This window comes from Schistocerca americana, chromosome 8 (assembly GCF_021461395.2).
Source record: "Schistocerca americana isolate TAMUIC-IGC-003095 chromosome 8, iqSchAmer2.1, whole genome shotgun sequence".
NCBI classification, from domain to species: Eukaryota; Metazoa; Arthropoda; class Insecta; order Orthoptera; family Acrididae; genus Schistocerca; species Schistocerca americana.
Window position 1 is genome coordinate 143,548,465 of NC_060126.1, and position 1,153,433 is coordinate 144,701,897.

At 42.9% G+C, this 1,153,433-nt stretch overlaps 5 protein-coding genes and 11 non-coding genes across 16 annotated transcripts; 7 read left to right on the top strand and 9 right to left on the bottom strand.

Annotated features, from left to right (window-relative positions):
- Positions 1-137,526: 137,526 nt before the first annotated feature.
- LOC124545257 (protein adenylyltransferase SelO-like) lies at positions 137,527-157,629 on the top strand. The gene is made up of 7 exons (XM_047124134.1): positions 137,527-138,139; positions 138,211-138,341; positions 138,523-138,728; positions 138,832-139,089; positions 150,173-150,294; positions 150,379-150,635; positions 157,294-157,629. Exons 1-7 carry the CDS (start codon positions 137,745-137,747, stop codon positions 157,530-157,532), a joined length of 1,608 nt encoding a protein of 535 aa, XP_046980090.1. The 5' UTR covers positions 137,527-137,744; the 3' UTR covers positions 157,533-157,629.
- A 19,741-nt stretch (positions 157,630-177,370) lies between these two features.
- Positions 177,371-243,718, bottom strand: LOC124544670 (eukaryotic translation initiation factor 3 subunit C). The gene is made up of 18 exons (XM_047123290.1): positions 243,563-243,718; positions 243,256-243,377; positions 238,271-238,403; positions 237,217-237,361; positions 236,972-237,114; positions 226,477-226,574; positions 226,260-226,387; positions 226,011-226,155; positions 222,556-222,818; positions 219,499-219,708; positions 209,182-209,335; positions 202,918-203,133; positions 195,952-196,092; positions 195,720-195,858; positions 192,592-192,785; positions 179,637-179,840; positions 179,295-179,433; positions 177,371-177,639 (listed from the first exon to the last, which is right to left on the bottom strand). Exons 2-18 carry the CDS (start codon positions 243,349-243,351, stop codon positions 177,521-177,523), a joined length of 2,667 nt encoding a protein of 888 aa, XP_046979246.1. The 5' UTR covers positions 243,352-243,377; positions 243,563-243,718; the 3' UTR covers positions 177,371-177,520.
- Positions 243,719-244,168: 450 nt separating this feature from the next.
- LOC124545632 lies at positions 244,169-846,854 on the top strand. The gene is made up of 10 exons (XM_047124578.1): positions 244,169-244,868; positions 271,667-271,913; positions 747,661-747,860; positions 747,951-747,997; positions 784,916-785,032; positions 801,146-801,252; positions 819,421-819,535; positions 819,686-819,736; positions 832,442-832,656; positions 846,488-846,854. Exons 1-10 carry the CDS (start codon positions 244,680-244,682, stop codon positions 846,832-846,834), a joined length of 1,635 nt encoding a protein of 544 aa, XP_046980534.1. The 5' UTR covers positions 244,169-244,679; the 3' UTR covers positions 846,835-846,854.
- Positions 431,536-431,607, bottom strand: Trnaa-cgc. The gene has a single exon. It is a non-coding gene; the product is annotated as a tRNA-Ala (tRNA).
- Trnas-aga lies at positions 485,139-485,220 on the bottom strand. Its single transcript has one exon. It is a non-coding gene; the product is annotated as a tRNA-Ser (tRNA).
- On the bottom strand, positions 486,395-486,466 carry Trnaa-cgc. The gene has a single exon. It is a non-coding gene; the product is annotated as a tRNA-Ala (tRNA).
- On the top strand, positions 621,764-621,852 carry Trnay-gua. Its single transcript is given in 2 exon segments — positions 621,764-621,800; positions 621,817-621,852. It is a non-coding gene; the product is annotated as a tRNA-Tyr (tRNA).
- On the top strand, positions 741,453-741,527 carry Trnas-uga. Its single transcript has one exon. It is a non-coding gene; the product is annotated as a tRNA-Ser (tRNA).
- Positions 846,855-882,343: 35,489 nt separating the features above from the next.
- Positions 882,344-903,241, bottom strand: LOC124544624 (apolipoprotein D-like). The gene is made up of 5 exons (XM_047123224.1): positions 903,112-903,241; positions 891,334-891,467; positions 888,228-888,453; positions 887,806-887,957; positions 882,344-887,026 (listed from the first exon to the last, which is right to left on the bottom strand). The coding sequence occupies exons 2-5, from the start codon at positions 891,451-891,453 to the stop codon at positions 886,739-886,741; spliced, it is 786 nt and encodes a 261-aa protein (XP_046979180.1). The 5' UTR covers positions 891,454-891,467; positions 903,112-903,241; the 3' UTR covers positions 882,344-886,738.
- On the top strand, positions 884,078-885,013 carry LOC124545633 (mucin-7-like). The gene has a single exon (XM_047124579.1). The coding sequence runs from the start codon at positions 884,078-884,080 to the stop codon at positions 885,011-885,013; it is 936 nt and encodes a 311-aa protein (XP_046980535.1).
- An 80,465-nt stretch (positions 903,242-983,706) lies between the features above and the next one.
- On the bottom strand, positions 983,707-983,778 carry Trnaa-cgc. Its single transcript has one exon. It is a non-coding gene; the product is annotated as a tRNA-Ala (tRNA).
- A 2,945-nt stretch (positions 983,779-986,723) lies between these two features.
- Positions 986,724-986,796, bottom strand: Trnak-cuu. The gene has a single exon. It is a non-coding gene; the product is annotated as a tRNA-Lys (tRNA).
- Positions 986,797-1,100,131: 113,335 nt separating this feature from the next.
- Positions 1,100,132-1,100,204, bottom strand: Trnak-cuu. Its single transcript has one exon. It is a non-coding gene; the product is annotated as a tRNA-Lys (tRNA).
- A 20,688-nt stretch (positions 1,100,205-1,120,892) lies between these two features.
- Positions 1,120,893-1,120,965, top strand: Trnav-cac. The gene has a single exon. It is a non-coding gene; the product is annotated as a tRNA-Val (tRNA).
- Positions 1,120,966-1,130,192: 9,227 nt separating this feature from the next.
- Positions 1,130,193-1,130,265, bottom strand: Trnak-cuu. Its single transcript has one exon. It is a non-coding gene; the product is annotated as a tRNA-Lys (tRNA).
- Positions 1,130,266-1,150,383: 20,118 nt separating this feature from the next.
- On the top strand, positions 1,150,384-1,150,456 carry Trnar-ccu. The gene has a single exon. It is a non-coding gene; the product is annotated as a tRNA-Arg (tRNA).
- The last annotated feature ends 2,977 nt before the right edge of the window (positions 1,150,457-1,153,433 follow it).

Here is a 1,153,433-nt window from a genome sequence, read left to right on the forward strand (position 1 = left end):
TGGGCTGTGTTTAACGTGGAATGGACTAGGTCCTCTAGACCAACCGAGCTGATCGCTGCTCTGAAATGGTTATGTTCGGCTACTTTGAGTCTGTCTGCAGCTATTCATGGATTTCATGTTCTCAACCAACGATGGAATTTTTATGGATGAATTGCTTCATATCACGGGGTCACAATTGTTAGCGACTGGTTTGAAGAGCATTCTGGACAATTCGAGCGAATGATTTGGCCATGTCCCAGCACGAATAGGTCATTTCATGAGAAAAGCCTGCGTCGACAACACTTTCGCGATTATGGGTGACTATAGATACAGCATGTTCAAAATTTCTGTAGGGAACTTCCAACTTCTTTTCGAGTTCATGACACGTCGAGCAAAGAGGATTCGTCAGAATATTACGTATGAGGTATTCCAGGACTTATGGCACCTCAGTGTACAGCCGGCCGGTGTGGCCGAGCGGTTCTAGGCGCTTCAGTCTGGAGCCGCACGACCGCTGCGGTCGCACGTTCGAATCCTGCCTCGGGTATGGATGTGTGTGATGTCCTTAGGTTAGTTAGGTTTAAGTAGTTCTAAGTTCTAGGGGACTGATGACCTCAGAAGTTAAGTCCCATAGTTCTCAGAGCCATATGAACCATATGAACCTCAGTGTACACCTGTTTTACCTCAGTGTAAATGGACTCACCTCCCCAAATAGCGCGCACATGCGCAGTTACGAAGAGAACAGAACGTTGGGCTATTGCCGGCCGGAGAGGCCGAGCGGTTCTAGGCGCTACAGTCTGGAGCCGAGCGACCGCTACGGTCGCAGGTTCGAATCCTGCCTCGGGCATGGATGTGTGTGATGTCCTTAGGTTAGTTAGGTTTAAGTAGTTCTAAGTTCTAGGGGACTGATGACTTCTGAAGTTAAGTCCCACAGTGCTCACAGCCATTTTTTTGTTGGGCTATTGTAATGCTCTCAACATTATTTTCGAAACAACAGAACGAAGTTGTATAAAAATTAAATATGCCAGAGGACGTAGAGCACGAGATTGCCATCAGGGTCTTCGAAAGGTTTGCGGGAAAGCCACACTGCCTTACACAACAATGGCAAAGTAGGTAAACGCTTTCAACGTGGGACGCGAAAATGTGGGTCATATTTGTCAGCCTGGTTGTCCGCGTGTTAGTAAAGAAAAAGTGTCTGCTCTCACAGCGTCACTGGAATATGATCAAGGCCAATAGGTTCGAGAGATAGCCCCAGACACAGGATCTGCGTATACAAACGTGCTTCATATTCTTAAAAAAACGGTTGAGCATGAGGGAAACTACATCTATGGTTTGATAAAAAGGCAGAAATGGCTGTAATACGACGCCGTAAGTACCGACTTCGAATGGTACGCAAACAAAGGAGAGGCTTTCATATGCCGTATCATTACGCTGGATGAGACATGGGCCAAGCGTACGAGTCACACCTTAATGCCGACCAAACGAATGGTGTCTTTATGGACCACCACGACAACTGAAAATTCGTCGGAATCCCAACAAAATGAAAGTTTTTGTGATATTTGTGTACGACAGTGATGCTGCTATCCTGACGCATACCGTTCCCCAACGGCAGACTGTTCATATAGTGTATTACAGTTCATTTTTGGAACACTACCTACGGCCTGCTTTAAAAAAGAAGCACCGACCCATATTTTTGCATGACAATATTGAGTGAATCGATCAATGGGACTGAGAAGTGCTATAATCCAACACACTCTCCGGACACAATCCCTTGTGAGCCTGACTTGATGACTAACATGAAAGAAGTCCGTGGCATTCGCTTGAGATTTGATACAGAAATTCGTAGGGAAACAAACTGCTCCATTCCGTTCACGAACACAAATGGCGCTGCTAAAGGTCTCCTACAATTTACACTTCCCTGGAAACCGGTTATACACAATGCTGGTGACTATTTTGAAGGACTAAAATTTTGAAACATATGTCTATACCTTATGAGTTGTAAATAGCTGCCACTACTAAAGTTCTAATTCTTTTAGATCGTATATTTTATGTGTGTCCATTGGTTCTTCTACAAGCACTTGCGTAATCAAATTTCCTCGTAATAGGGTTTCTATTACACTACATCTGACTACACTGTCTTTACAGAGCTGGACCTCGTTGGCACTATCACATGTGGTGAGTATTTTTATATTGTAATACTGTATCTGCGTCATCGATGATGGAGCTCAGGAAAACCTCTTTCCATCACACACCACGGCTACCGTCCGAAAAGAAACTGTTAAAATAAGCTCAATGTTGGCAACATTGTAAGAAGAAACTAAAGCCGTTACATTCCCCGAGGACAAGCAGCGGTACTGTATGACTTAATTATGATGGCATCCTCTTACGTAAAGTATTCCGGATGTAAAGTAGTCCCACATTCCGATCTCCCAATGTGAACTACTCAGGATGTTGTCATCAGGAAAAACAAAATTGGCGTTCTACAGCTCGGAGTATGCAATGTTGTATCCCTTAATCACATGGGTAGGTTTAATAATAAAATGGATAGTGTGAAGTTAGTTATAGTGAGAATAAGTGAAGTACGAGGGGAGGGCGACATGGATGTCTGGTCAGGTAAGTACAGTGCTGTCAACGCAAAATCAGATAGGAGTAATGCAGGAATATGTGTGATTGTGGACAAGAATAATATAGAAATGCGTGTGAGCTGCTATGACCAGCTTAGCGAAAACATTATCGTAACCAAACGGTCATGAAGCAAAACCCACAATACTCATACAAGTTTACATGCTTATTAGCTCCGCAGATGATGGAGAGATTGAAAGAATGTGTGATGATGTAAAGTAACTTATGCATATCGTTAAGGGAGGCGAAAATTTAATTGTGATGGGCGGCTGCAATTCAGTTGTAGATAAAGAGAGGGGAAAATAGTGAGAGACTATGGACTCGCTTTATTTGTTCCTGAGACCCAGAAAATATTAGATACAGGCTCCCAGGTAGATGCCATTTTCCTTGACTTCCGGAAGGCGTTCGATACAGTTCCGCACTGTCACCTGATAAACAAAGTAAGAGCCTACGGAATATCATACCAGGTGTGTGGCTGGATTGAAGAGTTTTTAGCAAACAGAACACAGCATGTTGTTCTCAATGGAGAGACGTCTACAGACGTTAAATTAACCTCTGGCGTGCCACAGGGGAGTGTTATGGGACCATTGCTTTTCACAATATATATATATATGACCTAGTAGATAGTGTCGGAAGTTCCATGCGGCTTTTCGCGGATGATGCTGTAGTATACAGAGAAGTTTCAGCATTAGAAAATTGCAGTGAAATGCAGGACGATCTGCAGCGAATAGGCACTTAGTGCAGGGAGTGGCAACTGACCCTTAACATAGACAAATGTAATGTATTGCGAATACATAGAAAGAAGGATCCTTTATTGTACGATCATATGATAGCGAAACAAACACTGGTAGCAGTTACTTCTGTAAAATATCTGGGAGTATGCGTACGGAACGATTTGAAGTGGAATGATCATATAAAATTAATTGTTGGTAGGGCGGGTGCCAGGTTGAGATTCATTGGGAGAGTCCTTAGAAAATGTAGTCCATCAACAAAGGAGGTGGCTTACAAAACACTCGTTCTACCTATATTTGAGTATTGCTCATCGGTGTGGGATCCGTACCAGGTCGGGTTGACGGAGGAGATAGAGAAGATCCAAAGAAGAGCGGCGCGTTTTGTCACAGGATTATTTGGTAAGCGTGATAGCGTTACGGAGATGTTTAGCAAGCTCAAGCGGCAGATTCTGCAAGAGAGGAGCTCTGCATCGCGGTGTAGCTTGCTGTCCAGGTTTCGAGAGGGTGCGTTTCTGGATGAGGTATCGAATATATTGCTTCCCCCTACCTATACCTCCCGAGGAGATCACGAATGTAAAATTAGAGGGATTCGAGCGCGCACGGAGGCTTTCCGGCAGTCTCTCTTCCCGCGAACCATACGCAACTGGAACAGGAAAGGGAGGTAATGACAGTGGCACGTAAAGTGCCCTCCGTCACACACCGTTGGGTGGCTTGCGGAGTATAAACGTAGATGTAGATGTAGATGTAGAGTGGGCCAAGGAATGAAAGGTGAAGCCGCTTTACAGAATTCTGCAGAGAGCACAATCTAGCCTTTGCTAACATTTAGTTTAAAAATAATGAAGGAGGAGATCTGGAGACACTGGAAGATTTCAGATACATTATATAGAGCGTCTCAGGCGGAATGTTCAATATTCAGGGATACGACAGGAACTATTACTCGATGCAAAAAAGTCTGGTATACATTGACTCTAAGGGGCGTACCTTGAGAGCTATGAACATTTCTTCACCTTCAATAGTGTGAAACAAATCTCTTCTGCTGCAATTCCTTTGCTTTCGGAGAAGGCAGTATGAACCATCTTTCCATGCACAGTCATTGTACTAGTTGGACCGCTGGTAGGAGTTTGGAGCTCACGAGTGATTCCTTATTCTGATTTCAGTATATTTTTTTTCCTACAACCTTACTCCGAAACGCTCGACGGTCCCTGTCTGTTAGTATATGAGGTTTGCCTAGTCCTAGATTAGCTGTGATTGTTCCTGCGCATTTGCCCTTGACAACAACATCAGCAACAGTTGACTTGAGCAGCTTTAGAATGTCCCTGATGGATTTGTCACTCAGGTGACGTTCACGTTCCAAATCTCTTGTGACACACCCTCTGTACTCTTACTGATTCTCTACTGGTTACACATCATCCCCTCCCTTCCTTTTATACTGACGGGTGCGCCTCTCTTGACACCAAGTAGTCAATTCCGCGATACATAGGGATGTCCGAATATTTTTGATCATATAGTGTACAAGTCACTTCACATTCGTAAATTAGCGGCGGAGGTCTGGTTGGTACCAATTCTACACCAGTCAAAGCGCTCCAAACTGACCAGTTATCTCCTTTAAGGAGGTGGCTAATATTTCGTCCTGTGAGTTCAGCTGTAGGCTGTACAGGCGGCCGAGGGAGGCGGACCACTGGGGCTCAACGCAGCAGGTGTTCCTGCTGCGCTGAGCTGGACGTGAGCGAGATAGTGCACAGCTTTCACGATCACGACACACCGCGGCGCTAATGAGGCTGACTTGCGACCAGGCGGCGTCTGGTTGTCCCTATCAGTCTCCCAAGGTTCAAGGGCGCTCTACAGGCTGCCCACGGGAGCAGCGAAAGCGCCACACCTCGCCGGCAGTGTCGTGCTGCGAGCTCAACGTGGGCGTGCAACCGCGTGTCGGCTTAGCTGCTGTAAATTCACTGACAAGGCTGGAATCCAGCTACAGGTCAGCCGTGCTTTGGATAATGTCTAACGGGACTTTGACTGAATTAAAACTTCCAGAGTGTTCTGTTCTTTTTATTTTACTCCTTCAACTTTGTAGGATATCATTTCCTGGCTGCACTCGTTTCTTAGTGCTGATGACTATTGTGAACGCCAGTGCCGATTTTCCGTTTTCCAGCGGACGGGGAATGTTCTCTATTCTGGAGATAATGGACCAGTATTCCATTAACCCTTGTAAATGTCTGATGCTCTGCACCGACTTATTTCCACAAGGTGGACCGTGTTTGCTACTACCCTTTGCGAAAGAAATTACTGCAAGTCGCCACAGGAAGCAGCAAGGTACAGCAAGTACTATCAGTTTTGGCAGTAAAGGGAGAGTGGAAGTCGCCTACGTTCTCTCCTGGAGACTAATTGGACGAAAAGCCTGGTAAAATAATTTTGTGGAGCGGTTTGGAGCTTGCGAAATCGAGAGTCAACCAACAACCCTTTTGAGGGTGCCGAAGTGGTATGGTAGCCCCTTTTGCGGCGGAACTGAGTTCCCAAACGTGTTGCGTTATGTAGTCGGGAGTGATTCTCGTTGATGAACAAACTTCTTCTCCTGCGGAAAACCGAGAGAATTGTCTAGTGCATTCTCTGAACTCGGTTTTAAGAGCTAAATGGTTTTGTGGTTTATGTGAGCAAAGGTGTAACACGGTGAGCGAGTGCTTGCTCAGTGGGCACAAGCCTCGTGTTAGAACACAGAGACATCGTCTAGACTGAAGTAGATTTTCACAACTATGAGGCGGATTTGGCGAGTTCTTATCTAAGGCAAAGGAATCGATTTGATCCAGGTTCTAACGTAGTATTTTTGTGTGTGTTCTTCTCTCGTCTGACTTTAGACTGTTATCCTGTTTTGTTTAAGAAAGAACTAGAAACCAGTTGGAGACGTTGTAGTGACCGTTTACGGGGCCCGTACTCCAATCCAGTGGCCGGATCTAACAGTCTTTCTAAAGCAGCAGGATTCCTACAGGCCACTGACTAGTGATATAGAAGTAGCGACATTTTATTAAGACTAATGGTACATATGTCTCTGTGCTGAGCATTGATACAGGTCAGCCAACATACGGTTCCAAGAAAGTCTGCAGAGCAATACTTCGCGTAATTAGTCTCACTGCTAAGTGAGTGTGAATCCTGGCCGCAGACGCCAGTGTGTCTTCGCCAGACGCTACTGTACGTCAGGTGACGGATGAGAGGGCGTATTTCAATGTCTTCTTTCCAACTCGTCCTACTCATTTAATGTTTTTTATTTAACGAACTTTCTCGCACTGTAGAAAGCTTAATGAAACAGTTCATACGCCATCTGAAGAGGTGTCCACCGCATGAAAACTAAACTTCCACACTGTCTAAAAACATGTTGTAAATGTATTCGAACAAGCCGTTGATAATGGAAATTTATGTGGAGCTGTTACTTTCGAAAACTTACGGAGGCGTCATGCTCATAACGTCTATAATTTTTAAAAAAAGCACCGTCCGAACAGGCCTTGAAGACCCAACCTTACCGACTGGCCGCCATGTCATCCTCAGCCTCTAGGCGTCACCAGTTGCGAGATACGGAGGGGCATGTGGTCAGCACACCGCTCTCCTGACCGTTGTCAGTTTCCATGATCGGTGTCGCTACTTCTCAATCAAGTAGCTCCTCAATTGGCCTCAGAAGGGCTGAATGCACCCCTCTTGCCAGCAACACTCGGCAGACCCAGACAGGGACCCATCCAAGTGCTAGCCAAGCCCGACAGCGGCAATAACTGGTACGATGGGGTGTACCCTCTGATATGGACCTCGCGGTGGTTTGCAGGGTATAGATGTAGATGTAGGTCCTCAGATCTGTCCCTGACGCAACACGTGTGGGACCAGCTCAGACGTCAGTGCCAGCATCCAGGATACCGAGGACCAGTTACAGCAGCTGTCGGCCAGCTTGCGTCAGGAATGGATACAACGAACTTACGCCACCCTCCCTAACCGAATCAGTGCGGTCAATCAGACCAGAAGGAGTGCAAACTCATACGGATTTTTATTTATTTATTTATTTATTTATTGTTCCGTGGGACCACATTAAGGAGAAGTCTCCATGGTCATGGAACGAGTCAGTACATGAAATTGTAGTAACAGATAAAGTGAAATATAAGAAACATATTCAGTTGTAAATTGTAGAAACAGATAAAATGAAATATAAGAAACATATTCAGGCGACAAGTCGTTAGTTTAAATAAAGAAAATCAAGAATGTAACACTGGAATTTGCTTAATTTTTTAGCTCTTCCAGGAGCTCCTCGACAGAATAGAAGGAGTGAGCCATGAGGAAACTCTTCAGTTTGGACTTAAAAGTGTTTGGGCTACTGCTAAGATTTTTGAGTTCTTGTGGTAGCTTATTGAAAATGGATGCAGCAGAATACGGCACTCTTTTCTGCACAAGAGTCAAGGAAGTGCATTGCACATGCAGATATGATTTCTGCCTAGTATTAACTGAGTGAAAGCTGCTAACTCTTGGGAATAAGCTAATATTGCTAACAACAAACGACATTACAGAAAATATATACTGTGAGGGCAATGTCAAAATTCCCACACTATTGAATAGGGGTCGACAAGAGGTTTTCGAACTTACACCACACATAGCTCGAACAGCCCGTTTTTGAGCCAAAAATATCCTTTTTGAATCAGAAGAATTACCCCAAAAAATAATACCATAAGCGTATGAAAATATGCGAAGTAGACTACTTTTCGTTTTGAAATGCCACTTACTTCAGATACTGTTCTGATGGTAAATAAAGCGGCATTCCGTTTCTGAACAAGATCCTGAACATGGGCTTTCCACAACAGCTTACTATCTATCCGTATGCCTAGGAACTTGAACTGTTCCGTCTCGCTTATAACACGCCCATTCTGTCTGATTAAAATATCAGTTCTTGTTGAATTGTCAGTTAGAAACTGTAAAAACTGAGTCTTACTATGATTTAGCATCAAATTATTTTCCACAAGCCACGAACTTATTTCATGAACTACATTATTTGATAATGTTTCAATATTACACACAAGATCCTTCACTACCAAGCTGGTGTCATCAGCAAACAGAAATATTTTTGAAACACCTGTAATACTAGAAGGCATATCATTTATATAAATAAGAAACAGCAGTGGCCCCAGCACCGACCCTTGGGGAACGCCCCATTTAACAGTGCCCCATTGGGACTGAACATCATTACCACTCTCAATATTGCGGAGAATTACCGTCTGCTTTCTGTTCTCAAAGTAAGAGGCGAACCCATTGTAAGCTACTCCCCTTACTCCATAATGTTCCAACTTCTGCAGTAATATTTTGTGGTCAACACAGTCAAAAGCCTTCGTTAAATCAAAGAAAACACCTAACGTTCGCAACCTTTTAATTAATCCATCCAAAACCTCACAGAGAAAAGAGACTATAGCATTTTCAGTTGTTAAGCCATTTCTAAAACCAAACTGTACATTTGACAGCAAATTATGTGAATTTAAATGCTGCAGTAACCTTGTACATACAACCCTCTCGATAACTTTAGCAAACACCGATGGCATAGAAATAGATCTATAATTGTCAACATTATCCCTGTCTCCCTTTTTATAAAGTGGCTTCACTACCGAGTACTTTAATCGGTCAGGAAACCGACCACTGATAAGTGGGCTTATATTGCTAAGCTCTTTGGAAGTTCAAATGATTCAAATGGCCCTGAGCACTATTGGACTTAACATCTGAGGTCATCAGTCCCCTAGACTTAGAACTACTTAAACCTAACTAACCTAAAGACATCACCCACATCCATGCCCGAGGCAGGATTCGAACCTGCGACCGTAGCAGTCGCGCTGTTCGGGACTGAAGCGCCTAGAACCGCTCGGCCACAACGGCCGGCTTCTTTGGAAGTCTGACTACATTTTGTAACCAGTGAAATTACGTCACGTACTCCGTCGAACCAAGAAGTGTCATTCTGATTCCTCCTTACCTTCTGGTTCCTTCACGTTTTTTGTGAGTTCCTGACCTAACAACCATCCTATCTACCTGTCCTATTGCTCCCCAAAGTTTTTGATGACTTGAAACGGCCTGAATGGCTATTTCTGATGTCAGTATGATGTAAGTTTCTCTACTTTTAACGTCTACTTGTTTGTCATCTCAATGGAAAAACCACCACATAAATAATTATCTCTAGCGGGACATGCTACAATTAATACACGGTGTATCAGCAAACATTAACATTTATATCCGTACCCAGCGATTCCGCTCTGTCACTTCTCCCAATAGCAAACGATGCATGGGTAACACACAGTACGAGCTCGAATCTCTACAGTTTTATTGGACATAGGTTCCGCTCTTCATGCAAAACGCTATTTTCTCTTGTTGCCCAAACATGTTTTAACACCTCTGTGCCATCATCAGTGGGTTTTTTTTCTGTTGAACAACTGTAAAAGCGAACATATAGGGTGATCAAAAAATCAGTATAAATTTTAAAACTTAATAAACCACGGAATAATGTAGATAGAAAGGTAAAAATTGACACACATGCTTGTAATGACATGGGGTTTTATTAGAACAAAAAAAAGGTTCAAATGGCTCTGAGCACTATGGGACTTAACATCTATGGTCATCTGAGGTCAACAGTTCCGTAGACTTAAAACTACTTAAACCTAACTAACCTAAGGACATCACACACATCCATGCCCGAGGCAGGATTCGAACCGGCGACCGTAGCATCAGGGCGGTTCCCGACTGAAGCGCCTAGAACCGCTCGGCGACAATGGCCGGCTGTTGTAAGCGAGTATGAGCCTTTTTGTATTGTGTGTTTGTTGTTGCACTGTTGTGTCTTGGATATTGTCATTGTTTGTTTGTTGTGTTGTTCTGTGTTGTGTAAGATTTTGTGTCTGGGTGGTGCGTTCGTCCCTTTTCCGTTTACAAGTTTGTTGGTTTAATTTCTCTATCATCTGAGGCTTGTAACTATTTTCTTCCGCTACTTGTTTTATTGTGTTTTGCTCCTGTGTGTATTTCTGTTTATTTATGGGTGTTCTGTTCAGTCTGCGGAGCACGAATCTGAATCTTGCTTGTTTGTGTGTCATCGTATGGTTCAGCAGATTGTAAATGGTAGTGCTCGTGGTTGGTGGTTTGCTGAATATCGCAAAATCATGGTTGCTGTTTGTTTTTCGTATGGTGAGATCTAGAAAATTTAGTGTGTTGTCTGTTTCGGTGAAGTGAGTTTTTGGGTGTAATCTTTATTTTCTTGGAGTCTTAGCAAGATGTATTTGACACACTGTCTGATCAAAAGTATTGGGACAGCTTTTCTAATGCGGAATGGACCACTGGGTGATACAGGGGGCAGAATCGCCAGTGTAAACCAAGACCAAGCTGACCTAGTGTACAGAGGTATAGGGACCATCGAGTATTGCCGAAGGTGGCTGTAAAGTATCGCATGAATCAGTGAAACGAATTACTAACGAGCGTTGCCAGTAGTCCAGCTCGCACTATGACTGTTCATATAGTGTTAAAACGAAAGAGGAACAATGGGCGAGGACGTCCTCATAAGTCACATATTTCTGTAGTCAGTTCAAAGCGCACTTGAGGTGGTGTTAAAGAGAGACGAAACTGGACTGTGGACGACTGGAAACGAGTCATTTGGAGTGATGAATCATTCTACAGGGTGAAACAGAACTCCACCCACAAACTTTCAGTGGTGGTAGCGTGGACCAAACCAAGGATAAAATATATAGTAAACATGGCCTGTAAACATGCATACATTAGGAGTTATGAGCACTTGTTCGTCTTCAATAACGTGAAACACGTCTCTTCTGCAGCAAGCTCTTTGCCTTCCATATTTCCGAAGGACGTAGTACAGACGAAAGTAAGAAAAAAAACATTTGGTAAACATGGACTCTACAATTTAACTTTAAGAGTTGTTAGCACTTGACCGATAGGACCCATGTTTACTCGACACTGTTTTCTTGTTTTGTTCTATACTACCATCTCTCAGAATATGGAAAGCAAAGAGGTTTCAGTAGAAGAGACCAGTCTCACAGTAGAGAATATGGAGAAGTGCTCATAGCTCTTAACGCACGTGTTTTAGAACCAGTGTTTACTAGGCTCTTTTTCCTTGTTTTCATCCATATTTCCTTCTCTGAAAGTTTGTCGGTGAAATTCTTGTTCACGTTTTATACCCTATATCTACATCTACATCTACATCCGCACTCCGCAAGCCACCTTACGGTGTGTGTCGGAGGATACCTTGAGTACCTTTATTGGTTCTCCCTTCTGTTCCAGTCTCGTATTGTTCGTGGAAAGAAAGATTGTCGGTATGCCTCTGTGTGGGTTCTAATCTCTCTGATTTTATCCTCAAGGTCACTTCGCAAGATATACGTAGGAGGGAGCAATATACTACTTGACTCCTCGGTGAAGGTAATGTTTTCGAAACTTCAACAAAAGCCCGTACCGAGCTACTGAGCGTCTCTCTTGCAGAGTCTTCCACTGGAGTTTATCTGTCATCTCCGTAACGTTTTCGCGATTACTAAATGATCCTGTAACGAAGCGCGCTGCTCTCCGTTGGATCTTCTCTATCTCTTCTATCAACCCTATCTGGTACAGATCCCACACTGGTGAGCAGTATTCAAGCAGTGGGCGAACAAGTCTACTGTAACCTACTTCCTTTGTTTTCGGACTGCATTTTCTTAGGATTCTTCCAATGAAACTCAGTCTGCCATCTGCTTTACCGACGATTAGTTTTATATGTTCATTCCATTTTAAATCACTCCTAATGCCTACTCCCAGGTAATTTATGGAATTAACTGCTTCCAGTTGCTGACCTGCTATATTGTAGCTAAATGATAAAGGATCTTTCTTTCTATGTATTCGCAGCACATTACACTTGTCTACATTGAGATTCAATTGCCATTCCCTGCACTATGCGTCAATTCGTTGCAATTTTCCGTTGTTGCAACCTCTCGATATACTACAGCATCATCCGCAAAAAGCCTCAGTGAACTTCCGATGTTATCTACAAGGTCATTTATATATATTGTGAATAGCAAAGGTCCTACGACACTCCCCTGCGGCACACCTGAAATCACTCTTGCTTCGGAAGACAGGATGGCCGGACGCGGGTTTGAACCCTCGTACTCCCGAATACGAGGCCGTTGTGCTAACCACTGCGCCACCTCGCTCGGTCTCAACGAAGGGTAGAGGTTCGATGGGCAGAGGAGAAAAAAGTACCAAGGCAAGAGCCAAGGGAAAAATATCTGCGATGGTCTGGTCGGGTAGTAAGTGCAGTAGCGGATTGCTTGCTATTTGCGACAGATCATGGAAGGGTTAGGTAAGTTAGTAGGGAATATGATGCAGGCAGATACCTCGGACGCTGCGATGCGTTGTCACTGCAGCTGGCTAGCGGGGTTATCTCCTGGGCCAGCTTGAGCACCTCTATAACAGCTGAACTCATCCTTAGTGTCCTACAGGTCATATCACGAATGCACAGTGTAGAAGGGTATCGTAGGACGTTTGTTTGTGCGTTAGTGTATGAATTTATCGGGTTCACTGCTGTTGCATGTTGGTCGGCTGTGATAGCATCTGGCATGTCCAATCAGTATTGCTGATGTGCAAGGGCTCGCCGATGTTGTCATTAGTGAGTGTACGTTAGCACGCTTCAATCCTCCCAGATCCAGCAGCGGGAGAGGTCTCCCATATCCCGTGTACCAAAGATCGCAACCAGTGTATCCATTGATTTTAAGTGACCTCAGGTCCCAATTAAGGTTCCGTTTACAAATAAAAAACCAAATCTTAAGTTCAGAGAGAGTAGGGAAAGAGGAGGACAAAAAGAGAGAGGAAGAGGAGATGGAGAGAGGTGGGGAGGAGGAAGAGATTGGGGAGAGAGAGAGAGAGAGAGTGGGGGTGAGTGGGGGTGGAATAGGACATTAAGACATATATCCAACTCCCATGCAAATTTAGCAATTGTGAAGCGTTGCCAGGTTCGCTACTATTTTATAAGTGCACATTGTTTTTGAGAAAAAGCTGTTCAATATCTTGAATGTTTCGCTAAAATTACGTAAGACTGCAAACTTTTGAAAGTAGGTATTTGCTGCTTGTATACATAAGAACTGCCTCGTTTTCTCTAACGGTATCGCCAAGGAGAGGAAATCGGAAGTAGAGCCCACTGCTGGGTGTAAAATACGAAAGCACCCACTTGTCCTCGTTTCCCAGTTCCGGCAACTAGCCGTTCCTGTTCCGCACTACGTTTCCTTACCCCTTATCGGAAAGGACTTTCCTCGTTAGTCAAGCCAGCGAACCAATTTACGCCTCACGCGTGGTCGGCAGACTCTTTTCTGCATTCAGAAGCACGGCGTAAGGAATTTTAATGAATGTCAGAGGGCGGTAACGGCCGATTCTGCGGAAGTTACTTTCTCCTAGAAGTAAATATTCAGCCGTGAGCGTAAAGGAATGGTGATCGTGAAGGGTACATGTTGTAATGGTGCACCTGGCCGTTCTTGGTCATTGTTACCAAGAAGGTACGGGAGTTGTAGTAATACATTGCATCTGTATTCTAGAAGCTATTTGTGTGTGCTGGTGCGTAGGCAGCGAACAGTCAACATCAAAAGTGCACTGGCGGCTATTAAAATTGCAAAATGATGAAGATAGGATGGAACAAACGTCAGGTTGGCATGAAATGTACTACTACCTGTTCGTATATCCTAATGATCAGAGTTTCAGAGCCACCACACAGAATAGTTAAGGCATTATCTGATGAAAAATATCCAGTGCCATTAATATGGGGTGTATCTACCCTTCGCCTTTATGACGGCTTGTACCCTGCTAAGGACACTTTGGATAAGGTGTCTGAATATCTTTTGAGGACTGACAGGCCGTTCTCTCTCAAGAGCCGAAACCAAAGTAGGTAGTTATGTTGGACTCCGAGATATTGACGTGAAGTCGAAGTTCTTAGTCATTCCACAGGTGTTCCATTCTGTTCTCATCGGGACCCTGGGAAAAAAAATGGTTCAAGTGGTTCTAAGCACTACGGGACTTAACATCTGAGGTCATCAGTCCCCTAGAACTTAGAACTACTTAAACCTAACTAACCTAAGGACATCACACACATCCATGCCCGAGGCAGGATTCGAACCTGCGACCGCAGCAGCAGAGCAGTTCCGGACTGAAGCGCCTAGAAGCGCTCGACCACAGCGACCGGCTGGGACCATGGGAAAACCACTCAATTTGAGAAATGATATTACCCACAAATCATTACTCCACCGATGCTGCTTTATGAAAAGACGCATTGTCATTCCGATAAAGCAGTCCTTGTCTCCCAAATGTTCTTCTGCTGTACCCAGAACACGGTGATGCATAATGTGTTCACATCTTTCCAGCTATAGGCGAAAGCATAAGCGACCAACGACACTGATAGCTACGGCCTAACCGCCATCGCCACAGCAGTGGGCTCTACTTCCGATTTCCTCTCCTTGGCGCTGCCGTTAGAGAAAACGAGGAAGTCGTTATGTATACAAGCAGCAAATTCCTCCTTTCAAAAAGTTGCAGCCTTACGTATTTTTAGCGAAACATTCAAGATATTGAACTGCTTTTTCTCACAAACAATGTGCACTTACAAAATAGTAGCGATCCTGCCAATGCTTCGTAATTGCTAAATTTGCATGGGAGCTGGATGTTCGTCTTAATGTCCTATTCCCTCCCCCCCCCCTCTCCATCTCTCTCTCTCTCTCTCTCTCTCTCTCTCTCTCTCTCTCTCTCTCTTCCCCACTCTTTTTGTGCTTTCCCTCCTCTCTCTGAGCTTAAGCTTTGATTTTTTAATTGCAAACGGAATCTTAATTGGGACCTGAAGTTGCTTAAAATCAATAGATACACTGGTTGCGATCGTTGGTACACGGGATATGGGAGACCTCTCCTACTGCTGGATCTGGGAGGACTGAAGCTTCAGTGACCGTATTTCAAATTGTGTTAATTTACAAAGTGGTTGGATTACAAAGTTTCGAAGGATTCAGATTCTATAGCAGTATTTTAATCATAAGCCTATAAGCCATAAATACAACTTATCTATTTTCTCTTAAAGCAAGTTTCAAGGAAGGAAACGAAACAGTGCATAGTTTGTTAATGTAGGTTGATTCCTACAAAGAAGAACACAGCAACCAGCCACTAGTAATACTGAGATTTATAGAAGTAAATAGCGCCGTAACCGGTTTCGAACTGACAAGTTCATCATCAGACGGCTGTTCACAAGATTTACAAGATGCACTTTACATAATTGTGAGTTTTCGATTTGATTCTCCCACTGTAGCGAAATATTCTTGGTGTGTTGATGCCGTCGAAAATTCCGCGTAATTTTGTTGCGAAGTTGCAGAATTGTAGTTTTGAAATGTCGTCAGTTTTAGACAAAATAACATAGTTTGTTGTTTAACATTATATGAAAGGTCGGGTGACAAGATTTTCCACGAGAAAAAATCGGACGTTTGTGAAAAATTGGGATAAAAAACAAGGACTAAACGGGACACTAGATAAAAAGAAAATAATCTGCATGTATGACTGCACCGCTTTAATAAAATAAATAAAAACTAAAGTTTATACACATAAAAAGGCATATATTTTAACAAGACACTTCAAAACATTCTTGTAATGGCTCTACACCATAATTCAATGTTTTCCCCAAAATATTAAGATATTGGTAGAATTATTTCTAACAAATGAACATAATGTAGACATTGAAAATTCGTTGAATGTTTAGCTAGTGTATCAGAAACGCTGCTACTAGCTTTGATCTGATCAGAAGACCTAATATGTTTCAACAGCTTGAATTGGTTAATAGAAGATTGTAGAACTCCTTGCAGGAAAGGTCCTGATACTGAGTCTTAACTATTACAATTGCTTTAATAGTTTCAGTGATAAAACTGTTTCTCTAATCAATCCAAAGGGAATTTACAGTTGAAAATACCCTTTCCACAACAGCATTTGTGCCTGGTACAGCGAGAGCAAATCTCACAAGCGTCTCTATACTCTTACATGAAGTACTTGTACTTTTAAGTGTGTGGAATAAATCACGCCATCCATTATCTGTTTCCAAATTAGTTTTTTCCCATTTCTCAAGTTTTTTGGATACAATGCTGTTCACACATTCTGCCTCATCAAACAATACATCTTCCTCTATCTGAAATGTTGCATCTGAATACATTGTCTCACGAATTTTCAAACTATTTAAAAATTCAGCCCAAGAAACAGAATTTTAAAGAATGAAACGCCGGACCAAGACTCGAACTCGGGACCTTTGTCTTTCGCGGGCAACTTCATTTTTATCTCATCTTGATCGTTAGTGTTCGTTGTATTTGTTCTGGGCAGATGTCCCTTGACGCTTGTTCAAGTTCATCGTTGAACCATTGACTCAGTTCCTTTATTACAGAGCGCAGCTAACCCTAAGCTACCCTGCCGGCGATCAACTGAGCTACCCAAGTACTACTCACAAGCCGTCCTCACGGTTTTACTTCCGCCAGTGCCTCATCTCCTAGCTTCTCGGTCCGGCACACACTTTTAATCTGCCAGGAAGTTTCATATCAGCGCACACCACGTTGCAGAATGAAAGGATAATAAAACGGTAAGGTTACTGCTGATTACGAAAGACGAGAAATTTGGCGTCCCATTGAATCTACGATTTCTGGAAACATCCCCCAGGCTGTGGCTAAGCCACGTTTCCGCGATATCCTTTCTTCCAGAAGTGCTAGTCTTGCAAGGTTCGCGGGAGAGAGCTTCTGTGAAGTTCGGAAGGTAGGAGACGAGGTACTGGCGGAAGTAGAGCTGTGAGGACGGGTCGTGAGTCGTGCTTGCGTAGCTCAGTTGTCGCCACGGTAGCTCAGCGTGTTTAGTCCGAGAGGTGGCTCCTCTTTGTAATAAAAAAAATATAAAAAAAACAGAGTGAAGGGATTAGTCACGAACTACAACGAATGTCACGTGACGTCCGCTACGACCAAATACAACGAACAACTACGAGCAAAATGCAAAATGCAAAAAAAAAAAAAATTGGTAGAGCACTTGCCCGTGAAAGGCAAACGTCCCGAATTCGAGTCTCAGTCCAGCACACAGTTTTAATATGACATGAAATTTCAGAATTTTTCAGTGTTATCCAATGAAATGATTTCAGAGATTGGCATGGAGAAATCCACTTTTTTAAATAAGGCACAAAAGTGCCATAAAATAAATTGGTAATCGTCTCGTATTTTGACTGAGTGAAAATACCTTACTTTTCCAATTTAATTAAAATTGAAGAAATAATTGAAGTTTGAAATTTACTAAATTTCCTGTTAATGATTTTTTCTTGAAGTAGCTCTCATTCCTCAGCTGAAATCGTAGTTCTTCCAAATTTTGGACTGAATTTTGAAAACATTTTCAATTGTCTTTGTGTGAAATGAAGTCAAAGGAGTGACTGTGGGTTCTCAAAAAACTGTTTCATCAATGTAAGACACCTATTCTGAGGCATAAAACTCCGTGGAGTTGCCCGGAACAATATCGCTGCCCTCTCTGAACCTGCAATTAGTCTGCTCTGATCGATGTTTGCGACAACATGCTGTGTACCTTGTAGCACAATAAAATATATTTGTATGGAATTGTACGACTTCTCAGTTGTTGTTATACGTAACTACTATCCCAGGTACCTTACTTCCTACACTTTCATAGATATCAATAACTCTTGTAACTCCTGGCAGCAATGACAACTATATAGTTTTAACACTCCCTAGAACTTGCTTGTATTCAGTATCAACGAAATCAAAGAATGGTTTTAGTTCCTCCTCACGCAAAGTGTAAATGTGAAAATACTGAAAAATTTTATTCACTATTGTTTCTATGTCAGTGGAAAGAATATCTACACTTGTTTGAACTCCATGGATTGCACTACCGGTACCTTGAATGTTCATCTTGAGAACACTGTTCAGTTTGGAATAAACAGTGTTTGGTCCTGCCCTCTTGTACCCACCAATGTTGATATTACAAGTTATCCCCACAAAATGCGGCAATCTTGTCAACTATCTTTTGGTTTTTTTTTGAACATCCAGAGTATAACTAGCTAATAATTATGCCATTTCTCCACCAATGTTCTGAAGACAGATTACTGTGCATTGAACACCTTTGATAGGAATGAAATACCTAGCTAGAAGCGGCACTAGCTTCAAGCTTTTGTGGCTTTTCATTACAGACACATACTTAGCATCTTTAAGTTCTGACTGAAATTCATACGTTGCTTACGGCGATAAAACGTTCACTTAAATCTACTCGCTTTTTGTCCTACAACACGCGATTTTCATCTCAAATAGGTTATATGGTGACAAGAGCCGTGCAGTCCATCAAACGGAAAGGATGATTGTGCTTTGCGGTACGGAACGCAAACCGCCCTCTCCCGCAGCGATATGTTTATCTTCCTCTGTTTGTAGTTTATTCCTACTTACAAAGGAAGTTTCGAAGAAAGAAGTTCTCGCAGAAACTACCAATATGTGCTTCTTTTTCTTTGTGTTGAGTAGTATCGGCACCTCCTCCATGTTCAATGAAAAAAAACTGAACGACACAACGCACGTTCTAGCTTCGTACTCGTGGTTTTCTTCAAGAAAGGGTACTTTTCTTTCATTGTTTTCGAGAAAGAACACTTTCTTTTCCCCTTATTAACGTCCACGAGCTGGTTTCACACACAGCAAGCAACATACAATGGAGCGCACTAAAGTAAGCTTCCCGAGCCCAATGCTGAAACTGACGCCTACTTCTCATTGTTGTCTATGATAATCCGAAGACTTCGTGTCGGTTGCATTTGCTCCTAATTTATGTCATCAACAGCCAATTCGTAACTACAAATACAATTAACATTGATAGCCCTATAAGTTCTCTAACGATGGCTTGTTACATCCCTCCGTCATTTCTCCAGTAGTAAATAATCAATACGATTTTCGAAGCTCACGCTTAAGTCACTGGCACTGAACATGATGACGGAAAATGTTTTGTTTACGCCTCTCCTCATCCTTTGACCAAAATAATGCGTCCTTATTCCATCTTCCCGTTCAGGACAAAGCAAGACTTCCTGGCCGATTAAAACTGTGTGTCGGACCGAGACTCGAACTCGGGACCTTCACAGAAGAGCTTCTGTAAAGTTTGGAAGGTAGGAGACGATGTACTGGCGGAAGTAAATCTGTGAGGACGGGGCGTGAGTCGTGCTTGGGTAGCTCAGTGGTAGAGCAGTTGCCCACGAAAGGCAAAAGTCCCGAGTTCGAGTCTCGGAAAGAAGTTTCAAAGTTACTGCTGATTACGAAAGACGGGAAATTTGGCGTTCCGTTGAATCTGTGATTTCCGGAAACATGTGGGATAATGGGATGCGGAACAAAAAAACGTGTGTCATCCTTAAATAAAAATTTGAAAATTGTGGTAAGTTCCTACGGGTCCAAACTGCTGAGGTCATCGGTCTCTAGGCTTCGCACTACTTAATCCAACTGTAACTTACGCTAAGGACAACACACACACACACACACACACACACATCCATGCCCGAGGGAGTAGCTGCGCAAAGCGCGGAAAGACAACGCACACCGCACGACTACCCCGCGCGGCCCTCGAATAAAGCGAAAGAATATACCAGTAAATGAGAGAAATGTTCCCAGTATAGTTAAAAATGACTACGAGAAAGAAAACGAAAACGCAGTTTTATCAGCAAACAATGGAACAACATATTAAAAGAAAACTTGTACAGTGTTGTTTAAAATAATATACAGAAATTCCGAGATTTGTGCTGACAACTGTTCCTCTTTATATATTATCCATTTATTTATCTATAAATATAGAGCGATCCCGGACGAATTACACATAATTTATGAGGTGATTCTAACACATGGAAGTAAAAAGTCCTATGAACATCGGTCCGATTTTCGAACGTTGAGGAATAGGAGTGGGTTGACTACTACAAACATCCACAAATGATTACGAAGACAAATGTTAATGTTACCGGAATGCTTTGTAGATGCTGTAGTGGACAGAATAATAATGATGGGACAGATGGCCGAACCACGCTGTAAGAGATATTCATGTTCAATAAGTCCCACACACCATCTCAGTGCTCTTATCAAACTGTTGGAGGGTGCGGTGGGTCACACATCGAACACTTTTTTTTCTTTATTGATTTTCAATTCCCCCTGAAGGGGGCGGGCTGGCAGCAGCTTAGTACGCTGCTCTACAGCCTACAGACTTTTTTAAAAACGGAAGAAGAAAAGAAACAAGAAAAACAGCCGATAAAACGGTGACTTAAAGTGTAAAATGGCGGAAAAATGCGGAAAGTTAAAACAGAAAGCAAAGGGGTTGGCAATGTTAATAAGATACACAGGAATCAGACAAGTAACATAGTAGACACACAATTAAAAAACATGGCGACAGTCTGGTTTCTGTTCGCAAGAGATAAAAAATCACATCCAGCGACAGTATGATGGCCGTTCGCTACTTTTCCCAAAAGACACAACACGGAACACTCACTGTAAAACACTCACTGTAAAACACTGCACGAAAATGGTGGCACAAAGATGACACTCCCGAGCCAAAGGCAGATGGGGGGGGGGGGGGGGACCTGGAGGAGGGGGAAAAACAAGGAGGGAGGAGAGGAAAAAGCGAAAGGGGGAGAACCAAGGAGGGAGAGGACTCATAAGGGGGGAGAGGGGCAGGGAAGATGCGAGAGGGAATGAGAAGAGGCAGAGGAGGGAAATGCAAAAGGACTCGGGGGAGAGGAGGGGGCAGAGAGAAGGGAGGTGGAGAAAAAAGAGGATGGAAGGGGGGACAGAGGGAGCCCGGGAAAAGGACAGAGGAAAGGAGGGGGAGTGAGGATCAGAGTTGATAGTAGAGATAAATGGAGGGAGAGAGGGCTACATCCGGGAGGGGGAGTTGATGGAAGCCACCTTGGGAAAGGAGATGAAGGGTGTGGAGATGGAGGGTAGGGGGGACACAACAGTGAAGACGTGGCATGGGGTGGGGATGGGAGAGGAGAGGAGTAACCAGGGGGTGAGGGGGATCAAGGCAGCGGGAGGTGTAGAGTATGCGGATATGATAGAGGAATAGGAGCAGATGGGGGAAAGGAATGAGGTCATAGAGGATCCGCGTGGGGGACGGGAGGCATATACGGAAGGCGAGGAGGAGTGCATAACGCTCAAGGATTTGGAGGGACATAGAATGTGGGGGGGGGGGCAGATATCCAGGTGGGACTGGCATAACAAAGGATGGGACGGATTAAGGATTTGTAGGTGTGGAGGATGGTAGAGGGGTGCAACCCCCATGTCCGGCCAGAGAGGAGTTTGAGTAGTCAGAGGTGGTTGTGGGCTTTGGATTGGATGGAGCTGAGATGAGGGATCCAGGTGAGGTGGCCGTCAATGGGGAGGCCAAGGTAGGCACATTGAACACCATCTATGGCGGGCTTTAATGTGGGCAACAGCATCAGTGATGTGAGCAACATGTAGCATACACATCCCCCTTTAACCAGCGCCGTAACGGACGTGTTCAGTTAAATAACACTCAATCACGACACATACACGGTCTCACGACTCATCACTGATCCAACCCACTATTACCCACATGATAGACTTGTAGCTGTTGCCTCATGCGACGTCACAGTGCTGCCATCTCTTGCAGAATCGCCACACCTCTTGTAGGATCGATTAGTCATCTGTCCCACCATTATTCTGTCCGCCATAGTGCCTACACAGCTTCGGTAAGTAGTATTCACATCCATATCCATTCACATATGTGTGTAATCTTCAACCTGCTCCAGTTCCGCAACGACAGAAAATCAGACACTTGTTAATAAGACATTCTCGGCTTATTTTCACATGTAGAATCACCTTAAAATTATGTGACGTTCCTCCTGAATCATTCCCGCCCGCCCCCCCCAAATTCCACAAGTCCCTCCATATCCTCAAGTGCCATGCACTCCACTTCGACTTCCATCCCCCACGCATCCTCTATGACCTGATTCCTTTCCCCATCTGCTCCTTTCCCTCGAATATATCCGAGTCCTCTACACCTCCCACAGACATGATCCCCCACATGCCCTGGTTGCTCCTCTCCTCTCCAACCCCTACCTGGTGCCGCGCCTTCATTGTTGTTTCCCCTCTTCCCTCCACCTCTACACCCTTCATCACCTTTCCCAAGGTGGCTTCTGTCAACTCCCCATCCTAGATGATGCCCTCTCTCCCTTCATTTGTCCCTCCTATCAACTCTGATCTTCACATCTCCCTCTCTACCTCTGTCCTTTTCCCAGGCTCCCTCTTCAAAAATCTGTCATAGCGACGTGATACCAGAGGTTTTCTATTATCCTGAAGAAATGGAGCACAGGCGGACTCAACTACATGTTTGGCGTGTCCAGTTTACGTCTGCAAGTACATACATAACAAAATTATATTGTCGTAAGTTTTGGAATTTTAATAAGAATTAGCAGTTACACGAGTCGAGGGACATGAAAGGGAAGCAGTGGTTGGGAAGGGAGTGAGACAGGGTTGTAGTCTCTCCCCAATGTTATTCAATCTGTATATTGAGCAAGCAGTGAAGGAAACAAAAGATAAATTCGGAGTAGGTATTAAAATCCATGGAGAAGAAATAAAAACTTTGAGGTTCGCCGATGACATTGTACTTCTGTCGGAGACAGCAAAGGACTTGGAAGAGCAGTCGAATGGAATGGATAGTGTCTTGAAAGGAGGGTATAAAATGAACATCAACAAAAGCAAAACGGGCATAATGGAATGTAGTCGAATTAAGTCGGGTGATGCTGAGGGAATTAGATTAGGAAATGAGACACTTAAAGTAGTAAAGGAATTTTGCTATTGGGGGAGCCAAATAACTGATGATGGTCGAAGTACAGAAGATATAAAATGTAGACTGGCAATGGCAAGGAAAGCGTTTCTGAAGAAGAGAAATTTGTTAACATCGAGTATAGATTTAATTGTCAGGGAGTCATTTCTGAAAGTATTTGTATGGAGTGTAGCCATGTATGGAAGTGAAACATGGACGATAAATAGTTTGGACAAGAAGAGAATAGAAGCTTTTGAAATGTGGTGCTACAGAATAATGCTGAAGATTAGATGGGTAGATCACATAACTAATGAGGAAGTATTGAATAGGATTGGGGAGAAGAGAAGTTTGTGGCACAACTTGACTAGAAGAAGGGATCGGATGGTAGGACATGTGTTGAGGCATCAAGGGATCACCAATTTAGTATTGGAGGGCAGCGCGGAGGGTAAAAATCGTAGAGGGAGACCAAGAGATGAACACACTAAGCAGATTCAGAAGGATGTAGGTTGCAGTAGGTACTGGGAGATGAAGAAGCTTGCACCGAATAGAGTAGCATGGAGAGCTGCATCAAACCAGTCTCAGGACTGAAGACCACAACAACAACAACAACAACAATAAGAATGCATTAATAGTATCTAATTCCAAAGGAAGTTCACCTCAGGAACTCGGCTGTATAACACAAAACAAATCTTACTGTTAACAATTAACTGCTGTAATACAGAGTCCTTGTTATTTATTTCGATTATGTTCTTTCTACCCAATATAAATTGGCCTAGTTAATATACGTCTTCCCACCGTGAGAAACAAGCTTCATCCTATTTCTTGTTGTGTTAGAATTAAGTAGGCGGATCACAAAAATTAATAACAGATTCATTAGAAAGCTAAAGCGATGTGTTTCTCTAATGGAAGCAGTACAGGCACCAAATTAGTAGTTGCACGAGCGAGTCATTGTGCGTCATACTTAACTCAAATTATCTCGCATTATAAATCTCCGACAGAGTTCTGGTTTCAGTCACATGAAAATATGATTTAGTCTTAAAATTTAATTCACATAATGTATTCACGTATCTTCGATAGCAAAAATGTTTCCCGCACATCGAAATTCGGTGACGTAATGAGAAAATTCATTTTTGTAAACTCCACATATATTGTGTCAATAATTTGTTGCCGCAGATGAAACTAAAACCGAAACGTACTGTAACTCTTCCAGAACACATGGATGCAATTTCCATATTAATTTTATAAAATGAATAGTTTGTCAGTTGAATGTTTGCGAGTTAAATGAACTGTAAGATTACGCATATGTTCAGTGCGGGACGTGGCAAGAAGTGTCAATCCTACTGTAATTTTTTACAGACCATAGGTTTCTCGATTGACGATCCTTGGCGCAAACAGCCCGATCGAAAGGGTTCCACAGATTCTCGGTTCGGTTTAAATCCTGGGAGTTTGGTGGCCAGGGTCGGATGGTAAACTCATCCGGGGCTCTTTGAATCACGCATGAACACTGCGAGCTGTGTGATAGGTTATATTGTCTTGCTGGCAGATGCCATCTTGCCGTGTAAGAATAAACGTCATGTGAGCGTGGACATGGTCCCCAAGGATAGATGCATACACTCCATCGTGTCTGCCAGCAGTCGCCAGCGCCAGCAGCGTGGGACTCTGGCCCCAGTTGTCGTCTGTCTTCGTCCGTCTTCGTCCGTCCCCAGTTTTCTTCTCTCGTTTTCGTCCTGTACTGTCTTAGTTCCTACCTGTCATCATGTCAGTCCCCACTACCACTACCACTACCACCACTACCACTACCACCACCACCGCAATAGTTTATACTTCCCCATCCGCCGCCACCACCAACATTACATGGTGTGCCCAGTCGCCCCCCCCCCTCTTTCCATCCCTCCCCTTCTCACTCTCCCTTCCCCCTCGCTCTTCGTCGCCCCCTCCCCAGCTTCTTCCTCCCCCGCCTCCACCTCTTATCCTTTCCCCCAACTCCCCCAGCCCATCACTGCAGCTCACGCTAGGGAGGTGGCCCGATGGGCCACTGCCCATGCCCAGCTCTCCCCCTCGCCTTTGCCATCACCGTCATCTCCGTCGTCGCCGTCGCCGTCGCCTTCACCATCGCCATCTCCAGTGCCAGCTCCTGTGTCCACGCCTGGACCTGCCACTTCCCGCCACCTCCCTGTTGCTCCTGTCCCGCATGTCACCACTCACCCTTCTGCTGCCTTCAAATGCCCTAGTGGCACCGCCACCTCCTCAGCTCCCAATAAGGCCTCGCCCAATCCCCCCTCCCCCAGGATGCCTTGGATGTCTCCCCGCCTGGCCCTGCTCCCTCCACCTCCGCCTCCTCGTCCCCCCCTCTTCCTACAAATACCTCCTCTCTCATCCCGATCCTTCCCTCCTCGAGGCCCGGAACCTCTCCCTCCTCCTCTGCCACTTCCCTGGAGCCCCAATCTCACTCCCCGAAGAGACTCTGTTCTCATCTCCTCCCCAAGTCCCACCCTTCATACTGACATCCTTTCCTTCATCCCCATCACCCAGTTTCGCCCCAATGCCTCCCTCACCCCTGCTCCTTCCCCATCTCCTACCTGCCAACCCCAACCCCCACATCGCCCACCAACCCTCACCACCGTGATCATCAGCTTAGTCCGACGATCACAGAGGAGGAGGTGTTGGCGGAGCTCAAGGTGCGTCCCTTGTTGGAGGTCCAGGCGGTCCGCCACATTTTTAACTCTGCCAGCGCCACCCATCTTATGCGGTTTTTTTCGGAAGACGCCCCCTCCATTGACTGCCTCCTGAAGGAGGGTGCCCTCCTCTTCAACCAAAGATATAAAGTCGACCCCTCCCATTACCCTCCTCAATCCCTCTGCTGCCAGAGGTGTCTGCACTACAATGCACACACAACATCTGAGTGCCACGAGGCCCCCACCTGCCCACACTGTAAGCAAGCACATTTCCTCCGGCAGTGCCCTAACCTTCAGTCCCCTCCCTCCTGTAATACCCGTAATCTCCCGCATCCCACCTACTCCCAAAAATGTAAAGCCCGACCCCCTCTGACCACTCCTGAACTCACCATCCCTGTCCGCCCTCTGGATGCCCCCACCCCTCCTGGCAATTCCCTTCGTCCCCCCACCCCCACCGCTGAGGACATCATCAGGTTCCTCACCATTGTTCTACAGAATGTCCACCCTTTCCAGCGCCCTCACCCTCCAGCAGATATCCCTTGCTGCCTGTTCCATCTTCCACCTTAAAATGTATGCCACCTACTCCCACAAGCAGGCCCATTTCACCTTCTCCTGTCTCGACACCCTTGTCTAAATCCCTGTCATGGCACGACAGCACCGTATCCTGTTCAACAACATCCATTCCCTTCCCACCAACAAGAACCTCTTCATGCACACCCTCGCCACCCACCATGTGGATGCCTTCCTCCTCAATGAAACCATTCTTCAGCCCCACCACACCATTAACACCTCACCCTACCTCCTTCACCACTCCAACAATCCCTTCTCGATAGCGCATGGCGGAGTTGCCATTGGTCACCACTGCCAGATCCCAGTTCGGCTCCAACCTCTCCTTCCTGACCCTACAGAACACCTGATCCTTAGTCTCTTCTTCCCTGGCCTTACCATCACCTGTGCCATCATCTATGTCCACCCTAACGCCCCTATTCCTTTCGACTTCCTCTCCCACAAAGACCGTACCTTCTCCTCCTATGTAATCGCCGCCAACCTCAACATCCATAGTCATTGCGCCACCCAGTTACGGTGGTATCAGTTCCTCTCTTCCCTTCAAGGCGACCTCGTCCCCATTCCCCAGCACACCTGCCCCGAATCCAATTCCACTCCTGATGTTGACCTCTCCTCCCCTAACCTCCTTGGCCGCATAATGGTGGATGTCCTGGACCCCATTGGTAGTGACCATCTCCATGTCCTCCTCACCATTTCAGACCTTCGTCGCCCCTGCCCCGACCCCCATCATGACCCTCCCCCGAAGTACGTCCATGATTATTCCCGTGCCGACTGAAATGCCTACGGGGGTACCCCATCCACCCAGGTCGAAGGCCACCCTGATGATATTACCCATGCCACCTCCTTTCTCCAGCAGGCCATCCACCCCCACCATCCTACCTTACCCCCACAGGCCGTCCTCCTCCTCCATGAATCCCACCATCTCTACCGTGCATTCCTATGCACGCGTGACCCAGACACACTACGACGCCACCGGCAACTCCAGAGACACATCTGTAACATGGTCACGGCTATGGAACACCGGGACTGGCGACAGACATGCACCCGTTTAAATGCTACCCTTCCTATCAACTCGTCCACGTATTGGTCAGCCTCCCGCCACCTTTCTGGATCTAAAACCCCCCTATTATCCTCTCCTTCATGACAACCAACCCTTCCCTGACGACATTAGTAAGGCCAATCACTTTGCCTCCTACCTCTCTGATGTCTTTACCATCCCTGATGATACCCAGTTCGATTACTCCCTCTTCCCAGATGTCCACGATCGAACTGACACCTCTGTCCCTCCCCTTGCACCTGGATTCCAGTACTTGGACAACATTGCACACACAGAACTCAATGCCCCTATCACTGCACAGGATCTCATCACTACACTCCACATGAAACACAACACCGCTCCTGGTCACGATCGTGTCACCTATCGCCACCTTCGTGAAGCTCCTGCCTCTTTCCTCTCCACCCTGGCCAGGCTCTACAATGTAGTCCTGTCAGCCGGCTACTACCCCGACCTGTGGAAAACCTCCCATATCCTGATGTTCCTTAAACTCGGTAAACCGCCATTCGCTGTCTCCTCCTACCATCCCATCAGCCTTACCTCGGTTTTCAGCAAGGTCCTGGAATCCATCCTCACCCGATGCATCCACCAGCATCTCCGCCAGCACCTCCTCCTTCCCGTTACACAGTGTGACTTTCGGCCATCCTTCTCTTCCGATGACCTTCTCCTTCACCTCACTCATCTCCTCTCCGAACAGCTTAATTCCCATCATTCCACTATCTTCCTCTCCCTTGACCTTGAACGAGCCGATGACCGCATGTGGCATTCTAGTCTCCTCTTCAAGCTCCAAACCTTCGCCCTTCCTATAAACTATGTCCTTTTGATCGGCTCCTTTCTTTCCCAACGTCCTTCCTACATCACCATCCACAATACGGATTCCTACACCTTTTTCCCCTCCACCAGTGTGCCCCAGGGTTCCGTCCTCTCCCCTCTTCTGTACCTCTTGTATACGACGGACATGCCGCCGCCTTCACCCCCATCCACCTTCTCCAGTACACTGATGACACCGCCTCCCTTACCCTTGCCCCCACCCTGCAGCGCTCCCAATACTTTCTCCAATCCCATCTTGACCGGTTCACCACTTGGTGCAACCAGTGGTTGCTTAAGGTCAATCCTTCCAAAACCCAGGCGATCATTGTAGGCAAAATCACACCTTCCTTCCGCCTCCTCGATTTCTACATCACCATCTATGGCCGTCCTATCGCCCTCACCCCCATCCTTAAATACCTTGGTGTCACCCTCGACCGTCGCCTCTCCTGGACCCCCCACCTCCGGACGATCCAAGTCAAGGCACGCTCCCACCTCTGTCTCCTCAAGCTCCTTTCCGGCTGTACTTGGGGTCTGGTCTCCTCCACCATCCTCCATACCTATAAATCCCTCATTCGCCCTATGCTACACCCACCCTGCCTGGATCTCGGCTCCCCCTACCTTTTATAAATCCCTTCAGGTCCTAGAATGCCATGCTCTTCGCCTTGCCTATGGCATCCATCTCCCCTCCCCCACGCGAATCCTGTACGACCTTATTCCCTTCCCCCACCTCCTCCTTTTCCTTGAAAGGATACGGATCCTCTACACCTGCCTTAAACTCGATCCTCCTCACCCGCTGGTCTCTCCCATCCTCTCCCGCCCCCATCCGCTGCCGCACCTATATTTTCATGTCCAACCTGCTCTCCATCTCTCCACTCTCCATACCCTCTCCCAAGGTGGCTTCCGCCAGCTCCCCCTCCCTGATGATGCCCTCCTCCCCTCCATCTACCCCTCCTACCAACTTTGATCCTCCCTCCCTCTTCCTGTGTTGTTCCTATGGGCGCCCTCTCTCCCTTCCCTCCCCCGTCCCTCCCTCCTCCCTTTCTCCCCACTCCCCTTTCTCCATTCCTCCTACCATCTCCTCTGCCATTGGCATCTCTGCTCACCCCTCTCCCTCCCCCTTTCCCTTCTTCCCCTCTTGGCAGGTCCCCGGACTCACACACGCTATGTGGACATTCGCACGCCGGAGATCATCGCCGCCAGTTTCTCATGTGTGTGTCATCGTGTTTGTGTTTAGTGTTCGCTGTCACGCTCCAACGTTCATATGTGCCATTGACATCATCAGTGTTTGTGCGTCGTGTCGACAGTGTGTAGTGGTGTGGTTTTTCGTCGAGTGTGAGCGGCTTCATGTTTCTTATGTTCTGTTTCTACTGTTTTTTACCCGCCATATTGTTCAATCTCTTTTGTGTCTTCTATATGTTTTCTCATTGTTAACTCCGAGGCTGAAGAGCAGCGTAAGGTGCTGTTGCCAGCCTACCTGATGTAGAGGTGTTGAAATTACAATAAAGGAAAAAAACTTGCTTTATGTGTATCACAGGAGTGTTGTATCAAAGGATGGAAGACAAAAGGGAAAACAGAAAAGGACAGGACCATTCATGTTTTAAAAGAAGCAGGGCACTAGAGAATCAAGTATACTAAACTTGTGTTCTGCCTTACGGCAAGTCTGGTCATGGGGGAGCCTCGTCAGATAATCGTTACTATGACCACCGCTGATACTTTTGAATATAGCGAAAACGTTTTCGTCAAATTAACACTTTATACAGTCGAAAATGGCTCCGTAACTTCCATTTTATTTGTAAAACTGTGATTGTGGGACTGATGAGCTCAGAAGTTAAGTCTCATAGTACTCAGAGCCATTTGAACCATTTTGTGATTGTGGAAGAGAGACCCGTAAAGTAATAAGACAACTCTGTCGAGAGCTTAGTAAAACGGACCTTGTGTTAGTTGACAGTTATAACAGGACGTAAACAAAAAGGAAACTAAGTTAATGGTTTGAACTGCAGCCAGACATGTTGTATGCATGAATGTAAAACTGGAACAGTAGACTCTTCAAGAGATCAACGAATTTTGCTGCAGCTGCAACAGAGGCTGGCGGAAAATAGTATACAGACCAATGAAAATAATGTGACCACCGCCTGTGATCGAAGTCAACGTGTAATAACCTCTCAAAAACGACAGATGGCAGCACTTGCAGTGGGTATTAAAACCTCTAGGGAGGGCAGGCGGGCAGGGGGGAGGGGCGAGTGCGAGAGGCAAGCAGCACAGTAGTTGTTGTAATGCGGAAACAGAGCAGTTTAATTGTATTTTAAAAGGGTATGGTCACTTGCTTTGTTGCAAATGGGCTTCCGCAGCAGGTGTCTGGTTCCTTCACACATGCTGACTGCTGCGCGTCGGCGACGAAGGCTCCTGTAGAGAGATCCTATTCTTCCAATGTTTTGGCGTCATGGTGCGGAAAGCCATCGGGCCTGCCTCCAGGTCATAGCTGGAAGCGATTGAGGGAACTCTGACAGCTCAACGGTACTTCACGGACAATCTCACGGACACCCTGAGATCTTGTGTTTTACCTCTCCTTCGACAGTATCGTAGTGCCATCTTTCAAGGACAAGGCTCAATGCATGCCATATGTCCCTATAAACTACCTTCGTGATGTTGAGGTACTGTCGTGGCCAGCAATATCCCGAAATCTATCCGTGATAGAACATGTTTGGGACCAACTCGGACGTCAACTTCGTTCCACTGCCAGTACACAGGATTTGAAGGACCAGTTACAACAGTTGTGAGTCAGTTTGCCTCAGAAGAGGTTACAACTGTCTTTCAATACCCTTCCTAACCGAATCAGTGTATGGATCCAGGCCACAGCGGTGTAATGTCATACTGATAAGTGGTCTCATACTACCAATTTGCTCTGTAAATTTGATTCCATATTGTAATCGCTGAAGTAAGGTCACTTACTCTCCATCCACGAGGTTTCGTTTCGTCTCCTCCTCCCTTCTGGATACTTCTCTTTTTTGTCAAGCAGTATATTTATTAGTAACAGCAATGGTAAATAACGTATACCGAAAGGCGTCAAAAGAGGAATAGTGGCATATCATAGGCAAGTACCACAAATTTCTGATTATGGCTATCATAGTAGCGACAGGCACATTGGGTGCCGAAAAATAATATCGCAATGAAAAGTCAATGCCACAGGACTAATTTATGCTAATATATGGCCATATATTTAAGAGACAAGTATTGGATGAATTTGGTGCGAGCTTGGTGCCCGTCACTCCATTGACTACACGTTGAACACATTTCGAGCGTTGTTGAACTGCAAATAAGATTTGTACATGACAGCCTGAGCTTTTTTCACTGGATTATACAGGTATCCAATCAATCATGCTCATGTAGTCACTCGAGGAAACTGTACTACTAGAACCGTGGACGTCTGCAGAAGTTTATCCAGGTGAAGATGTGAGGGGAAGCGGGGAAGGAGGATGGGCAGGGGTAATCCATACAGAACGCTCCACTTCACATTCTCCTTACCTTTTTTTCCCGCCCCTTTTTCCACTGCGCTGACCTTTGGGCTCTGCCTGTGGTACCACAGAGCCCCATAATCGTACTCATCATTCCACATCCGTCTTTACCACGATTATTTTCGTGCATCACCTTTACACCATAATCATCATTCATTCACAATATCATCAGTGATTATTTTTAACAGTAATATAAAATTATACATAAAGATTAAAAATTCATCAAATTCTCCACCAATGAGTTTATTAAATAAATAATTTTAGTGTCATCTGTTTGTATGTTAAAATCGCAAATATTGTCCACCAACGCGTTTTCTAAAGGTCATTTATGGTCATCTGTTTTTTTTTGTGTGTGTGTGTGTGTTTCAAAATATTTTTTCAAGTTACATAACTTTTGGCTGGCCCTTTGTGAGATATTGCAATAACAATAAAGGAGAAAACTCTCATCCCCATATCTGCCATCCCACTGCAGCCGTGCCCAAAGGCTCCATCCTCTCTTCTCTCTTTTATCCCCTGAACACTGCTGAGATGCCCAAACCACCTCTTCCAGTCCACCTCATTAAGAATGCTAATGACACTGCTTTCCTAGCCATATGTCCTACATTCCAGAAATCCAAACGGTCCCTACAAGCCCACTTCAGTCAGTTTACCTGCTGGTCCAGTTAACAGCTCCTCGAGATCAACTTTTCTAAAATCCGAGTAATTATTGTGGGAAGAACCACCTGCAGCTTCTGCCTCCACGACTTCTACCTCACCATTCACATCTGTCCTATCCAATTAATTAATAAACTGTCTTGAACTAACCCTCGACCGACAACTGACATGGAAATCCCGCCTCCTAACCGTCCAGCAAAAAGCACGCAATATAGCAAAACTACTAACTGGCTGAATTTGGAGAGTACATCTCTCTACTTTCCTCCACAGCAATAAAACCTTGATCCGACACAGCCTCTCCTATTGAAATTTTGCGTGGCATCTGCACCACCGAAGTCCTATCAGTCCCTCCAGATCCTCGAACCTGAAGCAGTCTGCCTTGCTTTCTGCATCTGTTGTCTGTTTTACCTTCCCCATTGCGGATCACATCAAATTTCCACACACCCTTACACACATGGAACACCTCCACATATCATAAGGTATCATTAAATTACATTACAATAACCCTATTGCTTTCCCTCTGATCACCAAGCCTGATATGCTGCCACGCCTTTACAAACACACCCCACCATCCGTAACCTAAACACACTCCATATCCTATCCTAGCACAGTTTCAACTTAGTGTTGTTAGAGCTTCTTATATATCAAACTAGATCCGGTAACCACAATAAACACGAACAACACTAATGTGCTGTAGTGACAATTCTACATACCACAGATAACTGCTACTCTAATCATTAATATACCCGCTAATTGTTTGTACCCAGACGAAGTTACATTGATGTCTGACCATGACATCATTTGACTGCTTCCCTTTTTTGTCATACAATGCAAATACGTAAAAAAGTCAAATAAGGCATCTTATATACAATACAGTGTCAAAATCCTGAATACCTACCATTTGTAGCGTGGACTGTTGCAAGACGCGTAGAAAGAGAGTCAGCAGATTGTGAACGGTACTGACATGCCGACTCCAATGCCGTGCGCAACTACTCTAGGTTTCTCGGTTGAGGACCCATGACACGAACAGCTCGACCGAGGTGGTTTCACAGATTATCCATTGGGTTTACATGTAGGGAGTTTGGTGGCCATGGGATACGGTAAACTCATCGTTTTGGGCCAGTGCGACCGATCCATCGTTCAGAAATCATTTCATTTAAAAATTCCCGCACTTCCAGATGCCAGTGTGGCGGTTCCCCATCCTGTTAGTAAATGAAGTCGTTCTAATCAGTCTCCAGCTGTGCGGGAAGGAAGTTCTCAAGCATCTCGAGATACGTGCTTCGTGTGACAATGTTCTCTGCAAAGTAAAATGGACCATACACCTTTTACTATGAAACTGCACAAAACACATTAAATTTTGGAGAGCCCCTCTCATGTTGTACAATTTCATGTGGTTGTTCCGTACCCCATACTCTCACATAATGACGGTTCACTTTTCCATTTAAATGGAATGTTGCCTCGTCATTAAATGCTAAGCTTAGAAGAAAACTGTCATCCTCCATCATACCAAGAACGAAATTAGAGAACTCCTCAGGTTGTTGTTTCTCACCTTCACAAAGAACTTGAAACAGTAGCTGAATTTCGTATGGTTTCATTTGTAAACGTCGACACAACACACGCCAGACGGACGTCGGGGGCGTGTTGAGCCGTCGTGCTGTACAGCGAACAGATTTCTGCAGACTCTTTGTGAAACTACAACGGATGCGTTCGACGATGTCTGTGTCAGACACTCGGGGACGGCCCGCCTATTTGCCTTTACACAAACAGTGGTATCAATATTCGATACCACACTTGTTAGGGGTTCCAGATATCGACCGCGGTCCGTAATAAATATCGCTGGACCCGCGAGTCGCGACTAGCGCCGCTCCGCGGCTTGTGACAAGGATCTAGCGAGTTCTCGTCCACTCTTGCTCGGGACGTCAACTAGGAATGTAGCATAGCCTTCAGCTGATAGGAGGCAACCTCTAACAAGTCGTTTAGTCAGGTATGGCATAAGTAATGCCTCTCTAGATATGTTTTTAATTATATATATGCAGCTTATAAAGAAGCCTGTAACACAAGTTAAGTACAATATATATTATTTTCTACCAACGACTACTAATTATTTCAGTCGTTGCAGATACAGACTATGCAGCCAGCTCCTTACCGACTTCACTGCCAGACCTGCAATATATGTTTCTATTTAGCAGTGGCCACCTGTCATCATAACAACTGACGACGAGAATCATAACACAAACAACCCGTTTCTCGGAATTGTTCATACCATTGGCTATTGCTCTGTGCCGTAATAGGATCCACATCATATCTAGTACGACATATCTAGTACGAAAGTCACGCTGAACAGTTGCTACCGACCCCCATTGCGCAAAACGTAGAACACAAAACGCTTTCTGTTGTCCCGACACCGTTTTTACTAGAACTGAAGTGGGCGCACAGTGATCCTACCTAGCGGGAACCATCTAAAACTCGAGAGTTTCTTCTTTCCAACAGTACGTTGTTCACGCACATATCTGAGTTAACATAGTAGCTCTGATTTTTTTTTAATCGTATGCTTCCTTTTGTTACACCTTGTACTACACTCCTCGGCCCCTTTTGTACTGGCAGGTTCCCTTCAGTCACTCGTGACATCTAGTCCCCAATTCCGCATTATGCCTGGCTTGTGCTCCGGTAGTGTACTTGCATGAACATCACATTAGTTTATAGCCTCCAGTATTCGCAGTTTGTTTCGAAACTTCAAGCGTCATTACACTGCACTTTGAGTGTGGAATGAATCTGTGGTATCACACTGGACATTCATTCTGAGAGATCGAGGTTCAAAGCTCCATCCAAACGTCCATATACAGGGTTCCCGCGATTGCCCAAACCCGCTTGAAGCATATACGTGGATACGTGCGTGGTACCTTTGGAAATGACACTGCCGATACCTTCCACATCCAACCCAATTGAAACTTGTAGCCGTCCCTTTGACCTCGTCGTCAATGGCGCATTAGAACCTAAACTTCCTTCCTACCTTCCACAACAGAACCGCTTAGTGTCTTTTTCGTTACGTGGCACTTGTCGACACGTCTCCACATGTTCATGTAAACATTTTTAACAGGAACGTTGTCTTTTAGATCATGTGCCACCCACCGAGAGTTCAGACATTCCGACATTTATTTGGTATTTCCTTTTTATCTGTTATCTAGATACAAGAACAGATCAAATATTGCACATGATTTGGCATGAATATAGCACATAATATTTTAACATAATTTCAAATGTGGTAATATATCTGAGCGTTATGGTGTCTAAGGGGAAAGAATCTACATAAAAATCTACATCAACAACATTTTAAAAAGAGAAAAAAAGTCTAAATACTCCATACAGGCTCCATTCGCCATCTGGGGCACAGATACATGTTCATCTGGAGCCCAGATGGCACATGCCATTTATCTGCTACACTATGCTGCATTGCTGAATCTCAAATTTTAAACAATTCTGTACTACTATCCAGTACTACACTACACAGCACTACACTACACTACAGTACACTACCCCACTATGCTTGGTATCAGAACCGAGCTGTTTTTCTCATTTGCCTGGACAGTTAGCCCCCTGCGTGCTGAGATACAACTCAGGATTGACAGGGCTTGTGCTACTGTGCCACCCAAGATGTGGAGAGATTGGGAGATGGCTGTCAGGGTCTCAGGAAATCCTTCATGTAGGCTTGCAGTTCATTAGCTGATGTTTTAGCTGTCAATGATTTCAGCTTATGCCATAGTTCCTCATTCCTTATTGCGTTAGAGGCTGTCTAGGGATAATCAATACATCCTCAGTCCCGGGTTCGAATGCGGCCACTGTTTAAATTTTGATTAATAACCAGCATTGGCGCCCAAAGAATCCCGGCGTAAGAAGTCACCCTCACACTTCCAACGGCTTTGTCAAGAGGGCGGAGGAGTGGACAGAGGTTCAGGAAACTCTCTTGTCCTAGGGGTGGAAAATTGCTCCTAAAGGTGGAAGAATCAGCAATGATTAAAGGCTTGAGGACGCAAAAGGTAATGGAAATCACTGCATTAAAGACACGTAATGTGTATCCACAGGGCATATGGTCTGTAACTGAAAAATTGTCATGATGATCTCTCCATTGGCAAAAGATTCCGGAATAGTCCCCCACTGGGATCTCTGGGAGGAGACTACCATGGGGGAAGTGACTATGAGAAAAAGACTGAATAATCAACGAAAGTATAACGTTCTACGAGTGGGGGCGTGGAATGTCAGAAGCTTGAATGTGGTAGGGAAACTAGAAAATCTGAAAAGGAAAGTGCAAGGGCTTAATCTAGATGAAGTAGGCGTCAGTGAAGTGAAGTGAAATGGAAAGGATTTCTGGTCAGATGAGTATAGGGTAGCATCAACAACAGAAGAAAATGATATATTGGGAGTAAGATTCATTATGAACAGGAAGGTAGGGCAGAGAGTGTGTTACTGTAAACAGTTCAGTGATAGGGTTGTTCTTATCAGAATCGACAGGAAACCTACACCAACAACGACAGCTCAGGGATACATGCCGACGTCGCAAGCTGAAGATGAAGAGAGAGAAAATATATGAGAATATTGAAAGAGTAATACAGTATGTAAATAGAGATGAAAATCTAATAATATGGGGTACTGGAATGCAGTTGTAGGGGAAGGAGCATGAGAAAAGGTTCCAGAACAATATGGGCTTGGGACAAGAAAAGAGAGAGGAGAAAAACTAATTGAGTTCTGTAATAAAATTCAGCTAGTAATAGCGAATACCCTTCCCCAGAATCACAAGACGAGGAGGTGTACTTGGAAAAGGCCGAATGATACGGGAAGATTTCAGTTAGATTACATCATGGTAAGACAGTGATTCCGAAATCAGATACTGGATTGTAAGGTGTCCCCAGCAGCAGATACAGACTTAGATCACAATATAGTAGTAATGAAGAGTAGGCTGAAAAGATTAGCCAGGAAGAATCAATACGCAAGGAAATGGGATATGGATGTATTGAGGAATGACAAGATGCACCTGAAGTTCTCTAAGGCTAAGATACAGCAATAATGAACAGCGCAGTAGGCAGCACAGTTGAAGACGAATGGGCATCTCTCTAAAAAAAAAATTAAAAAAAAATTTAAAAAAAGGCCATCACAGAAGTTGGAAAGAAAAACATAGGTACAAAGAAGGTATCTGCGAAGAAACCATGAGTAACAGAAGAAATACTTCAGTTGATTGATGAAAGGAAGAAGACTCAGCACACAGGAAAGTCGAAACAAGCTTCGGTGACATTAAAAGAAAGGGTGGTTACATTAAGAGTACAACAGGAATACCACTGTTAAATGCAGAGGAGAGAGCGGACAGGTGGAAAGACTACATTGAAAGAAGCTATGAGGGGGAAGATTTGTCTGATAGAAAAAGAAACTGGAGTCGATTTAGAAGAGATAGGGGTTCCAGTATTAGTATCAAAATTTAAAAGAGCTTTGGAGGACTTAAGATGAAATAAGGCAGAAGGGATAGATAACATTCCATCAGAATTTCTAAAATCACTGGGGGAAGTGGCAACAAAACGACTATTCAGGTTGGTGTGTAGAATATATGAGGCTGGCGACATACCATCTGACTTTCGGAAAAATATCATCCACACAATTCCGAAGACGGCAAGAGCTGACAAGTGCGAGAATTATCGCACAATTATCTTAGCATCTCATACATCTAAGTTGCTGACAAGGGTAATTAACCGAAGAATGGAAAAGGAAATTGAGGATCTGCTAGATGACGATCAGTTTGGCTTTAGAAAAGGTAAAGGAAAGAGAGAGGCAGTTCTGACGTTGCGGTTGATAACGGAAACAAGACTACAAAAAACTCAAGACACGTTCATAGGATTTTTCGACCTGGAAAAAGCGTTCGACAACGTAAAATGATGCAAGATGTTCGAAATTCTGAGAAAAACAGGGGTAAACGGTAGAGAGAGACGGGTAATATACAATAATTACAAGAAAAAAGACGGAATAATAAGAGTGGAGGACCAAGAACGAAGTGCTCGGATTAAAAAGTGTGTAAGACGGGGATGTAGTCTTTCGCCCCTACTGTTCAATCTATACATCGAAGAAGCAATGCTGGAAATAAAAGAAAGGTTTAGGAGTGAAATTAAAATTCAGGTGAAAGGATATCAATGATACGATTCGATGATGACATTGCTATCCTGAGTGAAAGTGAGGAAGAATTGCATGACCTGCTGAATGGAATGAACAATCTAATGAGTACATAATGTGGATTGAGAGTAAATAGAAGAAAGACGGAAGTAATGGGAAGCATCAGAAATGAGAACAGCGAGAAACTTAACATCAGGGGTGATTTCAGAATGAGATTTTCACTCTGCAGCGGAGTGTGCGCTGATATGAAACTTCCTGGCAGATTAAAACTGTGTGTCCGACCGAGACTCGAACTCGGGACCTATGCCCTTCGCGGGCAAGTTCGAATCTCGGTCGGGCACACAGTTTTAATCTGCCAGGAAGTTTCATATCAGGGGTGATGTCACGAAGTAGATGAAGTAAAGGAATTCAGCTACAGAGGCAATAAAATAACCAATGACGGAAGGAGCAAGGAGGACATCAAAAGCAGACTAGCTATGGCAAAAAGGGGATTCCTGGGCAAGAGAAGTCTACTAATATAAAGCATATGCCTTAATTTGAGGAAGAAATTTCTGAGAATGTACGTCTGGAGTACAGCGTTGTATAGCAGTGAAACATGGACTGTGAGAAAACCGTAACCGAAGAGACTCGAAGCATTTGAGGTGTGGTGCTTCAGACGAATGTTGAAAATTGGATGGTCAGATAAGGTAAGGGGAAAATACTGATAAGAAGAAGGGAAAGGATAATAGGACATCTGTTAAGACATGAGGGAATGACTTCCATGGTACTAGAGGGAGCTGTAGAGGGCAAAAACTGTAGTGGAAGACAGAGACTGGAATGCATCCAGCAAATAATTGAGGGTGCAGGCTCCAAGTGCTACTATGAGATGAAGAGGTTGGCACAGGACAGGAATTAGTGGCGGGTCACGTCAAACCAGTCAGAAGACTGATGACCCAAGAAAGAAAAAGAAAATATTACCAAAGACAACACATCTTGCATTTCTATTGCTTAAAACACCAATTTTATTCTCGAACAGCGTGGTTTCTTTTTTTTTTTTTTAAAAAAAACAGCCATGACATCTATTTGTGCTGCAGTAGAAAATGTTGATAAAAGAAAAAAAGAAATTAATTGACGTAATAACCCAAACGGAAGGAAATAAGCCTGTAATATTTTTTGTATAAAATCTGGACATTGCTACTGAATCCTAAAAGAAACGTCAGAGAAGACAATATTGCAAATTTCTTTCCAAATATCAGAATATACACGAAAGCAGATGCAATATATCTAACGTGGACAATGAGAACAATTGTGGTTACATAAAAAGAACCCAGGACTTCAGGTACCACTGTGAGATAGTCATCTGGAACATCACCGAGAAGTCAGCAGTCCAAAAAACCACAAAGACTGAGATTGCTTTCAGACTATGATAGAACACATTCAAATTCAGATCACTGTCTTATAATACCAAATTCGGATACTGCAGGGCAATTGTTAAATTTGAATGTATAAATGCAACACAGAAAATTGTTAGAAAGAGGCTCTCAAAACGTAGAGATCTTGGGGTCGAAACAATAACAGTAGACGAACCTAAGTTTTACTTAAGAACAAGCAAGGCCTTACATGAAATGTTAAAAAAAAAAACTCACAACAAACAAGAAGGCTAGTATTCTAGTGACACAACTGAAAGCTCCCCTTATAAAAATTTATAAATTACTGTGCCGGTAAACCCCTTACGTTATTTGATTTTCAAACAGCTGTGCAAAACTGAACGTACTCAGACATTTCTCTCTTTAGTTATTCTGATCATCACTAAACTGACACACAATATTTTTAGCGCAACGCAATCTGACTTTCAATAATCCCTACAAAAGAATGGCCCTGACTAACAATAACCTACACCTTTCATGAATCACTTACCTCACAAAAATCTTCGTTACTCGAACTACTGCAATACAGCGAGCGCCAATACTGCCAGATAAATAAAAGATTCTAACTACTGAAGGCACTAACTACTGATAGGCATAGTTAGCAAATGAAAGATTTTGATGGAGAATAAACAATGTATTCACCTTAATATATATCAGTTCATGACATCCAGTCTTACAAATTTCGTTTTTCTGACGGACACACGTCCAGATCGTCCGCTCTCAAAACTCTGCCATCTCTCTCCCCACATCGACCACTGCTGGCGCCTCACCTCCAACTGCGCAGCGCTACGCGCTGTTCACAACCAACTGCCCAACACTACAATAGCAAATATTCCAACAATGCAAACCAGCCACAGACTGCACACAGCACAGTCAGTGATTTTCATACAGGGCGCTACATGGCGTTACCAACATAAAAACCTAAACAGCCTACATACACAACAACTGTTTGAAAACTGAAATGGTTGGAGATTAGGTATCGACTTACCAGAACAGTAAGCCGCAAGTCCCACGGATGAAAGAAGTACGTCAGGGTCGAGAAGAGTGTGACACCAGTAAGAAAGCTATAGGAATTAAAGAAAAATTCAGAGGAAAAGCCGGCCTTTTGGCCGAGCGGTTCTAGGCGCTCCAGTCTGGAACCGCGCGACCGCTACGATCGCAGGTTAAAATCCTTCCTCGGGCATTCAAGGTTTAAGTAGTTCTAAGTTCTAGGGGACTGATGACCTCAGATGTTAAGTCCCATAGTGCTTAAGGCCATTTGAGCCATATTTTTTTTTTCAAAGGAAAAAATAGGGGTATGGAGGGGGGGGGGGGGGGAGAGGGGAATGGATCGATCCGACGAGAAAGCAAGCCGAACACGGAGACTATTCTCGGAAGAAGTGAGAGCAAGAGTGGGATAACGAGCAGATAATCAGAGAACAGTCTCGGAAAGGTAACGTTTTAGACCTATCTGAGGAGTCAACATAAATATTCAGTGTTGTGGACGAAGATGTGGAGCACAAACGGAAAAAATTCAAAAGCATCGTTCAACATGACTTAGACTAGTGTGTTTGAGCAAGATCATAAGGTGTGGGAAAGAGACGCTGTGGTTTAATGACAATGTCAGAAAACTGGCACCGAAACAAAGAGAATCAAAGCCTGGCTGGCAAACAAAAGCTGAACGAAGTGAAAATGAGCATAAGGAGAGAAATGAGACAGGCATTCAGTGACTTTGAAAGTAAAATTTTGTCAACCGATCTGAGTAAAAACCCTAAGAGGTTTTTATTAAAATTGAAACTACTCCAGCTGTACTTAAGATTTCATATTTATTTGGCTACTAGTTTCGACGTTGCATCAAGGCCATCTTCAGACTCGTACACTTTGATGATATCAATTTTGTGTGTGGCTGAGTACTAGAAGTCCACATGGATCCATGTGGAACACGTTTTGGCCTCACTGCGAACTTCTAGTACTCAGCCACACACAATTAGCATCATCAAAATGTACGGGCCTGAAGATGGCGCTGCCGCAACGTCGAAACTAGTAGCCAAATAAATATGAAATCTTAAGTACAGTTGGAGGAGTTTCATTTTTAATAAAAATTATACCAGCTGATGTCCCACTATCATCCAAAATATGGCTGTACGTAGACAAAGAGGTTTTGGTCTTACGTAATATCAGTTTTCCGAAATAACCTATTTATTCAATCAGTGACCATACTGGCACCGAAACGGAAGATAAGAGAGAAACGCCGAGATACTTAATTCGGTCTGTCGAAATTGCTTCTCTGCGGAAGATCGTAGCTCTGTCCCTCCTTCCAATAATCGTACGAACGTCGAAATGGCAGATATTCAAATAACCGATCACAAAATACACTACTGGCCATTAAAATTACTACACCACGAAGTTGACATGCTGCAGACGCGAAATTTAACCGACAGGAAGAAGATGCTGTAATATACAAAGCATTCACACAAGGTTGGTACCGGTGGCGACACATACACGTGCTGACATGAGGAAAGTTTCCAACTGATTTATCATACACAAACAGCAGTTGACCGGTGTCGCCTGGTGAAACGTTGTTGTGATGCCTCGTGTAAGGAGGAGAAATGCGTACAATCACGTTTCCGACTTTGATAAACGTCGGATTGTAGCCTATCGCGATTGCGGTTTATCGTATCGTGACATTGCTGCTCGCGTTGGTCGAGATCCAATGACTGTTAACAGAATATGGAATCGGTGGGTTCAGGAGGGTAATACGGAACGCCGTGCTGGATCCCAACGGCCTCGTATCACTAGCAGTCGAGATGACAGGCATCTTATCCGCATGTCTGTAACGGATCTTGCAGCAACGTCTCGATCCCCGAGTCGACGGATGGGGGACGTTTTCAAGACAACCATCTGCACGAACAGTTCGACGACGATTGCAGCAGCATGGACTATCAGCTCGGAGACCATGGCTGCAGTTACCCTTGACGCTGCATTACAGACAGGAGCGCCTGCGATGGTGTACTCAACGACGAACCTGGGTGCACGAATGGCAAAACGTCATTTTTTCGGATGAATCCAGGTTCTGTTTACAGCATCATGATAGTTACATCCGTGTTTGGCGACATCGTGGTGAACGCACATTGGAAGCGTGTATTCGTCATCGCCATACTGGCATATCACCCAGCTTGATGGTATGGGGTGCCATTGGTTACGCGTCTCGGTCACCTCTTGTTCGCGTTGACGGCAGTTTGAACAGTGGACGTTACATTTCAGATGTGTTACGACCCGTGGTTCTACCCTTCATTCGATCCCTGCGAAACCCTACATTTCAGCAGGATAATGCACGACCGCATGTTGCAGATCCTGTACGGACCTTTCTGGATACAGAAAATGTTCGACTGCTACCCTGGCTAGCACATTCTCCAGATCTCTCACCAATTGAAAATTTCTGGTCAATGGTGGCTGAGGAACTGGTTCGTCACAACACGCCAGTCACTACTCTTGATGAACTGTGGTATCGTGTTGAAGGTGCATGGGCAGCTGTACCTGTACCATCCATCCAAACTCTGTTTGACTCAATGCCCAGGCGTATCAAGGCCGTTATTACGGCCAGAGTTGGTTGTTCTGGGTACTGATTTCTCAGGATCTGTACACCCACATTGCGTGAAAATGTAATCACATGTCAGTTCTAGTATAATATATTTGTCCAATGATTATCCGTTTATAATTTGCATTTCTTCTCGCTGTAGCAATTTTAATGGCCATTAGTGTAGAAAGCAACTACAGTCGGTTAGTGGTGGAAAGGCAGAAGGAACAAGCGAGGTACCTGTAATAATCTACAGACATTACGCGAAAGGACTTGCCCCCGATCTAGCAGGAGTTTATCGTAGATCGCTGGAGCAATGAAGGATACCTGGCGACTAGAAAAAAGCGTAGGTCATTCACGTTTTCAGCATGCGTCGTAGAATAGATGCACTTAATTACAGCCCTATGTCGTTGATGTCGTTCTGTTGTAGAATTATGTTTTTAGGGAACGAAAATCTCCTCTATAAAAATCAACATGGATTCTGCAAACAGAGATCTTACGAAACTCAGTCCGCTCTGTTCCTCCATAAGATCCACAGTGCTGAAGACAATGGTGCTCTGGTTAATCTTGTTTCTCGAGTTCAGAGAGGCATTTGACACCATCCTGCACATCCGGTTAGTGAACAAAATACGAGATTACTTTCTTACACACAGAACTCGAAACGTCGCTTTGAAAAGAACAAGATAGAGGTAAAGGCAATTTCCGGAGTACCCCAAGGAAGTGTGATGGGAGCGTTGGTGTTTACGATGTATGTAAATGATGTAGCAGAAAGCGTCGGTAGTTGTTTAAGACTCTTCGCAGATGATATTGTTGTCTACAAGAAAGTAGCAACGCGAAAAGACAGTAATGATTTGCAGAATGACTTGCAGACGACTGATGAACGGTGCAGGTTCTGGCAGTTGACTCGGACCGAAAATAACTGTAACATGTCGTGCATACGTAAGAAAACAAATCCACTGCTTTACAAATGGTTCAAATGGCTCTGAGTACTATGGGACTTAACATCTGAGGTCATCAGTCCCCTAGAACTTAGAACTACATAAACCTAACTAACCTAAGGACATCACATACATCTATGCCCGAGGCAGGATTCGAACCTGCGACCGTAGCGATCGCGCGGTTCCAGACTGAAGGGCCTAGAACCGCTCGGCCACAGCGGCCGGCACTGCGTTACTACTACACTTTTAATGACAAATCGCTGGAAACAGTATCTACAGTAAAATATCTAGGAGTAACTATCCAGAACAATCTCAAGTGGAATAAGCATATAAAGCAAATAGTAGGAAAAGCAGATACCAGACCGAGATTCATGGCGACCGATCCTTGAGTGCTATTCATCAGTCTGGGATCCTTACCAGGAAGGGCCGACAGAAGAGATAGAGAAGAGCCAACGAAGAGCGGCGCGTTGCGTCACGGAATCATTTGGTCGCCTCGATAGCGTTGCAGAGATGTTCAACAAACGCCAGTGGCAGGTGCTACAAGAGAGGCGTTGTCCATCACAGGGAGGTTTACTATTGAAATTTGGAGAGTGCACTTTTGGGGAAGAGCCAACGACGTACAACTATATCCCACATACATCTCGCGAAATGACCACGACAAGGAAATTTGAGAAATTAGGGCTAATGCAGAGGCTTACCGACAAACGTTCTTCCCATGCGCCGTTCGCCAGTGGAGCAAGGAAGGAGAAATCAGTTAGTAGTACTAGAAGTATCCACCACCACACACCGATATGTGGCTTGCGGAGTATGATGTAGATGTAGAGCGGTGGAGGAAAAAAATTAAATGCGTCGATAGACGGCTGCAGCATTTTTTTTAAGAAGTTAAATGTTAATCGGATGAATCACTACTGTATGGCTAACAGTTACTATACAGCGTGGTGCATTGTTCGTGACCGGGCCAAATATCTCACGAAATAAGCGTCAAACGAAAAAACTACAAAGAACGAAACTTGTCTACCTTGAAGGGGGAAACCAGATGGCACTATGGTTGGCCCGCTAGATGGCGCTGCCATAGGCCAAACGGATATCAGCTGCGTTTCTTAAAATAGGAACCCCCAATTTTATATTACATATTCGTGTAATACGTGAGGAAATATGAATGTTTTAAGTTGGACCACTTTTTTCGCTTTGTGATAGATGGCGCTGTAATAGTCACAAACATATGACTCATAATTTTAGACCACTTGCTAACAGGTAGGTTTATTAAATTAAAATACAGAACGCAGGTACGTTTGAACATTTTATTTCGGTTGTTCCAATGTGATACATGTACCTTTGTGAACTTATCATTCCTGAGAACGCATGCTGTTACAGCGTGATTGCCTGTAAATACCACGTTAATGCAATAAATGCTCAAAATGATGTCCGTCAACCTCATTGCCTAGGCAATACGTGTAACGACATTCCTCTCAACAGCGAGTAATTCGCTTTCCGTAATGTACGCACATGCATTGACAATGCGCTGACGCATGTTGTCAGGCGTTGTCGGTGGATCACGATAGCAAATATCCTTCAACTTTCCCCACAGAAAGAAATCCGTGGACGTCAGATCCGGTGAACGTGCGGGACAAGGTATGGTGCTTCGACGATCAATCCACCTGTCATGGAATATGCTATTCAATACCCCTTCAACCGCACGCGAGCTATGTGCCGGACATCCATCATGTTGGAAGTACATCGCCATTCTGTTATGCAGTGAAACATATTGTAGTAACATCGGTAGAACATAACGTAGGAAATCAGCATACATTGCACCATTTAGATTGCCATCGATAAAATGGGGGCAAATTATCCTTCCTCCTATAATGCCGCACCATACGTTAACCCGCCAAGGTCGCTGATGTTCCACTTGTCGCAGCCATCGTGGATTTTCCGTTGCCCAATAGTGCATATTATGCCGGGCTGTTGGTGAATGACGCTTCGTCGCTTAATAGAACGCGTGCAAAAAATCTGTCATCGTCCCGTAATTTCTCTTGTGCCAAGTGGCAGAGCTGTACACGACGTTGAGAGTCGCAGTGCAATTCCTGGTGCATAGAAATATGGTACGGGTGCAATCGATGTTGATGTAGCATTCTCAACACCGACGTTTTTGAGATTCCCGATTCTTGAGCAATTTGTCTGCTACTGATGTGCGGATTAGCCGCGACAGCAGCTAAAACATCTACTTGGGCATCATCATTTGTTGCAGTTCGTGTTTGATGTTTCACATGTGGCTCAACACTCCATGTTTGCTTAAATAACGTAACTATCCGGCGAACGGTCCGGACACTTGGATGATGTCGTCCAGGATACCGAGCAGCATACATAGCACACGACCGTGGGGCATTTTGATCACAATAGCCCTACATCAACACGATATCGACCTTTTCCGCAATTGGTAAACGCTCCATTTTAATACGGGTAATGTATCACGAAGCAAATACCGTCCGCACTGGCGGAATGTTACGTGATACCACGTACTTATACGTTTGTGACTATTACAGCGCAATGTATTACAAAACGAAAAAAGTGGTCCAACTAAAACATTCATATTTCTTTACGTACTACACGAATATTTAGTAATAAAAAGGGTTCCTAGTTAAAAAAAACGCAGTTGATATCGTTTGAGCTATGGCAGCGCCATCTAGCGGGCCAACCATAGCGCCATCTGGTTTCCCCCTTCAAGCTAGACGAGTTTCGTTCTTTGTAGTTTTCTCGTTTGATGCTTATTTCGTGAGATATTTGGCCCGGTCACTATCATTGGACCACCCTGTATATGCCTGGAGGAACGTCAGACTGTTCAGAAATGTTAAATATGAAACAATAATCTTCACTCGTTTTATACTTTAAAAACCCATCAGGCACATAGGGAACAATTGCTACTGAAAACTGTTCGTTGTATTTTCTCTAACAGTAAAATAATTTTTAAATACAGCTAAGAGCATCACGTATACCTACCCACACTTCCAAAAAAATAATTCAGATCAACTTTGGCAACTTCAGACTTCCTATACAAGGCTCTGGACAAGTGTCTCGGAGGGCTAGGGTTCGAATCCCCTACTCGGTCATCCCAAGCTAAGTTTCCCATAGTTTCCAGAACAGCACTCGACATGTGTACAGCGAAAATTCGTTTAACAAGTTATGACCAACCTGATCTTATATTGCGTTTCTAACGATCTCAACATCCAAGAACCGAAAAAGATTAACTCCCCTTATTTCCGGAACACACTGTAGAAGTATAACTAATCTCTTTTATCCAGTGAATAAGTCATTGTTTGGTAGCAGAGTTAATGAGTCCAAGCTTCCCTCCCCCCTCTTTTTTTATATATATACGCGAGGGATGTCATAAAAGCTTGTTTACTGTAGCACTGTGTTTAAACCTTGCTCTAGATCCTCAAGTAGTTAACCTCTGAGCCTGTAGTTATCAATACAAACCGTAACCTATGAGGATTAGTGGATACACGTATCTACGGCAGTTGCACTGTTTTTCGTTTAGTTTCTACGGCCGGGCATAAATTAGCTAAACATATAACAGACTTAATGGACGCAAATTAACTGAATATATAACAGACGTAATGGACGCTAAATGCTAGTACCAGCTATTGGAGCGAGTGTTTTCGCTTCGTAATCACCGTAGCCGTCGGGAGAACCAGGTGGGAATTTTATTTGCAAACACTGCCCAGAAAAGCAAATACCGAACAGGTGGTTGCGCGTCGTCTCGGCCGGCCTCGTTCACAGGAAACACCTTGTTAAAACAGCCTCAGAAACAACAACACTGTCATGTCTCTTCCTCGTTACTCCCTTCCGCAGAATAATATCACGGTCGCCACACAGAGAAGGGCCTCATTTAAATATCCCGATCAAAAACTGCAATAAATTGAATATATTATTGCACAGCGTTCGTTTCACTACGCCTACGATAGTCGTTTGCACTCCACTTTTTAAGAATTTTTGCGTCTGCTACGCAGCAGGACGACAGCATGTAGCAGGAAAGCATGTTATTTATTTCGTTCACCTTGCTGTTTCGTATCGTAGATATAATGTGTTTTGCATTCTTCATACTAGAGCGTGATACAGGAAGTAGTTCCCGTTAATCTCCTTGCACTATTCGAGGGTAAACTCAGTTGAAAAAATCAGCTTGCGACCGTGATATTTGGTGTTAGTCCTTCTCTATATGTTCATCCTTTAATGCGACTGATGCGACTGATGAGTTTGTTGTAGAATTTAGCATTTTGACTGTTCACGGAATGTTCCGCCTCAAAAATACCGACGTCATTTTGTAAATGCCCATCATGCAATGGTTTCGTCATCCGTGAAAAAAAACAAAAAAGTCATTGGGTACCATGTTAAGAGGAGAAATTTGATAGCCCAAGGAAGAAGTGTGAGTGACTGACAAGGAAATATTATCACCGACGCATGTTGTCGTTGATATGGCCTTCTGCCCAAAGACTGGTTTGATGCAGCTCTCAATGCTACTCTATCCTGTGCGAGCCTCCTCATCTCCAAATAACTACTGCAACCTATATCTTTCTGTATTTGCTTACTTTATTCATCATTCGGTCTCTCTCTATGATTTTTACCTCCCCCCCTCCCCCTCCACCCCTACACCTCCTTCCAATACTAAACTGGTGGAGTGTCCTATCAACCTATCTCTCCTTTTGATCAGGTTGTGCCACAAATTTCTTGTCTCCACTATCCCATTCAGTATTTTCTCATTAGTTACGTGATCGACCCATCCAAATTTCTTCGTTGTTCTGTAGCACCATATTTCGAAAGCTTCTATTTTCTTCTTATCTAAACCGTTTATCGTCCATATTTCACTTTCATACATGACTAGTCTCTAAACAAACACTTTCAAGAAAGGTTTCCAGAGACTTAAATCTATGCTCGGTGTTAACAAATTTCTCTTCTTCGGAAATGCTTTTCTAGCCATTGCCAGTAGACATTTTATATCCTCTCTATTTCGGCCATTATCCGTTATTTTGCTGGCCAGATAGCAACACTCATCTATTACTTTACGTATCTCGTTTCCCAGTCTGATTCATTTAGCATCACCTGATTTAATTCCACTACATTCCATCATCCTTGTTTTCATTTTGTTTATGTTCATGTTATATCCTCCTTTCAAGATACTGTCTATTCCGTTCAACTGCTCTTCCAAGTCTTTTGCTGTCTCTGACAGAGTTACAATGTCATCGGCAAACCTTTATTTCTTCTCCTTGAATTTTAATTCCCATACCAAATTTGTCTTTGATTTCCTTTACTGCTTGTAAAATGTACACACTGAATAACATCTGGGATAGGCTGCAACACTGTCTCAGTCCCTGTTCAACAACTGCCTGCCTTTCATGCCACTTGACTCTTCTAACTGCCGTCTGGTTTCTGTACAAGTTCTAAACAGCCTTTCACTCCCTGTATCTCACCCCTGCTGCCTTCATAAATTCAAAGAGAGTATTCCAGTCAACATTGGCAAACGCTTTCTCTGAGTCTACAAATGCTACAAATGTAGGTTTGTCTTTGCTTAACCTATCTTCTAGTATGAGTCGTAGGGTCAGTATTTCCTCGCATGTTCCTACATTACTGCGGATTACAAACTGAACTTCCCCTGAAATTGGAATTACTACATTCTTCTTGTACACCAGATGGAAGAATTTTGTCATGATAGGCTCTCCCAAGGCTATCAGCAGTTCAGGCGGAATATTGTCTATCCCCGGACCTTGGTTCGAGTTAAATCCTTCAGGGCTTTCTCAAATTCTTCTTGCACCATCATATCTCCCATCTCATCTTTATCTGCGTCCACTTCCTTCTTTATAACATTCCTTTCAAGTTCATCTCCCTTTTACAGACTCTTTATGTACTCCATCCACCTTTAAACTTTCCCTTCTTTACTTAGGACTGGTTTCCCATCTGAGCTCTTGATATTCATAAGCTGCTTCTCTTTTCCCCAAGCCTCTTTAATTTTCCTGTAGGTGGTATCTACCTTTCCCATAGGCAAATATACTTCTAAATTCTTACATTTGTCCTCTAGCCATTCATGCTTAGCAATTTTGCACTTTCTGGTAGTTTCAGTTTTTAAACATGTATATTTCCTCCCTCCTGCCTTGTTTGCTGCATTTTAAAATTTTCTCCTTTCATCAGCTAAATTCAGTATATCTTCTGTTATCCAAGAATTTCTACTAGGCCTTGTCTTTTTACCTTTTGATCCTCTGCTGCCTTCTCTATGTCACCTCATAAAGCAACCCAATAGTCTTCTGCTGTATTCCTTTCCCCCGCTCTGGTCAACTGTTGCCTAATGCTCCCTCTCAATCTCTCGACAACCTCTGCTTCTTTAAACTTATCCCAGTCCCACTCATTAATTTCCCACCGTTTTCCAGTTTCTTCACATTTATTCTACAGTTCATAACCAATAAATTATGGTCAGAGTCTACATCTGCTTCTGGAAACGGTTTATTCTTCAAAGGTTGGTTCCCAAAACTGTGTCTAACAATTGTGTAATCAATCTGAAACCTTCCGGTATCTTCACGTCTCTTCCACGTATGCAGTCTTCTTTTATAATTCTTAAACCAAGTAGTAGCGATGATTAAATCATTCTCAGTGCAAAATTCTACCAGGCAGATTCCTCTTCTATTCCTTTCCCCAGTCCATATTCCCCTACAACTTTCCTTCCCTTCCTTTTCCTACTATCGAGTTCCAGTATCCCATCACAATTAAATTTCCGTCTCCTTTAACTATCTGAATAATATATTTTATCTCATTGCACATTTATTTAATCTCTTCATCATCTGTGGAGCTAGTTGGCGTGTAAACTTGTACTGCATGGTAGACGTGGGCTTTGTGCCTGTCTTGGCTACGATACAGCATTGACTGTGCTGTTTATAGTAGCTTATCTGCATTCCTAATTTCTTATTCATTATTAAACCCACTCCCGCATAACTACTATTTAACTTTGTATTTACGTAAGGCATCCGGATTTTACGGACCTTACATGAACTCGGTCCATAACGAGAGTTATCCTCAGGAAACGATACTATCAACAAAAAGCAATTGCAGTAATCTCATGTACCGAAAACTAACAAAACAATACCTACCAATATAAGGACAGGGGCATGCATAAATAAGTTAAAGTGAAACACGTTTTGGAGACGAACCGATCAGGTGGTTAACGGCATTGGAACACCCCACTTAACAAAAGAACGCCGAGCTTCAGTGCAGAAAGGGATAAGGCCAGAACAATACATTATTCTTTTTAACGTAACTGAGGGTACGTGGCTGCACGGCTTTAACAGGGCTAGCAGCGACCCGGCAAGAAAAATAAAAATTCACACCTAATGAGACGGCAGTTGGCTGAAGCCATAGTGGGCGACGCAAACGTGACATGGTGGGGAGAGCTCCATTATATCAAACCATTTTGAGAACTAAAAATTTCTAGATCTCTCTCATCTGTCAGAAGACTGCACAAGTGTGTGGAAAATAGTGAGGGCGTTGAGAGTGCGGACGATATGCTTCACGTATCGTGGTGACAGATAGCAAAGAGGTAGTTCATTATTCCTGCCGGTATTTTGGCAGACAATGAAATTGTGCACGTCGCTCCAACCCTTAGCGAGTGTGCAATAGCCATTATTTTGACTAGGGAAACATTAACATTCTATGGAATGCAGGAAAGTTGAGACTGAGTGAATTCAGTCAAGGCCAGAGTAGGGGATTAGCGTTTCAGACCCAGCTTGGAGACAACGCCGTTGCAGATCCCAATTGCTAAAGTACCATCACGCATTAGGCCACAGTAAATTCTGAGTCGAGATTTTGCTCAGTCCGACCTGCGTACACTTTGACTATTGAATACCAAAAGCTAGGATACTAACATACCCTCACATTGAGTACATGAGAGTTTTTTCATTGGTTTAAAGGTAAGTTTATTCTCCACCAACTTAGTGCATTGACCAGCTACGATATCATAGAAGTAAATTTAATAGATGAAGATTTTTGATCATTCTTGCCTGTGATAACGAGTTAATAATTGCCAATTCAATACGTCCATGATTTAAATATTTTATTATTGAGTGTTGGAAGTAATTGAACATGATTGTTGTGTATCATGTGGCACTTGAAAGCACAGTTGATAAATTATATGCAGAATGAAAAGGGGAACAGCTGTTTTGTCTTTCTAGAATAGATCCCAAACTTTCACTTTTATTAATTCATGCATTCTAGTTACGTGACAGCAGCATTTCTAATTAATTTGTTACAACCCGCACCTAATACTAGCTGCCTTACAGGGCCAGATTCATATCTATATAGAATGTCTGTTTAACACCCTGAGCTTGAGAAGACAGTTCAGATGTTTTATTCATTTGCGCGTACGTATACCTTACATTTACAACCCTGCATTCACGTCACCACAAGTCCTGTTCCTCCTGCCAACGAATTTCACTAATTTCCATTATACCTAACTTCAGCCTGTCCATTTCCCTTCTCAAATTTTTTAACCTACCTGCCCGATTCAATGGTATAGCATTCCATGGACCGATCTGTAGAATGCCAGTTTTGTTTCTTCTCAGGACGACATCCAACTGAGTAGTCCCCTCGCGGAGATCTGAATGGGGGACTATTTTACCTCCGAAATATTTTATCCAAGAGAATGCCGTTATCGTTTAACCATATCGTAGAGCTGCATGTCCTCGTGAAAAATTACAGCTGTAGTTTCCCCTTGCTTTCAGCTATCGCAATACCAGCAGAGAAAGCCCATTTTGGTTGTTGTTAGTCAGTCATCCAGACTGTTACCCCTGCAGCTATAAAAAGGCTGCTGCCCCTCTTCAGGAACCACACATTTGTCTGGCCTCACCACAGAAATCCCTCCATCGCAGTTGCACCTACAGTACGGCTACCAGCCCTAGCAATTGACCCCCATGAAAATTTGAGCGATAATTCTGACAGTATGCAGCTATGAGCAGAGATCTCCTTGCTGTGAACATTTTTATGTTACTGATTTACAGATTCAGTTTAGATGAATGAAATGACAGAGGGTCATTAAGAAGTAGCATAGCGATGCCTTCTTTTATTATTTTCTTTTCATTTTAACAGTGGGACTGTTAAAATGAAATTCATTTACAGGAGATGCGCTATTATTCAATTTGACTGGCATTATTAGGTTTTAAATCGATAAACATGAACTTCGTCATCGTCAACAACGTTCTGCAAGTACTCGATGGTTGGCACCGCTTCCTGTATTCTACTTCCTCAAATCGGGCCAGTCTGCTTCTTATAGTCCTCTGACATCCATTACTACCTGAACGTCTCCGAACAGCTCTTCTTACGCTGCCCATGCATTCTTCTTTCCTCCAGACTCCACTGCCGTACTTTCTTTGGCCATCAGCTACCATCCCTCCTTTCTAGATATCTATACATTTTACATATTTCGTTCCTATACTGTCTATTTTTGATACATGGTGCAGCTTGGAGATACCACAACTTCTCCTACAAAAGTCCATCTTTAGTGCAAGAACAACTTTGATCAATCCCATTGATCAACTCCTTGAGAGTTGCAGAGTGCGAGTATTTAAAGAGAGCTACCGTGAGGCTATGACGCGATGCTCTGTTTGTAATGACCTCATGTGTCCTAATTCTGTTATATTCGCTTAACAGGCCATGAATTGCTGTGTTGGTTCTCTGATACGGTTCTTATGAAGTAGCCGGTTTCTTTCGACATCTCTTACGAGCTAAGGAATTTGCATGTCACATTTCCGTTGGTTTTCTGCCCTGTACTGCTTTCTGCTGAGCTCGTGAGATCTCTCTCGGCTTGACTTTGTAACGTGCTGAGGCGTGACCCACTTGCAAACATACTTCTTATTTCCTGGTTCGGTCTCCGCCTCTGGTGCGACCACACCTTGCTTGTAGCAAAGTGAATGAGTTTTAATAAAATTTTCTAATTTTTTATCCCTTATTATTTTGTGCCGTAATAGTATAAATTTGATATCTTTGTATCTTCCCTGTATTTATTGGATAATGTTTATGTATAGTGCCACGGATCATTTGAAACTTGCTTAACGTACTGGAGATGTCATTATCATATTCATAACTCATACGAGGGCGTTCAATAAGAAGTGTAGCACTGTTTTTTTTTTTTAAAGCAGATCGGTTTTATTCAGCATTCCAGTATACCTTATTATTCCCCACTCTTTTGGGTACGTAGACCCGGTGTTTACGAGATTCCTTGTAGCTGCGGCATGTCGTACGTCGGACAGACTTGTCGCACTGCAGAAGAGAGATGTACTGAACACCGACGCTACACTCGTCTGGAGCAACCAGAGAAGTCTGCAGTGGCCGAGCATTGTCTCAGTACAGGCCATTCTATGAATTCTCAACACACCAAAATTCTCGCATCGACGGGTTCGTACTGGGACAGTGTTATTAAGGAAGCAGTGGAAATACGTAGCTCGACGAATCTTGTAAACACAGACACGGGCTTTCTGCTCAGTACAGCTTGGGATCCAGCAGTGGACATATTTAAGTCGCATCGAGCAGAGAGGAGTACTATTGGTCATACGACGAATGACGATTCGCCAGCAACATAAATATTCTGTTGACAACTGGAGGATAGTCACGCGCCTACACGGACGCGTATTTTTGCTTGCGGCTTCCGACAGAGGTCACTGGGGTGGCCGATGGCAGCGCAGAGCAGCAGCGGCAGCCTCCGCGCGTGCGCCGAAGTCTTTGGTTCCTCATCCTGCAGGTGGCGTTGCTGTTCTTCCAGCTATCGGTTGATACCGTCGCTATTGGCCATCGAATTTGGCACCACCACGCATGGGCACTTTCTTCCTAAGACTGGCATAAATAGGGGGCTCTGGTCCTGCCTTAGCACCCGCCCCCTGCCACCTCTTCACCGTTGCGTCCCCCCTACCCTCCATCTCTACACCCTACATCTCTTTTCCCAAGGTGGCTTCCATCAACTCCCCCTCCCGGATGATGCCCTCTCTCTCTCCATTTATCCCTCCTATCAACTCTGATCCTCACTCCCTCTCCTTTCCTCTGTCCTTTCCCTGGGTTCTCTCTTCCCCCCTTCCGTCCTGTTTTCTCCCCACTAAACCTCTCTCTACCTCCCTTCTCCCCCCCGAGTCCTTTTGTATTCCCCTCCTCTGCCTACCCCACTCCCTGTCGCGTCTGCCCAGCGCCCCCCACCCCTCTTATGGGTCCTCATCCTCCATCAGCTCCTTTCCCGGCTCCCCCACCCCTTTTTTATTTTCCCATCATCTGTCCAGTTTCCCCCCACCTGCTCTCGGCTGTGGTATGTCACATTTGCCAACTTTTTAGTGCAGTGTTCCAGTGACTGTTCAGTGTTGTTCGTCTTTCTCATGTTGTGAACAGAAACCTTGCTGTCGCTGGGTGTGAATTTTATGTCTTTTGCTAACAGAAACCAGACTGTCGCCGTGTTTTTTAATTGTCTGTCTATTGTTTTACCTGTCTGCTTCGTAAGTATTTTCTTAGCGTCATCATCCCTCTGTTCTTTGTTTTAAGTTCCACTATTTCTTTTCGCCATGTTACTCTTTAAGTCTCTGATTTTATCGCTTGTTTTTACTATTTATTCTCTTCAACTTTCTAACAAAGTCTGTAGGCTGAAGAGCGGCATACTAAGCTGCTGCCAGCCCGCCCCCTTCGGGGGGATTGAAATTCAATAAAGGAAAAAAAAACTGCCTTAGCAGTTTGTTCGTCGCACCTGAAGATGTCGGCCAGTTGGCCGGCCGAAGTGGCCGTGCGATTAAAGGCGCTGCAGTCTGGAACCGCAAGACCGCTACGGTCGCAGGTTCGAATCCTGCCTCGGGCATGGATGTTTGTGATGTCCTTAGGTTAGTTAGGTTTAACTAATTCTAAGTTCTAGGGGACTAATGACCTCAGCAGTTGAGTCCCATAGTGCTCAGAGCCATTTTTTTGTCGGCCAGTTGCGCTGATGAAATATTATGGAGTTTTCACTACGACATCCGATGTCTAGCCCGAGAACCATATAGACAACATGTCCGTAGGGAAAGCCTCAAGCAACACATCAAATGTGACGATGTTCCATAAAAATTCCACATTTTATTAACCGAAATTGGCAGAGAAAAAAGTGTTGCCTTACTTATTGAACGCCCCTCGTATCATATCCTAACAGCTGAAAATGAGTGACCTGTGCAACTGATTTTCCATTTCGCATTATTTTTGAACGTACTGGGTATTTTCCCTTAAAACCCATGAGTTTGGCTTTGTTTTCTGATATTTTCATGTTACAGAGTGTACCTATTGAGTACAAGCGGTGTAGAACAAACAATAAATCATCCTCTGTCTTTTGTAAAATTATTTGGTCATCAGCGAGGAGAACAATATTAATATATGTGTTTGTAGGAATTAATTTTGTTCCTGGGCTAACATCTTGCCTTCATTGCCTAACAATGTCGTCAAAATATGTATATACACTCCTGGAAATGGAAAAAAGAACACATTGACACCGGTGTGTCAGACCCACCATACTTGCTCCGGACACTGCGAGAGGGCTGTACAAGCAATGATCACACGCACGGCACAGCGGACACACCAGGAACCGCGGTGTTGGCCGTCGAATGGCGCTAGCTGCGCAGCATTTGTGCACCGCCGCCGTCAGTGTCAGCCAGTTTGCCGTGGCATACGGAGCTCCATCGCAGTCTTTAACACTGGTAGCATGCCGCGACAGCGTGGACGTGAACCGTATGTGCAGTTGACGGACTTTGAGCGAGGGCGTATAGTGGGCATGCGGGAGGCCGGGTGGACGTACCGCCGAATTGCTCAACACGTGCGGCGTGAGGTCTCCACAGTACATCGATGTTGTCGCCAGTGGTCGGCGGAAGGTGCACGTGCCCGTCGACCTGGGACCGGACCGCAGCGACGCACGGATGCACGTCAAGACCGTAGGATCCTACGCAGTGCCGTAGGGGACCGCACCGCCACTTCCCAGCAAATTAGGGACACTGTTGCTCCTGGGGTATCGGCGAGGACCATTCGCAACCGTCTCCATGAAGCTGGGCTACGGTCCCGCACACCGTTAGGCCGTCTTCCGCTCACGCCCCAACATCGTGCAGCCCGCCTCCAGTGGTGTCGCGACAGGCGTGAATGGAGGGACGAATGGAGACGTGTCGTCTTCAGCGATGAGAGTCGCTTCTGCCTTGGTGCCAATGATGGTCGTATGCGTGTTTGGCGCCGTGCAGGTGAGCGCCACAATCAGGACTGCATACGACCGAGGCACACAGGGCCAACACCCGGCATCATGGTGTGGGGAGCGACCTCCTACACTGGCCGTACACCACTGGTGATCGTCGAGGGGACACTGAATAGTGCACGGTACATCCAAACCGTCATCGAACCCATCGTTCTACCATTCCTAGACCGGCAAGGGAACTTGCTGTTCCAACAGGACAATGCACGTCCGCATGTATCCCGTGCCACCCAACGTGCTCTAGAAGGTGTAAGTCAATTACCCTGGCCAGCAAGATCTCCGGATCTGTCCCCCATTGAGCATGTTTGGGACTGGATGAAGCGTCGTCTCACGCGGTCTGCACGTCCAGCACGAACGCTGGTCCAACTGAGGCGCCAGGTGGAAATGGCATGGCAAGCCGTTCCACAGGACTACATCCAGCATCTCTACGATCGTCTCCATGGGAGAATAGCAGCCTGCATTGCTGCGAAAGGTGGATATACACTGTACTAGTGCCGACATTGTGCATGCTCTGTTGCCTGTGTCTATGTGCCTGTGGTTCTGTCAGTGTGATCATGTGATGTATCTGACCCCAGGAATGTGTCAATAAAGTTTCCCCTTCCTGGGACAATGAATTCACGGTGTTCTTATTTCAATTTCCAGGAGTGTATATAAAGTGGGTGAGAGACTTCTCCTTTGTCATGCTTCTCTGTTACCTGATATTGATCCTGTTCTCTATTTGCTTGTATTAATTAAAATTTCTTTATTTGAATACAAACTTCTTAGCCTTCTAATCAACATGGACAAATCCTGGATGTATCGCAATGACCTCATGGGTGTCGAAGAGAGGGTAAGACTCTAAATTTGCCGTTTTTAAAATAAGTCATCCGGTGACTCTGAAAACACGTGATGCACCAAGAGGTAAATTTTACAGGAAGTGTTCAAGGCTTATTTTGTGTTACACGACTGCTTGCTATTCACTCAGTATTTTCGACGTATCTTACCTTGATATCCAAACAGTTAACATACTACAGTTGAAACTTCCGGTCTGAGAGGCCGTGGTCGATGTTTAAAATTTCCACCTGACGTTTCGTCTCCATCTGCGGGAGACATCTTCTGAGGTCGTCCGGCTGCTGCCACTGAGGCTCCAGGTACTCTCGCATTTATAGAGCGCATAGAGGGCACCACCATTCGTCACGTGATGCCGACGGTATGCCTATCTTTGGAAGGCGTCATCATTCTCGATTAAGAGTAATGGATTGTCTTTCTGCTGGCGCAACGTCGACATCCATATTTTGTCCAACTTTAAAACTTCCTCTTTTCTATTAAAATTGTTATGCTGTTTGTGAATTTCTATTGCTTCTCTAAACATGCTAGAACGATTGTCTCATTAAATTTAATTTCGTGATTTCCATCTCGAAAAACATGCTCAGCTACGGCCGATTTTTCGATGTGTCTTAAGCGACAGTTTCTTTTATGTTCGACTAAGCGGGTGTTTACACTTCTTTTCGTTGTTCCAATGTATACTTGTCCACAACTGCATGGAATTTTGTACACCTCAGGTGTTGCTAGGCGATGTCGGGCGTCTTTTGCAGTTCTTAAATATTCCTTAATCTTCTTGGTCGGTCTGAAGATTGTTTCGATCCCATACTTGGCCAGCACTTTCCCGATACGGTCCGTGACCTTATTAATGAACGGTAGGAAAACTTTTCCAGCAGGTGACCGTTGCTGCTCTGGACTTCTGGCTTCTTTTCTTCTTTCATGGAGGGCTCGATCAATTTCCTTGCTCGTATATCCGTTTTTCATGAAGACTGACCGTAGGTGATTCAGTTCATCTTGTAAGTAAGCCTGCTCGCAGTTTTTGTTGGCCCTGTCCACCAAGGTTTTCATGACACCTCTTTTTTGCCTAGGATGATGGTTAGATTCCTTGTGGAGGTATCGATCTGTGTGAGTGTTCTTTCTATATACCTTGTGGCCCAGCGTCCCATCCACCCGTTTAATTACCGACACATCCAGGAAATTGAGTCGACCGTTGCTCTCTTTCTCCATCGTAAACTGTATCTTCGGGTTAATGCTGTTCAGGTGCACCAAGAAGACATCCAACTCTTCTTCACCATGAGTCCATACAACAAATGTGTCATCAACATAGCGGTACCATTTAGCAGGCTTTTTACTGGCAGTCTGCAGCGCTCGCTGTTCGAAGATCTCCATAAATAAATTGGCAGCAGCTGGGCTTAGACGGCTTCCCATCGCCACCCCGTCGATCTGTTCGTAAAACTCGTTGTTATACTGGAAGTAAGTTGTAGTCAGGCAGTGTTTAAATAAAGCCACATGTCAGTCGTAAAAGTATCTGCTAGATATGAAATAGCTTCGTTTACAGGTACCGTGGTAAACAATGACATTACATCGAAGCTCACAAGAATATCACTTGGGCTGACGTTAATCTCCCTCAGTTTTTCAATAAAATGCGCCGAGTTTTTAATGTAACTGTCGGTTCTGCCTATATGTGGTTGCAGCAAGCAGGTGAGATATCTGGCCACCTCTTGTGTTGGAGATCCTATGGCACTCACAATCGGTCTCAACGGGACCTGTGGTTTATGTACCTTTGGAAGTCCATAAAGTCTGGGTGGATAAGCTTCCGTTTTGCAGAGTTGTTTTTTATCATCCGAAGAAAGAGAAGATTGTTTCACTAGTTGATTGGTATTTCTCAAACTTTTGGTTGTAGGATCCTTCTGAAGCTTTTTGCCAAGGGAATGAAAGTGTGGCGGGCAAGAGGAAGAGGAAACAAACACTCCCTTAGACACTAAAGCTCTACAACACGTCACGGAATCTTTTTCCTCGTCGCCAATAAATATCTTCGTCCTGAGGAGAGATCTAAGACAGTTCTAAAAGAACAACTTAATTAACAAAACGAAAATCAGTTATCATGACTATACGTGAATATCCACACAACTACATACAACGTAAATATCTCTACCGTAACGTTGTCTGCGATAGCCAACACGACGAACCCCAGAGTCGTGGTAGACGGGGCGAATAGGCCTGGGACGTTACTGGGCTGGTAATGCTGGCGTGCAACGGCTGACGTGTTGCTGGTGAAGACCAGGATGGACCAGGCCGGTACTGCCTGCGTGGAGTACTGGGACAAAACTGCTGGTACTGTCAACTTGTAGTGATGGAACTGAACCGCTGATGCAGCCAGACAGAGCTTCTGGTACTGCCGACTTGAAGCATAGGGTGTAACTAACTTTCCACCGCCCATCAAAGGCCTGAATAGTCGGGAGAACATGGATATCAGCGTGGCCTGCGAGGGCACGTGACCTGATGTAGCAAAATAGTGTCCAGCCGACACCACACACTGTTGCGACAGGCGCGGGAAGGAAGTCGGCCGTGCCCTTTCAAAGGAACCATCCTGGGATTTGCCCGGAGCGATTTAGGGAAATCAGGAAAAATTAAATCAGGTTGGCCGGACGCGGGATTGAACTGTCGTCCTCCCGAATGCGAGTCCAGGGTGCTAACCACTGCGCCACCTCGCTCGGTGGTAGTAGGTCAACGTTAGCTGATAGTCAAGTTAAAAAAAACAACTCATTGTTTTTTTATTTCTTTAATTTAAAATGAAATAGATAAAGCCATTCCTTTAATATGCATATTGTTGATACTTACGACATTACCAATACCTTAAAATGGCTCTGAGCACTATGGGACTTAACATCTGAGGTCATCAGTCCCCTAGAACTTAGAACTACTTAAACCTAACTAACCTAAGGATATCACACACATCCATGCCCTAGGCAGGGTTCGAACCTGCGACCGCAGCGGTCACGCGGTTCCTGACTGTAGCGCCTAGAACGGCTCGGCCACAGCGGCCGGCTTACCAATACCTACTGTTACTATTTGCTTCATTAGCAGTGCTATAATGCCTGGTACGATATCCTCTGTTTTCATAGAATCAAGTACATAATGCTTGTACATTTCACTTTTATGCCTATCATGGTTATTATTTGCTATAAACTTTTTAACAGAATACTGCGTTCCTACTACTGCTACAACTGCCATTCGTCCGTTTCCCCCATGTGGTCGAACAACGCCTCTTATCTACTATTTCTTATAATACGATGTTGTTGTTATGGTTCTCAATCCGAAGACTGGTTTGATGCAGCTCTCCACGCTAGGCTCTCCTGTCCAAGCTTCTTCACCCTTGAATATCTGCTGCAGCCTACATCCATTTGAACTCGCTTGCGATAATGTTGATACCCCACACTTCTTATCATTACTAAATGGACTACGCATTGATGCCATAGGATGTATCCCAACAACCGATTCCCTTCTATTAGTCAAGTTGCCCCATAAATTTATTTTCTCCCCGATTCGTTTCAGTAACTCCTTATTAGTCATTCGATCTACCCATTTAATCTTAGTACTGCACAGAAGTACATTCAGAAAAGACTTCCTAACATCTAAATTTATATATTTTTGTATTTCAGAAACGCGGTTTTAGCTACTGCCGATCCCTCTACAAAGGGCGTTCAAAAAGTTTTGCACAGTCGTCTCTAATTTTTTTTATTTTTTGCAGGAGGAGAGTTAAATTTTTTGTGAACATACTAGGAACATTTAGCTTTAAGTTGGTATATAAAAGTATTTTCTTTTATTCACAAGTGAGCCATAATGGACCGTGAAATAGATGTCAGGTTGCGACAACAGTCGGTGATGAAGTTCCTCTTCAAGACCGGCGATGACTCTGCCACATCGATTCACAGGAAGTTGCTTCCTGTTTATGGGGAGGACACAGTGGATCGCAGCAGTATCCAGAGGTGGTTGCAGAGGTTTAAAGAAGGTGATTTCTCTCTACTGGACAATCCACGATGCGGTAGACCATCGACGGCAGTGAGTGACGTGAGTAAGGAGACCATTGATCATATCATCCAAAATGGCAGACGTGCGACTCTACCAGTGATACCACACTACCCAATGACAAACGAGTCATTTCAACAAGCTGTCGTGTCGTCACACATATGTCATTTTGGATGATTCGATCAATGGTGTGCTTATTCACATCACTCACTGTCTTCGATGGTATACCGCATCGTGGATTGTCCAGTAGAGAGAAATCATCTTCTTTAAACCTCTGCAACCACCCCTGATACTGCTGCGATCCACTGTGTCCACCCCATAAACAAAGAACAACTTCCTGTGAATCGATGTGGCAAAGTCGTCGCCGGAACACCATCACTGACCGTTGTCGCTACCTGACATGTACTTCACGGTCCACTATGGCTCACCTGTAAATAAAAAAAAATATTTTTATGCACCAATTTATAGCTGAATGTTCACAAAAAATTTAATTCTCCTCCTGCAAAATATAAAAAAATTAGAGACGACTTTGCAAAACTTTTTGAACGCCCTTTGTATATTCGACCACCGTAAGTTATTTTGCTGCCCAAATAGCGAAATTCGTCTGTTGCTTTTGGTGTCTCATTTCCTACTCCGATTTTCTCAGCATCACCATGTTTCATTAGACTAGATTTGTATAAGTCTGCAGGACACATTTGACCACCCATGGTTCGTGTTCAAACAATGGATTACAAGCAGTGGGTGAGAGATATACGTCACATATTCCTCTTCTGTATTGTTTTTCAAGCACAACGAGGCTTTGCCAGAACCAAATGCGCTAGATCCGAACCACCTCGCTGTGAAGACAGTTGTCAAACATCTGTCACTAATTACTAAAAATCAGTCTAAAGGGAAAAAAATTGCTCGGAAATGTAAGATGGATACCAACAAAATCCGAGCTAAGCGTGTGTTTTGGTGGTAACTGGGCGATGGTGCCCCCAGTCATTCTGCACTGTAGCGGTTGTTTCGGCTCCGCCACGTACAGTTTCCCTGGCAGAGTTAACAAACGTCAACGCAAAGCTCTGAGAGTCGGTGCGGGTGCAGTGCGCTGCATCCCGATCAATACTGTTGCTTCAAGCTCAAGAGCCTCAGACTCGCGTACGCCGTCCATACTGCACAGTCAGCTTTCTTTTCAAAACAGTTCAAACCTAATCTAAGAATATCGATATGATTGTTACTAAGTTGGCCCCGAAAATCTTATCTCGACACTTCTGATTTAACAAGCGAACTTAACTTGGATATTCATGGGATTTTCAGAAGATTACAAAGCTATTTATTTATTCATACTTCACAGCTACAGTCAGTTATCTAGATAGGTAAAATCTGCTATACAACGAACATACTGCATTTGTTTAGAATAAAACATCTTGTAGCTACTTACAAAGACTACAAAATTATCTAATTCTAAAACAAAGACACAGAAAAAGAAACAGGAACAAAAGCTACTTCCTACCACTACAAAACTACTGCTGACCCCTTAACTAATTAACCAGCTACTAGTACTACTGTTGATACCACACCTATAACTAAAACCGGTTGTATTATTTTTCATTCATTAGAGCTCCTCTTTTCCTTATTTACGAGTCTAACGGACATGTTCCTAAAGTTACCAACAATGCATGGTTTGTGGTAAGAGGATGTGCGGGAAGTAGGGACGAATGTTAAAATGCTGTAGAACATACAAAATGTATTGGAAATGTTCCTTTTTTTTACAAACACATTAAGTATGAAAAATTAAACCACATTGAACAGATCATTTTCGCAAAAATAGTACCAAAAGTGTAGTGTTGGCAGAAGAGCCAACACTGTTTTTATAGAGGAGGCCGAAATGCACGCGTTTAATTACACGCTGACTGGCATGAGGTCTGGAACAGGACAATATCTTGAGAATTGCAAATTAAGTACGTAGATGAAGTAATACTTAACTTTAATACACAATTGTAGAACATCGCTCGTTACGGTACATGCTTCATAATATTAATTATCAATTGAATACGGCGCATTGCTAGGTCGTAGCAAATGTAGCTGAAGGCTATGCTACTATCGTCTGAGCAAATGAGAGCATATTTGTCAGTGAACCATTGCTATGAACGTCGGCTGTACAACTGGGGCGAGTGCCAGTACGTCTCTCTAGACCTGCCGTGTGGTGGCGCTCGGACTGCTATCACTGACAGTGGCGACACGTGGGTCCGCCGTATACTAACGGACCGCGGCCGATTTAAAGGCTACCACCTAGAAAGTGTGGTCTCTGGCGGTGACACCACATTCCTCCCCCGCAAATCGGCGAACGGTTGTGTGATAAGGCTTCCGCCAGCCGTGGGGAGGACCCCATGTTGACGTATGCGACTAGGTGGGGAGCCTAACAGCAGGCGAGGCTGTGCCACCCGCACCCGGCCATTCGGTCCGAGGGGAGCTAGGAAACGCCTGAAAACCTAGTCCAGGGTGCACGCCAACATGCGGTGTATGCGCCCGTAAAGAGACAGGAGGGGCCGTAGGGTCGACCTCCACCGCGTCGGGGCAGCCGACGGGCGAAGACGACATCCGGTCCGGAGCGGGCAAGAGTTCCATGTCGGAGGACAACTGGTCACGGGAAGCGATCGGCGGCGCGTGACCCAGGAAGGCGCCTGGCGGCTGCAGCGAAGCGTCCACTGCGGGCGTCGCCGGCGGGAGAACAGGCGGCGGCGGCGTTGCGTCGGCGGCGCGTCGCCACGGGGCAAAATGGAAGGCAGCGTCGGTAACACCTGGGGATGAGGCGAGCCAGTAGATGGGTCCCCAGGGCGCTGACCGAACGGCACCGTTGCTGAAAGCAGACGGGGAGCGACAGAACCCGTGCGACGACAGAGGCGCAGCTGATTGAGATGCCGACGCACCTCACCAGAGGCCCCCAAAACCAGATACATAGCGCGGCCGAGGCAGCGAAGAATGCGGCCTGCGAGCAAACGCCGTGAACCTCGATAGTTGCGATAAAATACAACGTCGCCTGGAGCAAAAGCAGGAGTCTGCCGCTGCACAGGAACCTGATGCGGCGGATGCAGCAAAGACACCAAGGTGCGATGAGGACGACCGTGGAGCAACTCAGCCGGCGAGCGACCATCTCGGGGCTGAGAGCGATACGAGGACAAGAAGAGCAATAACGCGTCCTCCCGAGAATGTGACTCTTTCAACTTCAACATCTGGGACTTGAAAGTCCGGACCAACCGTTCAGCGGCACCGTTTGACTGAGGCGTTGTCAGATGTTGAATACCATTGGCCTTGCAGAATGACTGAAATTCTGCGGACATGAATTGTGGGCCATTGTCGGAAACAATACTCTGTGGAAGACCTTCTATGCAAAAGATAGCAGATAACGCTTGAATGGTGGCTGAAGACGTCGTGGAAGACATCCTGACAACAAAAGGAAAATTACTGAACGAATCGACCACAACCAACCATCGAGCATTCCAGAATGGACCAGCAAAATCTATGTGTAAGCGTTGCCAAGGGGAAGTGCCTTTCGGCCATGCAAAGAATTTCCGCGGTGGTGCGGATTGTTGTTCGGCACACGCCATGCAAGAAGTGCACATTTTCGTAAACGCAGCATCGATTCCGAACCAAGTACAGTGCTGACGAGCAAGTTGTTTCGTTCGCACTATACCCCAATGTCCTTGGTGGAGAAGTCTTAAGACAGAGGACTGTAACGAACGTGGGACCACGACCCTGGACTGATCATTATCAGAACGCAACAGCAAAACACCACGTCGAACGAAAAGTCTCTCCTTGTGAGCAAAAAATCGGCGAACCAACGGATCCTCGATCCGTAATTTCGACAAGGGCCATTGCGTAGCAATAAATCGCAAAACGGTAGCAAGGGCAGGGTCAGCAGCTGTGGCTGTAGCTACACGACGAAAATCAATCGGAAACGATTCGACCACGTCATCGGTTTCCGCATCAATGAACATGCAAGCAAGTTCGGAAGAATCGAATGCTCTATCCTCAGCAACAGGCAAACGGGACAACGCATCGGCGTTTCCGTGCTTAGCAGTGGACCGATACAAGATATCGTAGCGATACTGCGAGAGGAAAATAGACCAGCGAATGAATTTCTGCGCTGTACGTGGAGGTACAGGCTTGTTCGGATGAAAAAGTGATGTCAAAGGTTTGTGGTCTGTGATGATGGTAAAGTGACGACCATACAAGAAATCGTAAAACTTAGTAACACCAAATACGAGAGCCAAAGCTTCTTTCTCTATCTGCGAAGAATTTCTTTGCGCAGACGAGAGCAATTTGGACGCAAAGGCAAATGAACATGTTTTACCACAGAAAAATGTTTAAGACCTGAAGATGGTAACTAAGACTGTCGAAACAGGTTGTCTTGAATAAAAGATATTTTGTGCGATCTTGCCTTTTGAATGGTTTTTAACTAGAAAATTGTGGCGAAGCGCAGGAAGACCTGCAGAAGATCGAAAGACCTTTCTTGTATTATCACGCTATTAGACAACAGTCGTGGAAGCAGTTACTCTCATAATATATCTAGGCGTACGCGTACCGAGAGATCTGAAGTAGAATGACCACTTACAATTAATCGCAGGTAAGTCAGATGCCACACTGAGATTCACTGACGGAATCTTCAGGAAATGTAGTCTGTCAAATAAAGTAGCTTACGAAACACTCCTTCAACCAATACATGAATATTTCTCGTCATTATGGAATCCTTACCAGATAGAATTCACAGAGGAAAAGGTTCGAATGGTTCTGAGCACTACGCTACTTCTGAGGACATCAGTTGCCTAGAACTTAGAACTAATTAAACCTAACTAACCTAAGGACATCACAGGCATCCATGCCCGAGGCAGGATTCGAACCTGCGACCGTAGCGGACGCGCGGCTCCAGACTGTAGTGCCTAGAACCGCTCGGCCACTCCGGCCGGCGATTCACAAAGGAAGTAGCGAAGATTCAAAGAAGACCAGTACGTTTGGTCTCAGGTTCATTTCGTAAGCTTGAAAGGCTCATGGAGATATAATCATCGAATGCCAGTGGCAGACGCTTCAAGAAAGCCGTTCCGCATCACAGTGTGGTTTAATGTTAAAGTTCCTAGAGCGTACGTCCCTTGAAAAGTCAACAAATATATTGCTTCTTCCTACGTATATCTCGCGAAAAGACCTTGAAGGTAATGTTAGAGAGATTCGAGTCCACAGGAAGGCGTACGAGCAGTCGTTCTTCTCGCGAACCATGCGCAATTGGAACAGGAAAAGAGTTCAGTGATACTATTGCACAAAGTACCCTCCGCCACATACCGTACGGTGGCTTGTGGAGTATAGATGTCGATGTCGATTTGGATGTTAATTAGTGATTCTTGCACATAAATGGGCCTTCGGAAATGCTCCATATTGTGCATATTTCTCTATACTGTAGTGTGCTTCAAAAATATTCTCAGATTGAACAATATTATATCTATATATCCAATCCCAAAGAAAACAGCTGTTGACAGATGTGAAAATTACCGAACTATCAGTTTAATAAGTCACAGCTGCAAAATACTAACGCGAATTCTTTACAGACGAATGGAATAACTGGTAGAAGCCGACCTCGGGGAAGATCAGTTTGGATTCCGTAGAAATATTGGAACACGTGAGGCAATACTGACCTTACGACTCACCTTAGAAGAAAGATTAAGGAAAGGTAAACCTACGTTCCTAGCATTTGTAGACTTAGAGAAAGCTTTTGACAGTGCTGACTATAAAACTCTCTTTCAAATTCTGAAGTTGGCAGGGGTAAAATACAGGGAGCGAAAGGCTATTTACAATTTGTACAGAAACCAGTTATAATAAGAGTCGAGGGACATGAAAGGGAAGCAGTGGTTGGGAAGGGAGTGAGACAGGGTTGTAGCCTCACCCCAATGTTATTCAATCTGTATATTGAGCAAGCAGTAAAGGAAACAAAAGAAAAATTCGGAGTAGGTATTAAACTCCATGGAGAAGAAATAAAAACTTTGAGGTTCGCCGATGACATTGTAATTCTGTCAGAGACAACAAAGGACTTGGAAGAGCAGTTAAACGGAATGGACAGTGTCTTGAAAGGAGGATATAAGATGAACATCAACAAAACCAAAACGAGGATAACAGAATGTAGTCGAATTAAGTCGGAGGATGCTGAGGGGCAAATGGCAAGAAAAGCGTTTCAGAAGAAGAGGAATTTGTTAACATCAAGCATAGATTTAAGTGTCAGGAAGTCGTTTCTAAAATTATTTGTATGGAGTGTAGCCATGTATGAAAGTGAAACGTGGACGATAAATAGTTTGGACGAGAAGAGAACAGAAGCTTTCGAAATGTGGTGGTACAGAAAAATGCTGAAGATTAGATAGGTAGATCACATAACTAATGAGGAGGTATTGAATGGAATTGGGGAAAAGAGGAGTTTGTGGCATAACTTGACAAGAAAAAGGGTCGGTTGGTAGGACATGTTCTGAGGCATCAAGGGATCACCAATTTAGTATTGGAGGGCAGCGTGGAGGGTAAAAATCGTAGAGGGGCACCAAGAGATGAATACACTTAACAGATTCAGAAGGACGTAGGTTGCAGTAGAAGCTTGCACAGGATAGAGTAGCATGGAGAGCTGCATCAAACCAGTCTCGGGACTAAAGACCACAACAACAACAACATATCCTTATATATGAAGATGGTATCTGTTCTTTCGGACATGTGTCAATGGGGACAGATGAAAATGTGTGCCGCGACCGGGACTCGAACCCGGGATCTCCTGCTTACATGGCAGACGCTCTATCCATCTTTTTTAATCTAATTTTGTTCTATGTTGTTCGCTGAATTTGTTCTGGGCGGACGTCCGATGACACCCATTTAGGTTCTTCGTTGATCCATTCACTCAGTTTTTTTGTTACAGGGAGTAGCTAACCCTCTAACCGAACACGCTGAGCTACTGTGCCGGCTATCTGAGCCACAGAGGACACAGAGGATAGTGCGACTGCAGGGATTTATCTCTGGCACGCCTCTCGCGAGACCCACATTCTCAACGTATTGACCCACACTACATTCGTAGTGGCCCCGCCCATTATACTCATTACTCGGGGCGCGTTGCCGATTCCTGCAAGTGTTAGGGCACTGTTTGTGCAGGGTGACACAGAAAAACGGGAACATTTCTACAGTTTATTAAAACTAGAAGTGCTGAAGGAAAGAAATTGCATTCATACTAATTTAAACCTTGCAACTTTACCATTTACGAAACACTGATGGCATTTATCATTTATTAAAAACTACGTCCTTTAGATGGCGTCATCCTGTACGATTGCATTCGTGGAATCTGCTGTTGAGATTCCTCATTGACCGCTGCAACATCTCAGCCGGGATATTGTGAACTGTATCCCGAATTCTCTGTTTTACCTCATCCAGGGTTCTTGGTCGAGACGTGCAGACTTTGCTCTTGAGGTAGGCCCACAAGAAAAAAAAATCACAAACTGATAAATCTGGCTATCTACGGGGCAAGGGAATGTTCCCTGATCCTGAGATCACACGGTTGCCAAACAATTCTCACACATATGCCATTGATTGCCGTGCAGCGTGTGATGTCGCTCCGTCCTGTTGAAACTAGGCTTCTTAAACGTTTGGAAAATTGTTCAGTGCAGGTGTAACGATATGTCGTAACATCCCTACGTCACGATCGGCATTGACAGTTATTGTGTTTCTCTGTTCATTTGCGAAAAAAATACGGTTCGATAACCCCATATCATGAAACACTACACCTTGCTGTCACTTTACTAGCGTTAAAGGACGCCCATGAACGTCATTAGGATTTGTGTTTGCCCAGTAACGGTAGTTCTATTTATTCCATAACCAGTGAGACAAAAATGTGCCTCATTTGACATCCACAACTTGACAGGAAATTCATCGTCATTGCTTATTTTTGTTATCATTTGTTTACAGAATCAAATTCGTAACCGGTAATCTTTGTCCTTCAATTGTTGCACCATCTGTAGTTTGTACGGATGACATTTTAAATCAAGATGATGAATTCTGCGAACACTCTCCCGGGACACTCCAACCACTGCTGCTTGCTAATGAATTGAACGCCGTGAGCTCCGTAAGACAGACTCGCGTACAACATCAATGTTCTCTGGAGAACCCACACTTCTTGGTCGTCCTGTTGGTTTCTTCTTGAGGGCAGATCCAGTCTCTTCAAAGTTATTTATCCAACATTTTATTGCGTGTTTCGACGTAACGGCACCATGACATCCTAAAGTGTAAAAACGTCAAAACTCTCTCTGCGCCGCTACCAAACTATCACTGTTTTTAATAAAACATTTTTACGGCTAACGCGCGCTGTTGTCCGTTCCACTGATCCATGATTACTGAAATGGCGGACTGTTTGCTCGCTAACTGTCACGAACCCGCAGTGCTGCCACCTGCCCATGGCTGCCACTACTCATTTCAAATATTCCCGTTATTTTGTGTCACCCTGTACATTCTGGTAAGCGTAGTTGTGCCGCAGCTAAAAAGACGTTTGCGTTCCATTCCAACAGAAGCAATTCAGTTACAACTCTGCCGCGTGATTTTTGCCTGAGCGATGGATCGGACTTGCAATGCACCTGATTTATCGGCAAAAAAAAACGCGATTTTTTTCCAAAAACACTCGCAAAATAATGGGTTGTGTTTGACTATCCACTGGATGTTTGTCGTACATCTACTTCAGGGCACATTGAACGTTTGTGAACGGTAATTATAAAAAGCAGCCCAAGACTGTATGAGCATGCATGTAAAAAATGTATGCACATGTATATCTGTGCATGTATGTAACACCGGATGGTTCGTTTGAAAATATGAGCTTTGCAAAAGTTAAAATACATTCTAAGTTCCTATCTCCATTTATGTGGAGGATATAATACTACAATGAAATGTATTTTTTTCCTTTTTTTAGCACTATGGGACTTAACTTCTGAGGTCATCAGTCCTCTAGTCTTAGAACTACTTAAACCTAACCAGCTAAAGACATCACACACATCCATGCCCGAGGCAGGATTCGAACCTGCGACCGTAGCGGTCGCTCGGTTCCAGACAGTAGCGCCTAGAACCGCTCGGCCACCTGGGCCGGCAGGAAAGCTTTTGCTTTCGATACGTAAGTTAATATCTACTCCAAGTTACTGTCTCCACTTATGTAGAAGATACAGGCTCGTGAATTCGGATGAAGTTTTGGAAACACCCTTTGCATACATATTTACTAACAATTTAGCAAGAACAATATGCAAAGGCACATGGAAGATTACAGGACTTGTGACCAGAAGATAAGTTCAAAGGTCCTTGAGAGCATCCAGACGTCAAAAGAAGCGCGTCCTCTTGCCCCGCTCTCTGAATCACAGATCGGGCGACCCGTCTGATGCAACTTGTGGGATTCTTTCGCTATCGAACCGCTGCCACTGGGCCAGCAATGCCAGTACTGTTCCCCTGCCACTTTTTTCATTACGAAACGCCGCAGCAGAGATATTTCGGTGCAGTCGTAAACACGAGTTTGACGCAAAGTTTACAGCGGAACGCTTCTTTTCTGCCAGTCATTCGTAGTATTAGAAAACAGGAAAACAATTTTTAAGAACTGTGTTCCACAGCTGATACGTCCTTTTACGGTTTCACCCAACTAAATTACAACACCTAAATGCCTGACAATTAAAACCCCAAAACCATGATAGCGGCGTGCTACAAACGTCAAATCCGCGTGAAATATGCTACATCATTATATATGCAGATGATTAGCATTTTAGTGTAACCACTCTGAGTAAATAAGAAATGCGCCATTTATGGGGGTTGGAGAAAAATATCGAATCACCAAAAACTCGACACACTACGATGCCTAATAAGCGGTAGCAAAAACGTTGGCCTTCAAAACTGTACAGTTTTCAAGGGAATTCAGTACCAATGTTCCTGAAAACAGTGGCAAGTTCAGGTGATGACAGTGGAGGTAGACAACGATCACGTGCCCCTCCCTCCAAAGTAGACCACAAAGGCTCAATAACATTGAGATCTGGTGGCCGTGGTGCCCAGGGAGGTGCGACAACTCATCCTCGTGCTCACAAAACCAGTCCTGGACGATGCGAGCTGTGTGAACTGGGGCCCCGTCGTCTTGAAACAGATCATCACCATTAGGGAACAAATATTGTACCATACGATGGACTTGACCAGCCAAATGGTCACATACTCCTTGTGAAGTCACCATGGGTCCCATGGAATATAACGATATGGCTGCCCAAATCGTCACCGAAACCCACCATGTTTCACCCTCAGGACCAAACCTCGGCTAGAAGTCGCAAGCATTGTCAAACAAGACTCATCCGACGACATGACATTCTTCCATTGCTCCATAGTTCAGGTTTCACGCCCTTACAGGAAGCAAATAGTTTCCTTATGTGGGTCAAATGACTTAAATAAGTTTGTCACTTCATCTAAATGGGGTGAAATTACATCAGGTGTTCCACAGGCTTCAATCATGGGTCCCCTTCTGTTCTTAATATATGTGAACGACCTCCCTTCCTATTTGAAACAGGAAGCTGAACTGACACTGTTTGCTGATGATACAAGCATCATTATTAATCTGGTAAAAGATACTCCAATTGAAAATGATACAAATAAGGTCTTTGGAATAGTCATTAATTGGTTTTCTGCAAAAAAAATGGTTTTCTGAAAAATACAGCACATCCAATTTTCTGTTGCAGAAAGTGCAGTTCCTTCAATAAATACAACACATCAACAGAAGTCAGTAGACAGGGTAGAGCATACTAAGTTTTTGGGTGTACGCATTGATGATAATCTTAATTGGAAAATTCATATTTTGGATCTTCTAAAGCGACTAGGTTCAGAAACTTTTGCAATCAGAATAATTGGCAATTTTGAGGATATAGAAATTAGTAACCTGAAATACTTTGTATACTTTCACTCTCTGATGTCATACGGAATAATATTTTGGGGTAATCCAACATTTAGACAAAAAGTATTCACTTCTCAAAAGAAAGTGGTTAGAATAATGTGTGGGGTTCATAGTCGTACATCTTGTAGGCATCTTTTTAAAAGACTGGGAATTCTTACAATAGCCTCATAGTACATTTACTCACTAACGAAATTTATTCTGAACAACATGGACCAGTTTAAAAGCAAAAGTTACATTCATGATTATAATATCAGAAAAAAGAAAGACTTATACTATCCTTTACTCAGTCTATCTTTGGCACGGAAAGGGGTAAAATATGCTGGTATAAAAATTTTCGACAAATTACCATATGAAATAAAAGGTCTGAGAGACAGCAGGAATAGCTTCAAAAATAAATTGAAATCGTATCTCCTTGACAACTCCTTCTGTACCATACATGAATTCTTGAATAGGAATAAATAAATCTATAAACATAGTATATGCATTTTGTGCCATTTAAGGGACTGGGGTAAATAATAGACACATTAATCATTAACTCTGTAATATATATATATATATATATATATATATATATATATATATATATATATATATATATCTTGTTTCACATGTGCATTTCTTGTGCACTTGACACGTTCCACATCACAAAGGCTACTGTACCGTGCGATTGATCAATGGAACACGCAACCAACTAACTAACTAACTAACTCGGAACCAAGTTATCCTGTTGAAGACGTTTTCATCACTAATGAATGGTTTTGAAATTCCTGCTCGCCCTGCAATTCCCACTCTATGGACCTCCTTTCATGTTGTTCTGATGTTGACAGGGTACGCGAATGCGACATTTAGTTCCGCTGTGCCACTTGTTGCTGTCGTCATCTTATTTTTTGTCACAATCCTCCTCCATGACCGTCTGTCACGATCACTCAACAGACACTTTCGTCCTCGTTGTGACTTAGCGGGTGATATTTTTCTACGTTCCCTATATCCGGTATAAAGCTCTTGGAACACCAAACACTTCACATTGGTTACGCAAACAACAACCATACGAGCACCAGCAATTTACCCACCACTAAGTTTCGACATAATTTACTCACAACTACACATAACACCGTACTGACCACGACTGACAAAAACAGTCAGCTGGCTCTGAGCACCATGGGACTTAACATCTGAGGTCATCAGTCCCCCTAGACTTAGAACTACTTAAACCTAACTAACCTAAGGACATCACACACATCCATGCCCGAGGCAGGATTCGAACCTGCGACCGTAGCAGAGGTGCGGTTCCGGACTGAAGCGCCTAGAACTGCTCCACCACAGCGGCCGGCCACGACTGACACTTGCAACGTATTGAGGTCACTGCAGAGGTGCCGTTCGTGGTCAGACACAACGGCGCAACCTACATTTACATTCAAGCACGAATTTATCGTGGTGTTTCCATATTTGTGTACAATCCCTCTATTTTGTTTGCAAGGAAATATTATGCATCATTTCTCATGCAGAGATCGTATTTAAATGTTGGCTATATGTGAGAAGATTGTGTTATACCTCGTGTAACAAGGAAAACATTAACCCTGTGTGTGGCGGAGTGCACAATAATGCAAGTATATTGGTTTTTCTTGTTTGTTGTACTGCTGCTGTCTCATTGATCTTTTAAAAGCGTAGAGTCTTCCCAATCCCTTACCACAACTTACAGACTATATCATTACCGAGGTTTGATGCTTGGTAGTCTGTGACACTATCCATTGCATTTTCCTGAAGGTTGTCTCCTAACTGATTGTCCCTTATTCATCCAAATTTGGATGCTGCTTTCGTCACTGAAGTATGCGGTAACCTGCAAAACAAATTATCGCCTAAATGAAAATGAAATATTTTTTTGGTTCAAATGGCTCTGAGCACTATGGGACTTAACATCTATGGTCATCATTCCCCTAGAACTTAGAACCACTTAAACCTAACTAACCTAAGGACATCACACAACACCCAGCCATCACGAGGCAGAAAAAATCCCTGACCCCGCCGGGAATCGAACCCGGGAACCCGGGCGTGGGAAGCGAGAACGCTACCGCACGACCACGAGATGCGGGCAAAATATTTTTTTTTTTTTGTAAGACAAAGAGAAAATATTAAAAAACATTCTGATCTCCAGTCTTCACATCGAACTTGCTGTAATTCTTAGTCCAAATCAATCGTAGTTTCATCATCCTGCTGTTTAGGCTGGGTTTACGAACAGGCTTGCGACTTCCGTATCCCGTCTTTTACGAACTTTTCTGGTAGGGTTAAAAGCTTTCGTTCTGATGGTGCTGTTTGTTACCCTCCAGTCCATTGACGCTATCTTTTGCAACTGGCGCATGCCACGAGGAAATAGCTTCTTTTCTCTGCAAGAAATATCCTATCGTTTGGGTGTTGAAGACTTATTACTACGCAAGATAACATTAGCCAATGGAGTTTTTGAAATCCACATTTTCTGCTATTTCTCGTTGTGGAAGATTTCAGTCAAGAATCCTATAACGATTCCTTCTTAGATGGCGAATGATCTTCAGCTAATTCCATACCTGAAAGTACAGTATTTAGAAATTTGGTTAGATTTTCAAAGTACTGATTTGCCAATGTAAAAAGAATAATCCTTCTCAGAAAATGATAAAATAAACTAAAACTATTTTTCATACATATTTATTTAGGGCCAATTTATACTTTTATTTTCAGTAACTGTAAGTGGCAATAGAAAACCTGGCTATAGGTCTTTTCTTCTAGAAACACAAATGATACCTTCATTTCAACAATGTCGAAATCAAACAATTGTTTTAATCAAATTTCCCTCTACAAGAATGCAAGGATTCGTTAAAAATGCCTACACTTTTCCAAATATTTTCACATTGAAGTTATGTAAAGTATAGCTCGGGCCGAGATTTTCTCGACGCTCGAGCTACCTATGGCTCGAAAACTGGACTCGTTTGATATGAGAACAACTTACGGAGGTCTCGCAACTCGTTCCTTGGCAAATTCTGCCTTCTGTTGTCAATTTCTAGAATTACTTCAAAAGAAACAGTAGCAAACGTAAGAGCCATCGTCAAGACTGACTGAGCCATTGTATACTCGTGTTGTGAGTTTTCGTTAGGTTTTGCAGTTTGCTGTAATTCTGCTACAAATACGTCACGTTTGTTGAGCGAGAAAGACATTTTGGAAGCTCAAGAGGAGTAATTCTTTGGTTCTGAGTCGGAAGAAGTTTCTCAGTGGAAAAAGACTGAGAAAACCCATATTCGGGTAAGTTGCAGTCTACTACAATTTTGAGTTGCTTCTGTAATTACAATTTAGTTCTGGTTTATTTGTCTCAATCTTTTCTTTTGTATAGATCAATCTCACTATGAAGCAGCGTCCAACACAGGTTTATAGTAGTTTTATTTATAAATAACTCATCTGCTACCAGTCATGATTTTCTTTGTCTTATTTTATTAAATAAAATAAAATAAAGAAAATCGTGACTGGTAGCAGATGAATTATATATAAACAAACCTATTGTTTTCACAGTCACAGGCTTTCGGAACCATTTATAATGGATCAAATCAGACAGGTTTATAGTATCCGTTTGCAGAAGACGAGACAATTCAGTGCCAGAAAAGCAGCAAACAAACGGTACTGCTTGAATGCAACATACCTCTCTGCATGCCATGCTACTTCAGACGTTTTCGTAGAAGTGCCAGTTACTTGTGAAATGTCTCAAGAACTCGCGTTTTTCTTCGAAGAACAATCAAACTTTGTGCCATCAATATAGTAAAATTTGTAATAAATTATGGGCGTCCAATACGTAACGCAACAATTTTTTTTTCACAGCCAGTTTCGCTTGAAAAAAGGTGGAATTTGTTGTGGGAGTTTCGATAGGTGGCGACGCTGTAGGTACCCTTCAAAAAATGGCTCTAAGCACTATGGGACTTAACATCTGAGGTCATCAGTCCCCTAGAACTTAGAACTACTTAAACCTAATTAACCTAAGGACATCACACACACTCATGCCCGAGGCAGGATTCGAATCTGCGACCGTAGCAATCGCGCGGTTCCGGACTGAAGCGCCTAGAACCACTCGGCCACCGCGGCCGGCTATGTACCCTTCAAAATGGCGTCTGTAACGGAAGTGCATTCCAAGCAAAGAGCTGTCTTTGGCAAAAAAAAAAAAAAAACAAGAGCATCGCAGGTATTCGTGGGTGCTTGCTGAATGTCTACGGAGACCTGGGGCAGTGAACAAAAGCATGGTGAGTCGTTGGGCGACGTGTCTGTCATCATGGAAACCAGGTCGCATAAACCTATCCGATCTCCCATGCCAGCTGGCTGCACACAGCTGTGACTCCTTCAATGTTCGAATGTGCGGTCACTATCATTCGAGGTGATTGACGGATCAACATCAAACACCTCGCTGCACAACTGGACGTCTCTGTTGGTAGCTCTGACACACTCGTCCACTGCCTGGGGTACTCAAAGGTGTCGGCGCACTGGGTTCCTCGTCACCTAACAGAAGAACATCAACAGCAACGAAGAAACACCTGTGTGCAATTGCTTGCGATTTACGAGGCTAACCGTGACAATTTTTGGTCGAACATCGCCACAAAACTTCGTTGGACTGTTCTTCCTCATCCACAGTAAATCACAGATCTTGCACCTTCCGACTTCCATCTGTCTGACCCAATGCAGGATACACTCCGCAGCGAGCAGTATGTGGACGATGGGGAGGTTTTTGATGCAGCGAGACATTGGCTCTGACTTCGACCAATGGAGTGGTACCATGTAGTCATACAGGCACTTCCAGTAAGTTGCATTGAACGGAGATTATGTTGAAAGTAGGGTATTGCAGCCAAGAGAGTGGGGAATAATATAGTCCAGTGGAATCCTGAATAAAACCAACCTGCTTTCAGAAAAAAAAGTTGCATTACTTATTGAATGCCTATCGTATCAAATAACTATAATAAATACGCAAAATGAAGCTTAAAGCTTGATCATTTTCAGTGATTTTTACGCCTCAGGATACAGGACGGCACAGGAGGGATCTCACATAATTTTTGAGGTCATTTTACATGGGAAAATAAGCTCAAAATATAGTATGAACATGTGCCCGATTTTCGGTTGTTACGGAACTGGAAGGGGTTGTAGACTACACACATCCATGAATAAACACGAAGACAAGTGCAAATATTACTTACCGAAATGCTATGTAGGCCCCGTGGTGGGCAGAAAAATGGTGGAACAGACGACTGATTCATCCTGCAATAAATGGGGCTCCTGCCATACGTGGCAGCACCTGTGAAATCGCACTCAGGCAACTGCTACAACTATATCCAGTGTGCAATCGTGAGTTGGATAGCGAGCAGTGAGGCCGTGTGTGTGTGTGTGTGTGTGTGTGTGTATGTGTGTGTCGTGCTTGCATGTTGTTTAATTGAGCAAGTCCATAGTTGTGGGGTCTTGCCCACTCGTCTCGTATAGGCTGCCTAAAGGATGCTGCGGTCTCGGAATGTTATACACTACTGACCTTTAAAATTCCTACACCACGAAGATGACGTGCTACAGACGCGAAATTTAACCATCATCCCCATACTGGCGTATCACCCGGCATGATGGTATGGGGTGCCATTGGTTACACGTCTCGGTCACCTCTTGTTCGCATTCACAGCACTTTGAACAGTGGACGTTACATTTGAGATGTGTTACGACCCGTGGCTCTACCCTTCATTCGATCTCTGCGAAACAATACATTTCAGCAGGATAATGCACGACCACATTGGTTGGTTGGTTGTTTGGGGGAAGAGACCAAAACTGCGAGGTCCTCGGTCTCTTCGGATTAGGGAAGGATGGGGAAGGAAGTCGGCCGTGTCCTTTCAAAGGAACCATCCCGGCATTTGCCTGGAGCGATTTAGGGAAATCACGGAAAACCTAAATCAGGATGGCCGGACGCGGGATTGAACCGTCGTCCTCCCGAACGCGAGTCCAGTGTGCTAACCACTGCGCTACCTCGCTCGGTGCACGACCACATGTTGCAAGTCCTGTAAGGGCCTTTCTGATTGTTCGACTGCTGCCCTGGCCAGCACATTCTCCAGATCTCTCACCACAGCAGGCCGGCCGTGGTGGCCGAGCTGTTCTAGGCGCTTCAGTCCGGAACCGCGCGACTGCTACGGTCGCAGATTCGAATCCTGCCTCGGGCATTGGTGTGTGTGATGTCCTTAGGTTAGTTAGGTTTAAGTAGTTCTAAGTTCTAGGGGACTGATGACCTCAGATGTTAAGTCCCATACTGCTCAGAGCCATTTGAACCAATTGAAAACGTCTGGTCAATGGTGGTCGGAACCTGTCTTGACAATCACCAAGGCTATGATCAAATTAGAACTGCGAAATTGGCTTAGGAAACAGCACGTAGGATATTGGACCAAGGTCCATAAACAAAAACATGGTAAGGTAATGATGTCCTAGCCATGTTTTAAAAGAAGCTCTGTAATCCTGGGATTGAACAGGAAAGAGATTAAACTCATGACTGGACCGATGAATCTTCGGGGCAACTAGACCTGAAGAAATTGTGTCTAACAAAAAACTGGTAGAGGGACTCCTTGTACTATTTAAGGGCACTGGTTGGCTTTACCAGATATACAGGGAGCGATACCACACAATAAACCTAGTTTCGGTGCGGGCAGTGGCGGGTTAGACCTAAGCTGTTTTAGCTCTCCTGTTAAAATCAATCAATCAATCAATCAAATGGTAGTCGAGCAACTGGCTCGACACAATACGCCAGTCACTACTCTTGATGAACTGTGGTATCGTGTTGAAGCTGCATGGGCAGCTGTACCTGTACACGCCATCCAAGCTCTGTTTGACTCAATGCCCAGGCGTATCAAGGCCGTTATTACGGCCAGAGGTGGTTGTTCTAGGCACTGATTTCTCAGGATCTATGCACCCAAATGGTGTGAAAATGTAATCACATGTCAGTTCTAGTACAATATATTTGTCCAAGGAATACTCGTTTATCATCTGCATTTCTTTCTGGTGTAGCAATTTTAATGGCCAGTAGTGTACAATAATTCAAGCAAATAACATTAGTAGTTTTATTTCAATAAAGCAGATTGACAGTATATAAGTTTTAAATAACAATGGTGTCGCAAACGATGGGCGACATGCAACATAAATCCGAGTCCTTTGCTATACATGCTGTTCATGCAAGTTTGACTGACAGTTTGTGGATCACCAGTAACTGCTATCCTAGTACTTTCTGCTAGGCCATGCTAATACTCTGCGAATACTGTCCACTATTGTCCGGCCTAGGCTTGCAGGAGTGGCGCTTATATTCAGTTCGGCTAGATGCCGCTGCTATCGTGGTGACGTGCTGGTCAGTGCGCCATTGGCTGATGTCGTTTCACCGCCTTCTCTTCTCTTGCGTTCTTCATCTTCGTTCCGGCGCTTGTGGTTACGCCAGAACAATTGTGTCTGTGTATGGCCCGCATCTCGTGGTCGTGCGGTAGCGTTCCCGCTTCCCACGCCCGGGTTCCCAAGTTCGATTCCCGGCGGGGTCAGGGATTTTCTCTGCCTCGTGATGGCTGGCTGTTGTGTGCTGTCCTTAGGTTAGTTAGGTTTAAGGAGTTCTAAGTTCTAGGGGACTGATGACCATAGATGTTAAGTCCCATAGTGCTCAGAGCCATTTGAACCATTTTGTCTGTGTATACTAACATGCCACATACGTTCACACATGCGGGATACCCAGACATGTTTTTTGTGTGTGGGTACTGAAAACTGGTAGTCAAGGAAGGAAGGATTCGGTTACGATTGTGGACGAGGCCCTAATCAGTTACTATTGGTTCACTTTTGCAATTACACACATTTATTTTAACTCGGTAATTCTAGACTCAGCAATAAATCAAGACATCGCATGTTATTAATGAAGGAATAAACAACTGTGTAATTAATAGTGCTTTTAGTGTGTTACAATTTACCAAATGAGCATAAAATCCAGACACAGCAAATACTGTTTTAAAAACAAGCCAATGTGATCCCAGTTAGAATTTTAAGGCAAGTAACCACAGTCATAGCAAAAGGCCTTTAACGTCAAGAGCGGCAATCATAAAGAAATTTAACAAACAAATTGTAAAAGAGCAATGCAATAGCAAAGGTTAATTTAAAAAGACAGGCAACTGATCACCTAACAGGTGAGACAAAATGATGGTAAACTTGGTAGCACAACCATTTAAACCTGCTGTAACGCCAAGAATGGCAATTATACAAAAAAATTTAGAAACATACAATAAAACAGCAAATACAATAATAAAGCACGAGGGCCAGTCACAGACGGTGCGCCAGGAATCGATCTCTGAGTAGGGCCGGCAAAAAAGCCTTTGCGAGCGATGAGATAGGCATCCAAGAGTTGCATTCACTTCACAAGATGGTAACTCAGACTAGTGGCAGTCTAACGAATGAGTAATGATAATCTTGCTGAAGCTACCTGATGTCCAATAAACCAAATGCAAAGATGTAAAAATACGCCAAAGCCGGAACCGGCGTTCTGGATGCCCGCAGAATACCGTGCTTAGAGCGCCCAGAACGAGAAAGGAATCGCTACCACCAGAGTAGAATCATCGCCAACCAACCTACAACCAAGAAAGCTGTCAAAACTACACGCCTCACCAGACAGCAGCGGCAAGGCGAGGAAACGTACACTGCCGTTACATACACTAATCCCCAGGGCAGGTAACTGGGGAGTTAGCGGCCACGAGGCAGGAAAATTACCGCTGGTTGAACTTAACAAATAGTAACAGACTGAATGTAAAAATAGTAATCAGAGGCCCAGGAAAGCTAATCAGATCCGCTTTCCCCAAGCACTCCACTCACTGCTCTTCACCTCGGCAACACTACGAGCAGCAACATCAATCCATGTCACTTGAGAATCCCAAGAGGCGGAGGTTTCTCTGCTTGAATCCAAATGCACTCAGAACTTGCAGGATCTGGTTTACGATGAAGTCGTGCACCCTCGTGACCACAGGCCTTCGATCCGGCAGTCCATGCATGCCGCCAGCAGTCCCAGCGTGTTCTGGCACTGCGCGGACCTGGCTCCTCCTGAGTCCCCAACCGGACTCCACACTGGCCTGACCCGGAAGAGCCACGACATCGCCCCAAAGATAGAGCCACAGTTACTACATATCGATAACGCCCACTGCTGCCACTAGCGGACAGGCGACGCTTGTGAAACCAAGTGGCGCCAGTCAACATGAGAAGAAGACAAACAACCGCAACCATGTCAATTAAACGATATGGTCTGGCCTCCAACAGAGGACAGAAACCTACAAACAGCACCAACAGAACAGATCAGGTATTGTAATGACAGTGACTGAGTGGCTGTAACAGAATACCAGAGACATTTCTCTTACCAACAAAACCCCTGGGTATTTCCTAGGGTTTTTCAAGCATTGTGTGGATCTGGCACACTACCCAGTGTCCTTGTGACATCAGAATTTGAGGCCATCCAGTCAGCTGAGGAAAGGAAAGATATTATTCCAATGGTGCAATGGAGTTCCACCACTTGTACACGGCGCATTAGTGGTCAGCTTGATATTCCGCAAACGCGAGTGTGGCGTACGTTACATTCCGAGTGATTGTTTCTATTCCACGCGCAGCCTGTGCAATATCCGTATCCAGGTAATTCAGCAAGCGACAGCAATTTCGAGAATGGTTGTCCGTACACAAAGACGTCGTGCAGAACACATTATTTACAGATTAGGCTATATTTACAAACAATGGTACCATGAACACCTGCAGTTATCATAAATGGGCGATGGAGAACCCACATGACACTAGGTAAAAAAGATTCCAAGTTACGTTCTCAGTGAACGTTTGGTGTGGTATGGCTGACGACCTGGGGATAGGGCTTGTGTTCCTGCAAAATCGCATGGCACCCGCAGTATACGCACATTTCCTGATAGAAGAGATACCTGCACTTTTGGAAGATGTGACATTAGAGCAACGATGGCAAAGCACTTTCAGCATGACGGATCACCGAATCACTGAATCAAACAAGTATCACGGTATCTGAATAACACGTTTCCTCAACGGTGGATTGGCTATGGCGGACCCAATAACTGGTCTGTCAGATTATCCGACCCAACCCCATTAGGCTTTTGTTTATGGGGTTGGTGAAAGGGGGTTGTGTACGCTACGAAGGAGGATACAAGTGAAGAACCTGTCGCTCGCGTCACCGACGCTGTTGCTTTCATATCCTGCCGAGATGATGTTCAATGTTCAGCACAACATACCGTCCAATGCATTGAGAAGTGCATTGAGGTGAGTGGGGGACTCATCGAACAACTCTTGCAGGATGGATCAGTCATCTTTCCCATCACAATTCCTCCACCATGGTGCCTACACAGCATTTCTGTAAGTAATATTCACACTTGTCTTCATAATCACTCATGGATGTTTGTAGGGTTCAGTCACCTCCAGTTCCGCAAGATCGAAAATCCGACACTTGTTCATAGGACTTTTTCGGTTTATTTTCACATGCATAGTCACCTCACAAATTACGTGACATTCCTTCTAGATTGCCCTGTATATCAAACGTAGATGTGCCAGTAACATTTTAAATGACGACAAAAATGGCTGGTTTTCTTGGCCGGGAAATTTTCTAAGTGGCTGGATGTCAAGGCGTTAAGACACCCTTCCGAATCGAATCAGTTCATTGATCCAGAGCAGAGGGGACTCTATATTGTAACCACTCAAATAATGTCCTCCCCCGACCGCCACTCCAAGCTCAGCTACGCAAGAGCATACCACTCACAATTCTCTCTGTAACTAAGACTCAGTATTACAAAACTTAAATTTTTCAGCGGTTCTAATTATATTTTATATACTATTAATATATCTCTTTACATAAAAGGCAATGTCCTGACTGATTGACTCATCATCTCTCAACCCAAACCGCTAAAGGTAGAAACGTTAAATACGGAGAAAGTGTGGATCTTATATTGTAAGCGTCGTTCAATAAGGAATTTTCCGAAGTTCCAACCCTGAGCAGGGAAAATAGAGGATGAAATTTTTTATGAAATCATTTTTGAAGCTAAATCTATAAAAATTTTAATTTGGCTTCTCAATTACAAATAAAAAATGCGTGTTTCACTGTTTTAGGATATTCAACCCTAACGGGAGGTGAAACGGGGGATGAAAGTTTTTATGGAAATATTTCTTTGTGCAAGCATTTTTGAAGCTAAATCTATGAAAAATTGTTTTTTGCTTCTCTGTTAGAAATAAAACGTACTCATATCACTACTTTTGGAAATTCAAACCCTAAAGGGGTGAAATAGAGGGTGAAAACTTGTATGAAAATATTTCATTGCAAAAGCATTTTTAAAGCTGAGTCTTTGAAAACTGGTGTTTGTGTTCTCCGTTAGAAATAAAAAAAAGAGTGTTTCACTTTATTTGGAAATTTACCTCTAAGGGGCTGAAATATGATCGCAATGATTCACTGACTCATCGTCGTCCAGCCCAGACCGCTAGCGATAGAAACTTGAAGTTTGGACAGGTTGTGGAACTTATACATCTACATCTACATGAATACTCTGCAATTCACACTTAAGTGCCTGGCAGAGGGTTCATCGAACCACCTTCAGAATTCTCTATTATTCCAATCTCGTATAGCACGCGGAAAGAACGAACACCTATATCTTCTGTATGAGCTATGATTTCCCTTATTTTGTCATGGTGATCGTTTCTCCCTATGTAGGTCGGTATCAACAAAATATTTTCGCATTCGGAGGAAGAAGTTGGTGATTGGAATTTCGTGTGAGAAGATTCCGTCGCAACGGAAAACGCCTTGCTTTTAATGTTGCCCAGTCCAAATCCTGTATCATCTCAGTGACACTCTCTCCCATATTTCGCGGTAACACAAAACGTGCAGATCTTCTTTGAACTATTTCGATGTACTTCGTCAGTCCTATTTGGTAAGGATCCCACACCGCGCAGCAGTATCCTAATAGAGGACGGACAAGCGTAGTGTAGACAGTGTCCTTAGCAGATCTGCTACCCTTTCTAAGTGTCCTGTAGGCATTGTTTAGGAAAGGATTGTCCGAAAATCCATTCCTAAGGGGGAGAAGCAGGGAATGAAAGGCTTTTTGAAAGCATTTCGCTGTTAAGTGAATTTTGACGCTAGAACTACGAAAACTGATATTTGTTTTCTCAATCAGAAAATAAAAAATATGTATTTCAGCATTTTTGGAAATTCAGCCACTAAGGGGGTGAAATAGTGGGTGATAGTTCTTTTGAACATAAGTAATTACTAAAGAATTACTAAAGGATTTTTAAGGCTACATCTCTGACAATCTGTATTTGACTTCTCATTCAGAAATGAAAAAATACGTGTTTCTTGAAATTCAACCACTAAGGGAGTGCAATATGGGACGAAAATATTTACGAGAATATTTCGTTACATTAAAAAATTACAAAGCTACATTTATGAAAATTAGTATTTCACTTCTCGCTTGGACATAAAGAAATATTTCTTGCTAGATAAAAGTTGCTATCTCCACAAGAATGCAAAAGGCATGATTCACATTTGCATTGGACTCCAGCCACCAGACTCCATTTTTGGTCAGAATTGCAGTCGAAAACGACCATACTTATATGGTCTTAAATGGCATGAAAAGCTTAGAAGGTGTTGCAATTTGTGAACAACATGAAAATTCGATTTAAAAAAAAAATCTCTGCAAGCCATACAATCAACACAAGTGAAGAAGCATAGGGCGCTAAGTTAGTTTCTTATATAAACGGAAGAATTAGTTATGAACAGTGGCGTAAGGATATAGATGGCGATGGAAATCACTTCATTAAAGACACATGCTAATGTATATCCACGAGACATGTGGCCTGTAACTGAAAAAGTTTCATTATGGTATCTGCATTGGCAAAAGAGTCCAGATTAGTAGAACGAAAAACTAGTCCAAAGTTGCAAATTTTTACTTTTTATTTATTCGATGACTAGTTTTGGGTCGAGAGCCGTATTCAAATCAACGAAACATAGTCGAAAATGGCATTTCCGAAGATATCAAAAATGAACAATGAACATTTACAGTGCATACTGATAACTGGTTACAGATAACCAGATGTCTGTATGCACTGTAAATGTTCATTTCATATGTTTGACATCTTCGGAAATGACATTTCGACTACGTTATGATGATTTGAAAATCATCATAAACTAGTCATCGAATGAATAAAAAATAAAAATTTGAAGCTTTGGACTGGTTTTTCGTTTTATTGTTTAACAGAAGATGCTAACCCAGGCTACTACACCATGTTGGAAGTTCCCAGATTCAGGACTAGTTCCCCATTCAGATCTCTGCAAGGGGAGTGTCAATGGTAGGGTAAAAATAGAAGTGGGCGTATGGCGTTATGGCATTGTTGGCCAGGAGGTCCCATCCGGGGAATTTCGGCCATCGAGTGTAAGTCTTATTTCAGTCGACGTCACATAGTGTGACTTGAGTGCTGGTGATGCAGATTAAATGATGATGCCAACACGAACCCAGTCCACGAGCGGAGAAAATCCCCAATCCGGCCGGGAATCGAACCCGGGCCCGCTTGCATGGGAGGCAACCACGTAAGCACCCAGCTACGCAGCCGGTCAATGGAGAGGTGACCATTAGAAAAAGATGGAGTAATCAATGACAAGATAACATTCTTCGAGTCGGAAGTTTGAACGTAGGAGGAACGCTGGAAAACTTGAAAAGGGAAATGCAAAGGCTCAGTCTAAATATGGCGTGGATCAGTGAACTGAAATGGAAAGAACATAAGGATTGCTGGTCAGAAGAATGTAGGGTAGTATCAACAGCAGCAGAAAGTGGTATAACGCGAATAGGATTCGTCATGAAGAGGAAGGTAGGTCGGAGAGTGCGTTATTGTGTACAATTCAGTAACAGGATTGATTATTCTCATCAAATGGTTCAAATGGCTCTAAGCACTATGGGACTTAACATCTGAGGTCATCAGTCCCGTAGACTTAGAACTACGTAAACCTAACTAACCTAAGGACATCACAGACATCCATGCCCACAGCAGGATTCGAACCAGCAACCGCAGCAGCAGCGCGGTTCCGCACTGAAGCGCCTAGAACCGCTCGGCCACAACGGCCTGCTTATTCTCATGAGTTGGACATCAAACCAACGGCAACAGCAATAGTTCAGGTAGACATGCCGACCTCATCAGTGAAGACGAAGGATTAGAGAAACTCTATGAGGTTACTGAAAGGGTAATTCAGTATGCAAATGGAAATGAAAATCTAAAATCATGGCTGTTGGAACGTTGTAGTAGGGGAAGAAGTAAAAGATGGAGTACAGGAGAATATGAGTCCTGTAGTAGGATTAAGAAAGAAGAAAGCCTAATGCAATAAATTTCAGATAGTAATAGTGAATAGGTATCTTTGAATATGACCCTTGTTTTATATCACATCTCTAGTAAGGCCCAGACGTTAATAATAAGGAAATGAAGCAAAAAGTATATGGAATGTGATCAGGATGTTTGGTCTCTGTTCGCTCCACGCCGCCGTTGCTGCAGACGACCACCAGATGACCGCGTGTTTGGCAACAAACACCCTGCTGACGCAACACGGTTGCGGAGCGTCTTCCGCGAGGCCTTCTCTGCTAGCGGTTCCGAGAGGGGCAAGGACCCGCCGGCGCGCCACGAAATCACGTGCCCCGTCTGACGCAACACCGCCTCTGCACGCGCCGCGCCTGGCGAAGTCCAAGGCCGGGATACAGACGTGAAGCTCCCATTCAGTGGCGGCTGCGATGACACAGCTTCACGCCAGGAACTATCGGTCTCCCAGTAAGCAAATACGAGGGGCAAAGTCCGAGAGATTGCACCACCGCCGCGTATCGAAGTCATGTTTAGTTAGTGGCATCTTTGGAAAGAACGCACACCAAGTTTCAGCCATATTGGTCTATTTCTTTGTGTTTGGCATTCGTGTGAATCAAGGAAGTCGAGTGATTGTCAAAAAATGGACGAAAAAGAATTTCGTGCGGTGATTAAACACTACTTTATGAAAGGCAAAACGTCTCATGAGACTAAATAGAAGCTTGATAAACATTACGGTTCATAAGTGGTTTCGAAATTTTTGGAGTGGCCATAAGGGCACAAGTGATGCTGCACGTTCTGGACGCCCTGTGGAGGTTACGGCTCCAGAAATCATTGATCAAATCCATGATATAGTGATGGATGACAGAAGAGTTTAGGTGCGTGAGAGTGCTAGTGCTGTGGGCACGTCGAATGAACGGGTATATAATATTTTGCATAAACATTTGGACATGAGAAAGCTACCCGCAAGACGGAATCGTGTGAAGCATTGCAAGGATAGTTTGCAGCTGTTCAGGAAGAATCCGCACTTTGGATGAAACATGGACACATTACTATACTCCTGAGACCAGACAACAATCTAAATAATGGGTTTCCAAGAGAGAATCTGCACCAAAAAAGGCGAAAACCATTCCTTCTACCTGAAAGGTTATGGCGACTGTCTTTTGGGATTCGCAAGGGATAACCCTCATCGACTATCTGGAAAAGGGTAAATCTATTACAGGTGCATGTTACTTATCTTTCTCTGCCTCGTGATGACTGGGTGTTGTGTGATGTCCTTAGGTTAGTTAGATTTAAGTAGTTCTAAGTTCTAGGGGACTAATGACCATAGATGTTAAGTCCCATAGTGCTCAGAGCCATTTGAACCATTTTTGTTATTCATCGTTATTGGACCGTTTTAAAACTGAGCTACAAGAAAAACGGCGACGATTGAACCGCAAAAAAGTCCTTTTCCATCATGACAATATACCAGCACACACCTCAGCAGTTGTGGTCGCAAAATTAATGGAAATAGGATTCCAATTCGTTTCACATCCCCCATATTCTCCAGACTTGACTCCCTCGAACTACTGTTTGTTCCCAATTTGAAGAAATGGCTGGTGGGACAAAGTTTTTATTCAAACGAGGAGGCGATTGCAGCAACTAATAGCTATTTTGCAGACTTGGACAGCTGCTATTATTCGGAAGGGATCAACAAATTAGAACAGCGTTGGACGAACTTTATAAATCCAAAAGGAGACTATGTCGAAAAATAAAAAAGGTTTACCCCAAACACATAAGTAGTTTTTATTTTTGCATGGACTTTTCAAACACCCCTAGTATCAGTTGGTGAACAGCCAGAGTTAAACGTCAGGTTAACGGAGAATGACACGGCATGTGTCAAGCTGCCACGGTTCTTATAAAGGAAATCAATATAGTCTTAGTTTGTCTGGCCTTTCTGTATAATATCCACAGTACGCAGTTTCTCAGACCCACACTGAATCCGTCAAATTGCCTCCGCATCAAATGTTGCAACCAGACAGCGTACAGAGTATCACAGAAGGGCGTTTTAAAATGTTGGAAGCTTGTAGAGGATGAAATACTGATCCTTTTGATACAAGTAGTCTATAGCCTGAAATGTGAAACAAAGTTTCTACAGCGCTATGCACCATCTATGCATTTGGTAAGCTAAATGAAATAGCAGGCTATTGGAGTTTGGAAAACGTTTATGAACAGTAGAGTACTATCAAATACTGTAAACCGAATCTGTTGCTCCATTGTTGAAGAGCAAATGTTCAGTGTAACGCCTATCAACTTCATTACATGATGTGCAACGACGAACAATGTTTTGTCTGATCTGTATGATAGCGCGTTCTCCTTTGATGGTATAAAACGCTGTAAAGTTGCCCTTAATAAGCCCAGTTACTGTTCCTACTGGTATTGAGAGCACGAGCAACTTTGCATAATCCTGGAGGAAAAAGTCAGTTGAGCTGAGATCAGAGAAGCACACAGGCCAAGGGACAGGAAAACATCTTCCAATAACTCTTTACGTGAAGCTCTCTGATAAATATGCCCTAGCTCTGCGACCAAAGTGCGCCTTAGGACTATTGTTCTGAAACGAAAAACTAGCGCAAAGTTCCAAGCAAAGTCCCTCTATAAGTTCAGGCAATGTCCACAAAGTTAAAAATACCTGCACCAATGAAACGAACTGGTAAGACATATCGTCCAGTAAGGTGATTTCCCAGGCTTTCAGCCCAAATGTTCGCTGAGACTCACCCATAAACTCCACGTATACGTAGTGCATGGATTTTCGACAACCCAGAGGTGGCTGTAGAGACTTCATTTCACATTTCTGAGTACAGATTCCTTATATCAAAATATTTAGAATTTCATCGTCTATAATCCCCCGAATTTTTAAAACGTCGTTCTGTAATCCCGCTTTGTAAAGCACTAACATTAAAAGTGTTTGGTACATGGTATTATTAACAATGTAAAGTACACTGACGGAAAAAATCGCAGCACCAAGAAGAAGTTGTGCGGCAGAAACGAAAGTTGCTAAGCGTGTTTCTACATCTGGAATATTATGTCTGTTCAAATTTCACGTCTGTAGCATAAACGAGGATGCAAATCAGGTTTGCTTTAAACACACTGTAACGGTCACTAGCATTACTTACCTTTGGCACTGGAGGTGATGTATTGATGTTCGTCGCCGGCCGAAGTGGCCGTGCGGTTAAATGCGCTGCAGTCTGGAACCGCAAGACCGCTACGGTCGCAAGTTCGAATCCTGCCTCGGGCATGGATGTTTGTGATGTCCTTAGGTTAGTTAACTAGTTCTAAGTTCTAGGGGACTAATGATCTCAGCAGTTGAGTCCCATAGTGCTCAGAGCCATTTGAACCATTGATGTTAGTCAAGAATGTCTCTAAGGCGACAAAGACGCCGTTATCAACACCTCACTCAGTTTGAACGAGGTCGTGTAATAAGGCTAAGAGAAGCGATATTGCAGGAAAACTTGACAGGAATGCAGGCACTGCACACGAATGCTGGCCGCAGTGGTCACGAGTTTTGTGAACCCTTGTCGCCAGTTTTGTAATGACCTCGTCGCTACTGCTGTGGACGCCCAGTTGCCACTGCTACGGTAGGCAGAGTTTGTGAAACGGCTTCTGGTGCAGTACACCGCTAAGACAATTTCTCCCTGCCACTATTACACAGCTACGCCCCAGGGTCAGGTAATAGGATAGGAGAAACGGAGGTTCTACAACACTCAAACAAATTAATGACAAAGTCATACAAATGAGTTAAACAGGTACATCTTTGTGCTTGTTAAATGGAATTGGAAATATTTGGTAAGGTGTTATGGGACCAAACTGCTGAGGTCATCAGTCCCTAAGCTTACACACTACTTAATCTAACTCAAACTAACTTACGCTAAGGACGACACACACACCCATGCCCAGGACTCGAACCTCCGACGGGGGGAACAGCGCAGACCGTGACAAGACGCCTCTGACCACGCGGCTACACCGAGCGGCTCTTGATGAATGATTAAGTCTGCAAACACCGCTTGTAATACAGCACAGAAAAGGCTTTCAATGTACATATCAAATGCAATTTACAATAACTGTCTGTTCACTTCTAAAAATTCACTATACGACTTCCACTGTCTTAAGTCAACCCTGGTCGATGATCTAGGAGGGTTGTCCAGAAAGTAAGTTCCGATCGATCGCGAAATGGAAACCACTGGGAAAATCCGGTAAAGCTTCGCACAGATGTGTTGGGCAGTGTCTCTAGTATGCCCGTCGATCGTGTCGCGTCGTTCTTTTCAGTTTTGAGTGAACAGTGAGCACGTAAAGATGCGAAGGAAACAGTGTCTCCCGCCAAGTATGACGGCCTGGTTAGAGATTTCGCCTGTGCCATGCAGCCCACGTAACACAACTTTCCAGCACTTCCATCTTCATGCCAATTCTCGACCGCACACTGCAGGGGCAATGAAGACGCTCCTGCAGCGTTTCTGATGAGAATTAGCCGCCGGTGTGGCCGAGCGGTTCTAGGCGCTTCAGTGTTTGGTACATGGTATTATTAACGATGTAAAGTACACTGACGGAAAAAAATCGCAGCACCAAGAAGAAGTTGTGCGGCAGAAACGAAAGTTGCTAAGCGTGTTTCCACATCTGGAATATTATGTCTGTTCAAATTTCACGCCTGTAGCATAAACGAGGATGCAAATCAGGTTTTCTTTAAACACACTGTAACGCTACGGTCGCAGGTTCGAATCCTGCCTCTCGCATGGATGTGTGTGATCTCCTTAGCTTAGTTAGGTTTAAGTAGTTCTAAGTTCTAGGGGACTGATGACCTACGATGTTAAGTCCCATAGTGCTCAGAGCCATTTGAACCATTTGAAAAGTCTGTAATTGGCTCCTGAATCTCGTCTCTGCTCACAAGAACCGCTGGCTCTGAAGAAAACATTTTTCCACCGACAACGAGCTGCATACCAGCGCAGATAACTGGCTGAAAGCTCAGACAGCTGCTTTCTATGATGAGGATATTGGAAAGTTGATACAACACTACGACAGAACTTGAAGTTAGAGCGGCGACTATGTAGAGAAGTAGGTGGAAGGTGCACCTAACTGTTGCAAATAAAACGTTTCTAGTTTTCACTGTGGTTTTCATTTCGTGACCGATCGGAACTTACTTTCTGGACAACCCTCGTATAACCTAGTGGGCGAGAGCTGCTCTCCTATCTTCCGAGTAGGCTTCTGTCCGTTGTCGTCTGGTCATTGATGGATTGCACTCGGCTGGCAACTGGTCGAGGCGAAGTCGATATCTTCACCCTCAGCGCCGCCAGTGGCGCTGGTGGAACTCGCGCAAGTGGCGAGTCTCTATGGCACTGGTATCAGCTCACATCTTTGCTCCGGTGGTGCTTTTCTCCCGGTTGCGTCTTGTTCGGACGGCACAGCAACGAGAATGTACAGTTGCAAGCAGACCGGGATGGCCTTGTGGCACTGCCGAGAGAGAAGATCATCCCGTTCGGCGAATGGCTCTGACGCATAATAGCAGCAGCAACCTGAACAACAATTGGCACAACAGTGGCACGATGAACTGTAACAAACAGGACAGCTCCGAGCCAGACGCCCTTGCGCTGACTCCAAACCACGCCATTTGGAACCTGAGTGGTGTCAAGCGAGAGCTCAGTGGAGGGCAGGGTGAAGGTGTGTTGTGTTTTCTGATGAAAGTTGGTTCTGCCTCGATGTCAGTGGCCGTGTGTTGGTTACAAGGAAGCCAGTTGATGATCTGCAGCCAACCTGTCTGCGTGGTAGACGTACTGGACATGCACCTGGAGCTATGTCGAGGGTGCGATTCCATATGACAGTGGGAGCACTCTCGTGGTTATCCCATGCAGCCAGACTGCAAATTTGCACGTCAGTCAGTGATTCAATCTACTCTGCTGCTATTAATGATTAGCATTCCAGGGGATGTTTTCCAGTAGGATAACGTTCGCCCACACACTGCTGTTGTTATACAACATGCTCTACACAGTATTGTTATGTTGCCTTGGTCTGCTCGATAACCAGATCTATCTCCAGTGCAGCACATTCGGGCGTCAACGGAAGACAACTCCAGCGTCATCTTCACAAGCAACATTAACCGTCCCTGTATTGACCGAACAAGTGCAACAGGCATGGAACTCCATTCCACAAATTGACATACGACACCTGTACAACACAATGCACGTACGTTTGCATGCTTGTATGTAACGTTCTGGTGGTTACACTTAATACACTCACACTCATAAATTAAGGATAATGCTAACACATGATGAAACAACGCTCTGCTGGGTGGTCTCCGTGTTTAAATCACCTCGAGGTATGACCATACGGTGCATTTGACCTGCAGTCGTTGCACGGTGGCGCTGGCAGCAGTCAACATACGCACAGGTGTGTTAGTGCATGTCAGAGTACGGTGCGGCGAGTAAGTGTACAGACATTTTCAGACGTGCTAATGGTGATTGTGTGTTGAAAATGGCTCAAAGAACACATATTGATGACGTTATGAGGGGTAGAATACTAGGGCGACTAGAGGCTGGTCAAACACAGCAGTCCGTAGTATTGACCCTCCGTGTGCCACAAAGTGTGATCTCAGCGTTATGGCAACGATTCCAGCAGACGGAAAACGTGTCCAGGCGCCATAGTATGGGACGTCTACAGCGTACAACACCACAAGAAGACCGATATCTCACCATCAGTGCCCGCAGACGGCCACGGAGTACTACAGGTGGCCTTGCTTGGGACCTTACCGCAGCCAGTGGAACAGTTGTCTCCAGACACACAGTCTACAGACGACTGAACAGACACGGTTTATTCGCCCGGAGACCTGCAAGGTGCGTTCCACTGACCCCTGGTCACAGGAGAGTCCGTAAAGCCTGTTGTCAAGAACACAGTACATGGTCATTGGAACAGTGGTCCCAGGCTATGTTCACGGACGAGTCCAGGTATAGTCTGAACAGTGATTTTCGCGGGGTTTTCGTCTGGCAAGAACCAGGAAGCAGATACCAACCCCTTAATGTCCTTGAAAGGGACCCGTATGGAGGTCGTGGTGTGACGGTTTGGGGTGGGATTATGATTGGAGCACGTACACCCCTGCATGTCTTTGACAGAGGAAGTGTAACAGGTCAGGTGTATCGGGACGTCATTTTGCACCAGTATGTCCGCCTTTTCAGGGGTGCAGTGGGTCCCACCTTCCTCCTGATGGATGATAACGCACGGCTCCACCGAGATGCCATCGTGAATGTGTACCTTGCAACAGAAGATATCAGGCGAATGGCGTGGCCTGCCTGTTCTCCAGACCTAAACCCCATCGAGCACGTCTGAGCTGCTCTCGGTCGACGTATCGCTGCACTTCATCAAACCCCTAGGACACTTCAGGAGCTCCGACAGGCACTGGTGCAAGAATGGGAGGCTATACCCCAGCAGCTGCTCGACCACTGATCCAGAGTATGCTAGCCCGTTGTGCGGCCTGTGTACGTGTGCATATTTATGCCGGTGTACATGCGCAGGAAACAGTGGCGTTTTGTAGTACATGTGTTTCGGGACAGTTTTCTCAACTTCTCACCAATACCGTGGACTTACAGATCTGTGTCGTGTGTGTTCCCTGTGTGCCTATGCTACTAGCGCCAGTTTTGTGTAGTGCCACGTTGTGTGGCACTACATTCTGCAATTATTCTTAATTTATGAGCATGAGTGTATCAATGTAGCAGAATTTCACATCTGCAATGGCTTATCTCGCGCTTACATTATCCTGTGACCAAGCAATTTTAATCACTTAAGTGTGTCACCTAGAAAAATGTATTCCCGAAATTTCATTCTCTACATTAATTATTTTTTGGTGTTGCTGTTTTGTCCCGTCAGTGTTTCTTTTACTACTTGACAACAGTGTCTTGGATTTTATGCTCTTTGACGCCATATGGTTTATATCGCCACGTAACCTGTTTTAAATGTCCTAAGATTCCTAATGATATTCCGAGGATTGAAACCGGTTCTAAGAAAGAAGTACCACACAGTTCGGAGTGTGCCTTGCACTACTACCAGTCATTCCCTTCCTGTTCTAATCGCAAATAGAGCGGGGATTCAAATGGTTCAAATGGCTCAGAGCACTATGGGACTTAACATCTGTGGTCATCAGTCCCCTAGAACTTAGAACTACTTAAACCTAACGAACCTAAGGACATCACACACATCCATGCCCGAGGCAGGATTCGAACCTCCGATCGTAGCGGTCACGCGGTTCCAGACTGAAGCGCCTAGAACCGCACGGCCACACCGGCCGGCGGACTTAACATCTAAGGTCATCAGTCCCCTAGAACTTAGAACTACTTAAACCTACCTAACCTAAGGACATCACACACATCCATGCCCGAGGCAGGATTCGAACTTGCGATCGTAGCGGTCGCGCGGTTCCAGAGTGAAGCGCCTAGAACCGCTCGGTTACACCGGCCGGCTAGATCAGGTGAAAAACGATTGTCTATACAGAGCGGTCAGAAACGTCCTGAAGAGCTAATAACGGTGTTGTAGTTTAGGTTGTGCTGGGAAACAACTGCTAAGAAAAAAATTCGATACGTTACGCTGTTTTCAATTTAATTAGCATGGAAGTTAGCCAGTCAGGTCGTTGGCATGCAAATTCAAGCAGACTGCCAGAGACGGTGTCGCCAATCGTATTCTTCGTATGGTTTCCTCAAATCGAACAAACGTAGCTTTTGCTCACATAGATTAGTTTTAATGGCCTCCAAAAAAGGCAAATTGTAACTGGTAATGAGCATCTGAACAAGTGCTAACTCACGGAGCCAAAGATGTCTGTTCATTACCGCGTTTTAACGTGTGCAAATGCTTGAATTTGCGCCCTCAACGACCTGATTTGCTCACTTCAATGCTAATTAGATAGGAAACGGCGTGACGTAGCGAATTTTTTTCTTAACAGTTGTTTCTCAGCAGAACCTACCTACCCTGCAACACCCTTACACGTTTTTCAGACTCTTTCTAAAAAAAGAATAAAGAAACAACGCCCGAACATGCCTTGAAGTCCCAACGGTACCGTCCGTTCGCCGTGTCATCCTTAGCCCATAGGCGTCATTCTATACGGATATGGAAGGCTATGTGGTCATCCTACCACTCTCCCGGCCATTGTCAGTTTTCGTGACAGGTATTTCCAGGTCACTGTCGTGATGCACAACTCGTTTCAGGCTGTACCACTGTCCTCCGAATCTGATGATTGTTGTCTCACTTTTGAAAGCCTTCCCTTTGTCTGTGTGCTATTGGAGTGTTAGATGCAGACAATTCGTGAAGGTGCGGCGTTCCAGTAACGACACGTGAACGCGAAAGCTTACGACCGCGATTTCAAGCTAATTTGCTGATGTCAGGAACCGGAGCAATCTTGAAAGGGCTCACTTGCTTTGGCGTTCTTGTAAGAACCTGCAGAGTTGCAGGAGTGGAAGTCGAACGCGATAGTAAGGCAGTAACGTTAGGTGTTTGATGTCGTACAACTGCGTGACTTCTCTGCAACAATTTCGGAAGCTAGAAAATCAGAATCAAAAAATATATCTTTCTTAAAAAGAAACACTCTAGCTGCTTTGAATCAGCTTACTGCAATCTCCCCAGTCTGGAACTTGAGATACGTGTCTCCATACAACTCCGTTATGTCATATGGTATAACAGGACCATGGGAAGATCTAATCAACTGTCTTAACTTTCCCATCATAATAAGCTTTCAATGGGCCCATGAATGTCTTATCCGGAAGCTGAAGCTTGTGGATGGAATGAGGAGGGAGAGAGATGATTGTCACGTGGTTTTCTCTAATCATGTCAATGATATCATTGTTCCTTACGTGAGTAGAATGCCCACCTAAAATCAGTAGAACTGCTGACTCTGCTTTCGGGCTGACTTTTGCAATGAAATGATCAAGCCACTCTGTAAAGAGATTATTTTGCAGTCATCCACACGGGTGAGCCTGCCCATCGAACCCGGAGGAGACCCTCTCATTAGAACGTGGGTCATGTTTGTTCGTGGAAAAAATGACCATAGGAGAAATAAACGCCCAGCTGCTCTTATACTGTCAATAGCTGTCACCATAGAAGTCCAAGATGCTATTTGCTTTTTGCCATTTTTCGCTTTGATATATTGCTCTGGAGAATTGAATATACAATGACTTTGTGCCTTTGCTACGCTTCTCCAAAAAGTTTAAAGAATACTTGGACATTTTCTCTGCTGAAGCCAGTGCTCTTGCAAACGATGTTTCACAAGATTTGCGAAATGATAAACAATCTTTGTGTCGAGTCAGAAAAACACGTCTAATTTTCATTATGATTCTCGTGTCAGAAACATAGAGGTACATGTACATACGTTTTACACAGTTATGATTAAATTACTTTTGACCAAAACTTGGCCACTTCCAGTGCTTTTTCTGTTGCTTGTTGAAAATCATCTTCTGTACAGGAGACTAGGCACAATCGACACCGAAGCATGTGCCAAACTGTCTGTTCTTCTCCACAGTCACACCGAATGTCATTTGGGTCAGCGTATCCCCATCTTGGCAAGTTAACTTTTGATCTTCCAACTCCGAGTCTCAGTCTATTCAGGGACTTCCATGTTGTCCATCCCTCGTCATGGCCTGGAAGAAAAGCCTCAACAACTCTTTTCCAGCCAGGGGTAAGGTAGGTCATAGCCCTCCATAGAACTGCTACGAGAACTATGCAGTCAGCACCAGTGTCATATACTGTGCATACAGGAGACACACAAAAACTTGTCTAATTGAAAGTTAAAATGCCATCTGTCTCAAATCTGCTCTAGTATATCCGCGGAATTTGTGTTCCATGATGAGTAGGTATTCATTCAATCTGCTGTTCCTATAGTTCTGCACCCAAGTAGGGCATTCTCTCTAGTTTATTATGATCAGATACAGCTGGAGTCATATCCTCCTTTGTACTTAAGGTTTGGCGTGTCGTACGAGGTACATTAAACATCTTTCCTGCTTTCAGGGTTCCCGTTCGCTTTTCTCGGACAGCTGTAGTAGCTTTCTCCACATCCTCTTCATTCCAGCACTTTCTTTTGTTCTTTCCAATATACTTTGGTATTTTTCTAGACAAGGTATCATAAATCAACAGTTTTGCATCAGTGTACCAGAACAAGTATATAAGGGCTCGCCCATATTTAGACCAATTGGCCGTGCGGTTCTAGACGCTTCAGTCTGGAACCGAGTGACCGCTACGGTCGCAGGTTCGAATCCTGCCTCGGGCATAGCTGTGTGTGATGTCCTTAGGTTAGTTATGTTTAAGTAGTTTTAAGTTCTGGGGGGACTGATGACCACAGATGTTAAGTCCCATAGTGCTCAGAGCCATAGGTTTAAGTAGTTCTAAGTTCTGGGGGGACTGATGACCACAGATGTTAAGTCCCATAGTGCTCAGAGTCATTTGAACCATTTTAAAGACCAGTTGGGTACTTCATTGCCAAAATACATTATGCCATAAAAAATACATACCAAACTAACCAAGGAATATCAGCAGCAAGATATTGTTAGTAAAAAGATGCCTTACTGTAACATCCAATGGCAAATAAAATAAACACACATAAATGGAAAAATGACGCGTTCTATACCACTGTATCCAGACACTTCGGTTGCAAGCGATCAACTGCACCCTTTCGCTTGTAGGCTCCCTCTCACTGCCACTACTAGACTGCTGCACCTTTTCGCCCTTACATAACAACCAACCCTTATCCACTATTTTGACCATTTCCTTTTCTAATCATCTGCATTTACTTACATTTCTTTCTACATTTGAAGAAAGGTGCCATTCATCACACCAAACAGAAACTCTGGCTAAATCCCCCACTCAGTGATCCACCTTATTCATCCACTTCACATGGTACTTATTTTCAATGTATTTCAAATATCGTATTTCTATGCTGTCTTACCTTAAATGCATTTCTCTACAGTTGCGTGGGATTCTTTGTATTTATAATGGATGAACCTGAAAATCTACGACACCACTTCAGTGGCTGTTTCGGGATACTTCCCGAGTATTTTGGCACGAGCGACCGTGGCCTCCAGTGGCTTATTACAGAGGAATAAGGTCGTGTTGTGTGACTAGGGCCCCCCGTCGGGTAGAACGTTCGCCGGGTGCAAGTCTTTCGATTTGACGCCACTTCGGCGACTTGCGCGTCGATGGAGATGAAATGATGATGATTAGGACAACACAATACCCAGTCCCTGAGCGGAGAAAATCTCCGACCCAGCCGTGAATCGAACTTGGGCCCTTAGGATTGACATTCTGTCGCGTTGACCACTCAAATACCGGGGGCGGACAGGAATAAGGTAATAGTGATTTATTCGGTTTGGTACCCTAGTTACCTTTATTTTTGTGAAATTACCTTCACAACACTGTAGAACCCATAATGTGCAACCACCAAAACGTGCAACACAAAAAAGAGAGTAATGCAAAACACTCAGACATACTCAAAAGTATTGCGATGTGGTTGACGTCACTGCGGGAGCAGTTCCCCATAGCGTCGTGCTTCCGCTCTTCTACAATGGGTTTCATTATATATCTGCCATACAATGAAAGGTGGCAAGACTCAATACAACCAGGAGCACCTCCGAAGATGTCCAACGTATTTTTGAGCGAAACGTAAGGGATAGAAGAGTTCCACAGACCACGGCCATACAACCCGGAAGAATTCTCGGCATATATCTCCCAATTCTTTCTTCTTCGCCATTCACCCATCCCCCCCCTCCCCTCACACACACACACACACACACACACACACACACACACACACACACACACACACACACACACACAAATTGAGCCAGATATCCTCCCCAGGATTTTGCTTTGAAAAACGTTTTTTCTCTGTATATTTATCTACTTTCCATGTTTCTGTCCCATACAGTAATTCCGGTATCATCGTAGTTTCACACTGTCTAGTCACATTAACGTCAGCACTTGTCAAAGGCCTGACTAACAACTTCCTGGCCGGCCGGGGTGGCCGAGCGGTTCTAGGCGCTACAGTCTGGAACCACACGACCGCTACGGTCGCAGGCTCTAATCCTGCCTCGGGCATGGATGTGTGTGATGTCCTTAGGTTAATTAGGTTTAAGTATTTCTAAGTTCTAGGGGACTGATGACCTTAGAAGTTACGTGCCATAGTGCTCAGAGCCATTTGAACCATTTCAACAACTTCCTGTAGCTCGGGCCGCTGCTATACGTGCAGGAAGAGCCAGTTACCGGCGGAAATGTGGACCCATGCCTTCTCCAGTTCCATTGCCAGATGAGCCAGGTTTCTCAGTTGAAGTTCCATGGCGCGAACAGCTCAATCGGGGTGTTCCCACAGATTCTCCATTGGGTTTAAATCCGGGGAGCTTTGTGGCCAGGAGAGTACGGTCTCAACGTGGGGGCTCTTCGAACCACACACGTACACCGTAAACTGTGTGACCTGTTGGTAGATGCCATCGTGCCGAGGAAAGATAAACTGCATGCGGGAGTGGACATGGTCCCCAAGGATATATGCATACTTGTGTTGATGGACTGTGCCTTCCAGAATGACGAGATCATGCAGGGAATGCCACGAATACATTCCCGAGACCATAATGCTACCTTCCGACGATTGCTGTACGGTGTTTGCTTTCAGCAGTTTCACGCCACAGACGCCAACGGCCATCTGTCCGGTGGGGCATAAAACATGATTCATCGGTAGAGGCCACCCGTCGCCTCTCCGTGGACATCCATTTCGGCATTGGCGTGCAAGTTCCAACCTTTCAGTAAGTTACTAACCCTTTTCAAGACTTGTGGACATGGCCCGTGGAAAAATATTAGAGACTGGTGTGCCCGATAATGACAAAACAGGTAGCTGTTCCCTATCATTATACTTAAAATGCATAACAAAAATTACGCATGAGACCGTGTATGCTTACACGAACGTTCATGCCCTTTTCTCAAGTTTAAATAAAACTGTAACATACACTCATGCTGATAAATTAAGGATAATTGCAGAATGCGGTGCCCCACAACGTGGCACTACACAAAACTGGCGCTAATAGCATAGGCACATAGGGAACACACACAACACAGATCTGTAAGTCCACGGTAGTGGTGATAAGTTGAGAAAACCGTCCTGAAACACATGTGCTACAAAACACCACTGTTTCCTGGGCATGTACCCCGACGTCAATATGGAATATGATCACCATGCACACGTACACAGACCGCACAACGGGTTGGCATACTCTTGATCAGGTGTTCGAGCAGTTGCTGGGGTGTAGCCTCCCATTCCTGCACCAATACCTGTCGGAGCTCCTGAAGTGTCCTAGGTGTTTGAAGACGTGCAGCGATACGACGAACGATAACATCCCAGACATGCTCGATGGGGCTTAGGTCTGGAGAATATGCAGGCCACTCCATCCGCCTGATATCTTCTGTTTCAAGGTACTTCTCCACGATGGCAGCTCGGTGGGGCCATGCGTTATCATCCATCAGGAGGAAGGTGGGACCCACTGCACCCCTGAAAAGGCGGACATACTGGTGCAAAATGACGTCCCGGTACACCTGACCTGTTACAGTTCCTCTTTCAATGACATGCAGGGGTGTGCGTCCACCAATCATAATCCCACCCCACACCATCAAACCACGACCTCCATACAGGTCCCTTTCAAGGACTTAAGGGGTTGGTATCTGGTTCCTGGTCCACGCCAGATGAAAACCCGGTGAGAATCACTATTCAGACTATACCTGGACTCGTCTGTGAACATAACCTGGGACCACTGTTCCAATGACCGTGTACTGTGTTCTTGATACCAGGCTTTACGGGCTCTCCTGTGACCAGGGGTCAGTGGAATGCAACTTGCAGGTCTCCGGGCGAATAAACCATGTCTGCTGACTGTGTGTCTGGAGACAACAATTCCAGTAGCTGCGGTAAGGTCGCGAGCAGTACTCCGTGGCCGTCTGCTGCCACTGATGGTGAGATATCGGTCTTCTTGTGGTGTTGTACACTGTGGACGTCCCGTACTGTAGCGCCTGGACACGTTTCCTGTCTGCTGGAATCTTTGTCACAATCTTGAGATCACACGGAGGGGCCCATGCTACAATATGCTGTGTTTGACCAGCCTCCAGTCTGCCTAGTATTCTACCCCTCATAACGTCGTCGATACGTGTTCTTTGAGCGATTATCAACACACAGTCACCATTAGCAAGTCTGAAAACGTCTGCACACTTACTCGTTGCACCGTACTCTGACATGCACCAACACACCTCTGCGTATGTGGACTGCTGCCAGCGCCACCGTGCGACGACCGCAACTCAAATAGTCATACCCCGAGGTGATTTAAACGCGCAAACCGCCCAACAGAGCGTTTTTTCACCAAGTATTATCCTTATTTTATGAGTATGAGTGTAGAAACAACATAAAATACAAAATAAAACGAGGAAGAGCTGAAGAAAAACTAGAAATTATTCCCTGGTACGTGTGATAGGCACACAACTAATAAAAACAAGGAAAGAGACAGCCACTGTGAGAACAAATAAATATTGAGTAACAGTTCTGTAGGATCTACGTCAATTAAAACCTGAGTCTTAAATTAACAACATACATTCAAATTGGTTCAAATGGCTCTGAGCGCTATGGGACTCAACTGCTGAGGTCATTAGTCCCCTAGAACTTAGAACTAGGTAAACCTAACTAACCTAAGGACATCACAAACATCCATGCCCGAGGCAGGATTCGAACCTGCGACCGTGGCGGTCTTGCGGTTCCAGACTGCAGCGCCTTTAACCGCACGGCCACTTCGGCCGGCAACAACATACATTAAAATTGATTCAGATATCATGACTGACATGGTCACTGACCAAACAAACCAGCCACTTTGAGATGCATTAGATTAACTGATAAAAACAGTTAAGCAGGATACCTGAAAACACACCCACAGAACCTCCCCTTGCCCATGAATACACTCTCTGATCGAGAGTATCCTTATTCTGAATCCGGATTTTGGAGTATATTTCTGTTGCTTGTTACGTTTTAAAATATAAATTATTGCTTATTATTATTTTTCACGTAAAATATAGAATCAGTTTTACTTAACAAAAGCGAACGCATGTCTACATCTAGTTTTTGAAAGGGAACATCCAATTACGCTTAATAATAAAAAATGCTTTTCCAGATAGTGTGCTGGGATGTTGAGACACTTTTTTCAAGTCATTATAGGTATTCAGTTTTATTTTACATAATGCTAGGCTATTGTACGAGCTCGTGTAGCTTTTTACGTCTTTTAATAATCAATCAACAGACTAGAAACAGAAGAAAAAAGTATGACAGGACTTGACCATTTCAGTAAAGAGAGTTTGTATGTTGCTTTATTCAAAATACATCTTCAGGAAATAGAGAAACAAAAGAAGGAAGTAATTAAGATCTTGATTATCTGGATTACATTTTGTAACCCTCCGTAAATGATAATGAATAGCTTAAAAAATTTGTTTCGTCTCGTAGTGAGGGTATGCTTGCATAGCGTCGTCATATCGCTGACGTTGTGCTTGTGTGTTAATCACGATCGATTAAAACAACACGCACATCGTATTTTTTTTAGCTCCATATATTGGAAAACTTATCAACAACATTACGTTATATACCTTCACATTCGACGTGAAAATAACTATATAAGCGACGTTCATGAAAGGCGGGGCAATAATTTTAATGTTGGAATCAGACTGAAATCACGTTTGCAGGCTCGAAGGACAAGCGAGTAAAGTAGCTCCGTGAATGGCACATTGGACTTACACTGGGGAATAGCGGTATTCAGTTCCATATTTACGTTGTCTGTGGTTTCTCTACAACAGATATGGATAATTCCCGGATTAGTCCTTTGAAAAAGAAACGATTCATTTCTTTCTCGAACCTGAACCTATTCGAACTAATGTAACATGGGTCGATGGATCAGTAAAGTCTAACGTTACCTTTTTAAAAAAAAAAAAAAAAAAAAAAAAAAAAAAAAAAAAAAAAAAAAAAAGACGGGTGAGACAAACACCAGAATCAAAATTGTTACGGCAACCAGAAAAATCAGTCGTAGTTTCCGAGCAGTTTCTCAATCCAGGACAGCGAAAGAACTATAAATCCATGCCTAGCTACTGATTCCTCTTTCTGGGATTATTTTATGAAAGAAACTGGACCATATGAACACAAGTGATCATTTAACACAGGATATCCTTCGACCGCCCACAGACTCATCTCCTCATGTAACCGAAAACTTTAGAGGAAACTTCAGTTCCGCAATCACACTGTAATCATAGATGGAGACTTTAGTCATCCAACAGTTAATTGGGAAAATAACAGTTATGTTAGTGATGGACGTGATAAGTCAGCCTGTGAAACTTTACTAAATGCCTTCTCTGACAAAAACCTAGAACAGAAAGTTAAGAGCCCCACTCATGAAGGAAATACATTGGCGCTAATGGCAACAAACAGACCTGACCTCTCTGAGGAAACTACTATCAGTGGCCATGATGCAGTTGTGGCAACAATCATAACCAAAGTACAAAGAACAACTAAAACAAGCAGAAAGCTATGTTCAGTCAACTAGGTTGGCCCAAATGGCTCTGAGCACTATGGGACTTAACATCTGAGGTCATCAGTCCCCTAGAACTTAGAACTACTTAAACCTAACTAACCTAAGGACATGACACACCTCCATGCCCGAGGCAGGATTCGAACCTGCGACCGTAGCGGTCGCGCGGTTCCAGACTGAAGCGCCTTTAACCGCGTGGCCACACTGGCCGGCAGTCAACTAGGTAAGAAATCAGTAGTGTCATACCTGAGTGACGAACTTGCAACTTTCAGCAGAGGGCACGAGCATGTAGAGGAACTAAGTTTAAAAGAATAATTGACCAAACAATGGATATACACTGAAGCGCCAAAGAAACTGGCATAGCCATGGGTGTTCCAATACAGAGATACGGAAACAGGCAGAATACGGCGCTGAGGTTGGCAACGCCTATATATGACAACAAGTATCTGGCACAGTTGTTAGATCGGTTACTGCTGCTACAAAGGCAGGTTAACAAGATTTAAGTGAGTCTGAATGTGGTGTTATAGTCGGCGCACCAGCGATGGGATACAGCATCCCTGAGATAGTGATGAAGTGGGGATTTTCCCGTACGATCGTTTACGAGTGTACCGTGAAAATCATGAATCTGCTAAGACATCAAATCTCCGACATCGCTGCGGCCGGAAAAAGATCCTGCAAGACGGGACCAACGACGACTGAAAAGAATTGTTCAACTTGGCAGAATTGCAACCCTCCCGCAAATTGCTTCAGATTTCAATGCTGGGCCATCAACAAGTGTCAGCGTGCGAACCATTCAACGAAGCATCATCGATATGGGCTTTCGGAGCCGAAGGCCCACTCATGCACCCTTGATGACTGCACGACACAAAGTTTTACGCCTCGCCTGGGCCCGTCAACACGAACGTTGGGATGTTGATGACTGGAAACATGTTGCCTGAGCGAACGAGCCTCGTTTAAAATTGTATCGAGTGGATGAACGTGTATGGGTATGGAGAAACGACCTCATGAATCCATGGATTTTACATATCCTCTGGGGACTGTTCTAGCTGGTGGAGGCTCTGTAATGGTGTGGTGGTGTGGGGCGTGTGCATCCTGTCTGATCACCTGCATCCATTCATCTCCATTGTGCATTCCAACGGACTTGGGCAAGCTCAGCAGACATGAACATTATTGAGCACATATAGGATGCTTTTATAGCGCGCTGTTCAGACGAGTTCTCCACCCCCTCGCACTCTTATGGATCATTGTGTTCCTTGTGTGTTGCGGGTTTTGTGATTGACGCAGTGTACTTCATGCAGCAGAATGGTCCGGTATTAATGTCGGGAACAAGCCGAGATGGTGTTTGTGTATGGCCAAGCAGACAGAAACGCTTGAAAGGCAACACAGCTCTACCAGAACAAGTACCCTCATAGACATCAACCACATCATACAACATTTCAAGTCCTTTTTGGGTGTTTGTGTGATGATGGGTCCTTTCAGATAGATGAAGGTGCAGGGAGACGGCATATTGTGTGTACATCAGATTTTGAGGACCAAGCTCTACAGTATCTTGAAACAAACCCTAGTACAACCTCCAAGCAAATGGGCCACCAACATGAAATACGATTATGTGTAGCCTGAATGACAACCGCTATTGTCCCTATCACTTGCAACGAGTGCAAAGATTGTCAGCAGTGGATTTCCCTCTACGGGAACTTCGGGTTACACGTGCTACACGTTACCCCAAGACTACAGCTTCCCCAATTACTGTTACAGACTCACATGGCTACATGCTACGCGACCAGACATAAAGTGGCGTCAAATTTTACCATCATTCGCTCGCTGAGTTTTGGCACCTAAGCCAAAATAGGTGTCCCTTTGCTTTCACACGGACATATTTCGACTCTATCACAGAGCGAATTATGGCAGAATCGCTAATTTTTGTGACATCGTAAAATATACTTTAGTTATTGATAAGAGAAATATGCATTTAAAATCTTATTAAAAATAGATTTTATCGTCGCGATCTTTTATAATTTCTGGACCGCCACTGTGGTATGGGTGTGGACTCTTTGAAATGCACGGTGCATTTGATTAACTGTATCACGACTCTATACAAAATAAAAACAAAGTTGAGTGAAGACATACCAATACTTATTTTCTTTGCGAAATATTCTTTCATATGTTTCATTATGTTTTCTTATTTAAGATTTGATGAATTACTGTTCCACATTGTTCCGCAGCTCATTATACAATCGATAACATTCAGAAAACCGATCACTCCAGAACAAAATCTTGGTGTGACTTGCGTAACAGGATTTAGTATTGCGATTTGCAGAATGTAAATGTAGTTAATTATTATGATAGTACATTATCTTTTATGTGACAGGCATTTACTTATAATTTAAAATGTCTGACAGTCGATACTCAGTATTTTCTACATTAAGAACGTGTATTTTAACCACTCTATGAGTGTTAAGTCACTGAAACAATCAGAGTAGTAACATCACAATACTCAACCTACTTTCTAAACTGCCATTAAAGTTTTCATGGCCAAGACAGACATAAAGTCAACACCCTCCTACCACTGTGGTAAAAGTTAAAATGCCTAAAAACACCACAAACAATGAATAGATTGAAAGAATGTAAGATAAGAAAAAAGAAATTATTCAGACAGTTAAGACAGACCAAAATTTAAGTGATGACAGACTGGACTCCGATATAAGCCATAGGAAGAGAAAATATGAGGAGAACATGAGCTCCATGGAAGGAATGAAAAGGGAAGCCACCTGGTAGGATTTTGAACAGAACGTAATTTAATCGTCACCAACACTTTGCTTAAGAATCATGAAAGAAGGATGCATGTATGGGATAGAGTTTTCGGAACCAGATTTTAAATTGTAAGACATTTCCAGGTGCAGATTCAGGCTTATGAATATTTGTTTGTTATGACCTGCGGATTACAATTAGAGAGATAGTAAAAGGTAGCAAATAAAAGAGACAGAACCTGAATAAGCTAAGACCCAGAGTTTGTCGAAAATCTTAAGGGGATCAATTCACAATGACTGATTGAAACAGACGGGGCTACTGGAATTTCCTGTTCCCTGTCAAAAGCCTTTGACTGTGTGAACTACAACATTTTCTTAAGTAAATTAGAAAATTATGGTGTCACCGGCAATGCAGCGAAATGGTTTGAGTCTTATCTAACAGGAAACAAAGGGCGTCGTTGCGAAATACCGGTGCAGCAACCAGTCAGTCTTCATCTGACTGGGAATTAATTGCATGTGGTGTTCCTCAAGGTTCCATCTTGGGTCCATTGCTTTTTTTTGCGTACATTAATGACCTCTCATCTGTTACACTGCCAGATGCTAAGTTTGTTTTGTTTGCAGATGATACAAACATTGCAATAAGTAGCATGCCAAGTACAGATTTAGAAATAACTGCTACCAAATTTTCACTGACATTAATATGTGGTTTAAAACTAATTCACTGTCATTAAACACTGAGAAGACCCACTATATGCAGTTCATAACCTATAAGAGATTTCCTTCGAGCATGAGTACAACATATGAAGACATGCAGATTGAAGAGGTTAACAGTGTTAAATTTCTGGGATTACAACTCGATAATAAATTCAGTTGGGAAGGGCATACCACAGAATTGCGTAAGTTCCCAAACCAGTCTGTATTTACTGTTAGAATGATGTAAGATGTAGGAAATATAAATATAAAAAAACGTCCATACTTTGCTTACTTTCATTCTATTATGTCATGTGGGATCATATTCTGGAGCAACTCCTCAAACCGAGCAAAAGTTTTTACAGTGCAAAAGCATGTGATAAGAATCATTTGTGGTGTAAATTCAAGAACATCTTGTAGAAACCTGTTCAAAGAATGTTGTATGCTAACCACTGCTTCTCAGTATATTTATTCCTTAACGAAATTTGTTGCAAGTAATACAACTCAATTTTCAACCAATAGCTCAATACATAGCATCATTACTAGGAATAAGAACAATCTACATAAAGACCTAAAATCGCTTACTTTGGTCCAAAAAGGGGTCCATTATTCAGGAACACACGTTTTCAATAAATTGCCTGCAACCATTAAAAACTTGGTTTCAGATAAAGCACAGAATAAACAGAGTTTGAAAGACTTTTTGATAGGCAACTCCTGCTACTCCATAGATGAATATCTTAACAGAGACTGTTAAGCCAGCTTAAGCAGGAATATCTGTTAATTTGAGTTTTGAAAACACTTGGTCACAACAGTCAACATCAAGTATTTTGTGTATGATAAATTTATTAATAGTGCATAACAGTGTTTCATTCTGACAGTGTGTTGATTCTGTAAATATTAGCTGTTCCAGTTTACTGCATTGTATTAACCTATTTCGACTATCTCCTGACACATGATCAAGGTAGTAATTATTATATTCAAATGTTTGGTTGTTTTATGTTATACTTTCACATGTTCCACACCCACGAGAATCATCTCATTTTTTGGGTCTATGGAACGAAAACTGAATCTAATCTAATCTAATCGAAGGAAGACAGATGGATACCTTATAGAAAAGAAGTAGTGAAGACAGTGGAGGGCATAAACGAGAAAAACGTACAGTAGAAAGATAACACACTATATATTGAATTTAATAGACAACAGGAAAAAATTACAAAAAGCAACCAATCAAGTAGGCCATATAGAATACAGATGTCTAAAAAATACTATTGACAAAGTCCAAAATCGAAAAAAAAGAATGTAAGATTATCTAAGAGGGAAATTCAAGGCTATTTCAACATTGTAGTCATTCTACATTTGCGATTTTGCACTTGGAAAACACAAACTAGATTTAAAAAAACAAACACCTTTGCAGCAAAGAGCAGCAACAGTATGAACATCAAAAGCTCAGATGGCAAGCCAGTACTAAGTAACAAAGAGAACCCTGGAAGGCGGATGGAAAGTGTTGAAGGCCGGGGGGGGGGGGGGGTGGTATTCAAACTAACATGAATACAATGTTAGATTCCTGTAACATGTCTGAACAGGCGAGGCAATACTGATCCCACTATCATACTTATCTTGAGAGTCTGAAGAAAGGTAAACCTGTGTTTATAGTGTTTGCAGATTGAGATAAAGCTTTTGACAAACTTAACCGAAATACACTCTTTAGAGCTGTGGAGGTATCAGGGATACAACGCAGGGACACAAAATTATCTACAACTTGTACAGAAAGCAGGCTGCAGTTGTGAAAGTTTAAGGACTTCAAAGGAAAGCAGTAGTTGAGTAGGCAGAAGTAGAGAGGATATAAAATGCAGACTAGCAGTAGCAAGAAAAACATTACTGAAAAAGAAAAATTTGTTGACATCGAATATAAATTCAAATGTTGGGAAGTATTTTTGTGGAGTGTAGCCTAGTATGTAAGTGAAATATGGTTCATAAACTACTCTGTCACGAAGACAATGGATGCTTTCACGGTATGATGCTAAAGAAGAATGCTGAAGATCAGATATGTAGATCGCATAACTAAAGAAGAAGTACTGAATCAAACTGAGGAGAAGAAGGAAATTATGGCACAACTTGTCTAAAGGAAGGGATTGGATGACAGGACATATTTTGAGGCATAAGGGAATCGTCAGTTTGGTTATGGAGGCAAAATCGTCCGCCTGGTTACCTGAGTGGTAATGTGCTCCCCTCCCATGCATGCAGGCCCGGGTTCGATTCCCTGCCGAGTTTGTGATTTTATCTGCTAGGGGCCTGGATGTTGTGTTGTCATCATCATTTCATCCTCATCACTGGCGCGCAAGTCGCCTAATGTTGCGTCGACTGAAATAAGACTTGCACATGGCGACCGAACTTCCCCAATTGGGGCCTCCCAGTCAACGATGCCATACGCTCATTTCCATTTTTTTATAGAGAGAGACCACGGCTTAGCAACTGTAAGCAGACTAGAATGGATGTAGGATGCAGTAGTTATGTAGAGACGAAGAGACTTACACAGGATGGACTAGTGCCGGGCCCTGAATCGACACAGACCACAAGATTCAAATAGCTAACGCAACGCAGCAGCAATTAACAATATCTTCGGTTAGCCGGGTCAGTTGCGTATTTATTACCAGAATATTTGTTTAATATAGCCTGTGGTACATATCACTTGTCATTTTTTGTGTATACATCTGTATTATTCACTGCAAACAGCCTACAACTTGAATGCAGGTTACTTATGGCGACTGTCAGCAACTGATAAGGTTGAATTACTGCTTTGGCCACTCTGTAATTTGTGGAATTTTTCATAAAATATATATTCCTTGATAAATCAACAAACTATGACTGGTCACGTGTTGTACACGACTTTCGAATTCATAGGCAGTTCTCAGACTATGTAGAACTCATCGATGGCATATATATCGTAATCCAATTCTGCATATGCTGCCATACTTTTTTTTGCGCAAGGGAGGCTTTTTCGCTGACTTCAGGTACCATGCAATCATTCTCAGGGTTATTAAACGATGTACTAACGTCGAACAAAACAATTTTTATTTTCTCTTTGTGTCAAGGAAACAGGATGATGAAAAAAATAAATATGGCATTTCGCAAACAAATATCGAATCGACCATTGTACCGTAAGAGCTAAAGTGGTATGTGTGAAGCTAATTATAATGAATGGTCCTTCATAATTAATTGCATGACTGGGCTCAGTGAGAATGATCCTCCTGTATAACACACTATCCTCCAGAACTTAAGTATACTGAAAGCGATGTACAGAATATTATATTTGGTACTTTATGCCTAGGTCTTTGCCACAAATATGCGATCAGGGATGTACAATCTTTCAGCAGAAGAAACTGGCTTATCAGAAGCTATATATCCCACCTTTTAGAGACTGTCACCGATGGTAGAAAAAACAATTGGCAAGCTACTGCTATTACATGTACTTATAATGTATTCTAAACGTCGTAAATTCACAAAATGTGTTAAGACAAAGATAAAATAATTAATAAACTTGTTTGAGTGGCCATCATCCGCAGCAAACGCAAAAGATTCATTTTGTAAATGACAAACGACTTTTTCTTGTTACAATGTATCTTATTTCTTGCCGACGCTCTTCGTCTTTTGTTTTAATGCATCTTCAGTGGAGTCTAGACTGATGCAGTTTTGTTTTGAGATGCGATATTTGCAGATTATAAAACAGTTCACGTCTTATCTTTTACCTAAATAAGTGATTACTTAGTCAGTCAAGTTTTTGGCTGGCATTTGCGTTTCGCCTCATCTAGTCACATGGTGGAGGTCGTACTAAACTTCATTTACGAAACGTAAACACAGCCTCATGTTACCAACTTTTTCTTCACAATTTTCATGTTCATTGATGTGGAGTATTAGTACTCTTCTGTCGCTAGCTGTAGATATTTTACCGAAAATTACTCTTTGTTCCTATTTGCTTAGTTTATGCGCATGTTGGCAACCTAACTTCGTGTGTGTATGTGTGTGTGTGTGTGTGTGTGTGTGTGTGTGTGTGAGTATATGTTCGCTGGTCATCGGGGTTCAGTTCGAAGTGGAACTCATCACTGAAGACAATTCTACTCCATATAAGAATGTAGGATTTCGCGACCGGTATCATAGTGATTAAAACTCTTCTGGGAATTATGCCGTGTCATTGCTAAAAACTATCAACAATGATAAATAGTTTATTATGTTGTTAGTTTTTAGCAATGATGCGGCATAATACCCAGAAGAATTTTAACCAATTCTACTCCAGTCAATGAGATTCCATGCCGAAGATGTATCTGGAGATGGCACAGATGGAAGTAGGATACCAACCTGACTATCGTTCGCCACACTTTCTGACAGCCAGGAGTGGTGGTCTTGAGTGCCGTTTCTGAGCCGTGCACGGCTCCCGTTTATCCCATTTATTGTTTGTCATCTTCTATTACTGTGCTGCCGTCTCGTTTTCGTATTCCATTTACTGGCGTCACTAACTTCCTGCCTTACTTGCCTGTGAGCAGCAGCAGTAGCGCTTATCGATAAGTGCACTGTCCTACCATCCCTGGAGCGACCGATAGTATTTGTGGGTCGTCGTGTGTCTGGAGTAAGTTCAGGACGGACCAGCAGTGCAGTCGGGACGCAGCAGCAGTGAAGTCAGGGACGGAGAGCTGGTGAGGCGCCGACAGCCAGTGCTCGCCGACCGCTGGCGACATACATGAACTGTCCGACAGACGGAGGTTGGGGTGGGTCGACAGTTGTTCTGTTGGTCGTCTCATTGGCCGACGTATATTTGGTCCTTCCACCGTTTCCGGGCCTGGGCAGTTGGTCGGTTGTCGTGGAGCAGCGAGGAAATATTCACGGCGTGTAGTTTGGCAAGGCCCGCTAACCTCTATGTGGTGTCGGAGTGTGTGGTGCTGTATCCATTGCTGCAAGGTCCGAGATTCACCGACCCTGGACACGAAAGTTGAATTTTGATTTAATATACCAGCAAATCAAGACTGTTCACATTGTGTCGTTTGGAGTTCGTGTCGCTTGTTGGGATATTCCCGTGAGCAACAAAGTGGCTTTCAAGTTAGAAAATTCTAGCCACCCTCCGGTGGAGTTTCACTGTATTTGGTTATTTGAATTGAAGTGCACCAGCGGAATCTTCTGCCTTGTGGCCGTTAACGTTCCGTTGCCTGCCCTGGCCGTTGACGTAAATTTCAGGCAGTGTAGTTTCCTCATCGTGTTGTTACTGTCCAGCACGATGTGCAGTTTGACAGCTCCATGTATGATTGGTTGTGGGCGCCAATATCTTCTACGTTGTTCCGTTGAACTCCCTGTTGTGCCCTAGTCGCGTGAAGTGGAAGTTATCTTGTCGGTGGGTCCGTTGATTGTCGACTGGTTGGGTTGTCGTCAAATCGTGAATGGCTGGCCCGACTGCCTGTCTCACCTAAGCGAGCGTTAATGTTTGAATTCCAGGCCGACCCTCGAACATCTGAGCGCCCTTAGGTGTACTGCCTTTCTTTTTATTTGTTCTTGTGGTTTGTAATTGTATGGCTTCCAGCCGATTTTTTTTTAAATTATAGTTGTTTTGCTCTTAAGGCATTCAGCCTAGTTCAAAGAACTGTTTTACGTAAGGCCTTTGGCATTTTTTAAAACTTTAATGTTCTCGAATTTTAAGTTTTGGCCCTTCAGCCGATTTCGAGTTCGAGTTGTTTTGCTCTTAAGGCCTTCAGCCTAAATTAAAGAACTGTTTCACGTAACCCCTTCAGTATTTTTAAAAAAATAATGTTGTGGAGTTTTAAGTGTTAGGCCTTCAGCTGATTTGAATTTAACTTCTTTGCTGTTGAAGTGTCTGATTCTTTGGGTCATCAGCCTAACTAAAGAACTGTTTTAAGATAAGGCTTTGCCTTTAAAATTTCTGTTTTCGTTAAGTTTTGTCTAATTAAGGATTGTTTTACGTAAGGCCTTTGTTTGTTTTTTTAAAACAATAATGTTGTTTAGCCTTAAGTGTTGGGCTTTCAGCCAATTTTGAATTCAAATGGTTTGCTCTGAAAATCTCAGATACTTTGGGCCTTCAGCCTAAATAAAGAACTGTTGTAAGATAAGGTTTGCCTTTTAAATTTCTGATTATGCTTGCATTTTAAGTTATTGGCCTTCAGCCGTTTCCTAATTTAGGTGGCTTTCAGCTGATAATTAATTCCCAAGGATTAAAGCTGTGTGTTTAACAAAAAATTATTTGGGCTCTTGTAATGTTTGATCAAATAATAAAGTTGTAGGTTCGATTGTAACTGACAGCCCCTTATTTTGGCCCCTTTCCACAATTTAAACTACCTGTCCTGTCCTGCAGATCCAGCAGGGCATATCAGTTTCCATTCATAGCAGGGCCCTTTTGGTTGTCATCCGTGGCACACTTACAGCACAGTAGTACATCTTCTCTATTCTATGCCTTATTTTGTTGCTCTTCAAGGCAAGCCATCCTGGGCTTACATTTCAGCAAGATAATGCCCACCCGCACATGGCTGGGGTTTCTACTGCTTGTCTTCGTGCTTACCAAACCATACCTTTGCATGCAACGTCAGCGGATCTCTCCCAAATCGAGAATGTTTGGAGAATTATGGGCAGGGCTCTCCAACGATCTCGGGATTTTGACGAATTAGCGCACCAGTTGGACAGAATTTGGCAACATATCCCTCAGGAGGCCATTCACCAACTATCAACCAATGGCAAGTAGAATAACTGTTTGCATAAGGGCCAGAGGTGGACTAATCTGTTAATGACTTGCTCAATTGCTTGAATAAATCATCCAATTTTTCTGAAATTGTAATTATTGGTACATCACATCTATCGATTACTATCCCACTCAGATAATTTCTTCGTGGTACGACGCTCTTTTTGTCTTAGAGTGTATTTCAAGTTCTGATTTGCTAGCTGATACTAGATAAAAATTAGGGATGACGTATCTCTTTATGCCTAGTCACCAATCACTATCAATGCTGTGTTCGAGTTTTGCTCAAGCACGAAAGTTTTTCTTAACTTACATTGCCGATAGGTGGTGGTTGATTTAATATCCAGAACAAAACAGTTCGTCATTCATTTAACGTTCAGACACATGCACAACTAGCCACTCATGAATAACTTACGTTTTTAATAACACTTTGTGTTAGATAAAAAGAGTGATATGTGACAATGGAACTGCCCATAGATCTACGTGACATGATGAACACAATGTTAATACTAGCGATGTATTGTTTCCATGGAGCGCTTGACACTGTTAATCGCGGTTTTTCTGTCTGGTTACTTCATTAACAAGTTCGAACAAAACCATTCACCAAGCAAACGACAGTTAATAGATGACTGGGAAATATTTGAGTTCACAAAGCGTTAAACAGTGTCATTTCTAATAAGGAGTTCCCTGATATTTGTAGTATGTGATATTAATTCAGTCTATAGTTATTGCCATACAGATCTGCATCACCAGTGGTAATTGGGATCATGCTAATTAGTCAGTTGCATACTTGCTCAGCACTCATACATAACGTCGATGAAGGCTGTGTGGTCGATATTAGGGTTGTTAGCATAATTTGGTTCATGTAGAAACCATACTTCATTGCTGGCATATTCTAAAACAATCTTGCCAATTTGTGTCTAAGGCTTCCATGGCAGAGCAACAAACTGATGACAATGATGTGTCTGAGTAACTAAATTCTGTAGGGCAGAATTGTTTTGTCAGTTGGAATTAGTTTCACTCTCGCAATCCTCCTGTGTTCTATTTAATTCTGTTGTCAACTTTGAATTAATGTTTTAAATAATCTACACCAAATCAACTGGAAGACAAAGGACTTCGTCACCATAGTTGACTTTACCATATTAGTTTGTTCTTTCTGTGATGGTGTACTAACTCCTTTCCAAGTTTTACCACACTCATGCAAGTACCAGTGAGATACATAAACAGCACTGCATAACCACAGCATAAGGACAGATAGGTTTAACAGACTGTGTGGCTGGACGTCAAGGGCACAGTCTCTGAAGGAAAGTCTGTGTCAACATCAAGTCCTGCACTCCTGTTAGATAACCGCTTACTGTGACATGCAAGTTGTTTGATATTATGTTGGAGAAATGAGTATTGGGCTATTTCCTCCTCTAAGTGTAAGCCGATGAATTTATCTTTATTTATCTCAGACCAAAAACCATATTCATAAAACAACTGAGAGAAGATCAACCACATTAAAATGTGGTGCAGTGGCTGGGAAACGTCATGTAAAATTGCTTAAGAAGTAGTAACACAGATCTGAAAAGGATGCACTGCGATGCAGCAAAACAGTATGCAATAATGTTGCAAATTTCATGATATGTTAGAATTCTCAGTGCATGACTAAATGTCTCTAATTGTGTTTTTTGTAATTAACTATATTCAACTATGTATGTCTGTGATAGTGTATGAGAGATGACGACTGTTCTGTTGTATATATGGCCAATGGCGATTAATGATTGATTGACTGGTACTAGTGAGAGTTATCTCTTAGTTTTTGAATTACATTTTGATTTCATTTGTAACCTAGGGTTTAGAATCATTAAACCTGCTTCTGCCAATAATTTCTTAGGGAAACAGTTTTCAAAGTAGCCTGTTACAATGGTACAGAGTACACTATATTTTTCATGAACATTATGAGTATTGTGTACATCTTTTCCACTCTGTATTTCGCGAAATATTCTTGAATTTCTCAGTTCTATTTTCGTTTAGTAAACCTTGTAGTTCTTCACTTCCTTTTATTTATGTCATGCACCTGATATTAAACATCAGCAGTTTACCAGCATGTTCTGAGATACTGTTAACTATGGGATTTACATTGTGATTTAACAATCTCTATGTATTAATAAAACTTTTGTCGATATCAGTGTTGTTGTTTCCCATAATTGTTTTTGAAACTTTTATAATTCAAGTAAAGCTCTGAAATAAATGTGTTCTAAAAAACGTTTTATTTAATCTCTACTTAATATTGCCGCATTCTGCCTGGAAGTTAAGATGCTTTACAACAAGCCAAGTAGCTTCATAAGCAAGTCTTAATTACCAGATGGATCCCTCTATACTGTAACTGTGCTATGGCCATAAGTGGGCTCAAGATTTCTGGAGAAGAACAAAATGAACTGTTTCAAAACTAGTGTGAAAAATGGTGGCAGTTCAGTTGTTTACTGGGCATTGATGAGCTGATCACAAAATTAATTCTGCTTTATTTCACTTATGCCTTGCTCATATGGTCCATTGTTGGAGTGCCATAAGACATAGCAGTAGTCTATAAATTAGGCACTATATTAGATACACCTTCTAGTGTGCATAATTTGTACAGTCAGGTATCATAAACAACGCAAATATCTGGTCAAAAAGTTGAGTTAATTTGTTCAGAGGTTTCAGCATTTATGATAAGAATTATGAATAAGTGAAGCAGGCATTCATTTAGTATAAATTTAAACTGAGATGTGCAAGGGTAGCTACTTATAAGTCAAAAGAGATATACAACTTTACATACTTGCTGTCTGAAGTGATGCCAAGCCAACCAACATTTATTAACAATCATTGTCACAGAGACAAGTACTGAAAATGTGACATTGTATTTCTATCAACAGGATATTAAATACTGAATCACCAGGAAGATAATCTCCCCTTTTCAATACTAAATGTGATCTATCTTGACAACTGAGATATACTTACAAGACAGTAGATAATGTATTTCTGAACTGTTGTTCCAAATGATTGTAAGTTTCCAGCAGAATACAGTCAGTAAAAATACGAGGCATGAAAAATGATTATGGAGCTCTATGTTTTGTGTTACCATTGTCACGAAGAAAATTCATAGTTTGTGTGAAGGCAGGAATTATTATTGTTATGAGGGTATGTTCTAATGAAGTATTGCAATCACGTGCTCACCTCATAGCTCTTACTAGAAATAAATAAGTAATTCTTAATCATGTAGAGAGCAATCCAAACGACTTGGCTAACTATAATATGGCGTAAAATGTGGATGATAGGACTCTGCATGCTCTCTTGAGTTTGATGATAAGATACCAGAGTCCTAAATCTAACCAGTATAGAGATCACCAGCATATAGTTTATATAATGTTTGCAAATACCAGGTGAGTGAAACTCATATAGGGATTTCCATTAACACGACCTTGGTTCATTGCCAGGCCACTTTCAGCACTGCAAGTTTGTCATTCCTTATCACCACATTTTCTTATTGTATGATTTAAAGTCTTCCATATTTTTTCCCTTCTTGGTAAACAGAAGCTGATTTCATCACATTGTGTGCACAATTATGATTTCTCATGTGTATTGCACTCCTTGAATTGCAGTGGAAATATGTTGCTCAATTCTGATTCATTTTTGTTCACATCCATTATATTAGGTGAAGTAAATTATTCTGTGTTTATTTCTGTTCCATATAAATCAGAAGCTGGTTTCGTCACGTGGTCTTCTGTGCATTCATGTAGATTTTACGAATTTATGTGTGAACTGTTCTATTTAATTATATTGTAAACACATTGTATTTTACTTTATTATTGTTTGCATCCATTTTTCATATTGCCTTGCATTTAATGGAGAACTCCATGTTAGTTGACGGAATTTTATTATATCGTGAAAAGCAAAGAGTACGTAATTCTGCTTTGGGCGGCTTTGCTTCTTGTCATTGAGTATGCTTTTTAGTCTTAGTGACAAGAGAATTGTTCCTTACAACTATTAAGAACGCAACACTAGTTACGCAATTGTCAGTACAGTGGAAGCACTTTCACTTAATACCATAAACTCCCATGAACAAATTCAGGCTACAATGTAGAATGTTTCTGCTGCGCGGTGACACCTGACACAATAACTACATATTCTGTCACTAAGACCACAAACCATACTCCTTGGCAAAAAGCAACACCATTCAAAGCAAAAATACGTATCCATTACACGACAAGATGTAATAAAGCTGAATATCAGTTCAGCGAGAACTTTCTAAAATGGAGTTATTCATTAAGTGCGAGAAACTAGAAAAAACGGACGTGAACAAAAATAAATTACACTAACGGAAAAAGTTGCAATACCAAGAAGGAGTTGTGCGACATAAAGGAAACTTGGTAGGCACGTTTGTACATCTCATATATGATGCCTATTCAGATTTCGCGCCATACCCTATGAGGATGCCAATCAGGTTTGCTTTAAATACACGTTGTATCAGTCGTGAGCGTAAGTTACCGTTGAGATTGGACATAGAGGGTTGATGTAAGTCTAGAATGCCTCTAAGGCGACAAAGACGACGTTACCAACACCTCACTTAGTTTGACGAGGTCGTGTAATAGGGCCACGAGAAGCTGACTGTTCCTCCTGTGATGTTACAGAAGGACTTGGCGGGAATGTAGCCATTATACATGATTGCCGGTAGCCGTGGTCACAAGCATATATGGTCACAAGACGCCCGGTCTCTGGACAGCCGTGTGCCACTACCGAGAGGGAAGACCATCATGTTCGGCGAATGGCTCTGGCGCACTATACCACATCTCCAGCGGCAGTTTCAGCAGCAGTTAGCACCACAGTGACACAACAAACTGCTACAAATCGTTTACTTCGAGGAAAGTTCCGAGCTAGACGCCCTGTGGTGTGCATTCCGCTGAACCCAAACCAACGAAATTCGCGACTTCAGTGGTGTCAAGCGAGAGTTCATTTCAGGGCAGTATGAAGGTCTGTTGTGTTTTCTGATGAAAGCTGGCCCTGCCTCGGTGCCACTGATGGCTTTGTGGTGGTTAGAAGGAGGCCAGTTGAGGGCCAGGCCCTGGTTGCAAATTTGAAACGTCAGTCTGATGATTCGACCTGTTGTACTGCCATTCATAAAAAGCATTCCACGCTCGTCCTCATACCACAGTTGTAATACAACATGTTGTACAGAGTATCGAAATGATGCCTTGATCTACTTGATCACCAGATCTGTCTCCAATCGAGCACGTATGGCACATCGTCGGACGACAACTCTGGCGTCATCCACAAACAGCATTAACCGTCCCTGTACTAACCGACCAAGTACTCCAGGCATAGAACTCCATCCCGCAAACTGACATGCGGCACCTGTACAACATAATGTATGCACATTTTCATGCTTGCATTCAACATTCTGCCGGTTACACCAGTTATTAATACACCAGCATTTCACATTTCGCACATATATTAACAAGTGATCTTACAATGTTACTCACTTACCTTGACAAATGTATTCGCGGAATTTCGTTACTCTACATAAATTATTGTTGGAGGTGCGATTTTTTTTTTGTCAGTTTTGAATACGAACAATATACAGGGAGATTATAATTAAAGTTAACCTTTCAAATAGCTGTAGAAATAACACCATTGGCCAGAATGACGTCAAATTACAACGGAATACTATCGGAGAAGGCAGAAAACGTATGGCACAGGAAAAATAAATAGTTACAAAATATAGCAATAGCTGGCGCTGTAAGCGTCATAATTTAATAGTGGTCGACTACAAATGACAAATTAATCATACAACAATGCCTAAGGTGTACATTTGACATTAAACAAACTGAACTGCTCAGTGTGCATTGGTGTACAGATGTGATTCTCTTAGTTATGTAAGCCCAACCACCACAAAAAGATCATATCACGTTGGATGAGAAAAGTCGGTTTTTAAATATCATGAGGCCAGATACTGCATAAAAAGTATCAATCACATCGGTTTTTAATTGTTCTGAGACCAAAAACTGCAATAAAAAGCTTCAGTCACGTCGGTTTTTAATTGTCCTGAGGCCAAAAACCGCATAAAAAGCATAAACCAAAATCAGATCTGCTATACTGGAGCCAAGGTAGTCCCTGAGGACCAGCAACCCATATTACACCACAGAGGACGAGGTTGTCTATGTCCAAGGCATACCAAAAGCACCGTGGTAAACACCGGCTACTTACATACAAGATAATGGAAACAGACATTCCCAGCACTACTTCCTGCAGGGGGATCTCGAGCCACGGCCTGCAGGAAGTATCACTATGCCAAAACCTGATTGGCTGGAGGCAGCTATTTAGGAGATAGAACCAGCCCCAAAGTTCAGTTCACTACGGATGCCGACCTCGGGGACGTCTACCCCACTTGTGTTGTAACTGACAATTTGTAATTTTTCACCAACACAACTTTTATTGTTGTAAGTTCACAAAGTTGATGGCATAGACGATCTCGTCCTCTGTGGTGTAATATGGGTTGCTGGCCCTCAGGGGCTATCTTGGCTCCGACATAACAAAATCAGATTATTAATTTCCGTGTGACTGGCGCAAAACACGTTCAATATGCTGTCCAACGTTCTCTACAACAAGTTGAAACCGAGAAACAGCATGTTCCACAACCAATCGAACTGTTTCCGAGGTCATGTTCAGAATGTGTTGCACAATGTGTGCCTTCAATGCAGCTACGTTTGCAATCGGAACACTGAACACAACATCTTTCAGATAGCCCCACAGCCGAAACTCGCACAGATTAAGCTCAGGCGATCGGGACGGCCAGGCTGTTGGGAAATGGTGGCTGATAATTCTAGAAATTACGAAATGGCGCTTCAGTAGCTGCTTAACTGGATTTTCAACATGCGGAGGTGCAACATCTTGCATAAAAATGATCCCATTCACACTTCCACGCTGTTGGAGAGCTGGAATGACGTGGTTGCGCAAAGGACACTCATAGCACTTACCAGTCACAGTACAGGTTACAGGACTGGAAGCGCCCTTCTCTTAGAAAAAAGATGTCCCTATGATAAATGATTACATAGACCCGCATCTCACAGTGACCTTTCCAGGATGAAATGGTACTGTTGATCTGCATGTGGATTTCCTGTTGCCCATATTCGACTGTTCTGCGTATTGACATATCCTGTCAGATGGAAGTGGGCTTCGTCTGTCCACAAAATCTTCCGTAGCCAATCATTGTCCACTTCCATGCAAGCAAGAAACTCTAAAGCAAAGGTCTCTCTTGCTGGCTGGTCAACAGGAAGCAACTCGTGCACATGGACAATTTTGAATAGATAGCAAAGAAGGATGTTTCGTAGTGTTTTACACACTGTGCACATAGGTATATCCAATGTTTGGGCAATTCTCCGTACACTTCATGTTTGCACACGACCACTTGTGTCCTCCTGCATATACCGTCACTGCTTCCACTGACGTCGAATCAATTCGTTTCCTCCCTCTAGCAGGTTGCACACAAAAAGAACCGTTCTTTTCGAATTTCCGAATCATTTTCACCAGACCCACGGCAGTCATCGGATTAAACTCCTTTTTCAAACCCTTCAGTGTCTGGAATTTATGCAGAGCGACGTTTGCACAGTCGTCATTCTTGTAATACGCCTTTACAAGCAGAGGGCGATCCTGCATTGAGACAGTCACCGCGAACGTCGCAGACGCGAAAGGAGGAAAAGCCGTGTACCCAGCGTGTTTACAGTAACTTCGATGGGTCGTGCACATGGCAGGTGTTTTCATTTATGTACTTTGACACATAATGCGCCATCTATTGATCAATTTTCACACTATTTCTTTTCTACTGCCATACGTTTTCCCCTTTCTCCGATAATATTCCATTGCAATTTGACATCATTCTGACTAATGGTGTTATTTCTACAGCGTTTAGGAAGTTTAACTTCAATTATAATCACCCTGTACTTACAATGCAATTAAAATGAACAGTTCATGCACGGATTCGTTAAATATTTGTGAGTAGACAGAACATCCTGTGACAAAACATCACATGAAACAAAAACAAATATGGAAGCATTTATTCAACCTAATACTATGGATGTGAGCAAAAGTGAAGCAGGATGTGAGGAACATAGTTACAATGGAATTCAAAGAGCGCAATACGCACAAGAAGTGGTAATCTGGACCACAATACAATGAAACCAGCTTCTTTCTGAAGTAATGTTGTGTCAGACGATTTTTTAAGTTCTAGTGTGTGCTAAAGCGCAATTATTTCGCCCTGATAATAGACACATGTTCGAAATTGCAATAATGAAATAAATATTTTTAGAATTTAAAAGTGGCCACATGCTAGTTAAAAATTTTATGATGGTGAACCCCAACCAAGAAAAGGTAATCTTAGTCTTTGATTGAGATTTGACCTTTGCAAGATCACAAGAATGTTTACAGTCACGGACATTACCAGTTGGCGACTATGCCCATCCATAAAGTATAAACGAGAAATATTTTCCTGTAATACTCGCATATCGAAATGCTAGACTACAGAATTTTCAAAGTTCAGTACCATGTCACTAAGAGCACTGCTGTCGTTCTGTTTCGAAGATTTATGGTGGCCATAGACACACATTACTAGACTGGCAATATGAAGGAGGTAAAAAAAGAAGGGAGGTGGCATTACACCATAAACTAGACCAAAACAGTAGGTTCACCGCATTCATACCCCCAAAGTTGTCGACCCCCGGTAGCTGAGTGAGTGGAAGAACCAACAAACGAATGTGACGTCTGCAACGACCAAACACAACGATAAAAAAAAAAAAAAACCAAAGTGGTCAGCGCGACAGAATGTCAATCCTAAGGGCCAAGGTTCGATTCCCGGCTGGGTGGGAGATTTTCTCCTCCCAGGGACTGGGTGTGGTGTTGTCCTAATCATCATCATTTCATCCCAATTGCCGCGCAAGTCGCCGAAGTGGCATCAAATAGAAAGACTTGCACCCGACGATCGGTCTACCTGACAGGAGGCCCTAGTCACAGGACATTTACATTTTACACCCAAAGTTCACCCCAGTGACACTTCCCATGACGTCATTCTGAGTGTGTCGTGTTAGTAGTAGTAGTAGTAGTAGTAATAGTAGCAGCAGCAGCAGCAGCAGCAGCAGCTTTATTCACCCGTAGATCTCTTTTTACGAGGATACAGGACATGTCAAAGTATTTACAAGTTTAAACGAATTTAAAACAAGCTATTTCGTATACACATACACTTACTGACTTCTAGTTAGAGACAATCATTAGATTCACTTCTGGTATACAATACTTTTTTTACAAATAACTTATTACATAATGTAATGCCACACTTCACTCATATCTCACTACCAGCCAATACACACACACACACACACTGGTGATCTATGGACCATTTTCTGTACTACAACTTCCCATTTGCTATCCTGAAATACGCTATCAAGAACAGAAAAACGTTCGAAATTGCCTTCAGATGGAGCGACACTAGCACTCAGAGCGGCAGGTAAGGTGAACGTCAGACGCGTCGTAAGCATAATGTTTGTTTGCTTCCATTTCTTACGCAATTTCCGAATTATTCGCGTTAGTTTCTTGCCTCCAAGAGTTTGTGTAGTATCAGAAGGCATATATGTTTCTAAAAATGATTCAAAAATAAGCGCAAGTATGGACAAAAACCATTAATAGAGTGGCAAGCTACAACACATTCGTGAAGAAACACTTGTGACATTGGACAGAATTGCAGCTTACCACGTTGATATCAAAAGAATATAAACACACAGATTCACATGTAAGAAGCACAGACATGTACCTCTACATCCAAAAGCGATGAACAGCTCGTTTATCGTTCTGTAGGCCTACTGTGTTTGTCATTGTCACTTGTTTCCACGACCTTCATCTTTATATTATTCTAAGTGGGACAAGCAACTGACAAATAGTGGGAGAAATATGCTGAAAACATAAAGAGCTGATTACATTACATTTCACGAAAAACCAAATATTTGAATAATTTTCAAACAATCTGTCTGTAGGCACTTTCTTTGTCCCATAATAGTTTCGCTCGAAGTCTAGCGATCTGCACATTCTGACACTTCTCACGCTTTTGTAAGACATGAACAGCTGCACTTAATCTAACCACTTCATCGTCAAAGGAGGTCTTGTGTTGATGATTCTCACGAATCTGGCACTAATAAATGGAGAGTTGAACTAGCTGCTTCTGTGTCATAGGATTGTTTTACAGCTTTAGATTGACTGTCGAATCTTTGTGGCAGTTTCTTCTTCATCGTCAGTTGAGGTGGCTTATTTGGAATGTCAAACAGTGTGGATACTGCATTCCACACGAGTTTGTTATTGTCTGCGTTCATGACTTGGTTTTGTTCGAAATGTAGCGAACAAAACCTAATATTATTATACAGATAAACCGGGTCTTTCTTCATAAGGTCTTCTCGTCTGCTATTAACTAGCCATTTTTTCCTCCTAAAACGAAACATTCATGATTTATACACATACATTTGCAAATGAATCCTGACGATACAGTGTAGTAACATGATGGTATATACCTCTCAGGATCCTTAGGAAACCTAAAAAAGACAGCTGTGGTGTCTTCTTCCTATTGCTGCTGCAATTTATTGCGCTACAATCGCTCCCGATGGTAAAAACCATTGTATAAATCAAAATAAACAATCACTATTCGCTTTCACGATCGCGCCGAACTCACAGTTCAACCTACCGGCCGCTTGGAGCGCTGCTGGCGCTGAAGGCAACAAAATCGAGGCGAAGTGTCGCGACTGTTATGTTAGACTGTGACAGTTGTTGCGCGCTCGACAGAAATAATCAGTAAGAAGCACAAGTAAACAGCAGTCTCCTAATGTTCTGGGCTACTTAAAATGGCGCCCACTCTGGTTTCAAAACAATGTAGAGCGGAAGTCTGTAGTGCCAACTCCCTTCTTTTCTTTATCTCCATGGACAATACCGTAGACAGCATCATTGGGATCATTGAAGCAAGCAATTTCGAACTGCAATATGGCGGCGAGCGCAAAGTACGTATAAACACCTGTTACTTATAGATAAACAAGCGTAAGAACTAGGAATAAAGTAATGCAAGTACGTTACCTTTAGAGTTCTGACATAATGGTCAATGCATGCATTGTGTTTGGATATAATTTTTCGTAGAGCAGACGGGAGATACAAGGAAAGGAACTTACCGAAATGCAAGCATAACTAGAAACATCTTTTATTTTGTACTGTATGTAAGCCTGAATATTTACATTAATGTTTGTCATTTCCGATATATTGATAGTATTTAAATAGTTTGTGTATATTTTAAGGGGTTTAATTATCTAATGTTAACACATGTAGCTTAATGGTGTGCTTTTAACCGGTTTTGATCAACTTCGACTTTTCTTCGAATATGTAGTATGTTCGTTATGGAAGTGCTCCTATAGGTAGAATGTGTTACTTGTCGTTGATAACAAGCATTTTTATCCATTTGAGTGTTCTTATGAAGATTACAGTCTGCTTCAAACTTGGTGCTCTTCTCATAACACGATTCTACATTGTATGCGTAACTCAACCAGTATGCAAATATTTGTTCAACTGCAGAAATTCTTTAAACCACCTCGTAAAGCTTACAACGCCATTTCATTTTCGAAAATTGTGTTAGTACCGTATTCAAACTGCTTGACGGCGCAACCATACCTCACCGAACGTCAGGCTTCAGTAAAAGCTACGTCTTTGGCAGTCTAGTAATGTATGTCTGTGATATATTTTGTCACAGGCGTCTAAAGCTAGCGAAATGAGGGATGCTCGACTACCGGACCTACCGATAGATGGCTCTACCAACTGGTTACCGTCGTCTGTATTGTCCGCCATATTCGTATTTGACACGAAGTTTCTCTCGGTCTGTACGGTGTATAAAGAATATCGAAATGGTGATTTCTTGTTCCGCTTTCAACTGTACGAAGCGATGGAATAAGGAAAGTGACTTACCATTTCACAGGTAATAGAACTTCCGATACAATACGATAAAAATACAGACTTAGTGCGTTTGCTAATTCGATGTTTTTGAACAGGTTTCCTCTAAAGCACCCAGAGCTGCTAAAGAAGTGGATTACTTCCGTGAAGCGGAAAGGTTTTAATCCTACGTCTTGCAGTTTTCTTTGCAGAATCCGACAAGATGATTATGTACTGAGCCCTGGAACGTAGAAGAAACGTCTCAAACCCGAAGCAGTGCCATCAGTTATTGACTTTCCGACACATTTGATGCCACCAAATAAACAGCCACGACGACATGTTGTTAGGATTTTGAGTGACAACGATGCTTCTCCATTTGAGGTAGCTAATTAATTCCCTTGCTATGCGTGTGCTTTTTACTTTTGTGAATTTATTTCGTATGGACACAAATGGGCTACATAGGTCTAAGCAATGTTGTAATCCAGATCCATATTTTTGTTTTTAGCGTTCTGTCATGGAATCCATGCTCGATTTGCCCCCTGCAGAAGCTACTGATTGCGTGGAGAATGTTGTCAATGAGAATTCTTCCGTGGAAAGCATGTCCCATTTATCCAATGCAGAAGCTGCGAATTGTGTCGAAAACGTTATTATGATGTTTTCACACCCCCAAAGTTTTCTTATAATATTTTTTCATCAAGCCTTGAGTTATTTCATTCATATACAGGTTGAGTCACCTAACATTACCGCTGGATATATTTCGTAAACCACATCAAATACTAACGAATCGATTCCACAGACCGAACGTCAGGAGAGGGGCTAGTGTAAACCATAAAAAAATGGACGGAAGTATGTTTTTTAACACAAACCTACGTTTCTTTAAATGGAACCCCGTTAGTTTTGTTAGCACATCTGTACATATAAACAAATACGTAATCAGTGCCATTTGTTGCATTGTAAAATGTTAATTACATCCGGAGATATTGTAACCTAAAGTTGACGCTTGAGTACCACTCCTCTGCTGTTCCATCGCGTGTATCGGAGAGCACCGAATTACGTAGGGATACAAAGGGCACGGTGATGGACCTTAGGTACAGAAGAGACTGGAACAGCACATTACATCCACATGCTAACACCTTTTTATTGGTCTTTTTCACTGACGCACATGTACATTACCATGAGGGGTGAGGTACAGGTTCGACGGGCATTTCATAGGACGTGGAGAACGCATAAATTGGCCAGCCCATTCTCCTGATCTTACACTTCTGGACTTCTTTCTGTGAGGTACGTTGAAGGAGAATGTGTACCATGATGTGCCTACAACCCCAGAGGATATGAAACAACGTATTGTGGCAGCCTGCGGCGACATTAAACCAGATGTACTGCAGCGTGTACGACATTCATTACGCCAGAGATTGTGTGCAGCAAATGATGGCCACCACATTGAACATCTATTGGCCTGACATGTCGGGACACACTCTATTCCACTCCGTAATTGAAAACGGAAACCACGTGTGTACATGTACCTCACCCCTCATGGTAATGTACAGGGTTATTACAAATGATTGAAGCGATTTCACAGCTCTACAATAACTTTATTATTTGAGATATTTTCACAATGCTTTGCACACACATACAAAAACTCAAAAAGTTTTTTTAGGCATTCACAAATGTTCGATATGTGCCCCTTTAGTGATTCGGCAGACATCAAGCCGATAATCAAGTTCCTCCCACACTCGGCGCAGCATGTCCCCATCAATGAGTTCGAAAGCATCGTTGATGCGAGCTCGCAGTTCTGGCACGTTTCTTGGTAGAGGAGGTTTAAACACTGAATCTTTCACATAACCCCACAGAAAGAAATCACATGGGGTTAAGTCGGGAGAGCGTGGAGGCCATGACATAAATTGCTGATCATGATCTCCACCACGACCAATCCATCTGTTTTCCGATCTGTTTAAGAAATGCCGAACATCATGATGGAAGTGTGGTGGAGCACCATCCTGTTGAAAGATGAAGTCGGCGCTATCGGTCTCCAGTTGTGGCATGAGCCAATTTTCCAGTATGTCCAGATACACGTGTCCTGTAACGTTTTTTTCACAGAAGAAAAAGGGGCTGTAAACTTTAAACCGTGAGATTGCACAAAACACGTTAACTTTTGGTGAATTGCGAATTTGCTGCACGAATGCGTGAGGATTCTCTACCGCCCAGATTCGCACATTCTGTCTGTTCACTTCACCATTAAGAAAAAATGTTGCTTCATCACTGAAAACAAGTTTCGCACTGAACGCATCCTCTTCCATGAGCTGTTGCAACCGCGCCGAAAATTCAAAGCGCTTGACTTTGTCATCGGGTGTCAGGGCTTGCAGCAATTGTAAACGGTAAGGCTTCTGCTTTAGCCTTTTCCGTAAGATTTTCCAAACCGTCGGCTGTGGTACGTTTAGCTCCCTGCTTGCTTTATTCGTTGACTTCTGTGGGCTACGCGTGAAACTTGCCCACACGCGTTCAACCGTTTCTTTGCTCACTGCAGGCCGACCTGTTGATTTCCCCTTACAGAGACATCCAGAAGCTTTAAACTGCGCATACCATCGCCAAATGGAGTTAGCAGTTGGTGGATCTTTGTTGAACTTCGTCCTGAAGTGTCGTTGCACTGTTATGACTGACTGATGTGAGTGCATTTCAAGCACGACATACACTTTCTCAGCTCCTGTCGCCATTTTGTCTCACTGCGCTCTCGAGCGCTCTGGCGGCAGATACCTGAAGTGCGGCTTCAGCCGAACAAAACTTTATGAGTTTTTCTATGTATCTGTAGTGTGTCGTGATCATATGTCAATGAATGGAGCTACAGTGAATTTATGAAATCGCTTCAATCATTTGTAATAGCCCTGTACATGTGCGTCAGTGAAAAAGACCAATAAAAAGGTGTTAACATGTGGACGTAATGTGCTGTTCCAGTCTCTTCTGTACCTAAGGTCCATCACTGTTCCCTTTGGATCCCTACGTAATTCGGTGCTCTCCGACACACACGATCGAACAGCGGAGGAGTGGTACTCAAGCGTCAACTTTAGGTTACAACACCTCCGGATGTAATTAACATTTTACAATGCAACAAACGGCACTGATTACGTATTTGTTTATATGTTCAGATGTGCTAACAAAACTAATGGGGTTCCATTTTAAAAAACGTAGGTTTGTGTTAAAAAACATACTTCCGTGCATTTTTTTATGGTTTGTATTAACCAATTACACTAGCCCCTCTCCTCACGATCGGTCTGTGGAATCGATTCGTCAGTATTTGATGTGGTTTACGAAATATATCCAGCGGTAACGTTAGGTGACTCACCCCGTCTAACGAAATTATTTCTTTATTTCAGACTGCAGTTGGTTCTTCAGTAATTGATTGTGGTATACAGTCGAAAGTAGAAACAGAAGACAAGGTGACGGAAACTTGCAATTTTTTCTCTGACATTGTGCACGAATTAAAACGTAAACTGAAGTGCGTCCGTGGAAAACTTCGAAGAAGAGAGAAGAAAGTGTTTTCCATGGATGACATCATAAGTTCATTGAAGGAGAAGGGGCATCATCCTGAGAAGTTACATAGCTTCCTCAGTCATCAGAAGGAACACAAGTGGAATCAGTGTGCAATTTAGTGAACAATTCTCTCTCATCAAAGGGTAATAGATACACAACTAATGTGAAAAATGTTTGCGATGGCTGTGTACTTTTATTCACCAGCAGCATATGAATACCTGCAAAAATTAATGCCTCTGCCCCATAAATCATTGATTTCCAAATGGGTGGCAAGTGTTTTTAAGTACATTTATTTGAACCCAATTGTAAGGGACCAGTTCAGTGATTCATGTCTAATTGTAGACAGTATGGCAATTAGGAAGCAAGTAGTTTGGGACCAAGGAATTAAGCTGTACACAGGTTTTTTAGACTTTGGTGGGGAAGTGCCTCAGTCAAAAGAAGTAACAGAGGCATCTGAGGCTCTGGTTTTCATGCTTGTCTCTATTAAAGGCAAATTTAAATGCCCGATTGCATATTTCTTTATCAGTGGTGTACAGGCAAATAATCAGGCCACACTGATAAAATCTGCTTTAGAGAGGCTTCATGTTCTGGCATTAGGGTTTGGTGTTACATGTGATGGCTGCAAGGTAAATGTAAGCACTTTACATTCACTTGGCTGTACTTTAAACTTTTACAAAGGTGGTTTTAAAAGCCACATTCCTCATCCTGTGGAAAAATACAATGTTTATTGTATCTTGGACATGTCATACGATTAAGTTAGCCAGAAATGCTCTAGCAGAAGTATCTGCTATTGAGTCTCCAACTGGCATTATTAGATGGCATTTCATTGAGCAATTGAACAAGGTACAACAAGAAGGTATGACATTTGCCAACAAACTATCAGGACAACATATAAGTTATGTAAATAGAAAAATGAATGTTTCATTAGCTGCACAGACTATGAGTTCTAGAGTGGCAGATAGTATAGAGTTTTTGAGGAGGGTTGGTGATCCAAATCTTAAAGGAAGTGAAGCAACAGTAGAATTTTTTTATTATATTGATAGGATTTTTGATATTCTGAACTCCAGAAATCCATTAGGTAAAGGGTATAAGAGTCCCCTGAGACTTGACAACAAATCTTATTGGCTTGGTATTTTCAGAGACACTGAAAATTATATCAAAAGCTTAAAAATCATTGGTGTTCCATTGCTGCTCCATGCAAGAAATACTTTTGCTTTTGGGATAATTTTCAATATGCAATTGGTCAGGCACATAGCTCTGGCAAGTATGCTTAGTGTTGAATCTCCTCTGAAGTATTTGGTAACATATAAACTGTTACAAGACCACATAGGGCTTTTTTTCCTGCATTCGGTCCAGAGGTGATTGGAACAACAATCCAAATGCATACCAGTTCAAATGTGCCATGAGAAAGTTGCTCTTGGGTAACAGTGTCACTGCAATGAATGGGAATTGCTCAAATTTTAATGTGTGTTGTTTGCCACCTGTTTATGATTTTCATACAAGAAAGCATGTAGTAGAAAGTTATGAAAGTGCTGCAGAAAATGAAGTAGAGAAGTGGTGTGCACTTCTTGATGATAAGATTAAGTTCTCATTTTACAAGCAAACCATACTCTATTATATTGCAGGGTATGTGTCATTGCACCTGTCAAGGCAGATCACATACAAAGACTGTCTTCACATACAGAAGCCACCAGTAGTTAAATCTGCCTTAGAATGTGATGCTCTCTATGCTTTTGGCAATATGGCCAATAAAAATGCATTTGTCAAATTTTGTTTACTGAGGAAAACTGGTTGAAACAAGTGACTGCGTGTACTCTGTTGAAGAATATTCAGAGAAACTGTTTCAGATGTTTGTGATTGCTGGGGATATGTGACAGAAGTATATTCAGGCCAAGATTTTGCATTGTGTTAAAAATAAAATTGTAGATTACCCATCTGCTGCTCTTGGTCATGATTACCATTATGAAATTGGGATTGAGGACTTACATCAGACTCAACTTGTTTGTAAGATTGCATCCCTGTACTCCTGCATCTGCTTAAAAACATATGGAAAAAAATGTCCACTGAGAAAATTTTAGACAACAAATCAAGTATAAGGCAGAAGTTAAATAAACTCATATTGTTTAATCATGTATAATGCTCAAATTGGAAAAGATTATGTAATGGGACATTCCATGCAGACATTTTGACAGATTTCTTAAAACTATTTTGTACATAGATTTGTGGTTGTGCAATGATGAATTTGAAAGGATGAATCACATTGAAGTAAAATTAACTCTTTACATCCTGTGTAGATATTGTAACAAAATTATAATTGTTTATTATATAAGCTTATTTTAAGATGTTTGGTGTTACAAAATATGCACTTGCATTAAAAACAGGTGATTTGTGTGAAATTAATGAAAAAATTATGTTCTGAGACTTATTTGACAGATGGCTTTCAGTGTGAGAAAGTATTTCTCTCAATAACTATGTTAACTTCAATTTATCACTTTAAGAAAACAGTTTAATCATAGGATGGGTGTGATCTAATGGAGTATGCAGTGGCCCTATGTTTCAAACAGTAATGTTTGTGGATACTCTGCAACATAAGAGCAATAAAATTGTTACTCTGTTGATTTTTGTTTTAATACATCCTAGAATGAACACAATTTTCCAATTGAGCGTAAGCATTCTTATTACTTTAGAACCATTCTAGAATAAGGGGGCCTGAGTGAGGCAAAACCTAATATTGTGAATTTTGTCTTTATTTTGCTAGGAGGTCTTTCTATTATATTTTCCTGTGTTGAGGGGGGGGGGGGGAGAATGCAAATAATCATATGTAATTATCTTTCTAGCGCTACAAAGTACAGAATACAGTGATTACAGTTACACTTGGAAATCTAGGAAATTTCAGTATTCATGTTACATGCCTAATTTTCATCATCATTTACCTTAATTACACGGTTACACTTTTTGCTGATTTGAACTGTGTACTACATGTTAAAGAGATTTTGTTTAGTCATAGTAATAAAAGCATTTCATTTTCTTAGTTCATATGTCCCATACGGAACTGAAATTATCAAGTTATGATGCCAAAGGAAGGAATTAACATTAAGGAATCTTACTTTACAGAAAATATGTAACAATGGTTACACTTTTTGCTAGTTAACTTTAATATAAACCATTTAGTTTTCCATTAAGAGTGAAAGCAGTTGCACAAGTCACGTAAAGAACAAAGTTTCCCATAGGGAAGTAAAGTATTTTACATTTCGGTTATTGCAGACCCAAAGTATTGTGCTCTTCATATTTCTATTTAAAAAAGTTTGTAACTCAAATTCACAGACAATTTGGAATCTGTACACACATGGGTGTAGCCAGGTACTTTTCATGTGCCATGTGGAACCTTTAATTTTCTGGTTTAAATATAATTTATTTCATGAATTACCTTTAATACCAACAATGTCTGAATGCATTATTTACCATTTAGAAGAAGAAATATTAGTGTACAGAATAACAAATGTCATGAAAAATGCGAAAGACTGTTCTGTACTGAACTTGGAATGGCTCTTAATCAATAGCAGATAAAAAGGCTTCTATTAAATGTTCAAAGAAACCAGTCAGTACCTCTGAATTCACCACAGAGGTGATACAGTAATAAAACAATTTACTTTTTTTCAGAATTTCTGCAAAGTATTAAAATTGTGAAGACCTATTCAATTAGTATTTGCTTTACCAATAACCTGTAGTACAAGCACACACAGAAGCAGGTCATTATGGGAGTCAAGAATTATGTTAAAATTAAAGATACTGACTGGTATTACTTGCTCACAAAACATTGTAGTTGCTGTACAGTTTATGTGGTGTACCCAGTGTGATTCCTGGAGGACATAATATTCTGTTATCCTATGGGAGTGCACTGGTACCACACCTATTGAAAGTAAGCTTTGCTGTGGAATAGTTGTATCAGACATCTGTACCAGAAAACAAATCTCCACTGTGACACCCTCATGTTCTTGGTATGCTATTAGCTATTATTACAGAAACACTCTTCACAGGGAGGGGGGGGGGGGGGGAGAAAAAATCATGTTCTTAGGAGCAGCAAGCTTTACAGCAGCATGTGCTATAAAAAGCATAGTGAGATTTTCCTTTTCATCATTTCCTACATTGTACACAACTTTCTTGGACTTTTATGTTATCACATTTTTCCCTTGAGAATGGAGGAGAGGGGAAAAAAATTTTTTTTAGCGAGATTTCATAAGAACTGAAAACTCTACTTGCGTCATTTGTTATTTTCAAAATGTTACTCTCTTTCGAAATACTGTTCTATTTCTTCAAACCAACTCTGAATTTCTCAGTTTATTACATATTATTTACTGTACATTGTCCAGCAATACTTCTGTTGTTACCAGATAGTTTGTAATTTGGCACTACCTTAGTGCCACTGGTATTGGCTAGTGTACTTTTGCAGATAAGAAAATCGACTGGACTAGAATGTCCTGTCAGTATAGGACAAATTCAGACAATATGGAACTTTTTACACTAAATTTGCAATATAATGTCACCCTTGTCTCACACAGATTGTAGCAGCCATTGGGGTGCCTGTCTGGCCAGCTTCTGCAGCTTTCGCTTTCAGGTTTGTTTTCTGCTTGGGCCCTATAATGACAACCAGTCATTCCAGTGATTAACACCATGTCAAAGACTGGAACCAAGATTCACAGAAATAAAATTCCATGGTTGTAATTCATAGTGTAATTAATTTTGATCATTGACATGTTTTGAATTCAGTTTTAAAATAAAACCACGGTACCAGTCATTGTTTGGGTGTCAGACTGGAAAATTACAGTTTTAAGACACCCCAACCTTAAAATTAACAGCTGTGATTGATGTTATTTTCAACAAGTTCCTTCACTTCCTACATCATCATTGATCAGTCCAATATAATATTATTACTAGACTTAACTTCCAAATGATACAAGTCATGAATTTAAGAGGAGCCTTTAACGTTGGCCTTTGTGTTTGTCTCATTTAAAAGTATTTCTTGTCTTGTATCAAAGGCTGAAGCACTGTCAAAAACTGGTGCTTCTACCTTATCACTCAGTTAAAATACACCATGCCACGTACAGGCATTAATAAAATCACGGCATTTAAATTTCTGATCAAAGAGAGAGCCAAATTCGTAAGTGCATGTTGCAATTAAAGTGTCAGCATATATGCGGATCAGTAATGTATCACTACAGATAAAGAAAAATAATCATTTTTTCCGTTTATTGTAATTTCTGTTGTCAGTAATGATACCCCTAAGCAAACGATGTCAACATTTTTTTTTCAAGAGACGTCTTCACTGTTTTCCACACTTAATTTTCCGAATTATACCTGTAGTTAAAAGCTTTGGCAAGTAAGCTAATTTGTTGACCTCCATTGAATCTTAAATAGGGTTTTAAAATGGGCAAATAGGTAAAGCACTCATAAAATTAATAGTAAACGATTTATAGGTCAGCTTGTCAAACTTCCAAAACACACTCGAATTTAGGAATTTCATAGCAGAACTGTCACTGTTTTTTTTCTCGCTAGATTAGAAACACTTCATTATGTTGATGTTTAGATATATAGAACATCCAATATAAAAGACTTATGAGGGCGCAGAATGAAAAACATTTTCATCCGTGTTTTGACACTTCGTTTTTTGCCAAATTCAGATATGGCGGACACCAGTGACCTCTGGCGGACACTAAATGATATGATCTTTGGCCGGCACGCGCTAGAGCCATCTATTGGTAGGTCCGGTAGTTGAGCATCCCTCATTTCGCTAGCTTTAGACGCCTGTTATTTTGTCTGCTTCTGTAGCTTAACCAAGGATGTATTTTAACCTCCTTGGTCGTAGCGCAAAGTTATACCATGTTGTTTATATAAGTCGTTGTTTATTTTATATTTTGTTGTTCCCTGATAAATATTTTGTACCTTTCTGAAAAGTTTTTGTTCTTTGCAAATGTGTGATACACGTTCCCAATAAAGGCTCATATTTTCTTAACGCCATATGTACTTCAAAGGTCGCCTCTTGGAAACCTTTGCAACTGAGCATTTATTCAGTAAATAATTCTATAAAATGATTAACTAGTGCGGAAGTAATTTAGAAAAAGCAAAGAGGTAATGTCTTCTATCACTCAGCAATCACATTAACTTTTCGTAGATTTTGTTAAGCCTCAAAAAGACCCGCCCAGTTGACAATCATAGATTCAATAAAGAGGTTCAGCAATCAAATGCACTGTTTAGCAGTAATGTGATGGTCCATGTCCGCGTCAAATGCTGAAGACGCTGTCGACAACATGTATCACAGAGTTCCTCATTGCTCCACTCCAAACGTTCTACGCCAGTTCCGTGTCGCCTGATCCTTTTCCCCGAAGATATTTTAAAATTTGTAGAGTATCTTCGTAAATCATTCCACAGTTTCCCCAGGTTTGTTCTAATAGGCGTGACAGACTTCAGTTGTCTTGTTTACGGTTTTATTATCTCTGCTCCTCCAACATCTTTGGTGCTGCTGTAACAACTAACATGGAATTGTTTGTGCTGTCATATGGTTGTGATAGACTAAATTGATTGTAATTTTTAAGCGCGGGTCAGAGCCGCCCTTTCAGTTCATAGTACTGTGACCACTGCATCAGTTATGCTACGAACTTGTGACTGTCAAACCCTCATTTTTAAAATTTGAATTTTGTAGCACTTTACGTATACTACCATGAATGTGTTCAGGGAGACGGTTCGGTCTACCCTCAAAAGGAGCTTAAGCGAATGGTCGTTCTCTCCCAGCACATTAAGCCAACTTCCTCTCGATGAAACGAGAGAAAACTATATCCGCCGGAATATACGAGGTGCGCTGTTTTCACAAGTGTTACCAACGCCATTGGAAACAGAGGTGAAGTTAGTGGCATATTCGAGAGATGTGCTGACTCAAATTCTTGACATGGACCCGGAAATAACAGAGACCCAAGATTTCGTCGATTTCGTGGCTGGTAATAAGATTCTTGATAGTTCAGTGACTCTTGCCCATAGGTATGGTGGCCATCAGTTTGGCGTCTGGAACGGACAGCTTGGAGATGGGAGAGTAATTTTATTGGGAGAATATATTAACAGGTGAAATGCTTGTTCGGTTGGTTGAATTAAGTTAGTGGCGTATTTAATGTTAATCTAGTTACGATTTTCAGTCTAGGTCAGCGTTGGGAACTGCAGCTGAAAGGTGCAGGAAAAACACCATATTCACGCGACGACGATGGACGAGCGGTGCTGCGTTCTTCCATCAGAGAATTCCTCTGCTCAGAAGCAATGTTCTATTTAGGTCGTTATATTTTGTTTTTATTATAATTATAAGTATTAACAAAGATAAATACAATTATTTATCCATTATAGTGCCTAGAGGTTTGCAACATTTATGTCCAGGCTGTGTAGAAAATCACTTGATACATAAATGTTACTGTAGCAAACAAAAAGTAACAGCCTGAAACTTGTGAAACTTTCAGGTATTCCAACATGCAGAACAGCTGCAATAGTTGCCAGCCAAGATCTTGTGATGAGAGACGAATTTTACAAAGGCACACCTAAAGCAGAAAGGGCGGCAGTTGTGCTGAGGGTAGCCCCATCATGGTTTCGATTTGGCTCATTGGAGCTTCTAGCAAAGAATGGTGAACTAACCACCCTTCGAATACTTCTAGAGTACATTGTTCAGGTGAAATATTCATCTTTGTATTTACAATTATTTCTGCAAAAATAGTGTATCCTTCCTGGCATGAAAAGAAATATCTGATGAAATAATATTTTTCCAACTCCAGGAACATTTCACAAGACTGAAGGATGCAAAGAATAAATATGTGCTATTGTTCAGTGAAATCATGCACAAAACTGTAGATCTTGTAGTACAGTGGCATGCAGTTGGATTTGCACATGGAGTACTGAATACTGATAACATGAGTCTCCTCAGCATCACCATTGACTACGGCCCATTTGGCTTTGTAGAGGCCTATGACTCACAATTTGTACCAAATACATCAGACAAAAACAAAAGATACGCATTTGATAAGCAGCTTGAAGTAAGTAGGTACATAGCCACAAATGCTTTATATTTTTGGCTTAGCATGTATTTGCTACAGTTAATAGTAAAAAAGTAAGCTGTCTGTTCATGTAAGTTTGAGTGAGATAACAGAAACAAAATTGTGGATGTAACATTATTTTGAGATTTTTGTACGCAACTTGACCCATCAGGTCAGTGGTTTGCCAGGGTAATGCAGCAACAGCCACTTGTGTGCGAGAGAGAGAGAGAGACAAAAATAGTTCTAGGTGTGATCTTTATAATACTGGGTTGTTATAATTAAACTTTCCCTATTTAACACCTTGTAACACAGTAACTAATTACAGTATGAGTATCAAACTTGGTAGCATTAATGTTCAGAGTATGGGGTGCACTATTTACATGCATCACAGCACCACCATCCAGTTCCAACTATGGCCACCAGGTCCCATGATCAGTTATCATGATTAATAGTCTCCCACACCTGACCATTCGCAGTGCGCTTGCCGACTTGTCAACATGAGCTTGGACAAAAGGAGCAGGGTATTATTGGTGGAACTCTATCATCAAGACAACAGTAAACTTTGTGAATATCGCTGGTTGAAAGAATTATGGAAGAGTCCTATTTCTCCACCTGCTGTGCGCTGCATGATGAAGTAGTTCGAATCAACTGGAGAACTGGGCGTCGCTCCTGGAAGAGACTGATAACTGGTTGCACCACAGATGAGCAACGAAATTGCTGTTACTATGCCAGAAAATGCTGTGCGCAATTCCCAATTGTCAGGAGGTGTGCATGCTGTGTCAAGACAGTTGAACATCCCGTGGTCCACTGTACGGAAGGTGCTTTGAACCACTGTCAAATGGTATGCATACAAGATCCATATCATACAGAGGATTGCACTACAGGATGCACAAGGACATGTTGACTTTGCTCTCCACTTTCTCGCAAGGATTGAAGTTGATGAGGCTGGCCCTGGAGCATCATATGGACAGACGAAGCTCATTTTTTTCTGATGGATGAGGTGAACAGACAGAATTGCCAAGTGATGGGATATTCCCAGCCAGTCACTGTGATGAAAATCTTCTGTATGGTGAACGTGTCACCGTATGGTGTGGCTTCATGACTATGTTCATCATTGGTCCATTCTGTTTTGAACAGGTTGGTGGTCAAGGACCAAAGACGTGCAGTGTGACTGGCCAGCGTTACTGTGATATGCTTCGCCAGGAAGTCATATCAGCCGTACAGATGAAAGATTCATTGAACACAACAGTTTTCATGCAAGATGGGACTCCTGCTTGTGAAGTTCACCTGCTTCTGTGAAACACATATGGAAATAATCAAATTATCAGCCAATCATTTCCAAGTGCTTGGCTGGCACAATCACCTGATTTCACTCCCTGTGATTTCTGGTTGTGGGGCTACCTGAAAGACAGGGTTTACCAGGGAACATTCACACATGTGCTGATTTGAAACACAGCATATCAAGAGGTAGCCAGCATACCTACGGACATGCTTCGTTCTGCAGTGCAGAATACAATCCTGCACTTTCAGACTCTTCTGGACACTGATGAGTGCCATATTGAGCCCCTTTTGTAGCAGTAATGTTACCGGTATGTAATGGTATGATGTGCCATATCAGCACATTAAAAGTGTTTCAATTGAATTGATTCTGCATTATTTCTCTTCCCCATGCCCTTGACGTTAATGCTACCAAGTTTGATCCTCATATGGTAATTAGTTTCCGTGTTATAATGTGTTAAATAGAGAAAGTTTAATTATAACCACCCAATATAAAAGATGATATGATATGTTGCTACTCACCACATTGTTGAGGTCTTGGTCAGTGAACGTACACACTAGAAAGTAGAATATTCAATAAGCACAATTACAAAGTTACTCGTACATTCATAGCAAAAAAATTCTTTGAAGTAAAGTTGAAGCAGGTATTATTTGAAATTCCTTTTAAAAGTGGTTTTGTTTTCTTTTAGATCCTTCAGATCATTAGATAAATGATCAAAGATTTTTATAGATCCTCCGTATTGTATTACATTCTCCCCACATATATACACTGAATCCTCAACTGTTCTCTTTTTCCCACTTATACTAAACTGCTCAAAAAAATTTACCACTGTCATGACTTGCATAAATTGTTTTTCTGGTGGAAACCTTTTTCTCATTGCTCTTAGTAGAGAGCACTGTTTCTCCGATTTTTGCCATATCACATTGGCAAGGTATCCAACAAATTCCAGCCCACCACAATAACAAATTGCCCTTAACCTATCCCAAAAGGACTGCAATGTAAGATATTGGGCAGAAAACCATTTTAACCTGAAATTTCCATAGGATTCTGGCCATTTTCTATAAAATTTGGCAACAAAGGATAGAAATACTAGGGATTTTGTGACATCTCTCTCTTCTCTGTCCAGTTCCTAATTTTTTGCTTTCATTGATCATGTCCTGTTTATCACTTAAGTAGCCTGTTCATTTTGTCTCAGCACTTTGGCAAGTTGTCTAGATCCCAGACTGAGTGAGTCCCTTGTGCAAATGTTTTAAGCACACTGGTGGTCTGTAATGGGTGATGTCAATTGGAAAATGGTAAATACAATTCGGTATACGTTGGCTTATGATAAATTGAGTGCTCCAGACAGCCGTAATTTTTTCATCTAACCAAAACATCCATTGTGAACTGAGCATTAATATGAATGGAGCTGAGGTTACATAAAAACCATAAATTTTCTCCATGAGGCACACTGTGGAAGTACAGTTGACACCATCATAAATTGTTCAAAAATTGATGTCCATCTGAAATTTACACACATCAAAAAACGTTTTGCATCACGCCGGTTGATAGACATTGACTGTGGATATTGTAATACAGACACAGTTCCTTTTACTGTTTAGAGATGTCACTAAACCCACCCAAAGATGTAAACAACCATGCATGAGCAGCGCCTATTAGACAGAGGAGGTCTGACAGCCGATCAGTTCCAGTCATTCCACCAGGAAGGAGGTACACGGCTCATGTTGTCTGTAGGTCACCCATGCCTAAATGGTCAATGCTGTGGTCAAATCCCATCCGCATTGTTACTTTGTGCCAGGAAGGGCTCTCAACAAGAAAAGTGTCCAGGCGTCTCGGAGTGAACCAAAATGATGATGTTCGGACGTGGAGGAGATACAGAGAGGCAGGAGCTGTCGATGACATGCCTCACTCAGGCTGTCCAATGGCTACTACAGCAGTGGATGACCACTACCTACGGATTATGGCTTGGAGGAAACCTGACAGCAACACCACCCTGTTGAATGATGCTTTTCGTGCAGTCACAGGACATCGTGTCCCCGGTCAGGCTGAATGCCTTAGACACACTGTCAAGTGTGTGCAGCAAGGTGGAGGATCCGTGCTGTTTTGGGGTGGCGTTATGTGAGGCCGACGTATGCCACTGGTAGTCACGGAAGGCACTGTAATGGCTGTACAATACATGAATGCCATCCTCTGACCGATAGTGCAACCATATTGGTGAGGCATTCATCTTCATGAGCAACAATTTGTACCCCCATCATGCACATCTTATTACCCACCAACCACTCTGAGGGATCTACCCCAAATCGCCATTGAGGAGTGGGACAATCTGGACCAACAGTACCTCGATGAACTTTTGGATAGTGTGCAACAACGAATATGCGCATGCATCAATGCAAGAGGACGTGCTACTGGGTATTAGAGGTACCGGCGTGTACAGCAATCTGGATCACCACCTCTGAAAGTCTCACTGTATGGTGTTACAACATGCAATGTGTGGTTTTTGTGAGCAATAAAAAGGGCAGAAATGATATTTATGTTGATCTCTATTCCAGTTTTCTCTACAGGTTCTGGAACTCTCAGAATTGAGGTGATGCAAAACTTTTTACATCAAAGCTTTCTAAATGGTCTGAACTGCCTAGATGCATAGCCCCCAACCTATTAATAAAGTTGATGGAGTTACATGTTTGACATGAACATCTGCACACCAGTGACCTTAATAAGGAAGCAGTATGTTTGGTTAGATCATAATATGCAGAAACACCAATATTGCTTTCTATTGGCCATAAAGATAAACTTGTTTTATGAATTTTTGAAATGTTGTTTAGTCTGGTTAGCAGCCACATGTGCCTCTTGATGGTGTGTTGAGGTAACAAGGAATAATCCACGAGTGCAGAAGTTTTCTGTTGCACATGCCCTCTAGGGTCATAATTAGGCTTCCTATAGGTGGAGTCACTTATCACACTATGCAACTTGTCCATATACAGACTAAGAGGTAACAGTTCATTTGCATTACCTTTATTGCCCTTCAGCACCACTGTTAGGTTCCTCTTAGAGGTTAAGTTGCTGGAAAGAGGAGCCATATGATACCTTTGTTTGGATGCTGAGAAGAAATAAAAAGGGTAACATGCCAGGTGTTTTTGAAAGCTCCTCTTCTACATTTTTGGAAAACAACAAGGTCATTGTCCCCATCAATCTCTTTTACTATTTCTGTGCTCTTCCGTATATCACTCAGTGTCAAACAACCACAGGTATCCATGTGTGTGATCATTCTCTGTTATGGAGTCGTCCTGGGGTAAGAGAACTGACCAGAAGGAAGCTGCAAAAATGTATGCTCAGCAAGGCAAACTGGACTCTGTGATTGGGTTTTAACATGGAGGTGATGACAACTGTGAAAAAAACAAGTATTACCTGTGAGACTATTGGGACTTGAAGTTGAAAGTCTTTTCTGTCTTTTATCACAGTGGTGCCACTTCAGGAGTTACTAAGATTTTTAAGTGCACTCTGTCAGTACATAAGATAAGCACATTTTACATTTTGAGAAGTAACTCCAGTTGCATCATAAGAGAAAGCAAGTAGTGCTTTAGGAGAGAATGTTGTGAGTAGCAACTATCCTTTTCATAATATTCCATTCCGGATTTTCCATTGTTTGAAGATGGAAAAAATTGGACTTATGTCAGAACTTAGGAGCACAAGTGTTCAGCTGCTAATGAGACTTTTAAGTAATATTAGAACTAACTGAAGTATTTAGGAATGGTGTCCCTGCCAGAAAACTTAGAGGAATCACGAGAGCTCCCAATGTTCCAGACAGGAAAAATAAAGTGAAAAGGGAAAAAAAACAATATTTTTGTCAGTAATGATTTATAAAACTTCCATGTCTACATTTAAGAGCTGGACTTTCTTCCTCAAGCTAGATCCAAGACAGCCATGGACCAGTCAAAATATTAGGTTACTTCTGTCTTGAAAGTCCTCTTCTGTTGGGCCGAGGAAATATACAATGTAATGATAAATATCCTGTTACCTTGCAGTAGGTACAACTCTCCCCTTCCTCCCCTTTTCAGATGTGCTGAAGACACAGTTAAAACTTGTAGTACAGTTCCCACCAGATGTACTGCGAAAACTTAGGCATGAATTACCTTGTACCCATCAGACTTAAATATTGCAGGATGCTTTTAAACATGGTAGGATACAAAAAATACTCTTCCTCAAAGTTCATTTTCAAAACATATGCTTTCTGCAGTTATAAGGAAGAAAAATCATTTTGTTACTCAACAATATAACTAGGACAGGCTTCTACTCAATACATAGAGAAGGCATTGAGCAGTGGACAAACACAGCTAAAGAAAACTACTTCAGATGTGAAAATGTACATACACATTCATTATTATAAAATGATAGATTGCTACTCACTATATAGATGAGACATTGAGTCACAGGCAGGCACAATTAAAAGACTGGTATATATAAAGCTTGCAGCCAAGAGGCCTTCTTTTGAAGTAGAAAACACACACACACAACCAGTCTGTGGCTGATGTAGCTAGTGTGTGTGTGTGTGTGTGTGTGTGTGTGTGTGTGTGTTCATATATGCACAACTCAAATACATGTACAGAGTGAGGTGGTGTGGTGGTTAGCACACTGGACTCATATTTGGAAGGACAACAGTTCAAACTCACTTCTGGCCACCCAGATTTAGGTTTTCCATGATTTCCCTAAATTGCTCCAGATAAATCCCGGGATAGTTCCTTTGAAAGGGCATGAATGATTTCCTTCCCCATCCTTGACACAATTTGAGCTTGTGCTCCATCTCTAATGACCTTGATATTGACGGAATGTTAAACCCAATCCTCCTCCCCTTCAGACACTTGTGACCACTGTCGTCTCCAGCTGCCAAGTTCTGACATGAGTCCAATCTTTTCCATCTTCAAACAGTGGAAAATCCAGTATGGAATATTATGAAAAGGATAGTTGCTACTCACAATATAGTGGAGATGCTGAGTTACTGGTAGGCCAATAAAAATACTGTTGGAAAGTAAGCTTTCAGCCAACAAGGCCTTTGTCTAAAATAGGCAAAAAAAAAAAAAAAAAAACACACACACACACACGACCACAGTCTCTGGCAGTTGCCATAGACTCTGGTCACGTGTGTGTGTGTGTGTGTGTGTGTGTGTGTGTGTGTGAGAGAGAGAGAGAGAGAGAGAGAGAGAGAGAGAGAGAGAGAGAGAGAGAGAGAGAGGGGAGTTGAGTTTGCATTCAGAATAATGCCAGTCAAGATATGTAACTAAAAGAAAGAGAGAGAGAGAGAGAGAGAGAGATCACCTCAAAGAGATTATGTTCCAGTGGGCAGTATAAATTCAATAGCTCTACACACACCTTAGAATAAGTAACAATCAAAACATGGCGCTACCCATATTTCCATCAAAGAAAAAAGTCAAGGGACAATGACTCACTTCTCAGAGAATTTTTGTTGAGAGGAAATATGTTCTAAAAGTATATAAAGTTAATACAAAAATATTCCGCTTCAAAATAAAAACTTCATGACATTGTGTCTTTACTTATGTCATCATCGTATACACTAGTTTATATAACTGAACAGTTTAATAAAGTTGCTTAGTTCAAAATATTATGTTTTGTATGTAACAAAGTTAGTGTGTTAAAATATAATAATTCCTCAGCATGACCGTTATCTGACCTTAATGTGTAATGAATTTCAATCACATCTGCAAAACAGTTGTCTGTGCACCTTTCAGTTACCTACGAGTAGCAGTTTCCCAAGAAGTCAGTTGGCCTACACTAAGCTGTATATGCCCTGCCCACAGATGTTAGTTTAGGTGAAGATACTTAGCAACTGTAGTGTTTGTTATGATGGTATGAAGCATACACATTAAGTATTATATTAAGAAGTAGCAGCAGTGGTTTTATGACTGTTTAAATTTTTCCAGGGTGAGAAGCAGAAACTGTGGCCCAGTGTTGGCAGTTACCAGTGTTGGCAATGGCTGGAGCATGTGGTGTGGAACAGACACAAAGAGCACACTGGTGATGCCATAAAGTATTCTTGGTCTCTGTTTACGCAGAACACAGCCATCTTCTTACTTACAAACACACACACACACACACACACACACACACACACACACACACACACACACACACACGGCAGTAGTGCAGTTGGTCAAGACGTTGTCTCAAAATGCAATAATCTCAGTCATCAAGCTGCATTGCCAGTCATGAAGCTCTTTAGATCTTAATTCTATAGAGCATACTTAGAATGCATTGGGAAGACAAACTGCAGCCCATAAACTGCCTGCGATGACTCTTCGTAGGCCTCCACACAGCTTTTTCTCAGATAAGGGATTGACTCCAATTGAGATCTCGAAATATCTCACAGTGAGCAAACTACATCGCTGCAAATGTGTGGCAGCTCACAAATAAGATACCGTATGAACTGTTTTGAAGCTAAAGAATCGCTCTTGGGTTTTGGCACTTTTTAAAAATTACATACCTTTGATTTCAAAATTATTTTCTTGAGGAAATGGTAAAATTACAAAGTGACAGATAGCTAGCCAGTATTAAACTTCAGGAGGTGAAGTTCCAGTACCATCAATGGACACGTACTGCCTCTCCCTCCAGGTAGTCAGCCAACCTACTTCAACCCAGTCTCCTACTCGCGCCCATCTTCCCCTTTCCTCACTGCTCTTGGTAGAATATTTGTCACTAAACATATTTCCCATTTCTCAAAAAATAGCCACAATGTGAATATAACATTAGGACTGAAAACATTTTTTACAAAAATTTCAGATGTTTAACATTAGTACAGAAAGGATCAGATCAGTGGATACACACGTGCTTTACAGCCTGCCAGAGCATATTAGGTTTTTAGTTGAAAATGTGGTGGAACTTAAAGCAAAGAACTTTCTTTTAGGCAACTCTTTCTATGTTATCTACACACATATTCTACAAACCCCTCTGTGGAATGTGTGGCAGAGGGTATTTGTCATTGTATCACATTTCTTCCCATTCATTCAGAGTGTAGTTTGAAAAGAACTGCTTAAATGGTTCTGTGCACATTATAATTAGTCTGATATTACATGTAAATTGAAGCTGGAGAGGAGGAGAAAGGAAAGAAAGGGAGGGGATCACTGCTGTCAGCTGCATTGGGACATTTCCCTTTCTCCCTCTCTCCAACTTCAATTTACATATAATGTATCTCAGCTGTAGATTCTGTGTGATGTATGTTCTTTCAGACATGTCCAAAAGAATAGACACCACACATTCGTATAATAGTGTAATATTGCTTTGTGACCACTATGGGAAAAATACATTGGTATGTCCTTACATTCCTCTCATAATACAGGTTCTTGGAGCTTAGTGAGTAGGCTTTCATGCAATAGTTCACATTTATTTTCAAGTGTATGCTAGTTCAGGTTTTTCATTTGTATGGCACTCCCCTACAAGTCAAACAAACCTTTTACCGTTCATTCTGTTTTTTTTTTTTTTTTTTTTTTTTTTTTTTTTTTTGTAGTCTTGTGTTAGTTCTATGTTGTATGGGTCCCACGCACTTGAGCAATATTCTAGGATGGATTGCAGAAGTGTTTTGTAAATAGTATCCTGTGTTAACTGATTGCATTATCACAGTCTTTTATCTGTGAACTGAAATAAGTCACCTGTGTTATTTATGTTGAGCCTATGTGAACACTCAATTTTATATCCTCACAAATTTTTATGCCAAGGTGTTTGCATGAGTTGTCGCATTGCAGTTGACTCACTGATATTTACGAAGGGGGAGGGGGGGGGGGGAGAACAAAAAAAACATTGCCATGGGCAGAGATTGTGTAGTATGCATTTCTGCAACTAGGCGTGTATAGAACAGTTCATTGCCAGTTCAGTGCCATCCGTGATGTCAACCTGGCTTGTTCTATTTATCTGCAGGGATTGTTTTTGTTAGTGCTGCTTTGTTCTTGTTTCATTTTTGTTTAAGTGAACAACATGCATCTGTGCAATTTTGTTTTCTACTCTGTAAAAATGCTGCTGAAACTGTTTTTAATGTTGAAAACAGCTTACCAAGATGATGCTACAGGAAAACCTCTAGTGTACAAGTGGTTTGCTCGATTTAAAAATGGCAAATCGTTTTGGATATACACCAACTGCCCAAATGAACGAAAACAATCAAAAAATTTGAGAGCTTCTGCTCACAGACCGTTGACAAACAACTGATCAACTGTCAGAGATTGCACAACAGTGTTCATCGAAAACTACCCAATTTGTGGCAGACAGTAGACTGATTCTTCCACCACAACAACACACCTGCACGCTCTCTCTCTCTCTCTCTCTCTCTCTCTCTCTCTCTCTCTCTCTCTCTCTCTCTCTCTCTCTCTCACACACACACACACACACACACACACACACACACACACACACACACACAGAAAAACACAGAGTCATATGTTACACAGTTTTTGGCTAAAATGGCATGGTTCCTGTACCCCGTGCACCTTACTTGCCTGACCTGGCTCTGTGCGACTTGTGACTTTTTCTTATTTCCTTGCAAGAAAAGGGGCTGAAAGAACGCAGATTTGACAACATTGAAGAAGTCGAGGAAAAAAAATGAGGGAGGAGCTGTCAGCCCCTCCTAAATATGACTAAAAAAATGTTTTGCACAGTGGAAGCACTGGTGGGACAAATGTATTTTTGTAATGGAGAATCTTTTGAAGTGGATAAGGCTTTTTTGTAAACAGTTTGAAAATATGTAGCTTTTAAAAAATAATTCCAGTTGTTTTTGGGTAGCCCCACATAGTCATAGGGCAACACATCTTTGTTTCATGAACTTCATTGAAGGTACACAGAAACTATTAAAATTGTTATTTGGATTATTTTGTAATATTGGCACTGAAATACAGTAATATTTAGTAATTTCATTGTATTGCACTTAAATAAAATGTACATCTTTGGCTGGTTTCCACGTTCCACAAACCCTTGTAACCAAGAAACTTCACTAATGTAATGTAATGGTTACTTCACTGCTGCTTGTCAAATTTACCTTTTTCCAAGGTACATAATTAAATATTCATTAGCCACAGTTATTGTTGCATGGTGTAAATACATAGCCAGAAAACAACTATTCTCACTACCAGCCAGCTGTAGTACTACATTAATTACGTAGGGTTTCAAACAGCAGAAAGCCCAGTCTTGAATAACAACAGTATGGAAAGGACAGACTGCTACTTACCACTTAGTGGAGGCATTAAATTGCGGACTGGTACATTGAAAAAGAAAGCATTCTGTTTCATTATGCCAGTCTACGACTCACTTGTGTTGAGTAGCAAACTATCTTTTCTGTGTTGTTGTTACTTAGGATTTCCTCATAAATCTCTCATATTTGGAACATCTAATAGCAATTGCTGACTAAAGTTTACAGTTAATAGAATGAGTAAAAGTAACAACCACCTTATACTTTAGGCATTGAGTGGCCGACAGGCATATAAACAAGACTGAAAATTTGTCAAGCTTTCAGACCATGTACTACTTCAGAGCTAATTAATAAAGAAAACATACATACAGTTTCGTTGGCACAGCAAACTACCTAACAAAAGTTCGGTAGACAATTCATAAAAAATACAGTATGCAGGGAACTACTAGTGGTCTATTACCATGGAATACAAAATATAAGTGGAATTAATAACTAAGAATAAAACAATCTATAACTAGCAGAATAAATTAGAATCGATAGAAATATACATTGCATGAATTTTGTAATATAAAAATGGCTGTAGAAATTACTAAAGAGAATAAGTTTTGTTTCTTCCTACACAGATTGTTGCATGGAATCTGGAAAAACTTGCATGTGCTCTTTTTGCTATAGTTACTGAATATGAAAGGAGGCAAATTCTGGATCTTCTGAATCAACTGTCTGCATATGCAAACCACAGAGTCGGGTAAGAAGTTTTGAAATTTGATTGGAACCCTGATTTTCGAACTCGCTATTGGAAGTGTAATTCTGTGAACTTAAATTATTGCAGATGTGTGTTTGCAAAAAAGTTGGGGTTAAGAAGATATGATGATTCTGACAATGACTTACTGATGCTGCTCTTGCAAATGATGGAAGAGACTGGAGCAGATTTTACAATGACATTTAGGCAGTTTGGTGAGATTGAGTTAGCAGACATGACAGATCCCGCCAAGCTTGCAAACTTGTGGTCCTTACAGAGATTATCTAGTCATAATGCATATGAACGCTTCGTGGAACTTTACAAAAGAAGAGTAAGCCTCGATTATGGTAAGAAATGAAACATTGTGTGATGGCAGAAAAGTAGATTGTTCACTTTCCACATCCTCATCTTAATCATTTACCAAACACAGGCCATGAAAACTGACCAATTTCTTTCCTTTTCTTATAGTCTGAGTGAGGTTCTCCTCCAGCTTATTCTACCAATGTAATTGTGGCGTACCAAGAGAGCAGGCATTTCTGTTCTATTTCTAGTCACACAAATACACCAGAAGATTTCATTGTCAGTATACCTTCAAATGTATATAGTTTTTAGTAAACTTAAAATTTCCACATCCATGCCGACTGCTACCAAACTAGGATGCATTAATGCAAATTAAGGAGGAATGTGTTGGTAATATTAGTTGCAGCAGTGTCAGAATGCAAGGAAAGTTAACAGTTATCTGTACATATCCAAAATTCAGTTAGTTTTGTTCAATATCACTATTTTTCATAGATGTAATGGTGTCCTTAAGGGCGATTGTTTACATGTGCCCATCCTACTGAGTTTAATTGAAATATTGATTACAACTCTGACAGTTTCATGGGGAAGAAGGTATGAGAGAGAAGTCATAAAGAGCGTTCCTGGTTAGAGTTTATCTAGTATTTCATGCCTCAGTTGAGTGGTAGGCAGTGAACCTGATTTCTGTTATTCAGAAGAAAATCACATTGATATAATGAATGTCCCCCATGATAATGAAAAAGTAGGAGAACGGGGAGAGAACAGAGAAGATATTTCATTATGTTTGTTATTTAAATGAAGTAGCAGTACGGAAGAATTATGTTACAAATATACAAAGATGCCCACAGTAGACTCAGTATTTATACCTCTTGTAATCCAAATGGATTTACTGATAAGTCAGTTGATATGCTTGCACATATGTCTGGCGAGGTTGCTAGGTCCAGCACAGAATGACATGTGTGCCAGCACCAGGTCACATGGGTAAACAACAGCAGTAGATTTAAGGACTGCTGCAGACTGTCTTGGCCTCACTTGTCTCAGCTCACTGATTTGTACCACATGCACTCTGGTAAACTTAATTACGACAACTTTGCCATATTTGGCTATTTTGTAACTTGTTATTCCTGGCCGTTGGCATTTGGTTGTCATGTACACATCTGTTTGCAAATGTGGTGCAGTCTCCATTCTCTGTTTGAGCACACATTGTGCCTACTGTGAGTGCACAGACAACATGAGCATGCACCAAGACAGTGGTTCTTATTATACTGCTTCCCTGTCTGACATAATTACAGTATTTTCCAAGTCTAACATTTGAGTAATTCAATAATCTCTATAGTACTTTAATTGGCGAGAGGTATCCACCCCTAGAAGACTTTATTTCCGTTTGGTTCAAGAAAAGTGAGGATACATTATTTTCTTCGATATATTTGTCATAATTGGTGTTCAATAAAAATTGTGCTGTTGAAGAAGCAGCCATACAAAAGTACCCAGACAACTCATTGATAATACAGGGTTTCTCGTAGAACCATAGTCAGAGTGAGTCCCATACTCAGGAAATAAGCATTGGTTGCTGATGAGAGGTCCCATATCACCATCCTGGGCAAGGTCCTAGTGGTGATGGCTTGCTGTTGCCATTCTCCAAACTTATGAAGTGTCAGATGCGTATGTATGGATGACTGTGATTGCTGCTTTTATAGTGTACTTTCATGTTTATATTATTGTCAATAAATGTGAGAAGGGAAACCCAATGCAGAGTACATAGTTAACTTCTCCCAAATAGCACCAAGAGGATTGCTGAGCTCCTGATGGACAGATCACCATTGGCAGTGTGCCCTTACTTCTTGAGACACTGTGGAGAGGTTTGAAATTTAAGCAAGGACAATGGTACAATGTCTGGTGATCAAGAGATGTAGGCCACTGCTTCTTCTCCCATTGTTGACCAAATACTGGCTATGAATCATGTGTTAATGATCACAGCAATGAAGGCAGATTTCTGCAATCATACAAGCTGTGTTCTGAAAGTATCGGTAATTTTCAGTTTTTGGAAATAATTATATTTATTTGTCTGCGTTAACATTATCTCCTTCAAGGAATAACCATTAGGTGCTATACAATTATGCCACAGCTTCATCCAATCCCCAAAACTAGAGGTTTGAGATAGCACTAAGCTCTTTCAGTGATGTGCTTTTAATCTCATTTAAGGTTGTAAAATGAAAGCTTTATAAAACACTCTTTATTTTTGGAAGCTGAATATCTGATGAATATGGAGGCTGGAGAATCAAAACAGTGTTCTTTTTCGTCAAAAATTCGTAAATGAGAAATGAAGTGTGAGCAGGTGCATTATCATTTGTTTCAACAGAAATCCGAGCATTCTGAGAACTATAATGAGAACAAATGGGAAGAAATTAAGTGAGTCATTGGGAGATGGAGGTAAGCAGTAGCATTTCTGAGGAGCATTAAAAGCTTGGTGTGGGACAAAGATGTCCCACAGGAGACCAAGGGAATAATATATCCATCTTATTCTGTGTCTATTCTGACATATGCTTCTGAAAGCTGGAAATGAAGAAAGAGATTTCAGCAAGGTACAATATGTAAAATGAAAGTACACAGAAATGGAATGGTAATAACAAGGATGAGAAGAGAAAGAAATAATAATTTCAGGGCAATGGTAAAAGAGGTGCCCTTTCAGATGGATATAGGATGAGCATCACATAAGTGGCATGGATATGTAAAGAGAATGACCTGTAACAGAATACCAAGCAAAATTTGAATTGAAACAAGACAAAAGACTAAGAGGAAGAAAGAAAGAAAGATATAGCTGCCTGAAAGGGGTGGAGAAGAGTATTCAGTGAAATATGTAGGTGGAACTGGAAGAAGGTAATGGTAGAATTTTAGCAGGAGGATAGAGGAAAGTGGAGAAGTTTATGTTCAAAAACAGACCTGCCCAGTGCCTGTAAACTTTTCATAATGAGGATGGTAATGCAGCTCTTTGAACTGCTCCACTCAAAAGCATAAACTGGAATAGGGTGCCATCATAAAATTCAGTTTTGGACAGTTTATTGCAAACAGAAATTTATCCAAATTTCATGAAGATGTATAATGAGTCTACTCCCTTCATCTGTGTCTGAATTCAAACATTGCCATATTTTGCTATAAGGGGTTCTACTGAAAGAAATTCCCAAAGTAGCAGCCACAGATAAGAACATTCACAGAGGGTGCTACATGGCAGAGGTAAATTAGGATTTAAAGATATATAGTCCCTGATGCAGTGTGTATGCTGTAATAAATAGTATACATTTTCTACATGAGGAATTAATTGTGATGCAACTTTCTGCAAGAAGTGTGCCACATTTGTTGAATAGTGACCAAAACCAAATGCAAATCCAGACATCTCACTTGTGTTTAAACATTTTAAAAAAGAATAAAACTCATATTATGCACTGATACATTACTGTGGAGGAGTTGTTGGTTGACCATTTCAAGCTAGAAATGAAACAGTATTCAAGGCAGTGGATTGGATGCCAGTGGATCTCAACTAAAACAGGTGAGGTCATATTTCATTTGATAGCAATATTATGGCCAGTATTTTGTGGTATGCTGGAAGGATTGCTCTTATTGACTGCTTTGCAAAGGATAAAATAATAACCAGCAAACACTACAGAAATTTTCCAGAGAAAGTAGATGATAAAATACTTGAGTGTAGAGTGGGATTCCAAGGGAAAGAAGGAAACGGATCTTGTTCCGTCAAGACAATCCATCTGCCAGCAACGATGTTTTGGTAATGGGATACTGAAAGATTTTAAGTATGGATTGTTGGAACATCGAATTCAGTCAATGGATTTGGCATGCTTGAATTTACACATGTTTCCACATCTAAAGAAATTCATGGGTGGCAGATGTCAACAAACATGTTCTGTGATTAAGCAATCCAGGTGACCACCTCGAATGCTTCAGGCATTCAGTGGTGGTATTCATACAACCAAGATAATTGCTTTCTTCTCTGATGTGCTGTGAGCAGAGGTACTTATGTTGGGTGGTTGCTATTTTCTGCTTCATGGTGGTATGGTTGCTTGTGGAGTATCGTTGTCAAGCATTGAATTGCCAAGTGATTTGCAGTGGCTAGCCTGTTCCCTGTTATGATCTACAATAGGCAGGTGCAACTGCTGTCATCAATGTCTTGTGGTCCATGGCAGTTGACTCTGGTGGTAGCAGTTTTCCCTCATCAAAGTACTCACAGCAAGCACATTCATAGTGGCATGTGAAAAGCCCAGTTCCTGCATCATCTTGAAGATAGATTGTCACATACACTGGCCATTATGAAATGTGATTATATTTTCCACCTTGCCCATCCTGTGCTCTACTACCAGTGTCTCTACTTTCAGTACTACCGGTGCAAAATCTGGTAATGTTCCACTCAAGTGACCCATCAAACTGTCTATTCACTGTGGTGGCAGGAATGTTTGTACTCCATTGCAGCACTTATCTCTGTCAGTTGTTGATGAGTATGTATTAGCCATTATTTAGCCAAATCATTGCCCCCTCCATATTATGTTGCACCTTTTACCATATGTGCTTATTTTGTGTCTTTAACAGTGCAAGAATAAGTGTGATAATGATCATCTAATGTAAGAAGCAGTAACCAGTACCAAAGTAATATTTCACATGTGGAGATGTATGTGTGTATATTTTAAAAAAATATAACAATGTGATTCAAAATTAGTCCTTTTGAGTGAACAACTCAAACTTATAACATGACAGAATAGTTGCATAGCAGCTCTGAAACACAAGGATTGTCTAAAAATCTTAGTGAATGGAGCAGTCTGATTGGCAGAGTGTGTTTGAGACTGCATGCACACCATAAGACAAGAACTACCACACTGCAACACACACATTAAGTGAGCTGCATGGGAAAACATGTTATAGTACAATGAAGAAACACGAATCTTAAAAATAAAAGTGAAACATTGCAGTGCAGATGCATATGATGTTAGTCCAACTGTATTTAGAAGAAATGTGGAACAGAATCTGCCTTTTACAACTAGCTCCAAAAGCTTTTGGGTAGCCTGTACTGTGTCACTGACCATATTCACAATATGCCACATTGTCAGTCTCAATCAGCAAACATAACAATAAACATTTGAGCAGCAGTTGCTGAAACGAAGTCAGTAACTTTTCTGAGATCAAAAGGAAATTCAAAAGACCATCCATTGAACAGTTATTAAATAACCACTTAAAAAGGAAATCCAAGGTGTTGTGACAAAAGGGGAAAGAGAGATGCTTGCAGGATATCTAGAAAGTGATTCTAATGAATGTTTTGGAGATTATAGAAACTTTCAGTTCCAAATGATCTAAGAAATGCTAACCCGATGATTGAATTTCCAGTGTCAGGTTACTGAACAAAATCGTTTTTCACTAAGAACATTATAAAACTAGGCTTCTTTGTTTTGTGATCTATTAGCTTGTTCCAAACCTTTCTTGAACTATTTGTTGTATCTATGCTACCATCATATTCATACATTTGAACTTTTACATTTTGGGCCTATCATCACTGGTGTATGAAAATGACTTGAATTGCCTGTTTCTTTCTTTAATAAGCTTTGTTTAGTTCACAATTGGATGGAATTGCAAAATAAATTATGTTGACAATTCGTAAAAAATAAGGTTATGTATCCTATGCTACAAAAATTGTGCTTGGAAAGGTAAACATTCAATGTATAGTGGAAGTGTTGCATAGTAGATAGGTACCTTGACAAACTGCTGCAGCACCCCAGTTGGGTTGAGGTGTTATGGTGAGTGGAGTGGGTGAGATGTACAAGGAAAAGGAGGGAAGAAAGCTACAAAAGGAAGACTGAGGCATGGGCTGCCAGAGATAGCTCTCCTTGGTGCAGTGAGCAGTAGTAGATTATTCCATACTGTAATGCATGGGCAAGGCTTGAAGGAAAAGGGCTTAGGTGGGAGTGAGAGGACAGATTAAATGGAGTTAGAGGAGAACGTCTCTGGGAGAACAATGTGGTTGATGTTTCATAGCCTCATATACTCACTGAATTCAAGTGAATTGACAGACTGAAGTAATGAGGAGAACATTAATTTTTTGGGAGAAGAAGGAAGGAAGGAAAGAAAAGTGATTAAAACAGGTACAGAGGTAGGTGAAGGGTAGGATCTAGTGGATTTTGAGGCAGAATATGTGTTGGCACAACAGTTCCCACCTGTACAGTTTAAAGATGATGATGATGATGATGATGATGATGATCTGTATAGGCATATGGGGTAATGTGAGGTACAAAAACCACATAAAACTAACCATCAGAAAGGCAGGTGCCAGACCCAGATTCATTGGAAGAATCCACAGGAAATGTATTTAATCCGCAAAGGAAGTCAAGTACAAAATCTCGTTCTACTAATGTTTGAGTGACCAAAAACAGGTGGCTAATAAAGAGAATCTAGGGGAAATTAAATGACTAAATTGGAGTTCAGAAAAAAATTTGACTGTATCAGGTAAAAACCTGTTGATCTCTAATGTGCTTCACAGTTGCTTGCAGAGTATGTATGTAGATCTAGAAATTGTGTTGTTTCAAAATCTGTTGTCAATCTATAATATAGTTTATAAGTTTCATATTGCTCTTATGCACAAAGATCATGTTCATACTCATTTAAACATTCTCAACTGTTATTGTTGAGTTATTAAAGACCTCCAAATTATTTTCACAGGACTGACAGAAGATATGAGGAGAGATACAATTATGCGCACAAACCCTCGATATGTGCTGCGAAACTGGATGGCTCAAGCTGCTATTGAGAAGGCAGAGCAAGATGATTACAGTGAAGTGAGGGTATTGCATGAAATACTGAAAATGCCTTTCACCACTCAGGAAGCAGCAGAAATAAGGAATTATGCTGATCCCCCACCTCCTTCATCATACTACATTAAAGTCAGCTGCTCCAGCTAAACCAGTGCTAAAATTACTCTGATAAATGTTTTTGTAAAAGAAAGATACTTTTACAGTTATTTCACACCCTTTTGAAAATATAGCATAATATTTTTTTTATTCTGTTGTTTTATTTGAAATTTATGGTTCATAGCCAATATATATTACAGTAATGGAATATCATAGCCAATATATATTACAGTAATGGAATATCTAGGATGAAATAATGACAGTACTCCATAATATTGTCATATATTACAGTAACAAGCTATAGTTTTCAGTTACACCATTTTTTTTTTTTTTTTTTTGTGTGTGTGTTCCACCTCAACCTCTTATCCATATGCCAAATTAAGAAATAACCAATAAAAGGTACCACTTGCTAAAATATGGCATTAAAGGTCATTGCTTTCCAAGTGAAAAACATTTTCAATATTTCAGTTGAGTATAGATAAAGTTTTCTTTTGATAAACACTATGTGATTGGAGACTTGACTTTTAAACATATGCCCCTGAAGAGACTGGGCCTAGTTCCATGTTGTGACAGGTTTAGTCTATTTTACAGACTAGTAAATATTTTTAATTTAGGACACGCAAAGGTAAAGTGTGTACATCTAGGAAAATGAAGTAAAGATCTTTTGCCAGAGGTTGCAAAATTATTTCTGACTGACTGTAGGATATATTTATTTATTTATTTATTTATTAAGCCTTCCATTACTATCCAGTGATGTCCTATTTCTGAATATTAGCCCAACAGTAAGTTGAAACCTGAGCAGTTATTTCTAACAGGAGTTTGCCCTCTGCCAGATAATGGAAAGTGGAAACATAAGTGATGAGGTGTCATAGATAATTGAGAAGTTGGAGGAATAGAGACCCTCACTTTGTTCCAAGGGGCAGCTGCCTCAGATGCCAGTCATCAGGCAGTCTACCTGCTTTGAGCATTCTGATTGCTCTTTTGATACGACATGATATAACATCTCCACACATCTTAGATGCAGTTCATCATAGTCAGGCAAATGACATTGCATGCTGTGCCATTAATAATCAAACAATAAAGAAAGTGAAGGATAAGAATGGGGAAATGTAGCTTCTGAGGTTTTTCTACTCCAGGAATGATACAGGAAGAAAAGAATATTTTACATTTTGATCATCCATAGATTACCAAGAGACTGATACTTAATTACCACATGACACATAAGAAGTGCCCAAATATTATATATTAATATTAAACATAATATAAATATAAAATATTAAATATATTATTTTAAATATTTAGTTCCCTTCAATAGAGAAAATCTATCACTTAGAGGAGACATTTCATCATTGTGACTCTTACTAAGTACATTAGGCTTTAGGTAAGTCAGTACTTTTTTCCTCCGATATTCTGGTTTAGGCTGCTCCAACTCGAGTGCTCACCTGCAGGCAGTGCAACAGGCAGTCAGCCAGCAGAGTTGTTTATGTTCCGTACTACTCTGGCCTCTCCTCCATGGACGCATGTGCAGAACACGTGCAATAGGGCTACCTTATGGCTAGCTTATACTAGCTGCGCCTACCTGCAAATGAGCTGTTCTGCCTGTATTTGTTGAATTATTGGTATACTGACATAACATGTTAATATGATCATTTGCATACTTGCTTGCTGTAGCTTATAAACTCTGCAAGATATAAGCTTGTAGGAATACTTCAGCTGTTGAACTACAACTTCTCTGCCTTGCAGTGGCTATTTGCAGTGGAACCTCTACCATTACTGTTGTCCATTCTTCTGATGTGTTCTCTGTGGTGGTACTGGCTGAATTATTTCGGGCTAACTCTAACTAGTACACTCATCTTCAGAAGTACATGCTTGGCATGAAAAGTGGCAGTGTGCAGCCCTTAGACATGGATGATGCAGTCAGCATCATGAGCTGCAAGCAACTGAACTTCCTGCATTGCCACAAGCGATTTCTTCATATATGATGCTCATTTTACTAGTTTAGTGGTTTAATTTATTTATTTTCATTCCAAACCATGCATATATAGAACATGGTCATGAACCACATTCTTATAAATCCAGAACTTTCACAAAGGCAGTTCATTAATAATGAGCCCTAACTTAAGTACTGGTTATAGCCAAAACACACAGCTTTTGCAGGGGAGAAACAAAGCAATTATAACAATTAGAATTTCTTGTTTATCAGTGTGTCCATTCGTATAGTATGTAGGAAACTTGTCAAGTTTGGCAAACCATTCTCTTACATTCCTCTGTTTGATATGAAAATGATATTTTGAGGTTGAAATGTGTACACAGTAATGTTTTTATTAGCTGAGGACATTTATTTGTAAAATGTAGACATGTTTTTTTAAATTTTTGGTGCCAGCCAGTGATTATACCCACAAGCCTTCATAACTGCTAATATTCCTGCAATAAACAATTCTTAATGTGACTGGCTACTGTATTTTTCCCCATATACCTTCTTTTAATGTTTGATAAGCTTGCACCATGCTGGTTGGTTCCAGAAACTTACCAACTAATGGCTTGCGTATAAAGAAATGAAATGTATGATTACATAACAAAAACAGACATCCAGTAACAACTGTTTTCTCTCTAGCTGAAAGAACCAAGATACAATTGTAAAACAATCAGAAAATGTAGTAGTTTTATGGAATTGAATCCCCCTCCAATTTAAAACATTAAAATAAAACAAATTTAAAAAAAATGAGAAACTGAACATAAATTACATCTGTGCATCAAACAAGCAATAAAGGAACCAAGGACAAATTTATAAAGGGAATTATAGGCCAGGGAGAATAAATAAAAACATTTGAAGATCAACTAATTCTGGCAGACGTCTACAAAAGTGAACAAGAGTAATGAAATGTAGTGAATAATGTGTTGCTAATGGAAGAACTGAAGAGGATATGATAACAGGCAGTGGTAAAGAAAATTATTCTTGAGAAATGGAAGTGTGTTAATACTGAATATAAATTTAAGTTTTGGGAAGCTTTTCTTACAATAGTGGTTTGGGTATAACCTTAATGGAAGTGAAATATACACAGAAAACAGTTCAGATAAGAGAAGAATAGAAGCGCTTGAAATATGCTGCCACATAAAATTGCCAGAAATTATAAGGGTAGAGTGAGTACTGTATTTACTGACCTTTAAGACACACAGGTGTAAAAGATGCACCCCATTTTTAAGACTTTTTTTAGGGTGAAAATGTCTCAACACTAAGCAGATTCAGAAGGATGTAGGTTGCAGTAGGTACTGGGAGATGAAGAAGCTTGCACAGATAGAGTAGCACGGAGAGCTGCATCAAACCAGTCTCAGGACTGAAGACCACAACAACAACAACTGCAAAATAATTATATCACACATGTATGCACATCAAATATCTAAGCAGTATAAAGTAGGAAAAAGTGCTCAATTTGTAATTTTCATCTTCAAATTCACAACATTCATCCTTACAGCTGAAGTAAGAAACCCCTGAAGCCACCATGTCAGAATCTGTATCCTCACGCAATACATTATCCTCTGTAGCATCCAGTGTATTACTGAATCAAAGTTTCTTAAACAATTTAATCACTGTTTCAGTTTTGATACAGTCCCATGAAGCATTGACACACACACTCTCTCTCTCTCTCTCTCTCTCTCTCTCTCTCTCTCTCTCTCACTCACTCTCAGAGAAATGCTAGGTCTCTTCCTCCTTCCTGATAGTGTAGTTTCAGAATCTGTAGATTTCATCCATCTGTTCCACTTGTCCTTCTAATTGTTTCATTTCAATCAGTCTATTTTTAGTATCATCTGTTCTTTGAGAACAAAACTGATCCCATACTAACTGGGCAGCCTTATTCAGTAGGTCCCCGTCCACTCAGCTTCTGTGTACATGGCACTTCCTTTCGGCAATTGTTCCTTAGGAAGAATCTTTCCTTTAAAAGTCAACAGTGGCAGCAATTTTGTCTCATCAGCACAGCCAGATAAAATGATCGTGTAATGAGTCTTTTTTTTCCTGGCCTGAAGTTTTAACAATAATGATTCTTGTGCCCTTGGAATCCAAAGTTCTCTTGGAAGGCACATCAAAGGTTAGTGAAATCTCTTCCATGTTTACAATTGGCAAAAGTTCTAATTTTACTCTTTTTCCTTACATTACTGACAAATCAATGAAATTAAAATGTTTGTACTTGGCTGGCATCTTCTGTGAAGCCAGTACCTCTTCATAAATCTTGGAAACTATGATACTGATCCAGTAAATTCAGTGATCTATTTGTTAGTGGATATTGCTTTCGCTTTATGAATGATTATTTCCATAGAAACTGAAGTCCCCACTTATCTGGTCTCCAAAATCCAAGTATTGAGTTCTGCTTCAAATTCTGGCTGTTTAACAATTCCACTTCTCAGATTATCTGTACTGCAAGGTGATTTCCTTAAAACATCCTGATTCCACCAAGTTCTTGTCATTTTTTCAGTTGGAGGTTGCCCAAAATGCCTTTCTACAGCCCTGTTTTCATGCTACCTAGCATATGCAATCCCTTGCAGCCTAAATGCAAAAGTATTGCAATGCAATTATTCAGCTATAGTTTGCAAGTAAAACCACATTATGACACAAGTGAATAATTGAAGCTTGAATGTGCAATGTAAAAACTTTTAACAGCAGCAAATGTGCATCCACTGAACTCTTAAACAACTGGAATGCTCAAAATTCACAAGAAAGCTAACAATAAATTGCTTCAAGCCGAAACACAGAAATTTTGAAGAAATGGGGCTTATAGTTACCTACCATAACTGGCTACTGTCATATAAGACATATCCAATTATTGGCCCTATTTTTGAAGGGAAAAAAGTGTGTCTTCTACACCAGCAAATACTGCAACTAAAGAGGTACTGAATAAAATTGGATGGAAAACATCCTTTCAGGGAGTGGGGTACCGTTTGGTACACAACACAGTCACCTCTGGTTTGCATGGCCAGTAATTCAGACAGCAGGGGTTAGACTGCTAATGGCTAATGCTGGTGGCTGTGCCGTATCTTTAAGGTTCCAGTGACATTATCTTTCAACAAGATGGCACAAGACCACAAGTTGCCTGTGCTGTCCTGATCTGCTTTGATGCAGAGAGTGTGTGACTGTTCATGTCGCCAGCATAATTTCCATGTATCTTGCCCATTAAAAAAAATGGTCATTGGTTGCCGAGAGACTTGCATGCCACCACTTTCCAGTCACAAAGATTGATGAACTCTGACACAAAGCTGAAGCAGCATGGAATGACATACGTGCATCTCTCACGTTTGACTGCATTCCCAGTTAGGTCAGAACCCTGCAAGACATGGCAGCTCTGTGCACTACATTCGACACCCCGTGTACCTACAAATTTAATCATGTATTCTCCCTGCCAAAAGTTCGCTGAGTCTTCAATGGGTGGAGAAGATAAAGGAGCTACAAATATGCTGATCTTACCTAATGCTCTCCCACATGGCAAAAATACACTGCCTGATAAAAAAAGTGCAGTACCCAGAAGGGTTTTAGGAAATGAAATGAAACTTCACGAATTGAGAGGATATGTGATTACAAAATTGAATCACATTTGCAATGAACATAGCAGTATGAGTCCTCTTGGCAGTATGATGTAGCATCCCCCACTGGCCTTGATGTATGCACTGTTTAGTTAGGAAGGGTTTCATAAAGCCATTGCATTCTCTCCTGAGGTAAGCTGGATCGTAATTTGTATCTCATTGTTGGTGTTCCTGGTATTGGCACTGGTACGCAGTTGATGTCCAAGCTGGTCACACACATTCTGTTGGGATCTTCTTGGCTGTGGGAGTTTCTCAATACCTTGCAGACAGTTCATAGAGACATGTGCCATGTGCAGATGGACATTGTCCTCTTAAAAATGTTACATGAGAGGTAACACATGAGGATGCAGGATGTCCATGGTGTACTGCTGTGCTATGACTGTTCTCCCAAGTCACTACGAGGCTGGTGCGAAGTCATGCCTGATGGATCTCCACATCATTACGTCAGGAGTAACACCAATGCGCCCCTCCAGAACATTTTAAGAATGGTACCTCTCCCCAGGTTGCCGCTATACTCGCCAACTGTGGTCATCCGGGTTAACAAAGAACCTGGTTCATTGCTGAACACAATGCAGTGCTGTTCATCAGTATCTCTGTTTCTGGGTCCCAACACCACTTCAAATGTCACAATTTGTTATGGGTTGTGAACAGCACCCTATGGATGGGATGGGAATTCCCCTAGTCTGGTTGCTGCTAGTCTCTGACCAATGGTGTGGGATGAGAAAAAATGTTCCAAGGGGTCTATTACTTGTTCTCAAATGGCAGGCACAGATTTAATTATGTGTTTGGTGCAGAACACAGTGAGCCTCTTTTGTAATGGTAAGACGTTGTTGACTGGAATGTAGATGAGTATGCCTGCTCCAATGCAGTCCAGCATCAGACTACTGTCACATGAATTCCCCACAAGTCTGGATATTGCACAATTCAACCAGCAGGCCAAATGGAGATCTACCATGAGGTCCCTTTCAAACTCTTGTCAGATGCTGGTAACTCTCTCTCTCATGAGTACACAACTCTGTGTCCTTGTAGCAATCACTGAACATCTGATACTGTTCACATCCCTTATACCCTACTAGGCCTGATAACAACACTAACACACTCTTGTAGCCATTCTACCTGTCACAAAAAATTGCAGATCTAATCATTTACATACCCGCCATCAGTGTGTACATGTATGAAGTTACATTGACATCCGACTGTGTCCTCTGGGTGCTTCACTATTTTTGTTGGGCAATATGTGATTCCAAAGAATCTCTTGAGTATATCTCCTGATCTTGCAAAATCAATGCCCAAGCATGTTTGAGTAAATTTTATTGTAGAGACTAGGCAATTCCAGTTCAGATTCTTTTTGGTGTTTTCAATGTGTGCACACTGCTGTTATGTACATAAGTTGATGATAGGCATCTCTTATGGTGGATAAAGGCACTGACTGGTGGCAGTACACATTCTTTTAAAATATGAGTGTATTCTTCTGAGTGCATCCTGAATGAACTTCAATTAAATCCCCCACTTGAGCTGTACTCATCCAACCCCAAAACTCAAAACTTTATCCATCCGCTTTGTGATGTGACAACAATGTAATTTGGAGAGTAGTGAATGTTATCAGATCTCCATGAATAACACCTTCATCTGTCATTAGATCACCCAGTCATGTCCCATAAGTCTTTGCTAGCCAGTCATGGAGATATAAACTATGACAAGATGTAATAGCTTGTTCTGTTGCATAAAGTTTCTGCACATTTCTGCAGGTGGAATGTGTGGATTTTAAACATACCCTGCTGGGGTAGTGAAAGAAAGGTCCACTAAACAGTTTTGAAAACTGGGCACTCCATTTGATTGTGAAAGATGCATTTTGAATATACCTTTCCTCATTCATACCTACCATCCATGTTCTCATGTCAGACGTGTAACAGTTTGCCATTAATCTGAATTTCCGGAAAAAATTATTTTGAGATTAATGCATTTATTTACATCATCTTGCTTGACAGTCTTAACCTATAACTTTTCATACACTAGTCTCTGCTCACCCCCCCCCCCCCCTTCCACTATCCCCCCCTCCTCCTCCACCATATATTTAACATTTACACCACAAACCAAACTATCCTGTTCTCCTTATGACATTGTGATCGGTTTTAATGCTCCCCCCACCCACCCACCCATAGAATGATTCTCTACCTTAGTTGACTAACATCTCCTCCCGTTGACCATCGACAGCTGCTATCCCATTATTGACATGTTCCTTGCTTGTCACTGTGGGTGCTCTGTCGCAGGAAACTAAAATTTCCCATGGCCATGTTCTTGCTCCCATTGAACAGTGCCTTTCCCAACATGTGCCTCACACCAAACTTACCGCATTCTGACCTCCAGTTAATTCTACTTTGAAGGTTAGATCTGCAAACAAAACCGTACAACCGTTATGGTTACACCCAAGGTACCGTACCTTCCTACATCAAATCATTTACAGACCACTTTAAGAAGTCCATTCTATCCACCCTACTCCTTAAAACCCATGTCCAGTTCCCCTTCCTTGTAGGTTTTGCACCTGTGGGCACCACATGGTCTTGCACATATGGACATCACGTCTGGAATGGAAAATGGAATATTCTTATAATCTTGCAAACGGTATCCTGCTCAGCTGGTACAGAAGCTCATTTTCTGCTCCATTCCTTCCTCTGACCTCGACAAAACATCAACCATTACTCCCTTTATCGCAAAAATCTTGAAAAATGTCAACCATGCCCTTTGCCTACCCACATGCTCTACAAATGCATTTTCAAGGGCCACTCACCTTAATTATACTGCTGGCCACGGAATGGTAAGAGGGATGGGTGATAAAATTTGTCCTTACACAGGATGTGAAATTTAGTACGCAGAGCTACCACCCCTGGTAGCACCAGTGACTCTAAACCAGCTGGTAATCCAGTCATATTGAATGTAGATGACATATACACACATCATTCCATGCTGCTTTGGCTCTACACTTGAGTTCATCAATCTTAGTGGCTGAGGAGTGGTGGGATACCAGTCTCTCGGCAACCAATGGCAAGATATTTTTCATGGACAAGATATTTGGAAAATATCCTAGCCAAAGCAACACAGTATCAAGGTAGGTCATGGCACGGGCAACATGTGGTCTTGTGTTATCTAGTTGAAAGATAACATCACTGGAACATAGCTAATACCACACCTACCATCACTGACACATCACAAATCTAACCCCCTGAGGCCCTAAATATCAACTATGCCAAACAGAAGGTGATTGTTTTGTGTACCCAGTGGCATCACGTGTCATTAAGATCATTTCTCCCCAGCTTGATTCAGTGCCTCTTCTTTAGTAACTCGGCGTATCCACATAATCTTTCACAATTTTCTGTAGCACTGTACTTCAAAAGCTTCTATTCTTTTCTCATCTGTACAGTTTTTTGATTACATTCCACTTCCACAGAAGATTGCATATTTAAATTTATATGCTGTATTAACATACTTTTCTTTTTCCAGACGGTTTTTCTTTATAGCTGTCAGCCAACACATTTCATACCCTCTTCATTTTACCATCAACATCACATGACTTATTTTCACTCCATTTCATTACTCCTGTTCTACTTTTGTTGCTGTTCATCTCATGACCTCTTTTCAAAAACCTGTGCATTCTACTGAACTGATCTTCCACAAAGTCCTTTGCTGTGTCTGCCAGATTTATGCCCAACCTTAAAAGTCTTTATTTCATTTCACTGGCCTCTTAATTCCCTTTCTAAATTTCTCCTTGGCTTCCTTTATTGCTTGCTCAATGTACAGACTGAATAACATGGGGGATGGGCTGCAACCCTGTCTCATTCTCTTCTGCATTATTCCCTACCTTTCATTTAGTCAGGTACTTATAACTGCACTCTGGTTTCCATACAAATTGAAGTAGTGTTTCACTTCCAGTATTTTACCATGATAACTTCAGAATTCCAAAGAGTGTACTCTACTCAAGGTTATCAAAAACTTTTCTCAAATCTACAAGTACTGTTATTGTGAGTTTGCTTCTCTTCAACAACAATTAAGTTGCGTGGTCAGCACCTGCCTCCTCTACTTTGCACTTATTCTTCATGTATTTCACTTCTCTCATATACTTTGTACTCCAGGTGGAACTTTTCTTTTTCTTCCATTTTGGTTCTGCCAAGAACTTAATTATTCTAAAGGAATGTCGTCTCCTCTAGGTGATCATCCAACCCATCTTCGTCCAGTTCTTCTCTTTCCATAATATAAGTTAATTACCTTTATATAACCCTTTTCTAAGCTTAGTACTGATTTGCAATTTGAGCTCTTGACATTCATACAGCTACTTCCCTTTTCTCATAAATTTTCCTACCAGAGGAATCTACCAATAGGCACGCAGCCTTCCATTTCTCCTGTAGCTATCTATATTTGATCACTAGCACTTCCTGTCATGTTTAATTTTTAGGAATTCATATTCCATTTCGCCTGTTTCATTTGCTGCAGCATGTCGTACAAAAATTTATGCTGTGTCTTGTCATTTTGCCAAGTTTTTCCTGTGCTGCCTTCCCTATTTCTTTCCTCAAAGCTACCCTACCTCTTCAGTAATTTTCTTTTCTCTGTTTCAGTTAGTTTTTGCCTGATTCCCTCTGTGACACACTCGACAATATCTGGTTGTTTCAACTTATCTAGGTATCATTGCTTTAAATTCCTACTTTTTGCAATTTATTCAACTTAAGTCATCATTTCATAACCTATATACAGGTCATTGCAAAATATATGATCAAGCTTTCAGGAAATATTCCTCACGCACTGAAAAATACAATGTTTTGCATGGGCATGGGTCTGAAAACGTTTTATTTCCTCATTAGAGCCACATTAATCATGACAAACACACACAGAAACAGAACATGCCTGCATTATATGAAATGATTTATTATATGAAATGTTCAAAATACCCCTTGGTTATATTTGGTTAGAATGTACAGTGAGTTGTAATTCTTAGTTTCACCACAAGTGTTTGGTGTTCCCATGAAATGGAGGTAATGTTGACATGTGACAGACTTCATTGGTTGTGTTGACATGCAACTAACCTCATTGCTGTACCAAGCATGTATCATTAGCTGTTTAGTGTTTAGCGTGGACTGTGCAAGCACTTAGCAATAACTGTTTAATGTTCATCACAGGTTTGCTTTCTGGTACAGTGCAATGGAAGTGTATTCAAATGCAGAGTTGGCAGATGCTTATTTGCTGTACAGATTAGCAGATAGTAATGGTTGTAGCACACAGCATTTGTATTGCGAAAGATTTCCAACATGACAGTGCCTTGACAAGGTGATGTTTGGGGCAACTGATCATCTTAGGGTGAACGAGACATTTAGGCCTACTGCTTGTGATTGTGGGAGGGAGGATGCTAAGTTCACCGGACTTGGATACAATGTGACGTCATTATGACGTATACACGCCACATCGAAAACGATGGAAACCGTATATCGACTATCCGACTTTTGTGAACTTTCGAGAGATTGTGACAGGGTAGCACTGTGCTCTGCGCCATTCGTTTAAATGTGTTTTGCGTTCCTTGCGTTTAAATCGTGTATTGTACTGTGTTTGTGTCCTGTGCGTTGTTTTTCGTTTGCTCGTCTCTAATTGTGTGTTCAGCTTTCGAGAGACTAATGAGAGAATAGCTTACCACCATGGAATGCTTTGACACTGCATTCAATCATTTCATACGTCAATCAGTACTAGACACTAATCTTTGGTTAAGATTACATTGAGAAATCCACTTCCCTTCGTATTTCATCTCCGGTCGACGATTTTTCTTCAACAATGCCTCATATTTTTCTTTTTAAGTTCGAAATTCAATCATTCTACACATCAGTCATTACTGGACACTAAGGTACCTGTCTCTGCGGTCCGAGTGTAAAATTACTTGGAATTATGGTTGATAAAAGACTATCTTGGTATGGACATACAAATTACTAGCTAACAAACTTGCACGAGTTCTCTTTCAGCTATATAAATTAAGAAAAAAAGTCAGCAAGAGTATGCTGCTACAATCTAATATGTACTGACAAGACCAATTGTATGAAACCATACTAAAATGTTGATAATAAATAAATATTATTTTCGGCGCAAGCATTCAATACAACAATCACACAATCTAATCTGGTTGGGACATAAGAAGACTTCACTTTTTTACGTGGTGTTTTCAAGGCCACGGTCAGGAATATTTCTATTAATATCCAGCTCTTTTATTTTGGCGAAATACATATACGCTACCACACTGAGCTGCTTTCAGAATCGCACGTGTCAAAACAAGCCACTAGCTGACGACAGTTTAGAATCTCGAACGTTCGTAAAAGTCAATAGGTGTGTTAATCGACTAAAGCGTATATACGTCATAATGACGTCACATCATATCCAGGTTGGGTGAACTTAGCATCCTCCTTGTGGGAGAGGCCTAGAAGGATGAAGACACTTCAACTGGAGGAGATCATTTTCATACGGTTGACGACAATCTTACTGTCAGCATAAGACAAATATCCACAACAAGTAATGTTGTCCACGTTACTTTCTGGAGAGTACTTCATGAGAATCTACTGTATCCATATGATGTACAGTGCATACAGGCACTATCTACAGCTGATTTTCCTGCAAGTGTACACACTTCTGCAAATGGTTCATTCAACAATGTGTCAACCCTCACTTTAGTGCAAATGTGCTGAACATAGATTAGGCTTCGTTTCAACATGATGAGATTGTAAATTTTCAGCTTCAGCACTTGTGCACTGTTGATAATTCATGAATTTGTGCAATTATGTCATCAACAAAGATTTTCTGACAACATTTGGGTCAGAATTGTTGGTGACTCCTCGTTAGGACCCCATGTTCTTCCACGCTGGCTCAGTGGAGAAACTTTGCATGCTTTCTTAGAGAACACTTAATCTGTTCTGCTGGAAAATGTGCCTTTAAAAGTGTGACAAAACGTGCTTCATACACGATGGAATTGCTCCTCATACCAGTGTTAATGTTCACAGGCTTCTAGATAACAGACAGCTTGACAGATGGAAGTGGACTAGTTCATTGGGCTCCACACTCTCTGGACCTAAATACTCTAGACTTTCCTCTGTGGGGGGCACTTGAAAGCTCTCATGCACAGAACCCCACTACTTAATATATGTGGAGTCTTCATGCCCATATTGTGGAAGGCTGTGAAACAATAAGCAATTCCCTAGGGGTACATCACTGCATTATGGATTTGCAACAGCAGTTAGATGCGTGTATCCTTGCCAATGAAGGACATTTTGAACATTTCAGTTACGAAAGTGTTTCATACTGTACTGATACATTCTTTTCCTATTTGTTTCCCATTATTAGCATGTTGAGTTGCAGAAACTGAGCTCTAATATGGAAATGAAGTGTTTCCAGACCTATGTGCATAGAACATATTTTCTTCCTCTCCATATGATGAGTATTTTCTGAAAGTTTGGCCATACGATTTGTTCCATACTGTTTTATAGCCAGAATCCACATCTGCTCCTCGAAATATTTTGCAGTTTAAAATCTGGTTTCTACCTCTCTGTCTTGCCATTATATAATATATCTGAGACTTTCCATTCTCTCTTCCATTCTACAACTACACTTCCCCCCGTTTACTTACTCTATTTTTCCTTTTCCCACTACTGAATTTCAGTTACTCATCACAATTAAATTTTTGCCTCTCTCAATGCAGTGTTACGAATAATTCCTTTCATCCTGTCATGCAGTTTTTCAGTCTTATCATCATTTGTAAAGCTAGTAGACATATATACTTTTCATACTATGGTATGTCTCCAGATAGAAATCTACATATACATGAGTACGGAAAATGTTGGTTTGTGCTACCAAATATTCATAATACAACAAAGGAAAGGAAAGTATTAGAAGCAATGGGGTCCACACAGAGTGAGATATAATTAGAGGGCAAGAGGAAAATTGACCACCTTATTGTGCATCTTCACCTAAGCAAGGACCAGTAAATACCCTACTAATCCTTAAACATATCAAATTCTTCCAACCTTTCCCATTTGTGTGCCAGATTAACTGAAGAAATTATCTTTTAGTATCTTTTGGTGCCCAAGCTTGGATTGGAGAATGGAATCAGCCAAGTCTTTGTCAAGGCAACTGTACCAGCATTTGCCTTAACCCATTTATGGGAACCATGGAAAATTAAATATGAATCCCAGATTCCCCCCCCCCCCCCCCCCAAATGTTAGCCCAAAGTCTTAACAACTGTTATCACTTCATTCATTTCCTGTTACTTTATGCATCACATATGCTGTTTAAGCTTGAATGTTTCAACTTTCTTTTTTTTCTTTTCTTTTTCTTTGGGTGGCGGGATTATTTTCTAGCTACTTTGCTTTTTCCTCTTACCAGTTATTTTTGCAGCTTCTTATTTTTTCCATTTTTCTACTGATTACTTCTCCTTTCCCTTTCCTCTGTCGATCTTGGTCTTATATTCATCTCCAGGACTTATTTAATGTTTGACAAACTGACTAATACATTTCCCAGTCTTTTAGAATTGACATTTCTTGCTGTTGGTATCCAGTTGATAATGATGATAATCCTTGTAAACTATGTTTTTCAGAAATGGGTAGAGGACTCATGTTGAAATTTGTCAAATACTGAGTTCTACGGTCCTTTGACGATGTATATAATTTAAGCTTCTAAGCCAATGCAATCAAAACATATGGCCATATAAATTATATATTTTAATAAGCACTATCAAAATACATGTCAGCTCCCATTGTCTAGTGGTAAAGTGAGTACCTATAAACTGAGAGGCCGTGGGATCGAATCTCAGTAAGGCCACAGACTTTTCAGTTTCCATTTTAACCTCTCCTTCACCTCCCAAAAATGTGGGGAGTTGTCAGGAAGAAAAAAAACACACATTGATCAGATTGCACAATAAACTGTAGGTTCCCTTCTCTTGGTTGAATTACTGGGGTAGGTTACGTACACGCAAGCCACCAAAGTGGTGTCCAATAGGAAGACTTGCACCATGCCATTAAGCCACAGGAAATTACATTATTATCTATATAAGTTATTAAGTTTATACGAAACCCTCAGAGGGCAGGTCCTACTTGGACACGTCAAGCTTTTTGCCCAAGTGACACTGTTATGAATGCAAGTACTGAAATGTAGGTAATGCAAGTACTGAAACATAGGTCTGTTCAAGTTATGTATCCCTGTGCACAATATGCTAAACAATCTTACCAAAAGGAAAATTAACTCGGGAAAACTGAGCTAAATAATATGTAATTTATGAGGGTTTATCAGAAACTAAGGTTACATGGCTGATATTCCTGGAGTTTCATCTGTTATAGAGAAATTAGTAGAATGCAGTAATTCTGATACATGCAGCTGGCAACAGCAGAGTTTCAGCCAGTTAGTTGTAGATAGAAACTAATGGTGACTCGTTTGGAAACTGGTCTTGTGAAGAAATCTACTCAGTTATTCAATTTTGGTTGGTGAAACATGCAACCACAGCTGAAACACACAGGCAACTGCTAGAGGTTTACAAAGGGACTGTAATTTCACATCAATATGTTGCAGAATGGTGTTGAAAGTTTGCAGCAGATAGAGAAAACATCACTGATGGGGATCACAGTGGCCATCACAGCACACCTCCAATATATCTGAACACAGCTCACGTGGAGGAGCTCATTCAGGACAACAGGAGGAGCACATTACAGCATATGATGGTAGAATTGTGAATGTCGTTCAAAAGCATTTGTCACATTGATCATGATATTCTGTAGTACCAGAAAGTGTGTTCCCAATGGGTTCCATGAAATCTGACCAACCAATGCAAGTAGTAGTGCCTGGGGGCAAGTCTGAAATTTTGCTATGGTTCTCCACAGAAGGGAACAGTCTTCTACACCAAATTGTCACAGGAGACAAAACACGGTACCACCATTACTCCCTCACCAGTGAACAGTCATTAATGAGGTGGAAACGCCCCTCCTACCCAAAGACAAAGGAAGTTTAAGGTGATACCATCTGGCAAGAAGGTTATGGCCAAAACGTTATGGGGTAGTGTGGGTGTCATACTCGTGGAGTTTTTGGAAAGAGAGAAGGCAGTGATCAGTGACTGCTACCGGAAGATCTTGGAACGACTGCACGATGCAGTCAGGAGGAAACAGCCAGGACTTCTCACTGATAGCCTCATCTTCCTTCATGACAACATGTGACCTCATAAAACCAATAAGGCCACTAAACTGTTGAAGCAGTTTCACTGGGACTTTATCGCACACACTCCCTACAACATGGCTCCCCTCCATGTGACTTTTACCTTTTTTGTCACTTGATGGAGCACCTAGGAAGCTGATGATTCGCTTCAGATGAAGAAGAAACACTTCGTGACAATGTGGCTGAACACGCAAGGACAGGATTTTTATCGGGAGGGTATATTCAAACTCATTTCATGAAGCAACAAGTGCCTAAACCTATATGGAGACAACATCAAAAAATAACCTAATATATGTACTGTCAGTTTGCTGTAACAAATAAAATTTACAGGTTTCACTGAAGGCTTTGTAACCTGTTTCTGATCGCCTCCTGTATAATGTTATCTGTTATAAAACAAAAGTAACTAGTATATTGATACGTGTCTTCATGAATAATAATGATCTAAAAACCACCAGGACATGAACCATGTAATGGGGTACAACCCCCCTCTAAAACAAGTATTAAATCTAAAAATCATTGTTTAAATAAATAACTGTTCATGTTTTCATTATAATTACTGGATTTAGAGGATGTAAATATCTTGAGCTTTACACTTTTGATAAAGCCATATTCAGATGATCCAGCATGGCATACAAATCTGTTTCCTTTACCACCTAGCATTTTCAAATTGGCATTGCCCTTTGAATATTGCCAGACCAGATGAGGTTCCTGTCAAAATTATGATTGGCAAGTCTAACTAAGATAATAAATGTGGTAGTGGTGATTTTCTTTACTGATGATGTGAATTTTTCTCAATAAAATTGCCATAGCACTAGATCTCTCAATCAGAATATATCCTCCTTCACTGTATTTTGCACACCTGAATCCCAAAAAGTTTATAATTCTTCCTCTTGAAAGACAACCACCTGTGGAAGCAACCTTCTTGTGAAACATCTGCCACCTTTTGCCTTATGAAATACTAAATACAGTCATACAATTCCAATACAATGCAACTAGCAACTTTCTGGGAATTGTCCAAATCAGTGACAGTTGTTCTTACACCATCTTTCCCCAGAAACTAAAATCTATTTCTTGGTCACAGGTTTCCATTCCCAGTGCTTCTAGAAACATTCTCCGTATGGCCCATAGTGAAACACCATACACCTTTGCTATTGCAGTCTGCGGTGACCATAAGATTTCAATTTCATCTTATCTGGCATTATCCTGAAGATCACAAAGAAATTTGTTTTATATAAGACTCCCTTCAGTTGGCTCAGTGATCTTAAGGTGCATTGTCCAAGGCCCAATAGTGGTATGTGGCTGTGACAGGACACCCTGGGCAACAGGGGCTGCCAAGTCGCACCTGTGCAGTCTGAGTTTGGGCTGCAACGTGTGGCTGGGGCAGGTGTGACCACTCCACTGCACCAGTTAGCAGTGCTGCGACAGATGTCTAGACAAGGAAGACTGTAATAAGGCACTCAAAGGAAGTAATACCCTGTGAGCTTCTCTCTCAACCTCAGTGTCTCTCTAATTAAAAGCATCATATGTACAAGGACATTTTGTTCCACCACCCTCGCAGTTGGATAACTGCTATTTGGTCAAAAATTACTTAGTTTGTTCCTACAGTTTTTCTGTTGAAGGAACAGGTAAATAAAGGAGAAAGTGCATAAAGAAATGCAGGTGGTACTGTTTGTGCAATTCTACTGACGTATCCCATAGGGATTCAGAAGGAAAATACTAGAGGTGGTTAAGATCCTGCTGTTGTCAAGAACAGGAAAAAATATAGTTTAAGCTAACATGCTTTTATTTTTAATGAGTGAAATTTTCAAGAGCATATGAAGAAACATTAGGGACTCATGTGGATAAACAGGAGAGAGAAAGCTTGGAAATTACTAAAATACCTCAGCAAAGAGACAGAATGGATTCTGTATGATCACTTAGCTTGCCTGGATACAGTTCAAAAAGAAAGTCAGTAAGTGAATTTTATGATTTTAAGCATACTAATTTCATCTGCCAATTGTTTTCACTTCCCTGCCTTTGGGAAAAATAAATCTGGCCTATTACTGATACAGTTAATGAACTACAAGGAATATTTTGTTGCAGATCTATTTCCAGTACTTGACTTCCTCACTTGGAAAGAAAGACTGGCAGTATTGTTTCAAATGCTGTGATTAATTCCAAAAGTAATAAAAAGTTGAATCCATATCACTTAATCTGGAAGAGCAAGATATTTTTCAGATGAACATAGAACTTCTGTCCAGGGGAAAAAAAGAGACAGACAGAGAGAGAGAGAGAGAGTAGAGAGAGAGACTGAAACTGAAAGCAACTGCAGAATTCAAAGTAAAATACCTAGAGGGAACTGTGAAGGAAGATGATGTAAATTTATTCCTACTGGACATGGTTCTCACTATGACAACATCATACTCACAATTTTAGTTGGTTTGAAGCACATGGAACATAGTGATGTGTTTACAACTGAGAATTTTAAAAGGACGTCAGAACAGACTGATATTATTTGAGACTGGTGATCTCAAGAGCGTGGTGTGTTTCCTTTTAATATCAAACTGAAGAGTTGTTTTATTTTTTACAACTTTTTATGTGTTTTTTTTTTTAAGCAGCCAGGTAATTTAATGAACACAGTTTATATTAAATTCTCTCTCTCTCTCTCTCTCGCTGTAAACCATGGTAGGAAATAAATAATGACTTTTCTCACAGTGATTCAGTATTATGCCAAAGTTATTACCCAAACAAATTAAGTGTGTCAACAACTCTATCTTCCAAAAGTTTTTCTACCTTCATCTTAAAGGAAAAATACGGCAGCACATAACAGGAATGTGTTCTATTACCACCTATAAACATTAGCTCTTAATAACAAATGAGGAATTACTTAATGTTTCATATTGTGTAAAAACATTACAGGTTGTTACACTATTAGACCTGTGATAAAGAAAAAAATTATTTTAGATAATTTTACTCAAAAATTTGTAGAATTGAGAAGAAAATCATCACCACTATGAGTTTCTCAGCTGCACTGATGGGTTTCTTGAACTTGTTGTACATATTTTTTTCTGTGTATTACTTTCTGTACATCGTAAAACACGTACAAAGTGACTGACATTACTCAAAAAGTGCGATGGTGCCCCCTAATCAAAATGTTGTAACAATATTCAACACTATGTGGCACAAGTACATTATTAATCTTCTTTTTCTTCCTCTACCTCCTCCTCCTTTATAAGAGCCCCAATAACATTACTGTCACTCTTGTTCTTGCAGTAAAATATGTAAGTAGTTCAAAGACACAATTTGGTCATGTTTGTGTCCATTCTGTTGTTAATTGCCCACTGTGCTGTTGTTGGGACTGCTCCTTGGGAAACAGTGGCAGCTTTGGTTGACTGGCAGTTACATTGCTGTATACCTGAGCAATAAAAGGCCATCAGGCCCAGCGGCAGTCGGAAACAACAGCTGCACCTTGGAAAACACACTTTTAACTCACAAAAAAGAATAACTTATCTTTTTGCAAACCTCCAACACTTCTATATAGCTAACACACAAGAAAACATAGGGTAGCAACAAAATTGTTAAGCCTTGCCAGCAGCAGCAGCAGCAGCAGCAGCAGCAGTAGAATGAAGTCCAGTGCTGCTACATAAAATCTGTTCATGGTATGTGATCGTTTGGTACTACTTTCTTACAAAACTAGCTGGACAGCGCCTGCTGTAGAAATGAAACTGGGGCAACAGGGTGCACTTAGTCCTGGATCAAACCAAAAGCTTCTTACTGGCAATTTGAAACAAAGGGAGATAAGTGCTGGGAGAACTGACCTACCCCTCACTGTCGCCACTTTTGCTGATACCTACTAAAGCTTTAAGTCACTGGCATCAATGTATTACTTACCTATAATTCCTACAATTGAACACTATAAATCTGTAGTAATTAAGGAGTGCCACAGTGAACCCTTCATTACTTACAGACTACATCTTTCACACTCAGCATGCAACCCCTCCATGCTGCCTGTTGTTATACCTTGCACACTGCCACAGGAAGTTTTGCATATGATGTACTTGCAACAGACAACCACTGATACAGCTATGAACCATTAAGGTTGCCTGTAAGTGAATTTAGATCTTGAGCACATTCAATTATTTAATTTTATTCAACCCACACATTACAAATCACACTCACAATTCTGACAACCACGATGAATACTATAAAACAAGGATCTGCTATATAATATGTATAACCATAACAGTTCCACATGCACACACACATGAAACTGCAAATTAGTATGCTCGATTATCTCCACGTTCCCGTCGTTGTCTGCCCCAGTCTTGACCTTGGCGACCAAAATTCTGCCTGTCTCTGAAGCCACCTTGGTTGCCTCCTCGATTGTAAAAATTACCTGTAATGCACAAATGAAGACAAACTCTGTAAAATAGTTCAGATGTTGCACAGTAATTCTACAAAATTTGTGAATCAAAACTGCTTTCATATTCAATATTAAAATCACGTCAACAATACTTACATCATTATATAACCTATATGTTCTGTACATATTCAAATTTAATGCAAATTGTACCTGTGCTCAATGTTTACACAGAAGTATGTCAAATGCCCTCTGAACTTGACATTTTCAAAAGCCATGTGTTGATATTGAGACTCATTAGAGGATGAAAAAAAATGTTTCAAGAGATAGCACAGTCATTTGACAAATGAGTTTACTGAACTTATGCTACAGTTTACAGATAGTCACTACAATATTAATGGTCCTGCAAGTACCCGCAGATCGCAAACAGATAAAATTCTGAACAATGTTGGACAAGTACAAAACATTGTTTTGGAGTTCAAATCTGTTATTGTGAAAGAACTGCCATCAATATTAAGAACTGGTGAAAGAAGTGTGTGTGCTGTATATGGGAACAGTTTCCATCAAAAATGATTTTGGTAACTGTTCATACAGTAACCAGAATGACTGTAGAGAATATCTGAAAATAAAATAACGATATGTTAAGAACTATGACAAAAGATGAGACTCATCTGTCAAGAAGCACACACTCAAAGGAGTAACAAGTGGCAAAGTTGTACAGGAAGAAAACCCTAATCTGTGGCTTATCCTGGAGAGTTTTGGGCCCACAATTACTTTATGCAAGTGATGTGGTGGACACTCTCCCACACACAACCAATGTTACATCATACGCATCTGTAATGTTACAAAGGCAGCTAAGCCAAGCCCTGTCATATACGTTTCATCAACAGGAGAACATGTTGTGTTTGTACGGTAATGCAAGGCTTCAATTTAGCCAAAGAATAATGGACACAATAGCAAACCTGGACAGGGGCGCTACTTAAACTTGGAGGAGGGGGAGGAAGAATTCCAGGTATGGGGAGGAGGATTGTGTCACAAGAAGCTCCTGATAAATTAACAGTGAGTGGGGTCAGAGAAAGCAGATACCACAACAACAACAACTTTCGCTTCCTCTCATCTGAAATACACTTATAAGCAGTAGTTTAACTGCAGTTCTTAAACATCAATAATTTATATAGAATAATGTTCATATAATTAACACACTTTGATATATTAAGTATACTAAAATTTGTGATTTAGAGAACTCAATTAAAATTAAATTTCAGTGCAGAGTTAGAAAAAGAATTCCCACAGATTTCCCTGATTTTTCTAGGTAAAATGTAATTACAGGTTTTCGCGAAGCATTGCAAGCCTGTTGGATAATCAACACTGACATGGAAACCTTATCCTCCAGACTTTCCACTGTATCCACAACAAACAGACTTTATTTGTAATTTACATTGATGGATTAGATTTTACTAATACACAAAGTTATATGCACTCAACAAGAATTCTGGAAGTCTTAAATTTCTATGTATGTATCACACACCATGGCCACTTAATAAAAGGCTCTCCAATACTCTTAGTAACAGACAAATGTATAGACAGACTACAAACAGCCATACATTACAACCTTCATAAATTTTCAATAATACTTGTTTCATCAAGCAACTGTACATAATACACACAAAGCAAAAACATGTAAGACTAACCTTGCTTAAGTTCCAATATCCTTTCATTAGAGTCGATAAAGTTGCTGACTTTATCAGCAAGTTGAAGGGCCAGCGATTGTAAACGGCTGGGTTCACTCCTATGCATTACCACAGTTTGGGTAGGATCATCAAGTGATGCCTGTATGTACAAGACACAACAAATAACAAATTTAAATTATAATTCCATGTTATAATCAAATTGAAGCACACACACACACACACACACACACACACACACACACACACACACACACAGAGAGAGAGAGAGAGAGAGAGAGAGAGAGAGAGAGAATTGTGATATCAACTAACAGCACACATAAGTAATGTAAACTTTGTATTTACCATAAGTTCCTCATTGATTATCATCTTGCTGATAACAGAATGTACAAGTGGATGTTCTAATTCAAACATCTCTGCCAGCGTACACATGGAGATGGAATCATACACATTTGAATATGTAAATAAATATGTTCTCAAGGCTTCTTCCTTTATCAACTTTGTTAACATAGTACGGACTTTATCTGCCTGATAGAAAAGATCCCACACCTGGAACAGAAAAAAACACAGCTATAAACTGCCAAGGTTCACGGTGTCTGCAAAATATGAAAGTATATCAAAGTGCCATCTCCTTCAGTCATTATTTACAATGAAGGAATAACATATCACAGTGCAATAATTCTGTTTAGTAATCAGCTGAACTGTCACAATACGGTCAAGTCCTGATTATCATAATAAAATTTTAAAAATGTAGTGTAAGGTAAGCAAAGATTAATGGTTTGCTGACAAAAGGAGACAAAGAACATAGGTTTGCAGATAAAATGAAGCTATAGCTGTTGAGCAGAAAACACAATATTCCTACAGAAGGAGAAATGCGATGTGAAGTCTTTATTGTTAAGACAGTATACCAAATGACGTCTTTTTAAGTAAAGTGTTGCCTTTAAAAAACATCAGAACATCTAATCACTGCATAATAAATCTGATTTTACATACATAATGTTATTGCATAATTAATAGAACAGTCACGAGAACACAAACAATTTTGAGCTAACCAAGGAACACAGACAATCAATAAATTAAGTTAACTTGCAGCTCAAGATAAAATAGAGGTTCTATTACTCTTCAGCAACCCCTCCCCCCAAGTTCTAATGGTACTTTCTATCGAGAGTGTGTAACATCCAGATTTGCAATTAATAAAATATTCTAGGCAATTACGATGCGGTCAAATAGATTTCACATTAAAACCCAATGTTTCGCCTCCACCTGCGGACATTTTCAACGGGACCATAGCTTCTTTGAGTGTACAGTTCACACCCTGACTCACTACCGACTGGAGCAAAAAATACCATTTAAGCATGCTCGCAGTGGCCTTATGTCACATTCTTTGAACACCCAGGTGTAATTGGCCATTGTCAGATGTTCTTGTCCGCTGTTGCTATGAATCACCCATGGTGGAATACTAATACACATCATCTTCACACTGAGATCTAGATGCCATTCAATTTCACACCCTCCTCCTTCCTATCGATTTTTCTGCGGTGTTTAACAATCTCTATTGCCCTTCTATATGGCCTTTCATGGTATCCACTTGTAGTTGGCGGTGCCAGAGTCCTATCAAGATGTATATAGTGGTCTCCTAGCTGCAAAGCATAATCCACAACAACTTATCTGTCAATCTCCAGCCTTCTACAGTTGTCCTTGTGCTCTTCTAGTCATTTTTTGGCTGTCCTTTTTGCAATGCCCTTATACACCTTCCATAACTACACAGAATCCTAGAAATTCCTGCTTCATCTAGTGATTTGCAAGGTATCTTGGCCAGTTTTAGGTGATCCTGTATCTTCTGGCTGGGTTTGTAGGTTACCGCAATGTACAATTTTTTCAAGATATTTCTTCTGCGGTTAGTAATGCCCTTAATGAAAGATAAGAATACTTTTGGTTTCACAGGTGCTTGTGCATCACTACGATTTTCACACGACGGTCTCAACGCTCTTTTTACCTACACGGACGAATAACCAATCTTGAGCAGCGCATTGGTAAGGTGTTTTAATTCCACTTTAAACAGTTCTGGTTTGCAGCTGTTCCTGGTTCTATCCATCACTAGTTTTTAAGAAGCCTCACTTTAGTTGTAGGTGGTGATTCGAGTCCCGGTATAGGTAAAAGTCTGTGTGCATGGGTTTTAGGTAAATTGAGTGGCCTAAGCTATCTTCATCTTTCCTGAAAGGCCACACAATTTACTGAAAGCCAACAACATAATATATATATAAAAAAAAAAGTTTCATTTCCATGTATGCATGAAATCGTGAAACACATGTACAAAGATCCTGGACAATTTCTGCACACTGGCCGCAGCTGTTCCACCATGTATACAATGTGATTCTGTAAACATCTCTTTCGCAATGCCTCTTCATAGCTCTACTGACAGCTACTGTATTTGCCTACAGCAGTTTTCGCAGTTGAAAGCTGTCAGAAGTGCTGCCAGGTGTCAAGGGTCTCTGAAAGTTGACTCAACTGCAGGAGAGTCTCAGTAATAAAGAGTAAATCTATTAAAAGTTTATGCATGATGCGGCTTATTTTTGTGCATCTCAGTGTATGTCGAACAATGGTATATTTGTGTAGGTACATTCACTGGCATATGTGTATAATGTCTGTAAAATTTATTGATAATAGAATTAGTAGCACAGAGGTGATAAATTTAAGTCACACATGATTCAGCACCACCCCAATGAACCATGAACCTTGCCGTTGGTGGGGAGGCTTGCATGCCTCAACGATACAGACAGCCGTACTGTAGGTGCAACCACAACAGAGGGGTACCCGTTGAGAGGCCAGACAAACGTGTGGTTCCTGAAGAGGGGCATCAACCTTTTCAGTAGTTGCAGGGGCAACAGTCTGGATGATTGACTGATCTGGCCTTGTAACACTAACCAAAATGGCCTAGCTGTTCTGGTACTGTGAACGGCTGAAAGCAAGGGGAAACTACAGACATAATTTTTCCCGAGGGTATGCAGCTTTACTGTATGATTAAATGATGGTGGCGTCCTCTTGGGTAAAATATTCCGGAGGTAAAATAGTCCCCCATTCGGATCTCCGGGCGGGGACTACTCAAGAGGACATCGTTATCAGGAGAAAGAAAACTGGCGTTCTACGGATCGAAGAGTGTGGAATGTCAGATCCCTTAATTGGGCAGGTAGGTTAGAAAATTTAAAAAGGGAAATGGATAGGTTAAAGTTAGATATAGTTGGAATTAGTGAAGTTCGGTGGCAGGAGGAACAAGACTTTTGGTCAGGTGAATACAGGGTTATAAATACAAAATCAAATAGGGGTAATGTAGGAGTAGGTTTAATAATGAATAAAAAAATAGGAGTACAAGTAAGCTACTACAAACAGCATAGTGAACGCACTATTGTGGCCAAGATAGACACAAAGCCCACGCCTACTACAGTAGTACACATTTATATGCCAACTAGCTCTGCAGATGACGAAGAAATTGATGAAATGTATAATGAGATAAAAGAAATTATTCAGGTAGTGAATGGAGACGAAAATTTAATAGTCATGGGTGACTGGAATTCGTCAGTAGGAAAAGGGAGAGAAGGAAACATAGTAGGTGAATATGGATTGGGGCTAAGAAATGAAAGAGGAAGCCGCCTGGTAGAATTTTGTGCAGAGCACAACATAATCATAGCTAACACTTGGTGTTAGCTATGATGAAAGAAGGTTGTATACATGGAAGAGCCCTGGAGATACTAAAAGGTATCAGATAGATTATATAATGGTAAGACAGAGATTTAGGAACCAGGTTTTAAATTGTAAGACATTTCCAGGGGCAGATGTGGACTCTGACCACAATCTATTGGTTATGAACTGTAGATTAAAACTGAAGAAACCGCAAAAAGATGGGAATTTAACGAGATGGGACCTGGATAAACTGAAAGAACCAGAGGTTGTAGAGAGTTTCAGGGAGAGCATAAGGGAACAATTGACAGGAATGGGGGAAAGAAATACAGTAGAAGAAGAATGTGTAGCTTTGAGGGGTGAAATAGTGAAGACAGCAGAGGATCAAATAGGTAAAAAGACGAGGGCTAGTAGAAACCCTTGGGTAACAGAAGAAATATTGAATTTAATTGATGAAAGGAGAAAATATAAAAATGCAGTAAATGAAGCTGGCAAAAAGGAATACAAATGTCTCAAAAATGATATCAACAGGAAGTGCAAAATGGCTAAGCAGGGATGGCTAGAGGACAAATATAAGGATGTAGAGGCTTATCTCACTAGGGGTAAGATAGATAATGCCTACTGGAAAATTAAAGAGACCTTTGGAGAAAGGAGAACCACTTGCATGAATATCAAGAGCTTTGATGGAAACCCAGCTCTAAGCAAAGAACGTAAAGCAGGAAGGTGGAAGGAGTATATAGAGGGCCTATTCATGGGCGATGTACTTGAAGACAATATTTTGGAAATGGAAGAGGATGTAGATGAAGATGAAATGGGATATATGATATTGCGTGAAGAGTTTGACAGAGCACTGAAAGGCCTAAGTCGAAACAAGGCCCCCGGAATAGACAACATTCCATTAGAACTACTGACAGCCTTGGGAGAGCCAGTCCTGACAAAACTCTACCATCTGGTGAGCAAGATGTATAAGACAGGCGAAATACCCTCAGACTTCAAGAAGAATATAGTAATCCCAATCCCAAAGAAAGCAGATGTTGACAGATGTGAAAATTACCTAACTATCAGTTTAGTAAGTCACAGCTGCAAAATACTAATGCGAATTCTTTACAGACGAATGGAAAAACTGACAGAAGCCTACCTCGGGGAAGATCAGTTTGGATTTCGTAGAAATGTTGGAACATGTGAGGCAATACTGACCCTATGACTTATCTTAGAAGAAAGATTAAGGAAAGGCAAAACTATGTTTCTAGCATTTGTAGACTTAGAGGAAGCTTTTGACAATGTTGATTGGAATACTCTCTTTCAAATTCTGAAGGTGGCAGGGGTAAAATACAGTGAGCGAAAGGCTATTTACAATTTGTACAGAAAGCAGATGGCAGTTATAAGAGTCAAGGGGCATTTTGGGGAAGCAGTGGTTGGGAAGGGAGTGAGACATGGTTGTAGCCTATCCCCGATGTTATTCAATCTGTATATTGAGCAAGCAATAGAGGAGACAAAAGAAAAGTACAGAGTAGGTATCAAAATCCATGGAGAAGAAATAAAAACCTTGAGGTTCGCTGATGACATTGTAATTCTGTCAGAGACAGCAAAGGACTTGGAAGAGCAGTTGAACGGAATGGACAGTGTCTTGAAAGGAGGGTATAAGATGAACATCAACAAAAGCAAAACGAGGATAATTGAATGTAGTCGAATGAAGTCGGGTGATGCTGAGAGAATTAGATTAGGAAATGAGACACTTAAAAGTAGTAAAGGACTTTTGCTATTTGGGGAGCAAAATAACTGATGATGGTCGAAGTAGAGAGGATATAAAATGGCAATGGCAAGGAAAGCGTTTCTGAAGAAGAAAAATTGTTTTACATCGAGTATAGATTTATATGTCAGGAAGTCGTTTCTGAAAGTATTTGTATGGAGTGTAGCCATGTATGGAAGTGAAACATATACGATAAATGGTTTGAACAAGAAGAGAATAGAAGCTTTCTAAATGTGTGCTACAGAAGAATGCTGAAGATTAGATCGGTAGATCACATATCTAATGAGGAGCTCTTGAACATAATTGGAGAGAAGAGGAGTTTGTGGCACAATTTGAGTAGAAGAAGGGATCGGTTGGTAGGACATGTTCTGAGACATCGAGGGATCACCAATTTAGTATTGGAGGGCAGCGTGGAGGGTAAAAATCGTAGAGGGAGACCAAGAGATGAATATGGTAAGCAGATTCAGAAGGATGTAGGTTGCAGTACGTACGGGGAGATGAAGAAGCTTGCACAGGATACAGTAGCATGGAGAGCTACATCAAACCAGTCTCAGGACTGAAGACCACAACAACAACAACAACATGATTCAGCAGTTTTTCATGCATCTCTCTGTTTTTGATGATGCACCTACTGAACTACGATAGGTTGTTGGTTCTTAACCCACAGTTTGATTATGTTGTTAGGTTTGTGGGGCACTCAACTGTGCGGTTATCAGCACCCATACACAGTCCAAGTTTTTTTACACAGTCCAATCTAGCCACTGTCACAAATGATGATGATGATGATGATGATGATGATGATGATGATGATGATAAAATGATAAGGACAGCACAAACACCCAGTCCCCGGGCAGAGAAAATACCCAACCTGGCCAGGAATCGAACATGGGACCCCATGATCCAGAAGCTGCAATGCTAGCCACTAGACCACGAGCTGCGCACTTAACCCACAGTGCTAGTTGCCTAACAGTACGGGATATGCGTACCAACTTTAGTTGAAATTGATCCAGTGGTTTAACGAGAGATATGGAACGAATACATGTACATACATACATACAGCCATTTTTATAATATGTACAGTTTTGCATCGCCCAGAAATCGAACCCAGACCACCTGTGCAGTAGGTATGTATTCTACCTCAAAGCCATAGCGTGGCTGATTTGAGAACACATGCGCAACAACACTACACTCAGAGCGCACCCGCCCGCACTCACTAGTAGCAGGATTCAGCAATGACTGTCATATGTTGACCAGCTCTGCTGAGAGGGAGACAGTGTTTCACCGAATAGCACCACGGGCTGCCATTCTTGGTTTACCTGTTGCTGAAGTTGCGAGACACATCGCCCATCAAAGCATGAGGAACTTGTGGAACAGGGTATGCCACAAATGGGGCCTCTGTGAAGGAAGTCTTCACGTTGTTGAAGGCATTTCTGCTTCACTAGTTCATTGTAACTTGTCTCTTGGTATACAAAATGAGAATTGAGAGACGATATATATATATACAGCAAATCAAAAGTAATTTAAGGATTTGACTGAAAGAACACAAAAAAAATCTTCTTTGCTCAGTCCAGTATTAGACCTAGAGGGCTATGTTACAGTCAAAATCTAACTTCTTGCTGGTCTTCCTATGTCTCTTACTTTCGCATTGCTATTTGAGGATTTTCAGGGGATCTGCTCAGTCTTCACGCATAGTGCTCAGTCACATCCATAGTACACGGTGTTACCAAAATGTATTGTAGTTCTGTACTGTGCTGAGGACTGGTTTTAATTTGAGATCCTTAAGGATGTCATCAGATCTTTTCCAGTCCCACAGTGTGCAGCCAGCTGTTGTTCTCATAAACTGCATCTACCTTAGGTATTTGAATGCAGATACTTGCTCAAGGATTGTTTTGTTTACTGAAATTCCCAATGAAGGGCATTTATTGAGGGGGATCTCCATGTTATACATCTTTGCAGGTTATATAATGAGCACTGTAGACTATTCTCCAATTCTGGAAAATTTACTTTATCGTCTGTCAACAGCAATGCGTCTTGATCAGTTTGTCTATTGTGTTTCTGCTATAAGGATTCTCTCTCAATTCAATGGTGTTTTTTATATTATGTTGAACAGAACTATCAACATTCTTGTCTTACTCCTTGGTCAATGCGTTCCCATTCAGGCAGCTGTTGTCTGGTTCTGACTGCAATCACGTTTTAGATGTGTATCTTCTGAATTGCTTTTATGATGTATAATGGGGGTGTTTCTTTCTGCCAGGACTATTTTCTTCTGCCACTTGTATCTTAGGCTTTCTTGACAAGTTGGCTGATGAACCTAAATCACCCAATGTTATGTACAAGGTCAAGGCCTTTTTCAGCTGAGTGTAACTGTTAGACACATGGCCTGTGAAGTTAATTTCCTCAATATCATTTCAGCTATGCCGTGAATACGAATTATGCACAACCTTTAACAACAAATCAAGACTCCTTTCAGTATTTCAGACAAATGACATTTATTTTTTGGAAGAACAGAGTAAAAATAATATAAATGCTAAATACCAAATACCTCATTTACAAATTTCAGTACCATTAACAACATATCTGAATTAATTAATAGGTCATACACTTTATTTCACAAGCTTGAATAGTGAAAAACATTCCAGCACATAAACCTTTCATTCGGACCCCCCTTACCGTTTGTGGTGATTTGCTTTAATTTCTTTATAGCTTCAGCTTAACCAAATTTTTGAGAGTATGTTCAGTAATCCAGTGTGCTCCTGTTTCTTTTGCTGCCGGTTTCTTGCAAGGTGTGGTATTGTGAACTTGATGGCCCTGATGCTCCTGGTACATCTTTCCGATTTCCAATGTTTATCAATGCAACTGCAACTTTCCCTTGAAACTCAGTTAAGTCAATTACAGACTAAGCACTGACAACTGCCATATTTCTGAGGAGCTTAAATGCAACCTTGGAGTACCACTTCATTCCTTTTCATAAAGTTGAGGCATATGACGCCATTTGATCTGACACACATATGAAGGATTTTGCAGAATTATATTCCAAAATTGTGAATGGCTTTTTGTCTGCTCCTTTTCCTGAGGTGACTAGTACCAATTCTGAGGCTCCTTAATGGTCAGAAACAAGTTATCTCGCTTGACCTTCCATTTTCCTTCAGTAAACTTGTGTTACTCTGCATGTACGACTTTTCACCATTGTTGATCTTTCGTTTCACTACAGTTGTTGGATTGTACTTTGTTATTCCTCAATGTATCAATGAGGTGGATCGAAAGTTTGTTCAATTTATGGTCTAAGACAACAGTTGTGCAGTAATTGTCAGCATAAAGAGTGCATCCAACATTCAACAATGTACTGATCAACTCCATCACTACACGGGAGACACTTCATGATCTTCGGGAGCCGTCTCCTTTCCAGCGTACACTTTCACATGACAGGTACATCCTCCCTAAAAACACAGCTTTAATAGCTTGAGACCATATTTATGATGGTTCCCTAGAATATACCGACACAACAAAAGCCTTCCTCTGAACAGTACCATAGTTTCATCAGTGCAAACTTTCTGACTAGGACAATTCACTTAATGAAATTTATAGTTTACCTGATCAACTACTGGTGAAATCTTCATAACACCACCATACAGTATGCCTTTGTTTGTGCCAGAATTTTCCCGAAAATGTACAAAGGGCATTCAAAAAGTTTTGCAAGATCATCTCTAATTTCTTTATTTTTTGCAGGAGGAGAATGAAATTTTTTGTGAACATACTTGGAACATTTAGCTATAAGTTGGTATATGAAAGTATTTTCTTTTATTTACAGGTGAGCCATAATGTATCGTGAAGTAGATGTCAGGTTGCAACAACGGTCAGTGATGGAGTTCCTCTTCAAGACCAGCAATGACTCTGCCAGATCGATTCACAGGAAGTTGCCCCCTGTTTATGGGGAGGACACAGTGGTTCGCAGCAGTACCCAGCGGTGGTTGCTGAGGTTTAAAGGTGTTTTCTCTCTACTGGAAAATCCATGACGCGGTAGACCATCGACAGCAGTGAGTGATGTTAATAAGGAGACCATTGATCAAATCATCCGAAATGACAGTTGTGTGACGACACGACAGCTTGCTGAAATGACTCTTTTGTCACTGGGTAGTGTGGTATCAATGGTACAGTCACTAGGGCACAGAAAAATCTGTGCACATTGGGTGCCTAGATTATTGACAAGAGAAATGAAATTGATGAAGGAGAATGTGTGCGAGAGTCTCATGAAGGCCTTTACTGAAGAGCTGAAACAGTGTTTTGATGGTGTCATTATCCAGGATGAAACATGGTTGTTTTTGTGCGAATCTGAGAGCAAAACCCAATCAATGGAGTGGTATCCTCCGGGTTCCCCTCAGAAGAAGAGAGCAAGACTTTCACGAACAGCTGGCTGAATAGTGAGAAAGACCTTATTTCCTGTGCCAAGCGATGGTGTAAAATTCAATCCTCAGAATTTTACCAAAAGAGCATTTACACCATGGAAAGAACGTTGGGTTAGATGTGTCATAGCTGATGGAGGCTACACTGAGTAGGCTCAATATCTAGCTAAATGTTCCAAGTATGTCCACAAGAAATCTCATTCTCCTCCTGCAAAAAATAAAAAAATTAAAGACATCTGTGCAAAACTTTTTAATGCCCTCTGTAGCATAATCAAAAGAGCTTCATGCCTGCTGTGAGGCACTGCCTTTCGTACTTCACTTCTGTATAGTGTATTCTTTGACCAATAACTTTCGAGTGTAGGTTTTCGGCCAAAGCCAATCCACAAAATGAATCAAAAAACATAGCACTTTATTTTTTGTGTCCACCCAATGTTGTCTGTTGTGTTCTGTACGTTTTCCATTGACAATATTGTCAATCATTTGTTACTCAGTATGATGATCTTTCCCGATGATGATTATTTCCAGAAGTGGATCATCAGAAAGCAATCAGTAAAAATCAAACTCATCACATCTTCCAGTCATTTTTGTCTTCACATGATCAGCAATTCCCTCATTACAGGTTGTCCTAAAATCATTCATATTTCCAGTTACATCACGCCAAATAACTTCGGAGATGTCCCTAGGAGGAGCACTTGCTGATTCCCCAATCATTTGATTTTTGTTTTTCTCAATCCAATGGCATTAGAATTGTAGGAATCATTACCAGAACACTCAGGAGAGTAATCCTGGATCATCAGTCAGAAACTTTACCAAACAGTGAATTCACTTCCCTTTTCCAGCCAACCCACAACTGTCTATGTGTTGAACATTATTACATACTCACATGAAAACAAGCTCTAATCTTCTCAGAAACATGACTTCAATTGCACACAAGCTCTAGCAACATTGCTGCATGGGTTCCCCCGAGTGTGCAGAACTTTTAAATGCAAGGAAATAGTTGACTGCAAGACAAACTACAGGAGTCGACTGTCACAATATCCATCAATGAATTTTGGAACTGAAAATGCACAGCCCCTCCAGGTGGCCTGCGCAACTATATACCCATTTGAATTCAATGTAGCTGTATACACATGGGCTAGAATGCGTATCAATTTGATACAACGTGATCAGCCAGGGAAGTCGCCTTATGTATCAGGTTGACACACACAGCAGTACATGTGTTAAAATCAATAAATGCTAGATGTTTTTCCATATCAAAGTATTTCCTCTGTGGTTACTGCAGTCTCTGACGTCACTTTTTTTCATGGTTTGGGATGACAAATGCTCTCTGCCATCTTCCTGGTGGAGTTTCTCCTCCCCTGATTCTGTTCATAAAGTTCAACAACAATTGTTTCCCAGTTTGATACTGCAGCCATAGCTCTTGAAAATATGTCTGCTAGTCTCTTTGTTCTTCTCCTGAATGTCTGAAACACATCTTACTTATGTGTTTAATTTCTTAAATATTGTGACTGTTGGATGTCTTGCTACATTTCTTTCCAGGTTGTTTTGAAATGTGCCCATTGTTCTCTGTGCCTTTTTTTAGTTCCTCTTTGCGATTCATAGTCAGTAAAGTCGTCTGCTTTCTTTGTTGCCAAATAACACTCATAAGCATTTCTTCCAACTTCACCATTGATACCACACCATGCCACTCCACATTCCGAAGTTGGGAGCAACTGTGTGACTGCACCGCCAATCTGTGTCTGCCACTGAGACGAGCCCCAATCAGCCAACGAACCAGCAGAGCTACCAGAGCTGACATACGAATGCTGCACATCGCAACTGCCCCAGTCCAGCTTGTCATCTGATCACGAAGCCTCAGTACACAGTCTCAGCTACTACAGTGTATATATATGGACCTGTCCTGACACTCAGGACTTTTACACATTAGTGATTTGGACTTGTCATTGGGGAATGAGTTAAAGTGAAACAAAGCTTATCAAACACTACTTGTGAATCTCATTCTTGTGCTCTCTGTAATTGCATCCACTAACTCCTTAGCATCCACTGCAGGACAACCAAACAGATAACTCTCTTGATATCCTCGTCCCAGATTTTTTCTCCATGTTTTCTACCCCAACACTTCTTTATTCCTATGGTCTTTTGCTGCTGCTTTCACAATTTTGGTCAGGCTTTTCCATTCTAGTTCAACAGTTGCCTCTGCTTAAAGCTACTCAATTTCTCTTAATCTTCTCTGGTACAGCCATGTGATTTTTTGACCTTGCAAGAGCTCAACTCTATATAGCAGATGGATTTGATTTATTGGCTCTCCTCACTTTGTGTGTCATTCAGTTAAGTAGGTGGAAATTTTTCTGTACCTACTGAGTTTGATAATTTCATAGGCCCTAAAGATTTTTGTGTCAAGCATTTACTTTCTAGTATCTCATTGGTTGTAGTACAGTCAGACCAGTTGTATTTATGCGAATCCTTGTGTGGGAATGATTTCTTGCATATGTAGAGCTTCTCAGAAAATGCTATTTCAATCCGTTTTTATCCACTTCTACTTTTTACAGGTTCTTCATGTGGTCCTATTTTGTTTTCTGTTCTTGTGTTATCAATTCTACCAAATTAAGTCACCCATTAAAAGAAGGTATTCCTTCTTACTGATCTTACGTAAGATTCCTTTAAGTTTTGTACATAGCTAATTTCTTCCTTTCTCCCCACTCTGGAGCATATACAACACCTCTGGGAAACCTCACTGCATTTTTAGTCTCGATAGTACAATCCATTCATTCCACAATGAACACAAAATCTAACAACAATAACCTACATAAATTCACAATGCACCCCATAATGACAAATGTTCATGCCAAAACTTTGTTAATAACCTCTAAATCCCTCATTGTGCAAAGAAAGGGAAGAAAATGAATATTCTAGCAGAAACCAAAATTTTTTAATATTTTTAAAAATCATCCACATGCACTAACAAACAAACTGAACTAAGAAACAAGAGATATCTCGATAATTTTACTTGCATTTAGCTCTGGCTAATCAAAACTAGAACAGCAGATTCCCCACTGACAGTTAGGATTATTTACATGATACGCCATAACTTTTTAATAATTTTAATTATATTTTTATTAGCTCTTTTTTCTTTGGGTTTAATTAAAAATATGCCCTTACGATGTACCACAGCTTTTCTGTTGTGGGCTGCTGCTGTTAAATGTTGATGCAATAAATGATGAGAAGTGAACAGGACGACTCATGAGTTGATTGTTGGTAGCCAATCAGAATATTCATTCATAATTTCCTATGCTTCATAAATAATGCAAAATAGAAAGAGAGAGATACAAGTAGGTTCTGCATATTCCGTTAAAAAAATTATTAGATTTAGTTATTATCCTTGGTGTCTGTATACAAAACATACCAACAGCACCAAGCAGTGGAAGAGCCTGGTACACCGTAAGTTCACTTTTGCAAAGTCTTGTGTCAAACATACCTTGGCATTCATTTTTTCATTTATGATGAAATTTCTACATGCCAGCCAATTTCCATTTCTCATTGCTTTAGAAGCTGCAACTACATGCTCCCTCATCGATTCTGGTGGTCCAACCAATGACTGACGCTCACTGGAACGGAGTTGTTGATAAAACGTCTTTGAAATCATGCGACGACGAGCATCAAATTCGTGAGCTGAAATAACAACAGTTCATTTCACTTCTTTGCTGATGAAGAAAAACGTTATCTTATTCAGAGATGAACAGTCCATCCTGTATTTTAAAAGATGGATTTGTGTTGATCAGCTCCATATGATAAATTTTTCTTTACTTGCAAAATATATTTCCTCATAACTACTGTTTTCTTGGAGATCAAATGTGGGGAAACTGTTGATGGTCATATGGTGGGTGCTTCTGTAATCAAGGTGACCTGAAATATTTGGTGTTTCAAGAGGCACTGTATTGCATATTTATACCAGGAAAAGTTAAAAAATATGAACCGTTAAGTCACAATGAAACAAAATTGATCATGACAAACTGACGAGAATTGTGACGAAAAATAAGATGGGATGACAGCTCCAAAAGTTACTGCAGGCATGAATGTCGCATTCATGAAGCATGTCAACACTCACACAACATGAAGGCAGCTCCATAAGCAAGGAATTGCAGTCTGCGATGGAATTACAAAACCATTATCAGTGGTTAAATGCCAGCAACAGGAGAATGTGATGCCAAAGCTCTAAAACCTGGACTAAGGGGCAATAAAAGAAAGTTATTTGGCTGGATGAGTTTTGTTCCACATTGTTTACAACTTCTGGCCGAGTTCACACTTGGAGTGAAATATGGCAGGGGTTCAATGACGACTTGGGCAGCCATACTGCAGTATCCATGGGCCCTATGGTTACTCTGCAAGGTCAGATTATTGCCAAGGATTGTGTGACCAATCTGGCCAATCAGATCCATCCCATGGAATAATATTTGTTCGCCAAGAGTGACGTCGTGTTCCGAGACAACAGGGCCCCTGTTCACACAGCTCCCATCATCCAGGACTCGTTTTGTGAGCACGAAGATGAACTGTGTAATCTCCCCTCAGCACCAGTCACCAGATCTCCATATTACTGAGCCTTTATGGTGTACATTGGAGAGAATGGTATGCAATTGCTACTCCCTCTGTCACCATTACCTGATTTGCCACTATTTTGCAAGAAGACTGATGTAACATTTCATTGAAAACCAAAGAGGACCTGTATTTATCCATTCCAAAATAACTGGAAGCTATTCTGAATAACAATGGTTTTCCTGCACTGTATTATTGGGCATGATAATGTATTGTGTTTTGGGTGTTTCCATTTTCTTGTACTTTCTAAACACAGTCAGCTGTATACACCATTCAGTATATTATGCATGCTGAGGATCAGCAATGATGTCACAAAAGCCATTATATATTGTGGCTTATATGGCATCACCTAAGTAAATGTCAACATATCTGGCACGCTGGATGGAATATATCATTATTGCTTTGAGGAATTACTTAAACGTCAGTGATTTCATGGGGTCTGCTATGGGGTTTGATGATGGAGTTAAGCAACTCTGAAACTGATTACATTCGAATATGTGGTAACCAACAGAAAAATGCTCCTGTCAGAGCACAAGACTCTTGACAGAAAAGTGGGAAACCAGCCACCTCAATTCTCATTCTGCTTTCCTCACTAAAACTTTTTCAGCTAGTTGCTTTTCTTTGCCTGCTACATCAGGGCGTGCTGCTTATATAAAATGAATTCTTTAGGTTAGTAAAGTTTTGACAGTTTATTTATATCTTTCAACACATTTATATGTTTTGACACATATAAATAACAAATCAGTATGCATAATTTACAGTTAACAGTAAACTGTTTGCTTTCATTTTCCATGGACATGTTGTCCATCAAACACAATTCATCAAAAAGGCCTGACTTATGATTTATATCTTAAAGGAGTAAAAATGTTATTAAAAATATTTCACTGTAATTGGGCCTTCCACTTTTACGTAATTTTTGTCAGTCATTTTATCATCTTTTGAGGCATATTAAGATCCTTTTTAGCCCATTGTTTTTGTCACCGGAATATCACACTTTGGGTAGATTTTGACAGACCTTGCGTGGTCATTATACCGAGATGCATGTCACAAAATGTTATTAGTGAAAAAATGCTGACTAAAACCAAATTTTGGTGACTTCAGAAGCCTTGCAATGACCCTAGAACTGTTGCTATATGTTCACTACATCAGTTAAAACTACATTTATGCCTCAGACCAGATATTACATGCATAAGGACAGTAACTTTGAACCTTTGGATCTTGGTCAAAAAAAATTTGGAAGTGCCCCAAGAATATCATCTTAAGATCACATGGCACAAGTGTTGACCATCGATCATGAACACAAATTAAAGAAGTGCTCGTCACCACAACTGGTACTTTTCATACCCAAAAATCATTGCGTTTGCGGTTTTTCTCAGAAACCGGCCATGAACAAATGGTGCTTTATGTCACGTAAGGTCTGCCCTGGACCACACCTAATGCAAAAAAACCAAACGATTTCCTTAATTTGCCGAGGCTGGAGGAAATGTGTAAACATTAAATTTAGACCTAGTGCTATAGTATAGCTACAGTAATCTCATTCTTCCAATAAGTATAAATGGTTCAAATGGCTCTGAGCACTATGGGACTTAAAAGCTGTGGTCATCAGTCCCCTCCAATAAGTATACAAATGGATACTAGGCAGAGGGCTATCAAAAACACTTGACATGTCTCTTGTGATCTCTACAATATGAGATATGACCACATTAAGATTTTTGCCTGTGGCTTTTTGAAACATACTGGCATCATACAGTGTCAAGCATGTACCAATCAAGAATACTTCTGTTAATAGGAAATAATATTTTTAAGTAGTGAGAAATTGATCTAATCTTAATTCTTACAAGATTTTTAATATGTACAAAAATCAAATGAGTACAGCATCAATTAAAAATGAAATCATCATTATAAGAAACTGCTCTTACTAGTTCAGTTGCTGTACTGTGCAATAGCATATAATTACTTTGTTTTTTCGTGTTCACAAAAGAACAATAATTAATACAGAAATTAGTTTCTTACCTGCCATGTATGGTATTTCAATGAGCATAGCTGATACAAGATACACACACTCCAAGAGCTCAAGATTAATATGCATATGGAATGGCATCTGCCTCTGTTTCTCTATTTTCTCTTGCTCCTTGCTCCTCTCATGCTGCCGCTGGAGAAAGAAATAGTTTTATGATTAATTGTCATTAATTTCACAGACATGCATATTTTCAAGTCTTCCGATTCAAATAGGAAATCAACCTACCTGAGGTAGCAAACCTTGGGCAAGAAGTTCTTTGACCTTTCCAGTCATCATCAAATCAACTAGGCAATTATGCGCATCCTTGATATTCGCATGCCTGAATGCACACAGTCCTAAGTGCGCCATTGTACGGTTGTAAAGTATCTAAGCACGAAAAAATAAAAGATCGACTGTAAACACGTGATTTGCATTTGTTACTAAATGTATACAATTAATTTATTACTGCTTCAATGCCAATGTAACAAAAATGTAGCTTTGAATTCAAGTAGTCTCACTCTCATCTCCCATGAACATCATCTTTGCTGCTAATCTCTTACTGTGCTCCCTGTCAGGGAGCGTACATGGTTCTTTGGTTAGAAAGGGAAGAAAGTAAGTGTTCATAATGGTTAATACTCAGAGGATCAGACGAATTGGTAATGTCGAGCAAACTGATGACACACTCCCTTGATAAATCCACTGGAGCAAGATCTGCACTGATGACAAGAAATAGCTCAAAAACAAGGATAGCACAAACCCACATCAAAATATTAGATATTTTACAATAGAAGATTATAAACTTCAGTGCTTAATCGCACAAATAGATGCTGATCAGCTCAGACAGGATCGTACAAGACATGAAGCAGAAGCTTGAGAACCTCGTAAATCCAACCTTGATCCACATACAATTAGGTCCAACAGATGTATACACTTTTCCACATGGCCTGGTCTACTAACACGTAAATATCTAACTATAATATAGCCATACAGAACTATGGGTTAAAAAGTGTGCACTCAGAAAAAGAGTGGCTACTCCCATCTTTGATGTGTGTGTAATGGTACAAATAGGCAGGCCCACTCTAGCACAACAGGAATCTCACACAGCAAAGTTTTTGTTGCACCTTTGTAATGGAGTCCTAGCAGTGTAAAATGCCACATCTTTCCTAGGTTAAAATGTATTCCAGGGCCACCACCTGTTAACACCTATTGCCGTAACAAGCAAGTGGGGGGACTACATAAGGCTGAGAGCACAACATGAGTCAAGAAGTAATTAAATCAATTTTATTTCGAAGTATCTAAAAATTTAGCTGTAAATTAAAGCATTAAAGAAATTTTAGAAAGAAAACAAATTTCACAATAGTATTTTCTGCCATACAGAGGGATCAAAGTTGGTAAACGGATTTCGTCTGCTGTCATCTTAAGAGGAATTGATTTATTTGTTCAAGATGGTTGTAACCATTAAAAACATTCACATTTGAATGGACCATCTTACTGTCTTCTTGGTCTGAGATTCAAGCTAATAAAACCCACCACTCCAACAGTCGAGGCTGCTCCTGGTTAGGGAACCTCTGAGACAAAAAGTAATGGTCAGTTTATATAGCACAGCAAACCAGAAACAGCCATTTCCCCATCCACAGGATGGCACCAACACTATTTTTTGAGACTGTTTGTATACTGAGCTTCAAACAAGAAACCTTATTTTTCATAGGCAATGATATTGTGGACTTATGTATTTCAATACAACTGGTGACCTGCCATCATAACACCCCTTCTACCAGTGCCTCATCCTTGTTTCCAAATTTCACTAAAGTTATCCCACAAACCTTGTGGAACTAGCACTCATCTAGGAAAGGATACTGGTTTAGCTGCAGCCTAGTAGAGGATTGTTTCCCGGATGATTTTTCAGTCTCTTGTGGCATGTGTGCTGTCTTGAAATTTCTTAGTAAATTAAAACTGTGTGACTAACCTGGATTTTTGCCTTTCATGTACAAAGTGCTTGCAGAATGAGCAACCTCCCGCCCCCACAGCACCACTTCTCCCAGTATCTCACTCCTCCTTTCCAACCTTTACACAAGCTCTCCCACATACCTCGTGGTACTAGCATTCCTGGAGAGGAAAAAAAAGGGACATCACAAGCTCAGATTCTGAACTATGTGTCCCATCCTGGTACACAATGTTAATATCACAAAGTTCCCTGAAGCCAACATTCCGGCATTAGGATCACCTTCCAAAAAATAAGTATGAGCATGCTGCATCACCTAATGAACAGCCTGCTCCAGGATGCAAGAACCAACCAAATGGAATGCTCTGCAGTATCTGCTGACAAAAATCCAATTGAGCACCCTTCTGATTATTTATAACTTCCAGTTGTCATTGCAGGAAAGCTCCTCACACACTGGACGATCTCACGAGACTTAGTGAAATAACAAACTGTTTCATTGATATAAAATATCTGTCTAAAAAAGTTAACTTGATAGCTATTCTAAACTTATGTGATTTATTGACTGTTTACAATTCGACAGTAAAGAAGAAATAAAATAAACAAAGAGAAAGAGTTTGCCTTAATTTTTACCTGCACTTCCCTCTTTGCTTACTATCTAAGCCAGTCATCTGTGGTATTACTATTTTTAATCGCTTGTATTGTTATCTGGGATGGTAGTTTCACTAGACCAATGAGCAGTAAGAGAAGAGGCAGTGTAATCCTATATACAAGCCGCAATGAAATTTATGATCTTGATTGTAACAAATATTGGGAGTTTATTCTAAATATGTATCAATTTCTGAGGTGATGCTTAGGGTGGGCTCTCATAGCAAATCTGTCATCACAAATACTTTGCTGATTCTTCCATATTTGCTACAGTGTCTGAGGTCACAGTTATGGTGGACTCTGAGAACACAGATTTTTCCAAATACACAGCAGATTTTGTATGAATACTGACATGGGAATGTGACAATATTTTCCTTTATCTCTTGCTTCCAAACACCGTCACCTGCCCGCTGCTCTTTCATTGGCTGTGTAAAACAAGCAGCTGACACACTCCCTTTCATTCCTGTCATACCTCACTATGAGTGCTGTCAAAATTGCTGTACAAAAAACATTAGTGCACCACTGGCTCCTACCTACAGTTTTACCATCTCCTGCAGAATTGTATATTTTTGATTCATACTACATATGAAAAAACAGCTAACTGAGAAAAATATTTAGTTGTGATCTCTTTTTCATCACTATTACAAAAACAGTCAAGTTTCTTTTACTGCTGTATAATATATTTTGGTAAAATTGATGTTACATTATGTTCAACAGAGCTAATTAGCTAGTATATTACTTTTGTGACAAGTTCAGGAAAACCGTTAACAATAATTCACTGTCAAAAAAGAAGAGCATCTTTGCAGCATGAGGAGGTTAGAATAGAGCCCAACCTCCTTGATGCACTGTCATACAGCTAGCCCTCTCAACATCTTTACTGCATGACAACCACAACAGCATCTCCTCAATGTTAAGCAGAGTGACAGTTGGCTATGATGCTCACACATCTTACACAAAATTAAATAAGAAGAAAACCATATGCTTGTGCAAGAAAGAATTAAATCTATTACATGATATTCCATTAAAACAAATTATCGTTAGGTTAAACATTGCTTTTGATTGCACCAGTGGCAGGAGTAAGAATGCCAGTGTCACACAACTTTCCCCAAGTCTTCAAAATAAATCTTCAGTGGCCTCAATTGCAAAAGATTCATATGTAAATGTAAGACAACCCTATGTTAACCTATTACACAGTGTAAAAACACTGACCTCAGCAACAGTAGTTTAATCAGCATATGTAAGATGTCACCGTATTTTTCGAATGACCAGTTTGGGAGTAAATGGAGTATTTCACAACAAAATTTGTTTGTTTTGTAAGGCTTATACTTTCATTCCCTACTCCCCTTGAATCTCAGACCATACAAATTTGCAGATATCCAGATTGTGCAAAACTTTTGAGTATTTTACATGGGTTCAAAATTAGATTATTGACATTTTAAAAAGAGGAAATAATTCTGAAAATGATACATAAGTGATATGAACATCCAAACAATTCAGTCATATGCAACCAGAAATGAAGATGTTATAAAGCAATTTTTTAAATAACCTATATTTCAACAAAAATATACGTAGTATCACATTCAGCTAAAATCAAACCATGAAATGAACCTTGTAAAAAATCTACCGTATTTACTCAAATCTAAGCCGCACTTTTTTTCCGGTTTTTGTAATCCAAAAAACCGCCTGCGGCTTAGAATCGAGTGCAAAGTAAGCGGAAGTTCTGAAAAATGTTGGTAGGTGCCGCCACAACTAACTTCTGCCATCGAATATATGTAGCGCTACAACAGACATGTTTTGCAGGCACAAAGATAAATACTGGCGCCAAAACCTCTTCGTCAGTAAATAAATTTAAAAAAAAAAAAAGGTGGAACACGAGCTTTTTTCTCCACCCCGAGTTTCGACCACTGCACTTTCATACATTATCCAACGAAGTAAATAGAAATTTCAAATTGTTCATCTTCTAGCAGCATTTCAATGTACTACGAAAATCTGACTGGCAAGACTGTTTGGGATGTTTGTCAATATGGGAAACTTTACGTCCTGAATTTTTTCCTACCTGTGAGAAGAGATGGTTGCTACTAGGAACTTTTATGAATTGTGAATCACATGCAGTATTCTCTTCACCATAGGAATAATACGAATATAAACATTTTTCCATGTATTCTTTCGTGTTTGCTGCTGTCTCATTTAAATCCTGTCTGCCTAATAAACTACGAAACTAGAGCGAGAGCACAGCAAACATGGAAGAATACAGAAATCATGTCATGTTTATATTCGTATTATTCTTATGCCTAATAGTGATAAAGTCAGAAATGAAGCACGGCAATTGACTAGATTTTTAAATCTAAGATGACTAATTTCTGTGCAGAATATAATGTACTAAAGAGGCGTCTGCAAACATTTTCAAATGGAGAAAAATGTTCACTAAACTCTCATTCAGAACATCTTCCATCATATGCAGTCTATTATTTGGTTCTTGTTGATCATTATCAAAGAAAGCAGCAGTGTAAGTAACCGCACACAGGAACAACCCAAGCCGCAAGTGGCTACAGGCCGTAAACACTCATTATCAGAATGCGACAAACAATGCATGACACAGTACAGTAATGCATTTTCAGCTTAGAGTGACGTAAATACATAACGGCACTTATCAGATCAAAGAAAAATAAGCAATCAATTCAAACCAGACGAAGCACGTGAAAAAGGAAGGGTACCCGTATAAATACGGACGGAGCGCCTGACTCATAGCAATGGCTACCTGGTAAAGCTTAACTGCTAAGCTTACGACTCGAACCAAACTACTGTAGCTGTATCGTCATTCATTCGACCTCAATTGTGTTTCGTATCATAATGGACCAACTTAGTTTCGATTTGGAGGTGCGGCCTAAAACTTTTATCTCCCCTTGAATTTCGAGTCTCAAATTTCAGGTGCGGCTTAGAATCGGGAAAATTTTTCTCGTTGATTTCGAGTCTCATTTTTCAGGTGCGGCTTAGATTCGAGTAAATACGGTAGATTGTAGTAAACTAGCTTTCAGTGTGTTATCACAATATTAGTGTACTGTTTGCAATGTATGTTCTAGAATCACATGACATTAAAGTTTTCTTAAGTTACATGGAGACAGAAGGCAAAATTTCAAGTACTGCTGATAGAAACACTTGAAAGTAGAAGAAACTATTTCCAGCACTTGGACTTTCAGATTGGTTGGGGATAATTATCTGCCTATGTTGTATGGTTTGGCAAGCCTGTTAGCAAAGTTACGGCAACAATAGAGAATTACAGAGGGTGGTATAGAAAAAACATCAGATGAGATAATCCCCTTTCAGGGCTAAACTTGAGGAGGTCATAGCCTTAACTGACATGTACTGAAGCATTCAAGACCCAGGTGGTACTGGGTGACAAGGGGGATGCTTCTTTTAAGTGACAGCTGTATTCATAGGAGTGTGATAGGAAGTACCTGCCCAGGAGATTTGTGTGTGTATAAGATCTGTACGGCAGTTGTAAGACAAGATAGGCTGAGAGAGGTGGTTTGTATAGGCGATAAGAGATTTGGTCTTTGAGCATATACATTTATCACAAATGTCTAGGTTGTTGGCAAGTAAGCACTTGATGTGAAAGTTGTATCAGATTTTAAAGTGGTGGTGATTCTGCTTATTGGTTTGTTTTATATGGACTGAGATTCCGATCTCAGCTTTAATGAGATAATGAGACAGAGGTCAACATAAAGGAAGATGGCATTGGATTTGAATACAAGGTAAATTTGATTTGAGAAAAGGGATTAAGCTGTCATGGAAAATGGATGAGTTGTTGTTCACCGGTGAATCCAGATCACACAGATGCCATCACAAATCTCTACCAGGCTTGGGGTTCAGGTCATCTAGGTACAGTGAAATGAATTTTCCATCCATATTATGAAGAGTTGGACATAGGATGGGCCATATAACACAATTTCTCTGATATGTTTGCATGTCTGGCCTTCAAACATGAGGATGTTATGGATAAGCTAGCTACAGTGATACTGAACAGGGTTTTTGGGGGACTTTTAGGTGGATACTGGGAGAAGTGTTCTGGAGTTCAGAGGCTATGTTTATGTACAATGTTTGTGTAAAGAGAGGTTGTACTTATGGTAATAACAAAGGTACTATGTTGAAAAAAGATGGGAATGCAATTGAGATAGTCTATGACATGGCTGAGGCTGAGGCTGAGATGTATAGCATAGGGGCTTTGAAGACTGCTATAATGGAATAGATGAGATGGTTGTTTTATTGTATTTCCCATTATTATATTTTGGGAAATAAATAGGTCAGCATGAATGGGTTTAACACCCATCTACAAATATAATCCCTCTGTCTACACTGGCAGAGAGAAAGAGTAAGCTATTATACACATCATGCTGGGAGCATATAATTAAACCATTGAAGCAATGTTCTCTACACCCAGGACCTATACTGTCCCTTTATAAGTTATGAAAAACTTGTTACTACGATGCAAAATCATTCACACCCCATTTCAATACTTATAATCATCAAGCCACTCACATTCAGTCTGCATGTATGACATTAATGCTGAAAAGTATCAAAAAGGGTGGAAAGGAGAACTGATAATGTAAGTCATCAAGGTGCGTTACCTGTGTTGGAGGATCAGAATGATGAATGGTTTCTTGCAGATGAGACATTAATATAAGGTCTCGAGCTTGGAACCAGTTGTCATGAAGAGCATGGTGGTAAATGTGTGACAAGATAGCACGAGTACGAAGACGGTCTGTTGAGTCCTTGGCATACACGAACTTGCACAGTTTCTCCATAACTTGGACACTTGTAACAGCATCTGGAGGTAGCTCACCCTGGAACAGAAATAAAAAGATTTTAGTTTTTACAATTCATCTTGCCAGTATCGCAACTGTGCAGGTACTGGACACAATGTAATCACAGTGATATAAACTCACCATTCAGGAACTTGTTTTGTGACCTCAACATGATGTTCTTTTGTTTTCCCCATTCAATAACAACTGTCTAAGAGTGCTGAAGGGCTACTGTATCTGTGATTATCATGTTACTGTACTGTCATGTCAGACTTTGCTGACTTCTAATGAAGGCAAATTATCAAATTGGTGCATACGAGTGAATAGTGTCAAATCTATGGGAGTATCTAGAGCTATTGCATCAAGTGTAATGACAGCATACAGAGTTAATGTAAAAAAGACCAGTTAAACAAAACAGTGAAAGGCAAAGTGGAATGACATAATGTCCTAAGGGCAACCAATCACAATTTATATGCATACACATATCTTCAGTGGGACTTTGCCTCTTTTGCGGACCATAGTCTCTCTTACGTAACGCTATGTTGGTGTTCGTGCTTCCTGTGCCACACCTGTACACTCGCCTACAGTTAGACTTTCATTTCAACATGTGCAACCTATAGCGAAAGAAAATAGGAAACGACCAAATAACCTGTTGATGTTGGACTGACCAGCCAGAGGTCATCAATAATGGACTGCAGAGTGTGAACAGCATAACAACAGGAAAACATACTACAGAGATGGCATAGCAGAATAACAAAGACAAAATGAGTAAACCAAGAGGGAAAAACCTAATGTGCAGCAAAAACTCTGACGAAAATAATGGTGTGTAATCAAAACGATTCAAGAGTGCAATGAATACACATAGAAGACGAAGCCACTACACAGCTAGCTTTATAATGCGGCCGCGAGCACTGATTGGCTAGCGTGGGCACAGTGCAGCCAACACTGCAGAGGCAATATTAGAACCCACAGATGTAGCAGTGCCGTTCAGCAGCTGTCATTGAGTGCCAAGCCATCTGGCAGGCTTTCAAATCATCATCGGGTTGGGATACCATAAAAGCCATGAAATGCAACTGACCAGTATTTAATGCCAGTCCAGCAAAGAATTTTTGTCAGTCATGTATGTCAGTGTCAGGGAAAACTATGCTGCAAAAGCAACTTTCAATTCGACTGCTTGTTTCCAGATAGCCTGGAGGGTCATTGGTATTTTTTCATTAGTAATTAACTGACAAATTTTGCTGAAGAGGACAAGTGACTGATTTTGCATTAAAAAGTTGGACATTTCTTAAAAATAATATGTAGACACATAAGACACATTTGTGTACCACAAAACACAAATGTCACAAAAAAAGGTTTGTTTTTTGTATTTCAGTTATCCAATATATTTGCACAAAGCAAATAGAAGAGAATGTCCATGGAGAACAGAGTGATTAGTGCTGTGGAATGGGAAACCTAGATTCCACTGATTGCTTTGTAGAAATTGTAAACACCAAGGACAAAAGGGCAGAGTACAGAGTGAGAGGACCAGCCCATGTCTTGACACCAAAATACTTCCTGAAGCTGAAAATTTGCAACAAAAGACTAGTCCGGAAAAGAAAGAAAGTATTTAAGAATTTGTGACCACTCTATCAATTGGCACTTTTTTTAAAAACGTGTTTATAACATATTATCTGGTGATATTGGGTATCACATGATTTAGGATTCTCTCGATCCTCACACTAAACAAAGTAGCAAATGTTTGCTGAGACACCAGACAGAATGTGCCTGACGATTTGTACTCCCACTGTATTATCCCAGAGGTTGTAGATCCTCATAAATTACAGTTGGAGGGCACTCACCAACTGAAACAGCAAGCACAGAATTAGATATCCAAAAGCTTCTTATTCATCCGTTATTTCACATACATTCTTGTCAGATGCTGTAGATCTACAACTTCTGGGTGAATACACTGGGTGTGTGTTGTCGGAATTGTCAGACATATTTTCACTGGTGTTTCCACAGATATTCAAGAGTTCTCTCTTTTTATCAGAATGAAGATGATGACAGCCCTAAATCACATGTTTCATGTGATATCCAACATCATCAGATAACTTTTTTTTTTAAGTGACAATTTGATAGCACAGTCCCAATTCAGTCTAGTGCAGTATTTGGTTTGATGATAAATGCTCTAACTCTCACTAATCTGTGAGCATTCTTTCAACGCATTTTCTTGCCTCCATCTCATATGAAAGCCCATGAACTGCTGCCTTGTCTGCTGCCTTATCACCTACAAACCATGCCACAGTGACCCCATTCCAGCAATCCAGTAGGATCTCCAGTCACTACTCAAATCCTTAGGCTCATCCCAGAACCTCTCCCCAGAGTCCATCTCTTTACTTACCCCTACCACTCCCCGCACTCTCACCTTCTACATGGTTCCATAAACCCAACCACCCAGGATGTCCCATTGTAGCCAGTTACTGTGCCCCCACTGAGAGAATCTCTGCTCTTGTAGACCAATACCTTCAACCTATTACCTGGAACCTATCCTCCTATATAAGAGATACCAACCATTTCCTCTACCAACTCTCCACAGTTCCTTTCCCTTTACCACACGGTGCCCTGCTCGTCACTATTGATGCCACCTCCCTGTACACTAACATTCCTAATGCCCATGGCCTTACTGCTATCGAACACTACCTTTCCAGGTGCCCTATGGATTCCAAACCAACAACCTCCTTCCTAGACTCCATGACCAACTATATCCTCACCCACAATTACTTCTCCTATGAAGGCATTACCTACAAACAAATCCACGGTACGGCTATGGGTGCCCGCATGGCAGCATCCTATGCTAACCTATACATGGGCCATCTAGATGAATCCTTCCTAAAAGCCCAGAATCCTAAACCCCTCACCTGGTTCAGATTCATTGATGACATCTTTGCTATCTGGATTGAAGGTGAGGACACTTTATTCACATTCCTCAAGAACCTCAACAACTTCTCCCCCATTTGCTTCACCTGGTCCTACGCAACCCAACAAGCCACCTTCCTAAATGTTGACTTCCACCTCAGAGATGGCTACATCAGTACCTCTGTCCATATCAAACCTACTAACCACCAGCAATACCACCACTTCGACAGCTGCCACCCGTTTCATGCCAAGAAGTCCCTTCCGTACAACCTGGCCACCAGTGATCGTCGCATCTGCAATGACGAGCAGTCCCTCTCTAAATATACAGAGGGTCTCACTGAAGCCTTCACTGATTGTAATTATCCTCCCATCCTTGTACAAAAACAAATCTCCCGTGCCTTATCTTTCCAGTCTCCCATCACCTCTCTACATCCCACAGTCCAGCCACAAATGAGCATTCCCCTCATAACTCAGTACCATCCGGGACTGGAGCAACTGAATTACATTCTCCGCCAGGGTTTCTAATACCTCTTGTCGTGCCCTGAAATGAGAAATGTCCTACCCACTATCCTTCCCACCCCTCCTACTGTGGTATTCCGTCATCCACCGAACCTACACAATATACTTGTCCATCCTTAAACAAACCCTGCTACCAATCCCTTACCTCATGGCTCATACCCCTGTAATAGACCTAGATGCAGGACCTGTCCCATACATCCTCCTACCACCATCTACTCCAGTCCGGTCACTAACACTACCTATCACATCAAAGGCAGGGCTACCTGTGAAACCAGTCATGTGATCTACAAGCTAAGCTGCATTCTATGTAGGCATGACAACCAACAAGCTGTCTGTTCACATGAACGGCCACCGACAAACTGTGGCCAAACACGCTGCCAAACATGATACCCCTCATCTCAATGACTGCTTTGCAGCCTGTGCCATATGGATCCTTCCCACCAACACCAGCTTTTCTGAATTGCGCAGATGGGAACTTTCCCTGCAGTACATCCTACGTTCTCATAACCCTCCTGGCCTCAACCTTCGTTAGTCACTGCCCTCACCCATCCAGCCCCCTCCCTGTTCCCATTCCAGCACTACACAGCCGTCATTTCACTGCAACACCCAGTCTTTTAATTTCTTTTATTTTTATTTCTCTGCTTTCCGCTACTTACCCCCTCCCCCCTCCGCATCTTCCCTCCCACCCACCGCCCAAACTGCCACACTTCACTGTCCACCACTCCCACCATACTATCCCTCCCCCTCCCCGCTCCAGCCTCCTCCTTACCCCCACCGAGTCGCCACTCCCATCATGCACTGGTGCTGCTGCTCGCAGTGTAGTTTCAGCTCTCTGAGACTGCAGACATGTGTGCAAGTTACGCTTGCGAGAGTGTGTGTGCGCGCGTGTGCGTGTATGTGTGTGTCTACTGCTGACAAAGGCCTTAGTGGCCGAAAGGTATGATTGTATGAATCTTTTTATTGTGCCTATCGCGACTGTGCATCTCTGCTATATGGTGAATAGCAACTTTCCTTCTCTCGTAATGTTACATTCCATCCTGGATTTTCCATTGTTTGATTATTCAATAAAGGTAATAGAAAACTACCTCAAAATTAGAGAGGTCTAACATTACTTTCACACAGATTAATAGTTTTGGAGAATATCATAGAAAAGAGACTTTCAAGGATGAATGAACCTCACCTTGGTGAAGAACAGGATCGGTTTAGGAAAAACAGGAGTACAATTGATCTGATCTTCACAAAAAGGACACTACTTGAAAAATATCAGGAAAAAGATAGAAGTATGACACTAGTCTTCTAGACGCAGCAAAAGCGTATGAAATGTAGTAACAGACAAAAATTTGGAATCTTCAGAGAAGGGAAGTAAGCCCAAGGCATTGACTGAGAAAGTGAAGATTCTCTACAGAGACGTGTCAGCTGTATTGGAGTAAGAAATGGAGATCAAATGTGGAGTCCAGCAGAGGAGTGCCTTGTTTCCACTGCTCTTAATCGTTGTGATATGACAATATTATGGAAAGTTTAAAGGAACACTATGGACCTGAACTGAAAGCAGAATTGTCCACTGATGATGTTATGATCTGGGGAGATACCAATGATGATCAAGAAAAAGTGAACATATGGAACAATAACGTTGAGGAGTTTGGTCTCAAAGTCAGTGAATCAAAGACCATAGCCATGAAAGTAAGCAGATAAGAAGGATATCCCAAGTTAATCAAAGGGAGAGAGTAATCCAAGCTGCTGAAAAAGCTTGTTACATCTACACTGAAGTAAACAAAAATGGGTAACATAAGGAATGAAAGGAACACAATGGAAGCAGATGTAACGTTCAGTGTTCTAGTAAAACTCTAGCAATTTAGATTAAGGATGGAAGACACCAGGATAGCCAAGAAACGCCTTCAAATGACCATAAACTGTAAAAGACCTTTTGGACAGCCAAAGAGAAGGTGGCCGAGGAAGTCACCAAAAGCGGTCTCCTTTGGGATAGGATCTGAGATGCAGAGTTGTACAAGGTAGAAAAAGTTGGACAAAGTTTGTCACAAGCAGCTGGGAAACTGGAACTGCACCCTGATGGTGACAATTATCTCCTGCAATTTCCTTTTCTTTGTTACTTTCATGTTTGATATTTGTCTATCACAAACTCTATTCTTAACATGATTCCATGATCCTCTTCTCACAACCCATATACTACTACTGCCACTCTTTGGCATCTTTTAAAAGTATGTTTCCGTTATATGCAATATTTCAGATAATCACACATATGGTCTCCAAGATACTTGAATGTCAATATATTAAGGTAATATTTTCATTTGAGAACTAATGGTAGCGATGCTGCCAAAAATGCTCTGGACTACTTTGGCATCAAAATAGTGGTTTCAAATCCCATAGAAATTGCATTTCATAAAAAAAGGAATACTTCCAGTGCATTACCATCACAAGATATGTATTACTTAATGAACTGATAGTTACAACATACAACAATGCTTACTACCAAAGGTCTTAATGAACAACAATAATAGCTGCTTCAATATCTACAGTGCGTGCAATAACCAATATGAATATCCACTTGCCATTGCAAATATTACATCACATATTAAACATTGTTGAAGAAGAAGGAAAAGAAAAGAAGAAGAAGAAGAAGAAGAAGAAGAAGGCAACACTGAAATTATGTTTACTGACCTCTCTCTGTTTCAGAACGTCAGGATCAAATTTGTAATAAAGATGCTCTATCTTGCGCAGATATACGCGACAAAGTTCCGACGGCACTGCTTGTCTTTCAAGATATTCTTGTACCTTGTCAATAATATTTGACACTCTTTTCTCATCTTTTAACCTGGTTATGTGAAGAAAACAAGACATGAAGTTGACATAACATATGAATCTAATAATAATGTACAAACACATGTTTATACTTCTTTGCTTAAGTAGCTCATTTACATATATACTAAAATAGCCGTGCGCAACTCAATAAAACAGCCAGAGCAATTCATTTTCAAGCTGAACCACAGATTACATGCTACTAATGGGTGTGTGTGTGTGTGTGGGGGGGGGGGGGGGGGGGGGGGGGGGGTTTTAGCATAAAACTATCACTTGCACACAAAGGTTCAACTTATAACCATAACCAATTTTCAATATTATAGGGAAGATTAAACTGTGGCTCTGTTATGGGAGTCACCAACATATTCAGATGGAACAGGTTTTGAGGAACCAATTCAAAAAAATCCAAATGACATTAACACAACTTAAACCTGGCTTCTCTACTGTCTTTGTCAGCCTACATTATAGCACAAACTGCCAGAAACTTCAAAGCAAAATCCTCTGAACTACCAAATTAGCCATGTCCTCTGAACTGCCTTCATTACTGTTATCATCATTATTATTAATAGAGATATAAATTAATAGCAACATTTTGTTGCATTCCTGGTATCTTGTGCCAAGCCTCTCTATTCAGTGCCCCCTCCTTGTGTACCCCATGATGCCCCATTATTCCGTTGATATGGTCATTCCAAGAATGTCATGGGGTCTCACGTTTACGTCTGCCACGTGTGGTTTCCATTCAAAAATTTTCTTTGACCATCGATGATCTGGCATTATCAACAGATGTCCACACCACTTTTAAGATTTTCTTTCATTTCTATCACTATTTCATCTGCCTTCATTCGAGCTCTCACTTTGTCAGTAGTTTCCTTTTCGAATCTTAATATTCTGGCACTCCTTTACACATAATCCATTTCCACAGCTATTCTTCTTCTTTTCAGGTCAGCATTTAAAATCAATAGTTCCTTTATCAGCCATATTATAACACTGACTGCCAGATACTTTAAAATAAAAGCCTCTGACCTATCAAATTAACAATTTCCTCTGCAAAGTTGAAATAGAAGAACAAAAATATGTCTGACTCAAACTGCTCTTCTTTGGACACAATGTTGCTTCTCTACTGGCTGGACTAGACGAAAAAACTTGAGAAAAAGATGTAAAGAATGACACAAGAAAAAAATAATTAAATAAAAAGTGAGATGATAAGAAGCAAATTGAATGCCCATGTTGACACTAAGGGTTACCAAAAAGAAGTGGTTTACATAGGAAGTGGGATCACTGAAAGCAAGAATCTACATATTTAAGGAGCAGCCATACATCAAGGCAGGGCATTGTAATTTGTAGATTTTAATGGACGGAAGTATTTGATAACCTGGAAGAATTATTTTGTAAGTTAAAAAAGGTACCCTGTCGAAATGTACTGTATTTTCACATGTCCGAACACAAATCCAAATAAAATCTGAAGAAACTAAATACAAGGGCAAGATGGAAAGTTCTCAATCCAATATGATGCCTCAGAGCATGTCTACCAACCGGTCCCTCCTTCTTGTCAAGTTGTTCCCCTTTACTATTCTCCTGTTGAAATCCTTCCCAACAGGCAGTTAATTTATCCTCACTGCAATTCACTTTGGGGGTATGACGGTGGGACTTGTAATCCTGTACAAAGAGATGGCATTTACATTTTGCTTTTGTTATACTGGTACCGTGTTATGCAAAAATTTAAGTAAAATGTGAAATGGATCTGTACAATACTTTTGTTAATATACATTAAGTTGTGAATACAGATAACCATCACCTTTATAATGGCATGATAACAGTGAAAATTTGTGCTGGACCAGGACTCAAACCTTGATTTCCTGCTTATGTGAGCAGTCGCCGTATCATTTGGCTACCCGAGTACGACTCGTGGCTAGACCCAAACTTCCATATGTCATCAACCATGTGTCTACAACCTGTACTCTTACATCCATTATGTATATTCCTGTACAGGGGAGACATTTTACTTGACAGTCACTTGCCTAGTGTTGGCAGACACATAAGATATTACAGTGCCTGCATTATTCTGAATTACAATGCATGCACGTCCGAAGGAACTTTGCATCATACGTTTGGAATAACACAGGCACTGTAACAGCATATTTATTCACTGACTCTGGGCAAGCAACTTTCAAGTAAAATGTCTCCCCTGTATAGGAATATACATAATGGATGTACAAGTAGAGGTTGTAAACACATGGTTGATGATGTATGGAAGTTTGGGTCTGGCCATGAGTCATGTTTGAATAGCTAAATGACAACTTTGCATCATAATTCGGAATAATACAGGCACTGCAATGTTGTATTTGTTAATATGGATTTTTAAAGTGGCTGTTTTGAGTGTGTCTTCTTCCCCATGAATAGATTGGAAAACTATACGGTCATACATTTCTGTTGAGAAAACTTTAAAGCCAACAGTAATTTAGCCACTGTTGGCGAAATTTTACAAAGATTCAGTTCCTTCACTGCCAGGTAAGAAGTGGGTGGCTGAATTCAAACATGGTATTATTTCTCTTCAAAGCAATTCACACACAAGTTGTCCAAAAGAACCTGCTCCACAGCTCAAAATAGAAAGTGCAGTTTATGGTACTGCGAGATTGGAAATTAAAGGTGTGTGAAATATGCCATATGCACCTTATTACAATAAATCTTCACGCAGGATGGGAATTGCATTTGTTCAATGCTGATCCAATACAAATGCAAATTTCTCAGAAATGTTAAGAATTGTTGTAGAAAGAATATAGCTGATCTTGTGAGTCACTTTCTATTGTGGATGAGACATGAATCCACCAGAAATGAAATACATTAAAACAGAGGATGGAAGGTAGTAATCTTGAAGAAAAATGGCAAAGTCAGTTTCGTCTGCTGAAAGATTGTATGCTGCATTTCTTGAGTTCTGAATACTATTTGTCTTCTCTATTACATATAAAGGGTAAAACCATAACTATTAAATACCACATAACTCTTGTACACTAATTGGACAACAAAAGTTTGGAAAGAGTCTCTTGATTGCAAATCTGCCCAATAAATGTGATTTTGTAGTTGTATTTAAATTTTGAATATTTTAAACATCTGCTGCATTCAGACATTCAGTAGACCTACATATGAACCAGAATGTGTCTACCTTTAGCATCACAATCATTACGCATGTAAGTTGTAGGAAGTAGTACAATTCTTAGACCATTTTGGAACATGGGATCTCCAGGATCCAATGAAAGGGATATGGCAAAAACGTATTGGTATTTCATAGACCTATCTTCAAAGTTAGTTGGTGACTGAATTAAAACTGCCTGACACAGTGATATAATGCAGAGTAAATGGACATGATCTGGGAAAAGACAGTTAGCACAAGAGGGTCAGTCGCAGATAAAACTTTAATCCTTTAACAACACAACATCATTAATTGACGAGTCAGTGAAGTTCACAGAGCTTAAAAATTACATACTTAATTATTAAAGTGAGTGCCATGTGTTGGAATGCTTGGTGGCAAAGACTCGGAACAATAATTCCTCAGAGCACACAGATGTGAAATGAGTGGTTTTCATTATTTGTTGAGTTGGAAACCCTCCTTAGTTGACAAGGTCGTGTACCACTTGTATGTCCACAGCTTTCTTGATGCCAGAACCTCAATAGGATAAGGCTGTGGACAGTATCATGACTTTCCATAATCCACTACTTATATTACCTATCAAGAATACGACAACAAATACCTTTGCTCATAGGCTACTTACTGACTTACTGTAGATATTTTTTTAACACTCACAGGTTAATCATCCAATTGCATCAACAGTAACAGCATAAAAATGGGTTTTCTGTGCAACAGTGCTTAATTAATAGTGGATGACATTGCCCAAGAGATTCCACAACTGTTCAAATATTTTATCATTATCTCATTTGCACAAATTTATGCTTTATTACCAGTTTCTATCATACACAATGATCATCTTAAATTATAAAAATAATATTAAACAAACAACTAATAACTGACTTTGATGGAACAGATCCGCTGGTTTATAGTGTCCAACGGGCACAGTATTTTGGCAATCAGATGTGTCACCATCATAAGCTGGACTGACAAACTGAGCTCCAGAGAATGCATGGCCGTCTATATCCCGCTCTGTCCGCAGTCCATGCCCACAGCCACGTGTTGGCAGTTGCAGAGACGCTAGTGCCAGCATCTGCAATACCATCGATGTAAGTTCTCTGCCTGTTCTGGTTGCTAGATTGTTTTGTTTGCAAGAGTCTTCTTAATTAAATTAAGTGCTGCTTCCCAAGTGTTGCTAAAATTGTAGCTGCAATCTTGGTTGACGAGATCATCTCTGATGCAAATTTCTTTGGCCTCTCTAATGACACTGTCTTAGTATTTGGAAGTCTGTGGCAAAACCTTGTACGTTCATACTACGTTGCGTGATTCTCGGACAAACATTGCTCTGCGCTGTTGGGATACAGCAGTTGAGTGTGCCTCTGGTGTTCTCAGCAACGGTGGAACACTGACAGAGTGGCTTGCAGGTGCAGGGGATATTAGTCACTGCGCCCCCTCAGGAGCTCAGTTCGTCACTGCACCTGATGATGGTACCATGTCTGATCACCAAAATACTGTGTCTATTGGATGTCGTGAACTGCAAGTATACCCGTAGACTGTTCAATCAACAAACACTAGGAGAAACTGAAAAATCACATCGTGTACCTTTACGAGGAGGTGGTATATTGCAGAATGAAGAAATTCGACAAGATGCACCACTGTAGATGCTGTTTGCTGAGTGCTCTTGCACTTCAGAAAAGATGTCATGAGCAGCATTTTGAGCTAAACTTTGCTAAGGTCATGCATCACATCAATTCTGCAGCAGTCAGGAGGATTTAGAAAACAGCCAGCCTTGCCTTGGTAGGTGAGAGAGTGCAGTTTACGCACCAGAGCCTTTAGTACAAGTCCCCGGAACTATTTAGAATACATTTACAACTGGCCAATTCTTTTAATTCCTGGACCTAGGACTGGATTGATGGTGTTACCTGGGTGGTAGATGATTCTGCCAATAGGAAGGCCACAGGACATCAAATACCAAAATTCTCATGTCTCTCTGACAAACCATCACTGGAGGCCACATACAAGGTGGTCATCAATATGACATGGAGCTGGGTGATGATGCGGTTTCCATTCTGGAGAAGGGACTTAACTTTGCTCCCACCCCAAAGTTCACACTAGTCGTGGACACTGTCAATGCAGTTGAATAAGCTGCAGTGCAACTACTGCCTGAAACAGCTGAAGAACTACGGATTGCAACCTGCTTGCTCTGAGAGGAAATAAGCATATGAAGTCGAACATTACCAGCAGAGAGAGGGCAGCTACTCGGGATCTGAGAAGAGTGCCCTGATATTGTTGTCTTACCTGCTGACAAAGGCAATGCTACTGTTCATTCCCACAAGAACTATACTGAGTTATAGGGCCTGCTAGATGACAACTGCTACAGGAAGTTCAATACTGACCCCACAAAGAAGGTGGAGAACAAGACTAGGGTTCTTCTCAAGGATGCGGATTTATCAGAGGGGGTCACCAAGAAACTGTTACCTCAAGGACCTTTACTGCCAAGACTTTACGGACTCGCTAAAACTCACAAAGATAGGGTGTCATTGCACCCCACCGTCAGCAACACTGGGGCACCTACATATTTGCTGGCAAAATACCTGATGGAAATATTGTGGATAAATGCTCTCATCACATCCGCAATTCTGTGGATTTTGTCAACAACAACTTCAGGGCAAACGATTCAGATATCCTGGTAAGTTTTGACGTTATTTCATTAATCACCAGGGTACTTCTGCGAGAGTCACTACAGCTTATCGGTTGGAAATTTGACAAGACGACGACCAAACGTTTCAGGTATTTCCTGACCTCCACATATTTTCTCTTTAATGGAGAAGACAACAAACAAACGAAAGGAGTCACAATGGGCAGCCCACTCTAGCCTGTGATCATGAATTTGTACATGGAGCATTTTGAGGAGCAAGCCCTGGGGTCGTCCAAATGAAAACTCATGTGATTTCTCCGTGATGTGGATGACACATTAATCACCTGGTTCCAAGGAAGAGACAAAGCCCGCTATTTCCTCACAAACTTAAACTCCTTAGATCCCAACATCAAATTCACGATGGAGACCAATGCAGAAAGAAGATTATCCTTCCTGGAGGTGATGGTCAAGAAAAGAGCTGATGGCATTCTGGGTCATGGTATGTATCGGAAGAAAACGCACGCTGACTACATTTGCATGCAGACAGCTGCCACCACCCTTTGCATACAAAAAGGGGTACTAGAAACACTAGTACACAGGGTGTAGACCATTTCAGACACACAGTATGCCCTAGGTGCTGTAACATCTCAGACCTGTATTATGAAAAAACGGGTACACAGAATGGCAGATTAGGTGCATCCTCTGCCCCACCACAACAGTACAACCTATGTTAACAGAAGAAGCCATGGAAGAAGACACACCCACTACCTTTATACTGTACACTGGCGCACTATCATGAAAATTCTGACACATATTGAATAAGGATCAAGTGAAAACAAGTCTTGCCCGCCCAATAAAACACGAGCATTATTGGGAAGTACTGAAGATGATCTCAGTTTGTGGAAGGTCAGCGTATACCAGATTCTGTGTCAATATGGGAAGACATATTGAACAGATAGTGCACAGCATCAAAGATCTTTGCCAAGAACACCAGAGTCACACTTAACTGACATATCCCAATGAATCAGCGATTGCACAGCATTGTTTGTCCAAAAATCATGGGATGGAGTACGAGATTGCAGCTATAATCTTAGCAAGGCTTGGGAACCAGCAATAAGTTTAATTAAGAAGACTCTCAACAAACAAAACAATCTGGTGACCAGGGCAGACAGAGAACTTGGTTCACACGCGTGGCCATTGGTGCTGATCACAGACGGAGCAGCTCGTGGGGGCAGGGGATATTACTCAGCTGTGTGCCCTCCGGAGCAGAGTTTGTCAGTGTACCAGATGATGGTGACACGTCTGATCATGGACTGTTCAATCAACCAATACACCAGGAGAAACTGAAGAATCACAAATTATTGACCATTTCTTTAGATGACATACGTAAAAAGAATTAAACTTAAGGAAATTAAAATTGTACCTGCCTACTGAATTTACACAGATTAACAACGTTTAAAATATAAATACAGGAAAACAGTATCTGATTAAACACAAAGTAGAGAAAAGTCCCATTTCTTCAAAAAGATGAAAATTGTCAGAGTTGTACAATAAAGGTTACAGCACAGAAGTATGCTTGTGAGCAGATTCCAAGACATCAAGCATTATACCAAACCCACTATGAGTGTTGGATAGGGGAGGAAGGGATGAAGATTAAATGGGGGGGGGGGGGGGGGGGGGAGGGAGAGAATACTGTTAAGTTATTAAATAAAATGAAGATCTGCCTTAAAGAGGTCATACGACTAATTCAGCATTAAGAGGCAAAATAGATAAAGCACTTAACATCAGTACATGACACGTTGTTGAAACTCACATAAAATGAGAGCATTGACCGAAAACATAGAGTAACTGAGTTTCCACCAGAGAGCATCTGAGATTGTGGTGTGCTTGTGTACACTTTCACTTGCCACACTGCCACTGAGTGTGGCACGCTGCTAAGATCTTGTTCTGCCAAGCAAGGCTATAGCCAAGGTAGTGAGCTGCTGCTGACAGCATGGCATCAAAATTCTTGTAGTACACTGAATTTTTGAAGTAACTATTTTATCTCAATCTTTCACATGAGGTCCACATACTTCAAGTTCTTCCAAAATGTCTGTAAAATTTCAGAATATGTCTCTATAGGCCCCACTGAGTATTTAGTTTCATTTAGATTATCTCCAAATGCTGCCTTAGTGTTTCGTAGTGCTGGGTGGTTTTTAAATAGGATTTCAAAGGTTTTACCAGTCTGATCTACACTCCTGGAAATTGAAATAAGAACACCGTGAATTCATTGTCCCAGGAAGGGGAAACTTTATTGACACATTCCTGGGGTCAGATACATCACATGATCACACTGACAGAACCACAGGCACATAGACACAGGCAACAGAGCATGCACAATGTCGGCACTAGTACAGTGTATATCCACCTTTCGCAGCAATGCAGGCTGCTATTCTCCCATGGAGACGATCGTAGAGATGCTGGATGTAGTCCTGTGGAACGGCTTGCCATGCCATTTCCACCTGGCGCCTCAGTTGGACCAGCGTTCGTGCTGGGCGTGCAGACCGCGTGAGACGACGCTTCATCCAGTCCCAAACATGCTCAATGGGGGACAGATCCGGAGATCTTGCTGCCCAGGGTAGTTGACTTACACCTTCTAGAGCACGTTGGGTGGCACGGGATACATGCGGACGTGCATTGTCCTGTTGGAACAGCAAGTTCCCTTGCCGGTCTAGGAATGGTAGAACGATGGGTTCGATGACGGTTTGGATGTACCGTGCACTATTCAGTGTCCTCTCGACGATCACCAGTGGTGTACGGCCAGTGTAGGAGATCGCTCCCCACACCATGATGCCGGGTGTTGGCCCTGTGTGCCTCGGTCGTATGCAGTCCTGATTGTGGCGCTCACCTGCACGGCGCCAAACACGCATACGACCATCATTGGCACCAAGTCAGAAGCGACTCTCATCGTTGAAGACGACACGTCTCCATTCGTCCCTCCATTCACGCCTGTCGCGACACCACTGGAGGCGGGCTGCACGATGTTGGGGCGTGAGCGGAAGACGGGCTAACGGTGTGCGGGACCGTAGCCCAGCTTCATGGAGACGGTTGGGAATGGTCCTCGCCGATACCCCAGGAGCAACAGTATCCCTAATTTGCTGGTAAGTGGCGGTGCGGTCCCCTACGGCACTGCGTAGGATCCTACGGTCTTGGCGTGCATCCGTGCGTCGCTGCAGTCCGGTCCCAGGTCGACGGGGACGTGCACCTTCCGCCGACCACTGGCGACAACATCGATGTACTGTGGAGACCTCACGCCCCACGTGTTGAGCAATTCGGCGGTACGTCCACCCGGCCTCCCGCATGCCCACTATACGCCCTCGCTCAAAGTCCGTCAACTGCACATACGGTTCACGTCCACGCTGTCGCGGCATGCTACCAGTGTTAAAGACTGCGATGGAGCTCCGTATGCCACGGCAAACTGGCTGACACTGACGGCGGCGGTGCACAAATGCTGCGCAGCTAGCGCCATTCGACGGCCAACACCGCGGTTCCTGGTGTGTCCGCTGTGCCGTGCGTGTGATCATTGCTTGTACAGCCCTCTCGCAGTGTCCGGAGCAAGTATGGTGGGTCTGACACACCGGTGTCAATGTGTTCTTTTTTCCATTTCCAGGAGTGTATATACAGGGCATACATAAAGTCCAAGAACACTTTCAATTATTTACAGCACAAGAACCAAACATTGTACAGATATCATACATATGTCATTTTGAAGAGAAACCCTGAAAGTTTTTTTTTTCATGTATACCGTGACAGCGTAGTTTGGTAATTTGCCAATCATCAGCAATGGTCGCAAACATTGTGAGTTCAGCTGCGGAGCGAGCTTTCTCTGTGTTGGAGTTCAACAAAGACAAGTGTGCTACAGCTGTTCAACGGATGTTTAGAACCAAGTACGATAAGAAGCCACCAACAAGGAAGGCCATTTACCACTGGCACAACAAATTCGTTACAACGGGTTGCTTGTGCTCCACCCCATTCTCATTGTGAAGTTCGTGGGTACCTGAATGTGGAGCTGCCGCGTCAAAGGATCGACTGTGCTATAGAAGGGGACAGCTGTTTCATGAAATGGCCTCCTTAATCACCAGATCTCACTCCATGCGACTTTTTCTGTGAGGACACATTAAAGATCTGGTGTACGTACCGCCTCCTCAAACCTCCCCTTCCACCATCTGAACACATCTGGAATATACTCTACAAGCTATTCAAAACAATAATGTCCACTTATACTAGGACTCTTACCCATGTGAGCAGTTAAGGCAAGATAACAGGCATGAAAAATAGGAACACAGTGAAAAATATCACCTTTTGGATATGACATTTATGCAAACTACAAGCAAAATTGATCTTTACAATACTGTATAATTTTCACTGTGATAATACATACCTCTCAACATATTCATTACTATGAGGATCACACTCCTTCAATAATTTAATGAATTCTTCGTCAAGGCGCTCAACTACTGTAAGTATACACCCTCTTACTCGGTAAGGAGGCTTATCGTATTGCTCATTTTCCTCGAGCACCCCTTCTCCAATAATGATGTCCTGTGATGATAGCAAAGTGGCTATTGAAAGCTCTATGCTATCCAGAAGTCTGCGTAAAACAGAAGAATTATGTTAATCTTTTCATACCATTAAGACAATTTAAAAAAGAGAAACAATACACAGTAAGAAATAGAATGCTAAACATCTCAGCTTTCAACACAAAGGCTTTCATCGAAAGTAGAAAACTCATATACACATTCACACAAGCATAACTCTTTTACACGAAATCCATCTTTGGCTGCCAAGGCCAGACTGCGGTCTGCAACTATGCATGATGGGAGAAGTGATCTGGCATGGGTGGTGGGGGGTAAGGAGGCAGCATGGGGTGGAGAGGGGGAGGAAATGGTTAATATCTTTTATACACAAAGGACTGCTACAGATAATAAATTGAAGGTGTTGGTCCATGCTAGCAGAAAAAAGTGGGAGCACAGTAACCGGCCACAATAGGTTGTCTTGGTTAGTGGGGTTTCTGGACTTCAGGAAGCATGTAGAAGGCAGGAGAGTGGGGAAGGGAAGGGCTGAGAGGAGAGACCGAGGGAAGAAATCCTGAGCTGAATCCAAGGATTTGAGCAAGGACTGGAATCCAGTTGGATTTCTGGAATTTCCAAGAATCTCACTGTGGCCTTCGCAGACCAGAATAACTCTTCCAGATTCGTACAGAAATACAGAAATGGATCTCCCGTGTCTTGTCTCCCCCTCCCCCCCCCCCCCCCCCCCAAAAAAAAACACCGTCTGGCTACAAAGAAGCATTCTCTTTGTGACTTAGTACCACTAAAGACTGGAACAAACTGAATCACATTCTCCACCAAGGCTTCAACTATCTCTCATCATGCCTTGAAATGAGGTAATATTCTGCCCAACATGGTTTTCCACTGTCCACCGAACCCATGCAATATCATTGTCTATCCTTACTCCATCCCTGCTTCCAACCCACTGCCTCATAGCTCACATCCCTGCAACATACCATGATGCTGTCCCATACATCCTCCTATCGTCCCCACACTCCAGCCCAGCCACAGGCATTTCCTATCCTATCAAAGACAAGGCCAACTGTAATAGCAGTCACGCGATATACAAACTAAGCTAGAACCACGGTGCTGTTTTCTACATTAGCATGACAACTAACAAGCTTGCTCATTTGAGGCACACTACCAAAGGATGGTGGGTTTGCAACTGTTCAGTACCATGGAAAATGAACAATTTTTTATTTCGTCCATCTCAGTTGCACTGACATAAAATTTTTGCTGCAGTGGTTACTGATGTCAGGCTTACATGCCCATTCTAAAACCACATACCTTGTTATTAATGGTAACTACTCATACAATGTGGTGCTAAAAGACACGAATGTCTTCTGTAAAATAGGATACTGTGGCAGCGTTTAAATACTAACATGAAAAAAAATCACATATTTTCGAGTTAAAAATACACTTTTCCCACGTGAAAACACACTTTTTCCATGTTAAGTGACAGCATACTTTCCCTCGCAGCTGTACAAAATATCAATCTCTCGAATGATAACATGTTTTATAAACCAGCCAGAACTTCCTGGCACTATAGGATGCGGGAAAAAAGTGTTCTGGAGAGATCCTTGATGCATAGCAACATGTACACTTCGTATTTTCTTATTACAACAGTATAAATACGAATTCCACCAAATATAGCACGTTAGTTTCCAAAGCCCTTAAATCGAGATTGCAATACACTTCTGTCAGCCAATCATAACCCAGGTCACGTGATCTCACAAGCCAATGACAGCAGACATTCAGAGCATAGACACGCAATGTAGCCAGACAATAGCAACATCACTGTTAAGCAGCGCCAACACACAAAAATGAAAAGTTAAGGCTTCAAAGTAATATGTATATATCCAGTATAGCTCCAAGCAAAGCTAAGCTTTCATATATTATATTGGTCTCTTTGCACATTACCCTTTCAAATATATCAAACACAAATGAAATTTTTTAAATAATGACATAAATGGCTGGTCTCCGCAACCGAATTTTATCCAACTGGCTGGTCCTCAACGTATTGAGTTCTGAATTTGAGGCAAACTCTCTGCAATTTAAGATCTATAAAACATTTTAGTAACAAATGATCAGCAAATGTATATAGTACCTTTTTCAATATTTTGAAACATCAAATTGTAATATGTCTACTTGAGTATTTTTTGGTGAATCCTTAATTATGGACACTACATAATAGTTAGAAGCCACATGCATCTAGCAGCCCTATCCTCACACTACCATGTCCCTGTAGCTCCCACAACAAGTGCTACATCTTCCACTGCCCCTACCCTGCTATCCCTCCCCTGCCCCCGTCCCTGCCCATTGCTGCCTCCTTAGCCCCATCAGATTTCTTCTGTCATCAGGCACAGATGTAGCCCGTAGTCCGCCCACAGCGGCCCCAGAGACAGTGGACATATGTGTGAGTTGTGCTTGTGTGAATGTGTGTTTTCCCCTGTGGAAGAAGGCCTTTTGGCCCAAAAGTTTTTTGTTGTGCCTGTCTGTGACTCGATGTCTCCTCTATATAGAGTATAACAGTCTATCTTTTCATAATACTGTTGTTATTGTATCCTGGACTTTCTGCTGTTTGATACAATATGTCTCGTTCACAACAAGACCATTAGAGGTGAAGCATAATCGTACTGTACTTGGTAATACGCAGTTCTGAAAGAAGATTCTAGATCTGAAAACCTAAGGTACAGTGGAGTGCTGATGATTAACTGAACACAATCTGCATCAGAAATTCAATGTTCCTGCCAGATAATTTATTTTTGTTCTACAACTATGTTAAGTTACTCTCATTATCCCTCCTCCATGGTGTTGGTAACCAACCCGAACGTTATCACTGACAAATAAAGCCAATGTCTGGCACAAATCTATATTTGCATACTTACTTTGCCCAATATTCTGGCTTCATTGCATCTGAAACCTTTGGATTATAATCAAAGATTGCAGATACAATAGCAAGTTCTATTTTGACATATACAGCATGTCCCAAGTTGTGTACTTGAGCTATGCTATGCAGTTCATGCAGAAGTTCTATCTGTTCTCGTCGATCTGTGCGTTTTTTCCCTCTTGCTGCTATTATCTCATTCAACTTCTTAAGGACCAAATTTGTATCAATTTCAGCATCTTTTGCAAACATTTTTGGCTTCTCCTGTAAGAAAAGACAATGTGTGTCAAATACAATTTATACTACAATGACTAAAGCAAAGTGAATTTTGATGATAATCTATAAACATCATTCAGAAACAAACATCGAAAGACCGTTTGAAACAAACTCCATAGCAGAGGACATCTATGTCCTCAAAATGACTTTTCACTCTGCACAGCCATGTGCATTGGTTTCAAGTTTCCTGGTAATCAAAATTGGGATGTGAACCTGGAAACATCCACAGTCAATTGCTCACTGACTGAGCAACCCATGCATGACTCACGACTAGCTCTCACATCTTTAATTCTGCCAGGTATGCAGGACAACTTCTATTAAGTTTGTAAAGTAGGAGAGTGGTACCAGCAGAAGTAAAGCTGTGACAGCTGGTCATGAATGTTGCCCAGATAGCTTAGTTTATAGAACAATTGTTCACAAAAGGTAAAGGTTAAGGGTTTCTGTCTCAGTCCAATACATAGTTTTAATCTTCCAAAACGTTTTAACATTTATGTCTGTTGTAGATAACCAAAAGCTCATATCTATCCATCATCAATATCCTCTCATATATGTTTATGAAGGCAGAAAAATATAAACTGTAATTTTTAGGGAAAAGCAGGGTTCAACAGCCCAAGTTTCAAATGGACAAAGGTTGGGAAGAAAATAGGTATGTCCTTTTCGAAGGGACTATCGTGGCATTTTCCGTAATCAGTTAGCAAACACACAAAACCTGAATCGGATGGCATGACAGAGACTCGAATTTCACTCCTCTCAGATAGGAGTCCATTGGCTTAATACCTGTGCAACCTTCCTGGGCAACTACAATGAAAAAATGTCATCCAAATACCAGTAAAAAATCAATAATATACATATTTCATTTGTGGCTTTTTGTCATCTTTTAACAAATGCTTGGGCCAACCATATGCCTGATCCTGTAGCAGATATGATCTGCTTCTATGGCATATCAAATTTACTGGCATAGCTGCGAACAGGAGACAACGATATGACCAGATATCAAGTACATTTACTGTGAACCCAACACTTCATTTTTCCTAGTGTGGTAATACTTGATGGTCACTGCTAATTTCAGTCTGAAAATTGTGATTCTCATTTATTGTAGTCTGTGTTTGCTTCACTAGAGCAATGAAGCTTTTCCTTGAAAATACAGTCAAGACCGCATTTAATAATGCCAGTGTGACTGATAGGCGAGGGAACTAATGATACTGCCAAAGAACTGAGGTGCGAAAAAACTTCATTCTGTAATTTGAAAATTTGTACTTCCACAATAAAATTAGTTCTAGAGATTGCTCAACCTGTCTTCAATTCAACTGTGCTGTCCCAAATAAATGTTAAGAAGAGCAATCCCCAAATTCTAAATACTAAACTGAACTGTAACTTGCATACAGAAGTGCAGTTACCCAAAAAGAGGTAATGATGTATGAAGACCAATATTGTTAATCAATATTCAGAACAGGAAGTAAATTTCTGTTTCTGAAAAACATCTGTATAACATTAATAAGATGTCAAAATACACACGAAACTCCAAGTAATGACTCTCAGGCAATCTTTCTGAGGTAAGGGGCAGCAAGAAGAAAGTACACATTTACATTATATAACAAAAAGCAAGTTATAAGCATCTGGTGCAAAGATAACTTAAAGATGATTAGTGGCATCACTCAAAAGTAATGGAACCTAGGAGTACACCCTTTACCAATACCCGAGAGTAAAATGTTTCCACAATTTTTCTCTGTTCACTCTTCAATATTAAAAATGTGCCTTTTTGGACAATAACTGCGGCAGAGTAACTTCACTGCAGGGCTAAATTATTTTCTAACTAACCCTACAACAAATAAGATGATCTTATATCAGTACCTAAGATAGTAAAATTTAAATATTTTATGTTCCCTGCAAGAGCAAGTACATTCAGCTAGATATCCCTAAAGTGAAAACTGTTTTACTGAACTAGCTGAAGATGTTTATGCTATTTATTTTCTTGTCAAACAATTGAAGAAACAATATCTCCACAATTACTACAGTAGTAGACCTTGGGAGCAATATGCAACTTCACTCAATTTGTCCACATCATATGCTTTCAACTACGAGGTGGGAATAAATCAACATAACATATCGCAACTGGTAAACATTTTCCATAAAAAAAATTATTCTGCCAAAATACACACAAGCAAGTCACTGAAGTTTGGAAGGTAGGAGAAAGGTACTGGCAGCATTGAAGCAGTGGAAACAGGGTGTGGGTAGTACCTCGATAACTCACTCAGTAATAGTCCTGCCCACATAAGGCAATGCTCCAGGATATAATACTAGTTTGCAACATAGTTTCAACTTGCAGGAACTATCAAAGAAAGTAATATTAAACATTAATTTGTCTATGAAGAGTATAATGACATATCTTAGATTCATAGACAAAAATCCTTAGTTCATTACAAAGGATATCCCTTCTAAGACTTGTCAGGTGCACTTTCTTTCTTGTTTTGGCAAATGTATTCAATATGTACCTGGAGTCAGCACAAACGAACACTGACCATCATGTGATGCCCAGTATCGAAGGAAAGCATTGTTTTGGGTCTTGTTACAAACAAAATAATTTTTAAAGTGGAATTTTATGTGCCCATTCTACGGAATGGTCCCAAATTAGCCTAGAGTGATATTTGTTTTATCAATATATATCAACAGTGAAAGTAAGACATGAAGAAGAATCAGAACTCTAACAAAGACTGAGTGCTGCTGCATGGTGGTAGCAGACAGCACGGGCCAGGGCAGCATTTGAGTTGTTGCAAGAGTACTTGTTACTCTTTGTGTTTTACTGTCTCTGTCAATTTATATAGATAAAACAAATACCAAACTAGACTAATTTGAGACCATTCTATTGAATGGACATGTATACTTTCAAAAATAATAATAATTTTGTATGTTCATCGGGAAACAAACCGACACTTTATAACGACAGTGGGTGTCGCATGAGAGATTCGACTCCAGCTACACACAGCAAAAACCAAATTACGAATATCTGCCGAGACACCAGAGAAAATGCACCTGACGATTCCTAGGAAAGATACTCTGTATACCACAAACGGATATGACAATACACAAAACTTACTTATAGACAGTGCTTAGTTCATTCTGATATTTATATTACTTTCATTAATGAAATGTGCATGCTATTTTAAAGCAAATACAACTTACTGAAGGAATTGCAACACCCCCTCTAACAGTTTCCCATTCTCCTTCGGCATCTTCTTCTTCTTCCTTCCTCCGTGTTCTCTCTTTCTCCTTTCGTTCCTTTTTGTCTTTGCGTTCCTTTTTTTCCTCTTCCTCCTTGTCTGTAGTTCTAATAAGAAATAGGATAAATAAAGTGCAGTAGGCAATGACCCAAATACAAACACTTATTAGAATATCAGATATCTCCTATTCCCATTTTTCTTTCATACATACTTTTTCAAGAAGCGTTCTCGGAGATTCACGTTATACTTATCATCATCATCACTACTTTCCGATTCAGATTCGGTACTTGAACCCCAGTCAGTGGAACTATCACTTCCTTCATCTTCATCGCCAGATTTCTGTAAAATAAAAAAAATATTCTTATAAGTAAATCTGTTCATTAGAGATATAATACTATGTATAAATAGAGTAATCAAATAAAACTAACCTTCAAGAACTTGCTAGAATCAAAAGTGCTTCCTTCTGACCCAGCTTTCTTAAATGTAGCCGAGGGCTTCTCATCTTCTTCAGAATCTCCTTCATCTTCTAAAGATAGCAGAAAAAAATAGACATAATTTGTTGGTCACAACATCGTCATTACTACCACCAACACCACCACCACTATGCTCTGAAACCCTAGATGAAATTACAAAAATTGCAATTTAAAACACAGATTTTCAGAAACAACTGTAACCAATTGCCTTTTGTGATAGTTCAATTTTTATTATACCTGGATTAAAGTTGCCTAGCAATTCATCATCAGATGGTATACTATTTTGATGATAATTTGTAGCACTGTGGGGTTTGTCCTGCAGCTAGAGCAAGACGAAAAAAAACCAAAACAAGCAAGCACTGAAAGTAATGATGTATAAGAAATATTTTCATTCCATTAGAAGCAGTTAGTAGAATCCATTGGTTTAATCCTGATGCACAAGGTACTTTGAAAAATATAATTTCTACTTATGCTGACTACACAGCACTCTACAAACTTTGCACAGCAACAACTTCCAAGTGCTTAACAGGGTGTAAACAAATCAAAGTCCTAAGTTAAACTTCCACGTGCTTAACAGGGTGTAAACAAATCAAAGTCCTAAGTTAATGTTCCGGTCAACACTTGCAATTTGGAAAGTTGCACATGGATGCTTTGGTTGGTATGGTACTCAGCGCCGTGGGTTTCGAATCCGTGCTAGATGGCATGGAACTCAATGATCACTAGAAGTCACTGCAGCAGTCACACCGTAAGCCATGGCTGCGGGCGCTCCTGGGCCCGAGTCTAACGTGAGGGCGCGACTGTGGAGCACGTGGTCCCAGCAGCCAATAGAGATATAACCTGTTGTGTATTTAGGCAGCTGCATCTCACTCAGCGAGATAGTCTGGTATTCGCGTTGATTCAGTTGACATCTCGCTTACAGACATTGTGTTTACGTTGAGTGTGCTTACTTCCCTTTTACAACTGTGCGTTACTTCAGTTTTGTGAGGTTGTCTCTTGTGGCCCTGGCGCTTAATACTTTCTTGTTGATCTTGGCGTCTTGCTTGGTTGTCTGTCGTTGTGCGTGTCCTTCCATTCCCATTTGTTCGTATTGTTTGTTCGCGGGCCGCTCCCATACGTCCCGCCGCGATTGCATTAGCAGCAAGCCCGCGAATAAAATATTTATATGAACTCATCTTTAATGTATTAGTTCCCATAGAGTACGACATTAAGGAATGCCGGCCAGAATGGAACTTATTTAAGGGCTTGATTTTGTCCACCACACCTAGAACATTATTGTTTCTTCTCTAAGCTCTCTACTTCAGTGGTTGTCCCACTGTACAGCATCAAGGTGTTACCAACAACATAGCAGTGATAATAAATTATTTAATGAAACCATAGTTGCTACTCACCATATAACCGAGATGCTGAGTCGTAGAAAGGCACAAGAAAAAGACTGTGGGAAAGTTAGCTTTCGGCCAAAAAGGCCTTTGTCAATAGTAAACAACACACACACACACACACACACACACACACACACAATGTCCACAGTCTCCTACAGCTAGAGCCTGTTACATTCCATCAGCATAGAGGCCAGCTACTGCCCATTGCTCAACAATCATTCTGATGCAGATTTTGTTATTAACAGTAACTAACTGTGGGATAATATAATCTCGAGCAAATCCATTCACATGTACATTTCTATATTACTTAACTTCTTATGACCTAATACATTATTTTTTATTATTCAATTTGTGTCTGTTATAGGTATGTTAGTGTACATGTTAATTAGGCAGAGGTATGTAAACCTTCTTTGGTGATGTCTCTGATGCTGTCAGTTGATAACTGTTCTTTATAGAGTAGTTGGTTGTATATGTCTAGGATATTATGAGAATTTCATTTTTTTAGTGATTTTGAATCAAGGACCATTTACTGAATTGAAAATTGGGGCTTACTGGGTGTCAAGTGTTGCAAATTTTGGGCTGTATCCGAGCTTTGGGCTGCAAGATTTATTGTTATGCAGTTAATGGCTTCATTGGTTGTTAGAAGACAGTTGGAGTGTTAAACAGAGGTTTTATTCTAGCTTGGTATTTGGGGATGGTATTTAATACCAATTCAATTATACCATTATTTTTTAAAAATCTAAAGTATTCTCTCATGCATTATCATGCCTATGCCACCTTTGCCTGACTTAGTTTCTGAGGAAGTACATATGGAACACAACATTGCATGGAAGTGAATCATTAAATATGTGAAGACGAGAAAAGAAGAGACTCAAAGCTTTTGAGATGTAGTATGACGAAAGTGTGGTGTCACCGCCAGACACCACACTTGCTAGGTGGTAGCCTTTAAATCGGCCGCAGTCCGTTAGTATACGTCGGAACCGCGTGTCGCCACTATCAGTGATTGCAGACCGAGCACCGCCACACGGCAGGTCTAGAGACACTTCCTAGCACTCGCCCCAGTTATAGAGCCGACTTTGCTAGCGATGGTTCACTGACAAAATACGCTCTCATTTGCCGAGACGATAGTTAGCATAGCCTTCAGCTACATCATTTGCTACGACCTAGCAAGGCGCTATTATGAGTTGCTATTGATATTGTGAAGAATGTACAGACAAGAGCTACATTAAACATTAATGGATTAAAGTTAAGTATTCTACCAGTTACCTCCTTTTTTCTAAGTTCTAATTACCTTGTCCTGTTCCAGACCTCACGCCAGCCTGCGTGAACTAAACGCGTGCCTTTCGGCTTCCTCTATTCATACGGGTTGGCTCTTCTGCCAATCCTCAACAGAAAGAATGCTAAAAATTAAGTGAATAATAAGAGATAAGAATGTTTTTTGAGGAACTGGAACAGAAAGGGAACATGGAAAAAGCCGACTAGATGAAGGGACTGGGTTAAAAGATGTATTAATGACATCAGATATAGTACTTCAGGGAGCTGTAGAGAAAGGCAGAGACTGGAATACCAGATGAATATTACTCTCTTTCCAATTCTGAAGGTGGCAGGGAGCAAAAGGCTATTTACAATTTTTATAGAAACCAGACGGCACTTATAAGAGTCGAGGGGCACGAAAGGGAAGCAGTGGTTGGGAAGGGAGTGAGACATGGTTGTAGCCTATCCCTGAAGTGCTTCAGTATGTATATTAAGCAAACAGTAAAAGAAACAAAAGAAAAACTTGGAGTAGGAATTAAAATACACAGAGAAGAAACTAAAACTTTGAGGATTGCCAATGACATTGTAATTCTGTCTGAAACAGCAAAGGATCTGGAAGACCTGTTGAACAGAATGGAAAGTGTCTGGAAAGGAGGATATAAAATGAACATCAACAAAACCAAAACGAGGATAATGGAATGTAGTCTAATTAAATCAGGAGATGCTAAGGGCATTATATTAGGAAATGAGAAACTTCAAGTAGTAGATGAGTTTTGCTATTTGGGGAGCAAAATAACTGATGATGGTCGAAGTAGAGAGGATATAAAATGTAGGCTTGCAATGGCAAGGAAAGTATTTCTGAAGAAGAGAGACACCAAGTACAGATTTAAGTGTCAGGAAGTCTTTTCTGTAAGTATTTGTACGGAGTGTAGCAACGTTTAGAAGTGAAGCATGGACGATAAATAGTTTAGAGAAGAAGAGGATAAAAGCTTTCGACATGTGGTGCTACAGAAGAATGCTGGAGATCAGACGGATAGACCATGTAACTAATGAGGAGGTTCTGAATAGAATTGGGGAGAAGAGGAATTTATGGCACAACTTGACTTGAAGAAGGGGATTGGTTGGTAGGACATGTTCTGAGGCATCAAGGAATCACCAATTTAGTATTGGATAGCAGTGCTGAGGGTAAAAATGGTAGAGGGAGACCAAGAGATGAATACATTAAGCAGATTCGGAAGGATGTAAGTTGCAGTAGGTACTTCGAGATGAAGAAGCTTGCACAGGATAGGGTAGCATGGAGAGCTGCATCAAAAGAGTCCCTGGACTGAAGACCACAACAACATTGGGGTTTTAGGGCTGTGCAGCATTTATTACTTTCAATTTAGAATTGCCCCCTATTTTAATTGATTTAAAATTCCTGCCAGTCTTAAAAATGGCCATGTATTCGATGCCGCGGGAAACCTATCTCTATCTGGCAAAATTGGATTCAACTGGCAGCAGCAGGGCACTGATGTGATGAACATTAGTTGTAGGGATTCACAAGCTTGCTAACACTGTCTCCATCCTGCTCCACCATCACAAACCCAAAACACTGTCTCATCTATAATGTGTCATTGCAGTCTATGGTGATAGTGAACTTTATTTTGAAAACGAATTGTGTTGTTGGTAACAGCACAACATTTTTGCTTGTAGCTAGTTTCATAATGGAAAAAATAAAAAGTTTTCATCTGATGCAGGCTCTAAATTGAAAGAAACAGCATATGCAGATGAACATGTGAACAGAGCAGCTAAGCGGCATTTTTGCCCTCCACCAACAGAAAAAAAAACACTGACTGGCAGGCTAGTAAAGAAGACCTGAAGAAAATGAAGACTAAGTGTGCAAATAGAGGACTGAATGCAAAGTGGCCAAAACAAGAAAATTATGAATTGAAATTGATTCACGGACACCATCAAAATGGCACTGGAATTCATACAAAAATGATTCAAATACATGCTCATAAACTAGCACTACTACTGAACTTAACAGACTTTGGAGTTGATTGGTGCTGTAGATTTATGAAGCATCATGGACTTAGCATGCGAACCAAAACCAAAAATCTCAGAAAATGCCACAAGAGTACGAAGAGAATATTAGCTTTCTCTCGTTTTTTATTCAACACTGAATGAAAACCAGTGTGATGCTAAGCCAAATAGCGGATATGGACAAAACTTCTCTGACATTTGATGTGTCAAGTAATGGAACTGTTGCGGTGCTAAAACTGTAACTATAAAAAAGTGGAGATGAAAAAATGCACTACTCTGTTGTCTTTCCATGTTGTGCTGCTGGTCCCAAATTTAATCCAATGACCATATTCAAGTGCAAAACAATGCCAAAAACTTCTGTAATACTGCCAGATGGTGGTGTTCACATACATGACAAGGGTTGGGTGCATCAGGCTAGTATAAAATAACCTAACCTAACCTAGTCCTCTTCTTGCGCTAGATCAGATTATTATTTGTCATTTGAAAAATTCTGTGAAAGAGTAATTGAGAGAGGGAAACACAGAGCTTGCTGTTATTCCAGAAGGACTTACTTCGCAAACGCAACCTCCTGATGTCTCGATAAACAAACCATTTAAAGTGTGCATGAGAGAGGGAAGGACCAAATGGCAGATCGATGAAACCCAACATGAATTCATGCTGAAGGGAGCTTTAAAATGACCTACACTCAAGAAAGTGAATCAGTGGGCAAAACAGTTGTGGTCTAGAGTGAGAGAAGACATTATTGTTAAATCTTTCAAGAAGTGCATAATAAGTAACACTTTTGATGGCAATGAAAACCATCTTATATATGAAGAGGACAATAACAACGACAAAGAAGGAGAAGAAAAAAAGATCAGATGATGATTTTCAGGGATTTTAAAGGTCAGTTCAGATTTATAAACCAAGAATTTTTTTGTAATCTGGCTTTGCAACCTAGTAACAAAAATGTTAAAAATATTGTTTTTAAAAAACTGCTTAAAAATTAAGGTGTCTCCCATAATCCATAGTGTCTTATAGTACATAAAATATGGTAAATAATACATCAAATGGAAGAGCAACTCAGTTTTGTTCAAATACCTGTACGCATGCACATCCACCATTTCCTCTGCCTTTCACTAAAAAGTGCTAGTAACAAAGATGGTGACTAGGGTGAGCAGAAAGCATTTTATATTTGCAAGGACTGAATCTGCAGTTACAATGCAATGTGTATTCCGTATTAAGTTCCACTGTTATCCTATAAGTGACGATAACAGGTATAGATGGTATCATCAGTTTAAAGACACCAGCTGTCTTGGGAACGGGAAAAGTGCAGAACAATGAAGAGTGACTGAAAAATGTGTTGAACAAGTGAGATCGAGTTTCACGCATGGACCCAAAAATCAGCCTACTTATGAATTAGCAATTGCAGTGCCATCTGTGTGGAGACTTTTATTAAGACATTTACAACTATTCCATTATTATTTGCAGATGTTACAAGTTCTAAATCATAAGGCTATGCTTCACGTGCCAAATACACAAACAAAATGTTTGAGCATGATGCAGATTTTTTGGATCTTGTCATCTTCAGTGGTAAATCGTCATTTCAGCTATGTGGAAAAGTAAACATACACAATGTGCACATCTGGAGGTAAGCAAATAAGCATGAGATGGTACAGATGAAAGGTTCACCTAAACTGAATGTTTTTGTGCCGTGTCCCAAGATTTCTTTGTCGGTGAAGCAACAGTAACTGAAATTTCTTACCTTGTTGCACTAGAACTATGGCTCTTCCTTCATTTGGAAGAAACAGAACCATAGAACTTTATTTGGCAGCTAGATGGTACACTGCCTCACTGGCGTAACTCAGTGTGCAACTGGTTAAATGACATTATATCCGACTGCTGGACTGGTTGCAAGGGGCTGGATGACAAAGCCTTTTTCGCATGGGCAGCATGTTCACCCAATCTGTCACCACACCATTTTTATCTTAGGCGGATCATGAAAAGTCCTGTGTATGTGCCTCCGCTATCAGCTAATCTAGCTGATTTAATAAACACGATTGAATCAACTCTTGCAACAATTACTCCAGACACACTGATCAAGGTTTGGGAAGAACTCGCCTATTGATTATTTATGCCATGTGACATATGGTGCTGACATTTAACACTTATAAGAAAAACTGCTCGACTTACTCTTTCATTTGACATATTATTTATAATTGTAAGTTGAATGTGATAAGTGCCACAAAGCCTTAAAAGCCTGGGATTCCTCTTGAAACACCCAGAAAATCCAACAAATAACTGACGGCATGGTAAGTGTTGAGATTAAGTTGTGGTAGGCCCAATCATATGAAACAGAAAACTGATAACAAAAAGATTCAGCTGCATATTATCATCATTATTACTTATCTTTTACATCAAAGAAACAATGAAGGAAGCAAAAAAGTAATTCCAGACTAGGAACAAAAGTGCAACGGGAAGAGACAGCTGTGTCATAGTTCATAATGAACATAGCCTTTCTGGCTTAAAGCAGGGATTTGGTTGGGTTGTTTGGGGGAAAGAGACCAAACTGTGAGGTCATTGATCTCATCGGATTAGGGAAGGATGTCGGCCGCGCCCTTTCAATGGAACCATCCCGGAATTTGCCTGGAGCGATTTAGGGAAATCACGGAAAACCTAAATCCGGATGGCCGGACGCGGGATTGAACCGTCGTCCTCCCGAATGCGAGTCCAGTGTCTAACCACCCTGCTCGGTAAAAGCAGGGATTCCCACACTTTTTGTCACTGCGTAGCATTTGACATCATTAAAAATTGGAGTGTACCACTACAGCCTGTTCACTCTTTAATGAACCCTGAAGTGGAAGGTTCAGCAATGACTGCCACAGGGATGAGAAACGGCACGGGGGGAATAATTTTTCACCATATCACTCAGTGCTGACAACACATACCAGTACAGTGCCGAGCAATTACTATGTACGGTAGAAGTGTGACACACATAAGTAATGAGATTTAGTGGAAGCCTTTTTTTTTTTTTTTTTTAAAAAAAAAATTCATACTTGTAGCAAATGATATAAAGTTAAATTAAGCTGGTTGAGACACAAATATTCAATGAATAAAAAAGAAATAACATTTAAAATACTTATTAAACTTTTACAACACAAATAATATAAAACAGTTGCACAAGAGAGAAGTAACTCCACGTTCAGCCTGTCAAAGATACCTTCTAAACAGACCAACATTTATAACAACTGATAATTAGCGAAAAAATTTGTGTGTTTGTTTTTGTCACCTAGAAAAATAAAATTTTCCAATCTCAGTTCCATCATTCAGTTAAAAATCTTGCAATGAGAGAGCCATCTTACTTCAGTGTGAAGAAGCAAACTTTTAAATTTACGTCCCATATCTTCACACAATAGTGTAAATATCCACGAGTTTAAGAGCTCTTGTCTTGATGAAGTTTATTACCTTTATGGCATCTGTCAAAACAATATGAAGAGTCTCGGGTGTATCCTTAAAAGGCAATGCTTCTTGCTGTATTATACGATATCTGCTTTGACAATCAGGCCCAATTTTCTTCACTTTTGCTGCCAGCTCAGCTAAGTGACCAAACATTTCCCTTGGCCCCTTCTGTACAAATGCTAACATATATTTGCGAAAGAATAACTACTTTTAACAAATAATCACATTCAAAATGTTTTCTGCTGTAGCATTTGACTCCAGTGATTTGCAAAATAAAAACTCTTCTCTTATATTTTCATGATATGAAAACATACAAAGACAGGTAACCCTGCCATTTTTGTGACATCTGTACTCTTAAATATTTTAGAAGATGAAATACACGCACTCTTGCAATTGTAATAACAATTTTTCTTCACTATTGGAAAACATGTCTTCAATTCTCCTGTTTCCCCATTTCTTTGGCCACATTTTCCATCAATTCTGCTTGAACCACATTGCTAGACATGGGTAAGAGACACTCACCAATTGTGTGAGTTCTTCCTCCTAGTAAAGTCTGAGATTTTTATCGGGTTAGTATGAGTGTTAATAGAATTTACCATGAATTGTGATTCTTTTCACAAAACACAGATTTTCTCAGAAAAAAGTAAATTTATCAACTAACTCAGAGAACTTGGATAACAAATGGAACATGGATAACATAAAAAAAAACACTTTGTGCTTTGATTTGAAAGCATTTCTAATTGTACTACATGCTGGGGAATCGGCTTTAAAAACACTTCACGTTAACTTAAAAACACAATCGTGTACAAGTCACACAATAAAGTTAGTATCATAGGGCCACATACAACGAAGTGACAATAACAAAAATAAAATATTTACTTTGTAATGACTGCTGCAGTGGCACACATTAGTACACCACATAATTTGGGAGCAGTTGCAAAGTACCATGAAAACTTTCAGCTACATACAGGCGAGACCCCATAAAAATATCTCCAACATCAATACAAGATGAATAATTCCTGGCCAAGGCAATGACAATCAATGAAGGGAGAGTGCTGAGGGTACAATCCGACCTTCCTGTATCCTATGTACAATCCGAAACAAACATTCTGCAGTAAACCCATTTCCTTTAACATTATATACATGCCTCTTTTACCAATCAGTTTTCTCACTATCATTTTACTTTAAAAATAAGAGAATGATTTTACTTATACGGGAATGGTTTGTTTACTTGTACGTGTACCGCCTGAAACATCCTTGCATACTGCAGTCTGGAAACCCCTGGTCTCAAGGAAAGAAGAGTTATAAAACCTGTCAATGCAACTGACCCCTGACTTTGTACGTGAACTGTGTCACAGCTAAAGAAAACAAAGACAATATGGATCAATAATGTTAGAACAGACTGGTGAGCTGCTAAATGCTAAAATTAAGAAGATATAGTACGAGAGTGAAATATTTCAGTTGAGGCAAGAAAAAGAATACAAAGAGTACAAGCACTGGCTAAGAAGCCTTTGAAACTTCCTGGCAGATTAAAACTGTGTGCCGGACCGAGACTCTAACTCGGGACCTTTGCATTTCGCGGGCAAGTGCTCTACCACCTGAGCTACCCAAGCACGACTCACACCCCCTCCTCACAGCTTTACTTCCGCCAGTACTTTGTCTCCTACCTTCCAAACTTTACAGAAGCTCTCCTGCGAACCTTGCAGAACTAGCACTCCTGAAAGAAAGTATATTGTGGAGACATGGCTTAGCGACAGCCTGGGGGATGTTTCCAGAATGACATTTTCACTCAGCAGTGGAGTGTACGCTGATACGAAACTTCCTGGCAGATTAAAGCTCAGATGGTAGAGCACTTGCCCGTGAAAGGCAAAGGTCCCGAGTTCGAGTCTCGCTCTGCCACACAGTTTTAATCTGCCAGGAAGTTTCACATCAGCACACACTCCACTGCAGAGTGAAAATCTCATTCTGATAAGAAGCCTTTCTTCTTCTGAGAAAGGAGTTTCCAAAACTGTATGGTAAGTCAACAGCAACGTTCATAAGCGAAATACAGACCGACAGAAAATCCAATTTAAAAAAAAAAAGAGAGAGGGAACATTTGACATGTGGTACAGCAGAAAAAAAAAATTAAAAATTTAGTAACAGATAACTTGTTCTACAGGAGGTACTAGAAAGAAAAGGACAGGAAAGGCATCTATGAAAAATCTTTACCATAAGATAGAGATGGGCTCAGGTATATATAAATCTTGTTATTGAAAGGGGACAACAAGTGGGAAAAATACCACTAGTATAAAGCACTTGTTCAGCATAGGAAGAAAAGAAACTTTAAATAAACATCATAATATTTAAAACAATAAACTCACCTTTAACATCTTCTTCTTCATCATCGTCCTGATCCGGATTTTCTCTGAACTTGGAAATATCATCTTCAAATTCCTTATTGTATTTTCGTAATTTTTGCCGAAGAGATGTCAGAGATTTTGAGTTATTTTTTGACATGTTTTTCCTGTAATTAACATTTGGCTTCAGAGAAGTCTACCTACATTTTAGTGGAAATGATAATTTCTAGGAAATATGTAACCAGGGTGTAATATTTTGAGGTTTATACCTTCCTTCACGATCTTCCCACATTTCATTAATGAAATCTTCCATTTCAACAAGACAACGAATAAAAAATCGTGGATTCTGTCCATTTTCTTCCTTATTTATAACAGGGATAGCTTTCGTATGGGCTCGCTGTAGATCTTCAAAACCTGCCACAAAATGTTTAGTTTGACTAAGATGAACATTTTCAAACATCTATGAAAATTTACATACACCTATCTAAAGGATAAATATTTTCTATGGAAACAACCAAGTACAATGTCTGTTCATCCCGTTTCTTCTAGCACTAACCATCACGACCATCATTTTCATATGTCAACACAAACAGTGGAGGAATACAAAAGTGTTCTCAAAATCAGAACACAATAACTTAGAAAACTGAAATCTGTGTTTATTAATCACCCAACAAAGTAATGTTACCACTTTATAATAGGTACTTACCATCTATAATGTACTTACTGGAAGATCAAAGTTTGTGTAGGATATGTAATTTTTACTGCCAGGCAAGTAATATTCAGATATATGTTAATATTTTCTATATTCATATTTTTGACAAGGGTTGGCAAAATGAGGAAAAACATCACGAAGTGTAAGTACACTGCCACTACAATTCTTTAAAATCACAAACCAACCGGCATTTGCAGTTGCAAGAATGGAGGTGAAATGTAAAATCATTTTGAGGTTTAACAACAAATAGTTCTGGATGCATTTGAATTAGTAAGTACCTATTACATAGTCTGAGTTTCTTCCAATACTGAACTTATACACCTGTCTGTATGGCAGGGCATGATAAGAGTACAGTTTGTGAACAACATATATTATTCCTCCCATCCTCATCCTAGGATTGCAGAGGATGGAGCTGCCCTTCCCGGCCTGTCACTGGATATACCCTTGGTAGTGGGGAAAAAAATCTGGTTTCTCCAAAAGTTTGCCATTTATGCTATCAGCAACAGTATCACTATGGCTTTTTAGTTAATTTTATACCTTACATTAAACATAACTCAATTTTTTTATATGGGCTACATTTACATATTTATGCAGCTCACTAAAACACTTACTTGACAGCATGCTGCTCATATCCTTGATTTTCTTATAGTTCCTTATTTGCTTTATTATGTTGGTAAGCTCTTCATATCTTTTCTCCTTGGCAGATCTGACAACTCGTTTTGTATCTTCTTCTTCATCACTAAACTGCAACATTTAGGGGAAAAAAAAAAAAATTGGAAGTTTACTACACAGCTCGGTTTACACAAAGTTTGGGTCTTTTTAAGTGAGCAGTAGAGAAAAATATCACACACTATGATGCCACTGGGAGAGCTGTCCACACAATAACAAACAAAATGTACTTTATGATAACAATTATTTATGGATCACCAATGCAGAACTGTACGTGGTATTTAATTTTACTGTACAAAAGAGAGAACATAAATATGAATCTAATGAATAATAAAACAGAGAACTATATGAAATGTAACAGTCAGTCATTTTTGTGGTTTTTAAAGAACTTGTGTGCAACCAGTTAGCTGACTGTTACATTTAGTGGCCGAGCAGTTAAAGGCACTACAGTCTGGAACCGCACGACTGCTATGGACGCAGGTTCGAATCCTGCCTCGGGCATGGACATGTGTGATGTCCTTAGGTTAGTTAGGTTTAAGTAGTTCTAAGTTCTAGGGGACTTATGACCACAGCAGTTGAGTCCCATAGTGCTCAGAGCCATTTTTGTTACATTTAATATAATTTCATGCACGGTTGCTGAGTGCAAGGCCACGAAATGTTTAAAACATTAAACAGAGAACCATAAATGAGTCAAAATTGTCTGTTTTTGTTCAAAACATACATTAAGTTATATTCAAACATATTATTCAGCAAAAATTGTGAATATAACAACAATGTTAAAAGTTTCCATGTCTAAATCATGACCAACATGATATGCTCAAAATTATAAGAACATCGCTAAATTGATGAAGTCCAAAAAATTACATAACCCACAGAAATTGTTCAAATTGATGCAATTACTATAGATGGAAATAACAAGAGATTCAAACAGTTTGGCGTACCAAAAGCCGATGGATACTAAGACAACAGTATCAATTAATTGAACATATCAGGTAATAGTTATAAGATGGTTATATAATTCAAGAATACACTAAACAGATTTAGAACAATATAGGTTGCAGTAGTTACTCGGAGATGAAGAAGCTTGCACAGTATAGAGTAGCATGAAGAGCTGCATCAAACCCCTTTCTGGATTGAAGACAATAACAACGATGACACGACACTTCTCACAATACATGTTGTAAATTGGTTTTGGAGCATTTTTTCAAGTTTGTACCGTGGGTATATATAGAAACACACACACACACACACACACACACACACACACACACATACACACACACACTGAAAATGACGTGGTCTCGAGGTTCATCTAATATCTGTTTTCGCAGTACTTACAAACCTATTTAATTTCATTTTAATATCAACAAATTATGTGAACAGACACTTGTGACTCATGTAGAAACTACTAAGTATGTACCAGTTAACTTCTTGTTTACATTTATTACATTCATGAACTGTTTCACACTGAGGATGCCACAAAAGTAAATCTCTCCCCTGGCCTGACAATGGTGTAACATATTTGGACCAACGGAAGGATCCGATTCTGCATGTCTTCTCTGATTCATGACATAATGGTGTTGTGGTGGGTGACGTCACTAAGGCGAGGAGTGTTTAAGTTGGCTGTGTAAGAAGATGTAGTGTTGTACTTGGTAGTGCCCTCTGGTGATGGATGTGGCAAGTTTGATGTGTAGTATTGGGTTAATTTGAGTTTTGGTTGTCACTGTGCTAATGTGGTTTTGAGTTTAGGTAGTTGGTGCAGTAACAGTGCTTGTTGAAGCATTTTCAGTGGTTTAAAAAAAAAAAAAAAAAAAAAAAAAAAAAAAAAAAAAAAAAAAAAAAAAAAGGTTGTCTGGCTGTGTGTGTGTGTGTATGTGTGTGTGTAGGAGCGCGCACGCGCCCCTTCGCGAGTGGGCGTGCGCAAGTGGTGGCCTACGTAGGTGGCTTGCTGCCAGAAGCTTTTGTTGGTAAGTAATTTTTGTTTTGGTTTCATCCTAATTGTTTTATGTGCTGTATATTTATGGTACATTGATTGTGTTTTAACTGATGTAGTGATTATGGGATACTTGGGTTTTTGGGTTGCTGGAGTTTCGGTTCCACTTTTCAAAACTGTAGGTGTTAGTTTTTTGGTTTCTATAGCTGTGGTTGAGCTTTGTAGGTCAAGGAAAATGTTCGATTCTTGTCATTTTGCTGTTGTAGTGGAATGCTGGTATTTAATTTTTTACATTATTTGTTTTGGGATGGTGCAGTATCTATTTTATTATTGTATATTTAGCTTGTCCACACCCTAAAAACCCAATTTTCCACAGTTGTCTCATTAATTTTGTTTTATTTTTCAATGAGATGTTATTGTGTTTTGTGTGCATTTGTTGGCATGTTTATGTAGTGATGTCTTTGTCATTTTATATACGCTGGAAATAGCCATTCCCACCAAACTGATGATGTCATGACTCAAAGCTGATAGATGGAATCAGATGCTTCTGCAATGCCACATATTCTAATAATTTGTGAAGAAGTATCAAGAAAATTACTAATAATTTAATATATTTAAGGAGTTTATAAATTTGGGTAAATCTGTGAACACACAACTATTTTCCACTAATATATTTGATTTTAATGGAGAGAAAGACAAAGTGACACCTAAACTGGGTGAAAATGAACAATACCAAACTCAGCTTAAAAATTATGCTCTTTGTCTGAGATTTACTCAGACAAAGAAATAGACTTACCACCTTCAATTGAAAGTTAAAAGTTATATTATAGTCATAAAATATAAGCTCTCACTTAACAACACATTACTCAAATTTACCTCTAAGGAAATTATATGGGTAAATCCAAATCATGCACAAACATTAATGCTCCAGTAACAACAGACATGAACCATTAATTCATTTAAAGAACTTAACTGGTTTCACCTAAAGTTGTTTATGGAGTAGTTTATGGACACCAAGAAAAATGTAAATCAGGATAGCTAAATGAGCTATTTGAATTCAGCTCCTTCAAATTTGGTAAGGGTTAAATAATGCCTTCATTCTATTATTTTGTTTTTGATTTATGATACACATATCCCGCAAAATACTTTCCGACATCTTTTTATTATGTTAACACAGACGTTCTACTGATACAGTTTTAGTTATTTACACATAAAAGCACATTTAATATTGGCCTCAGGTTGTACTGACATCAGCTTATCACCACAACAAAAAATTTATGGAGACAGGTGTCAATCCCCCACTCAAACCACAAGTTCAGGTCCAGCCTAATTAATAAAATTACACCCATATTTCGGTATTAAATTTACTAGTAACTAAATGTATCCATAATGCTGAACAGTTACAAATTTTATCAACCATTTATACAAACTCTCATATAATGAGTAAGTTGTTTATTCACACAGCTTGTTTACATAATAATACTACATACTTCATCATAACTGTTGCTGCATCATTCAACGACAACTACCTAATTTTGTCATGTAACATATTCTATTTTAGCAGTATTTGATCTAAAAGCTGCTAAATTTTTCTATGGCTTAGAATATTTATCACTTGCGAATTTATTTTATCACTCTGACTGAAATCTTTAATGGAGTATCCACTGGAAAAGTAATGTGTGTAAATAGTTTTTGTTCCCCTCCAACAAGAACACTGAGGTTTCTTTTCTTTTTTTTTTTTCTTTTTCTTAAGTTAATAACAGTGGCTTTTCAAATCTCTATAGCTACTACATCCAAATTTTGTCATCACAAAGCATACTTATTGATCATTTAGTGAGAAAAACATACTACAAACATGGGACGAATAGCAAAATGTCACAAAATATTGAAGTTTTAGCTATGCTATTACAAATCATCTGTATGTCAACCAGCAGCAGCATGAAGAGCATCTAGACGATAACTAAATTTGTCAAGCTTTAAACACGTATCTGCTTTCATAGAAGTTACGGCAACTCTTATTCTGTCCTTCACTTCTTCTACGTAAAGAGGTACAGGGAAGATGAACACACTTTCCTTCACATATCCCCACATCAAGAAGTAGCATGGGGCCATGCCTGGCGATCTTGCAGGCCATGAATGCAGGGCAGTGTCTCAGCGTCCCATGAATATAGCTCAATGGGGTGCGTAAGACTCCAAGACACTGTCCTGCATTCTTTGCCTCAAGACTGCCAAACATGACCGCATACAAGTTTTGTCTTGTGGAGACATGTGAAGAAGAGTCTGTTCATCTTAACCTTACCTCATGACACACATGAAATGAACAACAGATAAAAATCAGCCATAACTTCTGTAAAATTAGAACCACCGTGTGAAGTTATGACGAATTTAGTTTTCATCTAGACCTTCTTTGTGCTCCTGCTGGTGGACACATGCAGCATTTGTAATAGCATAACTAAAGAGTTAATATTTTGCAATTTATACTATATTTTTAGTATGTTTTTATCAATAAATATGGAGTTTTGAAGTCGAGTCATTCTTTTAGAATATATATATAATGACTCGACTTCAAAACTATAGTATAAATAAAAATATAGTATAAATTGCAAAATATTAACTCTTTAGTTATGCTATTACAAATGCTGCATGAGTCCACCAGCAGGAGCACAAAGAAGGTCTAGATGAAAACTAAATTCGTCATAACTTCACACAGTGGTTATATATGTGTGTGTGTGTGTGTGTGTGTGTGTTTGTAAATGTTTCTGTTGTTGTTGTTGTTGTTGTTGTTAGGACATTGCTGCAACATTCAAGTCGGGTCACTTGCTGTATTATTCGTGCGCACAAACGACGAGCTTTAATTTTCCCATTTGTAGATCACTATGAACAACTGTATGTTGGAACAAGCTACTATGCAGAAAGCAGTTTATGACTGTGATTACTGCTAAGAAAAACCACACCGACATATTAGGTAGTTGCTACCGTAACACACAAACTCACCGTAAACTGTGTGGCAGTTGGGCGCTGAATCTGCTCATCATCAGATGCACTCTCCGTCTCCGAATCGGAACCTCCGGTCGCGAAAAACCGACTCATTTTCTGTAGCTTTTAGAGACTTTATACTGGAAAACAAAACTGTGTACTAATAATCTAAATAATAAATAACACGCCTGTCATTAAGTAACACATAACCTCACTGCACAATATGGAATGTAAATTTGTCAACATATATTGCACTGAGAGTTGCATAAACTTGAACACGGATGTAAGTTGTACAAAATAATAATTCAATCCGCTTAATACCTACCAAAATTTATGCAAACAAACTCAACACATAACAACCACCACAAACACTCCCCTCGTACCACCCTCGTGCTGCAACATGGACAAGGATGTTGCTTATACAGTGATCCAGAGATAGTATGATAAACTGTATGTAACAAAAGTACTGTCTGCTTTTAGGCACTGCAGAAATTCCAATAGTAGCGCCACATTATTATTTTTAAGGGGAGTCATTTCATTTTGTCTACCCGAAGGAAGTACTTCTCAGACTAACTATACCGATATTTAACAGACTTGATGTGGCGCGGCCGCCGAATGAACTGGTGCGTAAAATACAATCTTTGGTATCTCTGGCTGCTTCACCAAAGTTTATGACGGTAGCTTGGATGCAAACTTTGCTGCTGTCAAATAACTGACAAGGTAGCGGCAAACAGGGAACTTGTTGAAGTATATTGCTAAACCCTTTTGTAGAAATCATTGAAACTGTAACTGAGAAAAAAACAACACATTGTTTCTTAAAAACAGATGGTGTGGCAGACGTTGAAAAAAAGGCGCGCAGTTAAAAATACATATAGTAGGGGTAAAGACGAAGTTCGTGAGCCTCCTCTTTAGTTGCCTAGGGAGAGCCAGAGGAGCAACGAATGTTCTTTATTGGCGAGCGCGGGCTGCTAGTTGCGGCAACAAATACTTTATAATCATTCTGCACATCTTTCACAAGTGTTAAATGTTAAGCTTACCTAGCAGCACCAACGGACAGACCTCAATGTTTTCTTACCTTCATTGTAACAACGGTGAAAGCGTGTGGGAAGTATGACTGTTTCTCGTGGTCGAAAACTGACTGATACGTTTCTGACAGCTATGCCAAGGAAACTAAAAAGACCGAGTGAGCCTGGCACGAGATGACAATGATACGTACAGTGTTAGTAATACTTCCCGTACAATAGGGACCTGATGAAAAGGGATCTTTTACCTGTCTGTGTACCCAAGTGACACACATTTGCTTGACACAACGGACTTATAATTGCGTAGCTTACGTGTTTTTAGTGTTCTTTTTTTGCAGTGTTGCAATGCTGATTTAAATAAATAAATGTTGGTTACTGTGACTTGAATGGGTTGTGCATCAACGTAGTATTTCGTGTACTATGCAGCGCCAACAAATGATCGAGGAAATAGAAGAAGAAGGTCCCAGCCGGTGTAGTACTATTCTGTACTACACCTGGAAAGTCTGCACATGTTTGTTTTCACATGTGCTCCTCGTGTCTATGGTTGTTACCTACTGTATCCTCGGTGCCTTTACGTTCCGTCATCTTGAAGCCGACAACGAACTGGAGGTAAGCATCACAGACATGTGCACTTCATACTGCCCATTGCTCGTTTTGACGTAGACAGTTTCCTATTCAATCTGAAGATTGAAAAATTTTTTAGTTTTTCATTTCCGCTAATTATCTAAAGATTTAAGATACGTAAAATCGCAATCAGTGGTCAAACTAATCTTAACATGTGGCTCTTTCTGTTTTTCTTACTGTGCACTCGCCGTAACATGGCTGTGAAGAATTGAAAAAAAAAAAATTACTTTCGACAAGTGTTTAATTCTGCTCGTAGCTGAAACATTTGAGTCGCAATGCACTGAGATATTGTTAGCTTGGTGCAGTCAGTATTTCAATAAAATTGTTGTATGGGTACAAAAAACACAATTTCCACTCACGCTTCTTCTTGTAATATTGGGGCTTGTGATGGTCGAAATGACACACTTTCTTATACGACAAATAAGTACTAGATGCTCGTTTTTGTTTTGATTACTGTTACGCGATATCAGAATGTTCCTTTTTATGGGTCTGTCGCACATAAGGGCCTTATCTTAATACAGTCGAACCGTCCTCTTATAATCAATCATCTATTTCGTTTTTAGCTAACCGTTTTTCTCTCAGGTGGAAATCTCTAGGAATAAATTACATCTGAGCTAATAAAAAACGGTAAAGTGTAACAGCTCGCTTCCGTTATGACTTTTGCTTAATGTCTGCGTGTTGGATGCTCCGCTCGTGTTCTTCGTCTTCTGCTTCTGCCTTTTCCCGTTTTGTAACTGGTGGTACCAGCCCGGTGTTCACCTTGCTGTACACGGGGAACCGCCTAAAGACTCCATGCAAGCTGGCCGGCTCATCAGTTCTTGTCAAAGCAGAGGTGGATTTGATCCGTATGCTCGCCTCCCGTATCCTGTAAGCGGTGCTTTAACGCACTCGGCCATCTGCTCCGCTGATGTTATCATTTAACCCTGCTGTTCTGTTCACTTTTACTTGACATATATACTGTTCGGGTCAATATGACCCGACATATCAAAATGCTTTAGAAACATAAATTTTGGTACAGTTTTAGCTATCGACATTGTTGTTCTATTCCAGTACCTTGTTAGTAATAATAATAATAATAATAATAATAATAATAATGGTAATAATAATAATAATAACAATGCATACAACTTTATTGAGGGATATTTTTCATTTAAATATGCACATAAATTTGAAACAACAGACAGTTTCCATTACAGGCATTCAACTTAGAAAGCACTACAGTTTTTCCATACTTCTATTCTTATTGTTGACAGTTTAGACGTAAGTATTGACATTTTCTAACAACAGACAGTTGTCATTACAGATATTCATCTTAGAGCACACTACAGTACAGAACACACTACAGTTTTTTTATTACATTCCAACATAGAAAGCACTACAACTTTAGAATCCTCTCTTCTTACTGATTGTAGTTTAGGCACAAGTATTCACATAAATTTGAAACAACAGAATTTTCAATACAATCATCTTATAAAATACTACAGTTCTTTTCTTACTGCTTGCACTGTGGACACAAGTAGGTTACATGTTTCTTGCAAATATGTTTACTACATTTTCCACACACCATGTTTGTTTTATTGTCATTACTTGATGGACAGAACTTACAGCGTGCACGTTTTGTAGATTTTCTTGTTGTTACCGATTCTGACACACCACCCACATCATTCGGGTTTTGGATGCTTGTGACCATTCTCAAAGAATCTTCTGTTCTTGGGAAATGCGTTCTTGATGCAATATGTTCTTTTATCAGTGACTTTCCAAGTTCCTCCAAGAATATTCTCCTTCTAGTCAATTTGCTTGCATTCCAATTAGGGTCAACCGAAATCCACAAAACGTATGCATTATAAGCAGAAACATCAAGAATATTGTAGAAAACTATCATTGGCCACCTATTACTTTTTCGTTTGCATGTATATGTACCTAATAACTGATCAAGCGTGTCTACAGCACCTTTGGTTGAATTATAGTCCAAAATCATTTTTGGCTTCTTATCAGCCCTGTCACTGATTTCCGCATCATGGTGGAGAGTGCTCATAAGTACAACATTCTTGTGTCTCTTAGGAATATAATTAACCACAGTAGTGTCATTTGTGAAGTAAAATGAAGAGCTGTGTACCTCCTTGTTGGTCATTTTGTGTGGAAGCTCCGGCTTATTTTTCCGTATAGTTCCCAACATAGTCAATTTCCTTTTCAGAAGCAGCTGCCCCAAATTGTACGACGTAAAAAAGTTGTCACACGTGATATTCTGACCACGTAACTCAGAAGTGAGATCAGATACCACCCTCATTCCCTGATTTCTTTCTGGTGCCGCTCCACTCACCTTTCCTGTATAAATTTGGGCTTTCAGTACGTATGAAGTTTTGCTGTCACACATGGTCCATATTTTGATCCCATATTTTGCCGGTTTACTTGGGATATACTGCTTGAATGGACAGCGACCTCTAAATGCTACTAACTGCTCGTCAACAGTAACATTTTCTCCTGGATTATACAGTTTAGGAAGGACCTCTACCCACTTCTCCCAAATACTACGAATTGCGGCAAGTTTGTCAGTACGTCGTCTTTCCTCTCTAGTAGATTTCTTGTCAAATCGCAGGACACGTGATATCTTACAGAATGTTTCATGAGACATGGTTGCTCGAAATATGTTTCGCCCAGTATCTTTATCCCACAAACTTTTTGTAGACTCCCCATGAGATCGATATACACCCGCTAGGAGTAAGAGTCCTAAGTATGCATGGAAAACAGAACCATCAATATCTGTCCACTGTTCACCATAAACTCGCTGCCCTTCAATATTTGTCATCTCTATTATTTCATTTTGAAGCGCTGTGTGAAATACTGCTTCAAATGAACATTTTACATCAGATATTCTGCTGACTGCATACCTGGTAACTCCTGGGGTACTCTTGATGATGTTCGAAGCTGGTAGGCGACCATGTTGTGCTGGTGGATGCAACTGCCATTCTATATTCCCATTTTTAGAAAGAAAAGTCTCTACACTATTTTGTATGGGCTGTGGACTGTCGTAACTGTCATCGGAACACTCGCTTTCAGATGCATTGCTGATGTGATCTTCAAACTCAGAAAGTGATCCTTCATCTGGTGAGGCATTTACTATTTCTTCCAACTCACGATCATTCAATGGTCTCATCGCCATGGTGTCACAAGTCAAACTGGGCAGAAACAAAGCATTCCAATTATTGAGAACTGCCAATTATTATTTCCTGGGGAAAGCAACAAACAAGCCCATTGTTGTGAACGCATGGAGCTTTAGGTGATTGTTGAGAGTAAGTTGGAATGATGCAGTCACTATTCCCACACAACACAACAAAAATAATTTTCGCCATTTCCAGATTTTAGAAATAAATACGAGTTACACTAAACATATTTGTGTCGGGTCATTATGACCCGAACATTACATATGCAACTATTACAGTTGAAGCCCAAACTTCTTAAACTTTTTTAAAACCTTTTAAAACACATGCTGCTCATCCATTTTCAGACAAAGTCACAAAGTTTCATAAATATATATTGGTATTTACATAATGTAAAATAACGTTCATATTCGTTTCGGGTCATATAGACCCGAACAGAACAGCAGGGTTAAATTATTCAAAATGTTCTGAATTCTAATAGTGTAAAGCCTACGCCACTCTTTCATTCGACATCAGGAAGACCATACGTACACCAGTCATGAGAATAATGTGTTCCCTGAATTTCAGAAAGCTTCTGATATAATTGTGTACTAAATTGTAATCTGTGAGTTTACATACTAACACATTGCATAATTATAAACCGAACGACGAAAAATCACGGGAAGGGTTATCCCACTTGAAGACACCCCATGTGTAACTTCCGAATTTCATGCCTAGATGCGCTTATGACGGAAATGTGAACACAACATCTGAACAGTCTGTTGCAGATGGGAGAGTAGACAATGATATCTACGTAGAGGTTATGCAATTCCCGTACATTACGCCCGTTGGTTTGTGGCCATGGAGCTAGTGCTTGATTTGCGTCCCAGACGTGTTCCATCGGGTCCGTTGTCAGTAGAATTTGGTAGTCAAGACATCAGCGTGCGTTCACTCCCATGCTCGTCAGACCATTGTAGCATGATTCAGGCATTGCGGCACAGACCGTTAAGTTGCTGCAAGACGGCATCGCCGTCGGGAAAGACATCAAGAAGGTGGTCTGCGTCTACGTGATTATTCTGCAGTTCAGAATTAAACGCGTGGCAGAGGGTTCATCCAACCGCCTTCAATCTATTTCTCTACCGCTCCACTCTCGAACAGCGTGCTGTAAAAACGAACACTTAAATTTTTCTGTGCGAGCTCTGATTTCTCTTATTTTATCATGACGATGATTTCGCCCTATGTAGATGGGTGCCAAGAGAATACTTTGCAATCGGAGGAGAAATTTCACGCAACGAAAAACGCACTGATTTTAATGGTTGGTGTGTCCACCATTAAACGTATCATGTCCGTAGCACTCTCTCTCCTATTTCACGATAATACAAATCAGTTGAACATCTTGCGCGGTTAGGCTTCGATCTTAATAGTGCGAACCTTAGCGGTCACTGTGGCGCACCAGTTTTCATTCAGTTTTCTGATGCAAGTTAATGGTTTGTTTTGAACATTGCTTGAATGTCGACAATGTCCATTTTGTGAAGTGTAATACATAAATCCTGTAGAAGGTTTATCTCTGCACCGCCTGAGCACTCATTTTCTGTCGCCCTCCTGATGCACATGGTGAGTCATTAGAAGCTAATATTTTTCTTGTCATAACTATTGATACAGCACTTTCATATGAGCCTTACTAGAGACTGAACTTGCGACTTCGCACTCAAGGGGTTCATTGTGAGTCTTGATGCGGCTCTCGGTCAGCCGCGAGAGGTAAAGCGTTCCTGGAGCGCAGAATGTGGGGACTCGCCGGCGTACCAGAGGCTATTTGCAGATGACACGGTTGTCTACAAGAAAGTAGCAACATCAGAAGACTCGTACGTACTCCAGGAGGACCTGCAGAGGATTAATGCATGGTGCGACAGCTGGCAGCTTTCCCTAAACGTAGATAAATGTAATATAATGCGCATACATAGGGGCAGAAATCCATTCCAGTACGATTATGCCATAGGTGGTAAATCATTGGAAGCGGTAACGACCGTAAAATACTTAGGAGTTACTATCCGGAGCGATCTGAAGTGGAATGATCACATAAAACAAATAGTGGGAAAAGCAGGCGCCAGGTTGAGATTCATAGGAAGAATTCTAAGAAAATGTGACTCATCGACGAAAGAAGTAGCTTACAAAACGCTTGTTCGTCCGATTCTTGAGTATTGCTCATCAGTATGGGACCCTTACCAGGTTGGATTAATAGAAGAGATAGACATGATCCAGCGAAAAGCAGCGCGATTCGTCATGGGGACATTTAGTCAGCGCGAGAGCGTTACGGAGATGCTGAACAAGCTCCAGTGGCGGACACTTCAAGAAAGGCGTTACGCAATACGGAGAGGTTTATTATCGAAATTACGAGAGAGCACATTCCGGGAAGAGATGGGCAACATATTACTACCGCCCACATATATCTCGCGTAATGATCACAACGAAAAGATCCGAGAAATTAGAGCAAATACGGAGACTTACAAGCAGTCGTTCTTCCCACGCACAATTCGTGAATGGAACAGGGAAGGGGGGATCAGATAGTGGTACAATAAGTACCCTCCGCCACACACCGTAAGGTGGCTCGCGGAGTATAGATGTAGATGTAGATGTAGAAATGAGTCGCCAGTAGCATGGTTGATCCTGTCTCCCTATCCCCAAGCCCCCCTATGTCAGCGTACGAGGTCCGGGCGCCCAAACTTTTATGTGAGGCGCCGCTTAGCCCAGCATAGGCCATGTCCTGACATTCTTGGCAAATGTGCCTGTCGGATATACTCGTAATACAGGGTTTCGCACATAAAAACCAGCACGCCTCACGCCCGAGATTCAAGTAACAATGAAGTAGGTCCGCCCGATTGGCCGAGCGGTCTAACGCATGCATGGCTTTCCGGAGCGGGAAGGAGCGCCTGGTCCCCGGCACGAATCCGCCTTGCGGACTTGTGTCGAGGGCTAGTGAGCCGGCCAGTCTGTGGATGGTTTTTAGGCGGTTTTCCATCTGCCTCGGCGAATGCGGGCTGGTTCCCCTTATTCCGCCGCAGCTACACTATGTCGACCATTGCTGCACAAACAAGTTCTCCATGTACACGTACACAACCATTACTTTACCACGTAAACATAGGAGTTACACTCGTCTGATGTGAGACGTATCCTGGGGGGGGGGGGGGGGGGGTCCACCTGGGGCCGAACCGCACAATAACCCTGGGTTCGGTGTGGGGCGGCGGAGGGGTGAAGTGGACTGTGGTAGTTGCCGTGGGGTTGTGGACCACTATGGCTGCAGGGATGGAGCCTCTCCGTCGTTTCTAGGTCTCCGGTTCACATTCAACAACAATTAACTAACTAGAAATCAATAGATAATAGTAATGTTAAAAGACATTAGTTACCTGTTTGTAAGAGATGCTGGAAGTGGTGTCCATGGTCATCAAGGCATCACTGACTTCTTGTGATGATGTCACCAACAACACCTTGTAATCCTGCAGGCGTCATATTGCTAATTTCTCTAGTAATGTTCCGTTCAAGATCGTCTATTGTGTGAGGGTTGTCAGCATACACTTTGCTTTTTAGTGTGCCCCATAAATAAAAATCACACGATGTTAAGTGCTGTGACCTTGGGGCCAGAGGCCTTTATCGACAAATCTGTCTTCAGGGAACATGTTGTTGATGTGCGCCATACTTCGGTTGGACGTGTGAGCGGTTGCTCCATCTTGTTGGAACGCTGCATATAGCTTCTCTTCGTCTTTAACTGGAAATATGTGGGTTGTCCTGCGATCAGTATCTTCAATTCTGTGTGTTGACATAACCTGAGAAGTGAACAAAGCCTCATCCGACACGACGTAAAGAGAGGGGGCCAAGTAACCACTAGCAATTGATGATTACAGCCAGTAACAATAACGAACTCTTTTTTTTCTTGACCCTCAAATTTCAACTCTTGTACCATACTCTCACGATAGGATTTTAATTTCATATTTTTTAGTACACGATGACACGATCTACGACATACACGAACATGCTGCGATAACCTCTTTACGATCTTGCGTGTTCTTGTAATGTACATGCGAGTTCTGTCCCCTGTCGCTCACCTAAAAATCTGCACATTCTGAACGGACCCTACGGCCCTCCATTTCTTGTATAGATCTTGAATAGTGGTGGTTGTGGGGAGATTCCTACCAGTATACTTCGCCTAAAACATTTCTTTACATTCATTGATGGAACCTATCTTTGTGTAAAAGTCCACAGTATCAGTTCCTTGTTCTAATACACACTGCTCCATTTCTGTAACAGCTCGACAATACGAGCTTCTCAAACTGACTCAAGAACACACAGCAGCTCTCAACTTTCCGATAAAATGCAGTGAAGCCAACTTTCGAGACAGTGTTGCCACTTCACAAGCAATTCGACTAGAGATGATTAACCGGTACGTAAGACGTACAAGTTTTATGTGGGACATCATGTATCTTGCGGACGACATAAGAAGCCAATCACGTCCACGTTAGGCCCAGTTAGGAATTACACGATATCGCAACAGTTTGGAGGACAGAGAAGATCTTACAGGGGATGAGTTGCGCTATCTCGCTCATTAGGCCCGCTCCTGAATTTTACCGCTGCCACCCTGGCGCCGATGCTTGGAGTTAAGCGACTTGAGCTTTTGATGCGGAAAATGACGCATTCGTTGAATGGATGATGTCCAAAATATTAGCCACAGTGGGGCTTCTAAGCGTACATATAAATTTTATTTCTCACGCCTAAATATTGCATATCGTGGGAGATTATGGTTACTTTTATTTAGCTATAACAATGAAATCCTACTCGAAGCTGGAATGCGATCGTGCTATATCTTTGCTTCATAAAAATCCGGAAAATTTTCTTCGTATGAGATGCTAATGTGAAAATAATTGTAATATTTCATAATTTATAGTAGTAAATGTCTTTCGTAATACAAGTCCACTCCAAACCAAAGTTCTCTGTGATTTCGGCTTGTGGGATTTTAGTAAGATCACTGAAAATATTTGACCGTGCCGCCTGTCAGGAAAATCATCGCACTTCTTTGACGTAATGTCAAAAATTGCGGCTTGCTTTTGTAATATGGCTAAATGTTGATGGTGCTGACTCAAAACTCTCCCACAAAAACCTCGTCTGTAACATACGCCACTTGGCTCACAATGTTTTTAAAATTAAGTTGTAACTGGCATTTCAAACATAATACACACGACTTTGAATAACGCTTTGTTTTGAACTATATTTTCAACATTCATTTAGCAATGAACAGCAATCAGAATCAACTCAGCAAAGGAATGCAATGCGAATGAGAATTCGAGTGCTAATGAAAGAGTCTACACTGTTTCGTTATCTATATATCAATTGTGAAAAAAAAACATTCTCGTCACGTTATGATGTAGTTTGAATTATGTCTCTACGAACTAGTAAAGCTGTGTTTGAATACGACTCGAACTTTTCGAACAGTTTGTCACAGCTCGGGAAATCTCGGGTTGTGTTCGAGCTTTTGGTCGGCCTGCACTCTAGTGACTTCGGTTGGTACTGTCACAACGATCTGTCTTAGCATTTTTAATGCTCTAAGAATTTTTGTCAATAATAGTAACTGTGTAACACAGACTGATATATCTTTTAGGGTGCATGTCACGCGTACCAACGGCAACTAGTAAATAAACAAAAGACTGGAATCATGATTCTGTGTAATTCTTGAGCTTTCGCTCGGCCCGCGATCTGGTGAGAGAGGTCTGATGGTACTGTCTCCAAGACGAGTCATTTCGCAGTAATTTCTTCCTGCGATAAAAATTAAAGTGTTTTGTTACGACAAGTTCGTGAGTTTGGCATTTAATTGTTAATTAGTTGTCTTGTTGTTCCATCTGAATATTGCCATCTTCTTTTCAAACTGATTAAAGTCTGGCAAAGTTTTTATCTGTTATTCAAATATATGAACGGGGATTGAATTGTTAGTTTACAACGTACTTGGTAAATCATTACCGCCTTTAATATTCAATTCAAATACTAAACTGCGTTCAATCAAGCAACATTTTCGTCTGTGGTTGTTACCTTTACTTAAAAATACTGTATGAGAACAGCTGTAAATTTGTTCAAACACAATAAGATTTTGTGCAGTGGTGGGATTTAATGCTGTTTCTTCCACTGTTTCACGAAATTGTGAAATTTATGCGGAGTCGTAGCTTATTGTTGTGGGTAGTTCGTAGTTTCTTGCGTATCCCTTGCACTCGAGCCGCGCGAGTCATACGTTACAAGACTGTTCGTACAAGCTCGATATCTTATGGAACGCTGCGGGGTATCGGGAAATCTTGACTCCTTTCAAACGCGAGTATCGTTTGCTCAACCCTGCGGTTTAGTTTCTCCTTGCTCTTACATTATCTGTGCTTGAACATTAACTATCATTACATTTACGTAACTACAAAAAACCATAAAAAATACGTAAAAACTTATGAAAAGAGGGGCCACAGGCTGTCAAAAGGACGGTAACTCGAGTTGTTATGGACTGGTCCAAGCTGCCACTGTTTTCCAGTGTGGGGGGTCAAGCAGCAGATTGTTGTAAATTTCCTTAAACTGTAAAATTAAGAGGCTGGCTCAAGTAATAACCAACTTTTCCGGAGACAGGGAGAAATATTTGCTAATTGGCCTCTCACTGGCGGAATTCCTAACAGTATGTCTGATTGGGCAATCAGTAATTTTTGGCAGGCCTTCTGCAGGCTACTAAGACCAACGTCGTTTTTAAAGCATTTTCGGTCAGTAAGCGATCCAGTATAGGGTTCTGAGATAACACGCAAAGCAGAAAGATACTTGCGGTCGGAACCGTGCTGTGGCAGTTCTTTGAGGTTGGACAGGGGCCGAGGCGTGAAATTCGCCTTCTATGCGGGCCGTTGCAGCTTTTGCACTGTAGACGCGGTCTGCAGTTGCTGGAGTCACAGCTCATCTTCTCGCTCCTTAAAGTCGGTAAGTTCTGGCAGTTAAGCGAGATGACAAGTTAGTGATGAGACAGGAATAGGCATGTTTCCAGTTAAAGCATGGGAAGGGGGGGGGGGATTTCACTTTAAATCACACTGTGGCACTCGATGGCTCAACGATGACTCAGAGATATTTGGGTTCCTGCATGTGTTTTCCTAGCCCCACCAGAATGATGCAATCAATTATCAATTTACAAAAAGTACTCCACGGTACTGGCCCTTTCCTAGCCTGCATTATCGTGAGTCTCTCGCCCAACACAAACTCCCGAGCGACTGGAAAAAAGCACAGGTGACTTTAGTATATAGAAGAATAAAAGGACGGACCCGTAAAATTACAGACCTATATCCCTACTTTCGGTTTGCTGCAGAATCCTAGAATATATTCGCAGTTCAGATGTAATAAATTTCTTGAGACTGAGAAGCTTATGTCCACGAATCAGCATGGTTTTAGAAAGCATTGCTCGTGCCAAACTCAGTTTGCCCTCTTCTCACATAGTGTACTGCCAACTATGGAGGAAGGACAGCAGGCAGATTCCATACTTCTAGATTTCCGGAAAGCATTTGACACAGTGCCCCATTGCAGGCTGTTAAGGAAGGTACGAATATATGGAATAAGTTCACAGATATGTGAATGACTCGAAGACCTCTTCAATAATAGAAACCGGTATGTTGTCCTCGACGGCTAATGTTCACCAGAGACAAGGGTATCGCCAGGTGTGCCACAGGGAAGTGTGACAGGACCGCTATTGTTCTCTGTATACATAAATGTTTTGGCGGACAGGGTGAGCAGCAATCTGCGGTTGTTTGCTGGTGGTGCTTTGGTGTACGGTAAGATGTCGAAGTTGAGTGATTGTAGGCAGATACAAGACGACTTAGATAACATTTCTAGTTAATGTGATGAATAGCAGCTTGCTCTACATGTGGAAAAATGTAAGTTAATGCGGATGATTAGGAAGAACAAACTTCTAACGTTCGGCTACGGTGTTAATAATGCCCTTCTTGACACAGTCAAGTTATTTAACTATCTGGGCATAACGTTACAAAGCGATATGAAATGGAACGGGCATGCGAGGACTGTGGTAGGGAAGGCGAATGGTCGACTTTGGTGTATTGGGAGAATTTCAGAAAAGCGTGGTTTGCCTGTAAAGGAGGCAGCATATAGGACAATGGTGCGACCTATTCTTGGGTACTGCTCGAGTGTTTGGGATCCATACCAGGTCGGATTGAAGCAAGACATTGAAGAAATTCAGAGGTGGGCTGCTAGATTTGTTACCGGTAGGTTCGAAAAACGCGTAAGTGTTAACGGAGATGCTTCGGCCAGGCATATGGTCGACTTCGATTTATTGGGAGAATTTCGGAAAAGGGTGGTTTACCTGTAAAGGAGACAGCATATAGGACAGTGGTGCGACCTATTCTTGGGTACTGCTCGAGTGTTTGGGATCCATACCAGGTCGGATTGAAGCAAGACATTGAAGAAATTCAGAGGTGGGCTGCTAGATTTGTTACCGGTAGGTTTGAACAACACGTAAGTGTTAACGGAGATGCTTCGGCAAGGCGTATGGTCGACTTCGATTTATTGGGAGAATTTCAGAAAAGCGTGGTTTGCCTGTAAAGGAGACAGCATATAGGACAATGGTGCGACCTATTCTTGGGTACTGCTCGAGTGTTTGGGATCCGTACCAGGTCGGATTGAAGCAAGACATTGAAGAAATTCAGAGGTGGGCTGCTAGATTTGTTACCAGTAGGTTCGAACAACACGTAAGTGTTAACGGAGATGCTTTGGGAACTCAAATGAGAATCCCTGGAGGGAAGGCGACGATCTTTTCGAGAAGCACTGTTGAAAAAATTTAGAGAACCGGGATTTGAAGCTGACTGCCGAGTGATTCTACTGCCGCCAACATACATTGCGCGTAAGAACCACGAAGATAAGATACGAGAAATTAGGAGGCATTTTGACGGTCATTTATCTGTCGCTCTATTTGCGAGTGGAACAGGAAAGGACATGACAAGTAGTGGTACAAGGTACCCTCCGGTGGCTTGCGAAGTATCCATGTAGATGTAGATGTAGAGGTTGATCATGTCCGATGTGGAAACGTGTATTTAATTTACTTGAGTGCGCTGTGAGTTAGTTACCCGATTACGTTCTTCCTATTCCCGTGGACTCTGCCTCTTGGTTTCTGGCAACTAATTGATTATACGGGTTTCGTGTTACGATTTCTACTCATCTCTAGCGTGCGAGTGAGTTTACTATTATGTTTGTTTGCCATGTGCTGTTCGTATTGTGCAATATTTTGTAATAAACGATGGGCTAAGGTATCGCTCTTTCACTTCAATATTTAGGGATGAACTCCTTGATCCTCGTTATCAATATTAATTTCAACAAGAAACGTGCCCTCGGTTCACTTATTAGGGCCACCCTTTCTCTTTGCGTTTCCATTACGCGCAGTTCATGAACTGCGCCCGAGTCGTAAGGAAGCAATCTGCATATTGAACGGGTCCAATAGTTTCAGCTCAGGATCGTCTTAGTGTCATTATCCTACAATATAGGTTCAACGAATTAATACTACACACTTCGCCCTTCTTAGGGAAATGGAGCTAATAGGTTGATTCTTTTTGCATTTCATGTGGTATACGGTGGTCATCTTTAGTTCATGGCTACTATATTTTTGCCGTTACCAGCGTACCAAAACCCAACCGACTCCAAGATGACTATGCATAACAAATAGTTTAAATTTTTACGGCATATTCCTAAGATCTTGATCTCGGACAACCTTCAAAATTTTCTTGACATCTTCATTGGTTTTCATGATCAGAGGTTCAAAGTTATCATACTTTTGCATTTAAAGTTCGGTATGAGGCGAAATCTAAATGATAATAACCGTAGCAAATTACAACAGATTTTAACGGTATATTCTGTAGGTATTTATTGAGAAGAGCCATCTCCCCGTTTTCAAAAATCATTATCCTTTATCGAGAAACCAAAACCCACCAACAGATCCCGAGACGACTAGACACAGGAAATGGCTGTAATTTTTACGATGTAGTCCTAAGATCCTGATCTCAAGTTACCTTGAAAATTTTCTTCACATCTTTATCCGTTTCCGAGCTACATAGCTTCAAAATTACCAGACTTGTACACATAAAAATGCACGTAAAATCCGGTGTGAGACGAAAACGTAGTTTATAAAGTGATGTAACACGGAGAAATATGCTGGGAACCCCATGCTGTAATACTGAAGGATATCCTTTTCTTTTCTTTTTTTTCACGTAGTATCTGGTCTGAGATGTAAAGTTAGTTATGCGTTATTTCAATCAGATATAAGTAAGCAGCCTAAATTTTACTGACCAATACATTTCTTTTCATATGAGTTACATGCCCTGCTGCAGCAGGAAGAGAAAGGAACTAGCGGAAAAATGCTACTATAGAAGCACAAAAAATTGGAATATGATCCTGTTTATTTAAAAGGAGCTGACTGAAAAGTGGGATACCAACTGCCTTATTCTACCTTCCTCAGCACCTTTTCCCAAAACTTTTGGCATGGGAACATATTCGCACTTTTTTTATGCAGACAGTGGTAACGCCAAAGAGACGGCAAAGTAATAAATACTGAAAGATAGTAGGCAGTGATTGTATTATAGAAAGAGCGAAGGAGACAGTGGCAGTGACAGTGAAACAGTTGACAGTGACAGAACAGTGCTAGGAAAGGAGTGAAGGAGACAGTGCCAGAGGGGAAGGGGGGGGGGGGGGATTTAAAGAGAGAAAGAGAAAATGAAAATGTCTTAGAGCCAGCGATAATGAGAGACAAAGTCTATGACAATGACAACGAGGAAGAGAGGGAAGTGACAGAGAAAAGAGACAGCAGCAGTAGGAAGGAAGGAATGAAATATTAGCATGGGAGCATTAAGGTGACAGTGACAGCGAGAGGAGACTGCAGTAATTGGACAGAACGAAGAAACTGTGGCTGTCGCTCAGGAGACAATGACAAAGAGACACAAAGAGATAATGACAATGATCTGGGCTGAATGAGTGAGAGAGAAAGGGCAACTGGTAGCGGATGGGTATGAGCGTTTTACAGCAGTGGACTAGTGGGTGTGAGTGAGTTACAGTTAGGGGAGCTTGTGGCACTTTGAGGTGAGTTGCATATTGAAAAAAGCGCGAATATGTTCGCATGCCAAAATTTTTGGAAAACTTTTAAAGGTGCTAAGGGAGTAGAATGAGGTAGCTGGTACCCCTCTTTTGAAAGTCAGTCTTTTAAACAGAAACATATTCACTTTCTTGTTCTCCGATAGGAGCATACGTCATGGGACGGCAGATTTTGTATCGTTTGCCAGGGCATCATTTTATCCCAAGTGGACGTCCCTCACACGATAATTCGTCGTCCAGTCACATGAACTGTATTCTGTTGGCAAGTAGGCTGTGTCGCTATGGATCGTTCTCGACGCACTCGTGTGTTGCACAATGTATTCTACCGACAGACATTGTCATTTCGTGCTGCTGTGAAGTTAAATTACTATCAGTTAATTTCGTCTATATTATGGTGTGGGTTCCTGTAGTCATGTCCTAGTTCATGAACCACGGGCAACGTATGAGTGGCCAAGTAGTGGTCCCGACAGTCGGGATACCAGTTACTTTGGAAGAAGGCTGGGCATCTCGGACATATTCTGAGTAGTGGTCACCTTTGTGCTCATACGGCAAAGACTACCAAATCCACCGGTTAGTCCCTCAACCGTTAGGGGTAAAACCCAATGGGACTCGGGGCAAGTAAGGCTAGCAACCTGCTTCCCTGGTACTTTAAATATGATGCTGGCAACAATCAGAGCAAAATGCCTCGGACCTTTGGAGGTGACGGAGTCCCACCTCTAACTGACAAACCAGGGACTCCTAAGATACGACTTGGCAAACAAATGGTAATGAGATGGGGAGCTATTAATATCAATGGGGGCTACTCTGGGAAGAAGGTAGAGCTGGCAGAGGCTGCAAGTAAGATGGGGCTGGACGTTTTAGCTGTTAGTGACATTCGGGTAAGGAGTGAGAAAGAAGAGGAAGTGGGAGAATACAAGGTCTACCTGTCAGGAGTCAAAGCAGGAATAGCACAATGGGGTGTAGGGCTTTACATCAGGAAAGAAATGGAACCCAGCGTAGTTGCAATAAGGTATGTAAACGAACGACTGATGTGGATAGATTTGACAGTGTCTAGCAAGAAAATTAGGATTGTGTCAGTATATTCGCATTGTGAAGGGACAGATCAAGATAAGATGGATAGTTTTTATGAGGCGCTCAGTGATGTAGTTGTTAGAGTAAAGGACAATGCCAGGATTGGAAATCGAACTGAAGGGTATGAAAAGGTTATGGGTAAATTTGGAGAGGATATGGAGGCCAACAGGAACGGGAAACAACTCTTGGATTTCTGTGCCAGTATGGGCTTAGTAATCACAAAATCCTTTTTTAAACATAAGAACATTCACCGGTATACTTGGGAAGGCAGGGGAACCAGATCTGTCATTGACTATATAATAACAGATCAGGAATTCAGGAAGGCTGTGAGGGACACACGTGTATTCAGGGGATTCTTTGATGATACTGATCATTATTTAATCTGCAGTGAAATTGGGATTGTGAGGCCGAAAGTGCAGGAGGTCAGGTCCATATGTAGGAGGATAAGAGTGGAGAAACTTCAGGATAAGGAAATCAGGCACAAGTACATAACAGCGATCTCAGAAAGGTACCAGTTAGTTGAATGTAGTCAATTACAGTCATTGGGACAGGAATGGACAATGTACAGGGACACAGTACTAGAAGTGGCTAAAGAATGTCTTGGAACAGTAGTGTGTAAAAGTAGGATGAAGCAAACAGCTTGGTGGAATGACACAGTCAAGGCAGCCTGTAAAAGGAAAAAGAAGGCGTATCAAAAATGGCTACATACTAGAACTCAGGTAGACAGAGAAAGTTATGTTGAAGAAAGAAACAAAGCCAGACAGATAATTGCAGCATCCAAGAAGAAATCTTGGGAAGACTTTGGAAACAGGTTGGAGACTATGGGTCAAGCTGCTGGAAAACCATTCTGGAGTGTAATTAGCAGTCTTCGAAAGGGAGGTAAGAAGGAAATGACAAGTATTTTGGACAGGACACGAAAACTGCTGGTGAATCCTGTGGATGCCTTGGGCAGATGGAGGGAATATTTTGAAGAGTTGCTCAATGTAGGTGAAAATACAATCAGTAATGTTTCAGAGTTCGAGGTACAATGGGATAGGAATGATGATGGAAATAGGATCACATTTGAGGAAGTGGAGAAAATGGCCAATAGATTGCAGTGCAATAAAGCAGCTGGGGTGGATGAAATTAAGTCGGAACTCATCAAATACAGTGGAATGTCAGGTCTTAAATGGATACACAGGATAATTGAAATGGCCTGGGAGTCGGGACAGGTTCCATCAGACTGGACAAAAGCAGTAATCACACCAATCTTTAAACATGGAAACAGAAAAGATTGTAACAACAACAGAGGTATCTCTTTAATCAGCGTTGTGGGTAAAATCTTCTCAGGTATTGTTGAAAGGAAAGTGCGAATATTAGTTGAGGACCAATTGGATACACATGTGCTGCAAAATGCCACTGTTTCCTGCGTATGTACCCCGACATCAATAAGGAATATGATCACCATGCTCACGTACACTGGCCGCACAACGGGTTGGCATACTCTGGATCACGTGGTCGAGCAGCTGCTGGGGTATAGCCTTCCATTCTTGCACCAGTGCCTGTCGGAGCTCCTGAAGTGTTGTAGGGGTTTGAAGACGTGCAGCGATACGTCGACCGAAAGCATCCCAGACGTGCTCGATGAGGTTTAGGTCTGGAGAACCGGCAGGCCACTTGATAACTTCTGTTTCAAGGTACTCCTCCACGATGGCAGCTCGATGGGGCCGTGCATTATCGTCCTTCAAGAGGAAGGTGAGGCCCACTGCACCTCCTGAAAAGGCGGACATACTAGTGCAAAATGACGTCCTGACACACGTGAACTGTTACAGTTCCTCTGTCAAAAACATGCAGGGGTGTACGTGCACCAATCATAATCCCACCCCACACCATCAAACCACGACCTCCACACAGGTCCCTTTCATGGACATTAAGGGGTTGGTATCTGGTTCCTGGTTCACGCTAGATGAAAACCCTGTGAGAATCACTGTTCAGCCTATACCTGGACTCGTCCGTGAACATAACCTGGACCACTGTTCCAATGACCATGTACTGTGTTGTTGACACCAGGCTTTACTGGCCCTCCTGTGACTATGGATCAGTGGAATGCACCTTGCAGGTCTCCGGACGAATAAACTATGTCTGCTCAGTCGTCTGTAGACTGTGTGTCTGGATACACGTGTTCCAGTGGCTGCGGTAAGTTCCCGAGCAAGGCTACCTGCTGTACTCCGTGGCCGTCTGCGGGCACTGATGGTGAGATATCGGTCTTCTTGTGGTGTTTTACACTGTGGACGTCCCGCACTGTAGCGCCTGGACACGTTCCCTGTCTGCTGGAATCGTTGCCGTAATCTTGAGATCACACTTTGTGGCATACTGAGGGCCCGTGCTACGACCTGCTGTGTTTGACAAGCCTCCAGTTGCCCTAGCGTTCTGCCCCTCACAACGTCATCAATACGTGATCTTTGAGCCATTTTCAACACACAGTCACCATTGGCACATCTGAAAACGTCTGCACACGTAGTCGCTGCGCCGTACTCTGCCATGCACCAACGCACCTCTGCGTATGTGGACTGCTGCCATCGCCACCGTGGGACGACCACAGGTCAGATGCACCGCATGGTCATACCCCGAGGTGATTTAAATCCGCAAACCGCCCACCAGAGCGTTGTTTCACCATGTATCAGTATTATCCTTAATTTATGAGCATGAGTGTAGTATAATGTTGTCTTCGTGGTCCCTACTGGAACGATAAATAGTAGTTGTTGCATATTCCTAGATTCCTCACTTCAAACTACTTCTTGAAACATTTTAAGGAGGTTCTTGAGTGATAGTTGGGGTCCATCTCTAAACTCCTGCCAGTTCAGGTTTCTGATCATCACAGTGACGCTCTCCGACGGGTCAACCAACCTACGAACATACACGCTTGCCCTTCGTTGTATACGTTCAGTATGCGCTATTAGTTGTATGCGTTATGGGTCCCACACACTTGAGGAATATTGTAGGATAGCTCCCACTACTGTTTTGTTCGCAATGTGGTTGGTGGATTAATTGCATTTTCACAATATCGCACCAGTGGAAAGAATTCTGCCACCTGCTTTATATGCAACTGAGGCTTTATGAAGACCTCGGCTGTTAACAGTGATAAGGAAAAGTCGATGAGAAGTAGAGTTATTGTATGCAAAACGTGGTACGTGATGTGCTCTAGTCATACTAGTTAATAGTTCCACGATAAATCGAGAAATGGCAGTTCTGTCTTCAATTTCAGTTTCTCGCTAATGGCAACATTGTCAGGATAGGTGGTAAGTGTCAGAAACATAACATAGCTGCCAGCAGCAGTAACGCTAGCGGTTTTCGTGCCAGAAAAATGCTTTTCAGGACCGATTTTTACAATCTGAGGATGGTGTGGATGACTATGCTTCACATAAATATCCTAAATATGCTCCCGAACGCAAATGCGCTTTAAAAGTTGTTGCTAATCAGGTAAATGTGAATATCTGTTTAAGCAACTAGACAATGTTAAGTTGCGTCCCTTACATTATTTACGTGCTGTTGTAAATTTTATGTTGTGCTGAACCGTAGATTAATTTTTGAAGTTGTTATACTTCATTATTGCAAAAACTGTAATAAAAATCTTAATTAAAAAACTGAAACAATTGGGACATTTTAAATTTTTATTTTTGAGAGGCTTCGCTGTAACGTTCTATTAATTCGCACAGCAAGTAACAGTGATAAGTCAGTGATAATCCATTTTATGTGCACTCAGTTTGCAAGTAAACAATGTTAAATACTCATTGTCGAATTTTTAAGAATGAAGTTTTGGGTAGAATTTACCATTTTAAAAATAGGTCGTTATTATAAATATATTTGAAAACAATGACCAGTCTGAATAAAAAGTCACATTTCATGGATATGAAACATCTTATTTATCAGATGTTATTGAAATTTAACTGCAAAGTTGATCAAAACAATCAACTTGTCCCTCACCATTGTTTACAGCCGTGGTGTCATATCATCATTCCAGTTCATAGCCTTACAAACAGCTATATCAACTATGTGTTCCAGTTGCTTGATTCCATTTGTGACTCATTGATATATTAGTCATAGGAAACTTACGTTTTTTTTCGTTTTCTGAAGAAAACAGTTTTCCATTTCAGGGTGTTTGAAAGATGTTGCCGAATTTAGCAGTGCTTTGAGAACTTATCGAGACCTGTTTGAATATTCGTGCAAATTTTTTCAGACAATTCTTGAGTGTAGGAAGATGCATCATCTGCAGAAGTTGTACTTTTTACCGACATACAAAATCTTTTGAAAACGCAGTGATATAATGTTACTTATGTTTTTAAAGTTGACGTTTAAACTTTTAGCAAAAATATTTGAGAAATGCGCTAAAATTTAAACGCAAGGCAGCCGGAATTGACTTTTACAGAGTAAACAGGGCGAAACGGTGCTTTCATGCCACGCATCGACAGTGTATCAAAGTTTTCTAGTATTTACTTTTTTCCATGAAAGCTGCCCACTTAATCAAGAGCAGTAGTACACACATTTGGATTATTTTCTCTAGGCCTTTTCTGATACTCTGGAAATCCAAATGTAGTTCCATTTACAACAATCTGTATAGCAGAGCCAAGAAGGAATACGTTTTATCTCACAAGTGTAGGACTACCCTTTAGCTGCACACAACGCCGAAGTTTGGTATGACAGCGCCACTTTATGAGTTTACAGAGCAGTAGCTGATTCCAGCCGCCTTACCGTTCAATTTCAGCACATTTTTGAATATTTTTTTAAAAGTACCAACACCGACCTTAACGAGCTTTTCTTCAGTATACTCGTATTTTCAAGAGTTTTCGAATGACGTTAGAAAATACGTTCTTCCATTTCTACCTTTACAAGTACATAATTACTGTGCAGTTAATACTTAGGTGCTTGGCAGAGGGTTCACAGAACCACTGTCAGACTATTTCTCGACACTCTCTAATAACACTTGGAAAAAATGAACACCTAAATCCTTCTGTGCGAGGTATGATTTCTCTTATTTTATTACGATATATATTTCACACTATGAAGATAAGAATGAACAAAATATGTTAGCCTTTGGAGGAGACGGTTGATGATTGTAGTTCCGTGAAAACATGTTGCTGCAACGAAAAACGCCTTTGTCTTAATGATTGCCACCTCCATTTCGTCTGTCACGTCCTTGACTCTCTCTCCCCTATATCGCGATAATGCAAAGCGACCTGCCTTCTCTGAATATTTTCGATAACTTCATCGATCCTGTGTGGTAAGGATCCTTTACCGCGCAGCAGTACACCAAATGAGAACTGACAGGCATAGTATAGACAGTCTCTTTAGTAGACATGTTGCGTCTTGTAAGTGTTCCGCTAGTAAAGCGCAATCTTTGGTTCGCCTTCCCCACAACATGTTCTATGTGAGTAGTTATCCAAAGAGAGTTAAAGGCCAAAGTATGCTGACGTTAGCACAAGCCGCTGATGGGTGGAGATTTCAATTTACCAAATATAGACTGGGACACTCAGATGATTAGGACGGGTGGTAGGGACAGAGTATCGAGTGACATTATACTGAGTGCACTATCCGAAAATTTCCTCGGGCAATTAAACAGAGAACTGACTCGTGGAGATAACGTCTAGGACCTACTGATAACAAACAGACCCGAACTTTTCGACTATGTAAGCGCAGAACAGATAATCAATGATCATAAGGCCGTTGCAGCAGCCCTGAATATGGAAGTAAGTAGGAATATAAACAAAGGAAGGAAGGTTTATCTGTTTAGCAAGAGTAATAGGAGGCAGATTTCAGACTACCTAACAGATCAAAACGAAAATTTCTGTTCCGACACTGACAATGTTGAGTGTTTATGGAAAAAGTTCACGGCAATCGTAAAATGCATTATAGACAGGTACGTGCCGAGTAAAACTGTGAGGGACAGGAAAAACCCACCGTGGTCCAACAACAAGGTTAGGAAACTACAGCGAAAGCAAAGAGAGCTTCACTGCAAATTTAAACGCAGCCAAAACCTCTCAGACAAACAGAAGCTAAACAAAGTTAGCGTAAGGAGGGCTATGCATGAAGCGTTCAGTGAATTGGAAAGTAAAACTCTATGTATCGACTTGACAGAAAATCCTAAGAAGTTCTGGTCTTACGTTAAATCAGTAAGTGGATCGAAACAGCATATCCAAACCTCTGGAATGATAATGGCATTGAAGCAGAGGATGACACGAGTAAAGCTGAAACACTAAACACCTTTTTCCAAAGCTGTTTCACAGAGGAAGACCGCACTGCAGTTCCTTCTCTAAATCCTCGCACGAACGAAAAAAATGACTGACATCGAAATAAGTGTCCAAGGAACAGAAAAGCAACTGAAATCACTCAACAGAGGAAAGTCCACTGGACCTGACGGGGTACCAATTCGATTCTACACAGAGTACGCGAAAGAACTTGCCCCCCTTCTAACAGCCGTGTACCGCAATTCTCTAGAGGAACAGAAGGTTCCAAATGATTGGAAAAGAGCATAGGTAGTTCTAGTTTTCAAGAAGGATCGTCGATCAGATGCGCAAAACTATAGGCCTATATCTCTGACGTCTATCTGCTGTAGAATTTTAGATCATGTTTTTTGCTCGCGTATCATGTCATTTCTGGAAACCCAGAATCTACTCTGTAGGAATCAACATGGATTCCGGAAACAGCGATCGTGTGAGACCCTACTCGCTTTATTTGTTCATGAGATCCAGAAAATATTAGATACGGGCTCCCAGGTAGATGCCATTTTCCTTGACTTCCGGAAGGCGTTCGATACAGCTCCGCACTGTCGCCTGATAAACAAAGTAAGAGCCTACGGAATATCAGACCAGCTGTGTGGATGGATTGAAGAGTTATTAGTAAACAGAACACAGCATGTTGTTCTCAATGGAGAGACGTCTACAGACGTTAAAGTAACCTCTGTCGTGCCACAGGGGACTGTTATGGGACCATTGCTTTTCGCAATATACAGGGTGAGTCACCTAACGTTACCGCTGGATATATTTCGTAAACCACATCAAATACTGACATACCGATTCCACAGACCGAACCTGAGGAGAGGGGCTAGTGTAATTGTTTAACACAACCCATACAAAAATGCAAGGAAGTGTGTTTTTTAACACAAACCTACGTTTTTTTAAAATGTAACCACGTTAATTTTGTTAGCACATCTGAACATATAAACAAATACGTAATCAGTGCCGTTTGTTGCATTGTAAAATGTTAATTACATCCGGAGATATTGTAACCTAAAGTTGACGCTTGAGTACCACTCCTCCGCTGTTCGATCGTGTGTATCGGAGAGCACTGCAACATACATCGCGTTTCTACAGAATGATCTGCCAACGTTGCTCGAAAATGTCCCACTGGAAACGCGTCGACGTATGTGGTATCAGCATGATGGTGCACCTGCACATTCCGCAATTAACACTAGGCTGACCCTTGACAGGATGTTAGACGGGCGTTTCATAGGACGTGGAGGACGCATAAATTGGCCAGCCCGTTCTCCTGATCTTACACCTCTGGACTTCTTTCTGTGGGGTACGTTAAAGGAGAATGTGTACCGTGATGTGCCTACAACCCCAGAGGATATGAAACAACGTATTGTGGCAGCCTGCGGCGACATTACACCAGATGTACTGCGGCGTGTACGACACTCATTACGTCAGAGATTGCAATTGTGTGCAGCAAATGATGGCCACCACATTGAACATCTATTGGCCTGACATGTTGGGACACACTCTATTCCACTCCGTAATTGAAAACGGAAACCACGTGTGTACGTGTACCTCACCCCTCATGGTAATGTACATGTGCGTCAGTGAAAAAGACCAATAAAAATGTGTTAGCACGTGGACGTAATGTGCTGTTCCAGTCTGTTCTGTACCTTAGGTCCATCACCGTTCCCTTTGGATTCCTACGTAATTCGGTGCTCTGCGATACACACGATCGAACAGCGGAGAAGTGGTACTCAAGCGTCAAATTTAGGTTACAATATCTCCGGATGTAATTAACATTTTACATTGCAACAAACGGCACTGATTACGTATTTGTTTATATGTTCAGATGTGCTAACAAAACTAACGGGGTTCCATTTAAAAAACGTAGGTTTGTGTTAAAAAACATACTTCCGTGCATTTTTGTATGGTTTGTACTAAACAATTACACTAGCCCCTCTCCTCACGTTCGGTCTGTGGAATCGGTTCGTCAGTATTTGATGTGGTTTACGAAATATATCCAGCGGTAACGTTAGGTGACTCACCCTGTATATAAATGACCTAGTAGATAGTGTCGGAAGTTCCATGCGGCTTTTCGCGGATGATGCTGTAGTATACAGAGAAGTTGCAGCATTAGAAAATTGCAGCGAAATGCAGGAGGATCTGCAGCGGATAGGCACTTGGTGCAGGGAGTGGCAACTGACCCTTAGCATTGACAAATGCAATGTATTGCGAATACATAGAAAGAAGGAACCTTTATTGTATGATTATATGACAGCGGAACAAACACTGGTAGCAGTTACTTCTGTAAAATATCTGGGAGTATGCGTACGGAACGATATGAAGTGGAATGATCATATAAAATTAATTGTTGGTAAGGCGGGTGCCAAGTTGAGATTCATTGGGAGAGTCCTTAGAAAATGTAGTCCATCAACAAAGGAGGTGGCTTACAAAACACCAGGTCGGGTTGGCAGAGGAGACAGAAAAGATCCAAAGAAGAGCGGCACGTTTCGTCACAGGGTTATTTGGTAAGCGTGATAGCGTTACGGAGATGTTTAGCAAACTCAAGTGGCAGACTCTGCAAAAGAGGCCCCCCGCATCGCGATGTAGCCTGCTGTCCAGGTTTCGAGAGGGTGCGTTTCTGGATGAGGTATCGAATATATTGCTTCCCCCTACTTACACCTCCCGAGGAGATCACGATTGTAAAATTAGAGAGATTCGAGCGCTCACGGAGGCTTTCCGGCAGTCGTTCTTCCCGCAAAGCATACGCGACTGGAACAGGAAAGGGAGGTAATGACAGTGGCACGTAAATTGCCCTCCGCCACACACCGTTGGGTGGCTTGCGGAGTATAAATGTAGATGTAGATGTAGATGTAGCGTAAGGACATCTACATCTACATCTACACCTATACTCCGCGAGCCACCTTGCGGTGTGTGGCGGAGGGTACTTATTGTACCACTATCTGATCCCCCCTTCCCTGTTCCATTCACGAATTGTGCGTGGGAAGAACGACTGCTTGTAAGTCTCCGTATTTGCTCTAATTTCTCGGATCTTTTCGTTGTGATCATTACGCGAGATATATGTGGGCGGTAGTAATATGTTGCCCATCTCTTCCCGGAATGTGCTCTCTCGTAATTTCGATAATAAACCTCTCCGTATTGCGTAACGCCTTTCTTGAAGTGTCCGCCACTGGAGCTTGTTCAGCATCTCCGTAACGCTCTCGCGCTGACTAAATGTCCCCATGACGAATCGCGCTGCTTTTCGCTGGATCATGTCTATCTCTTCTATTAATCCAACCTGGTAAGGGTCCCATACTGATGAGCAATACTCAAGAATCGGACGAACAAGCGTTTTGTAAGCTACTTCTTTCGTCGATGAGTCACATTTTCTTAGAATTCTTCCTATGAATCTCAACCTGGCGCCTGCTTTTCCCACTATTTGTTTTATGTGATCATTCCACTTCAGATCGCTCCGGATAGTAACTCCTAAGTATTTTACGGTCGTTACCGCATCCAATGATTTACCACCTATGGCATAATCGTACTGGAATGGATTTCTGCCCCTATGTATGCGCATTATATTACATTTATCTACGTTTAGGGAAAGCTGCCAGCTGTCGCACCATGCATTAATCCTCTGCAGGTCCTCCTGGAGTACGTACGAGTCTTCTGATGTTGCTACTTTCTTGTAGACAACCGTGTCATCTGCAAATAGCCTCACGGAGCTACCGATGTTGTCAACTAAGTCATTTATGTATATTGTAAACAATAAAGGTCCTATCACGCTTCCCTGCGGTACTCCCGAAATTACCTCTACATCTGCAGATTTTGAACCGTTAAGAATGACATGTTGTGTTCTTTCTTCTAGGAAATCCTGAATCCAATCACAAACCTGGTCCGATATTCCGTGCGCTCGTATTTTTTTCACTAAACGTAAGTGCGGAACCGTATCAAATGCCTTCCTGAAGTCCAGGAATACGGCATCAATCTGCTCGCCAGTGTCTACGGCACTGTGAATTTCTTGGGCAAATAGGGCGAGCTGAGTTTCACATGATCTCTGTTTGCGGAATCCATGTTGGTTATGATGAAGGAGATTTGTATTATCTAAGAACGTCATAATACGAGAACACAAAACATGTTCCATTATTCTACAACAGATTGACGTAAGCGAAATAGGCCTATAATTATTCGCATCTGATTTATGACCTTTCTTGAAAATGGGAACGACCTGCGCTTTCTTCCAGTCGCTAGGTACTTTACGTTCTTCCAGCGATCTACGATAAATTGCTGATAGAAAGGGGGCAAGTTCTTTAGCATAATCACTGTAGAATCTTAAGGGTATCTCGTCTGGTCCGGATGCTTTTCCGCTACTAAGTGATAGCAGTTGTTTTTCAATTCCGATATCGTTTATTTCAATATTTTCCATTTTGGCGTCCGTGCGACGGCTGAAGTCAGGGACCGTGTTACGATTTTCCGCAGTGAAACAGTTTCGGAACACTGAATTCAGTATTTCTGCCTTTCTTCGGTCGTCCTCTGTTTCGGTGCCACCGTGGTCAACGAGTGACTGAATAGGGGATTTAGATCCGCTTACCGATTTTACATATGACCAAAACTTTTTAGGGTTCTTGTTTAGATTGTTTGCCAATGTTTTATGTTCGAATTCGTTGAATGCTTCTCTCATTGCTCTCTTTACGCTCTTTTTCGCTTCGTTCAGCTTTTCCTTATCAGCTATGATTCGACTACTCTTAAACCTATGATGAAGCTTTCTTTGTTTCCGTAGTACCTTTCGTACATAATTGTTATACCACGGTGGATCTTTCCCCTCGCTTTGGACCTTAGTCGGTACGAACTTATCTAAGGCGTACTGGACGATGTTTCTGAATTTTTTCCATTTTTGTTCCACATCCTCTTCCTCAGAAATGAACGTTTGATGGTGGTCACTCAGATATTCTGCGATTTGTGCCCTATCACTCTTGTTAAGCAAATATATTTTCCTTCCTTTCTTGGCATTTCTTATTACACTTGTAGTCATTGATGCAACCACTGACTTATGATCACTGATACCCTCTTCTACATTCACGGAGTCGAAAAGTTCCGGTCTATTTGTTGCTATGTTAATGTTACATATTTGGGCGGGTTTCATACTTCTACAACTGGTATATAAAACATGAGCAGCAGGAGTCGCACATCGGTTAAGGAAGTGATGTGCGTTGCGCAGGTGAAGCGCAACATCAGCCGCATCCGCAGCAACGTGACGGCGGACCTGTGGCGGCTGACGGACGGCCCGCCGGTGCTGCACCAGGAGAACTGGACCCGGGCGGTGGTGAAGCGGCTGCAGGTGTTTGAGCACGAGCTGGTGCGCTGCGTGAAGCGGGACGGCTGGGACGGCACCGAGGACGAGAAGGCCGTCCAGTGGACGCTCATCGGCGCCCTCTTCTACTCCATCATCGTCATCACCACCATCGGTGAGTACCGCCGCGGTGCCTCACACTCCCTGGCACAGTATCGTCTCGCCGGTGTTAGGCTGTGCCCAGATATTGATGCCAACTACTGGCTAGCTATTCCAGACACTCTGCATCATTGCATGTTTTTGGGACACAGATATCCCCTTCATGGGTCACGCTCGTGACACGCTCCAACTACTCAGAAGTGATATCAGAATCACGTGTCACTCGTTCCTACCATGGTTGACAGCTTCGGAGACACCATACTGATTTCGTCGTATTTTGTACACTACTGGCCATTAAAATTGCTATACCAAGAAGAAATGCAGATCATAAACGGGTATTCATTGGACAAATATATTATACTAGAACTGACATATGATTACATTTTCTCGCAACTGGGGTGCATAGATACTGAGAAATCAGTACCCAGAACAACCACCTCTGGCCGTAATAACGGCCTTGATACGCCTGAGCATTGTGTCAAACAGAGCTTGGATGACGTGTACAGGCACAACTGCTCATGCAGCTTCAACGCGATACCACAGTTCATCAAGAGTAATGACTGGCGTATTGTAATGAGCCAGTTGCTCGGCCACCATTGACCAGATGTTTTCAGTTGGTGAGAGATCTGGAGAATGTGCTGACCAGGGCAGCAGTCGAACATTTTCTGTATCCAGAAAGGCCCGTACACGACCTGCAACATGCGGTCGTGCATTGTCCTGCTGAAATGTAGGGTTTCGCAGGGATCGAATGAAGGGCAGAGCTACGGGTCGTAACACATCTGAAATGTAACGTCCACTGTTCAAAGTGCCGTCAATGTGAACAAGAGGTGATCGAGACGTGTAACCAATGGCACCCCATACCATCACGCCAGGTGATATGCCAGTATGGCGATGACGAATACACACTTCCAACGTGCGTTCACCGCGATGTCGCCAAACATGGATGCGACCATCATGATGCTGTAGACAGAACCTGGATTGATCCGAAAAAATGACGTTTTGCCATTCGTGCATCCAGGTTCGTCGTTGAGTACACCATCGCAGGCGCTCCTGTCTGTAATGCAGCGTCAAGGGTAACCGCAGCCGTGGTCTCCGAGCTGATAGTGCATGCTGCTGCAAACGTCGTCGAACTGTTCGTGCAGATGGTTGTTGTCTTGTAAACGTCTCCATCTGTTGACTCAGGGATCGAGACGTGGCTGCACGATCCGTTACAGCCATCGTTACAGCCACGCGGATAAGATGTCTGTCATCTCAACTGCTAGTGATACGAGGCCGTTGGGATCCAGCACGGCGTTCCATATTACCCTCCTGAACCCACGGATTCCATATTCTGCTAACAGTCATTGGATCTCGACCAACGCGAGCAGCAACATCGCGATACGATAAACCGCAATCGCGATAGGGTACACTCCGACCTTTATCAAAGCCGGAAACGTGATGGTACGCATTTCTCCTCCTTACACGAGGCATCACAATAACGTTTCACCACGCAACGCCGGTCAACTGCTGTTTCTGTACGAGAAATCGTTTGGAAACTTTCCTCATGTCAGCACGTTGTAGGTGTCGCCACCTGCGCCAACCTTGTGTGAATGCTGTGAAAAGCTAATCAATTGCATATCACAGCATCTTGTTCCTGTCGGTTAAATTTCGCGTCTGTAGCACGTCATCTTCGTGGTGATCATTATCAAAGTTTCGCATTTTCTGAAAAACGAAGTATCAATAAGTGACAATGAGCTACGAGGAAACGGAAAAAATGACAGATATTCATCAGTTTTCTGATTAAGGTGACAACCTAACGACGGTATGTGTTACAACTCAGCCTGTCATTCGACTAATAATTCATAGTTAACGTTCATTGGCTTCAGACTATTACATTCCATTTAAATCTGTAATTACACTGCATATCAATCTGTCACCACATTTGAGTTCTAACCATGTTTCTTAAATCTCAGTTACACATAGCCGAAGCTGCGTGGAGCACTCAATTGAGTACTCATAGGTCTTTACAAATCTTTGTACAATAAGTGAGTGAGATTAAATTCATGAAAAAAAAAAAAAAGCACCCCTGCCCTGGCGTACGGGACTACAAGTCCCACCGCCACACCTTCACCCGCCCATGTTAGGCAAAATTTTTCTGCCTGACTCATGTAGTACTATCACCGTCAGAGGGTGGTACGGGACCACAAGTCCCACCGCCACATCTCCAAAGCGAATTGCAGTGACGGAGTCACTGCCCTGTGGAAATTTACTGCCTCACCAACACAGTTAGACCGCAATAGACCGGTGACGCTGTATTGCAACATATCACCCCGGACTACAAGTCCATTTAAAAAAAAAAAAAAAAAAAAAAAAAAAAAAATCATGAAAAGACAAGTTACAGACGAATGTCACCAGATGGTTTTAGTCACAGACTCAGATGCCTTCCTTATAACATTATGAAACGTTACCCAATCGTCACACTTTCTACCAGAGATACTGATGCACGGCCTGTTGCTAACACTCAGGTCACTGATACTGCTGTTCGCAATGGACGAGAAGCGGCAAGTGCTTCTGCTTTGTGCTGGGTACTTACGTACTTACCGACCTGTGGTGCAGCTTCTGTACTTGTGAGACTGCTGCTGAGTGATAATATGTTACGGAAAACATGGAAGAGAGACAATATTAGCTCCAAAACGTGTCGGTACCAGTCTTCTGGAGTTACCAGGAATATAAAGGAGAATGTAATGGCTGTTGTGTCTCTTAACAGGTACATGTAGCCAAAAGGAGATGGTACGATAAGGAGAGAATTGACGCAGTAGTTGGTATTTTATGTAAACACTAATACATCGTCTGATCAAAACTATTCGGACAGCTATTAGTGGACATTAATTTGGGGTATGTTCACCCTCCCCCTTTATGACGGCATGACCTCTGCAGGGGACAATTTCAACGAGGTGTCTGAAAGTGCATGGAGGAATGACAGCCAACTCTTTCTCAAGAGCCAAAACAAGAGTAGATAGTAACATTTGACGTTCAGTCTGGAACGAAGTCAACATTTTAACTCATTCCAGAGGTGTTCTATTGGGTCCAAGCCGGGACTTTGGGCAGGTCAATCCATTCCAGCAATGTTACTGTCCGCAAACCATTGCTTCAGAGGTGCTGCTTTATAGCAGGGTGCGTCGTCATGCTGAAACAAACACCCATCACTCCTAAACTGTTCCTCTATTGTACACAATGCACAAAGCTGTAAAACGTGTTCATATCACCTGCATTTAGCGTTTTCGTAAGCGCAATATGTCGCCACAAAGTAATCACGAAAAACCATCATGTTAATTAGCAAGTCCAATGTGACACTGGAGCTTTGTTTCATGAGGATGGATTTCCTGTCTATGTCAGTGTCAACTCCGTCACTGCATGTGAGGACGGCTTTGGAGTAGGCAGGAGAGTGTGTCTCTGCTAGTTTTATTCAACTGGGTCAGCTGTTCCAAATCTTTCTTAGGCCAATACCCCTGAGTGCAATCAGACATTAACTAGTATCTCCGTGTCTCTTCCCCACCCCCGCCGTCTGTTACCCCCCCTCCCCCCCTCCCTCAGGTTATCACCAAATTAAGCACCTAACTAACTGTAGAATGAAGGGCTTTTCTTAGAACATTTCTATTCTTAAAATGATGAAAGATGAGTTATATTTAGTTTGTGTGTGTGTGTGTGTGTGTGTGTGTGTGTGTGTGTGTGTGTGTGTGTGTGAGGGGGGGGGGGGGGGAGGGGCGGAGGGTTAGATTAAATGGCAAAGCAATTCATGGTACATTGCAAGTGCTACCCGCAACTCCTTCTCAGATAAAATGCTAACTATTCACTGTGAGGGGAGACATTTGTTACAAAACATACTTCATCTGCTTTAGTCTCTTCACTTCGGCACTTCCTTGACCTGCACACTGCAACCCCATTTAAAATAAACGAACTTAACATGTAATCACTATGCTTAGTCTTCACAAGTCCTTACTTCCGAATTGGCACAAATTGGAAGACATTAGGCTGTTAATGCTTTGTGTCAGACCACAACTATAATAGTAATTAATAATAATAATAATAATAATGTACACACAACTATAGATCTGTTTCGAAGCGAGTAATAAAACAATTTCTATACTACTGCGGGTACTATTTACTATTTGGAGAAGACATTTTCTTGAGATATTTAACATTTGTTACGTATATGTTTCACTTTTATCATCAGCGTTGTACGAGAGAAAGCACAACATTTGTGTGTCGCGAGTGAGCTATATGAGGAACCTGTAGCCTTCACTGCATTAATGCTACTAATCGAGAAAAATTAATAATCAGTATTAGCGTCTTATAAAACTGTGGTAATAATAACGATATTTTGAAAATAATTTAATTTCATGTCTGAAATAGAATAGAATGGTTGAAAATTTGATTTTACCCCTCAGGGGGTTATTGCCCCCACGTTGGGAACCACTAATCTAGGCAGAGTGTCTCTGCCTGTAAAACATAGTCTCCACAGCCATCTTTAAAGAGGAGGCTGTCCTGATATCACCCACTGCTTTTTTGAGGTGGGGGCGACGGGGTCTTCCAAGCTCTTGGGTTAACTATTCCATTGCAGTGACAACTCCAGGGCGGGCCCCAAGAAAAAAAGTGTATTCTTTTGTGAGAGCGTGGCCATGAAGCAGATTTGAACAAAACAGCTTTTCTTTCCTTTTAACGGTCGACGCCATTTTGGGACCCTTTTTAATAACATGCTTTGCAGGTATTACACATTTATTCTGGTCTTATCGTCTGATGGTCCCACACTTTCGCGATACTTAGGTGGGCCTAGAATCTGGAATTGATTTATTAGGCAAATACGCTTATTAATTTTTTAAATCACTTAATATGCATTCATGTTTGTGACCATTGGATTCGTAATTTCCCCTGCCGTGTGGATCTGCGAGTGGATTTTAATGTAATTCATCATATCTGTGCCGAGCACTGTTGGCAAGCTGGGTGCACTCAGCCCTTGTGAGGCCAATTGTGGAGCTACTTGACTGAGCAGTAGCGGCTCTGGTCACGAAAGCTGACAACCGCTGGGACAGCGGTGTGCTGATTACATGTCGCACCATAACTGCATTCCGTGACGCCTATTGCTGAGAATGGCACGGTGGTTGGTCAGCACCATTGACCTTTCCGACTCCTGTTCGGTCAGAGTTTGAGTTTTTTTTTTTTAGTTATATCTGTACTCTCTCTTTCTGTGGGATGGATGCAGTGGCTACTAGCGCCTCTCCAGGTGTGTGGGAGGTATTATGTGGCATCGTCTTCTGAAACTGCCATGCAACATACACTGAAGAGCCAAAGATACTGGTACACCGGCGTAATATCGTGTAGAGCTTCCCGCGAGCAGGAAGAAGTGCTACAACACGACGTGGCACGGACTCGACTAATGTCTGAAGTAGTGCTGGAGGGAAATGACACCATGAATCCTACAGGGGTGTCAGTAAATCCGTAAGAATACTAGGGAGTGGAGAACTCTTCAGAACAGCACATTGAAAGGCATCCCAGGTATGCTCAATAATATTTATGTCTGGTGAGTAACGTATCCAGCGGAAGTGTTTAAACTCAGAAGAGTGTTCCTGGAGCTACTCTGTAGCAATTCTGGACGTGTGGAGTGTCGCATTGTCCTACTGGAATTGACCAAGTCCGTCGGATTGCACTATGGACATTAATGGATGCAGGTGATCAGACAGGATGCTTACGTACGTGTGACCTCTCAGAGTCGTATCTAGACCTATCAGGGGTCCCATATCACTCCAAATGCACACGTTCCGCACCATTAAGGAGCCTCCACCAGCTTGAAGAGTCCTCTGCTGACATCCAGGGTCCATGAATTCATGAGGTTGCCCCCATACCCATACATGTCCATCGTCCATCCAATTGAAACGAGACTCGTCCGACCAGGCAGCATGTTTCCAGTCATCAACAGTCCAATGTCGATGATGACGGGCCCAGGCGAGGAGTAAAGCTTTGTGTCGTGCAGTCATCACGGGTTTACAAGTGGGCCATCGGCTCCGAAACCCCATATCGATGATGTTTCGTTGAATGGTTCGCACGCTAGCAATCGTTGATGGTTCATCATTGAAATCCACAGCAGCAGGGTTGCACTTCTGTCATCTTAACGATTGTATTCAGTCGTCGTTGGTCCCGTTGTTGCAGGATCTTTATCCGACCGCAGCGATGTCGGAGATTTGATGTTTTACCTGATATTCACGGAACACTCGTGAAATGGTCGTACGTGAAAATCCCCACTTGATCGTTACGTCGGAGATGCTGTGTCCCATCCCTCATGCGCCGACTATAACACCACGTTCAAACTCACTATAAATCTTGGTAGCCTGCGATTGTAGCAGCAGTAGCCGATCTAACAACTGCGCTAGACACTTGTCTTATATAGGCGTTGCCGACCGTCGCGCCGTATTCTACCTGTTATACATATCTTTGTTTTTGAATACGCATGCCTACACCAGTTTCTTTGACGCTTCAGTATATTTCATAATGTTATGTGCACATCCCCATGGTCAATGTAATCGACCCTTTTATGCTGCCTCATGACTGCAGACAATATTCAATAATACCAGTCACTGTCCAGCTAATTACTTCATCTCTCCCCTTCCTTTTATTACAATTGGGTGCCTGTAGCAGTGAAAGTTTCCTAGCTGGCTTTGGAGACATAGAAGCTTACTTAAAAGGACGAGGGGGAGCTATAAACGTGTTCTGAGCTGAAAGCTGCCCTTCAGTGTTGGTAGACAGCGCAGAATTCTCCTCGACCAATCTCTGCACACCGCGTAGTCCAAGGACCAGCCTGTCTGTCATAAAACTCCGTTGTACGACGCCCAAATAAATATTTTGGGAAGATAATGTGTGTAGTCAGGTGCAGACGCCAGAACGGCAGAAGTGTAAGATCTGCTGTCATCCTGCAGTCTCACAGTCAGCACAAAAAAATGGCTAATTTAAAACCTTGCAGTGGGCTCTCTGATTGGTCCGCAATAATTATTTCTGTAATGCGTGCTTTCCCACGTGTACCTACATGTCATTGGATAGACGTGGTTTAAAAACCTGTCAAGCAGTGGGAGAGATTTGATACCTTCCGCCAAGTGCCAGATCATTATTGATTCAGCATGACAAAACCCGCTACAGTAGTAGTTTCTTTAACTTATTTACAGAATTATTATTGGACGGAACTCGCAAGGCCTGCTGTATCTGGCTGGCGAGACTCCTAGGCTGGTAGAAACAGCCTAATCTCAGAAAGTTAAGGCAGAGACCGATGAGTAAACAGATGCGGACAGACGATCGAAGAGTAAAGACTTGGTGTCATACGCCTGATGAGAGGAGACTTGGGATCGTACTGAAGCGTGTTTCCACTTTAGTACTCAATCCAGAGGGCGAGCTGGGCTCAGAATTTCCAGCCCTTTTCGCACATTCACGCTGTGTAAGAGTGCTAAGAATGAGCCGGCGATACAGTCACCGAACTGAAGGGGACACGAGGGTAGTAAACTTTCAGCAGGGGATAATTGCACAGATTTCACATTCGCAGCCGGCTAGTTCCTCCCAGTACAAACTTTGGCGATTCTACTGATGTTCGTACTTATTTTCCTCTGTTCTCTCTTTAAACCACTAATTTGCAGTCACTGGCCATATCCGTAAATTGTTGTTGTTGTTGTGGTCTTCAGTCCAGAGACTGGTTTGATGCAGCTGGCTCTGAGCACTATGGGACTTAACATCTGTGGTCATCAGTCCCCTAGAACTTAGAACTACTTAAACCTAACTAACCTAAGGACATCACACACATCCATGCCCGAGGCAGGATTCGAACCTGCGACCGTAGCAGTCGCGCGGTTCCGGACTGCGCGCCTAGAACCGCTAGACCACCGCTTTGATGCAGCTCTCCATGCTACTCTATCCTGTGCAAGCTTTTTCATCTCCCAGTACCTACTGCGACCTACAACCTTCTGAATCTCCTTAGTGTATTCATCTCTTGGTCTCCCTCTACGATTTATACTCTCCACTCCAATACTAAATTGGTGATCCCTTGATGCCTCAGAACATGTCCTACCGACCGATTCCTTCTTCTAGTCAAGTTGCGTCACAGATTTCTCTTCTCCCCAATTCTATTCAATACCTCCTCATTCGTTATGTGACCTACCCATCTAATCTTCAGCATTCTTCTGTAGCACCACATGTTTCACTTTCATATATGGCTACTCTCCATACAAATACATTCAGAAACGATTTCCTGACACTTGAATCCATACTCGATGTTAACAAATTTCTCTTCTTCAGAAACGCTTTCCTTGCCATTGCCAGTCTACATTTTATATCCTCTCTACTTCGACCATCATCAGTTATATTGCTCCCCAAATAGCAAAACTCATTTACTACTTTAAGTGTCTCATTTCCTAATGTAATTCCCTCAGCAACACCCGACTTAATTCGACTACATTCCATTATCCTCGTTTTGCTTTTGTTGATCTTCATCTTATATCCTCCTTTCAAGACACTATCCATTCCGTTCAACTCCTCTTCCGAGTCCTTTGCTGTCTCTGACAGAATTACAGTGTCATAGGCGAACCTCAAAGTTTTTATTTCTTCTCCATGAATTTTAATTCTACTCCGAATTTTTCTTTTTTTTTTTTCCTTTACTGCTTGCTCAAAATACAGATTGCATAACATCGGGGAGAAGCTACAACCGTGTCTGACTCCCTTCCTAACAACTGCTTCCCTTTCATGCCCCTCGACTCTTATACTGCCATCTGGTTTCTGTACAAATTGTAAATAGCCTTCCGCTCCCTGTATTTTACCCCTGCCACCTTCAGAATTTGAAAGAGGGTATTCCATTCAACATTGTCAAAAGCTTTCTCTAAGTCTACAAACGCTAGAAACGTAGGTTTGCCTTTCCTTAATCTACACTCCTGGAAATGGAAAAAAGAACACATTGACACCGGTGTGTCAGACCCACCATACTTGCTCCGGACACTGCGAGAGGGCTGTACAAGCAATGATCACACGCACGGCACAGTGGACACACCAGGAACCGCGGTGTTGGCCGTCGAATGGCGCTAGCTGCGCAGCATTTGTGCACCGCCGCCGTCAGTGTCAGCCAGTTTGCCGTGGCATACGGAGCTCCACCGCAGTCTTTAACACTGGTAGCATGCCGCGACAGCGTGGACGTGAACCGTATGTGCAGTTGACGGACTTTGAGCGCGGGCGTATAGTGGGCATGCGGGAGGCCGGGTGGACGTACCGCCGAATTGCTCAACACGTGGGGCGTGAGGTCTCCACGTTACATCGATATTGTCGCCAGTGGTCGGCGGAAGGTGCACGTGCCCGTCGACCTGGGACCGGACCGCAGCGACGCACGGATGCACGCCAAGACCGTAGGATCCTACGCAGTGCCGTAGGGGACCGCACCGCCACTTCCCAGCAAATTAGGGACACTGTTGCTCCTGGGGTATCGGCGAGGACCTTTCGCAACCGTCTCCATGATGCTGGGCTACGGTCCCGCACACCGTTAGGCCGTCTTCCGCTCACGCCCCAACATCGTGCAACCCGCCTCCAGTGGTGTCGCGACAGGCGTGAATGGAGGGACGAATGGAGACGTGTCGTCTTCAGCGATGAGAGTCGCTTCTGCCTTGATGCCAATGATGGTCGTATGCGTGTTTGGCGCCGTGCAGGTGAGCGCCACAATCAGGACTGCATACGACCGAGGCACACAGGGCCAACACCCGGCATCATGGTGTGGGGAGCGATCTCCTACACTGGCCGTACACCACTGGTGATCGTCGAGGGGACACTGAATAGTGCACGGTACATCCAAACCGTCATCGAACCCATCGTTCTACCATTCCTAGACCGGCAAGGGAACTTGCTGTTCCAACAGGACAATGCACGTCCGCATGTATCCCGTGCCACCCAACGTGCTCTAGAAGGTGTAAGTCAACTACCCTGGCCAGCAAGATCTCCGGATCTGTCCCCCATTGAGCATGTTTGGGACTGGATGAAGCGTCGTCTCACGCGGTCTGCACGTCCAGCACGAACGCTGGTCCAACTGAGGCGCCAGGTGGAAATGGCATGGCAAGCCGTTCCACAGGACTACATCCAGCATCTCTACGATCGTCTCCATGGGAGAATAGCAGCCTGCATTGCTACGAAAGGTGGATATACACTGTACTAGTGCCGACATTGTGCATGCTCTGTTGCCTGTGTCTATGTGCCTGTGGTTCTGTCAGTGTGATCATGTGATGTATCTGACCCCAGGAATGTGTCAATAAAGTTTCCCCTTCCTAGGACAATGAATTCACGGTGTTCTTATTTCAATTTCCAGGAGTGTATTTTCTAAGATAGTCGTAGGGTGAGTATTGCCTCACGTGTTGCAACATTTCTACGGAATCCAAACTGATCTTCCCCGAGGTCGGCTTCTACCAGTTTTTCCATTCGTCTGTAAAGAATTCGCGTTAGTATTTTGCAGCTGTGGCTTATTAAACTGATAGTTCGGTAATTTTCACATCTGTCAACGCCTGCTTTCTTTGGGATTGGAATTATTATATTCTTCCCCCCCCCCCCCCCCCCCCCTCACGAACCATGGACCTTGCCGTTGGTGGGGAGGCTTGCGTGCCTCAGCGATACAGATAGCCGTATCGTAGGTACTACCACAACGGAGGGGTATCTGTTGAGAGGCCAGACAAACGTGTGGTTCCTAAAGAGAGGCAGCAGCCTTTTCAGCAGTTGCAGGGGCAACAGTCTGGATGATTGACTAATCTGGCCTTGCAACACTAGCCAAAACGGCCTTGCTGTGCTGGTACTGCGAACGGCTGAAAGCAAGGGGAAACTATAGCCGTAATTCATCCCGAGGCCATGCAGCTGTACTGTATGGTTAAATGATGATGGCGTCCTCTTGGGTAAAATATTCCGGAGGTAAAATAGTCCCCCATTCGGATCTCCGGGCGGGGACTACTCAAGAGGATGTCGTTATCAGGAGAAAGAAAACTGGCGTTCTACGGATCAGAGCGTGGAATGTCAGATCCTTAATCGGGCAGGTAGGTTAGAAAATTTAAAAAGGGAAATGGATAGGTTGAAGTTAGATATATTGGGAATTAGTGAAGTTCGGTGGCAGGAGGAACAAGACTTCTGGTCACGTGACTACAGGGTTATAAACACAAAATCAAATAGGGGTAATGCAGGAGTAGGATTAATAATGAGTAGGAAAATAGGAATGCGGGGAAGCTACTACAAACAGCATAGTGAACGCATTATTGTGGCCAAGATAGATTCGAGGCCCACGCCTACCACAGTAGCACAAGTTTATATGCCAACTAGCTCTGCAGATGACGAAGAAATTGAAGAAATGTATGATGAAATAAAATAAATTATTCAGATAGTGAAGGGAGACGAAAATTTAATAGTCATGGGTGACTGGAATTCGTCAGTAGGAAAAGGGAGAGAAGGAAACGTAGTAGGTGAATATGGATTGGGGCTAAGAAATGAAAGAGGAAGCCGCCTGGTAGAATTTTGCGCAGAGCACAACTTAATCATAACTAACACTTGGTTCAAGAATCATAAAAGAAGGTTGTATACATGGTAGAATCCCGGAGATACTAAAAGGTATCAGATAGATTATATAATGGTAAGACAGAGATTTAGGAACCAGGTTTTAAAGTGTAAGACATTTCCATGGGCACATGTGGACTCTGACCACAATCTATTGGTTATGAACTAGAGGTTGTAGAGAGTTTCAGGGAGAGCATTAGGAAACGACTGACAGGAATGGGGGAAAGACATACAGTAGAAGAAGAATGGGTAGGTTTGAGAGATGAAGTAGTGAAGGCAGCAGAGGATCAAGTAGAAAAAAAGACGAGGGCTAGTGGAAATCCTTGGGTAACAGAAGAAATATTGAATTTAATTGATGAAAGGAGAAAATATAAAAATGCAGTAAATGGACCAGACAAAAAGGAATACAAACATCTCAAAAATGAGATCGACAGGAAGTGCAAAATGGCTAAGCAGGGATGGCTAGAGGACAAATGCAAGGATGTAGAGGGTTATCTCACTAGGGGTCAGATAGATACTGCCTACAGGAAAATTAAAGAGACTTTTGGAGAAAAGAGAACCACTTGTATGAATATCAAGAGCTCTGATTGAAACCCAGTTCTAAGCAAAGAAGGGAAAGCCGAAAGGTGGAAGGAGTATATAGAGGATCTATACAAGAGCGATGTACTTGAGGACAATATTTTGGAAATGGAAGAGGATGTAGATGAAGATGAAATGGGAGATATGATACTGCGTGAAGAGTTCGACAGAGCACTGAAAGACCTGAGTCGAAACAAAGCCCTGGGAGTAGACAACATTCCATTAGAACTACTGACAGCCTTGGGAGAGCCAGTCCTGACAAAACTCTACCATCTGGTGAGCAAGATGTATGAGATAGGCGAAATACCCTCAGACGTCAAGAAGAATATAATAATTCCAATCACAAAGAAAGCAGGTGTTGACAGATGTGAAAATTACCGAACTGTCAGTTTAATAAGTCACGGCTGCAAAATACTAACGCAAATTCTTTACAGACGAATGGAAAAACTAGTAGAAGCCGACCCCGGGGAAGATCAGTTTGGATTCCATAGAAATATCGGAACACGTGAGGCAATACTGACCCTACGACTTATCTTAGAAGCTAGATTAAGGAAAGGCAAACCTACGTTTCTAGCATTTGTAGACTTAGAGAAAGCTTTTGACAATGTTGATTGGAATACTCTCTTTCAAATTCAGTAGGCGGCAGGGGTAAAATACAGGGAGCGAAATGCTATTTACAGTTTGTACAGAAAGCAGATGCCAGTTATAAGAGTCGAGGGACATGAAATGGAAGCAGTGGTTGGGAAGGGAGTGAGACAGGGTTGTAGCCTCTCCCCGATGTTATTCAATCTGTATATTGAGCAAGCAGTGAAGCAAACAAAAGAAAAATTCGGAGTAGGTGTTGAAATTCATGGAGAAGAAATAAAAACTTTGAGGTTCGCCGATGACATTGTAATTCTGTCAAAGACAGCAAAGGACTTGGAAGAGCAGTTGAACGGAATGGATAGTGTCTTGAAAGGAGGATATAAGATGAACATCAACAAAAGCAAAACGAGGATAATGGAATGTAGTCGAATTAAGTCGGGTGATGCTGAGGGAATTATATCAGGAAATGAGACACTTAAAGTAGTAAAGGAGTTTTGCTATTTGGGGAGCAAAATAACTGATGATGGTCGAATTAGAGAGGATATAAAATGTAGACTGGCAATGGCAAGGAAAGCATTTCTGAAGAAGAGAAATTTGTTAACATCGAGTATAGATTTAAATGTCAGGAAGTCGTTTCTGAAAGTATTTCTATGGAGTGTAGCCATGTATGGAAGTGAAACATGGACGATAAGTATTTTGGACAAGAAGAGAATAGAATCTTTCGAAATGTGGTGCTACAGAAGAATGCTGAAGATTAGATGGGTAGATCACATAACTAATGAGGAAGTGTTGAATAGGATTGGGGAGAAGAGAAGTTTGTGGCACAACTTGACTAGAAGAAGGGATCGGTTGGTAGGACATGTCCTGAGGCATCAAGGGATCACCAGTTTAGTATTGGAGGGCAGCGTGGAGGGTAAAAATCGTAGCGGGAGACCAAGAGACGAATACACTAAGCAGATTCAGAAGGATGTAGGTTGCAGTAGATACTGGGAGATGAAGAGGCTTGCACAGGATAGAGTAGCATGGAGAGCTGCATCAAACCAGTCTCAGGACTGAAGACCACAACAACAACAACATATTCTTCTTGAAGACTGAGAGTATTTCGCCTGTCTCATACATCTAGCTCACCAGATGACAGAGTTTTGTCATGACTGGCTCTCCCAAGGCCGCAGTAGTTCTAATGGAACGTTGTCTGCTCCCGGGGCCTTATTTCGACTCAGGTCTCTCAGTGCTCTGTCAAACTCTTCAGGCAGTATCATATCTTCCATTTCATCTTCATCTACATCCTCTTCCATTTCCATAATATTGTCCTCAAGTACATCGCCCTTGTATAGACACTCTATATACCCCTTCAACCTTTCTTCTTTCCCTTCTTTGCTTAGAACTGGGTTTCCATCTGAGCTCTTGACATTTATACAAATGCTCTCTTTTCACCAAAGATCTTTTTAATTTTCCTGTAGGCAGTATCTATCTTACCCCTAGTGAGATCTGTAAATTAGTTTCACGATTATGCTTTTACGATGTTCATCCACCTGTGCCAAATTTAGATTTCACAATTACAATCCCTCGTGTATTTATTAAATTTTCACATGTATCTCAGTTGGTAATTCATATACCGATGCTTTGTATAAACAAACCAAATTGTTACCTTGACTGCTTTTTTCTGTTGTAGATGGATGACCCTTCATTAATATTATCATGTATCGTGTGTTACTCGCATTTTATCGCTTGATTGAGCAATCTCTTTTAGTTTCCTTCAATAAGACTCTTCCGCTGTCGACGTTATATTTCCCTTAAATTTGCATGATATTATGGGGGGATAACCTTCTCTGCAGATCACCAGAGATCGGACTTATAGCATCTTAAGGTTACGTTAAAGTCTTTGATTTATTAGGCTACTAAGGGAGGCATGATCTCTATAGAGCACGAGAGCCGAAATAGTTTCCCACCCGTTAGCACTGAAATCAACTGCTACAGTTTCCAGTTGTGTTCTGCTCTCGCCTCATCAGACGCTGGAGGTGTGTGGCGGCTATAATAAGAATAGACGAAAAGAACTGGACTCCCCTCGTCGAATGTCAGCTGCGTTTTTCCTCCTGGGGTGTGGACGTGCTCTTTGTTGACATTTGCATTCCACTCTAATTCCTGTTTCCTACGTTGAATTACGTGTCGAATATCTGTTCCTAGCTACGCTGTATCTTTCTCTCCAGCTTCTCTCTCTCTCTCTCTCTCTCTCTCTCTGTGTGTGTGTGTGTGTGTGTGTGTGTGTGTGTGTGAGTGTGAGTGTGTGCGTGGGAGGAGGGAGGGCAACGACATTCCAGCTTGTTATAAAGTTTTATTTATATTTTTGAGAGGATCGCGTTTAATGACACAATCATAACTGATTTCAGCTCCCAATGGCCATATTCAGATGCTATGGGCGGCATATGGTGAACAAATATTCTTGAATTGTCAAGGCATTAACGTTTGTTCATCGTATGCCCGCCCATAGCATCTGAAGGTAGCCATTGTCGGCCGAGACCGATTATGATTGTGTCATAAAAAGTGATTGTGTCAAAAATAAACAAAAACTTTGTTTGTATACCTTAACCTGGAGGCTCCAGCAAATGTTATAGGTCATTAAACTCACATTCGAATTTCCCAGATGGCTCTTTGTTCACCTGGTTAGCCCTGCCATACTAAACAATGAAAGTTAGGCAGTTAATACATGCACGACCGGTATCTATTTTCCCCACTAAAATCATTCTCTCCACGAGGTTGCCAAATACAAATTTACACTAGGCTTCACATCTTAATAACCTATTTATAAGTTAAACATTTTTATAGCGTGATTAAAACGTAGACGTTATAGTAAGGAGTAATAAGTAAATACGTGCAGCACGTGTGCTATGTGATGGATTCGTAGTTGTGTCTTAAACAGTTATTGACTTACTTGAAAGGGGGTCGGCTGTTTTTAAGAAAGTAGTATTTTGTTAATCTCCAAATTACATTTTGAATAACAACTCCATCATTAGCACTTCAGATTACTGTCGACGGACCTTTGCTAACATATAATTCGTGTTGGTGATTCGCATCTGACAATAGCGTACTGCTTCGCACGTGGAACCGCGATCTAGAATCATTTTTTGTAATCAGTGTATACAAAACAATATGACTGTACTATGTGTAAGTGAATAACACACCCTGTTTTGTACAATAAAATGCGAAGCATCCGTTTCAGTTTCCATAACCAGCGTCTGTAGGTCGGATATGTTGCCGACGGATCTCCCTGTTTTCACCTGCTCAGTGTCTGTTTGTGGATGTTTGTTGGGACAGCATATTCTTCTAAACACGATTGCTGGACATAAGTAAATAAATTTCCTGTTTACTATGTATCTTGAATATTTGTGGCACGTGCCCCTAGCATACGGTTGCCATTTCTACTTCATTCATGATGGCTCTCCTGCATGTTTGAGTCACTACGCCTGCACAGACCTTAACGCACAGAATGCTGGCTGTTGAATAGGTGGACGGACTGCATATTAACCCATCGTGGAGCCTTACCTTTGGGTACGCCTAAGATCTGTCCCTCATTGGACTGCTGCGACTGCTCCCTTTGTATTGTAGCCGCCTGTTACGCAGAACGCAATACAGAGGATATTTCTGAGGCAGGTGGTACGCAATGCAGCTACGATAAGGATGGAGGAAGAGGTCACGTTGAACAGTTTTGTTTGTTGTACGACGAAACTGCAATAATTCCCCTGTGTAAGGAGTGTCAGCGTTCATTTAGCTATGTACAGAGGGATAGCTTCATATACTCATGTTCATAAATTAAGGATAATTGCAGAATGTGGTGCCACACAGCGTGGCACTACACAAAACTGGCGCTAATAGCATAGGCACATAGGGAACACACACGACAAAGTCCACGGTATTGGTGATAAGTTGAGAAAACCGTCCCGGAACACATGTGCTGCAAAACGCCACTGTTTCTTGCGCATGTACCCCGAATCAATATGGGATACGATCAAGCTCACGTACACAGGCCTCACAACGGATTGGGCATACTCTGGATCGGGTGGTCGAGCAGCTGCTGGGGTAGAGCCTCCCATACTTGCACCAGTGCCTGTCGGAGCTCCAGAAATGTCGTAGGCGTTTGAAGACGTGCAGCGATTCGTCGACCGGGAACATCCCAGTCGTGCTCGATGCAGTTTAGGTCTGGAGAACAGGCAGGCCACTCCATTTGCCTGATATCTTCTCACAAGACCGCTACGGTCGCAGGTTCGAATCCTGCCTCGGGCATGGATGTTTGTGATGTCCTTAGGTTAGTTAGGTTTAACTAGTTCTAAGTTCTAGGGGACTAATGACCTCAGCAGTTGAGTCCCATAGTGCTCAGAGCCATTTGAACCCATTTTTTGATATCTTCTGCTTCAAGGTACTCCTCCACGACGGCAGCTCGGTGGGGCCGTGCGTTATCTTCCATCAGGAGGAAGGTGGGATCCACTGCACCCCTGAAAAGGCGGACATACTGGTGCAATATGACGTCCCGACACATCTGACCTGTTACAGTTCCTGTGTCAAAGACATGCAGGGGTTTGCGTGCACCAATCATAATCCCAGACCACACCACTAAACCACGACCTCCATACAGGTCCCTTTCAAGAACATTCAGGGGTTGATATCTGGTTCCTGGTTCACGCCACTTGAAAACCCGGCAGAATCACTGTTCAGACAATACCTGGACTCGTCCGTGAACATAACCTGGGACCACTGTTCCAATGACCATATACTGTCTTCTTGACACCAGGCATTACGGTCTCTCCTGTGACCATGGGTCAGTGGAATGCACCTTTCAGGTCTACGAGCGAATAAACCCTGTATGCACACTTACTCGATGCACCGTACTCTGACATGCACCAACACACCTCTGCGTATGTGGACTGCTGCCAGTGCCACTGTGCGACGACCGCAGGTCAAATGCACCGCATGGTCATTCCCCGAGGTGATTTAAACCCGCAAACCACCCACCAGAGCGTTGTTTCACGATGTATCAGCATTATCCTTAATTTATGAGCACGAGTGTACTTGGGCATTTATGAATTACTTTGAGATAACTACTTTCTGTTCTGTATAGGAGGAGATCATTCTCGATGTTTTACATTTCTGTGTAATATCGTTAGAGTAGAAAGAATACGTACAACTAAGCTTCTATCGAAAGAAAAATGTAGCCATTAGCAAGTGTAAGCAAGGAGAAGCCCCGCAAGATTTCTGAGCGCCCAGGCCATTATGAATTATGATTGATACCGACGAACGCAAATGTAGTCAGCGCACGCGTAACTGAAGCTTACTTCGTCAGCAGAAGTCTTTTTTAGCTGTTACGACACACTTGTGGTATCCAGTGTGATTTCTTATACGATGTCAAGGATGTTTGGACAAGTAGATACAGCCTGTAGTCCGTCCATTGCCTGAAGCCATTACGGCAGATTGAGAACAGAGCCAACATAAACATGCTGGTAAACATTCACTTTAGAAAAATAAGCAAACTGTCATACAGCGGCGTGGCGACAGCTAACAGCGTAACTTCAGCTCTCATTGTCGCCTGACAAAAATGTCAGTGTTTACACTGTTTGTATGCAGCTCTCTGCAAATTCGGTAGTGCACGCTTACCAAACAAAGTGCGTGTGTGAATAGACAGTGGTGGGTATTGAAATACAATGGTGTGCGAAACGTAAACACATGTGGAGGAGCTCATCGAAGGAGATGATATTCTGCGAATGGAAAGGGCTCCCCATTCTGCAGATTTAAATCTTGCCGAGCACGTATGGGGTGCGTGGAGACACGTATTACAGCGCGTCTACATGCGCCAACGACGTTCCAGCAGTTTTCAAACGCGCTGCTGGATGAGTGGAACGCCCTACAACACGAGCTCCTTACGAAACTTGTCACCAGCTTGGGAACATTTTGCTGAGCATGCGTGGCTGACAGTGGTGAACACACACCGTATTAAGAACCATGTCCTGCCTTTCGTAATGTGAAGCGGATCGTCAGGAATCGCGGTAAGTTCAGTGCTTATTGTATTTGAATAAAAGTGTCATTTCTATTCGTCTGATTTCAGTTACATTTTGTACCATACTGTAGCAGTTCTTTCTATGTGTAGTCAAAGTTTCATCGAGCTATGTTACTTGGCAGTGACACATCTTACAAAAGTTATTGACATCCTTAAGTTTTGCACACCAGTGTACTTGAGACCCAATATACGGCAGGCATCTTTGTTATTATTATACGAGAGTTGTAACTTTAATAGTGGCAACTATTTTTTTACAGCTCGTACAAAATAGTGACGTGTTTCAAAGTTTTACTGACCTTCAAAGTAGTCACCATCATTGTGTATAACCCGTTGCCAGCGATGTGGAAGTCGTAGGATACTCTTAGAAGTGCCAGTTGTGTTGACTGTTCGAGCGGCGCGGTCTATTGCCCGACGAATTTGTAGCAGTTCTGAAGTGAATGCCGTGAAGTGTTTCCTTTAGTTTAGAAATCGACTTGAATTTACGAGGGCTTAAGTCAGGGGAGTGCAGTAGGTGGTATAGCGTTAGGTGGCTTGTAGCAGGGAGAGGGAGGTTTCCAATTCCCATGACAGTTGTTGATAAAGTTGCTGTAGCTATAACCAACCGTGCTGCGCATGCATCAGATTCTGCAGCCAGACATCGAGCTGTGTCACGGGAATTGTCTCTCCCCTAGTTAACAGTTCAAAAGATTTTGCGGTGCGTTTTACCCTGGTACCCCTACAATACAAGATTAAGAATGTGCACCGAATGGAACTCTAAGATAGGCTACAGAGCCATGACTTTGCCCCTCGTTTTTTGGCACGCATGGAAATGGATGAAATGCGGCTAGAAAATATTCTTTGGACAGAAGAGGCACATTTTACTCTGCTCAGTGGCGTGAATGCACAGAACTGTCACATTGGGGTTCTGCTCTACCACACGCTGTGCAGGAGTACCCACTGCGCTCAGCTTATATGACTGTGTGATGTGTGCCACAACCTCCGTCAGTTCATTTTTCTTCGAGCACAGCTCGCGTACCTGGTAGGTGTACAGTGACATCCGCAAGTTATAAGGGCTCCTTGTGCAACATGTGATTCCAGATTTGCAAGAATGCAATTGTGTCCGCATCACTTGTTTTAGGCAATATTGTGCGACAGCACATATCGCTTGCCAGGTGGAAGATCTGCTTCGAGAAACCTTCGGTGACGACAGCTTCATCTCTAGGTAATTTCAGTATGTCTGGTCTTTCAGATTCCCCGAGCCAGATCCATGTGACTTCTGGTTGTACGGATATCTGAAAGATCACGTCAATCAGGGACATATTCAGACTCTTCCTGATATGAAAGCTACCATACGACTACATATCGCTCTGATTACAATGGATATGCTGCGAGCAACTGTCGTCCATCCCTTGTTACGGATGCAGCATGTTGCTGAGTCGGGATATCATACTGAATACGTGTTATAACTTGTGACCATGTCCTAATTACGTGCCAGACCACCGTTATCGGTGTTTGATCGTTCCTCCCCTTTTCCTGCATCCTCACCACACTATGACTGCTTACAATGCCATATTTTCACCGGGTGGCAGAAAGTGGAACTAGTGCACTGATTAATGAACACGCCTACGATGTTTCGGCATCCTGCAATGTATACAGCCCGCACTGCAGTCCACACACAGTCAGTTTAATTACAACCACCCGCTACTACGTAGAATTTTAAGTTTCAACTGTTGGTTTCAAACATATGTTGCAATACTTTCTGAAGCAGCAAAATATCAGTGACTGAAACATACCTCTGCACTAACAGTTCTTTTTTTCCTTTTTGTAGTTTCTCCGTCAGCAAAAGGTCAGAGATAATAAGTAGGTGTGGAAAATCAGACAAATCTATCTTTGTATTTACTTATTTATTTAGAATATTTAAGAATAAATAATGCACATTCTTCTCAGGTTGACTTACAAGAAGAAAGATACCTTTAATACTAATATACACAATGTACAGTTTACATTTAAGGTAGCTTTCGCCTATTGGATCCTTGTGAGTCCCTTACACTGAATGAAATCTCTTGACGTGACTTGAAGAAGAAATTCTGTGTTCTTTGTTCGTTATGTACGCGAGATGAAGAGGGTGCAAAGTACATTAGAGCAGCTCTTCTGATTACACATTGGAAGCACAATGAAATGGCTTGAAATGGACTGATTTGGATCTTATCAAGATCCATTGATGTCTCGAATCAAAATACTTTGTGGATGGAGACTGAGTTTTCAGCCTGATTCTTATTCGTCCTAATACATTTGAAAGTTGCACACATACACACACGCAACAATAAAAAGAAAAAGAGGTGGAAACTGTTGTTCCATAACCTGCTGTGATGACAATCACTGAACAGTCAGACAACTGTTACTAAAAAGCTGTTGTCACTAAAATGTCCCCTATTATCAGATGGATACGTAACATATTTCCTTCACTGCCAGGGTGATGTCTTGATTATTAGAACCACAGATGAATTACATACAAGGGAGGTATTAAGTTGATTAAAATAATTTCGTGAACAATGTTTACGGGTGGAGGAAAGCAGCACTGCGATACCGCAGGCACTCGCTAGCGCATTCTCAAGATCGTGAGTTTCTCGGTAAAACTGGCAACACTGTTAGAACTGTGGGTCAGAGAAGGACCGCCAAGTGGATGGCAGCTTGTCCCACCACTGGACTTTCTCAAGCGTGAATCACGAAGCTGTGTTTACCTTACACGAACTTTGGAGCATGAAATGTACATTTGACTAAGATGCATTGGTGATTTCATTCAAGTGACAGGTGTTCTGGCAGCCTGGGAGACGGATGAGACTGCTAGGGGCGGCACACGCTGTGGACGAGTCGCTGGTCGCTCTCAGCAAGTGGGTGCTTCAGAGCTTCTTGTCCTTCTTGGCGGACCTGCCGAACCCGTCATAGTCGTCGTCGTCGTAATACTCCGGCCTCGGTCGGCCGCCGATGATCCCTGTGGGCCCGCCGGGACCCACCAGCACTTCTGGAATGTCTCGAGGACCGTCAGGTCGACCCCCGAACGTGACGGGGCCTTCACCGCCACCGCCGTAGGGTCGGTCGATGCCAAAGCCCTCGCCCTGGGGCTTCAGGTCATAGCAGCAGTACTGCTTGCCAGCGTCGCAGCTGCCCTATACAGACAACACCAAAAATATTAGCTTATCTCACTAGGGGTAAGACAGATACTGCCTACAGGAAAAGAGACCTTTGGAGAAAAGAGAACCACTTGTATGAATATCAAGAGCTCAGATGGAAAAACAGTTCTAAGCAAAGAAGGGAAACCAAAAAGGTGGAAGGAGTATATTGAGGGTCTATACAAGGGCGATGAACTTGAGGACAATATTGTGGAAATGGAAGAGGATGTAGATGAAGATGAAATGGGACATATGATACTGCGTGAAGAGTTTGAGAGAGCACTGAAAGACCTGAGTCGAAACAAGGCCCCAGGAGTAGACAACATTCCATTAGAACTACTGACAGCCTTGGAAGAGCCAGTCCTGACAAAACTCTACCATCTGGTGAGCAAGACGTATGAGACAGACGAAATACCCTCAGACTTCAAGAAGAATATAATAATTCCAATCCCAAAGAAAGCAGGTGTTGACAGATGTGAAAATTACCGAACTATCAGTTTAATAAGTCACGGCTGCCAAATACTACCGCGAATTCTTTACAGACGAATGGAAACACTAGTAGAAACAGACCTCGGGGAAGATCAATTTGGATTCCATAGAAATGTTGGAACACGTGAGGTAATACTGACCCTACGACTTATCTTAGAAGCTAGATTAAGGAAAGGCAAACCTACGTTTCTAGCATTTGTAGACTTGGAGAAAGCTTTTGACAGTGTTGACTGGAATGCTCTCTTTCAAATTCTGAAGATGGCAGGGGTAAAATACAGGGAGCGAAAGGCTATTTACAATTTGTACAGAAAGCAGTTGGCAGTTATAAGAGTCGAGGGACTTGAAATGGAAGCAGTGGTTGGGAAGGGAGTGAGACAGATTTGTATCCTCTCCTCGATGTTATTCAATCTGTGTATTGACCAAGCAGTAAAGGAAACAAAAGAAAAATTCGGAGTAGGTATTAAAATCCATGGAGAAGAAATAAAAACTTTGAGGTTCACCGATGACATAGTAATTCTGTAATAGACAGCAAAGGACTTGGAAGAGCAGTCGAACGGAATGGATAGTGTCTTGAAAGAAGGATATAAGATGAACATCAACAAAAGCAAAATGAGGATAATGGAATGTAGTCGAATTAAGTCGGGTGATACTTAGGGAATTAGATTAGGAAATGAGACACTTACAAGTAGTAGATGAGTTTTGCTATTTGGGGACCAAAATAACTGATGATGGTCGAAGTAGAGAAGAAAAAAAATGTAGATTGGCAATGGCAAAGAAAGCGTTTCTGAAGAAGAGAAATTTGTACGGAGTGCAGCCATGGAAGTGAAACATGGACGATAAACAGTTTGGACAAGAAGAGAATAGAATCTTTCGAAATGTGGTGCTACAGAAGAATGTTGAAGATTCGATGGGTAGGTCACATAACTAATGAGGAGGTATTGAATAGGATTTGCGGGAAGAGAAGTTTGTGGCACAACTTGACTAGAAGATGGGATCGGTTGGTAGAACATGTTCTGAGGCATCAAGGGATCACCAATTTAGTATTGGAGGGCAGCGTGGAGGGTAAAAATCGTAGAGGGAGACCAAGAGATGAATACACTAAGCAGATTCAGAGGGATGTAAGTTGCAGTAGGTACTGGGAGATGAAGAAGCTTGCACAGGATAGAGTAGCATGGAGAGCTGCATCAAACCAGTCTCAGGAATGAAGACCACAACAACAACATTAGCGACAATTTCTAACTGGGTTAAACGTGACAAGTTGAATCTGTTTGTGGAACCAGGTTCCGAAACCAGTGTCTCTCTTTCTTTCGCTCTATCGCGTGCACACTGCAGAACAAGACTCAATTTCTGTGCGATGTGCACGCCACAGACATCCTCTGAAAGCTTCACATAGTACAATGTTCTTACCAATCATTCTAAAGTCCACGGAAGCCCTTCCATAACACTGTATTCAGAATGGATACAGTGGGAACTTAGAATCTGGTTTCTTCGAAATTCAAATGGCTCTCTGAGCACTATGGGACTTAACTTTTGAGGTCCTCAGTCCCCTAGAACTTAGAACTACTTAAACCTAACCAACCTAAGGACATCACACACATCCATGCCCGAGGCAGGATTCGAACCTGCGACCGTAGCGGTCGCGCGGTTCCAGACTGTAGCGCCTAGAACCGTTCGGCCAACCCGGCCGGCTCTGGTTTCTTGTTTGACAAATAATTTCATTTTGTCGCGTATAATCAGTACTACTGCAAGCAACGAACTCACAGAACAAAGCCTGGAATTTGGAGGCTACGACCAGTCTATCTGCAAATATTACTCTATGCAGATGATACACCATAAAGAGTTTACTAGGCCATAGTGGAAGAACTGGAGTGGAAGGAAATGATGGTGAATACAGGTAAAAGAAAGTAATGGAGTTTCAGAATACAACAGACAGAAAGAAGAACTTAGTATATTATGTAATAGAAAGACTCTTGCAAAAGTAGGCAATTCTGAATGTCTTATCACCACAGTAAATAGTGACGGGAGAACAGAACAGGACGTGCTAAATGTAACAACGGAAGTAGTCTCAGCGTCCTATCACATGAATAACACAACAGTAGGAAAGGGAGCGATAAGTACGAAAACTAAAATGCAGATTTACAATGCAATTATTTGGGTACTAATTACAGCGTATAGTGCGGAGACCTTAAGACTACAAAGGGAACACGTACGTAGGATTATTCCCACAGAAATAAAGTTTATGAGGAGACATTAGGAAAGATCAGAAGAAATCGAGTTATAAATGAAAAAAATCGAGAAGAGATTGGGCAGAGGAAATCAGTGAGTGTGATGGTTTAGGAGCATGAATTGAAGTCGTGTGAGTATATTAAGAGAATGGGAGAGGAAATGAAAGCTGAATAACTATCTGAAATGCGTGTACAGGCAGGAGTATCCTACAGGGGGACAGGTTGGGGAAACTAGGATAAAGCCGTGGGAAAACAATCGTGGAAATGAAGAGATTGTGAGAGAATAGAGGTAAATGGAGGAAAAATGGAGGAAATGGCACAAGCTGTTATATTAATATCTCGTTTATTTTGCACTATTTTTGATTTTAAATCATCACCAGATCAACAAATATTGGCAACATGAAAGGATGGATCACTGTGGTGTAGGAGTAGCGTCTTTGACAACTAATCAAAAACGCCTTTGTTCTCAAGTTCTATCCCATGGCTTCCATTATGAATAAAAACCAATAGCAATGGCAGCCGGAGACCTCCTGTACAAGAAGTCACTCTCGTTCTGCCAATTTGAACTCTCAAGGAGGACAGAGGAATGGACAGAGTTTCGGAACACGCTCTTGCCGTTGTGGTGGGAAACTGATCCTAAAAGGCGGAAGAATCAGTAATTATCAATGATATGATGATGCAGAAGACATTATAAACCACTGCATTATAGAAGACTAGGATATTCCTGGGCAAAAGATGTCTGAAACGACCAAACATCACTCTTGATTTAGGGAAAATGGCTCTGAGCACTATGGGACTTAACATCTGTGGTCATCAGTCCCCTAGAACTTGGAACTACTTAAACCTAACTAACCTAAGGACAGCACACAACACCCAGTCATCACGAGGCAGAGAAAATCCCTGACCCCGCCGGGAATCGAACACGGGAACCCGGGCGCGGGAAGCGAGAACGCTACCGCACAACCACGAGCTGCGGACGATTTAGGGAAAAATTATGAGAATGTACATTTCGAGTATTGCACTGTATGGAAGTGAATCATGAACTGTGAGAAAAATCGGAAAAGAAGAACATAGTAGCATTTGAGATGTGGTCCTATAGAAGGAGGTGGACTAATCAGAAATAAGAAGGTTCTCCGCAGAATCGACGAAGAAAGGAACATATTGTAACAGGGACAAAAAGGAGGTATTTCCAAGGTACTAGAGTGAGTCGTAGATAATAAAAATTATAGGGAAAGAGAAAAACTGTAATATATTCAACAAATAACTGAGAAGTTGGTTGCAAGCAAGATAGACGAAGACATTGGCACGGGACTGAAGGCGTGGCGGGGAAAAAAAGGAGGATGGTCTGATGACATCGAAAGAACAGGTGGAACACAGCAATCCAAAGTACGAAGCACCACGGGTTTTACAATACAGTTCAAAACAACAAAATATGAGTGCCTGTTTTACAGCACAGTTTGTGTGGAGGAAAGGTTAGTCTAACGTCATGGTGACACCTTGGTCATTAGAAACAGGGTACTCACTAATTGGGGAAAGAAGTCCACTACAGGCTTCTTGAAAGAATTTAGTGATTCAGACAAACTTTAGGACACCTAAATTAAGTTGTATCTTTGAATGTTCATCTTTGTTGAAGATGGTGACTGCGATTTGGGTTGGTCAAGGGTTGGTCAAACAGTAGAACACCTTCAGCCATAAACTTTGAACTCTTTACTAAGCTACCGATTTCGGTGTTACGTGACGTAGTCATCAGGCCCCTTGACAAAAGGAAATCGGATAAAATCCATCTGCGTCTAGTCATTGCCGGAACCACAATAAGATGATCCAATGAGCATGACGTGATCACTTCGTGCATCTACCAGTCGGTACTGTCGTGTTCTCGGTACAGAAGCAGTAACAATAGAACGGATCGATCAGGAGAACTCACTAACTTCCAACATCGATTAGTCATTGGATATGACCTGAGTAACAAATCGATCAGGGACATTTAAACCCTTCTAAAGCTGCCCAAGTCGACGGTCATTTGATTATGAAGCGGAAATGAAAAGGGACAACCGAAGATAAACCAAGACTGTACTGACAGGCAGAGATTGTCGAGCACTGTTGGGGATGGTTTAAAAAAATCAAATGAAATAAGCTGAAGGAATCATTCGTTATTCGTTAGTTCTAAAGTGCTAGCAGCAGTCCAGAAAACACAATGACTGTGCGTGGGGACTTAAACACAATGGGGTACAATGGTCGAGCCGCTGCTCATAAACCACACATTTCTAAAGTCAGTGTTGGGCGAAGCTTGAGGTGGTGTAAAGAGTGAGACCAGTGGATACTAGATGAGTGGAAACAAGTCTTTTAGAGTGATGAATCACTTTATACCTTACTGCAGCGCGATCGGAGAGTTAGGGTTTGGCGAATATCTGGAGGACGTTGTCTGTCATCATGTGAAGTGTCAACAGTGAAGTACGGAGAAGGTGGTGTTAACATAGAGGGTTGTTTCTCGTGATTAGGGTGTGGTCCCTTATTGCGCTAAAGAAAACACTATAGGCGGTTCAAAAAATGGTTCAAATGGCTCTGAGCACTATGGGACTTAACTTCTGAGGACATCAGTCCCCTAGAACTTAGAACTACTTAAACCTAACTAACCTAAGGACATCACACACATCCATGCCCGAGGCAGGATTCGAACCCGCGACCGTAGTGGTCGGGCGGTTCCAGACTGTAGCGCCTAGAACAGCTCGGCCACCCCGGCCGGCCTATATGCGGAAGGATGTGAACGTGTTTTACAGCATTATGTCTGTGCACTATAGGAGAACAGTTCGGATACGATGACTGTTAGCTCGTGGTCTTGCGGTTGCGTTCTCGCTTCCCGCGCACAGGGTCCCGGGTTCGATTCTCGGCTGGGTCAGGGATTTTCTCTGCCTCGAGATGACTGGGTGTTGTGTGTCCTTCATCATCATCGACGAAATGGCCTCAACTAAAAAGGACTTACAATACGGCGGCCGAACTCCCCCGCATGGGGCCTCCCGGCCAACAATGCCATTCGATCATTTCATTGCAGTATGATCATGACAACGGACCCTGTCATAAAGCAGCACCTGTGACACAATGGTTTGTGGACAATAACGTCCCTGAAATGGACTTTTCTGACCAATGGAACACTTTTGGGATACGTCAACTTCGCTCCGGATCCGACACCTTGCTCATTAGACACCTTGCCACATTACGGCTGTTGAGGCGGAATTGGCTGCCATTCGTTCACCAGGCAGCTTCCTCAACAAATTTCAAGCCGTCTTCAAGGCGAAGGTTGGACACATACCCTATTAATGCCCACTCATAACGTCCAAAAACCATGCGAGTTGGCGCAGTGGTTAGCACATTGGACTTACATTCGGGAGATCGACGGTTCAAATCCGCATTCAGCCATCCTGATTTAGGTTTTCCGTGATTGCCCTAAATCGCGTCAGGAAAATGCCAGGATTGTTCGTTTGAAAGGGCACAGCCGACTTCCTTCCCCATCCTTCCCTAATCTGCTGGGACCAATGACCTCGCTGTTTGGTCCTCCCTCAAATCAACCAACCAATCCATCTGTCCCAATACTTTGGATGAGATAGTGTATCACTGTTTTTGATGCACTGTGGATAGTCTCTCTCTCTCTCTCTCTCTCTCTCTCTCTCTTTCTCCCCTTCTCCCCCTTTCTCTCTGTCTCTCACACACACACACACACACACACACACACACACACACTTTCCACTTTTATTTAGCACTGGCCTTTTCCTGTGCTACGAGGCGGCGGTACTTACGAAGACAATGCCAGGCGAGTTGCAGTTGAAGGAGTGGGCGCACTTGCAGCGGTCGTACGACTTGAAGCCACCAGGGGGCGTTGGCCGCTGTTCCCAGGATGGCACGGGGCCCGTCAGCACGGGCGTACCCGGGGGCGGTGGGGGCGGGCCACCAGGGGGCCGTGGCCGGAAGTCGGGCCTACCGTACGGGGGTGGTGGAGGCGGCGGCGGGGGCGGCGGCCGCGAAGGGTCTGGCCCCGGCTCCGGCTCGTAGATGGGCGGCGGGGGCCTGCGGCAACGCAGCACAAATTCAGGAACACTTTTGTTTACATCTACCCCGCTTAACTTATGTTCACTGCTTCACTTTTATTTGTTTTCCTGTCTCCCATTAATTCTCACCGCTCGTCTCTCCACTGTTTGCTCATCAACCCTCAATTTATAAATCGTTATCACAACAAAAATTCGTGTCTCACTGTTACAAGGCAGAACTGGACCCCACGCTGATGGCATACTTGCCACTAGAGACACAGTGGAAGCTTGCTTCTGAAAAATCGTTGACTTTGCCGAAAGCATCACGCGCCGTCTTAATTCTTTCGTCTATTTTTTCTGTCACGCAGTCTTTTTCAGCTAGTTTTTTCCCATCTGCTTCCTACGAAATACATCTTCTTTAGGAATTACCTTTCATTCTTTTGTAGAGGGTACGCTGTGTCCCGTGTATTGGTATGTTGAGTAAGCGTCTATTCCGTCCATTAAGGGAATTAGAAGTTACAAGGGAAACAGTCAAACAAGAAATTAAATGTTTGTCCAGGCAGTGTAACTACACTACTGGCCATTAAAATTGCTACACCACGAAGATAACGTGCTACAGACGCGAAATTTAACCGTCAGGAAGAAGATGCTGTGATATGTAAATGATAAGCTTTTCAGAGCATTCACGCAAGGTTGGCGCCGGTGGCGACACCTACAACGTGCTGTCATGAGGAACGTTTCCAACCGATTTCTCATACACAAACAGCAGTTGACCGGCGTTGCCTGGTCAAACGTTGTTGTGATGCCTCGTGTAAGGAGGAGAAATGCGTACCATCACGTTTCCGACTTTGATAAAAGTCGGATTGTAGCCTATAGCGATTGCGGTTTATCGTATCGCGACATTGCTGCTCGCTTGGTCGAGATCCAATGACTGTTAGCAGAATATGGAAACGGTGGGTTCAGGAGGGTAATACGGAACTCCGTGCTGGATCCCAACGGCCTCGTATCACTAGCAGTCGAGATGACAGGCATCTTAGCCGCATGGCTGTAACGGATCGTGCAGCCACGTCTCGGTCCCTGAGTCAACAGATGGGGACGTTTGCAAGACAACAACCATCTGCACGAACAGTTCAACGACGTCTCCGGCAGCATGGACTATCAGCTCGGAGACCATGGCTGCGGTTACCCTTGACGCTGCATCAGAGACAGGAGCACCTGCGATGGTGTACTCAACGACGAACCTGGGTGCACGAATGGCAAAACGGCATTTTTTCGGATGAATCCAGGTTCTGTTCACAGCATCATGTTGGTCGCATCCGTGTTTGGCGACATCGCGGTGAACGCACATTGGAAGCGTGTATTCGTCATGGCCATACTGGCGTATCACCCGGCGTGATGGTATGGGGTGCCATTGATTACACGTCTCGGTCACCTCTTGTTCGCATTGACGGCACTTTGCACAGTGGACGTTACATTTCAGATGTTACGACCCGTGGCTCTGCCGTTCATTCGATCCCTGAAAAAAACCTACATTTCAGCAGGATAATGCACGACCGCATGTCGCAGGTCCTGTACGGGCCTTTCTGGGTACAGAAAATGTTCGACAGCTGCCCTGGCCAGGAGATTCTCCAGATCTCTCAACAATTGAAAACGTCTGCTGAATGACGGCCGAGCAAGTGGCTCGTCACAATACGCCAGTCACTACTCTTGATGAACTGTGGTATCGTGTTGAAGCTGCATGGGCAGCTGTACCTGTACACGCCATCCAAACTCTGTTTGACTCAACGCTCAGGCATATCATGGCCGTTATTACGGCCAGAGGTGGTTCTTCTGGGCACTGATTTCTCAGGATCTATGCACCCAAATTGCGTGAAAATGTAATCACATGTCAGTTCAAGTATAATACATTTGTTCCGTTTATCATCTGCATTTCTTCTTGGTGTAGCAATTTTAATGGCCAGTAGTGTAAGTTGTGTTCTCAAATTCCAGTCCAGCAAAGTTTCCGGTTTACAGTTTTACCTTTCTTCATGTTTTGTATAAACTTTGCATTTTGCCTTTTAGCTATTTTTTTTTAAATGACAACAGAGTCGAAGTCAGTAAACTGTAATAAGTACGTCCAGTGCGAGGCCTGTTACGATGTTTAAGGTCAGTTACAAAATTCTTGACTTCAGAAAAAAAAAGCTAAATGCAGACCAGTGATACCATGGGGTAAAGGATGGGGAAGAGGACGTGACAGGATAACGTGAGAGCTCGGCGCTGCGACTGCAGTCCCACCTGTAGCTGCCGGTGACGGGCGGGTAGCGGTCCCTGTTGTAGTAGGGGTCTCGATCGGAGACGAAGCTGCGGCCGCTGCTACCCCACACCCAGCGGCCGTCCTCGCCTGCTATGGATGACGCCAGCAGCGAAGTCAGGCACAACGTTACACCTGAAACACACCAGCCAGCACGGCGTTTATCAGCTGTCCACACATACCTACAATGAAGCGCAAAAGAAACTGGTACAGGCACGCGTATTCAAATACAGAGATAAGTAAACAGGTGGAGTTCGGCGTTGCTGTCGACAACGCCTATATAAGACAACAAGTGTCTGGCGCAGTCGTTAGATAGTTTACTGCAGCTACAATGGCAGGTTATCAAGATTTAATTGAGTTTGAACATGGTGTTATAGTCGGCGCATTAGCGATCAGGCACAGCATCCTCGAGGTAGGGATGAAGTGGGGATTTTCCCGTACGATCATTTCACGAGTGTACCGTGAATATCAGGAATCGTGTAAAACATTAAATCTCCGAATCCGCTGCGGCCGGAAAAAGATCCTCCAAAACCGAACCAACAACGAGTGAAGGGAATCGTTCAGCGTGACAGAAGTGCAACCTTTCCGCAAATTGCTGCAGATTTCAGTGCTGAGCCGTCAACAAATGTCAGCGTGCGAAACATTCAACGAAACATCATCGATATGGGCTTTCGGAGCCGAAGGTTCAAAAATGCCTCTTAGCACTATGGGATTTAACTTCTGTGGTCATCAGTCACCTAGAACTTAGAACTACTTAAACCTAACTAACCTAAGGACATCACACACATCCATGCCCGAGGCAGGATTCGAACCTCCGACCGTAGCGGTCGCGCGGTTCCAGACTGTAGCGCCTAGAACCGCTCGCCCACTCCGGCCGGCGGAGCCAAAGGCCCACTCGTGTGCCCTTGATGACTGCATAACACAAAGCTTTATGCCTCCCCTAGGCCCGTCAACACCGATATTGGACTGTTGATGACTGGAAACATGTTGCCTGGTCGGACCAGTCTCGTTTCAAATTGTATCGAGCGGATGGACGTGTACGGGTATGGAGACAACCTCATGAATCAATGGACCCTGCATGTCAGCACCGTACTGTTCAAGCTGGTGGAGGGAATTCACACCATGGATCCTGCAGGGTTGTCCATAAATCCGTAAGAGTACGAGGGAGTGAAGATCTCTTCTGCCCATTGTCCTACTGGAATGTCCGCCCCAGTAGCTGAGTGGTCAGCGTGACGGATTGCCGTCCTCTGGGCCCGGGTTCGATTCCCGGCTGGGTCGGAGATTTTCTCCGCTCAGGGACTGGGTGTTGTGTTGTGTTCATCATCCTTTCATCCCCATCCGGCGTGCAGGTCGCCCAATGTGGCGCCGAATGTAATAAGACCTGCGATATGGCGGCCGGACCTGCCCCGCGAGGGGCCTCCCGGCCAATGACGCCAAACGCTCATTTCATTTCCATTTCCTACTGGAATTGCCCAAGTCCGTCGGAATGCACAATGGACATGAATGGATGCAGGTGATCAGACAGGACGCTTACGTACGTGTCACCTCACAGAGTCGTATCTAGACGTATCAGGGGTCCCATATCACTCCAATTACACACGCCTCGCACCGTTATGGAGCCACTGAAGCGAGACTCTTCCGACCAGTCAACATGTCTCTAGTCATCAACAGTCCGATGTCGGTGTTGACGGGCCTAGGCGAGGCGTAAAACTTTGTGTTCTGCAGTCATCAAGGGTACACGAGTGGGCCTTCGGCTCCGAAAGCCAATATCGATGATGTTTCGTTGAATATTCGCAAGCTAACACTCGCTGATGGCTCAGCAGTGGAATCCGCAGCAGTTTGCGGAAAGGTTGCATTTCGTCATGTTGAACAATTCTCTTCAGTCATCGTTGGTCCAGTTCTTGCAGGATATTTTTCCTGCCGCAGCGATGTCGAAGATTTTATGTTCTACCGGATTCCTGATACTCACGGTACACTCGTGAAATGATCGTATGGGAAATCCCCACTTCATCGCTACCTCGGGGATGCTGTGTCTCACCGTTCGTGCGCCGATTACAACACCACGTTGAAACTCACTTAAATCTTGACAACCTGCCATTGTTGCAGAGTAACCGATCTAACAACTGCGCCAGACACTTGTCTTATATAGGCGTTGCCAACCGCAGCGCCGTATCCTGCCTGTTTACATGTCTCTGTATTTGAATACGTGTGTCTATTTCAGTTTCTTTGCCGCTGCAGTGTACATTATGTGGTTTTACAGGACGAACTCTATAGTGTCCTGAGCTGACAGCTTGTCATCTGCAAACCAAACGATGTAAATGTAATTTTCATCGGCAATTTAGCACACCCCTTGATTTTTAAAAAGTTGTCAAATTTTTTGCGTATGTATTTGTTACTACTCACATTTTGTTGTGACCGATCCTTCTTCTTTTGGATTCCGAGGACATTGCACACACAAGTTAATGTAATTTCTTTCTTTATAAACGCTCTTTTACTTCGCAAGATGCTGTGAGCACTATGTTAGGAAACACAACATAGTGCTCACTGCATCTTGCGAAGAAAAATGCGTTTAGAAAGAAAGAAATTACACTAATATGTATGTACAGTTCCTCGGAATTCAACAAAACGTGAGTAGTAACAAAGTATACACGCAAAACATTTTGACACCCCAAAAATCACGGTTTTAAAAATCAAGGGATGTGTAAAATCGCCGATGAAATTTACATTTACATCGTCTGGGTTGCACATGAAAAGCTATCAGTGCACGGTACTAAAAGAGTTGATCCTGCAAAACCACAGGAAGTAAAATCACGGTAAGAAGCAAAACGAACGAAAACTTTCTTTATGCCTCATTTTGTTAGGGCAATTGTAACATAATTTTTTTTACTTTTTACAGTTTTCTAATAAACAAAAAACCCACTGATGATGGCACAGTGGTGCTGAAACTTGTTTGGATAGAAAGAAAGAGCAGTGTGTTTGCAGGAGGCGGCACCCATATCCTATAATACAGCTGACAGAGACTGGTCGAAGCTCTCTGCAGTACGAATATCGTTCCATGGCTCAGTTGGGTTGACCTGGAACACCATACAAGCGCTTCTATTTCCATGGCGAGTTTCGCAAAACATTTTGTTGCAGTTTGGCAGAAATAATGTGATGTAGCATACTCACTGCTGTCGAATGACAATCCGCATCTTACAAGGGAACCTCCCCATCGCACCCCCCTCAGATGTAGTTATAAGTTGGCACAGTGGATAGGCCTTGAAAAACTGAACACAGATCAATCGAGAAAACAGGAAGAAGTTGTGTGGAAGTATGAAAAAAATAAGCAAAATACACAAACTGAGTGGTCTATGCATATGATATTCAACATCTTGGAGAATATAAACTCATGAGCGCTGTGGTCCCGTGGTTAGCGTGAGCAAATGCAGTGCAAGAGGTCCTTGGATCAAGTCTTCCCTCGAGTGAAAATTTTAATTTTTTATTTTCAGACAATTACTATCTGTCCGTTCGTTCATTGACGTCTCTGTTCACTGTAATAAAGTTAGTGCCTGTGCTTTGCGACCGCACCGCTAAACCGTGCGATTAGTAGACGAAAGGACGTGCCTATCCAATGGAAACCGAAAAAGTTTGATCGCAAGGTCATAGGTCAACCGATTCCTCCACAGGAAAACACGTCTGATATATTCTATACGACACTGGTGACGGCATATGTTGTCGACCAACCTAACTTGTACACTTGGCGAATGGGTAAAAAGATTCTTCTACCTTGCACGATTTAGGTTTTCTTGTGGATGTGATAATCACTCCCAAAAAAGTGATCGCATCGGACGGACGGACGGACAGATAATAATTGTCTGAAAATAAAAAATTAAAATTCTCTCTCGAGGGAAGACTTGAACCAAGGACCTCTCGTACTGCAGTTGCTCACGCTAACCACGGGACCACGGCGTTTGTGAGCTCAAACTGTCCTTGATGTGGCATATGATATGCATAGACTACTCAGTTTGTATATTTTGCTTATTTTTTTCATACTTCCATACAACTTCTTCCTGTTTTCTCGATTGATCTGTGTTCAGTTTTTCAAGGCCTATCCACTGTGCCAACTTATAACTAAATCTGAGGGGGGGTGCGATGGGGAGTTTCCCTTGTTAGAACTATGTTTCTGCGTTCAACACCAAGCGATGCGTAAATATAAATAGATACGGTACTGATCAAGTATCTCGGCACTTATTTGTGGACATTAATTTGGGGTGTGTGCACCGTTCACCATTATGACAGCTTGAACTACGCTGGTAACACGTCCATCGAGGTGTCTGAATGTCCGTGGAGGAATGGCCAGCACTGAGCCAATTTCAGGAATATTATTGTCCACAAACGGTTGGCTCTCAGATGATACTTTATGACAGGGTGCATTGTCATGCTCATACAAACAATCTTCGGTCTCCGAATTGTTCCTCTGCTGTTCACAGTATATAACACTGTAAAATGTGTTCCTATCGTTCCGCATTTAGCGTTTTATTAAGTACAATGAGGGGATCACAACCTAACCGCGAGAAACACCCTCTTACCCTAAAAATGGCACCTCCGCACTTCACCCTTTTACGACAGGACGGTAGGTAACGTTCTCCAGGGGTTCGGAAAACCTAAATCCTTCCATCGGAATGCCACAGGGTATAGCGTGATTTATCACTCTTAATCACTCACTTCCAGTCATCCACTATCCGATGGCGTCGCTCTTAACACCTCCTCAAGCGTCGACTAGCGCTGATTAATTTCTGAAATGGTGGGATATGAGGACCTGCTCGACCGTTCTCTGTACGCGCAGTCATTGTGCTAGCTGGACGGCTGGTAGCCCTCACGAGTGATTCCTTCTGCTTATTTGATGTGGTCTTTTACGACCACCCTCCGTAATGCTCGACGATGACTGTCCGTTGGCCGAGCGGTTCTAGGCAGTCTGGAACCACGCGACCACTACGGTCGCAGGTTCGAATCCTGCCTCGGACATGGATGTATGTGATGTCCTCAGGTTAGTTAGGTTTAAATAGTTCTAAGTTCTAGGGGACTGATGACCTCAGATGTTAAGTCCCAATGTGCTCAGAGCCATTGGAACCATTTTGAACCTGTCCGTCTGTACATGAGGCTGCCTGGTCTCGGTTTAGGTGTGATTGTTCCTTCACGTTTCCGCTTCACAATCACATCACCAGCAATTAACTTGGGTAGCTTTAGAAGGTATAAAATGTCCCTGGTGTTTAGGCTACTCAGGTGACATCCTATGACTAGCCCACGTTGAGGTCACTCAAATCTTCTGATGGACCCATTCTGCTCTTACTGTTTCTCTACTGACAACAAAATACTCTCCCCCTGTTCCTTTTATACTGGCGGACCGGCTCTCCTGAGACTTGCTGGGGACCGTGCGAGGTGGCGCAGTGGCTAGCACACTGGACTCGTATTCGGGAGAACGACGGTACAATCCCGCGTCCGGCCATCCTGATTTAGGTTTTCCGTGATTTCCCTAAATCGCTTCAGGCTAATGCCGGGATGGTTCCTTTGAAAAGGCACGGCCGACTTCCCTACCCATCCTGCCCTATTCCGATGAGACCGATGACCTCGCAGTTTGGTCTCCTCCCCCAAATCAACCCAACACTTAGCGGTCAATTCCGCATTACGTACATAGAGGTATCCCGACACCTTTGATAAGACACTGTAAATAATGAAAAATTGAGGTTTATCCTGCCTAATTTTTTTATTTTCAATTGGTAATAGCGTACAGAGGTCTCTTCATTTTCCTTTCTGTAAATTAATGTTTCTGTCCGCTTTTAAACAAAGCCGTGTCGTCGGGAGCCTGTACAGGTCAGAAAAGCCGGTGAATATTTACGGCAGTGACGACGTACGACACTAGCCTTCTGCAGGGCCTCGGCGGCGACTTAGCAGGCTCCTCGCGTCCGGAGCCTGTCGCAACTCCCTTTGAGGTTGGATGGAGCCGGCGTCCCTCGCGCTCCTTGCGAAGAGCCTTCCGACCACGTGACCGGGCTACGCACTCAGCACAGCTGGGTGCGTCAGGTCAAGGCCGAGCCGAGTCCTCCGGGCCGCCACCGGCCGCCTACGCGTGACCCAGTGAGGTGCCCACGCACCCTCGGCCAGCCGCCGCCGCAGGTGACTTTCAGTTTCGCCGCCGTCGCCGCGTGGGAAGCAGTCTTGTCCCGCCCCCACACGCTGGCCCAAAGAGGCGTCGCCTGCGTGGCTGCTATAGGTTGCGCTCCACTTTCACTCTCGGCTCCCTGCCCAGCAAGTGTTGCTGAACTCATGAGGGACTCAGGAATGTACAATCTAGACCAGTGGTTCCCAATCTGGGGGGGGGGGGGGGGGGAGGGGATAATTATCCCTTGAGGTGTAAAATGAAATTAGTTGAACGGTCAAGTGATTCAAATGGCTCTGAGCACTATGGGACTTAACTTCTGAGGTCATCAGTCCCCTAGAACATAGAACTATTTAAACCTAACTAACCTAAGGACATCACACACATCCATGCCCGAGGCAGGATTCGAACCTGCGATGAAAGGTCAAAACAAGGCTGCTCGACTCTACTTTGCTCACGAAAATAAATCATTTTTAAAGCATCATTGCTATCATAAAGAGACCTCCACTTCTTGGTGTGTTAGTACAGCAATCAATATGCAGAACGTTCTGAAAACAGATCTTGGCTGCAGCATTGATTTTACTGCTTTATTTATTCTGACGCACGTTTCGGCTAATATACCTTCAGATTGAATAGTATAGTGCTATTAAGTGGGTTTTGGGTGCCGCGATTAGGGCATCAGCAAAAACAGACTGCCCTCGTCATATATACTAAAATACATCGAAGCATGTTGTGCTCACGTCTTACATTGAAGCGCCAAAGAAACTGATATAGGCATGCGTATTCAAATACAGAGATATGTAAACAGAATACGGTGCTGCGGACGGCAGCACCTATATAAGACAACAAGTGTCTGGAGCAGAGCTTACATCGGTTACTCTGCTACAGTGCCAAGATTTAAGTGAGTTTGAACGTGGTGTTCTAGTCGGCGAACGAGCGACGGGACACATCGTCTCCGAGGTAGCGATGAAGTGAGAATTTTCCCGTACGACCATTTCACGAGAGTGCCATAAAGATCAGAAATCCGGTGAAACATCAAATCTTCGACATCGTTGCGGCCGGAAAAAGATCCTGCAAGAGAGACTCGCGGGGTAGCCGCGCGCTATCAGGCGCCTTGTCACGGTCCGCGCGGCTACCTCCGTCGGTGGTTCGAGTCCTCCCTCGGGCATGGGTGTGTGTTGTCCTTAGCGTTAATTAGTTTAAGTTTGATTGAGTGGTGTGCAAGCTTTGGGACCGATGACCTCAGCAGTTTGGTCCCATTAGATCCTACCACAAATCCTGCAAGAACGGAACCAACGACGACTAAAGACAATCGTTCAATGTCACGAAAGTGCAATCCTTCCGCAAATTGCTGCGGATTTCAGTGCTGGGCTATCAACAAATGTCAGCGCGAGAACCATTCAACGAAACATCATCGCCGGCCGAAGTGGCCGTGCGGTTAAAGGCGCTGCAGTCTGGAACCGCAAGACCGCTACGGTCGCAGGTTCGAATCCTGCCTCGGGCATGGATGTTTGTGATGTCCTTAGGTTAGTTAGGTTTAACTAGTTCTAAGTTCTAGGGGACTAATGACCTCAGCAGTTGAGTCCCATAGTGCTCAGAGCCATTTGAACCATTTGAAACATCATCGATATGGGCTTTCGGAACCGTAGCCCCACTTGTGTACCCTTGATGGCTCCATAACACAAAGCTTTACACCTCGCCTTAGCCCGTCAACACCGACATTAGACTGTTGATGATTGCAAACTTGTTGCCTGGTCGGACGAGTCTGGGTCCAAATTGTATCGAGCGGATGGACGTGTACGGGTATGGAGATAACCTCATGAATCAGTGGAGCCTGAACGTCAGCAGAGGTCTGTTCAAGCTGGTGGAAGCTCTGTAGTGGTGTGGGGCGTGTGCAGTTGGCGTGATATGGGACATCTCATACCTCTAGATACGTTCGGACAGGTGGCACGTACGTAAGCATCCTGTCTGACCACCTGCATCCAATCATGTCCATTGTGCATCCCAAGAGACTTGAGCAATTCCAGTCGGACAACGCAACGCCTCATACGACAAGAACTGCTACAGAGCGGCTCCAGGAACACTCTTCTGAGTTTAAACACTTCCGCTGGCCACCAAGCTCCCCAGACCTGAATATTATTGAGCATATCTGGGATGCCTTATACCATGGCGTTCAGAAGAGATCTCCACTCCCTCGTACTCTGACCGATTTATGAACAGCCCTGCAGGATTCATGGTGTGAATTCCCTCCAGCACTACTTCAGACATTAGTCGAGCCCATTCCACGTCGTGTTTCGGCAGTTCTGCGTGCTCGCGGGGGCCCCGCACGATATTAGACAGGTGTACCAGTTTCTTTGGCTCTTTAGTATATGTTAAAAGCATAACACTCGAGAACCTTGCAGGTCTGCGTAGCATAGACCTGTGGATAGAAGGCAGGATCAGGCTTGTACACAGTCCGTCACATGGTAAATACTCTGGAAGCATCAGTGTTCGTTGTCTGGTCAGGCCTCCACGTAAAGCTGTAACCTACAGCTCGTTACTGAAGAGACATCTATCTATATAGAGCACATCGAACATCCCCATTTTATATAGGAAGGAAAATGTGTCAAGTACTGTCACCTGAAACATTGGGTAATGCAAAAAGCAACCGAAAGTGGGCTCACAAAGTTTAAATGTTCTGGAGCTTTCCTAGCACATCTCAAGAAAGAACAGAGGATGTGCCATAGGCACATCGCTGCTTTCATGACAGCAAGGGATGTACAGGAAGACCAAACTATTCGCCAGTCTGGGGCCAGTTTGATCGAAGAAGTGAACCAGAAAATTGCCAAGTGTCCATATACAGCGTCACTGTATTTGGAACACTGACCATAGTGCATTTAATTCTGAAGTAACTCACGGTGCGACGATATCTAAAAAAGAGAGTAATCAACAGTTGCTTTGGTCCAGTCTGCATATAATGCTGTTCCAGTACACTTGGACAGACTCTGCAGTGCTGTTCGAGTTTATGGAAATACGAAGTGGGATGAGTAGTGAATAGGAATTTGGACTGAGAAGGGAGGCGTGCTACGTTAGTCCTAGTAGCTGAGCAAAGCTACTATGTCTGAATGGCTTAGCGGTTAGGATATGTGTTTAGTGAGCAGGAGATCGGGGTTCGGATTCCGGTCTCGGAACAAATTTTCGTTCATCGATTCAGTTGCATGTACACACAACAGATGTCTGAGACTTGCAAAAGACTCTGGAACTATACAGGATGGTCCATTGATAGTGACCGGGCCAAATATCTCACGAAATAAGCATCAAACGAAAAAACTACAAAGAACGAAACTTGTCTAGCTTGAAGGGGGAAGCCAGATGGCGCTATGTTTGGCCCGCTAGATCGCGCTGCCATAGGTCAAAGGATATCAACTGCATTTTTTTAAAAATGGGAACCCCCATTCTTATTACATAGTCGTGTACGTAAAGAAATATGAATGTTTTAGTTGGACCACTTTTTTCGCTTTGTGATACATGGCGCTGTAATAGTCACAAACGTATAAGTACGTGGTATCACGTAACATTCCGCCAGTGTGGACGCTATTTGCTTCGTGGTACATTACTCGTGTTAAAATGGACCGTTTACCAATTGCGGAAAAGGTCGATATCGTGTTGATGTATGGCTATTGTGATCAAAAGGCCCATCGGGCGTGTGCTACGTATGCTGCTCGGTATCCTGGACTTCATCCAAGTGTCCGGACCGTTCGCCGGATAGTTACGATATTTAAGGAAACAGGAAGTGTTCTCCCACATGTGATACGTCAACCACGACCTGCAACAAATGATGATGCCAAAGTAAGTGTTTTAGCTGCTGTTGCCGCTAATCCGCACATGAGTAGCAGACAAATTGCGCGGGAATCGGGAATCTAAAAAATGTCGGTGTTGAGAATGCTACATCAACACCGATTGCACCCGTACCATATTTCTATGCACCAGGAATTGCATGGCGACGACTCTGAACGTCGTGTACAGTTCTGCCACTGGGCACAAGAGAAATTATGGGACAATGACAGATTTTTTGCACGCGTTCTATTTAGCGACGAAGCGTCATTCACCAACAGCGGTAACATAAAGCGGCATAATATGCACTATTAGGCAACGGAAAATCCACGATGGCTGCGACAAGTGGAACAGCAGCGACCTTGGCGGGTTAATGTATGGTGCGACATTGTGAGAGGAAGGATAATTGGCCCCCATTTTATCGATGGCAATCTAAATGGTGCAATGTATGCTGATTTCCTATGTAATGTTCTACCGATGTTACTACAAGATGTTTCACTGCATGACAGAATGGCGATGTACTTCCAACATGATGGATGTCCGGCACATAGCTCGCGTGCGGTTGAAGCGGTACTGAATAGCATATTTCATGGCAGGTGGATTGGTCGTCGAAGCACCATACATACCATGGCCCGCACGTTCACGAGATATGATGTCGCCGGATTTCTTTCGGTGGGGAAAGTTGAAGGATATTTGCTATCGTGATCCACCGACAACGCCTGACAACATGCGTCAGCGCATTGTCAATGCATGTGCGAACATTACGGAAGGCGAACTACTCGCTGTTGAGAGGAATGTCGTTACATGTATTGCCAAATGCATTGGCGTTGACGGACATCATTTGTGGTATTTACAGGCAACGACGCTGTAACAGCGTGCGTTCTCAGAAATGATAAGTTCTCAAAGGTACATGTATTACATTGGAACAACCGAAATAAAATGTTCAAACGTACCTACGTTCTTTATTTTAATTTAAAAAGCGTACCTGTTACCAACTGTTTGTCTAAAAGTGTGAGTCATATGTTTGTGACTATTGCAGCGTCATCTATCACAAAGGGAAAAAAGTGGTCCAACAAAAACGTTCATATTTCCATACGTACTACACGAATATGTAATAAAAAATGGGGGTTCCTATTATAAAAAACGTATTTGATATCCGTTTGGCCTATGGCAGCGCCATCTAGCGGGCCAACCATAGCGCCATCTGGTTTCCCCCTTCAAGCTAGCCAAGTTTCGTTCTTTGTAGTTTTTTCGTTTGACGCTTATTTCGTGAGATATTTGACCCGGTCACGATCAGTGGACCACCCTGTCTAGTTTAATGTGATAGAAGAGTTTCCGTTAGGATGTTGATGAAGGAGAGAAGGTCGGGGTCGTAAGTTGCACAGCGGCCCGCCCAGCCCGCTGTGGCAGGTACCAGCTAAAGCGAGAGGTGGGAGCATGCGCGCGCGGCCTGGACACCGCGTGGCGCGCCGGCTGACGACGGGTTCGCGGCTCGCTACTTGCCACTGACAGGCGGACACGCCCAGCTGGCGGCGCCCGCTGCCAAATGCCAGCCGTCGTGCCGCTAAATCCGCGAGGCCGTCGCGGTCGCCGACTGCGCTGAAAAAACGGCGTAGCGCGGCGTGCCAGCGGGGGGCAGAAATAGTGGCTTCTCTGACCACGGCGACGCCGCGTTCGTGCAGATGTTCATTTGACATGAACAACAAACGGCAGTTAAGACAACGGTGTTTATCTTCTTCTATATCTGTACATATTATTAATTGAAGTCCCGCGGCGCGTTTTTTCTGTCTGCGTGTTCAGGCTACTCTTAGGAACTACGACAAGGATTTTGATGCAGTTTTCATTAACAGATAGATCGACTGGCATACTACTCTACTGGCCATTAAAATTGCTAAACCAAGAAGAACTGCAGATGATAACTGGGTGATGATGATGATGTCGAGTGACGACGGCCTCCCGTCGGGTAGACCGTTCGCCTGGTGCAAGTCTTTCGATTTGGCGCAACTTCGGCGACTTGCGCGTCGATGGGGATGAAATGATGATGATTAGCACAACACAACACCCAGTCCCTGAGCGGAGAAAATCTCCGACCCAGCCGGGAATCGAACCCAGGCCCTTAGGATAGACATTCCGTCGCGCTGACCACTCACGATAAATGGGTATTCATTGGACAAATATATTATACTACAACTGACATGTGATTACATTTTCACGCAATTTGGGTGCATAGATCCTGAGAAATCAGTACCCAGAACAATCACCTCTGGTCGCAATAACGGCCTTGATACGCCTGGGCATTGGTCAAACTGAGCTTGGATGGAGTGTACAGGTACAGCTGCCCATGCAGCTTCAACACGATACCACAGTTCATCAAATGTAGTGACTGGCGTATTGTGATGAGCCAGTTGCTCGGCCACCATTGACCAGACATTTTCAATTGGTGAGAGATCTGGAGAATGTGCTGACCAGGGCAGCAGTCGAACATTTTCTGTATCCAGAAAGGCCCGTACAGGACCCGCAACATGCGGTCGTGCATTATCCTGCTGAAATGAAGGTTTCGCAGGGATCGAATGAGGAGTAGAGCCACGGGTCGTAACACATCTGAAATGTAACGTCCACTGTTCAAAGTGCCGTCAATGCAAACAAGAGGTCACCGATACGTGTAACCAATGGCACCCAATACCATCACGCCGGGTGATACGCCAGTATGGCGATGACGAATATACGCTTCCAATGTGCGTTCACCGCGATGTCACCAGACATGGGTGCGACCATCATGATGCTGTAAACAGAACCTGGATTCATCCGAAAAAATGACGTTTTGCCCTTTGTGCACCCATGTTCGTTGTTGAGTGCACCATCGCATGCGCTCCTGTCTGTGATGCAGCGTCAAGGGCAACCGCAGCCATAGTCTCCGAGCTGACAGCCCATGCTGCTGCGAACGTTGTCGAACTGTTAGTGCAGATGGTTGTTGTCTTGCAAACGTCCCCATCTGTTGACTCAGGGATAGAGACGTGGATGCACGATCCGTTACAGCCATGCGGATAAGATGCATGTCATCTCGACTGCTAGTGATATGAGGGCGTTGGGATCCAGCACGGCTTTCCCTATTACCCTCCTGAACCCACCGATTCCATATTCTGCTAACAGTCATTGGATCTCGACCAACGCGAGCAGCAATGTCGCGATACGATAAACCGCAATCGCGATAGGCTACAATCCGTGTCTGGACATTGCACGCCACACAGTCACCCGTTGAGGGTGAAGATATTTCTACTTTCCTTATTACGAACCCATCCAAATCAAACTGAGCTTCGTTGCTTAATGAAACCACGCATGCACATATTAATTCCAATCATGTGCCGCTGCCAACCGTGCAGTTTGTACGTCGTAACGCAAACAGTTCACAAGTTATAATGATTTGAATTCATGCAGTTCAGTAATCGTCACCCTGTGCTTAGTAGTGTCCGTGCGGAGCTGGGATGTGTTGCTAGTACGAGGGCGTGCTCAAAAGTAAAGCCTCGAACTTTTATGTCAAAACCCTTAAAGATTTCTAAGTAAAACAAATTTCATTAACATTCTACATCTTTTTTTATCACGTTTACGTATTTATTTCTCAACATGGCCACCCTAGCGACAAACACGTTTCTGATTATATAGGTCTGGTGTCTGTTCTTTCGGATATGGGCGTCCGAAGAACCAGATATCATGTATAACACACTTCCAGGGAAAAAAATTGCAGGAACGTGTTATGCAACATAAATAAAAGTTGGTAGGCGTGTTTCTGCATCTCAAAGAACGATTTCTATTACAGTTTCGAGCCAGTCGCATAAGAGTGGCGTTAGCAGCTCCACTATGAGGATACAAATCAGGTTTGCTACAAAAAAACGCTGGAATGGCCGTGAACGTTAGTTACCTTTGAGATTGGACGTGCTGAGTTGATGTTAGTCAATAATGTCTTTAAGGCGACAAAGACGCCATCATCAACGCCTCACTCAGTTTGAACGATGTCCTGTAACAGGGCTGTGATACTGCAGCGGTAGAATGTACGGTCACAAGAAGATCGGGCTCAAGACGGCAATGTGGCTCTACCGAGAGGGAAGTTCAAAATGGTTCAAATGGCTCTGAGCACTTTGGGACTTAACATCTGAGGTCATCAGTCCCCTAGACTTAGAACTACTTAAACCTAACTAACCTAAGGACATAACACACATCCATGCCCGAGGCAGGATTCGAACCTGCGACCGCAGCAGTGGCACGGTTCCGGACTGAAGCGCCTAGAACCGCTCGGCCAGAGCGTCCGGCCGAGAGGGAAGCAGCAGCAATTTGAGCAGCAGTTGGCACCACAGTGACATAACGAACTCCGAGCCAGAACTGTTAAATGAACTTTAGAAATGTAACTCTTCATGCTTTCCCGGCGATCTGTTGACATCTTGGATATTCGGGAATCCAGCCGGATGTTCGCGTCGTTCTCGCACGATATTTCAACAGCGTGCCTCGCTGTCTTCTTCAGGTGCTACCTGAGACTGGTCCTTGGGTCGATCCAGTCCAGTATCGACCCAAGGACTAGTCTCAGATAGCACCTGAAGAAGACAGCGAGGCACGCTGTTGAAATATCGTGCGAGAACGACGCGAACATCCGGCTGGATTCCCGAATATCCAAGATGTCAACTTTAGAAATGCTTAACTTGAGTGTGACAACGAGGTTCGGCAAGTTATATCACATACATAGCTTTCAGTACTAGTTCTGTTTCCAACAAACGATGGATACGTACGCTATTAGTATGCCCAGTTTGGCTCTGCTGGCGGCGACGCTACTCGTTGGTAGAGGCACATACTGCGACATTCAGCGGGTACTGCGACATGTGAGACACCGGAGACACTGACTTCTGAGTAGAGCTGTGCGTCCATTTAAATGTGCAGCAGGCGGATGAATGTCCACTTGCGACCTATTTGCCTGACGTCAGGCGGAACACGATATAGTCCGTTAAACACATTCGCAGTTGCGAATATGGGCAAACATCAGCTGTAGAATCGAAGGACGACAATGAAAATTTGCGCCGGACCTTGATTCCAACCAGGATTTCCCGTTTACCGCGAGCGGTCGCCTTACCATTTGGATATCCGTGCACGACTCACGGCCGGACCCAAACATCCATACGTCATGAACCATGCGTCTACAACCTGTACTCGTTCATCTATTAGGTACGCCGATTAGCCAGAACATTATGACCACCTACCTAACAGCCGGTATGTCCACTTTTTGCACGGATAACAGCGGCGACGCGTCGTGTGTGGAAGCAATGAGGCCTTGGTAGGTTGCCGGAGGGAGTTGGCAACACATCTGGACGCACAAGTCACCTAATTCCCGTAAATTCCAGGGCTGGGGGCGATGGGCTCTGTCGTCATATTCAATCACATGCCAGATGTGTTCGCCGGCCGCGGTGGTCTAGCGGTTCTAGGCGCGCAGTCCCGAACCGCGCGACTGCTACAGTCGCAGGTTCGAATCCTGTCTCGGGCATGGATGTTTGTGATGTCCTTAGGTTAGTTAGGTTTAAGTAGTTCTAAGTTCTAGGGGACTGATGACCACAGATGTTACGTCCCATAGTGCTCAGAGCCATTTGAACCATTTGAACCAGATGTGTTCGATCGGGTTCAGATCTGACGAGCTGCGGGACCAGCACATCAACTGGAACTCGCCATTGTATTCCTCCTGCCCTTGTGACATGGCGCTTTATCTTGTTGAAAAATGCCAAAGCCGTCGTGAAAAATGATCATCATGAAGGGGCGTACGTGGTCTGCAAACAGCGTACGATACGCCTTGGCAGTCATGGTGCCTTTCACGAGCTCCACTGGATCCATGGATGCTCACATGAACGTTGCCCAGAGCATAATGGAGCCACCGCCAGCTTCTCTCTGTCCCGCAGTACAGGTGTCAAGGAGACGTTCCCCTGAAAGATTACGAATTCGCGCTCTTCCATCTGCACGATGAAGACGGTAATGGGGTTCAGCAGACCATGTAACGCTCTGCCGCGGGGCAAACGTAAAGTTCCGATGGTCTCTGTGCATATCAGTCGTAGTTGCCGATGTTATGTTGTTAACATTGATACTGGCATTCGGTGTACTGTGTATTCAGACACACTTGTATTCTGTCCAGCATTAATGTGTGATGTTAGTTCCGCCACAGTTCGCCGCCTGTCGTGTTTTACTAGTTTGCCCAGCCCACGATGTCCGACGTTTGTAATGAGGAAAGGTCGCCCAATCCCACGATTTCTGGGCGTGGTTTCATATTGGTTTCACCACTTGTTGAAGATATTCACCAAAGCACTCCTCGAACAACCGACAAGTCGTGCAGTTTCCGAAATGCTCGTGCCGAGCCTCCGGGCCAGCACAACCTGTTCTCGGTCAAAAGACAGGCTACGTGCCTTCCTCATTCCACACACGGACAGCACGCTCACCGATGCACCGTGCGTGTGTCTGCTAGCAGTGATTCCTCGCCAGGCGACGCTGCTGTGGCCTCGACGGGCTTGTGTCGACAGTAGGTTGGTGGTCACAGTGTTCTGGCTCATCAGCGTATGTTCCAGTACAGGTGAGACATATTATTTGAAAGTCGCTTGACAGGCGTCGGAAGATAAATACGATATATTAGTGTCTGTGTTATGCATGCATGACCAAAGGAACTTTGCATCGTAATTCACAATAACACAGGCACTGCCGGCCGGAGTGGCCGAGCGGTTCTAGGCGCTACAGTCTGGAACCGAGCGACCGCTACGGTCGCAGGTTCGAATCCTGCCTCGGGCATGGATGCGTGTGATGTCCTTAGGTTAGTTAGGTTTAATTAGTTCTAAGTTCTAGGCGACTGATGACCTCAGAAGTTAAGTCGCATAGTGCTCAGAGCCATTTTAACCATCTGAACACAGGCACTGCAATATCGTATCGTATCGTGATATAGAACGTGTTTTGGCCGCGCTCTGTGGTATCAGACCATAACCAAGGTGTGTGGATACGACTCTTTTAATTATATGTAGCGCCCTCTTTGGCGTCTGACCATAACTATGTGGCGCCGCACTGGATGCTAAATGTCGATGCTGTGTAAGTGTTTAAAGAGAACAAATAGCTAAGGTCATCAGTCCCCTATTCACCCCTCCGCCCCACCCGCACCCCTCACTCCAGGACAGAAGCATTGTGCCCAGTTTGTCTTTGTATATTGTGTGCAAGCGTGGGGGCCATCTGAGACGGAACATGGGAAACAGCCCGGTATTCAATAATTAGGATGTGGAAAACCTCATAAAAACCCCATCTAGGCAGGCACGCCGCTCCTTTGCCGTTAATCCGTCGTGCGGATTCCATCCGGGGCCGGCAGACCTCCCCGTCCCGGATCGGTCACGTTAACACGCGCGGGTGCCAGAGCGGGTGCAATTCTGGAGACTGGCTTGCCGAGCGACGCCCTCTGTGTGTTTGGGTGTTTAACGTGTCCACCGACGGACACAGCACTCCCAAAAGCACCAAAAAACGCAGGAAAGCGTCTGTGAAGTTGTGTCTGGCTCAGAAGTTACAGCCTAAAAACTGGATGGCCGGACGAGGATTTCTGAGAAAGTGTAGCTTATCTATAAAGGAGACGGCATATCGAAAGGTAGTGCGATTCATTCTTGGGTACTGTTCGAGTAATTGGGATCCCCACCAGGTCGGAAAAAAGCAAGGATGTTGCTGCTAGATTTGTTACCAGTAGGTTCGATCAGCACGCAAGTATTACGAAAATGCTTCGTGAACTCAAATGGGAATCCCAGTAGGAAAGATCACACTTTTCTCGCGAGGCACTATTGCTCGTAAGTAGCAGAAAGGGAAGATGAGAAAAATTAGGGCTCGCAGGGAGCCTTATAGACAGTCGTTTTTCCCTCGCTCTCTTTGCGAGTGGAACAGGAAGGGGAATGACAAGTAGTGATTCAAGGCACCCTTCGACATGAACCGTATTATGGTTTGCGGAATTTGTATGTAGACGTAGATGTGAATCACAAATGTCTCGCGCTGCATCAATCGGTACCCAGTTGCGCCGTTTAATCTCGCTTTGGCTCTTTCTCGAAGATTTACAGATCACTGTCTGACGCCCCACGTGGCAATGTTCTCTTACGTACCCGTAGCTAGTGCAAGAGCAACAGCTGCGCCGAGACCGGGCCCCGTGGCGTTCGGAAATAGATCGCGGCCCCTACTTCCCTCGTTCCTGAGTGTAAACTTAGCGCTGGCTGTTACCGCCGTATGTCCATCTCTCCCACGAGGAAGTCTGCAGGCCACCGAAAGAAAATAATTACTGCCCGAGGCCGGGCACTCGTGTTCTTGTACTCTTGCCGCCGCTCTCCCGAGCAGAAACTACTACTGTGGTCGACGCTCGCTATAGCCTCCTTTGCGCGGTGTTGCGGCGGGTTAGATAGATTTATGTACGCCTTTGTAAGACTCGCTTTGTTCTTCTTCTCTTTAGTGTAAACAGCGACGCGTCTTATTTACTTGCAGTGACACCGAACATAGGCCGCCTCCGTAGCTACAAGGTGTACATCTTTGCTTCCGATGTTTGCCAATAGGTGGCGACAACGGTAAGTAGCGGTCGAAAGAAACAGAACGCAGACGTCAGGCAGTTAGCTTGGTCAACATAACCTCATTCAAACATTAGTCGATTTGTGTCTGCATCATAAAGTTGTTCATGATTGAAAATGTCAGTTAACGAGCCTAATTCTCGTCAATTGCGGGAGGCGATACTGTTTTGTTTCATATTAAGAAACCAGCAGCTGAATCTCATCGAAACTCTCAAGTACATATGTTAAGGACGCTATTAGTGAAAGAAAGTGTCGTGAGTGGTTTCAGCGCTTCAAGAACGGTGATTTTAACGTCGTAGACCGGCATTGTGATGGAAGAGAGAATGTTTTCGAAGATGCAGAATTGGAGACATTGCTGAGTGAAGATTCGCGTAAAATTTAAGAAGAATTGGCACGATTAGTGGGACTGACACAGCAAGCCATTTCAAAACGTTTCAAGGCTATCGGCACGATTCGGAAAGAAGAAACTTGGGTCCCGTATGAACTGAAACCAAGAGACGTTGAACGACGTTTGTGTTTGTGAACAGTTGCTTCATAGGCAAAAACGGAAGGGATTTCTGCATCGCATTGTGACCGGGGACGGAAAATGGGTTCATTACAATAACCCAAAAGGCAAAAAATCATGGGGATATCCCGGCCATGCTTCCAAGTCGACGGCCAAACCGAATATTCACGGCTCCGAGATCATGCTTGGGACCAGCTCGGAGTCGTGTTCTATGAGGTGTTAACACCAAGTGAAACAATCACAGGTGCTCGTAATAGAACGCCATTAATGCGTTTGAGCAGAGCATTAAAAGACAAACGGCCGCAATACAGCGACAGGCACGATAAAGTGATTTTGCAACACGACTGCGCTCGACCCCACGTTGCAAAAGAGGTCAAAGCACGCTTGGAAACGTTGCTCCCTCTATCACAGCCGGCAGCTGTGGCCGAGCGGTTCTAGGCGCTTCAGTCCGGAACCGCGAGACCGCTACGGTCGCAGGTTCGACTCCTGCCCCGGGCATGGATGTGTGTGATGTCCTTAGGTTAGTTAGGCTTAAGTAGTTCCAAGTCTATGGGACTGATGTCCTCAGATGTTAAATCGCATAGTGCTCAGAGCCATTTTTTTTTTTTTTTTGGGACCGTCAAGAGGGGTTCCCACACGAGGTTACTTTACGTGCACCAACATTAGAAGTATTTTTATAGAGGTGTGCGCATTCGCTGCCTCGCCTATCAGTTTTAGCACATTCCTAAAATACGTTTCACAAACGCTTCCACTCCAGGCAAATGCCGGGATGGTTCCTCTGAAAGGGCACGGCCGACTTCCTTCCCCATTCTTCCCTAATCCGATGAGACCGATGACCACGCTGTCTGGTCTCCTTCCCCAAACAACCAACCAACAAACGCTTCGAAGTCAACATTAGCAAGCGTTCCATCACTGTATTCTTCTTTTCATTAACTTTCGAATGCCGTTAAAAAAACTGCACCGTTCCTCTCAAAAAGCATAGTTTCAATAGTATCTCCGTTATTACAAGAATTATTAGTATTAACCATTAACAGAATTGCGTGCCCCCTGCTTGCCAAAACCGTCTTTTCGATATTTTGAATCGTTCAAGAAATAAAAATGGGTGATGCGTCTTGCACTACTAACCCAAAATTTTCTTTTCGACGTCCAACGCATTTGGAAGTTACAACCACGTTTCGATTGAGGGCGGAGAGAAAATTTGCTTCTTTCGCGCCTCTCTTTGAGCTTTCTGTTTTTATCATCTACATCAGTAAGAGTCTCAGTTGACGCAAACGATGATGTTTTGCTTTCTCACTTTGAGACAGAAGCAAAAATCCATTGCCTCACTGTTGTGTGCCCACGCGGCTATAGCCTGTCCTGCTCGCACTTTCACTGCGCGAGCTGACGCAGCGATTTAATGCACTTGGCTCGTACTCGTAGGCGTTGGGGCTGGATCATCGACCTACTGTTGAACAGTTCTTTGAGCCTCTCGAATCTGAATACATTGCGAGTCGTTAAATGTTCTCTGTAGACCGCAGAGTGTATTCAACAATAATATTTACACACACTCTCTCTCTCTTAGCGTTGTGAACGCCAGGGAAACGAATAGACATTCGAATGGGACTGCGTATTCGAAGCTACGCAGGATGATCAAGAAAGATTAATACTAAATTGTTCGTATAGGTTCTTTGCTAAACAAATGTCTGCACTTTGCTCATTCGAAAGGAGTGGGCTTTTATGTACAGTGTGTTTCAGTGTGTTTCGAAACGGTTATAACGGCGATCTGCGAGTTGAGTGTTATTCTGTATCTCCTACCATGCCCTGGTACGCGTGGTACGTATCATTACGGGAATGAAGCACATTGTTAAATTTGTTGCGGAGACGGATGTGTAACACGACGTGCAGTAAAACACCACATGTCTCGCTAAGTAATACACAAACAGCTGACGCCGTGATTCAGGCTCGCAACGTCATGCCGTTCATGCTTAACGGGGCGCTAGTGCGTTTCAGTTTGCATGTACAGCTGGTTTTGGACAACACTTGCCCACTTCGGTTAACCCGTCGTCGAGATCCAGTCTGTTGACGCTATCCCAAAAATGGTTCAAATGGCTCTGAGCACTATGGGACTTAACTTCTGAGGTCATCAGTCTCCTAGAACTTAGAACTACTTAAACCTAACTAATCTAAGGACATCACACACATCCATGCCCGAGGCAGGATTCGAACCTGCGACCGCAGCGGTCTCACGGTTCCAGACTGTAGCGCCTAGAACCGCACGGCCACTCCGGCCGGACACGCTTTCCCCTTGATCTTAATGCACTAGGCATTTTTGGCGATGGAAATACGTGTCAGTTTCTCTGGTTCAGCGGTGCCGACGACCTGAAACGGAGTAACCCTTAAAACATATGGGACTATTCACAAGGTAAAAACATGCTCGACTGATTTCGCTGGAGCATGTTTAGACATTGATTGCACTGTTACTCATAGCGGGCATTTTGAGCACTTCCCGGAGTGTGACCACTGCACGTCAGTAACGTTGTAGTATGCAAATCGGCAACAAACCTTCGTACAACATACGTTCATGGAGCAATCTATTCTGTTTTAATTCTGTGTATCACCTCCCGGGGTTTTTTTATAAACTTTTGGGTTGAGATGACAAAAGTCATATTTCCTAGTGTCGTGTCGGACCTCTTTTTGCCGGCATAGTGCAGTAACTCGACGTCACATGGACGCAACAAGTCGTTGGAAGTCTGCTGCAGAACTATTGAATCACGCTGCCATATCTGCGAAATTTTCGCCGGTGCAGGTTGTTGTGCACGAACTGACCTCTCGAATATGTTCCATAAATGTTCGATGGGATTCATGTCGAGCGATCTGGATGGTCAAATGATTCGCTCGAACTGTACAGGTTGTTCTTCCAAACAATCGCGAACAACTGTGCCCCAGTGACTTCGCGCATTGTCATCCATAAAAATTCCATCGTCGTTTGGAAACAAGAAATCCATGAATGGCTGCAAATGGTCTCCAGGTAAATGAACATAACCAGAGGACGCAATCCATTCCGTGTAAACACAGCCCACACCGTTATGGAGCCACCACCGCCCTGCACAGTACCTTCTTGGCAACTTGGATGCATGGCTTCGTGGGGTCTGCGCCAAACCATCAGCTCTTACGAACTGAAATCGGGACTCATCTGACCAGGCCACTGTTTTTAATTCGTCCAGAGTCCAACCAGTATCGTCACGAGCCCAAAAGAGGCGCTGCAGGCGATAATGTGCTGTTACCAAAGATACTGCGTCGGTCGTCTGCTGACATAGCCCATTAACGCCAAATTTCGCAGCACTGTCGTAGCGGATACGCTCGTCTTCACACAGTATTACTTGTCTGTTAGCACAGACAACTGTACGCAAACGCTGTTGCTTTCGGTGGTTAAGTAAAGGTCTTCGCCCACTGCGCTGTCTGCGATGAGAGGTAATGCCTGAAATTAGGCATTCCCGGCACACTCTTGACACTGTAGATCTCAGAATATTGAATTCCCTAACAATTTCCCAAATGGAAAGTCCATACGTCTAGCTCCAAGTGCCATTCCGCGTACATTGTCTGATAATTCCGATCGTGCGGCTATAATCACGTCGGAAACGTCTTCACATAAATCATCTGAGTAGAAATAACAAGTCCGCCAATACAAGTTTATATCTTGTGTACGGGATTTTACTCTCATCTGTATATCTCGCGGTCCCATGTATTTTGTCACCTGAATGCTATAATATTATACAATGCAGAGTCTTGGTCACATTCAATAAAATGTCCTCGGGCTTCTAGGCACGTCAAGTTCTAAAAATGCCACGAACTTTTGACAACGGCCAGTGTCAAGTGGAGCTGCTGCTGCGCCATTATACACACATCAAAACATTTTTGCATCATCCCAGTTCCCAGAACTCCTAACAATAGACGTTGAGTGTGGATATTGTATCACAGACACAGTCCCTTTGACTGTTCAGAGATGTCACTAAACCCGCCCAGAGATGTAAACAACCATGCACGAGCATCGCCTATTAGACGGAGGGGTCCGACAGCTAGTCAGTTCCAGTCTTTCCACCAGGAAGAAGGTGCACGGCTCGTGTTGTCTGTAGTTCAACCATGCCTAGACGGTCAATATCGCAGTTCGATCGAGTCCACATTGTTAGTTTGTGCCACGAAGAGCTCTCAACAAGGGAAGTGTCCTGGCGTCTCGGAATGAACGAAAGCGATGTTGTTCGGACATGGAGGAGATACAGAGAGACAGGAACTGTCGATGACATGCCTCGCTCAGGCCGCCCTAGGGCTTCTACTGCAGTGGATGACCACTACCTACTGATCATGGCTCGGAGGAACCCTTACAGCAACGCCACCATGTTGAATAATGCTTTTCGTGCAGCCAGAAGACGTCGTGTTACGACTCAAACTGTGCGCAATAGGCTGCATGATACGCAACTTCATTCCCGACGTCCATGTCGAAGTCCATCTTTGCAACCACGACACCATGCAGCGCGGTTCAACATGCCGAATGGACCGCTGAGGATTGGCATCAAGTTCTCTTCACCGACGAGTGTCGCATACGCCTTCAACCAGAAAAAAGTCGGAGACGTGTTTGGAGGCAACCCGGTCAGGCTGAACGTCTTAGACACACTGTCCAGCGAGTGGAGCAAGGTGGAGGTTCCCTGATGTTTTGGTGTGGTCATGAAAGGCGCCGTAACGGCTGTACGATACGTGGATGCCATCCTCCGGCTGATAGTGCAACCATATCGGCTGCATGTTGGCGAGGCATTCGTCTTCATGGACGACAGTTCGCGCCCCCATCGTGCACATCTTGTGAATAACTTCCTTCAGGATAACGACATCGCTCGACTAGAGTGACCAGCATGTTCTCCAGACATGAACCCTACCGAAAATGCCTGGGATAGAGTGAAAAGGGCTGTTTGTGGACGACTTGACCCACCAACCACTCTGAGGGATCTACGCCGAATCGCCGTTGAGGAGTGGGACAATATGGACTAACAGTGCCTTGATGAACTTGTGGTTAGTATGCCACGACGAATATAGGCATGCATCAGTGCAAGAGGACGTACTACTGGTACCATCTCTGAAGGTCTCGCTGTATGGAGGTACAACATGCAAGATGTGGTTTTCATGAGCAATAATAAGGGCGGAAATGATGTTTATGTTGATCCCTATTCCAATTTCCTGTTCAGGATTCGGAACCTTCGGAACCGAGGCTTTGCAAACCTTTTTTTGAAGTGTGTATTCCCCAGATACCGGCTGTGACGGCGCTGTTGTACACAGTTTCGCCGTATTGTGGCGTCGTCTCCGCGTTCATTGCGCCTGTTTCAACCTCCCTATCGCTGGATCCCATCATGTGCTAAAATGCAGGCCAAGGTCTCCATTAACGGCGTTGTTCGTGATTTTATTTCAGTGACTTCTTCGTCACGCTATCCCTAAAACCTGTTGCGCGAGCAGCGGCAGTTGCAGTTCCATTTCTTTCCGCGCTCAGCTATAACAGATATGACAGGGTAGTGTAACTTACAGCGTCTTTTATTGCTGTTGTCAGGAGATGGTGGAGTTTTGACCGAAGCCTGAAGAAGATTTCATTTTCTCTCTTTAGAAGGCGGCTACTCTTGCCCGACACAGAGCCACAGACTTCTTTCACGGCTTCTCATCGGCGTTCTTACTGCGGTTCCTGAATGGAACATGGAAGAGTAAAAGTTTAACTTCCTGTCGCGAACGAGGTCATTATAAACTGAGCACAACCTTGGATTAGGGGGGATGGGAAAAGCAATTAGCCGCCCTCCTTCAAACGAGCCCTCCTAGCATTTCATTTAACCGATGTAGGGGAAATCACGAATTATTCAGTCAGAATGGCTGGGGATTCGAACCGCCGCTCTCCTGAATAAGAGTCCTGTGTCTTACCTCTGCGTCACGTCGCTAGGTTGTTTCTCACTTGAGATCACTTTTGTGATTGTTGTAGCCTTTGTGTATAGCGCCCTTGGGTAATAGCCTCAGCTCATGGCGCAGGTTGTCGCCGTCTGATATGGCTTTTGCACTTCGTACCCTACACTGATGTGCTAGAACATTGTGACCACCTGCTTACTAGCCTATTGGTGCACCTTGGCAATGCAATAAGCAGCGATTCTTCGTGGCATGGATCAGAGGAGTCCTTTGTAGGTTACCGAAGGTGCAAGGCATCAGATGCCTATGCGCATGTCATACATTCCCTTAAATTACGGACCGGTGGTTTGTGTGCGCGGAAATAGTACCACATAGTGTCCAGACGGGTTCCACCGAATTCAGATCACACCAGTTTTGTGGCCGACTTGTCAATATAAGTTTATTGTCAAGATCCTCAGACCGCCACAGCCCGGTTCTGACCTTGTGAAACCGTCAGTTATCCTGCTGGAAGGTGCTTCAAATGGTAAAAATGGCTCTGAGCACTATGGGACTTAACTTCTGAGGTCATCAGTCCCCTAGAACTTAGAACTACTTAAACCTAACTAACCTAAGGACATCACACACGTCCATGCCAGAGGCAGGATTCGAACCTGCGACCGTAGCAGCAGCGCGGTCCCGGACTCAAACGCCTAGAACCGCTCGGTCACAGCCGCCGGCTAGGGATGTTATTGTCGTGTAACCACTCCCCCATAGGCCGTGCATTATGGACAGGTACTGAAAGATACAATCGCCATCCCCGAATTGCTCTTCAACAGTGGGAAGCATAAAGGTGCTTAAAACATAAGTGTCCGCCTGTGCTGTGATAGTTCCACGCAAAACAACAAGGGATGCAAGCGCTCTCCACGTAAAACACGACCACACCGTAACACCACCGCCTCCGAATTTATTGTTGGCACTAGGCACTCCACACGCTGGCAGATGAGGTTCACCGGGCATTCGCCATACCCACACCCTGCCATCGGATCGTTACATTGTGTATCGTGATTCGTCACTCCACACAACGTTTTTTCACTGTTCAATCGTCCAATGTTTACGCTCCTTACACGAAGCAAGGCGTCGTTTGGCATTTACCGGCATGATGTGTGGCATATGAGCAGCCGCTCTACCATGAAATCCAAGTTTTCTCACCTCCCTCCTGTCATAGCACTTGCAGTGGATCCTGATGCAGTTTGAAATTCCTGTGTGATGGTGTGGATAGATGTCTGCCTATTACACATTACGACCCTCTTCAGCTGTCGGCAGTCTCTGACAGTCAACAAACGAGGTCGGCCTATACGCGTTTGTGCTGTACGTGTCCTTTCACGTTTCCACTTCACTATCACATCGGAAACAGTGGACCTAGGAATGTTTAGGAGTGTGGAAATCTTGCGTACAGACGTATGAGAAGTGACAGCCAATCACCTGACTACGTTGAAAGACCGTGAGTTCCGCGGAGAGCCCCATTCTGCTCTCTCACGATGTCTAATGAGGAAGCTGATATGAAGTGTCTGGCAGTAGGTGGCAGCACAATGCACCTATAATATGAAAAAGTATGTTTTTGAGGTTTCCGGATTCTTTTGATCACATAGTGTGGATCAGATGTATTTTGAAGCCTTTTGCACCGGCCGGAGTGGCCGAGCGGTTCTAGGCGTTTCAGTCTGGAACCGCGCGACCGCTACGGCCGCAGGTTCGAATCCTGCCTCGGGCATGGATGTGTGTGATGTCCTCAGGTTAGTTAGGTGTAAGTAGTTCTAATTTCTAGGGGACTGATGACCCCAGATGTTAAGTCCCATAGTGCTCAGAGCCATTTGAGCCATTTGAAGCACCAAGTCCCAATAACATATTCGCTCTTCTCGTAAGTTTTTCATAGACGTTCCTTATTTAAACTTTCTTTCGGCTGTCCACTAGTCACATAACAAACACCGGGGATGAGCAGTAGTGTCGTAATCCTCTTTGGCTGTGGGGATGCGGTCAGGCGATGCTGCACGACGCAGCTACACCCGCCTAGTGTTGTGAGATAGGTGAATTGTTTCCGGGAATTCTCCTGTGGCCAGCAGAAGAGTCCTGCGCGCGAGGCATTTCGATTCGCTGCGCGTCGGGAGTGGGCGTCACAAAATATTTTTGTGTTTAGCCCGGCCGTGACGGCGCGCCGTAAATCCAGAGGCTGCCAGCGTGTTTGGCCGCCGCTGGTGAAACCCACGCGGCGCCTGGCGTTCCGCGGGGCAGCGCTACAGAGCGCCTACCTAGACACAACAATGCGGCCGCCGCTGACAAATAGCCTTCTAATTTCAGCCCAGTTACTATGATGCATACAGCAGTACAGGGCACTCTGCAGACACGTGTTGTGAATACGTTGTCACGCTGCGATATGATATCCGTACATCCATTTTCTGGTGGATTTGGGACATCAACACTTACCATGCATAATGCGGCGTTCGAAAACCATTGGCAATCTAAATAGCATCTAGGGAATCTCACATCATTTCTCCTGCAATATATACTATGTGCTCGAAAGTATCCGGACACTCCCAAAAACATACGATTTTTGTATTAGGTGCATTTGCTGCCCTCTACTGCCAGGTACTCCATATCGGCGACCTCAGTAGTCATTAGACATCGTCAGAGAGCAGAATGGGGCGCTCCGCGGAACTCACGGACTTCGAACTTGGTCAGATGATTGGGTGTCATTTGTGTCATACCACTGTACGCGGAACTTCCACACTCCTAAACATCCCTAGGTCCACTGTTTTTCGATGTCATAGTGAAGTGGAAACGTAAGCCGCGCGGGATTTGCCGAGCGGTCTTGGGCGCTGCAGTCATGGACTGTGCGGCTGGTCCCGGCTTAGGGATTGATGACCTCAGCAGTTAAGTCCCATAAGATTTCACACACATTTGAACATTTTATTTGGAAACGTGAAGGGGCACGTACAGCACAAAAGCGTACAGGGCGACCTCGCCTCTTGACTGACAGAGCCCGCCGACAGTTGAAGAGGGTCGTAATGTGTAATTGGCAGACATCTCTATCGAGACCATCGCAAAGGAATTCCAAACTGCATCAGGATCCACTGCAAGTACTATGACAGGCGGGAGGTGAGAAAACTTGGATTTCATGGTCGAAATCAGCAAATCCGTATATCCTACCCAAGAAAATTCACTGCCACTGATACATGTCCAATTAAACGAAGACATTGCAGCAATTGAGAGGCACGCTGTTACACTTGTTGAACTCAAACGGGAATCCCTGGAGAGAAGACGTTCTTTTCTAGCAACACAATTAGCAAAATTTGAAGTTGACTAGAGAACGATTTTCCTGTCGCTAACGTATGTTTCGCCTAAGGACGGCGAAGACAAGAAGAGAAATTAGGGCCCGTATGGAGGCATACAGATAGTCGTTTTTCCCTCGCTGTATACGCGATTGGAACAGAAAACGAAATTACTAGTAGTGCTACAAGGTACCTACATCTACATTTAAATGTACATGATTAATCTGAAATTCACAATAACTGCCTGTCAGAGGGTTCAACGAACCACCTCGAAGTTGTTTCTCTGTCGCTCTACTCTCGAACAGCGCGTGGGAAAAACGAGCACTTACATCTTTCTGTCCGAGCTCTGATTTCTCTTACTTCATTATGATGATCATTTCTCGCTGTATAGGTGGACGCCAACAAAAGATTTTCACATTCTGAGGAGCCGAAGGCCCATTCGTGTACCCTTGATGACTGCACGACACAAAATCTGCCTAGGACCCGTGAACACCGACATTCGACTGTTGATGACTGGAACACGTTGCCTGGTCGGACGAGTCTCGTTTCAAATTGTATGGAGTGGATTGACGTGTACGGGTATGGAGAGAACCTCGTGAATCCATGGACCCTGCATGTCAGCGGGATACTGTTCAAGCTGGTCGAGGTTCTGTAGTGGTGTGGGGCGTGTGGAGTTGGAATGAATGCGACCCCTGATACGTGACACGTACGTAAGCATCCTGTCTGATCACCTGCATCCATTCCGACGGACTTGGTCAATTCCACCAGGACAATGCGTCACCCCACACGTCCAGAATTGCTACAGAGTGGCTCCAAGGATACTCTTCTGAGTTTAAACACTTTCGCTCGTCACCAGACTTCCCAGACATGAACATTATTGAGCATATGGGAGGCCTTGCAATGTGCTGTTCAGAAGAGATCTCCACCCCTTCGTACTCACACGGATTTATGTACAGCCCTGCAGGATTAATGGTGTGAATTCCCTCCAGCACTACTTCAGACATTAGTCTAGCATATGTCATGTCGTGTTGTGGCACTTCTGCGTGCTCGCGGAGGCTACAAACGATATTAGGCAGGTGTATCAGCTTCTCTGGGTCTTCAGCATATATAGGTGGCTTGCGATGTATGTAGATGTAGACTTGGAAATTCCGTGAGCGATACAGGACTGCAACAGGTGGGTGTGTGTGTAAGACGCCGCCATCGCACGCTCGGCTGCGCTGGAGTGTGATGTTGAGCGGCTGCCCGCTTTCGCCGGGGGCGGATGCTTCCCGTAATTACGGCAGCGCCTGCCGGACCGGACCGGACCGTGGCTCGCCTCCCAGCACCCCACGTTACGCAAGGTGAGTGTATAAGTCCGCCTCTCGCAACCCGCCGCGGCGCTGCTCGGCGCGAACGAGGTCGTGACGCGTGGGTGCGCGCCGGCCGGCCGACGACCGAAATCCTCGAGAACGCAACGGCCCGCCGAGACCCACTCTCGAGTCAAGATCTGAATGCACCAGCGGGCCAACTGGTGAACGACCGTCTAAATCCCAGTCGTGTCCTGCTCCTGGCATATGAATTAGCCAACGCCCACGCACTCTTATAAGCAGACCCTGCGACACACCGATTATGACAAGCTGCGGCGGAGCAGTGAGCCGCGAGACTGTCCTAACAATTGTCAGGTGCATTATCTCTGGTATTTCGGCAGATATCTGCAGTTTCATTTTTGTATTGTGTAGCTGTAGTCAGCCCACAGAATCACTGAGCATCACGTCTTTCATGCGACACCCAGTGTTAACAACAAGTGTCAGTTCGTTTCCCATTACAAACTGTTGCGTACGGCACAGTACACAATGGTAAGGAGAGGTGGACTACAGAGTGGTGCAGTAACAGTCGTCGTAGAGAAGCTGGACGAAAGCAGAAATAACTAACGAAAAAGACGATCACTGTAAACAGAAGATGTATCTAACTTGTATCTCTCCAAGTGAACAAAGACTCGATACAAGTAATGCAGCAAAAGTCAGAACCCATTCATCAAAGTTACCAAGGAATAGTCTGTCTGCGCTGAAGCACAAAAGAAGGTGTCTTAGCATAGTTACTTGAAGTGCTGGTGGGCGGCCGCCGCCGGCCGTCCTGTATAACGGGAGCAGAGGGTGTTCGTAGTCCAGAGCCACAGAAGTTGTGGCTCAGCGGGTGTGCTCCATTGAGTCCGCCGGATCCTGCACGACCGCTGTCAGTGTTAAAGGGAAAATTTCTATTCCGTTAGCAATCTCTAAAATCCCATGGGACTGTATCGACACGCATACCACTCAAACAAAATGATTTTTTAATCGAAATTTTGCGTGACCATTCGATAGAGTGGTCGCACATTAGTCTTGTGTAATATCTGTTTTATCGAGATATATTAATTGGGACAGTAAAACACGGAGAATCAACAGCAGTCCAGCAACTACTCAGTAGCGCTGCATGGTTGGCGGTAGCGCCGCACGGGATTGCCGCGCGGTCTATGGGGCCTTGTCACAGTTCACGCGGCTTCCCCCGTCAGAGTTTCGAGTCCTCCCTTGGGCATGGGTGTGTGTGTTATCCTTAGCGTCGGTTAGTTTATGTTAGATTAAGTAGTGTGTAAGCCTAGAGACTGATGACCTCAGCAGTTTGGTCCCATAGGAATTTACCATAAATTTTCAAATTTTTCGTACCCAATCGCCGGAATTTAGCGCATCATTCTACATCGGCAGTTTACGACAGGCGTGCTTCCCCATACACATTCTTCTTTCTCCGACGGATGTCTACCGCTGTTTGTCCTTAGGCTGACATTAAAAGAATAATGGTACGTTGGTCCTGTTTAGACGCATTTGGTAATAACATCGCCATAGTTCACGTTTCTGCTTTCATCGCATGGACATCGGAAAGACCCGAATTCTACACTAATCCCTTGCCTACGTGTCGAATCTTATATATCCGCATCGGGGTCGTGCTACGTTGCATATACGCTGCAGCGACGTCCTCTAAAAGGAAGACATCATGACCTTAAACCTCAATTTTTTTCCGAAATCGGAACACTGCCCGATGTCGAAGTTCGTCGAGATAGCTAGGCCACAGGATCTTACCTTTAAATGTAGTAGAGCCTAAGTGCCTACTGAGCTGCTTACACAGCTATGAAATATACACCCCACCCACCCTTTTTTTTTCTACGCGGTATATGCACATCCTTAACGCCGCGGAGTTCGAGTCTCCGTCCGGCACACAGTTTTAATCTGCCAGGAAGTTTCGTATCAGCGCACACTCCACTGCAGAGTGAAAGTCTCATTCTGGAAACATCCCCCAGGCTGTAGCTAAGCCATGTCTCCGAAATATCCTTTCTTCCAGCAGTGCTAGTTCTGCAAGGTTTGCAGAAGAGTTTCCGCGTAGTTTGAAAGGCAGGAGACGAGGTACAAGCAGAATTGAAGCTGTGAGGACGGGTGGTGAGTAGTGCTTGGGTAGCTCAGTTGGTAGAGCACTTGCCCACGAAATGCAAAGGTCCCGAGTTCGAGTCTCGGTCCGGCACGCAGTTTTAACCTGCCAGGAAAATTCATATAAGCACACACTCCGCTGCAGAGTGACAATCTCATTCTGGATATTACCACGGTGTTTCGGCAAAGAAAGTCAATGTCAGTTAGGGTAATCACCCCCACTCCCACTTGCTTGGAGATCTGCCCCCAAGCTGCGGCTAAGTGACGAAGTAAAGTACTGACTAAACAGCGGTCTACTGTGGCAAAGCCAACAAGCCGAGAGACACAGAAAAATCAAGTGGGGCTTTGTTTCGTGGATTATGAATCATAGATGCTGCAGTACAACAGCTAGCCCAGTCCCAAACAACCAGCTCCTTGATACATTTAAACCTGGCTGGCATTTCACGCGAGAGGCTTGTTAGTAAGATCCCTCCACGGAGACTTCAAGTTCAACGCGCTTCCACAAGGCACCGGAGAAAATTCAGAAGTCAGATTTTACTGAGAGCCCTTCACTCTTCACCTCTCAACTTGGGAGACATCTCAAGTACCTACACAGATATATCGAACCAGAAGCGTCCTGAGAAGCCAGCGATTAATATTGACAGAGGTAACGAGAGATACAAAATGAATGTAGAGGACAATAACTAAAGCCCATACCTATATCACTTATTCTACGTGTTGACCGGAGAACTGTGAGAGCGTTAATTTGCAACAATTTTCAGGCATTGACACTTTGCTGTATACATTATCTTCATCATCTAAGAACAGTCTCCCCTCTTTCGTTCAGTACAGTTACACTACATTTTATAAGCACTCTGACGACCTGGCCATAGAATCTTATGTGTACATTTTAGAAATCAAATACTTGGGAGAAGATGTCAGAAAACATATCTCTACTAGATGGTTCCGTTTTAGAAATCAAGTACTTGGGAGAAGACGTCAGAAAAATATTTCTACTATGGCGTTTCGGAGGACACCACTGTCGAAGTCTTGCGGCCGGCCGCGGTGGCCGAGCGGTTCTAGGCGCTCCAGTCCGGAGCCGCGCTGCTGCTGCGGCCGCAGGTTCGAATCCTGCCTCGGGCATGGGTGTGTGTGATGTCCTTAGGTTAGTTAGGTTTAAGTAGTTCTAAGTTCTAGGGGACTGATGACCACAGCAGTTGAGTCCCATAGTGCTCAGAGCCATTTGAACCATTTGAAGTCTTGTGATGACTCGTGTCATGCTGTTTGTAGTGAATATTTCTGAATAACCTAAATTCATGGTAGTAGAAATTTTCACCGTGGTTCGGCATCCACTTTAACTGTATGTGCCTACATAATTGGCTGAGTAAGTTAGTTCAGTGGTTGGAGCAAGGAAACGGCATATTATCTTCACCAGGAGGAGGTGTGGTGTTCAAAGCAATCTTCGGGTTTTAAAAAGATTTGTTTGAACTTTTCACTAGGTACTAGGTTCAAAGCTCACGAAAACACACGAAAAAATCTGTTACACTTATTTGTAGTTATATCCGAAAAACTTCACTGCAAAGTTATTACGCTTTTTGCACATAGTTAGACACGGTAATAACGGTGTGATATAAAGACATGCAGGACGCTGGCGAACATACTAGTAAGTGTGAGTAGATCTATAGTTTCGCTGGCTAGGTCGCAAAAAAGTCATATAGCACTTGAGGAGACCTAGGTCTGTCATCTCATGCTACGTGCAGAACAGGCGGCATTCTTGCTCTTGGGCTACCTTTGCACTTATATTTCTGCAGATGGAAAGAGTCCCGAAACGCGTCAGGCATATTTTGTGATAAATAAAGTCTTTCTTCACTTGCTGTATTACTCTTTATGCAACCTAGCCAGCTTAACTACAGAACTACGCATATTGTATACGGTGTTAAAAAAAGTGTCACATATTCCTATAAGAGGTAGTACTGGGAAAAAAACTGAAGAAAAGTTCCTTAAATGTCCGGAAACTAATACTTTTCGAGATAAGGGCCATTTTGTCCTGTCATAAAAAAACTGAAGAAAAGTTCCTTAAATGTCCGGAAACTAATACTTTTCGAGATAAGGGCCATTTTGTCCTGTCATTACTATCTGTTTGTTACGTAGAAGTGCCCACTACAGGCTGAGCTGCATGTGACATATCCTTCAACCCTTCTTCGCTGTGAATCACGCACTCTTTCAAGTACAACTGGCTACAATCGGATTGCGTCACATGCACTGATCACGCGGGCTTCTGTAACTCTGTACATTGTCGATGGGTTGCACATACACCACTGCCTTCAAATGTCCCATTGGGCAGAAATCCAACGGATTCACGTCTGATGAAAGGGAAAGCCTGCTACCGGGCTTTCTCGACCAATCCAGCGCTCATGAACTGTTGCGGTGAGGTGCTAACGTAGTGTAAGGGCAGCACAACCTCAGCGCCGCCGTCAGTGTCCTGCAAATTATAATTCAGACATGCGCAATGAACTGCAACAGCAAGACAGCCTACACCACCAAATACTACGCGTTACTCGCCACAAGCGAAACGGCCTCTATCTCAACAGGTATTGGTTTCCGGACAGACCACTATTGGAACTTTTCTTTTAATTTTGACCAATACTAGCTTCTGTGTGAATATACGACCTTTCCTTTATTAGACATGCTGTATACAGGTTGACCCAGGAGAGTTCAAGGATATGACAGGATCACTCGAAGCAAAAGGGTCCAGTAAACATGGGTTACATCCATACTTTAAGAGCTATGAGCACTTGTTCAGCAGAAGACATATGTTCCACAGTAGTGAAGACAGATGAACTTTCGAGTCCATGTTTACTGGGCATTGCTTTCTTGTTTTGATCGACACTACCACCTCTCAAAATATGGACAGCAAAGAGCTTGCAGTAAAAGAGATGTGTTTCAAAGTATCGAAGAAATGCTCTTAACGCATGCATTTTAGAGTCCATGTCCACTATATTTTTTTTACTTCGAATGATACTTTCCGCCATACCCATGAACACTGATCATTCCTCGTGGGATACGCTGTATTCGGGAAGATTCGGGAAAATAACAACGTAAAATTACGTGCCCAAGCATTTCTTCATTTCAGTACCGAAAAGTACTACAACGAATTTGTACTAATTCTGTTAAGAACGTTCGTTTACAATACTTCCGCAGAACTACACCCAGTTTTGTTTTCACTATTTTAAACACAGTTAACAACGGTTTTCCACTTATCCTTGGTACCCGTCGCTGAATATCCACTGCAAATAACTATTCATATAGCCGGCCGGTGTGGTCGAGCGGTTGTAGGCGCTTCAGTCTGGAATCGCGCGACCGCTACGGTCGCAGATTCGAATCCTGCCTCGGGCATGGATGTGTGTGATGCCCTTAGGTTAGTTAGGTTTAAGTAGTTCTAAGTTCTAGGGGACTGATGACCTCAGCTGTTAAGTCCCATAGTGCTCAGAGCCATTTGAACCAACTATTCACACTGACCGCCACTGCGCTCCTTGGTCTTCAGCCACCCACAGATGTTTGAGCTGCGCAATACCTGGCCATTCGAAAGTATTCGGTAACTATTAATCTGCAGATGTCATTTGTGCATTCCCGAGCACGGAAGAAACTTTTCTTGTCACCAAAACAGCAAATAATACCTTACGGGGTCATATTGACCACTACCTCGCATCATTTCTTTGTCATCTCTGCAACAGCCTCTCGTATAGAGTCGTTGGTAGCGAGACATGCACAGACGGTGGTAGCGGGGCGGGGGATGGAGGAGTTTCCTTCCATTCTGTGAATATCCCTGGCCAGAAAAATGCCAACCTGGCTCTCAATCTCCACCTACACAAAAACCGTTAAAAACGTGACCACACCAATGGAAATTTACACCATTTGCAGGCGTACGGAGTACAAAAACTTACCAGGCAGCATTAACATGATATGAACTGAATGACATTACTGAAATAAAATGAATGAATAGACATCAAATGATGTCAATGAAATCCATTTGGTAACGCTGAACCTTCAATGTTCTGAATATCATTCGTCGGCCATGTTAAATTTCATTAAAGACTCAGCATGCCTGAATTAATTTCAGTCATGTTATTTAATGACATTTCATTTATTTCACTGATGTCAACCCATTGATTCCATTAATTTCATTTCACTGAATTTAACTCAACAGGTGTATGTCCATCTGAAGGTTGAAACAAGTTCCTCCACCGAATTTGTTTGCCAGCGATGCTATTTTCGCATAACCTGGGAGACAATCTCTGGTTCAAGTATTCGAAAATCATAAGAGGAAACATCAGCTACAGTGAAAATAAACGAATATACGTCGGCACTGGAGAGATCCTGAAAGAGAGCGAGAGTATAATCCACTGACTACTCGCGAACAGTAACGGGCCCGGATTCGAATCATGCTCCGACTCAGGGTAGACGAATACTCAACAAATGAAGAGCCCATAAACGGGAAATACGCCAATGAGGAAAAAAACGAATCACGATTACCGAATAACAGCAGCAACAAGATAATACGCTAAAAGCAAAACAACGACTGTTAAAAGGGCCTCATTGTTCATAACAGGTTTTTTGCTTTACAACCATCGGTAGTTAACACGCAAGTTGTTGTGGTTGCAAAAGTATCCAAGAACACGCGTCAGTTCAGTTCCTAAAAGATATTTCTACGAGGAACAGTCCTGATTTATCTTGTTTAGTTGTTTTTTAAGAAGCAGGTTTTCTAGTTTCTATGGGTGCATTGGCAGAAGGTCCCATTTACAGCGGATTTCATGGTTTATCGCATGAGTGGCAAAAATTCATACTTTATAGGGAATCGGACACTTAAATAAGCACAAAATTTTTGTAGATCGTATTAGTTATTACCAAATCGATCTTATAATAAATTAAAATATTGAATTAGGTAATTGCCTTGATGTAATGCTTAAACGTTCATCAAACAATCAGTATTTTTGCGTTAATTTCTATCTCAAACTAGTTTCGAGTGTCATGCAGCAGTCGTTAGTGTTGCTTTCATTTAGGTACTTCGTTGTTGAGCATTGCTGAACTTGGCGTTCTCTGCCTCGTGATGGCTGGGTGTTGTGTGCTGTCCTTAGGTTAGTTAGGTTTAAGTAGTTCTAAGTTCTAGGGGACTTATGACCACAGCAGTTGAGTCCCATAGTGCTCAGAGCCATTTGAACCATTTGAACTTGGCGAATCGTAGCCGAGTTTTGTGAAGAGTGGAAAACTCTCAAGTTAAAGGTAAAGATTGATAACGTTCACCAGATGTCATCCAAGCGAAAAACAAATTACTGTTCACGTTTCGTTCACGCGCCACGCACATTTTTAAAGCCTAAAACCACCGAAGAAAAACTACGTAAAAATGAAAGAACTCAAGAGCCTGACGACTGGAACGAATATGAAATAAACATCAGTACGAAGAGTGTTTGCTGAGAACATTAAATTGCTGTTATTACTAAAAGTGCCGTTCAAACGAGAAGGATCGACGAAACTTTCTTAAAGTCTGAGATACCGTTTCACTTGTTCTATATCCGACTTATTAGTATATCGCTTATTTTTCTGTCTTAATCACACTTTTATTACGGTATGACTAGTTACGATCACACTCGACCATCTTCAGATCTATCTAAATGCGTGAGCAACTTCCCGTGTCTATACTGGAGTACACATCAGAAACTAGTGATAACATAAAAAACGTGGAATTGAAACAAAAAGATAAAAGATAGATTTTTTTTGAAAAAGTGTCATCATAATTAAAAACGAAGCACTAGGAAAATGTGGATTGTGTCTCTGCATGTGCAACCAGCTTCCAAAACGAATTGTTGAAAATCGTGAATGAAACTTACATTACTAATGGAAGGATTTACAGCATGTCAGGTGCTATTTAGGTTTTGAAATGCACTTGATTTTCCTTCATTCGTTTTCAAAACAACTATCAAAAGGAGCACACTTATATAGTGTATCGCTTTGCAATATAGACAAGACAACACAAGTGGTGTGTCGACACTTCATTCTATCTCGTGGCCCCCCTAGAGTACAATACACACACTTGTTACTCAGATAGACAGCTTAGTATAACGAAGCGTATTAATTGTGTTAAAGAAATAGTAATCAGTGTTTATATCATTTGCTTTTTGACATGGCCCCTAATTTAAAACACGCTGGAACGATGAGGGAGATGCGGAGAACTACATGAAACTGCAGGGCTCTTATTTACTTTGTAGAGTATTACACTGAATAAAGATGCAGGTTCTGTGATGCGAAAGCACCCGAAACTGGCCAACAGAGTGAAATTCGAAACTTAAATACTCACTCACTATTGAAAATTCACTTTACCAACAAAATGTTGTATCGCTGAAAAGACTTGCCTATCCTACTCGCTTTTATGGCTGAATAGCAACTTCGGACCTGTGTCCACGGATATCTGTGGTTTATTTGTCTGTATTGCACCTTTAGTGATAATCTGTTCATGGTTTTCGATGTAAGTCACTGCTGCCGATTCAAAGTACATTTGCATTTGATGGCTGTTTTTGTTAAAGTTATCCCCTATACACACAATATGTGTAGCATTCAAAAACGTTCAATATTAAAAGACAAAGTTACAATCTCTTTACCTCCGCCCGCTAATACTGTCAGAATCGTGAAGCTCACTACTCCATGAAAAATGACAGTCATTCGTACCGACGAAAAATTACGGTTGAAATAGCATTACTGCGACTGTAAACGAGGAAAGAACATGAGAGTTAATAAGATTTTATGACAACTAAGAGACGGAATGTTAAGAGGGTGGCTAGTGGCTTTCCCCGTGTACAAGATCGGCCGCAGCGGAGGCTCTGCCGGCGCACCGGCTGGTACTTACGCAGCAGGCGTGCCATGGTGGAGAGAGCAACTGCCGGGCGCCGCCTCCGCGTAGCGTTTTAAACGCGCCGCCACGCGCCTGCTGATTGGCTGGCGGGCAGACATCCCTGACCCAGTTACAGCGCGGCTCCAAGTCAGTCCGCCAGGAGCGCTGGGCCGCTGCAGGGGTGCCACTCCCTGGGGATTCCCTCAGACCTTCAGGCCCCTTGTTATTGTTGTCCGTAGTCAGCGTCTTGTGACTAACCCCGCTTGTGACAAAATGTCAACTGGTGTCTTGTGGTTTTTCAAGTTTTCTCTGCGTTGTTGAATAATGGTGTGCTTCCGAGTATCCAGACGAATTGTTGTTTTCATTTTCAGCACAGTATTTCGACGACAGGTCCAGCCGTCTCCTTTAGGTGCTGTGAGTTTTGCTGCAATGTGTATTCGTTGTCTGGACTCCAACCAGATGGTGAGTTATTGTTGGTACATGCCACTATAGCCGAATTCGATTCCCGACGTCCACTGCACTCTTTAATGCTCTTTTGTTTTGTAGAGCACACACTGATACCCTCAACGTTTTTCCACTCTGATGGATGTGATCGTCGGCGAGATTTTGTTAAAATCTTTTATTTTTAATTAAAATTTACCTTATTGAAATCTCGCCGACCACTTCGTCTATCAGAGTTGGAAAACGCTGAGGGAATTTGCGTTTTGCGGAGTATCAGTGTTTGGTATGCAAAAGAAAGGAGCATCAAATGGCGCAGTGGGAACCGAACTCGGCTATAAACAGCTGAGTGAGACAACAACAGCTCTCAGTCTGGTTGAAGTCCAGGCAGCGAATACACATTACAACATAATTCGCAGCACCTGAACAAGACGACTGGATCGGACGTCGAAATATTGTGTAGAAAATGGAAACAACTGAGCTGAGCACCCAGTAGTTCACTCACTATTAACTAGCATCTTCAAGGGCAGTGGTTCTCAACCTTTCTTAGACTGCCGATAAGGATAGAGCGTTACCCTTGAGCCCTGAGTGCAATTAAATATTGGTTTGTGCCCTCACCACCACCACCACCCATCGCCGTCTGTACCCCACCGTTACCAACATTAGCCCCTACTCTTTAGAATAGAAAACAATTTCTTTTGAATACTTTTATTTTCAAAATAATCAAAGATAAGTGACATTAATTTTCGTGGGTGTTTTATTATACTACGAACTAACGAGTCAATGAGAAAGTTGTTACAGCTTATTGCTAGCAACCCTTTTATATCGGTTTTCTTTTTTCTCAGTCGCGGAATATCATAAATTGTGCTCCAAGTCCATTCCACTCCTTGTTTATTATCGCATTGTTGTCATCGTGAAAAATCTATTTTCTCATCTGTATATCTTGAATGTTACATTTCTTTTTCGTGTGCTGTGTTCCGATAATGTGCATGTGTGATACAATGAATCATGGTCCAATTCCCAGAGCATCACTAGTGCTACCTATAACTCCTTTTCGCACAAGAAAGCTAACTATTCACAGTGAGGATAGACACTTGTTACAAAATATGTGTCCCCTGCAGCATTCCTCTCCCAAATGTCACTTTATTCACACACATTTAGTACCAAACCAGTTAAAAAGTTACTGTTTGTAAATCGCTTGATAGCTGGGCTCCATGCTTCTGTACTGGCAAAAACTGGGAGACTTCAGGCTGCCAGTGCTGTGTGTCTGACCGCTGAGACTGGTTTGATGCAGCTCTCCATCCTACTCTATCCTGTGCAAGCTGCTTCATCTCCCAGTACCTACTGCAACCTACATCCTTCTGAATCTGCTTAGTGTATTCATCTCTAGGTCTGCCTCTACGATTTTTACCCTCCACGCTGCCCACCAATACTCAATGGGTGATACCTTGATGCCTCAGAACATGTCCTACCAACCGATCCCTTCTTCTAGTCAAGTTGTGCCACAAACTCATCTTCTCCCCAATTCTATTCAATACTTCATTAGTTATGTGATCTACCCATCTAATCTTCAGCATTCTTCTGTAGCACCACATTTCGAAAGCTTCTATTCTCTTCTTGTGCAAACTATTTATCGTCCATGTTTCACTTCCATACATGGCTACACTCCATACAAATACTTTCAGAAACGACTTCGGCCGGCCGGTGTGGCCGTGCGGTTAAAGGCGCTTCAGTCTGGAACCGCGTGACCGCTACGGTCGCAGGTTCGAATCCGGCCTCGGGCATGGATGTGTGTGATGTCCTTAGGTTAGTTAGGTTTAATTAGTTCTAAGTTCTAGGCGACTGATGACCTCAGAAGTTAAGTCGCATAGTGCTCAGAGCCATTTGAACCATTTAGAAACGACTTCCTGACACTTAAATCTATACAAGACGTTAACAAATTTCTCTTCTTCAGAAACGCTTTCCTTGCCATTGCCAGTCTACATTTTATATCCTCTCTACTTCGACCAACATCAGTTATTTTGCTCCCCAAGTAGCAAAACTCCTTTACTACTTTAAGTGTCTCATTTCCTAATCTAATTCCCTCAGCATTATCCGATTTAATTCGACTACATTCCATTATCCTCGTTTTGCTTTTGTTGATGTTTATCTTATATCCTCCTCTCAAGACTCTATCCATTCCGTTCAACTGCTCTTCCAAGTCCTTTTTCTGTCTCTGGCGGAATTATAATGTCATCGGCGAACCTCAGAGTTATTATTTCTTCTCCATGGATTTTAATACCTACTCCGAAATTTTGTTCTGTTTCCTTTACTGCTTGCTCAATATACAGATTGAACAACAGTGGGGAGAGGCTACAATCCTGTCTCACTCCCTTCCCAACCACTGCTTCCCTTTTGTGCCCCTCGACTCTTATAACTGCCATCTGGTTTCTGTACAAATTGTAAATAGCCTTTCGCTCCCTGTATTTTGCCCCTGCCACCTTCAGAATTTGAAAGAGAGTATTCCAGTCAACATTGTCAAAAGCTTTGTCTAAGTCTACAAATGCTATAAACGTAGGTTTGCCTTAATCTAACTTCTAAGATAAGTCGTAGGGTCAGTATTGCCTCACGTGTTCCAATATTTCTACGAAATCCAAACTGATCTACCTCGAGGTCGTCTTCTACCAGTTTCTCCATTCGTCTGTAAAGAATTCGCGTCAGTATTTTGTAGCTGTGACTTATTAAACTGATAGTTCGGTAATTTTCACATCTGTCGACACCTGCTTTCCGTGGGATTGGAATTATATTCTTCTTGAAGTCTGAGGGTATTTCGCCTGTCTCATACATTTGCTCACCAGATGGTAGAGTTTTGTCAGGGCTGGCTCTCCCAAGGCTGTCAATAATTCTAATGGAATATTGTCTACTAACCGGGGCTTTGTTTCGACTTAGGTCTTTCAGTGCTCTGTCAAAATCTTCACGCAGCATCATATCTCCCATTTCATCTTCATCTACATCGTCTTCCATTTCCATAATATTGCCCTGAAGTACATCGCCTTTGTATAGACACTCTATATACTCCTTCCACCTTTCTGATTTCCCTTCTTTGCTTACTTAGAACTAGGTTTCTATCTGAGCTCTTGATATTCATGCAAGTGGTTCTCTTTTCTCCAAATGTGTCCTTAATTTTCCTGTAGGCAGTATGTATCTTACCCCTAGTGATATACGCCTCTACATCCTTACATTTGTCCTCTAGCCATCCCTGCTTAGCCACTTTGCACTTCCTGTCGATCTCATTTTTGAGACGTTTGTATTCCTTTTTGCCTGCTTCATTTACTGCATTTTTATATTTTCTTCTTTCATCAATTAAATTCAATATTTCTTCTGTCACCCAAGGAATTCTACTAGCCCTCATCTTTTTACCTACTTGATCCTCTGCTGCCTTCACTACTTTATCGCTCAAAGCTACCCATTCTTCTTCTACTGTATTTCTTTCCCCCATTCTTGTGAATTGTTCCCTTATGCTCTCCCTGAAACTCTGTACAACCTCTGGTTTAGTCAGTGTATCCAGGTCCCATCTCCTTAAATTCCCCCCTTTTTGCAGTTTCTTCAGTTTTATTCTACAGTTCATAACCAATAGATTGTGGTCAGAGTCCACATCTGCCGCTGGAAATGTCTTACAATTTATAACCTGGTTCCTAAATCTCTGTCTTACCATTATATAATCTATCTGAAACCTGTCAGTATCTCCAGGATTCTTCCATGTATACAATCTTCTTTTATGATTCTTGAACCAAGTGTTAGCTATGATTAAGTGCTATGAATCCATATTCAACTACTACGTTTCCTTCTCTTCCTTTTCCTACTATCGAATTCCAGTCACCCATGACTATTAAATTTTCCTCTCCCTTAACTATCTGAATAATTTCTTTTATCTCATCATACATTTCTTCAATTTCTTCGTCATCTGCAGAACTAGTTGTCATATCAATTTGTACTGCTGTAGTAGGCGTGGGCTTCGTGTCTGTCTTGGCACGATAATGCATTCACTATGCTGTTTGTAGTAGCTTACCCGCACTCCTATTTTTTTATTCATTATTAAACCTACTCCTGCATTACCCCTATTTGATTTTGTATTTATAACCCTGTATTCACCTGACCAAAAGTCTTGTTCCTCTTGCCACCTAACTTCGCTAATTCCCACTATATCTAACTTTAACCTATCCATTTCCCATTTTAAATTTTCTAACCTACCTTCCCGATTAAGGGATCTGACATTCCACGCTCCGATCCGTAGAGCGCCAGTTTTCTTTCTCACAGCAATAATGATAATAATAATAATAATAATACTGTTTGGAGTGTTCTTATGTAGTACTGTTGTGTTGTGCTGTCAGTCACTTCATTTATCTGCTTCGTAATGAAGCTATTTCTGGTCCATTGCAGCAACTATCTAAAACTTGCAAAAGTCGTTTTCTTGAGATATTTAATATTTGTTACGTATACGTCTCAATTTTACTGTCATAGATGCTCAGTACAAAGCATGGAGTATGTGTGTAGTGGGTGGGCTATGAAATGCTTGCTTCACAGTCTGTAACGTCCACAGAATCGTTCACGCATTTGTGCTAGTAATTTGAAAACATGTTATTATTGTAACTTATAATAATCAGTATTAGAATCTTACAAAATTGTAATAATAGTGATAATCTTTAGAAATAGTTTAGTTTCATGACAGACACAACCGAACCTTTCGTTGTAACCCCCCAGAAAATGACATTTCACTCCTCAAGAGGTAATTACCCACAGGCTGTGAACCACTGTCTGAGGCAGGGGTGCTCAAACTTTTCAGGCTTGAGATCTACTGTATGCAATTTAGTCCATTTAGAGATCCACTGCATTAAAAATTCGTAATAAAAGTTTAAGCAAGAAACAGCACCGAAGCCAAAATTAACCATTTTAATCACACAAAAAACATTAAAGGTAATTTCCTCTCCATCAAAATTTGTTGGCCTCCTACTCAGCTTCAAGATATTTCACATATAAAAGAAATTAAAATATGCACCATCATAAACGTTGAAAAAAGTTTAGTAAAATGCTTGGCTTTGCATGTCATTGCCAAGTATATTATAATCTTTTGAATAATTTGTCAAAACCAGCCTTAAAGAGTCTTAAACACGAGGATCAGTCAGTTTATTTCTACACTTATATTTCACTATGGTCAACGTTGTGAACGGTGTCTCGCACAGATAAGTTGATCCAAAAAACGATAAAACATACGATACCACTTTTACAATGTTAGGGTAGCTTTTTACAGTCACTAATTTCGGGAAGTTGCCTTGATTGTATTCTGACTTAAGGAAATGTCATTTTGAAATCGAATTATTTCAGTTTCAAGTTCAGTCTCACTGCAAGACAAAAGAGTGCTCATTTTACTTGAATTACCTTCCACACCCACATTTTGGAAAAGATGAGCTATGAAAACTTCAAATGGTTCCATTGCCCTTGAAATCTGAAAATCCGTTTTGAAACTCTGGGCTGCTGGGTTGGCCATATACTTCTTTGCAGCTTCTTGATCCAATGAGATTAGTTGGTCTAATAGTTCTGATCTATTCGATGAAAGTGTTTTGCATTTAATTTCTGTGATTGTGCTATCCAAAGGTGAAGGTCTCGTAGCAAGCATTGAGCACTCACCCCGCACACCCTGCTAAGTCCTTTCATTCTCAAATAGTGATTGAATATACAGGGTAAAAATTGTAGAGGGAGACCAAGAGATGAATACACTAAGCAGATTCAGAAGGCTGTAGGATGCAGTAGGTACTGGGAGATGAGAAGCTTGCACAAGATAGAGTAGCATGGAGAGCTGCATCAAACCAGTCTCTGGACTGAAGACCATAACAGCAATAACATACAGTGAATGGACAAAAATATAGAAACATCGCTATAGATGCATGGTTCAGCATAAATGCAGATGCCATCTAAGTCTGCAGGTTACCCTGCTGTATTTGACCACGAATGGCACCTGTGGAATGTCCTCGATACGTTGCAAATGTCGTTCGTCATCAGAACAGTATTCTGTGTAGTTGTGAATACATGGTATCGGAAGTAAGTGAATTCGAACGTGGGCAAATTGTTGGTGCACGTATGATGAGTGCCTCCGTAACCAAGGAAGCCGAAGTGTTTGGTATTTCAAGAGACACCGTATCCAAGATTTATGCATACAGGGAAAGCGGGAAAACATCATCCGCTGTCACAATGTGGACGAATGTGTGTATGGTGTGGTCGTGACAGACGGTCATTGAAGAGGATTGACACGGAAGATAAGAGGACGACAGCTCCAAAATACGCTGCGGAACTGAATCACGCACTTCCGAATCCTGTCGGCACCAGAACAACACGAACGGAACTCCAGAAGCGGGGAATCGCAGCTGGGAATCCAGAAACAGACATAAGCGATGCAAATACCCGTAACAGGAAATCGCGTTGCCAAAGCCACGAAACCTGGACAATGGAGCAATGGCAGAAAATCATTTGATCGGATGACTCTTGTTTGACACTTTTTCCGAGTTTACGTCCCAAGAGTGGTTCATGGCGGGCGTTTGGCGATGATTCGGGCAGCCTTATCGTGTATTTCATGGGCCCCATAGTTACTCTGCAAGGTCGCCGAGGGTAATGTGACCATTTTGGCCGATCCTGTCCATCCCCTGGTACAATGTTTGTTCCCCAGTGGTGATATTGTGTTTAAAGACGACAGCACCCCTGTCCACACAGCTCGCATCGGCCATACTGATTCTGTGAGAACGAGGATGAACTGTTGGTATCTCCCCTGGCCACCACAGTCGGCAGATCTCAATATTACTAAGTCTTTGTGATCTACTTTGGAGAGAAGGCTGCGTGATCGCTGTCCACTTGTAGAACACCGCGGTGTGTGGTTGCGAAATCATACAGGAATGATGGAACTACCTGGACTCCGTCACACACCCGTTAACTCGATTCTAAATTTTAATAGCCCAACGGAATCGCTGTCTCTAAAATGACCCTAACATGGAATCCTAAGCTGGGTAGTTGCTATAAAATCCTACTCAATGACTATTTTTACTGAATCGACAAATAATAATAATGATAATATTAATGAATTGAAAACCGAGCTTTCGGTAGGACGACGGTTCAATCCCGTCTCCGGGCATCCTGATTTAGGTTTTCCGTGATTTCCCTAAATCGCTTCAGGCAAATGCCGGGATGGTTCCTTTGAAAGGGCACGGCCGATTTCCTTCCCCATCCTTCCCTCACCCGAGCTTGCGCTCCGTCTCTAATGACCTCGTTGTCGACGGGACGTTAAACACTATTATCCTCCTCCATTAATGAATTGAAGAAAACTACAAGTTACTTCAAATGAAATACAAATAAAATTAAATTGATGTTTTATTATATTAAACACAATGACATATCATAAGACTAAGTGACCTAATTACTGGAAAGAATAATTGCTATAAAGGTATGAAGCAAGTAGGGGGGAGGAGAGGGGGGGGGCAGCACTACCGTATCCTGGCTGCACGTCCAATCACTAATACCAATGCACCCCACTAAATGTTTTAGTTACTCCAGTTGTTGACTGAACAATAAATGAAACCGATACTGTCACAGGATCTGGGATTAACGGTACTGTGGCAACTGTATGTCCCCTTTGCATACGTCAACGCCCACATTCCGGCCGCAACCGCCAATTTGGAAAAATATTCCTGTTTTCCGCCAACAGCGTGGAAACTGCCACGTTTACTAAATTCCCCCCACGTTGTATCCAGACGTGGGCCAATCAGAGCACATCTTCCTCGCCAGTTTGTTCTAGAAATTTCCGTCTGCCGTCAGTAGGCGATGGGCGTATCAGAATGTTGTTTATACACTTCTGAATTTCCAGAAGCCTAACCATGACGGGATCTCCGCGAGGACTTATTCTCCCACTTCGTAGGCCCGAACATTCCAAGACTTGTGATTTCTCTCCATAGCTCTTGACACTACCGCCGGTAGCCTCCTACATAGCCAAACCGTGCAGAATACCGCGAACCCCGTCATAGCCCGATTGGCACTGGAGTTAGGTGAGCCCTCTCAGGTTGCTCCTTGACACGTGTAAGCCAGAATAAAGCCACTGTTGCCATGGGGTCCCTCGTGTCGTTTTCAGTGTTCTGTGGGAACTGAGCTGGTCTCAAGCATTCTTAGAACAGAACTGCAAGCCTCGAGCGTCAACCACTGCAGTTTTATAAAATACACTCATGCTAATAAATTAAAGATAATTGCAGAATGTGGTGCCACACAACGTGGCACTACACAAAACTGGCGCTAATAGCATAGGCACATAGGGAACACACACGACAAAGTCCACGGTATTGGTGATAAGTTGAGAAAACCGTCCCGAAACACATGTGCTGCAAAACGCGACTGTTTCCTGCGCTTGTACCCCGACATCAGTATGGAATATGATCATCATGCACACGTACACAGGCCGCACATCGGGTTAGCATACTCTGGATCAGGTGGTCGAGCAGCTGCTGGGGTATAGCTCGTGAAGTGTCCTAGGGGTTTGAAGACGTGCAGCGATACGTCGACCGAAAGCATCCCAGGCGTGCTCGATGGGGTTTAGGTCTGGAGAACAGGCAGGCCACTCCATTCGCCTGATATCTTCTGTTTGAAGATACTCCTCCACGATGGCAGCTCGGTGGGGCCGTGCGTTATCATCCATCAGGAGGAAGGTGGGACCTACTGCACCCCTGAAAGGGCGGACATACTGGTGCAAAATGACGTCCCGATACAAGTGAACTGTTACAGTTCCTCTTTCAAGGACATGCAGTGGTGTACGTGCACCAATCATAATCCCACCCCACTCCATCAAACCGCGACCTCCATACAGGTTCCTTTCAAGGACATTAAGGGTTTGGTATCTGGTTCCTGGTTCACGCCAGATGAAAACCCGGCGAGAATCACTGTTCAGACTATACCTGGACTCGTCTGTGAACATAACCTGGGACCACTGTTCCAATGACCATGTACTGTGTTCTTGACACCAGGCTTTACGGGCTCTCCTGTGACCAGGGGTCAGTGGAATGCACCTTCCAGGTGTCCGGGCGAATAAACCGTGTCTGTTCAGTCGTCTGTAGACTGTGTGTCTGGAGACAACCGTTCCAGTGGCTGCAGTTAGGTCCCGAGCAAGGCTACCTGCAGTACTCTGTGGCCGTCTGCCGGCACTGATGGTGAGATATCGGTCTTCTTGTGGTGTTGTACACTGTGAACGTCCCGTACTGTAGTGCCTGGACGCGTTTCCTGTCTGCTGGAATCGTTGCCATACTCTTGAGATCACACTTTGTGGCACACGGAGAGCCTGTGCTACGACGTGCTGTGTTTGACCAGCCTCCAGTTCTCCCTAGTATTCTACTCTTCATAACGTCATCAAAATGTGTTCTTTGAGCCATTTTCAACACACAGACACTATTAGCACGTCTGAAAACGCCTGCACACTCACTCGCTGCACCATACTCTGACATGCACCAACGCACGTCTGCGTATGTGGACTGCTGCCAGCGCCACAGTGCAACGACCGCAGGTCAAATGGTCATACCCCGAGGTGATTTAAACCCGCAAACTGCCAACCAGAGCGTTGTTTCACCATGTATGAGCATTATCCTTAATTTATGAGCATGAGTGAACATGCCCCAGCACTAACTAAGGTCAGGAGACTTTTAGCAAGATGAAACTAAAATGTCCTGCCTATCGTCATTCGTGACAAGAGGCAGATGAAATTAATGTATATGAGGGCCATTTGGAAAGTAAGATCCAGTTGGTCGTGAAATAAAAACCTTTGTGAAAATCACATGAAGCTTTGCACAGATGTGTTACGCAATGTCTCTAGTATGCCCGTCGATGGCGTCATGTCGTTCTTTTCAGTTCTGAGTGCACAGTGAGCACATAAAGGTGTATGGAAAGTAGTGTGTCCCACCAAGTACGAGAGCCTGGTGAGAAATTTCGCCTGATGCTATGCAGCCCGCATAACATAACTGTCATGCGTTTCCTTCCTCAAGACTATTCTCAATTCTCTGCAGTGGCAAAGAAGATGCTCTTGCAGCGTTTGCGATGGGGAGTGTTTGCCCACCCACAATACAGCTCGTAATTGGCTCCCTCTGGATTTCAACTGTTCTCACATGAACCGCTGGCTATGAAGACACTTTGGCACAGACAGTGTAGAGAATTGGCGGAAAGCACTGGCGGCTGCTTTTATGATGAGGGCATTGGAAAGTTGGTACAACAGTATGACAAATGTCTAAGTCGGAGTGTGACTATGTAGGCAAGTAGCTGGAAGTTGTAGCTAACTGCTGCAAATAAAACATTTGTGATTTTCACAGTGGTTTCCATTTCGCGGCCGATCGTAACTTACTTTCCAAATACCCCATAAATGGAAGGAGGCTAGCCAGACGGCTTCTAACCTTTCACATCTCCTTATACATTACCTGAACTTGCAACTGTTTCGCTGTAAGATTCTCTGAAAACCATGCAGGGCCTTTATTTATCCTTTTATAGAAGACTGGAACGTGTTTTGAATGCTAACAGTTGTCCTACACCGTATTAGGCATGGTAATGTGTGGTGTTGTTGATGTTTCCAAATTTTTGTCCAACCCCTGTAGTTTGGATAGATTGCACGCCGTCAGATACGCTGTCTCACGACATACACAGTTTCTAACTTTAACACTCGATTTATTGTATTAAATCTTTAACATATGCTTATACGTCTCATTAAACACATTAAGGCAACTTTTTATATTTTTGTATTAGAAAAACAATCATATGAAATACTAAAAATCAAGTTGATCCTGAGGGCGGTTAGAGAGGCAACTTACAACTGGAACTTTGAGATCGTTTTAACCGTTTACTAATAGAGATACTTTTTGTTCCGTAGATCCACAGGGAGGAGACCCTCAAGGATTTGTAACATGTCATCAAACAAGAGGATATAATACAGATTCGAAAAAAATATGTTTTTTTTCTCAGCAGATCATAAATGAAATGGTCGTCAGTAGTATAGAACAAGTCAAAAAATCCAAAACACCATTTAAGGATAATAAAAAACTTGTAAATGTATATACACTGAGCTGCTACAGCAGTCTACTTAGCCAAGCAACAAACGGAAAGCAGTTTTGCAGCACTTGCATACATTGATCAAGTAACTGCTTGTAGATGTGCAGAAGTCGGATTTAACGAAACACTCACGTTATTTTATACTTTTAAAAATATGCAGGGTGTATCAGGATCCCACTGACAAACTTTCAGAGGATGTTCAGGAGTAGTTTCTGAGTAATTTGGTGTAAGAAGCGAATGGTCTCCTGCAGTTCGTTACACACTAATGATGTAATTATAATTTATTTGGTTTGTTACCACAGTCAACCTTGTTCCTCTAAAACACCTTCACAACAGTGAAGAACCCTGCAGTGTGTAAAAACCAAAATGTACAACACAACACAGGGTAATCCGACACCACTCAGACAGATACAAAAGTACTGTGACACGTTTGTGCATTGGTGTGGGAACCGCTCAGCATAGCGTCGTTGTGCTGCTCTTGCATTGCACTCAGTGAACCCCACGCTAGGTGCAGTCAGGCCCACTCTTCATCAGTAAACATATCCACAGTACTGCTTTGTGTGTCACTGTTAACGTACAATTAACACTCTTCTCTCTTTCCTAGCATTTAATTCCGACTTGCAGTGTTTGCTGGTTAACCGGATGTGGCATGTTAATTTGAAGGGATGGCCAGATGCCTTTCCTGTCGCCACCCCGTAGCCCCTGGGAAGGAAATAGTGTACCCCCAACTGTCTGCAGCTAGTGTAATCCATGGAATAGTGCGTTCTGCGAGCCGTATAACTAAGGCGTACCGTGGGGGCCAGCACAGTATTCACCTAACAGGATGCGGAAAACCGCCTAAAAACCACAACCAGGCTGGCTGGCACACCGGCCCTCGTCGTTAATCCGCCGGGCGGATTCTATCTGGGGCCGGCGCGCCCACCCGAGTCCAGGAAGCAGCGCGTTAGCGCTCTCGGCAACCCTGGCGGGTTAATGCGCATCTAACACTACCGCAATACAAGCCCTAGACACAACCGAGCATTACTGGATGCAGATCTGACGGCAGCGAGCTAAAGAAGCATTACTGTAGTCGACAGCAGGTACCCTGAGCGGAAACACGACACGCAGAGCATGCTGTCGACATTTCCACATTGTACATTGTTTTCAGAACAATACATTTACAATTGGGGCAAAAAACCAATCGAAATGCAACAAGCCCGTAACGATAATCCTGAGCCCGTGGGGCCCTCATACCAAAATACTCACAAGGTGTCCCGGAACAACCTCGGAAAGTTTGTCGATGGAGTTCTAATTCACAGTGATACCTTGCTGACTCTATTAAGAAATTCGTCGGTGGAGCAAGAGCTGAGCACAAATTAGTTATTTAGAGCTCCGCTTTAACTGAACTTTATTAATAGGTATATTTTTTAAGACTGCTGGCAACATACTGAAAATATATGTTCCTGACTAATGGACACGGTGCTGGGCCAAAGTAAGTGAAAATTACTCTTATTTCTAGTATTGATTCCATGAAATGGGTTTTTGGTTTGAAAAAGAGATACTGTGTTATTTACGACAAATTTCATTAATGAGTGAACGTATCGGGAAGCAGTATTTAGTACCGCCTTTTCCTTAACAGGCCTCCGAAGCACGCTCTTGAGTTCACACCACAAATAATTCGTACTACTCGCTTCTGGACCCGGAAAACTTTTGCTCGGATTAATGAGTCACCTTAAAACATAATGCCGCATGGCGTTATGGAATGAAAGTAAGAAAAGTATGCTCCTCCCTCCTGAATTTACTGTGATATTGTAATACCAATATTTTAACGATGTCAACCACTTCTTTCAGTCTGTAAGATGTTTTGTCCAAGTGAGGTAAAGATAAAGTCTGTGGCGTAAGGCCGTTGCCGGGCTTTTGACCTGACTGTAGGTAAGAGTACAGCCTAGGTCGTGGGACTAGACCCATCGCTCCCAGTCGCCTATTATCCCGTGGGATGATACTTATTTCATAGAAGGCTCAGTGGATCTGGAGTTGTCCTGTCGGGACTGGAACGAGGAAAAGTCCCCGTCCCTATCCAGGATGTAACCCGGGACCTTCTGCTCGATCACCACGGCCCAATTTCTCCAAGTCTAAAATCGACGAAAATTTCGGAACCGCACGTTGTGTGGCAAGATACGAAAGCCTGCTTCAGTTGTCGAATAAACACTCATCAATACGTGAGCTATTTGAATCATCGTCGGTCTTTCTAGGTATCGCAGTGGGCTTGCGTTCGGGAACAGCACCTTGACGCAACCTGATTTAGATTTCAGAAGTTTTTCGTAAACAGTGTTAATCGAAATTTGGGTTCTTTTCTTCAACATGGATACGACTAAGCCACTACACATCATTCCTCAGCTACTGCCTGCCTCTACTGACGTTGAACTCCAAGGTTCATTTGTAGTTATTAAACGCAGCAGTAATTCAGTCCATGTTGCAAAATCAATTTACTTTTCATCAGTCACTATTACATTCTTCAAAAGCTACTCCCTCTCCATAGTTCCGCTAACAACGTCGGACAAAAAAATTGGTCATCCCCAGGAGACAAGAAGCTAATACCGTGTAACACTGTCGCCAGCCTTCATAACGGCCTCAGTTCAGCGAGGAAGAGCGTTCCACAAGATTCCTTAGGTATGCAGCTGAAGCCACTGATTGACGATTAGATCCCGTAGACCTACCACATTTCGGGGAAAATGACTGCTGCGTTTAGCGCTGTTCCAAACAACTCAGGCATTTTTTATGGGGTTAAGATCGGCTGATTGAGCGGCCCAGCCGAGATGCGGTGGGTGTGCTCTACCGACTAAGCTACCCAAGCGCGACTCACGACCCATCCTAACAGCCTTTTTCCCGCCAGTACCTCATTTCCTATCTTCGAAACTTCATAGAATCTCTCCTGCCCAACTTGCAGGTCTAGGACTCCTAAAAGAAAATATATTGCGGAGACACTGATTAGCCACAGACGGGCGGATAGTTCCCAGGATGAAATTTTCGCTGGAAATTTAGTGTGCGCTGATATGAAACTTCCTGGCAGATTACAGTTGTGTGCCAGGCAGGGACTCAAACCGGGAATCTTTGCATTTCAGGAACATGTGTTCTAGCACCTGAGTTGTGGCCAACTGTGATTAACGCATGTCTCTGCTATATCATTTGTTCCAGGAGTGGTAGTTCTGCAAGCTAGACAGAAGTTCGTGAAATTTGGAAGGTTCGAGATGAGGTACTGCCGGAAGTAAAGTTTTTAGGAGCAGTCATGAGCTGTGCTTGGGTAACTCAGTTGGTAGATCGCTTGTCTGCAAAAATCAAAAGACCCATGTTCAAATCCCGGTTCACAAACAGTTTTAATCTTCCCAGAATTTTCTTGTGTTCTTATTGTGTTCTTCTGTTAACCATTACCACGCTAAGGTCCATTGTGTCAAAAATTTTCATGCGCCATTTTGAGAAGTACATGGTTTCATTAAAAATAAATAGTTGCCTCTGAATGCAGATTACCCACCCTACACTTATACAGTTCAGTTCAACTTATTCCTCTTAGCTTTAACACCATACGAGTATTTGTAATGTTTCTAGCCATGTTACAATGTCTACATTTACATCTACATCTACATCTACATCTACATGGTTACTCTGCAATTCACATTTAAGTGCGTGGCAGAGGGTTCATCGAGCCACTTTCATGCTACTTCTCTATCATTCCACTCCCGAATGGCGCATGGGAAAAAGGAACACCAAAATCTTTCCGTCCGAGCTCTGATTTCTCTTATTTTATTATGTTGATCATTTCTCCATACGTAAGTGGGAGTCAACAAAATATTTTCGCATTCTGAAGAGAAAGTTGGTGAAATTTCGTAAATAGATCTCGCCGCAAAGAAAACCGCCTTTGTTTCAGTGACTGCAGCCCCAACTCGCGTATCATATCAGCGACACTCTCGCCCCTATTGCGCGGTAACACGAAACGAGCTGCCCTTCTTTGCACTTTTTCGATGTTCTCCGTCAATCCTACCTGGTAAGGATCCCACACCGCGCAGCAATATTCTAGCAATGGACGGACAAGTGTAATGTAGGCTGTCTCTTTAGTGGGTTTGTCGCATCTTCTAAGTGTTCTGACAACAAAGCGCAGTCTTTGTTTCGCCTTCCCTACAATATTATCTATGTGGTCTTTCCAATTTAAGTTACTCGTAATCGTAATTCCTAGGTACTTAGTCGAATTGATAGCCCTTAGATTTGTGAGATTTATCGTGTACCCAAAATTTATCGGATTTCTTTTAGTAACCATGTGGATGACCTCGCACTTCTGTTTGTTTAGTGCCAATTCCCACTTTTCGCACCATACAGAAATTCTCTCTAGATCAAATACTGTTATTACTGTTTCATATTTGACTTAGTTGCAGGCGTTATTTTTACATTCATTATCAGAGAACTAACTGACATAATCAGAACTAGGAAAGTAGTAACTCGTATACGAGGTGCGGCTAGAAAAAAACCGGACTGATGCTGGAAAAAACATTTATTTACAATTATTTACAATTTCATGTTATCTCCTTCAATGTACTCTCCTCCTCGGTCTCTACACCGCTCCATACGAATTTTCCACTGTTCATAGCAATGCTGCAGATCATTTTCGGTAAGTCCATACATTACTTCCGTCGCTTTTTCTTTTACTGCTTCAACAGTCTGAAATCTAGTTCCTTTCAAATCTGACTTTAGGGAAAAGAAAAAAGTCACAGGGGGCCAAATAAGGGGAGTAGGGTGGATGATCTAAGATGGGAATGTTGTGTTTTGCCAAAAACGTCTTCAGTGACAACGCACTGTGAGCTGGGGCATTGTCTTGGTGAAGGATCCATGACTTTTTTCTCCACAAATCGTTCCGTTTTCTACGTACTCGCTCACGTAGGGTAGCCAGGACGCTAATGTAGTAATGCTGATTCACTGTTTGTCCCTCTGGTACCCAATCAATGTGCACAATCCCTTTGATGTCAAAAAAAAACAATCATCATTGCCTTGAATTTCGATTTTGACATTCGTGCTTTTTTTTGTCCTGGAGAACCAGGAGTTTTCCAATGCATCGATTAGCGTTTAGTTTCGGGATCGTAAGTAAAAAACCACGATTCATCGCAAGTAATAACATTTTGTAAGAAGGTGGGATCACTTTCAATGTTTTCCAGGATGTCAGAACAAATCATTCTTCGGCGTTCAATTGTGAGACACTTTGGAACCATTTTTGAACACACTTTGTTCATGTTGAAACTTTCATGAAGAATCTGCCTAACACTTTCCTTGTCAACTCCTGTTAACTCAAACACTGCTCTGATTGTTAAACGGCGATCTTGTCGAACAAGTTTACCGATTTTTTCAATGTTTGCATCAGTTTTTGCTGACAATGGTCTGCCAGTGCGAGTGTCATCACTGGTGTCTTCGCGGCCATCTTTAAATCGTTTAAACCACTCGAACACTTGTGTTCGCGATAAACAATCATCGCCGTACACTTGTTGTAACATTACAAACGTTTCACGTGCAGATTTTCCTAGTTTGAAACAAAATTTGATGTTAACACGCTGTTCTTTCTGTACACTCAACATTTTCCGACGCAGAGACAAAACGTCAACTACTTAAAACAGACGCCACGGGCAGACTGAGCGCAGGAGGCAGATGAAACTCGAGCAGTAGGCGGAGCGAGAGTCACGTGACAGGCCACGCGACTTTCAGCCTTATTGCATTCGTTTTATTGTTTCACCAGCACTAGTCCGGTTTTTTTCTAGCCACACCTCATGGAACTGATGGCTACAAAGTTCCAGTAGCTTCATTAGGAAAAATATTTTTTGCCCACATCCATTAGACATACACTGACCAGTCAGAGAATTATAACCAATGCCCAGTCGAGATATTAATTCGCCAGGTGGCGCTGCGGCAAAGTGACATGCTAAGAAAAGTATGTAATCGGAGTGGAGACGAACGGGGACTCATTCTAGCGACGATACGGACTGCAAATGGGGAAATCCGTTGACATAAGTGACTTTAACAAAGGACAGATTGTTATAGCGGGGACCTATGAACGAGTATCTCGGAAATGGTGAACCTGGTCGGATGCTCGGGTGCTACTGCCTTGGGCTTCGATGGAAAGTGGTTGAAGGTTGGTGAAACCTCGCGTACGGAACGAGGTATTTACCGTGCGCGCCTCATCACCGAACATGGAGGTCAGAGGCTTACCCGCTCTGTAAAAGAGGACAGATGATGATTTTTGCCTGATCTGACGGCAGAGTGCAGTGCCGGTGCAACCACAAACGTTTCGGAGCTCACTGTTCAGCGCACACTGTTGAACATGAGTCTCCGCAACAGATGACTCCTATAGTACACGCAAAATACCATGGCCAATAGATGCGCAGACGGTATGGCGCATGTGGAAAGACCAGTACTGCTGGGGGTCGTGGGCAGGCGCTGTAGGGGAAATGCCGTGCGCTGGAGGGGAAGTGCCGATCCACACTGAAGCCTATACTCACGTTTTTTGTAAATATTAAGTGAGGCCCCTTCACATCCGCACTTGCATGGTAACCATTCAAAAAGATCTGTCACCTCTTCTTCGGTAGTATCTAAAAAGAATTCCGCCAAAAATGCAGCGATTTATTTTCGCCTGGTTTGTTAACCGTTTGTAACATTCAAAGAACTGTTACGAGTCTGGAATGTTGAGTAAAACCTACACATTTCTTTTTTTGCCATGTTAAAATTTGCTTCTCTTGCCAAAACTCAGCGGAGTTTACACTATCTCACCTCACTAACAAGTTGTGCACACTAGTTTAGTGCCAGCTGGAGTGGCCGAGCGGTTGTAGGCGCTACAGTCTGGAACTGCGCGACCGCTACGATCGCAGGTTCGAACCCTGCCACGGGCATGGATGTGTGTGATGTCCTTAGTTAGGTTTAAGTAGTTCTAAGTTCTAAGGGACTGATGACCTCAGCAGTTAAGTCCCATAGTTCTCAGAGCCATTTGAACCAACTAGTTTATTAAGAGAGGAACTGAGGAAAATAAGGTCACACACAATCGTATGAAAAGGCACATTCTCGGTACAAGATAAATGTGTAATGACTTCACTTACGTTGTTCCAAAACCCATGGCATTTCTCGTTTCAGGAACTAACGATAGCCCTTGAAAATTAGATTCTTTCATCGGAAAAGTCTGTAGTGCAATAACACGGTAGACAATGAAGTTTTGCATAATAACCATAAGCAAAATACTCTCCTCTTCGTGTGCTACCATTTGCCAAAATCTCATTTCGATATCTTCAACCGTTTATGAAATACGAGCAATATTCCCAGAATGAGATTTTCATTCTGCAGCGGAGTGTGCGCTGATCTCGACCCAGCACACAGTTTTAATTTGCCAGCGTGTTTCATGAGGAATATTGTGAATGTTTCACTCTGGCTTTATCGCTGGCGCCGTGCGATCGCGGATCAGTGCTCTACTTCATATCAGTTTTCTCGAGACTGGTGATAGGTAGAGACTTGTACCCAAGTCTAAAGAAAAATTCAGTATGTTAGCTAAATTTCATATGCAGCAGCGTAATATGTGATATGCACCAAACGCAAAATCATAGCGACCCGTATTTTTCATTGCAAACTTTTTCGAATTTTGCACTGTGTCTTACTTCCTTTAAATATCATAATAAGTATGACCATTATCGAAATGATGGGCACATCATAATGAACCTGATATATAAAGCTATAAGTAAAGCAAAAAAAAAATTTTTTTACCTAATAGGTTCCGTAAAATCGTTTGAGAAAGATTTCTAGGGCCTGCGTGTCGATCCTGTCATTGCCGACGGGCCGCAAGGTGACGAAAGCTTGTCGACCTCCCCTTCTGAACAAACGAATGAAATCGCCGAGCACTTTGGACGAAAACGTCACTGCTCATCAGCCATCGCATCCTGCGCCACCTGTACCTCTTCGCCGGCCGCGGTGGTCTCGCGGTTCTAGGCGCGCAGTCCGGAACCGCGGGACTGCTACGGTCGGAGGTTCGAATCCTGCCTCGGGCATGGATGTGTGTGATGTCCTTAGGTTAGTAAGGTTTAAGTAGTTCTAAGTTCTAGGAGGCTGATGACCGCAGAAGTTAAGTCCCATAGTGCTCAGAGCCATTTGAACCATTGTACCTCTTCCCGTATTTGCCGCAATGACGTCGGCACTTACGACTGCAATGTCCACGGGATCATCACGTGGATCAATGCAAACCTCTCGCCTTGTCGGACGAATTGCTCTCTTTGTCGGATCGCTCTCCTTATTGCACCAGGTCGATGGCCATATCCGGATACGTTGTCATCCAGGCAAACACGTGGATGAAGTATGTGAACCAGTGCCACAGCGTAACGAAAGCAGTATTATGCTGAGAGGAGCATTCATATGCGCTTCCATTGGAACTGTAGAAGTAATCTAAGGCACCATGGCATCTGTGAGCTACATGAACATTGTTGACATCGCATGCGTCCCTTCATACTTGATGCCTTCCCCAACGGCAATGTCTTCGTCGAGTGGTTTTGGTAGCATGATAGTGAACTCACGTCGATGTCTTGGCGACCAGCCTAGCACATCAGAGCTCTAACGGAAAGATGTAGGTGTTCCTTTTTCCCACGCGCCATTCGAGAGTGGTATTGTAAAGAAGTAGTATGAAAATGGTTAGATGAGCCCTCTGTCAGGCACTGAAGTGTGAATTGCAGAGTAGCCACGTAGATGTAGATGTAGACGCGTTCTGACGCCAGCTCTGCACACACAAACCACTAGATATGTTTTACGAGAAATTCGTGACCTCTACACAGACATCTGTTGCCACATAGCTCTGGAAACCTGCCAAGGACTTGACGAATCAGTGTCGCGTAGAATCATTGTATTGCGCTCCGAAGGTGGACCCAGACGCTATCATGGTCATAATGTTTTGGCTCGTCGGTGTACATTCTTTGCTGAGAGTGTAAGTTTTTAAGTGTAACTCTTCAATGTAGGTGACTGATGTTTAGGCTGTGAAGTGTAGTGTCCATACGAGTGAGGTTACTTCTTGTCCTCACCCAAGGCGCTTTTGAGCTACTATGGTTAAGATAATTACGGTGACGTAACTATGATAGTTGCGCCCAGGGTCAACTTCGATTTTGTGTGAACCCCCTCCCGCTGTTGATACTATTCCAGGTTTGCCTAATCTTCATTGCTGCTTGCCCCGGTTATTCTGATATGGAGATCAACACGACATTACTATGAAGTAAAAGCTTCATCTTTGAACAATTCTTTTGTGCGCGATACAGTTCAAAACATAGAAAACACACAGTCCAGTATAGCGTTGTTCGCAACAATAACGCGATTCCCTATTCCTCGTTCCATTGGCGATCAATGCAAAGGGCATAACGAACAAAACAACTAATACAAAATATACTTGGAGGAGAGGACCAAACAGCGAGGCCATCGGATTAGGAAAGGATGGGGAAGGAAGTCGGCCGTGACCTTTCAAAGGAGCCATCCTGGCATTTGCCTGAAGCAATTTAGGGAAATCACAGAGAACCCAGATCAGCATGGCTAGACGACAGTTTGGTCCATCGTCCTCACGAATGTGAGTCCAGTGTTCTAACCACTGCGCTATCTCGGTCGGTCTATTTGACATAACGAAGGTGCCCATCTAATATCCGAAAATAAGACACACACACTTCCGTATGAGGAGGAGGTAGGTTTTATTGCGCAAAGCAATCCAATCACAGACGCCTCATGATTTTCTTTCATACATCTCCCCCTGCCCCCTTTCCACTTTAGTACCCATCAGTCCTTTCCCTTCTTCTTCGCTTCCCCCTTCTTCTTCTCCTCCCTTGTATCTCGACATCCCTCTTAGTCCTTTCCATTCCTCGTCCTCTTTTTTTCCGTCAATCGAAAAAATGATTCTCCGTTTCCCAAGGAAATGGTGCTACACGCTAGTTACGCCACTTGACAATGAACTCGTATTGGTGAGAAGCGAGACTCAAATCCCGGGCCGAACAGAGAGAGTGGTTTTACGCTGTTTCCCTAAATTACATTAATCGGATGGTTTCTTCAAAGCCTTCCTTCTCATCCTTCTTCAACCTGATCTCGTAATATATCCAGTGAATAGTCTATAGGGTTATAAACTTCAACGTTTCTCCCTCCCTTCTCCAGTACCAGAGCTTCTCTCGCAGATTCACCTGTATTACTAAATGATTTCTATGCTGTATTCCGACGTCGAGTGTACGGACCATTTTTTCCCGCTGAAGCGACCACCTAGAAACTTTATTTGGCAACAAGGTTGAGCGCCTCCCCGTTGGCATCTCTTTGAACGACGAAGTCCTTGACTGTTGGATTGATAGTAATGGTCAATACGACAGAGCTGTTTTCCACTGGTCTCCACGTAACGGAAGGAGGCAGCTGATAGTTTACAAAATACAGATTAGAACGTTTGTAAACAACAGAATTAATAAAATACGAATAAAGAATTGTCAGAGGGTATACGAATAAATAACTCATTACACATAACAGTTCTGAACTACTGCGAGGAACTCCTGTGACGAATACTTAAAACAGTATGGGCTTTGGTTAGTGTCACGTGAAAACTTTTCAATTTGGATTTGTCATTCAGTTTTTTCAGTTCTGCTGTAAGCCTGTTGAAAATGAAACCCGCTGAACTATGCACAGCTTTCTGTGCAGTGCTCTTATCCAAGTGCAGATCGTCTTTCTGTGTAAATGTTCACTGTATGAATGTTGCAGTTTCTTCTGAATGAGGCAATATTGTCAACAAACAATCCCTTGGTGGCATATACACTGCCGGAAAAAAATTAGTACCCCGTTTTAGAGGTTTCCAATTCGCTCAAGGTTTATTGCTGCAACAGTGCGTATGGTATACATCAAATGATTACATTACAAACCAATAGCACGATCGGTCCTGACGTAATAGGTATTGACTCATGCTGAAACACTCATATTACTACGTCGTGTAGCCTCCACGGAAGGCAGGTGCAAATTCTGGCATTCAGTCGATCGTACAGACGGCGAATACTGTCCTGGGATACGTTATGCCACGCCTGCTCGACCCGTTCACGTAATCTCCTGACCACACGCCACACAATTTTTTCCTTTGGAGCTTTATAAAAGATCGTGTCTACTTTCCGTCGCTATCTAATGATTTGCCAGAGTTGAGACACAGAACTGAAGAGGCTATTGCTCCCATTACTCCGGTCTTGTCAACGAAAATGTGGGAGGAAGAGGATTTTAGGTTGGATGCGAACCGGATAACTAACTGTGCACATATTGAACATTTGTAAGAGAATCTAAGTTAGTTTACCTTGAATTTGATGCATGATTTGTTATAAATAGTCTAAATCAAACTCTTATAATAGTCCACTTAAACTGGGACATTCTTTTATGGAAACCCTGTGTTATGGATAGTAAAAGCTTCAGTGCAGAGTGCCACAAGATAGCTTCAATACTCATACTGGATAGTGTAGGATAAAAGGGGGAAGACTGGGTCAGTGTAGCGGCTCAGGGCATTGTGTGTTGACCAGACAGGACGCGGCAGTAGAGCGATGCTGTTACGCCAGCTCTCTCAGACCTGTTGTAATGAAAGTGGCCTGCCGCGAAATCGAAACGGCATTTGCACTGAATAGGATATGGCGAGGATGACTCAGCTTGAAGAAACACTGTCCATATTGCTAACAACTCGATGGAAGGAAGGAAGATTAGGCGTTCCCGTCGCCAACAAGATCGTTGGAGAGGGGGAAATAAGCTCGAATGGATGAAGAAAGGGGAAAGATATCGGCTCAGTCGACCGTTTTAGGGATATCGTGGGAGACATAAATCTAGATGCCGTACGGGTATTCGAACCGTCGTCCTCCCGAATGCGAGTTCGGTGTATTAACGCAGCACCAACTGGCTCTGTGAGTCTGCTCGAATAAAGACTTTCATGATACAATATACACTGAGATGACAAAAGTCATGGGATAGCGATGTCCACATAGATGCCGGTAGTATCGCCTACACAAGGTACAAAAGGGCTGTGCATTGGCGGAGCTGTCATTTGTACTTAAGTGATTCATGTGAAACGGTTTTCGACGTGATTATGGCCGCATGACGGGAATTAAAGAACTCTGAACGCGGAATAGTAGTTAAGCTTGACGCATGGGACATTCCATTTCGGAAAACGTTAGGGGGCCGGCCGTTGTGGCCGAGCGGTTCTAGGCGCTTCAGTCCGGAACCGCCCGACCGCTACGGTCGCAGGTTCGAATCCTGCCTCGGGCATGGATGTGTGTGACTTCCTTAGGTTAGTTAGGTTTAAGTAGTTCTAAGTTCTAGGGGACTAATGACCTCAGATGTTGTCCCATAGTGTTTAGAGCCATTTGAACCAAACGTTAGGGACTTCAATATTCCGAGATTATCATTGTCAAGAGTGTGCCGAGAGAACAAAATTTCAGGTATTACATTTCACCGCGGACAACGCAGTGGCTGACGGTCTTCACTTAATGATCGAGAGCAGCGGCGTTTGCGTAGAGTTGTCAGTGTTAACAGACAAGCAACAATGCGTGAAATGACCGCAGAAATCAATGTGGGACGTGCGACGAACGACTCTGTTAGGACAGTGCGGCGAAGTTTGGCACTAAATGGGCTATGGCAGGGGATGCGAGTGCATTTCCTAACAGCACAACATCGCCTCTCCCGGGCTCGTGACCATATTGGTTGGACCGCAGACGACTCGAAAACCTTGGTCTGATCAGATTAGTCCCGATTTCAGTTGGCAAGAGCTGATGGTACGCTTCGAGTGTGGCGAAAACCACACGAAGCCACGGGCCCAGGTTGTCAACAAGACACTGTGCAAATTGGTGGAGGATCCACAATTATGGCTGTATTTACAAGGAATGGACTCAATCCTCTGGTTCTACTAAACCGATCATTGACTAGAAATGGTTATGTTCGGCTACTTAGAGACCATTTGCAACAATTCCCTAAAGAACGATAAAGTTTTTATGAATGACAATACGCCAAGTCACTGAGCATTGTTAGCTATTTGTCTGAAAAACATTCAGGACAATTCGAGCAAATGATTTGGCCACCCAGATCGCCCGACATGAACCTCATCGAATATTTCAAATGTGTGTGTGAAATCTTATGGGACTTAACTGCTAAGGTCATCAGTCCCTAAGCTTACACACTACTTAACCTAAATTATCCTAAGGACAAACACACACACCCATGCCCAAGGGGGGACTCGAACCTCCGTCGGGACCAGCCGCACAGTCCATGACTGCAGCGCCCGAGACCGCTCGGCTAATACCGCGCGGCATCGAATATTTATGGAACACAATAGAGAGGTCAGTTTGCGCACAAAACCCTGCAGCGGCAACACTTCCGCAATTATGCATGGCTATAGAGAAAGTATGGCTCAGTATTTCTGCAGGGGACTTCCAACGATTTGTTGAGTCCATGCTGCGCTACGCCGGGCTAAAGATGTCCGACACGATATTAGGAGGTGCTCCATCACTTTTTTCGTCGTAACCTATGCTGCCGTAATGATTTAAGCTAAAACTACTGTTCATGAGGCTATGAGAGCAAATTGGAAAATAAACAACGTTTGTGAATCTAGCATCTTAGCAACTTACGATGTATGTCGAAACAAGTATACCAAAGGAACACGTCCTTTTTGTGGTTCCCAACCGAATTCTCTTTCCTGTCCTACTTAAACTCAAAAATGTGTCGTAGATAAGGAATGGTTTCTTGGTGTTATGAAAAAAATATCGACGGAGAATCTATTTAATATTTAATTGGTGTAATTCTTGCAAAAAGAATTCAGGATGGGTCTTGATATGTTTACAACGAAATCCAAGAATATTTAACTTCATGCTGGAAGGGGCAGTAGGGGGTATACGAAACAGATCATATGGAATGTTGGGTATAATAGTTACGTAAAGATTAAATGATTAGCACAAACTAGCAAAAATTTGAAGGACAGCATCTGATCATTCGAAGTATTGAAAGACGGCTTTAAAAAAAGAGCGCAGACAACAAGAGCTACGACGAGGACAACAGCAACTGGTTAGTTGTAGGAATTAATTTTACATCCAAGGTCGAAAAAAATACAACACTCCTAAGGGCAAGGTCATTTTATTAACAAGTGATGTGACAGGTAATTCATCACTGTAGGAATGTACTCGTACGCAAATAAATTCAGACCAAATGAAACACACATGTCAGAGTAAAGTATGCCCAAATAATCGCATGAATAGACAATATACACCCTTTGGCGACAAACAGGCGTGTATTCTCGCATGCAAATGATAATAAAGTCGTTAAATGACATACTGCAATAGTCTCAAACATCTTGAACTCTTTGTTGCATTCTGGCAATGGTTCTTGCAAGCTCTGGATGACGTGTAAGTTCCTCTTCATCACGTTTAATTGGTGAGAGATCTGGTGCTCTTGCCAGTCAATGCAGTCGTTGTGCACCACGAAGAGCACGATGCGAGGCAACGTTCGTGGAGGTGCACTGTGCTCTGAAAAGGAAAGACACCTCCTTCCTGCCGAAGAAGTGGCAGTTCAAAAATCAAATGACTCTGAGCACTGCGGGACTTAAATTCTGAGGTCATCAGTCCCCTAGAACTTAGAACTACGTAAACCTAACTAACCTAAGGACATCACACACGTCCCTGCCCGAGGCAGGATTCAAAGTGGCAGTAACACGGGGATAACAAAATTTGCTAATTACTGGCCACCGATCGCTTTAGGCTGCAGAAACACCACATGTGACTGTACATGCGTACATCAATCACTGGCATATAGACAGAACCTACTCTATACAAATGAAATGACACAATTTCAGGCACTTTACTGGTCTTATACAGATATGACTTAATGCATACAGACTGAAGCGGCGAGTGAAAACTTCTACAAGGCCGGAAATCGAACCCGGGTCACCTGCATAGTAAGCAGGAGACCTGTGTTCGATTCCCGGCCTTGTTATAAATTTTCAAAAAGAAACGAGCCGGAGGCATAATTACAGAAACCATTGCCTATACGTTACAATTATTTGCCCTGGCTGTTGAGATACTTGTCCCACTGTGACACAAGGCGGTGAATGGCTGTCTCATAAAATTTCAGGGGCTGCGACGTTAACCAGTTCCGCACGTACAGCTGGACATCGTCGTCCGAGGTGAATCGTTTGCCCCTATGCTGACGTTCTTCTTTGACCAAGATGGCCCCCTTCTGATTCACTTCCGGCAGCACTGGACAACAGTGAATGCCCAGCGTTACTCGCAAACCGTGACCACCCTTCGCCAAGCGATCAAATCAAAACAACTAGGCAATCTCATCCGTGGGGTCTTTCTGCTCCGCGACAATGCAAAGCCTCATACGGCCAACAAAAGTCACCGCACTCCTGAGAAATTCAAATGGCAGGTTCTCGGCCACCCTCCATACAGTCCGGACCTCTCTCCCTGTGATTACGTCATTTTTGGTCACCTTAAAATGGCTCTGAGGGGCAAGCGTCTCAACAGCCAGGGTCAATACTTTTAACATACAGGTACTGGTTTCTGTATTATGCTTCCAGCTCGTTTCTTTTTTAACGCCGCTTATACATAAGTACCTACTCTGATAGTCGATAAACAGCAATTCGACCTTCTGGTCGACTCCTTTACGAATTCTGCTTGGCGGTGTCGTGGTGTCGGTGACTGTCTGGCCAGAGGCACACGTGATGTTAGTCTTGCTGCAAGCAGGCAGTAACGAATAATCCTTGATGATGCAACATGTGCACGATTTGCCCGGATTTCTTTCCTGGATGATGTTCGGTCAGCCACCGCTGCTCGAGCAAATGAGAGTATCTTGACGTACGCCTGTACTACGCGAATGTCCAGAACCTGGTCTACAGGCGTTGGAACGTTCCACAGACCACTGCTGAAAGCAGCATCATACCACCGATACACTGTGCCCAATATGTGCAGTAATCCGTCGGTGCGGCCATTCAGCTTCCCACAGGCCCACAATGCGAACCGGATCAAATAGCTGAAGAGTTCTACAGAAGTACGTAGTCGTCGGCGGGGCAGTGTTGTAGCCCAGAATGATTGTTGTAAACACTGTTCACCTCTAAGCACAGTTTCTGCCTGCAGAATCTAAACACTGGGTGCAAAGACAGGCCTGAGCGTCATCTGATCGCTGATGACCGTGACAAATGAATCACTAACACTTCAGGCCGTCAGTATTCACATATAATACGCTGGTGCCACTGAACACAGTCCTTGAGGACGTTGCATTTCTTTTCCTGCAGTGTATTCATTGGTGAAGAAACAGTGAAATGTACGCATGATATGCTTTGAAAATCAATAGATGTTGTTGTTAGTGTCGTTATTAAGCAGTAAACAGACTATTTTCTGACAGTCTTAATTTTCATCAAGCCGTCATATTCTCTGTAGCTGGAGTCTATCTGCTACCCTCAGGGTGTAGCACAATTTTGCAGCTAGTTCATAATTTATTATTATTAACTGTCACTGAATATATACAAAATATCCAGTATCTTCAAAGAAGTTATGTATCACGAATTTAAGGAATCCTCAAAAATTATGTGATACATAGTTAATATAGAAAAAATAATAAGGCGATAAACTGAGACACACATAAATCAAACCATGTTGGAATTAACAGACAACTGAGCAACAATTATAACAATAAACGACGTCAGGGGACAAGCATACATTACGTGATCAAAAGTATGCGGACACTTATTAGTGGACATTAATGTGGGGTTTGCCCATCCTTGGCCTTTATGACGGCCTGATCTCTGCAGAGGACACTTTCAGAAAGGTGGATGAATGTTGAGGAGACAAAGTGGGGCAGAAGACGTAGTTATAACCGTAATAAAAATAAAATTTCGTTGGCAGTACGAATCACCAGGCGAATGAATGGTTGGTGGATAAAAGATCCTTGCTGAATGCCTAGAGATATTAAAACATCGAGACACCGACCTAATGAAAGATGAATGAGTACTGTAGCAGATTATTACGAGTTGTCATCTTACATTGAAAGCCTAGCTTGCCTTGTAGCTCGGAGGAGAGCAGATTTCGGTTCCCACTCTGGTCACAGCTGACGCTGCCTACTGGTCCAAGCGAGCCGTGTACTTGCCTAAAGCTGCGTACAGTACGTTACACATGCTCTCTATGAATCTGGAGAAGTGCTATTAAATTTTAATCAACCTTTTCATACTTAGTATACCAAATTCTGCGGATAACACAACCATACTGTTAAAATTTCGAATCAATAACTTCAATACTTCCGGAGATATAAATTTTTACCTTAAACACTAAGTAACTTTCGGAGATATAAATTTTTACCTTAAACACTAAGTAACAGTGCTAGCACTGTGAAATTGAGTTTGGGACTGTAATTTATTCGACTATAGCATCAACTGAAACCACAACCAAGAGAATAGTTTCATATAATCTACTTTTCTGGAATTTTCTTTAGCCACAGATTTGTGACCTAATTAAAAGTACTTTGGAAGATTATTATTTCATCATGGTTTGGTTGTGTGTGTGTGTGTGTGTGTGTGTGTGTGTGTGTGTGTGTGTGTGTGTGTGTGTGTTTTGGAGAGACTGGGAGAGTGAATGGAGGGCATACATAAAGTGAGAATGTGGAAAACTGTGTAAAAATATGCGTGAGAAAGTTGTGGAATAGGAGATTTTGTGACGTATGTCCGAGAGAGCTTGATTTCGTAAAAGGCAGCCAGAAGGGGCGTTGAGTATTAAATTTGTTAGTAATCTATTTTGTGGAAAGAAATCGTGTTTTGTTTTCATTAAATTTTATTTAGTTTCGGAATTCCGGGATTTCTAGTTGGAATTACTTGTGGTAATCTGATTGCTTGATATTAGAAATGCCGCGAGTATAGAAGTGCTCGAGATAATCTGATTGACTGCTTAACATACTAGTTAAAGGACGTTCAGGAAAAGACGTATTAAATGGCTCTAAGCACTATGGGACTTAACTTCTGCCGGCCGCGGTGGTCTCGCGGTTCTAGGCGCGCAGTCCGGAACCGTTCGACCGCTACGGTGGCAGGTTCAAATCCTGCCTCGGGCATGGATGTGTGTGATGTCCTTAGGTTAGTTAGGTTTAAGTAGTTCTAAGTTCTAGGGGACTGATGACCACAGCAGTTGAGTCCCATAGTGCTCAGAGCCATTTGAACCATTTTGAACTTAACTTCTGAGGTCATCGTCCTAGACTTAGAACTAACTTAAACCTAACTAACCTAAGGGCATCACACACATCCATGCCCGAGGCAGGATTCGAACCTGCGACCGCAGCAGCAGTGCGGTTCCGGACTGAAGCGCCTAGAACCGCTCGGCCACAGCGGTCGGCAAAAATGTATTTAAAAAAAAAAAAAAAAAAAAAAAAAAAAAAAAAAAGGCCTAGAGGACTCCTGTATTCAGTAGGCAGTGTCAAATGTATCACGATGTGACGAGGTGGTTACGGAATTTAGCACTAGATATGGCGCTATACTGAAGATTTCTGGTCAATAAGACCCCAATACGTCGTCTTGGAAACCAAACAATAGAACGGCAGTGTCCGCTTAACTGCAAAGTAGTTCCTCCTTCGCGCGCAACAGCACGTTGCGTTCGCAGTGTGAGTGCTGTCAGATGTTTATCTCCTTGTGTGTGTTGACATGACGATCGCACAATGAGACCTCTACAGGTCGGACAGGAGACCCCGTATTGCGGTCGGTGACTCGCCGTGGCCTCCGGGAAACCCGCTGCCTGGACAGCGGCCACCTCAGCAGTGCAACGCGAGCTGCAGGACGGTGGACGGTGGGTTTTACCGCCGTAACAGGTCAGCCTGCTCCCCGGGCCACTCTCGCTTTCGGTTACGTCACGCGGACGCTGCTGCACATAAACCAACGGCGCCAACATCGGACAGCCTCCTATACGTTACTTGGTTCGAAAAGAGATAACGTATATCCTAATTACCACACGATGTTTCTTCACAAATGCGTCATTTGAAAAATACGTGGTCGTTATACTGTGTTATTGAAGGCCATCTTGTTGCTATTGTTGTTGTTGTCGGCGTCGTGAGGGCGGTCTCCACAGGAAAAAGACTAGTGATTCCACTGCCCACGTTAGTCTATCCATTGTAAGACTCCTCACGTCTGCGTAACTACTGCAGCCTACATCCATTTGTATCTGCTTACTGAGTTTAATCCTTGGTCCCCGTCATCTGTACCTTTCCCTTCTACAGTTCTCCCCATTACCAAGTTATCTATTTCTTGATTGAGGGTTGAATATCACTTAGGCGGTTTTTTGTTCTACTGATTTTTATTTGTATGAACTAGTTTTCGGCTTATTAGGCCATCTTCAGATAACTACCTGGCTATAGTTTACAAGGAGCTTGTGTTCTTACGAACCAAACATTCTGGACTAAGATACAAGGCACTTCCATACGCTCTTTAGTTGTGGTATTGTCTTTGGAATTGTCAAATGGGTCTTTTGACTTTTTGTTCTGTAAAACTGTTCTTTAACATAATAAATCACATTTTATGGTTTGTCAGTACCATTAATGACAACAATTAGAATTATTTAGGATACACATTACAAAATTAAAATATTTTGGTATTTGTTGTGAACAGTTGAACTGGACATTAATTGTTGGTTGTACAACAGCGATGTTTTCTTTGGGGGTAACATTTTGTTATTAGAAAATTGTGCATTAATATATACCAAATATTACATTGTTACAGTTGAGTTACAGTTATGAATGTAAACACATAAGGGGTGGGGTGTGCATTTGTTTACTATTAGGACAGTTAGTGGTTAGTAGCAGGTTTACTTTATTGCGTAAAGTTTAAGAGTGGTGATGTGCTCAGTTGCAATTGGTCATTTAGAACCATCTGGGGATTTAGGGCTAAGCTAATAACTCAAGATATATCCGGTCAGTCAATCCCTTCTTTTAGTCAAGTTTTCGATTCAATATCCGATCGAACTATTTAATCTTCAGCATTTGTGAAACGTACATTGCAAAAGCTTGTGAACTGCTTTTGACTGTAATGTTTATCTCCCATGTTCGCCTGTTATATAAGACTGCACTCCACACTAATATTCAAAAAATGACATCCTAACACTTAAATTTAAATACATGTTAAAATAATTCTGGTTTTCACACAGGTTTTTAATTCTATTAGAAGCTCGCATTTTATTTCCTTTATTTCCACCGCCAGGTCTTTTTAACGCCCAGATAGTTTTCCGACTACCTTAAGTGTCCCATTTCCATCCACCTCATTAGATTCGACTACACTCCAGTACCCTTATTTCACTTGTATTTGCATTCAGTCTTGACCCTCCGGATACCCGAGCGTGTTAAAACGCTGCTTCAAAGACGGAGTGGTGGGCTGGCTCGGATAGAATCCACCCGGTGAGTTAACGACGAGAGTCGGTGTGCTGGCCAGCCTGGATGTGGATCTGAGGCAGTTTGCATCCCACTAGGTGAATGCCGGGTTGGTACGTAAATCCTGCTTCGGTTACATGATTCACGAACATGTAGAAAACTTTCGCTTCTTTTCGTATGTATAACAAAACACGCAGGCAGTTGGGGCACACATAAGTAGTAGGACAAAGTATATACCACCCCACATTCCATTGTTGCCAAATATATTCAAGATGTTTGAATTTTGGTGGGGAGATAGGTCAATTGGGCTACCTCCACTAACCTAATCCCCCAGAAAAAAATTGGCGAGAAATTCAAATTCCAGCAGGAACACCACGAATATGGCGGGAAAATAGACCAATTGGGCTATGTCCACTAACCTAACTCCCCACCCCATAGAAAGTGGCGGCAAGTTCAAATTCCAACAGGATAATACACCACACTGCTCTTATCTCTACCAAGCAAAGAAAATCGCAGGAAAATAGCTCACTTGGCCTACCTCCACTAACCTAAGTCACCCGACTGCCACCTCTTCCCACGAACTGGCACCAACTTTTAATTTTGGCGGTAAACAAAATTCAATTCCTATATATCTACTAAGCAAACATAATGGCGTGAAAGAAAAGACACTTGTACTAACCTCAGTCACCAGACTGCCACCACCTCCTAAGGATTCGTGGGAAAAGGACTTGGACGTAACACTTTATTTAACCAATTCTGACTTAGTTCAAGTCACCACCACCAGAGGGTGCTCTCATCTGTGACATAACCCAAGATGGCGACACCCAGTGTATTCACCACTAGGTCTGGACTCCAACTGACTTACTACACAGTGCCACCACTAGAGGACGCCACCATGACGTCTGATGATGAAGCAAGTACCGTTATTCAAGATGGCTCCACCCAGTGTGTCCAACACCACGAGGTCCAGTCACTACTTCACATCGATGACACCAGAGAGCACAACCTTCACATCAGAACATGACGCATGTACTGTTATTCAAGAGGGCTGCACCCAGTGTATCCACCACGTGGTGTAAGTTTGTACACTTGGCGTACCTCCACTAACCTAACCCCATCCCCAATAAAAATCATGCGGTTCAAATTCCAACATGATAATGAGTCACACCTAAGAAAATCGTGGGAAGATAGGTCACTTGTGCTTTCGCTACCAACCTAAGAAAATTGTGGGAAAGAAAGGATACTTGTACTAACCTCATCCACCCGACCGCCACCTCTTCCTAGGAACGGGCACCAAGTTTGAATTCTGGCAGTAAAGGAAGGTCACTTCTGCTTTTGCTACCAACATAACAAAATTGTTGCAAACGGAGCTCTTCATCACCACTAACCTAAGTAACCAGGCCGCCACCTCTTCCTAGGGGCAGGTGGTAAAAGGACTCAGCGTGCACTATGCTGATGGAGAAAGGAATGAGTGTACAGTATGACATGGCATGGACTTAATTAATGTCTGAAGTAGTGCTGGAGGGAACTGACCCCACGAATACTGCAGGGCTCTCCACAAATCTGTGAGAGTACGAGAGGGTGGAGACCTCTTCTGAACAGCATGTTGCAAGGCATCAGAGATATGGTCAATAATGTTGATGTCTGGGGAGTCTGGTGGCCAGGGGAAGTGTTTAAACTCAGAAGAGTGTTCATGGAGCCACTCTGTAGCAGTTCTGGACGTGTGAGGTGTCGCATTGTCCTGCTGGAATTGCCCAAATCCCTCGGAATGCACATTAATGCATACAGGTGATCAGACAGATTATTACGTACGTGTCAACTGTTAGAGTCGTATGTAGACTATTAGGGGTCCCATATCACTCCAACTGTACACGTCCTACACCATTACAGAGCCTCCACCAACTTCTACAGTCCCGTGCTGACATGCAGGGTCCATGGATTCATGAGGTTGTCAACATACCAGTACACGTCCATCTACCTGATGCAGTTATAAATGAGACGTCCAGGCAAATGTTTCCAGTCATCAACAGTTCAATGTCGGTGTTGACGGGCCCAGGCGAGGCGTAAAGCTTTGTGTCATACAGTCATTAAGAGTACACAAGTGGGCATTTGGATCTGAAAGTCCATATAGATGATGTGAAATCTGCAGAATTTTGCGGAAGGGTTGCACTTCTGTCGCGTTGAATGATTCTCAAAAAATGTTCAAATTTGTGTGAAATCCTAAGAGACCAAACTGCTGAGGTCATCGGTTCCTAGACTTACGCACTACTTAAACTAACTTATGCTAAGAACAACACACACACCCATGCCCGAGGGAGGACTCGAACCTCCGGCGGGAGGGGCCGCGCAATCCGTGACATGGCGCCTCAAACAGCGCGGCCACTCAGCGCGGCTTAATGTTTCTTTTGAGTCGTCGTTGGTCCCGTTCTTGCAGAATCTTCTTCCGACCGCAACGATGTTAAAGATATGATGTTTTACTAAATTCCTGATATTCATGGTACACTCGTGAAATGGTCGTACGGGAAAATTCCCACTTCATTGCTACCTCGGAGATGCTGTGTGCCATCGCTCGTGCGCCGACTATTGCACCACGTTCAAACTCACTTAAATCTTGATAACCTACCATTGTAGCAGCAGTAACCGACCTAACAACTGCGCCAGACACTTGTTGTATTATACAGGCATTGCCGACCGCAGCGTCGTATTCTGCCTGTTTACATATCTCTGTATTTGAATACGCATGCCTATACCAGTTTCTTTGGCGCTTCAGTGTATATGTAAACCCAGAATAGAACTCTCGTATTCTATCGCAGAACAGTAGCGTCTGCACTAATTCGACAACGCTTATATTCGTGACTGTAGTGTCGCCACAGTGTTTTTCTTTGACGTGTCACTTAGGCCTACATATCTTAAATACAGTGAACCGGGCGAAATAGGGCCGTGTGTATGCTTGAATGCTTCCTTTCGAAGGGGCATGGCCGTCTTTCTTGCCCATTTTTGTCCGTTCCAAGTTTGTATACCGTCTCTGTCGATGTTTTAGATGCGACGTTACGCCCTAATTCTCTTTCCTTGGAACAAGGTGGAGTTTTGAAAATTTCATTCTGGTCTGCCTCCAATTTCAGTTGATGGAATGCCACGCTGGATGGTTAAGTGAGCTTTTCCGACGGTACTAAAAAGGCTAGAAGATAGACGCCCATTAATTAAATGAGGAAAAACAAAAAAACTATGTGCGAGAGGTAATACATTTTTAGATAAGCCTCTTTAGTGATCATATCTACACATTTCCCGCTTTTTATAACAATCATGCTTCTTTTATATATATTATTTTTCTTACGTTTATTAACGTAGCAGCGTCGTTATAATTAAACTTTCGCTACTGGAGAGGGCACCCATGAAAAATGAGAAATCGTAGGACAATGAAGCTTCGTGGAAATATTTGTAAAGAGATGCGGAACAGAAATAACGAATAAGCTATTAAAATAAATACATTTTAACTTCCACACGAAAGGGTTCAAATCTGGTGATCTTGATAGTTACATAGTTTTGAACGATCGGCTAATGATTTGGTTTTCTCCAAATGTTTTACGGAGTAAACGAGTGGCTTCACGAGCAGCATGGGGTGGGACTCCATCGTGCATCAAAACAGTGAAGACGAAAGTATGTCTCTCCTGTAGAGCAGGGATTTCCTGTTGGCGAAGCTCATAACAGTACCGTGTGTCGTCCCGTCCACGCTGCTGCATGTCCTTGGTCCGTGGAGTCCGAGTTCCTCGATGAAAATTGGAGCAGACATGAACTGAGCCTTGAAGCCACATCACAAAGTGACGCGTTCACTATGCAGATGAACTTCGTGATCGTTCGTTGGAGGTGACGATCACCACATGCGACAATTGAATGTGTTTACTGCCCCAATGAGCGTAAACTACGCTTCACCACTCCACAAAATATTTCAAGGCCACATGTCGTCATCTTCAGCCGTTGCAAGGAACGTCAGAGCAAAGTCTATTCGAGTGTCTGCGTCACGTGGTGAAAGTTGGCGACTCATGTAGACTTCGTACGGATGCCGTTTCACAGTTCTTCGCAGCACTTTTCGAACGGTTGAGCATGGAATGTCCAGCTGCCCTGACAGAGAACGTACACTGCTTGAACATTGCAAACTGCTTCCAGTATTCTCAGTCATAGCAACAGTAACTTCTTCAGCGCTTTTAGGCGCAGCTGGTTGTCAGCCCCTCACAGGAGCAAACCGAATCATTGGCCGATCGTTGCAAACTGCGTAACAACCAAGATCTCCAGATTTGAACCCGCTTATGTGGAAATTTAAATGCGTTTTGTTGACTTATTTATTCGTCATTTCTCATTCCCATCTACTTACAAATGTTTCCACAAAGTTTCATTGGCCTGCGATAACGAGTTTTTCAAGGAGCTCTCTCAAGTAGCGAAAGTTTAATTATAACCACCCATATATTAACAGCGTATTAATTGCGGAGGGTCGCACATTGAGTGTAAATTTGATCGGAACTCTATGGACTGGGAGGATGCCTTGAGAAGCGAAGAGAATGTATTCTTTATAACCAGAGACAATTGAGCAGGCAACAAAGGGAAGATACATAGTGTTAAATTGAAAATATAGTGAGAAACCTATATACAGTATGCAGTAGCGTCAAGGATGTAGATTATTCAAAATTGCTCGACCTACATGTGCCTTATGTAATACACACTCTAAGATAAAACAACTCGCACCAAGAAGGAATTATCCGAATGAGGCGGAAATCAGTAAATGTGATGTACACGTACAGACAAACAAATGATTACAATTTAAGATAAATTGTATCATTTATTCAAGAGAAAGATCTTCACAAAAAGAGCAAGTCAGTAACGCGTTGGTCCACCTACGGCCCTGCTGTAAGCATTTATTCGGCTTGGCATAGTTTGACAGAGCTGTTAGATGTCTTCGTGAGGGATATTGTGCCAAAGTCTGTCCAGCTGGCGCTTTAGATAGTCAAAATCCCTACATGGTTGGTGGACCCTGCCCATAATGCTCCAAACGTCCTCAAAGATCCGGCGATCTTGCTGGCCAAGATGGGGTTTGGCAAGTACGGAGACAAGCAGGAGAAACTCTCGCCGAGTGCGGCCGGGCAATATTTTGCTGAAATGTAAACCCAAGATAGCTTGCCATGACGGGCAACAAAACAGGGCGTAGAATATATTCGACGTATCGCTGTGCTGTAAGGGTGCCGAGATGACAACCAAAGGGGTCCTGCTATGATTGTCTGGCCATATGGCTGGTGACAGGTTGGTATCCCACCACTGTCCGGGGCGTCTACAGACACGTCTTCGCTTATCATCGGGACTCAGGTGGAAGCGGGACTCATTACTGAAGACAGTTTACTCCAGCCAATGGGATTCCAGCCGAAGACTTGTCTGGAGGCGGCCCGGACTGCGATAGGGAACCAACCTGGCTGTCGCCCGCCATGCAGGCCGACAAACAGGACTGATGGTCTGGGTGCCATTTCTTTAATAGATGGACCCCTTTGATTGTCATCCGCGACACAGCAGTACGTCTACGATATTCTACGCCCCATTTTGTTGTCCTTCATGGGAAGCCATCCTGGGCTTACATTTCAGCAAGATAATGTCCCTCCGCAAACGACGAGAGTTTCTTCTGCTTGTTTTCGTGGTTTGCAAGACCTACCTTGCCAGAAATGTCGCCGGATTTCTCTCCAATTGAGAACGTTTGGAGCGTTATGGACAGGGCCTTCCAACAGTCTTGGAATTTTGACGATCTTAAGCGCCAGTTAAATAGAATTTGGCACGATACAACTCACGAGAATATCCGAAAACTCCGTCAATCAATGCCAAACCGAATAACTGCATGAAGCAGGGTCAGAGATGGACGAATAAGTTATTGACTATCTCAAATTGTGAAGCTCTTTCTGCTGAATAGAGCATCAGATTTATCTGAAATCGTAATCTTTTTTTGTATATACGTGTACACCACATCTACCGATTTCCGTCCTATTCGGATAATTCCTTCGTAGTGCATCCTTTTTTTTAGAACAGCAGGGTGCTCTTAGGAAGATTATGTACCACCTGTTCGCCAAAGTATAGTCTGCGTGACGTGGCAGAAATATAACGCGAAAAACGGTTGCAAGGAGCATCGATATGGTGTGCGATTCCCTACAGCAACAGAATAGCAAACGTGTGACGTGAAGCGCACTTCTTGTTGCAGCTGCAGCATGTCCGGAGAATCCGTGACGCTAGTGTTCAGCGCGGTAGAACACAAAGGCAAAGCATCGTCTTCCATCAGCGCACAGATGATGTCTTCTGTCGTGGGAAGATAGCGACCTCTCGTTAACAAGGCTGGGAGTCTTCAGAAAGAGAAGAGCCGCCGACAAGGCTGAACAGAATCGAGGCGCAGCTGCACAGGCATGGAACGAACACAATAAACCCAGCAGCCGCCTGGCTTTACGATGAATTTCAAGTAATGGTTTATGTCCATGGATTCATGAGTCAAAGCAGACTTGTGGTACTGGCAGTTGCAATATTTTTTTTATTTCGTTTGAGGAAAGTTGTGTGTTCAGTACGACTTCCTTCACACGATTAAGTATAGGCAGACTGTTATTACTATTGTTACATATTTTACACAACGCACTGGTAACATGAAAATGTTTGATTAATCTACTTCCATGCTACTGCTGGAATCAAAGCTCAATTAATTTGAGGTTTGCGCGATCAGTAACACGGTCAATACCACTTCAGATGTGCCGCGGAACTTTATATTATTCATACTGGTAGGAGTTTCAGCGTAAGATACAGACAGTACACGAATGCACTCAGCCTAAAAAAAAACTGCCTTAAATACTAAATCAACTTTTGCTGATCGCATGGCCCATTGTGGATAATACCATAGAAGAAAACTTAGAAAGACTACATTATGCAGAAAGACGGACAGAGATGAGCTTGTTAGAAACAATAGAAAATATACAGCCACCTTCACAGTAAACCTGACTGCATCTTGAGTGACTAACTGTAGTTAAAAACGCCAAATGTATTTACAAAATTTCATCCAACTTCTGTAACATGCTGATGGATGCAATAAGTGTACTGCCAGAATTAGCTTGGAAAATCCAAACTACGAGAATGCAAAAAAAAAAAAAAAAAAAAATTGGATAGTGTCACTTTTTTTTTTAAGTTAATGTATAGCTTCCATAACGATCTAGACAAAGAAAAAGCGTCTTTGCGATAATATACGTCATAGTTTCCAACTTCTTTCATTTGTTTTACGATTTGCTAGAATGAATGACTGAAGTTCAGCAGCAGGCATTCAGTTACATGCATTGGTGTGCACTACGTATGACAAAATGTAACTTGTGTCTTCAGTGTAGTTTTCTCTAAGTTTCTTTTTGTTGCTATAAAGACTATTGTTACCGGATTATAAACTTTACCAGATAAATATGTGCCTTCCCACATTTTGGTAACCAATAGCTTCCAAAACGGAAAGACACAGAACAAAATTTCTAAAACGGAACTCCATTAACACACGACAAACAGTTAGACCAAAGAGACCAGCTCAAAGATACTTCAAGGTATCGACCTATACATCCAGAGTATGTCAAATATGATGAACAATTTACTTTAGTATTTTTTTTTTCAAATTATCATCCAAATATATAGAAATAACAATAATAATGACAATAATAATCATTCAAACGTCTTTTCAAAATAAAAAAGGAAATTGGTTTAGCACAATTTTTTGTATCTTAAATTTAAGTTTGAAATAATTTCTTACCAAACGTTTTTATAACGGAACAGAATAATCCTTTTCTGTTTGTTTACTCATGAATGAAAAACCATAACTTTGCGACAGTACATTTACTTGAATGCATCAAGAAGTACATTAAAGAAAAACTATGTCACTGACCAGTTCCATTACGAGCTGTAGAGGTATTCCAGTATTCCATTATTGCACAGTACAATCTTTTTCTTTCTCACAGCCCATAAAAAAACTAGCTGACGTCACGTCAGATGTAACCACATGTGTGCGCCATCTTGTCTTTAGCCTAGCTGTTCAGGGTGTCACACATCAATGATAGAGATCCGTATGCTGTAATGTATAAAGCAAAACTTCTCCTCATGAAATTAAGAAGTAAAGGCCCTGTACATAATCTAGAAGCATTTGTAAACAAGGAAATCAGCAGTATCCTGTTATCTTATAGGACAAAAATGTGATGTTTATATAAAAAATCGTCGATGCCGTCGAGGATGGGCCCAGGCCCGAAACTTGTTATGGTGAAATAAATCATTCCTTGAGAATGGTTCAGATGGCTCTGAGCACTATGCGACTTAACATCAGTCCCCTAGAACTTAGAACTACTTAAACCTAACTAAACTAAGGACATCACACACATCCATGCCCGACGCAAGATTTGAACATGCGACCGTAGCCGTCGCGCGGTTCCGGGCAGAAGCGCCTAGAACCGCTCGGCTGGCGCCAATCATTCCTTCAAAACGTGTGACTAGTTGCAGTTTATTCTTCAGTGACACAATTAGGAGTCATTGCAAGCAGCACGCGAACACCATCACAGTGTAACTTCATGAATGAGCGACTGAGAATCGGGTTGCAACTCCAAAACTGCTCGCAAAAAAATGAAACAAAAAAATTTATAAGCTACAAATTTTTATCGGTCCTACTTACAAAGACGTTACATAGTTGCAGTTTTGCATTTGTACTAGTTCCACTGCACCGTTATGAGAGAGATTAACACGCCAAATTATCATTCATTACGTTACACGCATTTTCATCAATGCCCTTTTCTGTTTATGTGGAGTTGCCATCTTTTGTGTATTGTCTGTTGTATCTGGTTTTGTGATGTAACAAGTACTATGTGTGTGTGTGAGGGGGGGGGGGGGGGGTGCGGATGGTGGATGTGTGTCCATATCACATTTTAACCGATGTGAACTTTTCTCTACGGAAGTTACATCCTCTGCTCACGTACGGTCCGTTAAGAAAGTAGGCTGCCTTTGTCCACCAGCGCTGCACAGCACCTGAACTAAAAATCCGCTTTCGGCTGCTATCTCAAGATCTCATTTCAAACCAGCGTTGCTTCATAAGTGCTTCCCAGCGGGAGAAGTGCATTTCCACATCCTTGCCTTGCTTCCACGCTTCGTCAGGCCGTGATAAAATATAAGTACGAAAACTTCCCACGCAGGGCTGTTTCCTGTCATACATGGCACTCTACAAATCGAATCAAGTCACATACGTACACAAAAGTGTTTCCTCCGTACCTTAGATAATTATTATTCGTATTAATTAGAACTGAGACGTCGAATCAATAAACATGGAAGAGAAAGCAGCAGACAGAAGTACATTGCTAATCTGAACCTTGAAGCTGAATGTTGCAGTAAATACACTACTCTGCAAAACTTAGGGACGAAATAGATAAAGTGATATAACGTATTAACCACTCGATGCAAATGAACGAAAGCTCGGAAGCATGTTGCCAGAGGTATCCCAATCGCGCACAAAAAGACGGACGTCACATGGAGTGGGGTCAAGCTGGAGCGCCAAATTCAACTGGACCCGCAACACGAAGCAACTGAAGGAAACACGAAAGACAGTATATGGCACTCAGCACGCTGTTACCCTGCACTGTTGAGGTGTTTTTCATTACAACATGGCCTGGAGAGAAAATATGGATGACTTCACGCGGGAAGCATCAAAAATGGTTCAAATGGCTCCAAGCACTATGGCACTTAACATCCGAGGTCATCAGTCCCATAAGAACTACTTACACCTAACCAACCGAAGGACATCACACACATGCATGCCCGAGGCAGGATTCGAACCCGCGACCGCAGCAGCAGCACGATTCCGCGCTGGAGCGCCTAGAACCGTTCGGCCACAGCCGCCGGCCGGGAAGAATCATCGCGTAACTGGAAGAAGGGCAAAGTGGGACGAGTGTTGCCTAAGAGTGATGGCACTGCTCGCAACATTGTTGCTGTTGCATAAGGAGCGTTCCGAATCACAGGCACGACTGCCCAAAGGAGAGAAGGTGCCGGCCGGTGTGGCCGTGCGGTTCTAAGCGCTTCAGTTTCAAACCGCGTGACCGCTACGGTCGCTGGTTCGAATCCTGCCTCGGGCATGGATGTGTGTGATGTCCTTAGATTAGTTAAGTTCAAGTAGTTCTAAGTTCTAGGGGACTGATGACCTCAGAAGTTCCATAGTGCTCAGAGCCATTTGAACCATTTTTTGGAGAGAAGGTGGTTGTCCACAGTCAAATACAGCACCGGATGACCGCTACATTGTGCAACAGGCAAGAAGTGACGCACGTTATACGGCAGGTGCAATTGGAACAGCATTTAACAGAACTCCAAAACACACGAGCTCAGGCTCCAAAGCGACAAGGTAACTGCAATGTGGCGCATTCTTTGCTCGACGCCCAGTTCTTTGTGGTCCGTTGATGATCACACGAAGGCGACACCGTTTGCGATGGTGCCCAGGGCATAAGGACTGAACCAAAAAATGCTAAAATGTGTGTGAATTCCTAAGGGACCATTCTGCTTAGGTCACCGGTCCCTAGACTTACACACTACTTATGCTAAGAACAACACACACACCCATGCCCGAGGAAGGACTCGAACCTCTAGCGGGAGGGGCCGTGCAGTCCGTGACATGACGCCTCAAACCGCGCGGCCACTCCGCGCGGCAAGGACTGAACCAACTGGGAGTGGGGTCGCCTGCTCTTTTCGGACGAGGGCTAATTTAGTCTCAGTAGTGATCCTGAACGTACCCCACGTACAGTGAGACGTGGCAACACCTAGTGCATCCAGAAACATTGTTGAATATGATCGTTTCGGTGGTGCAGATGTTACGTTGAAGGGAGCCAAAAATTGAGAGGGTGCACTGACCTCCAGATCTTTGCACACGGTACACTCACTGGTCAACGTTACCGTGGCAGTGTCGTCCTTCCCCTTGTGCATCTTCCCAGGAGTTCATTCTGCCCTGACTTCCCTTCTATGGATGACATCGCGCGACCGCATCGAACAGCACAGGTGGAGAAGTTCCTGGAACGAGAGGACATTCGGCGTTTGGACCGGCCTGCCCCCCGTCCCTCCGCCTAAATCCCATCGAGCTTGAGTAGCATGCGTCGGGAAGCACATCCACATCCGCCAACCTTCATAGGGCAGTTGTCAACAATAGAACGCCTTAGCACAAGAATTCCTTACCAGACTTGTGACCAGTGTGGGAGCACTTTGCAGGGCATGCATTGCCGTCCGTCATCACACTCTCTGTTAAGAACCAAGTGCCGCTTTTTGTAATGTCTAGTGGACCATAATAAATCGCGGTGACTTCAGAGTAACTATTGCCTTTGAATAAAAGTGTCATTTCTGTTCGTCTCACTGCGTGTTCCTTTCAGTTATCTTCTGTACTACACTGTAGCTTGTAAAATGACTTTTATCTTAATAATAAGAATATTTATACAGGGGGGTCCATTGAACGTGACCGGGCCAAATGTCTCACGAAATAAGTGTCAAAGGAACAAACTACAAAGAACGAAACTTGTCTAGTTTGAAGGGGGAAACCAGATGGCTCTATGGTTGGCCGACTAGATGGCGCTGCCATAGGTCAAACGGATATCAACTGCGTTTTTAAAAATAGGAACTCCAATTTTTATTACATATTCGTGTAGTACGTAAAGAAATATGAATGTTTAGTTGGACCACTTTTTTCGCTTTGTGATGCATGGTGCTGTAGTAGTCACAAACATATGGCTCACAATTTTAGACGAACAGTTGATAACAGGTAGGTTTTTTAAATTAAAATACAGAACGTAGGTACGTTTGAACATTTTATTTCGGTTGTTCCAATGTGATACATGTACCTTTGTGAACTTATCATTCCTGAGAACGCATGCTGTTACAGCGTGATTACCTGTAAATACAACATTAATACAATAAATGCTCAAAATGATGTCCGTCAACCTCAATGCATTTGGCAATACGTGTAACGACATTCCTCTCAACAGCGAGTAGTTCGCCTTCCGTGATGTTCGCGCATGCATTGACAATGCGCTGGTGCATGTTGTCAGGCGTTGTCGGTGGATCACGATAGTAAATATCCTTCAACTTTCCCCACAGAAAGAAATCCGGAGACGTCAGATCCGGTGAACGTGCGGGCCATGGTATGGTGCTTCGACGAGCAATCCACCTGTCATGAAATACGCTATTCATTATGTTGGAAGTACATCGCCATTTTGTCATGCAGTGAAACATCTTGTAGTAACATCGGCAGAACATTACGTAGGAAATCAGCATAAATTCCACCATTTAGATTGCCATCGATAAAATGGGGGCAAATTATCCTTCCTCCCATAATGCCGCACCATACATTAACCCGCCAAGATCGCTGATGTTCCACTTGTAGCAGCCACCGTGGATTTTCCGTTGCCCAATAGTGCATATTATGCCGGTTTACGTTACCGCTGTTGGCGAATGACGCTTCGTCGCTAAACAGAATGCGTGCGATAATCTGTCATCGTCCTGTAATTTCTGCCCAGTGGCAGAACAGTACACGACGTTCAAAGTCGTCGCCATGCAATTCCTGGTGCATAGAAATATGGTACAGGTGCAATCGATGTTGATGTAGCATTCTCAACACCGACGTTTTTGAGGTTCCCGATTCTCGCCCAATTTGTCTGCTACTGGTGTGCGAATTAGCCGCGACAGCAGCTAAAACGCCTACTTGGGCATCATCATTTGTTGCAGGTCGTGGTTGACGTTTCACATGTGTCTGAACACTTCCTGTTTCCTTAAATAACGTAACTATGCGGCGAACGGTCCGGACACTTGGATGATGTCGTCCAGGACACCGAGCAGCATACACAGCACACGCGCGTTGGGCATTTTGATCACAATAGCCATACATCAACACGATATCGACCTTTTCCGCAATTGGTAAACGGTCCATTTTAACACGGGTGATGTATCACGAAGCAAATACCATCCGCACTGGCGGAATGTTACGTGATACCACGTACTTATACGTTTGTGACTATTACAGCGCCATCTATCACAAAGCGAAAAAATTGGTCCAACTGAAACATTCATATTTATTTACGTACTACACGAATATGTAATAAACAATGGGGGTTCCTATTTAAAAAAAACGCAGTTGATATCCGTTTCACCTATGGCAGTGCCATCTAGCGGGCCAATCATAGCGCCATCTGGTTTGCCCCTTCAAGCTAGACAAGTTTTGTTCTTTGTAGTTGTTTCGTTTGACGCTTATTTCGTGAGATATTTGGCCCGGTCACAATCAATTGACCACCCTATATGTGTGTTTGGAGAGAGAGAGATTGATATTTGGTTGCGATTTTTTCTTTAAGTCGTAACTGATACCTGAATTTTGGTTGCTGCCTCCTTGAATGATCAGCTTCTGCACCAGTTGATGACGTATTATAATTTGGAGGAAGTTATTGTTATTTAAGGTTTAAAAAAAATGGCTCTGAGCACTATGGGACTCAACTGCTGAGGTCATTAGTCCCCTAGAACTTAGAACTAGTTAAACCTAACTAACCTAAGGCGGTTCCAGACTGCAGCGCCTTTAACCGCACGGCCACTTCGGCCGGCTTTTTTGGTTTAAAATAGGACACTGTTAGTTACGTGGCCGTATTGCGGATAGCTTTGAGCCTAAGTTTTCGTAGCTATTTACACCTACGGGACCACTGTTGTAAGTAAATAAGATCAACCAGCAATCTACTTTTCGTGAGACAAGGAGATTGCTTGGCACACAAACTTCCTTCAAACTACACGTCCTGCTGCATCAAAATTGGTCAGTGGAGTTCATCACCATACTATTACACAAGAACATAATCCAATTGCTGCAATTAAGAAATTATGAGAGGTTTTTACGTGTTGAATGAAAACCATAGAGAATGCATTTCCTTTCCTGTATTTTAGTGAACTTTGTACACTTACAGTTCTGTCGATTGATAGCCGGCGACGACAATGAAGTTCACTTCCTTTTCCAAAAAACGAGATATTTCTGTTCTTCACTTCCAGAAAATTTGTATACATAAGCGTTTGGCAACTATTACACATACTTTACTCGGTTTTATCATTGAAATAGCAATTTTTCATTAAATGTAACAATACGTTCTGAGCGACAGCCTAGCAACACGTCCTCTTTCCACAAGATACAGATTAACAGCCCTCTTTTTTTCAATAAATCAATTGTATCTTTTTTTTTTTTTAGAGTTGCATACTCAAAGATTCACAACTACTATCGTTGCGGGGATTGCGCGCTAAAGAGTTTCTTGCTGTCCAGCTACGCTTCACTTCAAGTACTTTTTGAATCAAATTTACATTTACGGTATTTACATACATAACTGAGCTTCTCAGAATAAAATCAGGTACAAATAAGTTTTTTAGAAAAAGGGCAGTGAGGCTCATATAAGATTACAAGCGTTTCTTTCTGTGTATGGTCGAAGTGTCAGCGAGCTACGTTACTTCGCAGTGATACGTCATACGAAAGTTTCCTTAGTCCTTAACTCCTGTACACCAGGGTACACAGGGTACACAGGGAAAAAATATATAGAGCTGGGTTTAGTGTAGGGAAACACATATTTTTTACCTTAAACTAAAGATGTTGTGTGTGGCTTCCGTTGGTTATCCTGCACACATCCCATCGGAAATAAATATCTTCCCAAACTCGCTGTAGCATTGCAGGTGTAACTTGCTCAGTGGCGGCGTAAACTCTTGCTCTAAGTGCAGGTAGACAAGCTGGCACAGGAGGTACAAACACGATATCCTTGATGAATCCCGATAAAAAGAAATGTGTCTCAGATCTGGGGAACGTGGGAGCCTGGCGCATCACGGCCAATCCATTGACATGGAAAGCTGTCACTGAGAAAATCCCGGACATCAGCCAGGTAGTGAGGTGGTGCACCATCTTGCATGAAGTAAATATTTCGGTCTCGGGCATCCTCATCGCTCTGTGGTATCAAAAATTGTTGTAAAGTATCCAGGTACAGTATCCCGTTGATGCGGTTCTCATGGAAAAAAGGAGGCCGTACACTTTGTTCTTGCTCAGTGCACAAAAAACATACAGTTTAGGGCCATCACAAATATGTTACAATGTTTGGTGTGGATTTTCAGTGCCCCAAATCCTTCAGTTATGTGTGTTGTCCTTGCCACTTACGTGAAAAGTCGACTCGTCAGAAAAGATGATTTTGTTCAAGAAATGTTCAGCCTCCTGTAATAGATTTAATATATCCGCACAGAAGCTCTTGCGATGGATTTTATCAGTGTCTTGATTCTACGATAGTCAATCTGTATGTTTTTAAATGCAATCGGTATCTCATCACACGCCAAACAGTCGTATGTGGGATTTGCAGTTTGCGAGATGCGCTCCGGGTCGATTTCGTAGGGCTGTTGACAAAACGTTGTCTCACTCGCTCAGCGACGACGGCAGATGTGCTTGGACGACTTGATTATTTCCCATGTCTTACGAGCACCCTCTTTCTACAAAACATTTATGCCACTCATAAATCCTAGGCCTAGGAGGAGGATCTTTAGCGTACTTGGTACCGAAATTACGTTGAACTGTTGTCGCCGACTTCATTTCTTCAAACGAAAACACACAGCTAGCACGCTCAGGTCCAATGAAGGCAACCACCTTTAATGCAACTGCCGGTAACACTTCTTAGGTGGGATTCGACACTAACGAACTACGCGGGACAAAACTTGATGTATTTCCCTACAGATTGACACTACAATCACCTCTGTAGGTACTATGAATTAATTTATATGAATTCTCAAAGTTGTACATTCCTTTTTTAAACACCTTATGTTACACTGCACTTCCATTCTATGATTGGTTTCAGTCTTCACTATACAATACGCTTGCAAAAGATCTCTGTTCCACTGCTGTGCACATTGTTAATACCAAGGCTGTCTTTACCGAAACACCAGAGGCAATGCCTTGTCCTGCATCGTGGTAGCGTCTGTTGTCTATCAGACTGTAAGTATCGCCGACCGGAGTGGCCGAGCGGTTCTAGGCGCTACAGTCTGGAACCGCGCTACCGCTACGGTCGCAGGTTCGAATCCTGCCTCGGGCATGGAAGCGTGTGATGTCCTTAGGTTAGTTAGGTTTAAGTAGTTCTAAGTTCTAGGGGACTGATGACCTCAGATGTTAAGTCCATAGTGCTCTGGCGCCTGAGAATTGGGCAACAGCATTAGACAACATCTGGGTGCGGTTTGCCTACCTTCAGGCGCAAGAGCAGCTGCCAGGCTGAACTGGTATCGAAGTTTCTGGCTGGTACATTTGTAACGTGTTCAACGAAGTTGCGTGGGTGGCACCGAAGGTGTTGCCGAACTGGTGGAGAGGGGAAAGGTCTTAGAGGGACCCTTTGTCGTTTTGTTCACTAACATGTTAATCATGCCACAGGAGGTCTGAAAAAACATAAGTGCCTTTTGCTGCTTCGGATCACATTCAGATTTCGTCGAATGGCTTTGAATTGCCCTTAGTGCCACTAAAATTGCGGTCGCGCTGCACTCCAAAGGGCTGTGATCACGTTCAGTGGGACTACAGGCCCATATTGTCCTTAGAGAAAGGTTGAAACGCTCGAGGATGTCAGCAGCATCAAAGGTTGTCAAGAACATCTTACTGCTGCTCATCGCATTGCGAACTGTCGTTTTCGGCCGGGAAGTGTGTGGGAATCAACGCCCCAGCAAAGGGGGTGGTTTCGTTGACACCACTTATGTCCCGCCAAGAGGCCTCTTCGTGTCAGTTCTGAGCGGCAGCGTGTCTTGATGTTTTCGTCGGTCACGCATAAGAAACCTGCGAGATTTCATCGCTGGGGGTCGCGTTCTGAGCTCCATCGCGGGAGCATTAAAAGAAGGGGTGAAAGGTGGGTAAGAGGGCTGTGACGACATACCTTCACACCGTATGACACATCCACGGTAGCGTTCGGCAGAACTGTTGCGAAATTTGGTGCCAATGTGACATCATTAACCCGCCTTACAGCTCACGTGAACTTCGCATGTGTCGACACCTTCCGGTCTGAATCGTCGCCGAGCCCAAGGGGTCACAGGGTGCCACGTTTTTGTACCATTACAAAGGGAGGTTTAGGCCACTTTGAGCCAAATTTTAAACTTATGCGTCGCAGTGGGAGACAGTTACGAGATTTCGAAGAGGTGGGTGTTCAGTCTTGTTGCGCAGTGTAGTATTGAACCTGTAACACTGCCTTGGAGTTCTTACCTTTACATATGTCGATTTTGTTCGTGAAGAACGACGTGTTTAGTTCTATTTCCAGTCCTGTATACACTCACAAATCTGCTACGATATTTGGTAACCTCGTATTTTGTTCACTAGACGACAGTGTGGAACTGTACTGAATGCCTCCGGGTGTCAAGAAATACATCAACCGGAGCGCGTCTCGCTACCGACCTCTGGATCTCAAGGACGGACAGAGGCAGCGAAATTCGCAAAATCTCTGTTCGCAGAATCCATGTTGATTTTACCAGAAGAGATTTTCTTTCTCCAAAAACGTCATTATGCGTGAGTACGGAACCTGTTCCACCACAGGAACATAATTATGTACGTCCGTCCGACGACCCTTCATGGCAAGGTGCTGGATGCAGCCCGTTTGCTCTTTACTGTCTCACCGACGACCGAGGTTCCAGATTGCGTGAGACTGGTCAGCCCTGCCTCACGCCCACGGGCAGACTTGACCTGCGACACGTTTGGCGAGAGCGCTCCTCCCACAAACTGCCTTGAGCTCGTTTCACTTGAAAATTACGAAGAGGGTAGTATCAAGGATGCTGCAAAAGCAAAATGTTTTCTTCGTTCGTAATGCAGACACAGGTAAAGTCGTATGTCATTATCTCGCCGGAAGTCCTAAAGAAGTATGTTCACGCCATTTACAAAAAAGTGTTCCTAACATCCGAACATGCCGTTCTTTGCAGAATTTACTTTAAAAATGTGTTGACGAGAGGCGAAATATACTGCTGACACATCGCCCATTCTTCCTCAAGAGGGCCGCCGAAATGGCATTTTAGTCCGATGGACCAGCAGTGTCACTTATCCCACGGGACAGTGAGGAGGCATTTGGGAATTTACACAGAACATGGCGCATAGTCTGGTGACCAGGAAGTGCACGTGATCAAAAGTATCCGGACACTCCCAAAAACCTACGTTTTTCATATTAGGTACACTTTACTGCCACCTACTGCCAGGTACTCCATATCAGCGACCTCAGTAGTCATTAGACATCGTGAGAGAGCAGAATGGGGCGCTCCGCGGAACTCACGGACTTCGAACGTGGTCGGGTGATTGGGTGTCACGTGTGTCATACGACTGTACGCAAGATTTCCACATTCCCAAAAATTCCTAGGTTCACTGTTTCGGATGTGATAGTGAAGTGGAAAAGTGAAAGGACACGTACAGCACGAACGCGCACAGGCCGACGTCGTCTGTTGACTGACAGAGACTGCCGACAGTTGAAGAGGGTCGTAATGCGTTATAGGGAGACATCTATCCAGACCATCACACAGGAATTCCAGACTGCATCAGGATCCACTGCAACTACTATGACAGTTAGGCGGGAGGTGAGAAAACTTGGATTTCGTGGTCGAGCGGCTGCTCATATGCCACACATCACGCCGGTAAATGGCAAACGACGCCTCGCTTGGTGTAAGGAGCGTAAACATTGGACGATTGAACAGTGGAAAAACGTTGTGTGGAGTGACGAAACATGGTACACAATGTGGCCATTCGATGGCAGGGTGTGCGTATGGCGAATGCCCAGTGAACGTCATCTGCCAGCTTGTGTAGTGCCAACAGTAATATTCGGGGGTGGTGTTATGGTGTGGTCGCGTTTTTCATGGACGGGGCTTGCGCCCATTGTTGTTTTGCGTAGCACTATCACAGCACAGACTTATATCGATGTTTTTGCACCTTCTTGCTTCCCACTGTTGAAGAGCAATTCGGGGATAGCGATTGTATCTTTCAACACGATCGAGCACATGTTCATAATGCACGACCTGTGGTTGCACGACAATAACATCCCTGTAATGGACTGGCCTGCACAGAGTCCTGCCCTGAATCCTATAGAACACCTTTGGGATGTTTTAAAACGCCGTCTTCGTGTCATACCTCACCGACAGACATCGATACGTCTCCTCAGTGCGGCATTCTGTGAAGAATGGGCTGCCATTCCCCAAGAAACCTTTCAGCACATGATTGAGCGTATGCCTGCGAGAGTGGAAGCTGTCATCAAGGCTAAGGGTGGGCCAGCCAACACCTTATTGAATTCCAGCAGTACTGATAGAGGGTGCCACGAACTTGTAAGTCATTTTCAGCCAGGTGTTCGGATACTTTTGACCACATAGTGTATCTTCTACGTAGCGGTGAAATAATCGTAAAAAATTATTATACCATGAAATTTCGAAAACACTACAACTAGTCGACCGATGATGCCCTCAAGCACGTTAGTGGACTAGCCTATTAAAGCGCATGAAAACATTTTGTACACGTTAACCAGCACACACATAATTACTGGTCGATTAGATTTTGGGTCTTCGGCCGATTATTAATTTGTCCTGCAAGAAACAAGCTTGTCCTAATACCCTAACTGAGCTACTCAGCTGCTCACGAAATTCTCCTTCTTAAATACAGGGTGTAACACAAAGGTATGGCAAAATTAATAAAAGAAAAACATTGCTCACACAGGAAGAGAATATGTAAACATGTTAAGCTCATTTTTTACTTCTTTTCATAATCACATTAATCATGGGGAACACAAAGAAAAAGAACATACCAGATTTACATGGAACGCTTTCTTGCGTGAAATGTACATAATACTGTCTTATGGAGTATGGGACGTTTAAGCCTACTAATAGTGACTGGCAGAGTCCTAGAGTCACTTCAACTGGAGGAGGAACATCTTTGTGCTGTGGACGACAACCTTAGTGTCAGTGTAAGACAAAAAGCTGCAACAGATAATGCTGACCACATCACTGTCTAGAGAGTGCCACGTGAGAACCTGTTGTATCCATACCAGGAACAGCATGTGCAGGCTCCATCATAAGCTGACTTTACTGCTCGAGTACACTTCTCAAAATGGTTCATTCAACAACGTGTCATCCCATAGCTTAGTGCAAATATGATGTTCTCGGATGATCAGATAGTGAAAGTTTACAGTCAGTTCTGGAGAAAGCCCTAGAAATTGCACAACTGTCGTCAACTAATATTTCCTGCCAACGTCTAGGTCGCCATTGTTTTTAGAACTGGGCCCATCGGAGAAACTGACCATAGTTTCTGAGGAAATATTCTGTTTGCTAGAACTTGTGTCTTTACAAGTGCAACAAAAAGTGTACTTCACGGACGATGTAGCTCCTCCTCATTTCAGTGTTAATATTCGTGGGCTTCTAAATAACAGACTCCGAGACAGACGGTTCGATAGAGGTGGACCAATTCCTTGGCCTTCACGCTCTCCAGACCTAAAACCACTCAGCGCGTCAGAGAATCAATGCCACGGTGGATTGATACACGAATGCTTGCAAACGGAGGGCATTTTGAACATGTGATTTGGGGAAGTTTTTCATATTCTGCGGACACGTTCTTTTCCAGTTCGTTTGTAATGGTTGATGAAGAACTGTAGAAACTGAGCTCTTAACACTGAAATAAAGCATTTCTGAACACGTTGTTGCTGTTGTTGTCTTCAGTCCTGAGACTGGTTTGATGCAGCTCTCCATGCTACTCTATCCTGTGCAAGCTTCTTCATCTCCCAGTGCCTACTGCAACCTACATCCTTCTGAATCTGCTTGGTGTATTCATCTCTTGGTCTCCCTCTACGATTTTACCCTCCACGCTGCCCTCCAATACTAAATTGGACCCGCATCCATTAAATATATTTTCTTCCTGTATGTGTGAGGAATGTTTCCTGAATGCTTGGCAGTACCTTTTTGTTGCACGCCGTATTTTCATCAGCCCTTTGTCGGCCTCCATTTCTGTTTCACTTTCTGTAGTGAAGTTTGCTGTCGGAGGAAAGACATGGTCCAGACACATTAATGTGATCACCGCATATTTTCGACGCCAAGTGCAATAACGACTTACTTATGACACGTGGCAGCACCGGCAGTGGAGAGCATATAAAGCGTGTGGGGCGGGACGCGCATAACAGTGCAGTCGTTTTAATGTGGAAATAGACCATTTTATCGGCTTTCGCGCCAACAGTGGACGCATTTCTGGAACGGCCAAGGTTTTAAACTGTTCGCATGCCGCCGCGGATAAAGTATACCGTGCATGGCAAAATGGCGCTTTTCAAAGCCGGTATCGAGGCAAATGTGCACCATGGGTAGTAGATGATAGAAGTGAAAGACACCTGTGGAGATGTGTACTGCCGAACAGACGTGCATCTGAAGACTGCCCAGCGACAGTGTCTGCTCAACAGCAGTTCAGCGAAAGTTGTTATTTACGGAGCTCCACACCAGGCACCTGATTCATGCACCCATGCTGACTGCTGTTCATCGACGACGAAGGCTGGAATTTACTCTCTAGTAACGCAATTGGACGTCCATTGAGTGGTGATGTGGTGGCCTTTTCAGTTGAATCACGTTTTATGCTCTTCGAACACTTGGCTGCTGGCGTGTGAAACTTCTGAAAGGAAAGACCCTGCAACATTCGCCAGAAGGGTCCTGACCGCAGGAGGGAGCGTTATGGTCTGGGAAATCATTTCGTGTCATTCCCTGAGTGATGTCATCATTATGGAAGGCGCAATGGATCGACACATGTGTCCATCTATCCTTGGGGACCATGTCCACCCCTACATGCACTTTATTTTTCCTCAGCCCGATGGCATCTACCAGTACGACAATGCAACGTATCACACCGCTCGCAGTGTACGTCCTCGATTCGAAGAGCACCAGAATGAGTTTACCCTATTCCCCTGGCCATCGAACTCCTCGGATTTAAGCTCCACAGAGAATCCGTGGAGCCATCTCGATCCAGCTGTTTGCACTACGGATCCTCAACGGAGACAACGCAATTGCCGACGGCACTGAGTCGGTACAACTCCGCGATCTGTTCTGCAAAAGGTGCTTACTCAGCCTTTGACAGATGGTCACATTAATGTGAATCGAAAGAGTATAATAGTAAGGTAACCCCAAGGATGGGGGAGGGGGGGGGGAGATGGGAAGGGGGCGAAATGTAAGAGTATGTCTAACTCTTAAACTTGGAGAACAATATAAATTGATGGGAACAATGAAAATGAAATTAATTTTCCAATCTGTCGGAAATTTCCTGGCACGGTAAAGCAGTCTGTCAGACTGGGACCCAAGCTCGGAAGAAACTCAGAAACTTTGACTAACGAGGAACCCCTTGTGTGCGAGGTCGCAAAAGCCCAATGCTATTTACGACATTCGACGTCCCACGTATTGTCTACAGTGCCACCACAATATTGATTCCTAGTAGGAACAGGGTACGGGGCAGGAGGTATCCAATGCTGAGACCAGCTTGAGGCTACGGGCGAAGTTGAACAGCTTATTCGACGATTAAATCACAACAGCGCTAGAGTGCTGGTGGTGCTGATACAAAGCAGAGGAACTTCAACGATAAAGAAAAGCAAAGATTGCGTTATATCAATAACAGCAGTTACCGAAGTTGACATTTCTTCAGAAAGGGACCCATGGAATTTCGCAGTGTGAGAAAGAAGTGGCAGATGAAATAATAGCGTTTCCGCAAGATGAGTCAGCGGAATGGGTGGTGTCGCATTCACCCGACTGTGCGGACAACATAAATGACGAATACAATGATGACGATACTTGCTTAACAAGTGAAAGTGATACTGAAACAGGTGTCGAGCCGTGTAGTTCATCATTCTTGTCGGGAAAGGAGCCACAAATCCCGCCTCCATTGAAAGCGATAAAGGACGATCTTTGTCCACGCAGCGGGTACTAAACATAATTACGTACATGGAAGATCATCCGCAGCATAATAAAAAAAATTATGAACAGATTTCGAATACGTCTTTAGCAATATGGCTGTGTAATGTACAAGAAAAACTATGGACATTCAAGACAGGACAGGGCGCACTTGTTACAATACCTGGTGTTTGTTTGCGCATTTTAAGGATACTCTATACAATTTACAGGACATTCATGATAGCGACTACTGCGTTATGCACACAAAATTGCGTGCGACATTGATTACAGTGATTTCAAGGGAAATAGTGTGTGGATGCATCACTTCAAACAGTGCTACAGAATTAGAAGATGTAAGATAACGAAATTTCAAACGAAACGTGAACATGACAACGCACAGCGGAATCGGCCCAAAAATTTGTAGATGAGGTAAACAAACTTAACGCATCATTCAGTAAAGTATTTGTTTTCAACTCCGACCAATCGAGATTTGAAGAGGAAATGCATATGAAAGGAACCATGGAAATTAGAAGTAACAAGAGAGTGTATCAAGATCAACTAACATCACTGCCTTAACACAGTCGTATACAGTTACTCCAACTATTAACGTGGAAAGTATGTGTGTATTGCGTATGGAAACGGAGACCTAGAAACGACTGAGAGGCTTCGTCCCGCCGTAGCTCTCAGTGGTTCACAACCCCACAACAGGCCACAGCAGTTCACCTACCCCACCGTCGCCACACACCGAACCCTGGGTTATTGTGCGGTTCGGCTCCCAGTGGACCCCCCCCCCCCCCCCCCCCCCCGGAACGTCTCATACCAGAAAAGTGTAACCCCAAACGTTTGCATGGTAGAGTAATTATGATGTACGCGTACGTGGAGAATGTGTTTGCGCAGCAGTCGCCGATATAGAGTAACTAAGGCGGAATAAGGGGAACCAGCCCGCATTCGCCGTGGCAGATGGAAAGCCACCTTAAAAACCATCCACAGGCTGGCCGGCACATCGGACCTCGACACTAATCCGCCGGGCGGATTCGTGCCGGGGACTGACACGCCTTCCCGATCGGGAAGCAGCGCGTTAAACCGCGCGGCTATAGCTGGATGGGCTATGTGGATGGTGAATTGGCTTTATTTATTGTGCTCTACCCCCCACGATTCTTTCTCGTGAGCGTGATCTTACAAGTGAATATGGTTCAAATGGCTCTGAGCACTGGCACTATGGGACTCAACTGCTGTGGTCATAAGTCCCCTAGGACTTAGAACTACTTAAACCTAACTTAACCTAAGGACATCACACACATCCATGCCCGAGGCAGGATTCGAACCTGCGACCGTAGTGGTCGTGCGGTTCCAGACTGTAGCGCCTTTAACCGCTCGGCCACTCCGGCCGGCTACAAGTGAATATGTACGTCACGCTGCAAGAGTGGGAAAATGGGCGTAAGAGAACTACAGCTATGGTATGAGCACTGCTTTCGGCCAATAGCTGGTCGAAACAACTTGCTTTTGCTTGATTTCTGGCCTGGGTATAAAAACCATACTCCTTTAGAGCAAACTATCCCTCCTGAAAAGCGTGTTACATTGCAGTTCGTACCACCTGGAACCTCTTGACAAATACAGGCTCTGGATTTTTTTTTTTTTCGTGCCTTGAAAACATATTATCGCACTATCTACAGCTACGCCTTAAAGGATAGCCTGTTTCACGACAAGTTCCGCGACAGACTGTTTCGTATTCGGTTGCATGCCAGTAAATTCCATCAGTTCTCTTCGCCCCATTACACCAATATGATTCTATATAAATTCCTTAGACTGGATATCTAGCTGGACGTCCTGCGCGACTTGTAACTCCCAAGGATGGTGGTATCACTGTGTCGCACTATTTTTCATTAGGTATTCATGGTGCAAGTTAATTGTTTCTTTTGAATATTTCTTGAATGTCGACGATGTCCATTTTACGAAGCGTAATACATACATCGCTTACAAGGTTGATTTCTGCAGCTCCCAGATATTCATTTTCTCTCGTTCTCCTGATGCATATGGTGAGTCATTAGCAGCTAATTTTTTCCTGTCATAATTCTTAACAAAACACTTTCAAATGAGGGTTACTAAAGATTGAATATAGTTCCTTGTAAACCATTGCGCCGCAACATACTTTCATCCAGAAATGTTAGTCCAGCAAGGTATGCATGATGCAGGATGAAGGATTAAGTTTGAAACGTGGGAGAGTTACTGGCAGAAGTGAAGTTATGAAGCCAGGATAGCTAAGGCGGTAAAAGCATTGGCCGCGAGAGGCAAGTTTCGAGACTCGATTCCGTGCCCAGCGCTCAAGTTCATTCTGCCCAGTAGTTTCAATATCGACCAAGCATAGTACACATGTATACTGATCAGCAAACACGTCAGGACTAGTTTCCACGGCGCGAGTCAATGCCGTGTGGTGGCGTTTCGGGCACGAGACACACTAAAGAAACATATACAGGCAAAGAAAGAAAGAAAGGGGAAATATCCGAGCGACGATGCGGACCGCAAATGGGGATATCCACTTAAATAAGCGACTATGACGAGAGGCGGATTGTTTTGACTGGGCACTTGGGAACAAGCATCTCGAAAACGGCGCTGCTGTCGATAGCACCTGCGATGGTAGAAGTTGTCTGTGCCATTTTCATAAACTGTTGCTGTACGTGTGAGTTCTGAAGTGTGGAAAATCCAGCCGTCGAGATCTGCTTTGTACTGCTCAAGCGCAACTAACCCCCACCTATACTTTCCCCTCTTAGTCCTGTCACACAACGAATACACCCAACCCTCTGCGTAGAGCATATGCAACAACATCAGGAAGTTATAAAAAAAAACCGCTGAAGTAGCCGCTGGGATCCCAACCAGGAACAACCCAAATGTGATTGTTTTGGTGGTGCAAGTATAATGGTAACGGGAGTCATAATGTTGCATGGCCTGCAAATCTTTGGACGTGGTATACTCGCTGGTCAACGTTATTGTGACACTATACTCCTTCCTCATGTGCGTCTTTTCAGGGGTGCATTCGGCCCTGACTTCATTTCTATGGATAACAATGCGCGACCACATCGAACAGATCATGTGGAGGAGTTCTTAGAGCGAGACGATATCTGGCGGATGGAGTGGCTTGCCCCTTCTCCCAACTTTAAATCCCATCAAACACGTGCAGGATGCTTTAGGCAGACATATTGCAGCACATCCACATGAACCAACGACAATCCAGCACCTGTCAACGACACTGGTGGAAGAATGGAACGCCCTACCACAGCAGCTCCTTACGAACATTCTTGTGAACATGGGCACACGTTTTAGAGCATGCACTGCCGTCCGTGTTGATCACAAACTCTTCTAAGAAACCGTGTTCCGTCTTTTTTTAATGTCCAGAGGACTGTGCTAAATCGCAATGACTTCAGTGTAATTTATATTCACCTTATGTCTGCCCCGATAGCTGAGTGATCGGCGTGACGGATTGCAGTTCTACGGGCCCGGGTTCGATTCCCGGGCTCAGGGACTGGGTGTTGTGTTGTCTTCATCATCATTTCATGCCCATCCAGCGCACAGGTCGCCCAATGTGGCGTAGAATGTAGTAACACCTGCACCAAGGCGGCCGGACCTGCCCCGCAAGGGGCCTCCCGGCCAATGACGACAAACGCTCATTTCCATTTATTCGCCTTATTGCGTATTTCTTTCCGTCATCTTCTGTACTCTCTTGTAGCAGGCCCTTCTGTACATGTTCCAAGTTTCATCGATCTACGAGGGGCGTTCAATAAATAATGCAACACATTATTTTGTGAAAGAACGTTGGTGTTATTCAGGGTTCCATACACCGTATTATTCCCCATTCTTTTGGCTAAAAAATGCTATTTTACAACATAACCTCCGTTCGATGCGACGGCTTTACATCACCTTAATTGGTGGGCCCTGTATGCCCGCATAGTAAGTCTCGACTGGTCGGAGACAACTTCTTGCTGCTTCAATAGCCTCCCCATCACCCACGTACTGCTCCCCACAGAGTGCATCCTTCATAGGGCCAAACCGATAGAATGCGGAATGTGCGAGATCCACGGTATATGGTGGATAGGGAAGAACAGTCCAATGAAGTTTTGTGAGCTCCTCGTGTGCGTGTAGACTTGTGTGAGGTCTAACATTGTCGTGGAGAAGTTGGTTTCCATTTTTGTGGCGACGAATACGCTGAAGTAGTCTCTTTAATTTCCTGAGGCAGTGCATTTCAGATTTGGTCGTAGCACCATGAGGGAGGGCATCAAACAGGATAACCCTTTCAGGGTCTCAGAAGACCTTCGCTCAGGGTGCGTCTTTCAACTTTCTCTTCCGACGAGAGGTGGTGTGGCACCACTCCATGGATTGCCGCTTTGTTTTTGGTTCGAAGTGATGAACCCATATTTCACCGCCTGTGACGCTGTTCGACAAAAAATTCTCGGAATCAGCCGCACACCGCACAGATGACCCTTCGTTCGTTGCTGTTTATGGTCGTCTGTTAGGCGACGAGAGACTCAGCGGGCGCTATATATACTATATGGGGCTGAAGCGGAAATATTCCACGATGTCCCACAGTAAATTCCGCATTATTTCAACCGAAATTGGCGGAGAAAAAAATGTTTCGCACTACTTACTGAACACACGTCTTACGTTACTTTGCAGTAACACACCATGCCAAGGTTAATTTTCGTGCTTAAGTTTTAGACACCAGTGTAGCCAAACAGCCGCCTGAGCGGTTTTCACTGAAATGAAGGCACTAGGGCGTGCTGGAGAGTAATGCCTCCGAATCTTTTTTGTGTAAGCTCTTGAAGGTTTTTAAATAACACAAACGTTATTAAACTTCCTGGTAGATTAAAACTGTGTGCCGGATCGAGACTCGAACTCGGGACCTTTGCCTTTGGCGGGCAAATGCTCTAACATCTGAGCTACCCAAGCGCGACTCACCCTCCTTCCTCACAGCTTTACTTCTGCCAGTACCTCGTCTCCTACTTTCCGAACTTTACAAGAGTCTCGGTCCGGCACACAGTTTTCATCTTCCAGGAAGTTTCATATCAGCGCGCACTCCCCTGCAGAGCGAAAATCTCATTCTGGAAACATCTCACAGGCTGTGGCTAAGCCATGTCTCCGCAATATCCTTTCTTTCAGGAGTGCTAGTTCTGCATGGTTCGCAGGAGGGCTTCTGTAAAGTTTGGAAAGCAGGAGAAGAGGTACTGGCAGAAGTAAAGCTGTGACGACGGGGCGTGAGTCGTGCTTGGGTATCTCAGATAGTAGAGCACTTGCCCGCGAAAGGCAAAGGTCCCGAGTTCGAGTCTCGGTCCGGCACACAGTTTTAATCTGCCAAGAAGTTTCATATCAGTGCACACTCCGCTGCAGAGTGAAAATCTCATTCTGGAAACGTTATTAACATTCTACAACTTTATTCAAGTTCACATGTTTCTTTCTTAACATAATCACCGTGTCAACCAATACAGTCGCGCGGGATTAGCCGAGCGGTCTCAGCCTCTGCAGTCATGGACTGTGCGGCTGGTCCCAGCGGAGGTTCGAGTCCTCCCTCGGGCATGTGTGTGTGTGTGTGTGTGTATGTGTGTGTGTGTGTGTGTGTGTGTGCGTGCGTTTGTCCTCAGGATAATTTAGGTTAAGTAGTGTGTAAGCTTAGGGACTGATGACCTTAGCAGTTAAGTCCCATAAGATTTCACAAAAAAAACCAGCACATTTCTCCCAAAGACCAGTTTATTGATACCGCCACTGACTTGTTGAAGGAACCACCGCTTCATCACAATCAAAATGAAGTCCTCGAAGGTGTTCTTTAAGTTTTTGAAACAGTTAAACACGGAATGGGGCCAAGCTGGGACTGTATGGAGGATGATCGACGACAGTCAACCCAAGGCGTTGGATTGTTGCAGATGCCGTAGCGCTCATGGTCTGCATTGTCATGCTGAAGGAGGGGGTGCTCCATGTGTGGGCGAATTGCTCGAACTCGATTACAGCACGCAGTTTCTCACGCACCGACATAGTTACGTTACACACCGCCATGTTACACGCTACAACTGGGAGCCCTCTAGCGACAGAGGGCTGCAAATATGTAGTAATTAAGAATAACGGTGGTGGTGGTGGGTAGTGTTTAACGTCCCGTCGACAACGAGGTCATTAGAGACGGAGCGCAAGCTCGGGTTAGGGAAGGATCGGGAAGGAAATCGGCCGTGCCCTTTCAAAGGAACCATCCCGGCATTTGCCTGAAACAATTTAGGGAAATCACGGAAAACCTAAATCAGGATGGCCGGAGACGGGATTGAACCGTCGTCCTCCCGAATGCGAGTCCAGTGTGCTAACCACTGCGCCACCTCGCTCGGTTAAGAATAACGACGTAGAATGCTAATAAAGATTGTTTTATTTAAAAAGATTTAAGGGTGTTCACATTAAAAATTCGGAGGTATTACTTTTCAGCACGCCGTCGTAACTGGAGTAACAAGGCGAATGAATCGTAATTTAATTATTACTATGTGAAAAGCCACCAGCGATGGCGGGTTGCTTGTATCAGAATACCTTCGACCATAGATACTAGTAGACTGGCCTTGCTGTGCAGAAGCTATAGGGCTGGTGTGGCTCCAACATAAACCACGTGACTGTTGGCAAAACGTGGCGGGATTTCAAATCAGCGGTCTGCCATCCTATGTTTGTATCGTATTTTACCCACATTTCTCAATTGGCTGCCAAACGCTTGCCACAAAAATTACTTTTTTATTTGCGAAAAATTATGTCAGAACTACATTTGACCTGAATTTGTTCACAGTACCATTTATAAAATCTAACACATACATCGAACGCCCCTCTGGTGGGCAGCGGGACGAAATTACTATAAATTATCAATTAAAGTAAAATGTCGTTAAAATTCTTTTAAGCGGTAAGAGTGGGCTCGTGTCAAAACTTTAAACATTGGATTCGCCGCGTTTTGAGCTCTAGTCACTTATAAAAGAAAATGGGATATGGGAATTATGTCAACTATAGGTGCCAAAATTGTCGACTTTAGGAGCAGGTCCATTTTAGAGTATCAATTTTAGGTGCACTTCAAAGGTTCAGTTCCTACTATTTTTACAAAACTATCAGCGTAAAAAAAATTGTATTTTAGATGAAAGGTGAGACTTTGAAGTTTCAGAAAATAATTTTGGAGCCTACATTTATTTAATAGTATTAGAAGGTAGAAAAAAATTCTCTTCATGTGTCGACTATAGGTGCTCTTACCTTATTATAATCTCACTTGTGTATATAAAAAGGCGCGTATGTGCAGATGGCTTAAAGTTTTTCCGTTTCAGGGCCTATATCCAAAGCTGCCTTCGGTTTTCATCCTTAGGGAACCTATGAGTAGGAACGAGAAACAGTTATACTTACTTCTGTAACCGAATTATCACAGATACTTTCCAAAATGTAATATGAGTTTGACATTACAGGCACCACTTTCAACACTTTAATTTACGTGATAGTCTATTTCAAGTGTAAAAAACATATAAAAATCACTTCAGCAGATTTCAATAAACGCATCTGCACTATCATAGAAACACTTACACGTGAAATGTAATGCCATTTCCCCCGACAAAACGCTCAGTACAGCCATAAGCGCAACACGAAACAACCATGTTTTGCCAACATTCACGTGACTGTAGCCCACATATGTTGGAGCCACGAAAATGACGTCAGGGCCAGTCTATTATATTTATGGTCGAAGCAGAATACTCAGAAAATATCCCCGAAACCGAAAGTTTGTCTGGGAATTTGCGTTCAATCCGTACTTGCTTCTCTTCAGGATGCCATGCAAGGAGTAAGTGAGTTGCGCATTAGCAGTATTTTGTGATTCAGCATCTTCTGCAAAGCGGTTACGAGTTTTGTGGATGGAACTGGTTACAAAACACACACAAGAAACCCCAGATATCACGTGTTGCGCTAAAGGCTTTCCCCCACCTATAGCAAACTCCGGGGCCTTTTCTGGTTATGTGTTCTTGACTGCAGATGGACTTTCAGGCTGATATTTCGTGAGTAGGTGTTCTTTTCTCTCGGCCTATCGCAGTTGCCTCCGCCCGTCGGCTTGAAGAGTAGCGTGCGCTGCTGCCGCCGCCCTCGCCCCTGTGACTGACGGCAGCTGGAATTGGCCGGGCCTTTGCAGCTCCGCTCGCTGCCATCCGCCGGCGATGCGCGTGCGTCCCTATTATTCGCTACGCGCCCTTCGATCGGCGGCGCGTGAACCGGGCCAAGGGCTGTCCGTCCACCCGTACCACGGCAAAGGGCGCCGCGGCGCACGGCCTCCTGCGATACGTCATTCACACAACACGGGGATCGTAAACCCTCTCAACAGGCGAGCGGCCAATATTGCGATGCGTTCTCCAGACTGTCGCCTATCACCCTGTAAATGTAGCCACGTAATATCCGCCTTTGTACCGTCATAACAACAGCAGTATAATTATTTCTCCTGCCACTTACACTAAGAAAGTGCACTTCGGATTCAACGTTTGCAGGCCACAAAGGATACGTGCCAGTATACAGGGTGTTACAAAAAGGTACGGCCAAACTTTCAGAAAACATTCAAATGGTGGCTCTGAGCACTATGGGACTTAACATCTGAGGTCATCAGTCCCCTAGAACTTAGAACTACTTAAACCTAACTAACCTAAGGACATCACACACATCCATGCCCGAGGCAGGATTTGAACCTGCGACCATAGCGGTCGCGCGGTTCCACACTGTAGCGCCCAGAACCGCACGGCCACCGCGGCCGGCTCAGAAAACATTCCTCACACACAAAGAAGGAAAATATGTTATGTGGACATGTGTCCGGAAACGCTTACTTTCCATGTTACAGCTCATTTTATTACTTCTCTTCAAATCACATTAATCATGGAATGGAAAAACACAAAACAGAACGTACCAGCGTGACTTCAAACAATTTGTTACAGGAAACGTTCAAAATGTCCTCCATTAGCGAGGATACATGCATCCGCCCTCTGTCGCATGGAATCCTTGATGCGCTGATGCAGCCCTGGAGAATGGCGTATTACATCACAGCCGTCCACAATATGAGCACGAAGAGTCTCTACATTTGGTACCGGGGTTGCGTAGACAAGAGCTTTCAAATGCCCCCATAAATGAAAGTCAAGAGGGTTGAGGTCAGGAGAGCGTGGAGGCAACGGAATTGGTCCGCCTCTACCAATCCATCGGTCACCGAATCTGTTGTTGAGAAGCGTACAAACACTTCGACTGAAATGTGCAGGAGCTCCATCGTGCATGAACCACATGTTGTCTCGTACTTGTAAAGGCACATGTTCTAGCAGCACACGTAGAGTATCCCGTATGAAATCATGATAACTGCTCCATTGAGCGTAGGTGGAAGAACATGGGGCCCAATCAAGACATCACCAACAATGCCTGCCGAGACGTTCACAGAAAATCTGTGTTGATGACGTGATTGCACAATTGCGTGCGGATTCTCGTCAGCCCACACATGTTGATTGTGAAAATTTACAATTTTATCACGTTGGAATGAAGCCTCATCCGTAAAGAGAACATTTGCACTGAAATGAGGATTGACACATTGTTGGATGAACCATTCGCAGAAGTGTACCCGTCGAGGCCAATCAGCTTCTGATAGTGCCTGCACACGCTGTACATGGTACGGAAGCAACTGGTTCTCCCGTAGCACTATCCATACAGTGGCGTGGTCAACGTTACCTTGTACAGCAGCAACTTCTCTGACGCTGGCATTAGGGTTATCGTCAACTGCACAAAGAATTGCCTCGTCCATTGCAGGTGTCCTCGTCATTCTAGGTCTTCCCCAGTCGCGAGTCATAGGCAGGAATGTTACGTGCTCCCTAAGACGCCGATCAATTGCTTCGAACGTCTTCATGTCGGGACACCTTCGTTCTGGAAATCTGTCTCGAGACAAACGTACCGCGCCACGGCTGTTGCCCCGTGCTAATGCATACATCAAATGGGCATCTGGCAACTCCGCATTTGTAAACATTGCACTGACCGCAAAACCACGTTCGTGATGAACACTAACCTGTTGATGCAACGTACTGATGTGCTTGATGCTAGTACTGTAGAGCAATGAGTCGCATGTCAACACAAGCACCGAAGTCAACTTTACCTTCCTTCAATTGGGTCAACTGGCGGTGAATCGAGGAAGTACAGTACATACTGACGAAACTAAAATGAGCTCTAACATGGAAATTAAGCGTTTCCGGACACATGTCCACATAACATCTTTTCTTTATTTGCGTGTGAGGAATGTTTTCTGGAAGTTTGGCCTTACCTTTTTGTAACACCCTGTATAAGGAAGAAAACCGTCATAAAGTGGCTGAATACTCTCCCAGCCAAATATCTCTACAACCATAACAAAATTTTTTTAATGAAAATTTATTATTCATGAGATTTTTAGCCTGCTGGAATCTACTTGACACTGAATATCCAGAAAATACATTTTTAGCGATTTTAATAGTGTAACATACAGGATATCCCAGAAATGTTGCGACAGACTTCGTGGTGTTGTAGAGGGTGTCGCTCGTCATCTGGGCTCAGTTCGAAGCGGGACTCATCACTGAAAACAATTCTACTCCAGTCAATGAGATTACAAGCCCAAGACTTATCTAGAGATGCTTTCTACAGAGGTGGGGTATCAACCTGACTGTCCCCCTCCGCACGGCCCGACAACCAGAGATTCCATTTCTTTTCATAGCTGGACCTCCTTGGTTGTCATCCGTTGCACCCTTACAACACAGCACAGAGGTACGTCGACGATATTCTACGCTCCGTTTTATTGCCATTCATAGCAAGCCATCCTTGGTTTACAATTCAGAAACGGCGAGAGTTTCTACTGTTTGTCTTTGTGCTTGCCAAACCCTACCTTGGCCAGAAAGGTCCCCGGATCTCTCCCCAAGTGGGAAGGTTTAGACCATTATGGGTAGAACTCTCCAACTATCTCGGGATTCCGACGCTCTAACGCGCCAGTTGGACAGTATTTGGTACTAATCCCTCAGGAGGGAATCCAACAACTCATCAGTGCCAAGCCGAATAACTTCTTGCAAGAGGGCCAGAGGTGACCAACGCGTTAATCACTTGCTCGATTTGTGTTGCTCTTTCTCTTGAATAAATCATCAATTTTTCTGAAATAGTAATTTTTTGTTTGTTAGTATATGTACATCATATCTACTGATATCCATCCCTTTCGGGTAATTCCTTTGTGGTGCGTCATTTTTTTGTCTTAGAGTGCATATTGCACACATGTCTTCCTCTCCCTCACTCTGTCTGTCTCCTCCCTTCGCCGGCCGGTGTGGCAGAGCGGTTCTAGGCGCTTCAGTCTGGAACCGCGCGACCGCTACGGTCGCAGATTCGAATCCTGCTTCGGGCATGGATGTGTGTGATGTCCTTAGGTTAGTTAGGTTTAAGTAGTTCTAAGTTCTAGGGGACTGATGATCTCAGATGTTGAGTCCCATAGTGCTCAGAGCCATTTGAACCCTTTTTTTTCTCCTCACTTCTGTATAAACGCCTCCTTCTACCTCTCTACCTCTCTGTCCGTCTCCTCTTTTCCCTTCTCCCTATCCACCTTCTACGTCACCCCCACCCCAGTGGGCCCTAGGTGGTTCTTACTCCCACAGTTCTTCCCAGATAATAACTTTTGGTTGATTTCGAGCCATTGGTTTACTATGTCTATCCCATACTCTTCCCTCTCTCTGTCACTCTCCACCTCCTCCTCTCTCTGTCTATCAACCCTTTCCCTCTCCATCTACACACGTCCTCCTCCCCCACTCCCTATCGATCCCCTCTGCCTCCGTCTATCTACTCCTCCCCCCCCCCCCCCTCTCTGTCCATCTCTTCCTCCGTCCTATGTCTGTCCATCTCCTCCTCCACCTCTCTTTGTCCATTTCGTCATTTTGCATCTATCTGTCCACTCTCTCCTCTCTGTCAATCACCTCATCCCCTTCTCTCTGTCCACCCCCTTCCGCTTCTGTGTCCATCACCACATTAATACCCCTCCCCTGTCAGAATGCGAAGTTTGTGGTTTCTCTCCTCCCCTCTCACCCTCCCCCCTCCCCCACAATATTTCTTTCCAGATGCGAAGTAACATTCGAACCAGGTCTGCTCAAAATCTCTTCAGCGGCTTAGGAAGAGATGTTGAACACACATGTATGTGACGTGAATGTCTGATTCTTTGCTGTTTTACATTATAGAACTACAGGGAAGGTATTAGATTTGTCTGTGGTATACAACGATGTGGTTGACCTTAGGTCCAGAAACTCGTTGACAAAGTTATTGGCTCTCTGCAGTAGTTACTCTCGCGACCAGGTTGACACCCGGCCGTTGTTTTACCGAGCGAGGTAGCGCAGTGCTTAGCACACTGGACTCGCATTCGGGAGGACGACGATTCAGACCCGCGTCCGGCCATCCGGATTTAAGTTTTCCGTGATTTCCCTAAATCGCTTCAGGTAAATGCCGGGATGGTTCCTTCCAAAGGGCACGGCCGACTTCCTTCCCCGTCCTTCCCTAAACCGGTAGGACCAGTGACCTCGCTGTCTGCCGCCCGCACCCCCCATATTAACCAGTCAACAGCACAAATAAAAGACAAATTCCACTTCACACTTTTAGAAACATCCCAAGTCAGATAAATACTGGAAATAACTATAAAAACCTCTTTTGGAACATTTTTACGTCACCGTTTCTCAAATACACCCCCACCTCTATCGCTAGTGGGGATCTTCGTCCCACAGCATTTTTATACCAATAACAAGTATCTAACAAATCTGGTTGAAATTGCTCGAGGTGCCTCAGTTACGCTTCGCTTCAGTGTCACGCCATTACCGTTCCCACCCCTATGGAATGTAGGGGGGTTCTTAACCCCACAGTGTTTCTTTCCAGAAAGTAAGTAACCTCTTATTATTTAAAGACTCAAACTCTCCTTACAATACAGCTTCAGATAACATCGCAAATGAGTTAAGGTGTTAAATACCTGACGTTAAGGACGTAAGCGTGGAAAAGCTTAGCAAAGGTTTGAAATTATGTTTGAAGTCGCTAAGTGCTCTCATCAAACACTGGAGGAGTCTGAGTAATTTGCGCTCCGTTTTATGGCGTGTAATTTGGAGGATAGATTCGTTGGTACATCTGGTTACTGTTTGCAAAATATGTTCCGAATAGAATTAGTAGTAAAGAAACAGTAAATTAAAAGTCTATGCCATAGCGACAGTTTTGCTCCGTGAACAGCGGAAATGTAATAAGCGACGAACTTTCTTTCCTTCATGCTTTTTGGGGGTTCTCAGCGAGAAAAAGTCTTTTAATGGCTTGAAATTATGTGTAAAATTTGTTGCACGTCGCCAAGTGCTCTTATTGTCAAATACTGGAGGAATAAAGACTGGGCATTTGCGCGTAGTGTGTTACGCTTCCCTTTCAGCCCTGTCCCTATCATTTCGAAAGATATGTGGCCCGATAGCAAGTGATACGTCTGTCAAGTCCGGTTGAGATGTACATACGTAGATATATTTTTATACACTCCTGGAAATGGAAAAAAGAACACATTGACACCGGTGTGTCAGACCCACCATACTTGCTCCGGACACTGCGAGAGGGCTGTACAAGCAATGATCACACGCACGGCACAGCGGACACACCAGGAACCGCGGTGTTGGCCGTCGAATGGCGCTAGCTGCGCAGCATTTGTGCACCGCCGCCGTCAGTGTCAGCCAGTTTGCCGTGGCATACGGAGCTCCATCGCAGTCTTTAACACTGGTAGCATGCCGCGACAGCGTGGACGTGAACCGTATGTGCAGTTGACGGACTTTGAGCGAGGGCGTATAGTGGGCATGCGGGAGGCCGGGTGGACGTACCGCCGAATTGCTCAACACGTGGGGCGTGAGGTCTCCACAGTACATCGATGTTGTCGCCAGTGGTCGGCGGACGGTGCACGTGCCCGTCGACCTGGGACCGGACCGCAGCGACGCACGGATGCACGCCAAGACCGTAGGATCCTACGCAGTGCCGTAGGGGACCGCACCGCCACTTCCCAGCAAATTAGGGACACTGTTGCTCCTGGGGTATCGGCGAGGACCATTCGCAACCGTCTCCATGAAGCTGGGCTACGGTCCCGCACACCGTTAGGCCGTCTTCCGCTTACGCCCCAACATCGTGCAGCCCGCCTCCAGTGGTGTCGTGACAGGCGTGAATGGAGGGACGAATGGAGACGTGTCGTCTTCAGCGATGAGAGTCGCTTCTGCCTTGGTGCCAATGATGGTCGTATGCGTGTTTGGCGCCGTGCAGGTGAGCGCCACAATCAGGACTGCATACGACCGAGGCACACAGGGCCAACACCCGGCATCATGGTGTGGGGAGCGATCTCCTACACTGGCCGTACACCACTGGTGATCGTCGAGGGGACACTGAATAGTGCACGGTACATCCAAACCGTCATCGAACCCATCGTTCTACCATTCCTAGACCGGCAAGGGAACTTGCTGTTCCAACAGGACAATGCACGTCCGCATGTATCCCGTGCCACCCAACGTGCTCTAGAAGGTGTAAGTCAACTACCCTGGCCAGCAAGATCTCCGGATCTGTCCCCCATTGAGCATGTTTGGGACTTGATGAAGCGTCGTCTCACGCGGTCTGCACGTCCAGCACGAACGCTGGTCCAACTGAGGCGCCAGGTGAAATGGCATGGCAAGCCGTTCCACAGGACTACATCCAGCATCTCTACGATCGTCTCCATGGGAGAATAGCAGCCTGCATTGCTGCGAAAGGTGGATATACACTGTACTAGTGCCGACATTGCGCATGCTCTGTTACCTGTGTCTATGTGCCTGTGGTTCTGTCAGTGTGATCATATGATGTATCTGACCCCAGGAATGTGTCAATAAAGTTTCCCCTTCCTGGGACAATGAATTCACGGTGTTCTTACATCAATTTCCAGGAGTGTAGATATGGTGATATTATATAGATTATAATCTTCATCATCATCATCATCATAATGTCATTCGACACCAATTGCTGGATAAAGGCCTCTTCTACGCATTTCCATGCATTATGGTCTTCAGGTACAAGTATATGCATCCATGTTGCTCGCGCGTATTTGCTGTTGTAACCTAACCATGTCCCACTAAGTTTCCATACCCACTGTTTATCATCTCCTGGAATCCGCAAGGAACTCCCTTGTCCCATTTACACACATTCGCTTTGCTACATCTTCCACTCACCTATATTTCATTTTACTGCAGTCATAATTACGTCTCCCACTTCAGTCTGCTCCCTCATCAATGTGTTTGCTTCCATGTCATTCCTAGTACTTCCTAACCAGTGCCACCCACTGCTCACTGCGCAATCCCCACTTTTTGAATGCTTTTCATGTGTAAAGTCAGTGTGTTACTGCAGTAAATCAAAATTGATAAACAGAGTCAGCTTTACTTTTCAGATACATTGGTATCTTAGTTTTGAAAACTGTATTTAGATCACCAACAATACTTCGAACCAGTTCTATTCTTCAACTGTCCTAATACAAAAAGACTTATCAACTAGATCCATAATTTCATTTTTAATTTTCACTGTTCTGATTTCGTTATGTTGGTTATATATCATTTTAGTTCTATTTTAGTGTTAGTATAACCCATCTCCCAATCGTTTTGCAGTTGATATCAAACATAACAACTAGTCCATGACTCAATGAAAATATATCCTACCAAGAACTGCGAACACACGCACACAATGTAGCTTTATGTCCGGCGCACCTATGATGTCTCTTTGCGCTCTACATATTTTAATGGTGACTTTTTTTGGCTACACATGGTATCTCTTTTCTATTTCTAATGATAACATAATACAAAGTGTGTACAGAAAACAAATCGCACGAGGGTAAGTAAATACCATCAGTCATAGTGATGAGGGCAATTGAATTCAACTATCCGTTCGCGGTCAATATAAGCAAAAGGAAACACAGAAGAAGGTATAACCAACTCAAATTATTGTCTGCATGAATAGTGGTGCGTTTTTGTACAGTCATGACTCGCGGTACGCCAAAAAATCTGTTATTATTGCTTCTCCAAAGAGTGGATGATTGTAATACAGACTGTACAGTGTTATGCTTGAGAATTATACCTTTATTTGCCCTGTTTGTCTCGAAAGTACAATGCTGTCCCCCTCGCTAAGCTTATTTGTTGCTTGTCTGAGCAACAAGAAGACCTACGAGCATTCAGATATGAAGTAAATTTTGTACTGAAAGCTGCTCACAGTAGAATATTTCAGTGTCTTCTGTCATCAACCACATTTTCTCCTCATCTCCCTCTATTTTTCTTCTTGAAAATGAATAAAATAACGAAACTGAAATGTACTATTCCATTTGAGACTGAAAATAAAAACCAAGAAGACTTTACTCAAGAATATCATTAATAATAATCTGATTTTAAATGTAAGTGCTGCATTGCAGGAAATAATTTCGTTCATTACGAATGAAACGTATTTTACTTTCAATCAACTTTAAAATAATTGATTATTTGCAGCTGTTTGTAGTTTTATTTCATTTAATATACAGTCACTGTATCACGGTAAATCAGTAATGGATAATTATATCGATGTGATGTAAGTATTGAACGTCTTTCTCACTCACAACGGTGGTGGACCTCCTGGTTCGGGTATGCTAGAAGCTTGTATGTGTAAGTTAATGTTTGCAGAGGATGTTATGTGAAAAAGCATATCTGGAAGTAAATGACTGATGGAATGTTCGGATTAAGAGATGGCAGGATTTCAAGAGAGGGTATTGGTACTTTCATTTGAGATGGAATTGGTGCCGTAGGTTAGAGAAGCATTCACATCACTGCTGAGTAACTAAAGGCGTAGCTTCGTCCAAATGTTATCCCAATAACGATTTGGATGTTCCTCCTACATTGTGTTTGATTTTAACCGCTTTATTTTCTGTTGAAGATACACACCCATGAGCCAAAACATTACAACCCTCTGATTAGTAGCGTATTGGTCCAACTTTGGAAAGCATTGCAGCAGCGTATCTGCGTGCCGTGGATGCGACGAGTCTTTATTCGGTTTCCGGAGTTATGTGACACCAGATGTCTACGTACAATTCACACGATCTCCGTAAATTATGGGCCGACGGTTTGTCGGCGCAGAGCTGGCGCCCAATAGCTTTCCACGGGTGTTCCATCGGGCTCAGCTCAGGCAATCCGGTAGTCAATACATCAACGTGAGTACACTATCAAATGGTTCAAATGGGTCTGAGCACTATGGGACGTAACATCTGAGGTCATCAGTCCCCTAGAACTTAGAACTACTTGAACCTAAGGACATCACACTCATCCATGCCCGAGGCAGGATTCGAACCTGTGACCGTAGCGGTTGCGCGGTTCCTGACTTAAGCGCCTAGAAGTGCTCGGCCACCCCGGCTGGCAGTACACTATCAAGCCCCTCAAATTATTGAAGTTGGAAGTTGACCTTGTGACATGGGACGTTCTCGTGCTGAAAGACGCCATAGCTGGCGGGGAAAACGACAATGAAGCAGTACAAGAGGTCTGCAGTAATGTTTACGTCGTTCACAGTTGTCTCGATGCCTTCGATTACTTCCACAGATACCATGGAAGCCCAGATCGATGTCTGATGTCCCCCACAACATAGCGTCGCCGCCGCCCCCCCCCCCCCTCCCCTCAAGCGTCCAAACCGGTACGGATGCCCGCCTATCCAGCTTTACAGAGCGGGCAAGCCTGCGACTCCAAGTGTTGTGATGGTGCTTAAAAGTCCCACTCCTTGTCGCCAACTCGTCCTTTGACGTTTATCCAGCTACTTTCCAAAGATGCTCACGACAGTAGCATGAAAACAACCGACTAGCTTGTCCGTTTCCGAGATGTTCATTCCGAGGCCTCGGTCCATAACAAACTGGCCTTGGTCAGCATCTATTTTGTCTGTGGATTTCCCCATTCGCGGCCTATACTGTCGCTACAGCGATTCTCCGTTTGTCTGTGCTCTGCTTGTAAACTGTTCTTACTGTTTCACATGCTCGCAACGCCACCAGATGGCATTCAGTCTCGCAATGGACAATGGTGGTCTTGCTCTATCTACAGTTGTAAAACTACCGTTGGCTATGGTAGACTATCTTAAGTAAGCGTTGACTACGATAGTTTTCCTAGTAGCTTTGGTCAGTTAAGATCTAAATCGCGTTACCTGAACGTTATGTGTGTTGCATAGCCCTCGAGCATTAACTCATTTCGATTGCTTCGTTTGGGTACGCGGTCAGTGTGTGTTACTAGATTCCCCTAGAATGCGGAAGCAGTGAACCCTCCTAGAGAGTGAATGAGGATATATAAAGGGCCCCGTAACCTACGGAATCTTTGTGTTCTATATACTTATCCTGCTGTCTGTTGCTTAAAGATAAATAGAATTAATAGCAAAATTGAAACTGTCAATGTTTCATTCAGGTTTTATTCGAAAACTATTGATTTCTGATGTAAAACAGAGGAATGTTGAAGAAATTAAAAAAATAAAAGTTCATCATATAGTGCTAGAATAAGCAATTCCCTTAAAGGGTAAAATTAAAAGAACGCGGAAAAAAAACATGTCAAATATCGCTTGAATACTTCGTCGAGCTTATACAAAACATGATTATGTTGTTCTTAAACAACTTTCGCACTTATCAATAATAGCAGGAAACTCTTGCCTTTGATCATGGTGATGAGTGTTCAATTGCGTATAAAATAACAATAATAATTGCATAGGATTTCTTTTGTTTATGCACGTAAACTGTACTTGTATCGAAAGCAATTGTTTCTGTTACATAAAAGCTCAGAAGAGACATCAGGAGCTAATTTTTATTACTTATAAAATGCAGTTTATATTTTGTAAGGATCTGAAATGTACAATGCAATGACACTGAGCGGTATGAGGTTCTAATTGCGATCAAAACAAAAAAAACAAAGAGAAGTCATCGGCACTGAAATCCTCTCCCACATGTTCATTTATGTTCCTTTCTCTACCTATGCTACTAATACTACCGATAATCCTACAATTCTCTACGTCACTCACGTACTATACCAAAACTACGGAACCGCACTTTTGGTGCAGTGCAACTCCAGTTCTATCGGATCAGCATATGCCGATGTAGCTTAGCTCTTAAATGATAACTTTTATAGATTCTAGTTTATAGTGAATGGGGGTTAACATTATTGGTGCGGCGATAAAGCCTACTTAGCGATGCACATGATTGCAACATTTTGTTAAATATCCTTTTAGGGGAAATCAGCTTTTAATTCTGACATCCTATGTACCTCCACTTCATTTGATACAGTTCTAACGTCGATTAGGACTTTTCGTCCTCTTTCTTCAAATAATATGAGTATTTGTATGCGCACTTTGAATGTTTTCCCTTTCAAGGGGAACCAGCCCAATGTTTAGAGCCGAAATATTGCTATGATGGTTTATTATACAGGAGTTGGACAAAAAAGATGGAAACACCGATAGAAATGAAAGCCTGAACATAAATACAGATGCTATCCAAGACTGCAGGTTAATCTGTTGTATTTCACGAAGAACGGCACCTTGTGCGATGTCCTAAGGGCGTTCCAAGTGTCAGTCGTGCTCAGAACAGTGTCCTGGGTGGTTATGATGCATTATGTCGGAGCTACGTGAACTGGAGCGAGGCCAAATTGTTGGTCTCCTTATGGCGGATGCATCCGTAACCAAGTTAGCCTATGTGTGGTGTTTCAAGAGGCACCATATCGAAGATTTATAGACGAAAAGAGGAAAAACATCATCCGCTAAGTCACAATGCGTATGAAAGCGAGGGTTGAATGTTCGTGACAGATGATACTGATGGTAACTGTGACGAGAGATAAGAGGACGACAGCTGCAAAAGCCGGCCGCTGTGACCGAGCGGTTCTAGGCGCTTCAGTCCAGCACCGCGCTGCTGCTACGGTCGCAGGTTCGAATCCTGCCTCGAGCATGGATGTGTGTGATGTCCTTAGGTTATTTAGGTTTAAGTAGTTCTAAGTGTAGGGGGCTGATGACTTCAGATGTTAAGTCCCATAGTGCTTAGAGCCATTTGACAGCTGCAAAATTCACTGCAGGTTTCAATGTCGCACTTGTGAACCCTGATAGCAACAAAACAACACGAAGGGACCTCCATAAGCAGGAAATTGCAGGGCGAGGTGCAATTCCAAAACCATTCGTCATTTGTGAAAATGCCCGTTACACGAAAACATAGTGCCGCAGTCAAAATGCTGCCTCCCAAAATTCTTATCCATATTATTTACAATTTCACGCGCCTTCCTCTCATCCGAGTAAACGGCGCCTGCCTGTTTACTTTTTATTTATGTAAACGCACAGTCCTCTGCCGGCATCCGCCTATGACGGTTCTCTCAACCATGTATCAGATCCGTTTCTGGAGGACTTAATGAGAACAATGTCTGTTTATCCACTGTGGACATGGGACAGTGGCTGGTCAAGTATTTAACAATGAAATTCGCCAACAGCCGTGTAATTGAAATGTATTTCAATTACTTTGACTGACAGTTTCGACATTCCATTATGCCATTTTCAGGCCGTATATGCATCTTTCAAAAATAAACGATACTGGAATATTGGGGCCATATGTTCCTGGATGTCGTGAATTCTAAACCGGATTACAAGTGCTTCCTTCGATGACTTGACTGCGAATCCTTGCAGTTGCCATCAAATCATCGATTGCCAGTATGCCAAGATGCTTATGGGGCCCGAAGATGGCACAATGGTATTCCGGAACCGGTAGTTAAAATAAAATAACATCCCAATTTCACAACTGTTGGCGAAATTTGTCGTTAAAAAATTAAACGAACAAATCTGATTAAGCATCTTTTTCACTGTACCATTATTCATTCCAATTTTATTCTTCAGCCCTTTTGGGGCTTTTCACTACGTCCTGTCTTTTATCGCTATTACCATTTAATTTCGTTTTCAACCGTTGTCCCCTTTTTTCTGGTTTTACAGTTTTATTGTAGCTGACTTTCTTCTGTGACCATCTTCTTCAGCCCGTCTGTTTTTATCTTTTGACTCTCGTCACTATTTTTACGAATTATTACAAACATACTGGGAATGATGGAATGTCCAGTGCGCTTAGTTTTTGCCTGTAAATGATCTGAAAATACGTAAGTAACTTCACTTCTATATTTATGTTTCATTCTGTCAGTTACATCCTTCGTGTATGTCGTCATACTCTTCTCCCCAGATTCCTGCCATTCTAAAGATATTATAATTTTTGTAATGATTCTTAATTCCCTCAAGTGGTATTCTTCTTTATTTAGATGTACAGTAGAGCGTCGATTATCCGAAGTAATTGGGGGACATGGGTGTTCGGAAAACTGGTTTGTTCGGATAATCGAACTGTACATGTTTATTTGCCAAAACGAAGTACTGTACAGTAAATTTATTCATAAAAACAGGCATCTCTTTTAGTATTACAAAGTAACATACAAAGGCAATTTCAGTAGGAATATATAGTATGTGGCACAGTTTATTAAACAAAAATATACACATATTACATACGCATTTTGCATGAACAATACACAAAGTATACAAAATTAACGTTTAAAAAATCCTTTATTTTGGTCTGTCAAAGCAAGCCTACACGCTTACGAGCAACTAAGTCACGTACTTTTTTCATTACAGATATCTGTAACTGGTCACTTTCATCTTGGGCTCCAAACCATCGCAAGGCAGTATCTAAACAAGTGAACGCCACAGAAGCTGTTGGTATACTTTCATCTGCACTTTCTGGAGCACTGAATGATGAGAAGCTGGCGGCGTCGTCTTTATTAGTGACGACGTCTACAATCTCGCTGTCCTGCATGATTCGGTGTCCTGGATCTGCATCATCGATATTCATCCATTCATGAATGTCTTCTTCATCACATTCGTGACAATCTATTTCTTTTAGCATACCGAGAATTTCGGACATATCAATCTGTTCGTCATTTTCAATCATACCTTGTGAATTTTCTTCTGTGTTCAAAATTTTAATCCAGGCTTTCTTCAAATTCTCTTCCTTTACACTATTCCATGCTACGCTGATCATGTAGGACGCGTCTTTGAAGTCAATATTCTAATGATTTCTTAAGAGACTTTCTTCTCCATCCCCTTCTCTTTCTAACAATAACTTACGCAACAATTCTTTCCTCCCTTGGTTTGGGAGTGAGGGGGATGATGGACGGTAGGGTGGGAGAGTAACAGGTGCGAGCGAGTACACAGTTCGGTTAAGCGGTCGTTCGGTTGACCGACGTTCGGATAATCGACGCTCTACTGTACTTAAAGATGCAACTATAGCATTGTGAAATCGGTAATAGAATTAAAGGATAATTCAACAGCTGTTAGCGGTTTACTTTTCGACAATGCATACCTTCAGTCGCGGATGCCCATATTAGAAAGTCTGCTGTTTGTTTCCCAGTGATGATGCTGAGTTCCTGCTCACACAGCTCGCATTGTCCAGGATTGGTTTTGAGAGCATGATGATGAATCGTCGCGCCTCCCCTGTCACCACAGTCACCAGATCTCAACATTACTGACAAGGTGACAGTGAGAACTTCCTCTGATCGATTTGATCTGTATTAAAAGGCTGTGTAAGCCACAACTAGGACTTCAACGTATGTAAATAGCAAGATGAGATTCTCAACCGTTTTTCGAAAAAAATAGATTTTGTACATTTTAGGCTTGCTTACATATTTCGTACGTAGTAATCAAGAATTCCGCATCCAAACGAGTAAGCGCTTAGTTTCACAGGTGCGAGCTCTGTCTATCGAATCTTGCTTCCGGTCTGTCTTAATTTTATTCATATATAATTCTAACAGATATGCGTGGTACACCGCGAAATTGTGTGATGACTGAGCACCACTTACGAATGGAACCCACGTTTGTTTTGCAATAGACACGCTGAAAAAACTGCACATTTAAGATTCGGCTTTTAATTACAAGTGCTAAATGTTACAATAATTGTTTCCCATGTTTCTACGATCATTATCATCCTGATTCGTACAGTGCTCCATAGGTCATACATTATACTTTCCACATATGCAGACAAAATAATATGAATAAAATGACTATCCTGATTTGATTAAACGTTCTTGTGTATCTACCTTTTTCCAGTCTCGTTACGAAAATTATTTCTCTTTCGTCAGGATAAAGATTATGAAAATAAGATATGAATCATTCGATAATGACAGTTTGCACAGTCATAATAATTAGGTGGGAAGGAAAAAGTGCAGACAGGAATATTCGACCCAGACTAACACTAACCGCTTAACGCGCTTGGCTGCGCATTTCTTGAGTTTTATCGACCGTACAGTATACGCTAGAGGGCCAAAGAAAGTGGTAAACCTGCCTAATATCGTGTGGGGCCCCCGCAAGCACGCAGAAGTGCCGCAACACAACGTGGCATGATGTAATGTCTGAAGCAGTGCTGGGGGGGGGGAATTGACACGATGAATCCTGCAAGGCCATCCACAAATACGTAAAAGTAGGAGTGGGTGGCTACCTCTTCTGAACAGCTTGTTGCAAGGCATCCCAATACGCTCCATAATGCTCATGTCGGGGAGTTTGGTGGCCAGCGGAAGTGTTTAAACTCAGAAGACTGTTCCTGGAGCCACCCTGTAGCAATTCTTGATGTATAGGGTGTCGCATTTTCAGCTGGAATTGCCCGTCGAAATGCACAGTGGACATGAATGGATGCAGGTGATCAGACAAGATGCTTGCGTACCTGTCACCTGTCAGAGTCGTCTCTAGACGTAACAGATGACACATATCACTCCACCTGCACGTGTCCCACACCATTGCAGAGCCTCCAACAGCTTGAACAGTCCCCTGCTGACATGCAAGGTCCATGGATTCACGAGGTTGTCTCCATACCCGCGCACACCCCTTCGCTCGACACAATCTGAAACGAGATTCTTCCGACCAGGCAAAATGTTTCCACACATCAACAGTCCAATTTCGGTGTGGACTGGCCAAGGCGAGGCGTAAAGCTTTGCGTCATGCAGTCATCAAGGGTATACGAGTGGGCCTTCGGCTCCAAAAACCCATATAGAAGATGTTTCGCACGCTGACACTTTTTGATGGCCCAGCATTGAAATCTGCAGCAATTTGCCGAAGGGTGCACTTCTATCACGTTGAACGATTCTCTTCAGTCGTCGTTGGTCTCTTTCTTGCAGGATCTTTTTCCGGCCGCAGCTTTGTTGGAGATTTGATGTTTTACGGGATTCCTGATATTCACGATACTCTCGTGAAATGGTCATACGGGAAAATCCCATCGCTCGTTCACTAACTATAACACCACATTCAGAACTCACCTAAATCTTGAAACATGTTTAAGTCGGAATCTCGCCCCCACACACCCTGTCAATATGAATCAGATTTGTGAGGGGGAGTTCGTATCGTCTCCTCGCAAGCTTTTGTAGTCCAGTTTGGAGAGAAAGTTGCATAATCTTTATCCACTTCCAATATCTTTTACCTGACTTTGCCACTATTTTGCGGGAAGAATGTTAGAAGATTCCCTGTATTTATTCATTTCGGGACTGGTGGAAGCTATTTCGAAGGCCAACTGTTTTCCTGCACCGTACTATGTCTGATAATGTGTTATTTCTACAACGGTTCCATATTTTTGTCCACGCCTTTTGGAGTATCAGGAGTTCGAGTAATTAAGGAAATGGATGGTCTCCACAGTATAGTCCGCTTTGCAGAGATTGGACCTTCAGGGAGATGGACATCGGATGCGTGAGCGAGGCTGTGCGCTTCACACGCGGCAAGGCCGTCGGGCAGCTCACGCGTGAACACAACGGGCAGTCTCCGACCTCGTCATGCCAATAGTCTGGCGAGCCAGTAGCCTTCCGTGCGGACACGGAAGTTCGGCCAGAGCGAGGCTATGGACCGCGGCAGGGACGTGAGAACAGCAAGTAACGGAGGCGGTTCTCTGCGGCTACGTCTCGTAGAAAGACAGGTTCTGACGACGGTAGCTTCTTACGAGTTTCTCTCCGCTACAAAACTATAAAAAAATATAGTGAAAATATTGTTGAACGAATCTTTCAGAATCGACGCTCTTATGTTCCGCTTGAAAACAATAACAGTTGCAGGCAGTGTCTAGGTTGTGTTGTTCTGAAACTTCGTGGGAGACTGAATTCTTTGCCAAACCGGGATTCGAAGCCGGAATTTCGATTTTCGAAGGGAAAGCTCTTGCCCATAATTTTTTTCCAGTACGTCCGTTCAACCCCATACCGCTTCTTACGATCATCAATTCGTCTTGTTCGACGTAATCTGCCATCAAAATAATTCTTCTCATTTCTATCCCATAACTAAATTCCTTCTTTCCTAATGATCATCGGCTACTGTTCTTGACGTAATGTTATAATTTAAAGTGTAAGTACACATATAAGGTGACAATTTTTTTGTAGAAAACACAAACATATAAAAAAAGAGAACTGCTTCTTCGTTAAAATATAAATAAACTGAAAAATGCATCTAAAGGAAAAGAACTAATCTCTTTGGTCTTGAGAGAGTTTTATTTTACACTTAGATGACAAAATTCATGGGGTACTTCCTGCCGTGTCGTACCTCCTTTCGCCAGGTGTAGTGCAGCAAGTCGGCATGGTATAGATTCAACAAGACGTTGGAAATCCCCTGCAGAGAAATGGACCCGTTCTGCCTCTGTAGCCGTCCATAATTACGATAGTTTTTCCAGTGCGGTATTTTGTGCACGAACTAACCTCTCGATTACGTCCCGTAAATGTTCGATGGGATTCATGTCGGGCGATCTGGGTGACCAAGTCATTCTCTCGGACTGTCTGGAATGTTCTTCAAACCACCGCGAACAATTGTGGCCCCAGTGCCATGGCGCATTGTCATCCATAAAAATTCCATCGTTAATTGGGAACTTGAAGTCCATAAAGGTTGCAAATTGTCTCCAGTTACCCGAACATAACAATTTCCAGTCCATTATCGGTTTAATTGGACCAGAGGCCCAGTCCATTTTACGTACACATGTTCCCCTACATTATGGAGCCACCAGCAGCTTCCACAGTCCCTAACTGACGACTTGGGTCCTTGGCTTCGTGGGGTCTGCGCCAAACTCGAACCCTACCATCAGTTCTGAAATCGGGACTCTCGTGACCAGACAACGGTTTTACAGTCGTCTAGGATCCAACTGGTATGGTCACGATCCCAGGAGAAGCACTGCAGGCGATGTCGTGCTATTAGCAATGGCAATAGTGTCGATCGTCTGCCGCCATGGCCAATTAACGCCAAATTTCGTCGCACTGTCCTAACGGATACTTTCGCCGTACATCCTAAATTGATTTCTGCGGTTATTCAACACTGTTACTTGTCTGTTAGCACAGACAGTTGTACGCAAAAGCCGCTGCTGCCGGTGGTAAAGTAAAGGCCGTCCGCCACTGCATTGTTCTTGGTAAAAGGTAATACCCGACATTTTGTATTCTCAGAACAATCTTGACGCTGTGAACCGTAGAATATTGAGTTCTCTTACGATTTCCGAAACGTAATTGCCATGCGTCTGGTAGTTCGAGCGGCCATAATCTCGTCGTAAATATTTTCACACGAGTCATCTTAGTACAAATGACAGTTCCGCCAATGCACTGCCCTTTTATATCTTGTTTACGCGCTACTACCGCCATCCGTGTATGTGCATGTCGCTGTCCTACAACTTTTGTTACCTTAGTATAGCAACATTTCTTTAATTGTGAAATAACTTCCAAGCACCTCTGACATGCTGCGTTGCAATTTCTAAATTCTCTTATTCTCTATTACTCAAGTCATAAGAAATTAACAAAACTCTCCAAATATTTTACGCATTCAGTTATGGTGAAGTGGACAAAGTTTCCCATCAGCACTTGGTTTCGTTGAAGATTCTGTCTTACCTCTGTTCTTATCACTTCTGTTATCTTGAGTCTCCTCTATTCATTGAAGCAAGTTTAATTTTTGTTCACAGGCGAATGCGTTCGTATTTTGGCATATATAAATGTGTGCATATTGTCTTTCTCGCCATGCAATGAACAGTTGCTAGCTCCATGTAATATAATTAATCATTTCATTGGTGCTATTGTTTCGTTCACTAACTGATGTTAGGCTGCACATTATAACAGTTAACTGTTTGTTGAATGTATTTGCCCATATTGCTATCCAGTTTCTGTTGGTATATTCACTTTGCATCCTGGTCACTTAGAAGGATACGGATTAGATTAGATTAATACTAGTTCCATGGATCATGAATACGATATTTCGTAATGATGTGGAACGAGTCGAATTTTCCAATACATGACATAATTAGGTTAATTTAACAACATACTTAAGTTAATATAACTACTTTTTTGTGTTTTTTTATTTTTATTTTTTTAATATTTTTTTTCTTAATTTATATCTAAAAATTCCTGCGTACTCGTGTATGACAGCATTATCAGCACCTGACAGTTTGAAAGAGGCCTCATTGTGAGCCTCCATTTGGACAGCTGGTAGGATCGTGCAGTTCCAGATTTGTGGGGCATTTGGATATGACAGTCGCTCTGTATTGGACTGTATGGCAAAGTGAGGCAGGCATACTTGTCAAGGTTCCAGTCGACCACGTTGGGCCACCATATGGGAGGATCTACGTATTCTGCACAAACACGTCGTAACCATTTCATATCTGCACCTACCATACGAGAACAATTAATGGACTGCCTGTAACATTCTGTGTCATCCCACAACATTGCTTGTAGACTAACAACAGCCAGACTAGGGAACACAAACGACTGCATCTCTGCTACACTACCCACAGAACGACCTGGTCTCTTGCTGTATGGGCTCAATTTCTCTTCTTGGCGTCGGTCATTTCTACATACAGTAGCCCAACAACTCGCAACTCTGCCGTAAGCCGTTTGCAGTCTCCATCCGAGGCATTTTGTGCGAATTTGCAGGCAAAGCTTCTCGTACTCCACAAAGGTGTTGCCTCAATCACTGCTGCCTACAGACTGTGCGGCTTACTTCCCGTGCTTGCTCTAGGTAGTGCACCAATTCGCCCTTGCCACCTTTTCCACTCCCCAGAGCCACTTCCGTTTTAAACGAAAGCACACTGGCTTTTACATAACACCTATTTCTTATATTGTTGCTAAGCGTGACCATTTCTTAAATTGTCAAATTTACATTAACATGAACAATTTATACACACAAATATTTTTAAATACGAAAGGTCATTAAAAAATTATTTAACGTAATAAACAATTATTATAGTATTTTACTTACATTACTGACATACAATGCAAAGAACTTCAGTCTCAAGTACAGTACACTTTACATATACAGAAAATTCAATAGCAATGTGCGAAAATTTTAAAACAAAAAAAAATTAAATTAACCATAAAAAATATTGTTATATACTCAGACGGTACAATCGTACGTCACAGACATCCTGCGTCCAGATGTGTTACCTTTCGACCGGCCGCAGTGGACATGCGGTTCTAGGCGCTACCGTCTGGAACCGCGCGACCGCTACGGTCGCTGGTTCGAATCCTGCCTCGGGCATGGATGTGTGTGATGTCCTTAGGTTAGTTAGTTTTAAGTAGTTCTAAGTTCTAGGGGACTGATGACTGAAGAAGTCCCATAGTGCTCAGAGCCATTTGTTACCTCTCATGCAACAGTATCATGGTGACTTTTCCTTTTTTTTTTTTTTTTTTGTGGACCAGCTCATATGCTAACTCTCCAAGGTATGTAGGATACGTCTTTATGACATCCTTCCCAGTCCAAATAGTGCATATATCCAGACTAGAAGAGGTGCAACGTCATACTGATAAATGAGCTCAAGCGGCCAAGTTCTTTGTAAATCTTACTATTTTGCAACAACTGAAATAACATCAATATGCCCCCAATCCGTTAAGTTTCATTTCGTTTCCTCTTCTCCTTCTGGGTGCTTCACTATTTTTTCAGGCAGTGTACCCACGAGTGGATTAAGGCTTTGTGGTAGCATGTGTACCAAAAAAGCAGTTGTTAGAGCAGTCGGTGCCACTTTTACTTCCTTACTCGATCTATACAAAAGTACGGCGTCATATCACCTTATAACATCTCAGTCATAATCCTCCTTCACTCTGCCGAAAATATGAAGTTTACATTTTAACTCTGATGATATTAACTGCCAAATAAGTCACCCTACTGCAGAATTCATCCAATTTGGGATTGGTTTCGGTGTAGGTAATGTATATTTTAGCCGAAATATGGATATTACCCAACCTTTACTTTTTGGAGCAATGAATGGTCTCTGCGTTTTCCCCTCTGACAACTCCCAACATCTTTCTCCAGTTAACTGCAGACATTTTATGAGGTTATTGTACATGCCTGTGCCCAGTATTTTTGGGCATCTGTCTCCAGAAATTCATGATTTTGGCTCGTCTTTTACCCTTCCCTAAAATAAGAATCTTGGTCTGTGGATATTAATTAAGCACCTGATGCTGCGGTGACACTGCAGAGTATTTTCGTAACTTTCGTCAGATTCTGTTTCGCACGAGCTAGTTATTAATTAATTTGGAATTGTATATGCTTCACCATTGATTGTAGATTTTGTTAGTATCTTCTTAAAACTAAAAGGAAGTGAGCATACAACTTTCACTGTTCACATCATGTCATTGGTTAAAATTACTTTTAACTTCTCACAATTATTTCACTGCTCATTCCAGTTTACGTTGAGACCGATTTTTCGTAGATATTCATTGATACTTTCACGATTTATTTTCTAGCTAAATGTTTGGAGTTCAACAGCACAGTTTTCTCTCGTCGTTTATTGTACAATAGAAACTTTTTGAGAATCAACTGTATTGTATTCTCAAAAATGGTTCAAATGGCGCTGAGTACTATGGAACTTAACTTCTCAGGTCATCAGTCCCCTAGAACTTAGAACTACTTAAACCTAATTAACCTAAGGACATCACACACATCCGTGCCCGACGCAGGAGTCGAACCTGCGACCGTAGCGGTTCCAGAATGTAGCGCCTAGAACCGCTAGGGACTCGGGCCGGCATTGTATTCTCCACAGCAAATTACGCACAAAACACAAGTCTTTCTATTGTGATTAACGGTAACTTGTTCATTGCTGGATACGGTTTGGCAGTTGGACATTAACCGTTCCATTTTATATCATTATGTCATGTGATACAGTTAAAATACAACGTTTTTCTTTTTAAACACCGTACAGTAATTAAAATACTCCTATGCAGGCGAATCCGGCGGCGTCTTCTTCTGCAGGTCGGCTGTCTGTTGCTACAGGGTGAAAGTTATTGAACTATGTGAAATAACATCGTCATAACTTCTGAATGATTTGCGTTAGGACTTTCAAACTGCATGGTTGGCCGCAAGCCATGCTGGAAATTAATAAGCGCTGTATGGTTTGATTTAGCGACGAACCCCACTTTCACTTGGGTGGGTTCGTCAATAAGCAAAATTGTCGCATTTGGGGCCTGAGAATCCGCATTTAGCGATCGAGAAGTCTCTTCACCCTCAAAGGGTGATTGTGTGATGTGCAATGTCCAGTCACGGAATAATAGGTGCGATATTCCTACCGAACGGTACGTGAAGGTTCTGGAAGATGGTTGCATCCCCATTATCCAAAGCTACCCTGGTTTCGGCAAGATGTGGTTCATGCAAGACGGAGCTCGACCCCATCGAAGCAGAAGAGTGTTTGAGCCCTGGAGGAGCACTTTGGGGACCCCATTCTGGCTGTGGACTACCCAGAGGCCACTGGCATGGGCCTCGATTGGCTGCCATATTCTTCGGATCTGAATATATGACTCCTTTTTGTTGGCTATATTAAAGACAAGGTGTACAGAAATAACACCAAAACCATTGCTGAGCTGAAAACAGCCATTCAGGAGGTCATCCATGTTCCGACACTTCAGCGGCTCATTGAGAATTCCGTTATTCGTTTGTGCCAGATGATCGCCAATGATGGCTGGCATATCGAACATGTCATAACCTAAATCTGAATATTTGTAGAAATGTTTACATGTTGAATAAAGTGTGTGCACGCCGTAGTTTGTAAGTAATTTAGGTTTTTTTCATATAGTTCAATAATTGTCACCCTGTAGGGTTTTCTTGACCGGCGCTGTCAGACTAGGTACGATGGAAGTGTGCGAGACTGGTCTCATCTGCCCTCACTCGGTGCCATGAAACAGAAAACACAAACACAGTTACACAGTTTAATCGACTACTTCGATGGTAATACATTAATAACTGGTTCTAGTTTATGGTGACTTCAATCTACCCTCGATATGTTGGCGAAAATACATATTCAAAAACGGTGTTAGGTATAAAAAATCGTCAGAAATTGTACTAAATGTTTTCTCTCAGTACTATTTTGAGCAATTCTAAGTGTAAATGGTTGCGAAAACATAATGTACGTCTTAGCAACAAATAATCCGAAGCAAGTACGGAGCATCATGACAAATACAGAGATTACAAAAGGTTGCTGTAGCGACACTGAGTATCTTAACAGCCAAACCTGCCAAAAATAAGCGGAAAATATATTTACTTAAAAAAAAGGATAAAAATTCGTTGAGTATTTTCTATAAGAGAGTCTCCATTCTTTCTGAACTACGCAAGTGTAGACCAGATGTGGCTTAAATTCGAAAATGTAGTATCGATAGTAACTGAGAGATTTGTATCAAATTGATGAGAGACAGAGCTGATCTCTCACGGTATACAAAACAGGTGAGAACACTTTTGCAAAAAGCAAAAGTGAAAGTGAAATTCATTGATAGTTTCCACAAAGAAATTCTGTCTCGAAATCTGGCACAAAACTCAAAGAGATTCTGGTTATATTTAAAGTACACCAGCAGCAAGACGTAATCAATACATTCTCTGCGCGACAGCGTTGGTAATGTTGCTGACGACGGTGCCACTAAAGCGGAGTTACTAAATACAGTTTCCCGAAATTTCTTCACCAAATAAGACGAAGTGAATATTCCATAATTCGAATCAAAACTCATCAAACGTAGCTTAAAAAATATATATTCTCAATGTAGCGAAGAAGCATGAATCAATAAAGGCAAGTCTCCTATGCAGATTGCATACCAGTTAGGGTTCAGAGTACGATGAGGCAATAGCTTCACACTTAGCAATCGTATACAAACGCTCGCTTGACGAAAGATATCACCTTAGGTTTTTCTTTTTAGAGGAGATAAAATTAAAATTCTTAAAGTCAAATCATGTAATTAGCATACATAACGCCACTTAATGAACTTCGACCCCTACATATAATCCCCACATAAAACATTTCCAGTTGAAGTTTTCATTCCTAACAACTTCGTCAAGATATAGGTTAATTGAGGACCTCAGCTGTCAACACTCGGAAGAAACAGCCGATGAGGGAAAGAGTTACTGCATTTATAACTTGGCAAGTTATATGCTTTACTGACACTGGCTGATAGATCCGCGATAAACCGAGAATGGCAGCTCTTTCACAAATTTCAGATTCTCACCAATGGTAACTTTGTCCTGATGCGTTTCAGGGACGATTTGTATAAATCCGAGAATGATGTCGATAACTATGATTCATATACAGATCCTGAATATGTTCCTGAACACAAATGCGTTTCAAAAGTAGTTGCTAATCAGGTAAGCGTAAACAACTGTGTAAACAATTGTTTAAACAAATGAACAATGTTATGGTGTGTCGGAGGCCACTGTTTACGTGAAGTTACATGACAGTGTGATGGCAGAAATGTTGAGGGACAGCCTTAACATTAATTTTGTACTGGCAATGAAATTAATTTTAGATTACCATAAATCTTAGATTATTTCTGAGGTTTTTAGACTTCATTATCGCTAAACTTGTAATGCTAATCTTAGTATCATAAACTGAAAAAATTCGGGGTTTTTAAACTCGAATTTGAGAGGTGTTACAGCAATGTTTCGTTAACTCGTCCAGGAAGTAAACAGTTGTAATTCAATGCTTTCCTAGTAAAGTTTACGCAGTTTGCAAGTAAACAATGTTAAGTACTCATTTTTAAGAATTTTGGACAGAATTTAAGTTTTTTGAAAACATCTCGTTACTTTAGTAATAGTTGAAAATAATGACTTGTCTGAAAAACGAAACATAGTGGATGCACAGGAGATAGGTAAAATAATGTGAACACCTATAGTTACTTGGGAATGGTTTATTAATAATTTATTATAATTATTTGCCCGTAATACAGCTGCGATTCTTCTTGGAATACTTGGTTATAATGATTGTCTAGTCTCCAGTGGAATGTTACGCCACTCTTCGATCACAACGTCTTCTAACTCCTGTAGTGACTAGGGGGCGGAAATCTGCTCCGGTATCTCCGCTCCAATGACACCCACAAGGGGTCGATAATGTTCAAGTCCAAGGGCTCTACTAGCCAGGGAAGACGCTGCAGTTCAGTTGCACGCTCCTCGTACCACGATTGTACTGTCCTGGTTGTAGGAATTGGTGCATTATCGTCCTGAAATGAGGCGTCATTGTTGGGGAACAACATTCGAATCTTGGGGTGCACCTGACCACCTAGAATGTTCAGGTAATCGTTGGCTGTAACACGGCCTTTAAGCGTAATGATAGAACCAGAAGAATACCATGGGCTGCCCACACCATCACACTTCCATCTCCATGCTTAACCGATCGAATCAAGCAATCAGGAGTGAAACCCGACCCGATGTTGGAAATACGGAAAACGTTGACTCGTCGGACCATATGACGTGTTTCCACTGATTAGCCGTCCAAAATTTATGCTCCTGGTAGCAAATTCCACACTTCTTTGCGTTGGCTGTCGTCACTAATGGTTTCGGTATAGCAGCTAGTCCATGAATATTCGCTTTATAGAGTTCTCGGCGGACAGTGTCGAGAGATATAGGGTCTCGAAAATGGCTATTGAGCTCTGCAGTCACTTTAGTAGTTTTGTGTTGTTTTGACACAGTTCGTGTTAGCATACGACGATCTCTGTCATTTAGTTTTGATTTGCGCCCACTATTAAGTTTACGCGATGATGTATTTCCATGTGTTGTGTAGGTTGTCATGACTGTTGCTCTTGAAACATTCAATAAGTTGGCTGTCTTGGTTACTGATGTTCCAGCTAATCTGGGCCCCACAATCTGCCCTCTTTGGAACTCTGTTAGGTCTTTCACTGCACGCCTACCTCTGCCTTTGAATGCAAAACGAAGTGTGCACTACTCGTAAACAACCTGCACTGATGCCTAGTACTGAACACGCACAGCCCACCTGCGTTGTTGACCGTCAAACACAACCATCCCATTGCTACCACTGTTCACGTTATTTTGCATATCCCCTGTACTAGATATATTTTACGGGATTTTATTAAAACTTTTTTACTAAATTTCTAAAGAACTGCATACTGTAGACTGTGTTTATCAAAGCAGAAAGAAAGATTTCGTTTGTCTGTCCACAATTTAGTATGGAAATTCTTAAACAGTTTATTTAACATTACTTTCATAATTATTTCCATTATCGCACTTTTTTTTCGTTTGATTTATTTTATTTAAATATGCATGCTACGATGTATTGTATGACGTGATAGCGTAGTATATGTACGAAAGAGCTATACAGAGAATTTAAATGCAAACTTTGGAGCCACACCACACACACACACACACACACACACACACACACACACACACACAAACGCGCGCCGAACATTCTGAATTTTGTGAGCAGAAAACTGATCGGTAATCAGTACCATTAACAAAGAATTACGACGCAATGAATAGTGATGTTACATACCACACCTGCAGCGACAATCAACACGCACGTATTTCTAAACGACGCTCTGAAAATAGTTTTAGTTGTACTTTACATCACAGAGGCTGAACCCTCCCATGTCCCCTACCAAATTACTTAAATTTCAAGTTTCTCTTTTTACCGCAACACCTCCGCAGCAAACATTTTGATGTACTGATTTTCACACTTTTTCTAGGCGAATACTTCAGTGTTGTTCCGAAATGGGGCACAGCCTTTGTCCCTCACCAGCTAATTTCAGACCATTCAACTAGAGTGGCGATGGCGATCGATTATATCCGAGTCTCTGGTAGTAACGGAAAAGTCTCCACATTGACTGAATTTCTGCTTCTTTTACAGGTCCCAGCAACGAATTGACTTGTTTGATTAAAATTTCTAAGCACCTTTTACAAGGTGTGGGAAAGTAACGGAACTTCAGTTAGCGGCGGGAAACTGCAAGATTGGTTTGTATTATAATGTTTTGTTTACTTATTTGTAGAATAACTCGAAATTAGGTTATAAATAATACAATTCCACAAAAGTATGAAGATGATAGAAATGGAAAAAATATTTGGAGGAGCTGGGATTTGAACCCAGGACTTTCTGCATGCGAAGCAGACACTCTACCACTGAGTTACACCCCCAACTTGATATATATGATTACGTTTCCGGATCAGTACTTGTATTACTTAGGTACAACAAAAAAAGGGAAGTCATTTTATGTTCGCCGTAAAGAATTTGTCTCTAATTCCTTGTGCAGCACGCAGACGAACAATGTTGCACATCGCACAATAGCTCTTAAAGCATCACGTGTTAATTGCGTCTCAAAAGCGGCATACCAATAGAAAAGTAGCGCAAACAAAAAATTTCGTGGCATGGCCATGGCAAAAAATTGCACTGGAAGACGTTAATAGCCGGCAATGGGCTACAAAGTGTGATAAAATGCATTAAAATGTGACCGCGTCATAGAAATTTTGCACATCCAAACGAACTTTCGACAAGTAGTTTTAACTTGTTAAAGTAGCCAGTAAATTTATCAAAATTTTCGAAGCATTCATAGTTTATTCAACTTGAAATCGACATAAAATTTCTGGAAAGAAAATTCAAATTTATCACATCGTTTCTATCATTATTTCCATTTCTTTTTGACCTCCGACTGACGAATGGCTTCATGTTATGTTGTAGAAATGCATTTCAAGTGTATGGAGGCGTGTTTCTCGTAATATTTCACTTATCAGCATTAGTATTAAAATAATCATAAAGCGAACATTGATTTCACATTGTGATGCTGACTGTTCAGCAGCAGAGGATTAAAAAATTCCGGCAGTTTAGAAACAAATACCGCAATACATCTGTTTCTATCAATGTTTACATTATATAATTTCCTCCATCACAAATAAAAATTTTCCCGACCTTTTAAGTGACTGAATCCAGCTTTCGGGGGTTTTTGATTGGGTCCAATAATTAAAATTATTAATCGAAATATCGTATTGATCTCCACTTCCGTTTGACGACGCTGGTAGAGAGCTTGGCACACAAGTTTCAAGTTTGCATGTTGAGAAAATTCAAGAATACGTTATGAACTCAAAACAGCTTACCTTAACAGTAACAAAATTCCATCTAACACTCGAGTATAGGCGCTGTTGAAAGCAGAATAAACCTAATGTAAGAAACTACCTAATAACAAATATGGTACATCTCAATTACAAAAAGCACAGAAAAACTCATCGCTGATTTCCCAGCAAAGAGGAGCTCAAAAGACTGACGGTGGTCAGTTCAAAAAACGAAATTAAAAAATTATTTTGATACCATATTTGCTCGAAGATAAGTGCGATAGTTTTAAGGATTATAACAAAAAACAGGAACCAGCCACAAGTATGATATAAAAAGTTTATTCACATTTACCCAATAAATGAGCACAAGGCAAAGCCCCAGCATGGGAGCTTGTAGGAGCCATCTGTCGATGGATTTTAAGAAATCAGAAACTAGTATTGCTTATGGCTGTTGGTTGTATTTAAGTTATAATCAGAAACCTACTGCAGCCACAATTTTCTTAACGTTAGTTTTCGACACGATAGCGTTAAATGGTACAGTGTCCACTTTGAATGCATCGAGTCCTAGTTCCGTATCTGAGACCAAACAAAACTCCATCCGAACGGGCCTCAGAATGCTCAATGGTATCGACCGAACGAAGTGCCTTCCTCTGCCGACAGGCTTCGATGGATGCTGATATGGTAGGGCACGTGGTCAGCAAACTGCTCTTCCGGCCATTGTCAGTTTTCGTGATTAAAAGTTTCGTATCTCGGTCCCTTCAAAAAATATTTGTAATTGCGCCGCTTTCTGAGTTTTATTACAGGAAGGAAGATTAGTGTTCTGTGTCCCGTGGACAATGATGTTCTTAGCGAAGACAAACTCAGATTATAGAAGGATGGGGAAGGAAATCGGCCGTGCCCTTTCAAAGGAACCGTCTTGGCATTTTCTTCAAGCGATTTTCCTTAGTTTGTCACTTCATTCTTGGTGTAGCCACGAAGCTATGTTATATTGGCCTGTAGGAAAGGTACAGTAAGTCTTCCCATATTTAAGTGCTGTAATTCGTTTGCTAATAATTTGATAAGATTTGCAGACATCTGAATCGTATGAATATTGTTTTCGCAATATCAACTTGGGTCCCCATATGAGACAATATTACTTTCCATTACTGTTTTCAGTTGAAGTCATTTCTGAAATAGACTGAATGGAAGGTTTTCGCCAAACTTCAAAATTTACTGCATATGCGTACATAATGAATAATATTTACAAACCTATCTTCTAAAAATAGATAAAGTTATACCATTCATCAGCCAAGTCATTCGAGGGCAGTAGAATTCCCCAGAATAAAGGACTATCGCCATGTTATAAGCGATCCAAAAACCCTACAAATTTTGGAAGCTGAGTCACAAGAATTCTAGGGTCGTAGTTATGACTCTGATAATGACCTATCATTTGAAGTGGACTGCCATCACTGATACCTGTAATATGTCTTCAGAAAGAAGTGATACCGACAACAACGAAACAATTGCAGCAAATAACACAGGTTGAAACGTAAATTCGAACATTCTGAGCTACGGTATCTCAGCAAAACCTACTAAAAGGAATGCGATTCGGTTCAGTCGCTTACACAACTTCGTTAACGTGCCATCATTTACTGGCAAAGCGAATGTGTACTCATGTACTCTTATTTAATTTCAGAGAGCTTAACAGCTGAAATAGTTTATCAGACCATCTTATACACATATCAAAAAGGACAAAAAATATATTTCCCTACTTCTGCCTCTGAACTGAAGATCTATTTATTGGTCTAAGGAAAATGACCAACCCGTGAACTTCATTGCAGATGTTGTGTCTTGCAGGAGATATGAAGAACTGCGCCGTTTCCTACATTTCAAGAAAGCTATCAGATTAAGGACAATGGTGACTCCATTAAGGTCAATGGTAACGCCATTCGAAGGGAGATCACTGGAACAGTGCGATACAAATAAGCCGAAGAAATGTGGCTGTAAAATTTGAGTGCGAGCAGGTGTTTTTCGTCATTGTGTGTTACGGCGAACTGTTTCAAGGCGCCTGAGGAGGACGGAACGACTTCTCTGACTGGGGAGCAGCAGGAGCCATTGTCCATGTGACGGCATTCGTGCAAAGAACCACGAGGTATACGTCGACGTTTTTTTCAGAAGCATTCTATTAACAGAAGTTGCTGACCGAAGTTACTCTAGCATGCTGCAATTTCGTAAATATGGAGTGTACCCACTCTTCGGCTTAAACTCTGGTAGGGACACTTTCTGGGATGTGTCAGAATGCATGTGGAGGAATGGCAGCTCATTCTTCCTCAAGAGCAGAAACCAGATAAACTAATAATACTGGACGCTGAATTCTAGCTCATCGCAAAGGCGTTCTTTTTTATAGGGGGCACGCCTTAACCACGAAATCACCCCGCGAAATCGTAAAAAAAAATAACCATCCCTAAGAATCTCGTTATTTCCTTGACGTTTTGCCAGAAAACACTCCCTCGTAGCTTTGGTTCGTACTGGATCAACTCTTACTTCCCCTGGCTACATAATATGCCCCAGAAATGACATGTCATGAAAACTGACCAACTTCTCGTGTTTAACTGTCAACCCCACCTTCCGAAAAGTTCCGTGAGTTTCTGCCAATCTTTGCTAAAAAAAACTAAGTTTTCCAAGTAATGATGCAAAAATTTGAGTTTAATATAAGAAAACAACATATTTAACAGTTGGGATAACACAGAATCCAAACGGAATCCAATTTAACTCAAGCAAGTTCCAAGTGGTAAACACTGTCAGGTGCTTTGATCCTTTGCCTAAATAAATCTGATAATAAGCCTCGTTCAGATCTGTTGTGGTAAAGACATGGACACCCACAAACCACCCAAAGTGCGTATACAAATGTGGCAACGATACAGGCTGGAAAACCACCTTCTTGTTAAGTTCCCTTTAATCTACTACCATTCTGGATTTGCCTGATGGTTTTGTACAAGACAGATGGGTGCTGAATATGGTGTGGGAGAGTGCATAACTCTTTGCTTGAACATCTCTTCGACTAACCTTTTCAACTCTTTCAAACTCTTTCATGCTCTAATCTGTCAGCCAGCACATCAAATTCACTACACAACTGTTCGCCCCCATAGCTGAGTGGTCAACGCAGCAGAATGCCATGGGAGGGGCTCGAATTCGATTCCCGGCTGGGTCGCAGATTTTTCCGCTCGGGAACTGGATGTTGTGCTGTCTTCATCTCCATATCATTTCCAAAGACACAGAAGTCGCCGAAGTGGCGTCTTCTAAAAATACTTGCACCAGGCGACCAGTCTACCCTACGGGAGGCCCTAGCCATATGTCATTTCATTTCATCACATAACTGCTGTAGTTGTTCCCCTGACTTAGTTCAAATGTTCAAATGTGTGTGAAATCTTATGGGACTTAACTGCTAAGGTCATCAGTCCCTAAGCTTACACACTACTTAACCTAAATTATCCTGAGGACAAACACACACACACACACACACACACACACACACACACACACACACACACCCGAGGGAGGACTCGAACCTCCGCCGGGACCAGCCGTACAGTCCATGACTGCAGCACCTGAGACCACTCGGCTAATCCCGCGCGGACCTGACTTAGTAATACCAATCCCAGCATATGCAAGGAGTTTGCATTGACCATAACAGATATTCTTGTCTTTGTTCAACTTCTCACTTACAAGTTTCAACCTACGGTCTCGCCGCCCATTCCTTCCAGCTAGCATACTGCTGTTTGCCACTCCTCCCTGATCCACATGTCTAAACTCATCCATCAGATACTCTAATTCCTCTAGGTATTTGAATATATGACGGGGCTGAGCAAACATTACATGTTAACGACTAGCTGCTTTGATGCCTTCCACAATACTGGCTAGCACTTTAGCTTCAGTGGACAGAAGAAAAAATGCATGTGTAGCCTTGTATACCCAGTTAACACATTCTCCAAACGACTCCTTTCCTTCTTGCTCGTGTCTTTAATGCAGATCAACCAATTTAAGTTTTACCCTAGCTGGAACTACTTTCTTACACAAGTGCTTGTGGAAAGCTCCTTTGGTGTCCCCTTCCATTACGGTATTTAGTATTCTGTATACCAAACTACCTCTTACATTTGGATACAGCAACTGCAACACTTCATGGCGTTTAATACTGATCATCCAGTAATGTAAACTAAAATTGTGTGGCATGACTGGCTGAGAGGGCCTGAAGGGCAGGTTCAGTCACCTGAATTTGAATTGCAAAGGTGTTTTCTATCCTTCACACCCATCGGCATCTTGCCTTTGTGAAGTGCGAGTATTGCATTTGTGATTTAAGTCTAACTGTTAAGGGTAGGAGTAGGAGTCTGACACACACACACACACACACACACACACACACACACACACACACACACACACACAGGAGGTGCGCGAGAAATTGAGAGATTTATATCAAATAAATTAAACGACGGAGCTGATCCTCCTTGGTACACAAAACGGGTTAGAACACTGTTGCAGGAACAACGAAACAAACATGTCAAATTTAAACAGACACAAAATCCCCAAGATTGGCGATATTTTACAGGAGCTCGAAATTTAGCGCGGACTTCAATGCGAGATGCTTCTAACAGTTTCCACAACGAAACTTTGTCTCGAAACCTGGCAGAAAATCCAAAGCGATTCTGGTCGTATGTGAAGTATGTTAGCGGCAAGAAACAATCAATGCCTTCTCTGCGCGATAGCACTGGAGATACTGTCGAAGACAGTGCTGCCAAAGCAGAGTTACTAAACACAGCCTTCCGAATTGCCTTCACAAAAGAAGAAGTAAATATTCCAGAAATCGAATGGAGAACAGCTGCCAACATGAGTAACGTAGAAGTAAATATCCTCTGAGTAGGGAAGCAACTTAAATCATTTAATAAAAGCAAGTCTTCTGGTCCAGACTGTATACCAATTAGGTTCCTTTCGCAGTATGCTGATGCATTAGCTCCATACTTAGCAATCATATATAACCGTTCGCTCGACGAAAGGTCCGTACCCAAAGACTGGAAAGTTACACAGGTCACACAAATATTCAGGAAAGGTAGTAGGAGTAATCCTCTAAATTACAGGCCCATATCGTTAACGTCGATATGCAGCAGGATTTTAGAACAACTATTGTGTTCGAATTGTGTGAATTACCTCGAAGACAACGGTCTATTGACACACAGTCAACATGGGTTTAGAAAACATCGTTCCTGTGAAACACAACTAGCTCATTATTCACATGAAGTGCTGAGTGCTACTGACAAGGTATTTCATATCGATTCGGTATTTATGGATTTCCGGAAGGCTTTTGACACTGTACCACACAAGCGGCTCGTAGTGAAACTGCGTGCTTATGGAATATCGTCTAAGTTATGTGACTGGATCTGTGATTTCCTGTCAGAGAGGTCACAGTTCGTTGTAATTGACAGAAAGTCATGGAGTAAAACAGAAATGATTTCAGGAGTTCCCCAAGGCAGTGTTATAGGCCCTTTGCTGTTCCTTATCTATATAAACGATTTGGGGGAAAATCTGAGCAGTCGTCTTCGGTTGTTTGCAGATGTCGCTATCGTTTATCGACTAATAAAGTCATCAGAAGACCAAAAAGAACTGCAAAACGATTTAGAAGAAAAATCGGAATGGTGCGAAAAGTGGCAGTTGACCTTAAATAACGAAAAGTGTGAGGTCATCCACATGAGTGCTAAAAAGAACGCGGTTAACTTCGGTTACACGATAAATCAGACTAATTTAAAAGCCGTAAATTCAACTAAATACCTAGGTATTACAGTTACGAACAACTTAAATTGGAAGGAACACACAGAAAATATTGAGGGGAAGGTTAACCAAAGACTGCGTTTCATTGGCAGGACACTTAGAAAATGTAACAGACCTATAAGGAGACTGCCTACACTACGCTTGTCCGGGTGTGGGGTCCTTACCAGATAGGACTGACTGAGTACATCGAAAAAGATCAAAGAAAGGCAGCACGTTTGTATTATCGCGAAATGTTGGAGAGAGAGTCACAGAAATGATACAGGATTTGGGATGGACATCATTAAAAGAAAGGCGTTTTTCGTTGCGACGGAATCTTATCACGAAATTCCTATCACCAACTTTCTCCTCCGAATGCGAAAATATTTAGTTGACATCGACTTACATAGGGAGGAACGATCACGAAGATAAAATAAGGGAAATCAGAGATTGGAATGACACAGAATTGTGAAGGTGGTTCGATGAACCCTCTGCCAGGCACTTAAATGTGATTTGCAGAGTATCCATGTAGATGTAGATGTAAGGCGCGCGCGCGGGCGTGTTGGATGATGAGAGAAGGGAGAAGATGAAACATGGTGCCAGCACAGCCTACTCCTCCCAAATAGCACCAAGGATGCCACCAAGCTAAACGTACCCATCCGATGACAGATCATCATCCATATCACTTCACAAGACAGTGCATTGCGGTATGGAATTTAATCCAGGACACTGGCGCAAAGACTAGTTATGAACTTTTCACCACCACTCCTGCTGTTCCCTGGCCGGCCGGAGTCGCCGTGCGGTTCTAGGCGCTGCAGTCTGGAGCCGAGCGACCGCTACGGTCGCAGGTTCGAATCCTGCTTCGGGCATGGATGTGTGTGATGTCCTTAGGTTAGTTAGGTCTAATTAGTTCTAAGTTCTAGGCGACTGATGACCTCAGAAGTTAAGTCGCATAGTGCTCAGAGCCATTTTGATGTTGCCTCTGCCATAAAGGTGACGGGAAAATTGTCAACAGTGTGTGGTGCACCCGGACAGTCACCCTTCTAAGTAATGGTCACACCCAACAATGCTTAACTTTGGTGGATCCGACGGGAACTGGTGTATCAACTGTGGCACAACTGTTGACATCACCCTGTGACACCATATTATACAAACATCTAAGCATATTGGGTGCTGAATTTATCGAGAACTCCAGAAATACTTAGTATTCCGTGTAACAAGTAGGTTAACCTGGCAAACTGTGGCACGTTCTACCGTCCCCCTTTACCACCTCTACTTTATCTGTCTGCTTAACCTCCTCTCACCCGATACCAAGTTTACATCCATTGGGATGTCCTGGATGCATGACCCAGTTGATAAATCATTAATTATAACCTTCATCCGCCCCGTCCTATCCTGTTCCACTTCTTTTACTAACAATAAAAAATCGTTAACTATATTGCCATAATGTGTGGTTCTAGCTTGCAACCTACCCAGCTGCTCACTGGAAGGTGACTAACAACAAAAAAATGGAGCACTACTTCAGTCTCACAGCTGTCCAGCCACATGTTCATTTCACTACTCATATCCTTCCACTCTCCCGCCATCAACTGCAACGATTCACCCACGACACACCGAAGCTGCTGAGGCAACTCTAACACAGAGCTCAGAAGTGCCTGCCCACGAGCAACTGCTTCCTATGCTAATTCATCTTTGCGTAGGGATTCAATTCTTGGCATCTTTCTAGATGCCATGGTCGCAACAGCGCATGGGAAAGCAAGATACATTTTCTGAAGTTACAAACAAATGCGATGGTCACCATGCCAGCGCAAAGCACAACCATGGCTGCTACCACTGTACCTTTGGTTTTGGGCGGAGTGGTGTTAGGTCTGGATGGTTGTGCAGGCCAGGGCTTATTTTACCGAAAACATTAATTTAAAAAGTAAATACCTTCTGCAAAAGTTTACAAGAACAGAATATTAAAATAACAGTGACAGCTCGAAGGTATATTACCTAGCTGTAGTTCTTGAGCAAACTGGGCACCAGAACGTAACAAATAAATTAAAGACTCTTTAACTAAGATCAAAAAACAATCTAACATTAGGTACAGCCCAGTGACATAAAAGAGAGCACCACCAAGAACAAAATTACAGATCAAAACATTTGCACTCTTGTCAAATAGATGTTACTGATGGGCACCATTTAATATTATACAACAAATCCACCAGATCCACCTCTAAACAAGAGCAACAAATAAAATCTGCTCTTAAATTTTACAACTGGGCATCAATCCTTATAGCAGAGAAAATGAACAATAATGTCTGCATCTCTACCTCTATTAGACAGTACCTCCACCAGCTACTCACTACTACTGCTGCTGCTGCTGCTATTACTGCAGTCAAAATTTCTGCAAAAATATCTACGCTATGAACAATAGTAGTCCAATAGTTTTCTACACTTACATGTATGTATTCTATTTACCATACTCTTGGTATAAAAACACAAACAGTTCAAAAACTTCTCGTTTCGGCACAAGTTAACACATTCCATCAGTGTTTAAGTAAGCAACATAAAAACACACTATAATGTGCTGACGGCCCGAATGTGTAAGGTAAGACTAATGGACTACAGCAGTTAAAACAAATACATTGTCTCTCTTCAGTGTACGCTGTACTCGGCGCACGGCTCTGAATTTGAACACTTCTCAACTGACAGAACCACTGCAGACCACTAAAGCACACTCTTAATACTTCACTTCTATTGCAGCAACCAAAGCCACTTGTCTGCGTATCTTGCTGGGGTTGCTGTTCTCACTCGCTACAGGGGAAAGAAACTCACTGCCTTCCTAGTCTGCGGTGTCCACACACTCTCAGCCATGTCCCTTGTCGGAAGTTGGTTATTCAAACAGCTTGCATCCACAGCGCAATACCTCCCAGATGCCTTCCTTGGCTGCTGGTCACCAACTAACTCACTGCCCTCTGCTTCGCTCCATCCTCACTCAGCCTCAGCAGCGCTGGCATCGATACCCGAGCACATAACGAGCTCTCTGGCGGAGAACACCACAGAAAAGCTACCAAATCTCGACTCTGTCGGCAGGCAGATCAAATGCGCCGCTTAGTATGATTCGGAGAATATTTTATGTTATTTCAGTTATTACAAAGTCGAGTCAAACATACAAAGAACTAAGCAGTTTGAGCACTGGTACACTGATTCGGTTGGGAAAGTCTTATCATTCCCTGAGCCAACCTGGCCCTCAACTGCTTTAATTGGTCCTACGCATCCTACATATTGACAATGGGCAGAGTTTACGACCGACCCGGTCCCACAAGTGTTTTATTGGCTCAGACCTGGGGATCTTGCTGGTCATATGAGTACCTCAACATCATGCAAATACATAGAGACACGTGCAATGTGTGGACGAGCATTGTCCTGTTGAAACTGAACCCATTATACTGTCACATGAGAGGTAACATGTGGACGCAGGATGTCCGTTACTTACTGTTGTGCCGTTGGAGCTCCCTCAATCATTACTAGCCATGATGTTAAGTCATACCCAATGGCTCCCCACATCATAGCGCCAGAAGCAACGCCGCTGTGCCTCTCCAAAACACGCAGGAATGGGAACTCTCCCCAGGCCGCTGTCATATTCGCCCACAATCACCATCAGAGGCGGTGCAGAACCCAGACCATGCTTCCCAGTCACGCCTTCACTCCAAGGCAGCCGTCTATGTATTGGGGTTAACAGCAGCCTACACACAGGACGGTAATTCCCTACTCCCACTGCTGCTAGGCCCCTATAATGGTTCAGGATGACAAAATACCGAAGGCATTACTTGTTCTCAGATGGTATGCAGATGTATGAAGGGGTTACGATGTGATTGGTACAAATTCTCCCTTGTGATGGTCAGACGTGGACGACCAGAACATTGATGAGTATGCTTGCCCTTACGTTACCATGAATCCAACTTCGGCCCACTGTCACATTCGAATGCTTCAAATCTGGGTATTGCAGGAATCGACCAGTTGGCCACATGGAGAACCACAATGAGATCCCTTTCAAACTCTGTCAGCTGATGCTACCACTGTCTCACACGGTTATATGGCACCTACGTGTCCTTCACATTTCTCACACTTCTGACACTGTTCACGTCGCTTGTATACCCTACCAGGCCTGCTAACAACGCCAAACACGAACGACACTAATGCATTCTGGTGGCCGGTCTACCTGTTACGGAGTATTCAAACTCTAGTGATTTACATATCCGCCAGTGGTTGTGTAAGTGTACAAAGTTACATAGACAACCGACCATTTCACTTGTACTAACGACCTGATAAGCAGCGCATTTAAAACTGACGCAGACGAGGCAACTGTTTACACGGAAATAACATCATTAGATTCTTGTTAAGAAGCGGCAATAAATATTACACTATCATAGCCTGGTGCAAAGTTTAGCAGCTGATCCTAAACATAAATAAATACAATGTGCGAAGAGAGACGAAAAAATGCTATATCCTCTGATTAGACGATAGGCAATCAGTTACTGGACTCAGTCAACTTTTATGCATTTAAAGCGGAATAATGACAAATCTAACTGCAGGGAAGGATAGTGGCACATTCAGATTTATCAGAAGCATTCTAACGAAGCGAAATTTACGCTTCGAAGAGGTCGTCGACGAAACAAGTATCGACAATTTTTTAGTGTTATTGGTCGATCTGGGACACTTAACGAAGCTGGATTAACGAAAGATAGAGAGAATATTCACAGAAGAACTGCACTGTTCTTCACAGCCGCGCGGTTTGAGGCGCTATGTCACGGATTGCGCGTCCCCTCCCGCCGGATGTTGGAGTCCTCTCTCTCTCTCTCTCTCTCTCTCTCTCTCTCTCTCTCTCTCTCTCTCTCTCTCTCTCTCTCTCTAGCTGAGTACAGGTGTAGAAGTAGTAGACTGCACGATTATGACATGTCTGCGAACGGCACTACTGCTTTAGTCCAATAAACAGATTATGGCTCTGAGCACTATGGGACTCAACTGCTGAGGTCATTAGTCCCCTAGAACTTAGAACTAGTTAAACCTAAGGACATCACAAACATCCATGCCCGAGGCAGGATTCGAACCTGCGACCGTAGCGATCTTGCGGTTCCAGACTGCAGCGCCTTTAACCGCACGGCCACTTTGGCCGGCCAGATTATGGCGTTTGTGAACGACGCTCAGGCATGTTTAGTGAGCCAATACAAAGCTCGCACAGCGGAATACACTGTCGTAAAGTGCAATACAGATGTCAACGGGCTCCGCGTTTCCGTAATCACTACGTCGTTTCAGCTCTGGCTCTCTGAATCTGTCCTTTACTGTTCTCCATGAGTACCACATACAAAAGTGTCATTTTTTGGGTGACGTTTTTAAAAAGGTTTGACTTCTAATTTTCCAAACAATATTGCCAGTCCTGTATGCTTTCCAGCATTGAAAATTTGTGACAAGAAGTGACGTGTATTTTTGTATATTGCTCCTATCCTAACGATCATATGGCACAATTCCTGCCAAAGTTATAATTCGCAAGTCGACTGTGAAGTATTGAAGTTCAGCAATTGATCTGTACGAGAGTGTATTTTTAGCAACGAGTTAGGTTACACACGGGCGACCCTGATCCATCGAGATGGCCTTTCTGTTTAAGGTCTGATATGAATTTCTTGTAGATGGCAAGTCCTGCCAATGTAGGAAAACCAGCAGGACAGTAAACATAGATACATTGTGTAATATACCGATTCAATGCCGGTTATGCTAGGACTTGTCCATGGAAACTACATTTGTAATTACTTTAAATGGAGCTGCATTAAATGTAATTCACTATACTAAAATATATTTTTTCCTTAACGTCTTACAGTTGTCTTCGTTGTCTTCCAATTGAGTTATAATAATGCCGCAGGTCTGCTTTGTACAAAGAACGTCCACTGACGTTAGGATTGTGAAAGTCTGGTGAATCACTAACTGCGAAATAAAAAATATCTGGACTTTGAATGTGTGTATTTTAACTCTTCAAACATCAGAACAGCAAAATGTAATATTCATTTGCTACCTTGAGCTATTAATTCCAAATGTGATGTCTGCTTCCTACCGCATCACAAGCACGACTTATCTTTATTACTCCCCAACTTCCCACTAAACATTCACGAAGAAGCAGTAGAAAGATAACAGTTGAAGCAAAGAAGTTTACATCGCTGTCAAAGACAATAACTGATAAATTAACTGACGGAAAAAACTGCAGCACCAAAAAATAATGTAGAGCAATGAAATTTCAGTAATACATTTGTCTACGTAATATATGTAAGTGATTAACATTGCAAGATAATAGGAGATACGAGATAAGCCGTTGCAAATGTGAATGCTGCTACATTAATAATCGGCGAAACCGCCATAGTGCCGAATACAAGCATGCAAACGTGCACGCATTGTATTGTACAGGAGTCGGATGTCAGTTCGTGGAATGGAGTTCCATGCCTGCTGCAGGGACGGTTGTTCAATGCTGTTTGTGGATGACGCTGGAGTTGCCTCCCGATGATGTCCCATATGTGCTCGATTGGAGACACAGCTGACGATCGAGCAGGTCAAGGCAACATGTCGACGTGCTGTAGAGCGTGTTGGGTTATAACAGCGGTATGTGCGCCAGCGGTATCCTGCTGAAAAACACCCTCTGGAATGGTGATCATGAATGGCAGCATAACTGCGAGTGTGACCCTGCTGTCATACGAAATCGCACTACAGACCATAAATCCAGGTGTAGGTCGAGTGTGTTTAGCACGCGACGAGGTTGGTTGCAGGTCCTCAACTGGCCTCCTCCTAATCAACACACGGCCATCACTGGCACCGAGGCATAAACAGCTTTCATCATGGAACACAACAGCAACAGACCTCCACACCCCCCCCCCCCCCCCCCCCCCCCCCAATGAGCTCATCGGAAACGGCGGTGGTTTGAGGTGCACGCTATACGGTGTCTGACGCGGATCTGTCATTTAAGTAACGATGTGCGACAATTCGTTTTGTCACTGTGGTGCCAACTGCTGCTCAGATTGCTGCTGCAGATCTACATCTACATCTACATCCATACTCCGCAAGCCACCTGACGGTGTGTGGCGGAGGGTACCTTGAGTACCTCTATCGGTTCTCCCTTCTATTCCATTCTCGTATTGTTCGTGGAAAGAAGGATTGTCGGTATGCCTCTGTGTGGGCTCTAATCTCTCTGATTTTATCCTCATGGTCTCTTCGCGAGATATACGTAGGAGGGAGCAATATACTGCTTGACTCTTCGGTGAAGGTATGTTCTCGAAACTTTGACAAAAGCCCGTACCGAGCCACTGAGCGTCTCTCCTGCAGAGTCTTCCACTGGAGTTTATCCATCATCTCCGTAACGCTTTCGCGATTACTAAATGATCCTGTAACGAAGCGCGCTGCTCTCCGTTGGATCTTCTGTATATCTTCTATCAACCCTATCTGGTAGGGATCCCACACTGCTGAGCAGTATTCAAGCAGTGGGCGAACAAGCGTACTGTAACCTACTTCCTTTGTTTTCGGATTGCATTTCCTTAGGATTCTTCCAATGAATCTCAGTCTGGCATCTGCTTTACCGACGATCAACATTATATGATCATTCCATTTTAAATCACTCCTAATGCGTACTCCCAGATAATTTATGGTATTAACTGCTTCCAGTTGCTGACCTGCTATTTTGTAGCTAAATGATAAGGGATCTATCTTTCTGTGTATTCGCAGCACATTACACTTGTCTACATTGAGATTCAATTGCCATTCCCTGCACCATGCGTCAATTCGCTGCAGATCCTCCTGCAATTCAGTATAATTTTCCATTGTTACAACCTCTCGATACACCACAGCATCATCCGCAAAAAGCCTCAGTGAACTTCCGATGTCATCCACAAGGTCATTTATGTATATTGTGAATAGCAACGGTCCTATGACACTCCCCTGCGGCACACCTGAAATCACTCTTACTTCGGAAGACTTCTGTCCAGTGCGATGCGCCAGAGCCATACGCCGAACACGATGGTCTTTACTCTCGGTAGTTTCACGTGGCCGTCCGGAGACATGTCTTTTTGCTACCCTAGAGTCTCGTGACCACCGCTGCCAGCGATCACGTACAGCGTCTGCCAAGTCTTCTGTAATATCGCAGAAGGAACTTCCAGCTTCTCGTAGCCTTATTACACGATCTTGTTCTAAATCAGTGAGGTGTTGATAGTGGCCATCTTTGTCCCCTTAAAGGCATTCTGACTAAAATCAACTCACCACATCTAATCTCTAAAGTAACTACTAGCGGCCACTCTTATGCGACTGGCACGAAATTTGAAGAGACATCTTTCATATGTAGAAACACGCCTACCAATTTTTGTTTCTGTCGCACTACTCCTTTTTGGTGTTGCGATATATTTTTCGTCAGTGTATTTAGCAAAACTGGGTTGATTTAAATTTACGGATTTCCAGGTTAAAGCTTTCAAATTAAGTCTAAACATGTAAGTTATAAATAGTTACGGATGGAATAATGAATTTTAATGGGTACAGTTTTATACGCGCATATAAAAAAATGGTTCAAATGGCTCTGAGCACTATGGGACTTAACATCTGAGGTTATCAGTCCCCTAGAACTTAGAGCTACTTAAACCTAACTAACCTAAGAACATCACACACATCCATTCCCCAGGCAGGAATCGAACCTGCGACCGTGGCAGTCGCGCGGTTCCGGAGTGAAGCGCCTAGAACCGCTCGGCCACCGCGGCCGGCTATACATGCACATAAATTTATACAAATAAATTACCGATATTCGACACTATCGAAGAATTCTGAATGTGTCACAGGCTTGATTGCATCACGATCAGAAAACTGTGGTATATCCTACACAGATTTACGTTTGGAACTCCCATAGCGCAGTCATTTGGTGTTGGCGCTCCGGCATCGACATCCCACCGAATACCAACATGCCTTACAAGACAGGCACAGCACTGCTCTGTAACACCCCCATGAGCTTATAGTATAGCAGATATTAGCAGTGAGTGAGTCAGTCAGTCAGTCAGTCAGGATTTGTTTTCGTAAAATTATGTTAGTCAATGTATAATTTAGAGGTGTTGGGTTCTATTACTAATGTGACATGTTTCTTTGATTATTCTTTTATCGCTGACTTTGACTAAGCTCAGAGTACATGGGCAAATGGTAAATCGTTCTGAGATTTGAATTACCCTTTGAACTGCGTGTTCCCTTCTAACTAGCCGAATAGGTAAAATATGTTAGTTATATAATGCACAACGTTGCATGTTCAAACTTGTCGCCACCTTATGACTGACAATTTTCACTCTTATTAATGTAATATTCCGGTTGTCGCATGTGTCTTCAAAATGATTACCAGTTTCTTTCAAATTTAGAACATCTACAGATCTATAGCAATTGCAAAGCGATCTGCAGTTTTATTTGCTGGGCGCACCATCCATAAGCCACTAGCACACAGACAGCAGACTTAGAATAATCGCGGATATATCTCCACTTGACGTCATGTCAAGCTTTAATAGGTACAATAAATTATTGTTGTGATTTTCAGTCCTTATACATGTTTGATGCAACTCTCCAAGCCTGTAAAAGCCTCTTCTCTGAATAACTACTGCAACCTGCACTGCATCTTTTTGAACCTGTTTGCTGCTCTCATCTCTTGGCCTCCCTTAAAAGATTCCCCCCCCCCCCCCCCCCATCATACTTCGCTCCACTCTCCTTATGTCTCAGATCGTGTCCCATCAACCGATCCCTTTGTTTTCGTCAAGATATGCCACGAATTTCCTTTCTCCCCAGTTCTGTTCAGTATCTACTCACTGTTTACATGACCTACCCATCTAATCTTCAGCATTCTTCTATAGCACCACAATTCAAAAGTTTCTATACTCTTCTTGTCTAAACTGTTTATCACCCAAGTTCCAGTTCCAAACAAGACTATATTGTACACAAATACCTTCAGAAAAGACTTCCTAACACTTAAAACTATTTTCGATGTTACCAAGTTAAGACTTCAGAACCACTTTTCTAGCCGTTCCCAGTCTGCATTTTGTACCTTTTGCTTCGGCTATCAGTTATTTTAATGCCCCATAACAAAACTTATCTGCTGCTTTTACTGCGTCGTTTTCTAATCTAATTCCCTCAGCATTGTCTTTTCAAGATGCTCATTCCGTTCAACTGCTCTTCCAAGTCCTCTGCTGTCTCTGACAATTGCAATCGCATCGGCAAACCTCAGAAAGTTTTTATTCTTATCTAGATTTTTCTTTGGTTTCCTTTACTGCTTGTTCTGTGTACAAGATCTAATAACATTAGGAATAGACTACAAACCCGTCTGACTCCCTTTTCAATCACTGCTTCCCTTTCATAGCCCTCGACTGCTAAATGCTGTCTGGTTTCTGTACAGATTGTAGAATTTATAACCTTTTGCTCCCTTTATTCGAGCCCTGCTACCTCCAGAATTTGAAGGAAAGCGGTGAACACTGCTAATTTTCTATGTCACAATTACACCTATGTTTCCTTGAGGTTCTCAAAAAATGGTACAAATGGCTCTGAGCAATATGGGACTTAACATCTGAGGTCATCAGTGCCCTAGAACTTAGAACTACTTAAATCTAACCAACCTAAGGACATCACACACATCCATGCCCGAGGCAGGATTCGAACCTGCGACAGCAGCGGTCTCGCGGCTCCAGACTGAAGCGCCTAGAACCGCTCGGCCACTCCGGCAGGCCTTGAGGTACTCTTAACAGACTTTGTAACACTTCGCAACGTGAAGATAACCTGGTTCAGAGTATAAAATATTTTCTCTCTGTTGCCTTGTACGAAAAGTACACCTCCTTGCGCAATCTGTGAATGTGAATGGACGCAGCGATGCCGCAGATAGCAGCATCTTTTCTTATTGTGTGGATGATCAGATAACGCGTTTCTTTGCAGGCTGCTTCTTTGTACTTCACGTCTTTATAAGTCTGCCTTCTACAAAACTAATCTTTTCCTCATCAGTTATGCTCTCCGCAAATGTAAGACATTATCTGTTGACATCAGTTTACTGTTCATTTTATGTCACCTATGTCTTAACATAGGGAGTGGTTCTTTGCTTGGCAGACTATTAGTGCTAGTAGCAGTGTATGAATATTTAATGGAAGTTATCTTCCGCTGAGGCAATGACCATAAATATGAACAATACTGATGAACTGTACCTGCAGAACGAGCGCGGTGATGTCTAGTGTTTACAGAGAGGCTCAGTTTGGGGCAGGCACGCTAACAGAATCCACCACGGCCGGTGCCCTGGTGTTGTCGCTAACAAAACATACCGTGGGGCGGCCGCTTTTTTCCGTCAACCACCTATTTCTGGAGGAACAAACAAAATATGCTGGCACCATGCCGGCTTCTAGGTGGGTCAGGTCCAAAGAGGGGACAGACATTTCCCGTACACTCACTGTTATTGCTACAGTGGTCCAGATAATTCAGGAGAAACATCGATAGGATTACAGACAGCTCGATTGTTTTAATACAGATTACATCGTTGGTTAATAACGCAACGAGTCAAAGTTGTTATTAAAATGCTTTATTTCAGTGCCAAAACCCGTTTCGAGCTACCATACCTATCTTCAGGTAGGTAAAATCCCCAGTTACATTAATGTTATGTTCAGCAGCATGTCGTCTGCTCCTGCACTGCAAAAGAATATTTGAAAACTTAGAGCGACTTTTTTAAGTTGTTTCATTAATTCGAACATGCTAATGTGATTGCATTTATTTAGGCCTAAAGTGAAACAATTTTATAAAATTACATATCGTCCAGTGGACAGCGACTCGTATTGTTGTGGTTCTTACTGTGTGCAAGGACAATGTATAAGCTGTTGGATTGCAGACAGCACACATACTGTAAATAAATCACTGTGGTACACTTCAGAACATTCTTAATATCAGTTTGCGTGTCACATGTGCTTTACTCTTTTTTTTTTTTTTTTTTTTTTTACTGTGCAGAGACTATCTATTAAGCAAAGATATAAAGTTATCATTCGTTTCCTATTCAGCAAAGACGCGGACTAAGCAAAGATGGGGTGTGGGGAAGTGCAACGTGCAACATTTTAAAAAAAGCTCCGTCCGAACAGGTACCGACCGGTCGCCGTGTTATCCTCAGCCGAGGAGTCACTGGATGCGTATATGGAGGGGCATGTGGTCAGCACACCGCTCTTCAGGCCGTTTTCAGCTTCCGTGACCGGAGCCAGCCCGCTAGTTCCCAGTCAACTAGCTCCGCGATTGGCCTCACAAGGGTAGAGTGCCACTCTCTTGCCGACAGCCTGGACAGTTACCCATTCAAGGTGCTAGCCGAGCCAGACAGCGCTTAACTTCTGTTATCTGACGGGAACCAGTGTTACCACTGCAGCAAGGCTGTTAGCATACATGCAACATGTTAATAACAGAATAATGCTTGTAGTATGAAACTGAACTAATTATTAAAGGAGTGAAGGACAAGTTGGTTCCAGCAATTTTTTTTTTAGAAAACTGGCAGGCCATCAGATTGTGTATTATAAATTAGACATATCACACACACACGTGTGTGTGTGTGTGTGTGTGTGTGTGTGTGTGTGTGTGTGTGTGTGTGTGTGTGTGAGCGCGCAGAATGTTTGCTGAGAATTACAGTTTGTAAGTTAGTTTAGGATAAATGTAAAAAACGGAAGGTGGGATGAGAACAAACCAATTAATTGCCCAACATCAGAGTTCAGATTTCCGTAACTTTAGACCGACATCATCATAAACTGGTTATTTCAAATACAAATATTTGCAAGTTACTATGTAAAAAGTTTTAGGAAGTGTTGAAAAATCAAAGATTTTTTTCTTAGCGTACTCTGTGTTGTTTTTTATGTATATTTCTTTTCCTGTGTAGTTGCTGGGATGTTATGTACTGCAGCTGTCTTGCTGTTGCAGTGAGGATATTGTTGCACAGAATTCTGACTATTGGGGTCCTTGTGTTAAATTTGTGTGAACAGCCTAAGGAAATTATGTAGAAACTGTTTGTTAGCTAGCTCTATTTGCTCATTTACAATGTACTGAGATGAAGTGAGGGTGTGAATATATATTTCCAGTTCCTCTAGAAGGTCCATTTTCTTGCCTTTGTAAGATCTGCAAGTTATGTTTAATGTTAGAAACAAGAAAAAAGAAAGCAGGGGCAACTGTCACAAACAATCTTGCATATTCCTGATTTTTCAAGGCCTACGCTATTTTTGGTGCTATGGATTATGTTGTCATTAACGGCCGTGTAGTTCACAAGATCCTATATGGATAACATAATCTGACATTTTTTTCTGAGAGAGCACTAAGAGCCGAAGGGATTTTAAAAATTTCTACTTTCGGTAAACAAACCTTTAAGAAAACCCAACGACGCCTCGCAAGTCTCAGAAATTACCATACCACTTCAGTCAAGCCGGCCGGTGTGGCCGTGCGGTCTAGGCGCTTCAGTCTGGAACCGAGTGACCGCTCCGGTCGAAGGTTCGAATCCTGCCTCGGGCATGGATGTGTGTGATGTCCTTAGGTTCGTTTAGGTTTAAGTAGTTCTAAGTTCTAGGGGACTGATGACCACAGATGTTAAGTCCCATAGTGCTCGGAGCCATTTGATCTTCAGTCAGCCACAGGATGGCTGTTAAGAGTTACCTCACGGAAAATGATAGAACCTTGCAGTCAACGTTCAAAATGGTACAAATGACTCTAAGCGCTATGGGACTTAACATCTGAGGTCATCAGTCACCTAGACTTAGAACTACTTAAACCTAACTAACCTAAGGACACCACACGCATTCACACCCGAGGCAGGATTCGAACCTGCGACCGTAGCAGCAGTGCGGTTCCGGACTGAAGCGCCTAGAACCACTCGGCCACATTGATCAGCACAGTCAACGTACAGGTGCTCTTGCAGTCAACCTAAAGGTGAGAGATCTGACAGCCAGACCGCACGTGAACTCGTGGGTGAAATCGCATAGTTTTCCAAACCATGTCGAGTAGTGAACGCTTATGGCTCTCTTGATAGTGATATCTTGGCTGTATTAAGTTCAAACACCCCTTAACACCTCTTTCAAAGGAGTAATCTATATGCCAGCACAGTTCGAGTATTTCTGACTGTCTTCCTGTAGATGTTTATTGAATCATCACCAAAATTTCATCACGAAATCGTCGTGGAGTTCTCATGAAAACTCGGATCTTTCTTTCTTTCGAACTACCTCCCTACTTTCATAAAACTGCATGTATCTTTCTATCATTTATACTAGGGAGCAATGTTGCGTAATATCTGGATACAGTTATCAACGTTTTTACGGAAATAAAAACAATGGCCACTATTGGCCGGGGGGAAATCAGGTGACAAATCCGTACGTGATGTTTTAACACGGATCTGGCACAAACTGACGAAAAAAAAATCACAGCAACAAAAAATAATGTAGAGTCATGAAAGTTCGGGATTACATTATTTGTCTAGGTAACATATTTCAGTGATTAACATTGTAAAATCACAGCTTAATGCAAGCGCGAGGTAAGCCATTGCAGATGTGAAATTCTGATACATTAATAACCACAGTAACCGCCACAAAGCTGAATGCAAGCATACAAACGTGCATGCACTGTTTTTCACAGGTGCCGGGTGTCAGTTTGTGGGACAGTTGCATGCCTGCTGCACTTTGTCGGTCAATACAGCGACGGTTAGTGTCGTTTGCGAACGACGTTGGAGTTGTCGTCCCAAATGTGCTCGATTGGAGACAGAGCTGGTGACTGAGCAGACAAATCCAATGTGTGGACACACTGCAGAGCATGTTGGGTTCCAACAGCGGTATGTGCGTGAGCGTTATACTGCTGGATCCTGTTGGAAAATAACCCGTGGAATGTTCATGAATGGCAGCACAACAGGTCGATCACCAGACTGGCGTACAGTTCTGCAGTCAGGGTGCGTGGGATAACTAAGACAGTGCTTCTGCTGCCATGCGAAATCGCACCGAACACCATAACTCCGGGTCTAGGTCCAGCTCCAGGTGTAGGTCCAATATATCTAGCACACATGCAGGTTGGTTGCAGGCCCTCAAGTGGCCGCCTCCTAATCAACACACGACCATCACTGGCGCTGAGCCAGACCTCCACCCTGCCCTCGAATGAAGTCGTCGCAAACGGCCGTTTGGAGTCAGTGGACTGCTCGCTAAAGGGCTATTGTCTAGGAGCTGTCATTGAAGAACCGATTTGCAACAGTTTGTTGTGTCACTGTGGTGCCAACTGCTGTTCAGATTGCTGGTGCAGATGCAGTACGATGTGCCACGGCCATATGCTGAATACGATGGTCTTCCCTCCCAGGAATGCCACGTGACCGCCCGTAGCGCGGTCTTCTTGCGACTGTACATTCTGGTGACCACCGCTGCTAGCAATTATGTACAGTGAATACATTCTGCAATATCACAGAAGGAACATTCAGATTCTCGTAGCCCTATTAAACGACTTCGTTCAAACTCAGTGAGGTGTTTATGATGGTGTATTTGTCGCCTTCCACGCATTCTGAATAACGTCGACTCACCACGTCCAGTCTTAAAGTAGCGCCACTCTGAAGTGACTGGCGCAAAATTTAAGGGACATTTTTCAGATGAAGAAACACGCCTTCCAACTTTCAATTATATAATAACATGGAACACGTACAGCCGTCCTTACGATGTTATTAATTATATGGCTATTGCTTTCGGTGCTTCAGTGCACCAGCTTCAGGCCTTAACTGAAGCTGAGAGGGTTAATTCCAGTTGTGTACACGATTCATCAGTGGACAACATGCATGAACTGGTTTTCGCAGACTACTCGTAACAATGTTGTTTTGCTCCAACCATAAACTACCAACTCAATTAGTTTCGCAGTACAGCACAGTAATTTCTTTCTCACAGTCACTTAACAGAAAACCTTACACTCATTTGGAAAAATATACTGCGTATGTCCATCCGAATGTTTATTGTACAGGATGTTCGGAAACTTCCGTTGCAAACTTGTAGAGGGGAATGAGTATATAATATTTGAGTAGGAACCCATGTTCGAGCGCCAAAGTTATAGGTGCGGCGCCTCTAAATGTATGTAAATGTGATTCCGTAGCAATGTTACAAACTTTCAGGTATGAGGGATGCGGATAAATGTATCAATTTGAGGTAAGGGTCCCTGGTTCGGAAACGAACGAGTTTAAAGTTACAAGCGAAAATCATTATGATAAACCTGACAGTGAAATAGAATTTCCGGTAGTTTTGTTGGTACTAATGTAGGGCATGCAACTTTCAGGGTTGGTAGTATGGACCAAAACAAAACAAAAATATCTAGTAAACATGGTCTCCAAAATGCATAACCGAGGAACCCTGAGCATTTGTTCATTTTCGCTAGTGTACATATTCATGTAACAAGTGTCCATAGCTCTTAAAGGTATGCATTTTATAGCCTATGTTTACCACACATTTTTTCTTGTTTTGGTCTATGCTAGCTCCGAAAGTTTTGTGCCCTACAATCTTAGCAACAACAGTACCGGTACACGCATTTCACCGTGAGTGGTGTCTGAACGTTTTTCGCTTATAACTTTCGACTCGTTCGTTTCCGGAACAGGGACCTTTACCCATAATTGATACATTTATCCTTTTCCATGAAAGTTTGTTAACACCGTCACGGACTCACCCTGTAGGCTATAACTCTGACGCTCTATAGCGTCGTTGAATGACGTTTCAGGACATAGCTTCCCGTTCAAAATGTTATGTACTCACTCCCTTCCACAAGCACTAGAAGTTTGTAACGGGAATTTCCGAACACCCTGTAGTATCGTGAGAAATTTTAAAGTATCCTGGTCGCGAACTTTTGTAGATTTTTGCTAACAACATTTCCTCTTTATGTATTGGTATAGACCCCCATCGTTTTGTTTATGATGTACAACACATTTCCATCTCTAAAAAAACGGTTGAAATGGCTCTTAGCACTATGGGACTTAACTGCTGAGGTTATCAGTCCCCTAGAACTTAGAACTACTTAAACCTCACTAACCTAAGGACATCACACACATTCATGCCCGAGGCAGGATTCGAACCTGCGACCGTAGTGGTCACGCGGTTCCAGACTGGAGCGCTTAGAACCGCACGGCCACTCCGGCCGGCTCCATCTCTAAATCCCATCGTTTTGTTTATGGTGTACAATACATTTCCATCTCCAAACTAAGTCGTAGCATTTTGGATTAATTTCTCCTTCACCGTGTATTTTGTTTATTGTATAGTGCACTATAATATTAACAAGGATATTAATAACTGAATTTCTTCTATTACAGGTAAGCTTCCTTGCATAATTTACTCCACCATGGTGTAAGTACAAAAAACTAGAGTAAAACTAGCTCTTATTGGTTATACTTTTTTCCCAGTGCCAGTGAATAAATGTGGCTGCGTGAGCACCTAACAACGAAGACACGCATGTTTACTTTATCGTATGTTGATAGCAGAAGACTGATCATCTGCAACTGTCTAAGCGTCGTATATACTACAAAAGATCCATGATGTATGTGACAGATGGAAATAATGTTCGAGAACCATACAAAATACCTACTTAACGTTTACTCGTTATGAGACGGTAAAGAAGTTTAAATGCGAATTGACGAGTAGTAACATATTAAAGGTCAACTTATCACCACCTCTTGTCTCCCTGTTGGTCACGTTTAGGGAAAGCAGGTTCGAGTACAACATCCCATCGTTGCTGAGAGGCGATCCATTAAATCTCCTGAGGAGGAGGCAGGGAGGGAACAGGCAAGATCATACGGAAGGAGAGGAGGAGGCAGGGAGGGAACAGGCAAGATCATACGGAAGGACTCAGTCTGGCATTCGAGCGCCTTGATTTATAGAAACCACCCTTAACCTGTTCTGTTCAACATCTAAGGAAATAGAACTTTCTTATGTGCAATTTGATTTGCGCTGCTCGCAGATTCGCAGCACTGAATACATTTTTACTGGCTACTGGCTGGACTTCAATTCTAACTGCCTAGCCCAGCTATACAAAACTTAACTAGTCGCTTGCAAGACTACAACTCTACTCACAGACAGTGTGAGTCGCTGTTATGGGACGTCGTTCGTGATTCTCTCCACAAATTTTCTTATGTTTCACATGTCATTGGCGGATTATTTTCATAAGTACTTGCTAATGATTACATTGGCGAGTCACTTTACACTGCTATGTGACGTCTTATTTAACAAATAATACGTAATTAGGTTTTAAGTTTCGACGCTAATGCAATTTTCCGGTTACCAACAAGAGTGTAGGATGCTTTCTCACAAGGGAACCTCCCCATCGCACCCCCCTCAGACTTAGTTATAAGTTGGCACAGTGGATAGGCCTTGAAAAACTGAACACAGATCAATCGAGAAAACAGGAAGAAGTTGTGTGGAACTATGAAAAAATAAGCAAAATATACAAACTGAGTAGTCCATGCGGAAGATAGGCAACATGAACGAAAGTATGAGCTTAGGAGCGCCGTGGTTAGCGTGAGCAGCTGCGAAACGAGAGGTCCATGGTTCAAGTCGTCCCTCCAGTGAAAAGTTTAATTTTTTCTTCAGACAATTATCAAAGTTCAGGCACTCACACATAATGAACTTCACTCTCCAAAATTCCAGGACATGTTCAGATTTGCTTGGACATATGCAGGATTTCACGGTCTACACACGGAAAGATTTGAAAACGTTAAAAACATATGTTTTGACAGAGCACAGGGATTACTGTGCGACTGTGAAACTGTTGCATTCATTTGCTGCAGTTTACGTGACAAACTCTTATGTTTTCATCACTTTTTTGGGAGTGATTATCACATCCACAAGAAAACCTAAATCGGGCAAGTCAGAAGAATCTTTTTACTCATTCGCCAAGTGTACAAGTTAGGTGGGTCGACAACATATTCCTGTCATGTGACGCACATGCCGTCACCAGTGTCGTATAGAATATATCGGAAATGTTTTCCTGTGGAGGAATCGGTTGACCTATGTTCTCGGTTCCCATTGGAGAGGCACGTCCTTTCATCTACTAATCGCACGGTTTTGCGGTGCGGTCGCAAAACACAGACAGTAAACTTATTACAGTGAACAGAGACGTCAATGAACGAACGGACAGATCATAACTTTGCGAAAATATAGAAAGTAAAAATTCTCACTCGAGGGAAGACTTGAACCAAGTACCTCTCGTTCCAAAGCTGCTCACGCTAACCACAGGGCCACAGCGCTACTAAGCCCACACTATCCTTGATGTTGCTTATCATATGCATGGACTACTCAGTTTGTATATTTTGTTTATTTTTTTCATAGTTCCACACAACTTCTTCCCGTTTTCTCGATTGATCTGTGTTCAGTTTTTAAAGGCCTATCCACTGTGCCAACTTATAACTAAATCTGAGGGGGGTGCGATGGGGAGGTTCCCTTATCAGTGCAACACCAGCTAAATGGATGACACCACCGAACTATGGTGGTGCTATGTGCAGAACGACACGTGTATGGTTTCTTGGTCGTGTCCACCGACCAATACTTGTAATGACGTCAGGTGCATGCTACTAGGTACTTTGTTTGGTAATAAAAATATCTACCGCTGCAAGAGCCAGAAATGCTGCACTGAACTTGATTGTGAGTCTTAAGCCGCAGCCGGCCGAAGTGGCCGTGCGGTTAAAGGCGCTGCAGTCTGGAACCGCAAGACCGCTACGGTCGCAGGTTCGAATCCTGCCTCGGGCATGGATGTTTGTGATGTCCTTAGGTTAGTTAGGTTTAACTAGTTCTAAGTTCTAGGGGACTAATGACCTCAGCAGTTGAGTCCCATAGTGCTCCGAGCCATTCGAACCATTCTTAAGCCGCAACCACTACGCCACCTCGTTAGCCATCATCGACGAGGTCAATTCTTTTTTGGAAGCGTTTCGGTTACAGTACCCTGAACGTTCAAAGACTGAGACCACAAGTTTACTATCCATTACGACCACGATTGGTTTACGAGCCGTGAGAGAGAAATAGTCCACCGGATTGGGGACTTCGCAACGGCCTTTCTCAGTGATTCCTCTTTGCAGCCCATTCACTGTGAGAAAGAAAATGAACGGCGACTAGAACCAACTGGCGCATGCTGTGTTTTTATTTCGCACAGCTCTATCACACAGTGTCCCGTCCCGACTCAATGGGCCGACGCTTGGCAGGCGACTCGTGACGTCACGAGTGATACATGCGGAGACTATTCCCGTTGTTGGAGCCTCGCCACACGCTCTCGTGCGTCGACGTCTGCTTCTCTGATGCTGCGCCCAGTTCTGACACATTCAGCACAAAAGTTATTGTTATTTTGTATGCTATGAATAGAACGCAGCGATCTCTTCGTCCGGCACGTGTTTAATATCGTATTGTCATCTTCGTTATCGCATAAGGGGTATTGCAAAACTAATACGCTCTATCTTTCACGTAAACTGAGGTAAGGATCCCACAAGGCTACGAATGCTGAACTGTATCCGCATGTATTAACAGCGTTTTTCCAGAGATACAATTAGACTTCATTTTTAGAGATCTGAAGTTTCACAATTGTTGCACTCTTCATTGCGTTTGTAATAAAATGCATATTGTCCGTTTCCACCCATCAGAGACTACAGTCCCAAGGCACATGACTGGTAAATTTTGTGTAGAGTCCTGCAGTTGTGGAAGACCTTTTCCGATGTTCTCATCCAGTTTTCTTAAGATGATGGTACATGATACACTTTATCTAGGTAGTGGCTCCAAGACGAAACGCGGAAGGGTATGTTACTCCATATAACGAAAGAATATGTTACTCCACATAACGACGATGAGTCGTATCGGAAGAAGAAAACCAACATCAAAGGCCGCAAATACAATAAAACCAAGACTCTGAGGTTAATGCTGTTTTCTTGTCATCACACAAGACTTCTACTTTTTACCTTATAATGTCATTTATTATCGTTTACTTTTGCTTAACTACAAATGAAAAGATGACAACGTATTTAGACCTGCAATTATGATTATATTACTTTCTTTCAATGTAGATATTCAGCTAAGCACCTACTCAACTTGTCGATATGCTGTCATGATCAAGGAGCATTCGTATGTCAGGCTCCATATATTCCTAGATTTCAAAGAAACTTCTGTGCAGCGAGAATATATGAAGACATGCCCGACAAAATGACAGTACACAAAATGCAATGCGTTACGTACAGGCAAAGAGCGAAATATTTCATTCCTATTCGTGGAGGACGACATTCCAGTGGATATAATCACCGTACTGCAAGTGTTAATTATGTCTAGGTTTCGAAGTAATTTTATTCATAAAAAAATTCAGGGACAGCGAACACATTCCAGGAAGATTCTTTCCTCCTAGACTTCATTTTTAAATTACGTACGCTGTTCAAAAAGTAATGTGACTTTTCAAATTGTGCGGGCACTGTACATTCGATTATCGATCTTTTTCTTGTTATGCTGGTACATATGTCCCGAACATGCTCACAGATTCAGGTGTAGAGCATGCACCGTTTGTTTTTGACAGATAGAAAGGTTAGACGTGTTTTAGTGGCCAACTGATTTTCGATTATTATTAAAAAAAATGGAGCAAAGAATTTGAATGAAATTTTCTGTGACAAATGGAATCAAGTGCTCTAAAATACTTCAAATGTTTACAGTGGCATACGGTAAGTCTGAGTCTGCGCTAAGTAAAAAAAATGTTTACAAGTGGTACAAGCTCTTCTAATATGGCCAAAATGATCCTAATGACAAACCTCGCTCTCGTCGCCCCAGCAAAACAACAGATAACAACGTTGAATCTGTGTAGAAAATTGTTTTGGAAAAATAGTCTAATTACGGTAAGAGAAGTTGCTGAATATGTTGGCACAACGGTCGGCTCGTGTCATGCAATTTTATCGGATGTTTTGGGCGTGAGACGTGTGTCAGCGAAGTTTGTTCCAAAACTTCCCAATTTTGATCAGAAGAACCGTCGAATGAGTATCGCTAAGGAGCTCTTCAATGACGATCCTGATTTGCTCTAAAGGGTCGTAACTGGTGACGAAACATGAATTTATAGTTGTGACGTCGAAACCAAAGCCCAATCGTCGCAATCGAAGCACCCAGAGAGCCAAGACTGAAAAAAGCGCGCCAAGTTCGATCAAATGTCAAACTTTTGATCTCTGTTTTTTCCTTTACTGTGGCGTAGTGCATAATGAATTTTTGCCTTAAGGTCATACGGTCAATAGGGAGTGTTACCTTGACGTTACGCGCCGTTTGCGAGAAGCAATACGCAAAAAACGTCCGGAATTGTGGAACACCAGTTCATGGCTTTTGCATCACGATAATGCACTTGCTCATTCATCGTTGCTTGTGAGAGATTTTTTGGCAAAAAACACTACGATCATGCCTCAGCCACCATATTCAACGGATTTGGCCCACTGACACTTTCTCCTGTTCCCAAAACTGAAAAGATACCTATGAAAGAAGATTTTCAACGACTGAAGAAATAAAAACTGCATCGCTGGCAGTTCACAAGGCTGTACCAAAATGGATTTATGATAAGTACTTCGAGGATTGGTAGAAGCGTTGGCACGAGTGTATTGTATCTGAGGGAGGTTACGTTGTAGGGGTCAAAATAAATACTGATGAATAAATAAATATATTTTCATAAGAAATGAAGTCACCTTACTTTCTGACCACACCTCGTACATATTACATAAAGACAGGTTCTGAGAGGATTGTGCACTGTGAAATAATCTGAAAATAATAATTGTACAACAGACAATTCAAGCTTTTGAATAAACATTGTTTACAAAATTTCATTATTCTTTCATGTTCGCAACAAAATTATCTTGTTTCAGATGTATGTTACAAAATTCACATTGTTGAAACTATTAACCTTTTTCGTGACCCTCTATTAAATTTACAGGCTTCGAAAAATGCCACAATACTTCTTATCACTACGAAGTATAAAATAAAAACGGTGGAGTGTCTCAGATCAGCAGGTATTTGCTATATCTTTTTCTCATTTTCCTCAACTTTAGAAAACTGAAGAATGTCGAGTGCTGCATCTAACGTATACGCCTCGCTTAAGTAACGGCAACGGACAATCTTTAAAAAGATTCATGTGGTATATAAGGAAATAGTGTGCAACCAGTTGCATAAAAGAAATTTAATTTCTTTACCTGTTTCGGGCACTTTGTGCGCTTCTTCAGGAGGTTATGCCTATCGCATTTTTTGCGAGTCTCAACAATAAAGTGCATACAGCAAAATGCCATCGTCATGTAGCTCACAGTGTGTGCACAAAACTAGGGAGCTACATGAATGCTGAAGATAAGGTGGGTAGATCACGTAACTAATGAGGAGGTATTGAATAGGATTGGAGAGAAGAGAAGTTTGTGGCACAACTTGACTAGAAGAAGGGATCGGTTGGTAGGACACGTTTTGAGGCATCAAGGGGTCACAAATTTAGCATTGGAGGGCACCGTGGAGGGCAAAAATCGTAGAGGGAGACCAAGAGATGAATACACTAAGCAGATTCAGAAGGATGTAGGTTGCAGTAGGTACTGGGAGATGAAGAAGCTTGCACAGGATAGAGTAGCATGGAGAGCTGCATCAAATCAGTCTCAGGACTGAAGACCACAACAACAACAACATGACCGTGGCATCCTGCTGTACGCACTTCGTTGTTGACACTCGAAAATAACCTTCTGAAGAAGCGCTCAAAGTGCCAGATACAGATAAGGAAACTAAATTTATTTTATGCAACTGGTTGTTTATTTCATTGTATACGACCACCGTTGCTGAGGGTGGATAAAATACTATATTCAGGTGGTGCTACTGCAGTGGCGGTTTTAATGTTATTCCCTAGGTGAAGACATATCTAGCGACAACCGAAAATCCGTGCCCGACTGGGACTCTAGCCAAGATATCCTGCCTGTTGTGAGCAGCCACTTAAACGGTTGGCTCTCTCGGTACACGTTCTACTTCAAATATTCATTGCTACTGATGTTAACAACCGCAGCTTCCAAACGCCACTACCAGACATTTTTTCTCGGGTTACGGGGGAATAACATCACTGGGGGAACGGAGTCGATGGAGACCCATGCCCACAAGGGATAAACATTGCTTGAAAAAAAAAAATGCACCCACAAAAGGAGGAGGAAATGAATTGAAATTTCACGGGTGGAGAGGTTTGTTGTTGTTGTGGTCTTCAGTCCTGAGACTGGTTTGAAGCAGCTCTCCATGCTACTCTATCCTGTGCAAGCTTCCTCATCTCCCAGTACCTACTTCAGCCTACATCCTTCTGAATCTGCTTAGTGTATTCATCTCTTGGTCTCCCTCTACGATTTTTACCCTCCACGATGCCCTCCAATACTAAATTGGTGATCCCTCGATGTCTCAGAACATGTCCTACCATCCGATCGCTCCTCCTAGTCAAGTTGTGCCACAAGCTCCTCTTCTCCCCAATTCTATTCAATACCTCCGCATTACTTATGTGATCTGCCCATCTAATCTTCAGCATTCTTATGTAGCAACACGTTTCGAAAGCTTCTATTCTCTTCTTGTCTAAACCATTTATCGTCCACGTTTCACTTCCATACATAGCTACACTCCATAGGAATACTTTCAGAAACGACTTCCTGACATTTAAATCTATACTCGATGTTAACAAATTTTTCTTCTTCAGAAACGCTTTCCTTGCCATTGCCAGGCTACATTTTATATCCTCCCTACTTCGACCATCAACAGTTATTTTGCTCCCCAAATAGCAAAACTCCTTTACTACTTTAAGTGTCATTTCCTAATCTAATTCCCTCAGCATCACCCGATTTAATTCGACTACATTCCAGTATCCTCGTTTTGCTTTTGTTGATGTTGATGTTCATCTTATACCCTCCTTTCAAGACACTGCCCATTCCGTTCAACTGCTCTTCCAAGTCCTTTGCTGTCTCTGACAGAATTACAATGTCATCGGCGAAACTTAACGTTTTTATTTCTTCTCCATGGATTTGAATACCTACTCCGAACTTTTCTTTTGTTTCCTTTATTGCTTGCTCAATATACAGATTGAATAACATCGGGGATAGGCTACAACCCCTTCCAAACCACTGTTTGCCTTTCATGCCCCTCGACTCTTATAACTGCCATCTGCTTTCTGTACAAATGGTAAATAGCCTTTCGCTCCCTGTATTTTACCCCTGCCACCTTCAGAATTTGAAAGAGGGTATTCCAATCGACATTGTCAACAGCTTTTCTAAGTCTACAAATGCTAGAAACGTAGGTTTGCCTTTCCTTAATCTTTCTTCTAAGATAAGTCATAGGGTCAGTATTGCCTCACGTGTTCCAACATTTCTACGGAATCCAAACTGAACTTCCCCGAGGTCCGCTTCTACCAGTTTTTCCATTCGTCTGTAAAGAATTCGCGTTAGTATTTTGCAACTGTGACTTATTAAACTGATAGTTCGGAAATTTTCACATCTGTCAACACCTGCTTTCTTTGGAATTGGAATTATTATATTCTTCTTGAAGTCTGAGGGTAGTTCGCCTGTTTCATACATCTTGCTCACCAGATGGTAGAGTTTTGTCAGTACTGGCTCTCCCAAGGCCGTCAGTACTTCTAATGGAATGTTGTCTACTCCCGGGGCCTTGTTTCGACTCACGTCTTTCAGTGCTCTGTCAAACTCTTCACGCAGTATCTTATCTCCCATTTGTTCTTCATCTAAATCCTATTCCATTTCCATAATATTGTCCTCCAGTACATCGCCCTTGTATAAACCCTCTATATACTGAAACTTCCTGGCAGATTAAAACTGTGTGCCCGACCGAGACTCGAACTCGGGACCTTTGCAAGGTTCGCAGGAGAGCTTCTGTAAAGTTTGGAAGGTAGGAGACGAGATACTGGCAGAAGTAAAGCTGTGGGTACCGGGCGTGAGTCGTGCTTCGGTAGCTCAGTTGGTAGAGCACTTGCCCGCGAAAGGCAAAGGTCCCGAGTTCGAGTCTCGGTCGGGCACACAGTTTTAATCTGCCAGGAAGTTTCATATCAGCGCACACTCCGCTGCAGAGTGAAAATCTCATTCTGCCTCTATATACTCCTTCCACCTTTCTGCTTTCCCTTCTTTGCTTAGAACTGGGTTTCCATCAAAGCTCTTGATATTCATGCAAGTGGTTCTCCTTTCTCCAAAGGTCTCTTTAATTTTCCTGTAGGCAGTATCTATCTTAGCCCTAGTGAAATAAGCTTCTACATCCTTACATTTGTTCTCTAGCCATTCCTGCTTGGCCATTTTGCACTTCCTGTCGATATCATTTTTGAGACGTTTGTATTCCTTTTTGGCTGCTTCATTTACTGCATTTTTATATTTTCTCCTTTCATCAATTAAATTCAATATTTCTTCTGTTACCCAAGGGTTTCTACAAGCCCTCGTCTTTGTACCTATTTGATCCTCTGCAGCCTTCACTATTTCATCCCTCAAAGCTACCCATTCTTCTTCTACTGTATTTCTTTCCCCCATTCCTGTCAATTGTTCCCTTATGCTCTCCCTGAAACTCTGTATACATAGTGTGTAAGTGATATTATTTCAGTGATAACAAAAACAGGACAAATTTACTAAGAACTTGGTGCTAAACTACCGCTTATTACTGTGATGTTGAACCCCTCTGGCCTGGACGCATGCACTTATTCGGTTTGGCCGTTCTACCTGTCACAGATGACTGCAACTCCATAGTGAGTAAAGTGGACTGAAATGAATATATTTTCAACTGTCATTACCACTCGTTACAGTGTACTGTCTGCACTAATATCAATGCACCTTCATCGATTTCGTCCCCATCGAGCCATTCAAACCAGTGCATCTAATTTATTTGAAATACGGAATACATGGAGAATATGAGCCAGTTTTTCTGTTCTCCATTGTCTACTCCAAGGAGTGGAACGGGCTATTTGAGATACGATCCATTATAGTCTCGGTTCTTCTAGGTCACATACCTACCAGGCAAACCAATGGTGTGGCAGAGAGTACTCCCAATTAGGAATAAATGTTCAAATGTGTGTGAATTCCTTAGGGACCAAACTGCTTAGGTCATCGGTCCCTAGACTTACACACTATGTAAACTAACTTATGTTAACAAAACACACACACACACACACACACACACACACACACACACACACACACACACACACACACACACCTGCGGGAGGGACAGCGCAGTCCGTGACATGGCGCCTCTAACCGCGCGGCGGAATAAATGGGTGGAGATTTCTAGTTGTGGCATTTGCCTTACAAACGAACGAAATGTCCTGAAAACCTTAGTCGGAAATGAGGGTTTGAACTATATTTAATTTATTTCTCGGATACAATAGAGTGTGTTATCCAAGTCAAAAGTGAGTGATGAGGGAGAAAGAGAGAGGGAGAAAGAGAGATTTGCGTGTAGCGTATATGTATGTAGAGTTCGTAACTGGCGAATATTTTCGAAATCTTGCTTGCTGTGTGATTATCATATAAATACACTCATAGAAGCAATAAAACTATGTCTTTTCGAACCTCAGGTTGTAACGTACAGTTTCTCACTTATTTCAAATTCAAATTGATGTTGATCACATGATAGTTACAATTTAAACAGAAATAAACCTCTCCCAGAATGTGAAGTAGATCTTTAGTAGTGATACAGTAAAAGTGACAACACAGAGCTACAGGGTCTCACTCCTCACTAAAGACATTAAATACAAATATTTTTTGTACTGCATTTCAAATGTAACGGCTTGCGAATTTTCTCGAAAAACTTTATCTACTTAAAAATTGATTTACTGATGGTGCAATTATAAATATCAACTCCCGAATTGCATGTTATTTCATTCCCCTTGCCATGACGAGGTACGAGGGGCGTTGCAATCATGCATGATGCGTCATTTGAGTCATTACAGTTTCAAGTATGTAGTACTTCGATCTAACCGTAGATGGCAGGGCAATAATTGTAAGTGCAATCCCTGCACAGTATAGCCCAATTTCCCAACTGTTGTAATTACATGAGCGGATAACATGGAGTGTTATCATCAAGGACAGCGCCAGACGATGTGGTTTCTGTGTAATGACGGTGTAAACACTGCGAATACTCACAGGTGCTTCGTGGCAGTATGTGGTGAGTGGGCAATGGCACGAAAAGTGCTCTTGCAACACGATAGCGCTCGTCCCAATACGGATCGGGAAACCACGACTTCCATCGTTGAAATGGGGTTCCTAGTACACCACGCCCCATGTATTCTCCTAACTAAGCCCCTTCAAATTCTGTGGCCCTCCTCGAACCATTTTTCTGGAGTCTGTTGCACCCACCCTAAGACAACTGCTCGCAGTTCGGCGGTGTCTGTGAAAAGGCGTCTGCAACAGTCCTGTAGCAGGAGATAATCAGAGGGGACCAAATCAAACAGCGCAGTCTGCATGGCTAGGTAGCATCTGCATTTATGTTCAGGTATCCATTTCTGGGTGTTTCCCCTTTTTTGTCCAATCCTTGTAGAAGCCTCTTCATGGACCTCAGGACCTGCCAATAAATATGCTCAGTAATGGTATTTGTGGTTAAAACCAAGAGCAGATTTATGATGAACTCTGTAATTCGCAACCACAACTCTAGAAGTAAACGCATGTTTCATAGATTATGTATCCTTCTCCATGAGTTTTGTCCTCTGGTACAAAAACCTGTAACAGGTTGATAATGAGAGCGGTTAGGACGCCGAAAAATGTAAAAGATTACCTCTTTATCCACCCTGCCGTTTAACAGAATATGCGGATTCACTTATGTAGCTCGAATATTTGTATTAACCTGTTCTTGACTTTTCCAGCAAACTGCTGTTTGTGGTCTGTATACAGTTACATAAATGCTTTGTCCAAAGTATTCGATAACATCAGAATCTAAGCGCTATACAAGTAGTAGTGACAGTTTTTATTTGTAAGTAGCTGTTTTCCCCTAATACACATATAAAGAAATCTAGAATTAATCTCCGTAATTAATAGAGAGAATATTAACACTGGTCGTGATTAGTATGATAAAAAAATATGCTAGCAGCCAGTAGTGGTTGCTTTTGCCTGTTAATGTGCATCTTGATTCGTTCCATATCTTGAATGCTCTCCTTCACAGTACGTTTATGGAAAACGATGTGTGAATCTCTTGAGAAGGCGGTGGAAAACTTCGTTACGACTGACCTTTCATCACATTTACTATAAACCGAAGATATTTTATTTCACATACACTACTTCCACTATGAATTGATTTGCTACCTTCTTGTGTAAGCGTCCCTGTATTTCACCCGCCATGAACATTCTCAGAGGGTAAAATTGGATTAAAACAGCATTACCATTACAAATTCCGACGTCATTATCACTTTTAACTATAATATTAGATCCTGCTGCCTCTTTATTATACATAACTGGCTCTTTATTCATACGAATTAGTCTAATAAGTACATGACTTAAAAAGAAATAACATTCAGCTGACAAATATAAAAATGAAAAATTAAATTATAAAAAAATAACTACTTCCGTGTAGTATGACTTCTGTACTTCGGCACAGCACCTTTCAGACGATCGTTCAACTTTTTACCTGCTAGTTATTTTTACAAAATTTGCCTATTTTTCTTTGCATATTTTAGTCTCTAGCCGATATATGATGGTAACCAACAAAGACTATGATGTTCTGTAGTGAGATATATACAACTGTCATCTTCGGTTTTCTTTTCCTGTTTCGAAACAAAGTAATTTGTGTGTCATTTAATCGACTTATTTGTGTTCCTTTCTGCGGTAGGGAATGGTATCTCTTCTGCACATAGGAAATCTGCCAGTGTTATAGCGTTTGAAGACGTTACATGAATGCTGACGATTTTTCGTCTGGCACAGTTCCACGTTTATTCCATTTTTTGTATACAAATCTATGCTCTTTGTATCTCTCAAATCAGAAAACTGAAAACATCAGTCGATCGGCTAAACGTTTGTTGTGTGCTTCTGAGTTGGCAGCTTTTTTGTTAACTAAAAAAAAAAGATTTCTTTTTCGTTCATCTATTGACTTATAGGTCTCTACTCATAAAACCATCGACACACAATTTCTTATTTTTAGTACTAAATTCTTAACAGTCCTTATCACATTATCCGCCTGGTATAGGTAAGTCGGATAAAACATTGTTGTTAGTACATGGAGACATACAAGTAGATCTCACTTTAGATGGTAGCTCACGATTGTACAGTCTTTGACATTCATAGCCAGTCAAAATTTGGGTATTTCCGTTCACATATGTTTCTATCGTTGCTTTCTATAACGTTCATGTATATGTTTTCCATTTTGGACCTACAAAAGGGTTTGCAGTACATATATGTTGAACATCATTTTGCAGGAAGTACACAGGCTGGACCTATGTAACGAAAAAAGTTAGTCGTTGAACTAATCTGTGAAAAAAAATCGGCGATCACAGAGACTGAAGATTATGCGCCGCTCATACAATGTTCCTCTATAGATGAACTTAATGAACTTTTGATCCAGTTCCCAAGGACACCCAACTGCTGAAAGTCCTTCTGCAGTTCATCCTCCAATCGCTTCCTTGGTACACAGGTTTAGCCTGGTACATTTCTGGCCTCCTAGCAATGTGCCCTGCCAGGCTTATTTTCCATACTTTCTACAGGATGTTTGAGTGTTTCATTGTGCCTTACAGTTCCTGATTCTTCCTACACCTTCATGTGTTCTCTTCACGGATAGTCTCAAAGATATTTCTGGTGACTTCCCGTTCAAACATCAGCATGTACTCTCCACATTTTTTTTAAGTCTGTTGAACCTGGGGTCAAGGTATTTAAGATTTTCCACTTTGGCTATATTCCATACTACAACCTGTAATGGGGCATTATTAAGAGCTTCTCCGGATACCTCTATCATTTCAGGTTTCTCCACATCAATCCTCAGTCCAGTCTTACTGGCATTCTTTGCTAGGTCCTTTATAGTTTCTGTGATCTCTTCCTCCTCTATGGCTGCAGTACCGATAGCATATCCCAACAGTTGTGTTCTTCCATTTAGAGTCGCCTCGTTACCTTCTCTTTTCATTTACCGAATTAATTTCTCCAGGACCAAATAAAAAAGCAACGGTGAAATGGCATCACCTTGTCTCTCACCTGTTCTGATGTTCAGTTCCTTGCGTAGCTCCATCTGGCCGACACTCCGACACTTTATGTATTACCATCATATGTCTTTGGCAGATCTACAAATGTTACCAGGAACCGATGGTTGAATTCCCAGCACTTCTCCCAGATTTGTCTCACGTTGAAAATTTGATCCATGGTTAATCTTCCCGCCCAAAAACCTACCTGGTACTCTCCAATATCTTCAGCAGAAGGCTTCAGCTTTTCAAGAATAATTAATAATAGCATTTTATATGGTACACTTACTAGCGAAATACCCGTAACTGCAGTTTCTTTTCTTGTTCGCTTTGTGCAGCGGGATAATGGTAGCTGACTTCCATTCTTCTGGATCTCCTCCTTTCTCCATACTCCACTTACGAAAATGTACATCTGTTTCTAAAGTGTTCCACCTTCAACATCTCTGCCATAATCATTCTCCTGGTGCTTAGTATTATCCAGTTTCTTAATTGCTCTATCTACATCCTGTAGGAAAGAAAGACAATTTATTTAATTGATCACATGTGCACTCCCACAAAATAAATCCCTACATCCAATTTGGTGAGATCTGCGAAATGAATGAATGTATGGTCGTCTGCCAACCACAGATAGTGAATGTGCAATATATGATCATCTTTGAGACGGTCCTTTGGTCACCTTTGGTGGAACCAAAGAGATGAAATTTACCTGAGCTTTGAGCGCCTGAAATGTGGCTGACCAATGGGTAGCATGGTCTTCCCCCACCTCGACAGAGGTGCGAGATGACCTGAAGAACGGCCATGTTTCAGCACTCTGCCGCTGGATCTAGCGTTGATAAGACCTATCTTAGGTGTGCTCCGTAAAGACAAAAGAGTGGAGACATGGTATGCATGTGAAATACTTAAGAGTAGTTTGGAATAATAATTTCTCTATTTCAGGAACTTTTGTGGGGAGAATTAAATGTCAGGCAGGTAATATTAAGGGGATTGTAGTAATCTTCGGAAGTGACCAACGGTCACAATGAAACCACGTGTAGCAATAAGTCGAAATACTTCCGAGTGCTTAAGTTAAGCTGAATTACTAGCGTGTGTACTATAAGTTGGAAATATTAAAGAAATGGCGTGTGCAGGACTTGAAATTAGAGACAAATACGAATACTTCCACGTGGTGAGTACTGTGTGTGTCTCAATCTGTTTATGAGACAAAGGATAAAGAGAAGTACTCGTCCATGGTATCCCTTGAGGACTCGCGTGTGTGATGAATATGTTCTTAATATTACTTTGCGTGTTATGTTTCCGTGTGATGCTTGATTCAAACTACAATACTCAGAGTGAAGCAAGATGAGTCAGCCGTCTATCCAGCAACGCCACTTTGCTTGCATTGCACAGGAAGACGTGCATATATCCTCCAGAGTTCGTAGCAGGAAAGAAAAGTTACGAAGTGGGGCAGTGTCGTGTGAAACTGGGATGAATTTTAATTGAAGTGGGAAAGCTGAAAATGATGTGATTATAACGCTGTGACTATTCCTTGTTTTGTATTGTATGTTGCCAGTGCGATGTATTTAATGAAATTTAAGTATGTGTGGTTGCCATGGGAGAGTAACAAGATAGTTTCAGAGGCAGTGGATTATGCATGTTCCTTTTTGTACCACTTGGTCTGGAGGAAAGTTTCGTGATGATGGGTGTGAGAGTCGAAGTGTGAGATATAGCAAAAGATCCACCATCCCATCCAGAAAGTGCACTGTAGCGTTAAATAATTACGAGACCATAAGATAGAGAATCACCAATGTAAAGCCATGCCCATTGGGCGGAATTTCTCATGCGTTATTGTTGTAGGTATTAGAATGTGTGTGTTTAGGTTATAGAATTTATCGGAATAAATAAGATAGTGAAAAGAAAAAGATTGGTGGCCTTTTCCTTCGAATAGTATGTTGTCATGATACCCAGAATTTATCATGTGTGCACCATTCATATTTAGTGCGATGGCCACGTGTTGATCAAAGCCGTTGAATAAGAAAGAAAATGTGGTATTGCCAGTGCGTAGTGAACAATCAGAGTTGTGTAAATTTTTGAAAAGTCAGATGTGCGTTATCCGTTTCCGTTGGTTAATATTCAAACAGGAGAATAATTTGTAACTTAATTGTGAGTACTAGAGCTCATGTTACTTGATAAATAAAAAATGAATCCACTCGCTTGGCAGACCACTCATCTTGCAGGCCTGACCGCTTGATGCCACAGTATGAGCAAGGCATGTGGGTGCCTCTCAAGATGTATGATAAATCCCACTCAATAGGTGGATCTTCTCCCGCCTCTATTTCCCCACAACGTTTCTGTAGATATTTTATCATCACACTCCCTCCATACTTCAAATCTTCCATTCGTATGTTCACTGGTCATGTCGGTTTATTTTTTAATTATACAGCGCTGTTTTGACATCCTCCATTACTTGTGTATTTTTTCTTCTGAGATCTTACATTATTGTTCTCCTTTGTGGTCAACCATTTTCCTGCAATATCCTTGGATGATGTCCTACCCATTCTTGTATCCATTAATGTATCATTTATTTCCGGGGCAGAGGTGCATTGGTACTCTTCAAATGGGCCTTTCTGCAATTGCTCGAAGTTAGTTATAAATGATCGGTTTCCCGCAATTTATGCGTTAGACCGAATGTGTAATTCCATCCAAATGATTTGCACATCACTGTCAATTAGGCCGACCAGAGTGGCCGAGCGGTTCTAGGCGCTTGTCTGGAACCACGCGACCGCTACGGTCGCAGGTTCGAATCCTGCCTCGGGCATGGATGTGTGTGATGTCCTTAGGTTAGTTAGGTTTAAGTAGTTCTAAGTTCTAGTGCTGAGAGCCATTTGAACCACTGTCAATTTGATGTTGCAAGTGCCAGGCCATTTAACACTTATGGTTTTCGAAATGGTGCCGTACTGTTTTAGGTAAAGCGCTATCGCCTCATTTGGAGATTCGATATATACATTTTAAACTGTTATATTCCGGATACTGTAACCTCCATGCGCTACAGAGAAACGGTACAAATAGATCCGTAAAGGTGCTTGAATATCCTAGTATTGTCAACGGCTGTCTAGAGTTTGCCGCAATTTTCAACATTTTTAAACTCAATGACAGAATGAGACCCAGGTAAATACGTAGTGTATCATTCTACAAATCCGAGTAACTCAAAGATAGGCAGTCAGCAAGCATTTGCGCTGCCGCCGATAACTCTGCCCCAATTGCTCGACGGAACGGTGCGCAGAGACATGTTGGAGCCAGAGCCAGTCTGACACACAATTTAGAATTGAACTGTTGCTACATGATATACATTTTTCAATATTTTCCATAACTATCCGAAAAATTCAAGACCTTGACGTTGGTAACCCGAAAGTTCATTAACGGCGCTGCCGCCACGTTCATTCTGCTCTGTGACTCGCACCTATAATGGAAAAATATCAGTTGTTAATTCACTTCATTAAAGTTATGACTTTACTATTATCAAATCAATGTATAATCATCAAAATTTGAGGAGCGATTTAGTTTGCTCAAGGTTCGCATTTCATTAGCCATTTAACGACAGCTGTGTTGTCAGATAGTTAAAATTTGGTTAACATTACATAACTGTCTTATTCCTTTATCATTGTCAGTTTTAGCCATAATAGCAGATGAGGCCATAAAAATTTTCGCAGTCTGTAGGACTCCAACCTACGCTCCCAAAGGGGATACTTCTCGTCAGAGGCCGTCACCACTTTCTTTTTAGCATATCAAATAGGTTTGTCACCGTAGAGTACAAAATAACGCCATGTACTACAAAACATTCAGTAGCACAAAACATACATATCAACTGTATCGTGGCAAGAATATAAGAGTACAGTATTAATATTCAATCATTCACATATTACTCATTTTGTCTTTATGAATAATCATAATCGTCTCATGGCACGTCATGGCTTCGGGCTGCTCCTTGCGATAATGAAGATCGCGCTCGTAAAGATTCAATCCGATAAAGGAGAAATCCCATGCCGCACGAAGAGCAAACGTTAACTTGTTTGTCAATTGTCCTTCCGAGCTGTAGCTATACAAATGTTTCCTGCGGGCCGGATTCGAACGAGCGACCTATGGATTTCTGAAACAGAATCTCTACAGTTACATAAATTCTTCAAGTCTTTAGTTCGAGTTTTAATCCCTTTCTGAGTACTTCCAGTGCCACCTGACTAGTGTGTGAGGTACGACATTTCAGGGTTCTGCTGAGGCTTTTGCGGCTACCGTAGCAGCCTTGGGGCCAACGAAGACCCCACCGTCCTTCGCCCCCAGCAAGTATCCTGCTGAGATTTTGTTAGAAAACGAATATTTGCATACTTGGAAATACACGTTTTATTAGGTACCGGTTCAACACAAAACGCGTACAACAACAAGAACGTACAGAGAAACCACACACAGATGCCTATTACCAACCACTGAACATAAAATATTGTCTTTAGTTATTAAGTAAGATGTAAAATACATTAACACTCTCCTTTATTTAATAACTTGCGAAGTCCAATCTTATTACATAAATACTGATACCTAATGGAAAACAATGGCTTTGTTAGTATATCAGCAAGTCGTTCTTCAGTTTCTACTTTCGCAACTGTGATTTCACCAGCACTAACAAGTTGAACAAAGAAACGTCTTATACGAATATGCTTCGTTCTTCGGTGAAACTCTGGATTCTGGGCAAGCAAGATAGCAGCTTCGTTGTCAACCTGCAGAACTGGTGTTGCCTCCAATTGATCCAATTCTGTCAGAAGCTTCTTGATCCAGACAATTGCCTTACCATCTTCACTTGCAGCCACAACCTGAGCTTCAGTTGTGGATAAGACAACAGAAGATCGCCTTTGACTAAGCCAGGAGATAGGTGTCCCAGAATACAGACGAAGGACACCTGACGTTGAGCGCCCAGAGCCAAGGTCACCACTATGGTCAGCATCAGTATAACTCTCTTAAACCTGCTTCATAGAATTATTTTTATACTATAGAAGTCCATAATTTGCTGTACCTCTCAGGTATCTTAATATTCTTTTAACTTTCACTACATCACGATCTGTTGGTTTTTCAAGATTTCTTGATACAACACTGACAGCATATGCAATGTCAGGACGTGTCCCACCCATCAGAACCATCAGTGCTCCAACATCTTGCCTGTAGGGAAATTCAGAGTTGCAACGACTTTCTTCTCTTCTGCATCATCGTCCTTTATAATGGGTGTAGTCACAGCCTTGCAGTTCATGTTGAAACGCTCTAGTATTTTCTCTGTGTAATGAGTTTGACTTACACATACAGTTCCACGTTCTTGTTGGTCAATTTCCAGACCTAAGAAAAATGATGCAGGCACTGAAGTAGTTTTGAACTCTTCTCTTAAATCACTGCCGATGTCTTCAAGTTCCTGTTCACTGTGAGCTGCAATCAGACCATCATCAACATAAAGCACAAGAAATATTTTCTTACAGCCTTGTCGTCTCATGAAAAGACAAGAATCAGGTTCACTACTCTGGAAACCAAGTTTAATGACATTATTACTGATCTTCTCATTCCAGCAATGTGGAGCCTATTTCAGTCCGTATAGACTTTTCTTCAGACCCATCATCACATCCTTCAGATTGTTGCATATAAATGGTGTCTTTTAAATCACCATAAAGGAAAGCAGTTGACACATCTATTTGTAAAAGTTTCATGCTCTCACTTGCAGCAACACTTTGTAGTGCTCGAATGGTGGACACACTAGCTTCAGGACTGAACGTCTGGTCATAGTCAATTTCTCTCTGCTGAGAATAATGCTTAATTACCAATCTTGCCTTGACTGAGCCATCAGCATTTGTTTTAACATTATACAATCATATATTAGGAATGGCCCTCTTTCCACACGGTAGCTCAACCAGATCCCATGTTTTATTTTCTCGAAGAGCTTTTATTTCAGAATCAATGGCTTCCTTCCAGAAATCGTTTTGAACAGACTTCGTGGCATCGCTGTATGTTTCAGGTTCCTGGAAAGATATTGAGAGATGTATTACATAATCATTAAATTTGTGTGGAGGTCTGAGGGTTAACCAATCACACAGATGTGGTAAAGCTTCTCCACTTGTGTTTTCCTGATCTTCCTCCTGAGGGTCTTCATCTACATCCAAGGAACTGCCATACTCTTCACTCTCACTATCAATACCATAATGAGATGCTGGATCCTGATGACTGAAAACATTCACTGGAAGAGTTTAACTTCTCTCACTCTTCAGTGGCCTCTCCTCAAAGATGACATCTCGTGACCTAATGAGTTTGCACATTTCTCCACAATAAATTCTGTAACCCTCATTTTGATCATATCCAGTAAGGACACGTTTCAGTGCTTTTCGGTCCATCTTCCTTCTCTGTTGTTTTGGAATATGAGCATAGCAGGTGGAGCCCATCACCCGCAGATGTTTCAGTCTTGGCTTCTTTCCATACCACAGTTGATATGGAGAAGTTCCTGGAATACTGGAAGGCCCTGTCCAGTTCAGAATGTAGGTTCCAATGTTCACCATCTCTGCACAAACTTTCTGTGGATGTTTCCATGAGCATGCATTATGGCTCTGGTAGTTTCCACAACTATGCAGTTCTCTTTTTCACTACACCAATTTTGTTCCGAAGTGTATGGCATTGTGAGGTTTTGAATTATACCCTCTTTGTGAAAAATTTCCTTTTCTTGTTTGTCGTCAAATTCTGTCTCATTATCACTCAGACGTTCCTTGATGGTATGTCCAGCAGCTTTTGCTTCAGCTGTGAACTGCCTTAACTTTTCTGCAACTCCAGACCTTTCCTGTATGCAGTGTTGCCATAAACTTTGTACAAATATCTTTGAAAAGAACAAAATACCGGTGCCCTGACACAGAAGGTACTTGAAACGGACCACATATATCAGTGTGAATAAGCTCACCTGGTTCTGCGGTCCTCTTTCTGGTGCCAAATAGTAAACGGTGAGCCTTGCCATAAATACAGCCTTCACAAAATTCACTGTCCATTTCCACCTCAATATTTAACTCGCTACGAAGTACAGACTTCACATGCTGCTTTTTCTGGTGTACAAATCTTTCATGATAAAGATGCGACATATTGTCTCTGCTAGTGGTAATAACTTCACTGAGGGCGCCAGGTTTCACATTTCTTACAGCAAGTTTAAAAAGGCCTCAAAAGCGATCACAGACACCAGCCAATCTAGTGACATTATCAATCTTAAGATGACAAATTACTGCAGTTGATATGAATTTACTTTCTGGATGTTTATCCTGCGCTGCAAGAACAGAGAATAGATTCTTGTGAATCTGAGGTACATACCATACATCTGTCAATGTAATTCTATTCGATTTTCCTCCAACTGCTGCTTCAATGTCTATTCCAATTGCTTCAATTATGTCACCATTAGCTGTAGTAACAGTGTTTTGTTCGAAAAGGCTGAAATGTCTTGAAATAATTCCTATCATTTGCAATATGAGTTGTTGCACCATTGTCTATATACCAGTCCTCATTTCTACATTCAGAGTTCATCACAGAAGATGTCACAGCAAGACGTAGCATGTCTGTAGCTGGTTTTGGAGGTTTGCCATCAGCTGCCCACTTTCTGCACACTTTAATTGTATGGTTGGACTCCTTGCAGTAATTACGTATTTCTTTTTCTTCTTTCTCTCCATTGGATTTACTTGCTGAAATGACACCCTTGATGAGTCTGTAGTGAGTGCTTCTTGTTTACTAACATCACCCCCCTTTGTACTCAAAGCTTTTTCATATGCACACACTAGATGTTAAATTATCAATTGTTCTGTCATCTCTAGACATTAGCATTCAATTACATTTAAACGAAAAATAGTCTTCTGGTAGTGTACCTAATATTTTACAAATCAAAAACAAATTAGGCATTTCTGAATTATTTACGATATCTTTAGCCATATCCTGTTTCAATTCACTCCACAAATTTTTCAGTTTGGAAATGTGTCGCAATATCGTCTTCAGGAGCCTTTTTGTGTCTTCAGAGACACCATCAAATATTTTGTGTAATCCTATCCACACTTCACACGCTGTATTTATCCGCATTTTTTTCTGCAAAGTTCCTTCCAACGTATTTGTAGTCGAAACAAGTAGAGCGTTGTCCGCTTTGTTAAAAGCTTCCAATGCACTTTTGTAGATCGCCCTTTGCTCAACGGTAGCACTTTCTGAAAGAATACTAGGTTTCACTAACCTGCCTGCCACATCAAGTGTACCAGGAATTCCTCGCAGACAAATACTCATTTTGTATTTCCTGGTGTTCCAATATGCTTTGCATTCCACAAGTACGATGTCGACAATTCTCGTTGAATCCATCGTTGGTAGCGTGGAATGAACAACTTCAAAAATTTTAAAAACCTTTTGCACTGAGTTACGTTATTATTTTCGTACAAGTGTCCTTTTAACACGCACCTGAGCCCGTAACCTGCTGAGATTTTGTTAGAAAACGAATATTTGCATACTTGGAAATACACATCGTTGATTAGTACTGGTTCAACACAAAGCATATACAACAACATACAGAGAAACCACACACAGGTGCGCATTACCAACCACTGAACATAAAATACTGACTTTAGTTATTAAAGAACACCAAAGATGAAAAATACATTAATATATCCCCTACTTGTTGCCATCACCCCTACAAGTTCCATAACGATATATCGAGCACGTACATGTCTATCGTACACCCGACTTTTGGAAATGGACGTTTAGCGTATTCCCAAACTGTTCTTTGTGATATTTTAATAAGTGTGTGCGGAAAGACTTTTTCGATAAAAGGTTGGAAATCCAGTAGGCTGTCATCTCCTTTCTTATTAATAATATAATTGACATAATTCTCGAAAAGCCACCTTATGGCATTGTTTTTCGTTTAGGGATAAGCTACCTGATCCGGATCCAACGAGTCAGAGATTTCTACATATTTACTATCAGTTCGTTTTAGCGAAGCTATTTTTCGTTTGAGGTCCTTCCACATATCTAAAGAGCGATCACATGTAAATTGTGTGAGAGTGTGTCAACAAGAAGGCATTTTTGACAGATTTGTGTCACATAAACCAGTAATATAAAGTATCTCATTTGTACTTACAACATTATTGACGACTCTGTACCCAGAGTCCTTCACTTCACTTGATAATACATTTGTAGCGAGGTTTTTCCAGAGTATCTTCCAATTCTTATATGGCTGTTTCTGTTCAATTTTGTTCCGTTTCATGTTCTGCATTATAACTTCTACGATCGTATGGTTGGTTGCATCTGACTTGTATCTTCGCTTGATTCTGATGTAACTGAGGTCTATTTAAAATTGTCATACATATTTTAATTTAGGATTGATAGGTGTGATATTCGTCAGCAGATCGAGGCTGCTGAGCTCTGGTCACTTTCAATAGTGCAGCAGTGATGGTGTCCAGATTGTTTTCAGTGCACTCTAAATTTCTCTCTAATACCAAATGTTATTTTTTTGTGAGTATCTATAAGACCTAGGGCTTCTCCGCCTATCTGTAGTGTTAAAACGCTAGATGGGACACGGAATGGTTGCCCTTGCCATATATAACCACATACTTCAGTCATTATCGTCTTCACTAACTCTGTGCAGATTGGCAAACATTGTCCTAAATAAAGTGCTTTTGCCAGAAGGGATATATTTACATGTTGAACCTTTTGCAGAAAGCTCAGGTTTCTGCATCTTTTTTGTAGAGTGGCTGATCTAATATTACATAACATTGTCTTCCAATTTATGACACTCATTTTAAGAGGACACTCATGGAAGATGATGCCTAGGGATGAGTGTTCCTCCGTGGTTTTTTTTAATTTTTTTTGTCCAGTCTAACTTCATCTATGCAAAACCTCCAAAGTTTAGCAAGAAACTTTTGGTCTTATTGATCATTGCTCCTGAGGCCTGATGGTATTGGTCCATTTCAGTTTTGAAACACTCAGATCTTTTCTCCTGATTAACACACGAAAGTCGGTCAGCATAGGCATTTGTAACTTTTTAGTGCCGATAACAGTGATGCCTTCCAAGTCACTGTGTAACTTCCTTAACAATGGGGCTAACGCTATCACAAAGGTCAACAATCATTGTGAAACGCCTCTTTGAATGTTGGTTTGTTTTGTGTACCGGCCATTAATAAATATTTTCGTCGAAATCTCTCATCATACTCGTATTTCCCATTATGTGCAGGAATCTCTTTGAAAAACCCATTTTAAACAATGTCTTGAAGTATTTATGACTCACACGGTCAAACGCCTTTGCGAAATCGTTATATACTAAGGGCTCCTTTCAAGTTTATCGTAGATAAAATGGCGATAATCTCTCTATACTCGCTTACAGTTGCAATGATACTGCAGCCTGGTAGGCAGATTTGGTCTCTAGTTATGTATGCTTCAGAACGGTCGTGACACGTGATTTGATGCCACGGGCTGTCCACTTATAGTCGACGTTCAGCAGGCATATTGGGCATGTTTTATTGTTATCTTTGGTACCCTTCCATTTATGAATAAGGATTGTAAGACTTTCTTTAAAATCTCTGGGATTGGCTCTCCATTTAATATTTCATTTACAATATATGTAAATTTTCCACCGACAATGAGCCAGAATTTTCTATAAAATTCAACAGGCAAACCGTCTGGACTAGATGTTTTCTTCGAAGCTGTAGCAATTACTATGTCAAATAGATCTTCACTTGCAAAGCATGTCACAACATCCGGTTTTCTTCTGGCGAGAGACACTCACTGATCCCTTCAAGCAGCTCGTCTACAGAGTGCTCCTTGTAAGCAGTTTCACTGTATAGTTCGAAGAAGAAAAGGGGTATCCCACTGATTATGTCATTTTGCTCTTCCAACAACACATTGTCTACAAAGATCATTTTGTCGATGAAAGACTTCCGCATACTCCGCGGGAGCCTCAACAGGGTCGTTCTGGGCTTAGACTCAATTTTGTTGGATCTTCGAGCTGTTTTCGTTTTGAAGGTATCAGTTTCGCTTTGATCCTTATAATTTCCATGTAGTGTGCAGTGGAATCCTAAAGCTTATTGTAGAGCTCCCCGAGACACACATAGTGAAATTCTATCATGTTTCTTAACTGAGCCCATAACTACCATACTTAATCACTGCAGATATTAACTACTTCTTTGCGCATGATGTCTACGAGGCAATATTAGTGTTGTGTCTAGGACGAACTCAGAGACGTGCACCCCTACTGATTCTTATGCATTCTTCTAACTTGTCGTCGAGTATACTCGCATTCAGCTTCCAATGACTACACCCCCAAGTATATTTTCTGTTTGCTCAGTTTAGTACAACATTTCACCGCACAGTTATCTGTAAAACTAGCTGGAATTAGATCAGCAGAAGAAACATTTCGTTCTAGATTATGTGTTACATATATTCTGTCCAGACGGCTTGCTACCAACACGTTGGTGAGAAGTGTAAACTTGACAGTAGATAACGAGTTCCCAAACATCCTTCATTTGGAGACTTGAAATCAGTGGTCACGAGAAAAATTCAAATTTGGTGTCCGGTCCTTGTCACTAAGTACACAGTTCCAATCTCCACCTATTATGTATTCAGCATCATTCGGCCCATTCCTGTTTGGATTATCATCAGATGGAGCATAAATATTAATAAATTTCAAATAAAAAATCTGACAACTAATCCTCTTCCTGATTCGAAATATTTTACATTTGTAACAAGTATGCCTTCCCTAACTAAAAAATCTGTCTCTCATGAATTTTCGGTTGCCACATTTAAGGTATCTTGATAGCATGGAATGCGAAGATCCTTAAAATTTGCTTCATGGTGACATAGGAGAGAGATCGCTGAACTGACATTCGCACAACTGAGTCAGACGGAGGGCGATTCTTTCCTGAAGGAACTTCAGATGCTGCACCTTCTACGCCTACGACATCTGACGGCACCGTTATACTCATCATGGCCTGCATCGGAACATCCTCTTCTTCAGTGTCATTTGTCCAGTCCATGATATGATACACTTGCGGTTAAGTTTACATGATTATCTTGATTCCTTCATCATTGTCACTTCTAGCTGTAATACCAGATGATGACGCAATAAAAATTTTCGCAATCGGTAGGACTCGTACCCGCGCTACCAGAGGGAATCTGATTTCTAGTCAGACACCTTAACCACTTTTTGTTTTTAATTCAGAAATAGTTACAACAACATTATGAGATTACTTATTACAGTGACATAGGCCAAAAGAATCTACATTACTGGAAGCCTTTGCGAAAACAAAACATTTCTTGAAAGTGATGTTCGTCGTTTGATCGTATGTTTTCCGTAGATTTTTTCTGATTGACAATCATATGTTATTTGCAGTTCCACAGACAAATTGATGTTCATCTGTGCCCATCAGGTCACAAGTGGTACACAAAGGGGAATCCGCCAGATGAATGGAATGTGGTCAAGAGTTCATTGGAAATTTCCTATTCATAAAATAATACCACAATGATCACACTTTTGTTGGTAAATACGGCTGGTGTGTGTTCCTCCAGATGATATGCCAAGAGTGACTGACGTATTTTTGTTCTATAATGTTCTTGGTCTGAAAGTTCATTAAGTTTTGGTAGATTTTCTTGACTTTGATGACATCTTTCTCGGGTGTTCTCAGTTTAATGTAGCTATATTCTACGAATAAATATTCTAGGTGGTCAAGTTCATTTGGGATGTGGTGACGTCAATTGGGGCGTCCTGGCTGGCCGGCGCTATTTCTTTTAAGAGAAATATGGGCAACACTACTGACTGACCGCTTCCACAGTTTATATGTTTTACAGACGTACAGTGCTTGTGCTTTACTGTACATGTCAGTAAGATTCAATCCACCGTTGTCAGTCGGTAGAGTCAACGTTTGGTATTTGACTCTGAAGATGTGGCCACAGCTGACGAAGTGGCCAAAAGCAGCCAAATCCTGTTTGCCACTTCCCTCAGCATTGGCAGGGCTTGCGCCACGTAATTTATTTTAGAGGATAATTAGATGTTCACGAGAGCTACTCTTTGCTCATCAAGAGTACGAAGATTGTGCTGACGTACACATGCACGGATGGTGGTGAGGATTCTTGCGTAATTAACTGCGATGGTCTGCCGGATATTCCTTGTATATTCCACCCTAAGACACGTCATGGTGACAGTTTCCTTTATTGGTCCATGAATGGGAACTCCTAACCCACTTCGAATATTCATTAAGCCAAACTTATTTCTATTCAGATTCGCACCAGATACTAGTTCATATTTGTTTATTATTTCGAGTGCTTTCTGTATCTAGCCGTTGTCTTTGACAATAAATGCAACGTCATCGGCATATGCCCTGCAGACAATCCTACGGCCGCGTGTAGCGAGTCCTTGGTTGTGGCTCAGGCAAAAAAGTAATGGCTCGATTGCTATTGCAAGGAGTAGTAGACATCGGGCAACTTTGTCGCAGCGAACTTTTCATTGCAATGGGCCTAGTATATTGACCGTTTACCATAATTGTCGGTGTTGACTTCTGCAGAAGATTTGTAATAATGTCGATAAAATATTGAGAAAGTTCATGGCACACATGGTGTGAAAAAGATAAGCACGATCGACTCTATCGCGCGCTTTCTCAAAGTCCAATGATACGATGGCGCACTTTGTTTTACAGGCTGCAGCAATGGAAATGGTATCTCTGTAGTCGCACAGTGTGTGGTAGATGGACCTGTCTTTTCCTGCGCTCGATTGATATGATTCAGTGACTGTGTTCAGTACTGATTTTCATCTTTCATTTATGATGCGGGTAAATATTTTATAGTCAGATTTTAGGAGAGTGATAGGCCTGAAACGTGTTACCGAGTTTCCTGCAGGATGTTTCGGGATCAAAACCATGGTTCCTTCTAGGAAGTCGTGTGGGACGCCATTTGCGGAATTCTTTAGTTCGTTATAGATACACGTTAATTTGAGAATCAACTGCCTTCTGAACATTTGATAAAACTCCGCCGGAATGCCGTCAGGTCCAGGAGACTGTTTTTCGGGCTTCGTGTTATAGCGTCTGCAACTTCTTCTTCCGTAATTTGAGTTAACAGGTTTTTTGCTTCTACCAGGTTGAGCCTGCGTGTTAATTCCGTCATGAAGTCATTGTCCACCGGGATGTCCGTTATCGTATTGCCTAATAACTATGAAGTATTTGTGAATTTAATTCTTGATGTCGCTATGCTGAGTCAGTAATCTGTCGACAGAATATCTTAGTTCGCTTATTATTTTCCTAATTGCCCCTTCCTCACATTGATCACATGATATATGTATGTTTGTTCTCCTTGCTCTTAATTGATGAGCTTCCAGCTGTTTCCATTTCAATCCGTTTCAGAGTGTACACAAGAAAAATTGAAATTTGGTGTCTGGTCCTTGTCACGAAGTACACAGTTCCAATCTCCACCTATTACGTATTCGGCATCATCTGGCCCAGTCCTGTTTGGAATTACTACCAGCTGGAGCATAAATATTAATAAATGTCAAAAATCTGACAGCTTGATTCTAAATATTTTACAGTTGCAACAGGTATGCCGTCTGTAACTAAAAAAGCTGTCGGACATGAATTTTCGGCGCCACATTTAAGATCTCTTGATAGCCTGGAATGCGAAGATCCGTAAGATTTACTTCTTGTAACAATGCCACATCCGTGTCTGATTCACATAGGAACTCCTTCAAAGCACTAACTTTCGCCAGAGATTGTATTCTACTGATATTTAAGATTGTTATACTATACATCTGATCCATGGTTTTAGAGGATGAGGGGAATAAATTCTCAGTAATAATGCAAATATCCATGATTCAAATTACAACGGGTACTTCATGTTGACATGTCAGGGAGAACGCTGAACTGACATTCGCACAACTGAGTCAGTCAGGCAGAGGGCTATTCTTTCCTGAAATGCCTTCTACGCCTACGATGCCTGCCGGCACCGTTGTACTCGCCGTGGCCTGCATCATAACATCCTCTCCTTCAATATCATTTGCCCAGTCCATATTATGGTCCACTTCGTCACTTTTACATTTCCTCGTCACACGTTTTGCTGGGATCACGGTTATAGCGATTGCTCCTTCGTTTGTTCGTCCTTCACGAGTTTGTTGCAGTTTTCAGCACCTTTAAACTCGATGACAGAATGAAATCCAGTTGAATACATAATGTACCATATTCTACAAATCCGAGTTCTTCAAAGATAGGCAGTCAGCGGGCATCTGCGCTTCCGCCGGTAACTCTGCACCACTCACTGGTCGGAGCGGTTCGCAGGGACGTGTTTGAGCCCAAATCACACAGACACATACATTAGAACTGAACTGTTGCTTAATGATCTATACTTTTCAGTATTTTCAAGAACTATCCGAAAACTGCAAGTCCTTGACGTTGATAACCAGAAAATCCATCAACGGCGCTGCCGCTTCTAGTTCGTTCCGCCCAGTGGCTCACTCGCAGCTATAATGGAAAAATATCACTGTTGTTAATTCACTTTAGTACAGTTATATATCACTTTACTATTATCAAATCAAAAAAGTGTAAAATTATAAAAATATGAGGAGCGATTTAGTTTGTTCAAGTTTAAGTAGCTACAAACGTCGGCTGTTGTCAGATTGTTAAAATTTGGTTAACTGTGTTGATTCCTTTATCATTGTCGCTTTTAGCCATAATACCAAATGATGACGCGACAAAAATTTTCGCAGTCGGTAGGACTCGAACCTACGCTCCCAGAGGGAATCTGATTTCTAGTCAGACGCCTTAACCACTCGGCCACGACTGCCACACAGCAGCTACTGCTTCAGTTTAGAAATTGTAGTACGGTGGTTGCTTAATTTGTAGTACGGTGGTTGCTTCTTTCATTATGTAAGATTTAACTGTTATTGAATACACTCATTATGCTGCTTATTATTTTCAGCGTTGCTGTGTGTCTGCTCCGTTAATCACTACTGTTGTCGATGGAATTTGCAGCTGTTCATGCCGGCGAGTGGAATACTTGTGGATTTGGTATTTAGCGGTTCTCCAAGACTACTTATTAGAAATGATGTGTGCTTCGTGGTAGCAAAAGTTCTTAGCGAGTTAATAATTATATCTATTCATGTTTCACGTAATTCCGTCATAAAAAATGTGTTAATGTTTAAGGAGAGCGCAAAATCCGTATAGCGTTGCAAAGTCATTTGCATTGTCAGAGGCTTCACTTGCACAAATAACTAACTTTTTAAAGTAATAGTAATAGAAGTTAGTGTTATTACAACTTTCGTGTTTTTCCTTAGTTTGGGTTTATACCTTACCAATCACTTTCCGCTTTTCATTTTAAGTCTTACATAGTGTTACGCGCAAATAAAGTTGACACTCGGCGCGGTGGCTGATGACTGTAAAGTCATTTCCCATTTACAGCGGCTCCCATCGGCCAGGGCGCCGAGTGCCAACTTTAGGGGTTTAATAGATCGGCAGCAAAGGCATTCCGCCGCTCGCGTTGACATATCCATGCGCTTTGGCTACCATTCCATAACTGATCGTTTTCATTCTCCACACCACCGAAAACAAAATGTTTCGGGGCTAAACACTTTCGGTTTTTTCCATACAAGTTATACAGCTGGGATAAGTAAAATTCTTTTGACTGGTGTGGAAATGTTTTCAGGAACTTTCGTACCTGCTTTATGTTACCATTCCAGTATAATTAAAAAACGACGTTACTACGTTCTTGCTAACGCCAAAACTGAATACAATCTTCTGAACTGTGTTTAAAAACGAACAAACGGAAGTAATCCTCTGTATAGGGTCAGGGCTTTAAACGAAAGTGAATAGAGGCGACGCCACTCGGCAAAATCTGGAAGTTAGTGGCTTTTGCCGATGACATTGGACAAGATGCCGTCGTCAATTTCCAAGTGTGAAATGTTGATCAGTATATCAACTTGGGGCAAATATCAATGACAAATTAAAATGAGCAAAAATTTTGGAGGAGCTGGGATTTGAACCCAGGACTTTCTGCATGCGAAGCAGACACTCTACCTCTGAGTTACACCCCCTGCACGACCAACTTCCGTCAGGAACGGTAGTCCCAGAAATTGAGCATGTACAAAATGGGATGATGCTCTACTCTGCTACCAAGTTAAAACAAGCATTGTCAAGAGACTTACAAAACCTCAAAAAATAAGATATTCCCTGCAACCCTAAAAAGTTATTAACACAAGAATAATTTTATAGTATGACTGAGTATGTCTATGAGCAGTTGTCAAAAGTTCATCCTGTGAATGATAAATTTTATGTATCACTTTAAGAGAAACTAGAATTAGAAATTAGCGTTTGAAAGCAAATTAGAACTGAAAACTGCTCATGTACGATATTTATGCCACAAAACTGTATTTTTTAACTCTGGTGTATGTATTTTAATTGATTGTGGTTTATGTAACATTATGTATATACTATGCCAGCTATTATGTGTGTTTATTGCATAACCTATTAATAGTTTACATTGTAGGCGGAATGCAGTGTCCTATATTGCAGGTATTTAGCTGGACAAAAGGAAGTTTGTAGGACCAATAAAAATCACATTCACAGAACATCCAGAGAAACGTTTTTAATATATTTCTCGGAATCTAAGTAACAGAAATAATTACTCCAGTAACCCAACAACGACTCAAATTTATAAGCGTCAAAGTGCAAGTACATAGGAAACAAGTGAAGTGTGTGTACGTGTGTTCAGTAAACTAGATAAGAGCTACAATAATTCACTGCGGATAAGGAGAGATTATAGGAAGTTTGAATATTTGATCAAGTTCTACAAAAATATGCTAACAGACCAGCTGCTAAAAAGGCATATATGGTATACAAACAGTATCAGGAAGCATCTGCTACTAAACTAACAGCGCCTGCTGCAAAACAGGCATTAATTAATACCAAGAAAAAAACCTAACAGCAGACAATCTCAGCACACTTACACAGCGAAAGGGTAAAACGCAGAATCTTGATTTTTTAGTAAGATCGTCTTTTAAAAACTTTCGACACCTTTAGAAAATAAGATCATGTAAGGCTGACTTTGGAAGGAAAATACATGTTCGGTGTTTTTTAGTGCTACTCCAGAAAAGATGATTAATTGAGAATTAATCGTTTACTGTCGCAGTCAGAAAATTAGCAATGTGAATAACATTACAAGTGCTGTAAAGAACTGCTGAAATTGCCTAAACCAAACAAAGGAAATAAACTAGCTCCATCGTAACCACACTAATCCTTTGTGCAGTACATCGTTCTCAGTAAGGAAGCAGATATCTCACTCTAGGATAGTGTAGTATGACTGATCCATATGGCTAACGAATTATATCTATATACAGTAGCAATCTAGAAAATATTCACAAATCAAACGAAATCAAGTAACTGCAAACTAACAGCCTTTATTATTATTATTAATGAAAATATAATATTTGCACAATGTGCAAACACAAAGCTGAGTTTCATTACTCTGCTTCTAGTTACATTATTGGCACTGTTTTCTTTTTGAACATTTTTCTATGATATAGATCATGATGTTCATTGCATAGTGCACACACGCAGTCTTTGGCTTGTGGAAACTCCTGTTTTTGCAAAATCTGCACATTGGATTATCAACTGTCGGAGTTCGCAGTTTGCCCGTTTCTATTCTCTCATTATGGCGTTGGTTGAGCAGAAGTCGTTCCAGATACAGTTGTATTTTCTATGAGTATTTGGCGCGTACTTTCGTAGGTCTTCATTTTGGGCAGCAGCATCAGAATTCTTACGTCTTCTATAAAGAAAGTTCCTTGCACCAAGACGTATGCCACTCTTGAAGGCGCTGCCTTCCCGACGCCCGGGATTCGTTTCCCACAGCTTAATTTGACTATCTAATGCCACAAGGTCTTAGACTTTTATTTTGTCCCAGTTTATGTGGATCCTGTAAATTGCTACTGGTGCTATGGTCGTTTTGAATAGTGCCACTGTCATTTTTATTGAGAGTTCTCGAGGCTGTTGCATGCTGCAAAGTGCTGTTGCTCTTTCTTTTACGAACGTGTTGAGTCATGTCATGTATTACCGTATCATCCAACAAAGTATGTGTACTCCAGACCTGTCCATGATGATCGGTATGTCTGCTAGCAGTGTCAGACTGGTCGCGTCTCTTAGTACACGATTTGTCTGTGTTAAATTCTTGGATACAGTCAGATATTTGGATGTGGTTGTATCTTAGGATGTCTGGAAATACTTTCGTTGTTTGGTGATGTCTCTAATCAACAGGCTGAGTTTTTGGATGAGTGTTTTTCTGTTAATAGAGTCGAAATCTTTCCTATAGTCTTTATAGACTACAAAGTATTTTTTCCTTTGATGTCTTAGTGGATCTTGCTCTATTAAAAAGTTCCTTGTATGTATGGTGCTGTTTCCCTTTCTGAAATCAAATTGTTTTTCTGGTATTTGGACATCTGCTTCAGCGGTAAGCCTGCTGCTTAATACTTCCATGAAAAATTTGAAATCTGTGTTCTGGAGGGCTATGCCTTTGTATGAGTCCAGTTTGCCGCTGTCTCCTTTCGCTTCGAGAAGGCTTTTCATCGCTGATATTCTCCATTGTTCTGGTATTTTTCCCGTGCTCTTGCAGTTGCTGTGGTTTCTAACTTTGTTATGGCTTGGCATATTTCTAATCTTGTTGTAGGGATGCAGCTTTCTATTGCTTCCATTGAACTGTATCCGTAGGCTGTTTCCTTGTATTGCAGGTTTAGGATGGCTTCCGAGCGCTACGTATAGGTCTCTTTGAGCGCGTTCTGGTCATAGTCTAGCTTATTCTTCTCGGTGGTCCGCATTCTCTTTTAGTGTTCTTTCTGTGCCAGCCATATAGTGACACGTCATACTGTGGCGTGGTTTTGGTCCTGTGTAGTGCACACGGCGTCTCCTACCGTTCATCTTTACACACTTTGTCGAACTAAGATTGCCATTTCCTATCTCCTATTTTTGTTTGACAATATTGCAGAGTCATTGTGCTTATTTCCACTGCTTCCATTGCCTGGTGTAGCTGTATTTGACGTCTTCCTTTTTCTATTCTTCCTTGACTTTCTCTTAATTTCTCCATGCCTAATTTCCTGGATGACCCTTACACACTTGGGCTTGGTCGTTGATAATAGCTGATTAAATTCAAAAGCAGTTGTGACTGGTGTATGTTTACTTATCGGTGCTACCGTTCATGTCAAGAATGCTTTCTGGTTAATTGCCTTTTTCCCTTCGCCTCTGAATAATAAGGGATCTTTTGTGCTGGTTCCATTGGGCGCTATGTAGATTTCAGGTCGGGTTTGCTGGTGAGGCTATATCCTCTTCCTCGAGTTGCTAGGATTAGTTCTATTTTAATGTTTGGTATGTCTATTCTTGCGTTGAGATCGTCAGCAAGGATTATTCTTATGTTGGCCATCGTTTGATTTGGTATGTCTTATTCATCCGATTTAATCTTTTACCGTCATCTGTGGTTGAGCATATTTCCCTACTACTGTGACGTGATTTGTTTTCACAGTAACTGTTTCCATCTCTTATTGTTTCCTTTATGAACCATAGGCATTGTCTGGCGAAGATGGTTACTACTACTGTGGATCTGCCTGTAGTTTTGCGCGCGAAAGAGTGAAATCTGTATTACCCTGTTAAAAAGGGTTCTGCGAGGATGACGGTGGCGAACCTTGCTAGCGTCTGTATTGGTATGCATGGTATCACATTTCTTTAAACCATCGATATTCCATAAGAGGACGTTTGTGCGTTTATTGCAGTTCTGCTCCTTCGCTGTAGTGCGTTGTAGAAAACCAAATCTCTTACTCCTTGTGGCCAAAATTCGGATCGTTCTGTATCTTCGAGAAATCTGAATAGAAACCCTATTTTTAAGGCCTGTTTGGCGCCTTGTGTGCGCAGTTCTTGGCATTCTATGTCTTCGATTCCTTTTCTCTCCAGGTAACGGTTAACGTTTTCTGAAGTGACGTTTTTCTTTATGTTCCTAAACACAGCAAGGGCGTTTTTTCCGCAGATTCTCGTCCGCTCCTGTCCCAATTTTGGATTTTACTTGATTGGTATTCGTTTCACTTCTTGGTGTGTATACTGCTGTCCACTGCCGTTCTCTCTGGACGTTATAGTGATGCTTCTCCCCGTTGTCATTTCCTGTTGTTAAAAGTGGTGCTGTCATCGTAATTCGGTTTGGACTGATTTTCTTTCTCCTCTAATATTACATTTAATTTCTTTGATATAAAATCCTCTACTACAACCAGCATGTATTCGAGAAGACCTATCATGTGGACACTATCTCCTATTCTTCATGGAAGTATACAGTACGGATGCCCCAGGGCAAGTTCATAATTTGGGGCCCCTCCCCTCCTACATACCTACCCCCACTCTATCCCGTCATTCTCACTTAAATAAAACGACGCCCACACATCGTCTTCGCAACCAGCCCGCGACCCCCTCCCATCACAAGAGCGTGCACACATGCTTTTAAATAGTTTGGTGGAGAGACACATAATCTCAACGATTTTCCCCCCTTTACTCATACGTGAAGGAGCTATCCGTTTCTGCATCATTGCACACAGCACAACACAAAAAACAAACTAATTAATTAAAAACTGAATGTCACAAAAATTGAAATCTGTATCACTAAGCGGCTAAAAACGGTCTGCCAAATCCCAGTTGCTGACTGCCTTTAATGGTTTCCAAGGGTACCATTTGACAAATGAAAAAGTCAAATCCTAAACTAGCTGAATAAAAACTGGAGGAGTGTGCCCTCAATCGTTAATGTTTTACATGCTTAGCGTAAAATATTTAACAAATTAGCTAATTTGTAATCAGATGTTTCAAGCAGTTTTACATATGAGCATTCGATTCGTGAAAGAATGAACGTGAGGTTAATGGTAACATCTAATACTGTACGGCAAGACAAAACAACATCGCATAGATAATTTCAGTGAATATCATGGAAAAAAGTAAACGGTAAGTTTAGTGACCTGAATTCCTGTCTTACTGAAATGGGTTTTTCTCGTTCCATGTGCATAATAATCCATTATTTTAGAGAAAGCAACAGTTCGTGTTCTTTCATTTGCTGCATAACTTACACATCTGCGAGTACCTTAAATTGCATGGGAGGGGTACTACTTCTTACTGAAACATTCGCGGATGATAAATGAAAAAAAAAAAATGGTTCAAATGGCTCTGAGCACTATGGGACTTAACATCTGAGGTCATCAGTCCCGAGGCAGGATTTGAACCTGCGACCGTAGCGGTCATGCGGTTCCAAACTGAAGCGCCTAGAACCGCACGGCCACTCCGGCCGGCTGTAGTAAATGAAGAATGGATGCTTATGCACCTATGTGCGAGCACTTATTTCAGTTATTTTATTTGCAAGATCTCTGTTCTGAAGGACATATAAGGGGCTGAAGCATTCGAGGTTCCGTAACTAGAAGATGAGTGGGTTTTCCGATCACGTTCTTGAAAAACGTAAGGCGCATTTCTTTGAGTTCTATCACGATATTTCATCATTTCGGTCACTCTCTCGTCCGTGAATACACGCGCCAATATTCTCCTACTGATGAAATTTACAAACCTGACAACCTTTCCTAATTCACCATAGAACGTTGGTATTTTTATATAAAATGTAATAATCAGCCAACCAGTTGCACACAATTTTTTTTAAAAAAACATTAATTAGGTTTCCATAGTTCTAAGACTATCTTCATGGTAAATGTTTCCTAAAAAATATGATATAAATAATATACATAAAATAGACCCATGTGAAAATTCTGAACCAAAGCCACAAACTGTACTTACATGAAATCACGTAGGCCTAACAACTTAAAAATTTCAGCAACAGTACTCACGTCAAATGAAATGTTTGTGTTCCATGAGTCAAGAATAAAAATCAAAATAAGAAAGACAGTTATCACAGAATGATAAATCCGTGGTTGCAAGTGGCGGCAGTAAACAGCTGTAGCCGGCTAAGACCGGCACATACGCAGCAAAAGAGGCATCAGAGTAAACTACAGGTAAGCCGACACTGCTATGAGATGGACACGAGGATTAGTAATGCCATCTAGTAACTAAACGGCGAACTTAAAACATCTGCGTTAAGAGCAAAATTACATGGTTGTAGGTACACACTATTAACATATAGTACCCAGATAATAGGCAATATGGAAGGTTGCAAAACTTTAGTTTTTTGACTTGTTAAAAGAACGCTCATCTACTGCGACAGCCGAAGCATAATGCTAGAAATACATCAGAACAGCTTTAAATAAAAGTAACGATGACTGAAGTGGATAAGCGGTTGCCCGCTGTCTCTAAAGTAGATCATAAAGGCTCAATAACATTGAGATCTAGTGACTGTTGTGGCCAGGAGAGATGCGTCAGTTGATCCTTGTGCTCACAATACGTACCCCCGGCGATGCGAGCTGTGTTTACAGGGGTCCTGTCGTCTTGGAACACAGTATCACCATTGAGAACCAAACACGATAACATGGGATGAATCTGGTCAGTCAAAATGACCACATAATCCTTGCCAGTAATGCGCCCTTGCAGAGAAACGATGAGGCCCATTCAATACCATGATACGGCTGCCCAAATCACCCCCAAACTTCCGCCATGTCTCACTCCAGGGACGTAAACTAGGTCAGAGGTTGAAAACTGTGTGAAACACGACTCATTCGACCAAATGACATTCTTCCATCGCTTCAGTGTCCACTTATTATGGCTTCGGCACTAAGTATTACTGTTACGGGCTTTTGCATTAGTGACGAGTGGTTCTGGAATTTCAGCTCGCCCTCCAGTTCCCTGTCTATGGAGCTCCCTTTGTGTTGTTTTGCAGCTGACAGGGTTCGCGTGTGCGACATTTAGTTCTGCAGTGGCTTTTGTAGCTAGCTGCCGTTCTCTTATTTTTCGTCACAACCCTCTTCAATCGCCATCTGCCACGATAACTCAAAAAACACTTCCGTCCGCGTTCCGACTTAGCGGTTGATGGTTTTCCGCTTTCCCTGTATGAGGTCTGTAATGACCTCGTCTTTCTATGGGATGTTAAACCCTCCTCTTCTAATCTTTGTTGCTATCAGTGTTGTTCCTAAAAGTCATATGCAGCTGCAACGCCCACATTCTCATACTGCAAGGCCTTAGAGGATGTATCAATTCTTTCTAGTGATTTATATCGAGTATGATAAGGGTGAGATGCTACACTTATTCGTTAAATTTCTTACGAATTATGGTTGCCAGAGCCTTAAGAACTTTAATGAATCTGAGAGTTTTGATTGCCTTTTGTGTTGTCAGTCGAATACGTTGGATTATATGTCTGCTTTACCTTGGAAGTACTCACGGAACAAATTATCACCACCATACCATGCTGTGACGAAACAATTTGCAGACATTCTCAACTGTTTCGAAATACAGAGCTGTTTCTTGGCTAGCCCCTTGGCTTATACAGCGCCTTTAAGAACTAAAATAAAATTTTGACTTGATTCGTTTTTGCACGTCGTCGTATATGCCATTCATGACCGACGCTCCGTCACAGCCGTGGCTGTAACACACGCTGACGTCCAGTCGCTTTCGTTCTACATATACAGTAAATCGATGGTTGTATCCTAATACCGACTAACCTTGATCTGGATAAAGTATGTCAATGATTCCCACATATTTACGGAAGAATGATCTCCGAAACATTAACAATAGCAATGGACTTCTCTTGACTCGTTAATTTCACAAAATTTTCCACTTCGCCTCAGATTAATTTTGCTCGTTTTTCCTATAATTTTTAAATACCAGAGGCATCTTACCTTCGAAGGCATCGCCCCGGGCGTCCCAGCCTAGTTACACCACCGCTATTATCGCCGGATAGTTTCTTTAATAATGAGATGATGCTGTTGCTTAGAATAGTTTGAGATGAGGCCCCTTGAGAACATCATGAAATGTTCACGTGCCCAGTCAGCAAAATCTTAAAAAACGACGGTAAAATGCAGTAAGAACACGAAGGAACGATACAAGCTAGAAGGTAAGCCATCAACAAATATCGTGTGAGCTCTACCAATCCGTCGCACCCAATTGAGGGCGTGAAATCGACTGCACCTATTTTCAGGTGCATAGTATGTGTGCCTGACCAGCTCTTGCCCCCTGTTCAGTGTTACTCCTGCCAATACCTCATATCTTACCTAGCAAACTTCTGATCACCGCACAGTCCGGTGCAGAGTTAAAATTCATTATGGAAACCATCCCCCAGGTTGTGGCTAAGCCATTTCTCTGTAGTATCCTTTCTTCTAGCAGTGTTAGTCCAGCAACTTACGCAGAACAACTTCCGTTAAGTTTTAAAGCAAGGAGGTGAGGTACTGGCGGAAGTAAAGTTGTGAGGACAGTCATGAGTCGTGTTTGTGTACCTCAGTTGGTAGAGCACTTGCCCACGAAAGGCAAAAGCCCAAGGTTCGAGTTTTGATCCGGTGCGCAGTTCTAATCTGCCAAGAAGTTTCAGTCTGGAGATCTTCTTCGAAACTGCAATTATATTCAAGTTAATTTCATTCTGCAAATCAGTAATCCAGACTTTACTAACGTTTGTCTGAGACAGTTTGTGTTAGAGGAGCATGAATTTTATAAATCTTGTAATTAAAGGAAAGCTGGAATACTAAAGATTTCTTCGACATTTCTGCGTCGCGCCAACTGATCTCTGTATTCGCTCGGACTGACATTGGTAAGTCGAGCGTGTCACCAGTGTGTCGAAATATATAGGGTACAGGGTGGGCGATGATTAGCTCCCCACTGAAAGTTGTTTATCACTTTAATACTTGACTATTTTGATGAAACAAAAAACATTTTGTTCCTTACAATGGTAGAATTTATTATTTATACCATTGGAGATATCAGTGGCGGACCATTGCGCAACGTCTAACCTTGCGTGAGCGGGCTCAGCTGGCACCACGGTACGCAATACGGCGATCCGTGATAGAAGTACAGAAATGGTGGCGAAGTGTAAACGGACCTCGTGCCTCTGTAAACGCAAAGAGCATAACGAACTGCCGCTAGACGCTAATGGACACGGGCTATCTATCAGATGTTAGGAGACGCGTTCGACTCTCAATGTCCAGGGCGAAGGAATATGCAAATAGTTCAGGAAATGTTCTGTCGAAGACCTCAGAAATCACGAAGATAGCCATTCGCTGAGGTGGTTTAAGTCGACACACAATCCAAACTATTCTGAAGAAAGAGTTGAACTGTAGTTCAGGGAAACTACATTACTGGCAAGAATTATCGGTTAGAATGTGGGGAGGTAGTGCTTGCTTGCTTGGCATGAAGCCTCGTCCGATGTTTTCGGTAATATCCTCTGGTTGGATGAAGCCGTGTTTCATGTTGGAGGGGTTTGTTAATCGGCACAATTGACACTAATGGGCAACAGAGGATCCGATTCTTGGAAATACATCGCTGTATTATCTGTATAAGTCTGTCTTAAACAACCTCATCCGTTTACAGCAACTGGTAGATAATGCTGCTTAAGTTGAATTTTAGCAATGCATGACAATTCTACCATTGTAAGGAAGAAAATGTTTCATGAAAACTGGGAAAGTATTAAAGTTAAATAACTTTCACTGGGGAGTTATTTCTCGCCCACCCTGTACATTTTCCATACACGTATAACGAATAATATACTTTCGTACGAACTTCCAACGATTAGGGACGAATTACAAACATTAGACGGTATTTTTGGCAAAAAACTTATTTGCCTGGCGTCTTATACATAGAATGAAATGGGGTTTGAAATTGTTCCAATTGAGTAAAATTAAATTACGTTGGCCAGCTTTCGTCTTATGTACAAATTAATGGAAGGACACGGTTTACGTGAACATTTAGATGGCAAGTTGCCGCGAGGCGGCTGTATCAAGATTACGTGACCGAATGCTTGAAAGCTCTGAGTTCCTGCTGTGAGCCGTAGAGAGGGTTGGTGGTCCCTCCGAGCGATGCACAGGGAGTGAGCTAAAATATGAAAACACCAAAAATACACCACACCACATAACATTACCATGCCTAATACGGTGTAGGACACCTGTTGGCATTCAAAACAGCTTCAAATCGTTTCGGAATGGATAAATGCACGTCCTGTATGGTTTTCAAGGGAATTTCAGACCATTATTGCCGCAAAATAGTGTGAAGTTCAGGTAAATATGACGGAAGTGGATAGCAATCACCCAGGCTTCTCTCCAAACTAGACCACATTGGTTTAATAATACTGAGATACTTTGACTGTGGTGGCCCAGGAAGATGCGTTAATTCATCATCATGCTCACAACAATCCTGGGTGACGGAACAGAGTCAACAGGGATCCTTTTCGTCTTGGAACACAGAATCGCCATTTGGAACAATGTACCATGGGACGGATCTGATCAGCCAATATGGTCATATAATCCTAGGCGAAGTTGCAGAGTATCCATGGTGTCCATGGAAAACCCAGATATGATAGCCTAAATCACGACCGAACCCCCGCTATGTTTCACGCTTAGGTCGTAAATTTGGCCACAAGTCGAAAACAGTGTCAAACATGGCTCATCCGACCAAATAACTTCCTTTCACTGCTTTACAGTCCACGTTTTATGGCTTCATCACCACGTTTTCCTATTACGGGCATTTGCATCACTGATGAGTGGTTTTGGAATTCCACTCGCCCTGCAGTTTCCTGCTCATGGGGTTTCCTCTGCGTTGTCTTGATGCTAACAGGGTTCGCGAATGCAAGATTCAGTTGTGCAGTGATTTTTTGCCGATGTCGTCTTCAATTTTACGTCACGATTCTATTCAATGACCATTTGTCATTTAAAGGTATTAATCTGGGATACAGCATCTTTTAAAATACCTAACATTTCGGGTCCCTTGGCTACATTAGTGCCGTCCAAACGAGCACCAACAATTTGCCCACGTTCGAAGTCAGCTCCGACATAATTTACTCACAACTACCACACAGAATACTTTTCTGACGACGACTGACGCTTGCAACGAACTGATGGCATTGCACAGGTACCATTCGTCGTCAAACAACCAGCAGGCTTGGCTAGCATTTGCGTTTATGGTCAAGCAAACCTTTCTTCCAATGTTCCCGTATTTTTGTCTACCTCTTGTATTCTGGATGCTGGAAAGTGGTTCACACACAATGTAGAGCTTCATGGGACCCCTAAGTAGTAGTGTACGCATTTCCCACGAGGCAGGAGTATTTCATATTGCGTGACTATTCCGTAATATCCGATTCTCCTCTATATTTTGTTATAAAATGCTTGTACCTACCTATATTGGCGTACTGCTTGTGTGTGTGGGCTCACATCACGTCGGACTAACACATGACAAAACAGTAGGTGTAGGTGACTCTGAACTGTAATATGTTTTGGGAAAAAGGAGGGGGGGAGGGGAGGAGGCAGAGAGAAAGAGAGAAAGAGAGAGAGAGAGAGAGAGAGAGAGAGAGAGAGAGAGAGCGCTAATATTTCGCAGAAATCTTTTTAATAAAGCCAGCTGTTTCAGGGAAATATCTGGGATATTCTTCAGCTTTTCACACAGCATTCTCATTAAGACAATGTGGATAGAATCAGGTTATTAGTTGTTCTCTTCACATTCCACCCGTGAATGGAATTGGAAGAATGCTTCATGTCTGCTACAGCAAAAAGTTCCCTTCGGCGATGCACATCACATTTATTTGCAAAAAAACAGGTGTAGATCCCCTAATTATCTCTTGGGGCCTTGCCTAGATGGAAGCTCGTCAAAATGTGAAGTATCCCGAATTTGTCTTCAATCTACGATTTTAAATCTTTATAGCAGTTTAAAATAATAAAAAATACTGCCATAACATTCCTAGTACTTCACATATTCATTCCGCGGTCTCTTCATAGTGAAGAAAAGGTTCTTTCGCCTGTGCAGTTTTTTTCTGCCCAATTCTGCCAATGAAACCTATGTCAACTGGGCTATGCCGATCAACAACTTATTTAATGCTACTATTTCATATTTCCTTATATTTCCATTCGCCAGCACACTGTAATAACAGGATCTATTAACGCCAACAGGACTAGAAACATTGCTACTAAAGCTATTCAGTCGCTCGATACTCGTGACCTTGGCATCTGCTTGAGAGTGGGGCAGCGAAAAACTCATGGTTCTAATACAAGGGGCCGGCCAGTGTGGCCGAGCGGTTCTAGGCGCTACAGTCTGGAACCGTGCGACCGCTACGGTCGCAGGTTCGAATCCTGCCTCGGGCATGGATGTGTGTGATGTCCTTAGGTTAGTTAGGTTTAAATAGTTCTAAGTTCTAGGGGACTGATGACCTTAGAAGTTAAGTCCCATAGTGCTCAGAGCCATTTGAACCATTAATACAAGGGGGTCATAAGCGAGGCATCTGGAGCATACTTGTAGCGCAAACGAAATAGGCGTGGTGCACTGGCCTTCAAACTGCGGCTCGAATCACGTATTCGAGCGGCCCGCGGTTCTCAGTCGTTTATAATGATGTGTCTAGCAACAGCCGAACCCAAAAATGTCAACTAACGCTAAAGAGCTTCTTAAAGAGTGCAGTCTTCCTACTCAGTAACAAACAAAAATACTAACAGAAACAGTAATATAATATTATGATGTTAATTTTCACTGACGATGATGAATTCAACCATGGCCCGCTTACCCCAGGGATAGAGCGCTAAGCAACAAGGCCATTGCAGGGTTAGAGGATTTAAGAAAGGTAATCTTTCACTGTTTGTCTTCCGATACTGCCAGATCACGGGTGTGTACGACTCGTGCCGGTCAGCTGCTCTGGTCTAAATTTTGACACGGAAGTAACATGGTTTCGTGATACGCATCATAGAAATTATCACCTTCCGATGCAGTACTTATTTTAGCAAGAAACATTGAATGAATTATGGCTGTTGCAATACAATGCAGTGAGCAAAAGAAAAATTACATTTAAAATATTTAGTAACCATATTTGATCGTGTGGCATTCAATGAGGGTAGCTTTTTTTACCAGTCAGGGTATCTTTGCACCGCTTACTCCTTTTTCATGGCTGCTATTCCAACTGCTTGCATTATTTTGTACTAAAAGTAACTGTTTTATTACCTCTGTTTTCTACTTCATATTTTAATTGTCTTTTCAACATTTTACAAGTCTTAGGCTTGTGATTATTCTTGAATTGCATTGGCTGTAAAGAGAGCTTCTGACGATAGCAACTGAAATTTAACATTGCTTGGTCGATACCAATATCCTTTTAAATAAAAGTAAACCTAAAATACAGAACCAATATTCTGTTTTTGCTTCTTATTAGAACTATATCCCTATGACATGTCTGAAGTTGCTCGGAGCATTAGATATAAAAAAATACTGTATTTTTAAAACTTGTCGAAAGTTAACCTGAACGAAATTGTAACTAATAGACATAATTGTGTACATTTTCACTTTTCCTAGCACTCAATAACGGCTGACGTAAAATGTTCCAATGTCTGTTGTGCTGTGTAATTCGTACTTCGTGTCCAGTATTTTCAAGCATTGGAAGAAAGTTTTACAAAGTTACCCAGATTGACTGTAATGCATTTAAATATAAGTGCAATTACTTTATTGTTCATTCAGCTGCTCACACAGACAGAAAAACAACACTTCGTCACGCAGTTACAGTGTCACAACTTTGGAGGTGTTGAGGATGGCAGCAAACTCAGAACAGTCGGCACGAGGAGTTCCGACTGGTGGGGGGAGGTCAACTTATTGCGCCCTTGCTATAGTTAGTCTATTGGGGGTCTCGTAACGTGCAAATTTACGTAGGTTATGAGCTAGTAATAAGACCAGTACATATGTGGCTCGAGACGTCCGTATTGGCTCATGAGCAAAAACGTTTGACAACCACTTGCACAGTGTGATAAAAAATGGTAATGACCTGCTATAAAAACTGCATTCATGATTAAGTACACAAAGTGAATGCATTATTTTATCAACATAATATTTCGATATTTCTATTTTCTTCTCCTCTTTGGTTTGCAAACATACTAGTATCAGAAAAGTATCCGCAGTTTTCGTAGAACACATGCTTAAAAGTAAAGTTTTATCTGCTAGAACCATACTTTAGTAATTCGCGGTTTCCGCCAATCTGATGTCAGTATAGAGCAGTGGATCCCAACCTTTCTTAAACCATTGCCCCTGAGAACAGTCAGACATTAGCTAATACCCCGCCCCCACCCCCTCCCATACCCACATTATAACAAACTTCAGCACCTAACTAGCCTGTAGAATGAAATACTTATCTTGGTAGACATTTTTAAACTGATGAAAGACGTGTGTGTGTGTGTGTGTGTGTGTGTGTGTGTGTGTGTGTGTGTGTGTGTGTGAGAGAGAGAGAGAGAGAGAGAGAGAGAGAGAGAGAGAGAGAGAGAGAGAGAGAGAGAGAGGGGGGGGGGGGGGAAGGAATTCGTGGTGGATCTCAAGTACAACCCACACCCACAACTCCTTCCCAGATAAGGAAGCTAACTATCCATAGCGCACGTACATACTTGTTACAAAACATACTTGCCAGCAATACCCCTCTCCAATGCGGCAATTGCTCGAACCCAGCAATACCCCTCACCATTGCGGCAATTGCTCGACCTACAACCCGCAACCCTATTTAAAGTCAAAAAAGGTTCAGATGTGTGCACTATATTTACTGCCCGTAACTCTCTTCATTAATGCACTCCTTATGAACTGGCAGAAATTGGGAAACTTCAAACAATTAATGTTTTGTGTCTAACCACTCTAATAATAATAACGCGAAGCGGTAATGCAGCAATTTCTGGAATACTGCAGTTACTGTCTGCAACTTGGAGGATGCATTTTCTTGAGATATTTAGCTGTTGTTATGTACGCGTCTCACTTTTATTATTAGCAATGTACCGGTCGAGGTACAACATGTGTAGTGGGTGAACTATGTGAGAAACCTGTAATCTCTACCGCATTAATGCTAATAATTGAGAAAAGTAATTATTGATAACATATGTAGTCAGTATTAGTCTCCAAAATTGTTCTAGTAGAAAAGATATTTTGAAAAGAATGTATTTTCGTGACAAACAGAATCTAATCGTTTAGATTTTATCCCTCAGGAAATTTCATTTTACCCCTTCGGGGATAATTACCCCTGCTTGGGAACCATTGGTATTGAGCGCAAAACCCGACATTTTGTACTTATTTTTTATGTGACAAAGGAGAAGCAAAATTTCGATGGTTTAGTAACAATGCAACATTTTCCGCCCCTTAGCGTTCTAGGATTAAGGAGTGACACAAGAGTAAACTTCGCCCTGATATATCCCTCTCTGGTTCTCCGACCACTTCAAAATAATGAAGCAAGTTTTTCGAAACTAGGCCAGCGCAGAACTAAGATGGAAATATTACACTGATTAATATCATAATGTTCCCGTTCAAGTATACATTTTTACTTTTTTAAAAAAGGCATTTATGGCGATATATCCGAAACTTCTTCCATAATTTCTTTAGCTTGATGTGCACGTGAGATGACTCAAGACGATGAGCGAGGGAAATTCATCAAATTTTTTTTATAATTTTTGCATGCCGCTGCAACAGGTGTGAAAATAAACTTAGGCATTTTCATGTCGAGTAGTAAGGGTGACCAAGACAAAGTTCATGAAAATCTGAGTAGAACTTACGTTGACTTGCGCCTTCTTCCGTCATCACAGCACTGTGGCAAACAGGACTTAATTGGCGGAGCCTCTTCGAGCAATAAGAGCACAGTGGCAACTAAGGCACGCTACTCCGATGTCCATCAGTAGCTTGTGCCCCATTGCACCTTTCGTGGCTGCGCTTATGCGACAAGGCTGAGACGAGCGTTAGATCGAGACCAGGACCACCCAACGGCCGAACACCACCACCTAATAAACTGTGTAGTGCTGTCGCGCCAACTGTCCGACAATAGAGTTTTGTCCATTCTCGTAGGATTAAATGCTTTTCTAATGCAGCACATGACAGTGTACGAAGCGGCCTAAACTTTTAGAGGACAGAGTTTCTTGATAAATTTAAAGACTGCAGATGTGAGACCCGTCTTGCGAGGAGTATAGCAATATAGATGCAATAAATGAAGCACTTTAATTTTTAATATATTCGTGATGGTTTCGTGTGGTGGGACATGCATAAAATAAAAGTCTGTCTACTGCCTATACTTCTGTTTTTAGGTTTTATTCCCGATACTTATCGGTAATGAAATCTAAAAACCATAATCCCTACATTCAATCGACCTTCGTTCACAAAATATACTTGCTTCTTTATTATAAATGTTGTTGTACAGTCTACATCCAAGCTTTCTGCTGTGAAGTGCAAAGAAGGAATGATTTCAGTTAACAATTGTGGGAATACAACAGCACTGAATTTGAGGGCCTCTTAAGTTTGGCCAGTGGCTAGAAATCAATGTACCAAAGAGCCTCTCTTCGCAACTTACAGCCTCTCTCATGATTCTATTCTATTTCGTTACGAATGGTTTGATGATCAGCAGCACCGAAATGCACGATTCATCCATTCATAGATAATTACGAAAATCTTTGTACCGGAACGTGGGTGAATTTCTGTCCTTTCACTTCTTTGCACACAGCTTTCTCTCGGGTTTGTCTAGCCTTGTCACTTCTAAAACACCCAAGGCAAATCCCCGTTTTTGTGTCTTTTTAAAAAAAAGCACGATCTCTCATAACACAAACACATGGAACTTCAGATAAATCACAACAGAGCCGCACTGTTATAGCTCAGTCCTAGGGCCTTTCACATTTACGGAACCGCTTCTGTAAAAGCGTAGTGGCATTAGCATTTGCTGTAATAAATTGAGTCGGATGCTAACACTGAGTGTGTCAACTTCTTTCGTTTGCGGGGCGACATATAGAATTTGGTCCCTAATAAAGTATTTGAATCTTCTCGTCAACAAAATGCAAGTCTTTCTGAAGAAGTCATAGGAGAAGGAGCGCATGCTCGGAGAAGGCAAAAAAACGATGAAATAAGCAGTGTCATTTCGTCCACTATTTTACGTAAGCTGTATGCTGACTTTAGACAACAGTAAGAAAGTGACCCGTTTTCATATCACGAGTATCTCGGGCGTGAAGTCGCCACAGGGACACGTTTATTCCTGGAAAGCAGAGCGGAAAAATTACAATTTATGTGATTGTTTTCTGCAACAACAGCACTTAAAATTTAGCTCTGCCTGCCTGTCAGTCAGTCATTCAGTCTTCTTATAGAAGTATCGAAGATTCTGAGTGTAATCCATCTATGCGCATCACATCTAAACCACTGGACCTATTTGAAGTCTGAGAACGCGCAAATTACAAGCAAAGGTTAGTAGAGATTCGTGCGTCTGTGAAAAGATGTATGCGCGAACCACAATGACTAGCACCATCATAACTTAGCAAAAGGCCTGGCAGAGAACCCTAAAAATTTCTGATCCTACGTAAACTCGCTAAGCGGGTCTAACGTGTAAGACTGCCATGCCGTCACTTGTTGACCAGTCTGATGTGTCAGATGAAGATAGCAAAACAAAAGCCTAAGTTTTAAATTTCGCGTTCAAGAAATCGCTCACGCAGGATAATCTTACAACTAACCGTCGTTTGATCGTCGAAGAGACTCCCGTATGGGCGACATAGTAATAAGTGTACTTGACGTAGAGAAATAACAAAAAGTTGAAAACAAATTAATTACCAGATCCGGATGGATTCCAAATTCGGTTTTACAAAGAGTACGCTACGGCGCTGGCCCCTCAGCTGATCTGCATTTACGTATTGCAAACCTCTCGTCCAGCGCAAAATCCCTAGCGACTGGAAAAATGCACAGGTGGCATAAGGAATAGATTCACAGATGTGTTTTTCAAAGACTAAGTTATAGATCCCAGTATGTTGTCCTCGACGACGAGTTTTCATCAGAGACAAGGGCATCGTCACGAGTTCCCCAGGGAGTGTGATGGGTCCGCTATTATTCTCTATATAGACAGGGAGGGCAGCAATCTGCGGTTGTTTGCTGATGATGTGGTGCACGCTAATGTGTCTAAGTTCAGTGGCTTTAGGAGGGTACAAAACGACTTAGACGAAATTTCTTGTTTGTGTTATGAATGGCAGCTAGCTCTGTATGTAGAAAAATGCAAGTTAATGCAAGTTACAAAGCCATTTGATAATTGTGGTACGGTGGCGAATGGTCGACATTTTATTGGAAGAATGTTTGGAAACTGGTTGTACATATTGGATGCTACTGCGAAGCGCAAACGGCTGTAGGCGAAAACAATCGCATCTAGAAGACTATGAAGAGACGTTGTCGTAGACACGTTTACAATCGCGTTATAGAGAAGTACCTGCGCCTAGCCTACAAAAACTATTCGGGATATTACCCTATAAACTGTTCATTTTTATTTTTGTTCTTGTTTCTAATAGAAAATTGGCAAAATTAATATCTGATTAATATCTGGGCAAGCAACACCGGATTTAAGATTATTTTCAGTTACCAGTTCTTGGTTGGTGGCCATTTTACCAGTATGTTACATTCAGTGGCGTATGTGGTTACTGACTGCAGAATGTGTTGCGGATAGAGTTTGTAGCACAGAAGTGATAAATTTAAACGTCATACATGATGCGGCATTTTTTTTAAATTCTACTGTTTACTTAAACATTTGTAGAAAACCAGTCTATAATTCTCAAAAGACAGCCTTTTCTGTATATTTTATTGTTTAATGTACAGTATGTTTGTCTTGATTATGTTAGTATGTTGCCCTATTTCTGCTTTCTGTGTATTAAACAGGAGGCCATTAACACAGAAATGGACCTAAGATTTAAGTTTATATAGGTGGATGTTTTGATAAAGAAAAATTTTCGTCTTTCTCACAATTACATTCACTACCTCCAGAATTTAGTAAAAAGTAAGCCATCTGTTACCTGTACACTATTTGGTTATTACATCTGTGTGGCAGTGCATGCAACGCCATTGCCTGATTCCACATTAACATTTACAACACTACTGCAAGGGTACCGTAAAGAAAACTATTTTGCCCTTTGTGCAACGAACCGTCATTTTCAGACTAAATTTACAATACTATAACCACTAAAGTTGGAATATTACATACCAGTTTTCCACAATCTGTTTTCATGTCGGTGTATGACGTGATCTGCATACAATAGCAACAAACAATTTCGCGCCGTTATTTCCACGTATCAGACAGCAACTTTAGCTTAATTTAGAACCGCCATGCAGTGACAGTGTGGAAACAACACATTCTCTCATCCTCTCTGTCCCCCCCCCCCCCCACCCCCTCTTAAGTACTATACATCTCTAAAGTTTATGGTATACACTACTCTGATCACAAAAGAACCTGCCAGTCTGTACACTTTTTCCCTTACGTAATGTTATCTCTATTTAAGGTAAAACATATGCAGACAAACATTTTGGTATTGAAACGTGTCCAGGTATTACACTACCAAATAAACATTTAGGAAATTTCAGAAACGTGACTCTTTAAAATCAATATTAGCAGACACTAAATCATATAACGCAAAATTTCACGTAATTTTGGAGCTGCTATGCACAAAGAGTCTGGACACACAATTTCAAGTATTTGATTTGCAAGGCTGTTTAATGATAGTTTACGCAAATTTCAACAAAAAGGAGTACGCGGTAAAATTTATCCATAATTTTAAGTAGGCCTAATATACAACCGGTTGTTTTCACCATTGTTTTCGAATTAAATTTAACTCACAGTGTTAGTAACATACTCTGACTTTTTCATCAGCATTTTGTACATTCACTGTAGCAACAAACTCAGATCAAGAAGTGTAATGTCAATCGAGCTTTACGGTATGTTCCGCTTACGACAACGGAACAAAGTCATTTTAGCACTTGTCACTTTTTTTTAATATTTTTGGTTCTAGTATGTTTCCATTCTCCCCCCCCCCCCCCCCCCCCCCCCCTAGAAATTGTAGCAGTTGTTACTGCCTAATCTGTCGCGTAGCCCTACGTCTACATTTACTCTATATAAACGCACTTTTCGTTATAAATAACTGAAACCGCAAATTCAGTAAAGCTGTGTAAATAGACAAGTTCCCGGCGAGTGTTTTGGTGCATATTAACGTAAATACGTAACTGTGAAAACAATGGAGGTTGGGAAGAATGTAACTATTAAATCTTGCCAATCTTTAACAAGGATCATACAAGAAGGTTGGATCGTTTATTTTGGACGGACTCAGACGAATATCTCTCTATCTTAGTGATTCGTTTTTCCCTACGAGCACAGTTACTTACACCAGCAAACGTGAATTGTTCCGTTACATAATCGGATGGCTACTGCACAGTTACGTTGCCCCTAACATCAAAAAATTGCTGTCTCAAAAGCACGCGTCCATAACACTGGGACACAACAATAGTCCTTACAACAATCCAGTTCTCCGAACTTAATAACTGTTCACGTACACTCACCTCGTAACTGACAAAATAACCCCTCCATAATAACGTGGGAAACAATTATGCTGTTATCGATGATACAAACTCCTACATGCTAATTTCGAATACTTTCACATTCACAATTGTAAACACAGATGCCGCTTATGCAATGATAGCAGATAAGTTACATGGTTTTACCTTTTGCAAGTTGCTGGCTTCCTTGTGACTGCATGTCCTATGCCGGCATCAGATGTGTAGAAAAGGCTTGCAACTCCTATTTATGTATTTAGCCGCTGTCGGTTCTACGATGGAAGTCACTGTAATAATACGAGTCACAGCTTAATCTAAACATCCGAAACAGCTAGACTTTCTTGATCATGAAACTCAGACATAAATAAGAAGAGTAATAATGACTCACATTAACATGTCTCCATTTGTTTACATAAAGTCAAGAGTAGGAAATACACGATTTCTTGGCGCCCCAGCTCCCTCGTCCTCTATCGGAGCAAGTCGGTAGACTTCGGGAAAACAGCGAACTGCGCGGGCAACAGCCAACCTTTGCAGCGTACGCTACTTTAAATACAGCAGCAGCAGCTACAGCGTTGTTTAATATTCCTCGAAAAAATCTCTTATTTTTGTGAAATTGATAGTTGTGATCAGCAATATTTACGATTATGCCCAACTGTTACTTCATCAAGGAATTTCAACCCGTAACATAGGGAGATGTAGTTGATTACATCTCCTTGTCATTCCTGATATTGGTAACGCTACATTCAGATGACACCATAATAACGCGAGACGGCTGCCTTTGTTTCTTCAAGACGTTCTATGTGGGCAGGATTTACTTCCTCTGTTCTCCACACTGCCTTCTGAATCGTTAAAAACCGGCGTATAAACGCCAACAATTCCCGATTGTTAGTAATAATAGATACTCTTCGACTGTTGTGTTCTGTCGACATCGTGTGCTGATAGGTGATATTACTTCTTTTCGAAAATACCTCTAGATGACTGGGTGTTTGTGTTGTCCTCATCATTTCATTATCATTCATGAAAGTGGCGAGATTGGACTGAGCAAAGGTTGGGAGTTTGTACGGGCGCCGATGTGCAGTTGAGCACCCCACATACCAGACATGATCATCATCATCTTTTCGAAAAGCCGCCAACTTATAATGATTTTTGCTATTTTCGAGAACTTTCGCCCATCATCTTATTAGTCTATAACATTCACTTAGCTTGCGGGTAGCCAGGCAATTCAAAGCGTAAAATATTTTCGTCTTCGGCGAATACAGTCATTAGTTTTTTAAAACCGACGTGTAACTTACACAGAAAAATTTTTCGGCAGCTTAAACAATATTCCCTCTTCCTTACCCTTCAGATCATTTTGTAAACGACAAATAAAAAAATTAGACAGCCACAGTATCGCCTTTACGAGTACACACTGTGCACCAGAGGTTTATTATCTCTACTCGGAGTATATGAATCCAAAGGAATTGTACCTCTGAAACATAATGGTTCCGTGCTATTACGAATTCCATTCGCTCGTTATCATGAAGTTACATAATGCTCGAAATCACGGACGTCTATCCCTCTTTCTGGTTTCTGTCGTTGACTCTGATGTATGAGGATCTTATGAGAAGGTACGCCTTTGCAACTATCCTATGTTAAATTGCACGTTAGAGTAACTAGTACGTTCCTCAATCCCTGTGTACAAGATAATTAATTAATTTCTTGCAGAGCTCGAATAATTTGTATTCACATATAAGAATGTTTAAATTTATAGTCTGTCGTGTATTAGTAATATCCTATATAGTGTTAGTATTCATGATTATCTGTTATATCATTTCGCGACACTAAAATCTGCGAAGTGCGAAACGAGGCCTATTCAAAGATTGACTTCAAATTTTACGTCATTTGCATTAAAAATTGACTTTAACAAAACTTCATGGCAGCAGATCAGTCAAATAAGGTACACTATAAATTATAGATTCTAGCCGTTTAACGCATAGCCACGCTATTCCGCCATTCTTTTGCTGGAATTGTGAATTCAGTGCAGTGTTCTTTATATTCCCTGCGAACTTATGACATAGGACATACAGTAACATTTCTGATTCTTGTACATTTTTAAGTTTTTGGCAGCAGATTCCTTATAGTCATACTTACATGTGCCCAATGACCTTCAGACGTTCACCGACTTTGTAACAAATGCAGATCTACATAATAACACGTAGCACTGTTACTGTTACGAACACAATAATCTGCATCAGTCTGTGTGAACTACTGAAATAACATCTTAGATTTTTCATCAGTGAACCCAGTTACTTAAAGAATCGAACTCCCATCTACAAAACAATAACTTGGTGATAAATTTAAAAGTAAAAAAAGAAGAAAGGAAGGAAGGTTAGTGTTTTACTTTTCAAGTACCTTATTGTGTTAAATATTTGACGTTAAGCATGTAAGCGACAAGAAGTTTAGAAAAGGTTTGAAACTATGTTCAAAGTTTGTTGTCAGTTGCTGTTGCTCTCACCAACCGCTGTATATATAGGCCAATAAAATAAGCTCCAAAAAGGAGTTGCGTTCCAAATATTAGTGGAATTCTGGAAACTGGCTTAATCACACAAGTAGGCCTTTGATTTGAATAATTTGAGTTTGACCCGATTTCTGGGTGAAGCTTCAGCCGTGATAGGACGAAAATCTCCGAAATTTCGGATTTTTTTTGCTTCAAATTCCTCCGACACTAAGCAGTTAATCACAAAAGCCAAGGTATCAGAAATGTAGAGCATTAAATTCTGCCTCGATTGAATACAAAAACTTTGCTATTTGACTAAATTTTCCTGGAGAGCATTAAACTGTATTTTGAAAATTTCAAAGTAAGTGACAAAAACCTAGCTGATAAGTAAATAACGACATTACTCATTTATATATACATCACGAGGTTAACGACCAAATCGGTTTTCTACTTTACACTCGGCGAATTTTTTCAATATTCGTTTATTTATTTTTGTTACTGGTACATAATCCCCAACATACACGTTACCAAAATAATAGTTTTGGAATTTATGAAACTGGCATAATATAATTATATACAGAACAAAGAAACGGTTTACGAGAGTTTTAGAGTAAAGATAAATGGTAGGTGTATTATAGTTTAACTTAATTCTGTTAACAATAAATTGAGTTACATCATTACGTTAAAGTAATACAATACAGCAAGATATGATCAGTGCCGGCTCTAGAGAAAATAGAGAAAATTTTGATGGATACTCTGATGGGACAAATGACAGGTGCACGAAATTAGTTGAGCGTCTGCACAGAGCCACAAATAGAACGGGGCCAACTGTTTCGTTAAATGAAACAAGTAACTAACCATGGCAAAACATTTGTTTCTGTCGAACAAACAAAATAAACATTGCCTCATTCTTTACTGATGACACGACTTGAGGGTGATCACATCAGTATTGACAAAACTGCTGAGGACACCGATACTGTGATTGTAGCTTCAGATATTGACGCTCTGAGCACTGTGATTGCTTTGTTGTGTTTGGGGATTCTGACTGCTTCAGCCCCATTGTCTCCCAGCATTTTTCTACTGAAGGCAGGCACAGGCAGACAAGGCGACGTAGTCCATAGCCTCCTAAATTTCAAGTTGACTTAAGTATCGAAAGACAACATTCTGTTCGCACGTGCCTTCACTGACTGCGATACGACTTCATCGTTTTTCAACAGAGGAAAGCTGAAATTTCTCAAGGCATTGGAGACGAAAAAAACATAAATGACACGCTAGAGATATTTAGCAATTCCAAAGATACTGCTGATGAGACTGATGCGGCTGTATAGAGGTAGGCCTTCACAGCCGGAAAAAAAATTAGTACACTTGAAATGCACTCCGCCTTCAGGCCACAAGTGGCCCATCGGGACTATCCGACCGCCGTGTCATCCTCAGCTGAGGATGCGGATAGGAGGTGCGTGTGGTCAGCACACCGCTCTCCCAATCGTTGCCGGTCGGAGTGGCCGAGCGGTTCTAGGCGCTACAGCCTGGAACCGCGCAACCGCTGCGATCGCAGGTTCGAATCCTGCCTCGGGCATGGATGTGTGTGATGTCCTTAGGTTAGTTAGGTTTAAGTAGTTCTAATTCTAGAGTACTGATGACCACAGCAGTTATGTCCCATAGTGCTCAGAGCCATTTGAACCATTTTGATCCCAGTCGTTATGATGGTTGTCTTTGACCAGAGCCGCTACTATTCGGTCGAGTAGTTACTCAGTTGGCATCACGAGGCTGCGTGCACCCCGAAAAATGGCAACAGCGCATGACGGCCCTGATGGTCACCCATACAAGTGCCGGCCACGCCCGATAGCGCTTAACTGACAGTAACCGGTGTGTCCACTGCGGCAAGGCCATTGCCTCACACTTGAAAAGACGACGCCGATTTTGATCCAGTGACGGCATATGCTCCTGGTGGATGGTAGATGCAATGGTAATGGTTTCAGTGTCTCGTGCCAATAGAAAGCGTAGTGGTATAGCTGCCCGAGCGCCACCGTTGTCTAACCTTCAATAGAGAATGCTCACAGCTAGAAGGCTCATTGTGGCGCAGACGTGTGAAGCAAGCAGGCAACCATGCATGGAGACGCGTTCGTGCTTTTTACAGCCAACTGAGGGAGTTTGAAAGGGGTCAAATGTGGCCTTCCGAGTGGCTGGGTGGTCCTTTTGGAGAACTGCCACCCAAGTTGGACGTGCAGCGACGTTTGCACAATGAAGCTCGTATCAGTGGTCAGGTGAACATCCTCGCACTTGTAGACGGGGTTTTGGAGTCCATGCAGTACAGACGCTCGCCGGGCTCGTCGTATTGTAAGGGCAGCAATGGCAAATCGTACCACAACCACCGCAGGGCTTTTGAGCTCAGATGTGTCAGCGCGGTCTGTTGCGAACTACACTCATGCTCATAAATTAAGGATAGTGCTGATACATGGTGAAACAATGCTCTGGTGGGCGGTTTGCGGATTTAAATCATCTCGGGTTATGACCATGCGGTGCATTTGACCTGCGGTCGTCTCACGGTGGCACTGGCCGCAGTCCACATACGCAGAGGTGTGTTGGTGCATGTCAGAGTACGGTGCAGTGAGTAAGTGTGCAGACGTTTTCAAACATGGTAATGATGACTGTGTGTTGAAAATGGTTCAAAGAACACATATTGCAGACGTTATGACGGCTAGAATACTAGAGTGACTGGAGGCTGGTCAAACACAGCAGGTCGTAGCATGGACCTCCGTGTGCCACAGTGTGATCTCAAGATTATGGCAATGTTTCCAGCAGACAGGAAACGTGTCCAGACGCTACAGTATGGGACATCCACAGTGTACAACAGCACAAGAAGACCGATATAGCCGGCCGAAGTGTCCGTGCGGTTAAAGGCGCTGCAGTCTGGAACCGCAAGACCGCTACGGTCGCAGGTTCGAATCCTGCCTCGGGCATGGACGTTTGTGATGTCCTTAGGTTAGTTAGGTTTAATTAGTTCTAAGTTCTAGGGGACTAATGACCTCAGCAGTTGAGTCCCATAGTGCTCAGAGCCATTTGAACCATTTTTTGAAGACCGATATCTCAACATCAGTGCCCACAGATGGCCAGGGAGTACTGCAGGTAGCCTTGCTCGGGACCTTACTAAGCCACTGGAACAGTTGTCTCCAGACACACAGTCCACAGACGACTGCACAGACATGGTTTATTCGCCTGGAGACCTGCAAAGTGCACTCCACTGATCCCTGGGCACAGGAAAGCCCGAAAAGCCTGGTGTCAAGAACACAGTACATGATCATTGGAGCAGTGGTTCCAGGTTATGTTCACAGACGAGTCCAGGTATAGTCTGAACAGTGGTTTTCGCTGGATTCTCATCTGGCGTGAACTAGGAACCAGATACCAACCCTTAATGTCCTTGAAAGGGACCTGTATGTAGGTCGTGATTTGATGGTATGGGGTGGGATTACGTTTGGTGCACGTACACCTCAGCATGTCTTTGACAGAGTAACTGTAACAGGTCAGGTGTATCGGGACGTCCTTTTGCACCAGTATGTCCGCCTTTTCAGGGGTGCATCCTCCTGATGGATGATAACGCTTGGCCCCACCGAGCTGCCATCGTGAAGGAGTACCTTGAAACAGACAATGTCAGGCGAATGGAGTGGCCTACCCGTTCTCCAGATCTAAATCCCATCGAACACGTCTGGGATGTTCTCGGTCGACGTATCGCTGCACGTCTTCAAACCCCTACGATACTTCAGGAGCTCCGACAGGCACTGGTGCAAGAATGAGAGATTATACCCCAGCAGCTGCTCGACCACCTAATCCAGAGTATGCTAACCCGTTGTGCGGCCTGTGTACGTGTGTGTGGTGATCATATCGCATATTGAAGTCGGGGTACATGCGCAGGAAACAGTGGCGTTTTGTAGCACATGTGTTTCGGGAAGATTTTCTGAACTTATCACTAATACGGTGGACTTACAGGTTTGTGTCGTGTGTGTTCCCTATGTGCCTATGCTATTAGAGCCACGTTGTGTGGCACCACATCCTGCAATTATCCTTAATTTATGAGCATGAGTGTAGTTGTTAGGAGTGGTACTACGGACACGCACACCTCTAGCCCGTCTACCACTCACGCCGCAGCATCGACACGACGGCTCAACTGGTACCGTCAAGAGGCACTTGGAAGATGAAATGGCGCGCCATGGTCTTCAGCGATGAAAACAGAATCTGCCTCTACGCAAATGATCGTTGTTTGCACGTTCGACGTAGACCTGGTAAGCGCTGTCTCGTAGAGTGCATTCAGCTAAGACACACCGGCCCCACCCAAGGATGGGATGTGATAAGTGGTCTGGGGTGGGATAAGCTACAACTCTCGTTGACCTTTTGTGTTTCAGGAGGGGACGCTAGCCAGCGCTCGGTAGGCGCAGAATGTTGTTAGACTCGTTCTTTTCTGTTCTTGCAATAGGAACGTGGAGTGTTGTTCCCACAGGATAATACTCGCCTGTGCACTGTCCATGAAACTCTGAACCTGTCTCCATTCGATCATATGTGGATATGATGGAACAAGAAGTGACTCGTGCGACTTGTCAACCAACAACTCTTACAGTACTACATGAACTGTTCGAGCAGGCGTGACATAAGGTATCCAAGGACAGTATTTATCTACATCTACATACATACTCCGCTAGCCACCAAGCGGTATGTGGCGGAGGGCACAATTCGCGCCAAAGCCATATTTCCCCCCGACTGTTCCACTCGCAGATCGCGCGAAGGAAAAACGACTGTCTGAGCGCCTCAGTATGAGCTCTAATTTCCCTTATCTTTGAATGGTGATCATTGCGCGATTTGAAAGTTGGTGGTAATAATATATGCTCTACATCCTCGGCAAAGATCGGATTTCGGAATTTAGTGAGCAACCCCTTCCACTTAGCGCACCGTCTAGCAGCAAGTGTGTCCCACTTCAAACTTTCTATGAGATCTGTAACGCTATCGCTATGGCTAAATGTACCAGTCACGAATCTTGCCGCTCTTCTTTGGACCTTCTCAATCTTCTGAATCGGACCCAACTGGTAAGGGTCCAATACAGACGAACAATACTCTAATACTGGACGAACTAACGTATATTAAGCAATTTCCTTTGTTGAAGGACTGCATCGCTTCAAGATTCTACCAATAAACCGCAATCTAGAGTTCGCCTTGCCCGTTAGTTGTGTAATCTGATCATTCCATTTGAGATCATTTCGAAATAGTCGCACCCAGATACTTGACGGATGTTACCGCTTCCAAAGACTGGGCATTTATTTTATACTCGTACCTACATTAATGGGGATTTTCGCCTTGTTATACACAGTAGGTTACACTTACTAATATTGAAAGAAAACTGCCAGTCATTACACCACACATTTATTTTCTGCAAATCCTCACTGATTTGTTCACAACTTTCGTGTGATACTACTTTCCTGTACACTACAGCATCATCGTCAAACAGTCTAATGCCGCTGTGAGTACCATCAACCAGATCGTTTATGTAAATCGTAAAAAGCAGTGGATCTATTACACTGCCCTGTGGCACTCTTGAAGTTACGCTTGTTGCTGTTGAAGTCACCCTGTTCAGGACGACATACTGCTCCCTGTCTGTTAGAAAACTATCTATTCAATCGCATATGTCTTCGGATACGCCGTAAGCGCGCACTTTTTGTAGCAAGCGACAGTGCGGAACTGAGTCGAACGCTTTTCAAAAGTCGAGAAATATGGCATCAACCTGGGAGCTGGTATTCGTCATCTGTAGGATAGACTGGATACCAGAGTCAGTGCTTGCTTTGATGCCTGTGGGGGGTTTTGCAGCATGGGTCGATACCTGGTACCACAGAATCGCTTGTGCTGTTGATCTATAAATGTAATCATTTCATGTACTCCATATGCACTGGAGCAACGATACATCTTGAGTGAATTGGAAACCCAAAAAAACGGTGTGCTAAATTTTTGGCAGTGTAGGTAGAAGCTCTGTGCCATGAGTATGAAATACAGCCGTGAAATGTGCTTTGCTATCTATTATTTGAAAAATGTATATCAAAGAAATCATTCATCCTCGCCTCCTTGCCTCGTACACACGCAGTTGCTCGACAGAATTCACTGAGGACGTACAAGGACTATTCGGGAAGTAAGTTCCGATCGGTCGCGAAATGGAAACTACTGTGAAAATCCGATGAAGCTCTTCTCAGATGTGTTGGGCAGTGTCTCTAGTATGCCTGTCGATCGCATCACGTCACTCTTTTCAATTCTGAGTGCAAAGTGAGCACATAAAGACGCCTAGAAAATAGCGTCTCCCGCTAAGTACGAGAGCCTGGTGAGAGGTGTCGCCTGATGTCATGCAGCCCACATAACACAAGTGTCATGCGGTTCCTCCTTCATGACAGTTCTAGGCTGCATTCTGCAGGGGGATGAAGATGATCCTGCAGCGTTTTCGATGGGAAGTGTTTGAGCACCCACAACACATCCCATTACTGGCAGCCACTCTGCTCATATGAATCGCTTTCTTTGAAGACAACATTTTGGATCAGTCAACGACCGGTAGACCAGCATAGAGTATTGGTGGAAAGCACAGGCTGCTGCGTTCTATGATGAGAGTAATGGAAAGCTGGCACAACACTACGACAAATGTATAGATCGAAGCAGCGACTATGTAGAGAACCAGCTGGAAGGTGTAGCTACCTGTTGCAAATAAAACATTTTTGATTTTCACAGTGGTTTCCATTTCGCGACCGATCTGAACTTGTTTTCTGAATAGTTCTCGTATGTGCAGTTACAGACTTGGAAAAACAATCCTCTAGATCTACTGCAATGGATCTGGAAGGCTTCAAAATTCTTATTTTATTCTGTTACTTTAACACAATTTTATTTACTCGTATGTAACTCATTTTATTCTTAACTGAATTAAGTTTCTTTATTTTTAATAAAACAATCTTGTCACAAATACTCTCGTAAACAATTTTTTGTCCTTTATATAATTATATTCTCTCAATTTCATAGTTTTCAAAACTGTTATCCTGGTAACGTATGTTGAGGATTTTGTATCAGCAACAAAAATAAATAAGTGAATATTGAAAAACTTCTCTGAATATAAAGTACAAAGCTGATGTCGGTCTTTAATCATGTGATTTACACATAACTGAATAATGCTGATATTTACTTACCAGCCAGGTTTTTGTCACTCTCATTGCCATTTTTTAAATCATAATTTGATGTTTTGCAACTTTTCTCCTAGAAAATGTTGCGTCAAATGAGCCCGTTCTCAGATGCTGCACGTTTTACAGTAAGGAAATGAGTGTTTTTCGAATAGTGTGAAAGATCATTTTCTGACGCAAATTTTCTGCAGGGAAATTTAATCAAATAGCGAAGTTCTGGTACTCTGTCCAAGCAAAGCTTAATGCTCCATAATTCTGATAATCTTGACTTTTTCGATTAAACCTTTAGTTCCATTCAGGAACCGGGCTGAGCCATGCGTGATTCATGTTCCCGCCATCATGTATTTTACACCCTCTTTTCAACGTACTTCCACCTCACTACGTTAATTTAAATTACTGAGAGGAGTCGGTCGGTTGGTGCGGACCAGGGAGGATATCTCCATGCGGCGCAGTCGCTGGGTCCGCTGGCGGTCAGTGCGCAGTGTCAGAGCTTCTGTGGAGCTGTCCGATCGTTACGAGCTTCGTAGTTCACCGACCCAGAACGTCAAGGCTGAGTGGTGTCTTAAGTACCCAAGCCACGTTCATTCGTGTTGTGTGGTTCGTTTCGGTGGCTCCCTGTTGGGGAGGTTTTCCTGTGAGCAACACCGAGTGTTTGTATTTCTGAAATGTAGCCGCCATGCGGTGGAATTAACTATATTGGTTGACTACAATTCAGGTGCACCAGCGGAATTTTCTGCCTTGTGACCGTTAGCGTTCCGGTTACCTGCCCTGGTCACTAACGTAATTTCAGGCAGTGTCCTTTCCTCACCTGTTGTCGCTGTCCAACACCGTGTGTAGTTTGGACAACTTGATACATATACTTATTTGATTGTGGATAATTACGTCCATAACACTTTGGTGTTTGAGTTCTTATGAACCGATTGGTGGCAAGCAAGTCGTTTTGTCGGTCGGTCCATGGCTGTCCCTTGGTTGGGTTAAAGGCGGATCAAGTGTAGTTGGGCTCACCACCTATCTCACCTAAGTGAACGAGGGCAGACCAACCACCTGGAGGCTTCTGAGTGCCGTTGTCTGTACTGTCTTTACTATTATAGCCAATGCTTTAAAAGATAAATTTTTTATTGTGTTTTATGTAAATCAGTTGTGGCCCATCAGCTGCTTAAATCTTATTGTTAAATTTAGGTATTGTCGTTGCGTTGCTTTTTCATTTAGTGTGCGTTCGGCCATTGAAAGCTTAAAAGTTAAGGTATTTTTGAATTTTTGGAAAATCAACTGTCGGCCTACAGCCGCTTAAAGCCTTATCCTCAAAATTTCCCCTTAAGCGAAAACATTGCGGCCTTAAACGAAAGCATTGCGGCCTTCTGCCTTAAAAGATTATGGTAATATATTTTTAAATTTAATTGTGGCCTTCAGCCGTTTGAATTGCACCTTGTATATGTTTGTTCTATCCACTTTGCCTTAAGGCTTTCCGCCTGACTGTGATATATATATATATATATATATATATATATATATATATATATATATATATATATATATATATATATTTCCGTAACTATAATGTACGAGACTTCTATAAGACCTTTGCTGGGAGAATCAATGGATACGGCTCACGAAATCTATGTTTCAGAAAACCAGATGGAAAACTAGCGCTCACAAATCGGGAAAATTGTGAGGAGCTGGCAAGATACTTTTCCGGACTCCTCAACTGCCCTGAACCTTCTTCAAGATTCCCTCAAGAAACTGCTATCTACACAGATCCAGAATTCCCACCACCTACACTAGAGGAGATCCAAAGACATATTCATAGACTGAAAAACAACAAGGCATCCGGAGAAGATAATATCACTGCAGAACTACTTAAAAATCTTGGACCAAATTCCCTCAAAGAACTCACTCAAATCATCACAGACATTTGGCAGACAGAAAAACTACCAGAAGATTGGAAATGCGCCCTAATTCATCCACTGCATAAAAAGGGAGACATGGCAGATATAAACAACTATCGAGGAATCTCCCTTCTCCAAGTCACTTATAAAATCCTCTCAGCTTGTCTTCTTCAACGAACACAAGAACAACTCGAACACAGTATTGGTGAATACCAAGCTGGCTTTCGCCCTCACCGATCCTGTGCAGAACAAATTTTCAATTTGAAGACAACACTAAAATACAAAGCAGTCAGAAACAGTCCGATCATTTGTTCCTTTGTTGATTTCGCAAAGGCTTATGATTCAATCGATAGGCATTCCTTCATCAACTGAGATGTTTTGACATAGATTAAACGTTTTTTTAAACTTCTTGGAAAAACAATCAATTACGAATTGCATTTTGACAACCCGGTCGGTATTAATCCGGTTTATTGTTGCTGTTGGAAAAATGTAAAAATGATCATGTTTGTCTGAATCGGTTGTGGGACATCGTTTTCGAAATATCGGTGTGTCTATAATTGGATTCGTTGACCAATAATAATTGATCCTTGCTTATCTTGTTCTCATAAGGATAGCAAGCCCAAACAATTCTCTAAGTTCGGGTCCCGTTACGTCGACAAATTTGGCATTTTTTAAATCCAGTTTCCTTCTATTGCAATTTTGACTGTAGTACTTGTTGGTTTCGTTGCTAGTATATTCAAATAGATCGTTCCCGATATACAATTCTACGACGTCTTTGGGAAATATGTTTGGACCCGGGGATCCTTCAGATTTATTGTAGGTCCTCGGTAAATCAAAGTCTGACCACTGTGCACTGTCTTCTTCGTCTGATTCAGCCGAATCAGTTGGCAACCGTAGCGTTCGCCAAATTCTTCTTGGACGTATTTCACTATCTTTCTATGATTCTGCTTCACTTTCATTTTTTTTATATCCAATGCCTTCTTCCCAGTCGGCCACAGTTATCTACAACAAACACAGTCTGAGCTTGCAAATATTCCGTCAGATCTTGAAAAGATTTCAAACTGGTGTAATGATTGGCAGCTTGCTTTAAATGGTCAGAAATGTAAAATTGTGCGCTTCACAAAACGAAAACACGAAGTATCGTATGAATATAATATCTGTGAGTCACAGCTGGAATCTGTACACACATACAAATAAATGCCTGTCTGTAATACTTAGTAGGGATATCAAATGTAACGATAACACAGGTTCAGCCGTGGGTAAGATAACAGACTTTCCTTTGTGGGTAGAATAATAGGGGAACGCAATCAGCAATCGCTCTACAGATTTGTTACAAATCACTAGTGCGTCCTATCCTAGACTATTGGTCAAGTATGTAGGACTAGCAGGGGATGTTGAAAGTATGCAGAGACGGGCAGCACGAATTGTTACAGGTTTCTTTGACATATGGGGGGTGTCATTGAGATGCTGAGAAAACTAACCTGCCAGACTCTTGAAGATAGACGGAAAGTATACCGAGAAAGTCTGCCGACGAAGTTTGAAGAACCAGCTTTAAATGATGACTCTAAGAATATGCTACAGCCCCCCACGTATCGCTCCCATAGGAATCGCGAGGATAACATTAGACTGAAGTACGCACAGGGGCATTCAAGCATTTTTCACGCTCCCGTAAGTGAATAGACTGGGAAGAAGCCCTAATAACTGGTACGGTATGATGTAGCCTCTGCCATGCGCTTCAGTGGTCCGTATAGTATAGATGTAGATGTACATGATTAGACTAATTACTGAGCGGACAGAGGCATTGAAGCACTCTCATGTCATGGAGTCCATGCGCGAAAGGCACGTGTAAGAAACCTGAAACATGACACAAGGTAGAGCACCCCTCGTGCAGTGCACGACACTGTGGTTTGCGTATGAGCCGTCTTGCCTGCGTGAGGTAGAATGTATAGTGGTGACATCTGACGCACGGAACTTCGTTAACAACTTTCGTACGTTTGCCACAAGGTGGCAGGGCAGTTCACTTCCAGTGAGAAGCCGGCAGTTGCCTGGAACGTTGAGCGTAATGTTTCGATGAGCATTGGTGGTATTTTTAATCACCGGACGATATTTTTGTAAATATATGCGTATATGTTTCTGCTACATAGTAGTGAAGAAGAAGAAATACACTGTAAATGATTTTTTCCTTGTGAACAGAACTGTTTTACCTATTCCTCATGTAATGTAAGCGTCAGCCAAATTTTTTCCAACAAACGTTTTAACCATCATCAATTGCTCTAAAACGGTCTATTATGGCTAAAATACTGTAGAAAACATGCAGGGATAACAAAGTAAATGTAGCTGCAGAATACAGATAACACCGTTTTCTCTGCGGTTTGAGGATTAGGATTCTGAATAATCTGCATGTACATCTATATTCTCCGGAAACCACGATGATTTGCAGGGCAGTTGATAACTTAAAAAAAGCGAAGTACCAATTATTATTGGATGCTTACCATGCCATTCGCTTATGGAGCACGGGAAGACTAATTACTTAAATGCCACTGACAGTAATTTACCTCTGTACAATCTTCAACATCGAAATATCTATGTCCTAGTATGCCATTTGTGAACTATTACATACAATTAATCCCTGTTAGCACATAACGCGTTCATAGTTGTTATTAAATAAGATCAAGAGGTGTCTGAACAAGTGTTGCAGCTGCTTGAAGATGTGTTTTTTAATGCAATATGCAATGAAAAATCATATATACAAGCAACAGAGAAGAAGTTCATGAGATATTTAAGGGGCTGTAATATAATGGATAAAATAAGAAATGAAACGATAAGAACAGATTTAAAAATCTTTTCAGATAATGACAATATAGAAGAGAATAGAATGAAATGGAAGGAATATATTGATAGAATGATAGAAGATAAACTGCCAAAAAATAATGAATTATCGGCCAACTTGAAAGAGAGAACTAGGTAGACCTCGTAAGGAGACTACAATGCCTAATCCTTGGAAGGAGACGATGACGATGTTTAATGTCATTGTTTTTGTGTGTGTTTCCACTGAAGCTAAATACTAAACAATCTGCAACAATTTAAACCGGACAGAAAACAGTCTCGACCGTAATAAAATGTTTATTTACATTGGTTAACGTTTTGGTTCATAATGTGACCATCTTCAGACCATTTATGCAGTGATGTGTCAGGAAAACAATGATATCATTTACTTAACTAATTAAAAGAAGGTGACTTTTCCTCTTTTGTTCTATTATTTTTATTTGTTCACAACTAGTTCCAGCCCATTACACCATTTTCAAGTGATTTTGCGGTTCTGTACAAAACAGAGTACTTATATTACTCCACGAATAGAAATATATTAATGTGATGTAAACATATTTTAAAGACATTTATCTGCAATTGAAAATGTCAGCGTCTTGCGTTTCCTGTTTGTTTTGGTTTAAAATGCTGTCTTGCTGGTTTCACAGCTTGACATTTACAGAGGTATTATATTGAACAAAGAGTGAAACTAAGTATGGCGTAAAGGTAATAATAATTTCAAGGACAATGAAGTATGGCATAAAGATAATAATAATAATTTCAACGATTATGACTATGTATTTGTATGTGTAGTTGAAGAAAGTTAAAAATTTGTAAGAAATAAAGTAGTAAGCAAAATAAAATAAAATAAAAACAAATATTGAAATATATAGTGAGGTGACATTAAATTTTAAATTTCATTTTACTGTATTGATGATTTCTGATTGATGATTAACAGAATGTGACTGAAGGTATTGAGGAATTTTTTTGTGCTAAACATTTGCCTGTTTATTGAAACTGTATCAGATAAACTTAACTTCTTCTAAGGTTTTCATTTGCTTCCCTTCCTTAGCATAATGCGTAATTTGCAGCTTTTCATCAATGTCTCTAGGTGTATATTTGTTGTTTAGGATATGTAGTGCAAATGAACTTGTACTGTTATCTTTATATTTTATGTGCCGTTTAAAATGTATCCAAAAGTTTCTACCAGCTTGCCTGATGTTTACTGTGTCACAAATGTCACATCCAATGTTATATATATCTGACTTATTCTATGTGTCTGTTGTATTGGTGGTGCGTCTTATAATGTTAGTAATATTGTTTTCCGCATTGAACACAGTTTCGGTATTTTTGCTTTTAAAGATTTCGGCTGAGTGGAAATGATTCCGTAACAGGGCAGAGCTACGAATTTAGTTTTTTGTTTTTCTTCCTCTCTTTCTAGAGTAATTTCATTGCCCAAGATTTTTGCTTAACTTTCTGTTTCCGTCTGTAATTGTCTATAGTTATTTGTGGTTCGAAATTAATCGCTTTGTAAATTTTCTAGTATTGCTAATTCTTTGTTGATTTTATCTTCATCAAGTTGAAAATTTCTTAATTTCCATCTCACTGAGTGAAAATATGACTTTGTATGGTTTTATGGGTGGCATGATTGGTTATTGATTTGTCTGTGGTGTTTGGCTTTCGAAAAGTTCCAAATTTTTGTTATTTATTTCAATTTCACGGACTAATTTGATTTCATAATGTAACCTATGCGTATTTACCTGTGAATGCATGGTGGCTACGTCTTCTTCTGTGCCTTTTAATAGGATTAATATATCATCAATGTAACGCTTGTAATAAACGATTTTGTTTGTCTTTGCTTGAATTTTTCAAAAAGAATTTACTTCATTATGATTAATTAATATGTCGATTAAAGTTCTTGCCATGCAGTTAACTATGTTTAAACCGTCTGCGAGTATTACAGATTCTCGTTAACATTTCTAATGTCTTGACTGTAACTTGAGGTGTCCAAAAGAGAGCAGTAACTGAAGTTTGGAAGAAAAAGAAGGAAGACGAGGATTTCAAGGTAAATTGACGGTGATCTGACTAGAGATGGAGCACACAATCTCGGATAGGGCTAGGATTTGGAAGAGAGACGTCTATGCCCTTTTAAAACGCCAAAATTTCGGTATTCACCTTCATAGATTTAAGAAAGCCACGGAGAATTTAAATCAGGATCGTTGGATGGGGTACTGTACCCTCCTGAAGGCGAGTCCAGTGTGCTGACCACGCTTGGTAGGCTTGGAAGGGCCAACGGTACCCACCGTTCGCCAAACCAAGGATTTAGAAAAGATTGCTGTATGGAGTGGCAGGTGGCAGTTGACGCTAAATAACGAAAAGTGTGAGGTGATGCACATGAGTTCCAAAAGAAATCTGTTGGAATTCGATTACTCGATAAATAGTACAATTCTCAAGGCCGTCAATTCAACTAAGTATCTGGGTGTTAAAATTACGAACAACTTCAGCTGGAAAGACCACATAGATAATATTGTGGGGAAGGCGAGCCAAAGGTTGCGTTTCATCGGCAGGACACTTAGAAGATGCAACCAGTCCACTAAAGAGACAGCTTACACTACACTCGTTCGTCCTTTGTTACAATATTGCTGCGCGGTGTGGGATCCTTACCAGGTGGGATTGACGGAGGACATCGAAAGGGTGCAGAAAAGGGCAGCTCGTTTTGTATTATCACGTAATAGGGGAGAGAGTGTGGCAGTTATGATACGCGAGTTGGGATGGGAGTCATTAAAGCAAAGACGTTTTTCGTTGCGGCGAGATCTATTTACGAAATTTCAGTCACCAACTTTCTCTTCCGAATGCGAAAATATTTTGTTGAGCCCAACCTACATAGGTAGGAATGATCATCAAAATAAGAGAAATCAGAGATCGAACACAAAGGTTTAGGTGTTCGTTTTTCCCGCGCGCTGTTCGGGAGTGGAATGGTAGAGAGATTGTATGATTGTGGTTCGATGAACCCTCTGCCAAGCATTTAAATGTGAATTTCAGAGTAATCATGTAGATGTAGATGTAGATGGGATTCAGCCATGTGAAATCACAGTTGGCTCTGATAACTTATCGAGGTTGCTACCATTTTGTGATTGTTATAAAGTTTTTAATAACAATTTCACCGGCAGATTTTGTGAGGAAAGAAACAGGTTTAACAGTCGTCGCATGTGTAGCATTTATTTTAATGCAGTAAGCTCATCATCAGAAAAAGACGTCGAAGAAGAATCGACGCTGGTAGACAACCTCTCTTTTAAAAAATAGGTTAAAAAGTAGGAAGCAATGTGATAGGACAAAATTTGTGTCTGGCTTAAAGCTGAATTGGAATATGGGCTGTTTCATATTTTTTTGCGAATGAGAGTTATAGATTTCGAATTCTTGTTGCGTTATGTAGAGCCTAAAATTTTCGAAGATGACACATCTTCTAGGAGAGCTGTACCTCCAATAAAGAGATATCCTAGGAGATTCCGTTTTCTTTTTCAAATCGTGCACATTATTTTCTAAAATCTGACTTATTTCCTTCCAAATATTTAATCTTTTCAATTTGGTTTTACATTTGAAGGGTCCCATAATTCCGGTTAACGATAAAATTATCAGCTTTAATGTTGTCTCCGTTTTCCACTATATACGCCAATATTTTTAGACGCAATAAAAACATTTCCGTTAAACAGACACAGCAAATCGCTGAACCAACGAACATTTACCACACTGATAGGTGGGTCCCACGCCCAGCTCACCGCCAACGCTTTGTTGTTTCTCCGGCATACTGAACTGCAGCCAAAGTCAACTGCTTCGTTGGCTCCGATTTGCCGTCCGTCGTTCGTTGGTCGATTGTGAACCCGACTTCAGAGCCATTGTTGGTTGGTAAATCTTTATGGTGGTCAAATAAATTTTCTGGCTGGACTCTACATCACTTTATTATGCACGAACTGTATTGCTGGTACAACATCGTATAGAGTCATACAGTGCTTACCCCCGTATCTTCATAATATGTACAATTAATGTACTGATTGCCTATGCTATTCTTTGTATGAAACGAATAGAGTAACTGTGCAAGACAAACGCGCACCAACATATGTAAATCCGTCAAAACACTGGTTTCATTTGAACGTTATTTGCCCGCAGTGTATTGTTTCCTTTAGCTCTTGTTGGAATAATCCTTCTCTCAAATATGTCAGCACTCCATATCGTTTTCTAGCTCTTCTTCTTCTTATATTTTTCATTCAGCTATACTTTTCTGCAAACAGTTTTTGCTTAGAATGTATCTGAGCCACAAACTACCCTATCATCAAAAACAGCTCGTAATAATTCGGTTTTCCATTGTCCTGCATGACATAACCATAATTAATTTAAGACCTCGGCTGCAAACAATGATAAAGGACAAATTCGGTGTTTTGAGAGATTGCGGAGTAAAGTTTCAATAAATAAGAGACTTATGACCTCAGCTGTTGAGTCCCATAGTGCTCAGAGCCATTTGAACCAATAAATAAGATATTTCATGTACAATCATTGGGATTTTTTTTATTCACGTAATCATTGTTTTCAAATATTTCTAGAACGATATATTTTTAAAATCGTAAGTTCTATCCAAAATTTTATTTTTAAAAGTACGTCAGTACCCACTTAACAACGTTCACTTGTAAACTGAGTGCAATTAAACATGGATTACCATCGACTTGCCACTGTTAACTTGCTAGGCAAGTTAACGAAACATTACTGTGAAACCTGTCAAAAATACAAATTTAAAAGCTCCGAAAGGTTTCTGATTGTGATACTAAGTTTTACTTCCAAATTTTGGCAATAATGAAATATAATCATCTCAAAAATTAATCTACGATTCAACGTAATATAAAATTAATATTGCTGTCGCTTGTACTACAGCTCCTTAACAGTGTTTAGGATTGTCTTTAGCATATGTGCCATCACACTATTACGTAAATTCAGGTAAACCATGGTAGGGGACCCAACTTAACAAATGGCTCTAAGCACTATGGGACTTAACATCTGAGGTCATCAGTCCCCTAGACTTAGAACGACTTAAACGTAACTAACCTAAGGACATCACACACATCCATGCCCGAGGCAGGATTCGAACCTGTGACCGTAGCAGCAGCGCGGTTCCGGACTGAAGCGCCTAGAACCGCTCGGCCACACCGGCCGGCCCAACTTAACATTGTTTCCTTACTTAATTAATTATTCACATCTACTTCAGTGGCACCAACTTTTAAAGCAAATGTCCCTTCAGGAACATATTCAGGATCTTTATCTGAGTCGTTTTTATCCACATCACCCTCGGACTTGTACAAGTCGTTCCTGAAAAGCATTTTACTGGTATGAACACCGCTCGCATTACTACTACTGGCACTTCCATTGTTTACATGAACACATCCTGAGAAAGTTGCCATTAGTGGGAATCTGAAATTAGAGACAGAGCTGCCATTTCTCGGTTTATCGTGGAACTGTCAATTAATATGAATAAAACACACGACGGGCCAAGTTTTACATGCAATAGCTCTGTTTCTCATCAACTGAACCTTACCATTGTTGACAAGCGAAAGCTCCAATTCTCTGAAAAACTGTTCAGTATAATGTTGACATACGCTTCGTATCAGATGTTATGGTATAACGGACAACGATAGTTCCAATATATGATACTGCACAAACTGCACACCACATGCCAGTTTTCTTTCCATGCGGAGGCTCTTCATGTAACCGATAAAGATTTTCAGAACCCCAACGACACTCCAATAAATGCAGCCATGCTTCCGTCAGAAAAAAACAGCATTTTAGGTTCAACCTCTCGGTCATACTTAGATTGCAACAGTCAGTTTAAGTCAGACGTCGAGCAACGGGTATCTGAGTGAGACAGTCGATGGACTGCCGTTACCTTGTAGTTATTTGCCGTTGAGCCTGCGGTTCTAGCGGCAAAAGCGCGTGCCAGGAAACAAAAAGGTCACGGTATCGAATCCCGGTCGAACTAATGATTCTTTAGTCTTCTTTAAAACCAGTCAATTATGTGAGAAATTACCAGAAACGACACGTGGTTCGGATTCCACATTTTACTGTGGGTTCCTTTTACCCGGTTTGAAAACTAGGGTGAGTTAGGGACGCCATCATTGCCGAAGAGTGTCCAATTAAAAGACTTACGCAAAGCCACTGAGCCACACGAAATTATTATAGTTTGTGATGCCCAGCTCTTTGGGTAGATGCTGCTGAAGTAGATGCTGCTAAAAAGATACATAGCGTCACGAATTTCTCCAACTTGTTTCTACGGCCGGTCCTAACTCGACAAATTTTTTTTTCCTTCCCCTCAATTAAAGCTGATATACCACCTGTCTCACTGTTCGAGCAATGGTCTCGTCATACGTCAAACACCATATACTTTAAGCGACTTCTTTTTTTGATTTTGTTGGTTATATGATTCGTAGATCATTTGAACGATTCATTTATAGAAATAATGTGGAACGAATCAATTTACAGGATATGTATACGTGATTAGTGCTAACCTTAATGAAGATATTAGTTTTCAATTCCAATGAAGCAACTATACTTGAAAACTAGTCTTTTACAGGCTACCAGTTTTTGAATAAAAATTCGTCCGTGAAACAGAAGAAGTTATCCAGGAGGAATGATTTTAAGGTAGATTTAAATCTTACTTTTCTGCCTGTCAGACGTTTTATGTTACTGGGCACGTGAACAAAAAAATTTGTTGTTGCGTGTTTAACACCTTTCTGAGACACTGACGATTTTAATAATGAGTAATACAGGTCTTTTTTTCCTTTAGTGTGGTAGGTATGGACGTCAGTATTCTTCTCAAATCGTGATGAATCGTTTATGACGATGAGGTGCTGCACTTAAACGTGACATATGCGGGTGAACAGAACGTATTTTCCTCACTGCTTGCTTTTGTGCAATCAGTATTTTATATCTATGTGATAAGCTGCCCCAGAAAGTTATTTCATAAGTCGTTGTTAAGTGTAAATGTATAAAATAAGTCAGGCGGTTGATTCGTTTGTTTCCAAGACTAGCAATGATACGAAGAGCAAAAATGTTTCTCCTAGAGTTTTCATCATTGTGTGCACCCAAGAGCTGGAGCATGCTACCCTGTTGACTGAATCCCATTTCTGAGCTACAACAGCTTTTCGTATGACTATGTATTATTCAGAAGAGAATATAGTGTGTCTTCTCAAAATTTATGAAGAGTCCATTTTCAGAGAAAAACTTAATAATCCTTTGAAAAACATCATAAAAAATCTCCTCTGTTGCTTTCTAATAGGATTTATTACAACAGTCTCGGCTACAAAAAGGACATTTTCTATTTAATTTTGTTATGTGGGCGTCATTCACGTAATCGGTATAGTAAGAATAAGAGTGGACTCAAAATTGAACCTTGGGTGACTTTCTTCGTCAGTTCTCACCAGTCGCTAAATTTTTGTCTCCTTGCAAAATTGTTTGAATTTTGAGACTGTATTCGTGATTTCCTGGCATAAAGGTCACAGTTCGTAGTAACTGGCGGAAAGTCATCGAGTAAAACGGAAGTACACTCAAATTTTCAGAAAAAAACAGAATGCCTTGAACGACTAAAGATAGGGCGTTCATATTCACAGAACATGTACATTAGTATGTTCTGGATGATTAGGATTTGAACCGTGTCGGCCCGCTAGTTCAAGGTCAACACCGATTTCGCGGCGCAACATCAACCACCCGTGAAATGTGCCTGTGGCTATCGTCGCTATAAATCGGAGATAATGGATCATTGTAACTTTAGCAGATGTGCAGGATGCCTGGCAGACGTATGCGCGAACCGTACCGTCAAATCAGTGGGTTTGAAAGAGGGCGCATTATTCCCATGAGAGAGTGTGCTGCATCCGTCCGGGAAATTGCTGCTCGTGTGGTGGGACTAAGTGTTTCGGCAGTGCAACGGGTATGTGCAGAATGGTTCAAGGACGTCCGTAGCCGCGCGGGGTAGCCGCAAGGTCTGTGGCGTCTTGCCACGGTCCGCGCGACTCCACCCGTCGAAGGTTCGAGTCCTCCCTCGGGCATGGGTGTATGTGTTGTCCTTAACGTAAGTTAGTTTAAGTAGCGCGTCAGCTTAGGGACCGATGACCTCAGCAGTTTGGTCCCATAGGACCTTACCACACATTTCCAGTTTCCAAGGTCACACCATCCAGACGCCCCCGCCAAAGAAGATCGATACCTCATCCGACTCTCATTGCAGGACAGATCTACGTCCTCCTCGGCTCTGGCGCAACAGTGGAACACATCGAACACTGTCAGGGATGACAGTCCGTCGAAGTTATCACGGCACGGGTTACGTGTGCGTCGTCCACTTCTCCACCTACCTTTGACCAATGTGAAGAAACATGCTAGACGGCAATGGTGTGTGGAACGACGCACTGTGGACAGGAATGGAATCAGACAGTGTTTTCGGACGAACTCAGATACTGTTTGTTTGAAAATGATGGCCGCATTTTGGTTCGCCGTAGACAGGGGGAGCGGCATCACAGTGACTGCATTCGCACAAGACATACAGCGCCAATTCGAGGCCTTATGGCTTATGGTGTGGGATGCTATTGGGTACAACCACCAATCACATTTGGTGCGCGTCAGGGCACTGTGACCAGTGTGACCTATGTGAATGACGTCCTGCAACCCAAGCCCTACCCTTTCTGCACAACACCCCAGACGTCATTTTCAGCAAGCCAATGCACGACCACATGTTGTTGCACGAACACGCGCCTTCTTTGTCTCACAGGATGCCAGCCTTCTGCGCTGGCCCACCAAATCACCAGACTTGTCGCCAATCGGAAATGAGTGCGAGATGGTGAAACGATGGATGCAGTGCTTTGACCCAATGCCGCCCACCACAGATGAACCTTGGAACCAGATCAATGCAGCAAGGATCGCTAAACCACAGGACACCATTCTCCCCTTTCATGCCATCACGCACGGAAACAAGTTATCAGGGCCCATGACGAACCCCGTGCCTACTAGGCAACAGGACATAAGCTTAACCGAGATGACTGGAATGCTAATCATTTCTGCAGCACATACTAATGTATGTGTCCTGTGAATATGAATGTCCTGTCTCTAATTGTTCAAGGTGTTCTATTTTTTTCTGAACACGAGTGTAATATCTTTTGTTCCCCAAGAAAGTGTTAAGGGTCCTCTGCTGTTCCTGATTGACATAAACGACATAGGAGAAAATCGGAGCAGCCCTCTTAGGTTGTTTGCAGATATGCTGTCTTGTACCGTCTTGCAAAGCCATCAGATTATCAAAATCAATTGCATAATGATATATACAAGAATCTGTATAGTGCGAAAAGTGGCAACTGACACTAAATAATAAATTGTACAAAGACAACCACATGAGTACTGAAAGAAATCCTCTAAATTTCGGTTACTCGACAAACCTCACAAATCTAAAGACCTTAAATTCAACTGAATTCTTACAGATTACAATTACGAATAACTTAAATTGGAACGATTACATACATAATGTTGTGGGGGGGAAAGCCAAAGATTGCGATATATTGACACAACATTTAGGAAACGCAACAGAGCTACTAAAGGGACTGCTTAAACTACGCTTGTCCGCCCTCTTCTGGAGTGCTGTTGTGCGGTGTGGGATCCGTATCAGATGGCATTGATGGAGGACAAAGGAGGGCAGCTCGTTTTGTATTATCGCAAAAAAGCGAAGAAAGTGCCACTGATATGATATGCGAATTGGGGTGTCAGTTATTAAAGCAAAGGATCTTCTCATGAAGTTTCGATCACAAACTTTGTCCTCCGATTGCGAAAATATTTTGTTGGCGCCTACCAACAGAGGGAGAAATGATCGTCATAATAAAATAAGGTACATCAGAGCTCGCACGGAAAGATTTAAGTACTCGTTTTTTCCGCGCGCCGTTCGAGAGTGGAATGGTAGATAAATAGCTTGCTAGGAACTTTACTGCGAATTGCAGAGTAATTGTGTGGATATAGGCGTAGATGAATTATTCAGCACGTCATTTTACGTTCTGTGTTTATAGTTTGATAAAAATCAGTTGTATGTAAACTGATCAATTCCATGAACCTGAAATTTTCTAAGACAGTATCATGATTCATGCAGTCAGACGCCTTGGAAAGATCACGAAATATACCATCTGACGATATTTTATTATTTAAAGCTTATAATAATTGTTGAGTGAAAGTATAAAAAGCAGTCTGGAGTCCAACTGTGGTATGCTAGGTAAATTGTTTCTACTTGTTTCCTTTACTTTCTCAAACTCTTCATCATTCCTTACCCCGTTTAACAATTTAATTTCCTCCATTCGTCTCAACATTGAGCTTTCCAATCTTTCAAAACCCTTCAATACTTTCTTACTTTATGTTCAGGTTTCTGAGTCATATGTAATAACACATCAAATACATCATTTTGTAAATTGGGTTCGTAGATAAATTTCTCCTATTTTTCTTGTCAGTCATCCTTGTATATTTTTCTAAATTCTTTCATTTTATGTGCCAATTTTATTCTTATTTCTCCACTGCAGCTTCCATTTGCATTAAATACGCCTGATAACAAGGTGAAGAAGACTCACTGACGTCTTCCATTGCACCTCTGTTTCTGTATGTTCTGTTTAATCTTAGGAACAACTGCAGAGATTTTGATATGGTTTTTACTAATAGACAGACTGTTTTATGAGTAACGTTTGTATGTATAATTTATAAATATTTCGTGCAAATTGGCTAGACTGTGATGAATTACAGTTCGCCGCTGCTGTGAAAATGACGCCATTGCATCTAACAGTGAATGGCAGAACTTGGAATTGCAGTAGATCATTTGGCGTGGCACTGCAGTCGGGCGGCCCTATGATCTCATGTGCCCTTAGAGCGCCCTTACCATCACGCTGCGTGGCAGAGGGTTCTCCGAACCTATGGCACATGACGGAGGGTGCTTCGTACCAATATTGCTTGGCAGCAAGTTGTTCATACCGATATTGCGTGGCACAGGGCACTTTGTACCATTGTTATGTGACAGAAATGCTTCGTGCGATGTTGTGTGGGAGAGGGTGCTCTGTACCAATATTGCGTGACAGAGGGCGCTTCCTACCGATGTTACATAGCAGAGGATGCTATTCACAACTGTTACGTGTCAGGGGGTGCTTTTTAGCTCGCGCCAGACTGGCAGAGGAAGTGTTGCGTAATTGCATGACAGAACGTGCATTTTACCGATCTTCTGTGGCAGGTTGCTTCGAACCAGTATTGCTTGCCAGAGGGTGCATCCTACCTACGTTGCATGATAGGGGTTGCTTGGCAGAGGGTGCTTTGTACCAATGTTGTGTGGCAGAGGGTGCTTTGTAGCTCATGTTGGCTGCCACTGGAAACGTGATGCAGTAGAAAATGCTTCGTACCAATATTATGTGGCAGAGAATGTTTCGTATCATTGTTGTGTGGAACAGTGTGCTCTGTGCCAATGTTACATGGCAGAGGGTGCTTCGTATTGATGATATGTGGCAGAGGATGCTTCATACCTATGTTGCGTGGCAGAGGGTGCATCCACCGATGCTGTGTGAGAGAGGGTACTTTGTACTTTGTAGGAAGCCGGCCGCTGTGGTCGAGTGGTTCTAGGCGCTTCAGTCCGGAACCACACGGCAGCTACGGTCGCAGGTCCGAATCCTGCCTCGGGCATGGATGCGTGTGATGTCCTTAGGTTAGTTAGGTTTAAGTATTTCTAAGTCTAGGGGACTGATGGCCTCAGATGTGAAGTCCCATAGTGCTTAAAACCATTTGAATTTTGTACTAACGTTGCGTGTCAGGGAGTTTTATGTCGATGTTGTGCTGCAGAGGATGGTTCATACAAATTTTTCCTGGCAGAGGGTGTGTTCCACTAATGTTGTGTGGCAGAGATCATTTCGTACCAAGTGGAGGGTGATTTGTACCAGTGTTATGTGGAAACAGGTGTTTCGTACCGTTATATGAGGCTGAGGGTGCTGTGCACTAATGTTGCGTGGTAGAGAGAGCTTTATGTTGATGTTATGTGGCAGAGGGTGCTTCGTACCGATGTTGTGTTGCATAGAGTGCATCCTACCAAAGTTGCAAGGCAGAATGTGCTCAACGTACCAATGTTGCGTGGCAGTGGGTGCTTCTTAGGTCACAGTGACCTGGCGCTGGAGTCACTCAGCTGGCTATACTTTAAATGTACATGATGATACTCAGGTACCTGACTTTTAATCATAACTCCATGCGGTGGCCCATGATACTGATACGCCAGACAAGTAGCAGAGACTTAATGATACTTGTAGGAAGGCGGGCAGGGAGGGGGGGGGGAGAGATTCGATAGTGTGAAACAAATATCTTATTTGTGTCCAAACAGCTGAAATAGAAATGTGGGAAAACTAGAAATAATCTCACGGGACAAAATATTAGTAATTCCCTTAAAAAATCACGGTGATTACTTCGGGGTGCCGCAGATAGTGTTGAGATGGTTTCTAGTGACTCTCCACTGCTAATTTAGCCTCCCTCGGGCATGGGTGTGTGTGTGTTGTCCTTAGCATAAGTTAGATTAAGTAGTGTGTAAGCTTAGGGACCGATGACCTCAGCAGTTTGGTCCCATAAGACCTTACCACAAATTTCCAATTTGCTAATTTAGTCACACAAGTGAAGTGGTGTGTATGTGATAGTTGGTTGTATTGATCGACGTAGCGATGTGGTATAATGTCAGAAGGAGCAATCATTTGCGTATGACCACACATTGATTAGTTTACAGTGGAACGTCCCCTTACAAAAATCAGTGAATTACTGTGCTGATAAACCCCTTACGTTATTTGATTTACAAACAGCTGAGCAAAACTGAACGTACTCAGACATTTCTCTCTTTACTTATTCTGATCATCACTAAACTGACACACAATATTTTTAGCGCAACGCAATCTGACTTTCAATAATCCCTACAAAAGAATGGCCCTGACTAACAATAACCTATACCTTTCATGAATCACTTACCTCACAAAAATCTTCATTACTCGAACTACTGCAATACAGCGAGCGCCAATACTGCCAGCTAAATAAAAGATTCTAACTACTGAAGTCACTAACTACTGATAGGCATAGTTAGCAAATGAAAGATTTTGATAAAGAACAAACAATGTATTTACCTTAATAGTGTTCAAAAGTCATAATATATATATATATCAATTCATGACATCCAGTCTTACAAATTTACTGTCTCTGATGGACACACGTCCAGATCATCCGCTCTCAAAACTCCGCCATCTCTCTCCCCACATCCACCACTGCTGGCGGCTCACCTCCAACTGCACAACTCTACGCGCTGTTAACAGCCAACTGCCCAACACTACAATAGCGACTATTCCAACAATGCCACCCAGCCACAGACTGCACACAGCACAGCCAGTGATTTTCATACAGAGCGCTACGTGGCGTTACCAATATAAAAACCTAAACAGCCTACTTACAACATACATTAATACTTGTCAGGTTACCTTCCATTCGGAAAGTGTACAACATCTCTACAAGGAATGGTGTACCACTTGCTGCCAAGTAATACGGCATGAGAAGAGTGGATATACAAGAACATGGTAACCGATAGGCACTGGAGACGAATGTCACGCTTTGTCAGTGACAATCGGTTTCAAACCCAACAGAAATTGCTACTGTCAGTGAATTGAGGTCCATTTCAAGCAGTTTCTGGCGATCCTTGTGAAGGGAGTTGCATGCACTCATCATCTGGAGTCGCGTTTCTCGAGGAACGGCTTTGTTCGTAGCTGCACATAGAGCTGCACGTGTTCAACAGGCCAAACCGGACAGCAGCGGGCTGAAGGCATGTTGTGTGGTCCGAAGAGTCGGAATTTTACTAGTTTTCAAACGCTGCAAGGCATCGAGTACACTGACGTCCAAAAGCGGCGTTTACCCCATAGTGTATGGAGGATGTTTTGGGAAGCTTTTCGTAAAGTGACTTGGACCCAATTATTCAGGTTACCAAGAACATGAATTAGGATGTTTATTTCAACATCCTCAGTGACCAAAAGTTGCCCTTTCTTCTACATTTCCATGATGAGTGTGCTGTAGACACTATCATCATCCAAGATGACAATATCCGTGTCGTATGGAGCACACATACGTTTCTAGTATGATTATAGCCTATCGCACCTTGACTGGCCCACTGAATTACCCGATATTAGTGACATAAAATATGGCAGGGACTGTTTGGAATAGTGGAAGGTAGCAATCAACATCCCCACAGTTTTGTAGCTTTACGGGATGTGATCGTCAGTAAGTGACTTCAAGTGGATATGCTAAACCTGAATAAACCTGTGGACTCTCCTCCGCACGGAACTGAAGCCATTATTAGGGCTACAGGCGATGTTGTACGGTATTAGCAGAGACCACATGGAAGAGACAAATTTTTTCTCGCGTGTCATTATTTTAATGATTTAACAGTCTCCAGTTGTTTATCACTGGTCTTGTAATCGGATGGGAACAGATTCTCTGCTTAGTTTATCTTCGTTACCTTACTCGTCAAGAGAAGATCCTCTCAGGAGATCAAGCTGTTTGTATCATGCTGAGTAAGTAAAGAAAATAACGCTCATACTAATAAAACTGCCAAACATTGCGGACATTTTGTCAATATACTCAACATTCACGTCAATTCACAGTGGACGAGTGCGTAACGGGAGTGAACGGAGCCAGTCACCGTCAAACGGCGGTGCATTCACACTGGACGGAACCTCGACTTACCGTTACGTGCTTGTCTCAGCACCGAACGGCGAAAGTACGGTGATTAGGTACCGTTCGTCTTACAAAAATCGTTATACGGCATCAGAATTAAGAAACTGGCCATGACAGAGTTTATTAATCGCCAAAATAAAATTTATAAAGAATATTCTTGACAAAGATCGTATGCTAAATTTTCCACTCTGTCGAGAAGTGATGTCCAAACATTTCAAAACATCCGACATCTGTTTACTTGAGCAAATATATTCAGTCAAACACATCAGACATTGTTTAGAATCCAGTGCACAGATATTTTTACCTTATCCTCTGTGTTTTGTTTTCTTTAATAACACAAAGTAACGTCAGAGACATTTTTTTTCTCCTTCAATAGAGATTACTTTTTCACTGTTATGAAAAGATTTTTATGTTCCCTTTTACGCACACAGTATGCATTTAATTTGTCCGCTTATTGTAAATCCTAAGTTATTTTTCAAATTCAGATATCTAGCCTCTTTAGCGGATGAACACTCATAGAATAAACGTACAGGTGCTCGGGGAAAGATCACGAAGTGACATGAAAACAAAAGTGAAGTACAGAATAAATTGTTGTGGGAAGTGCAGTCACACAGCAACACTTGTTAAAAAAGTACAGAATTGGATGTTGAGTTTAAAAACTTACGTGAGTGTTGCCACTTTTATTCTCACATATGTACCTCCATATACGAATCAGTCGTTGCTAGACACAAGATGACTCACTGAGGGGTTTCAAACAACCGTGCTTATTTCGGGGGGCGTAGGTTGGTAATGTTCAGATTTTGTTTAAGGCAGAGTTATAGGTTCAAATGGCTCTGAGCACTATGGGACTTAACTGCTGAGGTCGTCAGTCCCCTAGAACTTAGAACTACTTAAACCTAACTAACCTAAGGACATCACACACATCCATGCCCGAGGCAGGATTCGAACATGCGACCATAGCGGTCGCGCGGTTGCAGACTGTAGCGCCTAGAAACGCTCGGCCACCCGAACCGACGGGATGAAGTCTGATTTCCTATACGACTTCATGTGACTTTCTTATGTTTTTTTCTTCTGAAGATGCATTGTACCATGTTCTGCAAAACTTAAGGACTGGCTAGATAAAGTAAAGTAACATATCAACTACTCGATCGAATTAAATCGAAGTGGGGGGAGCATGTTGTGAGAGATCTCCTGACCGTTCACAGAAAGTTGGACGTCAGAAGCCGTGACATCAGCGTGACCATAGCGTCAAATGGTGCTGGCCCCACATCACGAAACAACTGAAGGAGGGGGAAAGACATGATGTGTCGATAAGGCCAGGTTCTCACTAAAATGAGCAAAAAAATAAGTAAGCTTGGAAAATTTTTGATCTAATGAAAAGACATACGCAGTATCTTTTTGGGGAATATGATGAATTTGAACTTCATTTTACATTTTAAATAAAAAAACAAAATGGCGCCCGTAATTATAGTTTGATAAAGGGCCCGCGAGTTTGAAGTCCGTAGACTGCGTGCAGTTTAACCTCTCAGGAGTTGCCTGAACTCAAACAATGGATAACATCAGTCGATACTCCATTAAATTACCTATCCACAAATTTAACCTTAAATTTAACGTCATGGTGCTAACTCGAACTTCGAGTTCGATGTTTGGCTTTATGGCTTTACAAAAAGTAGTTAATATTAACAAATTTCATATATTATAAGTATAAACTCCCAAGAAAAGTGTTTATTTTTCAGGGGTCAAAGGTAGAATTTAATAGGTTGAATCGTTTTCTCTTTATGGTGCATGCAGCTTTCAAAAACCGTTTGTCGAGAAAAACCCATTTAAAGTCCAGGGAAAACTTTTATATGTATCATTAGTTCAATTTATATCAAAACTACATCTTATTATGCATTTCTGATGTCGCTGAACACTTATCTGTAATTAGATTTTCAAAATGGCTAATCCAATACGGCGGACCAAAAATTATGATTTGACCAAAATTTGACCTGAAAAAAGCTTTTGATATGCTTACGTTCAGTTTGCAGTTCCAGGATCGTATATCAACTCTTCCTCTAACTCGAATTGTTCCTGGAGAGCAATTCCCTCTTTCTTCTTGGCGAGAAAAGCCAATCTGGCTGAGATGGATGTGCTTCGTTCGACAGCCTGCACACGTTGTTCGTCAGCTTGTCGGGAATATGTTTGCATGCGTACTGCAATATAAATGATTTTGTGAACGTGCGTCACGACACGATAAGTTTTCTACCTGAGCAGGGCGTCTCCGGCTGAGAGCGCCGTACAGCGGCCGTGACACTGCTTAAAACAATGGGCTGTGGAAATTTTTGTAACGCACGGATTAAAAACCCTCCTCGTCCCAACAATCTAGACTCATATACCTTTCAAAACTAATTAAGTCGAATTTCCGACTATTCTGAATGAGAACCCGACCAGAAACGAGCAGTTATTGTGCTTTGTAGCGGTGGTGTTCTCCAGTACAACGTGGCCCGGGCACTGTATTTAGTTGACTTCGCGCAGGGAAGAATCGTCAGGAAACTGGAAGAAGGATGAAGGGTGACGAGTGTACCTTAGGAGTTTGGCATTCCTGACATCACTGTTTCACGTTCATGGGAAGCGTACCGAACTACAGGTACCGGTGCTTGATCGACAGCAAGTGGTCGACCACTTTCAATTACGGCTGTACATATGTATTACATTGTACAACAACCTAGAAGGGACCCACAACAACCAGTGGGCGTAATTGCGACCATATTTAGCAGGATTTCACGCTGCACAGTGGAACGACGACTGCACGGAGGCTCTCTCTTTTTTCGACGGCCAGTACGTTGTGTTCCGTTGCGTGACGTCCCCTCTCCCCTTTTGTTGTCGCTGTTGATGTTGAGCCGCTACTGCTACAGCTCGGTCGGTGGAATGGAGACGCGATGCGCAGTGATGGTTGTCCCCGCCGGATAACGTGGAACAGCACCTGAAAATCTCTAAAGAAAATTGTTCCTCGCGTTACGTATGAAAGTCCGTTTGCGAGTCCGCACAATCTTCTCAGCGATGCGAACTGCTGATTTTAATTGTATATTATGATTTTATGATGATTTGTTATGCCCGCTAAGTTATTTATTGCAGTACTGAGTGAATCATTCATCTCCGGCGTCGTTTACACCATTGAAGCGAGGAAAAATTCATTTGCGGTTCAGTATCAGTAGTTGTTACGTTGCTAGGCAGAATTGTTCACTATGGCACGACGCAAACCCAGAGATAATCTATGATGCTATCTTGCTTTCGTGCTTCATGATATTATTCCTTTCAATACTCAGTGTTCATCAAGTTACTCTTTCAATTAATATGTTCACAGTTCATTAATTTTGTTTAGCAACTATCACACAGTTCAATTAGTGATGGAGCCAACATGTGAAATTTCCATTACTGACGAACAATTTTATTGTCCCTTCTTAGCAATTAGTATATAGTCATCACGCCACACGCACACCAATGGATCAGATCAATTACGATTCTTTTCAGTTCGGTGATCGTGACAATTACAACTTTTACAATCGGCGTATTTGTATTATCTTCTTGTGTTCGTATTGTTTCCTACTCCAGGCTAATCAGGTATTCCAGTCTTCGATACTATGTCCATTCTTCGTTGTAACTGTTCACTTTGATGAAGGTCGAGTCCAACAACAATATCTCCAATAATTAAAGTTCATTAACTCGTCGTACACTATCAGAATATCACTTCAGTTCAAGTTCTCAAGTCAGAATAACTGAGAACAAAGTCCGCCCATCTCTATCACACAATATTACTTTTTTTTTTATAAAAACAATCTCGTAGCGTTCCGTTTGTAGTACTATAACAAACGGTGCTCTCTCTCTCGACTTGATAGCAAGGAAGCTAGCAAGCGACTAACATTTCCATGATCGAGCATTGTAGACGCATTGAATTTCCTTTTCACCGCGTTTACAACTCTCTTTAACAGTAAATGTTATCTGTGACCGACATATTACTGTGGACTTAACTTTCGTCGTACTGATTTGCAGTTATTACTAAGATGTTTGATAGCTAATTAAAAATAACCTTTCTTTCCTCCTACCTTCATATCATGATATACTCAGTAATTATTGAAATTGGTGTTCATCAAAACTTTAAGGTGTTATATTATTGTCAAAGTTGTCGTACCTGTCAGGATAACACTGTTCCCTACTTCAAATTATCATGACATTCTTATTTGGGTTTTTGGGTTTCTTGGGGTGTTACAGTTGACACCCGCGCATCGGCTGCACCGTTTGCGATGGTATCAAGAGTGTAGGGTAGGGACCAAAGAGAAGTTGGGTCACGTGCTCTTCTCGAATGGGAGGCGATTCACTTTGCTTCGTGATTTTGTGCGTATCCTTAGATGGCGAGAGATGGGAAGACGTAATGCACCCAGGAACACTGTCAAATGTGATCGTTTTGGTGGTCCAGGTGTTATGGTGTGGAGGGGCATAATGTTGCACTGCCTTACTGACCTCTAAATCTTTGGACACGGCACACTCACCTGTCAACCTTTTTGTGACACAGTACTCCTTCCTCTTATCCATCTATACAAGGGTGCATTTGATCCTGAGTTCATTTTCATGGATGACAGTGACGATGCGCGACCGCATTGAACAGCGCAGGCGGAGGGGCTCTTGGAACGAGAGGATATTCGGCGACTGGACTGGCCTGCCCGTTCCCCGGATTTAAATCCCGTCGAACACAAGTGGAAAGAATAGGGGAGACTGTTGCAGCACGCTCAAATGCACCCACGCCCGTCCATCAGTTATCAACCGCCTTGGTGCAGGAATAGTACGCCCTGACACAAGATCTCCTTAGCAACCCAGTGGTCAGAGCATGCATTACTATCCGTAGTGGCGACACACCAAATTAACAACCTTTTCTGATGTCCGGAGGACCAGCATAAATTGCGGTGACTTCAGTGCAATTATTGTCTTTGACTGAAAGTGCCATTTCTGTGTATGGTCCAAGTCTCATCGAGCTATCTTCTTTGACAGTGACGCAGCATGAGAAACTCACTTTCTTCTTTAAGTTTTGCACACCACTGTATTTTGGTTTTGTGATGTGTAGATGGAGCCACCCCAAACAAAAATCATGAGTTTGCATCCGAAAACTCGCGTTAAGGGGACCAGGTCGAAAAAAAGTCGATTTTCGGTTTTCATCATATTTCGATAGATTAAGGTTTAATTTAAGTACTCTGAAAAGGATATTGCTGGAAATTTTTTTTTCGAGCATTTAAAGAGCATTTTCCTACCACGTGTGTTTATGTGCCACGCCCACTTTTCTGTCACCCACTTTTCTGCATATATTTTAGATCTTCATATCCCCTACATTGCACGTTAGGGATTTTTTTTTACTCCCGAGTGTGTTGGCTATCCTTGGAATGCGACGGTCGGTATTCTTTTGTTTCTGCTGTTTGTAAACAACACGCTTTCAAACACGCGGTTAGTTTTGTTCAAGTGTGATTGCCAGTAGTTGTTATACTTACGTTTGCAGTGCTTGTTTACAAATATACTCATCTCTTTCACAGCTATTTATATAGAAGCTCCTGCAAGTTGAGTCTATACCTAACGTCCTCTACTGATGATAAGCCATGTCATGGATTGTGTCCATCAGGAGACAATTCGTGGCGCAAATGCAATAGGGCTCAGGCAACTGGAGAATCTTATTCTCACCAGCATTCTCTTTCTGCTGCTGTTATTACAGCAATTAAACCTTTTTTCAGAGGCTCGGCTCATCCTGACCTCCTAAGGAAATGTCTGCATGGGTAGACACAGAACCCAAATGAATGTTTCAACAGCATAGTTTGAAACTGCCTTCCTAAAACTGTATTTGTAGGCATGCATACAATGAAACTAGGAGTTCATGATGCTGTTATTACATTCAGTTGTGGTAATATTGGAAAGTGTTGGGTACTGAAAAAGCTCGGAGTTAATTCTGGTGAAAATATGATCACTGGGCTGCAACACTGCGATGAAATGAGGATAGCCGATTCACACAGGTCTGCATCTAATATGGCCAAGGAAGCAAGACAAACATCCAGAAAGGTGAGAAAGAAGCTGGAAGACATGCTAAGGGCCAAAGAAGGGCCATCATATGCAGCAGGACAGTTGTAATTAACTGTAAGTAACAAATTTCAAAAGCTTTTTCTTTAATGTCAGTTTCCCGCAAACTAAAATTTTCAGTACGTATGCCCTATTATATCAGAAATTATCATAGATTTCATTATCATCATCATCATTTAAGACTGATTATGGCTTTCAGCGTTCAGTCTGGAGCATAGCCCCCTTATAAAATTCCTCCATGATCCCCTGTTAAGTGTTAACATTGGTGCCTTTTCTGATGTTAAGCCTATTACTTCAAAATCATTCTTAACCGAGTCCAGGTACCTTCTCCTTGGTCTACCCCGACTTCTCCTACCCTCTACTGCTGAACCCATGAGTCTCTTGGGTAACCTTGCTTCTCCCACGCGTGTAAAATGACCCCACCATCTAAGCCTGTTCGCCCTGACTGCTACATCTATAGAGTTCATTCCTAGTTTTTCTTTGATTTCCTCATTGTGGACACCCTCCTGCCATTGTTCCCATCTACTAGTACCTGCAATCATCCTAGCTACTTTCATATCTGTAACCTCAACCTTATTGATAAGGTAACCTGAATCCACCCAGCTTTCGCTCCCATACAAAAAAGTTGGTCGAAAGATTGAACGGTGCACAGATAACTTAGTTTTGGTACTGACTTTCTTCTTGCATAAGAGAGTAGATCGTAGCTGAGCGCTCACTGCATTAGCTTTGCTACACCTCCAGTTCTTTCACTATGTTACCATCCTGTGAGAATATGCATCCTAAGTACTTGAAATCGTCCACCTGTTCTAACTTTGTTCCTCCTATTTGGCACTCAATCCGTTTATATCTCTTTCCCACTAACATTACTTTCGTTTTGGAGATGCTAATCTTCATACCAAGTCCATACATTTCTGATCTAGCTCTGAAATATTACTTTGCACACTTTCAATCGAATCTGCCATCACAATTAAGTCATCCGCATATGCGAGACTGCTTATTTTGTGTTCACATATCTTAATCTCACCCAGCCAGTCTATTGTTTTCAACATATGATCCATAAATAATATGAACAACAGTGAAGACAGATTGCAGCCTTGTCTTACCCCTGAAACTATTTTGAACCATGAACTCAATTTACCGTCAACTCTAACTGCTGCCTGACTATCCATGTAAAGACCTTTAATTGCTTGCAAAAGTTTGCCTCCTATTCCATAAGCTCGTAGAACAGACAATAACTTCCTCCTAGGAAACCGGTCATATGCCTTTTCTAGATCTATAAAGCATAGATACAATTCCCTGTTCCACTCGTAACACTTCTCCATTATTTGCCGTAAGCTAAAGATGTGGTCCTGACAACCTCTAAGAGGCCTAAACCCACACTGATTTTCATCCAATTTGTCCTCAACTAATACTCGCACTTTCCTTTCAACAATACCTGAGAAGATTTTACCCACAACGCTGATTAAAGAGATACCTCTGTAATTGTTACAATCTTTTCTGTTTCCACGTTTAAAGATTGGTGTGATTACTGCTTTCGTCCAGTCTGATGGAACCTGTCCCGACTCCCACGCCATTTCAATTATCCTGTGTATCCATTTAAGACCTGACATTCCACTGTATTTGATGAGTTCCGACTTAATTTCATCCACCCCAGCCGCTTTATTGCACTGTAATCTATTGACCATTTTCTCCACTTCCTCAAAAGTGATCCTAATTCCATCATCATTTCTATCCCATTGTACATCTAATGGCCGAGCGGTTCTAAGCGCTACAGTCTGGAACCGCGCGACCGCTACGGTCGCAGGTTCGAATCCTGCTTCGGGCATGGATGTGTGTGATGTCCCTAGGTTAGTTAGGTTTAAGTAGTTCTAAGTTCTAGGGGACTGATGACCTCAGTAGTTAAGTCCCATAGTGCTCAGAGCCATTTGAACCATTTTTGTACATCTAAATCTGAAACATTACTGATCGTATTTTCACCTACATTGAGCAACTCTTCAAAATATTCCCTCCATCTACCCAAGGCATCAACAGGATTCACCAGCAGTTTTAAATGAATAAAATTTTCAGAGACTGCATAACATAAAAAACCACCTCTGGTACTACATTCATTAATATTCCCCCATTAGGAAGCTCACAAAAAATATTTTCTGCAGAAAAACTTAATATTTTTTGTTAATAAATTTAAAAAAGTTTTCTTAAAAACTATAAAATGGATAAAGTAGATTTTAGTACAGTTGACTCTATTAGCATCATGTAACATATAGTAAGAATATTAAGGTCCTGCATCAAACAGTTTTTTCAGAAATTGGTCAAATACTTGCCTAAATTAACATGGGCTAGATAGGCAGGGTGTGGTCCCCTTAACGTAAACCTTGTTTTGGTTCTCTGTACAACCAAAATTTTGTCCCACTTGTAATTTCATGTACCCAATCGACCAAAAAGCGTCATATTAGTCTCTACGATACACTACTTCTCATCAGCGTGCAGAAGTAGATCTGAATGAGCGTTACAATTAAAAAATCGCAAAAGATGTGGAATCCGTTCACAAATGAATATGTTAGAAACAAAAAACGTCAAAGCTGTTCGCAGTTAAGGCGATATTTGTGCTGCACACGTACCGATTGTAATTACTAAAGGTGCACATCAATTGTACCGTTTGTTTAAGAATGCAAGCACGAATTCCCTTCATGATGATGCTGGACTACACTCTGCCTCGCAAACACAAGTCCTGTTGCGTCTTTTCAAAAGGGACTTTTTGAGGATCCCCGTACAGCCTAGACTTGGATCTGAGCTACCTCCGTTTCTTCACGCAGGTGAAACAGTGGTTCGCTCCCAACGTTTTGACGCTGCTGAAAAACACAAATGAAAGAACGAAACACGAAAATCTGACCCCGCTGAAAAAATTCGAGGTGCTCTCACCAACTGGCTGCCATCTCAGACGGCCGATTTTATTCAGATTCGTGAAATCTGTAAGAGATATAAATGCCCACATCTGAATGACGGAAATGCAGAGAAGAGTATAAAGACGTGGGTTTAAGATTTTCGTAATTAATTTCATTTCACTACTTCATACAGAGAGAGTTAGTCGAAGTGCGAACTGATTCAGGTAGCAAACACAAATGTTTACATTAATATATTCAGTGTAAGAAATTGTACAATAATAAGTTTATTTTGCATTCATAATTTACTGTACAAAAATACACAGTCAAAACGTATAGAAGTTACTGTTTGCAGAATCTTATAAATACAATGACGATATGGTGCGTAAACAGTACATGTTGTGATTGTTTTTTGGGCAAGTTGCAGGTGCATATATTTGTGACACTGTTATCAGATTACAGTATTACTGTGGCTGTCATACATTCAGTGAAAATCGAATCTTTTTATCTAAAAAAATATATTTTTAGGAACGGAAGCTGATGTAAGACGATTCAGTAAAAGAAAAAATGTTCCGTTATGGCTTTTCATCAAGATAAGAATTCTACTGAACACACTAAAAATACTATGGCTCTAGCACATCGCTTTCCTTGCACAATTCAGAGTGGCTGGACATAAAAAATTCCAACGACATAAAAAATTCCTACGTTGAAGGGTTAGGATGTCGTGAAATGAAATATGGTAGAATTGTTAAAAGAACTGAGAACACGTAAAGTTTGAGACGTTGCCGTAATGCACAAACAAAGCATGTTGAAAGTGGCAAACAGTATTACGAATGAGCGTGTGAGAAACGAAACATCTGTGACTTAAGATGACATTCTTCCACTGGAGGGCGGTAAAGGCAGAAAATTTCACAGTTTCACATAGAAATGGAGTCCTGGTAATTACAGGAAAATTCTTTAACATGACACATTAATCGGGAGGAAAAGTGGTCGATTGTTAAGGATGGAAACATGAATACAATGAATACAAGGTGACATATCCTGCGGTGAAAATACGGCGAAACGGCTCAAAAGCTTCGAATTTTGGAGCAGGGTAGAGAGACGTAATTCAGTCATACGCAGTACAGAGTCTCATCAATACCAAAACGCCCTTGTATTGTCGTTTCTCGAAAAATGTTACAGCTCACGTACAAGAACTTTAATGAAATACTTTGAAATGCGACCAAGGTGGCAGTGAGCTATTGACATCGATGAAGAAACCTGGCCATTGTCATGATGACGCAGCAGTAGGAGACGAGAACACGAGCGTCAGCTGATATATTCACAGGTCAAACTCTGATGAAAGATCTCCAAAGTTTATAATTTTGAAGGAGGGAAGCAAGAAAAAACGTGTCATATACACGCTATCGGGCATCCAGCGAGGGGGAGACAGTGAGTGAATGGTGAAGATACATATTGTGCTCTTGATATACACGGTGCCTCAAGATTATTCGTTCAAATAAATAAAGAAGTTGGGGAAAACCAAGACAGACGTATTTGGAACAGGAACATAAGGTCGCTGAATTCAACTTGTCATATTTGCGAATATTTACTAAGATATTACAGAATTTAGAATTACGTGATACAGATACGTCATAACAAGTAGTTGTTGTGTTTACATGAGGAGCTCTAATGTGAGACCATAGACTTTTATGCTTATAGTAAAAAGTGGAATATGGCTGCCCTGAGTAATTATCCTGAAATGTAGCAACAAAGATGATAATCCTTTCGATGGCGTCGTCCTCTCGTTCAGTGAAGCACATTATCCGCTCGATGTGGTCCAAATCCAGTCGTGCAAAGCCCAGCGTTCTCAGTGACCAAACAACAGCAGCTGTATGACGCATTTCTTTGCTTACAAACAGATGATTCGTCACAATGTCACTGAAATGCGATGCCACTGCAGTACGTTCGCTGGAAGTGCTTTCTTCGTACGATATCCAAAGACAGCTGCCACAGCACTTCGAGTCGCGCACCTTTGAAGCCGTAACAGATTTGTTCACTGCTGCAGTTCACCAGACTCCCTGTATCTCCTTAACGATGCCACGAAAAATGCGATCCTCTTCTGACACAGTGAAACGGCGACTGCCTGAGCAGGCCTGACAGGGAGAGACCAAGGTATGTGTTGTCATAAGCAAGTGCAGTCAGTAGATCTTGGTTAACATGGTGTATGATTAAAACGATCTGGCAGTGGATATCAAATGAGGCTGTCCATTGACGACTTGCAGACTTGTTGTAGTGGAATGACACCTCATTATGCTGGCTATATAGTGCGGTTAAAAGAAGATGTTCCTTATTCTTACAAGGGCTAGGATTGTAAACACTAGAAAAAAGCGATCATACAAATATTTGTTGCTGAATGGGCCATTTTACTTGCATTGAGAAAGGCCAGTAGTAGTGTAGGCTGTCTTCCTGTTTTCGTTCATTGTTTATTTTTCATTTGTTATGTTTGTATCCGTACCTAATCCTCTGGCTGTGATGCTGTTGACAAACACACAGCTGTCTCCTTCACTAGCTATTCCGTACACGTCGATACATGGCTGTGCTGTCGTCAGAACACGATGATTGATTCTGTGGAATGTAAACAATGAATTGAAGCCCTGATTTTCCGCATGGAAAGGTGGAGATGTGGTATTTCTCCATGTTTTAGCCAATCGACAGGCACATATTATTTACGACATTCTCAGCGCTGCCTTATACCGCGTGTTTCCCCTAAGAGACGTCAGGTGGATTTTCCCTAGTGTTTCTGCAGTTATTTGCAATTTCGTTTTTGAAATATGTACATAGTGTCAGCCCAAATAAATACTACTTATTACGTCTTTCTTGCGACGCCGAGCGTCGACGGAAAGCGTCTGTTTGTTTCCCATTACAAACAAAATGATTTTAAAGCGGAATTATCGATAGAGCAGTCCCAAATCAGCCTAGTAGTGGTTATTCATCGTGTTTTACTGCCCCTATTAATACATACCGATGAAAGGAATATCGCACTAGACTGATTTTGGTCCGCGCTACCGAATGGACACGTAAAATTACGTTTAGAAAATCATTTTGTTTGTAACGGGAAACCAAGCAACACTTTCCGTAGACGTTGGGCGTTGCAAGAAAGACTTAATAAGCAGTATTCGTTTGGGATGACACTATCTACGTATTGCAGAAACGAGATAGCAGATATCTGCCTAAGCACCAGAGGAAATGCACGTTGGGAGATAAAACCTATATCCGAAAACAAATGTGCAGTTGGTGTTACTGCGGGTTTAGGAGATCGACTATTTGCGCCAAGTAGAAGATGATGCTGAAACATTTGTGTGGAGAAGACCACGATGCTCAGTTTCACAAGAGCAGTTATTTTATCCGTATCTGTGAGAGGATGTTGTAACAAGTAAAATGCTCCGACTTGACTCATATTTTAAGGAGCAAGAAGCACACTTGCTCGATATCAGGCCCAGAAATCGATCCCGCGCGAAAATCTGGGCCATCATTCCGATAATACGCAGTTATGACCCGAAAGCACAGCTTTTAAGCATGTGCGCGCACCAGTCGGTTTGTCACTAGCTCCGGCCCACTGCGTCCGCTTAGTGCCTGAGGGCGAAGTACTGTACAGTGGAATGAGAAAGACGTTTGTAAAATACTGTTTTGACATAGGTAACAATGTGTCATTGAGTGTTCACTGCGTCGAAGTGCGCGGTTTGTAACATGTAGCTGGTGCCACAGATCTCTTTGCTTTGAATATTTTCATGTTGTGATTTACAAATGCAGTGTAAATGAATGAAACGAATGAATGTGTTATTAGGAAGTTGTGCAGCGCTATTGTACGTTATTTTCCTTGGGTTATAAAGCTGACTGTTAAACTAAAGCACATTTGCAAGATCACGTGTTTCAACATGACTTATATGATTACATTGTAAACTGAAAATCGTTTCGTAATAATTCTTCAGTTGGTTAGTTTTATCCGTTTTGGCTTTTAGTCGTTTATATAGCTGCAAAATACCAATACGAAATTGTTGTTGAAATGATGTTGAACCTGTTTGTGTGTGAGGTTGGCATATTACGTACATTAATTACTATTTTTCGCGCAGCATGACATGTTTTCTCGAGCGAGATTTCAACACACCGAGAAGATGTATCCAGCTCCCCATTCCTCTTCCCTCACCTTCAACGTCCCACGAATAGCAGGGTTCTGATTGCCACTCCACTGTACAGCACTTCGCACTCGGACTTCAGTGGGACGGAGCGAGTGACATCCAATTGGTCTGCGAGAAAGTTTGAACACTGTATTTTCAGAAGTTCGTAAGTGCATACTAAAAGCTTTATGGCCCAAATTTTCTGTGGGGATGATATCTTGCATAAGCGCTTTCTTCTTCTTAAAATATGACGTGTAGTTGGCGATGTTTCATTGTACGGCGGAGCGCTGAAGATCAGAAGTTTACAGCATGCTTTTATTTACTGATGCGGCATTATTCGCACAGATTGGGATAATAACTTACGACAATAACCGCGTGTGGGCAGATGCAAATCATCAAGTGATCACAGAACCAAGCATGGGTTTCGCTTTAGTAACAATGTGTTGGTAGACAATACCTGACGAGAGTCAATAGCTTTAACCACTCAGGATCAACAGCGTGATGGCAATTCGGATATGGCAGTAGCCCACAGAACAAGAAAGGCTGGATGAACTCTTAAAGGTCGTCAGGTGTATTGTGTGATACAAGAATAAATCTGAAGACTAAAGGAATGATGTATAAGTCAGCAGTGCAATCTGGAATGCTGTAGGGACCGGAGAACATGTGCAAGAACTAAGGAATATTTGTAAGGCAAATGAGTGTGGCTGAAATGAGAATGTGAAGAAGAAATTGTGGCGTCATCAGAGCCGGTAAGATTAAGTGACGAAGATATCAGACGGAGTTCAAAAGACAAGACGGCAATGGTACGGACACGTCATGAGAAGGAGCGACACCTGTATTGGCAAGAGAATGATACAAACGGTAGTGGGAGGTGACAGATGAAGAGAAAAAGCAAGAAAAAGATAGGTGGACTATGTACACGAGGACTTGAGGGAAAGTGAAAGGAAGTTTGGAACCGAGGAGAATGGAAAACACTTGTCAAGAACGTCGGCTCCACATGAGTGGGAAAAGACGAAGAAAACGGAGAAGTGTGGGCGGAATTGTAAGCGATAGAGTCGTAGGCCCACACACTTCACCAGAAAAATTAATAGGTGACGATCACCAATATCTGTGGGCTCTATTGGAAACATGCAACCTTGATGAAAGGCAACTAAAAATGGTTCAAATGGCTCTGAACACTATGGGACTTAACTTCTGAGGTCATTAGTCCCCTAGAACTTAGAACTACTTAAACCTAACTAACCTAAGGACATCACACACATCCATGCCCGAGGCAGGATGCGAACCAGCGACCGTAGCGGTCGCGCAGTTCCAGACTGTAGCGCCTAGAACCGCTCGGCCACTTCGGCCGGCAAAGACAACTACAAAGGTACCTAATACATAGGTTTAATGAGCGAGGTTCAGTAACATCGCTTCCCCGTTCACCTGAACTTAATACCTTTGATGTTTGGCAATGAGGATGTTTAAAGACATTGGTGTATTCCACACTCATCATCGATAGGAGTGTTTGCCGCCACATGCACTTGACCAAGTCTAGGGGCTGTCATGTGTATTTGCACGAGTTTGTGATTCTTAGAGAAGGAGCACTAAAGGATAAGAAGTAATGGTGATTACACTGAGCAGATGCTGTTGTGTCCACGGACAGATTGCTATTGTAAGAGAGAATGGCCCCTATCCCAACATTTATTTTGTTTTCTGACACATGTTTTTTCTAGTTTAGACCAGTACTACGTACAGTAAGAATTGGAGCCATGTTATTTTTTTTATCTTTTTGTAATGGCCGCGCGGGATTAGCCGAGCGGTCTGAGGCGCTACAGTCATGGACTGTGCGGCTGGTCCCGGCGGAGGTTCGAGTCCTCCCTCCCGAATGGGCGTGTGTGTTTGTCCTTAGGATAATTTAGATTAAGTAGTGTGTAAGCTTAGGGACTGATGACCTTAGCAGTTAAGTCCCATAAGTTTCACAGACATTTGAACATTTTTGATTTTTTTATAATGTCCGTAGCCACATGATGCAATAGTTCTGATCACATGTCTTCGAGTCATGTAAACACAACGGTTGGGGAAAGTTCACCAGTGTTGCCAAATTCGCTGGCCTACTGTTTCCGACAGCTGCCGTCAGCGACCACATGTTCCTGTTCCACATGTCCGGTGCCTCCTGAGTACAGTGGGACGGGCCGGTCGCCTCAGAAGTGCAGGGGCCGGATGACGCAGCAGGCGAGGCGCGCGCCCGCGTTGCCCGTGCGCAGCGACTCGTCGTTGCCGCCCTTGCCCAGGTCGTCCTCCTTCTGGTGGACGACGACGGCGCGGCCCACGGCGTAGTACTTGCTCTCGGGAACCAGCGACAGCCGGTCGCTCAGCACCGCGAAGTCCGCCACGCCAGTGGGGCCGGCCTCGATGTTGCCCAGGTCTCCCGCGTGACGCTTCTCATCGCGAGGGCCGCCATGGGTAGACTGCCGAACAGAGGAAAGAATACAGGTTCAGGCATACCAACGTGCAATGTGGTGCAACTACAGCACAAATCATGCTTCTCAATTTAAAGAAGGCAGACTGGAATATACCGGGTGATCAAAAAGTCAGTATAAATTTGAAAACTTAATAAACCACGGAATAATGTAGATAAAGAGGTAAAAATTGACACACATGCTTGGAATGACATGGGGTTTTATTAGAACAAAAACAAAAAAAAAACAAAGTTCACGAAATGTCGGTGTTGTGTACATAGTTCCGCGTAGTCAGCGCGTACACAGCTTTCCCACCAGAGCGCGCCCCGCTAAGCACAACAGCGCAGGCGCAGCGCTCGTCCGTCTCCGCACTACAAGATGGCGCTGCCTTAGAGACGGACCAAATTCTACTTCCGCCGATCCGCGTATTAATCTGTAACGTAGCCAATGAGATTGCTGCTAACGTAGAACCTTTTCTCCTCGCGGATCACACTCGTGCAGTGATACCTGAACCTGCGAGGTATTATAACGAGTGTACAGACCTCCGATCAGTCAGTCTCCATTGGTCTGCACCAGTCTGTACCAGTCTGCATTAGTCTGTACCAGTCTATAGTCAAGTTTCAGTCTGCACCTAATAAGATTATCATATTCCTGTGCATAGCCATGAAGAGAAATGTATAGACACTTTGTCAAGTATCAGAGATATGTGAGAATAAGATTAATGTACCAAGACCATAGGAACTTCAGATTGTCAATTGTAAACAGCATCCAGAATCAAGTTACGTAATGTCTATGCTTTTTATTATTTTAATAAATGTGTGTGAAAATTAATCAAGTTCTGTTTGAAGTTGGTCAGCGTCAATCTGCTACTCTAAGCGTGCAAGTGGCATTTCTATCGTCTGACTTAACAGCAGAAGATAAACACGCCACGATAAGACCACGAGACATATTGCTGACATTCGCCTACTTCGCTAGAGCGACAAGTCAAATAATCTGGTGGTGTGTGTACCAAAGGTCTTACAGTACACACACCACAGTCCGACAGATGGCGCTGGACAGCAAAGCTGCTACCGTGACGGCTGAGAGGTACGCCGATATGTTACAGAATCGCATCATCCCCAGCCTGGCTCATAAACACCTGCTGGAACGTACGATGTTAATGCAGGATGGCGCTCCACCCCATATTGCTAGATGCGTGAAAGACCTCTTGCGCGCGTCGTTTGGTGATGATCGTGTGCTCAGCTGCCACTTTCGCCATGCTTGGCCTCCCAGGTCCCCAGACCTCAGTCCGTGCGATTATTGGCTTTGGGGTTACCTGAAGTCGTAAGTGTATCGTGATCGACTGACATCTCTAGGTATGCTGAAAGACAACATCTGACGCCAATGCCTCACCATAACTCTGGACATGCTTTACAGTGCTGTTCACAATATTATTCCTCGACTACAGCTATTGTTGAGGAATGGTGGTGGATGTATTGAGCATTTCCTGTAAAGAACATCATCTTTGCTTTGTCTTACTTTGTTATGCTAATTATTGCTATTCTGATCAGATGAAGCGCCATCTGTCGGACATTTTTTGAACTTTTGTATTTTTTTGGTTCTAATAAAACCCCGTGTCATTCCAAGCATGTGTGTCAATTTGTACCTCTCTATCTACATTATTCCGTGATTTATTCAGTTTTCAAATTTATACTGACTTTTTGATCACCCGGTACACTCTGAAACGTACTGAGGCAAGGCCACCTGTAAGTGTTGCACCATTTCTTACAGTGTACTCGCAGTTTTTTTCTTTATTTTGTTAATAAATTGGACATAAAATTTTAATAAGTTATTTCAAGTAAGATAAAAGGACGCAGGCTAATACAAATCCTTGGGTAACAGAAGAGATATTGAATGTAATTGATGATAGGAGAAAATATAAAAATGCAGTGAAAAGCAGGGGAAAAGGAAAAGGAATACGAACGTCTCAAAAATGAGATCAACGGGAAGTCCAAAACGGCCTAGGAAGGATGACTAGAGGACAAGTGTAAGCAAGTAAAGCCAAATATCACTAGGGGTAAGATAGATAGCTGCCTACAGGAAAATTAAAGAGACCTTTCGAGAAAAGAGAACCGTCTGTATGTATATCAAGAGCACAGATGGAAAACCAGTCCTAAGCAAAGAGGAGAAAGCAGAAAGGTGGATTACAGAAGGTCTATACAAGGGCTGTGTACTTTAGGACAATGTTTTGGAAATGTAAGAGAATGTAGATGAAGATGAAATGGAAGATATGACGCTGTGTGAAGAGTTTGACAGAGCACTGAAAGACCTCGGTCGAAACAAGGCCCGGGAGTACACATCATTCCATTAGAACTACTGACGGCCTTGGGAGAGCCAGTCCTGACAAAACTCTACCATCTGGTGAGCAAGATGTATGAGACAGGCGAAATACCCTCAGACGTCAAGAAGAATATAATAATTCAAATCCCAAAGAAAGAAGGTGTTGAGAGATGTGAAAATTACCGAACTATCAGTTTAATAAGTCAAGCTGCAAAATACGAACGCGAATTCTTTACAGACGAATGGAAAAACTGGTAGAAGTCGACCTCGGGGAAGATCAGTTTGGATCCGTAGAAATGTTGTAACACGTAAGGCAATGCTGACTTTACGACTTATCTTAGAAGAAAGATTAAGGAATGGCAAACCTATGCACTAATAAAGAGGTGGTCATAATGTCTGGGCTCGTTAGGGTTTTTGTTATTTAATAGAAGGGCGATGTAGTTGAGGACAATATTATGGAAATGGAAGAGGATGTAGATGAAGATGAAATGGGAGATATGATACTGCGTGAAGATTATGACAGAGCACTGAAAGACCTGAGTCGAAACAAGGCCCCGGGAGTAGACAACATTCCATTAGAACTACTGATAGCCTTGGGAGAGCCAGCCACCACAAAACTCTACCATCTGATGAGCAAGATGTATAAGTTAGGAGAAATACCCTCAGACTTAAAGAAGAATATAATAATTCCAATCCTGAAGAAAACAGGTGTCGACAGGTGTGTAAATTACCGAACTATCAGTTTAATAAATCATGGCTGCAAAATACCAACACGAATTCTTCACAGATGAATGGTTGGTTCAAATGGCTCTGAGCACTATGGGACTCAACTGCTGAGGTCATTAGTCCCCTAGAACTGAGAACTAGTTAAACCTAACTAACCTAAGGACATCACAAACATCCATGCCCGAGGCAGGATTCGAACCTGCGACCGTAGCGGTCTTGCGGTTCCAGACTGCAGCGCCTTTAACCGCACGGCCACTTCGGCCGGCACAGATGAATGGAAAAAGTGGTAGAAGCCGAAATCGGGGAAGATCAGTTTGGATTCCGTAGAAATGTTGGAACACGTGACGCAGTACTGACCCTACGACTTATCTTAGAAGAAAGATTAAGGAAAGGCAAACCTACGTTTCTAGCATTTGTAGACTTAAGGAAAGCTTTTGACAATGTTGACTGGAATACTCTCTTTCAAATTCTCAAGGTGGTGGGGTAAAATACAGGGAGCAAAAGCCTATTTACAATTTGTACAGAAACCAGGTGGAAGTTATAAGAGTCGAAGAGCACGAAAGGGAAGCAGTGATCGAAAAGGGAGTGAGACAGGGTTGTTGCCTATCCCCAATGTTATTCAATCTGTTTATTGAGCAAGCAGTAAAGGAAACAAAAGAAAAATTTGGAGTAGGTATTAAAATACATGGAGAAGAAATAAAAACTTTGAGGTTCGCCGATGACATTGCAATTCTGTCAGAGACAGCAAAGGAAGAGCAGTTGAACGGAATGGACAGTGTCTTGAAAGGAGTATATAATATGAACATCAACAAAAGCAAAACGAGGATAATGGAATGTGTTCGAATTAAGTCGGGTGATGCTGAGGGAATTAGATTAAAGTAGTAGATGAGTTTTGCTATTTGGGAAGCAAAATAACTGATGATGGTCGAAGAAGAGAGGATATAAAATGTAGACTGGTTCTGGCATGGAAAGTGTTTCTGAGGAAGATAAATTTGTTAACATCAAGTTTAGATTTAAGTGTCAGGAACTCCTTTATGAAAGTATTTGTATGGAATGTAGCCATGTATGGAAGTGAAACATGGACGATAAATAGTTTAGACAAGAAGAGAATAGAAGCTTTCGAAATGTGGTGCTACAGAAGAATGCTGAAGATTAGATGAATAGATCACGTAACTAATGAGGAGGTACGGAATAGAACTGGGGAGAGAAGGAATTTGTGGCACAATTTGAGTAGAAGACGCTATCAGTTGATAGGACACGTTCTGAGGCAGCAGAGGATCACCAATTTAGTATTGAAGGGAAGAGTGGAGGGTAAAAATCTTAGAGGGAGTCCATCGGATGAATCCACTAAGCAGATTCAAAAGGACGTAGGTTGCAGTAGTTACTCGGAGATGAAGAAGCTTGCTCAGCATAGAGTACCATGGAGAGCTGCATCAAACCAGTCTCTGGACTGAAGACCACAACAACAACAAGTTGTTGGATGGAAAAGTTAGCTTTTTCTATCTGGGGATAACATTTGTGATTTGGTATCTAAATTCTAAATGATAGCTTTTACTATCTGTGAGGTACATCTGTGATTTGTTATTTAAAATCTTGAGGTTTGTTTCGTTCTGAAGTTATGGAAATTAATCTCTATAGAAGCAGCTCAGCTGAATTTATGGATTTCCGTTTTATGAGATCCAGTTAGAAAAATAACTGGAGTGACTTAATTTTATCCAGTGTTTGCAGTTTTCTTTCATGGCTGTATTACTTTCTTAATAATAAAGAACAAACGCCTTCAGCTACAAATCGTGATTTTATTGAAATGCACGAAGCGTTTCGAGCCCTAGCGGCTCATCTTCAGATGCTTTAACATTCTACATCAACTTTACATTTAGTTTAATCCTGGGCATGGCAAGATCACATTGTTATATAACAAAATGCCACATTATGGAATATAAGTTTATGAAACTATGATAAATCGAAAACTGACTTACTGTTTGTAGTAATAGGTGTATGGTTCTTGAGAATGTTTATGTGCAAATACACACACTTTGGAGTGATCTTTTTACCATTTTTGTTAGGTTACTTCTGTCAGTCTGTCGAGTCCAAATTTGGTAATTGATTATAACCAGTTTCTTACTGAGCTAGACACTTGAAATTTTAAACATAGCTCTGAACTTGATGGCAATGCAGTATTCCGTCACTTTCTTCTTGGTCTGTTAGGTGGTAGTGGGGATGGTGGTTAGAAAGTTTCCTAACTGTTTGCGTCTAAACTGTCCCGTATGAGCGGCGTATTGTGCAGCTAGTATCAGAATGCATTTTAGGGGGTTATCTGCAGATGAACACCGCTGAGCAGAAGAGGGAAGGAGGATGTGGATAACAAGAGGAAGTAGGATGAGATGGACAGAGACACGGGGAGAAGAAGATGGACAGATATAGGTGGGAGAAAGAGATGAATAGAGAGAATAGAGAGAGAGGAGATTGACAGGCAGAGAGGAGGAGCTGAAAATGAACAGACAGGGGTCGGAGAACTAGATGGCAGAGAGGAGAGGATAGGAAGAAATGGACGGAGAAAGAGGGAGGTACAGGTAGCCAGATAGAGGGCAGGTGAGAGTACGGCAGAGTGAGTGTGCTGTGTGTGTGTGTGTGTGTGTGTGTGTGTGTGTGTGTGTGTGTGTGTGTGTGCACTTGACTTGTTGACAGATGGAAGTTTGGGTTTACTGAGGATGTGAGAGCGCTGTGTTGGGGCGAACACAGCTGGAAGGTGGTGGCCTGGCCTTTGGAGTGTTATAAGCGCATCGCATGGTTGGAGTTTACTCGAGAACAGGAGGAAGCAATCCTGCGCAGGGAACCGTTGCATGCCTATCTTGTGGACTGTTTGGTGAGGACTTTTGTAAGAGGCAGTAATTTCGTTCTTTACGGATGTATGAGCCACTGCACCCTGCTTCCTTTAGCTGGTATGTGGTCGTTTCATCAATTTTCTATTGTTAGTAAATGTGCTCGTTTGTGTTTTTCAACCATGCTGTAATTAGTCAATTTTCGGAACACCTATTCACGATATGTGGCGAACGTGGATTATAATTTGATTTTTATTGACTACTTCGCACGTTGCTAGGTAGCGTGGCTTGGTAGTTTGTATACACAAGTCAGTGCCTTCTGTCAAATGTTTCTCTAAAGTTAACTGTATCTCACTTGTCCGGCGCATATCCTACCAGCCCTGTTTTGTTCATTGCCGTTTTGCATTTTATTAGATCTGTGTTTGATTCTTCTTACAGGTGACTGTTATAGGCCAGATTATCCGTTACTTAATGTCTTATTTATTGAATTCATGGGCAAACTCGTAAAGGGGCCGCCTGTATGCTTTGGTTGGTCTTGTGGCATTCACCGAATCATTTTCTAATGTAAGTTCCTCATACATTTGTAGAAAAGATATCTATTTTGGTGCCGGCCGCGTTGGTCTCGCGGTTCTAGGCGCGCAGTCAGGAACCGTGCGACTGCTACGGTCGCAGGTTCGAATCCTGCCTCGGGCATGGATGTGTGTGATGTCCTTAGGTTAGTTAGGTTTAAGTAGTTCTAAGTTCTAGGGGACTGATGACCACAGCAGTTGAGTCCCATAGTGCTCAGAGCCATTTGAACCATCTATTTTGGTAAGACAGCTGGCAAGCTGATTCTAGTAAATCCGCGTTATCTGTTATTGCCTGCCTGCCTGTTTGCTAATTGTCTTGTCGTTTGTTTGTTTGTTTTTGCCATTTCTGCCTGTGTAGCTTAGCTCCTTCCGTCTGTACATTTGCTCAGCTACTCTCGATGTTTGCATAGGCCTACCTGTAGTCCCTGAGATAAAATGTTCACCTTACTTTGGTGTTTTATATTCAGTTTTATATGCTACATATATAGGAACCTTTATATTCATAATTAATTTCCCTTATGGAAATGAGCGTTTGGCGTCATTGGCCGGGAGGCCCCTTACGGGGCAGGTCCAGCCGCCTTGGTGCAGGTCTTATTACATTCGACGCTACATTGGGCAACCTGCGCGCCGTATGGGGAAGAAATGATGATGAAGACAACACAACACCCAGTCTCTGAGCGGAGGAAATTCCCGACACAGCCGGGAATCGAACCCAGGCCCCAGAGGACGGCAGTCAGTCACACTGACCATTCAACTATCGGGGCGGACAATTTCCGTTATCATTTAATGCAACTGATTTCTTTTTAATCCTGCTTAAGTGAACTGAAGCAACACCGTCTAGAGTTGGGGTTTAGTGGAAGTTCAACAAAATGTTTTGGTCGACCATTCCGCCGCAAAGCTCACTGTATTTATAACTGTAACTTGTCTGCCTGTGGATTATGGTCAGACGTAAGCTTAAGATCCCTCAAAATCGGTACTGTTTCGGGAGTCATTTCACACCACACATTTTCTGATAATAAAATTCACTACAGCACTCACGTAAATGTTGTTCTGCTAATGTTCCATTTGTAGCAAAGTAATAACTAACACCAAGAAAACAGCCCTGAAATAATTATCAAGAAAATGGACAGATTATTGTTTTCCTTTTAACCATAGTGTATTATAGAAAGCTGTTAACTGTTTCAAAATGAGATTTGTAATGGTTAACTGCAAACAGTTTAGCTATGCTTCAGAATACGATACATTTGTGGAAAGCAAAGAAAGAATTATATTCTTTAAATTACGTTCCTCTCATCTTTGGGCCTAATTAATTTTTATATTGACTGTAAATGCTGCATGCAAGTGAAGTTTTTATTTGTTGTACATATAAAGCAGAGTTTATGTCTGGGGTCTCCCCCAAAACGCCTGGATCAATTTCAACCAAATTTAGCACAGAAACAGCAAGACTCACGAGTATCAGCGCTATGGAGTTTATAACCTAGTATAGCCAATATGAATGGAGATACGGGCAAAAACGTGTTTTTTTCGAGCCCCTGGCATATAGACTACCTGTATGACAGGGGAAGACTATTAGCCTGCCAAATCAACCAGGTCTTTAGGGCAGCCTATATGTCATGGGCAAGAAAGAATTTTCTGGTCCCCAACATGTAGGGTGCTCTGCATGAAGGCATGTTGTGTTGAAGTAGTGTCAGCATGCTTCATCAGCCTGCTATTCATGGTTACCTGTACATCAGGAACAAATAAATAATTTTCAAGCCTCTGATGTGTGAGTTGCCCTGCACGACATGTATCTTGTGGGAGTACTATCAGTGTGCTTTATTCAACTGTATTGCAGGGGCTACAGGTGCTCATGAGCATGGCTGGGGTCAAGTTGAGCTAGACAGAGGAGGGGCTGGACAGAGTGAGGGTTAAGAGAAAATGGACAGAGAGAGGAGAGGAATGTGAGATGCTTGAGGCAGGTGGAAGGTGTACAATGGTAGTGGGCAGGTGGAAAAGGAAGAGGTGGGGGGGGGGGAGATGGAAAGAGAGAGGGGGAGGAGGAATGGTCAGGGGGAGGAGGAGGAAAATATGGTGAGAGAGAGAGGGGGTGGAGGCAATGGACAGAGAGAGTGGGGAGCATGGGACAGATAGGTGTAGGTGGGAAGATGTGGTGGACAGACAGAGGAGGAAGAGGTATAAAGATAAAGGGAGGAAGGCAGAGGCAGAAAGAAGTGTAACCAGAGAAGGGGGAGGAGAAGACATATTCAATTTATGTGTTGAACGGATACGCGGGCGAAGCCATAGGGGAAAGACTAGGATTTAATAAATGTGATTAAAGTAAAGTAGCATTGCAAAGTTCCGCTGTGCAGTACATCCTCTACTACAAAAAGTAGATCCCCAAAGTGGGCCTAAAAGTAGCGTCGCCGTAAGGGTTTGTGCACTCACATTGTCGGGGTTGAAGTGCGGCCCGGCGTCGGCGCAGTCGTTGCCCAGCTTGCCCTCGCGGTGCACGTGGAAGCCGTGCAGCCCCGGCTCCAGGCCGCTCACCACCCCAGACACCACCACCGGCTCGTGCGGGCTGCCCTGGAACAGCCGCACCTCGCCCGACACTGGCGGGTACGCGCGCACCTCATCTCAGCTGCGGTACTCTCACCGAGGCACGTAGCACGTAGCTCGATCAAAACACTTGTGGAAAGAGGCATTGGGGACGTGATATGAGCAGGTAATCGTTCTATCTTTTAGTTTCTTCGTGATCAAACGTCTGAACAGAGCGAAAACAAAACTTCCTGGATTTTTGAGCGAATTTTCATAGCCGAACGAAGAGTGAGAAATGGACAATGGGGAATCAAAGTGACCAGTACGAGGTCGAGTTGTGCCAAAAAATTGTGTAATTGCTTGAAAGTAATCACGGTAACTAAGGAAAACTTAATTATTGATTTGAGGCAAAACTGAAGTATTTCACGAACAGCTACTGCTAGCTGTGTAAAGGAAGTGTCAAAAAATATCGAAACACAATACAAATTGAAACTTCTGTGCGGTCTAATGATCTTTATACTCTTAAAAATGAACTGAGGGCATGGCATTACTGCCTGGGAGATCTCATAGATCAGCCACCTAGTTCGTGTCTTTCCATTTGACACCACCTCGGCATCGAACTCTTAATACCAATAGAATACCAGTCCATATTTATATACACGGTGGTCCACTGATCGTGACCGGGCCAAATATCTCATGAAATAAGCGTCAAACGAAAAAACTACAAAGTACGAGACTTGTCTAGCTTGAAGGGGGAAACCAGATGGCGCTATGATTGGCCCGCTAGATGGCGCTGCCATAGGTCAAACGGATATCAACTGCGTTTTTTAAAAATAGGAACCCCCATTTTTATTACATATTCGCGTAGTACGTAAAGAAATATGAATGTTTTAGTTGGACCACTTTTTTCGCTTTGTGATAGATTGCGCTGTAATAGTCACAAACATATGGCTCACAATTTTAGACGAACAGTTGGTAACAGGTAGGTTTTTTTAAGTTAAAATACAGAACGTGGCTACGTTTGAACATTTTATTTCGGTTGTTCCAATGTGATACATGTACCTTTGTGAACTTGTCATTTCTGAGAAAGCATGCTGTTGCAGTGTGATTACCTGTAAATACCACATTAATGCAATAAATGCTCAAAATGACGTCAGTCAACCTTAATGCATTTGGCAATACGTGTAACGACATTCCTCTCAACAGCGAGTAGTTCACCTTCCATAATGTTCGCACATGCATTGACAATGTGCTGACGCATGTTATCAGGCTTTGTCGGTGGATCACGATGGCAAATATCCTTCAGCTTTCCCCACAGAAAGTAATCCGGGGACGTCAGATCCGATGAACGTCCGGGCCATGGTATGGTGCTTCGACGACCAACGCACCTGTCATGAAATATGCTATTCAATTCCGCTTCAACCGCACGTGAGCTATGTGCCGGACATCCGTCATGTTGGAAGTACATCGCCTATCTGTCATCCAGTGCAACATCTTGTAGTAACATCGGTAGAACATTACGTAGGAAATCAGCATACATTGCACCATATAGATTGCATTCGATAATATGGGGGCCAATTACCCTTTCTCCCATAATGCCGCACCATACATTAACCCGCCGAGGTCGCTGATGTTCCATTTGTCGCAGCCACCGTGGATTTTCCGTTGCCCAATAGTGCATATTATGCCGGTTTACGTTACCGCTGTTGGTGAATGACGCTTCGTCGCCAAATAGGACGCGTGAAAAAAATCTGTCATCGTTCTGTAATTTCTCTTGTGCCCAATGGCAGAACTGTTCACGACGTCATCTATCACAAAGCGAAAAAATTGGTCTAACTAAAACATTCATATTTCTTTACGTACTACACGAATATGTTATAAAAAATGGGGGTTTGTATTTTTAAAAAAGCGCCGTTGACATCCGTTTGACCTATGGCAGCGCCATCTGGCGGTCCAACCATAGCACCATCTGGTTTCCCCCTTCAAGCTAGACGAGTTTCGTTCTTTGTGGTTTTTTCGTTTGATGCATATTTCGTGTGATACTTGGCCCGATCACTATCAATGGACCACGCTGTATACGATACTGGGTGTCTCACGAGGAATGGTCAGTATTCGGGGATATGACATGACCGATCGTTCGAAGAAAAAAAAGTAGTAAACAGGGGCTCTGAAACACGTGCCATAAGAGCTATGGACAGTTGTACTGTAGAAGAGGTAGGGTTCAAGGTAGCCAAGATCAAGTGCTCATAGCTCTTAAGGTATGCACTTTAGAGCACATGTTTACTAGACATTTTCACTTCGAATGACCGCTTCTGTCGTATCCCCGAATATTGACAACTCCTCCTGCGATATCCTGTGTTTCATGCTTTCTGAACTAAAGTTGAAAATAAATAAAAAATTAAAAAACAGTTAAACTTTTTGTGAAATGATTTGTCTACAAGTAAGATTAGATAAATATTTCACGCACCTTTGAATAATACTGGAAATCATGTACAGCAAATAAGGTGCCAATTAAGAATTTATAGTTCAAAGTTTAATTTAGATTCTTGGAATTTTAAAGAATTCTAGAGTATGTTTTGTCTGCGCAGTTTCACCACTGTCTCCTTACGCCTTCATCGTGTGAGCATCTCGGCTGCTGTACATGATTTCGAGCATCATTCAAGGTCGCATCAAATGTTTCTCTAATGTGTTTTATTTCCTACTTTTGACAAATTATTTCATGAAAAATCTGACCATTATTTTTTAAAAATATTTTTTTATTTTGTTTATTTATTTTATATTTATCTGATTCTGGGGGACCAAATCAGCCAAAGCTACTTCGTTATGAGATGAGTAAATTCACACTAGTTTACAGAATACTAGTTAGAAAACTTATAAATAAAAGAATCAGAAGGATTAAAGAACAAGGCAATATAATTATGAGAGGTTGTAAGAATAAATAATACACTAAAGAGATAAATTCTTAACCACTAAGGGCAGCCCCTGTACAGAATTGATCCAAAGGTTTCAACGTAGATTTGATGATTCAGTTGTTTTCTGCAGTGTTGGAACTCTACTGAAAATGAAACTTGTTGAACAGTACACGCCTAGACTGATGAGTCGTAGCACGCTTTGGTATTGAAGGGAGAGTACTGTATTACAACGTTGAAATCCGCATGAACTGACGCAGTCTGACTGCACAGGTGGGGGTTCGTTTAATTGTGTTTGGTTGATCAGAACGTCGACTTCGCTGCAGACGCTAGTCGGCTGTCATTCCCCCGTAAACATTGGGACATCTCACTGAAAGTGTTCCCAGTCGAATTAAAGCTATTATGAAGGCGAATAATGGACACACGCCACATTAATACCCAACACTATTGGTCACGTACTGTAGAAGCCACAAATATTTAACAGGAGAATGATTTGTTTCAACATAACAAAATAAAAATCTGTCAATGAATAACCAGCAGCCATTAAATGTATTCAAAGAAAATAATCTACTGTAGCTACCAAAACGAGGAAAATTAGAGATACAGACAAGAGGTTAATACACACAACAAAAAAACTTTTGCATCACCTCGGTTCCGTGAGTTCCGGAATCTGTACAGAAAATTGGAATAGAGATCAACATAAACATCATTTCCGCCCTTTTTATAGCTCATGAAAACCACACCTTGCGTGTTGTACAACCATACAGCGAGATCTTCAGAGGTGGTGGTCCGGATTGCTGTACACACCGGTACCTCTAATACCCAGTAGCACGTCCCCTTATATTGATGCATGCCTGTATTCGTCGTGACATACTGTCCACAAGTTCATCATGGCACTGTTGGTCCAGATTGCCCTACTCCTCAATGGCGATTCGTCCATCAACAGCCCTTTTCAATGTATCCCAGGCACGTTCGATCGGGTTCATGCCTGGAGAACGTGCTGGCCGTTCTAGTCGAGCGATGTCGTTCTCCTGGAGGACGTCATTCACAAGATGTGCACGATTGGGGCGCGAATTGTCGTCGCGAATTGTCGTCCATGAAGACGAGTGCCTCACCAGTATGCTGCCGATATGGTTGCACTGTCGGTCGGAGGATGGCATTCATGTATCATACAGCAGGGAACCTCCACCTTCCTGCACTCGATGGACAATGTGTCTAAGGCGTTCAGCCTGATCGGGTTGCCTCCAAACGCGTCTCCTACGATTGTCTGGTTGAAGGCATATGTGAACTCATCGTTGAAGAGAACGTGAAGCCAATCCTGAGCGGTCCATTAGGCATGTTGTTGGACCCATCTGTACCGCACTACGTGGTGTCGTGGTTGCAAAGATGGACCTCGCCATGGAAGTGTCAAGTGAAGTTGCGCATCATGCAGCCTATAACGCACAGTTTAAAGAAGTAACACGACGTCCTGTGGCTGCACGAAATGCATTGTTCAACACGGTGGCGTTGCTGTCCGGGGTCCTCCGAGTCATAATCCGTAAGTAGCGGTCATCCACTGCAATAGTAACCCTTGGGCAGCCTGAGTGAGGCATGTCATCGATAGTTCCTGTCTCTCTGTATCTCGTCCATGTCTGAACAACATCGCTTTGGTTCACTCCGAGACGCTTGGACACTTCCCTTGTTGAGAGCCCTTCCTGGCACTAAGTAACAATGCGGACGCGGTCGTACCGCGGTATTGGCCGTCTAGGCATGGTTGAACTACACACAGCACCAGCCGTGTACCTCCTTCCTGGTGGAATGACTGGAACTGATCTGCTGTCGGACCCCCTCCGTCTAGTAGGCGCTGCTCATGCATCGTTGATTACATCTTTGGGCGGGTTTAGTGACATCTCTGAACAGTCAAAGGACTGTGTGTGATACAATGTCAACAGTCAACGTCTATCTTCAGGATTTCTGGGAACCGGGGTGATGCAAAACTTTTTTTGACATGTGTAGAAGCAAAACTGTTTTTGATGAGTGTAGAAGATTTTGAAACGTCTTGTTACAGAAGAATATTGAAAATTAGATGGGTAAATCAGGTACCTAATGAGAAGTTGGAGACAAAGGGGTTTAATGGCACAATCTGACTAAAGGTCGATAGCGAACATCAGGAGACACCAGAGAATAGATACATGGTAATGGAGGAAAGTGTGGAGGGCAAAAGTTGCAGAAAAAGATCTAAGATGACTACAGTCAGAAAGTTTAAATGCATGTAGGTCACATTAGTTACGCATAAATGAAGAGGCTTTTGCGAGATAAACAAGGCTTGGAGAGCTGCATCAAACCAAACCATAACAGCAAATAAAATCAGATTGCATATTCAGGCAGACGCACAAGTGACAAGATGGATCAGAAAGGTGAAGAACACGTCAAGGTCATTATAGATGGAGCAGAACATCTCAGTAGGACAAAGTAGGGGCGGAAATTGCCCATGTTCTTCTTAGAAAAGCATCTAGGCTTTCACCTAAAGACACCCCCTGAAACTATGGAAAGCTCAAACTTGTCTCGAATAAGAGCCCAGCTCAGGAACCACTATGGCATCTGGCTCGATAATAAAGCTTCATGATTTGAAATAACTCGTGACAGGGAGTTATCTTTTTGAAATACTTGTCCGAATGTCTGCTGAAGTTGCGGTATAACTTTGCTCCATGCAGCTTCCCTTGTGTACAACTTATCTGGTATAGTTCGGACAGGGGGTATCGATTTCACTGAGCGAGAACGCTGTGGTGGTATTTGCCCGAGAAGTAGATGGTTTCATTCCTGGCAAGTGAAGATATATACATTACAAGTACTTGGCGTGCAAGGGAGAAGAGGTGGTGGCGAACAGCTGCCGATCACGAGGCAGAGTGCCAACCTACTGGCTTAAATCTGAAACCTGTCTACAGCGTCTGATGGACTAATGATACGAGTCAGGATTCTGTAGCAACGTTAAGAGAGCATTTTTTTTCCTTCTTTACTCTACTCAGTCCTACCTAGCTCCTGAGTGCAAGAAACAATGCAGCAGTTAAACGACTTGGTTGTGTCAGCTCCAAATAAGGTAAAACCGCAGACTTCCTGCACTCCGAGAATGTGCGTCATCTTGACGCGTACGTAAAAGTGCCATGCGATGAGAAAACTGCGTTTACTGGAAGCAGACAAGCTGGCGGAAAGAAATATTGCGTTCTGTAGTCGCACTTTAATGGTCTTCATTTCATATCGATGTCTACTTCGATTGTTACCGTGGACGTATTTCTTCGTTTTAGAGTTCGATGCATAGTTTTTCTTGTGTTCCACGATATTCAAAACTGTTATTTTCATGTATTATATGTGAACAGCTGTGTAGCGTTCTGATTGTTGGAGGAGGCTGCTCATGTATTAAAAAGGAAGGAAGGGAAATGAGGCCCAATGTCCCGTCAACGATTAGATCATTGCATACGGTGCACTAGCACGCACAGAACAAGGATGAGTCCTTCGAGTTATTTAATATCCAAGAGGAAGGACAAAGATTTGCAAAGACTCCTGTGTTTTTAGTCTTATATCTAGATCATCGAAGCTGACCGTTGTGCTTTAGAATCGGATAGGCGTCAGCAATGAATGTTTCGCCCATGAACTTGCGTGTCTGACAGCACTTGGCCTGTGACAGTTTTTCTCTTTATTGGTCATTTCATTGCCCCATATGAGAAAGAGCCGAGGATCACTGAACTCTGAACTCTTCAATCTCTATGTGTTTTGTTTTAATTTGCAAGACGATTTACATCAATGGAAATAGTTACGGAAGTTAAATATTCGGAATATCATGCTGTGAATGGTACAACGAAGTTAGGTTGCGCAATTCATTATGAGTTGCTTCTGCTAAACGTCGATGAATAGGTATACAATAAGTCTCTACGCAAGCTCGAATCTCTCAAGTTTTAGTTTCGTGTTCTCTTGATGAGATATTTGTAGGAGGAACCAAAATGCAGGTTGACTGTTCTACGAACGCACTTTCTCTTAATTTCAACAGTAAACCACTCTTTGATGCACAACACTTCCCTTGTAAAGTCTGCCACTGGATTTGGAAGACTGTCTGCTCGGCTCCATAATGGTCATTACGCGGAGTTGTGACGCAACGCACTTCCCTTGTTCGTATTTCCTCTATCATTCATAACTGCCAAGGATCCCATCCAGAGGAGCAAATTCAAGTATCGGTCAATGATTATTTTGTAAGCTACCTCATTCGAGGGTGCTCTACATGTTCTGGGCATTCTTTCAATGGATCTGTCTCTGGAACCTGCATTTCCTGCTACATAAAAGTTGTACTAAATTTAAATCGCTTCGTACACGTACTCCCAGGTATTTAATGGATGCGACTGTTTTTAGTGACTATTCGGCTGCACGGTGATCAAACGAAGAGACTCTCCGTGTATTTACGCACGATACCTTGCATATATTTATGTTGAGGGTCGAGTGCCAAACCCTGCATCAAGCGTCGACCCTGTGTAGATCTTAAGGGTCCTTTATACGCTTGGATATTTTCACCGACTTGTCTGTACAGACAGTGTTTGTGCGTGCAAATCGTTGCTTGTGATTGAATCACCAACTGAAAATTTTTTGTATGTTACTGTTCGTGTTCGACCTGTGTGAAGCCTGGCGGTGCTTGAGCTGACGCAGACTAAATGTGCAAACCAGATGTAGTGCTTTAGTACTTCATGTACAGTACATGTTTCTGGAATGATGCAGCTCAACGATGAACGTGATATTACGGTAGAAAATTACCCATCAGCATAACTTCTGCCAGTTCCCCAAGTGCCTCAGTGCTATTATAAGTTTTTCATAAGCACTTGTCGATTTTCTCATTACAGTGTCATTTCTCCTTATACTGGGTGAGGCATGAGAAAAAGTACTTGCTTTGAGGGGTGATAGTATTGATGATACTGAAAAGCCCTATTCCGAATGGTTTCCAAGATAGAACACGTTTAATGTACATTGTTATTTATTTTCTGTATTGTTCAGTACATTGTCGTTGTTTACAACGTACCACAATAGTGCAGAAGAATTCGAGACGCACAGTTTGATATAGGGCGCTTGTGATCAATCAAGTCGCTAAACTACCTCAAACTGGCCTTTAAAAACTAATTAAGCTAAAACGCATGGGCGTAGCTTTAGATTTTCGGTATCATCTCGCTCACTTCGCGCGAACTATTAATCCTAGGAAAAAATGAATAGAACGTATTTTTCAGGAAATTTAATTTATTTTAATTTGCTCTGCGATGCGTTTTCACTTGAGGCCACTGTTTTCGAGTTATTCAAGAAAACCGCACAAAACTGACACTGAAAGTGTCCCATCTCGGAAACCATTCGGAATATGGCATATGTCCGTATGGAGTTTTTTTGTATACTATCACTAATACTGCCACCCCTCAAAGCATGTACGTTTCCTCATAACTCATCCTGTATACGGTTTAACATACTGCACCAACATAAAGAATGTTACTTCGTTCTAAGTACTTAAATCAGTCCTCTTTTAAACTTTTTAGCTGCTTCAAAATATGGAATATAAGAGAGCGTTGCACTTTTTAGAAGTCACTCTTTCGTCCATCTTCTCTGTACTGGTCTCTTTCTTTTTAAGCGTTCGAGGTATTGCACTAGTCGGAATAATTGTGTTATAAGGATATTTACTTAATTTGGCCATGGCCACAGAATACTCTGCGCTCGTGTACTACTGAATACTCTGAGAAAGCTGCATTGTGGTTGGAAGGTATGATTGCAAACTGAATACGGTCGTTGCAAACATGGTCTGCTCAGACAAACCTGATCGTGAAATGGGCCTGTTGCTGCATTCCTCTAGAGTTTCCTTGCCTTGCGATTTTTTTGAAAACTTTGTCATCCGGCAAGAGCGCAATGTAGTTTCCGATGTTATCCACTAGGTATATATATTAGACCTGTGTCACCCCTCTCGGGGTACCCGCGGAAGTACTTTTACACCAGAGTACTGGTCTCCTTTAGAAAACTATATGCGTTAATCCAAAAAAATTACGCAACAAGAAGGAATTAGCCGAATGGGACAGAAATCAGTAGCTATGATGTACATGATTACAGTTACAGAAAAATTGGATGATTTATTCACGTTTTACGAACTGAGCATGTCAATTATGCGCTAGTCCATCTCTGGCTCTTGTAAAAGCAGATATTCGGCTTGACAGTGATAGATAGAGTTGTTTGATATCCTTCGGGGAATATCATGCAACATTCTGTCAAACTGGCGCGTCAAAATCCCGAACTGGTTGGAGGGCGCTGCCTGTAATGCTCCAAACATTATCAACTGGGGAGATATCCGGCAACCAGCTGGCCAAGGTAGCGTCTGCCAAGCACGAAAACAAGCAGAACTCTCTGTATGCGCGCGCGGGCATTACCTTCTGAAATGTGAGCCCAGGTTAGCCTGCCATGAATGTCATCGACGTACCTCTGGGCTGTACAGAAAACGGTGCCGCAGATGACAACCAAAGGATCCTGCTATGAAGTTAAATGGCATCCCATACCATCACTGCTGGTTTTCGAGCCATATGTCGGGCGATATTCAGGTTGGTGTCCCACTGTTGTTCGGAATATCTCCAGGCACATCCTCGCTGGTCATCGGGGCTCAGTTCAAAGTGGGGCTCATCACTGATCGTTCTAGTCCAGTCAATGAGAGACAAGGGCGAATAGGGGTCTGGAGACTCCTGGACAGCGGTGGGATACTAACTTGACTGTCACCTGCCACATAGCCTGACAACCAGTAATGATGATCCGGAGGGCCATTTCTTTTCATAGCAAGATCGCTTTGGTTGTCATCGGCGACAGCATTACAGCACAGCGCACCGTTTCGTTGCCCTTCACCGAAAAACCATCCTGGGCTTACATTTCAGCAAAATAATGCCCATCCATGCATGGCGAGAGTTTCTATTCCTTGTCTTTCGGGCTTGCTGAACCCTACTTGGGCCAGCAAGGTTGCCGGACCTTTCCACAATTGAGAAGGTCTGCTCGGGATTTTGACGATCCAACGCGCCAGTTGGACAGAATTTGCCACGATATCCCTCAGAAAGACATCCAACAACTCTGTCAATCGATGTCAAGCTGAATAACTGCTTTCATAGGGGCCTGAGGTGGACCAACGCGATACTGACTTGCTCAATCTGTGAAGCTGTTTCTCTTGAATAAATAATCCAATTTCCGTCCCATTCTGATAATTCGTCGTGTGTCCTCTTTTTTTTCTCTTTTTCTTCTTGAAGTGTTTTACTGGGAATTTTTTGAAACCAGTGACAAAGTTGTAATGATACTCCGTACGCTCGTAGTTGTTGATTATACTTTAGATTTGTGTCTAACGCCCATCACAACTCAGGCAATTCGGCATCAGCTTGAGTGGCGATATGTGCTGTTTTCCGGGTCTTGTGAGCAACAGAGCGAACAGAGTTCCACGAGTTTGTTGCCAGCAGAACCCATGCTGATTCTTACAGATAACTGTACGAGTTAAAAAGTAGAAACTGATCGAAGATCAGTCCAGTTCTTAGCGTTAATCCTGTCTAGTACGGGGTCCTCTGTAATCAAAGATGTGAAAATTTTATTTTTACTTACTTTTGCGGCCGGATGCCCTTCCTATCGTCGCAGTCGTAAGTTACCCAAGAGAGGGGAGTGTGGTGCACCACCCATTTATGGATTGTGTTAACTTTGTTCAGTGTGGTATCATATTTTAACTGTTTCTGTTTCGCATTTTCTGAGGCGGAACTTGGGGACCAACCCAGCATTTGCCTAAACGAAAGTGGGAAATCGCCTAAAAACTACGCTCAAGCTGGCCTGTGTACCAGCCACTGTCGTTAATCCGCCGACGAATTCGTTCCGGGTTCACCTTCCTGTTTGTCAAGCTAGCGCGCTGCGTATTACTCTATACGAGCAGGTGAACACTGACCCAAATCTTCAGTTGAAACTTCCAGGCTGAGAGGCCGTGGTCGATGTATAAAATTTCCACCTAACGTTTCGTCTCCATTTGCGGGAGACATCTTCTGAGGTCGTCCAGCTACTGCTACTGAGGCTCCAGGTACTCTCACATCTATAGAGCGCATAGAGGGCACCACAATTCGTCACGTGATGCCGACGGTATGCCTATCTTTGGAAGGCGTCACTATTTTCGATTAAGAGTAATCGATTGTCATTCTGCTGGCGTAACGTCGACATTCATATTTTATCAAACTTTAAAACTTCCTCTTTTCTATTATAATTATTATGGTGTTTGTGACTCTCTATTGCTTCTCTGTACATGCGCGCATGATAATGGGATGTTCGTGCTAGAACGCTTGTCTCATTAAATTTAACTTCATGGTTCCCATATCGAAAAACATGCTCAGCTACGGCCGATTTGTCCTAAGTGACAGTGTCTTTTATGTTCGGCTAAGCGGGTGTTTACGCTTCTTTTCGTTGTTCCAGTATATACTTGTCCACAACTGCATGGAATTTTGTATACCCCAGGTGTTGCTAGGGGGTGTCGGACGTCTTTTGCAGTTCTTAAATATTCCTTAATCTTCTTGGTGGGTCTGAAGATTGTTTCGATCCCATACTTGGCCAGGACTTTCCCGATACGGTCCGTGACTTTATTAATGAACGGTAGGAAAACTTTTCCAGTAGGTGACCGTTGTTGCTCTGGACTTCTGGCTTCTTTTCTTCATTTGTGGAGGGCTCGATCAATTTCCATGCTGGTATATCCGTTTTTCATGAGGGCTGACCGTAAGTGATTTAGTTCATCTTGCAAGTAAGCCGGCTCGCAGATTTTGTTGGCTCTGTCCACCAAGGTTTTTATTAACCCTCTTTTTTGCCTAGGATAATGGTTTAATTCCTTGTGGGGGTATCGATCCGTGTGAGTGTTCTTTCTATGTACCTTGTGGCCCATCCACCCCTTTAATTACCGACACATACAGGAAAATGAAGTTGACCGTTGCTCTCTTTGTCCATCGTAAACTGTATCTTCGGATTAATACTGTTCAGATGCACCAAGAAGACATCCAGCTCTTTTTCACCGCCGGAAGGTGTAGCCGAGCGGTTCTAGGCGCTCCAGTCTGGAACCGCGCGACCGCTACGGTCGCAGGTTCGAATCCTGCCTCGGGCATGGATTTGTGTGATGTCCTTAGGTTAGTTAGGTTTAAATAGTTCTAAGTTCTAGGGGACTGACGACCTCAGATGTTAAGTCCCATAGTGCTCAGAGTCATTTGAACCATCTTCTTCACCATGAGTCCACACTACAAATGTGTCATCAACATAGCGGTACCATTTAGCTAGCATTTTACTGGAAGCCCGGAAGTTTCAACTGAAGACAACACCGGCCGTGAAAGCCTACATTTTACGATTAACCCAAATGTCTAGTTTGATCGTGCAAGGTAACGGTAACATAATTAAACTGCAAAGATTGTGCTATGCTATGTGACTCACCTTCCGACATTGACGTGTTGACGAGCGTGCAGATGGCCGACCTGCTAACCTGTGTGAGCGTGAAGGCGGGCACGTGCTGCGGGAAGAAACCGGTGGCAACGGCCGATGGAGCCGCCACCGGGGGGTTGTAGTAGTAGCCGCCTCCGGCCGCTCCGGTCGTCAGCTGTGCACACACAATACACATCAGCGAGACCGCCGACATAACGTCTCTTGTCAGTGGGCGAGAAGGACGTGGACAAAACACTAGCTCAACTACACTACTGCTTGCAGACTATTTGGCATGTAAACTTTAGCTATGGAATGTATGTTTTGGTGGGAAATTACAGTGAACAATTGGAAAAATCCGCTAGCTAGTGATCTCCTGCTGCACACACTCACGTTTACTAAATGTTGTTGTTGTTGTGGTCTTCAGTCCTGAGACTGGTTTGATGCAGCTCTCCATGGTACTTTATCCTGTGCAAGCTTCTTCATCTCCGAGTAACTACTGCAACCTACATCCTTCTGAATCTGCTTAGTAGATTCATTTCTTCGTCTCCCTCTACGATTTTTACCTTCCACTCTTCCCTTCAATACTAAATTGGAGATCCTTTGATGCCTCAGAACGTGTCCTATCAACCGATCCCGTCTTTTACTCAAGTTGTGCCACAAATTCCTCCTCTCCCCAATTCTGTTCAGTACCTCCTCATTACTTACGTGATCTATTCATCTAATCTTCAGCATTCTTCTGTAGCACCACATTTCGAAAGCTTCTATTCTCTTCTTGTTCAAACTATTTATCGTCCATGTTTCACTTCCATACATGGCTACACTCCATACAAATGCTTTCAGAAACGACTTCCTGACCCTTAAATCTATCCTCGATGTTAACAAATTTCTCTTCTTCAGAAACGCTTTCCTTGCCATTGCCACTCTACATTTTATATCCTCTCTACTTCGACCATCATCAGTTATTTTGCTCCTCAAATAGTAAAACTCCTTTACCACTTTAAGAGTCTCATTTCCTAATCTAATTCCCTCAGCACCACCCGACTTAATTCGACTACATTCTATTATCCTCGTTTTGCTTTTGTTGATGTTCATCTTATATCCTCCTTTCAAGACGATGTTCATTCCGTTTAACTGTTCTTCCAAGTCCTTTGCTGTCTATGCCAGAATTACAATGTCATCGGCGAACCTCAAAGTTTTTATTTCTTCTCCATGGATTTTAATACCTACTCCGAATTTTTCTTTTGTTTCCTTTACTGCTTGCTCAATATACAGATTTAATAACATTGGGGAGAGGCTACAACACTGTTTCACTCCCTTCCCAACCACTGCTTCCCTTTCATGCCCCTCGACTCTTATAACTGCCATCTAGTTTCTGTACAAATTATAAATAGCCTTTCGCTCCCTGTATTTTACCCCTGCCACCTTTAGAATTTGAAAGAGAGTATTCCAGTCAACATTGTCAATAGCTTTCTCTAAGTCTACAAATATTAGAAACGTAGGTTTGCCTTTCCTTAATCTTTCTTCTAAGATAAGTCGTAGGGTCAGTATTGCCTCACGTGACTTATTAAACTGATAGTTCGGTAATTTTCACATCTGTCAACACCTTCTTTCTTTGGGATTATAATTATTATATTCTTCTTGAAGTCTGGGGGTATTTCGCCTGTCTCATACATCTTGATCACCAGATGGTAGAGTTTTTTCAGGACTGGTTCTCCCAAGGCCGTCAGTAGTTCTAATGGAGTGTTGCGTACTCCCGGGGTCTTATTTCGATTCAGGTCTTTCAGTGCTCTGTCAAACTCTTCACGCAGTATCGTATCTCCCATTTCATCTTCATCTACATCCTCTTCCATTTATATAATATTGCCCTCAAGTACATCGCACTTGTATTAAATACCAAATACCTTAACGAGTCCAAACATTATGACCATCTCTTTATTAGTTCGTAGGTCAACCTTTGGAATGCAATGCAGCAGTGATTCTGCGTGGCATGAATGCAAGAAGTCCTTGGTGACTTTCCGGAGCTGTGTGGCACCGAATGTCTACTCAGGGGTCTTGTAATAAACGTAATCTACGGGCTGGTAGTTTGTGAACAGAGAGCTGGCGCCTGAAAGCGCCCCATATGTGCTCCAGTGGGTTCGGATAAGGCGAGTTTGATAGCCTGGACATGAACATGAGTTTTACTATCATGCTCCTCAAACTACTATAGCACGATTCTGGCCCTGTGACGCGGACATTTATCCTGCTGGGAAATGTTACCACTGTCCAGGAATACATCATGCAGTAAGCGATGCTGGTCTCTGCAGTAATGCTCACGCACTCCACAGCTCTCGTGATGTCTCCAGTTTTTATCACAGGTGCCACGGAAGCCCAGTCAATGTCGTACACAGCATGAACATGAGCCCACTGGTCTTCATGCAGACGCTCAACTGGATCATGACATATCCACACTTGGAAATGAACCTGGTGTAGAAGAAACGTGCTTCATCTAATCAGGCGACATACTTCCATTGTTCTGCGCTCCAATCTCGACGATCTGGTTCCCACTGAATTCATAACTGATGATGCCGCTGAGTCAGTATGGGAACACGTGGGTTTGTCTGCTGCCTAGCCCCATGTTCATTGATGTGTGCTGAATGGTGTTCTCTGAAACACTTGTGCCTGCAACAGTATTGTACTCTGTTGTCAGATATATCCCAGAGCGCCGCCTATCCTGCTTCAAAGAGTGGACTGATGCACACCAGAAAGACTACAGTGTGAACGCCTAATGTTCTGAAGCTCTCACTGAGCGAGCTCAGATCCAAGCACGGAGCTCGGAACTGGTGTCTCAATCAGTATGTCAAAATGGCGTACCAATAGTGCACCAGAAAGCAATGAACTAGCCGAACATTGCCACGGAACCTCTGAGCAAAGGAAGCGAAAGAGCAAGCACCACAGTACATCATAATGGGGGAGTATTACGTAGCCTTCCGTAGCTTCAAGCACCAGAGCGTCACTGTAATAATTAAACGTTGCAAAAAGACGAACTCGACAACCAAGAATAGTTACTGAGCTACCAGAATGAGAAACGGAATACTGACGAGTCCAGTAAGCCAGGAGAAATTCGCTCATCCTCCTAGAGCCACCACGTCATTGGCGCGAGCTGCTTAAATAACCGGGCTTTCAGGGCTTATGGACACATTTAGTCATGCCATCAGTCTGTCCATGTCACACTATCAGAGAATGACAGTCTATTGAGTTTCAACGAATCTATGCCAAGCTGATGGTTCAAATGGTTCTAAGTACTATGGGACTTAACATCTGAGGTCATCAGTCCCCTAGACTTGTAACTACTTAAACCTAAGTAACCTAATGACATCACACACATCCATGCCCGAGGCAGGATTCGAACCTGCGACCGTTGCAGCAGCGCGGTTCCGGACTGAAGCGCCTAGAACCGCTCAGACACAGCGGACGGCCCAAGCTAATCGAGTATGACCTGGCTGTTACTTGCTTCCTGACTTCGAACCCTGGACGCAGCCATTCCGAAGGAATCCACAGTCGTAGTATGCGTTACAGCTTATTCTGACGTCGTGGATGAGGAGAGGACTGGTTTGCTGCCAGGCCTGCCCCACTGATGATCATTCGTGCATAATCTGCAAGCTGTCATCCCCACGCCATCTAGGCGTCGTGCGTCCACACACCCCTTTGGCCATTGTTCTGGAAAGCACAATCGGCTATACTCGCCTAAGCACATGATGGGTCGTCCACGAGAACAATGAAGTGTAGAGCGCCCTGAGCTGCAAAACGTTCGGTAACGTACAACGCCTAAATCTCCCCCGCAGAGGCTCGCACGCCATCTCTTCAGCCGTCAGTCCCTGACCTGCAGCACCAGCATCACGACTCGCTGACGAGACGCTGCAAGTGTTCTTCCCAGCGCATACTTGAAGCCCATGCGGTGCACGACGCTACAAAGCAGCTACATTATTCTGTGTATTCATTCTGACAATAGACTGGCTTTCCAGATATCACTGGTTGCTGACGCGTCTGGGTGTAGCACCCGACCAATGCCACACCACCTCTTGCCTCCCTGACCCGTAGCAGCGTTGGCCAATATGTGTCACACTACAGGGCGAACCTCCGCCCTCCATATTCTGCGATGAGTTGTGGACCTCCAACAACTTGTCGCCTTCCAGTGTTTTCACCATCCTTCAACCATTCAATCACTTTTTATAGATACGCCAACAGCATGTGAACAGCTGACCGGCTTCGCCATTTCCAAGAAACTCCATCGCAGGCGCCGGCCCATAACGATCAGCCATTCGTCCAGGTCACTTACGTCAGTGGATTTCCCCGCTTGTGGCCCATATCGTAGGTAGAATTAATCTTCATTCGTCCCTGCTCCGCTTAAACACGTTCCTTGCCGCACAAGAGGCAGGCAGTGGTCGTAACGTTTTTAATGTTTTGGCCTATCAGTGTAGGCCTATAGGCAGACGCTATGCATGCTAAGTAATACTATTTGCTAGGCGCAATCCGTGTGCCCACATCACACTGGTTGCTAACGGGCTCCATAATTAATTAGGACGTGAAAAAAAGTCTGATGGAGCTTTGCCGCCACAATTCTCAAATTCCGACGCCCCACATTACCAAAACTTTGTTTCCAGACAGGCCTCCCCTCCTGAAAAATAACACGTTTGCGCAACATACTAAGCGTTGTTGATGTTTTTTGAGACACCCTATGAACTGTTATAGTTAGAGTCGAAAGTCGTATTTGAGAGAACGTGTGTCAGTGTGAACACGGAGCACAAGGATATGCAGATTCCCTATCATTCACAGTGCACTAAGCCTTCTTGCAGGGTTATATTCATGTTTGGAATAATTGTATACATGATCTGTCTCTTGCTCTAATACACCGTTTTCTATAAGCACAACTGTATTACACAATTCATGTCATTCCTTATAAAGATCTGTCAGAAATCTGTACGACTGTAAAACGGGAGGACCTTTCTTGCGTTGCAGTTTAGCTTGTTTGCTTAGTTATCAAAGGCGGAGAGAGGTGTTAAACACAGCCGTTCTATGTGTGTGGGAAAAGTAATCAAACTGAAAATACTGTGAGCGATCTGGCAACACTGTGTTATTCTACTTTTGTAGAATCCCTTCCAGATGCTCAATTCGAGTTTCAACTCCGTACAGCCATCACGTGATTCTATGAGCGCCATCAGTGAAGCTATATTTTCGTTGTGTGTTACGAAAATGGAACAGCGGAATTTAGAGCAAAGTTATGCCATCAGGCTTTGTGTTAAACTTGCGGAATCCGCGAGTGTGACCTCTGAAAAGTTGAAACAGGTCTATGGAGAACATGCCTTATCAAGAGCACAAGTTTTTCACTGGCACCAATCATTTTCGATGGCCGAGAACATGTTGAAGATGAATCCCACTCAGAGAGACCTTCAACTTAAAAAACCGACGAAAACGTGTGTGTGCTCTTGTGAGATCAGATCGACGTATTACAATAAGGATAATGGATGATATGTTAAACACTTTCACTGTAAATCAAATTTCAACCGAAGATTTGCACGTTGCAGACAAGTGGATGCTGCATCGTGGCAATGCCTCATGACACACGGCCACTTCCACCACGGAATTTTTGACCTGAAAAGGCATTCATGTTGTTCCGCAACCCCCCTATTCACCTGATTTGAGTCCTTGTCAATTTTTCTTTTCCAGAAATTGAAAAATGTCGTAAAAGGGCGTCATTTTTGGACCCTGGAAAACATAAAAAGAAGGTGACTGACATGTTAAAGGCTGTACCGGTTAAAACCTTTCAGCATTGCTACCAAGACTAGGAACAACGACTCCTCTGATGTATAGCTGTTGAACGGAACTACTTCAGAGGGGACAATATTGCTATTTAGAAGAAAAGCTTTGATAGATAAAAAATCAGTCTCATTATTTTTCTCACATACGTCGTATGCTACTATGGATCGTGTGTTCAAGGACGCCGTAAAGACATTTCCCATTATCGTTGATACAGCTGTCTGAGGCTTTCCCTACGTAATAACAGATTAAATTGTTCACGGGCGCAGCGTTGGATGATCTTGTTTAAACTATTTCCACGAGGCAGCTGCAAACGATGCTGGGCTCCGTTAAAGACGACCTATATCCAGAAAGATAAGGAATGTATAAAATCTCATACCTTTGTGATAAAACGCACACTGGCCAGACGTGATGCACTGCCAAAGACAGATGCGATGAACGTGGGCGTCATAGCATATTATGTCAACCACAAAAATCTGCTGTTGCTGAACACTGTCGTGATAGAGTACAAAGATACAAAGATATGCTCGTCCGCCTCCACGTACAGGGACTCCATCATTAAAGAAGTGGTCGAAGAATAGTTAACGACTTAATTAACAGAGACATGGGATTTCAGATCAGCACAGCATGGGAACCAGCATTGGTGGCACTAAGACGTCATCGACCGCAGACAAAGGAATACAACGAGGTAACATTGATGAGGAATCAAATCCAATACAATGAAGCCGGGCACCTTGCTTATGCGTATATCCTGGGACCCACGGCTTGCGGCCAGCCTTTTCCGCGCCTCGTGAGGGAAGTTCGCGGCCCGAATCTCCGCCAGGGGGCTCTCGACGTCGACGTCCGCAGTGATGACGTTATGGCTCCTTGGGGCCTGTGTTTTTCTAGCGAGCCAAGACATAAAGCGGCAAGACACAACAGCAATGCGCCAGCGGCATTTGAAGATAGTAGCATGGGTCTCCTGTAAGTATTGTGCAGTTTGAACAATACCGCCCAAGTCAATAAAATTTTTCCGGGTTTGGGACTGCATTGTCAAATATAAAATTTCGATGTTTCGGAGACTATTGCAAGACCCCTTCTTCAGGGTGTATTGCTAACTGCTGAATGGACACTAGTTTGATTACTTATATACACACATCAAAAAAAGTTTTGCATCATCCCGGTTCCCAGAACTGCTGAAGATAGACGTTGACTGTGGCTATTTTATCACAGACACAGTCCCTTTTACTGTTCAGAGATGTCACTAAACCCGCCCAGAGATGTAAACAATCATGCATGAGCAGCGCCTATTAGACAGCGGGGGCCCGAAAGCCGATCAGTTCCAGTCATTCCACCAGGGACGAGGTACACGGCTCGTGTTGTCTGTAGTTCAACCATGCCTAGACGGTCAATACCGCGGTTCGATCCCATCCGCATTGTTACTTCGTGCCAGGAAGGGCTCTCAACAAGGGAAGCGTCCAGGCGTCTCGACGTGAACTAAAGCGATATTGTTCGGACATGGAGGAGATACAGAGAGGAACTGTCGATGACTTGCCTCGCTCAGGCGGCCCATGGGCTACTACTGCAGTGGATGACCGCTACCTACGGATTATGGCGAGGTTTATCTTTGCAATCACGACACCATGCAGCGCGGTACAGATGGGCCAGTAACATGCCGAATTGTCCACTCAGGACTGCCATCACGTTTTCTTCATCTATGAGTTTCGCATATGCCTTCAACCAGACAATCGTCGGAGACGTGTTTGGAGGCAACCCGGTCAGGATGAACTTCTTAGACACACTGTCCAGAGAGTGCAGCAATGTGGAGGTTCCGTACTGTTTTGGGGTAGCATTTTGTGGGGCCTACGTATGCCGCTGGTGGTGATGGAAGGCGCCGTAACGGCTGATATGTGAATGCCATCCTCAGACCGATAGTGCAACCATATCGGCAGCATATTGGCGAGGCATTCGTCTTCATGGACGACAATTCGCGCCCCCATCGTGCACATCTTATGAATGACTTCCTTTTGGATAACGACATCGCTCGAATAGAATGACCAGCATGTTCTCCAGACACAAACCTTATCGAACATGCCTGAGATAGATTGAAAAGGGTTGTTTATGGACAACGTGATCCACCAACCACTCTGATGGATCTACGCCGAATCGCCGTTGAGGAGTGGAACAGTCTGGACCAACAGTGCCTTGATGACCTCATGGATAGTATGCCACGACGAATACAGGCATGCATCAATGCAAGAGGACGTGCTGCTGGGTATTAGAGGTACCGGTGTGTACAGCAATCTGGACAGGACACGATACAGCACTCAAGTGCGTGCGTTTTCTGTGCTTAAGAACTATTTAATATTAATACAACAAAGTAATGTAGTTCCCAAGAAATGAATTTCATTAAAAGAAACAGAACTATAACGGAACAAAATCAGCGATGGCTTCAAAGGTTCACGAGTGACATGTCGGTTGGTACTGTAAACGTAGGCTTCCGCGGCCGTTGTCACAGTCAATAAAAGTCTTCTGGGTTTGGGACCGCATTGTGAACTATAAAATTCCGACGATTCGGCGACTATTGCAAGACGCCTTCCTCACAGTGTATTTCTAACTACTGAACGGGCGTTAGTTTGAGTATTTATTTACTATGGAGCAGTCCTGTCATTGTATGTGGGGGGTGAGGACGAAGGAAATTAGGTGTTCTTTTTATTGGTCTTTGCATTGCGTGATGCCATTGGCGGAAATAGGCATTTTCCACTGATAACTTGCAATGCGAAGACCAATAAAGAACACCTAATACACTTTCTCCTCACCCCCGTATACAAAGACAACACTCCTCCGTAGTACACACATCAAAAACAGTTTTGCACCACCTCGAGTCCAAGGGTTCCGGAACTTGCATAGAAAATTGGCATAGAAATCAACATAAACATCATTTCCGCCATTTGTTTTGCTCGTGAAAACCACACATTGCATGTTGTACCATCATACAGCGAGACCTTCAAAGATGGTGGTCCAGATTGCTGTACACACCGGTACCTCTAATACCCAGTAGCACGTCCTCTTGCATTGATGCATGCCTGTATGCCTCGTGGTATACTGTAGGTCCAGATTGTTCCACTCCTTAACGGTGATTCGGCGTAGATCCCTGGGAGTAGTTGGTGGGCCACATCGTCCATAAACAGCCCTTTTCAATCTATCTCAGGCATGTTCGATAAGGTTTGTGTCTGGAGAACATGCTGGTCATTCTAGTCGAGCGATGTCGTTATCCAAAAGGAAGTCATTCATAAGATGTGCACGATGGGGGCGCGAAATGTCGTCCATGAAGACGAATGCCTCGCCAATATGCTGCCGATATGGTTGCACTGTCGGTCGGAGGATGGCATTCACGTATCGTACAGCCGTTACAGCGCCTTGCATGACCACCAGCGGCGTACTTCGGCCCCACATAATGACACCCCCAAACGTCAGGGAACCTCCACTTCGCCGCACTCGCTGGACAGTGTGTGTAAAAGGCGTTCAGCCTGACCGGGTTGCCTCCAAACACGTCTCCGACGATTGTCTGGTTGGAGGCATATGCGACACTCGTGCGTGAAGAGAACGTGATGTCAATCCCGAGCGGTCCATTCAGCTTGTTGTTGGGCCCATCTGTACCGCGCTGCATGTTGTCGTGGTTGCAAAGATTGACCCCGCCATGGATGTCGGGAGTGAAGTTGCGTGTCATGCAGCCTATTGCGCATAGTTTGAGTCGTAACACGACGTCCCTTGGCTGCACTAAAGGAATAACTCGACATGGTGACGTTGCTGTCAGGGTTCCTCCGAGCCATAATCCGTAGGTAGCGCCCATCCACTGCAGTAGTACCCCTTGGGCGGCCTGAGTGAGGCATGTCATCGACAGTTCCTGTGTCTCTGTATCTCCTGCATGTCCGAACAACATCGGTTGGGTTCACTCCGAGACGCCTGGACACTTCCCTTTTTGAGAGCCCTTCCTGGCACAAAATAACAATGCGGAAGCGATCAAACCGCGGTATTGACCGTCTAGACATGGTTAAACTACAGACAACACGAGCCGTGTACCTTCTTCCTGGTGGAATGACTCGAACTGATCGGCTGTCGGACCCCCTCCGTCTAATATGCGCTGCTTATGCATGGTTGTTTACATCCCTGGGCGGGTTTAGTGACATCTCAGAATAGTAAAAGCGTCTGTGTCTGTGATAAAATATCCACAGTGAAGGTCTATCTTCAGCAGTTCAACAGTTTTTTGATGTGTGTATTTTGCATATTTACACTCAGTGATGTCATACGCAATAATTCTGTTGGGTCACTCCTTGCTTAGAAGGAAGTATTGACTGCAGAAAAGCGACCAGTAAGAATGATATGTGATGTTCCCCCACAGCAGCGATGTAGGCATCTCTTTAAGCAGTTGAGCATTTTAACTCTACCGTGAGAATATTTTCGCCAGTGAAATTCATCGTAAATAATCGATCGCAATCTGGGAACAACAATGATGTCTATACCTACAACACTAGAAGGAAAAATGGGCTTTATTGCCCATTATTGAAGATATCAGCGGCTCCGAAAGGAGTTCAATACGCAGCAACAAAGAGTTGTGATAATTTGCCAAATAACATAAAAGTCAGCCAGCTAGCAGAGCAAGTTTTAAATTTAACTTAAAAACATTTCTGCTGGGCAACTCCTCTTATATTGTGGATGATCTTCTATTTAAAAACTGGTAGCCTGAAAAATACTTGTATCTATGTGTAGCTGCGTAAGTAGGACCCGAAGATAATGTGTTCATTAATGTCAATACTAATCATGTATACAGAGCCTGTAAACTGGCTCGTTACACTTTATTTGCCGGCCACGGTGGTCGTGCGGTTCTAGGCGCTCCAGTCGCAGGTTCGAATCCTGCCTCGGGCATGGATGTGTGTGATGTCCTTAGGTTAGTTAGGTTTAATTAGTTCTAAGTTCTAGGGGACTGATGACCACAGCAGTTGAGTCCCATAGTGCTTAGAGCTCAGAGCCAACACTTTATTTCGGCAAAAGGATCGTTCAGATGATGTATGGAACTTGTAACTAACTGACTTTCACGTTTAATGGAGTCTGTAACTGTCCGGTTGCTTGCGTGCTTCCACTGACACCAGCGGTATATGTTTTCCACGGATATCGTTACTTGGGATCTATATTTGTTACAGTTACTTTCAGCTGGCGGTAGAGACAGGTGCACTCTCATTGAGTATGAGGCAATCCGGGTAATTCCTCAGGCTATTAACTCCGGCGTGGGAGAACGGCCGTCTTTCTCCGCTCGCCCACCGGCGGCAGCACCACCGCCACCTTGACCGGGCGTTACGTGATCCAGCCGCTCCCAGAACTAAGCAATTAGCCCAGAGTGAAGGCAGGGAGCGCTGGGGGCCCGACACAGTTGGCAAGGCCGCTCGGCCGGACCAGCCCGTCCGTCGGGGGCGCGTGAGACCAGTCAGGGCCCAACGCCCTGCTCTCCGCGCGCTGTTACAGCGCCTCCATTTCAATTCGCCTACGCGCGCCGTCTCATTCTGTCCATTGTGACATCAACCAGTAATGTCCAATAATGACTGGCACTAACCCTCAGACTCGCGTACAGTAAAACTCTGTACACAGGGTGTTACAAAAAGGTACGGCAAAACATTCAGGAAACATTCCTCACACACAAATAAAGAAAAGATGTTATTTGGACATGTGTCCGGAAACGCTTAATTTCCATGTTAGAGCTCATTTTAGTTTCGTCAGTATGTACTGTACTTCCTCGATTCACCGCCAGTTGGCCCAATTGAAGGAAGGTAATGTTGACTTCGGTGCTTGTGTTGACATGCGACTCATTGCTCTACAGTACTAGCATCAAGCACATCAGTACGTAGCATCAACAGGTTAGTGTTCATCACGAACGTGGTTTTGCAGTCAGTGCAATGTTTACAAATGCGGAGTTGGCAGATGCCCATTTGATGTATGGATTAGCACGGGGCAATAGCCGTGGCGCGGTACGTTTGTATCGAGACAGATTTCCAGAACGAAGGTGTCCCGACAGGAAGACGTTCGAAGCAATTGATCGGCGTCTTAGGGAGCACGGAACATTCCAGTCTATGACTCGCGACTGGGGAAGACCTAGAACGACGAGGACACCTGCAATGGACGAGGCAATTCTTCGTGCAGTTGACGATAACCCTAATGTCAGCGTCAGAGAAGTTGCTGCTGTACAAGGTAACGCTGACCACGTCACTGTATGGAGAGTGCTACGGGAGAACCAGTTGTTTCCGTACCATGTACAGCGTGTGCAGGCACTATCAGCAGCTGATTGGCCTCCACGGGTACACTTCTGCGAATGGTTCATCCAACAATGTGTCATTCCTCATTTCAGTGCAGATGTTCCCTTTACGGATGGGACTTCATTCCAACGTGATCAAATTATAAATTTTCACAATAAACATGTGTGGGCTGACGAGAATCCGCACGCAATTCTGCAATCACGTCATCAACACAGATTTTCTGTGAACGTTTGGGCAGGCATTGTTGGTGATGTCTTGATTGGGCCCCATGTTCTTCCACCTACGCTCAATGGAGCACGTTATCATGATTTCATACGGGATAAACTGGTTCAAATGGCTCTGAGCACTATGGGACTTAAATCTATGGTCATCAGCCCCTAGAACTTACAACTACTTAAACCTAACTAATCTAAGGACATCACACAACACCCAGTCATCATACGGGATCTCTACCTGTGCTGTTAGAACATGTGCCTTTACAAGTACGACACAACGTGTGGTTCATGCACGATGGAGCTCTTGCACATTTGAGTCCAAGTGTTCGTACGCTTCTCAACAACAGATTCGGTGGCCGATGGATTGCTAGAAGCGGACCAATTCCATGGCCTCCACGCTCTCCTGACCTCAACCCTCATGACTTTCATTTATGGGGGCATTTGAAAGCTCTTGTCTACGCAACCCCGGTACCAAATGTAGAGGCTCTTCGTACTCGTATTGTGGACGGCTGTGATACAATACGCCATTCTCCAGGGCTGCATCAGCGCATCAGGGATTCCATGCGACGGAGGGGGGGTGCATGTATCCTCGCTAACGGAGGACATTTTGAACATTTCCTGTAACAAAGTGTTTGAAGTCACGCTGGTACGTTCTGTTGCTGTGTGTTTCCATTCCATGATTAATGTGATTTGAAGAGAAGTAATAAAATGAGCTCTAACGTGGAAAGTAAGCGTTTCTGGACATATGTCCACATAACATATTTTCTTTCTTTGTGTGTGAGGAATGTTTCCTGAAAGTTTGGCCGTACCTTTTTGTAACACCCTGTAGAAGAATTACTGCCGTCCCTTCCTCCTCACCGAGCGAGGTGGCGCAGTGGTTAGCACACTGGACTCGCATTCGGGAGAACGACGGTTCAATCCCCTCTCCGGCCATCCTGATTTAGGTTTTCCGTGATTTCCCTAAATCGTTTCAGGCAAATGCCGGGATGTTTCCTTTGAAAGGGCACGGCCGATTTCCTTCCCCATCCTTCCCTAACCCGAGCTTGCGCTCCGTCTCTTAATGACCTCGTTGTCGACGGGACGTTAAACACCGCTAACCTAACCTAACCTAACCTTCCTCCTCCACTTGCCACCGGCACACGTCTCGCGAAATGTCCAAAACAAGAAATACAGAGAAGTTAAAGCCAATGCGGAGATCAACAGACAATGATTCTACCAAAGTGCCATTCGCGAATAGAAGTACGCTCCGCCTAACAGTGTAAGGTTGCTTATGACGAAAACAGTGATCAGCCAAAACATTATCACAACCTACCTAATACCTTCTTTTCCGTCATTGGAACGAAAGAGATCCGACTGTTTATTGGTAGGTTTGTGGAGGCATGTTGCATTAGATATCTACGCACAGGTTCTATAATATGCGTAAATAACGGACCTCTTATTTGCGTATTCGGTGATGGCGCCCGATGGCGACTCAGATGGATTCCATAGGATTTGCATCAGGCGAATTTGATCGCCGAGACATCAACGTGACTTTACGACGAGGGCTATTCAGAAAGTAGGGAACGTTTTGGCATTAAAAAAAACAAAGAGCAAGAAATATATTTTACTATAAACATCTGAAAGAGCAACTGACATTTTCCACATAGTCACCAAACACATTGAGGCACTTATCATAGCGGTGGACAAGCTTTGGAAGACCTTCGTCGTAAATTTGTGCCGACTGAGACTTTAGCCAGTGAGTTACGCCCACCTGGATTTCCGCGTCGTCATAAAGCGCTGCGTTGCAAGCCAGTTCTTCATCTTGGGAAACAAGTGGAAGTCGTTTGGTGCAAGATCGGGGCTGTAAGGTGGATGAGGGAAAATTTCCCATTTGAATGAATTAAGGAGTTCTTTAGAGAGGTTTGCCATTGGTCGGGCATTGTCGTACAAAAACAGAACCGGGCAGAATTTATGGTTTCTCCACGTTCGAGAAAATCAATGAGAAGCACACTTTGCCTATCCCAAAACACTGTCGCCATCAACTTCCTTGCTGACAAGGTTTGCAAACAGTTTCTTGGGTTTTGCGGGGACCTTGTGTGCCCCCATTCAATTGACTGTAATTTTGTCTCGCAGTTGACGTGTTTCATCCAAGTCTCGTCACCGGTTACGATACGATCCAGTAATCAATCACCATGTTTGTGGTAGGCCTCCAGAAATGTCAACGTTACCCCCATTCGTTGTTCTTTATGATGCTCTGTAAGCATTTTGGACACCCATCGTGCACAAAATTTGCGGTAGCCTAGTTTTGCGGGACAACTTCAAACAACAAAGTCTGGAAAAGAAAGTGAAAGCTCTGTTATTGTGAAGCGACGGTTTTCACGAATCGTTTCATCAACTTTAGCGACAAGATCGTCAGTTACAGTGCTCGGGCTTCCACTCTTCTCTTCATCATGAACGTTGGTTCGGCCATTTTTAAACCGAATGCACCATTTCCAGACGGAACATTCACTCATTACGTTGTTTCCATACACTTTGCACAGTTCACGATAAATTTCTATAGGTTTAGGGTTTTTGCCAACAAAAACCGTATCGCAGATCGCATCTCACAACTGGTCGGATTTTCGATTGCAGCGCGCAATTCAAATTCGAATATCGAAAAAGCCAGACGCGCAGAGACGTTCCCGCTGTCACGGACGGATGCCGACTGAGCTCCCGAGCACGCACATACCAAAATATACGCGATGGGCGCGCGCCTAGCGGCGTCATACGGAAACTTTCACTACTTTTGAATAGCCCTCGCATAATGCTCCTGAAACCGCTGCGGTTCTGGCTAAGAGACATGGACAGTTATGGTGCTGCAAGATGACGTCGCCTTTGGGGAAGACATCAAGCATGAAGGGATGCAAGTGGTTCGCAGCTGTCAGCAGGTCTTCTATTACTGCCACAGGTCTCATGCAAGTGCAGGAGAATGTCTCCCATAGTACAACACTGCACCCACCGGTCGGCGTCCGCGGCGCGCTGCGCTTTACAGAGCACGTTTGTGGAGACGACCGTCGATCTAGTGTAGCAAAAATGTGGTTCACCCGAAGAGCCGACAGGTTTCCACTGATCGGCGATTGAATCTCGATGGTCCCGCGCCCCCTGCAATCATAATTGACGATGTCGTTGGATCAATATGTGAACAAATAGGGCTGGTCTGCTGCGGAGCTCGATGTTCAACAATGGACGACGAACAGTGTGCTTCGAAACACTTGTGCGTACACCAGTAGTGCGCTCTTTCAGCAGAGGTGCCACAGATCAGCAGCTATCCTACTTTACAGAGCAGACAAGCCTCCGAACTCCACATTCTGTGAAGAGTCGTGGATGTCCAGCCATTTAGCGCTTAGTGGTTGTTTCACAGTCCTTCTCCCTCTTTCCGTAGACGCTCACGACAGTAGGTCGTGAACATTCGACCAGCCTTCGCCGTTTTCGAGATGCTCGTTCATAGGCTCTGTGTAACAATAATCTTCCCTTTGTCATAGTCACTCATCTCAAAGGATTTCCCCATTTGCAGCCTATATCTTCGTTAAGGTGATCCCCCATCCGTGTCTGCTCTGCTTTCATACTTTCGTTACTGCGTCACGTGCCCGTAACGACAACACACAGGATTCAACGTCGCTATGGGGCAGTGGTCGTAATGTCTCGGCTCGTCAGTGTATATGCAGACATAGATTGGACGAAGTCGTGCCACGTGATATTTCCGGTTATATCGGGGCCTCCTGTTACCTGTCTAGCATGGACGTGCTCAGCACTCTGCCTGACAAAAGGATTTAAGCACCCAGAAGGGGAGAAGGAAACGGAATGAAACTTCACACGTTGAGAGGGGATGAGAGGGTATGTGATTTCAGTGATTACAAAGTTGAGTCACATTTACAATGAACCAAACTCTGTCAGGTGCTGATAACGCTGTCTCACAACAGTACGTGGTATCACCATGTCCTTGACGCGGTATCATCATGTACTTGAGAGTAATCACTCAACATCGGACGCGGCTCCCGGCCTTATGGAGCCTAGCATGCTTGATAACAATAATAAACACGAACAACGCTAATGAACTCTGGTGGCCGGTCTGCCACAGAGAATTGCGGATCTAATTATTTACACGCTCGCCATTGATGTGTACGTGTAGGAAGTTACATCTAAATCGGACCATGTGTTCCAGGTGCTTCACTTTTTTCTGTCAGGCAGTGTTTATCGGATGTTTAGAAGTTATCATTGTGCCCGGATTTCGGCTGGAGTTTCCGAGGCCAGAAGGGAAAAATACGGTATGCAGCAAGAAGAATTTTTACGCATTAACGCAAATCATCTTAAGGTTTAAGATTCGTTGACGAGGGTAAATCATGTAACAAAGAGCTGCAGAGTTTTAATTTGAACAGACCTGTCATCAAAGTTGCAGCGTAATTAAATGACGTTAAATTCTTGACACATGAATCTTTTTAATTTGTTTGACATTGTTTATAACTTTCATGTGAAGTTGACGTGTAAATGAGTCGACGCATGTATTTTATTATTTATGTTAAATTCTCAAAGAGTGCTGCATGGTTTTCTCTTTCATTGACTACATTTAGTGTATCATTACAGCAAACAAAGAAATGAAAGAAGATAAGCAAAGCATAAAGGACATGCAAATGAAATGAGAGCAGCACAGCCGACTTTGTTAATCCGTGGTATTTTACGGCTGTTTCTGTACTAGTTAGAGGAATTTCAGACTCAAGTACAAGGTAAAATAAGTGTATATTGTATATTGTATATTTTTATCTATTTACAATGCCTAGTACATGAGACGTAGTATGTCAGTTGCACTGTTGTCAAGGCACGAATGTGTGGCCTGTTAGCTACGAGTATCAAGCAAGCATACTGTGAATGCGTTATATTTACTCCTTATTTCGGCATGTCCAATTTCGAGGTTAAAGCCATATTACCAGACGCTTATGCTCGTCGAATCCAGACCATAAGCTGTCACTATACTATTCGGCATATGCAGAAGTCGCATCATGCCTAATATATTTCCACTGATCAAGGTTAGGTCTGCCTACTGGAAATCCTCTTGACGGTGGGTACGGAGTGAAGTGGTGCGGTGGTATGTCGAAAAGATGGTAGTTCAAATCATCGACTACATTCATATTTTACGTGATTTTCCTAAATAATTTAAGGCAAATACTGGGATGGTTTCACCATCGTCTCTAATGACGTCACGTCGACTGGACTTAATTCGTAATATTCATCCTTTCATTATTTTTGACGTTGGATGGGGTAACTGCCGCTAAAAGTGGGGCAAATCAGCAATCGCGACGACATTAGAATGAAGAACGTAAAGGAAATAAGAAACAAAAACATACTTTTCTACAAGGCATGCCGTCTTTTAAAAAACAATCTTACAGCGAAAATTTCCTTCACAAACAATTCCGTAGGCACCTCACCGAATGGTCAGGACACTGTTGCCAGGGGGGGGGGGGGGGGGGAGCATTGTAACTTGATTGCGAATGCAGGTTGGATTGTCAGATGTGGGAAGATTCTAAAATAATTTTAAGCTGGAGTTTGCCTCATTTTATAGGCTTCAGAGACGTTCCTTCCACAGGTTTATCTATAAGATCATATAAAAGTTTTTTCTCCTGCAAGGTTTTTTATTGCAGTACTGTCGTACGCTGTCATTTATTACAGAGGTAGGATCACAATATATTACTTACTGTGTATCTATCGATAATGAATTTTTATTGAATGGTACATTTTTACTGAAGGAAAACATAAATATCACGAGAATAGTTGGCATAAAATGAACAGTATCCTCAGAACATATATATCACCCAAAAATAAAGCATTCACAGTATACTTGCTTGGTAGCCAACAGGCCACACATTCATACGTCGGCTACAGTGTAACTGACACAATATGTCTCGTGTATAAGTTACTGTAGGTAGGTAAAAAATATAACAAACATTATTTGGCACACATATTGTCCCCAGTACATGCGTTTGAATTTGCTTAATCTACCACAGAAACATCTGTAAAATACCAAGGCTTAGCAAAGCCGACGGTGTTATTCTGATTTCATTTGCACGTTCTTTATGCTTCTCCTTTTATTTATTTGCTTGCTGTAACAATATATTAAACGTGAGTCAATGAACTTGGAAAACATTCAGCAGTCCTCACGAATTAAACATAACTGTAAAACGAAATAAAACAATCACATAAGTTGCCTTAGTTATACGTCAATTTCACATGAGAGTTAGAACCCACTGGAGACAAGTGAAAAGCATCGATATGTCAAGAATTTAGCCTTACATCATTATGCTGAAACTCTGACGACAAATGTGTTCAAGGCTTTTTACTGGATGGTGCATTTTTGCTGAAGGAAAACATAAATATCATGGGAAAAGTTGGCATAAAATGAACAGTATCCTCTGAACATGTATATCACCCAAACATAATGCATTCACAACATTACTCTGTAGTTCTTTGTTAAATGGCTCTGAGCACTATGGGACTCAACTGCTGTGGTCATAAGTCCCCTAGAACTTAGAACTACTTAAACGTAACTAACCTAAGGACATCACACGCATCCATGCCCGAGGCAGGATTCGAACCTGCGACCGTAGCGGTCGTGCGGTTCAAGACTGAAGCGCCTTTAACCGCGCGGCCACTCCGGCCGGCAGTTCTTTGTTATACAATACACAATCGGTGACGAACCTTAAATCTCAAGATGGTCTAATTCACAAAACTTCCGTTGCGAAGACCTCCAATAAGCTCGCATTTAACATAAAGCAAGCCTTTGAGAAGCCCCGCCGATCCAAAATAAAATTGAAAAGAAAATCCATAATAGCTATTTATATATATTGTTCAAAGATTGAAAATCCATATTGGCTTAACGTCGAGTACGTCTGCTCATTGAAAAGCTGTGTGACAAACAGTAATTAGAGTAATCTGAAAAGAATTCTGCTGCTACAACTGTAGGTAACCACTTTCCTTTAAAAATACCAGTGCACTCACGTAAATGTTTAGGTACCGCTAGGAGATTACCAGCGACTTTTTAATCTAACTGAGGAAGTGCCAACTTTTACAGAGAAGTGGCATTATTGCTCATTTGATAAATTAGATTTATGTGCCCTAAGCACAGACCTTAAAAGGCACGAAAAGCAGCAGGAGTCCCATACTGAGGCGTTAATGGTTAGCCAGTTTCGGATTGCAGGGAAGTGCTTGAGGGTGGAAGTTGTAGAGGGAGACAAAAAGTTGACTTCAGAAAACACGGTCAGATAAATGTAGGTTGCGGTAGTTATGAGAGGAAGAGGCTTATATAGAATGGGCTAGCGTGGAGAGCTGCATCAAACTAGTCTTAGGACTGAAGACCACAATAACAAGCACAGAATGTAACACTCAGTGGCATGGTGTGAGTTTAGTTTAATGCAAAGCACAAATTAAATGTCTTACACTTGGTTCTGTTTTGTTAATGGCTCGTCCCACGTCCTTGAATGTTCTTCATCTCTATGGGATCCACAGGGTACTGAGAATGAACGAGAAAGAGCTTGAATGAATGGAGTTACGAGTGAATGTGGGGCAACAAAAAAATGAAGTGTGAGGGATGGTCGGGCTGAAAATCGCAACGGTTAGTGAAGTGAAAAGTAAGAAAACATAGACGTTTAATTGGGTGCTCATAGGTAGAAAAACAGCACAGTGAATTGAGGAAATAGAAGTTTGCTTTGTTGTTAATAAGAAGATAGAAATAGAGTGATTTGATGAGGTCACCACTAGGTAACAGCTGGACAAAAGCATCGTGCTGAAATAATGAATCGGTTAGTTTCCTACTCTTCATCTTCACGCAAAGATGTCTTATAGGATACTGGTCAAAACGCCGTTACAAGATGATTCTGTTGCTTCACTAATGACCCAAGATAATTGCCCTGCTCACCCATCATCTTCACACTAAGGTAATACTGTTACTTGACTAATAACCCGAGATAAATTTCCTTCTCAGCACCATAATTCAAAGATGACCCGAAATGATTTCATCAGTGAAATTATCAGGAAAAGCCTGCATTATCGCCCAAGAGAGTATTTTACTATGAACGATACAGTGATTGAATTATTCTTCTGTGTATTAGAAGAAGGCAATGCCGGCCACCATTGTACTGTATTACATACTCACGACAAATATTGATCTTACTTACATCAGGGTAATGGTATCCCACGAATGGTTGGTAGTCGTACAGCGGGTTGCCTCCACAAGCAACGAGAAGCAGCAGAAGTCCCATTCTGAAACGCAAAGAAAAAATTATAGTCTGTCTGACTTCTTGTGTGTATGTGTGTGTGTGTGTGTGTGTGTGTGTGTGAGAGAGAGAGAGAGAGAGAGAGAGAGAGAGAGAGAGTTTTCTTCAAAATGCTGATGAAACTGCCTTCTCTCAAACATGTCACTGACAGATATGGTCTACTTTATAAATACCTGTTGTTTTAATAGTCGCTTTAATTACAGCCTGGACTTGGAGAAGCCACATTCCATTACCATTGGATCTCAGCGACAAAAATTGTCCCTAAATATTTGGGCTGAAATGGTTACTAACAATATCCCAGAATCTCTATCTCTGCAGCACACTGATCTAGACCAGCCTACTAACAGAGTCTGTCTATCACGATACCGCTTGTTACAACAACGCTCTAATCACAGCATAATGGACACATTTTGGTTCCTGATTTTATGTTGTTTGATATTTATTCCTCTCTGGCGTATGATGGATGCGAACGCTCAACATAATGGAATATCCATTGCTGTGGCGGTGTAAAGGATGTAACGACGATAAGGAGAGTGAACACCAAGAACGTCCGTATCTTGGGGCCAAGGGGGCGTCAGCGGCAAACCCCCCCCCCCCCCCAGCTTGTGCGGGGAAAGGAAGAAAATATCGTAGGCGTTTTTCTTTGAAGAAAATTAATTTAAACTCGGTGTTACACAGTTTTAACAGGATCAGAGGTGGAACTTTTTTATGGCTACTTATAAGCTGCCATTAGTCTTCAAAATATTAAAAATATTCCATACCCCTAGGTCTTGCCCTCGTCCACTCTAGAAACTATCCTATGGGCGTCCTGTGACTGGACTCCTATTGTAATTTTATTGATACATACTTTTAACATATTATTATCATTCATTGTCAAATTTTCATAGCTGATAAATGACGGAAAAGAGAGGGTGTCCGATACCAAAAGATATGGTACTGTGTGTCTGAGCGAGAGAGCTATAATTCCTGGAGGTTCGTCGGTGAGGTCCTGAAACATCTTGTTTAATGCGTTTCTTGTCTAGATGTAACTGTGACCCAGTGATCTGCATTAACTCCTGTAATCGCAGAGTATTTCACCACTGGTGTTGGCTAAGCTCCTCCACACTAGACACACCTTCACCTATGTAGGCAATAGAAAAGATGGCAGTATGGTACTGTGTAAACGACTTGTTGCATCTTCTCTTTCCTGTCTGAACATTATGGTTTTTCTTTTTTATATAAAAGTAGTGGTTGATCTACGAAAAAATCATTCGATGACCTCAGAGAGCGACAAATGGTGAAAACTGATTATTTAAGTGACTTAATGGACGGACAAATTCTGATTCGCCCAGGCTGGATTCTGTAACCGTATAAATGACGCGCTCTGTAGGATTTTCACGTGAGACGGTCATTACCACCGATCTAAAGTGGACGAATGACAGTGAATTCAGTACCGCCGATCTATACTTTGCAGGTCTGCCCGCTCTGTAAAGTAAAGAAGACACCAGCCTGTGACACAACTGATATGAGAGAGTGGTGCTAAGGACGTTGTAGCTGCTTCGTTCCTCTTTGCTGCAAACACGACTCCGCTGTGACGGAAACGTACTTCTGCCGCTACTAAATAGACAATGACATCAGTTCCGATTGCAGTAAGCCGCGGAACGTCATGAGAGACCTTTTTGCCAATGGAAACGAGTAAACTAATGAGAAAAACGACACTTCCTGTTACATAATGCCTAGGCAGCATCTGGATACGCCATCTCTCAGGAGAACGGCTACTGGGCAAATACACTGTCGGTGATGGCGTTATTAATGGAGATTTCATGACACGCTGAAGAGAGCGTTGGAGTTTAATTTAGAACACGAAAAGTACAGTTCGAACCGGATCTATCCTCGTCACGTGGTACGGCGATCTCTACTACTGACAGATATGCACTGATCAGCCAGAACATTATGACCACCTACCTAACAGCCGGTATGCCCACCTTTGGCACGGATAACAGCAGCGACGCGTGACGTGGAAGCAATGAGGCCTTTGTAGATCGCTGGAGGGAGGTGGCGCTACATCTGCATACACAAGTCACCCAGTCCAGCGAGGAGGGTGATAAGCTCTGACACCAAGTTGAGACACATCTCACATGTGTTCGATAGAATTCCTATGTGGTGAGTTGTGGGGCCAGCACATCAATCGGAACTAGCCACTGTGTTCCTCGAACCACTCTTTCTCACTTTTGCCCTTGTGAGATGGCGTATTGTCTTGTTGAAAAATGCCACTGCCGTCGGGAAACACGGTCGTCATGAAGGTGTGTACATTGTCTGCAACCAGTGACCGATACTCTTTGGCCGTCATGGTACCTACACAAGCTCCATTGTACCCATGGATGCCCATGTGAATGTTCCCTAGAGCATAATGGAGCCACCGTCAGCTTGGCTCTGTCCTGTGTCAAGGAGCTATTTCCGTGGAAGATGACGGATTTGCGCCCTACCATCGACATGACGCACCAGGTATTCTGAGCATGCTATGCTCTGTCACTGCGCCAGCGTCCAGTGCCGATGGTCATGTGACCATTTCAGTCATAGTTGCCGATGTCGTGTTGTTAACATTGGCACATGCATGGGTCGTCGGCAGCAGAGGCCAATCGTTAGCAGCGTTCGGTGCACTGTGTGTTCAGACACACTTGTACTCTGTCCATCATTAAAGTCTGATGTTGCTTCCGTCACAATTTGCTGTCTGTCCTGTTTTAGCAGTCTGCCCACGCTGTAATGAGCGGGGGCCACCGTATCCCACGATCTCTGCACGAGGTTTCACGTTGGTTTCGCCACGTGTTGAAGACACTCACCACAGCATTCCTCGGACACCCGACAAGTCGAGCAGTCTCCGAAATCCTCGTGCCGAGGCTCCGGGCCATCACAATCTGCCTTCAGTCAAATTCGCAACGGGAGGCCACGACCTTGGGATCACAGATTTACTTCAGGCTTTGCATATGTTTAGTAGTCAATTAAATCAACATAATATGCAAGTAGTAAGGTACACTGCTGTGGCATTTGCGAGAAAATAGTAAGAGAATTTTTACGCATCTGTCATGTAACTGATGTATCTGCTCATAGGTGCATGACTGTTATGGCTGTTATGGTGCTCAAGTGGTTAGTGTTCGAGCTTCGTAAGTCGAACATACATGCGGCGACGGTTCGACAACCGCTCAAACGTAATTTATAATCAATATTTTTTCATCACTGATCATATTATTTAATTTATTTAGCATGAGAAGAATATAATTTAAAAAGCCATGTGTATTTGCATGAAATGTTAGTGAATTTCATGTTATTTGACTACTTACTATTTTTAATTAAATTTAGTTTTTAGAACAAACATGTCTACGACTATCGATAAGCAAATGAAGAAACATATAGTTTTCCTGAAAATGTATGCCTGTAGTGATTTGCGAAATCCCTAATACATGTAATCTGGTAAGGTATCCGCAACTACTTCGAGCTGCAGACAGGGAGGCAGGCCCCATTTGGCAGTCAAGCTGCGTAGCTGTGAGACGTTGTTAATGTAGCGAGAACGAATAATGCAGGTGCAAATCTTCTGAATACCACGGAATTTGCACGTGTGGTACAAAAATGAAGGTTTGAGCGGGAATCGAAACGTCGCCTCATACACGCTCGTTTTACGAAGCCCGAACGCTAACCACTTGATCACCTTGAACTCTAACGTTTGGCACCTACGCACAGATACATCAGTTACATCATACACGCGTAAAAATTTTCTTGCTATTGTTTCAGAATTGCACCTTACTACTTATACGTTATGTTGTTTTAATGCCCTACTAAAGGTGTACAAAGTTTGAAGTAAATCCGTAATTCCATCGTCGTGGCCTCCCCTTGTCAGACTAGCAATCATTCCTCGCCAGGTACCACTACTACCGCTTCGACTTTTTTTTTTTTTTCGGTAGTAGGTCGGTGGTCATAGTCTTCTGGCTGATCAGTGTATTTCATTGTTACCAGTTAGAGAATTCACAACCACGTGTTCCAGAACGACGGTATTCACGGCCATACCAATTACTGAAGATTAGATGGGTAGATCACATAACTAATGAGGAAGTATTGAATAGGATTGGGGAGAAGAGAAGTTTGTGGCACAACTTGACCAGAAGAAGGGATCGGTTGGTAGGACATGTTCTGGGGCATCAAGGGATCACCAATTTAGTATTGGAGGGCAGCGTGGAGGGTAAAAATCGTAGGGGGAGACCAAGAGATGAATACACTAAGCAGATTCAGAAGGATGTAGGTTGCAGTAGGTACTGGGAGATGAAAAAGCTTGCACAGGATAGAGTAGCATGGAGAGCTGCATCAAACCAGTCTCAGGACTGAAGACCACAACAACAACAACCAATTACTTGTTTTGAAATTTCCTCGTGTGCAGAAGATGTTATGGATATATTTGTTCGTAGACATTACTGAATCTTCTAGTGATGAGACACTAAAAACTTAGATCCCACCCCCCAAGTAGAAAATTTTAACAGATACAGCCGTTTGCTAACACGTCGATTTGCAATCGTTTGATATCGCTAATGAGAAATTCTACGTCTACACCCATTGTAAGCAAACCACTGTGAAGTGCACGACAGAGGGTATTTCCCATTGTAGGAGGTATTAGTGCCGGCCGGAGTGGCCGTGCGGTTCTAGGCGCTACAGTCTGGAACCGCGAGACCGCTACGGTCGCAGGTTCGAATCCTGCCTCGGGCATGGATGTGTGTGATGTCCATAGGTTAGTTAGGTTTAAGTAGTTCTAAGTTCTAGGGGACTGATGACCTCAGAAGTTGAGTCCCATAGAGCTCAGAGCCATTTGAGGTATAGGTTTTTCTCCCGTTCCGTTCACTTACGGAGCGCGGGAGGAATGATTGCTCTAGCGCCTCTGTGCGCACTGAACTTCATCCAATCTTACCTTCGCTACCCTTACTTGAGCGTTACGTAGAGGGCTGTAGTATATTCCTTGTGTGTTTGTATTAATGTGCAAAAACAACTAAGCGCCCATGTCATAACCTTAGATCATTAAGAAGTAAAAGGAGTTACAAGCGGCTATACGTTAAGCCCAATCGACGGAAGGAAAGAGATCTGAGAACAAGGACTTACTCGTGGAGAAAGGTCCACAAAATACGCTGCAGAGACAATGGAGGTTCCGAACCAAAGATTAAATGTTCTTCGCCGTATTGCTACGACGGATAAAAAGTAAAACGCGGTCGACAACCGGCGCGTCGTTCGCTAAAACAGCCTACAACTCAAGGCGGCCAACATACATGAGAAAAGGGCATTCGGTCAGGAAACGGCGAATCGTCAGAGGTTGGCGACAGTGAACACAAAGTGGCGGGAGGTCACCACTTAACACGACGGCTAAAACGACAGTGCCCAATTCGCAACCTAGCGCGAAAGGGCCGAGATGAGGTCGGCCAAGTCGCTGGCAGAGGTCTAATTCCTCGGAGCTTAATAATTCTTTCATAATGTGGGGCTACAGTCATAATATATTTCTTTAAAGTCTGTACCGCCATTAGACTGTTTTTTATTTGCAGTGTTACATTTACATTATCATGATTTCGGCTTTACAATTCCATTATCAAGTTCAAAAATGGCTCTGAGCACTATGAGACTTAACATCTGAGATCATCAGTCCCCTAGAACCTAGAACTACTTAAACCTAACTAACCTAAGGACATCATACACATCCATGCCCGAGGCAGGATTCGAACCTGCGACCGTAGCAGTCTCGCAGTTCCGGACTGAAGCGCCTAGAACCGCACGGCCACCGCGGCCGGCCATTATCAAGTGTTTTAATGTTATACAGTGCCTAAGATGGCATACTGTCGTATTTAAAATACACTATTAGACACATTGTCTAAGGGTCAGTATTTCTAGTAAAAGCCTACTGCTTTGTTTTATCACTGAGTATGCCATCTTGGTCCTCTAAGTCCTCGGAGCTTGTTCTCGTGAAGAGAAGACCAGTGGTGATGCCAAACTGATACCACCTGCCGACAGACGGCAACACTGATATCATCCGAAGGGATGTAAGAGCTAGCGGACAGTGGTAGGAGGAATGCAGCCTTGGCACCAGAGTCAGCAGCCTCATTTTCCTTCAGACCAGGAACCCACATGAACATCACAGGGGCTCCCTCAACAGCGAGCAAACGGAAGCTTTCGTGGACCTGTCGCACTAAGGGGTGGACACTGTACTGCACGCAGAGGCTCTGAAAGGCACTGAGAGAATTGGAGCATATGACGCAATTAAAAAACTTGTGTCACCAGAGATACTGGGTGGCCTGACAGAGGGCGAAGAGCCCTTCTGTAAATGTTGAGCAGTGTTCAGGAAACCGATACCGAAAATGATCCGTGCCAATGATGAAGGCACACCATGCACCACAGTCGGTCTTAGAGCCATCAATGTACACGGATGTGCTGTCACTAAGTTGTGTGCGAAGATCGAGATAGATCGAATGTGGAGTAATTTCTTTAGGAAGCCAATGAAGTCCAAGATGAACACAGGCCTCGCACGAAACCAAGGTGGTGAAAGATTCACACCTATCGGGAAAGTGCCATGTAGCGTGAAGTTAAGCTGCTGGAGTGGGAGCCGAAAGCTAACTATGGGAGGTAACGTCCCACATCGACAGTTAGGGAGTCATAGAAAAAGGAGGCGTAGGATGGGTGCCTAGGCATGGCAGATAAACGGCATGCGTATCTGCTGAGGAGAACGCCACGCCAGTATGATAACGATAGTTCCACAGCTTCTTCTCTATATAGAGACTCACAACCGTGCTAGTGTACAATTCGCCAGTGGCCAAAGGGATTTCAGAGTGGTGGATTTTATTTAGATGGCTTAAGATAGACGAACTTGCAGAGGAATAAACGAAACACCCATAGTCTAGTTTCGAACGGACAAGGGAACGGTACAAACGGAGGAGGGTGATCCGATCCGCTCCCCAGGAAGTACCTCTTAGAACACGTAGGACACTGAGAAACTGGGTACAGCGTGCGGCCAGGTAAGACTCATGGAAGGACCAAGGAAGTTTTCTATCAAGCATGAAACCCAGGAATGTCGTAGATTCAGCGAACGGAAGAGCAAGAGGCCCAAGATGTAGAGACGGAGGAAGAAACCAACTGCGTCGCCAGATATTCATACTAACTGTTTTGCCAGTGGAAAAGCGAAAGCCATTGTCGATACTCCACAAGTGAAGACGATCGAGACATCGCTGGAGACGCCGCTCAAGGGGACAGGCCCATGGAGAACTGCAATAGGTCGCAAAGTCATCGACGAAAAGAGAGCTGGAGGTGCCTTGCTGGAGACAGGCCATAATAGCGTTAATGGCTATAGCAAAGAGGACAACGCTCAGGACGGAGCTTGAGGCACCCTGTTCTTCTGGATGAAGGTGTCCGACACGGCTGATCTCAAGCCCCACGGGTATAGACCACGGACAACACCAGTCGTCCAGCAGGTGTCATAGGCTTTCTCCAAATCAGAAAACACGGCCACAGTCTGGTATTTCCGCAGCGAACCGTTCGTGACATGGGTTGACAAGGTGACGAGACGGTCAACTGTAGAACGGCGTGCTCGTAATCCACATTGTGCAGTGGTTAGTAGGCCGCGAGATTCGAGACACCATATCAACCGGCCATGAATCATACGTTCCATCACCTTGCAAACACAGCTGGTGAGAGAAATGGGGCGGTAGCTAGAAGGAAGGTGTTTGTCCTTACCGGACTTGCGAATGGGTATGATACAGTGGCTTCACACCAGCGTCTGGGAAACGTGTTATCTGCCCAAATACGATTGCACATACGAAGGAGAAAGTGCTTGCCCGTGAGAGAAAGGCGCTGAAAATCTGAATGTGAACATCGTCCGGCCCTGGGGCGGAAAGATCGGGATGAAGCGAGAGGAAATATGGAAATTTGTGGTAAGGTCTTATGGGACCAAACTGCTGAGGTCATCGGGTCCTAAGCCTACACACTACATAATCTAATTTAAACTAACTTACGCTATGGACAACACACACACCCATACCCGAGGGAGTACTCGAACCTCCGATGTGGGGAGCCGAAGTGAGAGCCTGATCTAGCTCCCTCATAGTAAATAAGGCATTGTAGCTTTCAGGATTCGAGAGGAGAAGGGTAGCAAAGGCGGGGTGACAGTGGGTGGATCTCTAATCTCCGAAAATAGTGGCCCAAGGTGTTGGACATAGCTATAGGGTCCACAACATCACCTGCTACGGTCAGGCCGGAAATTGGGGAATGGACTTTGGTCCCAGAGAGCCGTCGTAGGTTGCCCCTCACTTACTAAGCAGGCTTTCGGAAGTGGTTTGCATCTATCTTCAAGAGTTTACCAGCTCAGTTTTTTCGACAGATTCGTGGCTCTCTCTCATGGGCTAAACAAACCTGTGACCATTCATGCTATCCTTGACCATATACTTTCAATATCCCCCGTTAGCCTAATTGGTACGAGTCCAACGCACTTGAGCAATATTCTAGCACGAGTCACATGAGCGTTTTTTAAGCAATCTCCTTTGTAGACTGACCATTTCCCCAGTACTCTACCAATAAGCCGAAGTGTGCGATGCCGTTTACCTACGACTGAGCCTGTGTGATCGTTCCATGTGAAAACCCTACAAATTCTTACGGCGGTGTATTTGTATGAGTTGACCAATTCCATCTGTGACTCATTCATACTGATATTGTTAACACGATTTTTTGTTTTGTGAATTGTAAAATTTATCTTTTCAAGTAAATTGCCAATGGAACTTCCTGGCAGATTAAAACTGTGTGCCCGACCGAGACTCGAACTCGGTCGGGCACACAGTTTTAATCTGCCAGGAAGTTTCATATCAGCGCACACTCCGCTGCAGAGTGAAAATCTCATTCTAAATTGCCAATCTTTGCAACATTTTGAAATGTTATCAAGATTGAATATTTGTGCAGCTTTTTGAGACAGTACTTCATCATAGATAACAGCATTAGCTGTGAAAAATCTGTGATTACTGTGTCTGCAAGGTCATTGTTATAAAACACGAACAATAGGTGTCTCAGTCTATTTCCCTGCAGTACGCCTGAAGTTGTTTCCAAATCCCGTTCATTTCTCTCTTGAGTTACCACCAGTCCTTTTCATACTGAAGTACATACAGTATTTTGTAGCTACGCGTCTGAGCAATCAAAGCTATGATCGTCGTAGAATCGTTTGCAATACTAAATGTATTTCCAACTGTGGAATCATTAGTTGGGGATTTTATGAGATAGTTTGACACAGAGCGAGAATAAATGACAGAATTGTGTCGTACAGAAGAAACATATTCCATTTCTCCGCCGCGTAACTGCTGTATTTCCGGCAGAGGAATAACATTCACTTGCACCGTTTACGGCTCCATCAAGCGTGATGTTCCGTTAGCCGCAAAACCGCAGCGGGGGCGCGTCCTCGAACTTACGTAAAGGCAGCTGCGAGAGTGGTCAGTGACGGAGTTGGTGATTTGTTCCGCTCTCGATGCGTAGCAGACCTTGGCGTTTGGCGCCAGGATTCACGCCTAATTTCGCTACAGCCCATCATCCCGTTCAAAGTAGAACAGATCGGTAATGAGACAGAAATCTAAGCTATGACACATTCCTCTAGACTAAATTTAGCTACTTCCGTCACCAGAAATAGGAATCATTTGACTGAGAATAAATCGCTTCTGATGTGTTACATTGTTCAGTGCTAGGTTCACAACTATCGACATGACAGTGAGCTCAGAGAAAGGTAGGGGACGCCGATTCCAGCACAATTTTGGGAATAAGTACAGGTCGGAAATGCACAGCTGAGGACCTATCACTGTTAAACGAGAGCTAGTCATCGCGTGGAAGAGTGTCCGCTACGTAAATGGTTTGGGTATTTCAAGCAAGGCGGTTTTGTCCGACTAGGTTTATACAGTTTCCCCTGGTATGCAAGGTGTATGAGACCGATGAAATATCATCAGCCTTCGAGAAGAATGTAATTATTCCAATTCCAAAGAAGGCAGATGCTCACATGTGTGAACATTACCGAACTATCACTTTAATAAGTCATGGGTGCAAAATACCAACACGAATTGTTTACAAAAGAATGGTGGTGCTGGTAAGTTCCTATGGGGCCAAACTGCTGGGGTCATCGGTCCCTAAGCTTACACACTACTAATCTAACTTAAACTAACTTACGCTAAGGACAACGCACACACCCATGCCCGAGGGAGGACTCCAACCTCCGACGAGAGGAGTCGCGCGAACCATGGGAAGGCGCCTCAGACCACGCTGCTACAAAAGAATGGAAAAACTGGTAGAACCAGACCTCGAGCATGATCAGTTTCGCTTCTTGAGAAACGTAGAAACGCACGAAGCAATATTGAGTACACGATTTATCTTAGAAGATACTTTATGGAAAGGCAAACCTACGTTTATACGTTTTGTAGGTTTGGAGAAAGCTTTTGATAATGTCGATTTGAATAACTTATCGAAAGACAGCAGGAGTAAAATACACGGAGCGATAGGCTACACACGACTTATAAAGAAACCAGAAGGCAGTTGTAAAGAGTCGAAGGGCATAAAAGGGGAAGAGAGTGAGACAGTGTCATAGCCTATCGCCGATGTTATTTAATCTGTACATTGAGCAAACAGTAAAAGAAACCAAAGAAAAGCTGGTCGCGGTGGCCAAGCGGTTCTAGGCGCTTCAGTCCGGAACCGCGCGACTGCTACGGTCGCAGGTTCGAATCCTGCCTCGGGCATGGATGTGTGTGATGTCTTTAGGTTACTTAGGTTTAAGCAGTTCTAAATTCTAGGGGACCGATGACCTCACATGTTAAGTCCTATAGTGCTCAGAGTCATTTTGAAACCAAAGAAAAATTTTGGAGGAGGAATTGACGTTCAGAGAGAAGAAACAAAAATTTTGAAGTTTGCCAATGACACTGTAATTCTTTTAGAGACAGGAAGAGATTTTGAATATCAGTTGAATTTAATGGACAGTGTCATAAAAGGAGGATGTAAGATGAACATCAACAAAAGCATCAGACGATGCTGACGGAATTAAGTTAGGAAACGAGGCACTGAAAGTAATCGATGTGTTTTGCCATTTGGACAGTACAATAACTGATGATGGTCGATGCAGAGAGGATATAAGATGTAGACTGACAATTGCAAGAAAGGCGTTTCTCAAGAAGATAAATTTCTTGATATCTAGTATAGATATAAGTGTTAGGAAATCTTTTGTGAAGGTATTTGTTTGGAGTTGGCCTTGTATGGAAGTAAGACGTTGACGATAGACAGTTTAGACAAGAAGAGAATAGAAGCTTTTGAAATGTGGTGCTACAGAAGAATGCTGAAGATTAAATTGGTAGATTTTGACACCAATGAGGAAGTACGGAATAGAAGAAATTTGTGGCATAAACCGACTAGAAGAAGGGATCGGCTGATAGGTTGCATTCTGAGACATCAAGGGATCATCAGTTCATCAGTTTAGTACTGGAGGGAAGATGGGGTGTAAAAATTGAAGAGAGAAACCAAGAGATGAATACAGTAAGCAGATTCAGAAGGATGGAGGTTGCAGTTGTTATTCGGAGATGAAGAGGCTTACACACGATAGAGTAGCATGGAGAACTGCATCAAACCAGTCTTCAGACTAAAGACCACAGAAACAACAATAAACTGCTACTGTGATTGTTGGACAATTGCACTCGTTGCCGTGTGGTGTCTGTACATTAGCGTAATTTAAAATACGTGGCTTTTAGATTTCGTTATTACTAACATGGCACCTTCCAGTACTAATGTCGAAAATTTTATTGCAGAGCTGCGTCTGCAGTACAGATTTCTACATTAACAAATTAATGGCTTTGCATAACCGTATCAGCTGGGACATACGAATACGCTTTCGGTCGCTCGTCACTAATTGGCCCCACAACGGTTCAATTGTGGTTCGATCACGAAACTGAATTATTTCTAAAAGATGATCACAATCGTGCGAGACTGAAGTACTGATTACGTAAGTTACCAACAATTACATTTTTATCAAGTGCCAGCATCAACACGTGGCACAATGTGCTGGAGGCTACATTTGTGACACACAAGTGTAAACAATATCTTCCTCACATAGTTCACCCACTACATACATATTTTATAATTTGTATCCCGCATCTGTGGTAGTAAAATTGAGACAAATGCATAACATGTGCTCAAATATCTAATGAAAATGATTTCTCCGAGTTGTACGTAGTTCTCACAATAGACCAGAAATTACTTCATTGTTCACTTCGCAAAAATAAATACGCTGACTGACAACACAACATAACAGTAACTGTTTAATGGCTACTTCACTGCTGTAGGACCCACACATTATTATTATTATTAGTGCCAGTGGTCGGTCACAAAGCATTGGGAGCTGGAAGTCTTCCAGTTCCTGCCGATTCAAAACTAAGGAGTCCAGCATGCAAGTGATTGTCAAACAGTAGGTCTGAGTATGATGCACACATTTTAATTTCGTTGATTTTGAATGGGGGTGCAGGGTGTGCGTGAAGAAAATGTTGCTAGAGCGAAGAGTGTTGCAGAAGAAGCATATTTTGTAACAAGTGTCCACCTTCAGTGTGGGTAGTCAGCTCTCTTTTCTGAGAAGGAGTTGTAGGTAGTTCCGCGATGTACTGAAAAATAACTTCATCATTCTCTCTCTTTTTTTTTTAAAAAAAAAAAAGTTGCGAGAAATAAGCAGCATCAACTGTGACACTAACTCATTCGTGGGTTAATAAAACACCTAACAAGATTAAGTACAGTTTATCTTCTATCATTTAAAAAACAAACGAGTTCAAAGAAATTCCTTTTTAAGATTACTTAGGCGCTATTGTTGTTGACATGGGGGGAGCGGCAAGGGAATGTGTGGGGTGATCGGTTATATCTTATTGCATCCTGATACAATGGTTCAAGGAAGTTTAGGAACCACTGTTGCAGAAGGATGAGAACGGAGAACGGCAGTAGCGCTCATAGTGGGGCAGTTAACTTCGAATATGGGAAATAGGCGTGCAGTTGTTGAGCAGCTGACGCCCAGATGAACCAAGCGGTTACCACCAACGTCTCCTCAATGACCGCTCAGCGAACGTTGCTGCGTATGGGCCCCCGCAACAGTCGCCTGGCTTATACACCCATGCTGACCGTAGCTCATCGGCGACGAAGGCTGGAATTTGCACGTCAGTATCGCAACTGCCCCCCCCCCCCCCCCCCCCCCCCCCATGAACCATGGACCTTGCCGTTGGTGGGGAGGCTTGCGTGCCTCAGCGATACAGATGGCCGAACCGTAGGTGCAACCACAACGGAGAGGTATCTGTTGAGAGGCCAGACAAACGTGTGGTTCCTGAAGAGGGGCAGCAGCCTTTTCAGTAGTTGCAGGGGCAACAGTCTGGATGATTGACTGATCTGGCCTTGTAACACTAACCAAAGCGGCCTTGCTGTGCTGGTACTGCGAACGGCTGAAAGCAAGGGGAAACTACGGCCGTAATTTTTCCCGAAGGCATGCAGCTTTACTGTATGGTTAACTTGACTGGAATACTCTCTTTCAAATTCTAAAGGTGGCAGGGGTAAAATACAGGGAGCGAAAGGCTATTTACAATTTGTACAGAAACCAGATGGGCCCCCCCATGAACCATGGACCTTGCCATTGGTGGGGAGGCTTGCGTGCCTCAGCGATACAGATGGCCGTACCGTAGGTGCAACCACAACGGAGGGGTATCTGTTGAGAGGCCAGACAAACGTGTGGTTCCTGAAGAGGGGCAGCAGCCTTTTCAGTAGTTGCAAGGGCAACAGTCTGGATGATTGACTGATCTGGCCTTGTAACACTAACCAAAGCGGCCTTGCTGTGCCGGTACTGCGAACGGTTGAAAGCAAGGGGAAACTACAGCCGTAATTTTTCCCGAAGGCATGCAGCTTTACTGTATGGTTAACTCGACTGGAATACTCTCTTTCAAATTCTAAAAGTGGCAGGGGTAAAATACAGGGAGCGAAAGGCTATTTACAATTTGTACAGAAACCAGATGGCAGTTATAAGAGTCGAGGGACATGAAAGGGAAGCAGTGGTTGGGAAGGGAGTGAGACAGGGTTGTAGCCCCTCCCCGATGTTAGTCAATCTGTATATTGAGCAAGCAGTAAAGGAAACAAAAGAAAAATTCGGAGTAGGTATTAAAGTCCATGGAGAAGAAATAAAAACTTTGAGGTTCGCCGATGACATTGCAATTCTGTCAGAGACAGCAAAGGACTTGGAAGAGCAGTTGAGTGGAATGGACAGTGTCTTGAAAGGAGGATATAAGATGAACATCAACAAAAGCAAAACGAGGATTATGGACTGTAGTCGAATTAACTCGGGTGATGCTGAGGGAATTAGATTAGGAAATGAGACACTTAAAGTAGTAAAGGAGTTTTGCTATTTGGGGAGCAAAATAACTGATGATGGTCGAAGTAGAGAGGATATAAAACGTAGACTGGCAATGGCAAGAAAAGCGTTTATGAAGAAGAGAAATTTGTTAACATCGAGTGTAGATTTAAGTGTCAGGAAGTCGTTTCTGAAAGTATTTGTATGGAGTGTAGCCATGTATGGAAGTGAAACATGGACGGTAAATAGTTTGGACAAGAAGAGAATAGAAGCTTTCGAAATGTGGTGCTACAGAAGAATGCTGAAGATTAGATAGGTAGATCACATAACTAATGAGGAGGTATTTAATAGAATTGGGGAGAAGAGGAATTTGTGGCACAACTTGACAAGAAGAAGGGACTGGTTGGTAGGACACGTTCTGAGGCATCAAGGGATCACCAAGTTAGCATTGGAGGGCAGCGTGGAGGGTAAAAATCATAGAAGCAGAACAAGAGATGAATACACTAAGCAGATTCAGAAGGAGGTAGGTTGCAGTAAGTACTGGGAGATGAAGGAGCTTGCACAGGATAGAGTAGCACGGAGAGCTGCATCAAACCAGTCTCAGGACTGAAGACCACAACAACAACATCGCAACTGGACGTCCACTGAGTGGCGACAGGTGGCCTTATCACCTGAATTATGTGTTATGCTCCGTCGGATAGATGGCTGGTTGCGTGTACAGCGTGAAAGGTCTGAAAGCAAAGGGTCAAAGCTGGAAGAGGGAAGTAAGGGTCTGGGAAATGTTTTCGTGGCATTCTGTGGCTGATGCAGTAATTCTGGAGGGCGCATTGGATCAACACAAGTATGCAGCCATCCTTCGAGATCGTGTCCACCCCTACATACTGTTTGGTTTTTCTCAGCACGATGCCACCTTTCAGCAGGGCGATGCACCATGTCACACAACTGGCAGTATACGTGAGTGGTTCGAAGAGCAGCTGGATGAATTTTCTGTACTCCACTGCCAACCAAAGTCCCCGAATTTAAACACAATCCAGAATCTGTGAGACCATTTCTATCGGCTGTTCGCAGCATGAATCATTAACCGTGAAACCTAGCGCGGCTGGCCACAGAGCTGGAGTCGCCATGGCTCCAAATCCCTGTTGCTACTTTCCAGAATCTCACTGATACCTTCCTACACATCTTGCAGCGGTGCACGCTGCAATATGTGGTTATTCAGGCTGCTGACAGGTGGTCACATTAATGTGACTGGACTGTTAGTATATTAGAGAAATCTCAATCAAAAACTAAAGACTAACTTGCCGTAGCTGGGGTTCACAGTCACGTAAAATTTTGTAAATGACATTGTGCTCGGGTTATGACTGTAAAATTATTTAAAAAAAACAGTATTGCAGTTTTGACCCTGTGGCCATTATCAAATGGAAATACGAGTGACTGCACGTGTAAATGTCAAAACGTAAAAATCATCTGATGTGACACGACACAGAAGCTGATTTCATCGCACTGTGTTCCTGATTGAAACCTTCTTGTATTTTCCGCTTTGAATTTCACTGTAAATATGTTGCTCGTAATGTGCTTAATTTTTTCTGGCATCCGCAACACGGGCTGGGGTAAATAATTTCATACGTGTTTCTGTTTCATATAAAACTGAAGTTGGTTCCATCGCATTGTATTCTGTGGACTCATGTCTACTTGTTACTGCTTACGAAACTGTATGTGAATTGCTCGATTTAAATGCGATGTAAATGTATTGTTCGTATTCTACGTTTTTTTTTTTTGTAAGCATCTGTTTTTCGTATTTTCTCTCATTTAATGGATGATTCTAGTAACCTTATTTCTGCTAAAATATATTGTGTGTACTACCTGTTAATATGTGTGAGCACATTTGCGTACTACTGTTGCATTTTTAGCTTTTTCAAGGAAAAATGCTGAAGTAACTAAGACTGCAATCCATAGCCATCTACATCCATACTCTGCAAACCAGTGTCAAATGCATGGCGCTGAGTGGCAAGACGCAGCATCATTCAAAGCAGAATTACATACTGATTCCGTTAGAAGATGTAACAAAGTTGAATACCAGTTCTGTCTAAAGCTGCTAACGCGCAGTTCTCCATTAAATGCGAGAAAGTACGGAAAATGAATGTAAAGAAAAGTGAAAGTAGAATAAAAGCAATACACACGGTAACCTGCCTACAATGCCTATAAACACTCTACGTCTGCTGATGAAGTCGAGCAGTTCTCACATGGATGCATAAGCAGAAACAAATATGCACAAGTCCACAGAACACAATACGACGAAAGCAGCTTCTGTTTTATATGAATCAAAAACAAATATAGCATCATTTACTCCGCCAAATATTACCGATGCTAGCAGAAATCAGCAGGACACGAGCAATACATTTACAACGCAATTCAAATAGTGCAATACACACTAGTAACCGTAATCAGAAAAACAATGCGATGAAACCAGCTTCTGTTTTGAACGAAACCGTAAGAATTATGGATGACTTTAACTCGCCCAATAAGAAACTGAGATGATGGGGTGATATACTTGCTGTGCTCCAAGTGGTCTTGCAGCGAACCAAGCTCGAGTTACCCCAGTGGATATTAGCGCGATGTGTCCTGGGAGTGACTAAGCTTTTTCCTGTGTGCTTATGAAGCTACAACAAAGTCTCTACTTTACATCTGGTGATGAACAATGGAAGGAAAAAAAAAGAAGAGCGGAACGATGAGGCGATACTTTTAGAGCGTCCCTGTGGCTGACAGCTTGGCGTCGCTGGCGGCCGTTTTGGGCGCTCGTCGCCACATCACGATGCGGCCGTTTGGCACACGCGCTGCTCTCGAAGCGAGCGATTAATTACGGAGAATCGGATTTCAAACGGAGCGGCGCGAGAGACAAACGCAGTTCGTGACGCTCCGCGGCCGAATTCCTGATGAACGAGCCGATAAGGCGGAGGCGGCTCCCACGAGCGAAATGCTGGCCTCCCTTCAGGATCTGCTCTTGGCATTCGGACGGCTAGCAACAGGTGCAAGGTGAGGAAATCCCGCGGACTCGCCGCTCTCCAAGGACTTCAGTCCTATTGTTTCTCCGTCACCGCTGACTTCTTTGAAGTTCTGAGCTCGTTGCATGTTTATTAATAATTTTGCAATATTTTTAAATTATACGCTGTCTGACGGAAAAGTGAAGCACCCGGAAGACATGTCGTATGTCGTGTAACTTCGTGCACGTACACATTGTCGTAAGGTACAAGGTGTACAACTATGCTTCCGCCGGTTGCCGATAGGTGCCGACAACGGTAAGTAGCGGTCGAAAGAAACAGATCGCAGACGTCAGGCAGTTCGCTTGGACCTCGGTCAACATAACCTCATTCCAACATTAGGCGATTTGTGTCTACATCATAAAGTTGTTCTGGATTGAAAATGTCAGTTTACGAGCCTAATTCTCGTCATTTGCGGGAGGTGTTACTGTTTTGTTTCAATATCAAGAAAACAGCGGCTGACTCTCATCGAATGCTCTCAAGTACCTACGGTAAGGACGTTATTAGTGAAAGAACGCTTCAAGAACGGTGACTTTATCGCCGTAGACCGGTATTGTGGTGGAAGAGAGAAAGTTTTCGAAGATGCAGAATTGGAGACATTGCTGAGTGAAGACTCGCGTCAAACTCAAGAAGAATAGGCACTATTAGTGGGAGTGACACAGCAAACCATTTCAAAACGTCTCAACGCTATCGGCATGATTCAGAAAGAAGGAACTTGGATCCCGTGTGAGCTGAAACCAAGATACGTTGAACGGCGTTTGTGTGTTTGTGAAGCCGGCCGGAGTGGCCGAGCGGTTCTAGACGCTACGGTCGCAGGTTCGAATCCTGCCTCGGGCATGGATGTGTGTGATGTCCTTAGGTTAGTTAGGTTTAAGGAGTTCTAAGTTCTAGCGGACTGATGACCTCAGAAGTTAAGTCCCATAGTGCTCAGAGCCATTTGAATCATTTTTTGTGTTTGTGAACAGTTGCAAAAACGGCAGGGAAGGGATTCCTGCATCGCATTGTGACCGGGGACGAGAAAATAAGTTCATTACGATAACCGTAAACGCATAAAATCATGGAGATATGCAGGCCGTGCTTCCACGTCGACGGCCAAAGCGAATATTCACGACTCCAAGATCTTGCTCTGCATTTGGTGGGACCCACTCTGCGTCGTGTACTATGAGGTGTTAAGACCAAGTGAAACAATCACAAGTGCTCGTTATCGAACACAGTTAATGCGCCTGAGCAGAGTGTTAAAAGACAAACGGTCGCAATACAGCGAGAGGCACGAAAAAGTGATTTTGCAGCACGACAACGCTCGACCCCACGTTGCAAAAGAGGTCATAACTTGCTTGGAAACGTTAAAATGGGAAGTCCTACCCCACCTGCCGCATTCTCCAGACATTTCTCCCTCTGACTATCACCTGTTTAGATCAATGGAGCATGGCCTGGCTGACCAACACTTCTGATCTCATGAAGAAGTCAAAAATTGCATCGATTCGTGGATCGGTTCAAAAGATGAACAATTTTTTCGACGCGGGTTTCGTATACTGCCCGAAAGATGGGAGAAAGTAGTGGCCAGCAATGGAAAATACTTTGAATGATACATGTGTAACCACTTTGTTTCATTAAAGGCTCAAATGTTGGGGAAAAAACGGCGGAAGCAAAGTTGTACACCTTGTAAGTAAATGATTACAGTTACAGTTCGCTGTGACAAGTACACTGTCCAGCCACATTAATGTGATCAATTGTCAGAAGGTTGAAAAAACACATTTCGAAACACAGACCGTCGCGAGATGTGCAGAAAGAGAATCAGTGACCTTCTGCAAGATGATGGGGAGCCATGCCGACTCCAGTGCTGTCCCCAGCTGCGTTAGGTTTCTCGGTTGAGGACCCACGACGCGAACAGCCCAATCGAGGTGACCTCAGAGATTCTCGTTCAGGTTTAAATCAGGGGATTTGGTGGCCAGAGGAATATGGTAAAATCATCTTGGTAATGAAATGATCATATAGCATTGTTGGTCGGGACGCCCCTTGCGGGCCAGTTCGGCCGCCGTATCACAAGTTCTCTTTATTTGACGCCACTTCGGCGACTTGCGAGACAATGATGATGAAATGATGATGAATGACACACAACACCCAATCATCTCGAGGCAGAGAAAATCCCTGACCCTGCCGGGAATCGAACCCGGGTCGCCGTGCGCGGGAAGCGAGCACGCTACCGCAATACCACGAGCTGCCGACATCATTTTGGTGCCTTTCAACCCATGCACATAAACCCGCGAGCTGGGTGACGTGTTGCATTGTCCTGCTGGTAGATGCCATCGTGCCAAGAAAAAAGAAGTACATTTACGGATGGATGTGGTTCCCCAAGGACAGATCCATACTTTTGTCGATGCGTTGTGCCAGAATGACGAGATCACCCAGTGAATGCCCTCCGGCCTGGGACCTTCAGATGATTCTCGCAGTGTTTGCTTTCAGAAGTTTCACGCCGTACACGCGAACAGCCGTCTGTCCGATGAAGCATAAAACGTGATTCGTCTCAAAATGCCACCTGTCACTAATCAGTGGACGTCCAGTTGCAGTTTTGGCTTGCAGCCTTCGTCGCCGAAGAACAGCAGTCAGCGTGTGTGCATGATCCAGGCGCCTGTTGTGGAGGCTTATATGCAGCAACGTTCGCTGAACGGTAGTTGAGGAGACATTATTGGTAGCCCTTTGGTTTATATGGGCAAACAGTTGCTCAACAGTTGCAACTCTATTCGCTCGTACACATTTCTGGAGTCGTTGTCCGCACACCCCAGCGCTCTGTATATACCCTCCACTACTAGTGTTGCTATGTGCCTTCTGTGAGTGGTTACTGTACGTTGACATGGATCATAGGCGGTGGTAACATTGATGTGACTGGATCCCGAATGACGTTCGTCGGCGAGCATGGCGGAGACTTGGGGAAACGTCCCATTGTTCTAACATTTTGGTGAGCTACAGCGGTTTTACTCCCGGCATCATGAAGTGCGGAATGATCAAGTATAACTTCAGATCACGGCTGTAGCGACAGAGGTGGCCCTGACAGTAAACCAGTACGTCACGAAGACCCTGACTCCTCATGTGTGGTACACACATCACAAAAAGTTTTGCATCACATCGGTTCCGAGAGTTCCGGAACCCGTACAGAAAATTGGAATAGAGATCAACATAACATCCTTTTCGCCCTTTTTATTGCTCATGAAAACCACACATCGCATGTTGTAACACCATACAACGAGACCTTTAGAGGTGGTGGTCCAGATTGCTGTATACACCGGTACCTCCAACACCCAATAGCACGTCCTCTTGCATCGATGCATGCCTGTATTCATCGTGCCATACTATCCACAAGTTCATCAGGGCACTGTTGTTCCAGATTCTCCCACTCCTCAACGGCGATTCGGCGTAGATCTCTCAGAGTGGTTGGTGGGTCACGTCGTCCATAAACAGCCCTTTTCAATCTGTCCCAGGTATGTCCAATAGGGTTCATATCTGGAGAACATGTTGGCCACTCTAGTCGAGCGATGTCATTATCCTGAAGGAAGTCATTCACAAGATGTGCACGATGGAGGCGCGAATTGTCGCCCTGGAAGACGAATGCCTCGCCATTATGCTGCCGATATGGTTGCATTGTCGGTCGGAGGATGGCATTCACGTAGCGTACAGCCGTTTAGGCGCCTTCCATGACCACCAGCGGCGTACGTCGGCCCCACATAATAACACCCCTAAACGTCAGGGAACCTCCACTTTGCTTCACTCGCTGGACAGTGTGTCTAAGGCGTTCAGCCGACCGGGTTGCCTGCACACTTCCCTTGTTGAGAATCCTTCCTGGCACAAAGTAACAATGCGGAAGCTATCGAACCGCGGTATTGACCGCCTAGGCATGGTTATACTACAGACAACACGAGTCGTGTACCTCCTTCCTGGTGGAATGATTTGAACTGATCGGCTGTCGGACCTCCTCCGTCTAATAGGCGCTGCTCATGCATGGTTGTTTACAACTTTGGGCGGGTTTATTGACATCTCTGAAAAGTCAAAGGATCTGTGTCTGTGATACAATATCCACAGTCAATGTCTATTTTCAGGAGTTCTGGGAACCGGGGTGAGGCAAAACTTTTTTTATGTGTGTAAATTATGGGTTAGTATCATGATCGATTTTTCGATAGTAAAATGGTCGTCCTCACATAGTACGTCTCTCTACGATTTGTCTGTTGAATGTAGAGATACTTCCACAGCCAGCAAGATCGCCATATTGGTCCCCGTTGGAATATGTGTGAGGTCGACTCGATCGTCACTTCGGTCCCAGTTTCAGTATCCACAGTAACTAGGACCGTTTACAACAATTGAGAGCAAGCTTGCCTTAGGAGGAGTTACAACGGCCTAATGCCACCCTTCCCAAACGAATCAGTGCCTGTATCCAGGCGAAAAGTGATACAACGTCATACTGACATGTGGGCTGATAATGCCAAGTCCTTTGTAAATTTGACTCGATTTTGTAATCATACACGTCACTTTCCCTCTCATCCTATGAAGTTTCCTTCCATTTCTCCTCCCATTCTGTGGGCTTGACTTTTGTTGTCAGGCAGGTACGAATAGTTTATACTTCCACGTTCCCGCAAGTTAATACAGTGAGCTCATCGTCGATGAGGTGCAAACTAGTATTTCTTGGGTTGCGCGAGGCTTTCCCGACCGACTAGTTGCAAAAATTGTTCTTGGGTGAAATCCCCATAATATTTTACCGGCGGAACTGACCGACTACTCTAGGTGCAAAGACACACACGCGCTTACAGCTGTTACGATCCTTCGCAAAGAAGTAGCGTGCGCAGGACGTTAGCCGGCGTTTGTCAGACAAAGAGCTAGAAGAAAGTGAAGAACAGACAAGCATGGACGTCTTCCCGTGTGTCTATGTTTGAAACTAGAAGAAACGTACGGTTACATGCGTCTTCCGTACGCCAAAAATAGTCGTCTAGATTCATTTGTCTTTATATCCGCTTCAAATTTTGTTTTTCACCTTAATACGATATTTAGAGTTTTTTTTAGCAAATATTGGTTAAAAGAACTGAATTGGTCATCAGGAAGTTGTTCAAAAATTAACTTAAAGATCTCTCGGTGTACGTCCACAACCTTGTTCGCACTACTTGCACGCGTCAGTGTTGTCATTACACTCCTGCTCGAGAAACACAACTGTTTTTCGAGTTCGCAGTCCTGTCAGCTTCCCCCATGAACCCTGGACCTTGCCGTTGGTGGGGAGGCTTGCGTGCCTCAGCGATACAGATGGCCGTACCGTAGGTGCAACCACAACGGAGGGGTATCTGCTGAGAGGCCAGACAGATGCGTGGTTCCTGAAGAGGGGCAGCAGCCTTTTCAGTAGTTGCAGGGGCAACAGTCTGGATGATTGACTGATCTGGCCTTGTAACATTAACCAAAACGGCCTTGCTGTGCTGGTACTGCGAACGGCTGAAAGCAAGGGGAAACTACAGCCGTAATTTTTCCCGAGGACATGTAGCTTTACTGTATGGTTAAATGATGATGGATAGAGTAGCATGGAGAGCTGCATCAAACCAGTCTCAGGACTGAAGACGACAACAACAACAACAACAGTCCTGTCAGAAGACACGTTTGCGATACTCTTATGTTACCTTTGAATATCTTTGCTTCTGGAGTGTTGTTTCCCTTATGAACGTTTCTGTAGTTCATAGTTTACACTATTTTGTCATGTTCGAAAGTTATTATGCCTGCAGTTGTTTTAATGCGGGGCAGTTAGCAGGTATGAAGTTCTTGAGTTGCTAGGAATATATTCCAGTTTTAACAGGATAAAGTCATTGTTGGCAACTTATTCCACGAGAGTGGCCGAAGCTGAAAATGGGTCCTTCAGGGCAAACAAAGAAAAGGAATAGGCAAGTTGAGGAAGACGTAAACCAAGAATATTATGCAATTGGAGTATATTAGGAACAACATAGATTAGTCATAGATCAAATATAACACAGAATTGAATTTCCCGGGAATTAAATTTCGTGGCATGTGTATTTTTTGCACAGAAAATATATCTGAGCTGAAATTTTTTTGGGACGTTTCAGAGTAATATTTGGAGGAAAGTAAACAGCAGACACTAATGTAGTAGCAACAGGAAGAAAAATACATACTGTCTAGTTATAAAAAAGTAACTTCAATTTTGATTATCAGATGTAAACATTTCTAGAATAAAAGCTTCTGACTGAAATGACATTATTGCAGTCTTCTTTTTAGATAGACATGTTGTTAATGTGTACTTAAAGTTGCAAGTATCTGAGTTAGGTAGTCAGTGCATAGGTTCCATGTATCGACCGGCATATAAAAATATAATTTACGAATCTTCACAAAAAATTGTAATGAAGTCCACGTATTAATTGTATATCAAAATGTTCAGCAACACTCCTGTTTTGCTACAGTTTTCTTCCTACCAAGAGTTCAAGTTTTTTTTTTAACTTAGAGCGGTGAAAATTTTACGAAAATTGTTAGTGTTTTTCCAGGCGTTGACAGGCAAGTTACCTTAGGACAATATTTGATTGAGAACTGCGGGAAGTTATACAGCGGACAATTTTGTCGTCCTATAGAAGATAGATACGTTGAACATCGAATACACTCACGTATTATCAAGCAGAGAAACATATAGTGGCCGCATTGCCTCAGTGCAGGGCACAATAATAAATGCAAAAGTGCTAAAATTGTCTCGTGGAGTTCCTTGCACTGGAACAGAATAATTAAAGAAGCGGTCGAATTTCGCATCTCAATAAAGTACAACAGATACGCAGGTTTCTAGCTTAGCGCAGCATGAGATCCTGCTCTGGTAGTTCGTGGCATGATGCTTTGTTGACGACTTAAATATTCCGATAGCACCGGCGAGGATGGCTGTACGCCACTGCGGACCGTATTTCCGCATGCGGCTTCCGACTGAGGAATCTGGGCCGACCTGGCGGTAGAGCACAGGAGGAACGACAGACGACGCTTACACCGATGTCCTTGGTTTTTCATCTGACAAGTGGCGTAGCCATCCTTTACACTACCGATCAGGAATGCTTCGTTGTCGACTATCGAATTTGGCGCCTCGCGCCTAGATAGGAAACTGCAGTCATAGTTCAACAGAAAGCAAGAAAAAGCCACTCGATCCGCGAAAAGCTATCGAACCCATAACCATACTCTGCGGAGTATACAAGATGTTCGAGTGTCTCTTTCTGCGACGTCGAAAGCCTTTGTCTGATGTCCATTTCGAATTCCGGAAAGCTCATTCTACAACCTAGCAAGTGCTTCTCCTGGTGGAGAATGCAGTGAAGACCTTCGACCACCACAAGTTCTATGGAGCCGTCCTGCTCGAGGTCATCAGAGGTTTCGTCTCCTCGTGACATGAAGAACTATAATATGACCTGCTAATACGGGAGTCACAACACCACATGTGAGATCACTCTGCAACTTCTTGGACGGACGTGCTTTCCACGTACAGGCTGCCGTCAGAATCTCATCACGTCGGCTCATCGCCCCCGTCGTACCGCAAGGGTCGGTTCTTGGCTCGATCCTGTATACGTTGTATCCGGCAGACATCTCTAGAGGACAACGAGTGAAGCTGGCCGTATACGCTGATGACAGCTGGCCCATACGCTGATGACGCGTCACGTGCATCAGGGGCCTTAATGCACAGATAATGGAACGAAAATTCACAAGGCGATAAACCTACTCAGCTACTGGGTGACAAAATGGAGACGAGATTTCAACCAAATAACCGCAAGCGGTCATGATTACGAAGCGGCTGGTACCAGCATCTCTGCAGCCCGTCAACGTCAGGGGAACAGGAGTAAACTGGGCATCATCTGTCCGATACCTTCGTGCCACGCTGGACAGACGTCCAACATGGCACCAACATCCAGAACATTTTCCCACACAAGCGACTGTCATTTGGTTGCTCCTATCCCTTTCCCTCCCTCAAATGTGTATTTATTTCCGTTCCTTGGGCTTTTAGCACTACTTTGAAAAATAAACCTAAATCTAGTGAGAGTGGAAATGGGTTGTTTTCTGTGCTGCCTTTGTTACACTCTGCGCACAAATAGACAAGGGAATGGTCTAATTCGACATGTCGAAACCAGGGCCGCTGACGAAATATCGATGTATCTAAAATGTCTACAAAATGTATCGATTAATGCCAGCGGGTTCCGTCTACTGGTACATAGATATGGAAACGACAATGTAAAGTGCCATATTTCTATTTTATATTATATTTTTTTCGCAATTATCGATAAATATTTAAAGTTCTTCTTTTGCAATTGTAGACCATAATTTTACTTTCACTGTGTGAAGGAGACTTAGTACTTTTTGAGCTTTCATCACGTCCAGTATTTCTCTTTGCCTGTGTGAGGCAAGTATAGTTGCCACAAATAAAAAAGAAGAATTCCGATTGCACCGGGGGGGGAGGGGGGTGGTATGCGGTGTAAATGGAATATGGAATAACAAGATACCCGATGTGACGAAACAATTTTTAACGCAACTAGTGTGCTATTTCTTCGCATGAGCGTTCTTAAAAACAGTTGCTGAAACTGATGCACGAAAAATTAAATGACAACATTGGCCTTTGTGGTGGGCGGAGACATGTCAGGGGAAATGCTGACGTAATCGGCGCTCGGTGCTACCAACAGAAACTGGAACGTTTAACTTCATCAGGCAATTTTGACGCTAAAACTGCTAGGTTTCTGGCGTTTTCAGAAATGAAAAAATAGGCAAGTCGACATGAAGTGTTGCAGACAAATCCGACACGTGACGAAACCGAACGACAGACCGATCGGACACCTTTTACTGTGCCACTCACCTGCAGTTGCCAGCAAAGTGGTTATCGCCAAGCGTGAACGTGCATCGTTTTCCTTTCAGTTCTTGCTCTAAGGGGGATAAGAAAGCTGCTAGTCCGTTGATGTACGTAATATCTAATAACAATCAATACTTAAATATACAGCTCGGAAACTGGCCGTATATTTACAATATGCAGCCAATATTTCTTCTTTTTTTTGTGCTGCTACGTCGATATTTCGATACATCGATGACTTTTTCGATATGTCGAGGGCCTAAGATAATACTTTTTTAAATATCTATATATCGGATACCTGATATTTTTTTTTAAATATCAACTGTCCTAGTCGAAAGCTACTATGAAATTTTTTACACATGACGAATACACTATAATAAAATCACTGCAAAAATTTTGACTGCTAAGGCGCACTGCAACAGTTTCAAATATTGAAATAACTTATTTGTGCCTCACAAAGAACCGCCTATAACAGCGTTTGTGGATCCCAGCCTGCAGACCGTGCGATTCGGCGAATGAGAAGAAGCAGCTGCGACAAGAGCGCGCATCGCTGCGTAGCCTAAATATCAGGTGTGCCCATACGCCAATTTTAAATACCTAAAGGCTCGTTCTCACAGGAGGGAATGGCAGCGAACGCAAGCGAATGAGCATTAAAAAAAAATTCGCCAGTTTTCACTACCATTCACTTGTATCTCTGTGTAACAGCGTTTAAACTAGAGGGAACGGAAAAGAATGCGAGACAACGAACGTCTCGTTACCGTGAAGAAATGTCAGCATTTACACTCTGGCTGTCGGACCTGCGGATCTAGGGCGCCGGCACAGTAGCTCAACGTTTTCGGTCAGAGGGCCGGCTAAGGTATTCAACGATGAACTCAACTGAAGGGGTGTGCTGTGACGTCCGCCCATACCAAATGACGAGAACAATGACGAACAAAATAAAGGGAAAAAAGCGGTAAAGTTTTTGCTGAAAACCCACAGAGCGCGGGATCGAATCCCGGTTGGACCACTCATTTTTCAGTCCACTTCTTAACCTATCTCGTTGCGCACCAGGCATCATTTCTCCAGCAGCCTGGCCCGCTACGAATTTGGCAACTTCCAACATTTTTTTAAATACTTGCAGTGAGTCTTAGCAGCAAAAAGTTTTAACAGCGCGTTTCCTTAGAGGTATTCTTCTTTTATAAAAAATTTCAACTCAGGTTGAGTCGTAGAACGCAGTACAAAGTACTAGTGCCTTCGTATGTTATACAGAGGCTACAATACGGTATAATGAGAATCCTGTTACTCTCAGTTTAACTAAATGTAATTTCTAGAAATGCTGTATACGTGTCTTTCTTCAGTTATTGTATAAACTTATTATTATAATAAATCATTTACTATGAAACATGAATAGAAATTACGTAATATAGTATAATTAATGAAAGTCAATTAACCATGCGTCATAACACCATGGAAATGATCGACGATGAAATCACGTCATGGAGATGATGTGTCAGCATATGGTGTATTTATGTAATTGACGGCGCAAGTATTCTCATCGACGTAATTTGTCCACGTACAATACGAAACCATGAAAAACAGCAGTTCCCAGAGTAAGTTTATGACTAATTATAATGACGCTTATCTGTGATATTTAATTTCGTAACAGGCTAGTGACAAGTGTGGCCTTTGACCAGCTACTTCATTAGAAATTTCACCCATAAGCAACAGTTCCAGAGTGTCGTACTGCAGGATAATTCGCGGCGAATAATCGCGTGTGTTATTCGAGCGAATACCTCAACAGCACTGATTGTATCTATGTTAAACGCAAAGACGCACCGAAGCCAATAGAGCTACTTAAAACAACTGAGGAGCGACCCTGGTTTGTTACCGATCGCGTCTCGACTTACTTGGGGAGCTGAGTGTTAATATAGGAGATCTACAGTGCAACCTGAACATGTAATGCTTGCTGTCGGCAACACTATCGGAAACCAATCGCAGTGCCACTTCGTAAGCCAATCGTGACGACAGTCTGTGGTGAGGCGCGATAACCCACTGCCATCTTTAAATGGATTCGCCAGCGCAGCGCCACAGCCCGCTTACGTAAGCCGTATCGACGTTCCGGCCCAGGCGCGCAGTCCGGTTTCCTTGATGTGTAGCAAAGGTTACACGTAATCTGGCACATTCCTTCGGTAGCTCAGTTGGTAGAGCGGTGGACTGTAGTGGTTGAATGGCAGTTATCCATAGGTCGCTGGTTCAAATCCGGCCCGAAGGAAAATGTTTTTATTTAAACTTTCGTGTCCTCTCACATATTGTGACATGACAACAGATTATTCCAACTGGATTATGTCTGATTACGGTGACAATATTCCTCGGAAAACAGTAAATAAAACGGTAAATTGTGACCACTCCGTGCTCGACTATGGCACATTTCTCGTTGGTGAGGTTGAAAGCCATACAAGATGAATTGTAGCCAAAAATTACATACCTATGTCATTATGTTTCAGGTAAGCAACGTAAATCAAAGAAAAGAAATTTCAATTTTAACACAAAGCAACTAAAATCTTTAAGAGTGGTCTCTATTACTCAAAAGATGAAAACGCAATCCACAGGGAGCGTTTTTAACATACACTTATTAACAGGAATAAATGGAAGAGGACGTACATGAAAACGAAATGGGACATATGTTACTACGAGAAGAATTTGACAGACCACTGAATGACTTAAGTCGAAACAAGGCCCTGTAAGTAGACGACATTTCGTTAGAACTACTGATAGCCTGGGAGAGCCAGCCATTATAAAACTTTTCCATCTGCTGATCAAGAGGTATGAGACAGGCGAAATACCCTCAGACTTCAAGAAGACTATAATAATAGCAATTCCAAAGAAATCAGGTGCTGGCACGTGTGTAAATTACCGAACTATCAGTTTAGTATGTGATGATTGCAAAATACTAACACGAATTCTTTACGGAAGAAGTGGAAAACTGGCACAAGCCGACTTCGGTTAAGATCAGTTTGGATTTCGGAGAAATGTGGGAACACACGAGGCAATATTGACCCTACGGCTTGTCTTAGAAGATGAGTTAAGAAATCAAACGTATGTTTATAACGTTTGTATACTTAGAGAAAGCTTTTGATAGTGTTGGCTACGTACACTTTTTCAATTCCGACAGGTATCAGGGGTAAAATACAGGGAGCGAAATTTATACACAACTTGTACACAAAACCAGACGGCAGTTACAAGGGTCGAGGAGCATCAAAGGTAAACAGTGGTTGAGAAGGGGGTTAGGCAGGGTTCTGGTCTGTCTCTGATGTTATTCAATCTATGCATTGAGCAAGCTGTGAGGGAAACACAAGAAAAATTTGGAGTGGGAATTAAAGTTCAGGAAGGAGAAATAAAAACTTTGAAGTTTGCCACTGAGTTTGTAATTCTGTCAGAGACAGCAAAGGACTTAAAGGAGCAACTCAAAAGAATGGACAGAGTCTTGAAAGAAGGACGTAAGATGACCATCACCAAAGACAAAACAAGGATAATGAAGTGTAGAGGAATTAAATCTGGTGATGCTGAGGGAATTAGATTAGGCAACGGGACACTTAAAGCAGTAGATGAGTTTTGCTGTTTGGGAAGCAAAATAACTGATAATAGCGAAATAGAAAGGATACAAAATGTAGACTGGCAATAGCATGAAAAGCGTTTCAGAAGAAGAGAAATTTGTTAACATCGAATACAGATTTAAGGGTTAGGAAGTCTTTTCTGAAGGTACTTGTCTGGAAGACACATTCTGAGATGTCAAGGAATCACCAATTTTGTGTTGGAGGGAAGTGTGGGGGGCAAAAATCGCAGACGGAGACCAAGAGATGAATACAGTATGTAAATTCAGAAGGATAAGGCTTCAGTATTTATTCGGAAATGAAGAGACTTGTACAAGAAACAGAGGCATAGAAAACTGCATCTAACTAATTTTCGGACTGAAGACCACAGCAACAACAACGTTAACAGGGCCGTTTCGAGAAAAAATTTTCCGCACAAGTGACTCATCATTTGCCCTCACCCACCACTCTCGCCACCCCCTTTTCCCTCATACACTTTCGCTCCTATCAGTTACTCCCTAGAATTTGTGGTACACACTGTATACAGACGTTGCATTTGGGTGCCTCTAGCGCCCCTCTCAGCTTAATACCCTAACCAAAAGCTACTAATTTTGATACGTCCTATGTAGTAATGTTACAGAAATCATGTCAGCTTGGCGCCCCAAGGGACGGTTTGCGGCCCGGAATACGAGGCAGTGCCCTTGCACAACTCAGGGAGTTACGTCCAGCTCTCAACCCGCAGCCTATACTGCCTACCCATGACTGCCTTGTAATCTACAAGTGCCACATACGACCTCTCTTCGAACATGCAGCAGCTGCTTGGGCCAATGCTGCCGACACCCACTTCCGACAACTGCAACGATTCCAGGACAGGACTCTGCGACTGACTCCGTACCTTCCTCGGGACTCCCCATAGCGAGAACTGCACCTACCGGCTGATGCATCCCAGTTGAAAGAACAACATCGAGAAACTGTCAGGAAGTTCTACCAACAAACTGTTAGCTCTGCATATATACACATCAGAAACCTTGGACACAAAGGTGAGCACCGGCTCACTCTACGATGGCCACACCATCTTTGAGTCCGATATACTGCGATAGTAATAATAATATAATGTGATAATAATAACAATATGAAAAACCGCTACTTACGTAGCAGCAATAGGTTCCACCAAATTTGCTACAAGTAACGGCGGGCATACGCAAGGAACAGGCGGACACCACGTCAGAAGATTGAAGATAACACATGAAGTGTTGAAACATCACACTAAACTGGAAGTTCAGAGCTTCCAGTATTGATGCTCGAGACGTTGTCGTCGTAGCTGAGCAGTCAAATGTTGTAAGGTAGGAACCAAAGAACATTGTGCTTACATTGCTGTGAGTGAACCTATTAGTAGCAATCACGGCACACCTCCCATTTTCAGCGTGCAAAATTGGTTCGTCGGAAGCATCACGATACCTGCAGAACCTACAAATTGGTCGGAAATGCCACGGAACTAAGTCCACGGAGCCGTGAGTCCTTTGTCTCACTTTAAGTGAAACCACTCAAACCCAGAGACGATGAAAAAGATTCATACAGGGTGTTACAAAAAGGTACGGCCAAACTTTCAGGAAACATTCCTCACGCACAAAGAAAGAAAACATGTTATGTGGACATGTGTCCGGAAACGCTTACTTTCCATGTTAGAGCTCATTTTATTACTTCTCTTCAAATCACATTAATTATGGAATGGAAACACACAACAACAGAACGTACCAGCGTGACTTCAAACACTTTGTTACAGGAAATGTTCAAAATGACCCCGGTTGCGAGGATAAGTGCATCCACCCTCCGTCGCATGGAATCCCTGACGCGCTGATGCAGCCCTGGAGAATGGCGTATTGTATCACAGCCGTCCACAATACGAGCACGAAGAGTCTCTACATTTGGTACCGGGGTTGCGTAGACAAAAGCTTTCAAATGCCTCCATAAATGAAAGTCATGAGGGTTGAGGTCAGGAGAGCGTGGAGGCCATGGAATTGGTCCGCCTCTACCAATCCATCGGTCACCGAATCTGTTGTTGAGAAGCGTACGAACACTTCGAGTGAAATGTGCAGGAGCTCCATCGTGCATGAACCACATGTTGTGTCGTACTTGTAAAGGCACATGTTCTAGCAGCACAGGTAGAGTATCCCGTATGAAATCATGATAACGTGCTCCATTGAGCGTAGGTGGAAGAACATGGGGCCCAGTCAAGACATCACCAACAATGCCTGCACAAACGTTCACAGAAAATCTGTGTTGATGACGTGATTGCAGAATTGCGTGCGGACTCTCGTCAGCCCACACGTGTTGACTGTGAAAATTTACAATTTGATCACGTTGGATTGAAGCCTCATCCGTAAAGAGAACATTTGCACTGAAATGAGGATTGATACATTGTTGGATGAACCATTCGCAGAAGTGTACCCGTGGAGGCCAATCAGCTGCTGATAGTGCCTGCACACGCTGTACATGGTACGGAAACAACTGGTTCTCCCGTAGCACCCTCCATACAGTGACGTGGTCAACGTTACCTTGTACAGCAGGAACTTCTCTGACGCTGACATTATGGTTATCGTCAACTGCACGAAGAATTGCCTCGTCCATTGCAGGTGTCCTCGTCGTTCTAGGTCTTCCCCAGTCGCGAGTCATAGGCTGGAATGTTCCGTGCTCCCTAAGTCGCCAATCAATTGCTTCGAACGTCTTCCTGTCGGGACACCTTCGTTCTGGAAATCTGTCTCGATACAAACGTACCGCGCCACGGCTATTGCCCCGTGCTAATCCATACATCAAATGGGCATCTGCCAACTCCGCATTTGTAAACATTGCACTGACTGCAAAACCACGTTCGTGATGAACACTAACCTTTTGATGCTACGTACTGATGTGCTTGATGCTAGTACTGTAGAGCAATGAGTCGCATGTCAACACAAGCACCGAAGTCAACATTACCTTCCTTCAATTGGGCCAACTGGCGGTGAATCGAGGAAGTACAGTATATACTGACGAAACTAAAATGAGCTCTAACATGTAAATTAGCGTTTCCGGACACATGTCCACATAACATATTTTCTTTATTTGTGTGTGAAGAATGTTTTCTAAAGGTTTGGTCGTACCTTTTTGTAACACCCTGCATAGCCGACGTGGCTGCAGACACTACACAGTCTAGCCACATTAATGTAACCACCGCTTATGCTCGACGTCAACGTGCAATAACCACTCACAGATGCCAGGTGGCAGCATTAGCAGTGGAGGGTATATGAAGGGTGTAGGTGAGGGGGGAGGAGGGAGGGGCACGGAAAAAAATACAGTCGTTTTTGTAATGCGCAAAGGGAGTGATTCACCTGCCATCGAAAAGGGCACGAACATTGGCTTTCGGGCCAAGGGTGGAAGCATTTGCGAAACGACTAGGTTTGTGAACTGTTTGCGTACCACCGTGGTTAAAGTACACCGCGCGTGGCAAAACGGCGATATCCAAAACCCTCGCCGAGGCAACTCGGTGCATCGGGGGCCATAGATGTCAGGAGTGAAAAATGGCTGCGGACATGTGTTCCGGCAAATAGACGTGCAACTATTGGACAACTGGCCGCCAGAAGAACCACGGGTTACCAACAGTGTCTCCTCAACGACTGTTCAGCGAACGTTGCTGCGTATGGGCCTCTGCAGCAGGCGCCTGTTTCATGGGCTCCTGCTGACTGCTGTTCTTGGACGGTCATTGATTGGCGACAGGCAGCCTTTTCGAATGAATGACGTTTTATGGTCCATCGGACAGATGGCCGTTGACGTTTACGACCTTGCAAGAATCGTTGGAAGAGTGCAGGGCGAAAGAGGGAGCGTGTGGTCTGGGGAATGTTTCCGTGGCATTCCAAGGGTTATCTCATCATTCTGGAGGGCAAAATGGATCAACACAAATCTGCAGCTATCCTTGGGTACCAAGCGCGCTCCTACATACAGTTTGTTTTTCCTCGGAACAATTGCATCTACCTGCAGCGCAATGCAACGTGTCACATAGCTCGCAGTGTACGTGCGTGAAGAAGAGCACCAGGATGACTTCATCGTACTCCTGGACACCAAATTCCCCGAATTTAAACCCAATAGAGAATTTGTGAGAGCATCTCAATCGGGCTGTCCGCGCCGTGGATCCTTAAGCCAGAAACGTAGCACAGCTGACCGCGGCACTGGAGTCGGCGTGGCTTCACATCCCTGTCTGTACTTTCCAGAACCACAACTATTCTCTTCCTGCACCTCCCGTAGCGTTCCACGCTGAAAAAGGTGATTATTGAGGCTTTTGACGGGTCGTCTCACTAAAGTGACTGGACTGTGTACTTTCAGGCGGTTGTTTTAATCGAATGAAGAAAAAAACACGTCCGAACGAAAAACAGTCGACTGGTCAATCGGCTGTCAATAGTAGTTACTTGTTTCTTCGCTACCTTGTGTATGGAGAACAATACCAGCGCTATTCGACCGCTGGGTGCCTTTGCGTTAACAAAGAACAGATCGGTGCTGTTATTCTGTCCGCACAGCCTGCTAAATTTCCGGGGCAGCGACCACGTGCTGTACGTGGGCCCGCAGTCACGACCTGCAGGTGCAGCCCCTGGTGAGGCCAGGCCGCTTGCGGAATACTTAGCAAGCCGAGTACTTTCCCTGCCACGGCACGCCCAGCTACCGCGTGAGATCCCCGTAGCCTTTGGTTTCCGAGAATACGGCCTGGAACGTAGCGATACTCCTGCCTGGTGCCTCGTCAAGTACGATATGCTTTCAGATAAAACTTGTTTTTAAAAAGAACCCGGCGCAGAGCGAGTGCTATTTTCTTTTTTGGTTTACTCATCCATCATTCATGCATCTAGAATTGTGACAGACAGTGGCTGGTCTCCCACATGAGAGGTCAGGTTAGCCGTTTTAAGAAGCTCTAAACAGTATTAATTGCGCCCTGCTCATCAATCGTATTTGCAACTCTTTTCAGTGCTCTCATTCAGTAAGCATATTGTAATTTGGACAAGTTAAAGTCCTTTTCTGTTTCCTGGTATTAAGCTCACCTTCATGCTAATACCGTGTAACACTGTCCTGATAACGACTAATAGCTTTCTTCAGGCATGCCACATTCAGCTGAAATTGCTCACTGATGATTAAAAGCAGAACCTGCATAGCTACCAAATGACAGTCACGAATCACCCGTTGTTCCGAAATTCCTGTGGTAGTAGGATCGGTTGATTTAGCGAGCTATTTGAGGAGCCATAGTCTGCCTGAGTATTTATGAAGCCACGAACGTATGCTTACAGACCTTGAGCAAGGTTGGGTTGTTTGGGGGAAGAGACAAAACTGCGAGGTCATCGGTCTCATTAGATTAGGGAAGGACGGGAAAGGAAGTCGGCCGTGCCCTTTCAAAGGAACCATCCCGGCATTTGCCTGGAGCGATTTAGGGAAATCACGGAAAACCTAAATCTGGATGGCCGGACTCGGGGTTGGACCGTCGTCCTCCCGCATGCGAGTCCAGTGTGCTAACCACTGCACCACCTCGCTCAGTCTGGAGCAAGGATTTTGCCATTCGGAGAGATGGGAATACCCACAGGATGAAAGTCATGAAGATGTAGAACACTCGTTCACGGAGATTTTGAAATAAATGTACTGGTTCACTTTTACAGTAACTTGAACGTGTGAGCCCAAGTCGCGATACATCATATAACTTCCTCCACCCTGAACTACGCCTTCCAACACTGCCGGTTAAACGGCGTGTTCATTAGTTAGTTTCATGTTCCATAGACGAGTCATTTCACATTCACATTGCATATTAATTTGTAAATCTGACTACATGCTGAACACCCACGCACCCACCCACCCACCCACCCACACACACACACACACACACACACGTGTGTGTGTGTGTTTGTGTGTGCGTCAGTTAGTAATTCCTATCCACCATCTTTTACACATTATAGTAATAGAAATTTTTTTAAGGAGTAGTAGGAGTTGTCAAGGAGAAACTTTTGCAGTATGTTTTCAAATTATACTTTGTTGTCCGTCAGACACTTATATCACTGGGTAATTGATCAAAAATTTTAGTTGCAGCATTGTGCACCCCTTTGGGTGCTAAAGACAGTCATAATATTGGGTAATGAATCTCATTTTTCCTTCTGGTATTGTAATCATGCACATCATTGCCCATTTTGAACAGTAGTGGATTATTTACGACAATCTTCATGAGAGAATAAATATACTGTGAAGCAGTAGTCAGAATGCCCAACTTCTTAAGCAGATGTCTACAAGAAGATCGTGTGTGAGCACCACATATTATTCCTACAACACGTTTTTGAGCAACGAAGATTTTATTTCTTAGAGATTGGTTACCCCAGAACATTATTCCATAAGATATTATTGATTGAAATTATGCAGAATATGTCAACTTACTGATTTCTAATGGTTCGAAGTGCACATATGGCTGAACAATGTTGTTTTAGGACTTCCAAAATGACCTTCCAGTTTAAATTCTCTTCAATTTGGATACCTAAGAAATTTGAAGTTTTCACCCTATTTATTATTTCCTCGCCATGTGTTATTTATGATTAGTGTAGTACTCCTAGCTCTTCAGAAATGAATACGTTGTGTCGTTTTAAAATTTGGGGTGAGACCATTCTCAGAAAATAAGTCAATGATACTTTTAAGAACCTCGTTTACCGTTTCTTCTGTTGCTGTACCCATACTTGAAATGATTGCAATACCAGTGTCATTTGGCAAAAGAACTAATACCGCTTGTTGTATATTAGACTGAAGATCGTTTACATATATGGTGTCAAAAAAAAAGTGTCGAACAATTTGAGGAGTGGTAGTACTTATCGAAACAAGAAAAATAAGTTTAATAAACATGGGTCCGGAAGTGCATACCTCCTGCAATAAACACCTGTTTACCGGAGGTGTTCAAAGTGGTGTCCATTTATGACAACGCACCGCTCTGCACTCCAGCGTAAGTAATGACGCGCCCTTTGAAGTATACCCTATTGTTGTTAAACCTGTTGGCACACACTGAAGACGCGACCCTGTTGTGTTCACACATCGTTGATTGATAAGGCGTAGACCAATTCCTTCAAGTGTCCTCATAACCAAAAGTGTAGGGAACTGAGGTATGGAGAACGACCAGGCCAAGATGTACCCTTCCCCGCCTCCCCGGACCAGTCCAGCGGTTCTGAAATGTCTGCGTCAGATGTTCGCGCACTTTATGACGAAAGTGTGCAGATGCGCCATCATGCATGAACGACACTTGTATTCGTTGCTGCATTGCCACAGCCTCCAGCCCTCCAGCAAGGTAGTCAATACGTTAGTGAGAAAGTCCGGATACTGCGTCCCATTTATCCTTTGTGGTAGCACGTATATCCCTATTAATGTATCGCCAAGTACGGATGCCCATACGTTGATTGAAAATCGGTATTGAAGTTCTCTTTCCTGAATTGCGAGGGAATTTACATCTGTCCATACATGCTGATTATAGAACATATCTTGTGAACCTTACCTCATCAATAAATAAAATCTTGGGTGTGAACAGTGGATCTGCGGCACACGTCTGCAACAGCCATTAATAGAACCGCTGTCTGCCATGGTGATCCTTTTGGCTTAGGGCCTGAACGCGCTCTAGATGATATAGGTTCATGAAGTACCGCCCAGATAAGAGTGTGATGCACGCCTTCTGATGCTGGTAATCATCGCACACTGGTCCCAGGGATTTCTTCCGCCAAACTTAGCACATGCTCCTCCATCCCAGGCATGCCGACTGTGCGAGGCCTTCCACTGTCAATCTTGCGAAGTGCAATGGCACCTGTGTCCCTCAGACGCTGGAAAAATCTGTCAACACCTTATCAGAGCGCACTTTGCACTGTGAATGTTTTTCAGCGTAGAGGGCAAGGGTTCGCAGACTACGTCCCTTTGTTAAATCATAGCGGAATATCATATCCGCCATTTATCTTGTCGAGTAGAAGGCGTCTGTTGCTAACAAGTAGTGGAAGAGAGAAAATGTAAATGTACTACATCATTTGTACTTACAAACAGCGCAATAACAGTAAACACGGAAGTGAACCCGTGTTTGGAAGAATGTCACCATAATACGTACCCATGATTGACGGTACTGTACGATAAGGAATACAAACATGACGAAAACTAACGTAGCATACAACACGACTCAAACGACACAGCTGACTGCAGTCCACCAGATGGTAGTTAGAGTACCGTGAGTAAGACATCATTATACCCTGCAGACACATTTGACAGAGCGCCAGTGTAACGACTGTGCTAATATCCACAACCAAGCATCGCGTAGCCCTTCCAATAAACATGTGTTTATCTCGGAAAGTATGTGTTTCTGGACCCATGTTTATTGGACTTACTTTTCTAGTTTCGGTGAGTACTTTCGCCTGTCAAAGTATTCCTGACTTTTTTTAACACCCTGTATATGATGAACAATAGCAGACCTAAGACTGAGCCATGGGGAACCCCATACGTGATTTCTCTCCAGTCAGAGTAATGTCGCCAGACTACATTGGCTGAATTACTATGTGCAGCTTTCTGTATACTTATGGTTACAATGACATTATCCATTGGTCGGCTACACATTTGGTCCCATAAAACTGCATTTTACCTAGGAGAATGCTTTGATTCACGCAGTCGGTTGCCTTAGATATGTCACAGAAAATACTACCAACAGCTAGCATCAGAGGATTATGAAGTAGTTGCCTACCTCTAGGCTCCTAGAGCTACTTCGCAGGTTTTCTCTGTAAACGCACGTTTTTAAAATTCTCAATAACTCTGGCCGGGTGCCACCTAGGTTATTGACGAACAGAGGGGTCTTAGAGGGCCCCTTTCCGTTGTATTCACGCTTGTGACAATGCCGCACGAGTTAGTAATCATGCCACAGGCGGGCGTGAAACAGGAGGGATGAAAAAGCATAAATACCCTTTGCTGCTTCGAATCGTTTTCAAATTTCGTCGAATAATTTTCAACAGTCCTTAGTGGTTCCAACTTGTACACGAGAGCAAAAAAGCGCTCATAGAATGGGGGTGAAACGTCCAGGGCTGTCAGCAGCGTCATAGATTGTCAAGGACATCGTCCTGTTGATCATCGCATTGCGAACTGTCGTTTACGACTGCGAAATGTGCATGAAGCAACTCCAGAAGGAAAGGGGTGGTTTCATCGATACCATTTATGGCATTCAATGAGGCCTTTTTGTGTCGATTCTAAGCAGCGGCGTGTCTGAAATCGTTTGCTCGGCAATCCATGAAAAAATTGCGTGATATCAATGCTGGGTGTCGCCTTTCTGATCTCCATCGCGGAGGCGTCAAAAGTAAGGGCGAAATGTGGGTAAGGGCGAGTATGACGATCTTCCCTTCGTGTGAAACGTCCACGGTGGCGTTCGAGGAAATTTTGGAGAAATTTGGTGCTAATCTGACATAATTAACGTACCTTACAGATCACATGAACTTCTATGTTCTGGCCTCTTTTTTCACAAATGTAGACACCTTGTTATTTTGAAGCGTCGTCGATCCAGAGGGTGATGTCACAGGACACCTTGCTTTTGCAGCGTTACAGGGGGAGGTCGTTGGCATCTTTGACCCAAATTTCGAACTTGTACATCGCAATAGGAGTCAGTTACGAGGTTTCGAAAAAATGGTCCTTATATTGTGTTGCGCAGTGCACATACATCACTGAATGTACTTGCAAAGTTATATCAGTGCACGACACATACTTAAGGAGGTATGCTGTCATAAACATTGAGATGCGTGATAAATAGCTTTTACTTAAAATGGTGCGCAGATTACGCAGTTTATATCCATCCAGTGTTTCTCAATGAGAGCGCTTATCGACTACCAACAAACATTAAGCATAGTTTCGAACCTTTCACAAACTTTTCTCGCTCACGTCCTTAAAGGCAAATGTTTAACGCATTAACTCATTTGTAAAGTAATGAGACGTCTGAAGCTATTTTATAAATGGGAGTTCGATTTTTCGGGGGTTTACTGCTAAGATTGAGAAAACCGCTTCCGTGGCCGACTTGGTTGCATTGTTTGCTACCGAGGCAGATGTCCTAGGTTTGATTCCCGTTAAATATTTCGGAATTATCTGCTACGAGATGATCTGGAACGGCATCTTCTCAATTTCTACGGCGTGAGTAGGTGCTTGAGAAAACATACAGCAATGCTGACGCGCAATCCGCCGAAATGGTGTCAAGCCGAAAGGCCTGCACAGAGATTTGCGAGCCCTACGTCTACTTTTATTCGCTGTATTCCCGTATACACCCAGCTGCAAAAACCCTCGTGCAGACTTGACATTACACTCCGAATCTCGGGAGAAAGATCAGCGTAATGCATGTGAGTCACGCCGAGGCACGTGTATCAGCGTAGATCTGTCCAGCGAGTCGGCTTCGCGCGGTGAAAGGCAGTCCGTTATGTCTGCGGCGACCCGGGCTGCTGTTGCAAAAGGACTAGGGTGGCTGATACGGCGCGTGACAGCGAATCAAAGAAACGTTACTGTCACCGTGGTACAATAGCGTTCGGAAACCTGGCGATGAAGTGAAACGTTTCGTAAGGCGAATGGTCTGTTATTAGCTCCGGCACTTTACTTAGTAGTGGAAATGGGCTGACCGTTTTCCTCTGTGACTTAGTTTCCCCGCCGAAATTTATCCGTAGCGTGTAGCGACAATGTACGGGAGGACACTAGCACTGCGATGGCCATTCTAGCAGACGAATTAGACTAACGTAAGTTCAGAGGACGGAAAGTCGATGCGAATGTTCAAATCGGACGTTAAGATATCTAAAATTCAACCTATAACAGGTCATACAGGGTGCCAAACAAAGGAACCGATGATTTCAAAATTAAATATCTCGATAACTAAGATAGACAGATGAGAGCAACAAACTGCATGAAACTTCCTGGCAGATTAAAACTGTGTGCCGGAACGAAACTCGAACTCGGGACCTTTGCCTTTCGCGGGCAAGTGCTCTTCCATCTGAGCTACGCAAGCACGACTCACGCCCCGTCCTCACAGCTTTACTTCTGCCAGTACCTCGTCTCCCACCTTCCAAACTTTACAGAAGCTCTCCAGCGAACCTAGCAGAACTAGCACTCCTGAAAGAAGGGATATTGCGGAGACATGGCTTAGCCACAGCCTGGGGAATGTTTCCAGAATGAGATTTTCACTCTGCAGCGGAGTGTGCGCTGATATGAAACTTCCTGGCAGATTAAAACTGTGTGCCGGATCGAGCCTCGAACTCTTCTGTAAAGTTTAGAAGGTAGGAGACGAGATACTGGCACAAGTAAAGCTGTGAAGACCGGGCTTGAATCGTGCTTGGGTAGCTCAGATGGTAGAGCACTTGCCCGCGAAAGGCAAAGGTCCCGATCTCGAGTCTCGGTCCGGCACACAGTTTTAATCTGCCAAGAAGTTTCATATCAGCGCACACTCCGCTGCAGAATGAAAAGCTCATTCAACAAACTGCATGTTTATCGTGAAATCTATAAGAAGTTTATACTGAAGTTTCGAAATAGTTCGAAAAGCTGCTAACACACGGTGCCGTAATAGCAATGCCTATTGCCCACAAGAAGAGCGCCGCAAATCAGAGGGATCAGTTCCACCATTGAAATGTGAAAAGAGTTTAGCGTGCCGAAGGAAGAGGTTGACATCATGTATTTCATTGAACAATGTGGTTCTTGGAATGGAACACTATAGGTGGGAACACAGTCCCACAGCGAAAAGGCGCAGTTTTCAGACATGATTTACTGGTCCAAAAGGACCCGACGCGAACCCATTCGTAAGCTCTTCGCCAAATTCCTGTGGACAGGCAGCGTGGCTGATTATCTACCGGGGAATGTTAGCCCCAGGGAACTGTACTTACTCCTGGAAATGTCGCCATGGTTTCTGGAGTTATTCATCAAAACCCAAATCCACCAGGACGCACATATACGAGGTGTGCCACAGAGGGTTGACTTTGCGAACCAAAATGTCACAGTGATTGATAACGAAGGATCTGATGTTGGCTGCATCTGGTTCACAGACGCAGACGAATGCGCGTATAGGTGCCCGTGTTGATAGTTGGTTTCTTTCGTGCCCAGGCGTACCACATGGTTATAATTGAAGACGACCTACTCACAGAGGTTCAATGTCGCTGTAATTATCAAAAAAATGGTTCAAATGACTCTGAGCACTATGGGACTTAACTTCTGAGGTCGTCAGTCCCCTAGAACTTAGAATTACTTATACCTAACTAACCTAAGGACATCACACACATCCATGCCCGAGGCAGGATTCGAACCTGCGACCGTAGCGGTCGCGCGGTTCCAGACTGTAGCGCCTAGAACCGCTCGGCCACTCCGGCCGGCCCTGTAATTATCGAACGGTAGCGAAACTTGGTAGATATTCTAATGCGTTAATGCGGAACCGATTAACTCTGAAAAAAAAATTAATTGCAATTCTGGCCACCAGGTGCAAATTTGGCGCTGTGAATGCAAGAAAGACGTGCAGAAATGTTTCCATGTATGTTATAGATTACGGACGGGACGTGGGCAGAAAATGTCTAACATGCGAGAAAGATATAACGTTGATTTTATTATCAACCGCTGCTTACAAAATTGGTTTAATATGAACACCGAAGACGTCGACGAAATGCTGTACAGCGCCATATTTGCACTTGGTGGCTGAAATTGGAACTAATTTTTTTCCATCCTAATTCGGTTCCACGTTAAAGCATTAGTGTATCTACCAAATTTCGCTGTCAAGTAATTAAAACCCACACTGGACCTTTGTGAGTAGCTGCAGTTTAATTACAACCACTCAGTACTTTATGTGCGTTACTGATATTTTTCTTTGTTAGACGCTGAGAAAAATGAGTGTAATCGAAGACATGAATATTGATATAGAGCTATTAATTAACAAGTATAAAAAGGTGAACATTATGGATGTGTATGATAATAATGAGCGTATGGCATTGGTGGCCAGGAGACCCCTCGCGGGGCGGTTCGGCCGCCGCTCCACAAGTTCTTTAACGCCACTACGGCGACTGGAGAGTGAATGAGGATGAAATGACGATGAAAGACACACAACACCCAATCATCTCGAGGCAGTGAAAATCCCTGACCCCACCAGGAATCGAACCCTGGACCCCGTGCACGGGGGAAGAGAACGCTATCGCAAGACCACGAGCCGCGGACAGTATAAAAATAGAATATTGAGACATCGATGTTAGGAAGAATGGGTTTTGATCTCCTGTGAGGAAAAAGACTCAAGAAAAAAAGAAAAGTATTGGTAAGAAAACTATTGTTGTTTACAATCACACTTTCGTTTATAGCATACGATTTGTATTTTTAAGTCTACCTTCATTAACAAAACAGTAAATTTAGCCTGAACGCTATCCGCAGAGAAGTGGATCGTCCATTATGTGTAGCGTTTATGCTTGTGAGATTTCGTTCTAAGATGTCTTCGAGTTTAAATCTATCTCTCATGTGAACATAGATCTGAAGTACTGTAACCGCTTCTACAATGATTTCGGCACATTCTAAGCTGTATACGTAGCGGACGACGTACAGTAGTATTCTCGACTTTTCAAACGCTGCACCAAAAGCACACTATGTACTAAAGTTAGTCGATAGTTAAATATCTCTTTTTCATAAGTCGCATTTTGTGTACGTAAAGAATTATCCCAGACAACCTATTTCCCAGTTGCATATGAATAGTGTAGCTCCACACTGATCATCTGTTTCGAAGATCTCTGAAACCGAAAACTCCTCCCCCTTCTTCTTCTTCCTCCTCCTCCATCCCTCCCCCCCCCTCTCTCTCTCTCTCTCTCTCAGAGACATAGTTACGATAAGAAGCGTCCAGAGAAGTGAGATCGGAATGCTCTTGTTTTCTATATACATTAATGATCTGTGTAGCAATCTGCGACGGTTCGCTGACGGCGCTGTAGTGTGCTTGAATGTGTCGTCTTTGAGTGACTTTGGGAGGATACAGGATGACTTGCACACAATTTCTATTTACTGTGATGAATGGCAGCTTGCTTTATATGTAGAGACATATGAGTTAATGCAGATGAGTAGGAAAAACGATCCTGTATCGGTTGAATACATTATTAGTGGCGTGCTGCGCGTTGAATAAATATCTAAGCGGAGCGTTGCAAAGTGATTTGATATGCAACGAGTACGTAAGGTTGGTTGTAGGGCAGACAAATGGTCTACTTACGTTTATTGGGAGAATTATAGCGAAGGAAATAAGATACACGTGTGTGACCTGTTCTTGAATACTGCGTGTTTGTGTTCCCCAGCACGTCGGATTAAAGGAAGACATCGAAGCAATTCGGAGGCGTACTGCTAGAACTGTCACTGGCAAGTTCGATCAACAAGCTAGTACTACGGAAATGCTACGTGAAGTCAAACTGGAATCCCTGGAGGGAAGAAGACGTTCTTTTCGCAAAACACTATCGCCGAAGTTCCGAGAACCGGAATTTGAAGCTGACTGCGGAACAATTCTATTGCCACAAACGCACAATTCGCCTGAGAACCACGAAGAGACGATATGAGAAATTAGGGCTCGTGCAGAGGCATATAGACTGTCGTTTTTTCATCGCTCTATTTGCAAGTGGAACAGGAAAGGGAAGGATAGGCAGTGGCGCATGGACCCCACCGCCAAGGACCGTATGGTGGCTCTTGCGTAGTACGTATGTAGATGTAGTTCATTTCTGGCCAGTCTCAAAACTGCGTCCCAAAGGAAACGACGCCCAGAGCAGGCGCCTATGTACATCACTGCCCCCTCAGCCCTAAAAATAGTTTCTTGCAAACTAGAACTAACCGATTCACAGTTAATGTCGTGTGTTTACCAAGTATGGTACATGTCTTATGCAGTTATGCGGTTTGCGTGCCACTTTCGTTACTCTTTTTATGAAGCAGCTTCCGATGTGGCCCCGTTAGACTGAGTAAACGACATTCCAGACCTTGGCACCACCACAGACAAATCTCCTTCGGATACAGAAAACCTGCCAGCAGCACTAACCACTAGACCACGGTGTCTGCCTGTTGCCTTGGTCATCAGCGTGGTCTGTTTTGTAGGAAAAAACCGGTTCTGTCCGACACCCACTGTCACAGTTGGCGGGCGTAATTAGCGCGCCTCTAATTTTCGCGTCTACACGCTGGCAGCCACGCAGCTGAGGGAGACGTATGGGCCTGGTCGCGTGTTGAGGGCAAACGCTTTCGCTCCCTTGATTGCTGGTTCGCACTCCGGCCGGCCTCTGCCAATAGAGCCATTCGTCTCTCGCCACAGGGCCATTCACTACATTGTCTCACAGGGCACGACCAATTACACGGCCCATTGTCTGCTGCGTAACGAAGGCTGATTCAGCGCCGACCTGCTCTGCGGGCATGCGAGTCTCGAAAATTTATACAGACAATGCGAAAGTCTGTTAAACAGCATGGCTGTCGGGTAAGTGTGATTCTCGTAATGTAAACGTAAACAGCTGGAACTCGAAGATGTTAGTTATTTACTCGACGAAGCAAACTGTAGACCCGACCGTCGCAGTGGTCACGTGACCAGAGTCCATTTCAAAGGAATGGGTGTTGATACTGTGTAGAGCAAGCGTTGAAAGTCATCACGCGAAATGTATTCACGGACATGGTTAACAGCTTGCTGTTGGTGTCATTAAATTTTTGACGAATATAAGGGGGTAAGAACGACATTGCCAGTAGAGAAGGCAACGAAATGTACTAATGGTGTTCAATAAATTACGGAGCACATTTTTTCTTCAACCAATTTCGGTCGAAAAAATACGGAATTTGTTGTTTGACGTCGTGGAATATTCCCGCTTGAGTTCCTACAGTTTCATGATGTTACTATAGATGGCGGTGCTATACGTAGCCTTCACAAAGTCGTTTATAACGGAGGTGCGTTCAAGCAGAAAGTTGTCATTGAGTTTCATCAGGCGGAAAACCAGAGAACCGCATACATTCATTTTCGCTTGCAGAATATCTACCGAGACTGGCGGTGAACAAAAGCGTGATGAGCCGTTGGGCGAGGCACCTGTCATCGCAACACGACCTCCCGCGTGCAGGCCGGCCGCACACAGCTGTAACTCCTGCAACGCTGGTACGTGCGGACAGTCTCATTCGAGGTGGTCTCCCTGCTCAGCTGGACGTCTCTGTTGGCAGTGCTGACACACTCGCCAACCATTTGGGGCACTCAAAGGTGTGTGCACGCTGGGTTCCTCGCCGCCTAAGAGAAACTGTAAAGAGCAACGAAGAATCATCTGTGCGGAATTGCTTGCGCTTTACGAGACTGATCGTGACAATTTTCTGTCGAACATCGTCACAGGGGATAAAACATAGTTTCATCGTTTCGAACCGGAAACAAAACGACAATCCATGGAGTGGCGCCGCACCACCCCTTCTCCGAAGAAAAAGTTCAAAGCCGCACGTTCAGCCTGCAAAGTCATGGTGTCAGTCTTCTGGAAATTTGAAGGGTTTATTCTGTTTGATGTCCTCCCTCGTAGTACAACGATCAACTCTGAGGTGTATTGTGCTATCCACAGAAAACTGAAGAAACGACGCACCCGAGAGGTGCTCACAAAACTTCATTGCACTGTCCTTGCTCATCCACCCGACAGCCCGGATCTCGCTCTTTCCGACCTCCAACAGTCTGGACCAATGAAGGAAGCGCTCGGCAGGAATCAGTACGTGGATGATGGGGAGGTTGTTGATGCAGCAAGACCAATAGAGTGGTTGCATGAGGTCATCCAGGCCTTACCAGTGAGGTGACGTAACTCCTCCGCGTCGAACGGAGATTATGTTGAAAAATAGTGGTCTGGAGCCAAAAGAATGGGGAGTAGCATGGTATATTGGAATCCTGATTACAACCAGTCTCCTTTCAGAAAAAAGAATGTGTTGAGTTTCTTGCGCTGCTCACACCATCGAAAGCAAAATCTGAGTAATTCGTTTGTTTGGAAATTACGTAAGCAGGGACACGATGCAAGCAGAGTGGTGTTCAGGTATCCATCCCACAGTAAAGAAAGCAAAGTTCATACAATAAATATTTCATTGACTATATAGATTAATGTATTATTACGTAATAAGCTCTGTGATATTATGAGCAATACAAGGAAATACCAATTTAAGTCATCATGTGCAAAACAGACGAGATTACATTTTTACGAAAAAAATGAAGCATCTGAGTTAGTGTGTCGAGTCGTTTTGTTAGAAGCAACATGGTTTCATACTTACTGCATTAGCATGAATACTTGGTAAGTGACAATGTGCACTTACTGTTGGCATTGAAAATGTAATTGATGTGCATGTTGGCGGCGATACGAGTCTGGAACACGTAGGAGTCGTTTGCTGCGGAGCCCCATGTGTAACAATGTGCCCTGATCGGTGTGCTCCGAAACATTTGTGCCTGCGCTAGTATCACACTATGTCGGCAGGTCTGTTCGCGTGCCTGCGACCTCCACGTACAGTGGTGAGGTGCTGACGTTCAACGCATTGTCTACTCGTGATCGCACCGTCGTTCAACCACTTTCCATAGATGCTCACGAGAGTAGAACGCCAGTAGCCCAAGTTCGATCCCAAGTGGCGAGCCATAACAATCAGCGCTTCGTTAAAGTTGCTCACGTCGGTGGATTTCCCCATTTGCGACCCGTATAGATGCTAGAATGATTCCTATTCGTCTATGCCCCGCTTATACAGGGTGGTCCATTGATAGTGACCGGGCCAAATATCTCTCGAAATAAGCATCAAACGAAAAAACTTTTGATAGTGACCGGGCCAAATATCTCGCGAAATAAGCATCAAACGAAAAAAACTACAAAGAACGAAACATGTCTAGCTTGAAGGGGGAAACCAGATGGCGCTATGGTTGGCCCGCTAGATTGCGGTGCCATAGGTCAAACGGATATCAACTGCGTTTTCTTAAATAGCAACCCCCCTTTTTAATACATATTCGTGTAGTACGTAAAGAAATATGAATGTTTTAGTTGGACCACTTTTTTCGCTTTGTGATAGATGGCGCTGTAGTAGTCACAAACGTATAAGTACGTGGTATCACGTAACATTCCGCCAGTGCGGACGGTATTTGCTTCGTGATACATTACCCGTGTTAAAATGGACCGTTTACCAATTGCGGAAAAGGTCGATAACGTGTTGATGTATGGCTTTTGTGATCAAAATGCCCAACGGGCGTGTGCTATGTATGCTGCTCGGTATCCTGGACGACATCATCCAAGTGTCCCGACCGTTCGCCGGATAGTTACGTTATTTTATGACACAGGAAGTGTTCAGCTACATGTGAAACGTCAACCACGACCTGCAACAAATGATGATGCCCAAGTAAGTGTTTTAGCTGCTGTCGCAGCTAGCAGACAAACTGCACGAAAATCTGGAATCACAAAAACGTCGTTGTTGAGAATGCTACATCAACATCGATTGCAACCGTACCATATTTCTATGCACCAAGAATTGCATGGCGACGACTTTGAACGTCGTGCACAGTTCTGCCACTGGGCACAAGAGAAATTACGGGACGATGACAGATTTTTTGCACGCGTTCTATTTAGCGGAGCGTTATTCACCAACAGCAGTAACGTAAACCGGCATAATATGCACTATTGGGCAACGGAAAATCCACAATGGCTGCGACAAGTGGAACATCAGCGACCTTGGTGCGGCATTATGGAGAAAGCATAATTGGCCCCCATTTTATCGATGGCTATCTAAATGGTGCAATATATGCTGATTTCCTACGTAAAGTTCTACCGATGTTACTACAAGATGTTTCACTGCATGACGGAATGGTTATGTACTTCCAACACGATGGATGTTCGGCACAAAGCTCGCGTGCGGTCGAAGCGGTATTGAATAGCGTATTTCCTGACAGGTGGATTGGTCGTCGAAGCACTATACCATTGCCCCCACGTTCACCGGATCTGACGTCCCCGGATTTCTTTCTGTGGGGAAAATTGAAGGATATTTGCTATCGTGATCCACCGACAACGCCTGACAACATGCGTCAGCGCATTGTCAATGCATGTGCGAACATGCATGGCATGGCATGCGAAGATAATCGCGCTCTTTTTAACAGGCAACTGACGTCTTACTTCCACAAACTCCCCTTACTATAACTAGTTTGCACCCAATAGTCCATCACTATAAGTCGATCCTACCCCTCCACTGTCACTTGCCCATTCTGACTCACTCATACAGCCCAACCCATTGTGCATATCTCTTTGTGCCTCTCTGTCACTCTCCTCTGTCTCCTTCGTCCTGTCCTACTAGTACTGTCTCCTCTCAGTGCCACTGTCTCCTTCTCGCGCTCTCTTACTGATACTATCTAATTCATTCCTACCTACTTAAACTGTCTCTTATCACTGTCATTATCTCTCTCTTCCTTATTCTCATTGTCATTTACTCTCTCTCGTTGTCACTGGCTCTCACCCGCTTTTACTTTCTCCTTCTCTTTATTCCTCTCTCACTGACACTGCATCTTTCTTTCACTCTTTTCTTAGCACTGTTCAGTCACTATCCACTATGTCCCACTGTCACTCTGTCTCACTCTTTCTCTCACACTGCCATTGTCTCATTGTCTCCTTCGCTCTTTCTATAAAACAATCACTGTCTACAATCTTCCGGTATTTATTATTTGTCCGTCGCTTTACCACTGCCACAGTCTTCATGAGTCAGCAAAATTTTGATAGTTTACTTTTGTGAAATAACGCAAAACTCTATAATTTTACTACTCAGAACGGATTTTGTGTGTATGAAAACTTTGCAGATGCTTCAGTACTGCAACAACATGGTGTTCCCGGAATCCTTCTGATGATAACAGAGACATTTTACAACACATTTCTCCGTGATACGTCACCTCATAAAGTACGTTGTCGCCTCACACCGGATTTTACATGGGTATTTACGTGTGCAAGTGGGGTACTTTGAACTTCCGTATCTCGAAAAAGGATAAAGGTATCAAGAATGTATTCAAGATTGATCGAGATCGGGTTCTCAGGAATATATCGCAAAAATTTCAGCCAATTGCTAAGCATAGTATTCTTGGAATCCGCTGCTCGGTTTTAGTGTCCTGGTATTTTCCCAGGCACCTTCTGTGAACTAAGTGGTGCCCACATAACCCCTTAAGGCGCACCGTAGACGACATCTAATGCAACAAGAACCAACCGATTTGCTCCATTTCCGTAAGCTGGAGGAAGTGTGAACCTGTACTGTAGAATAGTTACAGTGAGACGATCCTTATGTTGGGTATAAAAATTGTCCCTCGCCCAAGGGCTACCCAGAACACTTGACCCTACCTTTCTGTCACCATACCGTTTTTATGCGCGGCCTTTTGGAAAATATTAGGGAACGTAAGCTGTTGCATGCATAGCGATTAGGGGACCACCCAAAACGAGTCAGAAGACCAGAAGTTATTGTTCGAGTGAAAGACAGCCTTCAGAAAATTCCAACGAAATCGCAACGCCGGTCGACCGTTCAAGTGGAAACTAGAAGGTCGTCGTATCAGAAAATTATCAAAACGGTCATGCATCTTTGTTCTCACACTTTTTCTGTTGCGTATGAGTTAATAATCCCAGAACAACCTCGCCTGTTGAACCCCCCGGTGGTTTCCGAACTCAGGCATATTGTGAAATTTGGATTCTCAATGTTTCATTTCATCGGATGATGTCTGGTTCAGCTTCTACAGGTATGTGAAATCCCCCATCAATACCTTAAACAGACTTCCGCATTGTTAACGTTGGTGTTTGGTGCGCAATTTAAGGATCTGTTTTATTGTGGCCATCTTGTATATACTTGTGGCGGAACAGGCTCGTTTCCCTGTTAGAAGAATATAAATATCGACTCGCATTTAATTAGGATCGATTTTCTTTCAACTGCTGAAACAGCTACATCTTGGATTAAAGTTTCTTACGCCACATGTTAACCGTGGATTTCTGTACGTCTCTGACATCAGTGTGAAACCAGCGCCGTCAGTGGTGCCATGATTAGGCCGTGCATTCATCCTCCACTCCTAACGGACGAACTGTATCTGATTTTTCTGAAAAACGTTCCGGTGGATTTCGTGGAACATGTGCCACCTGCATTTCGTGAAGAAATGTGGTTTCCACAGGATACCGGGTCAGAACGTTTTGTTCTCTCCTTTTGAAACCATATCGACGTAACAGTCGGAAAAGGTGCATAGTGTATGATGGACCACACATTTGGCCGCCAAGGTTTTTGGATTCTACTCTGTTGAACTGTTTTTCCTTTTTGTGTCTACTTGAGGAGTCCTTTGCCTTATTGTAGGACAAGTTACTGCGTTTGCACAACTTCGCCTAACAAAGCGGTCATGATACCGAGCAGTTGTTATAGTTTACTATCTACTAAAAGTCAGTTCTGGCGCAAGATTGAAAGACCAGTGTCGAATTTGTTTTCCTTGTAACATAGTAGCGGGTATTCTACGGAGATATAACCTTGAGCAAATATTTATCTACTGTTCGTCTCTACGCACACTGTGTAACAGAAATTGTAGGTCATAATAAACAGCAAAGCAAGCAAGGCACCGAATTCTGGGGGACCGACCGATCGCCGTGTCATCCTCCGCCAATAGCGTCATTGGATGCGCTGTGGAGGGGCGTGGGGTCAGCACACCGCCGCTCTCCTGGGGTTTGTTGGCTTTCTTGACGTTGAAGGAGCGACTACTTCTTACTCAAGCAGGTGCTCAGTTATCATCGCGAGGCTGAGTGCACCCAATTCCAACCCTCCCACCAAGAAAAAAATCCCTGGCAGTATCGGTAACAGAACTCGGGTGCTCCGCATAGCAGCCAGGCACCGTCAGTACTTTATTCTCTTTTTTTCGTTCCTGTCTGTCAGTTTCTTCGTCATTTTTCGCTAGCATTTCTGCGCGTATGTGGCATGACACCTCTTTTGTTCTGCCGGTGAATACTTCACTCAGTTTGATTATTACAGAGGGCGGCCAGTGTGCCGGCGCCATTGAGCTGCATAGGTCTTCAGTCCAGAGACTGGTTTGATGCAGCTCTCCATACTACTCTATCCTGTGCAAGCTTCTTCATCTCCGAGTAACTACTGCAAACTACATCCCTCTGAATCTGTTTAGTGTATTCGTGTCTACGATTTTTACCCTCCGCGCTTCCCTCCAACACTAAATTGATGATCCCTTGATGCCTCAGAACGTTTCCTACCAACCGATCCCTTCTTCTAGTCAAGTTGTGCCACAAATTCCTCTTCTCCCCAATTCTATTCAGTACCTCCTCATTAGTTATGTGATCTACCCATCTAATCTTCAGCATTCTTCTGTAGCACCACATTCCGAAAGCTTCTATTCTCTTCTTGTCTAAACTATTTATTGTCCATGTTTCACTTCCATACAAACACTTTCAGAAAAGACTTCCTGACACTTAAATCTATACTCGATGTTAACAAATTTCTCTTCTTCAGACACGCTTTCCCTGCCATTGCCAGCCTACATTTTATAAACTCTCTCCTTCGACCATCATCAGTTATTTTGCTCCCCAAATAGCAAAAATCATCTACTACTTTAAGTGTCTCATTTCCTAATCTAATTCTCTCAGCATCACCTGGTATAATTCGACTACGTTCCATTATACTCGTTTTGCTTTTGCTGATGTTGATCTTATATCCTTCTTTCAAGACTGTCCATTCCGTTCGACTGCTCTTCCAGGTCCTTTGCTGTCTATGACAGAATTACTATGTCATCGGCAAACCTCCAAGTTTTAATTTATTCTCCATGGATTTTAATTCCTACTCCAAATTTTTGTTTTCTTTCCTTTACTGCTTGCTCAATGAACAGATTGAATAACCTCGGAGATAGGCTACAACCCTGTCTCACTTCCTTCTCAACCACTGCTTCCCTTTCATGGCCCTCGACTCTTATAACTGTCGTCTGGTTTCTGTACAAACTGTAAATAGCCTTTCGCTCCCTGTATGTGACTCTTGTCACCCTCAGAATTTGAAAGAGGGTGTTCCAGTCAACATTATCAAAAGCTTTCTCTAAGTCTACAAGTGCCAGAAACGTAGGTTTGCGTTTCCTTCATATATCTTCTAAGATAAGTCGTAGGGTCAGTATTCCCTGACGTGTTCCAACATATCTACGGGATTCAAACTGATCTTCCCCGAGTTCGGCTTCTATCAGTTTTTCCATTCGTCTGTCAAGAATTGGTATTAGTATTTAGCAGCTGTGACTTATTAAACTGATAGTTTGGTAATTTTCACACCTGTCAACACTTACATTCTGTGGGATTGGAATTATTAATTTCTTCTTGAAGTTTGCGGATATTTCGCCTGTGTATCCACATTTCCCAGACAGTATAAAAATCTAGCACTGGATGTACCCGCATAATTGTATAATTTCACGACAACAGGCAACGTGACGTCATAGAGATCTGCGTGAAATCGAAGCTGCAGGAGAAATCTCCCTACAGATACAGGGGAAATAAGTTTGCAAATATGTGTGAAATATGTTAAATATATGTTACATGTCGCGGCTAAAAAGCTCCTCCCAAACCTCTGGATCTATTTCTACCAAAAGTGGTACACAGACTACAATCTGGAAAGAAATACTGTGGGGGTAAGATCTAGCAACCTTCTATTGGGGTGGAGTGATAAAGTGGAGAAGGAAGGGGGGAGGAGGAGATAAACAGAATGAGGGGAAGACAGAGGGGCAGGAGGAGATGGACTCAAATGAGGTGGGTGGAAGATATAGAAAGTGGCGGAAGGAGCAGATGCACAGAGGTGGAAGAGCAAGTGGACGGATATGGTGGAGACGAGCAAATAGACAGAAAGAAGAGACGAGGGAGGAGATGGACGGAGAGGGGGACCGGGAGGGATAGACAAAGTGAGGGGAAAGGAGGAGATGAGCTACTAAATTGTAATAAATAGTTACCCGGCAGCGCCAGGTACTCAGCTAGTATAATATACAGTATAAGGAAGCCTAATGTTCGTAGTTTAAGCTCTCTGAACAGTGTTTTGAAAGAAACGAGTTCTTTCTGCGTCGTTGTTAAATTACAACGCCGAAATCACCGGTTCTTAACGCCAGTACCTGTTGCGCCAACCTGTTTGTCGGCACAGCCGGACACTCCCAGTCAAGGTTATGTAACGTGAATTAAGGAAAACAGAGCACAACAGAGACAGAGAAGGGCGTGGTGGACGCAACCCACGACTGTATTCTCCGAGCATGCTAAAGAGTTGATCACTTCTGGGAAAAATGCGGTGGATCTTTACGAACAACGCTCGACACGATATTTTACGTCAGCGTGCTCAGTTCCCGTCTAGTCCTTAATTTACCTTTTCTGCGATTGTGAAATATAGCAACTGCCTAGCCAAAGAAAATCTTTGAAAGTATTTATGCATCATGATAAATGTACTGTACAGTAGAATGGAATAAGTGTGACATTATTTAAGCAAATTTGCATGGAGATTTCAAATTACTGAAGTTGTACGAAGGAAGACTGTACATAAATAGATTTTATGTGAGCAAGCTTCGATTCCTGTTTTCCTTGTTTATACTGTAGAACAACTTCAGATTTCGAATGAATTCAATAAAACTGTAAGGTGGCTATAATTTCGCACCTTACAAGCATTCATCCACATACTGTGCCGTGAACTACAACCACAATTAGATATCATTTGATAGGTTGTACATCGTATATCTGAATATATAAAGGAGACTGACACTGTCACGTACGCCTTGTAAATAATTGTTAACGCTTATTGCGTGAAAGGTGACGGAATGTCTTTATTATCATACTAGTAGAGGTTGGAACGACAGTGGAAATGAAATGGCAGGCGGAACTCAAGCCCTGGGTGGAAGGCCCACACAGGTACGTTGGTCCTGCTTAAACACAGGAAGTGCCAAGACAAAGTTTGAACACTTGAGCGCGAAGATACAATACAGGGGCGACCGGCCGCTATTTGTCGATATTGTAGTAGGGCCATAAGTATAACTAGATAATACTTCCGAACTTTGCAAATCTTGGACCCAGGTGAGAGGAACGAAGAAGCGGCACCTCAGAAATCACGCAGGCTGGGTTATTTCCAAGGATTTTTACTCAGAAGCGTACCTTGGTATGAGTATAGATATTTCCTCGCGAACTTTCCGCGCTGGACGACAAGAGACACGACTTTGTCGTGGCATGGGGTATGTTCAGCTAATCACGCTAAAAAAACGCTAAATGCGGAAGTACGAGGGTCGTTCAATAAGAAACGCACAAGTTTTTTTTTCTCATAACATATTTATTGTTAAGAGTCAGAATTTGGTGAAATATACAGGGTGAGCGCGAAGTCTTGGCCTGATTATAACAATTTATTACAGAATAACCGTTTGACATAATAATTTACATTTTATGCCGTTACATAGGCTAGTGTTACTAGTTTTTTTAAGACTTCTTACGTTAGTAAACCTCAACGTGTGCTCCCTTGGTAGCTCGGAGAATGTCGAGGCAGTATTCCAGTTCCCGCCAGGTGTTTCGTAACATGTCTTCTGTCACAGTACCCACAGCAGCTTGTATCCTAGCCTTCAGTTCGTCGACGTCAGCAACAGGTGTGACGAAGACTCCGTCCTTGATATAGCCCCAGAAAAAAAAGTCAATGGGCGTAATGTCTGGAGAGAGGAGTAATGTCCGGATCGGTGGATTGGAAGGAACGGTCCAACACCCTGGCCACCCCACTCTCCAAACATTGCGCCCCTTGACTTTTTTTCTGGGGCTATATCAAGGACAGAGTCTTCATCACACCGGTTGCTGACGTCGACGAACTAAAGGCTAGGATACAGGCTGCCGTGGGCACTGTGACAGAACACATGCTACGAAACAGCTGGCGGGAACTGGAATACCGTCTCGACTTCTCCGAGCTACCAAGGGAGCACACGTTGAGGTTTACTAACGTAAGTGGTCTTTAAAAAACTAGTAACACTAACCTATGTAACAGCATAGAATGTAAATTATTATGTCAACCGTTTATTCTGTTACAAATTTTTGTAATCAGGGCAAGACTTTGTGCTCACCCTGTACATCGACATGTCTTGTCCACGCACTATTTTTCTACGTAGTCTCCATCACATTCTATGACCGTACGCCAACGTTGTGGAAGAGCATGTATTCCCTGCTGGTAAAAGCTTTTGTCCTGTAGACGTAGCCATGTTTTCACTGGGAGACTGACACTCTCGTCATCTTCAAAGTGTGCTACCCGTAGAGAATCTTTAAGAGGCCCAAAGAGATGGAACTGCGAGGGTGTCAGGTCTGGAGTGTAGGGTGGATGAGGCAATCATTGTCCAACCCAATTTGGCGATGTGTTCACGGGTTCTCAGACTCGAGAGTCACGATCATTGTAGACGCACTTCCAATGCTGACCGACGACTGTAGAGCCAATTGCCTCGAGTTGCGATGCGCCGTTCGCCACGTATAAGGTATGTGCACGAATTAGCATGTCTGAAGCAGTTGCTGTGACAGGACGTCCCGAGAGTGGCTGATCACAGAGCTCCGTTTCTGCATTTCCCTGAGGCTGTAACTTTCTTTACCCATCGCCCAGCTGTACTCCTATCAACTGCAGCGGTACACAGCACACGAACGTTTACCACGGTTTCTTTTTCTGCACACAACAATTCAATAACAGCACTCTGCTTGTGAGTCTGAGACCCATATCACTGACCTCAATTTGCAGTAGGATTTTGGAGCATATAATGTACTCGAACATTATGAATCACCTTGAAGAAAATGACTTATTGAGACATAACCAACACGGATTCAGAAAATATCGTCCTTGTGCAATACAGCTAGCTCTTTATTCCCATAAAGTAACTAGTGCTGTCGACATGGGATCTCAGATCGATTCCATATTCATAGATTTCCAGAAGGCTTTTGATACCGTTCCTCACAAGCGACTATTAATCAAATTGCGTGCATATAGAGTATCGTCTCGGTTGTGTGACTGGATTCGTGATTTCCTCTCAGGGAAGTCACAGTTCGTAGTGATAGACGGTAAATCATCGAGTAGAACAGAAGTGATATCTGGCGTTCCGCAAGGTAGTGTCATAGGCCCTCTGTTGTTCCTGATTTATATAAATGATCTAGGTGATAATCTGAGCAGCCCCCTTAGATTGTTTGCAGATGACGCTGTAATTTACCGTCTAGTAAAATCATCAGACGATCAATTCCAATTACAAAATGATCTAGAGAGAATTTTTGTATGGTGCGAAAAGTAGCAATTGGCACTAAACAAAGAAAAGTGCGACGTCATCCACATGGGTATTTAAAGAAATCCGATAAATTTTGGGTATACGGTAAATCGCACAAATCTGAGGGCTGTCAATTCGACTAAATACCTAGGAATTACAATTAGGAGCAACTTAAATTGGAAAGACCAAATAGGTAATATTGTGGGAAAGGCGAAGCAAAGGCTACGCTTTGTTGGCAGAACACTTAGAAGAAGCGACAAACCCACTAAAGAGACAGTCTACATTACACTTGTCCGTCCTCTGCTGGAATATTGCTGCGCTGTGTGGGATTCTTACCAGGTGGACTGACGGAGGACATTGAAAAAGTGCAAAGAAGGGAGCTCGTTTCCTGTTATCGCGCAATAGGGGTGAGAATGTCACTGATATAATGCGCGAGTTGGGGTGGCAGTCACTGAAACAAGGGCGGTTTTCTTTGCGGCGCGATCTATTTACGAAATTTCAATCATCAACTTTCTCTTCCGAATGGGAAAATATTTTGTTGACGCCCACCTAAGTAGGGAGAAACGATCATCATAATAAAATAAGAGAAATCAGAGCTCGGACGGAAAGATTTAGGTGTTGCTTTTTCCCACGCGCCATTCGAGAGTGGAATGGTAGAGAAGCAGTATGAAAATGGCTCGATGAACTCTCTGCTAGGCACTTAAGTGTGAACTGCACAGTAACCATCTAGATGTAGATAGAATATGTAGTAGAAATATGAAATTCGTACATCAGTTACTTGTACAGTGTCGTCCGAGCGAAAACCACAGATCTGTTCGAGCACCACGAGTTTAATAGCTTTCGTGACTACGATATCGTTACTTGCGCTGGAACTATGCTGTAAGTCACTTCTTCAATATAAGTGTGTAGAGTTATCCATCCATGGTATCTCAGCAGATCTCTAAACGCTGTCCGGTTGATCAGGTGATTCCGCTCGCTTTCTAGGCGGAAGAACCCGAGCTTGAGCTATGGAGGAGGATGCAGCACAACCTGTTATTCGTGCGCGGAACCTTTGGCATGCACTCAAAACTTTCTCCTTACCGCTTTCAGTTATGGTAACGTTCGGTGCATTTATCACTTTCCAGACACCGGATAGTCAACATCATAAGGCAGACAAGCTGCACTTCCCACCAGATAAAACTACACCTACTACCCGCCTTTTCCGCTTTAGCGCTGGAATACGCGTATTAAAATAAACCTGTCCTCGACGTCAAGTTCGGTTTGGCTGCTGCAATGCTTTACTAGGCTTTACTCGCCGCTTTGTTCAACCCTAAGTATGGATTCAGGTGCAAAGTGTGCAAGGAAAGTTTTGCAGTACAGCTTGATTTATTTAATTTTTTTCGAAGAAATTTCCGACAAACTGAATACACCTCTCCATCTTCCGAAACCAATCCCTAAACCAGTTCTCCCAAGTTTCTTTAGGCAGTAAAGCATACTCGTTGTCCCAAGCCCTCGGTCCTCATCACTTGAAAACCGCACTCCTTTCAGCCTCATTTTCACATGCGGGAGCAGCGCAATGTCACAAGAAGCAATGTCTGAACTGTAAGGAGGGTGCTCAAGAAGTTTGTCCTGTACCACGCAAATATTCGGAGCATACTTTGGCGCGGTGAGCCCGAGCGTTGTGGTAATAGAGGAACCAAGTGTCCATTCTTAACTTCGGTCGCACGTTCTAAGATTGGATGGCTTTAGGCAGGCACGGCTCAGTGTACCGCTTAGCTGCGACTGCCTTCCGTGAGTCCAAAACAACACGCTCCACAATTCCGCTCTGTTCGAAAAAAAAGAACGGCTACTATTTTCTTCTTTTTTTTTTTTTTTTTTTTTACTGATCGGGGATTTTATGACAGCTACGGGCGTGTCGTCTTCTTCAAAGACCAGAACATTGTTTTGAGTCGTAGTCATAATAGTACAGCCAAGTCTCGTCATCTGTCACGATGTTATTCGCATACACAGATGGTCCCTTAGAAAACGTCTTTACCATCCCCTGGCATCAAGTCACACGCCGTGTCATCTGCTCTTCTGTCAGTCTAAGCGGCACCCAAAGATAAGAAAGTTTCTTTACTGGCAAATGATCATGCAGAATTGAACGAATTGCTGGTGCATTTACCCCTAAGGTATGCTTCATCTGCTTATAGGCCACTCGCCTGTCTTGATCTAGCGTTTCCCTCAAATCATCAATGTTTTCCTCCAGTAATTGATGATCACGTCCTTCCCGTCCTCTCTGCGTCCTCCAGAGTGAAATTTCCTCTTTTGAGTTCTCTGTACCTCCTGAATATAGTTGTACGATGTGGGCACATATCACCGAGTGCAAGAGTCATTTCCTGAAAGCACTGTCTATGTTTAAACCACGCGCGAAGTTCTACCGCAAAACTGCCCGAATCTAAAAAAAAAAAAAATTGGTTCAAATGGTTCTGAGCACTATGGGACTTAACATCTATGGTCATCAGTCCCCTAGAACTTAGAACTACTTAAACCTAACTTACCTAAGGACATCACACAACACCCAGTCATCACGAGGCAGAGAAAATCCCTGACCCCGCCGGGAATCGAACCCGGGAACCCGGGCGCGGGAAGCGAGCCCGAATCTCAGCAGACGGCTTTCGACACCGTTCCTCACAAGCGTCTCCTAACCAAACTGCGTGGCTACGGAGTATCGCCTCAGTTGTGCGACTGAATTCGTGATTTCCTGTCAGAAAGGTCACAGTTCGTAGTAACAGACAGAAAGTCATCGAGTAAAACGGAAGTAATATCCGGCGTTCCCCAGGGAAGTGTAATAGGCCCTCTATTGTTCCTGATCTATATTAACGACATAGGAGACAATCTGAGTAGCCGTCTTAGATTGTTTGTAGATGATGCTGTCATTTACCGTCTTGTAGTCATAAGATGACCAAAACGAATTGCAAAATGATTTAGATAAGATATCTGTATAGTGCGAAAAGTGGTAATTGACCCTGAATAAGGAAAAGTGTGAAGTTATTCACATGAGTACTAAAAGAAATCAGCTAAATTTCGATTACGCGATAAGTCACACAAATCTGAAGGTTGTAACTCAACTAAATACTTAGACATTACAATTACAAATAACCTAAATTGGAACGCTAACATAGATAATATTGTCAGTAGAGCAAACCAAAGACTGCGATTCATTGGCAGAACACTTAGAAGGTGCAACAAGTCTACCAAAGAGACTGCTTACACTAGCTTGTCCGCTCTATTCTGGAGCATTGCTGTGCGGTGTGGGATCCGCCATCAGGTGGGACTGACGGATGACATCGAAAAAGTACAAAGAAGAGCAGCTCGTTTTGTATTATCGCGAAATAGGGGAGATAGTGTCACAGACATGATACGTGAATTGGTGTGGCAATCATTAAAACAAAGGCGTTTTTCGTTGCGACGGGATCTTCTCATGAAATTTCAATCAGCAGTTTTCTCTTCCGATTGCGAAAACATCCTGTTGGCACCCACCTACATAGGGAGAAATGATCATCACGATAAAATAAGAGAAATCAGGGCTCGCACAGAAAAATTTAAGTGTTCGTTTCTCCCGCGTGCCGTTCGAGGGTGGAACGGTAGAGAGACAGCTTGAAGGTGGGTCACTGAACCCTCTGCCAGGCACTTTATTGTGAATAGCAGAGTAATCACATAGATGTAGATGTAGGTGTAGATGTTCGTGGCCACGATGTCATAGCAAGTACTTCAAACCAACCATGCTAGTGAATGACATAGTGATGGGGAGCTCGTGAATGAGTCGTTCAAATGAACGCTTCACTCCAGTGAAGTGTGAACTAACCACTCAATTTCAATGAACTGGTACTTCAAACTCTCCACAGATAGCACACTCCACACTATTTTTCTAGTTCGTTCACTCACTCTCTTCCCCTCTCCCTCTCCCACTACATTGGCGCTACGTCACTCATTCTCCCATCACTTCAGTCCTCCCTCTACTGTCTGTCGACGAATCGCGCGGTGAAATACGCTGACAACAACAGTTGCACTTTGCTTTCCCATCACCTAAATCAACGAAGAAACCCCAAATTTCACTACTTCTACGCGATCGCGAGTTGCTAGCCATTGTATAAGCGTGAACACACACAAAAATTGCTTTCCGAATAAAATAAAGAGGGATTTTACCTGAAATCGTACCAATGACTACAGGTGACAGTTTACGTTTTGAATTTAGAGGGTTATTATTCTCAACAAAAATAAAATCTACAGGAAAACTTTTGAATAATTACTTAACGTAGGTATATAGACTTTGTGACAGTGGTAAACATACTCATTCTGGATTAAATTTTAAAAGGAACATAAAATTGGACTGAATTTCGTTAGTAGCCCTAGTTTTCAGTCCATAAATACAACAAATAAAGTTTCACTTGGCAGATGAAGACTCTTTTTGGCGCTTCATGAGAAAATGTCGAGCAAGGTTATACGTAATACCTTCTTTATATGTGACAGGCTTCTCTATTTATCTTTCCTTTGTCCCCTTCGACCATGCTGTATTTAAGTTAACTCAGACGCTGTAAGACGCAAAACGTTGCGTGGACGTTACTTCATAGTTCGGCCATCTGTTGGTAAAATTATGAAGTATTACGAAGCTTTATTGTACGAGCGAGGCGAAGCGAGCGTAGCCGCGGCTGAGCGGCGAACTGGGCAACTTCGCCAGCCTTCCGTACTACATGAATGAACTACTTCATTTGAACGCTTCACGGCAAAGAGTGAAATGAATGAAGTACTTCACGGGAATGAACGAGTTCGACCCATCTCTAGAATGACAGCCCACATAGACTTAGCACAGCAGCTACAATGCAAGTACGAAGTATTCTGAGCACACAGCAACAATCAGCCTCCAGCGACTTCTGTTGCGTCGTAGCGCAAAGTTTTCCTAGCACCATTTGCAGTTCTTCATTAATTTCGCTTGCTAGCTTTCTTCTTCTATTCAGCATAGCAGCTGCGTCTCATATCATAAACCATCTGCCTTATGCTGAATGGCTGCCAGCGGTCCGCATGCGATCCTAATCAAGTAGATATCGAAATAGATGACAGAAGGAAAAAAAATTAAAAACGCTCAAAAGTGGAAAGGCCGCTGGACCTGATAGGATACCAGTTCGATTTTACACAGAGCACGCGAGAGAACTTGCCCCTCCCTCCCCCCCCCCCCTCCCCCTTCTTACAGCGGTGTACCGTAGTTCTCTAGAAGAGCGTAGCGTTCCAAAAGATTGGAAAAGGGCACAGGTCATCCCCGTTTTCAAGAAGGTACGTTGAACAGATGTGCAGAACTGTAGACCTATTTCTCTACCGTCGATTACTTGTAGAATTTTGGAACACGTACTATGTTCGAGTATAATGACTTTTCTGGAGACTAGAAATCTACTCTGTAGGAATCAGCATGGGTTTCGAAAAAGACGAACGTGTGAAACCCAGCTCGCGCTATTCGTCCACGAGACTCAGAGGGCCATAGACACGGGTTCCCAGGTAGATGCCGTGTTTCTTGACTTCCGCAAGGCGTTCGATACAGTTCCCCACAGTCGTTTAATGAACAGAGTAAGAGCATATGGACTATCAGACCAATTGTGTGATTGGATTGAAGAGTTCCTAGATAACAGAACGCAGCATGTCATTCTCAATGGAGAGAAGTCTTCTGAAGTAAGAGTGATTTCAGGTGTGCCTCAGGGGAGTGCCGTAGGAGCGTTGCTATTCACAATATATATAAATGATCTTGTGGATAACATCGGAAGTTCACTGAGGCTTTTTGCGGATGATCCTGTAGTATGTTGAGAGGTTGTAACAATGGAAAATTGTACTGAAATGCAGGAGGATCTGGAACGAATTGACGCATGGTGCAGGGAATGGCAATTGACTCTCAATGTAGACAGGTGTACAGTGCTGCGAATAAATAGAAAGAAAGATTCTTTATAATTTAGTTACAATATAGCAGATCAGCAACTGGAACCAGAAATTCCATAAATTACCTGGCAGTAGGCATTAGGAATGATTTAAAATGGAATGACCATAGAAAATTAATCGTCGGTAAAGCAGGTGCCAGACTAAGATTCATTGGAAGAATCCTAAGGAAATGCAATCCGAAAACAAAGGAAGTAGGTTACAGTACACTTGTTCGCCCATTGCTTGAATACTGCTCACCGGCGTGAGATCCGTACCAGATAGGGTTGATAGAAGAGATAGAGAAGATCCAACGGAGAGCAGCGCGCTTCGTTACAGGATCATTTAGTATTCGCGAAAGCGCTACGGAGATGACAGATAAAATCCAGTGGAAGACTCTGCAAGAGAGACGCTCAGTAGCTCGGTACAGGCTTTTGTTGAAGTTTCGACAACATACCTTCACCGAGGAGTCAAGCAGTATATTGCTCCCTCCTACGTATATCTCGCGAAGACACCATGAGGATAAACTCAGAGAGATTTGAGCCCACACAGAGGCATACCGACAATCTTTCCTTCCACGAACAATACGAGACTGGAATAGAAGGGAGAACCGATAGAGGTACTCAAGGTACCCTCCGCCACACACCCTCAGGTGGCTTGCGGAGTATCGATGTAGATGTAGATGCAGATGTAGATATAATCAAGTATTCGTGCGGCCGCGGTTTTCAGGTGTATTTTATAATGACATTATCCAGCAACTAACATCCGAATCTAAAAACGTCAACTAGTGTTAAGAGAGTCTTCATAATGCATTTTTCCTACCAGTAACAAACGAAAATACAGAGACGGTAACATTTTAAGATGTGCTTAATTTTAACTGGCATTGGTGAATTCGGCCGTGAGCTAAGTAAAGCTGGCCGCTTACCTCAAGGGCAGAGGCGTTATGTGGAACAGCCACTGCAGGATTAGAGGTTCTGAGATGGGGAATGTTTTATTGTTTGTCTTTCAATACTGACCTCCGCCTCCGTAGCGTAACAGTAGCGTTACCGCCTACCACGCAGGGGGTCCGGATTCGATTCCCGGCAGGGGAATCATTGACTCGCAAGTCGCCGATGTGGCGTCATCTAAAAAGAACTTGCAATACGGCGGCCGAACCCGCCCCCCTCGCCGAATGGGGCCTCCCGGCCAACAATGCCATACGATTATTTCCATTTTCTTTCCAGTACTGACAACTCAGAGGCGTGCGCGACTCGTACCGGTGTAAATTTGAACAAGAAAGTTACATAGATTCGTCAATGCGCATTATGAGTCTGTCATCTTGAAATGCTGTGCACATTTGTAGCAAAGAATATGAAATTAGTTTCAGGCTGTTGTAATACAACGCAATCAATAGAAGAAAAAATTACATTCAAAACACTTAATGAACATTTTTGATCGTGCCTCTTATTGGATAATACTTTCAAATATAAGTACACTTACTGTTATTAATCAGGTTAATCATCCGTTCACCCAGACAACGCAACAACACTACGTCAGGCAATTACAGCGTCACAGCTTTGGATGACTGAGGTCTGAAACCGAGAACAGTCCACACGAAGCGCTCCGAACGGTGCCTACGTTTAACGACCAGTATTTGGAGGCCGGCGACTCACTTTTCCTGCCTTTACTATAGCCGTTCCATTGAGGACTCATACTGATTTATGTATGTTACCCGTAAGAACGGTATATGAGGTGTGGCTATAAAATGAGAGGACGATGCTGTCACAGAGTAAGTACACATGCGCCAAAGATGGACGACCAATAGCTGTGAAGTGTGAAGGCATCTCAGTCGTCTTTGGTGTCTGTAGTAGAATCAGTGTGGCGTGGCCTTCGTTTGTGTGAGAACTGTTATTTTATTTTCTCAGAAAAATAGTTTTAGTAAAACTTTTCATCACGTACCCGAGTTTTTGAGTGATTCAAGCGTTTCCAAAATGGCCGAGAAGGCGTTGGAGGTGACTGTCGCCCTGGATGCCCTTCAACGTTAAAAACCGATGAAAATGTCGAAAAAGTAGATAATTTGATTCTGTCTTACTGTTGAGTATTCGATCGATTGCTGAAATTGTAGGAATTGACAAAGAATGCGTAAGGCAAATTTTACATAACCAGTTTAACATGATAAAAGAGCGGAGGGAATTGGTGACGAAAATTCTCACGATCGAACAAAATGAAGCACGTGAAAATGTTTGTACTGCCACTTTGAATACCACTGAAAATGATCCTCATTTCTTGGAAAGAATCTTGTTTTTTTACTTACGATCCAGGGACTAAGCGCCATTCCATGGACTGGAAGGGCCCGGCATCATCGAGAGCGAAAAAAGGTTGATTGACCAAATTAAGATTCAAAGCGATGATGAGTATATTTCTTCTATATTCATGCAGTTGTGTGTCTTTATTAGGTTTCTGAAGGTTAAAAGTATTAATCAACATTACTACCTTGAGGCTCTTGGTGAACTCCGTGAGAAAATAAGAAAAAAACGACCCGAATTATGGAGGAACAAGCCATGCGTTCTGCATCAAGACAACACATCGTATCGTACCGCATTATCTGTTCGGAGGTTTCTAGCGAAGTACAGCATCCCAGTGTCCGCCCCTGGTAGCTGAGTAGGACTGACATTCTGTCGCGCTGACCACTCAGCTACTGGAGGCGGACATCGACCGCTAAGTTGGTACGGGAGCCGATTACTCTCGTAGATCGGGCCACGTGGTGGTACCACGTCTGTGCCTGTAGTTTCTCAGATTTGAAACTGACCTGCTGTGTGATTCCTGCGACGTTTCATAGAACTATCGAGCAGTCAGTTTTAATGGATTCCGCATCAACGGGATGCCACTGATATCGTGAAGCTTCCTAGTTGGGAACTCAAGTGACAAATGCAAGGCGAGTCGCTGCACTGTGCTCTGCAGACGTTGAAGCAGAAAAATGTGCATGTCTGCGACGTCAACCCGCACTATGGCTGCACATTCCTGCACTGTCCCAGCAGTGCCCGGTATAACGTGACACCGCAGTATGGGGGCAAGGTAGAAATCGATTTAGAGTGAGGTAAACAGCCTTCAAGTGTCCTAGCACTTTACTCCTGAGCTCAGAAATATGTTGCCTCCAAGTGAGGTGCGTGTCTAAGGTCAGCCCGAGGTATTTTACAGTGCAAGACCTTTCGGTGATGCCTACCATATCCGCACTTCTGCATTTTACGAGGCGACGACGGTTGTGACATAAGGAAAAATTGGTGTTTCTATTATCTTAAAACCTCACGTTAGTTTACATGCTGTTTTCTATGCCAGCCACACGAAGAGAATGACTGATCAAATTACCTTTTGATGTTGAGACCAATGAAGTAGTTGAGGAGGCTACATTTTCTTCTACTACTAGAATTGCAAACGGCTACGTCCACAGTGAGCGCAATCGTACAAGCTTGCGTTGCCGACCTCGTTTCCAGAGGTGAGAAATGTGTTAAGTGGCTACCTCATTTCTGCTCCTCCACAAGGAAACGTCCGAGCATACTTTACAGAACAGCTGTGGACGCGAGAGGATAGACTCCGAATGTCGACAACTACGAGAGAAAGCGACGACCTTCTGCCAACTATATAGATGTTTTTGTCCCATCTGGTATGGTCTACCGGACGACCTTTCGCTAGTTCCGTGGAGGTTTTTGCGTCACCTGTCACATTCCTACTTTCCCAGTTACCATATCGCCGCTGTATTGCTGTCTTCTATTTCATTCTCGACGAAGGGGGTTGTTAGACAAGGACCACCAGCTGGAATTGGGGAAGGACATCGATCGTGCCTTCTCTACGGAAACATGTTAGCTTTCTCTTTCAGTGATCTAGGAAAATCACAAAAAGCCAAGATCAAGGTGGTCATCCTCCGAAGTACGAATCCAGTCTTAGCACAGCGGTAGCTCGTTCAATAATCTATACTAATAAGCAGACAACCTGCGGCTTACCACTTTAAAGCGTTCGAAACTGGATTTACTCGTAAGTGGCGTTGGATATTGGCAGAGAAATGACTGAGCGACGTGCTATATAGAGCATTACATGGGCGGCAAAGTAGGTTTACGAAGTAATGAAAAGGTGTTAACTAAATCTATAAAACAAAGGAAGGAAGATTAGATAGCCGGCCGCTGTGACCGAGCGGTTCTAGGCGCTTCAGTCCGCAACCGCGCTGCTGCTGCGGTCGCAGGTTCGAATCCTTTCTCGGGCATGGATGTGTGTGATGTCCTTAGGTTAGTCAGGTTTAAGTAGTTCTAAGTCTAGGGGACTGACGACCTCAGATGTTAAGACCCATAGTGCTTAGAGCCACTTGAAGATTAGATATTAACATCCCATCGACATCACAGTCATTAGAGACGGAGCACAAGCTCGAATTACGAACCGAGGGGGAGGAAAACGACCATGCCCTTTTCAGACGTTCCATCGCAATATTTCCGCGGATGGATGCAGGGAAGTCACTGAAAACCTAACGGCCGCCCGTGGCTTTGAACCGTCGTTCTCCGGAATGCGATCTACAAACTGAATTAGGTCAGCCTTTGACTGTGACTGAGGAACTGTGCAATATTACCTGTACATTGAGAAAACAGAGATGGACTGATCATATCCAAAAGAAATTAGATCTGTCAGGTCAGGAGCCATACTGAAAAAACTAACCTAATAATATTTCTAAAAAATGTATAATTGAAATGGAAAATTGCACTAAGATGTATACAAAAGAAACCGTGCTTATGGCTTTCCAAACAAAACTCTGAACATTTTCTTGTATGTTAAAAGGGGAATCTCATGAGATAGTTAAAACATGTTTGTTTTAAGCGAATGCACTGGAAACTAACACTATCTGTGGGATAATTTATCATTGTAAACCTATTGGAATGGCAGGCATCGAAGGGGATAACTCGCTTGAATGAGAACTGGAAACAAGAAAAACCCAGACTGAAGTGAAACACGAGAGATTTATTGCTAGAAACTATCGCTGCTTGTATTCATTACACTGAGGTGACAAGAGTCACGGGATAGCGATATGCACAATGCAGATGGCGGTAGTGTCGCGTACAAAAGGTATAAAAGGCTAGTAACTTGGCGGAGCTGTCATTTGTACTCAAGTGATTCTTGTGAAAATTTTTCCGACTCGATTATGGCCACGCGATGGGAATTAACAGACTTTGAACGATAGTTCGAGCTTTGAATGGTAGTTGGGGCTAGACGCATGGGACATTCCATTGCTGAAATCGTTAGGGATTTCAATATCCCACAGTCAATAGCGTCAAGAGTGTGTCGAGGATTCCAAATTTCAGGCGTTACCTCACACCACAAAGATCGCAGTGAACGACGGTCTTCACTTAACGAGTGGGGTGGTTAGTGTTTAACGTCCCGTCGACAACGAGGTCATTAGAGACGGAGCCCAAGCTCGGGTTAGGGAAGGATCGGGAAGGAAATCGGCTGTGCCCTTTCAAAGGAACCATCCCGGCATTTGCCTGAAACGATTTAGGGAAATCACGGAAAACCTAAATCAGGATGGCTGGAGACGGGATTGAACCGTCGTCCTCCCGAATGCGAGTCCAGTGTGCTAATTCACTTAACGATCAATGGCGTTTGCGAAGAGGTGTCAGTGCTGACAGACAAGCAATACAGCGTGGAACGTACGACGAAAGTATCCGTCAGGAGAGTGAGGCGAAATCTGGCATTAGTGGGTTATGGCAGCAGACGACAGACTCGAGTGCTGTGGCCAACAGCAGGACATCGCCAGCAGCCGCTCTCCTGTGCTCGTCATAACATCGTTTGGACCCTAGACGACTGAAAAACCGTTGCCTGATGTGACGAGTCCCGATTTCAGTTGATAAGAACTGATAGTAGGTTCAAGTGTGGCGCAGACCCCAGAAAGCCATGGAGCCAAGTAGTCAACACTGCACTGTGCAACCTGGGGATGGCTCCATAATGGTGTGGGCCATGTTTACATGGAATGGACTGCGTCCTCTGGATGTTCGGCTATTTCGAGATCATTTGCAGCCATTCATGGACCTTGTGTTCTCATACAATGATGGAAGTTTTATGGATGACAACGCGCCATGTCGCCAGACCACAATTGTTTTCGATTTGTTTGAGGAAGACTCTGGACATTTCGAGCGAATGGTTTGGCCACCCATATCGCCCGACGTGAATCCCATGGAACATTTATGGGACATAACCGAGAGGTCAGTTCGTGAGCAAAATCCTACAGCTTCAACACTTTCGCAATTATGGACGGCTATAAAGGCAGTAGGCTCAGTATTTCTGCAGAGGACTTCCGACGACTTGTTGAGTCCGTGACAGGTCGAGTTCCTACACTATGCCAGGCAAAAGGAGATCCGTCACGATATTAGAAGGTATCCCATGACTTTTTGTCACATCAGCGTATTTCAGTACTGTGCACACTTAAATTAGTAACAGTTACTTTGCTGAGGTTCTGATATTGCGATATGCTTGAGTCGACTTGAGAAGACCACAGAATCTGTCTGCAATATCTACAAAAACGAAATTAGAGCAACAGGACTGAAAAATCGAGGTGGATAGATATGTGTTGAGAAGTGTGCAAGACAGGTCACCATTTGTGTATGACCCATATGTCAAAGGAACAATAACGACGATGCTGAAGTGGAAAGTAAGGTAGACTTAGTGAACTTGTTGCACGGAGTACATAAAACATAAACGTAAACACCTAGGCCTTTTCCGACTGGCCGACTGCTGGCTAGAAGACAGTACGATGAGAGATCTATGATCGTGGAACGTGTGATCAGCATTCGGCAATCCCTCTAGCCATTATTGTCAGTAGATGAATCCCGGTAGTGACGCTGCTTCTTTGTACAAGCTGCTCCTCATCTGACCTAATGAAGCTGAGTTGACCCTGTTCCAGATGTCCGTAACATATGAAATCGAACGAAGTACCGGGAATCGAACCCGGATCCGTCTCTGTAGCCGAATGGTTCATCGTTGCCTTTGGTGCCCATGGGATGGTGCAGCACGTAATGTGCGTCAAGGATAGACAAATTTAAGATGAAGGTAATGTAGATGAGGACAAAGGAGAAAAAATAATTGCTTAACTAAAAAATTGCAAGATAAACAGCAGAAGAAGAAAAAGTTCTCCTACCTAGGATGCAACTTTGTGTTGGATAGCAGAGGCAAGAATGATATTTTTAGGAAATTTATGCAGTGGAAAACTTTTTCTGAACAAATTACTGTATCAAGTTTAGACATGGAAACAAACAAAAGATTAGAAAAGAGAATAAGGCATTGTATGGAAATGAATAAGTGAGAAGAAACTGGAAACATTTGAAATATGGAGCTGCAGATAGATGTTAAAAATTTAATAGGCAAGTACGGTACGAAATGTAGAGGTACTGTAACGAAAAGGCGACAGAAAAGGGTTTCTGGACAATACCTAAGAAAGGACAAGTTACTAAAAAGCTCCTGCTGTATCCAGGACTTGATAACAAGAGCCCAGGAAGGAGCAGAAAAAGCGCAATAAATTATGAACAATGGTGGGTACATTGACTAGTCAGAGACAAAGCATACAGGGAAAGAGAGTCAGGTAACAAATCAGTAAGAAAATTAATGGTATGAAAAAAATATCCTAGAAATAATTTTTTACATTCAATCAGTTGCAGCTCCAACCGGTTCCAGCAGTTACATAAAGGGAGAGACGTACCTGTAAACGACCTCCACAAAAAAAGCATATGATGGAATATATTGCAAAAAAGGCTTACTACTGCACCACCTCGGTCTATTGCTGGTGTGAATTGAAAATGGCCGTGAGATGGCCATAGTTTACACGTGCCAGCCAGAAAACACAGATCTCGACTTTACCTCTGTATCCCGTTTGCGCAATGTGCGTCAACAGTACAGCGAACTAGTATACCACATAATATTGTTCGTTTTTTGGTGTTTCGAAACAGAAAACGTAACTTTCTTAACTGAAGCCTTGAGCATGTTGTGTTCTCGATTCCTACAGTTCATCAGCGCTCAGAGTAAAGGACAGAGGAAACCGGAATTGTGCCTTCTGTTGACATCGATGTCGTTAAAGACGGAGTACAGACATCAGATTGGACAAGACTGAAACATGAAATAGCCAGTGTTCTTGTCTGAGGAACAATTGTGCATAAGCTTTAAATAATTTAGGTAAACCATGGGGAACCTAAGTCTGGGTGGCCGGATGGCAGTTCGGCCGCTGCACATTTCCTTTGTTCATTTATGATTCGAACTCGATGTTGTTTGAATGCGAAGTAAATTGGTTCATCCCCGCACTAATCTGAACGACAGACAGATAGGGCGCCGTCTACCTACAGACTAATCGACTGCTCTGTGCCTTCGATATATAATTTGCTGTAGGTTGCTACTCCTGGCGCATCTGCATGCTCCGCAGATTATTACCGTTCAGGCGCCGTTGGATTTCACCACACAGTTGGGACCGGACAAGGATCATTACGATCACCTGCTTAAAAGCGTGTTGGCACCCTTTTGGTAAGCAGTGCAGCAGTGATCCTGCGTAGCATGGATTCGACAAGTTGTTGGTAGGTGTCCGGTGGTATGAGCAACCAGACATCTACGCACAGGTCACAGAGTTCACAGGAGATGTTTCTAACATCTGCTGTATCAAAAGCATAATTGGAAACTACCAATAATTACAATGGTGGCTAATGTACAGTTGTTATTGTTGTTGTGCTCTTCAGTCCAGAGACTGGTTTCATGCAGCTCTCCATGCTACCCTATCCTGTGCAAGCTTCTTCATCTCCCAGAATCTACTGCAACCTACATCCTTCTGAATCTGCTTAGTGTATTCTTCTCTTGGTCTGCCTCTACGGTTTTTACCCTCCACGCTGCCATCCAATACAAAATTGATGATCCCTTGATGCCTCAGAACATGTCCTACCAAACGATCCCTTCTTCTAGTCAAGTTGTGCGACAAATTTCTCTTCTCCGTAATTCTATTCAATACCTCTTCATTAGTTATGTGATCTACCCAACTAATCTTCGGCATTCTTCAGTAGCACCACATTTCGAAAGCTCCTATTCTCTTCTTGTCCAAACTATTTAACGTCCACGTTTCACTACCATACATGGCTACACTCCATACAAATACTTTCAGAAACGACTTCCTGACGCTTAAATCTATACTCTATGTTAACAAATTTCTCTTCTTCAGACATGCTTTCCCTCGCATTGCCAGTCTACATTTTATATCCTCTCCGACCATCATCAGTTATTTTCCTCCCAAAATAGCAAAACTCATCTACTACTTTAAGTGCCTTATTTCCTAATCTAAATCCCTCAGCATCACCCGACTTGATTCGGCTACATTCCATTACACTACACGCAGGTAGCTGGTATACTTTCCGTCCCGGGGGGTAAGGGGTTGGCAACAGGAAGGGTAACCGGACACTCCTTAAAATTAATCATGTCAAATCGTTTCATAACATGCCGAGCCTGCACAGATGCGGGACAAAGGACGGAGAAAAGAAGAAGAAGAAGTAGAAGAGGAAGAGGACGGTATGTTCAGCTAGTATTTGAGGATCAGAGTCTTTCAAACATCCAACGAACTTAAAATTTGAAATCTTTTCTAAACATTTTCTCGCTTACAGCCCCACAAAATAATAAAAGAGAAACAGTTTATCAGTTACCAAATGCTCGTCGTTCACGAGGCAAAACTTCACTATCAAGCATGACGTTTTAATTTATTATTTCTTTACTACGAACTCTATTTGCTACCTACTTTGCAGACAGTTTTCATATGTATGACTGAAGGTACCTACAATTTAAATCACTGTAGGACACATAGTGAACAGGTGAATAACCCGAAACTAATAAAACCACGATAATTATGAGTTTGCGTCTTCAATCGTCAAGGCTTTACGAACTTCACGTCAAATATTCAATACTGTAAGTCATTTGTAAAGTACAGTAAGGCGACAAAAGTCATGGGATACCTCCTAATATCATGTTGAACTCCTTTTACCCGGCGTAATGCAGTTACTCGACGTGGCATGGACTCAACAAGTCGTCGGATGTGCCCTGCAGAAATATTGAGCCTTCCTGCTTCTATAGCCGTCGATAAGTGCGAAAGTGTTGCCGGTGCAGGATTTTGTGCTCGAAGTGACCTCTCGATTATGCCCCGTAAGTGTTCTGTGGTCTCATGTCGGGTGACCTGGGTGGCCAAATCATTCCCTCGAATTGTACACAATGTTCCTCAAACCAATGGCGAACAATTGTTGCCCAGTGACATGTCGCATTGTCATCCATGAAACTCCCATCGTCATTTGGGAACATTATGTCCATGAATGGCTACAAACGGTTTCCAGCCAAAGTCGGTTCAGTTGGACCAAGAGACCCAGTCCGTTCCATGGAAACACAGCCCACGTCCTTAAGGAAACACCATCAGCTTGCACGGTTTGTTTGTGGAGTCTGCGCCGCACTCGTACCCTACCAAGAGCTCGTACCAACTGAAATTGGGACCCATTTGACCAGGTCACGGCTTTGCAGTCGTCTAGGGACCAACCGATCTGGCCATGAGCCCAGGGGAGGCGCTGTAGGCGACGTCGTGCTGTTAGCAAAGGCGCTGCTGCTGCAGCCCATTAACGCCACATTTCGCCGCGCTGTCCTAACGGATACGTTCGCCGTACGTCCCACATTGATTTCTGCAGTTTTTTCAGGCAGTGTTGCTTTTCTGCCAGCACTGACAACTCTATAATGGAAATGTCGTGTGGCTAGGGCCTCCCGTCGGGTAGACCGTTCGCCTGGTGCAGGTCTTTCGATTTGACGCCACTTCGGCGACCTGCGCGTCGATGGGGATGAAATGATGATGATTAGGACAACACAACACCCAGTCCCTGAGCGGAGAAAATTTCCGACCCAGCCGGGAATCGAACCCAGGCCCTTAGGATTGACAGTCTGTCACGCTGACCACTCAGCTACCGGGGCGGACGACAACTCTATTCAATCGCCACTGCTCTCGGTCGTTAAGTGAAGGCCGTCTGCCACTGCACTGTCCGTGGTGAAACGTAATGCCTGAAATTTGGTGTTCTCGACACACTCTTGGCACTGCGGAATTTCCTAAATACTTCCGAAACCGAATTTCCCACGCGTCTAGCTCCAACAACCATTCCGCGTTCAAAGACTGTTGGTGCCGTTGTGCGGGCATAATGACGTCGGAAACCTTTTAACACGAATCACCGTAGTATAAATGACAGCTCATCCAGTGCACTGCCCTTTTGTATACGCGTAGGCGTTACTACCGTATATGTGCATGTCGCTAGCCCATGACACCAGTTTGTTGCAGGATTCTCGAACATATTCTCAGTTCGAATATAATGAATTTACTTGAGATACAGAAGTTGCTGTCCATGCATCAGCATGGCTTTAGAAGGCATCGCTCCTGCGAAACGCAACTCGCCCTTTTTTCACATGATATCTTGCGAACCATGGATGAAGGATATCAGACGGATGCCATATTCCTTGACTTCCAGAAAGCGTTTGACTCGGTGCCCCACTGCAGACTCCTAACTAAGGTACGAGCATATGGGATTGGTTCCCAAGTATGTGAGTGGCTCGAAGACTTCTTTTAATAGAACCCAGTACGTTGTCCTCGATGGTGAGTGTTCATCGGAGGTAAGGGTATCATTTGGAGTGCCCCAGGGAAGTGTGGTAGGTCTGCTGTTGTTTTCTATCTACATAAATGAACTTTTGGATAGGGTGGATAGTAATATGCGGCTGTTAGCTGATGATGCTGTGGTGTACATCTACATCTACATCTACATCTATACTCCGCGAGCCACCTTACGGTGTGTGGCGGAGAGTACTTATTGTACCACTATCTGATCCCCCCTGCCCTGTTCCATTCACGAATTGTGCGTGGGAAGAACGACTGCTTGTAAGTCTCCGTATTTGCTCTAATTTCTCGGATCTTTTCGTTGTGATCATTACGCGAGATATATGTGGGCGGTAGTAATATGTTGCCCATCTCTTCTCGGAATGTGCTCTCTCGTAATTTCGATAATAAACCTCTCCGTATTGCGTAACGCCTTTCTTGAAGTGTCCGCCACTGGAGCTTGTTCAGCATCTCCGTAACGCTCTCGCGCTGACTAAATGTCCCCATGACGAATCGCGCTGCTTTTCGCTGGATCATGTCTATCTCTTCTATTAATCCAACCTGGTAAGGGTCCCATACTGATGAGCAATACTCAAGAATCGGACGAACAAGCGTTTTGTAAGCTACTTCTTTCGTCGATGAGTCACATTTTCTTAGAATTCTTCCTATGAATCTCAGCCTGGCGCCTGCTTTTCCCACTATTTGTTTTATGTGATCATTCCACTTCAGATCTCTCCGGATAGTAACTCCTAAGTATTTTACGGTCGTTACCGCTTCCAATGATTTACCACCTATGGCATAATCGTACTGGAATGGATTTCTGCCCCTATGTATGCGCATTATATTACATTTATCTACGTTTAGGGAAAGCTGCCAGCTGTCGCACCATGCATTAATCCTCTGCAGGTCCTCCTGGAGTACGTACGAGTCTTCTGATGTTGCTACTTTCTTGTAGACAACCGTGTCATCTGCAAATAGCCTCACGGAGCTACCGATGTTGTCAACTAAGTCATTTATGTATATTGTAAACAATAAAGGTCCTATCACGCTTCCCTGCGGTACTCCCGAAATTACCTCTACATCTGCAGATTTTGAACCGTTAAGAATGACATGTTGTGTTCTTTCTTCTAGGAAATCCTGAATCCAATCACAAACCTGGTCCGATATTCCGTAAGCTCGTATTTTTTTCACTAAACGTAAGTGCGGAACCGTATCAAATGCCTTCCTGAAGTCCAGGAATACGGCATCAATCTGCTCGCCAGTGTCTACGGCACTGTGAATTTCTTGGGCAAATAGGGCGAGCTGAGTTTCACATGATCTCTGTTTGCGGAATCCATGTTGGTTATGATGAAGGAGATTTGTACTATCTAAGAACGTCATAATACGAGAACACAAAACATGTTCCATTATTCTACAACAGATTGACGTAAGCGAAATAGGCCTATAATTATTCGCATCTGATTTATGACCCTTCTTGAAAATGGGAACGACCTGCGCTTTCTTCCAGTCGCTAGGTACTTTACGTTCTTCCAGCGATCTACGATAAATTGCTGATAGAAAGGGGGCAAGTTCTTTAGCATAATCACTGTAGAATCTTAAGGGTATCTCGTCTGGTCCGGATGCTTTTCCGCTACTAAGTGATAGCAGTTGTTTTTCAATTCCGATATCGTTTATTTCAATATTTTCCATTTTGGCGTCCGTGCGACGGCTGAAGTCAGGGACCGTGTTACGATTTTCCGCAGTGAAACAGTTTCGGAACACTGAATTCAGTATTTCTGCCTTTCTTCGGTCGTCCTCTGTTTCGGTGCCATCGTGGTCAACGAGTGACTGAATAGGGGATTTAGATCCGCTTACCGATTTTACATATGACCAAAACTTTTGAGGGTTCTTGTTTAGATTGTTTGCCAATGTTTTATTTTCGAATTCGTTGAATGCTTCTCTCATTGCTCTCTTTACGCTCTTTTTCGCTTCGTTCAGCTTTTCCTTATCAGCTATGATTCGACTACTCTTAAACCTATGATGAAGCTTTCTTTGTTTCCGTAGTACCTTTCGTACATGATTGTTATACCACGGTGGAAGGTGTCGTCGTTGAATGGCTGTAGGAGGATACAAGATGACTCGGACAGGATTTGTGATTGGTGTAAAGAATGGCAGCTAACTCTTAATATCGATAAATGTAAAGTAATGCAGATGAAAAGGAAAAAGAATCCTGTAATGTTTGAATACTCCATTAGTAGTGTAGCGCTTGACATTGTCACGTGGATTAAATATTTGGGAGTAACATTGCAGAGCGATATGAAGTGGGACAAGCATGTAATGGCAGTTGTGGCGAAGGCAGATAGTCGTCTTCGGTTCATTGGTAGAATTTTGGGAAGATGTGGTTCATCTGTAAAGGAGACCGCTTATAAAACACTAATACGACCTATTCTTGAGTACTGCTCGAGCGTTTGGGATCCCTATCAGGTCGGATTGACGGAGGACATAGGAGCAATTCAGAGGCGGGCTGCTAGATTTGTTATTGGTAGGTTTGATCTTCATGCGAGTGTTACGCAAATGCTTCAGGAGCTCGGGTGGGAGTCTCTGCAGGAAAGGAGGCGTTCTTTTCGTGAATCGCTACTGAGGAAATTTAGAGAACCAGCATTTGAGGCTGACTGCAGTACAATTTTACTGCCACCAACTTATATTTCGCGGAAACACCACAAAGATAAGATAAGAGAGATTAGGGCTCATACAGAGGCATATAGGCAGTCATTTTTCCCTCGTTCTGTTTGGGAGTGGAAAAGGGAGAGAAGATGCTAGTTGTGGTACGAGGTACCCTCCGCCACGCACCGTATGGTGGATTGCGGAGTATGTATGTAGATGTAGATGCTGATGCTGTCTTAAGCATGGAGTTAGATTCTTTGAAGAATAGGCGGTGGGGTCACTAATGAAGTGAGAAAAGCTGTGGTTGTTCGCTGCGAGAAGCTGGTATAGGAGAGGGGGATTGATACGAATTAAAAGTCTGCCAAGGGAGGGGGGGGGGGGCTCATGGACATGATTATCCGGCTAGCCACAAGGCGATCATGCGAGGCACAGGTATGTACGGCAAAGGAGTGGAACATGTTGTCCGCGAAAGACTTGAACAATGGGGGTGACATAAGTTCCGTTTACTGTCCTTGGCAAAACGTCGCGCTGTCGCCGCGCTTATACTTCATCACGTTCAACATCTTGTGCAAGAAACAACTGAATGCTGAAATCTTCATTACGAGAATAACCTCCACTGTCTATGACACTCAGACGTAAAGGTTTGTTGACTCTGTCTTCTTTCGCTCTATTATCTCCTTTGGTGTCATATTTTGGGGCAGCTCTGTGCACTCACAAAAAATATTCTTATCCCAGAAAGAGGGGTCAGGTAGATCGGCGATGTCAGTTCGCGAAATTCGCGTTGGCTGTTGTTTACTTGTCTCGTGGTGTCATATTTTGGGGCAGCTCTGTGCAGTCACCAAAAATATTCTTATCCCAGAAAGAGGGGTCAGGTAGATCGGCGATGTCAGTTCGCGAAATTCGCGTTGGCTGTTGTTTACTTGTCTCGTAATTGAAGCTCTTCCATCCCTGTACATACATTCCAGCAGGGCTTTTGTTGTTGACAATGCTGACTCATTCAGAAAAACCTACAACACATTCAGTGAACAGTAGACGAAAAAACGATATGCAAATGCTTAACAGTTTTTTAATCATTGTACAGAAAGGTGTGCACTGTGCAGAAGGTTTCATTTTTAACAGGCTTCCAGAGGAACTGAAGGAACTGAATGATGAACTCCCAAGTCTTCAAATCTACTTTAAGCTAAAGGTTATTGATTTTACAAAGGAGTGAGCTGGGTCTGAAATCTAATCATCAGTTTGCAGTTAAGCACAAGACGTAATATTCATATTTATTTTTAAAATTATCAATTTCAAGGGTTTAGTGCCTCAATCTGTAAAAATGGAGTCCTTACAGAAACGCTTTGTTATCTGTCTGTCTTTCTTTCTTTCTTTCTTTCTTTCTCTCTCTCTCTCTCTCTCTCTCTCTCTCTTTCTGTGTGTGTGTGTATGTGTGTGTGTGTGTGTGTGTGTGTGTGTGTGTGTGTGTGTCCGACTGTCTGTTTTTTCCTCAGGAATAAGCATACGTACCAAGTTTAAATCTGTGTCACATATTATGGTCTATGGTCCCTTAGCGATGTAAAAATGTTATTAAGTCAGTTCAATCGAAAGATGTGGCCACTTATGTCACGTATTTTGAAACTAGAAAACTAACTCATCAAAAGCTACAGGCTGCTCCCTGTTGACCTAAATCGTCAAATTTGGCAAGAATATATGTTTCGCAGTACAAGTAAAGGAAAAAATCCGAAAATCTTTTAATTTGTAATTATATAACCTGAAAAATTACATTTTGTCATTTTTTTATTCCTCTGTCTGTTTGTCTGTCTGTTAAGACCGTTTTTATCTGAAAAAGTTTTGCGTATCAAAATCTGATTTGCGTCACGTACTAACTTCTGTGCTCCCTTGGCAGCGTGAAAATTTTAAGCTTCTAAGTCACTGAAATCAAAACATACGGCGATTTAAGTCACGTATTTTGATACTCGGAAACCAACTAATCAAAAGCTGTAGTGTGAGTCCTGTTGACTTAGAATCATAACATTTGGCAAGAAGAAAGGTTCCACAGTACAGGTAAAGGGAAAAATCCTAAATCAATCATTTGAAATTATATCGCACGAAAAAAATATTTCTTTTGTCATCTCTTATCCGACTTCAAACTTGAAAGTAAAACAGTCTCAAAAGTTTTGGAATCCCTGGGACCACTATCTTGCTAGTATCAACGTGTATAAGGGGCAAAAATCGACAATATTCTCGATTCCCAGAATGGATAAACTTTGAATATACATAATTTTGTAAGGAACCTGCAGTGCGCGATTACTTAGTGTCTGGCCAATTTTTTCTTTTAAAACTGAAAGCTACTTCCATTCACTCCATTTTCGGTAGTATCTGACTTCAAGATTATTGTTAAACTCTTGAAACCAGTCATAGCGTTTAAATATTTGGGGACAATAATAACAAGTGACTGAAATCGAACACGTGTGGAAGGTGCACGGAAGATATAGGTTTGTCGGAAGCGTGCTGGCTAAGTAAGTGAAACTCACTGACAAAGGAAACACCGCACTTACCCTAGACACTAAAATGGCTCTGAGCACTATGCGACTTAACTTCAGAGGTCATCAGTCGCCTAGAACTTAGAACTAATTAAACCTAACTAACCTAAGGACATCACACACATCCATGCCCGAGGCAGGATTCGAACCTGCGACCGTAGCGGTCACGCGGTTCCAGACTGAAGCGCCTAGAACCGCATGGCCACACCGGCCGGCTCACCCTAGACACTGCTGCAGCCTTCGCAGCCGTTGTCAAGTGTGTGTGTCACCAGACTTCGAATTTAGAAAAGTGTTACTAGGGATCTGTGGGCTGAGTACATTCGATACGAAAATGCAACATAGATGCCCAGAGGAAGTAAATGAGAACATGTGCAAGGAAGATGGAGTCGCTACTGCGAAACTCCGTTGCAGATTCAGAGAACTCTTATTCGATGAAAAACGTCGCGACAGTTCTGCTGCCTCTATCGTGTTTCATGCTTGGAAACCGTAACAATTAAATAAGAGATACTAGAGAGCGTACAGAGAAGCATAGAGAATCGTTTTTCCGTCACTCCAGCCACGAGTAAAATGGGGCATAAAATAGCTAATTTCGGTAGAAACTATCGTCTGGCATGCACTGAACAGTGGACAGTGGAGCACAAGATAAAGGAAAGTGTTTCCGTGACACTGATAATTTCGTGATTTTTTTAAGCCACTGTAACGTGCGACTACGCCCGTTGCAGGTTAGCGTACGACCACGGCTTGTAGCTACTTGGGACATCAATACTGGCAGCACGAGATATTGTTGACCTAGCTGACGTGTCGTTCGCTGTAAGATTTAATAACTGTAAAAACATGTGCTCTATTTATAAATATTTGAGACAATCAGTCAAGGTAAGAGTAAAAACAGCGTATCATTTTCTTAGCCAAGAATGTTGCTAATTCACTATGGATCGCGCTTAATTTTGTTGTTTTCGTGACAAAGGTTGGTGCTTAAGTTTTGGAAGGAAATTCTTAGCTTAGAGTTTGTAAAGATAAAGATTACACGCAGCCCACAGTTATGCGCTATAGCTCGGATTCTTTTAACTTTATGAAAACAGTGTACTTAGCAAAATTGATTGGCTTCACGTTCGTTGATGTAAATATTTTTTCGTTTCAGCATATCACGAAGTTACCTATCTCAAAATACTTTCTTCGTATTTCAGATCAGAATATACTAAAAGAAAACACAAAATATAGAAAATATCAGAGAAGTGTTGACTAGCGTGTCTGCGTAAATTTTTATCACCGATCATATAGTAGGGCAAAGGAAGGTATCTTCATGGTAAAGGTAATTTCGTGACATTTTTTGTTAACTCCTTGCGGCCACACCTGTTGGAGGGGCAATGGACCACTTTGGGCTGCAGTCTTGTGGAACATCGTTGTTTGCAGATATTGTTGACTCAGCCGCACTCTACTCATAATCTTACCACTATCACAGAGATTTGGAGATTTGTGGTAAGTCCTGTGGGACCAAACTGTTGAGGTCACAGGTCCCTAAGCTTACACACTACTTAATCCAACTTAAACTAACTTACCCTAAGGGAAATACACACACCCATGCCCAAGGAAGGACTCAAACCTCCAAGGGGGTGGGGGAAGGGGGGAGCCACGCGAACCGCGACAAGTCGCCCAAGACCGCGCGGCTACCCCCCGCGCAAAACAATCACAAAATTACCTTACACCTATCATGAAATTATCTACCCACATCATGAAATGACCCACTAATGTTTGCGGTACTTAATCATCATTTAAAATTCGACTTGTGCTTGTTATATAAAAATTTATATTTGTAGTTGGTCCTGTTAATATGATGTATACAACAGGATGAAATGCTTCCATGCTAGAGAGCGAAAAGAAGTTGTAAATGTAAATCTATCGCGAATATGCAATCCTTTACCTTACATGTACCTTTAGATTACACACTCGGTGTTGATTTTCCAGTGGTGATCAACTTACCGATCCATTGTTAATAAAACAGCGATTAGAACTCTTAAGTTCTTACCATATTAGTTGGTTACAAATTCTTTACCCAACATACCCAGTATACCATTATTGGTTTACATGTTTCTGAGCCCGGCATCCTCTATACACACTAAGCAGTTAATAATATGAATGTAGAAACACCATACGTATTAGTGATCGTTTGATACTGAAGCTCTAGCAGCAGCTGTGTTTGCGGATTAAATTTTGGGAATTCAGGTCTGCAGACAACAGTTGTTATAAAGTCCAAACATGTTTCAGCACCTTTGATCTATCATCAGTGGGTATGTGTATCCAATTCTGTAAAATGCAAACATGTTTAAATAGAAATTATTCTAAAGAAATTAGGCCTTAAAGCAGTTTATCTCTGTCGTGATTGTTACCTTATTTTCTATATTGTTGGGTTCTGTGTGACCCTCTTTACAGTGTTGTATACCAGTAGCTTGTCATCTGCAACTAAATGATGTTATTGTGAGTTTGGCTTGAAAGTAATCAAACTACTACATCTATAAAAGTAATTTCTCTTTTTTCGCTACTGTATTTTGCAATAACTCGAGATGACACGAGTGGAGTTCCTCAAAAATTTGCCAGGCAGACTCATAATAACATCATTTAGTTGCTAAGGACAAGATACGTCTGTAAAATAATGTAAAGAGGGTTCTACAAAACCTAACAGTGTAGAATAGAAGGTGGTAATCACAACAAACATAAACTGCTTTTAGGCTTAATTTCGTTAGAATAATTAATTCTCAAAAAATGTCTGCATTTTACAGAACTGAATACAAGTGACAGCACAAACATTCTAAAACATGTTTGGGAACGTATGAACAACAGTTGTTTGTATAATATGCAGATGTGAATGACCATAACCATATACAGGGTGGTGAGAAACAGTCTGAAAGTTTGTAAGGATTTTGCAGGGATAACTCAAGAAAAAAATTCGATACGTTCCGCCATTTCCGAGTTCATTAACATAGAAGTTAGCCATCAGGCCGTTGCTCCTGAAAATTCAGGCGGCCCGCCACAGACGGTGGTGTCACCAAACGTGTTCTTCGTTTGGTTTCCTAAAACCGAACAAGAGAGCGATACAAAAGTTGGGCATGGGACGTGTCATTTGTTTGGTTTCCCAAAATCGAACCAGAGAGCCATACAGAAATTGGACAGCCAAATGCTGAGCAGCCTCGTACTCTATCATCTACAATACTATGAGAAGAACTGACACTTAACTATATCTTGCGGGCCGCATGAATTTGCGCAAGCAACTGCCTGATTGGTTAACTAAAATAGTAATTAACTCGGAAACGACGCAGCGCATCGAATTTTTTTCGCAACAATTATTTCTCAACACATCCTGCCGCCGCGCGGCTTCCCCGTCGGAGGTTCGAATCCTCCCTCGGGCATGGGTGTGTGTGTCGTCCTTAGCGTAAGTTAGATTAAGTAGTGTGTAAGCTTAGTGACTGAGGACCTCAGCAGTTTGGTCCCATAAGACCTTACCAAATACAACCTGCCGCGGAACACCCTTACAAGCTTTTCAGACTGTTTCTGGCCACCCTATATTTTGCGCAATGACTGAAGTATACGAGTGCAGAGAGAGATGAAGAGCTCAACTGAAAGATCTTTTGCAGCAGACTAGTGGACACCGATCCACTGATAACTAAACCCCATATGACAAAGTAAACAAAGGACAAAAAGACATAATCAGCCTAATCCTGCCGCTTTCGCATTGGTCACTATCTGAAAGTCTGTCGTTGCATGAACTAGTAAAATGCCCATTTTCCTATTGCTGTCCAAATGCCTCGCGGTCCCATCAGTAACTCTTGACATAAGCCGTCCTTTGGGACTGTAATGTCGACAAGACACTCGGAATTGTCCTGGACACAGGTATCGTGTTGTGGGGAAAGACGCATGTGCTAGTAATCCATCCTCAACTCACGCGCATCCATAAGCTGCCATGGTGGTCGGCGAGGTCTCGAGTCTGTAGATGTCGAGGTGGACGGTCGCAGCTCTGAGTCTGGACTGAGAGTGCCCGGGCCGCCGGCTCTTCATCCTGAAGACAACCGGCCGGCGGTGAAAGTGGAGGCCCCCACTCTGCTTCCCTCAGCCAGCGGTCTTCCTGAGTCACTGGCTTGGCCTCAAGGTCGTCTGCACTGCTACAGCTGCCGCCACTCATGTCTGCTAGCCACACGCAACCGTATTATCGCAGTTGTTCGTGTACAGATTGCGATGCACTTTGCTGGTGGCCGTACAGTATTGCAAGTCTCTATTGCACCAGGGATGAGCCAGCCCCCTTTCTCGAAACTACTCGAATGTCGAACCTCACATTGCATAGAACCCGTTGGAAAGTGGAGGAAACTAAATCAACTTTGTACATTTAAATAGGACAACATTTTTGTTTTATTTTGTTTGGTTTTAGATAGAACCCAACAGATTCAGTTATTCACATAAAGAAGCAAACAGAATATTGGTTCGACTTCATTACTATATGGAAACATTATTGAATGATATAGATAGTCAACAAGGTAAATGACGTTTGGCTAGGGCCTCCCGTCGGGTAGACCGTTCGCCTGGTGCAAGTCTTTCGAGTAGAAGCCACTTCGGCGACTTGCGTGTCGATGGGGATGAAATGATGATGATAAGGACAACACAACACCCAGTCCCTGAACGGAGAAACTCTCCGACCCAGCCGGGAATCGAACCCGGGCCGTTAGGTATGACAGTCCGTCGCGCTGACCACTCAGCTACCAGGGGCGTACGTCAACAAGGTACATTAGTATGACTGCACCATTACAATAAAAATGACGAAATTTTGTAAAATCCAGTTATAAATATTTACGTAAGGACAATAAGAAAAGGCGCTCAATTTTAAAGTTCCTTTTTTTTACCAAGACGGATGAAATGGCAAATACATTTGGCGACGGGCCTATAAGAGCAAGTGTATAAGGAAAATAGTCTCTAAGGTTTAAAATACTGTACAGTGGAACTGTCGTTGGATGACTGTACATATTTATCACATTATGTAGTATATGTACATTGTCCTCGTCAGTGTGGCAGAATTCGCGATTGGAGAGGTAATTAATTTTAGCAACTGTCTCGTTTTATCAATATTCACGTGACCCGCTCTTAGTCTGCTAACAGGAGCAAATTATCTCTTTGTGAGCGCTGAGTTAAGAAACCGAAGGTGGCGTGGGTTGTTGAATCGCCCATTACAATGTATCTTCGATGTTACGGTACAAGTCCACTAACTTTATCTATTCCGTTTTTACTTGGTTCGCAAGCCTACTACTAAAATCACAGTATGGTAGGAGTATGTCGGTGGGAAATAGATGTAGCACCTTCTTCATCAGTTGGTCTGCACGTTCGTTGGCCCCAATTCTAACATGTCGGGGCATTCAGGCAGCAGGAAATTGTCCACACCCTGTTTGATCATCAAAAAATGTGGCTCCTGCAGAGAGTGCATATTGGAACCATTTGGGTACAATTTGTACCAGTCATGGCAGTTACGATACAGTTTTCGTAGTGTATAGGCTTACAGTTCACTCGGGGTACGGCCGCTTTACTTGTATGACCATAAATTTTGAAGCGATATCATTTGCTTGACATCAGATGTCCTCTTCGAAACTGATGTTAACATTTTGCTGTCGGATGTTCCAAGATCTTACCATACTATATAATTTTAGTCATAGGGGTTTGGGTTTATTCATGTGTACGGCCTAGGATCTTCAGTCCAGACATGGAAGCGGAGCCATACTGCGTGCAGCCGTATTTGATGTTGCTCCTAATTAACTGTGCGTGCAGGTGTAACAGGGTCCTAGTGCCGTCTTCATACGTTCGGATACTTTCGAGCATAGCCTAGATGGGTGTTCTGGAGCTACATTGTGATAGTCTGTTTCATTTATATGGGCACTAAAATGCTACATAGCGACTGACTGTTTCTTTTTAATGGCCCCCACCGTTCCAAGAAGTGAAGTGTGGCATCTTAGAATGTGAATGATGTCATATATGACGAGGGCGTAGATTGTCACATGAACATGATGACGTCATCGATAATAGGGTGTGGCTTGTGAAATAGCAGGTAGAACAGTAACCTGCTCACTTGACGTCACAGTGTAAACAAAGTGTTGATGAAAATAATCAGTGGTGATCGCAAATGGTGTTTTATTTCATTACTGGTGATCTGCTTCAATTTTAGTTGGCCATCTTCATTCCAGACGGTGATAATTTTGGTGACCCACATAGACGATGAGCGGAGCTATGGTATATGCTAGAAGGCACCAGCTGAGCAACTGACGACTGCTGGCTCCCAGTAAACAAGTATACCAAAACTCTGCGAATTATCTTTTCGGGTCACCAGTGGTGTCATCATTTACTCTGAAGAGGGTCTACTGAGACCGAAACCTCTCTCCAGTAATAAAATGAAACATCATTCGAGATCATAACTGATTATTTTCATTAGAATAAGGTGCAGACCGTTGCTGTTAGTAACATGATTTCAAAAATTATTAAACAAATTGCAGAAGCAGACTGATAATTGCAACAGACGAATGTCAACTGGAAATCATCATGCGAAGACTGGCCGAACGAAGCTGAGAATATGGTCTTGCAATCAACAATATAAAGACCAAAGTGATCCTTGTAACGCCTCCTAATGGCAACAAACTTGGCATCACAAGAATTGCTGGCTACGAGGTAGTCAGTCGCTTCGACTATTTAGGTTCTGTTACCACTTATATTGGAGATGGCGAGCCTCAAATCCGTACGAGTATTTCAATCGCGAGAAATTCTAAGGCAAAACTTATTCGCATCTGGATGAACACTTGCATGACTGCCAAGGCTAAGCTCACTCTCATCCGAACTATAACCTGCCCTATGGTGACTATTGTAGCAGGAAACTGGACGATGAAGAAAGTGGATCATCGCAGTATTGATGATTTGGAAAAGTGGCGCTGTAGAAGACACTTCGAATACCACGCACAGCACGTCGAACTAAAGAATCGAGCCTGAGGCAGCTCGACATCAGAACAAGACGGTCGTCACTTGTCAACGAAAATCAGTTGAAATATTTCGGCCAAACAGTCAGAAAGCAAAAGGGCAATGGAAAGAAAAGTCGACGGCCGATGTTGCATTGCGTTGAATAGACCAGATTAAAGGCCTGACCGGGCTGGGCTTGCAGCAAGCAAATCACCACAACCAAGAGTCAAGTGAAAGTGGGTAGTCAAGGGGCTTACTACGTGATCACTACACTCTTGCGCAGGGTTAGACCAAAGAGAGAGAGAGGGGGGGGGGGGGGCAGAAGATATAATCCTTCACATCAGGGACATTTCCAGAGCAGTTAAAACAAGCGAGACTTGTACCTTTGCTTAAGAAAGGTAATGCAGAAGACATAGAAAATAACCGGCCCATTTCCCTGCTGTCAGCATTCTCAAAAATAATAGAAGCAATTATGAAAGACAGATTAATGAATTACCGGAATAAATACAATCTTTTAAGCGAATCACAGTTTGGTTTCCAAAGTGGCAAAAATACGGAGTCAGCCGTAGTAGAACTCACAAAAGTTGTACTTGATGCGCTTGATAAAGATGAGTGTGTCACAGGCATATTTTTAGATCTTTCTAAGGTGTTTGATGCAGTCGACCACAATATTCTATTAAATAAATTAGGAGCATTAGGAATAAGATGGGTAGCTAATGACTGGTTTCGATCATACTTAACAGATAAGGTACAAAGAGCAGAGATAACACACACTTCAAATAGATCTAAACATCTAGTAAAACACTTATCAGAACCAAAATACATTAATATAGGGGGTCCGCAAGGTAGCATATTAGGACCAATACTATTCCTGATATACATCAATGACTTTCCCAGTAGTGCTACTCATGGTGAAAAAATTCTCTTTGCTGATGACAGCAAGACTATAGTCACTGAGAAAACAAGAGAACTCCTTGCCGAGAAAGCACATGAAACTCTCAAGGAAGTTTATGATTGGTCAATAAGCAATAAAGTGACATTGAACATAAAGAAAACTAATGCCATGAATTTCAGTTTGAAGAGGAAAAATTGCAATGTTAAATTAAATGTAGGTGACACCTCTATAAACTGTGTAACAAATGCAAAATTTCTAGCTATGAATATTGATTCTCAGCTGAAGTGGTGTGAACATACAAAGGTACCTGCAAACAGAATGTCATCAGCATGTTATGCCCTTAGAATCCCATCATCAGGGTGTAACATGCAGTGTCTTTTAGCTAATATTATTCATATGTACACTCAATTCTTAGCTATGGCATTCTTTTTTGGGGAACAAAGGCACAAAATACGAACACAGTTTTCAAACTCCAGAAAACAACCATGAGAATAATGACAAAAAATACTAGTCGAGCTCATTGTAAAGATCTGTTCAGAACACGGGATTTTAACTGCTCCATGTGAATACATTTACCAGTCAGTTGTACATATCAAAAATAACATTGGTAATTACTGCACAAACAGCTCTGTCCATGACCATGCAACAAGAGATAGATTCAACATACATTTACCAAGAAAAAATAAACATAAAACTCAAAACAGCATTTTCTACCAAGGAATAAAACTGTACAATAAATTACCAAAAGAGATTAAAGAAATTTCAAAAATACACTTATTTAAAAAGGCAGCTAAAAAGTACCTGTTATGCAATACATTTTATACATTGAAGGATTATTTAGCTAAAACAGAGCAGGGGTTTGATAAAAAATGTTGTAGAAATAAATAATAATAATAATTATTATAAAATATCCAACATTCCACATAACACCTTAACTTTATGTTTTTTTCATTCTTTTTTTCCTTTCTAGAAATACTTACCCCTAAGTTATGCGTAGTACAATACTAACACCTCTTCCTCTTTCTGAGCTCAACATCTCACTTATTATGGAGGGATGCTGACTCAGTTTTTCAGGATAGCAAATGGGAAGTTGCGGTGCATAAAATGGCCCAGAGATTACCAGTGTGTGTGTGTGTGTGTAGTGAGTGAAGTGTTATGGAAAAATGTGCCTATAGTGTGTGCAGTGACTGATAGTGAGATATGAGTGGACAATGTGGCATTACATTATTTAATAAGTTATGTGTAATAAAAGTGTTCTATACCAGGAGTAAATGTAATGATTGTCTCTAACTAGAAGTCTGTAAATATATGTGTACACGAATTAGCTTATTTTAAATTGATCTAAATTTGTAAATACCTTGACATGTCCTATATCCTTGTAAAAAGAGATCTACAGATGAATAAAGCTACTACTACTACAACGAACGTTATCATTGATATCATTTTTCCCTGATTTTTGCCCCACTTCTGAACTGTTCAGTTTTTTTCTTTCATTGCGTCTTCGATATACAGGTTGAGCAGCTGATGAAAAAGACTGCCCCCTGCATTACACCATTTTTAATCCGAGAACTTTTCTCATGATGTTCTGTTACTATTGCGTCATTTTGGTTCTTGTGGTCCATCGTTTCCTATAGCGTGTACCCATTTTTCTGAGGATTTCAAACGCACTATACTTGACGAAGCCTCGTAGGAATTCTGTTCGAGATTTGGAAACCATATTTTCGCCATAGAGCGGGTGAACAGTCCTGAAATAAGGTCAGAAAATCCGGGCACGGTACGTTTCCGTCCACGCTTTCTCGAAGGATATGTGGGAACTGTGACAAGGAAAAAGAAAGGCTTCAACCTTCAAGTTCAATGATACCGCGTTGCAGTAGCCGGCGGGCTTGCGAGCCGTTTCCGAAAACCGGCCGCCGGGGGCGGAGCAGATAGCATCTTATTATAAAAGAACCCGTTAGGCGCAGCAGCCGGTAACTCTCGGCCGCGGGCGGTTCGTGTTGCTGTGTGGCTAGGGCGCTACCGCTTGCGACACTTCAGAAAGAAAAAGCGACCAATAACGTCTGTCCAAACTCTCCATTGCCATTACCAAACAACTGCATCGATAATGGGGCTGTTACCTCGCTACCAGTCGAGGAAATGGACACTGCATATTTTCACGTATTTTATTCGAATGAACTCGGACACACACGCTGTGACGGGGATATTTACGACGAATTAGCTGTTGAAATAATTAAAAAGCAAGACTGGGGTTTAGTATCCCATCGATAACGATGTCATCAGAGACAGATCACAAGCTCGTTTTGAGGAAGGATGGGGTAAGGAAATCAGCCTTGTCCTCTTCGCAGATAGCGCTCTGTCATTTGCCTTAAGCGGTGTAGGGAAACGATGAAAAACTATCTCTGGAAGACCGGATGTGGATTTGGCCCATCGTTATCTCGAATGTAACTCCAGTATCTTATGCACAGCTTAAGCTCAATCAGTGGGTATGAAATAGCATTTTTTTCACAAACTTAGTTTATCTATTTATTTAATCATATGGCTGGGTCTCCCCGTCAGGCACGCCGTTCGCCGGGTGCCGGTCTTTCAACCTGCAGTCGATGAGGATGATAGGATGATGATGAGGACAGCACAACACCCAGTCCCTGGAGAAAATTCCCCGACCCAGCCGGGAATCGAACCCGGGCCCAGAGGATTGAAAATCCGTCACGCTGACCATTCAGCTACCGGAGCGGACACAAACTTAGTAATATTATCGGAGAAAATATTAATGAGACTTCACCTAATAGCGAGAAACGCTTCCAGAAACTTCCATAGCAGTTGAGAGTCGCTATGGCGCGGACTAAGGAGGATTTTTGATATCATCAACATCAGTTCAGAGTCACTCCTGCACAAAACTTATGTAGGTAGACTAGATTGTGAAGATACTATCACTGATGTTTCGCGCTTTCTTAAGGTGTCTCAAAGACTGTCAGATAGTTCCAAATCCAATTACTTTTCTGGTAAGTTTAAATTTTTGGCTGATCGTGCAGTAGTCTGTCTTAGGTCAGCTGATGTTATAATTCTCATTTTGGAAGGGCAGAACTAGTAACGTCGTTGCTGTTTTTGTCGTGGTGTTCCGTCGGAAGACTGGTTTGTTACAGTTCTCCATGCTACTCTATCTTGTGGAACTTTCTCCGTCTCCGCGAAACTACTTCAGACTACGCCCATTTCATCCTGTTTACTGTATTCGAGTCGTGGTCTCCCTCTACACTTCTTTACCTCCCCCCCCCCCCCCCGCCGGCAGGAGTGGCCGTGCGGTTCTAGGCGCTACAGTCTGGAACCGAGTGGCCGCTACGGTCGCAGGTTCGAATCCTGCCTCGGGCATGGATGTGTGTGATGTCCTTAGGTTAGTTAGGTTTAATTAGTTCTAAGTTCTAGGCGACTGATGACCTCAGAAGTTAAGTCGCATAGTGCTCAGAGCCATTTGAACCCCCCCCCCCCCTAAAAAAACACACACTTCCCTCAGCTACCAGCCTGATGACACCTTGACGGCTCAGAAGGTGTCCTATCAAACAATATCTTTTTTAATGACGCTGTGATACAATTTTTTTCACCAGTTACATTCAGCAACTCGTCATGAGCTATTCGACATACCCATTTAATCTTTAGCACCACATTTCAAAACCTGTTTTCATCTTGTATGAACAGCTTATAATCCATGTTTCACTTCATTTCTAAATATTTTCAGAAAAAACTTCCTAACACTTAAATTTGCATTTGATGTTCACAAACTTCTATTTTTCAGAATTGCTTATGTGGCTGCTGCCAGTCTAAATTTTATATGCTCTCTACTTCGGTCGTTATCATTATAGCTGTCTAAAGAGCGAAACTCTTGTACTCCTTTTACTTTCTCATTTTCTAATCTAATTCCCTCAGAAGAGCCCCATTTAATTCCACTACATTCCATTACCCTTGTTCTACTGTTGTTGATGTTCATCTAATAATTCTTTTCAAGACGCTATCCGTACCGCTCAACTGCCTGGCAAGTCCTTTCCCGTTGCTAACAGAATTACAATGTCATCAGGAAACTTCGAAGTTTTTGTTTCTTCTCCTTGAACTTTAATTCACTTTCTATATTTCTCGGATTTCATTCACACACTGCTCAGTCTACACCTTAAATATCATCGGTAATACCGTAGCATCTTGTCTCACTTCCTCCTCAACTACTACTTCCTTTTCATGACCTCTGTGCAAGTTGTAAATGAACTATCGCTCTCTGTATTTTATCTCTGCTAGCTTGTTTCAAACAGTGTATCCCTGACAGCACTGTTGGAAGCATCTACAAATCCTGTAAACGTAGGTTTGTCTTTCTTCAGCGTATCTTCTCTAAGGTAAGTCGTACCCTCTCACGTTCCCACATTTCTCTGAAACCCAAACTGATGCTGCCCGAAGTCGGCTTGTACCAGATTTTCCATTCTTCTGTAAATAATTCATGTCATTATTTTGAAAACACGACTTATTAAACGATGATACGGTAATATTCGCGACTGTCAGCAACTGCCTTCTTTGGAACTGGTGTTATTACGTTATTCTTGAAATCTCAGGGTATTTCACCTAGGATTTTCTCGTTCCTCGCCATTATAACGAGGACCGTATCGTTAGTGACGGGAGATATGATACTGCGGGAACAATCTGACTGAGCACTGAAACACCTAAATGGAAACAAGGCCGCTAGACAGGACGATATTCTCTCAGAATTACTGAGATCGTTGGGAGAACCATGTAACCTTCCCGTATAAATAAAAAATATAAAATAATGAAATTTGGATAATTAAATTCTGACGTATGAAAACTAATAAATCTTAACTCACGAAAAACTGATAAATTTTGACGTAAGCAGCGCTACGCCACGGCCCTGTGAAATCGATCTGAATCTGTCCGTGAGAAATAAACTGAAAAATTCTTACCTCGTGATGGTGTCGCCGGATAACGCTGTCTATATATCTGCTCGTAAATGGCACAGCTTAGTGCAGTGCTGGCCTATCTGCTAATACTGGATAACATTTGTCTGAGATCTGAAGTACTAGAAAAACTGACTTTACTTAGTGACACAGCTGCACATCTGGTCGTCTGATTACTAAAGAGCACACGACTATGTTCTGACAAAAATTCCGGAATATTTTAATTTAGATAAATGACTGGATCGCGCTGGCAATGACTTAAGGGGAAATTATACTTTTATAGTTTACTGGTAAAAACAATGATATTCTGAAAATTTTTTACGTTATTGATAAAGATCTACAATCCATTACACGGAAAAATTGAATATATTACAAATCTGGGTAAGTTGGCGCTGACGAATCACAAAAGAAAGGATTGAAACAAATTCATATTAACATCTCAGACAAGTGACTTAGCTATGCACATGCCAATAAAAATAATAAAATTTACTTTACAATAGATGGTTGACTTAATTACACTGTTGATTTTTTATTGTATTAACAATTATTCATTTGTTCATCATAGTGTCATTCCATGGTATCATTTAGCTCTGCGGCTGATCACAATTATTATTCAGTTCCATATAATAAATTTTTACAATTTGTTCTGCACTCTAACTTTCACAACTACTAACTGTAAGTGCGCTGTACCAGCGACAGACTACAACTACACTGTGGCAGGAAGCGACTGCAACTGCGGCAGAGACTTGATCTGCTATTCTATTGCAGCTCTCTTCTAACAGGGGCAAGATATTCTGTGTCTCAGGCAGTGACTGTGAATTGTCATTCTAGCAAGTGAGCAATACATCAAGATTACATTTGCTCCAGCAGGGTGGTGAAACCCTTACAACCATCCGTGACAAAAGTATTTCACTTGGTATCCATACTTTGAAACCTCCCCTGAGAAAAATATATGAATGATTGTGCTGATAAGCCCCTCACGCTATCTGATTTTCAAACAGCTGAGCAAAACTGAACGTTCTCAGACATTTCTCTCTTTACTTATTGTGATCATCACTAAACTGACACACAATATTTTCAGCGCAACGCAATCTGACTTTCAATAATCCCTACAAAAGAATGGCGCTGACTAACAATAACCTATACCTTTCATGAATCACTTACCTCACAAAAATCTTCTTTACGCGAACTACTGCAATACAGCGAGCGCCAATACTGCCAGCTAAATAAAAGATTCTAACTACTGAAGGCACTAACTACTGATAGGCATAGTTAGCAAGTGAAAGAAATTGATAGAGAACAAACAACGTATTTACCTTAATAATGTTCAAAAGTCATCATATATCAGTTCATGACATCCGATATTACAAATTTATTCTTTCTGATGGACATACGTGCAGATCATCCGCTCTCAAAATTCTGCCATCTCTCTCCCCACATCCACCACTGCTGGCGGCTCACCTCCAACTGCGCAACGCTACGCGCTGTTCACATCCAGCTGCTACAATAGCGAATATTTCAACAATGCCAACCAGCCACAGACTGCACACAGCACAGTTGGTCATTTTCATACAGAGCGCTACGTGGCGGTACCAAAATAAAAACCCAAACAGCCTACTTACAACTTCACAGAAGCTCTCCTACATACTAGGGGGACTAGCACTTCTGGAATTATGGTTGGCTGATCTGGTGGAGAGGAGCAAACATCTACATCTACATCTACATACATACTCCGCAATCCACCATACGGTGCGTGGCGGAGGGTACCTCGTACCACAACTAGCATCATCTCTCCCTGTTCCACTCCCAAACAGAACGAGGGAAAAATGACTGCCTATATGCCTCTGTACGAGCCCTAATCTCTCTTATCTTATCATTGTGGTCTTTTCGCGAAATGTAAATTTGCGGCAGTAAAATTGTACTGCAGTCGGCCTCAAATGCTGGTCCTCTAAATTTCCCCAGTGGCGATTCACGAAAAGAACGCCTCCTTTCCTCTAGACTCCCACCCGAGTTCCTGAATCATTTCCGTAACACTCGCGTGATGATCAAACCTACCAGTAACAAATCTAGCAGCCCGCCTCTGAATTGCTTCTATGTCCTCCCTCAATACGACCTGATAGGGATCCCAAACGCTCGAGCAGTACTCAAGACTAGGTCGTATTAGTGTTTTATAAGCGGTCTCCATTACAGATGAACCACATCTTCCAAAAATTCTACCAATGAACAGAAGACGACTATCCGCCTTCCTCACAACTGCCATTACATGCTTGTCCCACTTCATATCGCTCTGCAATGTTACGCCCAAATATTTAATCGATGTGACTGTGTCAAGCGCTACACTTCTAATGGAGTATTCAAACATTACGGGATTCTTTTTCCTATTCATCTGCATTAATTTACATTTATCTATATTTAGAGTTAGCTGCCATTCTTTACACCAATCACAAATCCTGTCCAAGTCATATTGTATCCTCCTACAGTCACTCAACGACGACACCTTCCCGTACACCACAGCATCATCAGCAAACAGCCGCACATTGCTATCCACCCCATCCAAAAGATCATTTATGTAGATATAAAACAACAGTGGACCTACCACGCTTCCCTGGGGCACTCCAGATGATACCCTCACCTCCGATGAACACTCACCATCGAGGACAACGTACTGGGTTCTATTACTTCAGAAGTCAACAGCGAGGTCATCGGTCCCATCGGATTAGAGGAGGATTGGAAGGAAGTCGACCGTGCCCTTTCAAAGAATCCATTCCCACACTTGCCTGAGGCGATTTACGCAAATCACGGAAAACCTAAATCAGATGACCTGACGCGGGTTTGAACTGTCGTCCTCCCGAGTGCGAGTCTAGTGTGTTAACCACTGCGCTGTCTCGCTCGGTCTGGAACTATGGATACATCGGAGAAATAGCTTGTTTTTAGACTGAATCTTTCACTCTGTATGGAAACAACAAAAGCACAAGAAATATGAAAATATTATTTTCAGCCAGCCACGGGAACTTGCTACTTGTTGCAGCCGCTAGCTAACTGAAGGTCGTTTCTCTAACGTACGGCCGTGTGGTAACATGTCAAGGCCTACGTCGGACTTGCAGCTACTGCTGTCCAATTGCAGGAAACGAATAAAGACGATTTTCGAGACGTTTTGTCATTTTCTGCGCCATGGAAGCAAGTCCTGCGGACGTCTTCACGGGTACAGGACAGCTGTCTGACAATGTGCTGACACCGTTTTTAGTCTCCGCTGTTAGTTTCAGGTACACACTTGTACTGGCTGATTCAAAAATAGACAACAGGTTCCAGTTATTTATTGCAGAAAAATTACGAAAGATAGAAAAATATTGCGAATATCACTGGATATAGGAAGGTTCAAAGGTTGATGTTCACACAGAGACTACACCACACATTCAACATGAGCACCAGGCTTCGCTCGAGAAACAGCGTAACGGTAGTCCCTTTCATTTCACACACGAGTCAACAGGTCCCTACTTATTGAATCAACAGCTCCAACAATTCGATTTTACTCGAAGAGTGGCTGGCGTAGGTGGGATAAAGACTCTGTCAATTATGTATCCCCACAGAAAAAAAAACGCAAGGTGTGACCTCTGGTGTCCTGGGAGACCAAAAGCATGAACAATATCCTGTCGTCCACCTTTTCTTGTCCAGTGTTGTGAGATGGTCGCACCTCTAGTTGAAAGCGAGGCGGGGTGCAGTCATGCATACAAACGAAATCATTGGAATCTTCGTGAAATTGAGGAAACAAACAATTCTGCAGTATGCCCAGGTGTGACTCGAATTTTGTAACCCCCGATGTCTTAAATTAGCGCTGTTTACTTTACCTTATAGATGAAACGTCGATTTGTCCCCCAGAAGGCAAGTCGTTCGGAAAATATGTCATCTATCACATACTGGAAAAGCAAAATTCATACCTTCTGATACGGTCGCCAGGACGCATTTGCTGCAGTAACTGCAACTTCTAACGCTTCAAATGCAGGCATTTCAGAACACGCCACACCATTGTTTGAGTACCTTGAAGTTCCCGGCCTGCACGTCTTGTGGACTTCGGAGAGCTCCGTGTGAACGCACTTGGGATACGCTCGACATCTTCACTAGATGACATGTCATGCCCGATCAGTGCTCTTCGGCCGGCCCGGGTGGCCGAGCGGTTCTAGGCGCTACAGTCTGGAACCGCGCGACCGCCACGGTCGCAGGTTCGAATCCTGCCTCGGGCATGGATGTGTGTGAGGTTCTAATCCTGCCTCGGGCATGGATGTATGTGATGTCCTTAGGTTAGTTAGGTTTAAGTAGTTCTACGTTCTAGGGGACTGATGACCTCAGAAGTTAAGTCCCATAGTGCTCAGAACCATTTGAAGCAACCAGTGCTCTTCCCTTTGCATATGCAACCAACTTCCATGAATTTTGTGTGACAGCCATAAATCTGCGTGTGCACAGGCGGCGTCTTGGTTGGTTGGTTGGTTGTTTGGTGAAGGAGACCAGACAGCTTGGTCATCGGTCTCATCGGTTTAGGGAAGGATGTGGAAGGAAGGCGGCCGTGCCCTTTCAGAGGAACCATCCCGGCATTTGCCTGGAGTGATTTAGGGAAATCACGGAAAACCTAAATCAGGATGGCCGGACGCGGGATTGAACCGTCGTCCTCCGGAATGCGAGTCCAGTGTCTAACCACTGCGCCACCTCGCTCGGCGGCGTCTTGCTGAATTGACGGAGTAACGCGCGTTGCACTTGAACAACGGATTGACTCCGCGCAAGCTCCAACACACAAAATGATTTCTATTGCGGTGTAGTCGCCATAATGCTGCAAAACAAACAACAGCGCGGCTCTGTCAAAACTTTGAATCTTTCTGTATCCAGTGACATCCGCAGTGTGTTAGTATCCTTTAAAATTTGCAATAAACAATTGAAATCTTTTCTTTCTTTTTGAATCTACCGCTATTCTTGATCGCTATGCAGACTAGGTTTCGTTTTTAACGTGCAAACAACTGCTGAAACAGCACTAGTAGTAGAAATAAACAGAACAGTAGCAGATGTCACACACCTTATATTGACGAAGAGATCGAGGGAGACCAATAACATGTTAGCAGAAAAATACATACAAATGAACCAAATATCATGAGGCAGACAAACAGATGTGCTTATAAAATTTTAACACTTGCAGTCAGGAATGAGTTGGGCTGGGTTGTTTTGAGGGAGGAGACCAGACAGCGGGGTCATCGGTCTCATCGGATTAGGGAAGGACGTGCCCTTTCAAAGCAACCATCCCGGCATTTGCCTGGAGCGATTTAGGGAAATCACGGAAAACCTAAATCAGGATGGCCGGACGCGGGATTGAACCGTCGTCCTCCCGAATGCGAGTCCAGTGTGCTAACCACTGCGCTATATCGCTAGGTTCAGTAGTAAGTAAATCAGTTTCTCTTGCTTTGGTACATGTTTTGACCACACAGCTCCTACGTATAGAAGTTTGATAAAAACAAAAAATTGGCCAGTTGCGAGTAGGACTGCTACTCTGAGGGTTCCACAAAAACTAAATTATGTACATAGACAGATTATCCATCCCGTGAACCGAGAATCTCAACGTTTTTTACTGTTATCAACATTGATACTGGCAAGATATCGGTCCCGAGAATGCCAAGACTTTTGAGAATGTTTTAAGTTTGAAGTCAGATAATAAATGACAAAAAATATTTTTGTGTGATGTAATTACACATTAACATTTTTCGTAGTACCCTATATGTTTTTATTAGTGAGTTTGCGAGTGTCAAAATATGTGACATAAATGGTCGTATCTTTTTACTGCATCGCCATAGATGCTTCACTTTTTTTACAATGCCACGGGAGCGTTGATCATAGTAAGTGACATAAATTCAACTTCATGCGTCTACCCGTTGCAGAGGAAAAGAATTTTTAACAGACGGACAGATAGACGACAAAGTGTCCCTATAAGAGGCTGTTTTTACGGGCTGAGTTATGGAACCATAAAATGAGCAGAAATGAGCAGAAATGTTGGAACACGTGAGGCAATACTAACCTTACGACTTATCTTAGAAGAAAGATTAAGAAAAGGCAAACCTACGTTTCTAGCATTTGTAGACTTAGAGAAAGCTTTTGACAATGTTAACTGAAATACTCTCTTTCAAATTCTGAAGGTGGCAGGTATAAAATACAGGGAGCGAAGGGCTATTTACAATTTGTACAGAAATCAGATGGCAGTTTTAAGAGTCGAGGGGCATGAAAGGGAAGCAGTGGTTGGGAAAGGAGTGAGACAGGGTTGTAGCCTCTCCCCGATGTTATTCAATCTGTATATTGAGCAAGCAGTAAAGGAAACAAAAGAAAAATTTGGAGTAGGTATTAAAATTCATGGAGAAGAAGTAAAAACTTTGAGGTTCGCCGATGACATTGTAATTCTGTCAGAGACAGCAAAGGACTTGGAAGAGCAGTTGAACGGAATGGACAGTGTCTTGAAAGGAGGATATAAGATGAACATCAACAAAAGCAAAACGAGGATAATGGAATGTAGTCAAATTAAATCGGGTGATGCTGAGGGAATTAGATTAGGAAATGAGACACTTAAAGTAGTAAAGGAGTTTTGCTATTTAGGGAGTAAAATAACTGATGATGGTCGAAGTAGAGAGGATATAAAATGTAGACTGGCAATGGCAAGGAAATCGTTTCTGAAGAAGAGAAATTTGTTAACATCGAGTATAGATTTAAGTGTCAGGAAGTCGTTTCTGAAAGTATTTTATGGAGTGTAGCCATGTATGGAAGTGAAACATGGACGATAACTAGTTTGGACAAGAATAGAATAGAAGCGTTCGAAAAGTGGTGCTACAGAAGAATGCTGAAGATAAGGTGGGTAGATCGCGTAACTAATCAGGAGGTATTGAATAGGATTGGGGAGAAGAGAAGTTTGTGGCACAACTTGACTAGAAGAAGGGATCGGTTGGTAGGGCATGTTTTGAGGCATCAAGGGATCACAAATTTAGCATTGGAGGGCAGCATGGAGGGTAAAAATCGTAGAGGGAGACCAAGAGATGAATACACTAAGCAGATTCAGAAGGATGTAGGTTGCAATAGGTACTGGGAGATGAAGAAGCTTGCACAGGATAGAGTAGTATGGAGAGCTGCATCAAACCAGTCTCAGGACTGAAGACCACAACAACAACATCAATAACAACAACAAAATGAGCAGTTTTACGGTGAGTATGTGGGAGTCACAAAGTAAGTGGCATTTATAACTAGTGCTCACACCAAGAAAACGCATGGAAGTTAGAATGGCTGTTTTAAAGTTAACTGTAGTACAATTTCAGTTTACACAAAATCAAATTATGAATTGTTTAATGTCTACGAACAATGGCTTGTAAAACCGACGTGTGACATATTTGTATGTGCTGCTTTTAAAACAAAAATGGCAACGCATATATTTCGGCACACGAGAAGTTGCTGTTTGTGTCACGATCGAATATAGAAATAATATTTATATCTTTAGGTTGTGATAGTGTTTCGTCTCTGGCCCAGCTATTGTGTGGAGACTATATCGTGGCAGTTTTAGGCGGGAAGTGTTTTGAACTATGGTTGCGTAAGATCCAAGTAGAGGTGGGGCCTGTACTATCACTTCTATCCGCCCAACCGCAGCAGACAGTTCCGCTGTAGCCACTACCAAACGAGTTGTGCAGTCAACAGAACGAGGTGGCGCAGTGGTTGGCCCAATGGACTCGCATTCGAGAGGAAGACAGTTCAAACCCTCATCTGGCCAACCTGATTTAGGTTTCCTGTGATTTTCCTAAATCGCTTTAGGCAAATGGCGGGATAGTTCCTTTGAAAGGCAACGACCGACTTCCTTCCTCATCCTTCCCTAAGGCAATCGGGTCGATGACCTCGCTGTTTGGTCTCTTCCCCAAACCTACCAACCAACCTTAGTGTAATCCAATTTCTTTGCGCTGTGGATTGCTTGCTTTTTTCTAATTTTGAAACGAGTAAAGAGACTAATTCTGGTGCACAAAGGGATTAGAATGAGACTCTCACCGCAAGAAAAGGAATCAGAGATCCCTATGATCCTTACGTCAGTTCTACTTTCGTGGAAGCACAGAACGCGGACATAGGATGGCAGCCCTGCGAGAGAGAGGTAGGGCTTATTCTCTGCACTGACCCGTCTCCCGTCGGACAGTCCGAGTTCTCGCTTGTTTACGGTCGCGGCCGATTGCCACGATATACTGTCCACATAACACCGTTGCCTGCTATTTATTCCCCTCACTTAACACTGAAGTGCAGAAACATTGTGAACACAGCTCGCTGCGAGTTTGAATGTGGCCCGGTAGCTTTGCGGGCACGTGACACGATAAGGAATGAATATAAGCTGAACATTCCAGCAACGATAAGATCAGAAAGAGGAGAATTTACTGAGATCAGCCGCTTTGAGTGAGGGCAAATTACTGCGCCAAGGGCCTGGGAACGTATGTCTTACAACGACAGAGTTGCTCGACTGTTCACGTGCTACTGTCGTCACCAGCTGTGGAGAGTGGTTGAGGAACAGTGAAACCACAAGTAGGTGTCACAATGTTGGTCGTCCACCCTCGTCACAGACCATGTTTGGAGGCTTGCTCGCTCTATAACGCAAGGTAGGCGGCATCTGGGGCAGACAGGATTACAGAGTACACTACCAGTGTAGGCAGAAGTGTTTAGGAGCTCTCCATTCAGTGCACACTGCTAAAGACAGTGCTCCTAAGTGTTCCCAGAATGAGATTTTCACTCTGCAGTGGAGTGTGCGCTGATATGAAACTTCCTGGCAGATTAAAACTGTGTGCCCGACCGAGACTCGAGCTCGGGACCTTTGCCTTTCGCGGAGAAGTGCTCTACCATCTGAGCTACCGACGCACGACTCACGCCCTGTTGTCACAGCTTCACTTCTGCCAGTATCTCGTCTCCTACCTTCCAAACTTTACAGAAGCTCTCCTGCGAACCTTGCAGAACTAGCACTCCTGAAAGAAAGGATACTGCGGAGACATAGCTTAGCCACAGCCTGGGGGATGTTTCCAGAATGAGATTTTCACTCTGCAGCGGAGTGTGCGCTGATTTGAAACTTCCTGGCAGATTAAAACTGTGTGCCCGACCGAGACTCGAACTCGGGACCTTTGCCTTTCGCGGGCAAGTGCTCTGGAGAGCTTCTGTAAAGAGCTCAGGAGAGCTTCTGTAAAATTTGGAAGGTAGGAGACGAGATACTGGCAGAAGTAAAGCTGTGAGTACCGGGCGTGAGTCGTGCTTCGGTAGCTCAGATGGTAGAGCACTTGCCCGCGAAAGGCAAAGGTTCCGTGTTCGAGTCTCGGTCGGGCACACAGTTTTAATCTGCCAGGAAGTTTCATCTCCTAAGTGTTACCACGCTGACCAGTGACATCGTCAGTTACGACTGCACTGGGCAGAGGGTATCGATATTGGACCGTGGGTCAACTGAAATATGTCGCCTGGTTGGATAAATCACCAGTTCGATGGTAGTGTCTGGATACACCTTCATCCAGGCGAACGACTACTCGAAATACACACCGCGCCACTGATGCAGGGCAGAATTTTACTATGGCAGACATTTACGTGGGGTTCCGCATAATTCTGTTCAAAATGGCTCTGAGCACTATGGGACTGAACTTGTAAGGTCATCAGTCCCCTAGAACTTAGAACTACTTAAACCTAACTAACCTAAGGACATCACACACATCCATGACCGAGGCAGGATTCGAACCTGCGACCGAAGCGGTCACGCGGTTCCAGACTGTAGCGCCTAGAACCGCTCGGCCACTCCGGCCGGCTATAAATCTGTGGTACCACGACAGCTGTGGAGTACGTGAACATTACTGCGGACACCTGCATTCTTTCATACTTACCTTTTACTCCCACGAGGATGGCATCTTCCAGCAGGATAACTAACCGCCGGCCGGAGTGGCCGAGCGTTTCTCGGCGCTTCAATCTGGAACCGCGCGACCGCTACTGTCGCAGGTTCAAATCCTGTCTCGGGCATGGATGTGTGTGATGTCCTTAGGTTAGTTAGATTTAAGTAGTTCTAAGTTCTAGGGGACTGATGACCTCACATGTTAAGTCCCATAGTGCTCAGAGCCATTTGAACCATTTTTTGATAACTAACTGTTTCACAAGGCCAGAGTGGTACTTAAGTGGTTTGTGGCCATCAAATTCGATTAAACTGAACTCCGTGGTACACATTAGGGACTCTATCGGGCGCCTGCTTTGTGCCAACAAACCGGCACCCGCAATTTACAGACACTGCATGGTACATTCATAGACGTCTGGTGCCACATAGCTCCGAAACCTGCTGATGACTTGTCGACTCGCAACCACCCAGAACAGGTGCTGTATCATATTCCAAAGTTGAACAAATACACTACTATCAAGGCAAACTCGCCATCGCACCCCCCTCAGGTTTAGTGGTAAAGTGTCCCACTGGATACCCTGTCAAAAACTGAACACATATCAAGCATGAAAATTGGAAGAAAGTGTAATGAACAGTGAGAAATTAAACAAATAGAAACAGATAACCATCGAAGCTCAAGATGTGCAACATCGAGCGAACTGCAAGAATCACGGCGTCATGGTTGTATGGTCACGGTGCTAGACTGCAAAGTGGCAGATTTGTGTTCAAATCTCCCTCGTGACCCTTGTTTTTTTTTCACAAAATTATGAACTTTCCCTCCGGTTACTAACGTGTTTGTTCTCCTTCTGTAGTCCTGGCAGTTGTCATCCTATACATTGCCTATAGAATATGAGTCAAGTGCCAAGAATATACAGGGTGAGCACAGAGTCTTACCCTGATTATAAACATTTATAACAGAATAACCGTTTGACATAACAAGTTACATTTCATGCCGTTACATAAGTTAGTGTTACTAGTTTCTTTTAAGACCACTTACGTTAGTAGACTTCAACGTGTGCTCCCTTCGCAGCTCGGAGAATGTCGAGGGGTTATTCCAGTTCCCGCCAGGTCTTTCTTAACATGTGTTCTGTCACAGTACCCACAGCAGCTTGTATCCTAGCCTTCAGTTCGTCGACGTCAGCAAAAGGTTGACGAAGACTCTGTCCTTGATATAGCTCCAGAAAAAAAGTCAAGGGGTGTAATGTCTGGAAAGGGGAGTAATGTCCGGATCGGTGGATTGGAAGGAACGGTTCAACACCCTGGCCACCCGGCTTTCCAGATATTACGCCCCTTGACTTTTTTTCTGGAGCTATATCAAGGACAGAGTCTTCGTCACACCAGCTGCTGACGTCGACGAACTGAAGGCTAGGATACAAGCTGCTGTGAGTATTGTGACAGAACACATGTTACGAAACACCTGGCGGGAACTGGAATACCGCCTCGACATTCCCCGAGCTACCAAGGGAGCACACGCTGAGGTTTACTAACGTAAGTGGTCTTAAAAGAAACCAGTAACACTAACTTACGTAACGGCATAAAATGTAAATTATTATATCAAACGCTTATTCTGTAACAAATTGTTATAATCAGGGCAGACTTTGTGCTCACCCTGTATTACCGTCGCAGGTTAATGTGATGAATAGTGAGAGCATGCATGATGCCGCATAGAACTCTCACAGAAATTAAAACAAGTAATCTGTGTGAACTATGATGCAACAAAGGAAATCAAGAGAAATCAAGAGTTAAAACTTCCAAAACGGAGTGCAGGGGTCATGCCATGTAATACTAGTGTCGAACAAATAGGAGAAACGTACGTCTGGATGTCCCTCCCTTCCTTAAACCTCGCTGCTGTAAGTGGACGTTACACCGCGATACAGACACAAATTTGAATACAGCGGACAGACACGTCAAATAACCGGAAGGACAGTTCATAATTTTGTGAAAAAAATGTGGGTGGGGGAGGCACAACAGAGATTTGAACACGGCTCTCCCCCTTCACAGTCCAACACCGTGACCACAGAAGGACGATGTCGTGGATATACAGGTTCGTTTGATGTCGCTCATCTTGAGCTTAGACCGTCCACTGTTTCGATTTTGCTTCTTTTTTCCCAGTTCAGTACACCTTCTTTTTGTTTTCATGCTTGATCTGTGTGCAGTTTTTAACGGGCGGGCTATCCACTGAGCCAATCTTATCACTAAATCTGACGGGGGGGGGGGGGGGGGGGGCGCGATCGGAGTTTTCCTTGTAATCAGGATGTAATTTTTTGGGTCGTAAGTGGATAATGCTGCAATTTCGTATCAACTAAAATGAAACAGTTTCATTGTACGCAGTACTTGTACTCCAACGTTTAACTAGCCTTAACATGTTAAATGCGACTGTAACCATCTTTCATTGAGAAGATGATCAGCGATACTGATATAGCCGTTGGAAAACTGAGCTATGTAGTGTTTATGAATGAAGATCTGACTCTATAAAAAAAAACTGAGTGTGCAAGGCTGTCGAAATTCCAGCATTACTACACGGCTGTGAAATTTGGACCTGCTATCCTGAGACATCAAAAAGCTTGAGTCCCTCCACCAGCAGAAACTTAGATTCATAAAGAACAAGTAGGACAAGTTCGTCATCAATATCCAGGTTCTAGAGAGAGGGAGAGAGCATACCTACGTGTTCTCTGTATGACTGATACCATGCTTTCTCGTCAGCTGCTGTAGAGTGCATTGTGCTCCATTTCCACAGCGTGTGGTGATCATAAGGACCAATATCAACACAGATATCTGAAAGTAACTTATAAAAGATCGTCAGTTCTAGCTGAGATTGTTGGTAGAGGTGCTGGTAAATTTGAGGAGAAACGTCACTCAAGGGAAGAAGTGATCAAGCGACTCAAATGAAAACTCTTTCCATTTGTTTCACATTCCTCGCAATTTCTCCTCCTTCGTAAATATAGATTGTCCCGCTGATTTGCTTTCATGTGGGATATAAATTTTTTAAAGAGAAGAATCTAAAATTTTGTGGCATCGTCTTAACAGGGTGAAAGTTACGAAAGTTACTATTGTCAGCTTTACTAGCTCATAGTGTGCATTTTTTTTTTTTTTTGCCATGGGAGGGGTACGCTGGCTTGGGGGGGGGGGGGGGAGACCATTGGTGAATTGACAGTTTTCATTCCGATCAGTCTTGTGTCAGTCTCTTCAACACAGAACAGCACACACACCCAACGCCCTCAGTGAGTTATTTGTATATATTCCAATTTCTGTCTACATTTTTTGGCCTCTACGACTCCGTCCATTACCGTGTTTACTGTTTAAGTAAGTACAAGGCTTGACAATGCCACGAACCCTCACTGTCGGTGTGAATGTAAACTATACGAGCCAACGATGGATCGGTAACAAGCCGAGAGCTGAACGCCGGAAGAGGGAACTAAACTCTACGTATAAGTCAATTGACGGAGGAGCAGAGAGTCCGAACACAGCGCGGAGACCGAGTGCAGAGGAAGACACAACGCGCCACCAGCGTGAGCGACTGAACAACTAAACCGAGCACCGCGCAAAGTACAGGCGTGGTTCGCGGCCGTGGTAATCAGCGTTAAAACTGCCGCGCCACGCCCACTACCGCCATCAGGTAAACATATGGGTCAGTGGCTCCGCCCATGCCACGCTTCCGCTGCACCCTCCGTGGCAGCGGTCTACACTATTCTGCTTGCAATAAGCACGCCATCTCCTCTGCATCCATCTCCAGTCCACTGGCGGGGATACTAAACCATGGAAGTTAACACTCGTCCTCTCGCCACTCATCCTGTCTACTTCAGATTACTGTTCTCCACTTATTCGTCCCCTCCTCGTTTCTGCGGTCGACAAATTCCTCATTTCTTTACTTATCTTATCTTCTTTACTGCATTATTCTGCAGCACCACTTCTCAAACGCTTCGATTCTGTACTTTTCTGGTTTTCCACAGTCCATGATTCAGTTTCAGACAATGCCATGCCTCAGACTCAAATTAAGGTCTTTGTTTGACATTACAATACTCCTTTTAGCAAAGAGTGTACTCTTTGCCTGTGCTAACATGTTTCTTGTATTCCCCTTGCTTCATTCGTCATGCGTTATTTCCTTCTGACGTAGCAGAATTCCTTAATTTTATCTACTGCGTGAGCCCAAATTCCCCTGTGAAGTTTATCACTAATCTCATTTCTACTATTCTTCATTACTTATGCTTGTCCTTGATTTACTTTCACTCATATGCTTTAACCATTCGACTGTTAATTCAATTCAGCAAGTCCTATAATTCTCCCTTATCTTTTCGTCTTGAATTTCAGTCTTATTTTTTAATCATTCTTCTATTTCCATCATCGCTTATTCGACGGACTTGGGCAATTCCAGCAGGACAATGCGACACCCCACACGTCCAGAATTGCTACAGAGTGGCCCCAGGAACACTCTTCTGAGTTTAATCAGTACCGCTGGCCACCAGAATCCTCAGACATGAACATTATTGAGCATATCTGGGATGCGTTGCAACATGCTTTTCAGAAGAGCTCTCCACGCCCCCCCCCCCCCCCTTCCCCCCGTACTCTTACGGATTTATGGACATCCCTGTGGGATTCGTGGTGTTAGTTCCCTCCAGCACTACTTCAAACGTTAGTCGAATCCATGCCACGTCGTGTTGCGGCACTTCTGCGTGCTTGTGAGTGCTTGCGGTAGCCCTACACGACATTAGGCAGGTGTACTAGTTTCTTTGGCTCTGCAGTGTAAAATAAAGTGTTTTAGTGTGTGCGTTTTTATCGAAAGAAAACATTTCACGGTGCGGGAACGCTTCATTATTTTGGCCACGTTATGAATACAGGTACAACATGAAGTTTAAATGTAAGGGGCCTGCACACTCCGACAAAGGGCAATAACCATGAAATCTGACGATCTAATTTACGCTTCCTGATTTCCTGCTTGGTGTTACAGATTGACACTGCCTCCGTGATGGAATGGATACGGCCCGTTACTTGTATCAACCGATGTCGTGCGCCAGTCATCATCCTAGTACCGCTAGCGAATACATGCATACACACGAGGCTACTGTCAGCGTGTTAATGAAATTTTAGCGGATCCCGAAGCAGCAGGGTGTGTCAACAAGGAAATGTAGTTTGGTTCCCTGCATGATAGCCGCATCTTTCGGTTTGCAAATTCCTGACAGTGATTAATCTACAACCTCGGTTGTTACTTATTATGTGACGTCTCACATTATCTTGAAGGCCTGCAAAAATCATTGAGTTCAGCGTTTAATATGATCCTTGTGTTTGTCCGCTATGCCGCTCCACAGTGGAGCCCTCCAGGTTGCGCTCGCCACAGTAACGTTGGTTCAAAATGGTTCAAATGGCTCTGAGCACTATGGGGCTTAACTTCTGAGGTCATCAGTCCCCTAGAACTTAGAACTACTTAAACTTAGCTAACCTAAGGACATCACACACATCCATGCCCGAGGCAGGATTCGAGCCTGCGACCGTAGCGGTCCCACGATTCCAGACTGTAGCGCCTAGAACCGCTCGGCCACCTCGGCCGGCACTACCGCTGGACGCGTATGCGGCCATCAGTGTAGGACAAGTTGATGCGAGATTCTCAGAAAAGATTACATGTTGCGACTCAGCACCCCAGTGACGGTGTTCACGTGCCCATTGCAGTCGGAGGAGCTTGTGGTTTCTGGAAAATGGAAGCCGACGTAACGGCATGCGTGCAACCAGTCCAGCCTGCAGCAGACGGCGACGAACCGTCGATGCGGACAAGTTCACACATGTTGCAATGCTCTAGCCATGCGTACAAGATGACGGTCATCCCGTGCTGTGGTCATGTTCCGATGTCCAGTTGCCGCTCGTCGCTGCGTACGACCTTCCTCTATCCACTGGTTCCACACGCACATCACTGTCATAGCAGCATGCCCTGTAGAGCCGAAATGTCACTGTATGACTACCCCGTTTCCCGGAGACCGATCATTCTGCCCCGTTCGTACTCGCTAACATGCAGATATGGCTCCCCTTGACGTCGACGAGGCATGCTGACACTCGCTGTATTGTTTCCACCTTGTGTGACAGCTCTGCACCGACTACACTGGGCGCAACACCGACCCTGTCGGATCGACAAGAGAGGGCTCTGCTCGGCCGACGTGCACCCCATCTCCACGCAAAACGTATCACGTGTTGCCTGCGCACCGGTCGCCACTTCCACCAAGCGTGGCGCTATTCGAGTAATTCCTTTTCGGTGTTGCACTTTTCACAAACGGCAGTGTATTATTATTGCCAGTGGCTGTAGTTGTATAGATATATTGAGAAGCATAACTGTTATAAAGCAAATGCTATTAAATTCACATTCTCATATTTATCCGAATCTAAAAGTTTGTGACACCCAGAATGTATACTCACGAGCCGCCACTGCACGGGACCTGCGTTTATCCTTTCCGAGACGATTGGAAGCTGTTTTGAATGCCAACGATTGTCCTACACCATATTATTCCCGGTATTGTGTTATGTGTGGGAGTTCCGAAATTTTGTCCACCACCTGTAGTTCATGTGAATATGCACCATTAGTTCTATGCTGACATTACATGATTTTGACCAATGCTTTCTGGTACCAACACGGTACTAGTAAGGTTAGCGCACTGACAATGGAACGTTTCTTGCGCATCTTACTCAGAACATGTGGAATCGCGCAAAGCCCCACTCGCAGTCGAGGGTGGAATCCGTGCGCTTCTCGAATGTGCGGCGCGCGTGTCAAGTGACGTGACGAACTGCTCTGAAGATTTACTTCGAGGGATGTGCAGTAAGTAATGCAACAGGTTTCCTTTCTCGGCTAATTTCGGTTGAAAAACTGTGGAATTTGTTGTGGGACGCCGTGGCGGCGCTATCGTAACCTTCAAAATGGTGTCTGACGAAGGTGTGTCCCAAGCAGAGAGCTGTCATTGAGTTTCTTTTGGCAGAAAACCAGAGCATCGCAGCTACTGATATGCGCTTGCTGAACGTGCACGGAGATCTGACAGTAAACAAAAGCTAGGTGAGTCGTTGGGCGAGGCGTCTGTCATCTTCGCAGCAAGGTCGTACAAACCTGATGTCCCGCGTGACGGCAGACCGCACATACCCGACCTACATACATACAGGTACATTAATACTTGCCAGGTTACCTTCCATTCGGAAAGTGGATGCACTCAGCGACTGTTATGTGACTTATAATTATAGAGTGCAGCAATCAGTCGTCCTTTTTTAGATTTTATTACGCAAATCCAGATTTCGGCTAGTAGCTAGCCATTCTCAATGAACTATTTTCTATTCTCAATGGACGTAAGTCCCTGTTGTTCGGGCGTTAGTCGCAGTTCTTTGAACACTACTCAAGACTGAATTTATAAATCAATACTTGTTCCATAGATCATGAATACGACATTTCGTAATGATGTGGAATGTGTCACTTTGATATATGTTTTCTTTACACAAAGTAATTAATTAAATTTTTTAATTTTTAATTTTTTTTTCTTACAGTTACTACTTCATATCTAAAAATTCATCTGTTGAGTAGAAGGAGTCGTCATTCAGAAATTCTTTTAATTTCCTTTTAAATGTTGGTTGGCTATCTGTCAGACTTTTAATACTATCTGGGAAATGACCAAATATTTTTGTGGCAGCGTAATTCACCCCTTTCTGTGCTAAAGTGAGATTTAATGCAGAATAGTGAAGATCATCCTTTCTGTTAGTGTTGTAGCTATGCACTTCACTGTTATTTTTGAATTGGGATGGGTTATTAATAACAAATTTCGTAAGTGAATATTTGTACTGTAAAGGTTCTGTGAATATCCCTTAAATAAACGTCTGCAAGGTGATCTTGGGTGGGCTCCAGCTATTATTCTTCTAACGTTCTCTGTACGACATCAAGAGACAGTGTAGTGCTGGGGTCCAAGACTCACACGCCTCTCAATTCAGTTGAGTTGCCGGTTGTGTGCAGCCGATCCTCTTCTCTTGTTAATCCACTACGTCGATCTCCCGAAAGCTTCTTCTCCGAATATATGGTGCTGGTTAAAGGAATTTAGTAACTACTTTTCTGATCTTGCAATAATTTGTGTACTCGTAGACTACTTTTCAGTTCAATCACAATATATTTTCAACGTTCATAAACAATAACTTCGGCAAGCTAACTTATTCTTCGGACATTAGAATAATTAAAAAAATGGTACAAATTGCTCTGAGCAGAATGGTACTTAACATCTGAGGTCATCAGTCCCCTAGACTTAGAACTACTTAAACCTAACTAACCTAAGGACATCACACACAACCATGCCCGAGGCAGGACTCGAACCAGCGACCGTAGCAGCAGCGCGGTTCTGGACTGAAGCTCCTAGAACCGCTCGGCCACAGTGACCAGCCAATCATTTACACTTCTTCAAAATACCTTACATGTGTCTCGCTTCGATCATAACCAAGACACAAAGTAATTCGAAAATCTCTAGTCTCAAAACGAGTCCAATTCATGAGTGTCCTTAGGAAACTACTTTCAACTGTCCACTAGTCTTTTTACAATCATCACAGACATTAAAGAGCACAGAAAACTACATAAACTACAGCAAGTACTTGTCTGCAGCCGTTCGGCCACCGTGTCCATCTGTTTCCTTGTGGCTGTTCTTTTTGACCTGCACATACAAACAAACTATGCGCAGTCGGCTGATTCGTTTCTCCTACTCATATCTAAAATATCGGGTATTTGAAACGAGTGATTCTAGAATTTCCTCCGAAATTCTCGAAGCACTACGCTCTGATTTCAAGATTTTTTGCAATTAATACTTTTTCTCTTAATGACGAATTGCCCCAAAATATGGTGCCATATGAAAGCAGTGAATGAAAATAGGGATAGTAGGCTAATTTATTGGTATGTTTATCACCATAATTTGCAGTAACCCAAATAGCATAAGCAGCTGAACCTAACTGTTTCAGCAGCTCATCCACACCAATTATGGTACAGTATTGTATAAACTGTGTTTTCTCAAAATTTAGTGTGAGCCCATTTCCAGAGAAACACTTAATAATTTTCTGAAAGACATTATTTACAATTCCCTCAGATGATTCTTGTTTTTGGGTGTGATTACTATACTTGTATCATCAGCAAAAAGAACTAGCTTTGGATCTTCATGAATATATAGTGGTGAGTCATTAATATATATTAAGAACAATAAGGGACCCAAGGCTGAAGCCCGTGGGACACCATTCTTGATACCTTCCAGTTAGAGGACTCAGCTGATCTTTGCAGGCTGTCTGTACTGTTAATTTCAACCTTCTGCATTCTTCCAGTTAAATATGAATTAAACCATTTGTGCATTGTCCCACTCATACCTCAATACTTAAGCTTATCTAGAAGAATTTCATGATCCACACAATCAAAAGCCTTTGAGAGATCACAAAATATCCCAACGGGTAATGTTCAGTTTGATCAGTGAAAGCATATATAGCATTTTCTGTTGAAAAGGCTTTCTGAAAACCAAATTCACATTTTGATAGTATTCCATTTTTACAAATATGTGATGCTACCCTTGAATAGATTACTTTTTCAAGAATTTTGGATAACGCTGTCACAAGTGAGATTGAGTGGTAGTTGTTAGCATCAGACCTATCCCCTTTTTGTATACAATGGTTTAACATTAGCGTATTTCAGTCAGTCTGGAAAAATGCCCAGTTTGAGTGAGGTACTGCATATGCAGCTGAGAATCCTACTTATTTGTTGGGAACAAGCTTTTAGTACTCTGTTTTAAAAGACATCATAGTCGACGTTGACTGTATAAAATATTTATTATTACGATTGCAATTTCGGCCTTAGGGCCATTTTCAAGTAACACTGGGCTAAGGCCGAAATTGCAATCGTAATAATAAATATTTCATACAGTCAACGGCGACTATGATATCTTTTAAAAAGTATTATATGACTGTGAATCCCAACCATGAGATTTTAGTACTCTGCTGGAAATGCCATCAATTCCATGTGACTCCTGCAGTGTTGGAACGTGCGGACCCTGTCATTCGAGGTGATCGACGGGTCATAATCAAACACCTCGCTGCACAACTGGACGTCTCTGTTGGTAGTGCTGATATGTACATTCGTCCGCCAGTTGGGATACTTAAAGATGTATGCCCCCCTGGGTTCCTCTCCACATAACATTAGACTTCCATCTGATTGGCCCAATGAAGGATGTACTCCACAGGAAGCAGTACGTGGATGGATATTGACGCAGCAAGACGCTGGTGCCGATGTCGACTAGCCGAGAGGTACCATGCTGGCGTAGAGGCTCTCCGGTAAGGTGAAGTAAGGCCGAAGATTATGTTGAAAAACAGGGTTTTGTAGCCATAATAGTGGGGCAATACTATCGCGTATTGAAATCCTGAATAAAAGCAACCTGCTGTAAGAAAAAAAACGTGTTGCCCCTCGGAATTGTTTCTTGGTGAACTTGGATTAATTCTGTACACTGCTGCGGTATTAAACCCAGTCTCAATAAAGATCGCCAGCCTACCTTTTACCTTTCAGAAATAGATAAAACTGATCACTACTCCAAGGTCGCTACTCCACTAATCCAAAGTCATTACTCTGTCTAACTGCTTGCTGAAATATTCCGGAGAATATACCACTGAACTGAAAAATGTACACTGGTAGCACCCTTTGAAATGTGGTGTTGCAGAAGAATGAGGAAGAATAGATGGACAGATCTAATATACACTGATGGAAAAAAATCGCAACACCAAAACGTAATTAACGTAGAGTAATGAAATTTCGGGAATACGTTTGTCTAGGTAACATATTTAAGTGATGGGTGACGTCCGATGATGTTCCACATGTGCTCGACTGGAGACAGATCTGGTGACCGAACAAGCCAAGGCAACATGTCGACACTCTGTAGAGCATGTTGGATTACAACAGTGGTATGTGGGAGAGCGTTATACTGTTGGAAGACACGCTCTGGATTGCTGTTCATGAATGGCAACGCAACAGATCAAGCCACCAGATTGACGTACAAATTGCATGCAGGCAAGTTGGCTGTATGCTCTGAACTGGTCTCTTTCGAAACAACACACGGCTATCACTGGTACCGAGGCTGACCCAGCTTTCGTCAGAAAACACGCACCCTGTTCTCCAATGAGCTCACGCTTGATATCACTGAAGACGTAAATGGCGATGGTTAGTGGTCAGTGCAATGCACACTACAGGGCGTCTGGCTTGAGCTGTCCTAGAAGTAACCGGTCGGTAATACACTCTTGCTCATAAATTAAGGATAATTGCAGAATGTGGTGCCACACAACGTGGCACTACACAAAACTGGCGCTGATAGCATAGCCACATAGGGAACACACACGACACAGATCTGTAAGTCAACGGTATTGGTGATAACTTAAGAAAACCGTTCCGAAACACATGTGCTACAAAACGCCACTGTTTCCTGCGTTTGTACCCCGACATCAATATGGAATGTGATCACCATGCACACGTACACAGGCCGAACAACGGGTTGGCATACTCCGGATCAGGTGGTCGAGCAGCTGCTGGGGTATAGCCAACCATTCTTGCACCAGTGCCTGTCGGAGCTCCTGAAGTGTCCTAGGGGTTCGAAGACGTGCAGCGATAGGTCGACCGAAAGCATCCCAGACGTGCTCGGTGGGGTTTAGGTCTGGAGTCACTGCACCCCTGAAAAGGCGGACATACTGGTGCAAAATGACGTCCCGATACACCTGACTTGTTACAATTCCTCTGTCAAAGACATGCAGACGTGCACCAATCATAATCCCACCCCACACCATCAAACCACGACCTCCTTCAGGTTCCTTTCAAGGACATTTAGGGATTGGTGTCTGGTTCTTGGTTCACGCCTGATGAAAACCCGGCGAGAATCACTGTTGAGTCTATGCCTGGACTCGTCCGTGAACATAACCTGGGATCACTGTTCCGATGACCATGTAGGGTGTTCTTGACGCCAGGCTTTACGGGCTCTCCTGTGACCAGGGGTCAGTGGAATGCACCTTGCAGGTCTCCGGGCGAATAAACCATGTCTGGTTCAGTCGTCTGTAGACTGTGTGTCTGGAGACAACTGTTCCAGTGGTTGCGGTAAGGTCCCGAGCAAGGCTACCTGCAGTACTCCGTGGCCGTCTGCGGCGACTGATGGTGAGATATCGGTCTTCTTGTGCTGTTGTGCACTGTGAACGTCCCGTACTGTAGCGCCGGGACAGTTTCCTGTCTGCTGGAATCGTTGCCATAATCTTGAAAAAACACTTTGTAGCACACGGATGGCCCTTGCTACGATCTGCTGTGTTTGAGCACCCTATAGTCGCTCTAGTATTCTACCCCTCATAACGTCATCAGTACGTGTTCTTTGAGCCATTTTCAACACACAGTCACCATTAGCACGTCTGAAAACGTCTGAACACTTACTCGCTGCACCGTACTCTGACATGCACCAACACACCTCTGCGTATGTGGGTTGCTGCCAGCGCCACAATGCGACGACCGGAGGTTAAATGCACCGCATGGTCATACCCCGAGGTGATTTAAACCCGCAAACCGCCAATCAGAGCGTTCTTTCATCATGTATCAGCATTATCCTTAATTTATGAGCATGAGTGTAGTTCGCTGTGTGGCTGAGGTGCCAACTGCTTCTCGAACTGCTGCTGCAGATGTAGTACGTAGCTCCAGAGCCGTACGCTAAACCATATGGTCATCCCTCTAGGTAGTGTCACGTGACAGAGAGGTGCCCGGTCTGCTTAACACTGTACATTCTCGTCACCACCACTGCCAGAAGTCAATGTACAGTGGCTACATTCGTGCCAAGTCTTTCTGCAATATAGAAAAAGGAACGTTGCGCTTCTCATAACCCTATTACACGACTCAGTGAGGTGTTGATAATGGCGTCTTTGTTGCCTTAAAGGCGTTTTCACTAACATCAACTCACCACATCCAGTCTCAAAGGTAACTAACGAACATGGCCGTTACAGCGAGTATTTAAAGCAAACTTGATCTGAATAATGGCATTACTAGCGCCACTATTACGCAACTGGCGTGAAATTGGAATAAACATCATCTTTCAGATGTAGAAACACGCCTGCTATCGTCCTCTTATGTTGCACAACTTCTAGGTGTTGCGATTTTTTTCCGTCGGTATGTAATCAAGAGGTACTGAAACGAATTGGGGAAAAAAAGGAATTTATGGCACAACTTGATGGATCAGTTAATAACACTCATCCTGAGACATCAAGGAATTGTCAGTCTGCTAAAGGAAAAGATAAGCGGGGTGGGGGAAGGGTGGGGGGTGGAAACGTATTTTAAAGGAAATCCAAGACTTCAATACAGAAAGCACACTCAAAGGCAGAACAGAAGTAAAAGACAAATCATTCAGTTTTTGAAAAAAAAGGACATCCCATTTAATTAGACGATTACTGACTTATTACAAACTTTTGTTTATTTTGAAACACTCACTTTTTTTGAGGCAATATTAGTAGGTTTCTTCCCACAATGACCATCTTCAGACGCTACAACAGAAAAAATTAGAAGCTTATATTAATACCTAAAACAATTAAAAATATGTTCACTAGACATGCTTGTGAGCTAAGTAAAGTGCTATTACAATGCCTGTGAACGAAACTTACGGGTGCCGTTTGGTGCATGGATATTCATACGTTGTCAAGCTAAACATAGGATCAAAAATCGAGGATTTATGTAGCTACAACTAAATGTACTTTTTTTTTCCTTACTCTTTACACTAGATACGCGCGTCCTCTATAAGACAATCTTAACTTATGAAAACCATAAAATATGACAAATTTTACAGTAATATTTTAATCATTGATATAAAAATATAAAAAATGGGACACAAGCCGTTGGAGTAGTGAAACCATATGTAAAACAGAGTGGGTCATTACAATAACAGAGACAATGGAGCTATCCATACTGTACATACTTCCGGCGGCCGATGGCGCTTCACTTCGCGGTGTTACGTGTTTATGCCACTGTCCATAAACTGAAGTCTTAATATAAGGTTATTCTTCTTTTCTATTGTAGCAGCTGAAAATGTTTATTGTAGCCGTAACGTGTTATGATTGTGTGAAAAATGAACAAAAATTTATAAATCATTCAACTTTTGCCGAACACCTACATCAACAGCAACAAAAGATTACCACCAGAGACGCTAACGTGGAAATCGTAAGGATAAACAAAAAGAAATATCTTTTCACCCTACAAGAAAGCTACCATATTTATAAAACCTTAACAGAAAAGAAAGAACTCAAACAACCACACCAACCTGGCAAACTACACTCTTTTGAAATTCATAGAACACTTAAAATAATAGTGAATATCGAGATATGACAACACCTCTACATATGTCATCCAGTTACTACCACACTCCTCCCATTCTCCAGAAGCAGTTCTCATTCGCCCCTGCCATCTCCTCCCAGCTTCTTCCCTTATACTCATGCCACACCCTTCCTCTCCCCCCCCCCCCCCCCCAACTCGAACCGCCATTCTCCGACCCCTTCCTGTAGTCATATCTCTGCTGAACATCTAACACATCTCACTACTTTACAGCCACTACTTCTTCGCTCCGGTCAAGAGGGCGAGCGCACAAGCACTACCAAAAATGGTGTTTATGCAGTTCGAACAAAAAAATACAGAATAATGTGCCAATGATCTCATTTTCTCCATATCATTTTACCAAAATAAAGAGATGTACTATATAATTTTTGAGCATATTCTATGTTCATATGCAATAAATTTCCTTCAGGCAGTAAACTTCTGTCCACAGATCAACACGGATTTAGAAAGCATCGCTCTTGCGAAACTCAGCTTGCCTTTTTCTCGAACGACACTTTGCGAACCACTGGTGAAGCGCAAGAGCGAGATTCCATATGCGTACATTTCCAGAAAACTTTGGCACGGTGCACCACTGTAGACTATTAACGAAGGTCCGAGCTTATGGGAGAAGGTTCAGATATGTGAGTGGGTCGAAGACTTCTTAACTAACAGTAACCAATATTTGTCCTCGGCGGCGAGTGTTCATGAGAGATCAGGGTATCGTCAGAAGTGCCCCAAGAAAGTGTGAAGGTGCGCTCTTGTTCTCTGTACAAATAAACGACCCGACCGACGAATGGCGTGAACGGGAATCTGCGGCTGTTTGCTGATGACGCTGTGATGTACGGGAGGTCGGCGTTATTGAGTTACTGTAGGAGGATACATGAATCTCTACGTGGCATGATGGGTGGCAGCTTGGTCTAAATGTAGAAAAATGTGTTAATGCAGATGAATTGGAAAAACAATCCATTAAGGTTCGAATAAAGTCTTGGTGGTATGCTGTGTGAGACAGTAAGGTCGATTAAACATCTAGGTATAACGTTACAAAATGATATAAAATGGAACGAGCACAAGGACGGTGGTAGGAAAAGGAAATGGTCGACTTCTATTTATTGGGAGAATTCTAGGAAACTTGCTCGTTTATAAAGGAGATGGCGTACGGAACACTTGTGTGATTCATTCTTGAGTACTGCCCGAGTGATTGGGCTCCCATCAGTTCAGATCAGAGGAAGACATATAAGCAATTGAGACGCCCGCTGCTAGATTTGTTACCGATAGGTTCGATCAAAACGCAGGAATTACGGGGATATGTAGGACAGGCAAGACAAGCTAAGAGAAATTGGGGCATATAGATAGTCGTTTAACCCTCGCTCCTTTCGCAAGTGGAATAGGAAAGGGAATGACGTAGTGGTGCAAGGCACCCTCCACCAGGAATCTTAATATGGCTTGCGGAGTGTATATGTGGACGTATATGTATCTAAACAAAAATAACTGTACGTGGCATCAACATCACCATTTTCAGTCTTTTGGCCTCTACTAAATGTGTGAAATCTTATGGGACAACTGCTAAGGTCATCAGTCCCTAGACCAGCCGCACAGTCTATGACTACAGCGCCTAAGACCGCTCGGCTAATCCCGCGCGTCGGATCACAGTTCCAAGAAGAAATAATATAGAAGTAACTAAAGAACGACAGGAAACATGAAAAGTGACGAATCATGTCTGCCAATTCATTCGTTTGTTTTTCCACCTCGTCCCAAAATACGTACATCCATTGCATTGCTCGTTGCCGGCCGCCGTGGCCGAGCGGTTCCAGGCGCTTCAGTCCGGAACCATGCGGCTGCTACGGTCGCAGGTTGGAATCCTGCCTCGGACATGGATGTGTGTGATTTCCTTAGGTTAGTTAGGTTTAAATAGTTCTAAGTCTAGGGGACTGATGACCTCAGATGTTAAGTCCCATAGTGCTTAGAGCCATTTAAACCACTGCTCGCTGACCAACCTTTAATATTTCAATGATTTTCTCATTTACAGTCCCAGTCCCACCACCATACATCAGAACTGATAATACACGCTGATTTGTAAACTATTTGTGTACATGATAGTACACACATAACGAATACTGGCTGTCAGTGGTTCCCGCAATCAATGTTGTCTGTAGTTCTCACTGTTCTGTGCGAATATCAGTATGGCCGATGAGTATTACGAGATGTACGCAATTTGTGTACGATGCCAGTCCACTGTACTATTCGTAAAATTGGAGAGATCAAGATGAAAGTAGAGACACATTTCGTATTGCAATCGCAATGTTTTCTGCAGTGTGGGCCATGGGCGTTCGCAGAATCCACTCAGTATATCAATAAAAATTCTGCACTCCAAGTTCCAGGGTAGGGAGGGGATCTTGCCGATGCATGTGATGTGGGTCCAAAGTGATGTATACGCAGCTAGTGATATATTTATAACTTACTATAAAAGAAATATGGAATTACTTGTATTGTAATATTATACTTGTACACGAGTCGCGATGCTTTGATACCGGGACGCGTCTATCAGGCAAGCTTCGGATAACTTACGACGCAAAGTTGATCGAAAGTGTTCGAACAGTGAAAGCAAAGTACCGGATAGTGGCGAATAAACTACAATCTTCGTAAACGACGCGTATTATCCGACGAGTTCCGTAAGCGTAATAGCGAATCGGGAATCCTTTGTTAGGGTAATTGCGAGAGACGGGCAATTGTCCAGGTCTGTAGCAACGCTCTCGGGCGTGAGGCGGGAACAATAGCGAAGAACGAGGAAAAACTGGGGGAAAGCAATCTGCCAAGTGGGCGGCGTCAGGGAACTAACTGTCTATGCCGTGCAGCGCGATGCGAAGGCGCGAGAGTGAAGGTCTGTCTGGCCTGTCGATCTTGTCCGGCCGGCGCTTGGCGTGAAAGCCTACAGGCTGGGTTAGGGCAGCCCTGCCAAATAACCTGTCTGAGAAGTGTGGTGCAAGAGCGGCGCCGGCCGCGCCAAGGATTCAGCTTCTTTCCGCCGCTGTCGACATCATTCACTTACAAAAGGCCTCGGCCGCATCTGACCTGCATCGCACGCGCGTAGTCGCTCTTCCGCGATGGATGGGACTTCTGCTGGCCTTGGCAGACGCAAAGTTTATTACGTTTCGTAACGCTGGCGGCAAACATCATCAATAACTGCGACATTTCAGGGGGCTTAGGTAGCTGGGGAACGTTCATAGTCGTGGAAGGGTATGTACCAGCGCAGGTGACGCCTGTATATAAGAAGGGTAGAAGGACGGATCCTCAAAATTACAGACCAATATCCTTAAATCGGTTTGTTGCAGGATTCTCGAACATATTCTCAGTTCGAATATAATGACTTTCCTTGAGACAGAGAAGTTGCTGTCCATGCATCAGCACGGCTTTAGAAAGCATCGCTCCTGCGAAATGCAACTCGCCCTCTTTTCACATGAAATCTTGCGAACCATGGATGAAGGGTATCAGACAGATGCCATATTCCTTGACTTCCGGAAAGCGTTTGAATCGGTGCCCCACTGCAGACTCCTAACTAAGGTACGAACATATGGGATTGGTTCCCAAGTATGTGAGTGGCTCGAAGACTTCTTAAGTAATAGAACCCAGTACGTTGTCCTCGATGGTGGGTGTTCATCGGAGGTGAGGGTATCATCTGGAGTGCCCAGGGAAGGGTGGTAGGTCCGCTGTTGTTTTCTATCTACATAAATGATCTTTTGGATAGGGTGGATAGCAATGTGCGGCTGTTCGCTGATGATGGTGTGGTGTACGGGAAGGTGTCGTCGTTGAGTGACTGTAGGAGGATACAAGATGACTTGGACAGGATGAATAGGAAAAAGAATCTCGTAATGTTTGAATACTCCATTAATAGTGTAGCGCTTGACACAGTCACATCGATTAAATATTTGGGCGTAACATTGAAGAGCGATATGAAGTGGGACAAGCATGTAATGGCAGTTGTGGCGAAGGCGGATAGTCGTCTTCGGTTCATTGGTAGAATTTTGAGAAGATGTGGTACATCTATAAAGGAGATCGCTTATAAAACACTATACGATCTATTCTTGAGTACTGCTCGAGCGTTTGGGATCCCTATCACGTCGGACTGAGGGAGGACATAGAACCAATTCAGAGGCGGGATGCTAGATTTGTTACTGGTAGGTTTGATCATCACGCTAGTGTTACGCAAATGCTTCAAGAGCTCGGGTGGGAGTCTCTGCAGGAAAGGAGGCGTTCTTTTCGTGAATCGCTACTGAGGAAATTTAGAGAACCAGCATTTGAGGCTGACTGCAGTACAATTTTACTGCGGCCAACTTATATTTCGCGGAAAGACCACAAAGAAGAGATAAGAGAGATAGGGCTCGTACAGAGGCATATAGGCAGTCATTTTTCCCTCGTTCTGTTTGGGAGTGGAGCAGGGAGAGAAGATGCTAGTTGTGGTACGAGGTACCCTCCGCCACGCACTGTATGGTGGATTGCGGAGTATGTATGTAGATATGTAGATGTAGATACCATATAGGAAAATGGGGTGAGGCCAAACTTTCACGTCTCATTCCTCAGATACAGATAATAATTTTATAGAGAAAAGCTTTGTTTCTATGATAGTGCTAATTTGTACAACTACACTAACTGCTCAAAAGTATCTGGACACCTATCAGTGGACATTAATAAGCGATGTGTCCATCTTTCGCCAATATGACGGCTTCAGATGTGCTAGGAAGGCATTCAACGAGATATCTGAATGTCTGCGGAGGAATGGCAGACCATTCTTCTTCGACATCCGTCTGCAGCTCGTGGTCTAGTAGCTAGCGCTGCTGCCTCTAGATCACAGGGTCCCGGGTTCGATTCCCGACTGGGCCGGAGATTTTTCTCTGCCCGGGGACTGGGTGTTCGTGTTGCCCTCATCATTTCATCATCATCATCATCATCATCATCATTCGTGATAGTGTTTAGATTGGACTACGCAAAAAAATGTAAAAATTGGGACTTTGTAGAGGAGCTGATGCCCCCGCAGTTGAGCGCCCAACAAACATCATCATTTCCAGAATGAGATTTTCACCCTGCAGCGGAGTGTGCGCTGATATGAAACTTCCTGGAAGATTAAAACTGTGTGCCGGACCGTGACTCGAACTCAGGACCTTTGCCAGTGCTGTACCAACATTTTTTTTTTTTTCGTTCGTTGTAGATCATTGTGTTTGGTCGTTGCAGATGACACTTCACATCTGTTCAAGTTCGTTGTTGACCTTTTCACTCAGTTTTTTTTTTTTATTAACCGGTTGAGCTACCCAAGCATGACTCACGCCCCGTCCTCACAGCTTCACTTCTGCCAGTACCTCGTCTCCTACCTTCCAAACTTTACAGAAGCTCTCCTGCGAACCTTACAGAACTAGCACTCGTGAAAGAAAGGATATTGCGGAGACATGGCTTAGCCACAGCCTGGGAGATATTTCCAGAATGAGATTTTCACCCTGCAGCGGAGTGTGGTTTTAATCTGCCCGGAAGTTTCGAACACCATCATCATCTTGGACATCCCAACCAGCGAAGTTAGTGATGTTGGATATTGGGATCTGCAGCGAAATCGACGCTCTAACTCCTCCCAACGTTTTCCCAGTGTGTTCAGGTCGTGACTCTGGTTAGGTCAGTCCATTTCAGGAATGTTGTTGTCCACAAACTATTGTCTCACAGATTCTGATTTACGACAGGCTGCATTGTCATCCTAATACAAACAATTATCATCTCCCAACAATTCCTGTACTGTACCACACCCTAAGCACAAAAAATACTTCCAGATCGTAACATAACCTCCTCCATATTTAACTGTTGGCACTTCAGATGATGACCAGTGACGTTCACCAGGCATTCGCAAAACCCAAATCATGCCATCGGATTGTCACAGGGTATAGCGTGGCTCATCACTGCAAACCACTCGTTTCCAGTCATCTACCGTCCAGTCCCACTGCTCTTCACACCACCTCAAGCATCGCTTAGCACTGGATACAGAAATATGTGGCCCCTGAGGAGCTACTCGACTCTTGTGGAAATTTTGGAAATTTGTGGTAAGAGATTATGGGACCAAACTGCTTAGGTCGTAGGTCCCTAGGCTTACACGCTACTTAATCTGACTTATGCTAAGGACAACACACACACACACATGCCCGAGGGAGGACTCGAACCCCCGATGGGGGCAGCCGCGCGAACCCTGGCAAGGTGCCTCGACCGCGCTGCTACCCCTCGGCCGACTGTAGTGCTTAGGGAGTTAAGAAGAATGGGGTTTTGTGCTAATTGGGTTGCTGGTCGCTCTTTGGAACTCACGGCTAATTCCTCCCCCTGTTTTAGTGCGATTTTTACAACCGTCCTCACCAATGTCCGACGGACCTTGTGCGTCATTAAATGAGATCTTCCCGGTCTCGGTTTAGCTGCGGTCGTTCCTTCGCGTTTTCATGTTACAACCACATCACCAACAGTCGACTTGGGCAGCCTTATATGGGTTGAAACATCGTTGGTGGACATACCGGGTGATCGAAAAGTCAGTATAAATTTGAAAACTTAATAAACCACGGAATAATGTAGATAGAGAGGTAAAAATTGACACACGTCCTTGGATTGACATGAGGTTTTATTAGAACCGAAAAAACAAAGTTCACAAAATGTCCGACAGATGGCGCTGGCCAGCAAAACGTCAGTGACTGCGCATGACAATCGTGTATAAAAGGAGCTGTAATGAGAGAGATAATCAGTAGCAGCATGTTGACGTTACCTGAAAAGGCGCTTTTACTAAAGCTGTACTATCAGAATGGGGAATGTGCTAGTTCAGCGTTACGATCCTGTCGCCATAGGAAGGGGATTCGAACGGGTAAAGGTCCGTTGACAAATGCAGCTGTAGCGAGAATGATTTCGAAGTTAGAAGCCACGGGTTGTTTAGACGAAATATCCCGTAGTCGCCGACCGAGCACAAGGCGTAATGCTGCTGAGACAGTTCAGGAAGAAATGGAGACTGTAGCGGGTTCGTCTATGCACGGGGAAGTCAGCGCTCGTGCAGTCGCACGTCGAACCGGCATTCCATACACTACTGTTTGGTTGGCACTGAAGCGTACACTCCGATGCTATCCGTACAAAATCCATCGGCATCATGAACTGTTACCTGTCGATTTAGTGAAGCGGAGGGCATTTGCAGTATGGGCGTTTCAAAAGATGGCAGAAGAAATGCTGTGGACCGACGAAGCTCATTTCACGCTCCGAGGGTCTGTCAATGTCCACAACTGCAGAATTTGGGCTACCGAAAATCCTAGAACAGTCGTGGAAACTCGATTGCGCGACGAGAAAGTCATGGTATGGGTTGGATTTACCACATCTACCGTTATCGGGCCTTTTTCTTCGATGAAATGCGTGATTCTGGTTTTGTAATTGCTACCGTGACGGGTGAGAGGTACGCCGATATGTTACAGAATCGCCTCATCCCCAGCCTGGCTGATAAACACCTGCTGGAACGTACGATGTTTATACAGGGTGGTTCTCCACCCCATATTTCTAGACGCGTGAAAGATCTCTTGCGCGTGTCGTTTGGTGATGATCGTGTGCTCAGCCGTCACTTTCGTCATGCTTGGCCTCCCAGGTCCCCAGACCACAGTCCGTGCGATTATTGGCTTTGGGGTTACCTGAAGTCGCAAGTGTATCGTGATCGACCTACATCTCTAGGGATGCTGAAACACATCCGACGCCAATGCCTTACCATAACTCCGGACATGCTTTACAGTGCTGTTCGCAACATTATTCCTCGACTACACCTATTGTTGACGAATGATGGTGGACATATTGAGCATTTCCTGTAAAGAACATCATCTTTGCTTTGTCTTACTTTTTCATGCTAATTATTGCTATTCTGATCAGATAAAGCGCCATCTGTCGAACATTTTTTGGACTTTTGTATTTTTTTGGGGATAATAAAACCCCATGCCATTCCAAGCATGTGTGTCAATTTGTACCTCTCTATCTGCATTATTCCGTGATTTATTCAGTTTTCAAATGTATACTAACTTTTTGATCACCCGGTATTACTCAAGTGAAATCCAATGACTAGTCCACATTCGAAGAAGCTAGCTCTCCTCGCCAACCCATTCTCCTGTTTCGTCTCTGCTGGCACACAGCCCTCGGCGTCTCCTTTCGTACTTACTTGTCTGCTTTCTTGACATCTAGTAGTCAGTTCCACATTACATAATTGGCCTCTGGGTACTTTTATCAGATAGTGAACACTCTTGTATTCGTTGTCGCATGGAAAAAATCTACCTCTGAATATTATCTCGAGGAATTTATTGCGATCCCTGAAACACGTATTGAGTCAGTTCACGAAGAGTACTGGCTGGAGGCTCTTATGAAACTAAAAGTTTTTGTAAAACGCATTTTAACCGTCAGCTCTTTATTTGTCCCATTAATCATCTTCTGGTTTCGGTTATTAACCACCATCCAGCATGTAGGGTACAACAGATTAGCTAAAATCATCCCATATTCCTTTGAAGCTGAACGATATCGAAATTATCCAGTAAAATTGTACAAACACCTGACATAAATTGTCTGAGAATACTGACAGTCATATCTCCTGTGAAATAGACAGACTTCACAAGAAAAACAAGACGAACAATTACTGGAAAAATGTATAACTTGAGTGCTGAGGGAATCCCCCAGTAATGGTTCGTCTTGCCTGCAGAGTCGAAACGTAGTGTACGCAGCCAGGCCTCCTGAGGGACATCTAATCGCCGATAACCGTGACAGTTGAACCACTGATACTACAACCACTCAGTATGCACATATTGTACCCTGCTGCCGCTATACACAGTCCTTGAGGATGTTGCATTTATTTTTACGGAGGTGTAGTAAGCATTGGTACAGTATAAGGAGAGATAGAAAGGGACATGAAACTAGTAAAAGAGTAACAGAACTTAAAAAAAGGCCACAACGTTTCATTTGTCCTCCACAACCCACACACTCTCCCCTCAGTGCACTGGTGAACGGCTCAGATTGTTCATCTTATGTATGATAACATACAGCTAATGTAAGAAGACACTGCAAAGCAGCGTTATTACTTGGATGGCATGCGACGCAAGCGATATCACGGTAATTTCCAACCACTTTCGAAACACATCAAATTCAAGTGAAGTTTCTCAATCGCTCGTATTACGATTGTAGTAGTAACTCCCTGAGTTAATAAAACACCTAGTATTGGCTTCTTTTAAGGGTTGATCTACTTCTTTAGACCCGTGAGTGCTACAGTTAGAGTGGAGTGGAGCCCGTGAACAGGTAAAACGACATCCGTTATCGAGGAGAGCGGATGCCCTCGACAGACAGGTTTTGCCCCTGGTTACGAGTACGTTCCTGACGTCGCCCTCATCCTCACAAGGCCAGCGCGCTTCTGATAGCACTCTGCTTGCTCCAGAACAACTCTCCTCTTGTCCTCCACAACATGCTTCAGTTCAAAAATAAACGCAAGGATGCTGTAAAGAAGTTACGCCTCGAAGTAAGAGCCAACGGAGAACGGGTTGCTGCGTCACGCGTTCGTTTAGTACGAGCGAGATCGTTATTGAAACATTGGGGGAAAAAAAACACAGTGGCAGGGACTACAAGAGAGTCGTTGTGCATTACGGACAGATTTATTACTAAAATTCCGAGAGCATACGTTCCAAAATAGTCGGGCGACATATTAGTTTCCCACACATACGTCTCCCTAAAAGACTACAGAAGGCTGAAGCCGGTCAGAATAACAAGGCTATGATTTAATATGTGTCGAATTATCTCGAGGTTCTACATCGACTGCGATGCTTCAGAATGTATGTCAAATAAAATGTCGGAAAGTGAGATACGCAACACTCTCATACCAGACTTTGCGAATTAATTCACGGAGCTAACCTCACAAAACCTATTATGTTGCTGCGGACTTCCAAAGAATGCTACTAACGCAGGTATAATTTCTAAAACAAAACCCAAATGCGAAAAATGTTAATAAAGTAAATTTAAGTAAAATTGGGGCCTAAGCTCCAGGAGCATATACTGGATATGCATCACTGTAATAAGTCCAGTGATAAGCCCTGGGGCTACAGAATAGTAGAATGATATACAACCGAGCGTGGCCGCTAAGGAGCTTGACAAGGTGCAGAGACTGGCGTGCTTTGCCTAACAGGTGGATTTAGCAGCACACCCCCTGCTGGGATGGAGACCATGCTGGACATGCCCCCATAGCACCTTTGGGTTACAGTGCAGGCAGCAGCAAGAACATATATGTTTCGAACTAGGAATCTTTAGGAAATCCAGGTTCCCATACCAATATAGTAAGTAATATCGTCGTCGGCTGATACTCGTATCCGAGTTTTCATTTCTCTCCTGAGATTTCCTTTGTCACGGTTCAGGCGTGGAAGTGTCGTTGATGGCTTAGCAATCCAATCCTAGCGTGGAACAGGCGGCCACAGACATTACAGCTGATGGAAGGTGGAGGACGTGGCTGAGCCTGGAGGAGTTTACGTCTCTGGCGTTTGTCATTCTCCATTCTTCGACGTTCCAGCTCAAAGTTTTGAAGAGCATTTGAGGTAACTGAGCGCCAGCGACTTCGGTCTTCTGCTATTGTGGACCAGTTACTCGGATCGATGTTCAAGTTTTTCAGATTTTTCTTGTACTGATCCTTATAACGTTTGAGAGGGGCACCTCGTGGCCTTTTACCTGTGCTCACTTCGCTGTACAGCATTTGGCGTGGAAGTCTGTCATTTTTCATCCGCTGGACATGTCCGACCCATCTGAGTTGATGCCCAATGATAAGAGCTTCCATGCTATGCATTTTTGCTTTCTCTAGAACAGCCGTGTTGGATATGAAGTCATCCCATTTTAGGTTCATGATATATCTTAGCTTCTGTTGGTTGAAGCGTTCTAGTTTCTTCAGATCGCAGCGATACAACGTCCAGGTTTCGCAACCATATAGCAGGGTGGAAATGACTACAGCTTTGTACACCATCAGTTTGGTGTACAGTGTTAGGTCTTTATTCAGGAAGACACGCTTTGTAAGACGACCAAATGCTACATGTGCAGCACGTACTCTATTCTCCACTTCTTTTCCAGATGAGCAGTTGGATGACAGTATGCTTCCCAGGTAGAGGAAATGGTCCACTTGTTCCAGGAGTGTATCATAGATGGATATGCTGAAGTCAGGAACGGAGGAGCCAGGAGTTGGCTGCGCCATCACCTTTGTCTTTGAAATATTGATGGAGAGACCAAATCGTTCGTACGCCCTGCTGAAGGAATCAACTGACAGCTGCAACTCTGCAGGTGAATGAGCTGGAGAGGCATTGTCATCAGCATACTGCAGCTCTGTCACACGAGTGGTACTGGTGAACCTTTTTGAATGGAGTCTGGACTGGTTGAATAATCCTCCATCAAACCTGTACTTTAGTTCTATTCCTGCATTGTTTACAGTTGTCTCGTAAAGCATAGCTGCCAGATACAATGCAAATAATGTAGGTGCAAGAACGCATCCTTGTTTAAGCCCACTTGTTATTGGGAATTCACCAGTCATTTCATTCTGGCAGAGGACCTGTCCAGTCATATCAACGTGGAGAGCTTCAATCAGGTCAACAAAATGTTCAGGGCAGCCGAAGCGTTTTAAGACCATCCACATGGCTTCTCTGGGAACTGTATCAAAGGCCTTTTCTAGATCGTAGAAAACAAGTAGTAAAGGCTTTTGCTGTTCTCTGCACTTCTCCTGTAGTTGTCGTGCACAGAAGATCATGTCAATTGTCCCTCTTGAAGGTCGAAACCCGTATTGAGACTCAGGTAGTATAGTCTCTGAAAGTGTCTGGAGGCGATTTAAAAGGATTCTTGCAAAAATTTTTCCAGTGACAGAGAGTAGAGATATTCCCCGGTAGTTACCACAGACGCTTCTGTCGCCCTTTTTGAAGATGGTGACAATTGTGGAGTTCTTCAAGTCAGGTGGTACCTTGCGGGTTTCCCACATTAATATAATAAGTGAGAAGAGTCTAGTTTTTAGAGGCAAGCCGCCACCCTCAATAAGCTCCATCGGGATGCTGTCAGGTCCAGGAGCCTTCCCAGGTTTCACACTCTTGAGTGCCTTGCAAAATTCTTGAAAAGTTGGAGGATCAGCCAGCCAGGGTTTTGGAGGGTGCTGTGGGACATTTTTGAGAAAATCTCCAGCGGCAGTAGAAGGGCTGTTTAACAGTGAGCTGAAGTGCTCTTTCCAACGATTTAAGATGTCCTGACTTTCAGTAAGAAAGGTGGAGTTGTCAGCAGCTTTAAGTGCTCCTGATGATGAGCGGATAGGTCCATACAGCTCTTTAATACCAGCATAAAAGCCACGCAGGTTCCTTGCATCAGAAAGATTTTGGAGTTCTGTGGCTTTCTGTTGCCACCATTTGTTCTTGATTACTCGTATTTCACTTTGACATTTCTGCTTGAGTTCTAGAAAGTGTGCTTTCTTTTCTGCGCAGGATGGATCTTGAGCAAGGGATAGGTAAGCGTCCCGCTTTGCATTGATGATGGCTTGGATTTCTCCGTGGTTGTCATCAAACCAGTCACTTCTTTTCCGTGCACTACAACCAACAACATTCTCAGCAGTTTCTTTGATGATGTTCTTTAATGTGGTCCATTCTTGTTCGACGTCATCTGTGGTTGCTGGAGCTTTGTTAAGTTGTTCGGACAGTATGTCTTGGAAGTGTGAGCGAACATTTTTGTTGTTCAGGTTGCTTATGTTGAATTTTCTGCGTGGTGGGTTTGAAAAGTGGGATCGTGGCTTGCGATACTTTGGTACTCTCAAACGGCTGACTAAAAGTCTATGGTCCGTCCAGCATTCATCGATGTTTAGTGCTGCTTATGTGATGAGAATGTCTTTCTTGTCACGCTGTCGCGTAATAACGTAGTCTATAAGATGCCAATGTTTGGAGCGTGGGTGCATCCATGTGGTCTTATAGCGGTTACGCAAACGGAATTGGGTATTGGAGATGAAAAGCTCGTGCTCAGCACATAGACCAAGAAGTAGCAACCCATTTGCATTGCAGTTTCCCACCCCTTGTTTACCCATGACATCTCTCCAAAAACGGTTGTCCCTTCCCACTCTGGCATTGAAATCACCAAGTAAAATTAATTTATCTTGAATGGGTATTTTAGAGAGAGTACTGTTCAGTTGGTGGTAGAACTGATTCTTTGTGTCTTCATCACTGTCTAAAGTAGGAGCATATGCAGAGACGAAGGTGATGAATCTGTCTGAACCAATGGGTACTCTAAGAGTCATCAGTCTTTCATTAATTGAGACAGGTGTAAGTCGAAGATCTTTCACTATTTTCGTTTTTACGGCAAATCCTGCACCATGGATGCGTGGTTCTCCTGCATCCTTTCCCTTCCAGAAGATGGTGTACCCTGAACGTGCCTCACTAATGTGTCCCTCACCTGAGAGTCTTGTCTCACTCAAGGCAGCTATGTCTATATCTAGACGGGCTAGTTCTTGGGTGATAAGAGCGGTTCTTCTCTCTGGTCTGTAATTGTTCACGTCCAGGAGGGTCCTGACATTCCATGTCCCTATTGTCATAATCATTTCATTCTTCTTTTGTTTACGTCCGCAGTATAAGGAGTGACCTACTGGGTGCGGATTCCCAGCCCGGTTCAAGTGTGACTTCCGATGTTTAGCCCACATTTTCTAGGGCCTTCCCCATTCAGGGTGGGCAGCGGTCATCCTAAATAGGCCTGCCCAGTCGCAGGTGCAGGACCGGATTCCCGAGTAGTCACACGGGTTCTCAGGAAGGCGACCATCACACACCTGCCGCCAGTGTGCAGGTCCAGACTAGTAGCTTCCAGCCTCACTCGGAGCCTGCTACCATCGTCCTTATCCCATCGCCATTGGTCTTTAGAGAAAATGACAGGAGAAATTGCCATTTGCGTGAATTTTTTTAAGGTGGATTACAGCTTGTGAGGAAGTGACCCACACACTATAATTCTGGAACAATTCGTCACGGCACATATGTATGTGACATGTGACTTCAGGTACCAGAACTGCAACGAACTGCCGCGAGCTCAATGATGGCTGAGCGGCGCCTTTACAGCCAGTTCGTCTGGCATGACCTCTTCCGCCTCCACGATCTTTGAGAACCTGGGATATAAGATTCTTCTTCCGCTCGCTTCGCCGTTGGGTCGGAGGGTAGATAATAGATACTAGAGAGGAAAGTGAAAGACACCCTTGGGCCTCGGAAACCTAATACCGTTGGGGTCGAAGAAACCAAGAGTTGGCCGAGGGGGGCCGGATAGGAAAGGAAACAGGAGAAGCCTGACACAAGTAAGTGGAAGTAATGCCAGGCTTAGCTAAGGGCTCGTGTGGTTGCCACCCACATACTCCCAAGACGGGAGCCCCCTGCGGGGAGTAAGTAATATATACCATATTCTATTAGAAATGTGTAGCCTGTGTCCGCCCTAACTTTTATCAAAGTATCTTGTAAGGATTTGAAGTAAATCAGACAAGAGCTTTTCGAGAATTTTGGTCCGTGATCGATTTACTTGAAATTTTTACACAATACTCTAAGTAAGCTTACATAATTTTGAAGCCAGCTGGCCATGCACTTCTCGAGATTTTTGGTAACAACTTAATCAATAACTTGTCTTTTTACTGTAAGTATAGATAGATATGTATATTTATATCTTTCATATATTTAAAAATACAGGGTGATTCAAAAAGAATACCACAACTTTAAAAATGTGTATTTAATGAAAGAAACATAATATAACCTTCTGTTATACATCATTACAAAGAGTATTTAAAAAGGTTTTTTTTTCACTCAAAAACAAGTTCAGAGATGTTCAATATGGCCCCCTCCAGACACACGAGCAATATCAACCCGATACCCCAACTCGTTCCACACTCTCTGTAGCATATCAGGCGTAACAGTTTGGATAGCTGCTGTTATTTCTCGTTTCAAATCATCAATGGTGGCTGCGAGAGGTGGCCGAAACACCATATCCTTAACATACCCCCATAAGAAGAAATCGCAGGGGGTAAGATCAGGGCTTCTTGGAGGCCAGTGATGAAGTGCTCTGTCACGGGCTGCCTGGCGGCCGATCCATCGCCTCGGGTAGTTGACGTTCAGGTAGTTACGGACAGATAAGTGCCAATGTGGTGGCGCTCCATCCTGCTGAAATATGAATTGTTGTGCTTCTTGTTCGAGCTGAGGGAACAGCCAATTCTCTAACATCTCCAGATACTGTAGTCCAGCTACAGTAGCACCTTCGAAGAAAAAGGGACCAAAAACTTTATTGGCTGAAATGGCACAGAAAACGTTCACCTTAGGCGAGTCACGTTCATACTGAGTTGTTTCCCGCGGATTCTCAGTGCCCCATATACAGACATTGTGACGGTTGACTTTCCTGTTAGTGTGGAAAGTTGCTTCATCACTAAACACAACCTTTGAAACGAAAGATTCATATGTTTCCATTTGAGCAAGGATAAAATCACAGAAATCGATTCTTTTAATCTTATCAGCTGCAGACAGTGCTTGAACCAATTTCAGACGATAAGGTTTCATAACTAACCTTTTTCGTAGGACTCTCCATACAGTTGATTGTGGAATTTGCAGCTCTCTGCTAGCTCTGCGAGTCGATTTTCCTGGGCTGCGAACAAATGCTTGCTGGATGCGCGCTACATTTTCATCACTCGTTCTCGGCCGTGCAGAACTTTTCCCTTTGCACAAATACCCATTCTCTGTAAACTGTTTATACCAACGTTTAATACACCACCTATCAGGAGGTTTAACACCATACTTCGTTCGAAATGCACGCTGAACAACTGTCGTCGATTCACTTCTGCCGTACTCAAAAACACAAAAAGCTTTCTGTTGAGCGGTCGCCATCTTAGTATCAACTGACGCTGACGCCTAGTCAACAGCGCCTCAAGCGAACAAATGTACAACTAAATGAAACTTTATAGCTCCCTTAATTCGCCGACAGATAGTGCTTAGCTCTGCTTTTGTCGTTGCAGAGTTTTAAATTCCTAAAGTTGTGGTATTCTTTTTGAATCACCCTGTATATAGCCTGTGCCTGTCATAATGTTTGTTAGAAGATCATGTGAAAATGTGAAGAAGATCGGTCAAGAATTTCCCGAGATTTTTTGTTAAAAATATGAAACATATAAATACATCTATCTATACTTACTGTATGAAGACAAGTTATTGATTAATTTTGTTGCCAAAAATCTCGAGAAGTGCATGGCCAGCTGGTTTCAATATTTTCCTGATACACCAACAAACATTCGGACGGACATAGGCTACATACTTTTTTAATATATATGGTATATACATCTATATGTAACACAAGAAGGAAAAGTTGTTAGCGAAAAACATTGTTAGCAAAAGTCTCGAAATCTTCTTGACCGATTTAGTTCAGATGTTTACATGACGCTCTAAAACACGTTAAGATGGACATAGGTTACATATATCTGTAATAGATGTAGTACATAAATGTATATATAATATATAATGGGAACATGTGAGCAAAAAGCTCAAAAAGTTCTCGACCGATTTACTTATTTACGGGATGTTGAAGGCCGGGAAAGAGGAAGGGGAAGGTGTCACGTTTGTCCAACGTGTTTTGAAATGTTCTTTGAAAACTCATGTTATTTTACGTGAAAAAGAGATAAGTAATACGAGTACATAATACATCAACCTCAAGGACATACACATTCAGTATTATATTGACAATATTTTCTTACTGATATTCTGCATATATACATTCTATGACAAAAAAATAACTACACACCAAGAAAGAATTATTCGAATGCGACTGAAACAGTAGATGTAATATACACTGAACAGAAAACAAACGATTACGATTTCAGGGAAAATTGGATGATTTAGTCAAGAGGAAGAGTTCCACAAATAGAGCAGGTCAGTAGCGCATTGGTCTACCTGTTGCCCTTAACGCAAGCAGCTACTCGGTTTGGCGTTGATTGACAGAGCTGTGGGGTACCCTCCTGAAGGATATCGCGCTAAATTCTGTCCAGTTGTCGCCGTAGGTCGTCAAAATCTCGACCTGGTTTGAGAGCCCTGCCTATAATGCTCCAAAATTTCTCATATCGGCAGAGATCTGGTGACCTTGCTGGCCAAACTGAGGTTTGGCAAGCACGAGGACAAGCAAAAGAAACTCTCGCCGGGTATGGGCGAGCATTATCTTGCTGAAATGTAAGTCCAGGATAGTTAGCCATGAAGGGCAGCAGAACGGGACATAGACTACCGTCGACGAACCCCTCGGATGACAACCAAAGGGATTCTGGTATGAAATAAAATGGTACCCCAGACCAACCTTCCTGATAGTCGGGAGAAGGAAGAGAAGGAAACGTTGTAAGTGAATATGGAATGGGAGTAAGAAATGAAAGAGGAGGTCCCTGGTAGAATTTTGCACAGAGCATAACTTAATCATAGCTAACACTTACCTCAAGAATCATAAAAGAAGGTTGTATACATGGAAGAAGCCTGGAGATACTGGAAAGTCTCAGATAGATTATACAATGGCAAGACAGAGATTCAGGGACCAGGTTTTAAATTGTAAGTCATTCCCAGGGACAGATGTGGACTCTGACCACAATCTATTGGTTATGAACTGTAGATTGAAACTGCAGAAAGTGCAAAAAGGCTCTCTTTCAAATTCTGAAAGTGGCAGGGATAAAATACAGGGAGCGAAGGCTATTTACAATTTGTACAGAAACCAGATGGCAGTTATAAGAGTCGAGGGACATGAAAGGGAAGCAGTGGTTCGGAAGGGAGTGAGAGAGGGTGGTAGCCTATCCCCGATGCTATGCAATCTGTATATTGCGTAAGCAGCAAAGGAAACAAAAACAAAAAAATTCTGAGCAGGAATTAAAATCCATGGAGAAGAAATAAAAACTTTGAGGTTCGCCGATGACATTGTAATTCTGTCAGAGACAGACCTGGAAGAGCAACTGCCGGCCGGAGTGGCTGAGCGGTTCTAGACGCTACAGTATGGAACCACGCGACCTGTACGGTCGCAGGTTCGAATCCTGTCTCGGGCATGGATGTGTGTGATGTCCTTAGGTTAGTTAGGTTTAAGTAGTTCTAAGTTCTAGGGGACTGATGACCACAGGAGTAAGTCCCATAGTGCTCAGAGCCATTTGAACCATTTTGAAGAGCAGCTGAACGGAATGGACAGTGTCTTGAAAGAAGGATATAAGATGAACATCAAGAAAACCAAAACGAGAATAATGGAATGTAGTCGAATTAAATCTGGTGATTCTGCAGGAATTAGATTAGGAAATGAGACGCTTAAAGTAGTAAAGGAGTTTTGCTATTTGGGGAGCAAAATAACGGCTGATGGTCGAAGTAGAGAGGATATAAAATGTAGACTGGCAATGGCAAAGAAAGCGTTTCTGAAGAAGAGAAATTTGTTAACATCGAGTATAGATTTAAAAGTTAGGAAGTCGTTTCCGAAAGTATTTATATGGAGTGTAGCCATGTATGGAAGTGAAACGTGGACAATAAATAGTTTAGACAAGAAGAGAATAGAAGCTTTCGAAATGTGGTGCTACAGTAGAATGCCGAAGATTAGATTGGTAGATCACATAACTATTGAGGAGGTATTGAATACAATTGGAGAGAAGAAAACTTTGTGGCACAACTTGACTAAAAGAAGCGATCGGTTGGTAGGACATGTTCTGAGGCATCAAGGGATCACAAATTTAGCATTGGAGGGCAGCGTGGAGGGTAAACATCGTAGAGGGAGACCAAGAGATGAATACACTAAACAGATTCAGAAGGATGTAAGTTCCAGTAGGTACTGGGAGATGAAGAAGCTTGCACAGGATAGAGTAGCATGGAGAGCTGCATCAAATCAGTCTCTGGACTGAAGACCACAACAACATGGCGGCCTTGAGTGGAGCTGGTATCCCTCCGCTGTCCGGGGCGCCTCCAGGCATGTCTTAGCTGGTTATTGGGACTCCGATTGAAGCGGGATTGAGCTCTGAAGACAGTTTTGCTCCAGCCAATCACATTCCAGGCCGTGTACCCGACATCACTGCAAACGGGCTCTTTAGTGTACAGGGGTTAATGGTAGTCGGCGTAAGACCCGCCGTGAGCTCGGGGTCATTTCTGCGAGCCGCTTATTAATGGTCCTTGCGGTCACTGAAGCACCAGCTGCACGTCGGATCAATGATAACGATGAATCCGGGGCTCTGAGTGCCTCTCTGCCGATTGTTCAGTCCCCAAGTTCTGTCGTCTCTCTAGATCGACTGCTTCCTTCTTGGCGCTGTGTTCGGCCGTTGTTCACCCATTCCTACCAGCATCGTCGAACTGTGGCTTCACTCCTGTTCAAATGTCGAGTAACTCGCCAATTACTCCAACCGGTTTTTTTGAGCCCAACTACAACTCTCACATGCTGACATCTGCATATATTGGTCACACGCCTATCTGCGAGGCATGGTTACTGTCCACCTGAGTACACGGAATGAAACTCGCAAAGACTTTATGCCCTGGTATCGATATGTCACCTGTTTACTATCCTTGCCAGTCTCGCGGTGAAATTGCGCTGTAGAGTCACACATTCATTCACTGTTCACCAAAGTTTTTGGATTTTCCGTCGATACCTGTATGAATATCAATTTGTGATCAATTTGCGTAACTCCTTTGACCAGTTTGCATAGCTCCTTTTTGATGCGTCGCTTTTTTTATGGCTAAGAGTGCATAGGTGTAATATCAGCATCAGAATATTTTTCAAAATCAATCAAATAAACCTGACCAGCTGAAGAATAACGAAATGAAGCAAATGAATTGCGATTTACAATTTAATCATTCCAAATACTTTGAAGAGTAGAGCAACTTCTCTACTTACTTTAACAATATCAGCTTTTTAGTCCAAAGAAAGTACCGCACAACAACGATAATATCAATTAAATAGCACTGTGCTAATTCTTTAATGACACACTCATTCATTTAATCAATTTACACTACATTTGTGAATGGCAACATAAAAGTGTTTAAAGCAAAGGAATCTCTGGCACAAGACCGCGCACTTTTGAACATCGGATAAAGAACTACCGCTTGTTAGTTCACAACAGTATGAACTCGAAGCTCTTAGTCACTCCTGTATACAATACCTTCGGGCGTTAGGCGGCTGCTGTGGGGCGGGGCGACTTTCAAACATTCAGAATGTCATAACGTCACACTGTCAGAATTACAGCCCAAATTTTCGCGCTATGTCGATTGCTCGCGCTGATATCTTGCAAGTGTGCTTTTTTCTCTTTAAAATATGAGGTCAAGTTGGTGACTTAGTATCATGGCCAGCTAGGATAACACTGTTTTATGTATCATGTAGCCAAAGTACTTGTGAAAACCTATTTCTAAAAATTAATCCCTAATTAGCACCTGGAGCAATAAATTTGGGAACATGTCCAAGCCGACGGTTGGTAGTGACCCTGAAATCTTGCAGTAGAATTGAGACTAGATGTTTCCTTGAAGAGGCCCATCGTCCATCATAACGTGGTCCAGATGCCTTTAGCTGTCTTTTTGCATGCTGTTTCTCACTAGACGTTTGAAAGTCTTGTCCCATTTAACTACAGGGTGGGCCCTAAATGAGTTGTAAAAAATGCGTTTTGTGCAATAGAACTAAACAAATAAAAATACAATTTTGTTTTCAACAAAGAAATTCATGTTAAGTTCACTGTACCTACAGAAATTGGTCAAAATGGTTTCTGTGCTGTTCTAAGAAAACACTGCATATTTTAACACTAATTTACAGATCTTCTCGTAAGTCTTTCGAGACATTATGTTTTCAATTCCTGATTGGATTCGTTCCTTCAGATGATCATCATCACGACGGAATAAACATCATTTTAAGTACGCCAGCCGGCCGAAGTGGCCGAGCGGTTCTAGGGGCTACAGTCTGGAACTGCACGACCGCTACGGTCGCAGGTTCGAATCCTGCCTCGGGCATGGATGTGCGTGATGTCCTTAGGTTAGTTAGGTTTAAGTAATTCTAAGTTCTAGGAGACTGATGACCTCTGAAGTCCCATACACGGACGGGGAATCACCCTAGCGAAGATACGAGCTACAAATGGGCAAATCCATTAAGATAAACGAATTTGACAAAGTGCGGATTATTATTACGCAGAACCTGTGAACGAGCATCTCGAAAACGGCGAAACTGGTCGAATGTTTACGTGCTACTGTCGTAGCATCTGCGGAAAGAGGCAGAAAGAAAGTGAAACTAACAGTAGGTGTTAAATGATTGGACGTCCACGACTTTTCACAGAACGTGGGATTCGGATTGTCTGCTCTATAAAGTAGGATAGATGGTGATCTGTGGCGTATCTGCCGAAAGAGCGCAATGCAGCTGCACGCACAAGTGTATTGGAGCACACCGTTCATCGTACATTGTTGAAAATGGAGCTCGGGAATCTACCGGTGATGAATGGAAACGTGTCGACTCTTCGGATGAATCACATTTTTGCCACATCCGGTCGATGGTCGTCTCCACAAACGCCGCCATCGAGGTGAACAGCGGCTCGAAACGTGCAGCGCGCCACGGAAGCAAGATGGTGGGAATAGTTTTATGCTATGGGAGACACTCTCCTGTGTTGGCATGGGACCTGTGGTAGTAGTAGAAGACATGCGGACAGCTGTGAACCACCTGCATCCCTTCCTGCTTGGTGTCTTCCCAGACGGCGATAACATCCTTCAGCAATCTAACTATGCGTGTCTCAGAGCCAGAACCGCTCTACTGTGGGTTGAGAAGCATTAGAGTGAACTCATGTTGATGTCTCGGCGTCAGATTAAAAATAAAATGGTTCAAATGGCTCTGAGCACTAAGGGGCTTACCTTCTGAGGTCATCAGTCACTTGGAACTTAGAAGTACTTAATCCTAACTAACCTAAGGACATCACACACACCCATGCCCGATGCAGCGTCAGATTCGCCTGATGTAAATCTCAGAACCCATCTGAGTCGCTATCGAGTGCCATCAACGGGTACACAAATCAGCGGCCCGTTATTTACGTGAATTACATTACCTGTGCGTAAACATCTAATGCCACATACCTCCACAAACGTACCAAAAAACTTTCGGATCCCTGATACGCAGAATCAGTTATGTATTTCGTTCCAAAGACGGACAAACAAGCTATTCAGCGGGTGGTCTCAATGTTTTGACTCGGCAGTGTATATGGTCTCAATTTCAGCTTCTTCTGAATCCTTCTTAGGCTTGTTCTTGCTGCTCCATACTCCATGGACGTTTTTCTTAGGAATTCAGTCGCCGATCGCAGGAAACACTGCGTTGCAAAATTAAGATTCTCTCCTGTAGTAGCAGACTTTAGCCTACTTGAACGAGGAAGTTCAGCTACCGAGTCAGTGTCTTCAAATCTTAAATTTAATGTGCGAATATTTTATCGATATGGTGTCTGGATGTTTCGAAAACGTTGCACAAACAATTCACAGACATCACTGCAATTATGGTCAGTTTCCACCATGTTTGAAAAACAAATACGCACAGTTCTGTAGTTAACTTCCTATTCATTGTGTCTCACATACCAAAGAACAACAGAACCTCAAACTGCTAGTGTCAACTGACTTATTAGCCACCCCGTACATCTCCCAAAACAATTACACGACCGGCAGCCCGTCAACCGTTATCTACATCTACATGACTTCTATGAATACGAATGCGAGTGCCGTGTCTTCAGCACTGCTCTTCTTTGCTCATTGCCTGTACCATCTGAAACGATACCGCATCCAAAGTGCACAGCTGAAGCAGATGCAGTACGAGTCATTGGCCTCGCGCGCTTCTCGTTTCGCCACACGGAATGCGCGTCTTGTGTCTGCATGTGGAAAGCACCGAGTTGCGTCTGCTGTCGACCGGCCGCCTGCTGCGGTTTCTTCACAGCACTTCAGTGGCCTCTGCCAGTTTTACGCCGACCTGCCGATTGCCATCGCGACATTTCCTGCGCGATTTCGTACTTGTGTCACTAACCATTTGTATTGTGCGCAGGTATGTTAGATGATGAAATGCTATCTCCTGACCGATATTTTTAGCTTCCCAGACATATGAACAAAACTTATGTTTGAACGTAAATCGTACCATTTCATATTTTAAACCCATGTAAATGATTTAAAAAACAGTCTGAACAGACATATCAGATTTTTTCCAAACGATGCTGTCATTTACCGTCTAGTAAAATCATCAGAAGTTCAAAACCAAATGAAAAATGATATAGACGAAATATCTGAATGGTGCCAAAAATGGCTGTTGACCCTAAATAATTAAAAGTGTGAGGTCATCATATGGTTGGTGAGGCGACTATGTCATTTGGTTTTTGTATGTCACGGATGTGTACGTCAGAGAGGGAGCGACTATGTCATTTGGTTTTTGTATGTCACGGATGTGTATGTCAGAGAGGGAGCAAGTTACGTTACTTTTAAACAATCTTTGCTCTTTTTGTGGCACAGTCTTTGCCTCCGCTCAGTCTGATACGGTACATTCTTAGTTAAGTGTGGTACGTGATGGATGTATTCAGTAGTGCTGTGTTGACTTGTGAGTGTGTCTGTTAGATGAAGAATATTGTAAACGACAGCAAGACTGAATAAGATTAGTATACTAGAAAGTGAAGAAAATATAAATTTTGAATAATGTTATTATTTTCGAAGAGAAGAAGATATGGCGCATAGCAACAGTTAGCGGTAAACTACGCTATTGCACCGTATGCCATAGCAACTCCCGTCGCGCAGCAAGCAACGTTTAACAAAAATAGGGCGACTACCGTAAGCAACAAGCATCATGTATTTCACAACAACAGCGATTTGCTGCCGCGACGCCTACGCCAAACAAACTGCTACGAACTTCCAAAATTTCATCTATAAACCGAAAAAGAATAAATAATTTCTAATAAACTGAACACTGACAGTATTTTTTAAACTAGTTCTAAGAGGTTACACAGGTTGTTGTTCATTTGAGAAATACTTTTGGCTGTACATGGTGATGATAATTCAGAGACATGTAACACACTCTACCACTTTTGATGAGATATACAGACTGTTAGGATGGTAATTGTGTTGTCTGGAAAGAATAGTGATTGGTATTTTCGTTTAAGAATTTTTTCGGGATCTGTTATGAGGCAGTGACGCAGTGTTAAATGAACTGTAATATTTACGATTATAGCTATGAATATGAAGTGTTGTTTACGTGGAAATAAGTGGACGAAAACAGTGCAGGGAATTGTTATTTGAAGTGTATATTGAGACGGAGTCAACGAATATGATTAATGTTATAAAAGGATAATGAGATTTATCCTGGTGATGTACATGAGATGACAGTTATAAGATTTATGATGCATATTGTAATAGAGTGAGGCAGTCATTATGACGATTAATGAGGAGAAAGAGTGAGTCAGTAATGGTTGGGCATAGGGTCCCTGTTTCTTGTTACAGTCAGTTTTTATGCCATGTGAGCGCATTTCGTGTTTATAAGTGTAAAAGGTAAGTTTCTGAAAAGATGTGGCTGGATGACAATAGTGAATGAAGGTAATGTGTCTTAAGACAACATAGTTATTTCCTAGATGTTTAGTTACAATTATCTGAGGCAAATCATTTAACCTTTTTATTAAACATACACCGTCATTGTTTTCATCAAAGCAATACAACGTGTAACAGTTATACGTTACAATAACTCGAGAAGTGTACATTTTTGTCTCTATTTGTGCACGGAAAATGTTTTGCAAAGATGTAACTCGGCACTGATTGCTACTCTGTACTCTGTTTTTGTGGTAGGGTCTATTTCTTGTTTATACTGATGAATGCCATCGTTTTTCCTGAGTTGTATATAGCTATATGCACTCAAAATTTAACTTTTACTGAACTCTGTAGAACTGATCTACCTTTCCTTTGTCTGAGAGATAACTCTACATATATATGAAACCATGTCATAATAGTCTAGGTGTTTGGGAAATTTTAATTTTTGGGTGAAATTCATCACTAGCGAGGTGTGAGATGGACAGACAATAGGCAGGAAGTATGTGGGATACTAATGGTTATGCCGTTCTTTTTTCTTTTTTTTTCAGCTTTATTTTCTTTTGACATGGCATAGGATACGGTTCTTTTATATCTATTTTTCTGCTAACATGTATGACATTGCAGATTAACTCTTGTTTTTACATATGATGTAACATAATAACATACATTGCTTTAGCTTAAGGAAGTTTCACGCTGTGTTTGTCTGTTACACTTTCGTCATTTATTGAGTTTCTTCATAATGCATATCCTGTGTATAATTTCTTACTATAGGATGTGGCGCCATTAGTACAATCATAATGTTAAGTATAGTACTCTAGGGAGCTATCAAAAGTCATTTAAGATGTGTAAGAAATTATTAAAGATGTGGAGACAAAGATAAAAAGGTAAGAAAAAGCAAAGAAATGGTTACAAAGATTATGTGAAAAATGAATATGAGAAATGATTAGGTAGGGCATAGATGAGAAATAATTAGGTAGGGCAAAGATGAGAAATGGCTAGGTAGAACAAATGTGACAAATGGTTAGGTAGGGAAATGGAGCTAAATAATATGGACTTATGACAATGTAAGTAACATATGACAGAAAGAAGCAAAGAATACAGTAAACAGTGGTATTTATTGAAATATGAAATTATAGGCAAAAGGATTAAAAATGCATGAACTAAAGAATGACCTATAACTAGATAGCATGCCAATTACTAACCATGTTAGGTATAATCATAGACTGACGTTTGACTGGCTGTATAAAGTATTCTTTGATGTGAACCTTGGTTACTCCCTAATCCATATTTTTGCTAACTATTATTTGTGTTCTCCTTACCTGTGTGTGTGACTACTATCCTTATGTGTTTATTTCTTGTGTGTGGTCACTAACCTTATGCATCTCTTTCTACCTTACTCTCATTATTTCTGTGTATTTCACTAGTGTCCACATAAACATATTTATTTGAATAGATTTAGAATATTCTGTAGCGTAATTCTGTACAAATATTATAACTGTTTATTATCATGCCTATTACTATACATTGTTTCACATGATTTTCTTGTCTGATGTTTCTGTAATCCATTATTGTAAAACGATGATGGTATTTTTTTCTTAGTTTTTTTTTTTTTTTAAATAGACACAGACGTCTGTGGTTACTGCTACACTACATGTGCATTCCATATCTACAACGACGTAAAACTTTATTACTCCTGTTTAATATAGGTAATTGTATATTGTAAATTTAACAGATTGTAAATTATTGACCATTCACCACAAATGATTGACACTTGCCAGGGTAGAAAAAAATATATCTACTGATTATACACCGAAATATTCTGTCATAAGTTGGCATACTTCACAGATGCAAGCTGCAACTGACATCCATAAGGAATTCTTCCATACAACAAGATGGCTTTGGAGTTATCAGAGGCTCCACAGTCTGCTTCAAGCAGATACTACGACATTTTACTTTTTCTGCGTGTGTGGGGTTGTCAGCTGTGATCTGCGTTTAGTCTTACTGAGTCTGCTTCCACATAACTTGCCATAACAATGACATTATTGTTGCGAGCTAAAGTAAGTTTGGCCATTTATGACAAGGGCACTCTTCGATCCACTTTCATCGTGCAGATTACTACTGTCATATGCGACTGCGTTTCAGAAATGTAGCCCTTGTGTGATACAGACACTCTGACCTACTTCCTGCGCGCTACAAAACCGGTGTAGATCACCAATGCTACTTCAGTACAAAATGTGACATGTAAACTTTCAAAATACCCTATGTAGAACGTTCTGATATACTCATAAAAAGTTAATAATTCTACTGATTACCGAGCGAGGTGCGCAGTGGTTAGACACTGGACTCGCATTCGGGAGGACGACGGTTCAATCCCGCGTCCGGTCACCCTGATTTAGGTTTTCCGTGATTTCCCTAAATCGCTCCCGGCAAATGCCGGGATGGTTCCCTTGAAAAGGGCACGGCCGACTTCCTTCCCTAATCCGATGAGACCGGTGACTGCGCTCTCTGGTCTCCTTTCCCAAACAACCCAACCCCAACCGAACCTCTACTGATTAATCATTCACATGTTGCTGAATTTTGTATAAATTTTTTACTTATAGTTCTTTAACTCATTTTGTTGTAAAACGATTTTTCTTCTTGTATTTGAAACATGTTTTGTATGTTCCTATCCATAATGTTTAGAACTTTGTCCACGTCCCATTCTTGTCTGAAACGACCATTGCACAAAATTCTACTGGGGGAAGGTGGAGGAAATTTAAGATGGTCATGTCATTTTGTTCTTGAATATAATCCATGTGAACGTCAGAGAAAGTTACGTTACTGTTAAACAATCTTTGGTCTCGTCGTGACACAGTCTTTGCCTGTGCTTAGTCTGATGGATTCTTAGTTGAAGTGTGGTGGGTGAGGGACGTATTCAGTAGTGTTGTGTTGACTTGTGATTGTGTCTGTTAGATGAAGAATATTCTAAAGGACAGCAAGGATGAATAAGATGGATATACTAGAAAGTGAAGAGAATATAAATTTTCAGTAATGTTATGTTTTGAAGAGAATGAGTTTGAGGTAAGACTGCAACACTGCGCAGCTAGGAATGATTGTTGTCAGCTAGTTTACTTGCTCAGAGCTGAGAGAAAGACCACCCCACTTCCGTAAGTCATGAATTTATACACTAGTTGATTAAGGTGTTTGATTTTTATAGAAATTTTCTGTTTCTTTTCGCGAAATTTTAATCTCAAACTCTCTCCTTCAAATGCGAAAGTATTTTGTTGATGCCCGCTTACGAAGGGAAAAGCGACCATCGTAATAAAACAGAGAAATGGAGCTCACACGGAAGGATTTATGCGTACGATTTTCTCGCGCGCTGTTTGACAGTGTAACGGTAGAGAAATGGATCGATAAACCCTCTGTCTGGTACACGAGTGTGATTTTCAGAGTAGTCCTGTAGATGCATTTAAATTCTTGTTTCGAGTATGTGGAGAATTGCAAAATGTTGTCAGACCACTTATTCCGCGAGACTACTTCTCGAAGTACTATTCGGAAATAATAGGTGGAGAAACATGAGCGACAATGAAAGTTTGAGCCACGTATGGAGGCCTAATGCTCGATAGTGCTCCCGGAGTGCTACTGTACCGCGAAGAATATTTTTATCTTCAAGATTTGAAAGCATAAATGAACAGATCATGAAGCGATAAACAGAGAGATCATATCACATAAATGAACGAAAATTGATGCCTAAAATAGTAATCAGTTATCTAACAACATGGAAAAGATCAATAAGCAGACCAAGAAAGAGGTAGCGAAATGAAACGGAAACTAACTAAAGACAAGAGAGGCACTGAACAAGAGAATGTAACAGGCAAATGCCTAACTCTTGAAGAAAGAAGAAGACTGGGAGAGCTTTAAGATTTTAAAGAATCAAGAATTTCATTTTTGAGAGTTAAAGTATTTAACACTAAAGCTTGAAAAACCTTGTAATTAGCAAAGAAGAAGAATTTTTATTAGGTTTTTGAGAAAGCAGAATTTTCGTTTTCAGGATAAATAATTTTTACATTCAAGATAGAAGAATCCAGTGCAGTACGTGGAGCCCACGGTTGTGAAGACAAAAATTTGGCAGATGTAATGATAGGATAGAGTGGTAAGAAGGAAGCCCAATAAAAAATAGGTAAAGTAAGGTGAGTGCTCGTGACGAGCGGATGTCGATTCGGCATAAATTTCATGTGAATTCTTGACACTGCATCCTAATTGATTTCATCCTCGTCGATCCATTCATTACATTTAAGTAATTTCAATTTATTTTTTACACTCCTGGAAATGGAAAAAAGAACACATTGACACCGGTGTGTCAGACCCACCATACTTGCTCCGGACACTGCGAGAGGGCTGTACAAGCAATGATCACACGCACGGTACAGCGGACACACCAGGAACCGCGGTGTTGGCCATCGAATGGCGCTAGCTGCGCAGCATTTGTGCACCGCCGCCGTCAGTGTCAGCCAGTTTGCCGTGGCATACGGAGCTCCATCGCAGTCTTTAACACAGGTAGCATGCCGCGACAGCGTGGACGTGAACCGTATGTGCAGTTGACGGACTTTGAGCGAGGGCGTATAGTGGGCATGCGGGAGGCCGGGTGGACGTACCGCCGAATTGCTCAACACGTGGGGCGTGAGGTCTCCACAGTACATCGATGTTGTCGCCAGTGGTCGGCGGAAGGTGCACGTGCCCGTCGACCTGGGACCGGACCGCAGCGACGCACGGATGCACGCCAAGACCGTAGGATCCTACGCAGTGCCGTAGGGGACCGCACCGCCAGTTCCCAGCAAATTAGGGACACTGTTGCTCCTGGGGTATCGGCGAGGACCATTCGCAACCGTCTCCATGAAGCTGGGCTACGGTCCCGCACACCGTTAGGCCGTCTTCCGCTCACGCCCCAACATCGTGCAGCCCGCCTCCAGTGGTGTCGCGACAGGCGTGAATGGAGGGACGAATGGAGACGTGTCGTCTTCAGCGATGAGAGTCGCTTCTGCCTTGGTGCCAATGATGGTCGTATGCGTGTTTGGCGCCGTGCAGGTGAGCGCCACAATCAGGACTGCATACGAGCGAGACACACAGGGCCAACACCCGGCATCATGGTGTGGGGAGTGATCTCCTACACTGGCCGTACACCACTGGTGATCGTCGAGGGGACACTGAATAGTGCACGGTACATCCAAACCGTCATCGAACCCATCGTTCTACCATTCCTAGACCGGCAAGGGAACTTGCTGTTCCAGCAGGACAATGCACATCCGCATGTATCCCGTGCCACCCAACGTGCTCTAGAAGGTGTAAGTCAACTACCCTGGCCAGCAAGATCTCCGGATCTGTCCCCCATTGAGCATGTTTGGGACTGGATGAAGCGTCGTCTCACGCGGTCTGCACGTCCAGCACGAACGCTGGTCCAACTGAGGCGCCAGGTGGAAATGGCATGGCAAGTCGTTCCACAGGACTACATCCAGCATCTCTACGATCGTCTCCATGGGAGAATAGCAGCCTGCATTGCTGCGAAAGGTGGATATACACTGTACTAGTGCCGACATTGTGCATGCTCTCTTGCCTGTGTCTATGTGCCTGTGGTTCTGTCAGTGTGATCATGTGATGTATCTGACCCCAGGAATGTGTCAATAAAGTTTCCCCTTCCTGGGACAATGAATTCACGGTGTTCTTATTTCAATTTCCAGGAGTGTATAATTACTTTTTCCCTTGGCTACGACCTGCAAGTGTGGAGAGTGGGTTCATGGTGTTGTGTCCCGTTTGTGTATTTGTGATACCGAGAGAAAGTACAGAGTGAATCCCGGTACCGCCAGATAGCTTACTTGTCTAGGACATCACCAACGTGTTCTCCGTAGTTAACGGACCTATACAGTGGATAGAGCATGACTCACAGTGACGCACCTTCACGCCACAGGACATTGCTGAGAAGTCAGGAATTTAACTCAGGATATGGCCACAAAGCGTGACGATTGCTACATATTCTGATCTCGAGGATTCGAAATTTTCTTCACGTTAACTGAAAAACACTGTTTTCGTTATAAACAGTAACAAAAAATAGCAGGTTATAGTAAAATGGGATAAATAATTAATTTGATGTTCTCTGTGCTCTGTGACTTCCACAGAATGAACAAACACATTCATTCTTCCTAAATTACACATAGAAGCAAAATTATTTTTTTCATTCGAGAGCTGTTTTCATTGTCCCGGTAAGCGTGAAATTTCTCTATTACATCAGATTAGTCGTGTGCAATGGACCCCGTCAAGAGGGATCTTTTGAATGTTTAAGGAAATGAAACATAATCTTTTATGTGCGAAATAATCTAAATCATAAATTTTAAGAGTATCTGCGAATATATTCTTCAATGTAGTAAAATGAGATACCTAACATAAATCTCTTTAATTTAGTCTTACGCTCTGGTACATTACCTAGTACAAGTAACAGTTCATGGAAGATTGCTGAATACGAGTGTACCCACGAATCTGACTCATTTTTGAACTAATGTGAAGCTGCTGAAGACGTTGAAGACTTTGTAGAGGTTTCCAGAACGAAATTTCATTCTGGAAACATCCGCTAGGCTGTGGCTAAGCCATGTCTCCGCAATATCCTTTCTTCCAGGAGTGCTAGTTGTGCAGGGTTCGCAGGAGAGCTTGTGTAAAGTTTGGAAGGTAGGAGACGAGATACTGGCAGAAGTAAAGTTGTGAGGACGGGGCGTGACTCGTGCTTGGGTAGCTCAGTTGGTAGAGCACTTGCCCGTGAAAGGCAAAGGTCCCGAGTTCGAGTCTCGGTCCAGCACACAGTTTTAAGCTGCCAGGAAGTTTCATATCGAACATGTTATGACCTAGCTCTGAATATCAGTAGTGACGTTTACATGTTAATAAACTGTGTGCACGCCTTAGTTTGTAGCTAATTTACTTTTTTTCATATAGTTCAATAATTGTTTTCCTGTAAATGGCTCAAATGGCTCTGAGCACTATGGGACTTAACTTCTGAGGCCATCAGTCCCCTAGAACTTAGAACTACTTAAACCTAACTAACGTAAGGACATCCCACACACACACACACACACACACACACACACACACACACACACACACACACATGCCCTTGGCAGGATTCGAACCTGCGACGGTAGCGGTCGCGCGGTTCCAGACTGTAGCGCCTAGAACCGCTCGACCATCCCGGCCGGCTTCCTGTAAATCACCTGTAGCAGTAAAGGCGTTTTGCAAATGTAACTGAACTAAAACCTTTGATTAATGCTACGGTGCTGGCTCACCATTTCAGGCTGTGACCTAGCAGTACGCCCAAGGAGTTAACATTCAAATTTTCGCATTTCGTTATTTGCATAGACTATTTTTATAACTTTCGGTGTTCCATGAAAAGTACTGATAGATGCTGGTAAAGTAAGGGTCTGAGGGCACCTCGGGTGTCGCACCTGGATAGCTCAGCCGATAAGGGCTGAAAGTTATGTGTTTTAGTTTATTTTAGAGAAAGTGGATCTGTAATGTTGAGTGTGCTTTCAATGTCAAATTGTCTGTTAGATGATAAACTTTGGGTTTTCTGTTTTGAATGGTGTGTATACCAGACATTAAAGCTGACAGCTTGCGTAACGCTGTTGGTGACGAAATTCAACTGCAAGAATGCGTGTAGAAATCTAAGCGCGAGGATTCTAAGTAAATCATGTCCTGTTATCACAAAATATGACTATGAACTTTGATGAAAAACTGATTACTTTGAAACTAAACTTGATCCCTGTGAAATTCAGTTAATGAAAGAATCTGCTTTTATGCTGTTTGGGTTAGCTGAGTCGCACTGGATAACGCAGTGTAAACTGCTCTCGTAGTTACATCGCGTCTCGATAACACAGCTGCAAAACCTGACTAATGAGATATGCAGAGGAGCAATGCGTTCTCTTAAAACACTGCTGTCATTCTTAGTTCACAACTTTTGATAATGTTTTGAATAAATTGAAAATTAATTGACCCTTTGGATGTGGACAATGACTCTGGGTTGAATGAACTCAATATCAATCTCATATCATTTGACTTAATAAAATTTAATAAAATTCCAATAACAGTTAAGCTTTTCCTGAAATCACGTAACTATAACCCAAGAGCTACCAAAATTAAACTTCACATGTACAATCTTTCCGTACACAAAATTCCAAAATTTAATACTTAATCCTCTTCTCTCACAGTGATAGATAAATCCTAAAAAAAAAATTAAATCGACAGATTCCTGATCTGGATGTCTGACGAAACAAGAGTATTGCATTATAAAACCGCTGCCGCAAGTAAAACAAACTTCATCATTAGTTGTAATCCGTTCTTTACAAGGTGTAAAATCGAACCAATGTAAAAATCAATTCTTTTCCTCTCTACAATAAATCTTCCATTAATACATAATATAGAGGGGCAGTCAAAAAGTGAAGGGACTTTTGAGAAAAGGAATATGTATACTAATGATAGAAAATGAAACACATATTATTTTTCTTTATAGTCTCCATTCACTTTAATGCTCTTTTTCCAACGTTTCACAAGTTTTCTTGATTTCGTCGGAAAAAAGTGTTTTGGTTGCAACTGTAACAAGTTTTGCACCGCATCAATGATTTCTGCATCAGTTGCAAATCGTCTTCCTCCGAGCGCTCCTTTTGATGGTCCAAACATACGGAAATCGCTTGGACTGTATGGCGGTTGTTCCAGCAATTCGAATCCCAACTCCTTTATTGTTTCGGCCGTCCGTTGGCGGAATGTGGCCGGGCTTTATCTTGCTGCAGGACGACGTTTGGATGTGACTGCACGTTTCAGTTTAGTTCGCAACACACCGCAACAGATCTCACTGTTCACAGTATCGTCTCTTGGGGTGAAATGAACGGCTACCGCACCTTCCATGTCCCAGAATAGTGTTAGCATAATCTTACCAGCTGATGGTAGACCTTTAAATTCCCTAACTTCTGGTGATGTTGAGTGTTTCCAAACCATGCTCGCAGCCTCAATTTCCGGTTCGTGATGATGCACCCACGTTTCGTCTACAGAAACGATTTGCTGTAAAAATCCATCTCCCTTGCGATGATAACAGGCCAGATACTTACGGGAGATGACCATCCTTTGCGCCTTATGCTACACTGACAGTTCTTTCGGTACTTACGTTGCAAACACTTTCCAAAAATTTAGCCTGTCATGTAAGATGGAATACGATGAACCATGACTGATATGTAAAGTATTGGCGATTTCGTCCACAGTGATTCATCTGATTTCCATCACCACACCCTCAACGACTTCCAAATTGACCTCAGTTGTTAACGTCGATGGCCTGCCCGATCTTTCCTGGTCTTCGTAAATCTTGCTTCGCGATAAACATCTGTCACCATAGAGCGATAGCATTCGACGAATAATTTTCGTAGGTTTACGCCTTCCGCAAACAAAAAGCAAATCACTGCCCTCATTTCCTCCTTGGTGCAGATCGACAATGGAGCTGCCATGTTTCACGGTCTGCTACAGTGCAACGACTAACCCAGGAATAAGAGTTACACGTTGTATAGAACTGTTCCAGATGACAATACATCAGCACTGGATACTAGCAGTTACCATGCCCTACGGCGAGAAATTGCAAATGTCCCTTTACTTTTTGACTTCAACTCGTAATTGTCTAAAATTTCCGTTTTTTGCTGCTTACTGCTACTAAAGAAAAACTTCGCTGTTCACATCCAACATCAAACTCTGTGTGTCTGTCCCCTCTTCTTTGCTTGTGATCAACAGATAACTCTGGCGCTCATCTTCACTGAGCAAAGATCACTTCTAACTTCACTTCTAACTCATCTCTGTGCAGCGCAGCTTCTCTGCCGAAGACGTGCGCGCATGTCTAAGCAATTCAGATCTTTCGGGAGCGATTCCAGACATCCAAAGCAAGAAAAATTCTTACGAAAATTTACACACACACACCTTTCAGAGCATTGTCCGCGAAAGTCAAGATCGCGGCTTCGAGTTTTGGTCCATCGCAGAATTTTAATGTCCAGGACGTTTCATAGCAGCGCATGCTGCATTGCAAATTGAAAGATTCATTCTGAAAGTCTAGCTGAATATTGGTGCAGAATTTTCGTGCGCGAATTGCAAATGTGCCATTGTGCTGTATTCACTTCTAAGGCTAGCTTGTTCTTTGCCTGATTAAGATCCAGCGTTTTAAGAAGTCTATCTTCCGTGACGTCTAAGGATGTACCTTGTTTGTTAGCTCCGAGTAGATAATACACTCCTGGAAATTGAAATAAGAACACCGTGAATTCATTGTCCCAGGAAGGGGAAACTATATTGACACATTCCTGGGGTCAGATACATCACATGATCACACTGACAGAACCACAGGCACATAGACACAGGCAACAGAGCATGCACAATGTCGGCACTAGTACAGTGTATATCCACCTTTTGCAGCAATGCAGGCTGCTATTCTCCCATGGAGACGATCGTAGAGATGCTGGATGTAGTCCTGTGGAACGGCTTGCCATGCCATTTCCACCTGGCGCCTCAGTTGGACCAGCGTTCGTGCTGGACGTGCAGACCGCGTGAGACGACGCTTCATCCAGTCCCAAACATGCTCAATGGGGGACAGATCTGGAGATCTTGCTGGCCAGGGTAGTTGACTTACACCTTCTAGAGCACGTTGGGTGGCACGGGATACAAGCGGACGTGCATTGTCCTGTTGGAACAGCAAGTTCCCTTGCCGGTCTAGGAATGGTAGAACGATGGGTTCGATGACGGTTTGGATGTACCGTGCACTATTCAGTGTACCCTCGACGATCACCAGTGGTGTACGGCCAGTGTAGGAGATCGCTCCCCACACCATGATGCCGGGTGTTGGCCCTGTGTGCCTCGGTCGTATGCAGTCCTGATTGTGGCGCTCACCTGCACGGCGCCAAACACGCATACGACCATCATTGGCACCAAGGCAGAAGCGACTCTCATCGCTGAAGACGACACGTCTCCATTCGTCCCTCCATTCACGCCTGTCGCGACACCACTGGAGGCGGGCTGCACGATGTTGGGGCGTGAGCGGAAGACGGCCTAACGGTGTGCGGGACCGTAGCCCAGCTTCATGGAGACGGTTGCGAATGGTCCTCGCCGATACCCCAGGAGCAACAGTGTCCCTAATTTGCTGGGAAGTGGCGGTGCGGTCCCCTACGGCACTGCGTAGGATCCTACGGTCTTGGCGTGCATCCGTGCGTCGCTGCGGTCCGGTCCCAGGTCGACGGGCACGTGCACCTTCCGCCGACCACTGGCGACGACATCGATGTACTGTGGAGACCTCACGCCCCACGTGTTGAGCAATTCGGCGGTACGTCCACCCGGCCTCCCGCATGCCCACTATACGCCCTCGCTCAAAGTCCGTCAACTGCACATACGGTTCACGTCCACGCTGTCGCGGCATGCTACCAGTGTTAAAGACTGCGATGGAGCTCCGTATGACACGGCAAACTGGCTGACACTGACGGCGGCGGTGCACAAATGCTGCGCAGCTAGCGCCATTCGACGGCCAACACCGCGGTTCCTGGTGTGTCCGCTGTGCCGTGCGTGTGATCATTGCTTGTACAGCCCTCTCGCAGTGTCCGGAGCAAGTATGGTGGGTCTGACACACCGGTGTCAATGTGTTCTTTTTTCCATTTCCAGGAGTGTACTAGCAGGCACTACCTATATTACTAAGCGACGCCCTCGGAACCTAGTACCAGTTGCAGGCTGCCTATCTAACGGCTGCCAGGGGTAACTGATATTTGATTTTCGGTATTTCGTATAATTATTGACCAAATTTTTCAATTTAGAATACTGCCATAATCTGTTTACGAGAGGTGTAATCTTACGTTAAATATTTAACACAGTAACTCAAGCATTAAAGTTAGAAACTGTAAATGTCATGAAGCATTCGTAACTCGCAAAGAGAAATTCGCTCAGACTATATTTATCTATTATTTGCGTATGAGAGCAATTAGCGACTTCCAACAAATTTTACACACAATTTCAAAACTTCTAGAAACTTCTTCCGTTGATATTCTCTACAAAGCAATGAAAGGAAAAGAGTTTATCACTTACTACACTTCTGCTCTTCTTCAACGTTAGCTACGTTGTTTTAATTTATTACTTCTTTACTACAATCTCAATTGGCAATACATTTTGCTGACATATACCACTGAATGCAACTGCAAAACTACGTTCTTGGACAACACCTAGTTCACGAGAAATCCGTTCTATACATTGAGATCCGTGAAATACTAGGTTTCCTCAAAACGGAGCGCAAATTACCTAGACTATACCCATCCAGTGTTTGATAATGACAGCACTTACTGTCTTTCAGCAAACTTTAAACGTAAATTCAAACCTTTTCTAAACTTTTGTAGGTGGGAGTTTGATTATTTGAAGAATCAGGGATGGGGCTATTGGCCCCGCGTAAGTAGAGAGGGCATTTTTATAGTAGCTCCTGTTAAGGTTCCTGCTGCCCATCAGAACATTTGTCAGATTTCACGTATTTCTAAAATTATTTGCCAGTATGCTGCTTTGTTTGGTGTGTTTGTCAAAAATAGATTGCGTCTGACGTATTTGAAAGAAATTTTGGCTGACATCTAATTTGACTAACAAGTTTGATCGTTTCCGGAAGCGTTTGTCAAACAGTACCCGGTTGCTTGCCGAAATATTGCCTGTATCTTTGAATTACCTGACAATTGGAACAGATACGAAGACTGAAAATACTTTGCGCCTCGATACACAGAACGTGACAGCTTCTTCAAAAATCAGGCTGTATTAGACGTCTACGAGCTTGTCTGACAAACCTGTCGAATGCAAAGAGCGAATTTGACGAACATGTCTCATCGTCTGCTGGCACCTTTAGAGAAGCATGTCTGTAGCTTTGTGACGTACTAAACTTAGCATCTGGACGTGTGTTGGCAGGCTACGGGCACATCGCGCCCAAGACGCACTGGGGGAAGGTGGTGACCATCTTCTACGCGATCCTGGGCATCCCTCTGATGCTGCTGTGCCTGTCCAACATCGGCGACATCATGGCGCACTCGTTCCGCTTCCTGTACTGGCGCGTCTGCTGCTACGCGTGCACGCGCCGGCCGCGCGCCGCCCGCCTGCCGCCCCCGCTGGTGCTGGCGCCGTCGGCGCTGCTGCCCCCGGGCCCTGGGGGCGGGCCCGCCCCCGCAGGCATGCTGCTGCCGGCGCCTCCGGGCCACCAGTTCCGGCGCGCCAGGAGCATGAGGACCACCACGCGATCCCTTCAGTCGTGAGTAAACACCAGCCCACTGCGCCAGATGTCTGACTAAAGTCCCCTTCTTCACTTCAGGGATCTGACCAAGTGTCTGCTCCATATTTATCTACGCCAACACCTGTACTGCGCAAGCCACCTTACGGTGTGTGACAGCGGATACTTTGTGTATCATGTAAAGATACCGTTGTCCGTAACCTTCCCAGCGAGCTGCATATCAGCACGCGTTATCTGACGAGCCATAACCTTCTAGATCAGAGGTTCCCAAACTTTTCAACTGTGCAGACCACGTGTTTTGTGAAAATGCTTAGAGGACCAGTAACTAAATATACAAGTAGAAATTATAAATGTATGTGTGCATGTGCATGTGTGTGTGTGTGTGTGTGTCTGTGTGTGTGTGTGTGTGTGTGTGTGTGCGCGTGTGCGTGTGTGTGTGTGTGTGTGTATTTGAGTGTATGTGTGTGTGCATGAGTTTATAAGTAGGCCTAATTAGTAATCAATACTGTACGAGAAGGACTGAAAAATATTTATATCCTTTTATAAAGAACCATTTTTATTACGTTCACTTAACTGCCACAACTAGATGAAAACTCAAAATCAAGTGGTCAGCGTTAAAAGGAACACAGTGTTATTTTTTATATTGTTTGTCGCCCGCGAGAGAATCTATGTCTGGATTAAAACTGGTACATTTAGTCTCAAATTGCTATCTGCGTTCAAACTATTCCTCTACTTATTTTTCCGAAAAATATGCTTTGAAAGGATCGTTCACATATTTTGTCGAAAAGCCCATCGAGTGTCTCAGTGAGCAGTAATTCAGCTATATATATGCACGGGGACTGAGCAAAAAGGTGTACTCACACTCGAGAGAACTGGGTTCGATTCTCGGGCCATGCATCCAGATATCGATTTCCTGCGGTCACTCAAGTCTTTTCATGCAAATGGCGGGATGGTTGCTTCCTTCCCTTCCAGTAGTAAGAGATCCAAGTAAAGCTATGTGTCTCATAATCTTAGCCGTCGACGGGACGTAAAACACCAACCATTCTTCCTGTTTCAGGATATTAAATGAGCAAAATTCAAGCGAGCTATTCATGTGTATAACTGTATCCGAGAAACTACTAGCTCGACATATTAGACCGAGCGAGGTAGCGTAGTGGTTAGCACAATGAACTGGCATTCGGGAGGACGACTGTTGAAACCAGTGTGCGGCCATCCTGATTTAGATTTTCCATGATTTCCCTATATCGGTCTGTAATGACCTCGTTGTCGACTGGACGTTAAGCACTAATCCGCTCCTTCGCCAAATTACACTACAGACCATTAAAATTATTACACCACGAAGATGACGTGCTACAGACGCGAAATTTAACCGACAGGAAGAAATGCTGTCATATGCGAATGATTAGCTTTTTCAGAGCATTCACACAAGGCTGGCGCCGGTGGCGACACCAACAACGTGCTGACATGAGGAAAATTTCCAACCGATTTCTCATACACAACCAGCAGTTGACCGGCGTTGCCTGGTGAAACGTATTTGTGATGCCTCGTGTAAGGACGAGAAATGCGTACCATCACGTTTCCGACTTTGATAAAGGTCGGATTGTAGCCTATCGCGATTGCGGTTTATCGTATCTCGACAATGCTGCTCGCGTTCGTCGAGATCCAATGATTGTCAGCAGAATATGGAATCGGTAGGTTCAGGAGGGTAATACGGAACGCCGTACTGGATTCCAACGGCCTCGTATCACTAGCAGTCTAGATGACAGGCATCTTATCCACATGGCTGTAACGGATCGTGCAGCCACGTCTCGATCCCTGAGTCAACAGATGAAGACGTTTGCAAGACAACGGCTGTAACGGATCGTGCAGCAACGTCTCGATCCCTGAGTCAACAGATGAAGACGTTTGCAAGACAACAACCATCTGCACGAACAGTTCGACGACGTTTGCAGCAGCATGGACTATCAGCTCGGAGACCATGGCTGCGGTTACCCTTGACGCTGCATCACAGACAGGAGCGCCTGCGATGGTGTACTCAACGGCGAACCTGGGTGCACGAATGGCAAAACGTCATTTTTCCGGAGGAATCCAGGTTCTGTTTACAGCATCATGATGGTCGCATCCGTGTTAGGCGACATCGTGGTGAACGCACATTGGAAGCGCGTATTCGTCATCGCCATACTGGCGTATCACCCGGCGTGATGGTATGGAGTGCCATTGGTTACACGTGTCGGTCACCTCTTGTTCGCATTGACGGCACTTTGAACAGTGGACGTTACATTCCAGTTGTGTTACGACCCGTGGCTCTACCCTTCATTCAATCCCTGTGAAAACCTACATTTCAGCAGGATAATGCACGACCGCATGTTGCAGGTCCTGTACCGGCCTTTCGGGATACAGAAAATGTTCGACTGCTGCCCTGGCCAGCACATTCTCCAGATCTCTCACCAACTGAAAACGTCTGTTCAATGGTGGCCGAGCAACTGGCTCGTCACAATACGCTTGTCAGTACTCTTGATGAACTGTGATATCGTGTTGGAGCTGCATGGGCAGCTGTACCTGCACACGCCATCCAAGCTCTGTTTGACACAATGCCCAGGCGTTTCAAGGCCGTTATTACGGCCAGAGGTGGTTCTGGGTACTGATGTCTCAGGATCTATGCACCCAAATTGGCTGAAAATGTAATCGCACATCAGTTCTAGTATAATATATTTGTCCAATGAATACCTATTTATCATCTGCATTTCTTCTTGGTGTAGCAATTTTAATGGCCATTAGTGTAGATCTGATTGTGGCACATTGCGTGTTTACGCCATGAGCGCCAGACCTGCAGTGCATTCCATATGACAGTGCACTGCCGGCCGCGGTGGTCTCGCGGTTAAAGTGCTCAGTCCGGAACCGCGCGACTGCTACGGTCGCAGGTTCGAATCCTGCCTCGGGCATGGATGTGTGTGATGTCTTTAGGTTAGTTAGGTTTAAGTAGTTCTAAGTTCTAGGGGACTGATGACCACAGAAGTTAAGTCCCATAGTGCTCAGAGCCATTTGAACCATTTTTTTGACAGTGCACTTCTAGCCGCCTGGTGGCACATGATATTGGACATTTTCAACATTTAAGATAAATTAGTGCCACGCATTTCAACTCTTTTTTCATTCTGTACTCGCTGACCTTGACAACTGACGTGTGAAACCCCTGAAACTCCCAATAATTTTTATCTTATCTTGGACTCTCGGTCACCACTCACGGCCCACTACCATGCTCCCCACGCCCCATAAGTGGGCCACGGTCCATGGTACGGGAACCGCTGGTGTAGAACTTTCTGTAGCCTCCCACCTTTTCCGACGTACAGGGTAACCGCAAGACACGATCAGTTTCTTTGGTAATAAAAAGATGGCGTCCATTTACTTCTTTTATTCATATTCAAACTACAATAAACACATCAAACTGTTTCAGGTTCATCTCGTCGATGATACTGACAAATTTTAAAGTTCATCCACTCAAAAAAAATAAAAAAAATGCCACGGATCATTCGGCATTCCTATTCCGAAGAAATGTTTCCATCAGTCCGCTACTGAACAATTCACAATGGCCTCGCGTGCTTCGTAGTTGGAACCAGGGACAGTAGACTATACGGCAGTGATCGCGAGGTGTATGCGCAGAAGCAAGCCGCGCCGCTGACGTCATAGTGATCCGAACCAGCGCTCAGTTGCTCGCAATTGCTGAAGCATATTCTGTTATAACTGGCTTTACGAGCGAAAACAAGGTTGTTTAAGGCAGCGTGAATTTTTATTGGTGACTGGCGATTGAGTCAAGAGTTACGCCATAATTATCAGTGTACTGACGTATTTTTTAGATTAAATTTTTAAACGAAAAAGAATGGTTTGCTTCGCGGTGGGCAGTTGTACTAACCATAGCAGACAACAAAGAGATTACGTTTCATATAATTTCCAAAAACAATGCGAAGAAATGAAAATGAATAAATGCGTGTAAACGTGCAGATTTGTTTTGAGTTGAGAATGCTCTTGTACGCTCGGTACATTTCAACCTTTCGAATTGTGAAAAGGATTTGGAAAGTGAGCTGTTAATGTTGTTGTTGTTGTCTTCAGTCCAGAGACTGGTTTGTTGCAGCTCTCCATGCTACCCTATCCTGTGCAAGCTTCTTAATCTCGAAGTACCTACTGCCGCCTACATCCTTCTGAATCTGCGTAGTGTATTCATCTCTTGGTCCCCCTCTACGATTTTTACCTTCCACGCTGCCCTCCAATACTAAATTTGTGATCCCTTGATGCCTCAGAATATGTCATACCAACCGATCCCTTCTTCTAGTCAAGTTGTGCCACAAACTTATCTTCTCCCCAATTCTATTCAAACCTCCTCATTAGTTACGTGATCTATCCACCTAATCGTTAGCATTCTTCTGCAGCATCACATTTCGAAAGCCTCTATTCTCTTCTTGCCTAAACTATTTATCGTCCATGTTTCACTTCACTCCATGGAAACACTTTCAGAAAAGACTTCCTGACACTTAAATCTGTACTCTATGTTAACAAATCTCTCTTCTTCAGAAACGCTTTCCTCGCCATTGTCAGTCGACATTTTATATCCTCTCTACTTCTACCATCATCAGTTATTTTACTCCCCAAATAGCAAAACTCCTTTAGTACTTTAAGTGTCTCATTTCCTAGTCTAATTCCCTCAGCATCATCTGATTTAATTCGACTACATTCCATTATCCTTGTTTTGCTTTTGTTGATGCTCATCTTATATCCTATTTGCAAGACACTGTCCATTCCGTCCAACCGCTCTTCCAGGTCCTTTGCTGTCTCTGACAGAATTATAATGTCATCGGCGAACCTCAACGTTTTTATTTCTTCACCATGGATTTTAATACCCACTCCGAATTTTTCTTTTGTTTCCTTCACTGCTTGCTCAATATACTGATTGAATAACGTCGGGGACAGGCTACAACCCTGTCTCACTCCCTTCCCAACCACTGCTTCCCTTTCCTGCCCCTCGACTCTTATAACTGCCATCTGGTTTGTGTACAAATTGCCCCTGTATTTTACCTTGCCACCTTCAGAATTTGAAAGAGAGTATTCCAGTCAACATTGTCAAAAGCTTTCTCTAAGTCTACAAATGCTAGAAACTTAGGTTTACCTTTTCTTAATCTATTTCCTAAGATAAGTCGTAGCTTCATGCTTCACACGTTCCAACATTTCTACGGAATCCAAATTGATCTTTCCCAAGGTCGACTTCTACAAGTTTTTCCATTGGTCTGTAAAGAATTCGTATCAGTATTTTGCAGCCGTAACTTATTAAACTAATAGTTCGGGAATTTTCACACCTGTCAGCAAGTGCTTTCTTTGGGATTAAAATTATTATATTCTTCTTGAAGTCTGAGGGTATTTCGCCTGTCTTATACATCTTGTTCACCAGATGGTAGAGTTTTGACAGGGCTGGCTCTCCCAAGGCTATCAGTAGTTGTAATGGAATGTTGTCTACTCCTGTGGCCTTCTTTCGACTCAGGTCTTTCAGCTCTGTGTCAAACGTGGCACGCATATCATATCTCCCATTTCATCTTCATCAATGTCGTCTTCCATTTCCATAATATTGCCCTCCAGTACATCGCTCTTGTATAGACCCTCTATGTACTCCTTCCACTTTTCTGCTTTCCAGCCTTTGTTTATAACTGGTTTTCCATCTGAGCTCTTGATAGTCATACAAGTAGTTCTCTTTTCTCCAAAAGTCTCTTTAATTTTGCTGTAGGCAGCATCTCTCTTACCCCTAGTGATATATACCTCTACTTCCTTACATTTGTCATCTAACCATCCCTGTTTAGCCATTTTGCACTTCCTGTCGATCTCATTTTTTAGACGTTTGCATTCCTTTTCGTCTGCTTCAGTTACTGAATTTTTTTTATTTTCACCTTTCATCAATTAAATTCACTGTCTCTTCTGTTACCCAAGGATTTCTACTAGCCCTCGTCTTTTTACCTACTTGATCCTCTGATGCCTTCACTATTTAATCTATCAAAACTACCCATTTTTCTTCTTCTGTATTTCTTTTCCCCGTTCTTGTGAATCGTTCCCTAATTCCCTCTCTGAAACTCTCTACAACCTCTGGTTCTTTCAGTTTATCCAGGTCCCATCTCCTTAAATTCTTATCTTTTTCAGTTATCAGTTTCTTCAGTTTTAGTCTACAGTTAATTACCAATAAATTGTTGTCAGAGTCCACATCTGCCCCTGGAACTGTTTACTATTTAAAGCATGGTTTCTAAACCTCTGTCTTGCCATTATATAATTCTATCTCTAACCTTCCAGTGTCTCCAGTCCTCTTCCACGTATACAACCTTCTTTCATGATTCTTAAACCAAGTGTTAGCTATGATTAAGTTATGCTCTGCAAAATTTTACCAGGCGGATTCCTATTCCTACTTTTGCTTCTCTTCCTTTTCCTACTATCGAATTGCAGTCCCTCATTACTATTAAATTTTCGTCTCCTCTCACTATCTGAATTATTTCTTTTATCTCATCATACATTTCTTCAATCTCTTCGTGATCTGCGGAGCTAGTGGGCATATAAACTTGTACTACTGTGGTAGGCGTGGGCTTCGTGTCTATCTTGGCCACAATAATGCGTTCACTATGGTGTTTGTAGTAGCTTAACCGCATTCCTATTTTTTTATTCATTATTAAACCTTCTCCGGTATTAGTCCTATTTGATTTTGTATTTATAACCCTGTATTCTCCTGACCAAAAGTCTTGTTCCTCCTGCCACCGAACTTCACTAATTCCCACTATATCTAACTTTAACCTATCCATTTCCCTTTCTAAATTTTCTAACCTACCTGCCCGATTAAGGGATCTGACATTCCACGCTCCGATCCGTAGAACCTTAGTTTTGTTTCTCCTGATAAGGACGTCCTCCTGAGTAGTCCCCGCCCGGAGATCCGAATCGGGGACTATTTTAGCTCCGGAATATTTTACCCACCATCATTTAACCATACAGTAAAGCTGCATGCCCTCGGGAAAAATTACGACTGTAGTTTCCCCTTGCTTTCAGCCGTTCGCAGTACCAGCACAGCAAGGCCGCTTTGGTTAATGTTGCAAGGCCAGATCAGTCAATCAGACTGTTTCTCCTGCAACTGCTGAAAAGGCTACTGCCCCTCTTCAGGAACCACATGTTCGTCTGGCCTCTCAACAGATACCCCTCTGTTGTGGTTGCACCTACGGCGCGGCTATCTGTGTCGCTGAGGCGCGCTAGCCTCCCCACGACCGGCAAGGGCCGTGGTTCATGGACTGTTGAATATCACTTCGAAACGCAAGATGAAGACTGATGCTGATCCATTTCTAAATCTACCATCTTTCGGCGAGTTGCTGATTTAGTGCGTAGTAATGAGCGAAATAATGAGAAACATTCAAACATAAAAACGGAGCTACCGCCTTACCAACTATCGAAGAGATTACCTCTAGACAAAACGTTAACCGTGAAAGCAAACACTGCTGTAAATGCGACAGTGCGTACTTGCTCCAAAAACTATGGAAACTGAAATGAAAGTCCTTTGGCGAAACAGTGTGGATTTACAGGATCATCTCTCTGGATGTAGGGCTGAGTTACATGAAATTAAAATACGTTCAAAAACTTATTCCATGCTCTTTTTCTGACTGTCAACAAGAAGTACCAATCGGTCATCTGAATATATTGCAATGGCTGCCACTTTACGTTGCCTGTCTTATAAAGCATTATCTTTTGTCAGAGATATCTTGAAATGAATGTAACTCCATCTTCTGATGGAGTATGGGACTACGGCTGTTCAGTGTTCAATAAAAATAATACCAATCGCCGTTATATAGGTTTATTTATAGGCAACCAGTTTCGACTTTATACTACGTTATCTTCAGGCCAAAACTGCTCCAATCCAGTAACCTTCGTGTTACAAATATAGCAGTGCCTTTAACTGGTCTCGTAATACCTATTATGGGCATACGTGTCCGTTGGACAACATTCAGCAACAGTCACTCCATACATTCAAACCCGAGGGCCAAAGATGACCTCACAACCTGTTCCATATCCCCGTAAGACCTTGTAGTCTAGAAAACCTGTGTTGCAGTCATACCAGCGTATGAGTGACCCGTGAGTGCACCGTGTGCATTTAAGCTTCAGTGCAGTGCGACGTGACAGGAGGGTTAACGGTGACACCACAGCTCACAGCCTGGCTGAGCGTGACCCCTATCGTGTATTCTAGTAGCCGTGGTTGGTGCTCGACGAAACACGTCAGTGCGGGAGACTACAGAATGTTCTAGAAGGAAGACTTCCCAGCCAGCGCCTGCTACTACATAGCTCGCTAGCGGCGATGTCAGTCACGGTATCCTTACAACCAGTATCTTTTCTCCCTTTCCCTGTTCCAGTCACGTATTGTTCGCGGGAAGAGTGATTTCTGGTGAGCTTTCTTCAGGGCCCGAATCTCTTTGATTTTATCTTCATCGTCTTTTCGCGAGATATGTGTACGAGGTAGCAATATCTTGGTTGACTCTTCTTAAGAACGCACGCTTTCGGAACTTGAACAGTGGATCATATCGTAATGGTGAACACCTCTCTTGCAGGTCCTGCCACTGGAGTTAGCTGAGCCTGTGCATGACGCTTTCGCGCTTACTGAATCAACCTGTAACGAAGCGTGCTGCTCTTCCGTAGATATTCTCTATTCCCACTATCATTTCTATCTGGCACGGATCTCAGACTGACGAGCAGTATGCGGATGTTGGTCGAAAGAGTCTTTTGAAGATATTTTCTTTGTTCATGGACTACATTTCCTGAGAATGCTTCCAATGACTCTCAGTGTGGCATCTGCCTTAACCGTGACTAATTTTATGAGGTCGTTCCATTCCAGATTTCTCCGTACCCATACTCCTAGTTATTCTACGGAAGTAATTTCTTCGTGTGGTTGTTGTGCAATTGCGTAGTCATACAATATATGGTTTTCTTGTGTGTGTATTCGCAATGCGCTACGTTTGCTTCTGTTGAGGATCAGTTTCCACTCCCTGCACCAACCGATGATCCTCAGCCGATATTCCTGCATTTCGAATCATCTTCGAAAAGCCTCATGGAACTTGTCTAATAGGTTATTTATATATGTGGTGAAAAGTAATGCTGCTATAACACTCCTTAGGGACACGCCCAAAGTTACTTCCACGTCTGAAGGATTCTCACCGCCGAGAATGACATACTGTGCTCTTTTTGATAGAAACTTTTCAGTCAAGTCACACAGTGGTCTGATATTTTCTTGATTAGGCGGCAATGCGGCACCGAAGTCAAGAAACACGGCATCTACTTGGGCGCCGGTATCTGCTGCCTTCTCCGTCTTGTAGACGAACAGAGCGAGCTGGGTTTCACACACTCGTTGTTTCCGTTTTCTTTCCCCCAGTCTATTAGCTCCTCTTTTCTTTGTTTGTTTTCAGTTTTCTTCCGGCTTCGCTTCAGTCAGGTATGGATCGAGCTACTCCAACAGTGTCTTTCTCTGAGCTATTTTTGGGAGTAATATTCTCTCAAGCGTTTTTCCTTGACACTATATTTTTTCTCCAGTCTCGCCAATTTTCGACTTGTGTTCTCCTGGGAAATGATGCTCATTTCTAAGTTTCTTCTTGAAAAGGTCATATTCCAGGAAATTTCATTCTTGTTCTGTTTCAGTCTCAGTGAGCCTCGGTTTTTTTACCAGAAAATAAATAATTATTCGCTTAGTCAGTTTTTTCGAGCGTATTTATAGAACGCAATGCCCATTTTGTGTTTGGCGTCTCTCACCTATTCTACAAACAACTACAGTTCATAATAAAGCCGACTTCTGAACGCACCATTCCCTCTCTTATTGGGCCAGAGATGTCCATTAATGTTTGTCTTTCTGTAGTTCTAGGTTTTCCTGCAGTAGGAAAATTTTGAATATACCTTCAATATACCGTTCGTGGCTTTTAGCTACTCGTCCAGGCTCTATCAAATATGAGACATTCCACTGCGTACTAGGGGACTTCAAAAAGCAAGTTACACTTTATTATGGCAGACCAAGGAGCTTTCATTGAACGCTACACTGACTTCAAAGTGACACAGATACATGACACTAGTTTTCAGCACAGTCGCCAAGTCTCTGCAGACAACAGTTGGCACGTTCTACGAGTCGTTCATTTCCTCGACGGTAGAAATCCTCTCCTTGGTCACGGAGCCACTCGAGAACCGCTGTGTGAACGTCCTCATTGTCGGAAAATCTACGACTGCTCCAAATGACTAGAATTCACGATTGCCTGGACATTATCGCCTTGGTTGCTGTCTGTGGCTTCCTTCTGGATCAGCATCATCGTTTTCTGTGCAGCACTGGTCAAATTGTAACACCATTTCACTCCCGCTGGATGGGACGTTGTATATTATCTATATACCGACAGAATTTCGCGGGGAATCTGTGTGCAATGTAGACGTTTTGCCCGCAAATATTGTACTGCCCCATGTACTTCGACTTTGGAGTGCGTTTCCAGCTGCTGCGCCGTTTCACTCCCGGACTGCGATGCACCTGTTAATCGCTCCACAGAAGAATTGTGTCTGCAGACTATCAAGAAACATGTATTCTCTTCTGACAGTGCGCCACTCTTGTTGCGCAATGGTCATAGCGTGGATATTGTGTAAGATACCTACGGCAGTCTTCTCATGCAATGTTCCTGGTCAAATTGTAACCTCCCTTGCTGTGTTCTTAAACACCGTGCAGCCGGTCATTAACGGCTAGCCATTGGCCAGCTGGCTCTGCCTCTCGGGGGGCAGTAGTTTTCAAACAGCCAGCAATTTGTGTGAGATATTCTCGGAGTTCATGCCGCGTTAATTCAGGGTAAAATCTCGAGCTTTAGGCGATTTCCTCCATCATTTTCGTCAGGACCAACAGACTGACAAAACTGCTGATGTGATGGCCTTTTGTATCCCAAAAAATGGTTCAAATGGCTCTGAGCACTATGGGACTTAACTGCTGAGCTCATCAGTCCCCTAGAACTTAGAACTACTTAAACCTAACTAACCTAAGGACATCACACACACCCATGCCCGAGGCAGGATTCGAACCTGCGACCTGAGCGGTCACGCGGTTCCAGACTGTAGCGCCTAGAACCGCTCGGCCACCCCGGCCGGCTTTGTATCCCAAAGACGGCTTATGATTGGTCGGTAATTATGTCAAGCTGTCGCAGATGATTTCACCGTCTGCGATGGTGGCGCCACCGCTCCCGCCGTTGCGTAAACATTGCGACGAATGTCTCTGGCTTTGGGTCATATGAAGCCACCACAGCGGCAGTTTTGACAGTCAGTAGCTCCTTATGACGACGATGGAGGAAATAGTGGAAAACTCGAGGTTTTTCCCTCACCTGACCCAGCAAGCAGTCCGAGAATGTTTTATACAACAGAGCTGTCACGAAAGACTTTGTTCACAGCCAGGAATTTAATACAGTCCCGACAGTGGAAAGCAATCAACATCGTACTTGCAGACGATCCAAATTAATTAGGAGACTGATGAGAATGGCCAAGGGATACAACTATAATTAAAACAGGTTAAAGTTTAATGATAGGATATATTATCGTAGAATTTACAAACATGTAACGGAGAGACTAGACCTGAAATTTTAAACATAACTCAGAACTCTATGACAATGCAATATTAACTCTCTTTCTTGTCGATCTGTTCTGTAGGTGTGGTGGTGGTGGTGGTGAATATGTTTGGTAGCACCTGACGTGCAGGTAGTACTGGAGCGTGTGTCAGGGAATATGCATGTGAATGGGCACACCTGAGCAGCGAGAGGAAAGAAGATGAGACAGATAGTGAGAGAGGAGAGTATGAGATGGACAGAGACAGGGGGAAACGCACATGGTCAGAGAAAGAGAGAGGAGGCGATGGACAGAGAGAGAGAGAGAGAGAGAGAGAGAGAGAGGAGGTGATGAACACAGGGAGGGGGAGGAGATGGACATGGATTGGGGAAGGAGGAGACTGAGAAAGAGAAAGAGAGATAGAGAGGAAGAGGAGATGGGCAGACAGAGGGGGAGGGACAGATAGTCAGAGAGAGGGGGAAGGAGGCGATGGACAAAGAGAGGAGAAGAAAGAGTGTGAGACAAGACGAGATAGACAGAGAGAGAGAGAGGGCAGAGGAGGAGATGGACAGAAATAGGAGGAGGAACAGATAGTCAGAAAGAGAGGGCAGGGGGAGTTGGACAGACAAATGAAGAAGAGGCAATGAACAAAGAGAGTGGGAGGGGGAGATGGATGGAGAGAGGAGGGGAAGGGCAGATGGACAGAGTATCTGTTGGGGTTAGGAAACTGTATGGGGCTAGGAGAAACTATTTTATAATTTTTAGTCCGATTTAAAAACATGGTATATTACAGATTTATTTATGCTTAAGTAATTATATATGTTTTTTAATCTTGTGTGTGTGAAATTTTCCAATGGATTTTAAACATATTGATGAGACTGTAAGCTGGACAAGCGTTAAGTTTCAGATTTATTTCCTTTCGTGTACTTAAATCCGATGTCTTCAACTGTCCTGTGTAAATAAATTCATCATGTGCTTTCATGGCGTCTTTCTTACTTCGTAATATTTTCATTTCGGTGTGCTGTTTATACATTAATTTATTCTTACGCAATTGCTTATCAGAGCTATTTTCAAGTTTGCAATATTGAATTCGTGCGTTCGTAACTGAAGCTTCTACACTGAAAGCTAAAAGTACAACGTCATCTATAAAAGGATGGCCGTTCAGATACGTCCCAAAAAAATATGCTCTTCCTTCATTTTCCATTTATTCTAGACCTGATATGAATTGGTTTGGACTCTGCTTATCCGACTCGTGTTTCGATTCCGAATATTTCACTATTTTTATGAAGTTTGTTTGAGGGCAATACCGCTCACTATGTATTATTCAGTATGTTATCGTAGTTTGAGTCACTTTCTTATTTCACTAGGACTGTTAGCACTGATTTTGTTAAAGGTAAACAAAGCCTTCTCAAAATCTGTCAGTCTCAGATATCGCGATAATTAATACACATTGCTCTGTTCTAGTAATTTCTACAATTTCTTCCACGAGATGCAAATGACTCAATTCTAAATGTAGCTTTTTCTTTAGCATGAATAAAATTTAATTTTTTTCTATGTAGATGATGATAATTTTAGTAAATAGAAAAACATGTCAGTTTTTGCATACTTTACGAATGCAATGGTTTTGGTACTTACAACTTGAAAGTAGGTCATATTCTCGAAATTAATACTTATTTTAAAAAAAAACCATTAACTGTAGCTGAGGTAGTTACTACCCTGCGTTACTATCCGCTTGACAGGTTAGAAAGTGTTAAACAGAAAATTTGAATATACAGCATGCTGACGATAGTGGATGAGAAGAGGTCATCAGTCCTTGTGTTCTATGTTTAGTTGCAAAAAACTTAACAGCACCAGTGAGACAAGCAATTGGCAGCGGGTAGGAGAGATTAGCACTGCCTGCAATTCGGTTGTAATAATCCGCTGCTGGTTGAGTCTGCATCGAGTACAAGATACCCGCCACGTCACGGTTCCATGCAGCCGCTGCCAGTTGCAACGCGTTGCTCCACACTGAACACGCGCAAGCGGTGCTTAACGAGCTGGCCACCGACTCCTTTTAAGTGCATTTCGCATAGGATTGCTTAACACAATGAAAGAACTGGCTAATGTACGTAACGCTTCGATGACCACGCGCTTTGTATTTAGTGCAGTTTGCTCATTAGAGCTTTTACGTGCAGCTGAACGCGAAGTTGAGCTTTCGTATGAGTTTCTGTTGCGGTCTTTAACGTATAACGCAAGCTCGCGTGTAACAATGTATAGCACATTTCATTAAATTTGCAAAACCAGGAAAATACATCTTGTTCCGAAAATGTTTAGAATCTGGTTTGTGCGAGTAATTGTTGTACATACTCTTGTGCATCACCACGCGCACTCTGCAAAGCACTGTGGAGTGCATGGGATAGGCGACTTAGCATTGTACCACATGTTATGGATTTTTTCCTGTTCCAACCACGTGTGCGACGAGGGAACAGGTAGCCGCCGTCGGCCCTGCCATCAGTCAACTCTTGTCTTCACTGTCCCTATGAGTGCGAGTCGTAGGACGCTGAAGTATGTTATTCCAGATTCTTTACTTACAAGGGGAGGCCGCCGATTGTGAAATTCAGATTCGATTCATACTGCGCATAATAAAAGCTCATGGCCAGAGGTGTAATGTGGCAAAGCACCAAGATGCACTTCTCAGCCGTTGTCGAGAAAATCGACAGTTAAAAGAAACCGTTGCGGTGAAATACTCTCTACGATTAATAACTTTTCACAGCGTCGTGGCGCAGCGGTAAGCGCTTGGGTTCGTAATCCGAAGGTCGCCGAATCGAATCTCGCGCCATGCAATTTTTTTTATTATTAGTTTTTTGTAATTCAAATATATATATATATATATATATATATATATATATATATATATATATATATATAAATTGTTTATGCATGTTGGCGAAGGCGGATCGCTCTCCAATTGTACCGCCTCCATTTTTCCGTTTTTTTAACAGGGTGTACCAAAGCTCTCCCGTCCGCACTGATTTTCGACGATGTTACAAGTTGCGCTAGGGATCGCATCTACCTTCTTTTGAAGTTAGCAGGCAACTACGCTGTTATGCGGCGGCTCGTTTCGGCCCATTCAACATCTGTCCTTCAAGTGTAACGAACGAGTAACGGAGTTTATATTTCATACCTGCCACAGCGAATTTGTGTTCGTGGGGGCTCTATTCTAATTCGAACGTTTGACTTACGCTATACGTATTCGTTTCGGAATATCGTTTCTACGTCTTCCGTTAACTATACGTGGTTAACATTATGAAGACAATTAAGGGGATACGGAATAGGATTTTGGGTTAAAAAATCGAATTTTTTTTTATTGGCGTATTATATTCTGCCATGTTTCCTCTTTAAAATGACGTATCATACATAGCTCTACTACAATTATAACTATTTTATTTTTATATATTTGTGAGATCGGGTATTGCGCTTTAGTTATACACGTCTCTCGTGGCTGACCATGAACTTTTTGGCAGTACCTTTAAAGTGACATGAATTCAAATATCCCGGTTTCCAGCGACTATTTATACACTAGTTGCCCGAAAATGTTTCTCTCTGGTTTCCTCAAGTTACTCTTTGACTTTGTGGCGGGACTGTTTTGTAAACAGTGTGATATAAGAAAGTAGTTGTTGTTGAGTTATTTCGTATTTAGTGCTTCATTTTTCGCAGTGAAAATGCCTAGAGCTAAAGCAAAAGTATTTAAAAAGCGTGTGAACTGGCAAAAGAAAAGAAATAATGATTCATTAGCAAAGCAAAGCAGTTCATCATCATCACTGTTGGAAAATGTGAATCCACTTATTACTGATTTGCCGAACGAACTTACACCAAATGAAAACAGTGCTTCTCATAAAAAACTAAGAGATTCGGAAGAGAAATATAATTTACTTGATAGAGGGAATGAAGTTTTTGAACTCATTGATACGAATATATTGTGTGAAGCTCTTGAAAACAGTTTGTGCTGCAAAAAATGTCATGGAAACGTTTCTCTGAAAGTAGAATCCCATGTTGGCCTGGCTGCCCAGTTTAATTTAATATGCAGTGTTTGTAAATACAGCTGTAAGTTTCCAAGTTCGGTTTCAGTAACTGTAAATAATGGATACAAGAAAACTGAACTTTATAGTGTAAATATTAGGTTAGTTTATGGATTGCGAGCAATTGGTAAGGGCAAAGCAGCTGGTGATATGCTATGTGGTGTTCTAAATCTTCCAAGTGCACCTTCAAAGTTTGAAGCTTACAATTATGTACTAGGATCTGCAGTTGAAGATGTAGCACAGAAGTCAATGCAGGTTGCTGTGGAAGAAGCAGTGGAAGAAAATGACGGCAGTCGTGACCTCACAGTGGCGTTTGATGGCACGTGGCAGAAAAGGGGCCACACCTCCAACAATGGTGTTGTAACAGCAACTAGTGTTGATACTGGCAAGGTTATTGATGTTGCAATAATGTCTAAATACTGTAGGTGCACAGGCAGGCTGAAAAATGAACACAGTGATGACTGTATTGCTAATTATTATGGTAGTAGTGGTGGCATGGAGGTTGCTGGGGTGAAGAAAATTTTTCATCGCTCTTCACAGTGGTATAATGTTCGCTATGTCAAATATCTGGGAGATGGTGACTCTAAAGCATTCAAAGAAGTTTTGGAAAGCAAACCATATGGGAACAGTGTAAATATAAGCAAACTTGAATGTATAGGACATGTGCAGAAGAGAATGGGTGCCAGGCTGAGAAGGTTAAAATCAGTTATGAAAGGGAAAAAACTAGATGATGGGAAAACCTTGGATGGCAGAGGAAGATTGACTGATTCCATAATAGACCACATTCAGAACTGCTATGGCCTTGCAATCAGGCAAAATACAGGCAATCTTGAAGAAATGAGGAGAGCTATATGGGCTTTATATTTCCACACCGCATCCACGGATGAGCATCCACAACATGGTTTGTGCCCCAAAGGTGAAAACAGCTGGTGTAAATACAATAGGGGACTAACAACAGGAGAGAAATACATTCACCACCACAGTCTACCATCAGCCATCATGGCAGAAATAAAGCCCATTTTCAGAGATCTGGCTGACAGAAGTCTTCTGATGAAATGTCTTCACGGAAAAACGCAGAACCCCAACGAGTGCTTGAATAGTGTGATATGGCATCGTCTCCCAAAAACAGTGTTTGTCGAAATTAATACACTACATTTTGGTGTGTATGATGCTGTGGCAACCTTCAATCTTGGAAATATAACTAAATGCCAGGTCCTTCAAAAGTTGGGTATGTGTGTTGGTTCCCGTACGGTACGTGCTATGTTCTTTTTAGATCAGCACAGACTAAGACATGCATATAATATAATCAAGACATTAGTGAAAAAAGCAAGACAGGTGCAGAGGGGTGCCAAAAGAAGACTTGAAGATGATTATGAAGACTGTGAAGGGGGTATTAGCTACGGATCAGGAATGTTTTAATCTTCTTTCGCCGTTTCCCGTAAGTTTACTTTTTACTTCATCTAGGAACATTATCTCAGGTACTGGTCAACCTAGAAGTCTGAAATTTTTATGACGTAGTGACATAGGTCCCTATTACATACTGAAACAACGATTTTTTAATTACTTGATTTACAAAAGACTTAGGGGTGATAGTCTAGTAAAAAGCGATGGAAAAAAATTACTTAAAAATAAATGTACAATATCTCTGTAAGAAAATACTTTGACAATAAACTGTTGTTTCAGTATTGTTGTAACATATGAATGCACATACAGTAAAAATTTTACCTCTCTGTCTCCAGTAGTTTGTGAGAAAATGTTCCCTATAGTAGGCATATATTAACATTGCGGGGATAGGTGATTCCGTATCCCCTTAATAACATTTGTGAAATACAACTTTGTTTGCGGAAAACATAATGATGTTCGAAGTCGCCAGTTTTTCCACGACAAACGACATTCAACAACTTATTATATGCATAATTGTTGCAACTGATTGCCGGGAATTATATATATATATATATATATATATATATATATATATATGTGTGTGTGTGTGTGTGTGTGTGTGTGTGTGTGTGTGTGTGTGTATACACATTTGAATTACAAAAAACAAATACAAAAAAAAGTTGCATTCTGCGAGATTCGATCCGGCGACCTTCAGATTACTAACCACAGCGCTTACCGCTGCGCCACGACGCTGTGGAGAACAATTAATAGTAGAGAGTATTTCACTGCAACAGTTTCTTTTAACTGTCGATTTTCTCGACAACGGCTGAGAAGTGCATCTTGGTGCTTTGCCACATTACACCTCTGGCCATGAGCTTTTATTATGCGCAGTATGAATCGAAGCTGAATTTCACAATTGGCGGCCTCCCCTTGTTAGTACTGCTTCTTGAAACTTTGTAAGTAGGCCTTCGCGGTATAAATGGCGTCTAACTTTACTCGTCTGCTAGGTCGTCTTTTTCAGCATTTTCCTTGACGCTCTTCCTCGAGACGTGACCACTCCCGCTGGCCTTCTTTGAATACGTTCAGTACCAGTAAGACCCCCCTCTCCCCCACCCCTCCCTCGATTCTTTAAGGAATCGAACTCGCGGACAAATGCTCTACCAGCTGAGCTACCCAAGCACGTCATCACAGCTTTATTTCCACCAGTACCGCATATCCTACCTTCCGAACTTCACAGAAACTCTCCCGCGAAATTTGCACGACTAGCACTTCTGGAAGAAAGGATATTGCGGAGACATGAATTAGCCACAGCCTGGGGGATTGTTTCCAGAATGAATTGCCGGCCGCGGTGGTCTAGCGGTTCTAGGCGCTCAGTCCGGAACCGCGGGACTGCTACGGTCGCAGGTTCGAATCCTGCCTCGGGCATGGATGTGTGTGATGTCCTTAGGTTAGTTAGGTTTAAGTAGTTCTAAGTTCTAGGGGACTGATGACCACAGATGTTAAGTCCCATAGTGCTCAGAGCCATTTGAATCATTTTTTTGAACTATTTTTTTGAACTATCCCGCCATTTGCCTAAAGCGATTTAGGAAAATCACAGGAAACCTAAATCAGGTTGGCCAGATGAGTTATCCTTTACCTTGCCGAAAAGAAGGAAATTGCATGGTGCAAGATTTGGGTTTTATAGGGGATCAGCATCACCCAATGTCTGAGGGTTTGGTCAAATTGTGGCACCATTCGACTATGGCTGGATGCGACAGTGCATTTTGTCCGTATACCGCCAGAATCTGACGGTGAATCTGAGTGCAATTTATACCTTTTGTCCTCAAGAATCATTGTCCCCTGCACACTTGAACTCTGGAGTACGTTTGCAGTTGCCGCGCCATTTCTGTCGCGCTCTGTGATGCACCTGCCATCGCCGCAGCAGAACTCAGTCTGCAGGACGCCCAGCACACGTATTCTCTTATGACAATTGTTCCGTGATGGCCTCACAAGGAGAGGTACACAGCGGTGCGATCGACTTTTTGAAACTGTCTATCTGTGATGTAGACGAAGATCCCAGGTGCCATACACTGCAGCCATCCACCCTGGTGGGACCTCGATTGCGAGTAACTGACGAAAAAAGATCGGAATTCTGTGTGACCAATAGCATTAAAAAGTTGCGTTATACAATCCGGTTGGTCTAATTATATTTATCTAGTATATTATTCAATTATTTGAACATTCCTATGTATCAGTTAAAAAACGAAACAAGAAATAATTTATTTATACAAACATCGAAAAAAGTTTTGCATCACCCTTGTTTCCACAACTCCTTGACTGTGGATATTGCATCACAGACACAGTCCCTTTGACTGTTCAGAGATGTCACTAAACCCGCCCAAAGATGTAAACAACCATGCATGAGCAGCGCCCAATTTCTTAAGGGCCCGGGTTCGATTCCCGGCTCGGTCGGAGATTTTCTCCGCTCAGGAACTGGGTGTTGTGTTGTCGTAATCATCATCATTTCATCCCCATCGACGCGCAAGTCGCCAAAGTGAGTTCCAGTCATTCCACCAGGAAGGAGGTACACGGCTCGTGTCGTCTGTAGTTCAACCACGCCTAGACGTTCAGTACCGCGGTTCGATCGCGTCCGCATTGTTACTTCGTGCGGGGGAACAAGGAAAGTGTCCAGGCGTCTCGGAATGAACCAAAGCGATGTTGTTTGGACATGGAGGATATACAGAGAGACAGGAACTGTCGATGACATGCCTCGCTCAGGACACACAAGGGCTGCTACTGTAGTGGATGACCGCTACCTACGGATTATGGCTAGGAGGAACCCTGACAGCAACGTCCTCATGTTGAATAATACTTTTCGTGCAGCCACGGGACGTCGTGTTGCGGCTCAAACTGTGCGCAATAGCCTGCATGATGCGCATTTCCACTCCCGACGTCCATGGCGAGGTCCACATTTGCAACCACGACACCATGCAGCGCGGTGCAGATGGGCTCAACATGTCGAATGGACCGCTCAGGATTGGCATCGCATTCTCTTTACCGTTGAGTGTCGCATCTGCCTTAAACCAGACAATCGTCGGAGACGTGTTTGCAGGCAACCCGGTCAGGCTGAACGCCTTAGACACACTGTCCAGTGAGTGCAGCAAGTTGGAGGTTCCCTTGTGTTTTGTGGTGGCATTGCGTGTGGCCGAAGTACTCCGCTGGTGGTCATGGAAGGCGCCGTAACGGCTGTACGATACGTGAATTCAATCCCCCGACCGACAGTGCAACCATGTCGGCAGCATATTGGCGAGGCATTCATCTTCATGGACGATAAATCGCGCGCCAATTGTGCACATCTTGTGAATGACTTCCTTCAGAACAGCGACATCGCTCGACTAGAGTGGCCAGCATGTTCTCCAGACGTGAACCCTATCGCACATGCCTGGGATAGACTGAAAATGGCTGTTTATGGACGACGTCACCCATCAACCACTCTGAGGGACCTACGCCGAATAGCCGTTGAGGAGTGGGACAATCTGGACCAACAGTGCCTTGATGAACTTGTGGGTAGTATGCCACGACGAATACAGGCATGCATCAATGCAAGAGGACGTGCCACTGGGTTGTAAAGGTTCTGGTGTGTACAGCAATCTGGACCACCACGTCTGAAGGTCTCGCTGTAAGGTGGTACAACATGCAATGTGTGGTTTTCAAGACCAATAAAAAAGGCAGAAATTATGTTTATGTTGATCTCTATTCCAATTTTCTGTACAGGTTCCGGAACTCTCGGAACCGAGGTGGTGCAAAACTTATTCTGATGTGTGTACTTATGCAATGGTGTGAAAAATGTATTTTTGTTAGCAGTTGTGCATTTTTGTTTGGCACAGTAATTGTGGTACAGACATTTACATCACAAGCTAAATACCTATTGTACTATGGACAAAATAACGAGATCAAAATATAAATGAAAGACGGGCTTATAAATAAAACGAAATTCAAGCAAAATGAGAGATAGATGTAATGAACGCAATAATGTGAACGAAAAAACAGGGTGATAAAACAAAAAAATTAAATCGAAATAAATACATAAAATTAATTAAAAACACATTAACAAAGATTTCAAGTGGAGAAACTATGATAGGAAGAAAAATGAGAGCAAACGAGGAAGTTAATGTTATGATTATAATTATGCGACAATGGAATGGAATTGAAAAATTACATTGAAACCAATTAATTGAATAAAAATAATGATCGAAGTCATTTTGATAGAGATTAAAAATAAAAAAAAATTTGTGCACCCGACGAGAATCAGACCCACAACTTCATGCGTGAGAAACTGTAATTCTACGGATTATACCACGTAACCTGAGTATATAGCGTAACTCTTTTAATGGTACTGAGTGAGACACAAAATTCCGGATTTTTTTTTTTTTTCGTCAGTGACTCGCAAATGAGGGCGCACCAGACTGAATGGCAGCAGCGTGTGATACCTGGGATCTTAACCTACATCACCATACAGGTAGTATCAGAAAGTCGATCGCATCCCTGGGGACCTCTCCTAGTTAGCGTGGGGCTACAAGAGAGTCTTACTTCCTGAAGTTACTACGCACAACTTACGCAGAGTATCTTTGTGATGTAGCGATTAGCAGCTTACCTTACAAGGCGACCACGCCTACTCATCATCACCGATTTCGTCCAAATTTATGGTATATGCAGGGTTTCGTCAGAAATGAAAGTGATAGAAGTAGGAACTCTAGATCGCCAAACGTTCAGAAAAAATAGTATTTTTACGCAGGTCGGGGCTATCAGGAGCCGCTTGTGTTAGCGCAGACCCCAGGCAAATAGTAAGGACGGTAATCCGAGGGACGGGAGGTCACGTTGCTGTGCTGTTTTCAGTTTCTACGTTACTTAAACAGCAAATAATTCAAAATAATGTACAATATACTGTATTTATTAATATTTTCATAAAAGATATGAAAAGGAGAGGAAAAGGAAATTTGGGATTGCAGGTAATTACCAGGAAGGGATTGTAAGGCGTACACGAGAACTGCGTGGACAAAATTAGACACTTTTATTATTTCTAAAGACGAAGAAGCATCGCCGTCGTGCAACATTAAAGTGATTTCTCCCAATATCAGAAAATGTAGGTCAGTCAAGCCGTTTCCACTGCACGAATACATCCAAAATCTCCGAACTGATCAATTTTGATCGAGGCAGTCATCTCTTACAACAGCTCAATATTGAGATACCCAGGCATTTAAACATGCTCCATGATTTGATGTTATGGAAAGCCATTTTCCCTTGTCCTACCCTCTCCTGGCTTTTACAGGTTCACTTGCTCTCAAATATGCTTGTGATTCACAATATTGAATGAAAATTTGTTCACCTCCTGGTTAGTCAATTAAACAGAAATTTTTCCCGTTCCGACCGACCGCCGTGTCACCCTCTGCCTCAAGCGTCATCAAATGTGGTATGAGCGGCGCGTGATCAGGACGCTGCTCTCCAGGTCGTTGTCGTGTTTCTTGACCCTGGAACCGCTATAGTCCCTCTAGTAGCTCCTTCCACTCACCATGCTGGAGGACTCGGATTCGGGCTGTGACTGACGATAGGCCCAATACGACAACCTTTTTATGCCCGCTTCGTACATTCACTAGCAATGGCCTGTTCTCGTCCAGCCACTTTCTTCCTTCACCGTAAGGGTTGGCGCATTACTGCACCCCTCCTCTGTACTCTTACCATCGGAGGGTGGTTCAAAAATGGCTCTGAGCACTATGGGACTTAACATCTGTGGTCATCAGTCCCCTAGAACTTAGAACTACTTAAACCTAACTAACCTAAGGACATCACACACATCCATGCCCGAGGCAGGATTCGAACCTGCAACCGTAGCGGTCACGCGGTTCCAGACTGAAGCGCCTAGAACCGCACAGCCACACCGGCCGGCATCGGAGGGTGGCCCGGACCTTATAGTTCCACCACCACACCTTCAAAGTTCTATCCTCGGCTGTTGTTCAGCCGTTGCTTTGAGTCTCCTCTCACTCATCCACCGAGAAAGTTGGACCGAAGCTGAACCGGTGACGATGTGTACTAGTAAACTGCCACAAGAAAGGTCTCTTCAGTACTTCGTCTACTCACCTGAGGATGGCCGGACGCCTCTGGGCCGAAATATCGTGGCAGAATGGAGATGGGACCCGGCTGCAAACCCGAACATTACTGGAAGAAGAAATACGTCAGGAAAACTTCAGAAGTCACAAGTACGACAGTAATTGTAAATTATTCGCTGCAGATGTTTCCTCAGGTTGCTTCCAGTCGTTTTTGAACACATTGTTTGACCTCAAATATCGCACTGTGCAGGTTTAATAATTTCGTCTGTTGTAGGAAAATATTTCCATATATAACTAGATTATTGTTCATTATTGACACACGACTACACACAAAACTGAATATAAAATTTCCATATTTCACTTTTTTACGTTGTGTCGCATTTGCATAATACGCACGAAGAAGTCAGCAGTCAAGAACGGACAATATACTTGGAGCTCAAAATGTGTTTGTCACATGTGTAAACAGCGTAGTTCCAAAACAATAATGACGAAAGATATAACGGTCATCAGGACTTTAGACATTAAATGTAACATAAAAAATCTAATACTGTTAATAGCGATTATGTTTAGAACTAGTCCATATAACAGAAAACGAAGTGGCGTTGTACAAATTATGCTAATTGGTTATGCCTATTCTCATACACAAATTGGAATGTTCTGGCACGTGACTTGTTTTTACGTGGTAGACTAAAGATGTTGTTTTTTCTGCTGCATTTCTCGTGTAGTTACTTTGCTCTCAGATAAGTGCACCTCAAGCAACAACCGTTCGGTAACAACAGTACACGGAAAAGAACAGGTATACAAAGACAATGGAAAGCGTTCTGTAATACATTATCACTTTCGGGCTAAACATTCAACTTGCAGTAACAACTGTAATTACCTACTTTTGTGGCGGCGTTCGTAGCGACAAGCAATTCGCTGTAGAAACGGCTTACGAAGTCACCGCCACACTTTTAATAGCGGGCCGACCGGTCCGCTGGAACAGTGAACAGAAAGATGAAAACCCAAACACTCTGATTAAATAAAAGTCGGTACTTATCTTTATTAACGAAGATACAGAAACACAGTAGTGAACTCCGTGTCTACAGAAATCTGTCTAGTTCGAGTCGGAGCGGCTAGGTCAGCGTCGGCTGACGACAAACAACAACTCTGCTGCGATGAACACACAACTGACTAGCAAGTACACAATTCGGTGGCGAGTATACAACTGAGCGGCGAATACAGAACTGTCCTAGCGCTCGCGACTCCAGCGCTTAAGAACCCAGAAGCCAGCGGTGGCGCGCGCAGACTTGCGGCGATTTCCTGTCTCGCTGGCGCTGCTTATGCGGACGGCGTCCGGACTTTGATGCTGCCAACCTTTTGGCAGCGGGCTCGGGTGGCATTACTGGCTAGGATATAACACTCCTCCCCCCCCAAATCGCCGCACCGTCGTTGAGTAATGACGTGGCGAGTGTCGACGGCGGGGGAGGGGTCTGGCCGCAGGCGTAGCAGAAGAGATCGGGTCGGAGACTATTGTCGGTGGCAGTCCCCGGTCCGCACCCCAGCATTGGCTGCGCGGGGCCTCGGGAAACACCGACTGAAAACCGAGGTCAGGGTGCACGCCTGTGACCACGGGCGCAGCTTCTGGTACTGGACGCGACGGGGCGTCGGGACCCACGAAGAGAGGCAGCGTCTCCTGACGCTGCGTCGACGGCTGCTGAGTGGGCGCCGGACAAGGCGCTGCGGTGTCAGACTCCTTGGGGGAGCCCAAGGAAAGCGGCTGCAGGACAGGCTGCACAGCCACCGCTTGGGAAGGCGGCCCGGCTGAGGGGTCGACGTCCATCAGCTCCGAAGGCGGTGGCGACTGAAGAGGGACCGCAGGCGCCGGAGCGACCACCTGGGGCGCTCTCGGATGAAGCTGCGCGGGAGGCATCAACGGGACGGGCTGTCGGCGTGGTAGCGGCGACGGCTGCTGCTGCTGCCCTGGGGGCGGCAGCGAAGTCGGAAGGCGCGGCTGGAACCCGCCGCGGACCAAATCTGTGGACAAAGAACGAGCGGCAGAATCCGGGCGGCCAGCGCGGCGCAACTGGTTCTGATGCCTCCTGTGCACCCCAGTAGCACCTTGAACAGTATAAAAACCGCGACCCTGGACACTTATCACGGTACCACGTTCCCAACGACGGCGACCGTGATAAACTCTGAAAAAAACGGCGTCGTTGCGCTGAAAACGCGTGCGATGCTCAGAAGCGGCGGGTCGATCCGGGGGGTGCAACAACCGTAGTAGGGTGCGATGACGACGGCCGTGGAGAAGCTCCGCAGGCGAAGGGCCGTCGCGTGGCGTGGTCCGGTACGACGACAGGAACGTGATGAGGGCCTGCTGACGAGAGTGCGTAGCACGAAGGCGGTCCATATGATCCTTGAATGTGCGTACAAAACGTTCCGCTGCACCATTCGATTGAGGGTGGAACGGCGGAGTAAGAACTTGGCGAATGCCATTGGCAGAACAAAAACTTTCAAATTCAGCAGAGGTAAATTGTGGACCATTGTCAGACACTAAAACTTCTGGAAGACCCTCAATACAAAAAATTGAAGTCAACGCCTGTATAGTTTGTGCAGACGTTGTAGACTGCATGGGCACAACAAACGGAAAATTACTAAATGCATCTATCACGATGAGCCAACGAGAATTCCAATATGGACCAGCGAAATCAATATGTACTCGCTGCCAGGGACCGGCAGGGCGTGCCCACCCAAAATAGCGTTGAGGCGGAGCAGCTTGGTGGTCGGCACACGTCGAACAATCTGTAGACATCTGCGTAATCTGCTTATCAATGCCGATCCATGTACAATGACGGTGGGCAAGCTGCTTGGTGCGGACCACTCCCCAATGACCTTGATGCAACAAGTCGAGGACCTTGGATTGGAGCACTTGGGGAACCACTACACGAAGCTGGTCATTCTCGGTGCGTAACAGCAAAACTCCGTGCGAAACAGACAACAGATGACGTTGCGGATAATAGCGACGAACCACAGGATCCGATATGTCCTTTGCCTTGGACGGCCAACCACGTTGAACAAAACGTAATAGTAAATTCAGATGAGGATCCGTAGCTGTCTCACGTGCCACCTGACGATAATCAATCGGAAAATCCTGGAGGGATTGATGCTCATCGGCGTCAATCTGATGGCAAGAGTCGTCAGAGGAATCAAAGACATCATCCGCAGCAATCGGCAATCTAGAAAGCGCGTCAGCGTTTGCATGCTGAGCTGTAGGGCGATACAGTATCTCATACTGGTATTGTGATAACAAAAAAGCCCAACGTTGTAGTCTCGGAGCTGTCCGCTGAGGAACTGGTTTAGACGGATGAAACAGTGACGTCAGGGGCTTGTGATCTGTTACTAAATAGAATGGTCTACCATAGAGGTAGTGATGGAATTTTGTGACACCGAACACAATAGCCAACGCTTCCTTGTCCAATTGGCTATAATTACACTGAGCTTTGTTTAGCAATTTAGATGCGAACGCAATAGGACGTTCGGTATTACCGACTCGGTGAGACAACACAGCACCGAGGCCGAAAGAAGAGGCATCACAAGCTAACACCAGAGGCTTGTTAGGGTCGTAATGGACCAGACAACGATCATTCAATAAAGCCTCTTTAAGCTGCTGAAAGGCTGATTGGCAATCAGCTGACCACACAAACGGAACATTCTTACGGCGGAGACGATGCAACGGTGCAGCTATCTGTGATGCATTAGGTATAAACCTAATATAATATGTCAATTTGCCAAGAACTGCTTGCAATTCCTGCAGATTGCGAGGGGCGGGCAAATCACGAATAGCTGCTAAATGTGACTGGGAGGGATGAATGCCTTGAGCATTAATAACATGTCCCAGATACTCCATCTCCGTAAGGAAAAATGAACATTTATCGATGTTGCAACGTAGGCCTGCCTGAGACAACACTGTAAACAAACACTCCAAATTACGGAAATGTTCAGCAGGCGTCCGACCGGACACAACAATATCGTCTAAATAGTTGCAACACGATGGCACATTAGCCAGAAGTTGTGACAAAAAACGCTGAAAAACAGCTGGAGCTGACGCACAACCAAAAGGCAAACGCAGAAAACGGAACAACCCCAACGACGTGTTTATGACAAAATACTGTTGTGATTGCTCGTCGAGGGGCAATTGCAAATATGCTTCACGGAGATCAATTTTGGAAAAGAAACGAGCTTCCCCTAACTTGTCCATCAGCTCGTCCGGTCTAGGCAAAGGAAAAGAATCAATGACAGTCTGAGGATTAACTGTCGACTTAAAATCAGCACACAAACGTAACTTGCCAGACGGTTTCTTTATAATAACTAAGGGAGAAGCCCACTGGCTCGCTGAAACGGGTTGAATAACACCGTTGTTTTGCCAACGACGAAGTTCATCTGCTACAGGTGCCCGGAGGGCGTGAGGCACTGGACGAGCACGAAAAAATCGAGGCTTAGCATTATCTTTTAACGTAATATGAGCGGCAAAGTTCGCAGCACAACCTAGTTCGTCTTTAAAAATGTCACTGTATTGGTTACACAAATCGGTTATGCTGTCTTGAGGAACAACAACAGAATTAATTTGCAACACATTGTCTTGGATAGACAGGCCAAACAAGTCAAAACAGTCTAATCCGAAAATGTTTACACTGTCTGTAGCGCGGAGCACTGTTAATGAAACTGTTTTTGTATTGCCACGGAATGTGGCTGGCACGCTACATACACCTAACACAGGAATTTGTTCTCCACTATAAGTAGCCAAAGAATGTTTTGCCGCCGAAAGTTTAGGGCGGCCGATAGCCGCATACGTAGCACTATTTATGAGAGTCACAGACGCACCAGTGTCTAATTGAAAATTGAAGGTCTTATCCTGGATGCGTAGCTTCACAAATAGTTTATTACACTGTCTCTGGATCGGTGCAGTGGAGGCGGAAGACACAAAATCAGCGCGTTTAGCGCGTGTTCGCTGCTTACGACAACTCGTGGGTTGGGCGGGTGGAACAACAACTCCCGCTTCACTTGCAGTCTGTACATTACGTTTTACAGCGTTTGAATTACGCTTGGGTCGCATAGCAGAGGGCTGGGTGGGTGGCTTATTGCGAACAAGTTTATTACCCACACGAACCGTGGAAGGGTCTTTAAACGCGACCTTCTGGGCGGGCTGGCTTTGAAGAACATGAATATCCATGGGCTGGGCAGCACTAGAATTGTTCTTGCGTTTACGCAAACAAACAGTCTGGATGTGTCCTTTCCTTTGACAAAAGTGACAAACCGCGTTCCTCAACGGGCAACGTTCACGAGGATGAGCAAGAACACACTTAGGGCAAGACTGAACTCTATCAGTTTGCACACGCGGCTGACGAATGTGTTTAACATGACGCGGCCGGCTAGTGTTTACAGTCTGACTCTGCCGGTGGGGCCGCGGGCGTGACATAACTTGCTTAGCACAGGCAATTTGAGAAATACATGGCTGATCTAACTCACACTCAGCATAGTCAAAAGTATCTTGGGCTTCAATGATGTTCATCACAGTCTCTAATGACGGGTCAGGCAACTTTAAGATACCAGCACAAATACGAGAATCTGCAATGTTTTGAGTAATAGCGTCTCGTAACATGACATCACTGTAGGAAGCTCCACACACACACAATTAAATCGGCACTGACGGGTAAGGCCCCGTAAATCTGTTAACCACTGTTTATTAGATTGATGTGGCAGTTTCTTTAATCTGAAGAACTTGAATCTGGCTGCTGCCACATGAACTCGCGACTCGAAATACTCAGCAAGCTTGTTAACAACAACGTCATAGTCTAAAGCTTCTGGCTGGGATTCCGGGAACAACTTACAAAGTAGTCGATAGACTTCCACGCCTGCAGTGGAAATTAAATAAAGCTGCCGCTCAGTACCCGTGATTTTGTAGACTGTCATGTGCGCCTGCAATTGCGCGAAATATTCTCGCCATTCTTCTCTTGATGCATCAAAAGCACGGAAAGGTGGTGCTGCCTGTGCTTGTTCCTTTTGTGTTGGAGGATTAGCCGCTTGTTTGGCGATTGCTTCCACCAGACTTTGTATTTGCTGACTCTGTAACAAGATCAACTGTTGTAATTCGGCAGACATAGTGAACACAAATGAAACCAGCCCCCAAAATTTTATCGCTATAATTAGTATAACCAGAAACAAGTTGAACCAGCCCTGCACACGAGTCCGGAAGTCCTCGTCGCCAGTTTTGTGGCGGCGTTCGTAGCGACAAGCAATTCGCTGTAGAAACGGCTTACGAAGTCACCGCCACACTTTTAATAGCGGGCCGACCGGTCCGCTGGAACAGTGAACAGAAAGATGAAAACCCAAACACTCTGATTAAATAAAAGTCGGTACTTATCTTTGTTAACGAAGATACAGAAACACAGTAGTGAACTCCGTGTCTACAGAAATCTGTCTAGTTCGAGTCGGAGCGGCTAGGTCAGCGTCGGCTGACGACAAACAACAACTCTGCTGCGATGAACACACAACTGACTAGCAAGTACACAATTCGGTGGCGAGTATACAACTGAGCGGCGAATACAGAACTGTCCTAGCGCTCGCGACTCCAGCGCTTAAGAACCCAGAAGCCAGCGGTGGCGCGCGCAGACTTGCGGCGATTTCCTGTCTCGCTGGCGCTGCTTATGCGGACGACGTCCGGACTTCGATGCTGCCAACCTTTTGGCAGCGGGCTCGGGTGGCATTACTGGCTAGGATATAACACCTACAATATTGAATTTCCACTCTGGCAGCTACATGTGTACTATGTGACTGTGACAAACGTGAAACTGTTCAGAAGTCAGTATTCTTTGCGAATTAATAACTCAATTTTTAAGTGTAATATAGTAATTAGAAAATAAATAAACTTGTCAATTAAACTGTTCGCTTTCCAGATTCAGTTCACAATTAATTGAGTCGCTCTGTTGTTTGTACTTTTGGCATACAGGACAACAATACTACTTGAAGTGAAAAGGGAAAAAGTGTATAGAGCGGTAAATTACATACATTTTCAGTCCACTGGTACCAAGACAAGCTTCTATATTAACATCAACTATACTTGTGCGCCGAATTCTTGGAAAACAAATCCTCACTAACACATTTCCGTTAAAAGTCACAAAATAATTAATTATTCAGAAACTCACATCTGAAATTCTATTTTTACAGTACAATTCAACTATTATTGGTAATAAATGAGGGGGCAATGCCTGTTATCTATAAGGGCAATAACAGCTGAAACTAATCTGCATTAGTAACTGGTTTTAACTCTGAAATAAAACGTTTCAGCGGCACACACTCAACATCACAGTTAACACATCTGCATACTTTACATTAGCCTACTCATAATTTAGCTACTGTGCTTAATGTTTCCTCGGGAGTGCCTCAAGGATCAGTCTTAGGACCACTTTTGTTTTCTTTATATGTCAACGATATTTCGTCGGTTCTGTCCTCCTGTAAATATCATTTCTATGCCGACGACCTCCAGCTCTACCTAAGCGTCAGACCTGAAGATGTAAACACTGCAATCGCTCAGATGAATGATGATCTGTCTTCAGTAGTGACATGGGCGAAAAATCTGGGGCTTAAACTAAATGCAAAAAATACGCAAGTAATCTTAATAGCTCATCAGAAATTAATAAGTTCAGATTTCCGCGAACGGCTACCTCCTATTCTGCTCGACGGTACTCCAATACCATATCAGAAAACAGTTAAGAACTTGGGTGTAACTTTGGATGAGCATCTCAACTGGGCGGAGAATACAGTCGCAGTGTGCCGAAAGACGTCTGCTTGTCTCTATGCTCTCAAAAAGTTTCGGAACATATTTCCACAGGACTTGAAACGCCAGCTCGTGCAAGCACTCGTTCTACCGAACCTCCACTATTGCGATGTGATTCAACAAGGCACGAGTAGTCAAAACAAAAGACGGCTAGAACTAACCATGAATGCCTGTGTGCGTTACACCTGCAATATTCGCCGATATGATCATGTTAGTGCTTCACACTCCGAGCTAGGGTGGCTGCTGCCGGACAAATTGCGTTACTACCACACTCTATGTCTACTTCACCGACTCCTCGTCGCGCGAGCACCCTAGTACCTTGCTTCAGAGATTAAAAACCTGTCATGCCATCATAATCGAAACACGAGGTCACTCTTATTTGGTATCCTAACTGTGCCCACTCACAAAACAAAAATTTTTGCGAACTCCGTCTCAGTTGCCGCTGTCCGCCTCTGGAACAAACTGCCCTTTCCTTGCGCAAAATTCACTCTCCTGCTGCTTTTAGGAAGAAGTTGAAGCATTTCCTACTATCATCCTCATAACGTTCTCCAGAAAATTAATGTACAAGGCCAATCCTCTCATCTGTCAAATAGCAAAGCTAGCGTCCCCTATCTTGCTCCCGAGATGCCTTCTTCTTCATCTATCTCTATTAACCATGCAATCTTCTTTTCCTTTACATTTCCTTAATTATATTTCATCATGTCTCTCTATTCTTCTCCTCCCTTCACCATCAGTCTCCCTCATACTCCCTGCTGCTAGCTCTCCTAGCCAAAATCTGTCTCTTCAATAACGTCTAATTATAACAGTACTTATGATCTACGAATATAAACTCTATATGTATGTATTTTTCCAGGTGTACCTTCCTAACTGTTTATTTCACTTTTTGTACTAGATGTAGTTTAACATGCCCACTAAAACATATGAATGTAAAATAAGTAGAATGCCTGGTTAGATGTAAGAGAGGGCCTGATGGCCCTAATCTTGCCAGGTTAAATAAATAAATAATGGAAACAGCATCATACTGAAACAATAACTTGAAACACTCCTGCTGATTATATATATATATATATATATATATATATATATATATATATATATATATATATATATATAGGTTACCAAATCATGGAAAATGCTGTAGAAAGTAAGGTTCATAAATGGAAGTCAGTTTCACAATTACCAAACTTTTACTCATATTGAAAAACCTACATGAAATCTTACTGCAATCTTACTCTTAAAAAGATTGAAACTATCATAAAAAAGTGAAGCTAATTATGTGGGCCTTGATTGAAATCATTAGGAAGAATTAAAGAAGAACGAAATCAGAGGTCCTCATCTGCCAAGCTCGCATCTTCAAATTAACAAGAGAAATAATCCAATGAATTCCACAAGATGCACAAAGAAACAGTTAAATGCGGGATGCTCAGAATACGCTCTCTGAAATATGAAACTAACATCTCACACTATCAGCAAAAGCGACACTTATATCTTGAAAGTGCACAGTCGGCATGGGACGAAAGCAGGGAAGCAAATGAGAAGAATTCAAAGTTCTCTACTCTCAGCTCAAACTCTGTTGAAGAGGCAACAACATGATTGTAGCTAATGCAACGAATATGAATGTTTTTTAAAGCTTGAGATTGAGGGTAATGCTGCAAAAATTTCCCCGACAATGCGTAAAAATATGCATAAACAGTTCATTAGGTTGGTACTGAGTCTAGACGATCTTTTATTATTGATGGACATAACATACAAAGCCTCTAGTAGGGCGGGGGAGGGGGTGGGGCAGCACACAAGATCGGACGGACAGAAATTCTGTGAGATCATATGAATTTTCTCACTTTTCAGGGGAACGAAACTGCGGGATACTTGTTGACATCATGTTGAATAGATACTAGTCACATCTTAACAGGGCTCTTAGCAGCTTAAGCATCCTTGTGCACAGGCAAAGGGATTTGTACCCTGAAACCACTACTTCAGAATTCGGTGAGGGAGCCCTGCGAACCTCCCAAGACTGCCACTCATGTCTTGAGGAAAGCTCTTGTGCTGTGATAGTAAACAGGGGTTGTCCTGGAACCCGCTTCATTATGTGAGAACCTTTCAACCACACCCCGACCGTTTGGACGCTCGCTTTTATTTATGAAATAAGTGTAACTGAACTGATACAGAATTGTGAAGTGATATGTACTAGTCATGCTACACAGCACAGAAAGAGCGATCATGTTTATGTGTTCTTTTTTGTAGATAAAACTATTCAACGAAAAAAGAATGAGGGCACATATCTGATTTTTGCATCGAAATTCGTTCTTCCTGAATGCTCAGTTACAGATGTGATCATTCCCGTGCGCCATCTCTGTTTCAAGATCACAAACTTAGCATTGGTGCTGCGTCTCGCATTTTCATACCGAGCAGGGTAGCGCAGTGGTTAGCACCTTGGACTCCCATTCTGGGGAAGACAACGGTTCAGACCCACGTCCGGCCATCCAGATTTAGGTTTTCCGTGATTTCCCTACATCGCTCCAGGCAAATGGCGGAATGGTTCTTTTGAAACAACACGGCCGATTTCCTCCTCCATCCTTCCCTAATTCGAGCTCGTGCTCCGTCTCTAACGACATCGTTGTCGATGCGACGTTGAACACTAAGTTCCTCCTGCTCTTCATGTATTCATGAAATGGAAAAACACAAGTTGGCGTTAGGACCTCGCTCTTCAATTTAACTTAAAACGAAAACCGTAAAACTTACAATCTACACTATTATTTTTCTTGTGTGATGAAAACGTCTGCATGAAAGACTAAAAGGAAATCGCAACTCGAAAGAATTTTAAGAGGCCAGCTTCCAAATAGATCGCTCAATGCGAAAACAAGAAACGGTAATCCACAGCGTCATGTCATCCGCTTTGAAGCATTAGCACTGCCTGCACAGTTTGACGACTTGGGGCACTCGGCAGTCCACCCTCATGAAGTGTTAGCCAAAGAACGAATACGTTCCAGTTGCGAGTAACGTCCTGACCACGCTGACCTGTTGTACTAATGACTCATGCCTGCTGCACGGAACGGTAAAACATTCCAGAGGAATGCCTAGTAACACCTTGAGCTATTTGTGCTGAACAGGTTGCGAGACGAAACTCGTGAGATTGCCTGTTACTGTCACACGGCACGAGTGGGACTGACTGTTTAAAATTTCTGCAGTTTTAACTGCAAGAAGGAAAAAAATTGCAATCAAAACTCGATAGTTCCGTCACTCCTGTTCACAAACGAGATGAAAGGTGGAATCTTGTTTTTCTGCTGAAATCTACCCCATTAAAATTTTTATGGGTTCCGCCGTGGAACGTATTATACATGGTAATTTTTGTAAAGTGGAACAAACTGCACGGAATGATCCCTGAGAGGATAAGGAGCAAAAAAAACATCATACAACCATATGTACGGAAATGCAGTCCACCGGAGGTACACCCACTTGAAGGTGAAGATAAAAGATCTATGACAGCGCAGGTTTCTACATCTACATCCGTACTCCGCAAATTACCTGACGGTGTGTGGTGGAGGGTACCTTGAGTACCCCTATCGGTTCTCCCTTCTATTCCAGTCTCGTATTATTCATGGAAAGAAAGATTGTCGGTATGCCGCTGTGCGAGCTCTAATCTCTCTGATTTTATCCTCGTGGTCTCTTCGCGAGATATACATAGGAGGGAGCAATATACTGCTTCACTCCTCGGTGAAGGTCTGTTCTCGAAACTTCAACAAAAGCAGGTACCGAGGTACTGAGCGTCTTCATTGCAGCGTCTTCCACTGGAGTTTATCTATCATCTCCGCAACGCTTTCGTGATTACTAAATCATCCTCTAACGAAGCGCGCTGCTCTCCGTTCGATCTTCTCTATCTCTTCTATCAACTCTATCTGGTACAGATACCACACCGGTGAGCAGTATTCAAGCAGTGGCCGAACAAGTGTACTGTAACCTACCTCCTTTGTTTTCGGACTGCATTTCCTTAGGATTCTTCCAATGAATCTCAGTCTGGTATCTGCTTTACCAACGATCAACTTTATATGATCATTCCATTTTAAATCACTCCTAATGCGTACTCCCAGCTAATTTACGGAATTAACTGCTTCCAGTTGCTGACCTGCTATATTGTAGCTAAATAAAAAGGATCTTTCTTTCTGTGTATTCGCAGCACATTACACTTGCCTACATTGAGATTCAGTTGCCGTTCCCTGCACCATGAGTCAATTCGTTGCAGATCTTCCTGCATTTCAGTACAATTTTCCATTGTTACAACCTCTCGATATACTACAGCATCATCCGCAAAAAGCCTCAGTGAACTTCCGATGTTATCCACAAGGTCACTTATGTATATTGTGAATAGTAACGGTCCTACGACACTCCCCTGCGGTACACCTGAAATCACTCTTCCTTTGGAAGACTTCTCTCCATTGAGAATGACATGCTGCGTTCTATTATCTAGGAACTCTTCAATCCAATCACACAATTGGTCTGATAGTCCATATGCTGTTACTTTGTTGATTAAACGACTGTGGGGAACTGTATAAAACGCCTTGCGGAAGTCAAGAAACACGGAATCTACCTGGGAACCCGTGTCTATGGCCCTCTGAGTCTCGTGGACGAATAGCGCGAGCTGGGTTTCACACGTTCGTCTTTTTCGAAACCCATGCTGATTCCTACAGAGTAGATTTCTAGTCTCCAGAAAAGTCATTATACTCAAACATAACACGTCTTCCAAAATTCTACAACTGATCGACGTTAGAGATCTAGGTCTATAGTTCAGCACATCTGTTCGACCTCCCTTCTTGAGAACGGGGTGACCTTTGCCCTTTTCCAATCTTTTGGAACGCTACGCTCTTCTAGAGACCTACGGTACACCGCTGCAAGTAGGGGGCCAAGTTCCTTCGCGTACTCGGTGATTTAAGGATACATAAGAATACACCAGGAAAGCAACAATGTTTTCTCTGTACTAGTGTTGTCGTTGCAAGAGGCCGGTTACCTGGAGCACCATCATGTAGTAGCCACATTACACTTTGTACGACCAAAGGCAAGTCTTCCAACACAAGAGGCGGAGCAAGGTGGTGCAGTGGTTAGCATATTGGACTCGCATGCGGGGCGGCAACGGTTCAAACCAGCGTCGGGTCATCCTGATTTAGATTTTCTACGATTACCCTAAATCGCTTCAAGCAAATGCTGGGATGGTTTCTTTTAGAGGGCATGGCCGATTTCCTTCGTCATTCTCCTCTAATCCGAGCTTGTGCTCCGTCTCTAATGACCTCGTTGTCGACGGGACATTAATCACTAATCTCCTCCTCCTCCATCTCCAACATGGAAGGCAGGAAGTGCAGATATGCTTCACCTATGAAGTGTTGTGGAAGGATAACTGGTCCCACGGGACAGTCACCAATGATTTCTACCTCTACATTGGGGCTGAACCAGTGCTGATGGTTTGCTGCCATCACACCATAGGAATTCTCCATAGCCCACAGGTGGGTGATGTGAAGGTTGACGATATCGCCCTTCATAAAGGTAGCCTCATGTGTGCATAGGATGGATGACAGAAACCCGTGCACTGTGGTGGCCTGTGTGACAAACAATCCCCAGAACTGTCAGTGCAGAGAAGATCATTGGTAAGAAGGTCTGCACACACTGTAACTCATACAGACATTGGCAGTTACTGTAGGTAGTGTTCCACATGGACGTCTGGCTCACTCCATGCTGGTGGGCCGCCTGCCTGGTGCTCATACCAGGGTCACTGTCGATGATCAACAGATTTCTATCTTCAGGAGGGTGTACCTCCCTTGAACGCATTTCTGACCGTATGTCCACATGACTTTTGTGCTCATTATCCTCTCAGGAACCGTCTCCTGCAGTTTTCCCCATTCAACAAAATCATCCTTAAGCTTATCAGTTACGACCCAGGAACAGTGTTATTTCAATACGTCAGCTATGGCCTTTTGCTCTTTCGAACTCAGCTACTCTCTTACCGTTGTGTTGGCAGGTCGAGCCGGTTCTCAGGGCGCTCCCGCACCGCGTCCTTCCGGCGGTCGGCCCGCGCCTCCCAGAGGTCAGCCGACAGCGCCCTAGGGCTCTCCAGGTCCTCCTACTCTGACACCGACTGCAGGTAAGCCACTACCGCTTTCCACTCCACCATCACTTGGCAGCCCGTCAAACACGTCATCGGTGTAGCGCTAATTACACTTGGCAGCTGTTGTTGACATGTTACACCATATATACAAACATATGGGTGACCGTGACCGGTTCTTAAAAGGGAACTCGTTACACTAGGATTTTGAATTAACTGCTGGTAGCAACGCACTTTTCGTCCAATGGATGATAGCACCTGATAGTACAGCTCTCCTGCCGATCGCTGGAGGGCGGGTTGTCGCTATTAGAAACACTGCGAGAGGAAACGTTGTTTCTCTGCCTGTTAATAATTTTTTTCTTCTCTAAGTATTTCTTTAATACCGACATAGCCTTTCAGTGTATCAGTGCAAGCGCTATGTGGTGGAAGACTTAACTTCAGGTGAGCGATAAAATGCTTAAAATTTCTCTATAATTGCAAACTGATGCTTATCCCCAGAATGAGATATTCACTCTGCAGCGGAGTGTGCGCTAATATGAAACTTCCTGACAGATTAAAACTGTGTGTCGGATCGAGACTCGAACTCGGGACCTTTCCCTTCCGCGGGCAAGAGCTCTACCAACTTTTTTTTTTTTTTTAATTCCATTTTGTTCGCTTGCGTTCGTTGCATCTGCTCGGGGCGGACGTGGTAAGACATCCGTTTAAGTTCGTTGTTGATCCATTAACTCAGTTTTTTTATTACAGAGGGCAGCTAACCCTCTGGCCGAACACGCTGAGCTACCGTGTCGGCACCAACTGAGCTACCCAAGCACGACTCACGCCCCGTCCTCACAGCTTTGCTTCTGCCAGTACCTCGCCTCCTACCTTCCAAACTTTACAGAAGCTCTCCTGCGAACCTTGCAGAACTAGCATTCCTGAAAGAAAGGATATTGCGGAGACATGGCTTAGCCACAGCCTGGGGGATGTTTCCAGAATGAGATATTCACTCTGCAGCGGGGTGTGCGCTAATATGAAACTTCCTGACAGATTAAAACTGTGTGCCGGACCGAGACTCGAACTCGGGACCTTTGCCTTTCGCGGGCAAGTGCTCTACCACCTGAGATACCCATGCACGACTCACGGTCCTTTCTTTTAGGGGTGCTAGTTCTGCAAGGTTCCCAGGAGAGCTTCTGTAAAGTTTGGAAGGTAGGAGACGAGGTACTGGCAGAAGTAAAGCTGTGAGGACGGGGCGTGAGTCGTGCCTGGGTAGCTCAGTTGGTAGAGCACTTGTCCGCGAAAGGCAAAAGTCCAGAGTTCGAGTCTCGGTCCGGCACACAGTTTTAATCTGTCAGGAAGTTTGATGCTTATCTGTAACTGAAAATTAAATGGCGATGTATGGGGAAATTTCTTACAGATTCCTACGGCCATGTTGTTACGGAGTGACGAACTATTTGTGTCACGTACACTCTCTTGCACTAGAATGACAAAAGTCATGGGATCCCTCCTAATATCGTGTCGAACCTCCGCTTGCCCGGCGTAGTGCAGCAACTCGACGTGGCATGGACTCAACAAGTCTCTGGAAGTCCCCTACAGAAAAATAAGCCTCGTTGCCTCTATCGCCGTCCATAACTGCGAAAGTTTTGCCGATGCTGGATGTTGTGTACGAAATGACCTTTTCATTATGTTCCATTCATATCGGGCGATCTGGGTGCTCAAATCATTCGATCGAATTGTCCACAATGTTTTTCAGACCAGTCGCGAACGATTGTAGCATAGTGACATGAGCCGGCTGAGGTGGCCGAGCGGTTCTAGGCGCTACAGTCTGGAACCGCGCGACCGCTACGGTCGCAGGTTCGAATCCTACCTCGGGCATGGATGTGTGTGATGTCCTTAGGTTAGTTAAGTTTAAGTAGTTCTAAGTTCTAGGGGACTGATGACCTCAGAAGTTAAGTCGTATAGTGCTCAGAGCCATTTGAATCATTTTTTTAGTGACATGACATAGTTGTTTGAGAACATGAAGTTCATGAATGGTTGCAAATAATCTCCAAGTAGCCGAACATAACCATTCCCAATCAATGGTCGGTTCATTTGGACCAGAGGACGCAGTCCATTCCATCTAAACACAGCCCACACCATTATGGAGCCACCACCAGCTTGCACAGTCCCTTGTTGACAACCTGGGTCCATGGCTTCTTGGGGTCTGTGACGCACTCGAACTCTACCATCAGCTCTTACCAACTGAAATGGGGATTATTTGACCAGGCCACGGTTTTCCAGTCGTCTAGGGTCCAACCGATATGGTCAAAAACCCAGGAGAGGCGCTGCAGACGATGTCGTACTGCTAGCAAAGCCACTCGCGTCTGTCGACTGCTGCCATGGTCCATTAACACGAAATTTCGCCGCACTTTGCTAACGGATACTTCCGTCGTAGGTTCCACATTGACTTCTGCGATTATTTCACGCAGTTTTGCTTGTCTGTTAGCACTGACAATGGTACGCAATCGCTGGTGCTCTCGGTGGTTAAGTGAAGGCCGCCGGCCATTGCGTTGTCCGTGGTGAGAGGTGATGCCTGAAATTTGGTATTCTCGGCACACTCTTGACACTGTAGAGCTTGGAATATGGGATGTCCTAAAGATTTCCGAAACGGAATATCCCATGCGTCCAGCTCCAAGTCCGTTCCGGTCTTGAGGCCATAATCGCGTCGGAAACCTTTTCACATGAACCACGTGAGTGCAAGTGAGAGCTCCTCCAATGCAATGCCCTTTTATACCTTGTGTACATGATATTGCTGCCGTGTGTATATGTGCATATCGCTATCCCACGACGTCTGTTACCTCTCAGCGTATTACGGATTTCACATGTGAAGGCAAGATGAGAAATTACAGAAAGAAGACAAACAGAGGCCGAACACCAAAAGAAACATAGAGCGAAGCGGCAAAAGAAGTAATGGCAGGTTTTTCACTGAGGAATGCTGCTAATAAATGTGGAATGAAATTCATGATATTTTAGTGAGAAGACTCTTACCTCGCAATGCAAGGGAGAAAAGGAGCACAAAAACGAAGAAACACAAGATAAATGTGCGTCGAAAGAGAGCATCTGACGAAGAAGACGACTGTTTCTGTATTTGGTGTTCAAAATGGTTCAAATGGCTCTGAGCACTATGGGACTTAACTTCTGAGGTCATCAGTCGCCTATAACTTAGAACTTCTTAAAGTTAACTAACCTAAGGACATCACACATATCCATGCCCGAGGGAGGATTCGAACCTGCGACGGTAGCGGTCGCGCGGTTCCAGACTATAGCGCTTAGAACCGCTCGGCCACTCTGGCCGGCTGTATTTGGTGTGCTAAACGCTATTCTAAGCCACTGCAACCAACAAAATGAATACAGTGAATTATGTTGGAAAGTCGGATCATGAGTATTGTGCAAATTTGGAATAATATTATATTCACTGCAAGAGCAGCAGTCCTCATACTGAAATCGGAGTGATGTATGAGGGTCTACTGAAAATGTCAGATTACCAGTAATTTGTAAAACAAAACACATTTTTCTATACTACTGATAATTAAATACAGTTAAGAGAAGAATGAGAGTTAATGATTCAAAACTATAATATGTTTGATCAATGTGTAACAACTTACGCCACCCACTGTAACAAGATGTCCCATTACAGGATAAACTGTTACAATGTGCATGACCGGAAATCATGCCAGCTCCGTGATATTCCTTACAGCTGAGCATAAGGGAAAATGCTATGAATCAATAATAATGATGCTACACTGTAAGATGTTTCGCATCAGAAAAACTCTAAAACGTTCTTGAAGGAAAATTATTGAAAAAATTGTAACAACTAGCCGTGATCTCCCCTATAAGCCGCACCTTTCTCTCTCTCTGCACTGTTGAGATTTGAAACCAACGTCTAAGTCGTGTGACGGAGAGCAGTCAGCAAGTATGTGTCGTTATACACTATCTAAAGTGGAGCTGCCAGTTACAGTTTTTCGTATATAGCTGAAATCAAGCATTAATTTTAACTATTGGACGACGTGCTGCATTACTATTACACAATTAGTAGTACAGTTAGCTAAATTTCTCCGAAATTACCGGTATTAACGCAACGGTTGTCGTTTTCACATTTGAGCAGGTGAAATGGTAACAAACAGTGCAAAACATTGTATTGGCAGATTTTTCTTTTTACAAACGGCAGAATTACAGTTCTTCAGTGACTTCCTCTTTTTGTTGCACTATGCCTCATTTTGTTCACCGCTTCCACAGAAGTAGAAGACGCAATTTCAGTTTGACGCGAAGCATTTACTTCATTGAGAATTATTCAGCAAATCGAGGGACAAGTATTACAAGAAATGACATCCATTTCTATCCGCAATGTCCTGTTTTACACAAAACAAGCGTGTGAGTTTCACTACTTTTGGTTAATCCAATACAGACGATGAAACAGTATTAAGATAGGAAGCGTGATATATTAGAAAACGTTGGTTAGAGGGAAAACTCTTGTCCATCGATGAATGAACTCGTAAACGAAAGTTAATGTAACACGCGGGGCTAAAGATCACACAAACATTATATGTAATTCTATTTTAAATTATTTAAATTTATTTACACGTGACTGAAGACTCTCTATGCACTCAAAAGTGAAAGCAAAGGTTGGTGGCGACAGGAAACCACTAAATATCGATCCGAAGTCACACATAGTCATTCGATTTCTGAAGAGATAGCTACTTCCGTTAGCCCTCTGCTCTGAGAGTCATCTTAAAGTGAACGATTACTATATTGTTGTGTCATACCAGGGGGAACACAAGTTCGTATGATAGGGTGTCAATTCGCATCGTTTTTCCCGGGACGGCCCCGTTTTATTCCAAAATATGCCGCTGTCCGGAAAGTTTTGTAGGGGCCGCTCAAATGTGATTCCGCTTAGCTCAAATATATTACTCAGGTGTTTTATGCTGGAAATTTAGTAATTCACTACGCAAGTATACTGTAAGATAAAAAAAACGACACACTACGAAGAAATTATCTGACTGGGACGGAAATCGGTAGATGTGATGTACTTGTACAGACAAATAAACTATCAGGAGTGGTGGTGGCCTGGGATGGCAATTCATTTCATAGTAGGACCCCTTGGCTGCCAGCCGCAGCACCTTCACGGCACCTTCTACACCCTGTTTTGTTGCCCTTCATGGGAAGCCATTCTGGGCTTGTATTTCAGCAAGACAATACCTACCCGCCCGTGGCGAGAGTTTCTACTGCTAGTCCTCGTGCGTGCCAAATCCCACCTTGGCCAGCAAAGTCGATGCATCTCTCTCCAATTGAATACGTTGGGAGCATTATGAGCAAGGCCCTCCAACCAGTTCGGGATTTTTACGCTCTAAAGTGTCAATTGCACAGAATTTGGCACAATATCCCTCAGGAGGACATCCAACAATTCTGAAACTTCCTGGCAGATTAAAACTATGTGCCGCACCGAGACAGAAAAAAATTTGGAAGCTGTATCTGCAATATTTATTAGTTGTTGGTAGTAGTTCTGAGATCAATAAGAAATTCTAGAAAAACATAGTCCACAGATTACCTGCGAAAATGTCCAAAATTATGAACCACCGAAAAGCTGGAATCGCTAACTAGAATTGACTTTCTATACAGCTCAGTTCTAGTTACCGATTCCAGCCATTCGGTGATTCATTAATTAGATCGATTTTTAGCACGTGTGTGCACTAAAATGTAGGCTAATGTGATTTCTGCATTTCTAATTGCTCTCTGAACTACTGCAAAAAAGGTACTAATATTGGAATCGGTAACTACAATTGACCTATATAGAAGGTCAGTTCTAGATATTGATTCCAGTCTTTGTTATGCACCGCAGTAATTTTCATGAGCAATTACAAATGTAGAAATGGTATTACGCTTCAGTGCATACAACTGCGAAAATAATGTACGTATGGACATGGTCTCGATCCGGCACACAGTTTTAATCTGCCAGGAAGTTTCATATCAGCGCACGCTCCGCAGCAGAGTGAAAAATCTGCATTCTGGAAATATCCCCCAGGCTGTGGCTAAGCCATGTCTCCGCAATATCCTTTCTTTCAGGAGTGCTAGTTCTGCAAGGATCAGCGAACAGCTTCTGTGAAGTTTGGAAGGTAGGAGACGAGGTACTGGCAGAATTGAAGCTGTGAGAACGGGTCGTTTATCGTGCTTGGGTAGCTCAGGTGGTAGAGCACTTGCCCGCGAAAGGCAAAGATCCCGAGTTCGTGTCTCGGCCCGGCACACATTTTTCATCTGCCAGGAAGTTTCATATCAGCGCACACTCCGCTGCAGAGTGAAACTCTCATCCAACAACTCTGTCACTCAATGCGAGGCCGAATAACTGCTTGCATAAGGGCCAGATGTGGACCAACGCGTTACTGACTTGCTCGATTTGAACAAATCAAGCAATTTTTTTTGAAACTGTAATCATTTCTTTGTCTGTACATGTACATCATATCGATAATTCTTTCGTTTTTTTGTCTTAGAGTGTATATATGCGAGAAAGCGCCACTGGTGCAACTTCCTCTACGACCTTAGTTTATTTACTGGTAATATTTTTCGCTGTTGTATTTTCGATTGGCGTGGATAGTGAGAATTTCAGTTCCTGTCATAGTAAACAGTCTCGAGATATTATACTGGCTACGTTACAGTTTTGAATCTATGCAACCACTTTTCCATCATGCCGAAACTAGAGTATAATATACACAGAAATATGAACAGTGGGTTTCCTTTTATCACTGATAGTGGAGTAACTGTAGAATGTACGTCTTTTTTTGCATAGTGATCTCCCTATGGCAAATGAAAAAAAGAAAAAAAAGAGGAAACAAACAGAATGAAAGTTGAAACTGAATATCTTGCTCATTGTCAAAGAACACTTAAATGAGGTATAGTGTGCTCAGTGTTAATGACAAGCTGTCAAAAGAAAAAGAACTTCTTAATAAAATAGAGGCTAGCGAAAATTACGGTGGAAGTGCAAGGGAGTAATTGTAAGAATTCATTTGGGATCAAAAAATGGTTCAAATGGCTCTGAGCACCATGGAACTTAACATCTGAGGTCATCAGTCCCCTAGATTTAGCACTACGTAAACCTAACTAACCTAAGGACATCATACACATCTATGCCCGAGGCATAGTTGGGAACCTGCGACCGTAGCAGCCTCATAGTTCCGGTCTGAAGCTCCTAGAACCGCTCGGCCACAGCGGCCGGCCATTTGGGATCATCTGAGTGTATGCTGCAAAGGTAAACCTCTGTATCCATCAAATTTTATCAGTACAATTCGCGTCACGGTTTTATCCTTAACTGTCCCAGTATTTTTTCTAAGCTTTATAAAATGTCCCGTTTTGTAATAAATGTGAAATGGACATCGTCGCTGAAGGGCTCACGTACAAATGATACTGCTACAAATTACTTATTACCGAAATGAAACGCAGCATTAAACAGTGATGACTATATTTTAGGATTACTGCACATATACTCATTTGATGGCCAAAGTTGTCAGCGAGAAGAATTAACATATTAGCAACTCGAATCCCAGCGATCTCTACCGATTCAGTTCTAGAGAGACAAGAAGCATAGCCATGAACACGTGGGCGTTGTGTAATGAGATTGTGAGGATACGGAGTGGACCAGCACAATACGATGAAGCTGACACACCTTACTTAATTACACGTAAGGAGGAACAGCAATTCCATCACGAATGTCATTGCGTTTATAGTACACCTGTGATATAAAAGGTAAATTAGATTTCTGACAAAAATAGAGCTTAATGCTAGGGAGTAATCTATTATAGTTGAAAGTCTTAAAAATGTGTTATTTCTTACGATATGTACATGGGGTACGTGTACTTGAAGACATGACGCATTGAAGTTCTAAGAGTTGGAACGATGTCTGTACCAGCGAATACAGAGATTACTTGGCGTGGAAACTTCACACGTACGAGAAGTGTAATTTGTAGCATTCCGGTTTGCTATAATTTCCAGATTTACAAAATTCGAGCATCTCGGAGACAAACTGCCTCAGAGAAAACTCGACAAACAGTCTGGATAACTGGTTTTCAGAAAAAAATTATCCTCACTATAACTGCAGTGCCGAAGATCTTCAAGTACTTTCCAAGATGATTGCCTATCTAAGTCGCTGGGTCCAAACGATAGATATCGAACGTACGATCGGAAATCGATCATGCGACTCTGGTGGCGGACTTTATATGTTTACGTTGGTCACTACAGCAGCGACAAAAGAAGAGCGTTACAAAAGTACTTGTAACTGCAAAGGAGACGACTTACCTTACTCGTCGTCGGTGTTGTTGTCGTGTGAAACTCCATTACGGTGGTCTGGATGGATAATTTGGAAGAGTCGAACCACGTATTCTTCCTGATACTCGTTCGTTTTCCGTACTGTCCGCAATAAAATTGTAACGCTATTTCAGCAGCTCGTGGTCTTGCGGTAGCGTTCTCGCTTCCCGCGCACGGGATCCCGGGTTCGATTCCCGGCGGGGTCAGGGATTTTCCCTGCCTCGTGATGACTGAGTGGTTGTGTGTTCTTCATCATCATTGACTCGCAAGTCGCCGAAGTGGCGTCAACTAAAGAGGACTCGCAATACGGCGGCCGAACTTCCCCGCATGGGACCTCCCGGCCAACAATGACATACGATTATTTCATTTCAGCATCGAAACTGTTATTACGAAGTTTTACGCATTTCGCACCACCACAGTCTACACAGTCCCTTCTTTCCTCGTCCGGTAGTACTCCATATTTGCGACAAAAAGACGAACAATTTTCTACTCTGGATAAACATGGAATTAGATTCTTCCATGTGAGAGAATCCGTCGAAGAAACGCCAAGAACAACAGACATGCCACTCACTAACGACATAAATCGTCAAGGTTTCCTAGCAGCTCACAGATAATTCGCGGAGGTATGTAATTTAGAGCAAGTAAGGGAACGACGGAAAACAGATGAAAATTACGATAGCAAATAATTGATCACAACGCCCGCCACCGAAGTCAAATGATCGATTTCCGGTCGCCGTTCGATATGTATCGTTTGGAGCCTGCGACTTCGATAGGCAATCATTTTTGGAAATTACCGATCTTCATATTCATGAAATATACGCGTGTGTGAGAATTTGTTATGCGTCCGCAGAAAGGTGCAGTCGATTTGACGCCCGTATTTTAGCTGCGACCAGTGATCTCTTTACTATCTGTATGTCAAACTCCAGCTGTGTGAACGTGCCGCCTAACTACAACACGGCGGACATGTAGATGACAAGAATCTGCAGGCACGCTGAAGTTCCATTCTGTGACATCAGAGATTTACATCCAGGCAGGACAAAGATCACTGGCTGCGACGAACTCAGATATTTGCTGACGGCTTACCTTCTGATTGCTGTCGTTGCTACGTGTTCTTACTGCATATCACGGTTTTCCGAAGATTTAGTTGACTTTGACAGACACGTTCATGTTGCTTAGCGGTCGCCTCGTCTCAGACTGTCACTAAGCAACGGCATCGCCCGCTGCAGAGGCTCCTATATTGTTGACATCTGCGTCACGTCGCCATATGTTGTTTAAAGAGAGATGCGTTAAAAAATCACCGCACAGTTAATAAAACTGTACAGCGATAATTGCGTTGATGTAATCACGCTCACAAGGGGACCCTCCACACTGTAAATCACGGATTTTGTTGCGCTTCGAATATGTTGTAGAGGCACTTACCCTGAGTACCTGGCTATCCGGTTTTTTAGTGACGGGCTTTGGTTTTTGAGAAAATTGATTTTGAAGTTCATTGCGTGCTTTGTATGCCCGTAACATTACATGTATGCCGAGCAAGTCAGCGTAGCGCAGCGGTAAAGGATCACGGCTACCGCGACGGAGGTTAGGTGTTCAAATACTGCTCGCGGAGTAGATTTTTGGCGTATTAAATGGCATTTGTGATTTCGCCTCTTGATTCTTCGTTCAACTCCTCTGCTTGTGGATCTTCCTCTGGCTGCACTACTGCAGAAACACTTGGTACTTCTGTTTCACAGAATTTTTTCTATACACGGCACTAGAGACGCTTTACGAGCAACTCACGCTGTAGTGAGATGCGGACGTAAAGGATTAAAACTCGCATCCTCGTTGGCCACAACTGTATTCACCGGAGAGGGAACGATAATGGGCGGAGATCGATTTAAGGCAATATAAAAAGCGACCGTTGTACGAACATTTGGAACTCCAACTGCAAATCACAAACGGAATGAATATTTGAAAAAATTAATAACTGAATACGTATATCTTTATAATTTTGCACACCTTACACTGTTTGTTCATATTCTTTCAAATAAAATTGAAAAATTTGGTCGATTTTGAAGGAAAAAAGAAGTACACAAGCAGGATTCGAACACAGAACCTCCAACACCGTAGCTGTGAAACTTTACCGCTACGCTACGCTAACTTGCTTGGTATACGTCTAAAGGTACGGACATACAAAACGCGCAATGAACTTCAAAATCAATTTTCTCAAAAACCAAGGCCCGTCGCTAAAAAACCGGATAGCCAGGTTCAAAAATGGTTCAAATGGTTCTGAGCAGTATGGGACTTAACTGCTGAGGTCATCAGTCCCCTAGAACTTAGCACTACTTAAACCTAAGGACATCACACACATCCATGCCCGAGGCAGGATTCGAATCTTCGACCATAGCAGTCGCGCGGTTCCAGGCTGTAGCGCCTAGAACCGCTCGGTCACCGCCGGCCGGCCGACAGCCAGGTACTCAGGGTAAGTGTCTCTACAACATATTCGAAGCGCATCAAAATCCGTGATTTGCAGTATGGAGGGTCTCCTTGTCAGACGACCGAGCAGTCCGCCCGAGGATAAGGTGCCTCCGGAAAGAAAAATAAATTGGAAAAAAACGGACAAGAGTGAGCTGTACTCGCACTTCGAAGGTTCTGCACAAAATTGATTATTTTTATAAACACTTAATCCATCCCGAATATCGCGGATCTCGACGATTTTTCTCTCTTACTGATACTGAAATAAAAGAAAGGTTCAAGAGTTTAATGAAAATTCAAGATTAAAGGATATCGATAAGATTCTGTGATGACAGTCCCACCCTCAGTGAAAGTGAAGACGAATTACAAGATCTGGTGAATGATACGAACAATCTAATGAGTACAGGATACGGATTGAGAGTAAATTGAAGAAAGATGAAAATAATGAGAAGTAGCAGAAATGATAACGAGAGAATCTTAACGTGTGGACTGATGGTCAGGAAGTAGATGAAGTTAAAGCATTCTGCTAACTAGGCAGCAAAATAACCAATGACGGACGGAGCAAGGAGGGCATCAAAAGCAGACTAGCACAGGCATGAAGGGCATTCCTGGCCAAGGAAAGTCTTCTAGTATCAAACATAAGCCTTAATTTGAGGAAGAAATTTCTGAGTTGGAGCACAGCACTTATGGTAGTGAAACATGTACTGTGGGAAAACCGGAACAGAAGGGAGTCGAAGCATTTGAGATGTGGTGCTGCGGATGAAAGTTGAATATAAGGGGGACTGATAAGGTTATTAATGACGACATTCTGCGCAGAATCGGAAAGGAATTTGTGGAAAACACTGCTAAGAAGAAGGAATAGGATGATAGGACATCTGTTAAGACATCAGAAAATTACTTCCATGGCACTAGAGAGAGCTAGCTGTAGTGGGTAAAATCTATGCAGGAGGACTGGAATACATACAGCAAATAACTGAGGATGTAGGTTGGAGGTGCTCTCTGATATGAAGAGGTCAGCACAGGAGAGCAATTCCTGGCGGGCCGCACCAAATCAGTCAGAAGACTGATGACAAAAAAAAAAAAAAAAAAAAAAAACTTGATACTGACACTGGCAAAATACCTACCTGTCCGGGGAATCCCAAGAGTTTCGATAGTTTGTTACTTTTGGTTATAACGTTCAATTTTTTGTGTTACAGCGTATTCGCTGTTGTTATTTTTCATTTTTTATTAATTTTGGAGATATATTAACATGATTTACTAATCGGAAGTTGCAGATGCTTTGGCTTCGTCTGCTCTTGTCCCTTTTGCGGTTACTAATGAGATCTGACGGAAGTCACTAGAGAAGAAACCGGTACAGCTGACAACAGGGCTATTGTTGTTATGCAAATGTTCTTTGGAACACTGCAGTGGATGTTTTATGGGGTACCGGAACCTCATTCCAGGCAACGGAAGTGCAGTCGTGCAGCAATTACGAGTATTGCTTTGCTCTGAAACATTACAGATGCTGTACGTGTCGTAAGCATAGACTCCGAGAGAATGTTTGTAAGGTGTGGCACGGAAGTGGGGCGGGGTTACGCCTGACATCGGTAGATGGCAAAGGCTTCGTTTTCACAGCGGCAGAGGGCTTCATTGCATCGTAGCTCAGTTTATTAGCACGAAATATTTGTAAATTTTATACACAAAGCTTCCACATGAATCGATCTTTCTGAAAACCAGATCAGAATCCCTAAAGTAGTTGTTGAGATTTTTGACAGATTACGAATGCAATGTAAGTTTGTAATTGCAAAAGAATGTTGTTTGTGTGATATAACTACAAATTAATAATTTTCCGATTTTTTCTTTTGCTTGTATTCTGAAACTTTGCTCCTTGTCAAATTTCGTGATTTTAGGTCTACGAGAAGTACCTTATAAGTTTTGATGATTGAGTTTGCGAGTATAAAAGAATGGTCGTATCTTTTAATTGCATTGAATTAGAAGCTTAAATTTTTTACACCGCCAAAGGATCGTAGACCTTAATATATGACATAATTTCAGCTGGATACCTCTAACAGCTCCTGAGAAAAAGGGATCTTAACAGTCGGACAGATAGACAGACAAAGAGACCGACAATAAAGCGATCCCATGAGGGTTTCGTTTTTACCAACTGAGGTACTGAACCGTAAAAATGAGGAAAAATTGAAATGGGAAGCAAAAGTGGAAATTTTTCTGAAATAGATCAGTCAGAAACTCGTTCGCTACGTTAAAATAATGGAACATTGTTTTGGAAATCATTATGTCGCAAAGATAGGCTAACCATTTACCTCCTTTACCTAGGTAAAGACCCATCTACATTAGTATAAGAACATCATATATAGAACGAAAGGGACTAGCTGCGGGCAAATGTTTAGAACAACACTATAACAGAGCATCCGTCATGAATGGCTTATGGGATGGTACACTAAAAAAAAAAAACCGAGTCAAAAGTTAAAAATCAAGACACAGCGCTATATTTGGAAACAGCTGAGGACATCTGCAGTTTTTCTAGTCACAGCATGCTGCGGTGCTAGGATTTAAATACTAGGATTTGAATACTTTCAAGGTAACGCTAAAGACGCCAAATCCAAAGCGTTAGGCTGGCAAATGAGAAGCCATATACACGATTAAAGAGACATTCATTGACCTTGTTAAGGTTCTGACATGCATAATTGGTGAGAGTAAGAAAGGTAACGACTGAAGTGTAACAACGTCTCTTAAAAACATAGTCTTACCCTTTTCAATATAAAAGACTAGAAAAAATTAATAAAGCACGTGCGGCCTTGCTTCTATAAATATGATAGCGAAAGATGAGGGTTTAAGCTGCCGTCGACGACGAGGTCGGTAGAGATGGAGTGCAAACTCTTGTGGCTAAGAAAATCGCCCGTGTCCTTCTCGAAAGAGCCATCCCGGCATTTGGAGGGAAATCAGAGAAAACCTCAGTCTCGATGGGCGGACGGGGATATGAATCGCTCTTTCGAATGCGAGTCTCGTGTCCGTCCTACCACTGCGGCGTACTTCTCGACTGCAGTGAAAAATATCTAGCATCAAAGAAACATGTCACACACTGCTTGATAAAACGAAACTTCCTGGCTGATTACACTGTTTGCCGGACCTTTGCTTTTCACGGGCAAATGCTCTAGCGACTGAGCTATCCAAGCACGACTCACGATTCTTCTATTCGACGAAACGTTCAGTATCTGTGACAGACGGGCCCCTGAGAGGCAGTTGCTTACAAACAAATTAAAACACTAGAAAAGCACTTAGAGAGCTTTGCTAGAACAAGAGGCTGACACGAGCCCTTACCAGGACTTAAAGTAACACTAGTTTATCCAGTGACTGAAATTTATTCATAACTAAATACCTGATTTCAAGGAATGGTCCATGTTATAGACGCATACGTAGCAGTACTTTCTTATATATACTGTGTGTCCCAAGAAGAGTCGCGCGGGCTAGCCGTGCGGTTTAGGGCGACATGTCACGGTTCGCGCGGCTCCCCCCGCCGGAGGTTCGAGTCCTCCCTCGGACATGGGTGTGTGTGTTGTCCTTAGCGTAAGTTACTTTAAGTTAAATTAAGTAGTGCGTAAGCCTATGGACCGATGACCTCAGCCGTTTGGTCACAGTCCTTACCACAATTTTTTTCCCAAGAAGAATGGTCGATGTTCGGGGGTAAAAGGAACGCTAATTTAAAGCAAAAACCTTCGTATGGACATGTGCCCTATCCCGAATGGATTCCCAAATAGGACACATTTGATGCTCATTTGTGTTTGGGCTAATGGCGCGTACGTATGTGTCTTACCCAGCCAGGCTATGACTTTTTATTATAGCCCAATATACCCAGTTGCTTTCAACTTATTTGCTCGGAATGTCTTTCTATCATTAAGCCAGCCTGTTGAACGCGCAGTTGTCCATGACGCGTTGCGAGTGAAGTTGTGCGAGGGACTGAGAATGTATCAGAGAGAACGAACGGTTGTGTTTGTACACGCATTGCCTAAAATGCCGCACATCTGTACTAATGAAGAATATGAAGATATGGTGTATGTTTACGGCTTATGGGATGGTAGTGCTACTGTTGCTGTCGAAGAACACCGTCGACACTTGCCGACACGTCTATTTCCTTTTGCGTGGAAAATGGTTACGGATAAATAAAAAATACTTATTTACTTCGTAAATTTTGATTCGCTAAAACTAAAACTCTCCCTCTCTCCCTATAGAGTGGGATCAACATTTGTAAAACTGTAATTCCTCTCTCTAATTTATCCGTAACCATTTTCCACGCAAAAATGAGAACATGGATTTTCTTGAATTACAGCGCCAACTACCAAGAATCAAAACAAATGTTTAGTTTTTTATGTAGAATCTGATTCTGCAATAAAAAAATGGGGGTTCCCATTTGAAATTTTAAAGTTGCCTCCCGCCCAACCCCCAGGGGGCGGATGGGCAGGCTAATTTTAGCACCAACAGATGCCCCCCTTGAAAATAATCGACTTTGGATTCTACACATTTTTTCGTGTGAAGCTTATTTTTCGAGTTATTCTGGTTTGTCAAATTAAAATTTACACTCTGTATAAAAGTTCTCCTCATTGGTGTACATGTCTGCACGCAACGAAGCAGAAATGAGTGGCCTGCAGTGCAGAAAAGTAAACAGACAAACGTGTTGACATTCTGACACAGCGTAGCACGAGAGCTCTGCTTGGCGGTGTTTGCACCGATAATGCCGTTTCCGGTCACCGTGCTATCACATTCTACGACATTTGTCGAATTTTGTACGACAGGCTTCAACGTCAACATTAACAAACGCTATATCACTGTAACTGTTCCCTCAAGAGCTATCGAATTCAGTTATAAAAAGTATGAGGTTCCATTTTAAAAAATGTACTTACTTCAATATCTCCATCGATACCAGCACTAGAAACATTAACCAAACAAAAACAACGTGCCCCTCGACGCTGCAACAATTTCCGAAAAGCGCGTTTCGTTATGTGCAACCGTTCATGAAATAAAATGGGTGATACATCTTACGTGGAGATAAATTAAGCCGGCCGCTGTGGCCGAGCGGTTCTAGGCGTTTCAGTCCGGAACCACGCTGCTACTGCGGTCACAGGTTCGAATCCCGCCTCGGGCATGGATGTGTGTGATGTCCTTAGGTTAGTTAGGTTCAAGTAGTTCTAAGTCTAGGGGACTGATGACCTCACATGTTAAGTCCCATAGTGCTTAGAGCCATTTGAACCATTTGAAGATAAATTAACAAAGTGATTACCCCCAGATTCGAAGTCTGGAACCGCTTCAGCTGTCAGACGTATGTCCTCCGCACTTTCGATTTTTAAACATCAGACGGCAGAATAATGTGAATTGAAACCTGTGAACACTGCTCTCCTGTTGCAGATACTACGACGAGACGGAGCGTGATGCGCCTCTGACACCGCTGCGGCCAGCCTCACAACCCAACCACAACCCCGTCCAGCGGCTTCCAGACCCTCCCGTCGTGGCTGGTAAGTCGCTCTTAACCCCCGCTACGAAAGGCACGACTCTACTGTAATTTGAGTACGAACAAGACGTCCCAGGCGAGTACATGGCTTGTGACATAATTCTGTTCAACTCACCGCCGGCCGAAGTGGCCGTGCGGTTAAAGGCGCTGCAGTCTGGAACCGCAAGACCGCTACGGTCGCAGGTTCGAATCCTGCCTCGGGCATGGATGTTTGTGATGTCCTTAGGTTAGTTAGGTTTAAGTAGTTCTAAGTTCTAGGGGACTAATGACCTCAGCAGTTGAGTCCCATAGTGCTCAGAGCCATTTGAACCATTTTTTTGTTCAACTCACCGTGCTTGTCATAAATCCGAGGACAATCTTTTCGGGATCGATTGCTTCAGATGTGAACAGGCTTGATCTCATAACTTAAATTCTACATATCACACTGCCTCGAAAAAAACTGAAGCATCCAGAAGAACAAGAAATGGAACTTCACGGGTTGAGAGCGTACGTCATGTTATCGCATTGATTACAAAATCGAGTTGAATTTACAAAGAACTTGGTAATATGTGCCCACTTGTCAGTATGTGGTCGTACGCTTTACGGTGTGGATGCATTCACTGATTCTGTTGGCAAGGGTGTCATAAAGCCGTGGTATCCTCTGCTGAGGCAAGACGACCCACGACTGCTGTAACTGGCCCTTGACATCCTAGATACTGCCACTGGGAAGGAGATGGCGGTGCTTGTTCAGTGGCATCCCATAACATTGCGCCGGGGTCTCGGCTTTCAAGAGGATGACAGATGCAATCCGGCAAGTTTAGTTTTCCTAGGTGCATGGTATACATGAAGCCATCGAGGCTGTATTCGCATAACAGCAGTGCGAGCCAGACCAATGCGAGTAGCAGTATCACGGAACAAAAAAAAAAAAGTAAAGCACGCCCCGACAGGCCACGGTCCTGCCGCTATCGAATTCCGGCACGTGCTGCTATACATTTCTACACGGTCTAGTCACATTAATGTTCGATTTGCGATAACCACTCGCAGACGTCAGGTGGCAGCACTTGCACTGGAGCGTATACACGGTGGTCCATTGATAGTGACTGGGCCAAATATCTCACGAAATAAGCATCAAACGAAAAAACTACAAAGAACGAAACTCGTCTAGCTTGAAGGGGGAAACCAGATGGCGCTATGGTTGGCCCGCTAGATGGCGCTGCCATAGGTCAAACGGATATCAACTGTTTTTTTTTTTAAAGGAACCCCATTTTTTATTACATATTCGTGTAGTACATAAAGAAATATGAATGTTTTAGTCGGACCACTTTTTTCGCTTTATGATAGATGGGACTGTAATAGTCAGATACGTATAAGTACGTGGTATCACGTAACATTCCGCCTCCTCCGGGCTCCCTCTCCTCCCCCGCCCTCCTTCCGAGCAGATTTCCCCTCCTACTCCCCCTCCATCTCTTGTGCCTTCTTTCAGTGTCTCTGCGCTCCCTCCTGCCCTGTCTTCCCTTTTCCTCTCCCGCCCCATGTGTCTCCTGCCTCTTCGTGAACCCACGGTTGCCCGCCCCATGTGTCTCCTGCCTCTTCGTGAACCCACGGTTGCCCCTCCTTTCTTCATCCCGCCGCTTCCCCAGCTGCCCCATGCTCTCCCCTTCTTTTCCATCCTCTCTGACCTTTCCCTCGGCAGGTCCCACCTGGTAGTTTTATTCTTCGTCGTGTGTGCTCCAAGTGGGTTTTAAGTGTGTTGTTTCGGAGTGTTTTTAATACTGTGGCCAACTTTTAACCTGTGCATGAGCATCCAGTGTCTTCTCTGTGTTTTAAGAATTGCCAACTGTGTTTTTTTTTAACTTTCTGGTGACTTTTTTAACTGTCCCCCATGAACGTCTACATGTCCATGTCTTTTTACCTCCATTTTCTCCCCTTACTCTGTTTTATGTTCCCCTTTTTTATCTCCTTATGTATGTATTATTTTATTCTTGTCTTAGTTGTCATGTCACTCGGCTGAAGAGCGGCGGATTGTGCTGCTGACAGCCCTCCCCTGCCCATATAGGGCAGGGGAATGAAATCACAATAAAGAAAAACAAAAAAACAAAAAAAAATAATAACATTCCGCTAGTGCGGACGGTATTTGCTTCGTGATACATTACCCGTGTTAAAATGGACTGTTTACCAATTGCGGAATAGGTCGATATCTTGTTGATGTATTGCTATTGTGATCAAAATACTCAAAGGGCGTGTGCTATGTATGCTACTCGGTTCTCTGCCTCGTGATGACTGGGTGTTGTGTGATGTCCTTAGGTTAGATAGGTTTAAGTAGTTCTAAGTTCTAGGGGACTGATGACCATAGATGTTAAGTCCCATAGTGCTCAGAGCCATTTGAACATTTATGCTGCTCGGTATCCTGGACGACATCATCCAAGTGTCCGGACCGTTCGCCAGATAGTTACGTTATTTAAGGAAACAGGAAGTGTTCAGCCACATGTGAAACGCCAACCACGACCTACAACAAATGATGATGCCGAAGTAGGTGTTTTAGCTGCTGTCGCGGCTGATCCGCACATCAGTAGCAGACAAATTGCGCAAGAATCGGGAATCTCATAAACGTCGGTGTTGAGAATGCTACATCAACATCGATTGCACCCGTACCATATTTATGTGTACCAGGAATTGCATGGCGACGACTTTGAACGTCGTGTACAGTTCTGCCACTGGGCACAAGAGAAATTACGGGACGATGACAGATTTTTTGCACGCGTTCTATTTAGCGACGAAGCGTCATTCACCAACAGCGGTAACGTAAACCGGTATAATATGCACTATTGGGCAACGGAAAATCCACGATGGTTGCGACAAGTGGAACATCAACGACCTTGGCGGGTTAATGTATGGTGCGGCATTATGGGAGGAAGGATAATTGGCCCCCATTTCGTCGATGGCAATCTAAATGGTGCAATGTATGCTGATTTCCTACGTAATGTTCCACCGATGCTACTACAACATGTTTCACTACATGACAGAATGGCGATGTACTTCCAACATGATGGATGTGCGGCACGTAGCTCGCTTGCGCTTGAAGCGGTATTGAATAGCATATTTCACGACAAATGGATTGGTCGTAGAAGCACCATACCATAGCTCGCACGTTCTCCGGGTCTGACGTCCCCGGATATCTTTCTGTGGGGAAATTTGAAGGATATTTGCCATCGTGATCCACCGACAACCACTGACAACATGCGTCAGCGCATTGTCAATGCATGTGCGAACATTACGGAAGGCGAACTACTCGTTGTTGAGGAATGCCGTTACAAGTTTACGTACTACACGAATATGTAATAAAAATGCGGGTTCCTGTTTAAAAAACGCAGTTGATATCAGTTTGACCTATGGCGGGGCCAACTAGCGGGCCAACCATAGCGCCATCTGGTTTCCCCCTTCAAGCTAGACAAGTTTCGTCTTTGTAGTTTTTTCGTTTGACGCTTATTTCGTGAGATATTTGGCCCAGTCACGATCAAGGGACCATCCTGAATAACACATGTCGAGGGACGCGGAAAACGGTGCAGTTGCTGTTGTGATGCAGAAACAGAGCGATTTATCTGAAGTTCAAGAGGAAATGGTCATTGGCTTTCGTGCCAAGGGTGGAAGAATTTCCGTAACGGCTAAATTTGTAAAAAATTCTCGTGTCGCCGTGGTTAAAGTATACCGTATGTGGCAAAATGGCGCTATCCAAAACAGGCGGCAAACTGTGTTGCACCATGAACCATAGATGACAGAGATGAGTGACAGCTGCAGAGATGTGTACGGACGAATAGTTGAGCAACTACTGAGCAACTGACTGCCCAGACGGATCAACGGGCTACCAGTGACCGTTCAGTGAATTTTGCTGCGTGTGGGCCTCTGCAGCTGGGGCCTGGTTCGTGCACCTACGCTGACTGCCGTTCATCAGCGAAGAAGGCTGGAATTTGCACTCCAGTACCGCAACTGCACGTCTACTGCACGGGGACAGGTGGCATTTCCAGATGACACATGGCATCTGGTGTGTACGGCGGGAAACATCTGGCTTTTTCAGATTAATCACGTTTTAAGCTCAATTGGACAGATGGTCGTTGGCGTGTACGGCCCTGCAACAATCATCGGAAAGATCCAGGCCGTAGGAGGGAGCGTTATGATCTGGAGAATGTTTTCATGGCGCTCCCTGGGCGATCTCGTCATTCAGTGCATCAACGCAAGTATGTATCTATCTTTGGGGATCATGCCCACCTATTCATGCAGTTTATCTGCCTTAATAGCTCTCGAAAGCCTTCAAAGTCGATTTTATCGAGTGTTTTGGGGAACTGCGTCTAACTGCTTTAGCCTTCTCAGTATTGAGCTTAGGTTTTGTGAATAAAAAGTTTATATTGGTGCTCACTGCGTCATTCTGGGAAAAAATAAGACCGAAATACTAAATTAAAAATTGTTTGTGATTTACCAAATTTTGGGGCATATAGGCTGCATCAGGATTCAAATAAGGTTTTTACCCTAGTAATTATCTGTTTTCAAAGATTGATTTGATGGATTTTATATATAAAATGACAAATGAAGTACGTAAATGTATGTATGTCGTTTTTTATTATATCTGAAAACGCAAACACAAAATGATTTTTTTTACAGAACTGCATAATAAAAAAAAAGTTCCCAGTTCTTTTCTGTCCGTCCCCGGTAACTGAATGGTCAGCGTGACGGATTGTCAATCCTCTGGGCCCGGGTTCGATTCCCAGCTGGGTCGGGGAATTATCTCCGCCCAGGGACTGGGTGTTGTGCTGTCCTCATCATCATCCTATCACCCTCATCGACTGCAGGTCGCCGAAATGGCGTCAAATTGAAAGACCAGCACCCGGCGAACGGTCTGCCCGGCGGGGGCCCTAGCCATACATACCATTAAATAAATAAAATAAAGTTCCTCTTTTCTGTGAAACAGAGATCTATTTTGTATTTCATGTAATGTTCAAATATGAAACTCTTACTACATCAAGGCAACCCCCATCAGCAATAACTAATCTGTGTGTTAATCATCTCAGGCAGGTATGTGACACTGAAAATCCTTGCTGTTGGTGAAAGCACAGGCTTCGGTGTGTTCGGGCGTTTCCTCATTGAACATGCGTCATCTTTGTCATCGTCCCTTCTCTTCAGCTTCGCTCTCTTCTTACTGTTGCATTCTGTCTTCTGAATGTGAAACCCAGGCCGTATTGTTGTGGGGAAGTAAATACAATATTCATCCCAACTTCCTCTCAACATCCAACAAGTTACAAATAAGCAGCATTCCATCACACGATCCACTGTCTCCGCTCTATCCCAATGTCTCAGGAAGACTATGACGAGGAAGCTAACAAAGAACAGTTGCCACAAGTTATGAGTTTGAATCCAAAATTATTGTCAACATTCTCAGTAAAAGAACTGAAGAAGCATGCCAGATCCCTGCTACACCCAATGAACAACGTAGGTAGACCGAAAAGGAAATTGTGCAGGTTACCTTTTGTAGGAAAAATTTCTAACAAGATGAGCAAAATTTTAAAGGCAAAGAGTTTCTCCGTGTTTTTCTGTGTCCCGCAGACATTAGGTGGATGTTGATTCAATTCAAAAGATAAATAACTGCCCATCAAGAGAAATGGGGCTTATAAGACGATCTGCAAAGAGTGTCAGCGCTGCTAGGTAGGGCAGACTGGGACATCAATCTGCACTGCGCTTAAAGTACACCATAGAAGCTAATTTTTTAAAAAAGCCAGATTTATCCTTCGCCGAACATTGCTTAAACCAAAACGACAAATACTTAACACATGTAGCAGTCCTACACACAGAGGGAGTGGGTGGAAAGCTCATTGAATTAAGAGTATTAAAAATTTAAAAAAACATGGGGATATTCCACCATCTCCAATTGAATGAGCAGGCTCAGTACAATTATTCACACCTTTAAGACGATGTTACCTCTACAGAGCAGAATAAACCTGAAAGTCATAAACAGAAAGTGGAAAAAATTTCTGTGCACACAGCTCTACTCCACTGTATATTATTCATAGTTATCGTAAAAGTTGTCCTAAAGAATGTTGTAGAAAATAAATATCAGTGTCAAAATTCTCAACAGAGACAACCGTTGTGCTAGGGATATTCCGAAAGTAAGTTCCGTCTTTGTTTTTGAAAGAGAAGGTGGTACACCAGATGACACAGATAAAAGTCATATCAATCCACCCACACCTATTGCTGGTTCAGCGACGGAAGATCCATCAGCGGAGTACGATGAAGCTTTCGTAGAGCGCCGAAGAAGGGAGAGTAGCATCAGAACGGAGTGTCCGAGGTTATTCGAGCTTACACAACGACTACAGACGGACATGTACCAACAACATGGCCGCCAGTGGAATTGTGTGCTGGTATCCGGTATGTATGGACACATGGGGCTACTGTGTCCGTCATTCATGAACACCTATAGGCCGTCTATGGTGAAGAGGTCATGTCTCGTCAAATGGTTGCTCACTGGTACTGTATGTAGGAGATGGAAGGTACAGTATGTAGGATGAAGATTGAAATGGGCATTCTTCCACATTCACGAATGGATACAACATTGCTAGAGTGTATGCGACAATTCGTTGCATACAAGGAAACGAGTTTTTCCAGAGTCGTCTCTTCAAACTGATTGCACCCTACGACAAATGTCTGAGTGTCGGTGGCGATTATGTCGAAAAATACAGCAAGGTGAATAGTTCATGATGCCACAGCATATTTGTTTTCGGCAATAAATTTTCCGCGTAAGAAACAGTGACGAACTTTACTTTTGGAACGTCTCTCGTAGTTTAAGTAAGGACTCGATGTGTTAAGAAGTTGACATGTTTATCTTTGCTTCGTTGCAATCTTCGAGATCAGTTGTTGACTAGAAAATGGGCTTACAACCGGAAACCTAGGTAGCACAGTAGCAGTAAAGTTTGTGGAACAAGATAGTTAATTAATACAATACACAGTGTTTCACGAACAACCCACAGTCCGCCCCGATAGCTGGGTGGGCAGCGTGACGGATTGCCGTCCTACGGGCCCGGGCTCGATTCCCGGCTGGGTCGTGGATTTTCTTCACTCAGGGACTGGGTGTTGTGTTGTCTTCATCATCATTTCATCCCCATCTGGCGCGCAGGTCGCCCAATGTGGCGTCGAATGTAATAAAACTTTCCCCGTAGGGGGCTTCCCGGCCAATGACACCAAACGCTCATTTCCATTTTACCAACAACCCGCAGCTGAATCAGTTAAACAAATAGTCCCTAATATAGCATATGCAAATTACTAAAAACAAGCAGAAGTTGCCTCTATTTCTCGAAACTATGTGATAAAGGTAGTCACTATAGACACTCAAGACATTTTATAGTATTTGTCATATTAACATTGTTATTTCTTAAATAACCGTGATTTAAAAAGGTGTTGTATTTGTAAAACAATGCTGTGATGTAAGAAAGGGCCTGGTGGCCTTAAATCATCGTAAATAAATAAATACAAATATGGGAACATCGGGGGAGATGCATGTTTCAACAAAAATGTAGATGCTAGGGAAGCCTGCAAGTTGCGCTGTTGTATCTGACTACAACACTTGTACAATGTTCTCAGTAGTGTCAGCCGTGGTCAGAAAAGTGTTCTGTGTACATTAAATGTATGCTTAGTTGCGAATATGGACAACCATCAGCTGTAGAACAGAATGAAGACAATGAAAATTTGTGCCGGAGTGGGATCGGAACCCGGAGTTCTCGCTTATCGCGAGCGGTCGCCTCACGGCGACACCCAAGCTTCTATACGTCGTCAAGCATGCATCTACAACCTGTACTCGTACATCCATTATGTACGAGGGTAAGTTAATTATTATCCGCAAAAAAGTTATAAAATTTTATTGTAATCAAATAGGAAACTTACAAGAACATTATTTTTCGAAATAGTCTCCTTGAGTTTCAACGCACTTGGTCCATCGTTGTACAAGCTTCCTGATGCCCTCATAAAAGAAGGTTCTCGGTTGAGTTGCGGGCCAGGAATGCACCGCTTCTTTCACTGCTCCGTCCGAGGCAAATCGACGGCCCCTTAATGCATGTTTGAGTGGACCAAACAAGTGATAGTCAGAAGGGAAAAGACCGGGATTATATGGAGGATGATCCAGTATTTCAAATTTGAGTATCTGGAGCGTTTCAGCAGTATGGGCAGCAGTATGCGGACGGGCATTGTCGTGCAACAACACAACACCTTTTGACAGCAATCCTCGGCGTTTGCTTCGAATTGCAGGCTTTAGTCTCTCAGTAAGCATCTCACCGTAACGTACACTGTTTATTGTTGTGCCCCTTTCTCCATAATGTTCCAGTACTGGACCTACTGCGCCCCAAAAACCGTAAACATCAGTTTTCCTCCGGACGGTTGGGTCTTGAACTTTTTCCTGCACGGCGAATTTGGATGTTTCCATTCCACACTCTGCCGTTTACTCTCCGGCTCGTAATGATGGATCCATGTTTCGTCACCAGTAATGATCCTGTCTAAGAAGTTGTCCCCTTCGTTACCATAGCGATCCAATTGTTTTTTGCAGATGTCCAAGAGCGCTTGTTTGTACAACTGTGTGAGTTGTTTTGGGACCCATCTTGCACAAACTTTATGAAACCCAAGTCGGTTGTGGATGATTTAGTAGGCAGAACCGTTACTAATTTGCAGACGATGTGCCACTTCGTCAGTAGTTAATCGTCTGTCTAAGAGAATCATTTCACGTGAACGCTCAATGGTTTCATCATTTGTGGTGATAAACGGTCGTCCGGCTCGTTCATCGTGCGAAACACTTGTGCGACCATTTCGGAATTTTTCAATCCATTTGTAGACACTCTATTCTGGCAAAACACTGTTACCGTACTGTACCGAAAGTCTTTGATGAATTTCGGCCCCTGATACGCCTTCCGACCACAAAAAACGGATAACTGAACGTTGCTCTTCTTTGGTGCAAATAGACAGCGGAGCAGCCATGATAAACAGCACGGTAGCGATAACGAAACTAACCTAGCAGCTTGAAAATTGCAGAGATATAACAACAAATAAACAATGCATGCGTCATCGACGTAAAACAGCAGTACTGCCAAAATAAACAAAAATATAACTAAATTGCGGATAACAATTGACTTACTCTCGTATATTCCCATACAGGTGAGACGTTTTGCTTGAAAGTCTCTTATCCGGTGCCGGTGTTTGTAGTTATGAGTGCGCTATCTCAGAGCTAAGTGAATTCGATCGTGAGCAGATTATTACTTCTCGTATGGTTGGTGCTTCCGTAACCAAAGGAGCCGAAGTGTTTGGTGTTTCAAGAGGCACAGTATCAAAGATTTATAGTGCAGTGTGACGGGAAATAAGAGGCCTACAGCGGGAAAAGTCACCGCAGCGCTGACTGTCGTACTTGCAAATCCTGTCACACCAAAACAACGCGAAAGGAGCTCCATAAGCAGGGCGGGCTGAAATTCCAAAACAATTCATCAGTGATGCAAATGCCTGTAACAGGAGAACGTGGTGCTGAAGCCACAAAACCAGGACTACGGAGCTATGGAAGAAAGCCATTTGATCGGATGACTCGTATTGCGCTTTGTTTCCAACTTTTGGCCGCGTTTACATCCAAACAGTGAAAAATGGAGGGCGTTCGGTGTTGATTTGCACAGTCACAGTGTGGCATTCCGCGGTTACTCTGCAAGCTTGCATTACTGCCAAGGCTTACGTGAACATTTTGGCTGATGAGTTCCATCCCATGGTACGAGGGTTGTACCAAAAGTAAGGTTCCCAATGAGCTATAGCCTTCAGTTGCTAGGCTAAATCCGACAACAGTGCCTTGTGCAGTGATTCCCCCACCCTCGAGCCCGCCCGCCGGCGATTCGCTACGTAGCTGAGTGTTGGTTGGGCAGCCGTCAGAGAGGGAAGTGTTGATCGCCGCTCCCGCCAAGTGCGAGGTTCGAGCAGTAATCCGGTTTCTCCACGCAAGAATGTTACTGCCTGTGGAGATTCATCGGCAGCTGACTGAGGTTTATGGTGAAGAGTGCATGTCCGTTCAGCACGTCCGCCAATGGTGCAGGGCTTTTGCTGAGGGTCACGCGGAAGTTCACGGTGAAGAACGGAGTGAAAGACCGCCGGTTTCGGATGCAATTGTCCAGAAAATCAACAGTGAGCTGCTCAAAGATCGGAGGGTAACTGTCCATGAACTTGTTGAACGCATTCCTGAATCTTCCGACGACACAATTCAAAGAACTTTAACAAAAACGTTGGGTTATCGTAAGGTGTGTGCTCGCTGGGTCCCCCGGATGCTGACTGACGGACACAAGGAGCAACGCCTCGACTGTGCTCGCAAGTTTCTTCAACAATGTGAGGGAGAAGTCAACAAGGAGAAGTTGTTGGACTCTATCATCATGGGAGATTAAACGTGGGTGTTTCATTACACCCCCGAAACAAAAAGACAATCTCGTCAGTGGCGTCACTCCAGTTCACTGCCACCAAAGAAATTCAGACGAACACAGCCGGCAGGAAGGGTTATGGCGACTGTGTTTTGGGGTTGGAAGGGGGTACTCCTCGTCGATTTCATGCAATCTGGGACGGCAATTAACTTAGACAGATATTGTGAAACATTGGTCAAACTCCAGCGAGCAATCCAGAATCGCCAGAGAGGACGACTGAAGGAGGAGTAGTGCTTCTTCACGACAATCCTCGAGCCACATCGCTCTTCAAACAAAGAAGCTTTTGAAGAAATTTGTGTGGACTGTTATGCCCCATCCCCTGTACAGCCCGGACTTAGCCCCCAGCGATTACAACCTCTTCCCCAAGCTAAAAGAACACTTAGGTGGCAAACGGTTCAAGAGCGATGATGAAGTTCGAGCAGAGGTCACACGCTTCCTCAGCGGGTTGGCGGGAGACTTCTTCGACTTAAGAATACAAAAGCTGGAGCACCGTCTTCAAAAGCGTGTCGAGAAAAATGGAGACTGTTGAAAAATTGAAAGAAATGTAAGCTTTTCAGCAAATTATAAATTAATAACAATAAACAATGTTTTCTATTTGTAAAAAATATAGCAACCTCACTTTTGGTACAACCCTTGTACAATGTCTGTCACCTAATGGTGATGCTGTGTTTGAAGACGCCGGGGTTCTTGTTCGTCCAGCTCGCATCGTCTGGAACTGGTTTTGTGAGCACGAGGATGTATTGTTACATCTCCCCTGCCCACCAGTCAACAGATCTCAATTTATTAAGCCTTTGTGGTCTACCTAGGAGAGAAGGGTTCATGATCGCTATCCAACTCTGTCATCGTTACCAAAACTTGCCATTCATTTGCGGGAAGAATGGTACAAGATACCCTTGAAAATCATTAAGGACTGTATTTATCCATTCCGAGACGACTGGAAGCTGTTTTGAATGACAACGGTTTTACTACACCATATTGGGCATGGTAATGTGTGGTGTTTCTCTTGTTTCCACATTTTTGTCCGCCTGTTGTATATGCTACGTAGCGACTGAGGAGGCAGAGAAAGTAATCTCTGAGCACTGGCCTTGAAATACTTTGACTGCGAAGAGAGTTTAAGAGGGCCAGTCATTTATATCCCCTTGATAGACTGACAAAAATGGCGGTGGATCCAACAGGTTATAGAGGGTGTTCCAAAAATAATGACCTGATTTTGGACGGTTGTTGAAACATGGAACGTGCCTTCAAGAACATGCATGTTGTGTGAATGGACGTGGTGTACAGTTTCAGAAAATCGCTGTCAGATATCAGTCATCGCGTCTTCTCAGTTTACAGACAGTCAGAAATCAGATGGCGTCCGCACAACAGAAAGCGTTTTGTGTGCTGCAGTTTGCAAAGAGTGAGTCACTGATCGCGGTCCAGCACGCCTGTCGTCAGCGTTTTGATACGAATCAGCTTGCACCCAAATACATTTGTCATTTGGATCGCCAAGTCGAAGAGACAGGATGCTTGTGTAAAGGTAAGAGTCCGGGTCGACCTCGCATTTCTGATGACGTGGTGGAAAGAATTCGGCAAATGTTTGAGTGGAGTCCACGAAAGTCTACTCACAGCGCAAGCAGAGAACTACCAATCCCATATACGTCTGTCTGGCTAGTTTTTAGGGGTCATTTGGTCTATAAACCATACTGATTACAATTAGTGCAAACTCTTCGGGTTGGTGTTAGAGGGAAACGAGTTGACTTCAGCAATACTGTACTAGAGGACATGGAAGACGATACATTTTTACAACGGTTAATTTTCAGTGATGTAGCAACATTTCATGTTAGCGGTAAAGTAAACCGACATAACGTGCGCATATCGGGGCTGCAGAACGCTCATTACATTATCGAGCTCGCAAAAGACTCAACTAAAGTGATGATTTTTTGTGTGCCATTTGTAGTGAAAAATAGTACGGTCCCCTCTTTTTTCAGGAAAAAATAATGACTGGAATGGGCTACCTTCAAATGCCGCTGAACTGGCTTTTTTCACAACTCCGATAACTTCATTTCGAGCAGGATGGAGCTCCTCACGCTAGCACAACAACATACCTCAATGAGACTTTGCCTCAACGCTCGACAGGGCGCAAGGGACCCCCAAACACAGCCCTGCATTCTTGTCCTCCAAGATCGCCAGACGTGACCCCATGCGATTTTTTCTTTTTTATGTCAAGGAAATTGTGTTCGTCCCCCCTTTAGCTCGTAGGATAGAAGAACTGAAGAACAGAATAACACCCGCCGTAACTTCTGTAAAAAAATGGTTCAAATGGCTCTCAGCACTATGGGACTCAACTGCTGAGGTCATTAGTCCCCTAGAACTTAGAACTAGTTAAACCTAACTAACCTAAGGACATCACAAACATCCATGCCCGAGGCAGGATTCGAACCTGCGACCGTAGCGGTCTTGCGGTTCCAGACTGCAGCGCCTTTAACCGCACGGCCACTTCGGCCGGCTAACTTCTGTAAAAGCAGATGCATTGCGTAAAGTTTATAACGAATTTAGCTGTTGCTCAGATGTTGTTGGTGCTGCTGCTGGTGGACATATAATGCATTTCTAAAAGCATAACTAAAACTTTTAAGATTTTGTGGGTATTTTGCAATGCATCCCATGTTCGCAGTATGTTTTTATCAATAAATATGGAGTTTTGAAATCAGGTCATTCTACTTGAAATATCCTGTATTTCTGATACCATTTTTACTCTTTTAAGATACAAATCATAAGCCAGATGTTTCCGATGAACTGCGATCGATGAGCAAAGTATCCAGAAAAAATGTAAAGCAAACGATTTTGTGTTAATCTTATATTATGCGTACCTATTTGTTGTACACAGGTATGCCTCAAATGATATAAATGTGAAGAAGTCAAAAATTTACTGTCGTATAGAATTCGTTTAGTATAAGCAGAACACCGTGCTGTAGCAGAGAAAAGAAGGAAAGTGCTCCTACCAGAACACAAAAAAGGCGAATATGTTCCTCATCAAAAGTCTCTGATAGAAAACTGGGGAACGTGCAGACTCAATCGTCATTCCGCCTTCCTCATTAAAGATTTTGTGGTGTGAACATATTGGCGCTTTTTTTGTTCCGGCAGAAAGTAGCGGAGAGAGAGTGACAGTTGAAGAGAGAAGGCAGTGTCAATGTGAGAGAAACAGAGTGGAGACATAGTGGCAGAGAGAACGTAGAAATAGAAGAGAAAGGGAGATGGATGAAGGCAATCGCAGTGGGAGCCAAAGAGAGAGGACGTATTGATGGTCGGTGAGAGACAGTGGCAGTAAAGCAGAAAGAATGACGAAAGGAGATAGAATCAGTGGGAGCAAAAGAGAGAAGAGACAGTGGAGATGAAAAATACAGATTAATAGAGACGATACATTTGCTTGGGGGGGGGGGGGGGGGGGGGGTTGGACGTTTCCACCAGACCAGCAAACGTAAACATACAGGTGAAGAGGACTCATTTTGGACAGAAATACAACCTTTGACAATAAAGTTCGTTGAATTGTCCTGTAATATTAAAGTAGATGAACTATGAACTACAGTTACAGTACTCTCCTTCGAAATAGTTGCCTCCCATAACTATGCACTGCTTAGCTCTGCGATACATCTCCTGGAAACTTTGCACGAAACCTTTCTTTTTTTGATGGTGTTCAAAAGTCGCGTCACGTGTCGTTGGCTGTCTGGAATATCGTCAAGTCTCTTTCCTTTCAAGGCGAGTTTGAGTCGAGAGAATAGGAACAAGTATGGAGGATTGAGATCTGGCAGGTATGATGGATGTTCAAGTTGCACCACCCCCTTTTTTGGCCACGAACTATTTGACGATATTGGCTGTGTGTGGGCGCGCGTTGTCGTGAACAGAAAACCAGGAACCTTTTGTTCGTACTAGGGTTGTATGAGACGGGTCAAAATTTCAACATATCATGCAGCGTTCAACGTCGTTCCCTCAGGTAGAAATTCCTTGTGCATAATGCCTTGACTATCGAAACAAGGTGATGACCATCTTTTTTGTGCGTGACTTTTCGGCTCTGACCTTTTTCCGACGAGGTGATGGTGGAGAACGCCATTCCATGCTTGGCCGTTTCGTTTCATGGTCGTACCGGAGACACCAGGTTTCATCCTCAGTGACAATACGGATCAATAAATTGGGGGAGTCACGTCCACCGTTTCGACAAAATCCTGTGAAGCCTCTAAACGTGCCTGCCTCTGATCGTCGGTCAAGTGATGTGGCACAAGACGACAACACGTTTTCCTGTTCCCTAACTCCTGGCTAAGGATTTGTCGCACGGATTCACGGTTCATCTGCAGTTCATCCGCTATCATGCGCACAGTTAGTCGACGGTCGTTCGTGATTAATGCCCTCAGTTCCCGCTACGGGGATTGTCAGAAACACTTTCCCGGCCTCGTCGAAAACGGGCGAACCACTCGTACACCCAATTCAGAGGCATGGCTTGGTCCCCATAAACACGTACCAGCATTGCATGCGTTTCTTTCGGTGTCTTGCCAAGCTTAAAACAATACTTTAAATTGATCCTTTGCTCGTTCATTGTCCTATTCTTAGTTCAGAACCAACGCACAAAACAAGCACTTCGTCCAACAGTTTTAACACGGAACAAACACGATGCTCAACTGAACTACGGAGGGGGCAGGTTGTCAACACCGGTCGCTACGCAGGTGAAGCGTTCTGAGTCGCCATTGTTGCCCGATCCACCGTTCTGACTTCATTCACCGAACTTTATTGTCAGAGGCTATATATACTCTGAAACGTTCCCGTCTCCTCTATATCTCTTTTGTTACGCAACCTTCCCTTCTACAATAACCTACGAAACCTTCCCTTAGGATTTCTATCTCTTGCTTAATAACAACAAATGAAATCTTCCCTTTGAAATAGTCCTCTTCCTCAATACTAGTAAGTGCAATCTTCGCATACAAATATAAATGCTGCTTATTACAAGTGATTTGCTGATTATTTCGACGAAACATAGAATGTGTTGTCGTCGTGGCCCTCAGTCGTTATCTGCAACAACACAAAACTGTTCCTTACCTTTTTTACTGTTACTGTATCGCCATCTGACTGCTTCATCGAACTGCGACATGAATATACTTATTCTGTTTTGCTATATTAGCTGCTGGTGGGCTGTCATAATAAGTGGCTGTATTTATTACCAAAGCTGACGTTATTCATTAATAGCAAAGTTGACGTTATTCTTTAATTAATTTGACTGAAGTTACATAATTCATAGTTAAACTTTTTCTTGACAACATTAAAATTTTGCAGAGTTTTACGTTGATGGTTTTTGGGATGGATTATAATCAGTAATGCAATATTGCTGGCAAAAATTAATTATATTCTGATAACGATTCTTCAAATATTTACTGTTGGTAATGAAATGATTTTACAAACGTTCAAATGGGACTTACTTTTTACAATAATCTTACAACTAGCATTGCGCAAACATACCTTCTGTAGTCTCGAGTTTCTAAAACAAGAAATAGTTAAATAAAATTAGTTCCTCTTATGATGATAGTTGGGGGTTGATTTCGGGGGAAGAGGCCAAACTGCGAGGTCATCGGTCTCATGAGATGAGGGAAGGATGAGGAAGGAAGTCGGCCGTGCCCTTTCGAAGGAACCATCCCGGCATTTGCCTGAAGCGATTTAGGGAAATCACGGAGAACCTAAATCAGGATGGCCGGACGCGGGATTGAACCGTCGTCCTCCCGAATGCGAGTCCAGTGTGCTAACCACTGCGCCACCTCGCTCGGTTGATGATAGTTAGCTGATGTCTCTGTACAACCGTTTATAACTCTTGTAAATCATAGCTGGTGGCTGGCAGGCACACCGCTCCTCTCAACCTCTCGCTTCAGACATGTTACCGACTCGCTTCACATCTCGCTTACTACTGACTTCCTACGAACGCTAAAGTGCGGTCTCTCCCACCAACAATTCTGGTGCAGACAATCCCTGCTACCATTACAAAGTGTACCAATGCGCGGTCTTTCCCGCTCTTTTCTTAAAATGTATCCATACGCTATCTCTCCCGCCCTTTTTAATATTATATCAATGTGCAGTCTCTCCTGCCAACAATACTTTGGTGCAGACATTCCCTGCTACCACAATTTTTTTTCCAAAATGACAAATACACTGCTGGCCATTAAAATTGCAACACCACGAATAGGACGTGCTACAGACGCGAAATTTGACCTACAGGAAAAAGATGCTGTGATATGCAAATGATTAGCTTTTCAGAGCGTTCACACAAGGTTGGCGCCGGTGGCGGCACCTATAACGTGCTGCCATGAGAAAAGTTCCAGCCGATCCCTCATACACAAACAGCAGTTGACCGGCGTTGCCTGGTGAGACGTTGTTGTAATGCCTCGTGTAAGGCGGAGAAATGCGTACCATCACGTTTCTGACTTTGATAAAGGTCGGATTGTAGCCTATCGCAATTGCGGTTTATCGTATCGCGGCATTGCTGCTCGCGTTGGTCGAGATCCAATGACTGTTAGCAGAATATGGAATCGGTGGGTTCAGGAGGGTAATACGGAACGCCGTGCTGGATCCCAACGGCCTCGTATCACTAGCAGTCGAGATGACAGGCATCTTATCCGCATGGCTGTAACGGATCGTGCAGCCACGTCTCGATCCCTGAGTCAAGGGATGGGGACGTTTGCAAGACAACACCCATCTGCACGAACAGTTCGACGACGTTTGCAGTAGCATGGACTATCAGCTCGAAGAGCATGGCTGCGATTACCCTTGACGCTGCATCACAGACAGGAGCGCCTGCGATGGTGTACTCAATGACGAACCTGGGTGCACGAATGGCAAAACGTAATTTTTTCGGATGAATCCAAGTTCTGTTTACAGCATCATGATGGCCGCATCCGTGTTTGGCGACATTGCGGTGAACTCACATTGGAAGCGTGTATTCGTCATCGCCATACTGGTGTATCACCCGGCGTGATGGTATGGGGTGCTGACCCGTGGCTCAACCCTTCATTCGATCCCTGTGAAACCCTACATTTCAGCAGGATAATGCACGGCCGCATGTTGCAGGTCCTGTACGGCCCTTTCTGGATACAGAAAATGTTCGACTGCTGCCCTGTCCAGCACACTCTCCAGATCTCTCACCAATTGAAAACGTCTGGTCAATGGTGACCGAGCAACTGGCTCGTCACAGTATGGCAGTCACTACTCTTGATGAACTGTGGTATCGTGTTGAAGCTGCATGGGCAGCTGTACCTGTACACGCTACTCAAGCTCTATTTGACTGAATGCCCAGGCGTATCAAGGCCGTTATTACGGCCAGAGGTGGTTGTTCTGGGTACTGATTTCTCAGGATCTATGCACCCAAATTGCGTGAAAATGTGATCACATGTCAGTTCTAGTATAATATATTTGTCCAATGAATATCCGTTTATCATCTGCATTTCTTCTTGGTGTAGCAATTTTAATGGCCAGTAGTGTATTAATTATTCCTACTTAATCCTATCAATAAAATATAAACATCTTTCATAAATTGTGGTTTGACAATAGACAATAGAAATATATACGTCTTACAACCTTAAGATGACAAAATAGGTTTGATCCTTTGACTACGAAGGAAGTCGAAGAGGGTCAGTCTTTTTTGCCCCCTTGTCTGGCAAAAAGAGCGGAGGATCCAACTGAGTTACGCATCGTAATATTCATCCCGACAACTGCGGTGCCGGCAGGTGCGACGGACCTTCCGGGTGGCGTGGGCGCGGCGGACGCGGTGGCAGCGTCCCGGACGCCGGTGCTGTTCAACAAGTACGCGCTGGACCGCGAGGAGAGCACCCGCCGCGAGCGGCCGGCGCTGCGCCTCCCCCACCGCCGCTTCCTGTCGCAGGAGCCGGAGCCGCCCCCGCGCGCCGAGTCGCCGCCGCCGCCCACGCCCTCCTCGGCGCCGCCCACCGGCCCCACGGCCGCCACCGCCGCCTCCAGCCGCCTGCTCGATATCCCGACCCCGCCGCCCATGCCGCCCTCTCCCGTCGGTTCCACCGCCACCAGGTACGTCCAGTCTATGTGCGGCTTAACAATTGTTGTATCCTCTACTCACGTGTGTGTTCTACATCCACCGGGTGATCAAAAAGTCAGTATAAATTTGAAAACTTAATAAACCATGGAATAATGTAGATAGAGAGGTACAAAATGACACACTTGATTAGAATGACATGGAGTTTTATTAGAACAAAAAAAAAAAAAACTTCGCAAAATGTCCGACAGATGGCGCTGGACAGCAAAACGTCAGTGACTGCATATGACAATCGTGTATAAAAGGAGCTGTAATGAGAGAGAAAATCCCCTCTTATCGACTTTGATCCTCCCCCCCACCTCCTGTGTCCTCTCCTTTAGGCACCCTCCCTCCCTCCCTTCCCTTCCCTCCTCTTTCCTTTCCCCCCTCCCTCCTCCCCTCTCCACCGGGCTTCCCCTCCCCCTTTCTCCCTCCCCCTCTCTCCTTTGCCCATTGCATCTCTGCTCCCCCCTCTCCCGTACCCCTTCCCATTCCTCCTCCTCCACCTCCTCTCTTGGCAGGTCCCCGGACTCGTACACGCTCAGTGAACATTCGCGCGCCGGAGATCATCGCCGTCAGTGTTTCGTGTGTGTGCCTTCGTTTGTGTGTAGTGTTGTTCGCCGCCACGCCCCCACCGTTCACGTGCCGTCGCCATCATCCATGTTCTGTGCATCGTGTCGCCCAGTGTTAGTGATGTTTCTCGTCCAGCGTGAACGGCTCCATGTTTTTTCGATTTTTAGTGTCTACATTTTTTTGCCCACCGTTTTTACTGTCTACTCTGTGCCACCTTTCTGTACTACTTGTTGTAACACTCAAGGCTGAAGAGCGGCGTATTGTGCTGCTGCCAGCCCGCCTTTGTATAAGGTGTTAAAATCACAATAAAGAAAAAAAAAAAAAAAAAAAGAGAGAGAATCAGATGCGCCAGCAGTCGCAGCATATTGACGTTACCTGAAAAGGCGCTTTTAGTGAAGCTGTATTATCAGAATGGGGAATGTGCTAGTTCAGCGTTACGATCCTATCGCCGTAGGAAGGGATTTGAACGGCTAAAGGTCCGTTGACAAATGCAGCTGTGGCGAGAATGATTTCGAAGTTCGAAGCCACGGGTTGTTTAGACGATAGACCCCGTAGTGGCCGACGGAGCACAAGGCGTAATGCTGCTGAGACAGTCCAGGAAGAAATGGAGACTGTAGTGGGTTCGTCTATGCACGGCGAAGTCAGTGCTCGTGCAGTCGCACGTCGCACCGGCATTCCATACACTACTGGTTGGTTGGCACTGAGGCGTACCCTCCGATGCTATCCGCACAACATCCGTCGGCATCATGAACTGTTACCTGGCGTTTTAGTGAAGCGGAGGGCATTTGCGGTGTGGGCGTTTCAAAAGATGGCGGAAGATCTTGGTTGAGTAACGTGTTGTGGACCGACGAAGCTCATTTCACGCTCCGAGGGTCTGTCAACGCCCACAGCTGCCGAATGTGGGCTACCGAAAATCCTAGAACTGTCGTGGAAACTCCATTGCACGACGAGAAAGTCACGGAATGGGTTGGATTTACCACATCTACCGTTAGCGGGCCTTTTATCTTCGAGGAAATGTGTGATTCTGGTTTTGTAATTGATACCGTCACGGGTGACATGTACGCCGATACGTTACAGAATCTCATCATCCCCAGCCTGGATGATAGACACCTGCTGGAACGTACGATGTTTATGCACGATGGCGCTCCACCCCATATTCCTAGACGCGTGAAACATCTCTTGCGTCCGTTGTTTGGTGATGATCGTGTGCTCAGCCGCCACTTTCGTCATGCTTGGCCTCTCAGGTCCCCAGACCTCAGTCCGTGCGATTATTGAATTTGGGGTTACCTGAAGTCGCAAGTGTATCGTGATCGACCTACATCTCTAGGGATGCTGAAACACATCCGACGCCAATGCCTTACCATAACTCCGGACATGCTTTACAGTGCTGTTCGCAACATTATTCCTGGACTACAGTTATTGTTGAGGAATGATCGTGGACATATTGAGCATTTTCTGCAAAGAACATCATCTTCGCTTTGTCTTACTTCGTTATGCTAATTATTGCTATTCTGATCACATGAAACGCCATCTGCTGGACATTTTTTGAACTTTTGTATTTTTGTGGTTCTAATAAAACCCCATGTCATTCCAAGCATGTGTGTCAATTTGTACGTCTCTATCTACATTATTCCATGATTTATTCAGTTTTCAAATTTATACTGACTTTTTGATCACCCGGTACATCTAAATCTACATGGATACTCTGCAAATCACATTTACGTGCCTGGCAGAGGGTTCGTCGAACCACCTTCACAATTCTCTGTTATTCCAATCTCGCATAGAGCCGCGCGGAGTGGCCGAAGGTTAGACGCGCCATGTCACGGACAGCGCAGCCCCTCCCGCCGGAGGTTCGAGTCCTCCCTCGGGCATGGGTGTGTGTGTTGTTCCTAGCATAAGTTAGTTTAAGTAGTGTGTAAGTCTAGGGACCGGTGACCTTAGCAGTATGGTCCTATAGAAATTCGGACGCAACCCAGAATCCTCCCGAAACCATAAGCAGGTAACAGGACCGAATCCTCCCAAACTGACACATTTGTTGTATTATAGACAATAATACGATTATCTCTGCCATGTTCCTTATCTCCTTCCCCTACCCCTCCCATGTTTTAAACAAAAAATATTGACTCACTTATGCAGGCTAAGCGCGTGACCTTGAGCGGGACTTCGTTGCTGGCGCTGTGCCGGCTGGACTTTATCTCAATAAGATAAAAGACAAAACTTTTAAACATTCTCACAATACACGCGAAAATTTTTTACATCTTCTACTGTAACTTCATATGCTTACCTTTGCCTGCTTGGAGTATTCGTATGGTTTAGAACTGCTACCTTCTTCAAACGGGAGGATTCGGTGCCATCGTTTTTCAGACCCTTGCGGGCTTGGGAGGATTCGGTACCATTTTTCTGACCGCAGGAGGATTCGGGGCTGCGCCCAGAAATTCACACACATTTGAACAACGATCTCGCATAGCGCGCGGAAAGGACGGACACCCATATCTTTCCGTACGATTTCTCATTTTCCTTATTTTACCATGGTGATCGTTTCTCCCTATGTAGCTCGGTGTCAATAAAATATTTTCGCATTCGGAAGAGAAAGTTGGTCATTGGAATTCCGCCGCAACGAAAAACGCCTTTGTGTTAATTATGTCCACCCCAGATCCTGTATCATTTCAGTGACACTCTCTCCCCTATTTAGAGATAATACAAAACGTGCTCCCCTTCTTTGAACTTTTTCAATGTACTCCACCAATCAGCAGCACTATTCTAAAAGAGGACGGACAAGCTTGTTGTTGGCAGTCTCCTGAGTAGATCTGTTACATTTTCTAAGTGTCCTGCCAATAAAACTCAGTCTTAGGTTAGCCTTCCCCACAACATTTTCTGTGTGTTCCTTCCAATGTAAGTTGTTCGTAATTGTAATTCGCCGGCCGCTGTGGCCGAGCGATTCTAGGCGCTTCAGTCCGGAACCGAACTGCTGCTACAGTCGCAGATTCGAATCCTGCCTCGGGCGTGGTTGTGTGTGATCAGGTTTAAGTAGTTCTAAGTCTAGGGGACTGATGACCTCAGATGTTCCCATAGTGCTTAGAGCCATTTTTGAATTGTAATTCCTAGGTATTTAGTTCAATTTACGGCCTTTAGATTTGACTGATTTATCATGTAAACGAAGTTTAATTGATTCCTTTTAGCACTCATGTAGGTGACCTCACACTTTTCGTTATTTGGAGTCAATTGCCAATTTTCGCACCATACAGATATCTTTTCTAAATCGTTATGCAATATGTATTGACTTTCTGATGACTTTATTAGTCGACAAACGACAGCGTCATCTGCAAACAACCTAAGATGGCTGCTCAGATTGTCTCCCAAATCGTTTATATAGATAAGGAACAGCAAAGGGCCTATTACGCTAGCTTGATGAAAGCCAGAAATCAGTTCTGTTGTACTCGATGATTTTCCGTCATTTACTACGAACTGTGACCTCTCTGGCAGGAAATCACAAATGCAGTCACATAACTGAAACGATATTCCATAAGCACGCAATTTCACTACAACCCGTTTGTGTGGTGCAGTGTCAAAAGCCTCCATAAAAGCCAGAAATTCTCAAAGTAGAAACAAGTCGAACCGAAGACTTGGCTGCCGCTGCCTCCAGGTGCTGGCTTTATGATGAAGCTCCTGGTTTAGCTCCGTACACCAGACCCTCCTCCAGTTGTTGACAGCGACCAACCCATGGGCCAGCCACACCAGAACATGGCATGCTCGGACGAGGCACTGTGACAGGGCTGACAGTGAACCTGCAGGCTTGCTCCCTCTGCCCGCGACGTCTTGGCGCTGGCTCACCACATACGGCCAACCGACTCGGCTCATATTTGGCAGGTCGCTTGTGCACTGAAGCACGCCCCGCGTTTCAAATGGTGGAGGATCCTTAAACTGTTCTCGCGTTGACCGTGCGCCCTGTCCACCCCACGTACCTGGTACTCCCGCGGCGCCGGCCGCTGTGACGGAGCGGTTCTAGGCGCCTCAGTCCGGAACCGCGCTGCTGCTACGCTCGCAGGTTCGAATCCTGCCTCGGGCATAGTTGTGTGTGATGTCCTTAGGTTAGTTAGGTTTAAGTAGTTCTAAGTTCAAGGGGACTGATGACCTCAGGTGTTAAGTCCCATAGTGCTCACAGCCATTTGAACTCGCGCGGCGGTAGTATTATTTTTGCTCCACACTGCTGCTGGCTTGCCTGAAATTATGTATATAAACATGCAAGCGGCTTTAGGAAAACCACTCAACACAACACTGTCCTACGTTCGGTATGAACAATTATATTCTGAGATGATAAGAAAATAGCAGGTTGCACTGTTTACACACCAAGTCGTATGTGTTGATGCCAACTAACATTCTTGCTAATTTGAAGAGAGGTCATAATTATCATTCCATTATTATTGTACAGTATTCTTGACGATATTAATGTCTGTCAATGTTGTACTTTACGCTGTCAGACTTACTCTGGCAGAACCTTCAGTGGTAGATACACAGGCAATGATGATGATTATCTGTCCACAATTATCACTTGGACGAGCGTACGCATAATCGACACGACGCAGGCGATTGTTGATGATGCGGAAGCCGAATGGTCGAACGAAAATTCTTACGCTTGTCACGTACATGGAGATACCTGGTACCAGTCCTTCTTGACACTTGTAACAATATAACACTTCATAAAAGTTAATTTACAGTTCACAATTCTCACTTGTAGGAGCGTGCGGGTAACCGTCACGACGCGGCTGATTGTTGATGATGCGGAGACGCGATGACCGAATGCATGTTCTCACACTCGCTACAAGACGCTGGCTGGCACTTGATTGCCCTCCTTTGTGGTAAACTATTTTTACTGATTCACATTAGTTTCATTCTGGGAGGCCGAACACGACGCTTGACGATTGATGTTGTACGGTACGACACGCAAACGAGCGGATACTCAAATACGTCATCGGCGGCACCGCTCATACTTAATTACTTCTTTACGCACTTTTCACTGAATCTACTTCCGTATCTCATTACTTCACAATAATAGTACTTGCAGGCCACTCTTGAACTTCCATATTAATGCCTTTCCCATGCAGTGTACAACATAGCACCTCCGTGTCCCGTGCTCGACTTTGCAATGCAGCCGGTCGCAAAGATATTCCGCAGCCAAGTCAGCGATATGACAATATGCTTACAGCACAACCTAAAATGAAAGATTCTAGAATAATTTGGCTCAACAGCCTATCTTTGAGAAAACTACCCCTTAAAGTTCGCGTCGTGCAGTCGACTCAAAATTAACGAGACCGATAGATAACTGGAAATTAAGCGTCTTTCGTCAACATATGTGGGGTGCGCAAATCCTTATTTCCCTAGAAATAGAGGACAGAAATTTTTGTGACTGCCGCTTATGTACCCATAAGGTAATAGCTGTTCAACGAAATCGCCACTGTTGTAGCGACCAAGGCGTCAGTCGTCGAAGAGAAGAATCTTTGATCAACTTCCAGCTGTATTCTACAGTGTTTTATTTGTGTTTGTACCCGTTTCTATATTCGTAGGCATAGTAGGTTTAATAAGGTAAGCAAATCAATAGGAAATGATAAAAACATAGGCAAATAGATTTCTCAAACGATTTAGATTAGTAAGGAATTAAATATTTAGCGCTAGTCGATTTATAATGTCTCTTTCATTCAGTCTGTTACAGTCTTCCATTTCCTTCAAACAACTATATAGGCGGTGCGTGTCATGTGAACATTCGAAGCAAATACACTCGCGGGACCAAGAACATCTAACGAATGCAATCGTCACGTAACTACTTCGTACCTTCCGAAGATTCGGAAAAAAGCAAACGTGGTTTACATTTAAAAATATTTGTTTTTGGAATTAATTTTGATGCATACCACGCATACGATAAAATTTTCTCAAAATTTGGTGCTGAAAGCTATTAATTGCGCTTGAATCGTTATTGCAAGCACTGGTATGTTTCCGGAAGCAGACTGTAATTTTGAAGCCTCGAAATAAAGTTTTTAAATTGGCGGTAAAATAAACACCACGTGGCTGACACACAGGTGTGCAATTTTGCGGTATTACATCTAGCCTGTAAGTCAGTTGACCCTCATCATCTATAAACATACTCCCACACACGAAGTTGTTTGTCCACTCCAGGTATCCAATGTAAGAAAAAAACGCGTTATCAGCAATGTATGGTTTTAAAATGTTCTCAACGTATTTTTTGTAAATTGAATTTCTCTATTTCCCGGATTTGGAGCAAGTGAAATAAACATTTTTTAAAATTCCGTTTAGGTACTGACCCCTTCTGTACTCAGAGGACCAAATTAATCACCCGCTTTTCTCTTATTCCATAAAGTGCGTCGAATGCTCGTCTTCGCAGCAATCTTTCTTGCAAATACAACTAGGCGTTCTTTACTAATCCAAGTCGGTTGATAAATTTATTTGCCTACTTTCTTATAATTCCTCATTGATGTACTTACCTTATTAACCCTCCTATTCCTACCAGCGTGTGCCGGCCGGTGTGGCCGAGCGGTTCTAGGCGCTTCAGTCTGGAACCGCGCGACCGCTACGGTCGCAGGTTAGAATCCTGCCTCGGGCATGGATGTGTGTGATGTCCTTAGGTTAGTTACGTTTAAGTAGTTCTAAGTTCTGGGGGACTGATAACCACAGCAGTTGAGTCCCTTAGTGCTCAGAGCCATTTTTTTGAGAATTTTCGCAACGCACTGTTAAGTTCTGAATGGAATGGAAGATACTTAGCTTAGGAGTAGTACATCTACATCTACACCTACATTTATACTCCACAAGCCACCCAACGGTGTGTGGCGGAGGGCACTTTACGTGCCACTGTAATTACCTCCCTTTCCTGTTCCAGTCGCGTATGGTTCGCGGGAAGAACGACTGCCGGAAAGCCTCCGTGCGCCCTCGAATCTCTCTATTTTGCATTCGTGATCTTCTCGGTAGTTATAAGTAGGGGGAAGCAATATATTCGATACCTCATCCAGAAACGCACCCTCTCGAAACCTGGACAGCAAACTACACCGCTATGCAGAGCCCCTCTCTTGCAGAGTTTGCCACTTGAGTTTGCTAAACATCTCCGTAACGCTATCGCGCTTACCAAATAACCCTGTGACGAAACGCGCCGCTCTTCTTTGGATCTTATCTATCTCTTCTGTCAACCCGACCTGGTACGGATCCTACACTGATGAGCAATACTCAAGTATAGGTCGATGGCCGAGCTTAATACACCCAACTAATATATGACCGGCGTGGGCCGAAATTTCAGAGTACTCTGCAGGCATCTTTGAGATTCGACCAGGGCAGTGGCACAAAGTCTTGCTTGCCAGCAGACCTCCTTCCCCTAACTGTCTGGCCATCTTTTGGCGATTACAGGTTCTTCCACCAACTGGATGCGAACCGCTTACCTCTTTTTCGAGCTCCAACACTCTAGCGTGGCCGGCTGCGGTGGTCTAGCGGTTCTAGGCGCTTCAGTCCGGAACCGCGCTGCTGCTACGGTCGCAGGTTCGAATCCTGCCTCGGGCATGGATGTGTGTGATGTCCTTAGGTTGGTTAGGTTTAAGTAGTTCTAAGTTCTAGGGGACTGATGACCTCAGATGTTAAGTCCCATAGTGCTCAGAGCCATTTGAACCATTTGAACTCTAGCGTGCGTTGGCAGCTTCAGTTGCGCAAACCGAGCAAGCTTGTATAGTGGTGGATGGCAGTTCATATTCTCGTTCCTACCATCTAAAATAGGATATTTAGTTTCTTCCAGAAATCGCTTTAGGTGGATAATGGGTTTATTCCCTCTGAAAAGACACGGAGGATCCCTTTCCCGTCCACGCCAAATCTGAAATTGTGCTTCGTCTCTAATGACCTCGTTGTCGACGGGACATCAAACACTGATCTTCCTCTTCCACCGTCTTCTGCTGCGCAAATTGTAAACACAATCAGGTCCTCTGTAATTAATGAAGCCGTGACAAAACGTGCAAATATTGTCGCCAATCATCTTGGTGAGCGCTCATGTACAGATGTAGGTGATATATAAGTATTAATTGTATTTCTCATGAAGCATTAGCTTTTCTAAAATTTCAAGACCTCGTCTGAGCCTGAATGTAGAAGTAGATATCTTGTAGCCGGAGGACTTGATACACAAATTAGCAGAGGATCCTAAGTTAAGTATTCTGAGATCGGAATAAATATTTTAGATTGAACGGGTGGGCAATGCATAGAAGGGGCGCGTCTGTAAACTGCTTGTGCTTCTGTCGCATCGATGTTCGTCGGGGAATGGACGATTATGAGTAAGAGTCGAGTAACTGGCCTTTTCGACTGTTTAAATCAATCAATTAATCACATCGATTAATTATCCTAGTAATGCAGTATTCGATTAATTGTCACGTATTTACTTTTAGGTCTATAAAGCATTTCTTTAAAACTATTTTTTATGATAAAAAGATTTGTTCTAAGAGAGTTAAATCGATGCTATCACTCCTCTATTTCTCTTTTTGTAACTAACAATAGTTATTCAATTTTGTGAAATGCATATTGCAATTTTTTGTTTTTAGCTGAAATGTATAAATATTTAACGTTCATAAGTAAAGCAAATTAATATCGTTGTTTTTATCACAGCTACTGAAGTGAGTATGCTTACAAGCACCAAAATTTTTCAGGAAGGGAACTGAGGGACACAATTTACGTAATATTTTTCCCCTTAGACTCGAATGGCAAGCTGTTGCTGGAAACAGTCTTTCAGATGGAACAGTGGAAGCCACTGTTCCCAGATATTTACGAGCCGCACTAAGCAGAATATTGCCGCCGTGTGGTGAGAGGAACTGAAAGGGGGGATGTTTACTTATTTCCGCCCAGTGCTGACAACTGACAGGTTCGGAAGCCTCGTACTGGTCAGTAGCTGTGGTATAAATTACAACTTAAGCTACAACGTTTGGTGAAAACACATCAAAGAGACTTTCATCTTCAAACACACTTGTTGCGTTACTTTTCTGAATTGACACACACCAGACGAGACTTCGCCACGCTACTTAAGAGCGTCTACTATTAGATTGCTGATATTGGCAGGAATCGTGAACAGAACGCAGTCGACAAGAAAACCTTCCGATATGTGCCGACGTTAACGATGAGTTTTTAGGGAATAGTCCAACTTCCTTCCGTAATTAAGCTATAGACAGCAAGTCAACACTCGACAGGTTAACAAAAAAGCAAAAAATTGATATCATTAATCGTAATGGAAATCGATTATGTAAAATTAATTGACGTGGAACAAATAATGGAATATCCGTTATCGTTTACCAGAATAACTAGGATCTATCTATTACTTGCAATTAATCGCCCATCGTCAGTTGGTGGCGCTACCATAATAAAAAAAATGCACTACTGTCTGTGATGCGTGAGTTCAAATTAATGGTTGATTGTCGAAGATGTTGCATTATTCGTTATAAGACTTCGTAGACATGCATTTAATTTATGGTGGTGGAGACTGTACATCCTGTTTTCTTCGAGATTATCCCATTTCGATGTTAACGGCCGTGAGCGCCTCAATAACCATACCCTCATCGTTGAATTAGGAGAGGTTGTGGCCCATGGACAGTGCAGTAGTTGCATCTCGCTTGTTTAGATATTTTTCCTATCAGTGGCTCAATAGGAAAGTGCCAGGCGGTGGATGTAAAACTCTCATATGAAGATGGTATCTGTTCTTTCGGACGTGTCCGAAAGAACAGATAGCATCTCCATATAGTTAAGGCTAACCGGCTATTGACCTTCTTCTTCTGTGCTGGATGCACACGCATTGCCCGAACTCTTACGGGACTCGGTAAGATTGTCTGCCGCGAGTAATGACTGTAATGGGCAGGGGCACTACGATTGTAGTGTGTGGACATTAAGTTGGGGATGTGGGTCTCACGGAGAGCGTGCAAGGGATAAATCCCTGCAGTCGCACTATCCTCTGTGACCTTGGTGGCTCAGATGGACAGAGCGTCTGCCATGAATGCAGGAGGTCCCGGTTTCGAGTCCCGGTAGGGGCACACATTTAAAACTGTCCCCGTTGATGTATATCAACGCCTGTCGACAGCTTAGGGTCTTGATTTAATTATCATTTCATTCGTAAAACTATCAGGTTGGATCCGCAGTCAGTCTTGGGATTTTCATCTGTCACTTTTCATTTCTTTCGCCTTTCGCTATGTTTGTCGATCTGAAAAATGCCGAGCTGCATTGTCGTTTTAAATCCACGTTAAACTGTAGGCGCCCTCATAAGTGGCTGAGAAAGTTAGTTCAAAGCAGAAATCCAACTGTGTAACGCTTCTTAAAATAGGACCGTCCGTAATAAAGCATGCTACGTCTACATCTATATGACTACTCTGCAATCCACAATTAATTGCCTGGCATAGGGATCATTGAACCATCTTCAAGCTATTTGTCTACCGTTCCACCCTCGAATATCGCGCGGGAAATCGATCACTTAAATCCTTACGTGCGACATCTGAATTCTCTAATTTTCTTACGATGGGCGCCAGCAAAATATTTTGACATTCGGAGGAGAAAGTTGGTGATAGAAATTTCGTGAAAAGATACTGTCGCAATCAAACACATCCTTTGTTTCAGTAACTGCCACCTCAATTCGCGCGTCATATCCGTGGCAATTTCTCCCCTATTTAGTGATAATACAAAACGAGCTACCCTTCTTTGAAATTGGTCAACCTTCGGATTGAAAACAGCATTACATATTACTGAAATTAATTCAGTTGTACAGGATATGACATTTATTACAAAATGATACATAATACGCTGACGAGCCAAAGAAACTTGTACACCTGTCTAATATCGTGTAGGGCCCCCGTGAGCACGCAGAAGTGCCGCAGCATGGCGTGGCGTGGACTTGACTAATGTCTGAAGTAGTGCCGGAGGGAGCTGACACCATGAATCCTGCAGGTTGGTCCATAAATCCGTAAGAGTACGAGGGGGTGGAGATCTCTTCTTAACAACGCGTTGTAGGGCATCCCAGCTATGCTCGATAATGTTCGTGTCTGAGGATTCTGGTGGCCAGCGGAACTGTTTAAACTCAGAAGAGTGTTCCTGAAGCTACTCTGTAGCAATTCTGAACGCGTGGAGCGTCGCATTGCCCTGTTGGAATTGCCCAAGTCCGTCGGAATGCACAATGGACACGAATGGATGCAAGTGATTAGGCAGGATGCTTACGTACGTGTCAACAGTCAGAGTCATGTCTAAACGTATCAGGGGTCCCATATCACTACAACTGCGCACGCCCCACATCATTATAGAGCTTCCATTACCTTGAACTGCTGACATGCAGGGTCCATGGATTGATAAGGTTTGTTTCATACCCGTACACGATCTTCCGCTCGATATTATCTGAAACGAGACTCGTCCGACCAGGCCATGTTTACAGTCATCTACAGTCCAGGCAAGGCGTAAAGTCGTGCAGTCATCAAGGGTACACGAGTGGGCTCTCTGCTCTCAAGGCCCATATCGGGCATTTTGCGGAAGAGTTGCACTTCTGTCACGTTGAACGATTCTCTTCAGTCGTCGTTGGGCCCGTTCTTGCAGGATCTTTTCTCCGATTCCTAATATTCGCGGTACACTTGTGAAATGAGCGTACAGGAAAATCCGCACTTCATTGCTTCCTCAGAGATGCTGTGTCCCATCGCTCGTTCGCCGAGTGTAACACCACGTTTAAATCTTGATAACCTGCCATTGAAGCAGCAGTAACCGATCTAACAACTGCGCCAGCCACTTGTCTTATATAGGCTTTGCCGACCGCAGCACCGTATTCTGCCTATTTACATATCTCTGTATTTGAATATGCATGCGTATTACTTAGCTGCGTATTACTTAGCTGCACACAAAATATCAGTATAATAAACTGAATAGCTTCATATATAAACATAAATAATTCATTTTTTCAGGAGTAATGTTGGTGGACGTTTGCTGTTCTGGAAGACAAGGCTTCAGTTGTCTTTGTTAATATTTTTTTTATTTTATTAAAGAAGCTTTATGGACATCATTTATTATGTGAACTTCATATTTTTTAGAGTCGCTGTGTAACACTTGGACCAAAGATACTAAGGAACACTGCTTTCCATTCGCAGGGAGTCGTCCGGCCGCAGCCGCGGGATGTCTTCGATGCGGTCGGGACACGTGAGCCCCTCACGGCCGCGCGTCATGACGCCCATGGGCTTCGCCATCAGCCGCCAGGGGTCTCGCATGTCGCGCCTGCGGGAGCCGGAAGTGTTCGACGACGAGCTGTACGAATACGAGCTGTACACCGGCGGAGACTCTCTGTACGGCAGCCAGCAGCACCCAGGTAGCCGCTCCTGCTTCTGCACCTCGTGGAACACCACACGTACCACGTCACTCCACTCACTCTCATATCCATTAAGTATCAACACTCGTCCGCAGCTCGTGGTCGCGCGGTAGCGTTCTCGCTTCCCGCGCCCGGGTAACCGGGTTCGACTCCCGGCGGGGTCAGGGATTCCGGCGGGGTCAGGGATTTTCTCTGCCTCGTGATGAGTGGGTGTTCTGTGATGTCCTTAGGTTAGTTAGGTTTAAGTAGTTCTAAGGGACTGATGGCCATAGATGTTAAGTCCCATAGTGCTCAGAGCCATTTGAACCATTTTTTGTCAACACTCGCTCTTGTCATCGACACAACACTCCTTCCAAATACCTCCTGACGTACTGCACTCACTGCTGAATCGTGAAATACACTCACGCTCAGAAAAAAAAACACGACACCTTGAAGGACGTTTATACTCAGTGGACATGTATGGTAGTATGTTCTGCAGAAGCTGGATTCGTCCGAAAATACGAGGGTGAGTCAAATGAAAACCTTAAATTTGTAATAACAGATCGAAATTTCGCGCCGTTATCCTGTAAGTTGGTAAGCGTGCTACAAACAGCGTGCAGAATGGCCTGTAGGTGGCAGCATAGTGCAGATGCACACATACCGTCGCAGTATCAGTATAAACACAGCCGCCCCACTAGCGACTTGCACCAGGGAAGAACAGCATTCTATTATTCGGTTTTTGCGTAGTGAAGGTGTGAAACCTATTGAAATTCATCGACGAATGAAGGTTCAGTACGGTGATGCATGTTTGCCACAGCAGCAAGTCTACGAATGGAGAAGGAAGTTCGCAAATGGTGTGACTTTAGTGGAAGATGCTCCTCGTCCAGTTCAGGCACAACGAGTTGTGACTCCACAGAACATTGCAGCAGTTGAAGCCATAGTGAAGGAAAACCGCAGAGTGACACTGAATGACATTGCAGTATGTTTACAGATTAGTCATGGATCAGCACACCACATTGTGCATGATATGCTCCAGTTTCACAAAGTGTCTGCAAGATGGGTGTCACAGCAGCTGACTCCTGAAATGAGAGAACATCTTTGGCGCTTTGAACGAGAAGGTGATGGTTCCTTGCAAGAATCGTTACTGGCGACGAAACCTGGGTTCACTTCCACCAACCGGAAACGAAGAGAGCGAGCAAGGAATGGCGCCATTCCTCATCACCAAAACCAAAGAAGTTTCGAGCAGAACCATCAGCAAGGAAGGTTGTGCTGACTCTCTTTTGGGAGCATTACATGCCTAGAGAGATCACTATCACCAGTGCATCATACACAGGTCTCCTAAAAAATCATCTGCGGCCTGCTATCAAATCAAACCGATGTGGATTGCTGTCAGCAGGTGTCCTTTTGCAACAAGATAATCCAAGACCCCACACTGCCCGTACCACAGTTGCAACAATTACAGACCTGCATTTTGAGTGTCTTCCCCATCCACCATACTCACCAGACCTTGCCCCAAGTGATTTCCATATGTTTGGACCACTCAAAGACGCAATGGTAAGAAAGAGTTCTGTACTGATGAACAGTTACGCCACGCAGTGCATGAGTTGTTGCGCAGACTACCAAAAGAATTTTTTTCTAAAGGAATTTATGCACTTTTTAAGGGCTGGATGACTTGCATTGAGCATGGGGGAGATTATGTTGAAAAGTGATACAGCTTTGTGCCACTTCTGCACAATAAATAATATTTACAAAAATATTTAAGGTTTTAATTTGACTCACCCTTGTACTATCTGAAGCCATTCAGGCGCCTCGGTTCAGCTTATGTCCTGGGCCCTGATAACTTGTTCCATGTGTGATGGCATCGACGCGCATAAGGCGCAAATGACGTCCTGTGGTATAGCCACCCATGCTGTAGTCACCTGGTTCCAGAGTTCATAGCAAGTTGTTGGCAATGTGTCACAGCGCTGCACCTGTCGTTTCACCATATCCCACAAATTTTCGATTGGAGACAATTCTGGGCCGCCCGCGGTGGTCTAGCGGTTGTAGGCGCTCAGTCCGGAACCGCGCGACTGCTACGGTCGCAGGTTCGAATCCTGCCTCGGGCATGGATGTGTGTGATGTCCTTAGGTTAGTTAGGTTTAAGTAGGTCTAAGTTCTAGGGGACTGATGACCTCAGATGTTAAGTCCCATAGTGCTCAGAGCCATTTGAACCATTTTTTAGACAATTCTGGTGATCTGACGGGCCAGGGCAAAAGGCTGACACCCTGTTACACCAAGAAGGCACGTGTGCTCATGCAGTTGGCTTACTGAAAAATGGCGTTTGGGGTGTTGTGCAGAAAGGGTATAGCTATGAGTCCCAGAATGTCATTCATGTACCTCACACTGGTCACAGTGCCGTGGACACGCACCAGGTGTGATTTTTTGTTTCTCCCAATAGCACCCCACACCATAAGACCTCGAGTTGGCGCTCCATACAGCGAATGCAGTCACTGTGATCCCGCAAACCAAAATGCGGCCATCATTTACACTACTGGCCATTAAAATTGCTATACCAAGAAGACATGCAGATGATAAACGAGTATTCATTGGACGAATATATTATACTAGAACTGACATGTGATTACATTTTCACGCAATTTGGGTGCATAGGTCCTGAGAAATCAGTACCCCGAACAACCACCTCTGGCCATAATAATGGCCTTGATACGCCTGGGCATTGAGTCAAACAGAGCAGCTACAGCTGCCCATGCAGCTTCAACATGATACCACAGTTCATCAAGAGTAGTGACTGGCGTATTGTGACGAGCCAGTTGCTCGGCCACCACTGACTAGACGTTTTCAATTGGTGAGAGATCTGGAGAATGTGCTGGCCAGGGGAGCATTCGAACATTTTCTGTATCCAGAAAGGCCCGTACAGGACCTGCAACATGCGGTCGTGCATTCACCGCGAGTCGCCAAACACGGATGCGACCATCATGATGCTGTAAACAGAACCTGGATTCATCCGAAAAAATGACGTTTTACCATTCGTGCACCCAAGTTCGTCGTTGAGTACACCATCGCAGGCGCTCCTGTCTGTGATGCAGCGTCAAGGGTAACCGCAGCCATTGTCTCGGAGCTGATAGTCCACGCTGCTGCAAACGTCGTCGGTCTGTTCGTGCAGATGGTTGTTGTCTTGCAAACGTCCCCATCTGTTGACTCAGGAACCGAGACGTGGCTGCACGATCCGTTACAGCCATATTGATAAGATGCCTGTCATCTCGACTGCTAGTGATACGAGGCCGTTGGGATCCAGCACGGCGTTCCGTATTACCCTCCTGAACCCACCGATTCCATATTCTGCTAACAGTCATTGAATCTCGACCAACGCGAGCAGAAATGTCGCGATACGATAAACTGCAATCGCGATAGGCTACAATCCGACTTTTATCAAAGTCGGAAACGTGATGGTACGCATTTCTCCTCCTTGGACAAGGAATCACAACAACGTTTCACCAGGCAACGCCGGTCAACTGCTGTTTATGTTTGAGAAATTGGTTGGAAACTTTCCTCATGTCAGCACGCTGTAGGTGCCGCCATCGGCGCCAACCTTGTGTGAATGCTCTGAGAAGTTAATCATTTGCACATCACAGCATCTTCTTCCTGTCGGTTAAATTTCGCGTTTGTAGCCCGTCATCTTCGTGGTGTAGCAATTTTAATGGCCAGTAGTGTACAAACAAACAGAACCTGGATACGTCTGAAAACACTATCTGATCCATTCCTATCCCCGGTGACGTCGTTCCATACACCATTGTTCTCTAGCATATTTCTGCCCATTCGTCAAAGGTAGGTGGAGAAGTGGAGGACGCGCACCTAACCCGTGCTGTAATAAAAGGCGATGGACTGGTATCCCTGGTAGCGTGCGATGTGTTAAACTGTTCCACAGTTGCGCCAGACTCGAGGGAGACACAAATCTGTCTTGCAATGGCATTCGATAGAGGTGTCGATATGCTCGGGGTGTCGCCTGGATGGTGCGACCTGACCCATCTCCTCGTGTTTTACGGCCTTCCGTGGTCCATTCTGCTCTCATCCGTTGCACTGCCGAAACAGTTCGTCCCACACGAGCAGCAATTTCCCCATATGGATACATCACATTCTCTCATGCCAACAATGCGCCCTCTTTCAAACTCACTGATTTGACGGTACTTTTCGCTCTTATGTTTGCGAGGCACTCTGCACCTCTGCTCAAATCACACTAATCCATTACCTTCGGTATCTAGAGACAACGAGAGCTGCAGGCACATTTTAGTGGTAGGTGCTGTTGCGCCGTAATATCGATGTTGACCTTGAACCCGAGGGCCGACGTGGTTAAAATGCCAATTATTTCTGCAGAACATAGTAAATTTCCTGCGAATATGAACGTCCTATCTCTAGACTTTCAAGATGTTCTTTTTTTCTGAACAAGAGTGTACCTGACAAAAAAAGTGAAGTACCGCACTGTGACAGAGTGGACACTAGAGAACATTAGTGTTGTTCGTATTTAGCGTTGTTACCAGGTCTGACGAAAAGCGTCAGATGTCGAATGATGGCTGTGAAGGACACTGAGATGTCACTTACTCGTGTGGGACAGAGTTATCAGCATCTGACAGAATTTGGAAGAGCCTCATTGTGGGCCTCCATTTGGCCAGCTGGTCGACTCGTCCAGCATCCAGATTAGTTGGACATTCGCATCTGACAGACACTGGAATGCATGGGAACGTAAGGGCAGCCATACTTGTCATCGAGGTTCTGATGGACCATTTCTAACCACCATAAGGGAGGTTCGCCATGTTGTGCATCAAGCACACCATAACTCTTTACATCAGCGCATGCCATCCAAGAACAAGTAATGAACTCCCTGCATCATTCTGCACCATTGATCGCAGACTAGCAGCAGCCAAACTAAGTTATTGCTGTCACATACGTAGCCTGCTTTTAGCAACACAAAACAAATGGCTGTGTTTGGATTGGTGTCGCAACCAGAAAGCATCTACTGCTCATGAATGGCGTCGCACTGTCTTCGGCGATGAATCGCGGTTCTCTTCAAATGTTCAAATGTGTATGACTTCTTGAGGGAGCAAACTGCTGAGGTCATCGCTCCCTAGACTTACACACTACTTAAACTAACTTTCCACGCGGCATCGCGATTCTACATTCTCCCTGATGACCATCGTCAGTGAATATGGGAGCAACGTGGAGAGAGGTCTCATCCTTCCAATGTTTTGGAGAGGCACAGTGGTTTACTTCTGGCTTCATGGTAAGGAGAACGCAGAACGCAGCTGGTAGTGACTGAGGGGAGTGTGACGTCACAGATATTCTGCGTCGTCTTGTGTTACCTCTCGTGAGCTAGTATCATAGTGGCATTTTTCAGTAGGACAATGCTCTTCCTTGTATGGCACATGTCTCAGTGAACAGCCTGCATGATGTTGAGGTAGTCTGAAGGCCAGTTACGTCCCCAGATCTGTCCGTGGTAGAACATATGTGGGGCAAGTTCGGACGTCAATTTCAGCTCAGTGCCATGATCTACGATACCAAGGACTAGTTTCAACAGTTGTGGACCAGCTTGCCTCAGGAAAGGATACAACGACCTTACGATACCCTTTCCAGCTGGATCAGTGCATGTATCCAGCCCAGAGGGAGTACAACGTCGCTCATCTTGCCGAGTTCTTCATCAATTGGACTCGATTTTGTAATCACTGAAATAACGTCACATGTCCTCCAAACCCGAAGTTTCATTTGTTTCTTCCTCACCTTCTGGGTGCTTCACTTTTTTCGTCAGGCAGTATATGTTGCCGTCCGTCTGTTCAGTATTACACCTGAATACCACAGCCACATACTCCCAGAACCACTATCATTTCACTTTCTCCCACCTAGGTACCATAGCCCGCCAGGCTAGCCGCGCAGTCTAACGCTCTGCTTCCCGAGCGGGAAGGCGTCCCAGACCCTGGCACGAATCTGCCCGGTGGACTGGTGTCGAGGCCTCGTGTGCCAGCCAGCCTGTGGATGGTTTTTAAGGCGGTTTTCCATCTGCCTTGGCGAGCGCGGTCTGGTTCCCCTTGTTCCGCCTCAGTTACACTATGTCGGCGAATGCTGGCCAAACATTGTCTCCACGTACACGTACACCATAATCACTCTACCACGAAAACAGTGGGTTCTCACTCGTCTGGTATGAGACGTTCCTGAAGAGGGGGGAGGGGGGGAGGGGGTCCACTGGGGGCCTAACTGCACAATAACCGTGAGTTCGGTGTGGGGCGGCTGTGAGATGTGTGGACTGCTGCGGCCTGTTATGAGGTTGTGAACCATTGAGGGCTACGGTGGGACGAAGCCTCTCCATTGTTTCTAGGTCCCCGGTACAATACACAATGTACACATACAATAGGTACCATACTTTCACGTGCAGCTTTCCCAAATGCTGCTGTACCCAATCTTCGACGCAAGACAGTCGAATCCACTTCCCGATTCAAAGCAAATACTCTCCTGGCAAATTCACTCATCTAATGTCCCACCCCCCAACATCATCTACTTACCTGTTTCCAGGTTTCACTTTTCTTTCCCGATGTCATGATCCAGTTCCATCCTCATGTTTACTGAGACCTAGTCATAAAGCCTCTGAGCATCATCTTACAGCAAGCTTACAGAACCACCTTTATCGTCGCCCAGTGTTACATCAGTGCCACAACATTTCACTGTGCAAATCATAATCACCACATGAATATCACCTGTTTCAGCATCAGATGTTTACTTGTCATGTTGTAACGTTTGTTTTTAAATATATTCAATTCAAATAGTTTTGTGGTTTGGTTTTCTTTTTACAGGACTGCTTGTTTAATAAATTCATTACAAGATTATTCACCTAAACGCTTGTAGTACGTACCTTGCAAATACTTCAGTTAATGAAGAATGCTAAATAAATTCTTTGAGAGGAAAGCCGGGTGCACCACAGCTGTACAATAGAGTTAAATGGGGCCTACCTTAGGCCTTATTTGGGTAGTGGTGGAACCACAGTGAGGCCACCTTAATCAAAATATTACATACAAATATAAATAACGTTAAGTACGAGGAACACAGTGATTTGGTAGTACAGTCCACCCAGAAAACACGAATTCATTAGATGAAACAGCATTTTTTCCTAAATGGTAACAGCTAACGATTATAGTCTGGATTAGGATTTTTTTATAACTTTTGGTTTCCAAGATTTACACAAATTACAATGATTTTAACGTAAATCATTCACACCTGTACAAAACTCAAGCGCTCAGCCCTCATACTCGTATACACCCAGCACGTCCAGTTCTCCTCGTACACACCCAGCACATCAGTTCTCCTCAAAATTTTCAGCAAATACAAAGCTGTGTGTATTTGTAGAAACTGATTCTTTATGGCAGCAAAAAGAGCAGCTTTTATTTTTTCTTTGGATTCGTAAGCTTGGATGTAAATCTGTTACTCTCTCAGTTGAAATCTACAGAATGCCTTAAGCTGATAATTTGCAGTGTCCTCTAGTTTTTTCAGACAGTTTTAACACCAATATTAGTTACCTAGAATGAGGTTTTGTTCTTTCTTTCTTGGAGCCTTTGTCCCGCGTTACGCGCGGTCGGCCGTGTTACTATTGATTTGGCGGTGTTAATTGCAGTGGGTGGCCGGATGCCCTTCCTGCCGCCACCCCGTACCCCCCGGAACGGAATTAGTGTACCCCAGCTGTCTGCGTCTAGTGTAAGCCATGGAATAGTGCGAACGTTTTCAAATGTCTGCGAGTCGTGTGACTGAGGCAGAACGCGGGGACCAGCCCGGTATCCACCTAGCAGGATGTGGAAAACCGCCTAAAAACCACATCCATGCTGGCCGGCATACCGGCTCTCGTCGTTAATCCGACCTATGATGACGTACTGTCTGAAAAAAAGCTGCACAAATATTCAGAAGGATCATGGGTGCAAATTCACAACTTGCCTTAAAAGTTCAGAAATGAATGATTTTACACTTCATAAAACGAAAACATAGTATCCTGTGACCACAATCTCAATGAGACACAGCTGAAATCGGTGAACTCATACAAATACGAGTACTTGGGTGTAACAATTTGCGGAGATGTGAAATGGAAAGGTCACATAAGCTCAGTTGTAGATAAAGCAGGTGGCAGATTTCAGTTTATTGCCAGAATACTAGGGAAAGCAACCAGTCTACAAAAGAGATTGCCCACGAAACACTCGTGCAACCCATTTAGTATATTGCTGAAGTGTGTGAGCCCTGTAGCAAATAGGGCTAACAGGGTGTATTGAACTTACACTGATCAGCCATAACATTATGACCACCGACCTACTATCGATTTAAACCCGTCCAGGCGAGAGCTGAGTCACCTGGCGAGGAATGACTACTAGTCAAGACACCGAACAGTGCATGTGATAGGGAGCGTGCTGCCCGTGAGTAGAATGGGACAACGGGAGGCCACGACGTTCGAATCACGGATTTACTTCAAACTTTGCACATCTTTAGCAGGACATTAAAACAACATAATGTGCAAGAAATAAGTTGCGCCACTCTGGCAATTCCGAGAAAATCGAAAGAGAAGTGTTACGCTTCTATTACGTAACTGATGAATCTGTGCAAAGGTGCTGGCTGTAAGAAGTGTGTGTGTGTGAACAGATCAACGATGAACCTGCAGGGGTGTCATGGGATATCCGCCCCGAATAAATGCAACGAACATTAACGAACAAATTGAGATAAAAGAAAGTGGTTAGCGTTCGCGTTTAGCGAGAGGATCGTGGATGTTTTTTCTCACTGCTCACATTAGTTAATTAGCATGACATTTGAGAGGTAACATAATGAAAAACCCAAGTGCATTTTCACGAAATTGCAGTGAATTTCGTATGTTATTTCTCCATTTACTATTTTTGATTAAATTTTCAAGGACGAGGGACAAGCTTGGAAAATACTGACGCGGATGATGTTGTTCAGTTGCATAGTAAGTCACAATGTGCCAGACCCCAAGAGTAATGTACAATTACTCGGGATGTGTTCTCGGCAGCACATGTTGCACGATGGTATTTGTCACGCAGACATGAAAAACATGCATTGAAACGGCATTTACTACACTGAATGAATGCAGCTTTCCCGCATTTACAGGGAATGTTCGCAGTTTCTAAGGCCACACCTCCTTGACATTTTGAAAAATTTCTCTTTCTTCTGATAGTATGGATTTAAAATTAAGTTTGAGTGGGAGCTGAACCGTCGCCTCACACGAATTCGTCTTACGAAGCTCGAATGCTAACCACATTTTTAAAATCTCATTTTCCCGTTATTGTTCGTTGCAGTTGTTCGGAGCGGACGTCCCATGACACCCGTTCAATTTCAACGTTGATCCGTTCATTCACCTTTTTATTTATTTATTTATTTATTTTTTTATTACCGAGGGCGGCTAACCCTCTGACCGAACACGCAGAGCTACCATGCCGGCTCCACTTGATCACCATGAACTCTGATGTTTGCCACCTGCGCACAGATACACACACTATGTGATCAGAAGTATCCGGACACCTGGCTAAAAATGACTTACACGTTCGTGGTGCCCTCCATCGGTAATGCTGGAATTCAATATGTGTTGGCCTGCCCTTAGCCTTGATGACAGCTTCCACTCGCGCAGGCATACTTTCACTCAGGTGCTGGAAGGTTTCTTGGGGAATGGCAGCCCATTCTTCACGGAGTGCTGCACTGAGGAGAGGCATCGATGTTGGTCGGTGAGGCCTGGCACGAAGTCGGTGTTCCAAAACATCCCAAAGGTGTTCTGTAGGATTCAGGTCAGGACTCTGTGCAGGCCAGTCCATTACAGGGATGTTATTGTCATGTAACTACTTCGCCACAGGCCGTGCATTATGAAAAGGTGCTCCGTCATGTTGAAAGATGCAGTCGCCATCCCGGAATTGCTCTTCAACAGTGGGAAGCAAGAATGTGCTTAAAACAGCAAATGTAGGCCTGTGCTGTGATAGTGCCAAGCAAAACAACAAGTAATGCAAGCCCCCTCCACGAAAAACACGACCACACCATAATTCCACCGCCTACGAATTTTACTGTTGGCATTACACACGTTGGCAGATGACGTTCACCGGGCATTCGCCATACCTAGACCCTGCCATCGGATGGCCACATCGTGTACCGTGATTCGTCACTCCACACAACGTTTTTCCACTGTTCTATCGTTATCTATGTTTACGCTCCGTACACGAATCGAGGCGTCGTTTGGCATTTAGCGGCGTGATGTGTGGCTTATGAGCAGCTGCTCGACCATGAAATCCAAGTTTTCTCGCCTCCCGCCTAACTGTGATAGTACTTGCAGTGGATCCGGATGCAGTTTGGAATTCGTGTGTAATGGTCTCGATAGATGTCTGCCTATTACACTTTACGACCATGAGACCCAAGTTTTCTCGCCTCCCGCCTAACTGTGATAGTACTTGCAGTGGATCCTGATGCAGTTTGGAATTCGTGTGTGATGGTCTCGATAGATGTCTGCCTATTACACTTTACGACCCTCGTTAACTGTTGGTGGTCTCTGTCAGTCAACAGACGAGGTCAGCCTGTACGCTTTTGTGCTGTACGTGCTAGGGATGTTTAGGAGTGTGGAAATCTCGCGTACATACGTATGACACAAGTGACATCCAATCAACTGACCACGTTCGAAGTTCCTGAGTTCTGCAGAGTGCCCCATTCTGCTCTCTCACGATGTCGAATGACTACTGAGGTCGCTACTATGGAGTACCTGGCAGTAGGTGGCAGCACAATGCACCCAATTTGAATAACGTATGTTTTTGGGGGTGTCCGGATACTTTTGATCACATAGTGTATGTCACATAGTAGACGCGTAAAACTTGTCTTGCGATTTTCTCGGAATTGCCAGAGTAGTGCACTTTACTAAACGCACGTTATGATGTTTTACTGGCCTACTATAGGTGTACAGTTTGAAGTAAATCTGTGATCCCAACGTCGTGCTCTCCCCTTGTGAGTTTGACCGACGGCAGATTGTGATGGCCCGCAGTCTCGGTGCGAGCATTTCAGAAACTGCGTGTCTAACCGGGTGTCCGAGGAGGGCTGTGGTGAGCGTCTTCAACACTGGACGAAGCCAAGGTGATGCCATGTCCAGACGTCGAGGGATTGGGCGGTCACCCGTCTTTACAGATGTCGGACGTCGTAGGCTGGGCAGACTAGTAAAACAAGACAGGCGGCGAACTGTGGCAGAACTAACATTAGACTTTAATGCTGGATCGAGTATAAGTGTGTCTAAGCACACAGTGCACCGAATACTAATGATGGGCCTCCGCAGCCGATGAACCACGCATATGCCAATGTTAACACCACGACATGGGCTCTGAGCACTATGGGACTTAACATCAATGGTCATCAGTCCCCTAGAACTTAGAACTACTTAAACCTAATTAACCTAAGGACATCACACAACACCCAGCCATCACGAGGCAGAGAAAATCCCTGACCCCGCCGGGAATCGAACCCGGGAACCCGGGCGTGGGAAGCGAGAACGCTACCGCATGACCACGAGATGCGGGCACCACCACGACATGGGCAACTGCAACTGAAATGGGCTCGTGACCATCGGCACTGGACCTTGGCGGAGTGATAGAGCGTTACATTGTCTGATGAATGCCGATACCTTCTTCAGAGGGCTCGAAACTGTCGTCTGTACTGTGGGACAGGGACAAGATGGCTGCGGCTCCATTATGCTCTGAGGAACATTCACGTGGCCATTATATGACTCCGGTGGAGCTCGTGCAAGGCACCATGACGGCCAAGGAGTATCGTAAACTGGTTTCAGCCCCCGTGCACCCCTTCATGACGATCATGTTCCCCGACGGCTGTGGCATTTTTCAAAAAGATAGTGCACCATTTCACAAGGACAGGAGTGTGCTGGAGTGGTTCGAGAAACACAATGACGAGTTCCAGTTGATGTACTGGCCAGATCTGAAACCGATCGAACATCTGGGATGTGATTGAACATAGCGTCAGAGCTCATCACCCCCCTCCCCGGAATTTACAGGAATTAGATGATTTGTGTGTGCAAATGTGGAACCAACTTCCTTCAGCGAGTTACCAAGGCCTCATTGCTTCCACGCCACGATGCATCTCCGCTGTTATTGCCAAAGCAGCTATTAGATACGTGGTCATCACGTTCTGGCTGACAAGTGTCTACAAGGAAGGAAGTAACGAATGGTCACAGGTTTGTTTGATCTGTGGCAGAATTTCACGGAGATGCTAAACAAAGTGAACTGGCAGACTCTGGAAGATAGACACAAACTATCCGTAGAAGACCTACTCACACAGTTTCAAGAACCAACTTTAAATGAGCCTCAAGAAATATACCACAAACTCTTACGTGTCGCTCCTGTAGGGCTCGCAAGGACAAGATTAGGCTAACTAATCAGGCACAGAGACTTTTAAAGAATCATTCTTCCCGTGCTGTCTATGTGAAAGGAAGGGGAAGAAACGCTAATAACTGGTGCTATAGGAAGCGCTCTCTGTCAAGCTCTTCACATTGGTTTGCAGGCTATCTGTGCAGATGTAGATCTCTTAGATATCTTTTTATAAATGCGAAACAAAATACTTTTCTCTATTAAATGTGGGTAATAATTCCAACATTTCAATATGATCACAGACAAGCTTCAAAAATTCTCTATGAGATGCATATCCAAATCTTTCATACGCCTTTCGAGTTTATTTTCGTGTCATTCCTTAAACTTTGAAGTTTCCTAGCTGACGTCCCATATCCACTTATGCTATGTATTACCCTACGTAGCGCAGTTCTTTGTACACTGTATCATTCTGCTGACTGTGGTCTAAAACACACCAGGTGACTAATTTCATGATCTTGTCAGTTCATTACACTCGGCTGTCTCTTTCTGACTTCTTCTTAAGTAGAGGCATATTCCGCCGAAAAAAATGAAACCAATTTATTAATATACCTCGTGTAACCCGAACCAGTCATAGCGCTCACAGAAGGTGGGAAATATGGTACCACATCAACATATATCGAATTTTTTCTTAAAAATTTTGCACATGTGCTCTAGACAACTATCTGTACAGTTATACGATTAAGGTTTTTTTTTTCATATACACAGAGTGTTTCTCCTAAGAGTCATCCTCTGATATTGCGGCAGATATTTGTAATTTCGTTTCTGCAGTGTGTAGCTAGATTCAGCGCAAACAAGTAATGCTCATCGCATCTTTCATTCTAGGCCCAGCGTGGACGAAAAGCGTCCGTTTGTTTCCCGTTACAAACATAATCATTTTTAAAGCGGGATTTTACGTGCCCATTCAATAGTACGGTCCCAAATTAGTCAGGTGCGATATTTGTTTTACTGATATGTATTAGCAGGGGCTCTAAAACAAGAACATAGCCAGTATTCCAGCACCTTTCAGCACTGCCCCAGCCCGCGCTGTCTGTTGCCGCCATGTAGCAGTGGTGCTCAGTCGCTGTTGGAGTACTTGTAATTGTACGTATCGATAAACGAATGCTGCACTAGATTAATCTATTTCTGTTTAGACAGAAAACAATTTGCAGGCACAAAGACGAAGTAAACACAACATAACCTGGTCCTAAACGCAGTCTTTTTTTTTTTTTTTTTTGCGCATAACAGCACAAAGCACAATAACATGACGCTATCTACCACCAGGTTCTACAAACATTCAGTGGAATGTACTGATTGCCACGTAAAACTGTCCACCCCTCCCGTTATCTTGATTATTTGCGTGTTTCCATTATTTCGTCACTCTATGTTAGGAATACAGTATGTATTATCGAGTTCTCGATAATTGGCCTCTCTTATCTCTCTTCCCTCAGGTACGCGCCCTGTGCCCATCTGGCTGTGCATGTTCCTGGTGGTGACGTACATCTTCTGCGGCGCCTACCTCTTCCACCAGTGGGAAGGCTGGCAGTTCCTCGACTCGGCCTACTTCTGCTTCATCACGCTCACCACCATTGGCTTCGGGGACTTCGTGCCCGCTCGGCGCATGCGCCAGGACGAGAACGCCGAGATTGGGATCGCACTGTGCTCCCTGTACCTGCTGTTCGGCATCGCACTTCTCGCCATGAGCTTCAACCTCGTCCAGGAGGAGGTCATCGGCAACGTCAAGGCCGTTGCTCGTCGCCTCGGCATCATCAAAGATGATGATGAGGATGACGACTGAGTTGACTTATTGTCATACAAGCAAGGTGTTTACAAAAACTGGGGGGGGGGGGGGGGGGGGGGACTAGCACTTATCTCGTTTGTTATCTAGTTGCCCCAGACTGAGAATTCAGAACTATTGATATTTGACATCCTGACTGAACTACACTAAAGAAGGGGTTGTAAACTGAAAACCGAACACCCACCACATTGGCACCACAGGGTGGTTCCAGTCAAAAGTAATCACCACACACTTTAAGACATTTACTCCACTGCAGAATGCAGTCACCTTGTCCGACTGCAACTGACGTCCATGTATGTCTTTCTTCGCGCAGCCAAAGAAGTGAAAATCACACGGTGAAAAGTCTGATCTGTATGGAGGAATCTGCAAAGCTTCCCAACCAAATCACTGAAGCATGGCCTTTGTCCAGTTAATAGTGTGGGAGTGGGCATTATCGTGCTGGAGGACTATTCCATCCGACATCACCCCTGGATGTTTTGACTTTACGACATGTCACATTTTGTGTAATATCACTGTGTATTGATTGTGGTTCCATGTTCAAGAAACTGAATGAGCAGCAGGCCCCTGCAGTCAAAGAAGAAAGTCATCCTGACCTCAGTGGAGCTTGTGTGAACAGCTTTGGATTCCTTTGGTAGAGGAGATGTGGGATGTTTCCACTGCTGGGTTTTCCATTTGCCCTTGGGATGTCGGAATGCTGCAGGACAGAATCATCCTGTTGCACAAGAATGCCCACCATCATATTTCCAATTGGATGAACACTATGTTTCAGCGATTTGGTTGGGAAGCACTGCAACATCCTCCATACACCCGGATCTTTCACCATGAGATTTTTGCATCATTGGTGACCTGAAGAAAGACACGCGTGGATGTTGGTTTCAGTTGTACGAAGGAGTGCCTGTGGATCCGTCAGCAGCCGACCACATTCTGTGAAACTAAATTGATCATCTCGTCACCCAATGGGATAAATGTTTTAGTGCTTGTGGCAGGTGTTTGGTTTTCATTTGAGTGCTCTTTATACATCCACAGCTCAGAAGCCAATAACTGTAAGACATTCAGAGATTTTGCATGGTGTCATGAAGTCTTTTCCCAATATTTGGATCCCAGTGTTGCAGTCTTCCTCTCAGGGCTGCACTGCTATGCTCTATGGAACTACATCCCACGCATTGGATGGAAATCTCGCAACTTTACCTTAAAAGCACATATAATGCACTATTTAAAAGGTTACTGTAGACAATCGGCTTAAGAAGTTTCCTGACAGTTGCAGTGGGCTGGGCACGGCAGCTTCACATGCCTACCACAACCAGTCACATAAACTAATTTTGTAAACATCTCTGTGGCAAAATCTCAGTGCTGTCACAGCTCTGTAGATGGCTATTGATTTCGCCTGCAGCTGTTAGCGCTGGTCAACTGAGAGCTGAGGACAGTGGTGCTACCTGTCAGTGATCTTCTTAAACCAACTCAACTGTAGTGTAATAAATGTAGATGATACTCTGAGTGGCAGGAGATAGGTATTGTAGTATTTCAGTGGAAAAGACTCAACTGTATGTTTATGATGACATTTTGATTTCTTACATTGGCTCTCTCTCATTTGATGAATGATTCACAGTGAAACTGTGTGATTTCAGTGGAAAAGACTCAACTGTATGTTTATTATGAGATTTTGATTTCCTACATTGGCTTTCTCTTATTTTATGAATGATCCACAGTGGAACTGTGTCAATCAATCTCCCATGCTGCAAAAGGAAAGATAAAGATGGGGATGAGGGGGAGGGGCATGGGTGGAGAAAGACATATGGCCACAGTAGGTATACTAAAAGAGCTATATGCACTGTAATGCTGGGTATGACACACCAGAAGTACTATTTCAAAGGGTGTAAGAGACTTTCAAGCACCTGATTTATGTTAGTTACATTTTGCTTCTAAGGTCACCAATTTCCTTTTCCACAAAATGCTCACACACAAAATCTGAAACTTCTGTCATTTCTCAACCTAATCTCCCTGCTGCCATATACACTTTTCCCGACCTTGATGCCATGGTTCCATAGTCACTGCACACACCTCATTGGGGTTTCAGATCACTGGAAAATCACTTATGCAAAAGTGGCACAAGTGGAGGATGTGTGACCATGGAGCGTGCTTTTCACTGTCTGAAAAAGAAAAAGAAAAATGCTAGGCGACAGGTCAGGTGAGTAAGGAGCATAAAAAATCAGTTCAAAATAGTTTGCTGTAAGAAATTCCTGTGTCGCGTTCATCAAATGTTTTTGAATATTGTTTTGGTGAAAGAGCACATGTATGTTGTGCAGCCTTTTCCAGCCATTTTTCTCACAATACTGGAAGCAGATGGTTCTTCAGAACATCATTATAGATCACAATTGTAACCAAACTGTCCTTTGGAACACAATGAGTAAGGACTGTACCTTAGCTGTTTCAAAGCATAGTCACCATCATTCTTTTCAGCACTGGCCTTCACCTGAAATTTTCTTCATTGTAGTCAGCTTGTGCACTTCCACTAAGCTGTCTGGCACTTCATTTCAGGATTGAGAAATGGCATATATAATTGTTGAAAAGAAAGTCCCATTCTCGCCATGTGTCAGCATCACTTGGCAAATTGCCACACATGCACTCTTGAAGTCATCCATCAGTGTTCACAGCACCCACCTGGAGGACACCTTCCACATTTTCAAGTCATCATGCAGTATTGTGTGCACAGATTCCACAGAAATTCCAACTCCAGAGGAATATCTTTCACATTTAATTGGCAATCCTCCAGGACTTTCCTTCACTTGCATGATCACATTGTCAGATTGGCTGGTTGACAGGCCGAGGTTTTTTTTTTTGTTTTTCATTGCAAGATGTTCAGCTTTCTTTGAAGTATCACACTCACAAACTCATATGCTTCACATTCGTGTCACCATTACCACACATCTCACTTAACTGGCAGTGAATGTCTGTGGGTGAAGTTGATAGAGAAAGTGAACAATTACTCACTGTTCTTGTAATGAAAAGTCACCATTTCTAGTATCAAGAACACTTCCCTCTCTCACCACAGTTGCTACTGTTCAGTGTGACATGCAGAGCTACCATCCTTGTCAGTCATACACAAAGAGTGCTCACATATGCTGAGCCACACTAATGATTACTGTCTGCTTCCAGTTATGATAAAAAAATCAGAGACAGAATTTGAACACACCTTGTACAATGATATTTCAATCATTATGTACAGACTGTATCTGCAGTCCCCCTTCTCAATTAAAATTACTGGAATGTTTCATCAGCTCTACAGTTTCATACGTCAGGCTCTGGCACATTCTAGGTTTTAGCTAGGACACAAAAGTTTGTAAAGTTGATCACGTCTTCATGTTCATGATAGTGTTCAGTATCTACAGATTTTGATCGCTGTATTGTCCAGTTATACAATGTAGGTCTTTTGTACAGGGCAAGGAAATTACTTTATAAGTGGTAGCTATCAGCATGTCTCACATCACATATTTTGTTGGAACCAAGTGATCTTTGCATATTGTGACTTTTGAAGCTTCCAGGCAGTTTAAAACAGTGTGCTGGACCGAGACTCAAACTCGGGACCTTTGCCTTTTGCGGGCAAGTGCTCTACCACAGAGCACTTGCCGATGAAAGGCAAAGGTCCCGAGTTCGAGTCTCGGTCCGGCACACAGTTTTAATCTGCCAGGAAGTTTCATATCAGCACACACTCCACTGCAGAGTGAAAATCTCATTGTGACTTTTGTAAATGATGTGGGATGATTTCCTCTCTTTGTTAGTACCAATAACCAGCCAATGTAATTGGTAACATACCTGGATGGGGAAAAAAGGTAGTTTCAATGTTAAGAGACTCATATGATAACCATTGAATAGAGGTTCTACCCACTGCATTCAATAACTGAATTGTAAATCATGAAAATGGAACATAGGAATTGTATCCTCTATGACTGATAGTTAAATTTCAAATCATCACCATGTAACTAGGAATTCAAGCAGCACAAGAAGGGAGTGAAGCGTAATTTGTATTGTCCCCTTCTGCAAAGAACTTCTAGACATTGTCATGTCCTACAAAGATTTGTAAATCAATACTCATGCAGAATTTTTCAAAAAAAGAGTCCTTTTGTGTTTCATATGCGTATATTTAACAGTTAAATGTTACTGGCAACAATATTACAGCACTGATGGAAAATTCAGTTAATGTTATAAAATTACATATTACATCAATATTTTGTATTATTTCCTATTTTAATGAGGAATCTATGGGCTGCGTACTTAACTGAGTCCTCTTCTATTGAAAAACAGATTTTCACCAAATAAAAAGACTGGATTATATTCAGAACTGTTGATATGTGTGAAGATTGTACATTTCTCATAACTGATCACTCTAGAATTGTGATGTATCAATTACCATTAATCCAGAATACTGTCTAAAATGTGAACAAGGAAAATTGGTGTGTAAAAGTAAACTGCAGCTTTACATTGTCTTTCAAAGTGTTCAAATGAAAATGACTTTATACTGAATTATGTTTTTTCATATGTATGTACTCATATTTTTCTGTTTCCTTAAAGTATGAATTGAAGCCAAACTCTAGAAAAGATTCCAGATGTTCACCATGGAAGAGCAGAACATTATTTGCTTGTGAAATTCAGTGTTCTTGGAAATGATATGTTAACATCACATACTTAAAGAAGCTCAAGTAAACAAGTTCAAGTAAGATAAACAAAAAACTTCATCCAATGAAAACTCATCATTGGCTTTGATGGTCTTGTCAGAAGCTTTTCTGTATGCTATTTTTCCACCTGAAATGTTGCTTAGTTTCTTTTAATGTAAATATAAATATTGTGTGGTATTGTTGGCTGGAATATTGCTTTGGGTTCAGTCACCTGCCACAAAGCGTGTTCTCCCTCGGTGCACATTGTTCCCTTGACTTGTGGAATTGAGGTGAGTGTAATAGATGTATGTATAGTGTAGCGTTACATTTGTGTTGTATGATGAGAATGGGTAAAATTTGGTGTCAGCCCATAGCCTACTCATCTCAAACAACATCAACGAGACCACTGACACAGAGATTGCCATCAGCAGTGTAACATCCTCTTACTTCATCAGAGACTGCAAACAGGTTTGGAGTTTAACCCAGGACACAGGCAAAAAGACTGGTGATCAGAAACTTTCCACCACTCCCTTTGCTGGCCAAATACTGGCAGTGAAAATTTCATCCACCACCAGGATTTGAAGTGGTGTACCTCCAAGTCAAGCACCATCACACAGGTGTACATTAACAACCTTGAATATGGAGAGGGGTGTTTCTTTTAGTGACAATACATCACTTGGACCAATATGGAGGCAACAACACTCTTAAAGATAATATATTATTATTTGGAAGACACTTGACTTTTTGTAAAATTACAGGAGCAGGGTGACTGCTGGCCAAAGAAATGGTGAAGTTTCAAGTACTTGCTGAAAGAAAAACTGGAAAAACTATACATAGCTTTCAGAACTAGTGTGTTTCCTCATCATGTAGGATAAAGGATAGGTTGAAAGTGAGGGAAAACTCATACAGAACCAGGGATGCGGGGGGCCCACCTGTTGTAAGGATGAGAGAAGACAAAGATGAAACAGGAGGCTTCAGAGATAGTATGAGTTCAAAGATAGTTGATTGCTAAGCAATACACCAGTTACACTCCAGTGCCTGTGGCCAGCTGGTTTCTTCACCATGGCTTTCATTACGTCTTGAGAGAAGAGCTTGAGTTAAGTTTAACACATCCAACCATTTTGGAATCCATACTAATACCTCATTACATTTGAGTTCAGAATATGTTCCAAGAGTCTACAACAGTTATATTTCAGTAATAATGGACAACTGTTTTGTGGATCTCTTGTACTACCCTTCCTGTGTGAGTGTGGCTTGGGTTTCTTCCAACTACTGGGCATAGTTTTTTGTACAAGAGATCCACAGTTTACCATGGTAAAATATTGCATAACTCAGCCACAAATTCTGAATGGTATCTGATAGAGGTTCCATTGGGCACTGAGGCCTTGTTTAGGTTCAGTGATTTTAGTTGTTTCTCAACACCACTGACATTAACATCCATATCATCCTGCTTAGCAGTGTTGTGAGAATTAAATTGGGCTAGTAATCATGGATCCGCCTTTGTAGTCTGCTTTTATTTCACTACCTTCAATTTCCATTCCTGCTTTATCCATGACTGGATACCAGTTTTGAGACCACTAATGACACTGTACATTTGAGATTGGAATTCTTTGGGTTTTATGAGAGAACTCTTGATACAATTCTGCTATGGTAATCATTGAAGGTTTCATGTATTACTCTTTTGCCAGCCAAACATGTATCATTTAGCATATCTGTACCTATGGTCCTAAGATTTGTTTTACTCCTCTTTTGCTGTAGTTGTTTCTTTAGAAGTTACTTTATTACAGAGAATGAATACCATGAAGGGCCCCCCTCATCATGAACAGTTCTCCTAGGCTCATGTCTAACCAGCACTTAGGCAATTATTTGCTCACAGCTAAACATTTTATGCTCCTCCTTGAGGTGTGATATTATTACTTCTTTATCCACTTTAGTGGCAAGTAAATCTCTGTACTTCTCTTAGTTGTCTGTTTTGTTGTCACTGATACTGTGATAATCCTGAAATGATCAGATCTATTTGTTGCTATTATATCTAATACATTTCTGATGTGAGAGGGTTTCCAAACTGCCTGTTATTTTTTGGAGGGGACATTTAGTATTGCTTCATAGGGTATCTTGTTATGCCCAATGCTAACAAAACTGTAGCCACCCCAATCAATTGTTGAATGATGCAACTGTGTTTCAATAAGAAATTTATTAATGAGGTAAAGTTTTCAGCTGGATTCAGGGGTGACCCTCATAGTCTATAGAAGGATCTTGTTGTATGTTCATGCCCCCCCCTTTTGCTGGCTATCTCACAAATGGTCTTGCATTCAGCCTCATTTTCTCTCACGGTGGATTTGAGTTTCTTAGTTATTATGATGAATACAAACCCTCTATTTCCCATTAGCATGTCATTTCATTGTCTAAGCTAGCTTTATGTACCCAGTATTATGTGAACTCTACACATATTGTGCCCTCGACAATGACCATACTGAAAATAATGAGCAACAATTTTTGATATTTTTAATCTTCATTTTTTAGACAATATAACTACTGGTACATCATCATAACCTACATACTTTCTACCATTTTTCAACATAAGCCCTATTTCTTTGCACACATTTTTCCAATCGTTGTGAAAGTCTGAAAATACGTTATGATAGAATGCCATTCCAGCTTCCCAAAGGCAATGATGCACTACCTGTCAATCCTCCTCCATCATCTTGAACCATTAACCTTGCGTTTTATCATTAACAGAAACAAAAAGATGGTAGTCAGAGTGTACTGTAGGGAGGATGTACACCCTAATGTCCTGATAGTCTCCGTGGCGATATGTGCATTATCCTGTAGCAGGATGATCTTCCAAGGGATAAATATCATGGAATGCATAACAGAGCTTTGAAAGTTCCCATACTTAGTGGGCAGCATTTGTAGTTCATCCATATTTCAAAAAATCATTCCTTGCATTCCACAGAGGCAGTTCAAAGGCTACTGCTGTGAGGCTTATGCTGGGTATTCATGTTTCCATCTTTGAAATCTTTGACTCATTTCCCATCGCAGCTGGTCCACATGCAGAAATCTCCATAGGTGTGTTGAAGTATGAAGCCAATTTCAGCAGTATATTTTCCATCTATCGAGGAATTCAATGACAGCACTCTGTCAGAATGAAACATTGATGTCAGTCATTTTGGAAGTACTGCCTGTGGTCATGTGATAGATGCTAATGACATCACAGTACAGCAGCATCTGGTGTGAAGTCTGTAGATTACAATCCTGCAGTCATTGCAATGGGTTGCTCATGACTTTCAGTATAGCCCTCATATAAATATTTTCATATTTGTCTCTAGCTTATGAACAAATAATGTAGACATGCCATGATGACAGATTGCGTACAAAGGGTGTACGGTCAGCGAACAATAGTTAATGATAATCTGCTTTACTTTGTTTATATTTAAAACCCATAAACAAAAATCTTATTCAATGGACAAGAGAGCCACTGCCCACTGAATGACAAACCTATATCACTAACATCAATTTGCAGTAGGATTTTAAATTATGTACTGTGTTCAGACATTATAAATCACCTCAAAGAAAATGATTTATTGACAAATAGCCAACATGGATTCAGAAAATATCATTCTTGTGAAACACAATTAGCTCCTTACACTCACAAAGTAATGAGTGCTATAGACAGGAGACATCAAGTTGATTCCATGTTTTTAGATTTCCAGATGACTTTTGACACTGTCCCTCACAAGTGACTTCTAAGTGACTGGATTCATGATTTGCTATTGGAAGGGTCACAGTTTGTAATAACTGAAGAAAAGTCATCAAGTAAAACAGAAGTAATATCTGGCATTCCCCAAGGAAGTATTACAGGCTCTCTGTTGTTCCTGATCAACATAAACTTGTTAGGAAACAAAATGAGTAGTCCTCTTAGATTGTTTGCAGAAGATGTCACTTACAATCATTTAATGTCATCAGATGATCAAAACAAATTGCAAGATAAGTCAGAAAAGATATCTGTATGATACAAAAAACTGACAATTGACTCTAAATCTTGAAAAGTGTGAAGTTACCGATTTGAGTACCAAAAGGAACCCACTACATTTCGATTGCACAAAAATGGATCAAATCTAACAGCTGTAATTTCAACTAAATACATAGGGATTATAATTATGAATAACTTAAATTGGAATGATCACATAGATAGTGTTGTGGGGAAAGCAAACCAAAAACTGTGATGTATTGGTAGAACACTTCAAAAATGTAACAGGTTTACTAAAAAGACTGACTGCACCATGCTTGACCACCCTCTTCTATAGTATTGCTGTGTATTGTGGGATATACATCAGATAGGACTGGTGAAGGACATCAAAAAAGTTCAGACAAGGGCAACTTGTTTTGTATTATCATGAAATAGGGGAGAGAGTGCCACAGATATGATACACAAATTGGGGTGGCAGTCATTAAAACAAAGGCATTTTTCATTGCGGTAGGATCTTCTCATGAAACTTCAATCACCGCATTTCTCCTCAAAGTGTGAAAAATATTTTGCTAGCACTCACCTACAATGGGAGAAATGATCATCATAATAAAATAAGAGAAATCATAGCTTGTACAGAAAGACTTAAGTGTTTGTTTTTCCTACATGCTGTTTGAGAGTGGACTGGTAGGGAAGTAGCTTAAAGGTGATTCTATGAACCCTCTGCCAGGCACTTAATTGTGAATTTGCAGAGTAACTATGTATCTGTAGACACAGTTGTACTTGTAGATGCAGATGCTGAAGGCTTAGCACCTGTATTAGGACACTGACAACTGCCACTTCTTACTCCAGGAGTGAACACCTATGTACAGTGGAAATTATGGCTAAAATGGTTCAAATGGCTCTGAGCACTATGGGACTTAACATCTATGGTCATCAGTCCCCTAGAACTTAGATCTACTTAAACCTAACTAACCTAAGGACAGCACACAACACCCAGTCATCACGAGGCAGAGAAAATCCCTGACCCCGCTGGGAATCGAACCCGGGCGCGGGAAGCGAGAACGCCACAGCATAACCACAAGCTGCAGACAGTGGGAATTATTACCTGTCATGCTATCCCTGAATGTAGATAATTACATAATTTAATTGGGTGATAAGATGTACTCTAAATTTACTTTAGAATCTGTGGGCAATTCCCAGTTTTTCATTTCTTGTTTTTTGTGGCTCATTCCTGAAGTTAGTTTCACATCTTTCATGACTCTCCATCCAAGGTAACATGCCTTCTCCTCCTGATTAAGAAATCTTCAACTCAGACACAAATGTTGTTTGATACTCCATATACTCATACTGTCATCAATAAACTATAGAGTGGTCCAGAGTCAAATACTTTTTGGAAGTCAAGAAATACTGCACCTACATGATTGCCCGATTCACAGCTTTGTGATGCCATGAGAAAAAACACATGTTAAATTTAATATGACTGACAATTTTGGAATCCATGCTGGTTGGCACACAGATGCCTCATTACATTTGAGCTCAGAATATATTCCAAGATTCTACAATAGATGGATTTCAATAATAATGGACAGTTGTTTTGTGGATCACTTCTACTATTCTTCCTGTACATGAGTATGACTTGTGGTTTCTCTCACCTACAGGGCATAGTTTTTTGTTCAAGGGATCCACAGTTTACTCTGGTAAAAGGTTGCATAACTCAGCCACAAATTCTGGGCACTGAGACTTAGTTCAGTATCAGTGATTTTAGTTGTTTTTCAACACTACTGACACTAACATCCATATCACTCATCTCTGTAGTGTGGGAATTAAACTCTGGTAGTACTCCTGGATCCTCCTTTGTAGTCTGCTTTTGTCCTGCTACTTTTACATCTTCTGCACCACTTGTTAGCAGCAGACACAGTGGCTGCACCAAAGACTGAGATGGCATGGAGTTTTACAATTATTTATTGAACTTTCTTTACAATTTCTCCCTCGTTGTCGCTGCCCAGCCCTGCGGATCCCTCCACATAGCTGCTGCTGTGTAGATTCTCCGACAATGCGCGCAAAGCACGCTGCTGATCGCACTCGGGAGCCTCAGGCCACCAGTGCTCCGCTGAAGCCAGGATGCCCTGTGGTTGAGATGAACTTGTCACTTCTCGGCACCCCCAGTACGGCCACGCCCACAGAGCCGCATCACCATGAGGCCAGCTGCCGACGCCTGCTGCACCAGCGGCTGGAAAGACGTTAGTCGTGATGTCCGCAAGGTCCCGTCATGGACGGACCACATGCCGTGGGGACGGGTTGCAATGAAGTCTGGGCGTCAGTCCCTGGTGGCGCCTGTGACCAAGACCAACCGCACTGCGGCCAGTTCTGCTGGAAGTTCTCACTGTAGTTAGTCAGCCATGGTGCTGACTGAACTCGGGCCGACCTCCAGAGCTGAAGTTGACATCTGGCTGCGAAGAGATGACTCCTGTGAACTGGAACAGACTTCCGGAATCGTCACCTATGAAGACTGAACATTCGGACATGGACCACGTCCGTTCTCAGATCCAAACTGCTTCCTAATGGCTTCTGTCTGTTGCTGCCTGAAGAGAGATGGGGCCCTCCACGCCCGCACCAACGTAGTGACCAAACCAAAAGTTCTACTGTCGCCTCCGTCAACATGTTAGTTATCTAGTAAATGGATCACAGGATGTTGGGCTGTGATGTTATCCGTGCGTCTGGGTAAGGCTATGCATTAACACAGTCCATCAGGTGATAGATAGTGGACAAAATGCGAGTGAGGGTAGCAATTTGAAGAGCAGAGGGAAAAAAGTGCCAAGGCTCGTGCCGTGGGAAAAAACATCTGCGACAGTGGGATGGGTAGTAAGAGCAGTAGTGGCTTACTAGCTGCGACAGTTCATGCAAGGTTGGATTTCTTGGTATGGGTATCATGCATCAAGCGATGGTGATGTATCCCAGTTGCTGCAGCCGCTACATTCCTGGAACAATCAAGATCATTATACAGTAGTGGGAGATCAGCCATAGATCATCTCACTGTGTGGGGGATGTATGGAGCTTGTCTGCATGCAGTGTACGGTATGGCTTCCCTGCATGGTGCCAGTTATTCGGCAGTGTATTCCAGCTGGATATCCAGTAATGGCGTCTGATTAACAGGGGCTCACCTGCCCCGTTGTGTTTGCGTTTGCTTTGCCTTAGATGTTAGGTCTTTACAAGTATGTCTTTTGGTCTTTTATGTTTCCATCTATGGTTGTGGTTGTAGTTCCCCAGATTCAGAATAAACGGGTTCTGCGAATGTCTGGAGTTTCTGTACAGTCTTGTGGTGAGTTTGTGGATTACCTCCTTGAGAGTCTCAAGTCGGTATTCCCGGCGAAGGTCCGCGATGTGTGTGTATCGTGGAGCATTGCTTATGATTTTGAGTACTTTGTTTTTTATGAGCTGCAGACGGCGCAGGCGTGTAGGTGCAGTGTATCCCCAGACAGGAGCTGCATACATCATCAGGGGTCAAATAAGTGTCATGTACATGGACCTCGACACCCTTCTGTTCAGTGTGCTACGCCTGTTGAGCATAGGGTAGAGCTGTTTGAGCCTCGCGTTAGCTCAGTTGGTCATGTGTTGTATGTGGTCCCCCCAGAGTAATTTCTGGTCGAGCCAGACACCGAGGTATTTGACTTTCTAATGGAAACGTATTGGGCGTGGATGTAGAGTTATTGGTCTGCAATATCGGTGTTTGCACAGTTGCTTCGGTCTTCTAGTGAACAGAACAGCTTCACACTTGTCAATGTTTACTCTAACATGCCATTTCTCCAACCAAGGCTCAGCAACTCTGAGTGCAGTCTGTAAGCGTGACGTAATGTTTGATGGTTTCAAATCTTGCACGAGGATGGCTGTGTCATTCGCATAGATTGCCATCGTTGTGTTGTGTGTGGTTGGGAGATCGTTTATGTAGAGGTTAAACAGTAGGGGCCCTAGGATGCTTCCCTGGGGTACTCCCGCGTGTATACCGTGTTGTGTTAATTGTTTTCCCTGCTTGTCAGTGTTGAAACTCCTGTCTGTGAGGTATGAGTGTATTAGACGCACCAGCCCATCGGGGAATCTCGCATCACTGAGTTTGCAAATGAGGCTGTTGTGCCACAGACAGTCGAAAGCCTTTTCGATGTCCAGGAACACTGCCCCTGTAGCTTTGTTTATGTTGAAGCCATGTGTTATATGTTCAACGACCTGTAAGAGTTGTTGTGTTGTGGAGTGGTGATTCCTGAAGCCGAATTGCTCCGGTCTCAGGATGTCATTTGTTATGCAGTGCCTAGTGATGAGTTTGAGAATCACCTTCTCAACAATCTTACTGAGCGAGCTCAGAAGGCTGATGGGTCGGTAATTTTGTGGGAGGCTGTGGTCTTTCCCCGGCTTCCTGAACATCAGGACCTTGGCCATCTTCCAAAAGGTGGGGAAGTGTTGGTGTTTTAGTATGGCATTCGTAATGTGTGTTAGGTACTCAGTTGCTTTATCTGTGAACTCCTGGAGGACACAGTTTTGAATGCCATCATGACCAAGTGCTTTCCTAGCAACGGAATGCATTATAGCCCAGAAGACTTCGGCTGTGCTAGCATGTCGAATGTCGTCACTCGATGGTTGGGCTAGAATGTGTGTAACCTCTTGGTCAGTAGCAAGTGTGAACACTGGATCTGCTGCCTGAGCTGCACTATTTATATCCACCAGGAGGACGTTTTTTACCCTCAGTGGTAGCTTTTTGTTATTATATATTGCAGCGTAACTTAGCGTGCTGGCCTCACTTCCCCTTACTCAGCACTCTCTAGGATTCGCTCGGCGCTCGGTCTGTGTGCGTCCTTGCGTCAGCCAGCTGGTAGACTGCTGCTGTCAGCAAAGCTATCTGTGCCTGCCTACTTTGCAATGCCTCGGTCGCCGGCGTGCCTCTGTTTTGTCATTCTCCACTGCGTGAAGCAACGCTTACTACATGTGGTCGCAACACTACCTTCAATTTTCAGTCATGTTTTATCCATGGGTGGATACTAACTTTGGGGCCACTAACACTGTACGGTTGACTAGAATTCTTTGGGTTTTATGAGAGGTCTTTTGATATTTTTCTGTTACGGTAGTCATTGACGTTTTCATGCATTACTCTTTTGCCAATCAAACATATGTTATTTAGTGTCTGTCTATGCTCCTAAGCTTTGTGGTACATTAAATTTATTTTTGAATCTGCTTGGATTGCCAATTTCTGATCACTTCTCTGCGTGTCAAAGACTTGTGGACAAGAATAAGCTGCTTCTTGTTTAAATCTGTGAAAGGACACAAAGACTACACAGAAATTATTATTTGTACCCTGTATTGGTATAGTGTAGTCACAGTTCATTCAGTCTGACTTTTACTGTGACCCATGAATACTGTTAAATAACAGTAGAATTTGCTCATAACATGCTTACAACTAGTATCAGATTCGGCACAAACAATTGAACTTTAAAACTTGCAGAAGCACAATTTATGCAATTGTAAACAAATAATTGTGTTTTCTAATACCAGAAGTAGATATTAGTAACAAGCAGTTAACTGAACTATGTATGCATATTTTTTTTGTATGCAGGTGGATAACAATGAAAAACAGAATTGACACAGTCCTGGAATTTAGGAGAATCTAGTCTGTGGATCAAAGTACTTTTGCATTTTGCTGCTTTCACTCTCTCTTGTCTGGCAGATAACTTATTAAAAAAGCTAGAAAGAAAAAGATGGGTTTGGAATTATCTCAGATTTATAAACAGGTACTATTTATAAATATTAGGAAACAAATGTAGGAGGAATTTCATCAAATCAGGAATTTCAATACTTTTCTAGACACACCATTGTAACCTGAAGAATTGCTGTTTACCATTTAAACAATGGGAAGTCCAGGTTGGAGTAGCAAGTCATGGAAAGAATAGATTGCTACTCACCAGAAAGATAACACTTTATGTTATAGACAGGCGCAACAAAAAGACTGTTACTCGTACACATTAGGGCAGTTTCAAACTACGGTAACCTACCATCCTCATGTCCTCCACCTAACAGTTGCTGTCCCCTCTGACCTATCACCTACACTCAAATCACGTCCCCTCAATCCTATTATGCACCGAGCTCTGCCAATGCACCCACCAATCTTTTCCCTTCTTTGTTCCTCTCCTTTCTGCTGCCTTGTTTTCCCTTAACCACCCCCCCCCCCCCCCCGTCCCTCCCTCCGCACAGCCTCCCAATGCTGCATCAAGTAGCCTTGTCTGCCACCTCTGGTTCCTGCACACTCCGCTAGGCAGCACTGTTTCCTCTTTCCCACGCATAACCTGCTATCACTCCCCCTTCCCTTTTCCACTATGGATTGTTGCTCCTGTTCAATGCATTTCAGTTTCAGTCTGACGTCAGCAGCAATAGATGGTGGTCATCTCTATGTGTGACATGTGCTTGCCTGTGTGAATAGGTGCATGTTTTTCTTTTCTGATGAAGGGTTTGGCAAATGCTCAATGTGTAGCAGTCTTTCCATTGTGCCTGTGTGAAACTTGACATGTCATCTTTTCGGTGAGTAGCAATCTATTTTTTATTTATTTCTTTGGTTCTTATGTCCTTGAAACTGATGCATGCCAGTAGTCCAAAGAAGGAAAATTTGGGTAAAAAATCGTGTAGTTGCAAATCTTTGTACAGTGATAGCAGAGAGTGCCTTGAACAACATACTAAATATTTCCACTCGTGGAGTGTGAGCATGGGGGTGAGGGGTCAGTTAGAGTCACTTTTTTTATGTTTTTCTTGAATAACTTAAAATCTGTAGCTTCTAGCTACAAAATTTAACTAGATGAAATTTCTTACCAAAAAGGTCCTACTCATGTTTTCTCCAGGACTAATAGTTTCGGCATTGCAGGGGATGCAAAAATTGTGGATTTTTAAATGATATAAAACTAATGTTTGTTCTTAAATTGTGTAATAGGTAAGGAAGGTCACTGGATTGTGGTTGTGAACTTCCCTCCTTCAAAGGTCTGCAAACTGAGGAATGGCACAGGTGATTCCTCACTATATCTAGCTCACTATGTCACAGAAAGCACCTAAAGGGTGTCTCCTAAAATTATGCCAACCATCCACAGAGTGCTTATGAACCATTGGTGATGCAGTGTGCCAACGTGCCTGGTGTGTGTGTGGGATGAGGTGGGGGGAGTTTATTTTTCACGAAGTGTGCTCGCACTACATGGAATACAGATACAAGTTACTAACAATAATACTGCACGAAACGCATATGAACAGAACCTATGTAAATCTGTTACACTGTTCTACTGCTAGAAAGATAACTCTTAGTCATCCTGTATGGCAGTTGTAACATTTTTCTGGGAAAGGCAATTTCCCCTTCCATGAGCACTGCTCACGTTTTAGTTTACAGACAGAGTATACCTCCCCAGCATTTCCTGTCCAGTTCTCTTATATGTGTAGACAAAATAACTTCACTGAGCTCGTGTTTATACATTGTTAGGTGAGCACTCTTCCATAGAGCACTGCTGCCTGTTGAAAAATTGGCCTACTTCAGTGCATTAAAGATGCTCAGAAAACTTTGAAGTCTATTTTCCTGAGAATTTTTGAGAGTTGCATCAAACTGCTTTGGCTCATCGATATTTCAGCTGGGAACTTCACATACTATAAATATAAAAAAATTAAGACATCCAATTGCTGTGTAGTCTCCTTGTTAGCCACAGTTAGCAATATGAATCTCATTTGGATGATATTTTCTTATTTTTAATTATGTACCAGTTCATGTTTGCTCTTTTTTAATTTAATATACAAAGCACACACCTCCTTTTCCTTTCTGTTCATGTGTCAATGCAAGTTTAACTTTCATCTTCCATACTTTTTAATAACAAAGCTGAAGAGTTTTGTAATACAGCTTCACCCCTTGGATTACAATTAGCCATCAGAATTAAATTAAAATTCTCGCCATGAAGGATGTGATTCTTTCATTTGGAATGTCAACGATCCTTTCTGTCCATTTTTCTTTCACTTTAGTCCAGCTATTCAAAGCAAAAAACAGACTCAAAGTGATGTAGGAATACACTTGGGAATAACTATATTTCTTTTCTGCTGTAGCTGCTTGGTATATCTCTGTCCACAATACTTCCTCCAAATTTTCTTTCAGTATTCTGATTGACTTATCACTTATGATCCTATTGAACACGTATTCTTTTTTGAACATGATATTTTAGTGTTATTATTTCACCATTATTGCCATACAACCCTTTTATTGTGAGTTTAACAGCTAATTTATCAGAGCGTGGTGGGTCAAGAAGAGTGTCAATAACAGCAGCACTTAGTCCTTCTGTTCCTGTGAGACATCTATATGCAAAACTAAACATTTCCCCAATAGTTAATTTTTATGGAAGTGGAAAATACTATACTGTAAGTACTGATTTTTTTCCATGACTGGCAAATTTTGCCAATAATACTTGGATGCTGTCTTTTCTGTAGCCCTGGCAGCTTGGAATTTATTAATATCTTCAGTCTTATCAATGTGTGACATGCTTGTGTACGCTTGTCCTCTACATCAGTTTTTTTATCTGCCCATTAATTAATTCTATCAAAAGGAAGAAACCGCTTAGAATACTATAAAACTACAACACGACAGAATGGCTCGCCATTGGTGAAGCACACATAACAATACTAAAATCTCTCTTACATTTTGGAACTATTAGCTAATTCCACAAAATTTGATTTGTAAAAATCTGCAATTGAGAATCATGATTAACAGGATGTCATCAGCTTGAATTGTAATAATGGTTTATTCAATCTATGACATGTGGATTTCTGGCATCCACAGTATGTGGCTACTCGGAGGCAGAAAGTGTGAGTACAATGTTTGATTTTGATGCCTTTTTCCTTTGTCCTACCCTTCCAACATTACTTTTCAGGTTCATTTGGTTATTAGGCCCTACCAGGATGTGATGGATCCATCTGTCAATAGGCTGACCATCAGTGCTAAAATGTTACTGAGCTCATGCTTGACCTCAGTGACTGATTCATAACCATTGCCATCTGGAGCATTCTTCCAGTACCATCTTCTTTGAACTATACAGGTGGGAATTGTCATCAGAACATACCCTTTAATCCAACAATCTTCTTTGCCTCAGTGTCTGGAGTGCTGGACTCACACCCACTTTGATTCTCATCTCTATATCCTCTACTTCGCTCATTCTACATTCACAGCCTGCTCCCCATTGTCTCCCCCCCTTCCTTTGCTCTGTTTCTCCATCCCAGTCTACTCCTCAACATCAATGAGAGACACGTCTCCTGGCTGTGCCAGAGTGACATCACCTGTGCCTCATTCCTACCCCATGCCCTTGCTGCATCAACCCTCGCTACCCTATCTGCCTACTTTCTCTCCTGTTGCACTCTACCCAGTACAACCCACTGCCCCAGTCAGACAGCAGTGCTGGTACAGTGTAGTCACCCAAGACAATACAGCTGAGGAAGTGTATGTGTGCATATTCTGCACTAATTAATTCTGAAGAAGTATATCATCTGAAAGCTTAGGAACATTCTCAGTCTTGTGTATGTGTCTATCAACCATTCAGTGCCTTGATTATGTTGTATGTTTAATTTTTCCCACTATTTATAACTAGTAAGAAAAATATTTGCCAGTCATGCTCTTGTTCTGTTTTTTGTTGATAACTTTGTATTAATTCATCACAATTCCAGTCACATCTCTCCACTATAAAAAACAATTTGATGACTTTTGGCTTTTTGTCTACTGATTTTATAATTGTTCTTTCATGTAATATTGACTCTGTTTTCTCTGGACCTTGAAGATAAATTCACCCCTGCATTTAACAATAGTTACAAGAGATTATTTCCAAACTAATGATGAAATTTGATTTCCTTTATTTTAATATTAAGCAAATTTTGCCCAGAACCCCAGGTCAGGGGACACTTATCAGATTGGGAGAGAAGGAAAGACTGATGGTTGGGGACTGCACCAGATAATATTTGAAAACCTGAGAGCTTAAAGGTGAAAGATAGTATTCTTTCTCCAGACACCAGTTTCTCAAAACTCTCCAGGTGGGAACTAGTGTTACAACATGTCCTGGATTGTTACCACCTGCCTGGCCTTAACTTCTGTTAATTTCAATAGTATCGTGAAAGGATAGAATTCTGCTCACCATAAAGATGGCATTTGAGTTGTAGACAGGCACAACTAAAAGGCTGTTAATATATGTTTTCAGCCAAAGCCTTCGCCAGAAAAGAAAAATGCTCACACATTCAGACAAGCAAGCACACCTCACACACATGAGTGCCACCCTTGCCATTCCAGTGAGAATGCAACAGGGTCGAGTCAAACAGGAGCAACAAACTAGGCATGACAGGGAAGGGGGAGGGATAACAGGGTATGTATGGGGGAAGAGGAATCAGTGTTGCCTGGCAGAGCACACAGGGACTAGAGAGATGGCAGGACAGTACTGTCAGGTGCAGCATCAGGAGGCTGTGGAGGAGGAAAAGTGGGGGGAAACACAGAGCAGGAAGGAGAAGAGCAGAGAAAAGAAAAGGTTGATACACTATGTGATCAAAAGTATCCGGACACCTGGCTGAAGATGACTTAAAAGTTCATGGTGTCCTCCATCAGTAATTCTATTATTCAATATGGTGGTGGCCTGCCCTTAGCCTTGATGACAGCTTCCACTCTCGCAGGCGTATCTACAATCAGGTGCTGGGACGTTTCTTGGGGAATGGCAGCCCATTCTTTATGGAGTGCTGGATCTGAGGAGAGGTATCAATGTTGGTTGGTGAAGCCTGGCATGAAGTCAGTGTACCAAAATATCCCAGAGGTGTTCTATAGGATTCAGGTCAGGATTCCGTGCAGGCTAGTGCATTACAGAGATATTATTGTCGTGTAACCACTCTGCCACATGCCATGCATTATGAACAGGTGCTCGATCGTGTTGAAAGATGCAATCGCCATCCCCGAATTGCTTTTCAACAGTGGGAAGCCGACATCAATGTAGGCCTGTGTTGTGATAGTGCCACGCAAAACAACAAGGGGTGCAAGCCCCCTCCGTGAAAAACACGACCACACCATAACACCACCACCTCTGAATTTTACTGTTGGCACTACATACTCTAGAAGATGATGTTCACTGGGCATTTGCCATACCCACACCCTGTCATTGGATCACCACATTGTGTACCATGATTTGTCACTCCACACAACATTTTTCCACTGTTCAGTCATCCAATGTTTATGCTCCTTACGCCATTTACCGGCGTGATGTGTGCCGTATGAGCAGCTGCTCGACCATGAAATCCAAGTTTCCTCACCTCCCACCTAATTTTAATAGTACTTACTGTGGATCCTGATGCAGTTTGGAATTGCTGTGTGATTGTCTGGATAAATGTCTGCCTATTACACATTACGACTCTCTTCAACTGTCGGTGGTCTCTGCCAGCCGACAGACGAGGTCAGCCTGTACGGTTTTGTGCTGTATGTGTCCCTTCATGTTTCATATCACATTGGAAACAGTGGTCCTAATCATGTTTAGGAGTGCGTAAATCTCGCGTACAGATGTATGACACAAGTGACACCCAGTCACCTGACCACGTTCGAAGTTTGTGAGTTCCGCAGAGTTCCTCATTCTGCTGTCTCACGATGTCTAATGACCTACCTGGCAGTAGGTGGCAGCACAATGCACCTAATATGAAAAATGTATGTTTTTGTAGGTGTTCGTATACTTTTGATCACACAGTGTATATGCACCGGCAGAGAGCAGTGTACAATGAGCAGGAGGAGAGGCAAGTTGTGAGGTAGTGACAGGACAGAGGGTGCAGAAACATTTGTGAAGAGGTTGTGGGGACAGTGTGTTACTGTAAGTCGAGGCTGAGCTGATTTCAGGAGGGGCTGATTTCATGAGTGGAGAATGTGTTGTTAGGACAGCTCCCAACTGTGCAGCTCAGAAAAGCTGGTGGTGGCCCGGACTGTGTAGTAGTCTTTGTAATCAGACATGTTATGTACTGCTGCATGTTATGCCACAGAGTTGTCCACTTTGCTCTTGGTCATGGTTTGATAGTGGCCATTCATATTGGTGGGCAGCTGGTTGGTAGTCATAATAACATAAAAAGCTGAGCAATGACTGCAATAGAGCTGGTATATGACATAGCTGCTTTTACAGGTGGCCAGACTTCTGGTGGGGTACAATAAGCCTATGAGAGGTCTGTAATGGGAAGTGCTAGGTGGGTGGATTGGGCAGGTCTTGCACCTGGGTCTTCCACAGTGACATGATTCCTGTGGCAAAGTGTTGGTATTGGGAGTGGCACAGAGATGGACTTGGATGTTGTGGAGATTGGTGGGTAACAGAATACCACTTTAGGAGGATGGGGATGGGTCTTGGGTAGGACGTCCTTAATTTCAGGGCATTATGATAGATAATCAAAGCCCTGGCAAAGGATGTGACTCAGTTGTTCCAGTGTGGGATCATACCGGGTGACAAAGGAGATGCTCTTTGTAGCTGGTTCTTGGAGGTGGTAAGAGGATTGAGGTTGTGATGGCATATAGCATGAGAAATCTGTTTGTGGACTGGGTCTGGGGAATAGTACCCGTCTTTGACAGCCTTTGTGAGACCTTCGGCATACTAGGCCAGGGAGCTTCTGTCACTGCAATATGTCATCCAGGCCATATGGGAAGGATTTTTTGGTGTGGAAGGTACGACAGCCGTCAAAATGCAGGCACTGGTGGTGCTTGCTGTGTTTAATGTGGACGGGTGTGTGGATGAAGTCCTCAGAGAGGAGGAGATCAACTTCCAGGAAAGTGGATGCAGAATTGTGGAGCACCATATAAAGTGGATGGGAGAGGTGTCAAGACTGAGTCCAGATCATGAAGATATCATCAGTGAATGTCAATGAGACCAGGGGTTTGGGGTTTTGGAATGCTAGGAAGGTTTCCTCTAGGCAGCCCCTAAACAGGTTGGCATAGAAGGGTGCCCATGGCTGCACCACAGATTTGTTTGTACATCTTCCATTCAAAAGAAAAGTAGTTATGTGTTAGTATACAGTTAGTAAGACATATGAGGAATGAGGCAGTGGGTCCATAGTCTGGAAGGCATTAGGAGAGGTTGTGTTCAATAGCAGAAGACCATGGAAATGAGGAATGTTGGTGTATAGGAAAGTGACATCAACAGTGATGAGTAGGGATCCAGTAGGTAAAGGTGCAGGGATGTTGGAGAGCCAATGAAGAAACTGATTGGTGTCTTTGACATGGAAGGCTAGAGTTTGAGCAGTTGGTTGGAGGTGTTGGTCACTGTGGGATGAAATTCTTTCAGTGAGGCACATTAACCAGCTAAAACAGAGTATCCAGGATTGTTGGATTTGAGGATTTTGGGGAGCATGTACATGGTGGGTGTGTGGGATGTCATGGGGGTGAGGAGGGAAATGGATTCAGGGAAGATATTCTTGGAAGGGCCCAAGGCTTTATCCATGAATTGGAGATTATGTTGGATTTCTGGGAGGGATCACTTTGGCAGAGTTCATAGGTGGAGGTTCAGACAGTTTGGCAGAGGCCTTCTGCCAGGTAGTCACTGCAACAATGGCGGAACCTTTGTCTGCAGGTATGATGATTAGCTCAGGGTCTGTTTTGAGGCTATGGATGGCTGTCCTTCTTTCTGCTGAAAGGTTGATGTTCTTAGAAAGGGACATGCTGAAGGATGGTGAGGGCAATTCGGAGGTAAGGAATTCCTGGAAGGTGGCAAGAGTGTGGTTAGGTAAAACAGAGGAGTATCACTGTTGGATGGTGGTATGAACTGGGAGAGGCAGGGTTCAATGTTGGAGTCAGATTGACTCTGATTGCAAGGATTGGTGGCAAATAAGTCTTTACATGACAGGGATCAGGGGAAGGAGAGTAGGTCTTTGACAAGTCCAACATGGTTAAATTTGGGTGTAGGGCTGAACATTGCCTTTGGATAAGACTGAAACTTCAGTGAGGCTGAGGATTTTGGTGGAGAGGTTAACAACAGTGTTTTGGGGTTGTTTTGGCTCTAGATTTAGTGGAGTGTTGGAAAAGAGTTTTGGGTGATGTGGAAAGTTGAAAAAGCTAGTTATACAGGATCTGGGTGCTATAAGAAGTTAATGAGGAGTAACATTGTGGATGCAGTAGGGGTTGGACAGTGGTGCCCCAATACAGCAGTAGGAGACTAGCATGCTGGATAACCTATGGCTTATGGTACCACACCTGGAATGCTCTTCTAGATGCTGAGGTGCTAGTAATTCAGTTTCAGAGATGTCATGTATGTAGTGAGGTTTGCACAGCAGCGTTATCTTGAGGAGGGAGCAGAGGGGAGTTCTGGGCTGCCAGTGCCATGGTAATGTTTCTGCAGTACCATGTTTGTGAGAGACAGTGACTAGTGGAATTTGTAAAGGTGAAGGTCATAGTGAAATGATGGGTGGGATCCAGAGAAAGGCATTCTTTATCCACTTACATTGTGAATACATTCTCCGCTTCCAAAATCATCCCATTCTCAACCTACGATTACCAACAGCCCACACGGCATCCACCCAACTGTTTCCAGCCTCTGTGTCTGTCACCTCCTTACAATTCGCCTCTCATCACCCTCATTTTTCACTGCTCTCTGCCAGCGAACCCACTGATCTTTTACCCTTCTCAGCCCCTCTTCTTTCTGCCTCTCCAATTTCCTCTCCCCCTTCTCCCTCCCCCACAGCCTCCCAGAGATGTTCCTGTCAACCCTGTCCTGCCTCCTATAACCCCTGCTGGTTCCTCTTCCCCCACCCATACCCCACTACCCCTCCCCCTCTCCCAACCTTGTCTGGATTCTTACTCATATTTGACGTGTTTCTGTGTTTGTGTTTTTGTTGATCCACTCAATCATTTCATGAATAGAAGTATTCAACATGATATGGGACAAGTCAAGCAAATGATATGAGAACATATATAGACATAGCACTGTTTCTTACAGTGGACATCTCGCTGAAAATATATTACATATTTATTCACAATAACACAAAAATAAGAATAACTTCAAATAATAATGCTGGTCATAATCAAACAGCAAAAGCTCATTAATGGACAATAGGTTATTTCTAATGAAACAATTTGATTCTGAAACACAATAAAAATATATAATCAAACAATGGAAAATCCAGGATGGAATGTTACAATATTATGAAAAGGATAGTTGCTACTCACCATATTGCGAAGATGCTGAGTCACAGATAGGCACAACAAAAAGACTGTCACAAAATAAGCTTTTGGCCAACAAGGCCTTTGTCAAAAATAAACCACACACACTCACACACACACAGTAGCTTAACTCATGCACACATGACCACAGTCTGTGGCAGTGTGGTTCAGCTGCCACAGACTGTGGTCATGTGTGTGTGAGTTGTGCTTGCATGTGTGTGTGTGTGTGCCTATCATCTATTTTTGACAAAAGCCTTGTTGACCAAAAGCTTATTTTGTGACAGTCTTTTTGTTGTGCCTATCTGTGACTCAGTATATCTGCTATATGGCGTGTAGCAGCTATCCTCTTCATAATATTGTTAAAAGAATACAATTTAATTTATGATAGATCACATTCAAGAAAGTCTTGTATGCTGTAAAGGCAATGCTTCTTTAGGAGTGCTGTTAAGCTCTTTTTTGTTTTTTTTAAATTTTGTCGATTCTTGAATACTTTCTACTTCTTTTGGGTGCTGGTTGTAGAGTTTGATTCCCACACACTTAATGCTATTGCTATACAATTGAGTAGAATGCGGAACCAGTCTTAACAATTTTTTGGCCTTGTGTCATGATGGTGACTGTCCAGATTCCTGTGCAATCTATTGATGTTTTGTTTAATAAAACAGAGACGTTCAACTGTGTATTGGCTAGGGAGAGACAGTATGTTTAATTTTTTAAATAGCAGTTTAGACATTTGTCTTTGCTTTTGTACAGAATTACACTCCTGGAAATTGAAATAAGAACACCACGAATTCATTGTCCCAGGAAGGGGAAACTTTATTGACACATTCCTGGGGTCAGATACATCACATGATCACACCGACAGAACCACAGGCACATAGGCACAGGCAACAGAGCATGCACAATGTCGGCACTAGTACAGTGTATATCCACCTTTCGCAGCAATGCAGGCTGCTATTCTCCCATGGAGACGATCGTAGAGATGCTGGATGTAGTCCTGTGGAACGGCTTGCCATGCCATTTCCACCTGGCGCCTCAGTTGGACCAGCATTCGTGCTGGACGTGCAGACTTCGTGAGACGACGCTTCATCCAGTCCCAAACATGCTCAATGGGGGACAGATCCGGAGATCTTGCTGGCCAGGGTAGTTGACTTACACCTTCTAGAGCACGTTGGGTGGCACGGGATACATGCGGACGTGCATTGTCCTGTTGGAACAGCAAGTTCCCTTGCCGGTCTAGGAATGGTAGAACGATGGGTTCGATGACGGTTTGGATGTACCGTGCACTATTCAGTGTCCCCTCGACGATCACCAGTGGTGTACGGCCAGTGTAGGAGATCGCTCCCCACACCATGATGCCGGGTGTTGGCCCTGTGTGCCTCGGTCGTATGCAGTCCTGATTGTGGCGCTCACCTGCACGGCGCCAAACACGCATACGACCATCATTGGCACCAAGGCAGAAGCGACTCTCATCGCTGAAGACGACACGTCTCCATTCGTCCCTCCATTCACGCCTGTCGTGACACCACTGGAGGCGGGCTGCACGATGTTGGGGCGTGAGCGGAAGACGGCCTAACGGTGTGCGGGACCGTAGCCCAGCTTCATGGAGACGGTTGCGAATGGTCCTCGCCGATACCCCAGGAGCAACAGTGTCCCTAATTTGCTGGTAAGTGGCGGTGCGGTCCCCTACGGCACTGCGTAGGATCCTACGGTCTTGGCGTGCATCCGTGCGTCGCTGCGGTCCGGTCCCAGGTCGACGGGCACGTGCACCTTCCGCCGACCACTGGCGACAACATCGATGTACTGTGGAGACCTCACGCCCCACGTGTTGAGCAATTCGGCGGTACGTCCACCCGGCCTCCCGCATGCCCACTATACGCCCTCGCTCAAAGTCCGTCAACTGCACATACGGTTCACGTCCACGCTGTCGCGGCATGCTACCAGTGTTAAAGACTGCGATGGAGCTCCGTATGCCACGGCAAACTGGCTGACACTGACGGCGGCGGTGCACAAATGCTGCGCAGCTAGCGCCATTCGACGGCCAACACCGCGGTTCCTGGTGTGTCCGCTGTGCCGTGCGTGTGATCATTGCTTGTACAGCCCTCTCGCAGTGTCCGGAGCAAGTATGGTGGGTCTGACACACCGGTGTCAATGTGTTCTTTTTTCCATTTCCAGGAGTGTATTTGATTACTTTTTTGCAGTATAAGAAATTTCCTTGATTCAGTACTATGATCCCAAAAAATAATTCTGTAGCATAGTACTGAATGGAAAAGAGCATAATACATGCATGCCAATATGCTGGCATTTAACGTCTCCCTCACCAAGTGGAGCATAAAACAAACTTTGCTTAGCCTCGAACTAATCATGTCAGTGTGCCTTTTCTATGTGAATGTATCACTGATGTCAGTCCATAAGAATTTTGTTTCATTGACAAATTCTACTTTGCTGCCACTTAGTGTCACTGTTGGAATGTGGGGAGTTCTGTTTTGGGTGGGGTGGAAGGTTAGGCATACAGTCTTTTCACATTTAGGAGTAGTCTATTTGATGCAAGTAGTATTTCTATTAACTGCTGACTGAGGAGATTCATCTGTATTTGATATAAGGATATTAGTATCATCAGCGAAGAGAAGTGCCTTTCTAGTGCGTAGGATGGAAGGGAGTTCATTTATATAACGTAGAAACAACATGGGACCTAGAACAGAGCCCTGTGGCACACCATTTTTTTATGACGTGTAGATCAGTGCACCCCATTTAGGATTCCTGATTGACTGGCTTTATCTGTATGAACACACTGTGGTGCTGGCTGGAGTGGCTGGAGATGGCACTCATGTGTGAGGTGAGTAGCAACCTATCCCTTTAATATTATTGATATTCCAACATGGATTTACCATTGTTCAGTTTTAAGTTAATTTCATTGGTCTCAGCATTTCTTCCCAGTAACTATTTCTTTCTTCACTCATTTTTAGTTTTCTACATTCTATCTTTTATTTTCTGACCCGTCTATCTTTCTCCACCTCCCACCTCTATCATTTATAATACACTTACTTTCCACTTTTATTAACTGTCACTTGATTTTTGTCTGTAAGCTGTGTGCTGTTTATTATCCTATCTTTCACCTTTAAGCTCTCAGGTTTTCAAATCTCGTCTCAGTCCCCAACTATAAATCTTTCCTCCTCACCATATCCAGCAACTCTCCTCTGGCTGAGGGTTCTGGACACATTTATGAGCTCTACCCAATTGTTACACCTCACCAGTTCTTTTCCTTCATCCCTCTTCATTCCCCTTCAACCATTCTACCAGTAGAAGGAACCACTAGCTCCAAACACTTCCGTCTCTAATGACCTCATTGTCGACGGGATGTTAAACACTAATATCCTCCTCCTCCTCCTCCAAACATTTGCACATTTTCGTCACTTTGGTATGCATTTATATTTTCTCCTGTCACCTCTTGGTGAGTAGATTTTTTATCTATCCAATTACCTTCTGAAATGATGAGTTTTTGTGTTTTATCCTGGTAACAATGCATAATTTTTCCATTTCCCAGTTCTTCTTTAAGGTGTCACAACTCATAAATAACAAATTAGAAACACATGAACAATTTGATAATACTCATCTCTCGTTTACTATCTGCCGATGTTCCTAAAGGTAATAACATATATCTTGGAGATTCTGTCTCTGGTGGTTCCATACCATCTACATTGCTTTTTTGCCCAATAACATGCATAAGTTTGCATTTGCCCTAAAAATGTGTCTCCAACTTTTGAATCATGTATAGTACATTCAAATCTGTTTGTAGAATATCACATCTTTTTAATATCAGAAAGCCCTTGTACACCTCAAAATTTATGCTACTCATTTAGCACTACAATATTGTCGCTGCAGTTTATATCCTTCTAGAAATTTGTGTAAATAGGCCTACACCAAAATATTGCAATGATAACAGTACAACTGAAACAATGGAAGGATTAAAGGTAACTGAAATCATGTAAGTTGAAGCATTGAGTGACACATGAAAACTGTTAAACTCACAGCTATGCTTTAAGATATTGTCCTTCCTTGACGTTAACAGACTAACAGAAACACACATATCTACATTTTTCAAGACTGTAGCCAGACTTTCAGGTGTAAGTTTTTGTTAGTCTGCTAGCTCCAAGGAAGGACAATGTCTAAATGCATAGGTATGAGTTTGCAGCAGCCTACATGTCAGCCACCACACAGTAACTTGTAGTTCAGCATTGTGTAGCATACAGTGCAGTGCAGTGTTCTAAGCACCATGAGTCACGGCTGTCTGAGCAGTTCCACAACCAGCCGCCACGGGGCACTGTGTTTCCGTGTTTTTATATGTTTTCTATTTATGTTTTGTTTATTCTTTGTTTTTTGTGAATTTGTTGATGGTGTACACTTCTTACCAATGTTCTGTTACCTAGAGTTGCTGAGTTGTAGCCTGTAATTAACTCCTTTTTATGTGAAGGATTAGAGTTCTGAATTACAGCATTTCTGTCTTGTCCATTTATAAGAGAAACATGAGACATGCGTTCCTAATAAAGTTCCAAAGAATCAGTGCACATGTCATTTCCTTCATCACTAAGAACACAGCAAGCGAAAGACAGTTAGCCAAAAGTAGAGCTCAACTCAAGAAATAGTGACCCCAATATCATCAACAGAATCACAGTTGAATCACACAATGACCAAAGAACCAACAGTATTGAGAACAGCAGTCTGCCTGCCACTGTTCAGGCTGGATAATCCTGTTCTTTGGTTTGCACAAGAGCTTTTGTTACGGACAGATAACAGCCAATGCAGCTAAATCCACACTCATATTAAGCCAACTTCATCGCTGATTTGCCACTGAGATGGAAGACATAATTATAGCGCGACAGGAAACAGACTCATACACCGACCTCAAACCAGAATTGATACAATGAGTGGCCTCATCCTAAGAGGATCATATATGTCAAGCTATTAATCAGCTGGAGATGGACAACAGAAAGCCTAAGCAGTAAGCTTGACACAGACACTGAACAAGAAAACTTATGGTGCATGGTATGGAACAGTCATGTGCCGCCGCAGACAGAAGGCATAGTTGCCTCGCAGACTGACATGTCGCTGGACACCGTGGCGCAGCTTGCCAATTGAGTACAGTACACAGTCACATTTGTGCATGTCAGTGCAGTCACAGCACAGGACAACAGCGCAACTGCTGCAGCAACATTGGCATGAGCTGACCTTGACTCACCCACAGCAAAGGTTGAACTGTTGGCCACCCATGTGAGCATGCTGTTGTGGGACAGCACTGGTAATGGCAGAGGTTGATGCCAATTATGGTCATGGAACAGATCTTCTAGTGGCATCACGAATCTACAAAACGATGCAAGATCTGCTGGTACCACCGCCAGCTCAGTAGACGAAGGAGTGTTCATCATCATGTTCTAAACTAAATGCAACCAATGGTTGGTTGTGTGTGTAGCCAACTGCCAGACATCCTCCAAGCCCCTGTTTGTCACCAACAGAGAGGATCAGGCATGAAATTCTTAGTAGACACTGGTCTGAGCATCCTGTCTTGAACGTCCATGCATCATTATAGACCGCCAACTGCCTCCTGTCTGACAGCCACTAGCAGTTTCTCAATGGTGATGTACGGTAGTCAGCAGATGGAGCTCAACCTCAAACTGCACCACCCGTAAGCATGGGACTTCACCATTGTGGACATCACCATGGTGATCATAGGGGCAGACCTCCTGCCGCACTGCCGACTACTTCCAGACATTGTAAATACTTGCTTGGTGGATGGCATCACTCGCTTAGTTTGCAGCACAGTGCAGCAATTCACAGGGCCAAGTTGATGCAGACTTCTGTGAGTGAGTATGCAGAACTGTTGAACAACTACCCGAACTTGAGCAGGTTGCCTGGTGCTCCTAAGTGTGTACCATTTGCCAGAGTGCACCACATGAAGATGACAGATCAACCCCCTGTAGTGTGTAGGCCAAGACATTTTGCTCACGGCTGCTTAGCAATAGTGAAGGCCAAATTTGATTCTATGATACCTGAAGGCATAATGCAGCTGTCTAAAAGCCCGTGGTCCTCAGCATTGCACATGGTGGCAAAGAAAGGTAGAGCCCAGTGTCCATGCAGTGACTATCATGCACTTAACTCATGAACTGTGCCTGACAGATACCCTGTACCTCTTTTGAGGGATTATAATTATGTGCTACAGTACCATTGTATTCACAGTTCTGGACTGGGTGAAGGCACATCCTCAGATATTGCTAGCCATGGAAGACTGCCACGATAATGCCTTTTATGTTATTTGAAAGTATGTTCATGACTTTTGGGTTATGTGACGCCACTCAAACTTGGCAAAGATTTATAGACTCCATTCTCCAAGGGTTATCACACTGCCTCCCATACACTGATGATGTCCCAGTGTTCTCTACCAACCTGTAACATTATTGACAGCATCTGCAGGAGGTATTTTAATGACTGGGAAGATATGGAGTTGTCCTGAATGTGGCCAAGTGTGTCTTCATACAGCCAGAGATGATATTCTTTGCTCATAAGAACTATGCTGTGGGCTCCCTTCATCTGCCTGAGAAGGTGGTCACAGTACTACAGCAACCCTGGCCAACTACAGTCGAAGAGTTTCTTGGGGATGCTGAAATTCTATGGACATCATAATCCTCATGCTGTGGTGTTACAGGAACTTTTGAGGGTTGCATTATTTGGCCCAAAAGTTATGGTAGATCTCTAGTGAAATGGAAAGAACAAAAATGCCATAACTCGGAACTCTAATCCCTGACATAAAAAGGAGTTGTTTATAGACCAGAGCTTGGTAACACCGGGTAACATAATGTTTGGAAGAAGCGTACATTACCAACAAATCCACAAAAATAAAATAATAAACAGAATACATAGAAAACATAAAAGCATAAAAACTCAGCACCCCTGAGAGCTGGTTGCAGAACTGCTCAGACAGCTGTGATTCAGTTGATAAGAACACTGCACTGCAATATATGCTACACAACACTGAATTTCACATTAGTGCATAGTTGTTGATGTGCAGACCACTACAAATTCAATCATATTTAAATGCCTGTTAACCATTCATTGGCATACCTATAAAGTGAATGTTTACCATTATTCCTCCCATTGCTTCCATTCCATCTATGACTTTCTAGTACATGTTAACATTACACGTAAATTAACTAACACAATCACAATATTCAAACAAGATATATAATCTAAATAAAATTTTCTCAGTTTTCAGGCCGCATCAATTCAAACAAAAAATTTGAGATTTCACAGGCTATCTCCACGACCATCATCAGGAGTAAAAACCACCGACTGCTGGTGCTAGTGCAGTTTCCCACTTATATAGGTACAATTGCAGCCTCAGGTACCAATCAGAGAGGGCTGAAATGACACATGCGAGGGAGTCAAATTGGGGAACTCATAACAGCGCCAGCCCACTCCAGGACAGAGTGACATCTGAGGGCACGAGAGCCAGCACCATGTTTGAAACTGCCTCTCCCATCTCCCTACAAGCATCAAGCATTGACTTTGCTTTCTTTTGATGTCCAGTACCCACTCTCATGCCCGACTAAGTGTGAATTCCTGGTGCCTGTTAAAATTATTGTGATTAATTCTAATCTCAGCTGCCTCCTATATGATGGAATCCCAATATGTTGACGCATGAGTTAAAATTATTGCGGTTCACTCTAATCTCAGCTGGCTCCTTCGTAATCGAATCCCAATATGTTGATGTATGAACCAAGATTCTCATCTTTGCAAATAGCATTTTGTGTCTGCTTTCGAGGCAATGCTTACTATAGACGACTTGTGAAGCTTGTGCTCGGAACAAAGCTCAGGATATCTGGACAACAAAAGAAAGCAAAGACAGATTCTTAATGCTCATAGGGAGACATGAGTGTCAGTTTCAAATGTGACACTGGCCCCTCGTGCCGCCTGATGTCACTAAGTCCTACGGCAGGACTAAGTTGATGTGAGCTGATCAACTTGCCTTCTGCACATGCATCATTTCAGCCCTTTCTGACTAATGCCCAGGACACCAATCATGCCCATATAAGTGGAAACTTCACAGGTGCCAGCAATCAGTGGTTTTTTACTCCTGACAATGATGGAGGAGATAGCTATAGAAAGCTCTAGTATCTTATTTGAATTGACACAGCTTGAAAACCAGGAAGACTTTATTCAGACATGCCCCCCCCCCCCCCCCCAAAAAAAAAAAAAAAGTTTCAGAGGACACATATATAATCCTGCTCTTGAAGAATAACATAGTTCAAATTATTCTATTATTCATTCACTGAGTGTTAACAGGGATCTGTTTAAAATTTTTGCTTTCATACAACTTGTTTCTTTTTACTCACAAGCAGTTAATGTAGCCACACTCTTGGAGGTGTGTGTGTGAAATGAGTAATAATAACTTGCCACAAAATATTTAAGTGTTCAGTACATCGAGGTGCATAAAATAATTCTTGGGCTCTTGTAGCTATGTCATGCATAATCAAAAAGGAAAATAATTTTCCAGCACTATTTACAATTATTGCATTACTGCACTGACTTTGTACAGGAGTCAGTTCAGACACATTATTTGATATAATTAGTAACATATACTCATCAGTTGCTTTCACTAAGAAAGTCATCAGTGAAATGCAATGAGATGGCAATAAATCCTTTAGGCTCCTCTGAAACTGACCTTCATTAGTAGTTGTTGCTTGCAAGATACTGAAAATGTGTGTTCTTGAATAATAGGCACCTTTCTGGACCACTTTAAGTGAATTTAAATTTTTGTAAAATTTATTAATATTTCTAGTATTGATTCCATGAATGAAAGAATGAAACCTGGAAAGGTACAAGGAAACACAAGCTGTTCCTCTGTACCTGAGTATGACACACAATTCATCTGTAGGTAAAAGGTTGCCTTCCATTATTTTTGTAAGTTTTAGTGTTTAGTGCTATATTGAGAGTACAAAACCACCTTCATTTAATTTCACCTTCATTTATTAGTCATGGATGAGTATGACACTTAAAATCAAGTTAATCTTTGTATCATTTTATGATATGCATGTTGATGCCATGACTACAGTACTTTGAAGCAGCTGAAAATATGTCCAGGTTGGCTGGTCAATGCTGTATCTCCAGATTACACACAATTTTCATGTATAACAGACATTCTATTTACATATGTGCTCCATACTGACATACATATGGGATCTATACTTAAACACTTCAGCTGGAAAGAAATCATTTTCTTGTGTTGAACCATTTTTTCTTTGAAACAAACAACAAACACATCATACAAAAATTGTCATGTCATGATCCAAACAATACATGTAATGGTATCCTATATTCTTGTCAAATGGTGTGATGGTATACAATCACAGATGTGATGTTCTGTATCTGGCATGTGTGTACTGGTAGTAAGCAAAACGAACAATTCTCTATGTGTTAGGTGGTACGGGCTGTGTATTGTTTCAACACACAACAGTTCATGGTAATGGAAGACATACTATCACAGCAGGAAAAGATTTTCCTGAAAACTTCCCATTAGCTACTTGTTGGCAGATGGTTTGGCATACTTCTCTAAGCCCTATGCCATCCACATGGACACAGAATAGCCCTTCCCTGAGAACAGGTGGAACAATTGCATGAAAGATGCTATCACAAAACAGCAAATCAATGCACACATGACTATCATAGAAGATACTTTTTCATGGTTAGAAGCATATGGTAAACAAACATGGAAAATCCAACTGTAACAAGTTTTAAGGGAATTTGTTTAGTGGATGAACAAAGTAGCACCAAGAAGACTTGAGTTAATAATGCCACAGTTCATTGGCTCAAGAACGTGCAGTGGATGATACGATGCTCTAGTGCCAGCAAGCCATAGGAAAAGAGGAAGGGAGCAACACTTTAAGAGACAGTTCTGTTCAATTGGAGCATTGGAGAAGGATACCTAGGAAGTTCTGTTTGGTTGGGCCTTGGAAAAGGATATTTGGAAACAGGGTGACTCTGCTGAAGTCTTGGAGGAGCCATAATGCCTCATTGGCAGCTGCTGTTTCCAGATGGTAGTCTTGCAATATCTGCCATTGCAACCAAGTCTGCACTTTGTTTCCATCCACTATAGGTGAGTGGTTGCATTTCCCTTATTTTATACATTTTTTCATCTAGGTATTTCCATTACTGTTACATGTATAATAATAATATGCAGCATCAAATAATCTTTCTGTATTCTTTTATTTTCTTGCAACAACAATCACATAACCATTTCAAAATGCAGTTACCATTTTCAGCCAGCCAGTGGCAGTCATCCAGTTGTCTAAATTTACATGTTGCAAGCAGTAACACAAGATAATTTTATGCCATTGCTTGCAGTACATACATGTAGACAGTCCGATGATGGCCACTGGCTGATCAAGGCTATTAACTGCGTTTTGAAATGCTTTTGGAATTTTCACAAGAAAATAAATAATTAGACAATTACGTAATCTACATTAATGATATTTCATATTTTCCAATATAATAGTATGGCTGAAACAAAGTTCCCTTCCCAGTGTTTTGGAGGTACGCATTTAAATACACTGTGCTATCCTAGTAAAACCTCAGATTTGTAGATGTAAACATATAAAAATGTAGTTAGGCAATTAAAATAAGTGGCAGCTGATCTCACATTATTTTAAACATAAGTGTTCTTAGAAAAAATTCATTCATTACACTAGATATGAATAAAGAATAAAGGTAGTACAAGACGAATTTGTTGATTTGCCATAGTGAGCAAAGGTTTTGTGAGTTGTTCACTACTGGTCCCACAGCATACATGAGGTCAAAATCTTACATTTTCTTTCAACTGATAGAAGGTTAGCTCAAATTGTTTTATTGACTTTGTTTGATTACACTGATTCACAGCAAGCTCTTCTAAATGGACTTGCAATTGTCAAGTGCTGTCTAGGTGTAGTGTCGTCCATATTGCATTCTGAAGAGAGTTTTCTCTCTGGTAATCTGTTATTATTATGTATCATATAGTTTCTTTTATATTGGACCTTTGGTGGTTTTATACAGTGCTTTTTGACAGTTGATCACAAATTGTGATTCATAATAATGACATTACTAGACAGAAAATTAGTTCCAAAACGCATTGTGAATGTTATTCCACGTAGGCAAACACTTATACATGGCAATTCCACTGAAATGAGCTCGTTGTGAATCAATGTAGTAAATGTGAGTCAAATAAAAGTGTTACAGCTAACGTTGAACCTTTTGAAAGAAAATGCCATATTTTCCGAGTAGTTAAATTATTAATACCAGTTATTATTGTTCAACATCCACAGGGATGAACATACCACAGAGCAGATCAAACATGTATGAAATATGAATTTTTGTTTAGTTCTTTGGAACTGAAGGAAATTGTTGAAATATGTGGAACAGTACTAGCACTTTTTATTCTGTAACTTACAAGTGTAAAACTCTGAGGAAGACATTACATTGGAGCAGAACATCAAGCATTAATGTTAATATGTACATACTTTGTTTAAGACTTCTAAGTTACTGGAGGAAAAATCAAACAATCAGAAAGCTATAATTGTGAAAATCTTTTTGTTGTGGATATCTGCGAATCGGCATCTTCGCTATATGGTGAGTGGCAACTTCCCTTCTCTAGTATTGTTACTAGAGGAAAAAAATGATACAGATACGTAATTCAAAAATATGTTTATTTATTTACAATTCATGTATCATTCCACATATCATATACATTGTCACTCATAGAGTAACATATTGGAATACAAGATCATATCTACACAAGCTTCAGTCATTGGATGATGCTCTCCTTATATGCCAAAGTTCCTAACAAATTTGCTAACATTAATACACAAACACACTCATTCTTTGATTAAGGAAACACTATTTCACAATACTCTACATATGTTGCAACTCATTCAGTATTACTAATCAGTAAAATGATAACTATAACAAAAAGTAGAATCTCTTTCGGAAGACTCTTGCTATAAGTGTTCTTTTTTCAGAATGGATTCAGTGACATCATCACATCAAATCAAATAAATTATTCTCCTTATTGTAACACCATTAAACATTAAATGTCTTCTTATTGTAGCACCATTAAATATTAAATGTCTTAACTACCTCATAATTTAATCTCATTAACATCTACAGGTCTCATAGCATTCTCCTTCTACTAAGCAACAGTAGTAATTTTGAATAGTTGCCTTCATCTGTAATACTAATAACATATGTAGCTAACAGTTTCTATAAAAATAAAACAAACTGCAGTTTTGCAACCAAGACTGTTTTTTCTTTCATATTGTTACCACTGGTTGCTGCATTACAAAGCCATGGATTGGAAAAAGTTCTAATTTCTATGAATAAATCACACCATAAATCTCTTGTGCTGTTGCAACATCATTCAAGATTTCAACAGAAACAAAACTGCCAAATTCCTCTACTGTCGCAACACTTGTTTTGAACACCATTACTCTGTTAGAAATAGCTACCCACTAGCACCCTAAATGTTCCTATGAGTGAAGCTCATCATTTTAGACAGCAACAGCACAGTAATCTACACGGAAAACTGCTATCTTTTCATGTAACTGGAGCTGCCTACATCCCATTTTCTGAAATAACTGTTAACTTCTCTTTTACTATGATTTCACCCCAACAAACAACATTGTCCTAATATTTCAAACCACAATATTTTTAAGGATGTATATGTACCATTAAAACAACAAAAATACTACGTAACCAAGTACTATTGTAACGTCTATGGAGCCTTACAGCACACTATACCTATTTACAAACTAGTTACAGAATGGTTCTGTGGTTTTAATAGTTAAAAAGAGCCTCTAAGATCAGAAAATATGCCAAATGTGATCACATATTACATAAATTATGTCCTAGTCATAAAAGAGCTGTCTCAGTTCATTACAAAGCTGCAATTGTTTATAACAATTAGCTGTACCACTTCACAAGAATTATTTCTCCCTTGACATGTTTACTAGATTTTAAATGAGGAAAATAAATGTTACAAAAAGTTGGTCTACTTTGGTGCCATAATTGATCAATTGCCATAGTTAATACCGAAGTTGCCCCATTTGACTCTAAAGCTGCCCCATTTAACACAGAAACTGCATTGCTAGATGCAAATTCTGTGCCATTTATCCACGTGTTTCTCCCACATGACACACAAGCTGCCTTACTTGATGCAGAAGCTATCCCACTTAGAGCAAAAGCTGGCCCATTTACTAAAGAGATTCTACTCCATTTTTAAGCACAAACTGTCCCAGTTGACCGCCATGCTGGCCCAACTGATATAAAAGCTACCCTACTTCATAAAAAGGCTGTTTTATCTAACCTAAAACCTATCCTATTTGATCAAAGAATATGCCACACTTAACAATAGAGCTACCCCACTTGATGAAAGAGCTGCCCCACTTGACCAAAAGGCTTTTCCACTTGACAGAAAAACAACATCATGTGACCCAGAAACTATTCTGCACAACACAGAAACTGTCCCATGTGACACAGAAGCTGCCCCGCCACACTTACAATAGAGCTGCCCCACTTGATCACAGAGCTGCCCCACTTGACCAAAAGGCTTTTCCACTTGACAGAAAAACAACCTCATGTGACCCAAAAGCTATTACACACAACACAGAAACTGTCCCAAATGACACAGAAGCTGCCCCACTTGACATACAAGCTGCCCCACTTGACATACAAGCTGCCCCACTTGACATACAAGCTGCCCCACTTGACACAGAAGCTGCCCCACTTGACACAGAAGCTGCCCCACTTGACACAGAAGCTCCCCCACTTGACACAGAAGCTCCCCCACTTGACACAGAAGCTCCCCCAATTGACATACAAGCTGCCCCACTTGACACAGAAGCTGCCCCACTTGACACAGAAGCTGCCCCACTTGACACAGAAGCTGCCCCACTTGACACAGAAGCTGCCCCACTTGACACAGAAGCTGCCCCACTTGACACAGAAGCTGCCCCACTTGACACAGAAGCTGCCCCACTTGACACAGAAGCTGCCCCACTTGACACAGAAGCTGCCCCACTTGACACAGAAGCTGCCCCACTTGACACAGAAGCTGCCCCACTTGACACAGAAGCTGCCCCCCTTGACACAGAAGCTGCCCCACTTGACACAGAAGCCGCCCCACTTCACATACAGCCTGCCCCACTTGACATACAAGCTGCCCCACTTGACATACAAGCTGCCCCACTTGACATACAAGCTGCCCCACTTGACATACAAGCTGCCCCACTTGACATACAAGCTGCCCCACTTGACATACAAGCTGCCCCACTTGACATACAAGCTGCCCCACTTGACATATAAGCTGCCCTCTTGGCAAAGAAGCTGCCCCACTTGACAAAGAAGCTGCCTCACTTAATATAGAAGTTGTCCCTCTTAAAGAAGAAGCTGCCCTGCTTGGTGCAGAAGCTGCCCTATTTGATACAGAAACTGCCCTACTTCAAACAGAAGTGGGCCAACTAGATACAGAAGCTACACTACTCAGTACAAAAGCTGGTCCACATACTCAGGAGATTCACTCCTTTGTTGCAGAAGCTGCCACATTAACTACAAAAAGCTGCCCCATTTAACATAGAAGGGTATCTTGTTGATATATAACTCATACCAATTCACACACATACTGCGTAATTTTTTCTACATCCCTCCCCCCAACCCCCTCCATTAGTTTCCCAACACAGAAGCAATCCAGTATTACACAGAGGCTGCTACACTAAAAAAATATTGCCTTTCTACTAAAAAAAAGGCAATACACAAAGTGCCTTCATAGCACAAGAAATTGGCCTTTCAAAACAAACAAAAACACACACACTATATTATTGGAAACTATTCATTTCCATAATGCCCATTTAACAAAAGAAACCCCCTTACTTGGATAAATTCTCAAGTATTCCTGCTTTGTACATCTGTTTTCATCAAAGCAGGACGCCTATTAAAAAATAACACAGCCTCTTAAAAAAATCTGTCAATGACACTGTATCAACAAGTTCAACAATTACACAACTCTCTCTGTTCCACACAAATTTCTTTTTAAATGTTATTACTGTAACATCATCTGCTAGTATAGTAATTTTATTACAAAAATGTTCTTTCAACAAGACTAATTTAACTAATAATCAGCTTAACAACACAAGTCAAGTACTGTATACAATTAAATATATTTAAAAACTGCAGGATTCAAAGCAGATAAATTATGTTTTTATAATTCTCTGTGATATGTCACTGAATTCATAATATTAGGCATAGGCTTCACAGACTTATGAAACTGATTTATGTTTGTTAATGATATGTACATTTAATGAAATGAATCAGCATATTACGAAGTGTGATGTATGTGGGCATATGTTTTGGAGAGAGTCTTATTCAACACAAAACTTCAAAACAGTGATCTCTATACTTCCACATTCAGACATATTATTTACATAACCACAGGCACACACAGAAATTCTATATTACAGAAGTCTCTGCTGAAGGCAGTATTTATACTTTGACACTATCATAGGTAGCACAGATGCCTAGTTTTTCCTTATTTTTTCTTACATTCGACAATGTACTGAAGTATTTCAAGAACACTTTTTGACTAGAACTAATACAAACTATTTTACACTAGGAAACAAAATGTACACAAAAGAGGATGGTGACAATGGCAAGGGTAATTATCCAATATCACAAAATGCTAATATGGCACAATTTTTTTACTCACTAAAAGTAAAAATTATAGAAATTGATAAGTGTTTCAACTATAAGCTATGGAATACTTATGTTCATACACTACCCTTTACTGAAACAAGAAACTGAGCAAAAACACATGTTCCTGGAACAATTTATACGAATCCATTGGTACAAGAACAAGTCAAATTCCAGCAGATACATTTCAATTCATCATTACATTTATACTTTAGCCAACTGTATCACAAATCCATTAAACTAATATACTATCAATAACAGATTCAAAAAACTGATTCTTTCGTTAAGTTTCAAATTCGTCTGTGAAGAGGATGAATAAAATTTAATTACCCAACATTCACCAATTTATGGAAGCCACTCAGACTCATCTGGCTGATAAATGCTAATTTCTTCGCGATCCCGATCTCCACGGACTTTATGGTATACCTTCTTGGCACCTTCAGCAACTACTTCAACACCATCACCCAACTTATCTCCTGCTGTACGAACAACACCGGCAATACTACCAGGGCTGAAGGTATCTGGGTTGATATTGATATTATAGCTGTCATCTGTCACCTTCGGACACTCATCTTGCTTGATGATGCTCAGATCAAAAGGATCAACACCAAAACTGCTCAACTTGCTTCGTATCTGCAAAAACAAGAAGACATTTTATCAGCATTGAACATTTGATATTGCATGACAACATATGTGTTATCTGACACAAGAGCAATAGCATAACAAATTATGAACATCCATGCACTGAACACTAAGGTGAAAAAGTCTGGACAGACAAAATATAAATTATACAATTTTTGATACACCCTCATTGTATGTTTTACTGTTTTTGTTTAAAATGGTTCCAATTAGCTGCACTTGCAAACTTACTTAAACTATAATTAGCAGTTCAGACCTCCCAGTTATAATCCAAATGTTAAGTGCTTCCATAAACTATGCCACTTAATTTATATTTAATGAAACAAAACACAAAACCACTTAGGCCATAAACGTGCAATTCAATGATAATACAGTATGATTCACCCAAAGATGAAATGATGACAAGTGAGTGGAGCACACTCAGGGCACTTCTTCTCCCTTTTTATAAGGTTAGTAGTGAAACATGACTTTCTATATAATCATAAAAGAGCATTCTCATTTCATTAGTCTACTATTCCATCTATAATTGAACTTCTTACAGATATGTCTGAATTTTTAATGAAATTTGCAGCATTCATTAACAAAGCATGAGAAGAGTAATTTCACTGTGCCATATGAATTTTTATGGCAAAAAACGTCAAGCCACTACCATGAAACTGTGTTTGAGGTAGTAATTCTAAAACTGTAGGAAGAAGAGTCAAATGATAAAAAAAGAGTCAAAAGATAAAATTACCATACAATCTCTAATCTTAACAAGTGGCAGCTTTCCTTACCTTCTCAACATACATCTTGTCGAGAGTGGGTGAGCGGGACAGTATCGATGCAGACTGGCGATGAGCAAAGGCCAGCTTCTGGCAGGTGAAAACACCAGCATAATTTTCATAGTCTGTTGCAAAGACTGTGTAGCTTGCACTGCCGGCAATGCCTGGAAGAGAGAGAGAGAGTTAAACTGTAGTTGAACCAGAATTGGACTGTAGAGGATCCCTACAAGAAAGCAAAGAAAAATATATACTACTGAAGTCAATTTCATCATAATTTGAGGTTTACAATATCAAATTACTGTGTGAAAGGATACAAGGAATCAAAATTATCAAGTATTTAATGCTCATGCAAGAAGTAAACTGATTTCATAACATTTTACAGCTAATAGTTAAAAGTAAACTTTTCAGAAAGAGATATCGACAGAATCACTCACTGAGAGGGAATCTGACTCGCATAGCACCAGGTGTTTGCTTGTCAGGTATCGTCAGATCTCCAGTGTAGCGATAGACATGGTCCACAGATGTCATTCCAAGAATAAAGTGTTGGCTGCGCTGCTCCAGCAAGTAGTGGCCAGTATGGTTAGTGTCTACAGCATAGTTGTTGACCAGGCAAGTGCTGCCTGTTGATGTCTTCTGAATGACATACCATTTGCCCAAGAACTGTAACATATAATTAACATATTCTGATAATCAAAAGAAATACTGCGACTAATGGTTATGAAACAATAATTAAACTGCACTTATGCAGTTTGGGCACTTTTTTGTGTCATGGTAGATGGTGTCACTAAAGAATTTATGATATTTATATAGCTAAAATAAAGATCTTTACATAAAGGTAACTAACGTGCTGTCAAGGCCCTCAGACACCACACTTGACAGCCCCAGTAAGATTTGTTGTATTTGGAAAACTTTACATACTTCTGTTTATAATACTATCTTGCCTTCAGTTTTGTAGCAATAATATTTTTGTATGTCAAATCATGAGAAATGAGTGCTTCAAAGGAATATGAGAATGTTGTTCATGTTGTTAGGAAAGTGTTAAATGCAATAAAGAAAACAGAAGTACTGACTAAAATTAAAGTGAGAAAAATGCTTAAATATTTCTGGAAGTCTTAAATGAATATAGTAAAACAATATATGAATCAGTTGTCTTGCACTATTGACCCTCTGGAATAAACAGATGATTTAGAAAACTGTTTATTCTAACCTAACAGAGTACAATCAAATTAAATCAAATTCAACACAATGGCAAAACAACAGAAGACAGGTAGGTCTACCAAAGTATGAATAAGAGTCAGATGGCTGAATTGTTTTTATTTCATTTGCGTGACATTATCAACTGACTAATTCGCTGTGATGGATCAAACACTGTCACAAGTATAGTGTTGCAATAGCACATCCTGCCCGTTGTTGTACAACTTCATCAGCAAAGAAGCTCATAACAACTAGAATTAATTTGTATGCTGCAGCTTCAGACTTGTATGAATATTGTTCATTTTTCTACCTGTTGCCCACTGTTACTATGCTCATTGTACAAAACACCCTATGCTGATTTCTGAAGAATGGATATCTGTTGTGAAGGGGCATTCAAAGAGAAACGAGCCAGAGGCATAATTACAGAAACCAGTACCTGTATGTTAGAAGTAGTGACTCTGGCTGTTGAGACACTTGTCCCACTGTGACACAAGGCAGTGAATGTCTGCCTCATAAAATTCCCGGGGCTGCAATGTTAACGAGTTCTGCACGTATAGCTGGACGTCATGGTCTGAGGTGAATCGTTTGCCCCTCAGAGCCTTTTTAAGAGGACCAAAATGGCGTAATCACAGGGAGAGAGGTCTGGACTGCATGGAGGGTGGCTGAGAACCTCCCATTTGAATTTCTGCAGGAGTGCCGTGACTGTGTTGATTGTATGAGGCTTTGAATTGTCGTGGAGCAGAATGACCCCATGGGTGAGACTGCCTGGTTGTTTTGATTGCTTGGCAAAGGGTTGTCAAGGTTTGCGAGTAACACTGGACATTCACTGTTGTCCTGTGCTGTAGGAAGTGAACCAGAAGGATGCCACCTTGGTTAAAGAAGAAGGTCAGCATAAACTTTCCTGCACTCATGTGGACGATGACATTTAGCTGTACATGTGGAACTGGTTCACACTGCAGTCCCGGGAATTTTAAGAGACAACCATTCACCGCCTTGTGTCACAGTTGGGCAAGTGTCTCATCAGCCAGCGTCAATACTTCTAACATGCAGGTACTGTTTTCTGTCATTATGCCTCTGACTTGTTTCTTTTTGAATGCCCCTTATACAACTGCCACATAAATCAGCACTATGAATGTTATGCACCAGTTGTCAAATGTATGATATTTTTACCACAACATGTTTCTGGACTATATTATCCCACTAACAAGTGCTATAATGCAAGGAGACAATTCAATGCATTGCAAAGCTATACATACAGACAACCATATAAAATATTACTTTATATGGTTGTCAGTATGTATAGTATTGTGATTGAATGATTTGTTTCCTTGTTATACAGCACCTGATAATGGAATGACGTAGTTCCGAATCATGTTATGGTAAAAATATCACACATCTGAAGACTGCTGCATAACAGTCTCAGTAACTGAAGACTAACTTGAGCAAACACTCGTAACTCATCTGTTCCCCAAGAAATGAATAATTCTGTAAATATTTATTGTGTGTTTTATGTCATTTTACTTTTTATAGTCTCTCCTTGTGGCATTCACAATTAAACAAGCAATCCACAGGTGACACATTCGAATCTACCTTTCTTTCTTGCTAGTAAACATTCAAGACTTAGTTCCATACTTTGCTGTCACAATCAGCACAATCAGGCAAAACTTGAGCAGTATCTCCCTTATCTTGTTTCCAAGCACACTACTTGTTGAGCTGTACAGAAACTAAATTCTAAGCCGAATATATTTGTCTAATTCTGATGCCAATGAAAACGAATGGGTGGGCATACAAGGTGTGTTAAAAAAGTATCAGGAATTGTGTAAATTTGTGGGTTGTATTAGTGCAATTCATGTGATTTTTCATTGTTGGGTTAATAGACATGTCTGAATCATATCTGTACACTAGTAGCCATCTTGGAATTTTAGTCTGTCATCAGTTGTTAACAAGGTATTCACCAGATATGACCTGACGTGATTTTCTGTTTCCAAAAACAAAAAGGACCTTAAAAGGCCGTCATTTTACACGTGTAGATGAGATTAAAAGGACTTCGCTGAAAAAGCTAAGTGCTATCCATAAGATTAAGCTTCAGAAGCGTTTCAGGGATTGGAAGAAGTGCTGGCATAATGTGTGTAATATCTAACAGGGACTACTCAGAAGGAGATAACATTAGAACACACCTCGCATTTCACATAGTTTATTTGCTGTTGCGCTGCTGACAGGATTAGCATAATGAAGAATGTAAGTGAGAACTTTGGAGAATGTTAAATCTGAAAATTTCCATAAAAATACTTTTCTGTATGTATATTTTGCTTTGTCCATGGTTGAAAACAAGCCATGGTAACTCACCCTGTTGACATCGAAGTCCGGCATTGGATCAACAGTGGGGCATCCTCCAAGGTGGTAACTGTGGCCACTCACTGCCACCGCAACAGACAGCAAGGCCAACAGACATGTTACAGCAGCCATATTCACCAGTATTCCTGCACATACACAAATACGGACATATTAGGATGTTCAAAGTACATGAAGACTTATATGAACATTGTATTGTATATTTCCTGTACATACTTTCCCTAAATAAAATTTAAGTGCCGAATGGTAATTGGATAATTAGTGATGGGTCACAGATTTGAAAGGGATCTGCAAAATATTCAAAGCAGACTTATCAAGAAGGGATTAGAATCACATATATTCTTCTTGTCATTTAATACCAGAGGAATGATTGTGCTGACGAGAGTTAGTGAAGGTACCTCTTTGAGTAGATGTGATAAGCAGACAATTAAGAGAAGAAAAAATGCATGTAAGAAAGAGAATCAGAACTCCAGGCATAAACAACAGTTCATTCAATCAAACAAAACAATACATTCATAAAGAGCAACAGTGTAATCATTTAGTTCTTGTACTTATGTCAGCATTCACAAGAGCAAAATAGATGTTGGCCAATATAGGACAGAATTCTTACACAGTTTCATACTCAGAACATTAAAGTGTTCCAGAATGTTGTGATCAGTTATACAATATTTATAATCCAATGAATGTCATTCAAGTCCCAAAGCAATAAATGCTTTAAGGCAAATTAATTGACATAAGGGAAATGCCTACATCTATATGCTGGGAATCAGTATAAAGTGAATGGCAGAGAGTAATTTTCATTGTTTGAGACTGGTACGTTAAGGTTTATTCCTCATTTCATTCACAGATGAACCACGGGATGAATGGCTGCTTATGTAATTCTGTGCAAGCTCTTGCTACCAGCATTCTAATTTCATTTTCATAATCCCTATGTGAGCAATGTGTTGGGGGGTTGCACAAAATCCAAATTTTTGTGCGATATTTGACGATTTGCGTCAAGTGTCTGCCAGTCGATAGTTTTCAAATTTCAACACTACTCTTACACTCTCCAGCAAGCCGAAAATACACAAGAGTTTTGTCCTTCTTTTATGCATAATACTTGATGCTCCATTATTCCAGGTTAATATGGGTCCCATACACTTGAATAGAGTTCCAATACAGGTTGTATCAATGTTTGTGGAAGCAATCTTTCTTGAAGAAACTGCAGTTTCCCATTGTCCTGCCAGTAAATCAACAGCTACCATCTGCATTCCCTACAGTGAATACCTATCTTCACATAAAACAAAACAAATTATTATTATTTTTATTATTCAGTTCTGGGCACTGCTGAATCATATGATTTAAAACAAAGGGTACTTCTGAGTTCTGTTTGAGCTTTTCTTTGGGCCCATGTTACTTTTATTCTCTTAGAGTGTTTTCCTATTGTCACATAATGTTGTTCCAGTCTTCTTGGGATTTTCTACAAGTCCTACACTTTTGTCTGTCTGGTATATCATGTTGTGTTCTTCTTGCTTCTTTCAGATCTTTTATTTCACCAACCCATTTTACTGTCACAGATTTACAATTTACTGCAACTTCATATAATTACAGTCTACCTAGACATTCTGGTTGGTTCCATTCTTTTAATAAGCCCATTAAGCTTGCATTTGCCTATATCCAAATAAACATTGGTATCCTTTTAAAATTCTTAATTAGCTTTTAGTCTCCATGTCCCCTTTTCAGTGAAATTTGGATCAAACATTTTTCTGATTGCTTTTTGTTCCCCTGTTTGGATTTCTTCAATGTCCCAATTTGTGTTTTAAATCAGTCTTCCAGTTCCCTTAAACGCAGTAGTTTGATGAATGCTTTGTAGTGTCTCAGTTTATTTTGATATTTATTTTTTGGTTTTTGTAAGTATCTTTTGTAAGTCTGAAGTCTCTTTCCATTATGTAGCAACACATTTCATTACCAATCTTTTCAGATGATTCTCCTGCATAGTTTTCTCTAAATATTTTAACAGAGAAATACTTTCTGTTTTCCTGTATTTAGTTTCTTAAATTTTTGAATGCTAAACTGTTTTGGAGCCGTTTTTGTGTTGTTTGAACTTTTGACATAGAATCGCCAGCCCATCTGCAAAAGCTAACATAAGCAATTTAAGCATCTTGTTGGCTCTTCCTACATATGATCAGACTGACAACTAGAGGCTCAGATTTGAATTTTATCAACTCTTGGATTACTTTTTATACGACAAAGCTAGAGTCACACCATTCAATTTTTTTAAAAGGTGAAAAACGGTAATTTGTGACGATGTACTGTTTTGAGCTTCTTCAAATGTTGTGTGGTAATGTTATATGAAAATCCAGTACATGCGGTATTGGGATCATTTTGTAGAACAGTTTCTATTGAAGACTGTCTTGTATTACCGCAGAACGAAAACACTTCTTTATAAGGCTCCAAGGGCACCGTCACGGTGCGAGACAGCAAGAAGGATAACGAGTACGTTCTCTGCGCTACGCAGAAGGTAAACTTCTTGCGTTGTTCATGTTTTCAATCTCTACGTAGGGAACCATTCCATGTAACAGACTTAAGTGGAACCAGTAGACGATCTGCACTGCTGTTATGTTGAGAAATAATTATTTGTTCATTCTCGCAATGACGTATTCTTAATTGAAATTTTTGTACTATATATATATGCTCTGCTTTATTCCAATACGTTGTCTTCTGGAGATCTCTGTGACGTATAGGTAATGTAGGCATACATTACGGGATCTTCTTTTTCTTTTTCCTTCTTTTTTTTTAAGCTGAAGACACAGCGACATGCACCATCATTTCGCCGCGGCATTGCCGATGTCTCTTTACTTGAGGCATGATGAACAAGGGTTCTTCCCTGCCACTTTGCCTTGTGAACAACTCGCAATCTAGCTTACAATAAATGATTTACCACTATTTCATTTCCCAGTGGGAAACCCGAGTTATTTTCACGCTGGTAGATAGCACTGCTATTATTTATTTTTATTTATTTATTTACACGTCAAGTTCCTCAAGTTTCGTAGGACCAAATTGAGGAGCAAATCTCCAACGTCATGGAACGTGTCAGTACATGAAATTACAACATAAGAGTAATAACAGATGAAAATAAAAATGTTTATGAACGCGATAAAAGTCAGTCCATAAGTTTAAGTAAACGCAATTAACAATACAACAAGAATCAGCTTAATTTTTCATGGAACTCCTCGACAGAATAGAAGGAGTGACAAATGAGAAAACTCTTCAGTTTCGATTTGGAAGCGCGTGGATTACTGCTGAGGTTTTTGAATTCGAGTGGTAGCTTATTGAAAATAGATGCAGCAGTATACGACACACCTTTCTGCACAAGTTAAGACGTCCGATCCAAATGCAGGTTTGACTTCTGCCGAGTATTAACTGAGTGAAAGCTGCTTATTCTTGGGAATAAGCTGATATTGTTAACAAAAAATGACAGTAAGGAATATATATACCGAGAGGCCAATGTCAAAGTACCCAGACACGTGAACAGTGGTCGACAAGAGGTTCGTGAACTACACCACTTATTGCCCGAACCGGCCGTTTCTGAGCTAAAAATATCCTTTTAGAATGCGAAGAGTTACCCCAAAATATAATACCATCCGACATAAGCAAAGAAGACTAAGTTTCGTGTCGAACGATCACCCGCTTCGGATACCGTTCGAATAGTAAAAATGGCAGCACTAAGTCTTTTAACAAGATCCTGAACATTGGTTTTCCACGACAGTTTACTATCTATCTGAACACCTAGAAATTTGAACTGTCCAGTTTCACTAATCATATGCCCATTCTGTGAAATTAAAATGTCAGGATTTGTTGAATTGTGTGTTAGAAACTGTAAAAACTGAGTCTTACAGTGATTTAGCATTAGTTTATCTTCTACAAGCCATGAACTTAGGTCATGAACTGCATTATTTGAAACCGAGCCAATGTTCCACACAACATCCTTTACTACCAAGCAAGTGTCATCAGCAAACAGAAAAAGTTTAGAGTTACTCATAATACTAGAGGGCATGTTATTTATATAAATAAGGAACAGGAGTGGCCCCAACACTGATTCCTGGGGCACCCCCCACTTGACAGTACCCCACTCAGACCCCACATCACAGCCATTCTTCGAGTTGACGCCACTTCGGCGATTTGCGTGTCGATGGGGATGAAATGATGATGATAAGGACAACACAACACCCCCCTGAGCGGAGAAAATCTCCGACCCAGACGGGAATCGAAGCCGGGCCGTTAGGTATGACATTCCGTCGCGCTGATCACTCAGCTACCAACCCCTATCCGTTATTCCACAGGAAGTTCCAGAACAGGAGTCTGAACAACCAGATACGATAAGATTCAATTCTCACAGTCGCTCTGCTATCGAGAATACACTGATCGCAACAATACACATATTCCAGAATAGATAATTTTGTCTTTCTCTTTGGAAATACAGAATGGAATTTGCATTGTCTGTCGTGAAGGAAAATCCTTTAACATTTAAAGGTTTTGTCGAGAACACTGGCAGGTGTTTGCTTTTTTACCTCTGCTCTAGAGCCACATGATTACCATGTAATTCATATTGAACTGCTTGGTAGCGGGTTCATAAAACACTTACAGGCTATTTCTCCACTGTTCCACTCTTGAACTGCATTGAGGGAGAAATAAACACCTAAATCCTTCCGTGCGAGCTCTGACTTATTGTATTTTATTATGATAGTCATTTCTCCCTACGAAGGTGGGAGTCAATAAAATACTTTCACACTCGGGGAGGAAAATTGGCGATTGTAATTTTGTGAAAAGATCTCGTAGCAACGAAAAACGCCTTTGTTTAACTGTCACTTCAAGTAGCATATCACATCCATGACAGTTTGTCCCATGCTTAGCAATAACACAAAACTAGCTGCCTTTCTTCGAAATTTTTCGGTATGCTCCGTCACTCCTATCTGGTACGGAGTCCCCTACCACACACTCAGTAGAGGTCGGACAAGCGTAATGTCTCTCTCGTAGATCTGTTGCATCTTCTAAGTGTTCTTTCAATAAAAGGCAGTCTTTGATTCATAATCTCCACATTTTCTATGTGATTTTCCACTTTAATTTGTTCGTAATTTTAATCCCTTAGTGTTTTGTCGAATCTACAACTTTTAAATTCGTGCGATTTATCCTGTAATCAAAGTTTAACGGATTTCTTTAGCACTTATATGTAGGACATCACTTTTTGTTGTTTTAACTGCTGATTTTCGCGCCATTTACCAGACGTTATCAGAGGCTCAATCTTGTGACACTTAAGAACAGCCGGAAAAAGAGGTCAGAACATAGACTGATAAACAGCTAACAGCCATTCGCTAACAAATTAGCGGACAAAATAACACCCCTTGGGATATAGCAGTTTGGCCAAAGAATTCATCTCATATTTTCCTTGTTTAATGAAGAAGGTGCAAAAAATACTAAGAACTACACATGCAAACTTTTCCATTTGTGAAACTCTGTGTGGAACAGAGCAAAGCATTTCATCATTGCTCTGCGAATGTTGGCGCCCTGCGTATCCCGCCTGCGGGGAGACGTTCCGCTCACGCAACCTGAAGTTTGTAGAAGGCTGCTGACGTCAGAGAAAGCTACGTGCCGCGCAGAAAGATCAGGAACCTGTTTGCAGCGCCGGCTTAAGCAGCATGAGTTCCGAGAACTACCGAGCGGAGGTCGCGAAGTGTCGAGAGGTTTCGCGGAGTTAGGGGGATTCCTGTGCTTTCGCAGTCACCGGAAAGGCATCACTATACGTTTCTAAGCAAGTAAAGTTCGTATCAATCCGCGTAGACTATCAACTTCTACAGTCGAATGGCGCTGTTTTTGTACCAAAGCAAATCTTTATAAAATAAAGATTTGCTTTCTGTACAAGATGGAATTACTCGGACTGAATGTGTTTCAACTGCGGACATTGTTACGCCACTACTCAAATGAGTTTTGATGTGATGGTGGAAAATTACGGAAACTCTTTCTAAAGCAGTTTTCCTCGTTGTTAAAAAGGATCTGATCTTTCTGTTAAAGCAGTTCCGCGTTAGTGCCGATAATTTACGAATTATTCATTTCAAGCTTATAATGCTGCTTTCGACCTATGTATTAGCAATGTGCTTGAAGAGCCTACTCACCATGGTTTGTATTTTCTTCGTTTGACGAGAAATCGCGAACTTCGCAGATGGAACGTTAACAAAATGGTTCAAATGGCTCTGAGCACTATGGGACTTAACATCTGCGGTCATCAGTCACCTAGAACTTAGAACTACTTAAACCTAACTAACTTAAGGACATCACACACATCCATGCCCGAGGCAGGATTCGAACCTGCGACCGTAGCGGTCGTGCGGTTCCGGACTGAAGCGCCTAGAACCGCCAGTTCCGGACTGAAGCGCCTAGAACCGCTAGGTCACAAAGGCCGGCGGAACGTTAACAAGCTGTATACTAAAACACACCTGTCTGAATAACTATGAAACGAAACTGTCTACTGTTCGGTAACATCTCAGGGAAATGAAATTACTGGGAGCATTTGAAAAGATGATGCACACAAAATCGCTCACTCCATGAAGAAAGGCGAAATAGTTACTGTGTTCCTTAAGTGCAAATTTCAAACGACCGTACTGAAGATGTGAGGAGGGCGTAAGCGAGGGAAAAAACTACACATGGACGATGCTTCGATGCAGAACGGCTGTATAACTGAATGGAATACAACAACGGTACCTCAAGTATTTCTTTTCCTTAGTCTTTGCTACGACGCGCCTCCAATAAGTAATGCAACTCATCTTATTTCTGAAAGCGTATTGGTATTATTCATATTGCTATACACCATATTATTTCCCATTCTTTTGGATACAAAAACCTGTTTTTCAACACAATATCGGTTCAATGCGACGGCTTTACGTTACCTTACTGGGAGGGCATTTATGCCTGCATGGTACCATTCTACAAGTCGACGTCGAAGCCAGCGAGTCAATAACCTCCCCATCAGCATGAGATTTTCACTCTGCAGCGGAGTGTGCGCTGATATGAAACTTCCTGGCAGATTAAAAGTGTGCGCCGGCCCGAGACTCGAACTCGGGACCTTTGCCATTCGCGGGCAAGTGCTCTACCAACTGAGCTACCCAAGCACGACTCACGCCCGGTACTCACAGCTTTACTTCTGCCAGTACCTCATCTCCTACCTTCTAAACTTTACAGAGCTCTCCTGCGAACCTTGCAGAAGTGGCACTCCTGAAAGAAAGGATATTGCGGAGACATGGCTTAGCCACAGCCTGGGGGATGTTTCCAGAACGAGATTTTCACTCTGCAGCGGAGTGTGCGCTGATATGAAACTTCCTGCAAGATTCGCATTAGAGCTTCTGTAAAGTTTGGAAGGGAGGTATGAGGTACTGGCAGAAGTATAGCTGTGAGGACGGGGCGTGAGTCGTGCTTGGGTAGCTCAGTTGGTCGAGCACTTGCCCGCGAAAGGCAAAGGTCCCGAGTTCGAGTCTCGGTCTGGCACACAGTTTTAATCTGCCAGGAAGTTTCAACCTCCCCATCATCCACATTCTGCTTCCCGCGGAGTGCATCCTTCATTGGGCCAAACAGATGGAAGTTGGAAGGTGCGAGATCTCTGGGCGGAAGGTTGAATGAGGAAGAATCGTCCAAGGAAATTTTGTGAGACCTTCTGTGGTGCGTAGAGTTGAGTGAGGCCTTGCGTTGTCACAAAGAAGGAGGAGTTCGCTTGCATTTTTGTGGCGGCGAAAAGCGTAAGTCGTTTCTTCAGTTTTTTGAGGGTAGCAGAATACGCTTCAGAGTTGATCACTGGTCCATGAAGAAGGACTTCGAACAGAATAACGTCTTCAGAGTCCCAGAAAGGTGTCACCGGGGCTTAACTGGCTGAGGCTGCAGCTTGAACCTTTTTTTCGGAGGAGAGGAGGTTTGCCACCACTCCATAGATTGCCATTTTGTTTCCAGTTCTAAGTGATCAACCCATGTTTCATCGCCTGTGACGATGTTCGACAAAAAAATTGACACGATCAGCTTCGTAACACGCAAGAAATTCACACAGATGGTCCTTCGTTGATTTTTATGGTCCTCTGTTAGGTGCCGGAAACCTAGTGGACGAGTGTGTCAGCTCTACCAACAGAGATGTTCAATTGTGCAGTGAGGTGTCGTTCAACTCGAGTGAGGGTGTCCGCACGTTCCAACATTGCAGGATTCACACATGTGTGCGACAGGCCGGCACGTGGGAGGGCGGAGAGGTTTGCGTGACCTTGTTGCGATGGTGACAGACGCCACGCCCAACGACTCATCGTGCTTTTGTTCACTGCCATGTCTCCACAGATATTCTGCAAGCGCCTATGAATATCTGTTATGCCCTGGTTTTCCGCCAAAAGAAACTCAATGACAGTTCTGCTTGGAACGCAGCTTTGTTACAGACGCCATCTTGAAAGCTACGTATAGCACCGTCATCTATCGGAACTTCATGAACTATAGCGATAAAACTGGGAATATTCTATGATGTCCCATAGCAAATTCCGCATTTTTTTCAACCGAAAGTGGCCGAGGAAAAAAAATGTGCTGCATTACTTATTGAACGCCGCTCGCCTTTCAAATCGAACTGACAGTAGAAACTAATGCAAATGGCCTATAGGTGACGTCGATGGGGCGGTACATTGGAACATTCAGTTACACGAAAAGGAAGGAAGATTATAAGGTTTAACGACCAGTCGACAACGAGGTCTTTAGGGACGGTGAAGTACACCAACGTGATAAACAGTCAAAGGTGCACAAAAATCGGCAGGCGCGTCAACAGCTGGGCATCACACATCTCATGGTATTTCATTTGATGTTATTACTCGGCCTTGTCTAGAGTCTTGTGGAGAACACAATTATATTTTGAACGTCTGACAACCACACTGTACGATCTGTTATAACAACATGCTTGATCGTACGCTAGCATGAATAATGCTGCACTTGAAAATGGCAATGAACTCAAAATCAGCTAATCGAGACGAATAAACCTTCTTTTTTGTGTCGAACAAAAACTGCGTTGAAGGAAAAAAAAGACTTCATTTAATAAATTCATCTCACTGTGGATCCACGGACATATAAAAACACATCTCGTGTACTGATATGACAAACCAGCAGCTTATTCATATCAAAACAGCGGTTCGTAACCCACTTCTGCACCTGTATTCCGCACGCCATCCTGCGGTGTGCGGCGGAGAATATCATTTTACTCTCTTCCTATCTTACTTGCTTATGGTATGCTGGAAAAATCACAGTCGATTCTCTTTACCAAAAATTTCTCTTTTTTTACCGTCAAGATCGAATACGCCAGAGACATGAGGAACGAGGCAATATGTTCACTGACTTGTCATCGACGGTACTGTCATACAATTTCCGAAATTATCACCAAAATGCTTTCCATATTATTTCCCACAGAATAATGTTGCGCATCAACGTTGATGTCCTTGAATAAAAGCAGCAAGCAATCTTTTGGGTGGTTGTTTAGATTTTCTCTATTTTTGGGTTAGCCGAACTTGGTAAGAGTCTCACACTGACGAACAGCACTTAATGCTCGCTCACATGAATTTTGCAAGAGACTTGTATCGTGGTTGACACACGCTTGCTTATGTTCTATCTAACATACCTCTGTGTCTGGTATTTATCTTGCCTGTAATTAAATTTATGTGGCGTTTTACTTCAAAACAATCCGGATGGGCACTTTCAGATACGTGAAAACTGTGTTTGATTCCAGTGATTTATCGTCCATGACATAATCAAACAACATCGAATTTGCTATACTGCAATTCCTTTTTTCTGTTGAGGATCAGGTAACATTTTCCCCACCAAATGTTAATAATATGCATTTCGAAAAACATTTCTAACGTAAGTACAGATAAAATATTGCGCCTTTGGACATGTATGCTGTCGGATCACTGCGCCCTTGTTTGAGATTGGAGCCTTCCTTCGCCGACCCACGCGACAGGATGTAGCAGTTAGAGCGTCTTTCAGAAGCAGTTAGTGTCCCTTTGTAGCCGCCGCCTTCTGCTTGGTACAGGGTAATCCGCCGCAAGACGTCGCAGAACAGGGTACATCATAGTTTCGTGTAGGACCCAAAGAACGCAGCAATCTTCTTCGCATGCTTCCGTGCAGAAAACAAATTACGGCGAAGTGAAGGTCACAAACAGGTCCTCTAGGTCGTTAATACAACGAACATTGACGAGGAGTACCTGGACAGGTGGATTACCAAACTTACAGGCTCTTCTGGTTAGACTGTTGTACAATGAAGGGTGATAATGCGTCTTCGACATTACTTCAGCCATACAACTACCTCCTGCGACATCATCCAATCGACTAACGTACAGCGAAAGACGCAACGAAGTGGAAAAAGACTCTAAACTTGAATTTGGGAAGTCTGTTTTCAGATCCCCGGCCGACCTTCCTGAGGTTTTCCGCCAATTTTTGTAAATCACTTATAACGGTACATTTCTTTCGAAATGACTGCGGTCAATTTCTAATAGCATTCTCGTGCAATTCTGCCTTTACCTACACATCTAATGAAATCTTTTTCGATGGGATGCTACATCATAATCTTCCTTCATTCATGGGAAACACTGCATTCGAGCATTTCGCGATCCAGACACTCCTTTGTCAATTGTGCTCAATATGACAGTAACATAACCAGAAGAAATAAACAGAACGCCAGACAACACTCATTTCTGAAACATGGATACCCGTCATGGAAGAATGCAATGTCAAATTTACTTCTTAATGATACATTAACACAGATCTTGTAGGTTTGGTTTGACAATAATAACCATGACGCAGCTATACTCGTAAGACGTTAGCAATCTGTCACACGGGCAGTTACAAGGGACCTTCTGTTTAACGTGAAACCTGAACCTGTCAGAATCGAAATTCATGTTAACCGAACCTCAGACCACCGAATTCCTAACCTGGAATTCACCTGTTAAGCCAAGTCACAGAATAACCAGGCACGTAACTCTTCTGCTGGGATTGATTTCACAGCACCTTACTGATAGACGTGATGCTAAAGACCGCCGACAGCATTTCGCACACAAGTCGCTCTCTCGAAAAGTTGCTCTGCGGGATAATAAAAGTTTTCTCTCACTCCCTCCCCGCTTCTATCTCTCTCTCTGCTTGGCGACTTAACTTCACACTGTAAATTCAAAAGGCAAAGTTCGATGACCTTTGGAAGGCTGTTCACCACTGTTCATCCTCCAGCAACAAACATATGAAAAATTAATCTAATATTTCATTGTCAAAACAATGCGGATTTCATGATGTGCGATAAAACACGTTCAGAATTTCACTGTCAAAACAATGCGAATTTCATGAGTTCTTCAGAATCCCTTTCGTTAAATAGACGATTTATCATACCTGTGATCTTCCCCGTAAAACTACACCGTTACACAAAAACAGTGTGTTAGGTTTAATTTATCGGTACAATTAAAGAAAGTAAAAGAAACGGGCCTATCAGTGCATTCAGGTGGGACTATTCTTGACACTACTGCATCTGGAGAACAAACCATAGATGTAAGCACATCTCAAGTTCACACACAGGAAAAGTTAATTCCTACATTGTTGCACTCCCTATGAACGCGTATTATTCCCTGCAACACTAATTTTCAGAGCGCACCAGCTCATGCCACACGGAGAAAAACACACCGTAGAGATTGACGTACAAACGCACACAGAAGTAGACTTATAAACTAAACTAACGGCAACGCATCACCACTCACTCACCTCTCAGACTGCCTCCGCAGGAATGACAGTCCAAGCAAGCGGCGCGCTCGAGTTAAATACTCTATTGGCTCCAGCAGGAGGGGCAGTGAGTCAGTGAGCTTAGTCAGCGCAGAACCCCCACTTCCTCCGCGGGCTGCCTGTTGCGCTCCCCACCACGCTGCATGATAAGAGAGTACGGGGCTAGTACTTCCGTTCTCCTCTGAGGTCACCCGGTTTCTGCGGAAGTCTGACACATGCAGCTACCGTAATCGCGTGAACTCCTCTCCCGGCGTCGCAAATGACGCTTCTTCACGGGTTGGTGACTGTGTCGGCTACGAGGTTATTAAGAACAACACAAAGGTACTAGACTTTCGGAACAAGGGACTGACGATGAACTGATTTAAATTTCTATTACTATCGTGAAACAAGATTTGTTATGATTATTCATTTACGTGCTATGAGTATCAAGCTGTGTGATCTCATTATTAGGGCCTGTCTACACTATATTACGTGATTAAAAGAACTACAACTGCTACTAATCGGACTTGTACGGTAATTTTACTATCGCAACGCCTGTGATTTCGAACGGCGATTGGTGCTGTAATGTTTGGTATAGTGTGGTGGCGCTCGCAAGAGTGAGGGGGGGGGCGGAGGGGGGGGAGCAGTGGGGGAATTTACCCCTAGTGAAAATTCATTTACCTTTAGAATATGAAAAAGTACGTGTAATCGTAGGACACGGTTATTTATCACAGAAAGTACCTGAAACATTATCAGTTGAACTGAAGTGAAAATATCAGTAGTGACGTAAAATGGTAGAAATGATATGAAACATACGCTGACTAATTAAAAGTATCCAGATATCCACTAGTGGACGTTAATATGGGGTCCGTCAAACCCTTCGCCTACAGACGTTAAAGTAACCTCTGGCGTGCCACAGGGGAATGTTATCAGACCATTGCTTTTCAGAATATATGTAAATGACCTAGTAGACAGTGTCGGAAGTTTCATGCGGCTTTGCGCGGATGATGCTGTAGTATACAGAGAAGTTGCAGCATTAGAAAATTGCAGCTAAATGCAGGAAGATCTGCAGCGGATAGGCACTTGGTGCAGGGAGTGGCAACTGACCCTTAACATAGACAAATGTAATGTATTGCGAATACATAGAAAGAAGGATACTTTATTGTATGATTATATGATAGCGGAACAAACACTGGTAGCAGTTACTTCTGTAAAATATCTGGGAGTATGCGTGCGGAACGATTTGAAGTGGAATGATCATATAAAATTAATTGTTGGTAAGGCGGGTGCCAGGTGGAGATTCATTGGGAGAGTCCTTAGAAAATGTAGTCCATCAACAAAGGAGGTGGCTTACAAAACACTTGTTCGACCTATACTTGAGTATTGCTCATCAGTGTGGGATCCGTACCAGGTCGGGTTGACAGAGGAGATAGAGAAGATCCAAAGAAGAGCGGCGCGTTTCGTCACTGGGTTATTTGGTAAGCGTGATAGCGTTACGGAGATGTTTAGCAAACTCAAGTGGCAGACTCTGCAAGAGAGGCGCTCTGCATCGCGGTGTAGTTTGCTGTCCAGGTTTCTGGATGAGGTATCGAATATATTGCTTCCCCCTACTTATACCTCCCGAGGATATCACGAATGTAAAATTAGAGAGATTCGAGCGCGAACGGAGGCATTCCGGCAGTCGTTCTTCCCGCGAACCATACGCGAGTGGAACAGGAAAGCGAGGTAATGACAGTGGCGCATAAAGTGCCCTCTGCCACACACCGTTGGGTGGCTTGCGGAGTATAAATGTAGATGTAGATGTAGAATTCTGCTAGGGACACTTTCATTGAGGTGCCTGAAGCCTGTGGAGGAATGGCAGCCAGTTCTTCAAAACCAGAGAAGGTAATGATGCTGGACGCTGGTGCCCGGAGCAAAGTAACTTAACTCATCCCAAAGGGAATGGGTTCGTGTCGGGACTGTGGGCAACCAGTCCGTTCCAGGAATGTTGTCCACAAACCATTGACACACAGATGCTGCTTTATGAGAGGGTGCATTGTCGTGCTGATAAAACCGTCTCACAACACTCCCTTTACTGTACGTAATATACAATGTTATAAAATGTGTTCATACCCTTCCGAACAGAAACCAGATGGCAGTTATAAGAGTCGAGGGGCACGAAAGAGAAGCAGTGGTTGGGAAGGGAGTGAGACAGGGTTGTAGCCTCTCCCCAATGTTATTCAATCTGTATATTGAGCAAGCAGTAAAGGAAACAAAAGAAAAGTTCGGAGTAGGTATTAAAATCTATGGAGAAGAAATAAAAACTTTGAGGTTCGCCGATGACATTGTAATTCTATCAGAGACAGCAAAGGACTTGGAAGAGCAGTTGAACGGAATGGACAGTGTCTTGAAAGGAGGCTATAAGATCACCAACAAAAGCAAAACGAGGATAATGGAATGTAGTCGAATTAAGTCGGGTGATGCTGAGGGAATTAGATTAGGAAATGAGGCACTTAGAGTAGTAAAGGAGTTTTGCTATTTGGGGAGCAAAATAACTGATGATGGTCGAAATAGAGAAGATATAAAATGTAGACTGGCAATGGCGAGGAAAGCGTTTCTGAAGAAGAGAAATTTGTTAACATCGAGTATAGATTTAAGTGTCAGGAAGTCGTTTCTGAAAGTATTTGTATGGAGTGTAGCCATGTATGGAAGTGAAACATGGACGATAAATAGTTTGGACAAGAAGAGAATAGAAGCTTTCGAAATGTGGTGCTACAGAAGAATGCTGAAGATTAGATGGGTAGATCACATAACTAATGATGAAGTATTGAATAGAATTGGGGAGAAGAGGAATATGTGGCACAACTTGACAAAAAGAAGGGACCGGTTAGTAGGACATGTTCTGAGGCATCAAAGGATCACAAATTTAGCATTGGAGGGCAGCGTGGAGGGTAAAAATCGTAGAGGGAGACCAAGAGATGAATACACTAAACAGATTCAGAAGGATGTGGTTTGCAGTAAGTACTGGGAGATGAAGAAGCTTGCACAGGATAGGGTAGCATGGAGAGCTGCATCAAACCAGTCTCAGGACTGAAGACCACAACAACAACAACCCTTCCGAACTCAGCATTTTCTTAAGCGCGTTAAGGAGACCTCATCCTAACCATACCGAAACATCACGTGTCTTCGCTGTTGGCACTAACGTTTTCCAGGCATTCGCCAAATCCAAACCCTCCCATCGGATCGTCACAGAGTATAACGTGATTCATCTCTTCTAATCACTCGTTTCCAATCATCGACTGTCCAGTGTCGTTGCTCTGTGGCTACCGAAATGTGTGGCTTAAGAGGAGCTGTTCGATAGTTGTACCCCATTCTTTAGTCATTCTGTTGGCACTTAGAAACCCAAGAGTGATAACTGATTTGACGCGAATTTTTCAATCGCGCTTCACAATCCTAGTACATGGCCTTGGTTTACCTGCGGTTGTTCCTTCACATTTCTATTTCACAATCTCATAACCAGCAGTCGACTTTGGTAGCTCTGGAAGGGTTGAAATTTCCGTAATGGATTTGCTACTCACGTGACATCCAATGACTACCCCACTTTCGAAGTCAGTAAGCTCTCCTGACCCATCCATTCAGTTGTTACTGCTTGTCTACTTTCAACACAATATTCACCGCCTTCTTTTATACTGACCGATCCGTTTCTCGTGACATCTAGTGGTCAATTTTGCATTTTGAAGAAATGTCCGGACACTTCTGATCAGATATTATACTGTCCCATTAAGAAGGATGTCCATGGTGAGAGTTCCGTCTCGGACATTTTGCCTTCCTAGGGAACGAAAGTCGTCATCCCAGTTCACACGTCACTATGTGCGCACATTTTCATAAACCTCAAATGGCTATTGGTGTATCAAAATAGTTGCACGATAAAACGCAGTCGACAAAATTTTACTCCTTCAGAATTCAAGTAATGGTTAGCAACTGTCAGGTGTTAAGAGAGTATATTGTGTTATACAGGGTGAGTCAGAAGCAAAGGCACATGCTTTGAGAGGTGATGGTGATTCTGAACAAAAAACTTCATATGGACATATGCCCTATTCCGAATGGTTTCCGAGATAGAACACATTTAATATCACTTTTGTACGTTTTTCTTGAATAACTCGAAAACCGCACCCTCCAGCGAAACGGTGTCGCAGTACAAAATTAAGCTATATTAAATTTCCTACAGAAAAGATCATATTCAATTTTTTTCTCTAGAACTAATGGTTTGTGCGAAGAGAGCGCGAGAATATACACTGCTGGCCACCGTAAATGCAACACCAAGAAAGACAAGAGGTAGCACAACAAAATTTATTTTGTAGATAACGTGTTGACCAAGTATCAAATGATTACGTTTACAGATGTCTGTGACATGTGGTTCCTGCCAGAATCAGTAGCCAGAGTAGCCGCCATTGTTGGAGATCACCGCTGCCACACGTCTCGGCATTGAGTCAAAGAGATGTTGGATGTGTTCCTCGGGTACAGCAGCCCAAGCAGCTTCCACACGTTGCCAAAGATTATCTGGTGTGGCAGCTGGGGATGTAATCTGGGTCACTCGTTGAGCAACCATGGACCACATGTTTTCTATCGGCGAAAGATCCGGAGAGCGAGCCGGCCAGGGAAGCAATTCAATCTGGTTATTGACGAAGAACCTTTGGACAATGCGTGCCACGTGTGGTCGCGCATTATCCTCTTGAAATATGGCTGTGGCCGAGCCCTGAAGGTAAGGAAGGACAACTGGCTCCAGCACCTCGGATATGTAGCGCCGGCTATTTAAAGTACCGGCAATGCGTACTACAGGCGTGCGAGAGTAATATCCAATACCGCCCCATACCATAATACCCGGTGCAAGACCAGTGTGGCGGTGCATAATGCAGCTGTCCAGCATCCTCTCTCCACGGTGTCTCCACACTCGAATCCGACCATCGTGGTGCTGCAGACAGAAGCGTGCCTCGTCAGTAAAGACAACGTCATTCCATTCTGCCGTCCACATCCGTCACACCATTGGCGACGGAGACGTCTGTGGTTCTGCGTCAATGGTAGACGAAGCAATGGACGTCTTGCGGACAGACCACTCTGCTGTAAACGGCGTCGAATGGTACGCGCAGACACTGGATGATGCGTTACAGACGCAATGTGCTGTGCTATGGTTCGTGATGTCACTGAGCGATCCGTCACTGCCATGCGCACAATTTGCCTATCAGCACGTGCAGTGGTGCACCGAGGTGAATGCGATCGACCACGTCGGTCCGTCGTACCCTCCTGCATCCAACGGTCACATATCCGCATTACAGTTGTCCAACACGACTAGCGATTTCTCTGTATGATAATCCACAATCTCGGTAAGCCACTACCCTTCCTCTGTCGAACTCGGATACTTGATCAAAAGATGTTCGCTGTTGTCTACGAGGCATAACTGATCGTCTTGTGAAACAACCACAAGGTAAACACACGTGCCGAACGTACACTCGTCGAAATCGCCAAGCCTTAAATGGCGCTATGAGGTGGCGCCACAGGCGCGCGTGATGTGCGTCTGCGCTGAAATTCTAATCAGTTGCATATCTCATCGCTGCAAACTCATGGTGTAAATTTCACTCGATTCGGATGCTTCCTTCAGGGTGTTGCATTTACGGTGGCCAGCAGTGTAGAAAAACTCGCTCGACACGCATGCGCTGTAGCTTACGTAGTTTTTGTAGGTCAGTTTTGGGTAGCATATTGAGGTAGCAAGTTGAGACGAACAGTTTGATACGGGACACTTGTGGTCTATCAAGTCGGGAAACTACCTCAAACTGGCCTACAAAAACCACATAAGCTACAGCGCATGCGCGTCGAGCGAGTTTTCCTACATTCTCGCGCTCTCTTCGCACAAACCATTAGTTCTAGAGAAAAAAATGAATAGGACTCACCCTGTATATCTTTCCTTTGCTGAATGGGTGTTCATTTGTATTGTGTGGATGCTCACCGGTACTTGCCGGCAGAATTAGGCAGTCATCGTTACTGGAACAAAGCCAGCCTATGCAGTCTAACAGTTAGCAGCGGTCATTGAGTAACTGTTGTACAACCCCCTTCATTCTATTAATTTCATAACCACTGTGGCAAATGAGCATTACATTAGAGTATATGTTTCTATAATGCGCCTTCATGAAACCCAACGAGAGAGTCTTCGGCAGTGAATGATGTTCTCTTAATTGTTTCTCAGTCATTAATGAATTGTAAGTGAGTAGTGGTGCATGAATGTGATTTACTTAGAATTCTGTGCACTGTGTGGTATAAAAGCATAGCGAATAGAGGGAAAAAATAACCGATAATCATAAGCTTTTTTGTCCCTCAAAAACAAATAAAAACTGAAAATGAAAGCGAAGGAGTCGAAAAATATAGTACCTGCGATGAAATATCGCAAACAAAGTCGACTCAAATACCCTATTAAAAATTTCTAATACCTCTACTGCCTTCAAGTACTGTGGATGTATCGTCGCTGGGAAGGATGGCAGCGCGAGGACTGCGATTTTTGATGACATAAATAAAGCACCAGTACTGTAAATAAACAGTTCTCCATCTGAAGAAAAGGGTGTGAACCATCGAAACCTCCAGTGAAAAATAAATAACTGACTGGCACATAAACTGTTTTATTTACATTCAAGTGCTCTGATGACAATAACGTACTGTAACCTCCTGGTCAATATTTCCGATATCGGAGATTAGGTTGAAAAAAAAAGGAGCTTGATGATTCCCTGAAGTGTAATATTTTATTGAAATGAAATGTCGTGTGGCTAGGGCCTCCCGTCGGGTAGACCGTTCGCCTGGTGCAAGTCTTTCGAGTCGACGCCACTTCGGCGGCTTGCCTGTCGATGGGGATGAAGACAAACACAACTCCCAGTTCGCGAGCGGAGAAAATCTACGACCCAGCCGGGAGTCGAACCCAGGTCCCATGGCATGGCAGTCCGTCGTGCTGACCACTTTTTTTTTTTAATCATACTTCGTTCTACATTGTTCGTTGAATTTGTTCGGGGTGGACGTCCGATGACACCCGTTGAGGTTCTTCTTTGATCCATTCACTCAGACTTTTTTTCTATTACAAAGGGTAGCTGAGCCTCTGACCGAACATGCTGAGCTACCGTGCTGGCGCCACTCACCTATCGGGGTGGACTAAGATTTCATTAGATCAATGTTAACCTGACAAAATCATAACTAAGGGACGACGTAGATGCCAAAAGAGAACATTTTTAATGGACCGTCTATCATTGTACCCAAGGTTAGTTTATTCTAAAGCTGTTAAAGGTGCGCTTTGTAAGTAGTGTATGTCTCTTGGGCAAGTATAACGCATGGGATATTCATAAGCTTTCAGTTCACGAGTTTCAAAAAGTTTCACGAATCAGCAAAAATGCATATGAACTCCGAATGGCATAAATATGTGGCTCAGAACTGAACCAATTTTCTTAGTGTTATGAAAAACAAACCTACGAACGTAGAACAACCCGTTAATGAGAATCTTGCGAAATTAATACAAACTAATTGCGTTAAGTTGAAAGCAGTTGTTTCTTGCGTATTGTTTTGAATATTACGTGACTTTCCTTTAAGAGGACAAAAAAATTCAAATGCTATTTTTGATGATTTGTTGCAGTTTAGACCACAGTCAGAAGACAAAACATTCTGGAAACATTTGTATGTTCCTCTAAAAATGCCGCCTGTTTTTTCTCGTAGGGAACCAGAATGATATACGTAATGCATGCTCTGAAATACTAAGAAATGCTTTCATTATTGACATCAATAATGGTGAATTATTTTCGATTTTGGAATGGGGAACCATGGATATTGCAGGCACTGAACAACTTTCTCTTGCAGCCCGTTATTTTGGCTCAAAAATGGTTCAAATGGCTCTGAGCACTATGGGACTCAACTGCTGTGGTCATTAGTCCCCTAGAACTTAGAACTACTTAAACCTAACTAACCTAAGGACATCACACACATCCATGCCCGAGGCAGGATTCGAACCTGCGACCGTAGCAGTCGCACGGTTCCTGACTGCGCGCCTAGAACCGCGAGACCACCGCGGCCGGCCCGTTATTTTGATCGTGCACCTAATATTGCTACAAAAGAGTTCCTCGGATTTACACCATTCACTCTTAACTACAATCGTGGAGTAATTTATTAACCCATGCATCAGTCTTTTGTTTACAGTTCTGTTCCTGTTGAAATGGCGGCTCTCCGCTTTTATGTAAAATTAATACCGGCTGTACTTTTGCATTGTGCAGGCGTGTGCTTAGAAACGACCATTATTTCCGTTGTTATGTACCAGGTCGGTAGAAATCTACCCCACGAAGTTATAAACGCCACTTTCTTTATAATATGTCATCATAAATTGTTATTAATTGTTTTATATAGAGAGAAGCGATATCTGAACGATGAACGAAGTTTGGAGTTATTATTATTTAGTGAAGACTCTGACTCATTGGATACTTCAGAGTCATTACAAGAGGCCGCCAAGTTTAGCGACAATGAAACAGAAATTTCCGATCATGGAATTGACAGTGAAATAGAAGACGTTCTCGAAGAAAAACAAGAAATGGTAAGACTATTTGGCTATTTTTGTTGACAAAACAGGATGTCTTTACTGCGACGAATGAAATTAAATTCCATCATTGAGGACAGGAGGCTTTTCCTTGTTTCAATTGATTCGTTCTTATATCCACCAACACTTTTTAAAATGAAAGTGATTATATTTTTTTGTTTACTTAGCTGATCATTATTTGATCTCAGAACATATTTCTGAACATGGACTTTAAATCAAGACAAAATGATAGAGTAGGTTTGTGATGGATGTAGTATTATGGCCATAAAAGTTGACGGAGTAATGCTTAGTCGGAACCAACAGAGGATAGAGTAAATGGTGGGAACACGTAAAATCTGCGAATGTAGAAACAACTTTTACTATAATTATACTGTTAGCTTGTTTATGTCAATAACACTGTCCAGGTACTAAAAGTGCACCGTGGAAACTAACAGGAAAAAATAATCAGTAGGTAACACTGTTCTCAAAATTTCTAAATCGAAATGTTTTGCCCCTAGTGAAACGAAAACCTGCGGGCGCCCCTGTACAGCGTAGAATTACCACAGAAACAGGCAGTGTCAAGAGTCTACGTAAAACACACGTGTTTCGACATATCATTGTTCGTAGTTCTTTGAAATACAGGGTATGAGAAGCGTGATGCATTCCTAGATCTCAAAAAGTATAGCTTATAAATAAATATTCATAACAATAATTGCGATTGGTAGCATATGCAAGAAATTAAAATACAATGAAATCAACTATTATACACAGATAGTGTTGACAAACTAAAACGCTGTTCGTTCACGCTAATACACTGTTGCTGTGCTCGCAAAATGAACAGTAACTCATGAGAACGATTTTTCTCTGCAGACTGCTGATATACGTAAGTACAAATGTCTCTAGAGACACTATAGCTTGTAATTATATGCATCTTAACGAACTTATATCCTGAGCCTTCAATAGTTTTGTGTTCCCAAAGGATCAGTGTACAGGGCAGAATTAATTTAATCAATTTTATAACTTTCCATGGGAAGATGTTGCTCAGTGGAAAGAATGCTAAATGGAATGAAGGACATTTCTGTCGCAATGGTAGCTATAAAATCAGTCTGTGAATGAAAAAGTCTTATTTTTAATTTTTTGATTCCTTCGCATAAAATGTCAACAAATGCCGACAACGAGCTTTCCTTCGTGTTCTCTAGACGGATCTGCTGCTTTTTCTGCATGATATGAAAATGCCCGATGACGACCGAAACCCGTACTCTCTACTGAAAATTTCTGTAATTGTGCAAAAGAATTTAAAAAGAGACAGTTGTAGCTACCTGTGAACTACGAGGTACAAGAAAAATAGGAAAGTAGGAAAAGTAGCAACTGCATCGGACGGAAATGCGGAACTCTTGTCAGAAATTGAGTAACGAGAGTATACCAGAAGGAAAATTTACCGATCATAACAGTAAAAATGGTGCATGGGCTCCCTCAAAGAAGAATCTGAACATCTTCCAAACAACAGGAATGAGATTTCCAAGAGAAGCTGAAGTACACTGTAACACGGAAGGATAAAAAAAATAAAGAGATACAGAAACAAACTTTGTCTTTAATTTGGGCAAGCATATGGAATAGGAAGAAGTGGAGCGATTAGACCGACAGAATGGGCAACACATTTTCCAGATGGAATCAGCCTCGTCTAGTGAAGACAGGCCAGAAATTTGCACTACAAAGCGATATGAACTATAAAGGAAACGTGAAGTTAAAAGGATCCTGAAAGGCAAATGGACGACATCTATTGAGAGAATTATGCGAAAGCGCATTACATTTGTTAAAAAAGGCTCTTGCGAGACTGCAGCGAGCTGTTCTAGAGATTCGTGTTTGCTGGGTTTCTTATGAAGTTGGTGTGACGAAAGATTGACACGAGAAACGACACAGAAAGAATTTAGAAACACGATTTTAAGGCTAGAATGTCGTTACGGACAATATGAAAGTGTAATAGATTTGTGAGAAGGAAAGTAATGTCCCCTCAAAACCTAACGCCGGTATTACACTATCATATTTCTTTGTCAAAGTTTATTTGTCAAATATTTACGTTAAAGAAATGTGATAGTGTAATAGGGAACTTTGTCAAAGCTCGCCTTTCGTCAAAGAAATATGATCAAATCTAATGCCTCGCCGTAAATTTGATCACAAAAGTCGTTCGTCTTCTGTTCACTGCATTGTGAAATGTAACCGCTTGGACCGCTGGCATCGCTACAGCTATTTGACGTCTGTAGTGTGTTTGTAAACACGGCTGCAAAGTTTAGTTGGTATGTTTTTTATAAAAACCTTGCTTCGATAGGGTGGGGGGGGGGGGCGAATAAGGGGCACAATGCATGCTAATAACCGTGTGCCGATGGGCATGCAGATGCTGCAGGCGACTTCAAATCCACAATCACAGCAACAGCCATTCAGCTCTACATCTGTAAACATCCAGATTGCTTTTCAGCAAGTCGGAATTGAGGATGACACACTCTAAAATAAAAAATTCTTAGCTCTCCATTCAATTTTGTCTATTTTTTAATTCTGGAAGCCATAAGTTAAAAAGTGCATTATCTGCTTCGTATTTTTCATTAATTTTGTGGTTGTTGGAACACTAATTCTGTTAATTAAATTATTCAAAAATAAAAATAGTTTTTAATGCTCGTATATCTTCAGATATTCCTCCTTCAGTGCTTTGTCAATCGCTTAACACATATCTGCAGTCGTTTCGGTTAATATGCACCGTGGAGTTCGAGCTTTGTATTGTAAGAGTTTCTCTCTCCTATAGCAAGAAATCGCAGTGTTATGACGTGCCTGTCTTCTGCACATACAGCATTTCTCATACACACATCAAAAAAAGTTTTCCATCACCTCGGTTCCGAGAGTTCGGGACCTGTACAGAAAATTGGAATAGAGATCAATATAAACATCATTTCCACCTATTTTACAGCTCATGAAAACGACACATTGCATGTTGTACCGCCATACAGCGAGACCTTCAGAGGTGGTGGTCCAGATTGTTGTACACACCAGTACCTCTAATACCCAGCAGCACGTCCTCTTGCATTGATCCATGCCTCTATTCGTCATGGCATACTATCCACAAGTTCATCAAGGCACTGATTCCAGATTGTCCCTTCGTCAACGGCGATTCGGTGTAGATCCTTCGGAGTGGTTGGTGGGTCATGTCGTCCATAAACAGCACTTTTCAATCTATCCCAGGCATGTTCGATAGGGTTCATGTCTGGAGAACATGCTGGCCACTCTAGTCGATTGATATCGTTATCCTGACGGAAGCCATTCACAAGATGTGCACGATCGGGGCGCGAATTGTCGTCCATGAAAATATGCTTCCGATGTGGAGGATGGCATTCGCGTATCGTACAGCCGTTACGGCGCCTAACATGACCACCGCCTGCGTACGTCGGCCCCCCAAAACAGCAGGTAACCTCCACCTTGCTTCACTCGGTGGATAATGTGTCTACGGAGTTCAGCCTGACCAGGTTGCCTCCAAACACGTTTCCGACGATTGTCTGGTTGAAGGCATACACGACACTCATCGGCGAAGAGAATGTGTTGCCAATCCTGAGTGGTCCATTCAGCATGTTGTTGGGCCCATCTGTACCGCGCTGCATGGCGTCGTGGTTGCACAGATAAACCTCGCCACAGACGTTGGGAGTGAAGTTGCGCATCATGCAGCCTATTGCGCACAGTTTGATTTCTAACACAACGTCCTCTGGCTTCACGAAAAGCATTATTCGACATGGTGGCGTTGCTGTCAGGGTTCCTCCGAGCCATAATCCGTAGGTAGCGGTCATCCACTGCAGTAGTAGCCCTTGGGTGGCCTAAGTGAGGCAAGTCATCGACAATTTCTGTCTCTCTGTGTCTCCTCTATGTCCGAACAACATCGCTTTTGTTCACTCCGAGACGCCTGGACACTTCCCTTGTTGAGACCCCTTCCTGGCACAAAGTAACAACACGGACGCGATCGAACCGCGGTATTGACCGTCTCGGCATGGTTGAACTACAGACAAGCCGTGTACCTCCTACCTGGTGGAACGACTGGACCTTATCGGCTGTCGGACCCCCTCCGTCTAATAGGCGCTGCTCATCCATGGTTGATTACATCTTTGGGCGGGTTTAGTGACATCTCTGAGCAGTCAAAGCGACTGTGTCTGTGATACAATACCCACAGTCAGTATCTATCTTCAAGTGTTCTGGGAACTGGGGTGATGCATAACTTTGTTTGATTTGAGTATTTTCTTTTGTGTTTGTTTCAGTTATATTTAATTCTGTTGATATCTCATGACTATTGCTATAAGAATAAAAATATTAAAACTGGAGCAAAAACAGAAAAAATAGGAAGAAACGGAAGATCATGCCAACAAGATAGATGACAAATTTCCTAATCTCATGAAAGAGTAAAAGTACAACGGATGGGGAGGCGTTAGAAGATCTCGGATAAGAGAGAAGCAAATTCCTGCATCAAGCTGCAACAGGCATTTTGTCTGTGGAGGAAGGTGGCCCCAGAATCCAGTTCAGTACATTGGTAAAGTGATCAAGAGTAAGGATCACGATGGTGGGTATGAAATGACATTTTTTCGTAGCTGACCCAAAAATCCAAACTCATTCGTTTGCGTACCAGAATTGGTACAGCACCCATAAATCATCTGTTTTAAAACTACAGACATTCATATTACTTTGTGGTAGCTGACGACTTCAAGATCTGTAAATGTTTATTATGGATTAAGAATCAAGTGCAAAGTTTGAAGCAAATGCTTTCCCGACACTTATTGGAAGAATCGCAAGGATGTCTGATTCATCTGACGCAGGTCAATTACAAAACTCTCTTTCAACTGATTCTGAACTACTGCTGGTCAATCAGGGTCTCTTACGAAACTGAGTTACCGAAATAAATAGAGAAAATTAAAACAGAATCTGCGCGATTTGTTAGGTGTTTGTTTAGTCAGCACGATAGCGTCATAGGAATGCCAGTAATCCAGGGTGATAAACATCAAGAGACAGACGTTGGATGTTGCATACCAGGCGAAGGATTTCTCTTGCGCTTCTGAGAACACACATTCCAAGATGACTCACAGTAGCTATTAGTCCTCCGTATCTTACGCAACGATCACAACGATATAATCGCAGAAATCATGACGTACCATGGAATCATTACGACATACTAGCTGGAGTCCAGGCAGCAAGTAACCACAACAACACAGTTTGAAGAACCTAAAGGCGACGACTCGCTCGGCCACTGAAATATTGTGCAGAAAAATGGAATCAACTGTTCCGCTGAGCATCGGAAATTACATCATTATAAATTTTTGCCGTGCGACTTGTGATTATCGGCAAAGTCTTCAGCTATGAAGTTACATGCATAATTAATATCGTAATGAGTGGGATCTTTGTTTCTTAATTCGTGTTCTGGATTAAATTAGCTCCAAATTACATTTTATAACTATGTAATCGTTTCTGAAAAATAAACCAATTCATCTATTGAAAATTACATATTTTACTTGTATTTCGAGAAGGAAATTTCTATCAGCTTTGTTGACATGTGTTGCATGTCTTGTGAAACTAGATGTAAGAAGACGTGCAGCGGACTAATAGATTTTGTGGGGGCAAAAACAGCGTCAATGAATTATTTATGTGAAATGATAATTACATCGTCACCCTAGCTGCAAACAGGCGTTGATATACATCATTGGGGACATGATGAAAATGTGTACCCCGACCGGGATTCAAACCCGGGATCTCCTGCTTACATGGCAGGATCTCTGCCCATCTTTTTTCTTAATCTCATTTTGTTCGTTGACTTTGTTCGTGGCGGACGTCCGATGACACTCGTTGAGGTTGTTTGTTGATCCATTCACTCAGTTTTTTTTTTTTTATTATAGAGGGTAGCTAAACCCTCTGACCGAACACGCTGAGCTACCGTGCCGGCGATCCATCCGAGCCACCGAGAGCACATAGCATAGCGCGCCTACAGGGACTTATCCCTAGCACACTCCCCGTGAGACCCACATTCCCGTCACACTCATAACTCGTGGCAGATTAATCCACCAAGTCCCGTACGAGTTGGGGCATAGCGTGTGCGTTCGCACAAGAAGGTCAATGGCTGGGTAGTCATATTTTAACTATATATGAGGCTACCCAGCCATTGACCTTCTTGTGCGAACGCACACGCTATGCCCCAACTCGTACGGGACTTGGTGGATTAATTTGCCACGAGTTATGAGTGTGATGGGCAAACATCTATTAGGCGCACTACGAATGTAGTGGTGTGGATGTGGTGTCACCGCCAGACACCACACTTGCTAGGTGGTAGCCTTTAAATCGGCCGCGGTCCGTTAGTATACGTCGGACCCGCGTGTCGCCACTATCAGTGATTGCAGACCGAGCGCCGCCACACGGCAGGTCTAGTCCAGAGAGACTCCCTAGCACTCGCCCCAGTTGTACAGCTGACTGTACTAGCGATGGTTCACTGTCTACATACGCTCTCATTTGCAACGACAGTTTAGCATAGCCTTCAGCTACGTCATTTGCTACGACCTAGCAAGGCGCCGTATTCAGTTACTGTAACTACTTCAAGAATGTATTCTGAACAGATAATATTGTGAATCATGTACCGTCAAGGTCAATCATTAATGGATTAAAGTTAAGTATCAAACTAATTACGTCCGCTTTCTGAATTCTCATTCCTTGTCATGTTCCAGACCTCACGTCATTACAGTTCTTCCCTCCTCACGCCAGACTGCGTGAGCTAAAACGCGTGCATTTCCGCCACCAATCGTAACACGGTGTTGGCTCTTCTGCCAACACAAAAGTGGACATGTTCGGAATGGGGGTCTCATGGGGAGCGTGCAAGGGATAAGTTCCTGCAGGCGCACTATCCTCTGTGCCCTCGGTGGCTCAGATGGATGCCGGCACGGTGCTCAGCGTGTTCGGTCAGAGGGTTAGCTGTCCTCTGTAATAAAAAAACTGAGTTTATCGATCAACAATGAACTTAAACGGATGTCTTACGACGCCCGCCCCGAGCAGATGCATCGAACTAAAGCGAACAAAAATGAGATTTAAAAAAAAAGATGGATAGAGCGCCTGCCATGTAAGCAAGAGATCCCGGGTTCGAATCCCGGACAGGGCACACATTTTCAACATGTCCCCAACGATGTATATGAACGCCTGTTTGCAGCTAGGGTGTCGATTTCATTACCATTTCATTCTAGAGAAGCTGCATGGTCATCAATGGTATCTGTTCTTTCGGGAACAGATACTACCTTCATATATAATTATTTATTTGATTAACATTGGGCACTTTCAAGGGTTGATTGGTTGGTTGGGGGAGGGGACCAAACAGCGAGGTCATCGGTCCTATCGATTAAGAGAAGGATGTAGGTCGTGCCCCTTCAAAGGAATCATCCCGACATATGCCTGAAGCGGTTTAGAGAAATCACGAAAAATCTAAATCAGGATGGCCGGACGTGGGTTTGAACCGATGTTGAACGCGAGATCAGTGTGCTAATCACTGCGCCAGCTCGCTCGTTACTGTTAAGAAACAGATGGCCTTGTTCTATAGTTGGGTGTAGTAATTTACACTAGTGTCTATAAAAAGTGAAACACTCAAAGCGTTTCGTGTACGTAGGCCCAACAACGCCCTTCTGTGTGTGAGGAGACAGGCCAGTATTACACTTTGCTCGGTCGCCGCGGAGCCGTCATAGGAACTGGAAACGTATAGCCAAGTGCCATTCCATCTCGCCGATATCACATGGTGGAAATTTTTTTTGAAATTTGTAGTAAGGCCTTATGGTACCAAACTGCTGAGGTCATCGGTCCCTAAGCTTACACGCTACTTAATCTTACTTAAATTAACGTATGCTAAGGACAACACACACACCCATGCGCGAGGGAGGACTCGAACCTCCGACGGGGGGAGCCGCGCGAACCGTGACAAAGCGCCTAAGACCGCTCGCCTACCCCGCGCAGCAGTCACAGGGTGGAATATGGGCATATGAGTGCGTTCGAAGAGCGGAGAATTATCGGTATCCGGGAGGCGGATCTGTCGTTCCGTGACATTGAGGCTCGTACAAGGGCACGCTGCTTCAAGAGTGAGGCAGATGTGGAACAGTGGAGGAGACAAGACCATACACTGCGCCGACTGGGTATTGGACGACACAATGTGACCATAGGGCGAGATGATAGCCCTCTTGTCCGCTTGGCCATAACTGACAGAGCAGCCTCGTCCACAGTGTTGGCGCGACACACGAAAACTACAACGGGTTTGGACATGTGTGCTTCGTCAGTTCGACGCCGTCTTCTGCGGGCTGCACTGGTGGCACGCATGCCATCGCGTCAGTATCTACTGACCAGCACCCACCAACGCCGCAGACTGCAATGGGCACGTGAACGGCGACACTGGTGTGCTGAGTGGCAAAATGTAGTGTTTTTGGACGAGTCCCGCTTCAATTTGTGCGTCAGTAATGGCCGCATACGCGTTCGGTGCCGCAGTGGTGAACACAATCGGGCAGACTGTATTATTGAGTGGCATAGCTGACTAACGCCAAGTGTGATGGTTTTTGACGCCATTGCCTATAACAAGCAATCTCCCCTCCTACGTGTTGAGGGAAATCAGAACAGCTACCGTTACGTCAAGGAGGTTCTACAGTTCGAGGCACTGCCCATCTTGCAGGGCGTTCCACAAGCCATATTTCAGTAGGACATCGCCCTCCCGCATGTGGCGGGGAACGTGCAAGTCTTCTAGAAAGAACGACGGGTATCACTGCTTCCCTGGCCTGGTCGTTCGCTTGACATGGCGCCCATCGAACATGACTGGAGTATGGTCAGTCGGCAACTTTTTCGTTGAGGTCTTCCAGCAGCCACAGTTGATGCCTTGTGGAAGCGTCTACAAACCGCAGAGTATTCCCCAGCAGTATACTGAGGCGCTATTTGATTCCATGTCACGACATCTACCGGCTCTGCAGCACGTGGTGGCGCTACTCCATACTGAATCTCCACAGTCACAGTGCCTGTACAGGTCTGTAATGCTGATCATTTGTGTGGTGCCATGTTCCTAATCGGTGGAACAAATTTCATTGTGATCGCATTTCTCGGTCTTGGTGCTTCACGTTTCCCAAGCAGTACTGAATAAAGCTGTTAAATTTTGAAGGTAATGGCATTTTAGAGTAAACAGTGACACTTCCATGTAATTTACGTCATCATATTGTCGTTTTTAATATTTCGTAAACTTTATAAAGCATAAATGAAATGATCCTCCACGATGATATCTTACTCTTCAATAGCAGTTGTAATTAGTCTTTAATTGTATTGAGTCTTCAGTTACGTATGCTTTCAAGTCTGTAATCCAATTACGAATCAAATTTAACACGCGATCCAGTGAAATTACTGCATTTTAAGAAAAACTGTAGTTACATTGTATTTACAGAAAAACACTGACCGAAAAAGGTGAACACGTAGAGAAACTCGAGAATGACAACTTCAAATACACACTGTGTGATCAAAAGTATCCGGACACCACAAAAACATGCGTTTTTCATATTAGGTGCATTGTGCTGGCAGGTACTCCATATCAGCGGCCTCAGTAGTCATTAGACATCGTGAGAGAGCAGAATGGGGCGCTCCGGGGAACTCACGGACTTCGAACGTGGTCATGTGACTGGGTGTCACGGACGTCACGAACTTGTAAGTCATTTTCAGCCTTGTGTCCGGATACTTTTGATCACATAGTGTAAAAATGTATAAGTACGGTTACTTATTGTGCTGAATCAAATTGTATTATTTTTGTGTAGCAGACAAGCGGTGGTAACCTATGGACCCAGAGGTAAAATAAAGAAGACGGAATATTCAATTCATCCGATCAGGTCTCATATCAGATTGCTACCAGGAGAGTGAGTTATACGCACCTGTTGTCTTCAGATGCCCTCCTACGACGTATATCCTTCACAGATGTTGTCAAGGTCGTACTGCAATGTTCAGCATTCGTCGATAGTCATCACTTCAGTGTGGCCGGCTAAGAACAGCAGGCAGAGAGTGACTAAGCCACTGATGCAAGGGCATCGCTTCTTCCTCCGGGACGTGACATGTAAACTGTGAAGTTTCACGTCGTCCCACGGTTTGTCATGCGCAGTTCAGTACCTCTTTACAAAAAGAGATAAGATGGAGCAGCAATCTGAAAGACAGATACCATGTTCGCTTAGCGGAAGAACGGGGTTCAAATTCCGGTACAGGTATCCTAATTTAGATTTTCCCTAGTGTTCTTATATTACTCCAGTGCCAGGTTAGCTCCTTTAGAAAGAACTCTCTTTCGTCATGTTTGCCCAGCCGAGCAAGGCTACCGCCTGTAACGACCTCAACGTTGACCGTACGTTAGACCACGAAAAGCCTTCCTTTTTATACAAGCTGAAGCAGCTAAGACGGGTGCACCTCAGTTACATCCAGAACAAATTTACCGAGGTGCGGTATTCGTTAAATTTCGGCGGTCAATAAGACGAATTTTCTTATACATTCAAGTAATTTTTAACGTTTATAGCTGCACATTTGTGACACCGATTTTCTTTTAATGGAACTGTATGTTTTCTGTATTTTGCGTTGGAATCAGCCACCGAATATGAGTTGGACATAAAATGTGTACAATTTGATCAAATAGTAGAAGACAACATAGCCGCAAACCAATGTCCCGCCGTTACGAGAACACGTGTTGGAAACATGTAACATAGGTGCGGTTCGTGCGTTTACTGCGCGCTTGAAGCTCATTAATCTGTTCTCTGGTGCTGTAGCAAATACATAACTTGCTCGTGAAGCTATTCAGACTTTCACGATGTATAATACAGTCAAACAAGTGCACATGGTTTCCGTTTACAACGAATGTCGCCAGTCTCTTAGAGTAACAGCACGGGAAGGTACCCTGTTGGGACCAAGTTTGCAAACTTGATATTCAGAAACTGACAGTGAGAACACAACGAAAAAGAACAGTAATTGATGAGAGAAATGCAAATAACAACTTAGCAGCAACAACGCACACTAGACACGTCAGTGCAGGGCAGCATAAAAGTGTGACAGATCATTCAAAAGAGTGTTCTGTAACACTACATTATAGTGCTTTTCATCTTTCCGTATTTGGCTCCATCAACAGGTTCACAGCAATGAAATTCAGAATCGATTGCTGCTATCAAAATGGCGCTTACGAACGCTGTAAAGTGATCCGGCGTTTCTATACACGGTTAAGACTACGGATGAAGCATCGTTCACAATCCACGGGCCGGCCGCGGTGGTCTAGCGGTTCTAGGCGTTCAGTCCGGAAGCGCGGGACTGCTACGGTCGCAGGTTCGAATCCTGCCTCGGGCATGGATGTGTGTGATGTCCTTAGGTTAGTTAGGTTTAAGTAGTTCTAAGTTCTAGGGGACTGATGACCACAGATGTTAAGTCCCATAGTGCTCAGAGCCATTTGAACCATTTTTTGAACAATCCATGGGCAAAACAATCTCGCAACATTCGCTATTGGTCAGTTGAAAATTCGCGCTGGCTGAGAGAAATCTGTCACGCGCGATGCAAGATTTCCAAGAATCGCAGCATTAGTGCCTGTTTTATTGATGGGACTCTAAATAGCCTTAAATACCTACATTTTCTAACAGATAAGCTGCCGCAGCTACTAGAAGACATCCCACTGAACGTAAGGCAATCCATATGGTGTCAACCTGACGAATGTTCCGCATTGAGAATAGCAGGCCTTTAAAATCGTTAAAACGGTCGTTTGGAGAACACAAAATGGCCTGCACACTCACCACACTTAACACTAGGCCTATGTGTATTTTTATCTGTGGGGTAAGTTAAAACAAGCGGTCTGCAAATAAATAACGACGGCTTCTGATGACATGAAACGCCGTATAACACGAGTCTAAGTCACAAAAAAACCAGATGAAACTCAACGTGCAGTATTGCCTCTTCGGATTTGTTTTATGGGATGTATAGATGTTCAACATCAACATTTTAAGCCCTTGATATCAAAGTCGTAATAATAAACACACGAACCGCTTCTGGGTTATGAGTTTGCATACATATACTACAGTAGGCTGGACATTTGAGATTAACTGAAGCCTCGTCGATTCTTAACCAAACTGTTAGCTTTGAGCCTCGCCTAGGCTTCTGCCTACGTTACAGATCAGTATGTCGCCACAACTGACGTTTGGCTTTCACGTTCGTTGACTTCGTTAAATCACGGCACGGAAACAAGACACAGCTGCATGTTGCGTATCTAACGCCTTCCAGCGGCAACAAAAATTTGATTTTTAATATTTCTTATAAATAGTTACTGAATGTAAAAATTTAAACTGCTAACATAAACTCATCATTAAGAGATATAATCTCATGTCAAAGGTTCAACACAGCAAGACAAATGTTACAGTTGACTCGGTGAGTTGTGGTCTTGTCCATGTCTCACACCGTAAATTTTTCAGGAGAGACAAAAAACTGGTTTAGCACACAGCGGGCTTAAGCAAGGCGTCGTGCAGTTTCTACATAGCAACTGGTCCCGGGTTGAAACAAAATACAACATACTCTAGTCATCACGTGTAATCAGTAATCCAGCCTGAATGTACTAGAGATGATCCTTTTTCGAACCTGATGACGTTGACGAGGCAACTAGCGTTTATCTGTAACATAGGAAGTGTGTAATGCAAATTTATATCAATCGTTTTTATTATAGCAATAAAAAGTGTATTATGAGCATACAGGTTTATTCTTAATGTACCGAAATACAGCAACAGTCGAAATACAGCAAAGCAGACAATGGTGAGTATGCTTCTATGCTTCAATCGTCTTTATCATGTCCATCCTTCGCTGGCCACTTTCAAATCGTCATCATCATCTTGGACAGTTTCCAGTCTCTGGCCGGGTCTGTATGGAACATGGGCCTCTCCGTCCTCTTCTGTCTTCCCACCATCTCTCCGTCTTCACCTTGGTCCAGTCTTCTCTTTTCTTCTGGTCGCATTCCTCTACTTCTTTCAGCCATCTGTCTCTCGGTCTTCCTCTTGGTCTCTTTCCCTCCAGTTTCATCTCGTGTATCCTCCTGGGTATCCTCTTCTCCTCCATTCCCTTAACGTCTCCATACCATCTCAGCCTTGATTTCTCTATCTCCTCGTGTAATTAACACTCTGATCTCCGCATTTCTGAACCTGTCTATCTTTGTCACTCCAATACTGTTTCTCAAGAATGTCATATCACTAGCTCGTACTTTGCTCTTCTCTTTTGCTTTCAAAACCCAGGTTCCTGATGGGTATGTCAGGATCAGGACATAGTATCACTGGTATATAACCTTTTTACTTATTTGGGGTACATCCCTGCTCCATATCAGGCTTCTTAAACTCTTCCGAAGTGTTTCTGCTTTTCTCCCCCGTTCGTTTATTTCTCTGACGTTTTTTTTCCGTCTTCCTGTATCAGGCTTCCTAGGTACTTGAAACTCTCCACTCTCCACTCTCCTCAATCGTTCCCCAACAATTGTTATTCCAGTTGTTCCTCTCTCCTTCTTTCTTGTTGTGATAATCATCTCACCCTTACTTATACTAAATTTCATCCCATATTTTTGCACTGTACGTCCAACTGCTCTTCTACTTCCTCCTCTTTATTCCCCCAACACATCAGATCATCTGCAAACACCATAGCTTTCAGCTTTCCTTCACCAATTACTTGTACTACTGTACTCATTATATCATCCATCACTACAATGAAGAGTAATGGTGAAAGTGCGCTTCCCTGCCTCAAGCCATTCTTCTGTTCAGTCCAAGCTGACCTCTCTCCTTTCACTTTCACACAGCTCACACTTCCATGGAACATTTCCCTTATCCTTCAAATAATCTGGTTTGCTACTCCTCTGTTCTCCAGTGCTTTCCACACTTTGCTTCTACGTACACTATCATACGCTTTTTCAATGTCCAGGAAGGTCATTAGTAGTTCTATTCCATATTCTTACCGTTGTTCCTGCAGGTGTCTTACAGCAAACATTAGATCCACCGTGGACCTTCCTGTTCTGAAGCCATGTTGCTCTTCTCTCATTCTTCCTTATAATTTTGCCCGAATACGTGGTTCCGAAATTTTCTCAAAAATCTTTGCACAATGACTCATCAATGTTATCCCCCGATAGTTCTTGCACTCATTTCTATTTCCCCTCTTAAAAATCGCGACAATTATTCCCTTCTTCCAGTCTTCTGGGATCATCTTCTGTCTGCACACAAATTTCATTACTCGATATAGCCATTGTATCCCCACCTCTCCTGCTGCTCTCACCATCTCTCCGCTTAGCTCATCCAGACCTGGTGACTTCCCTCCCTTTATCTTGCCCAATGCCTCTTCAACTTCTCCTCATGTAAGGTCTTTTTCTATTTGCTGTTCCTCCTCTTTTTTCTCCTCGGCTTGTTCCTCCTCATCCAGGTCTCCATTTGGGTTCAGTAGTCCTTCAAAATACTCCTTCCAAATATTCTTGAGTTCCTCCTTATTCTCTACGTCTTGTCCAGTTTTGTTCACCATTTGAGTATAATCTGTCGTACCGTTATTCCTCTTACTTTTAATCATCCCACATAACACCTTTTTTGAACCTTCACTTTCCTCCTGGCCACTTTCATATACCGTTAGTCAGATATGTATTGTAGAATTTTCTTTACACCATCTGGTATCTTCTTTTTTACTGGTACAGGTCCACTATATGCTTGTTTATCTGGAAGCTCTGACCTACATCAGCCTTTGAGCAGTGGAAATTGGAAAGCAGTGAGTCCACCATCGAACGGCGTGGCTACAATAATTCCACGAGGATCGCTACAGGAAACGAAGTGCTTGCACGTAAATATCTGAAACTTCATTTTTGTTTTGCTACCATAACAACTCGCTGATGCAGTTTACTTTCTGTCGTGGTTAGGTCATCAGCTGTCGAGGTTTGGAATATCTTCTGTTTCCCCGTTTCCGCCAAAGTTCTGCTTCTGAGACGACAAACGTATCAAAGGTTCACACTCCTCTGGAGTCACCTCCGAACACGAGCCCTTCCCTGACTCAGTATCCATCTAACGAGCATTTCTTTTGACGGTACGCGATCGCTTGTTATACCAAATGATGCGTTCAGATGCAAAGATCAAGCATCTCCAATAAACGTAATTTGAAAAAAGTGGACTGTCCACTTTTACACCGTAGCGATTTTGTTAAAAACTGCTTGTATGTTATGTAAATTGAAGGTGGAGGAGGAGAAAGGAAGGGAAAGGGAAGGAACTGTTGATGTCAGCTGTATCGGGACTTTTTCGGAATCAGCGGTAACGAGTCAAAATGTGTAGCGATCTGGGAGTCGAACCTGGGATCTTCTGCTTACTGGGAAGCTCCGTTAACCACACCATCTGGACACAGTGGTTATCGCAACTGCGCAGACTGCATCGGGGAGCCTATCGACCCACATTTCGACTTAGCGTCGCCTATCCCCGTCCATATCCTCGATGCTTGAGATTTCCGCAGGAGATCAAACATAATTTCGCATCCGCACTGAAGTTAGTAGATTTATTGCCCATCGAGATGACTCAATCATATTAACGTGCGGAGTCCATTCTTTCGGGCAGCAATTAATCCACTGCCTTCAGTCTGGATGCACGATTACGTTCGACGTCCTTCTGCGTTTCCTTCCTCTGCCTTTCCCCATCCCCTCTCACGTCTGCCCTGTCCCCCCCCCCCCCTTCTGAGTCCTCTCCCTTCGTCGGTTCGCCCCCCTCCTTTCGTTTTTCCTCTCCTCCCCCTTTCCCCCCCCCCCTCATCTGTCCAGGCCCCTCCACCCCCACCCCATCTGCCCTTGCTTGTGGAGTGTCATCTTCGTGCCGAGTTTTTAGTGCAGTGTTTCCAGTGATTGTTAAGTGTTGTGCGTCTTTTCTGAAGTGTTGCAAACGGACATGATACTGTCGCAGGGCGTGATTTTTATATGTCTTCTGAACAGAATCCAGGCTGTCGCCATGTTTTTTAATTGTCTGTCTACTATTTCCCCTGTCTACTTCCTGTGTATTTTATTATCATAGCCCACCATTTGTTTATGTTTTAACTTTCCACAATTTTCCGCCGATTTACAATTTACGTCACCGTTTTATCGCCTGCTTTTATTGTTTCTTCTCTTCTTATGTTTTAAAAATTCTGTAGGCTGAAGACCGGCGTACTAAGCTGCTGCCAGCCCGCCCCCTTCGTGGGGGGGAATCGAAATCCAATAAAGGGAAAAAAAGGCCTGCGAAATTACGGTCATTGCAGGACAACAAGCTTAGGAGATATACTGTCATAAACGCGTGGGAAACTAGCTTTTCTTAAAAATGAGTGCAAATTATGCAGACTATATTCATCCCGTCTTTCATAATCAGAGCAATTAGCGCCTTTCGACAAACTGTAAGCATAATTTCAAACCTTTTCTAAACTTTTCCTCGCTTACATTCTTAACGTCCAAATTTAACACATCAACTTATTTATAAAGTAATCTGACGTTTTGAAGAAGTTTCATACAAAGGAGTTCGTTTTAGAGAATCGGTGGTTTACTGGTTTCAACCCAATTTATATCCTGAGATGCCCCACATCAGTCTGTCATCACAATCTACAAAAATAGTGTTTTATTCTCTTCTTCTTTGCGCATGTATGACGTCACACGTCATATCACCATCATCATTATCATCATTACGTCCTGGAACCACGCTAACATCCGGTATCGATGATTTCAGCTGACCCTAAGTTTGTGGGAGTTCTTCACCTGGAAGTGGGACAGTGGTTTGGGGCACTGTTACCTTCTTAGTATTTTATCAAGTTGCACACATGCTATGTGCTCTTCAAAGGCTCTAGCCATTACCAATGAATACGTATACTGTTCCATTAAAAAATGGAAGACTGTGGTATTATTCGCCTGATACCAACATTAGAAATTACTCGCGTACTTCAGAAAAGTCGGCACATTGTCTGCTATTACTTAGCAGAAACCCGCACATTACATCGACTCGTTCTGAATGTATTTAGTGTGATCTAACTTAGCGAACTTACTATGTACAGAACAAGCGTGTATGGACAAAGGCATACGCTTCCAGCGCCTCCTGACCGTTCGTCGCAAGCGCAGTGCGTGAGCTGTCGTACGCCGTGCGTCACTTCCACCGCCTGAGTACTGTCGTCCCACTGCCACACTTAGCCTGGAACTGAGGTCTGGCGCCGACAAACGGTACATTTCTCAGGAAGCCGCCGTCACTCGTAACATAGCTGTCGCTCTTACTCGGAAAAAATATTCGGAAGACGATTTCCAAGTTTCTGGGATGTCAGTCGAGTTTAAGTTGCTATTTTCCTTACGCAGTACTTCGACAACTCCCCTAGTTTTCTTAGTCTGTCGTCGAGTGCAGATTTCCTTGTTCTCTGTTTGGACTCGAACCAACCCTTGGCCGGCAAATGTTGCTAACGCAGAAATTTTAGCACAGTAAATCTTGCAGCGGAAGCCTGGAAGATCACAATTCGGAAGAAGTTTATCCCGAAGTGATGAGTGGACGTACGCGGTTGTCACCTATAGCACCGGATCCGCCAAATTTTGCGCGGTAATCTGGAAAAATTTTATAAATTGGATTTTCAGCTTTCTTTGTCGGCTCCTGGTCAGCAGAGTAGACAATCATTCCCCTTCTGGTCAAGCAACCAACAGTCAAAATGCGGTCCAATTAACTCGTCTACAACGTATCCAACAGGACTTCTGGAAATACGATATGAAAATGAAAGTGTTGTCCACATACAAAAATTACTTTTTATCGCATTCAAAAGTGTTTAATCTTCATTTACAAAAGTCTTCCATTCCTCTAATTACTCATTATTGCTATCTTGATTTATAATCACATTGTTATTGTTATTTTCACTGTTGGTGACAATGAATGGACTTCAATTGAAAAAGGTACTGCCTAGAATTAATGGAGCGCCTTAATTCGGCTATGTTTGCGGAGCACATGATTGCTGTTATAGGTGATATACTGTGCATATTTCCATTCACAAATGAGCACATAACGTAATATTCAAGCTCTACTTCCCAAAGACCACAAAGTTGAAATCGCGTCATATACGCTATGTGGTCAAAAGTATGCGGACACCTGGCTGAAAATGACTTACAAGTTCGTGGCGCCCTTCATCGGTAATGCTGGAATTCAATATGGTGTTGGCCCACCATTAGCCTTCATGACAGGTTCCACTCTCACAGGCATACGTTCAATCAGGTGCTGGAAGATTTCTTGGGGAATTGCAGCCCATTCTTCACGGAGTGCTGCACTGAGGGCAGGTATCGATGTCGGCGTTCCAAAACATCCCAACAGTGTTCTATAGGATTCAGGTCAGGATTCTATGCAGGCCATGACAGGGATGTTATTGTCGTGTAACCACTCCACCATAGACCGTGCATTATTAACAGGTGCTCGATCGTGTTGAAAGATGTAATCGCCATACCCGAATTGCTCTTCAACAGTGGGACGCAAGAAGGTGCTTAAAATATCAATGTAGGCCTGAACTGCGATAGTGCCACGCAAAACAACAAGGGGTTCGAGCCCTTCCATGAAAAACACGACCACACCAGAAGACCACCGCCTCCGAAATTTACTGTAGACACTGCACACGCTGGCAGATGACGTTCAGCAGACATTCGCCATACCCACACCGTGCCATTGGATCACCACATTATATACCGTGATTCGTCACTCCACACAACATTTTTCCACTGTTCAGTCGTCCAATGTTTACGCTCCTTACACCAAGCGAGGCGTTGTTTGACGTTTACCGGCGTGATGTGTTCCTTATGAGCAGCCGCTAGACCATGAAATCCAAGTTTTCTCACCTCCCGCCTAGCTGTCGGAGTACTTGCAGTGGATCCTGATGCAGTTTGGAATTCCTGTGTTATGGTCTGGACACATGTCTGCCTATTGCGCATTCTACATCTACATACCGGTTGATCAAAAAGTCAGTATAAATTTGAAAACTGAATAAATCACGTAGTAATATAGATAGAGAGGTACAAATTGACACACATGCTTGGAATGACATGGGGTTTTATTAGAATCAAAAAAATACAGAAGTTCAAAAAATGCCCGACACATGGCGCTTCATCTGATCAGAATAGCAATAATTAGCATAACAAAGTAAGACAAAGCAAAGATGATGTTCTTTACAGGAAATGCTCAATATGTCCACCATTATTCCTCAACAATAGCTGTAGTCGAGGAATAATGTTGTGAACTGCACTGTAAAGCATGTCCGGAGTTATGGCGAGGCATTGGCGTCGGATGTTGTCTTTCAGCATTCCTAGAGATGTCGGTCGATCACGTTAAACTTGTGACTTCAGGTAACCCCAAAGCCAATAATCGCACGGACTGAGGTCTGGGGACCTGGTAGGCCAAGCATAACGAAAGTGGCGGCTGAGCACACGATCATCACCAAACGACGCGCGCAAGATATCTTTCACACGTCTAGCAATATGGGGTGGAGCGCCATCCTGCATAAACATCGTACGTTCCAGCAGGTGTTTATCATCCAGGCTGGGGATGATGCGATTCTGTACCATATCGGCGACCTCTCCCCCGTCACGGTAGCAGTTACAAAATCAGAATCACGCATTTCTATCTGTCGGACATTTTGTGAACTTTTTTTTTTTTTTGGTTCTAATAAAACCCCATGTCATTCCAAGCATGTGTGTCAATTTGTACCTCTCTATCTACATTATTCCGTGATTTATTCAGTTTCCAAATTTATACTGACTTTTTGATCACCCAGTATATACTACGCTAGCCACCAAGCTGTGTGTGGCGGAGGGCACAATTTGCGCCAAAGTCATATTCCCCCCCCCCCCCCCCCCCCCCCCCCGCTCCCCACCCACTGTTCCACTCGCGGATCGCGACCCTCTTCAACTGTCGGCGGTCTTTGTCAGTCAACGGACGAGGTCGGCCTATACGCTTTTGTGCTGTACGTGTCCTTCACGTTTCCACTTCACTATCACATCGGAAACAGTGGATCTATGTATGTTTAGGAGTGTGGAAATCTCGCGTACAGACGTATGATGCAAGTGACGCCCATTCACGTTCGAAGTCCGTGAGTTCCACGGAGCGCCCCATTCTTCTCTCTCACGATGTCTAATGAGTACTGATGTCATTAGTATGGAGTACCTGGCAGTAGGTGGCAGCACAATGCACATAATATGAGAAATGTGTGTTTTTGGGGATGCCTGGATACTTTTGATCACATAGTGTAACTTGTAGGAACATTAAACACGTAGAATGTGACGCTGTAAGAGCTGACTGCTTAAAAACCAGCGGCATCAAATAATCAGCGTGGACTGATGGTAAGGTTTCTTAACCTAATGACAAGATTTTATACGTACAACCTGTCCAAAGAAAACTGCTCCTTCTCGACTGAATACTGACGTATTCAAGTGAGGGGAATTGCCCACAGACGTTTCAAGGCAAATCCGAAACCGGACCGCTACGAATAATGCAGAAACCCGCGAAACAGGATAAGCAAAGCAACGCATTCACAATGCTCAAATCAGAAACGCTCGTTCCCTTGGGTGCAGCGATACGACACCCGCGATTCTGCGGAAGGATCTCTGTAGCTTGGGCGTCATAAATGCAAAATCAGGAACTGTTTTTCAAGCCGCAACTGACGAACTGAATGAATTTTTCTCAGAACCAATCAACGCCATGCTACAAAAAATTACCACCCGCAAGAAACCCCAGGCTACCCAAATAAGCCCCGCCGTTTTCACCTAGGACACGTTACGACGAACGCAACAACACAAGGAAAATGAGAATATCTTCTGAAGCTATAGCCATCGACGGTAGCAACGTAACTATGATCAAGAATGTTGCAGATAGCTTAGTACTTGTCATCTACATCTACACTCAGAAAAACACTGTGAAGTGCATAGTAGAGGGTACATCCAATTCTACCAATTACTAGGGCTTTTCCCGTTCGATTCGCTTATGGATCGCGGGAAGGGTGATGGCTGAAACGCCTCTGCTCGTGCAGCAATTATTCTTATCTTGTCTTCGTGATCGGTATGGCAGCGATACTTCCGGGATTGTAGTATGTTCCTAGATTCACCGCTTAAAACTTTCTAAGTAGATTTTCACTGTTTAGCTTGTGTCTATCTTCAAGTGTCTGCCAGTTCAGTTCTTTCAACGTCCCTGTGACATTCTCCCATGGGTCGAACAAATGTGTGACCATTCTTCTCGCCCTTCTTTGCATCCTTTCAATATCCTCTGTTAGCCCAATTAACATACGTATTCAGCTTTTCTATTGTGGGTGAAACAATGCTACTCCTTAGGGAAAGGAGGATAGTCGGACCTACCGCTAGGAACGAAAATCCACAATGACCTTGCCATCAGTGTCCAGCCAGCATCTTTCCTGTGCAGTATCCGAAAATTTTCGGCGCAATTTGTTCCTGAAGGGTTGAGTGGCGTTCGGTGAGTTTCTGTTGCTTTTAAATAACGCCTTTAGCGTATTAGGATCAGAGCAGTAAATGAAAAACTGCCCAACTGTGTTTATTTTGTCCATTACATGTCATCGAGCTAGAGTAGAGGAAACCGTATACTTCCTTTGTAACGGGTCTGATTAGATCCGGTCTTGGAAATACCATCAGCCGACTATACCACTGGAAAAGTCTGTGCCGCAGATATTTAATTATCGTACTTTGTTAAAGAAAAAGATGTGTCATTTTATACGGATGAAATTGTAAATCAGTTACCCCATAGTTCTCTCCCGGACTGTAAAGTCTGTTTGAAATGCCAGACTGTTAACAGTTCCGCCCGCTTTACTTTAAATGCTGCTGTTTCTTAGGTTTGATTAAAGATTACCTTTAAAGTAGTCTTGTACACTGTCCTGACAAATTAATTTGACCACCAATCAATAGCGTGTATAACTACCTTTTGCCGGTCGAAGTGGCCGAGCGGTTCTAGGCGCTACGGTCGCAGGTTCGAATCCTGCCTCGGGCGTGGATGTGTGTGATGTGGTTAGGTTAGTCAGGTTTAAGTAGTTCTAAGTTCTAGGGGACTGATGACCTCAGAAGTTGACTCCCATAGTGCTCAGAGCCATTTGAACCATTTTTTGAACCACCTTTTGCAAAAATGGTTAAATGGCTCTAAGAACTATGGGACTTAACATCTGAGGTCATCAGTCCCCTAGACTTAGAACTACGTAAACCTAACGAAGCCAAGGGCAACACACATATCCATGCCCGAGGCAGGATTCGAACCTGCGACCGTAGCAGCCTACCTTTTGCCGAGCGGACTGCTGCAGGACGTGCCGGAACAGAGTAAGTGAGGTTCTGGAAGGCACAGGCAGGGACGTGGCCCGCTGCGCCCGATTTCTCGGTTGAGGATCCACAGCGAGTACAGTCTGACACAGATGGTCCCACAGATTCCAGATCGGGTTTAAATCTGGGGTTTAGCGGTCAGAAGAGGACGAAAAACTCATCCTGGTGCTCTTCGAATAACGCGCGTATACTGCCAGCTGACTGGGAGGTTGCGTTATCCTGCTGGTAGATGCCATCATGCCGAGGAAAAACAAACCGCATGCAGGGGTAGGCATGTTCCCCAAGGATTGTCGTTCACCCCTGTCATCCGTTGCCGATGATATACCACAGTTGCCTCGGCGCCGGTTTTGGATATCGCTATTTTTCCACGCATGGTATTCTTTAACGACGGCGGCACACGAGCAGTTCACAAACTTACCCGTTTCGGAAATCCTTCCACGCTAGGCCCGAAAGCCAATGATCACGCTCTTTCGGTCGTCAAATAAATCGCTCCGTAATGAGATTTTCACTCTGCAGCGGAGTGTGCGCTGGTATGAAACTTCCTGACAGTTTAAAACTGTGTGCCGGACCGAGACTCGAAATCGGGACCTTTGCCTTTCGCAGGCAAGTGCTCTACCAACAGAGCTACCCAAGCACGACTCACGATCCGTCCTCACAGCTTCAATTCTGCCAGTACCTCGTCTCCTACCTTCCAAACTTCACAGAAATGGGTAGCTCAGTTGGTAGAGCACTTGCCTACGAAAGGCAAAGGTCCCGAGTTCGAGACTCGGTCCGGCACACAGTTTTAATCTGTCAGGAAGTTTCAAATCGCTGCGTTTCCGCATTACGACTGCACTGTTTTTCGCACCCCTCTCCCCACTCCCTACACCCCCCAATTTGTATTCCCTCCACTGCTGGTGCTGCCACCTGCTGTCTATGGATGGTTACTGCATGTTGACGTCGAATGTATCTACATCTACATCTATATGGATACTCTGCAAATCACATTTCAGTGCCTGGCAGAGGGTTCATCGAACCACCTTCACAATTCTCTATTATTCCAATCTCGTACAGCGCGCGGAAAGAATGAACACCTGTATCTTTCCGGACGAGCTCTGATTTCCCTTATTTTATCGTGGTGATCGTTCCTCCCTATGTAGCTCGGTGTCAACAAAATATTTTCGCATTCGGAGGAGAAAGTTGGTGATTGGAATTTCGTCAGAAGATTCCGTCGCAACGAAAAAAGCGTTTCTTTTAACGATGTCCATCCCAAATCCTGTATCATTTCTGTGACACTCTCTCCCATATTTCGCGATAATATAAAACGTGCTGCCTTCTTTTGAACTTTTTCGATGCACTCCGTCAGTCCTATCTGGTAAAGATCCCACACCGCGCAGCAGTATTCTAAAAGAGGACGGACAAGTGTAATGTAGGCAGTCTCCTTAGTAGGTCTGTTACATTTTCTAAGTGTCCTGCCAATAAAACGCAGTCTTTGGTTAGCCTTCCCCACAACATTTTCAATGTGTTCCTTCCAATTTAAGTTGGTCGTAATTGCAATTCCTAAGTATTTAGCTGAATCTAAAAGATTAGACTGATTTATCGTGTAACCGAAGTTTAACGAATTCCTTTTAGCACTCATGTGGATGACCTGACACTTTTCGTGATTTAGGGTCAACTGCCAATTTTCGCAACATTCAGATATCTCTTTTAAATCTTTTTGCAATTTGTTTCGATCTTCTGATGAGTTTATTAGTCGATAAACGACAGCGTCATCTTCAAACATCCTAAGACGGCTGCTCAGATTGTCTCCCAAATGGTTTATATAGATAAGGAACAGCGAAGGGCCTATAACACTACCTAGACTAACTAGACGGTGGTCACATTAATGTGGCTGTACCGTGTAATACGATGAAGCTGAAATACGTAAATACAATATGGGTCTGCAAATTTCTTCATTTGTCGACTGCTATAGAGCGTAGTGTTCATCTTCTGACATCAGTTAGCAGCACCAGACCGGTAAAGTGAACGGCTCCCACCATGTTCAGTTCATGACTAATTGTCAAAGATGGAGCATTAATTCATTACAGGGGCTTGAGGAAACGAATTTAATGCACGTTTCAACAGGATACGGTGATGTAGGTTTACGAAGTCCCGGTAGGCCTCATAAAAAATTTCTACTTTCAAATTGAAAACCAAAGTGGGTGCTCCTGGGAAAAGCCACGATAAATCAAAATGTGCTGTAAGAGCGGTAACGGGAGACACATATGACAAAAAATTAAATCTGTGGCAGGTGTTTATCATTGTGGTTCAAAATGGTTCAAATGGCTCTGAGCACTATGGGACTTAACTTCTAAGGTCATCAGTCCCCTAGAACTTAGAACTACTTAAACCTAACTAACCTAAGGACATCACACACATCCATGCCCGAGGCAGGATTCGAACCTGCGACCGCAGCGGTCGCGCGGTTCCAGACTGTAGCGCCTAGAACCGCTCGGCCACCCCGTATCATTGTGGAGAAAGCCTTTAATTGTACCTATCGATTTAATGCTGCATGCTTTGAGAGTAGACTGAGACCATACATGATAACGCAGATAGGAGGAATACGGATTAATGTCCCGTAAATGCGAAACAGAAGCTCACATCGGAGAGGAAGAGTGAGAGAAGTCTCCTATGTCAATTTCAAAGGAAGCATACAGGCATTCACCTGAAACAATTTAGGGAAATCGCATAAATGTTAACCTGGATGGCGGACAGGGACTTGAAGTGCAATCTTCTCGCATGCGAGTCCACTGTTTTGGCAATTACACCACCTCCGTTGGAGCTATTTCACGAAGATTACTATAAACATGTATGATCATGCTGAGACGTGTCGGGTTTCTGACTGCAAAATAGGAAATCATCGATGTAAATGTTGGCGTACATGACAGTGAGGCTCTTCGTGATGTTAAGTTGTATTGTTAGTAAAAAATGCTACACGAGATCGTACGTCCTAACACGACAACTTATAGGTTGTAACACCTGTGTGTCTAATGCAAAACAGATAATTTAATTTCCGTACGCTTTAACAATTTCCCGCAATACTGTTGATCTACAAGGGACGAAATTTTCGTAAGTTTTATGTAATCAGTGAATAAATACTTCGCTGAACAAATAAATAGTTCAGAAACTTTTTCCGAAACACGCCAAGTACACAGACTTAGATCGGAACAGTTCTGGTGCAAGACGTGTCTGGTGCAGTAAATCATAGCATGTCTTCTTCTCTTTCATTTTCTTTGACCATGACAATCAAAGAGCTGTGGAAATATGAATTTCCAGAATGAGTTTTCACTCTGCAGCGCAGTGTGCGCTGATCTGAGACCTTCCAGCGGATTAAAATTTTGTAGCGGATGTGTTGTGGGTCATGCTTGGATTATTTCGGTCGATAAGAGTTCTTGCCCGCGAAAGGCAAAGGCCCAAATTTGAATACCGGTCAGGTACACAGCTTTAATCTTCCAGCAAGTTTCAGACCAGTGCACAATCCGCTGCAGGGTGAAAATTCATTCTGGGAACAATCCGCGAGATTGTGGCTAAGCCATGTGTTGTACAGGACGAAAATATAGTCGTCGGTACAACGGTGGGTTCTTTGGTTTGCTCTGGTATAGTTTACGTTGTTACTGATAGATAAGAAGTATTACTTAACTTTGTACAATCCATTTCCACACGAATGTCACTATTATTTACAATTCTCTCTGAAACATTAACGTATCACGTGACGCAGATGCAAAAAAGGCTCTCACTGAGAATACGTTTAAAAATAACTTTCACGTAAAGTTCTGCCTAAGACATTGATGACACAGCTGGCCTACTAAAAGACGGTGCTGTTGTCTTAGTGTATGACCGCGGTCTAGACTGAACAGTACCATACTCGGCCGTAAATAGAAAATCCGTTCCAGCGGCGTAGACAAACCGTTTGTGGGCGTGGCTACGTCGTTGTCGCTCATTCCTCAACGCGGTTTGCAACGACTATCTTTTCTTGTGGTTGCGTTGCGAGGTACCAAGCTTGCTTTGACACCTCGCTCATCGGACGATATGTCTCCGCAATATCCTTACTTCCAGAAATGCTAGTCCCCTAAGGTATGCAGGAGTACTTATGCGAAATACGAAAGGTAGGAGATGAGGTACTGGCGAAAGTAAAGCTGTGAGGGCAGGTCCTGAGTCGTGCGTGGATAGCTCGAACGGTAGAACTCTTGCTTGTTAAGAGCAAAGGTCCCGGATTCGAGTCTCGGTCTGGTACACAGTTTTAATCTGCCAGGCAGTTTCAAATGTGACTTTTTACGAGAAAATTCTTACTAAAACAGTGAACTCGCATGCGTAAGGATGGCGTTTCAAATTTCCATCCAGCCATCTAGATTTAAGTTTACTGTGTTTTTCGTACATCGCTCAACGCAAAATGGTTTCTTTGAAATGGCATCACAGCTACCTTTCTCAATGCAAACTAACTTGTGCTGCGTCTCCAACGACCTCGTAGTGAAAACGACGTTAAACCCTAATCATCATGGTTCTTCAGACGGCTGCACTAGTTCTAAGGAAGTAATTGTATATGATAGCTTTCTTAGGAACCCTTTTATTGTAGCAGTCGGGCACGTCCGTAAAGCAGCACGCTACGATTGTTGCAGTAGTAGAACACGACGAATGTTTGATACTGCTGAAGCGTTCCAGGAAGCGCAAGCCGTAATCTTCATCGGCGATTACTACTTTCATATTTCCCAGAAGTTCGCAAACAAGTCATTATTCGACTGTTCCGTCTTATACACAATTGCATAGCACGGCATAAGCGGCTCGTGTGCCTGAGAGAATAGCATTGCAGTTTGAAACTACTTTGCGTGCGGTGTGCACATGGCGTATGGACTTTCATTCTATTGTATTTCTTCTGCGTATAAGAGAATAATGAAGACTCTAAAACGGGAGACATAGTGTTTTTTTGTCTTGCAGTCTGCGTGCACAAACAGCTCTATAGTTTTTCTCGGAAGTACAATAGCAGTTACAGTTTTTATCACCAGCACCCACTTCGTATTGCTATGTACGATTTTCGATACGAAAGAAACGACAGTTTTCGCATTTCACAGGAACTATTTCTCTGATGTGTTAGCGAAACTGCTTTTCCACGTGTAACTTCGTACTGCCGCTTCGACAGGATTCATGAGCATAGCTCAACACAATGGCAGTGAGAAGTTTAGTGCGGATATATGAGCGCTAGTCATAAAGACACTTATAACAAATCAAAATACGACTTGCAATCTGAAACTGACGGTGTTACTCCTCTACACATTCATCCTTCAATGTGAGAGATTTTTCCGAACTATGAATGATTTGGCGGAGACCTTCCTTGTAGAAGTCGGCATTTTGGCTGTTAAGGAAACGTTCCACCTCTAAAGCCACTTCTTCATCATTCTGGAAATGCCAGAGACGCAGTGGTTTATTCATCCAAGGAAAGAGAAAAAAAATCACTGGGGGCCATGTTAGGAGGATACAGAGGCTGAAGCAAAATTTGATAGCCCAAAGAAGCGGCGTATTCGACAGTGTCCTGTCGAGACTGAACTGGGGCGATCTCGTGGAACAAAAATATACCAGCGGACTGCTTCTTGCGACGTTTCGTCTTGACACTCCACCCTAACCTCTTCAGAATACACTCTACGACAAAAAATGAGAGAGAAAAAAAGGATGCGCCACGAAAGAAACATCGAAATGGGACGCAAATCGGTAGATGTGATGTACATGCACAGACAAACAAATGATTCCAATTTCAGAAAAGTTGAATTATTTACTCAAGAGAAAGAGCTTCACAAACTGAGAAACTCAATGGCGTGTTGGTTCACATCTGGCCCTTATGCAAGCAGTTATTCGGCTTGAAATCGATTTGCAGAGTTGTTGGATGTCGTCCCGAGGGATATTGTACCACATTCCGTCAGACTGGCGCGTTAGATCAAAAAACCGGAGATGATTGGAGAGGCCCTGCCCACAATCTCCAAACGTTCTTATTTGGGGAGAGATCCGGTGACCTTGCTGACCAAGGTAGGATTTGGCAAGCACAAAGACAAGCAGTAGAAACTGTCGCCGTGTGTGGGTAGGCATTATCTTGCTGAAATGTAAGCCCAGGATGGCTTACCATGAAGGGCAACAAAACGGAGCGTAGAATGTGTTCGACGTACGGCTGTGCTGTAAGCTTGCCGCAGATGGTGATCAAAGAGGTCCTGGTATGAAGAGATATGTCTCCCCAGACCCACCCACTCCTAACTGTAGGGCCTATGTTCGGCAAGTGGCAGCACTAGCAGTGGGGGGTATAAAAAGTGTGTCGGAGGGACGCGGGAAACAATGCAGTCGTTGCCGTAACGTGGAAACAGAGAGTTTTATCTGACGTCCAAAAGGGCATCATCATTGGCTTCGCTGCTGTGGTTATAGTGTGCATGCCAAAACGGCGCTATCTAAAACCGGCGGCGAGGTGACTGTGCTGCACCAGTGGCTGTAGATGACAGTTGCGGAGATGTGTATGGGCGAACAGACGTGCAACTGTTGAACGACTGACCGACCAGGAGAGCCAAGGGGCTACAAACAGTGTGTCCTCTGTGATCGTTAAGCGAATGTTGGTGCCTATGGGCTTCCGCAGCAGACACTTGGCTCGTACACCTGTGCCAACTGCAGTTCGTTGGCGACAAAGGTTGGAATTGGCACACCAGCACCTCAACTGGACTTCCACTGAGTGGCGAGAGGTATCCTTTTCAAATGAATCACGTGACATCGGACAGATGGCCGTTGGCGTATAAGGACCTGCAACAATCGTCGGAGGGGGAGCGTCCTGGTCTGGGGAATGTTTTCGTGGCATTCCTTATGTGATCTCGTCCTTTTGGGAGGCACGATGAATTAATACACGTATGCATCTATCCTTGCGGCCATGTCCACCCCTGCTTGCGGTTTATTTTTCCTCGGCACGATAGCACCTTCCAGCAGGACAGTGCAACGCTTCAGACACCTGGCAGTGCACGTGCGTCGTTCGAAGAGCACCAGGACGAGTTTACCATACTCCTCTGAGCACTAAACTTTCCAGATTTAGACACATTCCAGAAGCTGTGGGACCATCTCGACTGGGCTGTGGTCACCGTCGAATCTCAAGGATTTAACCCAGAATCGAACCCTCGACCTCCTGCATGCTAACCGAAAATGCTCCTCACTGCACTAATTGCACAGCATTACGTCTATATGCTGACAGGGGTAGTTACCGTGCCGGCCGCGGTGGTCGAGCGGTTCTACACGCTTCAGTCCGGAACCGCGCTGCTGTTACGGTTGCAGGTTCGAATCCTGCCTCGGGCATGGATGTGTGTTTTGTCCTTAGGTTAGTTAGGTTTAAGTAGTTCTACGTTCTAGGGGACTAATGACCTCACATGTTAAGTCCCATAGTGCTCAGAGCCATTTGAACCATTTGGTAGTTACCGTAAATGTGGCCGAGCGGTCTAAGGCGCTGCAGTCATGGACTGTGCAGCTAGTCCCGGCGGAGGTTCGAGTCCTCCCTCGGGGATGTGTGTGTGTGTGTGTGTGTGTGTGTGTGTGTGTGTGTGTGTGTGTGTGTGTGTTTATCCTTAGGATAATTTAGGTTAAGTCGTGTGTAAGCTTAGGGACTGTGACCTTAGCAGTTAATTCCCATAAGATTTCACACACATCACAGTACATATGATTACAGTGTTACCAGATTGCCAATCTTTAACGCCCATTTAGTGAAGAAAATATGTGCAGGATGCAATTCTGTAAGAGACCTTTTTTTATTGCTAGTACGTGAGGAATCGCGCTGCGAAGTACGGGTGCGCGAATTCTTCTTCATCCTGTATAATAAAGTACAACGTTACGGCCGTAACTAATTTTAGTTTTTATACGTTAAGCTTATTCAATAAAAATGTATCTGTTTATATTTCGTGTGGAGTGCACGAGCGATGCAATATTCCGGCGGCAGTGTCTTCACAATAGCAGTCGTATACGCTGAGCCGGCAACAGTAGTGAGTTCAAGATCCTGTGGAGAACTCCGTTTTCATTGTATTGAAAGCTTGACTGTTCTTTAAAAACATATGCTAAGCACTACGAAATGTGAAACGTTGAAATGTACACTAATACATGCTTAAGTGAGCCTTACATGAACTTTCCACCCATTCCTTGCGCTACATGCGCACGCCCTCTATATGTGACTTCAGAATAAGAAAAAATTTGAAACTTCCTGGCAGATTAAAACTGTGTGCTCGACCGACACTCTAACTCGGGAACTTTGCCTTTCACAGGCAAGTACTCTACCATCTGAGGCACCCAAGCACGACTCACGCCCGGTCCTCACAGCTTTACTTCTGCCAGTATCTCGTCTCCTACCTTCCAAACTTTGCAGTTTTCTTTATACACTACTGGCCATTAATATTGCTACACCTCGAAGATGACGTGCTACAGACGCGAAATTTAACCGACAGGAATAAGATGCTATGATATGCAAATGATTAGCTTTTCAGAGCATTCACACAAGGATGGCGCCGGTGGTGACACCTACAACGTGCTGACATGAGGAAAGTTTCCAACCGATTTCTCATACACAAACAGCACTTGACCGGAGCTGCCTGGTGAAACGTTGTTGTTATGTCTCGTGTAAGGAGCAGAAATGCGTACCATCACGTTTCCGACTTCGATAAAGGTCGGATTGTAGCCTATCGCGATTGCGGTTTATCGTATCGCGATATTGCTGGTCGCGTTGGTCGAGATCCAATGACTGTTAGCAGAATATGGAATCTATGGGTTCAGGAGGGTAATACGGAACGCCGTGCTGCATCCAAACGGCCTCGTATTACTAGCACTGAGATGACAGGCATCTTATCCTCATAGCTGTAACGGATCGTGCAGCCACGTCTCAATCCCTGAGTCAACAGATTGGGACGGTTGCAAGACGACAACCATCTGCAAGAACAGTTCGACGACGTTTGCAGCAGCATGGACTATCAGCTCTGAGACCATGGCTGCGGTTACCCTCGACGCTGCATCACAGACAGGAGCGCATGCGATGGTGTACCCAACGACGAACCTGGGTGCACGAATGGCAAAACGTCATTTTTTCGGATGAATCTAGGTTCTGTTTACAGCATCATGAAGGTCGCATCCGGGTTTGGCGACATCGCGGTGAACGCACATTGGAAGCGTGTATTCGTCATTGCCATACTGGCGTATCACCAGGCGTGGTGGTATGGGGTGCCACTGGTTACACGTGTCGGCCACCTCTTGTTCGCATTGACGGCACTTTGAACAGTGGACGTTACATTTCAGATGTGTTACGACCCGTGGTTCTACCCTTCATTCGATCCCTGCGAAAGCCTACATTTCAACAGGATAATGCACGGCGGCATGTTGCAGGTCCTGCACGGGCCTTTCTGGATACAGAAAATGGTCGACTGCTGCCCTGGCCAGCACATTCTCCAGATCCCTCACCAATCGAAAACGTCTGGTCAATGGTGGCCGAGCAACTGGCTCGTCACAATGCGCCAGTCATCACTCTTGATGAACTGTGGTGTTGCATTGAAGCTGCATGGGCAGCTGTACCTGTACACGCCATCCAAGCTCTGTTTGGCTCAATGCCCAGGCGTATGGTCGTTATTACCGCCAGAGGTGGTTGTTCTGGGTACTGATTTCTCAGGATCTATGCACCCAAATTGCACGAAAACGTAATCACATGTCAGTTCTAGTATAATATATTTGTCCAATGAATACCCAATCACCGAATTTCTTCTTGGTGTAGCAATTTTAATGGCCAGAAGTTCAAAAGCTGTGTCATAATAACTATCACCGAGTTAGCACCCCTGAAAGATATTTAGCTTTTTTCTTCCTAGGCTAAGTTTGCGATAACAGTTTTCACTTCTTTAATTATCACAAATCAGGGGCGAAAGGACGAATGATGTCTTTCATGTATAAGACCGTTAAGATGGTCATTTACTGATAATTAACTTACGAAGGTTCCTAGTTAAGACTCCGGGAATGTGGACACTGACTTTTCATTGTACCTAGCTCCATATCGGACTGCGATTGGTATTGCTCTTAATTGTTGTTCATTTTAACAAAAAAATCCACTTCAGTTTATACCTAGAAATAAATACTTCCAGTATTATGCAAACATATCCAAGACTGAACTATTAACATTTAGTCACTGTATGTCCATCTTTTTAGGGATGGTTGCGGGACTCGGATGTTCGATACAGGATGTCATATTAAACACCTTCCAGCCATCTAATTTCCAAACTTATTTTATTTGGCTACCAGATTATCTTACATTTAAGTGATGAATTTTTCATTGTGAGAATACTCCACACCTGACACTTTTTGAAAGATTAAAATGTGTACCGGACCACCTCTCATATTGGGGGTCTTGACCTTTAGCGGGCAAGTGCTCTAGTCTGGGCATCCTATCACGACACAAGAGCCACGTTCATAGCTTAACCGCCAGTGTGACTCTCCTACCTTCCCTATTTGTCGTGCTTGGACAGCGTGTTACAATTCAACTGGCGGGAGGAGGTCCAGTCAATCAAAACGACATTAATCGGCCTAAACTTTCCAGGTCTAGACGGTGTACAAATGGTTTATTACGTCAATGCATGTGTATTATCTAACCTCTATCGTGTAGCTATACATGGAGAATATGCTAGACAAGTATTTTGCGTGGCGACGTGGAAGCCCGGAGATTCAATTTGTTCAAATTACCTTTTCTCAAGGCAGCCAGCACATGTAAATCCGTATCTGCGTTGCATGACAATATTCCCAAAACGTACAAACAAGATAGTCTGGTAAGTCTCAAGAAGTAACACGGAAAATAACTTTCAAATGCTGCGACCATCAGATTTAATTCCGCCGATTTACATCGATCCAGAATGGGAAATGTAGAGATATGCCTCTATCTGCCACATATAAATATACTACATAAGCAGTTTAAACAATCCTCAGAAAGAATCTGTCAACAATTAATCCAGTGTGTTTCTAGGCATTCTATGGGAATGAAATATCTTCACACCAACTTGTCATAAATTTGGAGAAATGTTCGGGCAAAGATTTTGCCCACAAATGATAGAGATAGACATCATTAACAAATCCTAGACGCCTGTTTCTAACAAATGTAAAATCAAACTCTATCATCACAAAAACTGCCATAAATACGATAATGTCGACCAGGTTTTAGGAGCAGACTGGAAATTTTTCCGTGATAGTAAACACAATGCCTTTTCCTGGCTTGTTGGGCATTTGATATACATATATATTGAGAAATTCATGTCCACTGACGTACAGGAATTTATCAGCTATTCATCAACGCAACACTGAAGTGTTAAATCTCATTTAGGAGCTGGGTGTGAATGTTCAGTGCACAGTTACAGTTACCCCTGTGTTATACGTGAGACAGGTTAAGGACAGCAAATGGCGATGAAGAGTGTGCAATGATGTTAGTAATACAATAACATGATGGCACAAAACAGTTGAGAAAACCAAATAAAGTTACAAGGAAATCAGACTTAAAATGCAGACGATTTTGAGACTACATATGAGGGTGCTACGGAGAGAGCTTCCTTAGGTGTAACGTTCTCTTTATATATTTTTTATCTATGAGAAGAAAATGTGTGTTGTATCTCACGTCTTATTTTATTATCTACACACTTTAATTAGTCATATTGTTTTTTGTAAGCATCAGATGTGCATAACGCCTTAATTCCTGTGGAAACTGTTGCAATTCTGCTGTCTAATTTCTCTAATTTGCATCTAAAAGCATTTCAAACTATATATCTACGTACCTAATGAAAATTTTCCGTAAGGAGAACTTAAAAAAGAATTTGTTATAAAATAGTAATAATAATAATAATCTTGCTTGATGTAAATAATTTGAACGATGTATTGCTAATGATTCAATATACATCAACAAATATGAAATGTTGTAATTCATTGCATTTCGGTGCAATTAAAGATTTTAGATGAAAAAAAGATTGCTCAGTCAGTACAGCAGTTGCCCAAGAAAGGTAATGGTCGTACCTAGGTTCGAGTTCTGGGTCGGCACATAGATGTAATCTGTAAATAAGTTTTAGATCAGTGCGCAGGCCACTACAGATTATAAACTCTTCCCACGTCACACGTCTCAGTACAGTCGGATTGTTGCACCTGTAACATGCTCCATTTTACTTTTTGCAATGATTCTTTTCTTTGACACGTAGTTTGTGTGCCATTTGTTGTATTAGACTCTGTCTTGTGAGCGCTCATTGCAGACTGTTTTAAAGTGGTCGAGATTTTTTTTAGGCACAGGATTTGTTGTCTGGATTTATCCGAAAAGGGCCTTCTTTTGCTACCCGTGACAATAGGATGTGACACCCGAAATCCACTCCCTATATTTTTATAAGTCATCTGTAGCAATCTTCCCTTCCAAATCCTGTTTAAATGTATTCCGTACCTAATGACACCCCATGTGTCGACAATGCCAGGTGGTACCAGAGCAGCGTGCACAAAGTCGCCTGCCATCAGTGCCATTTCTACTCCACAGAAATCCGCCTCGCAATCCCATTTAGGCATGGTCGACCATGACGTCGGAACACTCGACAAAGTGGAAACTGATGCCACGAATCAGGGGAGCAATCTTGTTCAGGTCATCACGTCCCATTCCTCTCCAAACCGTTGAAAAGGACTCAGACTCCTGTGTCACTTGACTTAACCCTTCATTCGGTCTGAAAATGCTGATGTCCTAGTACGCTGCCCCTAAGCTTTCCTGTGACCCTTGTTCCACAACTCTTCCCTCGTCCATGGCTACGACCTAGCAGCAGCTATTTTACCTTCCTAACATGTTGCACATTTCAAGGCTTCGTGATCTCTCTTGAAGTGTGCTGCACTTTTCCTATTCCTAGTACTTCCTGAGGCTATTCTCTGCTTCCAGAGTTGGGCAGTGGTTGAGATCTGGTTTTAGTGTTGATAGTAAAATTCTCAGATTTCGTCCTCTTTTACTGGTCCTACTACTAACTGCGAATTCCCAACCAACCTACTCTCCTCTCTGTCTCTCTTGATCATGATCAATTCCTTCCTTTCAAAACTGGAAGAGGAAAGGAGGGGAACGACATTGGTACAAGAAAGTACCCTCCGTCACCCACCATAAAGTGGTCTGCGGAGCGTAGATGCAGTAGATATCAATGTTGAGCATTCGCCTCAGATTTCCACAGGCGACTGTGTCACCCGCAAACACTAGTATCAGCTTTGATGCAACAGCGTCTCTTAAATCTTGAATGATATGTGTGTGTGTGTGTGTGTGTGTGTGTGTGTGTGTGTGTGTGTGTGTGTGTGTGTGTTGCCATGTTTGTGTTGGATTTTGATAACAGAGGGGTGATTAATGATAATTTCGTGTATCTCGATGGCCGAGTGCAAGTCTTCTAATTGGACGCCACTACAGCGGCTTGTGTGTCCGAACCACATGTCGTTCGTGGCAACTCTACACGTCATTGAGAGATGAATGCTGGATTAAAAGCAGTATTAAATATCTACGTGGTCCTCCCGCGATTCAACCAGTTCCTTCGTCGTTCTTTTGCCAGTGGTTCTGTGCGGATGTCGCGTGACATCTTTCAGATTCCATCGACGAGAACTTCACTCAGTTTTGTATTACAGAGTTCTCTGATCAAACACTACGAGCTACCGTGCTGGCACCAGGCGCGGTAGGGTGCTAAATAACACAACTGGGATCTCCTAGTTTAGCGTTCCCATCAACAGTGACACATGCCCTGACTCCAGTGGAATTCAGTCCATGAGAGTGGCAACAAGTTTGGTGATGAGGAACATTATTCCGCCATCTTTCCTCCCCTTGCTAGCCAGACACTGACAGTGGAAAATTTCTCCAACACCAAGTTCGTCTCAGTCTCAGTCCAGCACTACCATACGGAGGTGCATTAGCGGCTTTGGCTGTGGAGGAGCGTTCGAGTCAAAAGGCGATGTCTGCTTTAAATCACTTACCACACACGAAGTGTAAATAAACGAATTTAGAGCAATCTTTCAAGTTTCGTAGAGCGTTACTTCAGTTACGCTTTGTTCTAAGTTTCCTTCCTGCTCTTGTTACGGATAAGACATGGGAAGACTGACTGGTTATGTACCTCTGTGCGAGATATTGTTAGCAAACTAACAATATCTCGCACAGAATCTTCACGGTCGTAAGTGAGTGATTTAGTGAGGCCTTCAGACTGGCATCCGATGCCGACTCCATCTTTGCCGATGTTACCGTAAAAGTCTTTATCTATTCTGAAGACCGTAGCGGTGTTGACGTAAGTGAACCAGCAGAGCGATAATTCCCGACACGACGTGCGTGTAGTATTGAGCATTTGTCGAAGTGCACTTTCAGAAGCACGCGCTGTTTTCGCTACAACTACTGGTTGTTTACTATGTCGTGTGTTTGTATAAAAAGTCTCGCACGCAAAAGATGGGATTGCTCACATATTTATTTATTGGGGCGTATTACTGCGTGTCTCTTTTGCAAGACATATGAAATTTGCGTCCAGTGAAAAATGCACCCTCACAAAAATTATGAAATCTGCACACATTTTTCCTGAAAACCACTTGCTCACTATTACAAGTCACGGCCTACCCGCAACTCGAGAGCTCTCGTCCACCCCAGTCGATGACCGCTTGGCTGTCGCCCTTAACACGACTCTTTGATTCGTGATCGACGCATTCTACGATATGCCCTCTAGCATGCGTATATTGCATTGTTTCTAGTCATTTCGACGTTAAGGTCCAACTTTTCCTTCATTTATAATGCATGCTATGACCTAATATGAAAAAACATATTATGAATTGTAACCTTAAAAATTTCGTATTTTGATGTTATTCATAAGTTATTTCACTATGCATACTATATCATTTTAAAAATACCTTCCTTAATATACAACTTCATTATGCTCCTACGCAATCTGACCAAAATATCTGGAACCTGCTGTAAACAGAACTTGGATTCATCCGAAAAAATGATGTTTTGCCATTCGTTCACCCAGGTTCGTCATTGAGTACACCATCGCAGGCGCTCCTGTCTATGATGCAGCGTCAAGGGTAACCGCAGCCATGGTCTCAGAGCTGATAGTCCATGCTGCTGCAAACGTCGTCGAACTGTTCGTGCAGATGGTTGTCGTCTTGCAGACGTCCCAATCTGTTAACTCAGGGGTCGAGACGTGGCTGCACGATCCGTTACAGCCATGCGGATAAGGTGACTGTCATCTCGACTGCTAGTGATACGAGGCCGTTGGGATCCAGCACGGCGTTCCGTATTACCCTCCTGAACCCACCGATTCCATATTCTGCTAACAGTCATTGGATCTCGACCAACGCGAGCAGCAATGTCGCGATACGATAAACCGCAATCGCGATAGGCTACAATCCGACTTTTATCGAAGTCGGAAACGTGATGGTACGCATTTCTCCTCTTTACACGAGATATCACAACAACGTTTCGCCAGGCAACGCCGGTCAACTGCTGTTTGAGTATGAGAAATCGGTTGGAAACTTTCCTCATGTCAGCATGTTGTAGGTGTCACCACGGGCGCCAACGTTGTGTAAATGCTCTGAAAAGCTAATCATTTGCATATCACAGCATCTTCTTCCTGTCGGTTAAATTTCGCGTCTGTAGCACGTCATCTTCGTGGTGCAGCAATTTTAATGGCCAGTAGTGTACATAAGTCCCAAACGAATTTAGATGGATTCTTTCAAACAACTGAAACCCAGGAAATGATGTACAAGAAGGTACATATTTAAGTGCTGAGCCCAGGAAGCACATTGCTTAAGTTCAAACCACATGCAGATTCCAAAAGCCTATAAAAGCTGGAATCACGATGCCCGATAAACGTACAGGCCCTACTCCACCGTGCATGTTAAAGGATGCTAACTTCGGCACAGTTAACTATAGTTTCAGCGCTTTATGCTACTCTTTACTGGTCACATTTTGCACAAGTATTTACTGATGGACTTCAATAGCGAAAAATAACAAGTCCATTATTTTCTCCCCAAACACAAATATTTGCAAGCAATTTTGTCTGCCGGGTCAATGTGCTATTTTGACTGCAAGAGAAAAGCTCTCAAGTTCGATCGTCGTTAGGGATTCGAAAACCTACTGGTTGTATCAGATTCAAAGAGCGCGTTGCCTTCCACGGTAAACCCTATGTGTAACAATAACATAAATGTCAATATTCTGGATATTACATGAAATTCACTACAGAGCTAACGCAAAGATACGGTAACCTACTTGCTATTGGTCCCCATCGTGTAGATTTGGTTAAGATAACAATGGAAATGGAAATGAGCGTTTGGCGTCATTGGCCGGGAGGCCCCTCGCGGGGCAGGTCCGGCCGCCATATCGCAGGTCTTATTACATTCGGCGCCACATTGGGCGACCTGCACGCCGGATGGGGATGAAATGATGATGAACACAACACAACACCCAGTCCCTGAGCGGAGAAAATCTCCGACCCAGCCGGGAATCGAACCCGGGCCCAGAGGACGGCAATCCGTCACGCTGACCACTCAGCTACTGGGGCGGACAAGATAACAATGACGACTAGTTGGTGAGGAATACAAGTGTCTGCCGTCTGTAGCCATCACTTACCTGTCCTTTTCTACGCCGCGATTTAAAACAGATAGACACTCTTCCTGCTTTCGAAAAATTTCAGACGACCGGGAAGGTTGTATCTACTCTGATAACAAGAGGTACAAACCCTAGTTCTACTCATGTGTCCCCCCCCCCCCCCCCCCCCCCCCCCGTTCATATAGTTTCTTTGGCCCACAGAAAAAAAAAAGACTTACTTCAAAATCAGCTGAAAATGAAGATGCCTTTGGCAACAAGTGCGCGGTGCTTCCAGTGACGTGAATACGTAAAGGTATAAGCTCTCACTTTTTTTTATACTGTTCAGTAACATCCGTTTTATGAGTGTTATCGTTAATTACAGAGTATGTTTTCCAAACACAGTTGCGTTCCCTTTTTTTTTTGCGGTTATTCTCAGTACATTCGTCACCATGCCAATGTTCTTAAGCTGCGAAACTATTATGTGGATAGCGTAACACTCTTAAGTCACTGTGACATTTTTATGTGGACTGATATAACACTGAATTGTTGTTGGTACTGTTGTCGACATATATCTCTTTGTGGTGATGACTTTTTGCAGTTGCTTAACAACAATAATGGAGAAATTTGTAGAGCATGGGCTTGGGAAGAACAGTCTGTCTTCGAAAGAAATGTACGAACACATGAGGCAACACAGACAGGTTAAAGATATACAAATCTACTTTTATAGCGTTTGTAAATTTAGCGAATACCTTCGGCAATACAATCTGGTATACACTCTTTGAGATTCTAAATTTAGCACGGATAATGTACAGGTAGTGAAAGGATATTTACAAACTACATAGAAGCCAAATTGCACTTACAAGTACAAGCATACCGGTTTTCTTTTATTTTATTTCCTTTCGAAAGTTCTGCTACGTCCGTAATTTCAGTGGCAAATTTGCATTCACAATGTGAATTAAATTTCATGCATTTATCTACACTGAACACTTGTAAGCCCTACATAATATGAAGTGTCTCTTTACTAAGACTGTAATATTCCATGCCATTTATTAGTTCAATATTAGTTCCAAAATATTTTATCTCTTTACATACTGTTAATTATGAACCATGATTGTTAGCTTTCAAACATCCGTGCTCCAGCACAACCTACTAAAAACATCAACTGTCCAGTTAATTTCTCCTGCGGGTTTATCTATAAATAATTACTTTATTTTTAATTTTTTTGTTACATCAGAGAAGGAAATTTTTAAATAGTATTTTGATTCTTGCTACCTGTACGCGTTTGTTTTGTCCACTTTTGCTGTCAATGTTTTTCGATGCCCAAAGATATACGCAGAGAAATCCCTCCTACTTCGTGACGTATGAAAACGGCGAGTGATGCTGCAGAACCTGCCTTCGCTGATTTGGACTAAGACGGGCTAGCGCCTTTCTCGATTTTTATGCGAATATACGCTAAAATAATTACTGAAGCTCTTGTGCAATAAAATGGCTTCAATCAAATAGTTTTTCTTTCACCGTAAGAAGAAGTATGCACGTGGGACTCGTATTTCCAGTGTATTCACAATCCCGGTTTACGTTCATGTTAGGTGACAACGCCCTATGTATAATTGAAAGGTTTGAAGTTTTATAAAACAAAAAAGAGAAATAAAGTAATTAGAAGAGCTAGGCCTTTACAAAAATGTATTTTAGTAAACAGTCACTGCTCACTATAATACAGTAAAAGTCACATTCTTCCGTTATTTATGGCTCACTTACTAGTTCCTGTATGTTCATAAACTGCTTGCAGAAATTCAGCAACTTTAAGGACTTTAATCTATCATTACAGACGTTCCTGAATGTTCGTCCTAGAGTCAGAATCCTCATTTTTTCTATTTTCTCTTATCCTCCGTAGCTCTGTGCTCGCCTTCTGTGACTGAAAAGTTTACGTAGGTTGTCAGTACACTGTTCTGGTACAGAATGAGATAAAATACTAAATTTAAAATGTTGGCGTGATTGACAAATATTTTAGAACGTTGTAACACGGCTGTCATATATTCCATCACGATTTTGTTTCGCTGTTATAATTACACGATAATTAGTTTGTGAACTTTGTATATTTTTCTGGGAGTGCAAAGTTATTCGATTTCTCGCCAGAAGTGGGTCTGGAGGGCTTGGAAATCCTGTAGGGTCGACTGAAGGCTTTTCACGGTGTCTCAAAAGCAGCAATCCGCAGCTCGTGGTCTTGTGACTAGCGTTGTTGCCTCTGGATCACGGGGTCTCGGGTTCGATTCCTGGCCGAGGGTTTCTCTGTCTGGGGACTGGGTGCTTGGGTTGTCATCATTTCACCATCATTTGTGAAAGTGGTTAGTTTGGACTGTATAGAGATTGGGACTTTGTACAGGTGCTGATGACCGCGCACTTCAGCGCGCACTAATCAGTCATCATCATCATCATCATCATCATATATAAAGTAGCAAACGAGCGTCTCCGAATGGTATACAGTTTTCACGGAAATGGTCCTATTTCCCAAAAATGCATATTTGGACAGTTCCTGATGTTAATTCACTTGCGACAAGCATGGTGCCACCGGCCGCCACAGCTTTTCCACTGAGGGTGCTTGAAGGTGAAATTTTCTTTTCTGTCCCTACATCGGCGAGGAGGTCGGCTAACGGTGCATCCCTGGTATGAGGAAGTTCGTTGCTTCTCGCCAGAATTACGGACTGTCCAATCCAAAGTACCACCACCAACACTTGACGGCGTGTTGATGGTGCTGACCAATGGATAGAGGCTGTCTAAAACCAATACCAACCTTATGAATCGTAATGATGCTTTTTGCGAGGTTTGAGTGGGAAAATTCTGTTACTTTCCCCTGTTTTCACGTAGAGAAGGGAACATATCTGTCGTTGGATAAATAGTCAGCAGCATTCAGTCTCCCCAAAATGTGAAGCTTGGGCTCTGCGAGTGTTGGGCAGAGAACCTGGATTGAAGGAGATTTGCTTACCGGTTCTCGTCTGGTGGCCATTGACGTCCTCTCATAGTACTTGACGAATACACGTTTCGCTCAGTCAGTAGCGTATTCCAACTTTTGAGCAGTTCGGAATTAACTCATCTGGTTATGCATCTCGAATGCTCAATTAACTACTTTAAATATTTGTCTCATTTGTCTCGCTTCTGTGAGCGCCCAACGGAGTTTAGAGTTATTTTACTTTGGTTTACTACAATTTTCAGAACACTATTCTGCATTTTTTACTGTCAACTGCTCGCTTGATTAGATTAAATAAAAGCTTTGTTGTACTGATATTAGTTACGTTTTGATATTGTTAATTTCCTGTAGCGTCCTTATGGTTAGGGGATCCTTAAATAATAATTATAGCCAGCTACATTTCTAGAACGTTGACATCATTGTGACGAGTTTTCGTTGTGTGCAGTGGACAAGCATATTTCTAAAGATATAAGATATGCAGATGTGATAACAAGTGTCAAATGCTCACACGTTTTATAGTAGCAGTTGGTGCACAGGCTATTGAGCCTCATTTCGACCTCTTCCAGCTTTGTCACTAGTGTGACCATTCATGTTAACTGTGTCATGCTTCCCATGTAGTAGGATTTTGCACACTTTGTATGTAATTTCCGCAGGCACTAAATCACCTAATTAGACTCTAATATACGTCTTTTTCACAACATGGGGCATGTAATTTTCCAACGTGGTCAAAGTAACTACTACTGATGTTAAAAAATAGTTGACATGTATGTCATTGTCAGAAAACAATATTAAATACCTAAAAATTATGAAAACATTGCAAACGGAAAGTAAAAATATAGATCCTAGGTGAAAGCAGTCCCAGTGTTGCACAAAAAAAGCACTGAGGTGGGATACCTCCCATTACAGTGACGGACCTCCTTTTGCTTCATGTAGTGCAGCAGTACGACATGGCATGGACTCAGCAAGTCGCTTAGAAGTATCCTGCAAAAATACTGAGCCATGCTGCCTCTATAGCCGTCCATAATTGCGAAAGTGTTGTCTGTGCAGGATTTTGTGCACGATTTGACCGCTCGATTATGCCCCATAAATATTCTATGGGAGTCATGTAGGGTGATTTGGGAGGCTAAATCTCATTCTCTCGAATTGTCCAGAATGTTCTTCAAACCAATCGCGAACAATTGTGGCCCAATGACATGATGTTCTGTCATCCATAAAAATTCCGTCGTTGTTTGGGAACATGTGAAAGGTCTCTGTTGGATTCCTTTCATGTTAATTTCTTAAATCTGTTGTCATTTACGGCATAAATTCCTCTTCTAAATTTACTGTGGCGTTCCTCACTATCTGGAAGGAGACTGAGTAGTGGAACGTGTTACTTTTACACATAAACACGAACGATCTGTCACACTACTACACTTTAAAACACAGTTTATATGTAATTCATGTCACACAGTCTCATACGGAACCTACATCCGCTTTCTTTTATATACTGTATATAATAAGATACTGTCATCCCCCTTCCCTTCTGTGTGAGAGGATGAATGAGCATATGTATTTCTAGTTGCATCCTTGAGGGTAGCAGACAAGGCTGTCTGCTAGAGAACAGAAGGACCAACGTCATGTCGGTATAGGAAGCTGCCCCTCTGGCCACTTCCGTTTGTATTTGTGAGCCACCCCTCAGGAAGGGACCAGTCAGTCTGTCCGTGGCGAGCGTCTGAAGTGGTAAGATCTCCGGCTAAGCGCGTGTCTGCTAAGTCCGTAGAACAATGGATTTCTTAAGTTCAGCCTAACTGAAAATTTAATCACCTTTATTTCAGGTTTAGCTCTAAAATATCTAATGTTATCTTAAATTGCAACGCAGTGTAACTCGCGTGTGAAGTTCAGAATATCTTCTGGTATTTGCTTTGTCACTACTTTGTGAGTAAAGTGGAACCACGTGTTGATCAGTAACTCTAACTAAGATCATCAATCTTAAATGCGAATGCTCGTGTGATTATAACGTCTCGTCCTGACAATATTTTTCAATATAGCAACTTTTCTTTGTGTTCAACCCACGTGGGGTGTACTTTGCGAGACCAGTACCACGTGCTAATATAACTGTTTGATCCATCAGGTTAATAGTAAGACGTCAGTAACCAGTTCGAGGTTTTTCTTTTGTAAATTGCTTTTCGATCTAATTTATTTTAATTATCAAAATTATTGTGGAGTTATACGCTTTGTGCAAACCAAGTTGACCACGTGAAGCATGTGGTGTAATCATCAAAGTAGCCCTCAGCTATTCTTTTTGGGAAGATTTCACAGAGAGTTAGTATGAATTTAGTATACCAGTGTGTGGTAATTACATGACGGACAGGATTGTGCTACGAACGTAATTTCTTTGGGTGAAAATTGAATCGGTTGGTTGTGGTTAATTTCCTCTTGCATATGTTTCAACGTTCTTCGTGTGTTATTTTATGAATGCAGTGTTGTATGCAGTCTCCCAATCTTGGCTCCATATTTGATGTGTTCCGTAAGATTACAATCTCACATTTTCACAATCCTAAATAAGGCACCAGCTTAGTTATGAATCGAGTTTAATATGCTGAAATTTCAATGATCAATCTTAAAATAAATTTCCAAATATAAACTGATTTCTTTCTTTTTATTTAAATTCTCTTTATATATATATATATATATATATATATATATATATATATATATATATATATATATATATATAATTACCGGTTGTTGTATGATTATTAAAAGATTATAATTAATGTTAGTCTGTTTGGGAATTTGGTAAACCTAGACTAGATACCTGGTGAAACAGTTGCGCAGTAATGCACGGTTTACTTCCACAGACAGCTCACAGCTTTTAACCCGCTTTTAATGTCTATCAACACCGCTTTCATAGCAAAATAAAGCAACAACTTTACACATGAAATCCACGAAAGACTGCAAATGATCTCCAAGCAGCCGAAAATAGCCATTTCCAGTCACTGATCGGTTCAATTGGATCAAAGGATCCTGTTAATTACATGTAAACACAGCCCACAGCATAATGGAGCCACCACCAGCCTGCACAGTGCCTCGTTGATAACTTGGGTCCCTGGCTTCATGGTGTCGGCGCCACAATCTAATCCTACCATCACCTCTTACCATCTGAATTCGAAGCTCATCTGACGAGGCCACGGTTTTCTAGTCGTGGATAAGTGGATCAATGTTGTTGTTTTTTTTTTTTTTAAATCCTGTTTATAGATAAGGAAAGAAGGCATTTTTATTGTCTATAATAGAACATACAGTCACCAGTGATCTTTATTTTACAATTACGGTTGCCTATTTTAACCCATATGGACAAATACTCGTTTGCATTCAGCTTCTTCTTTCTTCTTGTGGACAGAGTGAACGATTTATCTGGCACCAAAGTCCCATAAGGAACCTTAGCAAGCAGTCCTGTACTCTCTGCTTTACTCCAAGTCTTCCAAGTCGAGATGTTAGCGTCTGGAAAAGCTTCAAGGCCACCATAATCTGCATGGTTAGCCCATACAACTGCGAAGGTAAGCCATGTACTGCCTCCAAACACAGCTTCAACATCACAAGTGAACTGCAACCGTAGTCCACGAAACACATTAGGCCCTCCCATCAATTGTTGCTTATTAAACTGTCCATCGATATCAATTTCAACAGCCCTCAATGTCTCGTAAATTATCCATCCATCCAAGCCCAGGAGAGGCACTGCAAGCAGTGCAGTGCTCTTAGCAAAGGCACTTCTTCGGTGGTCTCTTACCATAGCCCATTAACACCAAATTTCGCAGTACTGTCCTAACGGATACGTTCGTCATATGTCCAATATTGATTTATGCTGTTATTTCACGCTGTGTTGCTTGTCTGTTAGCACTGACAGCTTTACGCAAACGCCGCTGCTATCAGTTGCTTAATGAAGGCCGTCGGCACTGCGTTGTCCGTTGCGAGAAGGAACGTCTGAAATGTGGTTTTCCCGGCACACTCTTGACACTGTGGATCTCGGAATATTGAAGTTTCTAACGATTTCGAAAACGGGATTATCATGCGTCTCCAACTACCAGTCTACGTTCAAAGTCTGTTAACTGTCGTCGTGCTGCCACCGTCGGGTCAGAAACCTCTTCACGTGAATCACCTGAGTACAAATGACAGCTCCGAAAATGCACTGCCGTTTAACACCTTGTTTACGCGAGACTATGGCCGTCTGTATGTGTGCATATCGCTATCCCATAAATTTTGTCACTTCAGTGTATAATGTTGTACTGTTGTGGAGATATAAACAATCATTTATTCGATAGTGTGAAAGAGTACTTTAACACTTTGCAGCATGTTATAAACACACTATAGTCCAAAATTACAAAACACAGACAGAGATTGCCTTTATTTCTCTAAGATATGTTGACAATGCGATAATCAGCTTTTTTTAAGTAGATGTCGCCACCTACTGGGAACATGCAGAAATGAAAACAAGTGATGCACTGAAAGCACATTGCGCTGATTATACGCCACGATTGAGCACAGCGAGTTTGCTTTGATAGCCTTCTACTAACGTTTCAAATCTAGACTTCAATGGTAAAATGGAAAGGTACTGTTAAACAGAATTCAAGGACAACTTGTGATCTAAATTACAATAGATTTATTAATCCTTAACATCATAAGACAACAAAAATGACTAAAGAAACATCACACAAACATTTTTATTTGACAAACGCTTTCACTAACATGGGGTCTATGGTGGACAAAGTGATCAGCTGGGGATCGACACATGACACTAACCGGAACACTAATCGCTTTATCTGACTTGATACACGTGAATCCGGGTTATGGCACAAAAATTACGCTCAAGCATCTGTATTCTACCATTCCAAAAAGAAAAATATGGTTTGAAAGAACAGGGTGCTGAGAAACATATATTGGTGCCCTACGCCGTAACAGCGAATACCTTACCTTCCTGCTGGTCAGGACGGTCGCAATCTGTTATTAATGGCGCGCGCCCGAAAAATTCTAGTACGCGGTCTCGCGTTCGGTTAATTCGGAACGCACGCACTTTCCTATGAGCCTCTGAAACCCCAGTCGATACCAGTGTGCAGGTGGACCCGTTTGCTGGTCTGCAAAACTAATTTGACTCCATGCCATGACTATGCGTGACGGAATATGTCAAATGTTTAGACGACCGACTCAAGACAAATAAGTACAGCCACGCATTACTCGTAGTGTGTATGATGCTAGATGCAGTACCTCTGACGGTTTGGAAGGTAACTGGCACAGGCTCTAGGTGGCACACTAGCAAAGGATACAAGTCTCACCGTTTAAGTAGAGACCTGCAGTTCTTTACTAGCGCAGCGCCAGTACAAGAGTGATGATCTCTTTCTGTCTGCTTTCCTCCACAGCTCGGTAGCAAAGCACATTTACATCTTAGACTTCCCCCACTTTAGCACAAGCCAATCACGAGCTGGAGTGCGGCATTCGAAGCTGGGAGAACACCCTTTGCTCTGCATACACCGATTTGACCAATCAGACACTTTAAAGTTGATTGGGAGAAAAGAAAAAAAATTCAGCTTCGCTGCCTCTTTCCTGCGCGTTTACGCCGTCTCCTTTGCTAACAACATGACCAGGATGGAACCACAACCCCCCATAAAAAGTATGTTATCTCCCCTGTTGCATCCATTTCAAAGTTTCCAAAGAACGGCCATAAACTCGCTAAAAGCCTCGTACTTTCACAAATATGTTTTGTAACAGAGTGTGGACGTCTGGGCGAAAGTGTCCAACGAAAATTCGCAGAACGCTCACAGTTGTTTCGTCGGCTTCCTGCGTAACAAGGGCCCATCCTCTGCTTTATTGCAGGTCTACAATTCGCTGGCCATTGCAGCAGCGACTTCATGCCACAAGTCAGTCTACCTGGAGGCGGCTGCCTCCCGACCGGTGGCAAACAATGTGCCTGCACAATGAGACTGCGGAACTCGGCCGTCCGGAAATGTTTCCACTCAAGTTCTGCATAAAAAACGCGCTTCCCTCGGCCCACCATCGCCGTGCTCTTTTACTGCAGTCGTTTACATTGGCACCCCATTCCTTTGAACACAGGTAAGGCTTACCGTTATTCCTTCCCTAGAGCATGCAAGCAAGAGCATTAACTACTGCCCACCATTTCACCATGATGTATGAAGTCAAAATTGCAATAAAGGTCATATTCCCTAAGAACATAAAGTGGCATAACACCAAATCAGAAGTGAGAGTGCCATGCAACCTCTCAACTTTATTCCCAGAGATAGGAAAAAATAAAATTTCGATAAAGCATAAAGACAAAGGAGGTTAAATAGTTTCCCTCTGGAATCTGATGAGCATCTTTGTAACGCTTATTAAACGATCACCTGACGATTCCCTATTATTAATCCTGACTCTGAGGTACGCTGGTTTGTGTCCTGGTGATGGGTGAAATATTTACTGCCAGTATTTGGCCAGCAAGGGAAGGAAAGATGCTGTCCTAAAGTTCCCGGTCATCAATCTGCATCAGTACCTGAACTAAACCCCAGACTTGTCCGCAGTGTCTCATAACGTGACGGTATGTGATACACTGGTGCTGGTCTGCAGGTCAGACGAGTACATTGTGTACGTTAAGCTCGGCGCTCAGCTTTGTGCTATTGGAGAGCCGCAGGCTATGCGCCGGGACTGAGTTTCACCCTCTCCCTCTTCCTCATCATCATAATCAAAACACAAACATTCCACTGCACCACACACTCTTCCATTACCGTCACCTACACTCTACAGATACACATACCCACAAAGAAAGAAGCCATTGTGCGCGGTGGCAGAAAACACTTTCCGATTCGGCGGCTGATTTCCTTTTTTCTTTTTCCTTTTTTTTTTTTTTTTTCAAAAAAGAAATAATCCTACCAAATAAGGGTCACCTACTGACGAGCAAATCTAAGAATTGCCCGAACAATTATTTCTAAGTCACCTTTCTCGTAGATGAATTACATGTCCTTAGCATTCTTGCAATGATATTCTGTTTGGAATCTGCTTTTCCCAGCATTTGTTTACGTAGTCGTTCCACTTTAGGTCGATCCACCCTCTTATTCCCAGACATTTAATGATCTGTAGTGTTTTCAGTGGATTATTGTCGATAATGAAATTGAACAGTAATGGATCTCTTCGCCTGTTTACTCGCACCGTGTTGCATTTATTTACGTCGAGCTTCATCAGGTTTTCCTGCATTTCTCCGCAACTTCTGCATCGTGGTCTTCCTATAGACCACACCATCGTCCGCGCACAGCGTCACAGAGCTTCTGACGTTATCCCCTATATCCTTTATACGGTGTTTCGAAAGAAAATTTATATTTGATGTGTCAAAGTAAAATAGAGGTTGAAATCTATAGAAGAAATGTTTATTTATTATTGAAATATACAGTTTAGGAATCTACTTCTTACAAATAATGTCATTTAAATGCAATCCAGCATGCCTGATGTGCTCATTTAAACGATGAACAAAATTTTGCATGACGGCTTGGCATGTAGCTTCGCTACGGATGTTTTCTTTAAATTGCTCCAGAGAAGTCGGAGAAGAACAGATGTGACATAACCCCACAAGAAAAAATCCATGGGGCTCAAATCTGGACTGCGTGGGGGCCACTATACGTCACCTCTCCTGGAGATCAATTTGTCAGGGAAAGTCATTTAACATCGTCACATAACGTTCCGAATTCACTGTAACTGCACGATCGCTCCAGTCCTCGAAAATGTACAGGTCAATTCTTCCTCGAGCCGGTATCGCAGCCCATGCAGTAAGTTTTGGCAAATGAAGGGGTTTCTCATGCTTCTGTTTAGGATTCGTTACACTCCAGTAGCGGCAAGTTTGTTCATTGACGTGACCGTTCAGGTGGAAATGAGCCTCGGCAGAAAATAAGATGAAGTTAAATGAAGGGCACTCAAGTCACATCATTAACGAACTGCAGCCTATGTCTGGCATCCCGAGGCTTTAATTCTTGCACCAACTGGATTTTGTAAGGCTGTGGTTTAAGATCTTTTTGCAGAATTCGGTGCACTGATGATCTATGCACATTTTTAAGAACTTGCCCGCTTACGAATGTATAGGCTAGGGCCGTCACGAACAGACCGATTGGCAACCTCCACGGCTTCGCCCGTTCTTGATTATCTCGGTCACCCGGATTTCGGTTTTTTCCAGTATTGAACCGGTCTGCTCAAACGATCTGATGTATTTCCGGATAAGGGGAGCACTTGGAGCATCATTTACATGCAGTCCAAGATCACTGCAAAATTTCCTCCGTGGTTCAGTCGCCGAATCACTGTTTCTGTAAAACTCTCGAACACAGAACGGTCTGATGTCGACAAGCGTTCCATATCGACTGAATTCCTATAGGCCTAGCAAGTGATGAACGTACCACCCCCACTCCTCCCTCAGTCTCCTCCGATTTGCTGCGCATGCGCAGAGAGTTTTTCAAATACAAAATTTGTTTTGAGACACACTGTACATTCTCACTACTGTCCACCGCAAAATTAAATGCTGCCTGTAGACGAAAGTCTATAAGCGGAGCAGCGACGAATTGGGAATCATTCTACTGATGATATAGCCCAAAAATTGGAAATCCTCTGACGTCAGTGACTTTGTGAGTGGGCAGATTGTAATGGCCGCGCGCCTAGAATCTCGAAAACGACGAAGTCGTTAGCTGTCCCTGTGCTATTGTCGTGAGCATTTATGGAAAGTGGTTGAAGGATGGTGGAAACACGATTACGTGGTAAGGTTTTGGCTCTCCAGGGCTCATCACAGAACGTGAAGGTCGAAGGCTTGGAAAACTTGGAAATTTGTGGTAAGGACTAAGGGACCAAACTGCTGAGGTCATCGTTCCCTAGGCTTACGCACTACTTACTCTAACTTAAACAAACTTACCTGAAGGACAACACACACCCATGCCCGAGGGAGGACTCGAACCTGCGACCAGGGCGGGGCAAGGCGCCTGAGACCGCGCGGCCTCGAAGGCTTTCCCACTGTGTAAAACAGACAGTCGGCGATCTGCTGCAGACCTGATGGCAGAGTACAGTGATACTGCAGCCACAAATGTTCGAGCGCACTGTTCAACGCACATTGTTGAACATGGGGTGTCAGCAGCAGATGATCCCTACGTGTTGCCACGTTGGCACGACCACATCGTCAGTTAGAATTGTCCTGGGCAGGGGATCGTTGACATTGGGCCATCAATCAGTGGAAAAGGGTTGCCTGGAAGGATGAATCACATAGCTTGTTACACCAAATTGATGGTCGTGTCGGGATGCGCTGTTATCCAGGCGAAGGGGTGATCGAAACGTATCTCGCGCCACGGATGAAGGCTTGAGGGAAAGGTGGAGGAATAGGTAGATTATGATTAGAATATGAGAGAAATTCACTTGGGCATCAATGGGATCTGTGGTAGTAATCCAAGGCATCATTATAGCTGAGAACTACATGAGCATTATTGCGAACCACCTGCATCCTAGCATCTGATGTCTCCCTCGACAGCATCTTCCGGAGGTGTCAAAAGTCCAGAATCGTGCTGCAATAGTTTGATAAGCTTGAAAGTGAACTCGCTATATCTTAGAAACAAAATTCGGCCGATCTGAATCCGATGTCCCGGCCGTGGTGGCCGATCGGTTCTAGGCGCTTCAGTCTGGAACCGCGCGACCACTACGGTCGCAGGTTCGAATCCTGCCTCGGGCATGGCTGTGTGTGACGTCCTTAGGTTGGTTAGGTATAAGTAGTTCTAAGTTCTAGGGGACTGACGACGTCACCTGTTAAGTCCCATTGTGCTCAGAGCCATTTGAACCATTTTTTTGAATCCGATGTAACACTGGCACGTTATTTACGGAAATTGCGAGAATTGTACGTAAACATCTGGTAGCAAATACACCCGGAAACCTACCACGGACTTGTCGAACCGTGCCATGCTGACTCACTGCTGTATGTTGTTCCAAAGGTGGGCCAACACGCTATTAAACAGGTACTCATAATGTTTTGGCTGATTAATGTATCGTCTAGAGTGGCGGACGTGTAACACTGAGTTCACCCGAATTTACTTCTGCATCTCCCAACTTCGCCCAGTTAATAAGGGCGTGTTTGGTTCTGTCTACTAGGAAGTTCTGAATCCACTCACGAATCTGGTTCCATACTCAGTAAGCTCGTATTTTGTTCACTGCAGGACGGTGTGGAAGTGTATTGAATGCCTTCCTGAACTAATAGGACACAGCATCAACATGGGCTACGCTGTATGTCTCTCGACTAGCGCAGGCACAGCTAAGTGTATCAACATGCTGCAGTTGGCTTAAGATACGCGAGGACTGGTGGCACCGTTTGTGGCCCTGCAGCCGTTATCTTGTCCGACTTGGCGGCTTGTGTCATCTGCGGGTCCCACGCCCACATCCTGGGGTTTTTACTCTCCTCGCGTGCGGTCGGTCCTTTCTTTGTGGCGGCGGCAGAGAACGCCTAGAGGCCAGCTGCACGAGCTCACAGACCAAGTGAGTCACAGCTCCAGTTACACGACCGCAGATCGTTGTTGACGTAACTTACTGTTTTGTGATCGTTGTGTTTACTGCCGGTGACATAGCAACACATCTTTAAATTATGTCGGCTCAGTGTAACACACACACCACACTCCTCAGATATCCCTCACAAAAAAGACCAAAATGTTAACGAAGACAAGCGGGAAGAAATTTATTGTTTAACGCCCTGTTGGTGACGAGAGATCCATAACTGTTTCGTTTGTAAATATAAATGTTTGTGACAATCTAATTACTGCCTTAAGACCAGTGCCTTTGTTGTAAAATTGTAACGTCCGATACTCATCTTGTAATATTTCTGTCTTTGCAGCCATCATATTCAGGTACAAGAAGCTGCAAGCAGCAACAGTGGCAAGACGACATAATGTGATGTGAAGTACCGATGACAGATGGTTTGCTCAGTACGGGTATCTTGCATCGTGTGAAAGACCGCCTAAATTGTGTTCCTTCTCCGCGATTGGCTGCTGCGGCCGGAAGCTGCGCGACAAAATTATAATCTCCTGTTATTAATATTAGACAAACTAAACAGCATATTTACTTCAATTTCAATTTAAAGGATCTCTTAATAGCGTGCCATAATTCCATTATTTCACAAGTATTAATAACCAGCAGCATATTAAACAACTGCTAAACGAAAAGGCAGACGAAGAACTTCGGTGATCTTCGGATCGCGCCTAACTTGGATGGCGGGCGAAGTAGTTCGGCTGTCAGATCAGAGCTGGTTCGGCAGTGAAGGGGACAGATATATTGTCTGCCGTGGTATCAGGACTAAATTTGCAATGTCTAGTTTATAAATGAGAGCTGTAAATACGGAAATTCATAGTTCATTAATTTGTTGAAGAATAGAAATCATTTGTGACTCTAAAGTGGAATTTAATTATACTGTTTCTCGTGTTCTGCCAATAAAGGCGAGTGGCATCCCGTATAAACAAACTGATTGGAAATTAATTATTCACACAATATCAATTCCTCGCTAAAAATTTCTTACAGCCTCAAGATAACGAATTCACAACCTACGTGCTGTTTTCTGCGCAGGGGACAACTATAGAAGACTGTAGATTGGTAAACATTTATTAGAACTTATGCATTTCACTCAGGGCGATGGAAGCAAATAGACACCTCGCGTGTATTGCAATCTCAGTACAAATCAGATCGGTGACAAATCGTCTCGCTAACGCAGGAGAGAAATATTTTCTAGGCAAGATTTATGATATGCACATGTATACAGGGTGGTCCATTGATAGTGACCGCGCCAAATATTTCACGAAATAAGCATCAAAGGAAAAAGCTACGAAGAACGAAACTCGTCTAGCTTGAAGGGGGAAACCAGATGGCGCTATGGTTGGCCCGCTAGATGGCGCTGCCATAGGTCAAAAAGGAATCAACTTGTTTTTTTTTCTTTTTTTTTTAAATAGGAACCCCCATTTTTATTCCATATTCGTGTAGTACGTAAAGAAATATGAATGTTTCAGTTGGACCACTTTTTTCGCTTTGTGATGGGTGGCGTTGTAATAGTCACAAACGTATAAGTACGTGGTATAACGTAACATGCCATCAGTGCGGACGATATTTGCTTCGTGATACATTACCCGTGTTAAAATGGACGTTTACCAATTGCGGAAAAGGTCGATATCGCGTTGATGTATGGCTATTGTGATCAAAATGCCCAACGGGCGTGTGCTATGTATGCTGCTCGGTATCCTGGACATCATCCTAGTGTCCGGACCGTTCGCCAGACAGTTACGTTATTTAAGGAAACAGGAAGTGTTCAACCACATGTGAAACGTCAACCACGACCTGCAACAAATGATGATGCCCAAGTAGGTGTCTTAGCTGCTCTCGCGGCTAATCCGCACATCAGTAGCAGACAAATTGCCCGAGAATCGGGACTCTCAAAAACGTCGGTGTTGAAAATGCTACATCAACATCGATTGCACCCGTACCATATTTCTATGCACCAGGAATTGCATGGCGACGACTTTGAACGTCGTTTACAGTTCTGCCACTGGCCACAAGAGAAATTATGGGACGATGACAGATTTTTTGCACGCGTTGTTATTAGCGACGAAGCGTCATTCACCAACAGCGGTAACGTAAACCGGTATAATATGCACTATTGGGCAACGGAAAATCCACGATGGCTGCGACTAGTGGAACATCAGCGACCTTGGCGGGTTAATGTATGGTGCGGCATTATGGGAGGAGGGATAATTGGCCCCCATTTTATCGGTGGCAATCTAAATGGTGCAATGTATGCTGATTTCCTGCGTAATGTTCTACCGATGTTACTACAAGATGTTTCACTGCATGACAGAATGGCGACGTACTGCCAAAATGATGGATGCCCGGCACATAGCTCGCGTGCGATTGAAGCGGTATTGAATAGCATATTTCATGACAAGTGCATTGGTCGTCGAAGCACCATACATGGCCCGCAGGTTCACCGGATCTGACGTCCCCAGATTTCTTTCTGTGGGGAAAGTTGAAGGATATATGCTGTCGTGATCCACCGACAACGCCTGACAACATGCGTCAGCGCATTGTCAATGCATGTGCGAACATTACGGAAAGCGAACTACTCGTTGTTGAGAGGAATGTCGTTACACGTATTGCTAAATGCATTGAGGTTGACTGACATCATTTTGAGAATTTATTGCATTAATGTGGTATTTACAGGTAATCACGCTGTAACAGCATGCGTTCTCAGAAATGATAAGTTCACGAAGGTACATGTATCACATTGGGACAACCGAAATAAGATGTTCAAACGTACCTACGTTCTGTATTTTAATTTAAAAAACCTACCTGTTACCTACTGTTCGTCTAAAATTGTGAGCCATATGTTTGTGACTATCACAGCACCATCTATCACAGCGAAAAAAGTGGTCCAACTAAAACATTCATATTTCTTTACGTACTACACGCGTATGTAATAAAAATGGGGGTTCCTATTTAAAAAACGCAGTTGATATCCGTTTGACCTATAGCTGCGCCATCTAGCGAGCCAACAACCATAGCGCCATCTGGTTTCCCCCTTCAATCTAGAGAAGTTTCGTTTCTTGTAGTTTTTTCGTTTGCCGCTTATTTCGTGAGATATTTGGCCCGGTCACGATCAATGGACCACCCTGTATATCACCCTCTCTCCCCCTCAATCTCTCTTTTTCAACTTCCCGTAACCCACTATTTGAAGATTTTGCGGTTAGGATCGAAGAGTTGTTGCTCTGCAGCCATTTTTCCTTTACGACTTCCTCTGCTGATCTCCTCCAAGGTGCCAGCCAGAATTTCACATATGGCCGTTGGTCAAAATTCAGAAAGAAGAGGTCCATCTGAATTGTTGATCATCATCAAATGAGACACATGACACACCATGTTCATGGAGCTAAATGAGCATTCACACTCAACTGTTGAAATAGCAATAGTATCTGAAGCGGAGCAGATCATGAAGCTTATTTTCAGTATTTCTATATTCCCTGAACTTCCTAACAGCTCTTATAATTTTCATGTTATTAGGGATCCTAAATTTTTTGCAGAGATGAAGTGTACTCTATTCACCAGACATTATATCATCTAGCTTCTCGGGCCATTCAGATCAAACTAACACTGTTAAGACGACACAAGAGATTATAACTATTACTATTTTGCAAATCTTGATTCATTACGCTGTAAGAACACTGAGTAGTTAAGTCTCGATTCTAAATTGATATAAAGACTCCTGTAAAATAGTCCTGCACGAATGGTTTGTATTTTATTGCCACTTGACAGAGACACAGATTCGGATTTATTTAATTTAGTCATAATGTTAGCTACTTTTGGATAATGGCCAGGATTTTGCTGCAGTGAGTGAATTACTCTAACAGTTGTTTCTGTCAGTTTATCTGCTGTTGACAGTGACATTTCCCTGTTTTGAAGTTCGTATGAAAGATCAGCTAATTCTATCAATGCGTCCAACATTATTCATAAATTTTCTACAAACCCTGCACTTCCTAAATATTAGCGTGAACCAGGAAATATGGCTTTTCCTCTCCGACCTGTTATAACATCATTCTCTTCCGTGTAAAAATGGCTACATAAACTCGCAAAGTTTCCCATACAGCTTGTAGAGTTCTTTTAGTTGATGAAACTCATCGAGTTGCGGAAAGGTTACTAACAGGCAACATATTCCAGAATTCGAATCAAGAACAGCTGCCAACACGAGTAGCTTAGAAGTAGATATCCTCGGACTGTATACCCATTAGGTTCCGTTTAGAGCATGCTGATGCAATAGCTCCATACTTTAGAATCATATACAACCACTCGCTCCAAAGACTCGAAAATGGCACAGGTCACACCAGTATTCAAGAAAGATAGTAGGAGCAACCCAGTAAATTACAAGACCATATCGTTAACGTCGAAATGCAGCAGGATTTTGGAACATACATTGTGTTCGAACATTATGAATTACCTCGAAGAGAACGATCTATTGACGCACAGCCAACACGGATTGAGAAAACATCGTTCTTGTGAAACACAACTAGCTCTTTACTCACACGAAGTGTCGAGTGCTATTGGCAAGGGATTTAAAACTGATTCCGTAATTCTAGATCTCCAGAAGGTTTTGACACTGTACCACACAAGCTGCTTGTAGTGAAATTCTAAAATTCCGTGCTTATGGAATATCATCTCAGTTATGTGACTGGATTCGTGATTTCCTGTCAGAGAGATCACAGTTAAGTGATTTCAGGCGTTCCCCAAGGTAGTGTTATAGGCCATCCCCTGTGCCTTAGCTGATATTCTCTTTATCTACAGTACCTGACAAGTGGACGTGGGCCTCGTCAGAAGAAGTCGCAACAGCGCCAGGGGGAATTCTCAGAAGACTTTCCCCACACACTGCTCTGCAAGTTTCAAAATCTCCCCCACTTAATTCTTGACTAACGATCGTTTAGTATCGGTGCATGTGAAGATCTCTGTGCATGATTCTTCTTACGCTCGCCTCAGACAATCCCAGGGCAGCTATATGAACGTTTTGGAGATTGCTGAACGGACGCTCTCACAAGCGCCACCTTTTCGGCGGCGCTACAGTCCGACGTCGGCCAGTAGAATCTTTTCGCTGCAAAATCTGATGCTCGAAAGTCTGATGCCCAAACTCTAATAGTTTTTCTATCAGGAACAGAATCATGTCAGCCAAGTACGAACCGAATGCGAAATACTCGCTGAGCACTAATCACAGGACCACCGATACGAATGTACTCCTCTGCATCAAAAGCACAAAGCTCATCTAGTCAAGCCTTTACGCCTATTGAAAATGGCAGGAGCATCGATATCGATCGATACCCACTCCACATTAGGACACCTCACACAGCGGCTTCTCCAAATATGGGAGGTCTTTTTACCGGACACTGTATTAGAGAAGGCAGACTCGAATGAACGAGGTATGACCGGCAGCTGTGAAGCGGTCGTCGTCAATAGCAGAAATGTTACTGCTGTTCCTCCTCTGAAATGTCGCAACAATGTCAAAATAACATGTCGAAATACCTTATTTTACGGACTATAAAACGCGCTTTCTTCTTCGAAATATTGCCTCCAAAATTCAGGTGCGTCTTTACTCGAAATTAATAGAGGAATGTCCAGTGTTTGATTTAAAACTCCCGTCAGTCTTAAAAATGGCCACATATTCGATGCCACGGGAAACCTGTCTCTATCTGGCAATATTGGTTTCAACTGGCAGCAACAGTGCACCGATGCGACGAACATGAGTCTCGGGGATTCACAAACTTGCTAACACCGTCTTCCTCCCTCCCCGGCATCGCAAACCCTGAGCTCTCTTCAACCCTATGTTGTGCCACTGCAGTCGAAGGTGCCAGTGAACTTTAATTGAAAGTGATTTGTGTTATCGGTAACAGTACAATACTGTTGTTAGTAGCTAGTTTCGTAATGACAAAAATAAAAGGTATTCATATGATGCAGGTTATAAATTGAAGATGCAGAACATGGTAAGAGAGCAGCTGAGCGGCATTTCGGCCCTCCACCAACAGAAAGAACCATTCGCGACTGGCGGGCTACTAAAGAAGAAGTGAAAAAAATGAGAAGACTGAATGTGTAAATAGAGGACTGAATGCAAAATGGTCAAAACTAACAGATGATTTTCAGGGATTTTAAAGGTCAGTTCGTTTTTATCAACTACGATCTTTTTAATGTTATAAAAATGTTATTTAAAAAATTGCTTAAAAATTAAGGTGCGTCTTGTAGTACGTAGCGTCTTCTAGTCCTCTTCCAGAAGCAGTGTACCCTAGATCACTGAAGGAGCTCAGCGTTCGAAATAATTGGGAAAAAGCCCGAGTCATTCGCACTTTCTTGAAAGTTCGTTGAACAGACACACAAAACTACAGGCGTACGTCGATGACGTTGGTTACGTTGTAGAATTTTTGGAGCATATTTTATGTTAGCGTATTATGATATTTCTGGAGACCGAAAATCTCTTCTGTAAGAATCAACATAGATTCCGAAAAAACTGTCGTGTGTAATTCAGCTCGTTCTGTTCTTCCTCGAGACCCAGAGGGCAATAGATATTGGAGCCCAAATTGACCCCGTGTTCCTCGTCATTCAGAAAGCGTTAGGTACAGTTCCGGAAGGTAGTCTGATGAACAAAATACGGAGAATGTGACCAGCTGTGTGTTTAGACTGAAGGTTCAAATGACTATAAGCACTATGGGACTTAACATCTGAGATCATCAGTCCCCTAGACTTAGAACTATTTAAACCTAACGAACCTAAGGACATCAGACACACCCATACCAGAGGCAGGATTCGAACCTGCGACCGTAGCAGCAGCGCGGTTCCGGACTGAAGCGCCTAGAACCGCTCGTCCACAGCGGCCGGCTTGGAATGAAGGGTTCCTAGCAAAGAGAATATAGAACATCAGGCTTAACGGACAAATCTTCAAACGTAGAAGTAACTTTGGTCGTACCCCAAAGGACCATTACTTTTCCCAATACAATTAAATGACAAAGTGTATAACATCGGAACTTCCACGAGGCTTTTCGCGGATTATGCTGTTGTATACAGAGAAGTCGAAACCGAGTTTGGCAGAGTTGTGGAATGTGTTGACATTTTTGCGGAGCCCAAGACACTTCAGGTAGTTTTTGCTTTCACATTCGTTGGCTTCGCCGACTCAACCAAAATACCACATTCAAACCTAACCTAGACTTGAGGCTAAGCTACAGATCAGTCTGTCGCTACAACTGCTTATCCCAGCAAGAGCCCCAAGCCACAAAGAACTGTCTCTCAGCAGATGTACAACTCCGGCCAAATGTTCCAACCCCGTCGCAACGCTAGAAAATTACAGCGAAATGCAGGAAGACTTGCAGAGGATCAATGCTTGATGCAGGGACTGGCAGTTGACCTTCAACTTCAATAAATGGCTTGTACTGTGCTCAAATAGACAGAAAGAACCACTGCCTATGGTTAACGATTGGAGAAGTCACTGCAAGCAGTCACACGCATGAACTATCTGCGTACGGAGCTATTTAAAGTGAAACGACCACATAGAGTAATCGTAGGAAAGGCAGTTGCCAGAGGAATTCATTGGAAGAATCCTCAGGAGGAAGTGTAGTTCGCCTTCGAAAGTCGTAGCTTACAAAATCCTCGTTTGAATATTGGTCAAGACTGAGATCCATACCATATAGGACAGGCAGGGGAAATAGCGAAGATCCAAAGAAGAGCAACGTGTTTCGTTACAAGTTCAGTTAGAGTGAAAGCGTCATAGATATGCTCAGTCAACTCAAGTGGCAGACGCTGCAGCATAAGCGTTCTGCATCACGGGGATGTTTACTGACAAAATTCCAATATTTTGCTTCGTCCTACGAATATCTCAAGGAAAGACCACGAAACTAAAACTAGAGAAATACGAGCCCACACGGAGGCTTACCAACAAACGCTCATCCCGAGGACCATTCGCGGCTGGAATAGGAAATGAAGGAAGTGACACCATAAGGTGGGTGGGTGAGTACGGCTATAGTAGATATAGAATGCAGTATAAATTGATGAGACCTCTGCTCACATCAACGTTGCGAAAAATCTCAAGACTGATATAAGGCTGCAGGAAGTAGTTGTGGCGCAATGCGAAGTTGTCAGCAGCCTAATTGTGGTATGTAGCTATCCAGGCCTGCCAGTAATTGGCAGCAGTAAGATTCGTCATCTGCTAGGGTTGCTGCCACAATGCTGGATGTTTAGGCACAATTACAGCGAGTAAATGTTGGTTCACAGTCTGAAGGCATGTCTGATTATTTTTTGATTATTTTTGACAATATGCGGAAACCGAAAAATAGGAGCTCGCGCAAACTTCAGGCGAATTTATCACATAAAACGGCTGGACCCGACTTCCTTAAAAACTGCAGTAGCGAATTTAAAACTGCGTTTGTCAGGAAACGTTCGGACATGAAAACGAGTGAGTAGACGCGAAGTATAATGTCCTATTTAGGCATCATGAATAAGGCAGCGAGCTGTCTCCGGACTTGACCAAAGACTCATGAATTAATTTTAATAATCACACGAAAATGGGACAACGTACATACTATGACGCAATAGAGAAAAGATGTAACATTGATGTCAGAATCTGTCAGAGGGAAATATTCAGACGTCAGAGATACCGAGCTGTTCCTCACCATGGTTCCGCTCGATGAACGTGCCGTCGACGTACCTCGTAAGCCCAAGGTGTGGTACAGGTTCGTTGGCAACATATTCGTCGTGTGGAACCATGATGAGGAACAGATCGGTGACTTCCTAAGACATTTGACCAGTCTCCATACCAACATATTTACGAAAAATGATGGGTACCTGGTCCGCAGCGTATATTGTACACTGGTACACATGAAGCGATATCTTCACAAGCTTCCAAATCATCACCCGAATCAGAACAGGGTATGAGTAACACCTTCGTATAGCGCGCAAGACGAATTTGTGTGCCGGCCGCGGTGGTCTCGCGGTTAAGGCGCTCAGACCGGAACCGCGCGACTCCTACGGTCGCAGGTTCGAATCCTGCCTCGGGCATGGATGTGTGTGATGTCCTTAGGTTAGTTAGGTTTAAGTAGTTCTAAGTTCTAGGGGACTGATGACCACAGTAGTTAAGTCCCATAGTGCTCAGAGCCATTTGAACCATTTGAACGAATGTGTGTGCCGCAGCAAGATGCTTTATTTACGCAGACAATTTAGATTAATTGTAACGTTTGGTCTTAACATTGATTGCTGAAGAATTACGTTCCCAACAATCAAGTATCAGAAGAATTTTCTGGTTGTTCATTGTGTTTTGTTAGGAATGTGGTACTCTAGGATAGGTGTGTACTCACATAAAGGTCAAGTACTTTGCAACAGCTTTAAAATATACTTTGAGACGCAGTGTAGAAGTATAGATAAAACGTACCACACAGAATTGGTGACAGGACTAACAGAGTCAGTTAAAATACAGTAAACAGCCTGTGCCAAACTCATTATCAAACAACGATCCCGATTACTAGCCTAAGACATCACCGTTGCACCTCGTACACCAGCGGAATAGCACTCAATCTTCAGTATTTACGGTAGTCAGTCATTCTTCCGCGCTTGTCTGCTGTTGAAACATCTTGGTTATGTAAGAAACATTTGTCTTTAATTTATTGATGAGATAGTCTAGAGTTTCTCTGAGTAGGTGATCGTCGCTCCGACGAAGGACACCCGAGCGTATGGAGGGGAACAGGGCGTGTTTGTCCGATCGGAATTTTTACCTTCGCTTCCGAACCAGTAGTGCTGCGTAAGACAGTATTGCGACGTACATACTGGGTGGAAAAATGGACGATCGGATTATTTATCGCCGACGGCAGCAATGCAGTCGCTCACTGTCATTTCAATCGACGGATTGTTTACCGTCTCCCCCAAAATGGAGGCCTAAGTGACTAAATGCGCGGTTACACACTCATCGTCCAGTCTGCCACCAACCGCTGTTGTGTACGCATTGAGAGTGGCGTAGTGACGTGGTTTTATCGTGGCCAAAGTGGTTGTAATTGACAATGAGTTATTAACTCATTTTGTACAACAAAGGTCTGTGCTCTGGGACACAACAGCGGACGTTTTTAAAGATAGGAACGCCACAAGAAATGCGTGGCATGAAGTCGGTCTTGAACTCAGGAATGATTTTGGTACGTTTGAAGACAGTGAAAGGATGACTTTCGTAAGCACAAATAACTTTATCTATTTATTTTATGATGTCAGTAATGTAAGGACTATGGTATGAAGACTAGCATCTCCAAAACGAAAGTAATGTCAGTGGGAAAGAAATATAAACGGATTGAGTGCCAAATAGGAGGAACAAAGTTAGAACAGGTGGACGGTTTCAAGTACTTAGGATGTATATTCTCACAGGATGGCAACATAGTGAAAGAACTGGAAGTGAGATGTAGCAAAGCTAATGCAGTGAGCGCTCAGCTACGATCTACTCTCTTCTGCAAGAAGGAAGTCAGTACCAAGACTAAGTTATCTGTGCACCGTTCAATCTTTCGACCAACTTTGTTGTACGGGAGCGAAATCTGGGTGGATTCAGGTTATCTTATCAACAAGGTTGACGTTACGGATATGAAAGTAGCTAGGATGATTGCAGGTACTAGTAGATGGGAACAATGGCAGGAGGGTGTCCACAATGAGGAAATCAAAGAAAAACTGGGAATGAACTCAATAGATGTAGCAGTCAGAGCGAACAGGCTTAGATGGTGGGGTCATGTTACACGCATGGGAGAAGCAAGGTTACCCAAGAGACTCATGGATTCAGCAGTAGAGGGTAGGAGGAGTCGGGGCAGACCGAGGAGAAGGTACCTGGATTCGGTTAAGAATGATTTTGAAGTAAATAGGTTTAACATCAGAAGAGGCACCAATGTTAGCACTGAATAGGGGATCATGGAGGAACTGTATAAGGGGGGTTATGCTCCAGACTGAACGCTGAAAGGCATAATCAGTCTTAAACGATGATGATGATTTTATGATGATATTGAATTGATCTTGACAGTCTTAAATTTTTTATTTGTAATTTTTAATGAACAAACAAATGCAAAGATTCAAAATTTAAAAAAAATAAAAACATCTTACATTATACAAAAAGAAAAACAATACACTAAACATTACTACAAAAACAACAAAGATCTTATAACAATACCAGCAGATAAGGGACCGGTCATAGTAGTAAAGAATAAATTAGATTATCATCGTCGTTTAAAACAAGGCTTGATTAAAAAAAAATTTAATTCCGAAACGTCGCCGAATCAAAAGTAAATTAACAAAAGATATATATTATATTAAATAAATGCAAGACTATTAAGGTCAATTGAAAAGTAGAGTAACTAATAATTAATAGTCTTTAAAAATTATATTTCAATATAATTGTATTTTACATTTTTGAAGTTTCAATATACATAGTACCTCTTATATGTCAGTTGTACTAATCAGTGAGACTAGAATTATTTTTTTACGCCAAACAGTGTCAAATATGCCCGCAATGAATGCGGTTTTGCTTATTTTTCCCGGTTTCGCGTATCTGAGTCTTCAGATCTTTGCCATCTGGCAGGGAATGCTCCCAACACTTGACACGAAGTACTTGCAGAGAATATTTCTCACGTTGTTGGCTTTCAAACCGCTTCTTGTACAGAAGGCTACTCGGATGTTTTCGAGTCCTGTAATCGACGTAGCATCCTCAGCTACTTACCCATCTCCACCTCTAACATAATTATGAAACACAATACAGGCCTTGACAATATCAGTAGAAAAATCAGGTTGTACATTCATGGGACGGCGAAAAATTGTTACTGAGTATTCTGGAAGAGCACTATGTACCTTCTTGTTCTACACAGTCTGGAGTTAAATATCCTCTTTTCAACAGTCAAGTGAGTACCAGCGCAAGGGTCACCAAATGTTTGTGTAAGCCAAATGCAGCATCAGCAACAAAGAAATAACGTACTTTCGGGATTCCTATTCCTCATAGGCGCATTTCTACCGGTAGATTATGTGAACCACTTTCAATTGATTTCCACAGCTTAGTGTCTCTTAAAATAAAATAGTCACAATCTTTTCCATAATTTCGAATGTTCACGAAAGTAAATCGGTACCAACTGTCTGCGATAGCTGTTAATCTTTAGAACTGAAGAACACAGAGCCACTTCCCGCTGAACACACGAGGCGGATGTGCTTTCCACCAATCGCACCTATACAGTGAGGGAAATTTGCTATTGATTCAGATCCCTTTGCTGATTCCTCCCAAGTTTCTTTAGTGGGTATGCACTTACTTTGCAAACTAGCCAGAGAGCTCCCCAGACCTCTTTAACAATCGATCTTGCTCTACGTATTTCAATTCTGTACGGATAATGCAGGTCAGTAAATATGCATCCACTGGCCAAATACCTAAAACTAAAAGCATTATTTTAGTGTAAATGCAGCACATATGTTGCAGTTAGTAAATTGTACTTATTCAATATACTGCCTTATTTCGACTTACAAATATTTTATTTTCAGGTACAGAAGTCATGAAAAGGTGGAAACACATGATGCGTCTATCAACTCACAAAAGAAATACTCAAAAGCAAGTGGTTCACATGCCTACAAGGAAGAAAGCACATATTCAAATATATTCTGCGAAAAATATACGGGGAAAGAGAAACATAAGAAAGCTATAAGAATGGAGATGAAGACTATGATAGTGAAGAACTAAATGTTTCTCCAGTACCTCCGGCAGTTGAAGAAGCAGCCGAAACAGTTGTTTCAAAAGCAAAACCACCTACAAGGCAACGTAAAAAAATGGAAGAAGTCGACTTAATTTTACAGACATTACCGAGAAGAGAAGCTGAAAAAAAAAAAGACAAACTACAATTTTGTGAAAGTTTGTTGCCTCATGTAGGCACATTTGATGACAAACAGTGGCTTCAATACCTAATGGAATTCTTTCAAGTCATTTCGAAAATCAAAAATACCTACTCCTCCATACCTCAAACCCATAATGTATGCAACCAATCTACTCCCAAGATCCAGCAGTTTAATCAACCATCAAATGTTAAGTTTACACAACGTTTCAATGTTCCCTAGATGCCTCAACAAGCATTTACGACTAACACGCATCCACCGCAGTTTATAAGAACTCCATCCAGCTCCATTACAAGAAATGACCTGCTCACCAATCGCAAATTTCCAGCCAATTTTGAACTCACCTCAGCAGAAAAGTTCTACTGCTCACCACTACGAAAATTGTTCTCAAATGATCAGGGATGATTATGTTCACTCTCGCAGTCCTTCAGTAACTTCATTATCTTCAACAAACACTACTGATTTTGCTGAATTGTAATTCTTAATGATCAAATAGTCCGCCCCCGGTAGCTGAGTGGTCAGCGCGACAGACTGTCAATCCTAAGGGCCAGGGTTCAGGGGGACTAGGTCTAGTTGATATAACGACCGAATGTGCAGCCCCTCTACTAAAACGAACGCTCACCATCCAGGACAAAAACCCTGACAGCGTCACAGCCAAGATAATTGGAAGATACAAGCCCGCATCACAAGAAGCACCGGTCGAAACGAGGCACATTCCCTTCAAAATGCAACACGTCAGGCTGTACTACGCCAACAAAAGTTACGTTCTGGACACCGTGGCGAACCCCAGCCACAGAACAGCCAAGAGAATATACTGGGCCCTCAGGGGGAAGCCGGCAAAAAACAAAATTGAACACGAACTCCCGCAATACAATTGGAAACAAATATGGGGAAACGTCTCGGAAAACATGTTGCCTAAACATGCGAAGGAGATATGGTGCAAAATAGTTAACAGAATGGTACCAACCAACCAAAGACTGGCGGAGATAAAACTCGTCGCAAGTGACAAGTGCGACGTATGTGCCATGACCGACACCCTCGAGCACCGTTTCACCTGCGGGAATGCCATCAACATCTGGGAAGCGTGCCAGCAGATGGTGACCCACATCAACAGAACGGCGCCGGGAAGCATCACTGTGGAAGCAATCACTGCCCCAGACTGCAACCCATTTCCACGACCCAAGCGACTGGCGACACTGTGGATCCTCGCCATGACGGCACAAGCCATCGTAGCGAGGAGGCAGACCGACCAGCTGGCCTTCCTGGTGGACCTCTGGGAGGAGAACAAGACGGCCCAGCAGCACAGGCGCTACCGAGAAAACTTCAGAAACTTCCTGCAGATTCCACTGCAGACAGCGATCGCCAGAGTCCTCCCCAGCCTGTGACCCTCAGTACCGCCACCAGCCACCTCACCACAAGAGTAAAGTGTGCAGTGAAAGTGAGTAAGTGCAACAGAAAAGAAAGTGCTTTCTCCTCTCGCCTAAAATAGTGAAGTATAGTAGTATAAAGAGTTTCTTCTTAGTGAAATCAGTGATATAAAGTGTTTCTCACCAAACATCTGTCATGCTCGCAGCCAAAACAGTGTCAAAAGTATGCCCAGAAGTACTACCAGTTTTTTTATTAATTTTTTTCATTATTTGTACTATATTGTCTAGGAGACAAGCATTACTTGGTGGAAAGTGCCAACTGATTTCCTTTACTATGTGCCTATAAAATTGTATTGTTTCACTCATATGACAAAATTTTCTCCCTTCTACAATTTATGTATAATCTGTAGTATATGTAAAAAAGTTTCTTCCACTTCTGCTCCATCTATCATGGTGATGTTTCCCCTCATACTGTCCCACCTAACAGTGCAAACTAGAGGAAGAGATCAAACCAGAATGCACAATGTGCCTGTGGCATCACAAGTGCATGACATACAGAAACATGAACTCAAAATCAATGTGTCGATGCTACATATAAATTATTATGCCTGTCCTGCAATGTCTACCCCCCCCCCAAAAAAAAGATGACAAATGGTCATCTAAAAGGGTTCAAGGAACAACAATAGGAGAAAAACTAAAAAGGAAAAAATATAAAAACGAAAAAGGAAAAAATATAAAAACGAAAAAGGAAAAAATATAAAAACGAAAAAGGAAAAAATATAAAAACGAAAACCTATAAAATGACAGTAATATTAACCAACACTGGGAATATAATAGGTTAATAGAATAAAATGTCTTTTTTTAAGTGTATTGTTGTTAATACATTTAAATAAATATATATGGTTACAAAAAAAAAAAGGTTCGATTCCCGGCTGGGTCAGAGATTTTCTTCGCTCACAGACTGGGTGTTGTGTTGTCCTAATCATCATCATTTCACCCCCCATCGACGCCCATGTCGCCGAAGTGGCGTCAAATCTAAAGACTTGCACCAGCGGTCTACCCGACGGGAGGCCCTCGTCACATATTTTTTTAATGATCAAATATTGCCAAACATGTAATAAAATGCTGCAGCTTAGTCTGTAAAAAAAATTACACGGTTTTGCAGTCTAAAAACTATCTGACGAATTAATTTCCAACTCTCAGTTTCACTTACCTTAAAGTTATTGCCAGCATTTCCACCGGTTGAATACAATTCCTCACTCTAATAGTTTTCCGTTGTATATGATTTTTCAGTAGGTTGTGCAGTTCGTCGAATGACGAGACTGACATCCTAAAACAATTGAAAAACTTTTCTTCATCTTTTTTTAAATCAGGAAACAAATGGTAGAAGGCTTCTAACTCCCTCTCTCTTTTGATTAATCGGATGAACCAAAATAATTCTATTTTTCGCTTCCTCTTCAATCGATGATATAACAATAATGCAAGAAGTTCTCTATTCATGTTGTACACAACACAACTTACATTATGATAAAACGACAATTAAATAGACAATTGTTGCACAGTGGTCAATGATCGACTGATGTGGTGTCGATACGTAGAATGTTACCGCCCAGTGTTTGAATGCTGCATTAATGTTACAGCGGCGACGGTAAAAATTCTAATCGGACAAACACACGAAGAGTGTCCCCGTCCGATATCCTGATGCTGCCGCTTGTTGTTGGAGTGTCGGGTATCCACACGTAGCTCGCTGTAGGACGCTTCTGACGCTTACATAGGACGTGGCCTTAGCTGTCTCGGAATGCCTTTCATCCTTGGCCCAAAAGTAAATGATCATGCTCTTTTTAACGTCGTATTAATCGCTCCGTTTCCGCATTACGACAACGACTGCACTGTTTTCCGCGTCCCCCCTCCCCCCGCCCCTCCCTCCTCCTATGCTTTATATACACTCCATTGCTAGTGCTGCCACGTGCCGTCTGTGAGTGATCATTGCAATCAAGGAGCACTTCTGGTGCAGACTGACTTTTATAAAGTCAAAAACTTGAATTGACTACCTTTATTTGACACGATAAGTGAGAATTATTCACATAGTTTCATTGATATCAAACTGTAACAGACTGTGAAGGCGAGTTAGGTTCGCAGGCGGACCATTCGTTTTGTAATAGCCCATTGCAGTACACGAGCAAGGTCGAATAACCGCACCACATCGCTTTCAGTCCAGTCTCATTATTCACGCGCCATGCCCCATCGTCACGAGTGACCGCGTCATTGCTGCTTTGGAGAGGGAGGGCAGTGAGCGACGGTGATTAAAACGTTATCGAGATAATGGAGAATTCAGTATGCGCATGGAAACTGTAGTTTGGCGTGTAGCAACACCTGTCCAGGATAATGAACTTGTCGACACGTCACGATAAAACCTTATCGTAAACGCGGTGCAGTTGAAAGATAATACTGCGCTTCCTGTGGCGGTGTAAATGGTTCGACGACAGTTTGGGGGTGCCAGACTACTTACCAAATGTGCAGCCGTCAAGAAGAGGTTCCGTGACGATCATCGACTCTGCCGACGCAGCGTCAATAGTGACTGGCGGAACTCTTACACATGTCAGTGATGGTGCGCGACTGGTTTGCAGAACACAATGAAATTTATCTTCTTAATTGGCCTCCTCCTGCACCTGATCTAAACGCTACTAAAAGCATATGGGCAGAGAACAAACAGACTGTGCGAAAAAACTGGCGTGATCCTGCGCCTAGAACCCCTCATGATCTTCAGAAATATTATTGTTGAACAATCAAGTTTGGCAAGATCGCTAGTAATTCTTTTCAATACTATTACCGGTTTCGATAGAACTACGCTGCGATCATCGGGTCTGAAAGTTGCAAAAATAAACATCCCAAGCGAAGGCCGCTCAAATATGTATGATTTCGTATAACCACTGTGTACACTACTGCAACACTAGGACGTACCTTGTAACATCATTAGATGTACATGCTTTTTACCACACAGTCACATGCTGATGTTGCGTCAAAGTAACGTGCAACTCAGCATGTCACAAATAAAATACCACACGAACTAAAACATACAGGTAAAACATGTTGTGCTGATGTCCCAGCATACACGAATCACTTGATATTTTTATAGGTAAGTAAGTATACAGTTATTTACATAGTAGCGTCCGATAAATTTCGATACATGTGCAACATTGCAATTATCTCTTCTCTCTAATCTCATTAAAATTATTTTTAAGACAATTTTCGTAACATTTTAACTCACAGATTTAAAATGATACTATGTTTTGGAAATACACACTCGTTTCTTTTAATGTATTTACAATGAAATATACATTGTCATCCTTTACATGTGAATTTATAGTAACTATAGATCATTGTCATTTTTTAGAAATAAGTTTACAATAAAAGTAATGAAGATTGTTCATCAACAGAGTCACAAAAGCCCTGACAGGAAAAAAGTCAGCAAGATAGCTATATGCAAGACAAATATAGGCCACAACCATGGACCATACAAAATTACTCCATGAAATACTCTTATGTTTACATAATTGTATTCTTCGCACCATATAAAATTAACTGCACTAAGTCACTGCGGATGTAGCGCCGTGTTCGTGGTCTAAGCACAGCGCTTTCGTTAAGGAATGATGGGTTAAAGTGTCAGTGTAAGCGCTTAGCGGATTATTGAAAGATATTGTGGAGCTCGTGGTATAGTTCCAAAGCTCATCTGTTTTTCTCGTGGAATGAAAGCATGCATTATACGCAAATATAATATATATGTTCTTATGTAGGCCTAGACTCATCCAGTGATTTATTTTGACTGTCGAGTTCCTCTTGAATAGACACGCACCGCATCAGTTGTACTTGAACTAAACCTCAAGTTCTGTAATAAGCGTAAACATCCACCACTGCATCAGCGTTATTATGCATGTGATATTGTCATTGCTACTATACCAATTTTATGTTTTCTTTAAGTCTTTACAGTCACACTTCTGCCTACCATGATGTATTTATCGTTGTATCTACTTTAACAAAAATCTTGAGTACTGTAATAAACATAAATATTGAGAACCCCATCATTTACGTATAGAAATTTCATTCGTGCAGTAAGGAGTTTTATAAAAGATATCGGCATTTGGCACTGTATCACATCTTCTTTCCCGATGTATTTTGTGCCCACTTACACAAGAAACTAGAAGATATAAACCATGAGCATTTTAGTATACGTAACCTTTGAATTCCACAATACACGGCAATATTTTCATGAGTCGGTGTATATACTCTCACGTGAACTTCTGGAACTGTACCAAGAACTCCACAATATTCTGCAATAATCCGCTCTGCGGTTACACTGACACTTTAATCCATAATTCTTTAATGAATGAGCTATACTTAAGCCACGAGCGCTGTACGATTTGCGCATATGACTTAGTGTACATTTTATGTGGTGCAAAGAACACAATTATGTAAAACTAAGACTGTTTCACGGAGTGATTTTCTATGGCCCACGGTTGTGGCCTATATTTGTCTTGCTTACAGTATCTTCATGACTTTTTCCAGTCAGGACCTTCGATACGGCTGTGTAATATTAAATATTTTATTATTAATATTAAATATTTTTATTGTAAACTTATTTTTAAAAAATAACGTTGAACTACAGTTATTATAAATTTAACGTAAAGAATGACAAAGGTGGACAATCTAATAATGTTACAGGCACGTTCTGCTGTCGCAGTAGTATACATGGTGATTCTATGAAACCTTCACTTGGGATGTTTTTTGTTGTAACTTTCAGATCCGATGATGACAGTGTAGGATCTGTCGAAATCGATATTAGTAATAAAAACAATTACTAGCGATCCTGGCAAACTTGATTCTTCAAGAATAATATAACTTTCAGATCGCCTCCAATGACTGACGCAATGTCAAACATATATGAACTTCGGAAAATCACCCTAGCCGCCTGGGAGGAGGTGGCAGAAAAGAACAGATTTATTAGCCTCCTCGAAGACTCCGTTCCTCACAGATAACAGACACTCATTGAAATTGTATCCCTTTGATTGAGATAATGAGTGGAAAAGGAACTACATGTTGTCCCTTTTTGATGTTCGAAAATCTCTTGATAAGAATCATGATTTCTACTAATTAAACAAATTAACAGAGAAACAAAACAAAAAAATCACTAAGCCAGATACGAACAAAACCTATTCGCCAGGAAGTTGCCTCCTAGACCGCCGACAATAATACTTTACTCGATCTGTTTCTTCTTTGTTTTATTTTGTCAATGATCCTTTGCGGACGTCTCATGACTTTTTCATATTTCACTGACGAGAATAGCACTCTGTTTTCTTATTACGGGGATGGCGAGTCTCCTGATTGAACAAGCTGACCGATCGTGGAAGCAAAAATTTTTGGAGGAGCTGGGATTTGAACCCAGGACTTTCTGCATGCGAAGCAGACACTCTACCACTGAGTTACACCCCCAATCTGCTAGCTACTGCCTTTTACGCACTTCTTACAGCTCTTGACTAAACATCACGTAATCAAGTTCTTATATCTAGTCTGTGATGTTATGAATGACGCGGCGTAGTCGTCTTGCGTGTTTTTAGAGGGCGCGTCGTTATGCTAATTGTCAGAAAGGTGTTAATCCTTCCACTACACACATAAATAAAAGTGTTCTTTACTTTTATGAGCAGACATGTACATCCCCTATTTAATTACCCTTCTAACTTGGATAAATGGCCTTCAGCATCGGGTCCACAATAAATATGTCTAAGTACACAAAGTAGTAGTATTTTATTTTTACATGTACAAAATAAGAAACTGAAAATAGAAACAAAAATCTCGATGATTATTGGAAGGTTGATATACGTGTTATTAATGATGTAATATCATACAACACTGCATAACATAGCGAGAGTATGGCATAATAATATTTTTACTACTACTACTACTACTACTACTACTAATAATAATAATAATAATAATAATAATAATAATTCACACACACACATTGCAGTAACTACATTACTAATCATACACTAAACATCATTTGCATTAATATAAATTATACTAAACAACTGATGACAGCCTAATATGGGGCAGCAAAGGACTTTTACATATTATCAGGAACATTTTCGGGAAACAGCTTCAAATATTGCATGTGTCAATATTAATAAATTATCAAAATTGTCCTTTTATTCCTAATAATGGTTAATAACGCGTAAACAAAATGATTAACAGAAAGTAGTTTCGTTGAAATTACTTACATCAGAAGTACGAAAACAGTCGCTTAGAAACTGTACTTGACATATCTTTGAACATAGCTGAATTATTGCAGTGGATTTGTAAATTTAGTGGCAGTATACCTCCGTCTGAGTTACGGTTTTATGTTCTACAATCCATAGTGACAAATTCTTTCGGTGTACTACATTACTCTACTCTTAACAATAATTAATTCTTTGGCCTACCCAATTTAGTTCTCTTCGACAATTTTTACACATATTTTATACTACATATTCTACTTTTTCTAAGTTATCTGGGAGTTTAAGAAAGTGTTTCATGAAAGTAATAAGAAATAAAGTTACAACCTAGCACGGACCAAAAATACAGAAAAAAAACCTTTACAGAACTACTTCTCCGAGAGACAGACAGATGGTGGAGCTTGTTACGATTACATCGAGATACTTCAGACAATTATTAAACCAAACTGACAAATAAAATAAAGAAAATAGTGTTTTGCCTTTACGTTTTGAAAGAGCGTCTGCAAGGTTCGGGGATCCGGTACGGTATACCGTTTCAGAGTTTCAAAGCTGTGCACAAACTTCTGCAGAATGAAAGATTCAATCTGGAAAGTGTTCACAAATGTCGTTGAGAGGGACACCAGTACGATTATGATGTTGGGCAGGTTTACCTTTGAATGTGATTTACACGGGTTTGATTTGGCCAAGGACGTCACAATATGAGTATTACGAAAACAGAGCTGTTGGTGCGAGACTACACATGGAACTACACACATCAGCTATTAAGAAAATGTTGCTCACTACAGGGAGTGCTGACTTTCCTATGACGATGACGAGGAGCACCTGGTATTTACAGTGAGGATGTCGGTCATCGCCAGATGGTCTCGTTCTAACAGTAACATCCAGAAAGTGAATGACGCACATACAACTACTGCTGTCTGTTCTCTGAAGGAATTTCAGCTACCGTAATTGGGTTCTGAAACTGGCCACTTCCCCAGATTTCCTGTTAGAACTAAAACGCTTTCAGTAATCACTTTGTAACTTTTGGATATCACGATGCCTCTTAATTTTTTTTTAAGCAATCCGTCTTTTGAATATTTGATGTTGTACTACATCCTCTCCCGATAGGGCCACATATCAAATGCTTGCATTTCGTTCGTCGGGTTTTCAGTGATCCATGTTTCAGTTACAAATTCCTGAGGCACATTTCAACAACTTTCTCATTTTCGTACCATTATATCTGCATTAGAGCTCTGTTTACTGAAGAAAGCTTTCAGTTTTGCCAGTTTACTTCTGATACTCCCTTCGGCTATCTATTGTAATCTTGCTTCTTAGACAGAATTCTTTAATTTCTTTCATTGCTAAGGCGTTTCCAGTTTGCATGTTGATTAAGTGGTCAATCCTCTTTCTACTACCATTTATCGCCGTCTTTGCCTTGTTCATCTTTAATCCATATTTCGTGCTAATCATATTGACCATCCCTTTCAATCAGTATTAAAAAGCTTCCTTATACCCGATTGTAACTTTAATATTTTGGGCAAATTTAATAATTTTTCTTTGCTGATGTAACAATTCGTGCAGCTTGAAAACACAAACGTCACTTATCAAGTTGACTCTGTTGATACCTAGTTATCATTGAAAGTAAATCCACTGTTACAGACTGTTAACAACAGATTTTTCCCCTAAGTGGAAGGTTAGCACATACTTACTGTGGCAGGAATGAAAATTCGGTTTCCTGTTATTCAGTATGGTAAGCCGCATGAAACGTTGCAAAAAGCAGTAAAGACGCGCAAAGTACACAATTCAAAATGAGTTACGGTTCGTACTTGAAAAGAGCTACAATATTTGTATGAAGCGAAGAACTGCGTTCACCGTAGGTATTGGACCATAGAAAGTAGGAAGGTATGTGGGATGCTTCCCAATATAAAAAGAGCAATGTGTGATGAGGCTGCTTAGAGGTACCTCACTACGTTTCCAGATTGCTGCTAGCAAGAGCAAAGTGGCAGCACTGCTTCTGTGTCAGGCGTAAAGCTAACGGTTCTTGCCAAGCGGTCCAGCTGGCAAACCGCCATGTGTGAAATCGATGCAGCGGCTTTCTCTGCTCAGCGCGTCATACCTTCAGCGAACCACTGTGGTGAAGCGCTGATAAAAGCACCAATACTACATTTGCAACTTTTAAAAATATCACGCCCAACGTGGGGCTCGAACCCACGACCCTGAGATTAAGAGTCTCATGCTCTACCGACTGAGCTAGCCGGGCGCACATCAGAAGCGCATCCCTGTAGTACTGACATAGCATTACCTACGGGACTTTAGGGTCTACGACACAGTAAGTAACAATTTAGATAAATTTATAAACATTGGTCCGTGCTTGAAAAAGGTCAAAACAATTATAGGAAACGTTAATGATTGTCACATCGTATCTAAATAAAATGTTGGACGATTTATGCAGGTGCACATATACATATAGGCGAACAGGACGTGATTGACAGTAAAGGCTAACTTGAGGTTTCGGTGCTCATAAAAATACATCCAGAAAAAACGAGAATACAAAATGCGACTTATGAATCCGCTTCGATGCAAACACTTCATTATCCATGTATCGGTACCAGTTTTCGCGATAATTTGCCATCATCAGCGGCCTTTTATTCTTTTCCTTTGTCTTTTCCTTATATGGCACAACACTGTTGTTATGCCGTGATTCCTCATACAGCATGCCATGTGTTGATCTCGACTTACTCTACGATTTGTTTCAAACAAACTGAGACCAGCACTTCATTTTCGGTGGAAGACAACACTGGACGCAGATAATGTCAATACCTACAACGAATAGAAAAAAAATTTATAAAAAAACCGCTGACGATGACAACATTATCGCCAAAACTCGCTTGAATGTACTTGAGCAAAAGTTCTTTGGTAGTCACAGACCAGTCATAAGAAGAGAGAAACATGTTATCTTGCACCTTCGTGCGTACAGATGATGAAGTGGGTACTAGGTAGCAAATTCTACAAAAATTATATTAATTACATACGATTATAGAAAGATTTGCGTCTGTTTAATTCCCAGGATCCTCATCAGAAGTGCGCAATCACCAACAAAGCAACACAGTGAACAATTACCTAAATCAATTATTCTCCATTATATCTGTGCGGAAAGGATAACGGTAGAGAAGAGGTTGTAAGATAACTTAAGTGCATCAAAGGTAATGGGATGTAGTCGGAATACCTAATTTAGATGATACTAACAGAATCAGACTAGGAACTGAGACACTGAAAGTAACAGGTGAGTTTTGCTATTTGGGCAGCAAATTAATTGATGAACAGATGATGGCTGAGTAGTGAGGATATAAAATGTAGACCAGCAATGGCAAGAAAAGATTTTCTGAAGAAGAAAAAATTTGTTAGCATGTAATATAGATTTAAGGGTTAGGAAGTTTTTTCTGAAGGTATCTTTCCTGAGTGTAACCACGTATGGAAGTGAAACATGGACGATGAACAGTTTACACATGATGAGCACATAGGCTTGTGAAATTTGGTGCTACAGAATAATGCTGAAAATTACATGGGTAGATTGCACAGTTAATGTGGAGGTACTGAACAGAATTGAGGAGACAAGAAATTTGTGGCACAATTTGACTAAAAGGAGAGACCGGTTGATAGGACACATTCCGAGTACTAGAGGGAAGTGTCAGGGTAAAAGTCTTAGAGGGAAGCCAAAAGATGAATATAGTAAGATGGTTCAAAAAGATGCAAGTTGCAGTTGTTATTTAGAGATGAAGAGGCTTGCGAACGATAGAGTAGCATCGCGAGCTGTATCTAGTCAGCCGACACAACAACCGTTTTTAATGATCTCTTTCTTGTAGCTCTTTAATATTTATTTCTTGCTTTATTAAAAGAATATTTCTGAAAAAAATAATAAACTTACTAAATGTTCTAGGTGCAATTGTGTACAATTACGATAATAACCTATGCAAAATAAATCAGTGTTAACACAACGCAAAATCCAACTAGAACATATTTACCACAATGTAGCGCTGGATAGTCAACATCTTGCATCCATCTGAAGTGTCACTATACAGGAACAACCGCCCACACAAGGAACATGTATTGTCGTGAGCAGATGATGTGGCTAATGAAAATGTGTTCTGCAGGAATCTGTTCAGCCAACAACAAACAGCGGCTTTAATTCACCTATAAAGGTGCCTGCTGAAATTTATCCAACAGGGGACAAAATTTATAAAATTGTCATTTTAACGTAACTGATTCGGTGCTTTCGAAAACGTGTTGATTCCAGAACTAAATATACCAGGACAACACAAAAAGCATTGCATGTCAAACGACTGATAGTTTAGAACTCATTTCTTTGATACCTAAAAGGATACGTACTTCATTAGTACATGTAAAGTACATAAGGAGACATGTCGACACCAGGCCGTAAAGTCTACGCGAAGTTCATTACGTGTCGTCAGTTGAACAATAACTATGCTCAGCAGTCAGGCGCATGAACAATATACGCAGATGTCAACATTTGAGGGAGGACGCTAAGTTGATCTGAAAGAAGCCGGTTAGAGTAACGCGAATCGCTCGCCAATGAATAGGAGCGATGCCACCATTCGACGATGGGCGAACCATGGTCGAACACAGCGTCACGAAGGAAGCGATCGACCTAGTGAGCTGACAGAACCCAAGTACCGAGCAATGGTCAGAGAGGCACTCAGAGCTCAGGATTCATCATTATCACTGATCCGATGTGCTTAATTGGTCACAAGGACCACTAAAAGGCGGCTCACAGAAACGGGGGTGATCTCAAGCGTGCCTTGCGCCGATTACCATGACCTCGGCACACCTACATGACCGTTTGCAATGGTGTAGGGAACAGTCAGCCAGGAATCTCATTGACTGGAGTAGAATTATCTTCAGTGTTAAGTCCCGATAACAAGAAAAGATGTGCCTGGACACCGTGGGATAATCTGACCTTAGCCTGCCATATGGCCCAACAACCAGGAGTGATGGTCTGGGATGCCATTTCATTTCATAGTAGGTGTCCTTTGCTTGTCATCCGCGGCACTCTTACAGCACAGCGCTAAGTCGAAAATATTCGAGAGTTTCTGTTTGTCTTCGTACTCACCAAACTCTAGTCCAGCCAGCAAGATCGTATGGAGTGTTGTGGGTATGGCCCTCCAACCAGCTCGGGATTTTGATGATCTTAAGTGCCGATTGTGCCTAATTTGGCACGATATCCCCCAGGAGGACGTGCAATACTTCCATCAATTAATACCCTGCAAAAGGGTCAGAGATTTACCAACGTGTTACTGAATGTGTCAAGCTCTTTCTCTTGAATAAATTATCCAAATTTTCTGACATCATAATCATTTGTTTGCGTGGACATGTACATCATATCCATAGATTTCCGTTGCCTTTGGATAAATTCTTCGTGTCACGTCGCTATTTCTTAGAGTGTAATTATGTCCCACTTATCTCCATTTCACTTTCCTAACAGTGTCCCAATAGTTAGTTGAGCGAGCTTCAGTTTTTGAATGGTTTGCGCTTTGAAAAACCACATCTCACCACCGTAAGGCAAAACCTGCAATGCCGACAGGCTGCAAGCTTTCTATTTCACGCATATCGCGTTCAATTTGCGAACATTATGTAATTTACCATAACTCTATAGGCATTTTTAATATTTTATTCAATTTTTCTGCTGACCATCACAGCAGAAGTTACTGTCACGAACCGCCCTATGCACATCTGATCGAGTATTGGATTTACAGTGCGGTGTTTTCAGTAGAATTATTCTCTTACTGCACTCCTCACCCGTACACTAAATTATTACATACAGGCACAACACATTTGAAACCTGCGCCCAATTCGTAGTTTATCTTCCTAAAAATTGTTAGATGAATAACGGCCTTTCTGGGGAGTCACTATAACGTGTGACCTACGTTGTGTAAACAAGCAGTGTTGGGGTACTCGCAGCTTGGACCGAACTGTTCGACGTGTCCTTAACGAGTCACGCAGGCGTCCGCCAAAATTTATCCAAGGAAGGACGACGACAAGATCCAGTACGTTAATTCTTAAATGTAAGTAATTTATTTATTTTTTTTTTTGTTGTGGTTTTAGGGCGCACAACTTCAATGGTCATTAGCGCCCTGACTACTCTAAGAATGCACCGCAAGGCACAAGTTGACCACAACAACTAAAAGGGAAAAAACGATAAAAGACAGACGGACAGGCATAGGATTAAAAAACAGCATCATCAAATGTCCTTAGCGAGGTGTGTCAAATTGATAAAACGAAGAACACGAGCAGCTGCTCGTGGGTCATCCGCTAAAATGGCATCGAAAGTATTTGGCAGGTTAAGATCGAGGCGCAGTGTGTTAAGATCTGGACAGGACATTAAAATGTGTCTAACCGTCAGCAAGTGCCCACATGGGCAGAACGGCGCCGGCGCAGCCGTCAGCAGATGGCGATGGCTGAACCGGCAGTGTCCAATTCTTAACCGGGCTAAAACGACCTCCTCCCGCCGAGAAGGGCGTGAGGAGGACGTCCAAGCCACGGGAAGAGGTTTTAAGGCCCGAAGCTTGTTGTCGGTAAGTGCAGCCCAATCGGCATGCCACAGAGATAAGATGCGCCGACAAATCACCCTGCTAAAATCGGACGAAGGGACGCAACAAGAAGCTGTTCGAGGCTGGAGGACCGCAGCCTTGGCCGCGGCATCTGCAGCTTCGTTCCCAGGGATACCGACATGGCCCGGAACCCACATAAAGCTAACTGGAGAGCCGACGTCCACCAGCTGCTGAAGAGAGCGTTGGATCCGGTGTACGAAAGGGTGAACCGGGTACGGATCACTGAGGCTCTGGATGGCGCTCAGGGAATCTGAGCAGATGACATAAGCAGAATGTCGGTGGCGGCAGATGTAAAGAACAGCCTGGTAGAGGACAAAGAGCTCAGCTGTGAAGACCGAACAATGGCCGTGGAGCCGGTATTTGAAACTTTGTGCCTCGACAATAAAGGAACACCCGACCCCGTCATTGGTCTTAGAGCCATCTGTATAAATGAAAGTCATGTCGATGAACTTCGAACGAAGTTCCAAAAAACGGGAGTGGTAGACCGAACCGGGAGTGACCTCTTTTGGGAGCGAGCTGAGGTCAAGGTGAACGCGGACCTGAGCCTGGAGCCAAGGTGGCGTGCGGCTCTCGCCCACTCGAAAGGTTGCAGGGAGGGAAAAAGTAAGGTGTTGAAGGAGGCGACGAAAGCGAACGCCAGGGGGTAGCAGGGCAGAGACATACAACCCGTATTGACGGTCAAGAGAGTCGTCAAAAAAGGAACGATAAGACGGATGGTCGGGCATTGACAGTAGCCGACAGGCATACCGACAAAGCAGTATATCGCGCCGGTAGGTGAGTGGCAATTCGCCAGCGTCAGCATGAAGACTCTCTACGGGACTGGTATAAAATGCTCCGATTGCAAGTCGTAAACCCCGATGTTGTATGGAGTTGAGGCGGCGTAAGATGGATGGCCGTGCAGAGGAGTATACGAAGCTCCCATAATCCAGCTTGGAGCGGACGATCGACCGATATAGACGAAGTAGGACGGTTCGATCCGCTCCCCACGACAGACCACTGAGAACACGGAGGACATTTAAAGAACGGGTACAACGGGCGGCCAAATATGACACATGTGGAGACCAGCTAAGTTTCCTGTCAAATGTAAGGCCTAAAAATTTGGTTGTCTCCACGATTGGGAGAGCAACGGGACCGAGTCTTAAGGACGGTGGGAGAAACTCTTTGTATCGCCAGAAGTTAATACAGACCGTCTTCTCGGCAGAAAAACGGAAGCCATTGGCGACACTCCAGGAGTAAAGACGGTCAAGAGAACGCTGAAGACAGCGCTCCAGGACACGTGTACACTGCGCGCTGCAATAGATGGTAAAATCATCCACGAAAAGGGAGCCTGATACATCAGCTGGGAGGCAATCCATTATTGGATTGATCGCGATGGCGAAGAGAGCGACGCTCAAAACTGAGCCCTGTGGCACCCCATTCTCCTGGCGAAAGGTGTCGGACAGGACAGAACCCACACGTACCCTGAACTGTCGATCCATTAAAAAGGAACGAATAAAAAGAGGGAGGCGACCGCGAAGGCCCCATGTATGCATGGTGCGGAGGATGCCCGCCTTCCAACAGGTGTCGTAAGCCTTCTCCAAATCAAAGAACACAGCCGCGGTCGGGCGCTTCCGCAAGAAGTTATTCATAATGAAGGTCGACAAGGTAACCAGATGGTCAACAGCAGAGCGGCGCCTACGAAATCCACATTGTACATTGGTAAGTAGGCGTCGAGACTCGAGCAGCCAAACCAATCGAGAGTTAACCATTCGCTCCATCACTTTACAGACACAGCTGGCAAGCGAGATAGGTCGATAACTGGAAGGCAAGTGCTTGTCCTTCCCCGGCTTAGGAATCGGGACAACAATAGACTCGCGCCAGCATGCGGGAACATGTCCCTCAATCCAGATGCGATTGTATGTACGAAGAAGAAAACCTTTACCCGCAGGAGAAAGGTTCTTCAGCATCTGAATATGAATAGAATCTGGCCCTGGAGCAGAGGACCGTGATCGGCCAAGTGCGTTTTCGAGTTCCCGCATGGTGAATGGGGCATTATAACTTTCACAATTCGAGGAGCGGAAGTTAAGTGGCCTAGCCTCCTCTGCCTGTTTGCGGGGGAGGAAGGCAGGGTGGTAATGAGCGGAGCTCGAAACCTCCGCGAAAAAGCGGCCGAAGGCATTGGAGACAGCCTCAGGGGCCACAAGGACGTCATTCGCGACCTTCAAGCCAGAAACTGGTGAGTGGACCTTAGTGCCAGATAGCCGGCGCAGGCTACCCCAGACAACAGAAGAAGGAGTAAAACTGTTGAAGGTGCTTGTGAAAGCAGCCCAGCTGGCTTTCTTGCTTTCTTTGATAATACGACGACACTGAGCACGTAATCGTTTATAATTGATACAATTCGCCACTGTAGGGTGGCGTTTAAAAGTGCGTAAAGCACGTCGACGAGCACGTAAAGCGTCTCTACATGCTGCGGTCCACCAGGGGACCGGTACGCGACGTGGAGAAGAAGGAGGGTGAGGGATGGAATATTCAGCAGCAGCGAGAATGACTTCCGTGAGGTGTGCGACCTGACGATCGCAGCTTGTAAAGGTTTGATCCTGAAAGGTCGCCCTGGAAGAGAAGAGCCCCCAGTCTGCCTTGGAGATGGTCCAATTAGAGAAGCACGGAGAGGGGGTATGCTGCAGGAGATGGATAACACATGGGAAGTGGTCGCTCGAATATGTATCAGAAAGTGCATACCACTCAAACCGGCGTGCAAGTTGGGGAGTACATATAGAGAGGTCTAAATGGGAATAGGTGTGAGATGTGTCCGAAAGAAAAGTAGGGGCGCCAGTATTGAGGCAGACAAGATCGAGCTGGTTGAAAAGGTCTGCTAACAAGGAGCCCCTCGGGCAGGATGCTGGAGAGCCCCAAAGGGGATGGTGGGCATTGAAGTCTCCAGTTAACAAAAATGGTGCAGGTAGCTGAGCAATAAGTTGCATCACGTCTGCCCTGGTAACGGCAGATGACGATGGAGTGTAAACGGTACAAAAGGAAAACGTAAAAGTGGGGAGAGTAATGCGGATGGCAACTGCCTGCAGGCCGGTGTGCAACGTGATGGGATCGTAGTAAATATCATCCCGGACCAGCAACATAACCCCTCCATGAGCTGGGATACCTACCACAGGGGGTAGGTCAAAACGCACAGAGGTGTAGTGTGCCAAGGCAATTTGATCGCATGGGCGTAGCTTCGTTTCCTGGAGGGCTACGACAAGCGGACGGTGCAAGCGGAGAAGCAACTTTAAGTCTTCTCGGTTGGAGCGAATGCTGCGAATATTCCAGTGAATAAGTGCCATCGTAAGAAAAGAAAGATGAGAGAAGTGGTCACCTCGAAGGCCGCTTAGGGCCTGGCTTCGAGCGAGCACTGCCGCCGCTATCAGTAGGCGGACAGTCATCGTCCATTGGGTCTATAGGGTCATCGGCCATCTCGGGAGGATGGCCGGGAGGGGGAGCTTCCTCCGCCAGTGAACGGCCAGATGTACGGCGACCAGCGGTGCGGCCAGGCGAAACGGATGACGGCCTGGGCGGCAGCCGCTGGGTGGCGCAAGAGAAGAAATGCGCCGTGGCGGGGAAGGAGAACTGTGCTTCCTATGCGCCTTTTTGGAAGGACGTGTAGTGGAAGTACCGGTCGAAGGCTGTGAGGTCGAGGTACGGAGGAAGTCTGCACGGGATGGTTCCTTCTTGAAGGCCCGTGCATCTGACTTCGGTGTCTTCGTCTTAGCAGAAGCTGAAGAAGGTGCTCGTGTCTGTGGGGTGATGGGAGGAAGAGGAGACGTCGACCGCGCGATCTTAGCACTGGCCGAACGGACGACCGTGGTGCTGAAGGTCAGATCGCATGTCTGGGTTGCTACCTCCCGGGTAGTCCGAGGAGAGGCGAGGACAGTACTGTATTTCCCCGCTGGGAGCAGCGTGGGCTTCCTACTAGCCAATAGCTTGCGAGCAGCCGAGGTGGACACTTTCTCTTTGACCCGAATTTCCTGGATACAGCGTTCTTCCTTATAGACAGGACAGTCGCGGGAGGATGCGGCATGGTCACCCTGACAGTTCACACAACGAGGAGACGGAGGTGGACAGTCACCCTCATGGGCATCCCTGCCACAGGTGACACATTTAGCCGCATTGGAACAAGACTGTCGAGTGTGATTGAAACGCTGACACTGGTAGCAGCGCGTAGGTGTCGGGATATAGGGGCGAACAGAAATAACCTCGTAGCCCGCCTTGATGCGCGATGGCAGCTTAACACTATCGAAGGTCAAGAAAATTGTCCGGGTCGGTACAAGGTCATTGTTGACCTTTTTCATGACCCTTTGGACAGCCGTCACGCCCTGCTCAGCGAGGAATGATTGAAGCTCCTCGTCAGTCAATCCGTCGAGGGAGCCAGTATAGACCACACCACGAGACGAATTCAAAGTTCGGTGGGCCTCCACCCGGACAGGGAACGTGTACAGGAGGGTGGCCCGAAGCAGTTTTTGTGCCTGAAAGGCATTCTCAGTTTCTAGTAATAAGGTGCCGTTACGCAACCTGGTACAGGATTTGACAGATCCGGCTATGGCATCTACGCCCTTCTGAATAACGAAAGGGTTGACAGAGGAAAAATCCTTTCCGTCCTCAGTTCGAGAAACTACGAGGAACTGTGGGGCAGGCGGTAGTACTTTTGTCACTGTTGGCTGGTCACGTTTCCGTTTTTGGGTCGAAGTCGTAAGAGATGGAGTAGAATCCATTGCGGAGGAATCCCCCATGATTGCCAGCGTCTCCGATGGCGCGCTCCTTCCTTGTGGGGACCCTCTCAGAGGGCACTCCCGCCTTAGGTGAATGTTTACACCTCAGGTCACACCTCCCGAGAAACAGACGGAGGGACCAATCGGCATGGTCAGAAGGTATCAGCTCAGGCAATCACCCCTCCCCGGGCCTGGCCTTTACCAGGGGGTACGCGCGTGCCTTACATGTCTACCCAGGGCGGGGACTTACGCGTTACCCCGTCACCGGCTACGCGTGCGAACGCGTGGGTCGGCCTTCAGGCACGCACAGGGAGGAAGGAAGAAGAGGAAAAAGAAGAGAGAGAGGGAGAAAGAGGACAGACTGTCTCAAACGCCGAGGCGGAGACCAGAGAAGGCAAGGAGAAGCAGGCAATGAGAAAGCAAAGGGAAGAAGGCAATGAAAAGGCAAGGAGAAGAAGGCAATGAGAAGGCGAGGAGAAAAAGGCAATGAGAAGGCAAGGAGAAGAAGGCAATGAGAAGGCAAGGAGAAGAAGGCAATGAGAAGGCAAGGAGAAGAAGGCAATGAGAAGGCAAGGAGAAGAAGGCAATGAGAAGGCAAGGAGAAGAAGGCAATGAGAAGGCAAGGAGAAGAAGGCAATGAGAAGGCAAGGAGAAGAAGGCAATGAGAAGGCAAGGAGAAGAAGGCAATGAGAAGGCAAGGAGAAGGCAAGGGAAAGAGTAAGGAAGACAGTGAGGTGGAGAAGAGCAAAGAAAGGAACCAACAAAAGGAAGGAAGAAACGAGAAGTAAAAAACCAAAAAGACCACGATGATAGGTCGTGGAACCGTCCGTCTCCGGACGCAGGCGCGAACTACCCCCGTGAGGGGGATGGACTCCTTTTAGTCGCCTCTTACGACAGGCAGGAATACCGCGGGCCTATTCTAATCCCCGGACCCGCAGGGGGGGTAAGTAATTTAGTGAGTTTGAAAACAAATTGAGGCTCTAGAAGCAAATTTGACAAGCAGTATACTAATTCCATATCAAGCGATTACTCGGTAGCACGACTCACAACCTGCTCTCACAGCTTTATGGCCGCCAGTATCTCCCTCCTATCTTCCAAGTTTGGACTGTCGAAGACAGAGGAAGTGACTTGCGGGGGTTGAGCAGTACTTTGATAGCTCCATCGGTAAAGCACTTATCCCCGAAAGGCAAAGGGCTGAGTCTCAGGCCGAAATAAAGTTCTGATCCGCTAGGAAGTTTCAAATCAGCGCACGTGTCTTTAGTGCTGTCCATATCCTCAAAGGATATGAGATATGGGAGGGAAACCAGTGTTTATAACTGCCTGGGGAAGTCCGCTTCAGAGTGAAAGGCGCTCTGGTGAAGTTTTATAGTGGGTTCCCAGAAGAATTCTCAGAGAGCTCGAGTATAGTACATTAATGACAACAGTTTGGCAAACCACTTGATCATTTTATAGCGGCTTGCGCGGGTTTCAAGACTGGGCGACATCTATCAAGACTTCCGTGTTCCGAGCGACGACTTTTCTTATGCCTCTGTGGCTGCATCAAGGCCAGCCTTGTTAGCTCTGCCTCTGAACACCAGTTCCGCCTTTGTTTGGAAGTCGGGTGGCGCAGAGATCTTCTGCTGCCGGGACACTCAACATTGGCAATCCTTCGCGTATGCCAGGTGCGGATATCGTTACGTTGTCCTTGAGTGACAGCCGTAGAAAGGATTACATTACTAGTTGTGTTTGATTACCATCCAATAGCTAAGAACGTTTACGTAATAAAGGTTGCCTAGTGGGAAGAAAGATACTGTAGCTCATTTTTTGTTGTATCTGTTATCTCCATTCCGAAGACTGGTTTGATGCAGTTCTCCACATTAGTGTCTTCTGTGCTAGCCTCCATCTCTGCATAGCGAACGCAACATTCATCTATTTTAACTTGCGTGCTGTATTCAACACTGCCTCCAGTTACAATTTTTATCCCCCATACTTCTATTGCCACATTAACAATTCCTTGAAATCTCTGGACGTGTCCCATTAACCGATCCCTTCTTTTAGTCAAATTTTTCCTAATATTTTTTCGATTCAGCATCCTTCATTAATTATTCTGTCCATCTAATTGTCAACGTTCTCCTGCAGCACCACATTTCAAAAGCTATTCTCCTGTTGTCGGAACTATCGTTCGTCCACATTTCATTTTCGCACGAAGCTACGCTCCACACAAAGACCACAAGGAAAAACTTCCTGACACAAATTTATATGCATGTGTAAGGTTCTGATATGTTTTCTGCTACTGTAAATAATTCACCTTTACTGTACTGGGACAAACATCAATGAGTGCACTGTATGAGTGGTGAATAGGATCCTTGACTGCATTTAGTTTTATCTGTGGTTGACATGCTAGTCAATTGTGTAGCGCTGGGGGCGTTCTTCAAATGGCTCTCAGCACTATGGGACTTATCACTGAGGTCATCAGTCCCCTAGAACTTAGAACAACTTAAACCTAGCTAACCTAAGGACATCACAGACATCCATGCCCAAGGCAGGATTTGAACCCTCGACCGTATGGGGCGTTCTTATTTGAGGCTTTATAGCGAACAGTTGAGTTTTTCAGAGAATTAGTTAATTTTTTTTTTCTTTTTTTGCTAATCTGGGAGAAGCTCTCTTGAATACTTCATTATGGAGACGGAAACTCTACAGAACTTTCTCGTTCTTTGCACTAAAGGAGAAGATTTTGGAGGAGTGTTTAAGGTAACGAAGGCATGCACAAGAATGAAATGTTTGCTTGCCAGAACTATTAATTGATCGAAAGCTTTGTGCCTCAGGTAACTAGTAACTTTCACGATTACAGTTAATTTGATCTCCGTTTTTCCATTATGTCGCAAACAACTAAATTGGTTGAAATGCTTGTTTTTGCAATGAGAGAGTTTCGCAATTGTTATATTCTTCTTATGTCGTGCAGTCTTTTTGTCAATAATCAGAGTTTGATTTGTCAAGAACGATATTCTTTAAAGTAAAATACATTTTCAAGATTCGCAGTAAGGTTTTGAATATTTTGTGATGTGTGCATTCCACTTCAAGATACACGAAGTCACATTTTGTTTCTGTCAAGTAAAAAAGAAAGAAATTAGTAGAGAGTACTTTTATTTTCTTTTACCTGATGTATTTGCTGATTTGTATTTGCCTTCGGGAACGTCAGCACTCCAGACACAAAAACAGCATGCAGAGCAAGAGGTAAGTCACTTTCATTTCAGGGCAGAACTTCTTGAGCAAACAGTGTGTAGCCCGGATAGCCAGGTGTCGTTCTATCAAGCAGATTAATTTTCAGTGAACTGCGCTGGTAATTTTCAAACAGTTATTTTCTTCAGAGAAGAGCAGTAACTTATTTTTTTTACGGATACTGCAAGTCAAACATTGCACTTCGTGCATCCCGTACTTAGTTTTAGCTATATAGTTGTCATCGAGTGCACAATGTTTCATTTGGCATTTAATTAGATTAATTTCCTTTATTTCAAATTGTGCTCAGCAATGGAATATTATATCTAAAGTACACATTACATGGGCAGAAAGTTTTTGGTGTCAACATATTCATTTTACATATGTTTTTACAGGAAGCTTACATGTTATCTGTTCTCTCCTTTTCAGAAACGCTTTCCTTGCTATTGCCGGTTTGCGATTTTATAACCCTCTCTACTCCGATTATCGGCGGTTATTTTTCTACCCAAACAGCAAAATCGACTACCTGCAGTGTGTCATTCTATAGTTCTAACTGTATCATCATCTGGTTTACGTCGTCTACACTCAATTACCCTTGTTTTGTTGATGTTTACCTAACGACCTCTTTTCAACACACGATCTCTCGCTTTGGAACAGACCAAACACGTTATCATACACACAGACGCACAGGATCTAGCGAATACGCACTTATAACGAATAGTGAAGAATATACGTTAAACATATGAAATAAGTATGATCTGCTCAACAGATCCATCTTTTCACGCTCAATCTATTTATGGCTTCACAGCTTCCGGATCTACCGTTCTTAAGCTCCAGAGAGGTTTTAATACTGCCAAACATAGCTTTTAGCTATCAATCAAATATAATTAATAATTAAGATAAACCTTACAGGGTCATTTATGGAGATGTGTGAATTGTCACACAGGTTTCATTTGCTGTGTGTTGTGTGGAGAAAACTATTATCTACCACATTTACATAATAAAATGATATAAAAAGTTGTAATAAATAAATTACGTACCAATGCGTGACTACCAGGTATGGCAGATAGAATACTGAGCTGTCATCCAGTAATTCGTTTATAAAAATGGCATGAAGTGTTCAGCAGTTATTTAGGTGGCTGTTATACATTCTCAGAAAAAAGAAGGAAAAAAAAGAAGGAAAAAACATGCATCACGAAGGAAATATCCGAATGGGACGGTAGATGTGACGTACATGTCCACACAAACAAATGATTACAATTTCAGAAAAACTGGATGACTTAAGAGAAAGAGCTTCACAAATTGAGCAAGTCAATATCCCGTTGGTCTACCACTGGGGCCAGAGTCGTTATTCGCCCTGTCATTGATAGAGTTGTCGGATTCAATCCTGGGGGATATCGGGCCAAATTCTGTCCCACTGGTGCGTTACATTGTCAGAATCCGGAGCTGGTTGGAGTGCCTAGCCCGTAACGTTCCAAACCTTCTGAATTGGGGAGAGATCCAGCGACCTTCCCGGTTAAGGTAGGGTGCGGCAACCACGAAAACGAGCAGTAGGAACTCGCCGTGTGCGGACAGACATTATCTTGCTGAAATATATGCCCGAGATGGCTTGCCATGAAGAGCAACCAAACGAGACTTAGAACATCGTCGATGTACCGCTGTACTGTAAGGCTGTCGCGCATGACAACCAAAGGAGCCCTGCTACGAAATGGAATGGCACCCCACACGCTCGCCCCTGGAAGCCGGGCCTTACAGCGGAAGACAGCCAGGATGGTATGCCACCGCTGTCTGGTTCATTTCCAGACACGTCAACGCTGGTTATTGGCGGTGATTTCGAAATAGGACTCATCACTGGACACAGTTCTATTCCAGTCTATGAGATTCCAGATCGAAGACTTGTCTCGAGATGCCCTGGACTGCGGTTGGATACCAACTTAACTGTCGCACGACATACGGCCTGACACAGGAATAATGGACTTGTGCCATTTCTTTTCATAGTAGGACCCCTTTGGCTGTCATTCGCATGCATACTTACATCAAGTCCAGAATATATTTTTTCTACAAGAGAGCGTGCTCCAATTGTAGTATGACATCTTGTGAAGTCATATTTCAGATGTTCTCTAAATTGTTTTACTGAACAGGAACAGTGATGTAGTAAGAATGACTAGCGTTTTATTGGGGACTGGGAATGATAAAATGATTTTTAATTATGTTGGGGACTGTTGTAATTTTGCATCCGACAATTTGTAATGAAACTTCGATATGCTGATGACCTTACTGAACGAATATGGATTTTCCTTTTTTGCCCTATAACTTGTTCATGCATGTTTTAGTCTTTATTTGTATATACTACAGGCAGAACATAACTAGCATGTGGTCAAGGGAGGAAATATGCATTTTTAGGAATTTTATGTCCTTCCGTTTTCCTGAACTGTGTGATTTCCGAGCCAGATACAGCTGACAACTGCGCTCTTTTTGTGGTTTCGTAGGCTTTTTCTTCAGTACAAGAATTGATCTATTTTGACTTTAGAGTAATTATTTAGTAACGTATTCACCTAAATCCCACTGCCTTGACAGAAGTTTCAATTAAAGATTCACTGCACGCACAGGTTATTTGATAGTACTGTAATTCTAACATATGTGAAATTAATGCCTTCAGTGATCCCTTTGGGTTGTCACAGTTTACAAATACTGTCTTATATTTGTGTGAGACAAGCCCCGGAAATATTTGGTGGATACAGGTTACTATTTCAATAGAGATTGGAGAGATGCGTTTTAGAAACTGCTAAGGTTGATGGCAACAAAGGCAGGAGCTGAATGTCATCGAAAGGTTTTTTACATGTCACATGTTAACCTATTACTTATCTTGCAGCTAAAAAACCAGCGATAAATACAATAACTTCTCTATTATAGGCGTCCATTTCTACTGTTCTGTTATAATTTCGTCTACTTCCACAGGTAGGAATGGATCAATATTTGCAGTCTCTAAAGAGGATGCATTAATACCACAAATCATGCCTGGGACATTCAGACATTCTACTTTATTCGGCTGTAATTTTAACCAACTTGTAACCGCTATTTTCTTTCAGCTTCTACAACCTGCTGAACTGAAACACCGTAATCACAGCTACTCATTCTTTATTTTTCAAATCTATGTTCTACATATTCTGTCTGAAATGTCTCTAATATTACATAAGGTAGTCCTGAACCACTCATCAGGTGTTCACACACCTTTAATAATGTGAAAGAAGAGTGTAAGGAAGCTGCAAATGTTTCCGACAGTTCTTGGAAAAACCTATCACTATCATATCATCCCAATTCTGCAGTCAAGTACAGAATGACTATAACTTCTTGATATTTTCTTGACTCATGATATGAGCATACGCATACCTCTTTTTAAGATGGTAAATATTACCTGTTATCCACTAACCACTCTGTCGTGCCATCACCATCACTCCCTACTAACGTTGATACAACAACTACTGTTCCCTCATCAAACACAGGCACAAAGAGACTAATATTTTCCATTCCTATACTATCTGGATAATAAAACTTTTAAGACAAGCTAGGAGCACGCTTTGCAATATCTAGTTTTTATTTGTCATATACGCATCCATCAGATATGGTTGGAAGTACATTGTTTTCTGTTTTCACGTTGGATATAGACGGCTAAAGGAATGTATTACTCTCCTCATTGAATCAGTTATTTGTAATATTTTTCCGAAAGTGGACTGCATCAGAAAGCTTTTTTTTTTTAACAGCTGTATGAGTTACATAAGGATCAGTTTTCGCTTAACTGCATGATGCTCTATATAACCTGACATCAGTAATGATACATACAGCATTATAACTAATAAAGTTTTCTTATGATATTCAACTTCAGCATCTAACTTAAGTTTTTCACAGGAACTTGGAAACATTACATCGTGTAGTGCTACCCTCACTTAAGTGTTCCGTGGCACGCAAATAATAGGCTATACAAGTTTTATTAACGTGAAACAGCGGAAGGAAAGCAAACCGAGAACAGAATAAACAAAGTAAGTTACAGTTCCAAGGAGTAAGTAATAAACATTAACACAGCGCTCCAAGCGGCGACACAAACTGAGTGATACTCGTTTCACAATTCCCGCAAACGTGACTTCATTTTGATGCGCGCAGTATGGACGACCGCACAATCGGCTATCGATTTTGTGACGAGGAAGACTACAAATATTATTGCTCCTCGATTCAATCACAGCAATTTAAGCTGTCCTCTTCGGTTCCTGCCTAACCATTTACTCTGAAACCGCCAAATATTTATTTCATCCCTCGTTCTCAGATCAGACAATGTAAATAACATACAATAATGCGGAACATACTTTTATTACATTCATAAGAGAGTAACAGAACGTGTCAACGACGTAAACACGAAAAAAATTGCATGCAGCGTGATTCGAACCAACAACTTTCAACTCCAGAAAACACAACGTTATCCATTACGCTAGCACTTAACCACGTTACGTTTAATGCCGGTCTTGTGTATCACATCTTGAAGACTTGCATCGCTGAAGCGTTGTTATGTGACATTTAATGATAATGGAGATGTGTTTGAGATAATTTTCAGTGCTCTGTTTACATCGAAACTACACACCGCAAATTCTAAAACAAGTGTGTTTCATTCTCAAGAGCACTCATACATGACGGCATTACCGTCGATGAATCATTACATGGCATTTTATTATATCAATAATGACAATAAATCATCCCAAGAACGAAGTGTCTCTCTGTGAATCTCCGGTACGCGCGCATGAAATCTTATGAGAGGCGCGTATCAAATGCTAACGAAAGTCGATAGCCGATCGTGCGGTCATCGATAGTGTGACGTCAAAATGTCACGTTTTCGGGAATCGTGAAACGAGCGTTACCTATACTAACTTGACGGTTAAAGCCATTCATTTGTCACCACACGGTCATCAACTCGCGCTACAACTCCATCTCTGAATGGCGTGAACGGAGCTGACGCGACTATAGCAGTCTACGTGCGTAGCAGTTAGAACAGGAACCCTCTTGGTGACAGCAGGGTGGAACGTCTGGAACCAGGCCGGGATGTGGACATGTCGTCCGGAGCGGGTGGTGCGCTTAGGTTCTGCGTCTTAAAGTGACGGTGGTGTAAGAAGTCGGGGTGTCCTGTCTACCCGGCTTGCGGCTCTTGACAAGGTGGGTGATGCCTCTTTGAAAATGTACGCGGGCTTCACTCTGCTTAGAGGCACGGTGGCTGTTCACTATGATAACGCGCGCGTGTGGGTATGCACAGGACGTGGTGAGGTCCGGCATAGAGTGGTTGCAGTGGTGGCTTGACGCAGTCCGTACATAACACGACGTATGAACAGCTGTCGTAGTCGTTGTGCACAGAAGTTGTTGGACAACCATGCCTGGAGGCCTCTGTAGATCTGACGTGGCTTACATGTTCCTGAAACTTGCAAATGAACTCCGGTTGTTCGTCCGTTTCCGACAGTAGGGTGGCACTAACTAACTCCCCTGGTAGTCGCAAAGTCTCGCGATAAAGGTCTCGGTATCTGGTTTATACGTGACTCAAAGACCCAGCAGGTCTCTGGGCAGAGCAGACGTCCAACATGTCCAAGATATTCCATGGCATGTAAGTGCAACCTTCAGCATCCGATGCTTAAGTTTCATCGTGCCGTTGCTGCCTGGATGATAACTGGTCGTCTGATGATGGATGTAGTCATAGAACTTGCCCAAGTACGAGTAGGACTGACTTTAACTGTCGGCCTCTGACGGTAGTGATGGAGCGAACAGCTGAACCAAGCCAGCAAGGTCGATGTGAAAGCGGTGGCCACCGTCACTGCGGAGATGATGACTGTTGGTAATTCCTCAGGCCATCGCGCGTATCTATCGAACATTGTGAATATATAGGGTGAATCACCTAAAACTCGCACCGCAAATGCGGAAATGGGAAGTGTTACTATTAACAGAATGAACTGGTAGTCCGGGGCTCGTATTGTCAGCCACTCAACCAATTCTAACAATAATTAGAAAGCGAAATTTTGCAAAAACAAATTCTTAAATGGAACAATGCCTATTGACCTGAGCAACTAAAAGTAGGGTACGTTCCAGTGTCAGTGGCGATAGTTACAACAGTATAGTGCGATTCCTTTCCGAGATATTGTATTTTGGAAAGTTTCCACACCGACAGTTATACAATACCTGTGGTAGTACACACTATAAAACAACGTAAGTGCATAGAATAGTTATGGGGATACTGACCAGTAACGAGACAACTGACCATCACAGGTTATGTTCAAAATGACCCTAGCAGTGGCAATACACGCTTCCAGTCTGGTATGCAACGACGGGTCACATGCGCTAACATTTCAGCGAAGATATCTGAGCAGTCTGCAGTAATACGTCGTTGCATATCATTGAGTGTAGTTGGTATGTCCTTGTAGACAGCGTCTTTCAGCTTTCGTCAGAGAAAAGTCTACAAGCATCAAATCCAGAGGACAGGCTGGCCAATCCAACGATCTGGTAACAATTTGTAAAGAAATGCTGTAGTACGTAGTGCACCATGGGCTGGACAGCCATTACGTTGACAACACAGTAGCCTCCTAGTCTGCAGAGAAATGTCTTCTAGCACCTATGAAAAAAGGGTCTATGAACTAATAGTTCTCTACTCCACACCACGCATTTACACTTCATGGTCACTGACGTTGCACCTGACGAAGACAACGGGAGTGTTAACAGACCAATAGTTTCGGCGGTTTACCTCGCTCTGATTGATTAATGTGGCTTCATCACTAAACAAGATACATGATACATTTGAAGGGCTTATTTCAATAGTGGTACAAGTCCATTTTTGTTCATTTTGAGATACAGAGTCCAAAAGTTAAATGAGCGCTGAAAAATCTGCAGTCGAGATACCAGAAATATTCAAGCATATGGCTTCTCGCTAGAGATGAACCTTCCTTTCTGCTTGTTTGGATCATTAATTTCAGAAGAATTATAGGCAGAAAAGTGGAGGTAATGGACTTGTACCACTATTGAAATAAGCCATTCGTTTAGGGTATCCTGCCGTAATGCCCACGTACGAAGTTCATACAATCTCACAATCGTTTCCATACAGCTCTATGTGGAGAGAGAGGTGATAGGGATAGAACCTATGTCGATGGAGAATGCGTAGAACACTTGCCTGACTCATGCCAATTCCACGTGCGACTGTGTATCAACTAATGTCCGGATCGTCGACAACAGCAGCAAGAGCATTAATTTCTCCCTTTTGTGTCGTCAATGGTTTCCCTCTGTTACGTTGTCTAGATATTGCACTACTATTTTCACGTAACTGGTTGAAGTTGATAAGTTTTCGTCGAGATGGTTGACATGTATTGGGTATCTTGCCGCATACACTATACTAGAGCGCACTGCAGCATTCTTTCTACACTACCCACACACCACGAGCATGTCCGGTCCCTGGACTGTTACACACTGACTAGCAAGTCGCAATACAATCAAGGAAGACACAAGCACACTAAGTAAACGTAACATAGTATCTAGCAATTACGCAGTATGAATGGCACAAACAACAATCTGTCAAATTTTCAAGATACGATATCTCGTAAACGACTCGCACTAGAATCCTGCAACAAACATCATTGACATTCTAATTTACCCTACTTTTAGTTTGTCTATGTCAACGGGCAATATGTGGCCGATTACTAAGTCATTCTGTGAAAATGGCACATAGCATTTTCCATTTCCACAATATTTGCAGTGCAAGTTTAAGGTGATTCACCCTGTATAATGTTGGCCATCCGACGGGGGAAGTGGTCCATCCACTTCAAGACTAACCTGGGTGAAGCGTGAAGAAGCGTCCAGGAACTCTGCAACCGGGGAATGAATGTCATGCGTGATTTTTGCGAAGTTGTCAATTTACCGTCCATTCGTGACAGTCTGCTTCTATCCCTGCCCACACGAACCGCTAAGATACTAACTTGAATGTCGACCAGACTCCAGGGTAACAGAGTATGTAAGACTTCGAACACCAGCTTGCAAAGTGCAACATGGACGAATGACGTGATCTGTCATGTGACACCTCACATTACAATTTAATGTTGTTGTAGGGCATGTCGACTAGTTGTAACTTAAGTGCTGCAGCGTCATCATGCAATATGGCGTGTACCTCAGGATGAGATTGGTGCGCCTTGACAAGAGCCACCATTTTCACAGACCGTGAAATTCTGGCCACTTTAGATGGGCAGTCCGCAACCACATTAATTGCTATTTTTGAAGCGTGTGTTAAGGACTCATGGTCAGTGTACCGGGTGATCAAAAAGCAGTATAAATTTGAAAACTTAATAAACCACGGAATAATGTAGATAGAGAGGTAAAAATTGACACACATGCTTGAAATGACATGGGGTTTTATTAGAACCAAAAAAAAGAACAAAGTTAACAAAATGTCCGACAGATGGCGCTGGACAGCAAAACGTCAGTGACTGAGCGTGACAATCGTGTATAAAAGGAGCTGTAATGAGAGAGAGAATCAGATGCGCCAGCAGTCGCAGCATGTTGACGTTACCTGAAAAGGCGCCTTTAGTGAAGCTGTATTACCAGAACGGGGAATGTGCTAGTTCAGCGTTACGATCTTATCGCCATAGGAAGGGGATTCGAACGGGAAAAGGTCCGTTGACAAATGCAGCTGTGGCGAGCATGATTTCGAAGTTCGAAGCCACGGGTTGTTTAGACGATAGATCCCGTAGTGGCCGACCGAGCACAAGGCGTAATGTTGCTGAGACCGTTCAGGAAGAAATGGAGACTGTAGCGGGTTCGTCTATGCACGGGGAAGTCAGCGCTCGTGCAGACGCACGTCGCACCGGCATTCCATACACTACTGTTTGGTTGGCACTGAGGCGTACCCTCCTATGCTATACGCACGAAATTCATCGGCATCATGAACTGTTACCTGGCGATGTAGTGAAGCGGAGGGCATTTGCGGTGTGGGCGTTTCAAAAGATGGCGGAAGATGACGATTGGTTGAGTAACGTGTTGTGGACCGACGAAGCTCATTTCACGTTCAGAGAGTCTGTCAACGCCCACAACTGGAGAATTTGGGCTACCGAAAATCCTAGAACTGTCGTGGAAACTCCATTGCACGACGAGAATGTCACGGTATGGGTTGGATTTACCACATCTACCGTTAGCGGGCCTTTTTTCTTCGAGGATATGCGTGATTCTGGTTTTGTAACTGCTACCGTGACGGGTGAGAGGTACGCCGATACGTCACAGAATCGCATCATCCCCAGACTGGCTGATAAACACCTGCTGGAATGTACGATGTTTATGCAGGATGGCGCTCCACCCATATTGCTAGACGCGTGAAAGATCTCTTGCGCGCGTCGTTTGGTGGTGATCGTGTGCTCAGCCGCCACTTCCGTCATACTTGGCCTCCCAGGTCCCCAAACCTCAGTCCGTGCGATTATTGGCTTTGGGGTTACCTGAAGTCGCAAGTTTATCGTGATCGACCGACATCTCTAGGGATGCTGAAAGACAACATCCGACGCCAATGCCTCACCATAACTCCGGACACGCTTTACAGTGCTGTTCACAACATTATTCCTCGACTACAGCTATTGTTGAGGAATGATGGTGGACATATTGAGCATTTCCAGTAAAGATCATCATCTTTGCTTCGTCTTACTTTGTTATGCTAATTATTGCTATTCTGATCAGATGAGGCGCCATCTGTCGGACATTTTTTTGAACTTTTGTATTTTTTGGTTCTAATAAAACCCTATGTCATTCCAAGCATGTGTGTTAATTTGTACCTCTCTATCTACATTATTCCGTGATTTATTCAATTTTGAAATTTATACTGACTTTTTGATCACCCGGTATATCACGAACACTTCAGCTTCACCCTGCTGTCGAAAATACTGGCTTGCTTGAGATGTGGCTAAAAGATCAAAGTAGTATGTGCTCCACATTTGCTGGCAAGGTGACAGCTTGCGCGAGAAGCAAGCCAGTGGCTGCTACGTTTTGTCTACCCATTGCTGGAGGCTTGCAGCAATGGCTAATTGACTGGCGTCCACCACTACTGCATTGTAGTTTCTAGCTTAGGGTGTGCCAGCAGTGCTGCTTGTGCTACGGTCTTTTTAGGCTCTTCAAAAGCCGAACTTATTTCCTCAGTTTACTGCACACTAGAACTGTTCCTATCCTTGGGACCAGCCAGTGCTGTATTCAATGGTGCCAGTTCCTCAGTGCGTGGTAAATGCCAGCGGTAAAAATTGAGCATTGCTGAGTATCTACGGAGCTCTTTCACTGTAGACGGCTTAGGCAGCTGCAATATGGCTTCAACCTTCTCAGTGAGTGGTAATAGGCCTGCTGAAAATATTCGATGTCTCAGGATTCAAGTTCTGGTTGTCCAAACACACATTCCACTGAGTGTAACACCACGTCGTAATTTTCAAAATGCTCAAGACCTTCTCCCCGGTGCTGATGATGATGATGATGATGATGATGATCCTCGCACGATGAATACACTAAAACGTCGTCCAAATAGGCAAAACAAAAAGGTAAACTTGCTCTCGTACAAACCAAACGGCGTAATAATAGCGGTCTTCGGAATGTCCTCTGTTGCAGGAGAACCTGGGTATAGGTCTTCGTGCAGTATATTAACACAGAGTATAGTGACTACGTTCAGAGCGTGGTTATAATCTCTTAACCGTGGCATGGGACAGTGATTAGGCATATAGCTGCTAGGCTTCTCCATTTTGAGTACTCAATGCAGCGCAGACGCCCACGGGCTGCTGGAAGGTAGGGTGATGTCTTCCCATAATATCGCGTCGACTTCCAGCAATGGCGAGGCGTCCTGGAAACAGTCTTCTAGACCAGAGAGACACCGGCGATCCGTACGTGGTTTTTATGCGGTGGTCCGTAACATGCAAAATTTGCTGTGGCACGCCTGGATGCCTCGTTAAGACTAGGAACTCACACAGCTGTAGGCGGTACTCCTCGTCCGCAACCTTTATGAACTTTGTCTTACGTTTTGGCATCACGGTGATACCCAGTGGCCCTAAGTCCGGTAATATTGTCCACTTGGGTGGCATTTACTACGTCCAGCAGGAGCTGAAAGTGAGCTAAGAAATCAGCACCTATGATTACTTCGGCCACGTCTGCTACAATAAAATCCAACATTAACTGGCGGCAGAGTCCCAAATACAACTCCACACGCCACATGCCGTACTTCTCACTTGCTGAATTATTTACAGCTGACAAGCTAAACGCAGTGGGCGGTCTGCAACGGCGCAGTGTCGCTATGGGTATATTACAAAGATCGGACCCTGAATCTATTGAATACTTCAGGCCTGATACCCTGTCTGTAATGAACATGCGCCGGGACGTACTTAGCAGTCGGTGGCGACTACGGCCGACAGCCGTTTGCATTGGTTAGATGCACGAGCTGGTTCACTATTAGCCTGCTCTCCGAATCTTCTGTGGAACCAGCAAGCTGGCGGACCAGCATCTGATACGGACTGCCTGAGTCGAGGAACGGCTCCTTGATCGCTTGTGGCTACGTCCTTTGTAGCGACTAGGACCTCCTTGCGACATTAATGCGGCAGTCTGTGCGCTCAGTGTATCAACTTCTGCGATCGGAGCATCGTAATCTGCGCATGAGACGGAAAGAGAATGGGCGCGCCACTACCAGACGTTGTCACAGTACCAACCTGTTGCTTCGGAGCGATGGCTTCTTGGATGCGGTCAGCCAGCTCTGCAGTTGCGTCCAGAGACGTCTGTCTGCGATGTGACGATAGCCTTCACCTGTGCGGGCTAATACATCTTTGTTAATACATAAAATTCATTTGATTATGAATGTTTGGGCAGTAAAAAGTACCTCCATATCCATCGAACTACCAGCTTTCCCTATCAATCTTATTTTTATACCTTATTGTTTCACAAGAATTTCATCCAGTAAACGACGCACTAAATTTTCAGGTGGTTTGAGGGTTTCATGCTTAGTTTGCTGATACTTTTTAAGAGACTCATTTATTTAACTATCAATACCTGATTAACCTTTTCAAATGATTTGGAAAACCAGTTTTCAACTCTTGCAAAAATTTTGTAAGCTGCTGAGAATGCCAAGAAACTGCAAGCAGTGAGAAGCAATTCTCAGGAATACTTAAGCTGTTTGGATGTGAGAGGTTACAGCTGCTCACTTACGAACTTAACAGCTATGGAATACTCCCAAGGGAATCCACCCAAAAACTGTCAGAAGGGCAACTGATGTTTTCTGAACGCTGTTTACCTCATCTAAGCAGCAGTCTGAAAGCTGTGCATGTCACAAAATCACAGACGCTGCAAGAATAAAGTCGAAATAAAGTTATGAAAAGGCAGAACCAACGTATGAAAAAAAAAAAAAGAATGAAGCGAAGAAGCATATTTAAAGACCCACTCTGTAAGTGGACAAGTGTATGTATACAAGTAAGGGCTATTATCGAGGCGGACCTACCTTCAGCCTTTGAAAATTAATGTCCTCCAACACCTTTGGTGATAGAAACAAGAAACTGGACAGTAACAGCACTTTACCAGCGGTGTCAAAAAACAGTAGTAGAATTTATTACAAACAAAATACAGTTTGAATAATAAGCCACGATACTGATTACTATGATTAAAAATAATTTAATTCAACGAAATTTGAAAAATATAATGCCAATATATGATAAATCAGCGTAACTATCCGTAGATATGCAATTTCTTAGCTTTATGTAGTTGATAACAGGCAATGCTAAGATTGATTAATCACATGTCCCATGGACTCCACATAACAGCTTTTAATATTCTTGTCGAGAGTAAGACAACATTTTTGTGCATTTCTGAAAGACAGATTGATGACTATAAAAGAGATGTGATCATATTGGTCGGGGCATTCCGATGGGAGCACTAGACGATAACCGGAGGAACCTGGTCAGGTGTGCGACCTATGTATCACTTCGAACAGTTTTTAAAAAATTTTCTTAAGCCAGGTCTAGTGAAAAAATTGTACGAGTGCCTGAGGACTTAAAAACGCTTGCAATCGGTTTTGAGGGCAATCAACTGCAGTACGGTGTTGAACACTTAGTAAATATTTGTACCAATTCACAAACAATATTTTATCAATTGAGTTTCACGGAGTTTATGATTTCATCGAAGACCGCAAGTGAGCAGATTTTCTTTCTTCTTTCCAAGAAATTGCACCTTCCACTTGAGTGCTGAACTGTTGATAGCAAGGAAAGTCTATCCGCTGATGCACTCCTAGTTCGTACAAACGTATGAAAAATGATTTATTTCCTGAATTATAGCCACACTGTCTAATACTGTTTACATTCCTCCAGGCGCATCCTGCCGACAATTTAATTTCCCTTCAAGTGTCAGTGTCGTAATCTTCCGATGCTGAGAGTGTGAGGCTCCCCCCTTGATGTATGCATAGCCGACGAACGCATAACGACAGACTGAAAGGTTTTGCTAGTTAACGACGATTCAGTGATCAAGCTGTCATTGACGATCTTCGAAAAAAGTATCGACCATTCACGGTGTTCTTCAAAATGCTCACGAAGTCCGTTAAACCGACTGCAGAAAATAAGAATTCGGGAAACTCGTACAAGTGTTTACAGAGTCTTCAACATCACACCAGTTCAGACCCTCCACAAAATGTACTACAGAAGATTTTTAGTTAGTCCAGATAAATATCTTTCACACAAGTGACTGGGTCGCAAACTGCCGGTTTTCTTCAGAATTCCATTATTCACATGAATATATATGATGGGCTCTCTCTGGTCCATTGACTATGTCTGTACCAATGGTGATACGTTTCACTGGGATGGTGAAATAGCAGTCGCTACGCCGCTCTGTACGAACTGCCAAGGCATCGAATGATTTTCCACTGCAACTAAGTTCGTTTTTCCAGGGGTTTGAGCATGCCCCATGATCGTAAGCCTGAGAAGGCGCTGCACCAATGCAATCATTCCATCTATGCCACTTGGTTGCGACGCCTCCTCTTGGCCTTGATAGGCAGTGCCACTCGCTTTACAAGATCGCTCACTACCTTGGCAGGTGTTGAACCGTAGTTCCTGTGACAAGAGGTCGGAGGTGCTAGAGCCCAAATGGGATCCAGAGAAATTCGTCCGAGGTTCTTGTTGGGATGGTGCAACAGAGGTCACCATGTCGCTTTGTACTACCTGCCAAGGTATCGGCTGACATTCCACTACTTCACCTCCAGCTCTGTCCATTTCTTCTGCGTTCAGAGCATGCACCAGTATAGGATATCTGAGGAGGCGCTGCGCTGTTGCAGTCACCCTGTCTAGGCCATCCTGTTTAGAGACTCCCGATCGGATTTGCTGAGTTGCACCAGCTGCCTCTTTCCCGTGACATGTGCTGAAGCGACGTTCCTGTGACAACATGTTTGAGCTACAAGCGTCCGAATGGGGGCCAGGAGAGTCAGTTAAAGGCTTCTGCTGTGGCAGCAGAACGGGGCTCGTTCTTGTTCCATCTGCTGTCCCATCAGCTGGAAAGTGTTGCGGTGGAGGGTCGTCTACTATTGTTGATAGAAGGACCTCTGCGTTACCTGAATGCTCTTTAGTTTTAACTCCAGCACTCGATAATTCTTCTGCGACAGGAGCATAGCTAGACTGAGTACTAAGGCTTTCAGTGTCACAGGCCACTGTGTTTTGCGTATCTTCTGCGAGACAACTGGCCAAGTTACTCAAGTCGAGCTCCTGTTGCAAGCCTTCGCCTTCACTGTTACTGCTTTCAACAATAGCATTGTTACATGTAATGGCACGTTCATTCCTCAGACATGGTGATTGAGGAGACTCTCCCATAAACCTGTAGAAAGAGATATTAATTATTTTGCTATAATTACTAAGCAGTACATATGTGTTTAATTTGAATATCTAACAGTAAGCAACTCCTTATCTAAAGCAAAAAGCATGTACATATTTTTCATAGATGTGTATTGAAGCAAAACACAGCCTGTGTTAAAATTGCCAAGCTATTCCTAAATAATAATAATCGGGAAACAAACGACAGTAATGAAAGCAGTCAGCTGTGCTGTCCACTAGTATGAACTACTTTAACTTGGATTGGCGACTGCAAGAGATAATGAGACCTGATAGTCTGTTGCTGCACTGACAGGTCCCGTTTTATTTTCATACTGAGTTCGACTGGTTTCAGTCCCAGCCCCCCCCCCCCCCCCCCTCCTCGGCACCGCTATGACCGATCTAGCCATCTCCAAACGTTCTGCCACAAAGGTCTATCTGGGAGAAATTACGGACATTGTTAGTTGGGTTAGTTGGTATCACATGACTTCTTGCCATAAATGAATAATTTAAGTGTGAACATTGTATATTAGGCCTTATGGTGACTGTTATTGACATTAAATGCAGCAACAAGTTTCCTGTAATCAGTCGCTGTTTATTTCCACAACGCGTTTCAAAGGTTTAAACCTCCACCATCAGGTGGATTTACATTTGTTACTATGACGTGTGTACGCGAGTGTACGTGCGTGCGTGCGTGTCGATTTTTTGGAGAATTTATAGCACTGTATAGTGGAGAAACAGAACACTATTTCAGAACATGGTTTTGGATTTCTTTTGACAAAATACTGAACCTATATCTAACGGTAAAAATAAGTAAAACAGAGTACCTCCAGCGGTCACAGGCTCCTTTCACTGTCTTATCACATGTGTACTGTCAATTTGTAAACAAATATGGCGTCTGGAAGCAATTAGATTCAAGGATCATATAGCAGAAGAGAAATATTATCACAAAGTACGAAGAATATCCAACACAGCAACATTATTAAGAGAGTAAGTTTTAAAGGATTTTGGAATCTTCGTTTTGAGGTGTTGAACACATGTATTCAATAAATATTTCAGGTGGTATATAAACCCGATTTTCTCAAGTTAATATAGCTTAAAGTTCATGTTAGTTTATATAATCAGGAGACGTTTTAAACTTTAAGTACTATAATTGTTGGCTACAGTGGTAAAATTATACATAAACAACAGTTTAGGTTGGGATTCACATATACGAATAAATGGCTGGAGAACGAGAAAGTGAGAGGGGGAGAGAGCGTGGAAGGAGCAAACTTTCCAAAGCAGGGGATTCGTAAGATTATATCTGTTACATGTAATAACCGTAAGGCTGGGGTAATACAATGATTAATGCTTTAAAATATGCAGAGGGAAATTAAAAATATTAAGTGTCACGTAATATTTTCTGTAATGTAATATCTTGTACAGGCACCTTTTATTAACCTGACACGCTCCGCATCATTAGGAAGTGTCGTATTCACGATCTATGCAACAAGTACTAATCTAATCTAATCTTCATATCTGCTGCAACCGACATCCACTTTAACGTTCGTACAGTAGCCAAGTTTTGGCCATCCTCTACAATTGGTATCTCTCACTTCTAATACCAAATTTACTATTCCTTTTGTTCACATGGTGTGTCCTATTTAACTGGTGTCTTCTTTTAGTCAAACTGTGCCACAGATTTGTTCGCCATATCGATTCAACGCCTCTCCAATGATTATCGGAATCTACCTACCTAATCTACAGCATTATGCTGTAGCACCAAACTTCACTTCCGGAGAAGCCTCCATTCTAGAGAATTGTCTTCAGAAGAGACTTCCCAACAGTTTTCGATGTTAAAATTCATATTCAGTCTTGTATTCTTTATATTGTCCATTTTTTAACCTCTCTTCAAGTATCTTGCCGCCCAAATAGAGTAACTCATCTACTACTTTTGGTCTCTTTTTCCAACCTAATTCCTCAGCATCATCCTACTACATTAGCCTCCGCTCCATTTACATTGTCCTCTTTTTAAAGACAGTTCCTCTGTTCAAGAGCTCTTGCAAGTTCTTTGCCGTTTGATAGACAATGCCACAGGCAGACCTTTAAGGTGGTTTTTCTTCTCCATGAGCTGTCATTCTCCTACCCAATTTCTTCTTCGTTTTATGTACTTCTTGCACTACGTAAAAATTTAACATTGGCGATAGGGTAAGACCATCTCTCTCTCTCTCTCTCTCTCTCTCTCTCTCTCTCTCTCTCTCTCTCTCTCTCTCTCTCTCTCTCTCTCTCTCTCTCTCCCCCCCCTCCATTCTCAACTACTACTGATCTTTCTTGTCATTCTGCACCATGTTCTGGTACTAGTAGTAGATACGCTTTCGCCTCCTGTATTTTAAACGTGTTCCTCCAGAATTTGCACGTATATTTAATTTGCCGTTATCAAAAGTTCTCAAAATCTACAAAGCTACAGACATTGATGAACATTTCGTCTTATCTACTAATCCACCCCCTCTCCCCCAGGAACCACTGATTTAGCCGAGATGTGATAAAATACATGGAGTGAAAGTTTATCTATATCTTGCACAAAACAAGAAAATGCATTTATGAGAGTTTAAGAACATGAAAGGGAATCAGTGGTTGATAAGTCAGTGACACTAAACTGTAGCCAATCCCATATGTTATTCAATTTGTATATCGAGTAAGCAAAAATCTCAAGGAAAATTTGGAGTAGGAATAAAAGTTCACAGAGAATAAATGAACGCTGAGATTTGCCAGTGACACTAATTCGGTCAGATGCTACAGGACTTGGAAAAACAGTTTTAGGTTGAAAACAAGATAATAAGAACAACGTCAACGTAAGAAAAACAAGGGTAATGGTATGTATCCTAATTAAGTCAGGCGATGCTGAGAGAATCAGAGTAGGAAATGAGACAGTGAGTTGCTACTTATGCCGCAAAATAACTGATAATGGCCAAAGTAACGGATATAAAAAATGCAGACTGGTTACAGAAAGAAAAAACGCTCCTAGAAAACAGGTATTTGTCAGCATTTAACGAATTTGTGTTAGGAAGTCGTTTATGAAAGGTATTTGTATGGAGTGTCACCTTGTACAGAACTGAAACGTGGATGATAAGCACTTCAGGCAAGAAGAGAACCTCTTGCAATGTGGTGTTAGGGAAGAATGTTTAAGACCGGTAGCTCAAGTAACTAATGAGGAGATATTGAATCGAACAGAGGAAATAAGTAAGGGGTAATTTGCCTAGGAGATGGGATCGGTTGATAGTAAATATCCTGAAGCATCAAGGAATTGGTTGGTAATGGACGTAAGTGTGGGGGATAAATAATGTAGCTCAACACTACCGCTTGAATACAGCAAGCAGGTTCCAGTGGACGTCGGTCCGGTCGCACTAGTTATCCAGACGTGAAGACGCTTTCAAAACATAGTGTAGCGTGGAAACTTGCATCAAACCAGTCTTCAGGCTCAAGATCATGACATCTAGTAGAAGTCTTACCGCTATTTTTTGGATAATACGATTTGTAAAATTATAAAAAAAAATAACGATTATTTGTAACCCCCATGAACCATGGACATTGTCGTTGGTGGGGAGGCTTCCGTGCCCCAGTGATACAGATAGCCGTATCGTAGGTGCAACCACAACGGAGGGGTATCTGTTGAGAGGCCAGACAAACGTGTGGTTCCTGAAGGGGTCAGCAGCCTTTTCAGTAGTTGCAGAGGCAACAGTCTGGATGATTGACTGATCTGGCCTTGTAACACTAACCAAAACGGCCTTGCTGTGCTGGTACAGCGAACGGCTTAAAGCAAGGGGAAACTACAGCCGTAATTTTTCCCGAGGGCATGCAGCTTTACTGTATGGTTAAATGATGATGGCGTCCTCTTGGGTAAAATATTCCGGAGGTAAAATAGTCCCCCATTCGGATTTCCGGGCGGGGACTACTCAGGAGGACGTCGTTATCAGGAGAAAGAAAACTGGCGTTCTACGGATCTGAGCTTGGAATGTCAGATCCCTTACTCGGGCAGGTAGGTTTTAAAATTTAAAATGGGAAATGCATAGGTTAAAGTTAGATATAGTGGGAATTATTTAAGTTCGGTGGCAGGAGGAACAAGACTTCTGGTCAGGTGAATATAGGGTTATAAATAAAATATCAAATAGGGGTAAATCTGGAGTGGGTTTAATAATAAATGGGAAAATTGTAATGCGGGTAAGCTACTACAAACAGCATAGTGAACGCATTATTATGGCCAAGATAGATACGAAGACCACTCCTACTACAGTAGTACAAGTTTATATGCCAACTAGCTCCGCAGATGAAGAGATTGATGATGTGTATGAGCAGATAAAAGAAATTATTCAGATAGTGAACGGAGACGAAAATTTAGTACTCTTGGGTGACGAAGTAGGAGAAGGAACGTAGTAGGTGAGTATGGAATGGGAGTAAGCTGGAGGAAGCTGACTGGTAGAATTTTGCACAGAGCATAACTTGAAACTTCCTGGCAGATTAAAACTGTGTGCCGGACCGAGACTCTAACTCGGGACCTCTGCCTTTCGCGGGCAAGTGCTCTACCAACTGAGCTACCCAAGCACGACTCACGCCCGCGAAAGGCAAAGGTCCCGAGTTCGAGTCTCGGTTCGGCACACAGTTTTAATCTGCCAGGAAATTTCATATCAGCGCACAGTCTGCTGCAGAGTGAAAATCTCATTTTGGAAAGAGCATAACTTAATCATAGCTAACACTTGCTTTGAGAATCATCAAAGAAGGCTGTATACATGGAAGAAGCCTGGAGATACTGGAAGGTCTCATAGTTTATACAATGGTAAGACAGAGATTCAGGAACCAGGTTTTAAATTGTAAGACATTTCCAGGGGCAGATGTGGACTCTGACCACAATCTATTGGTTATGAACTGCAGATTAAAACTGAAGAAACTGCAAAAAGGTGGGAAATTGAGGAGATAGGACCTGGATAAACCGAAAGAACCAGAGGTTGTAGAGAGTTTCAGGGAGAGCATTAGGGAACGATTGGCAAGAGCGGGAGAAAGAAATACAGTAGAAGAAGAATGGGTAGCTTTGAGAGATGAAATAGTGAAGGCAGCAAACGATCAAGTAGGTAAAAAGATGAGAGCTAATAGAAATCCTTGGGTAACAGAAGAGATTGAATTTAATTGATGAAAGGAGAAAATACAAAAATGCAGTAAATGAAGCAGGCAAAAAGGAATACAAACGTCTCAAAAGTGAGATCGACAGGAAGTCCAATGGCTAAGCAAGGATGGCTAGAGGACAAATGTAAGGATGTATAGGCGAATATCACAAGGGGTAAGATAGATACTACCTACAGTAAAATTAAAGAGACCTTTGGAGAAAAGGGAACCACTTGCATGAATATCAAGAGCTCAGATGGAAAACAATTTCTAAGCGAAGAAGAGAAAGAAGAAAGGTGGAAGGAGTATATAGAGGGTCTGTACAAGTGCGATATTCTTGAGGACAATATTATGGAAATGGAAGAGGATGTAGATGAAATGGGAGATATGATACTGCGTGAAGAGTTTGACAAAGCACTGAAAGACCCGGAAGTAGACTAACATTCCATTAGAACTACTGACAGCCTTGGGAGAGCCTGGCCTAACAAAACACTACCATCTGGTGAGCAAGATGTATGAGACAGGCGAAATACCCTCAGACTTCAAGAAGAATATAATAATTCCAATTCCAAAGAAAGCAGGTGTTCACAGGTGTGAAAATTACCGAACTATCAGTTTAATAAGCCACGGCTGCAAAATACTAACACCACTTCTTTACAGACGAATGGAAAACAGGTAGAAGCCGATCTCGGGGAAGATCAGTTTAGATTCCGTAGAAATGCTGTAACACGTGAGGCAATACTGGCCCTACGACTTATCTTCGAAAATAGATTAAGTAAAGGCAAACCTACGTTTCCAGCATTTGTAGAATTAGAGAAAGCTTTTAACAATGTTGATTGGAATACTCTTTCAAATTCTGAAAGTGGCAGGCGTAAAATACAGGAAGCAAAAGGCTATTTACGACATGTATAGAAACCAGATGGCGGTTATGAGAGTCGAGGGACATGAAAGAGAACCAGTGGTTGGGAAGGGAGTGAGACAGGGTTGTAGCCTCTCCCCGATGTTATTCAGTCTGTATATTGAGCAAGCAGTAAAGGAAACAAAAGAAAAATTCGGAGTAGGTATTAAAATCCATGGAGAAGAAATAAAAACTTTGGGTTCGCCAATGACATTGTAATTCTATCAGAGACAGCAAAGGACTTGGAAGAGCAGTTGAACGGAATGGACAATGTCTTGAAAGGAGGATATAACATGAACATCAACAAAAGCAAAACGAGGATAATGGAATGTAGTCGAATTAAGTCGGGTGATGCAGAGGGAATTAGATTGGGAAATGAGACACTTAAAGTAGTAAAGGAGTTTTGCTATTTGGGGAGCAAAATAACTGATGATGGTCGAAGTAGAGAGGATATCAAATGTAGACTGGCAATGGCAAGGAAAGCGTTTCTGAAGGAAAGAAATTTGTTAACATAGAGTATAGATTTGTAAGGAAGTCGTTTCTGAAATTATTTGTATGGAGTGTAGCCATGTATGGAAGAGAAACATGGACGATAAATAGTTTGGACAAGAAGAGAATAGAAGCTTTCGAAATGTGGTGCTACAGAAGAATGCTGAAGATTAGATGGGTAGATCACATAACTAATGAGGAGGTACTGAATAGGATTGGGGAGAATAGGAATTTGTGGCACAACTTGACTAGAAGAAGGGATCGGTTGGTAGGACATATTCTGAGGCATCAAGGGATCACCAATTTGGTATTGAAGGGCAGCGTGGAGGGTAAAAATTGCAGAGTAAGACCAAGCAGATTCAAAAGGATGTATGTTGCAGTAGGCACTGGGAGATGAAGCTAGCACAAGATAGAGTAGCATGGAGAGCGGCATCAAACCAGTCTCTGGACTGAAGACTACAACAACAACATTATTTGTAAATTACCTTTCCGTCATGTCGAGAGCGAGAGGCGACAGTCTGTACTGCGAAAGCTCTTCCACCACCTCGTCCAGCAGCAGTATCTTCTGCCGCATCAGTTCAACGTCGCTGTTTTCTGCACGACACTCCATGTCTGAGGTGGCACCCAGCGCTTCTGAGTCCGCCGTGACGACACGTCTGGAGCGTGACGCTTCTGGGCTGAGGAGGTGCAGCGCCATTTTCCTCGTGGTGTCCGCCAGCTGCTGCAGCTTCTCTGCCAGAAACAGAGCCTCTGGCGTGGCCTGCATCGACTTCCGCCCACTGGGGGCAGGATCCTCTAGCTCAGGCTCTGCGATCTGCACGCTCACTTCAGCATCTCGCTCCTGACCTATCAGCCCCTGCAACCGATCCTCCTGCGGTTCTAATATGTCTTCGTTTGGAGCCGACTCGCAGTTCGCAATGCCATTGTGATTGTAATGCATTTGTCCGTCGTCACACGCACACTGGTTTATTTTTTGCTCCATGTTCTGCCACCACGATTTGAGGCCCTTGTAGCTGTACTCGCGCTCCAAGAGCGTTAGAGAAAGGTCCTTCTCACCACTTTCCGACTGGTCTGCCGACTCAGTGGCATCAGCCCACTGATGCTGCCCTGACTGACGGGTATGGTGAGCTTCCGTAGCACCATCACGAGATCCCCCTGAAATTTCATAGCTCTTACTGTCATGTAAAAATTTGAGTCACGGTAAAATTAAAGCATTCACAGTACCTGTAACGGTATCTACAGTAGATCTTTTGTAAGCAACCCCCTCTCCCCCTCCCATTTAGCGCTGTTTGTGGTCTTAGTTCTTTGGGAAGCTACGTTCTCATAATTTTATTGTACTATTCAGCGTAAGCTAATTTACATTACATTCATTAACATGGTAAGTATTGCACATCTGAGTGCAGCATTTGCAATTCGAAGGATTAAGTGCTCTACCTGTAGAAACACACCATGTCATAATACCATTTTCTTTCCACAGAATGTCTTACTTGATCATGACTAATTACAATTGTCCTTTACAAATCTTATTCTGAAAATTGAGATACATCCATGACACACAAAGTTTGGAAAGTTAATACGCACATTTTATCCCATTTTCTCAGCATCATTCTCAGCATATGAGAGTAATTAGTGGTACAGTCCGGTCTACACCTACTTGCTGGCTACCAGTGCTTTCAAACATCTGTCCACCTGACCTCTGTCAAAAGGCTGCTCTTGACAACCTCTGTCAGCAAGTTTCTGGAAACAACTCGATCCCTCTTCATGACGATTTGCTATCACTCCCCAGAAAAAGCCTCAAATCTAGAAGACCAGCATATGAAATGGGAGTCCAAATGCTATCCACAGGATTCGACCAGGACACAGAATGGAAACGTGAGTGGCAAGCTACAAGAACCCGAAACCACGCACTTTTAGACAATCCAACAGTTCCAGGCTTCCACCAACCAAGGGAGGTGTCGGTGCAATTAACATATCTGACTGAAGAGGGTGGATGGGTGCAAATACAACATGCACAGGTGGGGCTTTTCAAGTGACAGTGTGTGTGTGTGTGTGTGTGTGTGTGTGTGTGTGTGTGTGACTGTGGTGACGCCCAAACAATGAGCCACATTGTGACTGAATGTCCAATCAGACGCTTCCCTGTTGGCATTGAGAAGCTCCATCAAGCATCCCACGAGGCACTCTGCTGGATCAAGTCCATCAACATCAGAGTGTAGTCTGAGCCGTTTTAAAACTTGTGTACTGTGTATAATTTCAGATGTTCATTTATATATATATATATATATATATATATATATATATATATAAATGAACATCTGAAATTATATATATTCCTTTGTTTTGCTAAATGTGTGTTACTGTAATTGATGCATACGAAGATGATAATAATAATAATAATAATAATAATAATAATAATAGTAATCATCATCATCATCATCCTACTGGGTGTTAGTTACTATTTTGAAATAAATTTAACATCATTAGGCGACATTCTACTTAAGAGCTTACAGGAGTGTTTTAGTACATGTCGTTACCAGGCACATTCTATCAGTTTATGGTATTGGCCATTGTGTTATGCAACCTGGACAAAAGCAGGAGTGACGTTTGTTCAATGTTCAGTATAGCACTAAGGATGGAACTAGGCTAGGCACGTATGGCAATGAGAGACTGACAGTCAATGGACAGTCAATGGTTACACTCAGAAAAAGTCTTCAGTGACTATCCAACAGACATCTAAAGCAGGTCATGGCACACGGCCTCAACGAAAATTCTTCCACAATAGAAGTAAGTCTTTCTTCTCTCTCCTGGAGTTTTGTAAAATTCGTCTGGGTCTGCCTTTGTATCACCAATCTAATGATTTCTAAATTTTCACAGATGCTGTTTAGCTGCCTCATTTCTCGTGCTAAAAAAAAAAGAAGCCAAAAATGTCCTTTCTAAAAGCATTTGCAATGTATTAGACGAGACGCTCAAGCCGACCCCCATCCCCCACACCAACCAATAGTCGCCTGAGAACAAGGCTGTCAATACCATCTGGTGCCCATACCCGTAAGGACACCCCTGGGCGTTCACCCAGCCTCTGTTCTATGTCCACACAGGTATCGGTGCGGTCGCTAACCAAAACAAAATAATGGTCAGGTTGAGACGAAAGCAATCGTTTGCAAACAAAGCCAGATATGAATGGAAAGGTCCAAAAGGCACGGGGCGCCAATGCATGTCTTCTACAAATCACTTTCTTGGCAGGTATGTGTGGTCTTTCCATCACGAGATCTGTGGGCGGTATGAAATAGTCATGGATGTAGCAAAATAATTTCACTGACCAGAAGAACAAGACTGGCCGATCCCAAATAAAAGTCAAAACGCGTATTAAAGACCATTCTGCTCACCAAAAAACGGCACTACTAGGCTTTGAAGGCTACAATTAAAGCTATGAAAACTGTTCTCTAAAACATCCCTTTCTGGTTGCAATTTTCACTTCAACCAATGTCTGTGGAAGAAAATACAAGAACTACGATTAAGGTAGGAATACAGATAAAGAGAAGTCAGATTGTTTTGCCGCATGTGTGCTACAGTGGCACACCTTCCACCAAACAGCGTTTTTAACTGTGGATGGTAACAATGGAGGAAATGCCCAGTGAAGGAAAGAAGCATAACATTTACATATTGTGCAGTCAATCAGTGGACGGAAAATCTTAGTATACCAGCTGAAATGTGGAACGTTTTTAACCTGCAGAAGAAGACCACGAACACTAAAGTTGGCATAGGAAAACAAACTCCTGAATAAACATCCGAACATTAGCTGAAGGAGGAAACACTACATGCTATACTTTAAATTGAGAGAGATTTCATTGGCATGCCTCTTCAAAAGTACATATAAATCTTGAGAAAAGATTATATGACGTAAGACTATATAACGACTCGGGGAACATAAGATGCTCAAAATCTCTGGCTTTCTTACAGAATACTGAATGAGAAACAAAATTCATATAATGAGACAAAGTTTCATCATTTGCTGCAGCAATAGTGTACAGAAAAGGGTAAGAATTGGTAAAACATTTAAACACGCCTATATACTACGTGAATGCCTATCCCAAGCCTGGACAAAATGTGACGGGATGACATCACAAGACGGTCGGGAGAGCCTCCCCACTGTTGCAGCTCCTTTGACAGTTATAAAAACCAAGGCTAAAATATTTGTGATCGGAAACACCAAGGTGAAGTATGTATACAGTCACAAAGCCCACGGTCGAAAAGCCAACGACGACGCTGTATCCTGTTTTCGAGTTTCCGTGACATCTCTTCACAAGATAACGCAAGACCGCATATTGCTCATGCTGTTCTCACCTATCCCGATACAGCGGGTTTTCGGCTGATGCCCTAGTCAGTACATTTTCTGAATCACTCACCCACTGGGAACGTATGTTCTAGGTCCATTCCCGAGAACAGCCATAACCACTCACCAGCAACTCTGGCAGGGAGCTGAAGCCACGCTGAATGAAGTATCCGTGTCAGCCAAGCTCAGTTCATTTCGATGCCCAGTTGGGTTAGACACATTGTTGCCACCAGAGGTGCCAGCTCTGTGTACTAAATTTCTCTCTGTATACCACCGTACTACCGACAAACTTAACCACGTGTATTTCATACTGCACTACGTATCACACCAAGAAAATTTTCGTTATTTCCTATACGTCCCTGTTGCCGCAATTTTTAATGGCCAGCTCGAGTTATTTTGCTATTAAAACAGCATTTCATTAGTCTAAAATGACAATATTGTGGATGAAGATATGTCATGCTGAAGGTTTCTCAGTATGATGTCAATGATGAAAAAACAGCAGCCGGTAAACTGCTGAAGACTTCTGAGCATAAGCAATAACTCAATCGCCACCGTTAGAGGGCTGGCCCAGTTGCTGCAGCACAGATACAACTTTGATATCCTGCCTTCTGACACATCCACAGCCACTCATGCATTGAAGCTCCTCACTGGAAGTCTGACTACCACTGCTCTGTCTACAAGTAATAACCAACGCCAAGACAGCCGCCTTATATATTTATTATAGTGAATATACTGTTTTCTTTCGTTTTTAACCAATGTGCGATGAAATTTTTAACTGTTTCAGAAAAACTTGCTGAATAATATTTTAATGTTAGTTACACTATTATTGAAGCATCAGCCTGGTTTGGGCTTCATCCTCCCATTTTAATTCTAGATTTATACACAATATTTTTTTCTTTTTAGTATCAAATTTGTATTTTGTCAATCAATGAGGGATTATTAGGTTCAGATGTCATGATTTCTTTAGTTAATTTCATTTCACAGCTTCTCTTGCATTCAGAATATTACGGTAGTGCATGTGTGTGAGAAATTTATAATCTAATGTCTTCCGGGAGGCTTGCCGGCAGCGCGGCGTGGAGCTGCCAGGCAGAAGTTGGTTGGTTGGTTGGTTGGTTGGTTGGTTTAAAAGAGGGGGAGGGACCAAACTGCTACGTCATCGATCCCTCGTTCCGATTAAAATAATTCCATAAGGGTGGGAGTGAAACAGAAGAGACATACAAAACACAGCTGGAAGAAAGGAGAAAACCACAAGAATGACAGAAGGGCAACTAACAGTAAAATGGACAAAATCGGACAAGAAAACCACAGAGAGACGCCCGAAACATGTAGAAGAGATCAAAACAAGAGAGTATATTACCTTCGCTGGCTGACAATGAGAATAACAAGGAGAAGCCAGCCACTCTGCAACACATTAAATCGTCCACCCTAAAAGCACTAGTGTGGAGGACACAGAGGGACAAGGGACATGCGCTGAAACTTTGATAAAATGATAAAAACCACACTCATAAATAAAATGTAAAACTAAAGCTGCTGTTGAGGCACTGTCGCCCAACACCGAAGGTAAGGTGCTGGCAAAGTTAAAAGTCCGCCGCCGAGCGACTAAAAGTTGGTAGTTCAGCAAGAGGTAGACGACCGTCATTTGTGAGCCATAGTGACACCGAGGTGGGTCCTCGCGACGGAGGAGGTAACCATGCGTTAGCCACGTACGGCCAATGCGGAGCCAGCAGAGCACAACTGATTCCCTGGGACACGACCACTTGGAAGACATCCACACATTCGTAGTCCCCTTAATGACACGCAGTTTGTTGTGGCTATTGTTACGCCATTCCGTCTCCCAATGCCAAAAAACCCTGCTGTGTAAGAACGCAAATCAGTTTCGGAGAAGACCATCTCCAGAAGTGGTTTCAGCATAGCCTGTTTGGCCAGCCTGTCAGCAAGTTCGTTGCCTGAGATTCCGACGTGTCCTGGGGCCCACGCAAACACCACTGAACGACCAGAGCGTTCCAGGTCATAGATAAACGCCTGAATGGACGCTACCATACGATGGCGAGGGTAGCACTGGTCGATAGCTTGTAGGCTGCTCAAGGAGTCAGCACACTGAAGAAGTGACTCGCCAGGGCAAGAGTGCATGTGCTCAAGAGCACGAGATATGGCCGCCAGCTCTGCAGTGGAAACACTGCAGCCATCTGGCAAGGAGTGCTGCTCAATATGTCCTCCATGAACATATGCGAAGCCTACATGAGCATCAGCCAACAACCCGTCAGTGTAAAGCAATTCATGGCCCCGGTACATGTCGAGAATCGAGAGCAAGTGATAGCGGGGAGCCGCAGGGTTAACCGAGTCATTATGGCCATGGGTATGGTTCAGAAGAATCTGCGCCCTAGGTGTACACGATAGAGGTGTACGTGAATCGACCTCTAGGAGAGGTGGTAACGGGAAGGACTCAAGTTCAGACTGAAGGGGCCAGACGCAAACCGCAATCATAAGCCCTGACGTAGGATACCGATATGAGAGATGAACCGCCGCGGTTGGGAAAAGGAGACGGTAATTCAGATGCGCACGAGAACTACGAACGCGTGCAATGTAACTGGCGAGCAATTGTGCACACCTAACCTATAATGGAGGGACTCCGGCCTCCACCAGGACACTGGTCACCAGACTCGTTCAAAAAGCTCCCGTCGCTAGGCGAATGCCACAGTGGTGCACTGGGTCGAGTAAATGCTCAAGCAGTGGAGGGCATTGAGGTGCTGCCAGCACTTCTGCTTAACCTGGCGAAGGTGAGGTAGCCAAGTCAATCGGGCGTGAAAATCTAGTACCAAGAAATGTCTCCACTACAGTGAGTGGATAGTCATTAAGGTAAAGATCTGTTTCTGGATGAACGGTGCGACGCCGACAGAAATGCATGACACATGACTTCGCCGCTGAAAACTGGAAGCCATGAGCTAGAGCCCATGACTACGCCTTGTGAATGGCCCCCTGCAGGCACCGCTCAGCAACACCAGTACTTGAGGAGCAGTACGAAATGCATATAAATCATATGCATACAGAGAAGGTGAGATTGAGGGCCCTACAGCTGCTGCCAGACTTAATAGCCACTAAAAATAGACACACACACTCAATACGGAACCCTGTGGAACGCCATTCTACTGAACAAGGGGGAGGGGGGGAGGGGGGGGGGGGGAGAACTATGGAAGGCACCGACCGACACGGAAACTACGGAAGCGACAGGAAGTTTTAGACAAAAATCTGGAGCAAGCCTCGGAGACCCCATGAAAGACGTGCATCTACCTTGCACTTCTTTCACTTATTTACAAGTTACTATATTGCAGCCCTATTATTATCATTACTAATACAGCAATAGCATGCCTGCTATTCTGCTGTTTTTTCTGTATGACAATATAATGAAACTGGAGAGAGGATTAGAGCGAAGTACTTTTATTTTGTTTTCATATTCAGCAGTCTCCATCAGCTCGCTATGTCGGCTTTCCTTTTCCCGTGCTGACCTTTTAGCTTGGAAGCATGGGCCAGTAGTTCGAACGACTGAGAAGCCCAAGTAGTCCTCATTCTTCTAAGTAGTAGTACCAACCTAAAACTCAAGTTTCTCCTGCACGTTTGGCTCTGTAAAGAGGCCTCCCTGACGACTGCCTGACTAAATTCTATCCAATTACGAGTCATTCCGCCAAGTCAGGAACATCTGCTTGAACGGCAGCTAGTTCGGCGACAGATCCATGCCCCCTGATTGGCTAGCGGAAAGTGTGCCCATTCCCACCTCCACAAGGCCCGGCTCCACTGGAGCAATGGCCGGTATGCGGTTAGCAGTCGTGAGAAGTCGGTGGCGAGATCCAGAAGAAGATGGTTGCAAGCCGGTAAGGATACGTGGGACTCTCAGTCACTACGTTCGGTATAATTCAACCCCCCCCCCCTCGTAACTACTTCGCCTTCATTCCTTCTCCAATACTCCGTGATATTAGTTAGTGAACATTTCATAACAGCTTTTGTGTGTTAGGTTTTCCCTTCTTTTTCGCCCACGTGTGAACACGTGGCGAGTAGTTCTGCATACGATATCTAAATTGAACCAGAAGTGGCATGGTCAGAGTTTCTTGTTATTTGTATTCGTAGATCAAGCTGTTGCAGGATGAGTTTTATGAATTTTATTAGTTTACAGACAAGAGGGCACTTTAATAACGCGCATCCACAAGTAGTTCATAGTTTGCCTTTTCAATACATTTACGTATTAGCTATTGGCTCCAGGCTCTTACCTTTCACTAATCATTGGAGTAAATTCTTTTCTGAATGGTCAGCTCCCACCCTTCCTTGTCCATTTCGAGCGCTAGTATTGTGGTTGACTGCTCAATTTAGGCCATATCCCCATATGTCCCAAGTCTTGTATTAACATCCATAGGTAACAAAACATGTATATGCAATAATTATACTTCGTTTGTACAAGTGTAATTTCGATTTATCATAAATTGTTGTGCTTTTAATCCGACTTTTAATGGAAACTGTGAACCCCATTTATAGAGATATCAAGGAAATGCTAGCATTGCAAGGCCCCCTACTGAAAATGCTCCTCTCAAGATGATTAAACTGTAAATCCAATGAGTAGTTAGTTTGATCGTGGTGGTTATTTTTTTATGTAGTCAGATAGATGATCCTTGCGCCAGGCCCTAATCCTTCCTGATGCGCCGACAACTCTTCTGTGGTGACCCGTATGAAATTCAACCCCAGTCCTCCCTTTTAGATAAGGGACAGTCACACTGATAGGGTAGTTGTGAGCAAAATCCACGTTATGTGGTGAAAGGGGAGGCCCTGCCATTCCCGATCCCTTGTAACAGGCAAGGCACCTCTTTTACCCACTCATACAATGTGTCAAGGATATGATGTCGCCAGACCGTGTCGTATGCTTTACGTAAGTCAAAAAGGACGGCAACCAAATGTTGGCATCTGGAAAAGGCTGTTCAGATGGCAGACTCGAGGGACAAGATTATCAGTGGTAGAGCGACCCTGGCGGGATTCGCCCTGACATTGAGCCAGTAGGCCACGTGACTCCAGGACTCAACCCAACTGCCGACACACCATACGTTCCAGCAGCTTACAAAGAAAGTTGGTGAGGCTGACACGCCAGTAGCTATCCACATCAAGCGGGTTTTGACCTGGTTTGAGCACTGGAAAGATGGTGCTCTCTCGCCACTGCGATGGAAAGATGCCATCGCATCACATCCCGTTGAACATGATGAGGAGATGTAGCTTGTAGTCAAATGAGAGATGTTTAATCATCTGACTGTAGATCCGATCCGGCCCAGAAGCTGTGTCAGGGCAATGTGCAAGGGCGCTGAGGAGCTCCCACTCTGTAAATGGGGGATTATAGCGCTCACTGTGGCGTGTAGTGAACAAGAGGACTTTCCTTTCCATCCGCCATCTGAGGGTGCAAAAGGCTGGGGAGAGGGGGGGGGGGGGGTTAGTTCTCCAACGCAGAGGCTCTAGCACAGTACTCAGCAAAGTGCTCGGCAATCACGTTTGCGTCAGCAGATAATACACCATTGATGTTAACGCCAGGGACACCTGTTGGGGTCTAGTACCCAAAAAGATGTCTGATCTTCGTTCAGAGTTGGGAAGGTGACGTATGGCACCCAATGGTCGATACGTACCTCTCCCAACACTTGTGTTTTTATGGTCAACATAGCTGCAGGAATTACCCAAGTCAAATACCCGCCCCAACACATCCTGGATAGTTCATACAGCGATGATGACCGTAATGCTGTGGTGGTGTAATGGTCAGCATATCTGCCTAAAGCAAAAAGACCCAGGTTCGAGTCCCAGCCGCAGCACAATTTTTAATTCACTTCTTCAGGTTCCAACGTTATCCCAGACAAATTAGAGATTTAGATGTCTCAGGGAAAATTTAATTTAAGATCTATACGATCACTTGTGTTTCCGTTGTTTCATAAGCTGGCAAACGTGGGCATGGAGCCGCTTAAAAGCTATTAAGTGCTCTAGAGAAGGGTGTCGCTGTAGAGCTCGCCGACGCTCTTTAATTTCCTCCACGACTTCGGGCGACCACCAAGAGACTGTCTTTCGCCAGGGGCGCCCTACAGAACGAGAGATCGCGTTTTCCATCGCAGAAAAGATCGCTGTAGTGACCTGCTCAATAACAACATCGATGTCACCATGTAGGGGAGATTCAGCTGTGACAGCAGAGGTGAAGGTTTCCCAGGCTGCCTTGTTTAAGCCCATCTGGGTAGGTGTCCATGGGAATGACGCTGGGGGAGTGACAGGAAGATGGGGAAGTGGTCACTACCACAATTGTCTTCATGTGCTCTTCAGTGGATAGATGGGAGAAGGCCAGGACTGCACACCGAGAGATCAATGGCCAAATATATGCCATGTGCCGCACTGAAATGTGTAGGGGCAGCTATATTTAAGAGGCAGAGGTCGAGTTATGATAGTAAATTTTCGACCTCCCTACCTTGGTCAGTAAGCTTGGCGCCACCCCACAAAGGGTTACGCACATTAAAATCTCCCAGAAGTAGGAAGGGTTTGGGGAGTTGATCGATCAGTACAGCCAATACGTTCAGGGGTACTGCACCATCTGGAGAAAGATATACGTTGCAGACTCATTTCCTGCGCCGTCCTTATCCTGACAGCCACAGTATCAAGAGGTGTCTGAAAAGGCACAGGCTCACTATATACTGAGATCAGGACCTAGACGCAAACTCCACCTGACCCTCTACTACAGTCACGACAATTCCTGTAATATCCCTTACAGCCGCAGAGGGCAGGGTCCGCATTGCCGAAAATCAGGTTTCCTGGAGGGCAATGCAGAAAGCAGGTGTAAAGTGTAACAGTTGCCATAGCTCAGCCAGGTGCGGGAAAAAACTGCCACAATTCCACTGGAGGATTACATGATCGTGAGACTGGGAAGGCATGAAACACTCAATGAGGTAGTCTACGCCTCAGGGTCACCTGCTGCCACCAGATGAGTACCTGTACGATCGACATCCATTGTGTTTGCTGGCCCAGAGAGATCTATGTTCTCAGCAGATGCCAGAATCTCCACCTCATCCTCAGGCACAGAGCTTGTAGATAGTGGTGGTGTGGGTGCCACTTCAGTGCATTGGTTCTTGGGGATCTTTTTCATTTTAGGTTCCTCTCGCTACTCCTTAGGTTTGTCCAGCTGGGGGGCTTCACTGATTCAGTCCCAGGGAATGAGGAGGACCGTGAAACCCTACAACCAACTACCTGTGGTTGCTTCAGCCACTGGCAGCTATTAGCTTTGCCACTGGTAGGAACCTGGGATGGGAGTGACCCAAGGGACCCCTTCCTGGCGAGAGGAGCTGAACAACACTTACACTTCTCTGGCTGACAAGTGGGGACTGAAGTCCCCAATGATTGGGGATATGGGGAAGGGGGGGGGGTTGCTCCTGAAGTAGGTTGTGCAGGAGCAACATGGGTGGCTGTGCCCCCACCATCAAGGGGGCAGGTGGAGTCTGACGGCTCTGAGAGCCAACTGTATGTGGCAGAACGGAAGATGGTAGAACAGTTGTCATAGTGGCGGTGTAGGTTGACATCGTATGCACAGGATGTAGGCTCTCATATTTTCTCTTAGCCTCAGTGTAGGTCCGTCGGTCCAGGGTATTTTATTCCATCACTTTTCTTTCTTTCTGGAGAAACCTGCAGTCTGGCGAGCAAGGCCAATGGTGCTCTCTGCAGTTGATACTGATCAAAGGCAGGGCACAAAGAGTATTGGGATGTGAAGGACGTCCACAATCCCGACAGGCGATGCTGGAAGTACAGCAGGATGACATATGGCCGAACTTCCAGCACTTAACACACTGCATCGGGGGAGGGATGTATGGCTTTATGTCACAGCAGTAGACCATTACCTTGACCTTTCTGGGTGATGTGACACACTAAGACCAAGATGAAGACACCGTTGGCAACCAGATTATCCCTCGGACCCTGGTGGAGGTGCCGGATGAAATGGACACCTCGCCATTCTAAATTGGCGCGCAGCTCATAGACTGCAAAAGAAGGTCCCTGTGAAATACGATACCCTGGACCATATTTAAGCTCTTATGGGGCGTGATGGAAACAAACATCCCCCAGCTTGTCACAGGAGATTAGTGCCTGTAACTGGGCAGAGGATGCTGTTTTGATCAAGACCGACCATGGCCACATTTTGAACAAGCCCTCAACCTCAGCAACTTGTCCTCTACATGCTCCACAAAAAATTGAGGTTTCATTGACAAGAAATATTCCCCATCAACTCTCATACATATGAGGTACTGGGGTGAATAAGCTTCACTCCCATCCTTAGCCTGGCGTTCCTCCCACGGTGTGGCCAGAGGGGAGGGGGGGGGGGACGATTTAGGGTCATATTTCTTAGCATTGAAGTTAGACCTTGATTTTGTAGAGTGTGCTGGTGTTTAAGCACCAGCAAGAGATGACGTACTATGCTTCATGGTGTGTCATCCACCCTGATGCCACCCACTCTGACCAGGGGCCCTCCTACGCAGATGCCACCCAGATGCAGCAAAGGCCACCTGGCAGGATGACCATTGCCGGGAGTCCCAATGCCCCAGGGTGATGAGCATCTACTCCTTGGAATACATGGGGAGTTAACGGCGCACCCACCAGCAGAGCTATCCCTGTGTGGTCAGGGGGCTACAACCAACAGGGTACATGGCGGCTCCACCACAACAGACTGGCTACAGTGCTGGTTATCAGGCGCAAACGAGCTAAGAAGTCCATTACCATCAACAGTGCAGAAAGCAATACTGCACAGAGGATGGAGGAAAACGCACCCAGGAGGGTGACCTCGCCCAACAGCTGAAGAATGAGCAGAAAAGTGCAGATCCACATCGACGAAGGATGCGAGAGGTCTCAACACATGGACACTATGAACTATGTAAGGCGCCCTTCCCCATTTGGCTCGCTCTTCGGGAAAACTTTGACAAATGGAGGTCAAACCATACAACGGACCATCACATAAAGACCGAAACGTGTGAGAATCCTTTTAATCGCCTCTTTCGACAGGCAAGAATACCACGGGCCTATTCCAACCCGCAGGGGGGCGGGGTGGGGGGGGGGGGGGGGAGGGGCAGGCAGAAAGGCTCCGAGAGGAAGTGTGGGCGGCCGACAGCCCCTGCAAACTGCGAGGCTTGTCTCTCTGGCAGTGTCTCGCCGAGTCAGCGGAGCAGCTTTCCCTTGGAAGTAGGAAATGGCCAATGCCGACAGGGACACCAAGTAATTAAACTTGAGCCTTCAGTTATGGGGAGCTGGTCGACTGGACGCAAGGCAACGCTGTTTGAGAGTAAGGCATAAGACTAAGGAATGTGGACAGCAGGACTTTCAGACCTGATAGCATCTTTCCCAGGCACGTGAAATAGGAGAAGCACTTTTAGTTTACCCATTCGGTATTTGGCTGGATTCTTGTAGTAGAGAAATCAGACACTGGCACGTGGATCTCGAGGGGTGATTTTGGGCACACATTCTGCCTTAGGCAAGGGTGAGTCACTGGCTCCTCTGTGCTGGACGTACTGGTGGGGGGTTCTACTTTACGTATGTACTCCACATGCCGCCATACGGTGCGTGGCGGAGGATAGCCTCTAGCACTACTAATCATTTCCTTTCCTGTTCCACTCACAAACAGACGGAAAGAAAAACGACTGCATGCTTCCGTACAAGTGGTAATTTCTCCTTTCTTATCTTAGTGGTTCTTACGCGAAATATATGTCATGGCCGTAGACTCGTTCTGCACTCAGCTTCAAAAAGAGGTTCTATAAATTTTCTTAACAGTATTCTTCGAAAAGACTGTCTTTTCTCCAGGGATTCCCATGTGTGTTCCCGAAGCTTCTCTGTAACGTTTGCCTGTTGTTCGAACACATTACAGGGTTGTTTTTCCTACTCATCCGCATTAACTAACATTTTTCCACATTAAGAGCTAGCTGCCATTCACTACACCAGATAGAAATTTCATCTAAATCATCTTGTATCCTCCTAAAGTCATTCAACTTCGACGCATTTCGATATACCGCAGCAGACTACTACCTACCCATGTCTGCCAGATCATTTATGCATACAGAAAATAACAGTGGTCCTATCACACTTCCTTGGGGAACTCCTGACGATGCCTTTATCTCTGATGGACACTAGCCTTCGAGGACAACGTACTGTGTTCTTTTACAGAAGAAGTCTTCGAGCCACTCATATATTTGGGAACCTATTCCTTATGCTGTTATTATCGTGAATGGTTTTGATTGTAAGCGTCTCGCATCTGTATAGCTATTGATCATGAGTACGGGAAGAGCGGACTGCTCTGAGATCAGTTAAAGGACAGCGAAACTTCGTCATTCTGACGTCAAATTCTAAACTCTTCAGTTTTTATTCTACTTGGCCACTCCAACTGGACGTTGGAGGGAGAAAGCTTTGTATGTAAACTGACTCCCAGAGAGCAGCTGCTCATTTTATCCGAGGTTAGAAAGTTTTCGGTAAACTGTACAGTCTAAAGTTCGCTGTTTTGCACTGAGTGGTACTGCAGACTTCATCCAGCGGCATCGATGGACTGCATAGACAGACAGTGATAGCATTCTACTGGCAAACCAGGCGAGAGCGAGACTTGCTGCTGTTTGCTGCTAACAATCGGATCAGCTACGGTAAGGTTACGGAACAATGTAAAGCGTTGGATGCACATCGAAAGGAATCAAGTTAGATAACTTGGGACTAAACTAACAGTGATGTGTGTTAAGTGGGGAACAGAACTTAGGGAAGTGATCATCTTAACTTTCTTTTCTTGCCCTATTAGAGCCAAGTGGTCATTCATTTGATTAGTTAAATTTGTGAGAACATGTGTTGTAATATTAGAAGGAAAGCAGCTGAAGTTTCCTTTGTCAACCTCGGCTTTCCTCCACTAATTATGAATAAATATGAAATTATTATTCTTTCCTTTGATGACTGAATTTATGCAGGGTAAATCACCTAAAACTTGCACCGCAAATATAGCGGAAATGCGAAGTTCTGTTGATGGCTCGTTTCCACAGAATGAATTTGTAGTCAAGAGCGGTGGTGGTAAGTTCTTAGGGCACCAAATTCCTGAGGTCATTGGTCCCAACACATTACTTAATCTAACTTTAACGTAAGCGAAGGGCAACACACCCGTGCCCGAGGCAGGACTAACCTCCGACGGGGGCAGCCGCGCGAACCGTGGTAAGGCGCCCTACACCTCGCGCTAGTTAAGGGCTCAATTCTTAGCCAACAAACAGATTGTAATAATTCTTACAAAGTAAACACACTTTTTCCAATGGAACAATGCTTATCGACATGAACAAACTAATGCAGGGTAAATCAGAACGTCAGTGGTGTTTGTTACAGGAATGCAGCGAGGGTCGTTCACGAGAAGTCATATTTAGAAAAGTTTCCACGGTACTTTGTGCATTCAACCTGCGTAGCCGCTAGGTACTATGTTGCTATGTTTGCTTACAGTGTGCTGAGTGTTCCTAGAGTGCATTACGACTTGCTGCTCAGTGTGTGACAGTCCAATCAGTAGGTCGTTTGTGGGATTTACTAATGCAGAAAAGCCGACTTGTTCCTGATGTATGGAGAGCGTTGGAAGAATGCAGTTCGTTCTCGTACGGCGCATGTGGCAAGATATCCCATTACACATCAATCATCTCGACAATTATTTTTCAATCTCTGCAAACAGTTACGTGAATATGGTAGTGTAACACCTACACAACGTAACAGAAGGAAACAATTGACCATAGAAGAGGATTAAAATTAATGTTATTCCCGCTGTTAATCCGTACGTTAGCTCCCGCGCAATCGCACGAGGAAGTGGCATGAGTCTAACAAGTCTCCTATGAATTCTCCATCGGCAAAGGTTCCATCCCTATAACATCTCTCTCCATGAAGAGTTGCATGGAAACGATGAGAACCGTGTTAACTAATGTACATGGGCATAAAGACGGATACTCCTGATGTATCATGCATCCTGTTTACTGATGACGCCACATTTACCAATCACAGCCAGCTAAATCGCCGAAACATGCACTATTTGCTCTGTTGACACTTCCCGTTGGCTTCATCAGGAGGACTGTCAGCGTTCATATAGTGTAAACGTGTCGTGTGGGGCAGTGAACAATCGAGAGACGAACACTAACGCGCTAAAGTAATGCAGTCTCCTAACAGACCATCTTACACGGATGATAGACGACGTTCCTCTGCATGCTAGAAGGCACTAGGGTACCAACATGATGGGTGTCCAAGGCCATAGTGCATGAAGGACTATCGCATATCTTCACGAATTGTTTCCAAATCGTTGGGTTGGACGCAGAGGACCTGTACCATGGTCGGCCTGTTCCCCGCATTCGACGCTTTTAGATTTTTTTCTCTGGGGAAATGTAAAAGAAGCTGTCTACAAAGACATATCAACTACACCCGAACCGGGGAATCTTGGGCGCCTTGCAATGGTTCCTGCGGCTTCCCCCCGTCGGAGGTTCGAGTCCTCCCTCGGGCATGGTGGTGTGTGTTGTCCTTAGCGTAAGTTAGTTTAAGTTAGGATAAGTAGTGTGTAAGCCGCGGGACCGATACCCTCAACAGTATGGTCCCATAGAAACTTACCACAAATTCCCAATTTTCCAACTACACCCGCTGATATGCAACGACGCATTACTGTAGCCTGCTCTCATATTTCCGCTGAAATGCTAGCATGCGTACAGCAGTAGTTTCCAAACCAAACTGGAAGCGTGAATTGCCGATGCCGGTGACAATTTTGAACACAGCCTGTGATAGTTGTCTCGTTACTGGTCATAATCCACATAACTAGTGGACGCACTTGTGTTGTTCTTTAGTGTGTGCCATCACAGGTATCTCACAAGTGTGAGTGGGAACTTTTCAAAATACGTCGTACACGACTCGCACTGCAACAAACACCACTGCCATTCTAATTTACCCTCTTTTTAGTTTGTTACTGTCAACAGGAATTGTTCTGTTTAAATCTTATTTTTGCCAAAAAATACACTTTATAAGTGTTATTACAGTCTGTAGTGGCTAACAATATAAGCCCCTGACCTACACTCCATTCTGTGAAAATCGCGCACCAAGAGCACTTTTCATTTCCACAATATTTGCAGTGAAAGTTTCAGGTGATTCACCCGATTCTTCATTTACTAATTAGTACGATCACTTCGTTTATTGTACTACTTTACTACCCACCGTAAATTAGTAGTTGTCATTATGCAACGGACTGTCTGTAGTTCAGTCCTTTCTGTTTCTATTTCTGATACATAAAAACACAGTTGACAGCCATCTTTTACTGTCTGTAGTTCAAATGGTTCAAATGCCTCTGAGCACTATGAGACTTAACTACTGAGGTCATCAGTCCCCTAGAACTTAGAACTACTTAAACCTAATTAACCTAAGGACATCACACACATCCATGCCCGAGACAGGATTCGAACCTGCGACCGTAGCGGTCGCGCGGTTCCAGACTGTAGCGCCTAGAACCGCTCGGCCACTCCGGCCGGCTTGTCCGTAGTGTCCCGCGAAATTATTACACTTCAGCAGCTGCCACTTCTTTTTTACATAGCCTTTTTATTTTACTAACTGGGAATTACAAACAAGTCAAATTTCCTAAATAAATGTACGTTACAAAAATTTGGACTGTTACACTCCTAACCTTGAAAAGGTATAAACCCCAAATTAACTACCACTGTGGGCCTAGCAAAGTGATAACTACGTAAATAGCGGCTCGACGTGAGGGCGATCAATGAAAAAAGTGAACATTCCCTTAAGATTACGTACATCTTCATACTATTGTTTGAGCTTTCATCACTGTAACTTAGGTTTCTCATCACCTTCCGAATTTTGATCAGTAACCGGGTTTGTCAAAGCAAATAGAAGTACTTTATTTTCAGTGTTAAGTTATCGAATACGAACTGATGTCTGTCCAGCTCTAACCGTTAGTCTGCGTAAGTATGGTAATAAAATATTGTGAAAGGGAGGGGGGGGGGGGGTGGTTCACTAAGAACCACAGGAAGCATTTTGTCAGCAAACTAACGTAAAGTCAACAAACGTGTCAAAACCAAACCATCAAACAACAGTCTTGATATCGGCAAAAGTTTTAAAATTTTAGGATCGTAGGGAATGGTGCCTTCCACGGAATATGTCGCCGATCTTCTCATAGAAAGATTGAAAACAACTGAAAGAAAATATCAGTGGTGAGCGATAGCCTGTAAAGTTGGTTACGTGCCATTTGCAACGGTGTGTAATAAATGTTTGGATGGCATAACAAACTGCACAGGTAACAGGAGTGGTATGAACCCCTTCGAAGGCGTCTAATGAAGATCGCTGGAAACCTAAGAGGACTATGTTATCGGCTTCTCTTACACTCCACATTCTCGACATTCTGATGGACAATTATGAGAAACTGACGATTTCCGCTAGACAAGGAGTTAAAAAACAGATAGTCTTCAGACTATCGGATGATTCACCCATCAGAGCCACTAAGCTGTCACAAAGCCTGCCGCATGGCTATTAAATGACCGTAATATAGCATAATTGAGACTCACTTGCAATCTATATCAACGTTAATTCGTGACTTGGGGTTTCATTTAGAGGACTTTTTAAGTTACAGCCCAATAAACAATCAATGCACCAATAAGTGTAAGACGTGTACATTACTGTTAGTTGCAGTGAGGAAACATGAAATTTTAAATTTTATTGTTGTCCTCAACTCTCGGTCTAGAGGTTATCGTTGCTGCCTCCAGACCACATGGTCTTGGGTTCAATATCTGGGTAAGAGGAAGATCTTCGCTTGGGAATTGGTTGAGTATTGTCCTGATCATTTCATTTAATCATTACAAAGGCGCCAAATGGACTTGCAGCAAGCGGCCAAATAACCCCAGTCAATAATGCCGTAACGATCATTTCATTGATTTTTCTTTTTTCATTTTTGTTGCCACAGCAGGAGAACAAATTATCATTACTTTAGAAAATAATCCCAGATTTACAGTGACTTCATGAAATGTTTGGAATCATTGCGATATTCGTTCCACAAGCTTCTTTACCTGTCGAAAATTGGACTTACGAACAATAAGAATTCGCAGCATTAGACAAAGCATAGTACTTAAGGACAAAATAAGTTTTTGAGGTGATGTTGCATACCTGTGAGAATGAAGTTGGGCATTTTTTTGCCTGCTAAGAGCTTAGCTAATTTTATTCACCTGGAACAGACAAGAAAAAATCTCAATTTAGTAACAGCTGAAATGAAACGCTGATGTTATAGCGTACAATGTCTAATTGATCACTTTGCGTATCCAAATTCTCATTCACACACACGCACCTTCACACCTGAAGGATCAAATACGTTCTTGCGATGTATTTCTTGCAGAGTAAGACATGAGTACCTCCTCTACTTTCTACCATTTGATGCTAACAGTTGGGCAACCTGGCACCATCGTCCCCGAATCTTGTTAATATATTTATTTATTTTTTGAATTTACTTAAGGTATTTTACAATAGTTCCGAAGAAATATATCACACAGTACCATCGAATGTAGATAGATTGCAAAACATGTCACCCTTGAACTCAAATTTTCTGTGAGTACATTTCCTTCGACGGCTAAAAATGAAGTGTATCAGCTCGGTTATCCCTGGGACATTTTTGTTTATGTCTGACAAACTGTACTTCTCACCATTCGAGATTAGCTCCTAGCCCCTCGTCTGTCTTTAGCGTAAGACCTCTGTGAAAGGACTTCTTGCACCAAACTCACAGTTTCATAATCACTGGTATATCATCCAGTCGTTCACATGCCTGAAGAACTTGAGATTGTGCAACAGATGCAGCCTTAATAGCAATCCATTGCGATTTTCCACACAGATGAAATTTGTCCAAATTTGTCTTCTACTTGTTTCACAGAATATAAACATTTTGTCGCCGTAAAAGTACTTCCATCTGTACACACCAGTTACTGACTAAATGGTTTAGCTCCCCGCCTTCTCGTTTGCCCTCTTCGCACGGGGTACAGCCAGGGTAGCACAAGCAGTGTGAGTGAAATTGTCCGTGCTTAAACGTCTAGATTTGTCTGTTGAGATGGTCTAATCAGAACGGCCATTGTATTAGTTCAGTTTCATATATTCAATGAGTGAAAACATCGGCCCCGATGCCAGCTACTCTGATCAAAGTCTCTATTCACGTACACCACTGAGTCACAACGAAGTTAATCTCGCACAACGACCAACGGCGGCAGCTGGGAGTCCTGATGCCCCAAGAAGACGTGCAGTTTGGGAGCTAGCAACTCAGTCATCGGAACTGTGATCGCCGTGTTCTCAAAGAGATCTACGGGAAGAGCACATAATAATGCCATCCACGTCGGATTGGCTACCGCGTGGCTTTTAATTGCACATACAGTATGAGTCACACAATTATTGTGCGCAGAGGGTCCTCAACACTAGGCAGCAGGCGCTATTTAAGGCGTTGTTCCCCAAACACGAACCGGCAGTGGCATTTGATGTCCAAGGGGTTGTCACTAATTATTCCATATCAAGCTCCCCCTTGTTAAAGTAGAAACCACACCACCAAATCCAATCAACTTTCGTTATTCCAGCTAGCGCTTCAAGTACTTATTTACAAGATAATTGATTTGCAGGTGGAGTAATTACGAGGGGTATCTCAAGAACTCAGTCAACATATTCATGCGTAACCTCAACATTACAATGTTAGCGATAAATTTAGTTTCCATTCCTGTAGCGCGTTGCATTGCATATATGTATCGAGAAACTCGTAGGTTACCCAAAATTATAAACCAAAAAGTCATGTAAGTATGAAACATAGCTACTTACCGGTACACAGGATTCGCCCATGACTGGTTCATCCGAGAACACTTATGTGATGGCGGTATCACCGTATGCTTAAGTGAAAATAAAACGGACTGCCAGACGAAATAGCGAATCACCTATGCGAAGTAAAGTATTCTTATGTTTAATACCACCGCCATCTTTTAAAAAATAGAAAATTGACGTAACACGTACTAGGTGTCTATACTGTTGAACTACGTTTATTATGACAGAATTTGGGAGTACAAATAGTCTCTGAATACACGATTGTTAATCACCTGTACAGGAAATGATTAAGAAAATCGTCGCTGAAGTGAAATGTCTGCTATAGCAACGGCGAAAGTGTATCACTAACTACCCAAAGCATAGAGTTCGATACAGTCTTACACCCAACATTTCGATCATTAATATGTCTTAATGTCTGCTTTCAGAGATAATTTGTTTATACGAAATCTCTCGTTGAACCCATAACGAGTTTGCTTAGTAGAAGTGCACTGTGTTTGACAGAAGAAGACTGGATGAAGCGCATACTTCGATACAATTCATCGGCTTCGAACAGTGACGCAGTAAACATAGCGACCGTCACGTGTACTCAGAAAACCACTTTTTTTCTTCATACTTACCGGATTTGAAGCTCAGTGCCCGTACATTAATTTCCCAAAACACTATACCGCAACTATCACAAACGTTTGCAAAATGCCTCTAAAAAAACATTTTTGCTAGTCGTTGAGTATAAAGCATTTGTACCTTTTCAGGAGGCGCATAAATAAAGTTTCCCTAGGCTCCTGAACAGAAGCGAAACAATTTAAGTGAAATATTTATTGGAAATGACAATGTTTAGCGTTTTTTTAACATACCAGTGTAATATAGGCGTCTGTCATACAAACTTCTGTATCCCTATATTACAGAAGTCTGCCACCTGCGACTGGTACCACGATGTAACAATCTCTGCCTCTATCAGTCTGAAAACGTTTTCTCCAACAGGAAAGGAAATTCGTGCTTGGATTCTGGGTATTGTGTGCAGCCCTCCTGTGATGATCCGGTTCAGAAACTCGGCGTCAGCATGGTACAGCTTCAGGCAAGCCATAGCTGCCCCCATGTGGTTTACTTTGTGGGCTGGTGTCAGTAGTTTCGGCACCAACCCGGCGCACAATTTCCGAAACAACAGTTGTTCCGCTACAGTTTCAGGCAACTTGGAGTGGCACATCTGTGGCAACTGGCTGCTGAGATACATGACTGAAGCGAGGGTTCTCCATAATGGGTTCCGGCACAAGCTTCCCAAGTTCGACTGTAATGAAGGTTGGCCTCCCTTTGCCCTTCGTATCATGAATAATTTTGCGACCTGCTGCCAAGTTTTTGCACTTCCAACGCACCATTCGCTTGCTCATGACGTTATGCCCATAGAACCGGTACAGCTGATTAAATTCATTTGGCGCTATGTTCTGAACATTCAAAAACCTTTTTCACTAAGGGCGGGAGCTGGAATACAAGCCTCTATGTTCAACCGCTGCCGCGTAGCTATTGCAAGACCTCGGGAAGATCCAACAGCGCCAAGCCACATCAATCCGTTACGTATACGCAGTCGCTTGGCGCTACACGATTTGCTATCTGTGGGAACTTACTTTATGGACGAGCGTCCGTAGCTACTGCGAGTCAGGTGGATGAGCATGCGTCGACTGTAGGTAAGTAGTTTATATAAGCACTGAGGATCTGCAGCTTGGGAAAATTCAGATTCAGCCGTGGAACCATGACCTAAATATTCTAACGCAACAGCTTATTTCACGTAGATTCAAACATGAGGCAGATAATCTGATGATTACTTTCTAAAAATGCTCTCTGTGGAAATCGCTGGCTAGTTTGTCCACACTTTATATTGTTGTAAATGTACAGCAAATAAAAATGGGAAGGAAGCCAGTCTTTTGTAATTAGTGGTCGAATAAAGGGAGTACTGTACAGAGACGAAAGGTGGCTGTTACCGGAGCCTATATACTGTAATAACCATGTCTGCAGAGAACATTTATATGAGTAAGCAATTGACCCGGAACCCAGAATCAGTTCAAATTGCCTATTTAACGGCTTTCCGTGTTAATAAAAATTTTATTTTCAGTATTTCATATAATTATTATTCGAATTAAAATATTTAAAATTCTGTCTGTCTACTCAATAAGAGGCATAACCTTACGACAAACGTTGAGATGGAGGCACTTGGCTACTTGCAACTAACTTTACACCTAATTAAAAAAATTTACTGAACACTTATTCGCCGATATCCCACACAAAATGATGAAAGGAAAAAATGTTAACACATTATTTAGGCTGTTAATGCAGTAAGACTTTGGCATCAAGCGTGACGTTTATAATGAAAGCACTTGGCGACTTCCAACGAACTTTAAACATATTTCAAATTTTTCTACTCTCGCTAACGTGCCTGATGTAAAAAGTCAACTCTTTCGTAAAGCAATCAACGGTTTGAAGCTGCTTTACGCACAGGACTCCGATTCTTTAACGAATCGAAGATTTATAAGTACTATCAAATAGCTGAATAATACACTGACGGAAAAAAATCGCAGCACCAAATAATTAATGTCGAGTAACGAAATATCGGGAATATATTTGTCTAGGTGACATATTTAGGCCATTAACATTGCAAGATCACAGGTTAATGTAACCACAACATAACCCATTGCAAATGTGAACTGCTGATAAATTAATAATCGGTATAACCGCCAGAATAATAATTGCAACCACGCGAACTTACGTGCATTGTGTTGTACAGGTGTCGGATGTCGGTTTGAGGGACGGAGTTCCATGCCTGTTACACTTGGTCGGTCAATACAGGGACAGTCAGTACCGGTTGTGAATGACGCTGGAGTTGTCCGATTATGTCCAATATGTGCTCGCTTAGATATAGATCTGGTGATCGAGTAAGTCAAGGTAACATGTCGACACACTGTAGGGCATGTTGTGTTACACAACAGCGGTATGTGGGAGAGCGTTATCCTGTTGGGAAACACCCCTTGGAATGCAGTTCTTGAATGGCAGCACAACAGGTCGAATCACCAGGTTGACATACAAATTTGCAGTCACTGTGCGAGGGGTAACCACGAGAGTGCTCTTGCACTCTTACGAAATCGCCCTTCAACCCAGAACTCCAGGTGTAGGTCCAGTGTGTCCAGCGACAAGTTTATTGCATTCTTGCAACTGACCTCTTCTTAAACAACACACGGCCATCACTGGCACCGAGGGAGAACTAGGTTGAGAAAACACAACAGACCTACACCCTCCCCTCCAATGGTCTCTCGCTTGGCACCACTAAAGTCACAAATGCTGGTTTGGCGTCAGTGGAGTATATGCTACATGGCGTCTGACTTGGAGCTGTCCTTGGAGTAACCAATTTGCAATAGTGTGTTGTGTTACTGCGGTGCCAACTGCTGCTCAAATTGTTGCTCCAGATGCTGTAGGATGTGCCAAAGGCATAAACCGAAAATTATGTTCTTCCCTCTCGGTAACGCCACGTGGCTGTCCGGAGACCGGTCTTCGTGCGACCGTATATTCCCATGACCACCGCTCCCAACAATCATGTACATTCCTGCTAAGTCTCTCTGCAGTATGGCAGAAAAAACATCCTGCTAAGTCTCTCTGCAGTATGGCAGAAAAAACATCCTGCTTCTCTAGCCCTATTACACGACCTCGTCTAAACTCAGTGAGGTGTTGATAATAGCGCTTGGTCGCCTTAAATACTTTCTTGACCACAGGCGCCGACTCCATGGGGCCTGAGCCCCGTCAAAAATTAGTTTCGAGGGGCGGAGCCCCCCCCCCCCCAATAATGTAAGAAAATTATTGGTTATAGTATACGAGGGGGGGACCAAAAAGAAACCGGATTGTTGTCATAAAAAATTTATTGATGAACGTTTTTACAAAATTACTTCAGTCACCTTCAAAATACTCTCCATTACATGCGATGCACTTGTCAAGTCTCTTTTTCCCACTGTTGGAAGTATGTTTGGAACTCTTCAAGTTTGATATTGTCCAGTGCCCTTTGCGAAGCTGTTTTTACCACCTCCACATCGTCATAACGCTCCCCTTTTAGCGTTTTTTTCATTCGTGGAAATAGCAAAAAGTCGCACGGGGCTAGGTCCGGTGAATACGGAGCGTGGGTAACGACAGACCACCTCTGAGATGCCAAATAGTGGGTCACTCGTAAGGCCGTGTGTGCTGGAGCGTTGTCGTGATGCAGAAACCAGTCACCTGATCGCCAAAGTTCCGGGCGTTTCCTCCTCACATCCTCTCGCAGACGCCTTAAAACATCCAAGTAAAAGTGCTGGTTAACAGTCTGGCCAAGGGGTACGAATTCCCGACATACAATTCCACGAACATCAAAAAAGACAATGATCATCGTCTTCACATTTGACCTCACTTGCCTTGCTTTTTTTTTGTCTGGGAGAATTGGGAGTCCTCCACTGGGTTGACGCTTGCTTGGTTTCTGGATCATACCCGTAACACCAACTATCATCCTCTGTAATGACTTTGTTCAAGAAGTTTGGATCACGTGCAGACTCTGTTTTCAAGTCCTGACACACTTTCATGCGGATGGTTTTTTGCTCCTGTGAGAGAAGGCGCGGAACAAATTTAGGAGCAACACGTCTCATGTGCAAATCCTCACTCAAAATCCGCTGGCACGAGCTCCAACTGATTCCTGTCTCTGCTGAAATTTGGTCGATCGTTTGGCGACGATCCTCGTTGATCTTTTGGCGGACCTTTTCAATGTTCTCCTCATTTCGCGATGTCGAAGGGCGTCCAGAACGAGCTTGGTCTTCAACACACATCTCACCACGTTTAAAGCACCCAAACCACTCGAAAACCTGTGTGCGGCTCATAGCGTCCTCCTGGAAAGCTTCCTGAAGCATTTGGTGTGTCTCAGTTGCAGTTTTTTTTAAGCAGGAAAGAAAATTTCACACATACACTTTTTTCTTTTAAAGTTGCCATAACGACTTCGCAGAGGTAACCTGCCAACAGTCAGAGAAACACAATACCACACTTGCACGTTCAGCTCTACACTGACGGCGTCTGCACAACTGTTTTATTAAGGTCTCTACTAACACCATCTAGCCTGAGAACCGTGCACTACGTCTACGAGTGGCAGCACCCTTGGAGTCCGGTTTTTTGTGGGCCCCCCCTTGCACTTTGTAAAATCACAAAATTATGTTGGAATTTTTTATTTTCCTTGTTTGACGATAGTTACCTTGTAAAATACATTCAGTAACCAGTTAAATGATTATTACGGTAGTAAGCAGGTTAACTGGAAACGAGTGGCGTGAATCATGATAATGTTACAGTGCTGCGGGCACACTTAGAATTTGTCCCGGTGCGTGAACCTTCGGGTGAAATCTGGCGCCGGCGGGCCAGCGCTGCGGCCGCGGCGACATCAAAAGGACTAGAGCAGAAGCGCATGGAACCCTCTGCATCGCGTCCCCTTGGCTCTTACGACATTACGAGGCCGCGCCTATATAAAGCCCACCCTGATGCTGCAGTCATTCAGTGTGGATAGTTTCGTTCAGTGCATGCTGCAGACGTGTTTAGTGTTCCGACTTTCGTGTCTAGCCAACTATTTTATGACTATATTTTATTCGTTTACTTTAGTATCTTCGTGTATTGTGAATTAACTTTGCAATCGATAAATCTGTTACCAAAAAGGCGCGCTTCGCAGTTGATGATACTGCAAGTCAGCCTCCAATAATTATTGTGCTGTCAATTCCTTCGTCATCTTTAGGTGAGAACTGTTTACAGCCGAAACCTGGACAATCCGGTAAGGGAAGGTCCATTCAGAAGTCTTGGTTGATCAAATATACATGGCTAGAATATGAAGCATCTACCGAAAATGTTTTTTCGCAAAACCTGCAAAGAGGCAGATGCTAAAGATCTATTACAATTTCGTCAAAAAAGAAGATGCATTTACTTCCGTAGGGTTTTCTAACTGGAAAAAGGTTTTGGAAAAATTCCGTCTTCATAAAAATACGTTTACGCGTATAGAAGGTGATCTGAAACTAAATTCTATCACTAACCGAAGTGTGACCTCCCAATTGAATGAACAGTTAGACAGTGATACGAAGAAAGGCCGTTTAGCTCTCTAGATAATTTTTACTACCGTGCAATTTCTATGCCAATTAGAGGGCATGAAAATGTAAACAATTTGTTTTTTCAATTGCTGGAACTCCGAAATAATGACATACCTGAGTTTAAAGACTGGTTAGGCCGTTTGGGGTATAAATGGAGGTCCCACGATATTCAAAACCAGATGATTGATCTACTAGGTAAGTCTGTGTTGAGGAAGGTATTGGCTTCAATCAAGAAGACTGAATAATTTTTATCATGGTTGACGAAACAAGTGATTCTTCGATTCACGAACGAGTGTCATTTTGTATTCGTACTGTCGATAATTCCTTAATCGTCAACGAAGACTTTATTGGCTTATACGAGACTCCCAACACTGAATCACAAACTCTGTTTAGTATTTTAAAAGACATTTTTGCTCGTCTTGATTTGTCAATGGTTAACTTAAGAGGACAGTGCAATGATGATGCCTCGAATATGAGAGGTAAGTTAAAAGCACTAGAAAAGTTAGTTCTGCGTATACAACCAAAAGCACGTTATGTGCACTGCACTGCTCACAGTTTAGACTTGGCAGTTGTAAACAGTGTACGCCATCTTACGTCTATGAGGGATATTATGGCTTTAGCCAAGGACTTAACACCGTAAGGGAAACCAACAAAAGGATGGGACTTTCCAGAAGCATACGCTGTGAGAACGCCAACGACCAAGCTGGTCTTCTACCCCTTTGCCAGATTCGATGGACTATGCGAGCTTCTAGTATCTTGTGCATATTGAAAAACTTCTGGAGTTTTATGAAACATTTTCTCCAGAGGACAAAACAGAGGCACGTTACAAATGTGCAGGCTACCATGAGTCAATGTTACAACTCAAGACATTTCTTTTTACATCTTTATTGCCATTTATTTATTTATTTTATTTATTTATTTATTGTTCCGTGGGACCAAATTAAGGAGAAGTCTCCATGGTCATGGAACGAGTCAATACATGAAATTATAACACGATATTAGAAACAGATAAAATGAAATATAAGAAACATATTCAGGCGACAAGTCGTTAGTTTAAATAAAGAAAATCAAGAATGTAACACTGGAATTTGTTTAATTTTTTAGCTCTTCCAGGAGCTCCTCGACAGAATAGAAGGAGTGAGCCATGAGAAAACTCTTCAGTTTAGACTTAAAAGAGTTTGGGCTACTGCTAAGATTTTTGAGTTCTTGTGGTAGCTTATTGAAAATGGATGCAGCAGAATACTGCACTCCTTTCTGCACAAGAGTCAAGTAACTGCATTCTACATGCAGATTTGATTTCTGCCTAGTATTAACTGAGTGAAAGCTGCTAACTCTTGGGAATAGGCTAATATTGCTAACAATAAACGACATTAAAGAAAATATATACTGTGAGGGCGATGTCAGAATTCCCAGATTTTTGAATAGTGGTCGACAAGAGGTTCTCGAACTTACACCACATATAGCTCGAACAGCCCGTTTTTGAGCCAAAAATACCCTTTTTGAATCAGAAGAATTACCCCAAAAAATAATACCATACGACATAAGCGTATGAAAATATGCAAAGTAGACTACTTTTCGTGTTGAAGTGTCAGTTATTTCAGATACTGTTCTAATGGTAAATAAAGCAGCATTTAGCTTCTGAACAAGGTCCTGGACATGGGCTTTCCACAACAGCTTACTATGTATCCGAACGCCTAGGAACTTTAACTGTTCCGTCTCGCTTATAATATGCCTATTCTGTCTGATCAAAATATCGGTTCTTGTTGAATTGTGAGTTAGAAACTGTAAAAACTGAGTCTTACTGTGATTTAGCAGCAAATTATTTTCCACAAGCCACGAACTTATTTCATGAACTACATTATTTGTTACTGTTTCAATATTACACACAAGATCCTTCACTATCAAGCTGGTGTCATCAGCAAACAGAAATATTTTTGAATTACCTGTAATACTAGAAGGCATATCATTTATATAAATAAGAAACAGCAGTGGCCCCAGCACCGACCCTTGGGGAACGCCCCACTTAACAGTGCCCCATTGGGACTGAACATCACTACCACTCAATACTGCGGAGAATTACCCTCTGCTTTCTGTTCTTAAAGTAAGAGGCGAACCAATTGTAAGCTACTCCCCTTACTCCATAATGGTCCGACTTCTGCAGTAATATTTTGTGGTCAACACAGTCAAAAGCCTTCGTTAAATCAAAGGAAACACCTAGCGCTCGGAACCTTCTATTTAATCCGTCCAAAACCTCACAGAGAAAAGAGAATATAGTATTTTCAGTTGTTAAACCATTTCTAAAACCAAACTGAACATTTGACAGCAAATTATGTGAATTTAAATGCTCCAGTAACCTTGTATATACAACCTTCTCGATAACTTTAGCAAACACCGATGGCATAGAAATAGGTCTGAAATTGTCAACATTATCAATGTCTCCCTTTTTATAAAGTGGCTTCACTACCGAGTACTTTAATCAGTCAGGAAACCGACCACTCCTAAAGGAAAAGTTACAGATATGGCTGAGAACTGGGCTAACATACATAGAACAATACTTCAGCATTCTGCTAGATACCCCGTCATATCCATGAGTGTTTTTGGTCTTTAGTGATTTAATTATTAACTCAATCTCCCTCTTGTCAGTATCATGGAGGAGCATTTCAGGTAACAGTCTCGGAAAACTTTTTTCTAAGAGCGCTATATGATTCCCTGTTGGGACTAGGTTTCTATTTAGTTCACCTGCTATATTCAGAAAGTGATTATTAAATACTGTACATATATGCGACTTATCAGTAACTCGGACATTCCCACTACGCACTGATTCTATGTCCTCGACCTGTCTCTGCAGACCAGCAACTACCTTTACGACTGACCATATGGTTTTCTGACCATATGGTTTTAATTTTATCCTGAGACTTAGCTATTCTATCTGCATACCTCATACGTTTTGCCTTCCTAATAATATTTTTAAGCACCTTACAATACTGATTGTAATGGGCTGCTGCATTTAGATTTTGACAGTTTCTAACGTTTTGATATAATTGCCACTTTGTTCTACAAGATATTCTTATCCCTCTAGTCAGCCACCCAGGCTGCCTGTTTGTGTTAGTACCCTCTTTTAAACGTTCTAACGAAAAGCAACTTTCAAAGAGCATGAGAAAAGTTTTGAGAAAAGCATTATATTTATCGTCTACTGTATCAGCGCCATAAACATCTTGCCACTCTTGTTCCTTTATAAGGTTTTAAAAAAAAGGTCTCTACAGCAACTGGATCAGCTTTCCTGAACAGCTGATGACTATATTTAACACGTGTTACAGCACAAAAATCTTTTAAAGTAAAAATTTGTGCATCATGATCTGAAAGGCCATTCACCTTTTTGCTAACAGAATGCCCTTCTAGTAATGAGGAATGAACAAAACTGTTGTCTATGATTGTTCTACTGTTCCCTTGCACTCTTGTTGGAAAGAATACTGTTTGCATAAGATTATATGAATTAAAGAGGTCTACCAGCATCCGCTTCCTTGTACAATCACTTATACAATTAATATTGAAGTCACCACATATAACTAACTTTTTGTATTTCCTATAAAGTGAACCAAGAACCACCTCTAGCTTTAGCAAAAATGTTGTGAAATCGGAGTCTGGGGATCTATAAATAACAACAGTTAGAAGTTTAGCTCCGTTAAATTTAACCACACCTGCACAACATTCAAACACCTTTTCAGTGCAGTACTTTGAAACATCAATTGACTCAAATGGGATGCCGTTTTTCACATACATGGATACTCCCCCACACCGCAAAGAGCTCCTAGAAAAGCTGCCAGCCAACCTGTATCCTGGTAAAGGAAGCCTCTGAATTATCTCCTTATTTAAGAAGTGTTCAGATATACCAATAATTTCAGAGTCAACATCTATAAGCAGTTCACTAACTTTATCTCTAATACCTTGTGTATTTTGATGAAATATACTAATTCCCTTATTACTCGGATACCTAAGCTTTGTCAAAAGTGATTCCCTTGTTAGAGAGACTTCCCTTAAGCAGGAATACCTATCAGCTGACTTCAATCTAAAAAAGGTGCAGCTCTAACACCCACTACTGCAGGAATTTTCCCATGAGTGATCCCACCAACCCCACCTATGCTGTCACCTATAAGCTTTGCCAACCTCCCCTTCCCATACCTGTTGAGGTGCAAGCCATGTCTAGTGAAACCCGTCCTGCTGATAGACTCCACCGACACCACCGAAATGTGACCCATGCCGTCTGTCATCAGCGCACCCCTAAGTCTCATGTTATTACGCCTGACGGCTGTATCAAGATGAGGCCGATCGTGACGCTGAAACAATTCCACGAAATGCACATTAGTGTTGCCAGTCTGAGTGGCTATCTTTTCCAGGTCACCATCTATGTTATACTCCCCATCCCTATCAATACTATTACCAGCCCCACCCACAATCACTACCTGATCCTCTTTAGTAAAATCCCTACATAACCTCCCTATGTTAACAGTCACCTGAGCCAACCCTGCATTAGGCTTCACAATGCTGGTGACCTGGTACTCACTCCCCAGCACTTCCTGCAACTGCTGGCCTACACCTCTGCCATGAGAACTACCTAACAGCACAACCTTCTTCTTCCTCTTCGACTTTGCAACTGTTCTAGGCATAGTAACTACTGACGTCTGCTGCATACTTCCTACATCTACAGCTACTAGAGATTTCTCTCCACTAGACTGACAGTTGGTCATATCTATTGTAAACACCAATGGTAAAACTATCTGAAAATCATCTTCTCCTAGCAGATCTCTTGCCAACAGCCAGCTCCCATTCCCCAACCCCCTTCTCCCTCCTCATCCTATCTAGTTCCTCCTGTGCGTTTTTCAACTGCACCTGAAGGGCACAGATCTTACGCTCCTGCTCCTCTATCAACTTACTCTTGCTACATAACCTGCAGTTCCAGGACAGGATCTCACCAGAATGCCCACTGGCTTCCCCACTGCATTCCCCCCAGTGAAAATACTTCGAACAAGTCTCACACCGCAATCCACTACTCACGAACCTACGGCAAAGCCCACACTTCTCACTCATGGTAAAATTTTACTTTTTCTAAGTTCCGCTACTACAATAAGATGTTAAAAACCTGACTACAATAATCACAAACTTACTCTACAAGGGAAGTAACTACTATTATTAACAGTATTAATAAACAACAAATGTGAAGATAACAAAAGACTAATACAGAAAGAGAATCAAACGTGTAATGACACAGTAACGAAGCTGAAAACAATTCCCAAAAGGTGGTTCTGAAATTATTTCACCAGAAAACACCAAGAACACCGGTTGAAGGCTACTAAAGTTCCTAAATAAACCACTATACACAAGCAATTAATTAGTACTTCGCTTTCGATGTGCCGCTACAGCTGCAACTGGTCAGCGCGGAATGTAAACACAGGCAAGAGGTTAAGTTGCTCGATACGAAACACTCACAAATATCAGGTCACAACACAAGAAAGGCAGAGGTGAATGAAGAAACTACTAATACGTCACTTATATAGTAAATATTATCACAAAAACCGTTAAAATATGTATCTGAAACCTAAAAATATATGAAAACTTAGAGAGCGATCTCACACGCAGTCAATCGCTTATGACGTCACCTTCACTATATCTATGCAATGCAATGAACCTTGTAGAGGATGTCAACGAAAAAATTCAATGTCCTAATTTAACTGTTTCTGAGCTGGAAAAAACATATGAGGGCTTGATTTATATATTGAACGGAAGGCGTGATAGTTTTGAACAACTTTTGGGTATTGTGTTTAAAAGAAAAACCTTCACAAGTTTATGATCCTTCCCTTCCTCGGAATCTAAGTATACCACAGAAGTATGAAAACAACGAAGCCAGCACACCGTACACTTTCAAAACCTCAAAGGAATACTACAAAGCTATTTACATTGAAGTTTGTGCAACGATGCAATCTTGCATTACTGAGCGTTTTGTTTCAACTGGAGTCTCACAGGTCATTGCAGTTTAACACGAGTGCTTGCTTTTAGTAAACAGAAGTGCAACAAATTTGGAAAAATCAACCGTTTCTCAAAAATGATCTAGACATTGAGAGACTGCGCTTGCACTTGAATATGTCAGCGGATATCGCTAGTAAAAAACATGCGTGATGTAAGAAAGTACATTACCCAAGAGCCTGCAGTTGGAGAAACGGTATGTGAAGAAGTGCATTAAGCTTCTACAAGTAGTTCCAATAACGACTGCAACAGCAGAATGGTCATTTAGCGCCCTTACACATCTGAAATCATATCTCAGATCAACAATGGGACAGAAGCGATTGAAAAACTTGGCTGTTCTTCATGCCCAACGAGATGTTTTGGATGAATTGGATATGCGAGCAGTCATCAACGACTTCATATTCAGTAATCCAGTCAGACTGTCAACATTTGCACCTTTCTAAAGACACTCTAGCCCTAATAATGGCATTTAGAGCAATATTAAAAATCTTTATAAAAGAGAGAATTAAATACATACACAATGTTAAATTCTCAGTATCGAAATTTTAGTGCTAGTTTAGTACTGTAGTACTGTATTACTATAGTACTGTATTAGTCATTTTCAAATACTTAAATGTTTTTAGTGCGTATGACCCAATTAAAACCCGCTATTTACATTTTTTCTGACTGACAGTATTAGGCATACTGTATTAACTTTATGAACTGTATTAAAGCATTAACTTTGAGGTATTGTTTTTATTTATTTAACGAACCCTTAGCCTTGTTCGAAGCAAGCTTAAATTAGCTATTTCACTTATTAATCAAATTGCTATTACTGTGTGACTTCTTCAGTCTCCACACGTTGTACTGTAGAGGTGGGAGGGAGAGCGCGTCTGATCTGCCATTCCGAGTACCCGTTTTTCCGCAATACAGTTTTGAGGTGTTCCAGCTCTTGGGACATACACTGCGTCAGAGCTGGCGCGCGCCCTGTGCACCGGTGTTTTTAGCACCCCATTCCTCTGCGCAGGGTGGTGCCAGCTATCCGCTTGCAAATACAGGTCGGTGTGTGTTTTCTTCCTGTATACTCCGTGGCCCAGGGTGCCATCCGCTCTTTTCTTGACCATGACGTGCAGGAATGGTAATCTTCCTTCTGCTTCGGTCTACTTAGTGGATTTGATGTTCGGATGTATGGAGTTCAGGTGTGTAAGGAAGTCTAGGAGCTTGTCCCATACATGGGGCCAAATCACGAACGTGTCATCAACATAACGTAGAAAACAAGTAGGTTTCCATTTGGATGACGCCAAAGCTTCCGCCTCGAAATACTCCATACAGAAATTCACGACCACAGGCGTGTGGAGACGGAAGAAATCACGGAGAAAGAGCCAGCCACTGCCTATATACCGTACACTGGCGTACTATCGGGGAAAATAGGACGAATATTGAGGAAACACCGAGTAAGAACTGTCTTTTGCCCACCAAATACAATGCGAGCATTATTGCGAAGTGTCAAAGACGATCTCGGTTTGCGGGAGGCCGGCATATACCAGATTCCGTATCAATGTTGAAGACTTATATGGGACAGACAGTGCGCACCATCGAAGAACGTTACCAAGAACATCAGAGGCACACTCGACTTGGGTACCCCAACAAGTCGGTTGTCGCAGAGCAATTTGTCCGAAAATCACGAAATGGACTACCAACATACCAGGGTCTCAGCACAGACATCTAAATACTGGGACAGTGTCGTTAGAGAGGCTATCGAGATTCGTACCAGGGACGGACTCATCAACCGAGATTGCAGCTACAACCTCAGCAGGGCATGGGAACCAGAATTGAGTCTAATTAAAAAAGGTTCAGCAAAGGAAACAAACGGGTGACTAGGGCGGACGAGGCAATTACACCGACGCCACCATAGACGCCGATGCCAGCGTCTCACCCACCGCTGACGCGCGGGTGCGGACCGCGGAGAGAACATCTCGTGAGGGGAGGCGATTTAAGAATGCCGCCCGCCCACAGGAAAAAAACCACAGGAGCTCAGTTGGTCAGCGCGCCTGACGATGGCGACATGTCTGATCGCCGAAATATTATGCCCGTTGGATACTATGGACAGGTACTACACCCGTGGACTGTTCGAGCAACATTTCTATTTGTTGGCACATATGGAAAATGCTGCCGATAGCAAAATTCTAACTTGCAACTATACAGTTCCCATACAGGGAACTGCCACTGGCGACTGTTCATATCCTCAAAGGCGATTTTGTAGTATATTTTTGACATTTGTGTCGTACTGAAGTTATGCCTGGACAGCGACTTTCAAATCCATTAAGGATGAAGAAAATGCTCCTCTTGTTGAGTGATTACTTGCAGCTGTATGAACGTGATAGGAAAAGAGTAGTATTTTGTTCCTTGACCAACCACAACGATCTCGTCCATGAAGTGTCACTAGAACCTGAAAGATAATATTTCACATTCTGCGCCCACAAAGCCTATTGCATCGGATTTCTCGGTTTTATGAGGAGTAATAATGTTTCAAAATTACAGAAAAAATGCAAAAACATACTGACGTGTCTTCCCCAAATTCATTTGATCAACGGAAATTTGTTCTGCTTCATTTCACTTATGATTTATGCATTACATTTCTTTATTGTCCAAAACATCACTGTGAAATACAGTAGAAACTAATCAGTTCGGTTCTGTATCATTTAAAGGTGTAAAAGGTAACGTTTTTATATATCGATGTCTGACTTCCTGTCACTACACCACAATAAACCGTACTGCAAAGGACGCATTCTGAAGAGATCTTTAACCATGCGATCCAGTTACCATTGTTGTGTGTGTGTTTTTGTGTGGTTTATCATGTCTTATGTAATCCGAAAGAAAAGGGGCAGATGCAGGATCCGGGAAGCAAACACGTCAGAAAAAAAAGCCGGGCAAGGAATTGCGTTTAAAGGGCAATGGCGACAACTCGTGGGCAATGTGCGGGAATAGTTTGAGAGGGAAGCGAAATATGGGGACCCTCTCTAACCGGTTTCCACAGTAGTTGCGCGAACAACAGCCGCGGTTAAGGTTTGTTCAAAACTGGTTGAAATGGCTCTAAGCACTATGGGACTTAACTTCTAAGGTCATCAGTCCCCTAGAACTTAGAACTACTTAAACCTGACAAACCTAAGGACATCACACACATCCATGCCCGAGGCAGGATTCGAACCTGCGACCGTAGCGGTCACGCGGTTCCAGACTGTAGCGCCTAGAACCGCACGGCCACCCCGGCCGGCATTAAGGTTAGTGAAATGACAGTGCTTCGATTAGTTACGAGAAATACGGGAATGAAAAGAGGGAAGCAGGGATAAAAGTGGTAGAATTATTCTGCTGCACACTGATATCTACCACGGATTTATACCCAGCTGTCAACTGCTTTTTAGATATAAGAAAACATCTAAGTACCATGAAGAAACTGATCATGAAACATTTTTATTTTAAATTGGTTCCAAAATACGTTGTTACCAAGCTTAAAACATCGGTCAGTAATTATTGTCAATGCCCCATACCAGTCAGTTTGAAAGGCCTAAGACTCCACCCCCGTCCTCTCGAAAGGAAGACATTCAGTGGTTACGACAACACAGTTACTGAGGACGATTCATTGAAAAAAGTAGAATTATTACAACTTGTCACTATCACAAGCCACAGTTTCCAACTTATGTTATCGACGAGGTAGTTTATAAATATAGGCATTGTCGTAAGACTACCACCTTATCACTGCACTTTAACCCTATTCAACATACTTGAGCACAAGTGAAAGGATATGTTGCTCGCGAAAATAAGAAAAATTACTGGGAGAGCTGCTGTGATGCATACGAAGCGAGTAATTGAAGCTTGGAATAATGAAGGTATTCTCGAAGATTGTGTTACGGAACTTCTTATCACTTCCAGCTGCTCATTCGCTTCAGAAAATTCCAGTGACTGACAGGAGTGGTATTCACCCTCATTTGGACAGCGCAACTGCCTGCAACTAGCAATCGGTGGAGGTATGTACACAAAAGTTTCCTTACATTTGAACAACGTACGTTATTTTTATGTGCCGTGCCTGTGTGGCCTGCAACGTGTAACGTGTCAGCTCCTGTAGCCCGAGAAGACAGGCCGTGGCGCGTACGTCACGAAGGTAGGCTGAGCTCGTTCGCTCAATTCAGCAAACTGCGTTTCTACACCTGTTAACTCGTTACTGGGTGCGTGTGTACAAACGATAATTGCATCTACTACTGGAATCCACTATTATGGAATCTTACTGTTATTAGTCCTAAAATGATAGAACGTGCATAGGCCTACTCAGTTCGTTACAGCTGTACTACGGTACAATAAAATTAAAACCATGTCAAAATGATCATCAGTTGCACAAGGCACCACATCTTGTATGAAATGTGGACTGTTACACAGAAGAGACTAAATGCTACAAAGAAGCCGTTATACAATTAATGTAGAGATTTTAAATTTCGTTGTGCGGGTAGTGATAGTAAGCCTTTGTAATACCGGAAGAAGCAATTCTCGTTAGTACATAAACACCCAGTTGCGAGTTAACAGGTTCAGAAACGCATTTTGTCTGTTGAGTTGCGCGATCGAGCTTAGGTCTACCTTCGTGACGTACGCGCCGCGGCCTGTCTTTCTCGTGGGCCTCGCTGAAGCCAGTGTGACGATAGTTGCACAGAACCAATGAAAGCGAGAAATTACAATTTGCTTTCCGCCCTGATTTCTCTCGAGTTTGCTCCGTTAGATTTAGTCGCTGTGAACGTGATCATGATGAATAGTTCTGCCGCAAGTTTTTGACCGCTGTCTCCTCAGATACAATGCTTATCACGAGGTTGTGGTTATATTAGCAGCTCAATCACTTAAACTGTCGACAGAGCGTATGTTTCCCATCGTACCTCGAAACGGCCATCATTGCTTCGCTTTACACGTAAGAAAAGGGAGACTCACACGTTCAAGAATATTATCAATCCGTCACAATACTAACCCGCCTGGGGGCGCGTATTGTCAATAGTACAAATAATGACGAGCAGTACTGATGGCCCTAAAAATATTCTCAATGCGTACTGAGCGGGTGGAGACCGAGCATTGACGATTTTACATTATTCGCCATTCGCGTGTAGGCAGAGCTTCATGAAGCAGCCACGCAGCGCTAATGTGCACTCTATGTTATCAGTTCGTCTTTGAGCAATACATGTCTCAGCCTCAATTTTTTGCAGTAGTCTTAACATAAACAAAACCGTTTTAAAACGGCAGTTTTATTTATCACTTCACAGCCATCAATCGAGCATTCTCTGCGGCATTGTTTTCTTCTTTAATTTAGAAACATAGCAGACATCGCCATGCACTGTTTATGCAATGGCTACGAAATACGTGCCACCCTCAAAACAACCACATTATATACGTTAATTACCTGACTGTATCAGTGCAGTGCAGATATAAATGCTTTACAGGTTTCAATAACATTTTTGTTGTGTTTTATGATATTACAGCACTAAATTGCAAGCAATGGAATGACTTGCCTGTTTGTTGCCAGAAATCTCGGTTACACGTAATCTCGTCGACTGCGATTGCCTCTTCTATTGACGAATTTTGCTCTTCCGTTTAACGTCGTATCAGCATTAATAATTTGTTGTTAAACTGACTCATACGAAAATCTTATGACACTTTTTGTTTCCGTGGTTAAGATTTTAGTCAGTAAATTCACATAAAGTAGCTACTTTCTCAACTACTCTATTGCCCCATTTTCCTTGTTTTCTGTTGTTTACCAGCTATAGATAATTGCGACACACGCTTTCTTTTGGGTGTTCGACATTTTAATCTTCTAAAATGATGAAATGGAAGTAGGGATCGTAACAAAAGATATGTAAGCAGTTATTTACCTTGCACGGACGAAAACATACCTACAACGTGATAGAGAGAACGGGAAGATCATTCGTATGTGGTGATCACATATGCTATTAAAAACCATGTTCCACCATCGTGGTAACTGAAGTGTCTTTCAACAAAACTGCAATTTCTGTTCGTTTCGTTGCTTATTTCTTTGTTACCTTCGGTGCCATACTGTAGCCTTTCTTTCTACGTATCGTCCAAGTTTTACTGTGCTGTTATTTCACGATGACCGTAGGAGACCTTTAATTGAGTCCTTCAGTTTACAGACCAATGTACTTTACAAATTTTGGGTGCTCTGCCTCTAAAATTGAGCTACATAAGTCAATTATGTATTACGATGCACCAGCGCCTTCTTCAAACGGACGTGTCATTAACACTATACCGCTCATTGGCCATAATGCCATTCACAGGGCGCAAACACTGACCTTAAATAAGCAGTGGCTGACATCACTAATAACCAGAAAACATTTGGAAAATATCCTTCAACGAACCTACAGATTCTCCACTGGAATTGGGGGTTCTGACGTTTCGTGCTGGGAATGGATTTATGGTTTTGCTACTGATGTCTTCAAACATTAAAATCTCGAATTTATCAGGCCTTAGTGCGAGAGTAAGATTATTTGCAACAAATTTAATTACGGAACTGGTAATGCAGTTTTGACAGGACGCAATTGGCTTCGGGAACCCACAACCAGTCGCCTTGCAACACAACCATGACCTTGGGCTACGCTACATATGAGTCCCTCACAACGAAATTCGCTCCACAAAAATAGTTTTTCCTCATTAGTGAACAAAATAAAACCTCAGTCCCCTCAACGCACCGCCATCTCTACAGGAATTTTAGAGGTATAGTAAACAAGCCACCACCCACACGTAAAACGTTATACTGCAAACAAAACATTCAATCAATATCAGCTGAAACACGCATTGTAAACATCCTTGGCACTATCCACGTAAAATGTGACGTCATGACTCAAAGACTACACCAATTTCACGCGTTCTTTAAACTTATGTTGTACAGTACGATGTAGAGATGACAACAACAAAAAAATCAAAACACACAAAATTTTTATAGAAAAACTAACGTCCTTTGAGAATAATCCAAACTACGTTATCAGATCCCATACAACCACTAAATCCGCAATACATACGGAGCCTCAAAAAAGTTAGCGACAAGATCACTAAAACTCAATTTACAGGTCTAGTTTAGCAGGGGATACAACCCGTCGGCTTTGACCAACATAGACGATCGCAATATATTCGAACAAATACATGAACACGTGCCAACTCAAGAAGGAAGATATTACGAATAGTCAAACATGACGGACACTTTATCAAAAGCAAGGTTTACAGAACATCTCGTATAAACACATGCTATTGACAGTCGTATTGACGAATCCAACAGCCTTTATTGTATCACAAACTAGGATACACGTCACAGTTACGTGCATCTGGTCTTTTAAAAGAAGAAATGGACGTGTTTACTTCTCTTGCGGCCATCTACGCTGCTGCACTTTCGTAGACGAATACTTTTCACAGCACAATCGCTGAACAGCTATGCCTGTTTATCAGTTACGTAGAAAACATTGACAGAAAGAAATGCTGTATCAAATTATCTGCTACAGCTGCAGTTTACAAAGCCTTAATGTTGATAACCGTCCAAAGCACACTGGCTTTTCTACATAGACGTCTTCCTAATGTTACGATCTTCGAAATAAATTTTTTCGTAGGCTGTCAAGGTTAATGTACATGAAACCTCGTGTTTAGCTCTTGTCTGATTGCACGATGCAGTCTGCGTTGTTTTTCGTATACCACTCGAGCATCCAGAATGACTATTTCCGTAACAAATGTGTTCTCTATCATCCCCCCCCCCCCCCCCCGCAACAAACATCACACTACAATAAATACAAATTTTCAGTTACAACTAACACATGAAACGAGTGATTAGATTGGCCTTGGTTTCTGAAGGTCCACGACAATAGAAAGGATAAAAGTATGTGGAAATTACATAACCATACTCACCAGAAACGAGTTGGAATGTGCGTGATGCTCCAGATACATTTAAAAGAAGAAATTTGTCAGCCAAGTTAGCACTACAGTTGACGACAGTATGGCGCTGTGTGAAACACGCGTCCGTTGCAAAGAGCTTTGCCAACGAAGACGTTGATACTCGTCAAGTATCGGTAATAACAGAGCATGGATTGTAAAACTTGACACAATCATTGTTATTGTATGACTTGCACGTAAGTTAATATTGACATTTTCTGTGTGTGTTTTATGTAAATGTGTACATAGAAGGTGCTTAATGGCGACAAGGCCGAAAACCAATAAAGAACGAATAATAATAATCGTAGCAATATCTATGGCGCGAGCATTCAGATGAGCAAATCAGGAATTTTCACTGCAAAGTAACAGTGATTCTGAAAGCCAGATCACTACTGTGCGTTGTAAGATTTGTCTGTAAGTGCTACGCACATTTTTAATATCACTGCATCGCTACTATAGACAGAGCTGTTGTAATAAGTTATGCTGCGACAGTATTGCGTAACGGGTTCCTAGTGCGACAAAGTGCTCTGAAAATATCGAAAGTAATTTAGCGATTAATGCTTTCACATTACTTTTATCGTCCGTCTCTGTAGACGATTGCATAATGTGGCTGAGTACAATGTAGATTACCTGGTTTTGATTCCCAGCACTGCCAGAGAATTTTCCCTATAGTAGATCTGTGACAGCTCGCAGCGCTGTTGCCTGCTTTTAGCTGCGAAGCACTAACAGTCGCAAGCAAACAGTAGCCTTCTAATTGAGGCGTTGCCATAGAGACGTTAACAAATTCGCGTTTCGTGGTTGGTTGAGGTAGATTTGTAAAGCTGCAGCGCCCAGCCCACTGCAGCTGACTCAGTTGTAGGTGGGACAACTAGAACGCTGTGAAATGAGTCTCGTGATGCCGACAGAGGGGCTACTAGATCGCGTCGTAGCGGCTCACGAAAACTGACAACGGCCCGGAGAGCGGCGTGCTGACCCCATGCATGACGCCACTTTCTAAGGATGACATGGCGGTCGGTGGGTACCGATGGGCCCACCAGGGCCTGTGGATGGAGTTCACATTTTTGTTTATATTACTATGAAAACCCTCCGTTTTCATTTCCTGTCACTCTATTTTTTCCATTCATCCTTGGGAAATCTAATATAATGATAACACACAACCACCCTCATTGTAGGTAGTAGCAACATAAGCTCATAATGAGACTACTTTAAAATAAGCACATGTCTGTGGTGGTGAAATGGCTAAAGTAGTCATCTGGATTAGCCTAACGTAGCTGCAATATTTCTGCAGCTACTTCAGTTCGACGGCTTTTTTTTCTTTTTTTTGTGGTAATGAGCCTCAGTCGAACCCAACAATGTTCAAAACTGATATACAATTGATTTTCAGTTTTTCCACCATAACCTCTGTGATATGACCATTTTCGAAAACCAGGGCCTCCACTTCTCTTGTGATTCGCAGCAGTTCACACTTCGTACCATGGATTTGGTACATCTATTTAACAGTTTCCTTAATATTTCGCATTCGATACGTGTTTTTCATAATTCGACCTTGTTTAATTATCCTAGGAGAGTCTTCGCTATCAGATCACTGTATCATACCGTAGTGTATTGTTGCCTTACACTTCATCCAACTCAGCACGTGTTACCGAAGCGTTGTAAGTCTGCAAATGCGAAAAAGAAATTAGCCGCAAGGTATGTACCTCACTTCATGAATGTTGTGTGCCATTTTGTTTTGGCTCCTCTAGAGCCGAGGTACGGTAATGTGGCGACATTTAAATGTGCATCCCTACCGTACAATATACGTGCAATTAAGTAACATTTTTTTGTGGTGATGATTAAAATATTAAGCGCCCCTTTCATCAAATTCAAAAAATTCTACCTCTTTCCATCGAGAGCCGGAAGTAAAAGCCTCGTTTTTAGCGTAGTCCCTGTAGGACCGTACACACGCACCAATCTACCAACACATTGGTCGTGTGTAGACGTTTTGATTGACCGAGCGGCGAATTTTCCTCAAACTGGGCCGTGTGTATCACTGTAGTGCCGACAAATGTTCTTTCGACACTACGCGCGGGATTAAATTCTGTTCTGATATGGCTGGCAGGATACGAGGTGGATGAAACTTTAAGGACAGAGTTTATAGAGAAATTTAAAGGCTGCTGATGTCTGTGTGACATGTCGTGCGAGGAGTACAGATAAACAAATGCACGAAATGAAGCACTTCTTTTCATTTATAACAAAACGATAACGGCTTTTGTGGCACATAGAGAGAATAAATGTTTGTCGACCTTCTGCATTTGTGTTTTTAGGTTTTATTTACGACACTTATTGGAAATGAAATCTAAAAACCTAAATATCTGCCGGTCAGTCTGGAATCGCGCGACTGCTATGGTCGCAGGTTCGAATCCTGCCTCGGGCATGGATGTGTGTGATGTCCTTACGTTAGTTAGGTTTAAGTAGTTCTAAGTTCTAGGGGACTGATGACCTCAGTAGTTAAGTCCCATAGTGCTCGGAGCCATTTGAACCTAAATATCTACATTCAATAAACTTGAATAAAATATACTTGCCTCATTGTTGTAAGTGTTAAAAAAAAGTCCATTTTATATCCAAGCCCTCTGATATAAATAGCGAAGTATGGGATTTTTTTTTCAGTTGCTAAATGCTTCACTTCTTACGTATCTCGTGTTGTATTGATTAGATGATGTGCGCCAACACCGTGTGTAGTCTTTCGTTTTCGAATTTAAAATGAGTCTTAACTTATAGGTAATGTAACGTTTACATGGTCTTTCTGCGTTAGCATGAAATTTCATCAGTCAACTCTAAATCAGATTACAGGTATAAGGAAACATTTTAGTTAATGATTATGGGCATACAGCAGCACTGAATTTGAGGTCCTCTCAACTTCTGCCACTGGCTAGAAATCGTAATGTAGCTGCCACCCTCTCGTAGTGGCTTACACCCTGTATCATGACTGTATTCTTATTCGTTAGGAATGGTTTGATGATGTTCAGTATATGGCGTTTATGCGACATCCCTATGTTTATTAAATTTTGTTGCTCTGTTTTAATACTCTGTATAGGAAGAGTTTGTCATGGGAGGCCAACGAGTAGGTAGGATCGCAAGATGCATCGAACGATGCGTCATATGGTCATACAGCGTGAGAACGGACCAGCGTGAGAACGGACGGGCGTGCGAGAGTCGTAGGACAGAGATATTGTGGGTTTCACCTACAAGATATGGCGCCAAACAGCTAATACAGCTTGCTACTAGTCGCCATTCGGTTTCCGAGAAGGCAATACCCGAATCTGTGTATAAAATCTGCTCTCGTGTAAAGACGGAAGAGTTGTTGAAAAACTGCCTTGGATGACGCGCTTGTGCGACACAGTGTTAATACAAGGCAGCCTCTGGCAATAACATTTGTAGATTTTAAGAAGGCATATGACTGTCTCCACAGACCTTCAGTATTAAAAATTTTAAGAAATCTAGGACTCCATCCAAAACTAATTAAAATAATACAACTCACTCTAACCAACACCAAATCAAAAGTGAAGTTTAGAGGAGAAATTTCGGAACCATTCCTCATAAAAACAGGCTTAAGACAAGGTGACTGCCTATCACCATTACTTTTCAACTGTGCACTGGAATACATAATGAGAGAATGGTACAAGGACAATCCAAAGAGGATAAGAATTGGAAGTGCAAAAGATGATATTAGCTTAAACTGCTTGGGATTCGCTGATGATCTTGCTCTTCTAGCCAACACCGATCAAGAAGCCAGGCAACAAGTGAAATCACTACACGAGATAGCAGAGAAAGTAGGCCTGAGAATATCATTTGAAAAAAACGGAGATTATGCTAACTGATCCACCACTTGCAAACAAAATTACAATAGGAGAACAGGAAATCAAAATTGTTGATAAATTTAAATATTTAGGCGAAATAATAACATACAATCTAAATGAGAAGCCATCATGGCAAAATACAATAAAAAAACTGAACTATGCAAATTACATTACCAAAACCACATACAACAAAAAAACCGATCTATAGACGCAAAATTAAAACACTATAAAACAGTTACACAACCAGAAATAACATATGCAGCTGAAACTATCTTCAAAACAACTAATACAGCAGAAATTGACAGAATACTAAAAATAGAAAGAAAAATGATTAGGACATGTATAAATAAACAGTATAAAATAAATGGACATTGGAGAATAGCATCAAATGAAACAGTGTATAAGAAAATAGAACCAGTCATGAGCACAATCAGGAAGAAACTCATCTCATTCTTTGGACATCTGATGAGAACTCCAGAAAACAGAATTAGTAAAAAAATAATACAAAAATTGTGGAATAGCAAGAGCGACATTAAATGGATCACAGAATTTAAGGAAGATATAAAAGAACTTCAAATTACAGTAGATGACCTAAAAAACAAGACAGAGAAAACCAGAATACTGCAAGACCCGCAAACCAGACTACAAATGAAAATCAATAAAAGGAGTACAGGAAGAGTTGTCTCAGATGAAGAAAGGAAGAAAATATCTGAAAGAATGAAGAAATATTGGGCAGACAGAAGAGCAAAACACCTTTCATATAAGAATAGCCTCTAATAGCTATATTACCTAAATATATTAAGTTATTGTCGAACCAAATTGTATCCATGTGTAACAACTTGTTTAGAACTTTGTATTTTTGACTACAGTGGTCCAATGAAGGCCATAAAATAAATAATAAAATAATAAAAAAACAAGGCAGCCTACGATCGGTTTTCGAGGTAGTAACTCGCGGACTAGTGTATGAAGCTACATACGGATTTATAATTGCTAAAGTTGCCTCGGAAAACAAATTTATGCGATCTCACGTTGATTCTAAGATCGCGTGAAGGATTTTCAACTTTAGCGGTGCTTGGGAACTAATGCTTAGTGACTGGAAATCTTGTTACGAATATTAACGGTAGACTGACTCTAGAAATCGTTTTACTAGTTTTGCGATTGGTGAAATAAAACCAAAATTAGTTGGCATCCTAACATTTTACGATTCTTGTTATGCTTAACATTTAAACCTACCCACTTGTCATTATTATGCACAGTTCGTGGCACAAGCGTTAAAGGTCGCGACCGAAGTAGAAGAAACCAATTGAGGCAAGTTGTCTATGACTCAGTTACGAGAAGTTGGGGACGCAATCATTAGACTTATATCTGTAAATCACACGTAACATCGCTGTACGTCCCCGTGTACATGTTCTGGCAGACGATATTTCTGACATTCATTTCCTTTTGTATGTCCATCCTTTTAGCAGGAGGTCTCTGGGACGACGGCCATTTTCTATCGTGACAAGTAAATAAAAACACCTACAGCCGTCCTTATGATTTTGTTTTATTTTGTCGCTACCAGTTTCAGCGCTTCAGTGCGTCACCTTCAGGCTGTTTTTGATGCGATCTTATCAACCTGTATCGCATCAAAAACAGCCTGAAGAAGATGCACTGAAGCATTGAAACTGGTAGCGACAAAATAAAATCATAAGGACGGCTGTAGTTGTTTTTATTTATTTGTCACATTCATTTACTGTGATCACCTTGTGCTGATGTGTGACTAGTGTAGCAGACTTGAACTAGTGCTTTTGTAACCCTCATATGACAGTGTTACAAGTAGCTTCAAAATTTATGATTCATCCATTCTTAGATACTTAAGACATTCATCGCTCCCAGTTGCATCAATAACAGAGCGTGTATGATTTTCTATTCCTGCATTAGCCAATATTTTGCCCATAGCTTTCTCTCGGCCTATTTGGGGGTTGTTATCTCACAACAGCCATGGATGACGGTTTTTTTAGCGCCAGTTTAACATTTCAAAGTCACTCGGGATTAACAGGTTTTCGATTTTTACTCCTATTATTTCCTGTAAAAAAAAGCAGAAATTGCACTAAGACAAAAATTTTTACTCTCTCAGTATCAAGACACATTAAATTAAATAGGCAAATAAAAAAAACTGTCAACCGTTCACTGCTCTTCTCGGAAAGTGGTAAGTGGGTGCCAACAGCCTTGCCGCAGTGGTAAAACCATTTCCGGTCAGATCACCGAAGTTAAGCGCTGTCTGGGCTGGGCTAGCACTTTGATGGGTGACCATCCGGTCTGCCCAGCGCTGTTGGCAAGCGGGGTGCACTCAGCCCTCGTAAGGCAAACTGAGGAGCTACTTGATCGAAAAGTACCAGCTCCGGTCTCGTAAACTGACATGCGGCTAGTAGAGCGGTGTGCTGACTACATGCCCCTCCATATCTGTATCCAGTGACGCCTGTGGGTTGAGGATGACACGGCGGCCGGTCGGTGCCGTTAGGCCTACTAAAGCCTGTTCGGACGAAAGGAGGAGATAAGTGGGTAATACTACACAAAATCACTATTCCCTATTGATTCTAATTTTTTGAAACTCTACTCAAAATCGACGATGCCCATTTGGGCACTACGAATAGTCAGTGCTAAAGGGTGAAAACAGAGCGAAGAACAGTAGTTTTCACGTTAATTTGTGAGTTTTCAACAGCTACAAGTAGATAACAGCATATAGATCATCTACTGTCTATTTGTATTGTAAGTTATGAATTAACTGTTAAGTTTAAAGTTTTCTCTTTACATGATGTCACAAGTCAGTTGTGGCTTCTTTATATAGCACTTCGTAAAATGCGAGTATTTCTAGACTAGGGACAGTGCCACTCTAATACAGCTAATATCCGACGACAACACCGAGAAACTGCAGTAAAGATCTGATGGGGACTAGTACTCTCACTGCGTGTAGTCGCATGTCATCCTATAGGCTACGCCAAATGAAAGCATGTACATTATTGCCTCGGCGATACTGTATCAATTCTTATGCCTTGTGTTTGCTCACCATCTCTGTCGGCATTGTTATTAAAATAGCACTGATCACTTCTCCCATTTTCAATAATAACGCAATATTTCAAAACAATGGAGATTTTACGAACAAAAATTACTGGTTTAAAAAAAAAAGATATTTTAGCACTGATGCTATGACTAACTTATATTTCAGTTTTTTACCCGTGTATTACTAAAAAACAATAAACAACTCTTGTAATCGAGACCAAATAAATAACGAAAAGTACCGCTTATCCTGAACTAAAATACCAGTAACAGTTTTAACCGATCGGTTTATTCCCTTGTGAATGGTCACTGGTGGGGGACGTGTAGTTATGACAGCTTAAGCTTGAGCACAAAGCACATCCCGCATAACTTGTAAGCTACAGCCAGTCGGCCTGCAAATGAACGTATTAAAGGTTATGTCAGTACGACCAATAATTCGACAAACAAAGATTTTATAAGTAGCATTATCAAGCACAGTACTGGGAAATTTGGATATTGATTTCTATACAAATCACATGTTACAAAAAAAGGCAGTAATTCAGTGGAACTGCAATATGGACTTAAGCATGCGTTTGAAGTGAATAGTAATTGCTCAAATACAGTAGTCATCTCTTCATACTAATGTGTCGTTGTGCTCCCTGACTTGAGCATTAAAAGTGCATTTAGAATAAAAGCAAACATTCCTCCTCTAGAAGAAAAATTTTCTCACTTTCAAGACACGAATTAATTTCTTGTATTCTGAACAATTATACATTCACATTACAATAAGTACGATTGTTACCTGTCTGTACTACTACAGGGAGGAGTTCTCCTTTGACAGTGCCGCTTGCATTTTTATCGTTAATCCACCCGACCTCTCGTTGCGTCTGATGTGGGAACCATGTATTCTAATGTGAGAACTATGCATATCTCTGTCATCGACACATGTGATCGATACATCCTCTTTTACAGTGGTTATCCAGAAAGTCAATGTATTTACTTCGTATATCTATCGAATATTTAAAAATATAAGTGAAATAGAAAAAAAAATTGAAACGAACCCATCTGCAGCCTAGCTTATGGTGTAAGGCTGATAAGGATGAAATGCTTCCTTTAAATAACGTATTTTCTTCGATTAACTGAACTAGTCACATTAATGTCGGTCACTGTGAGTCACGGGGAAGTTATGTATTAGTCTCATGACAATCTGTGCATCAAAATTATCTAAATGGTATATATTTTCTTCTTCCTTTCCACGTCTTTCCTGGAGTAGAGAAGCCCTGAGGTTCCTTTAGCTACGTTACTTCCCTCGCTATTTATTCTATTTATTAGCTGGCCACGACGTGCATATTTAATGTGACGGATGACGTTCAGGAACTCCACGAAATTGACTGTGATTTTCATATAACAGCAAGTTTTAGTCGCTGCAAGTATAGTGTAGGAAAGGATCAGTCACCACTTCCAACAACTTATACAGTTGTACCGCGAAATACCTTGTTTGTGGAATCTGTCGTATCAACATTACAAGCAGAATAATTTAAAAAGTAGGGCATACAGGTGGGTGGCTGAAAAATTTCTAAACCGTAGTCTAGCTGTAGACCGAAGTACAATAAAATGGAAGCTACAAAATTTGAAATAACGTTTCAAAAAATAAATTCTGCAATTGTGTGGCAATAGTGTTCAAATGCTTTGCAACCACACCAAAATGCGTATTTTTGTCATCTATCGCATTTCCTTTTACTGAAATAAGACATCATCAGTACTCTGTCACGAAATATATTTACAATTTGGATTGATTTCTATATTTAAAAATAGTTCATTACAAAATATGTTGATTTTAATTACGGTTCTTTATGTTCGATTTCCGCTCACACCAGGCAACGCACTGTGCTTGCAAGTTTTTGATGTATTGTATAGTTTGGGACGTCAAGAAATGTATAGTTCTGCAAAGCAGAATGGGATTTGGCGGGAACAACAGTGCCAAACGGGGGCTGCCTCAAGAAGTGCAGACGGGCGACGTTTTCTGATGCGAGCGAAAATCGCAAGTAAAATACGGTAAATGAAATCAAGAGCTTCTACAAAGAGCATAGTTTAGATCTAGAAAGCTAGTCAAATTGGAATGTTTCACTACAGACCATTGACGTTTTATTTCAAGAAAACGAACTACGTTTGTTGTCAAAAATATGCATTTTCTTGTAGCTGCGAAGACGGATTTATAATACCTTCAATAATTTAAGAAACAAGTTGAGAAAGGTGTAGGCCTCTTGAGAGAAACGGAAAGGAGGGGATGAATTGTATAAAACAACACTATGGCGAGTGTCAATAAATAGTAACTGGTGCTGTGTTCACTACAAAGGATTAAGAACGCCCTCTTCCTTGCATATCAAGTCTGTACGAATCTCAAATGAATGCCAACGATTTTGAATTAGTTACATATGTCCGGAATGTCTAGTTTTTGATCCATTTTATATGATATCCCTTAACTCACGAGGTGACCTTTCCTTAACGTATACTACGAGGTATGGTCTCTGGGACTCCTACGGTTAAACAGAGATTTATCTGGTAAATCACACAAAATCACTTACTTTTGTGAGGTTTTTTAAATAGCACACATCAGCAAACTGATAGTGAAGTTAATTTTACATTGTGAATTTTATTGTATCTCTGTAGGAAGCGAATTTTCACGTGAAACTAAATACCAGGGTTTAAACTTGCACGTAAAAACTGCAGTCGTTATGGACAGAGAAAGAAAATCTGGAAAACAGATACAGTGCTGGGATCTACATTTTTCTGTACCATCACTCGTAACACATTTTATTTTAACTGACACTCTAAGTATTTTATTGCAGAAACACGAAGGTCTCCATCACAATTGTCCTGACGTTTTTCCCCTGAAAGGCCCGCTGTTTTGCTAGCAGAATTGTCATCATTGGGTATTTTAAAACCGTCGTCTTTCTCGTCCATGTCTTCACTGATATCACTGACATCTTCTTCGATCCACCGACTAACAAAATGGTTCAAATGGCTCTGAGCACTATGGGACTTAGCATCTGAGGTCATCAGTCCCCTAGAACTTAGAACTACTTAAACCTAACCAACCTAAGGACATCACACGCATCCATGCCCGAGGCAGGATAGAATTATGTCTAAAAGCGCCGCACTGTATAGCGTTCTTTCGGCGAGACACGGTCATACTGAAATCAGTCTCCTGTGGCCCGTGGCCTGTCAAGTATGCATTGCAGTCCTGGGTCCTTGGATAAATTACGAAAATCCGCCTATTTTACTCCACACACGAAGGGATCCGGACTCCCGGTCAGTGTGCGACACTAAATCGTCTGATTCCGCCAGACGATTATTATTTTTATTAATAACGCAAATTATTATTATATATTGTAATTGTTACGTAATTTTTTGAATATATTGCACCTGGTCAGATGTAAGAGAGGGCACTGAAGGTTTGAAGCCCTAATGTGGTCAGGCGACATAAGCAATAAATAAAAGAAAAGAACAAATTAGTCCAGGGGAAAAACCTGGTAAGTGACAATTCTAATTTTTTTCAGGAAACGAAATTTAAAGTTTCAAGACCCATAAAATTTTAGTTTTTCAAGTTATATTCTTCATTTTTGTTTTAGACCTTAATATATCTTTTAGAGGAAGAGTACTGCTGAAATTATACACATCTGAATACGATTTACAATAATATGATGCGTTTTTATTACGAAGGCAAGTCGTACAGAGGAAAAATATGACATGTCCATAACATACTGCAGGCAACTACAAGATTTCAGATTCATGTTACAACAAATTATCTCATATAATCATTTAATAATCTTCTATAAAAGGTCCTGTGCTTTTTCGATGGTGAATTAATGCAAAAGACGATCAAAATACACTTGTACTTCACTACGGCAAAGTCTTTTCAAGTTTTGTAAATCTCTGTATTTCTCAGCAGATATTTTAACATCTGCTACAGAAGAATGCTGAAGATTAGATGGGTAGATCACATAACTAATGAGGAAGTATTGAATAGGATTGGGGAGAAGAGAAGTTTGTGGCACAACTTGACCAGAAGAAGGGATCGGTTGGTAGGACATGTTCTGAGGCATCAAGGGATCACCAATTTAGTATTGGAGGGCAGCGTGGAGGGTAAAAATCGTAGGGGGAGACCAAGAGATGAATACACTAAGCAGATTCAGAAGGATGTAGGTTGCAGTAGGTACTGGGAGATGAAAAAGCTTGCACAGAATAGAGTAGCATGGAGAGCTGCATCAAACCAGTCTCAGGACTGAAGACCACAACAACATTTTAACATCACCTGCAAAAAATCAGAATCCCTTAATTTAAATAGCTATATGCCTAATACTAAAAAATACTTATTTCAATGAATAAAAAACTTCCAAATCGTATTGCTGTAAAAGAATTACTATATCTTCATATTTAGCAGAGGTTATGCTGAACTCGCCTTCTTTCAGGCTGGAACCTTGCCCTTTCTTTCCACGGAGAAGTAATGAAGCTTACTCATATGCTCCATTGTAGCTACCTCTATACCGAACCAGTGCTGCATGGTGTCGTGTGATTTCAAATTCTCTTATTGGCCTGGACTGGAAATGGAGTTTCTTCTTGTATATTGTATTATCTAGATGCTCTGTCCAGCATTTGATTATCTCTAGTTGGTCCTCAACATCAATGATGGCAAAAGGCGAAGGGTGCGTGCCTGAATTCTGAAAAATCTGACACCAATCCTTTGCAATTTGACATTCCTTAGTTTGGTCTATCACACCAATATTTTTATCACATTCGAGATACGAATGACCTCTTATGGGGAATATCATCTTTACATAGACCAATCGTTTTTCTATACGCACTAGATGGTGCAAGAATCTGAACACAGTGGCAGGAGTCACTGAAGATCTTCAGATGTCTGACTTCTGGATTCAGAAAATTGTGCACAAAATGATGAAGGAACGATGAAACTTCGTCTGCTCCTTTGCGGCCTGTGCTCTCTGGATACATGTAAAAATAGCTGTCCCCTGTTGCCAAAACATGAACATTGAATATAAATACAGAAAACTAGTTTATAGTACATTCATTTGTCTTTATATTTGGACAAGGAAAGTTTTTGCTGTTGTCCATCGTAATTGCAACCTTTGATGGATTTTTTTTTTTTTTTTTTGACATTCCATCTTTGCCATTCTTTTTCCTGTCATAGAACACTTTTTGTTTTCTGAGATGCAATTCATGGGCTATTTCATTGGATCAAAGTTCGGAATGAAGCCTTACTTTATTTTCAACAGATGATGACAAAGTCAATTCCTTCTCCATATTTTTCTTCTTGGCTAGAGTCTCGTCGCAGGAGCCATAAGTATCAGATCGTGGATAGCCAAAACTTACATTGAAATCTGAATTGAATATAGTGCGTTATGTTTCGTACGACACGTTCTGATCCTGAAACTTCTCCATGAACATATGGTACATTTTTTAATATTAAACTACTCTGGTAGGTAAATTTTTTCTGACTTCGTCAAACAGTAGTGGCTGTTGCGACCTTTAAATGATTTAATGTGCCCTCTTATTATTGCACGTGTTTCATCTTTCAAAGCCTGTGGGCAGGATCTGTGTTTCCCTCGGCCGTCTCGTAGAGGTTGGTCTTCAGATTTAAGTTTCTTCAGTAAATGATCTACCTTGCCCTTCTTTATTCCACGTAACGACGTAAATGCTTGATTGCACACATGTACTTCTTGGACACTTCCATTAATGGTAATACAAGCACTGAATTTATATGATGCATCACGAAACTTTGCTTCCTGCTCTTCCCTTCAAGGACGCCTGCGCTGTACAGCGACCACTGTGGTTAAACCACTTAAACAGAGGTTTATTTAATAGTGAATTTGAAAGTGGTTCATGTTATTAATAATATTCCTTTTATTTTCATCACTGACAATATCAAGTCAAATTTTTGCACACATGGTTCTCCTGTTTCATGTGACTGCAATCTTAAACGTTTGGAGGCATCTCTAACGCGACCATACGTCTTTCTTCTCATTGTCAGCTTCTTTGATGACATTCTATAGTTTCCTTCGCTAGTAGACGAGTCACTGTCTTCTTTATTCATTTTACACTGACAGAATACAATGCTAGATCTAACTTCCTTCACAAATTCCACATAGCTGACAACGATGGTCAGCAACAATGACTGTGGCAACAATGATAAAACAACGATAACATTTGTGAAAACAGACCTGTGCGGGCTGGGAATCATTAAGTCGTAAAATTTTATCGTTGAATTCTCTGGACTTGTCAGGATATGCCCCTGTTTTGCGTGGACTTATAATGTTTTTCGCCTGCACATGCTTACAAGATATCAGAATATCTCTTGACTCATCAGTTCTGTAAAACCAGCTAAAACTACACTGACTGGTGTATTAAATTATGAAAAAAACAGAAATTTTGGAATTACCAGGTTTTTCTCCTGGACTCTTCAAATAGATCAGGCGGTCGGGGGTGTTCACGTTTATTGAGTACGACGGATCTGAATCTGACAGCCCAGATCGGTCGGTCAAAAATATCCGCGGGACTGGCCGGTGGAGCTGTCCCGTCGCAGAAAGCCTCTCATGTGCGGCCAGCACATTTCGGGGGAGACAACGACCACACTTGTGTATCTGAATTGGTTTAACACTAGACCATGCAAGGAAACACTTCAGGACTGCATTCAAACACGGTAACGCGATAAAGAGAACCACAAAATTATTCAAAGGAATCCATAATAGTCAAAGAAAAATGAGACTGGATATTGGAAAAGGCGCCAAGTGTACTAGATCATCGCTAACCTTAACTGAAGCCAACTGCTCTCAGACTTAGAGGTTATTATTGTCATCTGACTGTCTTGCTTAGCGACCTACGCCATTGTGTGAGGCAACATCGAGACACGATTGTTAGTCGAGCTTTATTATACTAATGTCGTCATAAGATTAAACTTGCTGTAAACAAACACATAGGCAGTGACTGGTTAGCGGCGGTGGCACACGTACACTGGTATTGTTACGCCCTTGGAAGTACAGTAGGTCCTACTTACGTATTACCTTATTATTATGTCACGCTAAAAGAAACTTTAAGATATTCTAATGTATAACAGCGATCAACGTTTCTTTTTTTAAATCATATTTTAGGTATGTAGTTTTGGTTTTAAAAATTGTGTACTCTCGTGTTCTGATTGCCGTCTGTTTCTATGTGCTGTGAAAATGTCTGACGCTTGCTACCTGCTGCGCGTGAGAGACCGTTAAAGAGTTGCCAAAGACAGATTGTTCTTCATGTTTTTCAAAAATTTATAGAAAATTCAACTTTGAATTTTTCCGTGGCACTGTATCCACTGACATTAAAAAAATTGAATACGGTATGCATAGTTCATTCAGTAGCGTTGAAGAGAGGTAAACCAGTTGTGATAACATTGATCGAGGGTCCAAATCTCGCATTGATTATTCTTTTTTTCGTTCAGTTTGGAATACCTACATCATGTGAAATTCATGAAATGTATGCTAATTCACACATATCTAATCATCTTAATTAAAGGTGAACGTCTTCTTGTATCTAATTACATACTGCATGCAGAATTACAGTTTTCATTTCAAATATAAATTCTTAATCATCGGTTTTTTTTTATTTAAAGTGAGAAAAACATAACAAAAATGGAAAAAATCATGTACTCCTTATTTGGACTATTCCCAGTGTTTTATACCACAGGTGTTGTGGTCACACGCGAGCAAGAGTGATAAGCGTCGTGGAAACATGGACAATAATTATTCTCACAGCACTAAATTATGGGAGTTATCGTGAGAAATAACAACACATTTAAGCTGTCAGACGCAGTGGAACAAAGCTTCGTCACACGTTACCATCGAACACTGGCGGGATACAGAGTGCTACGCCAGAAAGGAGGAGGAGAAAATGCGGCACTAGGTTGGCTTTGGGTTCTGTTGTTGTTGGTTGACTCATTACACTGTTCTACAAAAAAAACCTTTTTTTCTATTTCTGATAAAAAATATTGTGATCCTAGTTGTATTTTGAGTGCTGAATTGAAAACTGTTTTTGGTTTTTTTCTGTCAGGGATAGTTTATGAGTAATCGCAATTTTATTTCTCTTTTCAGTTTCTGATACAGTGCAGCAAACGTGAGGTGAAATTCGACAAACAAATGCACATCTTTATGATGTTATAAGTTCATCACATTAATGGAGGGTGGGGTCTAACATATAACACAGCAACCTTTGTGTATACACTTTGAAGCATTTATTTGACATGAGAAATTACAGAAAATTGACAAACAATGAGCCACTGCCTTGTAATGCACATCACTTTTTTCTCTTGTATTGTGAATCTTTCTTCTCTCGAATGATATTCCAGCAATAATCTGCTATCATAGAAGGTACCCACTTCCCTTCATAGCGCCTTTCTATGGTAGAAATGTCTTTATGGAATCTTTCCCCATGTTCATCCGATACGTCACTACAACTCTCTGTGAAGTAGTCCAGATGAGAGTCCATCATATGTACCTTCAAAGACATATTGCACCTCAAATCCTGATATGCTTTGATCATATCCTTCACCACTGCTTTGTAGTTAGTAGCTCTTCTTCTTCCGAGGAAGTTTTCCGACACCATCTTGAAACAGTCCCATGCGGTTTCTTCTTTATCAGTTAAACATGCTTCAAAATTTGCGTCTTTCTGCAGCTCCCTGATTTGTGGGCCCACAAATACACCTTCCTTTATTTTTGCAGCTGAAAGACGGGGGAATATGGTAGCTAAATATGCAAACCCACAGCCTGTTGGATCCATGGCCTTCACGAATTGTTTCATAAGGCCAAGTTTGATGTGAAGCGGTGGAAGTAGTATTTATTTAGGAGCTACCAGACTTTCACGTTGTACATTCTTTTCGCCAACTTTCCATCTGCGCCTAGGCCATTTCTTTTTCACATAGTGAGAAATTCGGTCTCGACTATCCCACTCGCAAAGAAAACAGGCATAATTTGTGTAGTCTTGTTGCATTCCCAGTACCATAGCAATTACCTTGAAATCTGCACATACTTTCCATTCTCGATGAAGGCAGATCTGGGTAAACAATGTGCCTCTTCGACTTTTTGTTTGTAAAACCCTGAATTTTTGTTAGACAGAAATAACAATCAGTAACATGGTCCTTAGGCTCCCTCCACACCATGGGAACAGCAAACAATGCCACATTCTCTTTACCTTTCCACTACTAAATTAGTTTGCAGTAACATGTAACACAACAGAAATGTGGTGCCCATTCTTTATATTTGTCTCCTACCTCTACTCCAAAAAAATGTTTGTATGCTTTCTTTATGACTAAAGAAATTTTCTTCCTGTTTCTGGCAAAAGTGAACTTCCCACAGATGTAGCAGAAGTTGTCCGGCTTATATCGACATCCACGATGACGCGGCATTTCTGCAAATTTAAAAATACCACTTTGGTAATACACCTGTATTAAATTAATAGTAGGGAACTAGAAGAACGTTGATGTGTAAAAACAAGCAGTCGTTTTACCTTCAGCACCAGGCTCAATCAGTTTACACACAGGAACTAAAAAATTCAACCGTGCTTGGAAATATGACAGACAGTAATTTGTCAGCCAAAACACCCACTCGTTAAGACTGACACAAATTGCGGTTAACACCACTGTTGTAAACTCGATGCACCTGCCCCTAGGAGGCGTGCAGCTTTACTGCCGAGGCAGCGACCGGCTGTCGACGTTCGAGTTAATGAGATGTTTCAGGTGGTCTTACTGACATAGGTGTGGCGGGGGATAACCTAATGATGTCTGATTCTTCCCACCTGCTGTTGCACAAGAAATTATCACGTTCTATCACTACTGGATGCGGCAACATACCCGTATTTCTCTAAAACGTCTCTGTGTTTGCCATGAATTGTGAATATATATATATATATATATATATATATATATATATATATATATATATATATATTACATAAAAATTATCCCTGACAACGATATTTTGTTTACATATATGAATTTCCCACGGTAAAATGGTCTAGAAGCACATACTTTAATATCAGAAATAGAACCCACGTCGAACAGTGTTACCAGAGTATCAGATAACAGATCCAGTGCTGAAATATTTCTCGGATTCGGATATGAAAGGAATTGAGGTCTTACCAGACGATTGATTGTAAGTAATACCTTCAGTGGCTTCAATATTAAACTATTTGGTGTAATCCCTGGAATTCCCTTTTGAATCACACATACCTCGTACAGAAAAATTACCCTGTGCGTAAGTTAGGAATCTTCAACAGTCTTCCTTTTAATTACATTACTATGATAGCTAAGAACGAGAGAATGTTATGCTTCCCGTTTTGCTGGCCACAGTGGCCGACCGGCACTAGGCGCTTCAGTCCGGAACCGCGCGACTGCTACGGTCGCAGGTTCGAGTCCTGCCTCGGGCATGGATGTGCGTGATGTCCTTAGGTTAGTTAGGTTTAAGTAGTTCTAAGTCCCATAGTGCTCAGAGCCATTTGAACCACTTTGAGCTTCCCATCTTGTCGTCTAAGAAGCGTACGGTATTGTTGTTCTGCTGAATATTATTACATTCTCTTTCAAAATTAAATGGTATTCGAAGCTGTATTGTTTCTATGCTCGTAACTGCAACTGCTTACATCACTGCACATTGGTTGGACCAGGTGGCTGGCCTGTACTGTCGGAAGCGAAATGCGCCAATACAACTGTTGTCTCGTATTATTGCCCTGCCGATGCGCTCTTAAGGGGAGTTAGAATGGAAAAGTTTTTTCACTTTTTCGAATTTTTATCTCATTATAAACTCTGCAATTTTCCGAGTAAAATGATATGTATATCACTCACATAGGATGTATTTTATTTCATTTTTTAAATATAATCTACACTGATTGAAAATGTTAATTTTTGCGTCCATTACTTCAGGATCTAATAAAATCGGTAATTTTTTATATAGAAAGCTGTGTTATAAAAGTTAAATTACGCGTTTGTATATTAGCACTGTCAAAAACAGTATCGTATTGTTTCATAGTACAAACACGAGTTTTATGTCAAAGTGCTAACGTTTTTCCGAGGAAAAGTGACGAATAGATTGGCAAATCTCTCAAAAAGTAAGGCGTGGCGCCAAAAAGAAATTTTTTTAAGAAACTTGGTTTCATGCTAAAAGATTTTCGAATAAAGGGAAACATTGTGTTCAACATGTTGCGTGTGAAGTTACAGGCAATGAAACTCGTCAGTATCTAGAGAAACAACTATTATTGCTTCGAAGATTAAAATAAAACGTTGGGATACACAGTTTTCTTAAAACGAAAGTGATGTAAATGGTAGGTTAGTTTATATTCTGATAGATTTACACATCCTAACAAGGGTGTCAGGTGAATGTGTGTGTGTTGTAAAATACGTGGAGGGTCAGTTAGTTTACATGAAGACAATGAGGTATCAAACGGACTACCCAGGAAACTTATCACTTTGCCAGTTATAAAGATACTCATTCATTTTCGAATTCTGATAGGTGTAAAGATAATTATTTTGAAGGAAATGTTACGTGGTTTTATGCATTGAGAGGTATTGGCAAAGGACACACTGCAGCACAAACAAAGTGTGCCGTGATGAATATGACAAAGTGTGCCGTGATGAATATGCCAGTCCCACATTGTAAAATCGACAAATATGCAGGATTTATTGAAGTTGCTGTGGAATCTGTTGCATGTGAGTCAATGAAGGGTGCTGCAAACGAAGCTGTTGAAATAAATGAGGGAATGACTGACATATCAGTAGCTTTTCATGGCACTTGGCAGAAGCGCAGCTACAGTTGTAAGAATTCTGTTGCTATGGTGACCAGTGTGGGTACTGGAAAGGTAATAATTTCCAGATTTTAACCAAACATTGTTATAAGTGTAAATCAGGGAATGAAGAAGGGCATATCCGTGACAGAAAGCATGAAGGAACAAGTGGTGGTACAGAGGCCTCTGCAGCTACTGAAATTTTTAGTCGATCTGAAAACGAAAGGGGAGTGTGTTACACTAAGTTCGTAGGTGATGGAGACTCAAAAGCATATAACAGTGTAGTAGCCGCTCAGCCTTATGGTGAAACGATTATCACAAAACTGGAATGTGTTGGTCATGTCCAGAAGAGGATGGGCACCAGATTGAGGAAGTTGAAACAAAGTTCGAGAGACAAGGAACTTTCTGATGTTAAAACAGTAAGAGGCAGGCTGACAGACAAAATGATTGATGAACTACAGCAGTATTATGGGATGGCCATTAGAAATAATACTGAGGATTTGTTGAAAATGAAGCAGGCAGTGTGGGCTACCTTCTTCCAGACTGTCAACGGATGAAAAACCAGTACACTATCTTCGTCCTCCTGGAACTGATTCATGGTTCAATTACTGCAATGCCCAGTACTCAAACAGTTCAGACAGCTGTAAACATTCCATTCGAGCAGCACCCACGGATATCATAAAGCCTATATACAGAGACCTGGCAAATCTTGAACTAATGAAGAAGTGTCTGAATGGTCAGACTCAAAATCCCAATGAGTCGTTCAGTAATTTTATATGGACTCGCTTACCAAAAAGTGTTTTTGTTGGAATGAAGACACTAAAGTGGGGGGTCAGTGATGCTGTTATTGCTTTTAATGATGGCAACGTTGGCAGGGTGAAAGGGCTACAGCATATGAGAATTAATCCTGGAGCAAACTGTATCAGTGAACTTGAACGGATGGACAAGGTTCGCATTGATGATGCAGCGTTTGCAGAACGGCTGGCCATTGCGGAGTCCAGAAAGAAGAAAAAACTTGGAAAAAGATCAAGAGCATGATACACAGTATGGTGCAGGGTGCTTTTGAGTGACTAAAAATAAAAAAATTAAGCATATATTGAGTTACAATCTTTTGAAACTTGAGAAGCCGTTCCTGAAAATTTACATTTTCTGGTGCATTTTTCCCTAAATCTCAGAAACCACTTCGAGTAGAGTATTCAAATGTTCAGGGAGTAACAACATACATATCCCGAGTCTACTGTACTAGGAGAAGAACATAATGTTATGTATAATTAAAATTATTTAGGATAACGTACAAAAGAAGTACACAAATTTTTAACTGTGTAATTAATAATTGTATTTCCGAAAGCAGGGCAATTATTGTAGTTCAGTAGTCTCAGAACATGGTTTAATGTCCTGTAAAAGTTCCATGTCAGTGGCTACAGTGGTTCCTGAAATACAGGGAAGCCAAATGATTAAATTTAACATTGTCGGGATAGGGCGTCCAACTTCCTTTAACGCGCAGCGAAAAGTAACCTCAACGTGCGTCCACACGATGCCTTTTTTGTGTCCAACTTTGCGCGTGGGCGTAAATTTCCAGCAGCGCAACTGCGGATGCGCATTATTTTTGTACGTGCGTTATTTCCTGGAGATGGGGGCCGTGCGTAAAGCGCTTTGCTACCCGCTTTCGGTGAGAATATTCGCACTTTTCAGAAGACGACAGGTAGCTGAGACTCCTGCGTGTTTGTATAATGTACTGAGGTTACGCTGTCAAGCAAATTATGCGCAAAATGTTTCTAGACTCCAAAGAAAGCACGCCTAAGACAAAGAAGAAAATCGTACGGAGTGCTCTTCTTATATAAGCTGTCGATTATATTTTTGTAAAGAATAAGATACCATAAGTTTAGAAGGACTGTTTGGCACCGATAACTCGACGATTTCGCGAGTGCTGCTGGAAGCGGAGAAGATAGGTAAATTTGAAATACAGGGTGTCCACAATGAGACTCCAACATTTTAATATCCTATATCTTTCTCATTTTAGATGGTGGACCTGTGAATCCTGAAGGGGCAGACAGAGCAACTCAACAAGTTTGTGGTGTGCAAATTTCATACGCCAAGTGGTCGTAGTGGATCTGCAATCAATTGTTTTAGCAAAATGGAGGATATAAAGGAGCGTGCACAAGTGGTCTGGTGGTATGCAGAGACAAAATCGGCGGCCCAAGTGCAAAGAAACTTTCGTCGAGTTTACAACAAAGCGCCCCCGTCGTTCAAGACAATAAAGAAGTGCTGTGACCAGTTTTTGGCTACTGGGAGTGTTGCGAGAGGGCATGGTGGTGGTGAGCCTGGGATCAGCGAACATCGTGTGGCACAAGTGTGGCGGTCATTCGAACAAAGTCCACAGAAGTCAGTGCGACAGGCGGCACGAGAACTTCGTATGAAACGTTCAACAGTGCACAAAGTGCTTCATCAGCGATTACGTTTGTACGCATATAAACTGCAGGTTGTGCAAGAAATCAAGCCTGATGATCGACCAAAGCGAGAAGAATTTGCATGCGTCATGTTAGATCGCATTGCCGCGGACGAGACATTTTTATCACGCGTGATGTTTACTGACGAGGCAACCTTTCACGTGTCAAGGGCTGCCAATTGTCACAATGTGCGCATCTGGGGGTCCGAAAATCCACATCCACCTAGGGAACACATTCGCGACAGTCCGAAAGTTAATGTGTGGTGTGGTTTGATGATAAATCGCATTGTTGGGCCGTTTTTCTTTCAGGAACCGACTGTGGATGGAGCCATCTACTTGGACATGTTGGAACAATTTGCCGTGCCACAGATAACAGACCTGCAGTTAGATGTGATGTTTCAACAGGACGGTGCACAGCCCCATTGGAGCCTTGATGTCCGAAAATTTTTAAATGACACATTCCCGCAACGGTGGATTGGCCGTGGAGGTCCTATTCCTTGGCCGCCACGTTCGCCCGACTTAACCCCCCTCGATTTCTTGTTGTGGGGCTATGTGAAAGACCGGGTATACGCTACACCAGTAAAGGACCTGTAAGACTTGAAACAGCGCATAAGAATTGTCATCAACTCTGTCACAGAACAGATGCTCCGCAACACATGGCACGAAATCGATTATAGACTAGATATTCTTCGCGCTACCCGTGGCGCCCATGTTCAAGTGTACTGAACCGTCCGTCTGCGTATGAAAACTTGATGAGCTGCTGTATGATTTCCCTGTATTTGTTCGTCAATAAATTGTGTTTGCTCTCAGATTTTATGAGTTCAGATGTTGGAGTCTCGTTGTGGACACCCTGTATATTCATTTGTGTCCGAGCGCTGCCAGCGTCAAGCTGCCCCTAGATGCGAAGTATTACGAGAGGCTTGCGTGCACTTCTGTAAGCATTAGCTGAGGTGTTTACATTAGAACAAAAACTTACCCGTGTTTACTTCTTCCCGTCACTGGGGCGAGTTTGCTTCAGGAACCATTGTTGTAACGAAACACAAAAATAACAAAAAAATATTTGAGGAGTACATGTTGATTTTACCAAGGAACACTATTCAATTAAGTGAAATCAGAGGACTTCACTTAGCTTACAAACTTTGAGGATGCAAATTTCGAACATGTCTGTTCTATAATCAAGTATTCGATAACAGGAAACAAAAATGGCGGTGCGATATCTCATCAAGAGACTGACTTTTAATTACCCTTACATTTCTGCAAGCAATATTTAATACTTTTATCAGAAAAGTAATGCATTTTCGTATGTTGGCGGCGACATTAAAAAACTCAGTTAAAAATAAGATTTAAAAACGTCTGTACTGCTATTCTACTTTGCCTTGGTGAAACAAATTGATTGGTAAACTCATTTCGCAGTTCCTTTATTGATGGTGTCAATTATGTGTGTTTGGGGTTCCAAGGGCACAAAATAAAACACAATTTCAGGGAGAACAATGTCGCTTGTGACATGTTGAAAGAAAGATTGCAGAATCTTGTTACTGTTACTTTCCTTTCTGTTGTCGCACACAGGACTGGCAACGTTACTGCAGGAATGAACAGCAGCTGGAGCAAGAGAACTGGTCACGAGATGGAATGATGAAAATAGCCATCGATGAAATTATCATCTATACCATGCCCTCAAGCGGCGGCGATGGTGGTGGTGGTGGTGGTGGTGGTGACGACAGATGCAATGTGCAAACAGATTCCAGAAATCAGTTTTTTTACTTTCTGTTCGTAGTGTTCTAAGTCGTACATTCATCTGCACTCATTTTTCATTGTTTTCGGCACATAAATAATAAATACAGCAGTTGTAGGTAAAACTCTCGAGCATGAAAGTCAACAAATCAGGTGATTTCCGATCCAACGAAAGTGTCATGTAAGGGGACATTGTATGTGAAATTCGTTGAAATTTGACATTTTCTGTATTCCACTCGATAATGCACGTAGGACTTTCCTGAACGTTTTGATACATAATACATTAAAATCAGACAATAGTGAGACCTTCAAATAATATTTAGAATGTTGACGTGTGATTGTCAAATTTTTGCGGCTATGCATATACTGCCACAGTTGAGCAGTCATATCTTGTGAACTACTCAGTCTAGAAGGCTGTGAATTGCTTCGTTTTGTGCCTACTGCTACGTCTCAAAAGTTGGCATTACGAATAAACAAATCAGTCCTTTGTTTGTGATACTAGATTTCGTTGAAAGTAGTGTGATTATTGGCTATTTTTGTAGTAAGCTAACTTCTATTGCTTTTTTAAACGTAAATAAAATGACTAAGTGTAAAAATAACTTCAAGAAACACAACAGCCATGTCGAGTTTTGTGTTCACCTACACCAAACACCTGTGTAAGTATAGACAAGCTGAGTGTTTTGGAACCCTGCATGAATTTAGATATAGACATTCTCTTCCTTTTGCAGTAATGGTGGCAATCAAACCTATTTACAGAGATTTGGCAAATCTTGAGCTACTAAAGAAGTGTTTACATGGGAAGACCCAGAATTTGAATGAGTCATTCAATAGTGTTGTATTCCTAAAAATGTATTTGTTGGCCTTACGACTCAGAAGTTAGCAGTTTCTGATGCTGTAATAACTTTTAATGGTAGAAACTATGAAAGACTTAAGGTTCTGGAGAAGTTAGGGGTAAGATTTGGACAGAACACAGCTAAAGGACTGCGGGAACTGGATGTACGTGAAGCAGATTTAGCTGTTCAGCAAATGACAAAAGAAGCAAGAAACAAAAGGAGGCGGGCAAGCACTGGGCTGTTGTGACACTGAAGTAGACAGACTATGAGCCAGGGCAATTCTAGTGCATAAAAGACACAAAATTTGCATAAAAAATTTTAAACCTTGATATCTCTGAACTACATTTTTTGCAATAAATGACCCGTTTCTAAAAATTTCCATGAAATTGTCACAGCCTGCCAAGTGTGAGAGTCAACACATATTGCACTAAAATAATTCAAATATCCAGAGTTGTTTTGTTTTTATGTTCATTTATTTACAAAATTCTGTCAAAAAATTGAGTGTTTGAAAAAAAAATCACGCACCAAAATAAAATTTTAGTAATAATTCTAGTTCTGTGTATATAGAAAGATGCATTCAATAATTATGGAAATTTGTAAGTTGGTGTCTTAAAAAGTTTCCAAGTAATGGGTCACAAAATTCGATAATTCAACATTGGCGGCATAGGACAGACCATGTCTCATTAAGCGGGCAATACTTCTTTCTGCAAGTGGAACCTGGGATTTCGTGATAAGTCCGAAACACGGGTAGTGAGTTGTGCCAGCATTGCTGCAAGCAGCCGACGCTGCCTTTCCCTCACCGCACCTCCCCCCCCCAGGGAGCCTTAATGTGGGAGCACGGCCGTTCCAGACAGCCACCGCGCCAATCGTCAACTTACCGTGTACAAACAGTAGAAAAACTAAGAAAAATAAGCCGAAAATTTATGAAAACTGTCGACGAATACTCATGCTATGACGGCTGAAATGCACAACTGAGGAGCCTGACATTTGAACAAAAAAGTGATGAGATGTTTAGCTCCTCAAACTACTAAAACTTGAAACGAAGTATATTGATGGTGCAAAAAAATACAAAATCGAAAAATCCTATAGTTGATTCTGGCGTCTATGAAATTCCCATATTTGTCGAGTATGAGGAAATGAATCTACATATCATCTTCCGTGATTGAAGTTCTGTAAACAAATGAAATACAATTGATGCATTGAAATTTAATTAACTTTCACATAACGACTAAGAACCTCCCTTCTCTATTTCGCAGTTTGTGGAATAATCTGTGAAATGCTTTGTTTTGAAATGAAGAATACGTAGTTCAAACTGGTATATAAGTCGCCGTTTACTACCTAATGAAATTTTATTGACAGCCTTATCGCTGCAGTTTTCAAAGCAAAAAATCTAAAATTTCGCTGTAGCCTACTTAGAAATTCGCAGGCAAAACGTTGTTACCACTCCGTGTTTCTTGCACTTCCGTTATTTAGATACTTCTTTACCTACAGTCCCTTTATGTTTTCCTTTTCTCTGGCCTTTGCAGCACAATAAACGCAACAGAAGCTCTCAAGCAAAGAAGGGAGTTCATAGCAAACTGCTTGCACACTCTGGCTAAGTCAGGTATACTCTTATGAAGAACACAGCATAACAATGTAGTCGCCAGTATTGTGGCCACAGGGTACATAACGAATTTCACGCTTACCAATTTCACACAGATCTATTGGATAAGTACCAATATATGGGGGATTTCGGTCAATTTTCTAAATCACAGAATGTTGTTTAACTTCACGGTGCGTTTAAGCGGGCCATATTTTACGGTAATGTGTGGCCGCAATAATATAGTCGTCAACATTGTTGATGAAATATACAGCAATGCTCATGGGGCAGGCTGTTGCAGACAGTTGCCGACGTATGGCTGAGGCGTTGACGGATTTCGTATGGCCGGGCCATATCTGCCTCTGTCCTTGTCTGTAGATGCTACCCCTTCTATTCTCCGCCTTGAGTGATCTTTCTCTCGCTGCAGTACCTAGTCAGATAATCAGAGCGATGAAACGATACTATTTCGCTTCAGTTCGAAAGATAGCCCACGTACGTAGAGGCATGCGATTTATTTGTTTTCTACCATAATATAACAGTGGTCACGCGAAAGACTTACATACATATGTGGACAGAGTTACGGAACACAGAACGTGGTGTATAAAAAGACTCCAACCTTAAAAGGCTAATTTCACACTGCCGGCCGGGCCGAGCCGAGCCTGGCCGGGCCGCCGCCCGCTTTGATATCAAACACATGGTTTTGAATTGCGGTGTTCACACTGGCGGCCGGGCCGCGCCGACACGGCGTGAGCCTCCCGGAGCCGAGCTGGCGACATCCCGAGTGTTTAATATTGCCGGCGCGAGCCGACCGCAGGCGCGAGCTTGTGGAGCAGCACTACAGCTTCTGCAGTACACGCATCACACGTCTCCCTTCTGCTTTCATCACAAGTGTGCGCTAATTCAACTTCATCATTACAGACAACTTTGCTTTTTGTATTATATTAATGTGAAACTGTATTCCGTTTTGTAACTGTTGCCTGAAATGTTCTTTGATAGTGATACATGCTATTACTCAATATAAAAGTTTTTCAGGAACGTTCTTTATTCAAAAATGGTTCAAATGAATCTGAGCACTATGGGACTTAACTCCTACGGTCATCAGTCCCCCACAACTTAGAACTGCTTAAACCTAACTGACCTAAGGACATCACCCACATCCATGCCCAAGGCAGGATTCGAACCTGCGACCGCAGCGGTCGCGCGGTTCCAGACTGTAGCGCCTAGAACCGCTCGGCCACTCCGTCCGGCCGTTCTTTATTATTGTAATTAACAACCTTTACTAAATGCCAGTCGATATTCTTAGGGAGAGTCAATGTCCACCCTATTACAATGTGCTCAAAATTCAACGAGTCACCCTAATGTGAAAACATAACTAAGATAACAATGAAATCATTGTTACATAAGACGGTTCTAATTGGATAGTGGTGAAAAACTTCTGGCTGCACCTGTGTTATCTTCGATCTTCAGCTGCTAATGAATTAAGATCCCTTTGCCGCTGGTGACAAGACCACCAAGAGGAAAAAATACACAGAAGCAAACAGTGACACACATATGTCATCCTTTACACTGCTTTGAACTAGCCGAGAATCCAACACATCAATCGACAATAATTCATTTACCTGTCCTGCTGTGCTTGAGGCTATGCTGAATCCGCGCATTTTCTTTCAGTTACAGTAGAAAAATCGAAATGGCAGCACCTTACAGAAAACGATAACAATCATTTCGCCGTCAAATGATCCAGCAAAGCGTTGATTGAAACGCTGTCCCACTCAGCCTTGGTTTCATTGCATTCATTTCCTAAAATAGACTATTTGTAAGAGTTATCCACAGATCTTTCTAAGTGGAGATAGGGTCGATCTAAAGAATGTAATTATTTACAGCTTTCGGTACTACACTTGCGTGAACTGTAAAAGCGATAATACAAAAAAATGAACCTTTTGCGCCTTAGTCAAACTTAGACATAGAAACATCTGTAAATGTATTTATATTTTTTAACATCTGCTGTTTATTATATGCAACTAGAAAGAAACCATGTAGAATGTTGCAAGCTTTTATTACAATGCATCAGGGGCAGAATCTCATCTTAGATTAATATACTCTTATCTTTTATTCATTTGGATTTATCTAGACAACGAGACCATTAAAATAATACGAGGGACCGACACTAGGTCTGCGCTTATCACTAGTAATTAGTTCTGTCCTGCATTATATGACTACACTAAACCAAGCTGTAACCGCGCGAACTCCGTGGCTTGCGGACGCGGCACCGACGCCACTGAATAGTTCGCATTACTTGTGACCAGAGACAGATATCAGTATCATTATCATTTGAAAAACATTTTGGTACTTTTAGCTACATTTCATTCCCAACAATGTATGGTCTAAAACGGATCTAACAGTAAGCTACCCGCTACATAACGTTTTCACTACAAGATTTGTAAATCAAGTGCACAACGTTGACAAATAGCATCATTTCACAATGACTGTTAAGAAATATGGAAAGATAAATCATTCAATACTAAGCTAAGATGTTACCGTACCACGTGTACAAAAATCAGTTTTTTTAGCCTCATACTGTCTTCAAAATCGGTTGGGACGCGTTACGAAACTAAGAAATCACGCGAAACGAAAAGTAGACTTTTTCTTTTTTCACGACGTAAGTAACGCTTTTAAGGAAAAAATAAGTTCATAAAACGATGTGGCAAAGTCTTATACACCGCTAAGAATTTTTAAAACATGAAAATCGGAGAAGTGGATTTTCCCCCATTTCGCCGTCCCGCCTGGGCGCGGCGCGCAATGTGAATGCACTATTCGTCGGCCTGAGCTGGCTAGGCACGGCCCGGCCCGGCCAGGCCCGGCCAGTAGTGTGAACGTAGCCTAAAAAGGGCATTCTTGCTACTACCCTTCGTTGTAAATCTGCAGTAGTCAGCCGTAACTGGATTCTACAAGAGGTGGGCAAAAATGTGTAAAAGCAAAAAAAAAAAAAAAACAACAACACGTTACCATGCTGAATGCGGAAATTAGTTGGCATACAATACAGCTTCGAGTCATCTCGGGATCGGGATAGTTTTCAAGCGAATCTTTTACTGTTCTTCCTGTAAAATAGTGACAAGCTCGAGTAACCGTGATGGAGCTGTACAACGATTATGCATCCTTCTCTCTAAAGTAGACCACAAAGGCTCAATAATCTCGCGACCTGTAAAGTGTGGTGGCCCGGGAAGATGCGACAGTTCATACTCGTGCTCACGGAGCAAATTCTGGACCATGAGAGCTCTGTAAACAGAGGCGTTATCTTCTTGGAACATAGAATCAGCATTGGGTAACACTGTACTATAGGATGGATCCGATCAGCCAAAGTGGTCACATAATCTTTGACAGTAGTGCGATCTTGCAGAGTACCCATGGGACCATGGAATGGAAAGATATGGCTGCCCAAATCATCACCCAACCTCCGCCATCTTTAACTCTTGAGATGTAAATTAGCCCAGAAGTTGGAAATGGTCTGAAAAGGTTCATTCGACCAAACGTGTTTCTTCCATTGCTTCATAGTCCTCGTTTTATGGCTTCGGCACCACGTTTTACTGTCACAGGCATTTCCATCAGTGAGCCGCACGGGGTAGTCGCGCGGGGGTAGCTGCGTGGTCTCAGGCGCCTTGCCACGGTTCGCTCAGCTTAGCCCACATCGGAGGTTCGAGTCCCCCCTCGGGCATGGGTGTGTGCGTAAGTTAGTTTAAGTTACATTAAGTAGTGTGTAAGCCTAAGGACTGATGATCTCAGCAGTTTGGTCCCTTGGGAACTTACCATAAATTTCCAAATTTTGTCCATCAGTGGTGAGTGGTTTAGGAATTCAAGTTCGCCATGCAAGCTCAACTTATGGAGCTCCCTTAGTGTAGTTTTTGTGCTGGCGCGATTCGTGAATAAGACAATTAGTTCTAAAATGATTGTCGCAGAAATCATTCGCTTACTTTTCGTCACAATGCTTTTGTATGACCGTCCGTGACGATCTTTCAATAGGCACTTCCGTCTGCGTTCGGACTTAGCGGATAATGTTTTTCCCCAATTCCCAGTATGCGCTTTAAATCTTAGATACGGTGCCTCTTGAAACACCAAACATTTCGACTACTTTGATTACAGAACCACCTACCATACAAGCACCAACAATTTGCCAACATCCGAATTCACTTAGCTCCTACATAAGACAACACTGTTGCGACCACAACTGATACTTGCAATATTTTCGGGACACTGTACGGGGCGGGCCGGGGTGGCGAAGCGGTTCTAGGCGCTACAGTCTGGAACCGGGCGACCGCTACGGTCGCAGGTTCGAATCCTGCCTCGGGCATGGATGTGTGTGACGTCCTTAGGTTAGTCAGGTTTAAGTAGTTCTAAGTTCTAGGGGACTGATGACCTCAGAAGTTAAGTCTCATAGTGCTCAGAGCCATTTCAACCATTTTTGAATACTGTAAAGGTGGCATTCGTGGTACAATACAACGATGCAACCTGCAGGCTTGGCTACCTTCTGCATTTATGTTCAACCATACATTTCTCGCGGCGTTTCCATATTTTTGTCCAATTGCTGTAGATATGTTACAGACTTTTTAAGCTTATCAAGTGTGGTTCCGTGTTCATGGGCAGCAAGTGGGCAACTGTCCTTTCTTAATTACTGTCTTTGTATACTTTATGAAACGTCCCCTTAGAAAAATTGTACATGACTGTGCTTAAACTGACACACAATACTTTTTAACGCAACGCAATCTGACTTTCAATAATCCCTACAAAAGAATGGCCCCGACTAACATTAACCTATACCTTTCACAAATCACTTACCTCACAAAAATCTTCGTTACTCGAACTACTGCAATACAGCGAGCGCCACTACTGCCAGCTGAATAAAAGATTCTAACTACTGAAGGCACTAACTACTGATAGGCATAGTTAGCAAATGAAAGATTTTGATAGAGAACAAACAATGCATTTACCTTAATAATGGTCAAAAGTCATAATATATATAGCAGTTCATGACATCCAGTCTTACAAATGTTTGTCTCTGATGGACACACGTCCAGATCATCGCCTCTCAAATTTCCGCCATCTCTCTCCCCACATCCACCACTGCTGGCGGCTCACCTCCAACTGCGCAATGCTACGCGCTGTTAACATCCAGCTGCCCAACACTACAATGGCAGACAACAATGCAAACATGCCACAGACTGCACACAGCACAGCCAGTGATTTTCATACAGAGCGCTACGTGGCGTTACCAATAAGAAAACCTAAACAGCCTACTTACATAGCCCCGATGCTCTCCACAAAAAACTTTACAAATTGTTTTGGGTACTGGCCAATACATATTTGTTAAAATTTTTTCACTATTACAATAACAAAGAAACCAAATGCACAATGTTGGTCAAAAGATAAAATTTTCTCACAGGCCATAAAGACAGTCCTGATCATTCATCACAGTAAAATTACAGTGTTTTTTTTTCTCAAAGTCTGAGCAGTAAAAGAGAATGCACATGGAAGTAGTGGATTTCCATGCGATCTTGAAGAAGTGGTGTTGTCCTTCCAACGGAATGACAGTGCTGACTCTTGACGTGCAGACAGGTAATGGGCCACAACAGAGCAAACCTACAGCAGAGTCAGTCGAAGTTTTGAAGAATATTGGTATTGGTGGGCCACCAGAGGTGCAGACCCAGTGCAGTCCTTGTAGAAATAATGGTATTGGTGGGCCCTCAAAGATGCAGACCCACTTCAGTCCTTGTAGAGACGGTCAGCAGCCATCTGTTGAGACTGTGCAGGTGCAGAATGACCATCGAAGAGTCTTGGGGAGAATATAGCAAGTCCATAAACGACCACTTGTGCACGCACAAAGTTTTTGGAATTGTCCTTAGAAGTCTTGCAGACAATATAGCAAGTTCATAAACCGCCACTTGTGCATTCACAAAGTTATTGGAATTGTCCTTAAAACCAGCAATGCTGTTAATCAGTCCCTTGCTGAATTATTAACACATGTACAAACACTAACAGTCTTCTTTTTTTTCACATATTGTGCATATACTATGACCCACAGAATTATGTGCTGTGAAATGAATGGTTACAAGTTACTTAATTTGATGAACTGGTGTCTATTACAATTTTATAACATCAGAATACAATAACAAAGGTACATAATACATCATTAAAGAACATAACAATACAGATAACATTTGTAGTAATACAGGCTTTACAAAAGAATAGAAATAAACATATACATCAGTGTTACAGGAATTATGACATAAGTAAATATATAAAATATCAGAATAACTTTTGAAACATCAACTTCACACATGAACATTTAAACAAAACAGAATAAATTATGTCTAAACATCTTTAAAAAGTAAATAACATAGTATTAGAAAAATTCTACTACGTAACTCTCATCAGCTGAACACACAAAGACAGGAAAAACACAAATTCACACAGTGTAATAACACAAAAATACAGGACAGGGTTTGTTTTCAGTGTGACATTTGGTACTGCAGTCCAACCCAAAACTTCATTCTGTAGATCTTTCCTCTTATTTCAACATTTGTTTCCACCAATAAAAATCCTATCCAAGCATGCTTTCTGTATTCTGTTCACATCCTCTTTCAAAAATAGTTTTTCTCCACTGTACACTACTTTTTTGGCCAAACCATTTTCTTATAGCTTCTCAATGCATTTCTTCCAATTCATCACAACTCGTGCACCTCTGGTGGTCCACCAATACCATACTCTCTACAAGGACTACAGTGGGTCTACACCTTTGATGACTCACCAATACCATTATTTCTACAATGACTGCACTGGGTCTGCACCTCTGGTGGCCCACCAATACTACTATCTCTACCAGGACTACAGTGGGTCGGCTCTGTGATGACCTACCTACCAGTATTCTTCAAAACTTCGACTGACTCTGCTGTGGGTTTGCTCTGTTGTGGCCCATTACCTGTCTGCATGTCAAGAGTCAGCACTGTCTTTCCGTTGGAAGGACAACACTACTTCTTCAAGACTGCATGGAAATCCACTACTTCCATGTGCATTTTCTTTTACTGCTCAGACTTTTAGAAAAACACTGCTATTTTATTGTGATGAACGATCAGGACTGTCTTTATGGCCTGTGAGAAAATTTTATCTTTTGACCAACATTGTATCAATAAGTGTGTGCATTTGATTTCTTTGTTATTGTAATTGTGAAAACATTTTAACAAATATGTATGGCCAGTACCCAAAACAATTTGTAAAGTTTTTTGTGGAGAGCATCGGTGCTATGTAAGTAGGCTGTCTAGGTTTTCTTATTGGTAACGCCACGTAGCGCTCTGTATGAAAATCACTGGCTGTGCTGTGTGCAGTCTGTGGCATGTTTGCATTGTTGTCTGCCATTGTAGTGTTGGGCAGCTGGATGTTAACAGCGCGTAGCATTGCGCAGTTAGAGGTGAGCCGCCAGCAGTGGTGGATGTGGGGAGAGAGATGGCGGAAATTTGAGAGGCGATGATCTGGACGTGTGTCCATCAGAGACAAACATTTGTAAGACTGGATGTCATGAACTGCTATATATATTATGACTTTTGACCACTATTAAGGTAAATACATTGTTTGTTCTCTATCAAAATCTTTCATTTGCTAACTATGCCTATCAGTAGTTAGTGCCTTCAGTAGTTTGAATCTTTTATTTAGCTGGCAGTGGTGGCGCTCGCTGTATTGCAGTAGTTCGAGTAACGAAGATTTTTGTGAGGTAAGTGATTTGTGAAAGGTATAGGTTAATGTTAGTCAGGGCAATTCTTTTGTAGGGATTATTGAAAGTCAGATTGCGTTGCGCTAAAAAAAATTGTGTGTCAGTTTAAGCACAGTCATGTATACTTTTTCTAAGGGGACGTTTCAGCTTTACTTACCACATCCTGTAGCTCTGGTTGTAGTTGTTTCACATTTATGATATTCATAATTCTCTATGCTGGTGAACCTGTATCAGTTGGTGAGTGACAGTTTCGGAAGCAGTTTGCTTACTTGGAAAAAAAATCTCATCCACAATGCCCAGATCTCCTCCTTGCTGGCAAAGCAGGAGGGCCATACTAACTCCCACTATAGTCCGATTCACGAACGATGGCAATCCGTGGATGGCGAGAGAGTGACAGGATTGCAGTGTTGTCGGTTCCAACTGACAGTTACATTAACTGTATGTATCCTGCAAATTATGTCTCTCGCTTGCTTATGTAGAATTTGGCTCGTGCCACTGTCATCAGCCATGATAGCTCGCAACAAATAAACAAACATTCACTAAATAACTCGATACAAACACGTTTAATACTCACAGTGTCTACGACGTTCACAGCAGAACGCTCGGATCTCTACTGAACGCTCATTGGCTGTCGTAGAATGCGTGACGTCAGGTGCGTAGAACGAGCTTCAACTAGACCATCGGTCGCGACTGCCAACTGTTTCCGCGGCAATATCGCGGCGCGTGTGAACACTTCAGGCCCGGAAATGTGTTGTCACAAAAATTGCCGGTCTGTAGTGACCACTAATGTCTCCGACATGTGGTTGTAATTAGTGTGGCCGGCAATGTTATCGGAAAACATTGATGGGCTATATTATCGGGAACATGCAATTTCTATGGCCGTGTCAATGTACAAGTGCAGATACGATACGTTTCTGATCTCAACAATGGGCTTGGTGTGGCGTGCAGCGAGTATTCTGTGTGCGTGAGAGAGAATCGCTGTGTGGACGCTTTTGGTAGCAGGTTGCACTGGGCTCGCACTAGGTCAAGTGATTTGTATGACATTTAGATTGACAAAATGTTATTGGCGCGTGGGCTTTAAAGACATTGACAACAGGCACGATGGACGTTGCGTGGAAATGGGACGGAACCTATTAAATAAACGTATTCTTTCTTCTGTATTTAACGACTGATCTGTTTTAACCTTCCATCGTCACAGACCTTTCCTGAGCCTGGAATAAGGTCCTGCCACCAATTAGAATTTGTGAACTAGCTCCCTATCAGCCCGTACGTTAGCAACAGGATCTTACCCTACTATCCACATTCGCTGGATACGTCTGGGCTCCATAGGGGCGCCAAACCACGCCAATTAGTGAGGGAAAAAAAACAGTAATATACTCCTAAAGTTCACGGCAGGATATGACAGAAAACTGATCGAAATGCCACACATACAGATGCATTATCCAAGAAGCCAACATCAAATTGCGACATGTGAAACACATATACAGGGTGACCGTAAAGTCTTTGTACAGTTATCAGTATTTATTTTACAAAAGCTACAGAACTTACAGATTTGTGGTTTGTGAAATATGAAGGAATAAATCGCAAAGTTAGTTTGCATATTTTTGTCGCAGGTTGGTTGGTTGGTTGGTTGGTTCGTTCGTCGATTTCTTTTTTTTTAGGGGGGGGGGGGCGGCGAAATCTGTTGCAGACAGAACTTGCGTAGAGAGCACTGCAATCGGTGTTGTTGTAAATTGGCGTCACGCGAGGATATGGCTCAGTCCATTCTTCTGGTCCAGACTGTATACCAATTAGGTTCCTTTCGGAGTATGCTGACGCATTAGCTCCATACTTAACAATCATATAGAACCTTTCGCTCGACGAAAGATCCGTACCCAAAGACTGGAAGGTTGCACACGTCACACCAATATTCAAGAAAGGTAGTAGGAGTAATCCACTAAATTACAGGCCCATGTCGTTAACGTCGATATGCAGCAGGATTTTAGAACATATATTGTGTCAGACATTATGAATTACCTCGACGAAAACTGTCTATTGACACACAGTCAGCATGGGTTTAGAAAACATCGTTCCTGTGAAACACAACTAGCTCTTTACTCACGTCATGTGTTGAGTGCTATCGACAAGGGATTTCAGATCGATTCCGTATTTCTGGATTTCCAGAAGGCTTTTGACACTGTAAAACACAAGCGACTTGTAGTGAAACTGCGTGCTTATCGAATATCGTCTCAGTTATGTGTCTGGATATGTGATTTCCTGACAGAGGTCACAGTTCGTAGTAATTGACGGAAAGTCATCGAGTAAAACAGAAGTGATTTCTGACGTTTCTCAAGGTAGTCTTATAGGCCCTTTGCTGTTCCTTACCTATATAAACGATTTGGGGGACAATCTGAGCAGCCGTCTTAGGTTGTTTGCAGATGGCGCTGTCGTTTATCGACTAATAAAGTCATCAGAAGATCAAAACAAAATGCAAAACGATTTAGAAAAGATATCTGAATGGTGCGAAAATTGGCAGTTGACCTTAATAACGAAAAGTGTGAGATGATCCACCTCAATGCTAGGAGAAATTCGTTAAACTTCGGTTACGCGATAAATTTGTCTAATCTAAAAGCTGTAAATTCAACTAAATACCGAGGTATTACAATTACAAAAAAACGTAAATTGGAAGGAACACAGAAAATGTTGTGGGGAAGCCTAACCAAAGACGGCGTTTTAGTGGCAGGACACTTAGAAAATGTAACAGACCTACTAAGGAGACTGCCTCCACTACGCTTGTCAGTCCTCTTTTAGAATACTGCTACGCGGTGTGGGATCTTTACCAGATAGGACTGACGGAGTACATCGAAAAAGTTCAAAGAAGGGGAGCACGTTTTGTATTATCACGAAATATGGGAGAGAGTGTCACAGAAATGATATAAGATTTGGGCTGGACATAATTAAAAGAAAGTCGTTTTTCGTTGCGACGAAATCTTATCACGAAATTCCAGCCACCAACTTTCTCCTCCGAATGCGAAATTTTTTTGTTGACATCGACCTGCATAGGGAGAAACGATCACCACGATAAAATAAGGGATACCAGAGCTCGCACGGAAAGATATAGATGTTCATTCTTTCCGCGCGCTATACGAGATTGGAATAATAGAGAATTGTGAAAGTGGTTCGATGAACCCTCTGCCAGACACTTAAATGTGATTTGCAGAGTATCGATGTAGATGTAGATCCTGTGGTACCACGAGACAAAATCTCCATTTACCGTGCAACGAAATTTTCGAAGACGATATGGAAGAGAAGCACCAGGAGTATTGTTGCGTGGTACATGAAGTTAAAACAGACCGGCTGTGTGTTTCAACTCTTGCGAACAACGCGGTCTTCGGGCAGTGCCCAAAGTGTAGGACCTGTAAAACAGGCGTTCTAACGAAGCCCTTCCAAATCTGCTGAACGCACATCTCGTGAATCAGGAATTTCTAGGGTCACAGTGCGAAGAATTTCAGCAACAGATTGCACCTACATGCATATAAGATCCAGACGAGACACACGTTGCAACCGGATGGTGGAACTTGTTGAGCAGCTTTTCCGACTGAGATGTTGGCAGGAATCGACACCAGAAATAAGTATCTTCAACGAATTTGTTTTTCATATGAGGCCACTTTCCACATGTCAGGTAAAGTTAACAAACACAATGTGAGAAAGTCCACACGTTGCCTTGGATCGCTTTAGAAATTCTTCTAAACTGAATGTGTGGCGCAGCATAATGCACAAGAGTGTCATCGGCCCTTTCTTTTGTGTCAAAAAAATCAAATGTCTGGATGTGGTAGATAAATTTGTGGAACCGCAACTGAGAGACTTGTAGCCTGATGTGATTTTTCAAAAGATGGTGCACCATCACCATTTTACTATCATTGGTCTCTCCGACCTCCCCACCTCCCCCCCTCCCATCCCACCCACCATCACCGTCAATATCCAACGGCACAATATTGCAAATCTATTATACTTTTCCTATTATTGTTCTAATTTTTTTTCCTCATTTCCTCAATTTTTCACTGTTTGATTTGAAAATTTTTTTCCGCTCTTTGCGGCACCCCAAAATTTTGTCGCCCTAGGCAGCCGCCTGGACTTGTCTAATGGCAGAAACGGCCCTGACCACTTTGGGGATTGCATGTAAGAAATTTTATTAGTGAAATGTTCCCCGACAGGTGGAATGCGCATGTTCTCGCTGCCTGACCTGCAAGCTCACCAGACATAACGCCTTTAGATTTCCTTTGGTGGGGCAACGTAAAGGAAAAGGTTTACGTCGCCCAAGTGTCTGGTCCGGATACATTAAGAAGAAGACTAAGAGATGCTGTTGCTGATATTACACAAGGAATGTTGTCAGACATACGGCGTGAACCAGAATGTGATTTTCACTCTGCAGGGGAGTGTGCGCTGATATGAAACTTCCCTGGCCGATTAAAACTGTGTGCCGGACCGAGACTCGAACTCTGGACCTTTGCCTTTCGCGGGAAAGTGCTCTACCATCGGAGCAACTCAAGCACGACTCACGCCCTGTCCTCACAGCTTTACTTCCGCCTGCACCTCGTCTCTACTTTACAAACTTCACAGAAGCTCTTCTGCGAGTCTCGGTCCGGCACACAGTTTTAATCTGCCATGAAAGTTTTATATGGCGTGAAGTCGAATGTCGATTAGACATTCTTCGAGCAACGAACGGCGCATGTCTTGAAGTTTATTATTTCATTTGTCACAAACCACAAATTTGTAAGCTCTGTAGTTTTTGTGAAATAAAAATCGATGATTGTACTAAGACTTTAGGTCCACCCTATATATCTCATAGCTATAACAACTCAGAGGAGAGCTTAGTGGTACGGTACAGGGCATGAAATAAAACTCTTTGTGCTGGTAAGTGAAATGTAGTTAAATAAAATAGAATTACGTCGAATACATTCTTCAAACATTTGAAAATAGACACAATTTTATGTCAGTAATCTTTTACGTCAAGAATTTTAAAAATAGGGCACAATATTGCCCCTATAATCCGAAGCAGCGTTATTATTTTCAATATTGAAGTGCTAACGATTGATTTTCCCCGATAAAATATGCAGTACAGTGCGTGGTCTCTGACAGCCAGGGTTCCGTAGCGTGTGCTACGTGGACAAACCACCTCTGCTTTCACATCTTTTTTCATGTCATTTTATTTCTTGAAAAGCTCGGCTTTAATTTTTTTAACGGCGCATCATGTGTTTGCATTGGGCACAGCTACTGTCAGTTGTCGCACGTGACATCCTAGGTGGACCGCTCAATCAACCTACCACGTGGCCGAGGTCGTCATTAAGCGCATACTCAGTGTTTTTCTAAGTTGTTCTCGATTGCTCTCTCCCGAGACTTGCAAATTCGTGCTAGAGCGAGCATGGTTTGCCACTGTAGCACAAGGAAAAAAAATAGCGCCCAACGTGGGGCTCGAACCCACGACCCTGAGATTAAGAGTCTCATGCTCTACCGACTGAGCTAGCCGGGCTTGCACGTCTAGTGATTCTATAATACATTATGTTAGTAGGGAATCAGGGCTTATTGGACAGAAAGTGACTCAGTATCTCTTATCTCACTACTTATCAACTGCTCCACCTTATCTCCTTGTTATCTCATTGCCCTTTACACGTCAAGATAGAGAACTAACTGAGAGAGCCAACTTTGAGACGGCAATCGTATTCTGTACGCTGAAGCGGTAGTAACCAGGCAAAGTGTTTCAACGTCTCTTTCTAGTGACCCAATAGTTCTATTACCTTTTATTCTGTACTGTCAAATTGGCACATGTCGAAGTCGTGACTAAATAACAGCTACCATCACATTATTACCGAGATGATTAAGCTTAAGTGTAGGGTGACCAGATGCAATTGTTTAAAAAGGAGGACAAAGGAAGAAAAAAAGAGGACAGATCAAACGGGTCAACTGCAGATGAGGATACCACCCGTCAGCTTTGGACAAGTCACGTGACTGTCGGGAATTACCGGTAAAACTGGTAGTTAATTGTTACTGGTGGTCAGGTGGTGATTCCCAGAGCAATATTTTTTTATTTTAAATTAAAAACATTGATTGTGGTGACAGTGTGGGATCAGTTGGTTTTATATTTTTAGATTTAACAAAGACGGCTACCTAAACGCCACTCTTGATTGGCTACTTTCATGTGACTTGTCCAAAGTTGACGGGTGGTATCATCATCTGCAGTATTCCCCATCAAACATACGTTCAATTTTAATAAATGAGTTTATTTTTATAGACATAACAATCATACATTCCTTAACAATTATTGATACTTCTCGGAGGAACCAATTTTTTGCAGAAGTTTAGGCTTACTTAACAGATAATTTTAAAATGACACACATGGAAATTCTTTTAAATTATATTCCACCATCAACAGACCTTTCACTGATTCAAGATTTAATCTATTCCTCTCATACGTCCACTGTGTGGTAATTAGAGTAAATATTCTTTCGGCATTAGCATTATGCCCTGAAATACTGAAAAAGTATTCATCAAGCTTCAGCAACTCTGAGTGACAGTCAACTGACTTACTGTCACAAAGAAACTTTGCCCATTTTTTACTACAAGATAAAGTCCTAAATTCTGGATCGCCATTATTCCTTTTTAGAAATTGCCTGAAATTGCAGAACTGATCAAAACATTTTGCATCTTCAATTTCAAAGGCTTTACATTTCTACTGCTTTTCTCCTGTTATGTCAACAACATGGAATTGTTTACAAAGCGGAAAACGTAAGGTCGTTCACCTCCCTTCATTCGACGCACCGCTACCAACAGCTACAATTCAAGCTGCAGCTGACGACATGTAAACTGCACTTCAACCTTCCGAATACAAATAAATTGAATGACTATGAAACAATGAAATAAAACCATGACAGTTAATCTGTCGAGTTATTTCTTACCTTTATTGGCCACTGAGACGTACCTTCCAGCTCCACGTATCTTACATTCCACTTCAAATTCATTTCTCCCTTTCCTGAAAGCCGGATATTTGCAGGAAAGGACATAAGAAAATGTACACTTTCGTTTAGGCATAGCGAAATATTTTACGTAACTCACTCGTTTAAAAATGACACAAATCACACGTGCACTACAGGAAGCCTAGCCAATGAAGCCTAGCCAATGCAAAGGGAAGATACGAAACGAAAATTTTAAATAATCCATATTTGCATTCGCTTATAGTCGATCAACGGTAACATCGACGATCCTGGTGCCACCTACTAACACCGCCTTCGTGTGCGTTTATCACGAAGGCTGTGCCAATACTTAAAGTATTTATGAAAAGAGCAATAGAACGGGACGAATTGTTAATTTAACTGTATTACACTCAACTTTGCGAAAAAGCCGGACACTGTAAAAATCCGCCCGGACCCCGGACAAAGAGCTAAAAATGAGGACATATCCGAATTAATCCGGACGTCGGGTCACCCTACTTAAGTGTCGATTTTCTTTCATATTCTTCGACTGGTACGGCGCTGTTCACAAGCTCCAAAAATATGCGAAAGATTGTCCATATCATCTATTCATATGATTCAAAGGCTGTTACGATAAAATAACATTTTCACATAAATATTTTCACACTGTACTGACGTGTTCATTTATCTGCAGAAACTTAATAAATGTTAATCCATTCGTAGGAGTGTCAACTGCCTGTCTGCTGTTTTTTGTAGAATTCTTCTAATCTTCCTCCCCTTAACTACTTGACGAATACAACGATGTTGTATCCCTGTGTTTAGACCGACATAAAATCCACTAAAAATTTAATGCCATTTTTAGGAACTGAGAATCCAATCTAATCTCACAAGCGATTCTGAAGCAAGACTTGCTGTAGGAAAGGTGTTGACGTTACCTTTGAACACAAAATGTGGTTAAAAAAATGGTTCAAATGGCTCTGAGCGCTATGGGACTTAACATCTGAGGTCATCAGTCCCCTACCGGCCGCGGTGGCCGTGCGGTTCTAGGCGCTGCAGTCCGGAACCGCGGGACTGCTACGGTCGCAGGTTCGAATCCTGCCTCGGGCATGGATGTGTGTGATGTCCTTCGGGTAGTTAGGTTTAAGTAGTTCTAAGTTCTAGGGGACTGATGACCTTAGAAGTTAAGTCACACAGTGCTTAGAGCCATCAGTCCCCAAGAACTTACGAGGTGCATTTAAGTTCTAAGGCCTCCGATTTTTTATCTAATTAACTACTCACTCGAAATCGATGAAACTGGCGTTACTTCTCGATGTAATCGCCCTGCAGACGTACACATTTTTCACAATGCTGACGCCATGATTCCATGGCAGCAGCGAAGGCTTCTTTAGGAGTCTGTTTTGACCACTGGAAAATCGCTGAGGCAATAGCAGCACGGCTGGTGAATGTGCGGCCATGGAGAGTGTCTTTCATTGTTGGAAAAAGCCAAAAGTCACTAGGAGCCAGGTCAGGTGAGTAGGGAGCATGAGGAATCACTTCAAAGTTGTTATCACGAAGAAACTGTTGTGTAACGTTAGCTCGATGTGCGGGTGCATTGTCTTGGTGAAGCAGCACACGTGCAGCCATTCCCGGACGTTTTTGTTGCAGTGCAGGAAGGAATTTGTTCTTCAAAACATTTTCGTAGGATGCACCTGTTACCGTAGTGCCCTTTGGGACGCAATGGGTAAGGATTACGCCCTCACTGTCCCAGAACATGGACACCATCATTTTTTCAGCACAGGCGGTTACCCGAAATTTTTTTGGTGGCGGTGAATCTGTGTGCTTCCATTGAGCTGACTGGCGCTTTGTTTCTGGATTGAAAAATGGCATCCACGTCTCATTCATTGTCACAACCGACGAAAGTCCCATTCATGCTGTCGTTGCGTGTCAACATTGCTTGGCAACATGCCACACGGGCAGCCATGTGGTCGTCCGTCAGCATTCATGGCACCCACCTGGATGACAATTTTCGCATTTTCAGGTCGTCATGCAGGATTGTGTGCACAGAACCCACAGAAATGCCAACTCTGGAGGCGATCTGTTCAACAGTCATTCGGGGATCCCCCAAAACAATTCTCTCCACTTTTTCGATCATGTCGTCAGACCGGCTTGTGCGAGCCCAAGGTTGTTTTGGTTTGTTGTCACACGATGTTCTGCCTTCATTAAAGTGTCGCACCCACGAACGCACTTTCGACACATCCATAAGTCCATCACCACATGTCTCCTTCAACTGTTGATGAATTTCAATTGGTTTCACACCACGCAAATTCAGAAAACGAAAGATTGCACGCTGTTCAAGTAAGGAAAACGTCGCCATTTTAAGTATTTAAAACAGTTCTCATTGTCGCCACTGGCGGTAAAATTCCATCTGCTGTACGGTGCAGCCATCTGTGGGACGTATTGACAATGAACGCGGCCTCATTTTAAAACAATGCACATGTTTCTGTCTCTTTCCAGTCCGGAGAAAAAAAATCGGAAGCCTTAGAACTTGAATGCACCTCGTAGAACTACTTAAACCTACCTTGCGGTTCTGGGCGCTACAGTCTGGAGCCGGGCGACCGCTACGGTCGCAGGTTCGAATCCTGCCTCGGGCATGGTTGTGTGTGATGTCCTTAGGTTAGTTAGGTTTAATTAGTTCTAAGTTCTAGGCGACTTATGACCTCAGAAGTTGAGTCGCATTGTGCTCAGAGCCATTGTAATTTTTTACTTAAACCTAACTAACCTAAGGACATCACACACATCCATGCCCGAGGCAAGGTTCGAACCTGCGACCGTAGCGGCCGTGGGGCTCCAGGCTGAAGCGCCTAGAACCGCTCGGCCACACTGGCCGGCCAAAATGTGGTTACAAGTTTTGTACAAGTAAGTAGTTCGCAGCACAGCATTCACTTATGGCAGCCGGTGGTTACACCAAGGAACTGTGAAATACTGCAAGTCCAAGAAATAAGCCGAAATGCGTCTTAATACTACGAGAATTCCAGCCCAGGGCCGTATCGACGGGGTGGCAAATACGCCAAGTGCGTAGGCACACAGAGGGAGGCAAAAACTGACCGAAACAAATGGTGGTTTAAGAATTAACTGGGAGAGATATGGGAGTTCCTTACCCCTTGTGTCTCTGCCTGCGAGACGAAACGTTTCCCTAGGCCCGCGACTTAACATACATTGTAGCCGCTGTACGAAAACAGTGTTACTTCGTCTCAGTAGCTTCATAAATGAACACTACTGCCAGACAAATGCCTGTCGCTAACATGGTTTATGTGGAAAAGTACAACGGTTCACACAGCTGCCGTCCAAACAGCTCGCTCATGTTCAACAACGGGAATTGTTGCTGCTACTTTGCTACAGCATTGTAGAATTTCAAAGATTAGCGTGTCCTGAAGTAAATATTCTATTTGACCGAAGACTTCCATTTTTTTGACAATTTTTTGTGACTGAGACCTGGAACGAGACGTGACGGTGGAGGAAGCAAGCAGAAAAGGATGAGGGGATATGTTATTTGCATGTCCCACTAGCCACATTTGCTGCTCCCAGGTTTTGGTTGATACGATCTCTTGTTAAAGTTAAAATCTTCCGGGTTGTTAGGCCGCGTCATTATTTCCTCTAAAATAACGTTTCGACCCGTCTGCTGGTATCTTCCTGAGGATCTTCCGGTGTCCACTACTGCTAGCACAAAGATTATTTTAGAGTAAATATGACGCGGCCTAACAATCCTGAAGATGTCAACTTTATTGACAACGGCCACGGAAGTCGGCAGACTTACATACGATTTGTTGTGTAAGTAAAAAATAATTCAATAATAAACCTTTGGTGGCTGAATAATAATGTTGCGCATATCTTTAGTCGTCGTACCGGTAGACAAATAACCTCTGTCTCTTTGAGAAATTGAGCCTCCATGTAAGACGTATGCTCCGCCACTGCTCATCGGCTATAATGCTCAATTACTTCTGCCTGAAGAACACTGGAAGTATATGTTAGGTACTGTTGGAATTCTGGCTCGAATTAAACTGACATACACTAAAGCATAGAAAGTCTGAAGTTTCTTTGCTAATGACTGCGCAGACGAATAATACATGCAGTTCTTGTATGAAATTTCATTGATCGGTCGTCAGTTTTTCGGCGGGCCGGGAAGAAGAGGGGCGGTGGAGGCACAGGTTTGACTGATTTGCTATAGGCGCAGAATTACATCGATACGTGCCTGTTACAGCTACACCAGACGGAGACCAATTCCACAGTGGACGTTGTCAGCAGGGAGGAATCCGGCGTGCATATGGTAACCATACAGACGTCGTGAGTTGATGAAGCGGTCGCCCTGTGAAACCACCTGTGGGAAAAACCTTTTATATAGCGAAGTGTAATACGAACACATGATGCCCAGTAAAAAAAAAAAAGAGCCAAACTTTTCAACACGAAGCAGAATGACATGAAATGAGTTGTAAAAGTAGACGAGGTTTTTCACTTAGCACACTAAGCACATGCTTCCCTCCCCGCATTGTCAGGAATCTAGAACCGAACTGCCTCTTTCATAGGGGAGAATAAACTGTTTGCAATTCCCTATTGAAAAAATAACATTGTTTAGGCTTTGCGCGCAGTATTATGCATTATTTTTAAAAAGCTCGAAATGATAGATTATAGAGATAAAATTGTGACTGTTTTAAAATGTTCGAAAAATAAAATCGACAATTTTAAGAATAATATACTATAATTACACAGACTGACAAAAAAGTGAAGCATCCAGGAAGGAGATGAGGAAACGAAATGAAACTTCACTGTGTGAGAGGGTATGTGATGTTATTTCGGTGATTACAAAATCGAGTCAAATAATCAAAGACCTTAGCAATAGAGACTGCTTATAAGTATGAAGTTGCACCAGTTAAGCCTAGACTGGGATGGGAAAAGTGTCATAAAGCCACTGTGACGTTTCCTGAGGCACGCTGGCCCACAACTGTTATATATAACTGGTCTTTAATATCATGAATACTGGCACTGGTCCTACACACGTTCTATAGGGCACAGATATGGGGATAATAGCCACCAAGGGACAACCTCAACATCACGTAGACACTTCATAGAGATGCGTGCCGTGTGTGAACGACTGTTGTCCAAATGAGAAATGGGACCACGATACGTCACATGAAAGGCAACACATGAGGACGCAGGACGTTGATGATGTACCGTAGTACTGTCACAGTTCCCTCAATCACTACCAGTTGCGACCTGAAGTCATACCCAGTGGCTGCCCACATTATGACACCAGAGTAGCACTGATGTGCCTCCCCAAAATGCTGAGACAGAACCTCTCCCTAGGTCGCCGCCATACTCACTGGCGATAGTCATTCGGGGCAGTTTAAGTAGGCTGTGTAGGTTTTTATGTTGGCAACGCCACGCAGCACTCTGTATGAAAATACCTGACTGTGCTGTGTGCATTCCATAGACTTACTAAAGAAAAACTAGACCGCGCATTGGCGCTAGTGTCGCGTCCTCACATTGAACGTGATAGAAGCCGCCATTTGCAGTGAAACAGTGCGTAAACATGGTTCGTTCGTGTGCTGCTTTTAATTGTAACAGTATAATGGAAGCAAAGACAAAGACGGAAACAATGTTACATTTCACAGGTCAGTCATTTCTGGTTGTTGGTTACTTTCTATTACTTGTATATAGTATTTTCATGGAGAAATAATACATCATGAGCGTTTGTTTTTGTTTAGGTTTCCCCTTACAAATGATTTTCTAAATCGGAAATGGGTAGTTGCTACTCGGAGAGAGAACTCCCAACCGACAGCAAATTATTTTCTGTGCTCTCTTCATTTTGAAGAGAATTGTTACATGGAAAATTATGTAAATAGATGTCAACTGAAGGATGATGCTATACCGACAGTATTTGGATTTCCAACTCATTTGAAAAGGGTATAGTGTCCTGGAAATCGTGCAATATAGGCCGAGGTTAAATAGTGTGGAAATACTGTCAGTATGTATAATTTTGAACGTTTGTTTTCCAGGTTACCAAGGCAATCAAATATATATTAAGTATGAATCAGAGGTAGGTCGAATAATTGCGTTTAGATACTTAACATGTGTTGTCAGGTGGTGATTATATTGCGTAAATGGTCAAATATTTGATCAAATGTTGCAAACTCAACCACTTTCAGAGCTGCTATCAGTATTAAAAACTAATGTGCGAATGAAATTCCTACGGTACTTAAAGTGATTTGGGTTATTACGATTAATCATACCAAAATTCGAGGGTAGACAATATTGTGCTGTACAAAAGGAAGCGTGCAAAATGTACACAGTAATCGGCAAAAAGCAAACAGGATCTGACAGGAAAATTACGTGAATTAAATAATAGTCGTACTGTCTGCTACTTTAGAAGTTTCATGTAATTATCAAATGCAAATAACTCGATGTAAACTCGCTCCACCTTGCCAGGAAAGAGCCTTACATTCTTAAATTTCGCGTCTCTATGCAGACGTATTTCGGAAATTAGGAAACTTCATTCAAGTATACTTTTAAAATAGACTCGAATACTCAGTACTTTTTTAAACAAACATGGGTTTAATTTGTGCTTCAATTTGCTCTTGTTGCGTCTCATGTACTTCAAATCACAACCCCAGTACTAAGGATTCATCCCTGCAAATGGTGGCGATCAGCCGCTTCAATTGCCTCGCTTCTCCGCTACGGCGTGGTAGGGGCTTGGTGCAGTCTTTGGCTGGTTTGCATTGTTGGAATATTGGCTATTGTAGTGTTGGGCAGTTGGATGTGAACAGCGCGTAGCGTTGCGCAGTTGGAGGTGAGCCGCCAGCAGTGGTGGATGTGGGGAGAGAGATGGCAGAGTTTTGAGAGCGGACGATCTGGGCGTGTGTCCGTCACAAAAAGGAAATTTGAACACTATTAAGGTAAATACATTGTTTTTTCATTTGCTAACTATGCCTATCAGTAGTTAGAATCTTTTATTTAGCTGGCAGTATTTGCGCTCGCTGTATTGCAGTAGTTCGAGTAACGAAGATTTTTGTGAGGTAAGTGGTTCATGAAAGGTATAGGTTATTGTTAGTGGGGGCCATTCTTTTGTGAGGATTATTGAAAGTTAGATTGCGTTGCGCTAAAAATATTGTGTGTCAGTTTAGTGATGATCAGAATAAGTAAAGAGAAAAATGTCTGAGTACGTTCAGTTTTACTCAGCTGTCTCTGTATCAAATAACGTAGAAGTTTACCAGCACAGTCATTTATAAATTTTCCAAAGGGGACGTTTCACAGCGAAGTACCGCGGTTTTCTGCTGAACACAATGCGACGCCACTCATCAGCGGACCGTACTTCCTGGTCATGGTACCACACCAAATGCTGTTGTGGTGTTAACGATACGCTCCGCATGGGACGGTAATTCTCTAATTCGGCCGGTGCTTATCTCCGCCAATGTTGCAGGATGACGCAGAATGTTGTAAGGCGTGCATTTCTTATACTCAGACGGAAGGCGCGGATATGTGTTTGGTGCACAATATGGCAATCTTCCCTTCTGGTGGTCAGGCGTGATCGTCCAGAATCTTGACTACGGGTATGCTTGCCCTCACAAACCCTTGCAGTCTAACATCGGACTACTGTCGCAGCCTAATACCCCACAAATGTGGATGTTGCACTGTTCGATCAGCCAGTCAAATGGAGACCCACAATGAAATCCCTTTCAAACTCTTGTCAGATACTGATAATGGTGTCTCAGACGAGCATATGGCATCTCCCCGTGTGCTTCAAAGCGGTCATCCAGTAATACCTGACTTTGTTCACGACCCTTCCATACCGTGCCATATTAGACCGACTATCAACACTAAACAGGAGGGCCACCAACGCGCTGTGACAGTCGTTCTATCTGTCACAGAGAATTGCAGTCGCAGTAATTTAGATAACCGCTGATAGTGTGTGTGTGACATTTGACTATGTCTTCTGGGAGTTTCAGTTTTTTGTCAGGCACACATATTTCTTAGACAACTGAAATTTAACGAAAAAATGCAACAACCAAGAAAATCTTATTGAAACTTAATTCAACTATAAATGCTGTTCAAAGAATTAACCATAAAACGAAAGTTTCAAATGATCTTACTGAGTAATGATTTACGTCTACACATCATATTAATGAAGCTACCTACAGTATCATAACGTAGTTGTCTGAAAACAGTTGTTTCAATGCCGAGCAAAACCAAGACAAGCTCTGCTGGCGCAGATAATGCTAAAGATATATGCAACCGCTTTTCCGGAATGTGTCCGTGTATGCAAAGTCTGTAGTGGTATTGATTCGCGTTCCCATGTTAATGGTGGCAGTCTTCCGAATGCAGATGCCTTTTGGGGTGTAGGAATGTATCAAAGTTAACTTCACCATCTCCTAGACGACCGAATAGTGAACTAATACTTAGTATGTGCTGGGCGGCTTTCGTGATCAGGTGTAACTTTGAGAAGATGGTGCGTTTGCAGTGGAGAGTTATTCCCGTCCCATTTAAATTTTTCGGCCGAGTGCTTCTGTACATTTGGTGCCTTTATTTGGCTGAAGGAAGATCGATTGTGGCGTGTGTTGGACACACGTTTGCCTGTTCTCTAGAAGTGTGAAAGACCATAGTTAGTTTGTAAATAATACACTCCTGGAAATGGAAAAAAGAACACATTGACACCGGTGTGTCAGACCCACCATACTTGCTCCGGACACTGCGAGAGGGCTGTACAAGCAATGATCACACGCACAGCACAGCTGACACACCAGGAACCGCGGTGTTGGCTGTCGAATGGCGCTAGCTGCGCAGAATTTGTGCACCGCCCCCGTCAGTGTCAGCCAGTTTGCCGTGGCATACGGAGCTCCATCGCAGTCTTTAACACTGGTAGCATGCCGCGACAGCGTGGACGTGAACCGTATGTGCAGTTGACGGACTTTGAGCGAGGGCGTATAGTGGGCATGCGGGAGGCCGGGTGGACGTACCGCAGAATTGCTCTACACGTGGGGCGTGAGGTCTCCACAGTACATCGATGTTGTCGCCAGTGGTCGGCGGAAGGTGCACGTGCCCGTCGACCTGGGACCGGACCGCAGCGACGCACGGATGCACGCCAAGACCGTAGGATCCTACGCAGTGCCGTAGGGGACCGCACCGCCACTTCCCAGCAAATTAGGGACACTGTTGCTCCTGGGGTATCGGCGAGGACCATTCACAACCGTCTCCATGAAGCTGGGCTACGGTCCCGCACACCGTTAGGCCGTCTTCCGCTCACGCCCCAACATCGTGCAGCCCGCCTCCAGTGGTGTCGCGACAGGCGTGAATGGAGGGACGAATGGAGACGTGTCGTCTTCAGCGATGAGAGTCGCTTCTGCCTTGGTGCCAATGATGGTCGTATGCGTGTTTGGCGCCGTGCAGGTGAGCGCCACAATCAGGACTGCATACGACCGAGGCACACAGGGCCAACACCCGGCATCATGGTGTGGGGAGCGATCTCCTACACTGGCCGTACACCACTGGTGATCGTCGAGGGGACACTGAATAGTGCACGGTACATCCAAACCGTCATCGAACCCATCGTTCTACCATTCCTAGACCAGCAAGGGAACTTGCAGTTCCAACAGGACAATGCACGTCCGCATGTATCCCGTGCCACCCAACGTGCTCTAGAAGGTGTAAGTCAACTACCCTGGCCAGCAAGATCTCCGGATCTGTCCCCCATTGAGCATGTTTGGGACTGGATGAAGCGTCGTCTCACGCGGTCTGCACGTCCAGCACGAACGCTGGTCCAACTGAGGCGCCAGGTGGAAATGGCATGGCAAGCCGTTCCACAGGACTACATCCAGCATCTCTACGATCGTCTCCATGGGAGAATAGCAGCCTGCATTGCTGCGAAAGGTGGATATACACTGTACTAGTGCCGACACTGTGCATGCTCTGTTGCCTGTGTCTATGTGCCTGTGGTTCTGTCAGTGTGATCATGTGATGTATCTGACCCCAGGAATGTGTCAATAAAGTTTCCCCTTCCTGGGACAATGAATTCACGGTGTTCTTATTTCAATTTCCAGGAGTGTATTGATCATCTTGAACCTGTTAGAAGACTGACTTCGGTATTCGGGAGTGCGAATATCAGTTTACTCTACTAGTTTCTAGTCAGTCAATGGTTTACAGCACGCTACACCTTGCTAAAGTTTAGTGTTTGTGGATAAATAATTTACAGTGTATATGTTGTGCATTATATTGCTTTAGCGATCGGGAAGCTAGTGCGGTGTTCTTGATATCGAGAAGTACAGCGAAAATTGACGGTAATCGGTGATATATTCCCTGATTGGTGATTGGTTTGACGCTCCAATATTCTTGAGAGTATCGTTATTTGATGACCTGTACACAACTTTGCGATGTTTAGTTGTCTGTGCAAAACGGTGATCAGTGTAAAATAGTTTATTACCACTGAGTGTAGCGTCTGTAGAAAGAAAAAACAGGTTGGTTCCATACCGACGGCGTTAGTAATTCGACTGGTAAATTTGATAAGAGCTAATGAGAATGCTCTATTGATTGTGGTGGGATATAGGATCGATGAGAAGATTTGTGTATGTTGCGAGCAGGAAGGCTATCACGTTATGTCCGGGAGGGAGACTGGATTTGGCGATGTAACAGGTTCTGTTAGGACAGGAATTTTGGCGCATACAAGCTGAGACAACAAGAAAGCGAGCGTTAACTATTTCTGGGGCACTATAAAAATTACGGAGAGCTGGACTGGCATGATTTTTTTCACAAAGCCATGTGATGTAAGAATAACATTGAGTATGTTTTAGATGGCGATGTGTCAGTCAATCGGGAGCCTGTAGGTGCGGTTGAACGCGTGTGTCAACACACTCTGTGCCATTCTGCCTTCAATGGTAAAGACCAGTGGCGCCTGGAGATGGCTCGAATATGAGACTGGCATGAGCACGCTTCGGAATACTATGAAAGTACGAGGTGCATTCAAGTTCTAAGGCGAGACTGGCGTGAGCGCGCTTTGGAATACTATGAAAGTACGAGGTGCATTGGTGCATTCAAGTTCTAAGGCCTCCGATTTTTTTTCTCCGGACTGGAAAGAGATAGAAACATGCGCATTGTTTTAAAATGAGGCCGCGTTCATTGTCAATACGTCCCAGAGGTGTCTGCACCATCCGGCAGATGGAATTTTACCGCCAGCGGCGAGAATGAGAACTGTTTTAAATACTTAAAATGGCGACGTTTTCCTTACTTGAACAGCGTGCAATCATTCGTTTTCTGAATTTGCGTGGTGTGAAACCAATTGAAATTCATCGACTGTTGAAGGAGACATGTGGTGATGGAGCTATGGATGTGTCGAAAGTGCGTTCGTGGGTGCGACTGTTTAATGAAGGCAGAACATCGTGTGGCAACAAACTGAAACAACCTCGGGCTCGCACAAGCCGGTCTGACGACATGATCGAGAAAGTGGAGAGAATTGTTTTGGGGGATCGCCGAATGGCTGTTGAACAGATCTTCTCCAGGGTTGGCATTTCTGTGGGTTCTGTGCACACAATTCTGCATGACGACCTGAAAATGCGAAAAGTGTCATCCAGGTGGGTGCCACGAATGCTGACGGACGACCACATGGCTGCCCGTGTGGCATGTTGCCAAGCAATGTTGACGCCCAACGACAGCATGAATGGGACTTTCTTTTCGTCGGTTGTGACAATGGATGAGACGTGGATGCCATTTTTCAATCCAGAAACAAAGCGCCAGTCAGCTCATTGGAAGTACACTGATTCACCGCCACCAAAAAAAATTTGGGTAACTGCCAGTTCTGAAAAAATGATGTGTCCATGTTCTGGGACAGCGAGGGCGTAATCCTTACCCATTGCGTTCCAAAGGGCACTACGGTAACAGGTGCATCCTACGAAAATGTTTTGAAGAACAAATTCCTTCCTGCACTGCAACAAAAACGTCCGGGAAGGGCTGCGCGTGTGCTGTTTCACCAAGACAACGCACCTGCACATCGGGCTAACGTTACGCAACAGTTTCTTCGTGATAACAACTTTGAAGTGATTCCTCATGCTCCCTACTCACCTGACCTGGCTCCTAGTGACTTTTGGCTTTTTCCAACAATGAAAGACACTCTCCGTGGCCGCACATTCACCAGCCGTGCTGCTATTGCCTCAGCGATTTTCCAGTGGTCAAAACAGACTCCTAAAGAAGCCTTCGCCGCTGCCATGGAATCATGGCGTCAGCGTTGTGAAAAATGTGTAAGTCTGCAGGGCGATTACGTCGAGAAGTAACGCCAGTTTCATCGATTTCGGGTGAGTAGTTAATTAGAAAAAAAATCGGAGGCCTTAGAACTTGAATGCACCCTGTATAACAGTGACTGCATAAACCAGACTTTCACCTGCGATCGGCGGCCGCGGTTTGGGGCTGTGACGGACCGCGGTCCTGGACGGACGTCTGTGTGTGCTTTGACAGCTGACGGGCGCGTTGACCGCAAATGGACGCGAGAGAGATTGTAGCGTTTGCGCTCTGTAAATATGTCTTCGCTCCCTTCCGATAGGCGTCTAGGTGAATACGTATTGGTATAGGAATTTATGAGAAGCGAAGTAGCAATGAGATGGCGCCGCTTGCAGGACGAGGGCGGGGGCCTGTGCGTGGTTTGACTGTTGACTGATGCGTAAAGTTATCGCTACCTACTGTGTGCTCTACTGGGCAGGGGGCGGTGGACTGTGCTTGCACGCGTTGATTGCATTATTTTGGGAGCAGGTCTGTAGGCTGTGATATGCGCTATTTGGACAGTTTACGAGTACTTAGCGTGTCTACACATCAATGTGCTGTATTGTTTAGGAGCAGTTTACTATTGTGTACTGAAATTAAGAGTTGGTTGCGTGTCTGTGGGCTGTGCAACATGGCCCTTGGCACATCTGAGTGGGTGTTTTGTGATAGTGTGGTAGATATACTCTAACGTTAAATAAGTTGGTCAAAATAAATAGTGTGCTGTCAATCCTTACTCTCCCCTGCAGCCCAGAGCAGGCTGAGTCGTTTTCCCTCACCATCTTGGTTTACGTCACGAAAGGGGTGATAGCGTCCTCTGCTGGTGGTACTGGGTACTAGACCTCGCGAAGAACACACGGTTTGCCGCCATCATGGATAATTGTACTTGTGTCATCAGTTGGTGTCACTGTGGCGTCCTCTGGGGGCAACGAAATGTACTAAGCCAGTTGGGTCTGGAGCTCGTGGTGAACCCACTAGGTGGCACCATCTTACGTTACGGTACTTGTGTCATCACCTGACGCCACTACAGCGTCCTCTACTGGCATCGATATGAACTAAGTCAGTTGGGCTATGGACTCAGTGGCGAATACATTTGGTGGTGGTGCTGCCTCTAATTGTTTAAATAAAGGCTGGTGTATAATTACGACAGTTGATGATTAGCAAGCAGAGTGTTTTAGATGGATTATTATTTTGAGAATTTAGGAGTTGTTTGGCTATCTGGACGTAAATGCTCTGCAATGTTTGTGAGTGGTTCGCATGTCTGTAGGTTGTGCAATGTGTTATTTTTGACGGTTTACAATTAGCAAGAGTGTGTGTAGAGCTTTATACATGAGTTATGTAGGAGTAGTTTGCCGGTCTGAATGCTGTGATGCTGTGGGGCATATCTGAGCGTGTGTTCTGTCATACATATACTCCATCCATAAATAAATTGCTCCCAAATAAATAAAGTACACTCTCTCCATCAGCGTAGTGCGTGCTGAGTCCTTTTACCACCCGCCCCTAGTAAGAGGTGGCTGTCTGACGACTCAGGTTAGTGGTGGTGGTGGTGGTGGTGGTGAGCTTCGTTTGCAGCAATTTTCTTACATTGGTAGCGAAAACGCAAGTGAACTTTGTTTACTGGCAGAATTCAAACTTGACGCCAGTTCCTACAAGGAAGTGGCAGTCGGGTGGCTGAGGTTAGTACAAGTGTCCTTTCTTTCGCACAATTGTTTTGGGTTCGTGGATAAAGCGCAAATGACCTTTCTTTACTGTCAGCATTCAAACTTGGCGCCAGTTCCTAGGAAGAGGTGGTGGTCTGGACCTTGAAAAGCAGTTGAAACTAGATAATTGAACACCTTTTCATACCTATATGAAGTCGAATCACGTGGCCAATGGGAGTGCCGCATTCTAAGGGTGGGGGTGGGGGTGCTAGGTCATGAATGAACACCGCCCTGATAGTGGGAAAATACGGAACTGCTCATTCGATCATTGAATATTGAAATTGTAAATTTAATTATTGTATATAATTAAAATTGAAATCTAATTAAGTACTTAGGTAACTGATAGGTTAGATGCACGATGTGGATGTTAGCATATTTATAGAAGACCATGTCCAGCGCGTGTATGGAGGTAGTGGCTGAGGGTGTGTGACGTAAGCGTTGGATGCCCGTGGGCTGGTGGGATGGCGTGTGTCCGGTTATAACGCGTGTGCACACGAGAGAGAGCAGACGATCTTGCGTCATCACCCGACGACGCAGTGGCGTCTTCTGGTGCCGGCGATATGAAGTAGACTCTGGACCTCTTAGTGGTGGACACAGTGGGTGCAGCCATCTTGAATAACGGTACATGCATCATGATCTGATGTCACGGTGGTTCTCTCTGGTGGCAGCGATATGAACTAAGTCAGTTGGAGTCCAGACCCAGTGGAGAACACATACTGGGTGCAGTCATCTTGAATAACAGTAATTGTGTGATGATCTGACGTAAGGGTGGCATCCTCTGTTGATGAGAATATGAACTAAACCAGTTGGAGTGCGAACTTCGTGGTGAACACACCTGCATGACATTGTTTAAGTAATAATAAAGACAAGTCCGGTTTTCCCGCCATTATCGTGCTGGAATGTGCCCTTGCCGCCATTTTCTAGGAGATTGGGGGTTAGGTTAGTGGATGGAGCCCAATTGGTCTATTTTTCCGCCATTTTCGTGGTGTGATGCATTATCCTGATGGAATTTCAATTTCCTGCCAATTTTTTTCTGGAGGGTTAGGTTAGCGGAGGTAGCCCAATTGGATGAAGTCATGGCCGCCATCTTGGATGACGTCATGCGCTGTAGCCAACTCTACAGACCGTCATTTTTGATGACGCCATCGCCGCCATCTTCGATACATCTGGCAACAATGGAGAGTGGGGTGACACATACTTTGTCCCACTACTCACGGTGTTGTGAGAAGTCTATGGTGATCAGTACAGGTGTTTACTTTGAGGCCGAAAAAGAAAACAGCACGAGCAGTTCCGTATCATACCCAGTAAAGGGAACTTCTGAGTGTCTCGGTATTAGTGAAAGTTCAGTGAAGCAAATTTCGAGAGAATACAGAGAAACTTAATGTCTTGTATCACCGAAAATGAGTTGTGGCAGGCAACAGAAGTTTGTATTGGACGAGTTTGCACAGGGAGTCATAAGAGGAAAAATCCACGACTTCTCTGTGGAAAGGCAGTTTCCAACAGTGGCAGCCGTGTTGGAAAAGTTGAGGACAGAAGCGAAGATTTCGAAAATTGTGCTTCAGGTACAAAAAGTTCAACAAAAAGCCAAAGCGATGGAAAACCAGCGAATAGGAGGGAAAAGAGACGAGTTCGTGCGGGAAGTAAGACACTTGCGCAACAATGGATAGACTATTTACTACGCTGATGAGAATTGGTGTAATGCAAATCATTCCAGAAAGTGTGGTTGGCACGAACAACTTGGCTTATGCATCAAAAAATGTATACGATTATCGCATAGGAAGTGTTCAATAGTGGAATGACTGGGAAGGAAGAATTCTAACACCGTCTGGTTCCAGAAAAACGATTATAATGTGCCACATAGGGAACGCAGATGGATTCGTGTAAAATGCTGGCTTACGTTTTATTGAGAAAAATGGAGGTGCAGATTGCTATAATGAAATGAATGCCAGTCACTACGAGGAGGGGTTTAAGAGCGTTCTCGAAAAATTACCAAACAGATCTGCGATTGTTTTAGATCAGGCTCCTTATCACACGATGATAAATCACGTATCACGAGATCTATCTACAAAACGGAGAATCGATTCTATTATGGAATGGATGGAAAGCAATAATGTAGAGCTTCCATCTACTACGACATCATGTGAAGAGTTTGCTAAGCTGGCCTAGTGGAACACGCGCGACCGAACTTCACGGCGCAGGAATATCTTTTGGAAAGTATATTGCGATCAGTGAACAATGAAATTAAACTTCTGTGGTTGCCTGCAGCGTACTGCGAATGGAACACCGATGAACTTATTTGTGCATTTGTCAAGTACAAGGAGCAAAGGAGAACAAGAATTTTAAAATAAATGAGACTTTACAGTTGTGTCGTTCCGCTCTGGAAAGTGTTCCTCAAAGTGTCTGGAGGAATTCAGTGAGTCGTGAACAGAAAATTGAAAACAGTTATGCACAAAGACTCCACTGTCTTGTCACAGCAATGGAACCGTTGCTGATCCAAATGCTAACAGCAGCGAGAGCTCAGCCAGCAGCTAAAGCGATTTAGGTAGCTTTTATTTAAATCGTCATTATTTACTGCAAAATTTATTCGTTTACCATTTAATATTGAAACGTGCTATACAAATGTTCATTTATTGTGCGCATATCGAGTATTTATTTGTAATTTCCCATGTTGTTTCCCCTCTACTCGCAACAAAAACTGAACGCGGCAATGATATACTAGTATGCGACTACGAAGACGCCGTTCGCTGATGAACAGGCGCTTAATGGCGCATTACAACAGCGGCGGCGCGCTTGTGTGACTACTCTCCACCACAGCCTCGCATATATTGCAGCTACTAATACAACTGCTTCACAAACACGAGGAGTATTCATTAGCAAAGGCGTATGGTGTAACCAGCGAAGTTTAAGCCTAACACCGGTGCATCCTCCGTCGCGATGGCTACAACGGTAAGCTCAGTCGCAGCGTCTTGCGTTTGACATATCGATGAAACGAATAATGAGAAAGTAACAAAAATACGCCATCAGATAGAAAGAGGTTGTATCTTTAAACTGAGCATGGGAAATTTTTCTTTTAATTACATCAGATTTTTTTGTCCTTAAAGTTGACACTCGCCGAAAAAAGCTAGAAAAAGCATGGTTCCTCTTAAATATTACTTCATAAACTTAATAAAAGTAGACAATTTCTCGATTCCTGAAGGTATAACATTAATGTTCGTAATACAATATGATGAGCTAAAAGTAGTCAGGGATCAATAATTATGAAATGAATAGCACATACTACCTAAGCTACCTAGGAATTTTGTATTAAAAAGCTATTTAAAAAATTCAGTCTGAGGAATTAGGTTTTCGTTTTGTTTTAAATGTGTAATTCGAAGACATGCAAGAATATACTGCTATGTCAGGCGTATTCTGAGCCCAAACAATTCTCTCTATTTGTTTAAAGACAAGAAAACGTGAATTAGTTTTTTGATCAGTTTGCGTTTTTCATGTTAAACTCCGTCTTATCATATACGTTGGCAATTTCGTGGTGATAATACCTCTCTGTACTTATCTAACATGCCCTTGAGAAGTAAGTACAAATAAAAATCACATTGAACAGTGGTCAACAAAGTGCACCCAGCGATGTAAATAATAATTATTATGGGCATCGAAAAATATGAAAAGTGGGTAAAAGGATAGACCACTTCAAGCATATGTTTAAATTAAACAGGGACCAAAAATAATTTTTGGAAGTCGTATATCATCTTTATTTCTAAAATTCTTTCCTCACTTTGGGAAATTACTGGTATTAACGATGAAACATTCGTATTATTTTTAATTAGGCCTCAAAATTTTTATGCTAGAATTGCAGTAAATTTTATCATGCATGTGTGTATCTGTATTAACCCTTTCAGACCCTCTGGGCCTCCCGGGGTGGCCGAGCGGTTCTAGGCGGTACAGTCTGGAACCGCGCGACCGCTGCGGATGTGTGTGATGTCCTTAGGTTAGTTAGGTTTAAGTAGTTCTAAGTTCTAGGGGACTGATGACCTCAGAAGCCAAGTCCCATAGTGCTCAGAGCCATTTGAACCATTTGAAGACCCTCTGGCTACAACAGTGTCTTAGCTGCAACACAGGTATTTTTCACAGTGGAAACTTGAGCTACACATCTGTGAACGCTCAACCTTTCGTTACGCGCAAGTGCTGCCAACCGTTGGGCATCACTATGAAACTATGAGCAACAGTGCAGCAGTGCGCAGCCCTCGTTACCACCAAAATACACGCATATGGTTGGTTCGCTATATTCTACTGTATTTGTTATTTTGCATGGTGATTATTGAATGACCACTTAACTATTTATTACAATACTACTTGCACCCGCTAACGCGCGCTGCATACTGTTCCGTAACGTGTCCGCAAGTCTGCATGTCCGTATGTCTCCGGACACCGCCTCCACAGCTGGTTCATCTTCAACAATAGAGTTTTTGCTGCTACTTCGCTACAGATACAACTATTTTTAGATCTAGAAATGTAAATATATTTCGTTCCAAACTACTGATGATGTTTTATATAAATAAAACGAAACGCGTTTGGTGACAAAAATACGCAGCTTTTTGTAGTTGTGCAGAAGAATTTAAAACACCTTCAATAATCACAAAGCAGGTAAGGATACTGGCCACTGAATTTATCAGCTACTAAACTTTACTTCAAGGACATAAAGATGCTTCGCTCAAAGCAAGGAAATAAAAAATTCCTGGAAAGCGATATTTCCTCGACTCGCAGGTGGCCGCGAATCTGCTGGTTATCATTGTCTGTTACCCGGTATTCTTGCTACAGAATTGTGGTTTTGTAGTATTTCGATTCGTTTATCTCATACAAATGTAGAGTTTGACCTTGATGAGTGACAGAAGAAAACACCCCAGTGTTCTAAAACCATTTCTGTTCCCTTTTAGACGTTGGAGCTTTCCATTGTAATTACGGCCTGCAATATAGCGGGTACTGTCATTTGAAGAAAAGAACAATTTCCGACGACAGCTGCGCCGCAGAATAGCACAACCTTCGTAGCTTCAGTTTTGGTCCCGGCCACAGAGAAGCTCGGTAACAGTGCCTGGGACCCAGCGCATACGCAGACGTCCCCAATTCTGGTCCCAGTAGGTGGCTCCGTTTGCGCCGCTACTGATCGTCCGCAATCACTGCATGCATATATGTTTTCTCTTTGAACGGAAAAAGCCCTACCCCTAGTTAAGCGATATCAACGGTATTCTTTCTTTCGGAAACAATTAATTGGTAAAAGTAACAGACATTAACCAACTGGTTTCCGTAGTGTAGTGGTTATCACGTGCGCTTCACACGCGCAAGGTCCCCGGTTCGATCCCGGGCGGAAACAATTATTTTTAAAGCCATATTCCAGTTTATAAACTGTGTTACCTGAAGTCCGCGTCACGTAGGAAGGCGGCCCACTTTTTAGCTGTTCTGCAGATCCCCCTTCACTAGCCACTGGCAGCCAATAATATTCATTCTCTTTCCGAGCGGCTAGCAGCGAGTTATAGCTAGACAGCGAGAATCTTGCTCTTACATGCTGCACTGTTGCCATACTTTGTGACAACCGAATTATTCATTCAACTTTATTTTTAATTTTTTTCTTGTAGCAGTATAAGTGTGAATGTGTATCTGTGAAAGTTTAAGACCTATTTTTAAAAAAAATCCAGGTGAAGGCAATAAATGTGAAGTGCTTCATAAGCAGGCGAGGGGGACTATTTACCGCATTTATAACTTCTTCAAACATGAATTTGAAAGCAGGTCTTCTACTGTTGGCATTTGAAGATACAAGAATGTACTCCAGAACCATGAGGTGTCGGCAAGAGAACTGTAAAGAGAATTGTAAACGAAAGTGTCAGAGCTTTAGGAACAGTAGAAAAAGTTGGTTTCGTGTCTCCTGAAAAGCATCGAAATCGCATCCTGCTTTCCTGTAACACAAATGGATGGTTTTAACAATGATGTTTTAAAGTGTTCCATGTGAATGATAAATGCCAGACATAAAAAAAAACAGATATGCAGATATGCAGGAGAAAATTAGCTTCAGTGGTAAGCGCTTCGTCAATGTAAAGAATTTTAAAAGACGTTGGTTCCTGATATGTTAAATAGAGAGTTTTTAGTTGAAAGAAGTGACATAGATGCAGCACGAACTACATTCCATATAAAGATTCACAATATAAGAGAAAGGAGTAGTTCAACAGTGTATTACCTTGATGAAACATGCGTCAATTAGAATCATTCCAGGAAGATCTGCTGGAAAATGAGTGATGGTACAGGTGGTTCTGAGGCTTTCATAGGAATAGGTTCACGGCTAATTATTCCGCATGCTGTCCCTTCTTCTAGTTTTGTTTCTGAGAGAGAACTTCTATTTACGTGTAAGAAAAACAGCAGTGACTACCATTCGGCAAATAAATGCTGTCAGTTTCAGGACGTGGTTCATAATTCTTGTCATACCTTGCTTCGAAGTCGGTCCTAGCCAGTTACTGTATAATTCAACTGTTACAGAGAAAACACCAACTATAAACACCAGAAAAGCTGATATTTTTACCTGGCTTAAAAATAAAAATATTAAGCACCCTATAAACCAGATTCGTCCCGATCTCCTGCAGATCGTTAATTTATACAAGTCACATGCCAGAATGTACAAACTTGACTTCCTTGCACTTGAATGGGGTCACACAGTTTTGTGTTTACCCACGTGTCACTGTCAGTGTAGCCCTATTGAATTAATTTGGGCAAAGGGTAACACTAAGTGGAAGAAACAAAACATTCAAGGTAACATTCAATGAATCGCTTGTGCATGAGGCAATAGGCAACATCCCACCAGTAGCGTGGGCACAGTCTGTGCAGCATGCTGAAAAGCTTCAGAAAGAATAATTTGACCGAGCGAGGTGGCGCAGTGATTAGACACTGGACTCGCATTCGGGAGGACGGCGGTTCAATGCCGCGTCCCGCCATCCTGATTTAGGTTTTCCGTGATTTCCCTAAATCACTCCAGGCAAATGCCGGGATGGTTCCTTTGAAAGGGCACGGCCGACTTCCTTCCCCGTCCTTCCCTAATCCGATGAGACCCTTGACCACATTGTCTGGTCTCCTTCCCCAAACAACCAAACCAAACCAAAAGAATAATTTGACAGGGACGTGATGATGGATATAAGCCTTGAACCTATCATCGTAAATTTACAATCAGATTGTTCGGAAACACATTCAGATAGAAGTTACGGTGGTATTACGAAGTAGACTTTGGAACAAAGTAATAATATTGCATATTTTTAAAGACTCGTGGTTTAAAAAATGTGTTAGTCAACATATTAGTTGTGTACACAATAATGAGAACTTCCTAGACTTTTTGATTAGGACTTTGTATGCTTTTAATTATGCATACTGTAATGTTCAACATATTGCCCAAAGAGAAGTTAAGCCTCTCCCACCATGTTGTATGCTCTAATAACACGCAAGGATGCAGCTGGATAAATTCGTAGTAGTAGTAGTAGTAGTAGTAGTAGTAGTAGTAGTGGTGGTGGTCTTCAGTCCTGAGACTGGTTTGATGCAGCTCTCCATGCTACTCTATCCTGTGCAAGCTTCTTCATCTCCCAGTACCTACTGCAACCTACATCCTTCTCAATCTGCTTAGAGTATTCATCTCTTGGTCTCCCCCTATGATTTTTACCCTCCACGCTGCCCTCCAATACTAAATTGGTGATCCCTTGATGCCTCAGAACATGTCCTACCAACCGATCCCTTCTTCTGGTCAAGCTGTGCCACAAACTTCTCTTCTCCCCAATCCTATTCAATACTTCCTCATTAGTTATGTGATCTACCCATCTAATCTTCAGCATTCTTCTGTAGCACCACATTTCAAAAGCTTCTATTCTCTTTTTGTCCAAACTATTTACCGTCCATGTTTCACATCCGTACATGGCTACACTCCTTACAAATACTTTCAGAAATAACTTCCTGACACTTAAATCTATACTCGATGTTAACAAATTTCGCTTCTTCAGAAACGCTTTCCTTGCCATTGCCAGTCTACATTTTATATCCTCTCTACTTCGTCCATCATCAGTTATTTTGCTCCCCAAATAGCAAAACTCCTTTACTACTTTAAGTGTCTCATTTCCTAATCTAATACCCTCAGCATCACCCGACTTAACTCGACTACATTCCATTATACTCGTTTTGCTTTTGTTGATGTTCATCTTATATCCTCCCTTCAAGACACCATCCATTCCGTTTAACTGCTCTTCCAAGTCCTTTGCTGTCTCTGACAGAATTACAATGTCATCGGCGAACCTCAAAGTTTTTATTTCATCTCCATGGATTTTAATACCTACTCCAAATTTTTCTTTTGTTTCCTTTACTGCTTGCTCAATATAGAGATTGAATAACATCGGGGAGAGGGTACAACCCTGTCTTACTCCCTTCCCAACAACTGCTTCCTTTTCATGTCCCTCAACTCTTATAACTGCCATCTGGTTTCTGTACAAGTTGTAAATAGCCTTTCGCTCCCTGTATTTTACCCCTGCCACCTTTAGAATTTGAAAGAGAGTATTCCAGTCAACATTGTCAAAAGATTTCTCTAAGTCTACAAATGCTAGAAACGTAGATTTGCCTTTCCTTAATCTTTCTTCTAAGATAAGTCGTAAGGTCAGTATTGCCTCACGTGTTCCAGTATTTCTACGGAATCCAAACTGATCTTCCCCGAGGTTGGCTTCTACTAGTTTTTCCATTCGTCTGTAAAGAATTCGTGTTAGTACTTTGCACCTGTGGCTTATTAAACTGATTGTTCGGTAATTTTCACATCTGTCAACACCTGCTTTCTTTGGGATTGGAATTATTATATTCTTCTTGAAGTCTGAGGGTATTTCGCCTGTTTCATACATCTTGCTCACCAGATGGTAGAGTTTCGTCAGGACTGGCTCTCCCAAGGCCGTCAGTAGTTCCAATGGAATGTTGTCTACTCCGGGGGCCTTGTTTCGACTCAGGTCCTTCAGTGCTCTGTCAAACTCTTCACGCAGTATCATATCTCCCATTTCATCTTCATCTACATCCTCTTCCATTTCCATAATACTGTCCTCAAGTGCATCGCCCTTGTATAGACCCTCTATATACTCCTTCCACCTTTCTGCTTTCCCTTCTTTGCTTAGTACTGGGTTTCCATCTGAGCTCTTGATGTTCATACATGTGGTTCTCTTATCTCCAAAGGTCTCTTTAATTTTCCTGTAGGCAGTATCTATCTTACCCCTAGTGAGATAAGCCTCTACATCCTTACATTTGTCCTCTAGCCATCCCTGCTTAGCCATTTTGCACTTCCTGTCGATCTCATTTTTGAGACGTTTGTATTCCTTTTTGCCTGCTTCATTTACTGCATTTTTATATTTTCTCCTTTCATCAATTAAATTCAATATTTCTTCTGTTACCCAAGGATTTCTACTAACCCTCTTCTTTTTACCTACTTGATCGTCTGCTGCCTTCACTACTTCATCCCTCAGAGCTACCCATTCTTCTTCTACTGTATTTCTTTCCCCCATTCCTTTCAATTGTTCCCTTATGCTCTCCCTGAAACTGTACAACCTCTGGTTCTTTCAGTTTATCCAGGTCCCATCTCCTTAAATTCCCACCTTTTTGCAGTTTCTTCAGTTTTAATCTACAGGTCATAACCAATAGATTGTGGTCAGAGTCCACATCTGCCCCTGGAAATGTCTTACAATTTAAAACCTGGTTCCTAAATCTCTGTCTTACCATTATATAATCTATCTGATACCTTTTAGTATCTCCAGGGTTCTTCCATGTATACAACCTTCTATCATGATTCTTAAACCAAGTGTTAGCTATGATTAAGTTGTGCTCTGTGCAAAATTCTATCAGGCGGCTTCCTCTTTCATTTCTTAGCCCCAATCCATATTCACCTACTACGTTTCCTTCTCTCCCTTTTCCTACACTCGAATTCCAGTCACCCATGACTATTAAATTTTCGTCTCCCTTCACTATCTGAATAATTTCTTTTATTTCATCATACATTTCTTCAATTTCTTCGTCATCTGCAGAGCTAGTTGGCATATAAACTTGTACTACTGTAGTAGGTGTGGGCTTCGTGTCTATCTTGGCCACAATAATGCGTTCACTATGCTGTTTGTAGTAGCTTACCCGCATTCCTATTTTCCTATTCATTATTAAACCTACTCCTGCATTACCCCTATTTGACTTTGTGTTTATAACCCTGTAGTCTCCTGACCAGGAGTCTTGTTCCTCCTGCCACCGAACTTCACTAATTCCCACTATATCTAACTTTAACCTATCCATTTCCCATTTTAAATTTTCTAACCTACCTGGCCGATTAAGGGATCTGACATTCCACGCTCCGATCCGTAGAACGCCAGTTTTCTTTCTCCTGATAACGACATCCTCTTGAGTAGTCCCCGCCCGGAGATCCGAATGGGGGACTATTTCACCTCCGGAATATTTTGCCCAAGTGGACGCCATCATCATTTAATCATACAGTAAAGCTGCATGCCCTCGGGAAAAATTACGGTCGTAGTTTCCCCTTGCTTTCAGCCGTTCGCAGTACCAGCACAGCAAGGCCGTTTTGGTTAATGTTACAAGGCCAGATCAGTCAATCATCCAGACTGTTGCCCTTGCAACTACTGAAAAGGCTGCTGCCCCTCTTCAGGAACCACACGTTTGTCTGGCCTCTCAACAGATACCCCTCCGTTGTGGTTGTACCTACGGTACGGCTATCTGTATCGCTGAGGCACGCAAGCCTCCCCACCAACGGCAAGGTCCATGGTTCATGGGGGGGGGATAAATTCGTAAAGTCCAATATTTCCACATGTAACTGTTACTTGTCGAGATATCGGTGGTTTTCGATGTTATCGGTCATCATTCCCTGGAGTTGTTCGCAGATGATAGTTAATTGTTTACCTGTTCAATGGATTATTAATATGGTCTCTCACTGTACTGTTGAAAGAGAGAGTTTACACTCACAATGTCCATTAACAGCGAAAAATATGACAACTTACAGACCATTTTTACGATCGTCTTTTCATTAGTCTTTTCTACCGCTAATTCTTTTTTATGCAGAGTGATTACACTTAACTAGTCAAACACATCAACACACACACACACCTTATACACATTTTAAAAATCCTATTGAGTAGCAGCAGTTGTCAAGCTAATATAATGATTATGGTTTGTGCTTGAAGTTAATTTTGTTGTGTATTAAATTTTTACTTATAATTCAGCTCAAATTGCAATAAACGATAATTATTGCAAGCAGTTTCAGTGATCTTGTCGTTAGGCAATTGTCATTTTGAGAAAAATTGTATTTCAAGTCTCTACAAAGCTGTGTCAGCTGTTCTCGCCTTCCGACTTTATGCAGAGTTACTTCTGTGGGGCAGTGGACGCAAGACGTGAATAAACATTTCTCTCATGGCAACCGATCGAAATTGGTTTTAATACTTACTATTCCCCTCATAGATTTGAACGTATAATACGATGTACCGTAGGCAAATGAGCGTGACTGTTGTCTGCTGCAACGCAGTTCGGCAACGAGCACTTCGTTTGCCCGCTCTCTGCTGCCCAGCATGCACAGTTCTCATCCCTTCACTGCTCCGCCTCTTTGGGCCGAAGCGCCGTCTTACGTGACGCGAGCTATAGTCCACCATCTCCTTTTACATCAATAATGACGAACTTATTTGCGGAACGTCCCTCACGAATATAGAAATTCGGAATTCAGATTATTTTTTGAGTGTTTCTCTCGTAACTGGCTGAAGATGTCGGCATTTCGATACGGCCAAGGGGAATCTATTTACAGTTCACTGAGTAATAAAACTGTATTGAACCTTCCCTTGAACTTTCAATTCAACTGGTGTCTCTGCAACAGCTGATGGATTTATTATAAAGGTCAACAATCTGTTTCCTATTTATATGAAATAGTCTTCATTTAATGCTTCAGCTAGGGGACGGATGACGACGGAATTCGGCCATAGACTCACAGAACGAAACGTACCCGTTGAAGATACTCTCTCTGTGCACACCAGGTAATAAAGATCAGCTTTCGTGGCATGATTTTTGTTTTGTTTGTCCTGTATGATACGCGATATTTCTTTATAGAAACATGATATTTCTGACAGCGCTCCATAAACAGGCAGCCAGACAAGTTCGGGATTTTTCTGGACCTTTCTACGTATCGATTTTTTGCACACACATTTCAGCACCCGTATTTCTGTATTCTAGACAAAGAAAGACAGCGTAAACGGTTCTCGTAGAAAAAAAAAAAAAGTATAACAATCATCCGATTTAAAATTATTACTGACACCGTCCATCACACTGTAGAAAAGTAAAAATACTTACTACACAGCGAGCAAATCATAGCTGGAAATGACAACATTTTTCTTGATGCCACAAACCAGTTCTTGGGTTCTTAGCCAGAATTTACAACGCCACGGTGCGAAGCAACGCGAAGCATATTTCGCAAAGAGATGTAGTGTGATCGAGTGTTATACTGCACTCGATACAGTGCGATCTGGTTAACCGGGAATGGTAGTTGTTGAGCAGTCTTGAAACGCTGTAGTTTTTTCTTGACCCAGTAAATTCGTGCTTAGTAGAAAACGAGCTTTCAGAACTCAAGCCAGTCGTGAATTTGAATAAAGTCAGAAGTAGAGGAATGACTGTAAGAGAATTCCGTTATGACCGCAGTGACGTGAGAAAAAGAGAGATACATTTTAGCATTACTTCAGAATAAGTACAGAAACATCTAATTATGTAGTGTTCCCTGTTTCAAGTAGATTACAGAAACAAAATCTAATTTTCAGACAGTTTACTACTGCCGAAGAGAAACATATGTCAGTGAGTACACTTTATTCGAACAGAATGGTACATATTCACCCACATTAATAAAATAGCTCACTGAACAGACAACATTTTAAAGACATAGCGATTTGAAAAGTATGAAGGATTAGCTAGAAAGTATAACTAAGAGTTGAAAGTGTTACACTGGCTCGTAGGAGAAAAGTTTTTGTGTGATTCAGTTATTTCATGGAAAGGCGCGCAGGATTATTTACGAAATTTATGGTTGAAGCAATATCGTGTTTGTTAATCCTTAAATCACGAGGTGACTTTTCTGTAACATTAACTATGAGATGTAGTCTACGTTTAAACCGAGATTTATGAAACGAACTTTTGAAATTTTTAATTTCTGTTACATAACATTTACTTTACAATTATTTAAGTGTTGTTTAAATGGTCCTTGTTCATTTTATTGCACTAAATAAAGTCCGCAGCATTTTACTATTTACCACACAAAATCACCTACTTTTGTGTGGCTTTTTTAAATAGTATATATAAATGGACTGCTGTGGAACTGAATTTTACACTCTGAAAAATTACACTATCTCTGTAGCAAGTAAGTTTCCACATAGCACTAAATTTAGGGTTTAAATTTGCACATAAAAATTCCACTAGGTAGGTACAAAACGAAAGTCAGCAGAACTGACAGCCAGTGCTGGGATCTCCATTTTTCTTATCATCACTCAGAACACGTGTGTGTGTGTGTGTGTGTGTGTGTGTGTGTGTGTGTGTGTGTGTGTGTGTGTGCGAGAGAGAGAGAGAGAGAGAGAGAGAGAGAGAGAGAGAGAGAGAGAGAGAGAGAGAGAGAGAGAGAGGGGGGGGGGGGGGGGGGGGAGAAAGTCAAGAAAATTCTTCAGATTTGGGGCCAGACTCATCCGTGAACAAGTGAACGCCAAATGGGAATGTGTAAATTTCAATATGTTTTGGAATAGTGAAAATTGTTATTTACAAACGAAGTCCTACAAAACATGTGTCGCATGTGTGTGTGGTTCTCAGTAACTCTGGGAACGCAGATGTAAAAGGATGTACCAAATCTAAACGTAAATAATCGCAAATATAGGCGAGAAATATCTTCAAACACAGCAAAATTACATTTACATACTAAGTGATGTGTTAACTCACTACCCATATTTAACATCAATATCATTTAGTTTCACATGACAAGCTACCAGTGCCTGATAATGCAAAATTAAGGTACCGGTAAAGACAACGAAAAACAAAAAATGCTTTGAGGCCTAATTTTCGTTAACTATTTATCACTTAAAACATGATTACATTTCACACATTCGAAAACACGAAACCCACCAACGACGCCACAAAGGTGATTAAACATGTCTCGGTATATTTATGAGAAAAACAGTGTTTTTCACACAGGTGGACATTACAGCCGACAATTTAATAAGTTTATTTGCGTGATTATAAATGTCGCTCATGATGTTGCTTTGGTCTTTGCGGGATCAATTAGCATCTCATCTGAGCAGTTTGGCTAAGGCAGTCCGCTTCCGAGATACACAGTATGTAGAAGTTCCCAGCCTGAGTACCGTTGTTCCTTCGTGAGTCATTCCGTCCACAACCGCGGCCAACTTCTAGCTGTCCGAGTTGGCAATGCGCCCCGTACAGATATTCTTCGAAACAAGGTAATGCCTATCGTCCTAACAGAATTTATTCTGAAACGCAGCATACCACCCCAATAGCGATCGTAGATACCTACAGGCAAAGTTAAAAATTGAACGCCCAACGTGGGGCTCGAACCCACGACCCTGAGATTAAGAGTCTCATGCTCTACCGACTGAGCTAGCCGGGCTACACAGCTAGTAAACCGTGTGCAGAAAATTACGGGTACATAAGCGCTGCAGGAAAGGCTGGGACATTACAGAGCAGCTCAGGACAAGCTAAGCGTCACAGCTTGAGTGCGTATGGGGAGACTGGTTCTTAATCAGTATAGTGCAGTATTTCCTTATGAAGCACGGATGTTAGTTCAAAACAGGATTTTGATCAGATAATTTTGTCACTTGACTTTTCAAAACGGAAAAAAATAAGAATGGAAAAGCGGATAATCGAACAGAGAAACACTGAACTCGCTTTCATATTTGACATTTCTGATGAACAGTTCACTAACTGCTCACTTTAGGTCGGAGTTAATTCCATACGATTTAAGAGCTTATAAGAAAATCTATTGTTTTTGAAGGTACCAACTAACAATGAAGAAAAACCGGTTGCGTTCTTGAGATAAAATTGTTTAATATGCATGCCACCTCAAGTCAAACAGGTGATGTCATTAATAGTTTTGACTTATTATCCAATCATCACCGAATGGTCCGTTTAAAAAGAAAGAAAAAAAGAGGGGGATATTAAAACAGTAGGAGACTAAATTACAAATAAAATTAACTTCTGTACGCAATCATACGTACTTGAATACGTTACACAGCAACTAGTCAACTGAAGCACGCCCACAGGTGTTGAAAGTGCGGTTTGATTGTTGAAACTTGTACTGCAGTTGGCCACGTAACATCAAGTTGGTATCACTTGAATCGCAAATATAGGATTAAGAATATTCATAATGTAAAACTGTGATAGAAATCGTTACCAAAGTGAAAACTAGTAAAAAATTACTTAACTACTGTTGGAGGGAAGCTAGATGAGCGCTAGACGCAGGATGTGTGTCGCCCGCCAGCAGTTGCTATTCGCAAGTACGTATGCTCTAACTGTACATTGAACGACCATTATTAAACAGCTGATAAATCAAGTGTATATTATTGAAGTAACTTTCACTTAAACGTCTGACAAAAACAACCCAAATGTGAAAATAATTACGTAAGAACAATTACATAATTAGTTTCGATACATTAACCCTCGCACTATCACTGGGGAGGGATACTTTGTTCCCACTTTTCGGAAATATTGTAACCTAGTTGTAATGTCCCCACAGCAAATACCCTCTACCACACACCAATTAATCATTTTCAATCAAATCATCCATATTCATTCACTTTGGAAAAGTTATATGATCTGATTTTTTCGTAATATATGTGGCGACAGCTCGACGACGCCAAAGTATTTTCTGGTGCGTTTATTCTTTGAAATAACAGATATGCATATATGCATTCTCCATGGTTGTTAGAGTGGTATCTAGGACAGCTTCTGGAGTATCTGTTGAGCGATTGACGTGTTTCTGAGAGATACATATTCTGCTTTTCTTCTCGCTAAAGCGAGCCAATTAACATTTGTGCCGCTAGCGGTATGTTTGAAGAGAAAGAGACTGTAAAAGGAAAATAATTAAGGCGTGGAATCACCGGAGATCTGGACATGTAATGGAGATGGATTTAATACACGATTTCCTCCATAAATAAGGTTTGTGACTTTTTTGTTCTGGAGTGAATGAACGAATGAGTTTTTTCTGAATCATTTGATGATCACGTTGGCCCTGTAATTAGTGGGGAAGTTTCAGCTGTGTCGAAGAGAGCCTGCAATCACTGAGTCTGTGTTAAATCGTTCAAAAAGGCTTCGTACACATCTGGAATTCGCAATATTTCGTAAAAGGAACAAATTGTCCACACGATTGATTCTCCCGACTGACTGCAGTGTTTAACAGTAATCATAAATATAAAGATCTCTTACAGCAAGCAGCCGCTGATTACCAAGAAGAAGGACTCCACCAAAGATTCTATTTGACTGATTTCACGTAATGAAATATTATATTAAAAACTGTACATAGATAAAGGAGAGAAAGAGAGAGAGCGAATGAAAATGGAGATAATACTAATAATCATCCATTAGTCTAATTTCTCGCCTGTCTTATCACGGATCAGCCAAGAACGGAGAGGGCCTTACTTTACTGTATAGATTTATGTGTGAAGGTGAAGGGATCTTAAGGGGATACGGAATCACCTATCCCCGCAATGTTAATATATGCCTACTATAGGGAACATTTTCTCACAAACTACTGGAGACAGAGAGGTAAAAATTTTACTGTATGTGCATTCATATGTTACAACAATACTGAAACAACAGTTTATTGTCAAAGTATTTTCTTACAGAGATATTGTACATTTTTTTTAAGTAAATTTTTTCCATCGCTTTTTACTAGACTATCACCCCTAAGTCTTTTGTAAATCAAGTAATTAAAAAATCGTTGTTTCAGTATGTAATAGGGACCTATGTCACTACGTCATAAAAATTTCAGACTTCTAGGTTGACCAGTACCTGAGATAATGTTCCTAGATGAAGTAAAAAGTAAACTTACGGGAAACGGAGAAAGAAGATTAAAACATTCCTGATCTGTAGCTAATACCCCCTTCACAGTCTTCATAATCATCTTCAAGTCTTCTTTTGGCACCCCTCTGCACCTGTCTTGCTTTTTTCACTAATGTCTTGATAATATTATCAGCATGCCTTAGTCTGTGCTGATCTAAAAAGAACATAGCACGTACCGTACGGGAACCAACACACATACCCAACTTTTGAAGGACCTGGCATTTAGTTATATTTCCAAGATTGAAGGTTGCCACAGCATCATACACACCAAAATGTAGTGTATTAATTCCGACAAACACTGTTTTTGGGAGACGATGCCATATCACACTATTCAAGCACTCGTTGGGGTTCTGCGTTTTTCCGTGAAGACATTTCATCAGAAGACTTCTGTCAGCCAGATCTCTGAAAATGGGCTTTATTTCTGCCATGATGGCTGATGGTAGACTGTGGTGGTGAATGTATTTCTCTCCTGTTGTTAGTCCCCTATTGTATTTACACCAGCTGTTTTCACCTTTGGGGCACAAACCATGTTGTGGATGCTCATCCGTGGATGCGGTGTGGAAATCTAAAGCCCATATAGCTCTCCTCATTTCTTCAAGATTGCCTGTATTTTGCCTGATTGCAAGGCCATAGCAGTTCTGAATGTGGTCTATTATGGAATCAGTCAATCTTCCTCTGCCATCCAAGGTTTTCCCATCATCTAGTTTTTTCCCTTTCATAACTGATTTTAACCTTCTCAGCCTGGCACCCATTCTCTTCTGCACATGTCCTATACATTCAAGTTTGCTTATATTTACACTGTTCCCATATGGTTTGCTTTCCAAAACTTCTTTGAATGCTTTAGAGTCACCATCTCCCAGATATTTGACATAGCGAACATTATACCACTGTGAAGAGCGATGAAAAATTTTCTTCACCCCAGCAACCTCCATGCCACCACTACTACCATAATAATTAGCAATACAGTCATCACTGTGTTCATTTTTCAGCCTGCCTGTGCACCTACAGTATTTAGACATTATTGCAACATCAATAACCTTGCCAGTATCAACACTAGTTGCTGTTACAACACCATTGTTGGAGGTGTGGCCCCTTTTCTGCCACGTGCCATCAAACGCCACTGTGAGGTCACGACTGCCGTCATTTTCTTCCACTGCTTCTTCCACAGCAACCTGCATTGACTTCTGTGCTACATCTTCAACTGCAGATCCTAGTACATAATTGTAAGCTTCAAACTTTGAAGGTGCACTTGGAAGATTTAGAACACCACATAGCATATCACCAGCTGCTTTGCCCTTACCAATTGCTCGCAATCCATAAACTAACCTAATATTTACACTATAAAGTTCAGTTTTCTTGTATCCATTATTTACAGTTACTGAAACCGAACTTGGAAACTTACAGCTGTATTTACAAACACTGCATATTAAATTAAACTGGGCAGCCAGGCCAACATGGGATTCTACTTTCAGAGAAACGTTTCCATGACATTTTTTGCAGCACAAACTGTTTTCAAGAGCTTCACACAATATATTCGTATCAATGAGTTCAAAAACTTCATTCCCTCTATCAAGTAAATTATATTTCTCTTCCAAATCTCTTAGTTTTTTATGAGAAGCACTGTTTTCATTTGGTGTAAGTTCGTTCGGCAAATCAGTAATAAGTGGATTCACAATTTCCAACAGTGATGATGATGAACTGCTTTGCTTTGCTAATGAATCATTATTTCTTTTCTTTTGCCAGTTCACACGCTTTTTAAATACTTTTGCTTTAGCTCTAGGCATTTTCACTGCGAAAAATGAAGCACTAAATACGAAATAACTCAACAACAACTACTTTCTTATATCACACTGTTTACAAAACAGTCCCGCCACAAAGTCAAAGAGTAACTTGAGGAAACCAGAGAGAAACATTTTCGGGCAACTAGTGTATAAATAGTCGCTGGAAACCGGGATATTTGAATTCATGTCACTTTAAAGGTACTGCCAAAAAGTTCATGGTCAGCCACGAGAGACGTGTATAACTAAAGCGCAATACCCGATCTCACAAATATATAAAAATAAAATAGTTATAATTGTAGTAGAGCTATGTATGATACTTCATTTTAAAGAGGAAACATGGCAGAATATAATACGCCAATAAAAAAAAATTCGATTTTTTAACCCAAAATCCGATTCCGTATCCCCTTAAAGGCAACAGATACACGTCTATACAGACAAGACAATACACAGAGATAGAGGATAGCTGCATTCATCATCTATTCTTAGATAGAGAGACGGCAACTTATTATCCGAACATTTTAAAATGTTAAATAGTCTCGTACGTAATATTTCAAAATTTTGAACGAAATATTTATTGTTTCTAATAATTTCGTAATTGTTTTGAATTTTCCGGTAAAACGTAACCAAAAAATGTAAGTGCTACTAGTAAAAGTGAATTTTCCCAACAAATGTCATAGTCATATTTTCAATTTCAGGACCCTTCTTAGACATTTATGTAGCTTTAGAACTATCTCTGAATAGCTCTATGAATAAAACTCAAGGACAATTAACGAAATCTGTGTATTTTAACTGCTTGTGGTGGTCATGAAGTACCTCTCCTCTCTGTATACACATTACCGAAAATGCGTTGGTACTGCTAAGATTGTGCTAAAAGATATTTTTACGTTCTAGAACTTCCTTACACATCAATACCTATTTAAAAAGAATGTTCTTAATAATAGTTAATAAAAATTAACGAAACTGATTTTTTTGTTAGATATAAATTACCCCACTTGATAGTATGCATTATGGGAAATACGTTGGTACTGCTAGGGTTAATCTAGAAAATTGTTGACAACTTTAATGAGTTATTCGTGAGTAACAACAGTTGAGCTTGTCCGTGCACTTTTAAGACACCCCAAGGATGAACTGGTGGAGTTCTGTTCAGTATTATGAAACTGTACGAATGGACTCGCTAATATTATTCCTTTGCATTGACAAGAAATGTTTCAAACTTCAAGTATCCTGAAGCTAAAATGATCCTTACCCAAACGCATTATCTCATTTATCTTCTTGGGCGATTAGAAAACAAGACTTGTGTGTTGTCTGCCCAAGACCTGTTTTGCTAGATGTCACGCTGGAAAATGGAAGGTACACAGTATGTGGATCATCTCGTGATTGTTGAACATGATGCTTTGAGTTCTTGAAGAGCGCTAAACGGGCAGTTCTTTCAGAACACGTGTTTCTGGTATTCAGTATCTGGATACAAGTACTTCTTGTCCGAAACAATCACAGCTCTCCGTTGATAGACGTCTGCAAGGAAAGGGCATTTAGAAGGGGCAAAGTAGGCACTTGCCCCCTCCTAAAATCTGTCTTAACAGACATATCATTCATTACCAAACTCTCAAGCATTTTTAGAAACGATTCTGTGCAGTGCTACTAAACAGCACATTTAGCAGTACCGAATGGAGTGGGAGACTGTGCCTTTGGCAAGCGTGGTATACGTTTACAGTTGACTAGGGCTACCTCGTTTTAAGCAAATCCGGAGTTACGAGGTTAATCTGTTAGAGCGCCGCGCACCTCGTTACCTCTCCCCCCCCCCCCCTTCCCCCACTCCACCCACACAGTGCAGGGCTTAGGACAGGTTCGGGCGTGTCTCATACCGATGGAATCGTTTTATCGACAGATCTCGCTTGATTGATAGATTCTAACAATGTCATCCAAACAGCGCAGAACTGATTCATTTGCATTAAATAAGAAAAGAAAATCATTATCTTCGGAATGTAGTCTTAATATTATCAAAGACTACGATGCAAAAATTAAAATTCGTTAGCTGGCAAAGAAGTCTGATGATGTAACTTGGCAAGACAGCCAAGCCACTATGAGGAAGCCGAAAGGCACGCGTTTAAGCTCACGCAGGCTGGCGTGAGGTCTGGAGCATTTAAGGAAGTTAGACTTTAGCAAAAAAGGTCGTAGCTGTTGGAATACTTAACTTTAATCCATAATTGTTGAACATCGGTCTGACGGTACACGCATCACGAGATAAATAGCAAAAGATAATGGCGCCTTGCTAGGTCGTAGCAAATGACGTAGCTGAAGGCTATGCTAACTATCGTCTCGGCAAATGAGAGCGTAATTTGTCAGTGAACCATCTCTAACAAAGTCGGCTGTACAACTGGGGCGAGTGCTAGGAAGTGTCTCTAGACCTGCCGTGTGGCGGCGCTCGGTCTGCAATCACTGATAGTGGCGACACGCGGGTCCGACGTATACTAAAGGACCGCGGCCGATTTAAAGGCTACCACCTAGCAAGTGTGGTGTTTGGCGGTGACACCACATCTGAGGTACCAGAACAACAGTTAGAACAATTATGAAAGGTAAAGAAAAAAAATTCTCGAAGCTGTGATAGAGGTTGAGTCTCTGAATTCAAGTATTATTAATGAAAGTCATGGTATTATCTGTCAGATGCAAACAATGTTAAAATTATGGTGTGATAAGCAAGAAAGAGTGAAAAATTGTCCTGTTGATCATAACATGGTGTGCTGTTGGCCAGAACACGATGTGCTCCCAAGCTGAGCTGCTTTAGAGTGACTAAAGAAAGAAGCTGGGGAGGTAGTCGAAGATGAAATGTGTGGTGTCACCGCCAGACACCACACTTGCTAGGTGGTAGCCTTTTAAATCGGCCGCGGTCCGCTAGTATACGACGGACCCGCGTGTCGCCACTGTCAGTAATTGCAGACCGAGCGCCGCCACACGGCAGGTCTAGAGAGACTTACTAGCACTCGCCCAGTTGTACAGCCGACGTTGCTAGCCATGGTTCACTGAGAATTACGCTCTCAATTGCCGAGACGATTGTTAGCATAGCCTTCAGCTAAGTCTATTGCTACGACCTAGCAAGGCGCCACTTATCCTTTGCTATGTATCTAACGAAGCATGTACAGTAACAAGACCAATGTTCACCAATTGTGGATTAAAGTTAAGTATTCCAGCAGCTACGTACTTTTCTTTATAGCATTCATTACGTATCCTGTTTCAGACCTCACGCCAGCCTGCGTGAGTTTAAGCGCGTGCCTTTCGGTTACCCGTCACTGTGGACTGGCTGTCTTGCCAGTCCACAACAAAAAGTTTAAAGCTAGTAACAGTTGGTTTGGCCGATTCAATAGTCGTCGTAATTGACATACAATTCCGGAAAGTGGAGAGGCGGCAATCGGTGATAAAGAGATTGCGTCGTACCATCCAGAGAAACTCAAGGCAGTGATAGAAGAATGTGGCTATACCAACCAAACCATATTCAACGTGGATGAAACTGGTCAATTCTGGAGGAAGATGTGCACTAGTACTTCTATCGTGCGTGAAGAGAAAACATTTCCAGTTTTTAAAGAAGACACAGTTCGATTGACAATGGTTGTTGGTGGGAATGCAGCTGGTGACTGTAAATCAGCCCCCACCCCCTTAGTCTGTCGCTCAAAAATACCAAGAGCTTTAAAAAATACGTTTAAAGCTGGGTTGCCCGTGATTTAGAGTCGAATATTAAAGCTTCATCACTTGATACCTGAAGTCGAACGTTATTGCCAATTAAAACGAATCCCATTTAAAAAGATGCTATTAAACGACAACGGACCACGTCACCCTCTTGTTATTCTAATTAATTTCGACTCACGTATAAAAGCTGTATTACATTTAAAGCTAACTACACGAGAAGATAGTCTGCGCATCTACATGAAGCTGTGAGACAAAACAACGAGTTCTCTGTTGAAGATATCTGAAAGCAATTCAATGTTTTAGATGCCGTGAGGATTATTGGACAATCTTGGAATCAAATTTCACAGAAAACTAAATGGCGTCTGGAAAAAAGTGTCCATTTTTTTCACCACAACCAGGGGGCAATCAGCACCAGATCCTGATCAAATTGACAGTGTGATTGAAGAAGTGATCTGTCTCGCCAGACACAGTTAGAGATGGGTGGTGACGTTGTTCAAGAACTGCTGGATCCACACAATCAGGAGCTGACAGCTGATGAGCTTATAGAAATGCATCAGCAAGATCGAAACATTGGAAAACTTGATTTTTTAAACCCAGTTGAATCAGACGATCAAATGACGGTTGCAAACTTGACAGAAGGCCTCAGTTTGCTTGAAGAAGGGTTACAAATTTTAGAAAAAATAACCCTTAACCCGACATCTCTTAACTAGAAACATTTGGTCTCGCAGACCTCTATATTATCTGACAAAAATTAAGTGAACAGTCAACTATTTCATATTAATTATAGATACAGTACTACTCAGCGCTTCTGATGATTTCATTGGTTACATTTATTAAAATGAACACGAAGCATTATGAGTATGTCTAGTCATTTAGTAAATATCTTCAAACGACTATTATTATTGTTACACCAGTCACTATATTCATAAGTATAAATGAAAGACTGCAGAAAATGTAAACAAAGAAAACAAATGAGCTGAAAATATTAATTCGCAGAACGTTTGCACAGCCTATGCAGATCTTCCTACTACATTACAGATAAACTGCTTGGCCACATTTGGTGCACTTGTCTTTCTATTTTTCCATTCCATTACTTGGTATGCCTATAACACGTCGTCCTCAAGTAAATTCTGCCTTATTTGAGATTCAGTAGGCATTTGCGCCAAAATTGGATTATTGCTTTAGTCCATGCATACCTCTTTCAAAGTGTTGATCTTGTTTTACAGACTCTGAACGTTCCCACTTGAAATTATCATTGCTATAAAAGTACTGTGTTTGGTGCGAGTAATTATGTGTCGTACAGGCCACAACAGGCTCTGCTTCCAATAGAACATTTTCTTCACTAGTATCGCTCTCCGATTCTTGGTGACCTTCAGATACCACAAAATCAGAATCAAAATCATCAAAAACGCCGTCGTCGTTCCCATTTTTCTCTTCACCTATTTCCTGTAATTGCTCTTGCGCCCAGGCTTCAAAATTTGATTAAACTGCAGACATCTTATTCCTCTTAGAAAGTCGCTCCATGCTATAGTTAATAAATAACATAAAGTCATGCATTTAGTGAAATGCTATAAAATGAGAAAAACCGATAAAAGCAATTAAAAGCAAAATGTTACGTAATTAAGACATGCGGTATGTTGTACTTACCTAATAATTAGACATAATGCGAAACATGGTGTCAGAGAAGCACCTAATTTTTGCCCTCACTTCTAAATAAATTACTCTTTGAAGGATATAACCAAATTCTCTGTGGGGTGAAAACGAAGAGTTTGATTGTGTTTCAGTCGTGGAACTATATTTCTTAAAAAGATAATACTGATTAAAAAGCAATTATTGATTACTTATATATCAATCACTAGCATTAATGTATGGTACTATGCGGTGGAGGTTGCAGGCTCCTCACACACTCCAACTACACATGTACTTTGTGCTTTCCACCATACGTCGATGACCGTAAAAACGAGACATGGGGACCTATGCATAAAAAACGCTAGATATATGACGAAAAGTCTTCTCCAAGTTGAAGATATTTCACGCAACATTGCTTCATTACTCACTTCGAAATAGGTAAACGAATTAACTGACAGCATGACACAACAGTAACTGCTAAGAGCTACTATAATGCTGTACAAAGCATTGTTATTATCATTATTGTAATTGTTATTATTACAATGGGCAGACATAAAGGATTGACACACTGAAGTCCTTTAGTTTTTGCCAGTGCAGAAGTAAAGAGTCCAACAATCCAGTGATCGACAAACAGTGAGTACAGTCCGCACATTTAACTCGGTTGATTTGAAGTGGAGATGATGGTGAAGCAGTTGACGCTAGGGAGGAGAGTAGAGAAATGTGGCATTCAAGATTTACAGATGTGAAACTAGATTTTTGCTACGATAACAGTTACGGTAAAAACATGGGACTGAATGGATTTAGAACATGATTTATGATCAGTAGCCACTGAGAAACACTCATAAAAGAGGTTGTTAGACAGAAGCAGTACCAACTTTTTCACTGACTCATTAGTCGGTGGCTTAATAAAACCCGAACAGTAACTATAATCCATCTTTCGGCATTTCGGAAATAAGTGTTCAAAGAAAATCATCCTTTTCATTCTAAACTTTAGTTAGGCGTTAAAGTTGGTGATGAGGTTGAGGGGGTACTACGTAATATCTAATTGCACTCACGGGTAATCGTCTATGAAAGGTTGGTAACCACTGCTTTATCGTTAGACTGACAAAAACAAGCTTGTTGTTGAATGCTGCTTTACACGTGGCAAGTATTAAATCGAAGATACGTAAAAAGAGAGACCGTGGTTTTTAGCAGTGCTGCCATAGTCGATGTTTTAGAATGAACGATATATCTGAGACATAGATGTTTCGGGTTAACGGATGAGACTCCAGAAATGAGCTTTCTGTTACAAAATGGGGTATAGAAAATTTATTGGATTGCTACGGGGAAATTCTGCGTGCGAAAAAGAAAAATTTCAGCCGTCATACCATATTGATAGATTTTACGAAGTCGTTTAAGTCACAGTAATTTCAACTTACTTTATTGCAATGCATAATGCTCGACATACTTTATTGCAATGCATAATGCTGAACTGTAATATAATTTGTTGTATTGTTGAACATTTTAGCCGGCCGCTGTGACCGAGCGGTTCTAGGCGCTTCAGTCAGAAACCACGCGGGGCCGGCCGGAGTGGCCGTGCGGTTCTAGGCGCTACAGTTTGGAGCCGAGCGACCGCTACGGTCGCAGGTTCGAATCCTACCACGGGCGTGGATGTGTGTGATGTCCTTAGGTTAGTTAGGTTTAATTAGTTCTAAGTTGTAGGCGACTGATGACCTCAGAAGTTAAGTCGCACAGTGCTCAGAGCCATTTGAGGAACCACGCGGCTTCTACGGTCGCAGGTTCGAATCCTGCCTCGGGCATGGATGTGAGTGGTGTCCTTGGGTTAGTTACGTTTAAGTAGTTCTAAGTCTAGGGGACTGATGACCTTAGATGTTAAGTCCCATAGTGCTCAGAGCCATTTGAACATTTTATTTAACATTGTTGCCGCGAACATTTTATTAAACATTGTTGCCGCGCGGTATTAGCCGAGCGGTCTTGGCCGCTGCAGGTCCGGGCGGAGGTTCGAGTCCTCCCTCGGGCATAGGTGAGTGTGTTTGTCCTTAGGATAATTTACGTTAAGTAGTGTGTAAGCTTAGGGACTGATGTCCTTAGCAGTTAAGTCCCATAAGATTTCACACACATTTTGAACATTAAACATTGTTCTTCTAAAATATACTGTTTTCTATAGTCTTTGGTCCCAATTGAACAACATTTGTATGTATTTATATCCAGAATTGTACCCCAACTTAGCGAATTCGACGTAAACGGATCGCTCGGTTCCATCTATCGTGTAATTCGGGTGTATTACTGTACTTGGTTATCAGGCTGTTGAGTGCTTAACGCACGTCATGCTTTCCTTGGCTCGGCGGCGGTTTGGCGATGTTCCGTAGTCATGGCCACGCCTGCCATCACTTGAATTGCCGGCCCCGGAAAGAGACTTCGAAAACCCTGGGCAAGAAACAAACCGTCTGCCGACGATGAGCGGCGGGGTCATGCAGACGTATAGCTCATTCTTTTGGCGAAAGAGTGAACACATAAATGACACAAACTTATGTTAAGTCTGTGTACTGCAGTACCGAGATATTGTGTTTGCAGACGGATGTGTGGAGTGAAATCGTACAGCTGCGTAATTTGCTGCCGCGCGGGATTAGCCCAGCGGTCTCAGGCGCTGCAGTCATGGACTGTGCGGCTGGTCCAGGCGGAGGTTGGAGTCCTCCCTCGGGCCTGGATGTGTGTGTTTGTGCTTAGGATAATTTAGGTTAAGTAGCGTTTAAGGTTAGGGACTGATGACCTTAGCAGTTAAGTCCCATAAGATTTCACACACATTCTGAACATTTTCGTAATTGGCTTGCTTGCGAATAACTGTCCGGCTGGCGGGGCGGCGGCGCTGTGCCTGCGTTTGTCGATTGTCGGCGGGTTCTCATTGTTCTCAGTTAAGAAGTACGGCTGGTTTTTAATATAAAACGAACGGAACTACCCACGCAGTAGTCCTCACTTTTTAACTACGACTTATAATATTCTATTTATTTGAAATTTGTCCAGGTTCACCTCTGGCGCTGTCAAAACTAGTACGAACAGCGGAGACCCGGACGTATGGTAGCCTGAATCATAGCGGATCCAAACTTTTACAGAACACTCCCGACATAGTGTGCCCTATCATTTCCCTGTAACTTCGTAGAGCTCTTCAGATCCAGAAATGGCCAGTTCCAACACTGAGGACAATGTAAACATGGCTGCAGTATAACTGCCCAGCATTCATTCTCAAACCACACAGGGACAACTGTTTTCCCTAGTGGACACTGCATTACCATATGACTGTACGTAACCAAATAACTGTCAAGGCTTCCTGAGACTTTATTCAAGCGCAGGAGAACGATCGTAGTACACGCTGTAATGCCGACACTTCATGTTACCCGTAATTTTTACTTGTTTATAAACAATGTTTGATCTGTATTTTTTGTGTGCTTTGTTAATGTATATATGTTAAATTATAATTTTGTACTGAATATGTACATTTTCCGTACGTGTACTGTGTACCGAAAATACTGTTTATTGTACTGGCCGATTTATAGGATTAATAGAAGTGTAACGATAGAATGGGGAACTCTGCAGAGGAAGTCTGTGTTAGGTAGGCAAAAGTACTTCAGAGGAGTGGGTGGAGGATGCGCTACCTGAGAACCAAGTACCAGTCGGTTGCCGCCCGGTGTGGCCGTGCGGTTCTAGGCGCTTCAGTCTGGAACCGCGTGACCGCTACGGTCGCACGTTGGAATCCTGCCTCGGGCATGGATGTGTGTGATGTCCTTCGGTTAGTTAGGTTTAAGTATTTCTAAGTTCTAGGGGACTGATGACCTCAGATGTTAAGTCCCATAGTGCTCAGAGCCATTTGTACCACTTTTGAACCAGTCGGTCGTCAGCCATCATGTCGCACAAATCCCCGTGTGGAGACGAGGCTGAAGTAGCCCAGTTCCAGGGGGTTAGAGCCTGGGATGGACATTTAAAAATGTGGAGCGCTAATATTATGCTGCATGACAAATGGTGAATAGTCAAGTGTAAGCCATGTAAATGCTGAGGCTACATTTATGTAAAACACACCGACAACGCCGACGCAGCGTTTCGCATTGTTGCCTCCATGGCAAGTCTTTTATTAACAAGAATTATAAAAATGCATGGACCGGCATTTATTGTATATAATTTGAGACAAAAAAAACGTCACACCATGAAGAAATTCTCCTATTGGGACGGCAATTGGTAGATATGATGTACATGTACAAACAAGTCATAACAATTTCAGGAAAATTGGTTGACTTACTCAAGAAAAAGAGCTTCATAAATTGAGTAAGTCGACAACGCGTTGGTCCACCTTTGGTCCTCATATAAACAATTATTAGGCTCGGCATTGATTGATCAAGTTGTTGGATATTCTCCTGTGGGATACTGTGCCAAACACTGACCAAATGGCGCATTAGATCATCAAAATACCGAGCTGGTGGAAAGGCCCTGCTCCAAATGTTCTCGCCGCGTAAGGTAGCCGTGTGGTCTGGGGCGTCTTGCCACGGTTCGCGCGCGCGATATTACGTCTGATTACATCTAAATACATCTGATGATATTCTCCAATTTGTAATAATGTTACTGCACCCCTTGTCACAGTACATTTGTTGTAACTCCCTTGAAATGGTGAGAGCTTCTTTGACGATGCACTTGTTGAAGAATTACAATTACAAACATGGTTGCCAGGCGACATAACCTCTTGTACAGAAAGCTTTCTAAACTTGTTTCCTCTAAATTGTCATTTCTTGAAAATGCTTTTACGTCTCATCTCCAATAAACACAACAAAACACGCGTAAACAACTCCAAACGTAGGTATAACAACTACTCGCAATCACACTTGAACAGAACTAACCACGTGTTTGAAAGCGTGTTGTTTACAAACAGCAGAAACAAAATAATACCGACCGTTGCATTCCAAGGATAGCCAACACACTCGGGAGTAAAAAAAAAAATCCCTAACGTGCAATGTAGGGATATAAAGATCTAAAATATATGCAGAAAAGTGGGTGACAAAAAAGTGGGAGTGGCACATAAACACACGTGGTAGGAAATAGCTCTTTAACCGCTCTAAAAAAATTTTTTTTAGCAAAATCCTTTTCAGGGTACTTAAATAAAACCTTAATCTAACGAAATACGATGAAAACCGAAAATCGATTTTTTTCGACCTCAACCACTGTGTGGTCGCCTTAAATTCGACTAAGTGGTGTGAAAGCGCAGGGACCGATGACCTTCGCAGTTTGGTTGCATAGTGCTTACCACAAATTTCCAAATGTTCGACCTTGCAAGTCAAGGGTTTCGCCAGCACGAAGACAAGACGCCGTGTGCGGACGATCATCATCTTGCTGAAATGGGTGCATTGAAGGCTACAGAATGGGCCGTACAATATTGTCGACGTACCGCTGTGCTGTAAGGGTGCCATGGATGACAACCAAAGGAGAGCTAGTATGAAATGAAATGGTACTTAAGATCATCACTCTTGGTTATCGGGTCGTACGGCGGGCGACAATCAGGTTGGTATTCTACCGCTGTTGGGAGTGTCTCCAGACACGTCTTCGGCCTGGAATCTCATTGAATGGAGTAGAGTTATCTTGTGTGATGAGTCCCATTTCGAACTGAGCCCCGGTGATCATCGAAGACGTCTCTGGACACACCTGACCATTGCCCACTATACTGCCCTGCAACCAGGAGTGATGGTCTGGGGTGCAAACTCCATGAAATAGTTCTCTCACGCAACTGCTAGTGTAGATATTTACTCAACTGATCGAAATTTTAAGTTTTAAAGTTTTAAATTACGTTGTTTACTAAAATATATGTCTGATTTGGACCGTCTTACTACCTTGTAGCATCTGATAACAATACTTTGTGTGGCCTAACAAAATTGTTTTAAAATTCCCATCTTTCTTTATACTGATTGTGATGTGTTTAGAAGACGAGTAAATAAATTCTAGTCCGATTGCATAAACAAACCATTAGAAACACTATCACGGTAAATAATTTAGTAAAATAATGGCACGAGAGAGAGAGAGAGAGAGAGAGAGAGAGAGAGAGAGAGAGAGATATTGGGGGGGGGGGGGTTATAATTCTGAAGATAATATCGATTCGACACGGTATGTGTGTTCATTTACAGCTCTTCTATTGGTCCAAACTGTATTAGACTATCCATTTTTTGATTTGCAGCTCCTTGTATTGGCCGTGTTTGCAGTTAAAATTTTTTGGGATTTGAGGTCCGCCAGTTACGCAAAACACCGTTTTTCTCAGTACCCAAACACGTTTCGGCACCACTGTACCATCATCAGTGGGTTTTCTTTTTTATTTATTCTGCAATGTGAACGTTTTTGTTACATTCTTATAAAATTATGTACATTTTTAGTTCAAACAACAGATCGTTTCTTTTTATAAATACCTTTTACATTTGGTGCGCATGAATTTTCTGCACCGCTTTTGTGTTAATTATTACAAGTAGCTTGTCATCTGCAACCAAACGATGCTGATGTGAAAGTTTATTTTGCTGAGAGTTAACCTGTCTCCTAGAGTGTAATTTAGTTTTTCACGATGTTTTCGCGCCTATTTTCGTATTTACTTACGTTTTCGTGTGGCAAGCACTTCCATTCTCCGCATCATGCTGAGATGCATACGTAGCTATAAGTATTTTCCACAAATAACGTAGTAAAACGCTTTTTACTACACCAGAACACAGTGTGATTGTGGTCTGTTATGTACCCGCGCGGGGTAGTCGAGTGATCTTCGGCGTCTTGCACGGTACGTGCGGTTCCTCTCGTCGGAGGTTTGAGTTCTCCCTCGGGCATGGGGGGGGGGGGGGGGGGGAGAGAGAGAGAGAGAGAGAGAGAGAGAGAGAGAGAGAGAGAGAGAGAGGTGTGTGTGTGTGTGTGTGTGTGTGTGTGTGTGTGTGTGTGTGTGTGTCGTCCTTGGCGTAAGTTAGTTTAAGTTAGACTAAGTAGTGCGGAAGCGTAAGGACCGATGACCTCTTCAGTTTGGTCCCATAAAACCTTACCACAAATTTTCAAATTTTGTATTAGACGCAAAGAAGAAATTTTTTCTGCGCTGGAAGAGAAAGGAAAAAGATTTTAAAAATGATGAGTGCAAAAGTATCAAATGTTTGAGTTGCAATAACTTTTTGTTCTTGCTGTCATATTAAGTTACTTGGGCACGAATCAGTTCATCAAAAACGGCAGTATGAAGCAAGAGAAAGTAACAGCAGCGGAAGGATCGTTTGCGTTGCATTCAGTTAAACTTAATCATAGTTACATTTCCCTAGACCGATGAAGCTATTTTTTCTCGCAATTGTTCTGTCGCTGAAAAACATTCATAGGGACCCACAAGAGCAACGAAAATATGTAAAGCTTTTTTTTAAAAAAATTACCGCTACCAGTCACAAACTTTGCCAACTATCGTATTACTTATTTATTTTGCGACAGGTTTCGGAGTAATCATCTTCAGGCTAAATGGCATTACAAAAACAACTTTACAATAAGGCCATACTGATTTTCAAATGGTTCAAATGGCTCTGAGCACTATGGGACTTAACATCTGAGGTCATCAGTCCCCTAGAACTTAGAACTATTTAAACCTAACTAACCTAAGGACATCTCACACATCCATGCCCGAGGCAGGATTCGAACCTGCGACCGTAGCAGTCGCGCGGTTCCTGACTGAAGCGCCTAGGACCGTTCGGCCACCGCGGCAGGCCATACTGACGTTACATAGTCTTTTCGTAAATGCTGTGGTCATCCTGTGGACGAAAAGAAAACTTTGTAAGAGGCGATGTCACTTTGGAAGCTGGACTGATGTTTGCACGAAAATGTTTTGTAACGGTCACTTCCTTTTTTTCTTCTGGCGTCGTAGTCTCGTTTCGATGCGCTGGGATCTTTCCATTTCCTCTTCACAAATTGTCACTAGCATAGCAGTAACTTGGAAACACGATCACAAACAGTTCTGTAGTGCAATCAAAAAAGTGAGCGATCGTTACAAAACATTTTCGTGCAAACATCAGTCCAGCTTCCAGAGCGACACCGCCTCTTACTAAGTTTTCTCTTCTTCCACAGGATGACCACAGCATTTACGAAAAGACTATGCCACATCAGAATGGCCTTATTGTGAAGTTGTTTTTGTAATGTCATTTAGCCTGAAGATGTGATATTACCTTGAAGCATGTCGCTAAATAAATAAGAAATACAATAGTTGACAAAGTTTGTGACTGGAAACGGTAATTTAAAAAAACATTTACATATTTCTTGAGACGGTCACGATCGAAAAATAGTCAAAATAGCAACGAAAATGTTTTCGTAAGTGTTACGTCGGTATGCAAAAGACCGAACAGTCAAGCAGTTGAACGACTCTGTTTACTGTTGTTTTGTCAAAGTCACCCAACAAAAGGCACAGGATAGCTTTTTCACAGATAGTGTGTTATTTTTGTCGTGAGGAAAACGTCTGTAAACAATTCTTATTTTACAGCAGTGGTAGTGAAACATTTGACCCAATTACGACAAGAATCAAAAAGACCTTAAAGTCATCATTAGTGCTCAACAATATTACTATTTACTGTGCTAACAGTGCCTCCGTAGAATTTGGAAACAATAAAAGTGTATTTATCGAATTCTGCAAAGAGAATCCCAACTGGGTTGCGGCTGCAAAAAAACTGTCATACCTTGAATAACGCTGCAAAGATCGCAGCAAATGCTCTTCGAATTGACGCGGAAACCATCGTTATTAACATATATAATGAATTACATCGGTCTATGAAAGAGGGCCTCAACTAAAGGAATTTTTTTCTTGTCTGAACGTCGAATGGCAAGATTTATTAAAACACTAATTCGGTGGCTAACTCTCGCTCCGTATAGTCCGAAACTCTCAACCAATTGTACTTTCTCCTGTAGATCGATCATACGCCAAATATATTCAGTGACATTTACCGGAACATTACCAATCACTGACATCTCAGCTTGTGTATGACTTTGCATTGGTGAATGTTTTAGTTTGAAGGAAACTTTACACAGTAAACGAAGAAACACTGCTCAGTTTCAGAATCTCTGTAAGCGACGTATCGATATGAACTTTGTGTTGATACGTAATTCGTGGAATGAGTGCAGTTAAGCACTTTCTTCAGGGAAGAAGAGGATTTTTTTTTTTTAAGCTGAAGTATGATGAAAAATGGATGAAGCTTTCCTCGGTCATGCAAATAGTGAAAACATATTTAAAGTTTTTCTGTCCTTCATTCTGATGTTGCTCTGGAAAGAATGTTTAGCCCCATGACGAACTCTGTGCGAGGTAAGGGAAACCGTTACCTAATGGCCGCATCAGAAGCTGAATAATTATTATTAGTGGGAAGATTAACTATTCATTTAGGTTCCTACAGTTTTCTCGACTGAGTAGAACCTTTCTTTCTTCCAAGGAAGTTGAAAATCGAGCAGAAGGATCTGTAAGGTTAAATGCAGTACTTTGCTACATTTCAGACTTGTATATATTGCTTTACCCATGTCGTCGTAACAATTTAAGGTTGTCAATAATACGGAAACAGTTGGTTTTTGAAGTAGACATTCCTCATGCAGAGATGCTTCAAGGTTTCTTACAAGCCAGCGACATAATTCACCGTACAGGTGCTACAGTCCTTGATTCGACGAATGTGTTGTTCTGTAGAACACATATGTAGCTGTAGGTGTAGAAGCACATTCAGGACATTCGAACATTCGTTAAATGTTTTAAAGTTGAGAGCTATATAAAGCAGTCTGTCATTAATGATTTAAAAACGAAGGCTTTTGGGCATATGATTCTACAAACTTGTATCTTCTCTTTATGTGAGAAATTCGCTCCCCAGAGTTTGAGGAAGTATTTCTGATACATGCTGTATTGCTTTTCATATGAGTAATGAGTACGATTCATCACATATCTCTAGTAGAAATCTATGAATTTACACAAAACTACTCGTTTCATGGACTTGAAATTACTTGAAAGTAGTGACAGCATTACTGCGATAATTACATGTACGCTGGTAATGACTCTGCCGAAGAAAACTGTTAAGCTTATTATTCGCTGCAATAACATTGTGGCGCAACAGTATCATTTAAAAGCAATGTTTCGATGATATTCTGTCTTTCATCAGTCATTTTGTGTAGCTTAAGGCCGAGTGAGAAAGCTTTAGTTTCGCCAATAGACTATATCGTTTAAAGTTGAACTTACTTAAAAACTCATTGCAGATAGTTTTGATTATGAAATCTGAACCATCACAAGATAAGAAAGTTAATGTGTGTATATGTGTAGTTACCTGTGAATACTTCTGCCACACAGAACGAGGCAGTGAGATATTAAAAGCGCTTACCAGTGCGGTTGTGCGGCCAATGAAAGCGCTACAGTATTATCAACAGCTTTAACGTCTGTTTACGGTTTCACAATTGTTCGAATGGCACGTTCTGATCATTTTACAGCAATATGTGTCGAAATACAGGAAATCGTTCCAGAAATACGGCTAAAGTCGTTAATAGTGAAACTGAAAGAGTTATCACAACGACCTAGCACTGTGCGCAACTGTATTCGCCGAGCCCCTGTGGCCTAATGGATAAGGCATCGGTCTCCTAAACCGGGGATTGTGGGTTCGAGTCCCACCAGGGGTACAAAATTTTTATTTCGTGAAAAGATATTAAAAGATAAGTCTTGTAAAATAGTCCACAAAAAGAGGATATAAAGAAGCAAATTGTAAAAACGGAATGTTGCATATTAAAAGATAAGTCTTGTAAAATAGTCCACAAAAAGAGGATATAAAGACGCAAATTGCAAAAACGGAATGTTGCAGCAAGAGCTTAGTAACTTGCGGTGGTATCCTCATAGCAGTCTCAACTAAGATTAATTCATAGCTCAAAGCTCATTAAATACTTCCAACGACTGAACCTGCTTAGCTCATTGACATTAATGAATGATAAATGGTCGCCAGAATAATGCCACACGACAGTTCCTGAACAACTGTTCATATTAATCAAAATGTTACCTACAGTCATGTTCTGGATCGTGGGAATTGAACAGTTCGATCGTACTTGCAGGTTTCAACAGCAACATTTTCACCCTCGAGTGGTTCCAGTGCTGCAAGATAAGTAAAAAGATAGCAACAAAAATCTATTCTTCGAGTTGGCCAAGGAAAATAATTTGGATACACAGAAAGCCTGGTAAAAACTGCGTATATTCTTAAAGGATTTCATATGAACGAGATGAGAAAAACGAATGTATTTCAGACGAGCGTGGGAGAAGTCACAATTGGCCAACTGTTCTGTCATACGCGGATGCCTTATCTTCATACTGCATGTACTCCATTGCGCCGGGCGCCGAGCGGATATTGTGGGAATGCCATCAAGTGCGTATGGCATTTTCGCAAATCGTAGTAGAAACACTGTTACCTGGTTATTATTTCTCGTCTGTGTATCTCTTAACTAGAATAACCCTTTAACTAGAGGCTCATTTTTCATGGAGACGGTGATACGACTTCTCGGCTCTATACTGCCGGTATAAAAGTGATATCCACCCCTCCTTAAGGCCCTCCCCCAACCTGCAATCTCCCATCTCACTGCCATCCTAAATAATTGTCTTACAGCACAGTATTCCCTTCAACCTGGAAGGTTGCTAAAGTAATTTCAATCCCGAAACCAAATAAAGATCACCTATTGCCTCAAAACTATCGACCAATCTCCCTGCTCAACCACCTGTGTAAGTTACTTGAAATCCTCATCCAAAACTCCCTACTACAATTCCTATCTGCCAACAACATCCTTATCCCCGAACAATTTGGATTTCGTGCTGGGCGTAGCACAACACAACAAGCCATTCGTCTGGTGGAGCACATCTGCACAGAGAAGAGCCAGGGCAATAGCACAGCTGCCATTTTCCTGGACATTGAAAAAGCGTTCGACCGGGTTTGGCATGGCGGTCTGCTATACAAACTGTCGAAGATGAACTGCCCACTTCACCTGCTTAAAATAGTCCACTCGTTCCTGGTGGAAAGGAAATTCTACTCTACAGTAGATCGAGCAAACAGCGAGCTAAAACAAATAGAAGCGGGTGTCCCACAGGGATCTGTGCTTGGCCCCCTCCTATATCTCCTATACACAAACGATCTGCCGAAGGAGCCGGGCGGCAACATTGCCCTATATGCAGATGACACTTCATTATACCACAGTGGCAGAAACATCAACTATCTAGCCTACCGCCTACAACGACACCTAGACAAAGTGACAAAGTGGTGCAATCTATGGAAAATAAAGATCAACGCAGACAAATGCCAGACTATCTTATTCAGCCACAAAATCACGCGCCCCATAGTGAACATCACGCACAACGACCAGGTACTACCCTGGAAAGAAGTAGTTACCTACCTAGGGCTAAAACTGGATAAGAATCTGACATTTACCCATCACATCAAAGAGGCCAGAAACAAGGGCTCCACCCGGCTCTTTGTTATATCCACTCCTCACTCCTCCAGGGGACTCACAGTACCTGCCAAACTCAAAATTTGGAAAACGATCATCCTGCCAGCCATGCTCTACGGTTCAGAAGCGTGGAGTATGGCAGCAGACACCAACCTCAAACAGTTGGAAATCATCCAAAACAAAGCCTTCCGTATAGTTACAGACGCTCCGTAGTTCTCGAGCAATGAGGAGATCAGAGCAATGTTAGGACAGCCCTCACTCTATCATCTCATAAAACAAAAATCATTAAAATTCTACGAATCATCCAACGCATCACCACACCAACTCATCAACTCTCTGGGAAGGGATGAAAACGCTGGCCAGAGAGCACCAATCACTACCATCCATCGCCAATTCAGGCGTTAGTCATATAAATTCATGCGCAAACATACACTTACATCATCATCGCCGCCACCTCCACTAACATCATCTACCCAGCGGAAAACCGACCCCTAGCCAATACTGTATATAACCCTGAATCCGCACCATCAAGGAACACCTCATAAGACAGAGCGTCTTCAAGGACGCTGGTTCTTCAAATACACCATGGGTATAGACCCAGCCATTTCATTTCACGAAAACCGTTGGCGATTATACGGCGGTTGGCTTCACAGTGTCTCCCTTCCCCATAACGACAAAACTAATTGATTCCTTCAGTCACGCTTCTTCCGCATTCCTAATACAAGGTCGACAGAATAACTCTTTTCTGTTCGGTTTTCTGCTAAGGTCGATTCTTCTAGCATCCACGAGGCCTGTGACATCTTTTTATCTTCTTGGGTGAGGTTGAACTTAACAACTGTGAACAAAAATGAAATAGGACGTAAGTGCCACAAACTAAAATTTTCAATATTCAAATAAATGTGTCATAAATATTGGATGATTACATTAATTTTATGAAAAAAATATGTGTATATCAAAATTGTTGTGGCGTAACAAGTTTGCTACGCCACACTGGGAAGGGAGCCGAAAGAAAGGCACGCGTACACACACGCCGACTAGCGTCAAGTCTGGAACAGGATAACTATTGAATGGTAGCAAGAAAAGTACGTAGCTGCTTTATACTTAACTTTTATTCTTTGATGAATACAGCGTTCTTCTTGAGACATTTATACTATAACTCTCAAAGTAGGTAAGGCTA

Bases quoted from the DNA above. Each gene is read 5' to 3' on its own strand.
- LOC124545632 (XM_047124578.1), top strand. From the start codon at position 244,680: ATGCAGCGCCAACAAATGATCGAGGAAATAGAAGAAGAAGGTCCCAGC. The intron at 244,869-271,666 runs GTAAGCATCACA...TGCGTTGCGCAG, and splicing joins AAGCCGACAACGAACTGGAG to GTGAAGCGCAACATCAGCCG. The intron at 747,861-747,950 runs GTGCTGGCGCCG...CCGGGCCACCAG, and splicing joins CCCGCCTGCCGCCCCCGCTG to TTCCGGCGCGCCAGGAGCAT.
- LOC124545257 (XM_047124134.1), top strand. From the start codon at position 137,745: ATGAATGTGTTCAGGGAGACGGTTCGGTCTACCCTCAAAAGGAGCTTA. The intron at 138,729-138,831 runs GTGAAATATTCA...TTCCAACTCCAG, and splicing joins TTCTAGAGTACATTGTTCAG to GAACATTTCACAAGACTGAA. The intron at 150,636-157,293 runs GTAAGAAATGAA...TTATTTTCACAG, and splicing joins AAGAGTAAGCCTCGATTATG to GACTGACAGAAGATATGAGG.
- LOC124544624 (XM_047123224.1), bottom strand. From the start codon at position 891,453: ATGGCTGCTGTAACATGTCTGTTGGCCTTGCTGTCTGTTGCGGTGGCA. The intron at 888,454-891,333 runs GTGAGTTACCAT...TATATGTTACAG, and splicing joins CGGACTTCGATGTCAACAGG to TTCTTGGGCAAATGGTATGT. The intron at 887,027-887,805 runs GTAAGGAAAGCT...TTGTTTTTGCAG, and splicing joins ACAAGATGTATGTTGAGAAG to ATACGAAGCAAGTTGAGCAG.
- LOC124545633 (XM_047124579.1), top strand. From the start codon at position 884,078: ATGAAAGAGCTGCCCCACTTGACCAAAAGGCTTTTCCACTTGACAGAA.
- LOC124544670 (XM_047123290.1), bottom strand. From the start codon at position 243,351: ATGAGTCGGTTTTTCGCGACCGGAGGTTCCGATTCGGAGACGGAGAGT. The intron at 203,134-209,181 runs GTCAGTAAACAT...TTTCTGTTCCAG, and splicing joins ACGTTCTGAAACAGAGAGAG to GGTGAGCTACCTCCAGATGC. The intron at 196,093-202,917 runs GTAACGCACCTT...TTTCGTGCTTAG, and splicing joins ATTCTGATCCTCCAACACAG to ATACTTTACAACCGTACAAT.